The sequence below is a fragment of the Camponotus vicinus genome, unplaced genomic scaffold (genome assembly GCF_025532165.1).
Source record: "Camponotus vicinus isolate PSW18456_S1 unplaced genomic scaffold, iyCamVici1.0 SCAF_12, whole genome shotgun sequence".
Lineage (NCBI taxonomy): Eukaryota > Metazoa > Arthropoda > Insecta > Hymenoptera > Formicidae > Camponotus > Camponotus vicinus.
The window spans coordinates 13241230-14186943 of NW_028141948.1; the positions used below are offsets into that span (position 1 = coordinate 13241230).

Consider the following 945714-nt stretch of genomic DNA (forward strand, 5'->3'; position numbering starts at 1 on the left):
AGAGCAGTCAAGCAGGATTATTTTAACCTAATCTCTCCAAAAATATCTGTTACAATATACGAATCGATGCTAAAATGATTTTGAAGATAATAAACATCATTATTATTGATTTGTCTAAAATTAATATTTATGTATAAAATAGAATACACACGTGCATTTCTCTGTGCTTCTATTCGTAAAATGCATTTCTATTTGTTCAAATCACATTTTTCATTTTTATTAATGTTAGAAAAAAAAGCTTAAAGCTTCTCACATAAAGACTTAGAATAATATCAAGTAGAACGTCGAAATCCCGATGTGCAACAGGTTAACATATCGCACCCGGCATTGATGTCTCCGAAGTCAAGTCCTTTTATAAACACTATGATAATAATATAACACATTCTCCTCTCTCTCTCTCCTCCTTTGTATATTGCTCCATATTTCAGAATATATTTTCTTTAGTTTCCGGAATTGACAATTCATAAATCACACAATACGCCGCAAATTATTTCCGAGTAATAAGGTGTATCCAACGTCATTCGCGTACGTATTTTTCAGCGTCGATGAGTGTGCTCCGAAGCGTGAAAGCATGTCTTATACGCGGACGATTTCATCGCAGTTTTTCGCTTCGCTTCCACGCACTTCGCCTAATAAGCGCCTGTAATCGTGTCTCGGTCGTGCCCGATCCAAACTCAGATCGTGTACAGATAGGACCCAAACAAGCTTACCGGACCACCCGGGCTATTTAGAGTGACACGCCTGAACGAGAGGCACGACACGTCTCTCTCGCGGTGTCCGATGTCCCATCGGGAATGTTGACACTTGTGTGTAAGTGGTTGTTATAGTATATAGAAATCGACGATATCACGAGCGTTGTCATCATCATCATCATCATCGTCAAATAATGACTGATGTGACACGACATGTCGGTATCATTATATCTTTGACAGATCTCTACTATTGTTGATACAGCAATCATGTGGCAATATTCATCTTCTTCTGATGATATTGCATCTTCTTGATGATATTGAACATGATATTTTCATATCAATGGAATATACATATACGTACACATATAATTAATTTTTGAAATAAAACATGTTGAAACCTTTTAATTAATTAATAATTCGAGAAGTTCGTAAACTATAAATTAGTTAAGATGTTTACTTTTATATCATAAACAAAAAAATTAGTATTAAAAATCTAAAAAATTATAGATATATATGTGTATAGATTTAAATAAGTGCATTTTTTTATGAATAGTTTTAGTAATCTGAGAAACCACAGGAATGGAAGAGATTCTTCACATGATGCGCGAACCTAACGTACGTGTGTCTCGGTTTGACAATCGATTCAATCTAAACGCGCATCTCTCGAAGAAAATGATGCGTAATCTGTAAGGTATTATCTACTAATCGTATTTCACGGAAACCTTTCTTTTTGCAACCGGCCGGATCAAGGTTTGTTAATGACGAACAGCCAGGCGAAAGGCGACCCGCCGTCTTGGGTTTTCTAAACACATGCACTCATTAACTATGCATTTCGGAAAGATCGAACTTTGCTGGATATTTTTCGGGTGAAGAAAGTGCTATCCTTGTAAATTTCTCTTTCTGTCCTTCCGAGTTTCGGTGAGAATATCGTAATCTGATCGTACCCTTGATCGTACTAGCGAAAACCGGAGAGAAAGAGAGATAAGTAACACGGGTTCCAGATCGAAGCGAGAAGGAAAAGATCGTAGAGGACGGCAATCTTCGGTGTGGATCCTGGATCCCCTTCTATCTTCTCTCTTTCTCTTCGCACCTATTTCAACGTGAGGACTTATCGCGGATCGGATCAGCCAGTATTTGTCTCCTAAACGAGGAACTCTGCTGCGTTTCAAGAGCCTTGCCGTTCTCGTCTTTCGGTTCTCCTGTGATCTAGATCTTGAGCTATTCGTCGCCTCGGGAAACAAAACATGATCCGACAAGAGTTTTATCGCGTTGCTTTTCACCAGAAGTCTTCCCTGATCCTAGGAAAGCTGCGAACCTTCGATATATGTCATAAATTGGGATCATTTTTGCAGCTTCTTTTAATTATTTTTCTTATTGTTTAAATATTATAAATAATTTAAAAATATAATACCGAGAAATAACAAATTAGCAACTTGAATTTTTTTTTAATTTTTAAACTTTATTATTTTTCATAGACAAATTTTATTTATCTAATTATATTTTATATAAACAAATTTTCATTGATTTTTAAATTGTTTTTAACGCTTATTTTTTATATATGTGTAAAAATAAAAGGAATTAATTCCGAAATGCAGATGCACATTGATACTCTTAAATAAGACCGACGTTTCAAATTTTACGGAAATCTCTCGGACAGGTTCTCACGAGGACCGCGCGATAAAACGTCCGGTCGAGCTATCAAGAGAGAAACGGGCCATCGAAGACCGTCGTCGCCGCCCACATCCGGAGATATCGGGGGCGGTGGTGGCGGCGGCGCCTCCGGATCGCTCGTAAGGCGTTTGTTGGTTTTACCAGTAATCATTAATTCGCACGTTTATCCAGCGTGCAATCTCGATCCCCTAAATTGGGCCGCTCTCATAAATTTCACGACCTGTCCATCCGTCCAATTTCAGATAATGCAATAAGAGCGCAGAACGTGCGGAAGATGGAGTCGCTATAACAATTTCGCGTTTTCGCTTCTTCCATGCAAAACAAGACATCTTTCCACCTGCGCGAGAGAAAAGTCGGTCCTCGATGCAATTTCGAGAAAAATTATTAAAATTAATTCTCCCACGGATATATTAAATAAATATTTTTATGAATAGATACGAAAAACTGTAGTTTCTCAAACAATTAATTCAATGGAAATTGCACGCTTTGTAATATATTTTGCTGTAATATCTATGAGAATGTAGCAGTCAGCTGCGAAATTCTTCGTCTTCATCAGACAGCGATATAAGGGAGCTTACCCCCCTTCATCTCAGCTCCGACTGTCGTCGCAAGACCATTTCCGGCGTCATGATTCGGCACGATTCCTCTAAAGAACGGGTGCATAGGTATCGCGGGACCCGTCTCCGAGGGTAGTGAGAATTAAGGTAAAGCCAGCATATATACAATATATATGGGAGGGGGTGAGACGCGCGCCCGATCCTACGCGGGTTGGCTCCTCCGTCGAGGGAGGACGACAGGGCCATATGGAGAGCATACGGCGAGCAGAAGGCTTCTCCGCACCCGTTCCTTCTCTCTCTCTCTCTCTTTCTTTCTCTTCAAGGGTTTAATCTACCCGCCCGCCAAACTACCGTCCAAAAGAAATCAGGTAACCTTCCAAACTTTAGCGCGCGCGTCTCCGTTTCCGCTATTAAGCATTTTTACATATGTGCGGACGCAGCCGCGCGCACGTGACGTATAGGGATCCGCTCTCGAGGGAGATTATCTCGAGGCTTCTCTGTGTAAAATAGAAGATGTTACATCAGTCATTCTCACTGTCTCAGGCGTTTTCAGCCACTCAATTTTTATTGTATGAAATGGAATCGAGATTATGAAGCATATTATTTCAAGTATGTTATTTCGATACATATATTAACAGGAAACGTTATGTTCGTTTGTAGACGTGTCTATTCATTCTCTTAATTATATTTATTATAATTATAATTACAATTATTTAAAATAATATAATATAATTAGAATTTTTGAGAGCACATATTAGGCTAATAGATGACGACGCGATTTGTTATAGAGATATAAAAAAGGAAAAAAAAGACGAAAGTACCTAAAGAAAAAAAGAGGAATTGAAAGGAACTGATATCCGACCGCCGTCGATTTCGACCCTTCGTAACGAGCGACACGAGTATCGCGTCGGTATCGCGCGCGGTGCCGTCGATTCGTCGATTCCCCGAAGAGAAGAAGCTCGTTCTAGTAGACGATCCCGGGGCCCTCTTGTCTCCCGCTTGCCAACTGTCCCAGGTGTACGCGTCCGTGGGCTCGCAAGAAGGAGAGGGCTCCGGGAGGACTCGAGGCGTGTGGCTGGCGCGTGCTGCTAGTCCTCGATTCCGATTCCCCGCCCTTAAGTCGCTTCCGATCGTTGCCTGGAGATCGCCGTCGCCACCGCCAGCACTACCACCACCACCGCCATCACCATCATCACCGCCGCCGGCACCGTCACGCTTAACGAACACGCGAGGTGAGGCTGCTTCGTGCTTAAAGACACAAAACTCCCTCGTCTTGCCAGTCTCCCTCTCCCTCTTTCTCGCCTAATCGCCCTCGACTTCGGTTACGCTCGTCGCGGAACTTTCTTGTGCAACAAAGCATGCGTGCGCCCTAACTCCGGAGAATTACGCAGAATGTGTAAAGTCCCTGAGTTAATGATGCGGCGCGACCTGCGGATGGAATGAGAATGTGGTGGAATCAGGAAAACAGGGGTTGTACGTAGTGCGCAGTTGTTATATTTGATATATCTTTTATTTTACCGGAGGATTTATAATACAAAGAGGATAACTTGATCTTCTCTCGGAGATTGGCAGAGATTTTAAGATTTTTAAGAAAATATATTTGCAATTTCAATTATTCGTAATATCGGATTTTCACCTAGTACTAGATGATCCCTCTTTAGGAGAAGACTTGGCCGATGCAATGCTATTTTGCGGTTCATGCTCTTGGTACAGGCGCAAATTACTATATTAAATACAAATCTTTTCAATGCTTTTGGCGTAAAGGAGCGATATTAAGTCGCGTCCTTGCGTCTGGCTAAACGACCCGGTGATCACTATGCAATTATGGAAATACGGACAATGTGCATATCGTATACATACCTACCGGGTAGGTTTCGGTTCGTCGTCGCGATTCGTGCAGGAATTATTTCGGCGATTTTCGTGCAGACGTTTCGATCTTCGCGCTACCAGATTATCGATTATCGATTTTCGCGGCGTGCGTGCCATCCCCGGGCGATAATTTGATTCGAACAACCGGCCGTTGTTAAGAGTCATTCAGTCAGTCACGGTATGCGGCGCCGGGATGATTCCGAGATGGGATTATGCTTATCTCTCACACATCGCATCACGCTCGTAGACGGCTGAATCCGTGAAAGTGTTAAGTCCCGAAATTGCTCATTTGCATTCATAACGGCGACGAGCGTGTCCGGAATCATGTTTGCGTCATCGATTTACATTGTGCTCTTAGATCGCCATAGAATGAACATTTCATGTTTGATTTTTTTTTCGTGTTGCCGCTCGATCTTTTTATCTCGCTGCTCTATTCATCCGATATCCCCTGTTCCCCTCAACAACAGAGATCATATTTTTTTCTTATAGAAGCACAGATTTCATAATTTAATGTCTGAGAAGAAAATATCATCATCGATAAATCCACGTTCACAATAATAGTAGCTTAATAGTAGCTAATCTGTAATTAATCTCTAATTTAATCTATAATTTAATTTATAATTACATAATATTTATTAATTTGTTTTTCACGGAGAATTTTATAAAATAAAAGTAAAGGCAAGTTATGTGATACGAAAATGAATCGTTCTTTCTTTTCTTTTTATGTCTGGTCACCGATGTGTCTTCGCGAGACGACCTTCGGCGATCGGTAGATTCACACATAGAGAACCTGGAATGGCAGAATATACTTATCTTCCCTCTCCTTGTTTTCGTCGGGCGACAGCAGCGTGGCCGGGATTTCTTCGGGAATCAAGTTTCTCGTTACTAATTTTGTAACATTCACGAGTCCGCAAGAGCGAAAGCAAGAGTCGCGAAAGCATGGCACGCGAGGCATATACACAATAGCCGCATCGTCCGACATTGTCCGGATCATTGTGGCAAAGGAGCGGCGGCCTTTGATAGTTCTAAGCTGCGTTAGCATTTCTATGGCGACCGAATTGCATCGGCGCGGTTCGTCGAAAAAATCGTTGCCGCGCCTGCGGCCGTCATTGTGCGACGCGGCCGACCGACAGGTTAAAACGTTTAGCCATTTATCCCGTCATTGACGTTAATCAGGAATGTTATTGGCGAGCGAAACGTTTACGTCAAATTTCTTCCCTCGCGCGCGCGCGCGCGTGAATCGGCTGCGAGACGTGTAAATCATGTCACGAATTTGCTCCTTATTACAAAGGACGTCCCCACGCAAACGAGCTCGTCACGGTATCGGTAATTTGCTTCAGTAGGATGGACATACCGATGAATAACCAGTCAACCAGTGAATAACCACTGCATCACTTTGTTTATTTTTTGTGGTCGCGTAAAATAATATATCTTTTCAGGACTACGCGTGAAAGGACATTTATAGAAACTACGTCTCTTGTAACAACATCGTTCGCGGAAATTAATTATCTTCTTTAACATTTGTTCTTTTTGTGCTTGATATTGTAAAGTGTTTTTCTCATAATAGAAAATAAGAGAATCTCGATCGATACTCACACACACATACTATGGCATCTAATATTGGAAGGAAGATCGGACGCGTGGGAAAAATATCCCGCCCACGACTTTGTGATCGCGCCCCGATCGAATTAGTCGAAACTTTTTCCCGAAGCTTGGAAACCAGGGCGTTTCGTTCGATATGGCAACGTTAATTTCAAAATTAGGCATTTTTATGGGTTTCGACTAATACTGTAAACCTTTGCGGTAGGGATTCTAGGATCGCTCGAGGTGTTTTAATGTGGCCAAGGGTTGAAAACCCTTCCGACAATGGTTATCGCCCGTTTCGAGACGGATCGATCGAAATGAACGATCCGGGTCGAAATTTCATCTGGACCGCGCAATCGAATCTAATTTGCGCTGCAGGTAATCGAACAGGTAAGAGATTCGATTGAATCTCGGAAAGCCGATTTTTTTCTTTCGGGATATCGATAAACCAAAATAAAATTTTAAAAATCATGATTTTTTCAAATTTTATATTCATACTTATACCTTCGGAAAAATTAAGAACAAGTTGGCCCCTCTCTCGAATCTTTTATATCCTGTGTAATACCAATATCGCGACTGGCAAGTAATTGCATCCGAGGATAAAATGTACCGTCCGCGAAACTTCGATCCGGGAAGAACGAGCTATCTTTGTATGCGGGACCACACAGGTCGACTAGCGCGCATTAAACTTGGCATACAGGTTCCGCGGAACAATCAACGGTAACTATATATTCAATTTTTATATTTGAATATTAAGCAGTGGCGCATCCTGTCTCCCTCCGCCCGAACTTTGCGTTCTCACAATCGGAGCACCATGCATGCACAAAATAGGGATAACGCATTTTTTTCTCGCTTATTGCGATGCGCAGGAATCGCTGCAGGCATGGACCGTATGGTACTTTTGGCACGCCTTATTACCGTGCTATTGCATTTCTATTATGTCGTTCGCATTCGATCCTAAATTTTTACCCAGCCAAATAGTCGAACACACACACACATCCGTATAGCTAAATATATCTACTCGTTAAAGAGAAATTGAGATAAAAAATTTAAATATTCGTAAAATAAAATTTAAATAATCAATTTGAGATACTCGAAGATCTAATTAAAATTACATATAAATTTAATTTAAAAAAATATCTAATAAATTTAATATAAAATTTCAAATCTTATTTCATTAGATTTTAATGATATGTAATGAAGCTATATATTATATCATATTTTTAAGTAATTTTATTGCATTTAAAAATTTATTTATATATATAACTGATTTTTTTTCGATTTTTACATTTGACGCGATTGATTTAACTTTAGATATCAATTATGTGATATCCGGAAAATTTCTTGTGCGCTTTGGCTACGGCGGAAAATTCGTCGGAAAACTCAAATCATCCGCCATCATAATCACCAGCGACATATAGCAGTCGGGTAACCCCTTCATTTCTAAACCATGATAAACTAGCGCTCGCCTACGGGCCGGGAATTTGCCTCTATGATTTATGCTAATGCGTCGGACCTACCCCAAAGCAGCCTCCACTAAACGCTCTATTAGGCTTAAGTTAATTACGACTACCTTCCTGCGGCGGGCCGCCCCGACGCGCTGATCGTTACCATATTACAATACATATATATTACGCCCGATTAACAACGCCAGCGTGCGTTTCATGAATGTTAAAAAATGTAAGGGTGATCAGGGTGGCGATTGCAAGTGACCCGCTTTCTTTCCGGTTTCTATATCATTCGTAGCGGCCGAGAAGAATATCATTTTCCCTTATTGCATCTTTTATTTTCTCATCTTCTGCTCTCCTTCGTATCCATCCACTTTTCCATTGTCGGCGTGCGTGAGTTTTCCTTTAATCATGCGTATCTAGCATACACGTGATTATTACCTTAGCGAAGATGACTCTTATCATGAACTCGTCTTTTGCATATGAAATGGATCTCGCATTTAAAAACACTGACATTTCAAGATAATATGAAATAAGTGTGTTTTAATATATGTAATTAAATAAATAAATGAATACCTCTTAATATCATATTAAAAGATTTTTTTATCTTTGATATAAGAATTTTTATTCATTTATTCTTATGTATACATAGAAATTTTTTATACGCAAATAGGAAACTCATAATTTTTCTGGCATGTAGGTTTTTTTAATAATTTTTTAAAATATAAAAATAAATCTATGTTTTTATTGGATTTGTAAATCAAACCGACAAATTTTCAAGATTATATAATTAAATACGATTAGAAAATCTATATCGAGGAATTTAATGGAGGACATTGTATATATATTGCGACAAAAGCAGAATTATTAGAAATTGGATGGATATCGTTAAATGATCCCCGTATTGGATGATCAAGGATAACGACGACCATCGAGAATAGAATTTCGGACAGTGGTTTCTTCCGGACTCGATGGACAATTATGGGACAATAACTTCATTTTATCCCTCGGGGACCATTTTCCCAATGGTTTATGATGCGTCTGATCGCGCCGCGATCGAGCATGCCGCCTAGTGATTTGCGCATACCTCGATATGCCATTTCCGACGTAATCGCTAATTGACCCCTAGATTTCAGGGAAAAACACAAAGTCGCAAACGAGGGAGAAGCGAGACTACCCCCCCCGGGCTACACTTTTCCGTCGCGGTCAACTACCGAAAACATGAGCTTAGAGCTGATTGCTGTCGTCAACTCTGGGAAATCGATCTCTCGAGAAATCGACTTTACAATTTTGGATAAATGCCCATCTACGAAATCGTAAAGTCGTTCCATTTCTTTCCAAGCGCAGAGAAAGATGTGGAAGAATCTCGAAGTATTTTTTATATTTATTTAAATTAAATTTGTTTTATTTATTTAATATGAGAACATTGGGAAGTTTTTAATTAATTCTTAACGAGCAGCAATATTTTCCAAATTTTTATAAAATGGGAATTATCTAAAGTGGATAATATTATTATTATTGATGAATGGTCGATTCAATTGACGATGCGAAGACTATGTGTGTTATGATCTTTAAGACCTTGATTGGATAGATTGGTATTTCGAGACGAAGAAACTGTGGGCAGAATGTTCTGCGAGGAATCGTCTCGTTTCGTGTCTTCGTTACGGCTAAGGGGCTTTGTTTGAGGAACGTTTCACGCGCTTAACAGAATAGTGGAGCGCGCGTTTCATGCTTAGGATCATCGGGCGCAACAACACGACGAAACAAATATTGGCGGTATGGTAGCAGTTCTTTCATTGGGACAAAACGAGGAATCTGAAAAGCGGAACCGTATAATGCGGTAATTGTATTCCCGGAATCAGCGTGGCACGCACTCGCTTAACAAGCCTCTACGAGTTCGTTCTGTCTGTCTGGCTCTGCAGACACGAGAGCAGGGCCGAGGGGCAGGCAGCTCGTGGCGAACGACACCCTGCCACCCATCAGCAGATACCACGGTAGTTCATTAATTAAAAAAAAACATACGTATACTAGGAACGCAAGAAATTATTTATTAGGACAGCACGAGATGTATGTCGATTTATTGATCAATCTGGAATAATATTAATATTTTTCTACGATATAATTAATAGTTATAGGTTTTTCAAGATTTTGTAAATCTTGATTTTGTATATCTTTTGTATATTAAAAAGTTATTGCTATAATTTTTCCAACGATTTTCTTAAGTATCTAATAAATAAATATTAAAGGATAATATATCACATATATCACACATATCTTTCAAATTTCTGAAAAAAGTTTGCAGAATTCAATATATATTTAAGTTACTCTCTCTTCTACCCTTTTAACATTACATTCATAGAACTTTCAGTAAATATCTAAGATTGAAAATTTGATCCAGTGAATGAGTTAAAAGTTATGAAGGACGGCCATCCGTTCTCGGAAGGCAACAATATAATGATTTTGGGTTAATTGCTCGCTTTTCGATCTAATAGAGAACATATCTATCAGAGCACGTTGGATTCAATGAATTATTGATGAAACGACGTGAGATCGCAGCGAAGGGAAGGTCAGTCGGTCCCCGCGATGGCGGAGGAGAGGTCGTCGTGAAGAAGAGGGTGGAATAGAAATGTGGCGTTTATCCGAATATAACTATCCCAGCCTCGAAAAAATTCCAGTCCAGTCCGCGAAAGCTCACGTCTCTATCTGCGAATGCATATTCATCGGACTGCCCGTAAAGGTCGGAAGGATACGCAACGCGGGATGGGAAATCTTCGTGGAGGGCCGGCGGTGGGATCGCACCGTCATACGGCGCCCTCATAAATTACCGCTAGTTGCCGGGTAACATGTTATTTGCCACCGAGCTCCACAAATGAGTTCACTTTGTATTTAATTACTCGACTCACGCCCAGGGCGTATCCCACCCTGGCGGATCCACCCTGCATCAGACCGCGTGCAGTTTCTCTCTCTCTTTCTTTGCCTTCATTATTTTTCTCTCTCCTCTATATCGCTTCTCTCTTCTTTGCCACGTGTGGAATGATTCATGTAATTCTCATTTTAGATTCTTCTTAATCTGACGTTGCTTGTTTTAGAAGGTCTTCTTATTTTCTGTGATTCGTAAATAAATTACATCATATTTTACTTCGTGTTTAAATATTATATTTTTTTCTTTCATATTTCCGTATGCATAATTATAATTATAAGTTTTAAATGCATTTTATATTTAGAGATTATGCGAAACAATTTTTTATTGTAGTGACTCTGTATTTCAGTTTATCACATTTATATCAGGAAATTGTAAGCCATGTAATTTCAGTTCTTCAGAAAAGCTATTTCTTGATAAATGCGTTATCTTCCGTCCGTTCTGATTGCGTCGGCGAGTTTCTGGCAAGTCAAGAAGTCCAGACGCAACAGAATGAGTGGGTTGAGCGTGCAACACCGACGTTACGGGCAGGTAAAAAGGTAAAAGGTATAGGTGGATAGGGCAAGGGCAGAGGCAGGTAGGCCAGACTTACGCTTCGCCGTCCTAATTATTGGTTCCGCCACAATTCCATCCGTGGAACGAGATGATAATAGATGAAAGCGATCAATTTTTAAATTGCGCCTGATGAACGGAAAAAAAGTGAGAGAATATCGCGCGGGATATTGGAAACCGAAGAAAAATCCCTTGTAACACCTGGGACCTACATAATGCGAGGAAAAAAAAATTTCAAGTGATATTCATTCTTACTAAATACGTCAATTACATCGATATTTTGCTAATTTTCCGTTACACTTTCTGCTTCTTCTCTTGCATTCTCTGGCTTCTTATCATCATATTCTCTTTCTAATTTTTTTATCGCTTCTTTACTTGTTATTTACTTGTTATTAACTTGTTATTTTTATTCTAAATGCACGCACTTTTACCTCATTTCTCTCATCTTGATAGTTATTAGCTACTGCTATTTCTTTTGAAATAAATTTTTTCTGCAATTCATCTTTATTAATTATCATCATTTATACTTCGAACAAAATCTGTTTCTCGTATATTTGTAGAGAGTTTGCCTTAGAATGTTAATAAATGCATTTATCCTATCTATCTGTCTTTTCGAGATTCTAACAATAGTTCGAAACGCGCGAGACGAAATCGCACATCGATTTGCGCGCACTTTGTACGTAAGTTCTCGTCGTAGATACGGAAGATTTTTAAGTAGAGGGGATTATTCTACTTAGGAAGAATTTTTGGGCGACTGTGAGACGATCTCCGAAATCCAAGACGACAGGCGCGCTCGAAACGACAGGGGAATGACAGAGATCGGGTTGCCACGGACCACCGTGTGTCGCGGTCACCGCAAATTTTATCCTACCTGTTTTCGCTAATTGAGCGAGTAAAGATGTAACTGGATCTTACGCCCTTAAAGTATTTGCACCCTTTTATACAGATACGATCCGAGTACGACCAAAACCAGCCTGATCTGTCAATTCTTAATGAATCTCTAAATGCATCGAAAGATGTATTCTGAAGCTTTAACAAAGTTTTTCGAATACATATTACTCTTATACTGTGTTTAATTGGCTTTTCTTTGTTTAGGAAAATATTTAAGAATTAAATGTGTTGATTCGTACAGAAAAAAATCACATTTTCAAATGTAAATATACTAGTGTAATAAATCAGATTCATGAAATATTAGTCATAGAAAATTGTAATATTAAAATGTAATTTTTTTGTTTTGATGATTTAGTTAATGTGGATAACTTTATGATATTTAAAATTTTTATATTGTAAATCTTAGTAATATACGTCTATTTGCAATCATTTTCATGTCATTGAAAGTATAATTTCTATGACGTTTGCATTTTAATTAGTTCTTTAATTAGTTTTTTTTTTAAATATGTTACATATTATTGGATACATACGTAAATTCATAAAGTACACAAAGTGATCCAATTACTAATTATATAATACTTTCCACCTGTGCGCTCGTAGGCCAAAACTCGCACGCGCATCCGTTGTATGGTTACGAGGTGCAAACTCTCCCTCATGCGCGCGTGCACATGTTAACGGCGATTTTCCGGTGTTGTGTTTGGAGAAGCGTAAGAACATATACAGACTGAAGAACGAAGTAGCAGCTTCGACAGCAGGTAGCGAACATTATTGCAAGAAGGAGAAGCCTTCATCATCATTATCGTTTTCATTAAATTGCACTTGCGTGCTCATACATATAAAAATCCGCGTAAAAAAATACACAAAAATATATTATTTCATATGAGAAAAACCAGAACTTCAGCAGTAAACAGTAAGATAGATCTGACTTGCGATCTAATTAATATATCCATCAGTTTCGTGTTAATTCTCGATTGTAAGCGATCGACTCATTCGCTTAATATTCATTCTAATGCTTTTAATTTTTTAATGCGCTATGACTTTAATGGCTACGCGGTTCCATGTGAGATCGTACGTGTACAACGGAGGCGCCGGGCCACCTGTTGCGGCCCCCGCTCGCGTACCTCGACTTGGCCGGTTCCGGGGCCCCGGGTTCCTTCGCCTCGAAGTGGGGAACCGTGCTCGACGTTGATTGGCGATGCGGCACGTGCTACGCGAGGGTGCCTCGCTCCGCAAACGCATAAATATCCCGATGCCGTTTCACCCGACTTCAGAACCACCCTGTGGCTCGTCTTGGTTCGATATCGTGCGTCGATTCGTATTCACCCATCATTGCCGATCTCGTGTAGCCGATCGCGATATCTCGTCCGACTCAACTTGGTCCGAGTAAGGGAACGATCTCTGAGGAACTGCGGAAGAGGAGGAGAGACTTTCGATCGCGGTTATCAAGTGCGGTTTCAGTGAAAGGATCTTGAGCGGGACTAGAAAGAGAGTCGCCTTCACACGCGTGCAATCGTAGCGTGTGTACGCGTTGTTTCGCGGAGATCCTGCTATGGAACTGCAGGAGATGTTTCGTTACGGATACATGTTCCCGCCGCGTGAGGACGAGCCGCTCACAGCCTGCGCTTATCTGGACCTGCCGAATTATCCTAAGACGAACAAGATCGGTCTGCCACCTGTAAGCACCCTTGCCGTACCCCAAAGTCTCGTCTATGACAGCAGCAATTGCAGTGACGGTTGGCATACGCCAAGTCCCACCGCCAGCCTGCGATCTGTCAGTCCGGCTACGACGTTGTCGATCTCGTCGGAACCAGAGATCAACAGCGCGCCATCGACGTATCGGTTGCTGGGTTCGATTAGCAAAGATAAAAGAAGCGTGATGAAGAAGACCTCGTCGACGATCGGGTTGAGCAACATCGGGCACAAGCGGCTGCGCGTCAACGCGATGGACCATCTCGTGACCGAGGATATAATCAATCTGGACGGCGAACGAGATGACGCCGAGGAGACGATCATCCTGGATGCCGATAAGACGCAGTCCTGTCACGGCAGTGTCATCAGCAACTCCAGCGGCTGTTTATCCGACAGAATAATGGACGGTGACAGCGAGGAGGACGCGGAGATCAGCGAGGACGGCGTGGATCATCCGGAGAACGCGAATGTCACTTCCGGCGATGCGGTTCGCAGACGGGGCAAGTACGTCAATTCCACCATCGTCCGAAAACGCAGGCTGGCCGCCAACGCGCGCGAAAGGAGACGGATGCAGAATCTAAACAAGGCCTTCGACAGACTGCGCGCTTATCTGCCGTCTCTGGGCAATGATAGACAGTTATCTAAGTACGAGACGTTACAGATGGCTCAATCTTACATTACTGCGCTTTACGACCTGCTGCAGTGAAGAGAATTCGTTTCGCTTTCGATGTCGGAAGCCACTAAGTTCGCTTAATCTTAAGGTAAAAGAAAGTCGCTTGAATGAGAGTACGAGATTCGCGAGTTCTTCAACATTACTATATTAGTTGTATTGACATAACTGGACGTAAAACACCACGAACATTGACATTGCAAGCGTTACTTATGAAGACTACTTGATCAGAAAGATGAAAAACAATAGATCGAGTCTATAATTCGGATTTAAAGAATGATTATTCTAATGAAATGCTAATATCATTGCATGTGCCTTGCAAAATAGAATTATCTATATTTGTAATACTGAAAGATAATTGGTAAGAAATTAAAATCTTTTTCTCTTCTTTTCTCTAAAGTTAGTAATTATTTCATTAATAAATAATAACGTGAAATGACGTACATATATTGCTCCCGTTGTTTTCTTGAAATTATTTTTGCTAATATCGTTTGCCGATGCTCTCCACATGTTTCACACTATTTTTGATACTTATCTACAACTATTTATTATATTCATGAAACGAATATATTCATGCACGAATATACTGGAAAATATAATATTGCCGACACGTGATCTCGTATAGAGTATTAACGATATTATACGTATGTAAATAAATCTTGTAAATTTTGTATTATAGTCCGTTACGAGAGTTAGTTAATCTTAAGCGCTGTATCATATTGCTCGCTGAATTGTGCATACTATAATTTATTTTTGATACGACAATTAGCTACGTATTATTTGCGAGACTGAAATGCGATGTATTCTTTTTTACAGAATAAAATTATTTTACAGTAACCTGCCACATCTTATCATCCGTGATATATCATATCTCGAAATTTCTAAATATCTATAACTAATTCTATATATTATTTATTACTAATTATTAAAATACTCTATTTTTTTTTCAAAAATTATTGCGACGATAATTTTGACGAATTAATATCCTTTTTTTTAAATCTCCGATCTTTTATTATCATTTCGTCATCGTACATATTTATTAAATGTCGCGATTGCCGGCCCACTTTTCATGCGTGTACGCAACTCCTTAAAATAAGAATTTGCTAGTCGGAGTCGATGGATGGATGAATGAATATTCATTGAAGAAACGAGAGAGAGAGAGAAAGACGAGCAGCACCGCCATCGGTGGTCCATTCGTTATACGAAACCCGCGCGACGCAGCGGTGCCCGGTTTCATCGCAATTTGAGAAGAACCTCCAGACTTCTTTCCTTCGGCGATGACTCTTTCCTTTCTTCCTTCCTTTTGTATCTTATGCATTTTTGTCCAATCTTTGATGACTGCTAATTAAAGATTTTATTTAGCAATTATTTTAATAATATATTTCTGTAGAATTAATTTGAAAAATTTAAAGAATTTTTAATACAACTTAGAACGAATATCATGTAAAAATAACATTTCCTTTTGAAAATGTTTATTTTTTTCTTTTTTTATGAATGTTATATGAAAATAAAATGTAAGTGATAGCTTGGCAAGAAGTAAAGTATAGCGATATGATATAATGATTTGTAAAAAATGTCAGTGAGAGTACTTATTAAAATTGCACATTTATATTGGTCATCGATATTTTTCTTTTTCACACACACACACATCCACAGTTCGTTTCCGGCAAATTATGACATTTCATAAATCTTAACGTGCTCCGGAGTAAAATGTGCATAGTTATGATTTCTCGAAACACTTACAAATCTTTCGAAATTCTAAAGATGACTATTTAGCTGATAAATTATCGTAATAAATCTTTTTCATCTGCCAAATTATGTGCATGTAATAACTAAAATTAATATGAAGCTTTATGTAATTATAACAGATAAGAGGATCAGTGATTTATTTTATTTTCATGAAAAGTTGTTCTAATTTTATATGAATGTATTTCAGATGCCACAGAAGTTAGATAAATATGACATTCTTTGAGGCAATGACGAAGGAAGAAGTGAAGGCAGCATCTAAATAAATACTGTCGAAATATCATAAATATCATAAATCTTGTTCCGTCCTATGTTCCAGTGACAATACTACAGTAATACCTGCGTCCTTTTACATTTAACATTATTTAGGGATAAAACAAATTTTTATGTGCAAACTGCCAGGTTCACGAGCAATCCTTTCAATTAAAATAGCGAGAAAAATAGATTCTGAGTGCTAATTTATATAACAACATCCCAATCTTCCTTGAAGACTTGCATATTACATTAATTACTTAATTTATTACGTTGCCGGTAATAAAAATATTTTTTAAATATTTTTTATCTCGTATGTATATTTTGTTGCAAGTAAATTAATAGAATCTTAGGGGTAATTAGATTTTATATTTTTAATAATTTGGTATACAATACATATATATAATTTATTTTTTTCTAATTTTGAAAGTACCAAAAGATTTTAAATTAAATTATTAACATTTGACGTGAAATTTCAGAATGTAATTAATTACTTTACGGTCTAATGATACAGAAATATTATCAATTAATCTACAGAAGACTGGTTCTACTCCAACATGTGTCTTACGTGTGTGTCGCGTGGCACTTAACTTTTCTTTGCCCTCGACACCGGGATAAGATCAAACTACCGTAAGTGGTCGTCGCGAAGTGCCGATCTGAGATCCGCGCGGCTGGATCTAACCGCGAAAGTCTTCACATAGTGGAAGAGGAATACCAAGAGATCCAAGGATCGTTGTAGGGGAGGGACATGGGCCCTTTTGGACGAAAGAACGTAAATATTTTCCGAGACGATTAATTCTGCCGAGTCGACTAACCACCTTCGCTCTGTCAGCAGGCTCCGTTTCTGACAAAGAGGAGTCCGGCTGCGCTGCAGTGGCTACTTTCGCGGGAAGGGGAGAGATAAAAGAATAAATGCCGCCGTGTCGTTGTCTCTGATCTTGGAGATTGCTTTATTTGAGAAACGGTCTAACGCGCGCGGACGCATACGCAGCCGAATATTTCGGTCCCCGATGCTACCGCATCGCTCGGGATCGACGAGGATGAAGGGGGTCGAGTAACGTAACGCATTATAAGCATCGGGATAATGCAATCTCGCGACCGGATCGAGCGATAACTGCGATCGGCTGGTCGAAATTTGTCGGTGGTGGCCGCGCATTCAACAGCCCGCGTCCGCAGCACCTGTACTTTCTCGTCGTCGTAGTCGTAGTCGTCCTTATCCCCTTACTCCTCTTCTACACAGGCAAAGCTGGGAACGGACTGAATGGTAATTTATGAACGGGAGGATGCGCACACCGGAATCGGAGGATCGCGACGGCGGAAATACGCGTTTCGTCGTGTCAAGATTCGGACAGCGCGGGACGGCTTCTTAAGTTATTGGCACTTCATTTTAATTGAAAACTTTAGAGAGAAGGGTATCAAGTTTTTTTTATTTTTTGCAAGAAACTAGAAAAAACATTAGACTCTAACACAGTTGGAGAGATTGCATTAGAGAATACTTTTAAAAAATAATATTAATTTACATATTTCACTAATATTTTCAAGATCTAATTCTAAGAGTTTCAATTTAAAAATCGAAATAAATCTAAACATATCATTCACAAAATTTCCATACAATTCTAAATTATTTCTAAATTATTTCATCTAATGACCTTTAAAATTTTTTATTTTATAAAATTAGATAATTGTATGAATATTCTTAATCGATTTTTCATTGGAGAAGCATCTAAACACACATGGCAAAATAAAATTCAGCCACGTGGGGAAGACAAACAGCGTATGCGCCTACTTATGCACCCATCGCAACTTGGAATTACTCGGATCGCGATCATAAATCAGTCGCTTTTCGCTCGCGTGATCAATGTACCTTCGCTCGTTCGAGTCGTGCTGTACAATGCATTCGATGTAACTCGTTCGAGAGCTTGTTCTGAGGCAAAAAATATTTTTATTTTATAAAACGCGACGAAATGAGAGAAAACAAATATCTTAATCGCAGGCAAAAGTTATTTTATAAGTACGCGATTCGCTCGAAATTTTTACATATGTCAAAAAAAATTAATCACAACATATTAGGATTGAAATGTTAATTCTTCATTGTTCGATCTCGATATCGCACATACATAAAAAAAAATATTTCGAAATATTATTGCATACTCGTATAGTTCGATCCAGGTGGTCTGACGGAAGTCGATCGCGGGCATTGTCTAGGAAGAATGGAAAGAGATCCGGAACGATGTTTCGTATACGATGATCGCGGTCCCACGACATTAATATCTTCTCGACGCGCTTGCATGCGTGCTCTCGCGAACGCTTCCGGATTATAGGCGCAGGTAGACGGACAGCTCGATCCTGGAGAAGGCAACGAGCAACACGACCGCCCATTGTGCCGCGTCGATGATCCTGCGCGTCTCGCGCGTCTCAAATCGTAAATCGGCGAAGGATCCTGTACCTGCGAACGTTTTTCCCAACACGCTTGTATAGCCATGTACTCAGTATCGCCCTAAAAGATACGATATCTTGCGGTTTTCTTAATGTCCTCGATCCTCTCTAAATGTTGAAGGAAACTATGCGGACGAAATACTGTCCGATTATCTTTAAAAAAATATTTTGGCGGCGAATATACTCTTTTTCCTTCTTAAACATTGTATAACAAAAATACTCATTTTTCTGTAGCAGAATTATTTTACGAATTCTTATATTAAATTCACTTTAGAAAATGTATAACTCAATTTCGCGATCAAAATTAGGATGAGAAACTATTTATAATTTAACGTTTTTATATATGTATCTGCATTTTTTATATATATTTGATATGTGTTTTATTGTTTCAAATGAATTTTTATATTAGGCGATATATATGAAATTATAAATTGAATTCTGTTGCAAATTATAAATCGTCTAAAAAGAAATCTTAAAAATCTTTATTGGTTTAATATTGTCTTCTAAATAGAGATATATGTATATATTTTTATATTATCGTAAATATCGTTATGTTAAAATTTTATAGTTCTAAGTTATCGCAATTTGAAAGTTTAATTTGCTCTGAAAAAGGGATTTTGTTTTATTCTTGTAATTCCTTTAAATTATTTAAACACTATGTATAATTTTTACATTAATATCGTGCCTAAAATTGTGTAAGAAAATTTCATTAATGAAAAATCGGAAAATTTGCACATTCATAGTTTTGGCATAAGGATGACGATATAGCAATAAATATTTCGGTCACAATATATGCGGAAAAAAATGAACATATTACATTTATCGGATACACATAGAGGGAAATTGAAGCTCGACGGAACACAAACGCGAGTTTGCGTCCCTCGGTGTCCCGAGGGATATCGTTTCGTCGGAGATCAACATCCTTCCCATGGCACTTTCGTCGTCAATCGACGTTGCGCTATACACAATGCGCGGGCCGAAAGCAAGTCGCTGACGCCGCTCGAACGGTTTGTTTGCACGATCGTTTCGAGGCCGATTGAAATCCGCTTAAATGCGATCGAGCGACGGTTCGACGATCCTCGCTCCGTTCCACGTGGAAAGGTCTTTCGGTTGGAACCAGGGCGGAACGCACGTGGGATGGCGAAAGGGATGAGGGAGAGAATCGAGTCCTGGCGACTTCGGGGAGGCACGCGCTCGCGACACGCGCACGCTCTCCCTTCGCCACTCGAGATCGCCCCGGGGACATTAATCTCGTTTAATCAAACACCGGACCCGTCCGTCATTGTGTTTGCCATTCGTTGCGCGCGGGGACACGCTGTTTGCGCGAGTATTGTTAAAAATGAAAGAAAGCACGACTTAGTGTAATCCATCTTCAAGTCGCGTTTCTTCCAAAGGCACGAATCTACTCGCGAGTTTCTCAAATCCTGCGCGAGATTCGCATTTACATGGACTGACAGGATGTTGTAAAACTGCATCGATTTTTTCTAAACTTGCTTTTTATTTCAATTTCACGTAGCTTTGTCATAATAAATTGTGTTATGAATATAAAAATCGTATCTTTATCTATTAACAAGTCTGGAAATAGCTTGCGAGAAATCAATTTACTTTCAATTGCTTATATATTTATTATTAGCGCCTTTAGATTTTTGTTAATGAAATTAATTGAAACATCAATATCTAACCGGAAAAGAAAGAAAGTAAAGAAAGTAAAGCTGATCTATTACTCAAGACTACTTTTTGTAGCTGCAAGATCGAAATAAACTTAAGAAATGAATTTAAAAAATTATCAGATACACTTGAAATATTAAACAATATGTTGAGTAAATTTTTATTTATACGTATATTAAGAAGATTCACCTGAATGATCATCATCCTTATCTTTATCTTTCGCAGACGAATCTTTCTCAGATTCCTGTTCGTTGCTTTGACGATTCTCAGGATCACCACGCATGTCGATTAACAAACTCTGCCTGCACAAGGTTGAGATCGTATTCATGCCGCCACCGTCGACGTTTTTAGCGCGAATCAACCGTGACAGCCTCAGCTTGCTGACGATCTTCGCCAGCGGCCCCGAAGAGTCGCGACGCTTCGCGATCGTCCTTGGCAAGGACTCGCATCCCCGATCGGTCGTAACTAGCCGTCCGAATGTATTGGGATCTATGTTGATCATACCAGCACTCGCCGATTTTACCAGTGATTCCGATCGGACATCATCGATCGCGAGATCTTTCTGACATGCATCGACTTTATCCTCGCTTAAAGAGATGATTTCGTCTTGCGCGGTCAACGACACCATTTCCGCTCGACTTCCGGCGTTTTCTGTCTCTTTGGACTCCGCAGTAATCATTGTAATCTCATTCGCCTTCGACGTTTCGATCGACATCTGAGTGGCTATCATCGTTGAACGTTTCCAAGGATCCGCAGCTTCCGTCGACTCCATCATGGAGCGACAGAAAGGACCGCCTCGACGCGACAGGAAGCTTTCCTTGGCGCGTCGTATCCTAGAGGAACGCGATTCCGGATCGCTGATTATGAGAGATTCTGTCGCTCGACCTTCCCTTCTCGCCGCAGCATCCGAGAGTATTCTAAGCTTGTGTATCAAGTCGGATGATACCGCGTCACATTTTATATGATTCTCATCCTGTTGACTTACTTCATCCTCTCTTTGGCCAAATTCAATCTCTTCTTGCATCCTTTCGTCTTGTTTTCGACTGAATCTTTCTTCGTCCCGCTTTCCTTCAAAATTCACTTGATTAAACCTGATACCTGACCCGCGTTTTTCATCGTTCTGCGTTTGACTGCACTGGTTCTGTTCGATCGATATTATTCTTGATGGATCTGGTCCTTCAGAAAGTCGTGTAGAAATCTCGAATGAACATATATTTATCGGCGCGGTCATAAACTTTGCGTCCGAGTGATGAATCTTTTCCTGACTTACATCAATTGGTGATAGCAACTTTTCCTCAGTTAGTCGATCATTGAATGTTTTATTATTCATACTATTCTTTTCGCAGGGCGAATTTTTTTGCTCTATTGTTATTACATCTTCCGTTTTGCTTCCTAAGCTCTTTTTAGATTCAAAGGGGGTCTCGCTGTCTTTCAAGGTGGAGCGTAGAGGCCACGGTAAGGACAACGATACGCGCAATAAAGCGTCCTGTCGACATAGTTTGGGCGATGCCGATCTCGACTTGCTTTTAGATTTGGATGAACGTCGAAGTCGACCGTCGATGGAGCCATCGCTCTCCTTCCTCGAAGATGCCCGGTCCTCTGAGCGGCGAAACGGACCGAATATCATGCGTTTTGTTTTGATAAAAACGTTCTTGGAAGAAGAACCGTCCTTCTTAATACAATCAATCTGGCTGTCGCGAGTCATGATCTTCGTAGACAGATTGCAATCGCTCGGTCGATTCTCGACGACTTCATCCGGACGATCTACGCTTGCGAAACGATTTCGGGTTCTCTCTGTACTTTTCATTCCGTCCTCTGTGCTCGCCGTGGGAACGATTATTTTGTTTAATGTCTCCTCGTTGATCAGAATTTTTTCTAAACAGCGTGCTTCGTTGTCTCTAGAGACGGTTATCGGTACAGTTTGAATCGTATTGGTCAAGAGGTTTTTCGGAGTTTCCGAAAGATTTTCTCTTATGCAGTTATTTCCATTATCATAAGAGGAACCGCATACTTGTTCGTGACAATCAACCGGTTCGTACAAATGATTGTTCATCGTATCACCGCAGGTGTCTGTTTTAAATGTGAGAATTTCATAATGTCGATCAATATCGTTCTGTAGCTCGGGAGAACTGCAATTCTCATAATACACTGAAGTAATATCGTTTTTAATATTAAGATCGCAGGATTCCGACATATCTTTGTTATCATCTGTCAGAAAAAAATTATTATAATAAGATATTTATGCAAGAAAACAAAAATATAAAATGAGTAGTTAAATAATAAAAATATAAATTAAGATTAGAAAAGAATAAAAAATACACATGTCTTACCTAAGTTTGAATTTGACAATTTCGATAAAACTTCTATGGAATCGCGGCGGTCTGAAGATGGTATTGTTGTTGCCAATTGATAAGTGCAAAAATCTGTGCTGAGAATTATTTTTTCTCTTTTAGCCTCTTGATTGTGTTTGTCATCTCGAAAATCCTCTGTGTCGCTCGTCTGTCCATTATTCGATGACTCGTTTGCAAAGTCCTCAATCTTTTTCGTCTCGTTCATCTCCTTGGTCCACGTGCGCGGCGAGTCCTGGTTGTACCGACAGGATGCTAATTTCAATTGCGCTATGATAAAACTTACTTTTCCATAAAGCTTGAGCTTCAACATAATGATTCGGGCATCTCGCAAATTTTGACAAATTTTTGCTAAGAAGTATTTTTTTATAAACAATTTGTTTCTTTTTTCATGATACGTTTATGATTTGAAAAATATTAAAACTAAATAAATAGCAACGTGCAAAATCAATATGTTAAAGCAAAATTAAATTATCTAAATGTACCATTAATTCTTCCTCATTCCGTATCGATAACATAGTTTCGAAATTATTCGCAAAGTACGCAGATTCAAGGTTGTCATTTTCTGAAAGACAGCGAAAAATAAAATAACTTATGATTTACAAGATGAAAAATTGAAAAACTTAGAAAATATAAGAGATTATTTTGACAATGAAATATTTAATCTAATATCTAAAAAAAATCGATATAATATTTTGACGAATTTCTTACCAAAAGAAGGCTCTTGTTTCTTGGTGTCATTTTTGCTCTTGTAAATCGGAGTAAGAGGAAATTCGAATGTAATCGAGTCTCTGAAAATGTCGTAAAATCATCAATATTACGCTACCATAAAAAAGAGATAATTTTTTGAAGAAATAATTCGATTTACTTATTCGCCTCATCGCGCGACTCGTCCCAAGTATCTTCAGTCCATCCAATCGATCGATCGAATTTTACAGAATCTAAGACCGAACAGCGTGTTTTCTCAGTGCAGCCTGTGGATCCATGAATCTCCTTGTTGCCTTCTTCACACGATGACTCCCAGCTCGGTTTATCTTCGTCCAAAAGTGTCGTTCTCTTGCGAGAACAATCCTCGGATAGCGAACAGCGTTCCGGACTCGGACTATTCTCGCTCGAGCGAGCTTTTGGACTAATCCACTTTCTGTTGTTCCATGGTTTACAATTCTCATTATCCTCGGCTTCGACCAAAAATACCGGTGATGGCTCGTGGCTGGATGTAACTGTACCAAGAGGGACGGCGATACTGGTGGTTTCGCTGGCCGCAACAGAGTATACCGGCGTTTGATGAGGTTGTACTCCGGTCAAAGGACTGGCGGTCTCCTCGATAACGTCCTCGATATCGACGATCATCGCCTCCGGCTCGGAATCTTCCACTGCCATGTCTTCCGAGGGATCCTTGATTCCTTGCGAGTTATCTGTAATAAACAAATTATTTATATTAAATTATTTATTAAATAAATTATTAGTAGCGTTGATAGAGAATTATCTGACAATAAGTAGTAATCATAATTTTTATAAAACATGAATAAATAGATAAAATATATTATGAAATTAAGTAAAAAAAAAAATAGCCAGGAATATATAGATCATATTTAAAAATAAAACTGCGACATGCAAAATTGTTGAACGTGTTAAAATGTTGAAGGTATTTTAAAAAAATCATTAAAATAGTATGTTTACTAGAAACTGGCAAAGTGTTCATTCGAGTGTCATCTTCGAGCTTGTCCGTAGAGATCAGAGATTGGAGACTCGTGGATCGACGCACTGCGAACGATTCGTCGCGAACACTGCCTTCGAAGACACTGCCGTCAGACTTGGATCTTTTTAGGGTCCAGTGGAATGCACGATTCTTTCCTACAATTTGTGAAATTGTGTAATTATATAGTAACAATAATATTATTCTGTTTTAGAAAATATCAAGCTTTTCGACAAATGATTTAATCTTACCCGTCGCACTCGGTGACTCTGTCAATGTAACTTCGTTCAAATCTTGCGTGAATGGCGTATAACCTGGTCCCAACAGACGGAACGTGGAGGATCTGGGTGATATTCCGCGATGCTTCTCCCAATCGTATAATTTCCTTGTGAATTCTCGGGATATGCCCTCGAAACGATAAGATCCGACGGATGTACGAATCAGCACTTCGTTGCCACAGCTTACGCCTCGAGACATAGCCATGAATCTTTAATGAAAAATAATTTACAGTTTGTGCACACATTATTGGCTTTTATTATTTTTTATATTTAACAAAAAATTGCATTAGAAAAATATCCAGACTTGTTAACACGGTTTGAATTTCTGTACCTTGAATCGCCGTCAAAGCAATCATTCAGTTGTCTCGCGTCGCTCTCACGACGTTCCTTGCCGATCCTTTGTCCAAATAGTAACAGCAGCTTTTCTAAAGCGAGAAACTCCGTTTCGTCGATGGCATCGGATGTGATACGATTCATCGGCGATTTCGGTCTCTCGTTGATTCGACATGCGGCTTCGCTCATCCTTCTCCACGCCTCCATCCGCTTAATGAAGTCCTCGCAGAGATGCTGTTTTCCATCGCTGCCAAAGCTCCCTGCGCTTCCGATACTCGCGCAGCTTCCGCGCGAACCGATTGAATTCTGATTTTTCTATCATGTGAAAAATTTTGTATTAAAAACAATTATAATTGTGGCAAAAATATTAATATTTTTATATTTAAAAAATAAATCATTCTTTTTAATATTTTTTGTGAACAGGAGGTCCTTTTTTTACAGCAGCCCTCTCTTTCATTAGATCTCAAGGTACTCATTTCACGTGACATAATTGCTGGTGAGACCAACGTACATTGTAACACCTGAGCTCGGGTTTCGATGAGGAGGAGCGCCAGAGCTGCCAGTCAGTCAGCCGTCGACGACTGACACGTTGCTGCTCGATGACCGCACCGGATCGTCGGCCCTTCTTCGTCCGCTTCCAATCCTGTAGCTTCTTCCGGAACTCGGGCGCCAGCCGTTCCTCGTTCAACGGTAGACCATCACGAGCGTTTCGTGCGCTTTTCAGACGCTCCCATTCGACCAGCTTCCGGTGGAACTCGGCGCCGAACTTCTCCCGCAATGCTTGATAATCCTTGCGCGTCTCTCGTTCCCGACAGTGGTTATTGTTGTTGTTGTTGTTATAGTTGCTGCTGATACCTGTAATGGTTTTACCAAGATCCTCGACGCTTTCGCTACAGCTGCGAGCTCGGCGTGTATCTGTTTATAATAAAGATATTTAATCGGTAACAAGAAGCACAAAATAATGAGCATGTGAAAGAGTTAAAGGAACATTGGATGTGAATTTTCATGGATGTTAGTTGCGTTTCTTAAGTTTTGAAATTTAAAAATAAAGACAAGCTGAATTACGTATTTATGAATCTTGATATGAAACTCTGAGACAAAAATCGGGGCGATCACGATTTGTGTCTCCTTCGTTGATTTTGTGTGTGCTTAATTTTTGCTCGAAGTTACTTTATCGACTCGAAATGCGATATTTCGATATGTCTTTTGTTTGTTGATTTTTTATTTCAAGAATCTTATATCTTAATAAACAACATGTGACATATATAAGTTTCATTCGGCATGTTGCCGCAAAATTTTCAAGTAGGCCGTCAAATTGTAAACAATATCGCGAAAAATTCATTCTCCGCTTTTCGCTTCAGTAAAAAAATATCAAAAGATGGCAAGTTTACTAATTGGTCAGGAAGCAAAATTCATCTAACTCCCGTACAATATCAGAAGAAGCTGAAACAAAGTCCTAAGCCATCGTTTGCACAATTATATTGTAAAAAGTTATTCTCCAAGCCTAAATCTGAAAAAGTAAAACGCGAGTTGTTTAATTTACATTTTCTTTTGTTAGACGGTTTTAAATTTCTCGACAAAATTATATAAATACATATTGAACATTTAACTTATCTATATCATTTTCATTAATATGATATCGCACTATGCATAAAATTCTTAATGATTTTTATCTGATTATTTGTTGAATGAATTTAATCGATATTTTAGATTATCGAAACTTAATCAATACTTAAGAGTTGTGGATATTATTAAAGTTAATTAAAGTAATTAGTAAAAGTAGAATCTTTTTTTTAAAAATTAGCTCGAAATATTTATACAGTTCACTTTTTTTCATTTTAATATAATAAGCGCAATAATAAATTTTAGTGCGATGCAACAACAGCTGGCAATGATTATTTAAAGGCGCGACAATCCTTAAAACTTCGTATCGAGAATTTAGTGAAATTCGTGGAGGACGAATCGCGATCAATCACGAGCAATGTGGAAAGTAGTTTGAAGAGCAGCAATGCCGCTCATGCGATTCAAATGGAAAAGCTGTTCAGGGCGACTTCGGGAAAACTCGACGAACTGATCAGATTGGATGTCTCGTATGGCAGCTGGATGCGAAAGGAGATATTGCTACTCAACGACGAGATAAAGCGATCTTTCGACGCTCTGGAACGAGCGATCGCTGCAAATACAAAAAACATAACATACAAGCTGAAGAATCTACGAAATGATGTGATTAGATGTGTCGAATGTGCACAGAGAAATCTGGTCGCATGCCGTAAGCACAATGTTCCTTTTAATCTCACGGAATGCGCAAAGAAACAATTGGATCAAGCGACAAAGAGGCTCGATCAAATGAACGAGGAAGTACGTCTCAAGCTCAAAGAGATCACGAAACTTCGAGAGACAGTCATGAAGGCACACGAAATGACGGCGCAGGAAGCGATCGAAATAAACCATAAGAAAGTGACCAAATTGGTAAAATATCTGGAGAGATGCATTCTTCAGCTGAAAAAATCGAGCAAATAGCGAAAACGATATAAAACTGGGCAATAAAAAAACTCGTAAATGCGCTATTGAAGATATCCAGAAATATAATCGTGAGAATTGAAAGATGTAAGAGAAAAAAATAGCAAAGGATTTTAAGATTGAAATAGGTCAAAAATTTTTCCCTCAGTCTCATGTTTATCTCTACGTTAAAAATAGATATGTAAGAGAACTATTTTATTCATCTTCGTATGCCTTTAAATAGTATTTTATTTGAAGTATTCTACAGAGATTTATACGATCAAGATTTATGAGTTTAAGAGTGTCTAATGATGTAATAAATCTATTAAAATTAGGATCCCGAATTCCCATAAAGATGCGAAACTTTTACTGGTTCTCGATAAAATGTTTGATCAAAATAGAGCGAATACAGTGTAGTAATGCACATATTTTTCTGCGATTGATATAATAAGCTTTCTCGCGTTGTAGGAAATCTTTTTGCATTAGTATATTTTCTTTTATAAAGTTTACAAAATATATATTTGTTTACACGATGTTTTTTTAGAAAGATTTATATAAAACTCTCACCGTCGTTCGTGAATGATTGCGCCGCAACCACTCTAACTGGGCTCGGTGGAACGCTGAAGGTGGCATTTGTCAGAAAAGCACGTCTGACCTTGTTCCATTTCGAATCTTGTCGCTGTATCTTTGGCGCTTGCGTTACCGCTTCCTCGATCGTCGAATGCTGGAACCGAACGTTATTATATATGCGCGAAGCGAAGTCTGTGCGATGTAATCATTTGGCAAGAGAAAGCATCTTTGCGGAATTTAGAATTCCCTGTTTTATTTACAGTGCATTCTTCGTAGATAAAATATGGCGTGTCTCATTCAAGTTTCGCGATGAATCTTGAAAGATATTAAAGATAAAAAAAAGAAACTTGACTTTAATTTTAATGAACATTGACATAAAATTAACTTTTCCCAAGCGTCATCGGTTTTATATTAAAAAATGACAATAATTGGATTTTAAATATATTGTTGTTCGATAGATTCGAATATTAGAGACATGCCACATGCCACTTGTCCAACCTGTCGTTTAAATTCCCTCGGACTCGATGCATCCTGGCGCATCTTGGGATGTTGCGGTGAGCTTCCACCAGAATCCTGCGTGCTCGAAGGAAGAGGAGATATCGATTCCGGGGAGGATAAGCTCCTGATTTCCTCCTCGTTCGATGGTATCGTGATCGTCAGAGTCGGCGTCGGTCTCTTCGACGATACTTCCGGATCTCTTCCGTTCACAGCATGCATCGTTGTATCCGCATCCGATATAATACGAATCAGCGGTTTATTGCGATTTACCTATTATTAAGAATAAGCAAGAGAATTTATTTTATATAATAATAAGCGAAATTCACAATTATAATAATAAATAATTATTGTTTTAAATGCATGTAATAATATATGCTAAAAGAAAGAAATTTTTATGACATGAAAGAAGAGGGAATAGAATATATTATATTATAACGCACACATTTTCTTTTAATTATATTAGAATAATTTTTTGTTCTCGTTTAAAGAGACTGAAATAATTAATAATAACGAGACATCTCGGTATCACGAGCGCAATTTTAAATGATAAAAAAATGTCCTAAAAAGATTCGTGTTTCAGAATGGGACAACGTCCGTTAATGGATACGTTCGCGATGCGTTGATCAAAGAAATTCAACGGGCGCGGCCGTACGTGGCACGCACGCGTTGCCGTGGATATTTTTAAGTCGGCACTTGTGTATACGTATGTTGCGAGAAAGGAATTTCGCGGAGGGTTCTTATCGATGCTGCTCTTATAACGTGAACCGCCGCAGCAAAATTGATTGAAAACGTAGAATAAAGTCTATACATTTTTTTACGGAGAAAATATGTTTAAATCACCCAAGCTCGCTTTCCCGCCTCCCGCTATAAAACAGATGTTACCTCATTCGGAGATTCTACGGAACAGACACTCTCTGTTATGGGAGTGTCTCGGTCAAGTGATCGAGCGGGTCGATCTGGATCATCCTTCTTTTTATCATCTTTCACTAGTGGCAAATGTCGGTCCGGATAGTTTATAATATTTTTGCGCGAATCTAGAAAAATATGTAATAATCGAAGTGTACCTCTTTGTTATAGACATATGAGTAATCATGACATTTTATATGAAAAAGATACAGAGCATATGTATTGTTACACTATATCAAATTTTAATTCATCTAATAGTCAAACAGATTTATATTTATAAAATCAGAAAAATTAAGATTTATCCAAAATTATCATTTTCAATCCTGAAGTTCAATTTGCAATTATCTTAAATTCTGATTAAACTGCGCAATTTGTTTTGTCTTAAAATTTTGATCTTGAGGAAGATTCTCATCAAATTAATAAATGTAAAATATGCAATAGGAGGTATTATAATAATGAAGAAATATTTTCTTACCATCAAACACCTCCTCGTTGGACGATGATGCGGACGATACTCTGCCGATCGGCGTGGACGGGCCGGAAACTTCGCTGGTACAGGGTGAGAGCGACGGTCCGGTGCTCCAGTTTCCGGTGGTGACCGCGTCCGGGATCCTCAGATACTTCGTCGTCGGTGTGGACGATGCTGTCGCCGACGTGCTCAATTCTGCGATGTCCGCGAGATCGTTGGTGCACGCTCGCTCCCATTTGAAGGCCGCCTTCACCCTGGTCCATTTGCTTACTTTCGGGCCGCTGTTTCGACCCGCGTTTCGACCCGCATTTCTCGCAAATATATCTCGTTTATCCGCCGCCTCGGTCACCCGTTCGATCAGATTCGAGGCGAGATTCTGCTCGGCCAGCGATCGGCTTCGTTGCCTCGACGAGGGCGATCGTACGTTCAAACGCTCGCCTCGTTTCGGCGTCAACGCGGCATCCCGACAATTCGACAGCATAGCATCTAACAGCGACTCTGCGAAACCGGTGTCTTCGTCGGTGAAATCGCGGAGCAGCTCCTCCTCGTCGTTCGCCAATGTAACTTCCAGTCGCCGATCGGCGTTTCTCTGCACCTTGACGCGCTCCAGACCTCGCACGCGCCGGAAGAACTTGGAGCTGCGATCGCGCAGCTCCAGGATCTGTTCCGTCAGTGCGCACAGCCGGTCCAGGTGCTCGAACGCCTCCTCGGCGTAGGGGACCGCGTCGCCACCCATAGCCGAGGTCGTCGAATTCGGCGTGGTATCGTAGTCGAACGAGTGGCCCTCGAACGGAGACGCGCCGAGCTCGCTGAGATAAGTCGCGAGATCCTCTTCCTCCTCCTCGGGACCGCGAGACGTGCGATCCCGCGCGATCGGCAGACACTGCGGATCCGGGGGCGGGGTCGGAAGTCGAGCATCCTCGGGCTTGTCCTTGACCTTGGCAGCTCCTCTTTGATCTCGCGGACGGCTCGGCTTGTCAAGCTTCCTCTCGACTTCGAGAGCGCCGGATTCCTCGATCGATCGAGCATTGTCTTCCGCCATTGGATATTCTGGATGGAAAGATGTGAGATTTAGATACTTGCACCTGATGGAACGTAACAACTAATTTTCCTTCAACGGATGACAATTATGTATATTTAATGACGCTGTCATTTTCAACGTACATTTGAAAGAGTGTTGAAGAAACGTTATAATACAGTTGGGATATTTATAAAAAATTCGTATAATTTGACTTGCACCAGGTTTTCTGTGATTTTATATTTTCCTTAAGTTTCCCTATTTTTATATATTTATTGTTGAAACAAGATAAAAAGGAAATTGTAAAAGGAAGTTTTATATTGAAATTTGTTTATCTTGTTAAATATGATCAGACTTTTTTCATCGAATCATGTATTCAATCATGTATCATTGTTTTTGAATAAGAAAAAAATATTTTACACTGCATATTCTTCTTGCCACTAGTGCTGTTTTCGTTTACTTTAGTTTACTCGAAGAGTAATCTGGATATCTCTGTTTGATGATAATAATGGCTCCTTGTCAGATTTGTTTGTAGACGCTTCGGTAGATGCAAATGCAATCTAATTGATGATGCGTGCAAAGTGTTGCTTCGTTTCATCAACATTTGATCGTATAAATATTATGGAAAGGAATGCGCGTTTCAAATGCGTTTCTCTGATGCACTTCTTGCTGCAAGAGCCAGAATAGAGCGTACAAAGGAATTTTAATCCTCCGCTTCATTTATTTGAGAGACAATAAAAATTTTCACCATAATTGCTTTTATTAGTTTTTATTGTCGCTCCACTACTTTTTTCATTATTTATTCATTCATTCGTATTCGTTTTTAGATCACTATCGTAAGACATAAGATTTGCTGCATTAAATCAGCTGTTTAACTGCTCATTCATAAAAATCAGAACTTTCTTGGCTTTAGAGGAACACAATTTCTTTGTTACGATCCACTCAACTTTCTTTCATCTCGCTTTATTCAGATGAGAAAAAGAGAAAATGACGTATCTCAATTATTTCCCTTTTAACTTTCACTAAATAAGAATTTATTCAATCACAGATCTTTCTTTCAACGCAAGTTTAAAATCTACTACTTTTCACCACATTCATTCACGTGTATCAACGTTACTAGAAGAAATTCTTTCTTTCGACAGAACACTTCTCCAAGTCGATCACAATTATATATATTCACGAAAACGACTTTAATTTATTTTTACATTTGATTGCCGCTTGAGATCGCAGTATAAGAATTTTTCTCCTCGTTATGATCTCGATCGAGATCTGTCTTCACGAGATTTGGCTCTCGAATGAAGGCGACGTGGATCAGTTCGTGTGACCTCGCGAGGTCGCTTCTTCGCGACGAAAACGAGAAAAGCTCGTCGGGCGCCGCGCGTTTCGAGACTTCGGCGATAGTGCGCGATTATTTTCGGTGACGAGCATTCGCCGTTAGTGTCCACGTGTATGTGTGCATGAATATAGAGGGTATACGTACGAGATGCAGAGGCGCGTCGCGACGCCGTCGAGGCGAGAGTCGGGCATGCGCGACTGTTAGCTCGTCCGCGTCGAGCTTTCTTCCTGTTCCCGTCTCGAAAATAGACGGAAAGGCGGCGGGAAGACGCGTCCGTTCGGCCTTTATTTATAAGCGTCGCGGAATGACGCTACCGATCATAAAGCCTCGTCATGCTACTTTTTACGATATTTTTCGATGCAGAAACCTTGCAATCGTAGAAGAATAAATCTTAGAACTTATCACAGAAGTGATAGGATGGCAAATTTCTTTCCTATCTGCACACAATACGACTGACTATTAAATTAACTGATCCTTAGGAAAAGAAAATGCGCGTTTAAAATAAAATTTTATTCGTGGGAAATACAATCGTGTGGAAATAAATCGTCAGATACGTCTCCGGAAGTTTGACTTATTCCTTCATCGGTAATCTGGTTAAATCTGGCACTGGTAGCATTATTGCGGCCGCACCTATAAAATATTTAACATTTAGCGATGATTAACCAAACAGATATAATAATTGTTTTTTTTTCGTACTTATTAAGATAACAGACGCGACGATTATACTTAGCAGGCAAGTCGTCCTTAGAAAGTGTTGCGTCGCGAAGAGCACCAAATGTGGAAGTACTCTCGTCAAACCCATCATCGTGCCTCTGAAATACCAACGTCGGAAACTACAAGTTTACACGTTGCGTTCGCAAATACTTGATTTACGAAAATGCGTCTGATGATCTAAGATTAGCCGGATGTATGTTGGCTGCTCCGTTTTGTACGATCTACCTCAGAGCGGTGGGATAATTCTCCAGCAGCAAAACGCACGTCGTTGTGCGTCCGATAGCATAAGCGGCCAGGAAAATCGACGACAGAATTATAGGAATTATGTGGTACAACCGGAAAATGAGTATGAGCGATATCAGGCTAGCCACCAGTCCCGAAGATACTATAAAAGTAATCAGGAAAAAATCCTTTTACAAATACAGCATTAATTTTTAAAAAGTTTAAAATCATAAATTAAATTTAATATCCTAGAAAATGTGTGAAAAGTTTAAAAAATGTTTCAAATCAAGGATGTAGAGTTTCCTTTTTAAAACACTTAATGATCTCGTAATGAATAAGGAGATAGTACGGTTGTTCTTAGGAACTCACTTAAATACGGTTTTCTGCCAATGGCATCAATTCCAATAATGAGCAACATTTCTCCCAACATGTAGCCCAGTGATACCAGCAACAGAAGTCCGAAACGAGTCTCGTTTACTTCGTCGCAGCTTCGCAAAAAACCTAATGCCAGGTTCTGGACATGGATGTTACACGTATCATTTCCACTCACGACATGGTCCCTTTCCATTTCCTGGAGCACGTGCGTATTCCACAGAGCGAGCCAAGCGAATCTTAAACATCGTCCTCGTGATTCTCCTCGCAATCACGCGAGAACAATAGTTGGGATGATACGAAATGTATTAAAAGGCTTACGGAGGAAAACTCCCTTTATTACCCGGGAAAATGTAGAAGACACGCTAACATCCCGCACAGTGTCACCCACTTATATGGAGGCTTGTGTATTCTGTAAATGTGTTCCCAGGTTTTCGTAAAATACTGAAACTGTGAAATACTGTCATCTTCGGTTTCGTCGTCTGGACGCACACAGCCTTCCAGGTCCCTGATCTAAATTAAAAAAATACATTAAATATTCATTCTTTTTTTAAATTAGCTACAAATATTATTTTTCCAAGACTATGATTATTAATTTCGGATCGTCAAGTTTTACCTCATATTTGCAATCCATGCGTTCTTTAAATTTCTTTTCTTTTCACGCGAAGCGAAACATATATTTTTTTCAAACATACTTTCAAATCTAATATTTTTTATCAAGGCTCTTCCAGAATAGCATGGGTAGCAAACGAAGATTTGAACGGGCAAGGAAAGAACAAGATTTCCTCGACGGAATCGCGTTGGATCGTCGTACCGGGTAGGTATCGACGTGTTTCGAATTATTGATGGCGTACATCTGTCGGAGCACCCCGAGCGCTTGTATCGGGCGTCGACGGTATAGCAAGTATCGAGGACTTAGCGGCAGGAGACTCGAGGCGCAAGCGATCAGCAGGCTCGGCATACCGCAGAGAGTAGCGAGGACTCGCCAGGAACTTGTTCGGAATTGCTTGCTTAGCATGCGTATAACGGATGGCATCAAGGACCAGGAGATGCCTTCTCAAATTGTTCATCAAATAAATATAAATATCAGTTTTTGTAAAAGAAAATTACAAATTTATTAAGTATCTTTTTTTAATGTCGATTTTTATAAAGTTTTTTCACACACATTAGATTAAAATCTGTGAATAACTCTAATTGGAAATTAGAAACATAGATTAATCGATTGTTTTTATATTAATTGGCTTATACGTGAAATCTGTTTTGAATTACATAAATGTAAAACTATTTGCAAGATTTTATTTTTTAAGTACTTTTAAAATTGCAAAATAAAATAAAAGTCATTTTTATAAAGGCATTAAAGAAAAATATGAAAAGTATTTTATGAATCTGACATTTTTAAAATTTTGATTAAAAAATTAAAGAACTTTTTTATATTAAAAAATTAAAAATATTTAATAAAAAATGAAGGATTTTCTTTTACAAGCTCAGACACAAGATATATACAAATATTCCATTACCTAAAGCTGATAGATAGCCGACTATCCAGAACATATCGATTATGGCTAAGCAAGTTCCTCTCTTTCTCATTGGTAGGCATTCGATCAGGTAGACTCTGAGGACGATATTGTTACCGGCAACTCTATGAACATGTTGGATGAACATGACGCAATTACTACTACCCACATGTGAATCAAATAAATGCGCAGTTTCAATCATGTAACAATGAACACATAATCTATATCTTTACATATTGTCTTCGTAATATCTTCGCTTTTTTAAATAACATAATAATTGCAAAAAAGAAGCAATATATTTTCTTAATAAAATATTTAAGAATTATTTTTTCTAATAAAAGATGATAAATATGAAATATGAAATATTAGATGTAATAAAAGGTAGCTAAAAAATATTCTATAAATGCTTCACAATTTTATCGATCTCGTATTTTATGAGATTATATCGATCGATTTCGTTATGTACAAAAATAGAATATAGAAACTTACGCTAGTCCCAACACGAATACTGATAAGTATATGAAAAAATTAGTTTGCGCGAAGGACAGGGCAGTCGAGGCGCAAAACACGATGCCCATGGTAATTGAGATTGATTTTTTACGACCGACAGTATCCGATATAGATCCAAACAGGAAAGCACCTACTGCCATACCTACGCAATAAGTGAACGCTAGATTAAATTAATACAACAAACTAATATATGCTTCAATGTACATTTGTGAATATCTTTGAAATAAATTCTGCATAGATATCTGTTACATTTTGTAAATTGTAAATATATAAGAATCGAAAATTTAACACAATAATTTAATTTAATTGATAATTTGATGTTTAATGTTTTAATATTTTTTGCTAGAAATGTATACCGAAACTAGAGATAGCTATGGGCATGACGGCTTGACCTCTATTAAGCTTTAGATCACACTCTATTAACGGTGCTACGATCGGTACAGTCAGAGAAGTGTTTGCTTCTGCGAATGATACTAAGCCGCATAACGCAACGACGAAGTAATGCCAAACACCCCATCCTATATATTAAAATTATTAAATTTAAAGTGCATAATTCTATTTATATGTATTTATATGAATTTAAAAACTTTGCCTCTAAGATTATCTGAAATTAATATTATGACATTAATTATGTCATATTGATGTAACAAGATATATTTATTATGATAATAGTGAGATAATTCTTATCTTCTATGTATGTATATATATATATATATTCTATTCTATTCTATTCTATTTCATATATATATTCTATTCTATTTCATTCCTTACCCGTTTCAGCTATTGCAGTTTCGCAATCGTCACTCATATCATGTGGAAAAATAGTAATAATTTTATCGCAAATGAGCAGATAATTTACCGGAAAGTAGGTTATTAATATTAAAAACAAAAAATGTCTTGCAATTTGCTTGCACAAGAAACATTCACAAGAATCTTTAAACTAAAATATTAATTATAATATAAAGATAGAAAAAAAAGAAATAATGTTAATTATAACTGCTAACACATTAAAAATAAGGTAACATTTCTAATGTGAACTCTGGACAAATTCAAGATCAGTTTGATCATTCGACATACGAAATTTTTACTAAGCTCATTGTCAAATGTTTTCTAATTGCATCGATATTCATTATCACAGTTATATTGCTAAATGCATTCTTGCACATACATGCATTCTTGTACATCAGATAGATAACTCATGATGAGTAATACTATGCGAAATGGTGAAATATTTTTAAAACATGTAGAAAATAAACCCATTTATTAAACTAAGAATGAATATTTTAATGTGTGCTATTTCGATAATGTATGCTTAGCTATGCTAAGTAAAAATTGAAATGTAGACGCGTCAAATTACAAAATTACGCGATGAAAGAGTATAAAACGCACACACATAAGTACAGTGGGTGTAAAAAGTATTCGTAGGAATTTTCACAAAAAATGGATTATTTCTGTGTAACAATAAATAATAAACAAATAATTATTTGTTTATATTATAAATTCTTCTTTTCTTAATAACATTTAAAAACAAAACTCATAAATTATAATTCATGTAATTCATTCGCTTGAAATCAGAATGTCAACATTAACGTACTTAACATTATTCTTTTAGTAGCATGGAGGTAAATTTACATATTTAGCACCGTTCAACTACGCTAAGTTAATTAATAAAAAATTTTTTTATGGTTTAATTTCTTTCTCTTTATTGTAATTTAGTTACCAGCTCTCTCCGCCTATTTTATCGTATCTTTATTATTTATTATTTATTATTACACAGAAATAAAGCATTTTTTGTGACAATTCTTAATGTACGAATACTTTTTACACCCACTATATATTTAACAAGATGTGTGAAGAAATATTATGATATTTTATTGTCTATTGATATTTTATTGATATTCCTTGAAGTATTCCTTTAAGCCAACAATATCGGGCTTCATGGCTTTCTTGCCGGGCTTCCAACCAGCTGGGCATACCTCGCCATGCTTATCAGTGTATTGGATCGCTTGAACCAACCGTAGAGTTTCGTCCACGGATCTAAAATTAAAAAACGCGATAAGATTATTGCTAGTGCTAGATTCGGTACAAAGATTTATTCAATCATCAAAAATCGCGGTACTATTAAATAAATTAGTTTAATTCTTTTTAGCACATTAAATGAAAATACGAAACTTGCTTGAATTCTAAATTTTTCTTGAGAGCCTATATTATGTAGTATTATTGCGACACAAAGTAAACTTTTGTAGATTTATTAATGTTAATATATGAGCAAGAGTTTTACCTTCCGACAGGCAAATCGTTGAGGGTGATTTGACGCAAATTCTGCTTATCATCGATGATGAAAAGGCCACGGAAGGGAACTCCCGTATCTTCATTGATTACGCCGTACTCGTGGGAAATTTTCCTATTCTGGTCCGCCAACAGAGGGATGTTCATTTCACCGAGACCACCCTGTTTACGGGATGTATTCACCCACGCGAGATGGCTGAAGTGAGAATCGGTGGATGCGGCGATCACCTCACAGTTACTGTCATTGAACTCTTTCGCGCGGTCAGAGAAAGCAATGATCTCGGTCGGACATACGAAAGAGCTGCGATCAAATGATATCGTCAATTATAGCTCACGATAGTCGATTTGATTCTGTGTAACTGACTATCTCTTATCTATCGAAATCGTTAAGATAAGTTAGCAATGTGTGCTTTTAAGACCTTATTTCTTGTAAATTTTTTTAAAATTCACATACATTGAATGATGCTTTATTTATTAAAAACCTCTATATCAATTAATTGAAATAAATATATAGCATATCTATTTTTTTAATATTTATGATGCTATGATAGCTAAAATAGAAGCAGTTTTTAAATATATATTTTTGTGTCCATAAATGTAAATCTTTCACAATGCATAATGTATGGATCTCTTTACCTTAAAAATGTTTTAGTTAAGAATTAAATATATGTATGTTTTTAGTTTAAATATTAACACATTAAGCACGTAATACAATAGAACTTCTTGTGTAGCAATCAAGAATTATATAATCCTCTTATGTGTACAAAAGTAAAATCGTAATTTATAATACTTACAAGTCAAACGGGTAAAAAAAGAGCACAACATATTTGCCCTTGTAGTCGGAAAGCTTAATATCCTGGAATTGTCCATTTATAACGGCAGTACCGGAGAAAAAAGGCGCTGGTTTCTGTATCTTAAGCATGACTGCTGCTGTTTGTTTTGCTACAATTAAGAAAAATATAGATAAATTTTACATCTTACATATACGAATTTTATGATATGTATAATATTCAATTATAATAAATATATGTATTTTCAAAAATCATTAAATTATTAGAAGTAAATTATTAAATAAAATAATCTAAGTTTCATGAATCTGTATATCTACGTATGTTTTTACGCGATAATATAAATGCGATGAGATATGGAGCTACAAAATCTGAATATGAATAACATCTTTGTAGCTTTGTAGTTTCTGTGAAGCAATCTTGAACGTGGAATATTTAATTTCTGTAGCATAAGTTTTCCTGCGAAAACTATAGCGGAAATACGTTCTTCCTCTATCAGTAAAAAATATAAATTCAGACTACTCATAATCAGCAGTGTTAAATATATCAATACTTAGCACGAGTAGATTTATACACAATAATAAGCATTCGACCAAGAATCGCCTAAACATTTATTCAGCGATAACTTATGTGCATGTATTTTCGCGCGTATTTGATGTATATTGTATTTGATGTGTTCGCCACACATATATTATAGAGTCTACAGCATACAATATGTCCACCATTATCTTGATGACGAGTCAATAAATGTGAAATATCAATCATGACATTGGACGAATGGAACATAAATAATAATTCGAGCAGAAAAATTTAGTGGCGCACGGAAATATCAGAGAGAATTATGTAATTGTGAATATTTGAAATTAATAAAATGTTATCGAATTTGCGAAAACTAATTTTAATAAAGAGTCATATCTAAAGTGGACTTTAGGAATTGCAAACATGCTTTACTTTAATACTCGTACTTCACCTATCAATATACTCACAATCAGCGACATATTTTTAGGACATTTAAAATGCGCTAATTTTAATTAAAATTTACGTTCTATTTTGCGTAATTAATATTAAAAATAAATAGAGCTTGGTAATTTAAATTTCAAGAATATTTAAATAATTTAAATTTTATAATTTTGATAATTGAATTGAAAACTGAATTCGATTTCTCTCACAAAAGAATCAGAATGAATAAAGAGAAACAAGAGAATCCAGAATGACAGGTGAGGCTTCAGATTAGGAACGGTCAAAAGAACTATAAAGTCCGAAAGGTGTTTGGAATGAAAAAAGATGTTGATAGAAAAGGAGAGCGCTAGATACAAAGGATTATGGTTTTCGAAATATTCTATTGTTAAAAAAATATATAGCATAAAATATGTGGTTTAAGGATTGATAAAAATTAAACGTCATTATTTCTTTTTTAAAGTAAAAAAGGAGGAATGCGACAGCACTTATTTTACACTAAATGCGGCTATTACGAGCTTGGAATGGAGCCGTTTATAACAAAGAAAATGGTGTCGCGTTTAAACGCGAGATCGTTTGCAAAATTACTTCTATGCGACTTCTCGATACAGGCAAAAGTTTTCCTCTATGAGGAAAACTTTTCAAGGCTTTCTTTTCAAGGCTTTGAGACAGTTAAAACTGCGACAAGACATTATGACTTATATGTGACAGGAAAATGAGAACAAAAAATGCGAAACCAACAAAGATTAATATTTTGGTTATTATGTAAGTAATCGTATTTAATTTAACGAAACGGATGATTTTAAATTCTGTATATGTTTACGACAGATAATTTATATCCTTGTCAGATTATAAATCAATCAAACAACGAATATTTTCAAAGAATATCTGTGTGTGCATCCACGAGAGATACAATGTGGTTAATTTGCTCGTAATTTTTGCTCGTAACTCAAGCTCGGAGACTGATATTGCTTGCATAAATACATACGCGATGTGTGTAAATGACTAATAACTTCCAGTGTGTTAAACGAGCCATCACATTGCGTCGATTCGCGCAATGACAATTGAACGCGAAATTACATTTCGAAAAAGTTTGATGTATAATAATTTCTGGATCAATTCCGTATATTTTTTTTATCATTATTTCGTATGACATTTAATAGAAAAAAATAAATATTAATATAATAATAAATATATTAAATATATTAATACATATATATAATACATATATTAAAATAAATAAATATATTAATACACACACAAATTTTCGGAGAAAGAGATTTCCTCGAGAAAAGAAAGTTTTATTTACATATGTAACGATTGGATTAAATAAAATATATCTGTTCTAAATGTTAAACAAAAGTTAGGCTACATATAATGCTATTGTTAATTTCTTTCTAGCTTTCATTTCAAGTATTTTATAAAATATGTATCAAGTGCAAGTACAATACATATTACGTATATTTATTTACGTATTTTTTGCGACATTTATTTCGTCGCAGGGAGGATTGTTATTTCTGTTATTATTTCCGTATTATTATTTGTAAAGATGTGATCTTACGCAACGATTTCTTAAACTCGATTAATATAAAGGGCACGACTCGAGATTCGTTACATTCACCGAATATAATACGCGACGCACGTTCTCGAATTCTCTGTTTCTCTCTCTCTTTCTATCTTTCGCGTCAACCTCCATTCTTGCGAAATAGGGCAAAGGGAATCGCGAAATTGCGCTGTTCGCGAAAGTTCACGAAAACGAAACTTCCGACTTGTGAAATTCGTCCCTACGATCCTTTGTACGTTGCTACGTATCGTCGGGGCGTCGTCTGATAAAGGCCCAGTCGACACAATTTGTTACTGCTATATAACTTGGGAGTAATACTTTATATAACAAATGTTTTGTGATATTTATATCACAGTTACTTCTATTTATCGCTTCCTGTTATGTAATATAAATGTACGAATGCAACATATTATTTACATAACAAGCATGTGGTGCTTCAATATATAACCAATATTGCAGTATGATATTGCAGCAACGTAAAATCAATATCATTAATCAGTTATATGATAATATTATTTTTATATAGAATTTAAACGTTGAATCTACATAGATGTTATATTATGGCTGCGTTTCGAAATTCACTGCTAGTATTGTAAATCTATAGTTTACGTATATTGTAGATTTTCATTACTGACAGTGAATTTCGGAACGCAGCCTTTATTGCAATCATCCGTGGCGTTGGATCTTTTGTTCTTTCCGTTTTGGCTTGTCGTTGCTTCCTATACCATATAGAAAACTTTTTAATAGGTAAGTTATTTTATTATCAGTGCATTTATTTTTAAATGTAAAAAGAAAAGCCTTTTGTGTTTAATATTGCTGTTATTATTTGCAGCATCATATCTGCGATTCCTCAAATTATCGAGGATTAGTGTGGTCTAACCTCTCTCAAGGATAAGAAGAGCGTGCAATAATATCAAGAAAAATATTTGCTTAATTACATTAACTCAGAATGTACTGGTTTCCGGTATTAGAATTATATATTTTTTAAAGCTTCTCTGCAACTCTTGCGTTAAAGAAATAATAGGGGTTTATAGTATATGTATTAATGTAATGATTATTATTTGTCTGTTTTTTTTTATAATTTCTTGAGATTTCACTTTTCTAAAAAATTAACAATAGATAAGTTGAGTTACTATTCTTTAATTACATTGTATTGTGATGTATTGTGATACTTAAATGCCTTAAGTACAAGAAATTCTCATGATATAATAATTTTTTTGTTTGTGATAATTATATTATGTCTCAATGTTAATATTGATATTGTGCATTATAATTTTAAGTATTTTTAAAAAATACTATAAATTTTAAGAAATAAAATATTTTATCAATAACATCGTAACAATTATTTTTCCTTTAATAGGCTGATGGCAGAGAACAAGACGTAAGCGTTTACATCTGTCGTAGTTGTTAACGTAAAATAAGGCAGAGAAAAGCGTATATGTAACCGCATCCACACAAGAGCCTCTCACGACGTACGTATATGTTTTGTTCTGCTTTACTTTATGTCTACGACTACGACAGATGTAAGCGCTTACGTCTTGTTCTCTGCCATCAGCCTTATAAACGTTACATCGTCTTATTACAATTATATCTTATTTACGTATAAGTTATATATATGTTTTATTAATGGTATATATCTTATTTATATATATGTTATATGTATTATATATGTTTCATTAATGTTATTCCTTGGTTGCAGTATTTTCAAGTAAGTATGTAACATATATATAGCAACTATGTTTTTCGGTTATGTATTTGTAACATAAATGTATCATCACCGTTACTTTTGAAAAGGGGCGAAATTATAATATAACTACAACATTGCAGCAACTTTCACGTTATATAAAATGTGATATTGAAATGTATAGCTGTTATATAATGAACACGTAATTGTGTCGACTGGGGGTTGCGCCGTCAGTTTCGGATATTTCATCGTGGCAAAAAAAATGTTGTGTATCTAGAGCAGAGCGATCTTCCCGGCGCGCCATTTATTTGTGAGAGTGCAAATATAATCGCGAGACCGCAAATTATATATACCAGAAAGAGTAGCGGACGTTTGAGGGACGAGAATTAGAATTACCTCTGTTAACTTCTTCAGAAGATCGTGGTCCACGGTGGGCGAGAGACACGATGACTGCGAAAGCAACGGGAAGTAACCGGCGACCGGTTTTCGTGGCGAGATCAATGTTGTTATAGTGTAACTAACAAGGTGTGCTATTGCGCAGGTATATTATACTGATCAATAAGAGAGCGTGCCAAGATTCCGCCATCTTGTATAATTTAAACGCGTTGGCGCGAGGCGCTCCGTACCTCTCGATTGTATGAATAGTCCAAATAGGACTAGTCAAATAGGAAAAATTTATAGACGAACTGCGAAAAATTTTGTTCCGTAATAAAAGTAAGCGCAATTAATGCGAAATATGCCTTCTATATAGATACTAAGTTTACGGGAGAATCGAAGTGTCCAGGATAACAAAAAAAAAAAATGAAAATCATAGCGAAATTGCTGACGCGTCGCCTTTCTCTTCAACGTTGCTAAACCAATCACAGATACGGGGAAAAGGTATACAATCAAAATGATAATGCATAAAATTCTCTATAAAAATTTTACTTATCCAGGTGTGAAAAAGGGACTAAGCATTTCTTGTAATTTATTCTTCACCTCTTGTTCGTGTTGTTTATTCATCTCTTTTTCGCGCAGTTTATTAATCCGTTCCAGTTGAAGAACTTTGTCTTGCAGCATTTTATTTTGATGAAGTAAGTCTACATTTTGCTGCATCAGTTTTTGTACACCATCTTCAATGACCTTTGAATTTTCCAGATGAGATGTACTAAACGTATCTCTGCTTATATGTTAAGTCTGAGAACTCGATGCAATTTGCGTGGCAGAGCATGATGCTTCTTCAATGGTGACTTTTACTGTTTCACTTGCAGGCGTTGATATCGCAAAACTTTCAGAGCTGGATGCAATACACTCTGTGGCAACGTGATTCTCTTCTCTTACGTCTGAGCCTGAAAATATATTATTTAAATTTGAATATGTAACGTAAACCTCTTTTTATTTTATATTTTAAATACACTACGCACAAAAAAACTAGAACGCTTTTCGTAGCTTAAAAAATGAATTTCAACATTGAGAAGAAAATGAAGAATACAGTAACTTTCCAGGCACGGAAGAATTACTAGAGCGTGATTCCGTAAAGTATGATACATGAAAATATGTCAATAATTACCCAAATCATTCTCCGCTGGAGCTGTTATATCGTCCTCTGCAAATTCCATCGGAATCGCATCCGATTTCAACATCCGAGACTTCACAGGGGTATAAGTAGGAAGTAGCTCAAGTAAGAACGATCGATCTTTGTACTATGAAGGATGGAAATGTTGGGAACAAACGCGAGCTACATAAACAAATTTTAAATAATTCATCAATTTTATTAAAATGTTATTTTTAACACTTGTTAAATTACACTTTGAACGTATCAGAGAATCAGAATATTATACAATATACATACCATTCTTGGGGTTCACATTTTCTTTGCAAAATATTTTTCATTTCGCAATCAATTCTTCATTTTTCGGAAACGAAAAATAGTTTACATTTCGGTTATTCCGTGATGTATTTTTGCATTTTTTAAACGAACACGACGGCATTATAAACAAGGGGTTTTTTTATATTGTCGCGATGTTAAATAGCTGCGTGGCACGTGGCTGTTGTTATTGAGAAAGATTATGTTATAATAGCTATAAGGGCTATATAAGGCAATGCCTTTTGCAAGATGGCGGAAACTTGGTGCTGCGCAGAACGTGACGAAAATACGTCCACGGGAAGAGCACATCTTGTTAGGCTGAGTTCCCACTGAGCGCGTCAAAGCGTCGCGTCAACCAGCGCGAGACAATCCCATTGTAATAACATGTTATCCGTGTTATTAGCACCAGGACCAATTTATCTCGCCCACAAACCTCAAAACGAAAAATAAAGCTATCGGTTACCTTCGGTGGTCTCCAGCCGCAGCCCGGTAAAAGAAGTCCATCCTGTCCCAACGGACACGGCGCATCCAATCCTGGAACACCCTCATGCCCCTTGTTGCCTTTGTCGCCCTTCCTGCCGCGTTTACCCGGCGGCCCCTGCGCGCGCACGTGAAATGCATCATCTATCTGACAGCGCGAAACGCAAATTCGCGACGTGCAAATAAGGCCAGGCACATAATATTGTTGGATTATGCAATTATACTAATACTGGTGAGATCGGTGCACAATACCTCGACGAGTACGAAGTGCGGAGGAGAGCGTGTCGCGGGTCGCCGTATAAATTAGCTGGACTTTAAATTGATAATTAGGCTTTTTCATCCACCTCGGTGGACGCCTCGTGTCATAATTGATCGCTCGGGATAAACCGAATCTCTTCTGTCATTGACGTTCATCGATTTCCGACGCGACAGCGCTCTCGTTGGCGCTTCGTTTCTCGAGCACTAATGTCTCCTCTAATATTATTCGCGTCTCTCGTCATTAAGCGCTTTCAGGGAACGGTGGTGGCAGCATATACAAATTCGTATGTACGCGCAAAGTATGTTAGCCTCGCGAGGAACTTGATAGGAGTAGGCGTGTGTGTACGCGTGTGAGGATGTTCTCTCCGTGTTTCCTACAACGAGAGAGCTTCCTTCGCTACATCACCGTGACCTTGCAACACTGCGTGATTTCCCAGTCTCCTCGTCGTAAACGATGACGACGGCGTCGACGATACGGAGGTATCTCCGACGTGCTTGCAGCGATAGTCGTGAATAAAAGATACGCGCGAGGATGCGAAAGAACTGCTTTGATTTGATCGCTCCGAAAATTTATGCGCGGTTAAAATATGCTCTTATATCAATTCCCCGCGTTTAATCTAAGAGCATCGAAATAATCAAAATCGGAATCGCTAACGAAATCTAACGATAATTAATTTCGTTTCTAGATCGTTAATCCGACATCGTGATGATTTTACCGTAATAAAGGTAAACCAATCGACTATACCTCTCGATCCGGTGTAAGAGCTTCCTCCGCTAACTCGCCAGAACGTATGATTACATATCCGTTAGGAAGCGAACTGTATATCCGACTACTTGCTCTCTCTCTCTCTCTCATTAATTCATTATTAGTTGTATCGCTGTGCATTCTTGCACATACATCAGATAATGATGAGTAATACTATGCGAAATGGTGAAATATTTTTAAAACATGTAGAAAATAAACCCATTTATTAAACTAAGAATGAATATTTCAATGTGTGTTATTTCGATAATGTATACTTAGCTATGCTAAGCATAAACGGAAATGTAGACGCGTCAAATTACAAAATTACGCGATGAAAGAATATAAAACGCACACACATAAGTATATTTAACAAGATGTATGAAGAAATATTATGATATTTTATTGTCTATTGATATTTTATTGATTCTTGAAGTATTCCTTTGAGCCAACAACATCGGGCTTTATGGCTTTCTTGCCGGGCTTCCAACCAGCTGGGCATACCTCGCCATGCTTATCAGTGTATTGGATCGCTTGAACCAACCGTAGAGTTTCGTCCACGGATCTAAAATTAAAAAACGCGATAAGATTATTGCTAGTGCTAGATTCGGTACAAAGATTTATTCAATCATCAAAAATCGCGGTACTATTAAATAAATTAGTTTAATTCTTTTTAGCACATTAAATGAAAATACAAAACTTGCTTGAATTCTACATTTTTCTTGATAGCCTATATTATGTAGTATTATTGCGACACAAAGTAAACTTTTGTGGATTTATTAATGTTAATATATGAGCAAGAGTTTTACCTTCCGACAGGCAAATCGTTGAGGGTGATTTGACGCAAATTCTGCTTATCATCGATGATGAAAAGACCACGGAAGGGAATTCCCGTATCTTCATCGATTACGTCGTAATCGCGGGAAATTTTGCTATTCTTGTCCGCCAACAGAGGGATGTTCATTTCACCGAGACCACCCTGTTTACGGGGTGTATTCACCCACGCGAGATGGCTGAAGTGAGAATCGGTGGATGCGGCGATCACCTCACAGTTGATGTCATTGAACTCTTTCACGCGGTCAGAGAAAGCAATGATCTCGGTCGGACATACGAAAGTGCTGCGATCAAATGATATCGTCAATTATAACTCACGATAGTCGATTTGTAACGATTGTATTCTGTGTAACTGACTATCTCTTATCTATACGAAATCGTTAAAATAAGTTAATAATGTGTGCTTTTAAGACCTTATTTCTTGTAAATTTTTTTAAAATTCACATACATTGAATGATGCTTTATTTATTAAAAACCCCTATATCAATTAATTGAAATAAATATATAGCATATTCATTTTTTTAATATTTATGATGCTATGATAGCTAAAATAGAAGCAGTTTTTAATATATTTTTGTGTCCATAAATGTAAATCTTTCACAATGCATAATGTATCTCTTTATCTTAAAAATGTTTTAGCTAAGAATTAAATATATGTATGTTCTTAGTTTAAATATTAACACATTAAGCACGTAATACAATAGAACTTCTTGTGTAGCAGTCAAGAATTATATAATCCTCTTATACGTACGAAAGTAAAATCGTAATGTATAATACTTACAAGTCCAACGGGTAGAAAAAGAGCACAACATATTTGCCCTTGTAGTCGGAAAGCTTAATATCCTTGAATTGTCCATTTACAACGGCGGTACCGGAGAAAAAAGGTGCTGGTTTCTGTAACTGAGGCATGACTGCTGCTGTTTGTTTTGCTACAATTAAGAAAAATACAGATAAATTTTACATCTTACATATACGAGTTTTATGATATATATAATATTCAATTATAATAAATCTATGTATTTTCAAAAATCATTAAATTATTAGAAGTAAATTATTAAATAAAATAATCTAAGTTTCATGAATCTGTATATCTACGTATGTTTTCACGCGATAATATAAATGCGATGAGATATTATGGAGCTACGAAATCTGAATATGAATAACATCTTTGTAGTCTTTGTAGTTTCTGTGAAGCAATCTTGAACGTGGAATATTTAGTTTCTGTAGCGTAAGTTTTTCTGTGAAATATAATGGAAATACGTTCTCCCTCTGTCAATAAAAAATATAAATTCAGACAATTCATAATCAGCAGTGTTAAATATATCAGTACTTAGCACGAGTAGATTTGCACACAATAATAAGCATTCGACCAAGAATCGCCTAAACATTTATTCAGCGATAACTTATGTGCATGTATTTTCGCGCGTATTTGATGTATATTGTATTTGATGTGTTCGCCACACATATTATAGAGTCTACAGCATACAATATATCCACTGTTATCTTGATGACGAGTCAATAAATGGGAAATATCAATCATGACATTGGACGAATGGAACATAAATAATAATTCGAACAGAAAAATTTAGTGACGCACGGAAATATCAGAGAGAATTATGTAATTGTGAATATTTAAAGTTAATAAAATGTTATCGAATTTGCGAAAACTAATTTCAATAGAGTCATATCTAAAGTGGACTTTAGGAATTGCAAACATGCTTTACTTTGATATTCGTACTTCACCTATCAATATACTCACAATCAGCAACATATTTTTAGCACATTTAAAATGCGCTAATTTTAATTAAAATTTACGTTCTATTTTGCGTAATTAGTATTAAAAATAAATAGAGCTTGGTAATTTAAATTACAAGAATATTTAAATAATTTAAATTTTATTGATAATTGAATTGAAAACTGAATTCGATTTCTCTCACAAAAGAATCAAAATGAATAAAGAGAAGCAAGAGAATCCAGAATGCCAGGTGAGGCTTCAGATTACGCAACGGTCAAAAGAACTATAAAGACCGAAAGGTGTTTGGAATGAAAAAAGATGTTGATAGAAAAGGAGAGCGCTAGATACAAAGGAATCCTCTATGAGGAAAACTTTTGCCTGTATCGAGAAGTCGCATAGAAGTAATTTTGCAAACGACCTCGCGTTTAAACGCCACACCGTTTCCTTTGTTATAAACGGCTCCATTCCAAGCTCGTAATAGCCGCATTTAGTGTAAAATAAGTGCTGTTGCATTCCTCCTTTTTTACTTTAAAAAAGAAATAATGACGTTTAATTTTTATTCATCCTTAAAGGTCACATATTTTATGCTATATATTTTTTTAACAATAGAATATTCCGAAAGCCATAATCAATAAAAAATGTTAATTTATTTTTTAATTTTTGTTGCACATGACCACTTGTTAATGTCAAGAAATAGATGTAAATATTTGTAAAGATTTTTTCAAGACTTTGAAATAGTTAAAACTGCGACAAGACATTATGATTTGTATGTGACAAGAAAATGAGAACAAAAAATGCGAAACCTACAAAGATTAATATTTTGGTAAACATTATGTAAGTAATCGTATTTAATTTAACGAAACGGATGATTTTAAATTCCGTATATGTTTACGACAGATAATTTATGTCCTTGTCAGATTATAAATCAATCAAACAACGAATATTTTCAAAGAATATCTGTGTGTGCATCCACGAGAGATACAATGTGGTTAATTTGCTCGTAATTTTTGCTCGTAACTCAAGCTCGGAGACTGATATTGCTTGCATAAATACATACGCGATGTGTGTAAATGACTAATAACTTCCAGTGTGTTAAACGAGCCATCACATTGCGTCAATTCGCGCAATGACAATTGAACGCGAAATTACATTTCGAAAAAGTTTGATGTATAATAATTTCTGGATCAATTCTGTGTATCTCATTTTTTATAATTATTTCGTATAAATATGACATTTAATAGAAAAAAATAAATATTAATATAATAATAAATAAATATATTAATAAAAATGTTCAGAAAGAAGAGATTCTCTCGAGAAAAGAAAGATTTATTTACATATGTAACGATTGGATTAAATGAAATATATCTGTACTAAATGTTAAACAAAAAAGTTAGGCTATTTATAATGCTACTGTTAATTTCCTTCCAGCCTTCATTTCAATTATTTTATAATATAATATAATTTAAAATATGTATCAAGTGCAAGTACAATACATATTACGTATATTTATTTACGTATTTTTTCCAACATTTATTTCGTCGCAGGGAGGATTGTTATTTCTGTTATTATTTCCGTATTATTATTTGTAAAGATGTGATCTTACGCAACTATTTCTTAAACTCGATTAATATAAAGCGCACGACTCGAGATTCGTTACATTCACCGAGTATAATACGCGACGCACGTTCTCGAATTCTCTGTTTCTCTCTCTCTTTCTATCTTTCGCGTCGACCTTCATTCTTGCGAAATAAGGCAAAGGGAATCGCGAAATTGCGCCGTTCGCGAAAGTTCGCGAAAACACAACTTCCGACTTGTGAAATTCGTCTCTACGATTCTTTGTACTTGCTACGTATCGTCGGGGCGTCGTCTGATAAAGGTTGCGCCGCCAGTTTCGGATATTTCGTCGTGGCAAAAAAAATGTTGTGTATCTAGAGCAGAGCGATCTTCCCGGCGCGCCATTTATTTGTGAGAGTGCAAATATAATCGCGAGACCGCAAATTATATATACCGGAAAGAGTAGCGGACGTTTGAGAAACAGGCGAATTAGAATTACCTCTGTTAACTTCCTCGGAAGATTGTAGTCCGCGGTGGGCGAGAGACACGACAATGACTGCGAAAGCAACGGGAAGCAGCCGGCGACCGGTTTTCGTGGCGAGATCCCCTTTTGATATCAACCGCTACATATATACTAGTAGACGAAGTCGAGCGGCATCGAGACCGTCGCGACATCTATCAGCTGATTGTCAATTAGCGTTACGTCAATCTAGAGATTGGTCTCTAGGAAATTTTGACAACGACCATTTCTTGCGTTGGTAGAAACTTAAGAACGATAAATACCCTAGCTTCAAAGAAGCTAGGGAATAGATTTTTTAAAGGGTGGTCATTTTGATGTTTATCAGGCGGACGGGCGGATAAAGTGTTTTGATGTATCTGCGTGAATAATTCGAAACTTTTACTTTGCATTTAATCAAGCACACTGGATTGCATGCATCAGGTTTATTACAGGTTATTTAATTTATCCTCCGTCAAAATCTTATGAAATTTTAAAATTAAATATTATATTCATCTGTTTCAGAAACGAAAGTTAACCTGTCGACAAACGGATGCGATCATTCGGAGTCATAATTATTCGAAAAGTTGTTACTAGACGAGAACAGGTAAATTTGAATCACTGAGAATTTATTTTATTTCAGATAAAACGTATTTAAATTGTTATACTGTTCAAATACATGTATATATGAAATAAACATCTGTCAATATATATCATAAATATACATTGACAAGTGTTTTATGTTAAATTGTCAAAATATCTTGTCTTTTTCCCGCGTTTTTATTAATATATTTCGATAAGGCACATTATAATTATTACTTTGCACAAGGAAACAATAGCAAAAAATAAACCAGCAGTGAATAAATTAATAGATGCGAGTCTTGGGGATCAGGAATGAATAAAGACGTCGTTTGTCATAAACCATGTGTCGTACGTGCTAATTATTTCTGCGTTATTTATCTTTAATAACAACAATTTGTATAAATAATACATCTTGCGTATGCCGCAACATCGAAGGAACGCTTATAGCGAACGCGTTTCTATCCGCGATTTGCGGGCAATAATAATACAATTTTGATATACATAAATAATACGCGGAAGTATCCGTATGTAAGTGTATGTATGTATGCGCGTGTATGTGTACGTGTGTGTGTATGTATGCGGTATATCCTTATCTGTACGAATATTATACTTTTTGGCACTTACTAATTAATCGAAACCTGTATGGGCCACCTTAAGCATTAGACGAATGGGGCGATCTCGTCGAAACGGGACGGGAGGTCCCGGAATCCCCCTTTTCCCCTCCCTCATTTTCAATTTTTTTCTTTTTTTTTACGAACTCCGCTTATATATTTGAGATGACTCTAGGTAAACGATCTTTCTCAGGATGTCCGGGATAGTTCAGTACGTGGTGGTGCGGGGAGATCTTTCAAGGACGATGAAGTGGCCATTGGGCGCCGTCGTCGCCCAGGCGTGTCACGCGTGCACCGCCGTTATACATCTCTTTTACGATGACGCCCACACGCAGGCCTACCTCGCCGATTTAGACAATATGCACAAGGTCGTCCTCGAAGTAAGTATGATGATTCGGGAACATTCAGCGAACTCCGGCCGTTAATCGAGATCCGTTCAACACGACGCGTTATATAATGCATGCAAGGAAATTATTCTAAACCATCATCATTTAATCGCTCGATTAAAGTAGTTTCTTGATCGTTATGGGATGCTAACTCGCGCATTTAAATACGTCGAAATAAACCGCTCTTCAAAAACGATTAAACATTAATCATTGTAATAAATAGGCCGCTGATGAAGCCGATCTGGAGAGGCTGTGTTCGAAATTGAAGGAGAACGACATTCAACACAAGCTGTGGATAGAACAACCCGAGAACATCGCGACGTGTTTGGTAACGAAACCCTACCCCAAGGATGAGGTGCAATCGTATTTCAAGAGGTACAAACTGCTTAAATTGTGACAGCGAAATGGTACATGATAATAAACGCCGCTACGATAAAGAATGTCTCAGGTTACTTTCCACGTTACATCGAGTCGAAGGTAATCCTCTTAGAACTATTTTTGAAAAAATTATCTTATTTGTTATCTGTCATCTAAAGAAAAGATCCTGGAAAACTTTGAAGTTTGATCAAACACGCTAGATTAGATTAAATTGTGTAACTATAATTGAAGAAGATATTTCTAACGGAAAAATCTGCCAATTCTGAGAAATTTAATAACGCTTGTATAAACTAAATACACGTTTCTTCAAAAGGAAGCGCGAATAACGTTTGTATTTCACGCTGTTTGAACGGAAGATCAATGTGTCGAAGGTAAATCGGCACACGTCTGTCTGACCGTCGATATTGCAACAGGGTACACTTCGGCCCTCTTTTATCTTCTTCGTTTTTTTTTCTTTTTCTTTTTTACGAGCGATATCGTTTTGACATACGGAAAATATTTGCGTGTCGGGAATGGACTACAAACGCTCGAAAGAGAGAGATAAAAGGAAAGAACAGAGCTCGACACGGCGGTCTGATATTTCTGACATTGAGAAAGATATACCTACACTTTACCTACCGATTTATTTCACGATACCTCGCAAGTATCGCCAAAGTGTATACAATCGTACTTTTCTCTCTTTGCGCAACTAGCGTAGTACGAATCTATATAATCTAGCCGGGAATAACGCGAATTTGGCGCGCCGCTAATCAACTAATCGTATCAAAAAGTGTCTCTCTCTTCGCGAGTTTACGGTTCTGTTACGACGAAGATCGTTTCTTTTCACAGGTACGGATTAGCGTACGTCTTTTCGCTGAAGATTAGCCATAAGAGGCGACCTGATTACAAGCGCAAAAATGTTGAAGAACGCATAAATTTTATAAGAGATTTTCAAGGACATCTGTACATATACGATAGGATATATAAGGAGAATAAAAAAAACTTTTGAAACTGCTTCAGGCCGCGACTAGGAGCTAATTCTTCGGCGCATTGCAATTCCTTTATCCTTCCTCGTCAAATCGCTCGCTCAAATCCGCGGTGAATATCCTTCGGCCCGTTGAATTCATTTCGTTCGCATGGAGACATCGGGTCGGAGGTAAGCGAATGCGTTGCCTCCCGAACCATCGCACCATCACGCTCGACCACGAAATGTCCTTCGCGCACTTCACTTTAATTTTCCGGGATTACCTTTGTCCGCTTACTCCAATATCTCCCCGTACCGGGATCGAATTTATCCCGTCTTCTCGCGCGGGCGAGCGAGCTGCGCACTTGAAACCGGAAGTATCGATCGCGCGGATCGACCATCGTGTGTGTGTGTGACGTTTCTAGACAAATAAACCGTATGAATCCCGCCGACGTCAATCCGTACGAACGGGATACGTAGATTCGCAGCAAGCTCTAATTATGTACACGCACTGCGGACGCTAGACACTTGTAAGTACACATATTTACAACACTCGATGGCAAGATGATTATTTTGGTGTATATATATAATATATATATTTCTTTTTTTTTTTCGCGTAACGGTCGCCGTAACGAGACGGAGGCGGGAACAGGAGGATATACAGAAGTCCTTATGAAAAAAATGCGCTATTGTCCTTGCAACATCACTGCCGCTCGTTCACCTGCTCCTCCTCCTCCTCCTCTTCTTCCAGCCATTGGCGCAGAATGTTGCTCCTTGGCTGCAAAACAAAAGTAAAGGCTTGATTATTGACCATCTCATGAATAAAATTACATTCGCAAGCAAGTCTGGAATCATCTCGATGCGTCCAATTGATATAAGACAGAAGCTGCATTAGATTAGATATTTCATGAAATTTCTTTGTGAAAATTCTAGTTAGCTAGTTTAGAGACAAGTCGATACGCGAAAGAAAGAAACGTCTAAACGGGTGATGAATGCAGATGATAAGCGATAAACTTGAAAAATATATATTTTCATGCTTGTATGATATTTTTATCTAATTTTTTTTTTCATAGAAAAATCTATTGTAATTTTATATCAATATATATATTAATAAGATATATTTATATCGAAAATAAAAATTGGCATTCCGCGAATAAATGTACATAAATTTATATACTTTAAAATTAGAAATGAAAATCTGAAACATCATTTTTATTCTAAAGATGAGTGCAGGACTTCATACGTGTGCTAATACAGCAAATAGAAAATATGCGATATATATTGTATATACATATGTAAAAGGATAGATCTGTATAAAAAGTTCTGACAACTCTGTTTGATGAATTCTGCTTGTAAGCATTAAATATGTATAAGGCAATATTTTGTCTCGGAGATTGCAGCCAATAGATACGATGCATATCAGAAACGTGCGGCGAATGCAAGCAAGACTCTACATGAGATCGAGCTGTCAATGACACATATCGTGCGTTAGTATTACTACGGGATTCAAAATTACCGGGACCACGTTAGTTTGGGAGAACGGGGTGAGACGAGTGATGAGGGTGGCGGTCGTGGTGATGGTATTGGTGTTGGTGATGGTTGTCGGTAGTGATTAGGGCAGCGCACAAAAACGAGCATTATTGCTCGGCTAGATTCCCATTCGGGTCCGTGTACTCCTCGTATTCGTCCTCCGGCTCCTCGTAATCCGTCTCCGCGGGTTCAGGACCCTCGACCGCTGGCGTGGATGTGCTCGTAATATCCTGCTAAGCATACACAGGAGAGAATCCAAGCGTACCCCATACAGAATTATCCCTTTCATTTCTCTCGATATTGCGAGTTTAATTATTAGATTATTAGTTTGCATATACGATTGTGTCGTTAGTATCCCCTAATAGTAACTAATAAAAAAACGCTAACAATTTCACAAAATTCACATAGAAAGTCTATTAATTAATACGCATCCACAAAAGATTTCTAAAACATAATTCGTGATTATCTGTATTAATGAAAATTTATGTGAAAACAGTTGTCAATCTTATCAAACTATATTTTATAACTCATTGAGACAAGCTGTAGCGATAGTAGAGAAGCTTTTTTTACCCACTTTTGTTAATTTCTACTTCAATTAATTCGGGAGATGTAAAATTTGTCATTCTCTCAAATTTATCTCGCCCACAAACCTCAAAATAAAGCTATCGGTTACCTTCGGTGGTCTCCAGCCGCAGCCCGGTAAGGGAAGTCCATCCTGTCCCAACGGACACGGCGCGTCCAATCCTGGAACACCCTGATCCCCCTTGTTGCCTTTGTCGCCCTTCCTGCCGCGTTTACCCGGCGGCCCCTGCGCGCACACGCGAAATGCATCATCTATCTGACAGCGCGAAACGCCCGATGCAAATTCGCGACGTGCAAATAAGGCCAGGCACATAATATTGTTGGATTATGCAATTATACTAATACTGGTGAGATCGGTGCACAATACCTCGACGAGTACGAAGTGCGGAGGAGAGCGTGTCGCGGGTCGCCGTATAAATTAGCTGGACTTTAAATTGATAATTAGGCTTTTTCATCCACCTCGGTGGACGCCTCGTGTCATAATCGATCGCTCGGGATAAACCGGATCTCTTCTGTCATTGACGTTCATCGATTTCCGACGCGACAGCGCTCTCGTTGGCGCTTCGTTTCTCGAGCACTAATGTCTCCTCTAATATTATTCGCGTCTCTCGTCATTAAGCGCTTTCAGGGAACGGTGGTGGCAGCATATACAAATTCGTATGTACGCGCAAAGTGTGTTAGCCTCGCGAGGAACCGCGTGGAACTTGATAGGATTAGGCGTGTGTGTACGCGTGTGAGGATGTTCTCCCCGTGTTTCCTACAACGAGAGAGCTTCCTTCGCTACATCACCGTGACCTTGCAACACTGCGTGATCTCGCAGTCTCCTCGTCGTAAACGATGACGACGACGGTGTTGACGATACGGAGGTATCTCCGACGTGCTTGCAGCGATAGTTGTGAATAAAAGATACGCGCGAGGATGCGAAAGGACTGCTTTGATTTGATCGCTCCGAAAATTTATGCGCGGTTAAAATATGCTCTTATATCAATTCTCCGCGTTTAATCTAAGAGCATCGAAATAATTAAAATCGGAATCGCTAACGAAATCTAACGATGATAATTAATTTCGTTTCTAGATCGTTAATCCGACATCTTGATGATTTTACCGTAATAAAGGTAAACCAATCGACTATACCTCTCGATCCGGTGTAAGAGCTTCCTCCACTAACTCGCCAGAACGTATGATTACATATCCGTTAGGAAGCAAACTGTGTATCCGACTACTTGCTCTCTCTCTCTCTCTCTCTCTCTCTCTCTCTCTCTCTCTCTCTCTCTCTCTCTCTCTCTTACGGTCTGTCGGTTATCGTTGGACAAACAATCCCTCGTAAAGCATACGGGACGATCTAATCACGCCCGATCGCTTTCGCATCCCCCCGTGAGAAGGGCGGTAGTATATGTATATAACGTGGATCGGCTCTCTGATACTGATGGCTTTGGAGAAACGTGAATACGTCGAATTAAGTCAATACTCACAGATTCGCCTTTGGCACCTTTCTCTCCCTTCGGTCCCTGGAATTGGTGAACACGGTCACAAAAAAGGAATTTTAAGTTGCTTTGGCCGCGTTAATTTTCTTTTCTTTTCTTTTTTTTACGCGCGCGAGACGGTCGTTCCAGAAAATCTTTTCAATGGAAGGATGCTCGAGAGAGTGGGTGCCGCGTTGTGACCACGATGTCGCGTGTATGTCGTTTCAGGCGGCGGCTTCACCATTGACTCGATTGATCGAGTCGTGAGGGGAAGGAGATGGCTATCGATTCACGGGTCGAAACCACGAGCATGGCATTTCGAGTAGATCACTTGGTTATTGCTCTTGCCTCCGATGAGAGAGATACGAGAAACGTCAATAAACCGAGAATATCCGATGTCAATAAATAGCAGCGATATGAGAGATAAATAAATCGCTCCGTTTTGAATTATAATAGCAATCTTTTGAGCAATTAGTGCAATATTGTTAGTTGCAAAATTAGATTTAATTATATGACAAGATCTTGAAATTATGACTTGAAAGAAGGATGTTAATGAAATATTAATAGCTTTCTTTAGACACATTAACCTTTTGTCTGCCGTTTATATTAAAATATTCACTGTGATATTAATATCACAAGGGAGTATGCATGCTTTTAATTTAGTTATTTTAGACTTTTCTGCCTTTAAAGGGAGGCAAAAAAGAACGAGTATTATTTTAAAGTTTTAAATAAAAAATAACGTTGCGTTCGCGAAATGTAGTTGTGCATTTAAATGTGAAAGAGATTGTCCTCCTTCAAATACCTTTCCATGCATTCAAGAATATATACGAATGAGAGAGAGAGAGAGAAAGAAAGAGAGAGAATCATTTATATGCTCTCATATCAATACGCATCGAGCGGTCACATGAGCACTGCTCGAGCATCCTTCCGGACACTCCAGAGAGAAGCACGAGGGAGTTGCGCGTTTCCCCCTCCGTTATAATTCGGCCGTAAATTTTGATCGGACGATCAAGCCCTCTCTATATCGATTATATATATCGAAGGAATTACGACAATTTTTTACATCGATCTTAAATCCGTCAGCTACATCTAATATTATTTTTTTAACATTTTGCAAAGAACACTATCAATATTTTACGGCACCGCCGTAAAATGGTGCCGTAAAATAACTGATAGTGTTCTTTGCAAAATATCAAACATTAGTGCAACATACTATGAACATATTCAATGATACATAATTAATCATGTAAAAAATCTGACCGAAACAAAGATTAATAGAAGCACAATTCCCATAAGAAACGGTCAAAATGGTCGAGTACTAAAAATTCAAGCATGCCACAAGGGCTTCTCGCGCGAGTACAATTGATCGAGCGCGATACGCGCAAGAAAAAAAGCAAAAAAAAAAAAAAAGAGTTTGCGAGAATGGATTTCGAACGAAAGAGGGAGAAAGGCGCAAGACGCTGGCTCCATTCTCTTTGAAATCGGACGGAGGGAGTGAAAGGGAGGAGATTCTCTTTTTTGATTATTTTCTTTTTTTCCGAGACAGTCCCCGGGGTAGATCAGGCGGAATGTGTCGTCGTTACCCCGGGCTGGTCAGACCGTGTCAGATTGTGTCGCAGTCGCGCCGGAGGACGAGCGATAATCGAAAGCCAACTGTACCTCCGCGCCGGGAATCCCGTCGGTACCCTGGGGACAAACACAGATCGACTCGTTAGCGTGTCTCTCTCTCTCGAGATGTAATCGAGTCAGCGGATTGACTTGACGCGTTCCTCAGACATGACTCGATTCCGAGCGGGCGACCTCGGGAATCTCGAGCGATGGAAAATACAGATTGAAAGATCACGATCGACGGATTGCGGTATTGAAATTCAATTGAATCGCGGAAAGACGGAAACCAATTCGCGAATTTGCGTTATACGTGCGACGCAAGTGAGACTCTAGATCGAAATTTTTATTTGACGCTCATTTATTTAGCGAGGAACTCGTCGCTGGAGAAATCGACTTTAGATTTAAAACAACAAAAAAAATGTTCTGCTAAAAAAAAAAAAACAAGTATGTGGAGCGTCTTGTACGATTCAATCGTTAAATCAGAAAACTACTTTTTGATGAAGGACAAGATTGCCTCGGGATAATACTCGGGCAAACCCCGGCCGTGCTCGATAAACATGAGCGGTACGGACGATATTGCGCGTTAGACGGATCGGATTCGATGGCGGATAAATACTTGATGAAGCGTAGGACTTACAGGCAATCCCGGATCTCCCCTTTCGCCCTTCGTTCCTGGCTCGCCCTGCGCACCCTGAAAGTACGAAGAAACTTGACGTGCGCTTGACACTTGACTCGCTCTACGCGTACGTCAATAGAATAGTAGAAGAAGAACGCGCGCGCTTCTCTGCTCGATCTAATTTCGGTCCGATCGTATCGCGAACGAGATAGCGAGACTAGAAATAGAGCGCGTTCGAATAAAAGGAGAAGTAATCTATAGTGAAAACGGGGTCATCCCCGTGGATCGCTCACCTTCATGCCGTCTAATCCTGGTGGTCCCTGAAAGGTAGAGGAAACCTCGTCAGATACACGGCAAAGCCCATTGATAATATCGAGCGTGTAATATTGTCGACAGCGATTTAAAACTACATCTCGTAAAGGGGAAGGAGGGCATCTTTATTATTAGAAACGCTCTTTTTTTTAACACCGCCCTCGAGTTTCAGGATCCTCGTCGATTCTCGTCGCGTCGATCGATCGGGACGCGCGGAAACGCCAGTTGGACGTGGAAGAATATTTGCACAACGCCACGCTGTTTCGCTATATAAATACAGCCGCAGCTCTGTCGATCGGCGTTATACCTCGCCACTCTTCCCTGTGCGCGGCCAAGTTTCGAGAACTCTCGGATTTTCCAAATTAAGTTATAGTCGCGCTTGATGTGTCGGTACAGATATTGGCCGGGGGATATTCGATCGATTTTCATTGTAATGAAATTGCCCTCTATTGGATTCTCTATGCTCTCCTCCCGTTACGACGAATATCCGATCCTCTGTAAATATTTGAAGTGTAATTTGAGTAAATTTCTATCATTTCTAAATAGAGAGAACATTTTCAGCTGCTTAAAAACGATGTGCAAACATTCTTCTTCTTTCGCGAATAAAACTTAGCCGGCGTGATAATGAATTAGATTCGTTTAGCTTCGCGTTCCGCTCGTCGCTCGTTTCAACTCCAAAACTCATCTTGAACCCGTCGTCGCGAGATTATCTTCACCCTTCCCTTTTCGTATTATCAAAATTAATTCCCGAGACCGAGGCATACTGACAATCGAGGGCGGACGGCTTCGTGGAAGGTATAGAGCAGGAGCTTGAGCAAAGTTCAGAGAGAAAAAAAAAAACTAGCGTACTTCGTAACGAAGCGTCGACGCTTTTGGCGTCTTTTTATCCTTTTTCCTTTTTAGAATCTTAACTCTAAGGTAGCAAGATTAATCGTCGGCCTGAACGATCCGCCGATTATAAAGCCACCGTCGTGGTCGCAGCAAATTAACACGTGTTAATTTAAGTTTTCTTTATCTTTAAATCTTTCTATTTTCAACTTGCAACTTGCGACAGATGCAAATACAAAGAGATAGAAGAAGATGAGCGGAATTGATTTATCCATTTGGGTCGCAAACAGTCGTAGCACAATGCAAAGAAGCGAGATAATTATGTTATTGGATTATTATATATGTGTGTGTATAAAAAAAAAGAGAGAAAAAGAGAGAAAGCATTAATTTTTCCGGTAGGCAGTTTTAGAAGCAAAGGACACAGGCACATGCACATTCTGTTTATTAATCGGGACAATGTAAAACAAAACTGATGTTAGAGTCAGTATTCACATACGCATTCAATTAGATCGCCTTAGGTTGATCGGCTTAAGAGAGGAGAGCGCCGCCTTAACAATTAACGCACGCAGACACACGTGTCTGGATTTATTGTTTGTGTGTATTGTATGTGTATATATACTACATATATAATATATGCACACAGAGTGTCGTCTTATGATTACCGAACATCTCCCCTGTTATGGATCCTTCCGCGAACTTTCGTAGTCAACCTTTGCTCGGCGAAAATTTGATCAAATATTTGACAAGTAAAGTTTAAATTACATTTTCATTTAAGTAAAACTCATTTCAAATTATTGGAAAAATTAGCTGTTGCTATTTATACTTTTAAAGTCAATCAGACAGAGAAAAAAACTCTTTAATGTCAAGAAACTCATTTTCGCTAAATCTTTGTTAGGAAAAAAGGAGTCGACTTTAAATTTGTCAATGAATTTGCAAAGAGGCTTGCTTTCAATACATGATAGATGACTGCCTGTGTGTATATACCTGCATACGACACGCAGTTACGTGTACATATGGACTTCTTACTTGTACTTAACATTTACAGACATACACATACAAATAGGTATACGAGGCGTTCCCGAGTTTCGTCGACAAAACTTTCGAAATCTACTCGAATTGCGCTGGAAACGAATGGATACTTTTATCCGTAAATACCTCGTTTCACTTAAATTTCGGCGAAAACTATCGAATCGGGACATTAAGAGAAGACTGTAGATCTCTTCATTGTTTCGTAAGATTGATAATTACAGATGTTTCCGTATCGATTCGCCTTCGATTACTTTATCGATATCGAGAAAAAGAAAAATAAAAATTCGTCAAAAGAAAAAAGAATATTTTAAAAAGAATAAAAATGGAAAAAAAATATATAAGTGTGTTGTAGCGCCGTGAAGAAACTTTTGTCGACAGGCTCGAGACAAACACCCCGTATATTTATATACATATCATCGATTTGTTTACGCATCAAAACGCGACTGCATTTTCTCCACGCGTTTCTCACGCATACGTTCCTTCGTGTATGTATGTATGTTTCGAGAGTATACGTGTATGAGCGTTTGTATACATATATGATGTGCGTTTGTGTATGCATATGTGTATGATGGGACCGTTATACACTTTACACGCATAGGAGAGTCATCGTCATCAAATAGACTTGTCATCGACGCAGCTTCATTCGCACTCTCCCGTCTAGTTATACCTCCTCTTAGATTATATTTATTGTTTTCAAGTGTACATAAGAGTTAGAGGTGTGTTAGCATCGCTCGTAATCCGTAATAGACGATACATCGATTGTGACGGCTCGCCGAATACCGTTATACATCGTTATTCTACACTGTACATTCTCGTGATTCTTTCTGCTCCGTATTTTCAAACGTCGAGGATAGACGCGTGAAATGAAATTTTAAAACAGTATTTTTTTAGGTGAATTTTTTTGATGAAAAATTAGTTATTAACAATGAAATGCCTGGAAATTCCATTTAAATAAGATAATTTTCAATTTATCGGGGAATCTTTTTTATACAAGAGTTTTGAAAAACCGGAAGATTTTTTTTTCTCTGTGCAATCACTTATAACTTATACGACTCGCCTATCCTCCACAAGAAATAGTACCTTTTCTGCTGAGATCTGATACTGACATCATCTCTGAAGATGCTTCGCTATCAACATCTCGTTGTACTTCGGATAAAATCCTCCTTATATAGGCCAAGTAATTACCTCTATCAGTAATCACATCTTACATGTATTTCACGATATCGAGATTCTTCCAGATTTTCTAGCATGTGCAAAATACTTTTGAGAAGCTTGTTAGCATGAGATTTTCGTTTAACCTTATCGCCGAGGAACGCTCGCCAAAATTAACGACTATCGTAGACGCATCGTATGAACATTTAGTCGACGTGTAATTTATCACCGACAAGAATATCGCGTCGACTTTTCTATTGATTAGAAACGTCACATGTTCGTGTTTCTCACGGCTCTATCAAAGTTCCGCGGGAGAATATCGCAAACTATCGATACTGCATTTTAGCGCACCCGACGGGATAGTGGCGGAAAAGCCGAGAAAGCAGACGGCATGAGAAAGAAAGAGAGAGAGACAGAAACGGGTATTTTCTCCTACTTGTTATTCGCAGCGGCCAGCCATGGAAACGATTCTACTACTGTTCGGCGAACGCGAAATTTCCTCGCAACCGATGTTCGTGCGCAATATCACCAACGTTTCCCACGACTCTCATAAAAGGTCTTGCCGAATATAAGTGGGCGAATACGCTAAGCTTTCTTTCCATTTTTTCTCTCTCTCTCTCTCTCTCTTTCTTCCTCTCTCGTTTGGCCGCTGCCGCTGCTGCTTCTTTATGCAAGCTTTATGCAAGCGCTGAGCAATGATTTAAAACGCATCTAGCTGTTCTGCGCAAGAGAAAAGCCGCTTTCAGTGAATTTAATTATCAAAATAATGAGTTTGTTTTTTTTTTTTTACTGACAATTAGTCGCGCAGCAAAGGATCGGAAACGTTACCGAGATTGCTCCTGATGAAATCACGCTGATGTCAGCGAGTAACCACGAGTTTTCATTGCGATATATTCATGTAATTTTATTTCTATTTACGTGATTTATACCGCAAGAAAATATTACGTCTGATTTCTCGCTTTCGACGTCATAATTTAATACGATAGCAGTGCGGTATGTTTTTTCTTTTTTTGATCAGGAATCTTAATTTTATTCCTTCTTCTATTTTTTTTCCTATTAATATATCTTACGGAATTCTCCCGACGTAACGTTCCCGTACGGAATTCTTGATGGTTCGTGAAATGCGACTGGAATACTACGAAGAAATGTAGAACGAAGAGGAATCATGATAAATGGCTGGGTTATTATTAGGCGCCGGCGATGCTGCGAGAGCGAGCTTTCGTTAAGTACAAGCCGACTGAATTATTCTCAGGAGAGGCACAACGGAAAAGTGGATTTTGCCAGACAAAGGGACAGGCTGAAAATTGTTTCTCAAGGCTTTCCCAAGTTAATTTGAACGAAAATTAAACTTTTAACTTTCGATACACGTATCCTGATCAGCAATTACGCCTTCACACACTTAGCTTTTAATTTAATCTCTTTTTATTCAAAAAACATACTTTATTCTGAACAAATTTCAACTGCATTGCAAAAAGGACACTCCTGAAGTTTTATGCAAATCTATGCAAATTTCTAGAATAGGATTCAAGAATAAAATATCGCATAATTACCGAAAAATATTTCGTATGATATACGCATGATTCGTAATGAAATGACATCATATATCCTACTTTATTATTATAAATAGTGCGGTAATTAAAGCGTTGGCTTTACGTTTTATTCGATAAGATAAAGGAGTCCTTCTTACGCTAATGACTCATTCAGAAGAGAATGGAATCCGTATGTGTCTTGTCATATCACGCCGAGGATACAAAATTTAGCGGGATGGCAAAGTTTATCTCTTTCTTAGACCTACCAAATTCTCTGAGTATACTTGCGCTTATGATCGAGAATCAGTTCTCGGTCGGCGCAATCGGCTGACTATTCGCCGATATGTAGAGTAAATTAAGAGGACGGATGGTGGTGTGATACGCAATCATGCGATCGTGCGCAAGTGACGCGCAGACCGAGAGCGAGCAATTTATTTTGAAAGTATTTCGAATATGTCATTAAAATAGATACGCGGCATCTTTTCGCCCTTAAGAATTAATCGTTAAATTCCCATTATTTTATCAAATCTGATTTATTAGCAGCCTTTTGTAAAATAAGCGGCTCTGTGCTATGCGCGGCATCAGATATACAGGATGTGTCAGATTTACAGAATGATATTTTAGGAAAGAGTCGGAATCGAGACTATGTAACTGCAAGATGTCTGTGTATGCGTATATGATTTAAAATTCGGAAGAAATATTCTCTATTGTATTAAAGGTCCTCTCCAAATTCATCGCAGAAAACGTGCCTGTCCTAAAATATTTTTGAGAAATCATCGAACATCCTGTATAGCAATCCAATTGGCGCGATTCTCACTTACGATAAATCTCGACGAAATTTTAACATACTGGAAGACGTTCCTTCCGCATTCCTGTAGTCTTCATCATCGTAAGACGTAGGCGCGATTTAAATCGCGAATCGCTCGACGAATTTACACTTCGCGCCTGTAAACGCTGTGGAAATTTACGATCGCAAGCTAGAGGAGATTTATATTCAGCCTCTGCGCTTCGTTCTCAAGCGAAGCGACGACGAAGTCGCGCGTAGACATCAATGTTGAAGACCACGTTCCTCAACGTCGAAGCGGATATTCTTTCGGAGCGGACAGAGAACATGTACGCTTCCCTTTGAAGTACAACGATATATATCGTATATACATATTCGCTTTCCGATGCCGAAGAAGAAAACGCGCGACCTCGGCATTCGGAGGCTGCGACCGGATCTCGAGTCTCAATTCCGGAGAATATCGGGTCTAACGTTAGAGACACCTTAACATTGAATTTAACAGCAGTGATCAGTGGCCTGGCGGGAGATCGATCGACGGTATTCGAAATCTGTCTTATGGGGGAGGATGGCAGAATCCGATCCGCGGGGTCCAGCAGCTGACTCCGGGACATCGCGCATTCTAGACGATCTAAACATGTCGATAATAGTCGCGCGCGATGTTTACGCTCGTCCGCTCGTCTCCTCTCGAATCGCCACTCTCAACGTGATGATGACCGTCACACGTTCCCTCTTCTTCAGTCCTTGCTGTATATATGTATGTACACGCAACACGCACGCAAGTGCTCTCTCGAGAGGCGATCGAGAGGCGGCCGGCCAGGCTACGTTGTGACTGTCGCGCGCGATAATATAAACGCACTTATCGGCTTATTATCAGCGAATTCCGCGGCGGCAACGCCAAGAAACGATGGCGTTAGGAGCGGGAGGTCCGCGTTCTTACCATGGCGCCAGGTTTCCCGGAATCCCCGGGCTTTCCGGACTCTCCCCTCAGTCCCATGGGGCCCTGAAAGTAGATAGACAGAACGCCTGTCAGCGTGTTTCGATTTGGCACGATTTGGCGATACCGCACGCAAGTTGGCGGCTCGCAAGCGCGCGCGGCTTGGCTACCGCTCAAAGGACGATATGCACCTCTATGCTTGTATTTGTATTGTATCGGTTTATCATGCAGAGAAATTGTGTATACCTTCGTACATGTGCGCACGCACCTCTTCCCGTCTTTCTTTCTCGTGTACCTACTTTGTTCTGGCGATAAAGTCCAATTCAAGTTAATTATACCACGTGCCACAATACTCCATAGTCCCTTTCAGCCCAATTTTTCTTGCAAAGATATATATAAGATATGTATAAAAGAAATTTTATATATTTAAATTTATTTTATATATTATATATTTAAAATTTTATATATATTTTTATTATTCGAAATATATATATCATAAAAATATTGCAGTAAAGATACTTAAAACGGACTGAAAGGGATAAGAACGTTATGTACGTTAGAATTTTCGGATCGTGAATTTTACGGAAAAAGCGAAAAGACGCAGGATTGTAGGATACAGGACTCTCTTTCGGGGAATATCCGGCGGATATTCGCGTCCCGTCCGTCTTCCTGCATCCGCGTTTAGAGCGTGCTTAAGGCTACGCGTATGTGTGCGTGTGTGCGTGCGTGTGTAATCTGGAGAGAAAATACGTACGGGTAGTCCCATCGGACCAGGATCTCCTTTGGCACCCTTCTCTCCCTGCAACGTGAAAAAAGAAAAGGGCGACGCGTGAGAACGGGTTTACTCACATCGCGATGGTGTGTCGCGCACGCAAAAAAGTCATCTCACAAAGATCACCGACGCGAATAGCTTCACGCCTCGGGAGTCACATCGCTAACGCGATCTTGCTCGCGAAGGGTGCTCGAATAATTACTAGCGCCCTTCGCTAGTTCTTTCCTTGGCTTATCTCGCGATTACGTAAAATATACATCTCGTTTAATTAATTATTTACTCCTTTTAATCTCATATATTTGATAAAAAGCATATTAGAAAATAAAAATATCAAGAAGAATGCATTTTTTCCCGTTATTTCATGTGCTGCAATTTTTTATTGTTTATTACAGCTCATGGAATAAACTAATTGAAAAAAAAGTATTTATCATTGCGGTCATAACCGAGCTCACTGTAGTGGTTACATTTTTTAGATTCAATAATAGTATGACAAACATATGTACTTAAAAAGTTTTTGCAACGTTTTTGTGCATAAAATAGCGACGCGCAAACAGATCGATTTTGTTGTTCGATGTTTACAATCCGGAAAAAGAGAGAACGTGTTTATTTTCGGTCGGGTAATCAACACGAACGCGTAATCGCTTTTTACGTTCTATGTGTGACATTTGCGCGATCAACAGATAGATAATAGTTACTGACAGAATCGCCCTTGGCGCCGTCGTGTCCTCTGTCACCCTTGATGCCGGGTGGACCCTGCAGTCCGGGAGTACCAGCGGGTCCTGGAGGTCCAGGTGGACCCATTATCTATACATCGACAAAATGTCACAAATTAAAAAGTTCGTAATCGACTTTGCCTAATTTACAGCGAAGGATGCAAATATTTATTTAATCTTGAATTCTACAATCTTCGCGTATAAAATCTTTTATAATTATTATTATATAAAAATTGTTTCTTAAAAATGTTGATCCCGATAAACGAAACAATTCTGTTTTCATTGTTTTCTAAAAATGCCAATTCCGATAAACGTACCGTAAAAGCGGAAAATACAAACGGATTTTGCTCAACAATTTTTATAGCGCTTCAGGGAAATTGCTTTATAATCTCCATAAATCGCCGCAAAGGGTTACATAACTCCATAAAACGTGGCCATAGCGGGGCATAAAGTCGATGCCGCAATAGCGACGCGGCCGAAAATTTAAAAGCCGCTCGAACACGGCAGCGAAGCGATATTGTTCACGATATTTCTTTAAAAGGATGGGATACATTTCCATATCGTGCATATAACATCAACTGGCGAATATAATTCGTAAGATTATTCGCGAGATAACTTACCACTTCCCCGGCATTCATCTCGAACGTGCCATCTCCCTGCGAACAAACGTGCGTTTGACATATTTACACGTGCGTTAATATCACGTTACACGTTATTCGATGTATTAAACATTAGCTTTTTCGAGCATCCTTTCTCAATCGATCGACCACTTTCGTCGTACGATCAAAGACGAAAGGATACGAAAATATCTTGGACATAAACTGTCACGTACCTGTCTTCGCCTAAGCTTTTTGTACTTCTATGGGTGGAAGGCCGATGTCCCGCCATGAAAAGAAAATTTATTCTATCGTCAGATTCTGTTTAACACACGTCGGAATCGCAGTTTCGTGTTTATCGCGAATGTTATTGTGACGAAAATACGATAATATCGAGAAGATACAGCGTTTTCAATAGCTGCGTTTATCGTGAACGATCAACAATAAAAGATATACTGGCATGATTCTTTGATAATAGAGATTGCTAAAAAATTTATTGAATTTTGAACAAGATTAGTTTTGCTTCGATAAGATCATATTTTCTACGATACAATATGTATGATGATATTGAATATGAAAAGCACGAAAACGTAGTTGAAAATTATATAAAAATAATAAAATGTAAATTCTTTTATTTATTTTCACATAATTTTTTAAACTCTTATATTATTCTTTTCTTGTATAATTCTTTATTCAAGAAATTGATTATTTATATCATAGTTTTAATGTCAAAATGTGTAGCGGATGTGATGCGATTTGATAAAAGCAAGTAACATTGACAAATGTACTCACCGATTCGCCTTTCTCTCCCTTTTCGCCTTTCATCCCAGGATAGCCCTGTCAACAGGCAAAAATCGCATAAGACAGAATATATACGATAAAAGAAATCGTGTTGAAGCGTGACGTTACAGGCAATTTACGTACCGGTGGGCCGGGTAGACCCGGAGGTCCCATAAGACCTGGAGGACCGATGTCGCCATAGTCACCCTTTTCACCTTTGGGTCCGGATATTCCCTGAAGAGAGCGCGACGCATACGTAAAATATTACAGATTTACTATCTCTTAATTCTCCGGGAAGATTCTCAATGTGCTTGCATTTTAAATAAACACAATGTGTATCAAACACAATGTGTATACATAATTTAATATATAATTTTTACAAAAAATATAACGCATGAGAAATGTCTGTGCATCAAAAAATATAGCAAATAATATAATATGTAATAATATAATATGTAATGTATGCTATATAAATTTAATTTTCTTATCAAATTTCTTGCTCACTCTCCTTAATGTAATATACGTATATAATATGTATAACATAAAATAAGCTAATAACGTTATGCACAGTCGAATAAGGAAAGGGATATTAAATTTTCGCCACCTTTGTGAAACACGTGGCGTGTAATGTCTACTGAATATTACGTCGGGAAGACCGTGGGAGACGAGGAGATTTTGGGGAGAACATTTCTCATTTGCGTCCTACTTACCGGTAATCCTGGGGGTCCTTGAATACCGGGATCGCCGTCGGTTCCGTTGAGCCCCGGCAAGCCCTGCTGTCCCGCCTCTCCCTTGGGCCCTGAAAAGCGAATTTGCCGGCCATGAGATGCCAGTTGTTCGCTCGCCGAAGTTAGATTAATTTGCGCTCGCGCGCGCGCGATCGATGTGATTCTCGCAATTCCGTAAACGCGTGCGCGCGGCAAGAAAGCCTCCCCTTTTCTCTCTTTATTCAGCCACTTCGCTTTCCTCTTCCGTCGTTTCTTCACTTCTCGACTTCTCATTTCGCCCCGAGTGATTCTCCGTGCCGGGAATACCTCCGGCGTGTTTATTCCGCCTCGAAAGAATGACTTTCCCCGAGAGACACTCGATGTTTATTGTCGATCCAAGTATCGAGGATCTTTAAATATACACGAGTTTTCTCTTCTTAAATACTTTCAGCAATGAATGCAAAATAATTCTAAATATAAGTACTGAGTTCATCATTTATATCCCGAGATAAAAATGTGATTAACCAGCGATGTTTTTTTGTATGTATTGATAAAGTAATCCCATATTTAATTTGTATATCGCTTTTAAAGTCAATAAAGTGTCAATAAATTAATATCTTTTGTATATGTACACTTTGCCGATACTTTAATTGACATTGTGAAAATTTTCATTCATTAAAAATCTATCACATCGATTATCTTTTAATATTTGTCATTAAATAATAACACAATAATATTGATATAACAATGAAACAATAAATATCGCGTGCGATGACCTTTTTAGAAAACAAACGTTTAATTAAATTCCATTCAATCCAATATCAACGAATTAATACTACATAAATCGAAGTTATTAACTTTTGATTAAAATTTTTCCCAGAAGACGAAATTAAAGTGTTCGAATTCGAAAGAGATTGGGGGAGGACTGCTACAAATTCTTTTTTTTTTCGAGAGCCAACGCGCTAGCTCGTTTTCAAGTTTCGAGAGAACTTTTCGAATCGTTTTGCCATTAAATCTTCAAAAGTTGGACAGGAAACTTTGAATTGATCTTACACCCGCGTATCCATTGCATCTGCATCATTTTCTGCATGTTCGTATAATCAGATGGAAGAATGGAATTTTCTAATATGTGAATCACATATAAAATCCTTCTTTTACAAACAATTATACAGACATCAGTAGATGAAAATGCGATGTCATTAGTTTAACGGCAATTGATGAAAGTCGAGCAAAACGAATTATACAACAGAAATCCGCGGGGATTTATTTTTCTAGAACAAATTTTCGATATGCTCACATTATAAATTTTTGAAAAATACATACTTATAATTGAACAAAAAAGAAGAAAAACATTTTAGTGATTTAAAAACCGTTTAGCAGCATTAATCACCGAGAGCGAAATAAAAGAGGCTATTGTGCTGCTAACCATCGTTGTGTAGAGAAAGTTACAAATCTTTATAATCTTTTTCACGCACGGGTGCGCGGAGCGAAGAGGCGCGGCCGAAGGTACGAAGGACGAGGAACGGCGAATCTTCGTGGGAAGGACCCACGAAGAGTCCGCGTCCTGGCCAGTGAGAGGGCGGACGCGATCGTTTTTCTCGGCGCTTATTCTCCGTTTATCCCGTCGATTTTCCGCCGCGATAGGGCGGTATTATCTACCTGATAAACCCGCGTATCCCTTGGTGCCCTTTTCGCCGGGCTCACCCTTCGGACCCGGAAGGCCGAGAACACCCCTCGCCAATGTCACACCGCTCTCACCCTTGAAACCCTACAATGACACTGCAAGGTCAGATCCAACCAGGTCCTCCATGTGTTCTGTCAATTTTTTTTGCTTCTACAATGAAGCGTTAATCTGTCTTCTTTTAGAGAGGAAGGAGAGGAGGAAGGGATGGTGCCTCGAGATCTACGTCGATGATGTCGGTCGATTTTGGTTCTGCATATCGATTAAATTATTTAATCATTTTTCTATACGCATCAAAATAATCTCAAATTTGCATGATTTTTCGCTCGATTTTTTAAGAACCAAAATCGTCCAGCTATTTTTTTTACATTACACAATTAAACGCACTTGTGATTTAAACAAATATCAGTGTTTATTTTGTGACGTAGACAATGATTACTAATACTCATGCGACTAGGAAGGATTCGTTAGTGGGTTCAAATTTAGTAGAAAATTGGGAGTTACTAATATCTCTCTTTCTCCCTTGCGCTTGGTGATAACATCTGATTTATATCTTCCTATAATTACCTGTAGAATACATAACCTGTAGAATCGGTCATACTAGATTAATAGGATTCCTTTTTGTTCACAAAACGCAAAAAGATATCCTATACATTTTCGACAAATACTACGTACTGGCAATTTTAGACGGCAGTAAAGATCTTTAATTTTATTTGAAACATTACACAATATAATTTAGATAATTTGAAATATGATTAAAAACAAAAATCAATATTAAAATCTAATATAGAGCTCTTTATCTAAATTTAGATAATTATAGAATTTAATGCTGTATTAATAAAAAACGAAAAAGATTAGACGAGAGAGAAAGAGAGGAGGCGAACGAGGGATAAGACATACAAACAGAAAAAAAAGTATTATATAAAAATAGATAAAAATTAATTGCGCGTACAGACGAGCGTAGATAGAGACATCATGTTCGCGACAGAGTAAGCTACATACTTTGACAGATTTGGAATACTTACGCGATAGGCTGCAGGCGCTTGCGATCGCCGGTTGATAAGGTTGCGAGAGCCTCAACACAACAACAAGCCGAGGAGTAGTAGTGGTTATTAGTGATTAGTGAATCGAACCAACACACACGGGGGAGAAGTAGTGGGGATGTTGTTACTCGCTACATAAACACAAATTAGTTACACAAGCTACGTACACTACACGCCGAGGATCGCTACTAACTAACTGTACACACATATACATACATATATACTGTCAAAAGCGATCGATATCACTCCAAAAAGGGGTTGCAACAAATATAATCAACCAAAGATATATTTTAGAGATGCTTTGACAAATTTATAATATAATGTTTTTAGTAAGAATATTGGATAAAATCATCAATCAATTTTTTTCAAATTTTTAACGTTATATTTTATCAAGAAAATTTTAAATTAACTTTCTGTTCGTTGATAACTCCATTTAAAATTAATAAAAAATAAGTTAAAGATTTATAAAGATTTTATAAAAATTTTCATATTGAAAAAAAATCAACCAATTATCCGTCTTTAAATTATTTTTGATTTTAGAAACACCCTGTATATACGTTGACTGTTGTTAAGTGTACACTTGGCCGCGGCTTTGCAATCGGGACGCACGCAGCGCATCCAAATCCAAATCCGTGTCTCGTTAAAGAGGCAAATGGAGCGGAGGGATGAAGTTGCGAGCGAGTTTGCTTCGTGGTAGAATGGCGAATTTTACGGTTCGATGAATCGGAGGTAAGTATCACGGACCAACATGTATATCCGCGAGTTTAACGTCGCGGTTCGACCGGCAAAGTTGCTCCAAAGGGTAATTCTCAGCGCGCGAAACTTACTGCATTTGCAATTGGTGCTGTCGCGTTACAAGATTGTGTTGATTTCGCGTTTAATTCCGTTCATTATAAATACAAGTTTTCGTTGAAAGGTTTCGAAAATATCTCAAAATGTCTTAACAATGGAAAAGTACATTTATTTAAAAAAAATCCTCTTCAAGAAAAATAATTTTTTATTTTTATAAAATATATTTTTTTTTAATTTTTAATGCAGTAAAGTTTACTATAATTCATATGTCTTCGGACTGTATCTTAATTTAATTTCTACGCATTGGTATAATTTTTTTCAAAAGATGCGAAATTCGCAGAAATATTCGTTTTTTACTCATTAGGCAGTCACGTTTTTAATGTTACACATAAATTTCGCCGTCAAAAGTATCCTCCGACCATGTACCAAGCATCTCGTTGCAAAAAGAACGGCTCAATGTAAATCCGCAAAAATAAAATATACGATTTTATATACGTAGAATTTAATAACTTCATAGAACGAAATACTCTTTTTCGCTCGCAAATGCATGAAATTAGCAAGCGAACTTTGCGTTACATAAGAAACGCTATACTTTAATTGCATATTAAATATCCATCACATGAGCATATTTGAAAATTGATATCGTGGTTCCAGATAAAATTTCAGAAGGAAAAAGAATCGTTTGATAGAGAATCGTACTTCATGTACAAGTCTAACTTATTTGATGTGAAAAATTTCTTCTTTCAAATAATCCATAGCTTTTTCATTTAAATTAGAAATATAAGTAATTCTTTCTCTTTTTATGTTCTAAAATTTTAATATATAAAATACTGACAGATGTATGATAAAAATGATAGTCGTCATAAAAAGCAGAAGCAGTATAAAATTACATCTTTTTGTCATCTTTATGGCAAATTATTTCATTTTTTGTTTATATTTTAATAACATTTCCAAAAATATTACATTTTTGCCTCACTAAAACAAAATTAGAACAATCACACATTTTAGCATGAAGAAAATAAATCTTAAGAAATTAATGTTTGTAGTAATTATATATATATATATATAATTTCATCGATCAAATTATATTCGAAATCACGTTTCAGTCAACAATTTTGAACACGTTAAATGCCACGGTGGTCGCTGGTGACCAGCAAAATCAGGCTGACATGTCTCATTAATTTACGGACCAACCACGAGCGTGTAGAAAATTACGTGTATCGTCAATATGGAGTCAATTAACAAGCTAACTATAACAAAGTATTTCGCACATAGCCCATGTATATGTATAATTAAAATTATACAATCTTCAAATTTCCAATTAATTAATTATAAATTAATCGATATATCTTAATTCAACGTCAAATCAATTAATATCATGATTTAACGTTGATCTACGAATGTCTAAAGATACGCACGTGTGGTCGCCGTTTGCAATTAGCCGCCTAGAGAGTTACAATCGCTCGGCAGAACTACGAGTATACTTACGATGGACCCGAAAGAGTAGTATAGTCGCACGCCAAGCAGTAGTTTACGGATGTTAGGCGCGTAGGCGTGTGTAATTCGGCCGGAAGGAGAGAGCGCTTAAGCCCACCACCCTCTGCTTGCTCGCTTGCCAACCAGGGTTCACACAGCCTGCGGTTCGCGAGCCCCGGTTGCCGGTGATGCTGCGTGCGAGCGCGGAGACGATCTCAACGTCTCGACGTCTCGCGCGTGTTGGATTAAGGGTAAAAAAAAACAATACAACGAGAGAATGTTAGGGGGTAAGAGGGAAACCGAGGAGAAGCCTCGGATACCATAATATTCGTACGTGTTATTTGCTGCCACCAACGCTTTTTTTTTCTATCTACTTTTTCTTTTCGTTTTCCTGCCTGTTATTTCATTTTTTTATTGTTCTCTCTTTGCTGTTATTCTTCATTTTTTTTTCTTTATAATTTTACGAGACGAAAAACGAGAGAGTCCCGACAATCGCTCGAGGTACGTATGCAATTTCGTAAACGGACACGGGAACGCGAGGAAAGTTCCGACAAAAGCGTGAAAAAATATCGAATATGTATGAAAATATATGCGATTTCACGAATTAAATGGCAACAAAAGTAACAGCTGCGTAACAATGTTTTGAATATAAATAACACATCCATATATAAAATATATTTCGCAATCAATATTTTCGAAGCGATTCATCAATTATGAATTTGATATTTTATGTTTTTCTGAATTCGATTTTGTTTATCAATTTTATTTGATTCTACAAAGTTTAAATGTATAGGCGCATGTGACTGCATTTTAAAAACTATTGCTTTTTAGATAAAATTGTTTTTCTTCTTTGAATTCAGTAATCAAATAAGGAATAAATGATTAATCCATCAATTAGATGTATGGCACGGTATTCATGTTTCTTCCAAATTTTAATAAAAGATATGAATCTTAATATCAGTTCTTTTTTATTGCCACACTTATGTCATTGAAATTCCGACAGGAAATCAGTAAACATGCTCGAAAAGTGAAATTACAAATCGCTTCACGACGGAGGAACTTTCCTCGGCCCGTAACCATCCCGGTGATGATGCTGTTCAGCTGCAGCTTATTCGATGATGCAAGTGTGACGGCGTGATATATACGTGCTCATGCTCGCGTGACTGCGTGAGGAGTGTCGTGCACGCGCGGGGTTGAAGCGTTTTATAGCGACAGTCGCTCGTTTTCGCGACTAAGAGAGAGGGAGAAAAAGATCTTGGGATTACAAAATCTAATATTCCGTGGGAAAGCGCGAGACGTCAGCGATGCTCGAAAGTAGGACAAAAGGAACCAAGAAGGCGGCAAAAAAGGAAAGAGATAAAAAGAACATTTTCACGCAGAAGAGAGAATTACGGCATTATTCTTTGGAACTGCGGAGAGAGTTATTTAATCGATAAGAAGAAAATAAAAGATTGATGATTGAAATTTTCAGGAAAATCGAGTGTAATTTTAACTTGAAATTTATTTTTTTGCCAATATATAATTGATGTTAAAAAGTAAAATTTATCTCCTTCATATCACCACAGTATACAAAAATAGGAATTTAATTCTCGATTAACATTCTTTAAATTTAGATTGATTAATATTCTCAAAAATTGAAATATTATGAGCAAATAAACGAAATGTGATAAAATGGAAATGTAAACGTTGAACGACACGAGCAGCACTCCTCTAATTAAAACGCGGATAAGAGCGATATAATCAGCAATTTCAAATCAGGGACCGCGTCGGAAACTCGGGAACGTCGCTGGCTATAAACCCGTGTATATTATATATACTGAAAAAGCATGTGTGACACGGTGTAAAAACAGACTATATTCCACACGGAAGAAAGCTACGGTTACATCATGCTACGCTCATAAAAGATCCAGATAGTGACATCCAAGAGACATGCGGTTATCAACGTTCACGTGGACGCGAATGTCCGATATATGTATATATGTATATCCACACATTTTTCTCTCATGCAAAGCATGCACACAGCATGCGGGAGGCAGGAGGCAATGGGATAACGGGGGTCAAGGGGGTACAGGATATCGAGGAACAGATTGAACGAGAAATCATCTTTTCTTCTTTTTTTTTTTTTTTAATTTCTTTCCGCTTCTCCTGCGCGTTCGGATTCAATCAGGATAACGGGATTGGTCGGGTGAATGGATGGATGGTCGTACGGAGTTGCTTTGGTCGACGATCGGTGGCGGTCGGAGGACCTCGCTGAAGCTTACCCTCTTCCCTGGCTTTCCCCGAGCACCCTTCTCGCCGGGCAGACCGGGCGGTCCCGTCGGGCCCAATTCTCCTTTCTCGCCTTGGGGTCCTGCGTGCCGTGCATAAGATGAGACATGATGCATACGAACGTAACGTTGGTTCGTTCGCTCGCACGCACGCACGCGAACGAGCCGCGCGAAATTTCCGGGGTCGACTGTCATTCCGCGCGTTAAGTGCCGTTTGACGGATCGCGTGATCGATCTTTACGGAAGCGTATTTACGGACGCGTCGACACCGAGAGAACGCAATGCTGCAGCCATTTTTTTGACAGTATTACGCGAGGGAAACTTTACGAAGAATAATTACGCGTGGTTGGCTAAAGCGATAAAATGTAAATGCGACATCGAAAGTAAGTAAACGTAATTATTACAAACTTTTGGAATATGTTCAATGTAATAAGTCAATCAGGACTGAACAGCTAAAGATTAAAATTATAATTTATCGAGCATCATATGGATTTTCTCTTGTAGCGTGTCATCAATCATCGCGATATCGCTACTAATTAAATTATAATTTATCGCGTTTTTGACTCCGATCGACGGATAGAATTGACAGCTAAAATGATATCAGAACGAGATACTGTATTATCGGAATAAAGGCAGACAATCTTCTATACCTGCATAATATTTCCGTCCTTTAGTTAATGATAAATGACATTTGTCATAACTAATTTTTATAATTTAATATTGTATTATAATCTTTTATAATTTGTTATAATCTCATGACACAATAGAAGCTTCTATCTGATAACAAGTTTAAAAATTTTGATTTATACATCTTTCTTCACAATGATAGATATATTTCAATTTAGAAAGAGACAATATACCATGTTAGTGAAAAAAATATTACTATATTTCATCTATAATATTTCAAACCTTTATATACGCGTCTTTTTTATACACACGTTATTTATGTTATAAAATGACAAATTTTGCAAGTGTGGGAAATTTCACGCGCGCACATACACAAGTCGGGATTTGAGTGTCGCATAAATGAATAGAGTAAATATTCTAGACAAAACACGCTGATTCTAGAATACGACACTGTACAATATCGACAGTAGCGTTTCCGGGTGTCTACATTGCGTTGCAGTCCGTGCTGTGAAATTGCGAGACGGATTCGTGTATATGTGGGTAAATTAATTCTGTCAGGTGCGCATGTATAATGCTCGGAAACGGTGTTACCGTCCTTAGTTTCCTTGCTTGTCGTCGTACAATGGTATAAAGACGGATTAGCGTCCACGTAATTTCATTCTGTCGAACGCGTCGCGCGGACTCGCAACATTCTCGCTACGCTTGTCTCCATGCATGAGATATCGGAACTATTTTATCGATACTGGATTATATTTCTTGCATGGGGAAAATGAATCGACGTAAAGCCCCTCATCTAGAATTCAAACAGTCTGTATCTAAAATCGGAAAAAGAAGAATTTTAAACCCTCGCGATCTTTTTACTAAATTCCTCTTTCGGAATCTTCATTTTTAATTCATCCTTAATTAAATTAAAAATTTTTTAGTTTCTCTTAAAAATAGTATCTAATTATTTTCCGCATTCAACGTCTCACTTGACTACAACAAACCTATCTTCGAAAAAAAACTTTGGAAAAATGTATAAATTTTTTCAATCTATTATACTTTGACAATCTCTTTAAACTATTAAAAAATGTCGCAATGAGAGTATGTTCAAAAATTTCTCTATGTTCTATAATTTTGACGAGTCTCATTCGATTATAAGTTTCTCTCGGATCAATGATGTTACGAAGCACTAACTAATATTCGCGACGCTTTTGCCAATATCCGACGTCATGGTCAACACGGCGCGCGGTAAACGGCCGTTTACGAGCGAGGGAGATCGGATTTCTGAATACGTCCGCGATCGTAAATCATTTTCTCGCCGCCGCGAGCGCGGGACGGCGGGGGCGTGCGAACGTTGACGAACGACCGAGTCGTGAGATATTGGAGGGTCGGAATTTTTTAAGTCCTAGAGTCCTGCGCGCGTTTTTCGCGACGAGATATCCTTCAGCTTCCGTTCGCGAATGCCGTACCTCAGGGCTGCGCATTTATTACTTCTTGAGCTATTCACGAGAGATGGTGCACACGTGGTGTCTCTTGTCTTGTAACTTTAAGCAAGAGAGAGCGAGGGATTGAATCTTTTATATACACAGAATGTCTAAGAATTGTCATGAGAGAGAAACTCCCGCTGCAGGTTACAGATTCTCGACTACGCGACTTTTTCTTGGCGAATGTTTCATGGAAACACTGATTGTAGTCTTTTAAGATGTAAAAGACGTTATAAATTTATGAAATTTACAGTTAATTTGATCTAATTAAAAAATAATACTTTTAAATTCTTAAAAAATTCAATTTGTCAAGTTCTTCTTCATTTCCGAGATATATATAATTTTGATACTAAACTAAATTATAATTATCATCTTGCATATATAATAATTGAACAAGAGTCATGTTAACAATTCTTTCCGCAGAGAGAGAAGCATTTGAGAGAAATTTATCTTTCCGATATTCTCTTGTATCAATCCACTTTCGACGTGACTCTATCGTACTTTGTGAGATGTAGACGTTGCGTAGTTTTTTGGACAATGCTTCTCGAGGACGCTCAACTCCAGAAGGGTTAATGTCCGATCCGCGCGTTCGGGACGAGTAGCGTAGAGAGACGGAGAGAAAAAAAGCAAGATGTTCGCGAATGGTAAAGAAAGATTTGCTCACGGCCGCATATATTACTACGGCGAGGCGCGCTACACGTGTAGATACGCCCACCATAGGTACAACCGATCGCCTCTCGATCCTGTCGAGGAATTGCACGATCATTCAAGCCAAGATTTCCTCGTCAAACATTTCCGCATTTTCTTCGCCCGAGGCCACGCGCCCGCTCGAGAAGAGATAATCGATTCACAAATGAATGACATTGCGCTTCGACCCGAATGAGCCACGTATATAATTGTTTGATTCTCTCGCCCGATCACAATATTAATGATTTCTCGATGGGATTTTAAATCGCACCTTCAATCGCGAAAAACACCTATTCATGAGAAAATCGTAAACAATACTCACAATGAATTTGACTGTGTTGCGCGTGGAAATTATAATAACATCTCAGATAATGAGAAAATAAACCGTGTACAATTTTAATAAAATATGTATCACACGTTTTTTGAAATTACAAATACAGGGAAAATAAAACATTCAAATAATAATGCAAAAATAATATAGGGCCCTTACGATTTTCCAATTAAACACTAAAGGGCTATATGATACTTGGCTAGAATAAATGTTTGACGAAACAAATAATTTATAGGGAAGATTCGCGTAAAAATTTTGCGCTGCTTTCGCATTCCGGACGGAGATACAATCAACGTGAGGTATTTAATCATTTATCTTGTATGCAGATTATCTCATTTGTATGCTTACCAGGCGGTCCTGGTGGACCAGGTGGGCCTTCGAATACTCCACTTGGGAACTGTTCGCCCTTCAAGGTCGTCGTGAAGCCTCGATCGCCTTTATCACCCTTGTCACCCTATTGAAAATAAACTTTCGATGATTCGTATACACTTATTTATATAATACATAATATTGTATAATTTCTCTTGTATTTGCATGCGATAATTATTTTCTGAAAATAAAATGTGTCTTATACTTCTTTTCCTTCGTTATTTTCGCGACTAACGAGTTAATTTAAAAAACACTGTCCCGTTTGATAGTATCCTTTATCGTAGCAGTATCAAGCATCGCTAATTAATATGCAGGAACGTGCTTTTGAATGTAATTAATTATAGTTGAATTAAATTAACAATGCGCCGGACGTAATTAATACTCTATTGTTCTATAATCGCTCTGTTGTACTCCATTAATAATTATCGGTTACGTAACCTTTTGAAAGGCGCAATATTAAGTGCACAATATCCAGTACAGCTCTGTGCCCTTTTCAATTTCGATGGATACTCACGCACATACATATATATATATACATACACACATACACACACACACACACACACACACACACACACACACACACACACACGTGTACACATACATATAAGCTTATTTGAATGGAGTGAAAACATTTCTATCCGAAAAAAACGGATAAGGGATAAAACAATGCATTCTCTCTTTTTGCTTTTGTATCAACTGATTGAAGGATTCATCCCGCGCTATTAAACTAAATTGGAAACGCTATTGAAATTTGAGGAAAATCCAAAATTCCGCGAGATTAGTCGGATTTGTTTCAAACCGCGTACTTGAAAGCGCGTGGCACGTAATGATTACATAATTTCACGATAACATGATTATCTTGCGTTGATGTATCCGTAATATTAAATCACTCCCTGTGGAATTTTGAACACGAGTATTGCATGTTTGATACGTCGAAACACGCAAGCCCGCGATCATATGTGAAAATGTGTTTTATAATTCCAAGAGTAAATAAAGTTATGCTCAAATTCCGCATTAGTCTGCTTATTGATGGATAAGCTATCAAAGTGGTAATAGGTTTAATTAATTCTTCAACGATATGATGTAACGTATTTTCGAAAATAAAATTTATTTATGTTTATCTTGTAAACATAGCATGTTTACAACATATGTTTGCATGGAAAAATATCACTTTTAAAATATTACATTTTTTCCTTGCCTTTTATATTTCTTTTTTGAAATTTTAACGGCTACAAATATTTTTAATTAATATTAACAAGAAATAACATTGTTTTTTTTATTTACAAAGCAATTTTATCACTTTTCCACTATTTATATTCTCATGCTGCAATTTCAATTCTGCCTCTCATCATTTCTATTTTTTTGTATATATTCCGAAATTACACAAGAAGAATGCAAGAAAAAGATCTACAAATCTTTACAAATCTAATGTAATTGTTCAAAAATTAAGTATTAGAATTTTTAAAAATATTAGAATATATTAAAAAAATTGTATATATTATAAAAATAATAGAAGAATTTTCCAAGTAGATCTTTTATCAAGTCTCCATAAAAAATGCAACTTTCATCCTTTACGTGATGGTGCACCTGTCAGACTACGAAGAGGAAGACCGCTTGGCCGAGAAAAGTTCTCGACTCTGAGAAAAGAGCGATACCCGACACCTCGAGAGTCGAGGATGACCGGATGTGTAATCGGATACAACGGATGTGTAACCGGTCGCGCAAATTAATCTCTCGGACTCACCTTAGGACCTGCAAGTCCTGGCGTGCCCGGCGGACCGACAGGCCCGATTGGCCCGGGCGGGCCCTTCTCTCCCGGCGCGCCGACCTCGCCCGGAATCCCTTGTCTGCCCTCGTGTCCGGGAAGACCCTCGGCTCCTGACGGACCAGGTGGTCCCGGCGGTCCGGGTTCACCCGGCTCTCCCTGTTACGTCCCAAGAGCGTTACGTCGTTACGGCTTTTCTCTCCGGCGAGAGCCCTCGACACAAGAGTGTCTCTCGGTACTCGTCGGTTTGTGCCACGGACTGACGAGGGATCGACGAGGAGAGAGAGAAAGAGAAGAAAGGAGGCACAGAGAAGAACAAGAAGAAGAAGAGCCGTGGTGTACGGTCTCTTGGGTGAGCGTGTGAGGGCAGCGGAACAGCGAAAAGAAGTACATAAAAGAACGAGAGAAAACGAAAGATAGATAGACTCAGAGAGTTAGAGAAAGAGGCAAACAAAGTTAGAGTGCCAGAGAGAGAGATAGAGATAGAGAGAGAGGTATGTGGACTGGTGGACGCAGGAAAAAGGAAAACTCGCGAGAAAACAGTGCATGGAAACGAAAGAGATCTCGGTGTACGCGTAGAGTACGGGGTTGCTTCGCGCGGATTTATGTTTCCTCGATCTAGCGAGTAACAATAACGACCCTGGAGAGAATAAATTTTTTTTAACCGCGTCGTATTACCTCGACCCGGAGCTACTTCGACGCTGTAATAAGACGGATGAAGAGTTTTCGGTAGCGCAAGAGAATTTTTCATTAGCTCCCTCGTAAGGAGACGCCCTGAGATGGTCGAGGTAACGGGATCCCATAGAGGAATACTTTCGTGATAGCTTTTAGGATCGCTCCTATCGTTTATGGACACTTTTACGCGCTCGTTTTCGACGTAACGTAGATAACTCTTCGATGCGCGACCAGGAGCTATTAAAGAACGGTGTTCATTGTCAGATCCAAGGTAAAATTACGACATAAAACAGATTCAAATTTAATTTCGAAATATCTTATCTTTCTTCAGCAGTTCTTGGCATTTATTTTCCGACTGAAGTAATTTTTAACGACGCAACGAAAAAAATTGATTTTAAATTATTTTTCTAATTTCAATTATTTTATAAGTGTGTGTAAGCGTTTTTTTGAAAACACGTTTAATTAATCTTTGTTTCATTACTATTGAAAATGATTTAACACGGCAGATTCCTTGTCAATGAAGATTCGACGAAAATCAACATATGGTGTAAAAATTTTGCAATCTTCCGCGAATTAAATACCTCAACAATAAAGTCACAAATATTTTCATATTTCTATCAGATATTAAAATCCCGCCAAAAATTATTAATTCCGCGCAAGGCTCTTTTCAATAATCGTACTTGAATCGAGCGATATGACGGAACGAGAAATATTGCTGTCAGTTATATAGAATACTATGCACGCTTCGGTCAAATATTAATTAGACCCTTCATCAAATGCATTCGGGGAGATGAATGCGCGCTCATCGAAGGTCCGCCATTGAAATAACATTTTCCGGCGGCGATGAGATAGCCTGCATATATACATATGTGCGCGAGCAATTAATTTCTGTCACGACCGCGGGACATCGGCGCGGCGAGCAACCCCGTACGCATAAACGCGGAAGACACGTGTTTACGTGCGCTCGCGAAAGACGATAATATGATGCGTCGTACGCGATTCGTACATTTGAATACTCGTGCATTACACGCACGTGCTGCGTGAAATCGCGACGCATCCCGAGGCTGGGTGGCCGGGCTAAATAACGATGGATCGTCGTTCGGTGCGTACAGCGAGACTTATGCGTGCACACGCGCACGCATACATGTACACATACGCAGACAGATGGACAGAAATATACGAGCAATGCACGGAGGTCTACGACACGCGGCATGCATGTGCCAGACACGTATACACGTATACACGTACATTCCGAGGGCGCAGGTGCCTCTCGGATGAAAACTCAGCCGGAATAGCCCGCCGAGACGCGTTTCCGGAGATGGACGCGATCGTCGCGGGCACATTTTGCGTGGGAAGCAGCATATATTCCGTTATTAAAAAAAAGATAACTTCGGCCTATACCTTTTAATTTCTCTCTCACATACGCCGAAACCAAACGGGGCTTGATTGCACCAAAAGTAATTAAATAAATATGAATATTCATACAAGAGAAAGCACAAATATGAGGACTTTATCATATTTCAAAATGATTAAATTTTTCATTGTTATATTTTATTGGAAATTTGAAGGAATTTTTACGTGAATTTATAGACGAGACGTTAATATATTTTTTTAAAGAGAAAGATTTATTTAAATAATAAAATATTTTCCCTCGATTTTTTAATAAATAATTCCCGATCGATGTGGCTGATTAAATCGGTGTAAGATATGTCGTTTAATTTTATTTCTGCGAAATTTCCCGCAAAAGAAACGGACAGAAGAAAAGCATATAAAAATGACAAACTTCTCGCCTTTATCCTATGAATATTTGGATGTAATAGGATTTTCTAACAGGATAATTAAGTGCGGCCAGCGTCTCATTATCGACTCCTCTATCCGTAACTCTAGCTGCAATGTGAATAGAGAAAGGAAATTTAGCTCATTATGGCCAACCCTCCGGTGTTCCGGGGCTATGCTATCGTAATTCATGACCGCTCATTACTTTCGTCACCCTTATGCATTATCGCTGCCACTGTGGTAGGTACTCGCGTATTTTCATGTAAACATATTGCGTTAATATCCACAAAAGCCACACTATCGATGCATATACTCTCTCTCGCGTAAAATACATGATATTATATTAAAACAAAAGAGATTAATATTTTTTAGCTGTACATTTTTTTTAAATAAATCTTTCTTCTCTCAAAAATACCGATCTTTATTTCTACAATCAGCGCTCATATTCTCTTGTAATAAAACGCAATATTTTTTCGATTCCCGTCCCCGACATAATCTGACGCGAGAATAACTATCGCGCGAATTATCTCGCGATTATACATCAAATGCTCGGATGTTTTTGTTTGACCAGCGCCCATCGGAGAGTCTCAGCAGTTACTCATTCATTCCCGACAGCTACATCAATACACCGTTATCGTGCGATCATGCGATTGCGATACGATCACAGGCGAGTCTACAACATCTACAACGCACATAAATCGCCCCGCGCACACACATCCACGTGCAGGGGGCATTTATTTTACACACATCGCACTAAATGCCACAATGACAGGATAGACTGCAGATGCTTCAAAGTATGCGGTACCATGCAACGCACGCACGTACGCACACGCGCCGGTGCGTAGAGACGCGTGCGTTCTCGCATGCGGGACGGGGTCGTGCATTTTTTATTCGCGCCTTACGTGTGCATCCCAGCGGTCGATGGCGAGCGTTGCGAATCTCTTTCTTTTTTTTCATTATTTCTCCCGCCGGGATTTTTTCGCAGCTACGCGACCACGTAATCCGCGCTTCCCGCGCAAAATTCCCTCTTGTAGCGACGTTCGCGGATTTCGTATTCCTCGGTGACGTACGTTTTTTAAATATTGATGCTCCGCGTGTGCGTCGAATGCAAAATTCAAATGCCCCGAAGATTTATTCGAAAACGTATCTTAAAAGTTTTGAACATTCTACCGTAATACAAGCATTAAGATTCGAACCTAAATTTTGTCATTGTCGCTATATATTTTTCTTTTTATTCTATGATTTAAAAAATGGATAATTATATCATCGCGAAAATTTATTACAAATATCGGACAAAATTTTAAATACGCAGTAATAATTAAAATATGAGATGAATATAAAATTAAAAATTGTGAATTGAAAAATATCTTTTTATAATAAACTTAAATTTTACATCTTTCAAAGTTTAATTTTATTTGCCTCTTTTATATCGCAAGATCCAAGTTGCAAATTTCTCCAGATATCTGAATTTGAAATTTCTATGTCGCGAAATTGTAATTCTAAAAATTTTCAGCATTCAACATTTAATAAAATCAAGCGACGAGACGATACTCTGTGAATGAAATCCAAACGGGACTCGAAAGTCGTCGTACTTATGTTAGCCAAAGCGCGGAGCGGATGTATGAGACGCGAAAGGGAACCGGTTCCATCTTACTCCGAAAACAATATAGGATATCATGCTACTGGCACTCCAACCGTTGGGTCTCCGATCTTTCGAGAAATATGAATTTCGACACCGACAAGCAGCAGTAGCAACCTAGAGAGGCTGTTTGCTTTTCGCGAGAAGATTTGCATTCGCCCGAGAAGTGGATACTGCGAGACCAGCAACACGCGATTCTTCTCTCCCGCGGCTTTTCGGTCTCCTTTTACATTTTCTGCATCACGATCGATTGCCTGAGATGGTATACGGACTGCGCGATAACTTGTACACGACCCCAATAAAGAGAGGGAGACAGAAAGAAAAAAAAGAGAGAGAAAAAGTGAGAGGAAGATGGCAAAAGAACGGAGGTATCGAACCGTAAAGTAAAAGAGTGTGTTGCAAGAGTCTGGAGAATATCGCGGATGTCGATATCGCGCGAGCACGGGGGATTCGACACGATCGTTGTGTGTTTTTCGAGTTTTTCACGTTACAGCAGCTTGAAGCAGTTTCCTTCCGCCGTGCTCGCGCCTCGTTCATTCTTTCCAACGGACGAAGGGTGCTCGGTTCGGGGCTCGTGTCGACAGGCTTTCGTACGAAATACGTACAGCGATAAAATTCCGTGGTTACAACACGGACGGCGTGCTCTCGGCCCGATTACCCGACCGATAAATAAATGTTCCCGACCGCCTGCGCACTTGTCGCGGTGGCGGCCAAGAACTAAGTTCGCAATCTCGGAGAAAGGGGGAATTAAATCACCCCGGGGATTCTCCCGAGGTGTAGAAACTTTTGCGACTTCTTTGCGTGCGAACGCGAGAACTCGTTTCAATGCATTTTCTACTTTTACAGGATGATGTAAAGTGCGTAAGAGAGCCCCTCTTCGAAAATGTCGATAAATAAGAGATACAGTTACAAAAGTATTCAGATTCATTTTTGCATTGTGTTTTTTTGACAATTTAAACATCGATATAATTCAAGAAATTCAAGAATTTTGTGAAAAAATAATAAATATTTTCATTAAACTCAACCCGTATAATTACAAATTATTGAATAATAATATTATATATTGATATATACCTTTGAAAGATTAAATTTATGCTCTAAAAGTTTATCACTGAACTAAAAGCAAAATTCAAACCGAGCACCAATCCTCGAGGAACCGACGATAAAGGGCAAAGGAATAGGAAGCTCCAGAAGAGCAGGCGCACTTACTTTCAGTGGTATGATGTTCTGCGCTGAGATATTAACCCCTTTCTCCTGAAGATCCTAAAAGTAGGTCAACACTACGGGTAAAAAACCAAATCGCTACAAGACAAAAACAGGGGAGGGGAGTGTGAGGGGAGAGATGTGTGGTCTTGTTCGGGCAGGAAGCGTGTCAAGGGTCTGTGAGAACTTTTTCTTTTTTTTTAAGGGGTAGAATAGAAGGGAAGGGAGTTCTCGTATTTCTGCTCTTCCGAATCCAAGGCATGCCCAGAGATATACCTAAATACTGTAACTTAAAGTAAACACCATTACCAACCAAAAACCAAAGTGAGAAAGCGCGCCGCCGATGGCATCAATCATTCACAGCGACTCTTTTATTATTCCGTCATGTATCAAACGTTTATCGATTTACAGTCTCGATTATACATGCGCTTATTCTTACTTACCCTATATACGTCTCGATACGATTCGAGGCCGTATTAAATCAGAATCGAGAAATCAATCGATCGTTAGTAAAGAAAGCGAGCCCGATTCGACGATCGAGCATCGGCGGCGCGCTTTATTTTGTATAAACCAACGAGAGAACGCTACACCGAAAGCACCGTACGAGGCAACGACTAGCTAGAGAACGATTGGGACGAGATCCGACCTGTCGCGCATCCGGGATGTATGCGACGACGCACGGATTCCTGCACGCGGAGCACAAAACTGACAGATAGAGACGGTAACAAGGGGAGAGAGAGGGTGGACAGCGAGGGAGGGGTGAAAAGAAGAAGAGAAGAAGCAACGACGACAATACTGTGACGATGATGATAAGATGAGACGGGGAGAGAAATAGCGGGGGCGTTCGAGGGAGGAAGGAAAGTGGAAAACGTCCGTCCGGATCGCGACACCGAGAAGCGTGTCGCGTCTTCCGAGGAGGAGGAGGCCGGTTTACCTTGAGGGCGACGATTTCCGCGTAGCCGAGCGTCCCGCCGCGGAGCGTCGTCACCGACCTCTTTAACCCCAATCCCTGTGCATTGACCCGTAGGTGAAAAAGGCAAAGTTTATTTATTTACTCTCTCGTATACCACGATGTCATTGGCTGCGTTGTTGGCCGGCGGTCGATGCGTCGACGGACAAACGCGGAACAGATTGCGTGAAATTCGTTTTCCGACAGGCGGAATCTGTGCGCGCGTCGCAGATGGACGCGTCTTTTTTTTTTCGCATTCGCCGAGTCGGCCAAGGCAATCTCGCCATTTCGTGTTTGATGGATGCGTTTCAACGATCGCTCGTTCGTTTCACGCTGCCCGAACAGCGGACGAGTGTCGAAAAGTCGCGTGTGCAACAGCTGATTATATAATTTAAAAAAGTAAAAATAATTATCACTTTAATATCAGTAATTTCGAAAACTTATATTTATTATTTTTAATTGTATATTTAATTGCTTTAATTAATTCAAAATTAATTTTTTCTCAGAAAAATATGAGTAATAATTTGCTTATGGTATTAGAAAAAATTTACCGTATTCATCAAATATATCGTTGGATAGATAATTAGATGAATTTCGTTCGTCGATCGTTGTAAATTTCATCGCACACAGATTCCGCGCATAACGTGCTCGTCGGAGCGCGGCAAACGCACCGATCGATATACCGCGTGCGCTTGTTGCGCCGGATCGAGAACCTCACCGGTGGTTTCGCTCTGGACAGCGTATGCATATGCATGTGCACGGGCGGACGCGTCGTACACGCGTCGGCGCCTCTCAATGGAATCGCCGACGTCGCCCGACTTCCAGGACGAAGCTGACTTGGCCAGGTTCTCGAACCTACGACGAGGTGACAGGAGCAAGTGCTCCCTCGTCGTCCCGATTGTGGGAAAGAAATCGCGCGCGATCGCAAGTGCGCTCGAGCGGAACGAGGCTTCGTCCTCTCGACCTCGAAAAAAAAAGAAGCCACGTTAAATAAAATTAGACCTCCAGATGTGCGAAATGATGTACTTCGAATAGTTTGACAGTCTTATATAAGTTTTACTGTCGCGCACGCGAAACCGAGATTTAATTATCATGAATAAACGGAGGCGAATCAAAAGCCATCTGGAGCTTCGGTTATATGATTTCCCCGAAGACTTGTATAAAGAGTCCTCGTTTAGTTCTCCGATCGCTCTGAGGGGAACGATCCGTGCCGCGACATTAATTTCTTCGCTCCCGATATTTGAAATTCTTCGGGCTGAAATCACGAAATCCGTGTAATTTATTCGATTAATCGTCGATCCTTTGACGATGCGATCGAGAAGGCGTTAATAACGTTTTCGTTCGAGTGCACTTTTATCACGTAAAATAGGATTTGCAGCTTTACGCGCGATGAAAATATCGCTCCGCACTCCTTCTCCCGCCGTCCTTCAGAATTTATCCCATATTCTTCTCGCCTCTGCGCGTCGACCGCGCCGTACACACGCTCGTAGTACACACGGAGCTTTACGAGATTGCTCTCTGAGGGACGGCGATGGTGCAGGAGGTGCAGGGCGAGAAATAAGAGAGAGAAAGAGAAAGAGCGCGGCACGCATTTTCGCGTTACGAGTGCGCTGACGGATATATTGCTTTATTCCTCTCAGATAGCGTAGCTTAGATACCTTTACTGCGGACAAGACGTCGAATCCGGGGCTGCCCAGCTCGCCCTTCTGCCCTTTGTCACCGGGTCGACCCTGCGAACAAAAGAGACACTGTGTATTACATGGAGTAATAACGCGATAAACGGAGTGAACATGCTTTCAGCAGGAACATCCTTTCCGTTATACCCGGAACTATATCGCCATCAAACATTTCTCGACTTTAACGTCGAAATTAATTTGAAAAAAAAAAATATCGAGATTTTATTCTTGAAATTTTTAAAAAATTGGTCCTTCTTCTTGCAATTATTTTGAGAAAATTTTACCATCTCATTTCCCTCAATTAAATGTCGTAACGGTATGCTGAGATTTCCTTTTGATTATTTATCTTTGTGTATGGAATTACAGACACTTTCAGTTTTAATCAAGAATTTTGCTGCAATCGTTCCGTTCTCAGAGATAGCGTAGAATGTTCGTAACGGAAGATTCTGCAGATTTTGCTATTAAAGCAAATGAGATTTTCCGAATAATTTCGTTTATTAAAATGTTCTTTTATATTAATCTACGGAAATTTGACGCGCATGTGAATTTTCACACTTTCATCGATTATTCATTTTAATTATAATATACGCAATTAATCCTTAACTTTTGCTCTTTAATTTCGCGTGAGATATTATTATGACTACTTAAGAGTATCATTATCAATGTAAACTCGACAGATAAAAAAAATTGTAACATGATTTGTACGAATATATCAAAAAGCAATCTTTCGTTATTTTGTATACTCGTAACAAATAAAATTGTTAGATACATTAGAAGACAAGATAATTACAAAAACATTGAGTTTAAATTCGTGTCGCGCATTTCTCTTAGAATAATACGAAATATTGCACTGGAGGACTCACAATCATATTTAATTCAAACTTAATCAGATTTAATCCACAGGTATTGTATGAAGTATGCGAGAGAGAAGTCCCAGCCGTAAAAAGCCGATTCATTCCTATTCTACTATAAAGCCGGTTTATTTAGATTTACTTTTCCTCGCTGTATCAATGCACAACAACTATATTTTTTTACCATGCATATGGAGTCTCCTCACAATGCATCTTGATGAAGAGAGACTCGCGTTAAAACTCCATTTCGCAAAATTGTAGCGCTTTCGATTACGCGATTCAGCTTGGGTTAAATATTTCGTTAGGGCTCAGGGCAGGGGATAACGCGCGCGTATAGTAAATGTAAATTTCAAAGAAGGTAAACCGTGTGTTTGCGCGAAATCTCACCGCCGGAACACAGAGCAAACTCTGCGATTCCGAGGCAAATTGCGGCGCTACTTGCTGTAACCTGCGCCGCGACTATTTGCACGGAATCCGATATAAACGCCGAGATTCGTTATTCGAATCTCGGGAAATACCCGTCCTGTGTGCGATCCTGTATTGGTCGCCGGCGACTGTGTACACACTCGTTTGCCACACTCGTTTAAAGAAAACGCCGGCCGGGCAAAGAGAGGAGCACGAGAGAGAAAGAGGGAGAAGGAGAGAGGGAGGAAGGAGCCGATCGCGCGCGTTTGGGTCTCTCTTTTCTTTTCCCGGCCATCGACAGAATAAATATCCGGCGATATTTGCAATGCACTTATTGCTCCTTCCTCCTCTCTCTCTCTCTTTCTTCCTTTTTTTTCCTCTTTTTTCCACCGGCGCGTTCCCTTCCTCTCTTGGGTACGGTCTCTCGCTATCTGTTTACTTTGTCGTTTGTACCTTACCGCCACCGAGACCAGCCACGTCAACGTACCCCTACCACACAATACATCCTCATGTATATTCTCTCCCTGGTCTGTCGGTACCTGAATGTACACAGGGTGTCCCTGAACTACTATCGCACCTTCATTTGTGAATTCTCTCAATCGATTTCGAGGTCGATTGTTTTTTGAAGGAAATTTTATTGCATTTTTATCTCTTTCTCTCGCCCTCTCTCTCGCACAACTTTTTTCTTAGTACAAAGTACTTATAATTATATTATATTATAGTCCATTTGCGAGACTAAGTAAGAAATGATACTTTATTATCTAGTTGCTCGCATCTGAAAAGCCCTTATTATCGTGTCGTCGACTCTTTTAATTAATTACATAGTGCTTGTAGTTAAGAGAAATGGCAGAAATTCCGCGACATCCTGTGCATTAACCGTACGAACATGTGTGTATATGTGTGTTGTGTAGAGACTGCTACACGATAAGGCAAACTAGGCGGCCACAAAGGGCCACCAACGCAAGGGCTTGTCATGCGAAAAGATTTTGCGTGTCACGAGAATCTTACATAATCAAGAAGCACGCATACGCGACATTTTCATCGCGCAACAATCTTGTATATATGTCAGGATAGAGATCATAAGCTGTACAAAATTTGGATCCCAACAATTGAATCCAATGTGTATTTTCGCGAAAATAATTTTCCTATATATTTGCGAATACATAGATTTCCCATCGTCGAGAAAAATTCGAGAGAGCAATGATGTCTCGCATTCGGCTTGCATGTTCAATGACTAGACTAGTAATTTGAATGATAAGGAATGCGGAAGAGTCAATTCGCGCTCGCGTCGGTTCCAATATTCGCATCCTGCTCGTCCACGCATTCAAGGAAATGACATTCCGTCATTATCTATGTATGACACTATTACACATTTATGGATGATAAGCGAAACGAGATGACAATGACGATGATGGCGGTGAAGAGGAGGCGGTATACATGTGACTTTGTACGTCATCTCCTACACGATTTACGACTCACGGCAGTCCGTTTAGCGCGAGAGGAAGGTAGTACGTAATAGCAGGCCAGTTGATGAATAGTTTCGAACGATAAATCGGACTGGAGTTAAAAGATCGTATCCCGTAGAAAATATAGCGATCGAGCGCAGACGAGACTAACCGCTTTCCGGCGAACGGTAGAATTAATAGAGTAAGTGGGCGCAAGTGAGCGAGCAAATCTTCAATTTAAAATCCGATTCATCTTCCGATTCTATTCGACCGCCGTTACTATAAACCACGATCAAGAGTATGTACGCAGTCGTCTCTTAATAAATCGTAATATGTCTACAACTATCGACTGTTCACAAATTAAAAAGATACAGATAATTAAATTTGTACATTAAATTTTTTGATAAATTTTACCTTTGTGAAAATTAGCTTATCGCTTGTGAAAAAATTGAATAACTCTTGATTAGTCATAATTTATTAATTCCATATAACGATTGCAATTAACGATAATGTAATTTTTAGAAATATATTTGATAACGCAACTCTCTTTTTTCGCTACATAAATATATATATTCATAGATTTAAGATTAATTTTATATAGTTATTTTTTCCAATAAAAAAATCCAATACTTTCTTAAATTAAAAAACTTTTCTAAAGTTACAAAAGTGTCGACACTTGTCTACAAGACCGCACGTCAACATATTGCAAATTTAATGCGTTCTAGATTTTCGACCAATGCAATGTATACTGTGAATATCAAAACAATAAAAGAAAAACATTGTGTTTAATCAGTTTTCATTTATTACCGACAGAATAATAATAATAATAATAATTCTCAATTAGTTGTTTTTTCGGAGGCATCCGATATAAATGAGCAAAAACATCTGCATCGAATGTTTTATGTGATTTTAAATTTCCATACGTTTTCATTCGCACTTGAGCTGCGCACATCAAAAATCGTTTGATAGCAGCGAACCCTCAGGTATCGCCCAAGTGTATCGCTCGTATGATTGATCATCCTGCATTTTTATGGCTAATTCGTTGAACATATGTCAGAAACAGCGAGCGAACAAAGGGGACGAGAGAAAAAGTGGTAGAGCAGAACGAGTCAATTAACAAACACGTAAACATGTTTCGATTCTCATACTGAACGTATGTAATCATAAATCGAGCACTGATCGTATATCTTGATTTACCGACTAAATATCTTACTCTGATTTCGACTGAAATATAATGCGAAGTAGACCGGAAAGAGAGTTTTACTCTTTTCGGAACAGCTGTATCTGACGGAAACTCGATATCAAAATTCTCGCTCTCTTGTTTCATTATCTTTACATCTGTCATTTCGAACGTTTGATTTCGTTGCGTTCATCATTTGTTCGAGATTAGATTTACGTCATGCGCATGATTGTATTTTAGAAATATACCCGTTTAATTAATCTGGAGCTGCATAAAGGTACGTTTTAAATAAATTCCCGACGTCATATCTGAAAATATGATAGACGGATATTTCCGAAATGTCTTACGCGACCTCTTTTCATATTTACGTAATTAGGGCAAAATATTTAGATAACACGTTTAATTCTGTAGCCGTGCCGAATAAAACATGATCAGCCGCGGTATCGACACAGTTCCAGTGAAATGAAAAATTTAAAAGATATGTATATCTCGCATTTATCGCGAGCTGACTGTTTTACAATTTTTAACTTTTGTTTCTACCCGTGCAAATTTCATTTCATTAAATACGTATGAAAACGTATAAAATTTCATGAATCAACACGAGTCTCGACATTACTGTGGCTATAATAAGAGAAAAGGGCATTATTATTGTACAAGGAATAAATTTTGTGGGATAAAACAGATTTTTCACCGTACGAGGTATATTATGATTAAATCCTGGAGCGTGTTTATAATTCTTATTTTATTAAATTACATTACATTGAAAATATCGCGTATGGTGAAAAAAATATTCCGTTTCGCGCTTTGACGACACAATTAATTTCGCACGCTTGTAACATACATTTCGCGACGAAATGAAAATGTAATTTATACGAGAACTTACCGGGTCACCTTTGGGTCCGTCCAAGCCGATGGGTCCCTGAAAGAACACCGCCGGTCAGTGCCAGTCGTCGCTTTCACGCGTCCGTAAACGACGAACGAAGAAAAGTGAAAAATTGCGTGCGGGCTGAGCGCGCCCTTGAAAATCTCATTCCTTGTGTATGTAATATGTAATAAACATGGGCGAGCGCGACAAACCAGAATCATGATGAATCGTTATGCTTCCAGGCACGACTTAAAGTGCATGATTTTTGCCGATAAGTAGTAACATACATTTGCGGCGACGCGAACACACCATTAATAGAAACTTTATTCAGCACACGTAAATTTTTAACGTCGCGCAGCTTCGATCCTGATAGGGCAACTCTTTCATATTTGATGCCAGGTCATATCCCCAATATGACGAGATTCGTTGTCATCGTTATGCGAATTTCTTTCAACATTATATTATTGATCACGTTTGACAATTAAATGCCAGTTATTTTATGCGTTGCATATCCAATTTAAATTTGAATGTGTGAAATTTTTATTTTACATGAATATAAATTTGGAAGTAAAATTTTTAATTGCATGAATTTAAATAAAAAGAAAGATGGCATTTTTCATTAATTAATCAAATTATATGCGAATCGTAAGTGCAAAATTATGAGGGATAAATTTCTTGCAAATATAAGTTGCGAAAAAATTAATTTTTTTTTCTACGTAATATAATTAAAATTGTATCGACAAACAAATCTCTTTCTTTCGTATTTCTTTGTAAAGAAATATTCTAGATATTAATTTTTGTAAATAGGTCGTTCATATATACGAGATTCTACTCGACAATTACAGTTGCATCGATATGATAGCTTTGTAAATCAGAAATAGGCGACTCTCAAGATTGCCATCAATTAAAACTACGATGCTTGCAACGAAGCGGAGAATGCAATTAATCTATCTCTTCGATATACAGTTGCACCCTCAGCCATCGAAGCGATGCGCGATGAATCGTATATGGAAATGAAAATATCAGAATCCGAGTTCACGGATCTTCGATCGCGCGTATGGATCATGCTGATATACGATACAAAAGAAAAAAAAATCTAAGTGGATAGCTGTATCGAGAGCCCGAAGAGGATCCAGGTCAAGAGACAGCTCGCGGATAAAGAAGCAGGTCAAACGAGCAAGAATCGCACATCAGCGGCTGCATGATACGTATTAATAGCACTTAATGGCTGTTATATTCGATACGGTGTGATGAGAGTCGTGGTGTTCAAGAAGGTGACAGCGAGAAAGAGACAGAAAGAGAGGGAGAAGAAAAAAAGAAAGCACGAGGACAAGACAAACAGACAAACAGACAGATAGATATACACAGAGAAAGAAAGAGAGAGAGAGAGAGACAGAGAGAGAAAGAAGCGAAAAGGAGTGTGTGGAAAGAAAATAAAAAATAATATACCGGAAAACCGTTCTTGCCCGGCGTCCCGGCCACACCCTGTAAGAAGGGGTATAAAAAATTAAAAACTCGTTTACACGAGAGGTGGGGATGTGGGGGAGGAGGGGCATTACTCAGAGGGGGAGGGGGTATTCTCTCGCGCGCATGCAAAAGCGATTATTTCGCGGACCGGCCGATCGTGCCTGCGATATTATCGGTTCCGTCGCGTGTATAGTACGTATATATATATATGTATACCGGCGGTCCCAGGGAATACGGACCCGCGCACGCACATACACACACGTGTACATACAATATCGCCCCGTCGCCAATAATTATTCCGGCCAATTAGATATTCCACGGGCGTATAAGCACGCGCGCGCACGCATACGAGCGCGCCGATTCCATCCCTACCTACCTACCCGTTCTATTCCGCCGGTGTTCCGCCGATCTGATCTTTGATTACGCGACGATGCGCTCGCTCGATCGCCAATCGCGAGGGAAATCCGGCGCGCGATCCTGGAACACCCACGACGCCAGCACATCCAGCAAAGGATCCGCTCGTCACGGATAGGATATAAATTTTTGACGATTAAATTCGACAACTAATGCTTCTCGGCCCTCGTTCATATTTATGTATATTGTATACGTTTTATTTTGCGAAATTTAATTACACATTGTACGAAGAGTTTCGTAGAAGAAATAAAAATATAAAATTATATAGATCAAAAAGAATATTATTGACTTTTTAAAAATAAAATGTTTATATATATATATGAAAATGTAACCTTGTTACTAATTAAACTTTTATTCTGTGGAATTTATATATATAAAAGTTGACGTATTTAAAGTGAAATTAATATTCTTTTTTTTTACTTGTATAACGATACTTATTACTTCACATTTTAATTATCCGACATCGATATTTCTTTTTTACAGAGACGACTAATAAGAAAACACCAACTTATGACAAACAAGCTCGTTAATTTTCAAATTTATATACGAGTTTTATCTTTGATCTAACGCGGTTACACTATATTCTTCGAAACTTCCGATTGAAGATATAGCCGCAGAGAGAGGCAACATCTAAGAAACTTTTGCTTTTTATAGGACGTGAGGAAAATAGAGTTCTTTCGAAGTAGAATGAAATTTATGACCGCGTTAATGTCCCGCGTATAATATTCGCGAATCACTCTTTAAATGTCATACCTCGAACTTTCGCGCTTCTTACTCGACGTGCGTCTTCAAAATGCTCTTGGCCGCGTGCGTGCGCGAATCTCGCGAAAACGCATATGTTTACGTCAGTCACCACCACGTGTACTCGTTCATCGGTCTCGGAGTCCGGAGAGCAGGAGGGGAAGAGAGAATATAACGCGTACCGTTAACTATATATACCACTTCATGCGTGGAGCTGCTACGCTCCCTAATAAACACACTCGTCCCCACGCATACACACACTCGTACACACGCACACACAACTGCACGTGCCATGTATTACTCTCTACTGGGACAGTATATATAGAATAGTATATATGTATACGATGACATGCCGCGCTATGTACCCAAGTATCGGTACGGGAGATACTCACCGGTGCACCGGGTTCCCCAGGATCACCCTTCTTTCCTCTCTTGCCCCTCTTTCCGGGTGGACCTGGCTCACCGGGTGGACCTGAAAAACACAAACAACAAAACTATGAAGAGAGCATGTTATATATACCTAAAGTACCCTCAAACTCTCTCTCAGCGAGAAAACGAGCATAATTTTAGCAAGAAAAATATACGAATAGCTATTTCACCTCCTTGTTTTACAACTGCACGTTATAAAAAACTAAACTTGTTTAAAAAAACATTAGACAAGTTGTTTGATCCAAGCGAGATGTTATTATAATATCAGATGATATTAAAAAATATTTGACATATTTTAAATTTATAATTAAGTGTAATTTCTAATGTTTAATTTGATGTAAAAGTGTATGTACCGTTTCTTTACATAAAATCATTTAGTTGAAACAGTCTTTTTCGGCGAAATAGGAATGTCTATTTGAAGTTTCCGGCACAAGTTGAAACAAGAAGAAACTTTTTATCCTACGTCCCATAGAGAATAAAAGACTATCGCGAAATGGCCACCCTATAGAGTTCATGCGTTAACGCTAACGAAGCGTTACCACCATAGTGGAAATGAGTTTTCGGGACTGTGCCCACGAATAAACTTTGGCAATGGTTATACGGAGTATTCCGATTCTATTCGACATTTATCCACACGTTTAAAAACAGTTTTAAAGCTGGACTTTTAGGGAAACTGTTAATAGGGGAACGACACTTTTATGTAGTCATAAAAGGCTCGCAACTCTCTCTTTCTGTCCCTTTCATTTCTAACCTGCATCTTATCTATCCGATCTTATCTATTTATTTATTTCTTTTGACCTTTCCACATTCTTGTGATTTAACGCGCTGCGATTTAACGTTTTGATTTTCAACATTAAATGGTTTCGTAATCGACGTACAAATCTCGACGTTCGAGCGCAAATCTATCATTATCTTAACTTTATTCCCGCGGTTGCGTGATGATGAAAGGGCATCCGGTAACGATGGACCACCCCGTAGCGCGCGAACGCCGGCGGGTCGAAGTGAATGGGCGAAAGGACCGATAGATTTGACGCGAAATGAAATTACGTCGTCGTTCTCGTCCGTCAGTGGTATTTCTCGAAATCGAGGGGAACCAATGTGTAGCATGCGAGCGAAAACCCGGTCGGCCAGTCTCACGGCATGCACGTAACGGCGACTAATTTTTTTATTTGACATTTGATGTTTTTTCGTTCTATTTGACGTGGCTTCGGTGACAGCGGCCGTTACGTATCGCGAGCATACGTGTGTGCGTATCCTCTTTTCGGCTTCATTACTTGGAAAAACGAAAATCCGAGCTCGACCCCGGATTTCGACGAGAGTGCAACGCGAATGGAAATACATGCATTGTACAACGTTCTCCGTTCCAATGTTCGCGATCCATCATGGTTGAATAATATCATTTTATAAAAAATGGTACCCGTATGCTATTTTATATCTAAAAAATATGAAACATATTTTTGGTTAACGACAAATCACTCCAAATCAAACCAGCAGCTCCTGCACAAAACATTTTCACATTTGTAGAGTCTACAAATGTGAAAAAATGTACAACCAAAATTTTTACGCTAAATTACAAATTATTCTAAAATATGCAAAAAAATTATACGCATATATTTTAAATTAAAACAACAAACAAAATATTTAAAAAAAACTTATCGCATCTCTTGTATACTTTTGAAACGCTATTATTTTCTGCCTTATTGATATTCTGCGATTCATTAAAAGTATCTTATACTTCCGGTAAGAAAAGAATTGCGTATTTTTTTAGTGATCGAGTTGAAAAATGTTACGAGTGATAACAAATGAATGCAGTTGGATATGCATTTCCACGATAATACGAACAGTTCGCCCGAGGCAGAAGGCTGCTGCAACTCGTCTCTCGTCTCTCTCGCGTTATTCTAATTTCCGGCAGGGACCTACATGACATTCACGGTCGGGGATCCCTCTCTCATCCCCCTCGTCCTCTCTCTCGAAGAACAATTCGATCGTGATTTATTCCCGGGGCTGCTGGCCGCTCGGACAAGGGCGCGACGAGAACGACTCTCCTTTTATTTTCCATTTATCGCCGTCGGCGAGCAGCGCGTAGGGGATGACGTCATATCCTCCGGAGAGGGAAGCCGCGAACCGGAGCCGCCCGCGGGTGCGAAGCGCATCGCGTCGTAGTGGATGCTAACTTTTGCAATTGGAAAGCTTGGAGCAATAACGTGCCAAGCTACGCGAAAAAAAAAGTGGCGCGAAAAAAGCGAGTTTTTTCATCGGAAATATCGGCAAACTTGTAAATAAATATAATTCTAACAATTTTTATTTGTACAGTCATTTATATTTTATTTTTACAGGCTTTACGAACTCTACGAACTCTTTCAATATAATACTCTGATCTGTAACATAACAAATATTTAATTATCAATATAATTGATTGACAAAATTATGACAATCGACTGTGATGAATATTACATGTACTTCAGAAATGTGAATACGTAACAAATTTCAATTTAATTAACAGACAAGACTTGTGTTGATTATTCAATTTAAAAGAGATCGTAACTTTAAGATTTTAACGAGAGTTACGAAGATATTTAAAGCTGAATTTCAAAAGATTGTGAAAATGGGAAAGAGACTTTGTAATTTTAACTTTATCATAAAACAATTTTAAAATCTCGTCCACAAGTAACGCTCTTCTCGCGACGATATAAATATGAATGAACGACCGAATAAATGAATAACCAATTTACTATTAAACCGAGTAATATGATTAATAAGGTTTTATTTATTTCTATTCCTTGTTAATGAAGTATGATTAAGGTTTACGATTGTGTTTGGCCGCAAAAATTCGCCGGAATCCGGAGTCTCTCGAGAGGGGGAGACTCGAGCACACTCCATTTAATAGACACGAAACTGTCAGTACGATCGCCCGTAGCGAACCGCAGCAATTCCGGATAATCCACCCTGACGGTTACACCCCGACCATAATCCGCGACGTGTGTAGAAATAACGACGTACGTGCCGATCGCGCGTATTCCTTGGCGGCAGCTGGCGAACGTGTATGTCTCCGCGTCTCGAGAACACACCGGTTTTGTATCTCTATCTCCAAACAAAAAGTCAGAGAAGGCAGATGGAATAATCCGGCCACACGTCGAGAAGCACGGTCCTTTCGAGGATTACCCGGCGAGTGAAACGCGGACGGACTGGACGGCTACTGGATATCCGGCAGACAGTTCTATCAAAATTATATAAGCGAGAGAGGCGTGCGTGATGCGTAACGCTTTTTAATCCGACACGGATTTGCACGAGAGTAAACTCGTGAAAGATGCTGTACACGTATACGAATTCATCAACGATATATATTATGAATATAAGCAACGTTTTTATGTGACATTTCCGATAGATGAAGGTTTACAAATTATTCAATTTACTGAACGGATATGAAAGATAAATATGTCATTCATGTATAATAATGAAAATCCAACTTAAAACAAATTTCTAAAAATTAACGTGTCACCCTCTCTCACCCTTAAACTTGAGGATTTGCTTTTTGCATCGTAACGCGGTGCCCAGGTCTTGCGGCGCGATAAGAAACGACGAGCCGAGTTCGGTAATGCTTCGGTATCGAAGGGCGAAGAAAAAGCGGAGGCAGGCGCGAACAGGACGAAGAAGAAGTCGACAGCGGAGCGATCGATCGATGTTGATCGGCATCGAGATAAAAAGAGGAGAGGCTCGCCCCGCGCCCCCCCGCTATTCTCTGGGCACGGTGAGTTTTCGCCTCTTCGCGGTTCTCATCAAACCGCGCAGATGACGGATACCCTTGCCTCGCTTGCCCGAGTACTTGTACTTGTCGCGAATACCGGGGTATAACGAGGAAAGTTTGCGCCGACGGGCATTACCGATCGCTTGCGACTCGGCAAGAAGAGACCGAAACGAGCTTCGCGGGCCGCGACGTGGCTGTCATCCCGAGCAGATTACGGTGTTGGGTGAATTCATAACGGGAAGGAAAAAAAGAGAGCGAAATTAAAAAAAAATTAAAATGATTGGAAATAACAAGTAATCTAAAATGTTCGTCGCTCGAGAATTAAAGTTAAATTATTGATTTTTCGCAAAGTTAAACGTACAATGTTTAATGAAATTTTATTTTCAATTTAAACTTATTTATTATCGTAATTTATGTCACGTATTTAATTACGGAAATATTTAATGTTAGAAACTAATTTCGTAATAAATAGTTATTTGTTCCAAAACTCTTGTTAAACCAAATCAAATAAAATTGATGAATTTATCGTTATAAACGTCATTTTTAATTATAATAAAGGAAGGAATCTTGCATGAATCTTTTTCGCGATATTAGATACTCGGATCGAATCTAAACTGATTTGAATAGAGAAATGAAATATAATTGACAACTTGGAAATTATTTCTTCTCAGTATCTTTTTTTTTGTTAAAAATTCGATTTACCGTATTATATAATAAACGCAACATTTTTTATATATTTCTATATATTGTTAAAGTTTAGTTGCAGTACACATTCGAAACATTTTCTGCTCCAATCGAACTATAGAATGTGTATCGTTCGCGTTTATGCATTTCCTCTCGAAGTAGTTCGCATACGTGCAATTCCGACATAGAGGCTCAATTGCACAGTAATTCGGTGCGTCTTCATCTTTTTGCCGGATGATTCGCACGAATGTACACAAATGAGATCGCGATGCGAGGTAGAGAATGACAAAGAGAAGAGAAGCGAGAGGTGCGAGAAATAACCGCGTAGTCTAGACACGACTGAAATACTTTGGAGCGACGCACGAAACTGGGAAACTTTCATCTCTCGTTCCCGCGGGAATCTTCGTCCGTAATGTAGAAACACACACTCTCTCTCTCTCTCTTTCTCTCGCACTTTCTGACATTGTCAACCCTCGTTGAAATCCCTCGCGCGAATAAGAACGAGATTAACGCGACGCTTTGGCAGGATTCCAAAGAGGGAGGAACGGAGGGTCGTGTATACATACGCGATGCGTTAACGACACGCTCGTTTCGTAAAATAGAGTCACGCGGCTGGAAAATGATCGCGACCGTAAAGGTAAAGGTCGGTACGCGTTTCTTGACGAGCGGCGCATTTTCCGCAGGATTTTCCTTCAGATCCTCCCTTTTTTTCCTAGGCGTTCGTGAAAAACGCGCGCAGCGACCTTTTCACCGCGAGCGTTCGACGAGAAAAGAAATCGACTCAATCTCCTACGGTCCATGGAGCAACGCGAAGACCCACTAGGCATCAGCGGATCAGCTGACGCTGATTAGTTCCATTTTTTCTTCTTCGACTGCGTAATAACCGTGATCATAATTCAGAAAGTAACGACGGCTGGCTGGAATTGATTAATCACGTCATTCCTAGCGTTTCCAATCTTGGATTAGTTCATTCATCTTTTTCATTCATTTCTAACAGGCAAATGTGCACAGTAAAATCGCAATTTATGAAAATTTATTAAATTAATAAAATTTATGAAAATGTTTTAAATTAGTTAACGCTAAAGAACTTAATCGTGAAAGAAATTATGTAAATCATGTTGTAATATCTAAATATTAACATTGAAATTTCGACAGAATTTCATGGTTTTTTTATTAAAAAAAATTGCTGATATATTCAGAAAAATATGTTTCACATCAATGTCCAATATGATAAAAAAGGAATAAATTACATAAATAAATGTACGAATATATAATAAAAATACTGACTTATGACAGTTTGTTTTCAGGTCATTTAGATTCGATGCGTAGCGGTTCATCGATTGATACGAGCACCAGACACGCTTGGATAACGCGTACAAAAAAAGCCAAACGAATTTATCGGCTTCAATTTCGACCGAAAAAGCCGATACATTCTGTGTACATGACAGCTATCGTGACAATTGAAACTTTCGTGCGTGTAACTGAAAGAGCGCTGCGCCTTCGTATCATTCGACAAAAATGTAATGTTTAACGAAACAAAAACAGAAGATATTTCACAAAATCTCACAACATATCCCAAACGACTTTCTCACTCTTCTCTATCGCGCTGTAAAAAGAGTTCATTTCGTATATCCCCCCTAGTGAACCTTCAGTCGCATACTTGGTGAAATTTATTTTCGCGGAACTACGGTGCACGCGGTGACGTTTATCCTCCTCCTTTTTCCCAAACTTTTCGCCGACGCGGTGCATCTCTGTCAGACGGTGGTCGTTACACGCGCGTATTTCGACCGCGACTTTCACGAAGCCCGTCTTTTGAAACACTGACAGACCGTGCACGTATCCGCGAAGTTAATTGCCTTTGTCGGACGCGGGTTGTTAAAAAGCAATTACTCGCCGCGACCGTATTTGCCGAACCGCGCCCGGGGACTCCCGTGGGTGTATTTAACGGAAGCCGGCGAAGAGCCGTCGATAGCCAAAGAAAATAATTACCCTTCCCGTTCTGTTCGCCCATTGCCGTTTCTTGCCGAATGCGCTCGATCAAAATCAACATCGGCTGCGCTCGGGCCCATCTTTCGTTCGATCCACCAACGCATTATATACTCGTCAAAGTAACTAAGCGAGAATTATCGATTTATCCGACTAATTTGTTGTTCCACGTGTTTTTCTGTATAATATTTACAATGCAGATAAGATGATGCTTCCGATATTCTATAAGACGATCAAGAATAAGATGATAAAGATAAATCGGATTCAGCTTAAGCCGGAGTTTATGAAAATGTTTTTTCTCGCGCGAGATATTCGGTCGACTTTTATATCGAAAATATACTTTGATACGTTCAAAAGGATTGCTCCTTTCTTGCACATTTTTTTTAAAGTAAATATAAACATTTATAGAGTTTTGTACAAAAGATATTTTCTTCCTCAATAATTATCGACAAAACAATAGATAAAAAATTTAATATGTCTATAAAAAATTGCTTGTATGAGTCTCAATTCGGTTTAAATTATAATGCATATAAGAGCATCATAAGTGCTGGAAATAAAATAAAGACAATGTCAAATACATGCAATCGCTCGATTTTAGCTCGGAGCGATTTTAAATCAAACTGGATCGATCACTCTTTGCCCAAATATTTAACAGAGAAATCGGGAGGAGATAAAAGCTTTGTTGCACTGGTGCATTTCAGTCTCTCCTCCGATGCACTTCCGCGATTATATCAAGCTATAGTCGACAAGCTTTAATGCGACCGAGCGGGAGTTAGTTTCCACTATCTGCTTTCGAACAGGAAATATCGCCTTCGTAATCGAGTAGTCCCTCGGTTTCGCAACACAAGGAGGGGAGAAGGGGTTTATCTCCCGGCAATACAGAAAGCGAGAGAGAGAGAGAGAGAGAGAGAGCTCGACATTGATGGCGAGTTGCAAAATTCGACGTCCCATCGCATCGCATTGTAACATCCAAATATGCCAGATTTATACGCAATATTTTCGCTATATTTTCGCTCTTTTTTTCTTTGGCGCGATAGAAGCGCAATAGGAAAAAAATGGATCGTAAAATCCATTACGCGATTCTAGGCTGCCTCTCTCTCTCTCTCTCTCTCTCTTTTTCGCTCATCGAAAAACAACTCTCCAAACATGCATTTATCAAGCGAGGCGCGTGGGCTGCGTATAACTCACGTCTGCGTCTGCGAACAGTCGCTGGTTGAACGAGGAAAAGGTTGCTACAATGGGGTAGGAAGCACGCTAAAAGGGCGCAGTCGTTACCGCCGTTGTTATAGTCATCGACGTTCCGTCAATAAACGCGCTCTCTTACAAGTTTGCCGACGTAAATATAAAAGAGGGAAATTTACGTGGAATGACATCGTTTCCAGAGAAACGAGTTTGCTTTACGGCGTTCGAATTAATCTGCAAGGTAGAGTTAACGCGAGCAGCTTTTATCGCAGCTACGATATATATGCATTGCTTCCCGCTTAAAAAAGAAAGCAACTTTAAAGTTCCCTTCGCGGAATACTTTCCGATAATATAACGAATAATCAACATCTACGGAGATTTCGCTGTATCTATTAAAGCGAGAGAGCTTATCGCTTGAAATAATTTTATGATAATTGCTAGGTTCATATATGCATCTCGTTGAAAGATATAATCGACCATTATTTTATCTCTAGCCACGTGCGAAGATTATTCTTATCGTTTTTATATTTAGAGCCTCGAGACGCCAATCAAGGCACACGTAACCGGACTCTCTAAACTTCCGAGAGATAGTTGAGAGACTCTGCCAACGGCATGGGAGAGAGCAGGCACGACAAACGGAAAGGCAGGCAGGCAGGCAGGTCGACAGGCGAGTAGAGAGAGATAGAGATAGATAGATAGAGAGGGAGAAAGGAAGAGAGAGCATAGGGACCTCACATGTCGCGGCCGCAGGGCAGTACGGTTATACCAGGCCGCCGAGCTCCGATTCCCGCCCCGGTAGTTTCCCATGATTGAGATACATAATCGGTATACTCCCCGATACATCCTACCCTCGATCCTGTGCCTGCGCGCCGATCTACCGTCTCTCGCGAATAATTCCTGCGTCCCGCCAATTTCCCCAGTATGTCGTCTCCTCGTCGCGTTCTGCATTGGAAATTTGAGATTGATAGCTAGACGGAGACATTTGTTATTATGCATTACCATTTAGTACTTTAAGGGCTCGATAAACGAACTTATGGACAGTAAAATTAACTTTGACGTTCGGAAAAGGATGAATCGCATCGTTTCAGTACATTGAAGTACGATATAAGATATTTTATGTACCGTGCCTTTGAAATCTAAAATAGATGTAAGCAACCTCGGAAACTGCTTCGATAAAATAAAGTCTTGCATAAAGATTTACATCCGTATGTTATATTCAGATTTCATTTCTTCAGTAAAGAGCACGGGTTTACATATGATCAAGCAATTATCTTCATGATCTAGTAAAAAATTTAAAAGGAAGACTATAAAATATTATTACATGTATAGCAATAATTAAAAAAAAGATCTAATACAAATCTTCTAGTAGTTTTCTCCAGTTTTATTTTTTTGACAATTATTTTTAGAAACTATTGTTCCCCTCTCATATCTACCTGATAATCTGATTAGAGTTAAAAACTCACATGCCGGCAAAAATATAGTAATCAAGCAACCGCTTCTCTGTTTCTCTCCCACGATATAAAGTCGAGCTTTATAACGTTAACTGCGTCGTAATCAACGCGGCGTACTTCTTTACGTCCGTAAGATAGGATTTTACCGGAGGGAGAAATCTCCGAGGGAGGTTCTCGGGGCCCAGGCGGCCCCTGCAGGCGCAGCGGTAGTTCCGCGGCCTTCCCTCTAAATCATACTCGTCCGCTGACGATGAATACCACCGTGCCACGGCGAAGACCCTCGGGCATGAGAAAACCAGGGCATACCGTCCCTCCCCCTCCCCCCCTCCCCCCGCTGCTCCGCGGGACTCATCGCGATCGTGTCGGCAATTTCGCTACTGAACATTGCGAGCACTCGCTTTATCACACTTGCGGCTTACGCGGATCTTCATTAACTTTGCAGAAGACAAATTCAAAGGAGGTGCATCCAAGAGGAATATATAAATGTAGTTCGTAACAACAAATAAACGGCTAAATGTCGTAGCTGCGCAATGTCTAATATTTTAGTGGACGAAAAGAAAACAATAGGAAACTTAAGAAAAATTTATATTTAAATTTATGTATATTTTATAATTTATCTATATTTATTATTAATCTATATTTGAGAAAAATCTCTATTTTTAAATCTCTTGTACTTTGAAAGATTTTTAAAGATATTTTTCTATACAGAAGAATTTATTTGTATTTTATTACAAAGAGAAAAATGGAAAATTGTTATCTTTGCTGTTTTGAAAATTCTTATTATTCTGAATAATGCTTAATTCATTCTTAATTCAATACGGAATAATTCGTATCTTGATTTCATACGAGACTGAATATTGATATTAAACTATGAAAATCATAATACGTATGTTCGAGAAATTAATAAACGATAAAGCGGATATATCTCCTAGAAATCGTGAGATGGTTAAAGCCTATTGCAACAGATAGCGGAGGAGCAAAGGATCGGTTGTTCAACGCGCTACGACCGCGTATCCAAACTACGATAAAACTGTTAATGGGCCTATCGCGGCGACGATATTTGCAACATAAATGGCCGAAAGCTTTCTCGTCGTAATCGCTAGATAATAGTACCGCGGTGCAAAATAGGATTTCAGGAAATCCGCCGCGAGATAAAATCCGAGTGCCTACCGCCTTTACTTTCCTAGTCGTAAATACAACTGGTTTTACTCGAGTCTCTCTCTCTTGCCTGCATCTACTAGTACGAAGGTGAGCCAACACCGACTTTCAAGATCGGCAGAAACGGAATTTCAAGGAAGATAACATTTTCAAAGCAGGCATCAGACTTTAAGATATGATTAGTGAGATATCAAATGAAAAAATTCTGCATTTCTCCAATATTCTCTAATAAACTCTAGTATTAACAATACGCAGTGTCCATAAACTTGGTGGATAATCGACACGTATGCAAAAATGTATGCGTATCTCTATGAATGCGATTTAAAAGTTAATGACCATATTGTGTACAAAATGTTTGTGACACGTGATAAAAAGCTATATCAAGCGAGCTGTCAGTTTATGTTTGACATTCTCGTATTACTAGACACGATCGTAACAAACTCGTTAATTGATAACATATTCATCACCATATCTATCTCGCAAACGGATATGTGTTTTCTGATATTGGATTCACGAGTACAAAAATAGCGCTGATTCAAATGCACAATATGCAGTTTTATCTAGTATAAAAATTGAAGAGTTGTAAATTTAGATAAAGGATATATTAAAGGACATATTGCGTTTAATTTTTAATATTCTAATTTTTGTTTTTTTTTTTAGAATTGACAATAACCGTTATTGATCGAGTGAAAAAGAGCGTGATTATTTTGATTCACTTTATAATAGCAAAAACACACAATGACTTAGAGGATGATAAAATCATGGAGCCCGCACAATTATGATCGCGTCAATATCGTTCAGTCCGTAATAACGTTTCGAGATATACGATCGTGAAATGAGATATAAAATCGAAACACAGACATATACCGGTCTATAAACCGGTGGACCCGTTTTTGCATAGCGCCGTAAAATTGCTGATGTATTATTCGGCATCAGACGCGACAGGAACGCGAAAAGATACAAGCAGTAACTTAGCACTGCGATAAAGGCGCACTTACACGATTCAGTTCTGACAGATCGTTTAATTAAAAAAAATAAATCATTATGAACAAAAATAATTATCGGACAAATGACTATAAATGCCACTTATAATCATTAAACACACACGAAAGCTTATCGTAAATGACGTTGATACGATTATTATATTCTTCCTAAGATCCTAATTTATGGAAGTTAACGATGTTCGTCGTAGAAATTGCAAGGGTCTTAAGATCTGAGAGCGCGATAAGAGCCGCGTGAAGAACGAGTAGAGGAAACGCGAGCGGAAGCGCAATCTCCGTGCAGGACCGGATCCTCTTCTGCCACGTAGAGCTCATAAACCATAACTTATAATCCGAGATACGGATTTCGGGCCTTCTGCTCCGGCTGCTAGAGCCACAGAATGCGTTCTGCGGCGCGCGCAACGGGAGGTCCGCGTTTCGTAGAGCGGGAGGACCGCACGCGGCGATCTACACAATGAAGAATTGTCCATCTCGAGTCTTATTATCCGTTTCTCTTCTTTGAATTGTTTCGCTACGCTTCGCTTTCATTCTCGATGGGCCATCCGAAACCGGAGACTGTTCTATTTCTCTCTCTCTTGCACGACAATACTTGCGGTTCTCTTCGAAGAATCGAGCTATCATATCGATGTAATTCGCCCGAACTTGTGTCTGGCCAAGGGAAAAGATATCGACGTGAAACTCGAATCGTTTGATTACATTCCTTCGCGTGAGTTCTATTTTTAAAACTCTGCTTAGAATTTCTAGTTGATCGCATCTAAATATAATTATAATGAATCTAAATATTTTCATCTTATTAATTTTTTTTTTTCTAACGTTATAATTATTTTTTATAATTTGCATGGTTTTATACAGACTTGAGAATTATATTGGATCACAGAATATTTTAATTTAAAATCCTCTTGTTGACTTTTTTTACGTATATTTTTACTTAATTGTAAGAAAAGTCGCTTCTCTCTTCTATCTCTTTTCTCTACTTTTGATTATTTTTTTACTTCTAAACTTGTTCGAGATTGTGTACGATCTTAAGCCAGAGACAAGTTTTCGAATCTTGCATCTCCGTTCGAGATTGTTAAACTTACTCAAAGGCGCCATTATTATTAATAGCCAAACTGTCGAAAATTGCTCCGCCAATCAGTCTTGTTGGCGTAACAGTTGGACCCAATTACATTCCAACTACCTTCACAATTCTCTCTATAGAAATCTTCTCCTTTATACAGAGAATAACTTCCAGCGAGGGAAACGTATTTTCGAGCCCTTCTCTGCGTTCGCACGACTCTCTTCCGAACCCTAGACGCCCGTATCCAGATCCGCCCTTTATGCCTCCGATCTCTTTTTCTGAAACACTGGTTAATGGAATCACGTAGGCGCCTACCCATAGTAATATTCGAGCTGACATCTACTCGCAAAATTAAAATCAATTTATAAAATTTATTATTACTATTATTTATTAATATTGTTTTATTAATATTTTGATTCATTAATTATTTACATTAAAATAATTTGATGTATATATCTCTGAACGGTTTTTTTAATTTTCTTTTAATAATCCATAAAAATTCTATATTAAATAAGATTAATTCCAGGAATGAACAAGAAACATAAATATTTCTTCATCCTAAGAATATTAATTTAAAATTGAGAGAGAGAAGAGGGGGAGAAAGAAAGAGAGAAACTCTCTGTTTTACATTCAACCTGGGATTTTATTTAATATACGATATCGTACGACATTCCTTGATGACACGCGCGAGAGAACGTCAGTCCCATCACTGGAGCCATGTACGTATTCGACCATGTGGGCGGTGCTTTATCGTATGTTCTTTTCACGCGAGATTTACGTCGTCGACGACAATGAACTCGTTATCCCGTGGATTCCGTGCCGGTGGGATTTCCGATTACACGCGTGTCCGCCCCAAGGAGAGCGAACGCGTCGTGATCGCTCGCTCTTTTACGTTGATCGCCTCCTACGATATCGAACATCAGACCCATGTTGTCAAGATCGATACGATCGCGAGGGTTTCAGTTACTTGGCCGTACGCGAATTCTCTCCTTGAATGATCAAACGATAAAAATCTAGGTAGTGTCGTTCAACATAATTTTCCTTGCTCCATTTAATGACAAATGCATACCTTGTTCAATTATGCGAAATGTAACAAAAATGTAGATACACATGTTTTAATGTCAATAAAAAAAATTACAATACAACTTTTTTAATATTTTGCTTCTTTTACTAATAAATTTTGTTTGTGTTATATTGTGTAATAAGAGAGATTAGACAAAATACACAGCTTATATAATATTATAAGATACGATCTCTCAAGTTGTTACCGCGATCGTTGCAAGATTCATGAGACACTAATTGGAACACTTAATGGAATTGGAATACTAAATTTCAATATACAAAGCTAAACACGTTGATTGTCAAATTGCTTGCTCGTATTACCTCGTGGTTTTTGTTTTTGCGTCTTTGTCTTTCGCTTAATGTGTCGCGATAAATGATGAAGATAATTCGCGCCTTGATTATCAAAAGAGAATGTGACACTATCGGATTTGAAAATTATGCAAATCATTTTATTCACTTGTCATAAAGCGACATATTTATTTCATCTATATTTCAGAAATATATATAATCACGAAATAATTTCGTTCTGTATGTATGGTTGTGTTTATAATTATTTTCTCACAAAATAAGATGTGAATTTCGCGCGAAAATGTAAAGTTCTAACTATGAATAATTTAACTAATCTCGTTTTTGAAAAACAATTCTCTGATTATGTAACAATATTTTGAGAAATGATAAAAAATTAAGAGAAACATTAGACAACAACATTGGTTATATTATATTTATTATAAAACATAATTCTCTGACATTTTTCTTTAGGAAGAAGAATAGTACATCGCTATAAATCCCGGAGAAGAATCTTAATCTCACTAATGTTTTTACTGTCTCTTTTCAGTTAGCCTGTTAAATCCGCTTCATATGGCATAGTACATTCAATATAGTGAAATTCCATTCACATTCACTTCCTCTTCGTCAGAGACTCTTTCAATTTTGTAAAATGCATTGTACGCAGTAATACTGTGCCACATATAGAAGGCTTGCGGACAATCTCTCCGCTGGATTATCTCCATCTCACATTTCTCTCATCCATCTTTTTTGATATCTCAACATTATATATCGTGTGATTATACTCTCAGTTATTAATTCCACAAAATTTTATTTTACCTCAATATATTATCGATTTCAATATATTTTATAATTAATGCAAACTAATCAATAATTTCAATATACATAGTATATTTGTTAAAACATTTAATTAAAAATGTATTTTTAATATATTTAAAGTAGTAAGATTATATAAATAAACAGTCCATCATACATATGCATTAATATGAATTATCCCGACTAATGATAAGCAAATCATCATATTTCGTTACGATAACGAAGCCAGTTGACGTCAGTTCTCTGAAAATTTATACATATAATCATCGTTTCGTATAATTTCATTCTTACATTGTAATTTGCACGATTCAGTCGTACGTGCTTCTCTCAGTGTCAACGTTTGCCGTTTTCCAGAACAGTCACTCGTCGCAGAAACGGGCGCCTTCGTGGAAGCAGTTTGCACTGGCAATGTCAACGATGAGCGCGACAACGAGAAATGGCTTAGGCAGCGTAACAGGAGGGAGGCACGAGGTGCGAAGTTACGGATACACGGAACCATTTCGTGGATGAGACGCGAAAGGGGTGAAAGACGACGTGGTAAAAGGATGTCTCGGGCAGGAGAGAAAAGGCATGCATAGAGGGGCATATAGAGGAGAGACGGGGGGGAGAAGTCGCTATTTATGCGTCTGAGCCGTGCCTGGTCTCGAGTTCCAGCGAACGAGCGGCTAGGTGGATGCGTTTATTAAGCGGAGTGGTCGAAAGATGGGAGGGTTTGAGAGCAACGCGAGAAAGAGCATCCGCGTGGACCGCCCGTCTGCGATGTGACAGCAGATAAAGGCTAATTTACATGGTTCAGATTCGACGTTCTCTCCAGCACAACCGAAATTCAGATAAAGACACACGACTCTTTCATCATTCTTACCATCGCTAACTTGAACGTTACATAATCTGCTTCGCATCATGAATTACGAATAGAAAATGAGAATGTTTTTTCCGAGTAAATTGATTTTTTAGGAAACCTTTAACGATTTAATAAAGAAATTTTTATTACTTAAAAAAAAGTATGTTGATTAATATGTTGGATATTTTGTTTTATCTAATATATAATCCTAAAATATAGAAGTATTTGTATTTTATATATAAATATCTGTGCGCTAAAATTTTTTCTATCTTTTTAGAGAAATTCTTTGTAAAGAAAGAGCACACTGGGAAATATCCGTACAAATAACGCATATTTATTTAGCCCGGTTGGCTCCCGAGAGATTTAGTCGAGACTTAAAGTCCGTAATAAATATCGTCCCCTCCTCTTTCGCTTCCTTTCCACTTTATCTCCTCCTCACAATTATCGTAAACAACGAAAAGTGAATTAACATAGTACTAGTTAATAAGCATTTTAAACAGCTTGCGACGTGCTCTAAAGCGAATGTAGCTCTGCAAACTATGAGACATTATGAATAATATCGTGTCTAGTTTAAGTGACGAAGGTCTAACATTGAAGATACGAGCGATAGAAAAATATAATTCCTACTCGCAATTTAAATAATTACTTTGCAGTTCGCCCTGCAATATAAAATGTAAATATTTCTTCACACAATATATTTTCAATCCGCGTTTCACTTTTATACGTTTCAAGAAATCTTCAATAAGAATTCTTACTCAATACTTTCACTTTTCCGAAAAGATTTCATATCAATTGTCAAAAAATCGAGGAATCATCGAAAAGATAAATTGCCAGACGCAGCTGGCAGTAATAAAAGGATTAATGCTGTAGACCTCGATTCGGGATATATTTGAAGATTTTAATCGAGAGACAGAGAGAGAGAGAGAGAGAAAAGCGTGTGGTTCCCCGAGAGAAATAAAGAAGAGACCCCGAATTTACATATTTACCAACCGTCTCCACGGTAGAGATGTACTATCCACGGTAAACACGGTGAAACGCTCAAAGATACGCGAGCACAAACGTGCAACTTCTTAGAGAAGAGAACATCGTCTCTCTCAGACCTCTGCCTCCGGCAACGTATGTCGCTGCGGTGAACTCGTCACGGTCGCCCGAGTATAAGAGGAAGAAGAAGGAGAAGAAAGAGGAGGAAGAGAAAAACACATGCATGAGAGGAGACACCGCGCAGAGAGAGCGTTAAAAAATATATTCGCCACGTTAAAGGCATACATTCTGTCGGCGCGCTTTTGGCCGCCTGCCACATCGTCCCGCACTCGAGTATGTACTCGAACATATGCATATGATGTCGGTTTTAAAAGATACATAGAGAATATTAAGTATTAAGTCATGATGAACGTTCGCGGGCCAACTTTACCTCATTAGACCGTAAAAGCTCGCCGATTGCTGGCTCGAACGGCTAAATTGCATACAAATTAAGTGTTTTAAGTACTTAACGAGTTACCTCATTCAAGAAATATGCGGGTATTTGTAAAATATCGAGAGAGTTCCTGAGACGAGCTCTTTCGACTTTTATTAGAAACTATTACTTTGGCAACAACTTCTAATCGTAGAAACTGGGATAGAAGTTATTTTTGTCATAATTTGACGTATATAAATACATACGTATCGAAAACCGCATATCGCGAAAATACTGGACTCGTTCATAATTAACGAAAATCCGATTGGATTCGAGCTCCAGCAGATTCTGATCAAACGTCTGCTCCAATAAATCTGATAAACGAATTCATAAAAGAAAGATATAAATATTCAAATATAGGTATGTGAGCAAGTTGGATGTTTCCTCTATTGCAATATTAGATTAAAACAAACGTATACCGCGAAATCGATGATGGTTTATTTAAGCCTTAAGTCTCTTCGTGCAAATATCTCACTAATTATAGTCACGAGAACATGGCGAAACATGAAATCTCGACGGCTATCAATGAGTCGTGACGCGCTCGTGAAGTGGTAGCTATCGCGTGCCTAGCGAAAGAGCGACGAGAGAAGTGGGACCCTGTTGTGGTATGTGCGGTTCAACTCGACACACGTATGTAGGCGCGCAAAAGCGGCATTTCCGACGCGACGTAATCATCTCGTGGGCGGAATGGAGAACGCCGCACCGTTTTTGCTCAATTATTCGCGATGGTTCAATAACGAGTCGTTCGTCTGGAAAATTATTACGTACGCCGCTAAAGCGAAACGCGACTTTAGGAATACACGATTCGAGTACCATACATTACTGAAAATCGATTCTGAAATAATTGACAAATAATGTACTACAAAGACAAATCACATCTGACATTTCCCGTCGACACATGTACAACGTAAATATCGAATTTCGGAATGCGATTATTGTCGGAAACACCATCCTATCAATCTCTAATCCATGCATCTGCCTCGTCTTGTTCGATAGAGCGAAAAAAGGCGGAGAAGTTGTCAGGAGGACGTCGACAACTTTGTCGCAGGCGGTGTCACGCGTAAGAGGATTGATACGATCACGGTTATTACGCCGTGATTAGGAAATTAGAAAATAAGAGACGGACACACATTTTGCGTTTATTACACGAGTGGAGTCTAGTAGCACGTAAAGCAGTCCCATGAGACATGGAATTATAGATGCTTCTAAACGTACATGTTTTTTCATTTTTCAATAATCTCTAATTATATTTTACACACATACACGACAATCTTATAAAATACATACATTTATGTAACGTGTATTAATTATATAGATTGATTTCCGTCAATTTATATTTGCGGAAATACTTTTTTTTTTGCCAGAAGCGATGTAGACATCGATTGACATTTGACATTTGTGAAAGTATGATATTGATATGTTAGTAAATTAAGCACCTCTTAAATAAGAGTCATCGTACCGCGATAAATCGGATTGATCGTGTTTGCCTAGTAATTGCTCAATTTTCTTGCGCGTTTTGTCGGAACGGAAAACCCGCGAGGTTTCTTTTTTTCAATATTTTCTTTACTTTTCTCTTCCATCGAGATCGTTTGCGAGAGACGAGGTCTTTAATATTTTTGTTGGCTCTGCTGTTTCTTTGTCGCACAAACCTACTTTATCGTTCCGAAGTATATAATTACAGATACATGGAGTTTTTAATATTTTTGTTGCCTTCCCGTCGCGACGGCAAGGTTTTTAATAATCTTTTTCGACTGTTTACCGTTCTTTCCTCTTAGTCTTTTCCTCTGCTAAATACATTTATACGACTTTATATATTCATGTTTAGTCATTTTATTTTAATAGATAATAAAGGCGTGTGTGTGTAAAAGTTATGAGCTGAAACGCTTGGAAAGATTCGTCAGAGAAACTGTGTCGACAGCTTTCTTGAAGAAAATTGAAATATCTATATCTAAAAAAGGTCTCCGAGATATTTAAAGAATGTTAAACGCTAATAAATTCTCTCTTCGCGCGCTTATCTTTTAATATGTAATCTTTCCAACATTTCTAACGTTTTGTGTGATAAATTGACATTAATTTATGAAGCGAATATTATCCGAGAGTGTCCCCCTGTTTTAACTTATTTGATTGAACTTTGAGTAAATATCAATGGATAACAGGACGTCGTGTCCGCAAATCGCGTGCGCATTTGGAAAACCTAATTAGGCTGGACAAATATGCAGCATCGATCCCACAACGAAAAGCAATTACGTCTCTGTCGCTTCTCGATTTGTAGGTTTAATCGTCTCGACGAGTACGTGAATTGCCGAATCGCGCGTCGATTGCTGTATTTCGCTGGTAAATCCGTGTGGTTCTAGTATATATACATATACATATATATGCGTGTCCATACGATTCGATTAGGACCGGTGGGAAATCTATATTGGTACACTTCGATGCACTTATTTAATCGAAAAAAATATTGTTTGTTTTGCCCCATGAAATAAGCACATGCATTTAAATCGACAAAATTCTTTTTACGAATTAAAATACAAATATGATTACACGTATCGTATGTAATTTAATCATAAAAAGGAGAAGAGGCAGTAAAATGATGCGTAAAATTTAATATATTAAAATTAATAAATATATGTAATTTAATTTATTATTTTCTCGGTTAATTAAATACCAAGGCATTGGACGTACAAAAATATTAAAAATATGAAATATATGTGGTTCGAATCCTCGTTAAAAAAAATCCTACTCGAGAGATTGATCAAAAGAAATCCGCAATTGAAAAGAGTAGCGGTAAATCTGGGACACTTACTCTATTAGTATTGATCGGAATGGTCGGACATTTCTTTTGGAGACGAAGAGAGCAAAATTTAATCTCTTCAGCATTCTCTTAATACTTTACAAGATTTATTAATAAAATCGTTGTAAAAATATTTCTATCTCGGTCGCGTATTTCTATTTCGGACGGCAATTTCTTTTCCAAGATATGATACTGATATATGACAAAAGAAGATTGGCACCGAGATGATTATCGATGTATTTTTACACATGTAACATTTTCTTTATTTTACTCCCAAGTTGATTTAAATCATCGAATTGAAAAAGCCAAAAAATAAAAATTCAAATATATACGATGCTACCATAAAGTCACGTGCTCATGACATGGGATTAACATTAAATCGCGCGAGTACAACGTTCTTGTCCTATTTTGAAATTCAAACATGCGGCAACATGTTTCCGAAGCACCGGCTTACACCGTTCCATTGAAACATATTCTTTTTAGACACGGAATTTTTTATGGTAAAACCAGAAAATATTTATATTCTATCACAATGTACGCACGGAAATTTCAGAGATTTGACAGAACGGATTGGACATCGTGTTGAATAATTATTGTACATGTACAATTATAATATATAATTTTACGTACAGTTATTGTGTAATTTTATTATATAAAATCGCTAACTTTGTTCAATTTTGCCGATTTCACACATTTAGAGTATCTAGGTATAGAAACAAAATACACACTAGTCGAGTGCATTCCACTCAAAACTGCAAACACATGTAAAATGCAGTAGCGATTACTCGTGCAAGTTTGACGAACGCGCGAACATAATAGAGCAATTATAGTATCCCTGATAGAATGTGAGAAGGATATTCGTGACGGCTACGCGTATGCGATGCATTTATTTTACCTGCAAACTTGATTGCGCACCGGCGGATACCAGTTTTTTGTCGCGAGATTATACCACAAACAAGCCGGAGGCTGTTCATGACGGAGTGAAGTACGTCTCGATGTCATAGTCTGCCTTTATATTTCTCTTATTTTCGTACCTTCTGTTTCTACAGACTCTCGTATCCGTATATTAATTCTCATTGTGCAAATTTTAATGATATATTTTGTAACGAATTTCAATTAAATCATCTTAGTGATTTAGATTTCAAAAATATACATAAATAGACAAAATTTCGATTTTTTATTTTAAGTAGATTTTAATTCGCTATTTAATTTCAAATTTATTTTCTGAGATTTTAACCGTTTTATAAATCGACTTTCGAGCGACTATCAAAATATTCGTCGACTTGATATAATAAAAAACGAAACGTTGTGTATATTCGCAAAAAAGTTACTTTTATCGCTGTGATTACAATTTTTTTATTGAAATGTTAACTTTGCATGCGATTTTATATTTCTCGTTCTCTTTAATGCGATTTTCTCGCGAAATCTTATTACTCGTTCAGCGCTCAGTCAGATGCTTCTATTAATATTCCGAACTCAGAAAAAATGCAAATTTTGTCGCGTAGAACTTTTCGCGAAGAATTAATAACATCTTAAACACAATTCGTTACATTACTTTAACGCTTTTACAATTACTACTTTACCTTCAATTATGAAAAAAAAAATTTTCCCTCTAATATACTATACTACATAAAGGTAAGTTAAATTATAACCACAGTAAGTTGTATTCGATGCAATTTTGTATGTTGTTGTGTGCGCATATTTTTACGAAATTTTCGCTCCATAATAATTTATGTCGCTACAGGAAGTTGTCATTATTTCAAATTTGCTGCAGTCTCTCTCGGAGTTCGATTATTATTTTAATATCGGCTTCCCCTGACACAAATAACCGCTCTTCTCTCTCTCTCTCTCTCTCTTTCTGCTATCATAAAATATAATTGCAGCATATTCTTTTATATAGTTGAAGCATATATTGCGTTCTTACTTGCTTATTATCGCATTTAAATTATATATAGTGGAATAAATGATTTTATCAAACCTATCACGGATTAATTACATTACATGATTGCTGAATATTCAATCAATGGGACAAAATATTATAATTAATATTATTTTTCGTTCTGTCTCACGCATAATCCGCTTATCCTAAAACAGATTGGTAAACAGATTTATAGAGAAACAGATTTATAGAGAATATTGATAAAATTATCGTCATTCCGTCTTTCTCTTTACATGTATTACCTAAATTCGTCTCACGCTTTAAAATTTGATTTATATCACTTTCCAGATAATTCATTCGTAAGAAGATATTTTCCGCTTGGTTGTGTCTAAAAAAGAGGATAACTATTAATCTATATGGAGCATAAGCATTAAGCCCTTTTCTCATCTCCAGATCTTCACGCAACATTAAGTCGAACTAAACGTATAACACGTGACACCGTCTTTAACCACATGGAACATTCCACGCTCTAAATTTAAGTCGCGCGCGAGTAAAGCTCTCCGCGATGTGTATAAGAGGCGATACTCCGATCGTTTATTCATGCGTGCGGAAGAACAAGGATGTTGTTTTTAAGGCGTTCCGGAATGGCAAGACTCGCATTGCTCTTGTTTTATGGCTTCATCCCAGATTTCGTCGACTGATTAATTTCACGAGCATAAGAAGATATTTATGAGTCGACCATCTGTTTTTACTTGTTCTATCCCTTTCCGGGATCAAGCGCGATTTTCTTCTCCTTTAAAATTTAACTCTCTCGTACTTATCTTCTGCGAATATTTTACACTCGCATTTTTAGGCAAAATCATCGTCGTCTCTAAAACTACTCTTTAAGCAGGGGCTTAAGGTACAAATTTGGACTGCTGCAGATAGAAGCAGTTCGAGGACGGCTTAAATTCTTCATGACTACAGGTTACTTGGAGTTTAAGTTAATCTGGATATATGGTGAGAAGTTAATTAGAATTAGCCTAGATAAAGACGGTGCACGCCGAGACGATTTGAATTTCGATGAGACATTATGTTTCATCATTACTTTGGCCCACTTAGAAGATACGAGGAATATTGTGTACAAGGTAAAATGTGTGAGAAATCCTTCGACACGAAATGAAAAAAAGGCAAAGAGCTCTTCTCGATTATCTCGATCGTTCATCGTAGCAATTAGCAGTCATATGCCTAATCGCGTGGACTTCTTTCATTTATTAATAACAGCTGGGATTTCGAAAGAGGCAAAGAATCGATTAAACTTAAAGATTGATATTAAAGCGACGTCGACGAGAGCATCGTAAAACCGTTTAATTTCAGGTTCAATATCAAAAAGCGGCTTATTTACCGCGCCGAGCAGCTGAAATTACGAACATCTGTCCGGCAGCGCGTCGACAAATAACGAAACCAGAATAATCCGTAATAATGATAAATTGGGAATAATGGAGAATAAATAATAACGTTCGTATATACGTATGTGTGTGTGCGTTACACCGTCGCACCTCCCCTCGTTATCGTTTTGCGCCGCTGTAAATTTCCCACACGCCCATCTCGCAAACGCTATCGCGCATACAATGTGATCTCCGCGCTTCGTTGTATATATCATTTATATTCTTACTTTTGTACCGTGTGCTGCCAGCTTTTATCGTAAACCATGTTACTCGCATTCCGCATTCCCCTGGGTGAGCAGCTCGCTCGCTCGCTCGCTCACTCGTTCACCCTTGTTCTTTTTTCCGGTGTTTTTCTTCCCGCGCGCCCGCGCTAACCTCGGTCTCTCTCGACTATACTACGGTTTTCCTGCTTCGAAACGCGGAAAACGCTGTTTGCGAAAGACATCCCGGAGTCTGCGTTCGTTGTCTCCGACAAAATTGCTCGCGCACGCGTCTCTCTCTCTTTCTCTCCCTTTCTCCTTTACGCGCTACCTTCGGAAAGCATTGCGTTCTCCGCAAACGATCGTGGAGGTTCCTGTGCCGGGTATCCAAACTGTCTACATAAGCAATTAACGGAATTTCTGTCGTCTGAAGCGCGATGCTCTCCGGAGAGCTCTGTAAAGATATACCGCAATTAGTCGTAGAGGAGAATCATATTAGTTATATGATATTAAAGCGAATCATATTAGTTATATGATATAGCATCTATTTTAAACGGGAGGATAAACTAGAGAGATTAACGTTTCTATTAAATTCATGTTGAAATATTTAAGTCGGTGATTTTTTTGCCGGAAATTAAATAAAATGTCTAGAAAAACAAAGTAAATTTGAATAGATATTGTGTAATATCTGAAAATCTTTCCAAGCGTTGCACGCGTATGTATTCGGCGATCAATCTTTCCTTTTTCCAAATAATATTCAATTTTTTCATATCAATTTAAAAATATCTTGTCAGATATGATGACATACTATAGAGTGAAAAATAAGATATAAAAACATATATTAGTAGCGATTATTAATAAAATTTTGATGAAGAGTCAGCATTTTTCTCAGATTAATGTTTTTATTAAATTCATGTTGAAATATTTAAGTTAGTGATTTTTTTGCCGGAAACTAAATAAAATGTCTAGAAAAACATAAAGTAAATTTGAATAGTTATCGTGTAATATCTGAAAACAATCTCTCCTTTTTCCAAATAATATTCAATTTTTTTATATCAATTTAAAAAAAATCTTGTTCCTGTCAGATATGATGACATACTATGGAAAGAAAAATAAGGTATAAAAACATATATATTAGTAACGATTATTAATAAAGTTTCGATGGAGAGTCAGCATTTTTCTGAGATTAATGTTTCTATTAAATTCATGTTGAAATATTTAAGTCAGTAATTTTTTTGCCGGAAATTAAATAAAATGTTTAGAAAAACAAAGTAAATTTGAATAGATATCGTGTAATATCTGAAAATCTTTCCAAGCGTTGCACGCGTATGTATTCGGCGATCAATCTTTCCTTTTTCCAAATAATATTCAATTTTTTTATATCAATTGAAAAAAATCTTGTTCCTGTCAGATATGATGACATACTATGGAGAGAAAAATAAGATATAAAAACATATATATTAGTAACGATTATTAATAAAGTTTCGATGGAGAGTCAGCATTTTTCTCGGAACTCTAATATCATACCATAAAAGATCTCTCGAAGCTCTTCGCTTTGGGTGTCAGAATCCAAACACGCGTTTTCTTTCCGATCTACGGTCGGCGACCGTTTATCTTCTTGCGGGAAGCCATCTCGCACCCTTCGTGAAGAAAGTTCATCCCCTTCCGACACTCGAGATAGCCATTAACTCTGAAAAAGCCAGATGCGATTTTCTCGACCGACTGGCAGAAATTAGTTCGCGGTTATTTGGTGAAAGGTAGCACGCGTCGCACCATTTATTAGATTGTTCGGATTACGAATCGCGAATGGCAAAGTCGCGTAGGGCAACTTGGTACTTTAGCACTCGGTAAAATATCGCTTTTTCCTGAACGACGCTAATTAAACTTAATTGGCATTTTGCAGGATAAGTTGACGAACAATCAAAGTTCTGAGAATAATACAGATGTCTGCAAGAAAGAAACTTATTCGTATAAAAATTATTGTATTTGTTAGAAACGAAAAATTGTCTTCATTTTCTCGCTCTTAAATTATACAATTGTATTGATAATTACATCGCGTCGATTAATTAAGACGAGATAAACATTCGCATTTATTTATCAAACGTTATCTCGTGAAGGAGCGAAAGCGCAGCTCACGAATTTTATTGACCTTATTCCGCCTGACGCTTCTATTTCCGTCCGCTATTACGATGGTACAAGATCGACATCTTAATCAGCGCCGTTACACGATATAACACGAGCATGTTTCCAAGGACGAAAAGTAGGCGGAGGAGGCGGAGGAGGATGCGGCGCGACGCGAATGGAGATGACGGAAGACGAAGAGACGATACACGCTATAGATGGATGCAATTTATTATGTCCTTGAACGAGCAACGAGCGAGCTTCCCCCCTGTACCAACGATGGAACGAGTCGCCAAGTTTGAACGCGCTTTAAACAGTACGAAATACAAGGGACAAACTACGGGGAGTAATAAAGTTGCTGCGACGTGGCGGCTGATTTAATAGAAAATATGCAGATTACGGCGACGCGCGCGAACGGCGCGCAAAGGCGAAGTTAAATAAGGCAGGGACGGGGGCGGGGATGAGGGTGAAATGATGTGCCTTCCTGTGTCTTTATTGAAGCCGCTCTAAACACCGTCATTAAAGTAATGGAATGAGCGAGCGACGTTTCACACGTTAATTCCTCCCCGGTAATGTGCGAGTTTCGGATGGAATTTTATTTAAATCCCTTTGCTACATTAATTCTTTTGCTTTTTAAAACGCTAAAAATAATACCGCAAATTTTTTGCGACCGTGAGATATATGAATAGTTAACCGAGAGTTTCTGATGTATATGTTCGTTCGATTTTCGTCGGGAAAATATAATACACAATATGCAGTTTCGTATCAATTTTCGAAAATAAAATGCCGATGCGTGGTAGAAATAACATTCCTTTAAAAATATCTGAGAAATGATATGAGAATATTTACACAGTAGCCGCACGTGCCAAACGGAGGAAACTTCATCTTTCTCGAAAAGAGCAACTTTGAATCAGCGTCGCGTTCTTGCAATAAAATAAGGGAGAGATGTAACCGCGATTATATTTGGCACGTATACCTTGCATAAAATTAACAAAGTTTCAACCCTGTATCGCATTGTATTACATATTATGCTACGAAACATACGCATGCTCTTATCGACCATACTTTCGGCAAGATGAAAAGCGACGTTCTCGAAGGAAACGCGTTCCGTCCGACAACGCGTATAATTCACTTGAGAGTGCACACATAGAATGCGCATAGAGTTCCGCGGGAAAAAGAACGATTTACTCTCGCCCTCCTGTTTTTTTCCTTTCTTTCCTCCTTTAATAAGACGCCGTCTTTGATGTGCTTACGCTCGCTTACGCTCGCTCTCGACTTTGCGTACGTCCCGACTTCCGGCCTCGGCCCCCGAGAAACGGAGAGATTTTCGCCAGACAGACGTGCACGCGGACCTGGCAGCAAAAGCTCCGAGTTTCGCGACAAATAATAATCTTACAATTTTTTTTTTCATGTAAATTATAGGATATATATACGTTGCGATGTAATAATCTGTATCTTTTCCTCAGTCCTGATATTTAGCAGAGTTTCATTACTAGTGTGAGGAATTATTTTCGATTTACAGGACGCGAATTCGCCGGCGGCTCTGGCCGAGTGCGCGAGTCGAGCGAGTACGAACGTGGGTGTAGAAGCATCGACGATGGTAGAATTTCAACTCGTCTCGTCGAGGAAACGAGTAAGTGCTCTCGTTGTTGCACGGGCTTTACTACGTGGCCGACCTACGAAGCTACACGCCTAGTGTCTGGTCTGCAATACGACGTCCGTAGCGGCCGCACTTTCGCCAAGAGCGACGCGCATCGACCGCGTTTAATCTCATTTTAACCTCCCGAGGCGCATGGCGTGCACTTTTAAAACCGCGCCTCGAAAGATCCGGGATCCACCACCGAAATAAAAGCTGGCAGACGCGCGTGTCTGTATATATATGTTTTTATCGTTGCCGCATTCGTTTAGTTATACTACTTGCCAGTATTTCCCGCCGAGAAAATTTCGTTCCACCGAGAGAGTAATATAAAGCGGATAAAGAAGGAGAAAATATATCGCAACTCGCTCGGGGTTTTAGAAACGCGAGCGCGAGTTTAATGTTGTGTTCGCTAAATATAATTAACGCTACGCGTACATTATAAGAAACCATCGCGTTATTTTGCATCGCATGCTTCCCTGCTCTCGCGCAAGCTTATGTTAATAATTGCAAAGAAAATCAAATAAAAATGTAATATAAATCTAATAACGCGTGCAAGTAATTCGTTTTGTATTATAATATGTTTTCATAGGATTAGTTTTCTAGGCCATGTACGATGGAATCAACCGCTCGTTCCATCTCTCTTGTCTGAATAAACTTTAAATATGAGAAGAGTTTGAATTCTGTCGTCCCCAATTCATCGAACCATTAATCGCTTCATATTAACAGGATTTTATCATTTCACATAAACTGGCGCAAATCCTTTACGCTCTACATCGTCACGTAGGCGTCAATCGAGCGCGAACAGTTATCACAACACACTCGCAATTCTACATCGCTACAAATGCCTAAACGTACCTTCGATCTCTCCATTGTTTCAATCGTGATAATTCTAGGACGTTCCATCAACTCCGACAATTCGCGAGAGAACGATTAAAGCCGGATTAAGACTAAGCGAAGCGAGCATAAATAAATGTCCGAGAATGTTTCTTGCTATATTTACAAACGTTAAATAAATCTTGTATTTACACGCACATATTTCAATTTAATAAAGTGGATTTTCCGTTCTCGATTCGCAACACTTCATTATAATTAATAAAATATTATAATTTCACATTTTGTATAAATTTTCTACAATCTCTACATCGTCACGAATACATCGATGATGAATGATTATCGTATAATACATTCACGAGTCTTGTTCATCGTTATGAATAATCGAATTTGTATATCTTCGATATCCCTCCAATTTCAATCGCAATATCGATCGCAATCTTTGGACAGTTTAAACTCTGATAATTCGCGAATCTGTCGTCGATATATCAATGCGCATACATAACGCAATGCGCTCGTTCGTAATCATTCGTACTCAATTGATCTAAACGTGTTTATTACTTTTTAAATGAGAGAGAATCTGAATAATAATGAACATTATTTCAATTGCTACTCTTTCTTTTAGCGTGAAGCAGGTTTGATCGCTCTGAGAGCGATATAAATAAAAGACATCTTGATATCAAGTACATTCCATTCGATGCTACTTTGCCTTTCAGTATCAGATTCCTTGATTAATCAATCAAACGCTTGCTCCAAGTATTTCATTGTTAAATTTAATAATTCAAGTATCTCTAATAACTCTAGTAACTCAAGACAGAGTTTGCGACATCATTAATTGCTCTCGGAGCGATCAAACTTGCTTCTCGAAAACGCCATTTCCTCGTGTTACGCCCGTCTGCTGATATTCCTTTGTCCGTACGCGTTCGCTTCGATCCGGACTCGGTTTAACGCGACGCTATTCGAGCAGCGCGAAGGTGACATTTGCGGTGTCGCGCGGTCGTGAAGTGTCAAGTCGACTCGGTAACGCGTATTTCGGGATTTTACGAGCGTCGTCGGACTCCTGAGCGAAAGAAAGGAACGAGCGAATGTGGCCGGCGCTTCCCCGCGGCGCCAACCGAGTGTTCTCGGAGCAGACCGATAAAATAAAACGCCGCTTGTACACATATAGGCGTGTATAACGAATGACCGTTGAGCGCGAGCAGATTTGTTTGACACGCTGCCTGCGCCGCCGGCACCTAATAAAAGATGCTAATATATATCCCTCGAAGGAAGAGGCGAGCGCCCCGAGAGACAGACGGATAGACACGAGGCGTTCATAATTCAGGCGGCAGCGAAACAGAAATCCGAGATGTTTGGAACACCCGGAAAGCTCGAGGGCGGTATGAAGGAGAGAAATGTGGGAGTTTAGGAAACGCGTCGTATATTGCGTCTGTGTCGCGAGACGACGAGAATAATGACGCGAGAAACTGGAGAAGTTTGCGTTTCTGTCGCGAAGCCAACGCGGAGTGCTAATTAATCCTTGCGTAGAAAAGACGCGTAAAAGATTTCTACATTCGCGAATAAGAGGAAAAAAGGCAATCGATTTATCTTTGCTTGTTCGTTCGCCATCTTCGGTCCATCTAAACTGTTTCCGTCTCCATTTATCTACGATTTTTATTAAGTAATCGTTTCTCTCAAGCTGAGAAAAATGGCTTTTGCTTGGAAAAAGACGTTGCCAGGATAAGAGTAATTTCCGACAGCTCTCGTACCACGTTAATAGAAAGAATGAGAAAAAAATGCCTTTGTAGCGTAATGATGATAATAATATCCAGCGCTTGTCGCTATCATTCTCGCAGTATTTTTTATCATAAGCAAGAATTCAGAATAAAGTTTGAATGATAAATTGTTCATTATTGCAAAATCGACATTTTCTTTGCAAAAATTTAATAGCGACAATGTCATTATTTTTATCGCAATTTTGTCATTAATCTTTGAAATTCAATTCTTAATAATATTCGCGTTGAGATAAAATCGCAGAATTTACAAGAGACACGATAATTCATCATTTATATTAGCTACGATATATTTTATAGCTGGTGGAATGCGACCATTCAAGCTACTCGTTCTTATTTCTCGCGAGAATAGCATTGCAGGCATAATTTTGCGGATTACGATAAATACGGTCGACAAGAATGGAAGAAATCAATTGAATCCGAGATGTATCGCAAAGAATATGATATATTCATCAGGATCGGGACAAGTAGGATTAGCGAGAGCGTTGTCGCGCTCGTAATTCTAGGTCGGATTATCTCGATTCTGCGTTACGAGCTCGCCCCGTGTCGTACCTTTTGGAATCATCGCGATATCTGCCTCCATCGTAAGTTGTTCTTACACACGAGCTACATTGAAATCCCGTAAAGTCACTTAATGTCAAACAGTGCCGGTTTAAACCCCTGTAACATCGTCGGAAACCGTGCAATAAATTCCGCAGATAAGCGCCACCGGCACAGCATCCGCTCTTTCTCCCTTTCTCTCTTTTTCTCTATCGCTCTTTCTCCTATAAATATGCAAAGAAACCACCGTCGTGCATCTCCCGTGTAACTCATCCTCTCTCTTTTTCCCGCGGGACGATGATGCTGTTCCTCTACACTTGATAACGCGCCTGTTGGTCATTGCACGCGTGGGCTTTCAGGGTTTGCCAGTGGAGAATATTGCGCGATACAAATGAACCGGTTACTGCAAACGCACAAGTCGGATTTATAATAAAATTTAATCCGGTATCTCTCTCTGCGACAGATAAAACGAAAATTAAGGATCATTATCGTTAATCGTTTCGCTGATGTTTATACTGTATTAAATAGTAATTTTGCCACATAATTTGGAATATATATATATATTGAAAAGAGAAGATAATATTTAAATTTCATATGATGAATATCATCCTATTATTATGAAAATCAGTTATAAACTTACTTTTGTGTTTAAATGAATAATAACATTTCTTGCTTTTTCAATGATTTAAAACGATGTCATACATGGATAGCACAAATCTATTGATGTATGAAAGGGGGAAAGTTATATTGTTAAAAAATACTGAATTTATGGATTTGTAAACTAGTTTCATAACGATATGATGTGCATTTTTCTCCATAATTTATTTGGTTCTTTCATTAACACGCATCATCCTTGATTCTACTCTCTCTACGTTAAAGTTTTCGAGAAAATAACGATCGAACGACCACCGTAATTATGTACATTCGATAACAATTGATCGACCACTCGGTCCACGAGCTTTCGACAGTCCTCGTCACGAACCAAACTGATTGTAACGCGAGTCGTGATACGCGTACGTGTACGACATCGCGAACGCGACATCGGACGCGACGAGTCGAATCGTGCGGAAAATATCCGTATGTGAGTTTTCGCTTATATTTGATCGATCACACGAACTATTAAATCGCATCGCGGCATGTGCTCTGTTCGCGAACGTGAAAATCGCCGACCTTCTCTTTCTTCCCTTCCCAAATCATCGATATTGCGCTCAAATGCGGTGTCGATCGGCGATATTTCCCGACGCGCGCAAATTTTGAGGGGGTTTATATTTTCGAAAGTTGCATGTGTGATATCGGGAAACCCGATAATTGCGTTAACTTCCACTGGATTGCCGAGCGAGGTAAACCAGTCGCATTAAAATCGGAGTAACGATATATTGGTTTTCTTGTTTAATTAATTTTATTCGAATCTCGAGTACTGTCATGAATTTTTTTTTTTCGAAAACGATATATAGGCTAAGTATTAAAATTAGCTCTGAAATAGTAATATCAATTTTGTTATTTAAATTAATTTTTATTTTGTATCATATAAATACAGAGAAAACGAGAGAAAGATAGAGCTTTACTTACTGGGAAAGAATTAAATACACAAATACAGAGCAGAGTGCAAATTATGCTAACTAAATTGACGCTCTGAAACAATATTAGTTTTCCCGTCCAATTAATTCTCATTTCGATCAAATATAACCATGTGGGTTTACTATGAAAATAGCACAAATCAAATGATGGTGTCGGAGCGCCAGCCTCACATAACTGTTACAAGTACAAATTAACGCGTTGTTATTAATTTTAACAAGATTTTAACAAAATTGAAGTTTATTTCCGGAGATAAATGGCTCATACGCTCAAGATGCGTTACTCGCAAAAAAAAAAAATAATAAATGCATGTAAATACGCGCGCATAATAAACGCATAAACAACGGAAATTATCTCGAGCCGCGGTTTGCGCACGGTTTTGATACCGCGAATTGCAAAAGCGGTTCTGTGCGAGATGTATTGCGCGCTGTCCAACGTACCCGGATACTTCCGTATCCTGCCGCATTTTTGCACGTATGTACGGACGAGACTTATAGCCGCGACGGCGGAAATTACGCCGAACGAATAAAAGAAAAAAAGAGAGAAAAAAAAGATGGCGATGCGCTCGTACCCAAATAATGAAGCAGCCGACACGGCTTCCAGCGTTTACTGCGCGCGGAAACGGATACCGGGCGAGAATCGTGATTGCGATAATATAAAACCGTCGTCGCGATGTATTCCCATGCAAATGGCTGGCTGACGGTGATGGTTTTTCGACGCCATCGTTTGCGCGAATGCACGAGATTACAGGATATCCGATTTTTCTTGCAATCTTGTAAGATCGATCGTTACTGATCTATCATAGCATTAGCGATATGGTTGCCGGATGAGGAAACACGAACCGATCCTCTTCTTCTCGCCCCTCGTCACCTTGGTTTATCTCTTGGCTCTCGTTTCTTCCCCCTTTTTACTCCGAAATGCTTTGCGTTTAACGAAGTATCGCCTACGGGGCCTCGTTTTCCCCCGAATTAATCCACGGAAGCTGTAACCGACCGTCCGATATGCCCGACGGGGTTTCGTCGCGACGAGGTAGAGTCTGTAGAGAAGACTTCTTAATTAGGTAAATAAATTTTCGTCGCGTCTCGTCGGCCGCTTCCGAGATGATTCTCTTGTGTAACAAGCCAGGGCTGCGTCGCGCATCGGTCGTCGATATGCAAGACGCGCGCGTAATTAATTCACGCGCCCGTTACTTATCCCCTTCGAGAGAAGAGAGTTTGTTCCCGCGGGTGAGGGATTTAATAGGTCGCGAACAGACAGATAACGGCGGACACGAGGAGAAGGAAATAATAATCCCGACGAGAGCGCGAAGCGAAACTAAGGATGCTTATCGAGGGAAAGTCGGTCGGGATTTCGCGTCCTGTTGATTACTTTTAAACGTACAATTGCTCCTAATTATCATTCACAGGGTGTTATTCTAAACTTTGCGAAATTACAGGAATAAATGTAAAATTGCGCGCGCGCGTGACGAAGAAAAGGATAAATATATACGAATAATGACTAATTTTAATCAAGCGCGAAAGAGGAAGAACGAGAGGAAAAAAACGGGAGGAAACTCGATTTTCTTCCCTTTAACGACCGGTGTTAAATGTTTCGCTTTTTACAAGCTCTATCGCTTGAAAATGCTTGGAAAAGACAGATACGAGCGTACGAGAGACGCAAGTAACAAGAGCGCAGTTCCAGGTCTCGCTGCTAAATGGCCGGCCCGCGCGATAAGGAGGCTGCGGAACAACCGCTGCGCGTCGTTCGTACAATTACACTCGCGCGGAAAGTTTTAATTATCCGACGGAGGCGAGCAGCGGCGATGTTTCCGCGAGCGAGCGGTAGAGTTTCCGCGCCCGTCCGCCCACTCGCGGTATCGCGGCTTCGCGGCTGCTGCTGCAGCAGCACGTGCTACCTACCTCTAACGAAGTTTCTCGCGCGAGCTCTAGTTTGCAGTTAGTTTCGCGAGTAAATACAATATCGCCGTGTAAGCGGATGACTTTGCCGTAGCATCGATGTACGACGGACTCCGAATAAAGCTTTGCTACCGCTATCGCCAGGCAATACATTTTCCTCCTCCGAATGCGCGGGATGATGCGATTGCGTGAGCAGGAAGGCTTATTAAACCTCGTCGACTAACGATCTCCCGATATGACAATTATTCGAGATCCTTAACCCCTTCACTGTCAGTGACCCCTATAGGGGCCAAAAAAATTCGTGCCACTTTTGCTTCATGACCCCTATAGGGGCATCTTGAAAAAAACATGTTATTACTATTACGATTTGGTTGTCCTTGGGTATTTTAAGGTTTCTGAGGTCGCTGAATTCGAATCTGAAATCAGAATTTCGAACTTCAAAATGGCGGATCAAAATTCAAAATAATTTTGGGTTTGAATAAAAATGGGTTTCTTATCGTTTTTGGGGTCGCCGAATTCGAATCTAATATCAGATTTTCCAAATTAAAAATTGCAAATTTAATATGGCAGACCAGAACAAATAGTTGCCATACATAAAAGATGTACACTTTTTTCTTCAATTACTTATAAATCCCGCTATCTGCCGAATCCAGAGTCACGAATTATCAAATCAAGCTGTTTGCACAGAAGTGGAAACGTATACCAGTTTTCAAGAAATAAAAAAAAATAAAAAAACGGAGTCAATAACCGCCACGTTCTCGATTAGTGACTCTGGGTTCGGCAGAGAGCGGGATTTAAAAATAATTGAAGAGAGAAATATACAACCTTTATGTATGTCAACTATTTGTTCGAACTCTGATCCGCTATATTGGATTTGCCATTTTCAATTTGGAAAATCTGATATTAGGTTTGGATTTTGCAACCCCAAAAATGATACAAATTTTTATTGAAATCCAAAATTATTTTGAATTTTGATCCGCCATATTGGATCCACCATTTTGAATTTTGTAATTCTGGCTTCAGATTCGGATTCGGCGACCTCAATAATATTTATACTGACGTATTCATGCAATTTTAAAAACTTTTTTCTTCAACACACTTTTGGCACGGAAAGTTTCTTTTCGCTTGATAGTGAAGGGGTTAAATAAAATAGATTTCTTATTGGAAATATTCCGAGAGCGAGATAAATATAATTCTCTGCTTATACCCGGTATTTCGTTTAGAATATTTCAACAGATATTTGCCGAACGTCATAATGTATTGCAATTATTCTAACAAGCTTACAATTGAAGAGAGAATTGGTTTTCCTTGTCGGCGAAAACAATAAGTTACGGTGACAGGTCCAAAACTCGTCTCCGAGCGACAGGTACGTGCTTTCGTGTTTGCTAGTTGCGGGTGGTCGTGAATAATAGCTAGCAAGTAGTCGCCTGGATATAACGTCCGTCAACTCAACGGAGGACGACCCGTTGTCGACGGGATATTTTGGCATACGTCCAGTTATAGCATACCTCACGAAAACTCGCGAAACATGTGCACCGTAAAGCGGAGAAAATATAAACGAGCATTTGCCGCACGCTAGATTTTTAAACCTAAAGACATAATTATTAGGAATCAACGGAATGTAAGTAGAAATGTATATAATTTGTACTTACATATAAAAGGAAAAGTATCATGCAAGATCAATGAAGATAACGATGAAGAAACTTTAAACTTTGATTGGCTGATTACTAAGAAAAGATTCTAATGATACATGCGGTGTAATATTATGCTTGCTATTATAGAGGTACGTTAGACTGAATGGATATCTGATGAACGGATTTAAAGAATGCAAGATATATCCCCGGTTTATTAAGTTACCTATCTATTTTCATGTTTATCGTAATTGCTCATTTTAATACCGCTTCTTTTTTTTCTATTATTCTTGACTTCGCTATGAACGTTTGCCACCGATTTTCAATGTGATTTTATTTTTGCGTCAGCATTTAAGAAAATATTATATCAAATTGTGCTTTCATAGTTTCAATTTTTGATTATTTTTGAATTTCATTTCATTTCATTTTTTGATTATCTTTGAATTTCATTTGATTTTATTTTTTGATTATTTTTGAATTTTTCTTTTAAAATTTTTTGTATTTCTTTTATCTCTATAGAAAGATCTTCAAATGTATTTGTACATTAATATTTTACTAATATAAACTAGTCAAATTATAAAATTTTAGTTGATTGATTTGTTATATAGACTTTACGTTACGATGCTACGTTACGATAAATTATTCTTATGATTCAGAATATTGTCACATAATTTTCGTCGAAGAAAAATTTCAGAAAAGAGCACGTTTCAGCTTTGAAATACAGCCTTGTTTTATACGAAGGACGTCCAGTTATTCCTGCCGGTGTTCCTGCCACGAACGTATGCAGGATGAATTTCCGCGATCGCGGTAAATCCTCCGAGCGCATAAACGGAAACCTCTCGACGTGTAACGCCTTACAACTATCGACCATTGCGCATTCACGGCAATATATAACGAATTCGAACATTTGTATGCGCCCGGATACAATTCGCGAACGTAATATCCATCTCGCATACGACGATGTTTAATCTCATCCGTTAAAATGACAAGTCGCGCTCGTGCTCGGAAAAATAGCTGCGAACGAGTGACATTCGAGCGAATCTTTGATATATGCAGTTTGATCATGCTCGTTTTACATGGAACCATAAGTATCCACTCGAATATTATAGAGAATATAATATTAAAAAAAAAATAAATTTATTTTCAACGCGAATTATGTACTTATTATTTCTCTCTCTACTGTAAAATTATCTTTCCTCGACAAGTTATTATTCTCCCTGGTAATTTTTTAAAAGAATTAATTATAAATATTTTCTTTCGCATATCGGATGCGAGACTAATTAGTCCACTTAGGGTGTCTGTGAAGCTGGCACGACAATCTACGAATTATAAAAAAATACTAAGAGTTCTGATAGCACTTTTCATAGTTCTATAGTTCCTGATAAAAATTAAAAAGAGTTCCGCATTCCTTATATTAAAAAATCGAAATCGAAAAAATGTCGTGCTAACTTCGCGAATCTAGCACGACACTCTTTCCTCTAAAGTACCAAAACGCGTTGAATATTATTATTTTTAGCAAGAGTTCCCGATAGTTCTGTTCAAGTTCAGCCTATATATGCAATTTCAGATCGATATTTCAAAAATTAATAATTTTTAAACAATTTTTAAGATTCTCGCCCAGCATGACATTCTCCCTCTAAAGTACTAAACCGCGTTGAAAATTATTATTTCTAATAACAGTTCTCGATAGTTCTGCTATAGTTCAGCCTATATAGGCAAATTTCAGACCGATATTTCAATAATTAATAATTTTTTACGAATTTTTAATGTCCTCGACCAGCACGACACTTAGTAAAAATGTGTCGTGCTGATGATTTTTCGTAGTTTTAACGATAGTTCTCGACAGTTCTATAAAAGTTCTATTCTTTGAAAACGTTTTTACGCAGAGTTCCGACCGTTTAATATTTTTTAAACAATTTTTTATTATTATCCAGCACGACACTCTCCCTCTAAAGTACTAAGACGCGTTGAATATTATTATTTTTAGCAAGAGTTCCCGATAGTTCTGCTATAGTTCAGCCTATATATGCAATTTCTGATAGATATTTCAATAATTAATAATTTTTTACGAATTTTTAATGTCCTCGACCAGCACGACACTTAGTAAAAATGTGTCGTGCTGATGATTTTCCGTAGTTTTAACGGCAGTTCTGGACAGTTCTATATAAGTTCTATCTTTTAGAAACATTTTTACGCAGAGTTCCGACCGATTACTATTTTTTAAATAATTTTTTACAATAACCCAGCACGACACTCCCTCTAAAGTACTGAGACACGTTGAATATTATTATTTTTAGCAAGAGTTCCCGATAGTTCTGCTATAGTTCAGCCTATATATGCAGTTTTAGGTCGATATTCCAAAAATTAATAATTTTTTATGAATTTTTAATGTTCTTGACCAGCACGACACTTAGTAAAAATGTGTCGTGCTGATGATTTTCCGTAGTTTTAACGGCAGTTCTGGACAGTTCTATATAAGTTCTATCTTTTAGAAACATTTTTACGCAGAGTTCCGACCGATTACTATTTTTTAAATAATTTTTTACAATAACCTAGCACGACACTCTCCCTCTAAAGTACTGAAACGCGTTGAATATTATTATTTTTAGCAAGAGTTCCCGATAGTTCTGCTATAGTTCAGCCTATATATGCAGTTTTAGGTCGATATTTCAAAAATTAATAATTTTTATGAATTTTTAATGTTCTTGACCAGCACGACACTTAGTAAAAATGTGTCGTGCTGATGATTTTCCGTAGTTTTAACGGCAGTTATCGACAGTTCTATATAAGTTCTATCTTTTAGAAACATTTTTACGCAGAGTTCCGGCCGATTACTATTTTTTAAATAATTTTTTACAATAACCCAGCACGACACTCTCCCTCTAAAGTACTAAGACACGTTGAATATTATTATTTTTATCAAGAGTTCCCGACAGTTTTGTTGAAGTTCAGCCTATATATGCAGTTTTAGGTCAATATTCCAAAAATTAATAATTTTTTATGAACTTTTAATGTTCTTAACCAGCACGACACTTAGTGAAAATGTGTCGTGCTGATGATTTTCCGTAGTTTTAACGGCAGTTCTGGACAGTTCTACATAAGTTCTCTTTTAGAAACATTTTTACGCAGAGTTCCGACAGATTACTATTTTTTAAAATAATTTTTTACAATAACCCAGCACGACACTCTCCCTCTAAAGTACTGAAACGCGTTGAAAATAATTATTTTTGACAACAGTTCTCGATAGTTCTGCTATAGTTCAGCCTATATATGCAATTTTAGGTCGATATTTCAAAAAGTAATAATTTTTAAGCAATTTTTAAGATTCTCGCCCAGCACGGCATTCTCCCTCTAAAGTACTAAACCGCGTTGAAAATTATTATTCCTAATAACAGTTCTCGATAGTTCTACTATAGTTCAACCTATATATGCAGTTTTAGGTCGATATTCCAAAAATTAATAATTTTTTATGAATTTTTAATGTTCTTGACCAGCACGACACTTAGTAAAAATGTGTCGTGCTGATGATTTTCCGTAGTTTTAACGGCAGTTCTGGATAGTTCTATATAAGTTCTACCTTTTAGAAACATTTTTACACGGAGTCCGACCGATTACTATTTTTTAAATAATTTTTTACAATAACCCAGCACGACACTCTGCCTCTAAAGTATTAAAATGCGTTGAACATGATTATTTTTAGCAAGAGTTCTCGATAATTCTGCTATAATTCAGCCTATATATGCAATTTTAGGTCGATATTCCAACAATTAATAATATAATTGTAAAAAATTATTTATGAAATAATAAACGGTCGGATCTCTACGTATAAATGTTTCTAAAGGATAGAACTTTTATAGAACTGTCGAGAACTGCCGTTAAAATTACAGAAAATCATCTGCACGACACATTTTTACTAAGTGTCGTGCTGGTCGAGGACATTAAAAATTCGTTAAAAATTATTAATTATTGAAATATCGGCCTAAAACTGCATATATAGGTTGAACTATAGCAGAACTATCGGGAACTCTTGCTAAAAATAATAATATTCAACGTGTCTCAGTACTTTAGAGGGAGTGTCGTGCTGGGTTATTGTAAAAAATTATTTAAAAAATAGTAATCGGTCGGAACTCTGCGTAAAAATGTTTCTAAAAGATAGAACTTATATAGAACTGTCCAGAACTGCCGTTAAAACTACGGAAAATCATCAGCACGACACATTTTTACTAAGTGTCGTGCTGGTCGAGGACATTAAAAATTCGTAAAAAATTATTAATTATTGAAATATCGATCTGAAATTTGCCTATATAGGCTGAACTATAGCAGAACTATCGAGAACAGTTATTAGAAATAATAATTTTCAACGCGGTTTAGTACTTTAGAGGGAGAATGTCATGCTGGGCGAGAATCTTAAAAATTGTTTAAAAATTATTAATTTTTGGAATATCGACCTAAAACTGCATATATAGGCTGAACTATAGCAGAACTATCGGGAACTCTTGCTAAAAATAATAATATTCAACGTGTCTCAGTACTTTAGAGGGAGAGTGTCGTGCTGGGTTATTGTAAAAAATTATTTAAGAAATAGTAATCGGCCGGAACTCTGCGTAAAAATGTTTCTAAAAGATAGAACTTATATAGAACTGTCGATAACTGCCGTTAAAACTACGGAAAATCATCAGCACGACACATTTTCACTAAGTGTCGTGCTGGTTAAGAACATTAAAAATTCATAAAAAATTATTAAGTTTTGGAATATCGACCTAAAACTGCATATATAGGTTGAACTATAGCAGAACTATCGAGAACTGTTATTAGAAATAATAATTTTCAACGCGGTTTAATACTTTAGAGGGAGAATGTCGTGCTGGGCGAGAATCTTAAAAATTGTTGAAACATTATTAATTATTGAAATATCGGTCAGAAATTGCATATATAGGCTGAACTATAGCAGAACTATCGGGAACTCTTGCTAAAAATAATAATATTCAACGCGTCTCAGTACTTTAGAGGGAGAGTGTCGTGCTGGATAATAATAAAAAATTGTTTAAAAAATATTAAACGGTCGGAACTCTGCGTAAAAACGTTTCTAAAAGATAGAATTTATATAGAACTGTCCAGAACTGCCGTTAGAACTACGGAAAATCATCAGCACGACACATTTTTACTAAATGTCGTGCTGGTCGAGGACATTAAAAATTCGTAAAAAATTATTAATTATTGAAATATCGGTCAGAAATTGCATATATAGGCTGAACTATAGCAGAACTATCGAGAACTCTTGCTAAAAATAATAATATTCAACGCGTCTCAGTACTTTAGAGGGAGAGTGTCGTGCTGGATAATAATAAAAAATTGTTTAAAAAATATTAAACGGTCGGAACTCTGCGTAAAAACGTTTCTAAAAGATAGAACTTATATAGAACTGTCCAGAACTGCCGTTAAAACTACGAAAAATCATCAGCACGACACATTTTTACTAAGTGTCGTGCTGGTCGAGGACATTAAAAATTCGTTAAAAATTATTAATTATTGAAATATCGGCCTAAAACTGCATATATAGGTTGAACTATAGCAGAACTATCGGGAACTCTTGCTAAAAATAATAATATTCAACGTGTCTCAGTACTTTAGAGGGAGTGTCGTGCTGGGTTATTGTAAAAAATTATTTAAAAAATAGTAATCGGTCGGAACTCTGCGTAAAAATGTTTCTAAAAGATAGAACTTATATAGAACTGTCCAGAACTGCCGTTAAAACTACGGAAAATCATCAGCACGACACATTTTTACTAAGTGTCGTGCTGGTCGAGGACATTAAAAATTCGTAAAAAATTATTAATTATTGAAATATCGATCTGAAATTTGCCTATATAGGCTGAACTATAGCAGAACTATCGAGAACAGTTATTAGAAATAATAATTTTCAACGCGGTTTAGTACTTTAGAGGGAGAATGTCATGCTGGGCGAGAATCTTAAAAATTGTTTAAAAATTATTAATTTTTGAAATATCGATCTGAAATTGCATATATAGGCTGAACTTGAACAGAACTATCGGGAACTCTTGCTAAAAATAATAATATTCAACGCGTTTTGGTACTTTAGAGGAAAGAGTGTCGTGCTAGATTCGCGAAGTTAGCACGACATTTTTTCGATTTCGATTTTTTAATATAAGGAATGCGGAACTCTTTTTAATTTTTATCAGGAACTATAGAACTATGAAAAGTGCTATCAGAACTCTTAGTATTTTTTTATAATTCGTAGATTGTCGTGCCAGCTTCACAGACACCCACTTAGGTCGATCTCAAAGAGCGGCAAGTGTCGAGTGGCAAAGAGTTAACGCGCCAACAGCTGTTCGATCCTCGCGAGAGAGAGGACCCAGAAACAACTAATCCCCGACATAATTAACTCAACGTGCTCCGTTTATTTTCGTTACGTTAGCTATTCTGAGAGAGCTTTAAAGGTCGCCGCCGTCGCGGATTTAAAAGAAAACCGCGGAAGCGCTTCGACCAAACACAAAAAGGAAATAGCGACGTTATAGCTGTCGACGTGTAGCATCTCCCGGCTAAACATTCGCCTTCTGAAGAACAATGCGCAATGCGGAGGAATCGGCGACGTGTACACAATTTCCTTAAGCCGCTTAACGTTAGGTAGGGAACATACCGAGCCGATCGGCACGACGTGTAATTGTCGAGGCTTTGTCGAGGGATATTCATTGGCAGAAGCAAAAGAACCGGGTGTTTTCCAACATGCGATTAATCTCCCGCAACGCAATTAGCCCGCCATCGTGCAACCGGTTTATTTTCAGTTCGGTCGTTTTACCTTTATCAGCCCACGCTTTTCCCGGTCGTCCCTACATTTTTTCTCATAACATTTCTTTTAGTTTTAGATGTAAAATATCTTTGACAATATTTATCTTGTTATTTAGAAAGAATTCTGTTATTTAGGGAAATCTATTATTTTTGAAATTAGGAAAACAATCTGTTGTTTTATCCGATTAAATATATTAAACGTCAGAGATTAATATAAAATAAAATTCTACAACACGAAATTCGCATAAACGATTCGTATTCATGATATATCTATTTTTCTTCTTAAAATGTTAACTTAATTTTACAAGAAATAAAGTAAAAGAGGCATGATTTATTATCTCAAGCATTTCAAACGAAATTAAATAGTATCCTATTCCCGGGATAAAATTTGCAACTCGATGCGCTGTAATATATAGCGCGTCGCGGAAATCACGGAAGCACAATATCAGGTTTACGTTCATAAAAGTCGGAGAGTCGTCGCGTGTAAACGTCGTTCCGCAACTCCCTTCCGTAAAAAGTTTCCTTAATATCCGTGGAACGCGATCGCGCTCCTTTTCTCAGTAGTACGAGCAACATCTTGAGGCGAGGGGTTTGCGGTTGTCGCGACGACACGACAACGGGAATCCGAACATTTGCATGCGCCGCCTGCAAGTTTCTGCGGCATGTACCTGCAACGGCAGGATGCACCGGAGACAACGACGACGACGACGACGACGACGACAAGGACAGCGACGACAACGTTAAGGTCTCCGTACTAGGAGAAAGCGCTATAAGCGTAAAGAACGTCGGTATCGCATGAAGCGCGCATAAAGCGGACATCCCTTGTAAACGGGCTCCGCATTCATACTTTAATGTAACGTGGACTGGTCGGCCGTCCAGGGTTAATTTTCCGGAAGCGACCGCGCTTGAAAAGGCCCGGACGCGCGGTCTTAAATAATCCAGAATTTCGGTGGAACGCGAGATCGCGTCGCATTTCCATCGGGGGTGTAATCGCGCGGATAACGTAGATAAACGTGTCATTCTAATGCCTCGATATGCCAGCGGACGCGATTCCCGTTGTCGATTACGGTTGCTTAACACGTTGAATTATTTTTACTCAATGTACGCGATGCGGGACAGTTTATACTTGTCTCTATCACTCCCATCTTATTAAATGCTGATTTAAAAGCGTTCATTTAATTTCACGCTGTCTCTCGATTTATAATTTTATGAATATACTTTTATAAATTTTAAAGAAAAATAAAATAAGATATTTTTATGTAAAAGAAACCTCTCATGCTTATATAATATTCTTTTCAGACGAACTCCTTTTCTTTGTGTCATTTCCTGTCATTTCAAACACATAAGATAAGCGATCTCGGGACTTGTGGCGAGCTCTCTGTGTAATTGACAGGAAAATAAATGAGAGCGATATGAATAGATATTGTGGAATCATAATAAAAAATATAAACTTTTCGTGAGAACAGTTTCAATAATTGCATGTAACGCGATATGAGCAGATAATACGCGCTATTATTGCAACGGAATCCGGTACAAACTGTTGAGGCATCGTATTTATTATTTGTTATTTACCGAATAATAAATAACAAGAACAGCTATTTAAAAACAAATGAAACGTGCATGCACGGACCATTATCTGAATATTAATTGACGCACGTTTATCACGGTCCAATTGTTACCTGGAGTACCCACCAGAGTCGAACTTAATTCAAGCGTTTAAATCAGCGAAGCGTAATCTTCGTCGTAGACACGATCTGCAAACGTCATCGTAATCTGCCGACAATTCCCATTTGCGGGAGGGATAGAGCGAGAGCCACGACGAATTTTACGCGGGATGAAAAGTCGCGCAGCAATAACGTCGTCGTGCGTAATTAACGTAATGGCTCTCCGAGAGGCCGCGGCGACGTCGAAGCCGGCCATTACCGTAACGATTCGCCCCGCAATTCATTCTAAGTAAAATCATTCCCAGGCTCGTTTCCCACCGTTTCGATCCGGGGACTCGGAGGAGGAAACACGATAATCGGTCGTTTGAGCGCCTACGTGCGATCGCCGATAATACGTCGCGCGACCGAAGCGAGGAAGGAAGAGCCCGATTTCTCCCCGGGTCCTCGACTTCCGCCACGCGTTTGTTCCTTTCATTTTTTTTTTCGCCCGCCTCTCAGCGTCGAAAAGGCTTCGAAATCGTTTCTTCTCGATGGATATTCTCGATGGTCGGGGTTTATGTTCGGATAAATGTACGCGACAATCGAGGATGCTGGACACGCGTGGGTGACGACTCGACTCGATTCGATCGCGACTGAGTGAAATAAGGAAAGAGATACGAGTGCGTCGGCGTAAAGCGACTCGGAGTTTTTATTTTTAGAAGATAATTACAAAATTATTCTCGATATGGTAGACGTGAATAGTGAAACCACTTTGTAGTAATTTAGAGAGCTAAAGCAGGGTGATTATAATAATGTCGGAAGAAATTACATTTCCAAAATTTTTATATTTCCTTCGAATTACATCATCATCACGATATTGACAATAGAGGCTGTAAGATGTGACGTTTATTGAAATCTCAAAAAAAGAAAGTTTGATTGCGAAAATTGATCAGTTGACACGACTGACGGTAACAATTCAATCAATCGTGAAACGAATGATTGTCCGGCGACGTCCACTATCCATTCGATGAATCTCGATGACACGAGAATCAGCAGCGCATGACGATACGCGCTCGTGGTTCGGTAACGAAGCGAATTCGATCACCGAGCGTCGACGGATCGCTCCACGGAACCGGAAGTCGGTCATTGAGTCGGTGTACGGGGACCGATCCAGCTTCCCCGATTTATTATGCTAAACGTCCACGGTCCCGGGCGTCGGAGTGTGGCGGAAACGGGCAGCGTCAATTTCCCGGATCGATATTTTAACTAGATTAATGTCGTCAACGTGCTGTATCTAAGTCGACATTAATTACGCATTCTCGCGACACCTTTACCTCGAAGAGGTCTTTAATTATTCCGCGAGCTCGATATCGCCTATTCCGATTCATCGGGTAAGCCACTCCCGTTGCAAGGTTCATTATTAAAAGGAAACGCGCGAAGAGCCAAAATGCGCTTCCTACAACGCCCCGCTTCCGGTATCGCGAACATACGCGTATTGACATTTGCATTACAGGGACCTCGCTATTTCCTTCGCGTTTGCAGAACGTTGGCTTAGCTTAACGCGTGCGTTTAGAGGCTTATTATTCCAAAGCACATAATGGATCTACTATGGTGCCTTATGTTAGCGCACGTGATTCGCCGGCAACAAATTCTCCGCGCTTATCTCGTCGAGAGGCACAGCATTACGGGTGTATTACCGGCAAATAGTATCGTACAACTGCTGTAACGCGATCGCGGATGCGATACGAGAGCGAGTACGAACGCGAAGATTTGTTGGATTACGTCGCGTGTCACGTTTTACGGTTTTAGATCGCGCGCAGCATTTACAATCAGGTGTAACGTCACGTAAACGCAGTCACGTTGATAGAAAAGAATATTGATTCCCGGGAGTTTTTACGCGAACTCGTAAAGATTATCAAAATTATAATCGCGTCTGCTCGATTCCACAACCACCCCCTCCTTCCCTTTCGTGTCGCGATGTAGATTACAAAAGTTCAGCGCGCACGACAAACCTCGTCGGTGCCCAGGGCTGGGCTCTTTCTAAAAACCGAATTATTCAACATGTAATTCGCGAATGGCCCTTCGTCAACGAGTAATTTTCCCGCACGCGCAATCAGCGCGGCTCGGTCGTACCGTTTTCGCTAATTGACCGTCCACGAAAAATTCACCGGTCCTCGTTAAATCGCTAAACGCATTACGTCTAGACTCTCATTATCGATCGCGTAGACACGAACGCATGACAGGTTCGATATTAATTTTTAATCAATTTGCGTAACACACAGAGAAGAATATCATTCTTATTTTAGTAATTAAAAAAGTTTGAAACTAATTTCCTGTTACGGGAAATTGAATTTTATCATTATGTCTATTTTTGCCCGGTCGAGATTTAAATAACGAATTCGCTAAACGAACACTTTGTCACGATTTCGTTCCGACGTCATTTTTATCCACGGTTAAAGGGACGAGAATTTAAAGGATCTTGGAAAAGTTCTTAAAGGTAGTTTAATCGGTATATAACTATCGGTCAAATAGGCGGACGAGCTGTATAAAGTAAGGGTCAGGTACGCGCGAATAATACCTTCGTTGTAAACTCCTGGGCCATCCGCGATAAGTTCCGATCCGGACGGGACAGGGTAGAATAGGGTAGGGTAGAGGGCAGATCCGAGACTCGAGTACGAGAAAGATGACGAAGGACGGCGAACTCGAAGGGTACTTTCCGCTCGAGGAATTTCACAAACGAAACCAATTTCCTGCCGTGCCGGTCGCGAGCCTTCGACCTTCCTTCTCGTTCGTGCGGCGGGTTCACGCCGCCGTGGAATCCGACATTCTTCGATTCTCGTCTCCTAGTGCCTTTTATCCTGGCGTAGTACGACGCAAGATTGCGCGGGAGACGTATTATTGAACTGATCGCACACGTCAACTGATACGGGGTAATATCCCGTGTCTGAATGAACGGGTCCGAACAATGAAATTGAAATGCACTGGCTGCGTTCAGCGAGAAAACTGTTGTATCATATTCTTGTAACGTTCGACGCTGATTTGCTGGGTCTGAAATCAATCGCGATTGCCACTAAACGATTTTCTCTGCTGAACGCGTCCACTGTGTAAAAAATCATGATACGAGATTTTATATAATATTTTATCTATATCTCTCGTCAGAGTTTCAAGATATTATTTACATTAATTATATGTGATGTTATATTAATTTATTTATATATAGAATCTTTTTATACTTTGAGATATGTACATATTTTATAAAAATATACTATACTGAAATAATTTTGCGATATCAGTTTATAATTTTAAAATTTTAATCTTAAAATTATTTTAAATAATCTATAATTTTTCGTGACAGAATTCTATTTGTATATATTATGTAATAAAGAAAACATAAAAAATTGAAATATACAAAATTAAAATAAACATAATTAGAATATATGTCTATTCTAATTTTGTATATTTTATATATGATATTATTATATATTTTTTATATATGAATATCTGTCTTAAGTTTTGTCACAAATTATAAATCATTTAAAATGACCTTATTTTAGCCACGATTCTTCTTCAGAGTCTTTCTCATATCTATTTCATTTCTGAACCAGCAAAGAAAAAAAACGAAAAATATATAAGATAAATTAAGGTGGAAATTAATCGGCGTTAATGAAATCGGCCATAGATAAGTCTAATTATCGAATGTCTGCTAATCTGTCAGTAATAGTCCTTTAGCGGTAGCAGCATGGAATACTAATTTTCATTACACAGACCATCATTGTATATATAGTGCACACTACGGAACACGAAGCACCGGTAAAGCACGAGTATGCAGTAAGGAATGCTCTAATATCGACTTCCGAGAAGGAGATTCTGTGTAAAAGGGATTCGACATACCGGAAAAGCTTTCTTGAATTTTCTCGCGTTACATAGGTGTTGCGACAGAGAGAGAAAAAGCAAACTATGCAGTGTCTCTTGCGCGCTTGACGGGTTATAAGTTATACAGAACGGATTAAGAAAGAAATTTCTATTAAAACGTAAATTTCTATTTTCACGCGAAAATTATGAGTTCGCGTACATAGCTATTCTTTCCGAATATCCGCTAGAGACATATTAAAAGATACACTCGCTATAAAATTTTCATTTTAATTATCCGTCCCGCGGAAAGTGCGCGAGAAAGTAGCAGTAGTAGTTAACGCTAACAAAGTGTCCCCTTGTACCGAGATAACGCAGCGGCGAGACACATTTTTCGCCTCATCGCGAATAAAACAAAAAAAAAAAGGGGAAAAAAGCCCGACGCGACGGCAGTTACTGAGTTGAAACTTTTCTGTATCGCGTGGCATTTTTATTTTAATTATGCGAGACTTATCGTCTATCGTAAAGTTGAATGAGCCGTGCGTTAAATGTCTGTTTCCCCCATCTTCGTGATATGCGTCGCGCTGAAAAAAAAATTAGCCCGCAGAAATCGCATTGGTACGCAGTCGGTGAATAAAATACGTTCATTCAAGAGATGGAATATTACGAATTAAAAAGATTCTAAAGGTTTACAAAATTTTTTTTAATTTAATATTTTCCTTTCCATATTATTGCTTTAAACATTTTTGATCCATCTTTACTCGTCAGAATACATATCGTATATTTAATTTATAGTCAGATATATACTCGTATATTTAATTTTATTCAGTTGTTGCAAACTATAAAATCGAATGAAGAGAGGAGAACGGCTTTTATCCTATAAATCGTGTTCGAATCGCAAGGAAACATCTCAACGAACTCGAGAATCGAGAGTGACGCACATTCGAAGAGCATGCGGAGTGTCGTGCGACATAAGTAAATTTCCCTACATACCAGATAGCTTTCCCGTTATTGAAATTCAGCGGCAGCACACGCGGACGACGAAGCGACTAAAAGTGTTCGTCGGGTGAAGCGACGAGAGCTCAAGACGGAGGTTGGTATGAATCGATATATCGACACGGGCCATTTTTTCCTTTCTATAAATAGCCAAACCACGGTTCCCGGATTACGTATATAGAGGCACAGCTCTGTGTCTACCGTCTCGAATAGATTAGAATGCCATGAGACGCCATCGTCGTCTGATTTACAGTCGCGGATACTTCTTCCCACGCATGGATATCATAGTGTATGTGTATGTATCTGTAGAGGTACAATATTCTCCGGCATTTTTGCCAAGAATGATGCGATATTACATTAGTAAGAGAGAATTTCGCATTATTAAATTTTTATTAAATTGCGCGAAGCATTAATTTGAAAAGAGTACAAAGGAGAACAAATCTTTTCGTAAAAAACAGCGATTATTCAGAAATATCTTTTTGCAAATAAAAAAAAATCAACGAATTGTTCAGTATCATAGAGATGCGAGAGATTACGAAAGACAGATTAAAAACTTCTTTTATGTGTATTTTCACGAGCTGTAAGTAAGCGAAACGAAAAAATTTAATCAAGTTGCTAATTCTATTGTCTGGAACGTTATTGTGTACGGGAAAGTTACTCCAATCAAAATCCCTTTACAGCGTAAACGAAACAAATATATACAGATGAAGTATGACACAGATACGGTGAAAAAATATGAAACAGATACATTATTCGTATATAAAAACTGTCCCAGTTTACGTTTGTTGTCCATTGTACATTCCGATGCGCTTAGTCATAAATTTATGAATGATAAGCAAACTTTATAACGTCATAATTCAGTCAAAATTGCCTCGGGAGATGAGGGAAGTTTCGGCATTTTTCCTACTCGCTACGCGACATGTATACAAGTGGTCGTTTAAGGAAGACTGATTACGTTTTTCTAACGGACTTGCATATCGCGTTTCAAGAAAATCCCGCAAGGAAATTATTCAACGTAGTTATTAAATATTTTATCATAATTATAAACGTGTTAAAATAAAAACATTGCTGGCTGAAATAAATTATCTCATAATAAAACTCAATTTTTTAACTACGCTACATCGTAACGAATACGATATCAACGCGCGTAAGCTACGGAGATTAAATTTTAAAGAGGTACAAAAATAATAATTAACTGTTAAATAATAGTTAACTGATTTAAATAATAATTAACTGATTTAAATCGATTAAATGAATATTCACGACTTGATTTCCTACACAAAAGACGAAAGAGCTGCGATTGGACGAGTACTCTGGCACATTCCCCTAAAATAAACGTAAGTTTCGAGTCGCTCAAGGGGCCCATCATTGTAGCGCTCGCTGTATCCCGACAAGATGCAAATTTGCAAGCCCCGTTAGGACCCGGCTGCTGCTTTGAATCGCCATACGAGCTCGACGCTCGTAAATCGCACGGCTGGCGGTGCTTCTCTGTTTCTATCGTCGTTCAGGTGTATGTATGCGGCGCGCCCACGTCGCCGAAACCTATTTCAGGAATAATGCTCGCGCTATCTATCTCTGATAGGAGCGACAGACTATGGGCCGCTATTCGTAATAGGCATCCTGAGTAATCCCCGTGCTTCCCCCGAAAGGCATCCGGCGTGACCCACGAAAATTGAGGTTGCGCGGTGGACCGTATCAAGGCGGATCAAATCGGTTTGGTTCTACGCGTCTGCTACGCTGCATTATGTTTTCGGATTAACTGCAGGGATAAATGAACGAGAGACGCGGCGTTCAATCCGGCTCGATTTTGGAAATCTGCGATAAAAATATTTCTAAAATTATTCTATGGTAATTAAATTGCTCGTACAGTTTGACAGAAGTATCTTTTCGTCTTCCTTGCGTTTATTTATATTTCGTAACATGGCACTTCGTTTTATGAAGACGTTTTCTTAAATGTTTGTTATAGAGAAATTGGAACTCATCTACTCGTCTGTCAGAACACGGCTGAAGTGCGCGGATGATATATTCGAAATAAAAGCAAGTACGACATATCTCTTTTAAACGCTTGTTCCTAGATAGTGTTTACTCTGTCGGCGCACATTACGCGAGAAAGGAAGCGAGTGCCGCATCGACGCCCCTTGCGCCTCGGGCACGAGAGTAACTCGATCTTCGCTTCCTTAAGCACTGACCGACGCGATCGCCGCGAGATTAAGTGTAGAGTATCGTTCTTCGCGCATACACGATCGTATAAATGTACGCGAGGACGGTAACGTATACCGTCGGGGGCTGTTGAGACTGGCAATGAAGCACGACATCGACAGGGAACATTCGCCGTCGGAGATGGGAACGACGATGGGTCTTCGACCTGCAGCATCCCGCCTACTTACGGAGAGCCGCGGCACCGAATCTCTCGTCGGCGACGTCGTCGAGTGGCGGAGACGCAAGAAACGAGGAAAGGAGCGGCAAGAACGGAAGAAGCCGAGACGCGATCTCCGCGACAGCCGATGGTAGCGATGGCATCGAATATCTCCTGAAATTGCGACGTCATGAGTCACTTTGCATGAGAATAGTTCTTACATTGCCAAGAGCCAGATGGTACGATCGATTTTACAAAGCGGTTAGAACTGTCGAGGGGACGATTTCTTTTGTAATTCTATGTCAACTTCTGAATCAGCATCCGACTGCTCCGACAGAATACGATTATGTCTTATCGTGAATCTTGTAAATTGTCGAAAGAGCATTCGATCGCCGTTTTACGACCGTGTAAATTGTTTCAAACTAAAAAAAAAAAAACAGGCCGTAAAATGACAATTGTCCAAAATCTTTCAAGCAATAGATTTATACAATTTATGAGTATTTTGATTTCTTCTTTTGAAGCTGGTCTTGTCGTACATCTTTTTTAGATATATCTTTTAAGTATGTAAAAAATATCTTCTGACAGTTGTTTTTTTTTTTTTTTATTTCACGGGATCATATATCAAGTTTGCTTTAAACGATTTATAAATTCGTAACAAATTCAAAATAGAATTTTATATATATTTTATTTTACATAACACATTCGCTAATGTAACTTGATATATATGTATATTTATTTTATTTTCAAATATATGTATTTTTTATATTTACACGACACATAAAAATTATAAATAGAATTTTCTCTCAAATTATAGAACAATTATAGAGAATTTAAATAGATTTTAATTAGTCACGTTAAAATAAGTACAATATTATCTTTGAATTATTACATCTAGATATTTATAAATGTCCTATTATGTTTGAATAGTTGGCAGCGTGTACCTTCGCCAGTTTGAGTTATAAAATATTTCTGTCCGATACGCGAGAGCGTAAATCATTGCGATGATTTCTGGTGGCTATAATACTTTCGTTCGCTCTCGAGGCGACGTGAAACGGCAGTTTCTCAAGCTAGTGAAAATCGCCATACCTCGCCTCGAGTCGGTTCCCGGTAAATCGTCTCGGATTTCCCGACATATTTTCGTCCCCTTTTATTCGCACTCTATGGTTCCTGTAGCTTTATGTTCCTCGAGACGAACATCGTTCACTACTTGGTCCCGTATTTCTTACGGCGCTCTTATTTTTGCCCTTTATCCGCGTCTCGACGCTCCCTATGACTTGCATATTCGTCGCAGAATCGTTCTCGCGAGACTTTTTTTCAAGTAAATCATAACTGTGTCTTCGTTATTTCCATAGAAAACATCATTTACCGAATATCCTCTGGTTACACTTTATTTATTCATCGCGTTTATCATTCAATTTAATTCTCGATGATAAACGTACCGAGTTGTAACATTTTATGAAAAAGAGATATATGTAAGATCTAACACTATTTTATTAAATATTATATTTTTCTGAATATCGTGCACTTTATTTTACTTTTAGCATATTTTATCGCTCTCATAAAATGAAACATAATTATTTTCATCGATACATATAAAAATATATAAAACAACCGATTTACTATTAAAAAGTTTGAAGATAGCTTATAGGGATACGTGAAATCTAGTTGAATTAATTCACATAAAGGTTCATCAACCTCGTATTATATTTCTGAGGTATAAATGCATCGCAGAATGCACATTGGATATGTTTATGTGGTACGAGAGTGCATGCTTGAATTGTAATGTAATCAATAGATGCCATATCGATGATAAGCACTGACAGATCGTCGGTAATTAACACCCCCTATGCGAGTATCCCGAGGATATCAATAAAATTCGATACGTGAGAGAGAGAGAGAGAGAAATTATTATAATAAAGCATAAAAATAAATAAAATAAATAAAATTTTGATTACATCTTGAAAAATTCCTCGAATGCCAGTAATCGCAGAGAAATATAACTTGCGATTTGATCACAGCATAAAAAGAAATGAAAGCTATTATCGAGTATGGCGCGATCAATAGAGAATGATAAACGTCTTCGAGGGGGGAACATTCTTTAGGTATCGTCTTTTCCCAACTACAAGCTGCAGCGTGGGTGTCGTTAAATATTCCGCGGCGTCAAACAAATCGCCTCAGTGTTTTAGAGCATAAATTACTCTCAACACTTTGTATTCCCGTCGATATTTCACATTACATTCCTGACGTACCGCATCCCTTTTTTTTCTTTCGCATTCTATAAATTATTGTCTCACTAGGAAAAAAGAAATTGCTAAATTACATTCTCTCAATTCAAATTAATCTCTTTATCTTTACATTATAATTTAACTGAATTCGAATTTGATTCTCTTCTTATTATCTTAATTATTCTTTCTTACGCCAAGTATCGACTTGCATAAAAAGCACAATTTAATTTAGTCCGAATTAATAACGGATCGCTTCCCGTCCAGCGCTTTCCGATGAAAGGACGGAATTAACGTCCTTTGTTGTACGCCGGATGTAGAAAGCAATTATTTAAATCTGCGCGGACCACACCTTCGAATTCCGTATTTGATTCCGCATCAAGAAAAGCCGAGCTACCTCGATCGAGGCACGTGCGTCCGATCGCGATGCAATTGATTGCCGATGATCACTAAGCGGAATCGATCGGGCAAACGATGCTACGTGCAACGCGTGTCGTAAATGTTGGATTACATAGTTCTAATTAGATATAAGTAGTTTATCTTATTCATCGTCGAAAATACAAACATATACGTATATGCGATTAGTGAATTAACTCTGCAAACAATGCAAATACCGCTGATCGCGATCTCACTTGCGCTTAATCGTAGTACGTCCATCTAGTTTAAATTACTTATCGTCGAAACAGGCGGTATTGCATTCAGAAATATGCAGTTATAACGAGCTTCGCGCGCAACAACTTAAACTGCAGATAACTGAAATGCACAACTATTTATGCGAGGCGAGCTATTGCCTGCATAGATCGGCTTAACCTATCCGCCCCGTCCAAGCGGTGCCGGTATTAACCGTTGTGTGTGTACCGCCAATTACCAAACGCCCTGTATGTATCGCCGCGGCTTCGAATCGTCGCATTAAGCGGGAACACGGCCTAGAGCGCGTTACAAAGCGTTCGATCGGATTAAGCGGCTAATAGGCAGTCTATAATAATAATCTCGACGTAATAACGTGGTATTACGCGGAGGATCGGCCCGCGCACCGTATAATTTCGTCGCCCCGTGGTCGCACCGCCGAAAGGGCCCACCTTAAAATCTGCCTTTCGCACGTTCCCGGCACGACTCGGTAAAAAACAAAGAAAGAAAAAAAAAAGAAAAGAGCACCGCCGACTGGTGTGTGTAACGGGGTCTCGACGCTCTCTCTCTCTCTCTCACCGATCTCGCGTTTTGTCCTTCTCGAGAGGACAGACTTTTTTATTTTCCTTCGCGCCAGGTCGTGTAGTCGGAATTAAATGGTCCTGTCGCTCGTAACGAGATCGATTTAATTATTGACCGCGAATGTATGCATAAAGCGCGGTTGCGATCGATAAATTATGTAGTTATTAATCCCACCCGCATCATGTTTATTTAATGAAGCCATATAGCTCGAGTGTTAGCGCACGAAGAATACGAGTACGCATTTTTTAATTGCCGCCAATTTCATCTTCCAGCGAGTTTTCTCTTATTACATATTGTTTTAAAGAAGAAGAAAGAGAATACGATGCGATTAAATATAAAAATATTTTTTGGAATTTTCAAATCTGTCAAATATAATTACAAGATTTTTGTCTAATTATATTTCTCGATCACAATTTACAAAATGATAATAAAAAACGACTAGATAATTGTATAAAATGTCTATTACATTTTCACTTTATTTGTTAAAACTCTCCCATAACGGATAATAAAATGCGAAGCTGTATTATTCACGGAAAAAAAAGTACCTCGATAAGAAGCGTCATGAATCCGCCTAACTACGATATGAAAATCCGCTTTGCTATCTTTTTCTAGAATTAAGATTTCGCTTTTATCTTTTGTCCTCGCCGAGCTCGCGTTACACCGGGTTTGTCCGTAAAAGAGGAAGTTACTCCCGGTAACCCGCCATTATAATACCCCGAGATTTAATTCGCTGTTATCGGTTCCGCTGGTAATTCCATGCTTCGCACGATATCTCGATCGTCGTGCACACACGGACACACACGGGGCTCTCCTCGCTCGATAGTTACATGTGTGCGATAGTTACATGGGTGCCTAGATATCTCCCGACCGCGGGTCGATAGTACCTTCTCCACCACCACACGGGACGCTAATTTATTATAGCTTTCGGGGGGATTTGATCCCTAAACATTATCCGCTCTCTCGGCTCTCGTTTACCATGCGCTTCCATAATCTCTCTATCTTCGACAGGGCGGCGTGAAAGCCCGTTTCGAAATCCCAGGTAATCGTCGCGGTCCATCCGGACGAATGGTGCACGCGCGATGCTCCGAAAGTGTTTTCCCAACGCTATTAAGAGCAATGGACCCGCTTTCAGCAGAGATGATGGTTCAACACGGTGATGAAAGGAATTTAGTTTGGGAACGAAAATAATCTCGGTATATCCTGAGGATATTTTCCTAAGAATGTTGAACAGAAAAATATTATTAATTTATTCATTTATAACGTTAAAGGTTACAGCTACATAAAAGTTAAGTGCTCGGAAACTAATTAAGAAAAAAAATAAACAATATATATGTATTTAAGATATACTAGTGTAAAAGTGAATGTTAGAAGTTTCAATTGAAGAAATTAAACTTGTTAGTATTTTCCCAATTTGCGTATATCCTATTGAACGGGGAATTTGCGTTGCAATTCGGTTCTATGGAATGGTAGAAATATCTAAAATATGCGGTACGAATATCTCTCTCAAAACCCTTACAATATTCACCGAGAAAAATACTCTCGGAATATTCCCTGTTCCCAATGGAACTGATTTTCGGTGATCGCATCCGACAAAAGACTATTTCGCGAGGAGAACGAAATGGCATCGGTGACATATAGTCCTGGCAATTATCCAAACTGGATCGTTCGCTGATCCAACTAATAACACTATCCGTTCTCCGAAGAGAGACTACTAACGGGCGGGTTAAAAACGCGCGCATTAACATTATCGGCGAATTGGCCGATAAATGGCGAGATAAGAGGGGAAGATCGTTTTTCGCGTCGATCGTTCGACAGTCGGATCGATGCGAGTGTCTCGCATGCCGTGCGAGGCATTCCGCTCTTTTTTTCCTCTCCCCTCTTCTCCCTCAATGAAGTCTCGCAAGCCTGACGATCGGTATCTCGATCGGAACGAATTCTGACCGCGAACTCGACGGAAGGACTCGGTAGGATTTCTCCGTCGAAACGAAAAATCACTTAACCAGAGATCTTATCATCGCGCCGCCGCTCATCGACGAAATGCCTCGCCGCCAAAGTCTCCCCGTCCGTTGCGAATTCGCGCTGCACCCCGTGATAAAGATCTGATTTCCACGAGCCGCAGTCGGAAAGTACTTCTCGCCCCCGCGCGAATATCCTTATCGGGTATCTCCGATAAAACGCTATGAGGCCTCCTCGACTCATCCGCGCCGAATCAGCTGCGCGAGAAGCATTCAAGGTATTCTATTCCTGTCGTACATTTTTATATATTCCTTTATATATTCTTTGTTTCATTTATGCATCCGTTATCTTCATTTATATTTTATGTAGAATTTGTTATTTATTACATTTGTATTTATGAAATGTTAAAAAATAGAGATAATTAGATTTAAATAAATTAAAAATTAACAAAAATATTTTATTGTTTATAAAAAACATTAAAATCGATGTATTTAGTGAGGAAATTATGTTTTAATTTTCAATAAAAAGAAACATTGCATTATTTATCAAATATGACATATGTATGATTTCTGATTTAAAAACAAGCTCAATTAATCAATTTTCTCCTCTTTCCTATATATTTTTTTCTACATTTAAAATAAAATAAAATTTAATATGGCAGGAAATATGACTCTGCAAATTTACAAGAAAATCTTGACTTACATTAGACTGAATGCTTAGTTACTCTTTTGTTAGTATTACGATTTTTTCCGCAGTCTCTTACAGAGCTTTACAGAGATCTCTCTTTTCTATACTTAAATAAAGAATATTATTATTGTAATAATGTATATAAGTAATTGTGTTTGTTGTGCAAATATTTTCTTCATAATTTTCATGTCTCATTATATGGCATAAGAGACTTACAACTTGTTAACTCGAGAGTATCTAGAGAATATATTTTTCCCTCCTTTCTTTGTACTCGACTCGTTTCTACCTGCTATTACCCTTCGACCTCTCGAACCTGCCAGCGGCTACCTCGGTTCCTTCATACTACAGTTTTTTTTGTCCTCTTTCCCTTATCCCTCCTCTTTCTATGTCTCTACCTTTGCTTAGCTGTTCATTCTCAATCGCTCTTATACTTCCTTCATAGTTTGTCTTTTATACAAGTAAACTTTGTTGAAAGAGATGAAAGAGGGAGCGACTGCCATCTTGTCTCATTAGGCACGGACCCGTTTCAAGATGACACGCGGGTGGGGTCTGACCAAGCCTCGAAAATTAGGCGCCAACCTCATGCTAACGACGCGCCCTTTCTAAGGACATTCAAGTTACTATTAGGCCTAACAGAAATCCGACACTCTGTATATAACCTATGAATAACTCATTTTTTTCGAAGCAGATAAAAGGTATTTAAGGTTCTCTCTTAAACGTATTAAAGAGTAATGCTCTTTGATGATCCGTTATAAATTTCGATAAATATCAGCTATATAAAAAAAATAATTATAGTCTGAACAATTTCTATATTTTTTGATAATTGAATTTTTATATTTAAGAAAAATAAATTTTAATTTGCCCATCTTTTCGGCAACAAACTTTCGGAATTTACGAGGATAATTGTGATCGTCGATAGCATAAATAAATTCGAATACATCACGTCTTTTTCAATATCTCAACTTGAGGAAACCGCGCCCAATCTTAAGAGAAAGCCAGTCGCCCACGCACATTATCACATTGATAGATCTCTCGAATGCGCCATAAGCGATGAAGAGTTTTTTCTTCTTTCTTGCTATATTTAAATTAATTAGATTAATTAGTGCAAATTTTGTTTTTAATACGTTTGATTTGCCACATGTTCAATTTATCATTACAATATTATATAATTGTTAACGAAGTGATAAATAAAATAAAATGAAATAAGAAGCGTGCAAGATCCGCGATATTAATAAAAAAATTAATTGAAGCAAGTCATTTTATTGTAAATTCTTTACAGGTTAAGATTTATGAGATTATATTATTCCTTTTTAATCAAGAGAAAGTAGTTTGTACTTGATAATGTCGAATGCAAGACACATAAAGACTATTAAAGTAAATCACAAGAAATGTCATGCAAATATAAAATCTATAAAATATAGGATGTTAATAAAACCCAACTAAAGTACGTATATAAATATAAAGGTAAATAAAAGTTCCACGCATGTCACAGGTAATCAACACATATCATCCTGCCAGCTATTTTGTGGTTTTGTTTAATCATCTCGAAAAAGGTGGTTGCGGTAAACTGACCGCAAACCTAACTACGCTACAAGTTGAAATTTAATTTCGTGCACGCGTGTGCTTGTGCATGTAACATTTTTCCGAGTCAATATTTTTCTAGATTGATAATGCGCGCGCGTAAAATACATTTATAAACATAACTTTATTTACGCTTGACGTTGGATTCATTTTCACTCGGCCGAAATGCACAGCCGAGTGAATACACGATACGGGAGTATTATCGCCAATGTTTATTATACATTTGCCGTTTTAATTGAAAGCAGCGCGCGTGTTGCGTGACGCGAACGCTCGCGGGCTAACCGAGAATGGAACCGGTCCCGACGACCGAGAGAACGTTGTCGCGCTTGTTTGGCGCTCGTTGAGTCGCTCGTAACGCCGTGGAATGCGAAATGTAATTACAGAAGTATCGCGCCGGAGGGGTCAATCTCCAATTGAACTTCAATTCAGGGCAACCTCGGACGGCCGCCCGCGCCGAAACGTCGTGATGTTCTATTGGTTCATCAAATCGAATTTCATCAATTTCACCCTCCAGCATCACCAAACATACAGTATCTTCGTGATTGTAAAGAGAGTACATTTCGTTGAAAAAAATCTATCAAATCTCTATAAAGTCATTGGACTCTGCGACACTTTTTAGATTCGGCGAGACACATTTTTGCTTCTAAATATTGGTGGTAGAAAGATTTAATGCAGGCAATTTAAAGTTTGTCCTGCATTTTATTAAAAAAAAGGGATATCTTATATAGATGCTATTAACAAATGTTTCGCATAATTCGACACAAACATATCATTTCCATCTCTTCTTTTATCATATGTTAAAATATTTAATCGGTAAATGTCAATCGTAGAAAATTTAGGTTCAAATTTCACCTCCAGCACCATCAAACGTACAGTATCTTCGTGATTGTAAAGAGAGGATATTTAATTGAAAAAATCTATCAAATCTCTATAAAGTCATTTGACTCTGCGACACTTTTTAGATTCGGCGAGACACGTTTTCGCTTCTAAATATTGGTGGTAGAAAGATTTAATGCAGGCAATTTAAAGTTTGTCCCGCATTTTATAAAAAAAAAGATATTTTATATAGATGCTATTAACAAATGTTTCGCATAATTCACAACATCATTTCCATCTCTTCTTTTACCGTATGTTAAAATATTTATTCGGTAAATGTCAATCGTAGAAAATTTAGATTCAAACATTTTTGATGACGCGAATGTTAAACGCGCAGGATTTTATCCACAGAAATAAATAGCGGATATGCAAAACTGTAATTAAGTCAATAATTTTTATGTAAAAGGAGTCAACTGCGAATTTTGATAATTTCGAGTTAAAAGAGGGAATAGAAAGCTTCAAAATGTAATATTTATGTAAACAGAGCTAAATGCGCGCAATTTACGTTTTGCAATATTTTAAAAAGCCAAATGAAAATGTAGCAATGGCGAATATTACATGTCCCATTATATAAATAAATAAAAACTTTAGAAAATAATATTTCTCATTTTTTCAGTCGACTTGCTTTAAAAGCTATTTAAATAAAAAGTATATGCCAGGGATAAAAAAGAGAAGATTAAGCATCGCGCATATACGACGTGCACGGAAATCGACATATGCACCCGTTGCACGGATGTGCCGTCGATAACACGATATCGGGCTGAAAATGGAGACGAAGTTTCGTCGGTCCGCGTGTCAAGTCGCTCGATTCTGTAACGCACGCTTCGCCCAACCCGACGAAATCGAGTTCGGCCAAGTTTAGCAGATTGGGTTCCGCAGAGCGTCGTAGTTCTGTCCGCTTGTGTCGGGAAAGGACGCGCGTTGATCGCCGTACATCCGGACGGATGCTGCCAAGATATCCATGAGCGCCGAAGTAAATTAACCGCGTAGTGTTCCCCGGAGGACCAACCCACTTATATATACGTACACACACACATATATATATATATATATATATATATATATATATATATATATATATACCTTGAAATGTTCCAACTATTCTCTTGTCCTTTACCGATTATTCGAATCCGATGCAAAGGTCGAGCATCACATCTCTTCGGCGTCTCTTAATGCGAGAATCGAGTGAGATGATCGCGATTAAAGTCTTTAAGATCTCGCTGCAATTTATCCCCCAACTCGAGCTCTCGTCGGCAACAATTCTTAAGATTTTTTGTTCTATACGTGTAAAATAATATTTAGCGAAAGTGTCTTGTGTGACGAGACATTAATCGTATTAATAAAAAAATGTAAAAAAAAACAATTTTTTTTTGTATTTTATTTTTCTTTACCACCGTGAATTGTTCCAGATAGTAGCAATTTTCTTATTTAATTTTCTTGAGAGCTCTAAGGGATTTCCTAAGGGATTTAGGGTGATTTTGAGGGTAAAATTTAAAAACGTTTAATAGAGATTTTATCTAATAAGAGATATTACTAATTTCTGCAAGCTAAACCGTGGATTTTTAAAGCAGCTTTTGGTACATCTATTTAATTGAAAAAAAAATTATAATAATTAATTAATTTTCGTGAATAAATATGCTCGAAATTGGATATCTTTTTTAAAAGATATTATTCTAAAGATCGAATTGAAATGTGTCAAATATTTATAAACACAAAAACAAGCTCTTTCATAAATAATACATGAAAACATTTTAACGCGTCGATCTAAGTTGTCCAACAAGATTTTCGATAAATTCTTGTGTAATGAGATGAAAAATATTGATGTGGGCGTTCAAGTGTGATACTCAAATGCGCGCTGGTGTGATTCGAGGATCGTTGATTGTTCGCGATCAAGACGATTACGCGTCGAGGCGAGAAGTGGAAAGGAAGGTCGATTGAGATACTTGCGGTGGAGCCGCGACAATCGATTCTCGTCGCGCGAGAAGCGAGTAAGCTGATTTTGGTGGAGTTTAACATGGAATCGCGTCGTTAAGTCGCCCGTCGGACGACGGGGCACGTAAATTATGCACAACAGGTAGTTGCGTAGGTATCTTTACCCGATAGTACCCAGGTTCTCGAGGCAAAGTTCTCGCGAGATACGGCCGGAAGAATTTTCCCTCTCTCTCTCTTTCTCCTCGGCTTCTTTCGCCACTCTTGCCTTCTCTCTCTCTCTCTCTCTCTCTCTCTGGTACTTCGAGACGCGACGCAAGTTAAATTACGTTTACGATTCGCGGCGAACGATGGCAAAGCCTCGAGGAGCACGCTCGACGAGCCTTAACGAAGGAAGGGCCGGTTTGCGGAGCTAGTGTGTGCGCGCGTTGCTGGAGAAACGGAGAACTTCTTAAAGCGGATAAGTTTTGGTAAAAAGGCTGCCGCGAATGCTGATGATCCTCACCGGCGAAATGAGGCCAATTTGTTGACCCCCATTTCTACTCAAAGAACGATCTTACATGCATTATACATATGGCACTGCCAGAATCGATTTTACGCTCAACCAAAATTAAATTATAAAAAGATATCGATGTAAGTAAACATGAATTTTTTTGTTCCAGTAATTTGAAAAATCTCCTTTCAATATCTACAATTATTATAAATTATTTTAATATTAGTTATATATTTTTAATATTTTTTTATGATATTTTGACATAAAAAATTTTTATTGACTTTTATAATAATATATATAAGTATATATTCTATCATATTTTTATGAGTAATAAAAGTTAAATCAAATAAATATAAATATATAAGAAGTGTTATTACGAATGCAATTAGCAGAAACATAACGGCCTCACTTAATACGATGTAACGATGCGGTAATATATCTCTAATGCCTGTAGAATTATATCTCTCGGTGATTTATCGAGACGCTTTAATTGGTGCCGTAGTACGATCCGTTAAAAACCATGAAACACCGACATAAATTGCCACCGCTTAATCATCTATGATAGTCAAGCATATTAAGGAATACACTTCATGTATGTGCTCAAGTTGTAGAGATAGAAAACAGATAAACGTCGTGAAAAATCTAAATGGTCAATTAGCTAAGGCTAATTAAGTAAATAAGAGTATCTCTAATTATTTCATAAATAGAATCTTGCTGATATAACTTGATTACTAACTATCTATATTCATCTTATACGTATCTAAATATTTCTGGATAAATATATCAAGAATATAAATTAAGCAAAGGAAAGCAGCTTTCATGATTCTTTTTCCAGTACATATTCTCCGATAATATTAATTTTTTTATATGTATATTAAACAGCTCAATTATATTTACTTAATGCAGTAAATTTTTATATTCTTTTTTGTTGTAAAATGTAATATAGCTTTGGAATGCAAATTAGAATATTTCAAAACAAGATTATGCGACATTTTTTTCCATTTCCTCAAATTACGTTATACAAAGAATTAAACGCTAATTTCGAAAATTTGTTGTTTCCGACTAGCAACGTTACTAGTGCAAATTGAATTCCTCCTGATTTTCCCCGAGTTCCTTCGAGCAAAGACGAAGCGCGTACATTTTCATCGGACATAATCACCATATTAAATTCAATCCGCCAAACCCTGATTCGCTTAATCCGATCCCCCGAGTACATTCGCGTGTATGTGAGTGTATATATGTGTATATGTGCGCATGCGAGGATATATACACATCGCAGAAAGGATTGCGCGCGCGAGGAAAGACCTGGCGAAGGCAGGAAGAAGGCAGGACGAAGCAAGAAGTCTTGGCGGGTGCGATCGATAGTCAAGCTGGATCCTGGCGCGATAACGCCGCGAACGAAGGTCCTCCGAAATAAAGTACCGGCAATATAACCCGTCCTAGACGAAGGCGAACTTAAGCCTGGAAGCTTAAGCCAGAGCGAATGATCTCGCTCGCGAGCCTTATCTCTTGCGTCGATGTACCTGTATACACGTACGTGTGGCGACGAATACTTTAACGTTTTGCGCATGTACAACAAATCTACCTCGGGGTATTTGGAAAAATGCGAAGCAAATCGTCAAAACATGGGAGGACATTTTTCGAACAGGACGAGTGATGAGTTTTACAGATTGATACAAATACTAATCCTGAAATTTGAAAGGGAAAAAATTAATATTTGATATTTAGTATAAGAAATATAAGTCTCTTATTTTTTAAAGAAATTTAAATATTTCTACACAAATATTATTATATGTTAAAGTAATTTAGTCATATTGCATTAATAAAAAAAATTGTTAAAAGAAAATAAATGCGTCAAAATACTTCAAAATTAGATAAAATCTGACTCGAGATCTTTTTGCAAGCACTAAAAAGAAACGTTCCTTGTAATATATTATCTTAATATTGTTTACTACACAGGGTGACATTGATTGATCAAGTTTCAAGAGAGAGGAAGAGAGGTATTGCATTATCAATTTTATATTTCTTTTTAGGAAACGTTTTCTTACTTTATCAAGGTTATATTAACATGATAAAAATTTTTAAAAACTTGCAAACTCTCTAAAGAAAACGCGAAGGTATTATTATTATTATATATATAATATAAAATGAGTACGAGATAATTTTTCAAAATTATCGCCTGCAAATTGCTTCATAAGTATGTAGTTAGCAATTACTTTTAAAGATACATATATAAGATTTTGTAATTTAAATACGGTAAACTATCTATCTTACTAAAGAGTGAACAGATTCCTAAGCTTGCTTTGTATTTGCTTGTCACTTTATATAAAAATAATCACAAACGAAAGATGAATAATACTCGGATTTCCTTTTTAGTGACTCTAAAATCTACTCAGATATTAAAGTGGCTTGTTATATTAAAGTCATTTGTGACAGGATAGAGAAAAAAATAATATAATGTACGGCGGCTAGGGCTAACTTTTTACAATATATCGCGCATGTAAAACGTATATGATTCAGTAACAAATATCTCAGAAAGGTTAAAAACAAATAACATCTTGTGTTATATAAAACAATAAATGAATCCATCGATATAAACAAAATCTCTAATGTTTGATGGATTAAACTGTACACAACTGATTTTTACTAATTCTATAATTATCTCATATTTTGGCACTAAATAATTTTTATATTTAATCTTTATTTTTCAATTAACAAATAATTTAAAAATTATAAAACTATACTATACTATTTATGCAGAGAGAAAATATTGACACAAATTCGAACTATAACATTTCAGATATTCCATAATTTTCAAATTTCTAGGATTGATTTCGACATGAATTTTAGTACATACGTTGATAACATAAATATTATTCTCTGTAGCATTCTCTGTAAACGAGCATTGATGATGATGATTAATATCGATACGCGCAATTACGGTTAGTGATATGTATCTATAAATTTACATAAATTTGGGATTAACGTGATTTACAACTTTCAGTGAATTTCAACAGAGGATAAAGCAATTTAAAAAGTCGCAAAAAAATTTTATAAATGTATCTTTTTCGTATAATTTTGTGCATAATTACATCAAAATTTTTACAAGCGACCAGATTTAATTTCGAAAAATATTCGCCGTAAAAACGCGCGCAACATCAAGTCTATTATTACAACGTACGCAAAGCTCGCAGAGTTCATAGTCCACAAACATTACATTCTTTATCCCGTCCCGAAATATTTCACGCCGCTTAAAGGTTAAAAATGTCCATGGTCGGCCAGCCGAGCGGAAATTCTAGGCGCGCGGCTTATAGTCGACTGAATTATACTCTTTCGTGGATCGTTTTGTTCGCGTGACGGCGTCCGTTCGCATTCGAACGAGCAAAACGGTCCGCGCAGCGTCGTATATCACGCGTCTTTTTCGGCGGAAATCTCGGCGCGTTCTCGTATCTCGAGGGGAGGATAGTGGGTTGCAGGGTCGATGAGAATCCCGAGGGTAGGTCGAGAGAGGAGAAAGGGAATGACGTATCCTCGATTCTGTCGCGCTTTTCCTATTCCTCTATTCCTTTCTCTCTCTGTCGCTCTTCCTTCCTCCTTTCCTTCCTTCCTTCCTTCCTTCCTTCCTGTACTTTCATCATGTATTTCCCATTCCTCTTTTCATCCGTTCTTCTCAACAGCCCTCTTCCCTTTCCCTTTCCTTTTCGAAAAGCAGTAGCAGGTTTATTTTATTTCTACGGATACCGTGCGCTGACAGATGCTGCCACATCGTCGAAAAAAGTCTCGGCTTTAAGCACGTGCTCCACATCGCCGTCGTGTGTGCGCGCGTCCATGTCACGCTTACGCGATGGTGTGAGAAGAGAAAATACGACGCGAAAAGAGACGCCCGTGCGCTCTTACCTCTTGGCAAGCGTGTCAGTTAATTGATTGTGCGAGTTTGCCTTAACATTGTGGCGGTCAAATCCTACATCTCTTCGATTCTCGAGCTCGAAGGTAAAAATACCTTTTAAACTCCGCTCTCTTTTCACGAGAGACAAATGTAAATTGTAAGAAAGAGATGGATTTGCGTCGCTTCTCGAAAAACGATTTCAAGTTCCCATTCGTTAAATTCACTTCTTTATTTCTTTATGTATCTATGTAAATCTCGCCAATCATTTCAATAAAGTGTAGACAAATTCCATCTTTTTAAATATTATTAATTCCGCTACAATCATACTCCGAGATTTCACTGAAAATATAAAACACTCGCAGTCGAACGTTCTAATGTACGCTGAGCTTTTTCTAATTAAACCGGTAAATTGTGTCCGTGAAGATTCGATAAGAATTCTTGGTATTCCTCCTTCTTTTCACTTTGCAACCTTCCTGTCGCGTCCTCCATTTTTCTCTTTCTCCTCCTTTGGCGACCTTCATAGTGCGACGTTTATCTTTTAGGCAACACCGAGAAAGAAAGAAAAAGAGAGAGAGAGAGAGAAAGAGAACGCGGCAGATTGCCATCCGCAGCAAAATCGCAGATAAGCCGGGCGCGCTTGAGAGCACGTTTCGTACGTTTGATCGTGCTCCCCGACGTGCCGCTCAGGAATGGCAATATACCGCGTTGCAAACGTCGACCTTCGTGATTCGCCGGAATTCGTTTAAATTAAATCCCGCCGACAAAGACGGAAGGGCGTGCAAACCGGCGAATTACGCGGGCGGAGAAAGCGTGGGTTTCAAATTCACTCGACTGTCGCGGCAAGGGAAAAAAAATCCGCTGCTCGCCGGAGAAAGTGGAATGCAAATAAACGTCGCGTTAGTATATTTAGTTGGAATCGTGTAGTCAGGTGTAGACGAGTATCATCCGGTGGTCCAGTGGATGGCCGAGTCAAATTCAGTCAGTTTAACAGACCGCATTGAAATACGTCGAAAAAAAAAAGAAACTTGACGCATGTCTGTTACACGTGAAGATCGAGATACACATTACATATTTTACGTTATTATATTAACGATGTATTAATCCCCATGCGCATTATTCCGAGTATATTCGTCCAAACTGAGTTGTTCCCATATGCGCGATGACGAGTATATTCGTCCAAATATTTTCTTTGCTAATTCCTGAACGAAATCACTTAAAGAGGTCTGCGACCTCGCAAATTAAAGCTTGAGATTGGCATTTTAAGAGGGATCGAGTTGCGGTATCGAATTTTGCATATATTATTATAAAAATTTGTATTGAAAATTGAAAAAAAAAGAGAAAATTCATGTAATAATTTTCCAATTTTTCATCTTTACAAAAGTGCCCTAAAAGTACTCAAATCGGTCTGGATACTTTTGCTTAGAGGTTTTTAGGGTCGCTGATTACGATTCTGAAGTCAGAAACTCAAAATTCAAAATGGCGGTCAAGTACACGATTAAAAAAAACCGTAGAAAACCGTAATTACGGTCTTTTCTGACTTCAGATTCGTAATCTACGACCCCAGAAACCTTAGAAAATGATCGCGTTTACTTTGCAACCCTTTCTAAAAAACTCGTGCATATTGGTAACGTTCAAGTCAGGGAAAACTTGCGCAGGAGGGTTAATAAAGGGATCATTCTCTTATTTGTATCTCCATTTGATTATTTCCGTATTTTTCTATCGCAACGCATACAAAATGTAATACGACGTGACAAGACGTAAACTCACGTAATGTGACGATAGTCCCTTAAAACTTTTATTCTTCGTTTTACAACAAAAGAAAGATCGTAAGATAGAGCCGAGTTCCACATTCGAGAGTTTTTATCATTCGACGACGATTCGCGATAGTAAAACTTGGGTTGTAGCTATTAATGAGAGAGTTCAATCGAGAGTTTTATCCCCCGAAAACGATTCTCGCGCGCGCGCGATAATAAAATTCTCCGGTGGCCATCTAAAATTGAGAATGACTTGATGGGAACCTATATTGGAAAGTTTTATTCTCCGAGGAAACGCGCGTATCTCGATAATAAAACTCGGACGAATACAGATTCTTAAAGGGAGAGGAGCAACTTGAAAGTTTCGCTCTCCGAGAGCCACTCTCCGCGGTAGAACTTTCCGATGGAAGGAATCGAGTAACACTTAATCCTAAACACGATCGGACTTCCTACAAGATGAATTCTCTTCCTACAAGATCCGTTTCCTGAATCTAGTTTTACTCGCGCGCACACAAACACACTTTGGTTATAATTAGAGTAATAAATGTTAACTGTTATAAATTAAATTAACTAAAACGCGATAAAATCGAACCACTATATCATCTGTCAAAATCGCGATGTACATACATAATTCGAAACTTGTAACTTAGCCTAAGAAAACATCCGAGTATCAGAGCGACTATCTCGATGCATGTTAGATATATCTGTTTGGCGACCTGGTTCTGTCTAATTAAGGATGTTCTTGTTCGAGAAGGCGACAGGTATTGCTAATCGCGTGCGTACCTATCCATCATCCCTGGCGCGTATACCGGAGATATGAAACATGACGGAGACGTAAAGCGAACGAAAGCGCGATGGTGTCTCGACGTACTTCTCGTACTTCGACCAAGTACCATCTGTCATATACAGATCTCTGTTATATTTTTCAACTAGTTGGCACAGTCGAGGTAGATACGCGTTTTTGCAGTTTTAATTGGAACATCCTTGAAAACGCGACGGCCTGTCGCGATAAAGTCGGATTTATATCGATCTGCTGTACACGAACATCTTACATTAGTCAAGTCCATTGAAAATAGAATGACCGGATATATAAACTTTTCCTTCATAAAAAAGCGAGAGTAAAAATGTAGATAAATTAAGCTCATCAATAGATAAGAAAATTTTTCTTCTTCGTTGAATTCGAGACTCGACGTACTTTTATTCAAATTTTATTTTTATTCAAATATTATATTGAAATAGATATTTATAAAATCGAATATTAAAAAGAGTCGAAAAGAGAATATCAAATCGAGTTCCTATTTAGCAAATATAGTTCCCGGTCAATGAGAGAAAGAATGCTACTTTACATGCATATTTAATCAAGCGTAGAAGCAGAATACAACTTCTCTGAATAATTACTTTTGCGGAAACATCATTTACATGATTCCCCCTTATTCTGCACGTAGCAACAATTTATTCAGCACGCAGTTGCCAATAATAAACCGTGTAAATTTGCCTTAAGTTGTACAAACTTCTCGCCTTCTTCTCATCCTAATGATCCCTGGCAAGTATAACGATGGACCTGACGTTACATACATTAGTTGCAGCGCAAGGTGGAGGAGGACGAGGACGAGGGTGGAGGACGAGGTAGAAGCGAGTCAAGTTGCAGCTCGTTGCTCGTTATTCGCCCGTAGCTGGAAGCGAGCTCCACGAGAATTCCGTCGTTGCAGAATGCTCGACGCAGCGATCGGCCAACTCGGTTTAACATCCATCGAGATGTTGAATGTAGCACGTAGATGGAATAAAGAGCCGGTTTTATTTTCCCATTTGCTCGCCCGCCGCGCGAATTGAAGCGGCAATGAAGCTTCTCCCTTTGCTTCGCACGGGGAATACGCGAGATAACGCGAGGAGAGGAGAAACACGCGGATTATGCATATTAATACTTTCCAAACGGAATTTTTTACAATTTAAAAGGGAACGGAATATATCCCCCTGTATTCCCTTTTCATCGTGACTCCTTTTTCATAAATCTTTTTCCCCTAATATACTTGTTTGTAATTTTGCTCTTCGCATCGCAAGGAATTATAACTTCCTCGTTAATTTATTAAATCGCTTGAATTTACAATATCGTTTCTATTCTGTAAGATTCGAGATATAATTGACCCGGTTCGCTTTACTCGATAATAATTCGGGAAATCGTCTATTCGGAGAAACAAACCATATCATTGTAGAGAATCTATTTATGCGGCGTGTTTCATTGGATGTCGATAATTCGCTTTGCGAAACGCGTACGTTTAGCTTACAGCCTCGGTGTAGACAAGAATCCATAACGGGGAAAGACCGATGAAAATTCCGTTTCGATACGTGGATCATATCGCGGGTGGCGATGCCCCGAATGTTTGGGTGAATAAATCTCGATAAATAGCGAACGGGAGAGATTTATGAGAGATGTGCAAAGCCGTGAGCGTAAGCGCGCTCTCGAATGCAATATGTATCGCGTGCGCGCGGTGCATCTTTTACGAGAGATCCGCGCTATCGGAGTCGAATATCCCTATAAAGAACTCGACGGCGCGTCCGCGATATCGGGAGTTAAGCGAACTCTCGGAATTCATAACTCGTAAGCGCCGTTGGAGAGAGGAGTGATCCCCGCCTATCCCAGTTTCATAAATTATCCGTTAAATGGCTTCGCGAATCAAGAAGGGCTTTCGCGAGCTTCAAATTATCGCCTACGATGCTTTAACGAGATAAGAGTAACTTGAGAAACTTGCCGAGGAATGTGTGATTTTGTTATCCTACAGTTAACAATTTTTCTCTTTATTCAGTTGTATCATAAAAATAATTAATACTTATTATAAATATATTTTAAGACCTGCGGGATTTTTTGCAGATATTACGAGCGCGTTATTATTTGAATGATCATCATAACTTATCATTCCTGACGTAGATATTGCGATTAACATATATCGCTCCTCCTCTCTTCGCATTTCATGAATACATTTTCCAAGCTTAAAAATAATTGATCATCATAATTTGAGCAATTGCGCTTATCACTTTATAATCTCACGCTACTTAAATTTCATTATTCAACGCATTGCTTCGGTTCTATTCTCACAGCAATTTATGCAATACGATTTATTGATTGATGCATAATTTTATTGGACGAAATATAAACCTGCCACGGGTTCATATATATGTATTAAATCGCTCATTACCCGAAGATTGTACGATCGTTCCCAGAGAAGCTGACGAGCGTGCTCGTCTCACATTGAGTATTTCCCGCGACATGACGTCGTAACAAGCCGCGATCGATTACCGCGCGTTAAGTTCGTGTGCTCATCGAGTGTTAAATCGGCGCGATGTCGCGTAGAAGGACAACGTCGTGTTGGACGACGTCTGATACGATGACCAGAGACACGACCAGAGGCGCGTGCACGCACGAATGCGTGCGAACACGTTTCACGGTAGATCCTCGATCGTTTGTCACGACAGCTTTTGAACTTTGACGGAATAAAATTGTATGCCGACAGATTGAAGAGAGTCTTTAAAAAACGAAATTCTCGCGTCCTTCTGTTTCACGGTCCATTTGATATCGCGATATAATTTGATCGCACGCGAACGCGCTCGACGTGACAAGAATCGGTTAATGAAGCGCACATCTAGCGTTAAATGTGCGATTAAGTTAACCAAACGCCTGTATGTTCTCACTTTCGTCGCATTTGTTACTAAATGTAGCCGTTCAACCGCTAATTTTATCCGTTTAGCGTAAAGATCACGTTCAATGAAACGTGACGCGAGAATCAGATAGTATCGCGCATATAAATGTGCGATTGGATGAATCAAAAGTCGATGTTCGCAGTTGATATTTGCTTAGCTTAGTTGACGAGAAATTAATCGCGCGATTTATAAAGGACTGTTTCAAGTCGAAATTGTGCTCCAGTTTTCAATCTCAATTTTCGTGGAAAATTCCATCTTTTATGGATTCTAGAGGGATCGTCTATAGATTTCTCGATAAGTTTAATTTATATAGGAATTACTGTACTTTGTATCTCAAATAGGCAGTAAAACCAACAGTTTCTCCATTATTGATTAAATAGTTTCGAGAGAGAAAGAAAGTAATCTGTTTGTTCGAGATAGATGTTGTAGAGTGCAAATTGAGATCGAAAATAGGAGAAAAATTTCGAGATATCTCATCATTCGACATTAATAGCAGGCGCTAATCGCTATCGCGCGTTCTTTGATGCCTATTGTGAATTGTCCGGCACGAGACTCGCGTTCGCGAGCGAGATGAACGTGAGATGAGAGCCATACAAGAGCGTGTTTAGCGTTAAACGCGCGGTGAGAATCGAAAGACAAAGCCGAGGGCGCGAAACGAGCACAGCGCTCGTTGTCGATTGCCGATGAATAGCGAGGCCCCGTCATTAGTTGGTTGGCGCAGTCAATGGATTCATTGCTGCCTATTATGACGTCAAATCTCCTCTTGTACGATAATCTAGCGATAATGAGAGCTCGTTAAAGAAGGTCGTATACCGGCTCCGCGATGCCAGGATCGATGCGCTCCTACACGTGACGCCTTCTCTTTCGCTTCCACGAGGCCCCACCCTCGATTCCCGTCTCCCTTTCTCTCCGGTGTGTCTTTGTTTCTCTTGCTGTTGATTTCGACACCTTCGACCGCTTTACATATTCGCCGTCACGTCGTAGTTTTGTCACGAAGCGCGCGACTTCCTCTCACGTCGCGTTCAAATCGAAAAGTGTTATTATACTCGTGCATTTTTAGCTGCGAAATATTCAACCATCATCTTTTAATCGCGCCATAAAAAGTTTATGCGCTGTAAATTCAAACGAGCTTTTAAGTAATAAAGAAAACCTTTGTCGCAATAAAACATACATGTGACGAAAATAGCAATATTTTAGAGGAAAATCTCACTTTTTTCTCTCTCTTTTTTTTTAATAGAATAACAATATTCTCTTCTAAAAAGCTCTTTCGAGACTTTCCGTTATAATTATAAGTTGGAAACTAAAAATTTTATAATGAGGACATATTTCACATTTTCTCGTGGACATTTTTATCATCGATTTATCAGGGCGGTTTGACAACTTTCGAGCTTATCCTTCCTTCTCCCAATTTTTAGTATAGCACAATCTTACCGTTCTTTCGTCCGAATTTTACGATAAATTTGCATTTAACGAGTCACGCGCGTTTTAAATTCACGGTAAGACGAGGCGATAGCGATTTATACAATCTGCGGATTGGCCGACACGTTTCCGGAATGTGACGACCGAGTTTTCGCTGCCGGACACGAGAGAAATCGCATCGCCGGCTATTTTCCCGGATATAAGCACTCGCGGACCGCTAGGTTGCCGCAAAGTGAATTATCCCTTCGTAGCGCGTGGTCGGGAATAGTTTTAGTGCCCTCAGCACCACCGCGTGCTCGGCAACTACCGTTTCGCAGCCCTCGTCGATTAATCGCCTCGGAGTCCACGGAATCGAGGCGAAAGCGACGACGATAATCGCTCCTGCCCTCCCATTAAACAGCTCGCGGCAAATTCCGTCGCTTTCTACTCCTCTCCCTCTCTCTTTCCCTCTGTTTGACGGAAATCGTCGCGAAGTGTATATGCAAATCTGATAAATACGCGATCGCGAACTCAATGATATTCGCGTTGTATCTGCATTTTCCGATATCCCGGACCGGGCTGCGCCGACGGGCGGATAATATTATTGATATCGTCGAAAAACGAGCGCCAGAACGCGCCTCCCGGACTGGTATTTTGGTTGTTAATGTGAAAATATTCGCGGACCCCTGATATCGGAACCCGTTCGTCGCTTTCAGAGAGCCGCGCGTCCGGAATTTACTACATATTACACTATAACGCGACCGCCACGCGTACGTGACAAGCGCGCCCGAATTTTACCAACGATTTACGTCGCGCGAGCTCCGGCTGATCGACGGGAAATATGTTTCTATTATCGTTCGTGCAAGTCTCGTCGGCGCAAGTTAATTCCGCACGATTTGATGTTTGCTCGTTATTAAAAAAAATAACGCGACCGCGCGCGGCTTGGAATTACACGTCGACGTCGCGTCTCTCAATTTCTGCCTTAAATTGCAAGTTAACGCGTACGATACTTTCGATTAATTATCGTCGTAAGTCTATCACACGCGTGCGTCATTAAAATCATATTCTTGTTGTTAATCCTTTGAGTATTGAAAATTTTTAAAGACGCTGATCAAAAGAATTTGCCTCATACTTAAAAAGATACGCAAAGAAAATTGGTCGCTTATTTTATCCTCGTTATAAATATCTTTGAGAAATTTAATAAACGTATTTCCATAAAAATGTATTTAATTTTCTTACAAGAAATCTGTATAGCTTTACATTAATAAAACTACTTAATAATTCCAATGATTGAACGACGCTTTAATTTCATTTTGCGCGATCAAAGCGATATGCCTCGACTTGACGCATGCGATTAAATCTTTCTTCTTTATCTGTGCTCTGTACCTAACATTTCCAATTTCATTGACGGACGGATTATCGCGCAACGCATTTTCGCAAACATTCTCGCCACCGACTTCGATTCACCGGCCTCGTCAGCGATCGCGCAAACGGGCCTTGGCGTCGAATCTGGTCATGCAAATTTGCCGTTGGTGTTCGCGTAAATGTACGGTGTATCGTGATATGTCGGCGAACATGCGATGCGTAGGCGTCGACGCGACGCGACGCCGTGCTCAGGTAGCATTATTCGCGCGTCCGCACGCCCGACGATGAGTCATCATGTTTATAAATTTATTCGACGTGCGATACATATATGTATATATGTATATAGTATACCGGTCTGTGTCGCGACGTTACAGCCGCTCGGCGATGCTGTATACGACAGCACATGTGTGCGCACAGATGCGCTCGAATACCTGTCGGGCGAGTGTCGAGTCGACACTGTCGACCGGGGATACGCGCGGCTAAATCGGGAATAGGGGTTACATAGACGATGGGATATCGGCCAAGATAAGGCGCACGTTATGGAACATCTTGTTTTAAACGCCATAGCAAGTTTGCTTTGGTTCATGATCATAAGTCCGCGTATTCATATCGTATATGTAATATTAAGTGCGGTTGTCTAATTCCGAGATTATCTCGTGCAGGTTTATCTCGTATGAGCATAATTCTTGCTCCTAGCAGAATTTACACGGGGTTTTAAAGCGAAATATGCAATTATGATTTATATCTTTTATTGTATACACATAAATTATTAATTGCTCCATAATTATATCATATATTTTTCTTCTGTTTATAGATTACTTTGTAAGTTATATATGTGTATGTTGCTTGTGTATCTTTGCTTATAAATTTTATGATGTTTTTTGCAGACCGAATGTTTAATCTGTCCTGAGATCAATATTATATTAAAAGATGTACGTATAGATATATGTATAATAAACAATTTTGTAACTAAATATCTCATATTTACAGATAGAAATTAATCATCATAACTATATAAACTAGCGTAATTAATTCAATTATTCTGTTATTTAATATAACTACTGTTCAACAAATTAAATATCTCTTTACTTTATCTCTTTCTCAAAAATGTCAGTATTTTTATCAAGCAAAATAGAGAGAACCGAACGAATATAACTGAAAATAAGCTGCCATAAAACAGAGCATTATGCCCCAAAGGGTTAAGACCCCTCGAAGAAAGGGTGTGTTTAAAATAAGGGTGTGTCGCGTAGGATTACTTTGCCATTAACTCCAAGCCATGAGGGTAGAATATTGCTGTCGCTTTGTTCTTTTGCAGGTCGACGCTCGAGTTAATATAAAACTAACACAGTCTAGATAATACGTGTATAAATATGCGCATCCCGTTGTTAATATCACAGCTCTCTCGCCAAGTTAGATAATTTGTTAATTTACATACATTATATAAGATACATTTTTTAATTCTCGTTATGCATTTCTCTATCTTTTTGGTATATTATAAGAATTAAAAAAATATAATATGATATATTAATATGGTATATTATAAAAAATATAATATGGTATAATAATATGGTGATATTATAATTAAAAAAAAATAAATTGTATGATTTAAAGATTAAAATTTCCAGTATTTTCGAATAAATCGCAGAAAGATTTGAAATAACGCAACTCGTTTTTGACAGAATACGGATTGTCCGTTGATTCTGGATATTGAAATTATGCGCGCGATACGTTCGAAATTGTGCCGCTGAGAATCGCGACGTGTATTAATGCACAATAGCCGGGATATACAACATGCGCGTCATACCTAAGCGCGCGTCTGTGTGCGGGCTGCATGCCGATGTGGTAGCCGCTCATCCCTCTCCGTATCGAGGTATGCATTTCGCGAGCTGCAGCTGCGAGCAAGAGAAGGCGAGTCCCGAACAATGATCGCGAGTCCAACAATCACCGCGGGAGGAATCCCGATGAAATAATGCCAGTCGGGCTTTGGGTTCGCCTTGATTTTTATTCGCATCAACGTATCTCGCCACCGACGCGAAATGTATACGCGAGATGTATATATTCTAAATATATTCGCGAAGGTATTATTATTATTTAATCGCGCGCTGCGCCAGCGAGGAAAGTTTTCGTATATACTTCGAATTAACAACAAGTTCTCGGTACTTTTACAGATTAATTTGAATTATGTAGGGGATCCTCTCTCGTTACGCGCAATTCGGGATTAGGTAGATTTTATTTATCAGCGCGAACACACACATAAACAAATAGATTTGGAGTTTGCAACTCGTACTCTTCAAAATAATTAGTATGAATTAATTAGAATTCTTCTCTTGACCGTAAATTTTTGTAGCCTCCGGATTTCGTTGATATTACCTCAAACACGCACGCGATCCGATCGAAATGACTCGATTTGTAACTTGTCGTCGGTTGATTTTTGCAATATGCAAATTAATTGGGCTCGCCACTCGTAACGCTTATCGGTAAATTGCGAGTTTAAAGTTTCAAATTACACGATGTTAGCGTTCATACAGTAAGATACTTGGGCCGAACCGTGCGAGTCACGCGAGCAATGGCCGCGAACCAAATCACGGTTTTGCGTGAAGCTATGATGAAATGCGCCGCGACACGTTATTTGCTTTCAGTGATTCTTTGCGGGACGCAAATTAATTGATTACGGTTCGCCGAGATGTCTATCTAATAGTTATTTGAGGTCTCGAATTATCATAATGGCTCACGAAGCCGGCTATCGAGTAACGATCGGACTGCCTTTCCACGCGATCGAGCACAATGAGACTATTATTTCGTTCGCCATAAAGTCCTGCGGTATGCGCCTCGGTAAACACTCATAATTACGCTTCATTTCTAATTACGTATGCCATATATTACCGTGAGCCGCAAGAGTCAAATTGTTTCAAGTACAACTTACATAACGGAACGCTCTACTAGCTATATCATTATACTATGTGGTATTATCCCACATTTTATCAGTCACATAAGTTATACATGTAAGCGATATGCAAAGTATCTCAGATTTATTACATTCCTCTTGCACATGCATGCATTTTATAACCAAATTTAGGATAGATTCATCCCTCTCATGAAAGCCGTGTTACCCGCTCTTTTAAAATAAAATCTTATTCATTTAATATTTCACCCAAGTAGATTTCATTTTATTATAATTATTTCTCGCGAGAGAAGTAATTAATATATTTTTTATATCGAACATTAATATTGAACATTAATTAAACATTCGATGAAATTTTTAATTAATGGAGATCTCAGGATATTTAAATAAGCAAAAATATGAAAAATGTTGGACAAACTGTCCAGAAATATCGTAGTTGCGAGATGTATTTATATTTTTTTCATTTTTTGAAAATGCATTTCCATTTTTCCATACTTTACACGTTAACCTACATTCTCCGTGTATTAAATAATGTTCGGCATAGATTGAGCCTCATCGACGAATTCCAAGGAACAGTTGGCGCGCGGATTCGATGCGTGCATATAATAGCCGCACGTCGAACGGCCGATCGATCGATTGCGCCGTAGCCATAGAAACGATCCGCCGTCCCTGATGATCGATGAATAGTGCGCGATTGCACGGACAGTCTATTGCACGCTAGGTCCTGTCAGCGCGCGCAACATCGTCTGTACTCGGGACCCGCGCCTCCTCTTCGTCTCCTCTCGTCTCATCTCCTCTCGTCTCGTCGTTATCGCGCCGTGGAGGAAACTGTTATGCCTTCGGGGTTGCGTTACCCGAGACAGTGGAAAGATAGCCTGTCTAGATACCGCCCGCCCGACCGAGGAAACGCGGCCCGAAGGAAACATTTGTCTCCCCGACCTCGATAATAATTCGCGCCGCTGAAATTTGCTGAGCTCTCGGATTCGTCGTCGCGGAATCGAGACGCTCCGAGAGCATCTCGGGTTTCGCGATGCTGAATCGTACGATTCTTGGACGCGAAGAATAATGATTGTTTTGGGATAGGAGGGCCAAGGATCTCTCCTGCCGAACATTTCTCAAATTGTTTCGCTCAAGCACCGATAATATCTCGGATAACGGAATCTTGTCTTTCGATTAATTCAAATTGAACGTTATTTCCTTCCAAGGGATTCAAGTATTTTAATAACTTTTAACCCGAAGAGATTTTTTTCTACAATTATTTTCCCTCAAATTGGATTCAAAGAAAGTACGTGAGAGACCGGTAACTATGGGATACTGTGTGTATGTACATGTATATATTACACTATATCTTTCAGACTTAAAACTTGCATTGACTTGAGTAAGATCAGAGGAAGATCTCAATTGGCAGTGACGCATTCACCGGTGTCGAGGCAACACGCGAGTAACACGGACGATTACGCCTCGCTTTCACATGCGACTATCATAAATAAACTAATTGCAGCGAAATTAACGACAAACGGCGCGCATGAAAGCGGCCGCGCTGGTTAAACCATAATTTGACTTCCATGCGTAACAATCTACATACGTGCGTTCTAGCGATTTTATAAACCGCAAAACAACGCGTCGGTGTCATATCGCGTCTATCAAATGAGTATCCAGAGACTGTCATGAAAATTTTAATTAAAATCAATTATAATTTTCGATATTAATTTTTACTTAATGCAAGGGATCTTTTTTTTTCTTACTTTTTAATTAAACATCTTGCAGTTAAGTAATAACTCGAAATAAAATTTATTTTCAAGCAAATCTTTCTTGAAATAAAGAAGAAAATTTTGTCATCCCAAAATCTGCTTAAAATTTAATTCTTTGTCTTGACACTCGATCGATTATGCACAAATGTCATTTTTCTCTCGATGTTTTATTAAAATGAAAAATATATCCTCCGCACTCGAGAGAGTCAGAAAATTCGCAAAGTGGTAATCGTTCTAGAATACTATTGTATTTTAGGCGCGATCGATATCGCGTCGCAATTAACGGGAGTGCCTAGCAAATATCATCGAAGCGTCATTATCGCTTTCGTGAAAGGGCATCGGCTATCGCGTCGCCAAGTGCAGCATGCGCGATTCATTACCTTATTGATTGCTTCCGTGGCGATAGACTGATTTTCACCGCGGATTGGTTTGCTCCAAGTCGTTATCATTATGTACTTTGCATGATTGACTTCCGAATTTCAATGCGCCTCCTACATATTGTGCGCGCGCGTTCGCACATTTCGAAAAGCAATTGTAATGGTGATTCGAAACAGAAACGTCGCGTGAATTTCTCTTGAATACGTGCATTAAGTGTGCCGTCCTAAAATTCATATTAATTTTCGAATAAAATAGAAATATTCTAGTAATAAAAAAAAAGATCGTAATAAATCGCCTTTTTACTTTTATATATTTTTATAACGTAAGATACTTTCTCCACAAGATACTTTTAATTTGTAACTTCATCAAAGCTCCACACCTAGAGATATCTATATTTATTCAATTCATCTAATATCACTTAATATCACACGAGTAACAAGTTTCTGAATCAAAATTTCTCTCTGTACATTCCGCACATGTACGTTTCGCGTGGTGTCAGGTCGAATCAGGGAGAAACATCACCGCGTGATCGTTCGCGCTGCTCGCTGAAATTCGCGTGCGATTCATCTCTAATTATGTTATATTCGCGCGATGCATGCTAATGCGCCACGCAGACGTCGTGAAACGTCGCTGTTCTCTCCCATGTTTATCCTTTGACCGTCAAGCCGATACTCCGCCCCCGTACTTGAAAAATAATGCTTAGCCAGCGTTATCGCGTTGTCGTAATTACTTCGTAATTATGTCTCTTCATTTTCTATCTCTCTATTTAAAAATTCACCGCACAACCGGATATTCTTATTTTACGCCGCGATGCGTGCACTGATTTATTCTCGCTCGATTTCGCACAAGCGTGCTCGGCGGCGAGTTAAAGCGCATATAAAGAGAATAAATTCATGGAGTAAATGAGTTGCCGAATCACGGCGAAATGTCGTTTATATCGCGGCGAATTCTCGTTTTGCTTCGTTATCAGGCCGTTTATTTCGCGTCATTCGCGTTTCAAGCTCGCATAATGCGGCTTAATTATATTATTAATTATTAATACGTATTAAACAGCAAATAAATCTATTTCTCGTGAGCGAATTGATGTATGTAGTTTCTAGTTTATGTCAGAATTATTTTAGTTGGTATGCAATATTTCAATAATAAAGAGGTACGAAACATGAAATACATTATCTCATTTAATGGAAATGTCAAATACTATCATTTTTATATTTGTCGCTAGAGTATTAATCTTTTTTGTTTCGATTCCATTTGCATAAATAAATGGAAAGTCGTAAAAAATTAATCGCCGTAGATTATGTTTACATTATGCTTCATATTTACAATAATTTAATTGAAATATATTTTTATTTCTCATTCCTTAATATATTCAAATATCTTAAAAAGAAATAAAATAATAGAATCACGTAGTATATAACACGTATGAAAGGTTGCAAAATAATTATTGCCGGGTTCATTACGTTTCACTCTTCTTCTCTCATCTAGAATGCAGAAAACGAGTCGGATCTCGTTAGTACGCATCAATTCTGTCGATCGCGCGACCCAAGTTACATAATTGTCGTTAGAGATATTTCCTTCCCCGCGGCCATGTACAACTCGTATCGTTGATGGACCACTCGCGTTTTGCACGCGGATACCGCCGCCCCTCAGTCGTTTCGACTAATTAAACGATATTTAAACGAGCGGAAGGCAAGCGGGCATTGAAACGTAACAACCGGCCACGATTCATGCAAATTCAACGACTTCCGAGCCGAGTGTTTCCTCCCAGTCCCTCTCTCTCTCCCCCTTCTTACTATCCCTCCGTCTTTTCCCTTTCACGACAGGCGTTCTCATTTATACAGAATGGATCGCAAAAGTATCGGCAATTGGAATATAAATCGATTTCTTTTCGAAAAGTTTCAACCTCGAGATATATAAATATTATGAAACGATATAACATCGAAAATAGAATGATTTAAGGAATCACATTTCAATAAAAGTATATAAATGTAATCTAATTCTGGGTTTTACAGACGTGTAAAAATGTAAAAAATATATGAAAAAATCGCGTAATTATCAGATGGTTTTCATCCCAATTTCCAACGATTTTGAAAATTCGATCCAAGGTATATACTACTAATCCTTCGCTTCTGTAATTCATCCCCTGTAACTACATCGCAGCTCCTTCTTCCCTCGCGTCAATTCCAATCGTTGCGCATTTTGCCGTTCCCTTTGCAATCCGTTTCCCTTCGGAACGTGAGAAGTTCCATCTTTGTAACGCACGAATGGAATCACAGTAAATGTATCCCGACGAAGGACGGTCGACCTCAAACTAACCCAGCCAAGAAGCGCTTCGACCGAGTGCGGATTCGACTTAACCCCGGTTTAAGCCGAAAGAGCAGAAGCGCGAATAGAATAGTCTGAAAGTTAATCAACGGTGAACGGGTTAACCGAGGTCGTCGATACGATGAGGAGTTCCCATCCAAAGCGATAGGAAAGGAGTCCGTATTAACCTTTAATTATCATTATCACAACCTTTATTCTTACGTAGAATTGTGCACAGAAAGGACGCAAGCGCAGAGAGTCAAGTTATAATCGAGATGTGACATTATACATGATGTTAACATCGTATGGTTTTTAAATATAATTTGCTCTTCAGATAAATATATCGTACAATATATGCGACTAACGTTATAACTCGTACATTGTAATGCGCATGCCATTTACATTTAATTATGTAAAACATAATACATCTGGCATTTAGATAATCGCATGTTTTCGTAAGTTTAGAATTCGCTATTTATCTTCTAACGACAATGCAACGTATTCACGGCGTATGCAAAAGAAAATATTTTCATAAATAATTACTAGAAAAAATAAAAAGTAGAAATGTAGCTGATAATTATAAAATTCCATATTTGATATGTACGAAATAATTAATATACTGATATGAATACATATGCGAATATGATATGTTATTTAATATTATGCATATGAAACGAAATTGAAGGATCAATGATCTCATCTCTCATCATAAAGATTGTATTGCCAGAGTAAGATGGGTTAGTCTAGATTTAGCTCGCGTGAATAGTTAAAGACATTTTACTTTGTGCACCTCTGATTCCTCGAGTAATCGATCAAAGTTAAAGTTTAATTCCCTTCTCTACGAAGTTTTTAAATGCTTCGTAAACTTGTAATTGAAGAAAGTCGTGCTATTAAAAGAAATAAATAAATGCAAGCTAGTAAAAAAAATGCATGTTTTACTTCGCATGTAATTGTGAAAAATGTCGTCAGTATATATATCGTTTTAGGAGACTTCAAACCATATAAAACCGACTCTGCAATTAAAAAATTTAAGAATAATAATTACATAGAGTCACATTTGTAGCACAAACTTTTACGATATTAATTTGACGAAGCAGGATCAAATAAAATGTAATGTTTGTTCTTTCACGTAACATTTATCAGTTAAATATTACCTAGATTTAATACATAAATGTTTCATACATATACACGCAAATAGGTACAAATACGGCATAAGGTATGCTCATATATTTTAGACCCCGTTGCATACAAAACAAGTAAATTATACATGTCTTTTCTGATTTTGCAACGCATTTCCAACTGTTGGAAATAGAAAGGAGGAAAACGAGAGAAGCTACGGTAATATCAAATTTTTCGCTTCATTTCGACCCAGTTTCAGTCATGCATTTTATATCGATATTTTAATAGTGTTTTAAACGAGAACGATAGACGATTGCGCATTTGAAATAATTACAAAATGAAACGAGCAGAATTTTTGCGTGCCTGTGAAACGAGGGGCTATGCGCGCGAGATTCGGCGATATTAAAATTAATTGCAATCATAAAATTCATGACGCGCACGTGTATCATTTCTTTCGCCGACTCGTGCGCCCGCGAAAACCTGACGTAAAATCCCGGCGAGAAATAAAAGTGGTAGTAAGGACGATGGGGGGAGGGAAAGGAGAGGAACAGGAGCCCGTTTCCAATGGGTGTCATTAGTTAACCGAGGCTGGGTTAATCGGAGGCCATCTGTTAACCAGAGTTGTCGATACGGGAAGCGATAGTACCAATCGCTCGGAGACGAATTCCGCTACAGCCGGAATTCGCTCGTCGCGTCGTGCGATCCGAAGCGTTATTTATCTCTCGTGCACGCTAGGATTTATCGGTACTGTTAATTCGGTAAAAGCCCATCCATCTGTATATGCCAATGACAAAAGCATATTCTCAAACCGACGTGCAATTCGATATATCTACCGTCCAATTGCCATATTTTTTTCTGCCATATCAATTTTTTCAGCGTAACTTCTAATAAGATAAATAAAAATATCTTAGAAGAAGTAGGTAATGATAACACAATTTTCTTTTCTTTCTCTATAGATTTTTAAAAGAAATTTTTATAACCAAGCTATTGATTAATTACTCGCAAATTATTTATTATATTAATAATAAATTTTTCAGTGGATGCAACTTTTAAATCTCATATCTTGGTAAATCTCAAAATACTTTCTGTTAATAAAAAGTATATTTGAAATTAAATAAAGAATAAAACGTTATTATCTAAAGCTTCTCAAGAAATTAAAACTATAAAAGTGTGCAATGGATTCCTTCTTTCTTCTCTTATTTACCATCAATCGCTCTCTCACTTGAAGAATCCGAACAATTGATTGAATCCCTATACCATCACGTTTCTACCCGATCACAGTAAAGATCTTTAATTTTGGTATTTCACATGTTCCAGGCTTCTCGTCCTCAATTCGGTTTCAAGCTTCCTCCCAGGACCTCAAAGAAAAGCCTTTTCCCTCTCTCCCTCTCTCTCTTTCTCATTGTCCAAATATTTAACGGAGACTCGAATCTATCGATGTCGAGGCAAAGCTCGCCGGAGAGACACGCCCCGCTTGCGAATCGATCGCAACCTTCGAACGTGTTTCGGCCAGGAACGAAGGCGGGAAAAAAAGAGGAAGGACGCAAATATACCGGTAAAAGCATCGTACGACGGAAACAAGGACAGTTTCCGGGCGCGCGACGGGCGGTGGTAATAAGTTTTGTCGGATGGCGCGGTTCTTGCCGATATAAACTTCCAGCTGGCTCTGTCACACGTGCGGCGCCAATCGTAAATCGCACCAACCCGGCCTCCGCCGCGTCGTGTCGCGCCAACTTTCGCGAGCCAACATACATACCGCTCTCTCGCGTTGCCGAACGCGGAATTCAATTTGTTGCAGTTTCGTCGATAAGGGGGGGGGAGAGGGAGAGAGGAGGGAAGGACAGAGGGGTTTCCGCCGCGACGTGTCGCACCTTGCCTCAGCAGCGTTGCCCAAACTCATTGTGGATTAAAGGTGACGGTAATTCGCTTGCGATACGAGAATCTCCTCGTGTAAACCAGGGACAAGTTCGCAATTTGCAAAGTTCACTCGAGAATCGAGTCATGCATAAAATGGTAAGATTATTCCCTCTTAGAGCTTATCGTGCAACTTTGCTGAATAAATAAAGAAAATTAATAAATGAATGATTTCTTCAGTGGCACAAAGAGAAAGATGGAAAAAATTACCAAAAAATGCATGTAAAAAATAATATACAATATCAAGAAATCGCAGAGATAGTATTTAATTATAAATTGCTTCTTAATCTGATGGAAAAACTAATATGACATATTCGTTTCTTCTATAATTTTTTTTGTTTTGTGATTATATTAAATTTATATTTAATCCAAGTAGAAAAAGATTGACAAATGTATTTCACATTAAAAACGTAAAAAATATAACATTTTAAAGTTACAGAAACGAATGTAATTGTCAAAATTAATTACGAATATAATGATCATTATCTTGATTCTCTCTCTCATTGTCAGTATTAAAGTATTCTACAAAATTACGCGCGCATTAAACTTATATGAATTCAAATATATTTTCAGCAGTAGTTGGTAAAATTTCTTTGTTAGCGTTCTCTTTAATAATCGATCATGTTTCTGGAGAAACTTTGCGAAAGAGCAAGATATTTCCGACGGGCAGCATGTATTATAAACCCTACGGCGAAATATAACATGTTAAAAGTTTTCCGGAGAAGACGCACATTACGTAACCTTACTCCCTTATATCTTCCTCTAACCACGTAGGTAGGTGTATGTACATATATAGTGACATCGCCCCCATCCTTACCGCGAAGTACTTTCGGAGTAGTAGTCGGTAATTTGGGTCTAAGCGAACGCGCGCAACGTGTCGCTTGTCCGCATCCAGCCGGAAGGAAATGTCTGTCGCTTCGCGATGGAACTTGCTAAAGTTGATCAATTTTTCCAATGTCAACCCCGCCTCTCGATCACTGTAGCTTCTTTATCGTTGCGGCGATCTGTATGCGAGATATCGTATTTATTCTTTGTCGTATGCAGGATGAGAGACGCTTCTTCGACTATCCGGCTGCTATACGTTTCCTCGCAGACGCATTTATGTGAAATACGGGATATCGTGCGCGATTATCGACATTGTTCTCTTCCTGCGGAAGGACACTGAGTAATTTGCAGTGGAATTTTTCCCGACAGCTATCTGATTTAACGAGTTTACGACGTTAAAAGCCTTCCTAATTAAGCCGCAAATGAAGATTCTACGAGAATGAAGTTCCCTTCAATGTAACCGAAGGATAAAAGTTTGCGCTATCTATTCTTTTCCGAAAGAAGTTTAATTTGCCGATCGCTTCAAACAACTATAAATTGCGTTGGCATTCTTGTCGAGGAAAAATCGACTCCAACTTTATCGAGGGGTAATAATTTATATCGGTCGGAGGAAATTGGCGCGAATTCCATCGTTTATCACTGTAATACCGTGCCCTTTTTGTGTAATTATATGCCGGATATTTGCCTTATTTATACCGGACGAATGTACAACTTTACGTCGTTTTATCTTCGTAAGATACAATGGAGGAGTTTAACTCGCGCTTCGCCTCCTCCTTCCTGAGGGAAACATAATTTCACGTCGCGTTTTCTATGATAAACGGTCCGAAGATCTTCGGTCAGCGAGATACTGCAAGTTTAATTTCTATTAGGGTAAGAGAGAGAAAGAGAGAGAGCTGCAGGAAAACGTCCATATTCCTGGTGGCTGGCTGGTGTACGCTACCTGTATGCTGCTAGGACAATGCATCATCCTCCTCCTTCCCGTACATCTACCGAGGTAGATGGTAATTTCGTTGAAAGTGAAGAGAGGGAGAGGGAGAGAGATAGAAAGAGAGAGAGGGACAGAGAGACTAGAAGTGCATGTATGAGCTGGAGTAGGCGGTTCATCGACGTAGTTTGCGAGCGACCATCAATTTCTCGGGACATCCGAGAACGAGCGATCGGCTAATCGACCTTGATCTTTCTACGTGCAACCCCGTAGATCTCCTCGCTCCACTTCGACCGTGACACGTTACGCGACGTACGACATCGCGCATCGATTATGCAACGTATATGTTACGGGAAATTCCGATGTTCCAGATATGTCTGCTTTTGTCTATGTGTGCGAATATATTGATGATATTTTAAAGGTCGAGAACATTGTCTAAGGTTCAGTTTGTAAGATGAATTTCTTGTTTTCTTGTTAATAATAAAATATTGATAATTTCTTCATTATAAGACGCTAAAATTTTGAAGATTTTGATGAAATAACATTATTTTCATAAAATTTCTCTTCCGCTCTTTTTCTTGAATTAATTCATGTAGATTATTTTTATAAAATTTTGGTAAAATGGTCGATTACCGAAAAAAATATCAAGGATTAAATTTAATGTAAAAAATAAAAATAACTACAAAACGAGTAAAAATTCGTGTCCAATTTCGTCAACAATATATACGTTCAATTCAATATTTAATATTTTCATATAGAGTGGTATCTCTTGTGTTTTATTTTCAAAAAGATTATTGCACCCACGCAAATTCTACTTCTCACTCCAGTCTTTCGTGCATCATATATGCGTTTAACGAGCCGTATCGATTCTTAACGGAAAGGAAGTTTTGTGCATTGACCCTGATTTATAAATAATATTCCTCTCGTCCGTGACGAATTCAGAAATGAAAATTCTCTCCAAGATGCAACATGATTGCTCCATTACTGTGTCGAACTGGACAAAGCGCGGCATGTTCGCTCTAACGATTCTATTCTCTCCTATTCAACGTTCTTTCGAGCGTACGAACTGCATACGAAGGTAATCTATCTGCGGAATAGCTTTCGATTCGATTTCAAATGGCGCGAATTAACGGCAGATCTCCCCGGCTATGCGTATCATCGCGTTGAGAGAGAGAGACAGAGAGAAACGAGAAGTCCTCGGACGTTCATCGATTTCCCCGAGGCGTGGAAAAACGCTCGCATATAACGAGAGAAGTATGCGGCGTCTCGTTCGGGACCGTGTCGTTTCTTACCGACGTGTCCTTTTCAGAGAGATACGTTTCTTCCTCCCCTTTCGTCCCCCTTGACCCAATCGTTCTGACGATTCGATCGCGATGGTCCGACCACGCATCGTTTGTCACACGGCCAATCGCATTACGGCGTTCGCTCCGCGAGTGGTATAGTACATAAGTGGGCAACAACGGCCAAGTGGAATCGACGATAAGTGTGCTCCGAAACCCCGATGGCGAAACTTCGTATTTTACCAGCTATTACTTCTGTTATATAAAATTGAAACTCGCTAAGGATAGTTAACGATGTACTTGTCTCGCTCCACGATATACTTTCCAATTTTCCGATCACGATGTTTTAACAATATCGTTCGATCGTAAAGTACGATGAAATTTCAATAATATAGAATTTCGTACGGAATTCCACGCGCGGGATATTTTACGCGATCTATATTGCATTTCGCGCCAAGAAAATTTCCAATAATAAAAAGTTTGCGTTTTCAGGTAATGTTACGCGAATCACGACGCGTTGAAATTTCTTGCATTTCGCGCGAATAAGATATCAAAATCATAAATAAAAATCTTCGTTTCCGAGAAAATTTTATTTCCCCGAAGCTCGCCTCCTCCCCCTCCAAGTTCGATGATTCCGCCCGCTTCGCGCGGCGCGCACGGATATTCGCGATAGTGGAAGCGCAACTCTACCCGTACAACTTCCACGTAGACAGAGTCGACCGGGACCAGAAAGGGGGAGAGGGACTGACGAGTGCGAGGGACGCGATAGATACGGCCGCCCTCGCCCTCGCCCAGCTACGCTAGGGAGGGCAAAGATTTATGATGCCGGTGCGTCAGCTCGCACGTCTCAATTTCGGGACGCCGTCGCGAGAGTCAACGGCAACAGAGTTCGGCTTTCTCTCTCTCTCTCTCTCCCTCTCCCTCCCTTTCTTTGTTGCCTGTCGTGCCGAGGATGCGCGATAAGGAAAAGGTACGGCTACCGAGAGAACAAAAAAGAAAAAGAAAAAAAAAGAGGGAAGAGTCGACGAGATAGCGGACTACGGGTACAGGAGCGAGGCGCGGAATTAATCCGGCCGGTGCGGCGCTTCCCTCGTATACGCGCTTCCGTTTCCGTCCCGTACTTTGCCGGAAAATAGTTTCCACCTCGGACTCCGGTAGTGTCCGACAATGGAGTAATTATTGCAATTAGCGAGCTACCTACCGCTTTTTCGTGCACGGTTGTGTAAAAGGACCGAGATAGAGGTCGATATTTTCGCGTTTTTTGAAAATCGCCTAGGTTTCGCAAGGAAAGCGGATTGCATCATCGGCCATCATAAAAGCTATATCATTTATTCCATATAAGCGCACCATCAAAGACTGCGTTTATTGCTCATAAATCCGCTGCGAGTTCGATAGTTTGGCGATAGTTGCAGGTTCCGGCTTTATGGCGTAGGAATTTTCTCGCCCATTCGTTGTAAAACGAATATCGTTCGGATATCTGCGTTAAATTTCGGAATATATGTGTCTTTTCAAGTATATTCATTATTATTTTTTTTTTTCGAATGTTGTTAAGTATTTCGTAAAAAATGCATATATGGCGCTTGAAGGATGAAAAATATATTTTCATAATGATAAAAATATATTTTCATAATGATACGCAAAACTTTTTTATCTCGATATTTATTCGTGCATTAATTCGTTGCCATCAAATATCTGGAATACGCGTAAACATCGATCGTCGAAAAATGCAGGCGCTTATAATAAAATAAACAGGATACAAACATATGTGGAGCAAAATAAATACCGAGATATTTTCGCTACACTTTTTCATCGTCACAACGCTCTCTCGCATTTAACCGACACGTATGTGGTATTATCGTGACGCGAGTACACAGCGCAATTACTGTAACAACTATCGAGCCGCCAAGACTCGATGAAAGTTGCAATGAAGCAATCGCGCATCTGTCTTAATGACAGGAAGAGGTCTCGTGCACAAAGCCACCAAGTCGATTTCACCAAGTCGACACGCAAACGATCTCTCTCGGCTCGTATTAGTCGATCAACGATCATCACAAGATGCATCTCTATGTCGCGATCTTCGGCTCTCACGCGAATGGAATGTTGACGGGCGAGATAAGAGCTCCGAGAAGAGAAGGAGCGCCTCTCGTATTCCATTCAAAGTGCACGATGACATTTGCTCGGCACCCGCGCGATCGGAATGACGCGAGAGACGCTTCATCCGAAACCGTCACATCCAGAAACGAGATTCAGCCGCGAATTCTTTGAAGCGCATTTTTCGTACCGCGATTCTTCGCGATTCACAATTTTTTCCGACGCTTTTGCGTTTCGCTTTTTTGCTAACTTTGTTTTGTCATAAATAAAAGTTGGGAGAGAGAGAAAGAGAAATGCAGGCAAACCACGGAGTTTGCGGAAAATCACTTGGTAGAATAGAGTTTCCAACAAAAGATGTGCGACGGAAACTGGCGCAACGTGCTTTGTACGCAAGCGATATTAGACGCGACGTCGAATTGGCAAAATGAAATTACGAGTCTGCCATTGTAATAAAAATGTAAATGTACACATGATGATATTAGGTCGGATTATTTTTCACAATTCGCTAATTGCAAAAGATTTGCAGTAAATTGACAACTAGACAATTTCGACTTGATTCGGAATGTATTGTTTTTTTTTTTCATAACTTTAAAACTATTGTATTTCTCCCAAAAATCAACGAGACAACGCGAAAATTTCGTAGCAAATTAAATTTGTTTTTTGAACGAATATTAAAGTTTGACTACACTTATTATTATATTCAAAAGTCCTATCACGTTTAAATAGTACTGAATTAATAGGAGAAAAAGCATTTACGGCCTACGCTTTCTCTCTTCGGTTTATCTTTACAATCTCTTTGCAAGGTTATTATGAGAAAGCCGTTTTACTGGAAATGAACCGGGAACTCGGGTTTTACTATCTGAGATTTTCGCAAGAAAACCAAAACTTATGGTTACACGAAAAACTTTTATTGCCTATTTCCTTTCCGGGACGATTTCTAAAACACATGGATTATGTGCCATAAAAAAGAATTCGTTCCAGGTAGTTTAAATTTACTAAAACGACAAAGTCTAGATGTTGCTACAATTTTGGAATCGCTGTAAATTGCCTATGTAAAGCACGACCGTCCTTGGAGATTAGCACTTTACTGGCATATCGATTCGTATATTTAACTATCACCGAGCGTTTTCACATTCCGAATGAAATTATGATTCTCACAGTTTGGATTATAATATCAAAATTCAAATTATAAATATTCATTACTATTTTAGTGAAAAAAAATTTATAAAAAGGATACAAATTTTTAAAATGAATATGTCAAAATTTTAATTATTTCACAGTATATGTTCCAATAATTCATAATTAAGTGACGTATAATTCAGAAATTATATGCTACCTTTTGTAATAATATTTATGCTATCTATAGTATTATAGCAATTGGAATTCGATAACTATATTTGTAATTATTTTCGCCAAAAAATATAGATTAAGAATATTAAAATCAATAATTTCCATTGATTATTTACTATTATGTAACGTTTTATAACTTACAACACGACGACTGAAATTTTTTCTTCATCTACAAGCTTCCATAATTATTTTTATAAAGAAATAATCGGAGCATTTTACCAAATCCATGCACACAATTGTCAATGATACATCTCGGAGCCAGTAAAGTGTAAGCAAGGACGAGACGCGCGTTGTCGGCGAATGACTTTCAAAACGAGAATCACTTACCTGCGGGACAGTTGCATCGCGCATCGGAGACCTCGCGCTTGGGCCTGAAGACCTCAGCTGGGGCGATTCGTTGCGTCTGTCGCAGCTGCTCCTGCACCTCCGACTTGAGCCTCTGCACTAAGACGTCCACCGGCGACGATGACTCCTCGACGCGCAGGCAGCGTGCCTCCAGACTCGCGATCCTGGACTCGAGACCAAGCTCGCGGTACAAGAGCACGCCGGACACGGTGAGGCTGGCCAGGCAGAGGGCACACATCGCCCAATTGAGGCCCGCGGTCCCCGCGCGTCGGGCCTCATCGCGAAACTTTCGCGGCATCGACGCCTCCAGACAGGACGACGATCCTTTGCCTGGGACCGACGACCAGGATTCGGCCGATGGGTCGGTCTTCATCGTCGTCGTCGCGCACGCACGCACGCACGCACGCACACGCACACGCACTCGCGAATCTCCCTAGGTACGCGCTTGAGAAGCGTCCCTAAGCGGCGCGGCGCGTCATAACCCGCGCGGCGGCGAATTCGCGTAGATGAACGATGCGATAATACGGTGACAATAACAATAATAATAATAATAATAACAATAAGAGATACCTGACGGTGGCGAGACCGTTACAGACGTCGCGGCGTCATCGTCCATCTGGAATGCATGTTCGCGCGACCACTCGCCCCGTTATCGCGCCCCCTCCCCCACTTGCTTCCGGTTGCCGCTCGCGCGTTTCCGCGATCCTCGCGGCCAGTCCGTTAAAAGTCGACGGATATAAATCGTACGGGACCTCGATGCTTCCGATTTCGACTACTCGCGACGTGCAACGACACGATCTCGGATCGAGGAGCCTGAACCTGTCCCGAATTGAAACTGACACGCGCTTCAACGGCAACGTTCAGTACGGTACGATTGTTGCCGGTGTCGTCGCGTTCTCGCCTTTTCGTCGACTCGCGCACTTTGCACACTTCGACCGATGACGGGGCGTCGATCGTCGTCTCGTGTCCGCTTGCTTCGTGAAACACGAACGCAACATACGCTCCCCTAGCTTGCCGTCGCTCTTTCCTTTCTTCGCGGTACAAGTCGAACGGAGGGAAAACGCGCCGCCGTCCACCGACGGCGCCAAACTTCTCGGCGATCGCCGATCGCTTCCCGAAAGAAAGCTTCGACGAGGGACAAACTTCAGAGACGAAAAAAAAGAGAGAGAGGGAGAGAGACAGGAAGCGAGAGAACGAGACGCCGACGAGCGCCCCGCGATACAACGAACGTGTTTTCGTAAACCCGGCCCTCGTCTCACGCGTTGTCGTTACGAGGGAGAAACGCACACGGGACTACGCACATACGTAACGCACGGAGCGACACTCGCGGTACGACTGGATGTGGTGGGGCGACGCTACGCCGCGAGGACAGAGGGTTCGTCGCTTCGGCCGCGCTCGGCAATACTCGGCAATCTTCGCGCCGCCGCGTCGCCGCGCGCCGCGCCGCGCCGCGTCGCGCCGCGCGACTATTCCACCACCGGCACGTCGGATGGTGCGCGCGTGTAGGACGCGATCGGTCGACCTAACGGCCACTTCCATTCGCACTGATTCACCTCCCCGCGTTTCATTCTCTTGGCTGCGCCGCTCGCCACCTCTATCCACCACCATCGCCATCACCCTCCGCGGATGGGATTCGGCAGCGAGAGAGAAGGTATGGATCTCTTTTTTTTTTCTCTTCCTTCTCCCTCTCTCTCTCTCTCTTTCTCTTTTTCCCGCGCTCGATGTCCATTATCCACTCGGATTACAAGCTCGGAGTATTCCGCTTTCGTACGCGCGTAAACGGCTTTAACATCGGGGAGATTGTTTTTCGTCCTGGCCGCTGCCGAGGCTGCGAATGCTGATGCGCTCGCCTATATTTCATCGATGAATGTCGCGGCTGTCTTTTATTGCCCGCGTATTATCGGCCATGTGATATTCTCGTAAAATTTGGCTCGCTCTCTCTCTCGAATTTTCATGTAAATAGCGCGAGAAGGAATACGAGTTAACATTTTCATAAACAAGTTCTTATTATCGAATAAGCGCGCATTAGAAACTTTCCAAAAGTACATAACCTCTTTGTTATTGTTCGCTATTATTAATATTCTTATTTCTTAAAGATTGTAAGTCAATGACGATCTCGGAAATGTTTTTGTTAGAATAAAGAACGTAATAGCGAACAATAACAAAGAGGTTATGTACTTTTGAAAAGTTTCTAAAATACGCTCTTGTTCGCTAATAAGCGATTTACTATCGGATAAACAAAAACAACGGTGTGTATACAGAGTTTTTTTTGTATGTGTACACGTACGTAATTTCAGTTAAAAATATTTTTTCCGGAATAAATTTTTTTATTCTTTCGTATATACTCGTTAAAAGCATTACCCTTTCGCGTTTTAATGAACGTTTTAAAGAATTTCAATTCAAAGGTAAAATTAAAACGTTAATGTTTGCAAGTAAATTTTGCTTCCTACTGTTTGTCCAGAAAATCAACTAGAAATACTGCATATTCGCGAACGTGAAAGAGAAAGAGAGAGAGAGGGAGGAGAAGGAAAAGAGAGAGAGAAATAAATAAATATATATATAATTTCCTGGATTAAACATTTCTCTAGATTAAAAATAAAATCCTAATGTATTTATGTTTTAAAATGACTTACTGCGTCATAACTCGAATCGAAATTTTTTTCCAATTTTTGACCTCAATTTTCAATCTAACATCTACTCTGACACTAAGTAATCAGATCATGCTTTTTTAAAACTATTTAACCTATAATTCTGTCGAAAGCTTCTCTTGTTCTCTTGAAATCTCTAAACTACTTCCTGTCCATTCGAAGTACACAACACAAAGTAGGATTTAATTCTTATATAATTCAATTCCTATATAAATTAAACTTATCGAGAGATTTTCTCGAATCTATAAATGTAAGAAAATTAAGGTAAAAAATAGAAGCAAAATTTCGATTCGGAAAAATTTAATGTCTCGTAGCGTTGAAATCTTTTATAAAATTTCAAGCAAAAATATATATCGAGAAATTTTCTACTAATAGAATTATGATTATTCAATTCATGAACTAATATAAGAGTGTATTAAAATCAATATCCCATTACTGTTTAGAATTGTTAAATGAAAATAGGAAATAAAGGTCTTTTCTGCACATTCTGCTATTCGGAATACAAACTCGGCTCGTAACCGTATCCAATAACCGTGTTGAATAATTTGGTAGAAATATTGTCAGTTTATCTTTTTCTGTCATTCGTTTTATCTCGGCATGAAACGACGTGATGAATTAGAAATGTATACAACAGCTTATAGTCTCTGTATAGTTTCAACTTCGATCGTACAAGTGTTCTAAATAAGGAACAGGGTCTCGACCCGTTGGTTTACCTCGCTAGTTTTATCAAAAGAAAGAGAGAGAGAATCATAACATTTTTATTCTCTTTGTATATATATATAGAATCTTTTAAATCTAAAATAAAATAAACCAGACACACAAATGAACGCGATAAAATTCCTATTAAGATGGCATTCTCACTACAAGAAATTAAATTCGCCTGTATGTATCATATAATTAAATCTTAATTTAATTTTGTAAGCGATAGACACATTAAAATTTTTATTCAGTGATCTTATATCTTTAGTTTAATTTCTCATGCAACTCGAACGGTTGACAAAGGATGAAATTAAACTGACGTAAGAGTAATTGATATTTTGAAATTGATATTGACAATCTTTGAACGTTGGAGGGTGACAAACATTCGTAGAGCAGAGTTGACTATATCTTCCTCTCTCTTTTTTTTCAATTTATAATATTACAACATATTTATCTTATAATATATTCAGTTTATAATATTATATACATATTTATCTTGTTTTTAATATAAATTGGAAAAATTTTTAATTTGCTGGCATTACTAATAACGTTTGCTTTTCATCTCGTTCCGCTCACAATTTGGAAAATTAAAATTTTGTCAATTACATAATCAAATTTTAGAGATGAGCTAAAATATGCAATTCGGAATGTGTTGACTTCCATAGATCCAACAATGAAATATTTTTCATCTTCTCGTTCTATTTTATTGACGGCATTATTTTCCATTCGATTTTAAGCGTGTCTATTGTTGGACGATTGCTTCGTCATGCTTTGCGACAATATCCTTTCTAAATTCTCGTCCCTTAGTAACTATTAATTAACGGTGGTCCCATAGGAAGCGTGATGCCTTCAGCTAGGATAGTATGAAATCACGTCCACCCTCCACATTTCGGGTCTATCGTATAAGTTCCTCGGACATGCATAGATTTCATTCATTTAATTCGCGAACACGAGAGCCTCCTTGTACAAAGTCCTCGCGTATCCTTCTAACATAAGACCTCAGGCGGTCATTTAATTCAAGCGCATAAATCTATGATACAGCGAAATGTTATTCATGCGAGGCACGAGTGTGCACGATAGTCTCACACACGCAAAGCCCTTGGCAGACATATATTTTATACTTAAGGAGGTTTATACTTCGACTTGCGTATATTTTTATTTTACTCCGAAATAGCGTCCAGACGTACGTCCTATCATTCTAAATTTCGCGGTTTGCGATAACGTTGTTTCTCTGTATGGTTTATCTCAATCTGCCCGAATCTCTGAAGCGTGCCTTCATATCTCTCTACAACACCCGATAACAGCGGTATTAACGAATACCTTGAAATCTGGGCAGCTATCCAAGATTATCTGTCGGATGTTTGTTCCGTCTGAGGTTGCGCCAGCGCTATCCGGCAATTACCAAACACTGTATTAGGGAACATTGATCGGCGGAATCGATCGTGTCCCCGTCGTTGTGTGCACGCGCGGCGGATACGTACAACGAGAGCGACCCCTCGGCCTACCCAATCGGCTGGCTAGGCAGAGGAAGCGATTATAGACTACATCCTGGAGTGCGCTCGTTCCGTGCACGCTCGCTAAATCGAATCGAATGCCGGCCGGACGGCGTGTGCGAGGAAATGATCGCAAGAGACGAATCGATACGATAGGAACGAGCGATTCCGCCTGTTTGTACGAATATCTGCGGTAATCATTATTGATGGATGTTAGGCAACGTCGTATGGTCGCCACTCTATGTGGGTGTATGTAGGATGTCTCGTGCGATTATCCGCTTCCGCTTATTAATTCAATATATGTGCGCTTAAATTAAAAATAAAATTCCATAGCAGCGCAACATTCCAAAGAAAAAGAATATGTAAAAAATATTTGTGAAAGTCGGAGAGAGACATAATTTTTCAAGAGAAATATATATATTTTTTAGTTGAAATATTAAATAAATAACAGAGTAAAGAATATAGAAAAAGAAACAAACGAAATAACAGATATCGCGCGGAGAAACTATTATATTTTCAAAATATATGAAAATTCCAAAGAGAAGAAATATTTATAATTCAACAATGACTGTACAATTTATTAAATGTTAGGTATGCTAAATATTAAAAGAATTCTTTTTAATAAGAAATCAATCAAAAATAAAAAATAATATTAAAAAAATTCTTTTTAAATCAACAAAAGAGATTCCAATCTATATAATCAGTCCTGTTAATTGATACGATCATCGTGTCGGAATAAGTTTTCGTTAGAACGAGCATCCTTTACGATCGTAACGCGGGCCTCGTGAAGACGAAGAGAAAGCACCGCGGAAGTTGCTGCAGCGTTTCGATGCACCGCACGCGTCGCATTCCAATCTCCTATCGCCGTCGTCCCGAATTCACTCGGGGACCCTTCGAGCCGACGACTCGTTTCTCATTTTCCCAGACATCGGATGCGGCACGATCGGTACATCATTCCGCGGGAATAAAAACATTCCGCCCGACTCCGATATATTTCTTATGCCGCCGCTGTCGTTGCACTTGCTTACGCTTAATGCTACCATCTTCCTTCCTTTATCTCGCGGACCGACCAAAGACAGCGAGTCTTAAGTACGGACAAATTGCTTCAAGAGTTATCCTCTTACCGCTCGTAGCACTAATCTCTGGATTTCCGAAACGTCTCGTACACGGCTCTTCGACGAGAAACAGCCAGCGAACATGGAATTCCCCGACGCTCTCCCATTAATTCCCATCTCTTGCTTTTCTGCTCTTGCTTTCTGCTTTCTTATCTCTCGCTTTTTGCCGCTGCCACGCGGATATTTTTTGGTTCTTCCGTCTCTTCGATTCTAAAGTCCGCACTGAATTACACAACGGAGATTGGGATTGCATCGCGCTTGTACAATAAAAATGGAGAAAAAGATACGGCGAGAGATAAATATTTTCTCATTTATCGCGCCACGTGCGAGAATGCGCGCGATTTCATCGCTAAATAAATATATACACGTACATCATTACACACATCCATTTTATATATTCGTCCACTTATATTTTCCAAAGGTTGAATAAACGTAAACCTTTTAATAAATGTACAACTCGTCAAACGAATATAATAAAATATGGACCATCACGGTCCACTCTCAATGTACAAAAATTAATTCGACTTAATGAACTGAAGGGCCAGGAACACCAGAGAGCGAGCGACGCGATAAAAACAGCTGAGAGCCGCTCTCGCTTTTCGTGGGGTAACCAGCATGCGCCGCGCGATTAAAAAATCATCGCGGCCGATGCCCTCTTCACGGCACGTTGGTCATCGCGTTGGGGTGCGGGTATGCGTGGTATACGAGGCGGCGTATTATGTCGCGCGCGTTTATTCTCCCGCCAGGAAGCAGGCGCAGTCGGTGACGACCTGTCCGCGCGCTTCCGCGCGCTCGCTCGCTCTCGCTTCGCGAGGGAACGTGCCTCTCGCGGGGGGCTGGAGGGTGAGGGCGATGCGGGGGATGATCGAGAGGGACGTGGGACGAAGGGACTTGGGTGTACATATATCGGCGGACACGTTCGCGCTGAAGCGGACTCTCATTTCGGGGGGGGCGAATCCGAATCCAGCCCCCGCGAATGTGTCTGCACGTGCCGAGGGGGGAAGGGGATGGGGGGGTTGGGGACGGGAGAGTTAGGGGTGGCAAGGGGACGGCGGGATGGAGTCAATGCGCAGTTTGTATTCCGCTCGGGAGGAAAGACTCGTTCGTTACACCGTATAGCTCGACGCACTCGCCGAAACTCGTCCTTGTCGCCGACGTTCGTGTCGTCGTTGGATTCCTCTCGCTAGCTTTATATTCATAACGGCGCCGTGCGCACGAGAAATACGAACTGCGAGCGCGATGTATTAATTTCCCGTTAGAATCGCGACGATTTCCGACTCGCCGTTTTATACCATAACTTTTCCCAGCTTACATCTCTCTTGTTCGTTGACTATTACATCTCGCATTCTCATTATCGTCGAAAAATTTATCCTTCTACTCTATATAACTTTACGTTTACTTATGTTCAAAATATGATAATGTATATTAATATCTTGGGTAAATGTTTACTTTAGGTTACACAGCTCGAAAAATTTTTATTTTCACATATGTTGTAGAGGATACATTCCTAAGTAATACACCGTTTGAATTTTGCGGTCTCTCTTCGTTCCTAAGATATGCGATTTTGAAATTTTATACTTACTTGTATCATCTTTTCGTTACATTCTAAATATGTTTATATTTTTCTGTTTACATTTACCGAGGTCATCTTTCTTGAAGTTTTATACTTACTTGTATCATCTTTTCGTTACATTCTAAATATGTTTATATTTTTCTGTTTACATTTACCGAGGTCATCTTTCTGAATAACTTTCAAAAGGTTTTAGCCGTTTGTTATTTATTAAATAGTTATTAACAAAAAAGGTTTCATGAATAGAATATAATTTTACCACATTATGTATGTTTAAAAAGAGAGAATATAGGTAATTATGCATAAAAAGGGCCCAACAATTTAAATTTATATAGAATTTAATACAATTTAATACAATTAAAAAATATCACAAATGTATGTGTACACACACACACACACAAACGTAAACAAAAAAATATAAACATACAAGTAAATTATAATATGAAACCGTGATGAACAAATGTAAACAAAAAATGTAAATATATAAATAGGATATAACGAAAAGATGACATAAAAGTGTGAAACTTCAAAAGTGCATATCTCAGAAACGAAAAGAGACCGCCGCAAAATTCAAACGGTGTATTACTTAGGAATGTATCCTCTACAACATATGTGAAAATAAACATTTTTCGAGCTGTGTAACCTAAAGTAAACATTTACCATATCTTATATTAATATCTTATATCGTATAATATTTAATATCTTATCAAGGCATGAAAAATATTAAACAATTATACGTATTTCAAATCCGAATTTACAAAGTCACGATTGCCGAAACACAAATATTTTCCTCGAAAATCATTGACGAAGATAGCGGCGTTATTTCAAAATGTCTTCTCCGTTATTTAATACGGTCGTTTACAGCTGTCACTTTACAACATTGTGAGTGTTGAACGTTTCTATACCAAGCGCGCGTTTTACGACGAGGTCTGGTTTTTTTCATTAGTTTTTACTCGTTTCTCAACCGTTGGGGAAATAGTTGGCGACGAAACTTACGTACGGCACATTGCGGTTGAGACGAGGGGAGTACAAAGGAGAGGAAACGGTATTTCGATCGCTTCATTTAATTTTACGACAGCGTCGATCGTCACGTCGACATCGTGGACGATGCGCGATTGCTGGTCTGACGACGCGGTACCGTGAGTGCCCGAGAGTAAATGCAATTTCGTATTTGATAGCCGAGTTTCCGCGAGTCAGCAGCAAATAGTATAATCCTGTCGATGGCAGACGTCGTATTGAGAGGTGGCAAAACGAAAGGAAAGAGTCGACCGAAAACGAATAGAGAGAAAGATCATTTATTAAATAACCCTCCGGAAATCATGGCACACGAGGATTTACACAGTACCTCCCCGTAGTTTCAATATACTCTCGCTCTTTAATATATTACCCGAGTCTCGGTCGATATAAAATTAAAAGAATAATTTATTCTACAAGGTATTTATCTGTATATATATCAGTAAAACTACACGGATTAAAATTTATCATTTTGACGTCTTTCTTAATATATTTCATATTTAACACAGGAATAGTATTCTTTTATCTAACTTTAATTATATAGAGAAGGACACTGTGCATGAACATATCCAACAATTAAGTAAACAATAAAGCAATAAAGAAAGAAGGTATGAGAGAGAGAGAGAGAAAGAGAGAGGAGATGGAAGGAGGATTCTCTCGTATCTCACAGCTCCGGCGCGACTCGAACAGCGCGATTGTTTATTTTCGTGCGAACGATAGCGGCGGGCGACGCGGCTAATGCTGGGGTGACAGGACAAGTGGATACTTCCCTCTCCGTACGACCGGTCGCGGATGAAGAGGCGCAACGAGGGGTCTCGTCATCGTTATTGGCCGGACAAGGAGCGTGTGCGGCGGCGACTTGGTACTTCCGAACTCGGATTGACGATAGAGAGAGACAGAAAGAGAGAGAGACAGAGAGAGAAGAGAGAAAAAGAGAGAGAGAGAGAGAGAGAGATACCGGACGCTTCCCGGATAAAGGCCGGAGGGACGAGGATAACCGGATAGCCCCCCTTGGAATACCAATGGCGTACTCGGCGGAATCGAGTTTTCGAGAAAAACGGCTTTAAAGTTGAATGCGGCGGAACGAGACGAAGAGTATCCCTCTCGACGGAAACTCCACCCTCGAGACGCAGCGAGTCGCAGCGATTTCTTCGCAGATGGCGAAGGCCCACGTTGTCGGATACAAAAACGACGTATCGCAATTTCCTATGTATATATGGAAATTATTCCCTTTTCTACGTCATCGATCATGTAATTTAGTTTCGTGATTTTTTCACTCATTCAAGCGGATAGTTTCGCTTCTTTGATTGTGACAAATATATTGGCGGCACCGATCGTAATCGACAACGACAAAATAAATAGCGTACGCCATTGGCATTCTAAGATATTTCGACGAAATCGTCGATCCTCGCTATTTCTCTCCCGTTCTCTCTCTCTCTCTCTCTCGATTCAAGAGGCAATCTTAGAAACAGCTGACGGCGGTTACGAAATTAAGGAGATTACCATCGGCACGTCTCGAATGCTTCATTTCTTCATTCTACGCCATGGATTATCGAGCTCTTGTACATGCGCTACTCTTCCAGTCGTCAACGAATAGCCCGTCATCAAAATGATAGATGTTTTTTAACATCAGATATTCCGCGGAGATTTTATGAAAATTAATATTATAATTTTCTTTCCCGAGAGATAGAGAGGAAGAGAGAGCGCGTTTTATTATCAAAACTTACCGTTACGGGTCAGAAAACGGATACCACGAAGCAATTTACGATAATTAGGTACTTTTCTCCCTCCAATTCGCTAAAGTCGTAATTGTCCCGCTCCAGTTGTTTTCTCTACAAAGGTGTTCCAGACAGCGTAATTCACATTTAGATTCTTCGAGAAACTTGAGATTTAATTTTCCCTTAGCGCACGCGCGCGAGAAGAGTAAGAAATTATTATATTTCCGACTTTAATACGCGGAAACTATATTTTTTAAATTACTACTGTTTGCCATAGCGTATAATAAATCTCCCTTTTGCAATCTTCTCTAGTTTCTTCTATGCAAAATTTTTTATTCGCAGTTAAAATCTTTAAGATTAAGATTCCATTCATTCCGTAGAGTCTTCACCATTAAGGTTTTACTCGCCCAGTCGTAATTTTCAATCGCTGACAGCTCGAGAACTATTCATTCCTCGACTGTCGAACAACCGCCATTCTTTTTACCTCTCAGACTCCATTATCTACCGCTGGAAATTTGCGCGATTGGTCGAACGGGCATCCTGGTACAATGCGAGCTTTCTATTGCCCTCGCTCCGGGATTTATCGCATCGAGAACGTCTCGGACGTTCGCGAAAAAGGGGGCAAGTGAAATAAACAGCCGGCCATTCGAACGTGGAGTCTGTCGACGTACTCCAATAGTCGACTCGTGGGCAACTCAAAGCGCTCGTCGATTTGGGTCAAGCACCCAAGCCCGCTTGACGAAGCCACTCTCGTAAACATCTGCGAGATATCGCCTTTCGAACGATAATATTACACCCTGATCCGTCACGCGGCGAGAAAGACGCGAGTTTGCGTCTGGTGTCGAAACAATAATCAAGTGTCGCTCTCGTATTCGCTACGATAATAATCGAGGTATCGCCCATTTATCGTTGTTCTCTCGAGAATAGACAGCAATGAAAATCAATCGGATGATTTTATCACTCGATAAAGAGAAGAAATCCCTGATCCATTCTTAATTTCAATAATGGATAAACTCTCTCTTTTTCTCTTTGTAACAATATTTAATTATTAAATTTGTCTTGGAAAAGTTTTAGGATTTTTTTAGATTTTCTATTGAAAAAAGTCTGTTTAAATTTAAATGTAAATTATAATATATAAGCGCGTTTATGTATTTCGATTACACGGATCTCTTTTGGACCCCTCAAATCATATCGCTTCCGATGTGTCGTATGAAGTAGAGTGAAAAGTTATGACTTTCGCATTAGGCGGTGCGTATAATTTGTCGCGTCTCGTGCATGTCAGAAATAGAAGCTCGCGTGATTTAGTCAAGCTCTATTAGGCACCGCGCTGTAACGTCATCGTCCTTCGCCGCGCGTTATCACAATCGCGGGATCTGTGTTTTCCGCTGACGAGTGCGACCGGCCGTTATTCCGCCTGTTAGTCGCTACGCCTGTGCACCACCTACTCGACGACGGGGTTAAATCGTCTAAATAAACGGTCTATGCAGACGTCGACGTAGTCACGAGAGGACGAACGATAGAATTTTAAATGAGACCTTAGAGATAAGAATTTTAGATAGGATTAATTGCGAGCCAAGTTATCGGACTTGTTAAATGGATAATCAACAGAGGAGAGAATAAATTAGCGACGAGATAAATAACGAACAGTGAATATATAATAGTTTCAATTCCATGATGAATGAATATATTATTATTAAATGTAATGAGAGAGATTTTACGAGATATTCTGTTTAAATACACGGAAAAAGCTCGAGAAATTTAGAAAGGTATATTTATACATAGAGGGAAAGAGACATATCTCCTGATTCTGTACCAACGTGAAATAATTTACGAGCCGCGTCATTTTAAATATTGCGTCATTCGATATAAGGAATCTACGTTCTCTACGTTACTGTCACATGTCTGACATTTACGGGAAAGAATGACTTAAAAATATTCTGCAAAGGAGAAAATACGAAGAGCACGTATATGTTTGAACGTCATATTTCACGAGGGATTTAGAAAACGCATTTTCGTAGTCGCGTACGTCCATTCACGTCGCTTCGCAAGATTCTGGCCGTCGTAGAAACCGTATAGCTTACACTTACACAAAGATATCGTCGACGCGCGATTAATGCTCTCCCGCAAATTGTCGCGCGCAGCGACAAATAGGTCAATTTGACGTATATTTCAATCTGCGCGATTCATCCATTACCGCAATTTGTCATACCAATTATTGCTACAAGATTATTAACGCTGGAATTAACAATATAACACATATCGGTTCTCAATCCTTCTCTCTCAATCGTTATTATTCTCCCAGCGCGTATTAAATTGTCTCTGAATATTTGTATTCAAAATTAGGTATTTGTATAAAATAACGATGTCTTTGCGTTTAATAAGATTTGGAGATAAATGAAAAGTTGGAAATCTCTCTTTTCTATTAAATATACATTATTTCATATATAAATGTTTTATTTTGAAAATGTTTCTACTCGAGATCCATGATGAATGTTAGTACTGTTTTCACACTTCTTTGTTGACCATTTTTCCCGACGAATTATGTATTTCTTCGCGCAAGATTTCACAAAAGTTTACATCGACTTCGATCCAACTCTAGTAAAAAGCTTCTAAAGATGAAATTTACTACTATAATTTACCAACAATCGAACCAACTTTTTTACGGATAAAATTTACTAGCAATCAAACTGATCATCTCTTTTCCAATTCGAGATAAACTCAAAGTATTTTTGCCACTTCGAAATAAAAACGCGTTACATCGTGTGATCATGATGGTGAATATGAAAATATCAAAGACGAGAAGGAATATTAGAACCAAATTAGAACGAGAGACAGAGGAAAAGATAGATAAGTGGATAGAGAGAGAAAGCGAGAGAGAGAGGGAGACCAGTTATTGCTTGTACCGTATCCGCGCGTTATCGATTCCGGTGCGAATTGGGTGCCATATGGCAGTGCTTTGAAGACGACTTTATATCGGTACGTCCTTCCGGCATGTTACACGTACGTACATACGTATGTTGTGCACGATGCATCGCCTTTCCACGTCGCCGCAGTGCCATTAGCCGGGAATTGCCGCGGCGATCGTTCGCCGCTCGCCGCTGTGCATCGGACGGCCGCGCGACGCTTTAAGTGGGTGGCACAGACGGCTCCGGCCCGAGTACTTTGTGCGAGAGCAAGGCGGAATTGGTTTAAGCCCCATTACACACGTGGACATGTACGCGAGGGCCGCGAGAACAACGTGTACGACGAACGACTCTCGCATCGTAATCGAGAGAATCGATCCGCGTCGAAATTTCGCTTCTATTTTCAACTTCAATTTTCTCACGTTTATGGATTCTAGAGGACGTAATAGATTTAATTTGTATAGGGATTGAAAGAGAGGGAGCTTTTACTTTGCATCTCAAATAAGTAGCAAACGAACAGAGTTTTCTATTTCCAGATTCAAAAGAGGAACTTTTGACAGATTTGTAAATTATAAATAATTTCTCAAGAAGCTGACCTCTGCTTATTAAGTATCAAAATGGATGTTTGATTGAAAATTGAGATCAAAAATAGAAGACAAAATTCGAGAAGAACTTTATTTTACTATGAACAGAAATACTTTGTTTGCTCTATTAATTATATTTATCGGTTATTTTGAAAAATTATTGAAAAATATAACTTGCAATAATTACGTAGGTTGACGTGATTTCATTATAATTTAAACTTTTATGATTTTTACGGTTTGACGATTTTTTCAGTGATATTTTTTGATAAATAAAATAGATACCGACACGCAAATATCGTTCAACATTAAATATATCATGGAATGTTTCACTTCTATTTTTTTCTGTATACGAGAATATTTTAGCTAATGTAATTTGGAATTTCTATTTTTTAGAGTTTATTTCTTTTTTCATTGGGAATGCACATTATTTATACTACCTCTCGACTCTTATTGCACTCTCCTTCTCTCTCTTTTATCTCGTATATTTTAGTATATTTTATAACTTTGATATATATTTATACTCTTCTATTATATATTCTTTCCTGTTCGAGACGATTCTTTCGAGAGTAACGCAATAAATCTGTCTTTCTGATTCTCTTCCTCTCGAGTACTTGACCGTAGAATAACCGAGCAGAGAAACGGAGGCGGAAGCGTGAGTTTAAAAGATCTCGACATGGAGGTCTCGAATTCCCGACATGTAATGCTCGACAATAATGCGATTGTTCCGAGTGGCTTTAATGCGCGCTTCGCGTGATGCTGCGGACGGCTCTCGAATGTGAAAGTATAGGTCATTTCGCGATACATGTTATAGAAAAGATGATGTGTCGATATTTAGGCAGGAATCACATTTAATAATTCGACTTTTAGTTTATCGCTAAAAATACATAACACAATAACATCATATTTTACAACTCAACCAGTATTCCTGCCATCTATTGTTATGCAAATAGAACTTTGCGAGGATGTATGCAACATCGCTGAAGCACAGTAATATATGCAGATAAGGTTTAGCGAGGTCTCTGACTCTATGAGGCATCTTTTCCTTTACATTGTAGTACTATATGACTCAGAAATGATAATTTCCGACTCGGTAACTTTCGCTTTAACACGGCATATGCTAACACTCTCTTGCGTACAAATTTCTTTTTTTTTTCTCTTATTTTCTTCTTATTTTAACGAGTCGTACTCTCCAAAATAAGTTCCTTATAAACTAGTACTTTTGAAAATTAATAAATAATGTAATATGCGGTACAGAAAGCAGAATCGTGCGTAAGACGCGATGAATACTCGCATTTATCATACCTCACACAATGTAAGACGTTGGACGATTAAAGAAATTCCATGACATATAGTATAATAAGAATAAGAGTATTCAAATATTCTCGAGAGAGTCGATTTATTTCTTCAAAAATACCGTATGTTCTTTTCAATTGTCTCGAATTTCTTCCTACTTTGATCAGTTTTCATTCCAACATTTACTTTATTATTTTAAGTAACGAGATTACTCTCTTTTTATAACATAATTTAATTTATAATTTTATCGAAGCCTTCTCTTTTGAAGCGAGAAACTTTCGTTTACTGTCCATTTAAAGTACAAAGTAGGAGTTTAATTCTCATACGAGTTAAACTTGTCGAAAGTCTCTCTAGAATCTATAATAAATGCGAGAACATTGAGATTGAAAATAGAGGTAAAATGTCGACTCGGATTTGCACGCGAAACGGAGCGCATTCGTTGGCGAAGCCGCTTGTCGATTATACAACGTAATGTCGAACATCGGTTAGTGGCCGATCAATGAGACCTATGGTTACATGCGGGATCACGTACGTTGTCGCGAGTGTTGGCCGACGACGTTTACTGGTCGTGTCGAGTTACAAGTCCCCTAGGTAATAGCACGTATGTTATTCAATATCTTGCACGCCACCAGGAATTTTTTCTTCGTCGTTGCACAACAATCTCGCCTTTTGTCAACGTAAATTGGCAACTAATGCGGAACTTGATACGCGCGATTAACGCTGGGTAAGAAATCCGGAACGGTTGGCAATTTTTATACGGATCTCGTGAGAATTATGTTGCTCGCTGGATGGGTATGCTCCCGTAAATTTCATCTCTATCTAAATAATTATTTGTATAAGAAAAGATTCCTTTTTAAATTAAAAATTTAAAATTATCCGACGATTGCATGGGTCAAAAATCAGGATGACTGTCAGATATTTCACAGGCAGAATGACTAGGGCAGATTATGTTAGGAAGCAACAAAGGATTAACGGAGTAAAGTCGGAGAGTGTGAGTGCATCTAAATTGCACTGTATTCACCGAGCGGATTTTCCACGACACTTCGGTGTGGCATCTGTGCCATAAGCGCGGTAACAAGATCATCAACAGGATCCCGCGAATAACGTGCGAAATCGAGATTTCTTCGTCTCGAAATACGAGAAACACCTCGCTCCCGACAAGAACGCGTTACTTTAGTTTTAACAAAAGCTGTCGTAAATGCAAAACGTTAGGGAAGATGGTTCATACGAAATTGTGACAGGCTTACAGGCAGACTACGCATACATCGACCACATCTTTGGTATCTCGGAGCAACGTTAATAAGTTTCAGTTTGTTCTACTACATATACTGTATAAAGTTAGAGTTGAGTTAAATTACGGCCGTAAGATATAAGTTAAATTATTAAATTATAGTTAGTCTTATAACAAAACTATCGTAGAAATTTGAGTTAACTATTAATTATCGGCCGTAAAATAATATATAATGATGGTGGAAAATTTATTTTGTTTCGTGTACATGTGAATTTTATTGCCATTAGCCAGTTTTGCAATTTGCATAGGATAATAATAAATTCACCAACTCTATTAACATGTTTGCGGTGTGCCCGTGTTTCTACATTATATACCTGCAATTATAAGTACAAGGAGAGCTGGTGCAAAATTTTAATAATGTCGGCGTCGAATAAATGAGAACATTTTTTTTACAACTGCAAATATTCACGCATTCAGTGTTTACGAACTCGAGTCGCACTGTAAAAACGCGGAAATGTAAACGGAGATTACGACCCGCGGCTTTGTCTCCCTCGAAAATACAAATCGCGCGAACAGCAGTAGTATCGTTTGACCTAGTTTCGCGAAACGCGAGAAATACTATCTTTGCGTCTGCGAACGAGCGGAATCAAGAGTTTGCCGTCCGCGCGATCGATTACTGTCGGCGCGGTAATGATCTGAGCTACGATTCCAACGATTTACGACACTCGCGGTCGCGCGAGGAGGGGATTTATTGCAATTTATTGCGGACGCACATTCGCGAAATGACCTACGATACTTCGCGCGTAAATAGGAAGGATGGAATTTGCGTTATCCGCGTTACATGTAGAGACGACACAAATAGAGTCGAAATTTTTCCCTTGATTTCAATTTTTAATCCAACATTTATTTTGTTACCTTTGAGCAGTTAAATATTTTCGATTCAATCTATGATTTTGAAAATTCCGCTGTTAAATTCTCTAAATGGAAAATTCTTCGTTTATATTGCCTATTTGAGATATGTGTGTGCGCAAATTAAGAGTTATTTCTATATAAATACAGTCTATCGAAATTCTAAAACCTATAAACCGTGAAAATATTGAGGTTGAAAATAGGAATAAAATTTCGACAAAGCCACCGTTTTTCAGTAATTGAGTCTCCTGCCGCAAAAGTGAAAAGCAAATCCATTTCATTGATAGGCAAACACATATATCATTCAATATTGACAATGATAAAATATTGCGATGCTGTCTCGGGTATCTTAGATATCGCAACCGTCAAAGTTTACGCGTACCGTATATGTATGACGCGCATCTTCCGTCGCTTTTTAAATATTTGCATTTCTGCCGTTTATGCATCCTCTCCCGCGAATGCGACGTACCCGCGGCTTTAATTCCCCGCAAAACTCTCTTGCGACATTAATAGTGTATATTTTCATTCTCAACAAAGAGCAACCATTTCAAGTATAAACAGATCGGAAAAATATATGCGACCGAATCGCGAATGTGGCGCGGAGAAAATATCTCAAATGGATCGCATCGGACCACGTATCCTCGTATAAACGCGCATAATGTACAAACAGCGGACAGATTTAGATGGCTTCGTCGCACGATATCTATCGAGGCTATCGAGAATTCAATTTCCACTCGAGCCTCGAATCCGCGGCTAGCATTAATCCTCGTAATAGGATGCCATTTTTCATAACGGAGATTAGCAAGGGATGGAGAGGATGCTTCATGTCCACTTTACACTCATCACGTTCAAATGAATTATGATGTGTTTTATTTTTTTTTTATACGAGCGCGAGATTGAATATTTAAACGAATTAAAAAGTATTTATTTGTTTCAATAAAACGGGATATATTATATGTAAGGAAACATATAAAAACACAAAGAGAAATATAGATAATTAAATTAAAAAAAAAAGATTGAAGCTAAATTTATGAGTCGCAAACTTTACTGCAAGAAATAAGTTTTCATGTTTGAAATAATTTTATGCATGTCTGTAAGAAAGAATGTAAAATTATTAATATACAGTGAAAAATGCTTTAACCGAGTCGACATATAGTCTTTACATCCTACTTTATATTTTACGCAAATTACTCTTTTACGACTATGATGCTCTCCTCTCATATGTATCTTGTACAGCTGCCGCGAATTTTGTTCGTTTTATTGCGACTTGCAGAAACTATCAAGCGCCGTGGACTCTGGCAACGTTAATTACTATTTTCTTTATTAAAATGGAAATTAAAAGCGCTGAGTAAGAGCGTGGTGCGCGTCAAAAGGATTAATAAACAATTTCCTTGAATTTTTAATAGGCGCGCGTAATGAGAACGCATACGTACAAAAATTCAGAATTTAAAATATCTCTCATCGTGGAACTCCGTTTAATCTAGGCGCTAAAATCCCAAAGTGCGACCTCTCGAGCGAAAATTACGACGGGCGGAGCATCCTTTCTATTGTCGAGTGCGAACCGGGATAAAGGAAATTCGTTCTATCGACGGCGAACTATTTTCTAGCGAAAAAGCCAGCGGAAAGAGTTCAACGTCCATTGGTGTAAAGACCTAAAGAACGAAAGTCGACGTAATCGCTCCCAGGATGCGATTAAATTGTATTACGAAATCGTCACGTTGGTGGGTCCATCTCTCGCGAATAATCGATCGCGCTGTTAAAAAGTTCACGACGAAGATTACTCCGATCTTGCGAAATTGTGAACGGACGGCGGGTTAACCGCGTCGCGATAGCATAATCGCATTAGCATAATCGAATCGCGAGCGCCGTGATTGGTCATTGCCAGATGACTCGCTTTTTCTCGACATCTCTTTAACTTTGCATTTAATTTCGCGATATCGAAAGCAGACTGTTCTCTCGTGCGAGAGATGCGATTTGTTATATTATGTTTCTCGAGTTTCTCTGGGATAATTATATTATCAAAATCCGGACATAATTGATCGAGAACGACTAAGTTGTTCGCTGAGATGCGAACGTACGCTTGTTCCGCACTTAAAGCCTCGCCGGTAGTAAAATCCGTGATTATCCGTGTAAAATCCGATTGGTTGCAAAATCGTCGAGTTAAACGCGTGTTGGAGAGAAAAGTTTCCAAGTAGTAATCTGGCGGATGGTAATTCGCTCATTTGTACGCGCGTTTGAACGGCAACGTGATTAGAGCCTCGGAAATTTATTCGCCCGGCACGATTTCGTTTACTCGTTTAGCGCGAGAACGATATATATATATATATATATGTATATATATATCACACCTCGCGTTTACTCGCAAAAGTATGGACGCTTTAAATTCGTGCGCGCATCCCTTCGTTTCCTCCCAACAGATGTCGAGAAAAAGTTGTGATTCCCGGCACGTTTCGGCCGACCTGAGCCTGCCCCCTCTGAGAGTTCACGTCGAGGTTGTAAAGTCCTAATGACGAGAGCCAACCGTCTTAGAGAGGAGCGAGAGGAGCGAGAGGAAGCGAGGGAAAATGCCGACTCAACGGGTCGGGACGCGGGTCCAGAAACGAGTTTCCCCCACATAATTTCTTCGTAAACTCGGTCGTTCATAGAAATCACATTTTCGAGATTCGCGAGGACGGTCGAGTCCCCCGCTGTTTAGCTTCGCATCGGTGTGTAATATCCGTGTAATTTCTGCCAGCTCAATTTTCATTGCCATTTGTGCACGGAAATGAGTCTCGCGGCTAGTCACACGTGACGATTGACACGGGCCGTTGCAGCTGATGATGTCTCTCGCACCGCCTCGCTAATATCGATGATATCGCTGGAACCGGATGTCCGCGCGCACTGCTTCGCGCGCATATAATGCAGAAAAAGAGGATCTGGAAGAGCGATGTTATTTGCAGAAGCAATCATTCTCCCGAAAAATGTAATCTCGTTGCATTTAGTTACGCTAGGCTTTTATTTTCGTGTCAGCGTGTATAAAGATGAAATGATCACAAGTCTACAGACTGTGTGCATCTGCGTGACCCGTAAAACCTGTAATTCTCATTTTACTTTATTTTAATTTGAGTGACACGTTTTTATCAACGAATTTGAAATTGTCTTTTTCTTTTGTGTATTAAAATTTCCTCTTTAAAAAATCTATATATAACTTTTTAATTTTTTAATATCTGAAATTAAATTTCAACAAAATTTCTAAGACGCGATTTACAAAATTTGAAAATTGAAGAATTTTTCTAGCAAAGAAGAATCCAATTTGTTGCGATCAAAATGTTAAGACATTAACGTTTGAGTTTTTAAACCAGCTTCTTTGCGCTTAACTCTTCTACGAATCTGGCGGAGCGTCTACTGCAGACACATCACATCACGTCGTATCACGAGCGTGTTAGCCTCTTGTACTCTTATCTGCGTTAAATTACTGTCGCGGCGTTAATTTCACATCCGTAGCAAGAAGCACATGTACCAACGGACAGCGAACTATACTTAACTCTTGCAGCGAGGCATCACCACCTCATCAAAATGATACGAAGGATACGACAGGACGGGAGACTGATAATTAGACGCCTCTATCTAGTTGCAAAGTAATTAAGCAGCGATTAGACCGACTGTCAATTAATAGCGCAGAGCGACACCAAGGCCGCGGATTCGAGACGAAAGGGATTCGACGCGCGATAGAGGAAGCGGATGTTACGGTCGAGAGAAAATGGAGAAAGAGCGAGGACGAGGGAAACGGAGCGATATACGCGGTGACGGACGACAGGCGTCTCGTCTTCGCCGCGTGCAATCCGAGCGGAAGATCTCGTTACGTCCGTCGGTTTTGTCCGGTTTTCCGCGGCAACGCGGGTCGTGTCTCGCGCGCGAATGAAACGGAATGGGCGCGAATTTCCGCGCGAGAGCACGTTCCCTCTCGAGGTATATAACTGGTATAACTGGCCGACACGCGGCTTGTGCGCAATACAATACAATGCAACGCCACCGCCGCCGCCACCCGCGCGTGGAATGACAATACATGTCGCTCTTTCGGTTTAATTAAAGGCGTAGTTCGCCAAATGTTGCCGTAGCCGCCAACAAGTCCTGGTTTTCCCCGCGACCCTCCGTAAACCCCCGTCGACTTCGCTTCTGTCTATTCCGACGCGCCGTATACGTGAACGCGGAACCTATGTTGCTTAATGGAGCGGCGCGTCCGCCGCGCTCAGTAATGGTACGACACTTTGCACTCGCGCCGGTATATAGTACGTTAAATAGCATTATCGTCGTCGGGAGTCCAGGAGTCGAATACCGGGCGGGAACGATGACGGTCTCGGGGGTGAATCTCGGTGATGGAAGTTAAAATCTCCCTCGGTCCCATAGGAAGTATAGTAATTGGCCGTGAAAGTAACTGCGATACTTTGGCGGAAACTAGAGAGAGAGTCGAAGAACTATATTAACCCCTTCACTGTCAAGCGAAAAGAAACTTTCCGTGCCAAAAGTGTGTTGAAGAAAAAAGTTTTTAAAATTGCATGAATACGTCAGTATAAATATTATTGAGGTCGCCGAATCCGAATCTGAAGCCAGAATTACAAAATTCAAAATGGTGGATCCAATATGGCGGATCAAAATTCAAAATAATTTTGGATTTCAATAAAAATTTGTATCATTTTTGGGGTTGCAAAATCCAAACCTAATATCAGATTTTCCAAATTGAAAATAGCAAATCCAATATAGCGGATCAGAGTTCGAACAAATAGTTGATATACATAAAGGTTGTATATTTCTCTCTTCAATTATTTTTAAATCCCGCTGTCTGCCGAACTCAGAGTCACGAATCGAGAACGTGGCGGTTATTGACTCCGTTTTTTAATTTTTTTTATTTCTTGAAAACTGGTATACGTTTCCACTTCTGTGCAAACTGCTTGATTTGATAATTCGTGACTCTGGATTCGGCAGATAGCGGGATTTATAAGTAATTGAAGAAAAAAGTGTATATCTTTTATGTATGGCAACTATTTGTTCTGGTCCGCCATATTAAATTTGCAATTTTTAATTTGGAAAATCTGATATTAGATTCGAATTCGGCGACCCCAAAAACGATAAGAAACCCATTATTATTCAAATCCAAAATTATTTTGAATTTTGATCCGCCATTTTGAAGTTCAAAATTCTGATTTCAGATTCGAAATCAGCGACCTCAGAAACCTTAAAATATCCAAGGGCAACCAAATCGTAATAGTAATAACATGTTTTTTTCAAGATGCCCCTATAGGGGTCATGAAGCAAAAGTGGCACGAATTTTTTTTGGCCCCTATAGGGGTCACTGACAGTGAAGGGGTTAAAAGCGAAGTAAACGAGTAAACGGAAGCCAACTGTAATCCAACATCACGACATCGAAGAAAGATCCATCATTTTTTCTTCAAAAATTGAGAATTTTTAAAAACAAAATAGCTCAATATCTTCCATCGTCCTAAATTTTACATGTTTATATAATGAAACTTTTGTCTTTTAATCTAAAATTTTTCATGCGTATGAAAGAGAGAGGCTATATAAAAGGAGGCTTTTTGTACAATTTGCGTAACATTGTGTCAAAGTTAAGTTTTAGTTTCAAACCCATTTCATGCAACAATCGCACTCAACTATTGTTATTACAGCCACTATTATGCGAATACGCTACGACCGCCAACGTGTGCTCAGATAGCTTTACACCTAGCCGCGTCTTAGGCGAAAATTATACTAAGTCCCTATGGCGTAATGTTTGCGGGTCTGGTGAGGCTGTTATATGAGAAGCCATTACACAAGTGCGCAAGTTGGTTACCCCGGAAGTGAAATGAAGACCATGATTTAGCTGGGCTTTACCCTTAGATCCTTTTGCGGAATTCTCGCGCCCGGGCGGTCGTAAATGGTCGTCTAATTTGAGAATGAGCGGTCTACCAAGATCCTCATATGTGCGAGAGATCTTTATGCTCGCCAGACACCGGGAGATTATCTAATTATCAGTTTAGTGAACCGCTTGCATGCGCGGAGAACTTTATTTTAGGGAGACTCTTGGCTTGTTCGCGACTGTCCCTGCTGATCCTTTTGCACACATACACTTGGATATAACCACAGACGATCGTTTTACGATAGACAACTCTAGGTGAATACATACGGCAAGTAGCCGCACGTCGTGTCGTGGAATGATGATAGAGCGACTTTACTATTTTCCTTTTTACGAGTCCGCGCTATTCCCTCCTGGCAACGGAAATGCATTTACATCTGAAAGAAGAAGGCGGAATCGCATCGAGATCGGTGAAGCGAGAGATTATCGAAACTGCACGATGCGTCGTTTCACGCCCGCTACTGTATCCTATAAAGAAGTCGTCTTTAAGATTTAACCGTGAGAGCCTCTCTATGCTGTGGGAAGATATTGATCGACACATAATCTCTCGAGTTTCTGAATTTCAGGAAAGTTTAGATTAGACTTAGCGTTTTATGAAGGATCTCGAAAGAAAGGAGCGGAACATTTTAGTGCTAAAATGTAATAAATTATCATTATATTTTCGTCATCTCATTATGGGAAATTTACAGGATGTAAAATTTATTTATAATTATTCAATAATCTTTAACAGAATATATTGGATAATATTTGAAATGAACACGTATAATCCTTTTTGAATATAAAATATATACGTGCTATTCTTGTGCGAATATCAGAGAGATTATCATATGTATCTTGTATAATGTGTCACACATACTTGAACAACGTTCTTCTCTTACCGAATCGCAACACGGTGGAAGTTATCGCGCGTTTCGAGAAAGACATTTCAGTCCGGACAGAATAAAAAGTGGAAAAAGTTATGATATAGAAGCGGGGAGGGAAGCGAGAGAAAACTAAGGTGAGGAGGTGCACCGGTCGTTCTTATGCAAAGTGCGAATCGAGCGACGAATTCGTAGCTCGCCATCTGCGGTCCCGCCTTCTGTGTTCCTTCCTGTACATTTCCCTGACGGAAGTCAGTCTGGCATTTTTCGTTCGGCGCGACATCGGCTTTTACCCTTCGACCCCCGCTTTTCGAGCACGCCGTGCTCTTCTCCTCGGTGCTCCTCGAGTCAAAGGTATCGAGGCTTTCCGAGCAAATTCTCGAAGCCGCGCATAAAGCGGAGGATAGAGCTTTGCGGGTGGCATAGAGAGAAAGAGAGAGAGGGGGATGATGGCGAGATGAGGAAGCGGCGGAAGACGGAGAGAGGAAGAGAACCGATGCGCGGATCCATTCGACTCTATTCAAAGGGGGGAACTACCGCCGCCGCCGCCGCATCTGTGGGATACGATGATGAGGTTATTCCGTCCTCCTTCCCTCAGGATATGACGTCACATCTCGATGTAATAAACACGAATATAAGTGGTTCTTGCGGCCGGTTCCGACGTGGGCCGATGTGATCGAATCGCGACGGAACAGGAAACTCGAAGTGAGTGGCGACGTCGACGTCGGCGTCGTCGCCCTTTACGCGCGGCCTCGCCGAATAAATAAATGTCGACGTCCGACGTCTTCGAAGGTCCCCCGACACGACGCCGTTATAAATCTTGATGTAACTCACTGCGGCGTGCACGTCGAGACAGATAAATTTGCGTAGTGCGCGTCGCAAATTCCACCGAGTGCCGTTAATTCAGACGATCTGAGAGAGCTATGAAATGTTTACCTATTTCTGCAGTTCTTTTTGTGTTGAATTATTTAATCTTTATTTATTTATAATTTTTATTAATTTTGATATTTCCTTATAATGATGAGTACGATCTTATTAATCTCCAAATAACATTTATTAAATAAGTAAAACTTTATTGATATTACGATTAGACAGAATATCTTTTTTATATTATAATATATGTACTTTTTTTATATATGTAGATTATTGATAAAATTCTTTATTTTTTTTAAATTTATCAAGTCATTAAAAATCTTGCAAAGTATTTTGATAATTTTAGGTTTTAAATCATTCATATTGGTAGCATCGATAGTAAATATATAACAGTTGAAAGTATAAGAAATAGATACAATAAATAAATCGTAAACACTACCAGCGACATTAATTTTCATGATACGTTCAGCTCGTAGAGATGTAAGAAAGAGCGTGCATCGTCTTGAAAGGTACGAAATACTGCAAGAAATAAAGTGCAAGTACGCGCTTCTTTTTCGCAGAACTTTTTCGTTGGTGTTAAACCACCCCGTAGAGAAACGTAGGTATATGGACCATCGCTTTCTAAAGCCGCGGACTAATTTCTCGTCTCGCTCCATATCTCGCGCTGAACACGTCGCTAAAAGAGGTTCGGCGGAGTGGCGAAAGACGACGGAAAGAAGGAGCTAACCCTGAGAGTCGTATCTCAAAGGAGCGAAGGAGGAGAGAGCGCAACAATTATAAACACGGTGGCAATTACCGAGAGCGGGTGCGTGTCTTTACGTCTGTACTCTCCATCCCTCTCTTTCTCCCTCTCTCTCTCTCTCTCATCTTTTTTCATTTGAACCACGACTCGGTTGTCGTAACCGCAACTGCGGATGAAACCGACAGTCCTCTTCACCGCTGCCAGCATATCCTGAACACCTACCCTCGCGCAAACCCCCCGGCGAGTAGTTTTCACCACCCTCGCAATTGAGTCGGCGTGCATGAGTGTTCATTCGCGCTAAAACCGAGTGGCTACTCGGCTGCGTCATGTGTGGAATCTCGAGTTTATTTCTTGCCTCCTCCTCTTCTCTCTCTCTCTCTCTCTCTCTCTCTCTCTCTCTCTCTCATTGCTATTTTGCACATTGAAAGAAAGAAAGATTCGCATTTTGGAATAAAGCTCGCAACCGTGCGTATAAATATGATCGCAACGCAATTATTTCCATTGTCGCGAACATGAAGAGCAAGCAATTTGATCGATTACACTTACAATTAGATTCATTGATCATTGAATTCGATCGCAATTTGGATATAAGAAAATTCTATAAAAATATTTCTGTCTAATGCTATAATTTCTATATATTTACTATTTATTTTATGTGTATGTATATCGTTATATTTATGCAAATCATATGTATCATATATATTACATTAATAATAATTTCCAGAGGAAATTTATTTCTGGATACACATTTAATATAACTTTAATATAACTTTATTATGCATTACTATATAATGCATAATGTAATATAATATTTTAACTTCAAAAGTGATTGCAATATTAATGTGCACGTCATATTGAATAGTTTCATGATATAAACTTTTAAGCGAATTGAATTAAACGCCCATTTTAAATAGAAAATTGAAGAGGACATAATCTAGTATAATATTGTTATTTTTTCGATATAATAATTATTTGAGTTTATTACAAATCAAGAATTAGAAGTCAATTTGATTTAATAATAATGAAATCAATTTGATTTAATAATAATGAAATAATTTCATGTATCAATACCCTAATCAGACACTGTTTTACGCAGCTTTATTTTTGACATATTTTAAACTCTTCAGCTTGATTTTGAAAGACAGTTGCAATATCGGTAAATATAAACAGTCGCAAAATTCTGTGGAAAAAAGGACGAACCTTGCAGTCATTTTTTTTTCAACGAGAAATGGACACGGTCTCGCCGTTTACATAGATCTGTTATTTCCGCTGCACCGATTAGCTACACGTCGATGCGTCGAATAAGCCGACACAATCTGTCGAACAGATATCTATGCGAGGTTTGATCGATGTCCAAAAATCGCTGAACAAGTCACTCTTTGTTTCTCGTGCATTTATCAGCTACTGCAGTTCCTCGATGAGGCCTGATAGAGATGAATGCACATCAAGAGAGGTCTCTTGGAATTGCTTGCGAGACTTGATATAATCTATATAGAGATATCTCAAAACCATTAAACCTACAAACTATTGCCATTTTTATTGTTTATGTCAATTTAAAGATAGAAATTTTCTCTAATAAAAATATTTATAATTACAGACAATGATTATTTTCGAATATACAAGCAATAAATAGAAGGGATCTCTCTAAATTAAGTCGAATATAATATATATAATATATATATATTTTATAATATATGTATAATCTTATCTATTATAGAAGATATTTTAAAATTTCCATTATCTTTTATAAATATAAGTTTTTGATCAAAAAGAACTTTTTAACGATACTTTAAATTGACAATTTTTATTATAGAATGTTTATTTTAAAATGTTTAACATTATTTTTATAATCATATCTTTTAAATTAAAATACTAGATTTGCCATATGTTATATGTAGGAAATCTAATTTGTCTATTTTATATAAATTTTAATATCTCAATACAAAATATGACTATACTAATATAATATTGGAAATTATTTTGTATAGAAAAATTATACCTAATTAAAGTATTGCTAAAGAAAAAAATAATTATTGATTGAGAAACTTGAAAAGAATGATAATGGTTTTAAAATATCCTGTATATTATAAAATTTCTGCATACGTAGGCGAGAGAAGAGAAACAGAAGAATAGTTTTATGCAAAAGTTTAAGCAGTAATTAAATTTTTTTATAGGCCTTCTTTGTCCATGGCTCTTTGCGGTTGTGGTGACGGAGGAAATCCTAAACTGGCTATGATGGACGCATGTAATTACATTCGTGCACAGGAATCCGCGACGATACGGTCGGGAGAGCCTAGAACGAAATGTTGCACGACTCGGAGACAAATCGGAGGACGGTTGATCTTATCGGGCTTTGAAAAGCCACCGATTTATCAGAGCTGTTTGATCGAAATTTCAATGGTCACACACCATTTTCCCGATAGTGGCAGAGAGTGAGATAGAGGGAGAAGGGTAAGTCGATGCGGAGAGTTGATCGATATTGGCAGCAGAATGTGTACACGTATAGATTGGTGAGTGCGTATGGATGCGCGGAGCACACCGCGACCGATACGATGTATCTCGTCCGACGCTTTGTGCTCCGTCATTCCACGATTCTCCGGAGCTTCGTACGAGAATTTGATAAGGCGTCAACAACGGCGGTGATGCTCGGAACACAGAAGACTATCATTAAAGTATCGTTGCTCTCATCATGAGATAGGAAAAAGCTTGAGATTCGATCATAAAATGCGATATGATGAAATATTTTATGATTAATTTTTGATAAAAAAGTATATATTTTCTCTCTTCCGCGTCAAAGAATTTATTATGCAGTATCATTATTATTGCATTTTATGTATGTTACATGTTTTATTATAATATACGATTGGAAATATAATAATATTACATAAAAAACATACATATAATTACATGTTAATTTATATCATATTGCTGGGAATTAGATGGATACGAAAAGAAAGTTTCAGATATGAAAAAGAAAATTCAATGTGACGAGTTAATACCACGTGTCTTTGTTTTTTTTTTTTTACGATTTCCTTTCGTTTTTTTTTTCAACCGCGCTAAGGCAGAAAGGATCGGCAAAATGAATCGTATGCCTCGAGGAAACGTATTTCTCATATTTTATTCCTGCTGCCGTACCATCGCCTTTTTTCATCACGGTTTGATTTGAACCTTGAAGTTGGGGTTCGTATAGCTGCTCTAACGTGAAGAGTGTCTGAAGAAGAGCGCGGGAATTAGAGGGAAGAGAGAGGAAAAGAAACGCGAGGAAATTTGCACGTCTCCCGCTTGGAATGATGAATGAGCCGCTTTATCTATTCTACTCTCAGATATCGTTCTGACTATTAAAGGAAAGAGATGCGAGAAATTCAACCCGAGGCAAACGCGCGTGACGAGGCCTCTCGTTTACAATTCCACGCGTACTTCCGCGCATCTGCCGTTCTCTGTTGTTGCGACTTTCGGTATTAAATATTCATCGTCGTCGTGTGATTTAAATAATGTAGAGACATTCGCAACGAGACCACTTTACCACGAAACTGAATCTCGATCTTGTTCGTATAAAAATACGGATTTGTAACCAGAACTTGCTTTCAAAGAGCACGCAATGACTATTCTCGTAATGATACTTCTTTTCAAGGTTCAACGACCTCGCCTAGTCTCCTTCGCGAGGGCTTATTGAATCGATAACGGACGGATAATCCAATACGGATGCAGGCTACTCTCGAAGAGAATCGAAAGGTTTCGGCGGCTACGTACCGGTTAATCTCGAATGGTCGTGTATATAAGGTATCTGCCAAAGTTATTAAGGCCCGCCGATCTCGCTTCCGTAAATCTCGAAGAGACTTATGGCGAACCGTTACTGAAAACACAATTTTCCGACAATCTGCTTTCCCGGCGGACGAGAGGCAATCAAGCGTCACTTAAGAACCCGCCTTCCGTTTTATGATCTGGCGGCGAACGTCGCTTCCGTCGACGAGATAGAACGACGAATATACGTGGCCGCCAAGTTTGCGATATATCTTTCCCTTACCTCTTTCCGAAACAAATTCTTTTGTAACGCTTCGTGACTCCGTCGAACGTTTATTTTCATAGCGCTTGTCGTTATAATCGAGCGATTTCCGCGTTTCCACACATCCGAATTTATTGCCTTTATCAGCAATGCAAATAATAAAAACATATGTATATGGCATGGCGATGCATGTGTGTATATATTTATTTATATATGTATGTATATTTATTGACTAAAATTCACCGATGCAAATAGAGATTCGTATACATCCGTCACAACATATATTTGTGTGTCATATATTATATACATTCACGTTCTAATTCACAATTTATTCATGGAATAATCTTGTGAAAATGGATAGATATTTATATATCTGTGCGTATATTTGAATATTTATATATACGCTAGATTTAGAACATTAACCGCGACATGTGTTTCAGCTGAGTTTGCATAATCGTGCCCGCCAAGAATAAATGCAAAATTTGTCAACTGAAATCTATACGATATTACGAATGTATCTTGAATACATGTAAAAATATTACTTTCGCAATATTCGCTGTACAAGTTGGTTTTATGATTGTCCCTTCACACTACGTGGCAAATTAGAAATAATTGTCGATAATTGTTTTATAATTGCGTGTCTATTTCCGAGAAGTACGATCGCAATTCGCGGTTTGGATAAATGAAGCCGCGCAAGGAGTACCTACTGAGACTGACGAGGAGACAGAAAGGCGTAATGAGAGTAGTTTACTGCTTAATCGGAGTTTCTCGGGCGGAGATTCTCTCTCCAACTACTCCAATTAACTCGCTGTAAAATCCGATTGTGAGTAGGTTCAAGGATAAATTCGGTGAGATATCGATTAACCGTCTAACTGTCAGCCATCTCGACAGTAAGTTAAGGATACCATTAATAGCGCTTTTAAGATTCATTTTGTTAATTACAGCGTAACCGCAGCGTGAAGAAGACGAGTATAACAAGCTAATGTTTCGCAGTCCTATTTAACGTGGCATCGCTTAGAATCGCTCAAATTTGATCACATTTTCACTTTGATTCTCTCTCTATCGATTCTTTCGATTGCGAGCAAACAGATACGAGCATGTAACGTATAACGTACACATGTACCACTCGTGTAAGGCACGGTCAGCAACGGTTTAATACCAGATTGACCGATGGACGCAGTTTGCACTGCGGAGAGAGTGCTCTGCTATGGTTGTTCAGGGTCCCGCGCAGGAAGCGACTGGGGGTCTTGATAGGCGTCGTTATGTCTTGTCTGTGAATGACTACAAAACAAATTATACAACATGGACGGGGATATATATTTAGGTGCGGGAAATATTTATATACGCTCGAATACCACGGTCAGACAAACAAATGGTCGAGACAAACAAACGCTTGTGCGAACGCTGTCCTACGCTTAAGAGGCACGAGTATTCGAAATTGTTGTATTAAATTTTTCCTCTACACATTCATTTTCATTTTTCATTCAATACAACTGGATATGATTAATTCAATGCAATTACAATTATGTTTAAATATTTTTTTTTTGCAAAAAATAAAATAGTATTAATTTGTACAGATTGAAATAAAATCAAGAATCATTTTTAATTGAACGTAATTATATTGAAATAGAATCAGTAATTTTTAATTAAACATGATTGTAATTTTAATATTAAATAATTTTTTAATATCATAATTTAATACTCGATTACCTACATGAACATACATAAGCTATGAGAAATTCTCGTAAAGCAATTTCAAAATCTCTATGAGGATACGCACGCATGTAAAAAATATTTCACCCATCTATATATCTTCATATACGTACATACACATATATTATTATACATATTCATCACACACTCATATCGGCTCTAAGAATCGCGCAAGTTTCAATTAACAATTGCAATTTTATTTCATCATATATTTACGCTCGTTATTTTTATTCACGATTTTACAATATTAGATGCAATCGCTATCTCGCGTAAATCGGCTCCTCGTCATACTCGTATTTGTACCTGCCGAACGGCAAGTTGTTGTGAATATTGTTCACCGCCATGTACGCGTATACGCGAGGGTTTCGCGTTCCGGGCACGTAACGCCCGTACCGAGACAGGATGAGGGCTAAAACGGGATTGGGCGGTGGATGTAACTTGCTGTTGTAACCATCGTCGTTCAGAGTACGGCTTAGGAAGTGATCTAAGGTCTTGATGGCCGCCGTTATGTCTTGTGGCTCGCGACGATAATACATCGACAACTCGGCTTTCTCGCGATACGGTAGTTTATCGTCATCCGGCTCGTCCGTCAAGTATCTGTCGAGCGCTTCGATATCCTGATGTGCGAATCGTCGAGGTGCATGACGCTGATATTCCCGGATGTCTCCAGATTCCGATAACGTTGTCGTCGTCGTCGTCGTCGACGTCAGCAGAGGCGACGGCGATGCATTCGGCACTTTTGCCAAAAAGTCATCTTGGTGAATTTCCGTGGGGAACCTTGTTGAAAGAAGTGATATAATATATGCAATATCTTCCTAGCGAGAGAGGTACCGCAAGTTTTTCATTCCGGAATATATCCTGTATATTGAATAGTCGACGTATTTTAAAATCTTATCTTTCTACAAAATATCTTGAGATCTACCGAAAAATTTACCAATTTAATAAAAATTTCAATATTTTTAATTATATTTGCGATAATAATATATATTTTATTTTAAAATTCATCAATCGAGAAATTTATTATCAAGCATTAGAAAAATTTGACATGGGTAGTTTTTGCTAGGACTAATGAATGAATGACCAATTAATTAAAAAATATTGATGAAGCTGAATGAAAAATTTGCAAAAATTCCCATATTAACATATGAACACATTGGCACCGGGGCGTCTTTAGAGGCCAATGTTATCTGTTGTTTTTGCCTACATTATGATGCAAAGCTTAAACGTCGAACTCGTATTTTATCGCTCTAACATGTACAGTTCCAGTGTCGAAATAAAACAAGAAATTGCAAACATATTCTATTATTTTTACTCTTATTATGACATATCTGAAAGAAATTGAATCATTTATATCGTTTTATCCATTTACTTTAAGACAGGAGTGTGACAATTCTAAAGACGCACATATGATGCGTCATCCGGATTCTAATAAGATATCTGAAAGATGCGTCATCCGGCGCCAATGTGTTAATTACGAATGTCTATAAATATATTATTTTCAACGCGAAAACTTTCGCATAATTGAAAGAAAAATTACAAATTTGAATACCTTTGAGGTCCCACCTGCGACTTCTGTTTACGATTATTCAAGGTCGAAATCGCGGACTGGATTCTTGTTGGATGTTCTCCGGAGGATACAAACTTTTCTACATCAGCGCCGACCGAACGATCGTCATGTTGATGATTCGGATGTTTCGGGAACGTGGTCGTAGCCAGCAAATAACTATGCCACGGACGCGACACATTCGTCGGATCCTTGGCCGCCAGTATGGCACTCGTCAAGCAAACGCGTGTCACCTACATTTAGACAATGTCTGTTAGCGTGCTCATCTGTCTTTCGGAAACGCATTCCCGCCATGCCATTCCGTTATACGGATCGCCGCTTAGAGTAGCGGCACAATGCCAGATTCGTTTTAGGACTAGGGTCGTTGCACCCAAGCACCCTGAGCTAAAATGTACTAGTCGACGATCAAGCTCACGGCCGGTAGCTCGAGACCATCGGATCAACTTTGAAATTTTTATCTCTGGAGAACTAGAGAGAAAACTAAGTTGTTAACGCGTCGAATACAATAATGATAGTTGATGAAAACTTGACACATTTTAATCGAGATATCTTATGAAAATGTATTTTATTGTAAAACACATAACACAGTATTATTTTTTAAATTAATCTTTGCGCCGATTATTATTCATTTGCTACGCTTTAATGCGTGGAAGATCTCGTTACCAAATAGACAATGCTGATCTTGTTGACGGCAACCATCCTCCTTCTATTCCGTAAAAACGACTAAAACGGTGGCACGCACTTCGCGCGCCATTTATACGACGTGTTGTCGCGTCCGCTTAAGAGCTAAATCTTGTCTCGGCCAGGAAATGCGTAGAGCATCTCTGTCCTTTCTATGAAGATTTCCACACTTTCTTCCCCTTCCTTTTCTATGTCAAGACCGTTACGCGTTATTCACGAAATGCGAGGTGTTATCAAGAACTTTCCTTTTGTCTCGAAGAGACGTTTGTGAAACGAATTCTGCATAATGAGTAACTTCTGCTTCATTTAAATTTCTTTTGTTTGGTTTTATGCTGTCAGAATTTTTTTCCTGTCATGCGAATTGCAAATGCGCTCTCACCGAACGTGCGGTTTAGACTTTAGGAAATATTTTTTATCATTTTGAGAAGTAAATTTTATGCAGAAGGAAAAAATAATGGGAATACAGAGCTATATCGAAATTTTAAGATGTGAAAATTTTTTATGATATTTAAATGTTTAAAAGTTTTTCGAAGGTAAAAATAAAAAAATTTTAAGGTATGTATTTGCTATATCCGAAAAAAATCGCAGTCAAGCAATTGTCAAATAATTTGTTTCGCGGTGATGATAATCGCGCGTTGAAGTAAGTGAAAAAATAATTACAAATACGAATTATGTACACGTTATTTTCAAACTATTGTTTAATGAATGAGGATGATGAATCATCCGAATGGCGATTTGGCTCAATATCATTTTTAGTTTACATGCTTTCGCCAGAGTGCACAATGTTACAGTCGAATCTTTATTTCTTGCGGTCTCGAGAATGGAACGACAAGTTCAAGAACTACGATGGTTTCTTTCATCAACTGTCGGTATAGCAATAGTATTTTTGTTGATCGGTCATTTAAGATCTAGGGAATTTAAGTGTTGCATATTTCCAACATGTAATCAATTTCAACCAATAGCAACATAGCATTTTATACAAGCGTCACGAGTGACAAGATGCCTGCGATGGAAACGTCAGATTCTTAGAAACGTGTCCAAAGTTTCTCTTCCCGCCAAATTTTCATCGACATTGTTTAATATGTTACAAGCTTTTCTACGCTCATACATAGTGCCTTCTTGTAATTAATCGACAAAATGGATGTTGCACAAGCTGGTCAAGTACGTGTACAGGATGAGGTCGGGATTAAGTGTCAAAAATTGTTTCAAGATTTCCTGGAGGAGTAAGTAATATATCTTGATCTTCAGCATCTTATGTAGAGAAACTTCAACATAAGCTCAATTTGATTTAATTCCTTCAAATTTAACAGGGAAATTAATACCATTAAAATCTAATCGAATTTAAGATATATTGTAATAATAGTAATTATATTATTATTATAGATTCAAAGAAGATGAGGTTGTTAAATATCTGGAACCAGCTAAAGAACTTGTCAGTCCAGAGCGGTGTACATTGGAGGTGTCTCTTGAAGATATAGACTCATATAATCAAGTTCTAGCTATGACCATAATGGAGGAATATTTTAGGTATTATAATCTATCTTTATTTGTCAATTTTAATACGTCAATGTATAATATTAATGTTATATTTGTATATATTAATATACTAAATTAATAATATTATGCAAAATAATAGCATTTAAAACAAAATATTTTTATATATTTTATAAGTGTTAGTTTTGATTGATATGTGAAAATAATTATTCTTTTAATTATTAATGAAGTAATTTTGTATTTTAGAGTATATCCATTTTTATGTCAAGCAGTTTGTAACTTTGTCAAAGACGTAGGAGAGTTACAGAAAGATAAAGAATGTTATGTTAGTTTTGTGGATGTAACGACTAGACATAATTTAAGAGAATTAAACACATCAAAATTGGGTACCTTGGCACGTATATCTGGACAGGTGGTACGAACACATCCAGTTCATCCAGAGCTAGTTCTTGGTACATTTATTTGTATGGATTGTAATGCTTATATCAAGAATGTAGAGCAGCAATTTAAGGTATTAAAGGATTTAAATTTATATATTATTATACAAAGCATGATGGATTAAGTTTGGCTAAATGATTTATTGTTTTTAGTTCACAAATCCAACAATCTGTACTAATCCAGTATGTAATAATAGACGACGTTTTCTATTAGACATGGATAATTCAGTATTTATTGATTTTCAAAAAGTTAGGATACAAGAAACACAAGCTGAGCTTCCTAGAGGCTCTATACCTCGCTCTGTTGAAGTCATTTTGAGAGCAGAGACAGTTGAGCTGGTGCAAGCTGGTGACAGGTAGATTTGATGAAAATAATATTTAATGTTTCATATCAAAATATATCAAAGTTATAAATGCATTCTCTAAATTTTACAGATACGATTTTACAGGGACTCTTATAGTAGTGCCAGATGTGGGAGCATTATCTCTATCAAAGACAGAAATTGGGCCAAAAAACAGAAATAATGATCAAAGAGAGGGTGTAAGTGGTCTTAAGACACTTGGTGTAAGAGAATTGACGTATAAAACAGCATTTCTCGCTTGCAGTATTACCGCTACAAGTTCAAGGGTAAGTAGAATCCATAAATACACTTAAAAAATAGATTCTTAAAAAAGACAAATATTTATTTAATTAATTTTAAATTTCAACAGTTTGGAGGTACAGATATGGCAATGGAAGAAATCTCACCACAATTGATGAAGGAACAAATGTCAGAAGCGGAATGGAATCGCATTTATGAGATGAGTCGCGACAAAAATCTGTACGAGAATTTAGTTTCCAGTTTGTTTCCTGCAATACATGGCAATGATGAAATTAAGAAGGGAATTACATTGATGTTTTTCGCTGGTGTACCGAAAACTACAGAGGAGGGTACGTCGCTAAGAGGAGATATTAATGTTTGTATTGTCGGTGATCCCAGCACCGCAAAGTCGCAATTCCTTAAATGCGTATCCGACATTTCGCCTAGGGCGATTTACACATCTGGAAAGGCCTCGACCGCGGCTGGTTTAACAGCTGCAGTTGTGCGAGATGAAGAATCCTCAGACTTCGTTATAGAAGCCGGAGCATTGATGCTCGCAGATCATGGCATTTGCTGCATCGATGAATTTGATAAAATGGACCCAAAAGATCAGGTTGCGATTCATGAAGCTATGGAGCAACAAACAATTTCAATAGCTAAGGTATTTATAAAATATAATACAACACACACACATACTACCTATATATTGGATAATAATGTATGTTTTTATAGGCCGGTGTCAGAGCAACTTTAAATGCTCGAACATCTATATTAGCGGCGGCAAATCCCATCGGCGGACGATACGACAGGAGAAAGTCGTTGCAGCAAAATGTTCAGTTGACCGCACCTATCATGTCGAGATTTGATTTGTTTTTTGTTGTACTGGACGAATGCAACGAAATTGTTGATAATGCTATCGCCAAAAGAATCATAGATTTACATTGTGATAATTTAAATGATCTGCAAATGGTTTATAAGCAAGAAGAGATTATTAAATATATTAATTTTGCTAAGCATTTTAAACCCGTTTTAAGTCGGGTAAGATATGTTAAAATAAATTATTCTTTCAGATATTTTGATAATTTGATAATTTGACTAATTTAATTTTTATATTGTAGGAGGCTGCCGATCTTTTAGTAGAAAGTTATACTGCTCTTAGACAGAGAACAGGTAGTGGAAGTGGCAAGTGGAGAGTCACTGTAAGACAATTAGAAAGCATGATTAGATTATCTGAAGCATTGGCGAAACTAGAATGCGTGGATGAAGTGACAGTGAAGCATATCAGAGAAGCGAAACGATTGTTACAGAAGAGTATAATTACAGTGGAACAGCCTGATGTAGACCTTGAGGAAGGTGATGATGCAAACTTGGGAATGGATATTGATGAGCCACCACCGCTCATGGCAGCGCTTAATGCATTAGATAATAATGATGATGCACCGCCTCAGACACGTATGTGTGCATTTTCTTTTTTTTATCTGTATATTATGCATATAATGCATTTATTGACATTGTACATTATATGTTTATTTGATTTATCTAGCGTCTAACGAACCACCGAAGAAGAAATTAACAATGTCCTTTGAAGAGTATAAAAATCTGTCGAATATGTTAGTGCTCCATATGAGAAGTGAGGAGAATCGTGCGGAAAGCGAAGGTATATTTATTGTGATATTAATAATGGCAATAAATTTTTATTATCGTGTCTATGTATTAAATTAGAACAATATTTTCTAATAGATGATAATAAAGGTGGTATACGGAAATCCGAATTAGTTGCATGGTATCTTGATCAAATACAAGATCAATTAAATTCGGAAGGAGAGTTGTTAGAACGGAAAAACTTCATTGAGAAGATTATTGATAGATTGACATACCATGTATGTATTAATATCTTTATATATTGTATAATTGTGTGATATATTTTTGGAATTTATATATAATCATTTATTGCATGGCGCGAATTCACTTTCAGGACCAAATTATAATACCTCTAACAATGACCGATTTGAGAGATAAAGATAAAGAAGATGAAGAAGAAGATCCTTTACTTGTTGTACATCCCAATTATGTCATGGATATATAATTTTGCATATATATATTATATATATATATATATATATATATATATATATAATTTTGCATATATATATTATATTGATATATATATATATATTATATTGCACATATATTATATTGACATTATAATAAAACGCGTGCTCTTGAAAAGGAATAATTTACTCCTTTGATTTCCTTTCTGCAGGAAAAATTTCAAATTTTTTTTTTATTTCCATGTACCAATATCACATTTTTTAATTCTAAGTATTATAAGTTTTATAGAATAATTTTAATCTCAACTATTGCGATAACGTAATAAAAATATATCCCTATATAATCATAAGCATTTTATTTTAATCTGCTTAAATACATCAACATCTACAACTTATTTGCTATTGTTTGCTCACATTTATTGTTGTGTGCAAAATGAATGAGTAAATCATTTTGATCATGCAATATAGGATGTGAAAAGTATTTTAAATAATAAAAAGTAGATTTTTTTAAACCCATTATTTTTGTTAAAGTGCAAAGATTGAAAACGGAAATATGTATTGAAAATATATATATTGAATATATACAACGCAGTATATTTTATTCACAATTTGCATAGACAAACAAAAATGAAACTGTTTCTATTTCTGTGTTAATGGTGCGTTAATTATCGTGGTGTAAATTGTTCTAACTTTTTATGCATGCGTCATAAAATGAAACCATCTGTTCTAGATAAAACGTTAAGCTACATATATTAGTAGCTTAGTATAGTAGTAGCTTCAGTATTATCTCGGGCATCGTTTCAACTAGTAATAGATATTAAGAGAAATGTTATATAAATGTTTATAAGTGTTTAGTTTTCTCAAGCACAAAGATTATAAATATAATAAACGTGCGCACGCTCTTATATATTAAAAATTATTTTATGCAATTTTATTACAAAAAGATTTACATAAAATTATATTCATATTTTGCTGAAATTTTCCTTGTATTAATATAATTTTGAAAATCTTATGTCATACGATTAATAATTTGGGAAAATTAAATATTAAAAAGTTACAATAGAGATTATTATAAAGAGTTACAACAGATTATTATTGATAACATATAAGATTGATTATAATCATATATGCGATTAGCAGAACTTGCCATTTTTATTATGTATATTTTTATCAATGTTTAATGCGATGAGAATACAATATGCACTTTTATTGCTATTTAAATGTTATACAAAATATATTGCAAATGTGTTAACTGTATATGTTGAACGATATTTTGTGCAGCAATTGAGTAGATCACTTTGTCATATAATTTTAATATTATTTACGTTACATCATGTCCGCGAAGAATTCAACAGTAGAATTGCGACAAGTGAGTGTTATTTAAAATTTAATACATTATACTTGTGTGCGAAAAGTGTGAACTTATCAATTTCGTAATAATTTCTTTAATTTATCATCTTTCTTGATGATTTATATGATTCATAATTTATTTACAATTTTTTTGAAAGACAAAAGAGGAATTTTTCAACTGAAAACTTCTCGAAGTTTAAATTATATGTTTTCTAGTAAATTGCATTTTTGTCGTCATAGATTTTTGCAATAAATTTAAAATGGAAATTTTGCAGAAAAAAATATTGTCACGGCGTATAATCTTCTATCCTCTAATAAATATTTTCTCAAAATATTTTATATCTTGCAAAAATCTGTGATGTAGAAAAAATTGTTATGCTTAGAGTGCTAGTTTATCCTTAGTGATGTGGTTTTATCTTATCTTAAGAAGAGTATTTATAAAATATTATCGATATTATATATCAAAATATTATCTCTATCGCAAATATAATTTTAAATATATATTTAGAAATTATAAATAAATTATGAATCGTATAAATAAATTTTGAATATATTTATATTCATAATTTATTTACAATTTTTTTGAAAGACAAAAGAGGAATAATTTTTCAACTGAAAACTTCTCGAAGTTTAAATTATATGTTTTCTAGTAAATTGCATTTCTCTCGTCATAGATTTTTGCAATAAATTTAAAATGGAAATTTTGCAGAAAAAAATATTGTCACGGCGTATAATCTTCTATCCTTTAATAAATATTTTCTCAAAATATTTTATATCCTGCAAAAATCTGTGATGTAGAAAAAATTGTTATCTACACATATAAGAATGTAAAATATTATGTGAGAAAAATAAGATCAATTCGGCAGGAAAAAACATGGGTATCGTGCGTAGGCGACTTTGCGATTTTGAAGAAATTCTTTGCGCAAAAGCAGGGACCAATTTGGTATACGGTGCAATTATTTGAAGCCTTGCTGCGCGGATTCGGACAGGTGAGTAATAAATTTAATATAATATCCAGTATTATGTCATAATTTTTATAATTTCCTATAAATATTTTCAAGAGAGAAAGAGAGAAATGATAACGAAGAAGAATATGCAGATTTATATCATGATATCTAATGTATCCCTGGCGAAAATAAATATCGGAGCGTAAGTCGAATGTAAGGAAAAAGTAACAGAGGTGTAAACGAAGCTTCTAGGAGGCGTAAATTGAAACAACGAAACGTAAACGAAGTGTTAACGCTTCATTTACGTTTCGTTGTTTCAATTTACGCCTCGTAGAAGCTTCGTTTACACTTCTGTTACTTTTTCCTTACATTCGACTTACGCTCCGATATTTATTTTCGCCAGGGATTGCAATCACGATAATTTTATAGGATAAATGTATAAAAAAACAATCGGCTATTAGTAACAATATCAATATAATTGTTTGTTATATAATCAGTAAAAGATAAAAAAATATTTTTAATTAATTATTTTATTATTTTATTTTATTATTACAAGCAATATTTAATATCTTATAAAAATGTCTCGAAAGTGATCTGCATCCCTTTGATAAAGAGAATTTGCTAGAGTAATAAAATCTAATCATTTTTTGTGCGTTGTATATCATCGTCGAAATTGCCGCATGTATTTTTAATTAACGTCGATTGATTTGATTAACGTTGCAGGTCGTTTTTGTGAACAATCCCCTCGGCGGACTACTGATAATAGTTACCTGGGCTGCAGTAGACCCAGGTACATTGGCGTTGTCCGCAGCCGCCGCCGTCCTTGGCCTCCTACTGTCCGTGGTACGTTTTATTAATTATTAGTCGCAATAGTGTCAAGCGGTGTGCGTTTTTGTTAAAAAGACAAAATGTGTAACACATTTTCTGCCGCATTGCGCCGCCGAGACGGACGCTTGTCTCGACCGTAACTATTCATACGTGACGGTGCACATCACGTAACGCTCATCATTATTTCTTTTTCATCTCTTTCGGGTCTAATGGACCTTTTGCGTGTGCACACGGAGAAAAATCACTGCAATGCGGCATCGTCTGGCAGCAAAGAGGATTCCAATGTTGGAATATCCTTGCTGCGAAACGCCTCGCGATACATTTTATTCAGTATCTTTCATTCTCTTGCAGGTCATACGAGAACCTCGGAATATCGTAGAAAACGGATTAAGCGTATACAATCCCGTGCTGGTCGGCTCGGTATCATATGTTCTGATACCGCAGATTTACGGAGCCTTCGATGCCTTCAGCTTCCTGCTTGTGTTCCTGGGGACGATACTCAGGTATATTCCGGCATCTCATATTTCTCTATAGAGTATTTTGAAAATATTTTAATAGATAATAATGTTGTTTATTTATCGTTATTGTAGTAGACGTAAATTATATAATTAATTTAACTCGAAATATACATGGACGTGAATAATGGTAAATACGTTTCCGGGAATAATATTCAGATAAATGTAGTTATGATTTAATACAGATGTCGCATAAAATATTTCTCTATATGTGAAGTAATTAATTATTCATTTACAAATAATATCTTGACGCGAGATAATTGACACTTATAATTAAGCTACATATACGCGAATTAATTCAAACGCTTCATATAATATTTGTTGCATCATCAAAGAGAACAGTGGATTGTATATTGATATTACATTGTAGTTACATCGTGATAATAATGCCTCAAGCTAGAATGTTATGAACTTAACGTTACGGACATTACGAATTTAGACAACTCAAAGTTGGAGAAACGTGTAGAGTAACCAAATTTATCATGATTCTGCGTTTGAGATATTCAGAAGCAAGATATTTGGAATAGGAAGTTCGCGATGGTAGATTACACTGCAGAGTTAGCCGCAATTCATTCTCACGTCATTCAGTACAGTTGGATAATAACGTTAGTAAATTTCAACAAATTCTAGTTAATATTTTCCAGTGTTTATCTGACGCGGTCTTTGAGAAGCGATACATTCGCATGCATGACGTGGCCATTTAATCTAGTGGAGACCGTGTTGATTTTCGCCCTTTCGACGCAAAATGGTGCGGATGAATTGACTAAATCTATGGAACCAATGCTTGAAAAGGTAAATTAATTTTATATTACTCATATAAGATTTGGAGTATATCTCTACATATAATTATATAGAATTATAATATCATAAAATGACAAAATTGAAATAACATATAATTATAAGAAATTGGAATTTTATGATTTTACAATCTATTAGTAAAAATATTACGATAGTTTTACCTTATAAAGTTAATATATAATGAAATTATTTATCCTTTAATAATAACACAATTATTATAAAAATTTACAAAACATAATACACGAAAGGCGTTTTATTTGACAAGTGATATACTCATATGAAACGAGAGCAAATAAGTGATTGATCACAATTTTAAAGGTTTTAATTTACTCTCGATTTAAAGGGTAAGTTTGATGAGAATAGGGATGTTTTTCGGTGCTTGGAATAAAACTCGCTCGAAAAGAATCAGCCTCCAATATTCAGACCATACATATTTGACGTGCCTTCACAAGGGAAAATACTATCCACCGTGGGTTGGAGCATGGCTTTTCCCCGTATTGATCAAATTCTGGCCCGAACAACTCTGTCGGCGATAACTTACCTCCACGGCTCGGATTTATTTCACTCTAACTACTCGTCGGTTGTTTGTTTCCGTTAAATATTAGGAGAGTTCTCGTCATATTTCTTTTTTTCACAGACTGTTTCTTTCTAGAAACAGCGCTACAACAGTAGCATATTTGAAAATACGACTCGTTTGGGTGTGTAGCTATGGGTATATGTAAATTAAGTTTTATGACGAGAACGAAAAGTGCCATTATCTTCGCGCTACGTTGTGTATTCTTGCGATAACGGAGAAGAATTAACCGTACTCTCTTATACACCGTAGGTAAACTTCGCGATTCATGTGAATAATGCTTGATCGTAAGCAGTGAAATTTGTGAAAATCGCAGCTGCGCGGAACAACACCGTCTTTTTTTACGAGAAAAGTTTTTTCTCGCCGTGTTACAGAAAAATTTATGACCCAGGTCGATATGCGCGAGGCAGAATATAAATTACTTCTTTCTACGAGACATATATTTCATCATAAAATAGTTTGAACCCTCTCTAGACTTGTCGAGAGATCACCTCGTGCATTTCTGCATCATGTGCATCGAGTTATTGTGCAAGACTTTGCCATTGTTTTCAGCACAATGCAACAAGTGAGACAACGATGACGACGATGAACAGCACCGGTTTCTACACGGAGAGCAACGATTATGTCAACTGGGGAATGGTAGAATTTATTCGTGCTCCACTTTTTGTAACATTGTAACTTTGATTTTGCGCATATATTAGTATCTCGCGGATCTCTTAAAAAATACAATAAGATCTTATTAGCATTATTATTAATTTAGAATATTTTTCGTATACAAGTACGATATAGTATAGTGAAATTTTATTACAAAGCGTTTCAATAAATTTTCAAATTTAATTCGTTACATTTGCAATTGCATTTTGCAATTTCGCTATATTGAATTTTCTATATAATTGATATACATACAGCTACTGAGTACAAGAGCCTATTAAATTTCATTTTATTGAATATCGTATAGCAATATTGATATTTATTGTGCATAGGAATTTCTTCTACAGCTATTCGAAATTATTGTAATAAAAACAAAATGAAATGAATATTTTTGCTTCTATTTATCGAGAAAAATGCAATACAAAAAATATATAAATGAAGATATCAATCTATTTGCTTATGCTTCAAATATATTTTAGGTATTTCGAGGTTGCGTCGTTTCCTCGTCGCAGGTGTATGGCATCGATAACGTGATCCTTGGAGCTGTCATATACTTGGCAATGTTAATGTATTCACCAACATCAACCGTGTTTTCTTTTTTTGGCGCTTTCTGTGGAACTTTAGCAGGTATTTACATAATTTTTTTTTATACAAAAATATGTGCAAAAAAAGAGAAAGGAAGAGAAAAGAAGAGAGAAGATATGAGGGGATCATTAATTTTGTTTACTGTTTATTAATAAGGCATAATGAATATATGAAACTTTCCAACGTTAATGCAGGCAATCAGACATAAAAGTCTAGGAATATAAATTATTATTATCACAAATTTCAATTTCCTATTAGGTTTGCAACTCGGAGTAGATCATGATAAAGTTTACAGCGGAATCTGGGGATATAATAATGTATTGACCGGAAGTGCTTTAGGAGGAAATTTGTTCGTGCTGAATGGTCAAACGGCCGCTGCCGCCGTCATGGGGATCATTTTTACTTCGCTTGTGCAGTATTCCTTAGAATCAATACTTATAAAAGTAATTAAAGCCTTCCATTTCTTTGATGATTTATAATACTTTTCACATATTCAACGTGTTATATTTTAGACGCAACTACCAGTCTTGACGTTACCCTTCGTAATAGCGACTTCGTTTTTTTTTAAACTGAATAACGGCAAGGGAGATTCGACGTTTCCGTGGCCCGTATCGCCAATCTCCTTCCCTGAGAAACAGCGTCACGATTATCTCGTGCGACAAAGGTATGTTAAAGAGGTACGTTTTTTCTTGATTTCTTTCTCGACCCTACCTTTACCCTACATAAAATTTTATATTCGCGATGATAGAGATCGGAATAAACGACGTACTTTATCATTGTAACGTATATTGAATTTCGTTCTGTAAGATCCCCAAACGTGATTTGTCGTTGAAACTTTTCGCACGATAAGATGGCTCTCAGGACCCATCAAAACCACGCCCTACAAGAAGGACAGAAATTGATTTCTGCCCTACTCTCAGCTGGTGCGTAGGCCGAATTGTCTTCCCGTTAAGCTGAGAGCTAAAAGAAATAAAACTTTCGAGTCTCACCCCTGTAACATATTGTTATAATTAATGAATTTTTAAAAAACTGGAAAAATTAAAATAATTTATTGAAATTAAACATAGACAAAAAGTCTAATTATCATTACTTTTTATTCCAAATGATGTAAAATTAAATTAAATGTACACATAAATTTAAACTGTGTTCTTTGAATTTATATTTTATAGGAAGATATCTCGGAAGAATTTGAGGTCGTCATTCAGAATGAAGAGGGGCCGACCCAATCTGATAATTAATGGTCTGTCCCTGAATGATATGCGAAATTACAATTTAGCATTATATGGTAAACAATTTTCAACGTTTACCGTATTGCGTCTTAATCATTTAAAGTAAAAAGATTTCTATTTTTAATCATTTACATAAATGTAATATGCTTGAGCTTTTATTATATAACTTGAGTAAATTAGTCATATATTTCTGACAATAGCTTTTGACCGATATAACGTCAATTCAATAATCGAGTTCCCCATTTATATCTTCTTGAAGAAGAAAAGAAAAAGTTTTCCGTCGATTCATTCGTGCGGAACAGATAGAGTTATTCTTGCGATATCTACAAACATATATGCTTTTTAAGCATCAGTGAATACTAATACTAATTCGAGTTATATAAGCATATTAAATAGAAGTAGAAAAATATTAAACAGAAGTAGAAAGATATAAATAATTAGATATAATTATTTATTTTTATTTTTTATTAGATTTTATTTTTTCTTGATATCGTATTTCATGCACAAGCAAAAATAAATTTCTATATTTATAATAAGATACATTTATTGTTTAAATTTAAACAATAAGTTACAAACATACACACACTCAGATACATATATGAGAAATTTATAAAGTTTGATGATATAAAAAATTATGTATTGCATTTACTCTATGAAAAATTAAAAAAATGATATATAAGGAGAGTATTAACATTAATTTGTTAAAATAATTTTATTTCGAAAAGATTTTATTTTTTAATCTACGCACGTACGTTCTCGTTTTCGTATGCAACGTACATCGTACCCTGGAATATCTCTAATTCCACTAAGATTCTTCGCTATGTTTTCAGATAACACTATACGTGCTAATCGTCTTATCTTGCGGAGGTGATGCGAAAGTATGCCTGGGGGGAGAGCGAATATATAAAGGCTTTGCTAATGGAAGGGAATTTTTTCGGGGCATCCTTACCGAGCTACGAAAAGCTACAGGTCGGTCGATTAAATTTATTTGGACGATTTCGTTTCCGCTAGTCATAAATTCAATCGCTAGATTTTTATTCGCTTATTTCATGACGCAAAATAGCACCGAGGGAGCCATATTGCACCTCTATTGCTACTGGATTTCAGTTTTCCACTTTTGCGTAAAGTGCAGTGAAATGTAAGGCAAGGGAAATTTCACGCATGAAGAAGGGCTGAACTGGAAAAAGCGAATAATGCCGACGACAAGGAATCTGTGAAAGAGATTGTCCCAAAGACGATTTAATAAAGGCGAGGTCATCTCAAAGACCTCTTTCAAGATCGCCCAATCTAATCAAACTGACAACAAAGGTGTTTTACTGCTTAGAAATGAGAGTCACAATTTGTCCTTACTTTTCGAGAAAAAGGAATGAAGGAGTTTTAGTTTCTCGTCTGGATAATTAAAGTCATTTCTTTATTTTCTCCGAGACTCGATATCGAGATTCGTTCAATCTCGGTGTAAAATAATAGTAGAAATGCTTTGTAACACGTTACGCGATTAAAACGTGGAATTTTACGTTCATGTGTCTTGTAGCGAGTATCACTATCTATCTTTATAACGTAACCCGTAACTGCGCGGTTGCAGCACAAGCAATAAAATGATTTATACCTCGATATAAACCCAGGTTTAACACAGAATCCGTAACGTTGGCTTTTTCCTGGAAAGATTATGGAACGGACAGTTTTGCACAGATAATTGTAATAGTCTGTTAAAATTAACTCGCCTATAACTATAACTCGCCATTCGTCAAAACATCATTCATCATTTCAATAGTTATTAAAGACCAATCATTTTAGATGCATTCATAAAGAGAGCAAAACGTGTACACACGCACGCATATACTAAATTAATAATATATTAAGCTAATAACAACATCTTATAATTATAATTACTTTAAAATTAACATTAAATTGATATTTTTTATTATTTATTCGCACTGCGCAAATTTTTAATACTCAAGAGTTTATTTTGTTAAAGTCATCAATTCTTTGTAGATCTTACTTTTGTTAATCTAGCTTTGATCTAGTTTTAATCTGGAGAAACTTTGCCACTTTTGGAATATTGCGTGCGATATGTCTCTCATCAGGTTAATTTACGCGAAAATTTACATTTCAAAGACGCTGAAATTGGCACACTCGCGTGCCGAATAAAACGAAGAAATAAGAAATTTGAAAGATAAACATCACGGTTCGTTGGCATCCTTAGAGGGGTCCCAGCTTCGGCTGAGGAGGAGGGAGAAGAGTCGTCCGTCCCTCGGTATGACGACGGCGCCGACGTCGGTGGTGCTGGAAATGGTGGTGGCGGCGTCGGCAGGAAGGGGTAGGGCTGAAAGCAACCCTGCCAGAACGGCTACCTGCCCGCCGCCAACCCTGTCCGCGACGCTTCCCCAGTACTCGGGCGATCGCTAGCACGGCCGCGCACGCGATATCCCATCGTTGGGGTTGCGCGCTACCGCGTCGTATATGCGTGTGCGTGTGTGTATCTGTAGAGAGTGCATTACGCGGGACAGCGGCATGCCAAGAGCGTTGCCGAACACAGTGGCAGCCAGCAACGTGGAATTAGCATGACGTAATCCCGCGTGGCACGCTAATCGCTCAATCAACCCTCGTCTCGAGAGGTGCTTGAAAGCGTCACGATCTCTCATACTGGGCGTAGGAGACCTAGCCGGACCTTCCGACCAGCATCTCTGCGAGATGTGGAATTATGTAGGGTTGCCAAGCTAAATGAGTGCAGGAGGGTGCGCGAATAGTGAGTAGTACATGAACGGAATTAACGCGGAGCGTCAAGTAGTGTCCGCATATGTGCGTGCGTATGTGACAACAAGTAGTTTCAGTCGCGTGATACCCGAGAGAGATTTGTTATAATCTATCTTAATCTCTGTCTCTTTCTCTTTTTGTACATTTATCTTTGCTTTCCTCTCCTTTCTGTGATACAAAATTTACCTATTCTTTTGAAAAAAAAAAGATTTTTTTTTAAAGATCAAGTAGACTCGCGTTCGTGATGCTCTTGTTGTGTCACCCTTTGCTCACCATCTCTTCGTCTACTCTATTTTGATTTCTAATTTGCCTATCTCTTAAAGGTAAATATACTCTCAGAAATTATTTTGTAAAATAATAATTTCAAAGAAAAAAAAGTATAATTTATGCTTGCGATATCTCATTTTTTAAACGCATCTCCTTTCTTATTCTACATCATCTTTCTTACTCTCTCCTCTCTCTCTCTCTCTTTATCTATGTTTAGCCACCCCCTAGTGTACGCTTTGTTTCGACGCTTCTGCTTACTCATGAAATGCTTACCATGTGCACCTTCGAGATAACTTCATTTCCTTATCTCCTGGAGAAACACGAGGAAAATTTGTCCATTGTATTTGGGGTCCGCAAAAAAATCGTTCGAAGAATTGAGAGCAACGTAAGCAAATTGGACGCTCTGTGTCACGGTGAATAAATTAGGCCAATGTTCGAAGATAGCTGCGAGGTAGCTTGAAGCCCGTACTGGGTCGTGCTCGACATCTCGACAGCCTAACCCGCGATACGGATAAAGTCACAGAATCATTGGGTGACTCAAAGCGCGGTCTCCTATTCGTGGCCAGTATTCCTGCCATACACAGTATCGAGTGAATTTTATGGTCAATCGGCTGCCAAAGCGTATTGATGTATCGAATGCGCTAGCCGACCGAGTTATATATGTAGATGCTCTGACGTTAGAGCAATCGAGGCTAGAGCAGTGACGCTCGTAATCGAGCTACTCTTTATTTACTCTATCTCTATCGCGTTTCACGAACGAGAAAATGATTTGTTATCCTATTTAAATTCAGTAGATACGGTGATTTCTTTTAAGACATCAAAGGATTGTCTATAAAATCTTTTTCCAATTTTAATAAAATTGGAAATATATGATAGAATCTCACACGTTATTTTTAATGTTTATAACGTTATATTTACATTCTTTGTTCACTTAAAACATTTCAAATATCATATATTGTAATTTATATTATATTTTAATTAATTGCTGTGACAACAAAGATTTTTTATGTTCATTTTAACATGTGCACGTGTAGCATCTTCTAAACTTACGATATGTAGTGGATCATTTAATAATATAATTATCGCTGCTACTTGTCGAGATAAATTGGTAAAATGAGATTCAATTATTTATCATTTGTTGAAGATATTTCTTGAATTTTCTTCAACATTATTTAGAAAAAATTAAAACAATTGCAATATATTTAAGGCTATTTAAGATATTCAAGAAATTGTCAATGTGTATATTACGAGATGCAAAAATTTATGACGATATCAGTATAAACCTTGATAATTTTCGACATTTCGGAATCTGACAATTTCAATGTTTGACAACATTGGAATAAAAAATCCTCGATTTAACAATAGATGATTATGATTGGATATCGCGTCATTGACAGATTTCGAAAGTCAAGAATCTTTTGACAAATATTTTTAATCTCGATTAATTGAAACAATTATTTAATTTTCTCATGGCTCGTATCATTGTAGCCTGCCATGGCTGGATATTTCGACCGTCCTTCGCATTGCGTCGCACGGCAGAACGGGGTCATTAGCTACGCGGATAGTCGGAAAGGGTCGAGCGAAATCGCTCGGATAGAAGCGAGCAACGTAATTCTGATTTCGTTTCGAAAATACACGCTCCAAGACAGGTCGATTCATCATCGTCGCCGTTCTACCCGACATCTTGACGACATAGATCGATCCGATTGACCTGACCGCATCTCGGTAACCGCATTACGAACGCGATTTTGTGTTTACAAAAGATGCGATACACGGAATTTTTACGAGGGGTCACGCGCCATTGAATAGAGTGCTCTTGAACGTTTAAAGGACTTTGAGTTTTTTCGCAAGTCCCTCGAGATACTCGGGCGATTGATTCTGGAATTATTTAGAAACGATCTAGAGCTATTTTCCGCTACATGAACTGTATTCGTTGGAGGAAGTTACGATAGCATTGTGATAGAGATTCTGATGAGACACTAAGCGATACCGTAAAGTAACACCGGCAAGCAATATCGAGCTACAAGTGCTTTTGTGTGATACGGCGTACATCTGTATAAAGTACAGTGAATTCGATTAATCATCTCGTAAAGCGGATAGTTGTGAAATTCGCGTATGATGGAAACGCGAGCGCTGGCCAAACCGCTGGAAGATATTTACGGCAACCGCAGAAAATCATCCGTTTCGTCGAGCACGGCGAATCATCTGATATTTGCTATCAGATAATGCTGGGCCATCATCGATAATGGAGCGATAATCCGGCTAATAATAAGATTCGCATCGCGAAGCTGACCGTTGCAGTCAAGAACGGTCCACCGAACACCGATTGGTTCACGGAAGACAGAACGAATCCAGATTCCTTCCTGACAAAGTAATGCCCGAGCGGGCTATAATTGGGCGTACAATTACATTTGTGGGAATCTTTAACGCTGTAATTTCGGATCCACGGAGAAGCAGTTGCCCAAATTGAAATAAATAAAGAGTTATCGTATTTTACCTCTCTTGCCAATCGTTAATAAGCATTTAGCAGTAAGTAAACAAGATCGAGTCAGATACTGCCGGCAAGTACTTGTATATAATACTTATTTAAATATCAAGACGCTTATATATGAATTGCGTATTCTATTTGACACGAGAAAAATCCAGAGAGAAATTTCTTCTGCTCGCAAAAACATAAAATTGCACTTGGATCGGTGAAAAAATATACAGAATAGAGGTATTTCCGCAGTAGCCATTGGTGAAAAAGCATCGACTGCTAATGCGGACGAATTGGCAGAGGACATCGACGACCAGCTTTTATGTGGCTTGTAACTGTTGCTGTTACGAGGGAAGAAGATCGTTAGCAGGAAATCCTGCGGAAGATTAATGAACGGTACGGTTAACGACATAGCGACGTCGCGACGGTAATAGCCGCAATAGAATCTGCGGAAAATTTTCTCTCTCTCTTTCCGGTCCGGCGGTGGTGATTCAAGCAGCCGGCTTGATGTTGTCGCGCTTCCTGCAGGAGTTGTCAACAGCGGACAACAGGAACGCCATCGCGGAGAAACGGAAGGCCGACGGTTTGTGATCGTTTCGGCAGCGGGCCGATCGTTCCCGCGTCACAACCGATCGCGGCAGCGGCACGATAGCTGCCGATGAGAGTAATGTGACGAAGGCGGCGAGGGCAGGTGAAGAGATGACGGTGACGGTGACGCCGTCGACTTCCGACGTCGCCGACAAGGCGGTGTCGACGGACGATGGCGGCAGCGGTGGCATGGAAGTGGCTCGTCTCGAGGCCGTTCTCGCTGCCCTGGTAGAAACGAAGGTGGAAGCGATGAAGGCATCGTCGACACTCAGCCGACGTTCCGGTAGCGCACCCGCCAGTCCGCGTCGACCTAGATTGACCTCGACCTCGACGGCCTCCTCTTCATTGAACCACCCCCACCATCATCATTCTCATCATCATCATCAGCATCATTCGCAGCAACAGCAGCAGCAGCACAATAAGAAGAAAGGCCAGCATCATCAGCAGCATCACCGCCATCGTCGTAAACGTCACGACTCCGCCCCCTGCGAGAGCGATTATTTCAACAACATGATGGATCATTCTCAGCACAAGTTATCTAACGGTAAGTCAAAAATTATTATTCCAGCATATTAATCCGATAAATATTAAAATAATCCTTTTCGACTTACCGCAAACTTATGAGGGCGTATTTCCAATGAAAGGAAAAAATTTTTAATATTTCTAAATAATTTAAAATTATTTATTAAAAATTAATTGCGATTTATTTTATATAATCTTTTAAATAAAATTTGAGTTAATTTAAAAATTGTTTACACTTAAATTCCACAATAAAATTGCAGCAAAATTTATTTTTTTTTTCTCAATACATAAAAATAACAGAAATATTTCTGCATTGTTAAATATTGAATAAAGCTAAATGATACTTGCTAATTGATAATTACTTTGTTTATTTGCTAGGAAAGGGACGGAGAAGAGGTTCCGAAAGTCCTAGAAGTCCTCGAAAGAAGCGCAGGCATTCGAGGAGCCCAAATGTTCTTCAAGGCGTTGTCCAAGACGTTCACACCGGCCTCGATTCGCGCTTCGAGCTGCTCGGTATTGACGGCGACCAAGATGTGGCCCTAATAAACTTCGAAAGGGCCAAGGAAGTCCTCGGCGACTCCTGCGAATACCCACGGCTGCACCGAAGTGCCTGCTACTTTACCCAAAGCGCAGCTCAATTGTGAGTACTTTTTTTTTACGTTCAATATACTTTTAAAAGTCGCGCTAACAATGTCGAGAAGGTAAACTTTTATATGGATTTTGTAGAGAAAGAATAATATTCGATGAAACTATTATAAAACCAAGTTATTTTCTCAACGTTGGAAATTAGAACATTGTGACGAACGTCGTCGCTGAAAGCAAACCGACTTCAAGTCCCATTGAAATTGCATTATTTTCTCTCTTTCTTTTTCTCTTATAGAAATTTAGAGTGTTCCAGGAAATCTTTCTATATATTGCCTGATATAATTTTCTCATTTATGATCTTGGTTCTCGTGCGCGCCTCAGGAATAAACTCCCTATGTTGACAAACTTTCGTACGCTATCTTGTCCTTTATAGGGTCATCGAGTGTTATCACGTATCTAGTCTTTCCATATTCACTATATTCGATCGGTCAACTACTAAAGAGAGAAAGAGAGGGAGGGAGAGTGGGAAAGAGAAAGAGAGAGAGAGATGGTTTGGTGTAAGCACAGCACAACATAATGGAACTGGGTCAGCGCAATGCGTGGTTGTGCATCTTCGTCATATGCTGTTCTCAGCAAACACGGTTTGGCGACTGAATCACCTGGGCGACAAAGGACGAGCACCGTTGAAGCGTATAATGAAACTGCGGCCGATCGGGAATTAGTCGATGGCGAGTAGCGATCACAAGGAGGCGTCATCATGTTACCGCGTCATCCTCCTGGGTGCTCTTCTTTTTCCTTTTTTTGGATTTGAAACAGCTTTTAGAATTATATAACGAAGATATTCGGTTTTAACGTCACGGTGTGACGTGATAAAAAGAAGCTTTTTATAATTCCCTCATTGATTAATGCAACATTGAAATTAAAAAATTTTAAAAATTTATTTTGTTTTGCATGCAGATAAAAGATATTTAATTAATCGTATATCATAATAATATAGAGATTAAAATATAACAGAGTAATTTATTGAAAGTGCAATAATTAAAAAAACACCAAAAATAAGATACTTTTTCATTTTTGAACTTTGTAGCGTTGGTTCATAAATCCAGAATAATATTATCTTTTGATTAAAAATGATCAGAACATCCTAGATATACATAAAGAACCGTCGAAAAAAGTATCTTGACAGTTATCAAATAATTGTTTGATATGTTGTACAGACAATTTAATTAAAAGACTTTGTGTTGACGACGGAATAGTTGCTCTGAGCGACTGATTCAACGTCGACATTTACTACTTGATATGGTTTGTTTCGATACAGCTAAATCCACTAGTATATTGATTTAATTTCTCTTTATCGTACGTTTTCTTTTAATCGAATATGCTGTCGCGGTAAGTCGAAGCTTCTGTCTACAAGTTTTTTGCGTTTTCCGATAGCTGTTGCAAATGTGTTTTAAATCAATATATTTTTATAACATATACAGAAATTAACTTTAACAAATAATTGCGAAATCGTATATTCATAGTCCAAAAAATATAATTTTTCTTAACAAAGGCGACAGGATGTGCAAACGATAGTCAACGCAAACAGATGTATTGGCCATTGTCCGACTTCACACCGGTTGTTATCACTAGCTCGAATTCGAGTCCTGTACAATGCCCGGCGCGACACCTCGGTTATCGTTTTTCCACTTTTCCGTCCTATTCTAGCAGCGTTTTCTAAAATTATACTCAGAGAGCACGTGACACACGGCCTTCGTATGTGTGACGTAGATAGTGCAACGATTGTTCCTTCGTTCAGCTCGATATCGGGGTCTACTTCTCGTTGACTGTTGTGAACGTATATCAAATTACTGGCCCGCTTTTCACGTTATCGAGTTTAAATATGTAAGAGTTGACCAAAAGTTGCAAAATTTTACTGTAAACATGTCGCACTAATTTATAACGCGCCTTGTTTAATGCTCCAAATTTTTTTAAAATTTATATGTCAGTGAAATTCTACGTAATCTTATCATACACTATTTTTATTTTTATCTGTTTTTAATCTTTTGTCGAATAATTTCCATGTTCAATTTCAAAAATTTATTCACAAATTAAAATTTTAAAATATTATGTCCAATTAAAATTTTTTAATTTCAAATTCTAACTTTAGAGCTTCGAATAATGATCAAAGTAATCATACGCGAAAGTATAAATTACTATCTTTAATTATTTTTAATTATTTAGTCTCTTCGATTTGTGGAATTAGGATCATTTTTTGTGAGTTTATGCTTCTATCATGTTGTTCAGCTTTTGCTTCGATCGAAAATAAAATAACTTTGGATTTCTAATTTTAAAAGTCGATATAAAAATAGTATGCGGAAGTACATAACATTGGATCCGCCTTTCAGTCACCATCATTCGCGTACGGCAAACAGCAACTTCTCGCGTTTCTCGCGAACAATGCAGGTACTATTATGTTCGATACTCGTTCGTTGCTCGTCTTTCTTCGAGTCTTCACAATTAATGTCTAGAAAATCGATGTCTAGAAATGTGCTAGAGATATTATTTCATCGTTCGGCTCACAATGCTCACAAAGCGTATGTAGATTTTAATTAACGATCATGGACAACATCTCATGCAAAATATAATCTCGGTAATGGACAACTTAATAAATAGACAATTTAAGATGAGACAGAATTCGATTTTTATTTAAACAATCTCTTTCTTAAAAACATTGGAGTGTTTTAATATAACTTCTAACTCAGATATTTCACTAGATTTTCACTTGTTTTTTATTATTAAATACAAGTTGACCTTAAAAACATAAAAAATCTATTTTTGATTTCAAAGAAGATGTATGAGAAACGTATAAATAAAATGTTATTATTCAAGTTAAATTAAACGCCAGATGCACAATTGGATTATTGACGTATTTCATATCCGAAACGGTACTGATCAAGTAACGATTTGATAAGCTATAACAGTAGCCCGATGTGAAAACAATAGTTTGGTATTACCTGTGATGGATTTTGTTTTCAAGCCAATTTTTACTCACTCGGAACTTCGAAATGAATTTTCATTTGAGCGAATAACAAAAAAATATTTATCTCTTTATTTTTGCTTTTTCCAGAAAAATTCATTACGATGATGACGACTATGTAGCATTGAACGTAGCCGATGAGCTGGAGGAGGAAGAAACCTTGAGCGGCCCGGAGAAGGTAAACGAGCCTCAGGGAAGGTATCACCGACCACGAAGAAAGCGCAAACGTAAACGGCGCAAGATCGATTCCGTCGTTCCGGATTTCCGTCCGGATGAGGAGCTTGTCGATCCCGAGGAACTGCCTCCTCGTGCACGATGGACGATCGTCGCGACCGCTTGTCTTCTACTCGCCATGTCCCTGCTCTTGGTCGGTGTCACGCTGCGGATGGCTCCTATAATCGACGACATGGGTAAGTCGAGCGCAATAATCAACACTTTTGTTTTTAATCAATTGGTATATTCGTTGCTTCGTTCGGCGAGATTAAAAAAATATGTTACACGTTTTTTAATTTTATATCGTTAAATATATCTTTCACTAGTGACGTTGCCATTTTTCAGCTAAATTTGCGAAAAAGATTCTTGAAAGACAGAGCGTTCCGCGTGTTCGATAAACGCGTTTACTTTATGGCCGGTGATTTTATTAGAACGCGATAAAGTGCGGGATTTATTACCCGCGATACGGGTTTTTAACGGGTGGAGAGCTACCTAAAGATTGACTCGATGCGTACGAAAATAGTAGCTAAATAATAATACGGATTTATACATTTGAGAACGCGGGAGAAAATCATGGATTACCTTCGTTAAAATATGCAAGACGGTCTCGAGGGTGGTAACCTCCGGATGAAGTCGCAAGGCATTAATGATTTAATACGTCCTTATGCAATCCCAGGAAACGATATTGTCGCTTGAACAGATCCGATTAACTTCATTGCCAAGTTTTCATAAACTCAGAGATTTGATTAATTCTCTTATAATCTTCCATTAAAAATCTCCATTAAAACTATCTTCTTTCTCCTATTAAATCTATAGAAGATTTCTCATTATCAATTAGATATCTGTATTCATTCAATAAGACTTCGAAATTCTATATATATATATATTCTCAAATTAATTAGAGATTCCCTTGGACGATTTCTGTAGAAATTGAAGCAATTAAAAAGGTGATCTACCAATTATTTTAAAGTTATATTTTTTTATTTATGTGTTTGAGAAGTCAGATTTTCTATCAAAGCATCGAAATGTAATTTTAGTGCATAGAATATTGCTGATCTGATATTCTAATTAAATTGGTATCTCAATTATGTGAAATGATACAAAGATTTCGGACTATGGTAATTGCTAGACTGGTTCTAATACGATAATGGTGTGATCATCGTCGTTAACAATTTCGTGGTTAACGATTCCTTCCTAGTGGTCACGAAATCGTAGTGATCACGTTTCCTCTACACTGAGGAGCGAGCTGGTTCTCCAAACCGAGATGCGGAGAGAGAGTACACAGAGGTTTTCGCCAATTAGTCGGCAGAATTACCCGCGGTGACCGACGACACTTCCGAGTGCTATATCTGTTAGTGAACCATCACTGTCTCGGATACACGTCGTAAAGTGCCGCAAAATGTGCACGTATATGCACGAACACTTATACATTTCGCGTTCGTTTCACTGGCACAACTCAGTCGCATGCAGCGTGCGAGGTCGAGGGCGCTCGGCATCTCTAAATTAAAGACGCGCGTCTGCGAATCCTCCAGTCAGCCGTCGGATTTCCGCAGCTGAGCCACCTTAAAGCCCGCACTCGTCGACTTAGAGAAAAGCTCGCTTTCGAGAAGTGTGCATGCAAGTAGTGTAGTGACGCTGTTTTCCTCCCCCGTGTCGTCGTCGATCGCGTATCGAGGATCAGAATGTTATCCTGCGGCGATTTCAGTTCCGCGTTCGTCGGTGACCTTCCGATCGGAAGCTCTATGCGAGAAATGGAATTAAAGTTTTAGCGAGCTTCCATATTTCCGATGCCCGCACTTCGCCGACGCGATGTGAGATTGTTGGAGCAAGACTATTGGAGTTAACTCTCATTTCTCCTCGAGGGGAAACAATTTCCTGGACATCTGTGCTCGAAAGGAGTAAGGCAAAAATAAAACCGCGCTTTCGCAAAATCGCTGGCGAGGAAAGCGGTTTCAGGTCGTGATTTTAACTCGTTCGAGATTTTAAAATCGTTAATGATCGTTAATCCATCTATTATACGAGTAAAGGAATGTATCCTATTGAAATTAGTAAAAATTATCACTATCAAAATAGATTATCAAAATAGAATATTTGAAATTGAATTTTTCTCTGAAAAATATTTGTCTTTAATATTAGAAAAATTTATTACTACAGTAGCATGATTTTCAGGTATGATTACTCGTTGTATAATATTGAGGTTCAATATTGTTTACTTTGATCTTAATTTATTAAAATTTAGTTTGTTAGCCGTTAGCGATATCCATTTCCGATAGAATACGTTAAAGTGTGAATGACGTTGTATAAATACACCAACGCGAAATCAACAAGTCAGAGTCGATACTCGAACTTATACGGTTAGACGATATTCTGTCGAGAGATTCACAGAAGCATATGTCATCGCTTGCGGCAGATTGTGGGAACGTTGAATGGTATTATTGATCCAAGAAGATGAAATTGTTAATCTCTCGTCGATGATTATTCGCGATGCAAACGTTTGATAATATTTAACTTGGCCTGAAGCTAATAAATTTCCAAAAATAAAACGCGATAATCATGCGTGAGATTAATTTTTCGACGCTCCGAGCAAAGCTTTGTGAAAATTGAATAGTGTGAATTTGTACATTATATATTTTACCTTAAAATTTGATTTTAAAAAATTTTAAACAATTTCAGAATTTGCCTCTATAAACATATAATTATATTGGACAAATTATGAAGTTAATTGTGTATCATACTTACATTGGAATCATAATTTTCCGATGAATCTTAATTTTAAAACTGCGTATATGTCGTTTATATATAATTGTGATTGAGCATGTGTAACTCTGATTATTTGTTAACCATCTAGTTTTAATAGTTCAGATGTATGTACGAGATGCTATTTTGTGCCTGAGTATAGAATTTGTTTGCAAAATTGCTGCCATATCGATTTGCATCAGATGCGACCTTCCACAATATCGATCTTTCGTGTCAACATCGGTATATGTAATTACTTTCAATTACTTTCAATTACCAATATAGCTTTTTATCGTTGTATCGTGTTTCAAGTTAAGTAGAATTATAAAATTAGCATTTTTTATAAGAGCCAAATTTAGTATATTAGCTAATTATATCTAGCCAAATAAATTTAAAAATCTCTGAGACTCTACTTAATTCTTTTAAAGTGTCCTACACATTTATTTTGAATTTAATGTACATTTCATATAACTGTGCGATTTCTTTCTTAGACAATTTTATACATATACATAATTATTTTGTATTTGAAAGAAAAAGAAGATGAATTAAGACAAGAAGATGATTAATTCAATTGAAGCAAACTCGTTCTCCGATGTTCTCGGATCTCAGGAAAGTCTCAGCGAAAAATGGCTTTTTCCGATGCCTATAGTTGTGACCTCTTTACGGCAAAATTACCGAGTATACATCGTATCGATCTTAAATTTGCAAGACGCTTCCTGCGCCCGAATTGCACAGGAGGTGTCTCATTTTGGCACTTTATAACATCGCGTTTATATCGTATTCCGCTCATAGCGAAATTAGGTCAGGCCCAAATACGCGGTTGATTTTCACCACCGTTCGATTTTGACGTTTCACGTCATTAAAGAGTACGAATATAGATCGGATCGTCATTACTGACATTTGCTTACACCCACAATTGCCGCAGCCGATTCATTGCGATTATTTCCATGTCAACAACGATTATTTCGCACGTATTGGATCGAATGATCAATCAATTGGCGATCTTTAATTATTTCCAATGAGTAATTGTAACCTTTGAGTGAATGCTCGAGTTGAAGCTCATAATTCAACTTTATGCGATTCCTAAATTTGAAACGACAGAAATTCGCCGGCTTTTTAACCAAAAGTTCACTAAAAAGTTATTTTGTAGCATAAAATATTTTTTTTTATTTATTTATTTTTTTTTGTATAATTTCTTTCTCTCTCTCTCTCTTTTCCTCTCTCTCTCTCTTGTGTGCATATGTTAAGGCCGACCAGTGATGTTGTGACTCTAAAATGCTAACGCTGCATTTTACATCAAGCCCTCGTGTAAAATTGCACTGCAAAGTACGTGAATTTTTTATTCCACAGTCACGGAGGGGAAAAGATGAAATGGCAAGACCAGCCGCGGCGTGTAAAAATTTTAAGTAGAGCCTATTTCACAGACTCATAATGTGAGTAATATATTGCTAGCCATTATGCTCGTGTATCTCAGCAATATCGTAAAGTGTGTATCGATCTTGTACAGTTAGGAGATGACATCTGCTGTACGAATTATACGTGTCCGGTATTTGCATAATTCTGCGTCAATTCACGCCGCTACGTCGTCTCGCATAATCAGGTGACATTTGCGTGTCGCAGATTGTTGTAAACGCGAAATGTGTTTAGCGCATTATGAAATTAACATCATTATTGTTTCTGAAACGCTGACTATTTGTGTTTCGGCAATTAAGTATTTCATGAATATTTATTCGGGATAATCGCGGAATTATTTTAAATTGCAATTTTTATACTTATACGTATATATTTTATATTTTTGTGCTGGTTTTATAAATTTCTATGCAAGTTATTTATTTTGTCACATTTATTCTACGAAGTTTTCGAAAATTAAGAAAAAGTAAATTATTGCAATTTAGTTCTGATTTAAAAATATATCATTCTTATTTCGCGGATAATAGAATTTTATTTTGCGTCAAAATCTGAGTTCTAATTTAACGATTCTCTCGTTATATCGTAATATAGGATAATCTATTTTGCATTTTGAAGAGTGAAATTCAATGCGGGAGTATTATATATGTATGTGTGTGTATGCGGGCTTACATTATTATATTACTTCGCGAAATCAAGTTGGACTTTTATATATTGCACCTCTCAATTTTACTTATGGACCTCGCAGGTGCGAATGCATTACAATTCACGGAGTAAAATCTTTGAAGTAAATCTGTGTTATTTTTTCAAACGTGCATTTTTCTGAGCAACCTCACAAAGTAGATCTATGAAGACATTTTAGAATTTAATTTCGTTCCCGTTACCGTGAATTGAAAATGTTGCGTCGTAAATGCTATCATCGTAATTTAAAAGCTTTCGTGTTTTAACGCTCGCCAGCAAACGTTGGAATTTTTTAAAATGTTGCGCCAAGGGATATATCCGGTATATGAAAATTTCATTTACAAGAAACTAGCTGAGTCTTACATGCCGCAGCGGCACCATTAGAATAATGCGATTTACATATGTGTGTTACTTTGCGACACCGATGTCGACAAGTAATATAATTTTCCGTTTGTAAAATAGAATTTTCCACGTATATACACACACATATTATATATACACCTATTTTAAGAGATTTTATTTTATACATTCCGTATATTTTGATATCAGACCGACTTCGCGAAACAGAATAAAAAATTTCTCGAGAGCCAATTGGTTTTTTTTACTTTTCCATTCGTTTATTATTAAAAAGGGAAAAAGAGAATTAGTGATATCTCTTGGCAGTTTGCGCCAATATTAATGGCTGTTATATAGATAATCCATTAAGCGAACGAAGTTTCGGTGACAACGCTACTTTATACTTTGCCAGTTTATGATCGATCTATGCGGCAAATTGGAACGTGACAACTCGACAACTCATTGCCTTGTTATGTACATACACTGCTTTTGTTATGTTATGCACTGCTTGTTTTCGAAGCGTTCGTAAACTGTGAGGTAAAGATGTGTCATCATAAAATTGATATACTTTTGCTTTATAACATGTAACTAAAAGGAAGAGCAATTTGCCAAATTTATTGCAAGAAGTAACAAAATACGTAATTTTCTTTTTCTTTCATCACGATTCCGATGAAAAAATTGTGAATAGTAATTCTCATTTGTCTTTATCGCCTTCTCTCAAGATAGAAGGCTAATAATCATAAAACACTGCCGGAGAATTTTATTGGTAATGGAATTGCGCATTAGCGTCAATAGTAATCGTGATTTTCGATCGTTACTAAAGTGACGGTGAAACGATTACTCCTACGGAATTGCATTCTCGGCTAATTTCGAGAAGTCAAGACTCGTGCCGAAATTAAATTGGAGTGTTTTTCGTAACTGGTCAATAAAGTAAACAGTAATTGGTAGTGCATCGTAAATTTTTAATAGAGGAACAGAAAAATAATAAAAAATTTTCACTTGCTCAGACAAAACTCGCTAAAATAAATAATATTAAGTAAATGTAATGAATTTAAATTAAATTTTAATAAAAAATGAGACGTAGATTTTTAATGTTTATCTTTTAATAATATTTATTTAAGAAAACATATATTATACATTTCCATAAAATTACAATTTTTAAATTTTGAAGCTTCGCTTTACTTTACTTCTCTCGCTTTAATCTACGGATCTTGTTTTCTTGATTTTAACGATGTAAACGTATTTAAACCTGATAATTTTAGACTTATCCCTTCTGCTTCCCAGGAAAGGAAATGCTGACGTCCGTACACGTATGTACATACAGTCGTCACGCCGTTTTCCATCCTCGTTCCGTTCTCAATGCTTTTGCACAGCTAAACTTGATATCTTGTACTCTCATCTCCATTCGATCGCGCGTAAGCGTGAGTTGATGCTGCGAGTGAGAGGGCAGTTTCATTTCCAACGACGGGTATCTCGCTGTCGTAAATCCATCACTTTACTGCTATGGTTAGTTTATTCAGACACTCTTGATTCGAGATTCGCGAACCGCACATTTTCCTATATTTACGTTTATTTTAATAGTATATTCCTCGCACAGAATTATATTTGTGCTTTTACAGTGCTACCTCTTTTGATAGGACGTAAGAAAATCGTTAGTTAACATTGAAGCCTCCAGTTATTTTACTGATCGCTCTTTGGAGATTTATGAAGCAGAAAAACGTACACATTTTATATCGATATCTAATCTAATTAAAAATAAATGTTTCTTTTTAATATAAGATTCTTGTTTTGCACGTGAACAATAACACATAATATGAAAATAAGACTGCGCAAAATCATTTTACATCTCCTGTTATTTTTGTTCGCAAAAAGATTAAAAAGTACAATGCTTATTTTCGTACTAATTTTGGAATACAATTTCAGTCATTAAAGAAATATTCTAGATAATGAATTAATGCTGTAACAATTATGATTATTAATATATAGATCAGGAAACTTAACATCTTGTGCACTTCACTTAATGTCCAACGTTTTAAAAGCATTTTTCTCGCAGCAATTTTTTTGTGAATTGTAATATACGCGAGTCCATTTATTCGGACAGAAATCACTTCTTTCGGAGTACTCTCGCTCTAGTTCGCGAGCTCCAAATATTAGTTTCCAGTTATTGCACCATGGTAGAAAGCCAGCTGAGCTCGCACGCGCGCGCGGATTATTCATGTGTTTCTCATTTGAAAATTGTAGGAATCCAAAGAATTGGGGGAGGATTATGCCTGAAACGGATATCGTATCTGTATCTCTTTTCTCTCTTTCTCTTTTCTCGGGATTAACAAATAATCTTAAAAAATACAAACATATATCTACAAATATCTTATTGTATTGTGTATTATTACGGACATTAATAAATCATATTTATAGTTGATAGACATATGCAATTTTAAAAATTGAAAGAAATGTATCTTTAATATAGATTTTAACATTAATAAATTTGAAGAAATTTTTTTTATCATTGCATTAAGATTATAATTAAATTATATTATAGATTTCTCTAGGTTACTTGCCAATCTCATTCGTTAATTTCGTAAGTTAAATTGCACGTTAATTAATCAAAGATTAGAACTTATTGCGTATATACGATTCTTGGCTGCATTCCGAGTGACCATGAAACTAATCGACAATTCATCTTCTTTCTGTATTGATCCAACATTTTTTTATCATTAAAATCATCTAAGAAAGATTGGCACGGTTTCAGTAAAAGGTCAAGTTTAATTAATAATCGTCATCACAAACCGAATAACGTAAATTAAATTAATTAAATTGATCTTATAATTTTAAAAGGTATATTTGCTTTATATTAATATAGAAAGTGAGGAGATTTATCAAATTTATATCAATTTAATTTAAGAAAAAACCGACTGTAAATTTATCATTAAATCTGCTCTAATTTTCCAACCGCACATTTATATTTCTCGACAGCAGCTTCATATATTTTGAAAGCTTCATTATATTTTGGTCACTTGAAAAAAGAGAGAATATTATACAGATTTTGAATGCAATATTTATTATATTTTATTTTATTATATACAAATATATATTTCAAATATACAATGTTATATTTTAAGCTTTTTGATGAATCTGTAAAATATTCTGTCCAAAATAATCCGTGTAAATTGACATCGATAGATGTACAAAAATATAGTTGGAATATTAATGAAAGATAACTACGCGAATGCGCAGCATCCGCAGTTCCGGCGACAGCTTGCGAACGCTTGTGTCACCTGTTACACCCGTCACTCGTTTCTTCGTGCTTTCCCGACATCCTGGCTGTTATTACGTCCTTCATGCCGCCGAGATATGCTAACATCGGTAACCGGAACGAGAGCATCATCGATTATCGATGTCAGGCGTTGCGCGAGGAAAATATAGATCACAAATGGGAATTCAGTACTCGCGGAATGCCAGGGCGAATTTTGAACGATCTGTGAAATGTTCGTGGTTGCGTTACGACCGCACTGCCGACACGTGACATGAAAAAGGTCCGGTCAGATACGATGAATAAAGTGAAATGGCGCGTTTACGGGCTCGCGAACGAGCGTATAATTTATCGCATATCGCAGAAATTTTATGGTAGTCGGATGCGCCGATAAATCTTTATCAATCGACCTTACGGAACGCGGGACTTTTATCCGATTATGCAGTCAATCAACATGGGAAGCTTGTTGTCGCGCGCAACAAAAGGTATCTATCGATACCATTACACCTAATTTCCGTTTTTGGATGCCAATTTCCCAATCCATAATCGCGGGTTATCGAACGCGGTAAATTGAAGCCGCGATATCCGCGCTTAAGAACACTTCGCCGAACGCGGATAATTCGCTTGATCGGCGGTTTCTCCGAGATAAATTTCGTTTTTCTCACGAAGGAAAGAGAAAAATCAACTACCTTGCGTAGCCAGCCGTCGATGGTCCATCAAATTCACATCGGGTTGAGACTTTGTCGAGAAACGAGCGATTGATCACCATCTTCGGGCGTTTTACGGCCCGATGACGATATCGAAGTAATCTCAGCCGCCGCCGTGGGTGGCGAAGTTCTCTAAATATTTGGCCGAGTATATTTATCGGCATGAACGCGTGAGAATGTGTGCGCGTACGCGGGATTTGCGTACACGTCGACGGATTTCGGCCGCGGGGTAAGGAGACAGGAGAAACGGATCGGCGGCCCGCTAGATCCCCCGATCGCTAAAAATACACGTCGCAATAAACTCAAGGGTGACGTCCACCACGCGTATCGACGACGTTTTTAGCCGTCCTTCTTCCTCTCTTCGAATTTTTGTGTTTTCATCTTACCGATCACACACCGTTCCCCAAGACGTTCCGCAATGTTTACGCCATTACTCGCTACCGTAAACTTGGGATAATTTCTCATCAATTCTCATATTCTCGAAACGTAAAAATAAGCAGTGAGGGAAATAAAAATTTTCGGCGACATTATTATATCTAACCGTAGGGAATAAGGCCATTTTTAATGGCTCGTTTTCTGACTCGTGACTTGGTTTCATCATTTGAGAAGTTGGTATATTTTGATCCGAGTGATAACAGTTATAAAAGATTAACGCAGTACCCATTGCATTAATATTTGCCTTTCTGAAGAGTTTATTATAATAAAACACCTGCATAACGTAACATTATGTCAAGGATAATTAATAATAACAGCCTATCTCTTCAAGTTCAAAGTCCTTCAAGGCCAAGGCCAAGTATATTATTCTCATCATCTGCATTATAGCGCAATTTAATTAATATACTGAAAATTTTCATATTTATTTCGACGTTTTCGAATTATTATTATTAGATTTGTAATGCAACGGTTGTTAACGATTTCAATATTTACATCGAGAATTTCATCGATTTCAATATTTATAATGAATATTATCAGTTTTTATAAGAGAAGGTTTATTTTTTAGGCAAATTGTTTTGAAAAGATATTTAAAAGAATAAATTATTTTAAATCATAGATAAATTTATGTGCGTATAATATAAACGTACATATAGATCTTTTTTGAGATTTTTATATATTCTACGTAAAATCTTTTCAGTAAAATCCTAGGTAAGATTGACTAATTTTCTTTTTTTAGCGGCGAATATAACATGAGGCATTCTATAAATTTCTCATGCATGAGAAGCACTTATGGCGTTCTTGCAAGAATATTCGTACGTTGCTGACGTTCATGGAAGACGACGTGGTCTCTTTGAGCTCGTTGCGGTGTCGTGGTCGTGATTAAACGCGAAAGCGCACACAAGAGAGTGCTCCATCCTGTCGATGGTAAACCCGTGAAAACCGCGATAGATCTACTTTAATCACCCTTTACGACACGATATAAATAGCCTTACAGTTATTTATCACCTACTCTCCATAAAAATCTTTTCCCGCCAGCAGCGAAGATACGATAAAAATTTTAGTCGAGGCCGATTTACATTATTCGAGCCTAGAAATAATTATCTTGGAATCGATAACTGCGCATTGCAACAGCGAATCCTCGATTTTATAGCGACAAGGTGATGGATCACACGACCCTTGAAGATGCGATACGCATCATTGATAATACGATAAAGTGCAGATCGGTCGTAGATATTTTGTAAGTGTTAAAATTATAATTTCCATGGAAAAAACTCGTCCTTCACGGTAAACTGCAACGTCAGATAAATGTAAAAACAATTCATATTAAAACTATATAACGATGAAAAATAGTCTGGACTTTTCGACGCGTTCTCGAGACCATTAATTCAGTCGCCATGGACATTAATCATCGAGGCGATCGAAATCGACGACCGAGCGCCGTGTCGCGCGAAAGAATAATTCTCTACGTAGACGATTTCGCGACAGCTACCGGCCAAGATTTGTCGCCGGAATTTCGTGCTGAGGATGTTTACGTCTTGTCTATCGAACCGGATGCTCCGCGGATGGGTCATCGTTCCAGTCTGTATCCGCCCGACAGTTCGGGTTTCCATCTAGATGATCGTTCCACCCTTTATCCCTTGAATTCCGGCGAGAGATCGCCTTCTTCTAATCTGGTGTACTCTCAGTCGAGCACCCCGAGACGCTCCAGATGCAATTTAGATGTCGATCAGCGGTCTAGCAGACGCTCCAGCACGCAGTCGAATCGTTCGAGGACGAACAGCTGCAGCAGACCGACTCCTTTAGGTAGGAGATAATTGGAACGTATAAATAAATGAAAGAGAATCTTCTATTTTTCTCTACTAACCACAAAATAATTAGTCTCGAATGAATATCGTAACACGTTGACATTGTTCTGCATTTTACCGTACTAAAATATCTTTTTGCGACTTTAAAATATAATAGAATTAAACTGATCTGTTCGCTGTTGATTTTGTGACGTCATTGCTCGAATGCATTAAAGATACATGAGATATATCGCATTTAGCTTTGAGAAGCATTCAAAAGCGATTATCGTTTCTATCGATCAATTGCTGTGGGCGTGAGAAAAAGCGCTTTAACATTAATACGCGATGACGACGTGAAACTTCAGGGGATGATAGGAGAGCCAGTGTTAGCAAGAAAACCAGGCCACGGAGGGCAAGTACTGCTACTCCACGAAAGGATTCCATTCGTCCCACAAAGACGGACGTTAAGCAGACGCGGAAAATAATAGAGGACGCTCATCAACTTGAACAGACGAGGCGTCATCGGCGAATCGCCATAATCGTTTTGGGAATCTTTATCTTCCTTCTGACGGCCTCGATATTGGCGGTGGTGATCACCTTGACGCACAGCACCTTCCTGAGTCCTGTGACAGGCTCAAAGGAACTGGCCGAGCACAGAGCGCAACGTAAATCATGATTTTTGAAAGCTTTTGAACACTAACTCCAAATCACATGGAACATACGTCCGTTAAATTTCTGAAACTATTCATAATCATAAATTATAATTTTCTTTGTTCATCGTCATCAAGTTTAATGACGTTTCTTTTTAACTATTTTAAACGTCGTCGATTTAACTTTTATGACTTTTATGATGTTTCTTATCGAACGATTACGCTTGATAGGAATAATTTAAATCTGCGCTGTTCTTTATTTATGAGCGGTAAAGTCAGCCGCATCGCAAGTTAAGAAAATCTATCTCGACACGAGAAGAAAGTAATATAAATCTACATTTTGTTCGCTCCATTTCGAAAACGGGCGCGTGCGATAGTGATGTTGCATTATACACTTGTGTAAAGATACATATATTTCCAAGTTTCGCGCTTTACTTACCAACGCTATTATTGTTTCAGTACGGAAAGAGAACGAGGAACTGCTAAACTCCCTGAACAGGGACATTTCCGTGCCTGAGAACGTTACGGCGCCGCCCTAAAGCGATGAAAGGGGTGATGAAAGCGGAAGTTGCCGCATTGCTTGTATGTCGCTCTCGATTCCCTTCAGCCACGATGTCTTCATCTCGCGAGATCATAACTTCACGACGGCAGTCAACATCGTTGAGGCTCAACGTCGACGTCGTTTCGTTTTAGGAAGACATTCGAGCGATTCAGGAGAGAAATGTCAAGACAAATGGTGAGAAAGGTTGACAGTTTTGGCGTATTCATCTCTTCAGCAAATCTCATCGGATCGATGGCGCGCTGATTAGGTGTATCGCAGCTTTAACACGACGCTTCAAATACGCGTCTTTGTATACGATGTCGCGGTAAGGTTGTTGCAAAGAATTCGCGAAAAGTCCGATCGCGATATTCGACATACTATATTGTACTGTTGATTGTATTGTTGCCGCATTTAGAAATGGTATGTGTGTATATATTTACATATATATATATATATATACACCGTATATCGTATCAATGCAGACTATGTGCCCTCGATTCCAGAAGGTTTCGCCAATAAGAGCTCACTCCGATCAGAAGTACCAGACCAGCGTTCAATCTAAATTATTGGTAAAGTTCGGCGCCAAATTAACTTACTTGGCAGTTACATTTTTATCTGATGAATACATTTCAAAACACAATTGAAATTGGAAATTTCCAACAAAACCGCAGTAATAGCATATTATCCGATAATTGTTTGGTGTATATAATTATTATCAAGATTGTAATAATATCGTGCGCATTAAATGTCATGATAAATGTCATGTTCCGCGGAGTGCCTGATCTGCGTTGAAACGATCATAATTCTTTAAGACCTCAATATTTGACGAGAGCTAGTTCGCGTAGTTTGCAAAATTCAACACGACGACAAGTCGCGCACCGAATGCCAACAACGAAGGAACGATTAGAAAAGTGACTCGTAAGAAAATGTGGTGCCGTAAACGTAGCATCTGATCGTTCGTCCGTCGGCGAAAGAATCGACGTTTGCATGAAACCTCCCTTCTATACGCTTCGAATGGATGTACGTGGCCCGAATCGGGTACACGTGAGTATCGATCTGCGTCATCAACACGCGAATACGGGCTTCATACGTCACGGATTCGCGAGAAATCGTGTCGCAGGACAAAAACGCAACATAGATTATAGTTCCTTTTGTGCTTTTTTATACGTCTTCTAGGATACGAGAAGAGATACGAACTCGAGAATCTGGGAGGTTTCTCAGCTGCCGATTCCTTAACGCCGACGACGTTTACGATGTTCTCGCGCATGTAGAAAGCTGTATATAAAAGAACGTTTGTTATTAACGTTACCGTTTGTAGTTACACGTCGAGAGGATAGTCCAGATAAGGGCCGAATTGTTGTTGTCAATTTGTAAGATAAATTATAGAGGATGTTCGTCGAGATCGCGCGCGATACAAGAAGAGGAGAAGAAAGGAGAAACGGAGCGCACGATCAGTTATTAAAGTGTACGAATGTGTGCGTGTTTACGTGATCGTATGTATGTGCATTGTTGTACGTATAAAAATACAGTTTATGCTTCACACGAAACGGCCAAACTATTTTTATTCGTTTCACTTTGCTACTCTCGATGCAATTTCCAATTTTGCTTTGTGACTAATTGCTTAAAGTTTTATCGAAAGCTTTTCGCGTATTGGCGATATAGCGAGAACTTTTTCCGATACGTGTATTTTGAAATCTCTTTTCACGAGCATAGAAAATACCTGCTGAACTTTTGAATCCTGCACTTCGCGATTAAGCAATGTACATATCATTTCAATAGTGCGATACGCGCTGCGTCCCACTTTTATTTAATTCTGTATGTAAGAAAAAAGTATGTTATTAAATATATTAAATTTATTAATTTTTATAAGAGAGATTATCGCTATTCACAGCTAAAGAGATATGAATTTTTTATATTATAAAATTCATTCCGTTACATTTGCGATTGAAATTATTTTAATTTGATATTTTAATTTGATATATCAGATCAAATCTGATATTGAGATCGCTAAAACAGATGACATTTCATGACACTGAAAGAGTAGCATTGATATATGGATGAAATAAACTATAACGTAGTGTATAGACACCGTTTATGTTTAACCGATACAATCTGACTTACGCTGAGAAATATAACCGACACGTTCCACAACAATAGCTCCCTGTGGTACGACAATGTCAAACTTTGATATTGTTTGAGATCAGAAGAAATAAAAGTTCGCGAAAATCGCATTCGTTTAGAAAAGCTTTTCTCGCGTGACGCTCGATACGATAAAATTGTATCGTTCAGGCCGATATACGAATATTATTCTTCCTTGAAACTATGACATTTATTACATTTCCGAAACGCGCGAAGCGCGAATGCAGCGTTTGTTATTTTATATGTGTAGCTTTTTTCTCTATACTTTTCTCTACATCAAATTTGAATGAGTGTGATACAACTAATTTTACAATTAGAGTGTATTGTTTTTGAGTTGAAATCTCTGTGAGTTCACAAGCATTGCTCCAGAAATATCTTTTTTATCCAAGATAACGTACGATAGCGTTTTTAAATATTGTCGGAATTTACGCGCGTACAAACATATAGTGATTAGTCTCTAATGTCGTTTTCGTGACATAAAATTACGTAGAATAACGAACGCTTAAAAACGAGGCAAATTAGAATTTTTATGACTACTTGTTATCATCAGACTATCCTATACGTATACGAATTTAAGGTATACATCTATGAAACATTATGCGATCGGGCATTTCAGATCAGGATCGACAAGAAGAAATTTCTTCGTCTCTTTCCAAAGACCAATCTCTTCTCGATTCGTCAATTTCTCTCCTCGGTGCCGAATTAACGCGTCTGTGTCGCTCCGTTTCGCTGTTTATTCTAAAGGTAACCGTCCTAAGAATTATGTTTTACTAAAAACTATATTTCGCTGATTGCATTTGATATCCCTTTGCTTCACCTACTTATCTATGAACGACAAGATCGATGACATGGGATCGATCGATCGCACTGATTGACGATTGCTTATCGTCGAAGAAGGAAAATGATTGGTTTTTAATAAGTATGTCTGCGTCGCACAATCAATCGGCAAACGTAATCGCCGATCTCTCGCGATATGTATCGCGTAAGAACACATAAGTTAGAAGTTTAACAATAATCAGTCTTTCGGGCAAATATCGCGAGGGCCTTTTTTCTAGTTAAGATTATCGGCATTGGAGATCGTTACCTTATGGAAACGCAGCCGATTTCGCTGATAAGTTTGTTAACATAATCTTAAAGCAATTCTCACGGCCGTAGATCTCTCGCTAAAATATTTCGGCTATAGTTTTTAGTCGCCAATCGATCTGGCGACGAAAGAAACGCAATAATTCACTACAAGTAGAAAATCCTTTTCTATGAGAATATTTCCCTTTTCTACCTGTAGTTAGTAATTTTTAGGAACATTTGTAGAAAAATGTTGAAATATAACGTACGTTTTTTTTCCCGCTATGTCTTTCTCTCAAGACGAATCCTCGTCTTCTTTTTCGCTTAAAAATTGCTTGGACATCGCTTGGCCTAACGCGAGAATTCGAATTTAAAAAACGAGCTAATAAATAGCTTAAAATGACTGCGCGCTCTTCTGGCTGCCTGATAGTCCTGAAGAGATCTCACGAGGGCGAATCGACGAGTGTTGAGCACATAGTGACATTAAAAGCTTTGTAAGAGCATAAATACAGGGAGAGAATAAAATATACATCTACATATGTACATATATATGTACATATATGTGCACACATACACACACACACACACACACACGCGCGCGCGCTAATTGCGTTTTTTATTTCTCACGATATTATAAAACCATCAAGAAATGATACAATCACGCGGATTTGGCATTATATAACGAAACGCTCTTTTTTCTTAGATTACATTGTATTGAAAAAATTTAAGCTCCAGATATGAAAAGCATGTGCCAAACATGTGCGTGTATGTTACAATAAATATTTTAGATTTTCTTCGACAATTATAGTGCCGGTGTGAGTACGATCGCTTGTGTGTGCGTTTTTATGAGAGAGAAGAACGAGCATCTTCATCAAGAAAACATAGCTCGTTACGAGAACGACAAGCTCAACTCAGGAATAAGTAGATTGTTCTCCGATCTTCGATCGCACGGAACTGTCCAGCAAAATCGCTCTTGTTCTTGTCATATTGTCTTTGATACCATCTTTTTATTTTATAGCAATACACATTAACGATATAATATGATTAACACTAAAACGTTTTTACTATAAAATAAATAAGGCATAAAAGATAAAATATACAAAAAAAATTTAACTCCAAAGTTTATCTTCGAAATGCAATTAAGTAATTTAATATAATATAATCATTAAAATTGTGTCGGAAGAGATAAATCAATTTAAGAAATTATTTATTTAAAAAAAATTTTTGAAACGTAATTTATGTTTAAGTTTATGATAATATTTAAATATAACAAAATTCAATTTCCGTTTATTTCCTCATTGTTTTCTATGACATAAAACGAGCATTTTGATGTTAAATATTTAAGATACTCCATATTAAATGAGAAACTAACTCTGCACATTCTGTGTGATTACAATCATGAAATATATATGCAGATTAATCCGCGGGTTTTTTTTTCAGTAAAATTGGACGATGTGCATAATTTCGAATAAGCGAAATAAAAAGCTGCATGCAAGTTTTATCTTGTCGCTCTCGTATGCGAGGGATGCGTGTTTTATTTGAGGGAAAAGATTCACGCGAGTGGCCGCATTCTGGGCACGTTGACGAGATTTTACGCCAGGGATTATAGTAGTAATATAATAATCTCGACCATACAAGATGTGTATCATAGCAAGAAACGTTGTGAGATGTTAAAATGGATGAGACATTATAAAAAAAAATTTATGTTTCTATATTGTAATAAAGCGTTTATGTATAACGGGGTTATTATAATGCAAAAATATACATACTAGTTGTCCGGTTCGTGGCGACTTCTTTATTGACCTTTGATCGATCTCGTCGCCTCCTAAAAACGTTTGAAACTATAGAAATCGCAAAATGTTACGGAGATAGGGAGGGAGGGAAAGAAGTGGAAATGCGAGGAAGAAAATTCACATTTGATATAATTGTGAATTAAATAATGTAACTTCATTTATTGTCAATGTATGTTACAAACTTCTACATTGTAGAAATCTGAAGTTCAAATCGCATTCGATTAGTCTTTAAACCCTGCCTAAAAGGGACTTGTAGAGAGTCATGCAATAGCGTGAACATACTTGACACACTCGAGAGTTAAGATATTATAAGAAATTATAAGATATTAAGAACGTGCTTCGCATAGCCGTAATAAAGCGAATGTGATCGACGAATTTTTTGATAACTTTTACGAGCGATTGTAAATGCTCTGTTCATTCACTTTAACTGTTTAATCGTCAAACATAGCTATTCTTTGGCCTACGTAACAGGTGGATCGCGTCACCGGGAGCAAAAATAAATCCCTCCTTTTAGTGGAAAGAGGGAGCCATTAACCCGATTATGAAACTAATTTAGATTCTTCACGTCTCGGTCAGACATCCATTTATTATCGGCGACCACTTACGCACGAAAGCACGCACCGGATATTTCCGGTCAGTTTCTAACACGCATGGAAAAACGCGTGAGTATATTTTTCTTTAACTCTAATAACGGGCCAGTTATATTCTACGCCGAAGCGCTATTTTTATAACGCATATGTTTTATCTTATCTAAAACAGAAACATAAATCAATAATCAGAGCAATACATGAGCTCTGAAGTGGTCGATTGATAGTCGATAGACTCCGGATTCGTTCACCGATATGTCACTTTCATATATCTCATATGTCTTTGTATTGGAGATTGAAAATTGAGAAAAGAAATATTGAATTATACTATTAAATCTTTAAAGGACAATTCAAAGAAAAGAAAAATATTATTTATTGCGCAAGCATTTTAAGTTTTTCTTATGTTAGATCGTTTGCGCTTTCGATAATTTTTCAATGAAAATTAATTATTTTTCGTTATTAAAATTATCGTGCACGAATTTTTAAATGATTATGCTTTCGCATATATAATTCTACTTTTTTCTCATCGAATTAAACTTTTGTATTTATTTGAGTTTGTTGCTCGTTGTTATTTTAAATTTCAGCTTAACTTTGTCTTAAAAGAATAAAAAATATGTTTCTAAATATACAATGATATTGTAATTAGGAACTTTTTATTGTTTAGAAATTTTCTATTTGTTTGTTTTAGCGAATTTTTGGGGAGATATTATAAATCCCACTCTCAAAAAAATGTAACTTCAATCTACGAGAGTAAATCAAAACCGGATTTATCAATTATCAGACGACAGTTCTACTCACTGAATTTCTTATCATGAAAAATGATTTGCAGAATTAAAGCAAAACGCTTTTCTGCCTAAATTTGTGAGAATTTCTTGCCTGTTCGGAGCTCGCCCACATATTCATCAAAAGATGAATAAAAATAATATACTTTACGATATTAATTAAAAACTAGCAGTCTTAAGTTTCAGTTTAACCCTGCCTAAAAGGGAATAAAAGATGGTCATGCAAGATTGCTCTATCATGCTTGCGGGCCTAGCTAAAACGCACATTGGATCATACAATGGATCTCGAAGAAGCGATTCTTCTGAAACGGTTCTTCAGAGAAACCATCGGATAAACTATAAATTCACATTATTCGGCCGAGATTCTTTCGCCGATCGAGACATTTGCCGAATATCAACAACGTTTCAAATGAAAATCAATGCAATAATTGAACTGTTAGTTATACAATTGTTGTAAGTAAACGTAAGAAAATGTTCAGAGCGAACGCTACAGTTAAGTAAACAGAAAGCATATAGATCTGCTTTGATAGAATTAAAATTATACATCAATCGTAGGGGCAATTGTTATGCTTTCATACAACTGTTGCGTTTACCAAACATACTCAATTTGTGTACATAAAATGTCAATCGCATATGTTGTTAATTGAACAAGGAATGATATTATTCTTTTATCATTATTCCTTTGAGAAGTTTTACGTAGTTTAACACATGTTTTTGAATTAAAATATTTGAATTAAGATATTTTTTAATTAAAACGTACGTTTGTATAAATGAGAAGCGTTAATTTGCACATTTAAAATTTAAACTCTGAATTCACAAATTTAAAATTTAAAATTTAAATATAATCCACACAAACAGATTTATTATTATTACGCGTTAGAATTTATCTTTAATAATAATATCATATGATGATCGGAAAATGCTCTTTCGGCGATCTCATTACTTCAGTTGAAACGCCTCCTTTAATGGAATATAAGGGCCCTTTCTTAAATACTAAACTCTTACAAGCTAATTTTTATCTGAGGTATCCTTCCTCCGAATAGTTTAGACTTTAATTCTAATTTTATGTAGCTGACAATGGGTCTCTTAGTTTTATATCAGGCGATAAAATATGGAAAGAAAAATTACAAAATTGTAATTAAAATACAAGAAACTTTGAAAGTAAACGTAAAGATTTTCAAATGTTTCTTTTGAATTTTTTGTATAAAAGTCGACTTTGACAGCGGTCTTTCTGATTTTTGCAGACAATAATGTCCATTTTTTATAAATAATAACGCGCCGTTTTCATTCATGTCTTTTTAAAGAGAGTCCAATTACGTATTCAAATAATTGCAATTGATCTTACCAATGATTGTTGGAAATATTGCTCGTTCGCTTTTATAATTGACCCGGATGTAACCATCGTAACCGGAAGGACGATCGGCCGCCTTGAGACTTTTTGTCGAATGTCCCATAATCCGGAGAACGTACGTTGCTTATTTCTATTGTTCAAAAATTATCATACGTAAATTCTCATAAACATCCTTATTTCCATCTATCCGTCTAAGTTATCGTACTTATTTGAATTTGCTCGTTGTTCCTCTCCCTATTTTGTGATTTTCTTTCTATTTTCTTCTTGTTCTTGCAATGAAGCTCTTCTTGGATCTCCAACAGCGACTTGCCTTTGGTCTCGGGTACGATTAGCATGATGAAAATTAAGCCGGCGAAGCAGCTACAGGCGAAACAGCCAAAGGTCGTGTACACTCCATAATAATCGGAGATCACCTGGTATAATTTGGACACGGCAAAGGCCAGCAACGAGGACATCACATTAGTCGATGATACTGCAGCGCCTTTTATGTTAGTGGAGAATAACTCGCCCAGCATCATATATGGTAGCGGATTCAGGCCCAAAGCGATAATCAGTTCGTAAAATATCACGGACGAATGAAGTATCCAACCATATCCGGTCATGTTCACTTTATATACAAATTTGAGAAAATAAAAAAGGCCGGCAATGCTCAACGTGATTCCAGCTAGAAAAGTGGTACTCAAAAGCAACGGGCGTCTACCAAGTTTATCAACCAGAATCGTTGCTCCGACACCGGCGATCAATTGAAACAAGCTGAGCAAAATGACCATGATATTAGCAGGCAGAGCTCCGTCACCTTCCTCGAGGATCTCCTGAGTATATGACTCGATTGCGGCGATACCACTGCACTGGAGAATGAATTGCAGGCCAAAACTGATAATGATGGCGCGCCGGTTCCCAGGTGTATTGAATAGATCTCCAAGATGACCGTGATCTATGAGATCGCGAATGATTGTTTTCTGCATCTCTTGCAGATCTATCTCCAGTTGGTCTTCGGAAACGCGGCGCTTTAGGCGCTTCAGAATCGTCATCGCATCGTCCTGGCGATTTCTCATTAGCAGAAAATATGGCGATTCAGGCATCCAGGAAAAGGTAAGGAAGAATATTAGTGGCAGCAATAGGCAGATGTAAGCAAGATTTTGGTAGGACATGAAGGGACCTATTGCATGGGCATACAATTCCCCGAAAGTCACCATCAGCTTGATAAGAGAACCGAGAGCGCCTCTGATTTCCTTATCGGCTATCTCGCCGATATACATCGGGCAAACGACATATACTACGCCCTGGCCGATACCGCTAATAAAGCGAGAAGCATAGAGAATATAGGGATTCCATGCTATTATTATCATGATAAATCCGACAAAGAGAGGTACACCAGCTATCAGTAAACTCATCTTTCGACCCAGCCAGTCGACAATGAAAGCTGCTAAAATGCATCCGGGTACGGTGCCCAAAAGATAGAATGAGGCGATCCAAGAGGCATCGTCGGATGTTATCCGAATATGAGAGGAGTTAGATTTCAGCATTGGTAAGGACGGTGACGTCCAGCCTATATGAGATCCGGCAGTAGCCATCGACATGGTAGCTGTGATAAAATCGAACGAATGTGAATGCTATTCTTCTGTTACTTTATTTGATTTCTTTATATAATATATATCATATTTTATATATGAAAAAAGATTCTGAATCAATCGAAAAATCCATAGAAGGAGAGATTAATTAATCTTCTAGAAGAGATAAACAACTAATAAATTATTTTTACTTATAAAAATATAAATATAAGTTTTAAGAGTATGTATATAAATAGTATTATAAACTAAAAACTATTTTTGTCTACGAACATAAGTAGCGTTTAAAATATCAGTTCTAATTTAATAAATGCTTATTCAATACTCGAATTTTATCTTGATATCTCGGACTTTATATACTTCATTTTTTTTAAATCATGTCTATATTACAATGTATTGCTTCTTTAATATAATTATCACAATGATAACATTATCCGTAGATGGTATAGAAACGAAATTTTTTTGATAATTTCTAAATATATGTAGTAAATTTATTTATTTAAATTGTAAATCTCTTTATATATAAAGATTATTCAAAATCATATGATAATACGATTTGCGAAGAGATAATTTCTTATGAAAAAAGAAGTCGAAATTGTGGAATAAAATTTTTGCGGAACTTCTTTTTCGAGAAAAATAATTTTTAAAGTTGGAAAATTAATATAACATATACATATGTATTATATATTAGAAAAATAATCAACATATATATAACAAATAGGTTTTTTAATGTATATAACAGAATGATTTTTATATTATTATGGAATTTATTTTAATGTTGGCTAAAATATATATAAAAGAATACAACATTCTATTGAATAAATAATAATAGTCTTTTGATATTTTTAAATAATTTGTTTTTTAGTAACTCAAATTATTTTAGATTATGTTTGTTCTATTGTTATTTTTTTATTAATTTATCAATAATTTCGATTTAATACAGATTTAGCGATTTATAATACAAGATTGTTATAGATTATTCAAGGTTAAGAAAATCTATATTAATTTTTTAATTTTCGAAAACAATTTTCTCGAGAACATAACGTTGTGTGACAAAATTTTATTCTACGTTTTTAAATTATTTTTACATGTGGAACCATTCTGAGTTATATCACAACTTCAGGCACATCCCACAAAGAATTCGTTTGTAATAATATTTTAAAATCTTATGTAATTTTATCAATACATTTTTATATCATTTTACTGTATTATCATTATATTATTTTTCAACAAATTTAAAAACAGTTTAATTTTTATTTACCTGTAATTGCTGCTAAACACTGACACCAGCGATTACGGAATTGCTCCATCTTTTATTTCTTCTTATTACACTGACTGAAATAAGAACCAGTTTATCAGGAAAATTTAGATGTGATTATATTATAATTAAATATTATAAAACATTATGTATATACTACTAAAAATTGATGATATAGGCCAAAATCCAGAATCCGCCATTCGAATAAATATAATATCACACTTATTGTTAGGATAAAATTTACAAATTAAAAATTAAATTTATTTGTGTTTTAAGCGTTTGATATTAAAAAGTCTATTAAATTTTAAGTTGATATTGAACTTACAGAAATAGTGATGGAACATAAGAAATGCTACCAGGGAAGACGACGAATGCCTACTAATCTAACGGCGCCCGAATTTTAATAGATCCACATTTCAGCTACAGTGAAGCGTATGTATGACGCCGTAGATTTTATATGTTACTTTATCAGTGCTTTCGTTATCAGCAATTCATGTCGAATCTATCGGTGTCCTCACTTTTATGAGGGTATTTACTTATCATTACTAAGTTCTGCAGAAAAGATAAGAACCGAGAATATATATATAATGCTGAATTATTTTTTTATATATACTACTGGAAATATTATTATGCATTTGATTGTTTGAAAGAAAATAACGTTATTTTAATTAATAGAAAGACATAAAAAAGGCAATTCTAAATAAAGCAATATATGTATTTTGAAATAACACAAGTGAGTATAACAAATATTATACATAACAATTGAGTATAACAAATATTATTTATTTTATCATAATAAATATTGCGATATATTATTTATTTTATTATAATACACATTCACAATTATTAATGCAATTGTAATTTGAAATGTTTCAATGTATTTAATTTTCTCAAATATAATAATAAATATAACTTAAATTAATTGAGATAATTAAATATCAATAATAGAAATTATCAGAAATCATCACAACGTATTTTTCTATCTTCTAAATATATGTTTTATATTATTGTTCTTTTTATATAAAAAATTTATAAGATAACATAATTTATAAAAAAAAAATATTTATATGTGTATTACTTTAATAATACATTTATGAAGTATTTTTTCTTCACTCTTTTATTATTATGTTAATAAAATAATTCTCCTAATTTAGTATTATATTTGAAAAAATCAAATATATATTGAAATGCTTCATATTAATTGCGTTAATAATCGTGAATGAAAGTTTATAAAACTGGGGAATAGGATTATCTCCTTTGTTTCCTGCTACATAATATAATAGGATTAATATCTTATGTTAATTAAAGACAAAAATCTATATATAGAGTTATTCATAAACAGCTTTTCATATTACAAGTCTGATTAACAATAACAAACACGCACAACAATATTATACATTCTGATAGTAATAGTTAATCATTTTATCATCGCAACTGTGGTATAAGTAATCTCTTTGGGATTGTTATCAATAATTGTAATAGTGGACAACAATAGGAAGATATAAAAGCACAAGTATTATTTTTGATATTTGTAATATTTTCTATTAATCACTTAAATCAGATATTAATCATTATCTCGTGTCTCGAAACCTTGATAACCTTTTATCACAAATGCATTTTGCGCATCCAATATACATTTACTAAAACGTTGTAATTTATATAAACAAAAATTAAGTATCTCTCTCGGCAATTTATGTATAAATGATAATAAATTATTATAAAGTATAATAATAAGAACATTAACAACAAGTCTCGCATTGAATTTATAAAGCAGCAGTGCCAAAGCATGCAATTATCATTTTTTGATAAAAATATTTTAATCACTTTCCTACTTTTTTATAGGTTTTTACTTTCTTTTCCCCAAATAAATTGTTGTAAATCTTATAATTTGTATTATCATTAAAGTCATTATAAATGATAATTCTTTTTTGATAATTCAAGAACTCATGATGACTAACTTATTTGATATATTGAATACAGGACAATTAATGATGTACAAAAAATATTATGAAATTTATACGTAAATAAATCATTAGTAATGTACTTTCATACCAAACATTGATGCTTGTAAACTTTCTTTTACGAAATCTTTTCTCTAAATGCTATCTCTAAATGAAATGCGTACACGACGTACATCTCCATAGACGATATATCATCTCGAAACCTTGTTATGTACATATTATGTAAATCCTTTTGCAAACGTGGCGTATCACAAATTTTTCCGAAAGTATGTATTTATCATTGGTTATAATTAGCTTGTAGTGCATCGCACATTTTGTGTTGTCGCAATTTAGGTATTGTCAAACGTAAAAATTTTCTAATTGATAAATAATATTTTAGAGATTTTCACATAAAATAATTATATCATCCGAGAGTATATTTGTAAATTAAATAATATAAAAATAATAATATGAAAATGAAATAATATAATAAATTAAATATAATTTTATATATCCGAATTTTTTTTTACATCGTTTATATTTTAATTTCGTGATATGCTAAAAATATACGATTCTTATATTAACTGATATTCATAATTATTTAAAAAGAGCGTTAATTTTAATTATCACTAATAACTATTAAAATCAACTAATAAATAAAATTAAAAAATCATATATTTATCAAAAACTAATCAATAATTGTTATAATTTCCTAAATAATTTCCCTAATTTGTATAAATTTAAAGTATATAAATTTATTTTAAAAACTGACTATATATATATACATAAATGCTTTAATGCCACTTTTTATGTTAATAAAATGGATTAAGCTAACATTTTCGAACAAAATATAAAATATTTAAATAGCTGCATGACTTGGAACTACGTTTCAATACAGAAAATGTTTATGCGTTATCTCTGTTCCTTTGTTAACGTTAATTCACTCGAGTTTTGATGTGACACATTTACAATGTAAACATTTGTCTCTGATGAAATTTCGTGAGAAATAAATGCGAATATTTCATCAGAGAGATTGTATCTCTTCGATGAGACACAAAACAAGACAAAAGATATTTTTTCATTTTCTTCATTGCATTTGTTTTTGACAGAAAATTAAACGATAATATAAATATGTTGCTAAAATTGAACTATAGATAAGAGAAATTTAATCCAATTTTTTACTTCTTTGCAGTGACGTAGTAAGGGAAAATGGTGCCCGGGGCGGTCCTTTCCTCCTTTTTTACTAGGTTACTAATAATAATTATCTAACGATTTTTATTAGGTGCTTCATGCTTCTATTAGACAAGTTAGAGAATTGAAAAGGTGAGATTTTCATACTTGATTAAACAATGCTCGAGTTTCGAGCAATAAAAATATATTTACATAATACTCAATTGCGCCCCTGTTAAAACGGCGCCCGGGGCGGACCGCCCCCTCCGCCCCCTTATTACTACGCCACTGCTTCTTCGTAGAAATACAAATTCTCAAGATATATCAAAGTTTAAATTTACTTATTGCTATCGCACATTGTACATACATAAGTGTAAGCGTTTTCTCGGTTGGCACCAATATTAAAGCTTGAAATCAGCACGATTTTAGCAAATTACAAGTTTTACCGAGACGATTTTATTATCACGGATAGATACAAAAATCACTTCCATGTCTTCGAGATGGAAATCGAAATTAATCGATGTTATGTATCGATTTGGATTCGCTGGCTTTCCCAAACATGCCGGGCGTACTTACTGACGTTTGTGTTTCGCGCGTGATAGTCGCAAATCTATCGAGCGCATCGATCGTCGCCATCGCGCTGGTTTGGGCAGTCGCGAGTTGTCTGCCATCGTGGGGGTTTCGTTGCGGGATTAAGACTGTGAAGTGCGAAGTTTTGTGAATCGTAATCGAGCGTAGTACGGTCGTCTCTTCGTGTAAAGCGACGACGAGAGCTCTCGCTGGGAATCGCCCGCGGCTGCAGGGCTTCGACGAGGACATCGAGGAACGGGCGTAAGCGAAGATGTGCGGCGGTTTTACGTGCTCCAAAAATGCGCTGACAGCACTCAACATTCTCTACATCGTAAGTAGCACATCCTTCGCTTCGAGTACTCTCATGCTTCTCTTCCTGGTCTCGTTCATTCGATCGAGCCTCATTTTGACATTATATTATTTACAGGAAGGACATTTACGCGTTGCATAATTCATCGACTAATTTTAAGGGCACATTGACCGATTAAAGAGATTCTTCGTGTCTCTGTAGATTATTATATTAAACTAGACTATATTAACTCATATAGTCTGTGATCTCTATGATCTCTATTGATACAAAGAGAGAGAAAATTCGTTTAATTATTATATTAATGTTTACATCGTGCACTTCTTATCATTGACTATCTGATAATTAATAATTATTATTATTGTAATTAAGAATTATATTAGTACGAATGTCGCAGTATTCATGGAACTCTGGATTTCTTTACTGTTATATTGATACACATAAATAATTATTTTAAATGATAATCTGTGGCTGAAAATTAGTATTCAAATTATATATAAGTCTAATGTGTTAGTTTAAGATTGTATAGTATTTATCATCTAATAAATAAATGTTATATAATATTAATATTATAATATCAACTAATGGACCACTTTTGTATTATTATTTAGGATTAATAATGAAATTCTACTAATGACTCTTTTCTCTTACAGGTTGTTGCCTTTATACTAATAGGAGTTGCTGTATATGGAAGAGCATCTGCCTTAGTTACAAACCTTCCTATTATTGGTGGTATTTTGGCATGCGGAGTGATCCTGTTTCTTATTTCTATTCTGGGTCTGATTGGTGCTGTTAAACACCATCAGGTTTTATTGTTCTTTGTATCCTTATCAATTTGTAATTTGATATCAGTTAGACTCATAAAACGAACATTGATCTCTCACATGATTTATCTTCGTACTTGTGACATTATCATATTCTAATATCACTTGATTTATCTTTGTACCTGTGACATTATCATATTTTAATATCATTATCATATACCTAATATTTGTAAAAGAAGATATTTGTTTAACATATATATTATTTTCAATTATATCTAATATATTTTATATAATTTTTTATTGAGTAACAATATTGAATAGTATATTCTCTATTTCTTTTCTCTCTCTCTCTCTCAATAAAAGAAATGAATATATAATTCCTTAATTATAGTTTATAGTACATGCTTATATTATTCCTTTTATTCCTCATTCAATTCAGCATCGCCTGTGCTTGTCTTGCTGTCAACACTAAACAGCAAGAACAACTTGCGGAACAGGTAATTTTTGTATTCAAAAAGCATTGCAATCATATTATTCTAAAGAGATAAAGATCTAAAATTTAATAATTATTTTTAGGGCTGGACACATGTTGAATCTGATTTGAAGAGAAAAGTTCAAACCACTTTTAACTGTTGCGGATTTAATGGTACTAGTGAAGATCCAGCTGTACCTTGCGATGATGTAAGTAGTTTAAAATAAAAGTGATATTTATTTAATAATTTAATCATTCCAATCTTTTACAGAAGGTTTGCTGTCAATCAATTGATACCAGTTTAATGTCTTGTCCACCTTGTCCAACATGTATGCACAAACTGCAATCTACCATTGACTATGCGTTCAAATTGTGCGGTAGCATAGGATTATTCTTTAGCTTTACAGAGGTAAGATTTTACAAATAATGTCACATCATCTTTCATGTACATAAATCTTGCACATATATATATATATATATATATATATATATGTGCATGTATATATTATATTATATTATTGTGCAGAACATATTTTACATAAAATTATTCAACATTTGGAAGTTTAAATATAAGTGCTTTGATTACTTTGGTTATAGTCAAAAGGTGTCATTTTGTTAATGCTATGTAACATGTGTGCCCGATTACAGTTTGTTGGTGTATGGTTGACCGTGAGATACAGGAACCAGAAAGATCCACGAGCTAATCCTAGTGCTTTCCTCTAGTCTAACACCATCGCCATGTCCTCTGTCACTTCATATGATCCTCCTAACAGATGGTGGGTGGTTTCATAATGTTGGTTGTGGTTTTTTGATTTTTGTTTAATGTTGTAATTTTATTGATTCAAATATTCATGTGTGCTAATATTCATACATTCATAATATTCTAAAAAATCTTTAAATTACATGTATATAATGAAAAGTAAGAGGGATATTGATAAATTTTGTATATTTTTTTCTATTACATTTTTTGCAGATTTTGTTTAGACTTTATGAATTTAAACATTTTCAGGTGATTGCAGCTTTCTTGGCAAGACATTACCGTAATCAATTAGATCCACAGGAAAAAGCTGCAAGAGCTATTTTTCCGCGGCATAATTATTTATATTGATTCGACGATACATTTGAAAAAAATTATAATCTTTCTTTAATTTTTTTTTTTATTCATATTATTTTTATTATTTCATATTACTCTTATCGAGTATAAAAAAGACAAATATATAAAATTAATTTTATTTTGATTGCCCGTTTATATGTGCAGCATATTTTTCAAGAGCTAAAATTTAAATTTTATTTTTTAATACTGAGATGATTATATAGACATATATAATGCTCAACAGAAATAATAGCTGATTTTTCGACCGGGCAATCATAGATTTTAGAATGAGTTAGACAAATAATAACAGAAATGTGTGCTCTAGTCATACAATTAGAACTCATAAGCCTCAATGCGCCTTGTAGTTTACAGACAGAAAACATTATGTAAGTATATTTCTATTAAATTTCGTTGCATTGTTCTCAACAACTCTTTGATAAGATGGAAGTTGGTGATGAAAATCTAGCATACTATAATTATGCTAGTTCAAAACAAACAAAAAAAATTGGGAATACATAATATATAAAATTAAAAAAATATATGGATTGAGATAAAAATGCTGTAAGAAAATATGCAAATTAATTTTTTTTTATATTTTTTTATGGAAGAGTGTAAGTAATCATGGAAACAGTAGATGATATAACATCGTATAATCGTATCAATCGTATTTTTCTCTCTTATACACATACATATATATATAAGAATACATCATATTACATTATATACGTAACTATTCGATGACATTTAGGAATTTATATCTTCCGAACAAAAAAATTCTATCATATCTTCTTTGAGTACACACTTAGATAACTTTATAATATTTTTATGTCTGAAGAGATTATTTTTTATATTTCAAATTTTTGATAGCCTAATGTGTGCAATATCTTCTGTTATATTGAAAAGTTTTAATTCAAATAATTAGAACAAATTGTAATTATACTCTTACAAAATTCATATCTAATTTGGATGAAACTTGACTTATTTTTGGCAAGTGTTCCAAATCTTTGGAAATCGTTCTTATTTCTTATATGCTCTTTTTTATACATATATATATGTATATATATATATATATATATATATATATATATATATATATATAATGTCGAAAATATGTTATAAAATTACTTAAAATATATCAAATATATATATGTATTAATAAATTATTATTTAGTAAAATACTATCGTAGTATAAGACCTGTCATATATTTCAAGTTTCATCCACCAAAAATATTCAGTATAAGTGCTTTGCTTGAGATTAAACGCTACTCTGTGCATTTTAATAAAGCTTATGCATAATATAAGCTGAATGTCAGATGTCCTAAACGGCCTGGGAAGTTATTGACGAACTTTATAATTATCTCGCTTTCTTGCAGAATTCTTAATCCAAAACTTTCAAGCTTTTCGTGGTTATAAAAGAACATATTTAAATCATCATATCGAAAAGTAATATTTATTACGAAAAATGTCTTTTTTACAAATAATATCCTTCCAGGTTTTTTCGGGCAATTTGCATAATAAAATCGTAACATATATATATCTTTATGAGGAAGATGAATCTAATATGCATGAAAATAATGTACGTTTACATCGTGCCCATTCTAGACATTAGAAAATATAGCATATTTTCTATTCAACCCCATTACGTGAGATGGGATGAATCTGTAGTTTTGTTCTCGTGAATGTCTTTCCGAGAGGCTATTAAAATAACAATCATCGCTGTTCAATAGCGAATTAAAATCGTTGCTATGTGTTGTTACGTTTACTCAAAATTTTAAGAGTATAACTGAATCAAATATTTTAAGAATATAATTAAATATAAACAGATTTTATAGAATTCGTTATTGAACAATATAAAGATATTTTATTAGTTCAATAAAAATATTTTATTGAACGATAAAGTATTTAACATGACGCATGTTAGAAAATTCTTTTACTATTTAAGGAGTATTATTTCGACGTATTTTTTAATATATTATTTTTTAATGAATGTTTGAGTCTGCTCAAATTTGTCAGAGTGCCAGTTATGTCTCACGAATTGTAGAAAGTTATTTGTGGATGTATCTTCCGACGAGCGTAAAAATAAAATTTCGCAAACATTCCAATTTTTACGCGCCTCTGCCCAGCTTCGGTAGAAACGTGCATATATGCATATATTTTATATGTACGGAATAGGGCTCGTGTTGTATGTACACGCGAGATATATACACGGTAGCATAATTCCTATATACATATTTTTATCTAAATATCGTATCATAATCACATTACATATATAATATATCGTTACATGTATAATATTTCGTAATTAGACTTAAATTTAAGAAACATATAACTAAGAATAATCGAGAGAAATCCGATGAAAATCACATATGAGAATGATTTGCACTTCTGTGTAACAGAAATAACACATGTTAGAAACTTAATTATATTATCTATGTGTAATGCATTTTTTGAAATCAAAATCTGATACGTGTGGAGGGATTCAAACCGACAATCTTAAAGGTGTGATGGAAATCATGTATGTACATGTTGAAGATCAATGGAAATCATATTCGAATTATACTCGACTTATCTCCTTACATAAAAAATGTCTTGATCCTATATGTACATCCTTTTAGAAATACATACGTGGAAATTCAAGATATCTACTTAAAAATTTGAAATAAATCGAATCTTGAGTATTCGCGTAGCTTTCGATATTCATGCGGTATATTTCACTGGAAGACAGATAGTTTCAAATATATTAAGCACATACAAAATTAAAAAAGATTTTCATTGTAATAAACAAAAATATATATTGCATTTAGGCACTAACAAAATATACAAAATATCAAATAGGCTAAGTAATTGGGTCAATTAGGTGTTTCCACGTATAGTGATTGTGATAAATAAATAAAAGATCTCAATCTCTAGATGTATGTTTATTCGATGTTGCATGAAAATATTTTTCTCTCGATGCACAATCTGAAGTTTCGTCGAAAATTTATGAAAAAAAATATATATATACATTTAAATTTCTTTACGATTAATTTTTCGCAATTAATGAAAATTACTTATATTTATCTCAAGATGTATAAAAATACACATATTCGTGCCAGAGTTCATTCACCCGGTTGCGCTGTCGATTATTTAACGCGGGTTAACGACCATCGATCTCGAGTGCTCAACGTCCATCGATTCATGCTATCGATTCTTTTCTCTCCATCCCTCCTAAAAAATAAAAATGGCCACACCGCGTTAAGATCGTGCGTAGTACGTGCCTCGCCGTGTTGATAAACAAGCGCGATAAAGCAGTTTCGTCGACGAGAAGGGTCGAGGTCGATCGTCCTGGGGATTACGTGCATCCATCTGAGAGGACAGACGCGCATCAACGACGGCGTCGACGACGGAATTGGTAAGGGAAGGCGCCCTGGCCGGAGAGGAGCGGCGTCCACGAGCTCGCGACAAGGACGAGCGCGGCAACGGTGAGGTTATGGACAACTTTGTGAAGATCGAGAAGATAGGGGAGGGAACGTACGGAGTTGTCTACAAGGCCAAGGACAAGCTCACCGGGAAGCTGGTGGCGCTCAAGAAGATTCGACTAGAGACGTATGTCCCTTTGTACACATCTATCCCGCTTCCTCCATCTCATTAGGATGTCATTATATGTTTCTAAACATGTTAGAGTGAATCATGAATTCTAATCCTGATAAGAATAAAATTCCGTGACACGTGTTTCCTCAGGAGAACATGTGACGCATCTCCTTGGAATTTTTAATAATTTTTTTGTTACAATATCTTGTTACTAATTGTTAGAAATTTAACAGAATTTTTTTTGAAGGAACATGTATATATATAGTATCACAATGGGAAATTGTTTAGTTGATTTTCGAATTTTTCAAGAAATTTGTTACATTATACCCTTAATGATCCTCTTTTCATTGATTGTATAACAGATATATTAGAATAGAGGAATCACATGTACACAAGGTACTTTTTCCTCTTATTCTTTTAATGAAAAGTAACTAACTTTTTTTCATTTAACTGTTAATTTATTATACTTGCTTGTTAGAGGAAAGCACATGTTTTCTTCTTTTTATAATAATTTATTTATATCCAGATTCATATAGCATTTGATTATCAAGAGCTTTCATTAATCTAGTGCAGAATGTAATTTCCATAGCTACTATTAATATCTGCTGTCTTTGATGCTTGATAACATTTTAATAAATTATACTTTACATTCTTAACTTGTATATAAGTTGTATATAAAATCAATCTCGAGGATTGTAACCATAAAAATATTTTAACAGGAAGTTTCTTCATCAAATTTTGGAAAATTTATATCATTATATCTTTTTGGGTATACATGTATATATATAAGCTGGTTGTAATGTTAATTATTTCTAACTTAGGTAAACCCATAAGTATATTTTTGAATAGCATAATTTTAAATTTTTAATAATGTATCCCTATAAATTTTAATAATAATCAATTTTCCGATAAGCCATAAATACTGATAAACTAAATTGATATTACAAAATTAATTTCGGCCTTTGCGTATATATGTCGAAAATTATCAGTTTGCAGAACTGCAATATCAGCTGGGCTTTTTGCTTGTGCACACTGCTAACACACTGCTAACAATCTGCATATTGGGGTCAGCTGAATCTGCGGGGGCCACGTTACACTAATTTTCGTAGCACCACATTATTCAGCTTGTCCCATTATGCTATGCTCGCCTGGTTTTTGATTTGGTATTTTTTATTTAATACACCATGTAATTTTATAATAATTTAGTAAGACAAGTTTTTCTTATTATAATTATTTTCGGGATAAGAACATGTATATATTTCTTGCAATCTCATTAGAGATAACAATTTTTTTGGGAAGGATTAACAGAAATTAACAGTATTGCTTTTATATTATGTTATTATACGATATATGTTTTTTCCACACCAACCGCTACTTTGATGTTCTAAATATTGTGTTTAAATGTTTATAAGCAATTTGTGAGTAAATAATTCGAGTGAGAAATATCGATATCGTTAAAAAACAAAAACAAAAGAAAACTATATTTTTTTAGCATATTGATCAGGTATAGTCACGTACATTTTTACTTAATTAAAGTGTTGCTTTAAATCAGGGAAAGAGAAGGCGTCCCGTCTACCGCTATACGAGAGATATCGTTATTGAAAGACCTCGCACATCCAAACATCATACAATTGTTCGATGTCGTAGACGGTGATAATCACTTGTACCTCGTTTTTGAATTTCTGCAGCAAGATCTCAAAAAGTTGCTAGACTCCGTTAAAGGAGGCTTAGAACCAGCGCTCGTCAAGGTATAGGCTCGGATATACTTTTCGGATTCGAGGCTAATAGTACGTGTACATTTTAAGAGCTGGTTTTGCATTGTGTTACAGAGTTATCTCTACCAACTATTAAAAGCAATTTCCTTTTGTCACCTTCGTTGTATATTGCACAGAGATTTAAAACCGCAGAATCTATTGATAGATCGAGAAGGTCATATAAAACTGGCTGACTTTGGATTAGCAAGAATGATAGGCGTTCCCGTGCGTACTTATACGCACGAGGTTGTCACGCTTTGGTATCGAGCACCGGAAGTGCTTTTAGGAACCAAATTGTATACCTGCGCGTTGGATGTATGGAGTCTTGGTTGTATATTCGCCGAAATGGTACGTGAAAATTGCGCGAAAACTCGTTGCATCGCGTATATAATCGTGGATTTTACGAAACAATACGATACTTTATAGGCAACTAGGAGAGCTCTATTTCCCGGTGATTCCGAGATAGATCAGTTGTTTAGGATATTTCGCATGCTCGGTACACCAGACGAAACAATCTGGCCAGGTGTGACACAGCTTCCGGATTACACATCCAGATTTCCGAGATGGGAGGCCAGTAATTTAGGCGACGTTTTACCTACTTTCAACGACAACGCCAAAGATTTAATTTCAGTAAGGATAAAGGAAAAGCTAGCATTTACTTCGCGGAAGCGCGTTAGAATTTGTACGCATATATGCATGTTTTTTTTTTATGTTTGTAGAAAATGCTGACATACGATCCTAATCAGAGGATAACGGCAAGAAAAGGATTGAGTCATCCTTATTTTTATGGAGTTAAATTAGTTCCACCTCCACTGCCAAAGAAAAACTGACATAGGTTTATGGCCGATTGACATACTGTATTTACATAGGTTTTTATATTAAACTCGAGTAAACGCAAAATAATTTTGCAAGGAGATAATTTTGTACTGCAAGTGTGTTCAATTATATATGAAACAATATAGTCTATACATATATATATTTACTTCTCTATAAATCACATGTGTATTATAATTTGCAATTTTTTTCACGCTTTTTTCCATATTTTCCTTTAATTTCCCACTCGTTACTTAATATATATGCGCATATTTTTAAATTATATTTTTTAGACGTTATAATATATTTTTGTTACTTCTATATATGTATCTTTGAAAGTTGCGCGCGATGTTAATAAAAATCATTGATTCATAAACAAATTGTTAAAGATATTTTATAAAAAAATTTAGAAATTTATAATCAAAAACTATTAAAAAAATTATTTACTTATTGATTTATCAAGAATAAAATAAAAAAAGAATATTAGAAATATTTGTGATATAAAAATATCGCGTTAATAATTTACTAAAGCTTAGTAATATATTTATTTGGACGGTACTTTTATTTCCGACATCGATTAAAGTTAATCTTCCTGAGGAAGATACAGAGTTGGAAATATAACGATTTGGTTGGGAAAATATAAGACTTGTAAAGAAGAACAAGTCCCTATTCCGTTTCGGTTCGAATTATCAGTTTACTTTCAAATCTATTTATTGATTAGAGATTATTTCTACGAAAGATTTACTTTTAAATTTACGTTTAGATTTAATTTTACTTTTAGAAAAATTTACTTTTTTTACTTACATATTAGGATTATATTCATCAATAAAAAGAAGACATCTACTCTGGCAAGTATGATTTTTTTACTGATTTTCTACTGTTAGTTGTTCTAAATTATTACTTTTTGCACTTACTCTCATAAAATGTACAAGATGCTCCAAGTATCCTCGCATTCTTTCTTTTATATACGAGTTGATTTGAAATATTTTTCTTTAGAAAAATAGAAAAAAAATATCGAAATGTCAACACATAGGCTTCATTTACGATAGATTAAAAATTCCTGAACTGTAAACAAAAATATCTAATCTAATATGAAGAAATATTTAAACTTTAAAAAAATTTGTGATAGAAAAGTATTAGATTTTTGATAAAGAAGTCGCTTTCAAATTAATCGAAAAAAACGGCAGAAAGGAAATGCAAGTTGTCTGAGGTATCTTGTGCTAAGTGTTAGAAAGCCCGTCATATTTTTGACTTAACGATTCTAATACGCCATTCGAGCAGCTTTCGAAGATGGTTCAACCAGTTTGGGTAAAGTAATTTTCGACTGAGTTTCGGGGACTGCTGGATTTGTGTTTTCTTGTGGTATCGGCGAAGATGTGAGTTTCGGAAGACGCAACTCTCTAGGGGACGGAGTTTTTCTCGGTGTACCGGGAGACGTTTTGTTAGGTGTGCCGGGGGATGTTTTTCTAGGAGTGCCGGGGGACGATTTATCATCGGCGGATTTAACACGCAAGCTGCTGGGTGGACGCGGGGAACTCGGCGATCTCGGCGAGCGACCCTTCGGTGTATTTCTGTCATTCGTCGCATCCGGCGAGGGTATTGTGGATGCTCGTCCGTTCGCGAGGGTTAGACCCTCCGTCTCTTGCGCGTGTTGCCTTCTGGGCGTTGTGGATTCCGGAGATTTGGCCAAACTGCTCCTAACGGCTCGGGGTGTCACGATGGACGAGGGTGATGTGACGCCACGTGCTTTGGTCGGCGTGGAGGGTGGCGGTTGAGGCTGGAGTATCTCGTTGTCGCCGATCTTTGAGTCGTCTGGAAAGTGGCGGTCATTCACGGGAGTCTGAGCCTGGAATCGCGACGACAATTTATTTTTAAACATTCGGTGGGCGAAAAACACGATGCGTAATATACTTGGATGTATCTAGTAATGTATATTGATTATTCAGTGAATTGTAATACTAGATGCATCCCTCTCGTTACCAAAAATTACATAGTGTGTGCAGACTGACCTCTTGACTGGCAGGCGGTGAGTAATGGCGATGCTTTTGCAGACCTTGGAGGTGAATTGTGAGGGTAAGGCACACGCTGTGCGTATTATCCTTTTAAAGTGGTAAGTTTTCTAAAATACGTCTAAGTAGACATTGGTAAGGAAGGATCGAGGGACTATTCGTGTTTGCTGGTACCGTTCGTGCCAAACTGCAGCAAGGATTAGTTTTAGGATCGTGTCTATATCGATGTGAAATCTTCGTGATGTAAATCTCTCTTGCACGAAGTAATTAATTTTGAAAGAACTGACAGGTTCTGCAAAGTTGAATTTCTAATTTTTGAAACGGTAATTAAATTTGAGCTTATTGTGTCCTAAATATAATATGAGAAAAGAAATATTAACAGACCTCATTAGAAGATTATATTCCTTTATCTTTCCATATCATTTCAATTATCAAAAAGAATTAAATTTAATTCTAAAAATAAAGATTTTAATTTCATAAATGGTGTTGTAAATGTTCATGTTAGTCAGTTTTAATTAATTTATTTTTCTTAAGAATCTTTGTGGGACATTACAAATTAAAGAATTTATATAGACAACTTTGATGGAACTTTTTTAATAAAATATGGACAAAAATCTTATTCCTGGATGTTACCCATCGCGTGACGACGATTATACGTTTTTTTTTTTGTAGTGTACGTTTTATATTTGGCAATAGACATTTAGATAATGCAGCTAATTGCGTTCTACATACATCTTTATAAAGATAAGAGGGGACGCAACCGTTTCTCCAGCAAGAAAATCGGAGGAGAATGTTCGGCGGAAGTGTTGAAATAAAGAACGAAAATGTAAATTTAAAAACAAAAATATTATTATAATACCTCTCCAGCAATCATAGTCCAGGATACGCTGGATAATTGTTACACTATTGCGTTCGTACGAAGTGGTAACTTGTGACAATTACACGACAATTAATCTAACGTTAATTATCATTATGTCTTCGTGAAGTGTCGCACAATATGTTAATTGAATTAAAATATCTCTTAATAATGCATGTGGAAGCAATATAGTGTAAATAATGTGTTATACATATCTCTCTTTCTCTCTTTCCCTGTCTCTAGCAACATGTGAATTGTACGAGGTACCTAAGGTAGTAGTGACGTAAGTGAGAGATTTTTATTTTTGGCGTGGTCTAGCGCGACTCGGGCGTTTTCCATCATCGATCTCTCCTCTTCGTCGACGTACCCTCACCATTAGCCTTCCAGATGCTTACGCATCAGATATTACGTTATATACTCGTAGGATGTAACGGGATAGCATATGTATCGATTACGTATCTACAATAAGGTTTACACGAATATTTCGTATATCCTATCGTCTTTCTATAAGCGCAATCTGTAATCAGCCCCGTTTATTTAGACGGATGTCTCGCGAGGATTCGTCGCGATTCACCCTCGTGTTAAACGCGGCTCTCTCTCTTTCTCTCTTCTGGCACTTTTCCTTTCGCCCGAAACTCTAACTTATTCGCTTCCGGCCACGTTGCACCGAATTAATTTTGATTAACTTGATGACTCCGCGTGAGAAGCTCCGAGATGCAGCGATTTCGCGATCCCCCTCTATATCGTAATCGCGGTCGCATATAGATAGAGCGGAAAAGCTACAGAGTTATCTAACGATTAATCAATCGTTGGTGCAACGTTAGCTCTCTAATGATCCATTCTGCGCCGATCGATATTGCTGTCTGCGTTGTAATCTCTCGCCTCTTCAGAAATCATCAGACCACGTCAAGCGAAATTATATCTTGCGTGAATTGGTAACTACCGTCGTTCGCAATTTAATTATCCCGATGTCGCTCCATGACGGTGAAATGCGACGATATAATGCGCGATACCGAGGCGCGTTAGTTGTCAAGATCACGTGAAAATTAATATGCGCTCTTTACTCTTTTTTTTATCTAAAACGTCTACTTCCCTTGAGAGGACGTGCACGATGGTTTCCTACGTTACGATGACGCACGGATTTATGATTGTTGTACTTTTATCTTTTATCTACGTAAAGAAATAAATAAGAGACTATAGCGATATCGAGAATTAAATGAAATGAGAATAAAATCAATATTACACCTTCTATATATTAAATACAGTTTGATACTGTAAATTAAATAAAAATTCAAGATGATACGATTATACTCGCATTTTCCGCAAAATTAAATATGAAGAAAAATTTGAATTCGTTTATATAGTTTGGCTCGTCGATACGTTTGTTATTCTTATCGCGTATTATCGATTTAACTTCTTAAGCGATTATACCGTACTATGCGTGATTCATTGTAATAGATTATGAATCTATCATTGCAGCTTGATATACGCGATGATGGTAAACTCGTAATATCAGTTTTTTTTATGACACAAATGCGTATCAAAAATCGATAATTTGCAAATTACTCATATTTATATAGGAGTACATAAAAGAGATGTCATATCAATGATTAAATCGTAAAAAGGAGCCATGTGACAAGAATATAACACTCGATAAAAAAATTATTCCATTACTTAAAAAAATAAAGACTGCACAGCGCGAGAAAATTGTTTTTTTTTTTTACTGCTGTATATTAATAAAAATTCTCAGTCATTTTTCACTTCTCTTGCGCGCTTCATGGTTTACGTATTTACGTAATAAGACATTATTATGTATATGTAGATATATTACGTAGATTTGTATTATGCGTATTTTTTATAGAATGTTTTTTTATCATGATCTATCCACTTGTTCTTTTTTTTGAAGATAATTAAAAGTTGCTGCAAATGCAGGATAAGATGCACACTCGGAATTCGCGCTCGACTTAACAACAAATCAATGCGATAACGTATATTGCTTCGTTCGTTGATTAAGTTCGTCCGTCGCGAAAAATTTCCGTCATTCGCGCGCGGGGACGAGAGATATCGATCGCAAAGCTCCGTTTTTTCCGCGGAGTTCGTGCGCCGTCCGTCTCAACATTGCTCTCGATCAGGCGCGTGCGAGGACCGCGCTCGTTCGTCCTCTAAAGGGGGTTGGATTGAAGGTAAACGTGATTAATCGTATGCAAATGATATAGTTAAAGCGGGTCTATCGGCCGACTTTTCGTGACCTAGCATTCCTGGTTCAGGTTCTCGTCCGAGGCTGGCAGGCCATTCTTGCCGGAGTTGGTGATCGCGCCGGAGGGCACGGGGCTCTGCGGGCACAAGACATCAGGATTAAGCCTGCAGCATCCTTGCGAACTGAGTAAATTGACTAGATAAATATCCCTCTTTTAATCCCTCTTTTAATCCCTTCGTAGATAAATCCCGCCAATATTGTCATTAAACATTATTCCAATAATTCGATCAGATAATGTTTCAACAATTTATGCCATTTTATTTCATGCGGCTTATCCTGATTAGTGCGCACTTGTCGATTTAGGATTTTTCGATATTAATTAATTTTAATCGTTAATTATTAACTGGTTCTGTACAGTCTTTTCTTTTCTGTCTTGTTAAAAATAAAATTTAGAAATTTAACTAACAGATATTTTTATTACGGTTAATCTTACTCAATTTTGTAACGCGGATAATTTGCGTCATGATGTATGATTATGTAATCTTACGATAGGCGCACTTTTGCGACGGTAACAACCAGTAGAAATAGTTTAAATAATTTCAAAAACAGAGTAGTTTCTCAAAAATAAGAGAAAGAGAGGCATTGAAAAAGTGTCACACATTCGTATTCCTGTAAGAACGGATGCAAAAATCAGCTAATCAATGGACGACATTATCTTTTCGCATAAGATAAACTTTGTAACTATGGAGAATGAATTAATAATGAATTAATAAATTCTTAACATATCTAAATATCTTTTAATATTTTATAAACTCTATGTGTTTCGCGAATATTGTTTATATATATTTATTTTTTGACATATTATTTAGGTGTAGGTCAATGATATTGTGTGCTGTATTGCAAAGACGCATGCAACGCGTGTTTAAGCACGTGGTGCAAAAATGTTATATGCGAAAAATCTCGAGAAGTAATATCATCTTAAACTAGAAATTTTCATTATCGTGATGTATTCTGTCGAAAATTATGAAAAAAACAAGTCCACAACGCGTGTAAAAATCGGAAAGAATTTGGTGACAAAATTATTCTCAAGACTTTTTATATTTATGTTGCAAACATACCTGTGACCCGCTGCCGTCCAGGCTTTCCACGTTGGAACTCGTTTGCCGAAGATAGTCTCTGTCGTTGAAAATCTTCTTTTCGCCACCGCCCGGCTTATGCTTCACATTGTCCAGTGAACCGATTTTACTTTCGGCCTTGATTTCTATTTTTTGCGTCGGGATCTGAAAGAAGGTGGGACAACCAATATTATTCACCCGTTGATAAAATCCTATTTAAAAAGCGATTAGAGGAAGATGGAAATAAAAAAAAGCTGAAAAATAAAAAATTTCTTCCATTTTTCTTTTCACATAGTTGAACGAGCAGATAGAATATATTTCTTGTTCACTTATGGTACATTCGTTGGCGCAATGTAATTAAGAACGGATTAAAAGAGCGATATACGTATATAACAGGAAATATAATAATATTGAACTGGACAGAGAGTCTAAATATAAATTTGGAAACATGCAGAAACATGCTAAATTTCCCATCTAATGTGTACATTTTACTTACGTCTATATCCGGTGATATAGATAGAACTTTACCGATTGCAAAGTGATGATAAGCACATTTTCGTATCTCGTAAATCGTGGACGTAAACTGGCCGCGATCTATTCCGCTGATTATAAATAGCGATTTCCAGAATAGATTATATTGATGTATGCGATATATACAATTGCATATTTTTATTCAGTCGCATTTGTTTTTTTTTTTTTTTTTACGCGTATTGATTTTACCTCCACGATTTCGATGAAATACAAGAAATTAATTTTTGGCCTCTCAAGATGTTTCAATCAGACGAAGGCCAAACCAAACGAATAAAAACATGGTATGAAGAAAAAGGTAGAAAAAGAGATACACATATGATATGCATAATTCGTAATAATGTTATTTCGTTAGTTGTGTATAATGTACTTACGTCGTTCTTCGTTTCCTGCGGTGTCTTAGGTGGGGATGCGGACTGAACACCGAAAAATAACAATGACTTGTTAATAATGACAAGAGATGTCACATGCATACGAATTAGCACATTCGATTTTTGCAGCTTTCAATGGCAATATTTTTCAATTCGGACTTTAAAAGTTAAGAGTTGACAAATAGTGTACTATTCTTTGTTTAAAAGCTTGGATGCTTGTAAAGTAAAATTAAGTTAAATTTTAAGTTGTGTGTGGTTCACACACAAAAATCATCCAAGCTGGAAACTTATTAACTTTGCTTTAAAATCGTCAAAGTATGAATTGTTCCCTTGTTGAATCATAAGTTTTAATTTAAAATTACTAATTTTATAATTACTGTTTTATACTTCGTTGTATGCTAGCATTCCGCATGCAATACATTCAATGAAATTTAGAGATAATAACTAATATTGAATAATTATCTAAGATGCTTTTGTGACATAATGAACGAAGCGAGCATTACATTCGTAATGGATTCTATTTCAATGAAGCCTGCAATTAATGAAGAAGTAATATTTGTGTAAATATAATATGTTTAAATACAATGATCTATAATAATAAACAGTAGCTGTGTTACTCCCTCATCCAGATAATTATAAAATATGTATTAACGATAAAATATTAATAAAAATGTAAATGTAAACGCATATGTATAATTGCATGCGTAAAGTTACTAATGATTGTTTTCAGAGTTAATCATTTTCAGATATGATGCAAAAAGTGATTACATGCTAATATTATTAATTAAAGCATCAAAATTAAAAACAACAATGCTTTATATTTTAACTCGGAATCTCGATTAAATAAATCTCATTAAATGATTCCTTACATAAGAATGAATCAGAAAAAAATATGAAAACTAATAATCAATTTATATAACTGGTTATATAACTGGTTGCAGTAAGGTTTATTTTTAAACTACAGATTGCAAATACGTAATCGACTTCTCGAGTAGAAATCTCTCACCTTAACGGCACCACCACCAGGAACATGTTTCGTATTTTCTTTAGATCCAACTTTAGGTTTCGCCTTTTCTTTGAAATCGAGTTTTACCGTCTCAATCTTCTTGTCGCCACCGCCTGGCTTGTAAGTTGCGTTTTCTAAGGAGCCCACTTTGGACTTAGCAGTCCATTGAAGTTTCACTTGGGAGATCTATGATTGAAAAAATTTGATAGTTATAGTCAATATCTTCTCAATGTATTTTTAATATCAAACTGTCAAATGTATATCAAGAAAAAACTAAGATGTTCTAAGAAATGCGAAAGTATATTATTGTTAATATGAGTGAGACTCTTATTATTATTAATATATGGGTGAGACACTTTATATGGGATGATTAATTCATTTTAATAATGAAAGGAATCAACCTTTTTGTCGCCACCGCTAGGTGTGTATTTATCATTTTTCGCGGCGATCTTCGGTTGTGCTTTGCTAAAGTCCAGCTTTCTGTTCTCTATCTTCACTTTGCCGCCGCCCGGTTTATAACTCGCATTGTCCAGAGAGCCGATTTTCGATCGCACAGTCTTCAGATTCGGGGAGGGCGCAGCGCCAACTTGAACTTTGTTCATTGGTACTTCTGCACGATTAGAAGATGCACGATTATTGGAACAGATGTTACGTCAATGAAATAATGTGACTTTAAATATTGTCCTTACTCTAATTCTTTCTATGGCATTCAGTCCAATTTCTCAGCGATGTAAAAGAGATGCGATTATATTTATATAAAACCAGGACTATATATGTCGGAATTGTTAGAATATTAATCAAACGTCTTACTGTGTTGACGGTAGAATAAGATTTTGCTCACGTGAGATATAGGTCAGTTCGTTTCTTTTAAATTAACGAAACAAAAAGTACTTACTCTTTTTCTCCTGGGCAGTCGACGAAGGCGTGTCGGGAGTTCGCGGTAGTGATTTAGCAGATTTGCTAGGTGATTTCGTAGGTGATCCAGCGGTTGATCTCTTGTCGCTTTCTTTAGACCTTTTGGTTGGCGATTCTGCTACTCCATTTGTAGCCTATTTGCAATAATTTTTGAAATTTTCGCGAAAAAAATAATACTTTTGACATGCGGTATAATATATAAGAAGTGAAGAAGAAGACAGAAATTGACAGTAACGTAAAATATTTACCGCATTAGTTTGTGATTCGCTGCCATTTTGGATCGCTGTGGAAAGAAAAATAATATATTGCTACGTGGTAATAATTAATTAAAGGCATGCATACGTCAGAGCTGTATCGCACCGAAGCAAAATCTCGATAATCTCGAATATAGAATTATAGTAATTAAAATTTTTATAAATTAATTTCTTCAAACATGTATATAATAGAAATATAAAAATATAGTTTTTTATTGTAAAATTAATTTTATAGTGAGATCTCTCTCTAAATATCATATATTTTAATATCAAATTTAATTAAAAATCGGGAAAGTAATGAGTCTGAATTTCTTTTTGATACAAATAAACAAATACAAATAAATCGAACAAATTAATGTTCGCAAAACGAACGAATTAGTATTTGGTATTCATGTTTTGTCTTATTCATTTCGTAAACGCAAAAACCTTTTTTCTTTGTAGGCTTTTTTTCATCATCCGGTTTTGTCGGTGTTTGCGGACGTGGAGCAGTAGGCTTTGACGGAGATGTCGCTGTCAGAATCGGTGTCGTGTCTGCTATTTCTACCGATTTCTTGGTAGTTTCGACGAAGGATGTTTTCTTCTTTTTCTCACTCTCTGTCTGTTTTGCAGGTGATTTCGGAGATTTCAATCGAGGGCTACCACCCGAAGATAACGATCGTTGTTCCCCGTTATCGAAGCCCTTCACACCTCCAGGTGATTTTGGCGGGGTTGTCACTGATTCCGGCATCGACAATTTACCTTGGCTCTCCAGTATCGTAGGTGATTTCGGTGATTTCGGTGATTTCGGGGATTTCGGGGATTTTGGTGACTTGCCGTCCTTGTCGCTCGCCGAGTTAGGCGAACTCAACAAGGAGGCCAATTTGCTGGTCTCTTTCACTTGTAAAGTATTTTCGCCAGATTTGTCGCCATGTGAATTCTCGACGGAAACTTCGCCGCCACTCGATTCTATTCCGGCTGGCGTGCTCGAACGCGACTTGTCAGGCGTCTTTGTCGGGGTTAGATGCGGTTCTTTCTCCGGATTTGGAGACGGTGCCAGCTGGACGACTGGAGTACTGGCGCGCGATTTATCCGGCGTTTTGACTGGCGTTGTCAATTCTTGTTCTGTGTTTTCAGGCGGTTCTGATCCGGCTGGAGTATTCGCGCGCGACTTATCCGGTGTCTTGATCGGTGTTTTTGATTTCTGTTCCGCGTGTGTAGGCGGCTCCGATTCGGCTGGAGTACTCGCGCGCGATTTATCCGGCGTCTTGATCGACGTTTTTAATTCTTGTTCCGCATTTCCAAGTAGCTCTGATCTGGCTGGAGTACTCGCGCGCGACTTATCCGGCGTCTTGATCGGCGTTTTTAATTCTTGTTCTGCGTTTCCAAGCGGCTCCGATCTAGCTGGTGTACTCGCGCGCGACTTATCCGGCGTCTTGATCGGCGTTTTCGATTCCTGTTCTGCGTCTCCAAGCGACTCCGATCTGGCTGGTGTATTCGCGCGTGACTTATCCGGCGTCTTGATCGGCGTTTTTGATTCCTGATCCGCGTTTCCGTGCGGCTCCAATTCGGCCGGAGTGTTGGAACGCGACTTATCAGGAATTTTATTCTGTTCCGTGTTTTCGGGCGCGTCCAGGTGCGCCGGGGTGCTGGAACGTGATTTATCCGAGATCCTGGATGAAGTCCTCGATACTGCCTGTTCAGCGTTTTGAGGCGTGTCCAGATAAGACGGTGTAATAGAACGCGAATTATCTGAAGATTTCGAGGAAGTCTTCAGGCTCTCGATGTTCTCAAATATGGTATCGTTATACGGACTGCTTGGTTTTGGAATTTCTTCAATCAGTTCGAACGTCGACGTAGCGCTCGGGGGTCTAGATATTTTATTATTCATTGAATCGTCGGCGAGCAATAAATTTGCTTCATCTCTCGCAAAATCTTCCGTCAAGTTTTCGACGATATCAATCTCTTTAATTGATGGCGGTCTGCTGGAGAGTTTTTCGTCTTTCCTTTCTTCTTTATCATCATTTACTGCGGAGGAAGGTCTGCTTTGAAAAATAACCGACGGTATATCCTCAGAAAACTCTTTCGATGCTTTATCAAGATATTTACTCGGATTTTCGATAGTGGCTGTTCCCGGTCGATTCATGGGTTTTTTCGGGGTTAAGGGCGACTTGGAGCCGTTCACCAGTCCCTCAGGAATGCTATCACGAGGGTGTTGCGATAATTTCTCATTATCCATCACGACATCGTCATCGTCGTCATTCTCGCCGTTTTCACGGACGTCGGATTTCTTTCTTTGTAGATAGCCCTCTGGTTTATCAACGTCGCTGGTCTCATTTATATCCGCCATCTTTTCGATGACAATACGCGGTCGTGTCGGCTGCTTGATCTCCTCGTTTGACGAAAGATGCTGTCGTTGCTGCAAGCTTAGCGATGAGTCATTTCTCAGTAATTGTCTGGGGAAAACGGATTCTTGACTAGGTCGCCGCGGGCCGTTTTCGGGCGCGATATCAGGTCGTTGAAATCGCGGATCGTTGTTGCCTCGCTGCTGCTGCTGTTGTTGATACACCTGCTGGTTACCGACGAAGGGTGGTCGTTGACCTCCTTGCGGGGGAGGACCGCGAATCCCCGGGGAATAGACGAAACGCTGATTTGAGGGATGCAGCGGATTCTGCGGAGGCAGTTGACCGGGTTGCGGTGATCTTAGAGGGAAGGAGCTCCCTGGTGGTCTCGGCGGACCGTAAGGTCTAAGCTGCACAAATTGACCTGAGGCCGGCGACGGACCTAAGGAAGAACGACTATCCAATCGGCGCAATGGTTGTCCCGGTCGAGGAACGCCTACGGGACCATTATTTATCGAATTTCTGGGAGATGGTGGCAGACCTTGCGGTCTCGCCTGAAAGCCTTGTGGTGGTGAAAGAACGTTTGGCTTCACCTGCGGAAGAATAGCTTGTGTCGCGTATACTTGCACAAAATCATGTGCCTGGCGGTGATTTGCTATGATAAATCAATTTTATAAAAAACTGATGAATCTGTAGAGATAGAATGCGTTCGCACTATATCTTAAGTCAATAAAATTCATTTTTGATTCTAAAATTACAATCGTAGGAAATCCATATCTATTTTGTTCAAAAACAGATATTGAGTATTTAATATTCATGAATGCAATTTTAATATAATATATGATTTTCACACTTTTTTTTTCGGTCGTAACAATTTCTAATAACAGTCGCTTCATAATTTGATTTGAACGCGGATATTGAGATCGGTATAATCTCGATGAAATGCAAATTTTCGGTGCTAGACAGGGGAATTAATATGCTAATAATCACATTTTCATTGCTATAAACAAACAATAAGAACATATATTTTTAACATCTCAATTCGAACTCACAGATTTGTTATCCTGAGGTAGCTAGGACGAGTGAATTTATGAGTGCGATTATTCTTGGTTCCCTACCTGTGTTTCACGCATTGATAATCTTATCTTTTCTTCGTTAGACAGATTTATGAATAAGTCGTACTACTTTAACTTGGGATATTATGTATAATCGAATGCCGTATCGCGTTGTTTTTTGACATTGAAAACACGCTCGCAATTATAATTTAATATTATTTCTAATCTTGCGCGAGTATTATATATACCACATGAAGAAATGAAACCGAAGACTCTATTGGCGTAACGTAGTAAATTACAATCGACAGTATTAACCCTGACCTTAGACCTATCAATCTTTTCGTCGTGCTACGACTCAAATTGCAAGCCGCATTGTCTACAGACATTTGCTTAATTCCTTGTGTTATTCCAGCCGTTAATCTACGACGCGGATCTACCGTTGACTTTTTCGGCGTCATTTTGCATAACGCATCTGAATGTTAGACATTGTTTGCCGTCATCATTGTATTTTCAATTCAATTTAGTTAATTTATAACATGAGACATTTCGTGTTGCGAGCTAATCCTCACGACGATAACATCGTATTTTGTACAATGATAACAATGTAGAAATCGCGCAAAAGAGAGAGAGAGAAAGAGAGAGACTAGAGAGACACTGACGGCAGTCGAAATTCGTAATAGTGGCCCTGAGTTTATCGATCTTTTGATAAAATGCGGGTTGGTGACGTCTCGCCGTGCCGTTTCTACCGTGCCTGCCACCGTTTTACTTTCAGCTCTTCGTTATGGGATCAAACCACGAATGACTATCGCTTTGAGCGACGCTCTACATAGAGCACGTTACGTTTGCAGGCAAACTTCTCGTTATCCTCTCAGACAAGTTGCAATTTTATTCACCGTGATGTGATTGAGCGATTTATAATTAAACGTTGTGCATCGATAGATGAGAGATGTAGAGAATGTAATAAAAATATAATCTAGGCTACGCGTTTATTATCGTAGCGGCAAATTGTTTCATTGATAATGATTATTTTGAACACATTCGATTTATTTATGTATAATATCTCGTCGTTCGCTTACCATATTTACATGACCCGAAGCAGATTCGGCCATATTGTTCGCGGTTTCTTGCGAGTCCATTCTTTATCCCTTGTATTCTTATGGAATATACCTTGATTCGCCTTAATATGGTTCTCCGTAAACCTGTTGCGTAAACATGTGAGCAACAGCTCTTTATAAAGGTGCGCCTGATGCACGCACAAACTAAGTGATCGACATCAATGCATCGCTACGTAGTGAATGAATGTCACAGCGTGTCAGATAACGTGATAACGAGAACTACCCTTTTTGTGTGCCTTGTACATATTACTGGAGACACTGTACGCGCGATAAAAAAGGCGAGAAAAATCGAACATGTGCTACAAGAAAATATATTTCGCATCAAAAGGTAATGGACTAGAGGAAAATATTCTCAAGATAAAATTTCATGTCATAATGTAGTCATAGTAATAATTTTGCGTTTATAATAGAATTTTATTTTTGACTGACCAAGAGAAACATTTTTATTGAGCTATAAGTAAATTAAAATCTGGAAATAAATAGATTATATAATTTTATATAATAATATATTGTATCCAAATATTTTTGCAAGATGTTTGATATTTAATGAAAAAATTAATTATTTATTAGTATAAAATAATAATAATAATAAAATATCTCTGTTATTTTATAGCACATGCTATTTAGATTTTATCAATTCATTATTCCAGGAGAATTCCTTGAATGTATCAGGTATAATATTTCTCTTTCCATATACATTTATATATATATATATATATATATATATATATATATATATATAATATAATATAAGATAAGATATATAATATAAGAATACCGAGAAAACTCTGGACGTTCAAATGCTACGAATAATTCATAGTCGAAATGCGATATACTCGACAGTTCTCTATTTGTACTTACTTTAATACCCTACAATGCGTGCAATGACAGTAACCTTCAATTATAAATTACCACGCGCTCTACGTGCCGAACAAATATTACGTGTGTTGACGACGAGATTACAGTAATCAAACCGATAGCAATTACAAACGGTGTTTTACAAGCGAATACTCTACTAGTGAATAGATAGATAGGTGCATTTAATTAGAGTATGACTTTAATTAGGTCGATCAATTTTAATATTATGAAATATTAAGATAATAAAATATATATCGAACGATGAACGTATGAAAATGCTAGATTTATTTAAAATGGGAAAGAAAATATACGAAATATACGAAACTGGCCGAAATCAACTTAATTTATTTAAAAATTCAAAATTACAGTAATAATAAAAGTCACAGTTATGCCCAAAATTACAGTAATAATGTGACAGCAAAGAATATCGAAAAAAATATGTTTTACCTAAATTTTATCAGACATATTAGAAGGGAAAATAAAATCCGAATAAAAATCTCTCGGACGTTGACTTTTGCTAATAAGTCTTCGAATGTTTGGATTGTATGATGCATCGTGGTTATCTGCGTACGATCATAAAGCTTGTTATGCTAACTTTAAGGAGTGGATGGGGCAAAAGTGGCTTAGAATTGAATATAAACGGGGAAAGACACGCGAACGGTCATAATAGTGTTGAATAGCGAAACAGATCGTATTTCTGTAGATTGCTGACTTCAGATTCACCTTGAAAAATAACGTCGCAGAATTATCATGAAATGAAAAGTCCTTGTTCTACGATCACTGAGGAAGAAACGTTCCTTAAACGGGCCTAACAATTATTGCTTTCAATTATCGGATCGAAAACGCATCGATCCTATTCATCCTTTTAGAATATTGCAATTTAATCTGATTGCCTATTAATCATAATGCTATGACATCATTGTACAATATTAGTCTTGAATTTGCATTTGGACATGACATTGATTTGTTTCTTGAGTTTCACATAAACACAGCTTTGCATAAACACGTGGAATGTTGTTATTGTGACTTTATTTATCATAAAAAAATGCAGTTTGCATAAATAAGAATTTTTTTATATATATAAGCAAATATTTATTTATAGAAAATATATTTCTTATAAATTTATTTAAACAAAATAATATGATAAAAAAAAAACAAATTAAATAATATAATAATAAGCAAAATGTATAAACCGTTTATATATAATAATATATATTTTTGTAAATAAATTCTGAATAAAATACAAAATTCTTTTCTAAAATAACGGGATAATTTGTTAAATGAGATAAAAGCTCTCGCGAAATGTGACTCTGAATTTCACTTTCAGTTTATGGCATGCGACTTGTTAGAGAGTGATTCGAATTATTCGCGGTCAGTCACGTCACCGGCTGCGAGTAATTAAGTCGGAGATATAAAATAAGCCTTAAAATAACATTTTGCACGCATAAAGTATAATGATCTAAGTGGCCCGATGATATCATATAAATTTAAATAAAAAAGCAGATTTATAACGTATATACTTGATTGATTTTTAAGCACGATTCTCAACCTTGGCACAACCTCCAGACATTTTAATCATTTTCATCATATCACCCTTTATTAATATACATATTTATGGTTTTGTTTCATTCTTTTAAAGACTACGAAAGTTCTTAGAAAATATATATCGCGATTTAAAATACATATTTTCCTATCTTCGTTCTACATTATATCTTGTCTTCGGATAGGAATCTCTGCACGGTGGGAATTTCGCGCGAACTCTATCACGATGAACATGTGGCCAAAGTAATATTGGATCGTTAGAAATAATTGCACTAGCGAAAGCAATTCTGTTAGATTGTGTATCTTACTTTATGACTGACAGTCTCGAATTATCGCAAATAAATCTTAAAAATTTCAAATCTGGAAGCAAATTATCGGAAAACTTTCTTCGAAAAGTATCTTTTTTTTTTAAATGTGTTTTTCATATATTTCACTATTGCATAAAATATAATTCAAACCTTAACAAAATTGAGCACTCAAAATTAAAGGCGTATTGAATTCTTAAAGTTGTCGTTTAAAGTTTTGTACAGTGTTTGTTCTTTTATTTCAGATAAGAGTGAAATTCGAATTGTCTCTTGAGACAAACGCGAGTGTTCCTTTCCCTAGGTTTGCAGATTGTGCGAAAAGTATCACGAGAAAACGTCTGACAATGAGTGGAATTTCTAAGCATGACGACCGATTTCCGCTTTCGTTTCCGACATTAGACCAGAAACAAGCTGCTTCGCGCGCGTAACCGACAAGTGCTCATTCCTGGAGTTATTGATCCGACCCGGTGAGCGTGTTCGACTCCATCATTCACGTGTGTAGATGGAAAGATGCGTCATGTATAATATGGCTAAGCTGACGCGTTTAAATGAGCGCAGAGGACCCCCTGCGAAGAGAACTCGTCGATGCGACACTCGAATGACCAAGTCGGCCTCGATTTTAAAAGGAAGGGCGTAATTTCGACCGGATTTTAATTAAAGAAGCGATCGTGGATGCGATATCGAGGCAACACGAGATAGTTTTCCTATTAACACCAGAGTTGAGGAAAATAGAATTCTATCAAAGGCAGAAGATTGCATTTAATGCGCTGCTACAAGTTGCGCAATTAATCGTTAAATTAATCGATGACATATCACTCATCTCGGTGATATATACGGAGCTATAGGAGATAATTAAAAATTGAGATCAAAGTATATCATTTGAATATAGAAAATAACATTACTGTTAATTAAGGGCAGCCTTATGAAATATTATTTTATAAATTTATTTTATATTAATTTATATTAATGCATGAAATAAATTTCAATTTATTTATTTTTGATCAAATATATAATGAATTTTTGAAGATATTAAAATCAATTATTAATAACACTAATAATTGCAAATAATATTAATTTCTTCTCACTATTTAACACGCACATATCATCGCAAACAGCAACAAAGTTTCATGAAACTTGTCGAGAAGTTTACTCCGTTTGATTAAAATACGAAAGAAATGACTTCGGTTAACCGCAGGATGCACGAAACAATTCATTTGTTAACGACGTGTCGTCCTCTTTTTTTTTTTCTCGCGAAGGAGGACGTTTCGCGCGCGAGACATGCATGCGCTAATTTTGAGATTTTTTGTCGATTACACGCGATCGATACCAGACTCACGCAATGCATGTATTCTGAGGGACCTACATTCAGGTCATCGAATGGCAAGTAACGATGCAGTTTTCCACCGCGAGGCTTCCTCGCGCGGTGATCAAAAGGGAACTTGGTGCTCGCATCATTTCCTTTAAATTTACATACTTTCGCACGATGCGCCGTCGGAACTTATTGCTCTAATTGCTATTAATGAGAAAAAGTACTCATTCGTTATCGCATTATTATTATCTAATGTTTGTCGATGTTCTATAAATAGCGTTCGTTGCGAAATCAATTTATATGGACGCGAAAAAGATAATTTGTGGATCATGCTTAGATAAAATGACGATACAAAAATATGACACATTGTATAATAAATTACATGCTCTGTTCGCATTTTTCACATTGAATTATTTTACTGAGTCATCCCTCTTGGGGGATGCGGACGGCTCAGTTAATCATACTTTATGTCCGTTGCAACATATTATGCATTATGGAATTAGTATTATTGGATCTGGTTAACGCGTATGTCTTCGATGTAAAAAAATAATGTAAAAAAATAATGTAAAAATCGTATCAAGTTGTTATTCTATTCGTGTGGAAGCATCAAAGCTGAAATTCATTGCATGCGTTAACTAATTTTAACAAACGATACCGGAGAACAAAAAGACATATCGGGAATAACGACGATAATGGCAAGGACGGTAATGCACCACCAGGTATAGTTTGTCGCGAGCGAAATGAATTTATCGCAAAGCAGCATCTTCGAATCACCTGCGACAGGTAGCAATGTGCGATTGTCACGTGTGTCGGTTTATCGATAGCGTAGCAACACTTCCTGGATGTTAACCTATTTACTCGGCTTACAAACGTTTCGCCAATGAAATTCACGTAGCGGATATAGAAGCACGCGCATCGCGCATTAAAGTTTAAAGTTGATCAATTCTGGCAGAAATCAACACGCCCATATGTCGTATTTGATATATCGTTTTATTCAGGTATTGATAAACGATAAACTGGTGAACATAGTGACAGCGTTAAAGTGAAGATAGAATAAATGCATTATATTATTAATAAAACGCGGCATCAAGATGTCTGATATAACTAATCTAGTCAACTAGTCTTTGAAGAGAGAGATCTTGTTTCTGACTCGAAAAGGTGTAATTATAATTCATTCCACGATCAGAAAAACAAAGAACGAAGACGGCCGTGAGACTAACGATCTTGAGGTGGCAATAATGACGATACGCGTGCGTGTCGACTAAGTCACGAAAGAAACGATGGATTGAAGAGTTCGAGTGCCAACAGAGAGACTGGTACTAGTCGATAATCGATGATCGAAATTGATTTTCGAAGGAAATTCCGTTCGTAGGCACACCTGGTACAGCGTTTCGGTGGTGCCTCTCCATAATAATTTAGAACGCTTTTATTGAGCGAATTATTTTGTTTATTTGCGTTTATCAATATCTTATTAAACTTTCGTTTTGCGTTTTCATTTCTCGATACAAATATATTAATGAATTATTTTATAATTAAAATATTTATTACGTTATACTTATGTGTATTTTTCATTATTAAATATAATTATTAATTATTTTTTATTTCGTAATTATTATATTTATCATTATTTATTTATAAATATTGTATCGTATGTATTATAAAGCATTATTACGTTAGCTACTGTTGCAGGTGGATGTATGAAAGTAAATGAGTTTCATCAAAAATACTCGTTGAATTATTATCGTCTTTCATCACCACTCTACTCTTTTATATATATACATATACACACAACCTCTCCTTATTTTCTAGAAACTTCCGTCGTTAAAGTTATCGTGTTTCCACGGCAATCGCAATGTTTTTGAATACTTAATTAAGTGACAAGTATAAGAAAAAAACGCGAATATATTGATTGTGTACACCAACATCTCATGGAAATTTTCATGTTTTGATTTAAAAAATCTGATTTTGATATGTTTTTGTATAACGATATAATATAATTATAGTAATCATAAAAGTGAAACAGTGCTTTTTAATATATCAATCAATGTTTCTTGCGGTAACAGCATCTATCGTACGTGTAATTATTTGTAGTTACATAATGCGTAATGTTCTACGTGCGTAGCATGTCTACGAAGATTACCGCTACGATGGGTGATTGAACTATTAATTTGAATTCGCATATAAAGTGGTTGATTAGGAACAATTTACTGAACAGCAAAGACTACATTGCAAGAAGCCATGTTCTTTCGTTCGATGACAAATCGGCGGTATCAGTAATTACTATGATGATTGAATGATGGCTGTGCGACAGCGGCTAGTATTGCTGAAGGCGAGGAGACACTCGTACATTTAGGTCATTTAATATATTTACGTCATTTTTAGTACATTTTCTATTTAGGCTTTTTCAAACACCCACGAATCGGTATCAATCAAAATTTTCGCAGGCAAAAAGTTATATGTCTCGTCTACGGATGTAAATCGCAAAGTTATACGTGGTGTTTAACACATCAACCGATTCGCTTTCGAATTCTCGATAAATTTTCTAATTAAATCAAAGACCGATCAAAAACCGATTGTATTTTCGACAAATTGGATGCTAGTTTCGTATGCAAATTAAACATCTGAATCCAGAGAGTTCCATTTAAGAAAAGGGGAGACTCGTGAAAGAGACAAAACGGAGTTTTACCGAAACGTCGGTCGGTGACGATCCTCCAGACGCGCGAGTAGAATATACCGAATGTGAACGGACCCGGAGAAAAGAGAGGCGTGCGGAGGACAGTTCTACGGTAGATTCTACGATATTTCTAGATTCGTCGATGACGTCACGGCCTGGTCCCGACGGGGAGAATAGTCGGCTTACCTGGGTGCCGTCGAATTCGCCCTAGCCACCTCGATCTACGTCGGCTCGTGAGTCACTAAGCTCGCGCGATACTCGCGTAGGAGCGTCTTCAGCAAGGTACGTCCCTTGGTCGGCACGTTCTACGGGCCGTTGCCGTCCGTTTGTCCTGCCGTGTCTCTGCTCCTGCGCTCCAACGCCCAGTCGGGGACGCAACCTTACCCTGCGCACTACTATTCGACGATGCTCTCTCTTGTCTATCACACACACACACACATATATATATATATATATATATATATATATATATATATATATATATATATATATATATACATATATATATATATATATATATATTTATTGTATCAAGCCGGAGAGACAATCTATCGATAAATTATGTACATTCTTGCGCGCGCTATCGGGTTTTCTACGCAGTTTTCTAAAATAACACCCTCGAGAGACTCGTATGCGCAGGACTGGTGCATCTCCAGGAGGATGGCACGCAAGAGCTTCCACACGTACAACATCTTGGAAAGATTTCTCTCGCGCGTATCGACTTCCGTTGCGTAGACGCAGGGACTTAAGTCTTATTTAAAATTTTTACACATGTCTTTATTTGATATGGTTTCGTATGCGCATTAAACTATCGCACTGCAACGTATTGCGTAGAGTTTTTCGGAACATTGCCAATCTTAGAGAGTCTTGCCAGGCTTAATTATACGTGTTTTTGCAGAGGACATTCACCGCGGACTGCACGTCGCTTCTTGCGAAGATTTGTATTCCATAAGGCAAACGTGCCAAATTTTCTAACAATTAGGATGCGATCCAACATCGATGTTGCGCTGGTCATGTGATTACAAGAAAGGAAATTATAAATAAATAACAGTCACATTACGCTAAACTATTTGCCTCTCTCTTGACTTAATAACGTTTCTCGTAACATTAAGTATTAAAGAATTATGCATTGTGAAGAATTGTCATTGTGAGAAACATTTGTCATCCTCCAGAGCGTCTCTGGAGAATGCATATAAATACATCTCGAACTCTCAATTTTATCGCTGAGCTTTTTTACACCGAAGCAGGGCTTGGTGAATGTTACGTTTATCTCCTGTCAGTTAGTAATACTTGCCGGCGAGGTCAATTCGTGTGAGACACACCCTCATATACTAGGCACTTCAATTCCCAGTGTTATTACCTTAATGCGCCGGGTATGGTCGTTTTCGTATATTCGTCGAGATGGGAGGAGCTCATACATGGATAGGGAAAATTTGAGAACTCACGCATCTCTTCCCCTGATATTTTGATAAACAATCTCGGTATTTGCAATATTGTTGATAATAAAGTTTCGGTAGAAATAATTTATCGTTTAATTTAAATATTAAATTATTGCATCGGAAAATATCGTAAAATAAATAATCATGTATTCTTCAGATAGTAAATTACTTAAAGGAAATTTTGAAATATTTTTTTATAAATTGATTTAAAAAAAGATTCATAGTTTACATAATATTGTTCAATAATGACGTTTTTATTCTCAAATATTGCAAGCGTCTGTGGCATATTCATAAATTTGCATATATCGTTTCAAAATTTAACTTTGTGTTAATTTTATCGAAAAAGTTTCTCATCTGAATATAAGATTTTTGGCAAGGACACAAGAATATTTCAATGTAATATAAATTTATACAGTGTGAATAAAATTGGAGAGAGAGCTTCGAGTTTATTATTAAAGAGTTATTTCATCTTCGCAGTTTCTCGAAAGTGACATTAGAATGCATGTGCATTACAGTGTAGCTAGCTTGAAAGTCGATTGTGACGCGGCAGAACCTCTTTGATCATCAACGATTAAGGGTACTTGAAGTCTCTGGATATTCGTTGCTTCTTTGATTCGATCTTTCATCGTGTCGTATTACCTCTTATTACTGTCTTAGCGCTATCGCACGACAGGTCGGTATTCGCTCGCATGCCGAACTTTTCTCCGCTTTGAAAACAGTCCGGCCATTCATTCGGCCTCCCACCCTCGATGTGGATGCCTCGGCCACGATGCTATCGGCGAGCAGACTCCGCGTCTCGGAGTCGCCGCATCTCGTCGGCGGAAACGTGACGAGAGATCGATCGGAGGCGCTTCCTCTCTCCGCCGAGATGCGTTTATTTGTTTTTCTCGAGGGAGAAAAACGAGACGAGATTTTTTGCTTCGGTGCTGGCTCGTATTCTGACGTACGTCTCGAAGGACTGTATAGGTTTCACCTTGTTGCCCTTACCTGGAAGAAGAATTTTTCAGATTATTCTTTAGGATTCGTCGAACTGACGTTTGGCGGTAACGGAAACATAAAAAATAAATCGCACTATCACGAATTGACCTCGTCAGTAAAATAAAATCGCCGAAACGCGCGAGTGTAAAATTTGACGGTTGTTAAACGCCGTGCAAAATTAGCGTGATGTTTAATGCCGCGGTTAGCAAATCGATGCCGAGTGCACGACAGAGAAATGTTAGTAGGAAGAAAATCGTTTATCCACACAATGCATATAGTTGTAACATATATATGGTTATAGTGACCTAGTGACACAACACAGGGAATTTGCATATTCATATAATTTCTCCATCATATGTGTATATTCCACATGTTTATGAGCAATGCATGTGACTTTTACAAACAACATTAACAAATGAAGCTTCAAAAAATGCTTTATTAATATGAACTTTTAAAAATAAAATAATATTTATGGGTCAAAGGGACTTATACATTCTAATTTCATGATAGAATATTAATTTTTAATGCGAATATATTTTAGGTATGTATATACCTGAAATATATATTTTGTAAGATCGACGTTTATAATGAATCTGTGCCTGTCAGTGATATACGACCAAGGAACAAAAGTTTTGTTATACTGCGATTTAATCCTTCAGTTGCATGATAGTTAGCGTCGTCAAAATGAACGATCGCATGGAATTTCCACTGTTGGTTTACACCATCTTGTCATACAGGATCGATCGTTTGCAATTAATAATAGCACGGATGCAAACAAATATAAAATGAAACGAAGTTCTGTCAATTACAGAATAATAATGTATTATTGAAATAAACGGTACGACTATTTAATAGCTATAAATTCTAATATTTTCTATCTATTTTTATTTGTCATTTCAAGTAAATTATATATTTTTCTGTATACAAATATGTAAACATAAAAAATTTAAATCTTAATATGTGCTTGATTAAGGATATAACTTATGTAAGCTACGTAACACATATTATATGTCCCAAATTCAGGTAGAAATTTATTTTCTAAATGACAGCTTACCGTGTGGGAAAGTTTGATCATTAATATTCATATATGAAATTAATTTTGCAATTTCTCTTGCGGGAATTATTGATTTTTGGATGAATAACCACATGAAATCCACATATGGTATAACGACATTAGCATACCGTTGGTGGCACGAGACTATCAATAATGAAATTTCTAGCTATTCTTCGGTAGGAAAGCTCGGTTTACAAGCTCAAATGTTTAAAACGTATCTGTTGAGCAAAGCAGGTGGCATGATACCGACAGAGTGTAAAGCTTTTGGTTATCATGAACTTTCGCGCTTGATACCTGCATCATTAGTTACCTGGAACATTAATAGATCTATTGAATAATTTTTTTTGTAGATACATAAATTTAAAAAAATAGATATACAAACTATTTTATTTTTAATTAAAATATGTGCCATAAATATACATATAATATTTTTAAGCTCGTTAATATGTAATTTTGTATCACGAATATAAATTTTATATATATACATACATGTACATGTACTTTGATTTTAAAGAAATGTATATTATTTTATAGAAAATATTCGCTACAAGTTTCGTAAATAATAATTTTTATGATTATATGTTTTATGTAACAAGCAATTGTTTATTTTTATTTATCTTGTTCTAGTATTTTTCACAATATATAAGAATTTCATATTCTTTATATATAAGAAATGTTGCAAAAAATTATATATATATATATATATATATATATATATATATATATATATATATAGTTTTTCGCAATATCTTATATATAATTTCACTAAAATTTGTGTGTTGCAAAGCATAACTCGTTTCAAAAGATGAGACTGGAGGAAGAAAATAATTTTCTTCTTTCGTGTATAAGAGTTCCGAGCAGCTTTGTGTTCACTCAAAGTACGCTAATCTACCCCGACGGAAGCCCTACAAGGTCCCCTCTTGAAGCGTACAAACGGACAGCTTCTTATATCGATGAGAATCGATAGTCTCGCCTGTCTCTTACCCCTGTAAGTGCAACATGGCCACACAAAGCTCGTCATTGATATTTATTATATGGTAAGCCAGGGCGGACTGCAAAATTGATATTTCCGTGCTTGGGCTTCCCTCGACGGACCAACAAACATGAATATTGCGTAATCTTTAGACGTTCTCGCGATTTGTGTGATAGAAAAAACTAGTTCCTCTAATATTTTAACATTTTATACAGTTGTATCATGATTTAATAATTTCATGTCCTATTTTTTACGTGGATCTCTTTCTTTCGACGATGCTATAATTTTTTTTCTTCCGATTAAATAATAAGTTGAACGAGTTTTTTTCTATGACCAGAATCACTAAAAAGATCATTTCCATAAATATCTAGAACGATAGTTTCTGTGCCCGCAGTCTTTTTATATTCTGGTGACACATGGCAATTTTATATATAATCGTTCTTGAAAAATTTGGCTGTAGAAGTTGCTTTTCGTACGAAAACTTTTAAAATGCAAAGTTGATATTATCCGAATAAATAATATAAATGATAATATAATTACAAACTGAATTCATCAATTATGTCGACGTTTTCTTTAGCTGTATCTTTTAAAATTTTGAAGTCTTAATATACGCGTGTATTTGAATAGTTCCGTTTTATTAATATTACTAAATTAACTTATAATGATTCAATATTAAATGTTGTTTAATCTATCAAAAAAATGCGATTGAAAAAAAGATATATACCCAATATATATTTTAGAAATCCTTATGTATCTAAAAAATTTTGTGATTTATCTGCATCTGGTTAAATGTCATAACTTTTTTAAACATTTAGCAAAATTTTTTACAAAAGTATTTTTGGACAAATCGTAGTAGAAATAGTGATTAGATGGATCATGCGATTGGTAAACACGATACTATATTTATATTGTGCACATACACATACATACGCATATATATGTTGAAATTAGTTAGCGGATAACGAAAAGGTGACACGTTGCTATTCTTGGAACGTGGATCGGTAGACCGATAGGTACTTGTTTAAAGCCGTTTAATTCGACGGTATTACGTGAAGACGCAGTCATGCAATCACGCAGACATGACGCACTCACGCACGCACTTTTTCTCTTTCTTTTTCTCTCTCTTTTTCTTTTTTTATCCACATTTAAATTCTTCGCATGAGTTGCACAAGCGTTTCTTGTCTAATTACATTGCATGGATAAAGTGTATTAACATTTAACTTGCAAGAAATTTGAAATTATTGTTTTGATCCTTCAGATAATGGCATGGTAATTTTTAAAATATACTTGATATTTATTATTTGTTATTACATAACGTATAATTAATATGTATAATTTCTCAAATAATCTGCTTCAGTGTTTTTGTTTGATATGACATCATTCACAAGATATAAATAGAAATATTTCCTGAAGAAAGTTAAATAAAAATAGCTGCCTTGTAATTTTCTTCGTCATACGTTTAATAAATTGTGTGCAAAAACGTACATCGATCAAGGATAGCAATAATCATTAATTAAGTCGAGAGTTTTTTCACACACTAAATAGCCGATATCGCGATAGCCGATTACTCCAATAAGGCATGAACAATTACGCGATCGGGACGACGATCTGGTCCATTAGTCGCTTGTCGTAAAATTATCGGTAAGGCGATATCGTGCAATGACAATCCTACGCAGACAATCGGTCACGCCTCGATATCTCGAGACACAGAATAATAATGACGATTGCCACGGGCGGATGTGCCCCACCGATCGTTTCGAGCAAATTAAAGGCGATCACTGTCGATCTACTGTGACTCGTCTCATTAAGCGCATTATGAACGACGTCGAGTCGTTTAATAATGACAGAGAACAATTAGCTTAGTTTTGCGCATTACATGATATCTAATCGAAATGTAATTCTTTTTTGCTTTAACGCATGTTTACGACGATCACGGAGATTTTTCTTGTGCACTGTAAGTGAATATATCGCAAGAAATTGTAAAAACGTTATCAGCTTTAAATGTTGCATTTATATTTTATTATCTTATTTTTTGCAGCTCTTATGTAATAACATGAAAGTGGTTCGTGTTATAAGTGTAAATAATTTTTAACTGTTTTTCAATTTAAATAATTTTATCATCCTTTATACCGACAAATTTCACACAAATATTGATTAAAATTCTTCGTGTGTCTTTGTTCTCGAAAAGGGCACAATAGATTGCAAAGCCTTAAACGTTCGACACAAACTGGTTCCGTCGTAGCACGGATGCTGCGCGTCACCGCACCGTTTTATTATCGATTCACGCGTCTACTACTCCGGCACAAACCCCTCCTAGGGTTCTCTACCCTCGTCCTTTACCCAGCCTTTGTATGACTACGAGCTCCCTTTCCTGGTTTACCCTCAACGTGCGTTAGGGTATATTGACGCCAACATACTGCACTTTCAATGCAAGAAAAGTTTGCCTTCCTACGCTTGCTAGAAGTTTGCACAAAAGTTCATTCGTGAGGAAGATAAGCTTATTCTTTGTTAGTATCCTAAAATGCATATTATCCGCAAAAAAAACAAATGAATTATATTTTTAGCATCTAATCATAAGATATAATATTATTTAAGATATTTATACGTTAAAGATATTTATACATTGTTTTAAAAAATTAGATTAATATAAGCATTGCAATATATTTAAAATAAATAAATAAAAGTCATGTGTGTAATATGTGTAATATCCTTTTAACAATAGAATTCTATAAACTATATATTTTAGTTTTTGAATCTGTTTGACTGTTTATTTTTTACAGATGATAGCTGATTATGTTGCACCTACTTAAGAGTCAAGAATACTTGAGAGTATTTTCAACAAAACCTGTTTGATAATATATGCGCGCGTATATTTCATATGAAATAAACACATAAGTATTTCTTACAAACATACGAATTTCGCATAAATATGCAGTGCGATTGTCTCTTATACTTCTTTGTTTCTTATCGATATCAACATTATAAACATTAAATAAGAACCTGTTATATAATCATATATCCGTTAAAATCATGAAATTCAAATATATAATTAAATAATGTCGCGGCTTTAGTCATTTACATAGTATTTATATACAAGATATGACATCATCGATTACTATGAACTAAAATTAATCTAAATGATATCACGTCTACTTGCTGCGATATTGCTGTCACTACATTATATTCTACTTTGTGTCTATAGATAATCATAGATAATATCTATAATATAGAATTTCTGTATTATCAAGTAGATAAAAAATTCTTATTTTATTATTAATTTTATTTTCCTATTTTTTATAATTTTTTTCTAATTAATTGATTTATAACTATAGTGCACTTTTATGGATTGTTTAATATGGATTAATTAGCTATAAAATCAATACGTGATATTATTTGTTTTCTTAGACAAACATGTAGGTGGATTATATGGGGAATATTATTTTTATAGGTGCGTGCGTTATTCGATGTCCCTGATAAACATTAGTCTGGCGAAGATAGTTATAATTTTTCTCGAGATAAACAAACTACCTTGCGCTCATTGACAGATTGGTTGGCGTGCATTACGAGATATTCTATCTATTGCATGCTCGAACTGTTCCGGCGATTATGTCGCGAGATATAATTTTAAAGCTGACGTAATCGTTACCGTGAACACTTGAACTGTTATCGCCGCGTGCGTTTCGCGCATTTATGCAGGTAAACAGGTAATATGCTTGCACAACCTTGACGTAAAAATGTAACACATCGAATTAGTTTATACTATCGATTATTGTACATTTATTAATAAACGATAGCTATTAGCCATTGGAGTAAATTAATGAGTATATCAATCATTTTCTAATCTTTTCCAATACAAATAAATTATCTTTCGCAAATAGCTTCCTTTCAGATTGTAAATTTTGTATTTGATATATAAGATATATCTCAAGTAGATTATGTAAATATAAATATAAATATAAATATGTACATATAAATAAATATTAACGCTTTCAAAACATTTTCTGATTTTTAATCTACAATTTAAATGAGAAAAAGTTAAAGAGATATCCAACATTAGTTTTTCCAATAATTTCTCGTAAAACACGCATAAATAAAATTTTGTAACTCTACGCTAAGTGACATGTGTATGTACATTATTGTAGCCAGATATTGACATCATTAACTGGAGCATCGCTTGAGCGGCCGAGTTCTCATATGACGCTTAGTCGATGGGGCTCCGTTGTAAAGTAGGCCCTACGTCCCTACAATTACTGATGAATAAATCTAATTTAAAATAGAGTACGTACAATTCGTGAAAATATTAAACATATAAAAATAAAATATATACATCTTTTATTGTGTAAACTTGATCATTTAGGTTATTTTATTATTAGGAATATATGTCAATCTACAGTCGTACAAAATTAATTTAAAGAATTAGATCATTGCGAAGAAATAATTTTTATTGTTATATATCAATTTGCGAACGCTAATCTGACGATGATATCAACACTCTATGCTTGTTCGATTCTTCCGTTATTGATGATCGTTAGATGAAATCAATCAAGCATCTATCTAGCTGTATTCGAAAATGCTTTCTTCGCGACGGAAGGCAGAGTCTAATCGGTCGCTCAACTTTACATGCAGAGGATGGCCAATAAGACGAAAATGACTCCACTAATAAGACCGACGTTGGCATGTCGGTGTTTCGTAATTTGCGGCAGGTCGTTGCGATGTTTCGCGGTGAGTTTGGTCGATACTGCGCGGAGCGAGGCATAATCTATGCGAGTTTGCTCAACTTTTTCATCCTGTTCCTCATCGAGGCCGTATAATTGTATAGGATAATTGTAATAGCGTGCTCGAAACGCGTGCATCGAAGATCAGCCGGTTGCCCTCGCATGCATTGCGCTCCCAGCGGGCATTATAGAATGTTATCAGAGTTCGTGTGAAATTAACTGATGTTGAATCGTGGTCAGATTTCATCGTATTTTCGCAACAGGTACTCTATTTCCGCACTTTGACAGTTTGCTGGGCGAAGCAAATGATTCAACTGTTTCAGGAAAGCGTTCAAATAATAAAATCTTATATATGATTTGATTTGATTGGTGACTTGATTGCATAAAAATTATAGTTTTTATCTCAAAAAAGAGAATGTAAAGCGCCTTAGAGTCCACACAAATACATGACGTATTTCATGTTATAATGATTAATATTAGGACCCAAAACGTGACATGGATAACAAGTGGAGCCTTGGTCTCACCTAATGTTAAGTATTCACGTAACTGCGCTAAGTACTCGCGCGTTTAACTCCATGCATTCGTGTCGTCTGGTTACGAGCCATTAATTCCCAAGTGTAATGATTAGTGACAAAGAAACCGAATAAGCAATGCGAAGTACTGATATCATCATTAGATTGGCGCAAATTAAGATTGTAATAAAGATTATTTCCTTATAATATTATTACGATTTAATCCTCTAAATTAATTTTTTTAATCATATAACGGCTAAGATATTCTTAATAAAATAATTTGAATGCATATTAAGTTTATATACATAATAAAAAATGATGTGTATATTTTATTTTTTTATAGATAGCGTAATATTTCTCGGGAAAATAGATGTAGATGCTCTATTGTGGGAAAACCTGAAATGTGCCGGTTTAATGAAACGCCCTTGGGCGTCATCTGCGTTGTAATTGGGACAACTGCGAAATCCCCTCTGAATCTGACCATCCGGAAGTGGCGAACAAATAGCGGATGCCTGGCCTGTCTGAAGCATCGTTCCTTTTGAGAATGCCACGACGGTCATTAAATTAAGAGCCCCGATCGTAACCGTCATCGGAGACGAGTCTTGGCAATTCCGGCAGTTACACACCCACGAGACATCGTTAACTCATTGCCGCTCATTAATTTTTTAATTGACCGATAAAGTTTTTCTCATGCGTCGTTTTTTCTGCTTTTGTCGCGAAGGAGAGAAGATGCTCGTTTTCCGTGCTGGAATTCGGCGATACGTTACAAGTTTTTTACACGTATTATAATGTTTGCATCACGATAAGTTATGAGATACCGGCATCCTCGAATAAAGATTCGCGGGCGACGTACGGAAAGAATTCACGTGATCGTTACTCATCGTTAAGACCTTGAGGGCCTATTTAACGTAGGTTGGTTCTGATTTATTTAGTAAATTGCGGAAACGAGCATCATTAGACCGCTTGACCATTGCGAGGTCTAGTTACTTCCTTGATGTGTAAAGAGCATTTAAATTTTAAAATATCGCGATGATGCGTGTGATGATAAAATTTTTGGAGCAGTTCTTTTTCACCTTTAACGATCGCTATTACTGAAAACGGTACAAATGTCAGCCGCGACGTTTTAGATAATAGCGAAGAAAAGTTCGTCGGGTACACCGGTGCCAGGTACGGCAATAGATACAAACGAGGCTGCTGTCCAACTTTTCTACGTCGACGGTAATAAACGAAACCGAATATACACTTTCTCTTGCGGTTGTACATGCGATGATTTTCATATTGCGTATTTGATTGCGTCGACACATAGAAGGCATTAATTGTGTATAAACATATAATGGAGAACATGATTAACAGTAGCGGTTAATGGAAGAATTCCAATCTCATATAACTCTAGATTTTCTCATCGTTCCGAGTATAATGCCCTCGCCATTGAGGCCATCATACAGCCGTTCTCATGAATCTATGCAAACGTCGTAACAATACTTCGTGTTGGTTCTCATATAGATCCATTCGGATCTCTCTATAATTAATGCCGATAAGCGTGCAGATATTCCATAATATATCCCGTAATATTTTACATTTTACATGCGATTCGTAAACACAATAGCTTCCTCTTTTTCAATCATGTTATATTCCATTAATTGAATATAATTAATATAATTAATAGAATTTATATAATTTATATAAATATATAATTTATTTTTATATAATTTATATAATTAATATAATTTAATAATCTTTATTGCAATTAATTTAATATAATTCAATATAATTTAATTTTGACGTAAGCACAATTGAAAAAGTATTTAATGCTGTTTATGTATTTATATATTGTACATAATATATATATGCGATTCTCAAATAAAATGTTAAATACACAGCAATCTTATATCTTTATTATATATTTCATCTTATTACTTATCAATAAAAATTTATTTTCTCTTATTTTATTTTCCTTACAATAAAATCAGCTAATTTTCAAGATATATAATATTATTACGAATTTCTGTTTATAAATTAATAGATGTAAATTTCTTGCAACTGATTTTGTATGTTTCTTATATGCACGCGCGTGTATTGCTGTTTACAAAAATACCAGTCATTCACTGATACACATCATTTTCGCCAGACATTGCACGTCTGTTTGTCAACGATGAATGGAAGTGCTTGTTGCCATTTGGTAAGTCACAGAATTAAATTTCAGCATACATCGTTTTTAATGTAACAAAGTAAAAAGCAACGTGAAACATATATTTTTCTTCATTGAATGAATTTATCGTTGTATCGCAGTATTTTTTATATAAAAATAAAAATTGTATTATGCAATAACATATAAAAGAATAAAATAATGTAAGTGAAATAAATATTTTATATTCGCGAGATTTTGGTTTTAAAAATCAGAAAAATTAGAATGTGTACATCACTTTGAATTGTAAGTTCTGTCCGTGACATAAATTCGCAGATTATACTGATGTAATCTTATAAACGCAGTTCATTGTGATGTGTATGCATATTGCAGTGCAAAAAATTCAAGTAATTATAGCATATAGCCTCAACTGATATATAAGTTAATAAAAACAAACGCAAGAAGTTCTCAGTAAATAAACAGAAAATGTTTGATACATGTCAGCTATTTTCTAAAAGATTCAGTTTAATTTCTGTTGCAAAAAGTGTAAGGCAATTACTATTGTATTTGAGAAAAAACTGTTCTTCCTGTTGTTTATAAATATTTCTAGAAAATTAAAAAAGAATTCGGTAGTGAGATGGATTATATGAATTTCCTTTTCCAATAACTCTAGCTTTTACCAAGGAAATAAAATTTAATAAAACATTTAATAAAATAGCATTTAATTATGTTTCAGTTTCAATGTATGTAAACTCCGAAAGAGAAGGTGACATAAAATCATTTATTAATGACTGAATCTCCTTGAAATCGAAGTATCCGTGCGTTTTTCACGATCTCGCCCAGATGGATAACTTGATGAACCAAGACAGCGTCTTGTTCCGTCGACGCGCACCTCATTTTAATAATCGCGTGAGAACATCAACTGCGTGCGACACAATGCGCAATTTTTTCGCGAGATTAAATCTCATCTCTACGCGGGTCAAAATGGCGGAACGCGCGCGCGCTGCCCCGATCAGCGGCGTCCGTGGACCACTATGACCTCAAGGTTGTCAATCGTGAAAATAAATCGCGTCGCCGCGCGAAAGTGACACGGAGGAGAGTCTGGGGGATACCAACCTGTTTGCTGCGCGTCATCATGTTGCAGCCTGCCGCCCGGGTTCACCTGGACATCCGTCATCCTCGACGATCTAGGCGGTGGTCGTTAGAGTGTCTAACACTTGTCGCAGGGACTTGTCTCCTTTTATCTTTTTTTTTCCCCGCACTTTGCCGCGTCTAAGCCCGCGTCGCGCGTCCGCGCGTTACGTCGGCGAACGTAACCAGTCCGTCCGATGTACACACGTACGTGATAAAGAAATACGCGAGGAACGAGTTGTGCGACAACGATGTATCACGCTGCGAGAGGCTCGAAACGCACGCGGCGCTTTCGACGCGTTTGAACCGACTGATTCGACCGCCACCGCCACCGGCTCGCCGGGACCGTACGGAGGCCCCACGCCTGGCTCTGTCCCTGTAAGCGAAGTCTGCCGAGCGCGTACGAACCAACGCGTCGTATCCGTCCACCCACGACAAACGCGCTCTGTATCATCAGATAGGTGACGAAGATGACGAGAGAGATCGTGCGCGATTGAAATCCGCGCTTGGCGGCAGCGTGCGATTTATCGATCGAACGGCTCTGCCGTTCATTCGAGATGCTGAGAGTTGCGTGCGCCACGAGAGGCTGGATCAGCGGCTTTTTTTAATTTTAGATATTTAATCGGCATAGATTGTGTCTTGAACTCAACACTTTATATAATCTGTGAATTATCATATATGTATAAAATTATTTTTCCGATTTTTTATGTAAATTTGTTATCCAAATTATGTAAATTTGTTATCCAAGTTATGTAAAACTCATAGTTTTGCGTAGAAATCATTTTATCAATTTCAGTTTTATCTCGTAAAGCTTAAGAAGATATTTTCTAAATACTTAAATTATATCTCTAGCAATATAATTTATAATTATTTTAAAAATAATTTTGATAGAGCAAGATTCTATATATAATATCAATATAATATCAATTCTATAAATATCAATTTCATCATATTAATTATATTGAAGAATAATGTTGTATATGATTAAAAGATCTGTAAAAAAGGATTATTATACACCGTATGTACAAGATTATGTACGTGATTCAATATCCTAATATTGTAGTTTTTAAATATATTTCGATAATGACATACTTTATTGTCTATGTTTCTCACGCGATCGCTTATGTAGACTAAGAAAATGTCAGACAAAAATAGTTACATGTAACAGCAATACTATTAAAATCTTTCTATGTTAACCTGAAGACTTTGTAATCTTATAATAAATATTTTAGATCTTACAATATGTGCATAAATTTTTAATTAAAATGTATAAATATTATATTAAAAAAGAGATGGTATGTATAATATTTCAAAGAATAGATATTGTAAATAGGATATTTGTTTCGAAATAATAATGCACAATGGGCGATTTTTAATCCTCTTTGATAGTTGGAGAGGAAAAATTTATTACAGCAACAGTAAGAAGTAAATTAACATTGACCGTTTTATTCGACTTTGTACATAATGTTGCCATATTAAGATATTTTGCTGACTGTGAATTTAAATAAACGTTTGTATCGCAAAAAAATGTATGAAATCAAATCGAATAAAACGATGCTGCATGCGTTCGAGATAAAATGTTGTTTTCGTTGTACTTCATGTTTACGTGGATTTTTCCTTCTATGTTTTGTTTTCCTTTTAATAAAATGTCTATCTCGACGATGCTAATTTCAGGATCATATATTGCTTTACGTGTAAATTGTCAAATTGGGGTCTTCGCGTTATTGTGCGATGTATAATCATGGGATGGGAGATGAATGGTGTGGCAAATGCGACGAGCGAATATTATGCAAGTGAGTCCTTCATTGATGTGGATAAATGTTGATGGCGGTCATCCTATTACTCATTGTCTGCCGCCGCCCTCTCACATAGTTTACGAAGAAACGCTGCGAATAAAATAGAATTGAGTTAGAGCATATCTTTGCGCAGATAAAAATCGCATATATTTCGACACATAATTAAGCATATTTTTCATAGAGACGAACATACATTTAAAAGTAAAGATCGAAAATTAGTCTGCGAAACCGTAAATGCGCACAATATTTAGTCGGCAGTCAATGCTTACTTTGTACTGCCATTTTTTTCAATAGCAAAGCGATAGACGTAGAAGCGATAGACACGTAGATAATAATAAGCATTAATAATTTGCAGACAATATTTAGGATAAAAAAATTCAAGAAAAAGATTAAACGTTATTTTTGTAACATAAAAGTATATATATATATATATATATATATATATATAAAAGTATATGTATAAAAGTATATAAGAAACAATTATAATTTATAGATAATTATATTTTTTTAAAGATGATTGAGAATAACGAGATTCAAATGAATAAAAAGTTGAAAATCTTATTTAAATATTCAATATAAATTCAATATAAAATTTTATTGTCAATATATTATATATTACTTTCTACTTTTTTATAGGAATATCTCGACTCATTTTATTCTATGTAATTTTTGCTTCAATGATCGTCAGGTGATCGACCCCGTGCGCGAGCAAGCCTTCCGCGCGAAAAGCGGGTTATCGATTTCAGCATCCCTGTTGAGCTGCAACGTTGCGTCCTATAAATTCTGGAATGTGTTAAACGAGAAAAGGCGAACGGAATAATGTTAATAGACATGGACAGAGAGAGACAAAGAAACAGAGAGAAATGGACGAACAAGAAGCTAATTGATAAATATGGATTTCTACAGGATGTACTCACGATGGATAATTTTTGTCTCGATAACACCTTCACCATTTACAACGGCACCATCATCTTCTTCAAGAAGGCTGTGAAACACAAAAACGTGGAAGAGTCAAATGATAGGGAGGGAAGAAATCGAATCTCCGAGGGAATCTCTACATTGTTGTTGAAAGTTATTTCAGGGAGGGTCACATCACGAATCGAAAGGTTTTTCAACTGTACTTTTTATACACGGGGGTGGTTTCTAATTCTAATAACAAATCGGACTTAGGGATCTTACAAAATAGATAGGGGTTTCAATATTTTTTCGTCAAACTAGCGTGTTGTCTTAATATAACTCATGGATGCAGGTGGTTTAACAATCTCCTTTGTTTTGGGGGACGCATTTCCGACTTAGAACAATCTGTGATACTTACGGGCATAAGGGATGAAACCGTCGTCGTCCTCAGGATCCATGCAGTCCTTTAATACTTCATCGCATTCTGTATCACTGAGACGCTCACCTGCGATAATTTAGATTAAATTTGCCTTCTCATTTCTTATTTTTAATATACAATAAAACACAGACTATTTTATCTTAAAAGATGTGTGTATATGTATGTGTATACTGCTTGAAATGTGCTTGAATAGTTTATCTATTTCCAAAAATCTTTATTATAGGGTTTCGTATAAAATGTAGGTATAAGATTTAGATTTTATATGTATAAAAGTAAAAGATTTGTCATAATATAACCAATTATAATTGTAACTGTCTTTCTTTTCTTGAATTTTAAATAGTCTATGAAGAGTGAATTTCTCACATACCAAGCGACAAAAGTGTATGAGACAATTCCGCGCCGAGCATTGTTCCATCTTCCTGTTTGTCGTACAGTTTCAAACACTCAAGGAAGTCTTCGTAGCAACCCTGATCCTTGTCTTTTTTGCACTGGCTAAAGATGGGCAGGAATTCGTCTAGTTTCAATTTCTTCTCGCCCTTCTTCTTCGTGCCGCCCAGTTTCTCGATGGTTGCGTTCGTGGGGTTCAAGTTCAACGCGCGAAGGACGTTGCCAAGGTTAACCGCGTCGATGACGTTGCTGCCATCATCGTCATAAATGGAGAAGGCGAATTCTGCCCCTTTTAGACAGAGATTGATTTTTTACATATTTTCCAAATATAGCAAATCTTTGGTAATGGGTTCGTTGATAAGCAGACGTTAACGATAACAAGATCATGATCGTGAAGCATCTGTGTGATATTTCTCGCTACAATCAATATTTGATCTATTATTTAAATATGCAAAACGCGAAATCTGGGTTAATACCATCTGACATGGAGTGCACCGCGTGCGTACCTAGTTCAAAAATATTATTCTATTTCGAGAGACAGACGGCAATCCCCACCAATTCGACGATTGAAGAATTCGCTGGTGGAAGCAGTGGGTCAAATTACCCCCGCCGAACCATATAAGAGCAGCCTACCAACCTATTTTTGACGCGCTACGGAACGATTACGTCCTCTTACCCGATGAGCCGTTACGTAATTTCAAAAATGACATGTGAATTGGAAATAGAATATAGTGAAAAAATTCTCTATTATGATTAATTTGATTAATTGGAGTACATGTTCCAATGTAGAAAAAAATGGATATGAAAGATGCAATAATTTTGAATGTGAAAAAATTTTAAATCCTCTTTTCAACATCGTGAAATAGAAGCTAGATAGCATAATTCTCTTTATAAATTGTTAATAATAATTTCTTGTAAAATATTAAAATTCTCCAGTGTTAAAGAATGAAGAAAAATAATTTTGTAGTCAATACTATTTTTTTTTATTCCCTGAATATCTTATTAAATAATTTGAATAATAAAATAAAAGATTAATAATAATACTTATTAAAAATAATTTTATTCACGAACTGATCTTTTTAAAATGTGCACTATTTAACACATAATGTGTACTTAGTACATGTTATTAATTGTATTTTATGAAACTACTTAAATTGTGACTTTAACAAAACTTTATCATTTTATTAACGAGATTAAAGATGACATATTTTGACACAAATTTTAAGCAATAGAAGTTTTAGATTTTTTGTTTGAACTCTATCATTTTTTTAGGTAACATCACGCACAAAAGTTATAAAATTATGAAGTTTTTTTAATTAAGAAGTCACTTGTATCTTCATCGATTATGGTATAAATAGATAAATTTATCTTTGTTAATTAATCCCGATGAAATTAGAAAAAAGAAGATAATATTTGGAGGTCACTTTACTCACTTTCGACATCCCTGCCGCTGAGATCTGCCTGAAATAAAAGAGATTTATTTTTAATACGTTGAAATATTTTATAGTACAATAATTTAATTTTTATTATTAATTTGTAATATTAATCTAATTACAGTTTATTAAATTTAAATTAAAAGGTTTTATTAAATTCATTATTATTAAAAAATAATTAGAAGTAAATAACAGGGGATAATTTGAAAGAACTGTTAGAGTTATTGAAAAAATACAAAATATGGAATCACGAAGAAGCTGTCAAGATTCTTTTCAAATAGGAAAAAGCTGCGAACTTATTGATACTTACCATTGTCGATTGTCTGGTGCTAGTGGATGTTGACCGGACGAAGTTTGAACCAGGAGTGGAAGGTGGAAGTGGGTCTTACCAAATTTACTTATTTTATTTCTGCAGATGGCGCTATGATTAGAAGACACACTATAATCACGAGATCCAGGTCTCAGAGAAGAGTTTTGGACCGGATTGACGCGGGATCTGGCAACGCTGCGGTCCAAAAACAGTTTGAGAAGCGACGAGAAGCTAGTAGCTCTTCCTGGTGCGATAAATGGGGTTTCAACATCGACGACGACGTTCTTATGTCAGGGTTGCCAGATTTGCAGCGTCCGGTGAACACGTCAGGCGAAAATATACTCAGCCTTAGATGCCACATCAAGCTCTAGGCAGCGCTATCGTGTTGCCTCTCGTTCTCCGCTAAATCGTTTAAGTTACCGCAAGAACGTGATATACAATATAAAATTATTGGATGTTATATTTTGGTATTTAAGTTTTATTATTTTATATTTTATTTTTAGATTATATTTTACAGAATTTTATGCGTTCGTATAATGTTTGGGCGGTTAACATCTAGGAATGTGCAGAATCTTCAGATTCATGCGTCGCATTTAAGTTGTAATGGATATCAAAGTGAAGATCAATTAGTGACTACAAAGTTATTTTTATTCGTTAGATTCACGAACGAACGATATGATTCCCTGTCAGAAGCACGCATTTAAAAAGCCATTCTACGAAAGGAAATCGTCGTCGTGTATTTAACGTAGATCGCGAAGTAACATTCCGGACATCCGCATCAATTCTTCTGACGGCCGAAAGCGGCGCGAAAGAGTTTTCTCAATCTGCTGCCTAAACCTCTCCTCTTCTTCTTCTTAGTCGATTCACCGAAAGTCTTTCTCTTCTCCACGTCTTCGATAGGTAGAATCTGCTCCATGGCGGTGTCGTCGTGTGGCGGCTTCAATAACGACATCGAGTTGGATCCGCGTTTCTCAAGCTGAATTTCATCGAGACCAATATCTCTTGAGATAGATGCTACATGCTGACTCGAGTGCGATCTTAGTTCTTCATCTTCGTGTTTCAGCTCGATGACGCGAAAACGACCAACCGACTCGCTCCCTGGAAGAGTCTCCATCGTAATTTCTTGTTTATTGTCAACATTGTCCTCGATGGTTCTAATGAATTGCTCCTCCTTCTCTTCCCGATTGGCGATGCGTTCTTTATTAGTCGAAGTAGTGTCATTTTTGGAGCAAACCAAAACTGTTTTATTCTCCAACTCTTCGATCAGCTGATGTAACAAACCGATGGTTACGGTGGTCGCTTCATTAACCGTTTCCTCCTCCTTCCGGATCGCTTTTGTCAGCTCCGTCGGCTCAATCGGTGGCTCAAGAATCGCGTGTATGATCTGATGCGTGTCACCTTGACCCTGAGTTGTGTGCCGAGTTTCGGCGACGTCAGCTGTCGCGTTCGTGAGCGACACACCGTCGACGTTGCACGCGCCGTATTTCATCTGTACAAGCAAGAATAGATGCGTGTCTCGTGAGTAAACTTCCTTATCGTGACACGCGCAGGGAATAATTACACGCGCGTGGAATTAATGCAGTGTAGAAGCGGCACTAGAGTAAACCGCGATTGTACATGCAAGATCTTTCTCACATGAGTTCTACAAGTGCGAATATTCGGTTCACTTAGAATCATTTCAGATGAAATAAATGCAAAATGTAAGACTGATTGTATTTTTCCTTTTGCAAACTGCAGCGGTATAAATATATAATACCTCTTATAATATTCCAATATCTTTTTAATGAATTTTGATAATTGCTATAATTTAATTTGATTATAAATTTTGCAAAAATTAATACAAAATAAATAAAAAACTTTAATAAGCAATGTAAAAATATTTTTATCATTTTGAACCACTTGACTTATAGTTTTGTAATTGATAATTTTTTTACATATCTATGCAATATTAACGTGAGAAAATTAAATGGCTATAATCACTATGACTGTGATTATGACTGAATAACATTTCAAAGAGACGTGGCTTCCTTATGTGTAGCTACATCCAATTACCTGTTTCTCCAATGCCAACAGTGAAGGTGGTAGCACGTATCGCGAATCTCCGATTTGTATATCACGCAAATCGCGGACTATCTTGGCGATCAATTCTATTTCTTCAGCCTTACTATAATTTACGTGTGTATGTTCGAGTGCTTGCGATCTGTGTACAAATTCCGATTGGGCATCGTTTGTTTCCTCATCAACGTGCTGCTCCCAGGATTTTCCTAGTGACAGTTCGTCGAGTATATTATTTGTATCTCTATTACGAATAATTATACATATTCATTTGCAATTATTTTTGCGAGATGTATGAGTATTTGGAAAACTGTGTTACTCTAAAACAGCATCATAGAATGACGTTTATCGAACATCTATATACAGATGATAACAATGTCGCTATTCAACACGCCATTACATCAACAGACATACAAATGCTTTCACCTTACCGTCCTCTGCATCGCGATCTATAACGTCCAGAACGTCTACCATTATCTTATCTAGCAGCCCTCTCGCAAACGTTTCTGCCATGATTTGAGGCATTCTCACAAAGGAAACCTCTTCCACGCGAAATCTTTGACGGGATTCTAGATAGTCATTTTTTTTATATTTCCATGAGCGTAGATATCAATTATATACAATTGCAATACTTGCAATATGTAGATAGTTTTTATATTTTCTCCGAAATCATGCTTTATTTATTGTATAAATAATAACATTATTTTTGTAATTGTTATTTTTCTGAAAAAATAAATATAGTAAAATATTTGATTTTTTGTGTATTATATTATATTTAATATTAAATATATATAATATTATAATCTATTTTCTTTCTTTCTCTCTCTCTTTTTCTCTCTCTATTATTAATATTATATCTCTATTATTAATTATACATCATTCACCGTAGCCACCATCACCGCTACAAACACAACAGCCAATCAGCAATCAGCATCGGAAAGGAGGCAATAGTAAACTTCGAGATATTCGAGTAATCGACTTCACATGCTTTTTTAAGAGAAAATATTCAAATGATAAATTTCATGTTGATTTTATCAAACTTTATTTATAACCTACATGTGCATATTGTAATTGTATATAATTTTAATAAGGAGACATCTCTCTCATAGCATAATTGAATGTTAATGATATAAATTTGAGGGCGATAAGAACGATATAAATCGATGATAATGTATCATTGTTTAAAGTCTATTTTATAAACGTGTTGAATAAGTATGAAACGTAATCGGTAATTCAAATCATTTGTTAAAAAAACTCCACATAATAACATACTTAATAATATATAAGAAATGTAATCCTCCTGAAAATTCTATTAATAACAAATTCGATTTTTTCTCAGAAATCAATATAAAAAAGGATGCATTATCGAGAATTTTGTCGAACAAATGCATCTCCTCGAATATGGATCATGATAATTTATGGGAAGTAACAATAGTTCCACCCCAAGCTACATTTTCAAGTGACACAATAGTACTTTCCCCGAGAACATTAAGTACCATAAGCGAGCAAGAAAGTAAACAAGACCTTTCGTTCAATGGAAATAAAGAAGAAATCGAAAACGGATGTAGAAGCACTAAAAAATCGAAAATTACGTCATTATCCTCTAGCTATCAGAAACTGAATGATGATATTTCGCATCCTTCGCATCAATCAAATAAACGACTGAGTCGTGCATTATACGAAAATGAGAAAAAATTGCACGATCGAATAAATAAAAAAATAAGTAAAGAAAATACGTGTTCTCAAATATGTCCAGATATAAATAATGCATCAAGAGCGCCTTGCATCGAGCTAGGAGCAGTTCATAAGATTCTTGACTTCATTACAAACTCTGATGGTAAAGTCTCTTCGTTGACTAATAACTACTATAATGAAATTTTGCGAATATTGCAATGTTTATTAGCCCAGCGAAATGATGAAAGGTTAGAGGATCTTCTCTTAAAGGATTCTTCCTTCTATAAATGCGAATGTTGCGGAGTAATAAGTTATATCCCAGAATTGTGTCCTGCTACCAAAGAGCTTAAAGAAAATAGCACAAAAACCAGAACAAGAGATGCCGAGATTACAACTGTTGAGCGTGATTGTATTAATTATGATCAGAATAAGAAGGAATTAAAGATTTCAATAAATCTTCCAGATTTAAAGAACAATACACAATCAAGGATATCTGTTGGTGGTTCTAAAATAGACTGTCGAGCTATATATAAAGACCAATTAAACGGAATTGAATTATTGCCAATTAAAAAGCGCGCTTTAGCAATGAGAGATTGTATTGGAAATCCAAATGAAGTTAATAATATTACAGAAATCGACGTTAATATCAAGAATAAACATAAATCTCTTAATAATAACACCATTAAAAGATTATTTACTGATTTTGAAACAGCTAAAAGGGATAAGAAATACGATTATAATAGTATTATGCGAAACAATAATCTGAATAGATGTGAGTCTTCTACGATGAAAGCCTATGCCGATATTGACAAAGAACAAATCGTAAGGAAGATTTCCTATGAACGTAAATCGCAAATCGACGATATGCTGGTGAGAGATATGCGTTCTAAGACTGCGCATGATATTTATCCGGTTATTGATACTATGAAATATTTGGTACGTGATCAATTTACGATATTAGATAAGCAAAAGGATGAACTTTTTTCAAAATTGCAAGAAAAACATTGCACTCATCTAGAAAACGCAAGAAATAGACAAAGTACCATTTTGTACAGCAGTCGAGACGATTATCCTCAACGCGATTCAGGGTTCTGGTTATTCGACAAATCGGGACATTTGCCTGAAATAGTTTTGGATGAGTATCGTTATTTTCCGATGTCAAGATTGAACGGTAACAGGGAGAACGTTGACTTTTCCATGAATAAATTGCCTTGTCCTAATATAAGAGAGAAGATAAAAAACACGGATAACAATTATATTGAAAAAGATTCTCTCGAAGATTTATTAGAACAAGAAAGAGAAAGTGATACTACGGCTTTCAGCTCGTCATCCGCTGAGAATTTGATACACGAATGGATAGACTCTCTAGACAGAAAATACAACATAAATAACATAGATGGAGATATTTCCCGAGGTCGCAAATTAGTTTCGTCAAGAGCTTCTCTGGATATTGCTCGACATGTCAGAGCTCAAATTGCAAATGACAGACGTTCGAATAATGACAAAAAATCAATGCGAAAAATACAAGCACATGATTTAGATATTTTTGCTCAGTTATCGCCGAAAATACGAAGAAAGATTTATCATTTAATCCAAAAAATAGTATCATCCGGTTCCGCTAAAGATTCGGCCTCTTATCAGGAAAAATATTTAATGACCGACACGTTAAATAATGAAAAATTGCATTCTAAATCCGTGGATGCCAGTTTCGTTCATTCTAATGAGATAACAAATAATTGCGTGAATGATTGTATTTCAGCCAAATTATCTGAATTACTGGAAGATGAGAATTATTTATGTAAAAGACAAGAAAGCTTTATAAATACATATAATCAAGATTTAAATAATTCCAAAGATTCTGTTAAGAATCCTTATGAAAATACAGCTATCTCCACTTCTTCTGACAAGTTTGGGAAAACAACAAGACTTTCAGACAATTTTATGAGAAAAGTCACGCGGCACATTATTTATAAGGATGCATCATTAAAAGATATCGTTGGCAATAACAAGCACACAGTAACAAATATTTCAACAATTTACCGCAAAATTCTCGAGAATAGCGAAAATATGGACTGGGATAGTTTCCGAAAGTTGGTCGAAATTCTTCATCCTGGTCAAAAGGAATTATGGCGCAACATATGTAAAACAATCAACGAGGAAGCGAGAAGAATAATCGATACGGACGATAATACGGAAGTTTGTATAGAGATCAGCCCTTTAGTAAATCCTGAAAATATTTTAAAGGCAAGCAAAGTAACGACGTATACGCGAGAAATCGTGTTCGAGTTGGATATGACGTTGAAGGATGTTGAGACTTTTTTTAACAAGAAACCAGCTGAAAAGCATCTTGACACATAAAAATGCCGACGAAAGTACGACGAGCAAAAAACGATTTCTAAGCAGACTAACGTTAATTATGTCATCCCTAATACGTATCGCTTTTGCACGCGTATCGATTTTATTTAAATATCTATCTTTTTGTAACTTTTACTTTCTCTACTCTGTCATGTATATGTTATTCATATTTTAAATGATTATATTCACAACATTTATCCTATGGAATATGTTATCACATAAAAGTCTTATCATAAAAGAAATAAATATTTGTATCTCGATTATTTATCATAATCTAACGAGCTTGGCTCGAAACGAGGAAGGGTGCATCACATACTTCGCTAATCATACTCCAAAATGGCCTCGCCCATTGTTAATATCAGGTGCCACTCGAGTAAAATGGCTAGGTGAGTAAATAGGTTGGTAAGGACGGTGGCATGGCGCCTCGCGTCCGCGACAGGGTGGGTCGCCTCCCTCAGGGGTGGTCCAGCAGCAGATTCCTGGGCTGATCGATGAAACGACCGGCGCATTAGATTTTCCGAGAGTCGCACGCGCATCACCATCCTCGAGGACGAAGGCGCGTAGAACGCGTCTCTCTCTCCTCAGTCACACGCTATCCCGGTGCCGGGGTGCATCGTATACCTCCATCTGAAGGGAATGCCGGAAGTGTGTTACTAGGTCGAGTGGAACACGTGATATTCTCTCGCGCGGCTCTACTCTTTGACGACATCATGCCCGGCGGTCTTCTCGCGGAAGGAGTTTCCTTTTGAAATTTGGCAAAGTATGTGAATCTCTTTCGCGTGAAGATAGAATCATTTTTATCCTAGTCCCCGATTCTTGCGTTTTCGACATTCCCCGATTGGGAATTGATCCATTGGCTTAGGGAGTGCTATTGACTTCGCACGAGGGTGTGCGCACGACGTAGGAGTTTGACAGTGGAAGGCGGCAGGATCGTGTTTTGTGAGGTGAGGCACGTGGCAGCAATGGCAGCACTATTAATCAAAACATATCCTGTTTATTTGCATTCTTTAAATCAAACTACTCAACTTCTTTATACGTGATATTTTTAGTGCTAGCTGAAACAAGCATGGATAAACGACGATCCTTGGATGGAGGCATTCAGGAGCACCCTTTGCCTATCCCGGTTCAGATGTTCCTTTGGCGACATATAAGGTCAGCCGATTACAATCTTTTATTATTTTTAAAAATATATAATAACATATTCAATCGTAAATAAGCATCTATTCTTTATCTGCAAATAGATATCTTATTCACTTTATTATTTTTTTAGGCCATTTATTCGAGCTAAGCTAGGAAAACTCCATGAAGCATCTTGCACGGTAACAACCAATAATTATTCTAGATATCTCTTAGACTTAAATCGTAATTTTAAAATATAAGAATGCCTAGCATTCATTATTGAGAACAAGATTCATCAAAATAATCGAAATTAAATATTTTCGATCGTATCTTCATGATAATAACCGCGTATTTCTGATATAGATCCCGAGATGCCGATTTAAATTATGGAAATACATATTTTTATCTTACGGAAGAACTTTTCTTCTTACCGGTTTCCGCTTTCGTGATCGTCTCTGCCAAAGTTGTGCTTCTTGTTCAGAACCCGCTTCATATGTCCATTAATGTAAACCTGTTCTTAATTATTGGATTTGTCTTGGATAACGATGTTTTATTACAATCGTTACAAATGCGTATTATTGCTTCAAGAACAGAATTATGTGAAATAAATTTGTGACTTACAATTTTATTATTTATTTAATTATAACTATATTTTTATATGGTGTACGTACAAAGCTTTTTGCAGACAATAAACCCTGGAGGATCTCAGGATTAAAAGATTATAAATAATATTCTTTTAATTTATCCCCTTAAGTTGAGACTATTCTTTGTAGAATATACTTTCGATATTGAATATCCGTTTTCTTGCCATCCCGTATATACTTTTACTCCGGTATACCTTGCATTAAATCCTGAAAGTTTTTATATCGATTCCTAATTCTAAAGATTTCATATAAAAGCAATATCTCAGGTTTTAACACAATGTGTACAATTATTTCGTTCTATTAATCTTATGTTATGCAATACCTGCTTCTCTTGCACTAACATAAATGTCCTCTCCACGCGGCCGCCTCCACGTGTCACCTGCAGTTCTGTCAACATGCGCCAGGCCATCATGTAAGTTGGCTCGCCCGTTTAAGACCTGCCTGCGAGCTTGCACGCAAACCTGCTTTGATCATTTCGATAGATTCCGTAGTCTTGTCATCCTTGTGTATCCTACATATTTCTTCTCCTCTTGTGATCCAATGAAATCTATAAATGTACCAAATAAATTTTCCAGCACAATTTGGAATGAAATAATGTAATCAGAATTATTAATGTAATTATGTAATTATTAATGTTTTTAATAAAATATTTTTTAATATTAATTCTCGATATAATTAATATATATTCTTAGATTCTATAAAAATATTGTATATAATAATTTGTAATACACACAAATGCACTTTGTTATATGATTGAATATTTACACGTCAATCTATGTTATTAAATACAATAATTTATTATTCATTAAATATAATAATATTTTATGTAGCTTTGCTCGTAGCCTGTTGTAAAAATTTGCTATTTTAATTCATTTATCTTGTAAATCTTATTTTGTCTTCTTCTCGTTTCTTGTAATTCTAATACCATTTCTTGAAAATTAATATTGTTTATTAATTCCCAAAACGCACATAGGAAATGAAGGAAGCATGCACGGTCAGTATACATAAATTTTGTATAAAATATATGAAAATATAATAATTCATATTATTATGTCGACAATATGAAGAGATTAGTTATTACTTCCAAAATGTCGATTCAAATTTGTAATTATTTCGTGAAATGATTGTGTAAAGCTGAAATGATTGTAAAAAGAGCGATGAAATTTTTTCTGAAATACTTCTTTTTTTGTATAGTGTCTTGAGAGGGTTTTAGTACAAAATCTTCACAATGACCTTACACCTTCATTGAGCCAGATATTGGGCAACGTACCACGTTGGCGTTTGATTCAAGCCGCTCTTCCTTACGTTCTCCATGCTACGGCCAGTCTTTTGCATAATAAGTGAGCTACATTGAATAATATCTCAGCATTCTCAGGTTGAATTTTCACGCGATAGAAATTATCATTAATTTTTTAGGAAGGATTTTCAGAGCCTTGGCACGATGGAAACGACTCTTCTTTATATTCTCCACTGGATACTCTTAGATTCTGCTGAGGAATGTTCAGAGAACTACGTCGATCCGTCAAATCCCTTTTTTTACTTATTTCCAATACCCACTATGACGGTAAATTATTTGAATTTTTCGGTTTTATACAATCTGAATATAAATTGTGAAAATGATTATTTTCTTCCTTCTATTCAGCTCTTTGTCTACCTGTTTGCGCCTCTGTTTAATCATTTAAAAGACATTGACTTTAAGACGAATTTGCGATTAGAAAACGGTCTAAAAATATGGTCCGCCATGTACGAATGCCGACATCCAGAGGCATCTTGCTTCACGGCACATTGCCGTGCCAAGTCACGTATTTATTGGAACCAGTCTTTTAAATCCGCCAAACATCACATGTTGCCCGATGACGTTTTTGTCGGAGGAAGTAAGTTCACTTTGAAAGTAATACACAAAACCTGTTGTATATATTTTTGTAGTATTATGTATAGTTTAATAGTATATATGTATAACATTATATTAAACTATTTATTATACATTTAATGATATTATATATAATTATTTGTTATATGTAATAGCATTTTCTTTTTCTTTATTTTATCATCTTGTTTTTTTGCTTGCTCAGATGTCGAAAGTCCACCCAATCAATCGTTTTCGGATCAAAGCGCCCCGCCATCTTCGAAAGTAATTGATGATGATGTAAGTTAAATATCAAATAAATTAAGTATTTTAGCAAAATCGCTTGATTATATAAAACAGAAAGTAAGTTTGTATAAATAATAATAGCAACAAAGTACTTGGTTGTCATCGCCAAAAGACACAGTTTTCCCAGAGACGATTCCTGAAGAAAGCTCCGGTGCGGAGGACGAGCATGTGGTAAGGAAGAGATCTTAATTGACGAATCCTAATCGCTACTTAATTAATAAATGACGTATTTTTTATTGTACTAGGTAATATTCAGATTACCATCTTTGAGTGAATCGGAGAGAATGCTTGATGGGGTAAAAGAAGTTTCCACCATATTCGCAGTGAGTTACGCGAGGTAATATTTCGAAACTAAGCGCAGAACAAGTAATATTTTTGTGGCTACCGCAGGGTGAGGCCAGCATCTTTCACGTCGCGATGGGCAGGACGACCAGCTCCTCGAAACCTACGTTGACGATAGAGCAGGTCACGGCAATTTCTGGATTAGACACGTGCAAACAATACCATGGAAAAACTGTGAAAACCGGGTTGGCTAAATTTTACACATACAATCTTATATTTTTTCTATATAAATTTAATTATTTAATTAAAATTAAAATTATTAAAAGAACCTCATTCATAGCTTAACAAATGTTTGTCTTTTTAATCTCTTTTACCTTTATTTAGACAAAATATTATGATATTAAATATTTTGATATTTAGCTGATATTGTTTTATTAAAAAGCATTTTTATTATAGAGATATGGAGAAGGAAAAGGAAGAGAAAATTTTGAAAACGGAAAAAGAAGCGCAAGGAACCTCGAAAACACATGAAAGTTTCTCGATTCAACGTCAACTTGCAACGGAACACGCTACCGGTTCTGCAGCCGTCGATTCGGACGTTCGAGCTGCAACCTTCCTAGACGTAGCTACTTTGAGGTGTTTATTCGTATCTCAATGGCAGGAAGAGGGTATCTTCTGGGCTCTTCAGTTCTTATACTATCGGTTAGTTGTGTATATATTATATATTAAAATATATTAAAATATTAATATTTTTAAAGACATTCTGAGTAAAAACATGATATTATAGTCATCTAAATAAATATTGTCTTATATTGAAATATATTACAGATTACGAAGAATCAATGAGGAGACCTCAGTACAGCAAATGCCGCGTCGCCGCAGCAATTCTTTGCCCATACCGAAAATTGAAGTATCGATTTATCAGAGCCCCGAAAGTAAAAAGAAGGATGTATTAAAAGATTTTATAGAAGTGCCTGATACACGTGATACCTCTCTTCTAACGGGTATAAGTTCATGCCGACCTCCTATGTCTATCTTGAGATGCTTCTTCTTTCTGTATAGACTTGGACACATTTTCAGATTTTCCGTATCCTACACGCAAAGGTCATGAGAGCGAATCAAGCCATACAAGACGCGCCAGCGAGAAGACGAAAAAGCGCATGAAGATGGCCGATCTCAAAGCTTTCGTAGAAACAAAATTGCTATCAAAGTCAGAGAAGGCACTTGAGAAGATTGGCCAGGAAGAGCCCAAGATGTTGTTCGAGCAGGTAAAGCTTTAAATGCTTGATAAAAGTAATAATAGAAAGATAGAAAAATAAAAAATTATTATTAGATGTATAAATTATAATATATAAATTATAGTTAGATTAAAAGAACTGCTATGTATGTGTGATTTGTATTATCTCTAACTTGGCTCGTGAGAAATTTGTGCAGTTGAACTGAAAGATATTTAACTAATAATTACGTATATATATCTACTTGTAACGTTCTTAGGAATGTCACAGAAGCCTTGATACTGGAGACGATCATCTGACAAGACAAGCCTCGACTAGCTCAAAGATTTTCGAGGCGAAGGACGTCGACTACATGAAACATCCTACAAATCTAATCAAAGGGAAGAGTATGCCGAGTTTAAGGTAAGCGCTATTTGCTTTACTCAAAAGGAAGCAGCGAAGATATACTTATATGATTTTTCTTGCTTTAACTTTCAATCTCTTTCATTCGTACATAAATATGCGTCTTTTCATCATTTGTTTCACTTACAGAAATATTCGTATCAATTTTGTAATTTATTACAACTGATAAATTCTTATAATTTTGTTTGATTTTAATTCAGCAAACTTGAGAAACGAATATATGACGCATATTTACGTGCAAATATTTTTTTTGTAGCAAACATTTATTTCTAGTTTTTAAGAAGCTATAATTATATCTATATCGTAATTAAATATTTATATCGTAATAACATTTATAGCCAGAAGGGACGTAGTTGTGCTTAGGCTGTATGTAATAAAAGACAAACATTTCTTTAGAGCAAGAATTTTTTGCGGGTATTGACGATCAATATTGGATAATGTATAATTTATAATTATAATTATGGATAATGCATATTTTATTGGATATTTTATTAGATAATTTTATACAATATTCTTAGTTTTCCTTGATGTTTTAATTACAATAATTTGGATTCGATTTTCAGTTCTGAATTTCTAGTCGTATTTATATTTTTTATATTAAAAGAAAAATTAAGAACTTTAAATTAAATTCTGAATTTCATAAAATAATATTTTTTTATAACTTATATATAATTATTTTTTATAATTTATAATTATTTTCTATAACTTACAATATTATTGCATCCAACATTGATTACTTGAACTATGTTTTTGACCATAAATTGTATGAATAATATATGAATCTATCGATTTATAATTTTCTTTAATTTACAGCAAATTTACACAAATTTTTAAAAATTAATATATATTTGTTAAAATTTGTTAAAACAATATTGAATCTTAATTAAAGCAATTTAGTTATTGAATAGTGAAAATAGTTTGAAAGCTGGATAATTACCAATTGATTCAATATGTGGTCCGAAAATGTGGCTCAGATTTTTTCGACAATTAATCCAACGCTTAAATATCGATAATCCTATCGTAATACTTATGCGTAATGGTGTTTCTCTGTGTGTGTCTCTTTTCTCTCTCTCGTTCGCCCTTTCACCCCGAACTCGTGCTCAGCTGCTTGATTAACGAGCTGACCGCGGGAGGGTAAGTCATCAACGTCACTCGGAGGAAGTTCCGTACTGCAGCTCGGTTCACATGCTTCTTTTACGAATTTCCTGCTTTCGGTAGGGCGCACATTTACCCTTTAAATACACACCGAAATTCAGTCACATCGGCACGTCGGCAAGAATTCACGATGGCATATAAGGCACACTACTAATCCGCTCCATGTTTCAATAATAAACTTATTTAACAATAATTTTTTAACGATTGCTTTTGCTTTTGATAATATATCATTTGATTGTGATTTATATTCTGTTAATTCCATTGTACATAAAATTGTCCTGTGAACAGCATATTTTCTTAACAATTTATATATAATGCGAAAAATGTGTGACTTTCTAATATTTGCACTAATATACCCTGTACTTTAAACATCATTGAATAAAAGCAGAATTTAAATAATAAATAATGACAGAAAGAAATTATTTATCAAACTTACAAGATTGACAATTTGTTTATTGGTAATGCTCTTATTTTTATTTTATTATTTTATGACACTCATGTATATGATACACTATACTCAATTATATCATGCACTAATTAAAATTCACAATCGAATTTAAATACGCCCCTTTGTATTGCTTCAGTAATTTATTGCTTTTTATATTCCAGTATATATATATATAGTTCCATTAAATATATAAATAAAAAACCGTACATTGTAGAAATATCGTCGTGTTTCATATATTTATGCATGTTGTATAATGAGATAAATAAAAAATGAAATAACGTTGCCCTTTTTTGGCTTTTCAATTAAAATTTGTTATTTATAAAGATTGATGTATTTTTCATGTCCAGATTTTTAATTCCATATTTTTAACATTTAAAATATTTTGTATTTTTTACACACATTTCTTAAAAATAAAAAACAAATGTAGCTACTAATTAAAATCCATATTCATCCAGTCTCAATTTCAATATACTTATACATATATAATAAAAACTGTCTTTTAAACTGTTTATTTTATTTTTTTACAACAAACATGAGCTTTTATCTATAAAAATCTATATATTATTTTTCAATCTAAATCCGTTTAATCTTCGATGTACTGGGCAACGTTGATATGAAAAGCAATTAAAAATCATCGTGCATGTGTCGACGGAATGACAGGCGCACGATCGTAGATCAAGATCATAGAGATGAGAGCGTAGTGCTTGATATAGGGTTCACATTGGCAAGTGGCATGAGGATATTTAAAAGCACTCTCTTCGAATTGAACTTTTGACCTACGCTATTTTCTAGGTACATCGGTGATACTCGCATTGAAAGAAAACAGAGTCGTTTCTATAGTCAATCCTACACCGCTCCAAATCCTATCATTACCGTCACGGAGCACACGCCAACCCCATCTCCAGATTACATGAAGCGACAGGTAAAATACCTGTGATTTTCTGGAAAGCAAAATTATAAATGTATTATGGAATATTATAAAGATATATTTAATTTTTTCTATTCTTCTTTTAATCTAGTATTTTCTAATAGTTTCCAATAGTTTTTTTATTTAATTTAAGAGAAATAGCATTACTAAAATAAATTCTCTGAGAGATTAATAATTCTAATCTTTTGAGATCAATATAACGACTAACGATTAATATCTGATTTATTGAATTTTGATTATTCACTCTTTCAGGGATCCATTGATAGTCAGTTGGATCTTATCAGTGTTCAAGGAGGACGTTTATGCTCTGAAAGGAAACCTAGTCTTACGAGATCTCAGACAGATTCTAACATCACTTATATGAGCGACGAGGTGCCAGAAGCGCCAGGTTCCGCATGTTACATTACTAAAGAAGGCGATATTGATCTTCAAGTCGTCTTGAAAGTACATAATATTAAATTATAATAAATTTTTTTATTTTGTCTTCTCGGTCACACATTTTATTGTTTAGGCGATACACTCCGTTGCGCTGCGAGATAATGTCTCTTGTACGCCACGAGTCTGCGAGATTATGTTGAATTTAATGGAACTTTTAATGGACATGGGAGTGATGAAGCATTGTCTTCGGGAGGAAGCCGCTAGCAGTAACGCAGGCAATAAAAGACTATTCAAATAATTATATTATTTAAAACGCAGTATTTTTATATGGCAACAACTGCTTCCTACTTTGCATGTTTAAATAATTTGTCGTTCCGCATTCTTTTATTAGAATGTAGAAAACTAAATTGTTCAACTATTATTTTATAACAAGGATGAAATAAAAGATCCATGCTAAGCTTTCACTGCTGAACAATTTTATTTTTATAGGATCTGGTACAGGAATCGATAACAAATCGGAAACGGGAAAGAAACAGGATTCACCAATGGTATTAAATCAACAAGAATCTAAACATGATGGAAAAGGCAAGCCGACTGCACACAATCTTCTTATGAATTGCGTGATTAGAGTATTGAAGCACTTGGGCTGTCTACACGGTTGCTTGGACGGAGTGCGTGGTCCTCAGGCCGATATCTGTCGCTCTCAGGGTCAGACCATCCTAACTAAATTGCATCGCGCGAGTTCCCGTCAATTTTCGCGATTTTTAAGAACGATGATACGCGAACAACCGCTGACGGAAATCTTGGACTTCTTTCATGCGTATGTTGGGTATTGCGTTGATCCAAGTTCACTGTTATCGCCACTCAGTGAGTAAATATTAAATATATGTATTAATTTAAAAGGTGCATTAACTAAGGAATTTTCATTATTCTTTCAAAAAAAAATAATAGATTTCTGTTAATGCAAGCTTATTTTTTCCCATGTTAATTCCTCGTGTTAATCTTTGTTTCAGATCAAAAACGAATATCGAGCAAGTCGCCCGATGTAGTTTGTCAAAGTGGATACGCGACGAATTTCGGCGCCGGGATGATCGGTTCCGGTGGCAGTGGGGCCGGAGTTGGTACTTCAGGTACTTCGGGCGGAAGCGTCGCGACGGCCGGCGTCGCACCGTTTTACAACGTCGGTAGTTACGGAGCTCGTGGTATCGAAGGGCAAATCATGACCTACGTCTTCAAGGTTTTGGTCACGCGCCTCGTTGACTCTATGAAGCAGCTGAAGACGCAAGAGAACATCGGTCTTTACTGCGACGTGCGACAGTTGATGACGTATATCAAGGAGGCGCACGGTGGTATTTTTCGGCGTGTTGCCCTTAGCGGCATTCTGGACTCTGCGGATCGACCGAATAAACGATGTAATAGCAACGTGCAAACGACACGTGTCATAAGGTTTGGTTCTAGATGAGCATGCTTTAAATATTTTAATCTTAAGAACACTCGCAAGAATGAAAAATACCCTTGAAAATATTAAAATTTATCACTATTTTTTGTGTTTAATTTTATTCGTTATTTTTTTAAAACTTCTAGTATATATTTATAATAATCATATGTTTAAATAATCTTTTTAAAAATGGAATAGTGTATCTCCATGTAAATAATAATGATTGCCAAAATTTTGTTAGTATTTTAAAATCAATAATGTTTGAATAATTGAGACAATTTTGTTTATAACTTATTAAAAAATAGACAGCTGTCATTTAAAAAAACATCTCACGATTTTTTACACATTTCTATTAACTTTCACAGACACATTCATCAATCAGATGTAGAGGAACACCCTGATATTGGGGGAGACACGTGTTACACCGTTGATGACAGAGGCACGCGAAAGTTTCTCTTCAAGAAGAGAAGCACATCGTCCACCTGTGCTGTAAATACAATACTTGCATAAAATTATAGTATTATCCATTATTTTACATAATGTTAAAAAGAGATCTGGGGGTAGGCGGGATCAAATTTGCAGAGCCTCCTTGAAACGGAATTGAGCGAGGAAAGCGTGAAAGTCAGTCAAAGCCCGTTAGGTAATCTGCGTAAGAAACATCACGTGCTGACGCCTCGACAGAGCGAACGTAATTTATGTATCGGCGAATCTTTTCTCGGGCCTGGAAAAATGCGGAAATCGACTCGATTTCAGATAGGTGGTATCGGTGAGCAGTAGCGGCAGAAATTGCACGTATCATTTGTAACATACTGTAAGTCGTTATAGCGAATCGTTCTCCGATCGGTTTTTTCAGTCAATTGGTTCCGGAAGGAGTACAGTCGGACTGATTCTACCGATAGCCATGAAAGTAGCGAATCACCCACAGACGGCAGCTTTGTTAGGCAGCCCAGTTTCCATTACGGTCCTTATCGCAGCACATCACGCACCAGTCGCGGGTAAGACGGTTTATTTAAAGACGCTTACTTGCTGCGTCTATAAAAAATATTATGTTATTTCGAGGAAATAAAATATTATATTATATGCGCAATTCTTTTCAGGGTCGGCTTAACATTTTTAAAGGCGAAACGTCGAATGGAGGATCAACTGAATAAAATCGGTTTCGGAAAAAGCAAGAAAAAAGAAAGCATGGAAGAGGCGCCTGGAAGCTGTAAGATTTACACTTTTATTTAATATATTATTTATATATTATTACTGTATGTAAATTTTATAACGTCGCAAAATTTCAAATTAAATAATGTTAATTAACCATAGAGATTTTCTATACATGTCTATGTCTTTTTGATTAGACTTTAGTCGGAGAAATTCAATGGAGCTCGGCGAGGCTTGCAGGGAATCCGAGTTCGTTGTTTTGAAGGAAAGAAGATTGGTACCTTGTTCTGCGGTGTTCAATGGAATGTTACGATTTTCCTTTCTACTAGAGACGTGCCAGCCAGGCTCCGTTCCCGACCCTCATTTAATGGCATCGCTTTTGGATCTTGTAATGATTATTTTACTAATTTTATTTTATTTATGTAAAATGATAAAATGCGGAAATATTTACTGATATGTGATATTACAGCCATATGCTCCGGTAGTTTCTCGCGCTTGTTTGATACTGGAATGTGCACACTTAGTGCACCAATGCAACAAAGGCCACTGGCCAACGTGGATGAAGCACAACTTTCCCATGTTTCGACCATCTGGGCCGATAAATAATCGAAACGCTTCCACTACGCTTAGGCGCGTTCATGTATTACAACGCACTGCGGGAAAATTATTTTATCAATGGGCAGAGGTACTTTCTATTGCATTTTCTTCCATTAAAATAATTTTTGATAGAATGAATTGTAAAGTCGTGATTAAAATATATAGGCTATAGGAGCACGCTTGGAAGAATTCTTAGCTGAGGATAAACAAAGTATGGAACAGATAATCAATATAGTATCTGATGAAACCAAACAGAGAGATTTAATCTTGGAAGATGAAGAGGAAGATTTTCTCGATGAAGGTAATATTCTTTTACAAAGATATTACAAAATTATTTGGGCAGTCTAAAACGAAATACAATAAAAATTTAATAAATTTTTAGCGAGTATAAACAGTTATGGATCCCAATGCCCCTTCGCATTGCGTCATGTTGCTTGCATTTTGCTCCTGGAAGTGACAGCATTCTTAAGAGAGACTTATCAAACATTACCAAAGTCAAGTAAATTGCTAACAAAGGAACGTCCCCCACCTTGGGAAAGAATGTATAGTCGAGAGGCAAATCGACGTTGGAGCGTGGCTTTATCATCTATGGGCCATTCACAAGCATCTGCGCAAAGTCTTCAATCTATAGCCGGTGATGTTATTAATCGTGAAGGTATCGGTTAGTATAGAGAAAAAATTTATGTGTATGCATACATAAAATAAATTACGAGCACTACATCTAATACATTTCGTTTTAAAATCAATTATAAACTACGTAAATATAAATTAATTTTATAGCGGAGCGTAAAATTAGTTTTGTTTTGTACGAGCCTGATAATGAGTCCGAGGGTAGCAGCAAATCGACGGTTACGATTCAAGGGGAAGAAACCCAAAACATTGAAAAGGATAAAGCGAAAAGGATGCCAGCACCTCAAAATAGGCCATTCCTCCTTCGTCGTAGTACTGCAGGAACTGGTTCGTTTAAAAAAAGGAGTCTTAAACTTCGTCGCAATACTAAAGAAGGCAAAGATACAGAATGCGAGGCGTGTAAGTGAAATTTTAACAAAAATAAAGAGAATAATAAAATATTATTAAATCTCTGTAAAAAATTGAATTATAATTATATTTACAAACAAATGTTTAGAGCGTAAGCTACGTAATATTGTTAGAAAATTTTAATTACTAATTTATTTTTCAGTTATTGTTAATATCGATAATCATGTATATTTAGTAATTAATGATGTTAATTGATGACTTTTCATCTATAGACACAGTAAAACGTGCAGATTCGATTCAATCTAAGAGGAAAGTGAGCTCGCTTTCCGATAGAAGTGATACATCCGAACCCGGTGCTGCCGGCGAAGTTAGCGGCGAGGAATCACCGGGTATTCTCAGCGATGATCAGCCACCAGAGAGCCCGAGTGACAGCAACGAAACTGACGAGACCAATAAGAATTTCCCCTGGATGAAGGTGCTCGTGCAGCTCTCTAATTCCTTTAATTTCTACTGCTCTCATCAGAATTTCTGTCATCCCTTTTGCCATCGGCGACAGATGCGTGCTAGCAGCAGGTTAATAAAATCCGTGAAAAAGATTTATGGTGAGAAATTTGGCATTTTGAACGGAACTGGTTTATTGGATGTCGACACTGATAAGAAAGAAGATGGCAAGAAAGACAAACGTAGTCGCAAGATATCCGAACAAATCAGTACACAGGTGTCACCTGTCCGAAGAAAAGACAGCCTGGGACGCAAGTACAAGTAATTTACTTTTATTAAAATATATTTATTAATTAAATAAATATTCATGTTCTAAGATATTGCAAATTAATTAAATATTTTTATTAAAAACTGAGAATGAAAAAACTAGTGTAAATAACTATGGCTTTTAAAATTATATTTCATATTCTAATTTAATAACTTATTTAATATTTATTTAGGATAGAAAAAAATCTGGATGGATCTCAATCCGGTCGATCAACTCAACGGGATTCCTCAAAAGATCTGGCAGAGCAAGACTCTGAAAGAGGCAAGGAATCTTCAAAAAAGAATACGAATGATGATGTTGAAGAGAATAAAGAACCACCGCCGATTTTAAAATATGTAAAAACTCAAGTGAAAGATGCTTTTCATTCGCCTTTGGCTACTTTGGTAAAAGGAGCTGTCGTTATGACGGAAGATCTGTTTGTGGAAGTACTACCTGTCGCGTGGGAACTCTTATTGGAATCTAATCAAGAAGTAGCCGCGTCGGCCGCGGCACTTTTTATAATATCAGCCGTACGAGCACCGAATCAAGCCAGCGAGCTGATGCACAAAGGTCTTCAACACAGTAGCAGCAGTGTACGCATCAACGCTATTTTGCGGTTTCAGGTTTTGTGGAAATTACGATATCAAGTGTGGCCACGGATGGAAGAGGCGGCTCATCTAACTTTCAAAGTGCCTCCGCCAGGAATAGAATTCACTCTGCCGTCGCCAAAGATTGGAATAGAATCCTTACCGGTGGTCGATCCGCCATGGATGCCACAAGTGAAAACCAAGGTGGAGGAAGTCACTATCAATCAAGAACGTCACGTAAGTAATTATCGCAAACGATTTTATATGCTTTAAAATTAACGAATTGCTTCTTGTTGTAGAGATCTTTGGTGACGGCGACGAAAACGAGAAAGAAGCAGCAGACCGAACTGATCAAGAAAGCTCTTCAGGCGCAAGATGATAAAAAACGGGAAGAAAGAGAGAACTTTCTAATAACGACGATACCGATTACCGTCCAGGCTGCTTATGAACCCAGCCCAGTAGGAGATGATCATGACGAAGGTACGTATTTGTCTTGTCAGAATGTATCAATATTATTATATTCAATATTAAATATTCAATATTATTGATGTTTTTTTCGATATAGGAAACGTGGTAGATGAGGATGCAGGTGAGACAGTCCCGAGGAATACGTCGCATCACGGTCAATCGGCTCTCTCGTTGTTTCCCTCATCGTTATGTTCAGCGATCGTTCAAATTATCAATCTTCTAGATGATCCAGCAGTATCCGATGATGGAAATGCCGTATATGAAGTGGCATATCAAGTATAATGAATAAAATTTATAAACTACAATCACACACATATTGTTTAAAAACACACTTATTATTTAAAATATTATTAAAATTTATATTATATATCAGGTGATCTGGAGTTGCTTGGTAGAAGACAGCGCTTTGTTCCTTCGATATGTGCTGGAACGTCTGACGAGAGAAAAGCAAGAGTTGATGTTCAAGATTTTAAGACATCTTATTAGATTTGTACCCAAGCTACCGCAGCAAGCTGCATTCGCTTTGTACAATTATATCATTGGATACGTCATGTTTTATGTGCGTACTCCGCACGAGGAGGGTCAAAAGTTAATTGGAACTGCATTGTCTATTCTGTGGATGGTAAGCTAAATGTCTTTATCAAATTTTTTTTATCAATAAGAGATTGTTGACGATGATTTTCTGATATCAGGTGGTACACAGTGTACACGGCATTATGTTTAAAGATCTAAAGCAGATTCTGCGTAAGGAGCAGTGCGATGCGTCAATCTTGCTTACGGCGAATGTTCCATCGGCAAAAAAAATCATTGTTCACGGTTCACAGGATCCCGATTCCGGAGAAATACCCTCGCAATTTCCGGTCCAAGAGGACACGCAATTTTGTCAGATACTTCAAGAGTCCTTGGATTTTTTCGGTATCGAAGAATCGAAACATCATGAATACTTTCTCGTGGATTACAAGACGCGTTAGTTTCTTAATTTATTCTTGCTATGCAATAATAATTCTATTATGTTAATATCTTGTATTAAATTCCAGATCAAATACATAATCCATCGTCATATGTTAGAGACTATTATTTCTTCAAGAGGTCTCAATTCCCACAAATCGAACTTGTTCATATGAAGCCGGAAGACGCGTTTAACGCGTTACAAAAACAGGAATTAATGCACAAGTTCGTGGAGATAGGAAAAGTGCTATTAACTTGGGCAATCTTGAAGAATGTCGATATGGTGGTACAGAGAGTTGTGTTTCTTCACGAAGAACTCATGAAGCTACCATCGTTCCCACGAAAAGCACTGGAAGCGGATTTGGACCTGTACAAAGGTGGCGAGATTGGAAGAGTACGTACTTAAATATTTAATTTCAATTAAAATCGTCACGTGCATTGCATTTTATAAAATAATTTCATTGATGTAAAATTTTTTTCCGCAATTTCAGGAACTTCTCGGACTGGACGTAATGCATAAGTTTATGTGGGTCAGATTGATCGCGCGTATGTTTGAGGCCATGGCCGGCAATTTCGCGTATTCTGGCGATATCCATCTCTTTCTGAACGTCCTAAATGGTGCCCTGATTCTTCACAGCGAGGATTCATGCATTCTACGTTACGTTGTGGCAACTTATATAAACGCAGCGCACAATTTCAAGAATATCTTCTCGACCAATGGTTATTTGCTAATCATGCCGACTTTATTGCAATTATACTCGACGCATCAGACGAACAAACTCGTAACGACTACTGTCGAATACGCGGTCAAACAGTTTTATCTCATGAATCGTAAGCCCTTTATTCTTCAAATGTTTGGCAGCGTATCCAATATATTGGACACGAATGAGATGAGCGTTCACGGCGAGGCTCACAAGGTTTGCTTTTTTCATCGATCAACAAAAAATACACGTATGAATGTCTCTTAAAAACAATAATGTCTAATTTGTTAAGGTTCCTTCTACGTGCCTGTTTAATTTATTATTGAGTTTGGAAACTCCGTCGCCGGATCCGCTCAATATAGGAGAATTGGTGAAAGAAGAGAAACCTTTGAAAGCGATAGATTTCTGTTATCACGATGAAAACGAGATGGTCAATGTGCTTGATTGTATATCTCTTTGCGTGATGGTGATAGCTTACGCGCCTGACGCTCTCAGAGGCCAGCAAATGTTGGTAAGATATATTTCATATAATGTTGCTAATTTATTATATTATTAATTTATTCTATCAATATACAACACATACTTAATAAAATCGTTGCATTTTATACAGATAATATTAGAAGCAATATTACCATGCTACGTTCAGCAGATACAATTACCTACATATAACAAAGATGGCAAGACAGAAAAGGAGATAATAAATCAATTAGCTATTGCAGTGAAGACATTAGTTAATAATTCCGAAGCACTGACAAAGTGCGTACTGAATTTGTCATAGTTTGTTTGTTATAATTGTTTTTTCTCTTTCTGTCTTCATGTTACTGCAGTTAACATTTCATTAATTGTTGCAGGTATTATAATGGTCCGCAGAAATCGAGTCCCGAACATAAAGGTTCCAGTCAGAAAAATTACGGCAAAGGCCCGTATTCACCGGGTTTTGATTTCGAAGACGACACTCGCACGACCAAGTACATAGAACACTCGAAAGTTCGAGATTTTTACGATCGAGACAATGAGGATGCTGAAAATTTTCACAAAAACGAATTTAGGAGACCTCGCAATACTTTATTAAATATGGTTGGCGATTTCGTGGCTCGTTGTTCCATTCGTCTGGTAGAACTCAACAAGAAATCTCAGGACGGAAAGAATATCGAGTTATTGGATTCAAAATGCCACGTGGTAAATTTATCCTAGTTCTAGTAACATACAATGCGCAATATATTTAATTTATTGCTAAACAATAAATTTAATAAATAATTGAGATAATTAACTTTTTATAAATTAATAAGTTATCAATATAAAGAAACGAATTTTCTTGCAACTAATTCTTTATTCGTCGCAAGAAAAAAATGGATGTTTCAAAATATGAAATATTTTTCATATTTAATGAAAAGTTTTTATAATGACATTATAACAAGATAACTTGTTCACATGAGGATTTAATAATTGCGATTGCAAGTAACGCATCTTTTTTTATACAGCGGCTAGCTGATATCGCTCACAGTCTCTTGAAGATCTCTCCATATGATCCCGTCACTATGGCTTGTCGTGGTCTCCGTAGATATATGAATGATATTCTTCCTTCAACCGAATGGGCGGCCGACGACATGAGGCCGGCGTTAACACTCATTCTCAGGAGATTGGATAAGATTTTTAGTAAAATACATAAGAAAGCTTCAATCAGGAGGAATACTAATTGGGTTGCCGCTAGTAATCTTTTGAAAGGAGTTTACGAAACCCTGTCAAAATGCTCGTATATCGCACACTTCCAATATCTGAAGACCCTATTGAATACTTGTCAGGTAAACAGTTCCTTCTTAAAGAATTTCTTCCATCAATGGATTCGTTTATCTATTTCAATTTAATCGAATTTTTAATTTTAATTAATCGTCGTCAACTTTTTAGGCCTTGATTGTCGGAGATACTCCACCTGAGGACGTAACTTCGGCTTCCACGGCTGCTGTAATGAGCAAGATACCTCCTCAGCATTTTTGCTCGACGGTGTTACGTCTGATTGCATTGCACGTGATATCATACGGCGAGGGATATTCGTTGGAAAATGTTCTCGGTGGTCAGAGCATGTTCGCCACTCAGACACGAACCGAGAACACGTTGTTGAATTTGCTGATACCATTATTTTTGCGCATTGGGACTGGAAGAAAAGGTAAAAATGCATTATTCATAATATTTAAAAAAGTTACTTTATGAATTATCTGCATCATCTTGCGTTACTCATGTTTCTAGATGTACCGAAACTGCTGCAATCGGACATCAGTTTTGCTCTAACGGCTATATTGAACACTCTTTGGCCGCCGGGCGTAAAAGCAGTACCGTTGACAGTGCAAAAACCATCAACGGATATAAGGACCGGTAGTCTAACATTTGCCGCGAGAGATCCGAAAACTTTGACAAAAATATCGTTAACGTTATATCAAGTAGCGTTTCTAGGTAAAATTTATATCAAAGAAACAATTTAAATGAGAAAGAAAAAAATTTTTATATAGTTTTTGTTTAAAATTACTGTTATGTGAATTATATATTCCTTACTGCCATAAACAATACATATTTGATACCCCATCTGTTTACCTTTAGCGCTTAAAATAATGACGATATGTTTCGAAACTGAGCTGAGAACGGAATGGCCGAAAATTCTACGCACAATGCGTCTTTTGAACAAACGTAACGAAGCTTCCATATATCTTTGGAATTTCATAGAATTCGTGGTAACGCATCGTACGCCCTTGTACATCCAGATGCTACCGTTTATCATTTATAAAATCGGACAGGCGCCGATATCCGAGCATGAGCGAAATATGCATACCATCATTCGGGAGAAAATCAACGGCAGCATCACTGTACCAAAATCTCGGGGAGCGCTACTGATGGATCTTATTCACGAATTGAAGAATCTGAAAGAGGAAATTGAAGATCGAAGATTCGGTTAGTAATTTAGCAATATAAAATAATTTAATGATTATGATTTAATTATTACATATTTGAGCTTTTTTTAGTAAATTTACCGTGTTATTGTAAACAAAAAAAATTAATTTAATACATAAAAAAGTATTACTTTATTGTTTAAAGTGCACTTACTAGCTAAATGTACCATTATTTTATATCATAAACAAAAATACCTGTGTCATTTATATAAATTATGAATAATTTAAATTAATCTAAGATTTTTAATCAATTATTTTGTAATTTTAATATGCAGATGAAATGCAGCCGGAACCTAAGAGAAGTGTAGTGGACATGCATCCGATAACCGAAGGTCAACCGCGTACTCAGAGGCCGTCTCTCATGGATCTTCTGACCGGCGACCTAGGATCTAGAGCTCACATAAATCGTACACCCTCCGAGACTCCGGTGTCTCATTCCACAGCTCAATTGCAGCCTCATTCAACTCAATCCAACTTGGGTAGTACTGTCAAAACAATGCAGTCTAGTCAAGTAATAGGAGTGCCGAGCGGTACTCGCATTGGCGGTATTATACTATTTCTTTATTTTTCGTGTCCTAAAGATCAACTATTACAATATTCCAAATGTTGTATCAATATTGATTAGAATTTAATTAGGTCAGATTTAAACATTCGACTGCACTGATAAATATCACGCATTATTATACAAGCACGTATTCCAGCGCTATTTTACTCCGAAATTGCAATACCGTCGATAGTACATTTCTCAATTGCAGGATCTATATCGAGCGCAGGATCTTCCACTTTGCGAGAAACGAGCGACACGATTACCGGAGACACCTGCGTCGAACAGCAGCTGTCATCAACGACAACAGGTATTCCATTTCTTTCGATGAATCCTTTAAAAAGGATCCCGAACTGTCGATTACGATCGATGCGACTGCAAGCCTCTCGCATACGTTTCATTACGTGTCGTACATGCAGTACGAAATCAGCTGACTGTTACCACAGTTGGATCGAGCCATTGTCTATAGATCACTGCCAACAATCTCTCTCAGTGACGACGGTTGCTTTCTTCTTTTATTACTCGTAGTTTCTCGCGCAGTTTGCATCGTCTTCACTTTCATTCTCCTTTACAGCGAGGCTTGCAACTTGAAGAGTTTAGCGTTTTCATTTGCGAACAAGAATTCCTTCTCGTCGACGGACGATTACGTCGTCCTCCCTCCCATATGAAAAAAAAATTCCTCTATTAGTTACATATATCATTTAAGGCGTCATGTGTTTTAAAGGCATAAGAGTCGTTTGCGTCTCTCTCGCCGGTCGTATGATTGACACATTGATCATTACGTTGCTTCCATTGCTAGCTAGGGAACGGAGGTAAGCGGACCGATTCTACAACTCAATCAATTCTATAACACGATCTATGATATATAAATATATATATATATATATCCTGCTGGTGTGTGCCCTTCTCACGCTTAACACTTTTTCGTAATTTTAATCATATCTCGATCGCTCTTCCTATTTCTTCAGTCGCCCACCACGGTCTTCGTCCACTTCTTGTTATTTCCTAAATCTATTACCGTAAAATGAGATTGATAAAATAATCATTTATAAGAGCATATAATTTATTGATTTAAATAACAATAAATGGGATAAGTCAAAAAGAAAAGAAAATGTATCGTAAAAAATGAGAAATACAAATAATAAATATAATCTTAAAATAATAAAATAATAAAAATAATATGTGATCTTTTAAAAAGCATATACAATCTCATTTCGCGGTGTTTTCTCTTAGAACACTGATATTTATTATCGTCTCCTCTCTCACGTCTTATATGCAGAATCATAAGGAACTTATTACATAGCAGTATTTAGACAATGGTAATGTCCAACAGTTGGTACCCTATTGATCGTTACGTAGCCATTCTCTACTACGTAGTTGCTTCGATGTTCTATCGCTTTCTTCTTTACTCGAGAGCACGAAACTAACTGTCTGCTGATTGTTTTTACAGTTAGCATAACAACATCTATCAGTATCTACAATTTCGTATCAACACACTCAATTTCAGCAGTCTTCGTAACTCGAAGATACATTTAATACGTTGATCTTAATTGATTGATTGATGTGGATGTCATCAAAATTCTCCAACTAAAAATTCTTTGTCTTGCTATCGCTTTTTCTGGCAATCTTATAACATGATATACACAAATACTCAATATATGTTTTAGGTCGAAGCAACATCGTACAGATATTTAGAGAAAATTTTATATAATTATCGTGTGTGTCGTGCATACATTAATACCTGTACATAATATTTCGTCTCATTGGAGTTCTCATTATTGCAGCCATTTTTCTACCAAACTAAATTTCATCTATTATAAGATTAACGTATGGATACATAAACTCATTTCCAGATTTATGTACAATATATTTTAAAGTACATATATCGAAAAATATACAAAATTGCAGAATTTCATAAATGATTTCTCCATGAGTTTCTAATTATAACTTTAGGATATCATTTTTGAATATAAAATGACAAAACCAATAAGACTACAGGTACATGACACTTCATCGCATATTTACATCACAATTAATCGATGTTTCCGATATTCTGGCTCAAAAAATGTGCAACATCGACGCAATGTACGATCGTGAGCAACATATCAACGTGATTACTATATCGTGGTGTGGTCTGTCTTACTTGTTATCCTTCCCCTCATATTAGACGTTCGATGTGGCATGTTTCAGATAGATTCCAACCATCTTCTACTAGTGATGAACGTAACCATGTTAAGCTTCATCCTATCTTACCTCATCAAAAGGCGCCAAAGCTGCGCTTTGTCTCTTCCGTAGAGTTTAGAAACTCATCAGGTAAATCCCCCAATCCCTGCTTAGCTATACACAATATTCTTATTATCATGTCCTTCTGAAGACCCTATTTTCTCCTTCCGACATGGTACGGTATTTAATTGTATCATTGCAAAAAACAGGTGAATTAAACAAACTAATAAAAATTTTTTTCTGTAACTTGAAATCTCTAATCTTCAATTTTAAGAACTAAAAAATGTTTCGATTAAATGTTTGTCTTTGAAGATATAATTTCAAAATATATAGCTTTACAGAATATATTTCTATTTATTCTTTTAAATTCACCTATTTTTCGTAATAACACTGACAATTGCATAATCTACTTTTCGCTACTATCATTATTGTATTCTTGTACAGATGATTTTGGACAGAAATTTATGCGGAAAATGCAAGATTGTAGAAAAGATTTTCTTATCTTTTACACTTATCTTATTTGCATTAATCAATTATTTTGTATATTTGCATATTTTGTATATTTGCATATACAGCAATTATTTTTGATTGAGATATTAAACAAATTAGACTAATATTGATAATTAGAAATACATAGAAATTAAAATAAATAGAAACTGATTTGTAGTTTAGATGTTCAAATTTTGTTAAAAAAGCTACTGCATGAAATATAATATATAAATATATATTTTTATGAAATCTTATAAAGATCTTATGGTACACTTTATTAAAGAAAGATAATAAATCAGGTTACACGCTTTGAATTATATTTTATCCATTAAAATATAGTAGCGAAATATTGTTATTTATGTACATCACAATGCTTACACTTTTATAGCTTAAAAATGTTTAACATCTTTCTTAGAAAATAAAAACTTGTTATACTATATTGCTAGAATGATTTAAAAAGAAAAATATTTAAACATTATGTTATAAGCACTTTGTTCGTATTTTTTTTTTCAAATTGTATCAATTCTGAATGAATTTGCAAGATGCTTTTTAAACGATTCTTTCTGTATAAATATCTGTTTATCAAATTTAATGGGCGTAACACTTATTTATATGTTATTGTATAATTAATATCTTCTGTCTTGCATTGTTCTCTCACATTGTTGCTTTCTTTACATGAAGGGTTAAAAAAACTTGCTTCATGTGTTTTGTTCACAAATACAATCTTGCATGCATGTAATAAACATACATTCTTTCTGTAGGAATATTAATATGCCTCAATCTTTAATATGCCATTCACATGCGGCATCATTATATTATATATGCAGGAGATGTCTTACCATCACAATATCAGTCTTCATAAAACGTTTTGTACACAGTAATAATTTATGATCAGTATATATCTGATTTTTAGCCGTACATTTATGAACATGAAAATAATTCAACTTCATGAAAATATGAATTATATTCGCTAAAAATCAAAATGCAAATGTTTTATCTTAGAATAATAATTAAACAATTTTTAAATTGTTCAACAAAAATGCACTTTATAATTATGAATTTTAGAAATTTTATCGTCATGTGTTTGAGAATGTTCGAATTCAAAAGTAGCATATATGTCTGCATATAATTTTATGAGGAAGATTTTATTAGATGTAGTATCACACATGTTTCGTCGAGCACAGGTCGCGAGTATAATATGTAATATCCTGCGCGCTTCGAAAACAATTTAAAATTGTGAATATACACTTTAAAAGAGGAGCATGACTAGATGGAGCGTAGAGTAGAATCTGTGAATAAGACGGTAGACGCGACATGATCGTCGACTATCTCGCTAGGAGAGACAGTGACGAGCCAACTAAGTCCGAGCAGTCTGATCGAAGACGGTTCTGGCGAATTCCATACCGACAGGCCTCGCTTACAACGTTCTATGGGACAAAGCAAGAAGACCTTCCGCTTAAGAAAAAGTCGAAAGAGTCACATTGAGGTGACAAACTTTATGTATTTTTTATATTTAAGATTAGAATAAAATTACTCATTAAATAAAAATATACTTAGTGCATGTGTGTTATCTTCGTATCAATACATCGTTATGTTACGAATCTATTAACTTTCCATAAACTGCTTATTTTACAATTTAATAATTTAATTATTTATAATCTGTTCAACTTTAAGTCTACTTTCGCAAATTATTTTTATACGTAATATTATTTTTCAGATGACTCAGACGAAATCCGAACAGCAGGATCTAACTCTTGTCGAGCAAGTGACAAGTCAGCCGACATCGCTCGTGCAAACATCATCAGCATCAGCAGTGGATCAGCCGTTATCTAACATCCCATCCGATTCTTCATCTATTCGTTCCAGGCGAAGTCTATCTGCTCGCAAATCGGATGGAGACAAAAGTACCAACGTGTCGGCGGACCAGCAGCAATTTCACGGAACGACTCACCAGCATCATCATTGTCACTATTATCATCATCATCTGCATCCTCAGGTATCGGACGTTTCCTGGGACGAAGACACGTCCAGCACTTCCGGATACCGTGAGTCGTACAGCATGCAACTCATGTCATTGGACGGTACTAATGCTCGATCGGCGCCACCTTTAGCATCCCCGGATCTCAACGATATGCCATCCACAAGTAGTACGACCACTAATTACATAGCTTTCGACGGCAGCTCTCCGGATTGTTCGATGAATAGCAGTGGAGGCGAGAAAACCGCTCTGTTAACTTCGAGTCAAAGAACGACTTCTCAACATTCCTTATTGATGGTCTTTCCAAATCAGGACGAGGATACATTAATATAAATCATAGAATCTTTTGATTGAGACTGATAATTTAATAGAATCAACGAATATCAAGAATTTTAAAGAAATAGGAATAATTTAAAAAATGAGATGTGTCTAAATATCGGAATTAATATGTGAAATACTATACATTTAATTTATCATTTCTTACCCCTTATTTCTTTTATAACTAATGGGAGGTATGTGTCCTGTTGTTATTTGACATAAAAATGTTTCATATAAATATCATTTATTTTGCTCTATCGTAAATTCCACATGTGAAGTATATATGTATATCCCCAAGCTTAAACCAAAGTAAAATTTTGTAGAATATATATATATGCTCTATTAATTATAGAATTTTTGTATTATAGGAAGTAGAGAGATATATAATAAATTGATATGCAATAAATTTTGAATCGATAATCTTTTAATAAATTCTTTAAACGAAGAGATAAAATAGAGAAGATGATTCGGAAAAGCTTATTTGTAGCTTTTTCGCGCTTTTAAAGATTTTAAACTATTAACATTATAGAGTACGCCCTAATTATTTATATAATATTATATATATATATAGGTATATTTAAAATAAAACAGTCATAAACATGTACGATCGTAATCATATACATACACGTCAAGGTGATTTTATAAAGACATTTTAGAAGTGTTATTGTGAGGTAGATCAACGCTGATATCTGCTAAAACGAATGATACTGCTGCAAATATGGCTGTATTCATATCCAGGGCTTTTGGATTTTCCGCTAACATGGTGTCTGCATTCGTATGATGATAGTAGAAGTACTTTTCGTTTCGCGTCCATAGACTACCGCCTGGTATCCCAGCATTTATCCAGGATTCTATATCAGGTCCATCGCAGGGACTATCCAATTTCATGTTACCCAATGGAGCCAACAATCTAAGAAACATAAAAGATTTTATGTACTTGGTTCATTGTAAATAATGTTTTTTATATAAAAAAATAATCTTATTATTTTTAAAAATTGGTGAACTTTAAAAACTTCGAATAATACTTTGAAAATGAGCGAAGAATCATTAGATTTATCCAAACCAAAAACTTGGATTGCAAGAAATCGGGCGGAAATAAAAATATTATAAAAATTTATAGGAAAACTAACAGCATTATTCTTTGAAGTATACATTCAACTAGTTTGTTTCCACTGATTTTGAGGCCTTGAGGGATGAATGTGCCCATGTCGGATTCCAACACGAATTGCAAATTTTTATTTTCCAGTGTGTGATTTTGTATATAATGATTAGCTCCGATAATGCCAAGTTCTTCGGAAGTCCACATTATCATTCTGCATAATATATAAATAATTTATGTGACCAAATTTATGTAAAAAATAAAATACTTATGTAACAAAATACTTATCCTTGAAATAGACAGTATAATATGGATTTTACCACTGATTTTTATGGTATTATATAATAGAAAATGGGTAAAATATGGACATTTTTAAAGATATTGATGACATGTAGAAAATGTAATTAGACAAAATTATGATGTTTTAGGGAGAGCACATATTTTTCAAATATATATTCTTTTCTTATATAAAGTCAAACAGATTTTGAGGTCAGGGATACAATTACATTTTCTCTGTTTGTGACTTTGATTAGCATTGAATGAACTACATATAGTAACACGCATACGTTGTATTCATTTGAATATACTATATATGCTTACTAAAAATATATACTTTTACTTAAAAAAAAATTTAATGTAACAAGTTTTTCTTTGCTAGAAAATGTATAGAAAAGAATAAATATATTCGAAAGATATATTTCCTAAAATATTTCAGTTTTGTTTAATAAAATTTTTGATATATTATCTAATTGTAGAAATATTTATTTTTTCGTTTAATGCGTTTTACCTTGTATATTATCATATATTATCATATATTTTGTATTTCGAATCACCTTATCGTTCTTCGCGCCCGAATGCCCAGATGCTTTAATAATTTTAAAGCATTCCAAGATATAAAACTGCCGCCTCCATCGTCCATTGCACCTTGTCCAACATCCCAACTATCTATATGTCCAGAAACGACAACTGTTTTTTCAGGAATGCTAAAACCGGTGATATCAGCTATAACGTTTCGTGATTGGGTATCAGGATATCTTCTCGCTTGCATTTTCAGATTTATTACTATTGTTTCACCTAGATAAAAATTTAAAAATATTAATTTATATATAAGCTATTGTTATTATATAGATTGTCTCTGTTTGAAATTAAAAAAAAGTTTTTCCATTACCTCGATCCGACATTCTTCGTAAAAGAGTTGCGTCTTCGATAGTTATGCAAGCAGCTGGGATTTTAGTAACGTTCTCTCCGTAACTCATCATACCAGTATGCGGAGTATACAATGAAAATGGTGTCACCGATCGAATCAAGACAGCCACGGCTCCCAATTCTGCGGCTCTCGTAGCACCCGAGCTTCTATATTCCACAGTTTCCTCATACGAGATGAATTTTTCATTGTACACAACAATTTTCCCTGGAATCTGATATAATCGAAATTCATTGTATTATAATCGTACATATATATAAAAATACGTATATGTATTATCTCTTTTTATTTATTCAATTTACCTCTTTCGCCCTTTTTTTAAGTTCTGCAAAACTATTCACCACCACAGCATTAGCAGTTATACCTTCTTCTGGAGTACCAACACTGTAACCTAGTCCTAATAACGCTAAATCTTTGTGTCTTGGTTGCAATAAAGTCGCAGATTCTGAACCCCTGAAAATATATTATAATGACCATATTTTTCTTTTATATTATTATGAGATGGTAATTATTTATTTATACGGATCACCTCCCGATTTCAATAAATTCTCACATATGTTATCAAGATCATCACTCTGAGTAATGTTGTGAAGATTTATTCGGCGGTCATTGTTTATTAAAAAGATATAAACATTTACTCTTAATGGAGGTCAAAATTAAGCGAACTTTACTTCATCTTGGAAAGTACATGCGTGGACAGTGTGTTCCGCCCCCCTGTGGGGGCTTCACTTTCAGAAAATATAATCTAATCCAACCCGTGTTTGTGGGATACACTTCAGTTTGCATAGAAAATTACAAATGTAACATTTTTCGCGCACAAATAGTGTAATAACTCATCATATTTTGTTGTTAAAGCAAGAAATTCGTAGAACTTCATGTTAACTGTACAACAATTTGTCTTGTACTAACTCACCTTTTCTTAAATATTTTCAAAGTCATAAGAAATATCAAAAACATAGAAGCCTATTATTGTTCCACTATCTGATTTCAATATAAGAAAGGTAAACAATGTCAAACGACAACATAGTTCATATACGGTGTGATAAAATTATATATTATTCATTAGACATTTTTTGTTTATAATTTTTTAATAAACAATGACCGCCGACTAGAACCTTCACAACATTACTCAGACTGATGATCTTTATAACATATATGAGAATTATTGAAATCGGGAGGTGGGCCGTATAAGTAAATAATTACCAAAAAATTAATACATTGAATAATAATTTATAATTTATAATTTAAATTTAAACTATTTCATAATTTTGTACCTGACCCAACGTGGTACAGTAACCGGTTCACCATGTACATTTTCTAAACCGAAGCTAATAGATTTGTTGAGCACATAATCAATAGCATCCTCGAGCACTTGGGTACCAGTGAATCTTGGGCCAAATTTATCAACAAAAATTGCCAAATCTTGCCACGTATTTCCTTTGAAGGAACCTTGCATAGTCTCATTAATTATTCTTTGTACTATCGGCGCGTAGGAGTCTATTTCTTCAATTAAAGTATTTGACAAATGACAAGTTTGTTCACTCTCGGTATCACTTGACATTATCAATGAACGGAAGCATAGCAACCATACAAAGATAAATTTTTTTATGCACCACATCATTGAAACCTGATTTTCCTGTGCAATAAATGTCGTGCTTCAATATTAAAATTAAAAGTTACAATTAAAAGTTAAACGCTATACGTATTAAAAATCGCATATCTTATCTTCTTTATCTTACTTTATATAATTTATTTTTATATAACTTATTATATAACTTATTATATAACTTTTTTTTTATAATATTATATTATATAATATATTTTAATTAATACGATTAATATAGGAAATTAAATTATAAATATTTATACGTTTATATATTAAAATATAACTTCGATATTTGACAGTAATCAGTATTGTATTTTTATTTCGTACAATAATTTTGAAAGATAATTGCTGAAAATTTGGTGTTAAGTTATGAAATTTACACATTATATTAATACACACATCATATTAATTTTTAATAAAATATAAAATTCTTACCATAATACGTTGCTCAATATGTATGTGAAAATCATACACCCATAACAAAATATTTTATGAAAAGTATTCTCTCGCGCGACGCAGTAAAAAGATGTCAATTCACAGACGTCTATATAGGTTCTAATGATTGCTCGAGCACGTTGCTGGATATATAAAGATAAAGCAGATAAAGTAGAGTCCATGATTATCTTCATAACGAAGATTATAATCATACTTCATTGAATGATGTAAAAAATTTTGAAATATGTCATAAACCTAAATGTCATAAGCCGTGTTATAACTTTAATAAAAAAAAATATAATTAATATCTGCAAACATTAACTTAACAAAATTAATTTTGATTTATATAAATTAATATAAATGTAAAAATATTGATATTAACTAACTTTTGCATTAATATCTCACAGATTAAGCTTAACATGTAGCCAGTTTCGAATTAACTTTATTGAATAATATATCAAATTGAAAGTAAACATTAAATTTTCAGAATTTCAATAGAGTTTCAATACATATCAACAGTGTTTGTAGAGTAAGAATCTAAAAAAAGTTTTACTTTGAAAAGTTGCTTTATCAGACTATGGTTATAACGGGTGCCACACAAAAATGACAAAAAAATGTTTTTTTTTTCTAATAATTAAAAATATATTCTTTTTTCAGGCATTTTAATATTTATTTTAAATGAAACTTCTGTAAATTATAACATGTAAAGTTAAAATATAAAACTAATATGAATTTATGCTTACCTTAGTATTGACTAAAGTTCAATGTAGTTGCAGTAATTTCCGTTCTGAACTGGTTTGGTTGAACGAAGTCTTTCTAACATGCTCGTGATCTCTGCTCCAAACTGTGACTACTTCTCACAATCAGTATGACTTGAGGTTTTTGACAGATTGTTGCGCATAACGTGTGTTAATTGAACAATAATACTAACATATCCGTAAAGTGAAGATTGTAAACATCAAAGATAAAAGAAATTATTATTTATTACTAAAAGTGTGAACACGAATTTATAGTTTCACGTGCAAAGCAGCTTCTATTGTAATTTCGACGATATGTCTGATTATTTTGAGGAAATGGGTTGGACGCCTTTAGGTGACGGAGAGGCGCCGAATCATCTGATTCAAATGGCACGGTTCCTACGAGATTATGGCATGTGGGAATTACTTGGAGAGGACGCAAAACTTCCACCGCCAGCGTCAAAAAATGCAGTGGAAACTTTGCCGGAAATTAAAATTGAACCCAGTGAGACTAAACAGTGTCCAGTTTGCTTGAAAGAATTCGAGGCGAACGATAAAGCGAAATCGATGCCCTGTCATCATGTGTTTCATCAAGAGTGTATTTTGCCCTGGTTAGAAAAAGTATGATCAGTTTTGTAATATATGAATAGTTAATATGTAAAAAACTATTTTCAATTACATTAAAATTAAATAAATAAAAAAATTAAATAAAAGTTAAACAAATTTAATATATATATAAATGTTTGTTGCATATATTATGTTTAAAACTATGTATTTTTTCAGACTAATTCGTGTCCACTCTGCCGATATGAATTGCCGACAGACGATGAAGAATATGAAATGTACAGAAAAGAGAAGAAGCGAGCGGTAGAGAGAGAGAAAGACTTGGAATATCTGCATAATTCTATGTTTACGTAGGAAATATATAACTTTTTCGTACCAAAAATATACAAATATATAAGGGAAAATTATCTTTAATCTTGTATTCTGTAAGATTATATTAAGAATATCACTCGTCAGCAAGCGCCTTGAATTACTGGTAGTTGGAAAAGTAGATGAAAATATCAATAATGTATACAATCAATTCGTTACATTCGTGTATTAAAAAGATATGTACTTACCGTTTATTAATATGAAGAAATACAATTAAAGTTTTATGTTAAATTAGAGTTTTATAATTGCAAAATGTATATAAAGAAAAAACATATACATTTACATATATATGTATATATAGAAGAAATTTATATATTTTACATGCAATGTATAATAAAATTACATATTAATATTCATTTGTGATATATGTGACAGTTGATTGAATAAAGAGACATGAATTATTAATAGGAAATAATGTTTATTATACAGTGTACATATTTATTAACTTCATTTATTTTATTTCTGTTATAAATTTTATATTAATAATTGTATTATGCTTTTTTTGCCGAGCGACGAATGCCTTGATCAGTGTGCGCTTAGACTATAACAATCTCCGTAAAAAGTATAGAAACTTCTGATTTTTATTTTGTTCGTTTGTTTTATTCTTTTATTCCTCTTTCTCTCCCTCTCTCCGGTTTCTCCATCCTCTTTCGCTCTCTTTCTCGCTTTCTCTCTCTCTCTCGCTCTCTCTCTCTCTTTCTCTCTCTCGCTCTCGCTCTGTCTCTCTCTCACCGTAACGCGATCGCTACCATGTGAACCATACCACCAAAGAGAATTGCCAAAATATGTTGCGCTGAAAACGGCATAATCGTTCGGCATATACAAATAATAGTACTGTCGAAGTTAAAGTAATTGGCGGTTTATTCATTATCTTTTTTTTTTCACTCTCGTGTCGGTGACGTCATTCCGAAAAAAATGACGCACCGCCGCCGTCGCGCCCACGCGGGCACGACCCTTTCGTAGTTTTCCCCCCTCCCCCTTTCCCATCCCTTCCCCCCTTGTAATATTTCACCCTAGGGGGGATTAGTATCTGTTATCAATTATTTATATATAATATGCGTAATAATATAAATAATGTCGTTAATATATACCTATGATGATTACCGTTTCTTTAATGATAAACTATCTGAATGGTACACTTCTCTGCTAATGGCCATGTCCGTAATAGCTAGTTATGTAATCTGTATGCGAGCTTCAAGTGGGATAAGGTACGTCGTACAGAGAACTTTCGGCTCGGCGTTCACGTAAGACAAAAAACGAACGGAGGAACAAATCATCAAATTTACGTTCGAATACGGGAACACGTCCGTGGCGCGAAAATGCACGAACGTCGGGAAACGTCTCTTTTTCGTCCTTTCGTCGATACTGGTCAAGTTTGACACGACATGATATTATTTCGAGAAAATTTGCCTTGGTTCGATATCGTCACAAAAAATATATCCGCGAGGGAAAAACGAAACGCGAAATCTAACACAGTACGAAGTAATACAATAACTTACGTGTCTTTAAATATAGGGAAAGATTTACATAGGTAACTCGATAAAGTATTTAAGCGTTTCTCGTAAATACTTGACCATTTCGTATCGCGTAATTTTTGACGAGATGCGCGTATCCACGACGTTCGCTAAAAAATGCTAGTCCTTTATATACGTCCCCGTGATTTATCTTGATATAGAAATGTACGACGTTAATTCATGTCACTTAGACTTATCGTCGAACGCATGGGTTACTTCATTTTCTCGCTTGCATCAAATGTATGTATCTAGCTTCCTAACGTAAGTGTTAAGTGTAATTACTTTTATTTATTTATATATATATTTATATATATAAATATATATATACTGCATTAGCTTCTTCTCCTCCCCGTTATAATAATCATCGTCATTCCATAATAATCATAATCAATAACCATAATAATAGCAATAATAATAATATTAACCATCATCACTGTCGCGATCATAAGTCTCGATGATGCTGTTAATTCGTCTATATTGATATATTATATATTATATTTTATATTACACGTTCCTTATGAAAATAATAATTCAAAATGGCATATCTTCCGTTCGCGCGCTATTCCCGCCCCTGCGTCGCGCCCCTCGCACTATCATCCCTCACCCTTCCTTTCTCGCCCTCGATATTAGAGTGACTTTTATAAATAACTATTTATTTTTTTACACGCGTCGGCGGAATTTCTCGACGTTCGTCGAATTCGCGAATAATACGCGTTGCAACTTTGCAGTATACATGCTTCGTGACGTTCGTCACGACTCTTATCGTGTCGCTCGCGCGACGAAAAATTCTGCCGATAAAAGCCTCAGTGAAGTTTCGGAGACTTCGGTCCTTTCGCACAAAGCGTTCCTTTCGCTCCTCATTACGCAAGTACACTTTGTTTTCACATAATTGCGTGCGCGATACTATCCGCGTAGACGCCATGGGTCGTTCGATGCTACCGACACTGCAGTGATGCACATGAATCGTTGATGCAGCTATATGTTTTCTATATGCAAATTCCTCCGTTAATTCACTTTACATGCTGTCGCGTGTGATATTCGTGTATTCTTGCGTTTAATTATTCTCTAGGCTCGTTTCCGTGCTAATTTTATGCGCAAATTGCATTAGATGACATATTGTTGACCCGACATTAATAGGTTGCATTAGCATAAGTAGTCTCTAGTAACGATAGTATATCGTTCTTTTTTTTTATTACAGATCAAGCTGATGTAATCGCAATGCACGCATACTATTGTAACGATCATCAATGTATGTAATTCAACAGCGTCGATAGCATCGCAACCGACGAAGGAACGTTTGATACAACATTTCTCGCTTGTCTGAAACATCCGCGAGCCATCACACGTTCACTCAAAATGCTTTTCTCTCGTTTTTACTCTCTAAACGCATACACGTACTATTTGTAATATTATTATCACGCGTGGTCTTATTGTTCCGCGCGCCTCTCTAAGCTCAACACGCTGATATGCTAATAAATGCTCTGTCGCATCTCGCACTACCGATTATTTTTCATCTACGTGGCATCGATCATTTGTTCTCTTGACATACGCTCGCAATCAGATCGAATTCGTTATGTTTTACAAATAAATTGTCGCTTTTTCTTCCCACCACAATCTATGCACAGATTTATTATAAAGTTTCACTAAGTTTTATGTTTAAGACCCAGTATCCTTCAATTATCACGAATAAATAATTACAATAATCGTTATTTGGTACTGGTAATATCAGTAATAGTAGTAATAACGACAGTTGCACTAGTATAATAGTGATAATAATAATACGCAATTATAATGAAACAATAATAATAATCTTAATAATATAGTAATAAATCAACCATCTCATCGGAATTCAACCCATAAATTTTGCACTTTTGCTTATAACGCATTATCGTACTATAAATGTTAATACTGTTTTGTAATAAATATAATTATTGTAATGTTCCTTCATGATTAAAAATAAGCAAGAAGTTTCTTTTGTAAACCTATCATTTTATAGCAGAATATATTATCGAAATAGAAAATTAATCTATGATTGTACATATAAAACTTATAAATATAGCGTATCTTTATATTTGTCGGAAAAACATTAAAACAATGGAACAAAAAATAGAATAAAAATACTCCAACTAAGTAGTCAGTTAAACTATTAATGCACATGCCCTGCATTGTTATCAGCAAGAATCACTCTTAAACAATAAAAATTTAAAAAATCCAATTTGAATCTAGTTTAGGAATAAACCCAAAAATACAATCTCATCATTTTTTTTCCATTTTCTCTCTCTCTCTTTCTCTATCTCTATCTCTATCTTTCACGCCGCTTCACGCCTTTGTTCCGTTTCGTCATGAAAAGTGCGAGCGTAGCGATCGTAAATCGTCAATTAATATGGAGCGACGGTCTCTTTCGTTTCGAGGATAATACTTGCGAGGGCGAGATTCATTGTGAAGGGGAAAAGGGGCGAAGCTCTTCTATCAATCGCCGCGCCTGCTGCGAACGTCTTATTATTTTCATGCACTATCATAGTTAGTATTTCCGCTATATAGGACATTACGTGTGCACCGGCATGTACGTACACCCTGTGCTATGTTGCATTTCCTCTATGTACAGATATCTTCCTCCGACGCGTTGCGGCGAGTATCACGGGGCGTTCAGGATCACCGACAGAGGATTCCTTGGTTTGCTCTCTCCACCCTCCACCCCTCTCTTCGCAGATTCGATTTTACTGATCCGAAGAAAAAAGCGTTTGTCGCTCAAGCATTTCATCGTCACTAATCGCTCTCGGTGATCCTGATCGCCCCGAGAGTCGCCCGATCTGGTCGGGGAAAAACTCACATTATATATCGGTGTTTGATTATACTACGCAACGTTCTCTCGGGCTCCGGGGGCGAAAGCGCGAACCCGGAACCGCCGATTACAAAATTTTATTGTATGCCACGCCGAAATCAACAATAAAACTGATTTCATCTCTTACGACCTGTATATAATATCTTTCTCCCTCAAGGCTCGAGAATACTTGTCATGTCGCGCTCAAGTATGTGTGTATATGTGTAAATGAGCGTGTATGTATGAGTTACGCGCGTACTTTTATTAAGTTTTAATTATGCGTGTATATTCGTCTTTATGTTATATTCTCGCGCGCGCGTGTGTCTCTCCTCTCTTTCTTCTTTATATATTTCGATTCTCATCCGCGCCTTTCTCGATCGCGCGTCGGCCTTCACGCAAAATTCGCCACCCTATATTCAATATGTAAAAATATACAGGTTAGGGTTATAGTCGCAAGTACAGTTAAAAAATTCTACAGTTTTAGCCTCGAGTACGGGATGCAGTCGGATCGTCCTCAGAGTAATCTACGGCGGTCGAAAACAAATTCACACAAGTCCGAGAACGCAAATGAAACGTCATGCCCGACACGATCGATCGGACACGCCGTCTTCGAAGAGGGTGCATAGCAAGTAGTAACTAGCGATTTGCGAACGCTGTTACTCCGCTGTTTAAGCACAGCAACGGTGAAGAACGGAAAGGAACGTTATACAATAATGAATCGCACTCGTATGTGTATCGATTTTTTTTTCTTTCATGTAGTGATAAAGCACCGATATACGCATTTTTCACATCGACCGCCGCACGATATATTAATCTTTGCACTTTCGTAAGGACACCTAAACTATATGTATATATTAATACATATATACATATATATATATATATATATATATATATATATATATATATATGTATATATATGTATATGTGTAGCAATTATTTTCAAAGATTTGCTCGCGCGCGGGCGTGTTTATATCATGTCCAATACAATTGATCGTTTTTTCCAAACGAACTCAGAAACGACGTGTCCTGACTAGAGATCACTAAAAATTCCGCGCGCTTTTTCTTCCCCTCCCCCCTTTCCCCAATCTGACTAGATCCGTAGACTTTTATTAAGTCATAATTGCACTGTTTCCGAAATGTCTGCAAAAGCGAGCGTTAAAATCAGTCTCGCGATGCGCGTGATGCGCGCACCGTCGTGATTTCATATAATTAGACTTATATCGTCTCCTAATGAACGACAATTGCCGGGCCGATCGTTATCGAGCGCGGCGGCGTGACCCATCGACAACGATGAACGCGTGCAAGGAATCGTTTTACATTATGCTCGCGTTTTGTCTGTTCGTCCTAAAAACGGTTCATCCGTCAATGTGACCGAGAATATTGGAAATGATAAATAATCTGAAAAGTATAAAATAAAATATTAACTAACGTAAACGAGATTTAGCAGCACAATTTAATAGCAATCTGTATATATCTAAAAAAGATACTGATAATTTCACTTTTTGAACTATAGGAATCGACAATTATTTTAACATGTAATATTTAATCAATGTAACCAAGAATATATATCGGAAATAAAAAATAATGTGAAAGTCAAGAAATAAAATATTACAACTAACGGAATCGAAATTTAGCGATAGAATTTAAAAAGATTAGATTTGAAATATCTTAATTTAACATATCTACTTAATATATCTATCAGATTTATGAAAGTAGAAAAAGTATCAAAAAATTGGAATTTTCTCAAAAATCCCAATTTTAATTTAATTATAAAATTGGAATATTTTTGATACTCTTTCTACTTTCAAGAGAGAATGCGCACGTAGATGAATAAACCATTTTCTGGAGGTGATTAGCGATATTCGAGAAATACTACTCTCGTCAGTGGACGGTACAATCTGGGCCTGAAACGATTCCGTTCTTCAGCAACGGGCAACTGTCGTTGGTTCGCTTATTTACGGAGAGTTATTTAACAAGTATAATATTCGCAACAGTATATATAACATCTCTCAAGTAAACAGCAAAAGCGCATCATTACGAGAAATGCGAGAAACTATAAGCCGCTGTATAAATAAGTACGATCGGTGTAAATATAATCAGACAAATAAAATAATCGCGACAAATAATCACTGTACTAACAATAAGTACGGTTTTTCACTAAACGTTCGACTCGACTAGAGACATCTTTGGAACTCGATAGAGTACGTAAATCGCGCGACAGTAATACGGTATTTTTCGAGGACAGCTTTTGAGGATAGAGATGCGTAAAATCATGAGATCACAGCGTTATAGCATGCATTAGCATCGATCGTGGGAATTCTTTTAACGAGTGGAGAATGCGCGTATCATATGCGGGCATTGGGATCACCGAAATGCTCCTCCGACCAGCGCCGCCCGAGATCGCAATGAGACATTAAAAGCGAGATTCTAAAAAGAATAATGCGTCTCGCGAATTTACATTGATTTTTCGATTTTTTGGATATGCTAAATTTTTTTCCACGTGATTCATCGTTGTTTATGTCGAGGTTTTTGAAATTTAAAAGACTGCGTTTGTAAAGTATAATTTGTGATTATTTTACATCGACTTCATCATCCTCTTGTAAATTATATTATCATTTGTACTACAATTATCACCGACAAATTAAGATTTATTTAATTAATTTAATTAGCGCTGATCAACATCAATGCATGATTTTTCCGCGATCTATCACAACTACCGATTGCCATTTTCGGAGGAGGAACAATGTAATCCGCCAATTAGGAAATTTTGATCAGAGTGTCATCGCAAAAATGTGCTGCACTTTATTTCGTCAGCCGTTCACACGTTATCACATCGGCATCTCGTGCGAAAGAGCCACTTGTTAGCCAACTGTTGCACTCTGAGCAAGCGCCGAAGTGATGCATTATAATTTCCACGATCCCAGTCCGGCTTTATTTTCAATCTTGTTCCTCGAATCAGCAAAGAAAAATTCCGATTACGATTAAATTGAGGTCGTGATTTTATCCCGCACATGCGTGTGTGATATATCATTTCGGCGTAATTAAACAGAGAGGAATTAGAAAGGAAATCGATTGTAAGTTATGTAGTGACACGAACGAATGGTCATATCATGTCGAGAGGGAAAATATATGAGAACGCTCGAGTTCATTTCAATGCTTCGAAGAATATCGATCAACGGAACGATGTTATTTCGCTGTTCGACACGACGCTGTGTTTGGAGCGGCGAAAAATTTGGAAGAATTAACGTTGGCACAATTGTTTTCACCCTCACGCTAATCGAAACGAGACCTCGAACGAAGAGCGGAACTAATTGTAAGTCTCTCGCGCGCTGGCTAGCAAGCCGCCGTCAATCTCGCGAATCATCAATGATGAATAGAAATTCGAAGCGTTCTACTCTCGCGTGCTAAGTGTCATTGGCATAACTTCGGGAACACTGAGCGTTCCCAACAACTAAACGTTACCCCTATCGTTATTCGCAATCAAGTCAAGTGCGCAAAAAATGTGTCTTCTCCGAGAAATCTCGGGACTCTAAGTTTTTTTTCATGATACGCAACTTCTCCCACAGTGTGTTGCCAATTCTATTTTTATCTATTATATATCCTCCGATAATGCATATTATTCGCAACGGACGTCCGGTGGAGGTATAAGCGATATACATCAGCATCTCGATCGCATTCTTCTCGGCGAATTTGACCTTCTGATTTCAGTTTTGATTTGAATTCGTGAAAACTATGATAAATAAGTATACTGATAAATATATAAGTACATTTTTCGAGATAATCTCACAATCAAATTTTCTCAATCGAGATCCGTCCACGTTCACCGGACCTCCGGTAGCTGTTCTGCGTGCGTACGCAACGAAAATGCGGACGTGGCGCGCTACGAAATTGCACAAAGATTTTAGAATTAAGACGAGACGAATTAATCTCCGAATCTCGTGGGCTTTATATCGATCGACGGCAATTTTCCGGGACAAGCCGGCTTTCGAGCGCGACGACGACTCGAGGCTTCCTCGACTCCTTTCGCGTTCCCCGTGTTCGCTTTCCTCTTCTAAGATCCTAAGTCGTAACTCGAGTAACTTGTGTCGTACTTTACCATCCGCGTGACCGTCGACAAGAAACTTTCTATGCCCTCCCGCGTGCTCTCGATATAAATTTAATTTTAGAGTCGACTTTCAATCATATTATTTATATATATATATATATGTATATATATATATTATAGTATGTATAATATATATGTTAAATTATCTTGATCTTATGCGCTACGAGATTAGAGTTAAAAACTTGTCTTTTGGCGATTAATTATTTAAAATATGTTCTGTCTGCAAGAGTAACTTTTTAATGTTATGTTCCTAGCTCACTGTCATATTTTCCGCATCGTTCATTCTAAAACACGCATCCGTTCGCATACATACGCACTTACTTGCTTTCCTTCTCTATGTTTTCGCATTATATCGTTCTGTCGCCCTTTCATACTCGGCTTTTTTACCAAATTCTTTCGACTTAGCACATACTGTATTCGAAAATGCTATTTGTATGCAAATATATATATATATATATATATATATATATATATATATATATATACGCATACAATGTATATGTATTTCTAGAATGACGCTTTTAGCGTTGTGACTTGTGTGACATGTGTAAATTCTGTCCCCAGTACAGGTGATTATACATAGTGCGTTTACTCTTAATAAATACGCATTAGCGATAATCATAATATCATAACCATAATTATATGTATATCTTCATTCTCTTATATGTTTAAGATGGCTCGCTATATAAAACTATGCTATACGCGAATTTTTTCTCAAACCGCTATCCAGCGTCTCGTGAAATCTACGTACCACAAGCCCTACTTGCGTTCTTACAATTAGTTACGCGTACCTCGCTTAACATCCGTAGTTTCTTCTCTTCTCGATGCGTTTCTATATATCTTCTAACGTAAGATCTACAAACGGTTTGCTGCGATCGATTCGTGACGTGGTCCTGACTGTGGCATTTCAAAAGATCATTGTGCCATCAAGATCGTTCAGTCTATATAGACTATTAAACGAGATTTAAAATCAATATCAATCTTATCTTGTTGACTAGAATTGTGGAACATCATACTTTAGTCATCATACTTTAATTAGCGAAACTGATTTGACTTTTGCATATTGTTACGTATCCTCGTTCGTTTTATATTAAAAAGTTTTGTTAAAATTTAAAATTCATCGCAGGTGAAAGGTCTCGATTAATTTCATGGATATTTTGTCTCCTCGCGTCCTCATTATGAGAAAGGAATAGAATAAAGATCTTATTCATTTATGAGAAAGGAATAGAATAAAGATCTTATTCAATCTCGACGCCACGAATCGACGTTTTGTATTGTGTGTTACATTCTACTCTAACACTCGCGTACTTTAGGACGTCGTTAACTTATCGCGCATCTGCAAAGTATCGATAATATTTTAGTCGCGATGCTGCCAAACTCACGCGAATATTTAACTCATTGTCAGATTCAACTCAGACTCAAGAATAAATCAATTTCGAAAATAAGAGCTTGCATAATATGCTAAACATGTAGAAAGATTTTGTCTTAAATATTATCTTTAGAAAAATAAGATTTTTTGAGATCCTATTATCGATTTTGCAAATAAATATAATCAAAGAATCTAATCCTGCCTTCTCTCATGTATGATTTCAATTTTGTTAAATTTGTCGAAATAGAATTATCGAAATAATTTTCTATAAGAAATATAACAATGAACAGCATGTATGCATTTATATGCATCCGTATCATCACAGAAACGTTATAGAAGCAAGCTTTGAACCAAATAGTATGCATACGCTTTGAAAAGAGCAGATCGAAATTTATAGAAGAAAGATAAGAGAAGATAACTCCCAATCATTCTGCAAACGCGAGGAGTGAAAAGAGCTCAAAGTCATCAGTTTCGTTTTTCTCAATAAACGTACCATATATTACTATAAATTGTCTCCCATTTGCTGTTGCGAAAAAGGACACGCGATCGTTTAACGAACGCAGTCACGAGCGTATCCTATTCGCTTTGCCGTATGAAAGAAAAGATTCTTTGGAAATTGAAAACCTCGTGCTATACAGAATTTCAGCGCACTACGTTAAGCTCGTTATACGTGGAGTTTCTAGTATATATGTATATATGTATTCTAGGATATATAGATTTGCCTTCCCGTTATTAAAGTCCTTCACTCGCATCGTAACCGCGACGCAGAAAAACCCCGTTCTCTCCCGCGCGCTCATCATCTCGCGTGTCGTTGGTCCAAGACGGGCTCATGTTTTTTTTTATTTTTTCTTCCAAAATGGGAGGGAAAAGCGCGAGAGAATGAGGAAGAAAACCGTGCTTTCGAGAGGAAACACTTCGCTGTTAATTCGGATTGCGTAACTCATGCCTAAACTGATCTCTCGCGTGTCGCACGGTATAACTAGGAAACGCATTGTTCTTTGGGATGAGAAGGAACGATTGGTCCCGGGTGGTCGATCAAAGTATGGCCGGGTAGAGAGAAGCACGGAATGATATGACACGAATCTCTCGTGTGCGCGATTTCGCGACGACACGGCGAAGAAAACTCGACGGCCGGCTCTAAATTGCGCGTGCAAATTTCATTAAAAAAAAAAATTAAAATAAAGCCGATAGAAAATCAGAATGAGAAATATTAGTCGCTGTCGTCGTGCGTAAAGTGTAAGCTTAACCTGAAGAAATTGACATTGATAGTTCTGATAGTTCGTGTCGAACGACGCGTTATGCGTACCTAGCCGCGATGTGTCGTCGCGACTCGTCTGCACCCTGATTCGCGTTCTTCCTTTAAATTGGGGGTACGCGCGCACCGGGGAAGGAAGCGATCGCGACGTCGAAGCGAGATAGACGGGAGGGGCGGACGGCGAGAAGAGAGAGTGACGCGGGACAGGAAAGGAAGAACGAGCGTGGTTGTGCTCATTTATTACCGGTTTTGATATCGCGCCTCGCGGCTCGCAACGAATCCATTTCGGGCCTGCGAGGGTCAAACGGGTTTGCCTCTCGCGAGAAACCAAAAACTCCGTCAACAATACGCGAAGGGGAGGGCTCGCTAAAAACCGGCTCCGTTTCTAAACCGTGACGATGAAATTCCACTCCCGAATCCGAGACGGGTCTTTAACGGTCGCGCTTAAAGTCTACGACGACACACACATTTAATTTAATTTAGTTTACTCATATATGTAAGAAGTAATACGATTAATAGCGGCCTTAGTCAAGTGTATCAGCCTCGCTCGTCGCGTGTCTCTATTTTACGTGCACGACTTGTAGTGTGGTTCTTTTGTAGATTGGCGCGCGTGTACGATTACTTTTCGCGGTGTATGTCTGCGTAAATCTATGTATACGTGTGCGTGCTTGTTGTACATGTGTGTGTATGTGTCATGTATGTACGTGAAGATGTATTTATTTCTCGTTAAATTCACTTTTTTTTACAAGTTATGCAAATAATTGCAAAAAACATACCCTGTTTCCTAGTATCACCGACACCACGGCTATCACGGATCGCGTCGCGGCGCGCGTGACTTGATTCCAATTTACGTTCTAAGTCTAATTGGGACTTGGTAACAACGCGGCGTAGCGGTGTTGTGAGAGTTGATAGGTTTCTTTGGCTGTTACTTGTGTCTGAGTATGGTGGTGGGTGCTGCTGGCGGCTGTCGTTTCCTTCTCTCGAACTTAGAAAGAGCATGGAGTTTTCGTCTTCCCTTATCGTGTCTTCTCGCGCATACGTAACGGCCGGGGGCGAAACCGCGAACGTCGACTCCGCGCGGGCTTCCCGTTGCTTTGACAAGAAAATCGCTGCACAGTTTAATTAGGAAATAGCACATATGAATACGGATCCGATCGTGCGCTTATCGTCCGTTCGTGGAACACCACCCCGAGATCGACGGACGTTTGTGATTTGGTAACAACGCGCGTCAATCAATCGAATTCGCGACAATTTCAGAATTTTTAAGAATCGAGACATGATAAACTACGTAAATAAGCGAAAAAAATAAGAACGGAATTTCAGATCATTCACGTAGAACACAAATTTATTTATGCTATTGTCAGAGTTTGACAGGAAGGGTTGAACCTTTCATTCGCCTCTATACAAATTATTTCTATACTTGTTTTCTAGTTGATTAGTCTTGCAACTATTTTATTGAACATATTATAATGTGAAAAGTTATTATTTATTTTTTATATTTTATTCTTATACTTTATCATGTCTCCATTTTAAATCTGAGATTTGCTCGTGAAAACCGCGTGAATCATTTGCATTCACATAAATGTACGTACAAATTGTCTGAAATATCAATTTTCATTTGGCAATCATATGATCGATAATCTTCATTTAGTAAGTGCAAATGAATCCTCACGATATAGATATAAGATAGATCCAGCGTCTCGATACAAAGTCACGAATTCGATTCTCGTAACGCGATGTATTCTAACGCTTGGGATTTTGCGCGAGCACGTCGCTTCCTAGAATTCGGAACATTAATTGCGAACATCGAATTCATCTCAGCAGTACAATCACGTGTCATGTAAAAATAAATTCAAAGCTGATTCTCACAGATTACTGTATATTATCATATTATTATTTCTTCTTAGAGCTAAGAATATCTTTTTATTTAACCCCCTTAAGTCTCACTTACTTCATAGCAAGATGCACACTACTTCGGTTGTAGCAAAAACTTTGTTTGGATAAAATAGTTGTATTTTTTTGGTTTGTTTACAATCGTCGTTATCTTCGTATTTATATATTTATATATGTATATTATATATATACACATATGTATATATATATATATATATATATATATATATATATATATATATATATATGTATATGTATATATATGTATATATATGTATCTATCGCGTTATCTATTATGGTATTTATCATGGTAAGTTGTGTTCCTTGATATTCACTATTAATATATTGTTAGATTTTAAAAAGCTTAGATCGTAGTGATATTATCAATTGGTGCTTACATAGAAGCATCTTTCGGGTATAAGTGTCTTCTAGTGTGTACATGTGTATGCATGTGTATGTCCTTAAGAAATGTCGCTAGCAATGGTATGTGAAGATGTATATATACATACATATATATATATATATATGTATATATGTGTGTGTATGTTGTACGTCATGTGAGAGAGAGAATCGCGCGATGCGCGCATATATAATACATATGTGTATGCATGTGTGTATGGATGTGTGTATCTATACGTATTCATGTTAGCGATCTGGCACTACTTTTTATCTCAATTTCTATCTTCGGGCGTCCGCTCCGCGTCGTATCGCTCTGCGATTTCTTTCAAGTGGACTTTGTCGAGTTTTGTCGCTCGAGGGTAATCTCATTCCTCTCTTTCTCCATCTCTCATTCTCTAAAATTTGCACGTCCCACGAGAGCGAAGGACGCGTGCGAATAATTCCACGGGAGAATCGAACCATTCGCGATCTACAGCTCGTGCGAGACATTCGCGTAGTAAAGAGCATCCGATAGAATCGGATATCTTCGCCGTATCGAAAATCGATCGCGCAAAAGAGAATGTACTCTGTCGTCCCCGGATCCCGCTGCCATGAGACGTGGCAAAGATTTTCCTTACGATCCATCGCTCAATTTCCGCGCCGTCTCTTGATGATGTAACCGTAGAATAAACGCGATCCACAGTTGAAAGAAAACGTGGCAAGTTCGCTGTTTAAGGGCGAGCCTGCGCTGCTCTCGCCTGATTACGGAAATCACCCGGAGGGATGGAAACCGTCAGACTCAATCTACGCGGATCGACGTACCTATCCGCGGACAAGGAGAATCGTAGAGGAGCGTCTAATCCATTCCGATCCATTCATCTCGTAATTGTATTTGACGCACTTGCATTACACAGGACTCGTGCATGTATGCCAGAGAACTCCGACGATCATCGGTGAGAAGCGAAATGTCCGTTCGCGGAGAGGAGGATCCCATTCTCCGTGACACATACATCCTATAATGGATACATCCTGCGAGCGTGTCAAGATAGTTAGGCACGAATCGACACGATCGTGGTTTCTAATTATGTTTACACGGGGGACTCGCATTTCCGTACGTGCACGTATGTGGCTTTCACAGAGAACGGCGATTTTCCGTTGATCGAATTGGCAAGTCGAGGATGTTAGATTTCACGAAAAAAAATTATTTTCTAGTAAAATAAAAAATTTTGTAATTTTTTTTACGGAACAAAATAAAATAATTTTATTGTGCCACATTATATTTTTTGAAGAATTTTATCTTAGGAGTTTGACAGAGGGATTTATGAATGATTAATTAAGACCGTGGCTGTTCATTTTTACTTTGCATCCATGCACGAGTTGTAGTGTACAACGCGGCAGAGATTTATCTACAATCTTGCTGATAATATCACGATGAACTTTCGCACATCCTATAAATATCCGCGAGTCTCCTGTCGTTGAGACAACTACGTCCGACGTCGTTAATAGCTTCCCCCTTTTTTCCTTATATATGTATATTATATAAATTTAACCTTCTAAAAATGACAAGAATATATGCGTATGTTTACGTTATCGCGTAGTTATCGTATAAGTTATGTATATGTACCATAAATAATCGTTATCGTGTGTGTTATATTATTTCTTTATCTTTGTTATTTTAGAGTTATTTGGTTTATCGTTATATATATGTATATGATATATAATATTAATATATATATATATATATATATATATATATATATATATTAATATTATATATCGTCATATTCGTCGGTAACCAGCAAGTCCTTTTTTCAAGCGCTCCTCTCTTCGTCGTATAATTAGCTTCGTACGCACACACGTGTGCACGCGCGATTACACACGCGCACGTGCGCAAGCCACGTACACTGGGTGTCCGTTAATTGCGCACGTGTGCCGCGTGAACATGCGTACCGCGTGCGTCGCACGTCCGGACGAGCAACAAATTCGCGGAGCGGATTGTAAAACGAGAAAATTTCTGCTCCTCCAAAAACGTAGGTACAATATTTATATATATATGTGTGTATATATATATATATGTTTGTGTATAATGCAATATATAAACGTAAAATAATCGTGGCAGCGCGACGCGTCAAGCAATTTCGCGTCTCACTAAATCCGCCCTTTTCCCGTTCGTCTCCGTATATATGTCTCCGCGTAAGAATTTATCAGACGTTGATTTAGCTAAAACTAGAATAATTTACTAAGTTTCTAATTCCTTTCAATCGATACGTATATACGCGCGTACACGCGTTACGTACATGTGTGTGTATGTGCGTACGCATATATATATATTATATATATATTTCATATTTATAATATTTATATATATACTTCCTCTTTTCTCAATAATTCATATTTATATATTTATATATGTATATATATATATGTCAGTTGTGTTGGTACTTTGGTTGATTATTTCCGCTAGATCAGAGTTATCCTCTCCGCTCCATCGCTCGTCTACCCTATCGCCTATCCTACGCGTATTTTATATATTCGGTCTGTTTCATCCCCCATTCCTTCCACCCCCTTCCCCCTCCATCCCTCTTTCTTTCGCGTATAAATCGCCCGAGACGCTCTGCGTATCCGATCGGGCATCGCACGCGAAATGTTCAAAAAAAGTTTTGTCTATTTCAGTCACAGGAATTCCGTATGAACACGCACGATTGATCGATAGGCGTACCGAGTCTGCCACCCGGCAGCGGTCCTTTCCTTCCGAAAAATATGTTCGGCATTCTTGGCATCGCCATTAAAAGTCCCGGCCATAATATCGAGAGAGTGAAACGTAAATCCGATTATTAAAATCATTGCACGGTAAATCAGCTTGCAATTCGTTCTTAACTCAATTTTTTAAACTTATAAAACAGAGTCGAACGTAAAAAAAAAATTACTCCTCTAGTTTATTTCTTTTCTAATATCGCAGAGATGATAAGCGTTTTTAGGACAGATATTGCATTTTACGCAATATAACTATATATTATATTGTTTGCTCTCTTTGGTTTCGCTCTTTTATCTCTATTCCTTTTTCCCCCCATTTTCTCTCACTTCTACACGATAACAGAAGAGAATTAGCATCATTATACAATTATTATATTATGCTGTCAGAACAACGTCGAAACTTAAAGAGGACCGTCATTGGCAACATCGTCTGGACAATCACAGCCTGCCTGACATTTCTTGGGCGATGCTTACCGTTCGGGCGAAGCCAACCCGTCGATCATCGATCTTGTAGATCGGACCAAATCGCGAAATCGATCGTGGGACAAGTGGGCAGATCGCGATCGCGCCCGCACGCGACTTCTCTCTCGATGTTCGCGCGCACGAACCACATAACGGAATAGATTATACTTTCGGCCGGAAACTCGCGCGTCACTTACTTAGCAATAATTATAATGATAATCACCGTAACTATAGTAGTAATAAGTGCTATTAGTCAGGAAGATCGAGAACGCCGTGCAAATGCGCGCGATTTCGAAGACAAGACTCATCTGCCTCGATATGACACGACACGGCGTGCACGAACTTCTCTTCACTCTCTCTTTCTCTCTTTCTCTCTCTCTCTCTCTCTCTCTCTCTCTCTCTCTTTCTTTTCTCTACCTGCAGTATATAAAATCTATAGCGCGCCATACATGTTAATAAATCTTAAATGTTAAGGAGAACCGATATCTGGCGGGGATGTCGGACCGGCGCTGAGCCCATGTTCGCCGCTTGATTCTCTGCTTTTTTTCATTTTTTTTTGTCTTTTTCTTTTTTTTCAAAGTGTTCAAACGCGTATCGTCAGACGAGCACCCTGTATAGCATATGATTGACATTTGTCTTTTTGGGAGAGAGATATCGATCTCGTCCGCGCCTTCGGGACGAGCCTGCGTTTTATTTTACTTTCGTCAGTCTCACGCGGGGATTATTATCTGTCCCGCCGTCGTCGTCGGGGATGACGCCACGTGGGATCTTCATCGCGATGACTACATTGTTCGCTTCGTGCGGTACAAAAGATTTGTTAGGCTCTCGTGTTGGTGATCGCTGAGCTGTTCCCTTTAGCTGACGTACGCGGTTGGATCCGGTACGATCGGATCCTTATTAAGGATTTCGATCAGACCGGACGTATGGTTCGGTTCTGATTTTCCTTTTTCGCAAGCGCGCGGACAACGCGTACGTTCGCTTATCGTCGAACTGGCAACGAACACGACGAGAGTCCTACAGGCGTTTTTCGACGGGATATTTCGCGATAGCTATTGTCGGTTTTGATGTCGTCGATTTTGATCGTCGCTACACGACGTCGTGCGTTTAAGTGTAATACGGTGCGTCGCCATATCGGGACGACGAGCTCGGCCTGGACTTCCGGTGTTTCCGGCACGTCTCTCTGGGAGGATGATCGGATCCTCGAAATGTTCCGCTGCACGCTTTATTCGCAGTCGCGCCCTCGAGCTCGAACGTAATCTCTCACCTGGCAGTAGGAGACAGAGGCTAAACTCGCGGAGGACCCAAAAGAAACATGCAGATTTGGAATGGGAGCTGATGAAAGGGAGAAACGGGAAAGCCAATGTTCTAACGACGAAGCGTTCCGGTTATCCGAGCATCCGGGAAATGTTGTCTCAGCGTGCCTCGTCCTCCTCTTCTCGTCTTCTCCTTTCTCTTTCTCTCTTTCTCGGACTGGGTTCAGCGCAGAACATCCTTCATCGCTTTCGCTTCAGCCTCTTCTTCGCCGCCGTCGCGCCAACTTCAACGTCGTTGAAGCCGTTGTTGTCCTACTGACCTCTAAATCTTTTACCCTCTAATAAATTAACTAGCTAGTATACTAAGTTGTTACGGTGGAGAGCGCTTTGTAACGGTGATTCAAACTCGTCACTCCTGATCGTCGAGCATCCATCGAGTTCACGTTCTCGTACGACATCTGTAATTCAGAGTGACAATATATTATGTAATTTATGAAATTTGCATGTAATAAATTGTGATTTAGCATGTTTATGAATTAATAGTGTTATTGTTTAAAGTTTATTTTTTTACAAACAACAATATAACATCGATGTTATTATTTTAATTACAAATAAAAAAGAAATATATGATATATATGTATCTTTTCGCGATGAGGGGAAACTTACTCTGTAAGTTATAACGTAGGGCGCGACCCGTCCAGATTTTCTAGGCTAGGACGTGGGTTAGTATGGCCGGCTGGCGTCCTTGGGCCTCTTTAATTGGACTTTTAATCGTTTCATCCCTATTTGGAAGCCGTTCATCGCCTGGATTGCTGTCTGCGCGCTCGCTGGATTATCGAACGACACGAAACCTGAAAATACCGAACATTGAATCCTGCAACATGTAGAACAGGTTTTTCCATTCCTTAAAAAATCTTTATATAAAAGATACAATCTTCATTTGTTAATATTCATTCACAGTTGCAATAAAGAAATTGCCAAATATTTGTCTATAATAGCGATAATAAAATTAACATAAATATGTTGAATGGATGACAGCAACTTCCTCTTTAATAAACTGCGTGTAATAAACATAATAATATTTGTCTCAACATTATTTCGTTGCAATTATAGCCGGTCAATTATATCCAGTTATTTACAATATATTTCTGCATATGCTTATATATATATACACATTCATATAATTCTCTTAAATATAATTGTTGTTATAATTATTTAATTATTTGGGGAATCTAGATGAATCAGATTTTTTGTGAGGAGCAAGTTTTCGCTCACTGGATATTATTCTAGTTATATCGAAAAGGTACGCGATAACGAAGCCTCTCGGTGGAAACGTTCCCGAAAGATCGTCACGAGTTTCTTAGTTTAAGCCAATTTTGACCATTAGCGTCGATCTCATTTCAGTTTCGCCTTCATGGCGGTCTAAACCGCCTGACCAGGCCCTTCGTCTTCCGTCCATCCACGATTCACTCTACGCCGCAAATTACTTTTACTTCAGGATCGAGGGACACTGATTATTTTAACCTTTCGTTCCACGGAAGTTTGTCGCCAAGCTGTATCCGAGTTTTTACATCGCACGATATATTTTTATTACAACTCACGTGCGAGAAAATTTTTCCCCAATCGCGTTGATTATAATTATATAAATTATAATTATATAACAATTATATAACAAATTATTCAACGACAAAGAAACTGTCAAATAGCTCTGAATCAATCGAGGTAGGCAGCCTCAAAGTGACGCAAACTTCTGCATATTTTCCCATCGCGACCATAATTATACGCGCGACAGGATGAAAAAAGAATGAATAATATCAAATGCGGACATAATGACGCGTTGTTGCGAGCCTATCTTCTTTTTACACGAATGACGAGACTCTGAAACAGAAAAAAGACAAATACACGGCGGATATATGAATTCGCGCGCGTGGGCGTATGGGACGTAGACCAAGGAGTGGACACGAATGGAATCGTCCAATTATCCGTATCCTCATACTCTCGGATACGATTAATCAAAGGAACGCCAGCGGCTTTTATCCACATTCTCTGTTTCGGTCCTCTCTGTGTATGGTCCCCCAAAAAGAACTGCGCGGTTTGATTCTGATTCCATTGAAACGGCATTCATATTCAGTCTGCCCGGTCTGTCCGTTAATACGGACGAATTAAATTTCCATGATTAATCCACCACTGATTGGAAACGTGTAGAGTCATTTAGAGCACTGTAGCATATGTGACTGATTGAAAGTCATAATAATAATCACAGACATATCGCGTGCACAGCTGTGACGTGATCATATTTTTACATAATCATGTTTCATAAAGTAAAAATGCTTTACACTGTTTTTGTAAGAAAAAAATATATACATATATATACAAGGTATTTTAATATTATTGTTTGCTGTGATTTCCATCATAATTAAAATCACACAATAAAGACGGCAAGATATATTAAGATTTTGCGTATAAAATTGTATATATATCCATTATGCACATCATTGTTTCACCAAACAGTTGGCATCCTTCCGTCCTACCTTGCGTAGAGGCTGTTAAGTATCGATCACACATCAGGCGGAGCGGATGTATGTAATAGCTCTGAAATTTGTTCGCAGTGCCGCCGCACACTTACCGAAGCATTTACTCTGGTTGGTCGCCCGGTCGATGAAGACTTTGGAGGAGATGACGTTGCCAAACGGGAGGAACATCTGCATGAGCTCGCCGTCACCGAACTCCTGGGGCAGGTGGTAGATGAACAGGTTGCAGCCCTCGGGTCCTGAGATAGAGCATCCTACCATATAAATCAGAGCACATCTAAACATCTAAACTTGAAGTATAATACTCAAGTTAGAATGTTAGTTCTGGATGAGTTCTGTTCTTCGCAAATATAAATGATTCTGCGCGATACGAGAGCTTCAACCCGTCAGAGAGATCGCTAGCGGGTGCTGCTTTTTTCTCTCTGATTATTTTTTTTCATCTGGAGTCTCTTTTTCTGATGAATGAAGATGAATCTGCGACTCTTGACGATTTCTCTCCCGTTCGTCCGAGTGCGAAATGATGATGACACAATATGATTTTGTCTCACGCAAATGACGCGAAATGACATGAACATGAGTCGAAAAGTTTACTGCGAGTGAATGATAGAAAATGATGTGAAAATGACCAAGAATTGAGAACGAATGATTAAAAAAAAGTCACGAGAATTATTTCACTCGTGACTATTATTGATGGAAATCTCGCGATTCAAATAACGTTGAGTATTTATACTTTCAAATATACACACACAACACACACTAGGATTTACAATACAATGACGATGGATGAGGTGATGGATACTGAAATGAGTGAATGGATATGGACGTGGTGACGATGATAGTGATGCCACTGATTACGATGGTGCGATACTCCCGTATTTTCGCCAGACACGATAATCCATCGCTTTATCTCCTCTATATGAGCATTCTAAGTGATCCAACTGTGCCGTCACCCTGCGCGGAAACTCGTCTCTCTTCTTTACCAAATTATGTCATTTAATTATAAATGAAGTCCCGATGCAATATTAACATTAACCGATGTACGAATTAATCCTGAGAGCTTATATCAAAATTTGAGCTTTAAAATTACGTTACATTTTGTACTTTCATATATGTCATTCTTAATTAGATTTTTATATATGTCATTCCATTATCTCGTTATGATAAGTTATAATTACTCAAGTAAGTCTTTCTTTCGACTTCCAGTGTTAAAATACCAAAGACACATCGAGGTTTAATTTAAGAGAAGAGAAAATTCCGAGAATAGAAACGAAGATAGGGAAGACTACCCGAACAAGGCAGTCCAAATAAGGATTTAGCTAATTTCACTGAACTTTATAACTCCGACGTCAATTAGCGGCGATTATGACCGTGGAAACTTCTGCTCTCTTGCCCAAAGCTTCTCTTCGACTAACGGACGCATTTAAGTAATGAGATGGTTGCCACTCAACTTTTAGGATGCTACTCATCGCGACCTGTTCACCTTTCCCCAAAAGATCTTTCGCGGGAGGTTTCCTCCGGGAAGCCATTAAAATATCCTGGTCGAATCACGGTATTATATAATTGTTCATTTTGTGAGCTCGATTACGACTTCCGGTATGTCGGTGATCAACGATAATCTTACATGGCTCGTTGAACACGCGTTTACCAATCGATAAGATTATCATCGCGAATCCCGACAAGTTTAAGAACCAATGCGACACAAACGCCAAATTTTACAGTGGCTTTACGAGAATATTTTCATCCGATCCGGAGGTGATTTTCGTCGATCGTTCGAGAGTAAAAAGTTTAAAATCGCAGTTGTCGAAAACAGGAAATTACAATCGCTTGCAAAGTTCCAGTCACAAAATTTGATCCTAAGACCCGAAAGAATAAAACTTTTCCGAGATAAATATATCGTGCCATTCGTACTAACGATGAAATTTGCGAAGCGATACGATTCGCGATTTGAAAGTTCTTCGTAGCGCCCAGTTTGATATGAAAGAATAATATTTCCCAAGTAAATTACCAATTTAATACAAACTTTCTTGTCAATTATAAATTATGTTTGTTGTGTACTTGTTAGAGTCTCGAGAAATCGCAAACCTGTCCTGCAGTTTACGCAAAGAGTGACAAACTCCTCCCCCTCTCTTACGCGAAACGACTCCGTCCCGGTAATAACTCGATCGTGGCTGTCACGCGAAACCCAAATTAGCACGAGTGTCGACGGGTTTCCGGTTCCGACTAGGGAGAGCACGAAGGGGAATTGCGGTGGACGACGAAATCACGAAGAACGAGCCATAAATTAAAGCCCGTCGTCGTGTCGAGCGCGCGATCGTTGATCCTGAAATTGGTTTTCGCCTCTCTAATTGGCACACACGCGGTACGTGCACGCGAATTTAATGGGAATGACTATCTTGCGCGTCTACTTCTATTGAAAAGTAATAGCGGGATATTACGCGAAACATTGAGATACCTAAATTCATACAATCGCCTTTTTTACATAATGAAATCTTCGTCAAATGTGCTTTCGTGACAATTAATAATTTAAATGCATATATTTAAAATGTTACATCGCTATGAGTGTACAATTATCTCTGCAAATACATGCGGAATTTGTATGTGGAAAAATAATCTTTTGATCTAAAAAGATAATTATTACGGTATCTTGTATGAGTTTTTGTAAGCTCTTTTTTGACAAAATTAAATTTACTTTACTTGTGCGATAGAATGACGTTCTATAATGATATCTTCAGTTCCGCAAATGACGGTGTTGCCGATCGCAAAACGGATTTGTGTCGGATTTCTGGTACAGACGATCTCGCAAAGTCTCGCAATGAACGTATTACCGTCTCGTAGCGAAGCAACAACCAACATCGGTCGACAGCGCAACACCGAGAACAGCCACTGACATCGAGTGCAACGGCGAAACACCGAATTAAACGACGAACATCCGAGATACGCTGACGTAAAGAATAAAGAAAAAGGAAGGAAGGAGAGAGCTATCCGTACAACGTTAAAAAAAAATATATCGTGGCACAGTCATGGTTAGAGAGAAGAAATGTATATACGAACACCGAGAACATCGTGTAAGACGTAGAACACCCAGAACAACGATCAAGGAGCTTAAAGTAACACGGAGTAAGGGTAAACTCGCGAAGCGACAGTCAATAATAGATCGATACCACTGTCATGCAATGATGACAATAACGTCGATTCCCCTTCGGCTCCCCTGGGTTCCGTCTGATATTGCGGCACGCCTAACGACTTTGACATCTAACATAAGTTTCTCCAAAAGATAGAGTGTCTCTTTACACGTTTTCTTTATTTTTACAAAACTTGTGTCTAGCACAGAGAAGTTTCCAGGAAGTCAGCAATATGATATGCGTTGCTCTCTCGTTCAAACTTTGGGAACTATTTGTATTTCTGACAGAGTATTTTATACTTATATACGAAAAGGAAAAAAAATTGCACGAGATATAATTTGCCATTTCGATCAGATTATTTAAATTACGCGCGATTCATAAATATATCAGCTGTGACATAATTCTTTGGCAATTAATATAGAATGGCATTTAATATAGATTTTATTCTATGATAAGAAACTAATCACTTATATAATTAATGTTATAGAAAATTTCATCTTATCAAGCTTATATCCGTCCGGAAAATGAATTTATTATTAATTTTCGTCATTCGAGGACCAGAGAGACGCGAAATTAATCAATACACAAAGTTCCTCGCCGTGTATTGGAAAATTCGATTATAGATCTCTCGTATTTAAGAATCGTGTGTACCGCTTACGATTTAATCGCGGCGCATGGGAAAACGTCAGGACGCATCGATGAGACGAAAAGATCAGGTGGAACGAGAATGGTAAAGGATAAGAGAAGCGAGAGAGGACAGGGACGAGAAGGGAACGGACGGAATGGAGCGGACGGAGGGAAAGGAGCCAGAGGGTTTGAGGCCGGATAAAACGGAGGCGGGGTAGCCGTGTCGCGGTAAACTTTCCATTATCCTGCGATGTAACAACGGATCGCCGGCGGGCGTAGCGGCAAAGTAATTAAAACTTTCGTTTTATTTGCATTATCTCATTGCAAGGCGTCGTATATTCTAATAATGGCGAGTTGTTAATTGCAATTAGGCGTTGGCTCGCTCAGCCCTCTTCTAACCCAGGTCTTCTCCCAGTCGACTTTTTCCCAGTCTTTGGATCCTTTCTTCTCGGTACTTTTCCGCAAAATGTAGCGTAATAAATGACTAGCTCTCTTTGATATATGTACTAAGCGAGACTCGTGCTGTCTCTTTGACCGATCGCGTTTTTTTTTTATTCAAGCCGGTGACTTCTAATTAATCGCATTTTTGTGCAACTTTGCGCGACCAGAGACAAATTATCGAAACTATCGAATTGACTTGTTTGTTTCTAAAGCAATCAACTTCTTTCTATAAAAAAAAATAGACTGACGGTGTTCATCTATTTGAAAAATACGAGGCAACGCGGGATATTTTTTTTAATAAACGTCTGACACACTGCAATATTAAAATTAAATCAGAAAAGAAGAACGCGAGAGGTGAAACGAAGCGAAACACGCTCTGAATTGATTTTCGCGAATACCTCCCGCTCATCGCTTCTGCTTCCGCATAATCGAGCCTCGCGGCGCGATGTCGCTTTATTTGCGAAGTATGGAATTAACGGTACGGGCTGCTGTGCGATGGGCGGCGGCGGGAGAAGTCGAAACTCTGTCTTGCACCTCGTTGGGCGCCGACGAGGGATAATTCGTGTCTGGACATGTGTACGGGACGGTGGGTCTACAAATCTCGGGTCTACAGTCGTTCGTGTTTACAGTCAACAGTTAGACGTTGATGAGCGTGTTGTACTTACCTTCCCTCTGCGTGGGCGCCACCGCGGTCATCGGCTGAGGAATAGCCTGAGGAAACTGGCCGTAGACGGCGGGGTAAGCTGCGACAATAACAAATAACAAGTACATCATGATCTGTCCACATCTAGATTTGTGCGTGCTCACTGCCTATCTCTGTATTCCATTCTTAATAAATGTATACATATATATCTCTCTCTTTTTCTTTTTTTTTTCCTTTCCCTAGCATTGCGATCCGCAGTCGACCGTCGTCGACAGTAAGAGCCGGCGACAGGTCGAAACCGGCAACAACCCCCGAACGAATGTAGGCGTCGTAATTCAATGCAGCGATAGCGCATACATAATGGACGATGACAGTAATAAAAGCCGAACAGAGTCCAATAAACGTCAACAGAAATTGCATTGCTATTGCTAGACAGATTACAACGGCGTAATTTATGACCGTGCGTTTCAGAAGTGTCAGAAGTACGTAACCGGACGCGACCATTCATTCTTGCGATTTGCCGAAGACTCGTTGCGAGACGGGGGAAGGGTCAGAATATCGCAATGTTAGAAGAATATGAAATGTGAAGAACGCAAGAGAGAGAATATTTCTCTCTGCGAATCATAAGATGCAATATTCGAAGTATGCAGGTTTTATTACAATCTCAACATTAATGACAAAGATTCTGTGATCGCTTTGGAATGGCAAGCTTTTCGAGAGAACTAAGCTCTCTGGACGCACACATACATACACAAAATAACATTTACTTAATTCGGGTAAACTTTATTCGTTCAACAATTTTAAGTCTACGTTTATCAAAATGAGTATTTCTAATATGAAATAGTAATGAGAGAGTGTGAGGTCCAGCTCAAAATTTTCCCTGGAGAATTATTATTTCTAGGATACTCCGCGTAATCTCATTGTTAGCGCGAAATAATAATAATAATAATAATAATAATAATAATAATAATAATAATAATAATAATAATAATAATATAATATATAATATAATAATATAATATAATATAATAATATAATAATAATAATAATAATAATAATAATAATAACGCAGAATCACGCTTCTGTTCTAGAGTGGCCTCTGTTTATCGCGTCGGCTTAAAAACGAGCGAGGAGCGATTCGTTGATGCGAACGGTCGTCTTGTACAAGCGATTCCAGGTGACATTCATCACGGCGTTTTCACCGACAAGGATATTCGTCTCTCAACGTTCTCACCGTGTTCCGCGCGACTTTCAACACGATACTTTTGTGCTCCGAACCATCACGGCCTGCGAAAACGCAGCGTTGCATCCGGTGCGACATTAGCCGACACTCGATATCTCTTCAAAGCCGATTCGACTCGAAACGACGCGCCTCATTAAAACGGGATACGGAACGCCATCTTAGCGCAATGATGCAGTAAAAGTCTGCAAAGCTATACAGAGTATCCCGTTGCAATTTATGCGAAACTAAATATTCCAACAATTAAGAGAAAAGCATCCCAATCTACAAACGTTAAAACGGAAGATCTCGCGAAAAGGATATACGACTCTACGGAATAAAGCTCTGAAATTGGAGAGACATTATTGTAATAGCATTTGCTTAATATCAGATTGCAATTAATCGATACAAGATGGTATTAAAAACGAGATTTGATTACGCATATTTTCTTGATTAATAATTGATGCCGATATGTCAAGAATCGCTCGGTGAGATTAATGTAATAATTAGATTCTAAATAATAATAAAATAACGTGAAATTCTAACGTAACAAATTGAATACGAAAGCTCGATCGATTTTGTTACAATGCGATTTTACCGTGTCCGTTGTTGGAGGGAGGAAACGCTCGCGTAGAATGAATAAATATTAATATTACATCTGATCAACGAGTATCTGCAAAATATTTCGCATTAAACAGAAGTGCCCGATATATTTTAATTCGCGATGCGATCTCTGCACGTTTGATGACAATTGGTTAATCTGTAAATTCGGATCTCGCTATAAACGCGCGTGCGAACCAGCATTATATCGTTCGCTACACGTGACGAGGCAGAAAGCAAGTACGTCGTTATTAATTATAGCTTGATAAATATTTAAAACGCTCGTGATTGATACCTGTTTGTGACGGATAGGTGGAGCGTGTGCGCGCGAGCCACGCTCTCAGATCAGCAGAGGCAAATTTTCGCCCCGGAATTAATTATTTCCGTGCAAACATCGCTTTAATATATTCCGATTGACGTTACCCAACGGCCCCTCTCCCCCTCGGTGCGCGATGGATCAACGTTTGGCGTATGAAATAAATACGCCATCATACGTCGACCGCGTCACGCTCAGATAGAGGTACACCGTTATTCGGGATTGCTTTTTTTCCACTCGCTGATCTCGATGGCGCGTGTGTACACTGGCCGAAAATACATAGAAAAAAATATACCGCTTTTGAGTCCTCGGTAAATACGACCGCGCATACGCGGCTACGTTTGTTATGACTCGAATTTGTTGAATTTCCGCCGATACGGTAAAAAACGCGTTGAGAGACGCGAAGAGGGAATTATTAATCAGACGCGGGGCAAGAATAAGTAGTATCTTTTTCGCTTCCGTTTTTCATTCTTCATTCCCGATTGCATCTTTTTTTCAGATTCGATCGATCAGTAGCGCCCGATCGACTGGCGTTAGACCACGTGTTAACGCATTGACGCGAACGCGGAATTCGTTAAACGCGCTCTCATTACGGACGGTGATTGGAATGTAATACAAGTATAGGTCCATCGAGACGCTGATTATCCGTGAAACGAGATCATCCATTTTGCCGAACATTATTGGATCATAATTTGCGCCGATGCGCTGCACTTTGACGTTGCAGCGCAACGTCGACGGTCGATGGCGGATATTTCGCCGCTGATGTTGGTGAGGGGGATGCATGCACGAGAGGACGTGTAACGTGTAAAACTACAATATAATATGTACACGAAGTACATTTAGAAGGACATCAAAGTACATCGTAGCACCACAGCAGAAGCATTATAGAACGAAACGTTGACGCGTACACGATCATGTATGACGTGTATGTATGGTGTGTATATACGCATGCGGCCATAGTTGCATGCAAACAACCAGCAACGCGATCAGCGAAATCGAGTTTTTCGCAGGTAAGTGCTTCGACGGCGCCCGAATAAAAGCACGTAAACGTTCCGATGCATTTTCCCTTTACGTACAGATGATCCTCCTCCATTTTCGTCGAAAACACGCGCGTTTTTCGACTCACTCAAGATCGCGATAGGCAACATCCGGGTGAGATGAGTACGCAAAATGTTATCTAGTCGCGTATTAGCACCGATGAACCGTACTGTTCACTTGGCGATAATGCAAAACGCTTATGAAACTTTCAAAGCGACTTTAACAAGAGTATACGCGTTCCTGAATTAAGTAAGTTTACGAAGAAAAGAAATATCGTTACGAGCTGTCATTACAATTATAGATCCGTTCGTATTATAATAACGATACTAAACTATGATATAGATATAACTGACGTTTGCATCATCCACGTTTAAATTATTTATTCGATTCGCGGAATAAAAAAATTCTACGAATAAATATGTCCGTCTATCTATTTTTACGTCGATAATATCCGCGAGTCCGTTTGGATGGAGCTGGATGGGCGAAACGCGCTACAGTCATTGCACGGGGAACAGGGTAGACAGCACCTTGACAAGCCGTGGAGATAAAAATTGAAGCTGGAGAAACACTTACCGGCCACTCCAGCATAAGCCTGCATTCCAGGATACGCGGCGGCATGCTGAAGTGCCGCCTCCCCGTTGGGCAGCCCCTGCGCTGGAATGGACAGATGGAGGGCATCTACACTTCAGTAAGCTCAGCTCTTATCGGGGAGAGGGCCTAGCCTAGAGGCCCCTGTCGCAATACCCAGTAGGCCAATCGATATTTCCACCGACTATACTCGAGTATAGTAATGACTATTCGAATGGAGCGATAAAGGCCAAAGATTAATGGAAGCTTGACTATAAGAATAATCATATATCACCTATTATGTGTAAAATTTATTGTTCCCAAAGTACGATTTATACGACAGTTTAATGATTCGTTAGCGTTGTACGATTCAACTTGACCAACATTCGGATTGTACTTGTATTTTTTAAAATTGCCAAAATCAGAGATTCAATCGAGAAGTCTTTCGTAATACATCGAATTTGTATGTATATAAACGAGATCTTAGTAAAATTAACATTTACTCACTTATCTACTGCAAATTTGATTTTGTTCACATTACTGGAAGAAAAAGTTCTACGTTTCTCTTATAAAATCTCGCGTTTAGCAGAAATCTGTGAAACTGCATCTTTCACGTATGAATATCATATCATCATAATTTCAGCGCTTCCTGGCAAATAAACGCCAACGAATATAGCGGCGCTTCCTCGGCGAGGAAGCACGGGGAAGTACGAGTACCAGGCGTACTCGGCGTTGTACTTGGCCTGCGCAAAGTTATTTACATCCCCGCGGAATAATAAAGTCCGTCGTCGATTGGCCGGGCATTGCGCAGGGGCGGCACGCTGCGCCTGAGTTGATACTCACGTCCCGCATAAGTCTGCGGTATTCCGTTGGTGTAGACACCTGGATCCGAGCCTGCTGGCTGGCCGTTCGGCGTTTGAGCAGCCATGTTAAAATTGGGCATCGTCGGCGACGGTAACGATGGTATCGCCCCGTTAACCGGTTGCCCTGTGCCGGTACCTACGAGCAAACCTGATCAGTACACACCGGTTACCCTCTTGCTCTTTCAACACCGACCTCGATCGTCCTCTATGCGCGAGGCATCGGAACCGGGGGATGCAATTTTTATCCTTTTCCCTTTTTTCCTATTTTTTGTCCCGCACTGTTTTTCTCTCTTTCTGCGTCAGATGTAATTACGACAAATATTCGTCCCGGGAAATGATCCGTATGCCTCGCGTTTGAGGGGTCGGACGAACTACGGATCGTCGGGTTGTTGATTTGATCCGTAGACGAGAGCCTTGTATCGAGTTAATATCGGTTCGGTCAAAGGGCTGTGTGTTTAATGTCTCATTTTTCTCTATCTCCCTCTTTTTCTCTCTTTCTCTCTGTGATCCTGTGTTGCACTTCGCGCAACTTTCGCGTAACATACGATCGCATATTATACTACTGCAACTGTATGCTTGTTTTTGATATATTACAACGTTTATGTGAAAAGGTCATGTTTATAGGTAATAGTTTGTCCCCTGTCGATGATGTGACTCGGATCAGCGATCAAAGCCTTGCTCGTGTTAATGACGCATTGATCGCGCCGATGACCAACGTTTGGTATCACGTCAATATTACTCGCGGCATTGATAAAGAGATATAATTATGTTTGTGCAATATGTGTTATTTCTATCGAGTTAATGTGCAATTATGGAAAATACGCAGTCAAGGGCACACGATAACAATAATATATATATTTATGATATAATCAAAACGCAATTTTTTGAAATTAAAAGAATGATTCTCGAAGAAACTCTACAAGCTTTTCCAAACATCGCGATTGGCTGTCAGGTAAAGATAAGTGCCGGCAATTTAATGCATATCCGAATCGGGTCTATGTGGCTACGAGACGAGGAAGACGAGGAAGAAGAATCTCGATGCCTCGATAACACCCGGAGATTACGTTGTGCACATCCTTGCTACGTACATCGGGTATGACGATACGTCGTAAACTTAAACTCCCGTGACTGAGCGATATACGTTCCGGCATTGTCGATTCGCGATGGGTAATCGAGCGGTTTCTTTACACGGGCGAGATTTTTACAGCGGCAGTGAAAGCATGGTTACCTCAAAGTATATTGATATATTGCGCGCGAGATGATGAGTTCTCATTGAATGTGGCATGATACAAGGTAGACAAAAATCTAATATAATGTAAACTAATCATGTTCGAATCATATTGTTTATAACAAAATTATATTTTATAGAAAAATTTACTTTAAAATACTTATTTATAACTAAAAATAATTCTGCTTTAATTTCTATGTCATCAGTGAATCGTTGAATCTTTCTTTCACAGAATACTTTGAAATGTAATTATCGTTGGAGTCACAAAACGTTTCTCCAATAGATCCACCTGCAAGTGCCACCCTGTATACATGCCGTTTGTGGTTGCGGTATCGTTCCGTCGGAAATAAAAGCTCGCTGCTTCGGTAATCTTTGGTACGGAGTAAAGCGGATGGACGCGACGGGGTGGGTCGCGGGAGCGAGGGCGGGGGAGATTGGGGGGGCGGAGAAATAAAATATTATTTCCCTATCAAACGGTATTACCTTCCGCTTGACGAGACTCGACGTATAACGGAGCCGATTTCCCCGCTTATTTTATGTCTCTACAGTAACTTCGACCTCTCCGTTGTTTCTTGTATTGCCATGTGAAGGGCGCGAATGAGAAAGACGGATGAAAAAAGGGGAAAAGGAAGTGTGAAGGCAAGAAAGAGGTATTTCCTCTTTTCCTACAACGAGCTTTCCATAAAGTTTCGCGGTACCGCCAATATTTCTCGCTCGAGTCACGCTTGATGAAAATATTGTATTGATTTACGAGTCGATTATAAGGTTGTACCGAATGTACGCTTCGTCTGTGTGTTTATATTGCGAAGGTTCAGGGAAATTATAGGCAACAGATTGGGGAGAAATAACGACCGAAAGATGTTTTTGTCATTAAAATCGGACAGCATGATGATTGATGATTGATAATTCGTGTGCCCTCAAGTGCCTTTTTGATAAATTTTTTTAATGGATTGACACAATTAGTTGATTAATCAGATAACTCGACGTTGACTAATCGGGATTAAAAAATTGAATATTTTTCATGTGGTCTTCGTAAATGGTTATTGATACATATATTGTATAATAGACGTTCTTTATCTATAGCGCAAAGCATGTACAACATGTAATATTTTGAATTAATTAAACTGCAAATAGATTTAAAATATAACAACTTTTCAATTAAATGCAAATATTATATAATGCCTTTATATAAAATATATAAAAGAATAATAAATAATAAAAGTATTATATATATGCAGATATTCGCGAAAGAAGAATGCAATTTATCATCCTATTTGTTACATCAGTATTCTTGATTATGAATGTTTCTATCGAAAATTTCATAGACAATATTTGATCAAATATTTTAATTTCAAAAAATATTTCGGAAATTAGAAAATAAATGAGTTCTTCCCTTGCGACACCCATAACATATCATTCTAATTTTTTTTCAGTCAACTATAAGCTTACCAGAAGTTGGCGGAACTACAGGGTTTGGCATGCCATTCAATGCATGCGGCAATTGTCCAGCGGCCAATGCAGTCATTGGATTGATGTACGTTCCCTGTGCGGTCGCGGCTGCCATGAGCGCCGCTTGTTGCTACAATAAAGAAAGGATTTTTATAAAAAAAAACCTTCTCGTATTTTTCTATTATTATGTTAGCAAACAGGATTATTTCAAGAATTGAAAATCTATGATCTTGATGAATGAATTCTTATCTAAAAATTATCAATATTATTTTTTTTTTAATTTTTATTTCAAATTGATGAGAAAGAAATCGTATCTAAAAAACATGCTCTTCAATCATTTTAAAATATATCGTAAAATATTATAAATATAACAATTTTTATGAGACGACATTTTCTTTCATCTTGCAACCCGGTCAAGTCCGGGAAAAATTAAATCACGAAACGTGATTGCGGCGGACCTCTCTCTTTGCATGCTGGCGTTAATGCGACGGCATCGTGTTTCGGCCGATCATTTCCGAGAGTAACGAGGGACGAGCCATCGCAGATTGTGAGTCGCGGTAACGAGGACAACAAGGCGGTAATGCGGTAACGCGAGAGCCATTAACGGTAACACGACCCACCTGAGCGTAAGCGCTGTAAGCGCCGAACTGATTGAAGACGAAGGGGTTAAGGAGGCTCATGTTCCCGGCCATTTGCTGCATGCGTCTTAGTTGTCTCTCTTTATCAGTGTCTGCGAATTTTACCACTATGCTGGATGACGCACCCTGCAACAGATAATGCAATATTCATAATTTCATGCTCATAACGTCGGAATTTTTATGGTTCGTCGTAATTTTACGACGTGCCAGGTGCTACGCGTACATTTTAACGATCTCCGTAACGAGCTATTATTTATAGCACATATGAGTAACGTGTGGAAAAATTATTTTTAATCAGACTTTTATGGGTGAATGAATAATTGAGGATTTATACATTGCCGGTATTTCACAGTAGCGTCTAATTATGCGAAAAGCATGGAAAGAATTAAATTCATTAAAACAATTTCTCATGTAAATTTTTCACTCATCGAAATTGTCGAGTTCTAATTAAAACTGGGAACTGAATTCTTCTATATATTTTACTGTCGATTAATATTCTTTTATGTTATTAAAATTAAATATGATCATAATTGTAATATTTCCTCGAAAATAAGAAAATCCAATATATTTAATGCAAATAATATCAAATATAAAGCAAAATAATCACTCATATAATGCTCGCTGGATGAAAGAGCATAGGTATAAAATGTACGACAACGAAGTGATTCGCAATCTTTTCTCACGAAAAAGATTTTTCCTTTTTTAAGATGCTCGCGAGAATATGTAAGGCGATGACGTTCTCACGGCGTCTAAAATATAAATGGAAAGGCAACAGGTGGTCAGTGGCCATTGTGGCTGCGGAGAAAAGCTCGGCTTTCGCGCGCGAGCTCCCGGTGATACATTATATTCACGTCATCAATGCAAATGCTGGCTGAGCGAGCGTTCCTGAGAGTTTATATAACAGTTGTAATATTACAACTTGCGTAACTAGACTTTTAGCTTTGGTCACGCGACTTCGCATGGCGCACTTCATCGTGCTTCTCTCGCGTGCGCCTCTTTCCTCTCCTCTTTTTACGCTCGCTTGCTTTTTCTCATCCTTCCTTAGAAGGCCTAAAATGCTTGCAAGGGAAGGATATATATCAAGTAAAAAATATTCATGTAAATGTATTCCATAATTTTTTTCTGATTAATTTAAAATTTTTATGATATTAGTATTTTATGATACCGAGTTTCATAACTTCTATCGATGCGACGTTTACTAACTGATTCCGTCCTGATTCATATACTGACATTAAATCGATACTATCGTGATGGACGACACTTCCTTTTTCACGCAAAAGTCTCGCGTCGCAGACAGAAATTGTTACACAATGAGAAATGAATCTCATACAGTCATACATGTACATGTTAAAAATATGTCAGAGGGATCTATGTATAATAGGCGCATTTATTTCTTGAAAATCATTGGAATAATCGATGTTCATGTCATAAGAGAAAAATGATTAATCGTTATTAAACTTTAGTAACAATATGTTAATTGAATTAATTCTCTTTTATTTGATAAAATTATCACATTTTCAGTCAAATAAAATAATAAATATATAGTATATACAAAAGTATAATTTTTCAAAATTTACCGATATATGAATATCAAATACATATATATTAAAGTAGGATTTTTAAGAAATAATTTATTTTAATCGAATAAAATTTTAAGCGAAATTCTTTCCGCAGATGTTAAAGTTTATTAATTTATCGGTAAGAAACCGTAACGACAAGTTCGATCTGCAGCATGATTGTTATGCATTGACAACAACTGGAGCGTATATCGATAATCGATCGACCGTCTTCACCTCGCGGGAATTCTCCACAAAAGGCTCGAGGCCGTTATTCAACGAACCACATACGCTAGCTGGTGCAATTGCTTTTAATTTAAACGACGAGGACACCGTCAGATTCAGACCGGTAACGCGATATATCCACCCGACAGATTTTCACGGAACGTCACCTTGTGATACATCCCGTCTCGTTTCTATTAAATCGATCGAGAAGCTTCCTTGCTGCCTTCAAAGACAATCCCGATGAAACATTTTCAGCATATATGCGCACAACCCGTTCCGACACTCTCGCGATAATGCGTATGCCATGCGACATATACGCTTCAGGCGCGTTAAATGCTCGCCCCCGAATGAGGGGGCGATTTTACATCGACGGCAATCGACGCTGTCAGAAACACTCGCTCGTTTCGCCGCGCCAAATTTTGCTTTTATTATTTTTATTTTTTTTTTCCCTACGTCACCTTTATTTCGTCCGGAACATTCGAATGGATATTCGCGCGACAAACGAAATCACGTAGGTATGAGTAGCTACTCAAGTGCGTAATACGAGCGAACCATTGTTTCTGATATTTTTAGGAGAGCCAGGATAACTCGCGGTAATTTTTTGAAAATGTTATTCGCTTTTCGCGATTAGGAAATATACCTTGAAGCTCGAGTGCAATGTCGTAACGAGCTTTCGTGTATCGATAATTTACAGTGCAAGGTCGGGAACTTGAAAAATTATTTCGTAAAAATCATCTCTCTTTGACTTTTCATTCGTGATACCACCTTCGGCAACGCTGCAGCAGACACCGTTGTATTTGGCATGTTCGAACGCTCAAGGGCTCGCGCTACACGAGTACCGCGGTTATTAAAAGTTTCGTTTGAGGCCGGGCCTCGAACGGGGTCAAACGCGCGTATAACCGCGAGCGTCGCGAGAAAACCAGCGACCAGGTGCAGTTTACAAAAGCATAAAAGTTTCCGGGGGCGGATGTAACTTTCCGCGTTACTGTAACTAATATCGAGAGTTTTGCGCGCGATATACCTCCTTTTTTGCCTCTCAGCTATATACGTTTGTGCGTTACTCTTTAAAACTCTGCGAAGAAACAAAACTATAAAGTATCGTGTGTACGATACTTTTACATTCCTTAAAGGACTATTTTTATTTTCATTATTGTAATGTGTCTCTAATTTGTCTCTAAAATTTTTCAATAAACCAAGGTATATATACTACATTTTTACATTATTTAAATCTCAAATGTATTTTAGAATATTCGTTCCTTTATATTCAAATATATACATATATATTATATAAATCCTGAAATTGTTTTGTCGCTCAACAATAGTTAGTTACATATATACGACAGTAAAAAAATAAAAATCGAGAAGATATAACAAAGTAGCGAAATTTTTCTTTTTTTATGTATTTCAAATCTGTTTTTTTTTCAGTTAAAATTTTGCTGTATGTGAAAAAGTTCTAAATTCGAACTTTCGCAAAAATGAAGTCACTTAAACTCGTTTCAAATAACGACCATTGTGTCGAGAGTCTGCAAATTTTTTTCTTTTCCCAGATAATTTGTCGAAACACTCTTGTTGCAAGTTATACCGTTACAATTACGAACATCTTTGTAGCAAATGAGAAACTTCCGAGCTAGTCGCGATACTCCATGTTTACCGAATACATCGCACGCTCTAAATATTAACGAGTTCGAGGTCAACGTTGACGTAAAAAAAAAAAAAAAAAAATTGGAAAGTCGAATTTTCAAGCATTTGCAGCGGTGCGTGCCAATTGGCGTACGCGTTACGCTCTTTCGTGCGAGAAAAATCGTCGAGCCACGCTGATTACGCGCGATGAGCGGCATCGACGCGTGCTCCCCGGGAAGATAATTTGCGTCGACACTCTCGAGCTCCGAGGTCTTGCGCGCCACGCAGGTGTACATGTCCATAAGGTGTGTGTGACATTTACGCGAGCACATATGTACATTGTCGCGCACGTGTGCGGCATGGAGGAGAGTCTGGAGCGAGTCGTGGCGCGGTCGGGGCCGCGCGGGGGAAGGCGAGGTCGTATCGGAGCCAGTGAAGCCGAAGCCTCATTATTGGGGGATTACGGTTCATTAATTCCGATCCAACGTTCTGAACTGCACGCGAAAAGGAAAAGCCGTCCTCCCGAGAGCCGAAGGTATCATGCGGAGAACGTTTGAAGCCGCCGCCGTTCCCCCTTGCTCGTTATGTCTGTCCTACGTGTCGCCCCCGTTAAGGTTGCCCCTTTAAAAATGTCGATATTAAAGCGCGCGCGCCTTTTTCCATTATGATTTCATGAGCCAATGCGAACGTGGGTCGCCCGTCGCGTTTGATGTTTCATCCGCGCGCATACGTCGTTGTCTGGTTGAATTTAAGCTCGTCGTTTTCAGAGACGCGTAGTCGATGCTTTTTCATATCCGCACTTCGTTGGCGTCTCGTCGCTTCTCATTAACCGAAGATACTGGCGATCGAAGATCGATCGAGAGCTCCGAGATAAAAGTTGACGGTATCTCTACCCCAGGTACTTGAAGCGGCGCTTCGGCGTCGAAGCTTAGCTCAGAGGGCCACAATATTGGACAGGCCTTGCCAACGGAATGAAGCAATTACCTGCTGATTGGAGGCTCTCCCGTTAGCCGCACCATCACACTTGCCAATCCGCTAGATGGTAATTTCAATAGATACAACTGGAACCGCAAGACCGGCCGGAACGCCGATTGCTCCTCGTCCTCTCGTGTGATTCTCTGTCGAACCGGAATACAGAAGCGGGCGATCCAATTCGCGTCGATGTATTTCAAATTACAAACCGCTCACGCGATGCTTTTAAATGTCGATGGGAAAATAGGTAATTGGAAAATCGTAAAAGAGCATCAAATTGATAACGTTAAAAGATTTCGAGTACGTTCGCAAAAGGTCAAAACATTATCGTAAAACAAGAAGAGAAACGATAATAGGAAAAGATATAAGAGAAAAAAATTTTTTAATTATAAATGGGAATAATCCCATAATGTATTATGCGAATCATTAGTAATATATTCTATAAGTATTTTTTGTGCGCTATAATAATGTCACTAATGTTTTAAGCAATTATAACTTTCCATTGTTCCGATCAGCTGTTTAATCTTCGCAATTCTCGTCTTATCTCTTCTAAATTTTCTCCTCTTACCATTTATTCTCGTTATTCTATCTTTATATCTCTCTTTTTATTTAGTTCTTTTTCAAAATATATATATTTTATGTTAAAAGGTTTTTTTATTTTCCTAGGATATAGAATAAACATGTATCTATGTATTTATATATTGTATTTCTAAATCGTTTTATCAAATTAAATTCGTTCTATTAATATCGTAATGAAAACGCAGTACAAACGTCGTCGAAATTCGCTGAAATTTGCACTCTTGAATGTACACGGAAATCAATTATTAACGTTAACATCGCATCGCTTTGTTGACGGGGTGTCTCTATCACAAATGCGGCGCTCTCCGTGCTGGATACGTTCGTATCGATTCGACGATACCACCTTGTAACGGAGGGAGAGTCGGCGCACAATGAGGAATCACGACAAGAGCCTTATCGTACGAATAATCGCTTCGAATCCCGCAGTAAGGACGGGATCTTGCTGATGGGTTCTCGTGCTCTCATGGTCGATCGCGCTTCTTTTCCACGGTCGTCCATTCTTTCCTTTCCCCTCTCGCTCTATCTTTCTCTTTCTTTGTGAAGATTCGGACTCCACAGTCATTCTGACTCCCGATACACACGAAAGACCCGCCAAACAAGTAACAGTTGTACTGGAGATAAAAGCAATGCAATTACGAGGCCGCCGAGAGAATTACTCAGGGAATGTCTTTAATTAAATGTTGGGAGCAGTTTCCGAGCCTCCGTTAATGCAGAGACAATTTCCTTCCATCCACTTTCCGTGCGCGCGCGCGTGTATACTGCTCTCGACCAGAAAGGCAACATCCGGCCGGAGATGGAGACCTCGTTACGTCCGCGTTGCGTCCAGATCCGCGGATTTCTCGACTTAAGTTTTAAAGTTTGCGTGCCTAATCACTCGCGTCAATGTTCATTCAAAAACTCGTTCAACAAGTATCGAATTCCATCGCTCAAGTTTCCTCGTTCCGATCGAGAAGCGCGCACATCTTGCGAATCGCTTGTAGGCATCCGACTAACTGTTCTCGCTAAAGTTTGAATAACTTCAATTGGCCATTGTATCTTATCACTTGTGCGAGACTCTCTGTATGATGAATTTCCTGTCTACTCGAAATCCAATTTAGCACGTTAAATGCCGCATGAATTCTGATTAATTTTGCAAAATTCAACCGAAGATTGTGTATCTATTATCAAAATGTATAATGACGGTAAACGTGATAATTAATTAATCTTTGTCTAATAAATTTAATAAGTGTGTATAAAAATTGTTATTTTTATTACGTCTACTCTAATATATCACTAAAGTTAGCTACTTTGCATTTTTTTAAACTTTCGTAACGAGTAGACTGTCGTGCATAGACATCTCACCGCGAGAAGATGGCAACAATCGACGGTATGCCAAAGTTACGCAAATAGGACCAAGGGGACATCATTCCACGACTCGTTTTGACGCGGCGCGACGAAACACTTCACGTGGTTTTTGCTTTTATTACGAGACATTTCCAAGAGATATATGTATGCGAGGGGGAGATTTCGGTGCGCGAGGAGCGCGACGTTGGAGGGTTTGCGAGGCGTGACAAGAAATGTCACACGCTTCGGAAAGCATAACTACATGAGGCCTGGCTCGGTCGCATGCCACTGCGTTAACATATACGCGATAAAAGAAAGAAAAAGAGCGAAGCAGAAAGAGAAAGAGAAGCGGCGCACGAAAATATTGAGCCCTTGAAAAAATATTACCCGTTGCGTGATGCACGAACGCGCCTATGATTCGAGACGTGTAAACAGGCTGTGGATCGATGAGATCAAACAAAAAAGCGTGCAAAAAATTCGGAGCTCGAGATACTCTCGTGCAGTTGATGCAAGATTGACGCGCGTATCCGGACAAGCGTGGTAGATTATCGTCGCGAGTTCAAGTATTTAATTTTTTACAAAAGAGAGCAAAATCGTGTTATCTCAGCACATTTCGCATGACAGAGTCACAGTTTGTAATAACATTATTAGAGGTCGACGGAAATTTTTATAATATTTTATAAAGTATTCGACACTCCGACTAACTTGTAGTTGATACCGTGAATTGGTTTACATGTTTTCTGATAAGCGGAAAGAGAAGGAGGATAAAGTTATTCTTCTGTTAAAGCGTTTAAAAAAAATTGAGTTTGAAGCGACGAGAAGAGAATGGCGGAATCCGCGAATACATTGAGCTGCTGGAAAAATATTGTTCGCTAGGAAAAGCATGGGAACATCGCTGCGAAAAGTGTAAACCACATTATACGGGCCGTGAAATCGGTAAAAAATGTTTGTACTGGTCGGTGTATACAGACATCTCGGTATTGTTAGAAATTAAAATTTTTTCGTGTGTAATATCGCCGAATGACGGATTGTAAAATCGGCTAAAATATTGAGCGCTCGAAGAAATATTGCTTGTCGCGTGATGCGTAAATACGTCGACCCGAGAAACATAAATCGCATTAAAACCACTCGTGAAAACGAAATAAAATACGCTTATAGTACAGAAATTTTATGATAATGTTTTTGCAGTATCAGCAAAATGCTGTAATATTAATCTTGCGACTACATACGACGTGTCTATTAAAAATATCACGTTTTCAATGAGAAACGTATAATTTATCAATGCGTTTAAATTCTATATTTACATTGCAATAATATATTGATGATGAAATAATCTTATTTGTTCAACATATATTAGAAAATAAATTATGTTTATGGTGCTTGGTAATACAATTATGTTCTCGTGTGACAGATATACGAAATATATAATTTTCGAAATGACATAAGCGCGTAATGTTGTAAAATCTTGTTAAATATATATGCACAGTTTTCTAATTTACATCGCTATCAAATTTATATTTTTTATTGAGCTTTAAAATTTGATTTATCAGTGTGAATGAAGCGACTTGCGTAAAAAATAATTGAAAAAAAAAAGATTCGATGTTAACGCGTGCATTTGTCATTAAATAAAAAAAAAGAAATTGTCCATATTGTATATCTGCATCATGTGGATTTCATAAGGTGTTACGATTTCACGCTTCTACTACGAGCCAGTATGTCGTCTGCAGGCCGACAGCGCGTCGTCGCGTATTACGGTATCAGATTGCAAATCAATATCTCATTTCGTAGGTATGAGCCGAGATGTTGCGTTCGTATATATATATATATATATAATGCAGTTTCGTGACCGAGAGTGTCGACGTGTTCGAGTGGCTGAAAGCAGAGGGTACACACGCGAGATGACATACGTGTACGATCGTACATATATTCGATATTTTTATGCGCGCACACATACACGCTTATATAGATCGACGCTTCTCTAAGTGTGTGAGCGAATAGATAGGACAGGGGAAAATTGGAAGGGGTTGTGATCTTGCGCCAGGTCAGAGAAAACTGGAACGAACATAGTCAAGCCGAATTACTCTTAGGGGCTCCATAACATCGCGTCCTTCGCGATAACGATTGTTTTCTACGAAAGATTTATATCGATTGGCCAAACAGAAAGGATGAATTTTTTATCCGCTGCCTGTTATTGCCTTATTTTCAACTGATGGCGAAATAAAAATACATAATTGTCAAAAACACATTGTTAGATAAACTAAAAGATATTGAATCACGTTATTTTTTTATGATCAAAATGAACGAAGAAATGCGGTTATTTGTACTCTTCGCACGTAAAAGTCACGCTCATATGATTCGCTGGCATTAAATTGTTTGACACAAACGGTCCTCTTTCTTTCTCGTCGCTTCTTCTCCTTCCGCAGCGCGCAAAATTTCATAACGTCGAGATCTACATAATTCGCCGCAATAATTAAGCCGCCCGCGTAGAACGCTACCACGTGCCTTTCGTATCTCTTCTGGGTCGAATAATTCAGGGTCGAAGGTCGGCATTTCGGCGAAAGCGTTAACCCCGACACTCGCTGCCGCTTTCGCCTTCTCGCTTCCCATCCTCTCGACCACCACTGCGCGCCGTGAAATCTCGTAACATCGGCGTCGAGATTTGCATAATTCGTCGCGATAATTAAGCAATCTGCATATTACGGCCCGCGTGCGCTGTCAGTACCTCTTTCGTGGGCAAATAGTCGCGGTCCTGAAGTCACCCCCCCCCCTCCTGCTCCATCTTCCGCCGGTATTCGGCTATTAGATTAGGACGTTGTAACGAGTAATATTCACGTAACCAAGCCGCGCTTCCACCCCCTACGATTTCGCCCAGCGCACAATGGTCGTGCACGTACGCGCCTTTAACGTGTACGACGTGAACCGCGAATCCCTTGTCGAATATCAAAAGTGACGCCATCTTCCCTTCCTAATGATCTCGCACAACATACAAGAACATGAAGTATGATGGATCCTATTACTCTTCTCTAGTAGCTCTAATAACATAAAAAGTTATATAACAGTCTCGCGTTTCATGTTTGTATCACGCTCTTAAAGACAATGTGTTGGAAAAATTTATGGATATACGTATAGATTATCAGAAATTTGTATCATTAATATTATTCGTATATATCAATGCTTATTATTTTTATTTTTATCTTTGGCTCGTAAATATTTGCATATTAAACTTTCTAATATTTAACTACTTTTTTCTTTTTATAAGTAATCTATGAGCGGTAAAAACGATTAATTTAGAGAGAGTTATAAAATCATACGCACAAGAGCAATAGTTCCACATAAATCTCCGCGATCTCAATTGTACATTATAGGTCTAATAATTGTCTGAGATGCAAACTCCCTTAGGCGCGTCAATGCATGTCAGCGGCGGTCGATAGGCAATAACGCCGACAAGGACGATCGGGGGTCCGGCAAGCGGCTTTGCAAAGTTTCGCCAATCAGCAGGTGGAATCCTGGACGGAACTCACTGACAATTCAATTACAACTGGGAATTCCTGGTCCGACCCTAAGCCGAGAAAGTTCGGCGGTTTGACGGAGACCTAGGGACGCTCTCTCCGAGAGTTGCGGAGAAGGAGGCGAACCGCGCTTCTCCAAGTGTTATGCAGATTTCTGTTTGGCCAATCATTACCGGGGTGTTTGCAGGCACGACAGCCATTGCTACGGCTACCTGGCCCGATCTCCAACCGCCTTCCCCTCCTTCCGTTAACGGAAGACGGTCATCTACTGCCCGGCCATGGCGCATCTCTATCCTCGATATTCATATCAGCCCCCGCACCCCTTCCTCTCTTCCGTCAGGTATAACGCTTCTATGAATATTTACCCTCCTTTCCGTTAATATCACGTACGTGACATTTTCCGAGCGTAAATACGCACCGGCGTCCGTGAACACGATAACTGGCGGTCATCGGCTGAGGTGGATCGGAAGATAAAAAAAAATAACGAGCCTCGATCGAAGAAAGAAGATCGATCGACGCTCGTAATATTATACGGTGGATACTCACCGGCATAGTTTGGCTACCGTGTAGAGAGTTTATCGCCGCCAGTGCTTCTTGGTGCGACGAGAGTTTCACGAATGCACAGCCTGAAACAAAGAGAAGAGAGCATTATTAAAACTCGATGAAAAATAGATTGTAGATTTCACACACAATGTATTATCATATTTTACAAGCATTTAAAATATAGTCTTTCCTCCTTAAAGTGTAATACATACTTTCAAGTAGTTTACAATAATCTTTTTGATTTTGGCGAAATAAATCTTCGCGCACTGAAAAATATGTACACTCTACACGAGACAATGCTAAAATATGCGACACAAATGAAAACTATCGTGAAGTGAGGGATTAAACAGAAGTTGTAGTTCAGTATTCATTTACCATCGTGAGTAACGATGGCTAGCTTTCCTTTCTATGCCATGAAAATTTCTGTGGCATACTCTGGATCGGGAAGGAAACAAAAATACCTTTATCCGTTTTATCTTTGCAAGAGGGAAAAAGAGAGAGAGAAAAGATCCACGAGCGAAGGGAGTTCCGTTTCCGCTATTGTCGCAGAGCGAGGCCGTCCCCGTGACGATGATGGAACGATTAATCGCTCTCCCAGCGCCTGCCACGTGCGCTCATCGCCGGTAGTTAGATGGAGACGCGGCGAAGACAAAGAGCTCGGGGCTCTTTGAAAAATTGACGCGCCAGCGGAGCGCAACGTGCACTTTAATAAAAGATGTTTACCGCGTGCGGACAAGCGCTTCGTAATCCGAGACGACGGTGCGCGGTTTCGTGCAATAACTATTTGTATCGTCGCCAGGGAATGATACTCGACAATCGTTGCCATCTTTTGCACGCGCGTCGTATAAGCGGGATAATCCACTGGATCGTCATATCTGGTCTATTGAAAAGGACTTGTTCGAAAATAAACTTTGCAATGTTGCACCGCGAGAAGAAGCTTGGAGAAATTTCTCGCTTGCGAGAGATCGGGATCGTAGGGCAATATCCAAACGACATTTTATATCGTGTTGTTTTTTTCCCTTTTTTTTCAGGGAATGCATTGAATTTTATAGATAGAGTGCGAGTTTTTTCAATCGGCGTCTCGAGTTTTTCACCTCGTGAAATATCAATCAATGGAAACTGTAATCAAATTTAACGTAATCGTGTTACAGTCACAGCCAGTTGAAACACACTGCAGTTTAACTGGCCGGGAATTTCGTAACGCGCGGCAGCGCTTTTAAAAATGAAATTAACCTTTTCGAGGATCGAATATCGCTCAATATACTCGCCAATTTCTGTCGAGCGGGCGCCTCTTGAAAAATAAACGAAACTCGATTGCGATATGCTTCTGGGAGATGGGACGAATCAGGATTGAAGGGAATTAGGGCGAAAAGAGGGCGCGCCCACCCCTTTCCCCCCTACCTGCTGAAGTACGACGCGATAACGTACCCGCTCGTCCCTTGCCTAAACTCTGGACCTTCCTCTGATCTCAGCAGCCCTCGTCTCGACATCCAGTTTCGAACTCCGGTCCCTTGCTTGCTTGGATGACATGATACAAGAAAATTGGAACAGGCGGACAATTTTAGGCTTCCGATCAATATACTAGGTTTCAAAAACTTTTTATGACATATTATACGAGGATATTATTACGCGAATGTTAGTGCGAATGTGTCATGCTTAATAAAGCGACAATTATGTAGCTATATTATTTAATTATGCTAATTTTTGTGGAAGAATATATCAACTAGGCTGTATTAGATGAAGCGAAATAAAGAAAAGATAATTACATACAACTGTTCTAAACGCTAAGTAATTGGAGCACGGAAAAAATGACAAAGCGGTTCTCCCCGCTTTGTTCCCGGCAGCTCATTAAGTGGCGTTGCTTGACGGCATTATATTCCTTGCCTCTCTAGCCCTTCCTGTCTGAAACACCTGGCGTCCATTGTAGCGATCATAATGTCGCCATGTCAACCTCATGCCGCTACATTAATCAGGCCTTTGAATCTCGAAAACTCGAATATTTAACCAGGATCGAGATCTTCACTAATGCGTGCATACGAATATATATAATTCGCACAATCGTTTACAGCAGACGTAATTGATTAATTCGATTAGCAAACTCGATATTATTTCGCTTTTATCGTATTAATCTGCAAAATGTTCGCGATCATTGTGCGAGGAAATTCGTGATAGGAAAATGAGCGAAATTTCTGAAGGACCATATCGGACGAAATGTATGATCCTGCAGATCCTGAAGACGTATACAGCCAACGTAAGAATTCGCCCGAGCTTCCAAAGCGTTTCTTCCCCGTCTTTCTCTTCTTACGGAGCTCTCGAAAACGATGCGCACTTGAGATTTTTCTTCGGCGTTTCTCGCATCGACGGGACGCAAACTTGCACGAAAATAAAGGACTCGAATTTCACGAAACTTTGCTATACTCGGTTAATATCATGCACGTATGTATCCGTACGTATACGAGGGGATCAATATGTCCCGACAATAATCATGTTTTTCACTAGTATGTGAATCAAGAATACACATAATATTTCAACATTTAATAAAATATAAAAATATTTTTTTTCTAATATATAAAATATTCTAAAACTTGTGTTTCTTTTTTTGTTTATAAGAAATGTAAGCATAGATTAAATTATAAAAAAGTAACATATATACGGTCGTTGTTCTCGAAGATATTAAAAAAGCTTAAGAAAACTCGAAAATACCTTATAATCATAAAAAGGTATAGTTTGTAATTTTCAATATAAATAAAATTATAAAATAATTTATCTGAGCTTGTGAAAAATAAGAACGCGTAGCAGATATCTGAAAATGCTTAATATACGTAACAATAGTTACGACGATCCTGACGGCTCCTCTCTGTCGGCTCAAAGACTGCGTGTTTGCCGCTCTTCTTCCGTCTTCCTCATACGAATAGCGTTCAACAACAAACAGTGGACAGACCGTTCGTTGAATCGACAGCCCTCCGTCCACGGCGAACGAGTAAAGTTTCGTGGTCTTCCCCTGACTCTCCCCTGGCCATTTCGTCCCGAATCCTTCTTCCTTCAATTCCAGCCGTCGCTCGTGCTCTACCATCACGATGGCTTCCGACCGATCGATAGCGTCCGCGAGACTTTCCACTCATATATTTGATTGCTCGGCAAACATGCCTAAGTTTATCCCACGGCCATCGCCATCGTCGAGCGACTACTACTACTATTATACTTCAGCGCAGGTGATACCACGACTACTCGCACGAGCTCGTGTGCACGTATCAGTGCCCTGAACCGTTCAGACGTCGTCGTGAGTTTGTTCACTCAGGACGTTGCGCTCGAAGTAATTCGATCCTGTTAAGACTATCATGCAATTCCAACTATAAAGATGCCAAAGTACTCCATCTCGATGATGGAACAGCGCAAATATTAAAATCATCAGCGCGCGCGCGCGCGCGCAAAGTCCTTCTTATCGATGAAATATCCTACGACGCTTGTCATATAAACGATCGCTTAAAAAAAATTCAAGAGAACAGCGTGGTAAAAATAAAATATTTATCACGCACGTCGGCGATAATGTCGAGCGAACCGAGAGAGGCAACCTTCTATTCATTCTCCCCCCCCCTCCCCCTCTTTATAATGGCTTATTCAATTATTCTTTAGCGTTGCGACTGTGTCGTGCCATTAACTTCGCTTTTACTATAAACGATTCGTGGCTTTATGGTACAAGTGTGTTAACTCATTTGCCGAGCTACTGTTCGATAGCGAGTCAAGGTAAGGTGAGGTGTAGCGCATTTAGCGATCGATCTTCTTATACTCGTTTTCGCGAGTAAAACTTGGCGAAAGTTGCACGCTTCATTAATCAACAGTTGATAATTAAATCAAGCCGCGAATTTGGTACGAAAAAATATCGAACTCTTTAATTCGAGAGTTTGCTATGATGTTAGAATGCCTTATTAGAAAATAAATGTTTCGCTACGTTACGAAAGCGCTATGCCGCCGATCGATAGATCTTTTATCAAAGCGTGACGTTCCGAAAGAAGTGTCAGTTCAAAAATAGAATCGTCGTGATCGATGGGCGACGAACATCTGTTACCGCGGCTGGTGAAAGAGGGCGATTTGAATATAGACCCGTCGATATACGCGCGCATCGTCTGTCAACCTTTGTGACTTGGTTGTAAGTCGCTAGTGAACATCTGTTTTTGCAACAGCTGAAGATGAACAGCGCACATGGGGGCTTACTGTACTCGAAATTTAATTTCTTTCTTGCATAAGTAATAAAAGCAGGCGATTGTGAATTTTTGCCGCCCCCTCAGATGTAAAAAATAATAATTATATATCTCACATGTCTTGTTTCTTTGTTAGAAAATATATTGCGGATAATGTAATGTGTAACAAGATGATATTAAATATTTTGTAACTATTTCAATTTTACCGACATAAAAGCTAATATGAAATAATTGTCGATCAACAGCATTGTATACTTTATATGTCAACAATTATCGGATTAATACGAGAAGAAAGTTCAGATACAGAAATTGCTAATTTATTATTAACATAATAATTATTTATGACAGTTAAATATATATTAATAATGAAAATGAGAAAGAGAAGCATGAACGTAATGGTGTTTATTAATAACATAGATTTAATTTATAATGAGTCAATCTCCTCTAAAATTTTGGAAAAAGAAAAACAATGCTTTCAACAATGACATGTTTTTATGAATGAAAAAATAGCTTAAGAATATATACGAAATAGCTTAAGAATATATACGAGAGAGAGAAATAATCCGGTTGAAAACTGGATAGATTCGTATTGTGGGTGAGAAGGAATACAAAGGAATACTCTCGTTAATATGTAGCGAATGGGTGGAGTTCTGACTATTTCGCTAATGGCATGGAGCATTGGAAGAAAGGACGTGCTAAAAAAAAAGTTATTAACGACTTTGCGAAATGTCTGTTAGGGTGCGACTACGTGGAATAGGTCAGGTGGGATTTGATATCGAGCGCAAACTCGTTGGCGTTCTCATATATAAATTACTTTATGACGCGCATTTGGATCCATTCTATTCGCATAATACTCAAGGAAATACATTCTTTGCATTCTTTTTAGATAAACGGCAATTGATTATTCATTCTAACTTCAGATATCTAATAATTTTACAGCAAAAGTCTCAAGGCTAAATATTAATAAAGATTTTATTTCTTTATAAATAATTTAGAATTGGAAAGAATATATTACACATACATATATACTTTTCATTATATCCATCAACGATTTCGAGGATGAATTATTATTTACATATTACTGTGAGAGAAATTATCGAAACGATATTTCTATCGTAAGTTTCATAAAACAATCCGGCGATTCTATTGCCTGTATTGATTATGGATCATGTAAACTACCATCGAGAGCAGGAACAGACGGATTTATTTAATTAACGAAGCCACTAAATTCGGGAAATGGAGCACGAATTCGCGTAATTGCTACGGTTGCAGGTTTCACAAAGTGGACGATATCTATTGGGTTCTAGGTACAAGAGTAAGCTGAAACAAACTGTCTACCTTCGTCCAATTGGACGTGTGAGAATCGGAACAAAAAAGGACGAGTATTAAAAACGCTGACAAAGTTACTAAACACCCTTGTGCGTCGGTCCTTTTTATATTCGCGAGATGGGATTGAGATTGCGCGGACAAAACGAACCAGAGGGACAAGATGCCCGTCATAGATACGGAAAAAGTAATAAATATTTAGACACATCACAGAAGACAGATATAAAAAAATATATATAAAAATACTTGTATATTCTAGATAATAAAAAAATGAAATAATTTTCATTGATTGTCTTATACAGCATGTAAAATTAATAATATACGAATTGATCGATTGATTGATTGCAACATAAACTTTGCAAAAGTATAGCAGTGTACTTTTGATTACTCTATATTTTAATCGCTTAATATCAAAATGATTATTAATATCAAACACGAAAAACTGTAGTTGACATTTCTGAAAGGAAAAAAAATGTAAATATCAAATTTTGAATTCAGGAATATTATTTTAATATTTCACTGAAATATATAAAAAATGGGTTAATATATGATATTGTAATTTCATGGAATTTTGTCAGACAGCCGCTATCATGGTAGTTGACATTTTATTCGATTGCGTTATCTCTAACTCAATTTTTCGACGGTATATTCGCGATACCCTCGTCCGAGGGCCTGTAAATACTGCACAAACCCCCGAATCACGATGTAGGATACATCCGGGACGGACGTATTCGAGGAGAAAAAAATAAGACTCGGCATGGGGACGGAACGTGGGGAGAAATGTGTATTACGAGCCGGGACAGCAAGTGTAATGTGAGGACACGTAATGCCATTATAATGCGGACACGACCGCGTTCCCGGAGGGATGCACGAAGAGCGGGAGCGCGGAGAAAGAAGACGGAAGACAAAGAGACACGGGCACGTACACGAACGTTACCGGGCGTGACACACCCGGAAAGCGTAGTTGCCACGGTGTTATTACGGGGAGATAAATTTTCGACCGGAAAGTCCCTCGTCCTACATTCGAGAAATGTCGCGACTCAGTCAGCCGAGCCGCGCATAAAATTAGCCGTCTCTCTTTTAACAGGAATTCGGAGAAAAATATGATTTCTTCAACCTTCAAATTACTAAGAGAGATCGCGATATATGATTTAGATTATTTCCACCTCTCTTGTATATTTTTTAAAAATCCTTATCGTAACGAGATTTATTTGAAAAATATATATTATAAAATATAAAATTATATAAAATATTAAAATTATAAATATATCATAATAATATTAAATTTGTAAAAATAATAATAATATTAAAAGTATAAGAAATATAAAATTTATATATTATATATTAATTATTTCATACAGATATCATACTGGTTTAATATATTAATTATTTCATGGATTTTTCATACTAAAAGTAGCATGTAGATTAGCAAAAAACTACTTGTATTCATCATGTATGAGATAAAAATACGAGTTTATCATAAAACGTTTATAAAAACAATTTCGATTACTCTCTCTATATTGTTTTTAAAATCATCGCATCAAGATAGTTAATGGTTTAAAAAGTATATTAATTAATTCATAATACTAGTTAATAATATTAATTAATAATATATATTGAAATAACATTCTGATTAATGAAAACTCGTTTATACTAATCGCATACGAAATACAAGTTTATTTTAAGACGGCTTAAGCGACAGCCTCTCGAATATTTTACATTATACGTAATAAATATATCTTGAAAAACTTACCGAAAGCTTCTATGTGTGTACAAAGGAGAAAAACAAGTTTGCGACCACCATGGTAGACCACCGTGAAGCCATGGTAAAAATGATTACCTCAATTATAGCACGCGAGACGTAATCTAACGTACGATAATGATGCTTGGAAATGCGTTGTATTTCACATGTATATACATGTATGTATTTCCCGAATTTTTATTCACTTTAACTTTTATTCACTTTTATTCGCGTTACGTTCATAAATGATTCGTATTCGTCCGTCGCGTTTGGAGATCACGACACAACTAATAGAAAATACTGCTCGAAAAACTCACTTTTTCTATCTCCTCGACCTTGCGTTGTTGTTTATATTATCGCGGGGAGAAAACCTTGTCGAGACGTTCGAGGAATGTTGCCCCCCCCCCACCCTACCGTCTATTGTCGGTGCGCGTCTTTTGTGTATATATATGTGTATGTGTGTGTGTGTGTGTATTCCGAGTTCTTACTCATATTTTTCATTCATCTATAAATAAATCATATTATCTATTGAAGTGATCGGATATATTGCTTTATTTCTCCTTCTCTCTTGTCTCGTTTTTGTGTCATTGTTTATGTCTCGCGAAGAGAAGATTACATCGAAACATTCCGCCATCGTTTCTCTTCCGTAATCATTTCACGTTAGTCGTAGCAGTTGGACGGATTTTCGTGTTTTTCGCTCTTTTTTTGATTCCCGAAAGTATCGAATTTTCACACGCGAATAAGAGTAGCTAAAATGTGTACCATATATTAAAGGCAAACGTCTCGGTATATCTCTTAATATACGCGATCACGATTAACGCGTCGAAATAATCTAACCTATCGCGTGTAGTGGATTTCTAAAGCTTGAATTTCGCGGAACGCAAATAAATTAGTTTATCATAAGGCACAACAAACTTGTCGAATATTTCGATTTTATAACACAACAAATAATATCTTGATAAACTTTCTCTTACCGAGAATTTTCCATGTATACACAAAGGACTCGAGCAGCAACAGTTAGTAACCACCTTGAAGTCTGATTATAGTGAAATTTATGACGGTGAAATATTTCAAAAATATAATACGCGAGCAGTGACGTCAGAACAAAGACGCGGCTCACACGCCCACAGTCAGGAGACCACATGTATACGCTGCGCAGTGTGTTCTGCGCAGCACATGTACGTGGTTCTCTGATGTGTGGGGATGTGAATCGCGTCCCCGTTCTGGCATCAGTATTCGCGGGATATGATCCGTGACGTCTCAATGTCCAATGAAGTGCGTCGCACGCTCGCTGAGCGTTCCCCTCCTTCTCCGTCTTCGAAACCGTCTCATTATTACTACGTTAGTCGCGGAAGTGCGTGAATTTTCGTATTGCTCGCGTCTTTTTGTTCGCCGAAAGTGTCTGATCTTTACGCGCGAACGAAAGAAGCAAAAGTGCGTGCCGTGTTAAAGACGATATCGATATATCTCTTAATTCACGCGATCGCGATCACGTCGGAGTAACCTAACCTGTCCGTTTATCGCGCATGGTGGATTTCTAAAGCTTGAATTTCGCGGAACGCAAGTAAATTAGAAGCAACAGTGACCACTTGAAGTCTGATCATAGTGAAATTTGTGACACGGTGAAATATTTCAAAAATATAATACGCGGGACGTAACATGATTCGTGACGTCACAATGCCTGAAGTGCTCCGAGACATTCGAGTGTTCCCTTTCAAGATGGAGGAATCTTCGTAACCGTCTCATTTTTGTTACGTTAGTCGTGGAAGCTGAGTGAATTTTCGTATTTCTCGCGTCTTTTTACTCGCCAAAAGTGTCTGATCTTTACGCGCGAACGAGAGAAGCGAAAGTGCGTGCCGTGTTAAAGACGATATCGATATATCTCTTAATTCACGCGATCGCGATCACGTCAGAGTAACCTAACCTGTCCGTTTATCGCGTATGGTGAATTTCTAAAGCTTGAATTTTGCGGAACGCAAGTAAATTAGTTTACTACAAGACGGTTAAACACGACGGCTTGTTGACTATTTCGATTTTGAAATATTTCAAAAATACGATACGCGGGACGTAACATGATTCGTGACGTCACAATGCCTGAAGTGCTCCGAGACATTCGAGTGTTCCCCTTCAAGATGGAGGAATCTTCGTAACCGTCTCGTTTTTGTTACGTTAGTCGCAGTAGTTGGGTGAATTTTCGTGTTTCTCGCGTCTTTTTGCTCGTCGAAAGTGTCTGATCTTTACGCGCGAACGAAAGTAGCGAAAGTGCGTGTTGTGTTAAAGGCGATCGTCTCGATACATCTCTTAATTTACGCGACTGCGTCGAAGTACCTAACCTATCTGTCCTTTACGGTGAATATTGAAATGGTGGATTTTCAAAGTGAATTTTACGAGACGCAAGTAAATTAGTATCATGCAGTGCGCGAGTGTGTCTAAAACGAGGAATATTGTTGGAGAAGAATTTTATATTCTTGTGTGTGTGTGTGTGAGAAGAATTCGGAGCACCAACGAGGACATTTCTGACAGGAGGTAGAGCAGTGACCACGAATAATACACGCAACGACGACGGATTAATGGTGAGTGAACTTATTCATTTACATAACTTATTCACTGATTTCTTTGAAGGCAATTATAATAAAAAAATTCCAATTATCGAATAAATGATAATAATCACAAATTTCAGACTTTTAAAAATTATTTCAATCAGTGAATAAAGTATTGTTGGTTATAATTTTCTTTGATTATATATACTACTTACACAGAGAAAAATATCATTCTACTGCCAAGAAAAGCGATTACTCATTTTTTTTCCTTTTTTTAAGTAATAGTTTTCTTCAACAAAGAATATATTCTTGATAATAGTCTTAAAATATACTCATCACAAATGTTAGAAAATCTCATTATCATGTACTCGAAGGAAGAATTTATTTTCTCTTCAAGAATATTGTAAAGTTGCATCAAAGAAAAATCAAACTTACTTTACGCCAACTCTTTGTAGTAAGCAAACCAAATTTTTGTTTTGATTTAATATTCTTGACTAAAATACTGCACTTACTAAAATTCAGAATATATTCAATTAAATTTAATGCTTGTGGTGAACTTGTAATACATTTGCGGATATACAAACTTATGATATACTTAAAATAAATAATATTTACTTGAATACAGTATACATTTTTCTCTGTGTATAAGTCATAATTATTGATTATTCAATAACAGTTATCGATCGTTAGTTTGATTATTCAACAATCGCACTAAAGAATGTATATGTATCCTAAGCGCGTCGTGTTTACAAACAATATCGATTATCGAATATCGACAAAATTTACAACACTTGTAGAACACGATTGGAGGAAGATTGGAGATAAGCGAGCAGAAATTAATATAATATAAATTTAATGGACACACAAAGTAAAGTCAAGTATTTGCATAGATTTAACGTATTCCTCCATTCGCGCGTTCAAATTAGGAGACATCTGAGATATCTGATATCGTTGATTAGAAATAAGATCGCAAGGTCTTATCACGTCTTGTGTCTCTCGCGAAATTGTCATCGTTTTATCCTCATCATTCTCCACGTTCTTATTAAGTAGCGACGTAAAGTCCCGAGAGCGCGAGAGAAAAGCTTGTCTAGTGGTTGAGCGACGCTCTTTACGAGCGTTTGGTAATTGACGAGGCCTATGTAACCCGGCGGCACCGGAGCCGTCGTCGGCCTCTTCTCGCGCGCGCGCTGGATTCATCTAGATTATAGTGCAAAACTACTCTCTCTCGCTCTCGGCGCGTATTTACCCGGCATTAAATTACACAGACGGTCGCGCGCGTTGACGAGGGTCGAGCGCGCCCCGCACGGACGCTTTACCGGTTTACTTTCATCACATCCAATATTGATCACGTTGAGCGTGCGCGGCTTTATTTATGCAACGCGGCGCGCATTGTTGCACGGCCGGTTACGGAAATCGTGTCCCGCTTTGATCAGCAGTGTTGCATTTACGTCGGATTTTGTCGCAGCTCTTTCCTCTCTCGCCGTATCTGTATCCAGCCGCCGATCTCCCACACATTTCGATCGTTTCCTTCCGTTTTTCCGAATTCAATTATGCATTTAAATAATTGTGCTTCTTTTTTTATTTTAACTTTACAGTTTTACAATTAATTGAAAACAGATAACGTGATATTTTGCGATTGCGTAATAACGTGAAATGTTTGAGTTTTATCAAAATAAAAATATTAATTTTATCTCTCTCTCATGAGAGAAATATATTTATAAATATATTGTTGAAAGATTGTGCTCGATGGCGAAAAAATTTTATTTAGACGGGTAAATCGAGTACGGCTTACGTGTTCGAGTATATTTTCGTGATGCGAGCGAGCACGTTGCGCTATATCGAGCCTCGATATAAGAACCGCGTTGGTCAGCGATTACGTTGGATTTTGCCCGAGTTTTCTCCCGGCATCATCGCATCTGGTATCCGCCGCGCGAGTCGTTTCTTTCCCACCTGCGCCAGTCTTTCGGAATTTCTTAAGACAATGTAAAGGAAATACAAATAAACGTGCACGCGTCATGCAAAGGGATCTGCAGTATTCGCGAGAAAATTCCAGGCACGTACGGCACATCCGTTTCGCTCGACGGACGTCTCTCGAGAGCGAACATTTACCCATGCAAATTTTTAGTTATGGCAGAAACATGCGAAGGGATGCGCTTTCAGTGCTCGATAATCCCTACTTCGCCGTTAAATAAACAATTTCCCTCCGCGTCGCGCTTTGGCGAAAATGCGCCCGGGAAAAAAGGGGGAAGCGCATGTGGAGTTCCCGATAACGTGCTCTTCTATAAAAGGTAAATATGCATATAACGTCGTGGTTATATCCGCGCAAGACTCCTTTTATACATGATATAAATTTTAATCTCCTCGATACTCTCTCGCGAATGACGCAATTGCGGTAAAATGTCGATAATTGCAGCCGCGATTATTATAGGATTATTACCGGTTTATTATTGCACTTAATTAAGGAATGATGGAGAAATTAGAAATGCTTTATATAATTCGAGAGCAGATTTTTTTTTCTTATTTAAGAGGGAAAGAATAAGATACGCGATTGAAAGATGGCGAATTCGTGATAGCTCGATGATTGCGTGCAATTTTTTACCCTTGTTTATGATATATTTGAATCGAGAATCGAAAGATTATTTAAGGCACGCATTTATCTCTATCGAGATCATCTCAGTATTCAGTTTTCAATATTCCGCGGGAGGTTTCTGCTTTGTCGTTAGTATCGACACGACCGTATGTAGTATCGACACGACCGTTAGAATCCTCGATTCCGCAGCCTTAAGGGACTTAGGAGGGACTACCGGTGAAGGGGTTAACGCACGATTTTCGCGATATTGCGAGTTCGTTACGGCATGCGGCGCAATTCGCCCTGGGGTAATTCCGATAATACCAGCAATCATCCTGTCACCGAGTTAAGCCCTCGTAAGCTCCCGCTGCCTTTCCGGTAGCAACTTGGGTAGGAACGAGGGCGGAGAGGCGAGGCAGAGGTATAGGAAAAGGTTGGCGACTTCCCATGGGGAATCTATTCGTTTTCCTCATCGGAGGACGCCGCCCTTCCTCGCGTTCCCAGATCTCTCTTTCTCGTGGCGCTTGTACGCTTATTTAGGATCGAATGCGGGGAGGGTTAGTGGGGGGAGGACGTTTTCTACGGATGAGGGCAAACCGAACGTCGTTATCGAAATGGCCGTTTCTGCTTTTGTTCCCAATTGTCGTCAGAAAATCAACTTGATGATACTTTATTTTACGACGTATTACTTAACTGGATATCGACGATAACGACTACGTAAAAGCAGATTTCCGTGTGTGGAAAATCTGGATAACAATAGCATTACTCGGACGAAGTCGTGTCGTACACGGATCGGTAGTTAAAAGAGAACTCATTACGTGATAAAAGTCAGCGGAGTCTTTCGGAGACAGACTGTGGAAGAACATCAGGAAAGAAAAAGAGCCGAGGGAGGGGAGATTGACGACGGAGAGCGGGTGGGCGGTCGAGTATAAGAGAGAATCTCTGGACTAATTAAATAACTAGCAAAGTCACCTAGCAACTTGGCACCTCGGCCCAGTCCATTCCACTTTCCAAGTCCGCGGGTTTTCTTACCGCTCGCTTCTATGTTTCTAGCTGTCTCTGCCGGTCCCCTTTCTTCCTCCGTCCACCCCGCTTCCGTCCCTCGCCACCCTTCCCCCGCCAACGACGTCACCTCGTTATTTAATTAAACTTCCCGGAAGCAGTCCCGTAGAGTCGCTTGATACCGAAGCACGTACCTTGTCATCGTCCATTTTCGCAATATCTTACATTTTCAACCGCTAGTTTCGTCTGCCTTTTGCGGCTTGTACGTCGCCGCCGTCGTGGAAAATGCGCGGAATTTTGAGATACTGCCGATGCGGACGTCGCGTTACCAACGTAATACCTGCGGAAACCGAGTCGCCCGCGGTTCGTAACAATCTCGCGAGCGAAAGTCGCTATTAAACAAATTATATTCCGCGTTTAAATTTTCTAGAAAATTCAGTTTTTCGGCAAAAAAACGTAATACAACTCGCGCGCTAATTAAACACGAAATTCTACTTTAACTTTCTTCTTCAAGGAGTATTTTTGTAGCCTTGGAAAAATAAGCAATATGAAGATGGAATTTTACATTTGTAATATAATGTTGATAAGCGCACATCTCGCGCTTTCGTTCGTAGGTGCAATAATAGATTTTTAATTGAAATTGACGGAGAAAAACGCTGGCTTGCTATATACGTTTGCTCAAGTGTTTCATCTCTCTAATTTCGGTGTAGAGTCACCGGGTGCCGTTACTACTTGCGAAATGGTCCCGAGGGCGGTCTAGCCACGAGCCGTTAATTTACCGCCGCGAAAATAAACCGCGGGGGATCGTCGAAGAACTCGTCTCATACTTCCCCGTCCTGTTTCTTCTTCACTCGCCCTGTCCTTTTCACTTCCTATGATATACGCTATGGGAAGTTAAGTTTCTCAACCGCACCCCTCGAGCGCGCCGACAATAACTTCCTCCTTTGAGACTACTCCTTTCGTCGCGAGCGGAAACGAATTTCCAGACTGTTGGAAACTGGGCTATTAAACGACTTCCGTAATTGCGAAAACGCGGGGAATTGTCACCTCGCTACTTTGTTACAGAAGTAACACGACGGCGACGAAGCGAGATCGATGGCGAATTTCTCGCGCACAATAACATTGGCGTATTAAAATCGTTCTGTGTACGAGAGATATATTTTCATTAAATTTTATCTAAAACAGAAGGTTTATTTTTTTTCGGTTTATAAATTTCTATTTTTATTTATACTCAAACTGATATCGACAAATCTGTAAATATTTCGTGTATCGATAAAAGCGTTTTTGCAATCGTGCACATTGGCTAGACGATTTTCCTAAATTTTTACAGCGATTTACGGGATGTCTCCAAGTACCCTAATGTAACAGATTGAATTAAAGTTAAGTTAGAATGAGGTAGTAAATTCGTCTTTATTGAACGACGTGTGTGAGCTTAACATCGTTGTATCGAACCAGCGGAAAATCACGATCGGTATTGACCCGCGCTCTCTCGTTTCACGCAAATTTGTTTAGACTACCCTGAGGGCTGCCACGATGCGCTATCTCGACCACCCCAGCAGGAGTTTAATTTTGAGAAACGCAAACATCCCGTAATTAAGCGATCCTGGGAAACAAGGCCGAAGGGTACGCTCGCGGAGACTGGTGAAAAACCACTCATAATTGCCCGTCGAATCAATATTTAAGCACACCCTTTATAATGCTGAATGGTCGACAAGGGCAGAATCGTTCGTTTACTATTCAGGTGACCAAGGAAACACTATATAAGTGACAAGACACATTACTTATATGCGACAAAAATATCTAGCAGAGGAAAATTTATATTTATTTATTTTTACATACATTTCTATATTTATATTACACATACGTGTCTGTCTAGTTAAATATTCATTCAAGATCTAAATTATCGTTTAAAATAAATAAGAGAACGCGATCTAATTTATTTTCTTAACTTTAACACAATTAATGCTGCTCGATATTAAATACGTTTAAACTTTCTATCAAAACGGATTTTGCATCGCAAAAAATTTCTTTTGCATCTCACACAATTTTTGTCGTAAAACATTCAGTCCATAACTACTGATGAGATTTTAATTAATGTTCAGATGCGCTTCTCTCTCGATTTGTAAATTCAACATTGATAGATATTTGGATAAATACGTATCAGCGAGGGGATATTCCTCCTTGGCGAGATGAGTCGGTTAAAAGTTTAATGCGATCTTAATAAGCTTGAAGTTTTAATCGATTGTCGTGGCAGAGAGAAATAGTTCCTTCCACTGTCGGTAGACAGAGGACCTTTAATAACGCCTTCGATGGAGTTCTTTAATCCGGTTGATCATGTCTAGAAATATCGCGAGTTAAAAAGAAAGTGCCAGACTTCAGATATCGCGCGAACTTGGAAACCGTCGTCCGCTCGCGAAACTTCATAACGCCCTGAGCGAAATCCTCTTCGCGCAAAAACCAATTAAAAACCGAATTACGTCTTAGCCCCCTAGAGATACCATTTAGCTGCCATTTCCGACTCGAAGCTGCATGTAGCTAATGACGAAGGCTGCGAGGAATTATACTTAGCGTATCATGAATTTTTACACCGATGTCGATGGAGACTGACTTTCCATCTCCTTAAAAGTCGTTCAAAAAATAGCGCTTATAGCATTATATGTAATTATATAATGTTATCATCTTACTCGACATAAATTACAAATAAAAATTTATATTACATGTACAGGTTTGAAGATTTATAAATAATTATATAACATTTTTGTATCGAGAATTGTTAAATTAGTAACTAAAATATCAATAATTTACGACCATTCTTTCTTGATTTAATACAACGGAATATGGTTGTATATATTTTGTCAGTGTTTTAATTTCATTAGACCCCCGCGTTGGAAGACAATTTTATTGACCGTCAATCATTAATTTCCACAGTTGCGCGAGCACATTTATTCGGTTTAATTAAATGAGCGCACGAATTTTGCTGAGTCGAAATGAAACATCGTCGTGAGACTAAAACTGCTCGCAGAAAATTTACGATGTAGATTTAGGCTGTAAACTCATTGGAAAGCGATTAAAATGGAGATTGCGTGCCATCTTCTTTGCTTTCGGCGTGGTGTATCGGAATCACGACGCATACTTTTAGCGAGGCTTGTACGTAGGTGCGAAACCGCCGTCGTTGTTTACGCATGTTTACGAATGCAAAGTGTTTGCGCGCATTGTGTGCAGATTCGCATGTGCAGCGCGGCCGTGTTCAATGGGACCTGGCGTGCGTGTCGCGAAAGGGTAGCGAGAGCAGGGTTGTTCCTGCATGTGCACGAGAGGGTGTTAGCACACTTGGCGAACTGCCATTTAGAGCTGGAAACAACGGAATGAGGGTCGCCATTCTTCCCTCGCCGCGTAGCCCTCACAAACGGATGTGGAAAAGACGGTGGTTTTCTTTCCCTTCCACTCGTTGGCTCGCCTCTTTTGTAAATACATCAAAAGGGGAGCAGCGCGGGGGAAGAGACGAGTTCGTCTCCGCGCGTTTAAGGTCCACTTTTCAAAAATATTGACGTTCTTTTGTGCGATCCCTCCTTAGAGAGACGGAGCATCAATTTAACTGTTTCCTATTCGTTAAATGTTGCGAAACGTGGTGCATATTTGATTGAGTACGGATTTGTACATACGTATGCAAACTTTCAGCGTACGAATTGAGATTCGTTTGACGGATAAAAATAATGAGAAAAATTTTTATACGACTAATTACTATTTTAATTTTTTGTAACGATAAAACGCAAGTAGAAAATGTATAAAAAAGTTTTAATACCGTATATTAATCTCTCTGCTGCATACTGCGTAAAATGTGTTTTAAAGAATTTAAAATACACATTAATGCAATATTATCGGTCATGTATAGAAAAATTTCGGATGTATAACGGATGCTGACGCGAACCGCGGGATTTTGTAATCGCTATCAACGGTTTTTCGCTCGCTCTTGTATCCTTTTCCCTTAACGTGCGTATATCAGCGAAATCACGCTAGCGCGCTGGAACCGAGGAACGACACGGCCAAAATAGTTTTTCGTCGCGTATAATCCAGTGCGATTGTCATCGGCCGCGACACATAGGACGTTGACACATTTCGCTCTTGTGGAACGTAGCATGTGACGTTCCCACAGATGAACGCGTCGGTAACATGCGCATCCCGGCGTGCTTTATTCCGCCCGACAATAAGGTCCGGTCTTATTGATTCGTTAACGATGTAGCTGACGTTGTCGACAAAGGAACAATACCTGCAACACCGCAGTACTGTTAAAGTAAGGTTGAACACACATTACAGCAAGCTTTCACTGTCGATGTGTTCTCATTTTCGAAATTTTATGAAAACCTTGACGTAGCGTATAAGAATTTTACCTTTGATGATTATATTTAATTATAATCTTAGTAGGCTATATATATGCGCGTTTATTATCAAGTGTATAATAAAGTTAATGAAGCCTGCAACGTCAGTTTCATCTCTTTTCATTAATTTTTGAATGATAATATCGTGAGAAAATTCTTATTGTTAGTCTGTAAAGAACAAAATTTTTTTTATAAGGATAAATATGTGACATTTCACGTACTATTTTAAAAATGAAATATTAAAGTTTATTAAACTTTAGCGTAGACTTTGAAGGTTAAAGGTTACATATCCTCATTTTCCTCAGTTTATAGATAATTAATAAAGAGATTTGCGGCATCTATATATAAACTATAGATTGATATTTTGCTCATCTTATTAAAAACTGTATAATAGAGATAACTAAAAATAAATTCATATGAGATGCGAAAGCGTCAGAGTTGATGTAGGAATACAAATAATACCGTTTATGATATCTCATCGTAGCGTAGTTGAAAACTGTAGGAAAAACACGTGAAAATAAAAAGTTGGGTGGTTTCGCTAAAATCTCGCCGGCTAACCGCCGCAATCTCGCTAGCTCGTTTCTTTCTCAGCTACTCATTTTCTTCACGTCGCCGACAGCTGCTAATGCAATATGTTCGTGCTCGCGAAAACATATGCGTCCTTGGTATACCGCGAAACAATTTCTGTGGCCACCGATGCAACGAATTCCGCCCGTACTTTCGCGCATCTAAAAGCGTTAGGTGCGACAACCTTTCTTTTCGCGTTATTATTTACGCTCGAGAACATTGCTCGAGACAAGTTGAAACACAAAAGACCGTCAGGTTAATAGCGAACATGGCCGTGGCAAATCGTTATACGGTGGTATATTTACGGTGGGTATTGCGATCGATATAAATTACTTTTTAAACCTCTGCCACGTGGATTAATTTGCGGGTCAAAATTATTGAATTGTGCTATTATCTGTAAATATCTGTAGCGTCAATAAAATCAACGAGATATTAATCAAAACTCGTACTTGAACATCTATAAAAATCTTGAGAGCTGTACAAGGAATGTATATATAATCGAGAGATTTAAATTGGAAGCTTTATGCTTTATCTGAAGATTTTTCGGGATGTACGATTACTTTTATGTTATTATTTAGAAATTATTGCAACCTAAAAATATTGCAAATTATATTTTAATGGGCAAATATATAGAATCATTATTTTCGTTATAATTTTCGAGCCACCCGGTATATGCTTACGTGGCACAGAATTCACCCTAACGCTAGTCACCCCAACGCGAATAGTGCGGCAGGCAGCTATGTTTGAAGCTCATTCACTACATTGATTTTTCTTTCGGCGGCCCTTCGTCCTCGTGCCCAAAGTCCCATCAGCGGAAAACGTGTCATTGACCTCGAAAAATAGCGATTCTCTATTTCCGACATGTCTAGTAGATTAGGCTCGCTTTATTTTAAGTTTCACTGATCCATACATTTGCAGTATAAAATTTCATATACAACAGTCGAGTTACTTTTCTGAATCGAAATAAAATTGAATTGTAATAATATTTATCTAAATTTGTTACAGATTTTAGCCTCAAGGTTTAAAAATACATAAAATGTAAAGAAACTCTTTCAGAAAATATTCATTATTAGACTGTCAAAAATATTACATCATTAAAGAAATAATATTGACGCTGTCGATGACATTGAATATTGTGAACAAATAATGTGCAATTTATACCGTATCTTTTTTTAAAGTTATATTAAATGAAAAATTCTCTATGGCACAAAAATATTGTAATTGAGCAGAAACTTCATAATCAGTCCAAATTCCTAACTTTTCATTTTCGTTATCGCGGAATCGATATTGCCGAAAAAATTTGGACGATAAAAGGATTTTCCGCCGAAACCGAACGAACGAACGAGATCTCGCGTTCGTTCCCATCGCACGGCGAGATGCGTTCCATGTCGCGCGCCTTGAAATCACTGACCCGGCATCGGGCTTTAACGGGCAGTCGCCCGAAGGCCGGATTGTCCGCCCCTCTCAATATTCTCCGACGACGGCGGTATATGTAGCCGTTCTCGCGCGTATATATACCGTCCAAAAACGTGATCAATTCGAGGGTGGCGCGTATTGGAGGGATCTCGAATATAGAGACTGCACGAAGTCGTCATAAAATTCTCCGCCGCTGCAAGCGGCGGCTCCGCGGCGTAAATCGTGCGCGGAAACCCGAGCGTGAACCGTAAGAGCGTATGAGATCGGGAACAGGCAAGAGAGGAGGGAGGAGGGGGTGAAGAGCCGTAGAAGGGTGGCGAGAATTTTCACGGGGAGTCGCCGGGAGGGTCTCGTTAAAATTCGCGGGCGACGTCGCGGTCGGAATCGGGGGGAGTGAGGCGTAAAAGAAAATAAAGGAGCGTTTAGTATTAATGTCGCGATTCGTGAACGTGTCACGTAGTGGACCGTCGCCGATGGCACCTATTCCTCCTCCCGGGCGATGCCGCGGGATCCTGTCGTTCCATAATGCGAAATAACCGTGATAGCGCCACACTCCATCCCGGGACAATTTCAATAAACGATAAATCTCTCGGTGGCATACACACCGTCACCCGACACCGCTAGAAATGCCCTATACTGTTGTCGCGTGACACCGCTCGACACACATTTCGGTTTACGCAAATCATACGACAATCGCTTATATCGGATGTAAAAATGAAAATGGGATTTGTCACATTTTGATGGATTAGCAATCTATAAAAGCTCAATCAATTATTACTATAATTAGGAATAGGGTGATTTTATAAAATAATTAAAAATTTTCATACAGAAATATTCAAATTGAAACGCGGCGCTATAGCGCGTACAAAATTAAAATATATTATCGATTATAATGCGAGGAATTATAACTTTGTAAATTTTTCCATACGGCTACATCTTAAATAATTTATTCATCGATTTTCATTTATTTGCTCTCCTTCTTCCCCGATTTTATTGCATCGATTAATGTACGAGGCGTAAAATTGGAAAATTATTATGCCAATATAATTATCTCTATATTCATCTCAATTTTTAAATCAAGATTTTAGTACACTTAAAAAAATATAAAAATAAAAATTCTTAATAAATTTTAATTTTGCATAAAAAACGTTAATTGCGAATATCTTGATGTGATACATGAAACGAAACTTTCAATCTTAAATATGATTCATGAAATAGTTTTTTATTAGGATATCGATTTACGTTTATGAATCGTGCAAAAGCCACTCCTGTACAAATTATTTTAATGCATCTATTAAATATATCTATTAAATATATACTGTGTCCAATATTTGAACTTGGCCATGCGAGAGAAACTTGAAGACAAAATAGAATTTGCTACAATATAGAATGTAATCATCGTCGGTAAATATTGAAGTTTCATCAAAAGTCAGGAATCGTATCGCATTGTATTCGCGCGATCCTGTATCGTAATAATTGTTACAAAGAATATATCTGTTTTTGCGCGCATTTAAACTGCAATTTCGATCTGTGATTACTATGATAGTATGATTACCCAGATTTCGAATATTGATCTTTCATCGCAACCCTCGAGGCACTTCGCTCACGCTTTAGCCCGAAATAATATCGTCCCACCCTCCGTCAGACAAATCAAATTTGTCGACGCGCAACGTTTCGACTTGCCCCTCTTGCAGAGTAGGCGGTGAATACGATTTCTCCCTTTGGCATGCCTTTGTTACATTGTTCAGGTATGTAGTGACAAGAGGGTGACAAGAGATGGAATGGCAGAAAAGGCAGAGAAACCGGGAAAAACGTTTTTTCGAGCAGACGACACGAAAACGCACCAAAGGAACGTTTCAATTTAATGTCCATTAATCGTATTATAGGATTTTTTTCGATTTTGATCCGTTCTTTCTCCATCCGTCGATCATCGTTACCCCTTTCTGTTCTTTTTTTTTCGTATATTTGCGGTCTCTCTCTTTCTCTCCCCTTTTTTTTGCGCTGCGATACTAACCGCATCCACCACAAACCGCGGGCTGGTCGTCGCGGTCTCGCTGCCGGCCGCGCGAGAATGTTAATACTTGTTTAGCCACGGCTGATTTATCGGAGAGAATTAAAAACACAATTTCCGGACGCGCGTAAAGCGCGGGCAGCCTAATAGAATCACGGCGCGCGTTCCGTTCCGATGGTTGCCCGCCGTTAAACGCGAAAAAAAAGGAGCATTCTCGGCTTTACGACGCCGATGCCGAGCTTTAATGTTCCCTCCGATTGATAGATAAGGTTACGAAAAGAATACCCGAGTATCAGTTTCGCGTCGCGTCGCGCGCCTTGTCGCGTATCAATTTCATTTTCGGATCGACGACGTCAATATATACACGCGTCGATGATATTTGCGTAAGCGGGATATATTTTATCAGAGCCGCAGTCTCTCTATTTTCGAAGCATGCTGGCAAATTCGCCCCTCGATTTATTCTTTGCTTTTTCGAGCAAACATTCGGTACCCACCGACGTTGGCTCGTCGTATTCGCGATGCGCGATTAAAGATCATTGTTGACTCGAATCGAAGAACGCGAATCGAGTAATCGGAAGCACGTATTTTTGCGTGTAAATAGAGAGGAAACATCAAATACTACCAAACGGGAAATTAATCGCTCCACTCGGTTTGTGCAGTCGTTTTTTTTAATTATGAAAGTAAGTTCGTTTTTATCAGATATAATTTAAAAAGAATTTTATCCGATGAAATTAGTAATTCTGAAAACTACACAAATGTCGCAATTGAAGAGCGAGTATGCGATGCTATTTGAGAAATTGGATTTTAAACTGCTTCATGTAGAAAACGCATTATATAAAATAATTGAAGAAAGACAAAGATTTAAGAGGAATATATAGAAAAATAAGAAGAGCGCGCGAAAAATGAGCGGCTTTAAAAAAGGGGGATAAATCGCGAACGTCTGCGGCAGCGATTTCAGAGCTGACTCGATTCGAGGGTCCCTCGGCCTACTGTCGCCTGTAGTTTTATAATTATTGCGAGCTTCGGGGGATTACGGGATCGGGCTTTATCGTATGTGAAATGCATGCGAGCGCATGTGCACGCGGCCACGCGTCACACGTGCGATCGCACACGCAGCAGCGAGATACGTATCTCTCTCGACCCCCCTCATTCTCCGTGACACGAGGGACGAGTGCACGCGAATGCTAATTCGACCGATTTCGGCATGGACAACGAAACCGAAAGTAGCGCAGCTACTTTCGGGACGCTCTTCGTATGGTGTGTTTTCTTGACGTAGAACCTCGCGCACGTCCGCGATAATAAATTTACTTTACGCGCGACCCGCCCTTCGGTTCGTCGGCGAGGTCTCGTCGGCGGCCACCGTAAACACAACGTAAAGTTCTCTCTCTCAACGTAAAAGTTAAAATCGCTCCAAGGCTCCGCCGTCGCGACGAGTCGGTCGATACGCACATACAAGCGACGCACACGTGCGTGCGCCTGTGTGTGTATATGTGTGTGCATCACAGGCAAATATACAATGTATGCGCGCTTTCTCGTTGGAATGGCAAACATATACACGCGTATACACAGAGAATCCTGGCGGAGGAAACGAAAATTCGATGGTTCGATGGGGGCGGGGACCGCCGCCGCTGCCGCAAATGTACTCGGTAGGCGGATTAACGTGCATTTACGAAACGCACTACGCGACGTAGCGTAACACGTGCGCGCGCACGCACGTACATGCGTCATACGTACACGCGTGCACGATTTCAGCTACAACCGGCAATCGGCGTTACCTGTACGTTACCATTTCAACCCCTTACTCCCGTTCGACCGTGCCTCTCTCTCTCTCTCTCCTCTCTCTCTCTCTCTCTCGCCGCCACCACCCTCTTCCAAACGCGCAGTAATCCAATCATCCGCGTCCTACGATTTGTACGTAGTAATTCCGTCTGTTTGATCATCCGGACGACTCGGCTTTTCCCTACGCGCGATGGCGTTTGTTTCAATACGCCTGCTTATACGCGTGTGCGTGCGCGAGCGGTACGCGAGATTTGTGTCGGTAATAGCTGATTGGTGATCGGCGAAACCGCCAACGGTTGTGTGATTCGACTGTACACGCTGGAGGAGTGTAAAAAAAATTGTGTAACGTCGAAATGGTTGTAATGCCCTTTTTCACGCGAGCCAATAAAAGTGTTAGTGCCGTCGAGTCGTAACGATTTTGCAGATTGCGCGAGATTTCTTTTTATCTGCGGTATAACGTGGATCTCGTACGCTAATAGTATGTACTGGAATAAAAGGATTTTAGATAATTGCACTTTTAACTGTTAATTAACTACGTGACATGATGTAATTGCAAACATAAAAATGTGCGTTTATATTATGTACATAACCCCCTCCCCCCCCTCGTATCTTTTTTACTTATCTTTCATTGAAGATGATTTTTATAATTTAACATTTATTATATGCATTTAGGTATACTTTTTATGGAAGTTTACTTATGAAAAACAGAGAACACGATAAATAAATATGAACTCTTGATTAAATTTTTTTTATACGTACTGCGACCTAATTTCCCGATACAAAATTAATACTAACACGTGCAAAGCGTACGAATTCCGTTTGATTATCCGCCGTATCGAATCACACCACATTGGCAACGTGCTACTTCACGCGTCATCTGGTATGATCGTTAATCCTAGATGTCGAGCAAGACGATAATCCCGGGATAACGACGGTTATAAGCCATTACAAAGATCGTTTCCGTCGGGCCTACGAGAGGTCCTTCATCTATCGCCTCTTCACCTGTCGATAATAACGCGAACGCGTCGGTGGCGGCAAACGAAAAAAGAAAGGGAAAAAAGAAGAGCCTTCCCCTCCCCCCCCCCTTTCGCCCGTATATCCCCGCCGCCATGAGCGTAATGATGCACGTAATGTACCCAGCCGTAGTTGAATCGTTTAACGCGCGGATAAGCAGCGGTATTTCCATTACGTGAGAAACATAGGCTGACTCGTCGTTACGAGTTTCATACTGCATTACAGCGAGGGTTGGTAGATCGGGCGCGCATCGGCCGCAATGGGAGGGTGCTTTGGAGCGCGCGGGAAGCGAGCGGGAGGGGGATAGGAACGAGGGGGACGGCGATGTAAACCGGTCGGTAGAGGGTGCGAGAGAAAGAGAGAGGAGCGTTCTGTAAAATTCCTCGTTACGATTACGACGTGTGGTCGTTGTATATGCCATCCACCGACGGTCACGTTTTGCGACACGCGAAGGATACGAGATGGATTATTAAATTTCTAGTGCCATGTGCGTGCGTGTGTCGCATTATGAATTCCCAACCTTCTCTCTCCCCCCTCCCTCTTCTTTCGCAGAAAAGAGGCTCTTGTAAAAATCTTGAAAAAGAGCCCCTACGATGCGATTACGATCGCGTAAAAATGCGAGATGCGCCTGAGATCGTTAGGAAAAAGACTATCCTATAATCATGTATTGTGTGATTTCGGCAGAACGTTGTTAGGAATGTTTCTAATCAATCGCTTTGACAAATACGTTGATTGCAAATAGTCGATAGTCAAGTGCTAAATAAGGAAAGATTAAGGATATCGGTAACGCATATTTTTAGAATTTGCACCTGATATCGTATCTCGAACAATACGAAAGAAATCTTATATCTCGGAATTTATCGATATTATCAAATATTAATCAATCATAATTGTTCTCCATCTAAAAATAATTAAAACCTTTTATACACGTATACATACATATATTCGTACATGTCGCCAGTGGGAAAATTTATTTTATTTTTTACTTATCCGGCAAAAGGTGTTAACGTAAGAACGATCATAAATCGAAAGAATCGAATGACACATAAAATGTTCAGGCGACAGAATACAAGCTATGATATTGCTGTGTCGCGGATCGTCGAAAAGACTACAACGCAGTTATGTACAAACGAGAAGTCACAAATCGTGCGGTGGGTGAGATCGGATAAAAGAAGCGAAAAATAGAAAAAGGTAGAATCGCATGCGAGACTATCGTCTTCTTTCGGTATTTTTGCTTCGTACGACAAACCATCGCGTTTGACAGCATAGCAATAACTATAACAACAGCAGCAGCAGCAGCAGCAGCAGCAGTAGCATTACCGACAACGCCGATTGTAATTACGTGTCGTGCAAGCGGCGCATTATCGATATTGTGATAAAAGCAAACGGTGTCAATGAATATAAACGTAGAGACTCGTTTTACAAAACTCGCGATTACGATTACAAGCGGCCGTGTTTGACGCAATGTCGATAATCACGAGGGCGACGAGGTCAGTAATGGATTATTAAATTTCCAACGTTGTTTTACGACACGTGATCTTGTAATACGGTCTGTAAAGCCACGAAAATGTCGTTTTCTCCTTAACGGCTTCCCAGACTCTCGTGGAGTATGACAGTTATTATTATTAATAATACTGTTATACCAATTTTAAAAGAGATTTAACGTTAAGACCGTCTTTATCTCTGTCATTAGAATTATGTCACAATTTGCTCTCACCATCTCGTATTTTACGATACAACTATAATTGTTATTAAATCTTTGTATGTTAATATTATTTACCTCATATAAATTTATAACACGATGAATCATCATATTCTGCCCGTTAACACATTGATATATTTTACACAAATCAATAATGAAGAATGTCGTTGCCGAGCATTGTAGAAATCTTAAAAATATTCGAATCGAACTCAGTTTCGAACGCGTCGAACGACTTCTACGTCCGATATACAACATCGTAAATTTGATGGAAATCCCATAAACATGCAACGATAACTTGCGGCGGGATTATTTCGCGGCGCAATATCTGTTCAATATATTATCATTGCAAATCTATATAATAGACGTATGACATTTTGTAATCATCGACGAATGGGCACCGATGCCCGGATCATCGTAAATCGAGAGATTTATGACAGATAAATAGTCGAGCCGCGTACTCGCGAGCAGTTTTCAAAAATAATTTCGAAACGCGAAATCGCGCAGGGAATGAGAGAGAAGAAGGACATGCTGCTTTAGAGCGACCTGTTAAGCCGCCCACCACCGGTTATTCGATAATACAGCGATGAGCTGCTGTTGCTGCTGGAGGGACGAATCGGGATGGGTAATGCACGAATGCGAAGGTTTATGGGCAATATGGTGTATTTACGGTTGACGGGCAAAAGCCGTCGTATGGAGGCTAACAGAAGGGGACTAAGGTATGCTCTCTCACGCCTTTCCTCCCCCTGTCATTTCTGCGAGCCACGTCGAGTGAAAAGCTCGCGGATATTGACGAAGAAGGCTCCTACTACATGTAATACCGCTGGATATTGACGCGATGTCGGGTGAGTAAGGAGCTGCGCGCGAGGCGACCGCGAGGATGTTACGACGTCCAGCGTAAGCTTCCTGTGGCTTTCCGTGAGAAGCGGGACAGTAATCGCATTAATATAAAGACGATAAATCTCGATGCGCACAATGGCGCCTGATGCTACTTCAGGCGACATCAACAAAGATACATTCCTTCCTGGCATTGCTTATAATCTTATAATAGAATGTGTCGTATCAGGGCGATCGAGCGACAAGAAAATCGCGAACAATAGTTCGGAAATCGCATAATTCGTGTAACCAGGGGACTTTACTATCTTTTTAATCTTTAAGCAAACATAATTAGTCATATCGAAGAAGAATCGTTCTCTTGAATTTTTAATGACATATATTTATAGTTAAATATAAATATTGCAGCATTTATTCAGAAAAATTTAAATTTTCTATAAACCTTATAAATTGAATGTTTTTAAAAGTACTGATTGTTTAAAATTTATTATATATTATTTTATGGGATGATTTCTATGTCGCTCTAAAAGCTTTCTCGATATTAATGAGAGAGTAAAATTAGTTTATCGATGTAATAGCATATACTCGAAGAGATATCCTATAGCATTGCTTATATATTTTCCGAAGGATCCGTTTAATCTTGCTCTTGTTGGATTTGACAAAGTGGGGGGTGCAACCGAAGGGAGCGGTTCGGCTGACGTGGTTCGGATCTTTATCGCGCTCCGCACGCCTCGCGTGACCAGGGGGTGCGAGATCTAGTTTGACGATCCCTCAATGAAAAGTCCGTGATATAACGCGCGACTTAAATAAATCTATCAGTCACGCGAGTCGTTATTTATATCATCGCTCCCGCCATTCCCGATTCACTCCCAATGTTCGTACGCGAGATTTTGGCGCGCTGCCGAGGTCAGAGTCGAATGTCGAAACTCCCAATGTATTAAATATATCATACAGTCGGCGTGCGGATTTACTTCTTCTCAGACGACGATGATTGATTACGACGCTGTTTATTTCGAACATGCATATCCAGTAAATCAAAATAATTCTTCAAAATACTATCTATAATATCGATATTGCGGTTGTAAATGGCCGTTTTTTTTAAATCTACGTTTTATTTTTAAAATAAAATATTGAAAAATTTACTGAAAACAACTGCTTCCTTGTTATAGAGATATGTATAACGATCGGAAAATATTTTTTAAAAGATAAAATAATATTAAAGGAAGTAATACACATGTTAAAAATACACGTTTCGATGATGGATAAAGCAATAAGTGAATTTTAAAATTGTATGCCTCGAATCCGAAATACGATATCAATATTTATAATAATACAAAAATCACAAGCGTAAAATAATACGTATAATACAGATGTAAGATTTATTAAAGTAACGAAAAACAGCGAGATATTTTTTTAAAGTGCACAACCGTGTGCACGCAAGTTGTAATTTTCATAACATGACTTATTTATCCGTCAATCGCTTCGACATCTTACGTTGCCCAAGTTTACGAACGTTGAAAGAGGAAGACTGATCGTCACCGATGTTTCAAGCGGGGCATGGCACTAAATCATAACGATGCCGCGAAATCACCGAAAATCCAGACGAAGCGGTAGGGGCTTGGATGCAGACACGCGAGTCCGGACGGTAAATCACGGGCAGCCTCCTCGTCGAGTGGCTGTCGGGGAGTCCTGGTGCCAGCTCGTCGTACGGAGCATTTATTAATCGCTCAGCTTCTAAATCCCGTGGCGCAGCTGGGCTCGAAATGTTTGTACGTATTGCAAAGTAAAGCGCGAGAGGGGACGCCGGGTCCTCCGGGAGAGGATTAGGTCGGACATATTGAGAGCTTCTACCCGAGACCACTCTCCTTCACGAGTATAACGCTAGTAGTGTTGGCGCTAGGAAGTGGCGGCGATGTATATATAAAGAAGCAGGTGGTTTTCATTATAAATATGATAGGATATCGGTCATCGCGATATCGAATCTCAGAAACATATATAATTAGCCATTTTCGATTCTTTTATGCGCGAAATTTAATATTCGCTCCGTTGACAGTTTATCTCATTGAAATTATGATAGGGAAGCGCCATGTTTGTACTTTACAATTTGCATCGCGATAAGTGGAATCATTAATGGATTTACGCTTGATAACTCCACGGTCCTGGAGGATAATGAGAACGGACAAGTTTATAGCTTGGCGATAATGAGAGTGTATTCCAGTAATAATAGTATTTTTCCCGACATAATCCGCGACAGTGTATGCCGTGCCTGTAATAATGGAGGTGTGCGCTTTCCCCGTGTGCGCGTGTCGAAGATAAAGGTCGCAAATTGTCCGCGTGCGTATTAAGGTACGATACATACCGAGCGCGGACGCGCCGGTGCAAGTGACAGGCGAACGATTAATCGTCGATAACCATCGCTCGTTTAATGCCCCATCATAAAATGCTAGGCTGAGGAAATTATTGATTCGTCATATTTCCCGTCAGCAATATTGTTAACGCGGCCATTGCAATCTCTTTACGTCGCGCAGTCAAAAACGAGGCTCCATCGAAAATGATCGGAAATGATTTCGCGCGAGTACGTGAGTTGGTGATGTAGCCGCGCTGCTGGTGTTACATAACCGGCGAATCGAAATGACAATTTAAAGGGTGCTGACTGACGATTAAACGCACTGACGTAACGTGCTGAGAAAACAATCAAAGAGCTGCTTTTAAACTCGTTTATATTTAATAAAATGCACTTTCCTACTCACTTAATGAAAACACTAATGTATCATTTTTTCGAGAATATATGGACGCAAAGAATTTGACGATCTATTGATTTTAGAAATTTTACCCGTTCTTGCTAGTCGATCAAAACTCATTTACTCGTGCAAAACTTGTAATTGAATATGTTTGTTGCGGCGCATCGAAAGCTTCAAGTTTGCAATAACATGACAGATGTTATATTAATATGCACTTTGGTGTTAAAACCGAATAAATTAGCATCCGCGCGCATCCCTTAAGGTAAGATCCTGAAGCGCACGATATAATGTTTCTGGTAATTGCATTGTTCGCGCAGTAACTCGCAAACTCATGATCTATTGTACTCGTCTCTCTTTGCCTGAGGGGGTTAAATGTTACATAATGCTATCCGATAGTTAGCGCGGCCGGGGCTTCTAGTACCGCATACCGCGTTTCGCGAGTGCCAGCGACAAAAGAGGATCGGGAATACCGGCGCAATGTTATTACGACTTAATGCACGGAATTGTTTCTCCGGTTTGAATAATCGTATCGCGCTCACGGCACCCGGTTGCGCAATCGTAGCGTATACAGACGAGATACACGCGGCTCGGTCGCTACTCGGTAGAAGAAGGTACTTCCGCGGCGGTGCTAACTCTCGACGAGCGCACCACTCCCACGCCTGTGCGATACATAAAAGGGCCCGAATAATACTTCGTTCCATTATTCATAAACATTTTATAATCTTCTTAGCGCGCGGTGAATTATTGCCGTTCGCGCAATTGAAATAATGCGAACTCGTCGTCCGCGTCGAGGGGTTGCCCCAAGTTGGGATCGCGCACCCAGCGAGTTAGGAGGAGGCCGGGGAGGGTGCAATGCTGACAGGGGACGGGAGAGAGAACTCGGGGAAGAAGTGACGCGGTTCCGAGCGGAGGGTTGCGCGGCAACGAGAATAGAACGAGTTCGTTCGTTGAAGTGGCGTTGAAATGTTTCGAAGCGAGGGAAAAATAATTGGACGAAGAGCTCCGACGTTCTCCTCTCTCCCCTGGGAGACGGCACGGAGGCAGAACGGAGGTTTTAAGAGAAGACTACGAATGAGAGAGAGAGAAAGAGAGACGATGCGATACGTCGTTTTGACAATGATGACGACCGATATTGCGTCTCTTTGAGAACGATTCGCGTTTCTTTCTTAAGCTCGTCATTACCGAAAAATCTTTCGAGATAGGTGATAACATACGATAAGAAAAGTTAAGTTGAGAGTAGCAGGGGCAGAAACGAGGGGTTCGTCGATAACTTTTAAGCGTCGTAACTCATCGGGGAGTCGCATGGATGACGAAATCGACGCGAGTCGACAGGATATTCTTGCCGCGTACGTTAACACTCCCGACACATAACTGATCCCTGTGCTTTACTGACGGATGATGCCAGAATAAGAGTTAGCGAAATGATATCCTCCCCGCTGTAATTTCGGTGCCGCGTTGGTGGTAGATTCGCAACAACATGGCAATATTGTATATATATATAATACATATATATAGGTGTATATATATACGGCCGCGCTCTGCGGAGCTCTTCCTGATCTCTCTATTACGGGTCGGATTAGCTAGTTATGAAACTCGACCGAGGCTCGGCGAGCGGTGATGAAGCGTGTTGGGAAAGTTTCTGCTGGGATGAGACCGGGGCCGTGGGATGTGCCGCGGCGGAATAAGCGATCAGGCTCTTCCTGCGGCAGGCACATCCATCCCCGCCGGATAACTTCGTTCTGATACCAACGTCCAAGGACGAATGTCGCGGTCGGGGCTGCGGTGGGATTACCTCGTGGAAGATTCGCGCTCTAAGCGCCAGTGCGGGGATGGAATTGGAACGCTCTCTCGTTCGGAGAAGTGGAAACAACCGCATGTGCGGTAATCTCGCGATGGTCGTCCTCGATCGACTGTGCCCCACGTCGAAAGGTCAACTTCGCGAGGCGGAGATTAAGCTCGAGATTGCATTTCAGACCTCGCGTGCTTCATTTCGTCAAAGATATTGTAATCGTCGGAACGACATACCTGAAATTCTCGGCGAGTAATCGCGAATGCATTCCACGTGATAAACCGACTACCGGTTGGAAACTGTCGTACTGCGAGCGCTCGCGTAATTTTAATTAAAGAGCTCGGAAAGCTGGCGCAACATCGTCGTCCTGGGGCTTTCGACAAAGAACCTCGAGCTCCGACGCGACGGGAAGACAGGGAAGGCCGGGAAAGGCGGGGAAAGGTTTGGTCTTTGCTAGAAGCAAAGGAACACAGACTTCGCACATTGTAAAGCTCTTCTCTCGCGTACTACTTCCGTTCCTTCTCTCCGGCGCCTCCCTCCGCGACTGCCACCCTTGGCGCCGCTCTTCCCCCCCCGTACTACCTTCATCATCGCGAACGAGCAGCGCCTACCTGCCAAAGACGATGAACGTGCTGCGTTACGTCACCGACTGCGAATCAAAATCTTATTAACTGCTGAAAGTGAGTTTCACTTCAAAGTGGAATTTAATTACATTCGCGCCTGCCTACCCGCGCCCTCCCGTTTCCTTATTTCTCCCGGTCCTTCGGTTTGTCCTATCTTTTCCGCTCTCTCGTTCTTTCCTCTGCTTTTCTCTCGCCCTTCTTTTCTGCCTTTTCGCCGGTATGTCTTGCTTTTCCATTTTCTTCGATCGCTTCCTTCGTAGCTCGTTGCTACCTCCTCGTTGCTTGCCGACGCATCGCGAGGTCTTCACTCTTGAATAAAAATATTTAAATTTCGCCGTCTCGTCCAGCGGAAATTATTGCTCTCGCCGCCTCGTCCGACTACAGCTCCGTAGCCACTTTTCGTCCGCCATTTCACCAGTTATCCTCGCTCGAATTACATCCATCCCTCGCCACCCCTATCCACCTATCTTTCCGCGCTGTTTACAGCGAGAGCGGATATTCAAATGCCGTCGCGATTATATCCTTCCGCCTGGGCTTAATCGTGCATCATCGCCAAAGGTTGAGATGAGTGGCGAGCTTCTATCTCTTTTTTCCCGTCTCGTAATGCCTCAGGCCGGGGCAATTGCTTTCTTTTCTTTGAGATAACCGCTCTCCTTCTCTTTTGCTGCTTCATCTCGTGATTAATTTTGCGAAGTCCGTTCGTCTCCACTTCTTTGGAAACTAGGTGCCCCGGAAAAGTCCCTTTGCTCGCTTAATCGTTCGATGAAAAGATTATGCGGATTATGAATTTCGCGGCTTTCTCAAATACTGGCGTACAAAATATACGTGTCTCTCTCAGATTACGCTATTTCTTATTTCCTTGACTATCTTAAAATTGATTTTTCTACAGTAAAATATCAAGATAGCAGTAGTTTTTTTACGATAAAGATATAAAAGCTTTTAAAACTTAATCTCGATTTCTTATTTAATGCAAAGTAACTTTATTTTAACAAATTTTTGCTGCGATTTAAAGTTGAACATTAAGGAATCATTCAAAAATTCAGTAAGCACCCGTACATTTCTGTACCATAAAATTCGCTTTTACGCGTTCACGAGAAGTTGAAGTAGCGTTGAAGTTGCAAGGTTTTGCGTTAGATTGTTATATTCGCAGGTTGATTTTTCTTGGATTAAAACTGCACGAAAATCGAGTGGAAAAAGTAATGCGTGGTGAAGACGTAAAACGATTGCGCAATAAAGAGGGACGCGAATATCCCGCCCTGCGGCTAAAAATTGCACAGATGCCCGTATTTTTATGGACAATGCGCCTATGCTTTTATCCCACGACATAAAAATATACGTGCACCACGTTACGGTACACTTAGCTCTAGAGAGGATATGGTTTTCGTTCTTAATCCCTTAGAGACTCTGAAGCACGCTATTTTTAAATTCCTTTATCTCAGCGATCTTTTAACTTTTTATGACGTAACGAATTGTTAGTCGCAATATTTACGATCGTCACGCATTTTTTATTATCTATTACCTAATTTTCTTTCCAAATGTCAACCAAATATGAAATTAAAATAAAAAGATGGTATTAAAAAAAAAATCATATATTTCGATATTATTTATCTCAAAGAAGAGAGAGCTCAAAGTTTATCCACAAAGTTTATCTAATTTATTTATTATGTCTATATATATGTGATTACTATCGTGCAATAATATAATTAAATTATTAAAATATTAATATAAAAAGCTGCAAATTAATACTCACCTCTGCTGCTTCCGTCGGGTCCACGGAGAATGGTACACTCCTCTATTGTGCCGAAGGCAGTGAATAACTGTCGGACATCGTCTTCAGTTTGTTGCTTGCTTAGCATACCAACGAACAGCTTTCTGTCTGCAGTTCGATGATGGCGCGTTGTGAAATAGAGGGAACAGAGAAAAAAAAGAAAGAACAGCGTTAGTTAGTTCTGTGCGCAGGCCAAGCGTATATAGGCGTTAAAGAGAAGATCTTGCGGCTAACACCGAGAACGACAAAATTACACGGTTACACCAGCATCCACCATCCTAAAGGGAAGGAGGTTAGGGTATGTACATATATATATATATATATATATATATATATATATATATATATATATCGTTATATGTACATATATATGTATATATGAACATATGTATATGTATATAAAAACGTAACATATTGTATGTGCACGCGTATGGTATCTTCGAGACGCGCACAGTTACACCCGTCATTACGTCAATGTATACATCTAAACAGCACTGGGAACCGCGCAAGTGTATGTGTGTATGGGTGATGCATGTACGAGTTATATCTATGTTTTTTTTTCTGTGCGACAGAAGTAACCGAGAACAACAACGGAAACAATTATCATAACCGATAACAATGTAACATACATATGTAACAGCGGAAACAATATTTTAAAGGGAAAATGGAAACGGAAATTATAATATAACAGAGAGAAAAATAATCTAATCAATGTTTATCTACGACCTATACCAAAGCCGAAAAAAACGAATGAGAAACAGGATCGCGCGATAAAATCAGGTGGGATATTAAGCGATCCAATTCTGGCTGATATTCCCGACGGTGATCCGCGTCGAATGTTCTCCTGATTATCTTAGACACAAATCTGATTTCGCTAAATCTCTCTAGTTGTCTCACGAACAGGCAGTGTAATATATATTCTCGAAATGGATCACCGTCACATAAAGTTTAACAATGAATACTTATACTATATTTTGCAGCTATTTCTAAGTTTTTGCGGAAAATTGAATGAGAAATAATGGGTAAAAACCACGTGAGATCTTTTTTCAGCTTAAAATACAATTAAATCGTATGGCGTATGATATTTAATTTTGATTAAGAATTTTTCGTAATCCCTCAATTTTTTCGATGTATGCAGCGTATTTACAATTGTTTGATAAAAGATCTTTTTTCTTAATAATTTTTCTTCAAAAAAGTATTTTTAATGTAGAAGTTATATTTATCCTAGTAAAGTAATTACACAAATTAATTACGTTACAAATTAAATTTTGATAGACTATTAGCATAGATTTATTTAGAAATATCTGCATTGGATGTGTCTTAGCGTGTATATGTATGTGTATCCCCACGTAATATCGAAAACATGATTATGGCTGTGCGAGATTCACAATCAGTAGGATAATACGGAAAAATGGATTCGAATGAACTAGGAACGGTTAAATATAGCAGGTAAAAGGGTATTTATTTGTGTGTAATTGTCAAGAAAAATAGGGATATATATCATAAATTGTCATATATATAGAATCAAATCTAAGTAATACAATAAGATAAATGTAGCTCACATCATAATCAGAAAATATGTACAGAGATGATAAAAACACATCGATAACGAACGAGACAACACATCCAACGAACGAGCCACTATTATATAATTATACATATGTTATATATATATATATATATATATATATATATGTATATAAAACATATGTATAATCAAGATGGTCGTCGACACGAATATAAATATTAAGTCAGACGGGGCGGGGTTTCGGGAAATAAGACGATGGAACTTTGGATTTAGAAACGTACAATATATTCGGCACTTTAGAGCAAAGGGGTCGTTTGCTGTTGTACGATCGGTCGACGCTCTAAGATCGCGATTCTCTCATCTGTATTCTGCATCTTTCGAGAGAGATGCCAATCTGTAGAATTCCAAGAGCGTCCACCCCACGCACGCCTCGTCTTAACGAAGCTTCTATAGTGTGATGTAACGGCGGTGCGCAATAAACAGAGCAAAAAAACACGAACGACAGGTTTACGGCTACAGGTTTCAGTCACGCACGTGGGTACGCACAACATTGTCTATAATACCTTCTGTATGCGTAAAACGATGCGTATCGTGCCGGATGAGAAACGGATGAGCAGGGGTAGGGCAAGACTGATTCAGAGGAGCCCATTAGCAATCATTCTCACGGCACAGATAAACGCGTTCGGAGGAGCGAATCATCACGATTGAATTTTCAACTCGGAGTATCTCGAGAATTTTGCGAAGAGATTTTTGACAGTTTCGAGGTTGTACGAGCCAATCTTTGGAGCCAATTGTTCGAGCCAATTAAGAGATTCACGGGCATTCGATTCCTACATTCTGAGCGTATGATCAGTATACAGGAGTCCTAATGAATCGCGCGTGTGTGTCGAAAACTTCGAGCCAATTCGAAACGTTTTGCGAGAGAATTTGGACGAGCACACACATTTGGACGTGCACTTTGTGCAAATTTAGCCTCCTCTTAAAAAAATGGATATGTATATCGACCGCACTAAGTCGGGCTAAGGGATAGTGGTTCTGAGGGAATGCTGGAGTTTGGTAGTTCAAACACTAGCAAGCAGCAAAATGGACTTTGCGGCGAGCTGTGCTGGCTGAATCAGCGGTGATCAGGCGTGATCGGGAGGAGCGGGCTTGGTATAAATGGACCCGTTTCTTTTTCCTTATTTATTCTGTTTTCATCTCTTTTCATCGAAGGGGGGAGGAAGTTCTCTTTCTGCCGATTTGCGGAGAAGAAGAATAGAGGTACTGGAAGGAAGCTAGCTATCTCCTGGAAGTCGAAGTTACCTTCAGCGGCCGCCACCGGTGCCTCCTACTTCCAGAAGATGGCACTGGCGCTCCCGTCGTCCATCATGCACTCTGGAATACAGAACAGAAACAAAGAAATGGCATTGGACTCAAAATACACTATTCGTCGTCTATATGAATCCTCGCAAGATTCAATTCGATCTTAGACTCGCCCAACTGGGGATCATATCGATGTGTGTTTCTTTCGCGTACGGTACAGGACATTTCTTTGAATGGATCTTCTGAGTGATGATTACGATACAACCTATCAGATTATAAAAAAGAATTTATGATAATTCAATAAAATAAGAAAATTATTTGCAAGAGAATCGATGCTTGGAAACGTTTTTCCTGCAGAGATTGCCAATTCATTTTATAATGGATTGTTATTATCGAATGATATATATTTTATGTATTATATTTATATAATTTAATTAAATCTCATTAGGATGGATATTCTATTTCATTATTGTTAAATATCACGCTTGAACATTTTTGAGTTTAATTGCAATATAATTAGGTATTGTAATTATCTAATTTTCATATATAATACTAAATCGTGACATAATGCAATCAGTTTAATAATTGCAATAATAATCGCAGGAATTAAACTATCGCGAAATATCAATACATAACATCAGTAACAAGATGTGAAACTTGAATTATGCTATTCGAGATGATAAAATTCAGATTATTTCCATAAACAATTCAATATGTTAATTTTAATTAATTGAGAAATTTCTCGCAAACTCGATGATCGATGAAGCCGAATCTATTTCACATTTCTTTGGGTAGGTGTTCATTCGATCGTTTTTATCGTCGGCAAATTAAATTGTAAGAGACGACAACTTTATAACGCATCAGATAAACATGACATTCGAGCGAAAGATATTCAGATGGAGTTTATGTTTTTCCGCTTAGATCGCGACTACGTTCCCAGCGACGCTCCGTTTTCGATCCACCGCATTTCCCGCGTGAATGAGCTTAATGACGCGTTTCGCGAGGAGAGGAGAGGAGGTTCTGGAGACGCAAAATTGGCGAGTCGAGTTAAAGGTCGTTGTCGCGGATGCTAGACGCGAGCTCATTCCGAGAGATGCCTCGACTCGCGCCTTATAGTCGGGCTCTGAGGCACATTTAAGGATTTGTCTCGGGAAATTAGATTCTCGCCTGACTTGCAGCCTCGTTGCATCCCCGCTTTCCGCAGATTCTTCCTCCCTGTCCCTCCCTCTTGGCAATCCTCGCCCCCGCCTAACATTCGCCTTGGTTCCCTTCGGCGTATCAGCGCCTCACCGCTTTCCTCGTCGGGGAATATCTCGTCTATCCTTAGCCCCGGGTACTTTTCGCTGGGAGTTCGCTCCTATTGTCGCGCCAGGATACCGTGGGGACCAAGAATTGGACCTTTGTCGCCGGAGCTAAGTGTTAACGCGCCCTTCGTGTTCTCTTTCCTTCAACTTTCCGAGCGGAAGCGAAAGAGGAATTAACTCTCGGGAAATTATCTTCCCGCTGGACGATGAGAGAACAAAGCGAGCGTTTTGTTGAACACGACGCGACGTAGATGACATTCAAACCGCATTCGTTTTATTGGTGATAACAAATATATTCTTCTAGATAGCTGTGAATTTATCGAATGAAAATTTTGTTGAATTATTGTTGAATTATTGTATGTCGATATGTACGTCGCAAGTTTAAACAATAATGAATAAATTGATACGTATTTAAAAGAATGATTTTTTCGTAATATCTGTTGCTAATATATTTTTCAAAATATTAAAATTAGGATTAAACTTCTAAGAGAAATAATTAAAAAAAATTCTATTTAAATTTCTAATTCTGAAATCAAAAATTTTCGATATTTCTGTGAAGATATCGGATTATAATGTCTATAAAACTATAATAAGACATCGAAAATGAGAAAGAGAAATCTATAATATTGAAAATTGAAAAGAAACTTAATTACATAATTAGATTCAATCAATAACATGAAATTAAAGACGACATTAAAAAATAAATCCTCTTCTACAGAATTTCTCCAAGTAAATATTACATTAAACAAGTTGTTTTACAAGTGCATTTGTAATTTTCATGTTTCTCCGTCGTATTCCGCGCAACTAAAGTAACTTCGCGAATAATCCGGCGCTTCATAAAATGAAACTGCAGTTACAAATCCAGCGAGTAACTTCGCGCTTGCTTCTACGACGGCGGTACCATCATCCGTCGTTTTACTCGGTAAGAAGAAATACAGAGACGGATTCTTATAATCCAGGATTTCTCTGGGATGGATTTAAGACGGGACCAGTCCACGTCACGTTAGCGGAGCCGAACTTGGCAGCGACGCGAGAAGAAGACGGCTCCGTGGGCCTCCCAACCCGATATTCCGGGATACGTTTATCTACGACGAAGAAGAGGTAGTAGCAGGTCGAGTGATGGCGGTGGGAGAAAGGTGGCTCGCCAAGGGATCGAAACTTATCTACTTGCTCAACTAGCTCCGGTATGGCACCCACCCTTATCCAGTCGTAGAAACTTCGGCCACCCCTGAGTCGGCGGGCCAACTTCCGCGCGAGATACGCATTTCTCAAATCTGTTCTCGTCGTTGTAAACTTAATTCCGGCTGCTTCGACGCTACTATCGCGCGCGCGAGGTCTTGCCATCGACGTGCGTGAAAAATGTTTCGAGAAGGGGTTTCATTCGGATCTCTGTACAACTAGCTTCTGGTGAGTTCCGTTCGAAGTGAACGTATCTCGGATGATACATTACCGCGATAAGAATCGAAAAGGATAAACGCGTAGTTCTTGTTACGTTTGCAAATGTAAGATTGAGCCGAATATCGTGGGAAATGGTTTATAACAGATTTATAAATTTATAAACATTAGAAAATTCGAAATAGAGTGAAATTCGGTTTAAAGTATTCTTTAGATTGTTTTTATTGGTTTACCAGACTAATTTATTGTACAAATATTTTACGATATCTGTATAAGTCTTGAAGCGCGCGATACGAGGAAGCGATACTATGAAACAAGTTGCGGACGCCATTTCCGAGCGTTTTAGCGCCGCAACGTCTCGCAATTAAAGCCTGATTTATCTTTTGTACCACTAATAGGATGTTACTTTGCCGAGCCATCGCCTGTCTGCTAGTCGTTGTAGAAGGAATCTATAAAATGATGTAATTAAACCGCACAGGGACTGCGAAATGCAGGCGTAAAGGCTAGTCATTAACGCGGAAAAAGGCCTTGAAACGAGTGCCTTGAAATGAAACAATGAAACCGTTCTCGATGGCTGAAAGTGAGGAGTGGTTATAGGCACCGCTATCTTAAATTGCTATTTTATGCATACTAAGTGATGGAGCGCGTGTTCTTTTCTTTGTTCCCACTCTTTCATAGAGACATATTTCAAGGAAAATAATCGATTTTTCCTGGCTAAAACACGATAGTTTTCACATGATAATTAAAATCGACAAAACAATGATTAATGACATGTTCGATCTACTTGTAGCAACTTAATGTGTAGCTATTGCATATTTATTTTTAAATTAAATTTAAATTTTTTAAATTTATTTATGCGCAAACGAGAAAGAATTTATATATATATATATATATATATATATATATATATATATATGGATTTTAAAATAAAATTACTCCTAAAGAGATATTCAGCAATGACTTAGATGAATGTAATGATTCTACTGCACATATTAATTAATAATAAAATTATAATATTATTAATGAAATCGCGAGATGCGCGAGATTAGTAAAATATAATGATTTACTATCTACAAAATAATTTAACTCCGATAAATATCGACGTTTCCCGGATGATAGGTGTCGGTCTTGACATCTTAAAGTAGATTACGTACAATATCGGACTTGTAATTACACGACTTAACATTGGCCATAATCCGAGCGTTATCCCAACGAATTACATGATGTCATCAACATCTGTTTCACGCTGAATAACCCGATGAGGGTCATGTCAACAGTTGCGAAGGATCATAAAGATCGCGTCGGGATAGTTGTTAAGGTAGACTAAAGGGGGGACAGAGAGAGAGAGAGAAAAAGAGAGGGAGAGAGAGACGCGAGATAAAGTGGAAACTATCTTGTACGCAGCGACCGTACGTGGCGAAGGATAGATACGACGATGTCGATGAGGATGGAGGCTCGACGACGATGTTGCCGAAGTTCAGTAACCCCCTGATTGAACTCTGCGAGTACGTGGATACAGCGTCTACATAGATATATATTGCGCCGCAGAAGCGGCAGCGGCGCCTCGCTCAGGATCACTCCTGCATCCGCGTCAAGCCGAGGCTTTGTGGGGCCACACGGAGGCAGGCGACCGGAGATTACAATGGCATCTCCTCCAGATTAGCATATGAATTACGATCCCCCTCATCTGCTCTCCTCTGTCGCCCTCGTACCTCGTAGGTACCTTCTTCCGCGCATCCCGGTCTAACGCCGCTCTTCGCATCTCCCTCGATCTCTTCCTTCCCGTTTCTATGTATGTCTCTCGCTATCTCTCTCATTCTCTTTCTTTCCTTATCTCTCTTGTCCGCTTCTAGATGTGTGTACCCCCATTCTCTTCCTTTATCTCAGGACGCTCCTTACTCCAGAGTCCTGGTCACCTTCGTCGAAACGAAGGACTATCCAAAGGACTTCGGAGTAGTTGCCGGCTCACCGGGAACGCTGTCCCCGATGTGGCGAGGACTTTGCGAATGGTAACGAAGGGGGCCCCAACGGCTCTTAGCCTTCGGGAATTCCCGGACGAGCTCTACTGCTATTTACATGCATCGGAAGCGACGCCGGCAGCTTCGACGATGGCGGCTCGTAGAACGGATGGAACGGTATCGATCGGTTACGACCCGCCTCTAAAGATAAATACTATATTTTTAATTAAATCGTGGCTCCGATGGTACAAGCCGATATTTGCCGAGGTGCTTTATAGAAATTAACGCATCGGGTCGAATCGAGCGAATGAGCGAACGAGCGAGTGAAAGACGGAAAAAGCGTCAGATTTTTGCAAGAGATACAATTTTATAACGTTCGCGTCGCATCGTTTGGAAAGAGAGCGTGTTTTTTTTTTCAAATAATAACACCGACGAAATGGGATAGATCGACGGGATTACGACGCGCTCACTATCATACAAGCGGGGGGAAATACGAAGCGAGATGCGTAGGTGGTACACACGCACGCGCGCGCGCGCACGATAACACAAGCGACTCATTAAAAACGATAGTCGATCGACAATTTGTCTCTCGATTATCTAAAGTCTCGTCATACATATGCGGGCCCCGTTATTCTACCGTGACGCGAAATTTATGACCCGCGGCTACCGTGGCGATAAGCGAATGTCAACATGACGACCGCGTATCATCGCCAGCTGTAAAATTTCACGTAATTAATAAAATTGGTCTCCGGCAAAAGGGGATATAGTGTGTACGGGAAAGATACGTGAGCGCGAAGAGTCGCGCGCGACAATTCTCTCTGAAGGGAGCGAGAGAGAAAGAGAGAGAAGAAGGAAGAGGGAACGAGCCGATGAATATCAGCACGACTCGATGGATGGTACATTTTTTATTATCGTAGAGTCTATCGCGCCACCGGCACGAGCATGAATTTTATACGACGAACGTGTTATCGCGAGTCAGTATTACAGCGAATTATCTGTAGTTTATTACATAGTACACGATTGTACGCGATTGATATAAAACGTTGTTAAAGGCATCGAGTACATATTGCGCAGAATAAAATTATTTTCTTCATAGTTACCAGATAAAAGATATGTTTACAGTATAGAATAAAATTAATTTCTAGTTGATTCATTATAGGTCGAATCTCTGTTTGTTCGCATAATAATTTAATTTGTTATTATTCATGAATTTTTTAAATGTTAAAAGTGCAGTTTCGATTTTTTAGTGTCGCGAGTCTTTTTGCTTGTATGGTGTAGAAATGGAAATATTGTAGATAGTAAAAAAAAAATTGAAATATTGCTTTGAAGTGTTACGATTATTTTCAGTAATTGCTTAGTTAAATTTAATAAAATATAGAATTTTTAATATGAAAATTTTCTTCATTATAATACGATTAGCGACATAATTTTCCAATCTCGAGACATATTGGATCGATTGCTTGTTCTCACCTCCGCGGTTTTCACTGTCCGCTGGCTTCACTTGAATAGGACGGTTCATCTGAAACAGAAATGAAGACGCGACATATTAGTCGATGTTACGAAAGAATTCTTCAATATTTTTTATATTTACATTTAGTTATATACTTTCTATTTTTTCTGCTTTTATTTTATTCTGACAGAACGAAAGTAAAATATGAGGTGTGAAGAACGAAAGTGAGGACGAACGCGCTAAAACTAGTGCGGGGGACAAAAATATACAGTTTGCCGAGAAAGCGGAAGTATCGTATTATTTGTCCGACATGTATGCGTTCGTCCTTCGTGTCACTTCGGTCCCGTTCAAACACCATCAGTGGTTGCGAGAGTTTCCTCTGCCGTTGACAGTCCTGGTTGTCGCAGTACGCGTGGGCTCGCGAGTAGAACGCGCAGGAGGGAACAGAGATGGAACGAGTGACAGAAGCTCGCTCGAGGAAGGACCAAGTAAAGAGGAGAGAGGCTTGGACGGCTCTCATCCCAGGATTGTGGGTTACGAAAGCACGGGACTCTCCACCCGTCCTTCCGCCACAGTCCTAGTAGAGGTCCTTTGGACCGCTGTGGATGGGTCGGGATCCCAACGAACAAATAACATTGTTTATTTCTCGGACGGGTCGCACCGCCGCAGCGCGTTCCAGTTCACTCCTGGGGGATGAGGATGCATGATTCATGACGCGGGGGACACAGGACCGTACTTCGATCCTAGGACCTAGCTTCCATCCTCTTGCCCCTCGCACTCTGCTTTCTTCCATCGACCTCACTCGGTCTTGAAACTCTTCGTCACAATGCGCCCATTCTCTTTCCTTCACTTCCACCGTGTCACCGTTGGCGCGAATGACGTTTCCAACAGTAGCATTATCCTACTGCTGGCCTTGCATGTCCTTTCTCTCTGACCAATTTTCTTCCGAGAATCACTAGCCGCAAAGAGAGGATACAAGACGGTTTATCGGTGACACGATTTCACATTTGAATATTTATAATTCGTATATTTACGGTATCGTAATGATATTAAAAGAAATGAGATATACATACATTAGAATAGTTGGTTTAAAAAGAACAAAAGAGAACACTTATAATATATTGCATCTGTATCAACATATTTTTTATAATTTATATATATTTTATAGTAGAATGAATAGACACATATAATTTTGCGTATAACTGATCAGAATGCAAAAAAGAAAAAAAAATGATATGCGATAAGATATATAAACTGATCTGATTTTTAACGTGAATGTATATATACAATTGGATACAATTACGATTATCTGTCAACTGTCTCATTTTTTCTTTTTTTTTTTTTTTGTTACGTGCGCTTTCATAAGAATCACGAGGGAAAGATGCACATGCACGGTGGGTAAATACAATCCATCAACAATTCCGAAACTTTTTCTACGCGTATGCATGTCGGGTATAAAGAGGAATGACGTTACGGTCGGGGTCAGTGCCACGATCACGCAGACATTACACGAGATGTATATACGTCAATACGCAAGCGAGCATGGGTGTTCCGGGTTCATGGAGTTCTCTTCTTCGAGATCGATATAGCACAATCGTATCATCGCGGTCTATACACACATCGCGCTGTAGAAGGAAAATTTTCAACGCGTCATCGCGTTCGTGTCACGAAGGAACGGAAAAACGCGAGAGATTGCACGTCTCTCGAACATAGAAGCAATTAACAGCGTCTCGAGGGATCAAACTCCACACTATCGATTAATCCGACGATATGCGACTGCCAGGCGGTAATTACTCGCGATTCCATGTGGAGGGTCGCCATTAACTCTTTAATATTTCATAGCGGCGGCTGTACATCCGGTCGCGATTCCCGAGACCGGCATGCGCAAGGGACGGAAGGAGAGAAAACGGTTGCGACAAGCAAGATAGCGAGGGAGGAAAGAGAGAAAGAGGGAGACGAAGATCGAGTTAAAGAGAGAGAGAAAGAGAGAGAATGAGAGAGAGGGAAGGTCACTTTAAGCACTGTCCGCTGGTCAGGAAATTAAACTTTGAGTCGAGAACTGGCCATTAGGCGTTTGTTGTTGCTCTGTTGTCAGGGGTACCCGGCTTCCGTATAGATACCGGAACTGAGATACGACGCTCCGTTTCTCCGCCTTGTCTCTCCGGACGAGTTTAACGCTGAATGCATCGTGTAAATGTCACTTACGACCCGAGGGATCTGTACCAGTCAATAACGATCAGGTGAATGAGATTTCCGCTCAGACAGACCGTGCTTCGGTGGTCGGACGTAGCGATTAACATGGCCAACTATTAACTATCGCGCAACCAAGTTGTTACGTCCGGTAATCATAGTTAGTCAATTAAAGCGGTGAGACCATGTCAATTAGTAGTGAGCATAGTATCGCAGGCCATCGTATTTTCGATATATACGTTAATTTAATTATTTTGAAACGTGTATTACATTATTAAAAAATAAATTCTACATGTTCATCAAAATGTCAAATACGAGAGAGGACGGGATGGATGTTGCGAGAGTTATTAAAATTGAAAGTTGATGCTTTCTGCGTACTAATTGGCAGCGACGCTTGTTGAATACGTTGACGCGCGTTATCTCTCGCAAAGGAATTTTAGATTAAAGTTAACACGCGCAGAGAGGAACATTGCACGTGCCGCACGCATTATATGCAAAACGGATGGACGAAGGTAGATAGTTTCAGGCTAGCTCATGCATAAAAGTCGTTTTGGGTTCGCGATTAACTTTGATACTTTTTGGGACGCTGAAGGAAGCTGGATAATTAAGTACATTTTCAGTGAAACGTCATTATGCTTTCGTCGAAAGAAGAAAGAAAGAGAAAGAATGAGATGAGAGAGAGAGACGGAGAAAAAGCCGCGCCTCTATTTAACGATCGCATTACGATCGAGCGTCGACCCTTTGGCAATTTGTGTCATCAGCCGCGTGCACTTGGAAAATCGATCCCCTTGAGAGGTAGCGCTCAAGATGGATGGTAATAAGTAAATGTGTTTGCTGAGCCCGAGCGCGCATCACGAGCAATTAATTAAGCTCGATTATCTATGTACACTGCGAGAAAGTGCTCGCTAACGGTAGATGTTGAATGATAGCCACGCGCGTGGCAAATGCGCCGAATGTTAATGCCGCATTGTGTTCGCGGTAGAACTTTGCGTTATTAAACCAGCGAGACACGGAGAGATACACCTTTCTAGTTTACAGTATTTTCTTTCTAACATCTTTGCGGGATCGCTTTATGTACGATCGAATAATGTCCAAGATTCCGATTTAACGTTTACGCATGACGCATAATCGATCGAGGGACTCAAGAATTCGCACAAGGGGACTGAGAATCTTGACTGATATCTCAATTTATATCCGTTGATAAACCGAGCCGCTTCTTCTAGATGACTACACGCGCAAAGCTTTCTAGAAAGCTAGGCAAAATCCAGATAGAGGATGGGCACAGGCTGATAACCGCCGAATTGAATGGTGAATGCCGTTTCGGAAATTGAATAAGCTATCATGCCAGGCTGCCGAGCTGCCGAGTGGCGCTGCCGGTATTTGACCCGCCTGCGTGCAATCAATGTACTGATTGGAGATAAGGGCTCGCCCTGTATCCTCTCCGCCGGCATGATTTATATACGTATGGTCTTTACCGGCGATGTATTCATTACTTGATTACCCTTGGGCAAGTTAATACCAATTGTGATCGTATAACGGATCATAGATTTTCGCGAATCTCTCTTGCGCGAGAAATTTATTTATTTATAAGCTTTATCCTTTTTCTCGAAAAAAATGATGCTTTAGTATCACTAATCATCAAGCCCAATCTGAAGTATTTAGATATTTTAATTTTTTGAGAAAAGTACCTATCATTGTATAAATTTTGAAATTCGCAACTGGTCGTTCGCATATTATTGCGGATGATTGCATCAACCAAGCACGAAGACGTCAAAGCGTGCTGAAGATGTGGTTAAGCGGCTACAAGCTCTCTCTCTCTCTCTCTCTCTCGACATTTTCGTTACATAATTCAGTTATTCTAATTGCTACGGGTGCGCTCGCGAGTGTCTGGCTCGAGTTAACTTGAATAATCCTTCGCGTGGGTATCAAGCGGAGAACTGCATGCTAAACTGTGCGAAATCTGCGTTCGCGGTCGTATCCGTTAATACGGCTAATTTGTCGACTGCTTCGGAGCGAATGCCAGCTCTCTGTGTATTCGCATCGGATGCTGCGTGGGAGATGCCAAAGTGAAGGGAACGCGGAAAGAGGATGAGCTGCCAGCAAGCAGATTACATCTAAATGGATCCCAGTCGAGATCTAATTGGCAAATTAATTGCAACCCGTAATTAATTCCGCCGCTTCGACAATTGATATTTTGACGTTCCGTTTGTGCGTTGGTGGCCCTTTGAAAGAGCCCGTGCATTTCTTTGAATCGACCGATCGCGAGAGCCGCCATCCCATTGTTCGACTCGTGCTGTGTTTCGTCCAAATCCCGAGCGAATTTGTTGGCAGTATCGCGCGCGCTTAACGCGTTATCCGCGTCATTTTTTGACGCGGTTAAACAATGCGTCTCCGGCCGAGTGATAACTCGCAATTCAAGTCCACAGATTGCGATTCACTGCAGAATCGAATAAATGCGCACCTGCGTCCTCAGCACCTGCCGATTCGCCAGTTTCGTGATTATAAATAGAATCCGTGTTTTATTGTCAGGAGCAGAGTGCCGCGTGATTGAACGTCATGCCATATAAAGGTGATGAACGTACGCGGGTCATACGTTCCAACTAACGCGGATATGATCATCTATCAGCAACAGAATTGAAATAGATAAGCTTATTGAAAATAGCTCTCTAAAAAACACATATATACGTGTCTATTGTTATCATAGATCTTGAGATTTAAATTGAAATGATTTAAAGTCGAATAAGAGATCATATATTGTAAGAATAATAATTAAACTTTAATGAAAGATTATCAAGATATTTTCTGAACTCGGAATTCTTGACAGACACAACACACAACACACACCATGACAAGTAATATATAAAATTAATAATAATAATTATAAATTAAAAAATATAACTCGTTATATAAAGCAAAAGTCTATCTTTTTTTATTTACAAATCATTTATAAGTATATTTTGCAAGAATGATAAATTCAAGGAAAACAACAAACTCTAAATCTTTGCAATGAAAAATAATTTAAGAATGATACTTTTATTATATTATATATTTAAATTGCATTTAAATGATATTCTATTCATTTACATTTATATTCGATTTCTGAAGGGAAGCATAAAAATACTTTGATCACAATTTTGCATGTACAGTATTGTGCATGTGCCGATATCTTTACACGCAAATAGGTTTTAAAAGAACGCAGAATTTTTGAACTCTAACAGGAATACATGTAACATTTTCATTTTGGACTTTGAGCGCGGATGATCGCGTTTGCGCCGTGTTCGCTAAATAAAAACGCGAGTTTAGAAAACCAATTCCATGATAGTCGTGTCGGTGTGTGTTTTTCCGGGACATCGCGCTAAAATTCAGACGCGCAAGTAGAAAAATCGAACGATTGCCGTATCGCTATCCTATATCTCTTTACTGCGTGTTGCTGGGTTACGATACGATGCGGCAAAGCAACCTATTCTCTCGAAACGGGAATTTGCGCTTTTTGCCCGTTTCGTAACCATACTCTGATGTACGGGTTCGGTGGGCGCATTTTTGTACACGACCGTACCTGTACGAAGTATAAAGCATTCGCTTTCCCGCCTATTCAATTTCTCTTTTTTTCTTTTTTTTTATTCGGCTCCATCAGTTTTTTTCCCTAACGCTCTACAAATATTTGAGCGTCGACTACTATAACCCCCTTCTACCCCCTCAATCGAAAGAGCATTCGAGTCGAGTGAGCTTTCGCGCCCCTCCTCTTCGGGGCCAATCGCTGTTCGTCGATTGTAATCTAAGCCAATGCTTCGGCGCGCATTAAATGTCAAACGTTATATGCCTCTCTATTTCACGGCTCTGCGGTAGCGAGCCCGGGCGTTGGATGTGGCAGTCGGCTCGACAAACGTTTGGAAAATCGCGAGGCGGGATGTGATTGCCTCGACGGTTTACAGCGCTCTTTGACGCGGTTCCGTTGTCACGTACCGCCATTTCGAGCTTCGATCGCCACCCATTTGGCGGGTTACAGTCGTAACAACATCGAAATCTTCATTGCTTCTACATGATCTGTTTCGGTAAATGCCCCCGTCGTGCGTAAGAAATCGACGTATTGAGCGAGTAGCGACAAAAAACACTATTTAAAAAAAACATCAAGATCTACGAAAATTGCAGATCGGAGAAGAGAAGATCAAAAAGAGCCACGAATTTTGCGCAGAAACTAACAATGAACACGACGGAATCTCTCAACGTTGCCCGAGTCTCTGCTCTAGATTACGTTTCGATGTTGAATCTCAACGAAATTCCAATTTTCTCGAGATCGATGAACACATTTGCCCGAATCAAATCCAAGTGCTGTAACATTTACCGTGAGTAACGGATTAAATCGGCAAATCCGATGAGAATTCTTTCGCTCACCGTCCGATTGTCTCATTCGCGCGCTATCAGGAATTTTAATCGCGCGTAAAACGTATGCAGACACTGGACCGGGTGTCCGTATTCGTCATCCGGTGGCGCGTACGAGACGGTTTATTATCGGAGATGGGCCAGCATCCGGATTTAGGATTGATGCACCGTGCGGCCATGTGGCAGGCCGCATTACCAACGGCGTTATGCGTCGGCACATTCACGTGTGCTGTCGCATTAATTGATGCATGTCTCCGCGTAAACAGCCAGCCCGGGCGTCTCGTGAGAACTCGTCACGTGCCTCGACGCGCAATGGAGTTTCCGATACAATCGCGTAATGTTCTCGCGTCCGTGGACATATATGTACGCGATGTGCGCGAGAAATGATGAAATCTCCGATCGCGAATAAACGAAACGCCGGAACTTGAAATATTTCGCATTGACTGACGAATCACTTTCCTAACAGGTGATCCTAGCTTCTTTCGCGTACGATAGTCGAAACGAATCTCGTGTAAACCATTGCTTTTTTTTATAATACAGTAATTAATGCACGCGGAATATATTTCACGTATCAACGAATTTATTTAATTCATTTCTCTAAAGCTTAAAGAGGATCGATATTATTTGAAAGAACGTTTGTCGTAATATTTAAGATAACTTCCTGCTATAAAATATAAAGTTCCCGCGATTAATTAGACTTAAACGCGTGGCAATTTCTCCCTCAAACCGCTGAATGACCGAACGCAGCACGCCCGCGGCATCGAAACAGCTGCTCTTGTATCTTCGTGCGTGCGCGCGCGCGCGCGATTTGCGCGTATGTCGTGCTCGCGTGTTACCGCTAACGTATGCAAAGGGACGGCGAAGAGGAGAACCGCAGGGGAACTGGCGCGACGAGGGTGTTATTGTAAACGTTACGCATGCAGAAGCTGCTGCGCGACATATGGGTAGATACGCGTCCGTTACATCCACGTCTGCGCGCGCAGGCTGTCAGAAATAGTCACGCGTAAACATACCAGGGTGGATCTCTTTTACGATGCGAAAGGGCCGCGATAAGGCACCAACGAGAAAAAGAGAAGGCGGGGAGCGAGAGGGATGGAATCCATGGAAATCGACAGCCGGTCGTAAACTCGCGGGAATCATATGCATTTTCACGCGTGCCCGTCAAGACGACGTCTTCCACGACGTCGTTCCTCTTCTCGGGAGAGGAGGACGTCTCGCTTTTACGATCTCACCGTGCAGCATTTCCGCATACGTCGAGTCGTGTACGTCGAAAGCGGCTACGTGACTTGAATCCTGATGCGCGCATCACGAGCGACCGCATGAGGGCTCGAGAAGAAATCCGCGGGGCCTAATTCCATCTCGTGATCCGCGTCGATCGATCGATTCGGAGGACGGCGGGCGTTTTCTTCGTGATGTATGACGTGACAAATGTTTCATATGTATGTTTCGCGTCTTCGTTCGAATGACACGTGCGTCAGAGACGCCTTCCTCCTCCGTCGTTAGGAGAGAGGAGCAGTAGTGTGGTTGGAGAAATTTAAAACTATTCGCGCAAGCGCACTCACCATTTGCAGGTCGTTCCGACGCGACGATACCACTTCCAGGATATGAACCATTGGTGAACAATCGAAAGTGGATGATCGTGGTACTGGCGGGAACACGACCCGCGAACTTTTCCAACGAAACTTGTACTCCCTTCGCGAACGCACAATAAGGTCGACCGTAAGTCGACGCGCGTCACGAGTTGTCACAACGCGTAACGAATAATTTGCGCGAAATTGTTGATGTAGCACACGTTGTGTCTCGCGTCATGTGAGAGATCCGGATCAGTATCGCGATGGATCGCGTTATCATCAGTAATTCGACACACAGAATAAGTTCTAGCTTAGATGTCTAAGTTTTCTCTCGTCCTTTATCTCTTCTCCTCTTTCTTTCCATTGAGCGCAAGCGATTGCTTCGGATATCACGTCTCGCTGATACGTAGATACGCGAGTATCTATGGGATTCGATCACGCGTGTGCGTGCGGAGAGAGAGAGAAGCACGAGTGAGCGCGACAACAAGAGCGAAAGGGACAGAGAGGACAAGAGCTATAGATAAAACCCCGAACGCAGCTCGCCCGCGACTGATTCCCCAGGCCTACACGCACCCTCTAGTTTTCTCCCTTTCATCCCCCACTACCCACCCTCTCGACCACTATCCCCTTTCTCCTCCTCCTCCTCCACCTCCTCCTCCTCCACCTCTGTCCTCGTCTGTCCCCGCTCCCCTCTTTCGCCTCCCTGCTACCCTTCGTAAGTCTCCCTCTTATCCCCTACGTGCGTCCCCCTCTCCGAACGCTACGCACCCTTTGCGAGAAAGCCCACGCACCCTCGAAGCAGCCGATATACGCTTCTCTCTCTTTCACTCTGCCTATCTCTTTATCTCTCTTCTGCTTTACGTATTTCCTCGTCGATCTCTCTTGGCTCTCGTGGTATCGTAGTCTTTTTCTCGGCATCCTTTTCTATCCTTCTATATCGGTGAAACTCCATAACATTCGGCCAATCAAACGAGCGCGCGTGCGTTTTTAGGACCCCCGTGCTTGTAGTCCCTGAAGGAAAAAAAGAAAAGAAAACCAGGACACGCGGGAGGAGAGAAGCTGGGACTTTGGAACTAAGGACCGGGATTCTATTCTGGAAAGGATGTGTGTATGTGCGTATACGCTTACGTTTTTCGCATCCTTGGAAAGGCAGTAGGCGGAGATCTATTCTAGGTCGAAGCCGCAATCGGAAATGTCCTCCGAGACTTAGGTTTTTTTTTTTCACGAGATAAGATGAGGCAATATCTATTAATGTAATGAATACGATATCGTATCTTGTATTTTATTCGTGCCGTGAACACAACGAATTATATTAGAAAAAAAAAATAAAATACGAATAACAAAATTACAATTCGCAATCGTATTCGCGATATTGTGCGGTGCGTCCCTCACGCGATGAAATTAGGTCACCATCGAACATTATCTCTCGCGAAGGGAGAATCACCGCTTGATGGAGCCGGATGAAATGTCTGTAAGCGACGTATGAGAGATCCGGCTTAATTCCGCTATTCATGCGAAAATTTATCTTGCCGAGTGCTTAAGCGTAAGGAGATGCATTTCGGATCCGAACACATCGCTCGAAAGGAGGCAAAATAAAGCACGCGAATAGAGAGGAAGAACGCGAAAGGACCCGCAGTTAACCTCTCGACTTTGCTCCCTCCTTTCGTTCCGGGGATTTGTTGGTCCAGAAGGACCACTCGTACGTACATTCGCGAAACTCTCTGCCGAGCCCTCTCTCGTCATACCCCTCCCCTCCTCCCTACTTCCTACTGGCATCATCCGCAGTTCGCGTTTTTAAAGGGCGCACAAAAGCCACCGGAAATTGCTGCTGGCTCTTCCGACGTTACGGCCGTTTCTATATCTGTCTTTCTCTCCCATCTGCCGATCATCTCTCTCTCTCTCTCTCTGTCTCTCTCTGTCTCTCTTTTTCCGTCTCTATCCTTTCCCTACCTAGTTCACGTGTGTTTTCCTTTCTCCTCTTTTTATCTACCTTTTTCTTCTTTCACCATCAACGATTTCACGAGTAGGTACCTACCGAGGCGGCAAGAGTTCCGATAATGGCGGATTTGGATAGTGGCTCGACCGCTTCTGCTTCTGTGGGGACGAGATGCGACGACGAATGATCGTCGGCTACGGGCTTGGCTTTAACGAAGTACGGTCGTAGCGGGGTATATCGTGCGAAAGATCTGTCTCTCTCGAATTATTCGCCGTAGTAGGTAAGCGAGCGGTAATAGACGAGAGCGGTCATCGGTCGGCCGTTTAATGCGCGATCTACTTTACGGAGACTGTGTTTCATTCTTATCGTTAGTGACAGTATTATTGAAATATACGTTGCACCAATCAGAGAACGAGCTTTTACTACTGTTATATACTATTAGATTGTTTAGTCAAATATCTAATTATGAGAATACCATAATTTATCATATTTCATCAACTTTGATTAATTATCTTGCATGATATTTATATCATAGTCTTTATATACATATTAAGAAAGTCTAGTTAAAAAATAAATCCTGTCTTTATTTATAATAAAAATTAATTAAAATATCTATGTAACTTTCAATTGTTTCAATCTGCATTAAATTTATTCGATTAATAATTTGATATTATTACGTATAATATTATTACGTAATTTTTCTCGTCGGAATTGCATTATATCTAATTCGAAATTACATCATATTCATTGTTGAAAAAGTTAAATCGTGCCCGTTACTAAGAGGATAAAGCAAGAGCTGCAAGACGCAGCATGCTCCGCAGAGCTGCTGACTAGGCCGAAGTATTTACCTAGCGGCGAAGGGTGAAGATGGACGCGCGAGGAAAGGAAGCAAGTGAAAGTTCGTAAGGAAAACTCCAACGAACCAGGCCGCGTTGCTTTTTGATGACTTCGGCGAACTTTGCCTCAGGACGATGAGGTCTGGGAAAGACTTCGAAACTCGAACGTCGATATGGAAAGTGCGGGAGCCCGGATGTTATGGATTACGCGATCAATCTCGTGCGAAAATGGCGAAAAGTTCGTGGGCCGTGAAGCGCGAGAGAAAAAAAAGTTTCACCGTTTGATTCGCCTGTTCCGACATTCCTGCATCCGCGCAATGCTTTGCGATCACTTTTACGTCTGCTATTGTGGCAAGATTGATTCCATGAATTCGTGATGTGCTCCACGCAAGACGAATGATCTTTCGATAGACGTGTTACATATTCGCAGAGATATCGACTTCTTTATATCTGAATATGTTCGTGTGTCATCTTAATAGAAATTTTAGTTAGGGACAGCTACGAATAATTTAGATAGATAACTTAGATAGATATTTGCAAATTTCATGTGTCTGCAATCGAAAACTATCATTCCTTCTTCCTTAATTAAGAAATGTTTACCTGGCATAAAAAAATAAATTGAAAGGATAAACGATCGTTTATGTCGATGTAGATCTAGTTTTCGTAATCTAATATTCACTTTATTCGTTAGCATAATCAATATTCATAGATGCCGTGCATATTTTCGCATTAATTCAGTGAAATCTCGTGACATAATCGCACGCGATCCATTACGTCATCTGATGTCGGCAATTCGAAGTCGATCGATCTTCCATAATTTACGGATGATCCTTGACTATTTACGACGAGACGTCCACTCATCTTCCATCAAATTCATACGTGGCGCGATGACTTCGGCTCTCCATCCTATTTCCATATCTCTTTTGATAGTCCTCACGTCACATGCACATCTTGGACAGATAACGCGCCTGATGCAATATTTTCGAAATTCTCCGATGACCGATACGTGCTGTTCGTCTTTAACGTGGGCGTGATTTCGTCACGAAACAATTATATATATTACACAAAATAGTAATAAAAGATAATAATGCGGAGATACGAATGCGATGCAAGTAGATTTTAATGTCCTCAAGGGTGATATTGATATCGCGGAGGTTGAAACAAGGCTCTCTCGAGAATACGATGAAATCTGATCACGAGCGATATCATCGCGATACGTATGTTCGGATCGATGATATTATTCATACGCGATATACGTTTATAAAGAAGGTACGGGCCAGGATGGAGAGATGCGATCGGATGGACGCCAGGGCAATCCTCCCCATGGCAACCCGCGGAAAAGGCCGGTATCCAAGTTCGCGATTAGCGACCCTTTCTAACTCGCAACCCATATTCCCTTTACGAAAACCTTTTCTCGCTCCGTGACTCTTCAACATTCTCCATATTACCTTTCCTCTTTACTTGCCGATTTTTATTCTCCTTCTTTGCCAAATGATTTTTCCTTTCGTTCATTGTGGAGAAGCCTCGTTTGCGTTCTACTTTATATTATTTTTTGTCACGATATTTTCGTTCTCGCTTTTTGATCTATCTAATCGCAGAGTAAGCTTCGGATTTATCGGTTTAATAACGGTTTTTTATAGTTTCGTTGCTATTATGTAACAGAAAAAAAGCAGCTTCTAGCAAGTTAAATGCGCATGCAAATACTTTCGACCTTTGTATAATCAAGAAGGATTATACAAAAGTAGATTGTTTCATGATTGATCGGTCTTGCGTAAGAAATGAAAAAGCGACCGAGTTTTAGGAGGGTTACCGATGGCATCAGCGTTGCGCTTGAGCTCTTATGCTCGAGCAGGCACACGCAATCAGCTAGTTATTTTGATAGCTAAAGAAAGAGACAAAGAGAGAACAAAAAAGAAAAAGAAAAAGAATCGTGCCATCTGCGTTATTTCTCGGAGAGATAAAAAGTATAGATGAACACATGTATGATTTTGCTTGCATCTTGAAACTCATCTATTGATATTAAATTTCAAAACAATTTTTTGTCCTTAAATGAAGATCACTGGTATTATAACAAATATTAATTAATAATAACTTTATTAATATCGAGCTAATTTAAGCTAATAATAATTTTTAAGCAATATGGATGTTGATCTCTCTCCACAATAACGACAAAAATATGAGAAAATATAGTTATGTACATGCAAACATTTACATAATAATTCATAAAATTAGCGGCCTATGAGCAATATGAGCGTAAAGAAGCCAATATTTATTAAATAAAATTTTGATTAATACATTAGATGAAAAATTATATGAAATGATGAAAATATTTAATGGAAATAATCAGAAGAAATTTATCGATAATTCACAAGATAAAACGATGATTATTATAGCAATTGATTTCATTGTACGGAAAAAACGCGTGCAGTCATGATGCCGCGTTTCAATATAGGGGAAGGAGGAAAATTACTAGATAGCATACAATTGCGACGAGGGGTGGTTCGAAAGGATGAAGGGGAGAGCAGGCCAGGTGTATTAAAAGTCAGGCTGACTGTGCGAAGTACAATGACCTCGACTCATATCGATGTTCGATCTCTGATGTTCATCTTTCTTACATACATTTATTTTCATGAACAAGTAAAAAAGAGCGTAAGTGCATAAGTGCGCAGATCTCTCGTTCGGTATATTTCACATTAATTTTCGTTATAACCGGAAAGGGTTTATACGTGTTTTTACGAGTGCGAGGTCATGCTGCAGACGACGTACGAGATTTTCAGAAATTCTATTTCCTTCAGAGAAACGATCGGACGCGGATACTTCGTAAATTAATTAGGCTAAGCCGCAGCTTCGTTCTTCTCGTCCTATCCCCCTGTCTCTACTAGATATTGGCTATAAATAATGGAATTATGTAACTGCTTCTTGCTGCGAGGGGAGGACAAAGAACCGTTTCGTTTCGCCTCGACCCTCCGCGCCCTACTTCGTTCTCCCCCCCGACAACTTCGCGGCACACGCTTTTCTACTATCACTTCCACTTTTGTATTATCCCACTTTCATTCCTCGTTGCTCTTTCAATTTTTAAGCCCGAGAAAGACTTGGTAACGTAACCACACAAAGACTCTGAGAGAATTGCATTAAACGGAAATTTGCGACATTGAACGAGATATTGCTTCTTTACACTTTCGAAATTGTTCGTTGTGATATAATTTTCAATGTTGAAAATCTTTTCGTATATTGCATTACACTCTCATTTTTTAATCTCTGCGTTATATTAAATCAATTGAATTGAACAATTTAGTTACTTGTTTATTGTTAAGTTTGTAAAATTCCCGATTACATAGAAAGGAGAGACTTATTCGATATAAGATATATATGTATGTGCTATACATGTATATATAAATATAAATATAAGATTCTGTTTATCTATTTCGTGAAATAACGTCCGAACGCATAGTTAATATTTGTCTTTTCATTCTTCTTCATTTCACAGGCGGATATTGATCGGATGGATAAAACAACATTACGCGATATTGCTTTGTCCACACTCTACACAGTTAAGAAAATTATAGATAAAGTAATAGTGTGCGTTAAATTGGAAGGCGTAGGCTTTGTTTACCACGTTCCAGAGTTTACGAAGAGTAATAGCTACTATCGATTCTCTCTCTCTCTCTCTCTCTCTCTCTCTCTCTCTCTCTCTCTCTCTCTCTCTCTCTCTCTCTCTCTCTCTCTCTCTCTCTCTCTCTCTCTCTCTCTCTCTGTCTCTCTGTCTCTCTCTCTCTCTCTGTCTCTCTCTCTCTCTCTCTCTGTCTCTCTCTCTCTCTCTCTCTCTCTCTCTCTCTCAATGACGTCAGTGTCATCCTATGAAAGGCTCTATGCAGTAGACAATTTTATAATCTGATCTTTATAAGCTTTTACTTTCATTATTTATCATTTTAATAATAATATTCGATTGTAGGTATTGAAAGGGAATATATACTCAAATAAAACTAGTGATCATATATTCTATTGATTAATTATTAATAGTAATAATTGATAGTAATTATTGCTGATAATAATGATTAATAACAGCGAAAACTACGTATTTAAATCAAGATGTTTAAGCTAATAGTATGGATGTTAGTTAAAAGAATATTTATCCAAAAATTATAACATGCTATACGAAAATTTGCATCAACGATTTATTCTAGATTTAACTAGATTCTTCTGTTGTTTTCATCGAAGTGACAAACGAGGCCAATCGATCGGGTACATTCATGTATATAAATTGCGCAACATATTACCCCTGCTAATGGTGCGCACTGGCGTTTATGGTTTATTATGTCTTACAGTTCAACGAGTTAAATGAAAAATCGATAATTTCCAAATTTTTCTCCTAATCATAAATTGATCATTTTGATCATATTGTGTCTAATTGCTTTTGTTTGCTTTCGCAGTGACCTTCAGCCTTGGCCAAAAATAATGAGATCTAACACGGTATAAATAAAGATAATTAGCTCTTCATAAATTATAAAATATACAGCAGATTTTCCTATTTATTTTATTAGTGACTTTATCGCTCAATATGTCATTATAATGTAATATAACAATTTACAGTGACATTAAAATTTTGTGAATATACTTAATTGTGAATATAATTTATCAAAATTATATTACACTTTTAATCAAAACTGGAGATAGAATTCAATTTTTACAATAAAGAAAATATAGTTTTATGAAGCCATTATTTTATAAAAGGAAAAATCTTCTAATATCTGTTTTATAAGACAATGCAAAGTTCTGGGAATGATAGTTAATTGGATTATTTCCAACGTAATATACGCTGCTAACGACCGTTTCAACGATTTTCCTTATAAACTCTAATAAGCTTCGGATCATTGCGCAATAAAGTACAATAACAGCGAGAAATAATCACTACATTATAAAATAGCTCATCCACACAGTTGTATTATCTTGTCTGTACACTCGGGAATGCGACGCGAACAAAACGAAAACGGAGACCTTGCTACGACGGAGGTCCTGACCTCTGCGCGCCGCGTGTCTCGTTTTTTTTTCACTTTACAAGCAATAAGCGCGACATAATCGCACGAGAAATGCAAAAGGCACCACGACTCCCGACACGGTGGCTAACGCGGACGAGGGAGGGTATTTTCCTCTTTTTTTTTGTACGTTAGCGCACGAATACATCCGCGCAGGCCACAGGGCAGAAACGGCCGCGTGCATAATGTATGAGCGACGCGAAAGCCCGTCATTTCAAGCCGCACAGCCGTTTTCCTTTTGTGACATCGATCTGGTGTGTCTCAATAATTCAGCGCGGGAACGGCGCAAGGCGTATACCCGCCACCATCGGTACCACCACCATCTCCGCCACCACCACTATCGCACCATTTCTTGGCTACCACTACTCGCGATCGCAATCGTCGTCGTCGACTGCATCATCGTCGGCGATACCATCCGTAGCTCTTTCCTTTTTCCTTCTCGAGGTTCCAGTACGCTGACCACCAAGTTCAAAAACTCCCCTCGTAGCACGCACGATCCCATCCGCGTCACTATCGGACTCGCCAGCCCGCCGACATTCCCCTTTTTCAACCCCCGCCAACGAGAAAGACAGTACACGTTAGCCTTCGTTGTCCTCGGCCACCCTCGGTACGCGAACCCTTGGCCACGCGACCTCGACAATACCACCCTTGTGTCCGGCTGTCACTGACAAACGCCTGACTGTGAGGTAACGACAAATTAACGCTGGGGCCTAGCCGCGTGGCAGATCCGCGATGGAAATGTTTTATAGAGAGAAATCCGGAAATGAGGTAAATTCGTTAGAGATGGAAAAAAGCGAAGAGATAAAAGAAAGGAAGGAAATTATAGAAAAAAATAGGTATTTTATTAAATATGCTTCTTTTAGAATAGTATCCCTATTGAGCTATTATATATATCAGGAAATAATGTAACATAAAATAATAAAAAAGAAAAGAAAAATAGAAAAAAGAATATTTTTATAAATAATCGAAAATGTTTTAGCACACACAGCGATATATCTCTGAATGAAAACATCTTATATTAAATTGAATATGAAAGGAAAAGAAGTTCGATATATAGTTTGACACATCTTTAGTCTTTCTGGTGCCAAGTAAAGTATACTAGTTTTTTCTTCATCCATATGAGGGGATATGCACGAGTCTTTTGCGTTCTAACCGCTGTCGTAGTATTTTAATATTGTAAGCGGAGAGAGACTTGTGAGTATAAAATGTCTTCTTTGTTCGCTCAAAGGTCAGAGCGCTGAACTTTTATATGTAAAATATATGAAACTGTACTTACTACATACAATATGTATACAATTTAAAATTTATGTTTGTGAGAACAATTTTTAATATTCTTAATGTCATAATAGGGATAGGTTTATCATTAAATTCATTACGTAATTATATTTTTAACACCACAACATGTTGCGAAAAAGATGCACAATAATGTCATAGCATCGTATACAATATCAATTTGCTTATGAATAAAGAAACCATACGGTAGCATCATTGTTATCGTGTTTACGCAGATAATATATCATAATATTTATAAAAAAAACATATTCATTACGTAGCATATACGAACATGCGATATAAACGTTTGTAATGCGCGTAGACTTTGAAATTAATCCCTTTATGCGTGTACAGGTTCACAGACTAAGTACAAAGCCAACAACCTTGTATATTAACTTCATGCATGAGCTAGCATAAGTAGATTACAGTTACTCGCCGACTTTGCGAGTGTTCATATAAAGTCGACCGTATTGCATATTCACGTCATGGATGTGCCAATATAATTATAACACGTTATCAAGTTATATGTATCAGAAATGCCAAGTGATAAATTGAAAAAGTTAAGATTCGATGAAGAGAAGAAATACGCGCGATCCGCGCCTCGACGGTGGTAGAAAAGGACTGCGTTATACAAAGGGATATACGTCTTTCGCGATGTAATGTCCGCGAGCTTTTAGCTTCCTATTTCGCCGGGTAGATGCGTCTTCCGACGCGAGCAGATTCTTTTGTAAGCATATTTCGCGCTTTGTGTCTGCCCATGGTCGTAATGCGCTCGGCTTCTTCTCTCTCGCTCCGCATCCCCCGGGCTGCGAAATTAAGGTCTCGCGCGTTGCATCTAATTTCGCGAGCTCGAAAAGCCGAGTTTCAAGTGCGAGAGACAATATTTCGCAAGCTGTCGCTTTAATTCGCGGGGGACAAATTAGAGTGCCTCCGGTCGAGTCTCTTCTCCCGCTCGGTAGACGAAATATCTCGGCCGTTTCGCGATAGCGGTGAAAAGAGACCGGGGATGATAGCCGAGGGAGGATAGGCCTTGTATAGGAGGACTCCGGAGGACGCGTTAAAGGGGTGACGCGGGGGCTGGAGGTAGGTACGTATCGAGGGCAACTGATATCGACTGGAGGGACACATCCTCGGTCTCGACGGCACGAGAGAAAAGGGAGAGACGCACTATCTTATGTAATATTTACCTCTCTTGCCTCCTCATCTACTCTTCGCGCTACCTAGTCTCTCTTATGCCCTTGCCGCCCCCTCTTACGATCCCCACGCGTATATATCTATATATACCGTCCGATGTGCTTCTACGAGCTTCCTCTCTCATCCGCCTCTTGTTCTTCCTATCGGCAACATCACCTTTTCTTCGTTGCTCCTACAGTCTACGTGCCGTGTATCGGCGTGTAAGAACCCGACGCCAACGCGTCCTTTTGTTTACGTCGCGATAACTATCGTCGATCGTTACGACGTTGGGATTACACCCCAAGGCGATAATACCCGTGGGTGTAATAGATTCGCGGAATTTCCGAAGGAAAACTGCGATCCGCAACCGCGTCGACTTCGTCGTCGCGTCGCGTTAGTTCTGGTCGGTTTAGATACCGCCAAATTCCACGGCGGTTATCGTAGCTCGAACTTTATCGTCAAGTAACGGCGACGGTTACTTGCCCTGGTGGTTCGCGAGTTACGTCGAAGTTGGTCTTCCTGGCAGCCCTTTAACCATTCTGCATCAGCGTCGTGCGTTAATTACGTTTAATACGCGCGGATTTTAACTATTAATTCTACGCTCTCGATGCTCGATCGCGTAATCCAAGTGCAGCGCGCGCGATTCGCGTCAGATCGATGCAAATTTTATCGGCGGATTAACGCATCCTCTCTCGGACGATTAGTTATGTAACGCATTGACGATGTTAATCGTGCGAAATTCGGTCGAAACATAAAACTTAACGCGGAACGCGAGACTGAAAGGGAGCATAATTATTACGACTACGCGTTCGTTCTCTTACAAAATTGTGGGAGGGAGGGGAAAAGGAAGGTGCGCTCGTAATCCGGCTCTCTCCCTCTTACTCTGTTTTCATAGCCGCGTCCTCATACCCGCGTTCCTCTATAACGTCCCTTTTTTTCTCTTCCGAGTCACTTTGCCGTTCCATCCACCACGCGCCCGCGCCGCCGTAATCAGGTTGCCGCTTAATGCCCGTGAAACTGAATAAAAATGCAATAGAGCGTCACGAGGTTATCGAAATCCACTTTGCCGTAGCGCAGTGCGCGCTGCGTGCTGCGATATATCGATTCGTCCACTTTGTGAGCGGACGGGCGACGGCTCGCTCGAAAACACATTGGTCCGCGGACGGCAGGGGTGAGTGTGTCGAGGACCGTGACGGAGAGGGAGAGGGGCGGGGGGTGAGATATAGAGGGACCGCGGGGTGACGCGCCAAGCTGAAGAGGCCGAGAGCGGTACGGCGAAGGGTCGAGGCAGGTTGCTTTCTAACACACAAGTACGGAGGGAGAGGGACGGAAGGACGATGGTAGAAGGGCGCTTTCGCGAAGTTCTTCGGGAGAGCTTGACCGGGACGTTGACGCCGGAGAATCGAGGTCGGCGAGCGCGGTTGAACTTTCTGTCAAAGTGTACGTGTTGTACAGCGCGCGCGGGTAGCCCCTCGATCACCCGGGCGAAATCAAAGCGTAAAATCAGCGAAAGCTTTTAATGCCGAAGCGCGGCGGAGAGTCGAGTGATCGAGGTTGGCGGTACGCTATATTTTTCTTCTCTCCGCCGCCGTGCTTCATCCCCCTTTTTCCCCCTCTCTCTCGAGCTCTCTCTTTCTCTCTCTCCCGCTCGTCGCTGCACTCCTCTGGCCACTCTGCCTCAATTTTTTTCTGTGCAGTCAAACGGGAAGCATTTCGGGGACGAGCTTCGATCGCTTCTCCCCGAAAGTGCCTATATACATGGTATTAATGCAAATTCATGTCGCGCTTATTTCGCGCTTTTTTCGCTGAAGAGCGAAAGAGCGAATAACGTTTCGAGATATCGGTTTATATCGCGGAACGCGCGACGCGATGCGGCCAGGAAGTTCACATTTGTGGATGTTGCGCTGTTTGTTTTGCGCGATGCAAAACTCGATAAGGCATGAAATTGTCGGTAAACAAGTCGAGCCTGAGTCTTACTTTGATTTACTGAGAGAGCGAAGATCGCAACGAGACGCGCCATCCAGTAAGTTTCGGTCGCTGTGTATTCGTGCGCCAACTTTCTTTTCGAGTTTGCGTGAATAAATTTAACTTTCACATTAAATAATATCACTACCGCCGTGTACTGAATTTCTTTTAAGTTACATCAAGAGACGAAATAAATCAAGAGAGTATATCGGGATACTATTCGAAGATCTCCCTTAGATTCTTTCATGCGAAATCGATTCCCGTCGCGATAATAACCCAGTTAAATTGTAGTTACGTCATGATTCTACAAACCGAGACGGTATTGGTTGGCTAATACAGCCACCCCTTAATAACAACAGCACGCACGTACAGGAGGATCGCTGTTGCGTAACGTGACGCAAGCTGCGGCTATATTTAACCGTGACAACGAGTCCCGCACGATTGTCCGTGGCGGTTTATATAACCATACGCGCAAGCTGGTACGTGTGCAATTTGCAAAGGCACCGGACGATAATGGCGGCGTCCGGAGACATATTAAAGGTGAATTGCCAAAACAACGACCGGCTGCGAGCGGCGCCATAACTCGCTCGACGGATGACCGACGAGCTCGCTAGAGAACTCCTCCGGGTGCCGTTGACCCTTGAGTGACCCAACGTGACAGGCCGTAACGACGAGCAGACCCCTCGGAGACCCCGCTTGATGAGGGTCCAAGATGGATACCCGGCAATATTTTCGCGCGCGAGGTGTCGCGGCGACTTTCCCCCAAACTTCCCTTGTCTGTCGTCTTGTTGGCGGTGACGGTGGTTGTCTTTGCCGCCGCCATTGTTGTCTTCGTCGTCCTGACCGTTCCCGTGATCGTTGTCGGCGTCATGGGAGCACGAACGCGAAAGGAGCAGACACCGCAGCGCAGAAAACTTTCGACTCGAAATGTTCTTTGTTTCTCGCTACGTGCATGTGTTTCGGGAACGAAGCGATGTATTGGTTGGATGCATTTTCTGCGACAGCTCACCGGGAAGTGCATCTGTGCTCGTCGTCATTATTAATAATCCCTCTGTACGTGCTCACGCGCGTGACATTCAAGCCGTTTTATTTGCGTGCTTCCGGGCATTTATAGGAAAAGTAAATTAATCCTTCCCCACGGTGCCCATTTCCAGTATCTTTCCCTGCGTTATTAGATTTTTCTTCGTATATTCCGCGGGTCTCGTGAATGATTTATTTTTTCATATCTCCAGCTTTCTCTTTTTTTTCGTTTTTTTTTTTCTAAGATACACCTATCTCGTCTTAGTCGATCTTAAGCGTACGTTATGACGGTTGCGTACGCATTAAATCGTATCTTCAAATTACGCTGTGCTTGCCCCTTTTCAGTTCATTTACGAGAAATTACAACGCACAGATGAGCGGACGGAAATGAAAAAAAGGCGCAAAATACAGACCAAAGATAGACAGCAATTTTTAACGATCCATTTCATCGTCGTGCCTTCGTTTTGTTTTGTACTGTAAAATTGTCCGCGCCATTTCCTCCGGTGTGGCGACATTTATCTTAGATTAATCTAGGAAAGTGGGTTCGTCTCGTCGATATAGTTTTCGACTCGAGTCAGAAATGATAAACGCGGCCTTTCTTCCGCTTTTCAGCGGCTAAAACGAGCGGATTTTATATGGGATATAGATGGACTACGTTGTCGATTGGCGTTATTTCCGAATCGTCTTGAATTTATTTTGCGGAGATATAAATCGTTTAAGTGAAATAAAACGTTGCTTCGAAACTCATCAACATTTATCGCGAATAAAGTTCGAGAAAAACGTATACTTTTCAAAAATAAATATATGATGTCGCGAAATATCAGTTAACTAGACGCGTCTTTATTTTCAGAAGCATTTGTACTTTCAAATGGTTAATAAGACACTTAAGAAATAGGCGGAAATTATTCAGATTGTCTTCGCACGCAATTCTTGATCGCAAATCGGTCCTAGCGTGCCAATGCGTACACGTAACTGTATGCTGTAAGATAATTCCATCTCTGCTCAATATGCAATCAGGTAATAAGGCACTGCTTGATGACCCGGAGGTGTATCAGTGCCTGGAGCGGGCGCTAACGCAAACGAACTTTGCTTCGTTACCTGCTTGAATATTCAGGAGTTTCGCGCGTGCCTGCGGCCATTTGCCCAGGCTCAATATGTTTGGCAATATGTAGATAGCCCCATAAATATCGATGGCGCATAAGGGATGCCTCGTGAGGTGTATCGTCGAGGCGTGGAGCGCACCGAGGAAGGGAGGGAACGTTGTATCGTTTGACGTCGCGATCGTAAACTGGCAAACCCGCCAAACGCCCGTCGACACGATCTCTCGGCACCTCGCGAGACGCTTCAAAATATTTCCAAGATTTTTCGCGGATTGAACTGGCACCTTGGAAAACCAATGCGATGTGTCATGAACGTCAAATCTCCGCGAACCGATTTCAAAGAAAAATGTAAAAAAACGAATTTCTTTGAACTGAAAGAACAAATCGATACCGAGCAAATGTTTCATTTTTTTATCTAAAAACTGCATTAAATTCATTTCGTGTAATAATAAGTATCAAATAAATTATTGAAAAATACATTTCATGAAAATTATCGTTTAAAGGAGGTGTGCATTTTTTAAAAGAAAGAGCGAAAAAAGTTACTTTGATAAGTTCGACTAAAAATTTTCGATAACCATTTATCACGGAGCTTATGGATACAAATGAATGATAAAATAAATTTGCCTTGACGTTTTTCCGATGTTACATGGTACAGGTTGAAACTTGGTGAATATGATAACACGATACGTTTGACCCGGCGTGATAAGGTTCACCGGTGCATCGTAACTTCGATGGCGACTCGTTCCCGTTTCTCGAGTCCCGTTTGTTTAGCAATTTCACGGCTTAGTTACCATTTCTAATCCGGTCGAGTCAGCGACAGCAGTCTCTCTTTACGAGTGTAGTCCACGGCAACGACGTATCATTCGCGGGGTGGTGCGGTGGTGTATCTTCGGTATGCTTGCTCTTAACACTGCAACACACACACATACACACACACACACGCAGACACACACACACACACACACACACACACACACGACGAACGGCTCGCCGATATGCACAACTTGGGAAGTCCTTGCGAAAGTTGTTACCGCTATAACATTCAAGCGCGTTTGATGGAAGCATATAAATGTAAATGTAGGCACAGGTCGCCGCGCGACTTATGCATAAATAGAACTTTTGCGCGTATTAGACGAAAGGAAATGAAAATTCTGCTTGCACGCGAAATGCAATAAAGCGGCGTTATTTCGTAGCGAGATTTCCATAAGCAACGCTGTAAAACTCACAATATTTCGCGCAATCTCTACATGCACGCAGGAAGGACAGCGATGTCGCTGAAACACACTTGCGGAAGGATCAATTTCTCTTGTCGACAATCAGACCGTCTCTTCCGTCGTGCGAGGACAACGCGTATTTCAATGATCGACCAGACATCGCGCGACGTCATACAAGCGTCGTTGGCGACAGACCGATAATCCTAAATATCGACGTGCCGTCCTCCCACGAGGACACGTCGCCATCAGGAGGCAATTCATATTAAAGTCCCGTGCGATCGGGTCGGGATTGGTGGATCTAGGGCAGTTGCCACATTGAGAATCGTAAAGGATTCTGGGGCAGAGGGAGAGAGAAAGAGAGAAGCTATCCCGAAGGTTTTCGTCCTAGACGGGGGAAAGCTGAAGGCAGTTGAGAACGGCAGAAGGCAGTTCTATGGGCTGGCTTATCGCTCGCGAACAGGCGCGCTTTTTCCTCCGGCTCTCTTTTCTCGCTTTCCCTCCCTCGGCCATTTTCCTAAGCACCGAACGTTCTCCGCGATGCCACCATCCATTTTTTTTTCTCTCTCTTTTTCTTTCAGCCTGTCCTTTCCCTTGCACTGTGTTCGCTCTGCGTGTCGCGCCGTGGCGCTCTTACGTTTCCCCACGCACGTACAGATACTATCGTTAAATTATACTTATATCCGTCCCGCCGTGTATATTTGCCGCCTCTTCTTACAAGCGTTTAATGCGCCGATTATATAATACGCCGCACGAATATCATACACTCTCGACTGTTGGTTCCTTCTCGATCCGCCGCGATAGCGTCCGTACATTACATTAGTCAGATTACATTATGAAAAAGAGGTCCATACCTTAGAGCGAAATGATCAGCAGAATTACGATCGGCTTAAAGGGTTGTCGTCCGTGATCTAACGATATCGAAGCGTTCTCGTCGTTCGAGAAAATTGTACCAGTTCGCTATTATGATCTCCGAGAGAGAGGGAGAGAGGATAGGCGGCGTTTTCCAGAAAAATAACGACTCTAATAATCTCTGTAGGCAGGTCGGTTTTCCTCCGCCCTGTCTTTAAGCCGTCGTCCCGCTCCTTCAGCAGTCGCTTTTCGAAATCGCGCCGGCGAAGGAACTGTTTTCGGGAAGAACTTTTCCTCTCTTTTTCTCTCACCCTTTGCTCATCTCCCTTCTGTCTCTCTTCTGTCTTTTATATTTGCCGAATCTTGTCTCTTTCCACCTGACACGAGCGGGTAGATACGCGCCCAGATATTTCGAGGGTTTCCCATTTCCACCCCTGGAGGCGAGGAATATAGGAACGAGTAAAGGGGGATGGAAACGAGCACAATTCGCATGGGGGAGAACCTCGACCTTCCTCCAACCTTCATTCGGAACTGCCGGATAACATCGATCCGAAAACATTCGAGTGCGGGCTGGCTGTATCAGCGTGCAAGAACCGGAACAGAGCAAAAGAGGGTCAATTATCATGGTTTGATACCTCGTCGTTTCTTCTATTTTTCTCTCCGCCTTTCGTTTCACCGTGATTTCGCCGATCGCGATATTCAGAAGTCGTCGAGTTTGCAACTTACTGAAAGCCAGACATTTCGAGGATTTAAGGAAGTTATAAGGATTAAGAGATTTACCTTGGCATATATATATACATATAGCCATCATTTATAACGATTAGATATTTTCAGACGTTTTTCACCTTTCTCCTCTGCTTGCTTTATTAAATACGATACACACAAGTGTCGGTATATTAAATTATAGCAGATTAATTTACATTAGTTTAAGTAATCGATAATTTTCATTCTCTTTCAGCCACTTGCAGCATTTTCGTAAATTTTACGTTCATTCTACTTTGAATCGCCTACACTCGCGCAGTCCCTTTCATAGCTACGTTCCTTCGCGTCTCATCCTTTCCTCTCGCGTTGCTGCGCAATTTCTCTTCCTCTGCGCCTCTGTCAATCTCTCTTTCTCTTTCGCCCTGGAAACGTACTGGCCCGAGGGGGTCACCGAGTAATTGGTTTCATTCCCGAGGAGACAGGCTCTCGTCCTGGGTTCGAAACGGTACCGACAGTATCCCGGAATCCAGGCGTCTAGGTGCTCTGTAGCGAGAGCGCTGCCTGCCGTAGACGGCTAAGTAACGTACTTTCCTCGGATAATTATGCAGATGAAGCCGTTAGTTATGATAACGCCGCTGAGGACTTGGTTGCCTCCTCCCCGCCGCGTCCGCCGGCTATCTCCGGCCGGAATACGTGGCTTCAGCAAATCCACGACTAGTTTTCTCGCACACGCCACACGTTGTACGATATAGTGTGCGATATCTAAGATGATCCACTGGCAATCGGCAATACGAAAGCTATAAAATACGGCAATCTATATTTTTCTTCCGTCGATCAAGAGGTTTTAATGATTTTAACGATTTTAATCTTTCAAACTTTTTTATATCTTATTTGATTTTAAATTATTAATGCAATTTGAGCATTAAAGTTTTACGATAAATACATTCATTTTTCACATCAAAGATTTTAAATTCCAGTATTATTAAATTAAAGATACAATTTGAGAGAGCATCTTGTATACTTTATGAAACGTTCCTATTGAAATTATAATTTAATTCAATTACGACATCACAATGTGGCATTTAAAGTAATTATCGAAGATCGATGTGACGTGTAATTCGACTGTAACAAATGTCTAATCGACGATTAATTTTCTAAGTGCAGGATTTATTTAGTATCTTTTGCGGACAAACAAATGCAATATGTTCGCGCAATTTTCATCGATGATGCACGCGCACACACATATATATACATGGAAAAGAGAGAGAAAGAGAGAAGCTATATAGCTTCTCTCTTTCTCTCTCTTTTCCATGGATATATATCCATCGATATTCAAAACCATATTCGATATTCGTTTGGGAATCCGCCGTTGTCATTTGGAAACAATTATCGCGCTTTCGCGTTGCGCTTAACGCTACGGTACAATGCCGGGACACATCATTTTGTGTCGTAGTGGTTCGGAAAACCAGATAACTCGGCGCGTGATGTGCAAGATCGTAAATTCAGATTTTATTAGCGAACTAGCGCGCGCGCAACATGCGTACGCCGTTTGTTGTCCTCTCCGTATAGGAATTAATTGAACGGCCGGGCATACTAAACGATGCGGGATTTAATAAAATGAGTGTCTCAAGCCCGTAAAATAGCGCTCGGGCTAAATTCTCGCGAAATTACACGCACGTTGTTGACGTAGAGCGCGATAGTTTTCGCATTGTAAATTGGACAATGTTCGTTTTCAAAGGGAAAAAACACGATAGAATAATATAGTTTTTTTTTTATTTATAAAGGATGCCTGTACGATAAAATGATACTCGATACATCGAATACGTAAGAATATTGATGCTGCATTTAATCGAAGTATCTCCGCGCGCATCTTTATTCGCGGCGTTAGCGTTTATTATTAATGTACGATTCTCTCTAATTTTACGCCAACTCCCCCTTTAATAAATAATTTAACGATTTAATCGTATTATAATACAATTTCACGGAATATCGAACACTAATTAATCATTCATACTTCATCGTAAATGGCAATTTTACGAGCAAAATCGATAATATCATTAATTACAGAGCGTATCCTTTGGCGACGGAGATCGATTTATATTAGTGCGACCGTCAGTAATCCCATCCCTTTTCTCACAGACGAGTTCGGAGGAGATTTTCTCTTGGAAACCCAGCACGTGAGACGATTCCGACTTAGCCGAGAGCGCTCTTAATTGTGAGCGTGAGGCCCGTAGACTTAAGGGTGTAATATTAAGGGCGGACGTGACTACTGACCGCAGCACATTCGACATTCCTCTTCGGGATCCCGGCATACCGTTATCCCCATACAAGACGTGACGTCATCAACCGCAAACGCGTATTCGACAAACGCGCGCGCGAATAAGTCTTTACATAACTTCATTTACATCTATCGCGCTATTCATCGAACAAGTAGCTTAGCGTGAGTTTTTTCATACATAATCGAGCTTCCAAACAACGGAATTAATTTCGTTGAAATGTCTATTACGTAAATCGTTAATTTATGTCAACGATTTTGTGTGTCCCCGCATTTATATAAAATAATGCTACAGTTTCTAAAATAAACCATTATTTATTCATGAATTTCAACAAACAAGATTTATTATATACATTTATACATATTTTATTTGTGATTATATCTATAATCTAGATAAATTCCATATTGATTATTATTATAAACTGTTTGTTGAATTTTAAAATATTGATCAACAAATGCAATTTAATAATAATATAATGATTCGAAATTTGCAGATATCTATAAACAAATAACATAACAAGATATGGAAAATTTTCATTATTTTTCACGTTATCGTAATCGTCGTATATCCTTAGAAGCGAAGCTGTATCGAGAAACTAGAATTCTGATAATTAATTCTGGAAACGCGGTCTCGTTACAATGATTAACGGTCGACGCTCGGGTAGTATCGCATCGTATAATCCATCCGTGCTTATTAATCGCATTACTCTTACATAACTGGCAGTATCATTATAGCGGTAGCTCATGTACTCGCACGTAAACACCTTAGAATCTTGTCTGATACAAGATTTCAATGCGATTGTATTCCGACATACATTTGCCGCGCGCTAGATGTATATTTGCATCAACTCGTTCCTGTATACATCTAGATGGAATAATGTCAGGCGAGAAGCGAGTAGTCGGAGTTAAAGAACTTGCGGCGCGTATACACGAAGAAGGCGTAATATATTACTATTACATTGCTAGACAATGTTAAATTAGCTCGATCCAACGTAGTCTTCCATCATAGAATATCGTAAACATCTCGAAAGTAGCGCACGCAAAACTGCATGTGTTTTCTCATCGCTACCGTCGACGCGCGACATACGTTCCATCAAAAGCGAAATACGGATGAAGCATGGAGAGAGGGTGATGCTCAATATTCCGTGCTGCTCGAAGCGACAATGCGTATGAAGCCGATATATATGGCGCGTAAAAATAGAAACAAGCTTTCGTCCACCTGGCCTCGCCGGAAGTCGCGCAGCCGGATGGTCAATGCGGACGGAAAGGGCGAACGGCCGACCATAATTGCAGTGACATGTCACTGAATCGCGAATGCATAAAGAATATTCCGTGTTATTCTGCAATCCATGTAATTTTCTTAATATATTGTACATTTCTGTTATAGTACATATGTATAAATTGTCATTTATTGTAAATTTTTTTTTATTACTTTTATATCATATAGATGGAAGAGGATGCTGCGTCGAATATCGTATGGCATATTTTTCGATGGAATTGTGCGTTCTTCAATAATTCCTCGCTAGAGATGCATAGGCAATATGCGCGTCAGCGGAAGCGCAAGCCTGACCTTTCAACGTTCCCGAATAAATGTTTGATAACGCATATTCGCGATCGAGGCCGCAACACCATACCGCGCCCTTTCCTTCCGTCAGCTCCATCTTCCTCTTTACATCTCGCGATGTTTATTTTTTATAGCTGAACGCTCGGTTTGCCGCCCTTGTTTTCCCTCATTGCTCTGCGCGCGCCGAGTATTCCCAGCAGCTTAATGCGAGAACAAAGGGAGGCTACAAAGACGGCACGATACTCGCTCGCCCGTGCGAGAGCAGCAACGTTGTTTCCCCCGTCTGCTCGCTCGCTTCGCATCCCCCGGTTTTGATTTTCCATTGCTGTCTACGAGGGGAAAAGAGAGAGAGAGAGAGAGCACGTTCGACGTGGCGCGATGTAACGAATCTGGTTGACGTTTCGCGCGGACCGCACGGGACCTAAACTTTATTAAACCGCGCGTTCACGCCCCGGCTTTGATACCAATGGCTCCGCGATTGGCGTATCCGATACTCGTATCCGTCGTCGCGTGAATAATACGCAAGCCGCGCGGGCACGTGCCGTTAGGCGCACCGGCAAACGACGCCGATTGTTTGTATTAATTACCATAAGTCACGTATTCCGCGCGTGCTTCTCCGTGACGTTACGCTGCTCGCGCGCATATATGGCGCGGACTCGCGCGTTGCATCCGTTATGATTTGGTGGCTTAAACATTTTTATTCTTTTTTTTCGTCACGATGCTAATCTGTGATAAATTGCCTTTATTTTTTCCGTTCCATAGGTGCGTGTATTTTGATTAGGAAAAAATTCAAAGATTTAGCTCCTTTTTATAATTCCTCTTTTTTTACAATCCGCGTTGATTTTTCCCCTTTGCATATTTCATTCGGTATCCTGATAGTCTGCCACGATATAACGTACAATAAATCTGTTCTATTGGGATGAGATTTCTGTATACGGTTATCGTGTATGCTATTATTACTCGATCACTCTTGCATGATACTTTGAAAACGAGCGCCCTAAATTTCTAACTCGTATAAATTTTGCCGCACGGTTTCAATGAAATTTATGTCTCGTTTCAGTAATATTCTCAGTATTTCGTATTTACGTTGGGAATGACGTCAAATGAAGTTTCCTCCGTCTTCTTTTTCGTCTGCTCTCTTCTGAAAAGCACCGGCACGCCTCCGAGAAAAAATAGGGTAAAATTTATTTAAATCTTGGTCCGGCCAGCTGAAATGCTTCGGTCTCGTCGCAGTAACCCTCGCAATGTTTCTCGAAGATGGAGAAACGCTTCGTCTCCGTGCTTCCGACTCCGGCCGGATTTTATAGCGCATTCGATCCTTCTTACTCTAAGGAAATACGAGCTACTTTATCTTGATGTTCGCTCCATTTCACTCGCGCACGCAGTCGTGTCCCTGTTTTATCTTCGGATTAAGAAACAAAGCCCGGGGGTGCGCGGAGTATGGATTCTCTTCATTACTCTCCGGCACATGATATACGTCGTATATCGCGTTTATAAAGTTCTGCTTCGTCGCGTCTACGGTATTACTATCACTGCGCGCTAATAATGAACGTTTTGAAAATAACCTTATCGATCGCCTCCCCCGTCCGTCCACCCTTCCAACCTTCGACCTTTTCCTCGAAGACGCTCGCGGAGATAATCCTCCGTCGACGTCGCTTCTGTCCGGATACTCTCGTCATCTTTCATCTCTCCGTGAACTCTTTTCTTCTCCGTCTCACGATTGATGCAAAGCAGGTACGTGGACTCTCCCCGTTCGTCCTTCTCTCTGCGCTTCTCCGTCCTCCGCTCTCGATCAGCTTCTCGAGAGGTCACGGCGGGGGTGGAGAAACTTTCGCCGCGTTTCCATCCGAACGTGACCGATCTGACATCTCGAGGGGACGCCGCCAGATTTCCCCGGATAATAATACTTCTCTCTTACAACAGTTTCAACAGTCGCGAGAGTAAGACGAGGGGGAGTAATGCCGGGCTCCCTCGCATTCGCGCAGACTGTCCGGCGAGCGTTTGCGTTATGTTTTAAATGAAAGGCGCCGCGACGCGACGCGACGCGCCGTCGCCCATGGGAGCGCGTCGAGATTGGCACATTCTGTCGACGCGATTCAACTATGACTCTCCGTGAGAGAAATTCGCGGGAGACGTCACGTGCAACTCGGTCTTTCCAGTTCTCGAATTGATAGTTGTGTCTACTCGATACACGTACCCCGACCAAACGCAAATGGTTGCGAGTTTCTCTTTCCATACTTTTAACGAATAGATTTTATTCGCGGTACAAAGTAACGCGGCAGCAGGTGGGACGTTGAAAGATGCAAGAAGGAGTCGGAGCTCGTTTCGTGTTAATTCGTCGGCTTGCAATTTAGTTTCGAAGGATCATTACTAAGCCAGTACACAGCTCCACGTGGTACATTTGCGGCGAAGAAAAAGCACGCGAAGGCGGAGAAGAAAGACGGGCTTTCCACGCGCCGATCAGGCGTGAAGCCCGAAACACCGAGCGCCGATCGAACATAGCGCCGTTACGGCTACGCCGTAATGACGACGTGATGGATGACCGCAACGCGGAAGCCCCGCGGCAAGCTTCGGCCTTCGGAGCTTGCCGCTACCCGTCCAATATGTCGACGGTGTTCTTCGCCGTGGGGGTGCAGGGGAGGGTTAGTCTCGTTCAGCGAGGCGTGCCATGAGCGATAGCCGGAACGCGGCGGAGGCGATACCTCCAAAGTACGCGACCTCCATCCGCCGGCGAGGCTAGCGATTCGATTCCTTAATATCTCTATCTTCGTCTTCTGTTTCACTCTTCCCTACTATCTCGTCTCTCCTTCTCTTTCCTCGGAAGCGAAAGCTTTATTCCGCCCGGTGGTTACCGTCGACGCTGACGCACACGCGTACAGAACTGATTCCGCGGATATATTAGTTCCATCGATTCCGAGGTATCAGCCTCCTCTCGAACGTCCGTCCGAACCGTCGGGAACCGTCCCGGCTCGCTTTAATGGATGACGAGGGAAAAGAACGAGTAATAGCGGAGAGATTAAGCCTTTCAGACTCGAGGGTATTAAGTTTTGGACGGGAACGAAAGAAAGGAAAGAAGCGGGAGGGAGAAGCGCGGCGGAAAGTATCGCGAGACACGACGGGAACTGTTGGGGATTTCGAGAGCCCGATAAAGAAGGACATTTATATATCTCGCTCACCGTGATCGGTGCTCGACGATTATCGACCTGAGAGACGACGGGTGGGCAGAGCAGTGGGAGAGAAGGAAAGAGGCGATGGCAAAGTTTTAACAAGGAGTTCGAGTGCTCGGCCTGACGAGTGTTGAACACGTGAATCAACGTGCTCGATCGCGTGATAGAGCGTGTCTTTTTTGACATACAATATCTTGCACGCGAGCACCGTTCGACAAGAGACGAGTACGTTATGTCAGAGGTCATGGACGATATCATTTTTATTATACGCAATATTAAAAACGTACGAAAAAGTAGAGACAATTACTAAAATACATGCGACAAAACCGTAATTTCAAGCATAAATGGATGTTTTCCATTTAATGACGCAAGTCGATTTTTATGGTCATTTAGATTAAATTTCGATTATCTCTCTTTTTTATTGATTAACTTATGAAATGCGTGATTAACAAGAATATTTCTTTTGTATCATATACGATAGTATCGTGTTGGAAATTTTGTTATTGATTATTCTATAATCGGAGTTAAAGTGGCCGTCCAATTGTCGACTTGTGTCACTTGAGTGGAAAGCACAAGAAAGCACATTCATTTAAATTTATCTGTCTTTTATCGGTTTCTTTCTTTTCACATTAATCTATAATTTTATCCACATTGTGCTAATGTATTTATTCCAATAGCATATCTTCGATTGAATATTTATCTTTTCGGGTTTTGTCAATTTAATTTTGATATATCATGAAATCAGCAGTACTGATTACGTTTTGAAGATGATGCGTAATTTGTTAATAGTACGCGTTGTATTTACGCCATTGGAATTGGAAAGACGGTCCCTCGCTTCGAGACAAGAAAGCTTTATGCCTTTACGGTTCAAATAGCGAATTGCAGGATTAACCCATAAACGGCTTGAAGTGACGGTAACTTTGCCCCAAGGTATCGTTACGGAACGTCGAAGAAGACCGAAACGCAATGGGAAGCCGCTATGTCTACGTTATCGTCTTAATTGTTCAAACTTGAAAGTTTCTGTCTCTAGAACAATACTCGTCCGTTATGGTTTCATATATATACATACATATATATACACATGTACATATATATAATATTTGAAAAAATCCTTGTGATAAATTCTTTAATGCGAGATTAAACTTTTTTACAATTACATGAATATTCGATTGGATGTTGTCTTGTTTCGCAACTTTTTAATATCCAACTTTAAGTATCTTTGCGACTAGCGTGAATTAAAATTATATTAAAGTATTGGCCATTTGAAATTTAATGAGGAATAAAATTTTAGTATCTGTAATTTCCGAGCTAAATTCGGAGTAAAAATTTAAATTTTAATTATCAACTTGAGAAGCATCGAGATCTCGGCACGAAAAGAGACAATGTTCTTCTCAATTTGATTTTTGGTATCTAGGATGACTAAAAATTCACTAATTTTTGATTGCTCTGTGAAACAGACAAGGTATCGGTTATCGGAAATTGTAAAACACAGACTCTACTTTGCAATTGTAATTACATGCGTGACTCCATAAATTTTTTAGGCTAATCGACGCGTGCGTCAGATTTCCAATGGAATTAAATGCGTGCATACATTTCAAGATCGCTCCGCAAAATTTAATTATCACGCATCCGTTAAATGATTCATATGCATGCACATTAAATTCAATGCCCACGTTTTTCGTACACTGTAGCGTAGCGAACAGATACGGGAAACGCGATATGTATTGATTCTCTGTACCAAATATTAAATTTTAATCAGACTGTCGATCTTCCGATCAAAAAATTGTTCTCCCTGTCAGGACGTAAAATAATAAGCGTATGAAACATACGCGAAATATTTTGATTAAAATTTCGTCATCGAAAATTTTTATCGAAATAAACTCGGATTATACACACACACACACACACACATATATATAAAGAGAGAGAAAGAGAAAGAAGCTTAAATTACACGTATAGTAGTTTACAAAAAACGATCGAACATGAAGTATATTTCGCAGGCTATGTATGCTTGTCATGTATTTTGTTGTATTTTATGCATATATATATATATATGCATAAAAAAGATTAACGGAGTCGAACAGAGTTCAAACAGAATTTAAACAATGGATTGGCATTATTTATTTCGATTATATAACATATTTTCCCTCGATGTTCAATAGCAGATGCATTAAATTTTGAAGGTCTTTAAAATGCATATGCACAGTTAATAATACTGAAGCATAAAATTATAAGAATTGTAATTATAATCACATAATCGCATCCGCACATAATGAAACTAGTAAATATTAGATAATCGCCTCCAAATGAATTTTTGTCTTAACTAGGATTAGTTGGATCGTTCAATTACGATCTCGGATACAGCGGTACTGGTAGTCGGTATTCGGTACGGCAGGAAAGAAGCGCTACTATTATGTTTTAATTGTGCCAACTTGGGGAGACTTCGTTAATGCGGGACGGCTGCAATTACGTCGGCAGGTACCACCCTGCTGCGAACCGGGGACATTTTTCCATTACGCTGAACCTACGGCGCCTGAATTGTAATAACGAGCAGCGGGGAAATAAATTAATGAAAAATATATTAAAAGTTGAGATCGTGTACCGTGACGCAACGGAACGAGGCATTAGAGCTTGTTTCGCAGTTTACGAGAAGAGTAACCGGTAAAGACGAGGGCCTCCAAGAAATGTATTCGTTAAGTATTTTCTTTTACTTCAAACGCAGAGCTGCCGCGCGCGCTTAGCGAGGATGAAATTAACGAAGCACATTCCATTAGCGTAAATCCATCAAATGCTAATTGGGATATTGTACATATCGCGTTTCAATGTATATAAGAAAGATAATGTGCATTCCTACGTTGGTGAACGTTATCGTAAACGCAAAATTTTAAGATTGCGCTCTTAAATAATTTTATATTTATAGAACAAAGTGATGCAACGCCTTGTAGAAGGTAAATTCCAATAATCTAATTAATATAATTATACGTTAATTAAATTCTTTCTTTTTAAAATTACGTTTACTTCGATACTTGCGTATATAATGGAATTTAAGCTTGCATCGTCGTAGCTAGACAAGTAAAAATAAAACAAATTACATAAAAAATTTTAATATGATATACATACCAAAGAGACATGATTCTTGATTGAAAAATTTCATCATATTCCGTTTATTATTCATCTATAATTAATAGTCGAAATAGTGATAGCGTTTTTTGAATTCATTAGGATGTCACAAGTTTAAAGGCTAAAGTTTATTCCTGATTATATTATCTATTCCTGACTATATTATATTTCTGATATTTTACCTTATATTATATTTCTGATATTCCAATATACAGGATGAGTCAAAAGTATGTTTTAAAAATTTGTGAGCGTGTTCCTGGATAAAAAGGAAGAACAAATGTTCATATGAACATATGGTCGCAAATGCTTTGTTGTCGAGATAATGGACATAAATCAGCAGTATCAAATAATGCTTTATTTGAACGTTTACAATTTTGTATTGTAAACGTTCAAATAAAGCATTATTTGATACTGCTGATTTATGTCCATTATCTCGACAACAAAGCATTTGCGACCATATGTTCATATGAACATTTGTTCTTCCTTTTTATCCAGGAACACGCTCACAAATTTTTAAAACATACTTTTGACTCACCCTGTATATATACATAAAAATATATTTATTCGATGTATTCATTTTTCGTGATTTGTTCAAGACAATTATCAAGGATGAATCGTGTAAATTCGCCTGATCGGACATGTGTCAGTGTGTGTGCATGAACACGAACCATCTATATATTTATTACCGATTATTATTTCTATCGTGGTTTACGTCAATTATCTCTCGATGTGATAAAAGAATTGTTGCCTGACTAATTGCGGTCGAAATTATCTTTCGGATTGTTCGTATCATCGATATATTGAAAATTGCTGAATACATAAAAGACTATAATCGACGATATCTGTACTGAAATTAATTGTAATAGAGGTGTATAATAATATCGAAAATAATATTATCGTAATAATATTATCTTGATTTTACGAGATAATTGGTAACGATTGAACATTTATTTTATCGAATAAGATGTACATGTACCCAATCACGCTTTTCGGTCCACAAAGAAATGTAAATTATGTCTATGCTGTTTGGAAAAGAAGAAAGAAATATATATATATATATATATATATATATATATATATATATATATATATAGTTTCTTTTAGAATTTTATTTAATAAATTTATTTTTGCCACTCGCTGAATTCTCGTTAAAAACCAAGCTGATATATATAACAATTTTGATATATATTGCGCGATATTTTTCGACCATACAATAGCCACCTCTTTGAGAGAGGCCGCGTTTGTTACATATTGGCTGTATTGCTGCCGAATTCATTATAACTGTGATTAATTACGGGAGATTGGTTGGATGCTGTGAACAATATCATCAAAGTGAGATGCACACATAAAACTTTTCAAAAACGTGTTCACTCACAATCAAACAGTTGATATTTGGAATTTCTTTTCGTTTTCGGTTTAACAATATTCATTCGATTATTATTTTATCAGTGGAAATATATTAATGGCATTCGCAACATATTTGGATAAATAATAGATTCTAAATGTTTGTATGTGTGTTTCTTTATATTAAAATAAAATATCTATAAGAGAATTAAACAGATTCAATATTATATGTTGACGAAGCTTGTATGATGGTTGATGCTAACATTATTAAATTTTGTTTACTGATTATATAGAAATTTAATTTGCCGGTCGTTGCATCCTAACGCTTTTCTGTTCATTATAAATTATCGTTGGAGAATATATTACGATGTGTTTGATGTATATTCATCCTACTGTTATATGTACATATTAATATCAATATCATATTCCATGATTTACATTAGAACACGTATGCGCAATCTTTTCCAAGCATTTAAGCTCGAGCATCAATTTTGCGAGTTGCATTCACGAATCTCGAACGATTTTCGTCTCTCGCTTCGACAGCGCATACTCGCCTATAACTAGTTTCAGCGTGTCGTTTTTTTTTCCTTTGATGAACGATACCGGCACGCGGAACACAGTCCTTTGGCGCACGGCACCCCGGGGCGAAGCCGTCGACGGCCGACAATGTTGTAACGACGATGAATTAGCTTCGTTACGATATCACAGCGGTCGGGTACGATTGTACCACGGCGACTGGTTCGCGAAATTCCTGGATAACGGGAGAACGGGGGATGTGGGGAGGCGACGAACGGGCGGACGGAAGAAAACGGTCGCGTCGCGAATGCAAAGGGGGCGAAACCGAAGGGCTGTTTCGACCGTGAGCGAAGCATCCCCCGCGTCCGCCGCGCGGATTAAAGCGTAATTTCGTCGTCGGCTTATGCGACGCGTAATTGCATTGTTACATCCCTCTTACGTATAGACGGCAACGGCGGTTGCGGCAGCACGCGTCGTCGACGGGGTTTCCGAGAGAGCGGCGAGTTTTAGAGGGAATTTGTGTAGTTGGATTGGATATATGTAGCTGAAACCGGCGTTGACGCGCCGCTCCTTCTCTCATCGTAGCCACCGTCGCCGTCATCGTCGTTGGACCGGAATTAATTTTAAGTTTTAATGGAACATATCACGCGCGCGCGCGCGCGCGTACAACGCTCGCCTTTGTCGGCGGCCTCTTACTCTCGTCTCGAGCCGAAAACCAGCCGGTCGCGAGCAGACCCGATTCCATTATCGGCGTTGAACTTGGCGATACTCTTCGACCGCTAACCAGCTTCTCGGCTCGCAGCCATCTATACGACGAACCACCTCCGCCGTCAAATCCGAGGGTAGTTTGAGTTTCGGCCGAGTTAATCGCGCATGAATACCACAATCAAGGGTGTACCTTATACCGTACGCGCGCTGCCCACCATCGAGCCCTCCCACAAGGTTCGTGTAGCGAGGCAAACTGAGTTAGCTGGCTTTACGACATGGTTTGTCACGACCAGAATGTTACTCCCACGCAGAGATTCTAGTTTGTGTGACCTGTGACTTTCATTTCGCGTGGTCGTTGTTTTCTTTTGCGTTCTACTTGTAGCATGCGAAATATACGATTATGTTAAGATAATATCCTAGATGGTATCAAATAATATGTTTTCGTAAATGTGCGTTGGATATATATTTTTTATAATGTGACATTTATTAAATTCATATCACGGTCGTCGCGAGTGAACTCTCATCGATCCATCTGCGAATCGTTGAGTTTAGAGGATAAAGCCGTGTAATTAAACCTTTAACCCTACGACTACCTAGACTCGCTAACGGAGCACCGGGGAAAGGATTTAGGCTGTTAATCCCGTTAGCAAAGTTCGTTACACCGATCTCTCCTTTCCGGCGCCTTTTCACCCACGGCCATTTGATTTGCCGACTACGACGTCAAAACTTTTCTCTTTACTCTTTCTCTCTCCCTCTATCTCTCTCTTTCTCTTGGAACATATTGGATGAAGTCAAAGTCTCTGACACGATATCGAAATACTTGGTCGCTTTAATTCTGCCGCCTTTATATCTTGGGTGAGAAGATTTTTCGTTAAAAGATTTTTCGTTATATTTCTTAACTATATATAACATGTAATGTTTATAAATTGATTTTTTCTTTTCTGAAATCTGTTACGATTTTTAGAGATGAAAGATATAGGACACACGACAAGAACTTTGAATTTTTTATGCTTGGAAACTTGTTTTTTATTCTCTTGAAATTGGGAAAAATGTCAGGGATTGATTTCGCTTTATCTTACGACGATTTTATCTTTACGGCGACATCGCTACTTGAAATAAAACTCAAGGCCGTAAGTATTCGATGAGTCGTTGAAGCGAATTTGGGACAATTGCAAACGAAGATGGTCGAGTGCAATATAAATATCGTTGACACGGTTATCGCCAACTTAGCATTTTAAATCTCTCCAACGTTAAGGAAGGATGACGGCGGTGGCGAGAGCAATCGAACGACGATGATGGTGGACGATGTTGAGCGAATCCTCGTATTTATCCGATGCCTTCTCTCATCCAATTTTGGGTATCGTGTTTCGCGTCTCGGTAGACGCGCGAAGTAATAAGCTCGAGAATATCTGGAAGCGGAGTAGCAATATTTCTCGCCGGTAGGAGGAGACCGCGCGCGTTGAAAATATACCAACTTCTCGAGAAGCTGTCGCCTCCCCGGAGATTTTGCTTTCGCGATGATAACCTGTTTACTTCTATATTCGCATCGTTAAAAAGCGCGAGGTGCGTTTGCGAGAGGTCGGCATTTCACGCGCGACGATATGTTGGAATAATGGAACGCCAGTGGGGAAATTAAGCACTCGCGTTACGTTGTTTTATTAAGAACTCCTTCGCGGGCTTCGCCCTTCTCTCCCGTATTTATGCGAAAGAGAAATAAAATGAAAGTAATTACGTGGTGAATTATTGCGAACGTGCATCACATCGTAGCAACGAGATACAGAAAAATGCGCCGCAAGACTGACTTCATTAAATTTCTGTTTAAATATTCGAGAACCCCCAGGAACGTTGATTACGTCATTCCGTACAATATTGCCAGCTCGAGGCGCTGTATTTTCTACCACTCGCACTATCACGGAAGAGGCTTCTCGAACGCCTTGACTCACCCTCGGGTGTTTTCGATCAAAGCTTCGCTCTCGACGACAATGGAACGGATATTCACTGTGCGAAAGTGCAAAGAGAGTCCGCACGCTATATTGCGGATCGCCTTGGGCGTGACTTTGAGAAACCCGTCGATCCGATCGTACGCGGCGTATTTGGATATTCGCAGCTAGAACGTCTCTTGGTGTAATAAGGCGAAATTATTGGCGAGCGCGCGACCTTTTCAAGTCGCATGTATAACCGTCCGCGAATTAACGGAACATTGTTGCTGCCACATACGTATTTGACCGTCCATCTGTACATTTATTAACGATGCAGATTTAATTATACAGTACAGTGACTGCCTCGATATGCTCCGTTACATGCGGAATAATGTCGCGCGGAATAAATTTGTCCGCCGTGTTTTCGATGCCGTTTGTTAATCCCGCTCGCGCGATTGCCAATGATATTTTTCGCGTTAATTTTCAGAGTATATTTTAAATACATTTTGCGGCAAACGACCTCTCGCAAACTCGTCGAGAATTATTAAATTAAAGTATCAACGCCGGGGAACGCCTGGCGAAACGTCGTGCTCGTGTGCGTTCTCGAAAAAGAAAAAGGTGTACTTCGTCGGTCGCAACCGATTGCCTTCCGTCGCATCCGTCCTAGATGGCCAGGGGGCGTTCTTCGTGTCTGAGATATTCAGTGAATGTATCGATTCCCGACTAGGTATTCGCAATGGGGTCTTAAGGAATTTAATAATCCGGCATCGGCAACTTTCTAGGGTGCCCTTCTTTGCGGGCACCGGCTGCGTCGTAGTATTCCGATTATCGATCGGTAAATAATTCAATCGGACGTGAGTAATTGCTCTCCTAGACCCTTGTATCCTCCCTCGCTTTTTCTCGTTGTCATCGCGTTACGTAAATGATTTGCCATTTTTTCCAATAGAAAAACGATCTCCTAATGATCAATTTATCCCTGGTTATGTTGCGTTTTTTCTTTTTTTTTTTTAAATAAAATACCATTCGATCAAGATATAATACTAGCATTAATAACTTTTAGAGAATCGAACGAGATTCTCTTGCGAAACAGGCGGGAGACTATGGTAGATGAACGGAGAACGTGACATTGGTATAAATCATTATCTCATGTTTGACAAAAGTGGGTCAAGTTCGTGAAGACTTTTGATCCTAGCGGTTGAAAATTAAGCGAGTCATTTGCCACTCTCGATTGCATTTCCTATTGCATTTTCTCGTCGCGATTCAATTTCAACCAAGTTGAATCGCCACTGTTCTACGACAATATCGAAAGTCGCATTTTTCCATTTGTCTGGCGGACATACGATTTGTCGTCGACCGCTGTCCAGAGTAAAATTCCCATTGCTGTTTCATGTAGCGCCAACTGGGAGAACAGCGAGAAAGTTCGCCGCGTTTCACAGAAAGTATATCAGGTACGTTTCGTGACAGCAGTTACAAAATTCCGTCTTCTCTCTGGCGAAATATGTGCAATACTCTCTGGTAAAAATGCCCTCGTTGCCAAGTTTTATTCTTTTAGCAAACGGGTACGGGAAAAAATTTCTGATGAAATCCCGCTATCCCGCGATGCAACATCACCGTTAAAGGAATAAAAATATGAGCGTAATATTTAGTTGTAGGGAATAAATATGTTCGTGTGATTATACGTTTGCGGTTATTAAAGAAGCCACCGTTAATTACGTACTTTTCCCTATTAAATTTCTCGTCATTGTAAATTTTATCGAGTCACGCAAAAATATTGCGTTGAGATAATGCAAACGCGGGGCATAGCAACGAATAGTAAGAAAGTGAAAAGGTAAGCAAAGAGAGTATCTGCGACTAGCGGAAATAAGCGGCAAGGACAGAGCGATGCGCCGCTGTTTACGCTGTTGCTTAATCCGTTCGTTAAATAAAGATCCCTGCAGAAACGTGCCGAGGAAACTTGTTTACCGAGTCCTTTACGAAGCGCTTCGCGAAAGCGTTTTCCGTGGCTCTCGAATCTCGCGCAAGCGACTACGCGCGATATAATTATATATTCCACCACCACATATATGCCTTTCACGTATATGCATCTTCATCTAACGAGGCACATTGCGCAGCTTATTATTCTCATATTTCGCGGGTAACGAAAATCATTATATCGTATATATGTATATCATAAAGGAATAAAAGGAGTCTCTTGCTTGTTATAACTCTGCGTCAGCCCTTCAGATACATGATAAATGCTACGAAACTACAAGAGAAACGTATTTACGGGTCGGGAGAGGCGCAACTGAAGGACATTATTAAAATACATTGTACTGCGGGACCGAAATCGAGAGTCGGAGTAGGAGAGCAATAGGGTCCGCGGGACACTGATACACCATTTGGGATCCTCCGGGAATACTAATGGCAGATCGTGGATGTTTAGTGTGTTCTTACAGCCGGTGCATTATTGATGCGGCCCTGAGTCGGGCCGAGGGCCGAACAGAAGGCCACACGGTAGCGAAACCGGTGGCTGTAGACCGCGGGTGGCCTTTTCGAGAATCCACATCATTTATGCATGTGTATAGGAAACCTTTTCGAGGATAAGAGAGGTGGCACAGCACTCGTGGTCTCTTCCCCTATTTACTATATATGGCCGGAATTATCTTCATTCGCAACTCTGCGCCAAGGAGACGGAAAAATTATTACTATCGTATCTTTCAATGTCTTTCAATTATTCGTATTTGTTCATATACACATGTTGAAGATAAATGTGCGTTTATTCATCAGCGCGTTTATGTATTTCAATGTCGTTAATATTTTATTCCCGTTTACGACAATCTCTAAATTGTTCCTCGAATGTTGCATCTCATTTTTTAAATTATAATAATAGTTGCTTTTTTCAAATTTTTGGCTTGCTCGGCCGAATGAATCGGCCCAATCACCGTATGAATAACGATGTCTTATACCGCATGGGTGGTGATAGCCATAGAATTCGACAAGAGCGGCCTTGGATCGTAGCCAAGGCCGTGCGCTTATCCTCTTGGATTTTCTCTCTATTTGAGAACAAACGGAACGAAACGATGCAAGTGGTGTCGCTGGCACGACATGCCGGTGCAACCACCAGTTGCTACCATGCTACCAGAGCGAGGTCGACCAGCATAGAGTGAGAGAAAATGAGAGCAAGAGAAAGAGAGAGAAAGAGAAAGAGAGAAAGAAACAGAGAGCACGAAAGAGCTTTGAATCTGTAACGTGTACAGACGCGCAAGCTTACATTTTATATGTATGCGATGCTGTAGGCCTACGTACATAAATACATAGTTAGTTTCATATCGCCTGTTGCATTCGTAGAGTGTTTCTTCGCAAGGACCCTCTATTCCTTTCCTGACGCACCTTGAGCGATGCCAACAAAAGTCTTGATAAATTGCTTCCGCGCGACAGAATGAGTCGTCATTTTCAATTGCGGCATTTCGCATGTCATACAGTACGCCCTTATGTGAGTATCAGAGAGACTGATTTCCTCGAATCAGATATCCATATTCGCTATGTCAATATATTCATAATTTATCATTATTTAGAATTTTAATACATATACGCAAAATAAAATTTAGAAGAATAGAACGGTATACAAAATAATAATATTATTTTGTATAACATATAACCAGAAAAAATATTAATCTTTCATTTATTAAATAAAATTTAAAAAATGGATTAAATACACACATATACATACAATATACACAAAATAAACATCATAGATTTAAAGAGCAATGAAAGAAAAAGGGTAAAATATCTTAGAATTCGATGCACCGCGAACACAAGAAATTTATAGAATATTGAATCGAACATATTGAGAACTTGTATATAATAAAATGTTTCAGATACGAATATTTGTAGTAGAATAGATATTCTCTGTAGGATTCTCTAAGATTCGCCAGCGATATAAAACACAACATTGTCGCCTAGTCTCTTCGCGATATCTTATTTAATCGAGATTCCGTTCGCAGCTTTTTACGGTCGGTGTACTAGAAGATCCCGACAACGATTCTACATCGTGCAAGTTGCTCTCGTCGTTACCTGGTCTTGAATTCGAAGCACGATGGCGCGACGCCAACAAGTGGTCCATATACCAACCAGCAATTCACGCCTATCCAAGTTACGTCCTGATTCTACGTGCTGTAATTACTAATCAATACTGTAGCGCTCTCGCATGTATTATGCGAAATGTCCATAAATGCATTCTGTGATACGAACGGAGCTCGTCAGCGCGTTTGCGTATTACTTCGGCTTTGCAATCTCTTGGAAAGTTTCCAAATTATCGGATGTAATCGCTGTAAATCATTTATTGCTTGAAAAATCTTCATTTGCGATAACAATGCATATTCCGATATCGCATCGGTTTACGCGATATAAACACCAATAAGTTTTAATGCAAAGTCATTAACATAGGATTTAATTATGGAAGATTTAATCTCGGATTAAACGTATTCATGTGCGATTTAAAATACGAATTTTATCAGTTTGTGCCGCGAGTGTATGATTTTATCTCGCGATTTAATCTCAACTAATTCAATATGCGTGTTCATTTGCACGTGCAAAATAGCGGCTGCGGATGGCGCATGTCTTAGTTGCTTCGGACCGAAGTAACATCGAATACTGATGATGCTCGGGTCGTTTCCAAGTGGCTTGAGGTTAGAAGTGTGGGTTAGGTCTCTCTTCTCATTAAGTTGAGTGTTGCGTGTTGCGAGGAGACTCGAGGGGTACTCACTACCCCGAAGTGCAGTAGACACGCCAGCCGGCGCTCACCCTCGAGCTACAGGTTGCTACGGAAGATTGGCAACTTAAAAAGCGCTTTAGCGGAATAACGGGGTGAGTTCCTCGATTAAAGCTGTCGGAAGCGAGCGCGAGCGGCGGGCAAGCACGAAGACGTCTACAAAGAGACGAATCCGCTGTTTCATCAGAGGAATGTCCGATCGAACAATTTTAGAAGTCGCCGACGCCTCGCGCGCGGCTTTCATGCTGAACTTTGTAGAGTGCTTTCGCGGCGGAGTAGTTCGCGATCGTTATCGCAGTGTCCTTTCCGTCTTGGTGTGCAAAGGAAAAGGCAACAAAATTGCAAAATGTCGACATCGTAAGAGACGACGGTACCGAGAGACGGATTGCTAAATCGAATTTCTTCCAAGGAATGGGAGCATCGAGCGACCTCGGCTCTCAAGATCCGTCTCCGAAAGGAAGCGGAGGGTTTTAGCAGGCACATGGGTATTAAGCGTAGTCGGTGAACACCTTCTAAGTGCTGGTAAGTAGAGGCGGCCCGACAGGCACGAGAGAGAAAAGAGCTCGGTATGCGAACATTTGCGCACGTGTGCGCGCCAAGACTTTCCAGAAAGGGAAAAAGAAAGGAAGATGATGGCCTTATTTCATAACGACCCTCCTTGCTCAAAGAGGGAATAGGTAGGAAGTGCCACAAACAGTCAGGCGTACGCGCGTCTTTCCCTTGTGCAGGCCGTATACGTTTACGACGTGCATTTCCGGCACACACGCCAGACCGTTTCCGTCTCGCAAAGACCAAAGAAAAGGTCGCGCGCTTCGCAAATGTCTCCGTGGCAGGCGAGGAAATGCAAGGTAGATTTTCTTTACCAAATAAACTCCGCTTCGTAAACGTCACTACGTCCACTCTGCTGCTCTGTGAAAATTTATTTTTCTCTTTTCGTACATAAACAACACGTACATTTTCTCCTTTCTCTCTTTCACATCGAGAATTATTAAAACTTCTTTGACGCGAAACGATCATTATTGACATGGTTTTGGTGACTAAATATTGCGTGTGCGCGGATATTTGGTATATTTTCGCGTAATTTTACGAAGAAGCTCGGAAGATATGAAAGCTACACCTTCGCTTTTCTTTGGCAACGTTTACTCTTTTGTTATTTTTCTTTAAAATTTTATTTCGAGGCCACGTTCTTTTCTCTTCTTCCATCCTGCCGCGCGCACCTCGAAAGTACCATTACAGTTCAATCATGCTGCTTTTCTTTTATACGGATGCGCTATTCGAAAGTTTCGCTTCACCCATCTCGCTTTTATATGTCCGCAGGTGGGTATATGAATTCTACAAGGGCATGGTAAAATTGCTTCTGTGTCTCTGGCACGTCTACTTTATGGGATGCTAACCTGTTTCATATCGTAGTTCATCCTCGAGGTAATAAGGTGCTCTTTTTCTTTCTCTCTTTCTTCTATCGCTGGCTGTCGCGTATCATCTTTTCTTGCAACAATTTCAACAAGATGAATCTTGCAATTATTAATGTTTGTGAAATAACTAGATTTGTATTTACTTAAACTTATACAATAATTGTCCATTCGAATTATTATAGAAATTTCCGTGAAAATATAAATACGAGAATTTAATTAAATTTCAGAATTTAATTTTAATTTTTAAAATTGTATTGCAGAATTAGAGAGCGTCGAGGATATTGCGTGCCGCACTTTATGAAAGACAACCGCAATACGCCCGCAATATATATCGAACGTGAACAAACGCGATTGCGGTTTCAGGCAGCATCTATAGTATAGTATGAAGACCTCGCACTTTAACGTCATGTAATAGATCAAAATAATTGAAAAGAGTGCAACTACTCATATACATACTATTACTAATTCGTTACATAATTACGGTAAAAAAATTGGTACAAAAAATATCTTTAATTACTTCGAATTTCTACATATGACGTTATAATTAGAGCATTTTTATTACGAGTTTTTAATTCGAGAATTCATACCTAGCCATTGTTCCTCGGGCGGATTTCGAAAACACGTACGCTCTTTCTTTTTTCGCGACTCGTTTGTATCTCGCAGAGCATTCTCTGATAGCGTTGCAGATTTTTAGACGAACACGTTGATAGCTATAGCTCTAGTTAAACTTTCTGAATCGTCATCTATAGAGTTAGAATTTGCTTCTCTGCCAAAACCTGCCGATGAAACCAGCATCGTTCGCTCGTCTTGCTTGCATCGAGCTTGGACTCAATTCGGAAATTGCGCCCGATGAGCTCGTCGCTCGGAGCAGTATCTATGAAAATACGACAGACATTTTGTCTGACATTGTTGAGGTTTTGTAGCGTTACGCATAGAAATACGCTGTGGTATTTGTGCTATTAGCGCTTCGAGCGCTACTTTGCCGAACAAAAACTCTTTCGCGGCCGAGTAAACATTTATACAAACATCACGTGAATATATTACGCCGCAACGTTACGTTCCCGCGGTTTGCCATACGCGAGTCATGAGTTCACGAATCGATGAATAATAATGGCGATGAATAATAAGCTCTCAAATGCCCTCGTATTATTAGCGAAAACGATAAATCGATGCACTTTACATCGACATTTTAAAATTCACGGTGATTGTGACAGAAGTATACTTGAGCGTAGAATGGATATGAGTACGATCGTTCATCGGTAACAATAAAGTCGCCTGTGCGAGAGGAAAGAATCGACGTTTCGTTGTTGAAAAAGGAAAAAGAAAATCGGTTGCATTGATTGTGACGTCACGCGCACGGATAGAGTTGGACACGTCGAAACGCCCTTCAATTTATTATAAACCAATGAGAGCCGCTCTTCTCCGATCGGTTTTGTCGAGAGAATTTCGTTTAGTTAATCGGTCCACGCGGTTCGATGTCACGTCCCAATTTGGCCAAGTCTGGTCTGAAAAGCCAAATCCGACGCGGTCTCGATAATTGGGAAAGGATATATTTCTGAATATCCTCTGCACTAGAGAGTCATGTATCTTCTGTGCAGTTAAAATCCTTTTCACGCATTACGTAAGCCTCTTCTTTGTTTTATTCAACCGTTTCAAATCGTTTGCGTCTCCAGTGTTAACCAATAATACGAAATTTTTACATTTTCTTCCTTTATTAGTTTTCTAACATCATGAATTATCAACTATAAATTATACAATAATTTCAAAATTATTATAACACGGCTGATAATTCGTAGTTGATGGAAAATTAATAAAGGAAAATGTAAAAATTTCATATATCATTGATTAGCACAAACGATTTGAAACTGTACAGAAGGTACCGTGCATCACTTTTTTTAATGCAAAAAATATTCAAAATACTCTTTCCCAATTATCGAGACTACATCGGATTTGAGTTTTATATTGTTTAAATTTTTCCTTGTAATAAAAATGTGTTCATTTATACTAGCAAAAAGATCTTGATATTCAATATGTGTTTTAAATATATCACTTCAAGTTTAGCCATACATTATTGCACTCTTTAAAAGATTCTATCTCGGTTGCGCAAATAAACTGCCGATTTTATGGATATCTGTGAAATTTCATATACATGAGCGGAAATCGAACCTCTGAGACATGAATGTTAAATAACGATGTTCTGACAAAGTATCATTAAAATACCGCTCAACAGGTGCACCATAGGTAAAAGCCACACGTAGCGACGATAACTCGGGACAGGTTGTTCTTCCGGTGCTGCAGCTAAAAGCGGCAGCGGTGGCAGCGGCGGCTGCTGCTACTGCTGCTGCAAATCTCAGGGGATCGCTTTGTAAGTCGGAGGCCGCGCGATACATAAGTGATGCGCCGTTAAAGCGGCCTCCGTGGAGTGGAGTTAGTTCTGTATGCAATTGCTCCGTTCCTGCCTATTCTCCAGCGTTTCGATCTTACACTGGTTATATATCGTCACCATTAGCCACTTTGGGCTAAAACGCTTATCCGCATATAATATACCGTCTCTCGTCGCCTCTTTAAATAACGTGTAGATTTAAGTATCCTTTCATTAATATGTTTCTTCGTATGCAAAATGATTATTGATCTACTGTACATACTAATTTATTATTATAATCATTTGCCACTGTTTTAAAACAAAATTCATTTTACGTAAAGTCTTTTCTCGGTCATTGACGCATATTATATTAAAAAAAATACGTTATCTATTTTTGAATTTGAAGAACACGAATATTTATTGCACTTTCATCGCCATTATTTTATTTTTCTTTGACATTAATTGGATTTATAATAGATATTAATAACAGATTTTATAATAACTTGCAATTTTTCAAATTTAGTTCTAGCTATAGTAGGTCGAAATATAATCCAATATAGTGCTATTTAGTGTAATTAATCGAATTCACCCCCGAAAAGTCGGCCTTTATCGATTCTCGCGTGATGCCGCATATCTCTCCCTATTAAACCAATCGTTGTACACGGCGCCGTTGTATCGTCACCTACACCCTGAAAAGGTTGGCTGCTCGTTCGCGCTGACGCGGTAATCTCGTTACCGCCGAAGCCCGCAGCTGGTACAAGCTACCTGCCTGCGCCAGGGCCGAACATTTAAACATTTATAGAAGCCACTGCTTCCGTCGTCGTCGTCATCTGCGCGAGCTGGCGGTACGAAAGTTTCCATTTCGCGTGTGCGCGAATATATGTACATATGTATTAAGAGACGCGTGTGCGTCTCGTACGAATACCACGGTAAGACACAGGCCGCGGATCTTAATGAAGCCCATTCAAGCGGCCATTATCGGGGAGACCGCGTAATCGTCTCTCTCCGCGAGGCGGTTCTCACTTAATAATCATACCCCATATTCCGAAGCCCGCGATAATGACTTTCCGTTGCGCGTCGTCGCGTTCGCGACCGCGTTGCGTAAGCTGTTTTCCGCGTTCAATCTCGCGATGCTTTCCCAAAGCGAGTCTGCGTACGGTTGTATAAACGTAGCAATTTTGGAGGAAAATTACGGTCGTGATTTTCCAGGAAGTTTCCGAGGATCAGCGTGCGAATACAAAGTTACTGTTTAATCTTTCGTGAACCAAGAGTGATAATGAAAAATAAATCTTTACAAAAAAACTGCTGAAACAACTATTAATTAATTAGATTAGATATTTAATTACATTAATTAGATTATTTTGATAAATTGCCAGAATATTAACTGCACGAGGAATAATTGTCATCGCGATTATCTAGAAATTTTCAATGGGCTATTCATTAATCAACGAGTCATTCTGCGTGTTGTTGCCAGTGGAAACTTTCCATCCGCATATTTTACTTTCTCGTCGGCAGTATCTGTATTTGTATCGGGGAAAACAAATTTGTCCTTAGGATAATGGATTAAGCGGTCGCCGAGTCACGGAACGTATTCCGGAAACGTGCGCGAAATTCCTGCACGGCTTCGTAATTAATGAACTTGGCTAAATGCAATGTGTCCCCCCGGTTACTAACCAAAACCTACGGGAGGGGAATGCTTTAATTAGATGTAGCTACATGAAAAAATGTTGATCTCTAGATAAAAAAAATTTTGTTGCGGTAAAGTCCATAGATCTATGCAAATCTTTTGCACTTTGATTATTATTTAAAGTGTGATTTTTTCTATTTTTTCTATTTGCTAAATCATTATATTTTTCAATATTTTTCCAAGACCCAAAAGGATATTAAACAATTGAAGTATAAATCAATAGCAATTGGATGCATTGTAATATATAAAAAAATAAAAATGCATTCTAATGTAAAAAAATAGTTTCAAACCTTGACAGGATGAATTTCTATTATACGGTATCTTACTTGGATTCCTCTTGACATGAATTTTAGTTATCTTGCCAACTTACCTGAAACAAACAAAGAAAACATTTAATAATATTTTTAGAAAATAACTCATTTTCTTATAAAAAATGAAATGACATATAATTTTCCTCTTTTGTCATTATATTAATATCGATCGCTATTCTTAAGAACTGAAATAACACCATAAACTTCCGTGCTGAAGAAAGTAGCAGAAAAGAACGCTGTACAAACTTTTGCCATTAGAATACAGCTTTCGAAACGTTCTGTCTACGTCGATCCTAACACAATTGCGAAGGACAACGTTCTACGTCTTCCAATCCCTTCGAAACATTCGGAACTTCGATGCGAGAACGTCGACGGATAATGAAGAGACTGCACGTTCCAGATAAACATGGCTGTAGCTAGTCGAGTATACGAGGGAAATAGTTTATTGTTTAGCGTCGCGCGGTCGGATGTTTGCACCATGGTGTTGCAGTTGATGGCGGGACCGGTCGATGTATTATAGGGTGTAGCGCGCATTTCGAGATGGAGAGCCGGCGAGATGGAGTTCCCGCGTATTGCGAGCCACTCGAGAACGAGTGCTAAGCACACGGAGTACCGACTTCCATTCGTGCCTGCTCCTGGCTCTTCGTTACACGGTTGTTGCTACGTGGTAAATGCAATCGGGCGCAAAACATCCCTTGCTCTCGATTCGTTCTTACATTACCGCTTCGTGCACTTGCGCCGCAGTGGCCTCTAAAAATTAATGAGTCCACCAACTCCTCCCCGGGAGTTTGTGCGTTAATAATTCAATCGCGTAAAAGGCATACAATCTTAGGAGCATACAATCTATAAGGCTCATTAACTCTTCATAGATAAAAGAGGGATGTTAGCGGCTGTAACTCCCTGTACATATATATTATAAATTCAGAGCTCGATATTATCTTACAATGTAAAAGTTAGAAAAAGAGTATTTTATATATGTGTAGCTGGAATTTTAATCAGTCTGTAACTGTAGTTTCTTCGTTTGAAGTTTGAAACATCAAAGCTTAAATATTATGCGAAAAATCGGAGATACATGTCGCGCAATATATTCAGTCGTTTGATTTTTAGCAATACATATTTTTAAACTTATTCCATAAAACACGAAGAAAGGACATGATTGCGAATCCAGACGAGACATCTAGATTGCCTATGGATGAATGGCACGAATAAAAGCGTAATAACTCAGTCGCAGATTCTCTCCGTAAGGGTCGATCTCTTCGTGGGTCGTCGATCCGAATTTCTAGCGAGACTTATACAGTGCGCGCGTGGCGAGGGAGTACCACCCCGGTGATTTCGGTGCTCGAATCAGTGTGCGGCACCACTCTCGTAATATCGGAGCCCCATTAGAAGCGACTGGGTTTCTGAATTGGGTTTCGAAAGACGTCACTTTACGATGGAAGCGCGACGCTATTACAGGCACTGCTAGTTACTGCGATAGTTCGAGAGGGTACGGAGTAGGCAGGGAATGGGATAAGGTGAAGCGTAGAGTTTCGTGGCATCTTGGTTGGTACTCGCTGTCGCCTTGCCTTGCTTGGAGAGAACCAACGGCGAAAGTACGTCGCAGTAAGGGAAAGATGACAGAGGGTGCGCGGTCTGCCCTTACGTCCCTCCGCATGCCCACCACCTTCGGCAAAATCTCTCTCTCTCTCTCTCTCTCATTCTCAGTTTCTCTCGTGTTCGCTTTCTCGTGAACGCGGTAACATCTCGATCCTACAACTTCTCCAACGGCGGAGTATCTCTGCCAGCGCCGTGCACGGAGCAAGTTTCGTGGCGAGAGTGCACACTCCACGTAAATTAACTCGCTTACTTTGGGCTTGATTGCATATCCTTATGGCTCAGCACCCCCGCCGTCTCTTCCTCGATCGTTGATCGGTTTCCGCCACCGCGCTGGTTCATGCTCGGAGCGCTCGCAAGAACATAATTATTGGCGAAGAATGAATTTTCATTAATTTCACAATGCGCCGTTTTATGGAGGAAATAAGTTCCACGACGTTAGACCGGAATTCTTGAAGAGTGAGATTAATGAGTCATAGTTTCACTTTGATGTTGAATACTTATAGTTGCATCTCGAATATGCATTTAGAACAAGAAGGTAAAGAAATTTTAAAGCGTGTAAAAATTTACTTTCAATTTTAAATAACGAAATATAAAAGCAATTAATTTAGAAAAATTTTTTATACTACATATATTATATTGAAAGAATAATTATTATAATAAGAAATAAAAAAATATTATACAGGGTGACCCATTTTAACTTAGGCAGCCAAATAACTCGAAAAATAAGCAAGATAGAGAAAAATGTTTTAGACAAAAGTTGTATGGTTTCGAGGGGGCCATAAGATGGTATCATTGGTTTGACCTTGAAGAGTCATTTGAAGGTCACGTGAAGGTCACTTCAATTTTTTTAAATGGAACATCCTATATATTTTTGTACATTCTTGTAGCTCATCTCGAGAGCTTTCCAAAACACTATAATTAAGTACATTTTCGTTAAGTACTTTTTGAGTTATGAGGCTTGAAATAATTTCTTAATTTTACATAAACCGTAAAATATCTTGTAAAATATTCATTTTTCGATTACCGTACCTTAATAGTTTTATGTACAAAATAATGAGAGGAATCAATTGGTGTAAAGAAAACACATAGTTGTTTCGAAGAAAAAATATGTAATTTGCAATTAACAATTCCATATTTTTTCTTAAAAACAACTATGTGTTTTCTTTACACCAATTGATTCCTCTCATTATTTTGTACATAAAAGTATTAAGGTAAGATAATCGAAAAATGAATATTTTACAAGATATTTTACGGTTTATGTAAAATTAAGAAATTATTTCAAGCATCATAACTCAAAAAGTACTTAACGGAAAGGTACTTAATTATAGTGTTTTGGAAAGCTCTCGAAATAAGCTACAAGAATGTACAAAAATATATAGGGTATTCCATTTAAAAAAATTGAAGTGACCTTCACGTGACCTTCAAATGACTCTTCAAGGTCAAACCAATGATACCATCTTATGGCCCCCTCGAAACCATACAACTTTTGTCTAAAACATTTTTCTCTATCTTGCTTATTTTTCGAGTTATTTGGCTGCCTAAGTTAAAATGGGTCACCCTGTATATAACAATTATGACAAGAAATAACAAGAACAAGTTGACATTTAGAATAATAAAAATATTAATAGAAGTGTGTGTCGATATCAAATTGCGATTACGCTCGTTACATTCTCGCGTTCAGACAGGCAGGTAGTTGGTAGCGGATTCTAATCTTGGATTATGGTTCTTGGCTGGCACAACCCCCGCGTCCTCCACCATCTCGTCTCTCAATCCTCCAGTTGGATCGTATAATACGTTGTCGTCGTCGTCGTCTGCCAGTGTCGAGTGTCGGTATTCGACTGTCGGCAGCTAGGCGCGTTCGACAATGGTCCGCAGACGTTACCAGTTTGACTCTCACCGACACCGACGGCTCTTGTCGCCGCCACCGTGAATTTCCTATAACTTTCCATTGAAATCTCTCTGGGAGAGGAATAAGGGCTGGTAGCTCGAGCGACTTCTAGGAGCGGCGGGGACGGGGGAGAAACGGTGGATTGAAATCAACTGCGGCAGTCCCGCGACTAGGTCGGCGAGCTGCTCGGAACACAAACGTCGAACTTATGTGCGAGACGCGGCGGCTATGCTGTGCCGGCAAAGAAAGAAATATGCGGAGGACCTTTGTATATGTTCAATAATATCGAGAGAGTCGAAAGGAATCGGGAGAAGGAACTCGCGATTGCGAGGCAAGGAAAGCGGAAGGAGAGCGTTGAAACGTATTGTATTTTACAATTTCATAGTTTGAGAGTGCGAATAAGTAGCATTCCTGTCACACGTCGACGAAAAGTAGGAAGCAATTTGCGAATTGCTAATCATCCAGAACGTGGTTGGTCTTTGTAATAAGTAGGCGCGACATCATCGGATACAAATTAGTACGATAATGCGCAATCGCGACTCGCGTCCTGGATATTTTTAAAGATACGAACATTTTCCGTTTCGATGGGTGTGGAATGTAATTAAACCGCCATATATACAACCGTCGCGTCATCGTACGTAGTGAGCTTTCGCAGAAGTTGGTGCTGAAAGGCTCTCGGAGAATCAAAGGATCGAGTCTCACGGGGGAAACGAGACGAAAGGAAACATGATACTTCAGAAATTCGCGAGAAGATCGTATCTCTTGCGAGAAGAGAAAGGTGGCAGGAAGGAGGGAGGCCGGGCCGAGCGAACTAATCAAGGATTTCTCGCCTTGAGCCGCGGAGCTCGAGCTCGTTTCCTTTTAGGTGACGACGACGAAAGCGCGGATGAAAGAAGAGGATAAAAAGGGACGAATGGGTACCTATCTCTCCTTACGGAGATCCGGCTCGAGTTAGCGTAATGAAGAGCTTTATAATACGGTCCACCGACATAAACCGCTGCCAACTGAACGAACGAGGTCGCGACGATGGAACCAAGTCCCTGCGGTGTGAAAAATAAAATTAGTAAAAGTTAATGAATATATATATATATAACATTTCGGCTTGATTTTATATAATGAGAGAGGGAGAAAAGGAGGGAATAAGCAGGAACAGCGAATTGCCGAATGAGCGACGAAACTTCGGGACAAAGTGTCCTTAGTCATCTATCCTCCGCTATCCCGCTGTTCGTCCTTTCATGTTTCCGCATCGCGGGCTCGAAGATTCATAGAAGAGGCAACGAACGGGCGACAAAGTCCTCGCTAATTAACTCGATGCATTCTACAAACTTGTAATGACGAATAACGTCGTGTATTTTACGACAACACATATTCGCCGGTGGCTGCGATGCGCCGTAACGTAGTTGCTTATTACGCGCTTCGTGCTGTTGTGAAATTACTTATTGCCGGCACTAATTAAAGGCGCCGAGAATTTTCGTTCGACCCACAGCGCCACGTGCTATATTAACGAGCGTAGCGAACATAACGAACTTAATGAACTCCGTTGGGAGAGGTCCGTTACGATAAAAGTAACGGATGGTCGCCGATTCCCTACGCAGGGAGAATCAACGAGAGTGTCAAGGATCGACGATACTTTTCGAAAGATTGCTGATTCACCCCGGGGCGAATCGGGAAAAAGCTCGTTACATCGAGATGGGACGTCACCGACCCATCTTCATGGCCGATCGTCGCCTTAAGGAGCGACGATTTTTTGTTCGTTAATGTCAGTCGTGGACATATACATTATTGAGTGTCGATCGATGATTCAATTCCCTTCCATTATTCTTCCAGAATCGTCAGGAATACGGCCACACACTCTCGCAGTGTCTACATAATAAATGTATTTCTCTATTATTTACCGCGCTAGTCCCTCGCGTGCGCGAGGATTGCCATAATTACCGTCGTACAGCACGGAGTTCCGAGCGACGGAAGTAACTTCGGTCCCATTGGACGAGGATAATTGTTGCACAGACCGGATAACGGGACGACGAGGCGAGGCGTCGCGTCGCGTCGCGTCGAGTCGCGTCGAGTCGCAAAATTGCCAGTTCGATATACGATAGTGTCTTGTTTTTCGCGTTTTTACGGATGGTCGCTCGCGCACAAAAGTGTTTCGCGGACATTCAGCGCTTCGTATTCGGCGGCTGTCCCCATCAGATCGAAAGGGCGGAAGAGCGAGACGAGAGGGACGAAGGACGGGAGAGGGACGGGGGAGGAAAAGCGCGGAGACCGAGAGGGACGAATGGATGAAGCCTGCGGTACCAGAAGCCCGACGCGCCCGTCGGGTAATTCTACTCGCTCGAGTACCTACCACCCTCTCCTCTCGCACGGTATACACGCGAGAGCGAGCGCCGCCGGTTGCGAGGGAGAGGAGAATCCTGCTTTGATAGCCGCGGGGGAGTAGATTGGTAGGAGTGATGCGCCGGATAGAGTTCATTGGTTACGCTCTAGATCAGGCGGGTTTACGCTCGGGCATAAAAAAAAGGGATCGGAATGCTTTGGGATTGGTCGGACGCCCGCTGGATTGTTTGCGGGAAGCGAGCCGCGATGCGGCTCCCGGGAACGAGCGCTCCATCCGCTCCTGTTGTGTCGGAACGGAGGCCCTCGGCTACGATTTTCCGCTCATCATCAACGTTATCGATTCGAGGACGGTAGGTTGAACGCTACGAAGGTCGAATTCTCGACGGCGGTCTCCCATCCTAAGGCATCCTCGCTTGTACGCGACAATAAATATAGACTATGCGGCAATAAATATAGACTATGTTTTCTCATTTCGTAGCAATTATCGCTCTGTATGAATGTCCATTTGATCGCGTTTCGGACGCTCGTTCGTTTGCTTTTTTATATTTGCGAGTACAAACGAACGTTGGCCGCGGGTTCGCGAGCCTAATAAAAATTGATGAAGTCGCGAAATGAAACCATGCCGATTGCGAACACTGTCACACGGGAGAATTCACGCTTCGGTCGACTGCATTGGCGACTTACGGTCGCTAATGCGTCCAACGAGCTCGTATAATGTCCGGCAATTAAATAAATATCATTCTCGTGTTTTGTCATATTGCCGTGTCTCGCTTTAGATCCGCGGCGGCGCGGCCATTATTCTTACTTTTCGTGCGTGACTTTTTATTCCCTCCGCTCGTATGTATGTACGAGCGACAGTGCCGTATTTATGCAAATGAGGACCAGCGGCGATTTTTGTATAAAACCGCTCGGCTATGTTGCGTGAGGGTAAAAAAGAGATATAATTATAGGGGCTGACTTTTTTCACACCTTCTCCCCTCCTCGTATGCGCACGCGAGGGTGGCAGAGTAGGCAGTGACACCGATTGCGAGTGTGTCGCGCGCCACGGCGCCCACAGCGATATCATCGCTGAATAAACATGACATTATTAAGCGGACCGCTGCCCGACAAACACTCGCGAATTAACATACAAATTGAGCGACGAGAGTGTTCAGCTCTCGAGACGCCGAAAGGAGAAACGGCCTGTACACGTGTGTCCGTGTCGTGTCCGCGACGATGTCTCGATTTAGACGTCGCGTCGCGCCAGGGGAAATTTCTTCGTCGAGCCACATTGAGCGCGAAGTCGCTTCTCATCACGATAGCGATGGCCCCCTCGGTGGATAACGTATTCGCTATTCGCGGACGAGCGTAACGTCGATTGAAATGAACGCGCCTCTCAAGATCTGTATTTGCGTATCGTGCGACAGCGATGGCACAAGCTACGACGAACAATGCGCGTTGCCGATATAAAATACACAATTTCTCTCACAGGATTCGTTTGTTTGCCGTAGTCGTACGCGAGCAGCTCGAGTTGTTAAAATATTAACATGTAAATATACGTTATCCGTTAGCGCGTGAAATGTTACGTAATACATGGGTAGAGTCAATAACCAACATTCGAGGAGTCCGGAGACGCGCGAATGCATTTCTCTCGAATAACGTCCGGCGCTCGGATATCATCCCTCCTGTGCGCGTTAATTTAATTCGCCCCTCGGTACCGCGTAGATGTTCCCCGTGTTCGCCGCATTGTCTCGATGTGAATGGCTAATTAAATTAAGCTTTTTTTGTCGAGCAAAGACAAAATCGTGGCGTATCCCTTGCGACCTATGATGAAACGGAAATTTTTGTTCGTTGCGTCCTCTTTTTTTTTCTTTCTCTCCCTCTCTCTCTCTCTCTCTCTCTCTGTCTTTCTCTTCCCCGTAGACTATTCGGAGGACATCGAAGGATTATTTCTCCTTGAAGCAGACGCATCAGCGGTGGTCTCCGCGTCGGCTGCCCTCTATCGCGCTGCATACAAATGATGAATTACAAATATCGATCCGTGCCGAGAGGGCGCGAAGGGGAAAGAGACGGACGGTGCAAAGGGTCGCTGGAAAATTATTCGCGTCACGCCGCGCGCAAAAAGCGAATTTACGAATGAGATGTGCCATCGCACTGATGCCAGTGCGGCCGGCTAGTCCCAGCCTTGATTTCGAGCAAGTTTAATTGAGTGTAGCACTCTTCCGTTGGGAAAACGACGACGCGATCGGTCTGGCTCGATCAGAACTTTATTACCATTACGAGATCATTATAAAATTTCGCCAACTAGTGAATAATAATGATTAAAACTGATATAATTTCGATAAATTCAAATTTTGACATATAAAAACGATCCCCGCTCCCGAGAATGTAAATGCGAAGATTGACGCAAAGTATATTTTTGCATTGAAAATTAAACTTTCTTTCTCATCGAAATTTTAATTTCAAATACTTGCTGGACGATATTATTAATGGCGAATTATTTATTAGCTTACGTAGTAAAAATAATGCTCTTGATAAAATTATATATTAATTTAGTAATTTATTTTTAAAAAAGCAGATAAGAATAAAACAAATTTTGAATTTCCACGCAGAAATGTTTAGTAGGTGCTTAAGTTAAGATTATTCGGATATTCCATCGTTGTTGCACTGCTTCCGATATTATCCGCGAAATAAAACACCGTCCGATGTTTTTGCCATTTTTTCTTCCCGCAACATCGGATTTGGAAATATGAGGACAAAGACACCCGGTGCTAGGAGACGGAGGGGAACGCGATGTACAGAGATGGAGTGGAAGTAGCCGCCATCAGCGTGATAATGCGCGTTGATGAATCCGGGGAATCAGCGGACCATGGAAAATGTATGAAGTTTCCGGCGTCGGGCTACGGCTGGCTGGGTACGTTGGCTGGGATGCAGGAATTTTAACACTTTGGTCGCGACAGCTGGGATATTACATAAGGGATTACGTCGATTTCGCGCGAATCATTATTACAAAGTGTCGGTGATCCTCTTACCTCAGACACCGACGTCCCCGACGAATATTTATTTTCGTTAGCGACGATGGCGGTTATACCCGTTGCGTTCAGATTTATCCTTCACGGTTAGAGGATTTTCAATTTTGTTACGTCTCTCGGTCGTCTCTCACGATAAAATCGTGCCGCTCTTCGTAGGCGAGCGGGTTTACGCGAGCGAACCGATTAATTTTACATCGTTCAATGAGGCATGAAACAACATCCCGTTGAAAATCGTTGTCTTTCGACAAAATGTTGTTTGTTCATCGCGTAAACGGCGACGCAGCGTGTTTAATTTCTGGGCGTCGATTCGTAACGAAATGTTTTCTTCTCGACACCCTTTGAAGAGAGCGCGACGCGATCTCGCAGGCCATCGAGGCGTTAATGAAAGCATGTCTGTTAAGACTCGAGGGTCGCGAGCTCGTCGACTTTCTTCGTCCGATTCTCGTAAAGCTTTCCCGCGAGCTGTCGAGGGCCGAAACGTTGTGAAGGGATCGAAAAAATGGAGGAGGGAAAGGAAGGGGAGAAAGAAAGAGAGAAAGAAAACGAGGGCGAGAAAAGAGTGGCGGATTTTTACGCGCGGAAGCGAAAATGGAACTGGTTCGCTCGGGATGCTTACGGTCGACTTCTTTCCGGGATGAGCAATAAGCGAGTTCGCCATTTCCTTAAACGCATCTGATTATTTTCATCAACTTGTTCTTCGAATACACTCACTTTGCAAAATTTCTTGATCATAGACTCGAAAAAATGTTATTTGGCAAATTCGATATATATGGGTTCTGTTATAAATATTAGTTGTAGAATATTATAAGCAAAAACACTATTATAAAAATATTATAATAATGTATATGCAGAATCAAAAATATTTTATCTTTAAAAATGAATATATGTGAGTTTTAATTTGAGATATTCTATTATTCGAATATAAATACATGTATATAATCTTATTTTAAAACATATGTGTTCGCGAATATATATAAAGTATCTAGAATTTTGAAAATTACATCGCTCAACAAGTTACTGATTATCAATCTTCATGTACAAGATTATACAGTCAATTATAATCTTTGTCAAATTATCTCCCCAGTAAGCCAGATAATATCGCACAATTTTACGAATGGACAGAGGAACACGCCCTCGCTCGCTACGGGATCCGCGTGAAAGGAGTCGGAATCTAAAATCGATCCTCCAAATTCTCTGACGTCATTCGACTGCTCGACGATGCTCGGGCCTCTCATCGAAAGAGGTGGGCGAAGGGGATAGTGGAGGGAAGGAAAGGTGCTCCTTGGAATGCAAAGTGTGCCTACCGGCCTGAGAATCGGCGGAGCGCGAGAGGTGACGCGGTGGAGGTACTTGTCGACTCGTTAAAGGCGACGTTAGGAAGTGACGTACGGCATATAGAGCAGTCCGCGGCGGCGCCGCGCTTCCTGCTCCATCCGTTATAGCCGGACCAATCTGAAGCCGGAAAACTTCGTCGCTCTCCTTTCGCGCTCGAGTTAAATATTAAATGCTCGAAAGGCGGTGGCGCGAAATTGAAGGGTCCGAGTATTAGAGCGGCTAAATGGAGAATTAACGGGGTCGGAGGAAGAAAAAAAAGAAAATCATCGATGCGTGCACGGAAAGAAGCGGGATCGAGAAACGGATTCGCAAAGAGGATGGGAAAGTACGACGATGAGAAAAGTCGACAGCGAAGTCTACACCGTTAGAAGAGACTTAATTAATCCGCCGGAGCTGGAAGACGGTCCCCCTCTCTTATACGGAAGGATGCGCTATGTTCGTCGACGACTTTGTGCTCTCGAGGGCGGAGCAAGTTTCAAGTAATGGCCTGTTCCGACCGACGGAAGCTCCTTTCTTTCCTTTATCATCGCCAGTCGATATCTCTCGCGTTTTATTCGTATCGTTCGTCCAGTTAAAATCGTGTCGCGTTAAAAATACGGATATTGTGCGAATTGTCGTCTCGAAACTCATTGTTGCAAAACTTGCTGATATATGTTCGGTGATTTTTTGCCGTAGTCGCTACAAAAATATGTCAAGAATAATAGTAGATGCCAATTGATGGAAATCTTTTTCATCCATCTGAATCCCTGATTTGAGCTTTTCATCTTTCTTTTACTAGGACAGAAAGACTCAGAATGCAAGTTTGACAACTGTAGCTCTCCGTCTTTCTCTTTTTCTCGATATAGTACTCTCGATGTTATCGCCAAGTAGAAACGTTCTGGAGTTGCGGCGGCTGTCAGAACGGCGGCAGTTCGATTTACCGTGCTTTAAAACGCGATATCGTTAACGCGAAGGATTTAACCATGCCTTTCCTTCCTCGAGTTTCTTGCTTTACTACATTTTTAAAGTTTAAAACCTTACGATCGGTTTTATAACACTATTTCCGCAATTGTACGGCGCAGTTCGATCTTCAAGGAGAGATTTGAGGTTTTCGAAATATCGATTAAATCACGCTTTGATCGTATATTATTGCAAGCTGCAATATTTGCAATTCCGTTCATTATTTTCATTATTTAAAAATTCAAAGATATATTTAGAGAAATATATACCAACATGCGTACCGCGCTCATGTAAAAGAGTAGGAGAAAATCTTGTACGCCATGTTAGCGAGAAGATGCACTATTTACATACCAAATTATTGCGACAAATGCAACAGCATTATTGGAAAAGCCGGCCCGGGGATCACTTAGGCAGATTGCGCGCTCGCATTTCTCTTCTTCTGTCTCGATCGCGGGTTTGATCATCCAGATCGGGATGAAGAAGCCACCGTTTCCAGAGCCACGGTGACGCTGCTACACGAGACCGTCGAGTGATTAATGACCGCGGTGTCGGAGGGTAAGTCTCGCGATGTGCCGTCTCGTAGGTTCACGGGGGAGGAAAGAGGGAGGTCTAAAACGTCTCTCCCCGTTGATCCCGCGATTCCACGTCGCTTCGTACCCGACTTTCGTACGAGACAGAGCGAGTGACGGATCCGCAGCGCGGCGAGGACGAGAGCGGCGGCGCACAGCCCCAGATGAAAAAAAAAAGAGCCCGGGCTTTACTTCCCGCTCACGAGCGAATGAAAGAGACGATCGTGGAGTACGAGGTCGAGTACAAATTGTCTTCGGGGGACAGGGCTAGGAATCAATCTACTTCTTGCCCTGCGTCTGCCCTGCCTTTTCGCTCTTTTCCCGCCTATCGTCTTCTTTATTCCAAACTTTACCAGACGCGTCACGCGACGCTCGGATGAGGTCATTGTGCAGTGACATGAAAAAAACTTGGTCGAATTTATATTCGCAGTGACGAATGCTTCTTGCTAGTTCGAAACTTCGGGAAATTGAATTTGTCTATGCGATCGGAGAATAACAAAAGACGAAGACAACCGACATTGTCTTGGTGGCTGATATTCGACATTGTTCCTGGGGAAACAGTGCAGACGGTAAATTTCAGTCACAAAATTTCTATATAATAATATAAATAAGAAAATGCTGTTTCTTTAAAGTCGTCACATTTTTCACTTTATTCGGATATATGTAGTCTGTATTGTATTATTGAGTAAAATACGATATAACAGCAATTCGTTTTAAACCATGTATCCGCTTTTGCAGACCGCACGATTTAGTCATAACATGATAGGTACATTTAACTTACTCTTAATCTGTACATATACCTATATTTGTAACGCACCGGAGATGCTTTGCCGAGAACATAGATGTTATTATCGGAGAAAGATAAGAAAAATGAAAACAAGAATAGACGTTAGCGAAAACATAACGTATAGTCGGGCATCATGGTTCGTACACTTATCGATCACTTAGCAACCATATTTCTATACGGACGAACCAACTAGAAGGACGCGGTAGTGCTGCACTTATATCAAGGCACCATCTATCTTGTCAGGGATCGACAGCGGAATAATGGTGAAGCTGATACACGTATACATAGCAAGAAGGAGGTATCGACATTGCTGGCTGCAAAGTAAAAAATGTCGTTCTTGCGACGGAGACTTTTTTTCCAGTCTTGTTTTGACTTGTTGGAAATTGCGTAAAATAAAACGTATCTCTTTCGACATTTCCGCAATTAAAATATTTCGCGATAATAAAGTTTAATTGTAAATTAATTTCGTACAAATTAATACTTAAAATACCATTTTTTCATTTTTCATCTTCCAATTTATTCTCGTACCTTATATTCTTACATTAAGTTTCATTCTAAATGCATCGAAATTTAGCTGAAATTTTCCTCAATCGCGATTGTGCGTTCATGGATGCAAAAATAAATGATCGTATCTCTCGCCTTAAAGCCGCTTTAAAACTCTTGTAACGTTAGAAGCAATGCAACTGAGAGGACCTCATGCATGTGTTTAGCTATGTATATACGCGTAGGATTTATACGTGGGGCATCTTATCGCCTTATTCGCGATTGTACAGGCTCGTATGCGGGTACATTGTGAATAAAATGCAGCCGGGAAGGTGGTGCGAAGAGCATGGTTAGGGAGAAGAGGGAGAGGGGGAGATGGTAATGGGGGGAGCGCGATTATAATGCAGCGTCCGTAGCTACGAACGGAGAAAGGGTCTGTTCCCCTCCATTCTCCATCCCGTTTCCTAGCAGAACCTAGATTCCGGATACACTTTAGCGAGTCCATTATAGAGATTGTGGTCGCGACCTCGCAACCAAGGCACCACCATAGGTAGCTAGATACGTAGGTAGGTAGGGGTAGGTAGGTTTCCCATCCCCGTAGCCGGCAAAAGAGCCTTCCTATCCCCTGTCCGTGCGGACGACGGCGGCCCACACGTCTGCATTCTCTCTCTTTCTCTCGCTTTCTCCTGGCACCGTTTATCACGCGTCGTACAAAGCATATTTTACGGTTGGACGCGGCCCGATGGTAATAGCGTAATAAAAACACGGGTGGGGATGACAGGTAGCATTGCGAGGAAAGGAATTCTTCGGCGTTACCGATGGTTCTGGCTTAACTCGCGACGGCGCGCGAGGAACGCCGCGTAAATTAGGATATAAGAGCTCGCTCCCTCCCTCCCCCGCCCCCTCGCCAACGGACCGAATTATTCCGCACAATTTATTCCAGAGTACAAATCTAATGATGGTCAGAAATAACGGAAGACAAATTAGCCACTTGCTATTGTTATAAAAGATATAGCAACGGAAATGTGCAGAGAGAAAGGCATCCCTGACGGGGCGTAATATAGCTGGATAAAAGAACCGATCGTTACCTCACGCTACAATATAATTACTCTTTTCTAGGGAATTTTATTTCCGCTATTTGCGCCTCTGTCTTTAGGCCACGTTGGTGGAATGCCTCGGAAGCGATTTTCTTTCTTCAAACAGCTCGCTGGTTGGCTGCCTGGTTGGCTGCAGTTGCTTTCGATTACATTCTTTTCGCTTGCGCAGATACAATGCCGTCCAGATCTCAGACGCCGTGTATCCGGATAACGGTCCCCTTTCTTCCTCCTCAGAATGGAGCTAGTGCCGCGATACCGTCCCGGGAAAACGAAATAATAAGCCGTCTAATGGCGTCCGGAATTGCGGACATTTAGCCAGCGATTGGATGCAGTCCTGTTGCGGCAGTTTCGTCAGGCAGTTTCGCCTCTTCGTGTTGGCCAAGGAATACAGTTTCCGCCGTCTCTGACTGGACCCGATCATTACGATGCAGCTCCCGAATGACTTCTTAATCGATATTCCACGTTCTTTTTCACACGTGAACGAATATCTCGCGACCCCGTTCGAAAAGCGAAGAGAAAATCCGCTGGAATCGGATTCAATCGGAAACAACACGATGCGACATTTTCGGAATGACTGTTTCAATCGTCTCAATCGGTTTCATGTTCTCCTTTGGAAGAAAAAAGAATCTCGGCATATCATTCGGGGTATATATTTACTTGATTTTAAACTTGAATGCGCGGATTATTAGAAACTAGTATTCCCATCTCGAATATCGGGCGCGTCTGACTAAAATCGATCATTACTACTTATTAATTATACGAAGGATACATAAGGAAAATATACTGTCAAAGATTATCCTATCACAGTTAATATTTCGCAAAGTGCTCGTCGAATCAAGCAATATCCACGATATTATTGCGATTGAGTAAGACACGTGTATATTTCTTTTTTTATCGATAAAACTTGCGATTGATGCACACGCGCTGCTCGGCAACGTAAGACGCATTCTTTGATGAGGTACACGAGGCAGATATACTTCAAAGGCCGCGCGAGTAATATATATTCTGCAAAATATTCCTCGTCGAAGAGATTCCTTCGATAGAAGCTTCCTTCCGACAGAAGTTTGCCGAGTCTTCGGACAAGCGAGAGAAATTATTCGCGCTCGGTCGGAGCTCCTTTGACTGACGATGTAGGGCGTTTGCAATCGCGCGGAGTCAATCCTTGGAGGATGAGTTTCCGAGGCGACTTTTTTTTCATCGAAGGAATAATATCCACCGCGCGAATGTCGTTTTGGCGATACGCGAAATACATAATCGCTATAAGAATGTAAAAATAGAAGGGTGAGTTGGAAAGTTCACGCTGATGAGAGAATGCGAACTTACGGTCGAGCGAGTTGAAAGAGAGAGAAGAAAAAAAGAGAAAGAGACGAATGATGCTGACGTGTCACAGACTGCACCTGTTCTCACGCTGACCGAACAATGGATGTTGTCCGGTGTGCCCATGGGATTAAATATCATAATTAATGTCGCCTCGGTACGTCGGGTCTCTCTCTGTAGATATGTTTGTGTGCGTGTATATGCATGTATATGTACATGGAAGAATCGTCACCTTGGAGACGCCGTTACCGTCGTCGCTCGGCTTCTCTTCGCTCTTCTCCGTACATTTTCTCACGGCTTGCCGCACGGCTCGTTACGGGGATCAAATGCGAGCAGACAGAGTGTCTTCTATTGTGTACACGCTCAAGAAGCCTCTATTATTAACCTCGATCACGATCTACTTCCCTTCGTCTTCGGCCTCCGCGCTCTTTCTCTTTCGGTTCTCTAACTCTCTCTCCCTCTCTCTCTCTTTGTCTCTCTCTCTACGAGTCTCTTTGTATCTTTCATCAGAAAGGAACTGCCTGCCGTGAAACGGCTTTTATCCCGTTGCGAAAGACACTCATCAGTGCGAATCGACCGCATACTATTGTTTTTGTTTCGACGATTTAAATTGCATCCAGCTAAATATTAATATCAGTGAAATATTATCTTCGCTCTTTTGTTGTGGATGTTTTATTTATATTTATTCATTATCATATAAACAAGGAAAATCAAGAAAGTTTTCATGCTACAGAAGAGAGTCTAATATACTTTTATAATATTCTTACGCGAACTAATTTTAATCTTTTTTTTTGTAATTCTTGTATTTATTATAATATTATAATGAGATTGCAAAGAGCAGAAAACTTACGACTGTAATAATACTCTCTTTGCGAGAAATTCAAGTAATAATTACGTTCGATGGGACATCGAATTCGTCGAGGAATGCATTGAACTGTAATATAATCGCCAATTCCCTTCAAATGATATTTACTTCCTTTGATTTCTGTCAAACTGGCAACTCCAATGCAAGTATTATCGAGCGTAAACTGCTGGCTCTGGACGGTCTCTCTGGCGGTATATGTCGGTACACATTAATTAGGCTTAGGCTCACGAGGTAGGCTTAATTACTTTCGCCAGATCAGAGCCAAACTAGATTCCTGCTGGAAGAGGAGGCAAGTAAAATAGCGGGTAACTATATGTATGGGGAGAAATATATATATATATATATATATATATATATATATATATACATATACACATTTATATATAATGCGTAGGCGAGGAAGCTGCGTGTGTGCGTGCACACATGTTTGACGATAGGAATCAGAGGAGGCGGAATAAGAGAAGGAGGAACAGAGACACGACTAGGGATATGAATCGCATGAGCGGCTGAGCCATTGTAAACACGCGTATAACAGGGGACTCATCCCAGCTGACCCATCCCGGGGACGCTAGGCGACGCAGGTGCCGATTCAGGATCAAGTCACAGAGTACTGATCTTGCGGCCGATATACGGCGCTTGTTACCACTTGCGACGCACCACTGACACTTCCCGTTCTCGAACGCCACCCAGAGTTTCGCCATCCAGTTTCGCCATCATCAACGGACCGCTCGGCCACCCTCTCGCTCGGTGCTTAGCGTGCGAACGAGATCGCACGTTGTAATCGCGTTCGCGTTGGTTACTCACGGTTCGGCAACCGCTGTAATTTGCGTACATTGATTAAATTGACGAGTGGAATGAGAAACGGTCGGGCGGACGAGAGCTGGGAGAGGGTGAACGACGCAGACAACGCAGGCCGGCAACGAGCGCGAGGGAGGAAGGGGGGCGAGAGGCGGGTTTTAGAGATCGGTACCGCGTTACCGTTACGGGAGTTCGATGGCAAATTAAAACTTGCCAATCAAACGCGATATCTGTGCAACTTGATAGTAACTTTAATTAAAATCTAGTGATGAAGATCCGCCGAGGCGCGGATGGTATGCGGTACGCGCTGGTTATGTGAGATTTTTATTTCATATACTAGCCCGACATAGATCTCTCTCTATCTAATCATCACGCAAAGAACGCAAAGAACAAATATAAAAAGAGTTGAATACGGGATCTGGAAATGAAAAGTTTCAAAGTTATAAATCATAATGATTGAATTGGCATACGTACATATATACGTGCGCGCGCGCATATATACGTGGAATTAGTCTGATAAAAACGATCGGAAGAAAGAGTGACATTGATAAGCTGATATCGAAGCGATTGCGTCGACTGACTACGATCCATGACGATCGCTCGTTTGCTTACATTTCGGCTCGCATAAAAATTTCATGTAAATGACGAATTATTGGTTGCAGGCGCGGCGCGTTTTACCGCGATATTTTGGTACTAGTTAAGGGTCCCATGACGAGAGAATAGCGCATACATCGTGTCTCGCTAACGTGGTATTACTTTTATGGATGCACGTAAACCATGCGCTCGCATATCTATTTGCCGTGTTCGTGTTAAGAAAACAGTAGGGGAATACTGGGCGGGTCTTGGCGTGTATGCACTGTGCCGATCGTAAAATGCTTGTAGGACATGTTTAGCGTGCTGAGAAAGACAGCGGGAATAATGAAAGTGCACAACGAGAAAAATGGTAATGGAATGGAAGAAGAGAAAGAAAGAGAAACACATCGTCGAACGTCGTAATTCGTGCAATTACGAGCGATCGTGGAAATGCACGACGAAATAATAACGTACCTTAAATAGCATACGATACTTGATTCATTGTCGCTCTCTTCTTCTCTTGCGGGAAAATTGCTAATATAAGTTTGACAAATTCGTAACAATGCGTTAAGTGCCACGTTACATTACAATTTTGGAAACGCAATTATCTCTTCGAGCGGCGAATTCGATTTCCTACCTATCCAAAGTTTTCGAGCATACCGAGACAGCGTATCGCTTTACGTTTCCCGGCGTTGCGTTCCAGCAAATCAGATTAATAGAGATCTTACATTTGACGGCGTTATCGTGTCGGATGGGTCCTATCCCATTCCCATCGATCAATATGGCGGAACAGCCCGGTGTCTGCGCGGCTGTAATTATTTCCACCTAAGACGTCGAAGTTTAGTGCAATCATTTCTCAGGAAGGATGTTCCCCCTTTGAAATTGTTAGAGGCGAACAGCTTTCCTTGGGGAAACTTTTGCGAGGCATCTCGCGTCGCGCCTCTCTCGAATCTCTCTCTCCCCCTTCCTTCATGATTCCTTCCCTTCTTTCTTCCTCCCCCGGTTACTCTTACCTCGACACGCCTTCGCAGAGAGAGCGTAACTAAATAGAAACTGATGCTGGAGCCGGCAAAGACCCTTATTGTCGCTCGGGAACGCGTGAGAAGAAGTTTCCTCGTCGTCGTGTTCTCTCGCTCGAATAAGACGATTCTTCGTGTCATTCCTGTTCGCGGGGAGGAGGTGAAGCGCGGCGCTCGAGAACGAAAAGTGAACGTCGCGCACCCGTCGAATACCAAAATCCCGCCGTCGACGACGGCGACAATCCTCGCCTCCGCTGATCTATTGAAGTCTAGGTACAGTCCCGGATGCGAATACCCGCTTTCAGGACCTTTCGTAAATTTCCACTTAACACCGTAATAATGATGAGTCTACAAAATGATTTTTATTATCTATTCAAAAAATTTATTTTAAAATAAAATATAATATATCGGTGTGTCAAATTGATTATCAAGTTTAATGTCGAAGTTTATTAGTAGTTTATCTATAAAAATTCTTATATGCATCAAAATGCCGATTGTCACGAAGATAATAGATGCACTAATTTTTCGAGAATTATTCGCCCTCTAGTTTTTCAATTTCTATTTGCGAGAATTGATCGAAATTTTTCAATAGACGGATTCACGAATATAACCGTAGTAAAAGAAATAAAAAGTTGAAATTTAGAAGAATAAAACGACCAAACTCTTCTCAGGTATTTTCTATGCCGGATACATATTCACACCCATCCTTCATCGTCGATCCGCGCGCAGCTACGTTCCCCTTTGTACTTTCGCTCAAGGCCCATCTCCTTTTTCCCGGAACGTACAATAAATTCCCGTGGACATTGGTATGCGATCGACGCCTCCGGGGTTCTTGGTCCCTACGCCTCTTGCGCATCGTGAGAGCACGGGGTTAAGAGGGGTGCGACTTTGGTAGAAAAAATTCTTTCGAGGGCGAGGAGACACGATTCGTCGAGGGGTTCACGTGTCGTTCTTTAAGAAAATGTGCGCCGACCCAAGATACATTCGTTAGGCCTTTTCATTTCTCATTTCGCGCTTCGCGCGCTCCCTTGATATCTATCGGAGACGGCAAAAAACGAAAGTATAAGGAAAATTACTTTTACGTAATATTTCACAATAAAGATTGCTCAGGGCGTTTTTATGATTGTAAAGATATTTTTTTTTGTTAAAGAAAAATACGTTAAATCTTTGTTAAGAAAAAATCGATGGTAAAAGAATTAAAAATTGATTGAAAGAAAATAATGATAATATTATTTTAGAAATATTTTGTATAAAACATTTCGTTGCAAAATAATCTAATCTAGTGGATTAAGAATAAATGTAATAGTAGAAAATAAAAAGAAATTAGATTTGTGTGAGTGCTAAGTGCGATAGCAATACATGATTCTTTCGATTATCGATTTTTCGTTATGCGCCAGGTAAATGCAACAGAATTTTGGGCTCCTGGCCGCTCGACAGTTTCTAATTACGCGTTGCGCCGGTCAAGATAGTATCTGCAGGGATAATTATATAATACTGCATATTCCATCATGCGTGCAGCGGGTGGCCAGAGTGTGTTTGAGGTGGTGAGGCGTGCTGATGACAGACAGGGTGTGCGGGTCCGATAGCGATAGCATCCCTTGTATCGTGCCGGACGATAGGCCGGTGCCTCTCTTCCTCATCCTCCCTTCAGGAACCATCGTCGCGCCCGTCCTCCTCCTCATCCATCATGTCGACAGCTTCGTTATGACCACACACTGACTGTGCGCCCGTCACCTCTTGGATCCTTTCGCACGGCTGGATCTATGATGCCCTGCTGTTCCGCATAAAGGTTCCTATCATCGACTATACCCGCTGAGAGATCCGGGCTATTCCGAAACTCTCGTCCTCAAGTGCGACGTTAAATTACACGTTCCTCTCCATGCGTCCGAGTTCGTATCTCGTATTTCGCGAGAATGTAGAAATTTCGGAAACGATAATTGTGCCGGCTCACATTTGCGTCACGATAGAAAAATGAGCCCTGAATCGGATAAAAATTATAATATAAGGAGGAGATGCGTGTAGCACGAAAAAAAATTTACTTTTCCGTTAGCAACTAGTATAAATGGTTAGCAAAAATAAGCAGAGTAACACGTGATGCTAAGCTCGTTTTTCATCTCATTTAATTCAATAATCTTAGCGGTGCTACGTAATATCGCGCTCGATTACGAAGACGGCCTATCGTATCGCTCAAATTGCGGCTGTATTAGTCGCGGAGCAACGTCAGCGAGGTGTCAGTATTCCAAAGTCGATGCGGTGTGCACGATGTGCGGCAAACAGTCACATCGCAGTGGTCGGAGCGGGAATGCTACGTGCGACACGACGATACGTTTCGATGCGACCGGTCGAGGGGTCGCGTGACACGGCGCTGCCTGGCGCTGATATAGTCGAGAATCTGAAGTATTTTTCTCCCATTCCATTCGTCCCCCTCCGCCCTTGTCCGCGTTCTCTCCTCCCTCCTCCCTCCGTGTTCGTCGCCCCCGCCGACTATCAAATTAACAAAGGGGAATATCAAATTAAATTACGCTTGTAGCGTGCCGCGCGTGCTGCGCTCCGGTGGACGATGCGACAGGTGCAACGGGGCGTCAAATATTCGTCGGACAGCTATTTCCCTTAATACACAAGCGCCGCGTGCCTCGCGCTAATTGTAACAAAGGGGACCGCCATTAATCCGGAGCGGCTGCGAGTCAAAACTTGAGCGAAATTCCGCTCGCGGATGTCGAAATGCAAAGTTTCAGCGTCACCGTCGCTCTCGCGGATTCCGCGCGAGCGAATATCGCGAATCGCGTATCGCGTTTGCCATTGTTCGTCGCTAGGAATAAACGCGGAGAACGAATACGCACACGCTCGTATTAAATATAATGAAAAATTGCGCGGCATTCATCGCGCGAGAAATCCCGACATACTTGGTTGATTAGTCGCGCTTTGATACGGGAAAGCGATTCTCGCGCGCGGACGCGGGCATTCCAGCGAAATCGCGTCCGAGAATATGGAAGCGACAAAAAAGCCTTCCGCGGGTATTAATTCAGTTGGCCGACTACATTGGTTCGGCGGCACATTTTTTTCCATTTTCTTTTTTGCCGGTCCTTTACACGCGCTCGTGGCTGTAAATTCTTGCGTGCCGCGCGCGCTTTCCACGCGTGTATTCCCACCGTCTCTCGTTTCGCTTCCATTTTTTCTCTCTGTTTCCCTCCTCCTCTTCCTCCTTCCCACCCCCTCTTCCCTTCTTTTTCAGCGCAAACATAATGAATATTGACAAACCATCTCTCCTCCTGTACTTCTCTCCTTCTTTCTCTCTCTCTCTCCCCGTTTCCTTCTCTTCCTCGTTCTCTTTCTCTCCAATTCTCTCTCTCTTCTTTCAGCGCTGGAGGGTGCATCGTATACGGGAAGCAGAAACAAATAGGATGAGACGTAGGGATGCGAGGCGGGATAGCTGGATGGTCCCACCATCCCTTCGCGGTACCAGCTCCATTCGGTACCATTGCCCTAGGCACAATGCGTCCCCGCCATACCTCTCCTCACCTCATCCTCTCTCGTACTCTAATTCTCTCTATCTGTCTATCTTTCTCCGGCTCGATGCAATCGAGTTGCTTCGGAAATATATTAGTTCGGATTCGCGGAACGGCGGAAAGCGAGGCGATACGGCGGCGCCCTCCCCTGTCTGCTTGATGCGATTTTCACGTGCGGCGGTGGCGAGGAAATTACAGTGAAAGCGCGAGAATTCGCTTTCGTCGAAATTTCGAGAATACCCGCCGATACGACTCCACTTTTTCCGTCCGCCCCGCTATTCCTATCTACCATTCCCATCTCTGCCTTCTCTCTTCCGGTTTCAGACACAATTTGTATATTTTCGGGGCCGAATCTCTCCCTTGGATCTAGAATGCCTGTCGAAAACTCGAAAGTGTCTTACGTTTCTCTCTCGTTCTGTATTTTTCTTTGTTTTTATTTTAATTTGTTTTAACATGACATTAACGCAATGTTCGTTTCCGCACTCGAAAGATTTTTAAAGAAACATTTAAAGAGACGTTCAAAAGATTTTTAAATTATAAAGGATAGGAAAGGAATAGCAAATAGGAGAGAATTTTGAATAGAGTTCACTTTTGGAAAATAACTAATGTTACCTAACGTTAAACAAATTCGCCGTTGTATTCAAAGAGAGAGAGAGAGAGATAAAAGGTCGGACCTGCCGCAAAAAAGCCATACTTTCTTTCGTGTTCTTTCTTTCGGCACGATGGCGTATTTACTCGCTGCGAAATCACAGACCGCACTTACCGCTTTCTACTACGGTGCACACTGCTGTGCGTGTGTAATTCTCTGTCGGTATCCCGGTTTACACGTACCCAGACGTACGCATACGGAGATATACCTTCCAGCACAGAGACGCGCGTTTCTTGCGGGGGCGAGCAAAAAGTAACGCGCGCGTCAGTTCCTTCCTTTTTACGTCCCTCGGAGGTTAGACTCATTACGAAACGTTACGTGCGCAAACCCGCGCGACCGGGGGATGTATAAGCGGCGACGTACCCATCCACCTACCTACCCACCTGTATGTGCGCTACGTGGAATTTAACGTCTGTGTACACAACGTCGTTTGGAAAGTCGGAACTCGACGTCGGTCAGGGTATGTTCCTGTTTGCCTCTCGCCCGCTGACGTACGCGCACGGTTGACCTCCCGCTCTCCGTTTTACGTCGGCAAAAGTGTTCCGGACCCGCGGTCTTTTCCTTTATACCGTGCGTGCGTGCGAGCCCCCGTAATCGTTCGACCGGCGATGATGAACGGTCGCGAGGGCACGCCTGATTCGCAGGACAAAGATTGATTGTACCGGCAGCGTGCGAAGCTTTCCTGCTGTCCCCCGTTTCACGGCAGATGACGAGATACACTCGCGGTCGTGTGATTGAAGAGGGTAAAATCGATCCGTACCGTAGGAGAAGCGTTTCTTTGCTCTGTCTCTTTTTCTCCTTCTCGCCACAAAGGATTTATCGCGCGCGCGTGTCTCGCTCGCACATTTGTTTCTAATTGCTCAACCGCGTGAATAATATTGATGAGCACGATTTATAGAAACCTATGAGGAAGATAGTTACGAGAAAAGATGACTGTAGTCGAGTAATTGATGGAAACGTGCAATTTAACGATAGAGAATGTTAATTCAAAAACATGTAATTTTTAAATGTAAGTGTAATCTTGATGTAATTTTGAGATTATTTAACAATATAACGGTTATATAATAATTTCATCGAATTGTTTTATCAATTTAATTTCTTCATTTGTATGTATTCTTTGATTTCTTTCTTTTTTTGTTCATCTCTTTTGACAGACCCCATTTAAACGAAGAGTCGAACAGTAACGTCGAACAGTAACGTCGAACAATGAAAGATTCCTCATTATCAGATGCATGGTTTCGAGCTTCCCATTCTCGTTTTTCCTTTAAGACGGCAATTTTGATTGAACGAAGGTAAAAGGCAGTCGAGCTAGGGAGGCCTTGTTTCATCGTTGCCTCAATTATTTTATCCCCTCGTTCTTCTTGCCGTGCTCCATTTTCCCCAAGATCCGCCCATCTCCTCGATATCAGGTGGCACTTACGTTGTCTGGAAAGTAAGGATTACGTGCGATTGTTTCTGTTGTATTTTGCAACCTAAATCTATCTCTCTCTTTTATGTCTTCAATGCAGAAATTATCTTCTAATATTATCAATAGTTAGAGAGTGCGAAACAAATAATTTTTCTACGAGCATTCTTGTTTTGCAACGAACGTTTTCTATCGATAAGTTAATGTAACGAAATTATAATGATTTGCGGAAATCTGTAGACTATACTGACGAAATCATAACACAACATTAAATTATGTGCTAAATGTAATGTTATGACACATTCGATTAGTACGACCAAATGCATAGCAAATAATATGTAACTGAAATTACATATTGATGATATATGTAAATGTGAATGGACAAATTATTGCGTAAGCGACGCACTAGTAATCGAGTTCTTGACCCCGAGAGGAGAGGGTTCTTTCTAAGGATTCTCAGAGAGAACCTCAATTAAAATTAAACGTTATCCTACCATCATCCCCCCTCCTCCCCCTCCTTTTCCTTTCGTTACCGCTCTCGCTCTCTTCAATTCGGTTCGTCAGTCCGTGACGGTAGCAAGGTTTCCTTGTATCCCAGTCGGGGTTACTACGTGGGTTCGGAGCAAAACGAGCTCTCAAAGGAGCATTAATTCACAAGCTAATCGTGGGATGTGAGATCAAACATTTTCCGCGATTAGCTCCCCTTTGTTGCGCGTGCCGTCAGCAGGCTGTAAGTATCATCGTTAAAAGCGCATATAAAATATTCTTTATACTTTTACTGTTTTCACAGAAGAGATAACGTTACAGCGAGATAAGGAGGTAATTTCGCGTCGACCATCTTATCATCGTTCTCTTTAATTACAGTCTTTCAACGAGTTTAACTCGATAAAAATTATAACGCCATAGATTATCGCATTTCCACTAGAAACTTCGACATCTTTCGCGATTTTTTTTTTCTGCGAAGATTGTAAAATCGAATGAATACTGGCGCGCAACTAAAAGTCAAGCTTCTCAGACATCTGGAAAATTAAAAAAAGAGATAAGAAAAAAATTGAAAAAACAGGAAAAAAAAGAGAAAATGCCGAGCTGGACCACCGTCGTCATCCCTTGCCTACTGCGGAGAAACGGAAATCTCGACGTTTAATTCACGTTTAATGTGTGCTGCCCGGTCGGGTCCTCTTTTTTTTACGCTCTTCCCGCTTCTCACGCGGGGTGGTATAATTAACCCGACGCTGAAAACGGCCTGCAGGGACCGTGCGCGTTTTCGAAGAGACTTTCGCTCGCTGAAAATTCCTACTCGTTTGCACTTCTCCCTCCATATACATTTTTCTCTCTATTTTTTGTCTGGCTTTACCGTGCCCCCTCTCCCTTCCTTTCTCCATTCACATCCTGTCTCCTCTTTTTCTTCTTTCCCTCTTCCTTCTCTATGCAATCTCTGTACGAACGTAAAATTAACTGTATATAGCGCGCGCTGGCAACCGTCTTCGCATTCGTTCCCTAAAATACGGGATAGTTTTTTTTATTTTATATCGTTTGGCATGCATACATTTTGAAGGAAATTAATTAGACAGCATTTTATTATCGCGATAATTGAAGAGAATATTAACTGCGAAGGTATTGTTATGATAAATGTTTCTTATTATGCCGTATTTCGACGTTTGATACGGTGCGGAATTATTCGGTTTGATCGAATTGTTTAAACGGACTGGAACTGATTGAAGAACTCGATTAATTATAAATTGAACCGCTAACATTGTTATCAACTAGTTTGTTTCACGCAACTTTTTTTATTCTAAACTTTTCGTTCGGATCAATGCAACAAGATAGATATTCAAGAACATGTAAAAGTAAGATTGCAAAAATTAAATGATGTTACTAAAAAAAGGATATGAAATTTATCTATATTATTATACATAAGAACAGAACTTGCGGTTTTAAGCATCGTTTACATTTGTAATTTATTAATTAATAATAATTATTATTAATTAAAAAATTAAATTATTAATTATTAAAATTATTAATTAATTAATAATAAAAATAATTCTTGTAACCCTTGCATTTATACGCGAGAATGTAACTTATTTTTTTTATCTAAACTTTGTTAATACGTTTTATCATACCGTGAATAATTCGTAATTGATATCATTGATATACGTATTAATTTTCACATAATATATTTTTATAAAATTTATGTAATTATTCATATTTTACCGGAAAGAATTATTCATGTTCTACATGTAACTCGGCACGGAACATTTTGTTTGAACGTTGCTCTATGAATACATTACGTTACACTCATTTTTAAAAGAAAAAACGCAGGATACCGGAACCGCTTGAAATTATTCAAATAGCTACATATCTAACACCAGAGTGGATGTGCTTTTTACTGGCAGTGATATAAGCGAACCGCTTCTCCCGGAATGGTCCGGAACGACAATCTCGGAAGACCGGCCAAGTTTTACCGAATGAAAATAGTTCATGAAAAGCGGTCTCTCTTTATCTAAAGTTTCCTTCCCTCAAAGATACAAATAGTGGCGTATGCGAGAACACGAGAACACGACAGTATAGTGCGACGTTGCGCGACCAATAAATGATAACATTTTTTAAAGCAAATCTTTATCAGAGACTCGGGGTTGCGCGAACGACTATTTTCATGACAGTTGTTGGATAACGGCGCTCGATGATGTCGTTGTTGTTGTCAAAATAGAAGGAGGGCAACGTTAAACGGGCAACGATGCAACGTCGAGGACGAGTTATCCTGGCAGTCGGGGACTGGAAATGGGAAATGACGAAGCCATCCGGGATACGGGGATGCCGGGGATGGCAACAGCAAAGTTGAAAGGGGCGGAGAACGACGGTGAGATGCCGCGTTCTTCCCGTGCAACTCTTCTGCTTCTGTTTCGTGGAAGGAGCAGCAGCTATCAAATATTTGCAGCGCCTCTAGCCAACAATGCCTCGCTCGATAAACCTGAAAGTTTGTTTACGATTGCCGGCTATTCCTTTGTCGCCTTCTTCCTCGGCGGCTCTAACGTGGATTCCTCCTGTCGCCGTTTTAACTTTTAACTCTCGGAAGCAACCTTTGTTGCCCTTCGTTTTCCTTTCTCCTTCTCGGACGGGTTCGTGCGAGCTGCTGTTTTCGATCGCGGGAAAATGTTACGATTATGTACAGACAAATTTCTTGACTACGATCGCGTGCTACTGGAACATTAAATTACGGTGAAGAACGATCGGTTTATGTCTCTAGTCAGCGGTACGTCTCGACCAACATCTTATTGTTAGACACGCCAAACATTGCGCGCGAAACAACACAGTCTAGTTTCGAAACTTTATTTTCTTCAAGAAACAAATCAACCTTTTCTCATCAGTGACTTTCGTCCATCCAATGCCGGAGATTTGCGTTCTCACCGCGACAGTACGTAATTCACGGAGGGCAGTAAATTCGGGGCATCGGCAAAGAGGAAGGAGGTAGGTCCGTTGGTCGCTACGACGATCCTGACGAAAGAAATCATCGCACAAGTTCGGCCGGACTGGCGAAACGACGGAAACGAACGGGCGCGACCATCTCTCCGGTGATTTGCAACTTCTTTATCGCAGTTTCGCGACGTTTCCCGGGGGAGAGGACGCGTATGCGCGAAGAGGGGGAACGAGCTGGAAAGGGTGGAATGATTCAGTGCGGCCTAGATGCTCCCTGGCGACTCTCCAAATCACTTCCTGCCTCGCTAGTCGTATACCTAACTTCGGACCGCGGGACTCTCCGAGGATTGTTTGTACTTAAGCGGCCAGACGACGCGCGAGACGACCGGGAAAACATTTCGTTCGGGGACGCTCTCTCGCTTGAAACAATAAACGCTCCGTCCAATCGAGCGTGGAAGATAACGAGCGAGAGAAACGGGCGCGAGGGCAAAGAGATGCGGGAATGGGAAGAGAAAGAGCGGAACGGGTAGCTAGGACGAGAGAAGCGTAAGGAAAGCGGGAGGAAAGAGTTGTTTGTTAGATCGAGGACGATTCTGTGGAATTGCGAAACCGACCAAGTTTCGCGTCGCGTCTTTGCTCCCTCTTTCCCGTTGTTGGGCGAGAAATTTCCTTATAGCTCTTAATAATACACTTCGGAATGGCATTCCTCGCGCCTCTCGGTCCAAGAGAATCTTTCGAGGCCGCGGTAAAGAGCAGACTGCGCGCTTGCTCGTTGAACTTTGAGTATTACTCAAAGAAAGAGCGCGCTGCAAATTTTCCGTATCCGGTCGAGCGTGCGCGATCCGTTTAAGAGGCGGACGGATATTATCGCGGAGAATGGAGAATCGTGTCTCCATCAGTCGATAGCATCAGCGGTGTGTCGGGGCGACGTTTCGAATGCGCTCTAGTCGCGTTCCAGAAAGATAGAGAAACGTAGAGGGACACAAATCGACGCGGGCAAGCTCGGTTGCATCGAGATAAGCCGTATCTAACTACGTAACGTTAAAAGCGAGGTCGCCCTTTACCGTTTTATCGTCTTCACCGAGAAATCGTACGCACAGTTGGCGCAATCTCATTGAGCGTACTCGCAACAGCTAATAGTGATTTGTCAGCGGTTTTTCCGAACGGCGGAAAGTATTCGACGGGAAAAAGCCTCCGGCGTGGCGGAAAGGGTGGGCAGGAAGGAAATTACGAGGCCCCTAAGTGCCAGGCCGGATGACAAACGGTTTAGGCGGAGACGCGAAATACGCTTTCTGGTTTCGGGATCACAGCCAGCTCGCATTTGCCACGCTCCGACTAACTTGCCTTCCACCTCATCAATCTTAGGCCACTTGGGTAGCACCGGCAATTACAATATCGGCTTGCTCGACGAGGAGTTTGAGGTTGCTGCCCGAAAGGGGGCGGGTTCTTGGCACGCTAACCCGAGCCAAAGCTTCTGGCTCAGCCTGACGGCGGTGCTCCACCTGCCTAGAGAGAACATGTCCCACCTGTTGCGAGCGATCAGTCACTTGAGCCGTGGATTTGTTTAAATCTTGATAACGCGGACTTCGTATCGGCTTAATTTCAATTTTGCCGACCTCATCTAGGAGCCATAACAGCGCACCTCGGCAGCGGATTATCGGCGAATTTAAACCCGATTGATCGGGCCAAGTGTGCGGAGAACGTATAATTGAAATGTTAGCGTCGCTGCTGGGTTATATCGTTCAAGCGGGTTATATCTACTCCGAGCGATTAATTCGGAAAACACACGTGCAACGTTTAATGGAATTTGCTACGAACTGCGCCAGGAGATATTATACAACTGTGATAACGCTGTACGATGGGAGTTTATCGCACGATGATCGGGATCGTTGTACGTGGAGGATTTAGGAGAGATCTTGAGTGAAAGATCTGGGGATTCGTATTGTGGCGCGAAGCGAAAAAGCAAATGTCTTAAAAGGTTAATTTGTACAGAATGTGCGAAGCTTACCTCATTCGTGTTTTACAGGAACGCTTATCCGGAGCTGCGAGGTGGAAGATGACCGCGGGGATTTATGGCACCGTTAAAACATCCCCTTTGGTCCGCTAAGTTTACGTTTTACCGCGTTGTTTTTTTATGACTTCTACGTTAACACGTTCGCCACTGCATGCGTTCTATCGTTGTTTACTACAACACGTTGCATGAACAAAATTTCGCGATTCTCCGTGTAATTAATAAAATAAATTCATTTAAATGCGCGACTCAATGCAAACGCTGTTATTGTGTACACATTTGTATATTTAATCTATGAAAAGATTTAACGATGGAATTTTAGTTGGACGTATAAAGATATTTATTATAATAGATGTATATTACGTATAAACGTAATATGCTTATAAATATAGATATATCACGTGTAAGCACTATTCGTTTTTGCTGAAAAATTTGCGCAAAACTCGGCTAACATTTAATTAGCGACGATAGCTTGCAAAGTTTCAAGAAGCTCAAAACCGTGCATGATCAAGCGTGTTCACTCCCCGATACACGGAGGTTTGTTCGCTTCAGTAACAATCTGCTAGAGTTTAGCCCGAGCGACTGCTTCACGTCCGGCTTATGCCCTAGGTGCCAATTAGTTACTGGCATTACCAACGGTTTGCTCCTAATTAACAAAGTTTCATTCATCGACGATAAAACTAAGAGCGGCAGATGACGGGTACGTGGACGAGCGCGCTTTTCGAAACGATAACGCTTAGTTCGACGCAATTTCTCGAATCGATATCCAATTAAGTTTTAATCTGTCAATCGTTGATAACGCCGACGAGTGTCGGATTGCATTAAACTACGTATGACAGGAACGATTTTTGGAAATCGCACGTGACAACGACGATTCGCACGCCAGCCATCGTCATTAATTAATTTTTAGTAACGCGGTTACAATGCAGAAATTGCGATGTGAAATATAAAATATATTATACAGCAAAGAGCTCCTCCATGTATTTTATACGAATGTCGCTTTAATATCTCATAATTGCAGCTAATATATGAAATTTCCACAAGCGCCATAGGAAATTTGTTATGATGTGTCATATTAAATATCGTATAGCTCTGTGATAAAGTTTTTGACGTAATTTTATCTAATATATATTGTCCGTTACATATGTATATAATGTGATCAAAGCGACGCATATAACGTGACAATGAAACTAATAACTTTGGAACGTATGCGCATCATATATTGTTATATTACATTTATTAAATATTATAGAATGTAGTCTCCTTTGTAAATTTCCATACGCCTCTGCATTGGTTGTTTTATTTGATTAACAATGTAATATACGCGTGACTGAGAGAGCGAAACATTAATAATCATCGTTTCGTGCGGCATGGACCGCCGCCAGCGTCATCGGCGTATGTATGTAACGCGAAGGTTAATTTAATTTTGTTTAATTCCTATTAGCCTCGTTCTCTCTCCGAGCGAAGCGGTGCTGATCAGTCTGCCGACGAGTCAACGATAATTAAGTTTGATGAAAAGTCTGCTTACACAGAAAGCGCCCTGATGTGGGAAACGCCTCTAATGGAGGCGGTTACTCGCAGCGCCGGTAATCAACTACGACGCTAGTTCGACAAGTTCGATAAAATCCAAACTTCTAAACAATAACGCAATTATAAAGTTCGCGGCGCCCTTGCCGATGGGGGTAGGGGTCGTTTTGGCGCCAGCCAGGTAGGGACTAAGCCGATATACCGACATCGAGCGTATCGAAAGAGACAACGCGTGCGAGCCCAGAGGTAGAAAAGAGGATTCAATTTCATTTCGAAAGTCACATTCTCCGTATATACAGTTTGCGATATCTTCAAAAACGATTGAAAATTTGAACGGATAGACTCGCATTCTACTTAGTTAATCGATTTGTTGTTTTTTTTTTATGACGTTGAATTTTCCTTTTTTTCGTGACTTTGATACTTGCACTCTCACGCGCTCGAGAATACATCTCTTGTCGATAACACAAGACACATAACTCGGACAAGTAACATGAACCGGACGAACCATAAGATTGTCCGTTCGTTTTATCCAGCAATAAAACAATATCACGTTTAAAACAGCAAATAAATTTATAGCCAATCTCGTCAACGTCCGGACGTTTCTGGAGGAGGAGGAGGAGGGAAAAGGTCCTCCGAGAACGAGGGACAACGAATTGGAACTCGACTCGAGACGAACACGTAGCATAAAGTTGTAAAACTCAGCTTACGACAAGTCGTAACACCGAGAACAACGTTCCTTCATCTATTTTTTTCTGTCTTATAATTGGTGCCATCCAAGCGGCGGCGGGAATGAAAATTGAGGCTTGTAATAAGAGAAAAGGAGGGTTCACTCGCAACGTTTCTTTTCTCGACGTTAATGACATGAATTTTATTGAAAATATTCGCGAGGACCCGCTTGATTAACCAATAAAAAAGGGTGCAGCGCGAACCCTCGAAACGACCGGCGATAAATAACATCAAGTTCCATGAGAGAAAATTGTAGGCCGACCTTAATGATGCAATAAAAGCGTCGCGGCTTAATTTCGTGCTTAGCACGACACGACCAGATGACGGCTTGGCGTTTCGGTTTATTCGTCAGAGGCGGATGTCAACGTCTGATGTTAGATCTTGGCGCGATATAAATCGGCGATAAAATATAAACTTTTCAAGTCTCGTTTACCGTAAAGTTGATATTACGAAATATAATGCGTTATTAATATAACATTAATAACTTGAAAGTACCGTCATATTTATTCGATAGAGATACGTTTGACGTTGTTGGAAGATTGCACGAAAGCACATTTGCCGTTACACAGCTTTATGCAAAAATGATGAATTATATGACGGTAGTGAAAAATGTATATCCCTTTTGTTCTTCCCCGAAGCAATATTAAGTATCGCCTCGAGAATTATTGGCACCGCGTATTGGCCGAAATTGGAATCACGGTTGAGGTCTCGGCGGCATTATAACATCTGTCAACCGGCTTGGAAGCGCTCCAGGACAATAAGTCAGGGTATCGATCGGTAGTGGGATGTACCGTGTGACAATAAATATTACGAGATGATTATTATTGGGGCCGGGCGCGGTATCACTTGCATATCGGGCGGCACTCTGATATTCTCGCCGCCACCGCAAGCGCGCTCGTGGTATATCGACGCGATCGATTGTCGGCATCGTAGACTTCAATTGATGGACGCGCGGTTGTAACAATCGCGGAAATTGTGTCGCAAATTCCCTTTGTCGCATTCGTTAGATCGCCAAACCAATGTAACCAAATGCGTTTTCATGAGACTCCTATGACGTTCCTAGTTTACAGAATTATAACTTGTCCGGGGGCGCGATTTTGGTAATTCATTCGTTCGATGGTTGACAGCGGTCCCGGGAGAGAGATCTGGATTAATGAAGCGCGGTTGTTTTTGGCGAGGCGACAACGCGCGACGATTTGTAGATTGTGGACGAGCGGCGACAAATCGCTCCAATTTAAACGTATTCGCGGATTTTAATTCAGAGAATGATAGGCGAGAGGGAATGTTGCGATGATGTTATAAGTAACCGAGTCGTTATAATCAGCGTTTCTCTCTCGCGCCGCTAAAATAAATCCGCAGCTTCTTTCACTCACGTACTCGCGTCCTCTCGGTTTCTCTTTCGGCGCATCCAACCCTCCCTCCATACATACACACACACTCGCCTTTTTTCCTCGGCAGATCTCGGTTATTGGTAGCGTGCCGGTATCTCGGCGCAAGCTGCACCGCCGTTTGTCGTGCGGGAGGTTGTGATATACAGCATAAAACCGCGAGAAAAATACTATCTTCATTGTCTAAATGGCTGCCGATAAAGCAGCCCGAGTTTACTGCGCACGAGATTGTATTTATCATCCGGCAATGCCAGCGAGCAACGCGCGCGTTATATGCTTTGCCACCCAGTTATCTAAGATGCGTTTGTCTATTCGCGGAGAAAAATGGATCGCGTCGTTGCGAGCTGCTGAAACCGGGGGGAGGAAAAAAAAGGCTAGTATCGCGCGTCGGTATACATTCGGGTGCCTCATGAATCCCGTCCATCGTATAAAGTAGCGGATACGACCGTAGGAACGTAGCGCAATGTCGGACTCGTAAAATCGTCGAGAAAGTATATAACCGTTATTTCAAATCGCGCCCGCTTTTATTGGACGTTTATTGACCCGAACTTTCGTGGAGTTACGTAAAAGAGGAAACCGGTAGAGGAGGAGGGGATTGGTTTGAAATTCGAAAATCGTTGAATACGTTTTCCGCCGCCCTGAGCGAAATTGGTCTTCGAAATCGTCCTTCTTCGCGGGTGGTCCCTCCTTAGTGACAGCACGGAAGTGCCAAAGAGAACGGCGAGCTTAATGCAATATTAAACAGTTACAGTCGTAACAGGAAAAAGGAGAGAGGAGGAGGACGGATCCATTTTCCACGTTTCGCGTTGGGAAGAGTGCGGTCACGTGCCGTGGGAAATGCCGGGCACGACCTTCCACGTAGGAGGACCTAAGAAGAAGGGTCGTACCGATCGTGCGGCGGCGTTGAACCTTCCATTCCACGTACAAGGAATAGATCTGCAAGCTCTGTTAAATCATGATTTGTCGGGGTAATTCGATTCGTGACCGAGGTTTGGCGGTATGAGATTCACTTTCGCGCAATTCGGTCCCGCGCGCGATTCGATTTATGTCACCGCGTCTATATTCAGCGCACGGGCGCGGCGGCTAATGACGAGGTGACGACATTTAGGTAATCAGACCGCTCTGTTATAACACTGCGCCAACGTTGCGCAACGAAAGCGCGGCCGTTCGCTCGCCCCTACTAATATTGACTTTCAATTAATGCTCGCGCGCGATGAAACTTAAAATCGGTGCCGTGCCGTTTATTCATGAAAGGTCAATTGCATGTTTTTTTTTCATGTATCTCGTAAAATAATATCCACGGAACGGATAAAATATTACACGCTATTTTGTATCTGATCAGATGCGCTTGACGCGTATATTTCGCCACGAGGGACGGCAAGATGTTGCAAGCGGATTATAATAATGTAGGCTGATCCCGAAATATAATCTCGACTTTATCGAACGATATTAATATCTTATCTCGCATATTTTTGTTCCGCCGCAACGACACACCGCGAATGCGGGATCGCGCGGACGCGTCGATTCACTGCACGAGCATAATATGATCTCTTCATCATTCTTTTAACGTATTCCACGTTCGTCGCGACGTACAGGTCGCAAGGGGGTGACGCGGTTGTGTCGTCGAGCCTTTGGGGAAACTACGAGGTCACGAACCGAGAGCAATGCTATCGTGACGCCCGCGCAATGTTCCTACCAGGAACCTGCTCCTCTCTTCTCTCACCTACACTTATACGCGTGTTCGGCACGTATATCCGCATCTCTCGGTCGTCTCTCCTCGTTCCTTACACTTATCCTACTCTCTACTCATCCTCCAACTTGGTGTGGTCCTCTCTATCCATCATATCACCCTCCCGCTTTCTTCTCTCTCTCTCTCTCTCTCCCTCTCTCTCTTTCACGAGGAGCTTGGCCCAGACCAAAGAGACGGAGTCACGTCTCCAGACTGGAGTTGCTCTAATTAAATTACTTAAGCGTACGTGTATCTAGGGATGGTTTTAGGTCGGATGCTTCTACGTACAACTGCATGCCACGAGAAAGCGACGTCTCGGTGCTCGAAGCGTTTTGCACGGCCTTCAGAAGTCGACCCCGTCGTCTGTCGTCGGTGTCTGTGTCGCTTTGTTCGTATCTTTCTTGCTCTCACCAAGATCGAACGTCATACCGTCAGGGATTGGCCGCATCTCTCCGTGTACGCGCCGCGAATGATATTTGTACGTGCTTTGGGTTTCGGTATGGAAACAAGATAATATCTCTGTTGTTTTCGTAATCTTATTAAATGTTGAATAGCTAACTAAAAAGCAAACAAACATACTACGTGCATTGTGATATGCATATATGCATTATTAATATATGTTTTATTAACATTGTAATAAATGGAAATGAGATTCGGGGTATTTAAAACATTTTTTATACAAAATTAATTTAATTATATGGCATATTTATATTTAGATGACGGATATTTAAATAAATACTTAACCCGTTGCATTCCCACTCATATTTTGCAAAGTCAAGTGTTTAAAGACAAAACGTTTTGTCACGTGCAGTGATTCTAAGATAGTTTTCCAAGGAAAAGTGTCATGAAGGGGAAGGTTCTCTATTATAACTGGCTTTTTCTCTCTTTGTCGAGAGCATTGTCGCTGTCGTCGTCGACAGCTGGAAAGTTACCAAAGTACTATTCTCGCACGCGTCTCTTGCACCTTTCTTTTCATAGACATCATCAAAGGATCTGTCACTCTCCATTATCAGCCCAGCGAGCGAACAGTAAAAGCACGAGACACTAAAGCCATATTATGTGGAGAATATTGTGCACTCGATAGGAAGAGGTCAAAGCGAAAAGAATAGGAAAGAAGAGTTTCTTTTTTCGATAAAATAGTACAACATACAGAAAGAAAAACGAACAAAAAGTAGACTACATTTCCAAAATAAAAATAGAATCCAAAATAAATATTACGTAGAGGAAAATAAAAATTGACGCTGGGTACTCGCGTTTCTGACTCGAGACAATATTTTGGTAGCCGAAAAGAAAAGAAAAATGCAGTTGAATATTAATGTTTAATGATTATTATATTTTATTTTTACCAAATTTTATCAAAGTTTCTAAAATGTGTAAATATGTTCCTATAACTTAGTTTCTTTTTACTTATATACGAGTCTCATCTCGAACTAAAATTTCTAAGAAATATAAAAAGACTTGGATCGTACGATATGCGCTTTTATTTCCTCTTCGTATAAACACATGCATATACTATCAGTTGAGTCGCATATTGAGAACGTGTAATGTTACTTTGCTTCAATTTTCTCAGAGTATTTTGGATAGCGTAGGAAACACTTAGCATTTGTTATCCGAGGTAATGGCCTCTCGGACGAAACAATCGCTAAGGGGTGGCTCGGGACATCGACGGCTCCGCGAAAAGAGGCCAACTTCGTCCCGTGTCGACGTACTGCCATTCTGAAAGCGCACGTCGCCCATAAATTTTGCCGCTGTTCTCACGGCGCGCATATATCAAGCGATATAACACCGCAAATAAAGCGGCGCGTTGAAAGGTATTTCGCCACAATTCAAGTGTACAAAAACAAATGTCATCGCTTAACACTTGCTCTTGCACATTTGCACACACACACACACACAATCTTTTCTACATTATTAAATATCTTTTAATTACCGAAATAAATAGAGGAGATGCTGAAATATACAACATTAATAGAAGAGAAACGGAATTTTATCTCATGCATTTTTTATAACAAAATTGATTCGTTATCTATATATGATTAATATGTTGTGTGTATGTATTGTAAACTGTATATTATTTTTATGATAATTATATTTCTTTATGTGTTACTATTAATATGATGTGTATATAATTATTGGACAAGTGTTTACTATAAAGAGAGGGACGCGACAAACCGGTTTTGTAGTTGTAGTAGTTCAGCTCAAAGTTACTTAAATGGAAGCTATGAACGTGAAAATTTGAGGAAGGTTGGAAAGGGCTAATCCGAGATGAAACGCATTTGCCGCTAAATTTACGCAAGCCCTATTCGGCTAACTCCATAATCAACGCGTTTAAGCAGAAACTTTATTAACACTGTAAATGATTTTCACGTATTCAAAAGTTAAGTAAACGCGATGGGGAGGCTAGAACGATAAAGTTGGGAAACGTTGTTGCACGAAAGACCGAGAGCTTTTTCGTGAAATTTTTATCAATCACAACATCAAACTCTAAAGCAAAGAACCGAACATCGGCGAAATCGCACCGCGACCGATCGACGACGTGGTGCATTATCGAGTTTTTCAGCGGCTGTAGCGAGGTCGGAAGAGCATGGAAAAAACGGATAATTCTCGTCAGAAGTAGCCATTAACTTCGTGACTGAGAAATTGGCCCGGGCAACATCGTAATGTCCCGCGACCGAAGAGCGGACGAAGAGCCGGTGTGCCGCCTCCGCCGCGAACGTGCAGCCAATTACCGGTGCCCGGGCATGAAATAACTGCATTATCTCTGTGGAAGCGGCTGCTGCCACCCTTCACAACCACCCTCCTCTCCTGCCAACCTACATCGACCTATGCGCCCTGCCTGCTCTGCCACCTTGCCTGTCTACCGCCTGCAGCTCGCTCGTCTGCCCGCGCCGGCTCCTCTTCGACCACCCCTTCATCCCCCGCCCCGTTCCCTTCTCCTCGCGAACCGCCGAAAATTATGTTGTCTGAAATTTCGATAAAACGGGATTCGGTTCGAGCCGGCATTAGATTGAATTTGTCGAGTTATAGTACTCGAGGACGGAAAGAAACTTTCCGGGCTGGAGAACGGCTTGCCCGGGATTCGAAATGACCTGCGTTTACGGTGACTCTCTCTTTCCCCCTTTTTAGTCTGTTTTCTCCGCTTCTGCTCTATCTCCGTCTCTCTTTGATACGCGACAGTTTCTCCGCTTTTCCCTCGTCTCGTCTTTACTCACACATTTTCCTATCTGATTCGTGTACCTTCGTTCTACCACCGAACTGGATCGGCTCGCCCAAACCCCGACGGGATTTCGGGTTATACCGTATGCGGCGGTCTTTCTCTTTGCTCTTGTCGCGATCTTCTTCGGCAACGAAGTTCGCGTGAAGCAAAGGGAAAAGGACAAGGGAAAGCAATAGCTAGGCGCTGGCGAATACGTGAGCGAATACGTCAAAGTTTCTGGCAACGCCAAAGGCAACGTCGATATTCGATCGCGTCAATTCCGCCCGAATCGGGAAGATATTTCCCAAGGCGGGACGAGGAGGAGGAAGGGGTTGACTGCCCTTTACGATTGATTTATTTCGACACCTCACTGACTATACGAAATCAATCATACATGACGCGCGCGATTGAGCGACACGAACAGTCGTGAGAGAATCAGCCGGAATCCGCAAATCTTCACAAAGTGGAACGGAGCATGTACATGATGTTACAGAATGCAGTGATAGTTACCGCGAAGTTACAGGGTAAAGGCATACAAATGACTATGTTCTACGTTTAGCTACGTGCCGTAGTTATTTCGGGACAAGAACACATTTACGCGCGCGTACAGCCGCGTGTCGAGATTTCGAAGCAACTATAGAACAAGCGCGTTTGCGAGATTGCGTCGTGATTGCTGTCATGTAAGTTTCTCGTAACATTACCTCTCAAATCTCTCTCTCTCTCTCTCTCTCTCTCTCTCTCTCTCTCTATCTATCTATCTATCTATCTCGGACGTCCAGTAACGTGGCACGATATCGGTGGCGTTTAACGTCATCATCGCGTAGCAGCAACATCGACATCGACGATGGCGGAAGACAGACGTGCGACGCGGCGATCGCGGGGAGGAGAAAGGGGGAGGATAAGGGGAGGAAAGAGCGAAACGCATTCCACGCTCGTAAGCGATGTCAAATAACTTTCGAGGGAGCGAAGGAACGGACGGACGGTTAGGAACGGAGGAAAGTAAATAAAAGGCCATTCCGATTGGGCGATCAATTACATCGAGCCTGCATTATTCATGGGGGGTTGGGTGCAGGCCGCAGAAAGCTCTATCTCTTCTCTCTTCCTCCCCAAACGGAATCAGACCGTGGCTCGACCGAAAGAGAGCGAGAAGGAGGAGAATCAAGGAGGGGACGGATGCGAAGAGAGAGAAAAAGAGAGAGAGAGAGAGAGAGCGCGTGTATTTGCATCGACAATCACTGCGGAGCTACGGCTATCACTCTGGGGTTTCTACTTCGAGCACAGTTACAGGTTTATTCCGAATAATTTGAAAAATTAACCGACGAACCGGAGTTCGACGGACGATCAACCGTGGATTCATGGCGTATCGTCATCTGCGAAATCGCGTCGTGAATACTCGATAACATCTCAAGTAGAATCCAATGTTTCCGGACTTTTCGGCAAACTTTGCAATGTTTCACGATTAGTAGTCGCATTTAATAATGTCTCAAAACTTCTATACAATCATACTATAAACGTCTCGTTATTTATACCAGATGTAAATAATATTCATAAATAGATATCAATTAATAGAAATGAAAGAAATATTTTTTATAATAATTATTCGTGACCTAAAATTTTATCGCAAAATAATAACGTTTCAACAAATCTTGATGTTGTTCGTAAAATGAAATTTCTAGCCTAAATTCCTTTGCGTTTAATCTAGATTCTAGATTTAGATTCTAGATTTCTACTCCATGAAAATTGACATCTGACCTATTAAATACACCGGGTGAACCGAGCTGTTGATTTATAAAATGTATAAGCAGCTGCGAAATTTCATTTGACGTTATTAAGCGGTAAACTCATCCGAGATTACATTTAATGACGATTTGATAGTAGGTAATATCCTGTACAAAAATACAGACGTTTTAATTTCCACCCACGCGTCCAGTATATATAATATATATAGTTACGATGTCTTCGATATTATTCATCCCAGTTATTGAGCTCTCTTCACTGTATTCTCGCTTCTCTCTATCCCTCTCGTTTCCTTCTCCGGCACCGGAGCTCGCGCGGATATTGTTCGTTGTCGATATTGGAATTCCGCGCTCTATCTTGGCTGGTTCGCTTTATATAACGTTCAAATAAGGAAATTATAGTTTGCCTCGTCATTTCAAAGGCAGGAAGGAAGTGTTTCCTTAAGAATTTTAAACGTTAGACACGAAATCTCGGTATCAACAAAAAGTCCGTTAAAGAAAAGATTTTCCATTAACGAAAAGACACTGCAATTTACAGTGAGCTATGCAATAGAGATAATATTCGAATGTTATTGTCGATCAAGCATTAAAAATATTAAAAAATACTCGGCGAATTATTAATTTCCAGTAAATATAACATTAATTAAAATATAAGTTGCATCTCTACATTCTTTTTCAAATGAAACGTGCATACATTGATGCACAAGGCTCTTCATGGAAGACTTCACGGTCGAGCGAATCGCCATTTCGCGGACCTTCAGTATATCATCTGGTAATCAAAGTGGTCCGGACCTCTCCTTCCTCTGGAGCAAGGACTTATATAAAGTATATCAAAGCAGCGGTTTGGTCACGATTTCAACCATTTCTCCGTATCTGCCGCTGTCTCGCTCTGATCCTAATTTCCCTCTTTCTCTCGGTGGCCCTTTCTTCAGCACGCTTCTCTCTCTCTCTCTCTTTCTCTCTTTTCCCTTACCCCACGTTATTACGTTTCTCCACGTCTTTGAAGGTGCCGTCGAGCAGAAATTATGAGTCCCTGTACACTACGGCTCGCTCGACTACTTTCTGCTCGAATTAAGCACGGCCAAAGGACCGACCGGACGGACGGTCGAATGCAAATGTAAAAGCAAGCTCGAAGGCTGCTGAGCGACGCTCGGTTAACCCCGTCGTCGGTTGGGAGATCGCCGAAGTTACCGCTCGTTGTCTTCAGTAGAAGACTCCCGACCGCAACGACTTCTGAGATTTCTCCTTCAGCTATACATGCCGTACTTTGAAACACACAATTCATCGAGCCAGTGCCTTTACATTTATATATCACTGAAGAAATTGCATCGGCTATATCGTTCGCAGATTATTCGTCTTTGACGTTTCTTCTCTCGGCGAGTGACGGACACGAATTTTCTGATTTTCCCCAATAAACAGCGGAATCGACCGCATCGTCGTAGACGATCTCCCCAGGTCTCGAGGAACAACTCGATTCGGGGTGGCGCGTTTTGCCGCAGCACAGCATCGTCGTCGATGCGACGAGGCGTGGCGAGGTTAGTTTAGTTGGAAACATGCCTGGGCGAGCATAGCAAACACGCGCAACTGACACCGGAGGGACGGTCTCTCACGGCACGGAGGCGTATACCTATCTACGCGCATATAGATAGAGATGTACATATGTACACACAATATACATATATGCATACATGTACGTATATTGGTCTCGCTTACGCGTGTGTGCAACGTATTCGTACACACGATCGTGCGGGGCGGCTTCGGATAGTCGAGGGAAAGGGGGTCTGGGATCGGCTATCTCGGAGGCCGTGGAGACCGAAGTGGACAAACAGACGTGCCGACGTCCGCGGGGATACCGAAAACACGTCGGCGTCGCCGATGGCGTAGGCGGCGCTGTGAAACGAGAAATCCGCGTACACCCCCGGGCCAGGTTTTCGATTGTCCGACCTGCGGGTCTTCGTCGAAAGGCAGGCGCGGAAATATCGCGATGGAAATTGATCTGTCGGGACGAAAAGTACCGGAGGCGGCACACGGTCTCGTCATGGAAATACGTCGCGCTACCCGGCATTAGAGTCGCGGACTTGTATACACGCGGCGACTCGCGTTGGTGTGCGCATTTCGATTTGTATAAGAGCGCACGCTCGTACAAAGGGAGTGATTTTAATCGTATCGCGAGAGAATATCGCGCAAAAACATTCGGCGGAAAAAAAATCACCGTGTATACCAGAGAACTCCCGTTGTCGCGCGGGAGCTAGATACGTTCGAATTTAAATACACAAAGTTTGTACAGGATGCTCCAGAATTTATCATTCCCATCTGACTTTTCTCCCTTCCGTATCATCCCTTCTGACTTTTGAATATATGTAAATAAATAATTTTCCTACTGGTCCTTTTGGGAAAATGTTACTAAAACGTCATAATATACGATATACTATAATCGAAATTGCAATTTTATTATGGAGGGATAAAACGATATCTGTAATTCATATTTGCGAAGCAACAGCATGAAATCTCGTTATTTGCGATGTATCAATTTTAAAAGCGTTTATAAAAATTATTTTAATATTTTTTTTCGAATAAATTTTTTTTGGCGTAAATATTGTTTAGTTACGTTGGAGCAATTGTAATAAAATTTAAAGAGAATGTAAATAATGGCTATTTAAATTGAGATTAAAATTATATTATTACGCGATAACAAGGAAAATAATCGAAGAAATGAATCATACATGAAATTCGCACATGTTATCATAAAAAAGAAATTATAAAATTATTATTTCAAATTTTAATCGGATAAAACTTTGCTTTTTAAATTTTTGCCCACAGCTACTACGTCTCAATAAAGCTTTTAAATTTTCAAAGTATCTTCGCGCTTTTTAGCATTCTCGCGGTTCAGCTTAGCATCTGCGCTTACATCATGCATCGACCATCACGATGGATTTCATTTACATTCGAACGCTAAAACCTCTTTAATCTCCGTCTCACTTGAATCGACCTATAAATTATTTACCAGATTGGACGAAGATCCGATTCGGGAGGTCGTAAACCGTTAACCGTCTGCTTAATCCGTCGCAAACATACGTAAAACGTGCATAAAAGCGACAAACGATCTCCATGGGCCAACCGATGCATCGCCATCGGAGCCGAATTGTCGGGTCAGACCTATAATCGCGATCGCATATATCTCCACTATTGCCACTTGTGTGTATCGCATGATTGTTCCTGCGATTGTTACTCATCGTTTGTACAACGCTCGTGCGAAAACCGCGTTTCTCGGTGCGCGTCATCCGCGCCTTGCAGAACGAAGCGATAAACGGCGCGTTTATATCGCTCCTTTCCGGCGATTTCATGCGTTACGTGCCGGCACGAGTGACGTCGGTGCAGGCTAGATCTCACTTTTATGTTCGCGTTTCACAGCGGTTGGACGTATCAGCGCGTTCCAAACGTGCTCGCTTCGCGCGATGTACTCCGTCCAACTCCGGTGAACCTCCACCGGGGCGATAGCAGCCCCTGGGCGAAGGTTTTACGTTGTAAACGACTGTTTACGCGCAACTCGAATTGTGCCGCTGCCGCTTCTTGATTGCGTGTGCATCCATTTCAACGTAACGGCCGTAAAACGTTTACGCGTCGAGTCGAAGGTCGTCGGGATGTATATCTGCTAATTCGCTCTCGCAAAGAGAGGGAAAGAGAGAGAGATATGCCAAGGTTTGTCCGTTAAAATGGCCGGCTCGAATTGCGCCATCGAAACGCAAGCAATCTCTCGTCTATTTAATTGTCGTCCACTTAATGGCGAGGAATATCGGCGCTTTGTGTGAAATTTTGTCGGGGGGCAGTCCATCCAATCGCGCGCGATAGCGTTGAATCGGAACGGCACGATGGACGAGGAAGAATGCACGTCGGTTTCGCGCAACCGGATCAATAGAGGTGTATAGGTTTTGTAAATTGAATAAGCGTGTACATTTGCGATTACGCGGGAATTAATTAATACACGTAGGCGCTTGTACTCGCGTGTATTTATCGTACATTAATAACTACACGCGATATACAAGCGTAATGGTTCTTCTCAATCAATAGCATTATTATCTGAATTGCGAGCGTTCAGGCTGATTCTAATTATCACTATGTATAGTCGCGATATTATATATTTTATAACAATTATGCGCCCATAACGGCGAATTGTATGATGAATTGAGCATCGAATTACAGAAGCGTCTATCGCGCGTATCGAGCGCATGATTTTTCGATAACAATGCGCGATACGTGCGACTCTAAATAATGGACATAATAATTCGCGTCGCGTCGCGACGCCAAGTGTGTCAAAAATTCGCTCGTCCGCCGCATCGCGCCGCGCCGCGCCGCAGTGATTCCATTCATCGTATTTCGTTGTTTTGAATTCGGACGCACTTTGTACATTTTCTCATCTCCTGGCGGAAAAAGGCCGGCGGCGTTAGGTGCACGGAATGCCGGAACCGAAACGCCCACCAAGTTCTCTCTGCCTGTGTAACGAGTACGAGGGGGGCGTATCCTCTCTCGGAAAATATGTTCGCCGTGGGCTACTAGTTTTAATTAAATCCGCGCTTTCTACCGTCCGGGTATGCCGGCCGTATAACCAAGACGATTAACCGGCGTTTGCAGCGTCTCGACGTTCCCGTGACGCGTCGTCCGCCGCCGTCGCGCTTTAAACCATCGCCGACGCCGACGCCGACGCCGTCTCACACCGGCACCTAGATGTCTACCTAAATCTTCGTCGCGGCTTTCCTAATTATTCCGCCGGGCGAAACCTTTTAGGCTGATGTAAACGGAATATCTCGTGACCCGATGCCGACTTTCAAGCGCGCCAAATCGTGCCCGGGATAGAACGCGGTTCCGCAAGAGAGAACCGGACACACCAATTTCCAGGTTTCTCTAGATTTAAAATTGTAGTTTAAAGAATCTTTTATTACGTTTCTTGTAACACTTATAACCGAGTAGTAACATTTTGAATTTGTAAACAGAAAGAGAAAGAGTATCGCGCGCGTACTATTATAATATTTTTTTAGTTTCGCGTTCTCTTCGCGTTTCAAGATTATGTAAACGTACTGTTACATGACGGTAATATGCGTGTTACACGTATATCGCGATACTTCCGTATCTTTTATCTTCAGCATCCTGCCAAACATACCACATATTTGTCGGTGCAGCAACAGCAGCAGCAGGTTCCTTATTTAGCGTGAAACCGATGCGAAAGCCCATAGTCATCCGAGCTCACGGTTGAGCGGTTACCGTTCGGTACCTCACAGTATCTCACAGCGGCTTTGCGCGCTGCGTCGTCTTTCGTTGGAAATACATCCGCTTTGCCGTGGTTTAAGACAGGTCGGAGGTCTCTCAGGGCGGAGCTCCCGAATAGAGTTATCCAAGGATGCACGGGGGTGCAACATGCAGTTACCTGTTGTGTACCACATATATCCGCCGTGTATTCACCGAGCAAATTTCTAGATACGGTCCAGTCAAGACTGAGAGTTTCGTGAGTTTGTGTAATGTTTGCCGCGTGAGCGGCTTACATCGGTTCGCTTATACTGGACATTCAGCTCTATCCTTGGCGACAAATCCTTCCCTCTTTGTTCCTGATGCTGCTCCGTTGCTTTCGCTTCTTCAGCATGTCTTGACGACTTCCTCTTATGGTTATCTTCTCGTAAACGTTTTATGATAAACCGACACAAACGGCCTGTCGTGCATCGTACAGCTATCGATCATCGGCCCCTCTTACATATTATAAATTCGCACTTGAATATACATATTTAAATCTCTGCTTTGACAGCATCTGCAGCGTATACGGTGACAAAAAGATAAGTAGGTGAAAGCGCTCCGATTTCAATTTCTTGGTTAAGGTGGTTTTAACTACTTGCTTAAGACTTTGACGCACAAGAGTAATCCTGGTAGAAATTTGCCGGACTTTAATACGTTATTCAAGCGAATTACAAATTCAAATGTGTCTTTAAATATTGTAATACAGAGAGTCCCGACAGTTATGACCACTATTTACGCGCGGTGATATAAATGCGCTTCCAACTATGCAAAAACGCAGTATTCCATGGTCATTTCTCGGTGGCGTTACGAAATTGGTGACGGATGTATGTTTCTTTGAAATTTCTCTCCGTTCAGGATCTGACTTTTTACCGACAACGACATGGATATGCTCCAAATAGAAATAACGGAATAACAACCGGCGACAGGAATGGGGAATAGGGTACAAGTCGGCGGCACGTTTGCTTTAAAAATTACGAGCGATATTTCAAACGCAGTAATACGCTGAGTTTATTAACTACACCCACCAAATAACAAGAGCAAGACGAATGAAGTACTTTGCCTTACATAATTCATTCTGAAGTTTCCACCCGCCCTCCCGATAGAGGAGCGTATTCGCTATGCGCCACCAGACTGCCTAATCATACGCGTTGAATGTTAAATGTCCATGTCTTTCCCCCGCGCCTCTTCGCAGCCACTGATGTCGAACATCCCCCAACGGGGCCTATGCTACGTCGGTTTGCGATCGATCCTCATTCGTTGCCATTAGACAGTAAAATGACAGTAATGGATGAGCGTTTGATTGCTTTTATTACGGCGAGACATTATTTTGTAAAAAAATTGCTAATTTCATTGTCTCTCGAGCGTACTCTTACTCTAAACAAAGACGCCGGGTGCGATCAAAGCGTCGAATCCGTGAAAATAATTCGAGTAGGTGCTCTTCTTCCGGAGCGCCACAGGCTACGAGGGAGTAGTAAGTAATGGCTTCTGTCGTGGCTGTTTAAGCGGCGGCGCTTCGTGGCCAAGATTGGAGGTGGCTCACCCTTCGCCGGATACAAACTATTGCATCGCATCGTCCGCCTCGGGATGTCCGATCGAGTTATCGTCTTGCGCCTCCCTACCTCCCATCGTGGCCTTCCACGCTCTACCTCCTCCGTTTTGCGAGCGTACCCTGGGGCTACGAACCATCCCTCGCAGTCAGTTGTTCGTTCTCGAGTCGACCTACGCTTCCACTCGCTACGTTCCCATCTATGTTACCATCTCCGCTTTACCCCTCGGCGTAGCGAAAGGTCCCATCCGGTATCAGAATAATTCGCATTTATTTGTCGTACGCCCCACGACGCCGTGTCCCGAGTCGCCATGATGAAATATCGTCGAATGCAATAAGATACGAGCAGGGATTCTTATTCCGCTGGAATAAGACTTTTATTATGTTGCCTCTCGTGGACTATGTTAAAATCACGATTGTATCCTTTCTTTGAGATGAGAGCGCCGTATTCTCCTCGCATCCGCTCTCTTGAAGACGGAGAGAGAAAGAGAGAAAGAGAGAGGAGCATAGCAGCGGGATAAGTTTTTCGTTGATGCACAGAAAATTGCGTTCCGGATTATGCATAAATCGCCATTTCCTCCTACCGTATTATGTGTCACTTTTGTAAATCACGGGATTTATGTTTCGCGAAAGAGCGAAGAGACCTCCGTTCGACTTTGACAAACGATTACGCCATTATGCCTGACAACTCCACTGCCGTAAACAGAATGAAAAATATCGTAAGTTACGCGGCGTTTACTAACTTTCAAACTTTTGCCGTGTCTCGGAAAGAGTTTGTCCTCATAATGCGATATATATGTAGTTCGCGAGACAGTTTATTAGCTTATTAAGTTCGAAACTTAAACATCATAATTCCTACTTTTATTGGATCTTTAAAGATCGCTACCATCATGAATTACAAAGCGAGCGTGACATGTAAATTCTTTCTCTCTCGTATTCACCGGCAAGAAAGATTCTCTGGCAACTACATCAGTGCTATTTTGGAGTTGCTCTTACTCACCGCTTTCAGGTACCATAAATATGAAGTAGCTTCGTGACATATGACTCACCTGAAATGAAAAAGAAGAAGGTCATTATTGAGTGAAACAGAAGGAGGTCATTATTGAATGAAACAGAATATTATATACGTTGATGCCACGTGTACACTTTAATGACACGGTGCCAGTAAAAGTCACTATGAATTAACGTCCGGTGGACATATTGCTACGCAAAGCGCTACAGACGGGATCGATCTGCAGATTAAATTTTCATTTTCCGTAACGCCGGTGCCTTTGCCGCGGTACCGCACGGTAAATTCGTTCGTTGGGTTGACACGCTCGGGTTCATTAAAGCAATCCAGCTCATGCTTAATCCCCGCGAACCCGCCGAAATCATGTTCGATAAACATTACCGCAACGTAGCGGTTTTCTTCGGTGGCGGGAGTTAAGATAGCCGGGAAAGTGTAGGTGAAGGTAGGTGAAACGCATACGAGCGTCCTGTGACGAGAATTTCGCTTGACAAACAACCCGCGATCCACGAAGATTGCTCGCCGCGATCGGCCAATGATTAAAGCGCGCGTCATTCATGAGGAAAGCGAAAATTTAAAGCCGAAAATATGTCACGCCAGCACGAACGCGCTTTAGGAGATTGACGCTAATCCCGCGCATTTTGCCAAAAGCCCGTCTTATACACGCGTTGGGCTTAGCAAAATGGATATGTTACAAAATATGGTATATGTCACAAAACGTTATAAAATTCGACGCTTTCGATTAAACTTTCGAGTTTATTATAATTTATATTTTCTTTTTTTAGCCATATTTATTATATCGAGTATTGATTAAGAATACTAAAATTAATATTAATAACTTTTGTAAAAAGTTTTTCAAATCAATCTCCCTTATTTTATATTTATTTATTTATTTATTATACTGGTACGTGTACCCCGTAACCTTTCATCTCTGCCATTAATTTTTACCGGATCATACCGGGTCGTATCGAGTGGGATCCCTGGGCACGGGGAGTGAATCGAACGAGCGCAACTCGCAGAAGCAGTGAGTTTAATGTCCGTCCCGACCCACCGCGAATTACCTCGTGGAGATTTATTAAAACCGTAAAGCAGAAGAAACGATTTCGCTAGAGCGTGTCTGTATATGTGGATGATCGCAGTGAAAGCAATGGAAGAAAGGAAAACGAGTGGGAAAAGAGGGGACAGGAGGACGGAAGCGGGGTGTAGAGAGGGTGCGCGTCTGTGCCTGACGTTAGTGACCATGGGGCATTTTCTTGCTTTTCAAGCTCGCCTCGGTCCACGTTGGATTAGTTCCCGTTTTCTAACTCGGGGCGATGCGCCTGGCCAATTAAAGCGCCGTTAACCTTTTCTCCTGCCGTTGTAGGTACCGGCTTGATTCTCTTATCCGCAGAAACGGAGTGCGCGTTCCGTAAAAGAACCATATAATACGGAAGAAAAGTCCGTGGCTAGCTTCCGAGACTGTCGAACTAAAGGATTACACCATCCGCTTTCTTGTTTCCTCCGCCTCCTCCCTTAGTTCAGTACGATACACACTCCTCTCATTAAATTCGGGTCGATATTTATTTTTAAGTAGATCAAGGAGAGCAAAAGATAATTTTAAGTAGCCTTTCTTCTCAATTTCTTCTTAATAAACAAAACTTTTCATATCGATCGCCAATATAATATATAAGCAGCCACTTAATTGTGAACAAGCTATTTAATTGAGAATAATCTGCCTTATATGAAGCACCTCAGACTTATTAAGAATAATAAGAACTTTTATCTTAAATCTATTTATACTTTTATCCTGTTCGCAGCAATGGAACTTGTTAAAAAAAACAAATGTATTAAATCTTGTTAATATTTATATATTCTTTAATTAATTTTATTAATTTTTTAAAATAACGAATCTATATATAATTTTTATTTCCAAAAAAAAAGCATGAGCGATGTTCTTTTACAGGATATGGGATTGATATCCGCGGCATAAGATGACAGAGTGTCCCGGCAGAAACAACTTAGCTATAAGCATAGTCGCAGTTATGTGGGATATTCGGTGACGCGACAACTTTTTCGAGGACGTCAATATATCTGTCCCAGTGTATACTTTGCTCGGTCCCCGCGCTTCTCGTGCAAAGTCGAGTAAAGTAAAGCGGCGTTTGGCTGCCGGCCAAGGCTCCGAATCGCCAGCCTCTCGCTGCGCGCGGCGTTACGAGCCATTGCACACGCCGAATCGTCTCTAGCATACCCGGAGCCAAGTCCAGCCCATCCACCTACCTATCTATCCACCCCTATCTGCCCCTAATGTCGCGACATTAGTCCCAGCATGCGCGCGCGCGGAAGAAAAAGCGGCCGTTCGGACGATAATTATGGGGTTGGGAAGAGGAGGATCCCTTGTACTCTCCGAAAACGACAGGCCAGCTGTCGCAACGCGCGGTTTCTTTTCTCGGGAAACGTATACAAGAGAACGAACGCGCGAGAAATGGGTGAAGACAGTTGTTCGCTATAACGAAGACAATTTCGGCGAGAAGATGAAAAATATTGCACTCGCGAGTGCGTGCAATTTTTATCCCTTGCACGCGGAGGATCCTAAAGAGAGTCTTATTATACGAGCGGCGTTTCGCGTACGTTTACGCGAGCAGCGGCTTACGGTTCCCTCGGGTGTCTCGTCTCGCCGACGACGAGTACAATAAATATGGGCTATTTTAAATCTACATCCAGCGAGGGGTAGTAAATTGCGAAATAATTACGCCGGCCCGCACACGCTCGCTTCGGAGGGGTCGATTACGCGAGGTACGGCAGAGGGATGTACGGAGAATATACTTCATGGTTTCAAGGGTACTGCAACGATTCGCTTTCCCTCGAGAGAAACGGTACCTCATTCTGCAAAAAAAAAAGAAGAGAAAAAAGAGTACCGTGTAATGGGCCCCATGTAACGTGTTGCGCTTGCCGGATACGAAGGAATTGTGTGTTTGCGTATTCGAGGAGTGCATTCGCATCGTTTTCGTTCGTAATTGCTCGTATCAAAACACTTTGCGTGCAGCAAAAAGTGAAAAGTAGAGGGATGATTTGATGCAATGAAGTTGCCTCTGTGTATCGATTTTTACTAGAATAGTCGAGCGTTTTTCTTTCTCTTAAACCCAACGCAGATATTTTAAGAAATAAGAAGAGAGTCGGCGACGTGTTTTAACTTGTAATATAATTGTATTAAAATTTATTTATTATATAAAAAAGAGTAAAATGGAAAATTATCAACACTTTTCAATTTAATTTTTCTCAATTTTTTCTGTTAAACAGATTAAATTGATGACGATCGTGATTCTTATTCAAATCAAATAATATATAATAGTAATAATTGACGATTGAAATGGATATTTGTGCTGTAAATTCGTATTTTATTTAGTTAATTTATCTTTAAGAATCGATCTTTTTTCTCTTTCACTTTCGAAATAATGGAATTAAATATGTGAGCGCATAGACTTATTACGTTGTTCTCTAATCTTGTACGATCGAGAAAACAGTCGCGCTCATTGATCCTCGTGAAACTTTGCGGGGACTTTGTTCGCGAACGTAGTACTATTCAGCGAAATCTTCGAACAGAACTTCCTCTCGCGACGCGCTTTCGTGAGCGAATCTGTTCTCCTCCTAGGAGAATACGCGTATCGGGCGAGGGGAGGGAAAGGGGAGATAACGGCTCACAGGAAAGAGGATGAGGAGGGACGGAAAAGCAGAAGCTGGAGCACGCCTCCGCCGTACCTTTCAATTTGCGGGGCAATATTTTCGGCGTACGCCGGCTGAGCTCGGTGTTTTATAAGGTCGTTACCAAGGTTGCGCTAATCTTCACCCTAGCCGCAAGCTTCTGGCAAAGTGCCCACTAGGAAAATATCGTTCCGTCGGTCTTATCCGACTTGTATCTTGGTCGAGGTCTCCAAATACGAGAAGAAGAGCCAAGAGTCCGTCTGCGCGGCATGGGTGTGCGTGGGCGCGTATATAGACGCGAGAAATTTCATATTCCCAAAGTGAAGAATTTACTGTATGCGCCGGAAATCCGAGTGCGGAAATACCACAGAGAGAAACGGGATTCGGGCCAGGGAGCACGAGTACCATTGCTCAACCCCTTTTACGAATGCATGTACGCATCGCGCATCCAACGTTGACCTCGCACGATATGTCGTCGTCGACTCAGAAAGCGCAAATTAAACTCCCGTTTCCAGCTCGTAGCGAATGAGACCTCGGGCAAAAGAGCGACAAATTTTACATATCGAAAAACGATATTCCGACATGACCATTTTTCGTGTGCTTTTAACATACTGTATTACAGTGTCTCGTGTGCGTATGTGTGTAATGCTGCTAAAATTGCACTTTTCAATTTTATCGCGGCTTTAGATGAATTTTCATGGAGCACGTTCTGCCTTCTCGATTACTCTTTGTTGTTTCTTTTTATCAACGAAGCGTGTAACAGGTATACAATTATTTAAAGCTTAAAAAGAGCAAAATGAGGAAGAGTTATGGTAGTATTATCTGTTCGCTGTAGGTTCAAGCGAGACAATAAGAATTCTGAAGTTCGGTGGATGCCTTCTCTCGTGGCCTCTCGAATCAGTTATACGATCCATGAAAGAAGACTTTATTCCCACTGGCAATTAGTTGCATCCATAATGAGATCCCGTAAAAGTCGTAAATCCTAATGGGATTAAAGGGAGCTTCGATAATGTCAGAGTCTACCCATTCTCCGATACGATCTCGGAGATAAATGACTACCTTCTTTTTTCGGTCGAAATCGCTTTCTGTTATCCCGCGGGAAGACCTCAAGCGCGATATTCGATGCCCGATAAATTTGGTATTTCCGCGCGTGTAATGAAATTTCCGGCGATTCCTCGACGCTCGCTGATCGCGCGCAACTGGAAGCTTAATGATCGTGGACATCTCACAAACATCACGTACTTCGAAATACGCGAACGTGACCGCAACACCAAACGTGATCGCGATTCCCCCTATGCGTTAGTCAGCTCGAGGCGAGCGAGTTTGAGGGCAAGAGGGCGGGAAATGCGGAGAGGAGATTATTCCCCCTAAAAACATAGTCGAATAAGTATAAAGCTTGGTGGTCATCTCGATATCGTGTTCCTACGAACAAAGAGAAATTCTTACATGGACGAGATCGTTATATTTTAGATCTTGGGACGAATCTACGTTGTAACTTTAGCGAATCGTGGTTTCTTCAAGAAGACAATAATTGCATCAGCAGTCGGGAAAAAAACTTTTTGAATCTTTCTTCGAATTTCTCTTCTCGGTATCTCAGTGAAATCATCACGAACGTTTTTCTCGAGCCTCGAGAAAAAGAAGCGACTCGGCGCTCGTAAATGTAACCACTGCTGTTAGCGCGGGGATAGGGAGGAAAACGCAGGTCTGTGAAAGTAGGGACTATGATATCTCCGCGGAAACTCGTTCCGAGTAAAGAGTAGGATTTACCGGTGGAATAAGGAATATTTCGGCTACTTATAAGAGAGAGTCTGAAACGGATGACTAGACGCAAGGCCAATAAAAAAAATACGGCGTTTGCCGAAATCGCGTTCGCGTTAGACGTATTTTTGATTGTCCTTCCTTTGGAGGGATCCGCCGTGACATTTCTACAAAAGAGACAGCATTAAATATTTCAACATATTTCGAGTGAATCTATTTGCAAAAATGCATAACGACACATACATATAAATATATATATGCATCTGCATTGCATTAACATCATCCATGGCAAAATTTTTCACAATCTGACGTAGTCGCGAATTTTCATTCATATGGAAAGTAGTTTTCCTAACGCGAAATGCGAATGATTATATATTAAAGTAACGCGACGGAGAGATGCATGCATTTCGCACGTGAAGTATCGTAGCACGGTACGTACTTTTTCCAGCGCACCGCCGCGTGTACATCGCAGACTGCGTGTAAATTATGCAAGACGTATGCTCAGATGGATGGCGAAGGGTATTGTAGGTTGTCGACGAAGTTTAAGCATCTGCTGTTTGGGCAGAGAGCGCCTGGGCGGAGCTGAGACTCGGAAGCCAGCGGCACGCTCGCAGTCGACTTTTTGCACTCCATTGCAACAGTTGGCCCCTTTAAGGCTATCCGAGAGCACACTCGACCACGACGCTTCCTTTTAACGTGCCTTATAAGCGGTTCTTTGACCCGGCCAATCGTGTTAGTTATTTAACTAGTCCACGTGTACAACTCTATTTGACGATACGTCAAATCGAATAAATTTTCGATGTCGAACGTAATGGTACAACCATGATATCTAATCATTATAAATTCATGCACGTTTTACATTTATATTTATATTTTATATTTATATTTATATTGCATTTTTCATGTCCAAACAGCAAAGAATATTGAAGAATATTGGAATATTACATTAGATAACTTTTTGTTGAGCGTATAGCCGATATTTATTTATTGTTTACGTGCGATCACTATGATATAGAAGTCGTAAATATGTTGTAAGAATTCTTATTTCCGTTTAATTGCAATTACTAATTATCTGTGCAAAATTATTTCTAATAAATCTGTGTAAATTTATGCAATGTTCTAATAAAATATAGAATAATAATAAATTCAGATTTTTTTCACAAGTAAAATAAATATTGTCGCCTTAAAATTTTATTATTAAACAGCGAGAATAAACGACTGCGACAATGTATCGTATCTTTAAAGAGATATAAGTTAGGTAAAAGCAAAATATATAGATTGAAATTCATGAATTATTTCAAGAATATAATTATGAATTATCCGGTTAAGGAATATCTCTCTTCAATTTTCCGAGAGTACAAGATTCGAGCGTATTATAGTCATTGCAGGATATTTCAAATGGCACGCTTAGAGCTTTCTCTCATCTTTCTCCCATTTCCTCCGTTCGTTGCTCTCTCGCTCGACGGTGAGAGCTTGGCTCGAGACTAACCGACTCATTCATTGCCTAGTTTAGCAGCAGTTTGCCCTGAATATTCATAGCTGGCTTCATCCCGGTGGCCCGTGTAAATATCACTCGAAAAGTTCAACGTGTTCTTAGTTTTAGTGGTAAGAGTCGCGTCTCCCTTGCGCGTTTACTTTATTAATATGCGCCGGCAAAATAGAGCGGAGCGAAACACATGGGAGGAAATAATATTTCATTCGAAAGAATGAATTTTTATTCGACGCAAGTTCATCCCTCAACAACTAGTACTGTAGCCCGATACGGGAAAATCATTGGAAATTGTGCGACTTCGGTAACGACGAAATGTGTTATCAGAGAGCCGATAAACAAACCAGCCACGCGCTAAATTGCTAGCGGCAAATTGTGCTCCAAACTGTGCCTATACCTAGTAATCACGCGTGCAATCGTATCGGAAGTAATTACAATGTGCAACGGGATCGTAGGCAATTTTTGTCGTGTAAAAAAAAAGGCGGGCGGGGCCGATGCGACAATTTCCGTTCGCATCGTTGCCGCTGTCATTTCACCTCGTCACATTTAGCGTCACGTTTTCTCCCCGACTCATTTCAGATGCACTGCCGCAAAGCGCGTCGCACGCGCGGCCAATGCGAATCCAATATCGGAAAACAATTTTTCTCGGAGAAGAATTTTAGCGCGGCTTTTCAAGACTTTGGATCTTACCGGCTCGCGCTGTTGCACCCCTTCCGTGCAGCGTCCACCCTTCTCACCCTTCGTCGCACTTTATTCTCCATCCTCTCCAGCATCCCCCGCTCTTACTCTGCTTCTGTCGTGCCGGCCCATTTTCTCCGTATCACCTTTAAACCGCGCTCGTTTCTCGCAATAAAAGAGTGCCCGCGGTCTTTCGCCGTGACTTACGGCCGTGCCGGTAATAACGATAAACGTTAATGTCGCTTTGTCGTTGCACTCTCGAGCGCGAGCTATCGGGGATTAATCGGTTCGTTAAATTCTTTCCTGTTTTTTTCTCTCTTTCTCCTCCTTTTTTCAACCGCGTACCGTCTGTGCGGGTATCGCGTGGGCGTCGAAAGGTTACGTATCCCTTTTATTCGTTATACGAATCTGAAAATAACGAAGCAGGCAGGTATGCCGTAATGTGAGATACGTTACCGCGAACGGCAGCGCAATATTGCAATGTGAAAATTGCATAGGGCTTTATTGAAATATAATTAATTAGCGTGTGAATCAAAGGGAACCGACGAAAGAGGGCGAGCGCCGGGCACGAACGCGAAGCATCTAGTTAGAACGGTTCGCGATGAAAGTTAGCCCGAGTTTCGTTTCGACGTAGGAAGCTGGCCATGAAGCACACTCGTTTATAACGGACCTGGGAAACAAAATTAAATTGTAATTGCACCACGTATACAATGGCGCGGACCATCTAGGTAAGCACCCTGCCGACGACAACTAATTACATTTAGGTACCTCACTTTTACCATGACGCGGAGTAATTGCCTCGGGTAGTCATAATGAAAAAGTATCGATTGTGTCCGCGTTGTGCCGCTCGCGGAGAAGACTCTACCTACCCAGTCACCATTCGCGTTTAATGTACAACTTTTGCAGTCCTTTAGCGACGCTCGCGTTTTTACCTCCCTCGACGCGTGTATTACAAATTAACGACGTCTGTACACTTGTAATGAACGTGCTGAATATATGCGAAATTGGAAGCTAGATAGTTAGAAATATTTATTTCTATGTTTAACAACATTAATGAAAACGTGTTGGTTTTATTCAGGTTGATTCCACGTGTAGGAACTCGCGTTAATTAATTTTAAGATTCACTAGTCTTTTTCCGGTAATATTTTGCGGAAAGTATTATCGTTTGTTAAAAACTGTACACATGAGACTAATTATAGTAAGAATATCAGATTGAATTTTACCATGGCCGAATTATCTGATTAAATTTTTCGATCTTTGAGAAATAAATGTCCTATATTTGATCATTAATTAGAAAAGTTTATAATCATAATATTCAATCGTTTATTATTCGATAGTTTATCCCATCTTTTCTATAACTATATAATAAAATTAATGGTTTATTAAAAATCATATTATGTAAGTATATTCTCGTGTACGATAACATCGTCTTGAGAGCAAAAGAAAATATTTCTACATTCGCAAAGTAGAGCAAATATTAAAAATTGGCAAAAATGTAAGGAAAAGGCACGCGTGGAAACTCTTTCTGAGAATTGACGTGGGCGATGAGGGAAAAACCGGTACTTAGTGAAGTTAACTAGAGTGCAATGCCGTTTACGTATGCACGGAATGGTGGAGTTGTCGGGCTGACTCGGAAGGAAAGTCCGAATGGCAAGGAGAAGAGGCCAAGAGAACGCGAAAGTCCGAGTAGCAAAGAGGAAAAGGTCGAGCAGAGAGGACGAGAGAAAAGAGCGCGTTTTAAGTGCTCACTCGAATGAGAAGGCGTCGGTACAGAGACAAGGCGCTAATGAAATAGTCGGTTATGTTTTAAGTACTGCTGCTTAATGTACATTCCACGTCGTTTCGCGGCAGCGGGCCGAAAGTTTCGGTTCAACTTGCCTCGAATGTTCCTGCTCGAGTAATTGTGAAAATTTGAGCTCACAAGCAAGCGAGAACGAGAATATCGTGAAAATTTTCGGATTTCCGTTTCTTTTCTTTTCTTTCTTTTGACATATCTGAATCCTTAATTATGATAAAATTATTCAAAGATGATTTCACAAGTTTTTACCCTTATGAGATAAAGATAAATGTCGATGAACGTTAACTGAAATGAATTCGAGTCAAGCGCGCTCAACCTTAAATCGATTTTCATTTAATCGCGTTATACCCATCTTTCCATCATTTAACTTATATACACAGAGGAGTGGATCGAATTAGTCCCATAAGGGCGTTAAAGCACCGCGAAAAGTTATGAAGCGTAACACAAGGTTTAACTCGTGGCAGCTTAAGGGGTTAATAAGATATTTAGTTTACTAACATTTGGACGGAGCCGGAGGTTTATGCGGGGCTAGCGAGAGCTACCCGTGGTCTAAGAGACTTAGAAGCTAGCGGTCACCCCTTGAGTGCATTCTCCTGTTCTGGAGTGTCTACCGACGCTTTAGGCTTTCAAGATCATTAATTTAAGGTGCCGTCGCCACAGGCACTGCGAGGCACTGAATCCTCGATGCTTTCTAGAGGAAGACTCGAGGCAGTAGGACGGAAAAGAAGTAGACGAGAAGAAAAGAATCCCCAAACTCGCTAGTGTTTATTGATCGTTCTCAATTGGCTAAAAGCATCACTCGCGATGCGAAAATTAATAAGCGTATTTCATGATTGATTTATCGCGCTATCATCCTCGCGATTCAATCATTTAGGAAAGATTGATTGAATTTTATATACTGCAGAAACAAGCGAGATAGTCAGCGTATAAGAAAAAATTTCAAGTTACATATATGTCGATTCGCGGGGATAAAAAGATGGCCCAGATACGAAAGGAATGCGAGAAAAAGGGATAACGAAGACGAGTATCGATCGCAATGCGTCTGGCTGAAGAGCGAGGACAACTGGACTTTCGGGATGGTCGAATAAGCGAGCTATTTGTGGGATAATGCGAGATTGAAGAAATAAAGACAGGAAGAAGAAGGGCACGCGGAAGGAGACCTGCAGGCGGAAAAGGTTATGGCTTAACCGGTGGCTGGGGATGAGAAAGCGGGATGGCAAACGGCAATCGAGAAGCAGTGGACAGAGAAAAGGGGGGGCGGAAGAGGGGGGAGAGGTAAAATCGTGGGGGACATTTAAGGTCGTTGGTGTTGCGAATGCACGCGATGCTTGCTTAGATTCAACCTTGTTGAATATTACATGGACGAACGCCACGCAATCTTGCTCACGGCTTAATCTCGCGTTGTTAAACTTGAACAAGCTAATCACAGCAAAATGAAAGAAGCTTGGCGGATATGTGATAATTTTTTAAAGATAACAAATTAATCGAGCAAGTTGTCGCTCGCGTGGAATTTTATTTTCGTAACATTTCGTTATTTTTTCGTAATAATTTCCAGAGAAAAACTTGACTCTGTCGCGCGCTGTTAAATACGGAGCGTCAAAAGATTATGATCATGTCGAGTGGGCACAGCTTTGCCGACACGTTTGAACCTTTGTATAAAAGGTTAATGGAAAAAGGCGTGTTTGTTACACGTTGAATTTGATTGCATAGTCCACATCAAATTTAGTCGGCAGACTTTCGATCGGTATAACGAAGCCGTTCAATAACGTGCTGTGCACAACGACGCAATATGTCACACGATCTGTAAATAACACGATTCGCCTATATTTTTGGGAAAAATTCAATTTTTTAGTCAACGTAAACACAATCATTTTGCGAAACGTGCTGAGCGTGCTGTAGCAAGATAAAATATTTAGAAGCCGAGACACGCGAGTTCCTTTGATGCTTTCTCGAGAGACAATTATCCTCTCTATATCTTTGTATTTTTTCCCCCATTCGTAAGGAATCGATCGCTCACTTATTTCGAAAGTGAGTCGCTAAGATTCGAGACGATACAACGTAACATTTTCGTTTCGCGCCATGACGACGATAGGGTGGCGAGGAAGTAAATCAATCAATCTGCTGAATGGCCCATTCTCTCCCCCCTTCTGCCACCCTCCCCCTTGCCCCCTCCTCTTCCCACCGGCAATATCATCCTTCCGACTGCAGCCATTCATCGAGATACACTCCGGCATTCATGATATTCCGCACGATTGCGGGAGATTGAGGTGACTCGGAGATAGAAGAACCACACCGCCGCCCCCGCCTCTCCCCTCGCCTCGCCATTCTCGCGCCATCAACCTTCTTGCCGCTTTCAAGGAAGCCGCCGGCGCGGAGACGGAATTAGCATCTCCATTAGTCGCGAGGGCATAATGCGATATTACCGGAGGTACACGGCTACCGGGGAGGAAGTGAGACAATCGGCTGCCATGCCATCCGCTGTACCGCGGTAAGACCCGGCGGTATCTATCGGTCGACTTTGGTTTTCGAATCTTCTAATACCCGGCCGGAGGAAGTCCGGGAATACCGTACTTACTGTCAGTTGTAATTTTGGACGAATGGTGCGCGCGCCGTGGAATCTGATCTAATTACGTCGGGAGAAATGCATTCGTTTGCTCGGAAAGATATTGCGCGACGGAATTTGATGACCGTAAGGGAATCGAAAAGCAGCTTTACAATACTAATACGCGGTCGTACGTAGGTATGTATATTACAAGCGCTTCGCGCTAACAATAAGTCCGTGCGTTATATGGTCTTTATGACTGAAACAATTAACGTAGCGGGGAGTCGTATCGGTGATCTTTTCGCGATTTAATTTCCGCCGTTGTCTCAGCTTCGTAATTGAGTAAAAGTATGCGAGAGTTTTATAGAGGGGCGGAGAATCTGAGGGAGACGAATCGGGAGGAGGATTTTTAAGGGGCTGTTTGTAAACGCCCCGAGGATCGAAGATGCCATATATTTTTCCCGACGCGGGAGTCTCTCAAACGCTCGTAGGGCACGTCCCGGATTTTGCGAGCGTCGTGGAACGATTCGACGGCGCGGCGATGATATTTCCGATTCAGCCTCCATTAATGGAACGTGACGATAAAGCTGCGACTGTTATTATCGCTGTCGTTTACGGTGCCCCGACGGTGCCGAGTGTGTGCGGGCTCTCGTTCGTGTATCGAGCTCGGCTTTTTTTTCCTCCTCTTTCCCGTCCCTCTCTCTTCCTTCCCGCTTTTATTTCTCCCCTGTCTCGACTTTTGCCCGAGCCAACGAAAACATTTTTGTCGTTTCTCAAATCCGCTCGGGAGACGACATCCCCATGACGCGAAATGACTTACTAACGACCGCGACATAATCGCGAACGGTATCGTTGACGCTCGACGGTCGACAAGTTTTATGCCCGAGGATTAGAGCGCGGTTCGCGACGTTAAAGCACGGTTACGGCGCAGTTGCATCGGCGTGGAAATCGCGGATCGTTTATGATCGAGATTAATGGCAACTGTACGATAATGTCAAGGAGGAACGGTGCCTTTTCGAAAGTACGAACCGCGATTTCGCGCTAGAGACCTTTCGAGAGAGGGACTGCCTCCTCTTGTTTTTCTCGTATTATCTCGCGTTATCGTATCCCCCACTTCTCTCATTTCGTCGTAATAAAAATACGACGGGACGTTTATGACATCGTATTCTGTTTTGTAAGCATTCGTCGTCGCTCTCCTCGTTTCTCGCGTACGTTTCATCGAGATCCAGCGCGTCGTAATCCAAGACAAAAAATCAACTTATTATCAATGAAACCACGGTAAACGCGAGACTGCATATTGCGGTACAACGACTTGGAACAAATGGCGTTCGTCTCGTGACGTTATTAGCGCGACGATATTCGGTGCGATTCTCAAACAATAACTCGGTTATGTGTTGTATCGCGAATTTTATTATCCGCATAATTTACGACACGCGCGTCGTCGTGCGTTCTTTATGCGAGGCACGCGCTTTACGCAGTATCCAGACGAGCAGCAAAGTAGTAGTAGTCGATCATCCACCGTCTGCGGTTGAGACGCTGCTAAAGGGTAACTGCCGCCGATTCTGCGGGTCTCCTTAGAATCTCGTCGAACTGGCATCGGCACGCCACTGACTTTGGAATCGCTTGAAAATTCGGAAATAGTTTCTCGACGGCACGTAGAACGGCGAGCTCTCTCTTCGCCAAAGAGGCCAAAGAAAAAGATCGTGCCGCCTCGCTTCCTTAGATTTCGACGTGTCTTTCTACCTCCGCCTCGCTTGCGCGAGCTGTGCCCGAGAAGGCGAGCTTGAAATTCCGAGCTGACTGCAAAGTTTTTAACTAAGTTTAGCGGTTGCCCGCGCGCACCGTTCTCGGCTCTCGATGCCGGTTGTCGGCGTTGCCTTTCATGCCGATTCTTCTGGGATTTGCCCGTCGACATACCTTCTTCGCGAAACTTAGCCGAGGAATGGTCGGCAATGAGGGAACATTTGGAAACGATTGGCCCGCTCGTTCATCGAACGAGCATACCGGTTTATTCCTCGTTCATAGAACGCAGAAACAGTCGCCTAGTGCGGACAGACAAGAAATTGCCAGTGGTTTTGCATAATGATAGCTTATCACAGTTACTTATAAGCACGTACATTGTTCTAAAGGAGGCTAATTTGCAAGTGGATGGCGAACTTCTTGAATAAAATATTTTAGCTTATAGCATAGAACCTACGAACCTTCTGATTTGACCTAGTTAATCATACTCTGAACGTATGACGGAATTTTGACACTTATACACAGCTGTAACATTATTCAGAGAATAGCTGACGTTTCGACTGCATCTTTTATATAATTCCCTTACGTTTTCATCAGTCATTTTCATATCAGTCATAGAAACTTATAAATCGTTTCGTTTCAAGGCAACGTCGGCCAACGTCGATTCAATCCAATACGGGAACCGACAGTTGGCATTCGCCAATGTGGAATTTACGGAGGCACGAGAGACGCTCGCGATGAAATGAGATAGGAATTTCATAATTAAGTTATCAGCTGCAGCTATTCCGACAGCCAATTATCGTCAACGCCGGGCGCGGACTACCCTCTCTTTTTACTTTTTAAATGGTCGGCCGGCTCTGGACTCGACTCGAAGTCGAAGGATCGAGCCGTCGATGGACCGGCGGATCGGTGAGAGGAAGAGAACCGCGGGGCCAGAGCACGGGGAGGATGGTCGATCGAGTACTCTTTGAAGTCGAGCCGAAGAAAAAAAAGATGGAAATAATTAAAAGCATTGAAAGCTTTCCTGAACGCCATTAGGGGCATTGACACTTGGCAACGCCTGCGCCGGGGATGAAAACGGCGAAACGTAGAATTGTACCTTCTGTCAGAGATGCAAGTGCTTTAAAAAAGAGTCCCTTTTCCCCGCGCGCGTTTCCTTTCTCTCCCAGTTCCATTTTTTCCCTCCCCTTTTCTCTCTCTCTTTTTTCTTCTCTCACACGTTTGTCAGAACGAATCGTGGGCACGTGCGGTAACACACCTTTTTTGCTGGCCTGCAGTTTTTAGTGCCAGTTCTATAATTAAACTTGCGTCTCACTGTTTCTCCGTCTGTCCGTCATTCTTTTCTCACGTAACCGGAGAGAAATAAAGGACACGGCGGTGACGTTGACGAGCATCTCTTTATTCGCATTACGTAACCGTTTCAACTGAATTTCTTAATTTGCAATCGAATAGCAACTTTTATGCCTAATTCTCTTTTCAAAATATTGTTTCGATTTCTGAAAATAAATAACAGTTGGTTTTCGGTATAATTGAATTACGATACGTACATGAGCTGATATTATGCAGAGAGGCAGCAAGAATCTATATCGTGTTTCGATGAATTAATAAATATTCCTTCAACCATATAATGCCGTATTCATTATTACTGAACTCATTTCTGCTAGCTTTTTCTACGATTCAATCTAATAATAATCTAACGTGGCTTTGAATAAAATTATTATTACTTTAAATGTATGTTATAATGATCGTAATTTTTTGTTACAGTTTGACTACTAGTTCATTAAATCATGAATTTTATTTTAATTGTACTTGTATCGCAAAAGAAAATAAATAATATTTTGAAACAAATTATGCGAGTAATATAATATAAAAAATTATTACTTAATGTATAAAAATATTCATGAAAATAAATTATTTAAATTATATAAAATAATGTACTCTGCGATATATCCATTTTTTTATTGTCTATTTGAAATTAAATTTCTAGAATTGTACAAAGAAAATCATTTGGGGATATTGAGACTTGTAGATATTCGTCTTTAATATTGAAAAGTATTTAATATTGGCAACTGTTATGTACAGTAATATATACGATGTATACGCGTTTCGTTGCGTCGTAAACAAAATAATCAGCAAAACGTCATGTTTTAGCAAGTCCCATTACTAACCTGCTATAACCATGTAGCGATGTGAATGAATATATATGCCTGGTATTAGTGCTTGCACCAACAAACGAAGCCCGAGAAAGCTGCTCGTTATTATATAACGAGAGCTCGTTATAACGTTGAAAACCATCGCGAAATTGAGTATAACTTCTGCTCCAACTTGCGAGATAGGCGCCGAAGTTGGTGGAAGCATTGCATTCCCCAGGACTTCTGATATTAACACAACTGAATCAATTACTTTATAATGCAATATAAATTAAGATGATTTCAAATCTTGAGATGTTTTATAGTAAAATATAATTTTTTATAAATTACAGAGGGAGAAAGAATTTTCATTCTGTATGTATATGTGTATTGTTTGATGTTTTACATGATAAATTAAAAAGATCGCACACAACATAGAATACATTGTATATCTTTGAATAATTTATACAAAAATACATTTTATTGTTCTCTCTCTTCTTCTTTTATCCGATGATATTTTGTGGAAAATAAATAAAATAGATTTCAAATTTATTAGAGATGCGACACTTTGAGATAAACATATTTAAAACTTCAAAAATAAAGATAAACATAGCTAAAACTCCAACGGAAAAAAATATAAGATTAAAGAGATTGCATAACTAAATTATATAGCGCGATATATTTTTTATCTCTGAAAAAGAACTAGTATCGAACATCATTTAACGCGGTCATAATTCTCATATTTTCCCATCCTACCGTTTAGCTCGGGAGATTTATTGAGCGTACCGTCGCGTGCCTCCCGCATCGGAAATAATACAGCGAGCGTTATTATTAACTACCATTTAGATCTGAGATATTACAGGTTTGTACGAAAGAAGCGTTTCCGTTTATGTGGCATTATAACGCTGTGTTTTCCCACGGCGTATTTTCAGACGACATGGCATACAAGATACTCGATAAATGCTTGAAAATTGCGGCGTATACACCCGTTAGTAATCGAGATAGCGCACCGGATCAAAGGGGTTACATAACTAAATACGCATTTGGTTCCCGGGTCAGGGTGTAACGGACAATATTTCGCGATGGCGCCAACGCGAGTGGTGACGGTATTGGACTCTCGCCGCGCGATACCTTCAGCTAGTTGGCCTTGCTTGGGTTACGAGGTTCGGAGTCCGGCACATTAACGGAGATAGTGACTCCGCTCAAACGTATAATTGCGGGACGAGGCAATTGAGGGACTCCCTTGGGGAACTCGGCTCCCGCAAATCCGCTCGCCCACCAACTTCGAACCCCTTCAGTCCACACGTTTCTCCCGGCAAGCCTCTCTCGATAAGATGCCCCTTTCCTCCATTGAGTCGTCTCCGCACGACCGCCTCTATCTTCTCTCTCGCGGCAGATAACCGAAAACGATGATATTACGTGTCCAATCCCGCGCGTCAGCCCGGTCTCCAACGTCTAGTCGCGATTATCCCTTGTCCTCGTACAGATTTTCGCTCCTTCTTGAGACCCGCGTCTCGAAATCCTCCTATATATCTTCTTTCCTTTTTTTCTTTCGCTGTCGCGATAGCACACCTATACTCTGCGGAGCGAGAGCAAAATAACAAACTGCAGTCGCATTTTATTCGCAACAACAATGACGATAAATAAAAATCATGACTGTACTTGGATTGGTTTAGACCGCGAGTTTCGATATGTAAAAAAACGGACGAAAAAAATAAATAACTCTGCGAAATATACACATTATTGGACGATACCATTCGTTTCACCACTTCAACCATTCAGTGTTATTTATTCCTTTGATGTACGGTATTTCATCATCATGTGCGCCATCGACAAATTCAGCGCAACTACATTCCGACAAATCGAATATGATGAAATGTAGCTTCAAACGTTTAATGTATATTGAACCATCGCTGCATTACATCGCGTCGATGGAATACAATTTAATGGGACGCCGAAACTTTAATAGATGCCGCTCTCTGTCCTCGGAAATTCCAGACATATCGTCCCAATTTTCTGCGTACGCGACTAATGAGGTATGGCTGTATTCACTTGCAGACTATGCGCCACTCTGTCACTTTGATCGTGCATAATACACCAGCTAAGTTACAGAGGGACTATATAACTAATTATACACTATTATGCGCCTGATTTCCCCGCGGACGAAAAATAGAGGAAATATATCAGAAAGCCTCCGACGAGAGTAATAAGCGCCATTAAGATCCGCTACCCAGCGCCCGTTCTCCCTCTCTCCTTCTTTCCGCCGTTCACTTAGCGCGAAAACCGAGGATGAAGGAGCGAGAAAGAAAAGTGCGCGAAAAAAAAGAAGGAGAAAAAACTACGTGCTGGAAAGAATACGAAGAAAATAGCTTGTTTTCTCGCCAACCAGAGCAGCCTTCGGGGATAGCATCGTGGATTGCTTATTAATGGCTGTACTTCATCCAATTAGAATAAATTACCGCTACTCCTTTCGGATGCTGCACGTCCCGGCAGCATCTCGAATGGAAAGAAATTCGATTCATGAAAATGCTATCGCGATGTTCCGTTCAATATATTCCGTTCTCCGTTATTGATCTTTTTCCCTTTAAACCACTTCAAGCCAATGTAAATTAAACGCGTTAATTCAGACAAATAAATGCGAATCTAGGATTTCGCGTCGCTTAAATTGAATAATTGAGAGTTTCTTTAATAATTTCCAACGGAATCGTAGCGATTCATCGGAGTGCCACGTAGCTATCGGATTAATCAACTTTACCAACTGACTTTAAGCATTATTCATTCATTGTTTATATTTTCATGGTTGATTGCTTCTCGCATCAATCCTCACGGCCTCATTTAAAGTCATTGCTTGATTGCAATTTTGACTGTAGCGCACGGTTGTCTTATCGGATTTAGCAGAGTCTAGACTCTGGGCGAGAGGAAAATGCGAATACCCCCGGTTAGGTGGAAAGTTAAGGTTGGGTTTTTATTTAACCGTAATCGGAAGATATTGCCGGCAGCACTGTACCAAGGGCACTTTACCAGCCGCCTTAAGAAAGTACCAGCTTCGCGAGGCCCAGTAACGCCGGTTCGTACCGTTATTAAAAGAACCCCCCTTTATCTCAGCCTTTCTTTTTCCCTCTCGCTCAGTCAGTCATTCATTCTCTCTCTCTCTTTCTCCATTTTTTTCTCCGAGATGCCGCTTCCAGTCACTCTCGTTCCCTTTGAAGCTACCACGGCTAAGAGTATTTCTATGTCAACCTTTGTACTTTTTAGCCAAGAATCTACGGCACCGATGGGGTATCCTACGCACGCCTCCGTAACGTCGCAAGGTAACGTCCGTTTCAGCGAGCACCTTAATGGAGCTTCTTAATTTCTTGGTGAGACAGGATCTCGAAATGGTTACGGACGAGATGCAGCAACAGGAGATTGCAGCATCTTTCTCCGCAGGGACAAATACCGTAATAATGTCGGCAGCGCGTTTCACATTCGCCGTTCACCTTCCCTTAATAACTGCCTTTCTTTTTAATTACAGTCTATTCCACGAATGCTTGACGTTTATTCGTGGAGCACCGTCGTAAAAGAAGAAGCGTCGTGAATTTTTGTCGCGCATATAGATGACTAATGGAGTTTTTATAATCCATTGTTAAACGTCATCGGTCACGTCAAGTCACGTTTTTCACGGTGGACGCTACCGGAAATTTCGCGTTTGATCATACACCACGCTGACTACCTCCGCGGTGTGACGCTAGAAAGTTGACACTTCCGGGTCGCACACCCGATGCCCATAAATTCCCGCGGCGACGACACTTTTCATCAGGCTCTGATTACTTATTCACGCGCCGACGAACGGCGATAGAAGAGCGCGGACGACGTGTGAGTGGGTGTATATATATGTATGTGCGACGTGTGCCCCAGCCCTCGGTGCTGCCACTGTGATTGATAATAATGCAAGTCCGACGTCGACGCTAGAGCGCCGATATTACTGAAACATTATTTACGGGAGTAAAATGAAATTTTTCGATCCCAGAATGAGAATTATAATGGAAAGCGTACAGCCGATAAAACGGGGCTGCGTGCTCGTATAACAGACAAACACATTATTTTCGTTGATAAAAGTTCAAAGTTCAAATCACCATCGAGAGCTATCGAAAATATATCTCTCGATTTGTTAATAAATAATCTTGATATTCTATATTATTTGTCTGTACAAATAAACTTAGATTTTTATATTTTTTTTCTTTCCTTTTAGAGAGATGCTATGATTTTCGATTCTTTTGGAAAACATTTGTATACAATATTTGTATATAAATTTTTATCTCGAAATTTATATTTGTAAATCCGTTGCAATTATTAATTACATTATGCGATTTTAACACGTCGAGCGGATTAAATCTTTGTCCTTCGTTAATACCTTCGATTTAGTCATCACGAGAGTACTGCTTTATTTTTTTTTCTCGCTCTCTTTCTCTCTTTCTAATCTAAGAATCGTTAGATAGTGATTAAATTAAATAAATCCGCAGAACGGCGATAGCTATCGCGCAAACAGTCTCGTAATTCCATGTACCTCGTTTGTGAAATTTGCGCGTACGTGTACACATCCTTAGACATTCGACGTAGTTGCAGAGCACGTATTACGAATACATGCGCGCAAGGACCTGATCCTGCAGAATAGCAGCGGATATATCACACATAGAAACGAGAGAGCCCCTTGTTGTCGCCCGCTTCATCCCCCTCTCCCTTACATCCCTCCCCCACCCCATCCCGATTGTCTATGTCCCTTTTACTCCTCGTCTTGTCTGTCTTTGTTTCGTCGGAGAACAACGGCGCGACATCGTTCTGGCTGCGACTGTCCCATCATCCCCGAGCACGCCTGTTTCTTCGTCGTTGTTGTCGTCGTCGTCGTTGTCGTCAGCTCCCGCTGCGCCCCCAACTCGTCCCTGAAATAGCAGGCTACACAACTATCATATTCCCCCTTATTTTTTGCGGCGCTGTCATGCGGCGCCATATATTTTGACATCCATATTCCCTATTCTCTCATGCGCGATGAGATACACTGTGCGTCAACCTTTCGCAGGTGTAAGCAACCGAGTGTCCGAGTGTCGTCGCCACGAGTTATCGTCGGCATCTCTTAAACACGTGCAACATGTTACATTTTCTTCGAGAAATTTCGTTACGAACGCGCTGCGGGTACATTTTCGGAATTAGAAACCGCAAGTTGCATTAACGAGAACAAGGCCGAAAGTAATATCGAAAGTTTCAAGAAAATCCGGAACGCGATATACAATTTTTATCGTTCCCCTTTTCCTACCGGTTTCTACGAACGACATGAAATATTTATCACACGAATTCCATTCTCCTTTGAGGAATTCTCTTTTTACGAAGAAGTTTTCCGCCAAGCTTTGTGCCACATTTCATGTGACAAAAGATAATGATTGTGCTCTGTTTTTTTTCCAAGACTCAACTTAACGCTGAAAAGCAACCGTAAGCTCGGGACAGTAGAGAAGAACGGATTGAAGGTGCGTTCCGCGGGCGGAATAAGCGAAGAAAAAGGAAGAAGGGACAAAGATAGTTAGGGGATTGTTTGTCTCTGCTTCCGTCTACACGCCGTTTCGGCTACGCCATTGAATCAAGTCGAACGGAGCCGCGGGCTGTTGTGTAAACTCCGAGCCTTGATTGAAAAGCTCCCCACTCAAATATTGGATGATAAATCAGAGAGTCCAGAGTTCTGATATCCGGGATTGTATGCCTTTTGCGAATGCTCATATAGACGTGTCCGTCCGTGATTAGCGTACAAATATCTCGAATAGTCGAAAAGCAATGATCAGGATGTTCCGAAGCTAATTGCGCGGTAAATAGTACACCGCTATTTGCGGCGATAGTTGTATGCGGGCTTCCGCACCGAGCTGAATTATTCATAAGCATCTCGTCTCATGCTTCGCATCGTTGCGCCTCTCGGCCTCGACTTATATCATTACGCATTGGACGGAGCGAATTGGATTAGCTTGGCGAATCTAGCCTCGCGCATCGTCCTGGAACTCATTTCAGAGCGTGGTATCCTAGAAGTAACGAACACGTCTTGTACGCGAGGCACAAATCAGAACATATCATATGTAAATCGGCAGGAAACGGCATTGACGTGACATGCGTGTCATCCTCGCGTTTCGTACATCCCCGTCTCCTTCTCGCATCTTTACTACCGAGTCATGTATCCTCTATCTCAATTTCCTTTTCGCTTTCTTCCCATCCTTTTCTCTTTCCATACCTCGTTCTCATTTTTCCCCGTATGTTGTTCGCGCATTCAAACAGCATCTACGAGCGAACGCTTTTCCGAATACTTTCCTTCCGCCGCACCTCCGGCATCGCGACCGAGGCAAATGCAGAGAACGAGGGGACGGAGATTGTGTGCCATAGTAGTCTCTCGTCTCCTATTTCTTGGCAATTTCACGTCGTTCACAAATTATCCCCTTCGCGCGCACGCCATACGAAAGTAGCGGTGCTCACCCGACATTGCTGCCCTTACGGAAAAGAGGGTGACGGTGCCCGAGAATGGCGACGGTGTCGGCTCATATTTAGCCATCGTATAAATCCGGCTCCGGCTTCAAGGAGAGGTTTAATTTTACACGTTGCAGAAGACCTTGTGTGTCAGGGTAACATGCGAGAGTTCCCTGGAGCGCGCTGCGAGGTCGCCGGCATACCGACCCAACGACCCACCTTCATATTGCTGATCTACTGACCCGAGAATTTCGATTTTAATCAAACAATACGTCCCTCGTTTTTCGAATCGTTGACAAATTAGTAGCACACACTTTTGACTTATTATCGGACTAACAGTTCTGACATTTCACCGTTTTGTTAATTTACGTTTTTGTTGATAATAATTCAATCCGTATTAATATCTATAATAATTTCATGTAAATCCGTTATGTTCGCATCTCGTTACGTTGATGCAAAAACATATAAAATTAATTCTAAATAGTTGTGTATAATGAATAATATAAAAGGCCCGTAATATTATAATTATTTGGAATCTGTGTATAATATATAACGGAACAACAATGTATAATATATATATATTTATTTTATCATTTTTAGACGTTAATATCTTGGTTGTCGCTTGAATGTCCTTCGAGGAATGTGAGTTTCGCGAATGAGATAATTAAATGAAATACGCTAGAAATATTTAATAAATTTCCGTAAAACATCCTCGCGCCAGAGGATGCTCCTTTCCGTGGCATCCTCCTGGTCCGTAGCGAATTCTCCTTCAGGTATTCCACGCGCAGATTAGAATCTCCCGTCTCTCTCTATAGATTTTATAGACTCTTCACCTTCTGATTTTGAATCTTCCGCTCTGTCTCTTTAAGCATGCATGTACTTCTGCAGCATCGATCCTTCTTGATTTGATAGATTGATATTATTGAACGCATTGTACGCTTGAATTTTAATACTTTAATATTTAATAACTGCGATTAATTTCGATTAATGTTATATTTAAATTCGAGGCACTGTTTTTTCACTTATATAATTTGTTTTTCCCGATGAAACATTTTTTCAAATCGTCATTTCAATCTATATTATGCGAATTACATAATGCTACGATTCAATTATACATGTACACATAATTATACTGTATTTAGAAGAGACTAGTTAGTTGTACATAGTATTTTTGCATTTACGTCGTATTTCATTTGGAAGGAACATCACTGTGAATAGTTGGCGAAGTTGCACAACAACTTTACATCTGGAAAACGCGGCTATACGCATATAGATGCAAAACGAGCCGTGATATATGCACGCGCTTTTGTAACGACGAGAAGATTCGGGTACGCGTATAATTCCACGCTCGAATCGCGCCGCGCGCATGGTATCGCGTCAATCCATCCGCGGTTCCCGGCTGTAATCCCTGATCGTTTGACCATCCGTTATTTTCCCCGATAAAACGTACACGCGGCAGCTTTCATGAAACGCGGTTTTTAATCATAGGCATGTAACACAGCGGCGTGCGGAGAACAGTTTCGCTTAGAACTTTTGTCCCGGTCAAAACGAAGATCTTCGTGGCGTGAATAGACGCGTTCATGCACTATCCATCTTGGCATCGATATTTCGAGAGCACCCGTTAAAGATGGTTTATAGACGATGCTGCAAAGCATTACGAGAATCGATTATGAACGCGCCAGCGATATGGTTAACTAACGAAAATCTGACGGAACTCGGGAGATTCTTCGACCCGATATTTCCCTCGTTTCCTTCTTCTTCTGCATCAGCACGCTACACTCAACCCGGGCGGAACGTCGCGTAAGCGCTTTTACGATCGTGTTCGAGTTACGATAGCGATCGTCACGCCGCGAGCCCTCGAATCGAGAGCAGATGACGACGACGACGATCGCCTCGTTCGATTCCATCGTCGAATTTATCGACGGAAAACAACGCCCCGCATACCGGTTTGCCCTTACCTTCCTCCTTCCCGTTCCGGAAATAGGTATTTCATCGGTGTTGAAATTGACTGCGAGATCGTCAAAGTTACGATCGATTCTCCGGTCCTTTCAGTTTCGCCGCAGCGATGTCTGTCTTCGTGATTTGTCTTTGTGCAGTTTTCGCGTTCTTTAATCTTCGACATTTCGGCCGATTAACGCAGCGTTATTGTGAAAGAATCGATATCGTCACAACAAGCGCCCCGACTAATAGGCACCATCTACTGTATCTGTATCGGTTTTACTTCGCTTGGCCGCGTTTTTCGCGTTTCACGTTTTAACGAGCTTTGCTTTTCATCATCGAACGTCTGAATAAGAACAATCGGTATATGGGGCACACGTACAGAGAGAATGTTATCTATTCGCTTTTATAGAACCCTCGTGTTCTCTTTTAACTTTTAAGCTTCTTTTTCCAGATGGCAATAATTAAAGAGCAATGAAGTTCACGATGGCATTTCAGTCCGGAGAATCTTTTGTGCCTACCCACGATCAGAAATTAATTAGAGCCTGCAAAAGCGTAGGCCGCTATCCACCTACCAAGCCACTTAAAAATACATTCGCCACGAGGAAGAAAGAGAGAAAATTTAGGACAGCGTATCTCCTCCTCGTGAAAAAAATAAGAGCGAGAGAAAGATCAGTCTTCCTCTCTTGTGTCCTCTCTTCTGCATCTTCACCAAGCTTTCGGGATAAGAGATATACTAGTCTTCATCATTGACGATTCTCTCGCCGGTAGAGTTCTCTCTTACTGGTAATGTCGCAGAATACCACCCGGTGCGAGGTACTTCACGTGCAAAGCTCGTGTGTGCGCGCATACGTAGATAGGAATCTGTGCACTATCGCACGCGGATGCAATTGCGCGCGCGCGCACCCCATCGACGTTGCAAACGGTCTCGCTACGTTAGGTTACATTTGCATATGAAAACCAGGAAGTCTCGAGGCTTGCTTGCCTCTTACTCGCGAAGGCGAAGAACGGGGTTAGGTCGTATGCCGGATACCGGGACGAGTACCGGGGGTAACCTCCCCTCGTCGGGGAGCGGTGAAGGACGCATCACACTGTCGCGACGACAGAAGCTGCTGCGCAGCGTGCTCTCTCGCTTCGGCCGTCTTAAATATTCAATGGCGTGACGTTCTCGACTCGGCATGCAGATTAGCGGCGGCGAATCACATGTTTCTGCGCGAGGCTTGATTTTGTATCCAGAGACCGGCGTTTCCTACTCTCCTTCGACATCCCCTTCCCTCTTCTCTCTCTCTCCCTTTTACTCTCACCCTTCCTATCGCGCACGCTTTCTATCTACCTCTCGTCTCGTGTCTCTCGATGGTTTTAGTTTCCACTTAAATGTTCATCAGTGTTTCCAGCGTAACTTTCTGATCTCTTCGGCTACAAGCTGCGGCAAGAATTCTCTACTGCAAAACTCGACAAAGTTGCTACCGTGACTACGACATTCTTTCGTTCGAATACAATGACGAGGAATAATGCGTTTGAAGCTGTTTTATGATAATTAGACATATAATCTTTCATATTTGGAGCGTCTTAAAATTCTCATACAACTTTCTTTTTAATGACAAATATCGATAAATTTTATCGAAAAAATTAAATATAATATATCCTTAGGATCAAATATTCTTTTACTTTCTTTATTATATTTTCGCATTATAAATCTTTGAATTAAAATATTAAAAATAATTTAATTAAGAAAAAATCAATTTCAAATTTATTAAAGGATTAATCATTAAAAAGAATTAGGCGTGAAAGTAATGTTTGCGTAATACACGATGGCAGAAACGGAGTAATTGCACATCTTTAAAGTTGGTATGTCGTACAGTACTAAGCAACCTCTCGTGCCATAATGCAATCCGGAAAGCTTTGTGCAAATGGTTGCCGCGTAGGTAGGTAAGCACGAGAAGCCGCTGACAGACGAAAGAAACACGCGGAAGAAAGGAAAGAGCGGAAAGGCGAAGTTACTTTATGTTTCTTAAGTTTCCTTTTAGCTACGGCAGACCCAAGTTGACTGTTCGGCCCCATAAGGTTACTCCATATAAATGCAAAGGGATCCACGGCTCTCTTGTGTTGTTAACGTAGCCTCCACCCCCCGTGCCGTTTCTCCCCCTTTTCTCCTTCACCCGGTTCCCTCTTGCTCCCTCCCGTCCTCCCCCTTCCCCTCCCTCCGTTCCCGTCATTGCTGCGTTAGGAAAACGGATACCAAGCCAGAAGCCCATTAAAATCCGCAAAAGCGACCGGTTTGAAGCGAAGCTAAAAAAAGAAATTTAACGTTTCTTTGTACCAAATCGCTGTGAAAGGGAACGAGCGAAGTTCTGAACTCTCCAAGTTTTATACTCACTTTCATTTCGTACGCCTTTATTAAAACAAAGATCGCGAGAGAGACTAACTTTCCACCGACGACATATTTGCGGGATTGCGAAACAAGAGACGAGAAAAACGTTACAGACGCGTTACGATAGCTAACTTATATGAAGCTTATAGATAGCTTATAGATATGAATTATATATATCGGATAATATATCCTCGTATTGTTAAATATTTCTCTCTCTTCTTTTTTTTATGTACAATCTCCAGTTTTCCAATAGATTTCTACGTGTTTCTCGATATTAAGCCATAAATTTGTTAACGCAAAACCGTTAAAGCTCCACAAATAGATTTCTTTCAATTACGTAACCTTCCGTTCTTAATCCAATCTTAAAGAACTAAATTCCGATTTCGCTTGCAATCGTCTCCCAGCAGCTTACCGTCTATCGTTTCGTTATTCTTTCTTACGTTGTCCCGCCGACACTCTCGGCAGCTGTTGTTTTTCGTTTTCGCTACGGATCTTTAGTTTTAATTACCGCGGAGGCCTGACGTTTATTGCTGCTTCTTGTGGCGTTCGCCGAGTACGAGGGATGAGTTCGGGGTGAGTTTCGCCGTTAGGGGCTGCATAAACCTTAGGGGTGCTCGAAATTGTTCAGAGATGAATTCCCAAAAGTAGACAGGTTTCAAAACAAACTTCCTTCGAGGAAGAGTGAATAAGGATTCGCGAGAGATGAAATTATCTCGTAAAGTTATAACGCTTAAAAATATTTGAGATTCCCTCTATTAACGAGATTTAATAATTGAATGCTAAATAAATTTAATCACCGCGTATAAAGTATATGAATCGTGTCAACATCTATTTCAGCTTTCATAGCTGCCATAGGAGCTAATCAATGTTCTCCGTTCTTGTCTTTCTTCGCTGCTGAATAAATGATGTACGCGATGTCATATATTGACTCTATCGCCGAGACCTCGAAATATATGTATTTGCTTGAAAATACTCGATACGCGCTGGCTATAATTGGCTCACCCTGCAATAAACTTCCGTACCAGGGCAGCTTAGGTATCTCACGGGCGACCCAAGCGTGATATAGCGACGATAACCTCCGATGCCTCCTCCTTGCTCCGAGTCCTTTGTTAGGATCCTTCTCACCCACTTACCGTGATTTACTTCCTGGACGCGCAAAACGTGAGACTGCTAACAGACGGTATTTCAAGGCAAACGTATCGAAGGAAGCGGCTTTTCCCATTTCGTTATCCCGTAAGTCGGAAGGCGACGAGGTCGAAACGTTAGAAATTCAGCAGAATATCGCGGCGCGAAGCGCGTTGATGAGCCTCTCTCTCTCTCTCTATCTCCCCCTCTCTCTCTTTCTTTGCCTTTTGCTAGAACGTTATTATCAGAGTAACGCGCTCTTTACGAGCTGCATAGTTTCGGAACCGTAATACGCGCCGGGCGCGTATCTATCTTCCCCGCAGGAAACATCCGTTAGCGGCAACTTTGGGCACGGTTGTTGGTTATCACGTAGAAAGTAACGCGCAGTATTTACCAAAAGCGTGGCCGAGCTCGGCGCAAAGTAATAAAAATCCCAGAACAGCAGATTACCCTTTCGTTCCCGCAACAACTAATCACGGCTTAGTGTTTGTGCGGAAGGAAGCTCCTAGTTTCAGCTCCTAGCTGCGGCCTCGCGCCTTTCGCGCGTACAACCTTGTCTGACCCGTCTCGTCCCTTTTCCCCTTCATCCGAGACGCGCGTGCCTTACGCCTTACGCCTTGGATGATGAATGAGGGATTATTTCCAACGCGGCCGCGCCCGCGGCGAGGAGTTTGCGATAAATTTAAAGTTTCTTTAAAACAATAAGTTTGCGAGCGTGCGCGCACCGTCGAGTCGATACGAGGAACCGTCATCTTTCATAATCGATTATTAACGAACGCGGTACCCGCGCGCTGAAAGAAGGAAAGTTTTCTCCTCACGAGAGGCCGGCTACATTGTGTGTATACATAAATGAACATTGCGCCGCCGCCAGTGATGGACGAGCACCAGGTGCGGCCAGACCCGTACTTAAGTCTCGTTCGATTAATCGATTACAGCCAGAAATAGATACTCGACGTAGATGTGGCAAAGTATAATCATAGTAATGCCATCGGCTCGACTATGTAAGTTTCGTATTTTGACGCTCGTGAGTCTTCCACTCGGCGCTTTCGTGTCAAACATGGGTATAACGCGATACGATTTCCTTCGATATTATGTGAAACATCCTGTCATCTCTCATCCATCTCAAACAGACATACGTCTATGTTACACGTTACCAAAGATTGCGCCCTCATCTTTACCGAATTTTCTCGGTGACGCGTTCGCGTTTTCATGTTTCGAAAGGATCACGAAGAAACATGGGCGCTATGGAAACCACTACCGTTTATCCGGCACAGCCGGATTTCAGGTATTACAGTTTTCCGAGTTTCCTCGGAATCGAAATCGCCGCTTACCAAATTGCATTGCGTTGGTCACATCTATTATTCCTCGTCTCTCCTGTCGTCCAATCGGATTCCGGCGCGACAACGACAGTCCGATTCGATTCTCATTGGATGCGACGGCGGTGGCGGCGGCGACCGCCGGGAATCCCAATTCCCTGAAAGATCGCGTTGTAATCTTCGGCTAAAGCAACGGGGTGGAACAACAATTACGGATTGTATACGATCGACGGAGAGGGTGATTCCCGGGACCGGAGATGCTGGGATACATCGCCACGTTGCTGTGTATACTACCGTACACACACACGGCTGTGTGTGTGTCGGAGGTGCGCGTGTATCGGTGTAAAGCGCGCGCGTGTCTGCGTGTAAATCAATTGTCGTGGCAACCGCAAATCCTCGTGCCACGGAGTGACGCGTGAAGGCGCTGCCGAAGCCTCCGGGCATGACGGAGGGTGGAGACAAAAAAAAATAGAATTGGCGATGGGTACGAAGAATAAGAGAGAGAGAGAGAGAGAGAGAGAGAGAGAGAGAGAGAGAGAGAGAGAGAAATCTAATAGAATATTCGGAAAATGAAACAAAGAGATTAAAGAGTTTTTTTCTTAATCGGCGACAGCCAACAAATTACAAATTTATTCGATAAAGATTATATTTTAACGCGGTGAACAGAACTGAGTTTTCTTCATATAGATGCCATAACGAATCGGTAATAACACGTAACTGTTTATTCGCGATCGCGTTTCAATAGTCACCTGATAACTATAATTAATTTACGCCGCTATAGTTAAGTGAATCGACGAATGGCTGCGCGTTTTGAAAAGTTAATCTTTCTCTTATTGTACAAGGTTTATTTTTTCCTATTTCGTTAATGACATAATGACACCGTTTGTTAATTATATAGCTACTTGAGGAAAAAATAGAAAAAAAAATTCAAGAGAATTGGAAAGTTTCGAGCGCGGCTTGGATGTGTGCTGACAGGTGCTCGCACCGTTGAATGACACGCGGCATAACTTGCAATTTGGTAACGCCAGGTGCTCCGGTCACGCTAAACCGCAGTTTAATTACTGTACCCGTGCGAATTGGCTCGCTGGCAGCGCTGTCACGCGCAATGCCGTGCAAATTGATCTCGGCGGTTCTCAGTTTGCTACCCTGGGTCTTGCGCTATATATGGGATAAGACTCCCCTATTGGAAGAGAGAGATCACGTTAACAGAACGGACCGTGGATATTCCCGAAAGTTTTGCGAAAGAAGTCACGCGTCAATTCCAATATACGACAGTTTGACAGAACCTGTTGCTATACAGACTTTAATATTTAACACATATTAATTAAAAAGTCCTATGATAACAAAAGAGGAAAAATTTGTATTAAAAAGTATATTAATGTACGATTATCGAACTTATATCGATAAGGCACAATATCGCACAACTATATGAAAAAATATTCCCGTCAGGTTATTATTACCCGTGTACATCTCCGCTAGGAATAAAGTGGAAAGTATAAATTCCACAGAGGCAGGGTGCGGGAAAGGGGTTGATAAAAATTAACGGTCTCCCGTGAAAGAATTAACGACGGAAAGAGAGAAAAACCGTAAGGCAAGGAAAAAAGGCGCCGCGCTTTAAGCGTTAATTAGGACGGCCAACAGATTATACTAATTCCCCCGCCGTAACGAAGGTTGTTAAAATCGTGACAAAAATGAGAACGGGAAAAATAATGCGCGAATTTCTCGCCGTTTGAGCTGAACTCGTCCGATACCAGGGATTCGCGTTCCCTGCATATGGATACCGCTCTCCTGCTGGATTGAGATAACATAATAACAGCATTTACGGGACGCGTTAACTACCTCTAGGATACATCGGGATTGGAAAGGATAAAATATCATTCTAATTATTGCTGTCCCGAAAGAGTGCTGTATAACTTTTATATATATATAACTGTCTGGTGTCTGGTAATAAAATTGAAAAATTGCGATAAATAAATTCTCCTTCTTCTACAGTTTATGAATAATGTTTATGACTGCTTAATTCTTATCGTCAAATTTATAACCAATATAATTATTTTTATTTATATGCGCCGTAGCATCGTAAAATATTTGTGCATATAGTAATAAAAGATGTCGTATAAATTTTGAACGGTTGTAGCGGTTTGATGACGGTTATTATTTTAAGACGACGTAAACGACTAAGCTAAGTGTTTCAGAAATCTGATCCGAGTTTCATGTTTTAAGATTGGCTCGCGAGAGACTCCATAAGAGATCGAGTTTTCCTTCTGTTGGACCGATTTTTCTTCCTTTCTTTTTTTTCGCGATATTTTCCGTCGTCCCTGAATGTACAAAGATAAAGTGTCCCGGTACTGGTCCTCGTCCTGATGGTCGTGTGCAGTATATCGAACGATAGATGGACGCATTCCGAGTTGACACTTCGACCAACCCCAAAAGCTTTCACCGGGAACATACACAACCCTAGCTCTGGTAAATGCAAACATTTCTGCGGTTCGGGGGCGCGGAAGGACGACGATTTCGAGTAGACTGCCAACCGTAGGCTAAATGGATCCATTGTGCTATCGAGCAAAGTTGAAGCATCGAACAATCGACTGCGGTCATCGATTGCCGGTCACATGCGTCTAAAGATAAAGACGCGAAAAGCGAGTGACGGTGAAGAGCGGAAGTCGCGCGGAGTTCTAGGTATACATAAACCAAGCTAAAAAGCTGGACGCTTGATCGTCTACGATACGAAAATACTAGGTATCGATAAGTATTTGTTTAGGCTCTCGTGTAAATTATTCGTCGGAGAACGAACATGACGCTTTGCTGCCAATAAAAATACCCCTTTGCTGTTTTTCCGTTTGTTTTGATAGGCCTCGAGCATTTAATTCCAGAATAGAAAAATAGAAAATTTATTTCTGCGAAAATGTTGGAGTCATTAAGTAAAATTTAAGTAATTTATACAGTATAATTTTTATAAACTAATTTAAAAATATATATACAGCAAAGAAATTGTCAATGTAAAATATAGTAAAAGCAAGCAGTGCATTAATAGATTTTACAAATTGTGAAATTTCTTAATGTACGTATATGTACATATACTCTAGCATATCTTTATATGTGGAACATAAAAGAAAATAGCTGCCTACATTCGCATGCGTGGTAGGCTCTTATAGACCACAGGATATACTTTTATCCATTTTAGATCTTTAACAGCCATATAAAGTTGTTTCACCGCCTCTTTAACGTATCTGGAAGGTATTCTCGTGCCATTCGTATAAAGAAGGAACATGAAAATTTTACGACATTATTTTTCGATGTTATTTCGGTTACTTGAATGGGACACAAAACTCACTATAATTAGTCTTCTCAAGGATTTACATACAATGATATAATATGTAAATACAACGTTCCTCGTAAGAAAGTTTCTGCTGAGACTGAGAATTCTAGAAATTCATCTTTACGATCTCTATATTGAATTTTGACCTAGTTACTGAAATTGTGGAATAACATCCTAGTTTCACGATTTTATGCAAAGTGATACAAGACGAAACTCAAATTTCAATACTATCTATATTCCAAAAGTTTCTTCGAAATTAAGTTTTGAGCGAGTAGTCTTATCTACCGCTTTCGCGTGTTTACTTTGAAGAGAAATTTCCATGGATGTGAGTATAAAGGAGTTGACGATACATCGTATAAAAACTCACCCCATGACGCTAAGCAGACTAAAGGATTCCAAAAGTACTCCCCGTAGTACGATTACCGAACTTACCTAGAACAAAGAACATAAGGCTGAATTAGCGTGAAGGTAATGGCACATTCGTTTCAATGCACATTTAGCGACAAACAGCTGCCGTAAATGCTGATAACGCTATAACGGGGTGCTTTTACGTGAGATGATATCGCGACGCCCATCCCTTTTTACGTTGCCGACGTGCGACGCGCCACCTTACGTACCTCCGCTCCCTGGTGCGTGCGAAAGTCCGCGAGTTTAATGTCATTTCGTCCCTCATTTGTGATTCATGAAATCGTCCAAACTTTCGTGTTCCCCTACCGTGCCCTGAAAGTGAGCCACCGCGATCCCATTTCAGCCGTCCCATAGGCTCGACCCGAATTCCGAAGCTGTCGGATAAATAGCGAGATCGATCTATCCATGTGCATTTCTGTACTTCTGAACTGCATATTTCGAGCTTTCCATGTATAGCGAAAAAAATACCAATTATTTTCATTTAATGTTGTTCGAAGGAAGCAAAGCGCGATATGTATATACCTGACGTAAAATATATTATATGTCATTTATATGGAAATTTCATGCGTACACATTCAACGAGTAAGTTCGACAAATGCTGCATACATTGTATGCGCTCTTCTCGTACTTTGAGTAAAGTTTGCACATGCTTTAAAACCACAAAGATGGCAGAGAGCACTCTACTGTAATTAGCGGAAGACAAGTAATTTTCAAGTCACATTCTCTGTGAGTCGACTTTAACTTTTACTAATGTTATCTCTAGAAATTCTGACTACTATTACTTTACTTCTGTTGTCACAATATCTCATGAATCGTAACTACTTGCATCAAAAACGTAGCACTCTATATAAATTAATTATATAATTAATTTTGTTGTAATTAATATTTAAAGATATCGGTTACTCGAAGAAAGATAATCGTATAGTGCATTTCTTTGCGAATATATTTCTGCAATTAATAAAAAAAATGATAACGGAAAAAAATAATAAATATGTGCAATTTGGAAAGAAATTATCGCAGAAAAAGAGAATTAAATTGTACGAAATGATATTCAAATATGTACAGAGTTCGGAAGCTGGAAACAATACACCGCGGTTAAAAATATAAAATTGTTTGCGAGCGTAAATAATGATACGTGGAAAATGGTCGACGCGATAAACATAAACATATTATTATAAATTTTTGAAAATATTTCACAAGAACAGCCACACTATAGAGAGAGCACTCTTTCCTTCATAAAATCGTTGTTATTCATTTTGTTTCAATTTCGTTTCGAGTTTTTATCAGGGTCCGCGCAACGTAAGACTGAGTTTTTTATTGGTGAAAAGTCCGAGTAATTGGAATCGCAGACGGAAATTGATATCACAATGACAAATGTTGATGACATGTATTCGATAGCCGACGTCTCCTTGAAGAACAGAACGGAATAAAGAAGAGGAAGGAATGGGATGGGGCGAGATAGGGCGTCCAGAAGCACCGAGTACCTCAAAGCAACATCGTCGTAGGAAGGAAGTCAATTCGCCCAGAAGCGTCTTATTTAAAAGTTTGTATCGGACAGAAAAGGAAAAGAGAGAGCAAACGAGAGAGAAAGAGAGAGACGGCATGTTTCCGCGACAGCGGGAGCGAAGGGCGTCTCGCAGCTAAATTGTCCGTGAAGAACTCGAGGGCGAGAAAGAAGTGCCAAAGATTCAGTAATTTATCTGTGACCATCTAGAGTAGGAGAAAAGAAAAAAAAATGAGGAATGAATCGAGCCTTAATGAAAAGTCATTCATCGATCTGCCTCGCATCTTTTTCTCCAGAGACGTCTCCTTCGCGAAATTTGCCGAACTGAAGAGTTTGCACAAGTACCATTCGCAATCATTGAACGGTCCATTCTCCGACGACTCGTTTTTATTATCTCGAGTAGTCATCAGAAAAAAAAAAAGAAAAACATGTATCATCGCCGATAGATAGTTTCCGATAAAATATTCGGCTTGTTTGTTTTATACCACTTAAACTAATAAAGAAATAAAAATTTAGGTGTTATCGTGCTGAAAGCTTTCGCAAACACGTAGCCTGTACACAAGCGTTTCACGTTGCAGCTAATCCAATTGAAATCGCGCCAAGTGTGACGCAAACAATGGTAGCGATGGAGCCAATATTTCTCTCCGTTTCGTGTAAAAAAGTCAGCAGGTTACCATCGACGACGAACTGTTTCCAACGGCTCTTAATTACGATATTCCGTGCGCGGAAACTATATTGACCCTTTGAAAATCAACGAAATGGACACATATAGAATGAAGCTCACTCTCACGTACAAGTGTGTAATTCGTAGTCGTGTTCGGTTCTTATTACTACACGTCCAGCCCGCACTAGTGAAAAGGCGCAATCAAGATTTGTCGCTGCATGCAACTAAATGCGTCGTGACATATGCATCGCCACACCGTGTCGTTTCATCTTATTTCGCACTCTCGTTTGCGTGGCTGTTGTTGCCGCTTCATTGCTGTAAATTGCTTGACTAAAATAATTGGTACATCTGCGCTGCAAACGTAGTTTTTATTAAACGCTTGAAAAGATGATACAAAAAGGATTTTAAGTCACATGTATTTGAAAATTACAAGAAAATATTTTTATTATGTAACTTTTTATTTTTGACAGTTAAGTTATGGATACAGATTTTTAATTGTGCAAATTTTTCAAACGCCAATCTTTGTCTCGATTATCGAAAAAAAGCTCATAAAACGATTTACAAAATTGCAAGGAGATGTACATTTCCAAAGTTCGAGTGATTTCGTTGTGATTTTATCCCCGACACTCGTATACCGGCATTGAGATTCCGACGAGCGCGTAGCGAAGCAAAATTATTACGCGGGGGACCATCGATAGATTCGCGCAATCTCGATATATTTTCAGAAACGGACAAAGTCGGGGGGCGTCCACAAAGTCCTTGGTAATGATGCCGAAGATGGAAGATGCCGGCAAGCTTGTAGGCCGGGCGGGCGTAACGAGAGAAACTGCGGCGTTCATTTAGCCATGTTTGTTCTTGCCCGTCCTTTCCCAAGGGCCATAGGGGACCGCGTCGATGTTGTGACTTAATTATACGCCATTCAGAGGCGTGTCTCTTGCACAAACTGCGCCGGCAGTCCATATCCCGGTCACAGTGACCATACATCAAGAATTACGTTTGCAAGAAGTATATATTTGTGCATTGAATACGTGACATTCAGTATTTTTGATCTACATTTTAACATTATAATTTAAAAAAATAGAATCGATCTACATTCTCGACTAAATTTTAGTCGAGTTTTCACATTAATTTTTTAGTTATTCGGAATTGAAAATAAGAATAAAAATTTCGCGTTAGTTTTTCAATTGCAAATGATTTCCTATGAATGAATGTCTATATTTGATTTATTTGAAATAATATAATAATAAATTTTAAAAAGTCTATACATTATGGCGATATTATTAGAGAATGTATTATTTAAAATGTTTTTTTTATGTAATTCTACATATAGATGTAAGTCATTTATATGTCGCAACCAAGCGCGATAACGGCAGGATAATGAGTGGCAATTTGAGGGCATCCCTAACGATAAGTATCTCGTTATGTGGGAGTTATGACGGATTTGATCCAACGACGTAACAGTGAATCGACAACGACGCCCACGTCGCATCGCTGGCATACGGAATAACGATAATAATAATTGACAAGGAAATCCTGCTTGATGGCTGTAGATGTGTTTCGATAATGATAAGTTGTCAATAGCGCTCAAGTGATTTTATATTGTATTATTTTAACAAAATACAATTATACAATGCACATAAATTGTTTGCAATATTCTATTATAACAAGATAGAAATTTTAAAAAATTTCCAGCAAGAAAGATTGTTCTTGAAAATTAAGAGCATTTTAGTAGAAGAGAACACAATATTTTATATCTAAATAATAAAATATTTTTTTTATAAATATATATAGAGAGTATATATTTTATTATTCTCTTTTTAATTGTTCTTTTGGCACTTTTGCACACGCAATTGTCGTAATTCTATCTGTTTGTACGTAATCATGAAATTAAAAATAACATCTACAATCTCTGCTCGCGTTTAAAGGATTTAAAAGATTTGAAAAGTTTTCGGCAATAATTTAGACGCGAACTGAGAATCTCAAGACATAAGAGTCTGGCAATATTATTCAGACAGACGCATTAGCTTTCACAATTTCACTTCGCGAATCTTATACGTAGCATCGAAAATCTGACGCAAGCATTTACTATGTAGATAGGCAGCGCCTTACTTCGCACATTAGTCACGTCGAGAACACTTAATTGCTTGCGATTATGAAGGCTAGAGAATGTGGAATATAGCGACTGTAATCGTTTGTAAAAGTCAAGGGTGAAGTGCGCAAAATTGCTCAAAGCGCGAACAATGGACGAACTCGAAATACGTGTTGCCAAATAGATAATTTGATTGCTACAATAGTAGTATGTAAGGTATTTATTAAACGAGAGCGGCAAGAAAGTTATAAATATCTTAAATATCTACGATGTACGTGGAATTCGAGTAAGTAATTGTAAAGCTCTGCCTTAGGTTTCACAAAGTCAACCTATAGTAGAACGGATCAAATTGTTCGAAGCGGACAATAGAACTGAAAGTTTGGTTTTCTACTTCTTTGTCTTCCTTGAAAAAGCTTTTCCTCTCGCGGCTCCTTTCTTTCTGAGAGGTTTCGTCAATTAGCTAATTCTTTCGGCGCACTGGCTTTTTTTTACGACCAACCTTCTATTCCTTTTAACCTATCCAAGTACAAAAGCCTTCGGACTTTAGAAAATATACACGTGCACGCATACGAACATACAAAACCTTGTACAATAAGCAAATAATTGATACATTTTACGCTTTGTCGTTTAAATAAATGAATACCTGCACATATAGTCTCTTTAAAGTAATGTAAACTTGTTTAAAGCACTGATACTTTCAATTACGTAAAAATTGAGTTAATCTCTTTTACGATGAAGTTAAAAACACCTAAGTTAATTAATCTTCTTTCTCTATATATAACCAAACAAAATTGTTTACTATAAAAAATTGTTTACTATATTTATTATACATTTAACGAGCGTTTATATTATATTTATTACAACGGTGCACAAAAATAGCTCTACATATTTAACATTATCGACAATGATGAAACAACTGTGTGTGCTTGCGTTCTTTTTAAATATTTTATTCTGTATCCGTGAGATATATGTATATTGTAATGCGCATTCTTCCTAAAGCAATTTCACAGGTTTACGTATGCAATATGTGCGAGCTCGCTTCGTATGAGCCGTCGACAGAGTCCTATTCCTCTTAATAAATAAATAAATCACCTTGGGTCCAGCTGATTTATGTGACGGAGTTTCAGCCGTTTCACTCGGTAATATTCCATCATACCGGATGTAGACAGAAACTCGTATGACCCGCGACAGGAAAACCGAAAACGTAATCGCGCAAATTGCAGTGCTTTGCACGAGCATATATACGGCAGGATTCTGCGGCAAGCTGGCCAAACGTTTTTGCCCGCATACGTATTTTGGTGCGAGCGAGTGCGTTTCCGACTTTACTCACGTGTTGATTTTCGCGTTCATGGGTAAATAAAGGGATTTCGTTCGTACCGCGCGCTATTTTGAAGATATTTTTCGCAGTCCGCTTGGCGAGTATTATTTTAACAGAAGAGAACTCGCTGAAACGCCAGGTTAGCTAGCTATGCTCTAGTATCTAGTGGAAATCAATAGGAACGTACCGTATCTTCGAGGGAGGAGAGAGGGCGTATCCCAAATATATTCAAAAATATTATACATCTGGAGAGAGAAATCCAGAGAGAGAAAGAGATAACGAACTTACCCCACGAACGAATATATATTTACCAGACCTCTCCCTTCGAGGTAATATTTTTCCAAAATTCCAAGTCACAGCGCGATTGATTTTTCCGTGTGCCATCAAAATTCTAGCTACGTCGGAATAGCCCCGACTTTGCAGAGGTTACACAGAAGATATCGGCTTTCACGAGCAACGTGACGGATCTTTCCTTCGTCTACCAGAGGAGGGCGAAAGAAAATCTTGCGATCCGGCGATACGATGGAATATTCGACGTAACACGTCCAGAACGGTGTCGGAGTGTATGTAAGTAGAGAGGAAGACGGCGAAGGGTGACGCGGTAAAGCGGTCTGCCAATAACGCGAGAGAGAGAGACCTTTGTGTGGGCCGAAGGTACGAGGCGTCGAGGCATCGCATAGCTTCGCTCTGAACGCCCCCTTACGTCGCCGATCGCCTCGGTAACCCCTGCCAAGGGATGGCTGCAGGCTCTCACTCGACTGCCTTCTCTTCAGCATGGCGAAGGCTCGAAAGGGCATCAAAGAAAAAGCCGAACGCCCGCGCCAGAGCCGCCATTTGATTTGCGCGAAATCGCGAAGGGACTCTAAACGATAATGTCTACCAATAGTTGCGTGCGCAAATCGTTTTGTGGAGATTGCCCGCCGAGAAACGGTTCATTCGTACGAGGGTGTGCTTCGACCGATTCCTTCATACATTTCCACAAATGATATTTTTATTAAGAAACGGATAATTAAGATGACGCGAAATAACAATATAAAGTAGCATATGAAAGTCTGGTAGAGCCTAGAAGATATGCGAATAGATTTTGATGCTACATTTTGATGCAGATATCAGCATTTTCATCGCTGGCCGGAGAGAAAGAGAAAGAAGAGAGAAGAGAGTACAAAGTCTCGAAAGCAATTTAAGGTCCAGGAATTTTCTTTGACCCCCGGACATCGTTCGCTTCGCAGAGGCTCGAGCAGGGACACGCAACCCCATCTAGCCTTCCTCTTTTTCATTTTCCCAGTAGCCACGTCGTGGCTACCAGATTAAAAACTAAAAGTTTGCTGGGTGCGTTAGTGCGGCAAATAATTGAAAGAGTTTTTTAACGGGATGTCCCTTTCCCCGAGCGTCGCGATGTTAGCGTCGCTTTCGCTTCTGTCTTTGGCCACCCGCTCTCGCTATTCGACGAAACGACTGCAGAAGGAAGAGCCCTTAAGTCGGCAAGCAGCTTTTTAAAACAATGTAATTGTTAATTTGAAGACGGAGTACAATTTCACGTTCTTCGTTCGTTCAAAGCGGAAGAACGCGAGAATCAGGATGGACAAGCGAGAGGGACAAAAATAAGCACCAACGGGCTGGAAGGGCGAGGACAAGGGAGTGGAAGCTCGGCGCAAAGGCGACAAAGACACCGTCATTATTTCAAGAACGATAGTCAATTTAAATTAACAGTGCCAGAGAGCTCGAAAGACGATCCTCTGCTTCCTCCTTTCCTCTCTCTCTTTCTCTCACTGAGTATCTGAGTAATCTCAATTGTATTAATGCGCGAGACGAATGTTAGCAACGCGACAACGAGATCTGACTGCGCGTCTTTTTTAAAGATCCAAAATTGCAATTCGCTTTCTGACAATAGCGCGGGATAGTATATATCGGATAATCTTAATTTTTCATTCTTCATCTATGGAAATGAAGAGATTTCGTGATCCCTGATGAGGATCACGGAATCGATTTTGCTCCAATCGCGATTCTGCTCGGATGACAGGAAACGATACGAATCGTCGCGACTGAATCAAAAGATATGCCGCTTCCTTGTACTCGGACGGAGGCAATTCCTACACGATGTATCCGCATCTACTGGATACTTTTATCGTACCTCGTTTCAAGATAAAAACGTCGCGTCTTATTCATAATTCTCCATCTCCTTTCCATAGTTTCCGGGCACATCCCAGGATTTAAGGCATGCCCACGTCGCGTTTCCACTTGGCGTCCGTGCGCGCTGCAAATGCGATCCTGAAAGGAATCGCTTTTAAAGAGGATATTTCTATCGGAGTATAAGCGCCCGGCCGTTTACGTATTCATAGAGGTGGAACGAATGCATGTAACTTTATTAAAGGCGAGTGGCTCTCCCCGGTCTGCCGCTCTCTTCGTCCCCTAGCGAGGAATAAAATTCGGAAAGTTCAACGGGCGTGCAAAAGAGCCGTCGATGGGTGTCCCAAGCGATGGAAAGGCGAGAGAAAAAGAGAGAAAGACAGAGAGAGAGAGGGGGGGGGGAGAGAAAGAGATTGTATATAGGAGCGCAGTGTAGAAAGCATTACGACGACGGAGAAGAATCTCTGGAGGAGCGCGATGGTTCTTAAAACTGACCATATTTCGGTGATATTGTCCATATATGAAAGAGACTCGATCTAACCTCTCTGCCATCCAGACGGGGACATTCCATCTCGCGAAGACCTCTCCTTTTATACCGGCGTAAGCTAGAAATATCCTCAGTTTTATCATTTCAGACCTGGTCTTCATTTTATACGTTCCTGACTCGCGCTCGTCCCCGCGTAGCCCCGGTGCTCCCTTAGCCTCTTTACGGACCACGGGAATGAGTCGTAGCCAGGAGCTTTTCCCCAAGAGGAGAAACGCACGAGAGTGTTTGTAGCCGCTCGAGTTCTCGTTTTCCGAGTATACGATAGCCACCGTTCGTCCACTGCCTTCCCCTTTTCTTTCTTTTCTTCGCAAGCGACGACCTTTCCGTCTTGCGCTAACATCGCATCTAGCTTTCTGCCTCCTCTTTCCCTTATTCTGTCTTTCTCTCACCGATTCGCAAGCCTGTTCAATAAATCGAGAACATAATGTGCTCCGGAGCAGTTGCCAATAGGTCGAAATGGGCAGCCGGAAGGCCCGACTGCATATTCGAATCAATATTGTCAGATTGATGCTGCCGATAAGAATAGGGATTATGGTTCGTGATTGCGAATGCTTGAATATGTATTTTCGGTATTATTATAAAAACGCGTTATTTTCGCACCATAAAGCATTGAAAAAGAACATCGAATAAATGAATTCGTACAATCAAAGCTATAGTCGATATGTTTATAATTTCTAAAATAATCGCTTTTTTACTAATCTTGAAATAAATATTTGTCTTAGGAAAAAATTTCACAGTATTTATTGTAAAAACACATTGTTTATTTTGTTTCTTTTTTTAAATATAAATTTAATTTTATGGAATATTGTAAATTTTTATAAGGTAATTATATATGATATAAATGCTCAATTTCAAAAACAAACGCTTTATATACATCTAGTAAGAAGCAAGTTTCCTCAATAAACTGTAAAAGTATACGTGTAGTACACTTGCTATCCCTTCAGGATACTTGTCAATACTGTCCAATTTCGCGGGATACTACGTGCTTCCTCTTTCAATATCTGCCACGTCGCACACTGGAAAGTACCTAAAACCGACAGTGAATTGGTATTACCAGACGTCCGACACTTTAACACTAGCAACACGCTTTGTCTCCTTCGACTCGGCGATTCTGATCGATCGGTCGTGATCGTCCGCACACGCAGACATTCTCTCGCCAATCTATTCCGAAGCTCTACGATTGATCCAGCATGAGACGCAATTACCATATATATATCTATAACTACTATCCCTCTTCTCTTTTACTCTTTCGCCCTTCTCTTTCTCTTACTCTCTTTTCTGCCTATTCCGCGGGTGATGGGTCGGATAACTTCCGGTTCGTCCACCGATAGCCTACCGTTAAACGTTGCCTTCCATTACCATTATTGCCTAACGTCATTTACTAATCCATCTACCGAGCCGAGTTGAGCCGAGCCATCGATCGCTCGCCGACCGTAAAAATCGTGGTCGCCGTGAACAGGTATTGTAACTATGCTCGATTTTATTACTTCGAGCCAAGTCGATACTTTTACGGCTCTAGCTATTTACAAGCCTCGGCTTTACATGATATGACATCGCGGCGGATAAAAAATATTGCAAGATGGCTTTTGATAGAACGTTGATGGATAATAATTAGTCATCAACATTAGTGACACAGAGAGATTTAGAATATCTCTTTCATATAAATCGCTGTCATTTTTTTCTACGACGTCATCTGTTGAATATCGCCGCACTAATTGCGCAGTAGATATTTCGAGCATTTTCTAATAAAAACATTAATTAATTAAATTTTATTATACGCGAACAGATTTTGAATTTATATTATTATTATTAGCGGTTCGAGATTCGAAATTATGAGGTGCTAAAATAACTGATGCAGTTATTTTTCAGTACATTCAGATAAGACATAGCAAAACGTGAATGTTTTTTATTGATTTCAATTTATCGCTCCATCTTCAAAATTTAATTTCTTCACTCTTAATCTATTCCGCGTTGTCCTGCAATAGCGCAAAGCTGCTCGAGGTCGACACTACAGGTGATGTCGGCCAAGTTCGCGAGAGTACACGCGGGGGGGGGGAAGGAGAGGGGGAAAACGGAAAATAAATGCAAAACGCAACGGCGGTCGAAAAAAAGCAGCGACGGATGTAACGGAAGGGTTTACCCGGCGTAGGCGAATCCGGGGCGACTAACAGTGGCAGTGGTTTCTCTTTACGCTTCGGCGGCTCAGCATCCGCAACAGTAGCACGCCGGTCGGATCTTCTTTACGAGCGTTGCGGTTGCGCCACGGGCGCGTCACTGGAAAGAGAGATCGCGCCCCGTCCTCGGGGGAAGAAAGGGGAGAGACGGGGAGACTCGCTCTACTTTTTTAATCCCGGAATTGTATTTATGCGCGTACAATGGCACTTCCCTGTCCCATTACTTTCCTACCGTCCAGCGCCACGCCGTCGTTCTCAACGGTCCATTCCGTCCACTTCGGAAGGAGATTTTCGTGACCGTGCTCGAGATTTTCGGCGCGCATTGTTCCGGAATTCTCGCATCGCTCGACGAAATAAAGGGATTTTATCGATAGCATCGCGCTGCATTGTTTTATGTCACTAGAGTGCTATCGATCGCAAATAAATGTCTCTTTCTACGTATTTATCCACGTAAAGTGCAACAGAAATGTCGTTTACAAAACTGTAACTTTGAACAGCAGTTATGCATGAAGGAGCTTTGTCATATTGAATATATTTGTCTCTAAGAATAAAACGATATATATAATATATATATTGATATAAAACGATTGAATAAAACGATATATATAATATATATTCAATCTGATTATGGAAATTTATTGTTCTGTGACTAAGTATGGCCAGAATATATATTAATAATATATTATTTAATATATATTATTATAATATACTAATTATAAATTAATATAATGCTCATGTATTCTTCTAACAGTCCTAATCATCGCACATTAAATCGAAATAACGGGACTATCCCCCTAAAATTCGAAACATATTACGTAACCTCGTAATTCGATATTGTATTTGATATTATGCAAATTCGTAGTAGTCAATATTGTTACAGTGCCTTCACTGTCCTCGCTCCGGTATGTCATTGTATCGGTCAGTTTTCATGGTCTTATGGTTGGGTAATATGCAAAAAGTCTCAAATATGACGAGAGACGGTTCGCTGTCAAAGGCTAATGTCAAGTCGACTTTAGAAAGCTATAAGGAAAAGATAAGATAAGCGAATAGGAGCAAAAAAAAAGAGAGAAAAAAAGACAGAAGGGAAGAGCGAGCAAGAAAGAGAGCACGCGCGCATTCATTTTCCGCAGTCCAATTTCAAGGCAGCTCTAGGCGCCCGTTTATATCCCCCGGCGGCGTCCGTAGATGGGTGGCGAGAGCGACGCTAGAAATGTGCAAGTCAAACAGCTTGACTCAGCGGTTTATCCGACCTAGTGTGCGCTCGCGAGTACGCGCGTTCGCGCGTGCATACGTGAAGCAGACAAGGGAAGCTCTTTGCGCGCGTTTACGATCGCGTGTTTTACCGATGTATAGCGCCATGTTAGCGCTATATCGTCGTAAGCTTCGGGAAAGGTCTCTCTCGTTCCGCCTTTCTTTCACTCTGTAACGTCGCGGTCGCGTCATCGATACCGCGCTATAACAGGCACCATCACTCCCGGCTCTCGTTCGGTATACAGCCAGTATTGCGTTATACGGCAGGTGTTAAATAAATTTTCGATGTTACTGCCGTTTGCGAAGAAGCGTAGTCTCGACAGCAATCGCCACTGAAATTACGGCAGCTGAAGCGCAACCATCGATATAAGCGCATCCCGCGCGTAGGAAGAACAACCCTCGCGCGTCACGTCTCCTCCCCTCTTCCCATCGCACCCCGGCCGTGGTCGTTCGTATCTTTGTGGCGGTGTACGTGGAAATCTATTATTAAGGACCGCGAGCAGTGCAAAGAGAGAAGTTTACGAGGCGATGTAAAATACGCGAGAGATTCCCTACAATCATAAAGGGCAAAAATACTTTCCTCTTTCCCTCTCCTCTCTCTCTCTCTCTTTCTCTCTCTTCCCAGCTCCTACATCCCGCAAACTTCATGGCCCTTTCGTTTTTATACTTCTCCTTCCTTTGCCGTCACCTTTTTCCATGGCGTGCTCACCGTTGAACCAGATAAAACTATAACTTTTGCCGTCGCGTTTGGTAGCACTCCTTTGCGTCGAACACACCGACAAGGCTTTACTGCTCGCTGCGAACGGGAAAGGCGAGCAGTACGAGGTACGGCAGAGAGAAACACGGGGAGGGGACGTTTTAAAAGCGCCTTCTTTAAAAACTCCCACGTCGAATCGCACCTGGAAAATCCGCCGTTGCGCGCAGCGCCTGCCTAATCTGGCCCGGGGCGCAAGATCGTAAATCCTCCTACGTCAAACGCGAGTCTGAAAGAGGAGCTCCAAGGTACGCAGGTGCGCGGATTGTCTCGATGAATCTTTCGCGATAGGGCCTCGTGCATAAAGCGCCGCAACCTTGGCTGCAAATAAAATCGTCTCGCCAGCTTATGTTTTTTTCCTTCTTTTTTTACAGTCCTCCGATGTAGAGACGTTGTTCGACGGTAGATGAAAAAGGAGATTTACATAATGAGAGATTTACATAAAAAGCATTATCCTTGGAAGCTAATATTCCATATATAATTATCTGCCGATAATATTCATTATTAAATACTATATTTCTCTCTCTCTCTTTCCTTCATATACATGTACATATCTCTCGATTACCGCACCCTGCTTTACGGTTGATCCAACTCGTAATTATATGTTTACTATTTACGTTGCATTCGTCAATATTTGATAAAAGTAATTGTATATACGGCGTGTGTAGTTGGTAGTGGTATGGTAAATAGAAAATAATTTCGTGATGGACGTATGTGTACATCCAGAGGAGGCACAAACATCACCGATCATACACTTCTTGCGGATTTAATAACTTCAAGTTTAATTAACTATCGAAACTCGACCGATCGATTTCCCCCGAGTTCTTCCGTCGAGGATACACTCCGCTTTTGATCCCGGTCTTCTCTCCCGTCATCCAACTCGGTCCAGGACTATCGACGAAGGTCCATAATCCCCGGAGACTAAAGATCCATCCTCTTTTCCTCGCTGGCCTTCTACGTTACCGCCAGCGAGGAGTGACGAAGGTCGACAAAATTCTTTCGCGCGCACGCGAAAATATACTGTCAGCTCGCAACTTATCTTTCGCAGTTTTAAGGACGGAGGGAAGCCCCGCCGCCGTACGTTGAACCATTCGACCGAAATTACTCCGCCCAATCTCGCGTGTCATCGGCACTATGTGTTAGCAAACTGAAAGAAAAAAATAAAAAGGTAAAAAAAGGAAAGGGAGATAATACGCGATCCGTGTGACTTTTAGAGAAACTTCTCTTCGCCGAAAGTTTTTGGCACTTTTAGGTAGCGTTGCGCGCACCGATGTCGTTCGGAATCGCATGGCCCGCGGCTTTCTCCATCTGAAGAAACTACTAACGAGAAAGAAAGCAGTGGAACGAGGGCGAAAAAGTGCCAGAGAGGAGTAAGCGAGCATTACCGCCCATCGGAACACGACGAGGCTGAAAGTGTCAAAGATTTGCCGAAGATTTCGCGCTGGAAGATGCACAGATTGTATATTCCTGTTGTGCAAAAAATCTGTTTCTTAGATATGTGCGGCAAATTGATCGAGCGCAAATAACAAAAAACATTATTATTTATTAATATTCGATATTATTTATTTTTTTTTAAATAGAAATATATCGAATTTAAAAACCAAAAATTTAATAAAAAATATATATAAAGTTTGAAATATTAAAGTGTGTATATTGCACTCGATAGGATAAAAGAATTTTAATTTTTTACATTTAACGGCGCTTTTTATTGTCAAAAAATGACAGTAACGTTCGTTAAATTGTAAATTCCGCGATATTTACAATGCGATCCACTCTTATTAATAATGCAAAATTATAACGTCCCAGTAATTAAACTGCCTCTTACACATCAATGACCGATTATGCTTCGCAAAGACCGGTATGTCACACTGGTAAATAGATAAATATACCAGAACAAAATGTCAGCTATAGCCACTACAGCATGTAGCTTCCTAAGGGAGACATTTTAATTACCGACGGCCCATTCACCGACAGTATATACTCGGTGCTACACCTGGTCCTAGCACTTGCGCCTTTACCGCCATAGTACGACCTCGCGCCATTTGTCTCTCAAGTTTATATATAAAGCCGATCGTCCACCCTCGCTTCCTCTATCGGTGTACCGGTTCAAAGGCCGGACGGTGCGCTTCAGATCGGAAACTACGGGCGACAGAGATTGACTGGACTTCAATAAAGCTCTTGCCGAAGTGCCAGGCAAGATGGTCGCGGAGAGTGATGAGGATGGTACTATGTCGGCGTCGCTAAACTGCCGAGTAGCCCTGAAGCTTTACGGTATATTCGGATTCAAGCACCTCGATAAAACGCGCCCACTTTGATCGCAATATATATACATATATACATATATACATACACGTATGTACATGTACATATATATATCAGCTTAGTCGTCTGAGCTTTGCGTGCACCTACTTTGGTCGATGATAATAAACGAAATTAAAAGAGTACGCTAATCCTTCTATTATTCCTTCTTTTTGTAAATAATATTTATTACCTTATCCAATGTACATATGTATAATTTGCACGCTAATGTTTAAAGACATTAAGTGTAAACGATAATTTTTTTTTAAATAAAAAAGTGAAAAATTAATCATTCCATATAAAAGAAGAATATAACGTTATATTCTTCTTTTATGAATGAACATATGTGCATATATGAATAAGAAGAAAACAATTATATATTTAAAAAAAATTAAATGTCTACATGCTGTTAGATTGCTTTAAAATGCCGACCACGCATATAGTAATGGTGTGTTACATGTCATTCCCCGGAGCTAATGAGCTTGTGTCTAATAAAGGATGGCATTTGTACAAATTAATAGCCCCCCAATGAGTACGGAGGACACCGTGACTACACGTTGGGAAGGACACCATGCGTCTTCTCTCCCCGGATTCGCGTCGACATCGCGAGGGTTCCGAGACGACTGTCCACGATAATCAAGACTAACAGCTTCGGCTGATCCTTCAACCTTCTTCGTCACCGCCTCCCGAACCACCTCTGGCACTCTATATCTCAATTTGTATCACAATAACGTCACTTTAGCGCGGCGCCAACGTCCGCCATCTGCTCGCTTTCTTTTATTATCGTCTAGTCTCCTCCTTCGTGCCCTCTCCCTCTCGAAGCGAACCAAATGTTTTTTCGCTGTCTGGACGAATTCGTGCTCGTGGCGCGTATCGAAAAGCCCAGATGGGAATGCAGTGTCCGCAAAACGACGTATTTTGTCGACCACGATGCCCGTGGGAGTAATGCGAATCGTTCAGGCAATTGCGGGTATGAAGGTTTCTTCGGAGAGGTATAAAAGCGAATCGAGGGTCGCCGTGGGATGAGTAAACAGAATGCAGATTCCGAATCGTTTACCTTGCGGAAGAAGCATCCGCGCCATTATCAAGTAGATCGCGGATAATCTCCGGTGGACGAGCGCAAGATACGCGAGTAACATGTTCGGACCATCAGATGGTATGTAACTTGGTGTTAAAACCATATCTAAGTCTCGGCGCGCTGTGCAAGGTGTTATAAATGAAAAGCTTTATGCGCAAAGTCTCCAAGTGCCATTAGATTAAACGGCACCTGGAAAGTTCTTACATAAAAGCTTCTAACTGCCCCGCCTCGATTAATAGACACACATTAGTAACGTCCGTTTTCGCCGGTTTCTCGTATATGAGAAATGCAGATTGCCCGCGGGTTCGCTGCTAATCTTACGACGCAAACTGCCGTACGCGAGTATCATTCAGATCGATTCTATTCATTAACTCGCAAGGGCGACGCGGTGAAAATCGCGTAACGCTTGATGATAATGAGTCTCGTTGATTAAAAGCCTCGCATTTTCGCGCCCATTCACGAATCACCATGTCGCTAATGGGATTGGAAACAGTGACTGACGCTGAGTTGGGGTGTGGAATTGGTTTGGCCGTCCGTTTGCACGTTGGCCTCCCAACCCTCTCTTCGTCCTCTTTCCCCCATCCCCGGTCGCCTCCGCGAAGCGTACGTTTTCAATTTCGTGCATGAGCCTTAATACCTTGAACAGTCCTTTCAAAAGCCATCCTTCGCGGCTAACGAAAGTGCTGATTCTATGCGCGCCAAACTCCGTATGCGCGAAATTTATTTCACACAAATAATCCATCTGGTAAACCTCTTTAGCATAGCCGCGAATTTTATGTCGCTGCAAATGGAAACTTAAGCCAGATTACTTTCCGCGTTTTTGCGAAACTTGATGTCCGAGTGTTACACTCGCATTAATGATAGAGGAAAATGTATAAAGGGAAGTGTGCATTTTAGCATGCTAGTACTAATATTTCCATGAAAATGCATCGTATTACATAAAATAATTTGTTTTATACATCCTGTAATTATTACGAGGAACGCATTCCGTTTTAGTATTTTTTGGCACTTCAGTTAACGAACGGATTGGCTCCACGTTGGCTAAAAAAAACATTAAAACATTAAAATTAAAATTTTTGAAGCGTGCTTGGAACCGTGGATCAATAATATGTAATGTATTCCGCATTCAGCTCTGTATGCAGTAAATATTACCGGGCCATTGTACATATATTGCATTTCTGTTATCAAACAATGAATTTACTACTGTTGCTATGGTGTCATAATACAAATGCGTGCTAGATTTAGCAGGTTGTTAGTTTTCACAAAAGCGAAGAATTAGCTATGCGTTACTTTCGAATGATTGCAGAGAGATATGCGGAATCTATAATTTTCATATATATGATATTAATATGCAGCCGATATGGACCTGCATATTCTGCCGTCATGCCCTCATTACGTTAGTGACGATGTGCTATTCGCCGACTCATATTACGAAATAAACGAGCATGAAACGCTGTGATATGGAATATGGACCGCCACCGATATTTACATAATTGTAGTAATTTTGAATCGCAGTATTAATCGGAAATTGCAGATTATTAGGAAATTTTAGATAAGATTCGCGAGAAAAATTGTGCAATTTCGAGTACATGTATCATCCGCGATGAAATTTGCTTCAATTTATATCAGAACCTGTGGACGTCTACGTGTCGTGGCATATCGAATTTTTATATTATTTATAAAAATCTTACGCATGCGAAACATATGCATTTATTCATGGAACGTTACATCGATATTTATATCAGAAATAAAATTTTGTTTTTCGGTAGAAAGAAGATTGTAGAGGAAATACAATAAGCGCTCCTTACTCGCATCGCTCTGGCTGAATTTAATCGAACATTGCGCTTCGAATACGCTTTCAATACGATAAAATAATAATAAATACCGAGAAAGTTGAAGTTGCGTAAGAAAATCGAAAATGGAATGCTCGCCAAACTACAATGCGGCCTAGCATTGAAGTTTCAAGAAGCGTAGCAGCAGCTTCGAGTACTTCACATTCGGCAAAAGAATAGAGAGGGGGAGAGAGAGAGGACTCGAGGAACAATACGTGGCTCACTGTCAACAAAACGTCGTCCAGCATTCCCAGGACAATCCCTTCGTTCGCTGGTACCTTCGTCGTTCGTCCCGGCGTAAAATCGATCTCGTTAAAACTTTCCGAAGCAGACGCACCAGTTTCGGAAACTTCCGCGAGATGATGCGGGATAAGGAAGACGAAAGATGTGTCAGGATACGGAAGAGGACAGTACCGGTAAAGGGATATAAAATCGCGATCTCGCAATCGACGATGATTTGTCCTATTCGCGAGCGAGTTCACGAGCGATTTTAATTTAAAGCAGAAAACACGGCACAGCAATTTCCCGCTCCTGTCTTCGAACGCGAACAATCTCGTTTCTCCTGCCGCGGTAATCATTCGCAGAGTTTGTCGTGGAAGCTCCATTAACGTAATTGTCACGAGATTTCGCCATGGAGCCGGATATATCGCGATACAAGGAACTATCCCGGTGAAAGCTGGAATGCGCGCGAGACGCGAAAGTTTGGGCATGCGAGCCGTATTGAAACGTTGTAACTTGCACGTACCACGGAGCTTGTAAGATGTAATTTCCTCGGGGAGCGAAACTTCGCGGCGCGGTTGGCGTGGGCGTTTTAAATCGGTGCGCTGATTCGCGGATCATAATTCGGTGTTGGCCTGTGAATGAAGTTTTATCAGGACCCGTCAGCTCGCGTGTCGATCGCGCGATTGTCACGGAGTGCTGGGCTGCACTGGCATTCTGAAAAATTATATGAACGACCCGTTTCGAATAGCGCGCAAGCACGCTCGCTATAAAATCGGCCGGAACAAAGGGCTCGAGTGGTATTAATATCTGACGGCGCCCACTGGGCTGTAAAATCGAAACTCCGATTACCGGCGATCGTAACGCGAATTTCAGCCCGTTTATTGGAATCACGCGGAGCGACGCGCTATTCCGCGCGCGGCGCAACGAAAAATTTACCGAACTTCACGAGAACTCGTGTAATTATCTTGACTGAATTATTCGCCGAATAATTCTATCTATATCAAATATACGGATGAAATATTTACTTCAATGATAAAAAGAAATACATCGCTCTTTTTGAAAGTTGAAACTAATGATCCACATAATTTAAGTCGCGACGTAATGCATAATGTAATCGTGCGTGAAGCAAAGATGATTCGGATAATACGATAATTGACGCGAAAGAGCGCCCGCACGCACGCCCTACCAGGTGGCGAATCTGATTTGCAAATTTGGGTAAATTCCCCACGCTTCGTCGCGAACTTCCTTAGCCATTCCACTTTCTTTTCCGCTGGTACTCGCGCGACGACGTACGGCGATGTCCTTCATCGCGCGCGTTTCGCCCCGCAGGACGCCTCGTACATCCCGCGAGACCCGCGGCCGAGAAAAGGCGCGTCGCCGCATGAATTTTAATTTCGCCCCCGCCTTGTCGCCAGCCGCGCGATGCACTCGGGACGACGTAACGAGCAGCTAAAGTTTTTCGAGGAAAAATTAAAAGTTTCGCCGGCGCGCTCGCCATCGCGTAGCCCCTGACCGCGCGTCACCGCCCCGAGACGCGACGTTGCCCTTCGTCGGTTGACAAGCTCCGCTTCTGGCGCTTCAGGTACGCGAGTGTCTCACTGTACCTTAATATCCCGTAAAGTAATTATGCTGACGAAGTCACACCGGGCGTGATTTTTATGAGGAAAGCCAAAATTATCTCTCGAATGTGGCACGGCGATCGTATTGATGTTTTCATTGTGTAGTGAAACTCACTTTACATATCTATGAATATACAAAGCAAATGTACGTGGAACATGATTAATTTTTCTTCTTGAGATGCATTACATTTTTCAAGAATAATTGTCATATGTATTTTTGTGCTCAACGTATGATTCATCAACTATATATATTACACAATAATTCTCCACATGTCAATTTTAAAAACTGAAGTTGATTTTCAATCAAAGTACTTCATTAATAATGCTAAAAATAAATTTTGATAAGTCGAGCGACTATAATATAGGTATGTATAACGTACATTACTCCATTTTTGTCTTTTTTTGTATTTTAACATAAAATTGTTTTTTTTTTTTTTTAGATCTTTAACAGTTTTGCGATAAAAATCACTATTAATCCTCATTTTTCGTGCAATAAAAGCGATAGAGGATGTTTGCCAGCGGTGCACGCGTGTTTCCATTCAACGATGAAATTTTCAATTCGACGACTTTACGCAAGAGCGCCAAGAGTAGCAGATGAGCGTGGTCGGGGGGAGAAAAGGGGCGAGAGAAAGATGGGGAGCAAGAGAGAAAGGAGGGAAAAAAGAGCACGCGCGACGTAAAAGACTTTTGATGTCGGACTCGCGCAATCTGGCTGCGTCTAGGAGAAGGCGGAAGCGCGGTCGTTCGCTCGCGCGGGCGGAAGGAGGCGGACAGATTTGCAAGCCAGATTGAAATTTTGAAATTTAAATCTTGCCGGGACTCTTAAGCTTAAAAAGTCCGCGGCCTCCCGCGAGGGGCCGGAGGCGGGGTGGGCGGATGTAGGTATTCGAATACGAGCAAGGTCTTGCTAATTGTCGGATAATTTCGCCGGAGCCAGAGAAATTCAGAGAGATCAAACGGTACTTGGCACAGCGGGGCGCGCATTGGACGCGATCTCGAATGCTGGGAACGTTCTGTTCCAGATTTATATGCATCACGATGTATATACGAATCGTAATTTTCTGGTCCTGGCTTGAGCGCGAGAGACAGATTTATAAGATGTAGAAACATCACAGTTAATTTTCACCGAAAATGTCTCGCCACGTTTATTTAAGAACGTCTAGCTTTTGAATAAATAAGCTCATTTTGTGCAATTTGTTAAATTCGTTTATCGAAGAAAATTTCGTGAACAGACTATATTACGAATATCTTACGTACATTCACAGTGATTCGTTGGTAAGCGATATAAGAGAAATTGCTTCGTCTTAAAATTACACAGGATACAAATATAAATAATATTATAAGAACGTGAATCGCGTTAAATTATTATTTCAACGAGCGAAAGATGGTTACAGCAATAAGCGCAGGAAAATTTTTTGATTTTCTATTTGTTCGCAATATTCGTTGCATAAGAATTTCACCCTTTCCAATATTGTGATAAGGATGCATTTATACGCGGCAAATAAAGCCGCTTTCATTCGTTCACGATCTTTTGCCGTTCTCATTGCTAATGTTAACAAACCGTGCTATTTTCTCCCCATCCGCCCCGCCCAAAAGTTTCGCAGCCCAGTCGGTGTATTCGTGCGGTGGTAAAGTAACTCGTTACTTCACTTTGTTCTTTGAATTGGATAGTTTTCCATTAGCAATCATAACAACGTCCTTTGGCCCGTGCCTTGAGACTGATGGAGACGGCAAAGAGGGTGGCAACCAGCGTAATGGGGGTGAGTTTGTTTATTCAAGCTTTCGCGTTACCCTCTGAGCTACTGGCGGAGGAGGTTAGCCTTGTTTTCCGTCCACGTAGTTCGTGTTAATTTCCATTTTTATTACAAAGTGAATTGCATTTGCCCTCCCTCTTTGCCCGTTGCGTCGCCTGATTATTACCTCTTGTTACAGAATGAAAGATGGTGACTACAAACAACTTTGATAACTTACATATCGGAGGTTGAACAGTTGGAGATGCATGTAACACTTACCTGCAACATAAAAAGAAACATGTTAGTTTATTCAATGGCATTAATTTATGTTATAATATAAAGAGCTAAAAAAGAATACATAAAGCAATGCTATTGTCAGCATTTGTTATACTTGGTCACTATACAAATGGAAAACAATCTGATCAAACATATTAGATACATTTATTATTAAACATATAATTTATATAATTGTGTTCAACTCTTTTTATATTTATTTCGCGCATTTTATTTCTTATAAAACTGTCTAGAATCTGAAGGAATATGTGCAACAAAATAATGAGATTGGTTTAGTCTTTTGCATCTTCATGACGGAAAACTTTATAAGTTTTGATGAGCACTAAAATGATGAAGATTCATATATTCGAGTCACCTTTGAGTGGAAAGAGCATAGGCCGTAAAGAGGAACTGGGAGATATTAATGCGATATATATGATAGAGAAGGCTTCTTTTTTTCTCTCTCTCTCTCTCTTTCGATAACACTTTCGCAAACTGATAAGATCACGGGAAACAATCGAGCGTGAGCAACGATATTAGCAATAAAGGCGTAAACACGTTCGCCCAGTATCTTCCTCTGTGATGTTTATGAGCGACGCGGTATCGAAGCGAGTTTGATAATAAAAAGAATCTCGTATAACGCGAGTAGGAGGAGTAACGGATATGATTCGCGGACGATGAGGCAGACTTGCGATTCTAAGCGCATAAACTGAATCAATCCTATTTTAAGTGTAAATCGTTTCTCGTCGGAAACTTGGTGCATTTACAACCTCCTGCAAATATACCGCGTTCTAAAAAAATATATCGCATCGGTATATATCAGGAGCGTATGTACTACAAAGTGTAGATCTCCTTTCGATTAAAGCTCTATCCGATTAGAGGGTGCATGTTATATGCGTGTCGGATATATTGAGTATCGGGGAGCGCAGTGTTGCGAGCTCTCTGGTAAGCAGAACCTATAAAGGCACAACCATAACGGAGTATAATTCAGCCTGGTTCTAGTATCTATAGCGTCTATTCCATTCTCTCCGGCGCCCCATCGTACACGCTTCCTGTATTCTCTGTCATAACGCATTCGCGTAATGCATTATATTTGACTAGGGTACTCTTTGTATAAGCTAGCATCACGAAATTATCGCTGCTTCTTCAAATTTTTCAATATCTTCATCTCCATCAGTCATACTTTATACATTATTATGCATAATTTTAATTATATTTATTTATATGCAATTATAAGAATAATAATGTTGAATATTAATTCCAAACTACTTTAGATATTGCCAATCTATAGATGAAGGTATTATAATGGACGGATTTGATTAAAGAGCGCGGCCAGTGAAACGTTAAATTAAATAATACCGATTATCGAAATAATGTTTATTTTAACAATTTATGCAAAGGTTCTTCACGTGTATGCGCGTACGTGTCAGCGTAACATATTTCAGCGCAAACGTGCATTTTATGCTCCTCATCCTCTTTCTCTGCCATACTAAAGAAACAACGACAGCGAGTTTCATTTATCTTGCTCGGAATCGCGTTGCATCTCGACAAATGCAACACCGCTGGGAGAATGCACCGCTGGATAAACTTTCGAAGGTATAACGCCGCGGTGGGACAAACGCGTCGGGAGAGCTGAAACGCCGGACGGGGGAGTTTTATATGCGCGATCAAAAAAGAGTTGACGGCGACCGGAGCCAAGGAAACCGAGGAAATTGAAAATTCACCGATAGTTTGAAGGATGCTGTATCGGTGCGCGCGCGCACACTGCGTAGATGCGACGCATAATTTCGGGAAGAATATAAATTGGAACGAGCCTCTTGTATGTCAGTACGAGACTCGCGTCAAGTCTGCGCGCCTCGTCGAGGATACCTTGGAGAAGTGTAAAATAACAGTCCAAGAAAAAATGCCGATTATGCAATTTTTGCACATACATTTTAAAAAACGTTTTGCGCGACAAAACCTCCCTTAACGTGCGTAAAAGCGTACGTGTATACGTCCCGCCGCCAAGGTCCTTTCAACGTAAATCTTTCCTTCCCCCGTGTCAATCGAAGGAGGACGCAAGACGGAAATTACGGGACGCCGTTGCACGCGACGCGCCAAGTCGATAGGTATTTCCACGTCGGCGAAAAATACGTTACAAATCCAACTTTAACCTCCTCGGGATTCCGGTCACGTAGCCTCGTCCAAAGATATATATCGTATATCGCGCGCGGCGCGTCGTTCCTTCTTCACGTACCCCACTTTCCAACCTCATTCCACATTCTTCGGTCCGCCCTCGAAGCTAATGTCACACGCTCGCTGAAAACTTATACGAAGGCCCTTTCTCCTTGGGTTAAACCGCATTTAATAAATTTATCGGAGCGTTATCGACAAATGTCTTCACTAGGAACTGGATCTGATCGCAACGCGCGGTATTTCTAGAAAGAAAATTCATTACATCGTGATATATAATTACATTGGAAAAGGAACTTCTCTCACGCGAGAGGAAGAAATAATTTTTTTACGAGTTCTGTTATAACAGGATTAATGTTAAAGGTTGTATAATATTGCAAAAAGGTTCAGCCAGCTTTTATATAGCGCGACAAACGCGTATGTATATTCCATACATGTGGATTACAGTATCTCTGTGAGTAAAGTTTCACGGACCGATGGTATCGTCTTTCTTTGTTACTTTGTGCGTGATATCTGCGTGAAAAAAATTTATTTGTTGGAAATGGCGTAGCGCGGCATTTACTTTGGTAATAAATATACCTTTCGATCAAAAAATGTATGCATATAGCGAATACGGAAAGGGCTCTCTTTGAAATCTAATTCCTCTGTACGTGAAGCTCACTGACTATATGCTTACTGTGAGCATACGTTATATTGATTGTTGAGGACGAAAAGGATAAGCGCGATTATCCAGAATCAGATATTTTTTAAAATAGCATAATTTTATTTAAAAATAAATTTTGCATATGCGTTGACATTATTATAAAGCAAGCGCAAACTTGCTATTGAGAATACCCAATTTTACATCGAATTTTGTATGTAAAAATTCTTCTCGTATACGTGATGAAAATGGTCAAAATTTCTGCTTTCATTTACTACAGAATTTAAATAGATGTAAAAATGTTTAATTTTAAAATCAATTTATTAACCAGTAAATATGTAATAGGTATTTTAACCTATATTTTTATATTTATAGATAATTATATAATCATTAATGTAATCATGATGATGTAATTATGATTATGCAATCGTCAAAGTTTTGAAATTGTATTGAAAATAAGTTAATGTTTCTTTCCATAAGAATTTATTTTTTATTTAATATCTTATGAGAATCTCTTTAATGTGAAGAAAGAATAATTAATTAAGCCCTAATTAAATGCTTTTTTATTGTTGATTGAAATATTAAATTTATAAATATGTCACTATGATACTTTCTCAAACATTATGTTCAACGTACATTAATTTGTCAAGGAGAGAACATAATTTTACACTAGAAACTATGGTACTCATATTCAAAGAATTTAATGGATACGTGAATATGCACGAGAGAGATTCTCGTCTCCCCATGAAATTCGTTATTAATATATTCAAAACAGATATTGAACAAACGAATTCTACACTATGCAAATGTATTCCAGAAGACGATGATAAATTTTCCATTTGCACAAGAATTGCGATAAATGACCTAGATATTCGCGTAATCTATCTATCATTTTGTTCTTCATGACCTCGTTTAATGATCGGCTTTCTTAAGTAGATTTAATAAAATTGATTTTATCTTAAGCAATGACACAATGATTAGTTGGATTTATTATGGATAAATCAGCTTGTTCCTGATGCGATTTATATCACCCTGAATATTATTGTGCGCATATGTAAATGTGTGTGTGTGTATATGAGCGTATGTATAATGTACACTGGACATTAATGTCTAACTACTTATAGATATTGCAAGATCGTGTTATATAGATTTATACAAGCATTATATGCAGAGTGTATATTAAAAATTTATAATTGGAGAAATGTCATTCTTTGCAAATAACTGGAGCAAGTGCTTACTTTCATCGATGCTCTAATGAATAAACAAAAAGTTTAAAATATAGAAGTTTTTCGATAAACATCTTGTTCGTAGGAAACTTTATAAAGCGAGGTGGAAAGAAATTCGAGAAGGCAAACGTCAACCCCATCCCGTTTCTCTCTCTATTACCACGAGTATCGTGTTCTCGAATTGATCTATGCTTGGTGCAGATCCCCACGTGTCCCCATTGACGGGCAGAGTCAATTAGCCTAACGACGCATTCCCGTCTCGCTATTTACTCCGAAATTCCGGGCGCACCTCGAAACGTCGAAACGCTGCGTCCTCGCGAGTGCACCCCTTTACAACGCATCCCGCTTGTTCGTTAACGTTACCGACGATGTAATTTCGTTAGACAGCTGGGCTATAATATATCCTTAAGCTCGCGCGATTACCGGCTTCGAGAGTCTCGTTCACGGCGGCGGCAACAGGTTACCAGCACGCGCCGCTCGCCGACTTGTCGACTCGAATCGACCACGGCCGTATCGCGCCCTGTGTGCGTGTGCTGCGCATTCGATCGTCGCGTGTCCCTCTTTCACTCACTCTCTCTCTTTCTCTCTCTCTCTCACTCACGCTTACTCTTTCTCTCCATCATCCTAACCACCCGCAACCCCTCTTGTGAAATCCCTGACGGCGTGCGCGATCTCATAATTCGATAATATGATACTTTGATCTGACCTATGATCCATAGACCGTTCTCCGAATAGAGCGTTGCGATGCTGCGAACCAGCTGCCTAGAGCGTGATGCTGCTGCGTCGCCGGAACGTCCCGCGTCGCACCCCCGCTGTGCGGACAGACACGTGTGCCGGTGTCTGGCGAACGTTAGGCTGCTTCCCTAAGTGTCACCGATGAGCCGCCCGCGCACCTGCGCGCGTGCCGTACGCACACGCGTATAGCGCGTATCTTATTCCACCCTCCGCTACCCGGACTTGGGTCTTGTTTGGGATCTCTCTCGGGATGTGGATAACGCGCGCTGCAAAGGGTCGAGCGCGATTTACCGGCCCTTCTTTCCGGACTTTCGTCGAACCCCCCCTTTCCGCACGTCGACAATCTTTCTCTGTCTCTGTCTACGCAGCTCTCGCACGGTATTGTCCGTCACCGCGACGGAGAGAGGTGTACAATTAAACAGGCAGCACCCTGAGGGGGTCGCGCGCGCTCGAAGCCGCGCGAGATTGCGCCTCGCCGATGATTTACGGTACGAGGGGCGCGCGATAAGGCTTCTCTCGCTCGCAGGCTCTTAAAACGCGGTGCAGAGAAACACACGCAGCGCGCGGCGTGGCGTAACGTGGCGGCGAGTCGGATGGCTGACTGGCGGAGAGCCGACGACTCTCGGTCGGTCTCGGCTCTCGGCCGTGGGGATCGCTGCTGGCTGGTAACGCGCGCGGGAGGGTGCGCTCGACAGAGAGCGAGGGGTTCTAGGGGGGTTGCTAGAACCCGGTGGTAGGGTAGCGGCGGCGATGGTGAACGGGGGTTTCGTACGACCGCCGCCACCGCCGCCGAGAGAACGGAAGGGCGAGAGGACGCTGGCGCGAGAGAGACGAGGCTGGCGAACGAGGGATGGGAAGGGGATCGCGGGGCTGGATACCGCGTGGGGTTGCAAGAGAGAGAGTGCGACTATATCCGCGAGATGCGTTTGAAACGGAGACGGCGTGATCCAAGTGGCTCGAGGAAGGAAGGGGGAGAGGGTGCTCACCCGACGTGTAGCGAAGTAGCAACAGGCGGCAGCCGTCCTCTCTCTCCTTCGCTAGTACCGGCGAGAATCGCGCGCTACGTTCCTCGTCGGCGGCTGGCGCCGCTGCCGTCGACGCTCTGACGTCACGGCGTCGTGACGTAGGCGTGGTCACGGATGCGCACTAACACCTCGCCTGTCACCGTTGTCATAGTGACTGCTTCGCCGATGCTCCGCGTTTCGCTGCCGCCGTTGCGTTTCACCCCGCGCTCTCTCTACTCACCCCTACTACCCGTGCGCCGAGCAACCACCCACCCCCGTTCTCTCCACCGTTGCCCCTCGCTCCCACCCCCGTCTCTCTCTCCCCGTGCGAGTGGCGCTCTTCGCCTACGTCCGATATACGCCGACGGCGTATACAGGCTGCGGGGGTGAGAACGAGGAGGACGGGGGAAACGGGACAGAGAGGATCGCAAAGGGAGGAAAAGCGAGAGAGACGGCACGAGGGGTAAAACGCGAGGAGGGAAAGTGAGCGGTATACGCGTGTTAGTGTATATACGTGCGTTGTCACGGTAACCATGCCTCAAAACAAGCCTGCGCGTTTTTCAATTCGAATGCACTCCCTGGGAAAAGATGAGGTTATAATGAAGTCCCTGCCTCTCTCTCTCTCTCTCTGTCTCTCACCTGTTCACTCGCCCGCTTGCTCGCTACTTGCCTCGTCGTTGCGTAACGCACGCCTCCGTGTGTCGTGTTTCACTGTGCTTTCCGTCAATGCTAGTACTTATCATTGAAAGAAAGGGGGAAGGTAGGGCGTGACGAATCAAGATTTTATTATATGCATCCTTTATTGATAATGCGACACTCTGTCGGTGGTTATAAAGGAAATTCCGCGAACACTTTGATCTCGCGATGAGAGGGCATATTCAAATCCGTCTCTAATTTTAGCTCTCCGAAAGGAATCAACGGCTGATTAAAACTGAATAATTTCGTTCGGGATCAATTTTGCGCTGGATCTGGAGATATCAAATCGAAACAAGCTACATGATCAGTCGTGGTAGTTATCGCTGGATCGCGTATTGATTGCGGCAATTTTGTACGGCACGACGGTTATTATGCGTTGGCAACGCGCGCATCACGGCTCACGCATTATGAACATCGACACGATCAAGTTCCGAGTAAAGCGTCTGTCCTATGGCTTGATCCAAACTCAACCATTAGGCATACCGTGGCGTTATATGTATCTGGGACTAATGAGATTTCCATGTACGGTGGATGAATTGCTTTGGATGCATTCGCATACACGACGGACCATTTCTGTATGTCGATAACGTACGCTTCTCTCCATCCACGAGAGTGCGGAGACATACCTTATTAATGGACTTATCATCCTTCATAACCGCGACGCCAAAATTACATGTTAATTATCATGAAAATAAGTAGCTTTAAAATCAAAGCAAATTACGTTTCTAACGACTTTTCATTAAAAAAAAAGAAAATGCTTTATACTATATATAAATTATTTTATTATTCAGCAAATGTCATCATCGAAATGAAAAAAATGCTTAAGTATATTACGATATCGAGGATATCTAGTTAATTGCGATATTCTCTTCGTCGAAATAAATTCTTTCCGCAAATGGAAAAACGGAGCAATTTATGTCGGTAAAGAAACAGAAAGGTTACAGAATAGGTTTCTTCTTCTTCTTCGAGATTGAAATTTTACCCTTGAGATAAATAGGTTCTTAATTATCTTTAATTCGTACCAAATCGAGCTTGCAGGCGTGACGAGCAGCGCGACGCACGGTGTCATTAACGAAATAATGGGAATTAATTTTGATTAGTGCTTCGTTTCGGCGAATCAATCGCGCTCTCGGGAAAGCGATTCAATTCCGCCATTATGGATTCCAATGAACAAGCCGCGTACATGCAATAATTTAATTCCGAAACCCAGTCTTTGTGACAGAATCCGTTCGAAATCAACGCTTCCAGAGATACAAGCGAATGAGGGATTTTCCATAACTTTACAACAATCGTGCTCGTATTAAACTAGGAATCATCTCTTAATATGTCAGATATGAAAACGAGTAGGAAACACGATTAAAAAGAAAACACTCGACTTATATCATCAACATTCTATTCTTGTAATTTTTAATGAGATTATTGTTAGGAAAAAGCAGTTACATATGTAAATGAAATGCGATTAAATATAATGATCCTGCATATCAATCATTGTATTACTGCAAATATATTGAACAGGATTAATTGAGAAATAGAAATAATTTGAATCGTAAGCAAGAGAAGAAAAAGAGAAATAAATATATAAATATAATATAAAATATAAATATTACTGTTTACCCCAGTTGCGTTGCATATATAAATTAAACATTTAATTGCTTCTTTTGAAATCGCTTTTGATCCTCTCGCATTTTATGCTGGCGAAATTATATCTCGAAAGTATTAGAATACTTCCCACTCGCGCTGCTCGGTCGAGTGAGTATTTCCTGCGTTAATAGGATCCCATGGCAACAGAGATGAGTATTCCTCGGTATGCTTCCAGTCCGCCCTCCACCACCCCTCGAGCCCCCTGTCTCTCTTACCCTCGACCTAATTATGTTTATGCCACGTGACCTCCTTCTCTCTAAGGGACGATAGGCGGGGGACATACCTTGTCGGGCTCGCGCGTCCACAAATTACGTTACAAAGGAACCCTAATTGGTTGCATAATTGTAACATTATTCGAGCAAGCTCGCAGTAAAAATGTCTATTAAATTAAGAGCTCTAAGATGCGGCTGCGCGTTAGTTACACATAAAGCGAGACTGACTACACACGACTTCTCTTTATTATAATCTTTATTATATCAATGGATTTTTTCAACGATTCGATCGACGCGCTCGAAGAAGAAAGAGGGTAAGGAATGAAGTCAAATTGTCTTCGGAATATTGCGATAAAATTTTTTTCATATAAAACGACTTTATAAAAATGCCTGTTTATAAAAATTAAATTGAAACGATTAAGTTCGAAATATCAATTTAATTTTAAAGTCTGTTTGCAAAAATATCTGTTCTAATATCTCTTATAGAGAAAGAGAGAGAAAAAGAGAAGGAAAGAGAGAGAAAGCAATTACGATGTAACGATTGCCGACGTGCTCACTCGTGTACATCTGCGCGTAATACGAAAACAGACCCGTCTCGCGGGCTCCTCGCGGAATAGAGCCCTCGTACTTCTCAAAGCGGTTTCATAACGCAGAAAAAGCGGGAAAATACACGATTGCGCGCGTACATGAAATTGAGTTTAAAAATGTTTGATGTTGATTGTAGGTAATTCAATCAGAGTGTAGCGAGTAATGAGACGGAAGCGGGGCTAAAATCCAGCTCGCGCTCGGGCAAATGTTCGCTCGCCCTTCGTCCCTCCCTCCGCGCCACAATCCAGCCATCTCGACCCTTCCGCACTCTCTCTTCCCGTGTTTCCATCTCTCCCTCGATTCCCGACTTTCCACTCTCAAGTTCGTTCTGTGAATATGAATTAAGTTGATACGATTTGGAGCATCCAGCACGCGGATGCGAGCAGGTAAGCAAGAACCATTATATCGAGGCAAATTGTCCGGCGCTGGTTTGTCTGAAACGGATCAGAGTGCACTGTACCGGAAAGAAGGAAGCTATATTTCAGGACTACTAAATAATCTATCTCATCGCAATCCGCATAAAAGCGGCGTGTTATGTGGCCAATACAATATAATGAGAATTGTTTTAATACCTCTCTAAAGCAACCGGGAGTAATTTCTATCGGCAATATTTTTTTCGAATGCGCGATATTTGGCGCGATCGACACGAAGATTGAATTGTCACGCGGCGTTTGTGTCGTTTCGTTGGTATTTATTATTTCACGCGGAGAGTTAAACGAGAGCAATTTTAAATCTAAGTTCCGTACACCCGGCGTGTCTAGCTAAAAACATTTCACGCGCTTCAACGCTCGTATTTTCCATAGGTGCGGAATTATTTTCGTTCTCGCGAGCGTGCACTTTGGCAAACCCCGAGCGTGGGAGTAAAAAAAGAAAGAATGATGGAAAGCCGACCTTTCTCACAGTTTTCCTCGTGTCACCGTGCATTGTTTTTTGTAACTGAAACTAACGTAATGCCATGTGGGTGTAGACAGCCTCCTCGACAGGTGAGAGAACCGGGTGCGGGTGTCGCGGTTGTTTAAGGATGGAAACGCGCTGCTGGGAAATACCCGAGCGATTCTCGCGCAGTTTCGTGGTAACGCCGTAACATTGTTTCATATGGACGCATTGTTTACGACTCCATACGCGAAGCAATAAAGGGGTAGTCCCCTCCGATACGCAGATATATCCGCCTCGCCATTTAGAACCTACCGGACTCGTTCGTGCGCGACACGGTTACAACTGTGCGGCGCGACGACCGCCACAATCGCTTCTCTCCGATGTACTCTGTCTCTTCTGTCTTTCTCTCTCTCTCTTCCTCTTTATCTCTCTCGTTCTCGGATACAGGCCGATCGCGGATACCGAAATACCAGACGAAAATCGACGCGAATATTCGCCTAGCTGAATCGCTTTCGGTTTTCATACGGTGCAAAGTTTTACAGACTCGAAGACAGCATCGAATATGCATTTTATGATTCGCATAAAACGCGTTCGCGCGATACATCTTCGCTTTGTCAGAGTTTACGTGTTTGTGGAAGTAATACCTATTTCTACCGGTGACATAACACAAGATGACATTAGTTGAGCCCGCGGGAAAGAATGTGACCATGTGTCATCTGTTTTAAAACCTATTAGCACCTATTAGCATGACGATCATAATGACATTTTTTTATGAAAATGATTCTTTTCGCGAACGCGAAATTCGGCGTGGCAAGTATGACTCCCAAATACATAGCGTGTCGAATACTCCGATATCGAGTGTCAGCCCCGCCGACGCGGAAAGAACTGTAGCGTCATCGTCGAAAATTAATGAACCCTTCCGTCGTGTCCGTGAGATGTCGAACGGGCGTTGCGAAAATGGCGCATTCCGTTCCTGATGACTGACGGACGTGCAATCACGGGAATGACAGCTGACTCGCACGCCCGGTCGGATATTCCCGCATTTTTCTCTCCCCAGGAATTTCAATTTTTCCGGATCGCGCCGAGCCGGTTTTCGAAATCGAACACCGGCAGGCCGATTTCCGTTCCGCCTTGTGCAGAGATAACCGAACACTCCGAGATTTTCAACCTCCTGTCTGCGCCACGTTGACGCTGTTCCTTCTAACGGGCGTGTTTACGATTCGTTCGACCTTCTTTACGAGCGTTTGGCTTCTACACTTTTCAACTCGTCTCTTTAACAACAACCGTTTGCCTGCTAGTTTCTTCCGTTTTTTCATCTCTATCTTTTTCCTTCCGTTTTTACCTTTCTTCATCGGTTATCCGGCTCGTTACCGAATATAGCACGATTGGAAATACGTATGTGCATCGAGAAGCCATCGGTTATACGATCGTCTCGAATTTCAATTTTTAGGTAGACAGGATGTTTGCGTTATTGGTACTTGAGACATTCGCGGCTGATCGTCTCGCGAGATGGTACGAGATGCTTTTGCGCAGCTGTTGGCGTTGTAAACTCGCGAGGTTGCGAGCGATCGCTCGCTTGCAGCCATAAATCAGCGATCGATTGTCACGCGCGTCGTGATAATCGCGGTATAAAAATTGAAGAATTTTATAAGTTTAAGGGACAGTTATGAGCACAAGCGGGCGATCGGATAAGACATTCGCCGAGAATCGTTCCCTCGTATCGATGATGGCGCAATGAATCCGACGAATGATTAAAATTTATTCCTATCAGGGAAACTTTATCAGGAAGCGCGGGAACGATCCGGATATAACGATCCGCCGTTTTATCGCTATACCGTGCTTGAACTTGGAGTACCGATCGTTTCGTAATCTATCGGGACATTAGCCCTTGGATCGAAGCCCCAGTTTCTCGGTGACTTTTCACTCGTTGCCAAGCGTGGTCGTAGAATCGAATCTTATCGCGCGTTTTGCGGCTCACGCAAACGAGTCTGGAACAAGAGTATTTTTCTTTAAATCGCTATCGTGGTTTCGAATCGTTTTCCTGTCTGCCACGAAACTGGGCGGAAAGTGGAAGAGCAGGCCAAGCGACGGAGAGAAGAGGGAACGAGAGGCCTGGTCGTTATTCCGGTACGGCTGAACTTAATTCTGTAACTCGATCGGCCGCACTGGATGAAACGTACCGCCGGTTCTTCCCGGTAAACCCCATTACCTCTTCGAACGACCGCGGATGCTCGTCAGAGCTGAGTTACGAGAGACAAGCTCGAGGTAGGGTGAAGAAAGGATGGGGAAAGAGAGAGAAAGAGAGAGAGAGAGAGACAGAGAGAAACGGACTACAAGCAGGATGGACGAAAGAAGGGGAGGATGTAAAGAAATACAGGAACGAGAGAGAGTGCGAGTACCGAGGCAGAGAGAGAAGGAAAGTAGTTACCTTGAAACAGACCTGCTTGCCGAGGAAGGAATGGCACGGACCGCGGAAAATGAAATCCCCTTCGGTATCCTACTCGGTATAAGGGAGAGGTTCGCCTCGTCTATGGCACGACATTGGCATCGGATTAGCGTAAAATCGAAGGGCGCTGACTTGGTCGCTCGTAAATTGGCTACAAAGTTTGGAGAGGAGGCACACAGAGAGGCGGTCGGTGGCGCGCGGTGACGCGGTGGTGCCGGGGCGGTAAGGGGCACAAAGGGAATCGATTTTGTGTGAATCGCGATCCCACGCGCCCACCAGTCGCTTTCTTCTTCTTTTTCTCTCGTCCCCTCGGCCCCCCCCTCTCACTCTTTTCCTGTTTCGCCTTCTTTTTCGCTCTACCCTTTGCTACCGCGCGCCATTTTGTCTTCCCGAATCTGTGACCATCAGCATGCAAAGTGGATAAAGTTTCTAGACTATACTTTCCGTCGCCCCCTTTCTTTACCCGTTTCCGATTCCTATACCCGGTCTCTCGCCCCTCGCCGTTCCTCACTCGTCGCCACGTTCCGTATCGCGCCGACTATATCCCAGATTGTTTCTCCGCACACCTACGAATATCTGTACCGCCTGCAGTATCCTCCACCCGTGTCTCCGCCCGTTCTCCCCTCACACTATTTTCGTTTCTTTTTCGAAACTAAGGCCCTGCTTTCTTTTATCCTTCGCTCCCCGCCCGTGCGTGATCTTTCTGAATCTGGCAGAGGTTTTACAGCGTACTCCGATCCACCGCTCCAACTATTCTGGATATATAGATCTTCTCGCGAGTTCAGTTAGAAGTTTACTCTTAGGGATGTAGGATTCCCTACGTACAAAAGCAAGATTTCGGGATACACGAATAAGTATCTGAAATCCAATTTATGTGTGTGTGTGTGTGTGTGTAAACGTATTTATATGAGAGTCGTTGAAAATATTCGTGTATGATTCGTTCTATTTTCTACTAGAACGCATTTTGATTGCCATGAGAGCTCATGTCGATCTATATTATATATTTGTCTCATAAATATAAAACAGCACGATTCTACCGTTGTAAAATTATAGTACATATTTTCTATCGATCTGATAATTTATTATTCAAATTGACCCAGTTTTAATTGCATGGTACTACCATCGAAAGTTTTTTCAAATTGATTGCAATCGATATACAGTATTACGTGATGTTTTCTTTCTTTTTTCGAACGCCTTAGATGTACGAGCATGTGTTTTCAGTTTCCACGATTTCTAACCAGATAGTTAAACGATGAATTTACTTCAAGCCATCGCCTCGATGACACTTGAAATTTACTATACAGCTCGAGTGCCAAAGGCGTGACGACGCTACGATGCTCTGAAAGACCTTTTACGTCATATTGGAAACGGTGCAAAGTTTCCAGGCTTACGCGTTACCCAAAATGCTTTTACGGATCACTTGTTCTTAACTACGGAAAGTATACTTGAGAAAATGTCATACCATCCGATCATCCGACGACAGAATATCACGCTTGGTAATTTTACATTTTATCACACATCGTGCATATCGATTTTATGCATTCTGATTTAAAATAGTTGCTCGCTAAATATATATTGGTATTGTTAATAATATTAATAATATTATTAATAATATTATTATTAATAAATATATATTAATATTATATATTAATATTATTAGGAAATGTTATCAGGATTTAATTACACATATATTGGAAGCTTCGTCAATATAAATTAGTTCTTGCAAAATTGAGAATGAGATGTGTGCAAGATGTGTATGACATTAAAGAACGATAACATCGCTTCCAATTTTTGCTGGTAATAATATCGGTAATGGTGTCAATATATTAAGTCTACTTTCCTTTCCGCTCGTAAAGCATCCACGTGTATCGCGCATGGATGCTTATGAGATGCATAGACACGCCGACATTACTTTACTTTGTGGGGAGGAGAACGCTCTCTGAAATAAAACTTGCGACGCACCGATCTGCCCTTGTTTTTCGGGTACCTCGGCAGGAGGTATTAATCTAACTCGCTTTATCACATCGCATTATTTACCGCGACAAGTAAGAATGTCCTGACTAACATCGTGAATATTTTAAACGTTCGACTCGCGTATATCATCCTGGTTTCTCGCGCGCGTGGATGTCATCTTTCCAAAGCGCAGCGCGAATGCGTACATGAGCGAACGGTTGGATGGATTTACTTAAGGAAGGAAGTAAACGAAAGAAATAGAAGAGAAAGGAACGAAAAATTATCAATTAAATTTTCTAACCAAAGACGTACAGACTGATTCGCCGAGTAATATTTCATCTCCGAACGAGAGCGGAAGCGTCTCACTGTTAGGAAAAAAAAATCGAAGAAAAGATTGAAGTCGCTGAGATGTGGACCAAGGTCGTATCCCGCTATATTGCGATATCCAGATCCCGGCCGTACCTCGAGACACGTTATTCAATTACGGGCTAAGAGGCGCAGCGCCGATGGAAGGTAACTCCGTTCATCCCCTTCCGCGATGTTCACGACGATGCTCCAACCTTCCTCCCGTTAAAATGAAATCGTGGAAAGACAAAACCAGGTCCGGGTACTCGTTTTCTTCTTTTTCCCTCGAGATTCTAGTGGAACACTCTGGATGTCATGTGGAGTGGCCAAAGGGGGGAGGGGGAGTTAAGATACGAGACGAAGGCGAGAGAGCACGCAGGTGGATGGAGTTTAGGCCGTCCAGATAAGGGTTCGATATATTGAATTATAGGCTGCGTAGCGCTGATTGAGAGCGACTTGGGAACGTAGATTACGCGATAACTACAGTTAAGAGGATCACGCGCCTTGACGCACTATGCCGTGCTTGCTGTACCTATGGAATTTCCAGCGGAAGACCAAAGAATTTAGATTCTCAACGTTCGGAAAGGTCTGCCAGGCGATTATTCGAGAAAAGACGAGCCGTGTAATATACCTATGTGCTATAGCTTGCCGGTTAACGGTTAGTTAGATGAAAATCTCGAATTTTGATATTAATGCAGAGTTAATATTGAATACATCGATGTATATAAAGTTTGATAAATATTTGCGCGAGGATTTGGAATTATCAATTTTAATAAACGCGAGGAGTAAGGAGAAAATTAAATATACAATGCAACTCAGCGCAAATACGTGTAAATATTTTACAGGGACATTTACATTGCTTTGACTGTGTATATGTATATTGTGCCATATGAATTTGGCATAATACACTCTGTATCGACAAAGTAAAAGCTGCACGCATAACAGAGATATTTCGAACGTAGCCTCAATTAAACATAGTATTCGCGCAAAACTGAGAATTTTTAACTTTAACGTATACTCGTAATCGCCGAAATTTTATCCGTGTTCCATTATTTGTCCGTTAATTGGCTTATAGGACTATGGGGTTCAAAATGAATATTTTCAATAAAGTACTGCCGATTCTCTCTCTCGCTTTCTCTCTCTTTCTCTCTTTCTCTCGCATCATTCGTTTATAAAATGTATCTCTGAAAGAAGCGAAACGGAATGTAATTCAAATCCGTTAGGCCAGCGCGAGCTGGTTTCAATGTAATCATTTTTTTAAAACTATTCTTTTCAGCGATGTACTAGATATAATTAACGTCGATCGGGTTATTCATATTCGTTTTACAAATGCGCCGATGATTAAAGCAATATTGATAGGTACGGTCGAAATACCGACGTTAACGCAAAATATTGCCAATTATCTTTACGCTGTAACGATTAAAAGTCAATAAAATCTTGTTTGTCGGAACGGGTTAAAAGGCATTTTCAACGAAAATTTAATTGTTCTTAATAGCCAATTCCGCAGTTGTGCGAGGATACGCTTCCTTTTTTTCCTTTATATCGCAATATATTTCCTAGTTTATAAAGCAACGGAATGAAGTAAAAGAATTAGCGTATCGTCGTTTGTCGATCGAGAGATAAATGAAGGCTTTATCATCTCTTCCGAAGTACTTGCCACAAACTCAGGTAACCGACTTTTCGAAATAGAAAGCGTGGCAAGTTTTAAAATTAGCTTATCATCGGATAAACGCGGAATTCTTCCGATTTGCGCGTGATTTCTGCGTCGACACAATCTTGCTCTTTCCCGACTCACCAAAGTGGTTAAGATGGCAAAATTACCGATCTGGAAGCTTCTCTTCTATTTTTTCCCCCACGCCATTTTTCCTGGCAAATGGCATTTAATCGGCAGCAAATCGCGGATCCGCGTTATGTAACCGGCCACTTCGTACAATGAAATATCGTTATAATTTTCGTGCGCCCCGGGCTACGTAAAATTCGTTAACGTTTCGTCCGGAGATAGCGTTAATTATAAATGTGTGCGATATTTATTAAAGTTCGCTGAAACGAATATGCGGGAATTAAAATATGATGAAACGTAAATTCCCGTCGGCGCAATCGATGGAAAATATAATTTACAGACATACGCAGACACGTTCGTATAACCGTATCAGTCCGTTGAACAATCGGAAGGGCAGCGTTTCATGGCACGCGCTATCGCACCTTGATACCGTTAGGGGAACGCCTTTGCTGGTGTAAACTCCAGCGAGCGGCCAGAGAGAAACCGCAGGAACCGCCACACATAACTTAAGCAGTTGAGTATGGTACACGGAGGAGTGATAGCCGGGAATCTCGGTGTGGAGCAACTTGGTCGCGTCTCAGTAAGCACGTCCATAATCGTTTACGTTTATAGCCGCCGTATATCTGCCTGAGATAATTGGCTTTCGAAAACAGTTTCCTGCAGTATATTTTGTACTTTTGTAAAAACACAGTCTTTTATATCGAGCTTAAATTTATTTTTTCAATACAAAGATCATAAGAAATATAATTCGCACAATATTATTTTCCCCATAAATTAATCCCTTTTTTTTACGTCTTCGTTGATACGTAAAGTAAAATTTGAGAATAAACGATAAATGTAAGCGTTGTTCACCGGAGATTGAGGAGAACGCGGGAAATTGAGCGTGATGTCGCATGGGCGTAGGCGCGAAATTATTACGTCATTGCATAAATGCATGGGCTACGAGGAAAGGAAGTGGGGCGTGGATCGAGCACTTTGTCGGGTCCCCTAAAATATGGAGGTACCGCCGCGTTTTCTTGGTCCTTCGCGGATAAGGAGAGAAGGACTCCTTACATATTGCGTCGGCACTGCATAAATGCATGTTATTCATGCAGCGCATTCGTCTGGCTTCACCCTCCGCTTTCAGTCTCTCTGCCTCTCTCTTTTCTTATTCGTATTTGCTCCTCTTGCCCTCTCGTTTTCTCATTCTCTTTATTTTCTCTCTCTCTCTCTCTTTCTCTCTTTGCTTTGGTTGCACGCCTGCGAGTTACATAAGCACTGATGTACAATTCATTAGTTATGTAACGTCCAGTACCTACGTATACATATACGCTGTAGTAAGAAAACTTGAATACCGCCCTTTCACTTGCAGGCAAGCGGACAAACCACGACCTGCACTTAAGCGATTGAACGCACCTATTGTGGCTTTTTCGAGCGAAACGGGGACCCGGTGTACCGCGAAACGTATCTCGCAAGTCCATTTTGTAGAAAAAGCACTGGTGCGTAATCGTCGTTAAATTTAAACGAATTCGGTAGATATGCTGATAAGAAAGAAATTATGAAATATACATATCGCTCGAACCAACAATTTTCTGTTTGCATTTTTCTTTACTAGATCAAATCTATGTACAATGTGCACGCGTATACACACACGCATGAACTCACATCTTATCGAATGTTATTGTCTTATAGAAATAATATATTTTGTAGACATTACATAAGCAACACACACATCTTTGTACATGATATTTTTTTGAATTTTTTAAATATTTTTTTTATTTGTATTCGTTATAAGCATTACAATAATAATTCTACAACAAGTTATTGTGACTCCAAAATTTTTTTTTATAATATTTCAAAACTAGAAATTCTGTCCGAGTCTGTTGCAACCTTAATGATCGATCTTTTTTTTAAATTTAGTTTAGTTGAATATTACAGCTGTTTTTAACTCTCACCAATTTGAATTATTTTTTTTTTTCATTTAATTAATTTATTTTTTCCATTTTTTAAAAATTATATACCATCAATCAAAAAAATTTAACTGCTCACGGCTCAATATCGAATATTAAAAATTTTTTAAATATAATTACAAAATAACGCACTTTTTCATTTGCTTTAACTTTACAAATTTTTTAAAATACATTTTTAATCTTTTCTTGAACTGCAAGTATTTAATTATAAAATTTAAACTCCTTTTTAAAAATGTATATTGTTCAACAACAAAAAAATGCGTGATCTTGCTTTATGTCCATCTAAAGATTGCTTAAGATCACTTTAAGTATTGCCGTGTGTATTGCCCGTGTGCACTTCGCAAAACTCTAGGGAGAGGCACACTCGAAGGGTTAAAAAATAGATAATATATACGACATGAAAATACATCATATTCGCTTTCAATTTTCCAACACGACATATTTAAAGCTGCATATTACAAGCGGTCTCCGTACTATTACACACTTTGATTAATCCCCCGTGACGTTTATACAAATCAAATGGAATTTGAAACATCACTATTACGCTAAATGCATTTCCTTCGTAATGGATGTTTCATTTACGGCGTACTTACATGATATATTATACAAATTAAATACAATATTTTGTTACATTACCAACGCGATAAATTACAGTACTTATGCATGATTAATGGGCGCATATTTCATAAAGTTATCTTCCGCAACTTTCTTGCCAAATAAAAAAGCGGAACCTTAAAGCAAATATATCAGCATCGATAACGTCGCGTGATTAGCGTGAATATCAATGAGCAGTCAAGCGGAAATCAATGGAGCGAACCTTCATCATCCGCTGATATAGTTTGATGAATCTCGTTCATTCTTCAATATCATCAACGTCACATTTTAGATTCTTTCCCGGTTTACAGGTTAGGTGGAAATCCAAACATTTTTTACGAATAATAGAACGCAATAAAATATTGTTCATATAAATCAATCGACGCTTTGCAGTAAAAAAGAAATGATTTACATAAGAAAGTTAATTTAAATCAAATTAGTACGTATATTACAATATTTCATTAAGACGTGAGCATTCATATGCATATTACTAATTTTATAATATATTAAGTATATATATATATATATATATATATATATATATATATATATATATATATGTATGTATGTATGTATATATGCATGCATATATGTTAACACATATTGAAAGTCAAATTAAATTCCATTCTGTATTATTTAATTCGTGATTTGCGACGAATTATCTGTCAAATGACCATTACAATGCAATACCAAATCATCGGAAATAAATAAATTATTCGTCGTGAAATGAATATAATAAATGAATGCTTTCATCGTTGTCGCTAGATCATACTTTGATCATATTCATAGCTCCATCAGTGCAAAGTTTTCTTCTTGAAATTGTACATCATTTTAATAATATCAAGGAAACTAACTCAATTATGAATTTTGTAATTAATTATAGGCGCTAAATAATATGAGAAACTTGTAAAAATTAGATAAATCTTTTGGCAATGACTTTTGGCAATGATTTTGCCTAAAGTGAAACATTGAAATTTTACCGTGCATTGCATAACGAATTACGTATCGACAGCCTCGACAATCTGCTCCCTATCTCTTTCCCTTCCCTCCTCGTTCACTCATTCGCATGCGCATGGATGGCGTCCCGCGAGTGAGATCAAATTAGATATTGGTACGGCTGTATAGGCGCGTCATTGCGAATTCGAACTCGGCAAACGAGATATCGAGGATTGCGCGGAGAATCGGCAGATGGAAGTTTAGGATAGCCGCATGATCCTTAAAGCAGGCACGAAGAGGGATGAAGGCAGGCAGGTATGAAGAGGGGCGCCAAAGTCGCACGCGACGAGAGGGTGCTCTGCTCTGGAAAATGACCTGTCAGATGCGACACGTTCTTTTTCTCCTTTTCCGCTGTAGCCCCGTCCCCCTTCAGCCTTCTTATTTCTCTTGCTATCTCTTGCTGCCATTACAGCATTAAACTAGCATCCCTATCCCTTCGCGTTTATTCAAATCTTCAAATAAGTTGACAATCAATTGCTTTAGTCAAGTTTAGTCATTTTTTTTTATTTTGTGATGGGAAACATTTTAAAAATAATTTATTTATTAATCTTTTTATTGTATAGATCTCTATCAACATTTTTCATATAATAAATGTACTATGAACAATAATGCACTGAATCATGAATCATATACAAACTTTGTATATTTATAAACTTGGTATTTATAATAATTCAAATCAAATTCTCTAAGAAACTAACATTATAACGAGTATTAAATAAACAATCTCTTTTAAAAGAGTCTTTAAGCATTGAGGAGAGAAAGAGAGACATAAGTTATTAAAAATTTTTTATAAAAATTTTCTCACGGATCATGACGCGTAGTTTGACATTCTTTCCTTAAAGTATATTTCGCGCGAATATGTAGCGACGTAGTTTAAGGGGAAGCCCCCATATATGTGTCGCAGCAGGTACTGACACGTTGTTTACGTTATACGAGCCCGCACAGATATTGCGTCAAGTTGAACACGCCACCAAAGTTTTCTCGCAGTATTCACCCTCTCCCGCTCCCTCAATCGCAGGAATAGAGAGGAATAGAGTAGGATGGGAGATGGGAGAACGCGAAAGTGTCGGTGGAGGTCGATTCGCAATACGGTAGTATGCTAGCCGAGAAAGAAGAAAGTGGAAGAGAAAGGTGGGTGCAGACGGCGGCAAACAAGTACGGCCAAAGGAATATGAGCTTTACGTACGTCGTGCTCGTTACAAACTTTGGCTAGCAACGTGCATGCGTGTTATTACATACCGAGACTTAACCGTAAGCCTCCCCTCCCTAGTCAAACATCGTCTGGTAAGGCGCGAACGATAACACTATCAAGTTTTAAATTACTTGCCAGACGCGTGACGTACGTGACTGCACTGCGTGGCTATTTGTAATACACCTCCAAGATATCGTAGAAGCCACCGTTGAAATTTCACACACGTGCGCGTTGATTATGATTTTTAATCCGCGACAGAGCTATAAAGATAATTGAGATATGCAAGAATTATGATTGTAAGTGATTGTATTCGCATCCGCGGAAATAAATTTCAAAAATTTTCGATAACGAATGCTTGAAAACAAATGATATACCTATATGTACGTTTGCAATCTGTTGCTTACTTTGTTTACATTTATTTACATCTTCAAATTGGATCCATGTATGTATCGCATTAGCGTCGGATGAACAGAAAACATAATCATCTGACACATCTGACGAGGCGCCATCCGTGCTGTTATTCGATTTCGCGGTGATGCGTGATTCTCCATAAATGTCATCCGACGTCAAAGTATGGCTCTCTACGCGCGGGGGGACTTCTAATGAAATTCAAAAACTTTAATGTATTTCACTTAGAGCCATCAATATTAGCCTACATCATGGAGAGAGGGATGAATATACGGTGCGACGAAGTACTTCGTAAGTACGACGTCGCATCTCGACCCCCTTGGGTTCGATATTGGAATATGATGTAGCTGTCAACTTCACCTCGAATAATAATCTTTTTTCCCGACGAGATATTTAAATTGCTCACCATTGCAAGGCCATTGCTTCTTGTCCGTCGCTGATATCACCGATGGACGTCGTGATACCGTGGGATTGGGGACAAATCGAGACGGAGATGGAAAGCTCGGACGGAAGCTCGGTCTAAAGGACCTTTAGTGAATATTGAATGAATGAATGAAACAGAAGACACGCGCTAAGATATTTAAAACAAATTGTACTTTGTACGCGACTCATTACTAAATTCCAAATATCCTTCCGCGCCATTACAAGAGCGTATAATTTGTGAAATTGCTAGGTAAACTGAAATATGAATATCCCGGATTATTTACTAGTGAAACATACTTATCTACGGGAGGAAAATTAATATTTTAGTGGTAGTTGGTATATATGAATAAGGGAAGAAGTACAAAGAAAATTGTATAATTGAATAATATATCTGTAATTTTCCTGAGGAAGGGAGGTCGGTTATATATGTAATTTTATGTCATTAAAAAATCGACTATGTTGACACAATAATAACATGATCAATATCATATTAGCTTAATAACATTACAAGGCTAGCAGTTATATATTTTGGATAATATATAGATTTTTAAATTATTATTTATATTATAAAAAAGCATTTTTTATTTATTTATATCCACAAATAACAGTCGGAGGCGAACATAAGACATTAATAATGACTTTGCAGAATATATGTAAATTGTGGTAGCTTAAATTAAAATTAATTATTGTTTAACTAATTATTTGTGTGCGAATTTGAAAATTGTGATTTCTTCTAATTTTTCAACAATTAATATATAATAAAATTATATAATATGTGTATTATATAATGTGTATTGTTTGATGTGTTGTTTTTATATTCCGCGTGTCAATAAACAATTTTTAATGCAACTCATATTATATTAATGCCATTGGTAAGTACTTAAATATAATACTTATTTAAATGTATTACTTGTACATTGTAAGAGCAAAACGCATAATAAGAGAAACGAAATATTGTTATGCATAAAATAAATTTTATTCGACACGAGCTGTGATTATTCAATTAATGTTAATGAAGATTATGAATAACTTATTTTTAATAAAACGGCATTAAAATTTTATTGTATTTACTCACTTTCACATTAAAAGTCTATTAAATATTCATCTGCTTACACAAACAGTTGAACACTTTCGACAATTACCAAACTGTGCGACGGGAAGTAATCGTTCCTAGCCGTCGTAAGATCTGCAATGACAATTTAGATTGTCTACGAAAAGGCCCTGCCAGAAAGAGAGAAAGAGAGAGGGAAAGAAAGAGAGAGAGGGAGAGAGAGAGAGAGAGAGAGAGGGAGGGAGAGAGAAAGAAAGAGAGAGAGGGAGAGAGAACACTTGAGGGTTCGCGTGGCTTTTCATTTCCCTCCGATGTAATGCCTGGTGATAAAGAGACGTTAATAGGAGTAAGTCTACGTTCAGTTCTCGTCCTTTGTCTAATAAAATGGCAATCACGCACCGTAATGTTCCTTTCACTTGCATTCGCAAATACTCGCGCCGGAGAATTTTCCCCCTCTTGACACCACGGCTTTGCCGGAGCTCAACAAAAGCTATTCATTTCTCATTCCAGATTCTTATTCTGCGTAAACATTGCTTACAAAAAAAGTTGTAGAATTAAAAAAAAATTTTGAGAATTATAATGATTTCTAAATTTATGCAGCATTTTATTGAGATGTCATAAAATTGTAAAACATAATTGATATTAAAAAAATGTATAGAAAATTGTATGAAATTTTTTACTTCTTACAATAGATTTGTTTTCTATTTTCTAAAAATATTCTATATTTGTTCTTCGTAATCTTTTTTTTTCAACAACTCTTTATGGTGACACACTATGCATGTGGTCAAACATGAAATTAGTTGATGCAAAATTGCCTTGAGAGAATTTCAAGACGTTCTAGAAGGTGCGAAATGCCAGGACGGTGTCGTCCTTAGAGGTCTCGCGGCCGACTACTGGTATGTCAAGTCAGATCGATATATTCTTGCGTACCTCGCCGAAATCGCACGTTTGCCGCACGTTTTGGAGCCACATGGTTTACGACAGCTTCGCATTACGCGTGTGTGTGTAATCCCCTCAATAAATTCTTAACCGTGATACAAATAGACTTTCGATTTCACGCCAAGTGTCACTCCGAAGCAGAAATGATTTTCAAATGGAGAGTTTATCAGAAATTCATGTGTAAGGAGCCGCACGCTTATTCTACCTGAAAACTTACGGTTGAGCAATATTTAATCGAGAAAAATTTTGAAGATAATTATCAATGATGACACTAGTATCAGTGAGTGCCTTGGCGGCAGTAGAATTAGCGATAATAATGAAAGATGGACTCCGGATGAACATCTTGAGGCTCCGATCATTGTTGACACGTGTGGGTATCGAGTTCATTGTCGCGCTGGAACATCGAGATCTTCGAAAGGAGTAAATATCACAGCGGCATCGTCGACGACGACTATAAAGTGTGCATATCTCGACAGCAAACTTTTACTTTGATCGCCTATAAATATGCTGCATCTAGTGAGACGGCAAATCACAATTTATCGCCGGTTGTTTCCTTGGTTCGTGTCTCTCCATTGCTACATATCTCTTTCAATATTTCCACTCCTGTCCCTTTACATCGCAATGCTTACACAGAACATGTCATCATATTTCTTTGATAATGTAACTTGGCATGCATCACATTCCATTCTTAAAAAAAAGTATTGAATTTATTATTTATTATTTTATTATTTTTGTATATTTGCCAATTGTTCAATTTTGTATTTTAATTGCATCTTGTTTCACATTTTCTTCTCACTTTCGTAAAAATCTCTCTTAAACATTGTAAGAAAATTAAAAATGCACAAGTCGTTTTTCCTCGAAACATTGTTGTCGCGAATTTATTTTACGTTTGCAAAGAAACAAAAACAAAATGCATTTAGTCCCGGTTATCCGGAGATTGGAAAGCGCATCCATTAACAGCTTTGCTAATGGACTTGTTACCAGTAATATAACGTTAGAAAAAAAAGAAAATCAACGTAATATCCGCAGCTTACAGAACGCAAATAAAATTCTTGTGCGTTGCTAGTTTCCGTCATGCATAATTTTTGAAATTCCTGCGTATTGCATGCTAACATCGGTATTATTAATCGAATGTACGTCGGGAAATTTTATCGATTAACGATTAATGAAACCTTTTAAAGAGGGATGCGGCAAGCTAAGTGAAAGGAAGAGCAAATTCTAGGAGGGATCTACCAGTTATCTGACATCTGTGGTTCGTTTTCATTCGATTGTTGTTCGCTCCGTTCGCTCTTCCTATTCTATTCAGCCTTTTCATCGGTCGGCCGAATTGTATGTCATGAAACGAAATTTCCGGCGAAGAGAAATCGGATGAGGAGTGAGAGGTAGAGATAGAAAGGGACCGGGTGGAAAGGGAATGGAAACAGAGGAACTTCATACATGATTTCCCCCGAGTCCCTGAAGTGAAGTATTTCGGGCAATGCTCGTACGAACGGCGCGACCACCGGCTCGCCGCGTGGAATCTCGCTGACAAAGTTGCCCAATCATGCGTGCATTATGAGATTCGCGGAGCAGAAGGATACGGCGAATGGAAAAAGTGGAACGCAGACAAGGCGGTCCATTGTTACACCCACCTACCTACCGTGAACGCATCGTCGAGTATTTTCTTGCTCGGTGATTAAATTTTTACCCACGCGCGATGATCGCATGATGACAGAATTTCAATCGTTAAACGCGATAAGCATATCTAGCAATTACATTTGTCGGAATTGATTAAACAATAATAAACGGAAATTTTAAGTTAGATGTAATTTGTTATCAGAAATCGATCGCGTTGATTGAAATTAATAATCAATCTTTAAATACATTTTTAATACAATCTCGAATATTTGTCGAGTTTGCCAATTATTGAATATAAATGCACGTCATTGGTATCCGCTTTCATAGTGAAATAATAATAGCAAAATGCAAATAAATATTGTGTAAATAAGCAAATATCGCAGAAATAACTATGTGTACTTTTAACAATAATTTTATATTTTAATATCTCAGAAATTTTTAGGTGATTTCTGATTTTCAGCAACATGTTCTTGGTTGCACCCTTTTTCAGGAATCAAAAATATGTATATATAAGAGTTAAAATCGAATTATTCATATAGTGAGGTCCGGTTTAGTATATTTCAAATTGGTAAAATAATTACAAACTCTTTCTCTTTCTCTTTCTTCCTTCTCCCTCCTCTCTCTAATAGTTTGCACAATCGGACTTTAATTTCCTGTCGGATGAATTTGCCAACTGTATTCGTTCATCGGCGACCGCGCGCTATAACAAAAGACGGAGCGAATCCTGTCCATGGCGTTCTCTCCGTCTATCCTTAGATTCAACGCAATCGCGTCCTTAGGGATCGCGCGAGTGACAATGCGTGACGAACGCATTGTCGCAACGCGCATCTCTCGTTCCCGTTCCTCGGTTCCATCAATCATGACCTCGCTTCACGAGTAGCTCACGCAGAATCACTCGCGCGCATCACATGTATATGTGTGTGTGCGTGTGTATGCGCGCTCGCGTCCTGCGTATATGGATGCTATGTCGGTAAACGGGCGGGACGGAGCGATTAGATGTTCGATCTGTATCAATATTTACCTCGCTTCGCTGCGGCGCGCCTTGCGCGAAATGGAAGCCAGACTTCCTTCATCCTCGACGTGTTTGCCCGTGCCGCGGAGCAGATACGCCGGATTCCCCCGGGAGGACGTGCCGTTAGTCCTACGGACAGGCTTACCCTTCGAGCTACAAACCGCCTTCCCCTCCCAACCCCTCCGTTCCCACGCCTTCTTTGCCCTCTCTCGCGCGTTCGCCTTACCCGTTACCCTCGTATAGCCAAGTCGTCTTACCCTCCTCGGAGCCCGGGTACTCGCGCCGGCACGATCGATCGGCCGGCATAATAAGAAGAGTAAACGGCAGGAGATATTGTATGCAAGATCAACCGGCGAGCTCTCCTCTGCACTCGAGCGGATGCGGCGCGGTTCTGCATTCCCTCGCTTTCTCGCGATCTCCCGAAATATCTTGGGGAACTGCGGCGGGCGAGATTCGGTTCGATAAATGTTTAAGACGTTGATGCCTTTTTGCCGGAGATATTTTACAGTCCGTCGATCGGCCGGAATCGGTTTCTCGATTCTCGTCGAATCGGAAATAAATGCTCTTGACTAGGATTTCGTTGAATATGAAACCATCTTTCGTGAGTGCGTGGAGAAAGGGTAGGTAGTAGCGGCGAAATCTAATAACGACGATCGATAGAGAGAAGCGGCAGTAAAATAATGATACTCCGGACCACGTTTCTAATGGGAATTTGTTGGCCTCGGTCTCGCAAGAAAGATTCCGGAAAGTATTTCACTTAAGTTTCCGCGCTGAGCGTGAACGCGAAACAAAATCATCCGCGATAACTTCCACTTTAACTTTGCGGAATTCAAGGTTCTGACAGTTACTTCCATTTTAACTTCGTCCACTTCATCAATCATTCTAACGCAGTTTTTCCTCTAGTCTCTAGCAATAACTCCCAGTTTTGTTCCATTAGTTCACTCGATCGGATTCTTATCTCAGGAATACTCTACATGCTATAACATCGATGACGAATGATACGCGCGCGCATTCCTTTCGAAGCGAACCATTAATCAATTTGAGCCGAGCGGCCAACTGCAACGCGTCTCGATCGCCGTTTACACTCGCTTTCATCCTGCATTTCCCTCGAAAATCCAAAGGCGCGCCTTCTCGTGACGATTTTAAAATCCCACGAGGGTTTTACCGCGGCAAAATTTGTCTCTATGTTAAAGATAAATGAATATTATCGCTCTTGCTTCAGAGATCTCCATGTCGTGTTTACAATTTCGACAATGGAGCAAGATCGCAATGCCAGTGTCAAGACAGGAGAAAAAGTGCACGAAGATGCGAGAAAAGGCTAGGTGTTTTACGGTGGAGTTTGCACGACGCGCCGCGGAATGTGCCTCGGTCGCGAAGCGGATAAGAGCGCGGGGACGCAGATCGAGAGATGGAGGACGTGGGTGGATATGTGGGTAGAGGGTCGGCGGAAAAAAATACTCCCGCCAACAAGTCTCAAACCCTACCTCACACCCACGCGCGGCACCGGGCAATTTTTCAATGGCTCCGGCCGAGCTTGAATTCTCGTTAATTTTTACTTTCTCTCGCCGTCCGCCACGGGGATCCGCCATTGTCCGGATGGCTTCGCTCGGAGCTCCGACAACGATAACAGAGAAAATGCAGCGGAGCGAGGACCGGGGGAAAGAGTATACCTACCTACCAACCTACCTACCAACCTAACGGCGCAAAGCTGTCGATAGCAACACTCTCCAATAAAGCGGATCCCTCTCTGCCGCGTGGAACGAGTCGTTGCTTGAGAGTCCGCTCACACCGTCGCGCCGCACCAGTCGGTCGTTTCACTGTTTTGCGGTTCTACATATATAGATATGCGAGTCCGGCTGTTCTCAGCAGTAACGTAATTTCGGTGTTTGACGTATGAATGGACGACGGCAAAAAGTTTTAGGTGCGGATTTTGACTCGTTACATCTCGACTTACGCCTACAAAAATTACGTCAGAATATATTCGAAACGTTGTCGCAGAACCGCTCTGTAGCGATTGATATACATGTATCAGCGAATGATTGTCTATAGAATGTCAATGTAACTGTATTGTTTAAATTAACATTTTTTTATTTGTTAAATTTGATTTGTTAAATTAGTATTTTTTTCTCCTGAAATCAGGGGATGTCTTTGCGGGTGAGAAGTCGATTGAAAGGGCGCGATGTTATCGGATTTGGTGCGTGTGTTCCATATATGCAGAGCCATTGATCGCTGCTGCTGACCGCACAATCACGCTATCTTCTCCAACTCTTCTTCGTCCTTGTTGTCGACGCGTTCTCGTAACGTGACAACGATCGACAGATCTCACGTCGGATCCAGATCTCGCTGCATGTTTCATTGCGTCTGACTGTTTTCATCGAACCTTTTTTACAATGATAATGGATCTCTTTAAGCTTAATCGTGTAATAAACTACAGTTGAGCTATTAAATTAGAGAAAGCTCATAAAAAATTCTTGATTCTCTTATCTGAAAAGCGGATATATAAATCGTTTCTCTAAATAAATCTTTAAAGTTGTTCTAATAGTTTTAAGTCTGTAAAAATACTTTCGTTAAAAGGATTTATTTTTTTTATTTACTTTTATAACTCTCCTACACAATTTTCCGTAATTGAAGATAATAATAATAGCAATAATAATAAATCTTTTTTCGTATAATAATAAATTAATTTCGCGATATATATGTAGATTGATTAATGAATGTTGTTTTATGCAATAAACATAAGTGTGCCAGATATAAATATTGAAGGAACTAAGGGAGCTTTAATGAAATGCGCAATAGAAAATTTGCATATTTTCGGATGTCCTTGCGATTTTTTTAATTATATGTTTATTCTACGTGACGAATAAAAGGTAAATACGGTTGTCACGTGGCGGATCAGATCACGTTCACTAGACCGCCGAGTTGCAGCTTGTGCACGCGCGCACGAAGAAAGCAAGAAAAAATTAAACATGCAGAATGTTACGCAGTTAAGCGCACCTGTGGCCATGTACAGAGAGAGTTACGTCATTCAGTTCGCGTGAAACTTCTGCCAAAGCCAACTAGTTTATACCAAATTATGTTTACTTATGCGCATCGCTAAAACTACTCACGGAACTTGCCACGCGGGAAATCCCAATCGATCGATTAAAGGAGGCGCGCAAGAAATTCTTCGCTTCATAATTAACATAATTTTCTCAAATCGAGAAAATAGTAATCTTTGGCATTAAAGTTGTTTTTTGCCCTGCTACCGCTTGTTAATGAAAAATTCGTTTACTTGTGAGTTAACGACAAGACTCGTCCTTGCAAGCGACCTTAAACGTCATCGATCTCGACGAGCATGACGAAAGTCGGATTCGGCGCCGATACGTTAACCAATATTCCTGTGAGCTCGTGCTTTCGGCACGAGCAGGATTTAAACCCTGGCGGCTCGCGTATGGAAATTTATGAGACTATTTCGCATGTAAGCACTAACCAGGTGTGGCTACACATAAATTCCGCATCCTCTCGCGTATATTTCAGACCCATCGCGCCCTCTTCTCCTTCGTTGCTCGGCGGGTGCGGGCCAACTTGCCAGAAGTTACCTGTGCCTAGACTCCCTTCCATCCCTCCGTTTCTCCCTCTTATCCGCTGTTACTCTCTCTTTTCCTGCTCCACGACATTCACCTTTTCTCCTTCCTTACACCTGGTATGCACGCTATATATAGTTAATTCTCTCTCTTATTCTTCGCTCGAGATCGTATCCCTAAATCACCCCCGACTACCCGCCAGCACGGAGAGGCGCCCTTCTAATTGCTCTACGCTACGTTTAAATTACTTAACCCCTTCCCCTCAAATTAGTTTCGGATAGTCGAAAAGAATGACGCATTCGTCGGCGAGATCGTAGAACGCGGAAGAATCCTGCTGGGAATGTTAATTTAAGCCAGATCCCCGTTTGTACGTCGAGAAATCGCTTCACCTTTTCTTACAACTATCTTTCTCACTCGCAAAGTATCTTTGATTTGTTAATATTTTTCTTCGACTTTAGAAGTCCTAATATACCGCTAACTTAGTTTGTCATCTACGACAATAAATAATACTTAATTGAAAGAAAAATGTGTGTATATTTTTTTCTCGCATTTATATGCATTGCATATTAATTTTACACTTTGTATATTGATTTGATTTTACCAATAAAAAAGCGATCGACTCGCGCAATTATAATTTTTTAATTGCGTTAGATTTTTAGTTGGATTTTTAATTTGATTTAGGATATTGTATACATTCAATTATCATTCGATTATCATTCGATTATAACATCTGTACTTTAATGAAGAAGGAAATAAAATTTATGATAGCTAAAAAAAACTTTAATCATCAAAATGGCTGATCTTCCGATATAAAAGTGCTTTCGGATGTTCTCATTTTGAACAAAGCTAACTGGTACCTCACCGGCTGCAACGAATCACGTTCGCAATTAAAGGCGAAGCCGCAACCACGGCGGAAACTCATGAAACCCGGGACAGAAGCGTATCTCGTGTACGTCTCGCCCTCGATTCAACGACACGGTACACTCACGCGAAGCGTCCTTTTAAATACGTGACCTGTAAATAATTATATGAAGGAACAAAGCGTGCGCGACCGCGCAACTGGTCGAGTCGACCGCGAGTCAATTGCATCTCGTACATATATGCCAAGTATGATACACGCACGCATACGCAAGAATTATATATATCTCGTTTCTTTCTTGTTCGCTATTTATTTTCTCCACCCATCTTTTTCTTTGCCGTGTACTCTCCGTGATTAAAACTTCTCGAGAAAGTATTCGAAAGGTGTCTCTGAAGTTGTGTGAAAAAAATACAAAAATTCCGTCTTGCCTGTATATGTGAACGTAAAATAAAAATACGTATATATCAAAAATAATACACCGGTGAAAGTATACAATAAACTGATTTGGACAACATAATAATCGTATAATTGCGAAACGTCGATTCGATAAATTTTCACCAATAATACCAGAATCAAAGAATGGAGATTTGTTCGCGGAAATAATAAAAGGGTCGCTGTAACAATCAACATCTTCGTAATGGAGTGCTGTTACGCAACAGCTGCCGTTATTTTTAACTACTTCGCTACAATCGCATTCAACGCAGTTTCCTTTTCAAGGTTTACACTTTCGCGAGCTCCGATTTAATCCCGACCGCGGTTTTAATTTTCATAAAATTCGATATCCGCTCGTTTCACGCACGTATCATTTTTATGGATGCCATACGAGGCAATGTGTGCTTCGATACGAAACGAAGGGCTTTCGTGGACGCGCACGTGAGGCTAGAGAACCGCAACCTGATTGTAAAGCTATTGTACCATTTCGGAAATCAAATCCGTTTCTCGCGGTCACCATCGATGACGACCACTCATTCTGATTGAATCGATCAGAATGCTTTGGTGGTAGTGTTTTGATTTGGGATCTACACCTGCGTATCCGCAAGCAATTATCTTTGAATGTTGCCAGCAATTATCTTATTTCAGAGAGCGTAAAAATATTATTTTTCAATTTTTTAGTTTTTATACATAAACATGTTACCATCATTTATTCATACTATTTCATACGAATAAAGTTTTCCTATTGCGATCGGAAATAAGCTTTACTTTGCTGCGTGTCAAATATTACGAGAAGCATAAGAGTAGTTTCTCTTTAGAGAGAAAACACGTTCTTCGAAAATGTCAAAAATAACGCGATCATACATTTTCGCAATATCGTTTTCAAACAGATACCAATTGCATCGTTCGCGGAATATAGGCGGAACGTACGAGAGATAGAGAGAAAGAGAGAAAGAGAGAAAGAGAGATGAAAATCCGAGGAGTATCCGAGACGCGTATTTAGTTTTGACAGAGGATTCGCACCCTCGTGAAACGCTTTTCGTAGATCTGAATTGAAACTTTCGTATATAAGCTCTTTTTTCTCTTTATGATCGCGCCTCTTCGAACGTGCGCTTTGCTCTTTCGACTCTCGTTTCCTGTCCTAGTCTCTGCGCCATCGGCGGTAAAACCAATTCGAGACTAAGATATCCCTCCGGAAAGACGTTTTCCACAGACGTTGCATTCGTGCAGCCTGCGTCGAGAGATGCGAGGTCGTCGCCGTCTGTCGCGACGACAGCATAGCGTAAAGTAACGAGGCGCTACACGACACGCTCTTTCCGCGACATTTCGCGGCAAGTCGTATATTCGGTAGAAATTTATTTTATTTACCGGAACGCGCGCGGGATATCTCCGCCGGCTTTCCTCCGACATGCTGTCTATTTCGGCGAGACGCACAAGCTGGAAATAAAGATGGGGGGAGGGCTAACGCGCGATGAGGAGACGGAATCACCCCCTCTCATGGGACCGGAGGCGTCTCATTAGGCGCGATTCAGTGTACCACACTCCGGCAGATCCCTGCCTTCCAGATTGTTCCATTTTCCTTCATACATATTTAAATTATTGAAATTGCGGCATTACCATATTCCATTGATTTATCGATGCCTCTCCGCGGCTTTCTCGTTCCCCTCTCCTTCCCCGTCTCTGCCTCCTGTCCCGTTTCCGTTTTCTCTGCATCCCTTTCGCCCCTTCCCCTTTATTCGCGCTGGCTTCTAGCGCTAGGCAGCTTTATTTTCACCATCCAAGGTATAGTAAAAAAAAAAATAAGAAAAGAGCCTTGGGATCCACCCACGGTTGGCTTCTACTACCCTCCATCGCTGTTGTTTATATATAGAACATGTATTACACGGATGTCCCACTCACGCCGCTGGATATAGTGATGGACATAACGTTTCCAATATGTATAAATTTTTTTACTTGTTTCATCAAACAAATGAAAAAGATTCAATCAAACAAGTAAATTAATCAAAAATTTGTTTAACTAAAGTTTTGTTTCATTCTGCAGTTTGGTTGCGTCATACGATTCAGAATGTTGAATTAAGAATTTATTACTTCTTTCTAGGCTATATTTATTGCGTTACTATTTGTTACTTCTTTATAGATTTTACGTTATTGTTGTGTATCGCGTAGGAAAAATATAAAAGCGATATTATCAATTATATTTTAAAGTGAATTTATGCGTCAATGCTTCTAAAATTAAACTAAGCGATCATATTTTTAATATAAATTTTCCTTAATATAAACCTTTCTTTCTTTCTTATACAAACGATCTCTTTATGTAATTGATGTAATTTTGTAAGTGTATTTTCACTCGATATCGATTTCTGTGTCACAAAAGATTTCGAGGTTCTTTGTTATCTGTACCAATACAGTTTCCCTTTATCTTGCAGTTCATTTCGAGTAATTCGTCAATTATACGATTGGGCGCTTGGAGTTCTAGTAACATTCGACTGTTTTGTTCTAATGACGATAGTATCCGATAGAACCTTTTACGTAGCGCTTGAGCGAGGATTTACAACTTTACAACCTATAAAGCTCGTACGTTGCAAAGCTGTACGGGTCAATCTCACCCCTGTCAGCGGTTCGAGGATCCGGTTGTGGACTCACTCCTCGTTTCTCCCCGTGCGACCACCTTATCCTCATGGTCTGGGCCCGTGTAGCCACATCTTTCAAACAACGGCTGGTCGAACGACCAAACAACTTTACACCTATTTTATGGAGTCCAATATTGTATTTAGAATCGCGATAGTGCACGCCACCGACTTCAAAACAACGATCGACACTGCAAACATTATGACTGCGCTGGGGAAATATTGTTCGCTAACGGAATGGGAATACAAACGATCAATAAATCCTCGTAAGTGTTTAAAAATTTACAAACGGTACAGATTTATATAGGACAGATTTATATTTTACAACCCGCAACTTACAATAAAGAAATTACGTAATTTATCCGAATAGATTCGGAAAAGAATCTCGTTATTCGTTACAATTTTATGGTTTATTCAATACACATACATTTAGAAGCAAAACCGCGTCATCGTTATTATTCGTTACTATTGTTGTTGTATTTATCGAAACTATCTTTGGTATATTGCTCGCAATAAGAAATAGTAATAGCGCTTGCCATGATCGAATTGTCTTGAAAATACATTGGTTAATATTTCCGGAGATATTATATACCGGAATTTTATAATGGAAAACGAAGCTGTGCTCATCTTCGATCAAGTTTCGGAATTAATTACCGAGTCGCAATCTTTCTTCGAAGCATTCGTTATGCAAGCGCTTTAACGAGCTCCTACCCCTCCGGTTACTTTCAATCAGAGACAGAGTTGTCTCTGTTTTTATAACTGGTGACGGTTTACTTCTGTCTGTCAGATTCCTCAATCGTCACATCAGATACATTAATTTACTTTTCTAATATATTTAATTTTTATATAATAATTTCTTCAATTATATATATACAATAATAGAAGGAAATATATCTTAAAAAATACAATCTAAAACATACATGAAATGTAACAAATTAATTTTTGTTTCTCAATCTATAATAATAAGTGATGGTTGTTAAAATCAAAACAGTTTTGAAAATTATAAAAGAATATAGATATACACACCAATTGCAATGAAAAAATAATTTAAATCAAAAATTTGCGGTTACAAGAGGTTTTTACTTTTTTCTTCAGGTGAAAAAACGGTGAAAGTAGTACGTAGTGCGTAATATCGGACGTGTCTGCGTTTGACGTGGGGTTTAACTACGTTTCCAGATGTGCTCCAGGTGGCCGGTACTTTCCACGGTCGTTCCTCGGTATAGACTTTACTACCAATAAAGCCAATGAACGGGTCTACCCGGATGCACGGTGTCCTGCATTTTCCCTGTCCTATCGGCATCCTGCACTTTGGCCGTCCCTCTGTTGGTCACGTAATGGTGTAGTCGATCGGTCTGACATTCGTCAGGATTTCACCGTGTGAAATTAACAGTTTGAAGATACCCAGAGTAGAGGCAATTGTGCCGAAATTGCACGCGCGTAGGTAGATTTACGATATATAACAATGTGATTGTAGAAATTGAAATTAATGAAGAACGCAAGATAAAATAATGAAAAGGAACACATAAATTTTAATGTATAAAGATAAATACCAAGCTTTTTTCATACCGGCCAAATATACCAAATATATCCTTTGCAATCCGATATATATTTCAGAAATAGTAACGTAGAAAGCAACAGAGTCGAGTGTGGTGCATTCGTTTATTCGAGCTCTTGTGTTTGTGATTTTCCGTGCGCGTGTGTTACCGCAACTTGAAAGTTTTGAGAGAAACAGGGTACGGTTGAAAATTTTTCAACCGCCATTATGACGTCGACGAAACCGGCGATGAAATTCAAGCGAGAATTTAGGTTGAAATTTACATTAGCAATCTACTAAGGATATTTCCGCCGCGCCTTTTAATATAATTTAACCCACGCTGCAACAATGTCGAGAATTTCCCACGTTGCTTGTGTTCGCAGGAGTCGCCGCAGCGCGATTAAGGGCGAGATAAAGAATTTTGTGAGGAAATGCTTTATAACGTAAATAGCATACTATAATCTTTTTATTTCGTTGTTAAAGTTTAAAGACTAGTACGTATAATCCGTACGTAGCTGTTTTATGAAAGGTACGGACCAGCACATTTGTATAATAAAGAAATAAACATGGCAATGTGTGTGCAATGCAGTTTATATCATTGCGTACGCAAAGAAGTGAGTATCTGCTGCACGCATGTAACATTTCCACGCATTTACAGTAATATCGGCGAGAAAGGTAAAATTCGAGACACTTCGACTATTCCGCAACTTACACGGTTCAGGTCTCTCACGAAGGCGTCGTAGCCCTTGTCATTTACATACGTATTACCTTCTTTTACACACGCGTTACCTACTTGCACCGAACGCAGGTGTGTCTTACGAGACACACAGACGTCCACAGGCATCCAAGTTTTCACTTACACAGCATCGTCGTTCCGAAAGATAGTATGCGGATTTCTTTCTCTTCGAGTACACGTATCTCGGGATACGTGACTAATCTCAAAGTGGTGGACTCGCCGAATTTCCCTACGAATGTAAATGCGCCACCGTCCAGCAAATTTGTATCTTTATTCCGCGGGGGCGAAAGCGCATTTTCGACTTAACGACATTAACGATAAAGCATGGAACTGTAACAAAACTGAATTCCAGGGCAAGTTATTCACCGTTCGCCGCAAGTTGGGAAAAAACGGCGACGGTCAACCAGTTCTATAACGGACTGTCGAGCTTTCCCGAAATTGATTTTTCTCCACTGTTACAGCTGCTGGCGCTCGCGTATACCACCCCTCGCGTGCCCCCATACGCCCGCCGTTACTTTTATGTCATGGCCGCGCGCTGAATTTCCAGCAAGGGTTGTAAATCGAATAATCAAAATGTCAGAACCTTCCTACGTTGGAACACCGCAACCGTTTTGCGCGCCGGTTTTAGCTCGATGAAATTGCGATTCTGCTGGCGAAAATAACGAGGGGTGGCATTCCTCGAAAAAGAACGAGAAAAGGGGAGAAGGAAGGGGAGAACGAGAGAGACGTAAAGTAAGAATGTCTCACCATTTTGTTTGACGAAATCGCGTGATATCCGACGACGAGCGCATCCGAATAACATAAATCATCCGGAGTAATGCGAACCGTCTTCTGACCTATGGGCACGATAGAACGCACGTGTCGGGGTAAGAAAATACACGATCCCATATCCTCCGTTAGGTGGATTCCTCACTTCTTTCGTGGAACGAGTTACCGTACTTTCAAACACCCTCACGTTCCGCCGCCGAAAGGTATTGCGATGTTTCGTATTCAACAGAAAGTGCGAAATATCGTAAATCTTTCTTTCGGTCGTGGATCATCGGGATAACTTAACATCCGTAGCGATTGTGCTGCAAATTGTCCAACTACTTTCCTTCGCTTAGTTATCTGTACTTTCCGCAAAAATATGTGTCTGCGGATATCTGCAATTTTGCGATACGTCAAGAGAACTATGATAAGGGTACTATCATATTGCGCGTATAGTTTTGGTGTGTTTTGTTGATATATCTCGCCTGTTTATATTTAAAGCGTTATTTTATCATTTGGTCGTTATACCATCTGTTTAAAAAAATGTAAATTTATCCATGTATATTTTACATAAATTTATGAAAGATTACATATTTTTTTATTTGAGAAGCATGTTGCAAATATGGTTTAAATTATTCTAATTATTCATTGAAATCTGCATATGAGCAAGTAAAAGGGCTATCCATTATATCGAGTGACACATTATAATATATTACGTTTTGTGCATCAGACTGGAGTAGATGAATAGTTTTCACTGGAAACGTATCTTTGCAAATTTAGTCTTTTTGTAAAAAGTTTCGAAAGCTTTTTAGAAGAAATTGACTCATAAAGATTTGGCCTTTTACGAAAAAAATTAATTTTTTTTTGTGACAAAATCAACTTTATGAAAAGTTTGCTCCATCGTATGTGTGTGTATGATAATACAAATTTTTTTTTACATGTAGAGAAATTTAATGACACATACACACATAACAAATAATAAATCTAACAATTAATAAGTATAAAACATAAACTTCTGTTTAAAAAATAGTTATGGAATATCATGAAAAGTACGCGATAGCTTTAACCAATTCTATTAACTTTTACTCGCTAATATTTGGTTTCCATAATATTCTACGTCTTGATGCTTATCAGTATTCATTCGTATCAATATTCATAAGATCCTTGACAAACCCAATCGATATTTTTACCGAATAGCGATTTGGGACTGAATGGATTGATGAAGAAATGGAGCGGAAAGAGAGAGCGTGCGGACGACGCCCGGACCGCGTCCGGCATGATATCTATGGTGCGTCGATAAATTCACGCTGCCTGCACACGTGACTTTTGCACGTCGTTCGTGGCGCAGATGCGCCAGAATGTATGGAGGTGTGGAAATGCATCGGTATATAGGCGAACGTGTGTATACGAGGCGGGCAAGAGCACGTGGTTTCTTCGAAACGAAATAAAATTGTTCATCCATAAATTTATGCTATTCAGTTCCCTAAAAACGTTTCCTCTCCTTCTTTCTCAGATCGTTGTTTCTTTATTCTCGTCATATCTACTTTTTTCTCATTGTTTCCTCCATTTCTGGCAACAAAAAGCGGAACTTTGATGACATAAATACGATATTGAATCATCGGCAATTTTGCTAATTAAATTACTTATCGATAATACGATCGACTGTTCAGAAAGGCGTACGGTAATCGAGATCATAATTCTGATTTCTGTCCGTCTATCTCTATCTTTTTCCGTACGCTCGTGACATTATATTCAACGTCAAAGCCTGCTCGTCAGCATTGGTCGCTGAGCATTTCGGATACGGTATTTCAAACTTCAAATGGCCGAGAAATCCAACGCGAAAAGGGGATTTCGCCGGTAATCCGAAGGTGCGGCGGAAACGGGGACGAAAACCGATTTGACGAATCGGTCGGACAAAGGAAACGGCCATGTTGAAACTTCTTTATCTATCCAAGCCAATTTGTAGGAATTTATTTCCGACCATGTCATACGACGCGAGATGCACGAGGGGTGACGCAGCAACAGCTGTCTAACCGCGCGCGGTCTGAACGAATCTGAAGCGGGCGATCCCGAATTGGAAGAGGCGCGATGCCGGAAATCCCGTCCGCGGCGAAGAGGAGCATCGGGGGATAGTCTACGGTCCTCCGCGATGAAACCGGCCGAATCGCGCGCCGGATATCGGAATAGCAATAATAATCAATTGTCCATGTAAAAGCCTCGACAAGTTACATGATCGGGAAATAACTGAAATCAATTCGCCGGACGCGCCGGGCGCCCGGCGCGCGTCCAACTGCACGTAGCCAGGCGTGAGTCCACGAAGGGAGTAGGGGAGGAGGGGGAGGGAGATCGAGGGTGACCAGGGAGAGATCCGACGGTGGATTGCACGGTCGGTGCACTACGGGTCGTAAAATGCATCTGCCCTGCCGTCCGCCACCAACAACGGCTTTTATTGTGTTGCGTCACTCGCCGCGAACCGTTTTCCTTCTCTCTCTTTCGCTCTCTCTCCCTCTCTCTCTCTCTCTCTGTCCTCTCGCCCGCCCTTGCGATTTACCGGATGGCCTCTTGCTCTTCTGATACCACCCTTGTGTCCTCCCTGTCCTCCTTTGTCACCCTCGTGCCACCTCGCCCGCCAACCGGCTCGACGAAAAAACAACAACGCCAACTGATTTATAACCCTCGTACACTCGTTAAACTGATTCGATAGATTTTACTGCGCTTATGCCGATTTCTTCCCTCTGCCTCATTCTTCTCGTTCTCTTCTCGCAGCCCTTCTTTCCTGCCGTTTTCACCAATCCTTCTGCTGTCTCAGTTCTCATCTCCCCGTCTTCCTCTTCGTTTTCAATTACTCGACGCTTTTATTCTCGCATCTTTCCGTTTCTCTTCGGTCCACTTGAGGTTTACTACCGAGTTTATATCGTTTAGTCGAGCTTTTACGTGTGCCGTCAACATTCCGGGTAAAGCATTATTGCACGTAGCGATCCGTGATGCGGCTCGCGACTATTTCGGCTTAAGCCTCCCTGGTATTTCTCTTGGTATTCCACAGTCGCGTGTCAACCCGCATTTTTGAGAGTCCGCGCAGTCAGAGATGGTGCCATTTTGGCAAATGGAGCGGTCACCGATATTTATGTACGTGCTCGGAGAGACACGCCATGAACCCCTCATCTGGCCATTAGGACTAGGCCATTAAAAGATAGCTTTCCGACGTTTGATTGAAGAATCATCAATGATGAATAATAAAAACGACAGGGAAACAGAGAATTTAATTTTTCGTTGCGTTACGAAATAAAAGTTTCCCGAACTTGAGCTTATCTTCCGTTTATCGAAATGATTTCCTATCTTCGATGCAAGATAAATTAATTTTTATGAAAATTCATGAGAGCACATGCTGAGCTAAATTGTGCGAGTTATGGGTCTCAATCGTGGGCGGATCGCAGAAAGCAGGCCGAAATGAAGCGTTTGCGAAGGGGCGTAACGGCGTTCAAAAGTGCACAAACGAGATCAAAGGTTTCGCGCGAGCGAAACCGAAGAGTTTAAACCACGCTACTTATTCAGCAGTTCGTCATTGTCCTTTCCAGCCCTCGCGTGTTCTTCTGTTTACCTTGTTCGTTGCATCCCGAAGGGTTATCAGCGGTAACATGTAGGCTTTTGTGTAGTGAAAAATGAAGGGTATCGGAACCCTTACAAAGGTACCTGTTAAGCGAGGGGTGAGAATGTTTCCGAGCAAAAGAAAAGAATCCGTGCGTATATTTAGAGGTAAATACCATGTGCTCTGATTGTCTGATGTAAAAAACAAGATGTAATATCATCAAAATGAAACGATTATCAATATTATCCTCATCAGGATCGCAATACTAAAGGAAATCTTTTATGCTTAGACGGGAGATTTTACTCATGTAGCGGTCATATAATTCGGGGAAATCGTTGTCTTGACGATGATTAAAATGGCAAGCGTAAAGTGCAGCTATTAATAAAATGTTAGGTAGATGAGATAAATGAGTTAAGATTTTACGGTCAATAAATTATAAGCTTTCATTATACGACTCGCTGTCTGCAGTGAAAGGTCCTTATTCCTTTTCTCATTCGATCGTAGCTTAATAGGTACTTGTAAATTCAAATCGCAATTAACGTGATAGAAAAATTAAATGCATATTAATTACGGTAGTACCTATGTGGCGGCAAAAAATCGACAAAAGTCTGAATTCACCGCAGCGTTGCGCCGCAAAAATCGTGATAAGAAGTCGGCATCGGGTAAAGGCACTGGCGAAACTTATACGATTTAATAACGTGAGACTTGTTCTCAATGTACTTGCTCAGGCTTGGATAACTCCGCCCCAGTTTGAAAGCCCTGCGGTACTTAAACCTAAAGCACACATCGAGAGGTATTTGAAAAGTTTCCCAACAATTAGGATTATCCGGAGTATATTCCCGCCGATCTATAGATTCTGGGTATAACATTGCCATAAAGCGCGGAAAGGAGCCGGAGAGCGGAAGAGGAGAAGAGATAGAGGTAAACGAAAGAAGAGAATGAGAGCAGGAAAGAGAAAGAGAGAGAGAGAGAGAGAGAAATTCTCCGCGGTTATGGGAGCTTGCGGCGAGAGCTTCACCAGTGGCGATACACATTAGATACCAAGTTCTTACAACTATATCTGCGGGCAAGAAGTGTGCCAATATGAACTATGGAAGCGGGATAACGTTACGTGAATATATGCGATTCTTTTTTTATTTTTTTAATTTGGATTTTCGTCTCTGAAAATTGCAACACTACGATTTTTATAATTATCTTTTGTTTAGTTTTGAAAATGTTTCCACACTTAAGTCTATTTTTTTAGTAAGTAGATAGTCTTCTTTGTTTTAATTCTTTTTGTTTTTTTTGTTCCTTATTTATGAGCTGTAGCATATGCAAAGATTGAATTTTTGATTTCAAATCTCTACCAAGAAATTATATTTGATTGATCCTCGTGTATGCAAGAAAACGAAAGGCGATTCTAGATCTCTACTTAGGATTTTCTCGTGGATATCTTTTCGTCTTCATCTGAGAGACGAGATTCGATCCAAAGTGAGTGGAATGAAAAAATTTTAAATAGATACATTCTTGATTAACATACGATTGTCATGGATGTTTCGATCCTTTTGCCTTCTGTTTGCGGTCACGTTCCCCTCTCTTCTCCCCTCTCCATGTTTTAAATAACGCATATCGATTTTGTTCATTTCCGTCGTCATTCGTCGGCAAATGATTACATCTCACTCAGGACGCAATTTTATTTGCTGTAACCTCCGAGTCACATTCCCGTGAAGTAATTTTCAGGCTGTCGTGAAGTTTTCAGCCTGTAATATTACTTCCAGAAGACGTTACGCCTTAATACCTGGGTAAGCAGGAAAACACAGTCACGGTGTTGAACGAGATTTCATGATTATTAAACTTCTCCGCTCCGACGTCCGATATTAAGCATGGATTACAGGATACAGAGCATAATTAAAGCATTGCAAACTCGATGGCTTAACGTGCACGAAATACTTAATACCTAACACAATTAATGAACGGTTTTTAAATTTAAATAATATTTTTTAAGAAATACGTGTCATTAATAAATATTATTCGTATATTACCACAAATCTTGTGTGCCACTAATTTAATATTGATAAATACACAACTTTATCGCGTAAAAAAGGATGATCAATATATATATAAATCTCAAATTTGTTTTTACATGGGGGAATAAAGTCTCGAGGAGAAAAAGAGAGGCGCGATGGAAACAAGTTTTTAGGACAAGACATAGGAGATAGAAAGAAAGAGAAGAAGAGAGAGAAAAGCGAAGGCGGAGGATGGGATCGATGTACGGAGTGGATACGCGACTTTCCATGAGTTCGAATCGGGAGGTGTGGGCCCTGCCGGCAACTCTTATCTGGCCCACATTTTAAAACTTGAAACTTTGACGATCTACGGCATGGTTCGCACGGGTAATGGTAGCGTGTGACGCGAATCTTTCAGTTCGGTTCTCTCTTCTTCGCACACTATTTTGCACGGGCGAAAGAAATTTTCACGTCGTTCCTCCGCGCCCTCGTTTCAACGGAGGGGATGCCAAATGACTATTTTCCCCATAGCCTGGACATGTTATGACTCTAGCAAACACGTACGCAAGAAATACATTGCGTATCGAATAACAGTGAAGATAATAAATAGTCGCTGCGTACATGTCCGAGATAAATGATCGAAATTCTTCTTTTTAGTGCGCCATTTCGGTGAAACATGTGAGTATGTATGTATGTGAAGCGATATAACATTCTTCCTGAAGTTAGTCAGGAATCTATGATTTTAGTTCTCTGAGTAATGTCGATTGCAAACTTAGAGCTATAGAGTTTCATCGATATTCGCAAAGTTTCGACGTTAATAAAATTAAAAGGGAGATGCAAAAAAAATATTTCGCTTTCTGACAGTGAATAATATGATTTTTATGAGTCCGCGTCTGCCAGAAATGTTTCTCGATTTAATGTGTTTTGAAATTATATTTTTTTCTCTTCTTACGAAATAGAATTGGAAAAGCAATTTCTATCTACACTATTGTATAAATAAATATTTTAGAGCTATTATGATTATCTTGTTAATGATATCGTTCATTTATATAATTTTTATCGCAAATTAATTTAAGAAAAAACATTGTGTTATTTTTATTCGCATTATTTGAATATGTAATATATGTATATATTTATCATATTTTGCATAGTCTAATGAAATGAAGAAATCATCTTGCAATGTATATGTTTAAAGTAAGATTGTCTGACTGGAAACAGAGAGATACGAGATTAATCGCGCACACGTGTGCTAGCCAAAGGGCTATAATACGTCAGTTGGTACCGTATTTTGTGCGCAAATATATCAAAGGCACGTCAACAAGCCAATGTTATTCAAACGCTTCAAGCAGCTTAACCCCGTTTCTCTCTAAACTTTCCTTTACCCACCTACGCAAGTAAGCACAAAGATTGCATGATTATTTTTCCATTTCTGGCTTCTGTTATATTCCGACAGTGTTGGACCGCCACCACTGCTACCTGGAAATACTCATTGAAGGTATTATGCCAATTAACGTAATTAGTCTGGTTGCATTGACGTTTCATTTTAAGCCTTCTGAAGCGCGAAGAGATCACTTCCACAACGATAGTCGTCTTTCATGTCGGCTTGTTACTCGCGCTATGGCTAGCGATTTTGTAGAATCTGTCTGCGAGCGGATATAGCGTCGCACTTAAATCCGATTTATCCGATAAATCTCGTATCAGTCGTACTCTTGCGTAGGTTTCCGTCCTCCAACCCGAGACCCCGTTGATCCTCGCCTTACTTTCGAATTAGCTGGGCGATCCAGTGGGACCACAGGCGGATCAGTTTAGATGGCTGTGTAAACTTCGAACGATGCAAAAGCAGAAAGGATAGCGAGCTGTTCGAGAGACGCAGAAATATCGTGTTTCTCACTGACGTGCCAGATACAATGTGAAAAATCTTTTGTGAAGCTGCATGAAGCTCCGGTACCGTTGCTACGGTAACAATAGCGAGACTTGTACAGTTTGCAATATTGTAGTAATGTTCTCATGATATTTCTAAGTAAATATTTTATTTTATTACACACGCGAAAATGTTTCTTCACTTTGACTTTAGAAACTATTAGAAAAATATTTATTTATATCGAAAATATGCGATACGATGTATATATAACATGAAAAAAGAAGTTGCTGATGAATGGATAATGAACAGAAATGATTGAAGTGAAGATAGCGCGAAGTACAACGAGGAATGCTCGAATCTCTTGACGTAGGATCGGCTGGGCAATATTGAGCATCTTGAGATGAATCTTCGACATCCCTTGAGAACGTCCATGTGGATTAACTATACCGTGCTTGTATATAATGCCGTGCACGGTTTCGAGGCTAAGGGTTGGTACTGTCCCGAGTATGGATGGGGTACTCAAGATGCTAGGCCACGTCGAGCTCCTTCATATAGCCTCCATAATCAACTGCATACCGCAGTGTTACCAAGCGCCAGTAGAGCTACGCTTGCTCTTGGCATATGAATGCCATCCGTAGATACCGCAGCATTATCGGCTGTTATAGCCACACCATCGAGTGAGGTGAATGCCATTTAACATGTATTTTGTCATCTTAATACAATGATTAACTCCTTTTGAACATTGTGTATAAATTAATAAATCAATAGCTTGTTAATTTAATATACATGCATCTCTTGTAAATATATTATTATATAATTTTATGATATAATTGTTCTCTTAAGCGAATTTTTTGAAGTTTTTTTAAAGATTGTTTTAATTGTTTGTTTCATCAAAAGATATTTACATATAATATATACGTATGCGCTTATTATTTCTACATGCATTTCGGAAGTGTATGCTTTGTCACTAAGTCGCATGGGATTCTGATGGTAGATAAGAGAAAGGCGGAGAAAGCTGCGGGCGGACACAGGAGACGAGTGAGCACGGTGCTGAAGCCTGAAAATCAATTACCAATCACGCCTTTAGGCAAAGCCCCAACGCCTCGTGTTCGCCCAACGGTATATAATAGGAGCTACGGTGTCGTGCTCTGACACACCAAGTGAGTACCGGGTTTCTCACGACATCGATCTACTAAAATTTTAGAGACGGCTTACTGAGTTTAAAGTGACATATCTTTAAGTCACGTATCAATGGATGGAAGCTATTTTAATTGAATTAGTGGCTATCAGAACGCTAAAGCAAAATTAATATATCATGCGAAGATAATTATATTAACTAATATCATATTGATTATAAGCAGATTCATCATATAATATCAAACTATTTATACAGATGATTTATCAATTATTTTTAATCCATCTCTCTGGCTGAATCTAATTATGCTTCATTAATACTCGTACAGTTAATTTGTACATATAACATCAATAAGATAATATATATAAAATTTTCTATATCTTTTATTATATAATAAAATTATAATATTTTATATTTATTATACGATATAAGTGCGTATTATAAATAAGTTATTTTCATCTCCAGACAACAGAAAATGGGGAATAGATATATTTTGTAAAAAAACTATCGTTTTTTAATTTTTATAGACAAAAGTATTAATGTCTCGTGGTTTACGAGGAATTTCATAGGTTCATTTATATATTCCTCTATAAAAAATCACCCTCGTCTATAAAAAAATTCCAAGACTCGATCCGAGAAAATAGTTCGCTTTTTGTCGCGCATAAGAAGAAGACGAAGAACGAGGAAAAGAAGGACGATTGGACTGACGAGACAGATCTAAAGTGAAAAGGGTACGAAGGAAGCGGAGATCTGTCATGATGGAAGGTGACCTACTTTCTTATGAATTTGATTCGCGATATTACGTTTCGCTTGTCACGGGGCAGTGATTAACCCGCTCGCCTCGGGCAACGATTTCAATGAACAGTTCCACATTCAATTGGCAGGACGAGATTCTTCCTCTTCCACTTTTCTTTTTTTCATAGTTTCTCATTGGATTAATGTCATGTCTTGTTGAAATTGTGAGCGAATTGCGATCTGCGATTTATTGTACGAATGCATCAACTGAAATTGCACGAAAGCGATAATAACCATTGAAAAAATACTATTTAAGAAATTACTTCATGCGATCTTAAAGAATCGATAACCGTGTGATTGATGCTTCTTTACTAACATTGCTGAAAGACGGTATTCTTAACATTTTTAGAGCGTGTTAATCGAATACAATATTTTCGATATTTTTGATACTTCATGAAGCATATTCTTTTTTGTCGCGATTCTCGTGAAAGAATTAAAATTAGATTGTGATTTATATATCTTTTATATATCTCCTAGTTATATACTGACTTTCACTTTACGGTCACCGCGGATATGTTAGATTAAAACGGTTTTCCAATATTGTACATAATTTAATCAACGTCAATATATCCGAAAAATATAGTAGATAAAATATCTATAGACCGACGACGAAATAAGCTAAAATAATGCTCAGAGATTGTGGCTGAAAATGTCAGTTTTCATATTTGGTATCATCGAGGGCATCGATGGTACTTGATAAAGTAGGGCGTATCGCATATTTCACATATTCCGATATAGCAATTAAGTGGTTGTTTTCGTTATCATAAACGTCAGCGAAGGATATCGTTGGTGTCTAATGAACGCCGAAGAAGACGGCTGGTGATAAGATCCTTGGGTGGACACCCAAGAAACCTCCAACGATCAGGATGGGCGGAGAACGGGGAGAGAGCGGCACAGAGGAAGCGGGCGCGCAAGAAGAGGGAGAGATACAGCCCCAGGAAATGATTATAAATGAAGCCATCCACCTGCGCTCTCGCTCCGGCTCGAGACCGCGAGCGAGGCAGCGCGGCGGCAGAAATTCGCTCGGCGGGGCGACAAAGTAAGAAGAATTGAAGACGATGTCAAAAATAAGAGAAGCGTATTTACAACGGTGTGAAATTGGACTGCTAGCCCGCGAGAGAAATGAGGGTCGCCGACTCTGTGCCGGGAAAATGATATTGTGTGTTACGGGGGCTGTATCGTGCGCGAAGACGACGCGACAGCGCGGCGGCGGTGGCAGCGGGGGTGGCGGTCTCCCCCCTTGCTTGAATTTACTGCGCACGGGACGCGGCTGCCACTTGGTATTTATTGTCCACAGGTCGCTTACCGACCAACGCGGGCGTAATTAAGCCGCGAGAGTGTTCGCACCGTGCGCGTTGCGCTCGCATACAACGTCATTTACTTTGTACGCGATATTATACGAGACGTCTTACAACTTATCTACTTTTCCTCGTAATTTTTTCTCCACGAGAAAGATGAACGTATATTTATTATGGATATATGCGATGTTTTAATTCACGGAAGCCTGCAGACTGTCAGTTGCGAGGAAGGACAGATATTGATTATCGAATAAATTGTATAGCCCGCTATATCTTACTTTTCAATCAACGCACAACTATCCGAGGTCTGCTCTTTTCTTAAGAAGGATTTCCAAGATTTACGGAAATTAGATGTCAATTCTTCACAAACGTTCCTTTCCTAAATTTTCCCTTCAGACTGCGAAATATAGCTGCCGCGCGCAAGCCCGTCCTCTCTCGCAAATTTAAGCAAAATAATCCCTAACCGGTCCGTAAACCGCATTCTCCGATCAAACTATCGCAACCATTAGTAACTGCACTCCATTCGATAAACGTACAAATGGCTCGCGCACAATTTACAAACGCCATGTTCCATACAAATCGTATATCGGTGCTTTAGTCGACAGATTATATCGGTTTATATATTATAAACAGTTGGAAACGTGTGCGATTGAATTTGCAAAATACGCCCACAGACACAGATTATGCCCGTCAGTCGGCTGTAGCCGGAAAATAGAGCCGCGTGGAGCCGGTCGGCGCCCTGATTATGAAATGATGTGGCCGAAGGGCGGGGTCCCGGCCGCTCGTCGGATATCTGCGTACGATGGCAACTGCCTACATCCATTGCGGCGTCAGCGCCGGCCACAACAACGCAAATGCAAATTTATTGTTATTCGATTATTCAATTCGTAGCCGCGTACTTCGCTCGGACGTTAATACCATATAATGCCGCCGTGGTCTCTATAACTGCGCTATTGCCGGAAATATTGAAATTATACCCAACTCCGGTCTTAAGTCGCGATCACGTTTGCGAAGAGAATAATTTATTACTCTGAAATGTATATTTATGGTATATTCTCTCTCTCTATCTATCTATTTCTCGCCTGTGTGGCCTTTCTCTCTACGTATGACTAAATTTATCGTAGTGCGCAAAACACGCTTGATTACAATTACCTTGTCACATGGTATTATGGTTTGTCTCATCCTATACGTCGGAAATTAATCTCGATTAATTATCAAAATATTATTGTGAAAATGTAAGATATCCTTGCAGCATCGGCTTACGGCCGGCGATTTGAAGAAAACTGGTGGTGGTGGTCGATTCTACTGTACTGCTCCTTCAAACATTTCATCCCCGGAATCTCCACTCGTAAAGTACGGAGCTGATAAGAAAAGCGGCTTACGCTACTTCTAATTTTCCCGCCGGCTCGGCAAATATTATGCATACACCGTGAATCTATGTCTCCTCGAGGGGATGATGTATTGCCGACCTCGACCTCCGTTGAAACTTATACCCGATGGGCGGGAGAAGAGAGGATAGGAAGAAATACGAAGAGGCGCGCTCTACAGGGCCGTGCGTCTTCGAGGAACGCGCCGATGCAGAGAGGACGGACGCCGACGTGGAGGGAACGTATTTCGTGTCTGGTTAAATTTCACGGAACGATGGATGGGACGCGTGTAGCTGTATGCAAGGCTGCAGCCATCTTTTAACCAATACTCCCGATACACGTACAGATCCGAAAGATTCCCGACTTGAGGAAACTTGATGCAGAATTTTACAAGCGAGTTACGTCGATCGTTCAGAATCTGCTGTCGAGGCGGTTTATTTTTCAGAAAGAGAGATCGTTTTTTTTTTTAAATATATGTCACATCTGAAATAATATTGCATGATATATCTTGAGCGCGTTTTATCATTTCAATTTACTCGATCAGCTGCTAATTTTACGGAAATAAAAGTGAAAAGTGATTTCGCGTAAAATTCGTATTAAACTCGCGGACACGAAGGGGAAACAGTGTCGGAAATGAGAAAGCGGGACGCCATTGAAAATTAAGTCCGTGCTGGATCGAAAAATTGGGCGTTCCTAGAAGAAGTCTCCCAAGAATCGCGCTCGTGTATGGATCTCGCCACCCGAATCTCAAGAAAGTCTTTACTAAGTTAGTCGGGGCGTTGCGCCTGGGGTATGAGGCGGAAGTTATGAAGTGCGAGCATCCGTGGCGTGGCGTAGCACTGCTTTATAAACGACTTTTCGTGCGAAGTTTACCGGCATTCATCACCGACGACTTGCCCATACCCTCGGCCGACCCGCCTCTACCATCCACCCACGACATCAGCTTCACGACGGCCGGCCGAAACAGCGTGCGAATAGAAAGACGAGGGCGAAACGGCGATGGCTAAGTTTCGAGATAGTCTCTCCTGGTAAGAGTAAAATTACATTCCCAAAATCAGGAGCTACAAACTTTACGACAACAATTCGACCTTCGTAAGGAGAAATATTAATACAACTCGATGAGATTTACAACACGATTCTTAGCCTTTAGGCTGAGAATATGCTAGCTTGTTTCACGCGCTTTTTTCTACTTGTAAAATTAAATTAAGTAAATTTCACAAGTTTATTTTAAAAAAACGCGATATATTTTTGTGGTATTATCTTGTAATTCGAATATAACACGCTGATATAAAGAAATAATTAATTTTTCCGCTCATTAAATTTGTCGAATTGTTCTTGCTTGTAGCAAGCACGATACATTTTCCCTTATTAAGTGCACGATATAAATGCGTTTCTAGAATCTGAGATAAGGAACTTTGTGACAAAGACAAATTCCTCCCCGAGACTGTTAAATCAGTTCGAGCAGATGACATCGCTTTGGAGCATTTCGCGAGCGTAATACGAGCGAGCAGGTCTGGCTCGAGTCAAAGTCGCGCACGTATGATTAAATTAACATCGTTTAGGCTGTTTGTCGAATATGCGTAATACGCCCGCGCGTAGAGAGGCCGCGATACGCTTTGGAAACGATACCGCAGGTAGAAATTTGAAGGCAGGTGGCGCGAGGGCGGATTAGCGCTGATGTTAGCGGGGTGATATGAGGGATGCGAGGGCGGCAGAACGGTTTGAAAGCACGTACCAAATCTCGGATAATTCGGTCTAATTTGTTCGTAGTTAGATTGGAGCGCCAGGAATTATTCAGAGCCTCAAATTGTTGGCGGTTAAGCGAGGCTCGCAAAACTGGTAACCGGTCCTGTAGATGCAGCATTACGACTGTGGGGCGCATAGCGGGGGAGGGGAAAGGTCGAGTGGAGGTCGAAGCGTTGTCGATGAGGTCGCGGATAGAGATGGGGGAGCGGAGAATATGAGGAATCGTCCGGTTAAACTCGATCCAAAATTGACCGTATTATTATATGTCCTAACCAGGCGCGGAGGGTTAGACCGCATCGCGCGCCGCCTCTCTCCCTTCCTCTCGTCTCTCTCTGTCTCTCCCTGTTTCTCTCTCTCTCTCTCTCTCCCGTCGTCGCTCTCGTTACGAGGTGGAGATGGAACACCCGGAGAGGTTTCGGCAAACGCGGCACCGGCCTCGACATCCGCGGAAACTATATGCGAATTGCAGCAGAAAGCTGCCGCGCCGAATTATTTCCGACCACAGGCCACGACCGTTGATAATTTAATTACCGAGGCAATTCCCACGGCGACGTGGCCCCTTCAACGTGTACGTACGAATACGTTGTCGTACGACGCACGACGACATGCAAAAGGTCGAAAGTGAGGCCGGCCCTTTCATTGCCGGTGTCTGAGCAATGCGCGACGATGGTTGCTGCAACTTTGAATTTTCCTCTGACATGAGAGAGAGAAATTCGAGTTCAATTTGCGAGTGGTAACTTTTTACACAAAAATGTGGCCTCGATTTTGTTGATTGCTCTGATAATCGAATCCAAGTTGTTTGATAATCATCAGTGGTAAATAAATTCGTGATTTACGTCTGATAATAGATTATTTTTGTCAACTATTAAATTCGACAGTTCTTCAATTTTTTTGTAAATTACTGTTAATTTTTCATCGATCGTCGATTCTCATGGAACAGGTGGAGACACAGATTTCCGGTCAGCGAATCTCGTTATAAATCGTAATGATCTTGCAACGGCGAATACGATCGTATACATGTTCAAAGTCGCTCGCGGCATTAGAAATAAAAAAAGAAGCAAAGAAGTCGGACGACGATAGGTATCCTCCGTAAAAGTTTGAATATAAACCGAGAATCCGAGATCGTCTCGCGTCGATTTATTCGCGTGTTTGTTCACGGTGAGGAAAGTTTCGCGGTTTGTCAGCGCTTTTAGATTAAGGGCAAAAGAGGAGGCGAGGGGAGAGAGAGAGGAGAATAGCGAGTGAGGGAGCATCGAAGCCTCATAAAGTGCTTACAAATTCCTTCGCTCGGTATGCTCGCATCTTTCAACGATAAAAGCTACTCCTAAGTTATGTTCGAGGAGTCGATAGGTGCAACTTCCGACATGGATGAAACTTGGCAAAAAACGCTCTGTGATTGTAGATAATTAAGAAATTAATACTTATGAAAAATTCTCAATTACTACAAATTACTTTTATATTTAATTTATTATGCAACAAGAATTGAATTCCACCGTGAGAACGCTTGCGCGTCTAATTTTCAAGAAAAGTGCTACAGATATAAAGAGAAAAAGCGCGAAAGAATAAATCAACCCACGCTTTAGTGAAGATAATCTTTTTGTACGCGTTTTAGTTCCACGGAACAGTAGCCATAAAAAAAATGATGCAGAAAGTAACACCTTTGCGAATCACATAACACAGCGATTCCGATTTCCAATCTATCGACTTCACTATCGACTTCAGCAACGAAGGAATTCGTGCAACGACGATTTTCATTGGCAATGTGATAGCCGAGTACGGCTCGGCGAATCGACGATGTTTCGAAACTCGGCAGGAGCTTGTCCTCCGCTTTCTTCGACTTTGCAGTCGATCACTCGACAAAAGAGCCGCGAAAGGAGAGATGACCCTATCGCTCGATTCAGGGGAGCGCGAACATTCCGGGATACTGATTAAACTCAACTTTCCCGCACACAAGTTTCTGCCACGAACAATTTAAACGTGTCGTCTTTCGATATATCGAATTCGCATCGATTTCGTTTGCCTAAATATATGTGATCAGCCGATTCTAAATCAGACTGCAATGCACCGCCTTGATTGGATAAATTATGCGAATCATACGAGCAGTGCACATAAGTAAATAACACAACTTTGCTTACTTTCCGAGGAAGAAATAAAAAAATCGGGCACATAAAAAACCGGCATATGATTCCCGCCTCGTGTTTTTTTCATAAACCGCACGCTGCTTTTTGATTCGTCCGCGTTTCCTATTTTATCGAATGATCTCTCCTTTCTTTACTCTCATCATATAACGCCGTGACGCGGACGATGAATTCGCGAATGGAGTAGCTCTACGGATATTTTTCGATTCCAATTCATGACGTCCCTTGGATGTCTCCGCTTTATACCGCGGGTTCTTGACAGTCACATAAAACGTAAAGTCATAACTTGCGTGCAACGCACCGCATGCGAAAATGGGCGGCGAGGGCCTCGCCTCAGAAACGCCCGGCACTCGAACTATTCTTAATCTCGTTGAAAGCCGGGGCGGTCATTTTGCAAGCGGCCGGCGTAGTAACGTTAGTTTGATTACGGCGGGCTACAAACGCGCTTTGTCTTGCAATCCCGTGCCTCTCTTGCACGTAGTTGTAACAATTCGCCGTGAGACGACGAAAAAAGCTTCGGGCGAGAATATTCCCAAAATTCGATTCGGTTCGAGAGATAACTTTGGTCGTATTACTTTCACGTTTTTACTCCTACATTGATTTGTTTCATTAGAATCGATGTAATTTTCCAATTACATTATACATCTATGTTTTGTGAGAATTCCGCGATGTGCATCGGCACGTGATATTAATCATAGGAAAATATATTGAACAGAGCCCAATGATTCTGCGATTATTATTAGATATATTTCATAGCTCCCCTCAATATATGTGAATAGCACTTATGTGAACAATACGCTGTACAGATATAGCAGATTTGATGCGCATCGTTCTTGCATTATCGAATAAAGTGGTGGGCAGTAAACCACGATTTGTGTTATATCGCAACGGTATACCGGCATCCCCGGAAATCCAATGTTTCCGTTTGATGCGCGCGTGAGGAGTAAATTTCACTAAATTTTCCGGTTTTTCGCCGTGTGCCGAGGGAAGAGATTTTACGGCCCTCTTCGCCTCCCATTGTTTTCCGCCGCTATCCTCCCGGTCGCCACCCTTACGATTCATCCACGCTTCTCACCATCCTTCTCTCCAACACTCCCTCTAGCTTTTAAAACAAATACTTAATCCAGACAGTAGGCATTTGCCTAAGTAAATGCCCGCTATTCGAAGCAGCCCCGTTTTTACGTCCGTTGCTACATTAGATCTTTCGAATCGACCAGATCTTTTGCGGCATCTATTCTACATACGTTTGGTATATATTCTTCTGCGTTTAATCAACAAATTGTTCGCTTTGGACGAACAATTTTTTAATATTATCAATTGTTATCAAAGCTAATGTGAAAAGATGAGATTATCTGACATATAAGAAGATATTGTTTTCATTAAAATAACTGATTAGCATTAATAAAGCAAGACATAAATATGCCACTTTGAAAATCGTACACTCACAGAGAGAATAAAATTAATTACATACGGTCGGTTGTATCCATTTTTAATTAATATTCATCCATCACAAACAATCAGTTATTCGTTTCTAACAACGTATCATTTTATTCCTGATAAAACGTAAATAATATTACGAGCTGGCAGCAGTGGGTTTTAATATTAGGTGATATTTGAGATCTATCCCATGGGGTCAAGGAGGCACGCCAGTAAACGAGAGCCGTTGCCATAGCGCCATACGCGAACGCGAGCCTGAAAGCCGCTTACGCGGCCCTTCATCATTGGCGTACAATACCGTGGATCGTCATTAACTATAATCCTCCGTTTATTCGTTGCGCGAGACCGTGCATTTGTCGAATCCGGTACGAGAAATACCGCGGATCCCCTTGGGACGGAATAATTGCCAACTTGGTACGAGACCATAACGAGTCCTCGTAGGTGTTTAGCCGGCCCGCCTGGATCAGACGGTACTGGATTGCGTAGTATAGAGATTGCGAACTGGACTTTCGTGCTGGGCGCACGAACCATTAGCACAAGAGCACGACGCGTTATCCGCTCGGCGAAAACGGCGCATTTCAAATACGGAGATAATATTCAACACTCGTGAAAAGTCGCCTATATATAAAAGCAGATAATTTTTCCAAGTACCTCTTATACTAAAGGAGGAGACAAATCGTTAATAAATAGCTCCGATACATGCTCCGCTTGAAGGCAAGAGGGCTGCATTTTCGTAGAAGAGAAAAAGGAGCGGCGTGAGAATTTGAACCTGATGATAAAAGTCTATTCGTTCCGAAGCACCGCGTGTTACACCCCGCCGTGAACGAAAAATAGAGCGCTTCGATTTTCGGAAAGTTGAGGAGGATCGGGAAATGGAGCATCTCATTTAGCAAGCTGTCCAAACTATCATTTTGTCGTCGAGCTGGCGGCTTCAAGTGCGACCATTGTCTGGGAATGACGCTCGGGAATGAGCGGCGCAGCGAAGATAGACTCAGACAGGGGAGCCGCGTCATTACTAAGGTTGTTGATGCCGGCAGTTCATTTCCACCTTCGAATCTCCAGCGAACACTCTCCTCCCTCCTCGCCTCGCCTTTCCTTTCCTGTCTTCCCTCCTTCCATATTCCTGCCAAGAGCTCAAGAACGGAAGTTGGATCCGAGAGTCGGAGACAAAGCGAGAGGAGCAAGCATCCGGGGTAATCCTGCAGGAGAATGTGACGTAGCCTGGGACTTTCCTGTCACTCCTACAATAAAGATAATTGGAATTTTCTGAAGAGATGGGAATGAAGAGGAACAAGGCTGCGATGATATGACGGATTGAAAGCAATCTTTCATCGACATTATCGATCGTGCTGCGACATGAAGCGATTCTTCAATATGTACATGACGACATAATCCTTCTATATATCCACGCGATAGGCGATGTTAAGTCGCTTATATAAGGATCTTATATAAGTAATCCAGTTATAGTAATGCTCCGGTAGGTGTACATGCTTCATCCTTGAGAAGTTATACTTATTATTGTGAGTCTCTGTACGCAATCTGGCCACGTCATAATACTGGCACATGTATACATTCAAGTACACAAAGTCACCTGGAAAATCCTCTTCTCGAGAATAGTCCGTATTTGCGACGATGGCGACGTAGGTCGTCTTTGAAAACTCCAAACTTGATTCCGCCTTAAGAATGCATTTTTCTCTCTCTCTTTTTCCTTTTCTATTTATACATCTCTCTACACTTTATTCCTATGCATGTAAATAAAGTTTAAAAACACTTGTTTATTATCCCTTGTCGGAGTACGTTATCAATCTGCTATATCAAATTATAATATTAAATCAAAATATTAAAACCAATAAGTAATTTCGTTCGTACGTTGATGATTTGTGCAATGTTGCATTTTTCTCATTATTGGAAAATTATTAAATATTTTTCCAAAAGAGATATGTGTGCTGGTAAGATGAAAATTTGCACGATAATGTTGTTAAATTTGAAGCTCAAAGCTTTCCATTAGAAATTTATTTAGAAAAGTTGATTTCGACGCGCGATCGAGTAAAGTGCGCTGAAATTAACGCGCAGACGTATATTTCTGAACAATCCACTCTCCGTGTTATTGCTCGCGCTATTAATCAGACTCCGTGCTTACAATTAGTGCCATAACTTCCTTCGCTTTATGCCTTACGAGCTATCGGCGAACGTAATTGAGTGCGCTTCCGCGTTAGCCACCACCGACCGAGGCTGGCATTCTGTCGCGGCACGAAAGCTTCGATTACAAATAACCGACGGTCTTCGAACGGCAACTAGACCTGATTCCCGAGGGCTTTTTGCTTTGTGTCCCAGTAGTAGGAAGATCTTGTTTAACGACGCCCGACGTGCAGGTCTGCGCTCGAACAAAACCGTAATTAACCGCAGTGAATAAGCTTCCGAATTTAATTAAGGATATTGAATGGTAGCTCGGTAATAACGGGCGCCCGACTATATTGGCTGCGGTGTCACAAAGCTAGGCAGGGCACGGGCGTATCGTGCTCAAAGCTCGTCCAACGGTCGCTTTGATGTGGTCGCGGCCAGTGCGAAAACGCGAAGCACGAACAGACAGTGTACGAAGGGTAAGGGTAGGGGACGGAGCCTGCTCCGAAAGCAGGTAGGGCTTGTTGGAGACTTCCTCTGGAACTTGCCGAAGAATTGCCAACTTTGTCCGCCCCGTACATAGTCCACTCACTCGCGGCCGTTACAGAACGTTCGGACACACACACACACACACACACACACACATGTGGTATGTGTCCTCGCGCTACCTGGTAACCTCCAGTTATCAGCGAAACTCTATACGACCGATTCCATCATGTTAAATGAACTGGATACTTTAGACACTGTGTAAAGAATAGTACAAAATAATACAATTCATTCTCGTCAATGTTACATTACTTCAACTATGTTATGATTAACATCGTAGTATATAAATAACGTCTTGATGCGGAAATAATTTATTACTACGACGTAACCATGATGAGGTACACGGTGCATAAATCAAAACATTGGCGACAGGTGATATAACTTTTTTATACCTTCGCGATGTTAAATTATTGCCGTATTTTTGTCCAATGACGTGTAAAGTTATATTTCACTCGCTAAGGTGACGTGCACGCGAGAGATTAATATCACGTCCGACCGAATGCAATTTACTCCGCGGATATTGTAAAGTCGTGGTCTTTTTTGTCGTACAACAATGCATGCACGAGTATCATTGAATCCATTAAACTCCGTGGAAAAATTCACATTCGTTGTTGTATTCCGTTACTTTGTGAAATATTCACAATGTCTCGGGTAATACGATTTGCATAATACCATTAACCTTTGCCTTCCCCCGCACGCCGATTATACTCTATTCATTCCACGTCGCGTAATTCCTCTTCGCATGTAACGTATTATGCGACCGCACGACGTCATTATAATACTTCAATGGCATAATCCTCCATTGTGAATGTCCGCGCTCGAGCCCGGTTGCATTTCCACCAAGCGTACGAGACCAGCTGACATTATTCACGTTTGATGCGTTCTCAACCAGGTGATCGTCGCGGACGTACTTCTCTTCGCATTCCGTGCCAAGAGAATTGGGAAACTCCTGCTCGCAAAACACCCTTCCTCGACTGAATAAAGACATTTTTTTGCATTTTGGATTCGATTTATACTACGTTGTTTACGACGCAGTACGTACATACATGTGTCGCAAAATGTAAGCTTTTGAACTATCCTGGAAACCTGGACCTTTAGCTCTGAAAAATGCAGCCACGACGAACACAGCTGGCTACCATCGTCCGGAAAATTCCAGTTTTTCACCTTCATCCGCCCGTGCAATGATTCCTTCGGAAAGAAATACTTCGACCGCGAAACGACGAGCGATCTATTCAAGTACGAAAAATATCTTGTCCCGTGAGATGGAGCGTGGTGGGGAATTTTGGTGAATAATTTGATTGATCCAGAACGCACAGTCGTTGTCGTTTGTGGCTCGACGACGGAATTGCTGCTTGTGTGGATTTCGTAGGAGTAGGAGAAACTTGCCCGCGGAGAGACGTATGGGAACAATTTCCGGGTAAAGCGGATTCATCAATGCTGGAGGACTGGATTTAAAATTCCCCTCGCATCACGGAAGAACGGGTGAGGTAAGTAGGGATAGAAGTTGAGGTAAAGGGTGGACGGAGGAGGGGAATGCATCTTACAACCCCCTCGCAGACTGAAGCTGTCCGTAAAGAGTATAAATGGCACGTATAAGACGTCGTCTCCTTTTTCGTCGTCGACGACGACGACCCAATACCGGTGGCAAGGTACGCGGCGCGCGGTTGAAAATTAATTTATCGGAATCGTAATGGAACATGCTGGCTTCGTGCGAAAACCAGCAAAACATAGATGGGACGAAACGACGGAAACGGAAAAAAAATCCGTTTTTTTCTCGAATATGCTCGTTTAACGTTAGCCATATTTACATATCTACACGTTTATATAAAGACACTTTTAGAGCATCAAGTTTCGATTCGTTCAAGATCGATACCATTAGTTGAATAAATATATTATAATTAATATCGTTAACATAAAATATAAAACGTATGATTAAATTTTTAACATCACTAACAAACCTGAACATGAAATAATCAAATTATCATGAATTAATTTCTGCGAATATTTAGAAAGCAATTAAATTAATTTTATCACGAACATGTATTACAAATATCTGAATGTGTCGTAGTTGTATAATTGCTGCGGAAATGTTTCCGCAGCGTCAAACGCAATAAAAGTGGCTAGCTATATTCGCAGTTCGTAGTTATCGACAAAAGACAACGAAGTACTCGTAATTGAGAATGAAGAAGACACGCGAGGATAAAATTATGAGGCACATGGCAGATCCGTACAAAGCGGCATAAGAGGACGAGCGAAGGACAAAGGGACGTGCGGAAGAGTAGAGACTGCTGGAGCTGACACAATCCCGCCTCTTTAGCAAAGGATGTGAGACAATGCACGACGACTATGAGGGGGGAATACAATTCCAAAGAACCCCGTTTATTGTATAAGGGGCAACCCTTTCCTTTGTCCTTCAAGCTACAAAGACGTAGCATCTACGTTCAAGATATGTTAGAAGCTCGTGAGATACAAACTAAATTATTCAATACATTTTATAATGATAAGATAAATTAAAATATGCGCGACACCGGAGAGAGATATTGAATTTTATCGGAATAACGTCATATTTTTTTGTGTCGCTGTAATCATTTATATTCGCTCGCGTTATTTTTGACGACTACTATTGGACCGGTAATAGCGTGCACAGATCGACCCCCAATTAATTGCTGGGAGCGATAAATTCGAGAGAGAAAAGGGGTTAAGATAATAGCGAAAAGATAGCGCGCACGCACACACAGTCTTACACACACATACAATACGCACGCACACCTACAAACTCATCGCTAATTTGCGCCATAGCCGCCGCTCTCCCTTCGGTGAGGGTGGATAGTGAGGAATCCACTGATTAAAAGGTTATTTATTGCGTCGAATTCTTAATTTTCCGGAGGGTCGGGTATAATTAAAGGCCGTTTCTGCATCTACTATAAACGCGAATGATAAAATTAAGTAGCATCCGGAACGCTTCCTGAAATACCACGGAATATCGAGTAGGGCAAACATCATGACCGTACAATATTAAGCGAAAACGATGACGATCATAACGCATATTTCTTAAGCGGGAGAAGGGAAGGATTGTTGCGGAATATATTAAATTTCCAAACGAAATAGAGAGATGCTGCGTTTTTCCGCGAAAACCACCGAGTACGCAAATTCGGAACTTAGAATTTTAACGCAGCGACAACGTTTAACCGGTATTTTACAGCACCCCGAGGCGAAGCTTTGCCAGCCTCTAACGCCACGAAAGGTTACCGACGAGGGGAGCTCCGCGTAAACAACTCCCTCGCAAACTTCTCTCCTTGCGAATGTCCCCAGCTAGAATTTCGAATTTCCAGGCTCTATCTCACGCCCCGCTTGCTACGACACACCAGCCCCTGCATCAACTTCTATCTTCTCGTCTACATCTTGTATGTTGACGGATCTTGTTCACTAGATTAAGATTTCGAATAAGTTTTACATATACAGTGTTCACACTTTTTCTTTGGATTTGTTTTGATAAAAAGCCAATTGACATTTGTTTAGCACACATTGAAATGAAAAGTTTAAAACAATGAAGAAAAATTGAAAGGAACATTTAACATAATTTATTGATAGTAGCACTATCTTACACTTTACGCAGGTTTGCCTGTTATTATTTCTACATATTTTGCGCAAATTTTTTATATAGAAAAACGTTTCTAGTTACGAGTCATTTCCATCATCTTTGGCACAATAAAATATTAATTTCGCTCGGCTGATTATATTATAATGCACCATTTTTTGCAAATTACACCTTATTTCGAGTCGAAACTGCGTGAGATTTTGATACGAATAATTCGACGTTAATGTAGGATAAATCCTAATTGCGGACGAAAAAGACTGGGGTAGAAGCGTCTGCCGAAGAAAATCGCGACATACAATTAAAGAGGGTAATGGAGCGCGGCGCGTTCATTGATTCGCAGAATTACACTAATACCTTTGTCAATTACACGGCGTGGCGGGAGTCGACAAAAAAAAAGATTGGAAGAAGCAGAAATATGACGCGGCACAGATCATGCCGATCAATCGGACGAAGAGGATGGGAGGACGTTCGCGCATCAGTCGCGGCCACGACTGGTTTTGCGGTTGGACGTCGGTCGTTTTTTTCGGAGATACGCGGAAAATACCTCAATCGGCGGATCGCGGACACGCACATACATCACCCGTCACGTCGATATATACATGTATATATATGAACGCTGATCCGTTTATGCGCGCGTATACAGATGAATGTGAGAGAGACAGATGCGTGTATGCGCGACGCATAGTACGCATGTGCCGTGTAAACCGGCTTTGATATTCCATGTTTGTGCAATTACGCGCGACCCGCGCGTTTCGGGACCGGGCGCTCATCGAATTAAGGTGCATTATGATAATCACATTCGATACTGCGATGCCGGACACATTCAGTATTAATTAATCGTCACTGCCGTTTTTCCCGGACCCTTTTAACGGACGATTTTCGGAAAGCGCAAACGTATTGATCGGCCGCTCGAACCGGTCGGTCGGCTGTAACGCAACATTCGGCAGGTACAGCGCGTATCTACTTTTCGTCAAATGCGGCGTAATTAAATTTCTCCCGTGATTGACTCCCGTGTGTATCAACGGCGAGATTTTTGCGCGCATATACAGACATACATGTGTGTATACTACAGAGATACGTGCGAGATTAACGGTTATCACACACGGTCGTTCTCGATTTTTCCGGACAAGCAACTTTGCAAAGAAGTCTCTCTCTCTCTTTTTCCCTCTCTCTCTCTTTTTCTCTCTACTTTGATTTTAAATCGAACTATCCTTCAAACCACGGGGAGATCCATTTCCAAAGAAGAAGGGAGAGGGAGATGCCACAGTTCCGTACATAGGAGGACACGTTCGCTTATCTCGTGCGGTTCTATTCGATTCGTGTGGCGCGCGCTATCGCTACACATGGAAGCGATTCTAATACAGCGTCGCGACGTCCTGGCGCGGTCCTGGTTACGCCCGCCAACACGACACACGCCAGTGAATTTCTATCGAAACACTTTTCGCCGTGAAATGGGCGAATTTCCATTTCGCGGTGAAACGACACGGCGCATCTACATGATATTATGCGCGCTGGCGAAACAAAGTGCTAGGCGAACCAAGTTTTCTTTTCCGCGGCTCCATGGATGAGCGGGTCCGGCGGAAGTTTGGTCGGATCTCATCGTCGTCGGCTTTTATAACCCTTCCTTGGCCCGCTAATCTAAATTAAATGAGGAGATGCTAATGATCCGTTACTCCGAAAGAGTATGCCGTTCCTCCGACAGCCACTATCCTTTAATCGATTCAATGGGTCGAAGTGAAGTAAAAGGAGAGTCACTCGCGCGTTCCGCTAAGATTCAGTAGCAGTTTTACATAAAAGCGTGTGGAGCATTTAAAGAATTCTTTTAATTTGACTATCATTCTCGCATTCAACCATTATGATTTCGTCGATTTAAATCGTTATAGCACGAGAGAAAAAAAAGGAAAGAGAGAGAGAGTGAATAGATAGCTACTTGCACATGCCAATATCCAGTCAATACGCGTTTAGCGGAGGCTTAGGGTCGTTCTTTTATTCCTGCTTTTGTCAAACTATGCTTCCCCCGCGAGCCAGAACGACTTGGAATATATTCGCGGCGGTATATAATGCGTTCTTGTACGAACCACATCGACACAACTTGCGTATCATGCAATGTCCAAACAGGCACCCTACATCGTACTACACTCGATATACTCACGACGATATTGGGAATATCTCGATATGGATATTGCACTTTATATGTATCTTCCCTCTTGCTGGCGAAGGAAAGACACGGCAGGGAAAGAGGCGAGGAGGCAAGAGAGAGAAGTTTGGTATGCGCCTCGTTATGTTTGTCTGGAGGTAGTGAGCCATGAGTAACACGCGGGGGAGGGAGGGAAACGGAACAAACTGCACCGAGGAAGAGGCAACGGGAAGCGCGGGAACGTAGACGTGGAAAGATAGCGCGGAACGGGTAGTTTTAAATGACTAGTATTAAAACTGATCGCGAGCCGTTCGTTCCAGAAAGTCGACACGCTTTCATCGCGCTTTCTCGCGCCGGGGAGAAATTAATTGACGTTAATGCGCGTCCGCGATCCGTTCGTCATCATTCTGTTCGCACAGAAGCGTTCGCCGCCGGTTAATCGAGGGGAAAAGGGCGGACGAGATGAAACGGATGGCGCACGTGGTCAGTCATGCGTGACTTCACATAAGCGAAAGAAAGCTACGCGTCGGGGTGATCACGTTGATATGCAGCATCACGCATGATTATTTGCTTTTTCTTTATATTCCGTTTCTACTGACGCGGCCGTGTTTACGGTAGATCATCCGTGGGTTTTAGCTGCGGCGAAACGCCTTTTTTTTGCGCAATCTACTCAAACTCCGATATATCGAAGAGTGGCTTGCCACGCACTTTCGATGCCGATTTAAGCCCGGTCGCTGTAGCACGCCGATAACACGCGCACTATGTGGGAAAAAAGAAGAAAGTTCCGGCTGCCAGCGCTGTCAATTTTAATTGGCTCCGGTGAGCCATGATAGGGCCTCTATTCACCGGATCAGTGATATGCAAATGCGATTTAATGACGCGATATCCTATGCGTGCCGACGCCCGTTGATGAGGCCGATGCGACGCTCAAACTATACCGTCGATTGTACATCGATTTTATTATACCATCGTATAGCGTTATGTCCTAAAAGTTCTAAACTAAATCAAAAGTTTTGCAAACTACTTTATAAAGTTATGTGTGCCTGATTACATTATTACTTTATGTTAACTTTTACAAGATAATAGATACAGATAATGTTATTAGTGCTCGTCTGTTGTAAGATGTATTTTGACTAAGTATTTAAAACATGCTGCGTCAGATTTTCAATGAAGTTTAGATATTAAGTAACTTGCAATGTGAATTCAAAAAATAGGACGAGTTACTTCCGATTTCAAATTAGTATGTTCGAAGACGCGATATTCGCATTAATTTTGCCCGAGACACATGGAATTTTGGATATATGTTACGTGAATACGACGATAGATTGACTGTGATTGCGCAAAGTGTTCACCAACTTTCGCGGTGAGCAGGACGAAGGAAACTCTCATTGTAGAATCTGTAGTAATAAATGTCCAACGTCATCCTTGTACTACTTCGATTTGGCCATTGCCTATCTCCCCCTTCTTTCTCTCTCCCTCTCTCTCTTTCTCCCTCCCCCTGTTCACCCTTCTTCTCATTTTCTCTTCATCCAACTCCCACGCCATCTGTCTCTTTTCCCCTAATTATCCCTTATCTATATCTCAGTCCATTTGGTTCGCAATGACGTTATCTCGCCTGCTCGGACTGAGAGACGCCTCCTAATCTTATTACTCAAAGTGTCGGCCGGGGAACGAAGGAGGTTGCAATGGCAGTTTCCCTTCATACTGCGCGTATACCTTTTGGTCTACCTCCCTTGGTAACCTCCTTCACATCTCACCCTCCTGTCATCTCTCTCCCTTCTAGTCTCACTTCCGTTCGCTATCTTCCTTCCTTTCTCTCTCTCTCTGTCTATCTATCTATCTATCTCTCTCTCTTCCTGCCCTCTTTCTCCTACCAAAGCGGGTACTGACATTGAGGGATTAAACCATTGGCAATCCGACTCTAATTACGAGTAACGGATTAGTACGTGTGCACCGGCAAAGTGCCGGGCAAACGAGGAAACTTTTGCGGACGGCTACATATGTATAGGAGGCTGCAAACATTCGTTCCCCGTGCCATGTACCGCTTTGAGAGTTCATAAGGTTCGCCGGCACTTGATCCTGCATCCATTATTCGTAGTTCTCTCGTAATCGTACATTATCGAGCGTTGTCGTCGCGTAAAAATACACGTGTTTCCATACAAGGATAAAAAAACACTAAATTTGTATCCATTCAGGTATTAAATATGTATGCTTATAAAAAATAAATAAAATAAAACTTTGCTTGCCAACTTATATATTAATTTAAATAATATGCGAGATATATATTTATCGGGGGACTCTCACGAAGAACAATAATATTAAAAAATAAACTTAGTCATCGATTTTGCGCGTTTCAATAATATAGTTGTATAAATGAATCTACACATGCAATCGTAGACAAATAAAAAAGTGCAAACACGGATCATTGCGCGCGTATCCGGAGAATGTTGTTTCAAAGAACAGAGGCAAATTCCTAGTGATTGCAGCCGCTCGGAATGGAACGGTTACTACGCCATTATTCGGATACACCGGCGGCCCCGCGCTACTTTTCACTACTTGCGACAACGAAGCCGAACATTTTTGACTAATGGTCCGTGAGCGAAAGTATTTGCCGCCATTATCGTAACGCCGGGACACATTGGCGTACAATTTCACCGACTCCCCGTGTCTACACGAATTCTTACGATACCTCTCCCCTCCCGCCCTTTTCTCGTCTCCCCCTTCAAGATCCTTGATCGCCTGTCCAGTCGCCCGGAATCGTTTCATCGTATCGAAGATAAGGATCCTCGAACGAGCGATCCCGAGTCGTTTCGACCTTTAAAATCTCGACCTTCGAGTGAATCGACGACGAAGAGCCTCGTACGCTATCGTTCCAAGTGCTCACGACACTTTCTTACCTCTCTCCGGCAGAGAGTCCGGGCAGGCCGCCATGAAACTTTACGGCTCAAAAGTATACGACTAAACGGAAAGCCTCGTGTACGAAATTTCGCATTAAATTCATCTCTGCGCTCCATGTTGTAATGCTTCCAAGGATATTTCCAGACGATCAATGTTTATTGTCAATATACCGATACTGAATATTTATCGAATTATTGAATATTTTATGACAAACATCGAGGAAATATTTGTGTATTTTCGTACATCTGAAATCGCGCTAAAACACGTCATCTTTAATTCACATCTGTTGACGCGCGAACATCATATATGCATCACGGTATATTCAATTTTCTTTTTTATTTTAAGCTTCCAAATTTATTCGTAAATGTAAAATGTTAAGCCCGACTCCGTTTGCAGGGAAAAAAGAGACTGACTCCGCTGTATGGAGTCTGAATTTTTCGAGAACGTGCGTTTTAGCCGAAAATAAATCGTGCCATAAAATCATTTCAGCGTAGACATTACGGCATGAAGTAAACTCGTTCCGCATGATGTATGGCCGAGGTAACGACTTTGAGCGAGAATTGCGAGCAAGGGTTTATCGCGCAGGTTTGCGGCCGGATAGCCGCCATTAACCCTTGCGCCATCCTGCCGTGCAACTACCGAAAAAAGATGTGGCACTTTAACAAACGCTATTTCGATATATGAAACATTTTCCGAGTAACACTTTTTCACTTTGCCCCGTGTACGCGAGCGCTAATGTTTAAAATTAATCACACAAACTAAAACTATTATTAAATAATCCCCCCATAATTAATAATCTTTGACCGATGACAAAATATTGTTTTGTCATCCGCGACGAGAAAACTCATACGCTCGACATGTTATTCATTATTCGCACGAAGATGCATATCCATTACAGAAGACATGATGGATGGACGTGCATGTAACCAGCAACCGGTGAGAGAGAACGAGATTTCGGAAAGAATGATCCATCATTTACGAACGCCTCCGATTCACATTCGCATGTTATCGCGTCAACTATCTCGATATGTCGCGCTTGAAAATCGTAATCACGTGAAATTTCAGTTCGCATTCATGAGCGTAGATCATATGTCACTGATCGCATTTCCGACATTACGGACTTATATGGATAGATATAAATACCAGGAGAGGAGTGTCGATCGTTACCAGATTTGAGCACCCGCTTGTTTGATTCGATCGCACCTCAAAGAGAGATTGAGTTTTTCGTAAGCTGTGAATGACGGGTCATTTTCACTCCGGGATACTCTCTCTCTCTTTTTTCTTCCTTTTTTGGCGATATCATCCGCTGTTCTCCCTAAGGCTAATGCGAAATGCCAGAATTCAACCTTACCTAAGCTCTCAAACAGCCCTCGCGATCTTGCGAAGGGTGCGATCCACGACCGAGGGTGATTTCACGGATTGACGCGCCGGTCTAATCGTTTAGAGTTTAAGAAAGGCAATTCCGGTGCACTGCTGGCGATGAGCCTCGGAATTGGTGTACGAATCGAAGGTATATGTGAAACAGATGAAGCGAAAAAGACTGTTCGCAAAACGAGATGCGGCGATGGGAAATACAGTCGTATAAGTTGTCGAAGCAATCGGGGTATACGATTGATCTGCGGAAAATGGAAACCGCGCTCTTTTGAGGAGAAATATTTTCTCATTAAAAGAAAGTCGCATGTAAAATAAGAATCTGCAAGACTACATCGTATACATTTGCGTCAATTTTATCGATGCGCATTGAGTTTCTTAATTTTTTACTTCAATAGTAAAATATCCGAGACAAAATTCCATTGCAAAATATTCGTTGCGTCGCTGCGTCGCGTTACGGTTCACATTTGTCCATTCTGTTGCGAGGAAATGGAAAGAATAATAAACTCGTGAAAAATTCGTAAATAGGTCCGCTGTAAAGCTGGTAGTTGGCAGTGAATGCGAGACGTCGTATAATATTTAGACAGTATTTTTACGCAAAGCATAAACGCTATATATTTAAAAACATGCATCGCATATTTGCATCGACCGTTACATACTTCGCAAGACGGGGGCTTGCGTTTGTCGAATCTCCATCGGGAGCGACCGGGGCGGTATCTTTCAATTAATGTTTGTTCAGCATCCGATATTTAATATGGAAATTCTTCGATACTTTGTCGAGTAACGAAAGTACGCTCTAGGTCGACTAAAATTTCTGGACTCTCATAGAACGCCTGCTGAAAGCTACCGTTATCGATTTTATCTATTGGGTATTTCTCGACAGGTACTCAACCCGCCCGGTACACCCCCTCCGGCCTCTTACGCCACCGTCTGCTCTCCTTTTCAACCTAGGTCCCATCCTCTAAGCCGCATTGTTGTTTCGGAACAGCGGCACGGTATTTGCTCTCCATTTTCCGTCGTATTTACATTTAATTTATACTCAACTGCGTTCTTTCTTTGTTATTTCAACATAGTGGAAAATACTTAGATTATCGATATGAAAGAAGAATTATTCACGAAAATGCATTCCTCCCAATTCGAGAAACGATTAAATTAAATCGCAAAATAAATTTATGTCACTTCTATCATTTACGACGTCTTGTCACGTCATTACAGAATGTTTCCGCTCCCAAGTGTTCGACTAGCTGTCGTTGACTAACCGTGCCGGATACTCCATCCCGGAGGATGATAGAATGGCAGGGATTAGATTTTTCACTTTTTATCAAGCCGCTGTTCGCGGATCGATATGCACTTTAATGAACTCAAAGTGTAACCTCTCCGCGCGGAGCTGCGGAACAGCTCTCGGTTGGTTTTAGAGCCGGCAGCACCGGTAGTGGTAGTTCCCGTCAAACTGCTTCTACGGCTAATATTTACATTTATTAACTCTCTCGTCGTAAATGAAATTTTCAGATAACTTTTAGGATATAGCCTGAGGGTTATAATGCTATCCAACCGACCGCCCATGGTCGTTCCGACGTGCTCAACGGCAGGGTTTGCGCGTTCACTGTCTCCCACCTCCTGTCTCTTTTTCTGTTGCTCTCGTTGCATTGTCAGAAGCAGATTAGCCAATAACTACTCCCAGGGTAAAACTTCGCTACAGATTTAAAAGATGGTACTGCCTCTGATTGAGAGTTGCGCAATCCTCTCTATCCGTTTCCGCTCCTTCATTCGTCCTTTTTCGCGTCTCTGAGCGCATCTGAAATCTTTAAGGATAGAATCTATCAATTTAAATCGATGCACCGTTGACAGAACGCACCGGGCAAGATAATTCCGATAACGTCTTTGTAAACGAGCGAGTGTTTTCGAAAAGGACGGATGTTGCGTGCAAAAAGCATTTTATCAAATATATATTTCGATGATTAACAAAAAATATATCAGAAAATATAAGGCTACAAAGGCTATGGTTCATTCACAGGCATAATCGCTATGGAATGTAGAACGCAATCCACGAATGGGAAAATGACTGTTAATTGTTTCGTTACATAACTGTTGCATATTACATAACGTTACATATCCGCCCGTGGCTATGCGCCACGTCAAAGCCACGATACGTATTGTTCTCATATGCATCGTTTTAGACAAGCTGCCCTGAAATGTTGCCAAAATTTCACGTCCTGTCATACTTTTCATACGACTCTAACGAGTGTGGAAATTTGCGTTTCGACGTGCAAATCACGCGACGTGCGCAAGTTTCGAGTTCGGGATTGGATATTTTGCTACGTGCCTCCTTTGATTTCGTCAAAAATTGTGTATACGCCTGAAAAGTTGGAATCGAATAAACGTAAGCACGTTGATTGGTCTAACAAACTCATTAACGAGGAAAACATTCCTGTCGGTTCTCGCGTTCTGATACTCTTGATTACTCGGGAAAGCGGATTCTTTTTACTTTTCTGACTGGATGGTTTTGCGCCTGCGGGTCATCGAGCTGGATAATGAAACATGCAAATGGAAATGAGGCAGTGCTATGTCAGATAATATTATGACTGTCCACAAGAGGAAGAGCGAACGCTCGGTCATTTCAGCGTACAGACTTTCAACGATGCTTTTACCATCAGCGTTGAAATTCTCACACTGTACTTTATTATTGCAGCTTTCGAGGCGGATCTTAACATCCAAGCCCATCATTCGTGAAAAATAATACTTGATCGTTATAATCGGCAATTTGTAGGAAAAACGGACGCAATTTTGTTTTCAGTAAAACGGAATTTAGTAGTCGAGTTTAACGCATTCTTTGAACATTCGATTAAACTGCTCCATTGTGTATCGAAATTTATTCATCTCGAAATTTATTTTTTATTGCTGCTATTTTCATCGACAAAAAGGGCCTTACTTCTGTCTAGATTAATATATCGAGATATATTATAATTCAAGATATTATAAAGTATTCCTACCGTTAAAAAAATTAAATAAAAGAATTGAAATAAAAAAAATTATATATACATTAAATGAATAACCAATATCAATTGAAAAAAAATAATTTAAGCTTCTGAAAGGTTGAAAATCTGAATCGCGTATACATGTGGTGAAATCTGAGCCATTATGCCATTTCCATATATTGCCCTGCAGGATTTGTACAACTTACCGGTGCATTCGGAGCAAGAGCAAATTCGCAAGATCTTCCCGGAAAAACGGGGCGCGGATATTCTACGACATGTGATGTGTATGTGAAGCAACAAGCCGCGACAGGGCACATCTAGAAGCATTCGCCGCAAACTATTTTGCAAGGAGGTAATAGAGAAGGATTCAATATTTCCTTGCAGGCATCGCGGGATGGTATCGCCATGGTTACGGCTTCAGTCATGCGGATTGCTTTCCTCCTTCTTTATGTTTTCGTTGTTTGACGTCGTTTCCCTTGGCGGGCTTCTCATTCAATCCTCGAGCTCGCTCGCGCAATACTGTTCGCAATGCGTATTATTTTACAAATTTTCTCTTTATTCTGGACGCCGTTGTTGAACGCGCGCCGTCGCGCGCAACATTCCGTTCACGTAAAACATAAAACTCAACACGCTCGACTTGCGGGAGCGTAAGAACAGATTGATACGAAAGTAATACACGTCCGAAAATTCATACAGAAAGGCGTCGTGCGGTAGTTTGTAAACTGAGTTTGGTGCAGATCGCTCGACACGGACATACGCCGAATATTTGCATGCATATATATGTATATCATTTCCGGGGAACTCAAATGTTGTAAACAGTTTACGTGAATTGTCATGCTATACAACGTCAATATACGATAAATACAATTTTATATATATATATATATATATATATATATATATATATAAAACTTGCAATTGGTTATCGTTGTTCTCTCAATGCATTATATATCAATCGTCACGTAAATGTGCAATGTAATTTTGAATTCAGCTCTTCAAGTGGCTAATATTATTGCTAATTATGAGAACTACTATGAAAATATTGTTGAATTTTAAAACGTCCTCGAAGCGGAAATTTAAAATTCGCTAATGCCCAGTAGATCTGCAGAATTTTTAATTTTCCCTGTATACACATGCACGAGCGAGACAGACTAAATGGAGACATTCCGTGTTCTGACAGTAGTAAGTTATTTTTTCTCATATTAAGACTCATTATTAAGACTCTTAAAGAATGCTCTATTACTTGCATTTCTAACACAAAACGAAAGATTGCTAGAAATTTATACTTACATATGTATGTACAAGCAAAAATTGTTGATATTTTTTATACTCTTGAGGTATAAATTTTATCTTTCTTTAGAAAAGGCCTAATTGTTTCATTGAAAATATTAACATTTAATCATTTTTAAATGTACTTTTCTCTCAACTACGCTGATTAAATCTCAGAGAAAATACATTAAGGAAACGATTAAATGTTAACATTTTCATTAAATTAAATTAAAAAGTTTTACACTATAAACTTAAGTTATAAAATTATTTTTAACATAATTAAAAACTTTAATATATATATATGTACGTGTGTGTGTGTGTGTGTGTGTGTGTGTGTGTGTGTGTGTGTGTGTGTGTGTGTGTGTGTGTATATGTACATGCAATATCTAAAATAATGGAGATATAAATATTATTAAGAAATTTAGATAAAAGCCCTATATATTAAAATGTTAATATTTTAATTTTATATATATATAATTTTATTTTATTTCTTTCTTTTTTATTTTACTCTTTAATATTTTTCTAAATAATAAATTTGGAAGTTTAATTAATTACGATATATTAATTACGATATATTAAATAAAATTATTGAAACAGTATCATCATATTTTTATTATCAGTTCAATATTATATTTTCATGTTTTCTCTCCAGAAAATCCTGCATGTATTTAAGCATATATCCCTTATATGTAACGAACTATATAAGTCAATGAACATTAACATGTATTTCAGAGTTAAATATTTATAATTATCTGTCCTATTCCATTCATTTCAGAACAATGTATTTATGCAATATTACATTCATACGTAATATTTTTATTATTCTTAATTTAAATTTTTGCGAACCTATTATCACAAAATTATATAAAATCAAACATTTCACTTACCGATATGATGGGCAGCGGCAGTTGTAGCATTTAACGTTGACCTGTAAAATACAAATATATCCAAATTATAAAGCAGTGCCCAAAATAATTATTATTTCAAAATAATTATTATGCCTAATTAAATTAAATATTTCTCTAAACCGATATTTGATAAAAAAGATATATAAATGTCGAAAGAAATTTGTTTAAATATATTTTTCTATAAAGTACAATAAATGAAGCTTTAATTTTCATATATAATAATCATAAATAATTTAAATAATTACAAACTTTAAACAGTATTGAAACATTTTATATGCATTTATATTGCGAAATATTAATTATTATTAAACATTTTAAATATTTCAAAATAAGATTCACAATATTTTAAGTGCAATTCTATTATACGATAGTGTAAAATCGATCACTACCGCGGAGATACGCGCAATTAATCTCAAAAGCAACAAAAATAAATTAAATTATAAATTGTGCTCACCTCAAGGTTGCTTTGCCATTGCTCGATGTCTTCCCAAACTTCTTCCTCTATTCTTTGTTGATATTTTTCTTCGACTTATACTGGCACTTACACTGATATTCACGCGCGAAAACGCGATTAATTATGATCGCTCACATTAATCACACAGAAAGGCTAATATTACATTTGTCGTACGACAAATCTTTTACATTGATTGGCTGCGGGATAGTAATTTTTTGTTCTTCAGGAACTTTCTATTCTGCAGCCAATTAATATGTTTAAAAAATTTGTCGTACGACAAATGTAATATTAGCCAAAGATAACATTCGATACTTTTGAATATTTATTGTGAATATTTCACGAAATACGAAGTACGATATAACACGATACATACCACTATCCATTCACTCGAATACCGTCGTGCGAATGGCAATATGACGACCGAATGTAAATAATAGCGCGTCATACGTCGAGGAATTCGGGTTTGTTTACGTTATTGCCGTTACGCTTCGTCTCCTTGTTGTCATTCGCGCGCTGAGACTCGAGTGAGTAAGTGGTGGGGTGAGTCGCTCCGTTTTGTATCTCATTATTATAAAATCGCGACGAGAACTGGGAGCTACTAAACGGATATTTCTTTGCAATTACAACTATTGTACTTAATTGCGCGTCGTCTGTGTGATTAATGTCAAAAATGTAAAGTATCGCGAACACCGTTTTATTGATCAGTGCGCACGACCGTAATTAACTGCGTCTTCGCGCGCGAAAAACGTCAAAATGAATATAGTCAGCAGAGGAGAGGAGAAGACGCGGGAGCGCGGGAGACACAATCCGTTAAATTAACAACGATCGCGGCATTTCACACTTTTGACATTAACCGCAGACGATGCGCAATTAAACATAATTGTTGTAATCGCAAAGTAAGATTCATTTAATATCTCCTAAGGACGCATTCACACTTTGACAGAAAAGCAAAAATCAGAAAAGCAGGAAGCCAATCGAAACTCGCGCTAGTAATAAGCAGTGTGTAAGCAATATATAGATAGGCAAAAAGTAGAAATTCTGACTACCAGCGCGAGTTCTGATTGGCTTCTGCTTTTCTGCTTTTCTGTCAAGTGAGAATGTACCCTAATTCTTGTTGCGATTTAGAAAAATAATGAGATATAAAACGGAGTAACTTTACTGTGCTCACTCGATGACGTATGACGCGCCATTATTTATATTCGAGTCTCATCGCGGGAACGACGAACGTAAACAAGCTCCGAATTCCTCGGCGTGTGACGTATTATTATTTATATTCGATGGTCGTGTCAGTCATTCAGCGGGATTCGAACGAGCGGGTAGTGATATATGCCATTCTGTGTTACATCGTAATATATATTTCGCGAAATATGATTGTGATAAATACTTAGAAATATCGAGTGCTAATTTTGCGATTAATGTGCGCGATCGTAATTAATCACGTCTCTACGCGTTAGTGCGAGTGTCAGTGTAACGTGCCTGAAGAGAGAGAGAATCAACAAAGAGAGGAGGAGGAAGCGGAAGAGACATCGGGCGATGGCGAAACAACGGTGAGATGTGAATACAATTTATGATTAAATTTACTTTTGTTTTAATTTAATTTAATTTACTTTTGTTACTTTTGAGGTTAATCACTCGTCTATCCCCACAGTAATAATTAATTTTGCACTATTGCGTAGTAGGATATGTACATTAATTTTTCTAAACTTTATTTTGAAATATTTAAAATATTTAATATTATGTATATACATACGTATATATATGCGGACGTATATATATTTTTAAATACTAGATACATATAAAATATATTACAATATTGTTTTAGAGTTAAGATTATTTAAAATATCTTATAAAAAAATATATAAAATATATAAATTTTATAAAAACTTATATCTAAAAGAATTTTCTTCTCGGAATTTACACGTAATTTTTTTTATAAAAAATATCTATTTAGAGAAATACAAAATTTAATTCGCGCAATAATTATTTTTCGAAAAAGTAATTGTTTTGACATTGCTTTATAATTTGGATATGTTTGTATTTTTATAGATCAATGTTATATAATACAGCTCCGCTGCTTACACATCAGATCGGTGAGTGAAAGTATTTCTTTTTAATTTTATATAATCTCGTAATAATGGATTTATGAAAGTTTCAAATTATGAATAAGAATATTATAAATAAATATATTATTTCATAAATCCATTGTTCTGAGATAAATAGAATATATCGATATAAATAATTATATAAATAATTAATCCTAAATGTAAATTAAATCTGTAAATTAAATCTGAGTTTCGGGATTAATTATTTATATATTATATAATCTTCGATTTATTATAAAAGTACACACATAAGAAGCCCACATAAGCAGATATACAATCTAAAAAAATAAAATATATGATTTATAACAAAAATAAAATATATATGTTTATCATATTAAAAATAACTTGGATAGAGTATTAGTAATACAATAAGTACAATAAAATGTGTTTATTAACATTGTATCATATAGTCAAAACTTAAAATTTAATGTATGTACAATTATTTTTTGGAAATGTAATATTTCAAAGTATTAATCAAAGTATCAATCAGAAGTTTTATTCTAGTTTGCTCTATTGAGTGAAAAAATATTTGTATAATAGAGGAGAAGAGGTAGTAAAACAGTTTTATTAAAATAAATATTTACTAAAAATAATCAATGTGCATTATTAAGCAGAAATAACATAAATAGATTTCATATGTATATTTGTATTAAAAACCTGAATTAAATTTGTATTAAAAATTTTAATTAATATAATTCAAAGAAAAGAATATTAAGAGTAAATGGGTTAAATATTACATTGTTATTATAATTAAATAATTAAATAATTTTTTAACCAAAAGATAAAAAATTTATTTACGTCAAGCATATAAAAGTATTAAAAATGCTTGCTTATGTGGACACGTGTACGATTATAAATTCCTAACGTTCGCTTGCACGTTTTCTGTCAGAATAAAAGTATTAGGGGGTACTTTTTAATATTACTTTTTTCTCATAATAAAAAACAATAATTTGCCAACAAGTCCAAGTAAAACTCCATCTAGTCTAACATTTTCGCTACTGTATGCGTATACAATAATTAAAAATTCTTGTCGCTCGTTCCTGCGTGTTTACCAAAATGTAAATTCTATGACACTTAAGATTTTTCACAATAGAAAAGAAAATTTTATCATGTCAGAATTAAAAGGGACTTCCTTTAACTCGAAATATTTATACGCGTTTAAAAAAGTACTTTTAAAATTTGATAATCATTTTCTTTGCCTTTTATGAAAAAATACTTGTACTTGTGCTGCAAATATAAAGTTATATAAAGGCAGCGATGAATTATATATATGTATATGTTCTATCTAGATTTAGAAAATATTAAACGAAATAAGGTAAATGGCTATAACTTCGTCAGCGGATATAATTTCGTCAGGCCTTCTTAAAATTAAATAAATTAAACAATCTCGCGTATATCGACTATATTTCCCGATTTGAAACGATTTGCTTAATTTATTTAATTTTAAGAAGGCCTGACGAAATTATATCCGCTGACGAAGTTATAGCCATTTACCTTAATAGAAAAGATACATATATTACACACACATATTCAATTTTTTAAAATACATATTAGCTTTAAAATACATATTACATTTTTATTATTATTTTAATGTGTTACATATATATACACATATATATATTTCTATATACTTGCTTAATATTAAACAAATTTGAAATTTTTATTTCGAAAACGCTGCAAACTTGAGTGGTAAGAAATTTGTACGTCGTTACTATTAGTACGTGTGAATATTGATAATTATAGCGTCACTAACAAGTTTCCGTTTGCTTCTCGCGAAATATTCCTCTTAATTACAGTCTCTGTTGTTTCTAGTTATTTATGTCAGGAAGACTGTTTCTCTCTCTCTCTCTCTCTCTCAGTTTCTTCCTCACGTTTTGTTTGCAGCGTTCCGCACTAGCTTGCTTTTATTTAATGGTCTTCCCATCATATTCCTCGCTACTGAATCCGTGTTATTATCTCTCAACGAGCTAGCGTACCAGCTAAGGCTCGCTGTTCACTTAAACTTACTGTATTATTAATGCCGGTGCGATATTTCTACCGTGACGCCCTGATAACGCAACATCTTAATGCATTTTACATTACGTATGGCGTATTATACTTTGATTTTCACACCTGGCTCCTATCAAAATCGTAGCTAAAGATCGATATTCGGTACAAAGGAGAAGTTTGAAAGCGATGGAATTTCGTGGATAATATTGCAGCTACATTGAAGGGGCCAATAACATTGTGCACATCTAGAGGAATACATTGTAGTGATATGGTGATATGACCATAGAGATCATGTAAGGGGTTCACTGTATCATATGACGCTCGTATTTCATGACCGACGTAATATTGATTTTATCTTCGGCACCGGACTATTCGTGTTAGACTGTTCCGGGGGCGATACGACCGTTTAATAGCGCTCGACATCGCAATAAATGGTCAAGGTTACAGTGCGAACGAAAACAGATAACTTTCGATTGATTAAGGTTATCGTATTAATATTGATTTGCTTGTAAATCTATCCCTAAGTATTAATTTCGTTTCAATCGTGATTTTACGAAATTTAGTTTTCATCGAATAAAATTGCGCGCAAAATGACAAGAGAAGAACGTATCTTTAATCGTGAAAAATTAAATTCATCATTGAATTGCCTTGAGGTAAAATGCGCTCGTTTCACTAATATTAAGTTGCTTTTTGACGCTATCCAATCGTTAATAAATAGCCGAAGAAAGTTGAATACGCGTACCGACGTGCACGTAACAGAAAGCCCTTTGAACGCGGAAAAGGTTCAAGATAGACGAAAGGGAAAAATAAGGCAGTTTGCTCGATTATACTCTTCTTCGCTTCGGGAACTAGCGCGAGAGGTTTATTACGAACTCCCGTTTCGCTCTTCTTTCTTTTGTCTCCCTTTCTCCTTTTCTCTCTCTTCCTCCTTTCCGTCTTCGATCCTTTACTTCCTCGTTTGCACCCTCTTTCCCAGCTTTCACGTTGTGTACTTCAACGATGTCTAACGCACTCTATGAACAAAGCTCCGCTTTCGGGAACTCGTCATAACGCTGCAAATCGATTCATGAGAGATTCTGAGGATGTGGAAGCGCATATATATCTCTGTCCTGTAATGTGTCTTTTTATCGAGATGGCATGCTTGTCTCTATAAACCGTACGATTGCGTATATCGATCTGGATCTTTTCGCTCTAGTAGAAATAGAAAATTTAGCGGAAAATTTTCTCATTAAGGTCTCTACGTCAGAACGGAACGTTCTGCACTTTATCACTTCGCTCGAGATCTCTTGGAGTAACGATTCCATCGGTTTACGCGCAGATTCGCAAAGTCCAAAAAAGCTGGCGGGCATACTTCCAAGAAAAGAAACTGACGCTCTCGCATGGCGAGCTCGAACTCTTTCGCGAAAGTAGTTTCGACTTTCGACAGTCACATAACTCGAGTCTTCTCTAATGTAGAAAATAGATAAAGGACGAGTGATTCGAAAGAGGTAACCAAACTTTAATAAACTATACGTATGTATATATCTTATGTATGTATCTTATACATACATACATATTTATGTACGTGTGATTACTGATGTATAGAGCTTGCGTCCCCCATTTTCCCTCTCTTTTCTTTTGCAATACTTTTTGTCGCTCTGTCCTTCCTATCTCGATCCTTCGCCAATATAGCGACGTCTACATGAGCGGTAAATCAGTTTATCCTATTTGCTCCGGTAGCTCCTACCGGCATTGTTTGGCAAAGAGTAATTCATTACATTCTATGACTCTACGAGACGTGAATGCATCCCCTTCGATAACTTCGGGACCATCCCTCCAGTAGCGTCTTCGCGTAAAGTCCTCTTATACCACGACGCTACTCGAAAGGCTTGACGCTGCTGTATACGGCGAGTCTCGTGAGAACTTTGTCGTGGAGCACGAAATGTTCCGCCGACGATATGGCATCGCAATCATGACCCGCTTTTACGCAAATTATTCCGCCGCGCCGGAAGAGACGATGCATGTTTCGAGGACAAATGGAGAAGAACCTTCGCATCGATAGCCTGGAAATTCTCAAAAATCGTTCGCTATCGTTTCGTTTCCTCTATTCACATTTATTACTTGTTAATTAATTGCAACTGTGTACGCGTGTGGGCAAATATATTTTCACAACGTGCATTGTATATAACGTCTAGCTTCTCGAGTACAAACCGCGATCCGCAATATCTTTCTGTTCTTAATACTCCACTCAGCTAAAACGCTAAAGAAGAGGAGATAAAGAAAGGCCTATGGAAAGAGACGCTTGATGCACGCTGAGTGCAGGCACACGGAATGCCATTTCTCCACTTGTATACAGCGCGTAATGTAAATGACACATATTGCCCGAGGGAAAATTGTGGAAACAGCCGCCTGGGTACGAACAGAGAAACGAAGAAAGAGGGAGGAAATGCTGATAGCGGTCGGATGGCGAAAGCAAAGAGAATAATAACGATGAGAAGATGAAAGTAGGGAAGTAAAGGAAACGATGGAGAGAGACTATCCTGAAATAGGTATTCATCGCCCTGCGGTAATTGGATCGCGCGCGGTTCTTCCTCTACCTCTGATAAGGATTTATTATTCAAATCAAATGTTTTGAGAAAGCTTCTTATATTTGTCGAGATCGTCGCATGATGAACGCTTCAGTGGCTGCCAATCCTTTCTTTCGAAAGCCTCGCACTCCGTGCCTCTCGAGTGGTCGTGAATTTAATCAAGGGTAACCGGGACGATCGCAAAAATGGAATAGTAATGCGTAAGGTCAACGGTGAACTCGGTCGCTAAAGGTTCCGCTAATGGCCTAGTAAGTCTGTGTTTCCAACAACGCCTTTAAAATACGACGAATGCAATAAAATCTCGAAAATGCATCGCAACTCCATCATTCCTCGCGTAACAACTATTTCTCGCCAATCGCGATTTTTAATTCCCGAAAACGAAAAAAAAATTTTTCTACACATCGGACAGAACGATCACGCGCAACAAACAGCCTGACAAATTTCATTTCGTCTTGGCGCGCACGGTTGTGGCGTGCGCGCGCGCGTGTGTATCAGCACTTTCCCAAAATAAAATGAAATTTGCAGTTGATGGTAATTCAATAACGAAACCATTACTCCGCTGCATAGTGCGCACATGGCCATACGCAGAAAGAGAAGAGTAAATGCGATAGAGAAAGAGAAAGAGAGCGACATCGGGGAGAGAAAGGGTGGCCGTGCAAATGAAGAGGTAGGAGGGGGAGGAGAAGGTGGTGCGCGGCGCGACGCGGGAGAAAGAGACGAACGGAGACCGTGCGGGTGGTATAAAGCCAGCTAGGGAAAGGGTGAGAGATAGGACGAACCAGGGAAATGCGTTATCGTCTGCAGCCAGCTGACAAATCGAAGGTAATAGGGCCGAGCGGAATTCTGCCTGGCAGTACGACCGAGAGCAGTGCATCTGGTAAATACGCGGCTACATACGTACATATGTACTAGAACCGCGTACGTGACACGCTCACTCCGATATATGTACTCGCACCCACTGTCATTATGTGCATCGCGCATGGATGTGACGCGGGGGTGTGTATGTGCGCCGGGGAGGCCCAGCCGCGTCGCGGCGTAACCCTGGGTAACGTGACGAGAACCGAGTTACAGTTCGTGACGTGGAGCCAAAAAACGCGCTAGGACTTTTCGCGCTCGACGCCTTTAATTAACACACTTTCAGCTTCTTTCACCGTATCCGTCATTGTAATCCCGAGTTGGTTCGAGATCCGACGCGTTTTTGTTTCAACGTGTCATCCACAGAGCTATAGCAGGGCTGCTGTTCGTGATTGCTTTTCTCCGCGCGATACATGAAAAATTATCGAAATAATAGCAAAGAGAGCGATTTTGCAACGTAAAATAAAAATAAAATAATAACTTAGATTTTTCTTTTCTATCTTGCATCGCGAAAGTATAAATAAATATATGCATAAATCTACATGATTCTTATTATTAATACATCATCTCTATTACAATCTGCAACATATTGCACGCTAAAGCGTAAATTATGATACAATGTGTTATGTGGAATATTAATGTCGCGTTAAAACACAGTGAGATAGATTTCCACCCTGTTGATAATGTTGCAGAAAGACCATTTTCCCTTGGGAACAAATAAAGATTTAAGTATCTGTAAGTCCGCGGGAGAAAACTTTACGAATATTCAAGAGGAAGCGAATGCCGTAAAATTTACAGACAGACGAGAAGGTTTCAGGGACGAGACCCCCACCATAGAATAGGTTCCTTTTATACCTTCTTCTGCGAGCAAACAAAGATTTACATGAGAACGAAGACGGGGCATTTTCTTCTTCCAATATGGCACTGTTTCGAACGCGATAAACGTGCGCTGGAAACAGCGAAAGAAGATATTACTATCCATAACGAAAGCATGAAAATTCCTCACGCGTTTCTGCATTATAAGCAAGATATTATTTTTTTTGTTTTTAAATTGCTTAAGAAGATAAATGGACAATAAATCGCTTTTATGAAAGCTTAATGAATGCAAACTTTTACGCGTAATTTAAATTTATTTTAAAAATATTAATATAATACAAATATATTAAAAATATTAATGATACAAATATATTGTGCAATCACATACATATCTAAAAGCGCGTTAATAATGACATATTAATGTTAAATATTATCTAATGTCTTTATGACACAGAACAGAATTATAGATAGATTTTCTCCCTTTCGTTTCATATCAATCAATTTGCACGTCAATTGCAAATATACACAATGATCTATTGTGATTTCATTAATTTCGCATGCTCGGGGTATTTAAAAAAAAATTATTATGAATAGTTGATAAACTAACTTATAAAACTAAGAATAAATTTCTCAAACATAGACAAGGACGAATCGAGTAGTAAAATAAATTTCAATTATCAACTGCGATATTCATGCACCCTTTTGGCCCGTCGTTCGAGTCGCAACGTCGAGTTCAATTGTATCATGGGTATTGCGGCAAGTTCAATGATCGAGCGATCGAAGCGTTCGCTTCCTTTCATCCTTGTAACAAGTCTAACATAGAGATAAGGAGAGAATCGCGAATCTCTAGTTCCACCCCTAGCCGCAGCCGGTGTAGCCCTAGTAGCAGGGTAACGCAGCACATAGCGGCGAATAACTGTTGCCTGTACGAGCGCGGCGACGCGGCATCGTGCCAGAAATCCGCACTCCGGCACGACCCACGACCCCCGCATTTTCCAACCCTGGTTCTGGTATAGGCCGCGGTACTAGGCCGACGCAGGCCATCGCCAATGAGTGCATGTCTGGGGCGGAGCGTGGCCGTGTTGGAGCAGACGCGATTTCGACTTGCTACGTGCCACGGGGTAAAAGAGACGACGGGGCACTACTCGCGAAAAACTTCGGTCCGGTTGACGAAACCGTTTCCTTGGTCCGTGCTCTCTTTTGTTCCTCCATCGCTATTTTCCCTTCGGAGCGCGAGCTTTGTTCCCCTCGTGCCAATTAGTCGCGTTTCGTCACGGGTCGTTGCAAAGCGAAGCGTGTATACAATTGGCGAAATCCGTTTGTTATCATGAATTCACATTTACGAGAAGAAATGATTGGTTCATTACAGCGCCATGTATTTTATTCGAATAATCGATATTATGAACAAATAATGTATAACATGTAATTAGATGTTGTAGCCACGTGTCGATTGAAGAGAGATCGGCCTCTCAATTCGATCGAGGCACGTGTTTGGAGCGCGCATTCATACTCTCCCCTTTGTTTGCCCCTAAAAGATAAGTAGCACCGAGCGCGAAAGTGCATTCGTTGTCGTCGTCGACGTTATCGTCGTCGTCGTCGTCATCATCGTCGTCGTCGTCGTCGTTGGTGGCGGCAGTGGCGTCGGCAGCTACAGACGTGACCTACTTGCGCTATTGACCTGTTGGCGACGCCTGATAGGCGAAGGGTTGAAAGAGGGAGGACCAGGGGATGGAAGCAGGGGTGGGTAGAGTCCAGGTGAAGGAAGTGGTGGAAGGCACCGCGGGGAAAGGATGGATTGGACGGACGGTGCGGAGGGTCGAGGGAGGGCGAGATGCACTTGACGCATCAGAACGCGAAGAGAGTGAGGGACTGCCGCATGCGGTCCCAGCGCGCGCAGCCTACCACCCGCCCTAACCATCCTTTCCTGTATATGTATATGTATCCTGTGCTCAGGGGGCTATCAGGATTTCGCATGTTGCGCTTTCAAAGGTTTCCCGCGCTTCCTCTCTCTCCCTCCCCCCTCTCTACAGCTTAAGGACGAAGAGTTGGCTTCTTCTTCTTGCGGGAGGAACAGAACGAAAGTGCATTGAATGTCGTCATTTTTATGTCGATCGTTGCAACCACGACATCCAATCAAATGCAGGTTATGTTAATAGAATTTGCATTTAAAAATTCTCATCTAATTTAAGCGAAAGAATTCCTAAACATTCTAGAAATTCTTGTTATTGATGCAATAATGCAAATAGCATTAAATTTACATTAATGATTTTATTTTATTCTCAAGAAAATAATGCGAAAAGCTTTCAAAATGTCTAAGGTCGTAAATACATTTTAATCATCATTCTATCTCGTTCACTCTGTAAAATGAAGTTTCTATTGTTCAACTGTATAGTACAAGAGTCAACGTTAGTTATCTCAAGCTATCATTCGCAAGTAATGCTAACATGCAATTACGATAAATTAATTTTACTCAACGTCTCTAAATATACTGTACAAAGTAATTAAATTTCCTTGCGGTTATAATACGTTGTAGAAAATCTGTACAACGCGTTGTAGAAGCATGTTTCGGAAATATGTAAAGGAATAAGAGAAAGAGAGAGAGAAAGAGAGGCTCAGGCAGAATCTCAAGGTCGCACTTTATATGACATATATTCTGCCGTAAATACCAAGTCTAATGAATGCAGTACAAGTCACGGATTTCGTTATATAGCGTGTTTTTAACACTTGATACAGGTGTAAAAATGACATGCGTGTTGAAAACTATATATAATATATATATTCTCTTTATGATAGTTCAAATAAATTATAGATTTTCAGAATATTAAGTATAATTATAAAATAAAGAAAAATATAAAAAATGTGTATTATCACTTTCAATAATTTTATTGTCACGAGGGAAATGGCAAAAATAAGGTCGCGACATTTAAAATCCTCATAAAGCAGCTAATAATTTAATGTCTGTCGGGGGATCAGAGGAAAAGGCATCGCCTTGTCGAAGAAAATACTTCAGAAAAATCTCACATCACATCAGTTTCCAGAACGTGCCAAGACACATCAGCTCCGTGGGATTTCGACGGTGAGTCACTTCCTTAACGTTGGACAAATGTGCCGAGACGTGCGAAGAAGAAAGTGGTAGAGAGAGCTGATCCGGAGTCCTGGTACGGAAGGGTAGTCACATCGGTCGGACGATGGGGGGCAGAAGAGGAGGGGAAGGGAGAAAGAGGACGCCGGAAGATGAAGGTGGTCGATCGGTGAGGGGATCTTCGGGAACGGGAGAGTTAGCGGGAAGGGACGAGGAGTGAGGGAGGTGCAGGACTTCTCAATGGAGTGAGGGATAAAAAGCAAATACGTTTCACTCACTCGCGTTTTCCGTTAGCAAATTCAATCTCGTCGGGAGTCCCTTTAACATTGTGCCCGTAATAGGGAGGATGAAGAGGGACTAAAGGAGAGGTTGAGGAGTGAGGAGTGAGCTGGCGATGGTAGCTGCGGAGGAGAGAGGGGGAGGTGGATGGGCAAAGGGGGAGGGAAGAGTGCAGGGGGGCAGGTGTCGCCTGTATAACGACTTTATCACACCCTCTGAGATCCTCCTTCCGTCCTCAACCTTTTCCACCTTCCTAACCCGGCACACCGCTCACACCTCAGCGGCGACTATTATCGACTTTGACTGAACCCGGAGTCGGTTCACCTTTAAGCTAGCCGACTGAAGCCGTCCGGGGTTTGTTTGAGCGGATAATGCAATATCCATCCTTTAGCTCGAAGGGCCAATAAAAGTGGTGGAGCATGACACAACTGTTCGGAAATCTAAGAATTTTTAACGGCAAAAGGGTTGGCTTGTGCTGCTTTCGTAGTAGCGGATGATTTGTTCTATCCGATCCGCTGATTTCAGTTTTGGGAAATTTAATAGTCATGAACAACTATTGAATAATACTAATCATTACACGTACTTCGATGATAATTGTAGCATTAATGTTAATAATGTAATGAATTTAATTAAATTCTGATGTATGTGTGCATGTAAATTTATTCCATCGTTGTTCAATTGTTGTGTCTAATTATTATTTAGTATTACAAACGTTGCGAAAGATGGATAAATTACGAATATACCTCAACGACAGAGATATTTTTAATTATAAATTAGATACAAATTTATAAAATATTTTTATGACAAAAAAATTGCTTACATCACATTGTACCTAACCAAAATCTGAAAAAAATGAATGGGAAAAGCAAAAGCGCAAAATTCCGGCTGGCCAGGCAGAGACGCTCCGGGCCTCGTTAAAACTTGCCTTATTAACATTTTCATGCGCGAATGCCTCACGGAGTGTTGAGAAGTTTATTTAAGTAGGCAGGCGAAGATTGTGCCAACCTGAATCTTAGAACTCATTTTAGACGGCGAACTTTCCACGCATGGCGAATTTTACACATAATAAAACTACATTTTTTGTTCTAGAGATATCATTACAAAATTGCGTCTTATTAACGAACCACATTAAGTAATCAATTTTCAGCACCGTTCTCTTAAAGCAGAGAGAGTTTCCACATTTCATTTATTATGATAATAAAGAGAAAATCAAATAAGATTAAAATCTAATAGTTCGGTTTGAATTTTTAAGTAAATCTTCGAAAAAATAATCACGGAAAAGGTTACTAAAACAAAAGTCTAAATGATTAAAAAATCTGATAATGTTAAATGCTAGTTTTCATGAGTTTGATTAAAATAATCCTTTAAAATATTTTGAACTTCGACGGGCAACGTATCCCAATGGCAGTCGTTAACGTTTGAACGTGGACATTAACACGGACATTTGGTGGACAAACGCGACCCGACTCTAGCATGTTAAACAAGTACATCCATTAATCAGAAGCGAGTCACAAGTAACTTGACCCATGCGACGGTAGTGCCATAGGGCGAGCTTCCGACAGTGAAGACTGAAACCGTCGTGTTCCCCATCTTTCCCTACACATCTTTCCGTCTCCTCCTCGTTGGGTCCATTTGTTATGTCTAGGTGACACTCAATTATGCCGTGTAAAAGGGTTGCGAGAAGCCCGAGAAAGGCAGCGGCTAACTAGCAAGGAAAGTTTCTCTAACAACGTAGTTTCGTGTTCAACTTGCCTCGCAACTCCAAAGGGAAGATGCGTCGAAGAGAGACCGCAGTTCGATACCCGCTTCGATCCGGTACCGAATTCGAAACTAAGTTCGAAGGCATACCTAACGTATCGGTATGTCGTCTGTCTTACGTTTGAATGGAATGCGTTTATTCCTCTAACAAACTAGCAATCTGCTCCAAATACATAAATTATATGCTTTGCGATTAAGTTAATAGCTTACGAACTTATCAATAAATTATTAGTTCATATCAGAAAAAAATTATATTAATTTTAATGGCTATATTGTAAATTTAATTAGCTAGTATTTTATTAAATTATAATCATTTTATGTTGCCAAAATATTATCCATATTATGCACTCAATTAAAATAATATAATTCATATTATTGAATAAATAACAGTTTTACTATACATATACACACATAGATCAAGCAATATTTAAATAAATTAAAAATTTATTAAGTTTCGAAGATATATTGAAATTTAGAAAAACTACAAGCAAAAATTCGAATCGGAATCGAGCATAAATGTATTTACGCGCCTATTCGATGTGGATCTATATCCTGTAGAGCGAGAGGATAATCAGTATTTTTACACTTTACAGAGAAAGACCACGGTCGATATTAAATTCCAGTCGGAATATTTACGCGCATAAAGCATCGCGTCCGGTATCATTTTGGAGTTGTTTCCAATTAATACGCGAAATGAAAGCGGTGCGCGAATGAAAGAGCCGAGTAGCATGAAACAGCCGAGTCCGGCCGGGATGGAGCAATATGAGCAAAAAGAAAGAAGGGAGACCGATAGAGAGATGGGAATGTCGAGTGGGCTGCGGAACGAGTATTTGCTCGCTCGCATTTAATATCGAAATCGGCCAATCATGCACGGATGTAACGAAATGCTTGAATTATTCGTGAGCGTGACGAAAGGGATATAATACGGGAGATGGCAAAGAGTATGGTGAAGAGGATGTATGCCATGAGCAATAGAGATGATAAACTATTTTTATTCAATACACACAAAAATTATGGTTTATCCTTGATCAATACGTAAACTTCTACATTGTAGATGTATTTTATAATATAAAAAGACTATATATCGTTAATTGAAATTATTTTATACAGAAATGGAGAGTAAATGTTCCAAAATTTAAATGAGTTTGAGCGATAATCTTCGTTGAAAAATGAAATAATACAGAACTTAATTTTTATTTAAAAAATATAATATTTGATTTTTCTGAAAGAAACGTATCAGTTTTCAAAAAAAATATTCTCTCATATATATATATATATATATATATATATATATATGCTTATGCGTAGATAGTATATTTTTATAGATTATGGAATAGCAGCCTATATATTCTGCGATGAGATTGAACTCGTTGATTGAGAAAATAGCAAAAAATTTTAAAAGTAAAATATAACTGTATAACACACATTATTTCTCTAAAATCTCATATTACTTTCCATAACGTAATATATATGTCAGTGATATACGAAAATACGGATTTCTCGAATATCTCATAACTTTTCGTTGAAAAGCCGCTTTTTTATTACTCCGTTCACAAACCTTCAATTAAAAACTTGCTCGCAAAGGTGAATGTAAGCTACGGGATAATATTGAGAAGCATTTCTTTTTTTTTTTTTTTAATAAATGTTGACCCTTCAGGAAATATATGAGAGTAGAGTGTATAAGCGTACGTAAATACCGGAACGTGAACGTTTCAGAGAGGTTGCGTTACATGGAAAATAGCTCGGTAACGGTTTGACGAGAGCCACAGGGTACGAGGGAACGAAGGGGGGAGGGAGAGCGCTGCGCAGGATGGATGTAATTAAAGTGGTGACACGCTAGCCGTGGGGTATGTCTACCCCAATCCAAATCCCGCGCAACCCCCGTATCCTTGTCCCTCAAGATAATTCGGACACCGTGTAATCGATACGTCCTCTAGGCTGACGTACAGACAATTTCAAAATGGATAATTCAAGGGTTCCTATCTCGTCTGAGTCGCCCTTCGAGATTGTAAAACCAGTTTTCCGGTTCGCTGTCACGTCAAAAAGAAAATGTCGTCAACGACAAGCGGATATAACGATACGCGCGCGCGTACATATCATACAATATCTCACATAAATAGCTTCTGATAGTAACTCTGATTGCGTAAGCTTAGATTATGACACTACTTGAATTACGGACTGCAATTTCACACGATTCGTATAAAAATCTATTTAATTGTGGCGTATTTTACATATTGCTTGACACAGAATGTTTGTCATTTTAAATGGAGCTACAACTCATGTCACATGTACAATTTTATCGTTCATATGCGATGCGCATATATCGCAGATTCTTTTTAGAACGTGCCATTTAAAATAGAATAACGCGCCAACACAAATCGATCGAAGTATTTTAATAAAAACATTTGAATAATATTTGAAAATACAGAATTAGAGATTTTATTATATGTACACAGCACATTCGCTCTCTTAATTTTTAAATTGACTCATTATAGAATTCACATCAAAAATACTTACGAATGTATATGATTTCCTAAACATAAAGTTAATTTATAATTGCGAAACATGCTCACACGTACACAATACACGACATACATATATAACTTAAAATTTGTAGAAAAATTCTACACATTGTAAAGTACATAGTTGCGGTGCTCATTCATCTAACTTAATGTATGCGACATGAAGAAATTTATAAGAAATGATAATGACTACTAAAAGGATTAATGATAAAAGTTAAAACACAGATATACTTATGCATATATCTACATTACTTATGAAGATTATGCAGTAAATTAACATCCTAATTACAGAAGCAACGTACATACGGGAGATAAACATGTCGATCTTATGTAACAATTCGTCGTGCAACAGCATCTCGCTTGAGCGATTAACATAGAGTAGTATTTAAGCCGATCACAGGGAAATCAATCGATTACTAGTGAGCAGTGTATATAGAACCATGAGGATTACGTCGTGATTATTGCTGAGCCATCTGTAGAAACGCTTTAATGCGCTTTATGCAAATTCACGCATAGTTACCCTCATGTGCAAGATTATAATAAAAGAATTACGCATCAAGGAATTGCTACATATCGATTGGATCTCATTGTTAAAGCATTAGCTCTTATTAATTACGCATTTAATAAAGGCACAATTTTGTTAAAAAAATTAATAATTATAAAAAAAATCTTTTATATGTAATATTATACAGTACTACATACATATACAATTAATATAAAATTGTATAGATAATTCTATCTTTTATTATTGATAATATGTAAATTGATAACATGTGTGTTTTTGAAAATATATGAAAGGAGAACTCTCTTCATTTTCGAATATAATATTTCTTTATAATAAAAAAATTTAATTTTGTTTATATAAAAATAAAATTTATAGAAGTAAAATTTAACAATAAAACTTGAAATTTTTTATTATGTATTATTTTAATTTTTTAGGTTATAATTATTATTTTATCATCGTTATTTGAAGAGTTCAGTATTTTTAATTTGTTAAGATAAAAACTCATTAAATAAAGAGTGTTTCTAACATGTAATGTCTAAAAGGTCTATCAGTTATACGATGTAAATGATGCTCATATAGAGATGATTTTGCGTTAAAATTCATGAACCGTAGTAGATAACTTCTGGAGTATTACATATATTAGTTTTATAACTTATATACACATGCTTGCGCATATTCTGTTAATGCCTCATTCATATTTCCTTCATGCTATGTACACAGAATTAATAATTTGTTTATTACTTTGACATTAAGTTTCCCCAAATTATCAACTTTTAATTAATAATTGATTTTAATTAATACTTACAAAAGACTGTAACATTAACTTGATTAGCATGCGTGTTTATCGAATCGCAATTATAATTTTGCGCAAACTTGTAGTAAAAATGCTCACCTGAAACAAAAAAATTAAAAATTAAAAATAGCACACAGAGAATACACGAGAAAAAATACGACAATTTTACATAATAATACTAATTAGTTACACAATATAAGATCACTTATTTATATAAGATCACTTATTGCTTATTACGTAAATATATCCATAAATGTATCATATCTCTTTCTTTACCCTCTATCTAGAAATATAATATAACAATTTTGTTGCAAAAAAATTTCTTTGAGAGTAATTATCACGAGCGCGATGAAAGTTAGTAGCAAGGAAGAATAAAAGTCGTTTAAAGAAAGAAAGAGCGCGGACTTTTATTAAGTATTGGAAGAAGATGGTAGACGTAAAGGTGAGATATTAATCATGGCTCGACATCTCATTATCGTTTTGATTAGCCCGTGTAATCGTCTCGGTCCTCGGCTGCTGTGGTTACGAGCGCTCTCTCTCTCTCTCTCTCTCTCTCTCTCTCTCTCTCTCTCTCTCTCTCTCTCTCCTTCTCTCTCTCTCTCTCTTTCTTTCCTTCTCTACTTCAAGACGATCAAAGTTCCGCGCTTTGCTCAGGCACTTCACGGCCCAGAAGTTGTCTTAATGAGCAGGTCAAACGTTCAATTTTAACTGCACAATCATATTGTGTCGAACCAAAATGTAACTGACTTAAATTAACTCATTCCCATTAATTAACACAACGATTAGATTTTACCGCTTGGATGTCATCAAAAATTATTACTCTATCGTGATATTACAATATTTGTACGATATAAATGTTAGGAATATCCTAAAAAGAATATTTCATGATTGTTATGCAACGTACAATTAAAAATATATATTTGTATCGATCAAAAATAATAAAAGAATATGTGGAAAGAATAAGCAATACATTTTTCGTAAATTTAAATTAAACGCGTAATAAGAAAATGCGTAAGAAAGATAGCTTAGGCAGCGGATTTCTCTATCCTCGCACATGCCGCTCGTATGACAAATATTTTCTGCTCGAATAGATAATCCATTTCCACGCATGCCTGACCCAATTCAAGATACGATCACGAAATCGGAACTGTGCGAAGGAATCGGTATTGCATTTACCTATACGATATCGATGCGTTCCACGCGCACGTGGTACAGTGAAATTGTTGTATTTCGTTTCACACAATACGCAGTACGCACTATTGTGTGTGCAGTAGTTGCGTCAATCTCTCATATAGATTTTCTAAAAAAAGCGAAGAAACTATTAATTGTAATTCTACGATAATAAACCTAAGCTGCTTATATAAAGTACGCAATGAATTCAATAGGATTAGACATACACGTAGTAAAGTTTTAATCGTCTATGAGCATTCAAGAACGTGTGTGTGTATAGCATATAATAATAATAATACAAAATATTTCACAAATATTTATCTTTTTACTTTAAATATATGTGTGTTATTTATTCTTCGCAAGTAACAATATGCTTACCAGTATATTTGACCAATTAAATCATTAGATATGTAACTTTTCAAGTCGTGCGACAACTATTATTAGATATTAATTACATATAATATGTTAATTATCTCGTGAAATCCAGTTCTGCGGACTTCTTGTTAACACCAAGAAAACGATCTCAACGGCCTCATTGGTGCATGAATGATAGAAGGAGCTTCGTCCATTAAAGAAGTTTAACCTATTCAAGCGAATGACGATGAAATTGCGCGCGTATCCACTTCGTCGTTCAGGCAGCGTTTAATGGTTAATGGAGTTCCAAATCAAATTATTGCTAATGAGTAAAGTTGCTGAGGGTACCACAGAGCGCGCACGCCACTGAAGCGAATACTGCCTGCAAATTATACAGAGTGCCGTGTACTTGCAACGTATCTTTCGCGAAAATTACGCGTAAGTGTGTCGTCGATGGAATTTTCTTCCATTCTGATATGACGGAACCGTATTTACATCAGCCATGCCAATTGATTTCGATCACGTAAGAAAATCGAATAAGACGTTATGAAATCATATCTCGACAGCGATACATAATGTTTAGAATAAATAACATGTACGTATATACGGTTTAAAGTAAAAAGTAAAAATAAAAGTAAAAATAAAAATGTAAAAATGGTTCAAATAATATAAATCAAATAAAAAGCAGAAAAAAGGGTAGAAACCAAAGACGCAGGTAATGGTGCGTGATAGTAATAATATATTATGATAGAAACTTTGTAAAGTTATTTATTTTACATACAATAAGAAGCGCAAAAATATATGTTTAAAATGTAAACTCCTTTCTTTTATTATCCAGTTAAGTATTTAAATGTATTTAAATAATGTATTTAAATTGTATTTAAATAATATTATGTTTTTCCTACTTGACTTTGAAAAAGACTTAGAGCAGGGTCGAAACGTCGTCGACAGTACATTTTAAACATATATTTTACGCTTCTAATAAGATAAATAACTTTACAAAGTTTCTATCATAATATATTATTACCATCACGCACCATTACCTGCGTCTTTGGTTTCTAGCCTTCTTTTGCTTCTTATTTGGTTTAAAGTAAGTTTTCTTAACGATTTAGTATAATGATTCGCTTCTCGTACATCTTGTTTTCGTGAAGCGGTAAATGATCATCGCGTTGTTTCGCTGGAAGATTCCAGTTAGGTTGCTTTCCTAACGCAATATACAACAGCGACAGATTCGCGACCTGGAATTGGCAATTAACGCTGTCACCGGCGTATAATCGTATCTCGAGAAACGCGTAATTTATCGACTCAAACTCCTAATTGGCTGCGGTATACGTCATGTCGTTAGGGAGCCGCGCACAACTAATTCCCGCAGTCTAACTTCGACATGATGTACCAGCAACGTACCCAACTAGGCACTATACGAATACGTCGCCGGTATGAGTGTAGGAACCTGATTTTCACCTTCTTGTATAAACATCTGGCACAGGAACAGATTCTCCCTCATTGTTACTTCCGGGCCAGCAAGCTTTCTCATTAAGAACAGGCGTAATTACGGTCTAAGAAAAAAATTGCCAACGTTATCGTGTCTTAGGGTACATCTCTGCTCATTAGTTCTGTTGCTAATGGCAAAATCCGCGTAGCGCCTTAGAAGCAAATGCGTTCAAGTAACATTGAATTTTTTCTACATGAAGATATAAGTTAATAATTTTGCTTTTCTTAAATCGATAAGTCATCTTTGACAACAAACGAGTATAATTTTAGATTAGATTATTCACAGCAGACTTTAATAATTTAAAGCAGAATACATTTAAAATTTATAAATTAAACTCCATTATATAATATAATTTTAAAACGGTTAAATATCATTTAAATAAATTATTTTATATCAGCTTTTGCATGGACACATTGTTATTTTACAAAATATACGGTTGTATGCATATACATATACTTTTAAATTATATAACAAATTTTTCCACGATTTTTCCGTTTCGAATATATCCCATAAATCGTTATACATCGCGAGTCTACGGCGCGCTCGAATGTACTCGTGTCAACACACGTGACACGACGCTCCATTCGGGCTGCCACGGACGATCGGTTCATGTCTCTTTCATGAGGCAGCACCGTAATAGGTTCGACGTGCGGTAGCAACGAAAAGAAGCGCGACGCGTTTACATCGCGTTGTTTATATCCCCCTTTCTTACAATGGGAGAAACAACGCCCGTCGCGGCAGCAGAATAAAGTTCCACCGTTATTTCTTCCGGATGAGTATGTTGCATCGTTAGAAAGGCGTCCAACTGTCTGGAAGAAGAAACGGAAGACGAAGACGGCAGTATGTCGTTGCTCATGCCCGGTGCTGAGAGACGATGCCTACTAGCCTTCAGCCGCGTTTTGATCAGGTCGAAGGAGCAAGCGGGATGAGAGGCTAAAGTACGACGACAAGGTGAGGTGAGGTAAGGTGAGCCGAGGTGAGGCTGTGGAGCGAATCCCCATGGCAACGGCTTCACTACGGATTCCATTTACCTATCGCTATGGAAACGTTGGGGTGGCGCTCAAAGCTGTGTAGAGAAACGGAAAGAGATGGATGGAGGTAGAGAGCGTGAGGGATGAAGAGAGCGCGAGAGCGCGGGAACGATGGGGTGGAAGAGAAAGAGACAGAGAGAAGATGAGAGAGATTGACGGAACGATGAGGGATGACGGAAGATGGAAGAAGGTGAAAAAGGGATGGTTAAGGGAGGACGTGGAATGGTCAGGAAACCCTACGAGATCACAGTAGAGACCGAAATGATCGTTAGAAATGATAACACATTAATACGTATATCGATCATCCATATATTCTATAATATATGCACCACACTCAATACTTAAAAACTATCTTGCAACGCATCTCTTTAAAAATCGATTGACCCTAAACGCAGTTCTCGAGATATTTTTACACGCGTTGTTTACGAAATAAGAAAGAACTTCTTCTACAAGTTAGTCGCACAGTGGATTATATATAACATGTATGAGATAAAAGATTAAAGATACCGCAACAAGTTTCTTATCTTCTATTAATGTTTCAAATAAAATTGTGAGATAGAAATATTATATTTAAAAAAATTTATTTAATTTATATTTAAAAGAATGAATAACGAAATTATTTTGTACTGTTCTTTATCTTTGTCTTTTTTAATTGAACATTAATTAAACAAAAAATTTTGAGCTAATTCAAATACTGTTCGTGGGAAATAAAGGATCTTATATAGTAACAAATATTATCATTTTTGCATGTGCTTGTGCATAACATCACACAGGCCGTGTTTATTTAAGGATCACAACGTTCTTGTTACTCTATACAACGCAAAGCCCGGCGATGTGATTTAGCATTAATTACTCTTATTATTGTATATAAATTTTAAGTTTATTTACAGACAACAATTGCAATATTTTAATCAATTAACCATCGCATACACACATTCTTTCGTAAATTCTCATTCATTTTCAATGTAATTTGCAATATTCTGTTCAATTAATTTACATAATATACTTATAAATATAATCATAAATAGAGACATTAATATTTTTGCATATTGAATTTCCGGACTTGTTTATATGTATAATCCAAAAAAATTGGTATTTTTATTATTAATAATAATATATTATAATAATATATTATTATTAATAATAATTTATAACTTGTATTTGCGTCAACTTTGCTGGAATTGATCTTGCGTAGGTGGCTTAATAAATTTCGGTACACACGGCCGTTGATAAGGGTATACGTGACTTGCTACAGGCACACGGGATTACTTGGAAAGCGTTTTCTGTTATATGGGTCGTGTGCACCTAAATTTTACTTGAATTTCAAAGTAATTCCTCGTCACGAAAATGAGTTTACGTGTTGTTGAAAAATAATATACTCTTGATGAAAGCTCGCTCCAACGAATTTAACCCAAGAAACTTTTAACTAATGCAGCACAGTAACCGGTCTGTCGAGGTAACACGACAGGTATTAAAACGTATATAGGGAGTTACTTGAATACTATGCGAGTGAAACGGAATCCATGCTTATGGACAGAATAATATCGCGTCCAACGGTCGATAAAGGGAGGGAAAAGGATCTTCATCGAGCACGATCGAACTGCCAGCGGGCCTACCAATTGTACGATCCTCCAGGGCTTTTCCATGCAGCAGTACTTCATCCCCTTTTACTTCTGTAGTACGAATGAAACCAGCTCTACGTGGGGCCGTAAGCGGATTGCGATGGAATTGAAGTTGGCCTCGCTCTATGCTTTGAAGGCCCTGCGAGAGAACCGCGCCTACAAGCTATATTGCGCAGTGCAGGCGTCCTTGCGGACCTTTTAACCCTTTAATTGCTACCCGCCGTATTCATCGTCGACAACTGCGGAAAGGTTCTTCAAAGTAAACCACCCAATCACTGTCGGCAAAACGACTTCACACGCGCTGATTAATCATGAGCAAACGGAGATGGTTACTATCGGCTTTCAAACACATGAATGTATCTCTCGTATGAATTTCTTATAGAAGAAATTGATGAATAAAAATGTCTCGTCAAGATAAATATTATCTAAATTATATAGCTAAAATAAGTATCATCTTAAAGAAAATTTTTAATTTAATTTGTTTTATACTTATATAAATATTATTTCTCTAACTGAAATCGTTCAAATATATTTTATATTTATTGGTTATTTTAATTTTGTTATCAAATATTAGCACAAAATCTTCAAAGATTGTAAAGTACTCCGAACGTGACTTTTTACAACTTTCTAAAATAATAAATAAAAACATAAGGGAAAGAGCTTCGTGCAAGTTTTGCAAAAGATTCGATGAGCTTATAAGAACATTTAAGCTATTGGACTTTCCAGCTTGCCACTTCTCTGCTGTTCCGCACATTTCTGACCAACCTTTTGGCGGATACTGGCGACAACGAGAAGGGTTGAACGTAATTAATTGCGATTTCACTCTTTCCTGCACTTAATGCGGTCCTCGGTTCTGCGGTCATCCTTTCCCTACCTGCATCCAGTTAAATCGCAATTACTCAGAGACGCGGCAGTTAGGTGCTCAGAGGAGGGTTTGTTGAAGGGCGGACAAAGACAAAGCGATAAAAGAAGATTATTTGTTTCGGTCGCACGAAACGTGACGTGTTTTTCTAAATGTGATTGAATGCTATAATTATTTTTTTATCATTAAATTTTTCATGTTTACTGAACAGGTAAAAATTTTTAAGGAAATCATTAAAGTTATATAAAATATTTCTGAAATAATATTTGTACACGCACATAATTTAAGAAATAAACAGACCACTGCCAAAACGCCCCAACGTCCCCAATATTTCATGTCGCCACCTTTTATTGTAAGAGCAAGGGAGAAGCGAAAAGACAAATTACTCCCTGCTCCTCTTTTGGAACAGTTGCATCCTCGGTATGCCGAATTAATCGCACAGATACCATCTTGCATCCTCGCGATTCGAAAGTAAGGAATTTCGCTCATTAGTTAGCCGCGTAATTAAAAAGCCTGCGCGTCCGGCCCAAACAGATAACGAAGAAGGAAAGGGGCTAGAAGTTCAGCAACCCTTTCTCCCTTTAATTCCCTACCGTCCCTTCCGTCGCTTCCGCCGCCGTACACCGAACGGTTTTCCATCCTCGAGCAATTGCTCGCTCTATGCTTGTCGTCGCGAAGGAAAGACAGAGAACGAGAGACAAAAAGGGAAGGAAGGGAGGAAAAAAACGAAAGTACTAAGTGGGGAAAGGGTGGGACAGAAGGGGCAAGGGGACGAAAGAAGGGCGGACCTTTTTATAATTGCAAAGCGCTCGCCGCTCGAGCAAAGCGGGGTCTTTTGAAGCGTAAGATCAAGGCGATCGGATGGGAGAATAAATGCGAATAAATCTCACCACCCACGTTGTAAAGGCTATGTTTCGTCCATCGATGAACGGTTAAAAAGCGACACATTGTTGAAAAGCGACAGGATTAGAGAGATGTTGCGTTTAAATACCAGCTCAAAATCAATACATCGGATAATTTGTATAAATTGTAACGTTTATATATACAGCGCTATAATAGGTATCAAAACGTATATTTCGCAATCATAAACGTAATTTACAGTTATAATAATATTTTTCTTTATTGATGATATTAATCAAAATATCACACATATAACAGATGTTGCATTATCTCAATAAAAATTGATGAATTAATCATTTATTCGTATCGATGAACTTTATTATTTCGCACCCCAAGTGTAGAAATATGATTCACTCGACTGAAGGTAACGCTCGTGACGTGGCCGGAAATATTGGTCATTGTTAACCGGCGCTTATTCAGAGAGAGCCGCACTCCGACATCCGGTAGACGGCAGCATCTCTGATGCTGAAACCGTGCTTGCAGCGAGAGCTTTGAAGCTTGCATCGCGTGGCGCCACCCCTGAGAAAAGCTCGGAACCTTTTATTGCTCAGTGCTCATCAACTCAGAGCTTACTAAACGTATAATTGTAGCTTGCTTTTTCAGAATTCAATATAATTTCCATGCAGGATAAATGCAATTAACAAAAATATATATCACATTGGTAACTTTGAATGAGTAATTATTTTCTGAATAATAATTTTTTTTTTGGATGAGTAATAATTTTCTTAATTATAAGCATATCATTTCTTTTCAATGAAAAATGTCAATATAATCAGGTCAGTGTTTTATAAATATTAAAAATTAATCGAATCATATGTATTCACAAGATTATTACAATGCTCTTCTATAGTAATATATATTTAAAACTGCTTTATTTTGTAAATTTAAAATAATAGTAACTATATATTATTTAGCTTATTATTAAAAACAAAGAATTTTATAATGATGATGCAACTTTCTCCCTTTCAACAAATGAACTTTATATGTGTATGTGTTTGCTCTTTTTTTTAATTATATTTCCTTTTAATGGATTTTTTTTGACACATGATATTTGATATTTAATATACATTGGGGAATATATATATAAATAATCTTGAAGAAAAAATTAAATAGATAATGGGAAAATGTATTAACTAAAATTTAAGCGAGATAAATGATTATTGCGAATACCGAGTATGCAATGCGCCTCTCTTGGCATACTGTTCTGGAAAAGATATATCTCGAGGTCAACGTCTTTGTCGACGGACGATGACGCTGCGCAGGATATCCGGTCGCGGTTCAAGGCCATGCATCACGTCTTCCCCACAGCTGAGCACCCCTTCTTGCCCCCATTTACCCATCGTCGCTTACAGAGGGCGACACGTGCCTCTGATTTTCCCCCGATCGATCGCGGAGATTACTTTCCGCCGGATTCTGGTCACACCGCCGCGTTCCTATGACCGTTACGAATCATTTCAAACGTTTTACAACCCGTCGCACGGCCGAGCATTCGAAGCCTGTTGCAATAACCATGGGTCTTTATGATCGACGATGTATGAAAATGGCGAATAATGCGCGGAAAGTTGGGGAAAGGGGTAGTAACGTTGTTCCTAATACTACGTAGATGATACACCTATACAGACGGGGGTACTAGAATACGTAAGCGTACGTGCACCAAGAATATTACGAAAGCTGTCTATACTCGTCTGCGATGCCGCATTGAAATCATTAGCTAGATCTAGAGCAGAACGCATACATTAAGCTATTTATACTATACTATGTGAATCATTCTCATTAAATACGAATATACGGATATCACCTTGTCACATTAGTTTTAAAACTGTCAATGTCTCTCACGTCAATATTTAATAAAAAGATCAAATATCTGGCACACACAATACATGTATACGAGAATGCAATATAATTTGCAACTTCCAGTCGACGCATTGCTAACGCGATTTTTCCGGTGCACTAACGCGGTTTATCTTTACGTCGAGCTGTAAAATATTTATCCGCCTGCAGAATCGAGATACACATACGGATTCGTCGTTACTTTATGACAATGTTACACGTACATTTGCGGTTACATACGTGTGTACGGAACGTTGCCATCGAGTGGAATCTTTACGGTTGATCGTATAATCGTTTTGCGAGCCAACACGCTGATTCGCATAACAACGTGATGCAAGGTTTTTCAACGAGCAAGTAGAATTACAGCTCCGGAAGAACAATACATCGTCGGCCAATACGTGGCAAAAAAGCGGGAGAAAAAAGGTACTCCAGAAAGCACATTATGAGGGTGCGATAGAATTGGCGTACGCTGTGCGACTTGGTGCGATTAAATCGGGAAGCCGTGCCGCCATTATATCCCATTTACACGAGCGAGGCTTTTTAATGAATAATTCAATCGACCTGCTTTTTCGGTAGAGGATCTCATTAGGAATGTACCTCACTTTTTTGCGACGACGCGAGAGTAAAAGCCGATGCGACGTTGCTAGTCGCGAGGGACCACGATTCCTTTCCCACGACCCATTTTACATTTCGAGGCTATCCGGTATAACGATGTTTTGTAAGAGTTATTTTTATAACTTCTCTATACGTGTATCAGGAGTTACAGGTGTGTACGTTGCACAATGTTGTACGGCTGCTCGAATCGATCGGAGTGCACTATCACAAGTGCGCTTTCATTGTAATTGCGCAGTTACAATCTGTGAGCGTGAGTATAAATAAGAAATAAAGAGCTGGAAAGCTGAAGCAAGTGCGAACAATGCTATTGGATAGTATATCTACTCTCAGCGTGTCGCTTCCCCTTCTCTAAAGGATAAAAACAAAGAGAAAAAGAGAGAAAAAGAAAGAAAAAGAAAGAAAAAAATAATTTTACTGTCCCTTTTTTAGAGAGAAAATTTCACGTATTAGTAAGCGATAAATGTGTCAATACATTAAAAAAACCGAATAAAAATTTTGATTGTGAAAATTGAGAAATAAAATTGAAAGAGGCCTCAGGTTTATATATAAACTAACTTTTAATACTTGCAAAAGAACAAAATTATAAAAATATTATTCGTACAATAAAATAGAATCTATTAAAGCGTCTGCGAAACTGCATTAATCGCAAAGATAATGAGTTTTTTGCAAGAAAAAATTCTTGATCATGAATGAGATTTTTTTAAATAGATTGAATTATAATAGGTTATTGAATTAATTTTTGCACAAATTTTTATATTAATATATCCAAATGCTTCTTAACAAAAATTTATTAAAGTGTCATAACATCGTATTAAAACAAAGATATATTAAATATAGATGTATATTAAAAATCTAATTAGCATAATGTGCCATTTACATGACACTTTTCAAAAAAGACTCAATAAATCTTGAAACACGAGACAAATAATACTCGCAATGTTTTAGCACTCATCGAGCCATATTATTCGTCATATTGGACATGCGTTAGGATTCAGTCATAAAATGTCGATCGCCGGATCGCGATAACGTTCGTTCTACTTTTTTCTTTTCTCTCCTCGTCTCGTTACCGCCCGTCCCCCGTTATGCTCGCGGTAACGACAGACACACCGACGCCTAAGGGCCGTTCACGTTTACGAGCACGAACGGAGACGGGAGATATCGGCGGAGAAAATGAATCGGAAAAGTGCGACGGGAGCACCCCTGGCGATCGTCATTGCTTGACCCTTCTCGCAGTCTTTCACCCTCGCGACAGAGGCACACATACACAGACACGCATACATACACATACGCAATATATAGATGCTCGTATATAGACAGATGGGCGGAAATGTGTAGGAACGCCAATGGCGGTTAGCGTTGGTTCAGCCGAGCCGTTATCCTGCTCTATCTTGCCAGGAGCAGTCAAAGCGAACCCCGATAAGTGCAGATTTCATTCTCATTCTCTGGGGGATAGTTACATGGATTACATTCACTATGGTCCGATAATTTTCGTTGAAGAACGAATGACGGTAACCGTCCATGCTTCTGTGATTCCACGCAACATGAGATTCCACAGTGCGTTTCGCTCCGGTAAATGTAACTGTAAAAATATACCACGCGATAAGCTAGGATCTTGTAAGGCTAGGTAGTTTACATAGGTTGAGGCGCCTTTGATTTATCGGATGTCATTAGAGATGCTTTCAGGCAAACAACTCGACTTTTCTTGCGAGTTTTATAGAGTTCCCTTACATTGAAATTCGGCGCGAGACGCTCGACAGTCTCCGATGTAAGACGAAATCGATCACTATCTTTCTCAAGCTCCTCGGTGACTCGCCTAATGCGACTTGAAGTTTTCCACTTTGCGATTGCTATATACGATGCCAAAGTTTCGAGGCCCGGATGTATGAACATCTCTATATCGGATCTACCAACCGGCTCACGACAAAGATACAAGTTCATCTATCTCTCTCTTCAATTTTGATTTAAAAAAGAAAAGAGAAAACTTAGCGTTATTATTATTATAAAATATGAGTCAGATGGAAATTAGAAATTAATAATTTATTTTATTGTTACTGAGGAGAAAGTATTTTAATGAAAAGAAATTCTTAAAAGAATTATAATATTTGGTGAAAATTTATTATTTATTGCAGTTCTCTAGTTTCCAACATTAAACATCTTGATAATTAAATGTCAAATTAAATTTAGTTTAAACAAAACCTATTCAAAAATAACTGTGAATGTCAATAACTGTCTACAATTTCATTCGTATGTAATTCACTCTTTGAAATATTTTTGCTATTAAATAATATTTTTATTAAAAAAATATTAAAAAATGAAATAGATTGAAAGCTTTTAAAAGCATTATTCAAAGACTGTATACATTAAAAATAGATTCTATAAATATACAATAGGCAGAGAGGAAATCAAATATATCCGATGCAATTCCGGATGTCAAAATAGATGGACTACACGTACAGATCTCTTCATAATTCTACGAAGAGAAAACATTGTTCCACATTGCGCCTGAGCTCGATGCGTCACGGAATACATTAACACATGTTGCTGTGCGACAACCGATACACCCCTCGCTCTTTCTCCACGTTCGCTATTCATCCATTTTTTATCCGGATTCGCGACACCCCGAGGGTCGCAGCTGCACTCCATTTCGAAGAACAATCTCTGCATATTTGAAATCTATCTGTTACTCCGTACATTGTATGAATGTAGCACGCTCCTACACATACGTGTGCGCGACACGCGCGTGTGAGCGTGTATGTACACGTGGCATGGGGTAGACACATATGCAGAAATTGGCCGGAACTCTACAGGAGGCTGCCGCGCGTCAATATATTATAGAAATTTATAAATTTTCGAGCACGCCCGCTCTTCTCGAAGGTTGGGATGCGGTGGTGGCGGCGGCGGCAGTATTGCTCCTTTAAACCGGCGCGCGAGGGCAGAGCGACGACTATTTCTGCCGTTTTGACTGGTGAAATTTTCAAGAGGCCATCATTGATTTTACCCCCCTCGCGCGTCGAGCGCCGCCCTTATTCCACCCGCCGCGCGTCGCGCACCCTTCTCGACCCGTACCTCACATCGATCACCCGTACTGTCCACGCAAAATAACGATTAGCTCGAGAGCGCGATGTGTTCCAGAGACGTTCGTCCAATCCCTCGAGCCTCTCGCACAGCGAGCAGAGATCCGGACACGCGACATTGAGGAGTTGATGAAATTCAACGCGAGCTTTTACGGCAAGTGAAAATTACTTTGAAGAAAATGAGCAAATGTATATATTTTATCATTTTTTTATTGATAGCTTTTTTTGAAAAAAGTAAAATGCTCAAGATATTAAGAAGTAAGAATAGTTTTTAATTTTATATTTATTAGAGAAAATCAATTTTATTATAATGCCTGTTCTAGAAATGGTCATAGTTAACTATTAATGTTAAGTGATATTAGACTATTAATTTAAATCCACTTTACATTATAAAACAGTATTATTTTTAATTTATAAGCGTTTGCATATTTAAATTATAATTAGAAAAGAGACAAATGTAATTAATTATATTTTACTTATTAATTATATTACATGTACCAAATCATAATTCACCTTTCCAGTAACCTTAATTAAGTTGTATGTGTTTTCCCGCGTACAAAACTCGACGAAATTTAGAACTGCGTTTACTACCCACCCGCCGGAAGATCAGTCTGTCCATAATTCAATGCACCCCGCTGTTGACTTGGGAAAGGAATACATACGTGCAAGCGAACGCACTCGCGTAGTCGGAAAGGGAAAAGAGTCCGAAGGGCGAGCCGGCAGCCGCGTTAAATATTTAGAATTGTGAGTTATGGTACCGCGTGTATAGGCGTCGCATTATCGGTAAAGACATCGGGTCCCAGGTGCGTCCTATGTGTTTACGAGTCTCCGAACGGCCCAACTTCAGGAGCACGGCAAAGCCCAGCGGGAACTTTGAAGGTTATGTTTTGCCGGATATATCGCGGGTCCGCACCAGGTGCACGCTGACTTCTAAGGCGAAGTATCCTTCGGTCTTGGCCAATGCTATTTTTTTCCCCGAGTAGGTTAAATTCTTCTTGAACATTGAACTGCGATCGACCAAGATACATATTTTACGTACAAATCGTACTAAAAAAATTGTTTCATCGGCGTATGATTATATAATAATATTTTTTTATGTGATGTCTACTGATAACTAGAAATCGTCAATAAGTAGTATAATCGCTTATAGAGTCAGCCTATATCGCTTACGATAAAATCTCGGAATATTAAAGATGACCAAATTGAATTTATACGGACTGGGTTGCTTCGTTAAACCTCTACAAATGAAACATTAATATTAAGTTAGGTCGAGAAAGAGATTCTGCCAGTGATGATGAGATAAAAAAGGAAATAAATAAAATTTCAATACTTTAGAAAATAATGTACGGACCGAGTAGATACATAATAAAGAATTGTTGACGCGCCGTAAATATAATTTTTATGAGCTTGATTTTTTTATCGAGTCGCCGTTTTCATATAAAATAAAGGACGAGGTTGGCTCGATCGTTAAAATATAGTTATTCTTTTTTTATGCGTCCTATTTATTGATAACCAGGCTCTAAAGCAATATTATATTTAACATGACAGATATAGATTTTTTTATGAGTTTTGCCTCCGTAAAAAAGATATACCTCAGTAGTGTCAGAGCTTCTGTTGGTGACAAATATTCTAGAATAGTTTTCGAAAAAAAAGCGATACCATAATCTGGAATCAGCGATAATTTTTCTACGTCCAGTGTAGGAGCTAAAAGAAGATAGAATCGAAAAAGTACAGATATATTCTAACATAACGGATTAACACGCACGAATGGAAAATGGATGACACTTAATTGCACGACTGCATATCACGGACGTAAGCCCTATCCATTAATGGCGACAGGCTACGAGTACGTTAGACCACCGATGAGGTTGTTCGCTCTGCTTCTCGCTTTATACCTGTCAGATCGGCTCTGAGTAACGATCAGGCAGAATTTCAGTGCCGCGGTTTACGAAATGGCGTGACCGCGAATGGATCGCGTCAAGAGGGAGAATATAGAAATGTAAATTGCCTCTTATCACTATAATGACGTACCCAGTCACGAAATTATCCAGAACGCTGTGTCAATCGTTCGCGAATATCGCCGTAACGATGGTGGAACGTTAAAAGCCAACCCTCCGCAAAGTACAACTTAATTAAGGAAACGATAACATAATATTTATGCGGCAAAACGATAGGAGAAGTTGGATAAAACTTAAACGCGTTGGAGGAGTAATCTGTTATACTATCAAAGTGTCCACGTACAATGAAGATAAGTTTATCTCGGCAGCGTGTTGCGAGCGGAAGGACATTGCACTGTTCTCGGTCGGTTTATTCCACCTCCTACGAACCGAGAAGGAGGTTCTGGAAGGACTAGCAGCAGTCAAGGGACGAGTGATTTATTCGAAGTCGCGTTTCGCAACAACCAACCTTAGATTAACCGAATTACTGGATTCCTGGGCTGGCGTGGGTCGCCGTGCCACGGACCAGTGCTATAGCGGCATTCGCCGGCGACGGAACCGAGCTACAAGGTAGGTTTGTCATTGTGCCCCCAGTGTTTAATTAGAGGGAGTATCGACCGGGCGGAAAGGGTCGGGACCCCAGTTCACGGGGTGAAGGTGGCCAGAGGACCGAACGGGCGAAGGCGGCGGTCGGAGGACACGTCTCTAGATAGGCCCCTCACCTGCAATTACCCAATCGCGTCACGGTAATGGATTACCGATTGGAGAGGAGCGGAGGATCCAGTTCGATTCGGTCGCCGGCATCGGACAGCAACGAAGGAGAAGGAGGAGGGTAAGCGGCGATGTCGGGGTACAGAACGAGGGGGAGTGACCGCCGTCTCGCCGCCGCGCCGCACTCCACAGGCAATTTACCTCGCCAATCTATGCCACGTAATTGGGAATTTTATAATATTTTTGGAAGCGAGCCAGTCTCGGCAGCCGGGCGCGCGGCAAAGCGCGGGGAGGACGATGGAAAGAAAGGTAGAGAAAGACGGTTGCAGAGCTGGGTTATACGGTTGGGATACGGCGGAGGGCCGGCAGCCTCTAGGGAAGATGGATATCCTCTTTTTGAGAGCCGCAACGCGCCGGATGAAAAATGCACACGGCTAAAATTCACCGCCCGCAAGAAGGGCGCGAGCGATTTGGAAGCATACCAAATTGTAATCGTCGGAAATCGACGATTAATTTATCACGGAAATGCCTCCTACCCCTATCTCTTAAGCACCGTCTCACCCCTCGGCGTTTTCAACTATTACCATTCCCATTTTTGCGCGAGTAGAACCATGGCTACCTCTACCTCCTTGTTCCTTGAAACGAGAGGATTTGCGGTATAACCGCAGAGAGACGTACGCTATCAATCGGCGAATCGAAAACCTTTCACGAGTACTCTTCCCTTTGTAACCGCATATTGTGCAGTCATATTTCTCACAAGCTCTGCTTCCACTCGTATCGCGTGGAATTAATTTCAAACGCTAAAATTTCAACGAAATCTATCACGTAGCGTATAAAATACAAAACAAGATTATTAAATTTTATTTCGTCAATTAATGTCATATTTTGGAACAAATGAAAAAAAAAATCCATCGTAGTCTACATATTCGCATAACTTTTCACGCGGCTTATTACGAGAAAGCACGATCGTTTTGCGATGGAAAATCGATGTACAAAAATAGGCGGAACGTTCTACATTTTGGTGCGACTGTCGCAAAAGTGCGCCTTCTGATCGCAGCACTCTCGAGAAGTATCTACTGACTCCGAGCGCGATAATAACGGGCGGTTACCGTACAGACTGGCGCAGCTGCTAGTAGTACTGTACCTATTTGGTAGGGCCGGCGGCGACAGTGCGCGTTGCTATACGTGAAACAGGCGCCGCCGCCACTTTATATTCAAAGCGCAGGCGGACGTCTCTGAAAATGCAATCGCAAAATACAATACCGTGCATTACCTATACCCCGGTGCGCCCCGGAAAGAGATATCGTAAAAGATGATGTTATACATTATGCGGCGCGAGGCGCTCCCAACTCGCACCCCCGTACGTACCCCTCCGACGCGCGGAGGCCCCTAAATCCGCCACTCTTCCTCCCCCGCCCGCTTCCCCGTCCGTTTCACCACTGCGCTACGTCCGTAGCTGCCGCCGATACGTTAATAAAATTCGAGGGTTGAAAGGGGCGCGCGCGCGCGCCAGTGTACGGATATACGTACTCCTCTCCCAGGATATTGGAGTATCCCCAAGGAAAATCCCCTATTCGACTTTCTCCCACTCGCCGAATACGGGCGAAGATACGTGAAAAATCGTTTTCCCGAAGTCTCCGAGCTTTTATTATTTATCGGCCCATGCACGATTGTTCGCGTGTATGTATGTGTGTGCCAACGGGCATCAGAGGATTCAACGCTATTTCCGAGTGAGAATCATGCGAAGTAATATTTCTTGCGAGGCATAGTAAATTCGTCAAAGTCTCGTATCGGAGCCTCGATATCGAAAATTTTACGGTCCTTTATCCAGTTTAATTATTAACAAAATGTTATAGTGTATACATTGCCATAAGTACGATTGTAATGCGCACATTGGATGTTTATTTATTTAGTCAATGTACTCTCTAAAAGTGAATCAGTGTATTATCACTGTAATCAGTGCTGTACTTATAACTGCTTGTAATCAGTGAGTATTTACTGTTTTTCAGTGATAATACACTGATTCATTCTAGTGAAAGTAGTATATATACTACTTTCACTAGACTGAATCAGTGTATTATCACTGAAAAACAGTAAATACTCACTGATTATAAGCAGTTATAAGTACAGCACTGATTACAGTGATAATACACTGATTCACTTTTAGAGAGTATGAAATTTTATACGTATAATTAGAACATTATGGATTATATAATTGTAATGTATAATGCTCTCGCAAACATAGGAGTAAAACACATGTGTTTATTGCAGGCACAGGTTATCGTAATAATTTATTCTCTATCATTAATAAGTGACGATGCGATTTGATTTCATAGCCACTGCAAGAGAAACAAACCGATTAACTCCGTTTTACTTGTGACATCTGTTTCTGTATAGCATTATCTGTTGCGCTGATAACGCAGTGATGTTGTAAAGACGGTCAGAACGTTTATTCATTGTTCTCCACTCTCGGCCGTGGATAAATACATATATCTTTCAGTGAGAAGATGCATTCGCGGGGCTACAGTTTACCGATATGGAGATCTAAGTTTCACTACCTCGCGCGGAGTTCGTCGAAACATGGCTGATAAAGGCGGAACTTAAGTGATTAAGCTGCAGGAAAGGAGCGTTCTAGCAGTTTGGTGGTTTGCATTAACGGCCTTGACTTCGCGAAAGTGGAACGTATTTCTCTGGGAATTGCTGTCTACGTCGCCCATTGAGTAAGAAATAAAGCTGCAGCTATGGCCGGGTATTCCCATGTCTCGCGTTCAATTACACGCCGCTCACCCCATTAACATTTCCGCGCATTTAGTTTAATCATTTCCCGCGTTCCAAGTATTCTTTCTTGTCATCTTTTTCTTGCGTCGTTTCTCACAAGTGAGGATCAATTTCGCATATTTAATCGATCAGTGTGAAATAAAATCAATTTAATAAATGCGAAAAGTTTAATATACGTGCATTGCAGACTTCCTGTAAGGTTTTTAAAAAAAAGCTTAAACTTTTTATAAAAAGATTGAATGTATAAGTATAGTCTGCGAGTATCCGTTATTAAATCTTCTTTATATGTAATTATTTTTTATTTTTCTTGTAAAATATTATACAAATTATTAGATAAATTATTACTATATTATTATTATTATTATTATTATTATTATTACTATATTATTATTATTATTATTATTACTATATTATTATTATATATACAAATAACACATTTATTTCTACTTCAAATAAAAATTATAGCGCTAATCGAATCTGTGCCTTTTTTAACAATGACACGCAACGAGATGTCTAAACCGAGCGCTTTTCATCAGGGCGAACAGTGAGTTAAAAGAAGGGGTAAGATGCGGAGCGCGTCCGGGATGCGGCGGAGAGAATGTTTCACGGCCTTTCGTTATCAGGATGTGAGAATCGCGCGGGTGGTCCTGGATAAGCTCGGAGCACAATGAGGTAGAATGTAGATCGTGGCGCGTAGAGCGTTAGAGGGAGGACGATGCTAGGGTTAACGGGAGAAAGGGTACGATATAGAGCAGGTGGAAGAAGGAAGAAGGGTCTCGAGCGTAGAGAGGACAGTAGGAAGGGCCAACGGCGAAGTGCAGTTAGGGGGCGATCAGGATACAGAAAGGTTTGCGGCACCCGCGGCTACTCTTCTCTGTCTGGGCTTCATCCGGGGAAGCTTTGCATGGAAATGCCGCCGCTGAATAACCCACCGCCGCTAACTTCAGCACAATAGTCGTCACATTATGTTGCGTCAGAAAGCACCGACGGCGCAGAGAGCCTGCCGGCTTTAGGAGTCGCTGATATAACGGTCCCGTTCTCCGACCCCCTTCTCCCTCTGCCTTCCTCTCTGTTTCACTTCTTCTTCTTTGGTCTTTCAGTACCTTTCCCTTTTCACATATCTGCTTGCTATTTATCCACGAGTATTGCAATTTTGTACATATATGCTAGGCACGTGGACGAGAATGACAGCGGTCTGACAAGGGTAATCGGGAACGACTATTCTCGTTCAAGTCAAATATAGTTTCTTTCGCGCACATAATTACATTTATGTATTCCACAGCTTATGTAATTAATAGGGAAATGCAATACAAATATTAAATTTAAATATATCGCGCGATATATTACGCTTTATCGTGAATGTTATGTGTACTAATATTTACAAAATTATCTGCAAATAATGCTCGAGCGAGAGTCTGCTCCATAATATCTTTCGAAAACGGAAGTTTAGCGGCAATATTATGCGACCAAACGTGCGCGCAGCTGACGACGGTTCCTCGGCGCGAAGCACTTTTCGCAGTAAGACAAACGAATTAGCGGCAATTTCGCGGAGAACCCTTCGAGCGAACGTGTCACGTACAGTCGAGAAGGGAGAAAGGGACGAGGGGAGGGGGCAAATTGTCTAGGAATAACAGCGATTACTCACGGAGAATGTGCGATTTGATACAAGAGCCGTTTCCCCGCTGCCCTTCATCCGATAGTTCGTCTTAACCGCCGCGGGCGCATGGGGCTCGGAGAGTTAATTGCGAAGCTTTGTCTGAGTCGCGGTGATACATGCAAGGATGTCTTGCTTGCCATGAGGGATGTTCTCGAGGATCGATAGCATCGTCTCAAGACAAAATTGTCGTATCTACTGACGTCTCTTAAATAGGTCAATCGTATAAGATTACTTATATTTTATGTACTTCTAAAATTTTCCTGAGGCAATTTTGATTCTATCCCACACGAAAAGATTTATCAACGCTTTGTAAAAATACATCTAATGCATAGCAACGTTGTTAAAGTTATATTTGGAATATTATTCACGATGAGAAATTATATAAGAAAAATATTATATTGAAAGTTATGCAATCTTTATATAATCTTTCTCATATTTTTAGCGCAGGCTATTTGCAAATAATGTATTCTTTTACGTAACTGCATTTGAATCGAAAATTGTTATATAGCGCGCAAAAAAGGAACAAGAGTTTAGCGTGATAAAAATAACTATAATAGGAAACACACATACAGCAACTTTATACGTCACGTGCGTCGAGCGACGCAATACTTTTTTTTTGCGGCATGAAGCATACTAGATACGACAGGAAACTTAGCATCCTTGAACATGCAAAGTGATGCAAAAACGTCCGGCTAAAGAATATGATGCGAGCTCGTGACGGTGTGTGTAAGGAACCTGTAAAGAACAGCGAGCGAAACGCGCCCATCCAGGGCCTTTTCGTGGCAGGGGGCGGGGTCCATTCGTGACTTTCGTAAGTTAATCAGTACTCTTTTGCAAGAGTTACAGCCTCGCTGCCGCGTACTCCAACGTAGGAGTCTGGATCTTAGCGAGCTTGCACAATGGGGCATAACTTTGCATGGGACACGTACAGCGAGCAACAACTAACAACTAAGATGTTTCGCGGAGTCGGCGGAGCCAACCCTCCGTCCCTCTTAGGGAGAGAGAGCGAGAGTGCGAGCGGTAAGGTCGAGAAGACCTCTCTGAGCGTGCATATGTATCCATTATGCAAATTTCGTAGCCATTATAATAAGCGAAGCCCTCGGCATACCTTAGAGGCTGGCGTCGACAACTGCCAACATTACCGCAACATGGCGACGTGGTCCAAGAGGACAAATTCAATTAGGACTCGGACGATAAGTTTGGAGTTTAGTTAATCGGTTGAATCGTTTCGACTATTACAACTCCTCTAAATCGAAGTCATTTACTAGACAGATTTAGAAAGCGAGTCTCGCGCAATTTGAAAATAAATTATATGCGACAAATCTTTTATATCATTGTGTAACGTCACTTTTCTCGTTATATATTTTAGTATAAACAACTATTTGCATACGCAATTATTTGTTGGTTATCGAGAGACGAGTTGCCGCAAACTATGTGAAAAGTTTCCGAGATTTTGCGCGAGGAAATGTCGAGGTGAATCGCCGGTGACCACGACCTCCACTCTGTACTACAGTATCCCAAACTCCAACACCTAAGCTCTCCGTGTCCAAGATTAATCACCCTTGGTCGGGTCTTCCGTCGGATCTCTACCCATTCGTTCCTCCTTCCGCGACCGCTCGTCCACTTTTGGAAGGGCGGCCCACCTTACGGAGGTTCTCATTACTTAAGGCGCGGCATTAGCATATCGATTTCCTGCGGGAACAGTTTCAGAAATTCTCCTGGTCCCCGTGCTCTTTCGTATTACGGTATAATGAGAGACGTCATCCGCATAACTTTAAACCGTACAATTCAAATTCAAAATAGCCGCTTTAATCATTGTTCTGTACCAATTGAAATATCAAGTATTCATTCATGTAATACGATTGCGATACGATCTGTCATATATCGTAAAAAATATTTTACGATATATAAAACAAAGTTACATATATCGTAAAAAATATTTTATGATATATAAAACAAAAATTTTTATTTTTTCTCTGTTTTGTGTCTGCACACATTTCTAAAAATTTCAAAGTAATAATTGTAAAGTAAGATAATTAGATCAGCACACAAAGTGATATTCCAAAATCATATGTACATTTACATAATAAATTATTTTAAATTATTTTATATATATATATATATATATATATATATGCATGTATAAATAATTATGAAGAAAATATTTGTGCTAACGAGTTTAAGAATGTAAGAATTAATTAACAAATAGTGTGAATTTTAAATGCAACTCAATGATTGGCCCATTGATATTTTTGAAGCCTTAGAACTTATACAAATCCTGGCAGGACAGTTTCACATCGGCGTGTTACGAGTTTGCGCTGCTAGCACCCAACTCGTGTAAAGCTCCGTGAAAGCCATTATCGCCTGCCTCTCTCTTCTCTTCCCCGGCGTTCATCGTTCTCTTTCTCTACGGGTGTACCACTATTTCGGTCCAGCGGGTTAAAGAACTTGATGGTCGGAGAACAAGGGGACGAATCGAATCGTGAGGGCAGTTGGGTGAGGGGGGACGAGCTATATAGCGACAAATACTGTGTTCTGACCGGCTTCCTATCCGCCTACTCCCAATAAAAAGAAACAAAAACCCATTGTTGGCCATTCTGTGGGTGGCGGGCTGGCTGGGTGATCCATCAGGGCTCGGACGGGAAAGGCTTGGGGGTAACAGTGGGTGGAACACACTGAAGCCTGCCTGCCCTGCCTGACTGGATGGGGGTGAGTAATTAACCAGACCTTCCCACACCACATGCAGTCTGACTGTTTGCACTGGAAACCTTATGTATCGTTGAATAACGGCCGAATCGTTACTATCAACTCGACACTGTATGCATTAGATGAATGTTACAAAACGTTGCTCGATTTCTTTAAGTGCATGAAAATTTTCAATGCATTTCTCGGTTAAACAGATTTTCTTCTCTGTTAAAAGTTTATGGAAATGCGTATCGCAAAGAAGAAGCATATATTTTATATCGCACGTTTCTAACCAAAGAGAAATAATATTCTTTAATTAAAATATATTGAAAATTTTCACAATTAAAGAGTACTTTTAATCGAAGATCAGCAATAATAATCTCATACTCTTCACTGTATTGTAACGCGAATTATATATGCCATCCATGCAGCACGTACTATTTGATTTTTGAAATGCTAATTGATGTAAATCATGGCGCGCCGTCATACGCAAATAGATGGATACAGCAGTTGATACGCGGAATCGACTGCAACAATGGTAAACGCGAATTCGATCCTTCATCACGGACACTAATGTCAAATTACTACCATGCAGCGTCGTTAATCATGGGTAGGAGGCGGTGCACGGCCGCTCAGTGCTCTACCGTCGAGTTATCTGTATTGTGCACCGGCCATTAAATTCAATTTACATATAAATTCGAATTATTCTATCGAAACGCTGGTCGCACAATCGTAATTGCAAGACATAATCGTAACGATCGCGCCATCCTCGTGTTCGACACCGGCTAACAGAGCGTCCGGCAACTTTGCGGTTCGCCATTCAAGCGGCCGTAAAAATTAATATTGTTACTCATAAACGATGATATTTGTGCGTTATCCCTGCAGCGCTCTTCGCCATTTTCGCGATCATCAATTTCCGATGGAATTTTAAGTACCACCATCGGCATCCGCGCAATGATGAAAAATGATTCTGCCGATCGCATTTTATATGACGAGGTATTCGCGGTATAATATTGTGTATCGATTAAACGAGGATTTATCGATAAAGTATTACAACGTAATACTTTTGGTCTAATTATTATAATCCCAGTATATTTGACGAATAGATATGGAAATAATTTATAATGATATTAAGATTAGATTTCTTTATGTGTAATAAACAGTATTTCTATTTGTATTTTCAGAGGGCACACAGTACAATTTGGCGCAATTAGCAGCAGCTTTCAATTAGCCGATTGAGGTTGCACCGAGAGTCTCTTTGGCATCCGAGATCTTGTTTCGCGAAGATGAGCGAAAGCAAGGACATTCATTATCTCGTAGTGACGCCATTCACCGTTATCAGTGCGGAAGATGGGGCACTGTTGAGGCCAGGGAGCCGTTGTGTCGTGGAAACGGAAGAAAGGAGGGCAGCAGGGGGAGGAAGCATCGGGATGAACGAGGAGGCCAAGAAATGAAGAGCACTTCTCTTTACTCTACGAGGTGTGAAGGTTACGGAGGCGTGAAGTAGGAAGGTTGGACTATGTTCCCACAGTCGCGGAACCGAGACGCAAGGAGGTGGCGGCGGCGTCGGCTGGCGATGGCAAACGCGTCGAGGGTGAAGGTAGGTGGTGGTGATGGATTGTCCTCCGCGTGTAAATATTTCACACTACACTCATCACAATTTTCGTTCCGGCTCGGCGTTTCGCAGAGTCATAACTTCGCGTCTACTCCCGGGGTCGGACACTCACTCCTACTTTCCGCTCGTCGTCTCGTACCTCTTTCAGCGAACACTTAGCCTGGTCGTAGAGTGCACTTGCTTTAACCATCTCGTTCGTTTCGTATTCGGTACCCATTCATAGAAGAATTCTTCTTCGCGCGGGGAAGTGTTTCAACGTGTGTCTGCGCTATGCATCGTTGCTGTGTCAAATCTTAACAATCGGTGCGAATCTCTACAGCGTCATTTAATTCTTATAATTTTCTACAGTTTTTAGCGTTATTTATAATAATTCTAGCATTAGCGTTCTCAGGGCGTGTTAAGCGCTTCTATTTAACGAGATTAGTTTACTAAGATCCATTTTCCGAGATCACTTTAATCAACTATAGTACCTATGAGGTTTACGACGTTAAAGTAAGTTTTTCGAGCCAACGGGTTTAGTCTAACTGGTAGGGTAGCGCCGGTACGACGGAACGACACCATCCTCGAAGTATTAAGTCCGCGTCTTGTCGCAACGTGGCTACGTTCCAAGCCGTCTTCTTTCACCGCTTCTCCTCCTTCTCGCTCCTTCATCTTCCTCTTCTTCTTTAATCCATCAATGGCACGATGAAAGGCATACGAAGAAATCTAATACCAAAATGGATTTAGCCAGCGTTATAGGATACCGGGCTCTGGAGAAATAAGTACGTCGAATCGCGTTGCAATCCGGCTAAATCCATCATCTCCGTAGCTGTCGCTCCCCTGACGGTGCATCGAAATGCAGTTTAAAATGTAACACGGGCGAATGCTCTAACGCGTGCGATAACGAACGAAATGCCGGAGAGCCGGAACGCGGAAGTGCCGACGACTGCGCGTAATTATACACGGCAGACTCGAAATTGCGTTTCCATCGAGTTTTCCCAACTTCCGGTACGGGAGTTGACCGATATTTCGTGCCGTGATGCGCATCGAGCTGTCGCGTACTCCAACGATGCGTTGCACGTTGATAACGGCCGGCAACGGCTTCTTTAAATATCGCGATTAACTGCGCGCTTCGTTAAATCGTATAAATAAAGCTGGGAAATCGGATATTTTTCGAATATCACTCATAGTGACGTATGAGATTTATCGCACACAATCAGTATTTTTTTCGATACGTACGTTATCACATTTAGCTCGTCGCGAGATAACATTTCAAATTGCGAGGGCGCATATGCAGCGCGAAAAAAACGATAGAAAAATAGAGGAAAATTGATAAATATAAAAGCAGGCAGATCCGTTTCTACGAAATTGCGTTAGTCACTGAAAAATCATTATCACGTGTAACATTTCGATTCGTCAGATTTGAGAATTAATCCTTTGCTTTTTCTTTCACGTACATTCCAATATTTGGAGGAAGGGAGGAAAATAAGTAGAATTGGTGCATTAGGAAAGGGAAATTCTTCAACAGCGAAGATTGCGTATAAACCAAAGCGAAGAGCAGAGTGCCTTTGATACGCCATCGCAAAGCCGCCTTTCGCGAACTACGTACAGACATTCTATTTACATTTATACCCACCTTCCGGGTTGGATGGGGGTTTCGAGAATGTCACGGTATTCCGGAATGAAGAGGGACGAGGGTGTATCCGTAGGGCCGAACACGGAGATATATCCAGACACTGAAATTTTCGCTTCGATGCTTTCAACAATAACGCGTCGTACATCTTCTGGGGAACGACGAGCAATATTTCAAGCGACTGCAGGTTACGTATACATATGTGTATACACACGCGTATACTTGCATACGACTTGAGACATACGCATGCGAGGACGGGAGAAACCCGGCTTCGTGTTGGCACTTGAAACACCTTCCTAACGCGATCCGTTCGCGTGCGTGCACACGCGATAGCGACGATACGTAGATTTTCGTGAAATTTGCCGCGCATCCATATTATATCAGCGAGCGACGTGAATAACAATAATGGTGCTTGTGTAAAATGGGTGTCAGGCGAAATTTGTGCCATCAAATTATTTGCACGTGTCAAGAGGATGCGGAATTTTCGCAGACAATTTATCTCATCCGGCCCTCGCGAAGACACGTGCAACGTTGCGGAATGCCACTTTCGAGAACTCTGTCGTCTCGTTAAGCCACCGCACTACGCTAGTGTCTTTAACTGCCTAACCGCACGCATCCACGTACGGTTAAAGGAGGGAAAAGCGCGAGAAGCATACGAGTCTGTAGGTACATGCAACCGCGAAGACGGGAACGTTTAAGATAAGCGATCTGTTAATTCCCTGTCGATACTGGGAGGAAAGCGCAATGACGGGCGCCCGCACGTTTCACGAAAACACAAACCCGTCGATCGTAAACCCGATAGACGATTTTAGCGCTCCGACCGATTTCTCCGGTGAAGAGGCGACCGCGGCAAAAAGGACGCTGAAAGGGATTATTGGAGATTACTTCTGAACTTTGTCCGATTGTCAATACGCGTTCCCGTTTTACGGTGACGTCGCGATAACCCTTAATAAATGTCTTTTGGCCAAAAAACCTGCGGGAGCAAAGAAACACGAACGAACAGCGGGATCAGTGCCGAGATATATTGCCCCACGTAAATCCTCAATAAACCGTTACCGAGCCTGGCAATAAAACGAAACAGCGCCGTCACGTCGCGACAATTATCGTTGCACCAATGTCGCGACGTTCCCTGATCTGCAGCAGGACGTGCCGCACTAATATAAATGAGCCCGTTATGCTCGCGATAATGATCCTACCTGGAGGTGCCCGTGGTTATGCGCCGGAAAACGCTCGCTCTCTTTAAATGTGGCATTAGGCCGAACTTTCACGTAAGGGAGCTTGCGTAAAAGTTGCAAGTACGCGTTGTAAGACTCGCACGTATTAATAGCTAACCGTTATTACGACCGGGCTGAGTCCGCGCGGTATTAAGGAAAGATTCCGTGTCCCTTTAATACAATTAACACGATCGAATAATTGATACGCATGGCCGTTTAAAATAATCACATTTCCTGAAACACTCGTTTTATCTCGCGCAACAGACGCGATATCGTAAGAATAACAGCGTGCGATTCAATGCACGTTGAAGAATGTAAGCTTCGAGCTTGCCGGGGAACAAGAAAAAAATATTGCCGCCAGATTATTAAAATCTCTTTCTCTCTTTCTGTCTCGGCGACGCGTCGTGCGATACCGATACAAACTGTGCGTGCTTGGAGGTAACAATAAGGGTGAGCATTATCGCGAGCGCGGAGAACAGCGGAACCGGTAAATTTATATCGCCGGCGAATGCAAAAAGGTTTTATTAGCTTTTTACGCGCGGATAGATTATGTCTTGCGCCACCTCTCGTCGTTAATCTTTGGAGTTTCGTGAGGATAGCGGGCAGACAAGCAGGGGTGAGCCTGCAGTGTACGTCGGCACGCGACGTGCCCGCCTATCTGGCCCATGTTTCAGTCGGCGTGTTTCTTTCTTTTTTAGTCTCGTCTCGAGTGGGGGAGAAAAAAAGAGAGAAGAGCGTTACGATAAAGCTCCTAAATAATTGTGGCCGGCCTCTCGACTCTGCACGGCTAATACGCCTGGCCGCCGATGCCAAATTGCAAACTTTGGATGACCGTTATCGAGTCCGAGGATTGTAATCCGCGAAAGGAACGCGTGCGATGCCGCATCTTGTTTTTCTTTTCGAAATCCTCGAAGATCGTCGTTTTTATGCCATTTTCTTTATAATCCAAATAGTACACTCTATGATTGAACGTAGGACGAACGTAGAGCGACTTACATAAGCCAACGGTTAAACCGTCATCTTCCAAGAACTTGTGGGTCCGCCGAGCTTTGTTTGCGGCCGAGCTTTGCAAGATACGCTAGTTAAGTAAGGAGTTTAATGCCGTGATGGGAGTCAAGCTGTTTCGACCGACGGAACGAAAAAGCGCCCGGAAGAGACGCAATTGCGACCGAAGGGCAGGCTAAGTGCTTTTAACGACAAAAAAGCAAGACAGCCATCCAGCGTAAAAGCCGCGATGTTATCGGCGGAGGTTGCGCAGCGCGAAGGTAGAAAGGTTGAGCATGAATATGCAACTAGCCTCAGTCGTTAAACGCCTCCGTTACTCACGTTGCTCCTTGATAAGTCCACCGACGTTCGCCATTGTGCTCTCTACCTAAGCACCACTGGATGTTGGATAAAAAAAAAGAATATTTAACCCATATATATATATCGATCTCGTGAAATTATATCGCCTAACAAAGAGTTTATGAAATCAGTGCGCAACTTCCCGATAATATCGTAATTAACCGTAAATGTTGTGCCAGCAATCGATCGAAATTGAAAGCTGTTCGATTGAAAAGATTTAATCGGTCGTAAGAAATATGTATGTAAAAAACCAGAGTTGCCTTTTTAAAATATTTATCGTCATAATTATCGTCCACGGTACGAAACGGATACGTATCGAATCTATCTCGGAGAATTTCGATTGACATTTTTGTCGATACGGGAGAACGTTAATTAAACCGCTCGGCGTCGCATCGAAATTCCATGAAATTTGAGCGATGCCCCGTTGAAGCAACCGAGTGTGCTAATCGCACAGCACATCGGCGCGTACTGGAGCTACACGCTGCAGCATCTGCGCATACATCAGGCTCGGCTTGACACGACTTTCGCGAATCGCGGCTGTTCGATTTTCGGCAGGAATTTGTAAATATTGCGTATATGCGCGAACATTGCGCGCCGTCAACACGGTTTCGCATAAACACGGCTACGTCATTCGCATGGCTCGGCGAGCCCGTTTGTTCCCATTAACGATTGAAGTTGGCCCGATCGCGACAGATGGGTGCGACGTGACCGTACACCAGCAGCCGCATTCCGCGAAATCCATGAAATATTTAACCGCATTATTGATTCCCTCCGTGTGGTCCACGAGAGTGCTCCTCGTCGTAAATTCATTAGCCGCGAACTTCGCTGTTGGCCCGAACACGCGAGCCCGACCCATGTGTTCCCCGACAATTATCGAATTTCTGCGATATATCTTTGCGCCCCCGGTACGTGTGCGTCGTTGTTCGGAGAAAAGTATTCTCGTTGGAATTGTCGAGCTATTTGTAGCAATCTCGAGTAACATGAAAAGCGATAACTAATTTCAAGCGGAATCTCAACGTTACGATCGTCCTTGTTCTTCTCGGGAAGCATTAATTTCTTTCTAGCGTTTCAACGTAAGCTGGACGCTAACGATTGCTTCGAGTTAAGCGTGTTGCCCTTCTTATCGAAATTTTTTTCATATCTGTCAAATTGTACGGCGAGAAAGGACTTTTTGTTTGCGACAGTTTATTTATATATGGCACTTTGGAAGGAGGGAACACGCGAAAAACTGCCGTTTGCTTCTTCTCCCTTGATTTCGCGGTAATCAATGGACCCACGCCAGAAGAACTCGTGGAGGCAAATAAAGGGAGATAGGGGGATGCGTAGAGGAACGAAAGCGGAGAGGGTAGGATAGAGGAGGATAAGTGGAGGTGGAGGTAGGGAACTTCGCTCTCTCGCAGGACACACATAAAATATCAGCCGGAAGATTACCATCGTCCTACTCTTCCCCACGCCGGTTTCCCCGCATCCGCTTTCTGCCGCGGCAGTTTTTACCGAGAATATATGCACCAACCGGCGCTTTGTTATTTTCTCCCTTTTTTTTCGCCAGTCCTCTCCTTTCTCTCGCGCGCCCCAAACGCGGCCAACCCGACGACCCTTTTCCCACCTACCCTTAACCCCTCGCTCCTCCCATCCGATTTCACCTATCCCTGTACGGTTTCACTTCCGGTCACGAGCGACGGTGCCTGTAACTTACGTATAACGGCGTGGAATTATCAATGAGCTCGCGGCCGCGAGCTTATCGCCGCGGTCGCGCGCAATCAACGCTACATCACCTGACTTTGTTACCGCACTGTACTGCCGCCCGTTAATTTTTTTACCATTCCAAGAAAGAATGTCGCTACACGTCACACGTACGCTCGAGCAGAGCGTAATTTATTGCGTAGCGTGTTTCCTATCGTCGTATCTGTTAGCTTCGGAACAAATGCAATGCGCGCCGCGGCACATTTGTTCGTCTACGAAACTACACGGTTGGCAGTTGAAGCACGGCGAAAAATCATATTCGGAGAATCGTCGAAAAGCACCCTGTGCTCCGAATCTGTCAAAAAATTTACGCGCGTTTATAACGCGTTCTATATTTCGCGAAAATCATATGCACTCGAGAAATATTTTCAGTACGTTTCACGAAAGTTTCGAATGAAAAGGTATCTACTTTTTTTTTTTTTTTAATAAATCACCTGTCTGAAGCACGTATGATTTTCAACGCATAGATTATATACTTTTTTTCCGGTAAATTTATACACAAGTAAAATGCAATATTTGATAAAATTTCGAAATATCTCGGATATCGAGCTTAGATCGTTAGATCTATAAGATTTGAATAAAGCGGGCGCACACCCTGGTTCTTGTATCTACTTCTTTTTCAATTTTTCCAAAAGTAGGAAGGAGTTGTAACGAGATGGAAACGTCGATACACATCGTAACTTTTGGCCGCGATAATACTTGGCTGTCTATTCCCCACCCGTCTGGGCTAGGTATCGATTGACTCGCTCCTTCCCTCTTCAATCCCTTCGCTTCTCTTTCCAGCCATTCGGTTTCAGCCAGCTCGTGATTGACGTTTCATAATTCAGTTGTACTGCTTGATACGACATGCGAAGAGTCGCTCATCGGATCCCGCGGACCAGGATTAGAGGCGGCGCGAACGCTTTTTCGTAATTCCTCACACATATTTCTTCGGCTCGGGCTACGATGATATCGTCGCCGAACGAGAGAACGCGAAATGAAATTTATCACGATCAAAGGGATAAACGTAGGAGCGGCGAAAGAGGGATGGACTTTCGCTACTCTGCAAATCAAACGGTAAGCGGATTTATTTCTGCATTCGACAAACGTATCGTCGCCGCGTATTCTTCGCCCGTGAAATACTTTATTCTATTCGGCCGTCGTATTTCCACGACCTGGAAAGAAACGCAAACTCTCTACGTCGTTTGTAACGCGCGGTCCAATTGTCATTCCGGATAATTCCTTCGGCCGTCGGAAAGTGGTTATTACGTTGTCCACAGAAATGGAACGACCGGTAAGATAGAACCGACTACGGCGTCTTTGTGTTGATAGAACGTGGTAGAAACGGAAAGATAGAGGGGAAGAGAGAGAGGGAGAGAGAAGGAAAAAGAAAGAGGATGCTGGATCTTTTTGGTCAAGCCCCAGGCTTGCTGTCTCTCAAAAGAGCTCTCAGCCCGGGTCCCATCCTTTCCGTTTCTCCTGGCGACTGGCATTCAGCGCCGTGCCACCTACACGAAGTCAACCCTCCTTCGGCTGCTCTAGCTTTTACTACTTTCATTACTTTTTATCGTCACTCTCTCGCTTCAAGAGCTCGTGCGCCCATTTTTTAATTCGCTATGGATCGAGCAGCGGCATCGTGCTCTCTCGCCGGAGAGAGAGAGACTATATTAAGCTCGTAATTCTTACAAAGTGAAATCTAAGAGAGCCGCCAGAGCACCTTGGTAGCCGGCTTTTCCTAGACGTGTGTACTTTACGATGATTAGCACGAAGCGGCGGCGGGGCCATGTGCATTAATCTCGCGCCACGCCGCCAGTGAGGATCGCTCCGGAGTCGGTGCTGCCGCTGATGCTTTAATCCAGTTAGTCGTAATTTTTTTACAGCGGTTATTACACATTTACGACTATGAAAATTACCGTCGCGCGTTAAATTATCATTACATGCACGCATATGGGCGCGTTAAGAAATTTTAAATTTTCCTCAATTTTCACACTCCTAAGAGAATAAAAACCTAGTCAAGTAGTCGATTAACACGATTTTATTTTCCCGCTAGCAAAATATAAAATAATTTGTACACGTGCGAGAAACGTTCAGAAAGAAGATCGATGGATCGATGGATTTTCTATTTTCTTCGCACGCTATCGCGGGATAGGAAACACTTGCGCTTAGAATCACGCGCTATTATCGCGGTATTGGCCCTTTGTTGACACGAAATTACGTTACGTGTCAGGTAACGTGATTGAAGATAGGATCTGCTTGTACGTTTAGATTAGTTTAGCACGAGCGCAATCAGTTGATTACGCCTCGGCCGACTTTATTTCACGGCCGCGCGCGGAATGCGACAGAATAAACCGTTATTGGGTGCAGGCAGGCTTACGGTGTTAACGCGCCAAGGCGCTTTAATGCACGGTCGCCGAGCGAGGCATTTCATCGTAGTCGTAACGGCGCTCGACAACAATACAAATCGAACCGGAGCAGGCTCGAATGCCGTGTGTACGGTGCGAGAACGAGACGCGAGGCATTCCAATAAGTGGATTGACTTCTGCAAGCTCCGTATCCGCCCTTACCTTTCGATATCGCTCTAGACGCAGTGGAGCATAAGGCGAGGGATCGACGAAACCCGGACGAAAAATCCGCCACAGTTTACGATCTGGTTTATTTGGAGCTGAGTCATCGAAATATTTTAACTCGGTCAATGCATACGCAACTTTAACGATTTATTAAATATTATTGATTTTATTATATTTTATGCTTTGACCGTGTTTATCCGGCACTTTTGCAATGGTATAAATTTTTATATGACAAATATAACGTACGCTAAAACAATTGAACAATTGAAACAAATTTCCCCTTCGAACCGACGAATGCAGATTTGTAATTTAATATTTAATATTTGAAAATGCAGTAACTGTTTATTTTATGATATACATTTAATTTTATACATTATATTAGATAAAAAAGGAGTAATATTTTACGAGTTACAAAAACAAATATTCGCATTACGACATTATTCACATCATGATATCAATGTAAACTTAGGTACGATCTACGCCAATGTTACGAGCTTTACACCATCCTTTTTACACGATAAAAAGTAGAGTGATAGGCCGAATCCTTATATTCTACAGTGTTCCGTCTTGCCGGAGGAGCTCCATCGCTCAAGCTTTACGCGCCACGACGACCTTATTAGACAACCCTGATTTGTGTCCTCTGGCGAATGCTCGGCATTTCCGAGTAGGTCGAGAATTTGCCTCTCAAAATACGACGGTCTTGCCGCGCGATATCGAGCAGATCTGTACATAAGGAATAGTATAGATTCGAATAATCTTACAAGCAAACAGCTTTCACGTTCTACTATGGATCACCCGATGAAACTGCGAACCTCGAGCGTAACATTCGTAATCGGGACATTACTGGAAATGGACGGGATAAGAAAGCACGAGAATCAACAGGAACGTTACACGATACGTATCATCTCGCGGCTCGCGTGTTCAATTCTGATGAATTACTTTCCGTTTCTTTTCGCGCGCGAAACCGCGCGCGTGCGAGACTTCATTAAACGGCCGCGCGAAACGTCATCAATAATTTTAGCCGCGCGCGCGGAAGTTCCGGCGTTCCGTGACCGAAATTCAATCGCGCGGGCTTGGCGGGAGTTTATTACGGTAAATTCGTTCTTTCTCGTTTCAACGAAGCCGGATACAATTTCCGACGTGGCGTTGCAGATCGCCGGCGCCGCATCGCGCCGCATCGCAACGCCGCGAGTTTCGCTCAATGAAATATTCACATTATCGGCTATGGTGATACAAGCTGGACTTCATTATTTTCGACGCTCAACGCACGCACGGGAGCGCGAATTTGCCCCGGTTAACTCCATTCGTTATATTTGCGCGTATATCTTCGCTTCGTCGATTTTTCTGCTTCCGTGAATCGAGTCGCCGGAGCGATTCGATGAGCGAACCAATGGGAAAGAGATACAGAGATATCGCGGAGAGAGTTTGAATCAAATCAATATAGGATGCATTAGGGAACAGTTTATATTCGTGTAAATTCGTGCCTGTCCTCGCGCGCTTTCGGATGCTGCTGGATCGTCCGATCATTTCGCCGCCTTTCATCCCTCATCGATTTGGTAGAAACGTACTACCTTTCATGGCTGAATTTAATATAAAATCAAATATAAAAGAGATAGTTGTAGCAATTTTTTTATAGATATTGCAAAGAATCGGCTATTTGATGTTTCTACCACGGGCATGAACGGACATTTATTAACTTAAACCAAATATCTAACAGTTACATATAATTTTTATCAAATCTTTTATTCCTTTTACGTTCATTAATTATATTATGAAACAACAGGATTATTAATAAAATATTTAGTTAAGTTTGTAACTTGGAAAAAAATGTATTCGATCAAGGAGAGCAATTTATTTCGCGTATGAAATAACAAAGATTTATCATTGCGGAATTTAATAAATTTATCATTGTGATTTATCATGGTTGTGATTCTCGATTCGTAGCGTGTTTATCATTTTACGGGAAAAAAAAATTAAAAGCAAGCATTTATGAGAGCTAATTGGATTGCATGGGCTGTGTCTTTTCATTAGCGTTTACAGGGCCTTGTTTCTCATCAATCTCGCCGACACGTACAACAGCCCTCTTTCACCCGAACGAAATGCACACGCTGCAACATGTAATGCGGTTTCGAACTATTCCCGTGGTTTTGGCCGTTGAACAACAAAACCGATGGGACTCCCGGAGAGTGTTTCGATACTATTCTTGGTCTGCCTACTCGTCCGTCACAAACTCTTATAATTAATTACGCACGCCAAACCTCTGTGCCCTTGTTTACTACAATTTTACTTTGTCCTATATCGAAACTTCCAACAAAAAGCAAAGTAACAATTTTTATGCGTAATGCCGAAGTTTTATTTCAACTGCTATAGAATAGCGAACAAAGATAATGAGAGAATTTATATCTTTAGCGAGCGTTGCGTTGTAAAAATAATTTTAATCGTCGAGATACTCTTCGCGTCTATATGCTGCCAAAGACAAAGCCGGTATCGTATAAAAAAAGAGATTCCCATTAACAACGTATTTCTTCTCCCATTGTTTCGCTTTGCGATTGCCTCGTATTCAACCAAGGTTTTAATTAAAAGTTTCTCATTACTGCCGTTGTTTGGTGGCGAGCCTGTCGCCGAGCTTTAAGTCTCGTACATTAACGAAGCCTGTTTACGATACCGCTCGCCTACCAAAGTAATTCTTTTACGTACGCGAAAAGCGAAGTTCACATGCGGTTGAAGGCCCTCAGTGCCAGTAACGTTCTAATAATTGCATCGACTCTTTATAGCGTTGTTTCGCAACGAACTCGCAGAAGCAACGGCGCGAGAGGATTAAACACCGAATAAAAACTTGGTTTCGACCGTGCACAAAGACTGGCGGTGAAATTTAAAAAAAAAAAAAGAAAAAAGGGCAGCCAGATATATCGCGGCTGAATTCTGTTACAAGCTTTTTCCAAACCGTTCATACTCGCTGACATATTCGATTTGCATACAGACCGAGCGAATTATTGCCCGTTCGCTGGAATAGAAACGGTATCGCGTACACGGGATCGCCGGTAGATTGGGTTCATTAGCCGGTGGACATCAATTTTTCCAGTAATCAGTAATAAAGCCTGGCTTTAAACGAGCTGCCAGTGCAAACGGTTCGCAAGGCCTGAGGGGAAAACGGTCGACGGTCGGTCTGTTAAATGAAACAAAGCCGTTACAACGAATGGCTATCCAGCCTCTGTACCCGCGAGCAAGCGGGGATGAACAGGCGGAGGGTAGGACGGAAGGAGAAGAGAGGCAAGGGGAGCAAGGGAACGGGAAGCATCCGCACCAAACGAAAGAGGATGAGCGCGGAAAAAGTTAACGAGAGAAGGAGAAAGAGAGAGAAAGAGAGAAAAGGAGGGTGGAAGAGAACGGTGCGGCGAGTGGTTGGTAAATTAAAATTGTTTCCCGATTCGGAATGGAAACATTTCGTGGCTGCCCCGGCTGTTCTGTCGGAGTTTCTTCGTTTACCGTTACCGCGGCACATCGCGCTCGTCGCGGGATACGCTTTTTAGAAACAGATGTACGTGCGAATTTAAAGCTCGAGCGATGAACTAAATGAGCAAACTGATAGTTTGCCTTTATCCACGTAAACACCTCTATCAGTTTCTACCAAATGCAATAGCTTCCAAATAGCTTCCAAATTCTAACACCAGATATATTGACATTGTGGAAGTTGCAGTCTCTTCACCTAACAGTTAATTTTAAATAGATATTTTTTCAAATAGATATTTAAAATTATTTGATCTTAAATTTAATGCAGATTTTCTCATTCAAAAATTTCAGCCATTTTCTCTTAACTGAAATATAAATATGCCAATGATTTTTTAGTTATAAACTGAAGATAAAAAGTTTTTCTTCCTCTCTCTCTCTCTCTCTCTCTCTCTCTCTCTCTCTCTCTTTTTCAAAATAAATTTCTCAGATATAACCAAAAAGAGTATAAACTTTATTATTCTCTCTTATTAAAATTTAAATAAATTCACTTGCTCAGAGTTTTGATTTAAAGTTTATCTGTCAAGATACATTATGTTGAATGTTAGAAAGTTAAAGAAAATAATGGCATTTCTCAACAATTCTTATCATGAAACATGATACCAAGTTTGTAAAAGAAATTTGTCATCAAAATCATAGTTCTGAGACACCTCGTATAAGCTTTATGCAAGTACGAGACGCAGTTGAAGTCTTTCTTCTATCACGAAAGTTTAGTAGCTCGAGGGGACAGGGCAGAAAGAGATAGAAGAGAAAGGTGCTTCAAGATATGCGAAATGAAATCAAACATGAATATCGCGTACATTGAACGTGCATACTTAAATGGATATGTGAATTTTACCAACTACTTGGAGCGTGACACTGTGCACTTGCTCCATTATTATTCCACGTCTTTCTAATTTAAATAAATTATAATATTAATAATTTTAAATATTAGGAAAAATGTATTATGTTTTATTTTACATTTAATTAGCACATAAAGTGCTAATTACAGAGAGATTGAGATGTTATTAAAAGTCTTATGACCAAAATATCTCTTTTTTACGAGAGATTAGATGCACATGAATATCCTTTCCACGTCCATGTCAAGACAAGAAGTTACTTTTGTGGCGATGGTAACCCAACGAATCGAATGGAGAGGCGAGTTCAGTGTAAAATAAGTTAGCAGAGCCATCGGGAGGCCCCTCTTCCTTCTCCCTTACATTCTCTCGCCTTTTCTCTCCCTCTCTCTCTCTCTTTCCCTCTCGCATTTTCGTTCTAGCTTCTCCACGTTGGCCCAATCACTCCCTTTCCCTTCCTGCCCTTCCGCCAGAAAGTTCCACGGGCGCTCGACCGAAGCCGGATCGCCCGCGGTTTTTGCAGAAACGACCTCGGTATTTCTCCTCGAGCGAAATTAACGATCGCAGAACACCGGAGCGCACCTTCGCCGAGATAAAACGCGGGGTTTACGTTTTGCATATACACACTCGCATAGAGTAATATGTGTATTTCGTTCCTTTTTCCCTCCCCGTCGTCGATACTGCCGTCTTCTCTTTCCGGTTCGTATACCGTATAGTCTATATAGACGCACTTGAACGCGCTTGCTCTTTCTTCTCCAATTCATACAGGTGAATAAATGTGTCACAATCATACTTGCTATTATATTATTATCACCAACTTTATAAACGCAAAATAGAATATCCGTTGAGGAAATTGAGTTTAAATTTTAGATATTAGTTTAGAAGAGGAAGCATAAGCGTTCTAAAAATGTCGTTTGTCCACGTAATGATTAAAAGAAGAAAAAACTAGTATTGAGGCAATGTTGTTGCTTTGTTGGCGGGTAGTTTCTGAGTTTGTTTTGAACGTAAAAGTCTCTAAAACATAGAGAAATATGGTTCTTCTAGTAATATATATTTCAAGAGAATACCGCGCGCGTATCCTCGAGCTTCGTGTCCCCGAATGCAGTTGTTTCAAAGGACCATGGCTAGAACATACGGGTTGTGTAAGCAAAACGCAAAGTCTTTGGTAAGAATAAAATTGAGGCATCTATCACTGTGATATAGAGGAAAGAGAAAATAAATATAATACGTTTGAATATCATATAAGAAGAGTCAATCGCTCAAGGACACTCTTTTAAGAATACCAGCTCCACGAATTGGCTAGAAGCCATCTATATCTGCAACGCGATCAGTATCTTCTTTATACGTAAGAATATTGCCAGTCGCTATTTTTACCTTTTCCATGCACAATGCAATTTCTGACAGGACGACTTACCTGAAACAGAAAAAAATATGCTTGGTTAGATGACAATTGATAATTAACTGAATTTACATTGATTTAATGAGTACGTTATTACAACTAATCGCGTTCCTCTAAATTATAGCAAGAAATATTTATATTTATCATATCATAAAGGTATATATATTTTATGAAAGTATATAACGTGACAGAAATCGACGCAGCGTTACCCTCTAATAATATACATTTTATCGCGTCAAGGATAATATATGACTTATGCAATTTGCGTAAATAGATATATTACAGGTGTCGGCAATAGCCGTTAACCATAAATCCGAAGCATTAATCATCGTGCCACGCAAACAAAGCGCAGTGAAAAACACGGATCGTTTTAGGCGAGCAAGAATTTTCAAACGATACTTATAAGCCGCTTATCTCGAGGTCAAACCTTGCTATGAAACGACATTAGGCACCGTGTACGAAGCGTCTCCCCGTCGTCGCAAAGCGGGTTTACATATTCATGGCCGTAGTGGCGACAGCAAGGTATATTAATACCCCTGCAGTTGCCTCCTTTCGCGTGTCGTTCTTTTTCTATTTTTCGTTTTGTTCTTCTCAAATATATATATGTGTCAAGTTTCGTTAAATATAGACTAAATAAAGCATTCCACATAAATATTAATTAGTCATTTGAGCGAATTTCTCTTGCGCGACAACCTAATTAGGCCACGTAGGAATTCACGAGTAACAAATTAGCACCAGTAAATTCCATATTTTTTCTCTCGTTCACCATCGCCGAGTCTCTCTCTTGAAAGGCGCCGACCGGAATGAAAAACCTCATAAAACGTGATGAAGAATTTTTTTATATCACTAATTAGGATGAATGCGTATCCGTATCTATTCATGGAAATAATTATTTCACGTGCCGCGAGAGAACGTCGGTCGTACATAGCCCGCCGCGGCTTTAAGAAGGACCCTGAGGTACTTCAGGTATACATAATTTTACGTTATCAACCAACGAAAATATCGCGCCATTCGTTGAATGCAGCCGCGATGTTCTTCCCCTCGTTATCGGTGCGAGGTACTCGCGTAGAAAAATTGCATGTAACGAATCGTGACGGCCGGCCGATCTCGTTTCCGATCACGTTTCCGCGGTATTGAATCATCCAATTAGTGTCGTCGCGTGGCGGGAGAAACGGAGAGATGACACCCCGGATAGCCGGGTATACGGACGCGTCCAGGTGCCGATGCGTCCTGAAAGATATGCCATATGAGAACCCGTATTAAAAGGCACATACGGTAGATTTGCTCAAACTTTCCAATTAGAGATGCCCGTTCGGATATCTGCGTGGGCGTGTGCGTCTATATGAATATAAATGATTTTAACGAGATATATTCGCCTGCCAAATATTAATGGCTCCTGAGACGCGTCTCTGCGCGGGAGCGATTCCATGTACATTTAATGCGTTTTAGTAATCTCCGGAAATCCATCCATTGTAAGATGCGCTGTAGCAAAAACTGATCGATGTGAGAATTTTGGCTCGACGAGCGCTCGAATGTTCGGTAATTTTTCAACTCTGCATGATTCCCAGAAGATTCGCATATACGCGCATAAGTGGGTTAAATAGCGGGACTTTTGCGAATTAAGAAGAACGCAACCAATCCTCTCACCTGCAGACGGGTCAGATGAAACGCCGAAATCGTGGATCCTGCGTTCAATCACGTTGATGTAGACCCGGCTGGAATTATGACGAGTTTTATGTCGCACGCGTACAGAGAACGAAAGAAGAAGAGATTTCTTCGTGCCGGGATGTGTCTCGAAAATATTGTTACGTGAGCACCACCGCGAATACGAGACACTTGCCGAATCGACATGGAATATGGCAAAAGGTCATTCGTAAATCCCTATCTGGAGCCATCTGCGGAATAATATTGCGCAGGATACAAAGGAGCAATCATAAATAATTCATCTTAACAAATTTCTTCATCCTCGCAAATATCCATAATGCGCGAATGTGAGTCGCTACTCGTTTAATAAATAAACCGCGCAATAAATTCGACGTGTAAAGAGACCATAGGGGGCGGTGGGACTAGGGGGCAGTTTCCTGTCGCATAAAATATTCGGCAATTCATTTTAGCACACATAATTAAAGCGCCATGTGTGCAGGAGGTCTGCCATAAATCTCCGGGATCAGCAATAACGTCGGAGACTTGGCCGTTGCCGTCGGTAGTGCGGATGATGGTGATGGTGCAGTAAAAGTGGTGGTGGTAGCGTAGGGTGCCTACAATTCGTCGGCGAGCTTGGTGAAGAACGGTCTGGCATCAAGTCGCGAGAAATTATGTGAATGTTCTCGCCCTACACCAAGACGAGCGATAGCTGAGAAAATGGGGAGCCGCGTACGGGGGAGAAAGCCGGGGAATCAGAAAGCCATGGCCGCGGCTGAGGTGTCTAGACTTGGCTTGGCTCTGCACTTTGCACACCGTACGTATTCAAACCGATTTGCGAGGATTCGCACGACAAAAAGTTGGAGAAAGAGAGGAGGGAGAGAGGGAGAGAAAGAGAGGGAGAGAAGAGAACCCAGGATTTACATTGGTAATGCGTGCGCCGGAAGGGAAGAAGAGAGGAATAACTTCGTCGGGAAAATCGAAATCATGGTGGCTCTTGGATGTAACTGCTCTTGCCACATTGCCGTCTAGTAAGCTGTCAAAGCTATCGAGACAATTTTATTTTCTACATCATATATCATACACTGCCGACTGTTTGTGTTAAATTCAAAGCTTTATCAGACGCGTTTGTTTACAAGATAAATATTTAGCCGATTCAACAAAATTTTACGTGTAACATATATCATACATGCGGTTTAGAATACATGTAAAAGTTTCTGGTCAACAAGATACAGACAGGGAGCTAAACTTAAGACAATCAGGAACTCGTCGTCATTTGTGGCTCACCACCCTTCCTCTCTTCATGTCACGAGGTCGGACGTGGAGAATGTCCCCGACTGGTATCCCGGAGCCATGATTATACAGCAACATCGCGCTCGTTTATCATTCCGGCTATGCGCGGCGGCAGGCAACGCGATCTGTCTCTTCGTGGTAAGATAGCCAAACCCTTATTCGAGGGGGTTGGTCGGGGAGCGTAGCCGCATCTGGACTGCCTCCAAAAGACCAAGACACCCCAGAATCTCCTGGCTCGGTCCAGATCCTCCGCCCCGCCGCTGACTTCATAAATTCAAGCGCGCTCCCCACCTTAAGCCAGAACCGCGTAACTGTTTCTAACCAATTATTATAAATAAAATGTGGCCAGCCGTAATGACAAACGGCAGGAGAGCGGGAACGTCACGTGGTATGCCGAGCTCTTCGCCAATGGGCTCGGAGCCATCCGCCCTACCAGACTATACTAGTCGAAGGATTACGGTGACCTTCTCTTTTCTTCTCATTTTCCCTTCTCCTATAACAGTCGATGCAGTCTACCCGCGAGATCTATGAGGTAGAAAGTTCGAGGTTTTTAGTTCCAAGAATATTAGACATAATGCGAAATTGCTAAACCGAAATCGACGATATATTTGCAGAGCCAAGTTGTAGGCTCGATGTATAATTAATAGCCCGTTTAAATTGCTCAAAAAATTCTCTGTTCGATTTTTTTCAGATCATTTAACTCTCGGGCACGTGGCAATGAATATTAAGCGGAATTGGTAGAAAACTTTCTTCGAGGCAATCGGAAAATAATAAAAGAAATATAGTTGCATGAGATTTTAAAAATTAGATCAAATTTAACAATGTTACGATTGTGTCTTTTTAATCGTAGTCTCGAAATAACTAAATGAAAATTATTAACAATTATTTTGCTTTACGCAATATTAAAAATGATTGCGTAAGTTCTATACGTAAGGCCTGTGTGAGAGATTGTGAAGTGGCGGAAAACTAGCTGGCAAAGAACGTGCAATAAATAAGCCCGCGGGGTTCTATATCGCGATTAAAGCCATATTATGTTTGTCAAGGCGCTCATGATTGTTGTTTATAGTCGAAAAGCAGCTGTCTCCTTCTGGCAAACTTTGCTGGCATTCGATACTGATATCATTTTCTTTGTCGGCCGAAGAATATAACTGAAAGACTATTATTTTTTATAAAATTCTGTCAATGAATAAGTTATAAGTAATAATTATTTTAATGCAGCAAATACTCTTTATTAGATATAAAATAAGAATTTTTAACAGCCTAGTTTTTTAAAGATTTTTTAATAGGTATTATCTAAAAATTTGGAGTATTAAAATTTGGGGTATCAAAATAAAATAACATATATGCGAAATATGTAATGTATTTTATCACAGAAAGGAAGATAAAAAATATTATTTTCTTGTGGGGGGGGGAGTAATAATAATAATTCATTTTAATCTTCATTGATTTTTTGACAAGAGAAATAATGTATACACAAATCACGCTACAAGTCGGTATTATTTGTCCTCAAACAACTATCTCTCTTACCAAGAACAGCGTACTGGTCGAATCTAATTTGGTTTTTGCTACGATGCGCTTTGCATCCATTTGCGTTGCTCTCGTGCTGACTCGAGGTAAAAAGTTGAAATTAAATGGATTCATGGAGCATTCTCGGATTCAATTTGACATTTTTCATGCAATACGTGTATTGCAAAATTGCGCTGCACAAAAATGAACCGATAACAATCCATCTTCTTTTCTTGCAACTCTTAAAAGAATGAAAGAGAATTTCGAGATTGTATGTAATAAATTCGAATAAGAGTATTTTGATCGTAATCAAAATTCACGGTTACATTATAGGCGTCAATCGAAGTGAATCGGGTAAAGTACAACCACATGCGAAAGTAATTAGTGTCACTCGTCAGGCGGTGTACGCGCGGGATCCAAGGGACAATTGCTACGACTTATCGTTACCCACCCACCCTGATGAAAGCAGTAGCAGCAGTTGTAGCCCGCACCCCGGTCGCGTACACGCAGCGGTAAGCCTAGACTCACGTAGAACGTAACTTTATGACGTCACACCGCAAACACGCCAGAGGGCGAGAGAGCCTAGTTACAAGCATTATATCTAACCGCTCCGCCTCGTTACGACAAGATGTGCTTCTGGTTTTCGCTGCACGCGTGCAAGCCGGTCTGCGGGTTAATTCGTGCGAGGAAGTTTCCAGAGCAAGAGTAGAGGGAACAAAGCGTGCGGGGCTGCGGAAAGGTAAAGGCGGGCGAGGCGAAGAGATTGCGTTAGCGTGGCACCAAGGTAAATCCAATCGATCTTCCTCACGCGAGAGGCATTAACGAATTCTCCTATTCGACGAGCTTAATTCGCCCCGCGTTACCCTCAGCCGAAACTCGTGTGTATGTAATTAATATACGCACACTGCCGAGAGGAGATACTAGCACGTGATGCGTGGGTGTAAGACGACGTAAGACACTCTGTCTGAATATCGGAATAAAACGGTAAGAAGAGCAAGGATAAACTACAAAAAACCAAACTCTCGTGCAAACATTTCCCGCTTTATTATTTTGATCGTCGTCGATAGCAAATAGCCCATATATCGAGCGCGTTATTTTCAGCGTGATATTTTTCTCTCGTATTATGCAAATGCCATTGAGTCGAAAGTGTATGGGTCAGGTACAGGCGAATTGATTCGAGGAATCGCACTGCATTGCGGAGGGGCGGACGGGAGTCCTTCTGAATTATTAGGGTGCTGTGAAACGCCTAGAGGTTGCAATAAGATCGCCGTTATCGTGTGTTCTCGAATAAATTTCAGGAATAGCAGGTAACGGACTGAGATATTTTGAATAACGATCTCATCAACTCGCGCCGGCGTGAATAAATTACTGGGTGTAATGTAAACTGATGCGTTCTTGGTTGTAATGGTCTGGAATGTATGAGCGAGGATATTCTCACGGAACACTGCTTACATCAGAAATAGGACGCTAATTACACGCTTTGCTAATCGTGGCCTTTCCGAAGTAACTTATACGAGTCGGTTTCCAACCTTGCGGGGCAAAAGTTCATGCATAAATTGCTATGTTGCTTACTTCATCGGAGAAGAAAAAATTTACCGTAAACTCTTGTGAAATTCCGTCTCCGCAAATGACTCGCTTCCGACTTCCTAAAGTTTGTTCGAGAGCCGAAATCAGTATTTACCTAGCTTTTCCCGTCGCAGAACTGTTATAAAGTACGCAAATATTCCGAGCTTCTCGTATTGTTCCGAACGTTGAATTCCCGCACATGCCACGCGTCCATTATTCGCCGGCGTTTCACGGTAAGCAGAGCCGAGGAATAAACAGCGCAAATATTCGCGGAAAATCCACATCTTCCCACTTTTCGAGGACCCAGAAGCCAGCCGCAAGTCGGATTTGCCATTACCAACCCTTTCTCCTAAGAATCCGGTATCTACTTTCGGATGAAAATAATTAAAATGGAAAGCGGATAAAGAGAGAGAAAGAGAGAGAGGGAACGCGCTTCCGCGACGCAGTGCAAAATATCGACGAGATTACATTGCACCGGCTGTAATACGGATGCAAATGCGATGGTAAAATATTCCAAGTGTGCAAATTAAAATGACACTGACGCATATATATATATATATATATATATATATATATATATATATATATGTGTATATATATATGTACATGCGTACAGCTTTGCGCAACGCTGCACTGCGCTGGTATAAATTGTTTACGTTGCACCCCCCAGTTTTCGATATTATAAGCGCACGCGTATACCGATACATGGCACGCACGCACCCACGCACGCACACCGTTCCGAGCACTTTGTGCCGGTCGCGTATCCTGTGGGTGCCGGTTTTCTACCCGGTATACCTTCAATTGCACCGCGCCGGTAATACGGTGGAGCGGCGGAAAAGCGTAGGTACATCGCCAGAGGGAGGAGAAAACTCGCTGAAAATTCCCAATGTTTATTCATATAATTTGCATGTAATTATTTCTGATATGCCGGCCGGCCCGCGCAATATATCGTGCGTGCGGATACATGTATACCCGCGTATATACATGATCGTATGTACAATTACAATAGCGCAAGGGGTGCAAGCAAAACGCGGAGAGAAACGGCGGGGGAGAGAATGGCAGTTCCACGGGCGAATCACCGGGCGCGCGGTATGTGCCTCGAATGTCCGTCGCGATTTATCTCGTCCGCATTTTAAAACGGCCCGCTGTCACACGGCGTGTCGTCGTGCTCGTCGGAGAACGCGGTGTACGAGAATGTCATGCGGACAAAAAACTTTGCAGGTGCACCCGATGAAACGTTTATGCGCGCGAGATACTCTTGGTATATCGTCGAAATCTCCGGGATTAAATCCGGCCCCTCAAATTTTGATACACGCGTGTGAACGCGAGATAATATTTATCTCTTAAAGTTGATCGTAAATTATCACGTACGTTGAAAATAAATATATTAAAAAGAGATAAATCGTGTGTATAAACGACAATTTAGGCAAACGAAGGAAGTTTATATTCATGTCGCTAAATATGCGAAATTCATAGTTTGACATAATGGCAGGATATTGCGATGCGCGCGTCTCGTCTGAAAATAAATGCCGTTTTATGCTATAACTTATGCACTATAACATTACTCGAGTGCATGCGACAAAAATTACGTTGTTGAGGATTAATTTTATCGGTTAATTTTTATCCAGTTTTACAGAGCCTAAAGAGAAAGAGAGAGAGAGAAAAAAGAGGATTCAACGAATGACAATATTCCGCCTGCGCCTGTAGCAATTTTTTTTTTTATTTTTTCACTCTCGGCCTTCTGCCTTTTCTCCGCCGCTCGTTCCGGCAAATACCGGGAAAAGAACGGGGAATATAGATATAGCCGGGGTGCAATAATTTCACGGGCTGATCGTCGCGGAATCGTCGTCCGCGGGAAAGGGGCGATTGGAAGTATAATTGAAGCACCGTCTCGCGATTAATATCCATAGGGGTGTGAGGCACGCCGAGCGCTCCCGGAACATTTTTCATTAGAGCTCATCCGCATTGAATTCGTTTAATTCTCGGCCATTCTTTCGTTGTTGTGTGTAGGAGATGTCTAGATTTCTATATTATATTCTGTGTTGTTTTTGGTAATTTTATAGCTATTATATAAGCTCATATATAATGTTCGACTATTATTTATCAATTTTTATTCAAATTTGCATATCCTATATAAAATTAATAAACAGGATTGCAATAAATTTATTTTCTTACATAAATCTTTTAGCAATTATTTCTATAAATCGCGAATACCTATATTTCTTCATGTTATAATAGATTTGAGAACAAATATTTCATACGATTTGATATGAATATTACGGACTTGGCGATACCGCTATACGTTTCATCGTCGGCTCGTGAATTACCGTGGCCGTGTAGCCAGCTGTGGCGATCTTGTCTCGCCAGACACGTGTACACGATGCGCAACATCCATTTATACGGTTGGCACTCAACTTGGCACCAGTCATGGTTGATGAGCCCTCGCTGGTAGAGGGAAACGGCTATTAGTCATCGTTATATGTCACCTTAGCCCTGCAATACCGACTATGAGTGCGTGGGAAATGGCTAATCCGCGTTTCGTCAAAGATGCGGCTCGTTATGAATAAGAAGAGGGAAGGAAGAAAACTTTTCCTTTACTTTCACGCTGACCGAAGCGAAGAAAAAGTGATCAACTCGGTAGTGTTCGCTCTAGGAGGCCGACCCTCGGGCGGATCAGCGGGCGAAGAGCGGCTACAGGTTCGGCGAATTCGCGGCTCTGTGTGCGAACGTGGGCTTGATATGTGGGTGTACATACTCGCGGGGGCCATTACCACCCCAGAAGCGCTGTAAGGGCAACACGTCTGAATGGGGTATACGCGATATATAGGTGAGCGCAACACGGGTCTCACATTACTTTTGCGGTAGATTTATTATCGCCCCGACAGCGTCGGATAGAAACGATGGAAGTAGTTGGTGCGCCGCGAAGGAGAAAAAAGTGTATCATCACGTAGAATCTTGGTACGAAGAATCAGGATGGAGAGAACTCCGAAACTATATACATATACACACACATACATACGTGTATATATGTGCGCGCGTGCGTGCAAGCGTACATTTTATACACACTTCTTCGCTTACAAAGGTATCGTAATGGATGGGTGACGTTAATGCGATCTTAAACGGTAAAATATTCATTCTTCGCGAGAGGGATGAATAGTATCGAAAACTTTGAGAGCGTAATGTACGGGAGCTCGATGTATAAGCGCTGAAGAGGAATATATAAAACTTTCTGTGTGTTAAGTTCGATTATTATTGCCATTCAATTACGGCCGGTCATATTATGCATGCCTCCTTCTTCATGCAGAAAGACGTCAAATCTCGGTATTGCAAGTTTTATAAGTAAATTTTTGATTTTCGAGATTTCACCGTGCTTTCGGAGAAGTACCTAAGATGAACTAGAATATTTCGTAGGCGGAGGTCTTTGGTATACATACTCTCATTTATCGCAGCGCACCGTTTACATCGTTGAAATTTTTTATTTGCAGTATATATTCATGGCGAGCGGCAAAATTTAACGAAGGTAAAAAAGAGGGAAAAGAGAGCCGACTGACACGATTAAAAAGTGAATCCCAGAGGGATGCAAGCGGGTCCAATTACTCAGAGACGTACTATTCGTGTGCTGGATTCATTCCCCGCGATTTTTCCCTCGGAATATGCGATGGCGGTGCGCAAAACGAGATGTCACCTCTCGAAAATCTCGCTCGGGAGCTGATATCATCAGCTTTACTTTGTCTTGTCCTTGACAGCTCCTTAAAGATTGAAGTAGACAGTCTAATCAGGTCACTGATTTAATATATATTTAAATGTATTTGGTAATATCAGTATGTATAAAGTAGATCATGATGTTTTAATGCAGCGAAATGAAATGAAATGAAATCGTTTCTGTGCATGTTAGGTACAAGAAAGCATTAAAGATCCGAGAAAATGCTTTAATTAAATGTGAATAATTTTTAATTAGCGTTTGCTTTAGCGTCGAGGGCACTAATTTCAACACTTTGTCCCAGTTACCTATTAAATCCTGTCCAAGCTCAACATCGCATCGATTCTGGAGTACCAACGGATCTAAAAGTTTGCCGCGCGACTCCTCTCCTCTTCTCTCTCAAAATAGGCCACGGAACGTTCTAACTATTTTTACCGCCCATACATCGAAACCGCATAAATTACATATTTTAACTTTGAAAGAAGAATATGGTTTTATATTACTTCGCGTCAAGTATGTCGCCTGCGGCTTGGCATACTTCGGAAATAATTCACGTCCCGTGAAATAGACTTCGAATTGGGACTATGAGCGTTTTGCAAACGGAACACGTATTCTTGTAGCCGCATCATACATCTCATTTATTTCTTCAGCTCTTCAAGACATTACAATAATCTACATGCACAATAATCTACTTTACAATAATCGTCTCGATTGCAATAATCTTTTCCATGATTTATTCACACGTAATAGACATAAAAATTCAAATCTTCGATAAATAAAACTAAAAATATAAATGAGGCGGGAATAGATTTGTTATCGATAAATATTAAACGATAAACACACAGCTTAGTAACCGGCTCTAAGTTTGGAGGTATCGAACATGTAGTGGACAAACGCCGAGAAGCTCAGCAACGTGTGATCGCTAATTCCTCGGGGTGCTATTACGGAAAGCAATGGATGGCGCATTACGGTAAGCGACAAGCCTCCGTTGCGGGCACATGACGTAGCCATTCAGCCGTCTGACCCTTCGTCCTTACCCGGTTCAAAGGGACGACGACGACGACGACGACAACGGCATCGACCGGATCTCGTTGACGACGACGATAACGGCGGCAACGTGACTTGGAGTGGCTCGAGAGGCGGAGAAAATCAGTCTTTCAACGTGGTAATCGCGTGAATAGTTGTGAGAAGCACGCTCGCTTTATATAAACGGAAAATAAATTTGCCCACGAGGTTGAATCTTATCGACACATCGCGTTGTTTAATATTTGGGTAACCCAGTTTTGCGCGGCTGGTTTAAAGCCGCTACACAGAGCGTCGGGAGAAGCGCGGTATAAACTCACGACGTGACACAAGTCCTTGCTCGCGAATGCCGCGTTCCTTAATTAATTAAATTTTCGTCGCTGCCGACGCGACGAGACAGTCTGTTCGACATCCACGATACGCGAACTTCGCCATGTACTAAACTTTGTCTCTCCGCGCTAGTAGTTTGTCCGACGATTACGGGTCCTTTAATTAAAACCTCACTCTTTTCCTCTCAAAGCGCTCAGTTTCGCATTCGTGTCTCGCGTTCTCGAGACCGGGCCGCACGGCTCGTTACGTCGTTGCCGGCGCACATAATTCCTTAATGAATGCCACTGCAATTAAATTAATGAAACAAAAATGGTCGCGTTTACATATTTACCGACATATGTACCGATTAGAAGAGAGAGAGAAAAAGAGGAAGAGAATTGACGAGGCTGCCGCGGAATCGAGAAAAAGTCGCGGCAAAGGGAGAGCCGTAAGCGAAGAACGTGGATCTCGTTCCCGTGAAATTGGGGTGAAAACCGGCGAAGATGAGCGCGCGGCAGAGGAAGAAAAATATTCAAGAGACCGTCGAGGGACAAGTACAGAGACAGGGTGGCAGGATATCAAGGTATCGATCCGAGGGTAGAACTACGCCACACGACGACGACGAAGAGCGACTCTCGAAGCGGCCGTGTCTCTTTACGCTCGGTCGCGCTTTTCGTTAACGCCGAGCTAAGAGCCAGGGCTCGTGTAACGGGATCCTCGCGGAAAGCGTCTTGGGGTTTTATGGTGCCCCCTCTTCGGCTCGGATCAGAAGAGACGAGGAAAGGAAGAGGGAGGGAGGGAGGGGGAGGAAATAGAGGTGGCGGAGGTGGATGGGGCAGGAGGGTAGGACAGTGAACCTGGGTATCGACCGACTCGCGGCAAGTTCAGGGTCGCACTGTCGCACCGCGACTACACTCTCCGTCCCTGCGCTGTGCCCCGCGCGTCCTGCAATCTCCACCCCCTTTGCCACGAACTGCCGTCAAACCCTTGGAACGATCTCTCTCGCGTCGCTCGGTTTTACGAGGGATGGATGGATGGATGGATGGATGAATGGTGTGAGAAGCCCGCCACGCACAGCTGTTTGCATACACCCCCTCCTCCCCCTCCCCCCTCACTTTCTCTCTCTCTCATCCCGTCTCTTTCGGGTTTCTCTCCGACTACTCGCCTTCCGAAAGACGAGCAAATAATAACCCCGCGATGACTTGCAGTCTTGGCCGACCACCTCCGATTCTCCTCTCTTTCCTTTCTCTTCGTCGTTCCCCTTTTCGAAGAGACGAAAGAGAACGCGCGACGCGTCAGTCGAACGAACGTTCGACTTAAAACCGCCCGACTCTCTGCCTTGTACTCGTTTCTCCGTGAGTTTTAATGACGGCAGGCGCTTCATTAATTTCTCAGCGCGGCACGCGAGCCTGTCACATTTACCACGGCGTTTTCAAGTTTGTTTTTATGATTGTTCTTTTAATTTAATATAGCAGTCATTTGCGTTGATTAGCATCGCGTAATATTTAAGCTTAAAAACAGAAAATGTATTTATATTTAAAAATATATCAGGTCTCTTAATTAGATAATCGGATATCTAATAATACACCTAATATATATGCTGTTCAACCATTAATCATTACAGAGAAATCTTTATTTTATTAGCCGCGTTATCTTTTTTATACCTCGCGCGATATTCATTTTCCTCGGTGAAATGAAATCGTTGTCACAGGCATTCGATAAAAATTATCGATCGATTCGACATCGCACATAAAAATTGGTAGTTTTTAAACAGTTAACGATACAGGCATATGCGATAAATTCTAATAGCACGAAATATGGGACTGTTTTAACTTTGGTGACACATCTCTATCGATTACTGTTACGATAATTGTTTCGCGAACGATGAAAAATGCGGTCGGGCATACGAAATAAGTCAAACAGGATATTGGAAACTCTTGCATATCTGGGTTAAAGGATACTCTCTCGTTCGCTCACCTGCACGGCAGAATTGAATCGAGAGTCACGCTCGCGGGGAATCGTTTAAAGGGAATTACAATCCGGACTATTGGGCGGAAGGAGCAAGGGTGGGAAGAAGGAGCGAGGGAGGGAGAGGAGAAGGCGATATTTCGTTGATTCCTATTCGGTGGTCGTGGATAAACTTGGCCGAAGCCCGCGGCTGTATGCGTGCGACTCATCGATGAACACACTCTTTTCCCTCGCAAGTTCGGCGTAGTGAATTGAAATTAACATAAAATCGAAATGCCGGGAAACTTTGCGCATAAAGAGTCAACTGCCCAAGTTCGTTGAATGGCTGCGAACGGGCAACTCCGTTTCGGTATGAAAGAGGCCCCCTTACCCCCCGGTACCCGGTTCCCCCGCGCGCTCCGCCGACACCTCCACCGAATGGAACCACCCCCACTTACCTTTTCCAAGTCTCCCGCGTCCCGCGAACTAACGTCGGCAGGGAAGGGGGGGGGCATAGAAAAGATCTCGGAATAATTAGACGAGCGATCCGCTTCCGCCATTACGATAACGTCCGGCCGTGAGACCAATAATTTCTCTCTCGCGCGACTTTCTGATACCGCGTTACGGGACATTCGGTCTTTGTATCTCGAAAATATAAAGCGCGATAACGTGCTGGCGCGATAATGGACGACTCGAATACGAGATAGCTTTATCACCGTCTTCCTCTACGAGGCTATCTGAAAATGGAAAATTTATCACGGGCAAACGTATAATAAAATGCACAAACGATTTCCTCCATCTTACAGAGATACAATGATAATAATAATTAATAATGCGAAGAACGAATCGGTCGTCTGATAAGAGATAACACGGGCGAATTGGTCGCTCATCTCGATCGCACACAATATTCACAAATCTTAACGAGCTCTCTCCGGAAGAGAAAGCTGCTCTTTTTCCTCTCCGTGAATATACCGTTAATAACCTTAGACGGAGCCAATTTCTCATGACTTTACCGGGCCGGGATTTACCGGACCACGTCCACGGCATATTTCGGAAATATAAGAACCCGGTGTGCGCGACGGTTAAGGAGCACGCTCCGCTCGTACGCCAAAGATCACGTAGCACGATAATGGCTTCCTTTCCGTTCCTTATCGTGCTGGCGACATTCAAAATCCTAGGCCATTACTGCCGAGCGAATGGTACCCTTTTCAGGTGAAGTACGTAGCTAGGTATATGTATTTCACGGAAAATTTTTCTGTCGCATTAACGTGACAGATTATACAGCTGCTCTCTTTCCCTCTCTGATCAAACTGTACGTTTATGTACAATCTTTCCTTATCTTCGCACTGTATATTTTTATTTCTTTCCTTATCGCGCGCTACACATCTATTTTTAAGCTCCCTTTTACTAAAAATTTAATCGACGATCGGGAATCGATATACGCTTCTTTCTACTGATTTTATTTTTATTCAGTTTCAATACTTTTTTATTCTTTCTTTTCGGTGCGCAAATCTTCTTTTTCCATACAATCGGATTTGCAGTTATTAACACTAAAGTATTGTACTTGCATTAAAGAGATGTTGGATGAAAATAAATGACTTTAAATATGCACTACATTTACAAATAAACTTCTGAACTATTTGAAATATAGGAAAATTCTCGTACAAAAAACACGTTTAACAGTACAAACTAGGCAATTTTGAATGCAATCATTGAGATGGAATAAATATTACGAAATTAATTTGAAACATATGATTTTTGCAACTCATGTTTACATAGCATTTTTAGCACACACGATTTATAAAATAAATTAATGTAGTTGAGAACAAAATCAAATCACACCGTCTCCGATAAATTTCTTTATTCCAACAACGAGATCAAATCTGAGTATAACGCGCAAACTTGCAAAGGACAAAGACCTGCTTCGTGCAATGGACTTGCAGGCAATCAGGCGCCTTCGTGACCATCCCTATAAGGGTGACACCGGTTCATTAATCCGCCATGTTGCGGATCGCTCGTCACGACGGCCAAACAAAGAATGAAGGTTTATCGCGAACGACGTCTAATAAACTGATGACGGTTTCTTGTCGCGGGATAAGGCTCATTCGGCGTCATGCTGACATCCTGTCATCTGTCTTCATTACCGAACAATGGCCCGGCACTGCGGTTAACAGCTCATCTGTGCTACGAACGCGACGCACCTCGTGAGCGATTACGATGTGTCTACTGTAATGGAACTCGTTCGCGGTTAAGGGAACAATAGAGTTAGACGATTAAGTGATATCTAGTAAGAGCTGGAAGGCGGCAGGCGCATCAGAGATTCCAGACGACGGCTCATAATGAAACGACGTCAACTTCGTCCTTTAAGGAATCTTCCTTTAAAAGGCTTCTCTTAGCACGAAAACAAGAAGACTTGTGCGCGCTGAATCTTACAAAGATTACAACGTCAAGCAAGTGAAGTAGAAATAAGTAATTGCCGTAAGTAATAATAAACTTATCGTAATACTTTTTATTTTTAAGTTTATAATGCAATTTGCAAGGTACTTTAGGGCATGTATCGTAGTTGAAAATTACATATTAATCAAACTTGACCGTACCAATTAATAATTATATCGTGCAATTCTAGTGCATAAATAATAAATAATTAATTGCTATACAATTCGACATCATGTTTCAACTATATTCACTGCAACACAAATGATATACAATACGAGCGCAGACCTCGATGCCAATCTCCATAAGACTCAATCAAATTAATTTGATTCATTAATGCAAACCGCATTGTAACGTTACAATTATTTTGCCATCATCGCCGCTAATAGCTTTCAATGTGTACGCAACGAGAGTATATACGACACATTTTATGGAGTATGCGCATACGTTATGCCGCAATGTAGGAGGCCAACCCTTTTCAAAGTGCCGCAGGTACATAGTGCGGTATGTAACCAATAGTATGAACTCAATGGCGCAGGCTCCATTAGGTGGTTAGGACGCCCGGGGCCTTCTCTCTCGCACCCCCTTCTCTCTCCTCTCCTCTCTCTCTCTCTCTTTCTCTCTTTGTCTCTCTCTTTCTCATTCAGCCTTGTTCTCGCTTCTCGTTTGACTGATTCCTTCTTTATTCCGTTATATACGTTCTCTCCTTCTCTATCGTACGTTTGTGGTATTAATTAAGAGAAGATAGAACGGGGTGGGGCCACGTGAGAACGGAGGTAGTGTAAACAGGTCCAAGTATTATGTTATCCAACAGACTGACAGCCCGGCCCCATTATCTCTAGCAGCAAGAACAACTCTAGGCCTCTCACCCCTTTCTCCCTTTCCGCCTTCCTCCCTCCCTCTCTTTCTCCCGCTTCTCTCTTCGGCAACTAATCTTCTAAAACACACGAATCGGCGTACCGCACTGCGTTCTCCCAGGCTACATCGGGCTCATCCTACTTGTGATTCGTAGCACGCAAGATATTGGACTGTGAATCCATCTTTGTACTCGCTTGTTACCGTGGAAATTAGCTTCTCGATTATAATTGGGAGGTTGCGTTTCGGAATTATGTATTTCGCTCGACGTTATTGGATGTAAGGCATTTCGTGATGAGGATTGCAACGCGGTAGACATTCCAAAGTGCCGATCTATCTAAATTATCTTGACTAAAACGTAGCTGTTCAAGTAGCTGTGTTTCCATCCGCTCTATATCTTTCTTCCTCCCTTTATTGCGAAATTTTTTATTCGATGCGCATCAATCTGTACGTAATCAGATTTCAGTAAATTGATCGTTGGCGCATAGTTTATGGCGCACGGTGAAATATTGCTACTAGAATTTTCTATTATAATGAAATATGAAGTACATGCAAAACTGCGCCTAACAAAGTAGTTTTGAAGCTGTTAAATACAAAAACAGTGATTTCGAGGAAATCTAATTATTGGCCTACATCCCCCATATTATTTTATCAGAATAGAGTCGTAAGCCTGTAATTTTGTCAGTACGCGGTGGCGTTCTAAAAGCGAGCTAACCGGTCCATGAATAATGCAACCCCGTACGTCTTGCTGATAATTATGTTTTACACCGTTATGCCGTGTTTCGTTAACTCAATGGTGGCCGCGCCCTTTCCATCCGCTTTGGCATTATACCTGCATATTCATTACTTAACGTTAAGTATGACTTCAACCGGGAGGGCTTAAGTTCAAGCAGGAGCAAAACTGATTATTATACGTGCGCGCGCGAACGTACTTCAAATCACGTTAACTTACTAATTTAACATCTAATCGCTGTCTACATTCATTCGACTAAATGTTGCATCGCAATCTCTTCGCGTTAAAATTTATGCTCGCTGAAATTTGAATTAAATACCGAGAGAGATTTTGATGCCTCATGTATTTCATATCAAGTGGAAATTGGAAACTTTTTCTTTAATTTCACTCATATCATTTATATCATTGTATCGAGTAGTGCGAATCGGTTAGCGAGTATGCGTACCATCAGCGAAATCGATGTGTACGTTAAAGACCCGGCCGCTTCCACGTACGTACACACACGATGCCAAAGTAAGAGGAGCAGTGCGGGAGTAATTACAGTCTGCGCGCTGTAACTTCCTATCTGCGAGATCGAAATTACCATTGGACGGCGTATCTTGCGTTGCTTCTTTACGGGGCCAGTTACCGGGCGTACGCTGTTTGCATGTAAACGACGTCTTTACACATACCGAAGGTTAGCCGTGCACTCATGTCCGTTTCACGACAAATTACAAGCTGCACCGTTATACAGGAAAGATACGTAACTTATCTCACGAGTTACGTGATTACCACGATGTACATAGGAGGCTCGTATTAGCACCTTTGCCAGAATCACCACGTTATTTTCGAAGGTGTTGACTAAAAATGCATGTATGTAACGCATACCATATTTTTCATATAAATTGTATACATTTTCATTTAATTTTATTGAGAAAAATGCGATCGTTTAGGAATTTGAAAATTGCATGAAAATCGAAATGTTTCGAGCAAAAAAATAATTACTATTTTTTCCCTCTCTCGTATTATATTATATAAGGCGCCAAAGGATTTTCTTTCCTCGAAGGACGGAGAGAAGTTTCACTGGCTTTGAATATAATGGTGCGCATATAAGTCTAAAGAAGATAGACTCGGCTGCACACAGCATGAGTATAACGATATACGTGCTTCGTAGGACGGGATTGGTTAGGGATTGGCGCCGTACCGCTGATCCGGGCTCGTCTAGGCATAATGCCACCCCTCGTAAGCCAGTCACGTCTCCCGTTGCCGTCATTTCCTGCACTTTCGCCCCACAACACGCTGCGGATCGTACTAAAGTCATGATCACTGACTGGCGGCTCAATCATTGACACACTCTACTTAACGCGATACTACAATACTTTTCAGACGCGATTAATTAAACATGATCCTGAATCTCGAAATACAGAAGAATACAGAGTTTAAGAAAAACAAAAAAAAACAGGAATAAAAAATATATTTTAAGTGTATTTGTTATATAAAATTTCCTATTTTGATAAAATATACATTCGCTCAAAGCGATAAAGAAATAACTTTATCAGATAGCGTAAATGTAAAGACCGCTGAAAAATTAGATATTACAATTAGGAATAAAAAGTTTGCGAAAATTGATGCAATATAACATTTGCTAATGATACAAGCAAGTCGGTGACAATATTTCGTTGCACTTGTGGTTTAACATCTAACTTCTAGCTTTTAAACTTATTGAGGCATATCTTTCCTACTTCTCTCTTTCTCTCTCGTTCGGTACAATTTACCATCGTAAATGTCACGAGGCTTCTCGAGGAAATTGAAAAAAAGCTGGGTGGCTCGCTTCTTTTACGAGGCGTCAAACGTTTCACCTCGTTAAAAGCTGGCAGCCCGTGCCGGCATCGGCATTAAGTAATGCAATACGCTTCGTCGGCGAAAAAAAGACGAAGGAGATAGTGGAGAAAAAGAAGAGAAAATGCGGTCTGTGAGGCAGGAAAAGCTGGTGGAACTTTCCGTAATTAATACGTTAAACTTTTTTCGCGCGCCGGATCTCACGCGCTCGTCCGTCCATTGAATGTCAATGATCGAAATCGCTTTTTGATATAATTCTCTTCTCACCGACAGCCGTTAAAGACGTGAACGAGAACTCGTTATATCAAACGCGAAGTTACCGCGATCTGTCAAACGCGTTGACATATTTCGAATATTCTGTTTAGCCAAGATTGCAACGCCTTAATTGCAAAACGCGTTTCTTTCGTTGATTAGCGACGGTTCATTATGTCGGTAATTACCAGCTTGTGTAATGCATTTAAGTGTTTCCTCGGCGGAATTAGCATGCTAACTAACTCCATCCCTCGCCCTTTACTCGTCACAGTTCGAGTTCGGCGCTTCCGTTGCTCTCTCTTCTCCCTTTTCCCTCTCTTCCTCCGACGAAACTGAATCGCAGGTGGCAAACGTCGCAAATTGCGACACATTTACCTCACGAGGGAATGTTCAAATATCATAAATACACGAAGAAAATATTATAGTAAGAATTACAATGCAATTTTTGTAATCGTGAAGCATATATATAGAGAAATCATATAATATATTTTCGATAATATTATAATATTATATAATAGTATTATATTATAATTCGATAATATTATAATATTATATAATAGTATTGTATAAAGCAACTTTGTGTAATTATTCGAATATTATTATTTAATATATAAAGAAATGCATAATTTTTATAATTTTTATAGTAATCTTAATGTCGTTATATATTCCACCTTTACAATAAATATTGTCAAAGAAAATCTATTTTACATGTAATTTGTAAAATTTTCTCCGTGTGGAGTAGAATAATTTCTAGTACATCATTTATAATACATTAAGTATAATTGAATAACTTTGTATATATGAATGTTGAATTTATTATGCAATTAGTATCGTATCATATATTTGATTTATTCATTCCTCATCAAATTCATTTGCGAAACTTGACATTTAGAAAAAAATAAGATTTCCTCTTCTTTCTTCTACCAGAAAAATATATATATTTAACATTATTGTTAATTTGAACAGATTCTGGATAATGTCTCGGTTATATCCCGATACATCGATGTTCGTTGGAGTGGAAGAGGATGCGTAGTCGGGCGCGATAGGTGCAAACAAGAAACGAGTACCTATTCCTCCTCCTTTTCCGTGCCGGCCAGACCAGGTTGGATCAGACCGAATGCTATGGAGAGTGTGCAGAGAAAGGTATCGCGCACACTGCGCTATAGATGGAACATACACAGTAGCTAGTCGATGTGATTGGCTTTGTGCCAGGGGCCTCTAACGACGCTTTCGAAAGGAGGAGAATCCTACTTGGTCCTCTCCAACGACGACGAGCCTCCAAAGATACTCGGGACCAGAGCTTGGTGACGCAATGTTGCCGCAATCACATTTTGGCACGCCTCCGTCTAACCTATACCCCCAGGCAGGGTGTCTTCGATACCTTGCACCGTGTTGAATTCGACCGGTATCGACCGTGCGGAACTTGAACGGTCATCTAACGGACAACCCGAGCGAACCGACCGAGAGAGGCGTCCGCTACTGTGCAAATTCGCGACTGACTACGGTCGACTGCGCCTACTTGCTCGTCTCTCGCTTCTCAGTTTTCTGATATTCCTACTAAATCGACTGTACACGTAATATCACGTCAGTTGAATTTTAACATAGATGTGCAGCGAAATGATTTAATTTTATCATCGAGAAAATCGCGAGACTGAGAAAATCAAGTCGTTACAATGCGCTGGAGTATCCTTTTGAACAACGAAATTACATACGTGTCCCATCATCTAGCGCACTAACTGTTGAGCTCGCAATAATATACGAATAATAAATCTGTCGTGTACAAACAGTGCAACTACTTTATTATGTCCGCTTTAAATCTTTGCTCGCTGTGTATTATACGCAAGTGTCCAGTAGTTCGCATATATTCTATGCCATTGACAGGGATATCGATCCAGCCGTTGTTGTCACTTCTATGCTAATAGGATATATACCAGCAATGCGGATATTCATGCCAGTAACAGAAAGTGGATACATTACGTAGAAGAGATATACACGTATAATAAGTATTACATTCAGAACATTTTTGCGCGACAAACAAAGCATTAGTTATTGTTTTTCTCGCAATGACACACGTGGAGAAAATTTTCAGTATTTATAGAAGAGAAATCTCGTTGAATCACCAATACTATTTTTGTATCGCTCGCGGCAGAAATTTCCAGATTCTTTCTTTAAATACGAAGACGAGATACGTGGCGCCGTCGAATAAAGTGCCGTAAAATAAAGGAATACCTCCATGGGGTGATTCGGTAGGCGCGGCGCGAGTTTCAGTGGCTGCGGATGGAGAGTGGTTGTATCTAATTTAAATTCCCGACATAAAAAGCTTGCAGAACGCGAACGATGGTCGGGATAGCGTGGATCGCGGCCAAGCCACGTGCGGCTGCGAGATTCATTCCGCTTTACATGGCCGGTCTGTAGCCATCCACTTCTCCGCATCTCTCCGAAATTTCCTCTCGCTGCCTTCTGTCTCTTCCTCTCTTTCCCTCTCTCTCTCTCTCTCTCTCTTTATCTCTTCTATCTTCATCCTTGTGTTTCTCTGTCTCTCTCTCTCTCTCTCTCTCTCTCTCTCTCTTTCTTTCTCTCTCTCCTTCTCTCTGCTACCGAGATCTCATCTCCACGCAACCCATTCCGCGCCTCGAGCCAAGGTATGACCGGCAGCCTAATGCTGTAGAGGGTTTCCCTCGGGAAACAGAATTATCTAGCAACGGAGATATTCAGCGTCTTCGAAACGAGATATTTAGCAGAAGACAAAGAATTTCATATTGATCTCAGAGTAAGAAAGATGAAAATTAGAAAAACTCGCTCTTTTATAATCGTATACTTTTCAATAATTATTATTAATATATATTAAAAACGGGGCATTATTAATATTTTATATCACACATTTTATATATATTTCTCAAACACAAAGGCAACAATTTTAAACTGCACGAGATAGCTGAAAATCGTACGTATAATACTTGTTTAGGTTTAATTATTTAGAAAGCAAAGGTTACGATCTTTACAAAGCTTTTGATCTTCACTCGTTGAGGATATACGAACGATTCAAATAGAATCGATAGAAAGATAAAATTGAAAATCTACTTTCATTTAGAAATAGCATAGGTCTATTCCCGCAACTTTTCAGGATCTTACAGAGAAAAGACATCCAAAGGTTCTAGAGTGGAATCTTTCGGTCTGTGTGTCTTTTCGTTTCTAAAGCAGCCCCGACGTCGTTCTAACTCGAAGTTCTCCGCCCATTACGATAGCAAAAGAAACCTTTTCCCTTTCTTTTCGTACGATTTCCACCTACTTCAAAGGACATCCATTAAAGGAAGTTGGCTATAATCTCTCTGGCACTGTTCTCAAAATCAAATCAGCAAACCCGTAGAGCTAGTTCGTCGTAAAAAAGTACTCAAATGTGCTCAACAGACTTTTCTTGAAATAGCATGATAAATGATAGATAATGCATAATCTATAAATGTTCCTTTTTCGTGAAATTTACGAAGAACGAGTGCACATAAAAGAGAAATTAATGAAAAACAGCATATTAAAAAATATGTATTATTATTAAAGAGACGACCAATATATTCTCGTATATTCAGAAACCGCATATTTTGTAATCACTGCAAAAATTGTAAAAATATGCCATGCCGTATTTTCTAATGCAGATATATTCATCTTCCACCATTAACGCGAGGTGTTTCGTGTTAAGGTGTCCTCTGAAGCTCCAGTTTCGGAAAATAAAAAAAAATGCCGAATATATGAATAGTACGTTACGTTGTACTCTCCCTGATATTCAAATTACCTCGACGTAAATCTGGTAGGGTTGATAATTATCGCGTGACGTTTTTTTTTTCGGAGGACGCTGCGCGCAAAGTATCATGCATAATTCTTTTCATTTGCCAAAAACGTAGGCCGGATAATTCACTGTCGCTGTTACACGTAACCGATAGTGGGGAATCAGAATTTTGGATCAGCATTATGCGCAATTGAGATATATCAGTTCGCATCGCGCACCCCCATATTTTGCGACGATCAACGCGATCGAAACGGCGCTAACAATGACCGAAATGATGCTGCGCGCAAATCCTCTCTTCCCCCTTCCCCCCTCCTCCCTTGCCCCTTCTCTCGCGAATCGCCAATGCCATCGATTCTACTAGCGTTACTAGTATTTCCGATAATTCTCGATGCATGCACGTGCGACGCATTTACACCGCTCGTAAAGCCGAATTATGCCCGTCAAATATTAACACGATTCTAGCATCAGAGATCGCGCGATCCTCTCATTTGAAGATCGCGATATATTCGAGAGCAAATATCGAATATTAATAGAGACTATCAATTATCATATGGTCTACTTTCTGGGAAATTTCTGGGCTCTTTTGCTCTCACTTATTGATACATTAATGACCGTTTCATATCATCTACTATTCGATGTAGTATTCTTATATATGAATATGTGACGTAATAAGTCATATTTTTGTACTTGAATTCATTAGAGACTATCTAAATATTCATTTTGTAAATTCGATACGAATTCCGACACGATACGAGAAGTCCGACACCGTCCCTCTAACATTTTTGGTCGCTACACGAATGTTTCTTGTATTTAATCTCATATATGTAAATAGCAAGCGAGAATGGAGCATGTATATTAATGAATGCAAAGACGAGTGTGCTTTACTTGTCCGTCGGGACGCCTCGGCAAGGGTAATATACGTCAGGAGCGGAAGCGCCTGAATTAGTTACAAATTCGGGCGTAGTAAACGATCCAGCGCTTATAGGACGAGAGCCTCGTGAGCTTTGGAAATTCTCGCCGCGGATAGAGCGAACGGCACGATGGCGTTGGTAGGTAGGTTTACCGCGATAAATCACACGGCGCGGCGCACCGTACAAAAGGGCTCCGACGAAAGGGTTGCCGCCATAAACGTATAAAGTAATTACGCGCCGTATCCGCGTGGCACAGTGTTGACCGGCCATTCGCGACGATCCGCCTAAATTTCGCGACCCGATGTGGCGTCGATCGCCGATACGAAGCGCACGACGAACAAGCCAAATGTGATTTTCATCCCCGCGAAACCGAAGCACCACCGCGACAGGAATTACATTTCATCGCGTGCATTATCGGAACGTATATTCTACATGAAACGCTCGCTCGAAAGCGCGGTCATCGTTTTTGTCATCGTGGTTTTCATTCAAATTAAGCCATCTTTCTCTAGTTTTTTGAGAGGAAGAGAAATGTATTCTTTTTAAGTCTTTAAAATAATAGAAATATATACAAGCTGCAAATAATTAATTTCATTACATAATTGGTATCTATTTTATTCAGTCTATTTTATCCAATTACGTTGTGAATACATTATTTTATTATTATTTTAAAAGTCTGTTCATGTGTTAAAAGATTGAACATTTATTTTGATTATAATATTTAACTATTACTTTAATTTATTATGGATTATAGTACGTTAGGGGGACTGTGTTTCGAGAATTCAATAAATTTTTTGTTTTTTTTTTCTTTCTCTTTTATTTCCATTATTTTCTTTTTCGTACTCTTTTTCGTACAAACATGTATTACGTCTGTCAAAACACTCGCTGTTGCCGGAAAAAAATGTCGGCATTTCCGCTCCAGTCTTTCCGGTCAAGAGGTGCCTGCTAACTTCCCCATGAAAAGAGTCTGAATTTATATACCTATAAATTTCTTGGTATACGGCTCGCTCATAGTAAGTTGGAAGTTAAGACAACAAGAAAGATCGTAGCTGCTCTCAATGAAATTAATAGTTCGTGATAAACAAAACTTATACGAATGAATCATGGTTTATATAGATAAATTTGTTATCGAAGACAATTAATCGTTGCAATTTTGAAATTACATATATTTTAACAAATTATATATATTTTAACATGATGAAATTTTTCAATAGCTTAATGTCTACTTAATTTAAGAAATATATCGCGCACGTACGAGGCAGCGTTTTCCTATTAAGAAAGTTCTTCATTAAGAAAGCGTCGGACGGCTTCTTACCAGAATTGTTCTTCCATCCTTCGTTACGGGCGGAGATTGATGATCGCGAAAAAGCGTTTAAGCAGAAAAAGTCCGCGGCCGCCGAAAAGAGGGGAGAGCTTTCCCATTCGCGGTCCGTTAAATCGAGCGAAAAAATAAGAATACCTACCCGATAGCCATCTCGGTCTAAGGGGGAAACGAGATGGGCCACCATATGGGCTTGTTCGCGAAACGATATATTATGTATGCGGAATAAATGGAATAGAGAAGAGCCTCGAGTGGTGAGTCCTTCGAAACCAATAGAGCAAGCTAACGATCCCTGCCATCATACCGATATTACATCCGGTTCGCGCACGACTTTTGTCGCCACTCGCGCGATAGATAAGCTCTCGGACGGAAGACGTAGCGGGCCGGATAAATCCTCGAGACTTCCGGCGAAACTTGCTCGCGGGGCGAAGAAGAGGTTCGTAGACGCATCGACGAGCGCCCCGGAAGTCTGCACACGGCGCTTAACGTGAGGTAACGGCCCGCGAGAGCGGAGTATTCCTAAATTTTTCTCGGGCATCCTTTATTGCGTATTCCCTCTGTAGATCCTCGTATCTCGTGAGTTCCGTGCTCTCTCGCGTACCGATCCTGAAAACGAAATTTGCGACGGGTCGACGAGCGTCATCGAGCGGCATCGAACTGCGAGGGCAGACCCATCAAGAATTTCAACTTGAATGAAAAATGAACAATAATAACGTACAATAGGCGTGATACGTTCGATGCCGCGGGTTAACGCGGTATGAAAATAACAGCGCCCCGCGGGTGAAAAATATTTTTATACGAATTTTATATGAAAAACGAGCAATAGCTTTCGGATAAAGCGAAATAATACGACGTAAAATTGAATTTTGCCATGGGAAAATAACGGGACCGGTTGAAACGAAATATTTTACAATTATCTTGCCAGCGCGCGCGTGTAAACGTCGAATGCGCCAAAACACAGTCATTTTCCACGATTCTCCGGCGAACGTGTAAAACAATCGAATCGACGAACAACATTTTTTATAACGATGATACACGGCCCAAGCGAAACATTTTTGTGCGCCGTTGCCATAAACGTACCGCTTCGCGATTAAAACAGCGCGCCCTCGACAAATCTGTGTGCGTGCTTCGTGCAGTGTTTTTCCCCGCGATACTCTCGAGCATTCTTTTTTTTTACCCGATTATTTTGCGCTCCGCGAAACGGCTTTTCATAGAATTGCAGTCCTTGTTGGACTTGGTGCATCGACTGTACCGACGAAGTAGTAACGGCTTGCGCTAAGTATCTCGGCATACACAGCATCCCTTCCTACCGCGTCGTTGCCCGAGCATCACCGAGAAGCCGTCCCCCTCGTTGTTCCATCGTGAAACTCCGCAGAGCGAAATCGCACGCCAGGCGGCCGAATGTATTTCTCGGAGGGCTTAATGCTGGTGAAAGTGGAGATACGGCACAATGGAGACACGAGGACACCGAGAAGATAGAGAAGAGCTCGAGCGCGAACGTCTGCGTGCGGGAATACAGACGAAAGATACAGGCAAGGGCCAGAGGAAAGGAGATTGAGAGGGATAACAGAGGAGGAACGCACACTTGTGCGTGCCAATACACTAACGCTCGACAGACACGTCGATTCGTTTGCACGTAGACGATCGTTCGCGGGAAGAGGGAGAGACTCTTCGCGACGACGACATCGTGAAACTCGTTATCAGAAGCGCCCTAGACTCATGGTCCACTATCTTCGACTCGCGCGCCTCCTCCGAATATCGCCCGGTGAAACTTCCGTTCCTTCCACTTTTCGATTTATTAGATTTCACAACAGACTAGAGAGCGTGATAGAACGAAAACAGAGAAGGATGGCGGCAAGAAGAAAGGAAAAGGTAAGAGGAGGCGGCAGGAAGCCAAGAGAAGCGCTGGCTGCAGAATCTCTTTGGCTCTCTTCTCTTCCTCGGCACTAGCAGTTTTTTTTTTCGTTCGATCCTGCAAAGTTTTCCTGGCAGGTATCCTGCCCAGGGATTCTGCCGGGGCTCTTGCCGCCGTGACTCGTCCGCAACAGTCCGGTATCATATCTATCTACCGCTTCGTTGCTTTGTCTTCCGCAGGCCCTCTCTTACGTACACTTGGATTGTAGCCTCTCTCTTCGAACTTGTTTCCGACATCGTCCTGTCCTCCTCTAGCCGCTGCATACCGCTGTTTACGCGATGACGGTGGCGGTGGTGGCGGCAACGAAGACGACGGCAGCAGCAGCTGGTGGCGGCGCGTTCCCGAGTTCCAAACTTCGAAGCTCTAACGAAATCTCGGGCAAGGTGAATATTTTATGCGTAAATCAAATCCCGAGTATACGAGAGGATCCGTGGCACGGTGCGGCTAAATTCAATAGTAGCGTAGGGCGTTCTTCATGGTTGTACATGCCGTTCTCTTCTGCATCTCTTATCTCTCTTCGACGTAGGATATCTTCCCTCTCTCTTTCCCCATCTCTCTCTTATTTTAGCGTTCGTCTCTCTTCTTTCTCGTATACACTCAATATCCCACACCTAGAAGTCTAGCCCTTACCGGAGATATTTTCCATCGTGGGTATCTATCGACTATTGAATTTCTGTCGCGCGCGCTGCAACGACACGCGCGTTATCGAGCCTATTTGCATCGCTGGATTCAATACCGCGCAACCACTCAACGTCCCGTTCGTTTTGAGGCACTCTCGTGCGAATGTGCGGCATTATTTCGAGAAATCAAGCGAGACGACGCGCAATTATTCGCGATGCGACGTGGGAGTCAGGATTCTTGAAATTTAAGAGATCGCAGCGCGCGAAATGTAATAACGAGGTGTGCATATATGTGTGTACATGTCTATGTGTATGTATGTGTGGGAGCGTCTTATTCCAATATGAAATATTCGCTCGTACGAGGGGAAGAAGAGCCGGATTCCGTTCACATCTTGAGAAACGGAATTCTCCTTCGTAAGACGCCTACAGCCACAATACAGCAATAAAACTTTCTGTCTCTTTCTCCACCGTCAGACTTTTCTGGTACTAGGTTAAGGGAAAAACGCGGTTCCCTCTGCGACTGAGCGACCCCATGACCAGGCACTCGGTCAACATAACGCTCTGCAGAACAATCAAATATTCAGCAGCGCTCCTGTGTCAGACGTTTAACCGTGGATGCCGTCTTTATTTATTTGTTTGCGACGAGTCGTTTTCACCGCTGAACGGGACACCGAGCGTCTACACTACGTGTAGATATGCGTGAAGGGATGACAAAACGGCAAAAGGAAAAAGAAAGGGATATTTTTTTCTTATCGCCCGGGAACACCGCCAACGCAGCCTTTCATCCAGATACGATTCTGACCCAAAAAGTCAAGTATTAAATTAATAAATTACAAGACCTCTCTTCCTATCTCCATCTCTCTCGTTCTCTTGGCTTCCGTCCGAATAGCACGGTTTACGTGATCCTGGCATTTGACTCACGCATGCTTCATCCGAGCGTCTCAGACAATTTACGTCAAAGAGAACCGTTTCTCAGAATCGTTCAAATGTTTCATCTCATTGGTACCGCTCTACGTATTTCATCACTTTTGGAAATTGCTCCGACGCGCCACGAAAATACATATGTACATCCCACGTCGAAAACAAAATCGAATCTTTCTACTCCAATATTCCACATAAACATTTTAAATTGCATTCGAATGCATGTGTAAAATTTCGCGAAACAACCAAGCTTAACGTTTAAACGATCCACGTCTGTCAAATTCTAGAAATATTCAAAACGAAAATAGCTAACTTTATTGGCATTTTGATTCTTAACTCTTTAATGAGATCGAGCGAAATTTCCCGACATTTTTTAACGAGCCAAATGAAAAGGAAACAGTAATTAACGTTTAAATACGGAGCGGCGGCGGAGAATAGCATTTCGTTTGCCGCGTTGAATATTCGCTACGCGCAGCCCGCTCGCTCTGGTTGCGGTATTCATATATACGGCGCCGGGGATGAAAACGCCGAATGAAAATTAGATATCCCGAAATATAGCGATGACGGCGGCAGCGGAGACCGATTGTGAGCGAAACCCGTGCGAACGTGGTAAAGTATCACAATGACGCGGCAGGGATGCATTTACCGGTGCTCTCGCCGGTGCTTTGACGACAGTCGCCAGATAGCTCTTTCATCCGGTAATTAGCCAGAGAGCTCGAGGAGTTATCACGTGACGCGATCGTGGCTGTGCCCCACGTGCGGGGCGGCTCGTCTACCTGCCTCCGTTCCAAACGCGCAGGATGGAGCGACGCCGACGAGCGAGGGAGGAGGGGATGGTGGCAGGCTCCCTCCCTGCCGACCTCAGTCCTTAATTAATTAACGCTGCGTCGAATAATAATTATCGAAATGAAAGATGATATCGGGCGGGCTTATTTATTGGTATATCGAGCTAACGTATAATCCTACCTCTCTTACGAGCCACAGCATGGCAGCCACGGTCTCTCTGTGTTGTGCGAGCGTACTACATGCCTCTCGGCTCTCTATGTCATCGACCGATATCTAAACGCGACTCCCCTAATTGATTTGTAAATTAATTTGCCCGAGCGATCTCGTGTATTTACGGCCTTTAATTACGGCTCGTTCAGTGCTCTCCCATAGTTCTACCAACGCGTACAAAGTAAAATCGCGATGATGATTCCTCGAAGCGATTGTTCACGTTATTGAGAATAACTTGTGACTTTTATCTAGCTTGACTCGTTCTTTCGTTCATTTCGCGTGTGCAGCATATCCTTCCATCACCGCTATTTCACTCACATATACGTTTTATTGTTTTATTCAAGTGCCTCTCGTCAGTGACGAGCTTGCAGTGGCAGCTCGAAAGGCGTCCAAGACAAATTGCATTCTGCGAGGATTCAATCTAGTCGTGGGAATGTTCAAAGTCGAAGAGGATCGCGCGGACGCGTTGGTACGTTTTGAGAGAAATAAAAGCAGCGGCAAGCGTTTTGATGCGACCAGAGAGATAAAAGGGAAGGAAACGGCCGTTGGAGAGCGCGATCCTGGATGAAGGGCAGGTCGATTCCCAGACTCGTTAGGCCGGCACAAACCGCAAACGCCGGGCCTGTTCTACCACACCGAAATGGGATGTGTGTGTGTGTGTGTCCTCTCCCCCTCTTTGCGAATTTCCTCGATATTAAAGCCCGAGCAGTGGAATTGCGACGATTGGTGGCGTGCGGCGATCTGCTTGGTGCCTGGATTCCCGATAATTATGTGCCAATTAAATTTAACGACTGTCCATTATTCCGATCTACGAATGCTCGTGTATCCCTGCTCCCTCCTTTCCGCGTTTCCCTCCCCCTCCTTCCTCTCCCTTTTCCCTCTGATACCGATTTCACTGTCCCTTCGGTCATACAGCTGCGCGACCAAATCGGCAACAACTATCATTCGGCTCGCAATCCAATTACTTTTTAATATTATCGGGGCGCGTCTGGAATCGAGCTGCCTTTGCGGAAACGTCGCGCGACCACATTGTAAAACTACGAAGAACTCCCGCCGGCAAATAAATGCTTCCGGGCTAGCTGCGTCTCTTTCTCACATACGTCGTTGTCAGGAGCCATTTGCTCACCACGGCTCTCGCCATCGCTATCAAATAGAATAAAGTGCCAGCGGCCAGTTCCGAGGGAAATTGGAAGTTTGGAACGTAATTTGCTACGATCGATCGCATAATTCGAAGAAAATGGGGAGGAAGCACAATAAATATTTTTGTCGCATATCGCATTTTATCGTATCTCATTTTTTTATTTTTAACTTGTTCAAAACATTTTTAGAAACTTTAGGTTTTATATCTCGCGTTATCTTTTTAATTATAATTGTAATCATTAGTATATTATCTTTTGTATTACTATAAAGATTGCGTCACGTGTCACGTAGAGATGTCGACTAGCATTCACGTTAAAGCATCCAATTTCATGCTGTCTACTCGTGTAATTGTTTTAAAAAGTATGTCTCTCTTTGCTATGTCCCGCTTTTCGGTACATCTTTGTTAAGAATTCAAACGTTTCAACCACAGATCCGCCATCGGACCAGTGTTTGTTACCGTTTTCCAAGCTCATTAAAAAAATGAGCCAAACGTGCAGCGAGCTCTCAGCTTAATTATCTCACTGTAGATGTAAAACATATTTAGAGTGCAATATTTATACACGAATACAATTATCGACTCATTTACATGTATTTTCTCGTTACATCAGCATGCTTGCTGATGATTTGTTTATTTATTTCGTGATATATTCCTGGCACTAAAATTACTATTTAACAGATGACTAGGCTAAAGAAGATAGGCTAACTTGTTATTGAAATGCATTGGCGTGTAAAGAATAAAATAAAACGTCGCAGCGGTGCTCAAGGCCTTCAATATTTAGAAAATGTTTGATGAGATGAAGAAATGTGCATGCGCGAGAAGAAATATATAATATTATGTACTATTTTTTTATCAAATGCCAATCATTCCTAAGCTTTGCATTGTTAGGCAAGAAATGATTTTTCAAAAGGATTTTCTCCTCCATATCTGAAGATCTTGTTTGATATGATATATATCTCTGTTTCCTAAATCAGTTTAAATTTCATGATAAAGAAACATTTATTCACTTTTGTCTCGATTTTGGAGAAGATATTTTATTTAAAACTTTTTCTTTTAACGCATCATCTCGTAAACGACATTAACACAAATTGAAAATTTAACTGCATTATATCGTATCATGCAAATTTATGATATTTTTCCATCTTATAATTACTAACAGCATGCTTTTATTGAGAAAATAGATATTTATTGAAAATCTTACCATCCCCTATCTATCAATAAATTCGAAGACCACTCGCGTCTGTAGAGAAGATGGCAGCAGGCAAGCTTGATATTGTAACTTCTAACATCAAGTTTAGGAATTCATGTTGCGGAAATGTAGGGTGCGGGTAGGGTGCTCGTCATCAGCACAGAGAGTAAGGAATAGTCGGTAGGGGGTAGCACCAACACAGAATGACCACTAAACACCTAACAACCAACAATAGCAGTCAACATCGAACATCGATAAACCAACGAAACTTAACCAACCACAAGTCACATTGTAACGGAATTCAGCGAATAGTGAAGATCCACCAATATACACATATACATATATATATGTATATATGTATATATACGTAAATAAATATATATATGTATATGTAGAATATATATATATATACAAAACGTATACAATGTTGAATGACGTGTGAATACGTACGTGCGCACGATGAATGCTTCTGCCACGGCGCGTCGTCAAGACGACGCTATAAGGGATAATTTTGAATCGCGTAATTTGTTGAATAACGCAAACGTACATTTCGAACACGTTCCACCAAATTCAACGCGATTGCCAATAGACAGAGCACTCTCGGGTCCACGTTCGTTTAATGGCGAAGGCAGGTCTTGGCCTCTCGCAGGAGTCTCCCATCAAAACATCAAGAAGATAAATACTAACTGTGAGACACGAGAACGTAAAAGAGTGAGATACGTTAAAACTTAATGACACATCTTGAGAGACACCGAGTAGGGATATGATGACGTACCACATCGAGTACATTGAGAACGTGGTTCGCGCAGATGACACTAGTAGTGGTAGTAGTAGTAGTAGTAGTAGTGGTAGTAGTAGTAGTAGTTGTTGTTACATTGTGTGTTGTGGTCGTGGCAAGAAGAAGAAGAGATGGAGGAGGTGTGCGGCGCCCCCGGCCAGCCGGTCGCCCGTCACACCCTGAAACAGAATAATATTGTCACTCCCCTGCGAAGAAATGACCTCCCTATCTCCTCTTTGTCAGCGCTGTCTAAATATAACTCATTCATTAGCGATGTGTCTCACGATGATATATCTGTAGATAATTAATACGATACAGTCGCGACATTTCATATCCCAGCAAATATTTGCGATAATTTCCGAAATTATCGGAGAGAAAATATTATTTCATCTTATAATAAATATATTTATAGTCTTTTATACATAATATTATCAGATTTAAATGAAATATAAAGATATCGATTGTGTTTAAGAAAATCTATTTTAAATTATAAACTCGTGAAGAGATAAGTCACTTAAGCTCCATTAAAATCAGACTTAAAATTCGACTATCGAAATCGACAAAAAACAAAATTCAATCTTGAGACATGTAAAATTATGGAGAAGTCAAACGTTAAAGTTAGAACTAGTTTGAAATTAAATTCTACACTTGATGCGCGCTTTTACATGTGAGAGTCTGACCTGACAGTGTCGATTCCGTTTGTTACAACTTGGTTTTATCAGTGGCTCCAATACTTTGCTCACACAGAGTAGCAGCGGCGCGAAGTCTCGCCGTGTGGAGGGTCGAAACCGAAAAAAGGGAACGAAGCTTTATATCGAGGAAAAGGGGATTTCGGATTTGCTGGACCGTGTCTACCCCCATTGCATCGTTTACACTAACACGAGGGAGCGGACGAGCACGAGCGCGCGCGCGCGCGCGTCTGTACATACGAAGGAAAGGCAGAAAGTTGACGGAATAAGAGAAAGAGAGAAAGAGTGATGTGACGGTGAGTAGAGGGGAGGCTTAGAAACGGGAGCAGCGACCGGGATTTTAACGTCGAGCACACTCGTTTCGAGTCGATAGGTCCACTTCGACTGGCTTGGGAAGCAGTCGACATGGTCCAACAACTTCCTCTCCGGCTTCCACCTCGCTCCGCGCCCTCCATCGCGCTCCCTTTCGTCCATCTAGCCATCATCTTCGTAGCAGGAAACAGGGCGTGAGCGGATGGAAGTTTTCATACGTAGCGCTTACACGCAACTGATAAAAACACCGATCCTTGATCTGGCTCTTGTTAGGAAACAACTATAGAGTTTCTTTTTCAGTTTACTCGCTGGAAAAAGTGGTCGCTTGACGTAAGTAAAGTTAACAATTTTTGCGCAATACAATTTGAATACGAACATGTCAAGGAACTATTGCGTTTTCTGATGTAAATTAAGGAATAATTATTCGCGATATTCAATCGAGCGAAAAACAGCGAGGAATGATGTTGAGTAAACTGTGAAACGTAAGAGCTTCTCATTCGTGAGAACCGTAGCACGTGTTTCATCACGGTAAGAAGGATACGTAAGGTTTATTTAATTCCAAGAGAGATTCCGCCATCCAATGGCGAGGTAGATTCAAGTATGCTGATGGCGAAATATCATGATTATCTCCAACTATTTAAGCAAAAGATAAAAATCTTTGTTTGTCGTGATATGAAAATTAAATATTGTTGCAACGTGCTTCAGCATGAGCTGACTGATAATAATCCACCGAACGGTAAAACGTATTCATTGAGAAGAAAACAAAATAAAAATAAAAATCGGGAGAAAAATAATAAAAATAAGAATATATTTAATACACATACATTTAATGTGAATGACATTTATTATACATATATACATCTAGCCTTTTAATATATTAAATCAATTCTTTTGGTGAAATTGAATTTCATATAATCGAGAAGAATTCTTTTTACAGTAGCATGTATTCGTCGGTATTATTAAAATCATTGTTCCCGTTTTCTAAAATTCGTATGGAAATAAATAGGATGCTTCCTGGCAATAGAGGGACGCAAACATGGATTCGCGTACATAGTGAGGCGTATGTGTGGATGCAAATGGACGGAAATATTGCGCGGCGCGGGGGAGAGGGAAACAGAGACGCCGAGAGAAAAGCGGGTTAGTGAGTGAGGGACAGCGTTAGCAAGTTTACTTTGTATGCCACGCAGTGAAGAAAGTTCCATCCAGCTGTTAGTCGCGTCTTCCTTAGTTTTCCTCTCGATGAAAACTCACTCGCGAGTTCTAGAAGCTTCTATCTTCCATGCACGCGAGCGAGTAAAGAGCAAATAACCAAACGTAGCTTACTTGCGCGTAAGAGCAAAATGTAAGAATGTAATCACGGTGTAATCGCAAGAGAGAGAACTGACGCAGATTTGACTTGGAAATTACTTGCAAATTAATATACCTTCTCCTAGAAAAGAACGCTGCATCGAGAATGATTCGGTTGAAAAATAAATGCGAATAAACATCGACGCGAGAGGGACGTGTGCTTGATTGAAAGCGCAAACATTCCAGAGTTTCCCGAACTGATTTTTATGTTGTCATCCCGGCCAATCGTTAGGCTCTCGGTATCGCTAGAAATAAATAACACGGAATACATCATCCCCTGGATTGCCGTCATACTAGCCGCTTGTTCTCGTCACAAATAGAACCCCCGGGAATTACGCCGCGGAGATCGACGGCATGGGATGGGTTGACGCGATAATACTGGTTATCATCGCGCTGATTGCACCCATACCTCCTCCCCTGCTCTGCGCTGCGCTCGCTGCAGCTATCGGGCTGTCTTCCATTGGTACCTGCATCTGACCCGGTATATTTCCAGCCGAGCTATTCATTATCCGCCGCGATCTACAACCATCGTTCCTCTCACGATACATCGACGTACGAAAATTGGCGAGCAGCACGGTAGGGATTAGTTTATGCATTCATACTCGCGGGCATGAATCCTTAGGGTCGAGAAAGGGGGCCCTAAAACCGTATCGTGCCGAGATTACGGCGCTTTGGCGGTGAATGTACAAGTGATACGCGCTTGATGATCCGGCAATTTTCAAGAGGGAGGAAGTTTTACAACAAAGATCCGAGGTAATTTAACTGAATGGGCCGTTTTACAAATTAACTCTTCCGAACTTTGACTAGTCCGTTGCACTTTCGCTTGTAAATGGCGAAAATTATTTTAATTGCACGCGAACTCTATTTTCTTCTCTCCGACCGAAGCAGAAGCGCGTCCAGTCATGAAAGTAACTTCCACATAAGATCCACGTAAGCGTCTAGGAACTGAAAGACTGGATCATATGGAACGATAACGACGACTAGTTCTCGTAGTAATATTTAATGAGGCGTGACATCGTATCGCGATGTGCGAATGCTCGAAGAAAAAAGCGGAATGGAACGTGCCAGTTCCGTTATTTGCACTCGTAAACGTCGTCGCACATCCACAGCTACGCGCGTGCATTTGCGGCAAAGGTAACGAATGGCAGAAGGTAAAGCCGCACCTTCGCATGAAACTCTCGGCGCTCTCTAGCCTCTTTCTCCCCACGACGTCGCGCCTACATACGTGTGTTTACGTTGCGAACGCGCTATGCCAGGCGGAACTAACGATAACGAACGGTTACGAACGTAAGAGACTGGTTCCCGGAGCAAATGTCATTTCGACCGAGCGTGTTACACGAACGGTGCGTGAGGCAAGAGGAAATGAGCTACTTGCGAGATTCCGAAAGAGAAAGTGAATGAGTACAGCTCATACGTGTACTCATACGTGTAGTAGTACGCCAAGACAAATAGCTAAATGGATGCTTTGATTTATCTCAGAACAGGTTCTTCATAGCATAGCTAGGAAAACTGCACGAAATGTATCGAAAAAAAAAGAAATGAAATGTATATGTTTATTAAATTGTTCGAATGTTTGTATGACATAAGAGATAATTAAGGTAAAAATAGCACTTCAAATCTCGTTAAAACCTGAGGAATTCCTAAAGTATTACACGTGATAGATGCGAGACATAAAAAAATTACTGACGACTGCGTATGATCAGCGATACGTAAAATAAGGAGAATTTATACGAAATACAAATAAATTAGAAAGGCGCGCGAGAGAGCGATGGAGAAGATTCACAAGGCGGAAAGTTTCCCGATATTCCGCGAGAAACGCCTACGCACGAGAGCGGTAGATAATCCCGACGATCATCTCGACGCGACAGCTCGAAAGTTCCGGCCGTTTCGGTAGACGTAGTGTGTACTTCGCTGGTTTATAGCCGCCCTGCGGTCGTCGGGCTCCAAGTGGTCAGCGGCCGGTTCTCGCCGGTGCGCCAGCGTTATCCACTTGCATCGTAACTAGTCGCAGTAGCAGCAATAGCAGCGGGAACGGTAACGACGGTCACTGTTGCCGACCTTGTTGTTGTTGTTGTTGCCGTTGCTGCTGCTGCTGTTGGCTGCTGCCGCGACACCGCGTCCAGCCGCTGCACCGAAACCGGCGACTGCATCTGCGTCGTGGCACAAGGGAGGAGGGCAGGGATGCGCTAGTAAATTACACGTTGACTAGGGCTGACAACCGCAATGCGTGGCACACACGGTGCGGTGCGTTCCCCTCTGCGCGAGACGCCGGTGTGTTTATGCGGCCAGTGAGTCCGGCACTGTCAGCCGCTCCTGTGAATTATAGATGAGCCGGCCTTAATAAAGACGCGGTAGATGCCCGAAATTCTCGCCCAGCGTTCCATTGGCCGACCGAGTATGCGATGATTCCGCCGAATTGCAGACCAACATCGCGTTGCGTCACGCACTCGTTTATGTTTCGTACATTCGTTACGCACCGCTTCGCGAATGTCGTGTAGAGCTCGTTCACCGAACCATCGGCACTCGGCGAAATGCCGAGTATCGTGAAATAACGCAATTACTTAAAACGGTCTTTTTCGTCACACACTTATATAAATACTTATACTTATATAAATTAATTATTCGAAAGAATGTCTAATTTTGAAAATAATTAAGAGTCGACGATGAACGTTACATATATTGAACGTTACATATCAGAAACACATTATTAATAATAATGTAATAATGCGATATTTAAATACAGATTGCATCATTTTTCCTTGCAAATCGATCAGGTATATATTGCGTAATTATTTCGCAAGTATTCATATTAATAAAAAGATAACGCACGCCCAAAGCAGAGCACACGTGCCTTTCTTTAAAAAGACAGGCGCATTCCGAAATGTTACATCATTGGCGGCGAGCGTAAAGCACTGTCTGGGTCACTCAGGCTCGTATACACGCGAATATCAGTGCCAAATGCTAGTAGTTATGTATATTGAAAGCAGTAAAACAGTGATGCAAATTTATTTCGAAATTTCGAGCCGTTATTTCGTTCTCGTAAAGTCGTTTTAAAACTACCCTCGTAAAAACGATTCGAGACATTTCCTTCTTATGCCGCGAACACGCTCGCGATGAAATGTGTAACTACTTTAAATAATTCTGCATCCTATCTTTAAGTAATAACGACTTTGATCGTGAGAAAATGCTCCACGTTGCGTCGCGAAAAATATGCTTTACTGTAAGAACGCACCTCCTAGAGTCCCATACGCGCTACGTTATTTTAGCATAATCGATTGATATTCATACATGGTACAGAGAAACAAACACAGATCGATACGTTTGAGAACACGTGTGCTTTCGCATGGATGGAGCTTAAAGACGCAATATCTCACGTTTATTTTATATGTCTCACGATATCCTCATTATAAATGTGCCAACGTGATCGCTATAAAAATCGACTCGACCTCGCAATAATAATCGCAGGGGTTAGCCAAGTTATTCCGGAAAGAAGAACGTGTGCTCTCTTGCTCCACGTGGTGAGATAGGCCAAGCAAGCACGCCGGAGGGGAACGAAAATTTAAGGGCAGCCGTATATTATCGCGACGAAGGGGTTGTCTGAGGTTAACTGCCAGAGCTTCGTAAGAGGGAGGATCGCGGGTGGTGTCGCGGGGGCGCCGGAAAAGGGACGAGGCTGCGCCATGAATATGCCGCCATTAGTCACACGCCGAATCGCACCGTGGAAAGAGAAGTAGGTGACACGAATTTCCCGGAATTGCGCGCGCCCTATTGGGTATCTCGGGGGGTAACGCGAACAATTCCCCGTGAATGCGCATTTATTCCGGACGAAATCGGCGGCGCACCGGTAAAAGCTCGGTAAAACTTGGCCCTGGCAAGAAACTCGTCGCGTCGCTCCCCCCTGCCTCCCCCCCCGCTACGAAACACGACACTCACCCTTCCACCCTTACTCACGGCGTCAAGCCACCCTGTCGAAACATTCGGAATTCGCGGCGGCGCTCGTGTCACCGACAGACCTCATCGTTACATCTCAAAAGGCAGCAATGAAACGGTTAACTAAATTGCTACACGCTCCGGCTGTCAGTCGCAGGACCGACTGCCACTCCGTCCTTCTATTCGACCGTGCGCGGATACGCAAACGATCCGTCGTTTTTAGCTGCAAATCGTCTCTGGACGCGAAACGTGATGGAAGGAAGAGCGGCAGAAAAATTCTGTGTAGACGTGACTTTTTTCTTCTAAATTTTCAAGTCTCACCAACGTTCGACGGTTTTGCTTCTCGTCGTAATAACATGTTAGAAATATACGAAGATAAAATCTATAGGAATGTTTCAAAGGATAAATAATGAAAGATATATAGTCTTATTGTTACTGCAAATTATATTTGATGCCAAAAGACGGTCTGGTCTGGTGTTTGCGTTCTAACGCCGTAATCTTCTAACGGCTCGCAATTTGTACCCCGAATAATATCATCGACCGTGCCTCTAATTATTCGAAAGTTTGTCTCCGTCGGCTTGAGACTCATGTTTATCGTCTTCTGAAGCCTGTTGGTATTGAACCACAATTCTTCCTCGCCGGCCCTATTCGTGATCACCTTAATGCCGCTCACGTACTGCAGAGTCTCCTCGTCTTGTGCTATTATCACGACGTTCTTCGGAGTAAATGGTTTCCCGATGTCCCAACAGGCAATGGCAGTTAATTGGACCAATTGGAAAAATATTACGCCTCTTCGAGAAGTTGCCTGCACGCCCGCTTGGCTCGCGCGCTTGTAATTTGATTGAAATACCACCGGCTCCCTGAACTCGCTCCGCGTCAATGAAAACGTGTCCGTGTATTTCTGATAGTAACTAGCGAGCGAGTTAAAATATAAATATCTGAAAGTAACAACATTCGTGACAAACAACATTTTCTTGACATTCTATAAATTAGCATACCTGTATTAAAAAAGTATTGATTGATATTTTAAGAGACATTCTTAAATTCTTTTCGCTGACAAACAAGAAATGAATAAAAATTATTATATTAATCTAAAAAATAGTCAAATTGATTTCCACATCTTATTATGCTAAGCAAAACGCCGATTTTCGGATTTTACAAGATACAATTTATAGATTTACAATTTAAACTTGTACATCTCCGAAACGACGACGACAGATTGATTGAAATTTCGATCGGAGATAAAGCCTCGAATCAAACATTGACGAATTGTCTTATCCGGAATGATGGTAATGAGCATTAATACCTGTGATTAAAATATCCCAACGGTGACAGTGACATACCGAGCGTACCGTCGGTCAAATCAAACCATTCGCCTGCGATCGTAATATTCATAGCATCCTCATCCGGGCCGAAAGCGTTACCACGCGTGTTGTTTACTCGCCAGGAATAGTCGCGATATAAGTCATAAATCACTAGTCCATTTTGATCCACGTCCGCCACATAGAGATAAGTATCGAGACACGTTTTTCCGACATCGACGATTGGCGTAACTAATGCCGCTTCCCCGTACAGTACTTGATCATCCGGCACCACGTATTTATGGATTAGCTGATCCGTGGCAAGATCGAAGATCAATATTTTCGTAGGGCAAATTGCTTTTCTCATTACTCTGCCGGTGTCGACCACCCATAAGCGATTGCACTCGTCGATCTAAAGATTATGTACAATGTCCCATCAATTTTATTGTTACAAAACTTAACACCTAATTTACAGAGCGAAAAAATCTCGAATGAACGAAATTTTGAATATTTAAGCATTTCGTATTTAGACATTTTTTACTACGATTAAATCCAGCCAAATATCGGCTGCAAGATTACCGCCATTCTGTAGACAGATATAATGCTTTCACAATTAAACGGTGTGTGCCAGGTCCAATTGGGATACGGTACGAGCAAACGACCGCCGGGCCCGTGCGCCTTAGTCACCAAAGATAAACTAATTGGTACACCATCCAACCATTGCGGACTCGTCACGAACACGCGACCTTGCCTGTCGATATCCACATCTTGCGTGAAGGCATTGCCCAGCGTGTAGTTTTTCCCTGACAGAAGTATATTTGGCCAAACCCAATCCAGATATTTCCATTGGTAAACCACTTCGAGGTGCGACGGCTGGGACGGATGCACGAGAAACAGAACGAGCGCCCAAATCAATTCCATGATTCCGAAAGCTTGTCGACCTGGGCCGCGACACTGATCGACTGACCGTTAATTCGCGCGACGTGTTTTTAGCCGTTCACATACCTTTCGAGGCCTCATGATCTCGATCGTATTCGCGCGATCGGGGGACCACTACATTACACAGTGGAACACACATGCTTATTCTCTATAGTAACGTAGATTGTCTTGTTCGAGAATGATAGACAATAATAGACCCCCACCCCTTGTTCGCACGGTTCTCCTCCCTTCCCTTGCCACGTCACGATTTCGCTACTTATGGTGACGGGCGGTGCAGTTCACCTTGAACTGAATATATACCAGTCGGTACACCATGTAACATGTTTCGTTAAATAACTAGGAAGTAAGAAGAAGAATCTTGAGACTTTGATTCTTTGCGTAATCACATAAATAATGTAGCATTCTTTAAAAAAATGAAATAATCTTTCCTTACATATATGCATGAGATACGAAACAACTTCATAAAATTAATAGAAATATATAATATCTGAAAGATTTTGAGAATGTTCCAATTTTATGTTTTTAAGAGTATAAAGAGTTGCATTCTAAATTTTTTTTATATGTCTGATGCAATATTACATAGATATATGATGAAAATGAAAATGTATTGCAAAATTTATCCTTAAAAATATGTGATTTAAAAGGTATATTTCGATAACTCATAACAGCAATATTAGATTCATTTGAAAAGAAATGTGGAAGTTTATCGCAAGGATAAGATGAAAAAGATGTAAACACATCTATTAGTCTTGATACTTCCGACGTAAGATATTAATAGCATGAGATTATTCATATTATTTACAACTACAATGGAATTTACTATACATATGTTACGCGTCTACTTAAACGACCCGCTATATACTGATTTGTTACGCAAATCAGTATCAAGTTCTGCACATCAATATGAAATACGGAATGTGGTTGAGCGCACACATTAACTGCCACGTGATCGGAAACTAGAGCAAGTATTCGCAAACAGTGCACGTTTACCTGATATAGAACCAGGAACCTTTGTTGCATTTCCTCGAACGCGTTGCGAAAGCTATTACGGGCGTATCTATGTAATGAGATTTTCCGTAAATTTCATATCCGAAGTTTATATGTGCTTCGAGAGACAATACAGTGAAACTTTCGCATCTCGTATACATAAATGTTATTTACTTCGCAGATTCGTAATTGACGCATCAGCGCTCTTAATCACATTGTGCATTGTGCATTCGTTGCATTTGTGCAACGTTACATTTTACCATAACATAATCATTCACTGAATTCAATGTGTATCCCGTCTACTTGAATATTTATATACGATACACGCGATGTATTAGTCATTGTTGGAGGTTATTATCGATCGATCAATGTTATGCTACCTCGGAACTCCTCCTTGCATATTCATGACGATCGTAGAAAAGCATGGGTGCTAACTGCAATTCCGCATCATCAATACCGAGCGCCGTTAAGTTTACGGCAGTTAATGCCAATTAAAACGTAGTAGACTGTTTACGGAGGGCGTGGAAATATAAAACGGTTGCCGATGTATCATGGTACGAGGCGATACACCGCGCGATGACATTATATCACAAGACGGTCGCGCGCGTTTAGAACGTAATAAGGAGTTCCGCGCGAGTTGAACAAAACTATTTTCCAACAGCTGTTATGACGCGATCACGCAATATGGCTATAAGCGGCATGCTTTTCATCGCGCTCGCCGCCAAAACTTTTTTTCCGGGTTTGAATTGCATTACGCGTTGCACCGTATCCGGCAAGGGAAACTACACTTTGCCCGGCAGAAGTGAAAACCATAAATCACCTGGCTAGTCACGATTAAGCCAAACGGGAAGACAAATGGGTGGCTAATTTCAATTTTAATGCGAAGCCCAGAAGGTATCCGTTCCGTCGAGAGTTATAGCCCCACTCTCTTTGGGCGCGAACCGCTTTAGGGCTTATTAATAAGGAATAGTTTATCGTTTTGATTAATCACAGCTGTGCGCGCTCCCGCGACGATGATACCGACGAATTGCGGTGCCGTCACCGCAAAATACATCTGCCGGATTTCCAATTGGACGAGCGTCGCTCGAGGCGCGACTATTCGTGAAATTCGTGCGCTTAAAATCGAATGAGGTTGCTTCGAGAAGAGAAGAAGACGGGAGGAGAAATGAGAGAGACACGCGCGTTATTTGCGCTGCAGTCGAGCAAATCTATCCGGTTAATTAGATCGACTACGGCAGATAGACGGTGGATTGAACAGCGTGGGCTCATAAACAACGTAACGAGTGTTTTTCATCGCTGGTAGCGCTCTAACTCTCTACCCGAGGAATGGGGGCATGGACGTCATTAAGGTTGTACATTGAACGTAGAATTTGAGGAAAAATGTATCGCGCGTGAGAGAGAGAGAAACTCGTTAATGAATTTCGTGCGGAACGAATATTTAGGACGCGGGTAAGAAGGACGATTTATAGGCAAAGAGGAATTAATGACGGGAGCGAAGGAGCCTAAAGATTTAGGTTCGTGGGTTAAGCCTGAATTGATGAGAGAAGTATAACATACGATGAGGTACGATTACGATAGCGTTCGTTATTCCTGACGGCCCGAACTTTCAAACTGCCATTCTGCCGGAAGCTCGCGTCGCGCGATTTTATATCGACGAAGGGGGAGAGAAAGTCCCTCGCAAGATACGTCTCTCTCCCTCTATAGCTGAAACAGTTCTTCTTCTTCTTAAACTGAGTTTGGTAAACCCTCGTACAAGTCGAAGTTCTGACCGTGCGGGTGGCGTCGAAGGGGCGTAAGGGCGGAGGCGCCGTAAAAGTTGGACGAAGTCAATTTTGCAGTTCAAGTTGGTAATGCGATTTGTGCCGGAATAAATAGTTTGAGAAGAGAGCACACGGAACGCGCGAGGTCCCCCTGTCTCTCCCTCCCTTGCCCCCCTTTTTCTCTCGCTTCCACCCTTGTCGTTGTCTCTCTAGCTGTCGGCCAATCCACTCGAGTTTGGTGTCGCGAACACGTCTATTTGGATCTGCCAGACGTGACATTCTTACTGGAAGCAGTTCTACTTAAATCAAAACAACGCGACGACTTAGCGGAATGAGAAGCACTGCACTCCGATGCCGGAGTCGCGGAAACTGCCGATTGAACAGCTCCCATAAACGTTCGTTGGAGAAAAGTGCAACAAAGTTCGAACGAAAGAGTACACGTATAAACAACCCGGCTCATTACTCCGACGTGGGAACGAGATTAACGCCAATTACAGTTCCCGAGTAGAAACGAGAGGCAACGTTCCGGCGCGCAAATATTCCATCCGGGAAAAACTTTGGCCGGGATTAAATTACGACATTTTCTGTTTGTCCATCTTCAACGCTATATTTCACGCTATTGCAGCCTGCGGCCCAAAGTTTCTTTCAGAATTCTTGAACAGCGCGCTGCTTAATTAATGACACACTTCTCGACTCGTTACGTTATACGCGACCGGCAAATTGCCGCGAGTCCGGTGTGTAATCCTGCGAAAACGCAATAATAAGCCGGCTACTCTGTTGAAAAATGAGTACGCGCTTTCCTTCCCTCCCACCCCTCCTCCATTCTCGCCACTGACCATTTGCTCTTCCTTCCCTCCTCCACCTCCCCTAGTCGTATCATCCGCGCACCACCACCTCCTTCGTAATCCTAGAGATGAAAACTTACGCTAATTAAATCGTTAATAGCGGCGAGCGCATGCATGTAACGGCCGTGGCGGTTACTTAATCCCGAGAAAATGAAACGTTCGCGGTGTCCACATACGTATTCGCGGTTCGCTTTCTCCGGCACATGTGCGTTACCGGTACGCACGCATTACTTTCGCACAAATGACACGTTCCTCTCTTTCTTTCTCTCTCTTCCAGTTTCGAAGACCTTATTAAATCTCTCTCGTTCTCGCACATCTGCGCTTCAACGTGCGAGATCTCAATATATTCCACGCGCATCAGTTTCGTCCTACGATCTACCGACGTTAATTCCTCCTACGGCGCCCTCGGAATCTTCCGTTGCCTTAATGCGATCGTCGATAACGATAAAAATGCGAGCAGTCGTCGAGTCTGCTCGCTCTCGCCAACCATCGAGACCGGTTGTAATTTAGCGGATCTCTTGTACGCGCGACGATCCCGCCTCTCCTTTTCTCCGACGCGCGTTTTCGCGAGGCATTCGGGGGAACAGCGTCGAGGACTGCGAATTTGAATAACACAATTCAGTGAATCGAGTTCCGAAAGACGGCGCATTAGAATGCTACAGATGGGCGAGCCGTCGACGCTGTTGTTGCTCGTCGTCGAAACGCAAGTCGACGCTTTCGTTATCCTGGGCACGACACGATATACGCGAGAAGCGAGACATTCCTGCCAAATAATAATTTCCTCCATTTAGCTTCCGTAGAAAAAGTTTCTAGTCCGCTCTCCAAATTCGCTAGTTGCTTGACCGTCCAGGCCTTCGTTTCGCCTAAGACCATTCTATTTAGCATCGTCGATGGAGAACGCGATGAGGGAGAACGGCCGAGGCCGTTGAGCGTTCGACAATACCGCGTTTTCTGCACATTCATCGAGTTCTGCTGTCCACAACGGCGACACATATAAGGGTATTTGCAGCCCTCTCTATTGAAAATCGTTACTCGTCCGAGACCCGCGCGAGACTCGCAGTTTCGTAGCGCGCCGAGTTAAATGTAGAACTTTGAATAACCGGGCCGGAATAAAATATAGATGTCGATATACGAGGAGGGACGATAAGGCAAGTTTTCCTCGGCACGTAGGTCAGGCGATATGAATTCCAGCGCGATGTAAAAGCCGAGTAATTATGAATCGCGGCACGGAGCCGGGCGTTTATGTGCCGAAGATTACAATTAACTGTCTCCGATAGTCGGGAGAGGAAGGGAGGGGGAGAATTACGCGCGTGCAAATTACAATATATTTCGCGTATCGGCGATCGCGCGGCGTGCTTCGTCGTTCTTGTCGCGCGACTTCGAGTATCCGCCGAATAATTTATTTCATTGGCTACTTATCGGACCGTGAACTCGCAGATAGATAGAGAGCCAATTTTTTCCCTTTTTTCTCGCAGGACCGATTACCCTCTGATCGGTATTATACGGTCGCTGAATCTCTAAACCCGATTCCTCCCTCTGCTTTCCAAACCGCCGCATTTTCGTTCGATCGTGGCTTAAGTAAACTCATGAGAATAAATAGAGCCGAAGTTGTTAGGACAATCGGGGAAAGGGATTAGAGCCGTTTAGCTTGGCCCATTCTTCGTTTGCTTTTCCCCCCCTTCCCATCCCTAGATGGACGCTCCTAATACGGCACTTTAATTATCGTGAGTGCTAGGCTGCATGGGCCGCAATTTACTTTTTCCAGAGAAACGGAAATCCTACGGCGAGGACTCCTAGCCGCAATTTTTCTTCCGACCGCCAGACGGTTAGCTCATGTTAGTCAAGTAGGATTACCCATAACGTCACCTGAATCTTGTAGTGTTTTGTTGCGTGTGAAGAACTGCATCTTATCGTCAGCCCGATGGAACCTATGCCAGACCTTAACCCCAGGCAGTTTTCCCCGTCCGTCCGCTTGCCGGGAATACCCCGAAGACCGACGTTTCGCTAACAAGAACCTGAAAAGATCTCCCGAGTAAGATCGAGGGTGATTTATCACCGTAACCCATGGTCCCGCGTATTTTTCCAAGCTTTCCTCCGCCGTCTCGCGTCTGTTCTTTCTTCGCGTCGTATCCTCGTACGTCTAGCGTGCGCATTGTACAGGAGCATCGACCGTCCTGATATTCGCTCGAATTGAATCCATGCTCCGGAAGATATATCGCCGTTGGATCACGATCGGGGCGCTCGCGATCGACAGCCGGGCGATACCGTAAATTCGCGTGCGCGACACGAATCGCACGCGCTGCCTTGTTTCTACTTACGGTGACTCGCGGACCGAGACCGAATGTATCGAGCTGGATCACGTTACAGCTGGATATACGTCACGCGTCACATGCAGATGCGCTTTGATCTGCATGGGCAATCAAGTCGCTCCAATTTCGTATACTCCATCAATCACGGCATGTTTCGCTCTCGGGAACGTGTCACCTCCGCTAGTCCCACGATATTCAATCGCCACAACGTTCGTACGATTTCCTTCGTCATAGGATTTAATTTCACCATCGTTCCACTTTCCCGACGTAAAATGAACCAGGTCTCGGTAGAATTTTTTTTTATTATATAATACAATTTATACATATACATATATTCGGTAGAACCGAGGTACGTTTCTCTTCATAAACCTCCGTAAACGATATGTCGATTTGCAACGTCTGCGCGAAACATAAAGCCGAGTTACAATAAAATAGTGCTGCCATAGGTAAAAGGGATTCGTTTCAATCGTCCTTAATCGAGTAAGTTGGCATACAGCTGTTTGTTCTCGTCCCACCGGCACCAGTGTTTCATATGTGACCCACTGGAACACAATGGCCGCTGCTCTTTCCCTCGGCCGTCTGGCTGTCAGCACAGTCGCTGCTGGCTGTGTAAATACGATACGCCGCTCGCTTTTCGTGCTTTCAAGCACAGTTCAAAAAAAGGAAAACGGTAAGAGTCGTATAGATGAGGAGGAAAGCGAGCGCTTGGTCGTGGAGGCGCTTTGCTCGAAATTACTTACTCGGCTTTTAATTTGCAGTTTATACGATCTCGATCGCCAGAATAAAGAGCATGAAATAATACTTCGTATCGACACGTTTTGTCGCGAATTAAATGGCAAAATAACGATATTTATGTCGTAAAGAGAAATTGTTGCGTTTGTCACGATAAATAAAATCTCGAGAAGTCACGCGATATTTTGTATATCTTCACGTGTGTGTAACAATTCAATTATTCTTATTATGCTTGTTTCGTTACGTTATGCAGTGTAATCTGTACAAATTGCAACGCGAGAAGGGAAAAATATTCATAGAATTTCTTCAAAGATATTTCAAAGTTTAAACAATTATGCACGGAAAAGAAAATACTTCTATCCGATAAATCTTTCCAGTTGTGAAACTTGATGTAATGTAATTGTAAGTTTCGCGAATTAGGGAGGCGCGAGTTCTCACCTGGACATCTCGTTAGTGCAATCATCGATTTAAAGTTCGTTATACGGGGCGACGATCGATAATGAGTTCCGAAGGTAACTTATAGTCAGAGGCTAGAATCGCGGGCAGGATGGAGAAAAACGGGGTGGCTTGATTGCTAGGCGGATCGCAGTCGGTGATTTGAGGCAATCTACCGGGTTCTTGTTACTCCGGACGACGAGTAATAACCGTAATGGGAATCGGTCTTCGGAGGTAACTATTCTTCTTTCGAACCTCTCCTTCGATCTTATTGTCAAATCCACCCAGGAGAGCCTGGATACTTAAATCAGTCATTCGCGCGCGTGACTTGTAAGAAGATGTGCGTCGAGTAACTTAGATTAGCGATTCGCCGATTAAATTCGGCTTACATCGATTCGAACTTCTTCCTTGCACATGAATTTGTGAAGATATATCTATTTCATTCAAAGTAATAATTTACTGCTTTTAAATATTAATTAAATATCTTGTTCTTTATGCATGTGTATGTATATTGAAGGAGGATTAAATTATAAAAGAAAAAAAAGACATAAAAATTTAACAACAAAGATGCATTAAATATTTCAAATCTTTCATATATTTTATATTTAAAATTCTTTGTAAATTCAATTTGTTTACAAGTCCAAGCTTTTTGAAACGCTATCCTATAGAAAAAATACAGCATTGTTTGAAAAAATTTAAATCTTTTAGAAAAATCTTTAACAAAAAGATTGAGATTTTACAAGAAGCCTACAATGTATATATATGTTATGTTGTGTAAATATTGTATATATATATAAGTATCACAGAGTAAAGTTTACTATTGCTATGAAAGTTGCAATAAAGTGCTTAGTCGTTATTTAAAACCTGATTCAGCTTGAAACTATTTCCAATATAATTCGCGTCTCCGAAACGACAACAGCGAGCCCCTTCACTTCGCCGGGACCGGTATTTTCATAATGCCAAGCGACGTCGTTTGCGCGGATCCTGTTGAGAATACGACAAGCATTTGTATTGTTAAGGGCGTCCCCGAGACGTCCCAAACCTCCTTACCGTAAAGCAGAAATGGACGAGAGGGTCTAACTTGACTGCGATGGCCCTTGCTTCATCTTCAAAATTCTTTTCCATTAAGTTTTTACGACATTACATATCACCCCTCCGAATAAATAACGAGGCGACACGGCAATGTTCGAGACCATCTCTTGTCGAAAAATGATAATCATTATTTCTTGAGAGAATTCCACATCGAGTATCTATTCGTAAGACCTATTGAAATGTATTATGAATAGGCATCGGATGTGTGACAAAACGCGGCTCAAGTAAAGGATCTTGACAAATATTTGTTCACTTCGGTAAAATTAATTCGAACTCGGAAAAAAGTTTATATATAATTATATATAATAAGATTTATTTATATTATCATTTACATATTATTATATCAAGATATTTATCACTTCATATCGAATACAAATTTATATTAGATTTTTTCCGAATATTATACTTGATATTTTTGCATAATTCGATATGGAGTTATAAATATTTTTGATATAATTGTATGTAAGTAATGGTAATAAATATATCTTATTATACACAATTATATATAATTAGATATAACCTTTTTTTCCCGGAAAATTTATGTCGTATAACTATTAACTATTATCGCAAAGAAACACAAACGATAAGAATCAGCAAGAAGTAACGAGAGAAATACTTGACAGCTGATAAACAATGATCTTCTATTCATTGGATTCGTGTGCGTTATACAACTGTCAGAGAAAAAGAAAGAAGAGAGAGAGAGAAGAGGAGGAGGGGGAGGAAAAGGAGCGAGGAGAATTTGAGCCGCGGCGCAGGCTGACTCTAAACAGAGCAATCAATCTTGGCTTAATGAACTCTTAATTATTTCGAGGATACGCCAGAGCGGGGAGGGAAACTGCCCGTATAATGGAGGTGCAAAGTGCGCGCGGCCGACTGTATGCAAGTGCGGCAAAAGGGTGGATGGTAGGGAAATGGAAGAGCGACTCGTAGTCCGTGGTGCTATTAGATAAATATAGGGAGAAACAGCGCCACGGGGGAAGCAACGAAAATGAAAATAAAGGGGCACTTCGCAACTACGACTCCGGTCCCGTGTGCAGCAGGGCGACGCGAGAAAACCGAGATACGTTTCCGACGCATGCTGCGCGAGCTGAACTCTCCCGGTGGGAAAAAAACAGACAGAGGCAAGTGAATGACGTGAAAGAAAGGATCGGCGTGAAAGATCTCATCCGCGCTTGGATTTCTTGAATCGCACCTCTGATTCGCGCAATATTTCAATCCTTGGAAATAAATCAGCGCGCGACGAAAATGCATATGATATTTTTATATCTCTGTGAAATATTTTGATGACGCGAGCGTACAGCGTATTTTTATATATGATTTTCATTTTCTCATTGTCACCCGATGCGCAAATAGATGTTACAATTCTGCTTTCATCCGGTGAATATATTACTTCATTAACTTTGTTTACGGCTTAGAGGAGAATGACGTAATTTCGAGCAAGCGCTAGTCTCGTCTTCCTCAAGTATGAGGAAGAAAAATTAAAAAACATTGCGGGTCGGGTCACGAACGGCTTATAATATACACTGTGGAAATTACGCGGGCAGCCCGACGACGTAACTTCGAAAATTACGCGAGTAGGGTACGAAAAGTTTGCGCGATCTAACTACTACAAAGTCAGTCCACGGTGCGGCCCTTATTCACCGCCCTCGTGGGACTTGGCCACAGCACCCCCCCGGTTATTACACAGAGGGTTGGCCTCGGCTTGCCAAACGTGCCGGCAAAAAAGTCCCATTTAATACGACGAAATTCACTGTGACGCACCCTGTACACATCGTGAGCCGCTTAATAATGTATTTCGGTTGTCGCGCATCGCTCTTTATTAAAGCTCGACCGGCACGTGCACCCGAGAATCTTGCACCTTTTCATGTAAAAAATTATTTAAAATATATGAGGATACACATGTGTGTGTGCGAGTAGAATACAATTTAAACTAACAGTTTTATAATAAAAAAACATGACATTATATATGAAACCGTTACATTATATCTGTAAAAGTATTTATTTTTTATTTAAATACAAAAATATCTACGAAAAATGCGACGCGATTATAAAATTCCGATTAATAGATTGTTTTAAAGCTATTTTTGTATCACAAATCTTACATAATACGAACGAAACGTTTATTCAGTGAACGGGAAATATCCGAACGACTGATATGTGACGCTGTAAAAACCCGCAGCATAAAGAATTTCGATATTCACGGGAATATACCGCAATGATAAGCGAGAGCCCGCGGAATATTCGCATGCCAATAATTCCGCTTCAATACACTGGCCGCCGATATTGACGTTTTTACGAAAGGCTAAACCGCGTGATCGATATATTACGATTAGGTGTCACGATATGCGCGCCTTCCGAGCGTGAAAGCCGAAACGGCAGGTTTGATTATAAAGCTGACGGGCTAGTTTAAAGGCAACGAATATTTATCATCGTTCGCTGGGAAAAACAGGAAAGGCGGTTTACGTAATACGTGAGCCATACGTGTGTATAGCGCGGGCAAGTAGTCGTGGTACTTCTTTCGACACTAACCGAGAAGGAAACGAAAGTGTCACGAAGCAAAATATGTACACCTAGAGGCGAGTGAATATGATGGAAGGAGATGAAGGAGAGCGCGTAAAGCGGATATCGCGCTTTCAGGCCGAGTAGTCGGCTCAATAGTCCGCGCAGCAAATGCATTCTTCCTGAAGTCATTTTGTAGAATGTCATTTTTCGTTTTGCTCGCTCTTCTTATTACGTACAAAACTGAAGCGAGATGAGTTAGAAAAAAAAGGAGATAGGAAGAGACGGGAAGATGAGAACTTTCGCCGTAGTCGATTCCGACCTTTTCGAGGAGGGTTTATGTCGCTCGCTGTGGCAAACGACTTTGCCTTCCCTAACGAGGACATACGGCGGGGCTCGATAAGGAAGACGACGTTCAACTTGGCGAAAACAGGGGATCAGAGGAGTGATCCGAGCGGAGCGATGCGCTGTGCGCGGAGAAAAAATATTGACGATCGTTTTCCTTGATGCTGACCCAAATTTCACTTCGGGCTTTCCGCATCGTTGACGCAGCACTGGCAAACGTTCGACGACTTCGACCGATTCTTTCTTTCTTCCCCTTTCCCTTCGAACCTGTCTTTAACCGTCGTCGTGGCCTCTCTTATTCGCGTGCTGATTTGGCTACCGATAAAACCGAATATTCGCCAGACCGTGATTTCTGAATTTAGCGACGACGCGATTATGCTAACGTTCTTTATTGCCAGGTGCCATAAAACTTTGGACGTCCTCGAGATCGGGAATTCATAATGCCGGAGCACTTCGACCGGGAACAATGAGAGCCTCGTGCGGCATAAGAGCGGAATTTAAGTTCCTTTAATGTATGAGAAACGCGTGGAAAGCTATTCGTACCTTTACCGTTCTATAGAAATTTCAAACAAATTACATCGGTCCGTTAATGAATACGCGCATTTCGAAAAAAAAATAAAAATTGATTGCTAAAGAAAAATTAATTGTCGATTGTTTTTAAGTATTTAAATAAATTGGACGCAATAATTTTCCGTATATTCGCCGCTGCAATTTTATCTCCGTCGAATAAAATTTTTACTTCAGCCGGCGAAGCCGGATTCATCGGAAACCCGGTCTCGTTGTCTGACGGACACCTAGGCTGGTCTGCTGGCCGATAACGAAATTATCTTAATCCAACTCGATCGATTGACAGTTAGTCGATTGCGCGGCAATGGTAGAGAGACGGCTGTGAGCAGCGCGGACTAACGGGAACACGATGTCCATTGTGTGACACGTACGGAATCAATGTATATTTTGATGCTCGGCAGTCGACAATAATGTAACCATTGAAATGCCAGCAGCCGAGCTCATATCGAGAATATAACGAGCGGAATGATGTGCACCGACGCGATAAGCACTCTCGATGTGCATCCAATCTCTTTCTGCGCTCAACGCCGTGTATGCGTGATTTGTGACGTTATAAAAAGATTATTATTCGAACGATTATTTTGTAACATGTCACATTTCAATGTTGCATAAATAATTTTTAATCGTCGAATGCAAACAACAAGGTGGAATAGTAAAGAGGTGCCCGTTTTCGATTTAGCTGGTAAAAAGAAATTCTCTAGAAAATAGGTAATTAAAAATTCGACTTTCTCGTAAATAATTACGTAGATAATTATGTAATAGCAAGTAGTGTGTGAAAAGAGTTGTACGCGTTAATAACTAAACCTCAGATGCCTGTTTCATAAGAGAGAATGCATGTAATAACTCTCAAGGCTTTAGGAAAAGCAACGGAGAAACTCCGTTCACGAGTGCCTCTGTAAATTTATGCAACGACCTTGCTCCCGCTTTGGGCAGTTGGTTAATCCTGCATGATGTTTTTGCACTAAGCAGATTTTCATACGAGAATACTATGTAATAATTATGTAATACCTAACTAACCTATTATGAGAAGCAGAAACCATATTATGCAGTATTATCCATTCCGAAAAAATAATTTATCAAAAAGTTAAACCACACACGTATAATTAATATTAAGAGATATAATTGTTAATATTATTTAATAATATAAAAGATAATTTAAAAGAATATTTCGTATATTTATAATATAAAGAATGAAAGAATGAACGTATAATATTAAAAATAACATCTCGGTAATAATTTGCATGATACTTTTATTAATTTTTTGTGAGGATAAATAAAATAACATTATCGAATAAATATTAAAAAGAAGATAATGTTTATTATTTCGCCATAAATTTTTCAAAATAAAATCATAAACCTGCTTACGCTATCGTGCAAATCCGTGACAAATGAATTTATAAAAAATCACGTACATAATATATATATGATCTCGCCAGAAAGATAGGAGAAACCAGAAATTTGCGCATTGTGGCGAGCATAAAGCGTTTTCGTGTCAAGCGAGACAGGAAGAAAGTCGAAGGCACGTACGACCTCGGGGAAGACACGGCGCCCGTAATGGTCGCTCCGGATGCGTCAGTTTTGGATCCAGCAGAAAATGGACGTGCGCTGCTATAGGGATTTATTAACGTAATCTACTTAGCCCTCCAGCGACCTCGGACCGGTATGGGCCCTATTTCTTTGTGAAGCCCTCGCGTCAAAGGGAGGAGGAAAGCCGACTTTACTTTGCGCTTACATCTCTGCCGCTCTACGCTCGCGTACTTGTCTTCTTTCATACTGTGCGACTCTGCTATTATACTTTGCCAGCGCTCTGCCGGGCTGCAGTGCGGCTGCGAAAAGTAGATACGGCTAGTCGTCGCAGCCCGGTGAAAAGGGACGAAACAACGAAATTAAAAAGAAGCACTTGGCTCGCAAGCCGGCTGTTTGTCTGGCGCAAAATATTCCCAGAGTAAGACGCAAAATTGCACAACGGTCGCTTAATTAACAAGTAAATAAACTACGAAATTATTTGCAAATTAAAGGGAACGTTTTCATGGGGATATAATACACATAGCTTGATAAGCTGCATTACTCTTATCGCGCGCGTTTCACGTAGAAAAATTTCTCGCATAAATTATATCTCAAACGCGATAATGAAGTGAATTAATCTTCATGGAGACAGAAACATGATGAACGACGTAGTCATTCCGAATTTCGGAATTCGATCGGTAGCTGCTACGTGCCGTAATGAACGAAAAAGATCGTGCCAGCGCGATAACAAATAGCCCGAGTATCAGGGAAGATCGAGGACTTTCCTTCTTTCAACCGGGAGCAACTGTCGAAGTCCTCAAGAGATTAATGCCTCTACCGGCCCGTCAGCCTTTGCTTTCTTTTCCGTACCAACTAATTTTATAGTCACCGATGGAATTTCAAAAAATGTGAGATATCTATCTCGCGGGGAGAGAGGGAGAGAGAGAGAGAGAAAGAGGAGAGAGGAAGGGAGAAAGGTACTCGCAAGTCTTCCGTTTAATCATGCTGCGTTCGGTCGATGGGCGGCTATTCGATGGCGAGACAGCGTTGTGGAGAGACTTTAAACGAGCGGGCGGGAGGAAGACGGGTGGGAACTTGAAGCGGAGAAAAAGGAAGAGCGAGAGAGAGAGAGAGAGGAAGAGGGAAGAGGGACTGGGGCCGAAATCGATATTTAAGGCTGCTCTCGTTCCTGTGAAAATTTAATAACCCGCTCCCAAGTATGTGCCCTCGAGAAGAGCAGCTATCGTTACCGTGCACACGTGTAAACGTTCGTCCGTGCGGCGACATTATCGCGCGATATTAAATCTCGGCCTGGAATAATTGAAAGTTTCAGAAGGGAAAGAGGAGGAAAGGGGGAGGAAGAGGAGGATGGAGATACGTCAGAGCGACCGATAAGGGAGGCTGCGTCGAACTTCATTTTACAGTGGCGCGCATGTTCGCCGATCGCGTATCAACGTCAATTGGAATTCCGGTATCACGGAATGTATGTACGTACGGATGAACAATGTCCAACACAATACGGGCAGCAATATGTACATCGTCAATGAAACATTGTATACGTACGTCGTTAAAGAGAGACACATTCCAACCTTGGCACGTTTATCCGCATATCTAGCGACACAATTTCGAACAACTTATGGCTCTAATCTACGTTCATTAACATATCGATCCATTGCGAAATCTCATTTACTCCTTTTTTGCATCGCAATTACATATAAAAATAGCCATTAAATAAATCTCTCAGTCTATCGTAGAAAAGCGGCGTGATTAACAGGTATGAATCATAAGATGCGCTATAAATTATCAAGGGACGTTAATAAATATTAACTGATTTTTATCTTGTCTTCGTCAAGACCTTGCGAAACGTGGAAGAAATCGTCGCTTAGATGCAACTTTGATATTGAATTATTCCGTTTTATAAGTACATGTGGGAATAATAAGACCCTCATTCTTGGCTTAATTATGCAAAATGGATTTTAGGTGTACCCTGCGAGATTGCGCTGAATTCGTGTATAAAATATAATCACGTCGTACTCGTATTACTGTACGGAGTCACTTAAACCGATTAACCAGAATTATTTAATATTGACGATTAAAAAATTTTTTTACGAATTTAAATAATAAATAATAATATAACTTTGATTCTCTAATTAATATCAATTATCCTTTAACAATTATTCAATTTATTCAAGGATATTATATAATAATCCGATTTTTTCAAGAAAAATCGTATCTAAAAGTAATTTCTGAAAAATTTAAAATTTGATTTTTAGGCTATATCTGTAAAAAGACAGCAAGAACGAAACACGACGGCGTCTGATCGGTGGACCGAGGGACTCAACACGATTTCCTTTTGTCTGCGTTTCATGGACAATGCCGTTTAATCCCCTCAGTGCGGCAACGAGAAGCTCTATCCCGTCTCCCTTGGCCTATGCACGAACCAACTGTGTCGATGAACGAGCGTTCGACGAGGAGGGAGATTACGCTTCAGTTAGAAGCGCGATAGAATCTATCTGATGCTGATGTTTCGCTATCTGATGCTGAGTGATTGTCTAGATCACGATCGATCGATGTTTGCTGCTATCGTCTTTTCGAGATACAATGGAGCAATTATCGTTTCCGAATAATTCTCTGCGCCGAGCAGGAAGCGATTGCAGAAGCAACGAACGCTTTTAAAACCTATTTCGCTATTTCTTTTTTTTTTCTCTCAACGAACAGCTTTCAATCGTTTTATTTATAAAAAGAAAATATATCTTTCTATATTTTCGTCGTGATTATATACCTACAAAATATCCGCATAAAACCTACGTTTACTTAATCAACGTCGTCGTTAAAGTGGATCGAATTCTTGCGGCCAAAGATCACATTGATCGTAGGAGGGACGTCCCGAAAAGTAACCATTAGCGAAGATCTATAGTGCCCGATAGAAGATCCGAGAAATGGCAAAGAACACGAGAGAACCCGAGGACACTCAGCTGTCGTGCTGGAAGAGCGCTGTCCTGGACATTCGACCCCCTTCCCGCTTTTCTATTCCTTTATTTTCATATCTCTATTCTCATATTTCTCTTGATCGTGGGCGAAGCATAGCGAGTAAGGCGAAAGCATAAAATGTCGTATAAATACAAAAAAATAAGGTCGAGGAACAAAAAACGCTAAGGAAGAAAGAACCGGAAGAAAAATGGACGACCTAATGAACTTGAAGAAAAAGTTAAACATTGACGGACGAAGCTTTAATGAGGGCTTTATAGGAAAGCTGATTGTATCGTTTAAATATCGCGTCTAAATATTGTTCCTTTCGCGCACGAACGCTCACGTGACGTACGACTTATCGCTTATCGAAACCACTTGAATCCGTCGATCTGAAACTTTTAACCATTATAATTACTCCATCTCTCTTGTTGCAGCCTGCTTTTCTTGACATCTCTGCGCGCGATTCAATTTCTTATAACAATGGAAATATTAAAGACACTCTTGCGACTTGTCTTTTCATCGCTTCCGGTAAAAATTCAGAGAGTGAATGCGAAATAAGCCAAGGAATGCGAGACGAGTTTCTTTGGAGAAACTGCGCGTCCAGGGCGCCTTCGCGTGTTAACTCGCGACATTTACCGGCAATCCCGATGAACGAACATTAACGCGCGTGAAGGAAATCCCGGATAATTTGGACGGCCCGAATGAAACGGCCCGTGGTTCCGCGGTAGCTTTATTGCGAATTTATGCAATGTTTAGCCGCATGACTAATTAGAGTCGCGGCGACCGCCACGGCGCTCGTAAGCCGTGCGCAACGGCCGCCGGAAAAATTATGCTTATGCATAACCGCGGTGGCGGCTTTATGGTAATATTGTGGTCCGTGCTGAAATCTTCTATGCGAACACACACGGGGAACGGTACCCGCCTGTTTCAGCGCCTGTCCTATCCTCGTCGAAATCCCGGCTTCCAACAGTCTCTCTCTCTCTCTCTCCTTTCCCTCCTCTCTTTCCCTCGTGCTATTCGAATACATTAACGGGACATCTCTTCATTTCGCTGGGGATGCCATCGCGTGCGCTCTCGCGCTCGAATGAGAAACATATCGGTGTCTGTTCGGCCGTGAAACGTGGCACGGCGTTTGTACGGATATACAGACAGCTGTGTGGCTTTGCCCAGCCGTGAACGATACATTTTCACCTGAATATTAAATTCAAAGACGAATTGCAGCGTAAAGAGAAATCGCGCGCTCCGACATTTTATCGTTGCTGTGAAAATCAGAATCTTAATGAAGGCTAAGGATCGCGAAATGTCAAAGATCGAAACCGATCGATTATAAGCGCTTTTATCATGATGGAATCACCTGGTGAAAAATGTTCAGTAGATGTGAAACTGTCGGCGCTGATAATTCGAGGTGTGCGTTTTCGAAGGAAATAAAGAGCTCGTGTCAAGACACTAGCTATATCTGAACGATCTCGCAAAAAGCATGAAGGAATATGGCCCTAATTACGGTAAAACAGCGCAGTCTCTGAGTGCACCCCCGCACTGCGTCAACTGTCCCGTTTCCCGAGCCGAGACATTAATCATTCTGTAAAATAAATGTTTCGAGTTTCCGCACGTATCCCTCCGCGTTACCGCATCTAAAAATATTCGTTGAACGATGGGCGACATCCTTGGCAATAATTCAGTCACGAACAAATGCCTTCCGCGTATTCCATCATTCCGCATATGACCGTAATATTATTGTAATTTAGAGATTGATATTGGATGATGTTTGCTAATCGATAAAATTGCAAATTATCTATTAAAGCAGGGGAATCTGTCTGAGCGTAGTCAGATAGAAAAACTCACAATATTTATTTGCGGTTAGCAAATATAGCTTTGATATGTATGATCTACCAAGGTTTTATGCGAGAGTTTATTCCGAGGAATAAAGTGGGACATTCTAAATAATTCTGAGTATAAATGTAGAGATTAATAAAATATGTGAGATTTTAAATTGTGATACTCTCCATTTTGAGAAAATCAGTTTAATGAAATAAATAAAAAAGGATATTTATAAAAATGGAAACTAAAGTTTCTATACATTTCAATATTCGCTTTGTAGGAAATATTTAATAAGATACATTTAGCTTTGTAGAAAATTGTCCGCAATCGACTAATTCCAACAATTTTGTTCTCAAGGTTATTTAGATAAATTGAGCGACATAAGCGCATTCAATTTTCTCCTTCTAATGCACGTTTCAATAACACGTCAAGCGTTATATCGTCGTCGACGCATACGATTTATGCCGGCTGGAGAACGCATCATTACGGAGCACAATGCAGTGTCCATCAAGCGCATCCCATCCCACCGTCGGTTTATTCTCAACGTCTCCTTGCGCGATCATGACGAGAAGGTAGGACGCACGAGGAATGAGAAACGAGGAAAAATGCGGAGGGTGACGAGGGAAAGAGGGGACGAAGAACGTAGAGAGAAAGGAAAATAAAGACGGAGAAATGGAGGAAGCGAGAAAGAGCACGGCATTACCATCGCCCACGCCGCACAACCCAAGCCATAGTCGATCTTGCGGAACATTTTAATGACAGCAGCTTACCGCGCGCATTTACCGCACTCGCGGTCTCTCGTCTTGGTTACCAGAGCGTATGCGTGTGTACTTCGAAACAGCTCTCGAACAGCAAGCGAACATCGCGATGCCTTTCTATCAACGTCCGTTCTCATTTTCTCTTTTGCTCCGCCCCCTTTTCATTGTGGTTCTTGCGGCATCATTTTCGTTCGCTTCCTTTTGATCTATCACATCTTCTCCTCAACACGTATGTCATGTATTTTACACATCATCTATACTGGTGCTTCTTCATCCTCGATCTCTTACTCTCTAATTCGTGGGACCCAATTATTTGTTTGCTCGATCTTATCTTTCTTGCTTGACTGTTTCTACAATATGTATGACATGTATATTTTACACATCATCTATACTGATGCTTCTTCATTCTCGATCTCTTACTCTCTAATTCGTGGGACCCAATTATTTGTTTGCTCGATCTTATCTTTCTTGCTTGACCATGGAACTTTATCAACGGGGGAGAAACTTTCTAACGGCCAGACCTACTTTTAATCTCACCTCCGGCGTTTCTTGCATCGTTGTCGTTGTCGACGTGTCCTCTTAATTTCTAGCCTCGGATGTCCAAAGGTAGCGCTTCGCGCTCGCTTACCGTAACTTTTTTGCCGCAACGTCGTAAAGATACTGTTCCGAACGAAGGTTTTAGGCAAGAAATGATACAAACTCTGAATTTAACAACTGTTTTTCCAGATCAAGATTTATATCTTAGTTAGCGACACACGTTCTCGTGTGCATAATATTCGCATCATACGTTCTGTTACCATCGTTGCTGATGGTTCTCCTCTTCATGTCCACGGTCGGAGCGGAAATATTTGCAGAGGGGTGTGGGTCGCTCTATACTACAGTCGAACAAAGTGGCCCTAATGGCGCAAAAACAAACTCCGTCTCGCAAAAGTTGCAGCATGGTCGACGCGAAGTACCGCCCAACGACCAAGAAGAGGGATAAGTAGAAGAACGAGTAAGAAGAGGAAGACGAAGACAACGACGACGACGGCGACGACGACAACGACGTCGACGACGACGACGACGACGACGGCGGCGGCGGCGGCGGCGGCAACAAGCATTTGTCACCATGCCCCCCATGCGAGCAACGCCTTCCGTTTATGCAAACGTACAGCCCCACTGATGTTTACCTCTTTGCAAACCTAATTTCAGTTTCCCCCCGAGGGAAGAGGCCGCGGAACTTCTTCGGGGTTCTGTACGTCGTAAAGGGGAGTCTTGTCCCCCCCGCGGGCCCCCTCCCTCCCACGCTTTTCCGTTCTTGCTCGCTCTCTTTCGTTAACTTTTGCGCGCCAGTGGCAATCCTTTACAACGCCACTGGGAAGCGAAAGGAATTGCAGCCTTACAGTCCTCCTGATAAAGGAGTTTTCTAAAACGGCATGAAAGGGAACGTAAGAGGAACGAGATTTACGGATTTCCCGTGAATACATCGATGAGACGATGTATGCCGTTTTGTATCGACGTTTCGGTGGTCGCGTCATCCTTTTTACATTTTACTGGAATTGACGCGGTTTTACGAGCCTGTAAAAATACACACGTAGGAATTTTCACAATCTTTCAAAAAAAATACACATAAAAGATCAATCTCGATCTAATTTATCTGAATAATATTCATTTATCTGACTTACTTTAAAGAAATTACTTAAAAAAGAATTAATTCTCTGCGTCGAATATATAAAAAATGCTACATAATTTTGACATTATGTGTGTAATTTATATTTTTATACTACACGCGCGCATATATAGTTTTGGCACTTGTAATCTGCAAATAGGTGATACATCATCTAGGTCATATGAAGAAGATTAATCCCACGATACGCAGCCTATACATATTTAAAATGTAATACTGCCGTCAGTTTTGCGCAACACACATGTTATAATATGTAACCCGTACTATATAATATGAGAGAGAAGATGTAGCAAAGGCGCTGCGGTGGCGTAATTTGCATCCAGGAATCGATTATTTAACGTAGCGAATATGATTCTCAGGTTCCCCTCATATCATAATTAATTAGCGTACTCGCGCGCGCGTCCAACATTCAGCAAACACACGGGATCTTTTTGTCACTCTTTTTCCAGCGAGCCTGTCCCTCCGAGAAGTACCGCATTATTTATTGTGAGGCGAAGGATCGGCGGCGGGAAGAAGGAGGGCAGGACGAGGCTGGTGTATAAATTATGCATTTCCACGACAGCTTTATCGCTCACTTCTTTCCCGTCCTCTCATTGTCGTGTTGTCACAAGCAGACCTCCGCCGTCCTGCTTCTCTTTATAATCCATAAATCCAACAAAGTCGCGTCTCAGGATGGCGCGCGGCGGCATTTCCGCGGCGTCCTCTACCACAGTTTTCTCCTATTACGTCCTTTGTCCATATCCATTTCGTCCTTTGTCTCGAGGATCCATCTTACTAGTCTCCGTCTCAGTTTTCTCCTACCTGCTTCAAGCATACGGATGCGAGAAAATGGAAACGACAACGTCGCGGCCTTTGTTGGTTAGTCGCTTTCATCGAAATTCTCCCGATGCGCGGATTTCTCAACCGAGAAAATGCAAATCAAATATCAAATGTTTCTATTATCGATGAAAAGTGCGCGAAGAGGCCCTCGATAACGCGCGACGTCGTTTAACACATAGTCGCGTGCGTTTAAAATATGTTGCATTGTAATCGTCGGTGACGTTTTTTAACGGACGTAGCGGGGGCATAATTCCTTTTTTACGGTGCACGCTGGAAAGCCAATTTCCTTCGCGCGTGCCACACGAGCGTGTAACGCGACGTTATAATTAATGCACGCGACATAAAGCGAAGTTCGCGTCGCGCGATGACGGCAAGAAACGGACGTGGAGTAATGGAAAACGTACGCGTGATTATGCTGCCTCGGCGCTGGACAGGCACCCACTACCACTGGTATCACTCTGTATACCATCGGTTTTTCCTCGCCAACCTAGCACAAGGGTACGGCGAAGAGCGAATATCAGGGACAAAGACATCGCGACCCCAGGAAACCATCGTCAGCCCTCGGCGACGGAATCATAACGCGTTATGAGAGGAGCTCGGCCAGAACTGGACGCGACGAGGTTACAGTTTTAATGGTGTCGTGAAAATGGCAACGATACGCGCGACTCCCGGGACGTGCGTAGAGAGGACTCGCGTTCTCGGTCTCCCTGCAATTTTCCTTTTTATTTCCCGTGCGTAAAATCACGGCACTTCGCTCCCCCGATGACCACCGGGAGAAGAAGATATTTTCCACAAACGCACGTTTTATGCGCGTTGCGCGGGAGAAAGGAACGCAAAACGCGATAATTGTGATAATTAACACGTTAACATTTATTCAATATTTGATTCGCATTACAAATACGCGCGGGGATATTAACAAGAAGTTAATTTTGCGGACGCATTGTCGACATTGCGGCACATAAATTTGTAACAATGTATTAAAACGAGCTATATTATTTATTCGGACCACGATTAATTCAGTTCGGGCCACGCTTAGCCCGTGAGTAATGTGATTTCGATAACTGGATATAAAATTTAACATATTCGAATAACATGATTGAAATATTTGCGACTCTTCCCGTTTCAACGAAATTTCTCGTAATGTTCATCAAACTCGTTGCAGGATCAATCGATTCTGCGACGATAATCAATCAAGCTCACTGCAGGCGCTCCGCCTCGTCTGCGAATCCTTTCGACGAAGGAAGAAGGGGAGGCAGAAGACCGTCACACCGTGGCAACGAAGAAGGCTTGATTAATGAGACGGTTGTCGAGGGACAAGGGACGAGGCGACAACTGGTGGGATAAATAGACGACGATAAAAATGGAGTGGCAATTAATTTCGGACAGCAGCCGTGAAGGGAAAATGTCGTCCGGGCCAGAGGCGCCTACGCGCTCGAGGACGTCCAGGACATTATGAAGAGGAACTCGTCGTCGAGCTTCTACGACGGGAAGAACGATGTGACGTGCGGGAAAACGGATGCGGGGAGAGAGGAAAGCAGCAATCGAGGCCGCGCTCTCTCGGGAAATGCGGCAAAACCGTGCAAGAATGAGAGAGGGAGAAAAAAGATGGAAGCACTACGCCTTTATGAGGGTTTCGCATTTCCGCTAAAAAATAACGCGTCTCGTAATCGCTATAGTGCGATATTCAACCGCGCACGAGAGCACCTCTTTTATTTCACCGTCGCGCGATACTATGCCTATGAAAATCATTATGCAAAGCGAGACATATCGCGTTGCGCGAATGTGAAACCAGCTTCTGGAACACGTCGATTATGCAATCACGATTCGTCGAGCAGAGAGAGAGACACAACCGATGGGGACAACGTCGGCGAAGGTTAGGAGGTAGGCGGAAAGAAGTGATAGAGATATCTCGTGCTATCGATAGATAACTCCACCCTATCCATTCTCTATCCAACTTTCGCATTTCTCTTAAAACTTCCGCGGCTGTAGCCGTGAGGGAGGAAAAGAGAGCGAGCCGAAACTTTCTTCCGACATACCTCACCGATAGACGGGCAACACATCACATAGGCGCGGCGGCGAGGCCGCGATTCCGCGTCTTCGTGATCCTTGCCAAGATCCAGAAGGAAAACTTTGGTCCGCGTCCTATTAATAGGACACGCTTGACGCTATTGTACGCGCATTTTTCATGTTTTGCGGTACGATGCAGCAGCATTCGCGTCTACATGTCCATTCGGTCGCACTCGACGCCCTATCCTCGTCTACTCCTTGACCTTGAATCTCCTCCTTGCCAAGACCAACATTATCTCTCGACCTTCTTATAATCGTTTGGAGAGGTCTTTTATTCGTCTATGGACAACTCATTAAAACTGTAAAAACGATTCGACAGGCATGATGAGCGATTCGCCGGCTCTTCTGGGCCATCGAATTCTGGATTTATTAAATCGAAATTCTACTCAAGATTCTACGGATTTCTATTCAAGAAATTTGTTTGCTCTGAATCGTGTCTTTATAACTAAAAATGAGGAAGAGACTAAAAATACTAAAGGACTAAAATGGAGATTGCGTTAATGGATTATTATATAATTGTATGTTTTCACTTCTCAAAAATGAGGCACTCGAAATACGCTGATGAAAGATGAAATAAAATTACATTAATAAAGAGCTTTATTATGACATATTTTCATCTTATTCATCAGTAGATGAATTTATTATTATAACAAGATAAATCAATTTTAGAATAGAAATACATAGCCACAGATAAGAAATGTGCAAAAATAATCCGTTGTAATCTGTTTCGGTTCTCCGTCGAAACTTTGCAGTTTCAAATGGAAGATGGAATAAGATTGCGTTAATAAAAAATTATATAATCGCGTTTATAATCTTTACTGCTTAAAAATGAGGCATTCAAAAGACGCTAATGAAAGGCGAGATAAGATTACATTAACAGAGCTTTATTATCTCATATTTTCCTCTTATCCATCAATAAATTTATTATTAGAGCAGGAAATGAATCAATTTTAGAATAGAAACACATAGCCGCTGACAAGAAATGCGCAAAAATAATTCGCTGTAGTCTGCCTCGCTTCTCTATCGGAACTTTGCAGTCTCCACCGCGGAACCGAGCGGACCCTGCGCCCCTCTATACACCGCCGCAATGCACCCCCGCAGGGCTCGTTAATATTCACGGCGTGACACGGTCGCTTTTTCGCGGCGTTGTGTTACGGGGAAAAAGATACGGCCGCTCCCTCCCCTTTCCTCCCCATGGGAATTATTGTATTCCCGCGGCACGTCGTAGTTCGCCGTAAGTGTGCGGCCCGTGAGGGGGGACGGCGGTGGTTCGGAAAGAAGGCTGCTTCGGGGTGCGAGACCCCGAGAGGAGAAAAGGACGAGGAAAGAAGAGTCGGTGAGAGGGAAACGGCGGCCGGCGGGTTGTCCGAAGGGCTCCGAGGGTCGAGAACGGAGACGAAGGTGGAGAAGCTGGATAGCGCGAGAGGCACGCACCCCGCAGACACCGCGGCAGATACTTCAGGGAACCGTAGGTCGGTGGCATCGGTGGGTGAGCGGACTGAGTTGTTAGCTAGGTAGGTAGGTAGGTAGGTAGGTAGATAGGTGGCACGAAGGGTGGATGTAGGGAGAGAGAGAGAGGGGGGGGATGTACCCAGGCTCCCCGGTTCGCGTATTAAGCCAGCCCGAGCGAACTCTGCATGCCGATGAGCTTAATATACTTTACTTTGTCATAGTCGTGTGCACCCACCTTTACGAACGGCGGCGCAGCCGGCGGATTGGCTGGGTCGTCGCGTGAAACCCAACGGATAAGGGCTGCGTTCTCCCTTCATACTGAAATCGTCGTTAGGTGCTGCTGTTTCGTTCCTTTTCGTGTGGTATTAATTTTAGTGCACTATTATTTCAAGACAATGTGTATATATATTATACTTTAAAAAATTTATTCTATCGAGTTTAAAAAATAGGACATATTGTATGTCGTCACGTGTGCATTGTAAGTGTGCCTGTTACAATTCGCGATAGTGATCATAGATTGTAAGTCATGATTGATTCGCATGAATTTATAGCGGTAAGGATCGAAACGTCGGTACTAACAAGATGATCCGTGCAAGATATTTACGTGCTTACCTGAAACAAAAAAGATAAAGAATCGCATGAGTATATTTCATAAAATATATAGATATATACACATATATTTGCAAATGATATCTTTACGGTAATATTATTTTAAATTGAAATTGAATTCTAGTCAATTATATATACAAAATAAAATATATTAATATAAAATTTCTTTAAAAATTTCACAAGTGTATTCCGTCCCCCAAAAAAATAAAATTTGAAAAACGTAATTGCATTATTCGAAATAGACAAAACTTAAACGAAATGAAATGTAAGTCGGGCTAGTTCTACATCTAAACGATGTGCCATGACGGTGTCAACTGCGCCGTCTATTCGTCTTTTACGACACGTAGGTAAATTTAGTTTCGAGTTACGTCATGGTGTAATATTGGCAAACTTTTAATCAAAAGCCCGAGACCGAAAGAGCAAGGAAGCTTTATTTTCTGCAGTAATGTCAGGATAATGTCGAAGATTAAGCAAAACAAAATGGAAATCAGGTCGGGGTGTGGCGGAAATGAAGAGCGAAAGAGACCGAGAATGTTACAAAACGGAATATTGCGCTGGGGACCTAGTAATACGACTGCAATAGAGAAAACGAGTCTCGCTGACTCTCGAGAGAAATCTTCGAACTTTTCATTTAATGTAAAAAGTCATCGCAGATGAGAAATATCACTAAATAATATTTATTGCAATGATTGCTATTGTCAATAACAAAATCACAAATAAAGCCTTTCTAAAATATATTTAGAATCATGGAACAAAAGTACTTGTGACAATTACTAAAAAAAGCAATTTTTATTAAATTTAATTTAATATTTATTAACTAATGTTTACTAAAAAAAGGGCAATAAAATTAAAATTATATTTTTAAATGTATATAGAATTATTCATAATTGTATAAAATTTTATAATTATTATAACTATATAATTTTATTAAAAAAATATATTCGATATTTATTTATTTTTTTCTCTGCTTAGATATATTTTACAAAATTATCCTCTCACATGTAAATTTAACTGGAAACTAATAATATTGATTATCAAATCATTTTCAAATTTTATTAGCAACGCACTGAATTTTTTTACATTGCAACTGGTTAGTCTTAATGAGAATTCTGCATTCCATATAGAAAGAAAAGAAAATGTGTAAGAGAGAGAGAGAGAGAAGCATTGCATTCTATGTGAAAACTTTATTCTTTATGATATCTAACAAATTCTTTTTTAAAATATTATAAGAATAGTAATAAAAGTAGTTCTATATATCGCCCTTTTGATTTGTTTCCCTGTTTAAGGGTTGACGTTACTAAGATTGATGACTCGTTCAAGGAACACTTTTATTTTACAAGGATTTATTACAATGTAACGACGTTTTCTTTGGCCTGACTAGCCATGATGGATACCAACGCTTCTGTGGGAGATAGTAGATTTATAACTCGCCTAATAAATCTAAAAGTATGACATCAGTCGCAATCGTTTATAAATGTACAACTTTCCTAAGTGCATTCCGCACTTAGGAAATTATTTCATTTCCATACTGATATACCGATATTCATAGACCATAAAATAATTTGCAATTAAAATATCTTGCATATCTCTCTCAATTTTTTTTACTTCCAATGATCCATTTCCTCTTAAAAATTATTTCATTTATTGCATCACGAGGACAATATCTTGTATTGCAGTTAATAAGTATCCTGTTCGCAACACATTTATGCACAAATCTGTACTGACCATCTCCAACGCAATACCGTAATATCGACAATGGATGGTAATCTCAGATATACATAGCTTCCTGCCACGCCCTTTGATTACTATAACGCGACGCGCGTGATACGCGTAGTATCCTCGTGCGTGCGGCTCGTTCCCGGTGCGACCTCGTACGAGGTGCATTTTGCGGTCGCCCTGTATTCTGTAGTGGCTGGTGGCTTTATTATAATTATACTTATTGTGTCCTTTCTCGCGCGTTGTGCGTCGATAGTAATACGTGCATGAAATGCACGCGAGCACGCAATACAACGCGACGTGGTCGTCTGGTTCACGAGACTGTTACTATGAACTGACGGCAGCACACAGGTGTAACTGCGTGCCACACACGTCAATTCGGACGGTAAACAATACCGGAACAGCACGTACCGCCTACGTAACAATCATCACGGCCGGTAAATTACGGACGTGTAACGCGGAACTGCAAATTATACATCAATAACATCAACTCGCGCGACAAGATACGACTTGAAAACTATACTGTGTGTGTGAGAAATATTGCTTGTGGCTGAGTCGCATACTAAAAGTTCTGTTTTGCATAGCTTACTTTTCGCTCGAGACTTTCGAAAAGATGAAGATACGAGAAGAAAATTTGTCATGTGTCAAATATATTATACTAACAGAATTATTTATACTCCAAGCGATTTAAAAATATTTTTCTATAGATAAATTTAAGAAATGTTATATCTCTCAGGAATTGCACAAATAATTTTTAAATTTAAAAAAAGTTTATAGATCTCTTGAGTTTCTATAAAATGCACTAAAATCCTCAAAATATCGGCTACGATATAACAATTGCACAGAATAAACAGAATGATACAATAAATATAATTAATCGAAAAGAGGGAAAGAGCAATGAAGAAGCGTTTATTATTAATCATCATGAAGTCTAAATTAGATTTTGCAATTATTTTGAATAAGTCTGCTGGATTTACGTATGATTCATTAATTATTCCTCGTTTTCTATGTTTAAATGTATCTTTAACTTTCAAATCTGTATTTGACTGCAGAGAAACGAGCGAAGAATTTTATTCCGCCGGTCTATTTTACGAGTCCGAAATTAATATTTCAAAGATATTTTAAATTATATTAGAAATGATTAAATTCTATACACGCGTCATAAAAAGATTTATCCACGTTCAATCTTGAATTCTTCATTTCCGGGGCGATATTTAAATTAGTTCTAGTTCTCTAATAATTGTATAATAATTGTGTTTAAAATAATTTAATATTTCATAAAAGGAAGCGGTTTTACATTCTTACGGGAAAGACGGTATTCTTGGGTTTAAATTTTCGCGGCGCTGCGTGCTTTCATTGCTCCGGGAATATTGGAAATGTCATTTTAGCTCTGGCATATTTCATATGGCATAAAACCAGCGCGCATACCTGGTACTTAAGAGCACTCAGGTAAGTGCATTCAAAAATGTATGACGCCCTTTGGTTTTCGCGGAGAGCCAGTCCGCGTACGTGCAGGACGAAGGAAAGCAGCGAGCTAGGAGTCCTCGGGATGATCATTTACGTACGAGAAACCATAAACCCTGAATTTAAGCTATATCCTGCTCCCGAACAATCCGGATGAATTGGTACGCGATACCGGTACGTGTTCCCGCGATTTACACGGGCATTACCATTGCAAAGGCAACGTCGTAAATTAGAAATACCGTAACCTCTGCTTTCATATTCAAACGGCGATATGAATCGGTGATATCTTTAATCGCCGACGTCGCTGCGGATTCCCCCGGTAGCTTGAATTCCGTCCGTTCGTGAATTTTTATCAGCGAAAATGCCACATTGCATCCATAAAAAATTGGCTCCTTCATCGATATGATTAGAAAAAATATTGAGGTTTCTTGATACGATTCATTTCCAATTTGTGAAAATTTTTGACCGCATTAAGTAGGAAACCTCGTTGCGGTTAAACCTCAATAATCGATTCGATATGCCCCTCGGGTGTTAAATTGTATATCGTGACGCTAAACCCTCAAACCGGTTATCCATTTGTCAATTAGCTCTCGATAAGTAAATCACATAGCTCGCGACGATATTGCGATACCGAAAATACTATGTCTACACGATAATCGCGTACGCGGATAATTCCAAACCGCTGAATTTTCGGATTAGAAGGCAGAATATTAACGTAAACTTGATAATCCTACGGCGCGGGCAGAAAGCGAAATGCTTTCCCGATACGGGCTCGTGCATATTTATGAATATTTATTCGCGCATTTGTGCTGGCAACAGAGTATAGCCGACGCCTATAATGTATAATTAAACCGGGGGGGTGGTCCGATGCATCTAGAGGGGGTTGTGTTAGCGCGCTGCACACATCGGGTGGATGGCGACGGGGACGCGGCGGGGGGTGTGCGCGCGGCCCGTTAACAAAAAGTTATGTAACAGGTCCTCGCGAAAATTGAGTAAAACCGGCCGCTAATTTGAATTTATGGCTCTTTTAATGCCTTTGTCGCTTTCGGCGCGCGATGCGGTTTGAAGCTCTTTGTGAGGTGTATTTACGCGGCTATATCGCCCATATATCGACGCGTTCATCCAAAAAAGGAGAGAAACGTGTACTCCATACAGTCTCGTGTGGCATAATGGATCAAACTAATGGAAAGAACATTAATTCACGTTTCGAGTCGCGGACAAAAGCGGAACAGTTTATATTTTACTGCACCACCGTGTATTCGCGTTAAAAGCGATAATATTGCTACGGACGATATTAAATCGCGAGATCCCTCTGTTCTCGTTCAAAAAACTAATTGGCCGAACCGAAAGAAAAATGCGCATAAATATAAGAAACTATTCTTGAGAATCTTATCCGTTTCGTCGGAACGATTATCGTTGCGCTACCCTGTATAAGCGATACTTTTGTATAAGCCTACGGGACGCAGACAACATATAGCTAGAGTCATAATCTGCGCAATACTGCGTAATCTGGAACGATAATAGTCTAATAGCCAAGTCGATGGAGGTCTTCTTATCGCGTAGAGTAATAATAATTGGGAAAAAGTTGCTCGTTGCTTTAGAAACGGAACGACTATGCCGCATGCACGCGCACAGAGGCCCTCATGCATATGATTACCAAGTATACGTGCCTATAATGTATACAGATACAAACGCGCAGGTTTATAGCGTGTCTAATGCGTTCTAAATTCATTCCGCGATCACTTACGTGCGGGCCGATCCGCGTTGCTTTCATTACGGTCACGTTTTTCCCTCGCACTAATGAGTTTACGGTTATTAAATCAGTTTTCGCTAAACGATACGCTGATCCGTCAATTAATTGAATTTATCATCTTTGTTTACTAAATATCGATTTCATTTAATTGCAATACAAAGTACACGCAACATGTGATGTCATCGTGATAACGTCGTCTCTTATTTGGATATTAAAAATCTCTTGATCGCGTTTCAAGAAACTTTCGAGCACAATTCGTGCTGGATAAATTAAAACACACTCCACTGTTGTTTAGAGTGAGAAACTATTTACGGTCAATCCCGATAACGCGAAATCTGGAATAATGTAACGATAAGACACATCGGGGCACTCTTAGTTATAGACAAGTCGCTCTATGCGAAATGCAGGCGTCGGTCTGCTTATCGTCGAGGAAGGGGCTGTAACGCCGGTGCGGATTAGTATGGCCGGGCACGCAATGCGTCGAGAATGCAAGCCTCGTGAACGAACGAACCGAGAAACACGCAGGCTATTCTACACGCACTCTGATCGATCAGCGCGTCATAATGCGCTAGACCGGCGTCCAGATAGAACATGTGCGTGCTATCTTCGTCATTGTTGAAAATCCCTGAAGAAGACACGAGAGATTACCACGCATATTCAAAACGAGGCGATGCGTTCTGTTATAAACTCCTCATCACTCATCATTTACAATCCTAGATTATCATTTTTAATATACATAATAATTATTATATAATATAATAATTCTTGTGTATGTGAAAAGAATATATTCAAGTTTTATAGAAGCTTTGCAATTTAGTTGTATAAATTTTAGACGAAAACACATCGATAGACAAAGAGGAAATATTTTCACCTTTATGCGGGAGGAATATATATCCTCGATGTTTTATTTGCAAATAAATTGAATTGCTCAATGACCATGGTTGCCTTCTATAAAGAGGGAGCCGGAATCCGTATTTTGCCAGAGAGACGTTATAATACTTGGATACGTATCGAACACAAAGCACTTTTCGCGATACCGTACGGTACAAACGCGGCGCGCGCTACGAGTAGTAACTACCACGGGTGTTCCCGGTTCCAACTTTGTTATCCGCGACAGTGAGGAATCCTCGATCGTGAAAAAAGGTAGAAGTATATGGGACGCGAGCGCTGCGGAAAAACTCTCTCGATGCCGAACACAAAGGGTTCTGCCGGGCATTCTGGCAGGCTTTGAACTCGCGACAGAGAGAATAACTCAACGTACCAACGCCGTGCAACGTATTTTTCTTCGCTAACTGCTATTTCGTGTTTTATTCAGTCCTTTTTTGCTCTATTTCATTCGTGCGAGCTCCCCCTTCCCCGCCCCCGCACGCGCGCGGCCTTGTCGGCTCGGGTGCATTACCGTAGGCGGTTTCCGGTTTCGCCGGAAACGCGAGCCGCGCGGAAATCTGCCGAATAAATAATCCGCCGAGGAAAACTGCGCGCGCGTGTCGGTCTAGGGGAAAAGAAGCCGTTATGCGTATGTATATAATAAAATACGTAGCCATCATTGGGGGAGACCATGCTATCTCGAGCAAATATTTTCGTCCATTTGGACGAGCTGCAGGCAGTGTGAAAGCGCTCTCTCGCGAATCCCATCGTAATATAAATATTCTACGAATAAAAGTGGTTCATGCGTTGCATGGACCGTATTTATTTGTAAATTTTGAATAATTTGGCTATCCTGAAGCTTTTGTATTTTCAATGGAACTCTGGCGGTGACTGCTTTCATTTAAAAAAATAACTCTCATGAAAATGGGTGCAGCGAACTTTCGACTCTACCAGTGTCTAAAAAGATAGATGATATTAAAAATATTCTGTACATATACATCAAATATACTTTTTGTGAGAAAAAAAATATGAAAAAAAATATATTTTGCATATTTTGGAGGAAGCTTCACTTTAATCTGTAATTGGAAAAAGTTTTAAGAGAGAGAGAGAGAGAGAGAGAGAGAGAGAGGAGAGAGGAGGTCTCCGGGTCATGCTGCACAGGATGACGTGGAAGTTCGCTTAAAGAGAAAGCACCCTTTGCCCGGCTCCATAACTTTCGATCTTCCGTTTCGTTTTAATTATTTCATCTCCACCCCTCTGGCGCTAAGAATACTAAGCAGTTTCATTATTCGCTGGCTGATTCCCGTTAAACCGCCGTCGGTTTTTCTCCCGGTTTCATTATCCGCCATGGACGGAATGTAAATGAGCGGGCGCTAACGCGCGAGATTTTTGAGCAAGACGCAGTCCAATCCCCTTTCGAAATAATAGCCGAGCTTTTAAAATGCATAATGTTATTGTTCCCGAGTGGGTCGTGACGGGTACGCTAATTGAAATTTGTTAACATCGCGTCCGCGTGCGGTGCAATAATTGCATGTAGTCATGCACGACATTACGATGATTACACGGAAATAATTATGCGAGAATGTCGCGAGTATATACAAAATCAAGCGATGCGTCTATTCGAGGACGCGATGTAATGTGCTTTTTAATCCGACGCTCTGCTCTGCTCTGCTGTCGTTGGCAGTGATAATAATCGTGGCTGTTGTCCATTGGGGAAAGAAAGAGAAGGAGAGAGAGAGAATTTCGAAAATACAATTTGTACAACCGTTTATATTACCTCGGCATAATACATGTCGCGTTACGCAGATGAATCGAATTTATTTAACGCGCTTGTATCATCGAATAATTAATGAGGGTTAATGATAGTCGCGCTTCGCGCGACGGCGGGCGTCGCGACGCGACATTATTTTGAAACGAATGCACATTCAATGCGACTCGCAAACGTTGTATGTCTAACGAGTTTAATGTAAAATGAAAAATTGAGGAGAAATTTCCAACTGACAAATATCTGAAATTAAATTTCTTCGACATGAGAATCGATTAAGTAAGAGGTCCATAAATTTCTTCAATTTTTAGATCATGATTTCATATTTATACATGATGCTTTGGCGCAAATTTCATCCCTTATAGAAAATTCGAAGCGACGATCGTGCACCGGAAAGTTTCTTGCCGGTTTTTTTACAGAAAAAAATCCAACTTTTTCCCCCGATGATGTGTTTTTCGATCAATTTACAGCGACGATGTTTAACGCTGCATCTCCGGCGATTTTTCAGCCGTTTGGGACGCCGTCGGGGACGAAAACCCGACCGCCTCGTAGCTTCGGGCGGTAGCAATTTTATTAGGTTCTCTCCAATTGACTCTATATTAAATTTAGAGGATTCCCGCGGGAGCACCCTCCGCCTTTAGTCGCGCTACGACCGCCACCGTCTCGTCCTCGCCTTCGGCTTCTTTCGTTTCTCGATGGTTGTCGCATCCTTTCGAGTCTCCTCGGGGACTTTCGTGAGGACGACGCACGTGTTGAGTCGCTTCCATCGAGCACTACGATGCGCAATGTTTTTAGACACCTTATAACCTGACACTGACACGTACAGATAACATATCGAAGGCATCTACGATGAAATATCCTTAAATCAAGTTGAGTATTCAAGTCGGATTATTCTTCTAACAGAAAGGATCTAAAATCTTACCCGATCTTGATGTATCAGTGTACTCAATCACATACAGCCGAAGATAATCTAATTGAAGTAGTTTTATTTTTTAGATATTTCTGGATATCCGCTTTTTTCGCTCGAGAGGAAAATTATTTCTTCTGATATTATTTTTCGCGCCAGATTTCGGCGGGCAGTTTGTCGAGGCTACGGCGAGGAAATATCGATCATCGTTCGTGCGAGAAAGAAGCGTGTCCAAGATATAGACATTCGGCCATCGTTCTCTCTACCGAGGTGGAGAAGTTTGTAGTGTCAATAAAGTGGGTATCAGCCATGTACCTTACGTGCAGATCAATGACCGAAGCCTTCAGGTAACTGAAAGGCTCTCGAGAAGCTCCTCTCTCTCTTTCTTTCTCTCTCCCCTGTTTTCTTTCTTTCTCGCTCTCTTCCTCCGTCTCTCGAGGTCGAATCAGCAAAGCTCTCACGTCGTAATCTCCGATATCCAATTGATTTTCCAGCTGGTATGCTTCAACATTGCGGAAGACGCGCGCGTGAGCGCGCGTGGCATCCTACTGTTCAATTAAAAAGTTTCCCTCCCCCTAAGCCTGTGCAATACCACGTCATTGACGTTTTCTCACACTAACGTTTTCCTTCGCTCTTGTCAGGAGGCAACAATCGCAAAAAAAGAGAAAGAGAGAGAGGGCAAGAGAGAATTTCGCTCTCTCTCTTCTGTTCTCTTTCTCTCTTTCCCTAGTAGGTGTCGAGTGCCACAAAAGGGCTGTTCCAGGAAGGTTTCCTCGAGCTGTATTTTTTTTACAATAAAAAGCACCAAGCCTCCAGAAGACCAAGTAACCTCTTTCATCCAACCTCCTCATCAGTGCACCGACCGAATTTCAAGGGTCGGCTATGCCGGCGCTCTGCGCAGATTTTAATTTCAAATAATAAGAGCAGGGCTTAAAGCTGACTACTCGAAGAAAGAAACTTTAGTATGATTTTCCTTGTTATGCCGCTTCTCTCGACCCTACGAATGATTCGTTCTCTTGCGCGCACCGTCTTTTTGCAATTAAAAGTTTAAGGAAGGGATTTTCTCGCTGTCGCTACTAGTGGATCGATCCTTCCAAGAAGTTGGTCGTAAACTAACCTAAGACTTCTACGACAGCGAGGATGCCTCGAAGACTTAAAATCAGATATGAAATTTGACTTTGTTGAAGAAGGTCTTCTTTTATTTACTATGCAAAATTATGATGTAAATTGTTTCACTAATGGTACGTTAAGCATTATTTTTAAGATTTAAGTTAACGATTACGAAAATTCTCTCGAGCAAAAGTTAGGGAAGAGTAGTTTGCGGCAAATCGTAAGCGTGACATTTTTCTTCTTCGCGTTACGCCGGTGTCAACCACGGCTATGCGAAAAGCGCGTCTGAGGAGGAAATCCTCAATGATGTGCACAGAGCCCTATCTCGTGTAAAGGATCTTGGGCTGAAGTACGACAGAGCTCGAGACGCGACAGCGACAAACCGTCCACTATTTACGGCTTGTTCAGTTTATCGCGAGAAAAATGATAAAAATAAAAAGAAAATAAATGATTAAGAAACCAGGAGGCCGCGGTATACGAAAAAAATATTTGCGAAAATATTACTTATATATTTTTATCGGTATAAGAAAATGTGTTGAGTAAAAGTAATCAGTAGAGAGCACAAAGAGCGGGATTTCCTCTGCATTGAAAGGAATAATACAGCGACATGAGGATCGAACGATCTCTCGGCAGACGTCAGCATAATATAGATTAAGGCGGGCATCAACGTGGAACTAGTTCGAAGAAACCCAAGGTATATCGTCAGCAGTGTTTTGCGAACGTCGAAGACATAGTCGGCGACCAAGGACATTTCGATGATGACGTTTGGCAAGAGCGGTTTCGACGGCGGACAAGTCGTTCGCGCAGGAAGAGAACAAGGGAGCGAAATGATCGCGTTGCTTCTTTTCTTGGTCGCGGTGGCTGATTCGACGCCGGACGGGAGGGATACCGGGGCTATTAGAATGTATTATGCATGCGAAATGGCGCGGTTTCCTCGAAATCACTGGTGCCGCGCCGCTCCCGGATGAAGGAGTTTTGCGGTGACGACATGGAAGTCTGCCAACCTTCGCGGGTGGGGGTGGTCTTTTAGCGGCCGGCGCCCCGCTCCAATGGGAACTGAAATATTGAAGAAATTATATCGCCCGAAAGGCCCGTAACCGTTTAAATAATCACAAGCGCGTTCCACGTCTCCTATATACAGAGAGATACGAGGATACGAACGACTCCTCTCTCTTTGCGTAACGCTCGACCGGGACCCATCCTCATATTGCCACGGGGTAAAGTATAGTGCACGGAAGGGAGGCACGTATGCTCGTATATGAGCTACTTATCGATAAAAGACACCAGCGGTCGTAAAAGTGACGGATTTTCGGAACACATCGGGTTCATCGCAGCTTGCGCGCAACTGGTGACGACTTAATAAGCGCATAGATAGATTTCAACCCGAGACCCGCATATATAATTTTATCCGCTTCTTTCACAGGGATGAATTGTACTACCGTTTTGGCGCGATTATGAGCTGAATAGATTGCGCGAGCAACCTAGGTCTACCTCATGTGTCTTGGCTGTCTCATAGCGCACCGTGTCGCTGAAAAAGTATGTGGCACGCTTTATACGACATATATAACTCGAGAGTGATCATAAACAGGATTCCCCGGGGAAATGACTTCTGTATATACTTCTCTTCGCCGGGATATTTTACGAGTAGATTCTACAAGCACGTACGTGGTGCAGCACACGTCTTCGCTAGAAATAAAGTGACGTATCAAATGCCACGGGGATAAAATTACTATTTGCATCGATAATCATATTTATGTAAAAAAAAAATATTGAGAGAAAGTCTCTCTCTCTTCTTTTTTTTACGCGTTGCCTATTTTTCGTCACTGCCTCGTGGTCCGACGATTTAAAATTCCGCACGAATCGCGGCTCCATTCGTGTTCTTTAAGGCAAAGCTGGCTTCAATTCGAAACGAGTTCCCCTGCAACTACCGTGTCGTCGGTTCCTGACAAATACGAACAATTCCGTACGTCGGCGGCGCAACTACACGACAGTACGACAATCTGTTCCGCGACTAACGTATTCCAGACTGTACGAAAACGGGGCTTTCGACGAAATACATGCAATGTGCACGTGCACGTACACACATAAACCGTACCATGTCTGCTGCTAAGGGACGCGAGAAGGCTGTCAAATTTATTCGCACCGAATGAAAAGATATTTCTCTCTTTCATATTTGGTCCCGCGCATTTTCGTCTATTTCCTCGATGATGTACATGCATGTTATATCATGTAATCGATAAACATTGCACCATATTTTCGAATCAATTATTCGATTGATACCCGCAAGACTGAAATTATCAGAATTGTCATCGAAATATGTGTGGCTGAAGAAAAAGAGCACGCAATCGAAAGCAGTTTAAAATCGAATAAAGCTGTTACACTAAAAGACGCGGATTTGAATAAAACGTTTCCCGAGAAATGCGCCTCCAAAGCTACGAGCGCGAGTTTTCTGACTGCTGCTTTAATTCGCGAAAGATTTATCCCTTCGTATATCCCGCTGAATTTAGTCTGTAAAGGAAATAATCCATTTTATGGGAATAAACGAAGATGTAATATATATCCAGACGAGCGCGAATGGAACGGCTAAAAGAATTAGTGGCGAAACAGCGCGGCGCGATAAATGCGCGCGAAGAGAGAGAGAGAGAGAGGGAAGCTATTTGCGGCTAATACACGTACGTATTACCCTCTGATTATTCCGCGGCGCGAGATAACGACGCTATCGCGCGAAAACGTACGCGGAACAAAGGGAAATAATCCGTCTCTGCGGCAATTTCGAAACTCCACCGGCCGCGATCGTATCCCCGATGTATCGCGGGCAAAAAGGATTCCGCTTCTCGTGCACGTATGGGGGTGTATCGACGGCGATTCGTTTCGCTTTAAGCCCCGCTCTCGCCTGATCCCCTCGGGGGCTGAAAATGATCCTCGATAACTGGAACCAGCACGATACGTCCTGGGTAAGCCTGCGGGGTCGTTTGAGCGAGACTTTAAGGTCGTGCTGTAAGGTTTAAGGCGCGATGGAAAATGCACGATGAATCGCCTCGCTACGCGTTCAATCGCACGTTATAGTCACCATCGAAGTGATTGAAGCATTTTACCTCGTGAGTATAAGTTGCAGACTTATTTTTCTCTACAGTTACAGGAAAGAAGTGCGATAATATTAAGAATTGATTATATATTTTATATGTGTATATTATATATATTATATATATTAAATGTATTAAATATTATATTCGCCAAGATAGCTGTACGATAATAATATTTTAATAATTATTGTTTTTATCTTTAATTTATACATATAGCAATAAATTTAAAAAAATTAAGAAATTAAATATCGATTATAAATTAGTATCTTACTACTTTTGTATCATATTTTAGTTGTGTATATGTATAAAATATTAAATGAAATCTCTGTATTTCTGAAATCATAGAGTGTGGTAACAAAACTAAAAAATTTTGAATCAGGTCAACAGTAGATGGTCGGCTTAGTAAAGGTTCTACCGCCGTCGGCGGATTTTCGTTATAATTTAGATCAGATCCTTCTAGCTACATGATGAGTTTGTGAAGCTCTATCAATTTTCAAGGGGATAACCCAATTCCGCACAAATTTAGATGCAAAATACGATGCAAAGAAGGAGACTCAACACACGCTAGCGCATGCTTTATTTCTTTATATTCATCGTCAAATTTTCTTATGCATATATCAAACGTAGAGTACAACGTGTTCAATTTTCCTTCGTGCCCACACATATTTTAATCTTTTCTTATTATAAACAAATACGAGCTAGAATCTGTTAATTAAATTATCATCCAGATGTATAATAAATTTCTACAAACATTTGTGTTGTCGGATGTTACAGAATCTCAAGCATATTTATTTAAGTCGTAGCTCACTCGGCCGCGCTCTGACTTGAAACTTTTCCGAAGTCGTCGTTCTATAATTGAAGCTTAGACTCGAAGGGAAGGCCGCGACATCAAAGCCTCTCGAGACTGCCGTCGTCGTCGGTAGGACGGTAATATCTGGCGCCCGACTTTACAGTCGACGAGCACCGGTCGGAAGAACAGCGTGCTAGGACCACCTTTTAATTATTATCGCCGTAACTCCGGAGCCTTCGTAAAATATTTGTTTCAATCTCCAAGCGACGACGTCGTCGCGACCGCAGTCACCACCACCATCACCGCCATCACTGCGGCCATCACCGGATGGCAGAGTCCGGCGGAGCGGAGGTTGACCGAGGTCAACGCGTTAGCATTACGAGATGGAGCTGGATACGGGCACAGCTATCGACCGACGACGACTTTATGAATTGTTAAGCACGACCGCTCGCACGTCGAATAACCGGGTCGTCGATAAAACCGAAAACGAGGCATCGAAATTCCGCCGCCCCGTTCGTGCGGATAAATCGATGATGCGTAGGTAATGCGTTCACCGGCGATGCAGACCCGATTTCTTGCGCGGCTCTCTTCCGACCGTAAAAGTTCGTATTGATAGATACGTCGACGAAGGAATTGCGCGGTCTTCCTCGAGCCAGATTTTCACGAGAGCGAGAACGAGATGCTCGGACACTTCTTCACGCGAAGTAACTGATATTTCTCGTCATACTTTTCGAGATTAAAAGTTTTAATACTCCCTGCCGGTTATCTCTTGGCGATAATTTACATCGAGTGGTTCGCGTTTTCGGTCGCGCGCACTTTTTCATCCGAGTCTATCTCTCGTCAACTCTCCTACATTTCGCTCTCCTTGAAAAATTGGCTGCCGCATATCGATTTTCACGAGCAAACAGCGGTGGAAATCGACGGATTGTTCCATCATTGTTCTCATCAATCCACGCGCTCGCTCCACGGCGAATGAACACTTTATGCAGATCCACCTAGCATCACGCGAACCTTGTGAATCTGGCATAGAGGCATCGTCGAGCGAGCCGGGCACGGATTCGAGGAAGGATGGGTAACCGGTAATTGTAGGTTGGCAGAGATTCAATGTAGGTAAATACGCCGATCCCAGTTCGCCGCAAAGGCCAAGCGATACCGGTGTGCACGTAGGCACTGGGCCATGTGCTACCGGTTTCCTCACACGCCTGAGACGACTCCTCCTTTTCCTCCTCTTTTCTTCCTTCCTCTTCCTTCACCTCGTACGCTTCCTTCCTATCCACGCCATCTTCTACGCCAGCACATCCCGCACCATCACTGACATCGGCGGCGGCAACTGCTACGCTCCCGCTGCCACTCTCCGTTTTTCTTCCTTGGTAAGGGGCCAAGAAACTCCAATCTGTCCGGCAGGTTACTCTTAAGCCCGTTCCAGATGGACCCGGCGCGGGCGAGCTCTCCAGCCCGATCCACGGCGAGGCTGCTTCTCTCCTCGCCATCTTGCTGCCACTTGATATTTCCTTTGGAACCAACACACAGATCCGTCGACACCTAGCTGATCCGAGGTGGGGGATTCGTAGCGCGTGCCAAATTTCATCTCGCGGCAAGATACAATGGCTCCGGAACCGTTACCATGTTGCAAATAAAACGCGACGTGGTAGAAGCGAGTGAAAATTTTTGTTTTTCCGCAGACTACGCGGGCGGTCGAGTATCATTTAAAGATATGCGGGCGATGTAGTATAGCTCCGATCTCATTATCTTTTGCGATATCATTAAAGTATCGTATATCGTGAGAAGATCGAGGTAATATACGAGCCGTAATATAAGAAATAAGCATCAATCTCTTTTAATATCAATGTCCTTATCCGATGTGTACCCTACGCGTATTATTTTATCGAGTATACACGCAACCGCGTATCCTCCCCATTGATTTGCGAGGGTCGAGAAAATCTTCCCCGATCTATCCGGACGCTTCTCTTATTTTCTCCTCTTTCCTCAACGGGGCGAACCGCGATATTAAATAAATCAATTGGAGGGGTCGAAGCGCAATCTTGGCTGGACACGTGGGCGCGGTGGATAGTGGAGGTTAACGCTATCGTATGCAATTTATAAGCCCTTCTCGTATCTCGCGCTACCACTACCACCATCATCACAATCGCTACCCCGAGAGATGGAAGTAGCAACGGCCGCACCCGCCACCCCATTTCGCGGTCCAGTGACGCTCAGGAATTTGCCAATTGGATTTTCTCCGCCTGCCCGCCGTTCCTCGAGTCCGGGATGTACCGTTAGATGGTGCAGAAGGTAACCAACACGGTTATCATAGCGTCGGCAGAAAGTCCGTGAAATCCCATCGGCTTCGGCGAATTTGGTTTTACCGCCTTCGCAATCTCTTCGCGTCACGCCTGAGATGACTGAGTTTCGCACAAATCTCAGATGTCTTGCTCGAGGCTCTCGTTTCATGATCAATATGGAATATAGAATATTTACGTTTCATATGTCGCACTCTATGCGCGCTATGACGCGTGAATATTCATTACGTCTGATTAAGATGGAAGAGCGACACGGGACGGAATGACAGAATACACGAATGTGAAAATACTTTCGGAGAGAGCAATATTATCTAATGCAAAATTTATTTGCCATATTAATGCATATATCACTCATACGCTGTCCGTTCGGACGAAATACGGAGATCGAAGTGGCTCTAACAATTCTACTTTAGTGCTACATCAAGTAAGATGAATATGGTTAGGCTCCGCGGGGAGCTGCTCGCTGCTTTCGTGGATACGATACGATATCTGTGACTCGTAAAATAAGGCGATTCGATGTTTCACGAGGGTTGACCATAAAAGTCACGTGGTACCTAACGGTCAAACTTTTTATGAGACGCCACGAACATGAAATTTTCCTTTTTTATTACTTCGGGCGCGATGGAAAAAAGCTGAAATAAACAAAACAAATATTTAACCTCGATAATGTTGGTAAAAATGGTTATGTTCATGCTCGACCGCTCTTTCTCATCCACTTATACACGAGCGTACGTTTTTATGTGCGTGCAAAATACGCGTGTTTGAGAAAATATGCAGGTGTTACGTAGGATAAGAATCTGTGGCAAACGGAAGAGAATGGAATATACGTGGAAATAGAATCGCGATTGTTCTCTACCGCCGCCACAATTTTATTGCCAAAAGTTATCGTTCGCACGTATCAATCGCATCAAATGCCGCCGTATTCACGTTTGCTATGTGATAGTTGGCGCACGCAATATAATCGCCAATAATACAATGTGACGATGGCACAAAAGCGTCGCGCAATCAAGCGCGATCTAAATGTACGAGAGGAATTTATTAAAGCACGCGGATAGTTATTCATTAATCCAAACGAAATAAAAGCTTACCGATCCGTATGCTCGTCGCGAAATAAACATCAGACGAAATAATACATATACGTTAACCGACCATAAAATTATGATGCAACAGCACGATGCTCTTTATGCCTTGCGCTAAAAAATATATATTTGTTCGCGTAGCGCAGGGCGAGTTTTGCGCGTATATTTTTACAGTTAGAAAATATTATTGTAGCGCATTTCTCTCTGCCCCCTCCTCCGTGCGTATAAATGTTTCCATTATTTTTCGGGGCGGCCGCGCGCGGCTTCAAGAGCACGAATTTTTGGTGCTCGCTGGAATTCATTCGTGTGTTACGTCAACGAACGTCGGGGTCTTTTTTTCCCGTCCGGAAGCGCGCGTCCGAAAATTCAAAACTCGCATGCGGCAACGCAGTCTGTCTCAATAAAAGCGAACGGGTTTCGAAGGTATTCCGCTTTTTATCAGGAACATGGCATACGTGCATCGTACAATCAGCGAGGTCGCGCGCACTATCTCCGTCGAAAAAAATTGATGGGCGATAAATTAGCGTCGCAGCTGAAGATAATCTGTCGAGATAAGCGTTAATAATAAATAAATAACGAGACGGACAAACGGACGGAAGTGTCCGGAAAATATTCGTCACGGTTCGTTACGTCGCTACGTCACGTCCGCGGTCCAGGGGGGCTGCTTCGATTTCGAGTCACACTCAATGATATGTGTACACACGCGCTATCCACAGTTTACAAAGCCAGGCACAAGGTAAACCAGACGAGGTTTCATATCTACGGCGAACTTTTCGCTCGATGGGAACGGAATTGTAGACACGCGACGGACGCAATTGCTCAAGCAGATATATTGTATAAGAAACGTTTGCGCAGAAACAATATATATTTTTATACGCGACATTGTAAACCGCGATGTTTGTCAGTAATCGATATAAATTATTAGCGATCTTCTTCGATTTTTCTCTCGCCCCGATACAATCTTACAAGAAAATCACATATGCCAAAGCCACTCCAATTCAATACAACACGTCGAATGCAGCTTGCATTTGTGCATGCCGCAGATTCCGAGCTTGTAACTAGGTTTATCTAGTTGCATAGAGAGATGCCTGTTAGTGCGCGCATACAGATTCGATGCATCGCACGTTCCAGAATTATCGAGAGTACTCAGCAGCTTGGGCGAATTACAGCCCGCTTGCAGATACTGGCAGGGATGCCTCGCTCCAGTGTTGGTGACCCGGACTGAGTCTATTTGATACACAGGGATGATCGGCAAAATCGAACGCGCAATACCTACCTATCTACGTACCCATCGTGGCGACCGTAGCTGCATCGCAAATATCCATAGACGTTTGCAAGAACGAGATATCTCGGTGCAACACGCGCGGCCAATGTCGCAATTTATCGCAATTCCTGCCGGCTTCTATGTACGTTGCAAGAGGTTTCAAAGTCTTGGTCGGGGAAAGAGAAAGAGGAGAGGGACGCGAGGAGAAGCAAGGTTTTTGGCACGGACAAGAACACCTAGCACCGTGTGACCGATTCGATCCTGAGCACGGCGCGCTGATGGCCATTGTTTGCCGGCGCCATACATTATTAGCGATAAGCTCGGAGAGCAGCGCCGGGGAATAGGAAATGCCGTGGACAAAGAATGGAGGTAAGAGCTTTAAATAATACGATGTGCCTTTGTAGAGACCGCGAACAAGCGACTGGGGCTTGTGAGTATATTACAAGCGGGGTACAGGCGGCACCTACATTATCCAGTTCAGAGCCAAAGGCTACTTTCTCAGCGCATTGCGCCTCTACGCCGGGGTGTTGCTGGCTTCTCGAGGGTGGAAAAAGGGCGACGAGGGGATGAACAGACAAGGGCGAGGAAGAGAGGGCGAGAAAGTGCGCCGGAGTGGTGGCTTCTTCCGCCTTTCAAAATATGAGACCATACTTTACGGATATTTACTGCCACTGGAATGTTTTTTTTTTTTTCGGCCGAGGCAACCTACGCGTCAGGAGGAACGGTTGTATACGTTTATGGCAGCAGCACGCGCGCTGACCCATAAACATTACTTAGTATCCGTATGACATAAAATTGCTACTCGCGTGTCTCAGGTGGGAGAGTAGAAAATGTCAGCGTAAAAGTAGACCAAATTACCGTATCCTCGTATGCATATATTATAACACATAGAGAGCTCCTCGCAATAAAGAAAGAAGAGTAAAATTTTTCCTTAAATATGAAACAAGTTAAAAATAAGATGTAATGAATTAAAGTTTACACATTGTTTTTTTTTTTCTATAAACGTTTCGTGAATTTAAATAGTTCCTTTTTAACAATCAAACGTATCGGAAAATATTTCACAGATGCACATTTATGTAAGCTGAAATAATATTAATGAAAAAAATGGCAAGCGCAATTGAAATATACGTTAGTGGAAAAACTCATACTACCGTAAAGCAGTGAAAACAAACACTTGTATGTGACTCGGCTTCAGCGACGAAACGGTATCGGATAATGGACGGAACGAAAAGCGAATTCGACGGCTGATATCGAGTTACGTGAAGATGTACCACCGTCTTCGTCAGTATCGACATTGGTCGCGATACGCGAGGTTTATGGAAAGAGAGAGAAGGGACGAGATCCGCGCACCAAAAACGATCTTCTAAATTCCCTTGATTTCTCGATTATACTCGCGGCACTTTGTTCCATTTACTCGTTCTACTTAACGTTCTCAATTTCGTTCCCTTAAAGCAACAATTAATTCCAAAAGCTTTCGCGTTATATTTTTCCTCCCACGTGTCTACACACATGTAGCGTATTAAAAAACATAGATAAGACCCCCGTTCGCGCAGAGCAAACAACGTGGAGCAACATTCGCGCTCTATTTATTTAAGACTCTTATCCAGGGGGATGAGTTGCAGCATGGCGTGGAACTGGTCTGGTATTTATAGTATTTGGATTATAGAATAATCCTTCGCATAGACGGCGAAAGGGGAAGGAAAGACGAAGGAGAGTGTACGGTGTTTACCAATATCCTTCACCTCTTTTACTCTTCGTATCCCTCGCGTTGCCATTTCTTTCTTTCTCTGACAAACGCCCTCGCTGGTATCGCGCGGAAGAGCCTCAATCTTCTCTCCTATCTGGATTACTCGTATCGAGAGTTCTTCACTACAAATTCCATCTTTTAAACGCGAAATTCGTTCGGTTTATATACGGCCTCGATTCTTCCGTGAGATAGATCGAAAAATTTTATATAACGATGTATCGATTTAATCGCGAGCTCTAATAATTTAATTACCCGCTCTTACATAAGCGGATTGAGCATATTAATCGGATTTAGTGCAATCTGTAAAAAAATAGATTGGCATGATTTGTAAAATTTTAATCTTTTATACATTTATCTTTTTATTCTCTCTCTCTCTTTTTTTATAGAAAAAATATTTATCGCTGTACATATATGTGCTACAGACCATTCATTATTAATCTTTTTAATTATGTCAAATACATTAAATTAAAGAAACGAAATTAATTTATTTACTATATCTATATATAATAGATATACATCATAGACACACAATGAAAAGGCATTAAAAAAATCAAAAAGATATTTTTCCGAGAGATGGAAGAATAAATGTTTTATTACATCATATTGCGTAAAAGAAATTTAATGGAATATAAAGATTTTATTGTTATACGGAAGAATAAAAACTTTAAAACACAGATGCGCTTTTCTCTCTGCAGATAGTGTACACGAAGTATAATAGATTTAATAAAATCTCATTTGTAGCGTTTTTGTATTTTGAGTTTATCCGCAATACAACCCACGGATGTGCATTGCGGAGGAAAGCAAAAAATCACAGCACATCTCGTGCAAGAGCTGCGAACGGTCTGCCGTCTACAAGCATCGTCAGGAAAATTCTTCCGCTCCGGCCACGAGGGAGACATCGCTCGCGCAGGTATCTCTCACTGTTACTGTATATTCATACGTATCTGCAAGCTAGTCAAACAACGATTCGGCTCAACACAAAGCAGCAGGCGCCGACGTAGCGTGAAAATTTAACCCGAGACACAACGAGATTTGGTTTTTTGGCGTCGGTCAAAAGGCAGGTCAAAGTGTCTTGATATATCCGCGGCGTTATTTGATGCACGGCTACCGGTACAATTGGACTGGGGTAAATAAGAAAGCAGCAACGACAAAAGACTTCCTTTCTGTGTGGATGTTAGTCGTACCCTTGGGCGTTGTCTGCCGCCGTATCTCCTAAGTTCGTCGGAGAACGGAGTATAAGGTTGGACGAATCCTAGCAGATAGCACAGCTGTATTAAATAAATAGAGAATCGCCAAGGCTTTCGACGATCTAAAGAAGGAAAGAATCGTATTCCTTGAAAGTGGAAGCGGTCGAAGTCAAGCCCGAGAGAAACGTCGTGGATGGAGAATAAAAGTCTGTGCGCGCCGCGAAGAAATATCAGAAAAGTCGAACTAATATTTGAGATTAGTCCTATCAACGCTTTTATCTTTCGTATTGTGTATCCGCAAAAAGAAACCCTTTAAAAATACATCAATTCGTCAATGCACTGTCCCGATACGCGAATCTAGAGAATCCTTCTCCATGTATTAACGTTTAACGTGGCTATGAGCGTAATCTTGAAAGAATGACCTGCCATATACTAAACCACTGACAGCACGTACAGTTGAGCGAAAAGTTTAAGAGCACTTTCAGCGCGTTAAACTTTTACGCTCTAATTAGAAATTAATAAAGACTAATAGCTTTATCGTCGGTCTATTAAATCCTGTGAAGCTGGTGCGCTGGAAGTTAGACAGTCGCGAAGGTACAGTCGGCATTAAAAGTTTTTTTTTCTTCGTGGGATAACAGAGGGACTTTAATTGCGAAAAAAAAGAATTTTGTAGAAAGCGAAAGTCCAACTACATTGTTTATTTGATAGCAGACATTTTTCGAAGATTGTTATGTGGTGTTGACGCAGCGCGGACGCTTTCTAGATGTTTTTCTTTACGTTTTTTATTTCTTTTATCGAAAAGGGAGAGAATGTCTGCGATGAAGCGAAAGAAATAGGGAGAACTAGAGAGAGTATACGGAAAGAAGAAAGAAAAAAGAAATCAATGAACGGAAACGTGATACGATGGGCGAAGGGCCAGGATGGGGGACAGGGTCGGCCGTTCTGTAATTTCTCTATTTCCTTCATTAACTCTGATTCAACAGCAGCGTAACTTTTAATTGGAAGTAGTGGGGGCGGGTCGAGGCTCATTTCCCGGCGGACTTCTCCATACTGGAATTCAAGCGAGTCCCAAGCGTCTTGGGAGAGGTCACTTCATTCGATGTTGCGATATTCTCAGATTTTACTACTTTCATAGTTAATGTCCTTTAGTAACTGAAATACTTCAAATTGAAGTCAGCAGCATTTCTGTAGTATTTCTAAAGGCTTATATTAAAACATAATTCTCTGCGAAATAAATAGATAAATATCTTCTCATTATTGCATAAAAGAATTAATCATGATTATTAATTGCAATATTTAATAATGTAAGTATTGATGATAATAATAATTTGCGATCGCAAGGAGTGATCTAAAACACGTCATTACGAGATAATTATTTATACCTACAGTGATATATATGTTAATCTCCTATCCTATTATTATAAATCAATTATGTTAATCGCGGGCGATCTGATTTCAATAAAATCACTAGCGCATCATTTTCCAAAATGGAAAATAACAGGTGTAACAGATGTTTCGAAAGTGCCGTGCCTATATCTTTCGCTCATACTTACATAAAGACACATGTGATGCTCGTAAGATACGCTAGTCGGAAATAAAAGCGATAAAAAGAAAGGCGAATAGTTATATCGGCGGGCGACGAGATGCTTCGAAAATGACGAGCTTGCGATAAAGGACTGCCATAGCGAACAGGAGAGGCAACGGTAACCCCGTGAGAAACTTAGTACGATCCCTTGGCATGGCACGACATACATCGCGATATTATCGGTTTCTCATTATTCGGATCGCTGTATTGTTATTTCAGCGGTTCTCGGAGAAGAGAGATATTCGATAATGCACGGTTCGACCGAGGCTCTTGAAAAATTCAACGATAATCGGCCTCGTAATGACGGTCAGTTTTGCGCGGCGCATCGGATACCATCGCTGAAGTCACCTTATTTCCATACATTCTCATTTTCATGCACACGCTATTGCGTCGTAGTCGCCGCTATATCATTATATCGCGTCCAACTTATTCGACGCGCGATAATTCTTGCGAGAGATGATTATGATTGCGAGCATAAAACTAAAGATATGTTCTTTACGAGCGTGGGGTTCGCCCTACATGTTTGCGTAATTGCGTCCAGCGTTATATAAGTACGCTATCCGGACGACGATCACTCGCGACAACTCCACGAGCGGTGACTGATAATATTCTGAGCGAAGATAAGCGGCGAGTTCTACTTACGACAGCGTGGAGACTCTCTTTATGCGATTCTTACGCGAAATCTCGTAAATCCCGAGTTTTACTCACAGTCGGGGTGTCGGAGTAAAACACGGGAAACGACGCGCGTCACGTTCTCCTCCTAAGAATCGTGAAACTGTAAAACGCGAAATATAGAGTCGTCCTTACTTTTTCGTTCTCGTTTATGCCAAGAGACATTCCGTCCTCGTAATTGCGTGTTCTCTCGACGAAAAATCTCTCGATCTCCCTTTTAGCGCTCGCGCATTCCGCCCGCGTACGACCGGCTTGAAAATTGTCGGCGGCGCTGGCAGAAAAACGGGGAACTTTCACGGCGAGTCTCGCGGAGCCTCGCCTGGCAAAACACCGCGACGACCGCCTGCCATTTTCGGTTGGCACGGGTAGCAGGGGGCCAGGGGTAATGGGTTGGTAGTGGAAACCCCGGGCAAAAAACAGCGCCTGCAGAGATCCGCGACGCGGCTGTTTAATTCGGGACTTGTGAGAGGAAGAGGGGGGATGGGAGGGGGAGAGCGGGTGAAAAAAAAGTGCCGAGGCCGGGCGACCCTCTTCCTCGCGCGTCGCTCATGTATTATAAATAATGGAATTTAAATATACGCGAAACAGATCCCCGTTGGACGAATTCGGCTTAGGGAGATGAAGAGGAGGAGAAAGAGGAGGAGGAGGAACGCCGCACCGGTGCCACGGTGTCGTGTTCGCATTGTTAATTGGCCGGCCGTTTCGTTTTGCGACGCGGCGTGAAGCAGCGCAACGGAAAACGAAACGACATCGCGCGTCGAGCGCACAGAGAAGTTGAATTATCGAGGGAGTAGATGGGCGCGAGAGGGATGGAATAGTCAAACGCGAAGAGGGAGAGAGAGAGGGAGAGAGAGGCAACATCGTGGATCCGTAAATTAATTAGAGAAAGCATAACAGTCGGGGAACAGCCTGTGAAGTGAGGTTCGTCTTCGTGGCCCGCGTTGCGGTTCCCGTTGTGCCCTCGCAGTTCGCACGGTCATGCCCCGGGAACTACACGGTACACCTTGTGTCGTCCTTACACGAGACAAGCCGGATACCTGTTTGCGATCCCCCGAGGTATTAGCGACCGTACCAACAGACTCAAAGTACAAACATATAGCTACGTTTCGCATGCATGTTACTCGCCGTCGCGCGAGCTATCGTCGACAAAGTACGTAAGAGTTCTCCCTGAGCGACGCGCATCAATCTGTATATATTTACCGAGAAAGCTGTTTACCCCCCTATGTTTATTTTCATTAACGTTAATTAGCAATGCAAAAATTGCTATTCTTTTATTTTACTTTCTTAAGCTCCTTGCTTTTTCATACAGAAACAGAGAGAAAACTCAGACTCTATAGCATTTTTTTATTGTTTTTTAGAAAGTATTCCTTTCTTTACATCTTTTTAAATAGAATTTGCATTCAAAGAAAATGAGATTTGTTTCAAAGTTATCTTCCCAGCGAATTGTTTTCTCGATTGTAACATAAAAACGGTGAGCTTGGTGTGATTGGATTCATCTTTCCGCTCGTATCGTCCGTCATTCTGTCCGAGATCGAATAGACATTGTATCCAAGTTTCGATGGAATGGAGAAAAGAAATCGCGCGCGATACAATTCCCTCCCGAATGTTTATCCTTCCGCTAGGCAAAAGTACACAAGGGTCCGACTTTATGACACTACGAGGCACAATAAAGCTTGATGACTCCTAAAGGCAAAAGGACACGTATACGGTCCGGCGTAAACTTATTTTTCAATTCTGCGGTTCCGCCGCCATCGTTTTGCCTTGATGCGGAGAAAGAACTTCTTTCCTGAGCTCGGGTCGCGCTCCGCTCCTTCCATCAAGTGTACCGCGATGCAATGGTGCCATTTTCGGCGTAGATCAATCTCCCTCGTTGGAAGACGAAAGCGTGGAAGAGGTGGATCGTGCAATGCACAATGCAAGGCCGTCATGCGACGTACGAGGAGTCCGTTATGCGCCGTAAAACGGAATATGCAATACCACTTTCGCGACGACGAAGTAATATCGCGAAACGCAAAACCGTCCTTTTCATACGACGGATACGGCAGAAGTTGTGCGACGAATACAACAACGCGCGCTCGAAACTGGGCGATGAAACACTTCTACGGTCGACCGACGATCGCTGCGATGAGTAAGTCTCCGAAAAGACATCGCGATAATTCCGTTACAGGAAATCTGATAAGATCCAACTAATGTAATCACGCTCCATATGGTTGATTAATCTCCAGCTGGTTGACAAGCCTACGAAAAAGGATTATCTTCTACCGTCGGTAGAGAATGAGGCGAATCGGCGGAGCAAGGAGGCTAAACAGAGAACAAACACGAGATTTGGTCTTCCCGATCAAGCGAAAAAGAGGATAGGAAGATGCGGCGGAAGGAAGCAAAAAAAAGAAGGCGAATACGCGAGAAAAAGAGACGAACAAAGGAATAACGGCTCAGGATTCATATCCCAAGGAAAACCAAGGCAATACCAAGAATCCTGGATTATTCGAGGCACGACGACGATCTTCGAGCCAGCCGACTGTCTGGCCGTGAAAGTGGCACGTATCGATCGCACAGCTGGATTAGCTTCTACCACTTTGATTATTTCCGCCATATATCTAGGTGCGCTGTGCACTGACGATGATATTTAAAAATTCGCATAATTATTCAGTGTTTTACTATCAGCAATGACATGAAAAAAAAAAGAAAAAATAGTAGAAAAAGGATATCGAAACCAGATGTTGATTGATTTTCTGCAAGTATAATTAAGGGTAGTTTAGTGAATAATTAATCAATAATTATAATAAACCAAATAAAATAATGGAAACTCTTAAATAAAAATATTAATTATATAATATTTATTATAATATGATATTATTATAACAAGAATTTTTCAGATTTAATAAAACGTAGCAAATTAGTCAAAGATCTTGAAAAAGAACTAAGCCAATAAAATGTTTTTTTATTGTATCTTCAAGTATGTAAAAAATAACGATTAGCAGTACTTTTCGACACGATATTAGCACGAATATGTTAGTCTGTTCTGATTAACGATTATTAAAGGTCCCAGCGGCGGTGCATCCACGACACGATAAATTAGAGCGCGAATCGACTTCCACAGCCGTCGTAGAAAGTACTTTGGCAAACGTTATTTCTTCCTGTCTCGAAGGAAGCGCCACTCGAAAACTTGGAAAAGTTCGGCCAGCTGCGTGCATCGTGGTCTCTGGTCCGCCGGTTCTGGCTCGCGTTGGCGTGCGTAACATCGCTATAAGACGAGAGGAAACGAGAGAGAGAGAGAGAGAGAGAGAGAGAGAGAAGGAGAGGAACAGGTGGAGAGGAAGGGAGAAAAGGGAACATCGACGTGCGTGGTTGTATCGTGGCGTTAATGGCGGCAAGCATAAAGCATCCCCACGCCTGCACGCTCGACCACGGTCGTTTACAGTGCCACTATTTATGTTGATAACTTCGAAATGGAGTCAGATACACACGGCACCGAGTGCCCGGCGGTTGGGCGGCGGTCCGACAGCGGTCTGGTAGCACTTGTAAAGTATGGGTGGATAGGAGTGGGAAAGGGGAACGGATTCGCGGATCTTTTTGGTCGTGCAAGGAAGGCGGTTCGGTTAGGGTGGGTAGAAAGGAGACGAGCCGAGTCGAGAACAAGATTCAAGCGGAAAGTTTTGCGAGTTAATGGTGCGGAGGTAATGCCGCGGCCGCAACAGCAACAGCCACCCCTTGCTCGTGTGTTCGCCCGCTCGCTCGTTCGCATCTTCCGTTCTCTCCTTTTCGCTCTCCTCTTCCCTCTCTGTCTTTCATCCGGCGCATTTCGTCTCTTTCTCCGACCAAGTCGGAGGAAAAAGAGAAAGCGTTAAATTCTCCCTCTCCCCCTCCCACACGGATTCTCTCCTCTCCTTAAGTACATTCTCTTTTCCTACGTTCTCTCTCTCTCTCTCTCTCTCTCTCTCTCTCTCTCTCTCTCTCTCTCTCTCTCTCTCTCTCTCTCTCTTTCTCTTTCTCTTTCGTTTTCTTTCTCGCTCCTCGTTCATTTCTTTTGGAAAAACGTGCCACGTTCTCGCTTCCCCGCTCATTGCTCTTTTTCTTCCCCGGCGTTGTCTTCTCTCACACCCTCGAGACGCGGCCCGATCTTTTCCTCGTGCAGCTCCTATCACGAACAGTCGCTAACAAGTGCATCGAATGCAAGTTGTCGACAAACTTCTTCCAGCGATTCGTGCTTGCTCATCGTGTGCATGCGCGGGCATGTATATCTCTATTAGGCGACATCTGCTCTCAGCTTTTTCATAACGAGCTCGCGCTCCAAGAGATTTCACGGAGCACTTCCGGTTTCCCTAATGCAATGCTACAAAAGAATGCATATTGTAGTTTCTTATCTCTCCCTTTCTTATCTTTCCCATCTTTTGTATCTAACGGAAATGCTCCCATGACGAACATAGAACTAACGATAACGAGGAATGCTGTGACCTCGACGGCTTCTTCGTATCTAAATTTTCTCAGCCATCTGATTCCCTAAAGACTATTTCGACGTCATGGACGATTTTTGTTTCCGCACGGCAGAACATGCAGAAGGAGAATATTATGCCACGTTATCAAAAGGTAACACGCTTTGATCTTTCAATCATGATTCTCTGAGAAACCTTGCTTTAACGTAATGAAATTAGACAAGCGCTATAGACGAATTTAAGAATTTTTCCTCTTTTCACAAAAATAAAATTAAATAGTTTATGTATATAATATAAAATTATATATATAAATTTTAATAGAAATTATTATTAAGAAATAATTCAAGGCTTCTTATAATTAAATCTATAAAACTTCTTTGAAAGAATTTAGAATAATTGTATTGCAAATTATTTGCTAAGAGGAATATAGGTGCCGTTCTTCGCGAAGCAACAATTCGATTTTCATTTGTGATTAACAGCTTCTTGTGGCTGGTAACGCGGTTCTTATTTAATTACCCGGTACTTTGGGGACTTGAACTACCCAGAGAAGATGAAACGATCGCGCCATTATTCTATCCAGATTCCTTTGCCTTCTCAAGCAGGCATATGATCAAGACTTCCTCGCATAAAAGATAATCGTTGGCAATCGATGACGCGCGGGATAACCCTCGTCGAATCATGATTCGCTCTCCTTTCTAGTTATCGCCTCTCAGTCTGCTCTACTTGCAGATGCCGCGCGTAATCTATTCGACATTAGTTGCTTGATTGCACCGTAAAATGCGACGGCGACGAGGATGACGACGACGACCACGACGACGAGAGGGTCTGTGCTCGATGGCGCCTCCGATTCCAACCGCAGCACGATGCAAGCCCATTACTATCGCCCGAAGCTAAACGGCACCGGAGCTCGTACCATTAACGGAATCTAGGGTCTGATCCACCTCATTGAATTCCGTTCAATCGCGATTATGATGATGCGTGAACGATTTGAACCTAAGCTACAGACGATGAGGATGTCACGGTTCAGAAAAGTCCTCGAATAAAATCGTCAGTAACGACGTGATTACAACATTATGATATTTAAAGATTTTGAGAAATTGACTGAGAAAATATACATTTCTTTACTTAATAATAATATCGCGAATTGAAAGTATAATAAGGCTAGATTATTATTAAATATAATAAGATATACATATGATCACGAGACATTTGTGGCTCGATAATGAAGAAATTACAGCTGCAGCACAAACACACCGATTCGCGGAGGATGCCGTTGATTACTTGGACTCGGTGGGCTCGGGGGGGTCTGGTTTACTTCTTCCCTTATGTCCGGAGATAATGGACACTATTACCTTAACGAGGCCCCAGTCTCTTAGTCGGTAATTGCTTCGAGATATCCAGGAGAGCCCCGGCGTACGTTGCTGCCTGGTGTTGCACGGAGAACCCAGACGGTGTTATTGCCGCCGAGGCTACTCGCCCGTTTCATGGTGGTTATTGTTATGGGCCTGCGGCATTAAGATGTACACCGCACTCTCATACGCGACTGGCTACGTATATGATACGCATATATAGCTACACGGGGAGGATTTCATTACGTCGCTTCATAACCGGCGGTCTTCACGGCCGCGATAAATCGGGATTGTCCTCCTTGTTAAATCTATTCCCTCCTCTCGTTTTCTCCCCTCATATCATCGACGAAGCCGACGAGACGAGTTAATCCGCGCGATTGAATGGCCTCCATGACGTAAGTCGTCGCATCGTTTATCGCCCTCTTTATCCTCGTGCGAAACGATTCGCCATAAATATTTTATTTTAACGTCGCGACCGTAACGTCAAGTCAGTCGAGAATCGGCAATTGCATCACGTTTCTAAACACGCGAACGCGGAATCGCGTTGTAACGTTCATCGATCTCATCGAGCCAAGACATTTTACAAGATAGCCTAGAGAGAAAAAAATAACTATAAAGACAAATCTATATAGAAATAATGGAGCAAGAAGGGGGACGAGAAAGAGTTAACGGAGAGACGGCGAAGCGAGATGGAAAGAGATCAAATCTGGATATCTGGATTAGGATGGTACGCGTAATCCGCAGGACGGAATGGCGGATCCGCCGGCAGATCCCATCGCGGAGGAGGAATTCTGGTGGGTACTTTGCCCAGCCAAATACGACAAGAGCAGCAAGAGCCTAACCCGGGTAGAGCCGCCGAGATGGTTTACGGCTCGTCGCAAGTTGGTGAAATTTAAGAGCGCATTTAAAACTGGTTTGGCGCGATGCCCTGCGCATCCCTGCAGCAGGTACTGCCGGCAAGAGATACCGCCGGGTTCCGACAGGAGTTTATCGCTCTAACATTCTTGGGAAGCCTCGGATGGATCTTTCTCTTCAAGCCATTTCTTCCGGTAGCCACCTCGACGAACCGTCGCTTCTTTCGAGCCCTCCCGTGTCGTCCGTTTGTCCGTTCTTCTCCCCTTTCTACGAAAATTCCCTCGAACAGACTCGGTACCAAATCGTCACGATGATCATCGGTCAAGATACCCGGAGAAATGTCGTGGTCGACGTTACCATTGGAACGGGCGCTTTTAGGACCGCATTGAAGCTTTTTTCTCAGGCGTCTCGGAGGAGATTTAGCGAGCGGACAACAAATGAAGGTCATCTTTTTCGCGCGAAAAAGCGTCCGCCTTGATTTCGTCTCGTTTCTTCGAAAATTGGATGTCACAACTGGACGATTTATTATAAATATATCGCACATGCGATCACGTATATAATATACGTTAATCATCAAGTAGTTAAAGAAAATTATTACAATAATTTCTACGATAAACGACGCGAAGAAGAAATAGAATTTAATAAGGACATTCTTCTCTTGAGCGGCGCCAACCGCGCCGAAACTTTTCAGTTTTGTATAGCAGTATTATACGTTATCTCTCTCGCCCTGACGTAAAATGCATCTATAGCACAATTTCATCGCAACATCGTCGTATAGCGATTATGGCTACTCCATTAAAAATGGATTTTATAAAGGCAATCTTGCCAGACGATCGTTGTAGGAAAAAAGGCGAGAGCCGAGCCAAAGGGGATGAGGCCACTACCTTTGGCTGATCCACTTCGAATGATAATCACCTCTAGGAGACTCAATTTCGCCCTGCTCCGTCCCTATCCCCATTCCTATCCTCGTTGCCCCGGAAGGTTCGACGCCACAGCGGACTGCATCCTTCATTCCCTTCGCTACCTCCGCTACCCCGCTGCTTACCTATACTGCCGCCCCTATCGTCTCCCCCTCCCCTTCGCTCCTAGACTATTCTGAACGACCTTTACCCCATCCGCCGACGCTCACCCCTAACTGATTGGAGTACCAATCAATGCGGCATTCAGGGTGGCCGTGCTGAAACTTTAGGAAATTAACTATTCACTCTCTGGAAATGGTTATTTGGCAGGCCGGAAAGGCAGTCGCGACTACGTTACAGAGAATATGAACGAAAGGATACAGGCAGTGGACGATGGACGATAAGACAGTTTAATTTTCAATTACGCGGATATAGAGTCGATTGTTATTCGGGGCGTCTCTCGTACATCAGGAGAAATTCGAGTTATTGGTCGTACATCCTCTCGCCGATCTTACCGTTGGGAAATTTTGCTCGCGCGATCAGATTATCGCATCGCCGCAGCAAAATTCAGATAAATTATTCCGATAGCTATGAGATGTCGCGCCATCCGGTGTTTCGCGAGGCTGATAACGAATATATACTTGTGGTTAGCTGCGAAGAAATTATACGGTCCACATGAGAGAATATATCACTTCACGGAAAGATGTACGCGTCTCTACGCGTGCAATAAAGCAACGCGCGGAAGTATTATCCTGGTACTCTCTTTCGTTAATAGCATCGCGGTAATCTACCAAGCCGTACAAGGGTATTTACAGTTACTCCCCCGGCGCAACGCGGGACACAGTACGGCGGTTGGTAGGCGCACGGCGGATTTATGCAATGTTTACACTCGCGCAAGGCTGCTAATACGGCTTTCCGACAACAGCTCCGCGCTGCATCGCGCGACTGCTCGAGTACGCCCCGCTGTTTGAAAGTGAAACTTCTGTTTGTACGTTACTTCCGGCTAATCCCGAATATTACGTCAGCGGATCTACCGCCGGGAGAACGAAGGCACAGCCAGCTCTCCGGAAACATCCCGCAAGACAGCCGGCGCCTTGAGCGAAAGGCACAAGTTTTCACAAAGGAGAGAAACGCGCTGCGAAACAGCTGAAACGAGATACACGCACCCTTATAGAGTCTTTGTATCAAGCGAAAGCCTCCGCGTCCTTTCGAAGAATTTCGACGGCATCGATTTGTACGTTGATTCGTCGAGTCATACGATAAAAACCGCTCCTCGGCGACATCCTTTTTCATTCTCGTTGAGCAACGAGCGACGTGTCTGGAAAACTCTACAATGAGTGGTATCCGAGAAACGAGATCGTCGAGAAACGAACGTCTCAGAAAAGATCTCAACGTTACCCGTCGTGGCTCGCATTCCATCCCCGGATTCGCCGAGAATCCGATCTGCAGTCTCAAACAGCTATTTACTGTAACGTCGGTGAATCGTCGGTACTTTTGTAGCCAGCAGGGAAAATGGATCGGCGCGGAATCGCCGAGAATGCTGCTGCAGTATACAAGCCCCGCCACTGTAACTCATTCATCGATAAATTTCGGCGGGCGAAGCATCGATCACAATGTTCTATTTTGCTCATTGGTGTTTTTGCCGGCGGCATTCGATTCAATTCGAGGATGCGGTGAGTCGATATATCTCTCGAGGTGTCATGAGCCGCCCGTAATGGATGGCGGCTGTTCCCTTACCCTTACCCCGAAAAGGGAGGCCGTGCCAAGAACCTACCCCGATACCCTCTACTCTCTGCTTCAGATTCTGATTTTCATCCGCTGTCTTCTTCTTACTTCGTACGTTATCCTTTGCCCTTTCCGCATTCAGGCATTCGCAAAATACCCAACAGAGTAACCTACGCTTCCTCCTACGTAATATTTCGCAGCACATTTTCAAGTTTAATCGCGAGATAATCAAAGGAATGTCTGCGATGTTTGATGGTTCATGAAAATGTCACTTGCATTATTAAAGATAATATTTTCTTATTTATTTATTATTAATTTTGTATTTTTAATAAATTATTTGCATCCTACAAATTCGACAAACGAAGATTTGCTGCGACCGACGAAGATTTGCTGCGACCTGTAAAAAATGGGCTAGATTTCGAAACGGAAGCGGGCAAACATGAAAGCACGCGGAAGGAAACGCACGCGCGATTGGTCCGATGAGGATATTCATAACGTGTGAACGATCACGAGCATTCGAGCGTTTCTCGGATGCTAAGACGTGCGAAAACGGAGGTTAAGGAAATTCTAAAGTTATGTAAGAGATATACCACAACAACAAAATATATATAGCTTTAAAATTAATCAAATTTAACTCGTGAAATTATACTGCTCTTGAAACTAATTAAATATAAGAATTATTATGTTTCTCGATGTATTAAAACGGGAGTTAATTCTCTATAATTTGATAGTTTGATTAACTTAAGCCATTAAAACATTCACACAATTTTAAATAGAGTATGAAATTATTTAATTATTATGAAAAATATTATAATAAGCATATATATAAATTACATAGAAATTTCAAAGAAATTTAAGAAAATATATTTTTGATATAATTGTAGGAATTAATTAAAATAAATCTTACAAGAAATGTAAGTCATAAATTTTAGTGTATATGCATATATATTAATTAACAGAATAATTATAATTTATATTGTTAAATATAATAAATAATCAACGAATTTATTATGACACTTTAAAAAATTATTTTATTAACCGATAATATGATAAGCGTTATAATCATTATAAAGAATAGTAAAAATTCACTTTATGAATTTTTCAAAAATCGTTCTAAATAGTTGTTCGTTTGCACCAATAGATTTGGAGAACATCGTACGAGTGACACGTCCTCTTGATGCTCGACAGCTCTAATACGAGTTCAAGCCTCTACCCTCCTCCAAAAGTAAGGATCGATAGTCTGGCATCATTGGACTCCAACGGCTGATGTGGAGGAGTCAAAGGTAGAGGTGGGTGAAGGTACAGTAGGGGGATAGGAAGATAGGTAGATGGCGGACGGGGACTTTCGCATGCGAAGTACTCTGCCGGCTTCGCTTCGCTCGAGGATTAGCATGAATGGCCATCGTCTGCGCCAGTCGAGATAGCAACACGAGCTCTCGCCTATTATTGTTCGGCAAAATTAATCGCATCCATCGCGAATTACTCCGCGATTGCTTTTCCGACTACAACACGTCCCACGTGGGTTGATGGAGCAAAGACATTGAAAAGTTTCTGTGATAGGCATCTCGTAATTATCAAACATAACAAAAGAGTGAATTTTATATTGATTACTTCGTTTCTTTTTTTCTCTTTCTTCTTAATATATTAATTATCATTTAATACGACAATTTTAATAGTATGCATATAGTATATAACTTGATTAAAAATAAAATGCATTAAATTTATGAAAGAGAGATAATATTAAAAATGATGCTTATCTAACGCATATGCTTCGAAGCTTCCTGTTCTTTCTTAAGAAAGCATCACCGTTACTCGCTTTGTATAAAGCTGAATTCGGTATAATTACGTAATAGCAGACGCCACCTCCTTCCCATCAACATCCCTCCCTTTCCGCCGCCCGAACTTCTCGGTCTGGGGGAAACAGGAGCGACGGTAATTCCACTCCGAATGCAGTCATTATGGAGATTTTATCAAGGCCTGTTGCCAGCTAGCTGAGCTTCACCTTAACTCGCCCATTATAGCGTTTCCTTTGTCTGCGACTTACACATCGTCATGTCTCGCAGTACCATTTCAAATCAGGGAACACTGATAAAAGAGATCCGACGATTCGAATGCAACGTTTCGATGCACCGGATGCACAATGTCTCATCGTACGATTACACGAAGGAACCCGTGAGAATTGCTAAGGTCGCGGCAGAAAAATCATCACATGACATTTGAACACGACGTTTCACGTTACTACGCGCAATAGAAAACCATAGTCGATAAATCAGCGAGAGACGTCGTTATATGGGACGATACTTTAGACGTCGTGTAAGGCGCGCTGGAATATAAAATTCCACGGGTCATGCAAGTAAGTACCGATCACGCGCATACGTGTAGGTAATGCGACTTTAATGCAGCATGTATTATTCAACGATATACCCCCTTGCCGTGCGTGTCTGGCCGCTGGATACCGAGCGCGTGTATGCGTAATTACGAACAGTTGTTTATTACGAGTCGGACGAGTTCTACGGAACGTCTTATCCGACAGTTATAGGTGCGCATTTCGCGATCCTCCTCACCGAACGCTTCCAATATCCATCCACCATCCTCCTCCTCATCTCTCCTCCTCACCTCTCACCTCTCGTCTCTCGCGTCGACAACCGGTGAAGAATGATCGTGGAGTTTCCCTGCTTGGACAGTGACAAATAGAGTATATTCTTGCCAGCTCGGAGAAGCGTGTTTTACGCTTTGTTTACCGTTTGTCATGTTATGCAAAGGATAGGAATTTTTGCCGACTGCGTATTCGGCGAATCGCGACTTTTATCCTACGTGCACGCCAACTTTTGCGACGGCATTACATTATCGCTCGACGGTACACAATCATTACCGTTAACAATTCGAAGGAAATAGAGGGAGAACGAGAGAAGGCCGGAATCGCATTCGTAGCAAAGATTGCGTCCACTTATTTCGAGTCGCAAGAGCAATTTCTGAGATTACGTCGCTAATATCCAGCGAATGCAAAAATAAGCCCCCTAATCGTTCCGCGACGACATCCGGCATACGTGATGCGACTCATAAACGCATCTATCGTTCAACAGGATTGTACGCGAAATGATTCATAAACGTTCGTCCCAAGTCGTCCGCGATGAACGTGGTGAACATTCGAATCGCGGGACGAATATCTACACTGAAACAATTATACCGGACCATCATCCCGGCTCGGTGTTCCGCGCGATACACGTCGCGGTGCTCGGAAAATTGAGGCGAACCGCATAATACGCATATAGTCGCGTAATATGCATACAGGTGCATGCGTGACGATGGGCCAACGTGACGCCCGAGCACGGGTCGTTAGCCGTACGGTTGTTTCGCTGACGAGTCACGCCTAATCACCGATGAATACAACAATCGCGGCATGATGGACGATCGGCAAGCAGGTCGTCCTTTATTAGCGTCACGAACAAGAGAGAGGGAGAGGCGGGGGTGGATCATATAATTAGATTAGCGCGCGCCCATCGCGCCCCGTCATCATTTTCCGCGGTGATTTTGGATGGTCCGAGCGAGAGATCGGCCTCTCGTCGGCCTTTGATGTCGCAATGTTCTTCCGGCGGACGATAATCATTTTGGGACATCGTAGCGCGCGCGGCACGAGATTTAATTTGCGCCGGCAACGGTCGCGCTTTAAATCCTCGTATCTGGCCGCGATACAAAGCTGACACTAATATGCAGAAAAAATTGCCGCGTTTACGGCAATGGAAAAAAGAGTGGTCGGAGAAAGAGAGAAGCGGAGAGCAAGAGAAAGAGAGAGAGAGAAAAAAAACATACGGACAAACCTTTATTCCGCGCGGCAACGGTCAATTTTGTTACGAGACTAGCAATTTTGTGCCGATAGAACTTAACAGTTACGTTCACGTAAATCTGTTTACCAATCTATTGTTACGTCGGCGGATTCCGCGCCGCGCACGACCGAGCGGAGAGAGCCGAGTTCCTCTAATCTACGAAAACCATTTTGGCGCGCTACCGCGAGATGAAATTTAATTCTTGTGCATGTGCCTGTGCCTCTGTTGCATGCGGGCGTGCACGAGATGCACGACGCTGATGTGACGGAGAGACGCTGCTCACGGATCGATAACCCACCGCGTAGCTATTATGCAGATGTAATTTGGCCGGCAAACACACTACCGGGTCCTATTCCCATCTCGACTGGCAGCGACTGCCATTCTTCTTCCGTCCGCGTTTCCACGTTTCTCTTCTTCTCTCCACTTAATCTGGTCTTCGCTGTCGTCCCTGTCGATCAATACCGAATTAATTTCTAAATTGTCAGTCGCTTTACGCAACTGTTCCGTCCCCGCAGACGTGATCTTTGTCCGACCATCATCAGACTGTCTGCTTCTCGTGCGAGATAAAAGCGCTCGTCGCTCGCAACTTTCCGAATCAATCTTAATATTAGTTCCTTCTGAGGACAACACGCGTTAATTGCAAATGACGTGTACCTCGAGATAGACGGGAATGAATCTCAGTCATGACGCGCGAGACAATTCTATTCCCTTGTCAATAGAGAAGCCTAACCTCTGGCGACGGCATCACTTAGCAGATAATCGTCGGAGAGGGATGAAGGGTCTAGGATGATCACCGTAATTGCAGGCGTCCTGACCATAATTAGAACGCGCTACTGCGCATGACATCGATCAAGCTCCCACCAGAGTCGGGTTAGCGTGCTATCAATAACTATCAATTCGCGCTAGCTATAGCCAAGTGGGGGAGGGTCTCTCTTACAGACGAGCGGTTGCGAGCTGCAAAACGAGAGAAGGAGAAAGGGAGACATCCATCATTTTCAAGAACCTGTCTAACCTTACGTCGCTGGAGGCACTTGCTCTGGGTCAAAACGAATAAAGAGGCGATAAAGAAGCGTAACCCGTGTCAGCAACGTCAGTCCTTCGTCTTTCATTGCTTTTCGGAAGATCATGGAAACTCCATTAACCCAGCAGCGATCTGATAAAACGTAAAAGCGATCCAGCCATACTACAACGATTCTACGAACTTACATCACGCATAAGTAATTTACGTATGCAGATATATGCGAAAATGCACTTGTAACGGCTAACCGGGGTGGAAGTCAGAAGAAATCAATTTGTAAGAAGGAAGACGCGTTACACAGTCCTACATAATCGTATTTTTAGCAATTCAATCTCATCGATCCTTCGCGAATGCCGCATTTTCTCTATCAAGCATGAATGTAGACGCGTCATTCGCGAAAATAATTAATCATTCAATTATTAGACGATTAGATCAAATGAAAAGGACGCTCTCTAACGGAAAGAATTAATGCGAAACAGAAACATCTTCTCTCGATGCGGCAAATTAACAGCAATTACGATCTTCGAGCGCATCGTACTTCTCTCTTTGAATTATGTGGTAACTTTCTCGCCACGTTTCATGGTCATTCAGACCATTCTGCGAAACTGCTCGCTCGCAAGTTTTATTACTTCGTTCCAGGACTGAAGCGGAGTTTACGATCGCGCAATGACAATCAGCTTTCCTCGCCACTTTCTCGCTCACGGCCCTTAGTTTTTCGATACCGAGGAGTTGAAAGCTTTCTCAAGTATGACAGGTCGGAGAAGAATATCTGACGCGTATATCGAAAACGAGCGGAATAAAGTAAACCCGATGACATTGTTACGTTCGCGTATCTATATCTGCAGATATGATATAAAAAATTTTACGCACAATTATCGTGAGTACGCGGGCATGTACTATGTATATGGGCATATAACGCGCTTTGAAACATCTGCGTGCGGAGTTGTACATGGCTACATTACATTTCCGGCTAATGGAAGTGGTAGATTGGAATGAGATAGAAGCGCGGGCGGAGCGGGCTGAAGCATTCCTGATATTTCTGGAGCTCGAAACGCGATGGTTCGGCCGGTTATTCCTGATAATCGACCGAATTTCAGCCGCCGCGGCAAATGTATTAATCCGCGATCGTTCTGCACGGCGAATCGCCTTTTACGCAACACTCGGGAATTCGACGAATGTCGTACATAACTTTCAGAATCTCCACCAATTTCGATAATGATGTTTGGTATTCGCTGCTCATGAATTCATTGAGGCTTACGTTTCGCGAGACGAGTAATGATGAATCAACACTTTGATCGCAAGAATTTCCTGTTGTATTGTTTATTACATTACGGTGCAAAATAAGAATTGTTTTACGTTCTCGTATAACAAGAATTATAGTGCTTTAAAAAGGTAAAATAAAAATAAAATTTCTTATACTAGTATTCGCAATGGCATGGTTTCTGTCTGATTTATTATTTTTGTTGTAAAGATGTAAAATAGCAAGCAATTACGTATCAAACACGACGATCGAAATGTAATTTAACTCGTAAGTACCGATAAAACGACGAAACTTGAACAAAAACTAATTAGTGACATATACCGAGGTGAATCAAATCGCGATAGCCCGCCCATCACGGTGCCGTTTTCAAGATGCTAGATATCAGAGCCTCCACAAAAAGAGTATTTCGAAAGATAATGCGCGATAGCGGTTTATTTCGTCCGTCTATATAATTATCAGCTAATCTTTATGGCCAGATCGTAAAGTTTAAACGACTTAAAAGCTTGTCACAAATTAATATGGAATATCTACCGCGATCGTAAATTACATCAATGAGTATAGAGCTAAAACAGAGAGAGGGAAAGAAAAATTGCTAATCAATTCCTCGACCAATTATTCTAAACTTTCACTCGCTCGCACTTTTTTCATATAATAACATATTGATAATTATCGTTGCGAACCCTTAACGTGCGATACTTACAGATATTTAACGACTAAAGCGTTATAATTACATTGTTGGTATGTAATGAAGGGTTTTTCCATGTCTCGTGACGCACGCTAGGGTCGCTGTTAAAAACAAGAAAGTTGAAAACGCATCGCTGGTTCTCATCGACAATTATTAATTCTACGTTGCCACACAGATATCAGATTTTCGTTTCCACGATGATTTTCCATATTTTTACGAAACTTTCTTCTCATCTAACGACGCGAGAGGTCAAAGTTGAAAATTAAGATCGCGAAAAGTTACCGCGGTAGCAAAAATATCGTGGCGGAATCCACGAAGCGGCTGCAAAGTCGGAGTCTTGGTACTCAAGAGTACGAAAAGATAGCGTGAAAGCCGACCTCATATCGCGGCATTATATCCGCTCTGCAAACCAGAAGCCACATGGCGCCGACGCGCGCGTTTGACCACGAGACCCTATCGAGTTATCCGGAGGCGAAGATATTTTCGGCCCCCTCGAGTGCCATAAACTTCGGTCCGGGTCACCTTCGAGTCGAAAGTCAAACGTATCTCGATATAAGCATCTGCGCGACGCCTCGGAAGCTACGCTCGTTTCACAGCCGCGCGTTAGAACGCGGCAATTTAATCTACGTAGATAGGCGAGACGAGAACGATATAAATTCGCTCCCGGTTCATTTAAAAGAAACGCGGCGCAGCTGAGCGACTGCGAGCAGCATTAGGTGAAATTACCATTCGGCAACTGCGAAACTGTAGCTGCGTCGGACTTGGTCGCAACGACTTGAATCCGAACGAGTTAAAGCGGAGCTTTGCCGGCGTCCTTATTAGGTTACAGTTACGGAGTAAGGACGCGGATGTAGAAAGCTAGCGAGGGAGGATGCGCGCAAAATATTCCTCGAGATTAAACACCCCACCCGGATGCCACCGTAATCCGCTATATGCCAGCGAAGTAAGTCGCGAAGCGTCGACAAAAATGAAGAAGAAGTGTTTGCGTTGATGCCAAAACTTGCATTAGCACGCTATCCGCGGATTATCTGGCTTCGCATAACGCCGAGGAGGCAAATCGTGTGTACAATGGTTAAATCTTGAAGAGAGATGCGCAGCTTTATTTTATACGGCGTGTTCTCTCGGCGGCTTGTCTCGAAATCGAACATCCAATAAACAATACTCCGTCTGAAGATTTCTTGTAGAATTTACGAAATATCTCGCGGATCTTTATATGTATATGTGTGAAATGTTCTGTTAAAACATATCCCTTTGTCACATCCTTTTGTGCGAAAACATAAAAAGTTTGAAAAAGTACGCTAATTACGTCTTTTAATATAAATTAATATAAATTATTTCAGTTAATGAAAAAATATATCCGCAATGATGTACAATCAAGAGGTACCATAGACTATTCTGAAAATGATAGACACACTCCTTATTTACTAGTAAATCTGATTCATATTTATCACTTTGTTTATTACACCATGCGATATTGTCTTTTTAATAATGCATTTAATTAGCGTATAATTTACATTATATATTTTATCTCGTTTAAAATTAGAATTTATATCGCAGTATATATATCATTGAGGAATAATTCGTGTTTTGTAGAAAAAAATAAATATTTTATATATAATACTGAAACATAATGCATAATGGCCGATCAGGCATGATGTTTTATGCATTATGTAAGCATTCTACCGCGAATAATGGCAACAATGTATTAATACCTCGACTAGCTCATACGTATTATAATGAAAAGCCGAAATGATTCATATATGTGTGTATATTTAATGCACCGCCTACGCTTAATTTTGTGTTACATATAGATGCAGCAGTTACTATGCCTTGGAGCTACTGCGCAGCAAAATTTATAAATTGCTCGTTCGATACATTTTCTGCGCACGATGCGATATTTCTCATCGCAGGGGCCAAGCATTTAAAGCGAACCGCGAAAAAAGTTTTGATCTGAGAGAGGGACGAAAGAGGGAGACGATAGAAAGGGTCACGCGCGGGAAACATCCACCGATGGTCGGAGGTTTTGGCTTTTGACGTCGGGGAGAGGCGTCGCGACGCTGTTTGCGCAGCACTTTCATTAGCCTGCCTCAAATTACTATAGTTCAAACACCGAGCGTCGCTGCCACTCGCGTTGGTATGCAAAAGCGACTCCGTTTTGTCAAGGCAAATATCGATGCTAAACACAAGGCGAGAGGGGTAAAGGAGGAGATAAATAGAGAACGACGGAGCTCTTGCCCTTCTTCCTCCTTCGCCTCCTGGCTCCTCGTCTCCGTCACCGACCCCGGCCACGGCGACCGAGCCGGCAAAGAACAGGGGGGAGGCGAAGGGGGGAGATGGACCGATGTATGGTCGATGAACGGTGAGGAATAACGGAGCGAGGGGGACGATCCGAATGGACAGTCGGACGAACGGTGCGCTATTATTGCTTCTGTGAAGATTGGTAGCCGGGGCAGGACTCGGCCAGTGGAAATATTACGTTTCGTGGTGACGCGCAAAAACCCTGAGGACTGGCTGAAAGAAGGGGGGTAGGATAGGTGGCGTGGGATGAGAGCGATGTGGTGACGTCTGGATTCGCGACGCGACAACGTACGTGTAGGCCCGCAGCCCCAACACACCCGCGGAAGAGACGAGATCGATATTTCCGATATAACGGTGAGTTTAGTACAAAAAAAAAGAAGTAGAAGAGAGAGAGAGAGAGAGAGAGGAAAAGGGAGAGGAAGAGAGAAGGAGGGGGAGAACGAACCGGGTCGGTGGCCGAATCGCGGAACGCGTAATCTGTCCACGGCTATCAGGCGAATATCGATCATATATAAATGGCGAAATTTTGTATCAGGTGTGGGCGGTCTGTGCATCACACGCGGTGCAACGTGACAAGCGCGAAACTTCACGGACGGCCTCAGGTGCAACCAGAAATCATCCGACATTCGCAACCAAACATGCGACATTGATCTTCCGACCATCATGGATACATAGGGATGGAGAGAAGCGGAGGGGGGGGGAGGAGCGGGGAGAAAGCGAACGAGGGATATCGAACATTTCGAGGACAGTTTGCGCGGAAACATGTGTACGACAAATCCTTCGGGATTATAGGCCGCACGGTTGAAGACCGACACTGAAATATGTCCGCGTGCGAGAGATATGGCGGGTCTTTGAATTACGTATCCGAGCGTCTGAATATACCGATCGGAGAGATATCGATCGAGGAGCGGGCGATGGGGGTTGCAATGTCCGCCGGAATTATTTGCGTGAGAAAAACATTACAGCGCTCGCGCTAATGAGATATTACTTAATTAACCTTTTGGCGTGTAAATTACGTGCTGCAAAAAATTACCATAATTTCAGAACGCGCCTGCATTGTTTTAACGCCGTCATTGTTATTTATGGCGGAAATAACGGATAAAGAGAATCATTAATCCTGTTCTGAAAATTGAGGTTGGCTGAATAAGCTAAAGTGCGATAAAGCTGCCCAAAAAAAAGTACGGCTGGCAGTGATCCAGACGTGTTTACTGCTGAAATTTGTCTTCGTGAACTAGCTGGAGACGCGTACACGTGGTGGATGCGTTGTAATATGCATAATATCGACGGATGCATCAATTCGCAATCCAACGAAACAATAAATAAAAAAATTCGTATAATGTAAAAAAAATTGCAAGATAAAATTTAACAAATTGATGCACAGTAATTTGATATATTTTTATCCCTATTTCATATTCTCTGAATTCTCCTGAAAAAATCATGATTCCAATTAATAATGGTATGACGGATTAAATCTCAAGCTTCCCCGCTTGACAGTCTTTATCGCAATAAAGGAGAAATGCTCGCCAGGATCCTGTTTCGCAAAGCATTCTGGAGCAAGAACTATGTATGCTGAATAATGTGACGACGAGTCCGACGACGGGCGAGAGGTGCGAGGTCCTGCAATATTCACATGACCCCTTGCCTCGTCAACCTCTCCGCTCGCCACAGCCACGACTCTGACGAAGAGAAGATCTACCCTATCCTGACGAAACACTTCATTTATCAAGCTCCGACATCTCGTCGGGTTGCCTGGATTTAATTACGCGAAACAAGTCGCCGAAGGGGATACCCTCTGGCTCGTCTGGCATTCCGGCGTTGAAGAGGACGGTGCAATAAAATGCAAGTAAGAAATTTGTCGTTGGTATATCGCGTTAAAATCAAAGATTCGACATAGAAAATTCAAGCGATACATGATTATCTCGCGAAATCGTTAGTTTCCATATTTTTCTTTAAAATATATCGCGAGAAGCATTCTATTCATAAACACTAAAATGTATTTTAAAAATTCGTCATTTACAAAAAAATTCACGAATATAGTGTTTTTCAATTAAAGAGGAAAAATATGTGTTTACATATTTATTTGAATCTATCATTCACGTGGTCGCAACTGTACGACCACGATTAAACCGATTGAACAATCATTGTAGCGCTGCTTGTACATCTGACGGCTGGTGTGTAACTCCTCCGCAAGGACAAGTAATTACCCAAGAGCGAGAACTTCGTCAGGAGTTGAAGCGGAATATGCTGAGGCCGCGCGTTCAGTACGCGAGAACTACTTCGCATTATGTCGTTGTGATTCGACGCCACTACAACGGCAAAACCGGGCGCGATTTGTCACATTATATCGCGCGAGATAACGCTTATTCACGATATTAACGACTTGCTGCAGCACTTCGTAGCGGCGAGTCATCTTATTACGCGTTAGGCATCTTATTGCAAATATAACACTCGCAATAATTTTTAGCGTCCCCGGCAAAAAGGATGGCTAACGATCGAAACTCATTACACATGGCAAATTTATTTCATTAATTTTCTAATTATCAATGCAAATGATCGAATTAAAATGCTGAAACTCAGCATTCGTTATGAGAACGAAAGTAATAATGAAGGTGGCATAATGAATCCTCTTTCATTTCTGATACGATAAAAGTTTGTTTCCATATTTCGTATGCAACATAAAACACTGAAAATAATGAAGATTTAAAATACGAAAATATGAATAAGAGAAAAAAGAGAAGAAAAAAAAGTTTACTAAATTCTGTAATGTCGTAAGTTGGATCTGTAAGTTGGATTGGATTATTTACTCGTTACCGTTGGACTATCGTTATACTATTTGGACGATGAGATTATAGAAGTAGTAGTAGAAACCATTGGTAGAACTATAGCACTAAGCCCCCGGTTACACGAGCAGTCTAGATTAAGCGAGCCTGGCTTAAGGATATTTCCTCTTCCTTCCTAAATTATAGTTTTACCTATGATATAGTTAGAGAAAGGAAATTTACTTAACCAAAGTTAGGGTGCAAAGCGCGACGGTTGCTGATGCAACCGTTCCTAACTCGTCTCTTTGTTATAAGCGTGGGCTTATAACGACCATATCCCGCTCCCGGCGTTGCGCATATATTCGACGGTTTAATCGAATTGGGCAAAATGAAATTTTGGCGGCGACGCTTCCGAAAGCGATTGTCCGAGCGCGTCTTTGATTTCCGGCATAGCCGACAGGACTGCGCCCGCGCAACGACGTTTCATTGTCGTCCGCGCAAGTACGCAATTAATTTCTGTCTGTGCTCGCCGCGGGGGAATGCAAATACGCGGGGAGATTTTGCAGGAGTAATTCGGAAGTGCCGTGGTATACCGCGCGCATTATGTTGCCTCTTTCCCTTTCTCTTCCCCTCTCCCCTTTTTCGTCGTCTCTCTCTTTCTCTCTCGTTCACCCTTCCGCTCCTCTCAATTTCATTCCCTCTCAAGCTCTGTCTCTTTCCAAATGTTTCGCTCTATCTTTCTCTCTCCACCTCTGCCGCACTCGACTCGCGCGCTGGCTTTTCGCGGGGATGTTTACGCGCACGTTCACACGCGATGCGCGCGATGCACGCGTTTAGCACGCGTGAGCGGCGTCCGTATAAGCGGGCGCATCCACACGAACACGCATGCGAACTCGCATGTGGATGAGGGAACTCGAATGGTCGAATGCGGGGCGCAAAGTTGTCGCCATCGATTCGCGTCGCGCATCCGGATGAACCCATGGTCCTCTTGTGTATCGCTTTTTTGCATCTTGACAGTCGTTCCATCGTGCCTCGGTGTTTTGATTTTTTAATATGTACGCCACTTTATCGCGACACATGGCTCGATGCGATAAAAAGTCTCGCGCTTGTCAAAATTTCGTTTCGAAAGTCGCGCGTTGCGATCTCTCCGATTCATTTATACACATAATTTCAACGATTAATAGAATTTCTCTTTTTTCGAATGCTTCTTTTTTTATACTTTTCTGTAAAATAGAATAAATGCAGATTTATGATTAGGAGAAAGCAAAAGAAGAGAGACGTCAAATGTCAGATTAAAAGAAATAAATTTATTTCTTCGCAGGGAATATTAATTTAAATAAATCAGGAATTTTTTTTTAGAGATAACTGAATAATAATCATTTTACTATTGACAGAATCCAAAGTCTGAATACGGTTTTATTTAAATCTAATATATAGAATATATAGAAATATATAGAATATGAGTGAAATAAAACCGACTCATGTTTAGCGTGTACAATATTGACTGTGGCATACATAAAGGAAAAACCGTATGTTGATGTACAAAGCTTTCCTTTTAGCGGGATCTCGTGCGATAGCGCGTTTTGAGTTTCAATATTAATACCAGCACTTACTTGCTCGTAAGCGTCGCATTACCGTGGCGCTCTCGCGCGTCGCCCCTTTAAAAATCAATGGCTCTTTAAAAAACAATGCGGCTATTCTCTTTCTTCTCGACGTTTCTCATTTCCTTGCTGATCTGCTTCACAAAGGAGCCGTTGCCGTCGATCGTCGCGAGGACGACGACGGGGGAATTTAAAGTCAACTCCGCGACGATGTACGTATGTAACAGTAGCGTCAATGGGCGTCGATGCGACGCGATTGACTCGATTGAAATTCATAGGGAAACGAATTCGTGGTTACGCGTCATGAGAAAGAGAGGGAGGGAGAGAGAGAGAAAGAGAGAGAAAGAGAGAGATAAGGGACAATTCTCGAAATATACGCGACCTAGTTTCCAGTAGCGCGCAGCAGACTCTGCCTGCCATGCTCCGAAAGCCCTTTTACATTTCATCTACCGCGTATTCTCAATACGCCATAATAACGCGGTCGTCATACATACGCGCGTCTATGAATTGTGCCACGCGCGCTGGTACGTATCGCGCGGTATCTTCGCACGTCATTCTCGCCTTTCGAACGTGCCATCGATTTTATGCCATTTCGATCGGACTCGCGCGATTACGTCACCTTTCGACTTCAAAATGGAATTACACGCAACACCCGATCTCGCCTCGCGAAATAAGAGAATTTACGAAATTGCAATTGTAAGATTTTATCTAGACTATGTCTTCTTTTGACGTAGGTATTTATCTTCTTTAAGAGCGCGAAAAGCTAGAATTGTAGGTATGCTTAGCAATTATTTCTATAATAAGCAATCTTGCTTGCAACTTTAATTTTTATGAAAAGTATCATTCTTTTTTGTTATTTTAAATATAGCGATTGATATTTATAGTACGAATAAATATTGCAATATTGTTATTCATTTTTATTTTGCAATAACATATTAATATAGTAATATTTTAAAGATAATTATATAGTATTCTGTTCAACATAAATAATCCGTTAAATGCGTAATAAATAATTTATCGATTATCTCTATAATATCACGTGAATATTTCATGATATCAAACTTTATTAATCAATCATTTATTATCACTTTCATTTCGATATATCAATTTTATATATCTTTAATAAATCATCTAGCGTGTAACATTTCCTATGATATATATTTCCTATGATATATATTTATTAATATTATGTAATAAAAATTAATTTTTAAAGTTTAACACAAAACTTGAAGTAAACTAAATGAACATTGGAAGCAGGATAATTTGTCGTCGATGAACGTAATGACTGATGGCCTAATATCAATGAAAGAGCTCGACGATTAAAAGCGCTTGGCTCTTGAAGAGCATTAATCGTACAAGAAACGGAGAAAATAATTTAATTTGAAAGTAAAAATACGATCCGTTTTGCAAGTCTGATGGTCGCCCATTGTTTCCCTGCGCGCCTCTAAGATTCTCCGTCTCGCTCCGCCATCATGAAATGTGTCCGCATTCTCTTTGTCTTCCCACCCTCCCGCCAACATCTCCGCGTAGCTTCCTTTGTATAATCAAAACTCTCGAACAAATTTTCATATTGTTTGCGATTCAATTGGACAGGCAATTTCCGGCCGTCTCCGAAAATATCTCCTCTCCTGCGGCGCCAGAGCCGTGGCTTTAAACTCTACCACCTCTTGGCCACTTTCCTCATTATCGCGTAACCACCTCGCGAGGAGGAACACGCCATGGGGTATATCTTAGTCACTATTTATCTTAGCTATCGATGCTGCTTCATTATCCTCAATTTCAATCTCTGCTTTATGCAGTAACTGACTCCCCGAGGCTTATCCGCGAGAACTATCTAAGTTCGCGCAAAGCAAACTTAACATTACACGATGCTGGGGAATCGCGGAAACATATATTAACAAAAAATATTAAGATTGTTGATTCTAAGTACAACCGAAATAGAAACAGATACTGTAAAATTACATAAACAATAGAATTGCGTTCTATATATAGTTAGTATTTATAATTAATTCTCTCTCTCATGTATTAAAGTGAAATAAGAACGTTACTAGTCAGACAAAGATAAAAATTTAATATTTATCAACGGCAGTATTTCTACTTAAAAACGGGATTTATTTACAAACAAATAAAGATAATCATCAACAATAATATATTTTAAATAAAAATCAATTACTATTTTAAGCTTTAGATGACAATATACGAATTTTCCAAGTAAAATATTGATCGTGATTGCAACTTGTATTTTTAACACAGCAAAAATATATTTCCCAGCGACATGTGAGATGCATGTTTTAAATTTTTCAATAAGTATTCATTACTCTTGATACTTATACAATGTAGTCATAAATGTCCATCACGATAGAATCGCAAAAATTATAAAATCGCATGGATCGCGCGACGTTGCTTTCAGCATTATCGTGAAAAACCTTGTTTATGCTCCGTCTCCTAATTGCGAGCGATGCGGTAAACCAGTTTTATGACTTGTCATAATTCATTAGCGCTATAACGTTCTTTGAGGTAGTTACCAGGATTTTTAGTTAGTTGCCTAATTTTTTCATGTACAATGACCCACTGCAAGCTTCCTTTGTGCGAGAGATGTGGCCTCGCAGAGACCTTTCCTTGATCCATTAGTAGAGTGGACGGTGGCGTAGCATGTTGTAGATTAACCCGGTGCTAACCCGAAGAAGAGGACGTATTACAAATAAGGAAACGGACCAGAAAAGCGGGCCACATTGCTCGTATTTCCTGGACCCTTCTGCGCCACCAGCAGCTGCAGGCTGGACACGTCCCACCCCGACAGGGGAGGAAGAAGGGGGACAGGAGCAGAACCAGATTAGAACCCGACAATCAAGCCAATTATACACTCCGGTGACGCTGACCCAGCTTCTCTTCCAGTCCTCTGTGCCGCCTACTTCGCCCTCGCTACTCCTCCCTTTCTTCTCTGGGATCTGCAAGGTTCTCCTGGCTCTTCTACGGCGAGTCGCGTCGAAACCCTACTCGGGAAACTCATCAGATCTCCCGTAATCCCCGTGGTACGAGACCCGAACGAATTGCCCACAGAATTAAGCAGCTCGCACGAGACATTCAATACGTGTAAGACCATATACGAGTTGCACAAGAGGATCTTTGGAAAGTGCAGATAGCTTGTAGCGTACATTGCCACAAAATGCTTCGCACAATATAATTTCGTTGAATAAGAAAAAAATTCAACTATTTGCAGGAAGTTGATGTTCTGCCAATTTTAATAGCAACAAAATTTTGATATAATTATTTCTCGATTGTTTGTAGCTAATAATTATTAGCAATTTATTTGTGATTTAAATATATCATATTTTTTCTAGCAATATTTAATTTCTGAATTATTTAATTTAATTTCTATCTTATATATTTAATTATTTTCTTAAGTTTTACAGATCATGTTACTTCTCACAAATCTTCTCAAGAAGAAATATAAATTTACCGAATTTTTCGTGATATTATGGCATGCATAGCCCAAGACAATGTTGCCCTTTTAACTGCAAGCAATAAAGAACAGGAGCTAGGGTACACAAGCGAGAAAGGTGAAGAGGCTTGATACTTAGGTCCTCGGAAACGATTCCCTCCGGCCAAAGCTACGTAGCGAGATCGGTCGAGGCCCATGTCTAGAGAAGCACGAGCCGAGCGGCAGATTGCAGTCCAGGTCTTTGGAGGATCATCAAATTAGCGGAAGAGTCTTTGAGGGCGTCTCATGAAGGTGGCCAACTTGGTTGGCTCGTCATAGCCTCTCTACCAGAATTATGCCCCCCGCGACCCTTTCATCCGAATGAAGTTACAAACTTTAGCCTTCCTACCAGAGATAGAAAGGGCTTTCCTTCTTCTTTCCCTTTCACATCTTTCCTCTCTTTCTCACATTTGACTTCCGTCTCCTTTGCTGAGCATGACGCTAATGTTGGCTGAATGCAACTGAAGAGAACTCTCTCTTTTCCTCTCTCCCTCTCTCTCACTGTCCCTGGAGTTTCGGTGTCCAAAACGACTGGACCGACAGCGCTTTCTGCATCGGTTAGATATAAATGAACGAATTTCTAGAAATTATACCGGGAAAAGACGTTAAAAGTGAGTAGTTTTAGTCATGAATTACCCGTATATAACAATGTGTCACCAAAGTAATTTTATCTTATTTAAATCCTAACTATATTATAGATTATATACAATTTTATTTTTAGATAATTAAATATATTTTCAACTACTTTTAATTTCTATAAAATGTTTAAAAGTCCGGCGATATTTTCCTTAATTTCTCTTGGATATTTTTTTGTGTATTTAAAACTTCATTCACTTTATTCATTAGACAAAAATTTTTCTTTCCTGATAACAGTTGATGATTAAACTTTCATCATTAAACATTTACAAATTCCGACTTTTAAATTGAATCTTATCAATTTTCCAAAGCAGAAAAAACCCTTCTCATTTCGCACACATACATAGACATCTCAACAGTGGTGTTGAATGATTCTTCCGTCTCGCAGCGTATCATGGCCGAACACACGCTGTGAGAAGAATATTTTGCGCAACGTTTAACATAGGCGCAGGGCGATCGATCGAGGCGGAAGCGGAGGCGGAGGCGCTCGCCGCGCGCGCGAGGCGGATGCCGAAAATCTCGTAAAAGCGCAAAACCGCCGCGCGAGCGTTTGCGGCGGCCCCGCGTCGACGGGAAATCAGTCGTATACCACCGCGTGTTAACGCGGCGCTGCACGATATGTGTACACGAGTATTTTTAACTCAAGGTGCGGACATGCCCTCTCACACGTGCCTAACACGACACGCGTACGAGAGCACGTACGCACGCTGAAAACGCGTAAATGTTTTACGGGTCGGCCCTGCGCCTCCCCCTCGCTATAATGTACCTACCGAACCTGTGTGTGCTGTCGGTCTGCGCGGAAACTGGGGCAGAAACACAAAGCCTACCCGCTGTCCAGTCGAGATACCGCTGACAATACCTGCGAACGCACCGCGCGCGGAGAAAAGACACTCTTTTCATGCCCTCGCACGTAGAAGCGGACCGACCTATCGCTGATAAAACCCGCTGGAAAAGCCCCAGAATATTTTTCCAGCACTTGTGCCCAAACTCTGCCTCCCCTGCGCCCGCTCGAAGCTTTTTATATGCGCGCGAGCGAGCGCGAGAAAAATCCGATGCAAAATCCGATAAGCCCGCGTGTAAATTACGTAACGGAAAAAGTTGGTTCGATATCGACTCGTCTGCTCGTTACGATTACAAGGCTATATTGACCTCGTTCTGACTGACAGTTGCTATGCGCTGCGCGGCAGATAGGTGAAGTACTTTAAATGAGATCAAGAGCTGCACCAACGTCACCCTTATCTACGGAAGGCAGGAGACGGAGAATTTCCAACGTGAAGATTTCAGACAATACATTCGTAAGTCGTGATTGTACCTTTATCTATACGATGACGTTTATTCTCTTAGGGTAATTTTAGCCAAGTAAGCCGACAGAAATTGAGAACAGATGAGTCGATCTTTGTCGGAAAACCTAAAATGAACGTGATGTCAGCATGCCTGGCTGGGCCAGCGTAAATATTTATATTAGACACGTGCCGACGGAGCAATCGCGAAATGATTTAAGTAAATGGACGGTATATGGATGGAGAGACGGGGAAATCGGTCGGAAATATGGTAACGCCGGTGAGCAAAGAAAGTTAGACCGGCTGATAAATCCCGCCGATATTTCTTCCAATACTTCTGCTGTTTAAAGAGCAGCTGTCTGGAAATAGTAACGGTAGCTAATGGTGCCTCGAGTGTTTGCACGATCTTCGACTATTTTTAGGCATTCGCAGCGCGAATTTCGTAGCTGTCTATACATCCATATTCAACACACTGTACATACACTGCCTACTATACAAGTTTTTTCCTTCGCGCAGTTCCGCGAAAAAAAAGAACAGCCGCAATATTGCAATATTTCGCGATCATTTTCGATAAAAATAAATTATAATGCGGTTAAAATAATGAAAAAATAATTGCATACAATTTCTTTTCTCGTTGCAAGAAGCTGCAAGATAGCTATTTTCCCTATTCAATTTAATTTTATTTAATCCAACACCCCATATTCCAGTTAATCCTTATAAAGATGTAACTCGCGGTTTTGCGTTCTTTTTATTTCCCCTTGCTTTCTTCGTCGGACTTTTCCTTACTTTTCGCGGAACGGTTTACTATCCTTCGGGCGGCACTTGATATCGCGACGTGGAAATAAGTTCGGCACCGGGACTGGCCACGAGGGGCGCGTCCTTGTTCGCCCCGGCAAACGGTAAGGGGTTTGCTCGCGCAATTCCTATCTCCCGACGTTTCTCGATGTTTTCCACGACCGCGACGGGGCAAATAAAGTTTTCTCAATTTCCACGGGAGATCGAGCCGACGCTCGCGCGCAAGCAAGTACATGTGCGCTGCATCGCGCACGGCCACGTCGTTCGCCAAGGGGATGGTCGATCCGCGGTAAATGAACTACCGTCGACGACGCGGCCGAGCATCGCTCGCGATCCCGCGATGAAACGAGCTCTCCGTCTGATCAAACTTCTAAAAGTGGGACATTATTTTTCCGCCGGAGGGACGCATTCAATTTCCGTTTCGCGCTCCTCCGCGTCTGTCTCTCGAAACTCCATCGAGGATATCGCCGGCAATATTAGAAATCGCGACGATAGAAACGGAAGAAAGAATGGCTAAAAAGATAAGTACACGTCTCTGTATAATCATGTAACAAAATAAAGAGTGTTAGTCTCGTGATATACCTAATTTCGCGAGAATTTTTATGTTTGGATTCTTTTATCTTTAATATGTGGAGAAGAGAAAAAGAGAAAAGCAAAGAACATTTCGCGCTCATGAGACTAAACGTAGCACGCTTATTTGCACTAATGTGCATCCATTTAAAATAAACGAACTAATTAATTTGATATGCGCGAAACATTCTCCCATGTGCTCGCATAATTGCTTCAGCATAAAAAATAGAAATCACATTAGCGTGAGAATTCTTGGCTAAAAACACTGTACTTTGCTTTGAACGGCTTTGTTTCTTCATAGAATTAAAAAGAGTCGCGAAAGAGAGAGAGGTATCCACCAACGAGAAAGATTATTTTATTACGTAAATAAAATCAAAGCTTCGTAAAATCACACGGACGATTCGATCGAAATCTGTCTTGGTTCTTTGCCGTCGCGTCGATCTGTTTCAATTTTCCTCCGCGTTCGTAGCATAGTAGTCTTTCTCTCCTTCTAATTACTAGCTCAGCCCAGTGTAATTACCCGCTACGCTCGCTCGTTGCTCCGGCGGAAAAGCGGCGAAGGTTTTCCCTTTTCCCCTACCCCTTTCCCCTATCCTTCTCCTCCTCCTCCTCCTACCCGTTCTCCGGATGCGAGCGCAAATCGCGAGCGACGAGGCCGGTCGCCGCGAGTCAATAACGGGCCGCTCCGTTCCGTGATTTGCATGACAATCGGTTCGACTCGAATCGTCGAGCGTCGTCATCAGCGTGACGGATCTGCTCCGCCGTCGTTCTCAAAGCAAAAAGCCTTCTCTTCCCGAGCGTACGCGCGTACGCACCGTTCCATCCGAGCTTTTACCGATTCTCCACCCCGCACCCCCCCGACAGCTCCCCCGCTCTCGCCGCGACACAGTCGATCGTCTCTGTCACACGCACGGGAACCTGCACGGGATTCCGTCATGCTCTCGAGCAGGCAAGTTAAGAGCCCTAATTAAATTCAGTCTGGGTACTCTTACCGAGCTCGGTCCATCGTTCATTAAGCGTCGGATCAAAGTGATATTCCCGTAAAGTAGTTCCACTTCGTGGTGAGGGTTCACCCTTCTACCCGCACCTATCTACCTACCTACCTACCTCGACACGTTCCACGCTCGCTATCGCGGCACGGGATAGGAGAACGTCGTAACTTTCCTCTGGAGATGTAGGTGAATCTTTTATGCCGCTGTCGTACGAGCGATTAATTACCTGGCAAAGTCATTGCGAAATGCTGTCCCACTGGGAATAAAGAACAACAAAAGACTCGTCTGCACGCTCCACAGGCAGACGTTGATTTTACGCGAACTTTGCAAACCGCATCGATATTCCTATCGCATGACTAGTTCTCTCGAGAAACATCTTTTCGATCAGATCGATTTTACGTTGAATCTTTTTAAATGGAATAGCTTGAAAAAAGATGAAAAATCAAGGCGAAAAAAAGTATATTATTAACTTATATTTATCGATGACTATTGGATGTCAATTAAAAAATAAAATAAAAAGAAAAAATTAATGTGTATTTAATGTAAATGTGTCAAATATTAATTTCAAAAAACTAACTACAGTTAATATAACTAGAGTTTATTAATAATAAACTCTAATTTTAATTAATAATTAATAATAAATTCTATATAATAATTTATGAAATATCTTTTAGTTGTTCTTTATTTAATTTGTACTATGTATGAATTTTCGTGTTGCTAATTTAGTAGATTAAAAGTTAAAGAAATTTAATCCACACACAATATATATCGATACAATATAAGTCGATATAAATATTCAAAATATGTGATTTTTAAATAAAAACAACTTCTCTACCTTGATTAAAATTAGAAGAACTATCTATGTTTCTAAATACTTCATGCGGCTCTATTTAGTATAGTTAGTAATATATTAGTTTGATAGTTTCATATATATTTGAGCTAAAATAGCTTGGCGCGCTCTTGTACGATTAATAGTTGCCGAATGAGCCATAGAAGGCAACGACTTGCAGCTGTTACACAAGGGGGATGTGAATAATTAGCGGCTGATGTAATTCCTCGATCATTAATAATAATAATAATAATAATAACATTTCTGATATATATATAATTAAATGCAGTACGTGTTATTTTACGACATAATTATATACCCCGGTTTCTCTTTATATCTATAAACTCGAGAAAAAAAAAGAGTTTTATCGTACCATCATAAATTCATCGTACAAGTAGGAGATCTCCGGATAGGCGATGAAGTCGACCATGTTGTTGCGATGTATAAACTGAATAGCAAATGATGCGGCACTAATTCCAGATTACACACATAGAGATAAAACTCGACGGATAGAAAACGGTCACTACAAACTGTGTATATAATTCTCACAAATTTTCTCTTCTAATGTAATCACAATCTTAACGCTATCGCACAAGATCACTGCACCATCGTATAGTTTCGCTCGAATAAAATCTGTAAAATTACACTTGTAAAAAATATCAGACGTATAAAATATAAGATATAAAACTAGATGTATAGAAAATATGCGCGCAATTACTCATTTAAAACTGTTTAAAATATTCTCGTTTCAGATCAACAAAAATGCACACGTGGTACGTTTAAAATTTATCAAAATTATCGCGCTGATTCAATAAATCGATATCGAATCACAAAGTCTGTCAAATGTGCACAGAATCACTCAAACGCTTTCCCTCGTGGCAAATAGAGAGATAGCCGTCCGTCACGTAGTAGAGTTTCCTGACACGTTGGATATGTAACAATCTAACGCGAGAGCGAGGGAACGAAAGAATGAGGAGAAAGAATTGAAGGGCGCGTGTAACTGCTTCCAGGGCTGTATCGTGGAGGTCGAAAGGGAAGGTCCACGAGGCGGCCACGAGGGTGGAAAACGGACGGCTCTGTGTGCGCGATACATGGACAGAGAAAGTAGACGGAGGGAAACGCGGGCATATATATGTATGTGTGTGTGTTTGTTCATGTACGTTGCAAATGTGAATGTTTGCGTGTATAATACGAGGGAAAACGAGAATCTCTCTCCGGCAGGCTACGCTTGCGAACGAAAGCACAAGGGAGAGTAAGCTCGGTCACTGAGGCGTCGCCACTCGGCTTGCTTCTCTCCTCGCGAGAGTGACTCCCCCCTCGGCTTCCAATCCCCTACCATTTCTATTCTATCCCTCCTCGGCGTCCTCCGTCTTCGTCTATTTTCTTTACTCGTCTTCTCTCCTCTTGATATCTTTTCCTCGCGAAAACGACCCTCGTCGCCTTGATGCGCAGCCAGATCCTCGTAATTGTTTGATGGTAGGCGACGGAGACCTTGCTTCAGACGTCATCTTGGTACACGATCGTCGTATGATAATTATATAACGCTCTTACGACACTTTACATTGTATATAGAAAGTACCACATAACGGTTACTTTTAATATTTTATCAGCGAGATGTAAAGCTCCTTTTACCGGAAAGACGAAATTATTATCAAAAACAAGAAAGATACGTGGCTTATAAAAAGTACGCGTACGAGACGTGAAAATTATCGCAACAGTGTATAATCTTCAGCCGGACAAAAAGCAAGATAACGATGAGACCGCGAAAAACGGCCATTTTTATTGCCGTACCACTCGCAGGCAGTGAATTATGCATAGTGGACGCTCGGAGTGACTGAAATCGTCGAAACGTCATTCAATACAAAAGCGGCGCAGGTGCGCGTTGTAGTTGCAAAAACTTCGTTATACGAGGAAATGCAAACAATGCTCGGCTTCGGACAGCTCCGTTCTTCTTTTCTTTGGGCCCTCGCGTTCACGAGCGCACCCACCGCCCATTTTCCTACTTTTTTCCCGTGCTCCGCGTCGGGCTTTGTGCACGCGCGAGTATCGCCCGCCTTATGCAAATTCGCGCCGACTCCGCTCTTTCACCTCCCGTCCCCCCTCGCACCCACGTTTCTTTCCTTCGGTTTGCAAACCCCATGGCGCGACACCGCCAATTACACCGTCGTAAATCGGCCCGCCAATTTGTCACGTCCGTAATTCGTCCGTCTGAATTTCAGCGTTCCTTATCGCGCGTCACCTCGACGTCCTCTCTACTTAAACTCTCTCTCTCTCTCTCTGTCTTTTTCATGAATTCGACACGGGAAACGAACGCCTCGAGCGGTCGGAGAGGTACATGAGCGTGCCTGAGCTTTAATGCATTTTTTCAATTCTCATAGGGGATCGTTGCCAAACGTTTACGTGCAAGACGAAATATTATTATTCGTATATGCAACACGATTCGAAGCGATTCTCGAAATTACATTTTCATTTGACACGAATCTTGTGATATATGTATCAATTTATTCGCATTTCGATTTTCTTTCGAAAACAGTTTGTCGTTTCTATTCTCGCGAATATCGTCACATTTTTGAGATTAACATTCATGAGCGGATTGAATTCCTTTCTACGAGCATCAACTTGTATACGAATTTTCTTGTCGTTCGCCAGCGAACATCTGGCGATCTGTTAATGTTGAGAATGCCTAGACCAACACGACGGCTGAAGATTCAAGCGTGGCTTACGAGCTAAAGCAAATAAACAAGAATTAAATCTGGAAGGCTTTAATCGCAGCGAAAAGATTCGAAGATTACTGCGGATTTAGCGCGGTACACAAATGAGACCGAGGGAAAAAAATATACGAGATAAGAAATGGATATATAAATTCAGAGATAGATTATTGCAAAATCCATTTAAAATTATCCAACGTTTTGCGGTACATTGATCATCTCCCTCTCTCTGCGAGAGACAACTTTGGCCACCCTTCAATATTTTATTTCAATCATACTGCGAGTAATTTAATACTTATTTTATACCCAACAACGATATATTTTATTAAAAAATATCGACGCCGAGCTGTCGTAAAGTTGAAATAAAATGTGTGTGCGTTGTGTATGCACCTATTAAATATAGCGTTCAAGGAAGGAATGGGATCTGAATCATCGGACGTATGTATAGCAACAAGTTTGACACGCCACGTCAAGCCGCGCGTAAAGTATTACGGAAACGACCGGAAGCGGGGCTGCCCGAATACTTTCTGTCGTCGTTTCTCGCGTGCACGTGAACAGGCACGCCTGCGCACGTGCAATGATCGCTTCCGCAGTGAGCGCGAGCTAAGTATAGACGGTGCTGGCCAACGGCATTGTTATTGCTTGCGCAGCAGCACCGCTCTCGGCTTTGGGATCCGTGTTTATGAAGGGTCCGTTGCTCGACCGAGTTATGGCCTCAGGTGTATTCGGATATTACGATTCAGGGTAGGACCGATCGGTAAACCTAGGGTCTCCCTAAATGCGCGTATACACAAGCACACACGTATGTACATAACACACACGCATAATTAAAGCCGACGTTTAAGCGCGTTTACAGGAAGTCCGACCGAGAGACATCCCAATGAATGAAATCGCCGTCTCGAAGAAAGCTCCGGACGCTCGTGGAACGGCTTGTAAAACCGCCTCCTCGGTGAATGTAAGCGCCAGATTAAGATTTGCATAATCGTCGCATTCTCGGCCGAAATGTTTTAATGATAATTAATCGGACGCATACCTATGCATACATAGCTCGGCGCGTTGCATAACTTTATGCAACTTTACGTTAAGACCTGCACCGACTAAGCTTGCGATGAATTTGAAATAGCGAAAACTGAGGGATTCTATCTTGTCTCTCAAGGTGAAAACTGTAGAGTCTTGAATGAGAGAGACCATCTGTTTAAATATTATTCTATCTTATCAGGTGTATATACGATAGAGGGATGAATACTTGCCGATAGCCCGACAAACAGAATTAAAAGCAGCTGTTTATATACGCGCTATGCAGCTAAATATCGTAAAATCTGCATTAATATTTTTTAAACAACTCCCAAGTTTTTAATTTTATTTTGTCAAGTAAATATACATGTATGCAATTTCGCACAATTTCTTTTTTATATCGAAAAGAAATGTAAATCAATCGAAATCTTCAAAATTTGTAAAAAGTCTCTTTTTCGATGATGTTACACATCATCATTTCAATCGACAGACAATAGACAAGCGTATACTGTGATACGAAATTCTAAAATTCGATCAGAATTTTAAGTTAGCGTACAACTAGAACGATATATATTTCTGTCGTCGGATTGTGAACTAAACCGCGCAATTTCGGACGAAGCGGTTTTGCCGCGACGCATTTATCACGGGAATCGGACGTGCAGATTTTTTTCAGATATATCTCGCAAGCGGCCAACACGCGGAAACCGCGTGCACGCGAAAAAAATAAAAAAAAAAAGAATGTCGGCGTTTGCGCGCGTATGTGCGTCTGCCTCTTCATAAAGTCATAACTCAGCCTGCACCCCCGGCAACGCATCCCTCGGCATAACATTTAAAACGATTTCCGCTGGCAGCCGTGCCAAGATCGTAGCAGCGTTGTTTCGGGGATAGATTAACGAAACATAACGCCAGTACTCGCTACGGACTTCTAAGGGGTAACACAGATAATGGGAAGGGGCATGTTGGCACCGCTCTGGCAGTTAAGCAGCATTCACAGTGCCGGCGATGCCGCAGCTCGGGGCCACAATCGATGAAAAATTTCGAGAGTTTCGGCACAACCCGCCGTTATTCTCTCAAAAGATTTTCAACACGCGAGGAGATCTGGAAAGTACGTGTATCGTATATCGCGAAGGATATTTTTAAGACAAACTACGAAATTCCTGCGTTCTTGGGAAAGAATAGCGTGTGTTAATATATCGGGGCCGAGAGAGAGTATCACGTATTACGAACGCGATAAATGTCCGGCGAAAATCTCTTGGATGTCCGAAGAAGATATCATAACTCTCTAACATTGTGCGAGACGGTAAGCTGTGCCGAGTTAGCGACTCGGACGGCGGGGAATAATGGGGGAGTACGTCCAGCGTTATTTACGACATTACTCGTCATAAATATGGAGGAATCCGCCATCCGTGCAGTTCGATTACGACGAGCGGAATTATTCCTCTCGCTCTTCTTCTTCGTGATCTTGAAGCGACTTTCGCGACTACGCTGCAAGGCGAGTGTAAATACGCGAAGAAAAGAAATGCAAAATTTCACCGAAGAGGAAAGAGGCGTAGGAATGCGCGTACATCCGGCCCTGGCATTTCGCAGAGGATTCCGCACGGAAAGTCTGATGATACATCGCGGACTCGCCGCGTCAGTGCCACCTCCATGAAACGATCGCGCTCCTTCCCTTTATATCGCGTCTCTTTCCCTCCTAAAGGGGCTTTCGGCGTTAAGAGATTAACTCGTCACGTCGGGCCATTTTAATATCCCGGATCGCGGACGGCGAATCGCCGAAATTAGTCGGAGATACGACGGCATACGGCACCCAACGGCGATAAGTATCCGTTACTGTCGCTCGTGTCCGGCGCTTTTTACTTCTCGATTAAAAATTATAGCGTCTGTCGCCCGAGTCGATGGTCGCTCCATGAGGTATACAGAAAAATCGAGACCGAATAAATCGATGTTTTGCAATCTCGCCCGCAAGCTTGGAGCCTCTCCAACGGCATCGCAAAACGAACGCGCACACAGCATCGATCCCAACAGCTAATTAAGGTATTCGATGATGCCAAACGCGCGTATCTTCGATTACGATATATTCGAAATGTCACGTATACGCTATAGCCTGATAAAACTTGGCGATTAAGAAAAATATATCGTCTCTTTGCAGAGTTCAGTATTACGTCCAAGCCACACGTATATGCAGCATGGCGGACTAATGTGAGAACGCTTATTAAGCGAGACTAAGATAAGATTTCTTGGGAGTGAAGTGAGCACGACACGGAATGAGGTGGCATTAGTAGAGTACAATTGGCTGAAAAGTAGGTAAGTAAACTTGTGCAATAGATAAACGTTGTAAACACTCACCCCTGGCAAGGTCCGCTTCTCATGCAGAGCGTTCTGGGCGCTGATTGCGCTGTCACGGCTGTAGTAGGTGAGGAACGCGCAGCCTGTAACGAAGAAAAACAGAAGCCTTATCTCGCGAAGATTAATTACGAAGGTTCGCTACTACGATATACAGCTCATATGTGTATATATATATGTATGTGTGTGTGTATAGCACATCTCCGTGCTCTCTTACGTACTCCTTTATCATAAAGGCATCGAGAGTCGGACGCGAGGCGAGGCGAGGCGAGGCGAGGCACGCGAATTCGGGCGAGGTAATCGCTTAAGAGGAATATTAGCCGACGTACTTGCGGGCGGTCGGCTTATCGGCGGTCGCGCGAATAAAACGAAAAGCTTTTTCCACAGTACAGGAAGTTGAGATCCGTCGAAATAAAAGTTTTACGCCGCTCTTCCGCATCAACTGGCGCAGAGCGCGCCGAGGCTAAGGTCGATCATGGATACGCGATCTCTCGCCGTACTTGCGGCGCACCGCGATTACGTTACGTGACGCAAGTCGATATGTTAGCGTAATTAGGTAGAACGCGATGCAAAGTTCTCGCTGCGTAATTGCCGGCATATATACACACGTTCGCGAAACTTTTACGCCGCGATCTTTATGACGCGCGACGAGGACCGGGGCGGTTGTTTCACTCGCGAGGTGCGCTCACACGCCGGAAATACTCGCATACACGAATCTTACGCAGTTACGAATCGACCGGGTTCCTTGAAACCGCGTGCCCGCGTGTCGTTTGCGCGAAAATAAACGTGACGTTTCGGCCGCGCGCGGTTCCGCGACACGCTCTTCTCCCGCTCTCGTCGTCGTGCTAACCGTCAACCGTCGACCGAAATTCCGGCCGCTTGAGAGAGATTTCGTCAACAACGGAAGAATAATTTCTCTCCGCAGGAGAGAGATTCATCCATCATCCGCGACGCATTACGATTTTTCCACACGATACACCGTGGTCCGTAAAACACACGTCGTTTAATCGCGCCTCGCAAAACACGTTATGCGAGTCCACTACGCTATCATCTCCGTCAGATAGTAATATCGATGTAGCAACGGAAACAACCCACCCACACCCTCGAACGTCGCGCTCACGCAAGCCTCGCGCAACGTTAGAATCAGCCCGTTATCTCGCGGCCTGATATAAATAGCCCTGTATTAGTCGCGTACTTCAAAAGTTCATATGCTGCTTTTCCGCAACCGTAAAATTGTGCACAAGCTTATAATTTATACAAAGAACTTCTTATCGCGTCAATTGTAACTTTGGTGAAGGTCGTTGCTGCAGAATCGTATCTGCGACTTTATTAAATATGTATTTTGCGTTTTAAAATGTAGGAAGAAAGAGAGAGCGAGTACATGTTAAGGATAATAATTGATATCCGATACGAGTCATTAATTAAAACTTCGCATTCCACTCGAAGCGTAAAGTAAAAATATCGAGGGGTAAATAAAGTATCTGTCCTCGTAGAATCAATTATGTACGAGACTACATTCGGTTTAAGAAATGGCGTCGATATCGCGCTAGGTTAAAACGATGGTAATTAACCCGAGAATTGGACGGTGCCTGAACCAGACCATTATCGGCTATCGCACTGTCGAGCAAACCCCTTGGGACCGCCTTCCTATCGGTCTGAGGATTTATTCAAAGGGCCTCTCGGTCCTATCTGATCATCATTTGACTATCTCAACACGCCGAGATGGATGTAAGCAAGCACGCGCGGCGCAAGAGCCGTGGACAGACCGGGAGGGCCAGGATTGTGCGGGTATTTATGACACGACTCTATCAGCGTAACTCTGTCACTTACAGAATTCATTAAACTTGCGGAATCAGCCGCGGAAAATATATTCGCATACTCGTAATCGCAGATTTAATTTACACGCAAATTTTTCACTTTTTTATAATTATTTCCTTCTTACATTATAGGATACCATATTTGTAATATGGCAACCGCAATTAATTTAATATCTAATGCATACTTGATTCTTACCGATAGTTTAATTACTTTAACGATACTAACAGATAAGTGATTAGTGTATCCTCAAAGTTGCACAATAATCGCTGCTTGTACGAATATCTCGTGTCTACAAACTTGTAAAGTTTCAGCTACTATTTTACGACGCAATGTCCGGAACGTTTTAATCTCGCACGAGGCTTTCGATAATGTGGTTTCATGACGAGAAGCGGCATGCGGCGGCGGTTTCACTCTGCGAAGAGTCACGTCGTGCAGATGAGAAAACGAGGAGGTAACAGACGCGCACTTGTAATTTTTCATGCGGCACGTCGCACGCGCGTCCAGAGATCGCACGATTATCTCTGGCACCGCAGTACGTCTCATTCGCACGTAGAGCGTTTCCCAACCTAACCCGCAGATAAATTCACGTAAAAAGCTCGACCCGGAGAGAAAGAGAGAGACCGAGATGAAGGCCGAGAATGGAACGCGCCACCTTCGTTCTACGTGAAAGTTCGCGAGGGATTGTAGCCCCTGCGGCTGGTCACGCTGCGGATACCCGACGTTCAGATACGGGAACCACGGCGCTCGTAACCCGCCGGCTATATTTCGAAAATGCCCGAAAATATTTATAAACATCGTGCGGGCGAGCTTATCTTAATTGCATTGGGACACGGCTCTCCTGTTGGCCGCAGCCGGCGGGAATAGAAAACTTCGCCGCGGCGGCAAATCGCACGCCCCGCGGGTCACCACGGGGATGAATTAGCTCCCAGCGATGCGCGACAAGAACGGGGACAATCGTTTTCTCGCGTGAATCTCTTCTGTCTTTTTTTTTCGGTTAAATTCAATCAACGAGCGGCGCGAAAAATAAGATGCTTCAATTAGAGAAAAGTAGTTATTCAGAAAGTAGTAAATAGTAGAATAAGTTTGACGGATTTTACGTTTAGTTATGCGAATCGCGCGTTTGAGATGCGTAAATTCGAATTGGAACAGCCCGGATTCCGTCTTACTGTGAATACAAAGAACTTTCGGATAATCGAGCTTTTATATCTAACTACAGCTTTTCGCAGTTTTTGAAATATTTACTTTTATATCTGTCACAGGCTCTCTCTTTGTAAGTTCAAGCCTAGGCTTTTTGTAAAAGAGCCGATTTACAAAGATTTGGCGCTTTATAACAGAGCCTTTTCGTAGAAAGGCTGATTTTACAAAAAGCCTGCAACATATCTACATTTTTATTGGAATATTGATTTTTATAGGTACACACAAAAAAGAATTCAAGGTTCTTCACATTTTGTCGTGCTCTACTTCAGTTTTGATCAAAATGAATATAGATGTTATGTAATTATTTTCATAAAAAATATTTAGCTTCCCTCTTTGTAACTTTATGTAACATAGCATACTTAACATAGTTGGTGACGTAGCATAGTTAAAACTTGCACAGGTCTTATATATGACCCATAAAAACTTTTAGAAATATACGTGGACGAATATAAGAGAGTTGTATCGTGTACAATATGTGTACCGTCTTTTTCTACTGTATTAAATTCGCACGATGTGTCGAAATGATGCGACTATATCGAATAAATAATTTGATTCGAATATATTTATAGCTCTGAAACTTCAAATATTATGTTCGCGTTTCAGTATCACTGCAAGAGATAAAGCGTGTTAAAATCTATGGAAATGGTATTAATTAATAATTCGTTGTGCAAATTTCTAGTAGCGACATCATCCAGAACATTTCTACGAGAGCCAAGAAATAAAGGCAGAAGAATCTCATGTATCTTTCACGGTTGGTAGATGATGTCGTGACGAATATATAATCAATCTTGATGAGCTACAAGAGATCCTTTAGTTGCGCTTATAAGCACAACTTTGATATTCTATTATTCTAACCAAATCAAAAAATATAATAGATATCGCCCGTGAAAATCGCCTTATAAATCATCATAGCTCATGGTTGCAACGAACAAGATAGCAAATCTAAAAGTATATGCGCTCATATATCGTTGCTCTCCTTATCGTATCGCTCCGCTGCTTTGAAATTTATAATGTCATGGCGCAAACTTATTCGAGACAGGAGCAATCAGTAAACTCTCTCGCCCGAACTTTACATCGCTAGAATACAAAATATAAAAAGCGTAAAACAAGGAAATATATGAAGAGATAAAGGAAATATATGTCGAAAATATTGCAAAAACGTGAAAGTTGGGAGAATGCATCGGTGTCGTGACAAATTTTCTTTTCTCAAAATAAATTCCATTCTCGCTATATAGAGTAATTAACGCGATTATGCCGCAACTTCTACACATCTCGCCCTCGATGCAGTTATGCATCGCGTTTGGCGGGTCCCGCATCTGCAATTATGATAAGGCTTACGATTAGCTTGACAGCGAAGCGTCGAGTGGCATTGCCTCGTGCAAATTGCAGATGAAGCAGCTATACGTTCGCCGCATCGGTGATGTAGGAACAATTCGCTGATTCAAGATAATGAAACAGCTTGTCATCGGGTATGCGCATAGTCACTTGCATGCAACGACGAAGTTTCGTCGTATACAACTTTATGCATACAAATGTACGAGCCGTGCAAATGTACGACGATACAGATAAGCTAATCCGCAAATCAGTAAAGAAAGATTTGTTTCTTTTGTATTGTTACATTTTTACAAAACATAAAATGTAACAAAAGTACGACAATCGCATCGCGATGCAATTAGTATATTCCGTAGATGCTTAATTCTACGGGTACATGTGTAATTAAGTCAATCAAGATTAATTATCTTCGATCGCGAGCTTTGGTCCCTGCTGATGTGCAAGACCAATTTGACAAAATGATCATTGTCACATCATTTCTCGTGTTATTACATTAATGCAAGTTGCAACACAATGTACCATGTATAAAACAGCATAGTCTCCCAAACATTAAGTATTGGTAAGCGTGTATGATATGCAAATTAAGTTAAATTAATTATTAAAGCCAAATCGATATAAATATAAAGCGCGGTAAAATATATTTTTTGATATAAAATTTGATAACGTGGAAAACTAAATGTGATATAAATGTATTGTATAATATTGCATTACCCTTTTACATTTAATTTACGCTACATGAATATTACGAAGTTAAATTTTCATGTAACGATACGAAATTTCTGTCAGTGATACTAATTATTGCAACACAGTTATTATTAATATTTGCGTAACATGTATGTGAATCGGATGCACATGTAGTAGCGAAATAATTTTTTAAATATATGCGAGGAGAAAAGTTTCATGTATCATACATGGAAAGATCACTGTTGAGGATTCGCGGATCTAACAAAGTTTATTCGTCTTGAGAAATATATGACATTCATGCAAATCCGATGAACTGGGTTATAGACTGTTTTACACTGATTCGAATGGGAACAAACGCCGTCGTCAGACAAATGTATAGAGGACGCAGGTATAATCAAATGATTCTTTTCTCATGACTGGACCGTGAAAAGGCTGGCGAAACTACGATAGATATGAGACCATGAAGGAGACTGTCTAACTCGTGAGATTTTGCCTATAAACCTGTCGACGTGTATCGCGAAAGAAGAAGATAAAGAGACATGCAGATAAAGAGAAAGAAAGAGAGAGGGAGATACAAACGAGAGTTGATGGCATCGTCCGACGTCGACGAGGGCCAGGCGAGATGGTTAAAGGGGGTTCAAGAGTAGAAGAGCGTTTTATTTGCGAGGCAATGCGACGGCTAATACACCAGTCACTGGACAACGTCCAAGTCATAAAATGGATTTTATGACGCCGATCGATACAACGAGATCTCTCTCTTTCACTCTCCGACAGTCGCCGTTTTCATCTCTCATTCTTTCACTCTGTCGGACGCTCCACAATGCCTATATATCGGTCCATACCTTTCGAGGATAGTTGGATTCTGCGAACCCACTTCGTTCATTCGAGTAAACTTGAAGAATATAATCGATCTGTGTCACGTGCTTTTTTTAAGCTAACAACGTCAAACTTATTGTTGATTTCGATCACTGAAATTTTTTTTTATCGATTACTGAATTTTATATCTTCTTATTTATTATTATATGATAAGAAATATATGATATAGAATTTAATAACAATTAACAATACTTGTTAATAATATGCAGCAAAAAATTTCAGGTTAAAATTTGAAGAATATAAGATTGTTTTAAAGTAAATTGTACTTTTGCAAGCTTAAAATCGCGACAAACACAGTGAAAAGTTAAATTGGATGGTGTCTAAAGAACGAACTCTTTTAACCCTTGAGTCATCTCGACTGCTTGTCGAAAATTGGAAAGTAAAAGATCCCAAGTGACATAGAGAACGAGAACAAAAGTTTTCCGACCGTAGAGTCGAAGAAGGAGCGCGCATCGCGCCAAACAAATTGCTCTTAACCAGTCCGGGAACGACGATTTTACGGTTCTCCTAATGAATTGAAACGAAACATCCGCTGGCGATTCACCCACCGACCGCACCCACATATCACCCTTTCGTTATATACGGAAGTCGTCATCGCGGCTTGTCGGAGGCTACGAAGGTGGAATTTGCATCTTGGGCGAAAATTGAAATGCGCCAGTACAATGGATAGGGAAGAGTGTCCTGCGAAATGACTTTTATAATAGGAACGCAGGTAATATAGCCGCGATAGAACGAGAAGCGTTTCCAACTGATGGTACATATTCTCTTCCCACGCACATACACACCATCTCCAAGGTGTGTGCGCGCCCGTGTTGTAGCTCTGTATAAAGTAAAAGTGCAATACATTCTTAAAAGAGTTCCGCTTCCAAGTGTATGTACTTATATTCGCGATATCCCGAAGTGGTAATGGTTGTCCATGACAACGGAATTTTCTCCATTGGATCCTCGCGACACATACACCGCTGCCGCGCACACAGACAATGAAACACGCACACGTGCTCGACGCGAGGTAGAAAGGTAGTGTGCGGGTACCCACGTCCATGTATTTCAGCCGCACGTCGACGGCACCCCCTCGGTGTTGCGCAGAGGAAATTGAAATATGCAAATAACCGCAGCTAGGTGGCGCCGGCTCAACGAAGGCTGATGCCTCGTCCACGGAGTATCGGCCTTTATCGCCGACACACCGGACACCCTGCGTCGAAAACGGGCTTTTTGAATATCGATAACAGCAAGTTACCCCCCGCTGCATGTATATCCTACGTTTGCATTCGTTGAGCCGACGATTGCGAGCGGTGTTGCTGATCCAAGAAGGCGATCGTCCGTCCAATTTCGCCGGAGGACCTACCGGCATTCTACATCATATCGTTGCTCGAAGCGAGGAACGTACGTCGCGAATGCATATATTACGAGACCACACGCTCAGACTTCCGCGTCGCTGAATACGAATGAATATTCATCCGTTCCTATTTCGTCTTTGCCGGTTCGCCTTCCCGGCGATTAGCAACCGCGCTATTATCAGACGTCGAGTTAATTCTATTCTCTCCTCGTGCACTCTGCAAAAGTTAGCCTCGTAATGTTGGAACGGTTTGAAGTTCTCTCACAAAGACGAGGGAGAAGGAAGAGAGAAAGAAGACCCTCGCTTTACCACAACCACGAAGTCTCAGTCCATAAAGCCAACGAGCATAAGTGAAGTAGTCGCGTGAAACGAAACTAGAACCCACTCACATGGTATTCTGCGTCATCGACCCCTTCACGACAATTGCTTGCAGTGCTGAAGGAATATGCTGCAAAGAAACTGCATTTTGCAGTGAATAAACTTTTTTGCTAAAGAAAGCCAACTGTAATTTTTGTGCTAAAGTCAAATAGGTACACATATTGCTCTCACGTAATTATAAATATAATTGTATGAATAGAAATATTTTTTTATTATATAAATTTTTTTTATCTTGATTTACTTTAATTTAATTTTATTTTTCAGTCAAATCATGGCTTTACCTAACTTTACCGTAACTATTGGTACGGTTTTCCCTATCAGGCCTATACAGCGCAGTGTCATGTGACCTGTGAAATCGTTCTCGTCGGCAAACCTCTGTTCCGATCAAAGGCGGAACTCGATCAAAGATTGTCGGCCTTTGAGAAACGCTTTTGACCTATACTGGATAGAAATAGACCTGGTCAGTTCGGTCAATCAATAACCAAATCGACGATTCCACTGAATCATGTTAAAGGAATTATTAAGAGTGCTACGAGTGATAACGCCATTTTGTAGATCGTTTCCTTTCTCTAATTGTATTTATCAATAGAAACAGATTATAATAGAAACGAATCGAATAAAATTAAAGAGTAACGTAAAATACGGCCGTCCAATTAATAGTTGGTTATTAGTATTCTCCATGAATTGAAATCTCGATTCAGTACTTGGCGGTACTTTCAACAGCAGTTCCATCTAATTGATCCTATTGCAATTATTAATAGACCACGCTAGCCTTCGCCTTCCGCAGCATTTCTACTCGCTTCCTTCGTTCCGTTTTCTTCATTATAAATACGTTTCACAGAGCGGAGTATTAACGTGAAATGCTCCATTGAAGGCAATTTTTATTCAAAACGCGATTCTCAGACGGCACTGCGACGCTTACTTTAAATCTGGGTTTTGAAAGTCACGAGTAGAAGAAACGTAAAAAAAATATAGTCTACCTACAAAGTTATTAAGTCTCCGTAAGGGCTATCTTGCCGAAGCATTTTCATCGCAAGTAAGATTTTTCTCTCCTATTTTTACTTTTATCTTACTCTCCATTTCTGCCACTTTCCGCTCTCGTATCTCCTCCATTTTCCTTCCTCTTCACCTTTCCGCCCTTTTTTCTGCCCTTCACCCCCGCCCTCTCTCTCTCTCTCTCTCTCTCTCTCTCTTTCTCTCCGCTGCTTCTTCTTACAACGACCAAATTAAATACTGCGCCGGAAAATCTCCGAGAAAGCTTCTCAGAGATATTCAGAAGCGTCTTGGATGCACGTCCAATTTCAACTGCTTTACTGGGTATATCGCTATAGATGATGAAGAAAGAGACCATAGAATAACCAAGAAGAGGAGTGAGATGAAAAAGATGGGGAAAAAATCTTCGATGATTCCTGAATAAGAAAGCATTTTTTCGACAAAAGAAAATTTTCGAACTGTTACAGCTCTACGCTGAGTCGAGACTCTTCAATTAAGCTCTTTCAAATTGCGTTTATTAATTTTAATGACACCGGGCCGTGTGACGCGACGTTCCGCTATATAGAACGGTGAGCACATAGTCTTAAGCCAGGTATTTCGCCTATATATCTACCTCTGCTACCTACCCTACTCTACGCGTTACCTATGTGCAGACATAAATATGTACTTAGCTGGGATTAAATTATTTGCAGGAAGATGAAACGGGTCCGACCCGCATAGCTTCATTTCCCCAGACATCTTGGGTTGCGCCTACCGCGTGTCGATGGAAATGTGCCTTACAGGCAACTCGTTGGTCTTTCCAACGTTGACGTCAGATGCAAATGTCAGACTAATTTCGAGACTAAAATAAAATATTTTGTTTTCCGCAACTCGCGACAGGATAATAATTTTACAAACAATATCGAAAGTAGATAATGAGAAAAATAATCTTGAATTTTTTATGATAATTGCGTTTGAGAAATTTGTAGCGTCAAATAATTCAATATGTACAATCAAAAAATCTCACACTATGTGTATATATAACAAATATCACATGACACATATAACATTATAATGTATTTATAACACATAATATAAAACAACAAATAAAGTATAACAGAACAATAACTCTACTTTACACCGGAGAACTAAATGAATTGTTTCGATCATTGAGTCTCATTGGGCTTTTACAATTGCATGAGTACAGTACACGTTTGCACAGTGTAAAATAGCATGTGGAAGGTCGAATAAACGGTCGCGGATATAATAGAGTCGCCCGTGATATATTCGTCGCTGTAGAACTCCGGCTTAATATTTCATCGGCGGCCGCTAGAACGCAAGTGTGACTTATGCCAGTTTAATGACTAGCGCGGGTATTTAATTCGGGCATTTAATAATTCACGATGGTCAGAACGAGCCCGTGCGTCGCATATCCTAATGCCCGCGTGGTATGCTATACGTTCGAAAGCCCGAATGTTAGCTTCCGGTGGGACCATGACAATGCGTTTGTATTACACCGGTTCCTACTCAGGTCGCGCCGGCCCTCTTTCTCCGCCCTCCCCGGCAAGGATTAATTCATTCTCGGCATATAGCTTGCACGGTGAACTACGGTAGGCTATCCTTCCCCCCACGAGATATCTCATTTCCAGAAGGATGCGTACGAATTTGGCACACGTTTCTCCGATTTGCATCTATATGAATAGGCGCGGATTACGGGATTGGAATAAATTTGGCCGGCTAAGTGAGCTCGGCAATTTATACGAACACACAAGCAGCGGACGCGCGTATCTTTTATATAGACGCGTATACGTGTATATAAACGTGGAAGGAATCCGCTATATGCACGCAGCCGAGGTGTGCCATAAAACTTTATTACGCTGCAATTTGTCTGACTGCAAAGACAGATAGAAAATAAATCATGTTGTAGCGTGTCAAAAGTATCTAAACCGTGAAAATTATAAGAATTTAATCGCACGAGTTTAGTTGAAATTTATAGACAAAGATGATATATTTAAGTTGTATCTAAACATATGTCATACATTATTAATTATTGTACATCAATATTACTTGATAAATTAATATCTAGGATATATGTTATATATGCGTATGTGATTTATTTAGATCACAATAATCTAGAGTCAAGATGGGGGACTCGCAAATTCGTTTGTCATATTCGGTTATCCCGATCGTTTATGACCGTCGTCGTCTCGGACCTTGGCGATATCGGTCTACAATGTCGCCGTCGGCTGAACGAGAACGTTATTACGATCCGTCATTTTGTCCGTTCGCTGCTCGTAACAAGCATCTTTTACGGCACCACGTAAAATGCGAAGAACGATGGCGCGGCGCCATAGACGTTGATTGTCGGGGGACTTTCCTCCCTCGCGGCTCTCTCGTCGCGTCCCTTTCTTCTCTCGTCCTTCAGCCGCTTCTCTCTTCCCGCAGTCTACCATCTTGAGGAAAGGAATGGCGGTACCTTCCCTAACGGAGGAAAACCGCCGTCACGCTGAACGGACGTCTGGGCGCAGTGGCAGGAAGACGTTGTTAGGGCTATTGCTCTCTGTCCGAATGAAGGACCGCTCATATTTACAAGCGACGATAGCAAATGGTCGAAACGGCGAAAGGATGGGGAAAGAGAAAGAGAGGAAAAGGGTGGCGGCGCGGACGAGCGAGAAGCATCAAGGGAACGAACCCGTCAAATCGGCCTGTGGGACCCGGCAACGATTCGCTTCTTTCTATTCGCTTCCCAATCTACGCCATTTTTATTCTCACCCGTCGCTACGAGAGAGGTTGCATCTTCGGAATTCGCTCGGGTGTTCTCGTCGAACGCTTTTCGCTCGTCACGCGATTTGTAGCTATGGTGATTTTCGACGTAGATAAGATGGAGATAGGTTCGGCGCACTTGGTGGAACAAATGGTCAAATACTTCTAACAAGATTTATCGAGGCACATCTCGCTCACTCGATACACACAAGTATATGTAATATATGTAATATCAAAGGCGTTAAATTCTTTGTGAAGAATTTAGAATTGAAATTTCTCTTCGACATAAATTCGATCAAACATTATCTCTCTCTTTCTCGTAACATTTCAATTTCAGAACATACCTCTTAATTTATTAACTTAATTAAAGCTAGAATTGAGATGACCGCGTCAATTAGGGGAGATCTTGCGATTTAAATATGTCAATCTATCTCCGTGTGTTTAAATAATCTTCTTATAAATTAAATTGTGATATAAATTGATTAGTTGGAATGAAAATTTTTATCAATTTATTTCATCCGCAAATGGAATCTCTAGTAGATTGGAAGAAAAATTTAGAAAAATACCGACGATGTTAAAATTCACAGAAAAACGAATGATTAAACCGTATCATTAATACAAGAATCGAATAGTTTTAAAAAAACTTGAATAAAATATCACTCGGCAACATGAAAAAATTTGAAGAGTCTGAAAAAATATTAAACTATAAGCAATGTAATAGAAAATAAGTTTATATTATACTTTTCAAGAGTTGAAAAGGTCAGATGTAAAAGAGAGTCCATTAATGTTGCTTAATTACTCATTCTTTTGAAATGAACATTATTTGAATGTTCGTTTATAGATACGAAATTGCAAAATTCTTTTTAGTTCTGACATGTAAAGTTATATAGATCGATACAAAAGTATCTCTATCATTTGTTCTATTCGGTGTACATACATATAGAAGAAAAGCATCTCTCGTAAATTCATTAGCGGTCAATCCGTAAAAAATGTAACGGACGGACAGTTTCACAACGACTAAATAATACTTCCACTCACACCGCACGGCATTTTCTCTTTCCTCTTTGGTCCGATCTCCGCTCTCTCGTCCCTCTATCCCGCGCCCATGTTTGCATGGATATTTTTATGAATCCATCGATGTATGAACACATGCAATCGTTCGCGTTTATTGTTTTTGTCGGGCCGGCCCCGACGTCGGCCGAATTTGCATATTTTGTACCGGGCCGATTGTCCAGGTCTATTGTGTCCAACCGACTGCCGAATTGCTCCACATCGAGCATAAGCTCGGACTTTTGCATGACAATAAAAGCTACAATAGTATCGAGCATGTTCGACTCGTATCGCTGACGAAAAGCCGCATAGAGAGACCGTGACGACAGAATGGCGAAAACTTGGACTCAAAAGCGGTAAATACAATTTCGAGACACATTTTAATTCAACTAATATCTACCGTGTCTCGTAAAGTTATTTAATTATCCGGCCGATATCTGTGTAGCTTTCAAGCAGTGCAGTTTATTTATAAACAGATATTTTAACCGCTCTCTCCAAATGTAGACACGATTATTAATACAAAAATTGATATAATTTCTACGCTTTCTAATCTAGAAATCAGTATCAAACCTACTACTCAAGACAAGAAGATCTTTGCATCAATATTATCACGGCACGTAACGTTTCGAATATTGGTCCATATGTCGATCTCGTACGCAAATCAATCACGAAATGATTACGAATGTTTCAATTAAAATAAGTCATCCTGCCACTTTTATCAGCTTTACGAGCGCTGTCCGGGTTCACGTGAATTATCTGTCGCGCTTCGCTTTCACCGTTACGATGATGTATAGGCGACCGCATAAAAAATGTGAACGAGAACCACGTCGGGGAGGCGATATCGTGAAAAACGAGACTTTCGGGATTGCAGCGTGTACGGACGGACAAATAGTTCGATGGATCAAGTTTTAATGACCGGAACAGCCGAGCGCCGACGCCGCTATCGAGCCATTGACAAACCACTGCGGGGTTCTGCTGCTAAAATGAATCGCGCCGTTATTTGCGAACGCATAACATTAAACCGCCAGCGCAGCCGAGAGCCACGCTGCAGCAACACCGTTATCGCGATAACAATAAGTTTGCCGATACGATTGTGTTCTTTGAAACTGATATTAGCGGTGATATTGATTGCGATTCGAAAAAAAAAAACATACGTGATTGACGGAGACTTGGCAATTGCGCGTTGCTAATAACTTGGGCCATTTAAACGAGTATCTGTCATTACAAATCTGGCGCAAAACATTCGCTTCGTAAAGTGAAAGATTCTCTCGCGATTTTCAATAAATCTAAATTTTTTTTTAAATCTGAAAAAGCATTTTTTAACATTTCATCTCTATACATCGAGAAATTTTGCATAAAAAACAGTTTTATTATCAAAATATCTGCTGCTCCTGTGGATTTTGTACCAGAGTTGAGCCAGAGAACACATAGATGTTATACTTTAAGTTTCAGAGAGAATCGCTTAATGATTTAAGAATAATTTCAACCTGTTTGCAACTCGAGAGTTCAAGAAAAAGTCAATTTTTTAGGAAAACATAGAACATATTGTAAGTGTGCCTTATCGTTACTCCAAACATCTTAGTGTTCCAGGTATGCAAGTTTGGCGATAATTAACTTTCGTCGTATATATGTCTATCGACGAGAAACTAATACGCGAGCGGATCGATAACGTGTGATAAAAATACACTCGAGCCTGCGGCGATGTCGGGCGATAAATCTCGCAATTCTAACGCAAGGACCAGATAGAGACACGTGTCCGTTAATGGTTGGCACAGTCACCGGGTGGCGATCATTGCCAAGCCAACCTATGGCCGCCTCTATCCCCCGTGGCTACGTGCACGGCTTTCCCAAAGCTCGACTTCCATTCCGGCATCTGTCCGCAAGGTACCTTCACGTAGACGTGTGTACGTATATGTTCGCGCGGCAGCAACGAATATAACTGTGTAACTGTTGTGTGTTCTCCCTGAGCCTCTTTTTCGCGAACGTATGTGTGTGTGCGAGGGTATAAACCGCTCGGATTCTCTTTTTGCGGCGGCGCGAGAGCTCAACAAGGTAAGCGGACACGTTTCCCGGAATCGCCTGGGCTTCAGCTTACCATGGAATCAGATTCGACTTAAAGTGCAATTTCGATAATTCACGGCTGAAATATCGCCGCGGAATCTCAAGTCATGCGGTGGCCGACTTCGCACATCGATAACGCGACCCTCTGAATAAGATACTTCCCCCCGTAAAGAGAGATCAGTTGTATGATTAAAGTTACGATGAGAAAGAGATTCATATAGTATTGTGATGAATATAAAAATAGAGTCACTTTAGGGAAACGTGTATGTTAAGGAAATTCGATAAGGTCAAATGCATCACATTGTAGTTTATCCAAGTAGGTCGCTAGTAAAATGGTCTTAGTAATCTCGAAAGATAATAAAGTTTCCAGGATTACTAAATAAGACTAGTCTTTCTCGGTCTTTCTCTTTCGATTACTCCGCGTCAAACAAAAAATATATGATTAAGCGGGTAAAACTATATGATGCGAGCAAGATCGCGAATTACGAGTGCTGACCGAAAAAAGTCATCAATGGCATTCTTGAAAGATAGAGGTACTTAAATCCGCCTCATCGCGCAAACGAGGTATATATCCCTTTTATCGCTTTCAGCAAACTTTTCCCCCGGAGGGACAAAAAAGGTATAAACGCCTCGGACGAGGCGATATATATCCCCCGAGTTTGATTTCTCCCGGATCGCAATCCCGCTCGCGGCAGATTCATTGGCTCCGTTTCAATTCCGGCCAACGGATCAAACGCCGACGTGCGGTCGTCGGTCGATTTGGCTCGGCAAGCAGGCAGAAGCAAGGCGAGGCGAGGCAAGGCAACGGTAGATGCTTTGTGCCATCCAAGGCGACGACGACGCCCCGACGTCGACACCGCCCAGCGTCGCCCCGCGTCGCATCGCGTCGTCACTCGCAGGAGCAATCGTCACCGTCGTGCAACGTCTAGCTGGCGACGGCGACAAAGGAGCGAGGGTCCAGGCTACGCCGTCGTCAACGACGCGACTTGGCAAGTCGTCAAGAAGCTTGTAACCCTAACTGTGCCATTGTGCGACGAGGCACTCGCTGGAAACTCCTTTCTGGCCTGGTCTGCTGTTTCGAGCCTTCTTTGTTTCCCCGGAGAGTAAACGCCGAGAAGCGTGCTACGGTGGCACGGTAGCGGTTGTCGTCAACCGCCGTTCTCACCCACGCAAATGGACTTCCTCATACCATAACGCGCGCTTGAAACCACCACAACGACAATGACAGCGATGACCGAGATCCAGCTATCCTCGCGCGGAGGAACCAGAGATATCGAAGGAAAGCATCGGAGTAGTGAGATATTGTCGCTCATCAATTTAATGCGCTTAATTTAAGGCTTCTGCGATATCAATTATGTCACGTCCGATCCGTCAGTGCCGTCGTAAATATGCTTACATCGCGTAATCTGGATTCTTGGATTATAATGAACATTTTTCATCAAATGATCATGCACGCAACACACGAATCTTCATCGCGCAATAGGCGTGCGTGATAACAAAATTTATAGTCCCGGAATATCCGCGACGACAAGTTAATCGTCGTTGCGAGACAAGGTTTCCCCTCGACTAGCGTTTATCGAAAAATGAAAGAGCGGTGACCTGCGCTCTACCTGGACTAAAACGTAGAAGCATAGAATGAGCTACGGTAGGCGATTTCGTCGTGCCAACTGGTCTATGCACACCGGGGGCACACGCGAAATGTACACATTTAGAACAACAAGTCTTTTTGAGCAGATGGTGCGCATCGGCACTCCCATAAACAAGCCGACGCTGTGGTCTATAGTCACCACGCTCCTTCGTATTTTCTCATCTCGCTCCTTCGTATTTTCTTGCTTTGCTCCTCTCTCTCTCTCTTCCCTCTCTCTTCTCTTCCTTCCTTCCTCTCTCTCCCTCTCTCACTGCTTGATTTGTCCTTCCTCTTTTTCTCATTTCTCTTTCTCCTTCGTCGTTCTTCCGCTCGCGATGCCGTTTCTCTTTCCTCTTCTTCCGCCCGTTGTTCTACCACGTCCAAGGAAAGCCAATAAACCATCGAATTCCTCCGGTATATTGCGGGACTCCGGGCTGCCGCTTGGAACCAGCAACAAGTCCCGCGCTCTTATATTCCGCGAGTCGTCCCTCCGCCTGAGCAAACGTCCGTACTTTCGCAAATTACCGGCTTGTGGTTACGTGCACGCTCACCCGCTGCGAAAGTGGAACGCAAGGAAAATCGAACAGAAAAAGGAAAGTGAAACGATATATATTGTATATATCGCTCAAGCAATACGTTTTGCGAAAAGTTTGTGGAGCGAGAGGTTGACGATATTATTTCGCTTATAGTTACACAATCAGCAAAACGTTCCCGCTAATATCAAAGTTTCTCGATATATTAAAGTACAACGTTTATGTGCGATCATATGTAATGGTATTTTGTCTACTTTATTTCGTCCTGATTTCATGCAATCTCTTTTATATCTCTCCTGATATTTAAAATTGAAAATTTAATACGATTAATTTAATAATGATAAAAAATATTGCTGAAAAAATTCAAATGTTAAAATATAGTTTTTTATGACATATTTCTACAAGCAAGATGTATTTTTATTTGGACAGAATAATCTGTGATTACAAAAATATTATTTGATATATGTAATATATAATGTAATGACATTTTCTAAATCTCTTTCCACTGTTTGAAATAAATCGGAAGCAGTTATCAATGAAAATGGATGCCTCGCGGTAAATCGAAAACAACAACACCCTCCGACAATACCAAGATAGAAGGGTGTTCATAGAAGGGATGTTCGCGCGAGCCCGGTTATAAAACTTATATAATATCTGGCTGTCCAATCTCCTTCTTTCTCTCCTTCGTCTTTCGCCCGTTATAAGTGGCGAGGCATTACGTGAGTGGAGGACCGTTTAACAGTGCCAGCGAACCGTGTTCTATCGCGTGGAGGTCTATTGAATTTTTGCCCATCAGGACCCTCCCGAAGCCCCGCTACGCTCGTAAAATAAATACGTCTAATGACTGTATCTCGTTAGTGCATCGCGCGTGCTCTATCTTTTAGTCGGCGACGGTGTTAGACTTCCCGCCTTGTTGATAGAAGTTAGGGTGACGGGCTTTCTTCCTTCTTTCACGGCGGCAATTCATTTCCATAATAATAGATGCCCTCTGACGTGACTGCACGAATAATGATAATTTTTTTGATGCCGCGGGAATGCGATCCTCACGATTGGTCCACATAACGAAAGAACATGTATGCAGCTCAGTTTTATGCATCATATCATGAAAAAATAGGAAATAAAAAAATGGTTTCAAAAAAACGAGGAGTTCATTCGCATTAAACGTAAACAATAAGTGAATATCGGCTGTAATCTAACAATTTGAATATATTTAGTATTATTTTTTCTATATTGTGTATTATTAGTAATCAAAACACGGAAATACCAAACATATGTATATTATTGTATGCCATATAAACTATTCGTACAGCGGAATTGATACATATTATCGAAATATGGATACAATGCACGACAAATCCTATTACAGAAATACATATGTGATTAATTCAGAGAGTTGAATTGTTCATCGGTTCCAAACATCTCAATAATCAACATAGTTAGCCACAATATTATTTTCTAACAATAACACACACGAGAAAATCTAATAAAATTATTTTATCTAATGTAATTATTGCTTATATCAATTTCAACTTTAGAAAAACAATTTTTTTATAGAATAAATTAATTAGAACAGCATATATTCAATAAGTATACATATAACAAAAAATATATTATAGATATATTATAGATTATATAGTAAATACATGATAAAAACTATTTAATTAAAAATCATGAGATTTTAAATAGTAACCTAATAAATATTTCACAAGTCGTATCTTCAAGAACAGAAAAGTGCAGTACAAATCCGCAGAGACGTTCGGCTAAAATCCTTCGGCGCGAATCAACATCTCGTGCTTCGTTCGTTCGCGATGGTCCTTAATTTGCCCGGTAGATTCCCATCGGAGTCTTCCAACTATCGCGACACGAAGAGAGGAGAGAGAAGGGGTAAAAGGATAACAGAAGATAGTCGAAGATCCGTGAGCAAACTCACGATCTAGTAAAACGACGGAAAACTGGCGGCGAGTCGTTACGATAACACAGGTGCGCGACACTATTCTTGCCCTCGTTTTAATTAGGTGTGCATGTGCATAAATTAAGAGGGAAAACGGTAGAGAGACTGCGAAGGTTCGCGACACGTTCCCTACCACGTAGATTCCACGTTTTCTCTACGATCCTCTTTGCTCTACGCCGATTCCGCGATTCAAAGAGGAGAATGCTAAGTATTTAGCGAAAGAGCGTGGATATTTTGCGCCTCCAACCAGTGGAATCTGAACGCTTTCCAGGCGTCGCCGTGGCACCATTAAAGGGTACCATTTAACTCCGTATACGAGTGTTGTCGCGTCGCGGGTATACCTTGTTAAATGTGCTTCGACGAATGGTTCACGTGCATGCTAACCTTTAAGGTGTCTGACGCGACCATCTGCATAAATGTTTCCTGCAGTTCCACGGCTCGTAAAATACTGCGTCTGATGTGTGTAGCAAATGTAAAAAATATTTATAAAAGATTCTTCCTGTCCGTTTTTTTTTAGATTCTCATATCCATTTAATTATAAAATTTAGAAGCCCGAGATTAATGCTCTAAAAAATAACAAAAGAAAGGCATTTAGATCAGAGCTAAATGTGACAACATTTCACGAGATAAATTAAAATTATATTAAGATGAATTATAAAATGAATTATGAATTTATTGAAATATATTTTTATCTCGCATTTCTTGTGAACAAACTAATCATAAATTAATTACTAACTGTTCAATTAGCAAATTTTGGAAAAAATCACAAACAGATTGGAAGAATTTAAAGAAAAAATATAAAGTTCTAGCTTTAAACGATCTATACGATAATTCATGTGTATAGAAGTCTATTTATATAATTTTACGTGTAATATAGGATACAGTTAAAAAGATTTAAAATATATACATATAATGCATGTAAATATACATGTCAGAATATACATCTAATATTAGGATATGCAATAGAAACAATATTATAAATAGAATTCTTCAGCCAATTGTAGATCACCTAAGATAGACTTAATAAATAATTGCGTATTATTGCACACATACACACAGGTGCGCAAACACATATTATTAGATCATTCTTTAATTTGATATTTTTAGAAGAGAGAGCAACAGAATCAGACAGTTAATGTAAGTATTTAACTTCTTGCGCTTCTTGAATGGAAATTAATCATGACTTATAGCGCTATACGTGACAATCTGCTATCTGACTTCCGGTCGAGTAGACATTTAACCACGGCCTGTCTATTACGAGACTAATGTAACGTCACCAAATGCGGTATAACGATATAACGCAGTACCTTCCCATTGGTCGAAATGTGGAAAATCGATAGCTAAATGAAACTGAGAATCTACAATTAGAAATTAGTTATCTGTCTCGCGAAATAGCAACTGCATCGGACTCTAGACTTTAAAAGTTCTTAACTATATCGTCGATACACCACAGGAAATGGCGGTAACGATTATGACTCTCATTGGCTCCACGCTGACATAATAGTAGAATCGCATGCTATCTCTTGTATTCCGGTGAAAATAGCTTGGTATATCAAGAGAGACAACAATAGCCGACGCGAATTTGACTTTAGTTAAGAATTATTACCATCGCGTTACCGGTAATTTAAAGAAAAAGAGAAAAAGAGGTATTAGCTACTACGTGCCGCTTCCTGAGGTTTCTGCCTCCGAGGGATTAGATGCGTTTTGCCTATATGCTAGATATGCGAACATGAGGAAAGCGAACGCGGGAGCAAAAAAGAGAAATAAATCCTCGATTCGGTAATTCCAAGGGTTTCGCGGCATAAATCTAAGTTCTGCGGCTGAGGGTCGACCGACATAGTCCGCAAGATTCAGGGACTTTTGCCAGAGCAAGTTTAATCCCCCGGTAGTTCTCCTCTGGTTGAGTTACGCAGAGCACCTTCACGGAAGCCTGCAACTCCGCTATGGAATCTGATAACGGCCGAAATCGATCCGATACTTTAAACGTCACATTAAAATATGTAAGCTGCAATAACTTAATCAATTTCGCATCTATGCTAAATATCACAAGGAATATAGTTTTCCTATTGATATTACGCTCTAAAAACAACATAATATACCGATGGGACAAAATTTGCGATTAATACTTCATTCCATGACGTTGCAGAAACTTTTACAATTTGTTCCGGTTTTCCGCTGCCGCTCCGGATGCGTAGAAAATTAGAGTAGACAAGCGTTTCTTTGTGGCCTGAAGAACTTGGTTCTTGTTGGTCCTACAGGCGGTATAATGCTCTTAGCGGTACAGGAAGATACGTTATTAATATCCATAAGAGGCGAAATAGCACGGTGGCTGGTGACGAAGAAGCGAGAGGCAGAAGCAAGCGGCAGCCAAGCGGGAGCCAAGAGTTACGTGTAGGTAAGTGTTAATCTTGGTGGGTTAACGCAAGTGGCGCCCGCTGCCAAGTCTGCGGATTATCGCACATCTTGTAATTGCCAACCAATCCCACGGGTGGAACCGGTTGGGAGTGGCTAGAACTGTTTGGCATCAAGCCTGATTGTGCTACCACGCTCTCTCCTATGTAGCGTTTGCCATTCGACGCGGGCTGCCGACGTTATTTCCTCGGTGGGAAACCCACCCTCTATACCATTCCATCCTCAGATCGTCTAAATCCTATTCGACGTCTCGACCTAGCCTTCCTTCGTTTGTCAACAACGATAGACTACCGGTCTACCGGTCTCCGCGGAAATCACAAATGTCCAATACCGTGCCGTTACATCCGATCGATATATTATCACTCGTTCATTTTCCACAATTCTGACTTCCTTCCATTTGGCAGCAGTTTAATATCGGTTGCTTTAGTTTCGGAGAAAAATCACATGCTTTATATGATATCTCGCTTATAATTTTTCAATCGATCAGCACATCGAGTAATTCAAGATTTAACAAAAAAATAATTAATATATTATCGTTAATCCAAAATAATTAAAAAAAAAATTATTTTGAATTAACAATAATATATATAAAATTTCTCCGTACACTATAAGTATAGCGTACGGGGATAAATTAATTTGAGTAACATGCATTCAACGAGTTTGCACGAGAGAAATACTATGGGTCATATGGAGAATATACTGGCGCGCGAAGCAGAAAACATCTAAATTAAACAACAAATATACGGAGACACGAGGATTTACATGGGTCGTAAAGCATGCACTCCTCATTTTATAGGTCTCCGAACGTGTCTCTGTAGTGCGTCGACTCTTCCACTGCCATGACCGTACAGAATTAAGACCACGCGAGCATCGCGACGCGAAATCACAAATACGTGTCAAACGCGCACGCGAAAAACATCTCGAGATGTTAAAGTAACTACAAAGTGACCAATGAACGCTTGACCAATTTCCTTTTTCGAATCCTCTCTCTTCGCTTCTCGTCTAAGTTATAATTACTCTCCGAAATTGGCGACGTCGGCCGGCGAAACTTCCTTGAGCTGGAGGTCGTCGCGACCTCCGTCCTACTTGCTGAAATAACGCGTCCGTGGAAATTGCTTGAACGCAGAGCCGGGGAAATGGGGCCGAGATCGTTTCAATTAACGTGCGAATGCGAAGCGACGGCAATTCCGACTGCGCCGGGCAGAAGATAATCATCTGGAACTCATCGTAAATCCGTTATCCGGCAATAAGCCGGATAGCGTTATCGCGCGGAGGTGAATGTATGGATCATCGTTCAATTATAGAATATGGCGGATTTGAAGGGAACGCCGAATCGAATGCAAAGTCCGACGAAGAACATTGACGGTAGTAGTCGTCGGCTCGAATATAACGCGCTCGCTGTACCAAAAAGTGCTAGCAGTGTGGGTGATGTCACGTGTATTTTATAGTTTCGCCCGGCCGAGGGCGGCGAGGTGTTGACGGACGGGACGTGGTACAACGACCCAACGTAGCCTGCCTCTCATCTCGCTCCGTCCGTCTCCCCCCTCCCCGACTCACCCTTCATCTCTCTTTCACTCGTTCCCTCTTTCCTCATCCCCTTATTCATTCGCTCCATCCGTCCTGCTCTCTCGGCTCGTCTTTCTCTCTCGTCCTCCCTCTCGTATTCCCACATCCCTGGCTCTATCTGTCTTGTGTACACCCCCTACGTTCGCCTACCAACTGCCAGAACCACCCCTCGAACGAAACCCAAACAGTGTTGCCAAACGTCTGTGCGACGCATAGCCTAGCCATTTGCATTTCGTTTGTGTCGCGACACAGAATATTTCGCGAACGCGTTTTATTGGGGGATTTTCGGTCCTCTTGTCGTGTAGCAGAGGCAAAACGCCGGCCCTGTTTGCGTAGCAACCTGCGACATCGATCTTCGTTGCATCCGTGTCGAGAGCCTTCGATATGGCGTTAATATTCGATGACGATATACACTTATTCCTAACAAGAGTGTTTGAAGTATATATTGTAACGTGTGAAGTGTATGTTGCGAACGTTTTCTGCGTTAAAGGATTCAAATATTACACGGCAGAATATTCGACTGGATATTCTGTACGGCGTACATAATAACCATATATTCTGTCGTGTAATACTTTAATTGTGTTAAAGTGTATATTTATAAAAATTAAATTTTACAAAACATTAAAAAATTGCAATAAATAATTAATAATTTTTTCAAAATTTGATTATATCATTTGCTTTATAACTATATATGCCAATATATCAGTTGTATGTGTATATGTAGAGAGAAAGGGATGTAATATTTTATTATATTAAGATCTCTCTCTATATACACACGACTGAATCTCAGAGCATATATCATTCAGAATTACAACTTTGGAATTTCAACAGACTACATTTTATGTCCAGTCAATCTGAAGTTTGTATAGCCTATTTCGTATATCGTGTATTAATTCCTTCTGCTAGCTCCCTGTGTACATTTCAGGTCGCCCACTGCATGTATGGATTTCAGCAATATTACAACCGCAAAATCAATGTTATGTTTCCTAGGATGTATTCCAGTGAAACCTCAGGGGTTAAACATCGCAATAAAATTTCTATGATACGAAGAGTAAATATCGAAACTACTATAACATACGAAAATATAACAAACTAGATATATCGAGCTGCGCTTCCATTATCTGCGAAAAACGCGATTCGAGGTGGAATGAAGACAAGGACGTCTACACGAATCACGTGGACAAGCAGTGTGTCTTGTCGGGCGCGCATTAAAATTTCAAAATGCGAGTTGAGTCCATGCGAGTCGAATTTCGGAAAGAACGCCACGGCTTCTAGAATTTCAAAATACCGATAAAATATAGAACGGAAACTATCCGCGCGGTAGCGGTCGGAAAGAAAGGCGATGCATCTTGTCGGATAGTCGTTTCGGCGAGGGATCGCCGAAAAGTGCAGATGCGGCATATATATACACACGTATATAACGCGCGGAATCGCGTCTACAAAGTTGCGGACGAAGAGTTTCGCAGCGGCAGAATCGCACGACCGTGGCAGACACCTCTGATGTATAATGCGCCGGAACTTTGCGGAACAAACAAATCCGCGAGCCGGGCGTGCACGGGACGGCACGGCCAAGCATTCGATACACACGGAAACGAGCGAGTAACGGAATCGAAGCGAGTGACAGAGCGGTGCCACGGTCTAAAGCAAATTTGGTAAACAATTAAGACAAACGGTAGTTCGGACGTATCGAAACAAACAGGTTGTACTTCATGCCCCGGCGCGCTCGGCGTGCCACAAATACGTCCTACTGGCTCGCTTTTTTCCCGCTTCTCTATTTTTTATCAGGGAAAAAATGCACGACCCAACGCCGAGAATTGTGGCCGGTTGCAAAAATATCCTTGATATATGTATTGACGTGAAAGCAAACTCTTGAGCGTTGACACTCGGGAGTTTCGCGAATCCGGTCGAGCAGCGGTCAGCACTTGCGTCCAATATCGAGAGCGATACTTTGCGCCGTTTCGCGACAGCTACAAACAACACGAGGTATAGCTGTTATCATCAGTCCGACGTAACGTTGTAACAAAAAAGGAGGAGAAGGCGCGCGCCGTATTCGCGTCGACGTTCAGTTAGTTTTCCTCGAGATAAATGGAACTCGCTCTTTAATAAGGAGACTTTCGGAGAAAGTTCCCCGGTAATTAGTGATTATTGCTGTGCTGTATTTCTCGGAGTTGCAAATTAAAATGGAGGGGAGAGAGATTTTTCGAAGCTATTACGCAAGTAGATTACTGGCGTCTCTCCCTCTTCATAAGGAGGATTGGACCGGAGGACGGAAACGGACCTCGAAGCCTGCAACGAGGCCGGAGTTGTGGCGCAGTCTCATATTTTAAGTCTGGTAGAACAATATTAAAAGTACGGCAGCTGCGCTCGCGGCAGCGAGAGAGGACTAGGACCGAGACGATATTCCACACCCCCTCCGTTGGGACAGCTCCATCCTCGCGCCAGTCTGCTATAGGAACTACTCTCCCGGTTCTTTCCTCTTCTTACTTTCCTTTCCCACAGTCTGCATTTTACTCCGTAGCCGTAGCTAGTTTCCCTCGTGCGAGGGTGTAGCTATGAAATAATGTGCACGTCGCGAAAAATCCGTAAATCAACAAACCTTCCCTTTCGTTCCTTAATGTGGCCTTAATGTATGAAGCATTGCAGCATATGTATAATTCATGCTTAAAGCGGATATAAAAGTTGAAACCGATTCATAGGAATTAAAGTTATAATTAAGATGGATTGTATAAGCAAGAATACACACACACACAATTTAATTGCCTATTATTATTAATCAACATTAATATTAGAACATCTTTTTCTATAATAAACACTCATATTTTTAATTTAGAATTGCTTACAAATCAAAAATAGTGAAGCATCAATATTTTATGTCATAAATAATCGAAGGACATGCTATATGCATCGACGATATTTCATCCTCAGTGTACGCGTCAAAATAGTATTAAAACAGCAGTAGTAAAACAAGATGTATATAATCAAATATTCCACCGCGTTGAAAAAAAAGGTCGATTTTAACTGACGAGAGCATCTCTCTGTCGCTAGAGATAGAGAAAAAGAGAGAAAGACAGAGAGAGAAGACACAAGTGGAGTGCCTCTCGATCGGTGAAACTACTCGAGTTTTCTTCAGAGTGAAAACTTTCGATTCTGTGAGCGAAGATGCGAAGAATCTCTATCTCTCTGTCTTTCTCTTTTTCCTCTCACTCTCCATTCTCGCGAACTGCCGTCATCTTCGCCCCCATCTTCCCTCCCGTTCTGTTTTGCGACGTGGTGGAAAGTATTTATCGTGGCTTCCCCCGACTCCCGCCTCGTCTTCTCGTCCTTTTTTCGTCAAGTACGATCCGCGCGCAAGTGAGGAGCTACTGCCGGGGGGGGGGAGGAGGGTGGGACCTTATCGGCCGCTTCTCCTAGACTGCGGAAAACCCCGACCCGGCTACGGGAGAGAAGATTTGATAAAGACCAAACGGAACGAACCGAGGAAAACAACTGGAGTGCATTTGTCTGAATCGCGGGGGAGCGGACTACTCTTCCTAAGGAGTTCCTTCTATCTCGCTATCTCTGGCCTCTGCTTTGGTCCAACAGACCTCTGGCGACCGCTTTCATCTTACCTCACTACGTCGAGTATGTTCTTTCTATATGCTGCATGAACAATATTGTGAACTTTTCGATTTGTAGCTAGCTTAACACGATTGAACCAATTATGTCTTGATTTAAAAGATATAAATTTGTGAAAATTCTTTCAATAATAAAATTTATTTAATCCAAGTTTCAGTTTAAGTTTCAGAAATTTACGCTATATATATATATATATGTAATGTTTCGATCTTTTCTTCAGCACATTTATAATGTGCATGATAAATATAAATAGTATTTGCATTATGTGATACATATTTCTTTTAATTCAAATTTAAAAACTTATGACATATGCATGTGAGAGATTTAAAAAGCTATAACAATTGAAGCTATTTTTCTCTTTGCGCTAGTTGAGTCACTTTAGCGTATTGATTCTGTTAAGGAGAAAGCATTCAAAGAAGGCGAGAATAAAACAGGGGATACGAAAGTGCACGCCGTGGGAGCCGGTAAACGATGCGGTTTCTTTCAACCCTCCTCCCTCCCCTCGACTGGCGAAAAGCGTTGAATGAATAACGCCACGGCTTAAGGCGTGCGTAAGTCGATAAAAACTACATCAATTAGACGTAGCCGTCGGTTCGCGAGTTTAAGGGTCTGAAAGGCAAGAGGGAATTAAACTGGGTGCGTGTTCCGGCCGAAACTTTCGACGTTTAAACACCGTCATTCTCTAAGCTGGTTTGTTACATTGCGCCGTGTTCGCTATTCAAAGTGAGCCACTAGAATCTCGCGACACGGCGCCACACTTTTGAACTATATTCGGAATTGTGTGGTTAAAGAGACAGCTAAATCCTAGAAACAAAGGGCGATGAAATATCTTCTAGCCCTTAAATGCATTGTTTTACTGTCGCGCGGTAGATTAATTGCGTATTGTGTCTAGCATGTAAAACGTTTCGCTTCCGCGCATACGAAAATACAAAATTTATGCTTCACATAGTGCATACGCTACGTTTCAATTTGCCTATCTAATTACCGTTTAAAATCACGATTGTTACTCATTAATTTCCGTGATATAGGCAACTAACATTGCATTCTGCTAAATTGCCATTATTATCTCTATTACAGATTACATTTCCCGCAAAACACAGGACAGCTGATAGAGTAACCCATCAACGTTGCGGTCATGTAGGTACAATGTTCTCCAGTTGCCACGTTATTCAGTGAAACTAAAAAAGAGCCGTACTTTGTCCGTGCTATCGTGTAATATGTAATATTTCACAGCAATTTTTATTCAGTCGGTCATAATTATCTCCTGTAATCATCACGATTTTGCTCGTAATGAAAAGGTGCCCATAATACATCACGATAAATGCACATTTATTCGAACGAAAATCGTCGGTGCAAAATAATGCATGCGAATATATGTGTATGCGTGTGTGAACGTATGTATAGAGATATGTGAACGTGCAACGGAATTATGAAATATAAATATAAAGGAATTAACAGTTGTCAATATGGCTGGAGCGCATGCTGTCGGCCATGTATGTCAATGAATTTTTGGAAGAATTCCGTAAAAAATCAAACAATGCGCCTCAAGGCGAGAGGAAACGAGAGAGAAAGAATCGCAAGCGGTCGCAAGATCATAAGGCGGCATAATTTGTGTTCGTGAGTAAATAAATCGCGATGAAAAATACACCGCGAACGCACCGGCGTCGCGCGGCATGATTAATTAGTAACGGAACCAGACGATTAAAATGCAGATAGCGTAACGCGGGCGCATGCGTGTGTGCGTGCGTGCGTCGACGTCGCGCGACAGGGTGAACGGGGGAGGGGGTGGAAGGGTGCATTACTCAGGAATCGCGCGGAGCCATCCGCTCTCGCGCGTTTTATTCCGCCGTTGTCGGTGCCGGTAAATCAAGTCACGTGTCATTTACCCGAATACGTAATGTATCGCATAAATATACGGAACCGCGCGCGCACCCACGGGCGGACACGCGGTGGGCGCGAAATTTTTTCCGCCTCCCTCGAACGCGAATCCCCGTCCCCGCGATGCAAATCCTCCTGTTCTCCCTCGTTTCTCCCCCTTTCCTCCTCTCCCTCTTGCCTCCCTCCCCTAGTTCGGTCCAACCCGAAAACCGCAATCCCTCATCTTTCCCTACATTTACTCGATCTGCAACGGCTGAAACGTAAACTTGTTCGTTCGCACCCGGACGGTACACGGACGGGATGTCCGTGCATTTTTTTTTCCTTTTGCTCCTCTCACCGTTTATACCTGCCACGACATCGAGCGAGATAAAATTTTCTGGTATTTCCAACGGAAGAGTCCGGTTAAAACAATATACATACCCGTCCGCAGAGCCGGTTAAACTGTAACTAGAATTAGCTACACGCGAGAAATGCGTGTATTTTAATCATAGTTCGTATAAGCGACTACGAACAATCTTCGCGTTACACAGAATATATGTATTACTTTGAGAAAATGTTTATGAATTATAATTGTGAGGCAAAACATGTAGAATATTACGAGAAGCAGCATCTCTGTTAGATTTATTAAATGAAAGCGATAGAAATAAAACGCAGTCGAATCCTACGCGGTTGTGAAATCTCGAAAAAAATGAAATATAACGATACAGAATATTGAGCGTAAAATAATCCTCGGCCACGAATTCGTTCACTTTATATGCGTTTCTTCATACGCAATTGTTTCTTATTATTTAGATGTATATACATGTTGACATAATTGACCGTTATTGGAGAAATTGCAAAATACGACATACTCCAAATATCATTCGTAAAATCAATTTTGTTCTCTTTTCTTTCATGCGACAAATTGAAAAACTCCAGCCCGGTGAAGATGCATCGAACCGAAGCTTCTTTATCTGAACAGGTCATCTATAAATAATAGGCTTCTGAAACGGCGCAATGATGCGGAAACATCAAACTTGACTCAAGGACCTAAGCAATCAAACGAAAGGTGCGACTCGGGGAGAGAAATCGGTACAAAATTATCCGCGTAAATTATTCACGGCATGAATACATGAAACCGAGAAAAATCGATGGCGAGAAAAACAGAGAGCCAAGCGCTGCACCATCTTCCGCACAGGCACAGTGAATGGTCTGAATGGGCATCCGAGAACGTATAGATTTTAAAAGACCGTTGACGTTGATCGTGAGACAACTACTACAACTACTATCAGTGTTGGTAATGGCGGCGTTTCGCCCTCAGCACTGAAAGCACGGAGGTTGCGGTCAGTACCAAAGAAAAGAAGGGCAGAGTAGAACAGGGGATCGAAGGAACGAAACCCTCCCTCTCTTCCTCTTAGGCGCGAGGAGAGGCAAGAAACAGGGCCAACAACGGAAATAGAGGCGTAGGGAGGCTCCGCCGTCCCGCCTCGTCTTGATCAATACAGCCACGGCCTACTGCTATAGGTAACGTTTCGCAAGCCTGCCTTCCTTGCCTGCCTGCCTGCCTTGCTTCCTTGCCCATGCTTGCTTGCTTGCTTGCTTTCCTCCCTCATCCCTGGCGAGGCTCTCTCGCTATAGATCTGTCTCTTATTCGAACCAACACGCCTCGTTCCGCGTCTCCGTCTCTCTCGACGTGGCTGTTCCGTCTCGTTCTATCTCCCCCGGCGCTCCCGAAAGGAGATAGTAGGTATACGCAGCATCAACCTACCCCACGGGACATGGGCGACCGAGAGAACATCTTCCTCCCCCTCTTCTGCGCGCAGCCTGTCGCTCGTTTCATTAAAGAGGAAGGCATCGGATCGCTGCCCTTAAAAGCGCCGTAACGTCCTCTAAGAAAGGTGCAACGACATTTTCGATCACGCCGCTGTGTGTTATCATGCAGCATCATCTACATTAGATATAATTGAATTATATGGGCTAAGATTTTTATGTCTAAGATATTCTTTGATAAATTTAAAATTAATCTTTCCTCGAAGTGAAAATGTAATCGGTCGTCATTTTTTTGCTACTTATTAATCTTTCATTATCAAATATCTTGATACGTCATTTATAAAAAAAATATTAAAAGATAAAATTTGTTGAAAGCTAAATATAAAATATTTAGATGCGAATTTGCATGAAAGATATATACTTGTATTCTTAAAGCTGAATTTTTGCAAACAAAAAAGTACTAAAATCTTGATATTTTCTTCAAAAAGAGATTTTCTTCATTTTTCAACTAATACAAATTCAAAAACACGTTTAAAAATTTTAGATCACTATCAATTAAATCTCATGCATTGATGTAAAATATATATTTAACATTAAAAAAATGCGATATTTAAAATAAATTTATTATAGCATTTTGCATTATAAAATAATTTTTATACTACGAAAAAAAATCAACATTTTTTAAAACATGAAAATTATAATACAAGGAAGAATACTGATCATTTTTTTATAAAGATGACTGTTATAATAATGATTTCCTAAGTAAATAAAGTTACAATTTATAAATTTAATATCTTTCTTATGTGCATCTCGAACATTGTCTGTTACAATCAAATTATCTTAAACATTTTTTCTAAATTCTAAAGATTACAAATACATGAATATTTTGAAGGATAGCCTTCATCTGTTTTCGCGCTGACGTACAACAAGATGTAGCACTTTTCCATATTCTCCAATAACTGAATTAGAAATCATGAAACTTTTCCTTCGCTAACATGTTTCCTGCGTGAAGGATATACGCCGCTATGTTCGTAAGCTTGTGAAGGGCTCGTGTTACGTTGCGAAAGATACAATTATCTTGAAACTATATGTATGGCAGCGAATAGCATTACGAGGAAAGGGGGATATTTAGAAAGGAAGGAAACATTTCGAGTTGCTGGCATGTCTCGCGTGCCGCTATTGCTCGACACTCGTGACGGTCGCACGCCGCAAAAATTAACAATAGAATCCCGTTATACAGTTGTTACTCGCAAACCGATGTAAAAATAATTGGAGAGACCAGTTAACGTGTGCACAGCATGATTCTCCTCCCGCCTCTGTTCTCCCCGTTCCCATGTTCTTTCCATGCCCCTCGCTACATCATACTCGCGAGTCGGGAATCAACGCCACCCGCTTTACCTTTAAACAACCCTTCATCCGAGCCCGGTTATACTAACGGTCAGACATGAAAGGAACGTTCGTGCATTTTTAGATCCTCCACTTCGCTCGAACCCCGTTCTCTGCCCCTCCCCCTTCCCTCGCTCAACCACCCCATGTCTGTCGTACGTGAGCTTCCGCCACTATTACGTGGCGGCTGACTCTTTATAGTCTTTTAATTAGAGCCACTTTGTAGAACGAGGACGAGAAGGGTTAGGAATGCCGACTGGAAAGTTCTTTAATTTGCCCAATAAATCAGCGAACAGTTCTCTGGCACGGTGCAAAAACGTTTATCTCACGTGCGGTTTTGCGCGCTGTGATTCTGTGATTGTTTCCGATCGCGTTTTCACGATTTGACGATTTCGCGACATTTCACTTTTTCACAATTGACAAGATCGATATATTTTTTAATAAATTTACAACGTTATTTTTCGATAAATCGCCTGCGCGCGATTCAATTTTAAAATTTCACACATTTCATTCGTTATCGTGCTGGAACAATGAATAGATTTCTCTACTTGGTATTCTGTTCCTTCTGCATTGATTAATATTTTACAAATCGCGACGATGAGACTAGATTTTTGGCACGATCAATTTCGCGGAGAGAGAGACACGTTTCGCTCGATAAAGTTCCTGATTAAAGTGCTCGCGTGTGTAACAAAGTTCCATATAGAGTATCCATATGTTTCCAACTTAATCTAACTCGACCCCGGGAAAACTTGAAGTTTTGCGAGATATTTGATCGCGCCCGCTGTTCTCTTCCAGCGGATTCTTCCTACCCCGGGGCAATAAATTTTTCGCGTCTACTCGTAAGCCGCGATCGGCCGCAAAATAATATGCGGCCGGTTTGGCCCTCATGTTTGGCTGATCGGCGGCTGATTACACGTGTTCCGCGCCAATGGCGGGAGCGCATGATAAAGCTGGCGGATGGCCGGGGCAGAAGGCCAGACACAGCCTCAATCACCGCAACCTGCTGGTCAGCCTAATCCGCCATAGTGGCCACCCATTCAAAATCAATAGATAATTTCGGCCCCTCTGTACTACGTTGTATGTGCAAGATGACGTACACGCAAAGAGAGGTATTTAACAGCAGTCGTTCTTTCGGATCGAGTAATAAAATTTGAGCAGCTAATCATCCTTGTCTGTATAATGTCAAATGTCATAAAAGGATAAAATACCATATTTTAGATAGATAAGTAACATAGCAGATTTTAAATAAATAAATAATATAGCACATTTTAGTAAATAAATATTATTTATAAAAATTAACAACATATCTAATATCGAAATTCTCGCAAAAATAACGATATTCGTTCCGCTCTCTTCTCGGCTAAGACAGACGGGGAAATGCCAAAGATTATCGTATCGCTATATCAGTCATCCTGTATACGACGTTGTAGAACGCGAATCCTTTGCATCGTATGGGTAGCAACCGCGCGACATGTTTTGCTCACATCACCGAAGCATTAAGGCGCGTTTTAGCCCTCTATTCGGCGGAGACTAAGTCCGCCTGTAACCCCTCCGTCGTCTCCACCTTGCAGCCTAACGCCGACGACGTTTCACCCTACCCAGTGGCATGAATATTCAGAACCTGCGCCCCGTTCAATATGAATGCCGTTGATCTCGACGAGCCACGTCTCTGTGCCGTTTGCGTTTACGCACACCCGCCAAGAGACGGATGCGGCCAAGCCGGTCGCGTGGTCCCGGATAAATAGTATTAACGACAAAGATTACCATAGCCTCGCTCTTGGTAAACCGAGGCGAGCTCCTTCGGGATGAGATCTCTGTGTAACGCCTGTGTGAACGAGACGAGAGAGAGACGATGCTCGCTCAATATGCCGTATCCACGCGTAGGGATTACTTCGTATGCGTGAAGTGTGGAAGTAATATCCAACCTTTCGAAGAATCTATCTCTCTGATGCTTTCAGTGAACTTCATCCCGAACTTATCGCACGTTATGCGCTTCACGTATGAAGGATCGAGAAGTCTGGCCGTGGTGTAGATGCTACGTGCTCACGGAGGAGTTTTTTGCAATTCCAGACTTTATTTTAGGAAGATGCAATTTCAGATTCCATTGAAAAAAATACAAAAATAAGAAATGACATTCGTTGATTTAGCAGCAAAAATCGCAACAAAATAGCAAATTCAAATATACGACATGATTAAATGTTAATTTATTATGTATATATATATATTAATTTTCTGCTTCATTTATCCCTCTAAATTGAAAAGAATATCCTAAAGTTCGTAAAATAAAAGAATATAAAAAGAAAGTTCTCAAAATATTAAATAATAAAGGTATTTGGGATGTTTATTTATATTAAGTAGTAAAAATATTTAGAATTTTTACTTAATATTAATCTTTGAAATAAGAGCTTAAAACTTTTTAAATTAAACAAAGAACTATAATTGCGGCATTAAGTGCTTCTTAAGGAGCAAATAAACAGTTGAGAAACATTTTAATACTAAAATTGAAAGAAAAAACAATTAATTGCATTGCATTAAATTAACGATACGGACATTGCAACGTTTTGGATTATTTTTTCAATTCATTTCAACATAAATTTCTACGCTAAAAAATTTCTATAGTAATTAATTCGAGAATATTATATATCAAGTCATTGTTACATTATACATAACGTTATAGTATTTCATATTGTGATGAAAATCTATAAAAATTCAATATTTTTTAATTTATTTGCAGAAATTTCTGAAAATGAATAATTAATTCTAGTATATTTATTTTTTGTTTAAATTCGCTATATATTCGCTATATTTATTTTTCGAAATGGGAGCATAATGTTAAATTAATACTCTCATCATATTACAATTTCCTACTAATTAGTGCAGCAATTCAAGATTTGTGCAACAAATTAACAATAAATGAATATTTAATTAAGCCAAATATACAAATTTAATTTCTCGTCATAGAAATACTAATTTAACAAAGATTAAAAAGTGCATTTTATAACAAAATTTTATTAAATCCAAAAATGCGCAAATAAAATACAACATTAATTATATTTTCATGTTTAAAAAATGTCATCGTCAAGAAAACCCAAACAGAAAGAAGACAATATTTTTTTAATCTGTTTAATAAATATAATCAAAATGTGTGTACTTTGTGTAACTAAAAAAAGATACAATTCTATCAAGATGTAGGCCATCTTTTTACATATATGCTTGTATATATATATATATGTATCAGACAACAAGAAGTATATTTTATTTTAGAAAACAATTAAAGAGAAGACAAAATATTTAGACAAAATATTAATATAAGAAAAATAATTTTTGATAAAATATAACTTTAGAAAACAAGTTGCAATAATATTACTATTCTCCAATACGTTCAAAAAGAAAAATTTACGGCATAAAAAAGGTTGGGAAACACTGATGTAATCAATGCTGCAAGGACGCTTTAAGAGAATTGCGCAGTTGGTGCTATAGGAGTTTCGATAATGCGCGTGGGACAAAAAGACTAAGGAAAACGGATGCATAGTGAATGATGGAAGAGAAGTCAGAGGTTTATGCAGGTAGATAGGTGGCAGTACAGACAGCATTGCGCCGCGTTGCTTTGAGAGTCCGACCCCCCGACACCGCGAAAGTTCAATCAAGCTAAACAACGTTTCTGTCCGGCCGTGCTGGCCAAAAAGCGAACTGCCGTTCACGGACGGCCAACTGCGGCAGGCCGGGCTGGCTGGCCAGCCAACCTTTCCCCAATGTCGGTCTGGCCTCACACCAACTTCAAACGCGTATGAAATCGCGCTATCGTGCTAGCGAGCAGCGCGTGGCGGAACTCACGGGACCGGACGAATTTTTATCGAGTATCTGAAGCCCTCCCCAAGAGAGAACGAATGATCGCACTTCGAAGACATTACGGACGATTTCGAAGAATTGCGGACGATAGAGAATCCTAGTGGAAAATGTACGATATTCGCTTTTGATTATAGATTCATTCTTCTGATAAATAGTTTATGTCTGTGTGTGAATGAGAAGTACTGTTAAAAAAATTATGAGGATTTTCGTCGTAAAATAATCATTAAATTCGAAGATTAATAAAAAAAGAAAAAGTGCAGACTTTTAAATTCCGAACACGTCATGTTTTATTGTAACATGTATATTATTAAACTAAAAAATTATATTAATTACTCGTGCACACACACACATACAGATTTGATTTGTTATCTACAATGATAAAGTGCCAAAAGTGATTAAACCGATGTCACCAGTCTCGCAACAATCTATCTGTATATCTCGATAATTTACGAACGTCCTTGGCAATATCTTTGACCGACCCTAACTATTCGTCATCGATTTCGTAGACAGACGACGCTTGCAGATCACCGATTTTGACAGTTGATCATCGTAGTAGATTCGAGACACATTGATATACGATGGGTACTTGCTTCGATTCTACACAGAATAGCACATAGCGAGAACCAAAGGCGACGATGGCAGAGCGGACGCCAGATTGATCGGAGCCAAGGGTGGTTATGTCAGTGACGTGAGTTAGGAGGGGAAAGAGGAGAAGAGCTTATGGGTTGACTGGGGTCGTCGTCCGGCTTTACACTCCCATACGTGTCCTTTATCCCGTTTTCTCGTGCTTACCCGTTTTTTTATATCTGCTCATCATCATTCTTTTCACTTAATCATATTGAAATTACATTTTTATTTCGCACAAAATTCAATACAAAGAATTAAATTTATAAATAATCTTTTGTCATAATTATTTACTTTTCAAGAATAACGAAGAATGTAATGTACAAATTAAAATTATATTTGCAACGCGAAAACATTTCTCGCGAGCTTCATTATTTACAACTCGATAATAGTGTGCGATATATTTATATATCGTAAATACGCGTTGACAATGATAATGAAATCGAACGCGTGCGTGCCCGAGAATATCTTGCCGCATTAAAACGTGCCGCACGAATGTCGTGTGCCGCCGAGAAACAAATAGGCAGTTCGGTACCATTTGTTTGAGAGCGGCGTGTGGTGGGCGGAAAAGTTTGAAAGTGGAATTGAAAGCAAAGCGCCACGGCACGTAAACCGTGTTCGCCACTTGCAGCCACACACCTTGATTCGTAAGTAATGTTTGAGAGTAACGATTCAATTCGTGCGATCGACACGTGTTGTACGATAGACGATAGGATCATGCTCCTCGTTGTATCCGCGATTCGGTAAATTACGAGAAGTCAACGCGCCATTATTCGCCTTTTTCCCCTTAAGGTAATGCCTAGTTTCGCGATAAGAGAAAAACCTCAAAGGAGGGAGCCAAGTTTCGCTTTTCCTTCCCTGGCTCTAGCCTTTGCCTCTTTCCGTTTAATTTCTAATCTCTTTTCTGCTTCTCGTTTTATCTTGATTAAAAGTATTGCGTTTCAACCTTCGTGCTCTGTCTTTCTTCCCTTTTCTGATTGCCCCCTATCCCGATTCTAAGCTTTATTTTATTTCCTCGATTATTTCCACTCTTCGTAGGTACTACCCTCACGTATTCCTCCTCATTTTCCACTCTCACACGAAATCACGCGTTTTACTAACACGCGCGTCATCATCTACATTTACGCGCTCGTACACAATAGCACCAAGATCCCTTTTCTCAGTTAGTTCCTGGTCCTCTGAACGCTGGCATTATTTTGCTTGGTGGACCCCTTTGTTTCGGTCCATTCTATTGAACTGCGGGTGAGATAATACGTCCTGTGCACCCTTGCGCCCGACACGTCGCTTCGAAACAAATCCGCATTCTCGCTTTCCAATAATTCGCAGTTTTATCCTAACACCTCTACTAATCTACTTATCTATCTACGGGACAACCATTACATCTTCCGCGACGAAACGGCAATTCCGCATTCGAGCTTGCGAGGATCGATATTACATTCTACGCAGTAAATCCCATATGACACGTAACGTCGTGACCGGTCACGAAAGTCTCACCGAGCTGTTTTCGCTCTGCTAACGTCGAGATCGATTATGCGAGGGATGGCCGAGCATCTAGGAAGGATGGGGAAAGGGGGGATAAATACGGGCGTGCAACTTCTAGGATGTAAAGGTCGAGGCACCGCCGGTATTAGCTAACCACGGGCTTATGTATCTCGGAGTAAATTCCGAACTGCGAGGCATCTAGGATAATATTATGCTGTGCTGACATCTTTGGTGTTAGCCAGACCGTCCGTTACACAACATCAAACTACCAGCCAAACCCCTAGCCTTCCTTTACCCTTCTCCCATACAGGCGGAGCCCAAGCCAAGTCGATAGCCCGCCGAGATCCTGCGGTCACCCCTTACGGGAAAGACCAAAGGAGTTGCTTGCTCTGTCCATCTCCCTTCTCCGACGAAAGCGAGACGGGAAGGGAAGGAAGCGAATGCGGAAGGAAGAGAAGCCGAAGAGAGACGGAGCATGACCTTGCGAGAGAAGGCTAGGAATGCCGACTGACCGAACACTACACCTTAGCAAGGCTCTGTTACGAAGCTTTCAAATTACGGCACAGTTCCGTCCAAGAAGCCAGAATTCGAATTAACGAGACGAGCAACAGAAACGAGCACACCTGAGCTTGGTATATTTTGCTAAACAACAGTTAAGTGCAACTACAACATGAAAACACAAAGCGGATCTTGTTTTCGTCTGCTTGCAATACTATTAGATCTAACAAGTTCACATACAAATAAACCTTATTTAGCCTTTACCAAGTTTCATATCTCAATAATATATGTCAGAAAATTAAATACCTGAGTTTTAAATATTAAAGCTCGTTTAAAATATCGTTATTACGATCAGATTGTAATATTTCAAAATTATTTGCTCTTATCACATACCATTTCAAAACAGTAAATGATCGATAGAAATAATCAAGCGATTGCCATGCGAAAGAAAAAAAACGGTATGCATAAATGAAAACGGTCTCGTGTATTTCTAATCTCATTTTGATGTCGTTTAAATTTATGGTAGCAACGTAAATACTTCTCGTACTCCACATACCTCGGCCAGGGCCTTCCTATACATAATAATATCGAGGTATGCCTATTCAAAGATGAAAGACCTATATTTACTGACATATTTTACGTATATAAAATATCCTAGAATCCTACATATATAAAATTCCTCTAACATTTGTGTGTGGGAAGTTTTCCATACATATATATATATATATATATATATATATATATATATATATATATATATATCAAAATTTATGATATAAACATTCTAAATGAAGTCTAGTTATTTAGTATACGATGCAATGAATAATGATGTACAATATTCTCATATTTATTAATAATAATTATTATAAAATTAACGCTCTTTTCGTATGTGTCCATTTAGATTGACTATTCTCGATGCAAGCAGAGAACAAAAATGCTACCAACGAACCTCGAGCCGAGGCGCTACGAAAGTTGGCAGCGGAACACTCCCAGAGGATAGTCGGCATACAATATTTGAAACAGAAAACCATCGGGGATGTTGCGCGCCACGCTATGCAGCTACGTTGAATGCATCAGCGTGTCCCACGGCAGCCAGACTACCATCAAGTATGTATGGAATGATATGATTTTCGTTTAATTAAAACTGTAATAACTGTTCTCCTGTCCGCATTCCACAACGTGAGTATTAAAATATATGGCGTATTATAGTTAGCGACCTCGTGACTGGAAACGAATGAAAAATACAAGAAAAAGAGAGACACGTTCGCGTATAGTCGAACAAAGAGATGCATCAGATTGGAATGTATTATATACGATCGCGTTATATACGATCTTCTTCTCCCTTGTACATAAGATATCTACATCGCAACCACACATGAACAGATTTCGAGTTCACGCATCTTATTTCGCGCAACCGCACGATTTTACGTAAAACCGATATGCGTGAAATCTATAATATATCTCGCGGATGAAATATAATAAAGGACGGTATTTCCCCGGGGAATAAAATATGATATTAAACGACCATCAGAGAGAAGTGATATCCGAATGGAGAATGTTGCTCGACAAAGGGGGTGGCTCAATAGACCAGGACGAAAACGAGGCTTTGTGTTGGCGGAGGCCGGCGAGTATGTGCTGCGCTGAAGGAAGAGAGGAAGGAAGGTGACGAGAATGGAAAATAAACGTAGCGATGATGCCCCGAGTTTGAAACAATTAACATAACAAAGCGAGGCGTGCCGAGCGGAGGGGGCAAAGAGAGACGGCCAGAAAGGGTGGATACGTGGAACCAAAGGCAAGGAGAAAGGGGGAAGAGGAAAACACGGGCGCGTTTCTCTTGAGATTTTGGCACCGTTTCCACCGTCGACGGCAGCCTATTCTAACTTGTGGTATTCGAAAACATTTTCCCCGACCGGCGTAAACGGATCCGACGTGAACAGCTGAAGGGCCACACGGCGTGAAGAAAACTTTCCTCCGTCACCTGCCGTTGTCACAGTTTTACGGTCGGTTCCGCTATAACACGCGATGTGTTATCACAAAAATGCAAGACATTGACTTGTCTTCACGCAGTCTTTAATCTAATCGATGTGATCAATTATTATCACGTTGAAATAAGCATCGTAAACATTTCCATTCAATATAAAATTGCAATAAAAATTGCAAGCTTATAAAAATTTTTGGATAAGGAAAATATCAGAAAGAATACTATAAATCAAAATATTTGCAATATTTTCGCGACAAATATTTCTTTACATGCCCTTGAATATTTATAGAGAAACTAAATGTACTGGCATGTAAAAATTTCACTTCTTAGAAAATGACGATAGAATGCAAATACTTTGGAAGATGCAATTTTTCGTACTTTCTGTAACGTTAAAGAACAATGTAATCTGTTTGTCGCGTTATACATGCATCACGTCGGATCGAGTGAGAGAAAATTTTTCAGCCGGTACGTTTGAAAGCGGGTCGATTTACCAGCATCTTCAGTGTTCCTCGTCATTTTCCCTCGCAGGTGAGAATAGTACGGCTTATTTGATTAAGGCACATTCAAAGCGTCATGCATGTAATCGTATAAACTGCTTTTGATGTGTAAGAGCTCTTGCGCTCGTGTCTACGTCTGGATAAGAGACTCGCACCCTTCGTTCGTTCGCCTTTCCATCTCTGCTTGTTTTTCATAATGCTGCCGCAAACGAGCGCGATATCTCAGTTTTGCATAAAAATAAATATCCCTTTCATTAAAAAAACACGCTACATAATATAGCGAAAAAATAAAACTAGATAACACGTGGGTAACACGATTAATATGATCAAATAATCATTCGTTAATCTTGTTACTTCTAAATTAAGCTTACCAAAGAAATAACACCATGCCCATAAGTCTAGCGTGAATAATGCGGCGCGCGTGACTACGAAATATTTAACCCTTCTCTTACCTCTCCTTCCGTGTTCAAAGAGTTTATAATGGCGCAATCTTGCGCTAACATTTGCGACATATTGGCATTCAAGTAACATTTGCGTGATAATCTCGAGTTACGTAAGAAGATATTCATACAATGAATATGCATTTCTGTATGCAAACTTAATCCATAAGAAAGATGACAATGATATTTCAATTATTTTAAGAACGTCAAATCTCTGAGAAAATGAGGGAGAGAGAAAGAGATGTCGTTAAAAAAAATATTTCAAAACACGCACGCGTGTATATATTTGTGTGTGTGTGTGTGTGTGTGTGTGTGTGTGTGTGTGTGTGTGTGTGTGTGTGTGTGTGTGTATGTGATGATAAAAGTTCTACGAAAGCAACATAGCATAAATAAAAAAATAGTTTACAAGAAAAATCGTAAAAATGAGATGATGCATTGAAACGCGTGTCATGTCTGACTGTACACTGTCCTTATCTACTTTAATATCGCGCTTCCTAAGTAGAACGCGGCGTTATACGCTCAGACGTAGCTGTTCCCGTAACATACTTCTATGAGAAGTTCTCTCCGAGAACTTTCACCATATTAACCCAATATCAGCCATATGGTTTAGAATCAGGTTAACAACCGTTCAGCGAGGTATCTTCCCTGGCGCCGAGAGGCACGGAGATTATCGGCCATCAATCTGATTTAACGTCATTACGCAAAATAATAGCCTGGCATATCCAATTGATTACACAAGTTTTCACGCCTATATGCAAGTAAATCGAGCACGCGCGTTTTATCATATATTATATATATTATTAAATATATAAATTATTATTTATATCACAAAGATATAACACATGAAAAGTGTGTTCCACAAGATTTGTACATTTTCATATCTCTAGATATTTCCTGACAAATTTAACGTTAAATATCATTGTAAAGATCGAATGGAGAGAAACCGAGGAGGAGTAATGCGTTGAGTTATCTTACTTCGAAGTTGCAGTTTCAATTCATCTCCTATCCCGACTTCCGCGATCACGGATCCGTAAATTAACGGCATTTCGGACGCGTCTTCGATCGCCAGCCATTCATAAATCTATCCGCCGTATCGCTCTCGTCCATTAGCATCTCGTCGTGCGTAGAATCGCAGCGAGGACAGCATATCCTGCAGTTTGTCCCGGTATCGCAGTTTGAGTAACACACCGCGCAGAGGCAACCAGTCAGCGTTGGTGGGAAGTATAAAATGTCAATACGTTTACCGGCGGGCCATTGTTGAGCTTGATCTATGTTTATGGGCGTAACGGCGTAGGTCGTCGCCGCCGTCGCGTTGCATACAGAGCAACGGAGCGCGTAGAAAGCGCGCGAGAGTATCTCTTTCTGTAATGTTCCGGCCGTAATAATACAAAGGCGGTCCCCGATTCCTGCTCGTGCTCGCGAATATATATGCCGGCACTTTGTGAGAGCGTACGTGAAACACTTTGACACATGTCGACGTTGTTAGGCGAGTTTCGGTAATTGCTATCTCTGTCTTTCGGCGAGATATTCACGTACAAAAGAAAATTTAATTAATTCGTCATTTGATTGTAGCTGGATAATATGCAGAAAGTGCAATTCCGTGAAATTAATGGTTATTAAAAAATTTATATATATTATTTACACGCAAAGAGGATTATCTCTATCTCCTGCAAAGTCATCGATATAACCGAAAAAGTTATTTGCACAAGAAATTATCTCCCTTCGTGCTGTGTATCCGAGATCCGTGTGCTCGCTATCTTATGCACACGTGTCTACGAATTGTCTATATGTGTGACTGTGTCGGTGTGCATAACCCGCGCCTGGACCATTGCGATATCGCTTGCGATAATGCATATGCCTCGTGCAAATCTGCCGGTCGAACGATCATCCCCCGTTACAGCGATGATTAGTCTCCCTCGACTTTACACATTCACACGCGAAATAACATCACGACAGAAGATGTGTAGTTCGTGAGAATAATATTCCTCTCAATCCACTTAAAAAAATTGCGTAGAGGCAATAAAACCATCTAGTGGATCTCGTGGTGGCGTTTGAGTATTTTCTCAGTTCAGATTATTTTCCGTCTTTCACCCTCGACGCTATACGATACGTAGAAGAAAATTGCCGAGCGTAAAAAAAAGAGTTGTAGAGCGAGTCGCTCGTTTGCTTTGTTCGGTATATCGCAGGCAGGTTCGATGAAATTGAGAGAGAAAGAGAGAGAGAGAAAGGGAGGAGAAGGGTTTGAGGTGCCAGAGACTCGCCGGGGGAATGAAACCTGATTTAGGACTGCGGTCCAGAAATCTCCCAAGAGACCCTCCGGGCTGACCACCGCGCACTCGCTTCGCTTTCCAGTGTCCCTCCGAGTGCGATCCTCGGCCTCCACTACCACTACCTTCTCTCCACCGGCTCTTCGATGTTCCACGTCCAATGTCCCTGTGTCCCTAGACGCCAACAAGTGCGACTCTTTACCAACATCGCGTCCGAAATGCGTCCGGAATATCAAAAACCATACCAAGTATTGCAGCGAGATATGTTATACTAAAAAAACCGTTTAACCACTTTGATCGAGGGAATAGCGTAAACAGAGAGATAACGTAAATTAAATTATATTTTTTTATCTGTATAAAGTATCTGATATTTCGTAAATAAATATTGTAACATTGTACTTGTTTTTCTTCTATTTCGCAGAATTAACGAAGAAAAAGTTAGTATAAACTCGATCCAATGTTTCGTTTCATTTAAATCAAGTGTTTTTTTTTTCTCCTTCGAGGAAATACTTTATGGGAGTAGCGGAAAAGAGAGCAAATTTTAATAGAGAGACAATTTTTCAGCGAACGAAGAATTTTTATGCTTGATATATTTATTTCATACTTGTTTGAAACTTTCCTCATACAATACCTAGATTCGACTACTTTTATATCGAGTGGATCCTTGCGAAAGCATAGAACGAAGCGCAAACCGGCCGAAGGCAAAGTTTCAGACGAGGGCCACGGGAAAGAAGGGAAATATAGCGAACGCGGGGAGGAAAAAGGAGGAAGGAAGGAAGACGCTCCTGGCACAGCCTGGCGTGTAGGTTACTACGTGCCTGTTCGCCGAGGCATCCCGTGACCGTGGTCTGGCTTAAGATTCGGGTCAGGCTGTAACCTGTCTCGATTGCAAATATAGGGAAACACTCTTCAAACGCTGCCAAAACCAAAACTCAAGTGGCACTGGGCGCGGAGTGCCACGACGCGACAAAAAACGTGGAAGTTTAATCGACTTTTATCACGGTTTCCTTCCTCGGATCCTGCAATTTTCAGCGCGCGTATAACTCATTGAAAAATCCTTCAACCAGCCAATAACATTTCAAAGCCGAAGATGATAGTTTACCACGCCGTTCAGTCTGATAGAACCGTAACCTTTAAACTTTTCCCAGTTCGCTCGCCAGCTACTCTTCTTTCAAAGCACGAATTTGATGGCTAAAGAGTTATGCAGCGTGAATACTTCACCATTGATATGTCATTAGTAAGTGAGCCATCAGAATTCCAATATCCAAAATCTTATATTTCTATTAACGGAGCATTTCTGCACGAGTATCGTATATACTTGTTTGTGATATTAGACCATTAGCGATAAATTTCTTTATCGCTGTAAACAATATCCCGACTGGTAAAAAATAGGCGTTTCGCTTAAAAACGCTCAAAGCATGCAATGTTACGGAAAAATAGCACACCCTTTGTCACCGGATATGAATCTTATTGAGCATACTTGGAATATGCTCTCACGGCGGTGCAAGAATGCACCCGCGAAGCGGCGAAAGCTCGCAGCTGCAGTCACTGAAGAATGGGCCGACATACCGCGAGAAGTTCTTCGCCATCTTTTTTCGAGGCTCGCGCCGTCATGTAAAATTGTGGAGGTAGAAAATGTAAAATTCGTGCAAGTCGGCGGATATTAAAACGAGGATAGCCCGCGGAGCATAAATCGTGTCAAGTATCTACGCAATAACTTATACCTTTTCATTTCCATCTCTCGCGCGCCCTTCATAAATAGATATACAACGAGCGATGCAAAGTAGCTGTCCTCGAGAAAAAAATAATATTCAATTGTCTCGTTTTAAATCCAATAATTCGCGATTTAAAATTAATTCTTTTGATACAAAATGATAGCATATAATAAATATATTATATAGAAACAAAATAATTTAGAAAAAGTTTGTCACAACACTTGAAAATATATCATTCATGTAATAAACTCATTATTAAATAGTGACACGCAATGTAATTTCGTCCCAATTTTGTAGGAATAATGCTTTCAAAAAGAAACGCTTCAAATATTTTATAAACTTTGGAAATGAAAAAACGGTATGTGTGTGAAGTAACGATATGTTTCGTGCGCAGATACAATAAATTATCAATCGAACTGCAAAAAATACTTTTTCTCAATAATTCAATACCTGGTTGATAGAGATAAAGATCCGCGGCGCGCGGCCACACAATCGCCGAGCGCTCCACGCTGCCTGCTTGATTCCGCGTGCTTGCGGATCCCTGGAGTTCTACGAAGTTTCGCAAGCCACGAGTGAGCCGCCGTGTCTCGGTCTCGTAGTCACAATCGTGCTCGCGAATCGTCGTCGTCTTCACGAGTCCTCGTCGTCCCCTTCAACGGAGTCGCGATGGAGATTCGTCATCCCTCACCTTCTATTCGAGACATGAACGACTCATTCACAGAAATTCGTGGTCGTCCTACACAAACGATGCCAGTCCTCACAAACAAACACTCACCGAGTACAGTTGACGTTCGCACGGATTATGTCGAGCGTGCCCGGAGGCAGCATAAATACCGCGTACTACTTATGAGCGCGAGGAGAATCCTCCTATTGCCGCGTAATCACCCACGACGAGTCTAAATGCGCGAGGGTGGCGCAACCACGAGCGCCGCCGGTACGCATCCGACGACCACGTGAGCTAAGAGCGATCCGATTCGACTCCACGTGTCTTCGGATGAAGTCGCACTTCGGAGGATCGCTTGGACCGACTGGCGAAAAGCGTCGAATTGATTCGCGTGACACTACAATGGAAAGGCAACCTCGATGTCCTAAGAAACCGCTCGAAGAAACGACACTGGCTCTCGCTTCACGGTCTGAATCCGAAATTGAACAACGTCGCGCCTGATCAGTACTCGTTACGTTTCGACACCAACGCGAGCGATAACGTTAGCAACATCACCATCGATACGCGGGGGAGGATCGTCGTTCCGAGAATCTCGTCACCCGCGGCGTCCCCGCAGTGAACGCTCCTCGTGCTAGGTGTTACTCGATTCCGAAACGCTGATACCGCCGGCGAGAGCGTCGACCGCGTGACTACCGACCGTCCTCCGCCTCGTCGTCGTCGTCGTACACATCAAGGAGAGGAAACAGCGTCACTTCGGAAGCGTAGCGGAGCGACGAGCGGACGCGGGAAGGAGAACTCGCGAAAGCTGACTGACGGCGACAACAACGCGTCCTTTCCCACTGACAAAAATCCGTTTGTAATCCGTCCGAGATGCGTGCCCCGTCCGGATCACGGACCGACGAACGGGGTGAGCGACGACAGGGCGAGGGAGTAAAGGGGAAAGAGAAGAAGGGGCACGACGCGCTGCGTGATCCAGCTGATCGTTCGTCGTGCGTCGTGCGAACGGCGATTTAACTCGTGCACTCGATGCCGTCTCCTTTGCCAAAACGTGGAGATGGTGTACACTGCGGTCGCTCTCCGCACACTGAGAATAGCTGACGTCACGAGCCCACCACGCGGAGGTGGTCTTGCGAGCGACCGTTTCGCGCCGGCGCCCGCGGCGCTGCAATCCCTATAGGCACCCACAGTGCCAGTACAACCCTGCGCGCCGGTGTGTTCTCTCTCTCCTCTCCTCTCTCTCCTTCTCCCTCTACCAATTTTGCCTATATATATTCCACCCACCAATACCACACCGGCTCGACTCGTTCCACCTACGAACGGCAGTCGAGTAACGGTTTAACCGTCGACGGAGGAGCTAACACCTAATGGGGTTTTACGTTACGTCACGTTGGGCACAGTCAAAGAGAGCAAACCCGTGCTGCTTCCGCATACTGGATCGATTTCGAGACGGAAAAACGGGAACCCGTGACGAGTAATTGATTGTAACGCATGTACACGTTACAGCTCTCAAACTTACCTGATCTAAGCATGAGAGTCAGATACGTTTAGCGATCTGCAGAGCTAATCTATAACAAATATGATAGAAAAAATTATATATTAATAAATTTGTATGCATTATTTACTATAAGCTAGAATTATTTAATAAAAAAATTCTTTCTTGTGAAGAATTACATAGCAATAATATAAACATTATATTATTTATAAAGTTACAAGTTTTACTAAATAATATAAAAAAAAAAAACTAATACACATTTGAGAAATGCAAGAAAATATGCAATATATAATAATATCACAAATGTGCTTCAATCTGTATGAATTTATAATTATATCTGATGCGCATAAGTAGTAAAAACGACATGTGCTCAGACATCGAGCCATTATATAAGAACTTACTATCAAACCTTTACTATATCATTATTAATATATTAATATATTATTAAAATATTTTTAATTAAACAAAAAATGAGAGAAAGAAAAAAAGATATGTTGAATGATGAATAAATATAATTCATAGATAGATAAAAAAACGTTTGAAATTCAATGAAATATAATAAAAATTATATGTCCAATCACAATTTGATAAAATTATTAATAAAATAGTTTATATATTAATATTGAATTAATTTGCATACAATTGTGTAATACATTTGTATAATATATTGCACAATAATTTTTGATATGCACGCTTTAACAATTACTAATTAACAATTAGTCATTGTAAATGTATTCCATGTTGTGTTGTTATGTCGTGATGTTAATATGACCGCATATATATTACGAATGAAATACGTAATGAAAAGATTTAATAACATATATCACATTGGAACGATAAAGCACGAACTTGGTTAGTCAGACGATGCAATATTTTATCCATACTGATTTGAAAACAAAGGGATAAAACCGATTGGCCGTTGGTCTTGCGGCATTATCCATGATCCTCAAGCTGATCCTCCACAAACAGGAAACCCAAGGCACGAAATTCCGAAGAGAAAGCTTGGAAGCCCTATCGGACCGCCGTTATGGGTGGAAAGTTTCGAAGTTTCTTCCTAACTCCGTCAACTCCATAGGAACCGACGGAGAAATCCGAATCCGAGATGAAGGACCGGCAAGGATAACGCTACTCCGAGAATTTGCAAAAGTAGACAGTTTCGAAAGGGAAAGAGAAAAAGAGGGAAAGACAAATCTATTTTCGAACGTCGGGATACGTATCTCTTTTGACATCTATATTTATGGTATAAAGTTGAATTCTCGCTATGTGTTTTTAAACATTTTCGATAAGCGATTTATGACTATACTATAAGGTAATATATATATGTCAATATAAACGGATTAAATTCGAACGTCGTAAATAACGATCGGTATTATAAGACGCGGCCTAGTCATGGTCGAGCAGCTCGGTTTAAACAGATGTCAGTCAGTATGTAGATTGATGCAGCATGCTGGAAGCAGAAATGTTGAGGGTCTAAAGAAAAGAAAGAAGGAGAGATAGGAAGCTCGCAAGAGAGAACAGCCACCCGTCAATCTCGTTCTCGTTCTATCTCCATCGCTCAATCCCTCTTTCTCCCTCACTCACGGTCGCCGGTGGCGTTGGGTGGGCTGATGGTAGGAGTTGGATGGAAATCAATAGCCCTGAATAATGAACCCTAAGGCAGCACCCTCTCTCTCCTCTCTCCACGGTCTGGAGCAGTCTCTCATGCATCCTCTCGTTCAAGAGCGGGAGGAAGAGACAGAAAAGAGAGAGAGAGAGAGAATATAAGAGACGAGGGAATGTTGTCTCTCTTTCCCTATCTTCTTCCTCCTTCAATCTCCTTCGCCTCTTCTCACAACCGAGGCCTTACTGTACCCTTCCCTTCTTCGTTGCTCGAACGGAGGTGTTTGTGTCCTCTCCTAGTCCCCAACTTTCCGACGAGACCCCCTCGAACCCAATTCGGATAACCGACGGAAGAGGAGGAGGAGCAGGAGGACACGGAAAATGATTACCCTCCACCTCTTCCTCCCTTCATCTCGTCCTCCCCCCCTACGACGGATCGATGGTCGTCGAGCACCTTAGTTCGTGATTCTCCTGGATTCGGATCAATACCTACTTTAGCATTGCAATAAAATGGTTGGACAGGACGTTATGATAGCCCACACTGTCTCTCTCTCTCGTTCTCTCTTTCTCTTTCTCTCTCTTCTCTCCTCTTCTCTTATCGAGTACCTATCGAAAAAGCTATTTTGTCGGCACTAAATTTATATTTGCGATTCGGTTCAACGTGAGATATCGAGATCAACGATGAAACGGGGAATATAGCGACGAGATAATGTACGAAGACAAAACATGTACGAAAATCGAGAGATCCGATTTCCTTCAATTGCAGAGAAACAAACGCTTATTGTGAAATAATTGTACTTTAATTTAATATATCGACGTAATTGATCGTAGTGTCTTGAAGCGACGGTTCGTACTACCGGCCTCTGATTTCTTCATTTAGCGCGCTTTCGATACCGACGGTTAGAATAAATAGACCCGTCAATTTACATAGTCGTTAACGGGCATGCCTGGCAAACCCTTATCGGCTCCGTAGTAGCTCCTAAACCTCCCGACCTAGGCAACGCGTTCTACGTTATTCCTACATCCTCCTTTACCATGCGCTAACGCGAAACTCCCCGCGCCTCTCCTCGCATAGATATATCTTGAATCCGTTATCCGCGAAACGAAACGCTTATTAAAGATCGATCGAAGACACCCCTGACGTCCTTTATCCGCGTTATCGGATATATAACTTGGAAAGCCAGAAACGTTTGGCGCGCTCGCCACATGCATAATTTATTTACTTGGAAAACCGTAGAGTACGACGCCCATTGTTGTAAAGCGACACGTATTTTCGTCGCAACTTAAATTCGATCAATTCGATTGAATGGCAAATATTTATTACAGTTTTGAAATATAAAGAAGAAGGAAGAAAAAATTAAAGAGTAGAAGCTCTTTAAGAGCACGATTTGTCGAAGATTGAAATATATCTATAATAAAAATATATTATAATTATATTTATTATGTATAATTATATATATTCTTATGTATATATCTATATACATATATCCTTTTATGACATACACGAAAATGTGCTTTTTAAATTCCCCTCATTGAAGATTCGGATCAGCGACGAGACGAATGTTATCCTAAGCAATCAAACGGATCATGGTACCAGCCTTCTTTTCCGAGAGAGCCAAAAGAGCTTGGGGCGGATCTAAGGAACTATCCTTCGGTAAAGGCGGGCTGGTAACGACTATGCAAATTTCATTTGGCCCGGCCCAATTCTTCACACACGAAAGATTAAGACATTAGACTACGAGGGGAGGGGGAGAAGGGGGGAAAAGCACGCTCTAAACTGGATAGTGAATATAGACGACGATGAGGAGGTAAAAGAGGAGCCTCGCCACGAGCGAAGGCACACTGACGTTCCTCCTACAGTCTCAATTATCTCATGTCCTGAGCTATAAATCACTCGTGTGTGCGAACCTAAAACGACGACGCTAATATTTAACTTGCGCATGAAAATTCGGCCGCTCGCGTGCATCGTACAAAATAATTTCGGTAGATAATGGTTATCGCGTTTAAAGGGTCTAGTCTCGTGCAGGTATAGCTGTTGCTCATGCAGCGGGAGAAGAATATTTGTTAGTTTTGCAAAAAAAAAAAAAAATACGATAACGTAATTTTTTAAATACAGTAAACATTATTCGGTGTTTAAAAGAAACGTGTGGTACACACACAGAAAAGTTCAGTACTTTAATTTAGCATTTTAATTTGCATACAACGCTGGATCACATTACGTTATAACATATAAAAAAATTGCGAAAAAGTTTCATTTTTTAACATTTTAAATTACGGAACATTTTATGTAACTTGTAATTGTATATTTCATTGTATTTGTAGCAGTATATAACAGTATACAACAACGCTCACAAGTTCTTGAACTTTTGATAGAAAAAGGTGAATTTTAACTTTTGAAAAATCACTATATACCGTTTATATTATTTTTGAATATATACACATTGTCATAGTTTACGTATGCAAATTTCATGCAATGCTAATGCAGCTACCATCTACATCTTTCAATGATTTTTATCTCTTTTTCTCCTCAATGTTTAAAGAGACTTTGAAACAAAAGATAAATATCAATTAGTATTATTACTATCACACACACATAGAGAAATATTCTCCATATTTACTGACTTTTAATAGAGCGCGATAGTGTTAGTTTCCACACGCATACACACGAAACAATGATAAAACCCAAAAAATTCCTGCTCCCCGGCGAATGAATCCTGACGATACCGTCCGCAATCACGTTGCGAGGATTTCGCGTTGTTCCGCGGAACAACGAACGGCGAGAAATGCAGCGGCAGGTTATGCCTCCCATCTCGAGATCCTACCTCCCGTTGCTGCCTCGATGGGAATTCCCATTCTTCGCGTTCGACGGTCCGGAATTTTCCGGCGGGCGGCTTCGACGAGCGCTCTGAACTTCTTCCCTTTCCTCCCCCTCCACCCCCGTGCCGTGCGAGAGTGTAATTTTAGTTTGATACCAGCGCAATAGCCGTCTGCTCTCCTTTCGATGTAATAACGGAAGACCAGAGAAGGAGAGAGAGAGAGAGAGAGAGGGAAAGAGGGGTTGGAAAAAGAGGGAGAAAGAGCGAGAGAGAGAAGGCAGCACTACTTATCCCTTTTCGTATTTTCCTTTACAGCGACTCTCCTTGCTCCCGATCGAGACAAAGCCGCAGGTATTACCTTATTTCCCCAGCGTCTTTCCCCTTCTATCGTGCAAATCCTTCTTACGCGAGTGTTCGCCCGTAACCCATTCTACTATCGCGCACTCGGCTTTCTCGCTCTTTCTCCTCGTCTCTCCCGTCTCTCGCCTGATGTTTACGCCGGAACAACCTATTCGCGTATTATATTCTCAATGGATTTCGCATTCTTCATCCCGCGCGCCCACGCGGGGTGAAATCCTCGATATGTACAGATAAGAGAGCGAGATGATGATAAAACGGTAGGCACTAGATTTTTCGTTCTTCTCGATAATATTTAATGTGGAAAAAAATACAGAATAAAGATTATATAATAATATATACGCGCGAAAATTATCATGCGAAAATTTTAGTGATTTTCAAGATTTTAATCATTCCACGTTAAATTCTTATTTGAAAACATATGACGTAGATCATAATAAAATTCTATTTTGTTCTATAGTACTTATACTACACGCAATGTCGCGCATTAGTTCCTATAGCGATAAAGATCGTTTGATCACGCAAAGAATATCACGTTGACAGATTTACACGCGACAAACGAGTGTAACATTTCACCATGGACGCTAACATCGTTGTATGATCCCGTCAATTCCCAATGAGCGAGAGTGCGATGCATGCACTCTCGATCGATCCGTCGGTCGGGACGGAAAGAGAGACGGATGTAGAGAGCCTGCGGCAAAAAAGTAGGATAACATACGTCCGTGCACGCGACGGGGGAGGCGGACTGACGAACGGACGGACGGACGGACGGACGGATGGACGGACAACCCTTGTGCACCTCGCGCCAAGAGAATGAGGAAGAGAGAAAGAGAGAGAAAAAGAGAAAAGAGAAAGAGAGAGAAAAAGAGAAAAGAGAAAGAGAGAAGGGAGATTGCGGAAAGGTCGCTGGTGGGGTTGGTTGCCATTGTAATGGCGTGTGCCATGGTCCCCATGTGCCAACCACCCCGGCAGCTGAGCCCTTCCTGGTACTTCTCTACTGTTAAATATGCTGAAACGAGCAAACCATTCGCGAGAGTTAAACTCGTAGTTATCACTCGAATCAATATATACTATACACACACTTTTGTGTGTATGTGTGTATGTCGGCAAATCGAACGTGCCTTCTTTAAATCCTCTTTCGTGGACGGGCAAATGCTCGCAATTGAAAGAAAATGCGACCGTTTTGTTCAGCCGTCGTCGAAATTGCCAGTAACGCCGAGATCTTCATTATTGAAGCCAAGATCAAAGTTACAGCTTTTCTCTTTAAAAGCTTCAATAGATCATGAGGAAATCACCAGTCTTGTAGGCAAAATCTAGCATCATGATTTCTCCAACGAAATACACGCAATTCGATTAAGAAATCGGAGATAAATCGAATTTACTAGAATATCCGTGATTGTGGCGAAACAACTGAATTATTTCCTTACTCGCCTTCAAAGTTATAATTCAGCCCGTTCATTAGTACTTACAGCAACGCTGGCAGTGAGACAAGAGAGAACAGAGATGGGGCAGAAACGCCTCTCTTATACCGACGAGAGAAGTCACCGAAGTATCGTAACTACCCAGTAATTAAGTACGGATGCCAATGGAGCGAGCACCGGAATAAAGAAGATGCAAAACTAAACTCCCGCCTCCACGAGGAGGTGGAGCGCGAGCGGTTTTTTATTTAATCCGAGTCGTAATTCAATCCGGAGACGAACGTGCCGCACACGAAAGAAAAACGAGGCACACGAGGGTAGGTCACTATGTCTTCGACAATGGCTTGACACTGTTAAGTGAAAATAACACTTTCTTATTGATGCTCACGTACATTCGAGATGGCACCGATGTTACGAGAGAAACAACAGGAAAGAGGGGAGAGAACGCATATAAATTGATAACTAGGAGGCAGGAGCTGGAATCCGCAACCGGATGAGGCGCGGACGGTAAGAGAGGAAGAGAATGAAGCGAACCGAGGGAAGAGACAGGATGCGCGCGCGCGCACACACACAGCTAGGGGAATCAAAATATAATTACACAAAGGTAAGCCGTAACACGGAGACAGAATCGCGGGGAAATAGACGGGTCTCATTAAAATTGGAGAGCTGTTTCGAAACTACGAGACTGCCGTGTCGGTTGCAGCCTCGTCACCGTCGAGCATTACCTTTCCCTAACTCGGGCCCATCTCTCTCCGCGTCTTCCCTTCGCGTCCTCCCATCTTCGTAATGTAGCACAGTCCCGTGAAAAGTTGAAATAAAAAGAAACTTTCCGCTTTTAGATGGTTGTTGAGGAAAAACTACGTATCATATAATGACGCTCTATCATTTCTGCCACTCGCCGAGATAATCGCATTTATTGAAAATATCGTAAAATACGCTGTTTGATTCGTACATCAGAAATCAAACTTTAATTTAGAGAACTTGAATAAAGAGATAAAAATATTTCATATATTTATATTTAAAGTATTTCAATATATGTCAAATATATTTATGAGTAAAAAAGTAGTATTCTTGCAAATATAGAAGTTTTATATATAGAAGTTTTCTACCTATGTGTGCGCTAATAGATTATCTGTTCGGTTCATAATTTAATTCGGGGTGAATGTATGATTGATTAGCTTAACAGCTGATCTCTCATGATACAAATAACTTCGTGGGTTTTAATGATACATATCTCGATAAGCGTGCTGTAACGTTTCAACAGTATATTTCCAAAATTACTGAGACTGCACCGCAGTTGATTCCTATCGGTACAGATTTAAGTCCGACGTGCATGATGTATGTAGACACGGAATTATTTGATTTAGTGGACATGCGTCAATGCGAGCGAATGCATTCGACGTTGATAAAATCATTCCCCTCGTCCGCCGTTTGTTGCATCGAGTCAGATCGATATAATAGTTCAACGATATGTTTTGAAAAACTTTCTCAAAAGGGGAACGAGAGCATAATTGAGAGAAAAGTATTCAAAATTTCTAAAATACATATGCTTATATATATATAGTATGTATAAACCTGACAATTAATTAGTGTTATTGAAATATTAAAGTAAACGTTTTGATGACGAAGCTATTATGTTTTCAAATCAATACATAATTATAAATTGTTTTAATATTTATAAGTTATAATTACAAAATTAAAATAATAAACGTCAGACTTAATTATCCAACTTCTGTCTGTTTTAAAGTCTGTTTTAAAGTCTCTCTGCTTTCAGATATATATAAGCACCATACAAATGACTAGATTCACATAGCAAAAGTATACATAATAGCTTGATGAGTTTATGAAAAAAAAAATATATATATATATATATATATATTTTTGTGTATATATATATATATATATATATATATATATATATACATATTGTTTAGAATATAGAATTTTCCTGCGTATTTTCGCGGTTGTAACAATGGAAAATCGTTGAGTTGTGGACGCTGTGAGCCGCGCAACTCGGCAAAGTTGGAAGGGAGGATAATTCGAAAGATTAACGAGCTATTTCCAGGCAAAAACTCGAACGACCATTCGTCAACCATAAATTCCGCGTGCTTACAAAAATAAAAATGCGTTTCACCCTTCCCCCTATGGTGCACCGGGATTGTGTGCAGCTTATCGGCCGGATATTTATTGTAAAATACCTACGTTTCCCCCTTCCCCCCTCTCCGACGTCATACCCGGCTACGGTCAGGCGAGCGGATTGCGGCCATTTTTCCTGCAAATTAAATAAACGGAGACCGCCGAAGGGTAACGTCGGCGCTTCGTAGAGCCCGGTAAAGTCCGTTATTTTCAGAGCCGGCGAATTTCTAACCGCGCGGATTTTCTGCGACAGCCGCGCGCTTTCTATCTTTCTCTCTCTCTTCCTCTCTATCTCTTTCGTAGCCAAGTTAAGCTTTATACGGCTACGTGGACAACTAGCGCGTTTGAAATTTTCGCCACCATATCGCGCGCGTCCTCCATTATTGATAAGTATCGAATAACATGACTTCTCCATTACAAAATCGGCTCCGGAATAACGAAGCGACCGCCGAGACCGAATTTCCGCGCGGTATCGCATGGCGCTCGACTCTTTCCGACTGATGCACAATTCATGAAGACGATCCAACCGGTCTCGGAGCGTTGTCTCATTTTTCCAAATACCCCTCGAAAATCCCAACCATACCTTTAGCACCGCGCGACGACGGCAAAGCTTTCCTCTCTGGCTTGTGCTCTTTTCCGCGTATCATTCTCCCTCGTCTCGCCTATCACCTCCCCTCGTCATACCTCTAGCATCAAGGTATCGCGTAACGCGTTCCTGTCGTAATTCGAGCACCGAGGATCGAATGATGGCGTTGGATAGCCCGTCGTCGAAGAGAGGCTGTGACTGGTAATCGGGCACGTCGGTGTTAAAGTCCCCGTTTCCGGGGCAAGTTTCCGCCGCGGAAACAGCCCGAAACGCGTCCACGAGCGCTGTCTCATTGTATCAGGTTCGTCGACGTCTGGCTGGTGCATCACGCGGGAGGATGGGGACGACAGAAGAGGATACGGGGAGAGGAAACGGCGCGCAGTAGGGTGTTGCACCGTAGGGTAGGTGGAAGGAGAGGAGTTGGCTTACGGTCGGCCAACAAAGGCCGTCGATCGTCGACGTCGGCTCATCCTCTCGGCGATCGACGTGAATGCCCGCGAAATTTATTGTTTCGCCGTGGCTTAGCACGCTCTCGCACCCACACGATCCCTTCCCTGACTTCTCTTCCCTCATTTCACTGCACATCCCTTCATCCCCCCCCCTCTCTCTCTCTCTTTCTCTTTCTCTCTTCTCCGCGCGACCCTGACCGCGGCCCCCCGGACGCCATATACTACGTCGCGGGGGATAAAAGAATAAATCCTGATTAATCTCCCGGTCGCGCTTCGAAAGCCGCCGAGGGTGTGCTCGTACGCGTGCGCGCGCGTGCTCTCGCTTCATCGTTACCGCCGGAATTACGCTTCACTCGACGCAACGAGTTCTACGTGTCCTTGCGCGGCTGAAAAATTAATGAGCGCCCGGCCGCTTGGATTTAGTGGCCGGCGACTGCGGTATTTCGTAAAAATAATTTCGTAACGTTGGCGCGCGACGTCGTGCCACCGCTAAATGACATTTCGCAGAAACGCGGACGTTATGTAATAGTTTTCCTCTCTAACGTTTGTACGAGAAGCAGATTAAAAATTTTAATACGCTGCCAACGTGGAATTTTATATTTCTGATATTCCTCTGAAAAAGTCATTTTTAATTTTTATCCCGAAGCTTCAGTATTCCAAAACGAACTCTTTATAAACTCTCAAAAGAAGCGTAATCTCTTTTCCAACTGGTTTTTTTAACGAATTTAGAATTCTATCTTTCATATTTTGTGTCTTACCCTTGTGCAGTCCCGTGTATTTATCCTTGAGAACGGTGAATTCGTAAATCTTGCCAAATTCCTCAAACATCGGACGAAGGGCGTCCTCTTCGAGATGACGCGGTATCTGTCCGACAAAGAGCTTGATAGTGCCTTCACCGTTGCTGGATGATGGCGACGTCGAGACGGGTATCAGCATTTCTTAGCTCAAATAAGCTGAGGTTTCACGGAGCTAAGTTTCACTGTCACTTTCTTCACCGAAATTTGCCTTTCAATGCACGCACACCACCCTTGTCGCTTTTTTCCTTTCACCTTTAAAGATGGCCACCGGTCACCACGTGGCCTCGAGCGAACGATGGAACTCGCTGATTACTTATCGCCATGCACATAAAGCACGACCGCGATGGAGTCAGTGAGTACTTGACATATGAAGGAAGTAAAGAAAGGGAAGATCGTCCGTCACGGAGGTACTTGTTAACTTTTCGAGGAAGTAGAGGGTTGTCATGAAACGGAAGTGTAATTCGCTGAAAACGGCGACCACGCTGAACAGTTAACGGGTGGTTGGTAAGAATGGTCTGGTTTTAATCAGAAGCTCGATAAAAAATACACGATAGCGTAATCTTCGTAGGAACAGAAAATGGAGCGAGGCGCGCTGGCGGAAAACGGCGAGACAACGAAGAAGCGAGATAGGATGACCGTACAAAGAGGATAAAAAGCGAATAATGCGACGAGCGAACAAGAAAGTATTTAACAAGAAAGAGAGAAGAATAGGGAATGGCAGAAAAAGTAGATGGAAGAAAGTACAATGTAATAACGCGCACACAACGATTAATGAATTTTGCAACGCGGAACACAATTAAAAGTCAATAGAAGATAAACTCGTCAAAATTGTGACAGTATATATGATTATTTCGTAATTTTATGAATCCACGTAGAATGAAAAGCTGATGCAATCGAATAAGCGATACCACTGTTATAAATTTATCGCTCAAGTAAGTTTATGATGATTTATTTTACTATAATTGTTTTATTAATATTATTCCATGAAGCGATATAAAGTATACCCTTCATGCACGTTGACATCTACGCGTCTGCTCACAGCTGATCGGAGTTTATGGATAGATAATTTCACGTATGCGCATGTGCACGAGCACCAGTTGCACAAAGCTGCGCAAGAAATCATCCGATGAAAACGGTATCAAGATTACTAGATATCATTATATATATCGCTTACGATGATAACAAAATGTTTTTCCTATTCAAGATATTTGATTGTTTAAATGTCAGAAGTGTTTAAAAATATATCTAATAACAAAGATACTATCACAATCACAAACACGCCGATTACAATACTACACTTTCACGACATAAACATCTCTATTTAAATCTAACGGTAAAGTATTTTTGCTATCCTCGAACCACAAATTTTAGCGTTATCAGTCGAAAACACAGTGATTTTATCTCAAGTAAACTTTAGTATCCAAGAGCGATGACTTGTAGAGACTCCCACGCACGTAGCAGCCCGAAATCGACTCGAGTACTTCCCCTTTAATTCTTAATTTCGGATACGTAGCTGCTCTAGTTTCCAAGACCCAGTTTATCACGCTGAATATCTCTGTCCGGATGACAGATGCGCAGACTACTTCCGCCGCGTGACCGTTCACCGATCGGTCGTTTTACCTAAGACGATATTCTAAACTAAAACGATCACAAGTACAGCACGTTCACGATCACGAGAGAACAACAGAACTACGACACGCTGCACGAGACACGAGACAACACTGATGGTTGAACGACCCTCGGCCCGATCGGCACCGCACACTGACGCCACCGTCCACGGGGAAATTACATACATTCACAAACACATACAAATATATACTTTACCCCTCTTGTCCTGCGAGCCGCCCCTGCGACGACGTCACCCCATCTCGATGCACGAGGGGGCGCATTTCCCCCTGCGAGACCTCGCCGGGCGAAGCGAGGGCGTCTTTGCTCCCTCTTATTAGCCTACCCACCATCCCTTGTAGCATGTGCACCATCCATTTTCACGGACCGCCCTTAATCTCTGATACCCCATTCACCCGGATTCACATCGAAATTGGATTCTGGCAGTACGGATCTTTGAATCATGCCAAGGCGGCGATTATCGAGCATGAGTATTTGAAACGAAAGATGGAAGATATCTGTAAAAAGATAACAATTGTATGGTATAATTTAAAAATCAGCAAGAGAGATTAAGATTATGCAATCTAAAGTATAGAATGTCTTTTTTGAAAAAAAAGTATGAAATTTTTAAATCAGACATTTTTACAAAAATGTCAACTGCATAATAATATAATCTCATGAAACGGTCATATGCCAGCTTTTTAATACGATTATATCGTAAATCAGATTAATGAAAGGGAAGAAAAATACGGTGATATATTAACTCGTAGCAGCGCGTACGCTGATCAATTAAATACGAAAGTTAATCGCGTTTGCATGACCTAATCTTTTATTTCTCCTCGCGTTCGATAAAAATATATCACAGCAATCGGCGTTACGCCGCTTTTATGGGCGCTGCTTTAGCAGCGCTGAAAAGGGTACCTGGTATAATGGTCCCCTGTCTTGCAGGGGTTGGCGAGCTGAGTCATCGCCTCGTGCGATACTCAATCGCATCGTACTATGCCGACCCTCTCTGGTAAGCACGTCGCATACTTGAACGAGTGCGTGCAAATGTGCACGCCTCTTTAATGGTGAATCGCGCGTGTGTGGGTGACTCTCCATTTCTGCACGCAAGTGCCTTACACGCGGAAACGAGATCCGCGACTCTATATTCGTCGTATACAATAAAATCGGCGCTTTGGAAAACATTCGGCTGACGTTACGCGACGGTCTATTTATCTGGATATCTTCCTCTCTCTTTTTCCCTTCCTCTTCCTCTCTGTTTTTCTCTCTCTCTCTTTCTTTCTCTCTGAATGTTGCACATGCGACAAGCTTTTTCGTTCCATTTCCTATGTTACAATATTCAGCCTCGTTGAAACGACAACTACCAGCCCGACCAAGCTGATATCTATAAATGCGAATATCCGCGATGCAAAATACCTGCATTTAAACATCACGGTTTGCGCGACGACCGGGCGCTGCCATTGTTGCCAGGAACTCGGTACCTGTATGTATACGCATGAGAAGCAACATCGGGCGCACGTATCTCCAAATTTAGTTAGAACATATGTGCCAGGCTTCACGCTTATCGATCCCCGTTCTTCTCTAAGGAGAAAACGAGGGTGGGCGAAGTTAATGCAGCTCCTCGGGGGCGGAAAGAAAACATCGTTCCCCATCTCACGGAGGAAAAAACGCGATCGGCACAATGGTTTGGCCAAGTATTACGCTCGCAAGCTCGCTTCAACCGACTGGTGAAGTAGCTCTTTGTTTCTGTTTAAAAGCTACCTCGCTCGCACATTCAGGTTGAAATGCCGTTGCGAGGATGAATCGAAACGAAACAAATATCGCGAATATTCATCCTCTTAGGGTAGAATTCAAGTATTGAAAATGACATAGATTCGTGCTGCACACAACGCGATAAGTATATCAAAGATTTTATAATTCATATAAAAACTTATGCAATTTTGTTGTAAAGATTCTACAATAAATTTTTTGTAAATTTTATTTGGAATTATTCAGCGTAGCTTTTATTATAAATGTGCTTTCAAAAAGATTGAGTTTTTATATACAAAAATGATAGAGAAATATTCAAAGAGTCTTTATAGATAGAATTACGCGCTAATTCAATTTTCCTATGAGCGTGCTTTTTTATATCGCTTTTTTATATTCGCGACATTTTAATTTTTGAATATTTAATCGACGCAATACATTAATAATATGCGACGTAATTCTACTGCGCAACTTTCACTATATTTTCATTAAAAATTTGACGTAGTTTGGAAAGCTTTTCGGGATTCCGCTGACATCGGGACAAGCTTGCTGTAATGTCAATCTCGAAATATTGGGGGATCAATGACGTGTCGCTCAATACAACATGCAACGACTCCGCCTGTAAATCTTATTGATTTATATTTTTCGCTATAATGAAACCATGGCGAGAAAGGTGCGAAGAATGTTCGACATCGACAACGCTCAACGTACACGCGATAAACTCGACGACGTTGATTTATAGTAGCGAGGAAATTGCCCGAAAGTGTACGAATTTCTCACCGAACGGCGGAGATGCGAAATGTGATCTGCAAAAAGTGCGCTATGGTCCGTAGATAATGTTACGATTAGGGCAAAAAGTGCGAGCGGTATTATCGGCATTTCTACATAGGGTGTCTCACCACAAATTTTTATATTTAGAATTTCTTCAGTAAATTCAATAAAAATTTTTAACAGAAATTGAATTACACTATTCTATCTCATAATTTTAAACTCTCTATATCTATTCTTTAAAATTAAAATTTTGTTAAAATAAAGTCGAAATTATAAATGAATAATATTGTTCTTTTTTCTTCAGTTTAATTTTAAAATTTTCAAGGATTTCTAAATCGACAGTGTCACATTTTTGTAAAGAAACAATTATTAATTGCTCGATATAAGAATCAATGAGTATAAAAAGAACTGCTTGAAATTGCTAGACACCGTATGGATAAAAGAACGTTTTATTGGTTCTACGCAAACCGATACACACAACCGATATACACAACCGAATCGGGCAACGCGAAAGAGAACTAACAGTTCCAGAACTGGGAGATGGAATGCAACCGTTTTTCAGAGAAAAGTACTCTCACCGGGGAATTAATCACGGCTTTCTCTTCCTATTGGGAGTATGTATATCTGACGTTCTCGGGTCGTCAGGGTCTGCAACATTTTCGGTAGCAGTGGAATTACGGACTTAGCCGTGGTCCGTTTTTTTTACCGCCCGATATACGCCGAAAGCGAGTTAAGTCACGCATGATTTATACCGGGCACACTCCGCCGGGCCTACTCTCATCGTCACGGTATTATATGGTATATCCAGTTTATATACCAGCCAACCAACCCGACGTGCCCCGAAGGTGGTGGAGAAGCCACCATCGCCGGGAAAGACACCCAAAAAATATAACCCTGCGATATCAGGCGCGCATGCCCTAGAAAGCCTATGTGCAATAACTCACGCACGTAGGATGCTGTTACCTTGGCAGTTCTCTCCAACTTGTACGCATACATACATACACACATATATACACATGAGAATACGGTGTCACTGGCCGGTATCGGCCAGCCGAGTACGCCAATTCGTAGGTGTGTGTGTGTGTGTGTGTGTGTGTGTGTGTGTGTGTGTGTGTGTGTGTGTGTGTGTGTGTATGTTAGGGTGTGTTAGGTGTGTATATATGTGTGTGTCGAGATACGGTCTAGTGTCCACGCGTGCGAGAATGCATAGGCAAGTATGACATAACTCACGGGAAAGAGAGAGAGAGGAAGAGAGGAAGAGAGAGAGAGAGAGAGTTCCAGGCCACTTGTGCCACGTAAATTATTAAGCATGCGTTACCCCTTTGCCTTTCTGGTGGAACGGGACGATGTTAGTCGCATCGGGAGAACGTAAAGGTCAGAGGATATGATGACCGACAATATAGTAGAAGGGCAATAAGGGACGCACTAGGTAACCAGAGGTTCTATTTCAATCTTTCTCATTTTCTTCTCCTTTTTCTTCTCCTTTTCCACCTTTTTGTTCCGTTAGGAGATGGAGTACCATTGTAATATCGCGTAATGCAATGCAATGCGATCTAAGTGAACTTTGGTCGGATCGAGCGAATGCATATTAGCCTCATCGCCAAGTAGTATTACTGCACAACCACCTCAAGCACCGTATCGTCTCTCCGTCTAACGCCCTTTTCGCCCTTTAGTCGCGTAAACCCATCCACCACCTCTTTTCTCTCTTTCTACGTCTCTTTTGCTCTCTATCTCTTTCCCATCAGACTATCATGCTCTCGCATAAACACGCGTTCGTTTTCTCCTCCTCCGCCATCTCGGAGCTCATCTAAGGCCGACTTTAATGCGCGAGGGTGCCACGGGATTTGCCGGATTAGCGCCGCGCATTAGCAAACAGACGCAGCAAGATGCTACCCGCCAGCGATGTTCCGAAAATTATTTGTCGCTTCGTCGCTTTCTTCTTGGCTTCCGTATTTATCCAAAGTGTAGAGATTAATTCTCTTGAATGCGGGATAATCGCAAAAATATATGCAAAATTCTTCTTCGTTAATTTCATAATTATAATATTTTATTTTAAAGGTATATCTCTTCTGTAATCTTTTTCCAAAAAGGAAAAGATTTATTATTTGCATTTTCCGATATTGGAAAAAGAATATATACTTAATGTACCGAAGTCACAAATAATCCAGTGAAAAATTTAAAGCATCTTTGATTCTGCATGTAACAAATCGTTCCAATCAAAGCTTGGTTTATCGAGACAGAAATAACCAATTAGCACGGAATTAGTCAAGATTATTTGCTACATCGCGTTCCCAAGGGAGAGAAATTCTCTAAGTAGGAAATCTTCAACGTACCGTGCAACTTAATGTTTTGCGCGGCTCCTCTAGGTTCTAGGAAGATCTGACCTGAAACTGCTTCCGCCGGGTCTTCCGCGTACATCATGGTACCCCTCTCTCGTTATCATTATAATATAACTTGACCCCGAGCAGTGCGCGCACACTTACAAAGTGAAACGTAATATTCGGCCGTTTATATCTCTCCTTAAATGTAACTTTGCCGCCGTCAAGACATGCGCAAATAGTCTGACCGCACTTTGCGAAGGTCGTGTCATCTTCATCTCGTTAACGTTGTTGCCACTTGCAATATTTGCAAGTCGATGCCATCTTCTATTAAAGCCGGTAGTTTACGACGCCGCGCGAGTCGTTTCAATGCGTCGACGGAATGAACACGACGGACGTGTTCAAGTTTGAATAAGTAACCCCGGATCCTCGAATGAGCGGTTTCTTCAAGTTTAATAATTAATTAAAATACGGCGTGATACGTGCTTCATCGCCGTCGCGTTTACTTCCCTTCGCGATCAGCCACGTTCCGCTTCTAAGAACACCTGGAAGCCGGTTCAACGACGGCGTATCGCGAAAGTCGTAAAGTCGCATTACATCGGAACTGCTGATGCGCACGAGAGTTTGGGATTAGAGAGTCAATCAATTACAGGGCGCTCTCCTTTCGCCATCCCCCACATTCAGACGTACACGTACATTGTACGTACACATAGGACGTGGAAAGACGGAAACGATCGCGCGCCACAGAACGATGAGTGTATCTTCAGCGGCTACGCTCGCGAACAACAGCGATGTATATCGTCGAAACACGCACCGCGCGAGAGATCGAATATACCGCGGCGGGGATGGAAAAGTGAATTAGAACATTCGACGAGTCGTAAATCGGCGACTCGTGGTCTCTTAACGGAATTACCGGTGGTAAATCAATATTGAGAAAAAAATATGGAGGTAAAAGAAGCTCTCGACCTGGACGAACGACTACAGGTCTTGGCACTCGATTCGAAAAACAATCTGACAGAGCCAACCCCAGCGCGACAATTCAAATGCGGCGTTTCGTTCTCTCGCACGGAGATACGTACGCGTGTATCGCGCGTAATAATTCTTTCAATTTTGTTGCAAGAATGCCTATAAAATCCGAGACCCCATTTTGTACCGAACCAAAACCGATTCGATGTTACGGCCGCGTGATTTTGCGTGATTTTTTCCGCCGCGAGTTTTGTCGAAAAAAAAAATATATATATATATGGAAAAATCATGATTCGCGCGCGCGCACGAATAAAATACATTTGTGATATTACGCGTATTTTTCTGCATAAAATTGAATTAAATAAAAACTTCGCGTTCGCAATTTATTCGTACATCACGCAGATTGCGCTCGCGTATGGCAGGAATTAAAATAACGTAACACGGTCGGCAATTTTTACAAATGCCCGACGACATTTTAACGCGTCCCGCTCTTACGCATCCGGATTGAAATTTCCGCTGCAACTGGTCGAGTCCGCCAATGCATATATATATAGCGGGCCACTTGAAAATTATTCGAATAAAGCTGCCACGAACTCGCGCGGCATTCGCGCTTTAATAACCATACAGCCACAATATGACGGCGGCATTTAACGGCGCTCCTGCCCACCCTATTCCAACAACAAATATTTATGCATTCTCGATGACGTAGCGACCCATGCGCGAGCGATTACCAATCAATTAACGTTATTTCGCCGAAAAAAGGGCAACCATTCAGCGAGCGGAGCGAGCAGAGCAGTTTTGATTTTCGGAGAGAGAAAGAGGGAGATTCGCGGTTCTCTCACATCAGGTCAAACCGCACCCGACCGCACCGTCAGCGAATTATGAAATATACCAATTATGGTATACGAATCATTAATATAAATTTTCTATAATTAAAATGCGTACCCGCGCATTTCCATTGTTTTTGGCCGTACGTAATGAAAACCATTCTTATATATATATATATACATATATATATAATAAACGAGACGGTTGGGAAGCCGCCTAGTTTATAATACAATGATTGATTAAATTTGCAATAACCTATTAATTAGAGGGTATATAGTAAAATTAACGTAACGTGATAATTGTGCAAAACACCGTATCATACTTTGTAACTACTATTGACGGGGTTATAAATTTATTTTCCGTATCATTAATAAAAAATTAGAAATAAAAGTGCTTTCACGAATACTGTCAGAATTTTGTTACTTATATTGCGATTATATATAGAGTACAACGTTTGACTAAAATTGACTAAATATCGGACACTGTTTACCAAAAACGAAATTGGATTAGACCGGATATTTCCATAATGGAAACGTGACGTTGTTGACCGCCTCCTACATAGGCTAACTACTAGGGTCGACGATGTTTTTCGGATGTATACTGAATTATGCATTGTATTATGAATAATAAATCATAGGGACGTTTATTCTACAGACATTATCACATCTTTTTCGAGCCATATTTAATAATCTATCGTTGTAAATGTAAATACTTTTGTATTATTTTATATATATATATATATATATATATATATATATATACATATGCCACTCTTTATAAATTCAATCATTTCAAATAGCTAAGCTTTTAATAAAATATCAGCTTACAAATGAAATTACAATTTCTTTTTAAAAGAGCCCAATTGTTTTGTAAAAAAATTGTAAAAAAATTAATCTTACAGAAGGCCTGCAATTAATATATAATATCTACATATATTAAAAGAGGAAAGAAACGATACATGTCTCGTATAGAAATATAAAAAAAATCGAATAAATAAAAAATACTTATATATGATATCTATGCATAGATATCATATTTCCTTTTTTTTAAATAATTCGAGATTTCATATTTCTACTCGCGATGTATAAAATATATAATATATAAAATACATAAAAGCGCCAGTTCTCGGCTCATATCGAGTACAGATTTTCCACTATGCGCTACCCTACGTTACATACATATGCACTCATACGTGTGTATACACGCACGCGCGCGCGCGCACGCCTACACATGCACGCGTAGCATGACATGTACGTATAAAGCTCGGGCGAGTTTCAAATTCTTTCCAAGGTCCGACGAGTTGTCGGACATTTTGGAATTCCGACACTCAGAACTCTTACCACATGTTCCCTAATTTCCGATCGCTTCCACGCCCACTTTTACACTTACAATTCGGTAAATGCTCACTCTATATAGGTGCAAGCCCATATATAAGTTTATACGTTTATATGGGCTGGATGTGGAGAGCATGATATGAGTAAGTTTGGTAAGCTTCGGATAAGACTGAGCCGAAGGCGCTCAACGCCGGAATATCATACTCCGGCAGTAAACTGGGTCGGTCATAACCAGGCCAGCCAGGCAGCGTTGATATAAATTGAAAGAAAATTTATTCTCCCGAGAGAAAAACGAAATTAACGTAATAAGGAAAATGGCTCGTCGTGATTTTTTCTATTAATTATTCTTGCTTTTTTAGAGAGTGACAGACTGAAATAAATATTTTACGGAACCAAATTAAATTTAAATATATATAATATTATTATTAGTTTTAAATATATCTATAATTTATATGTCTGCTTATAATATATGATAATTTATCAGTAATGATTTTCCAGTGATATTTTACGTCAATAATATTTAAGTCTCGGATGCATGCAGTGCTGTGTTTTCAATCACAGATTGAACATATCGACGCGTCTCGATTATGCCGGCTGTTTATAGCACGATAACAACTTCGGTGATCGAGAGCACGATCAATAAGCGACTCGCACTCGACGTTTCAACCGCATAATCGAAGTCTAGACTGTCTGATTTATGAAGAGTACCCGGCAATTTCCTGCCCATTAGTCAAAATCGTTGGTCCGTCGCGAAATTTCGTTATATTCGGCGACGATGGCGAGATACATCGCGGGCCATACAATTCCAGTTCCGTACTCAGTACCCGAATGTCGATCCGGTATTACAAATTCGGGAGAATAAATCCGACCGGCCGTGAATCGCGCGATATCTATAGGATCGCGTAAAGCGTGGTATATTTCACGTGTGCGGCAATCGATCGATTTCGAGCTGGACGAGAAAAAAGAGGCCGCGCGAGTATCGCGGATCCTTGACAAATCACGGGAATGACCACCACTGTTGGGCGAGGTGTACACAACGTATTCGAGAATCGTATCCTGGAAGAGAACACTCTTGGCAATCGCACGCCTACTCCCCGATAAGCAGGCGCCTACCTCCAACCACTGTATTCCACCCTCTGCCTCCGCGTTCCTGCCTATCTACCTAAGAGAAGCCACTCCACTTTCCATATTTCCAAAACTCTGAATCATTTATCCGTGCTCAGCCGTGCATGTTTAGCCGTTATAGACCGCAGCAACCCTCACGTCTGGCACTGGCGCGGCGCGGCCAGCCTTCGGGGAGGACGCGGAGGGATGCAACAACCACCGGGTTCGTGCGCGCATCGCACATTCGTCTTGGTACGGGGGGCATAGCTACCCGAGACTTTGAGGAACTGCCGTGCGGGAAGGTCGGCCCGTGCTTAGAATTACCATTAGGAGGCCGTCAGCCGAGCCATCCGTGGCTGTTTCGCCACGAACGGTTTACATCGGCACCGCCTGGTTAATTCCGCACGTTGAGATAACGCTCGCAGAACCGGTGACCGCGATAAGTACTGAGAACCGAAACACGGCGCGCCGATAAGCCAACAAGCGCGATGCCTGAATCCGTAAGCGCGTCTCGAAGAAGCAAAGATGCGAGTCGCGTGCACGAGTTATGTGTTTAGTGCATGGCAACGCGATAACCTAATGCGACATGTAAAGATTTGACACGAATGTGAAACATGCAAGTCCTTTACATCGGAGCATGTATTTATAAGTACAAATCTTTGCGATCTCTATAAATTTTACATAGCTATATAAATGTAAATAACATTAGAATTTTTTTTTAATTTTTGCGTAATTTTTTTTCAAATCTGAAACTCATCATAAACAATATTATAGAGTAATCATTGCAAGAAAAATAATTTATCGAATTCTTGAGCGATCAAGAATTTTTTTCATCCATCAATCTCAGCATGTGCAGTCTTCTTAGAAAAAAAGTCCGCATTTCCCGTCGAAAAAAGAAATTCTCGAAGATAAAGTCGTATCGCGATCGCGAGAGAAGTGGCGGGACGAAGAAGATAGAGAAGAAGACGATGAAAAATTACAATCCCGTAGTTTTATCGAGATCCTAATGCGTACGAGACTTTACAGTCGCGCAGCACGTGCAGGAGAGAAGAACTCTATCGTGACCCAGAAGTCACCACTACGCAAGGAGACATCGCCTATCTCAGGACCGGCATCCGTCAGGACGCATTACGACCAGCGCGTTACTTGGCGGCCTCGGTACAGACGCCCACCATCCGAAACCACCCCCATCCGTCCCGGTCTCCGCAAGACAGCCATTGTGTTCCCTATTAATTACATTGTGCCGCCGTCCTCCCCCGTCCCTCTCGTCGTCCCTCCGGTCTCTCCGTGCCAGGACCTGTAGCGGGTTAGGCCACGGTCTAAATACTATGGACCGCCGTAAGGTACAGTCTCATCAGACACAGCGTCGCGACCTGCGGGCGGATAATCGCTTTGAGAAATTATCCCGTACGCCCGACTGACGCATCGCTGTTTTCGTCGTTAATCAAAATGCCTGATTCACATGCATTGTAAATCTCGCGCTATGTACTTCACGCACGTCGTGTTTATACATGTACAACCAACTCCCTCCGGGGCTGCGCATTGTGTTTGTAGCCTAAATGCACCGTGTATACGCGTCGAGTGAACCGTGTAAACCGGGTAATACCGTTACTTTCTCAAAAATGGCGCGGAATGACGCGGGACGAGTTCCGCGAGATAGAAACGTCCGGATGAACGCGGATGAACAATTCCGCGCGCATTTACGACGCGCTTCTGAATTCGAGGATGGAGTGGAAGCGCAGACGAGAAACGCGCGTTAGCCTCTTTCATCCGGCAACAATGACGAAAACGGCATGCCGCTGCAGATGACTAAACGAGAAGGCTACTGCGGAGAGGCCAGGAGACGGGGTGGTGGTGTGCACCATTCTCCAACGGGCGGGACGTTGATGCTGATCCTCGCGTGTTTATCCAGCTCTCTAATTTATTCAATGTGTGCATTCACTGCGCATTGCCGCCCCGCACGCTCTCGTGAACGCAGTTAGGATTTAATAGTGCGCCGTTTCACCGACAAACTTGTTCGTGTACAGTGTCGGTGCGAGGCTGCGTTTGCTACGACGAGTGGAAACTGGATTAACGCCAGAAGATGCGGACGCGAGTCGGGTAGATAGAAGGAAGTGGGAGAAGGAGAAAATATGACAAAACTCGACGAGGGATCTTTACTTGAGTAGACACTTCGACATTTGGAAATATATGCACTTACAGCGAAAACTATATTTTTCTCGCATCTCGCTATATTTTTCCTTGCTTCCGACTCTAACCGCGTGCATAAAGAGTCTTGCGAGCTACGCAAGGCTTTTGTGAAAGTCGCAATCGCCAATAGCATCACATATCTATATATAATTTTATTAAATAAATTTTGTAATAAATATTGAAACAGAAAAAACATTATAAAATCGTGTAATCTAATGAGAGAGAAAATTATCGAAAATAATATTAGATTCAAAACGGCCACATGTTGCGCGTTCTCTCTTACTTTTTTTTTAAGCGATATTCTTAATATCACAGTAAATTCATCAGCTATCTAACAGCATGCATGTTTGTATGTCTCGATACCTTGTGTTATGCAGTAGCAAAAGCGAAACATTGTTATAGCGTTTGCTTTGAATTCAGATAACGTATCTTGTGTCTTCGATCTCTCTCTCTCTCTCTCTCTCTTTCTCTTCCTCTCCTCTTCTTTGCCATCCTTGTCCCTCTTTCTCATCTTCGGTCTCATCTTCATCTCCTTTCACGTATATATCCTTTTGCAGCTTTCTCCCTCTTCTCTCTCCCCTTCCCTTTTTCCTCATTTCTCACCCTGCCGTTAGCGTCGCCGTATAATGAACCAAGGCAACGTGTCAGATACGAAAACGTTGCCAGCGATGACGACACCCGAATCGTCTTAGTATCGAAATTCGATATCACATGCTCTCATCCCCCGTTTACCACCGCGCGTCTCGTATGCGCGCAATTCCTTCTTGTCAATTTCATGTGGGTTTCCATCACTTGCATGTAATTGCAGTGAACTGTCATGCAAAAATACGACACGCTTGTATTAGAAATACAGGGGGAAGAGAGAGAGAGAGAGAGAGAGAGAGGGTTTCAAATTTGAAATGATTAAAGTATTTAAAAGGTTTAGAATGCATATTACCCTTATATTTGATGCATATATTAATATGTATCTAATATAATCTAAACATGTCTCCTTAACTACAGATTCTACAAATTTAGTGCTAATATCTTTTTGATGAAATTTTCATTTTACAGCTTTTTTCAATTATTACATATTTAACATTAAATAACTTTATATCACAAGGTATTTTATATATATAAATTAATTTAATAAAGTATTAAATTTGAAAGTTTAAATAATAAATAAAATTTTATCATTTATTTGCCAATTTTAGAGATTAAATTATTCAAAACTTTCTAATTAGCAAGTATTCATAATAAAATATTTATAGCAAAATAAACGGTATTCTTTTTAATCTAGCCTCCAATATTTGACAATCGGGAATCGAGAAAGGGAGGTACTTGAGTCACTCCGTATAATGAACATTAGCGAGAGATCGGTAACGAATAACCAATGGCCTGCATCGAATTCTATCGGTTTTAACGCGAACCCAGCATTAGCATTAATTTGAATTAGCGTTTATTTATAATAGGTTAATGTTAATTTACGAAGTAGTCAGTATCGCGTACGCGTGCATGGGCCCGCTCTCCGACCGACATCCCCACTCCACGACTAAAAGCATTGTTTCGAACCGTGGTTTTGCGCTCAATTTGCATTTTCCTGCTAATACATTACAGTTTATAGCCGCGCGCCAGTCGCTTTCGCGGTGAACTGCATAAAATATGAGGACTCGCCGCGTGTCCCGTGGCGTCAGGGCGGTGCCGCAACCGCGAACGTTTTGCTTGCGGGAAAAAAATTACACATCTTTCCGTCAGTAGGGAAAAATTGACGATGAAAAAAATCGACGAGGCGTTAATCCGGCGTATATTTCGGGAAACAAATTTATGTTAATTTCAGAGTTTGAATTAAACATTGTACATTGTCACGAGATTCCATGTAGATTATCAAAGATTCCACTCTGTCAAATTATTACGAGCTGCTTCATGACATATTGCATGAAATAATTACAAATTTATTCGCGTTATAATGTGAAAAAAACATTGTGTTAATGAGAATAAATTTATCTTTTGTTTGGCGATCTATTTTAAACAAATTGTGATATAATTTTAGATAAAATTCGGATTCTTCTCGCCAAATAGTTTCTTGTGCGTTTAAAAAATAAGTGTGGCAATATGAAAACTAAAAGTCTAAAAATACATGAGATATCAACTTTGTTTGTATCATATGAAAAGTGACAAAATCTTTTTAACCAGGATTAATTTGAGTCATATCTATTGATAAAACTGTTAAGACGCTATTTAAAACAGGAGAATCATTTGCAAATCATTTGCAAAAAAAAATGTCTAACGAAAATGTGGAAAATCTTTAAAAAATCGTTAGCGAGCAGGAATATATAATTGATAGCAAGAGCGAAACTTGAAGCTATATCTAACTATTGCCGTGCTACTGCGGAATATTGCTGCATAGCAGCGCACGTCGATCAAGGATTAATGCATTGGAAATTGCAACGCGATGCATTACCGGTTATCACCAGCGGAGAAAATAGCAGCTACTATGAAGACGACAAACGAGACACCGGTGCTTACGCGAGTATAATCGGTTCGTTCTGAGTTAGCTATGTACTACTAATACCCTGTCAGAAGGCGAGGCGCTAAAATGGATTCCAGGAAATGAAACCGTTTCGTCTTGCAAATGCGGCGCTCTCACGAAAAGCGTGCACCCCGGACATATCTCGCGCCGCCGCTGGCAGCCACGTGCACAAAGTGCACCCGTTGTTACTGGCTGCTGCATGGTGCATAACGGCATTATTTTTGCGCGGGGCCTACTCGACGAGGCATGCGCCACACTCTCCCAGGGTATAGTTATGTATTAAAGATGAAACATGTATGAAACTCCAACTATGTAACACCGTATATTTGTGTAAGCTGCACAAGCCGCGAGACAACGCTGTGGAATAACAATAAGACCGCGTACCTTGATAAATGTAACTTCTTGATCGCGATAACTCATGCGATGAATAATACGGAGCGATTAGTACGATGGTATATACGATAGATTTATCAGCTTTACCACCTCTCTTCCGAGACAACGCAACACTAAGAAGAGGATGCGATCGTAGAAGTTTTGAGATCTCACCGTCTGACATTTCCATTAAGATGTAACTGGCGGAAACCCGTTGATGAAATCGGTCTTAAAACCGGCACCGACCTCGGTCACATTTATCACCACTCAAAAAACGAGAGGACACTTGTCCTGCCGGCGGCAAGCAAGTTGCTCCATGCCTGCTCCGGACCTCTTGAACTCATCGCACATCAATATTGTTCTCGTTCGAGTGGGACACGACGACAATCTATCTATTTGTTCGACAAGAACTTAGTGGAGAAGGAGTCAAGCTATTCTGGTTTTATCACACGACAGCACTGTAAATCCTGCAAGCTACTTTCGTCATCTTGGAAATTGTTTGAAAAATTTTTCTGATATGCGAATATATTTGTTAAAAAGCTATTTGTCGATATAGAGTATAAGCGACCCAGTTTTCTGAATAATTCTCGCTATATTGAAAATAAGCGAAACAACTTGAAAATCGTGATTTCGCGCAGCGATTGTACCAGAAGACGTACCAATCCATCACTGTAGATGTAACGCCATCTTGGAGCCAATATCCTAGCGTATAAATCACACAGCAACCATTGCGGAGACAAAGACGGATATCACCTCAACCGGCAGATGTGTCCTGGATTATTCGATATTTCCAGAAAAGATCATGTTCCTTGAAGTGCAGCACGTTCCTCTCGAATATGAGTGTCGTATATCGAACAAGCTCCGTCTGTCTCGCGCGTTAAGCTTCCAATTATATTATCTTCGACTTCGACTTTATTGTCGATCTTACTTTACAACGTTATGTGTAATATAAATAGCTTATATTCGCGCGTGAAAATCAATTAAAAGTAAATCTGAAGGTAAATCTTGTCATCTTCTTCAAATTTAAAGTTAGTTTAAATTGAGAATTTCAACACGTAGTTTTTAGCACGTTTATTTTTCGTAAAAATGTTTAAAAAAAAATCTACAAAGTACAATAATTTGAGATTTTTAATTTTCATAAAATGAATTTTTATATTTTACGTGCAATTTTTAATTTATTAATCCCAAAATTATACGAATATAAGCTATCATATAAAAATGTTCGCAAATTCGTATTTGAGTTCTACATGGCTATTCGTTGAGATTAGGCAATCGATTTTTTGTTCGCAGCAACATACACAATTGGATCTTCGAATCTTGTGGGAATGTGTCGCCAGTTAATCGAAGTTGCGATACCGAGAGCCGATCGATGAGAACGATTTCTGGAGCGGAAAAGTATCTCGAAGGAGCTACCGACGGGTAGCCGAGGCCTCTCTCACCAATTTCAACCCCATTTTCTCAAGTCGTCGCTCGGCTTTTCGGCCAAGTTGCGCCCGTCAGCTAGCCCAACAACCATTATCGGCCAGTGTCAATATCTTGTTACCGATATATACCATGATGACAGCCGTTTCCTGTTTACTCTTCAATGGCCAGACGTTCTTCAGATTAGTGTGTGTTTTTTTGGTACTAACCATTTCTCTCGAGATGAAAATATAATTAAATCTGTCTATCTAATTTGTAGCTCACATTGTTGACATGACAAGTTCAATAGTAATGCCAATAAGAGTAGAAAGAAACAAAAGAATGCAATAAAAAAAAAACTTTTTTTAAAAACAATCATCATTCCTAGATAAGAATCTATCTGCAAAATAATTCTTTCTCTATAATTATATACTTTGAAGCATGTCTCTTGGATCGATTTTGAATAATGTTCTTTACATAACATCTTTTCTTCGTTTCTAGTCGAATTCGGAGGAGACACGAAGGAATCGTTGCGTGCAAGAGCGATGCGTATAGACCCGATCGATGGCCGTAGAAATGCCCGCGGGATCTGTCACGCACAAAAATATTACGTCATATATCTGGAAGGCCAGACGAGCTCTGGGGTTGTTTACGACTTGCGGGATCGTTTCCAGAAGACTTTCGCGATATACGCTACCCCCGAGCGGGCTCAACGGGTGACTGAGAAGTACGAAAGAACGATCGTCTCCGAAGCCCTCTCGTCCGCCGCCGATTTATTTTCCTTCGCGAATCTCGGACGGTCGTTTTCACTTTATTACGCGAGTATCGTACACCCGTCGCCGATGTCCGATGGGCAACGCATATAAATTTTTACGACAGTAATCACGAACGGTGTCAGACGCCTGCCTGATATCATACACGCCCACGTGGTTATGTCACGATAAAACGTCAAGCATATCCACGAAAATCTGTATCTTTCGACCTGTCATATCGTTTTGACTACTCAAACTGTGACTATACCGATAATCCTTAAACTTTGCAAGCTACATTAAATTTCGTATAATCCAGAAATTTAAAAAATGCCGCTATAAAGATTTGTGTAAAATTGGCACTTTATTTCTAGATTTTCAACAAAATCTTGTATTCTCAAAAAGTTAAAGTTTTTAATATATTTAAAAAAAATTAAATGTCGATTAAACATTGAAAAGAATGGACAAGCTGTAGAATGAAAATATGCTAATTTCATATTTTTGTTTTATAAAAATATTTTATATTAATCTTAAAATTGAAATTTAAATCTTATTTTTGGATAAAATCTTTCACAAATAATAGATATTTGAAATAATCTAAATGCAAAAATACATTTATAAAACGACGAAATAAATTTCTATATGTATCAAATCTCTCCGCATGAATTTAACGATTCCCCAATGAATTTAACGATTCTGCTACAAAAATTGAAAGGAAGAGAGGCAGAATCGTACGAATTCATGTATTAATCAGGCTCACATGTAACGTATACTTGAAGCGTCGAAGCGTTTATCGAAGCATCGTAACACATCAAGAACGTTGACCCGCCTGTTCCGTGCCATAAACCATGGGTTCGTAATTAAGCTGGAGACCCATCGTCAATACCGTAGAAATCGAGCTGATACACCCACTCTAGTGAAGGGACGAGAAATCATGCTGGAGATATTTACGGCAGGAATTTATGACTCTCCCGATCAGCGTGAGATAATAACTGTTGATAATCGAATCGATAACGATCGCGGCTTATGAATAATTTTGCACGCGATATCGATAATTTATATATTTATTTGTTTTATTTATATCTCTCTGACTGAAAAATAGATATAAAAGCCAAAAAGCGAGAAAACGGACCATTTTTTTCAGATCTATACAAGCTAAAATAACCGTTCAAAACAATTTTATATTGTCAATACCACACATATATTTTGTCGCAGTTCGCTAAAATGGTGGTTAATAAAAGAGTGTTGTGCTTTTTTAAAATATATCTAGACCAGATTACATGTTGTTGAAACTAAGCACGTTCGGAATTTAATTGGTTCTTGCAATCAAAATTGGTACATTAGTAAATCCATTTGGGTTTTTTGTGTTGCACGTATTGCACAATCGTGCAATATTTACTAAACGTTAAATGGTAAAGAATTTATCGATTTAAAAAAAACGGATTTCCCGCACACATGCACAGATTTTCAATTAATTTCTTAATATACGATAAAAGCGAGCAAGAATTTAAAAAAGATTCCTTATTTAAATGTAATTAAAATACAATAATACACAGAAATTAGATATGCGTTGTACTTTGAAAGAAAAATAACTTTACTTAAGAATAGATTGTGTATTCATATATTACTAGTATAAATATTAATATTTAATATGTATGTAAAATATATTATGAAATAAAATCTATTATTAATTATTTAAAACACAAAATTACAGAATCTGTGATAAAAATGTAATCAATTCGAACGATATTTGGCGAACGGGGGATTAATCGCTGTAACGTCACATTGTATGACGTTTCACTCTCGCAGCGTTATTTTCGTATAAGATTGCGAGAACAAGCAAGCTTAGGGGAAACGGAAACTCGTTTGGACGAATCCTCTTTATAATACGGCAACCGCAGCTTTTTTACGCTTCTTCCCCGCTATTTTTCAATTGCCGCGCTAATGAAATAATCCCGACGATGATGACTACGGCGGCGGCGGCGACGGCGCTAGTTTCAATAGCGGCTCGTGCGACCACCCGCACCCTTCCGCATCGCGCACCGCACCGGCTGCGCTTGTGTTTGATTAAACCTACCGGCGGCTGCAGGCACCCGGTACACCCCGGTGTATATCCGCTGAATGACGTATAAAGCCCTCAGCCCGCCCTCCTCGTCACCGAGCTGCCGCCATCGTCGACCCTGATTGAAGCATTCGACGGGGATATCTTGGATCCGTTAAATGTCGGACGTGTCTCGTTACGTAGCGTCCCGTGTGTCCCAGCGATATCCGTCTACATGGCGTGCCTCCGCTGCAGGATAACGCCTGGATTATAGGTAGACGGCAGCCGAGCCCAAAATAGTTATCGCGCATCCAGATCTTTTATATGAGCCCATAAAAGATTCGATTGCTGCGCGCCATGTTTTTTGCGAAAAGAGGAGACATATCACTTCGAATGTTAATGGCTTTTAATAATTACAATTATTTTATAAAGTACGCGATGACGTGCGAAACAATGTATTTTAATTAAATTTATATTTTATTCAGATTTTTTGTACTATATCACATTTTTTCTCAATTTAATAAAAAAATTGTTCTTTTTTGAAAAAATTCTAAAAATATAGCCATCCCGCCGTGACTATTTAATTGCTTTAAAAAAAGAATTCGTTCAAGAATGAGTTAAATTCCACTAATTTACCCGACACATTGAGAATGTTTCCGCGATGGATGTCCTCTAATCAATCGCTCCGGTCCCGTCGAAAAACATTCAACCGCTATTCGCTCGCTCGTTCGCGCGAATCAGCGTCCCGGACGGCGGCGATTAATTAAAATAGCGCGAACGCGATTTGGCGGCATAGCTGCGGCAGCAGTGGGTAGATTTTCCACAATACGACCATCCCTCTCTCTTTCTCGTACACACATACACATGCACACATCTTCTCATTCTCTCTCCGTCTCTCTCTTCTTGTTCGTTCCTCCGTATCCCGCGCCTAACCGCCCTACTCGTCGCCCTGCACCCCCGCGGTCCCTGCCCTTTCCGCACGACCCAGACTCGCGGGGCCATTCGGCGTGGTTTACGCGCCCGGCATTCAGATGACCGCATTCGCACGGCCCGAGGAATGTCCAACAATATCCGCGCGGCTACGGTCACCGACGACGAGGCTGCAGCGCGGAATTCAGCCGCTCGTTTCGCGTTTTTTTTTCCTCTTCTTCTCTCTCTCTCTCTCTCTCTCTCTCCCTCTCTCTCTCCCTCTCTCCCCCTGCCGTCGTGTCCTCGCACGACATGCTATAGTAGTGCGTCGCATCCCCCGTGCACCCCTAAGCGCGCGACTCACTCTTCACGATTTCCGTTTCCACCGATTCACATTTCCATCGTACACCAAACGCGTTTCGACCAGACTATAGGTACCAGCCGCTTTCATTAATCGCTCGCCCGCGCGCGTCGATCGTATCAATGAACTCGGCGTTAAACGTCGACGCGTGGGATGATACCGTGAATCGTTGCTGATTCGAATCCTCGAAATCTGACATCCGCTACGATTCTTGTCAATCGATAGCACAATCGCAGTCGGTCGTACTAATTTTTTATCGCATCGTGCGTTCATTTTTGTACATAATTTCGTATTTTTTATCAGTAAAAAGTAAATAGTAAAAGCATATCATTTCTCGGAATAACGTCAGATTTAATGAGAGAGCAAGGCAAAATGCATAAATAATATGCAAATATATGTGTGACCATATAAAAGAATTATGTTTAAATCTGAGGCAATAAAGTATACCAATTGTGCGATTAACAGCGAGTTAAAATAAAATTTCAACTTTTGACTTTAATAATTAAAATCTATCTATTATATATATTTATCAACAGATAAAACTTATCGCGACTAATAAATATATTCTATTTAATTGATATATTTTTAATAAAATTGCAACACTATTGTTAAAAAAAATAAAAAAATAAAAAGAGAGTTTTATCGTCCACGGTCGAAATTCACGATACTATTGAGGGTTATCAGGGCCGACGCTTCGCCAAGTCCGCTTGTCGCATCCGCGCCGGGCTGAGAGCACCAAGGGATACGTCCTGCAGGACAAGCGCGGAATTCGGAAGATAAGCAGAGAGCATAACTTCCCGGCGGGCGACGTAACTCAGCCGACCGCCGAGCACGGATCGTTATGCGTCCCCCGTCGCTCGTAACGCAACTATCTCGAAACTTGTTTTTCTCCTTTATTTTAATAGGTCCCGCCGCCTCCTCTTCTTCCTTTTATCTCGCATTCGACGCGTTCCCCGGCGGCTAATTCGCCGTAGAAGAAACTTCGAGGGTCAGTAATTGATGCAAATGAGCCCTGGCGTCCGCGTCGGACTATCGGTTTAATTTCCTTGCGAAGTTTAGCGACGATCGTTGCGTCTCTTAAGCCCCGCGCACGCTTTACGAGGTGTTAATATAAAGCGCATCGATAATCGACGTGCCGTGAAATCGATAATAACCGATATAGCGGTAAGAATATGAGCGCACACTCGAGCGTTTCTCGACATATCGCGATATTCCATTTTATTTTAAAATCATGTCATCCTATATTCTTTATTGAAACAAATTTATATTTTATATATTTTATTTGTATTTTATATTTTATTCATACAATGTAGAATGTAAAAAATGTTGAAAAATATTACGAGACAATAACAACCTTATCAATAAATTATTTTGCTTGCAATATTCGTATAAATGATATTATATACGATATTATATTATATAATATAACACAATTCGATAAAGACTATCGCGAACCGTATATACGAGAAATTCTCTTGTGATACCATTTGAAAATGTTTCCATGTAAATAGATTTTAACGATACGGGCTCTATATTCGTTTACGCTATCGTTATTATCGCGCAACGTGCGATGTGCATGCGCACTATTCTAACGAAGAAACACGCGCTGTGTATATTTAATTAAATTCAATGTAATTATATCGAGCGTAGGGCGTAACGCGATATCGCGCATTGTATAGATCACGAAATTGTTGAACCGCATATTATTTCGATAATTGCAGGCACACGCGCGCTCGCCGCGCCTTGAAAAGTCGCAGCGGTCACATAATATTCCATGTAATATGCAAATTGTAAATTGCGCCCCGTAGCGTACATTAATTCCAAATAGCATGGATAATAGAGGAAAGAAATGCCAATTTTCTCCCGCGAGTGCGCAAGGAGTGTGGGCGCGCGATTCTAATTACGCCGAGTTTTTCATTCCCGCGCCCCGATTTCGCATTATCAAAGTCCGCGTCCCATTTTAAGCATATCGATACGATTATCGCCTGAATACCAAATTAACGAGAACGCGAGAAGGGATTCCACCCGCTTCAAAATCATGTTTTCCGGATATAAGTTTCTCGCGGAGCTCGCATCCTCCTACCAAAATTACCGCTCGATCCTTCGAGTCGGCCTAAATTTCCCGAGCCCGCGCTCGAGAGAAAGGTACGCGCCGTTAGGTTTATTAATATCGCGCGAGGGGAATTTAGCGCCGGTAGAACCCGCCGTAGAATCGCGCCATACGGATGCAACTATTGCGGCGCGCGGCAGTCCGTATCGCGTGGTGAGTGACGTAATCTGCTCCGAATCCCGACTTGTAACACCCCCGCGAGTGTTGCACCCCGCTGCAACACACATGCACCCCGTCCGTCCCCCCCTCTCCCTCCGCCAACCCGCATGCCGCTGCAACTTCAATGGCGGGTGTATCGCTTCGCAACTGCGGGAAGATAAACCTCCAACCCTTGACCCCGCGACCTCGCCCAAGCCCGCAGTTTGCATTCGAGCCCGCGCACATTCATTCCAGTTTATAAAACTCGCGCTCCTCGTGCATCAACCCGCTCTCTCTCTCTCTCTCTCTCTCTCTCTCTCTCTCTCCTTCTCTTTCTCTCTTTCTCTCTCTCTCTTTTCTCTCTGACGTCCGCTCTCGCTCCCGATGCAGCAGCGAACGGTACCGGCGGCGCGGGGGTGGCCGGCGTTAACACGTATGATACTAAATCGCTGACGCGATTCTCCGGGCGTGTAGCCGTTGAATTATAAACGGGAAAACGGCGCTTCCGGAAGATTAAACGTAATTATTTATTCCGGCCATCGTCGTCAAACACGGCGCTTCGTTCCCGTCAAATCCGGTCGTTCGCTTTCGAACACGGTCGTGATTGACAATGAAAACTTTCGTATTCCAATATCTGCCATCGAAAAGTCACGTTTAATTGAATTTGTCTTCGTTTTCTAAAAACGTGCTAATTTAAAAGAAGATAATTTGATATTATGCATGCAAGAATAGATGCAAAAATAAGTGGCTAAATTTCATTATAGATAATTAAATGAGAGAGAAAATTACATTTATCTTTCGGAGAGATTGCTAACTGTGAGAGAGAATAAGCTTTTAAAAATAGCTAAAAAGAATTTTGGAAGTTCATCTAAAATTGGTACATCGCCAATATCTTCCTCACACGCATCGTTTCCAAAATTTGACTTATGCCACTTTCAAAATAAACGATTCGAGTAAGTATCCCAAGTAGAATTCCGAAATAATTTTATAGAGAGTGTGCAATATATCGATCTCCCTTGCGGTTAATACAGCATTCGTAGAATGTACGTGATACTTATCAGCTGTGACAGGCTGACCGATATATTTGATAGCCGAACTGAATTGCACAGATGAAATATATTTCAGCGATCTCTAAGGGGATAATCTAGCTTAGGGATACGGCGGATAGGCTAACCGCGTATGGGTGATGAGAGACCTGTAAGCGGCGACGAAAATGGTAGGAAAGATATTTACTGGCCGCGAGCTTCCACCTTCCCCGCACCGCTCCTCGAGCCTCCAGCGAACCGTTGAACTCTGCCTAATGATTATTTGTCGCTGTGGTAAGTGCCGTGCTTAAAACAACATTACCAGACCGCAAGTGCCCAGCGGGTCACTTCTCTCTTCTGGATTAGACCGCCTCGTTCCGTCGTATAGCCGGTGCTTTAAACGTTACCGACGATCTTCACGTAATGTTATTACGATATATCTCCTTATGTAATAAAAACGCACTTTGTTTGTAATAATTTCGCAACACGTATTCATCGCGATTGGCGAAATTATAAAGCGAAAGAAAATATGCTAAGTTTTATAGCTCTTGATTTGGCGAATTTATTTAGTATCATTCCTTTTTTGCAAAATAAAATAATAATTTTTAATTTAAATTAATGATTATATAACTACATTATTAAAATATTTCTAGTATTTCGCTCTCAAATATATATCAGATAAAAGAGAATTAATGTTCTAACAAGCTATTGTCATCTTTACACGACTTTAATGCTCCTAAAAGCACGTTTCATTCGCACGTCTTGAAAATAAGCTATCGTTATCGTCAATTCCAGTTGCTATACTATAATTAGTAATCAAGATCGTCCACTTCCGTCGGCACTTTCCCATTATCGTTTTTCTCCGAGAGTATTTCAAGTCGGCGATGCAAAAACGCGGAAAGTAGGGCGAAACGCGAGCCGAAAAGTCCCTCGGCCTCGCTGACTTGTCGGGGCGACCGTGCGCGCCGCCATAATCCCTTAATATTCCTGGGCTTCGATACATTATGGGCCGGCTATTAACTCTGCGTTAACTCGGCGCAAACGGGATTCCCGGTTTGCCGGTTGGCTGGATTATACAAGAGAAAAATGACCTTATTGGTTCGGTGCTGGAACCAGGCTCGGAGGGGTCTGTTACACCCTGGTACAGCAGCGGCAGCTGGGGTAGCGGCGGGGCTCGGTCGGGCAAGTTGCAATAATGCGATTCTCTTCTCTCTCTCTATCCCTTCCTCCTTCTCTCTATCGCCCATACGCTCTCGCTCTTTCTCCGTTAATGCTTTCGGCCGTAAACACCGAATAGAAACGAATAGAGTGCAGTAAAGGGAACTAACGTGTGCGTATGTACACGATTACGCTCGTTTTTGGTGTGTATACGCTATACATACGTATGTATACGTATCGACACGTGTGCGTGCACGCGATATACCGACACGTGCGCTCCGTATACTTAGAAACTGCGGTATCGGCACGTGAATCGAAATTTATCGATTTACCCGACTCTTCGATACACCCTTCGCTTCTTTGCTCCGATATATCTGTCCTCTCCCGCGGGGAACCGAATTAGAATCACCGTTAAACATCCAATGCCGTTCGACGCAATATCTTCCCATTTTGTTCGGCGTTCGTATGAAATATCGTAGACTAAATTCGGACAAAATTCCCCGTATTGAACTTTGACAATTTATACGTACAATATTTTCAGCAGCATTCGGATAATCTTCTTGAAAGAGCGAACCGCATTCGCGCGCGCGTTTCACTTTAAAATCATGACATTTATTATGTCACCGCGAACAGTAACCCGTTAATTATTTACAATTAATTACAGAGACGCGGGCGCGTTTTATATTATACCGTGACAGCGACTGTGCACATACAGGATCCAATAATCCAAGCCTACATTACGAGTCTACCGTCCGATGCGTCGTTTCGAACTCTGCCTCGCCCATTGTTGTTTGTTACAAAACACAATTCGACTGCCTGCAGCGCCTGCCATTTCGGCTATTAAATAAAATACGAGCGACGTCAGTTGGTGTTCATTAACGGCCGGGCTAACGATTCGATTGTAGCACGATTGCGCGTTTAACCCGATCACGCGCTTTCGCCGAAAAAAAAACTATCGGACATTAAAAAATCATCGAGAAATAGTCATTCAATAATTCAATAATTTTATAGCATATGCCCGGAAAAACAGGCGAAAAGCATTATGACTACGCGAGAATTATGAAATATTTCATTCAAAAAAAAGAAAGAAATATTTTATTCCGCACAATGTTTTATATCGTTTTTTTTTTTTTCAGGCAAGAGCCATATTTTTCCACATAAATTCTACTTTATATTTGAACACGTATTTAATACGAATGTTATCGTGTTTCTATAACAGTTGTCGAAATATACTCTGCGGCGTATATAGCAATTTATTGCAACAAAAATATTTCATACTATGCACTGCGTTATGCGTAGACGGGGGCTGAAAATATACAGAGAGTTTCCACCAATAAAAATTTATACGCGCCGTTTTATCCTATTGATTGGATCGCATCGTAAAACTCTAGGTATTTCGATCTCGCGCGACGAATGTCGGCAAGGTTAGTCGGGAATTTTTTATCGCGGCACGAAATTTTATTTTCGGACTTTTGTCCGTCCCGATTACCGATCTCGCCCGCAGTTCGCCGCCGGGTTGCGCGCCCCGGTTTGCCGGACTCCTCGACGATTCGCAAATAAAGTCGTGCCCGGCAGACAAATGAAACCGTATAGATTTTCGTTATTGAGAGACCTGCATCAAGGCCGAAAAGAGAGCGGGCCTGTCCGTGATACGGTTCCGAGCGGTGCTACAACTCGGTCCTCCCCCGCACTCACAATCTGCAATAACAACCCTCGCTCTCGTACAATCCCGCTCGCCCCGCTTTCCCCTTACCCTATCCCTGCACGCCTATGGTTTCCTATGCCGTTTCTGTATCCACTCACTCTTTTCCTGCCATCTACTTCGATTCTTCGCTCGTTGTAGAGCTCGCTCGTTTATGCACTCGTGTGTACATGAGCTAAACGCTACACCGATTCCTCGATACGCTCGACTTCTGTATTTCTTCATCTATGTGAAAGCTGCGGTCTACTCGAGTGGACGCTTTTCCGTTCGCGCAACACGCTGCATAAACCGAGATTGATCAAGATTTGTAGAATAGATATATCCATGTCAAAAGTATTAAAAATTGTGTAAAAAATAGAACAATCCTCGAGTATTTCAGAAGAAATATTTTTTTATCTTAGAAAAATATTAATACCTAAAAAATGATTGAAAATGAAGATAAGTTCGCATCCATTATATCAATATAATTTATTAATATTTGCATTTCTAATCTTCAATTTGATCCAACAAATTTCTCGATTATAAACGGTTCGCACACACATCACAAACAAAATGCGAGCGACGCGATGCCAGATTTGTTTCCCGTCGATCGTCGCGAGATGTTTTCGTCCGAGCTCTCGTCACGCTTAACGTGCGACACGGATGTCCATTTGTGCGCGACGACGATAACAATTTCCGCCGCGATTTTGCGAACGCAATTCCGTGCAAGAATACTCGATTTTAGTTTCATCCCGTAATCGGAGCGGCACGAAAAAATACGCGGCCCGTTGCCGCTCGCGACCCGATCCGGGAGCGACGCGACGGTTTGCCTTTCCGGTTCGAGAGATTTCATTTGGAGTGCTTGGGTCATTTCCAAAGCAAACCGAAACCGAACTGCTGAATGGGCACCGAATCGCGACCGCAACGCCGAGCCACCGCAAACGCGAACGTAACGCAAACTCGACAGGAACGAGTACGCCCTGCGCCTCGTTCATACCGGGGGTCCTTTTAGCAGCTTCGCGGTCGGGGCCATTTGACAGACTCTACATAATGAATGATCCCGCGTGCGTACAGCAACGACAAGCACATTACCGGATCATAGACGCATCACATCCGCGGGAAACTAAACTAACGATCCCGACAACAACTCCCCGATAACTCTCAAAAAGCAACGATTTATTGTAAAGACGACTTGAAAATTTGTCAATCTTAGGGCAAAATGTGATAAATTGGCTATTAATGCGATGTAAACTGGATAAATAGACCAAAAAAACTATATCTCATACATGAAAAATCTAAAATAGCTTTTTTCTTACCTTATATCTCTATGCATCCAGCGAATAAATCTCCAAGCTTTGAAATCTGAAAAATAATAATAAAATAAACATGAAAAATAAAAATAAAAATATTATAGCGAATTAAAACAAAATACTGCTTTTATATTGCATAAAAATTCATGCACAAATTTATACAGTAACATATTTATTATTAACAAAAGAATAATCCAAACAAATAAAAAAATATTTTTAAAAAATATATATTTTCAATATATTATAAAAACATATATATTATCAATATAACATAAAAAAATATATATTATCAATGTTTTAATATCTGTTAAAGTATAAAAATTAATATAATAGACAATTTCAAATAACGAACAATCGGCGATAAATATAATATACATATACTACACTGATTTATATCGACAATTTCGTGCAAATTTCGGAGAGACTGAATAATTACGATGTTTTCCTCAACGAACATGCTACTTGCTACGATAGCAACAAATATAGTATTAATGACGCAAAATCGCGCAATCGTGCATGTTATGCCTCGCTACCCATCCACTTTATTGTCGTTATCGCGGATTAACCATTTTAATTTAATCATCTGCGCACTGATCGGCCGATAGCAAACACGGAAAAACAATTTCCTATTGATCGGGGACACTTGCATCGCGCCGCAATCGACAATTGCATTTTGATGGTAGCTTTCAATCAGTCTCGAAGTTTGCTTTTTTCGCTTCTAAAAAAGGGTACTAAAAAATAACTATTTTCGAAAAAGGTTAGTAAGACAATAACCCGACGGACTTCGGTTCACGTATGAATAATACCTAGTTTGTCTGCCTGTCAATTTACCCTGTGGCACAAAAATTACGTTATCTTTCTTAGTGACTCGTGCACTATGATTTCGCCCTCATGTTCCCTCGAATGCAACGATGAATTGCCTATTTCGAACGGTCGTGCAAAAGCGGCGCATTTAACGTGGAATAATGCACGACCTTGCCGATCGGGCGCGTTGTATAATTTAACGAGCGGGATCGGACCGTCGTAGTCGAAAACTCGCCGCGGCGACCCGACGTTAATGTAATAACGCGACGACAGAATTACACGGCGTATTACGCGCGGCAATCGGCCGTACACGATGCACAATAGAAGGATATACGGGTACCAATCGTAGGGCACCGAGGCCGCGGGCGGGTGAGACGGGAAAGGGAAAGGGGAGGTCACGGTGCATTGTTATGCAAGCAATGCGACGTGTTATGTATTGTTATGTTATTGGCGCATAATTGATGTCACATTAGCGTCGCGCGCACCGTTCCTGTAATGAACCGACGTATATCGCTCGGAATCCTGCGTGCGTGTATGCGTTCATCTAACGGACGTCTCGTACATTACGCGGCCATGAAGCATCTCATAGTCCGTCTATAGCAGCAGTATCTACTATATTTTTCTTGTGACCTCGATTCTTATTAAGATCGAGCCAATATCTAAAACTGACATCTGGCCATCCAGATCGCATGCGACGATGTATGTATGGCAGCGATATTGGTGGATGATGTGTGATTAATATATAATATTAATAATAGAGAGAGAAAGAAAGAGAAAATAGATTATATTGTACATATATAATATTATATTATATTTAATATTAAATATGTGACGAATTATATATATTTTATATATTACATTATTTATATATGCCGTAACGTAATTATTGTATAATTAATTATTAAGAATTATATATAATTATGATGTATGGATAAAAAATAAACAGTAAAATTTTTTATTTAAAAGCAAGATTATTTTACATGTACTTGCATGACTTTATCGGGACATATTTAACGTTTGTGCTTCTTTTCTATATATGTACAGATAATCTTAAAATCATTGGTTATTCTTTTAATAGCAGATTTATAAAATTATATTGCGAATAATGATTTCTTTTAAACAAAAATGTCAATGTTCATGTCAAAATGTTTTGTTAAAAAATATATTAAAATGGAATTTTTTATTTATCTTTTTATTTTTTAACAGTTATGATACGCAAATATTTAGAGATAAAAATTATAGGAATAAAAATATCTTTTGCATTAATTTTTTTAAATTAAGAGTTTATGCATATTATATTAATATAAAATAGATCGCAGAGAAAAAAAATCAATCAATTTTACACATAATAAATAAAAAATTAAATATATATAAGTTAAAAGTTGCTTACCCTACAGTTGTTTCGCCGTTGTCCAATGTCTATCCAAGCCTCCTCCTTCTCTCGTGTTCACTGCTGCTTCTTCACAACACTCACTGAACACGATCAATTACGTTATGCAATAATTAGCAGAATACGCGCGACACTTTATACGACACTCCCGCACTTTATTATATCGTTATGGAAAAAGAATATGAGACTGTGTCATTCGCGCGGCGCTCGAAAATTGCGCGGATAATTTCGCGTTCTTGCCGCGGTAAAGGATTATTACTAACCAAAAATATGTTCGCAATTTAGAAGAATTTTTTAAATCTATATCATAAATAACAACGTACAATATATTTCAAATCTATAAATCCAGCGAGACTAATGTATTGTTCTTACTTCACGTTTTGAAAAGTAATGACGACGATACACTAAGCGATACTACGTTGCCTACTCATTCGACTTTCACCGCACGAATGATAACAAACGATGAGACGCGAGCAATAGCGCGCAGTAAATTGCAAAGATCGAACGTCGAATTTTAATAATTGCAGAGAATAATTATGATTTTATTATCTCGTACCTATCGCGATCACTCTCCGCGAGATAATACGACGCAACATAGAGCGTCTTACATCACTACTTAACCGCTCGAGCCTCGCCGCGCGAATGACAACAATGCCGCGGTATGTAAACAGTAACACGTAGTACGATACAAAAAACATCAAATACTGCTTGCCTATAGATCATATCATCACATATAAAATTATGTATATAGAGGAGAGAGAGAGAGAGAGAGAGAGAGAGAATATTAATAATCAATTTAATAACATCAAAGGAACCGATAGAGTCGCATTATTATATAACGTGTATCTAAATTCCATATATAATTATATATATATATATATATATATATATATATATATATATATATTTAATTATATATATGTATATATATTTTTTTTCTAAGATTATGTTACATGTAAAAGGAACTATAATATATAAATGGCGCGCTTTCTTCTAGTAAAAAATGAATAACATTTTATTATATACTTGTTTTAAAACTCTTAAAATCGATAATTTGTAATATAAATAAAACTCAAATAAATTCAATTAATATATAGATGATAAAATTACACTATATGTAATTTTAGATTAAAAGAGATTATGATAAAGTACATACCTCGTAGATCAATTTTTCTTGTATTAATTAATTAGATACTACTTTACCATAATAACTCCGTTTAATGTTCAGCATTTCATGTTTATATTATAATATAGCATATAGAGGAAAACAGTAACTATCAAACAGTAGTTATTAATTAAGGTGAGTTTACCGCAGCAATTCGCTGTCCAATGGGGCATTAAGGACGCCTAAATTAGGATTCGATCAATATGAAATACATGTTTTATACATGTGTGTGTTATTTTATCGAAATAATAAATCCAAGAAAAATATGATGAGAGAAGTAGATCTATTCGATAATTTTACTCAATAATGAGTTTTTTCGAATTCTTTACCTTTGCGTGCATTTGACAATTTCTCATATGCGTGTACACTTTCGCGAAAGATACGCAGCATTGATCGGTTAACATTCCGGCGATGGCTGGCAATCTGCAGCAGTTATTTACAATCGAGCACTCGTTAGCCGCATACTCCACCGCCTACTCTCTCTTTTTCTCTCTCTCTTTCTCTTTCCCTTTCTCTCTATCGACGCACAGCATCACGTCACGCGTGACGCAAATCGGATTTTTCTCGTAAATTGATAAAATACCGGCTCGTAATTCGCTGCAACGTCCAGCGACCATCGACCCTACGTTCAGAAGCGCGCTTTCAGCGCCGATGCGCGCGTTTTTTGTCATGGGCATTCGTAGGTTTCGTTATTAAAAAAAGGAAAGGGATGGCGCGAGAATATAACGACCGCGCGCGCGGAAACGATCTCGGAAACACCGCGGAAGAGGGTCCGCGGATCTCACCGTTGGTTCAATTAAGTCGCGAAACGAACACGCGGGACCTATTCAATGTAATGACCATTCAACATTTCACGAAGGACCGCTAATGAACCGAATACGCTCACGCTGAATGTGTCGTGAATAATTCTAATGTCTACACTTTACGCGCAATTTAAATCCGCCGATTCATAATCATTTTAACATGAAAGAGTCGATAGAGAGAGTTGGGTTTGAATATTTATTCCATTATCGATTCGCGCGACATATTCGATTTTATATTTCATGAATGAGCGTTGAAATTCTTATCCCCATGATTGATAAATTGATGAAATAAAAATGTTTATTTATTAAACAGTTCAAGAGATAAATTATCTTAGTTTGAATTATATATTGAAGAGGATCGCTCGTTTATCACATTACATGTATATGTACGTAGATTCACCTTCCCGAGTCTCGATGGACCGAGAGGATAATAGGGGCCAACTCCGGAAGTCTGTACTCGAGTCGACAAATCAGGCAGTTTAATGCTGGCGAAAATGCAGGTTGGGCCATCGGGTGGGAGTTAGGGGTTTACAGGTCTCGGGGGTGAGTTTATCGCCGAGCTAAGTAATACGAATGTGTCTGTACTCGCGACTACTGCTGGGTGCCTAGTCTCGGAGTTATCTACGGAGGACAGCTCCCCGTAGTTACGATCCTAGCTCGCGTCCATCCATTCGGATAAATATTCGTTTTCCCGGAAAGCCTCTGTTCTTTTGCCGGCCAAACGCGCCAGCACTTCCGGGCGACATCGCGAAGCGAGAAGGCGGACGAAGTTTTCTAACTCTAAACGGATTTCAACGCCATAGTTCGCGCCAAGTATTGGAAACGATAGTTGTCCTCGATTCCACGAGCGTTTTTACACCAAGAGTTCGCAAGCTTTTTGTTATATATATTTTATAACTTTACTTTTCATATATTATATTTTTTATTTCATATCTTATTTTCCATTAGTCAGTTAAAGTCAATAATTTTATGAATCTGTAATTATTATCTCTATGTATAATATATTTAATATGTGAGAAAATGCTATGCTAAAAAAATATTCTTCTCTCTTTATTTCATTGCGAAATTTAAATACACTGTTTCTCCTCTTCCTTCCATATATCCTAAAAACTCTTTCCACAGCAAATGAATAATGGAGACCGTTACTCGAGTACAACATTCAACAAAAAAAAATAAAACAAAATATCGCAACTATCTCCATCTGCAATAATGTTTCATTGTTAATTAGAAGATTGAAAGATTAAAGCGTCGGCGTTGAGGACATAAGTGGCAAGTTATGGGTGATGAGTTTGATGAAGCGCCGATCTTAATGAAGGTTGATTCCAATTCCGCCAACCATTCCTCCATCGCCGCGTCTTTACAACTGCTCTAAAATACGCGCGGTTAACGATTCCGTAAGGGTCTTAAGGGAAAGTTTCTCTTCTCGACGCGGCGTTTAAACTCTTTACGACGCCCATTCGTCGGTACAATGGCGCCGCTAGCGGCATATATAGGCCGTTCGAAACGAACGAACGAACGAACGGAGATCTCGGGAAGGGCCATTTATCTACAGCTGTCGATCGTTACCTGGGAGATTCTCGCCAACTTTACAAAGATGCGTGATTATGCTAATGACGCGCACGCGACGGACGGCGCGATCGTCCCTGGAATATAAGGGCGAAAATCATTCGTCTTCGACTGCTGTCGCCGGATGGGACCGGAACGAAGTGTCTGAATAACGAAGATATTCAAAACTCTCTAGAAGCAATACGAAACGTGAGGCAGATGCGGAATGGGGACGATCGAGAATACGCCGCTCGTTGCTATGTTTCTTAATTAGCATCGTGTTATCTTATCACGACTTATGATTCAATGAAATTACCTTTCTCCTGCCGTCATCCAAGCAATATAAAATGAAACGAATTATTAAACGACACCAACATCGCATGAAGACGATATAGACGAAGAAAAAAAAATTTGACAGTCTTTCTTTTATAAATTATCTTCTTTAAGGCAGTGAATAATACGTGTTAAAAAGCATATATTAAGGGAATCTACAATAATATTATTTTAATCGTTTTAAAAAATAAATCTGATTTATGAGGTATTTTTTGTTTTCTTAAATAATTTTTCTCTAAATGTCTATAAATATTACATTTTATAATAATGTTATAAAATACAAAAATAAATGTTAAAATTGCAATATATTGTTGCCGAAATCTATCTTAAAACAGTTAGAGCGATAGATAAGCTCATATCTCATGTAATAAATGTAGAGGTAAATTCTATTTTTTTTTCGGTCCTGCGAAGAGATATCTGGGAAATATCAGAGTTGAAACAATCCCGGGAAACGGTGGCTCGTGTGGCCGCTGGAATGTAGTTAAGGATAATAGCCCGAATGAATCGAGCGGACCTTAATGCTGGCGCAGGATGGGGTTTCAAACAAATTCGGGGCTGCGAATGTACGAGAGGAAGTTCAGTCGTGGGCGTTAGGTACCTACGCGGCCGAGGGAAGAGAAAAGGATAGGAAAGAGGCGGAGAGATTACCGGGGATCATTAATAACGCGGAGCACCATTATATCCGGTAACTTTTATCTGCTTGGACGAGCTCTAATGAATATAATGACGTGCTCCTCCCCGTCCCGATCGTGTTATTTATTCCCGCCTATCTTTCTCTCTCTCTTTCTCTCTCTCTCTCTCTCTCTCTCTCTCTCTCTCTCTCTCTTTCTACTACTCGCGACATTCACGTCGTTGTTAGATGATTCGCGTGAAAGGATCGTCGTCGGTCGGGAAATTTCTCGTCGAGCGATTAATTAACTCCCGCGTAGCTCGTGTCAGTCTTGAAATAGGTGGGAGGAGCGGCGTTGTTTTATCGCGCGTATATTCGCGTCGCTCGACGCGCAAACGATCATAATTCGACGATCACGCGCAATCGTCATTTATATCGCGGAGGACGACGTGGAGCTATCGGCGAGGGATCGCGCTCCTCTAAATCCGGGTCGAAGATGAATGCGACGAGCGCGTCGAATGGGCGCGCGCATTATGTGCCCGTTATACGCGGATCGTCGAACATTCGCGGTCGTTTGCGTACCTACCAGGGCCATTCGCAACAAGGCGTCGCGCCTGTCCGGCGCTTGTCATTACCGCCGCATGATAAAATCAATAATCGATGCCAAACATGCTCGACGTCGTTCTAGCAACCAGGAGGTCGGACCAGTGTCGGGTATTAATAGGCATCGATCGTAGAACCGGTCGTTGGATATACATACATACGTGTCGCGAATTGAAAAATCCGATCTGGATGTGCGCTCGCGCTCGCCCGCGAGCGAGCGAGCGAATTCAATCGCACGCAAATTTCAATTTGCGGTGCCCGAGCTCTCTGTCGCTTTTTCTCTCTCGACGGCGATGTTAATTATTTCGAGTCTTTATGTACCTATATTTCGTTTTTCCAGCAGCGCGACGCTCAGCTTTTCGCGATATATCGCGCTCATTAATGTTAAAAAAGTTTACGACGATTTGTTGCGAAAAAGCAGAATGTATAATCTAGCCGTCGTGCTAAATTTACCACAGCTGCATAAAAGTATGTTTCTACTTTTAAAGAAGTATAACTGTCTAAATCTTCTTACATTCCTTCGAATAACAGCTTATTAGGGGTATAAATTAAATAGAGAATAATTAAACTATAAATATAAAGATTATACATGTTATTACGCCGTGAATCAAATTAAGTAAAATTTACTTAAAATTAACCGGAAAAAGACTGTAAGTTCACTCATTCTCTTAAAGTTTAGAAATTAAGAAATATATAATAATAAAGAAATTCATAATATTTCAAATTGTGTGTATTTTTCTAATAAGTGTAATGCTTCGAAAAAAATATACTATTGAGATCTCCTGTAGAACGTACTAACTCGCGTAAGTAGAAACATCCGTTTTACACGATATCCATTATCGACGAGGAACATAATCGTCCGATCCGATCGTCGAACGGCGCTTATGTCATCGGCTGATAATCCCTCTTGAAGTATTCCCGGCCGAATCATCTATTAGCCTCGATTTGCCAATAATATCGTACTCGGTATGCGTTACGAAAATGTACATTCGCGGTATCGTAACGCAGCGCCTGTGCAGCCCGTTAAAACCTGGGCCGAATAACGCACAACCACTCGCCGAGCGACCATTAAAAAGTTACGGCCGCGTAAATGAAGACGTATTTTTGCGGAAAAGAGAGCGAAAGAAAGAGGGAAAACCCATGATGCGAGGGGGGAGTGCATCGAGAATAACGCCGTTGATACCGTCGAACGACCGATATAAAAAAAAAACCTTCCCCTCCCCTATATACATATAATCCATTTACTTGTGCATTATTTGACCTGGTATAAGAGAGAGGGAAGGGAGGGTCAGAGGATGACGGCGGCGCGTTTACAAGCTTTCCCGATGGGAACCCCACGGTGGCTCTTCGCAGGGTAAATCTTCTTTTAAACGGTTTACGGAAAAACAGCGTTTATTACACGTCGGTCGATCGAGGCGTATACGATGATTACGTTGCGTTTGAGCGAATTTTGCGCGTCGAATTTTCTAAATTAGATGCCGACCGGTCGGCGGCGACTCAAGGGCTCAAATTAAGATCGCGCGAGGGATTCGAATAACCGAGTTGTAACTCGGGACTGGGTGGAGCGAACGGGGCGAATGAATGGGAGGTTAAGGATGGATCAATGAGGCCAAAGGAATAGCACGATTGCTTTCCGCGGGGAAGAAGGGACAAGGGATTAATTGAAATCCCGCGACGACGCCGTCGGGTCAGCGATTCGCAGCCTCCTGTGGTGTACGAAACTTTAGAAGCTACATGAGAGGAGGTAGCATCTCTACAAACCGCGTCGCTCTTCGTATATACTGCAGGATCGAAACTTCCAGGCGAATATCGTGAAATAAGACTGATTTAGAGTTCATGACATCGATAGCTTAACCGTAAATTAGCCTAGATTATCGATTATCGTTCTCTCTGCTCTCGAGACCACCCGAGTCAATTAGTCAACGATAGACCAATCTCGTTAAAACTACTAGACGATCGCATAAATTTTTAATAATACGATATGCACACACGTCGATGAAGCACGAGATTCTGTTAAGTGCATGAAAACATGCAATTGTCAAAGTACTCGTAGAAATAATATTAGCGGATAAAATAGGAGATCTAATTTATGCATAATTTATGAAGATATCATATCTTCGAAATATCACATTTCAGTTGAAAAATATACATTACTTTCATCGGATCGTGTTTTACGCTCGTAAAGATGTTAATGTACTATGTGATCACATTTAGCTCGTTTCTTATCGAGAGCAAAAAAATGACGAGCCTACTAAACAACGGAAGAATGATGAACATAAACGATGAGATATTTGCTTCAGCAACTTGTCAGAAAAGTTGTCTAACGGATAAAATTGATGATGTACCGTCCACCCCCGCCTCGTAGGAACTTAAGATAATAATGTGAGACGCGCAAAAGTTTTGTCGATATGTGTAACAATGTATTTTTCGCGCGACTTGACGTTCGTTCATGATGCGACGTTTAAAAACTCGGCGTGCTCCGCAAAGATCCCGCGGGATTCCATCGATCACGCGACTATCAGACTCTTTGCCGCAAACAAAAATAATCCTATTTGCGCAAACGCAGCGGAATTTGAGAGAGTCCGTCGATCGCCTCCGTTCATCAATTCGCTCTCTCGACGAGGAAGGGTTCTTCTTCCACGAGAGTTCTAAGTTCTCTC

At 40.0% G+C, this 945714-nt stretch overlaps 28 protein-coding genes and 3 long non-coding RNA genes across 114 annotated transcripts; 14 read left to right on the top strand and 17 right to left on the bottom strand.

Moving 5' to 3' along the window:
- Positions 1-13129: 13129 nt before the first annotated feature.
- Positions 13130-14799, top strand: Ato (atonal). The gene has a single exon (XM_083085580.1). The coding sequence runs from the start codon at positions 13734-13736 to the stop codon at positions 14577-14579; it is 846 nt and encodes a 281-aa protein (XP_082941706.1). The 5' UTR covers positions 13130-13733; the 3' UTR covers positions 14580-14799.
- A 3232-nt stretch (positions 14800-18031) lies between these two features.
- Positions 18032-19287, bottom strand: LOC145962765 (uncharacterized). The gene is made up of 2 exons (XM_083084081.1): positions 18693-19287; positions 18032-18465 (listed from the first exon to the last, which is right to left on the bottom strand). The coding sequence occupies exons 1-2, from the start codon at positions 19021-19023 to the stop codon at positions 18374-18376; spliced, it is 423 nt and encodes a 140-aa protein (XP_082940207.1). The 5' UTR covers positions 19024-19287; the 3' UTR covers positions 18032-18373.
- A 1168-nt stretch (positions 19288-20455) lies between these two features.
- Positions 20456-32869, bottom strand: LOC145962766 (uncharacterized). 5 transcript variants are annotated; one of them, XM_083084086.1, is made up of 14 exons: positions 32741-32869; positions 30249-31292; positions 29750-29901; positions 28868-29137; positions 28367-28523; positions 25812-26215; positions 25299-25615; positions 24941-25176; positions 24674-24847; positions 23862-24408; positions 23705-23784; positions 23479-23558; positions 22976-23228; positions 20456-22853 (listed from the first exon to the last, which is right to left on the bottom strand). In XM_083084086.1, exons 2-14 carry the CDS (start codon positions 31282-31284, stop codon positions 20821-20823), a joined length of 5739 nt encoding a protein of 1912 aa, XP_082940212.1. In that variant the 5' UTR covers positions 31285-31292; positions 32741-32869; the 3' UTR covers positions 20456-20820. The 5 variants fall into 5 exon arrangements, with proteins under 5 accessions (XP_082940212.1, XP_082940209.1, XP_082940208.1 ...); XM_083084083.1 differs by lacking the exon at positions 32741-32869 and adding an exon at positions 32466-32703; XM_083084082.1 differs by lacking the exon at positions 32741-32869 and adding an exon at positions 31681-32703.
- On the top strand, positions 26522-28271 carry LOC145962770 (uncharacterized). Of its 2 annotated transcripts, XR_014435946.1 has the most exons (3): positions 26522-26818; positions 27170-28001; positions 28135-28267. XR_014435946.1 is itself a non-coding variant. In XM_083084113.1 (2 exons), the coding sequence occupies exons 1-2, from the start codon at positions 26582-26584 to the stop codon at positions 27818-27820; spliced, it is 888 nt and encodes a 295-aa protein (XP_082940239.1). In that variant the 5' UTR covers positions 26522-26581; the 3' UTR covers positions 27821-28271. The 2 variants fall into 2 exon arrangements, 1 of the variants encoding a protein (XP_082940239.1); XM_083084113.1 differs by having other exon boundaries at positions 27170-28271.
- A 218-nt stretch (positions 32870-33087) lies between the features above and the next one.
- LOC145962769 (synaptic vesicle 2-related protein) lies at positions 33088-37040 on the bottom strand. Of its 4 annotated transcripts, none has more exons than XM_083084112.1 (10): positions 36700-37040; positions 36321-36446; positions 35908-36070; positions 35422-35543; positions 34719-34960; positions 34248-34417; positions 33902-34143; positions 33536-33695; positions 33293-33408; positions 33088-33226 (listed from the first exon to the last, which is right to left on the bottom strand). In XM_083084112.1, exons 1-10 carry the CDS (start codon positions 36734-36736, stop codon positions 33168-33170), a joined length of 1437 nt encoding a protein of 478 aa, XP_082940238.1. In that variant the 5' UTR covers positions 36737-37040; the 3' UTR covers positions 33088-33167. The 4 variants fall into 4 exon arrangements, with proteins under 4 accessions (XP_082940238.1, XP_082940236.1, XP_082940237.1 ...); XM_083084110.1 differs by having other exon boundaries at positions 34719-34957; positions 36285-36446; XM_083084111.1 differs by having other exon boundaries at positions 33323-33408; positions 36285-36446.
- Positions 37041-37172: 132 nt separating this feature from the next.
- On the bottom strand, positions 37173-43779 carry Prx2 (Peroxiredoxin 2). Its single transcript, XM_083084115.1, has 4 exons — positions 43607-43779; positions 39012-39159; positions 38210-38518; positions 37173-37965 (listed from the first exon to the last, which is right to left on the bottom strand). Exons 2-4 carry the CDS (start codon positions 39137-39139, stop codon positions 37818-37820), a joined length of 585 nt encoding a protein of 194 aa, XP_082940241.1. The 5' UTR covers positions 39140-39159; positions 43607-43779; the 3' UTR covers positions 37173-37817.
- LOC145962776 (uncharacterized) lies at positions 43390-46115 on the top strand. 4 transcript variants are annotated; one of them, XR_014435957.1, is made up of 5 exons: positions 43390-43735; positions 43962-44283; positions 44348-45368; positions 45460-45768; positions 46041-46115. It is a non-coding gene; the product is annotated as an uncharacterized LOC145962776 (long non-coding RNA). The 4 variants fall into 4 exon arrangements; XR_014435955.1 differs by having other exon boundaries at positions 44348-44567; positions 44639-45768; XR_014435956.1 differs by having other exon boundaries at positions 44348-44567; positions 44695-45768.
- On the bottom strand, positions 44119-46100 carry LOC145962775 (uncharacterized). Of its 2 annotated transcripts, none has more exons than XR_014435951.1 (3): positions 45520-46100; positions 44760-44927; positions 44119-44538 (listed from the first exon to the last, which is right to left on the bottom strand). It is a non-coding gene; the product is annotated as an uncharacterized LOC145962775 (long non-coding RNA). The 2 variants fall into 2 exon arrangements; XR_014435952.1 differs by lacking the exon at positions 45520-46100 and adding an exon at positions 45042-45512.
- Positions 46116-46746: 631 nt separating the features above from the next.
- LOC145962773 (peroxiredoxin 2-like) lies at positions 46747-51314 on the bottom strand. Its single transcript, XM_083084116.1, has 4 exons — positions 51159-51314; positions 48152-48299; positions 47346-47654; positions 46747-47101 (listed from the first exon to the last, which is right to left on the bottom strand). The coding sequence occupies exons 2-4, from the start codon at positions 48277-48279 to the stop codon at positions 46957-46959; spliced, it is 582 nt and encodes a 193-aa protein (XP_082940242.1). The 5' UTR covers positions 48280-48299; positions 51159-51314; the 3' UTR covers positions 46747-46956.
- Positions 51315-51469: 155 nt separating this feature from the next.
- LOC145962774 (putative peptidyl-tRNA hydrolase PTRHD1) lies at positions 51470-73623 on the top strand. Of its 8 annotated transcripts, none has more exons than XR_014435950.1 (5): positions 51470-51610; positions 51681-51762; positions 52542-52728; positions 52958-53211; positions 73255-73623. XR_014435950.1 is itself a non-coding variant. In XM_083084122.1 (5 exons), exons 3-5 carry the CDS (start codon positions 52543-52545, stop codon positions 73274-73276), a joined length of 360 nt encoding a protein of 119 aa, XP_082940248.1. In that variant the 5' UTR covers positions 51470-51610; positions 51681-51762; position 52542; the 3' UTR covers positions 73277-73291. The 8 variants fall into 8 exon arrangements, 6 of the variants coding, with proteins under 6 accessions (XP_082940248.1, XP_082940244.1, XP_082940243.1 ...); XR_014435948.1 differs by lacking the exon at positions 73255-73623 and adding an exon at positions 53941-54106; XM_083084122.1 differs by having other exon boundaries at positions 52958-53109; positions 73255-73291.
- Positions 52066-190607, bottom strand: LOC145962768 (uncharacterized). 19 transcript variants are annotated; one of them, XM_083084102.1, is made up of 25 exons: positions 189101-190599; positions 98176-98255; positions 96611-96646; positions 95180-95215; positions 90396-90469; positions 88725-88809; positions 82477-82656; positions 80709-80814; positions 77244-77332; positions 71749-71758; positions 69994-70082; positions 69428-69517; positions 69296-69340; positions 68740-68766; positions 68528-68563; positions 67894-67998; positions 67177-67221; positions 66426-66488; positions 60148-60174; positions 59876-59929; positions 59290-59316; positions 57640-57675; positions 56259-56393; positions 55572-55818; positions 52066-54833 (listed from the first exon to the last, which is right to left on the bottom strand). In XM_083084102.1, the coding sequence occupies exons 1-24, from the start codon at positions 189489-189491 to the stop codon at positions 55693-55695; spliced, it is 1992 nt and encodes a 663-aa protein (XP_082940228.1). In that variant the 5' UTR covers positions 189492-190599; the 3' UTR covers positions 52066-54833; positions 55572-55692. The 19 variants fall into 19 exon arrangements, with proteins under 19 accessions (XP_082940228.1, XP_082940216.1, XP_082940217.1 ...); XM_083084090.1 differs by having other exon boundaries at positions 71650-71758; XM_083084091.1 differs by having other exon boundaries at positions 55572-55815; positions 71650-71758; positions 189101-190598.
- Positions 190608-220473: 29866 nt separating this feature from the next.
- On the bottom strand, positions 220474-223144 carry LOC145962771 (uncharacterized). The gene is made up of 3 exons (XM_083084114.1): positions 222601-223144; positions 221923-222170; positions 220474-221150 (listed from the first exon to the last, which is right to left on the bottom strand). The coding sequence occupies exons 1-3, from the start codon at positions 222634-222636 to the stop codon at positions 220634-220636; spliced, it is 801 nt and encodes a 266-aa protein (XP_082940240.1). The 5' UTR covers positions 222637-223144; the 3' UTR covers positions 220474-220633.
- Positions 223145-223496: 352 nt separating this feature from the next.
- Mcm6 (minichromosome maintenance 6) lies at positions 223497-227384 on the top strand. The gene is made up of 12 exons (XM_083084089.1): positions 223497-223841; positions 224002-224145; positions 224359-224623; positions 224703-224905; positions 224985-225177; positions 225261-225791; positions 225863-226168; positions 226249-226582; positions 226674-226787; positions 226871-227010; positions 227106-227218; positions 227311-227384. Exons 1-11 carry the CDS (start codon positions 223756-223758, stop codon positions 227214-227216), a joined length of 2427 nt encoding a protein of 808 aa, XP_082940215.1. The 5' UTR covers positions 223497-223755; the 3' UTR covers positions 227217-227218; positions 227311-227384.
- A 575-nt stretch (positions 227385-227959) lies between these two features.
- LOC145963429 (urea transporter 1) lies at positions 227960-235627 on the top strand. 7 transcript variants are annotated; one of them, XM_083085357.1, is made up of 11 exons: positions 227960-227988; positions 228463-228550; positions 229398-229520; positions 230202-230321; positions 230658-230809; positions 231466-231613; positions 232746-232832; positions 233324-233471; positions 233688-233872; positions 233942-234093; positions 234599-235342. In XM_083085357.1, exons 2-11 carry the CDS (start codon positions 228515-228517, stop codon positions 234762-234764), a joined length of 1317 nt encoding a protein of 438 aa, XP_082941483.1. In that variant the 5' UTR covers positions 227960-227988; positions 228463-228514; the 3' UTR covers positions 234765-235342. The 7 variants fall into 7 exon arrangements, with proteins under 7 accessions (XP_082941483.1, XP_082941482.1, XP_082941484.1 ...); XM_083085356.1 differs by having other exon boundaries at positions 227969-228071; XM_083085358.1 differs by lacking the exon at positions 227960-227988 and adding an exon at positions 227991-228009.
- Positions 235628-236640: 1013 nt separating this feature from the next.
- Positions 236641-262592, top strand: LOC145963428 (uncharacterized). Of its 2 annotated transcripts, XM_083085353.1 has the most exons (6): positions 237276-237404; positions 239168-241287; positions 241644-241905; positions 244960-245279; positions 256784-257083; positions 257528-262592. In XM_083085353.1, exons 2-6 carry the CDS (start codon positions 240855-240857, stop codon positions 257605-257607), a joined length of 1395 nt encoding a protein of 464 aa, XP_082941479.1. In that variant the 5' UTR covers positions 237276-237404; positions 239168-240854; the 3' UTR covers positions 257608-262592. The 2 variants fall into 2 exon arrangements, with proteins under 2 accessions (XP_082941480.1, XP_082941479.1); XM_083085354.1 differs by lacking the exon at positions 256784-257083 and having other exon boundaries at positions 236641-237404.
- LOC145963427 (trehalose transporter 1-like protein) lies at positions 244613-268569 on the bottom strand. Of its 3 annotated transcripts, XR_014436164.1 has the most exons (6): positions 268475-268569; positions 268153-268226; positions 265529-266908; positions 265318-265453; positions 262580-262635; positions 244613-245261 (listed from the first exon to the last, which is right to left on the bottom strand). XR_014436164.1 is itself a non-coding variant. In XM_083085352.1 (5 exons), exons 2-4 carry the CDS (start codon positions 268199-268201, stop codon positions 265350-265352), a joined length of 1533 nt encoding a protein of 510 aa, XP_082941478.1. In that variant the 5' UTR covers positions 268202-268226; positions 268475-268569; the 3' UTR covers positions 261970-262635; positions 265318-265349. The 3 variants fall into 3 exon arrangements, 2 of the variants coding, with proteins under 2 accessions (XP_082941478.1, XP_082941477.1); XM_083085352.1 differs by lacking the exon at positions 244613-245261 and having other exon boundaries at positions 261970-262635; XM_083085351.1 differs by lacking the exons at positions 244613-245261; positions 262580-262635 and having other exon boundaries at positions 262736-265453.
- A 3230-nt stretch (positions 268570-271799) lies between these two features.
- Tsp97e (Tetraspanin 97E) lies at positions 271800-277374 on the top strand. Of its 2 annotated transcripts, XM_083085404.1 has the most exons (7): positions 271800-272160; positions 272790-272957; positions 273299-273397; positions 273477-273581; positions 273644-273781; positions 274021-274148; positions 274382-277374. In XM_083085404.1, the coding sequence occupies exons 1-6, from the start codon at positions 272101-272103 to the stop codon at positions 274093-274095; spliced, it is 645 nt and encodes a 214-aa protein (XP_082941530.1). In that variant the 5' UTR covers positions 271800-272100; the 3' UTR covers positions 274096-274148; positions 274382-277374. The 2 variants fall into 2 exon arrangements, with proteins under 2 accessions (XP_082941530.1, XP_082941529.1); XM_083085403.1 differs by lacking the exon at positions 274021-274148.
- Positions 277375-277546: 172 nt separating this feature from the next.
- On the top strand, positions 277547-280817 carry LOC145963443 (cyclin-dependent kinase 2). Its single transcript, XM_083085402.1, has 5 exons — positions 277547-278050; positions 279588-279783; positions 279865-280137; positions 280216-280419; positions 280509-280817. The coding sequence occupies exons 1-5, from the start codon at positions 277935-277937 to the stop codon at positions 280617-280619; spliced, it is 900 nt and encodes a 299-aa protein (XP_082941528.1). The 5' UTR covers positions 277547-277934; the 3' UTR covers positions 280620-280817.
- Tau (microtubule-associated protein tau) lies at positions 280749-314386 on the bottom strand. Of its 4 annotated transcripts, none has more exons than XM_083085383.1 (9): positions 313942-314386; positions 290280-292764; positions 289848-289882; positions 289580-289733; positions 289086-289294; positions 288685-288870; positions 287682-287723; positions 286783-286944; positions 280749-282448 (listed from the first exon to the last, which is right to left on the bottom strand). In XM_083085383.1, the coding sequence occupies exons 1-9, from the start codon at positions 313960-313962 to the stop codon at positions 281864-281866; spliced, it is 3879 nt and encodes a 1292-aa protein (XP_082941509.1). In that variant the 5' UTR covers positions 313963-314386; the 3' UTR covers positions 280749-281863. The 4 variants fall into 4 exon arrangements, with proteins under 4 accessions (XP_082941509.1, XP_082941508.1, XP_082941510.1 ...); XM_083085382.1 differs by lacking the exon at positions 313942-314386 and adding an exon at positions 294303-294377; XM_083085385.1 differs by lacking the exons at positions 280749-282448; positions 313942-314386 and adding exons at positions 283439-285800; positions 294303-294377.
- On the bottom strand, positions 301530-308039 carry LOC145963451 (uncharacterized). Its single transcript, XR_014436173.1, has 4 exons — positions 306404-308039; positions 304501-304810; positions 304000-304244; positions 301530-303455 (listed from the first exon to the last, which is right to left on the bottom strand). It is a non-coding gene; the product is annotated as an uncharacterized LOC145963451 (long non-coding RNA).
- A 934-nt stretch (positions 314387-315320) lies between the features above and the next one.
- Mlc1 (Myosin light chain alkali) lies at positions 315321-319357 on the bottom strand. 2 transcript variants are annotated; one of them, XM_083085407.1, is made up of 6 exons: positions 319219-319357; positions 318909-318936; positions 317456-317764; positions 317068-317154; positions 316670-316737; positions 315321-315842 (listed from the first exon to the last, which is right to left on the bottom strand). In XM_083085407.1, exons 1-5 carry the CDS (start codon positions 319219-319221, stop codon positions 316706-316708), a joined length of 459 nt encoding a protein of 152 aa, XP_082941533.1. In that variant the 5' UTR covers positions 319222-319357; the 3' UTR covers positions 315321-315842; positions 316670-316705. The 2 variants fall into 2 exon arrangements, with proteins under 2 accessions (XP_082941533.1, XP_082941531.1); XM_083085405.1 differs by lacking the exon at positions 316670-316737 and having other exon boundaries at positions 319219-319355.
- On the top strand, positions 319161-322273 carry LOC145963450 (uncharacterized). The gene is made up of 2 exons (XM_083085414.1): positions 319161-319685; positions 322163-322273. Exon 1 carries the CDS (start codon positions 319245-319247, stop codon positions 319587-319589), a length of 345 nt encoding a protein of 114 aa, XP_082941540.1. The 5' UTR covers positions 319161-319244; the 3' UTR covers positions 319590-319685; positions 322163-322273.
- On the bottom strand, positions 319676-321843 carry LOC145963442 (uncharacterized). 2 transcript variants are annotated; one of them, XM_083085400.1, is made up of 3 exons: positions 321705-321843; positions 321271-321482; positions 319676-320707 (listed from the first exon to the last, which is right to left on the bottom strand). In XM_083085400.1, exons 1-3 carry the CDS (start codon positions 321796-321798, stop codon positions 319997-319999), a joined length of 1017 nt encoding a protein of 338 aa, XP_082941526.1. In that variant the 5' UTR covers positions 321799-321843; the 3' UTR covers positions 319676-319996. The 2 variants fall into 2 exon arrangements, with proteins under 2 accessions (XP_082941526.1, XP_082941527.1); XM_083085401.1 differs by having other exon boundaries at positions 321271-321517; positions 321700-321814.
- Positions 322274-322366: 93 nt separating the features above from the next.
- Positions 322367-325594, top strand: LOC145963438 (uncharacterized). The gene is made up of 2 exons (XM_083085386.1): positions 322367-322501; positions 322613-325594. Exon 2 carries the CDS (start codon positions 322675-322677, stop codon positions 325303-325305), a length of 2631 nt encoding a protein of 876 aa, XP_082941512.1. The 5' UTR covers positions 322367-322501; positions 322613-322674; the 3' UTR covers positions 325306-325594.
- Positions 325595-325747: 153 nt separating this feature from the next.
- On the top strand, positions 325748-351568 carry Unc80 (unc80, NALCN channel complex subunit). 12 transcript variants are annotated; one of them, XM_083085369.1, is made up of 51 exons: positions 325748-326246; positions 326352-326454; positions 326573-326621; positions 327451-327477; positions 328039-328059; positions 328260-328405; positions 328482-328629; positions 328708-328939; positions 329138-329211; positions 329299-329388; positions 329463-329540; positions 329608-329744; positions 329956-330201; positions 330328-330503; positions 330580-330767; positions 330994-331136; positions 332241-332270; positions 333532-333661; positions 333920-334111; positions 334179-334320; positions 334535-334912; positions 335059-335491; positions 335849-335972; positions 336048-336249; positions 336337-336478; positions 336581-336690; positions 336830-337020; positions 337102-337317; positions 337395-337530; positions 337612-337890; positions 338010-338258; positions 338480-338969; positions 339149-339779; positions 339842-340022; positions 340108-340286; positions 340384-340632; positions 340703-340976; positions 341048-341352; positions 341450-341875; positions 341952-342170; positions 342270-342415; positions 342511-342838; positions 343141-343461; positions 343565-343823; positions 343904-344107; positions 344252-344599; positions 344874-345143; positions 345354-345452; positions 347333-347455; positions 349192-349340; positions 349572-351568. In XM_083085369.1, exons 2-51 carry the CDS (start codon positions 326369-326371, stop codon positions 350163-350165), a joined length of 10590 nt encoding a protein of 3529 aa, XP_082941495.1. In that variant the 5' UTR covers positions 325748-326246; positions 326352-326368; the 3' UTR covers positions 350166-351568. The 12 variants fall into 12 exon arrangements, with proteins under 12 accessions (XP_082941495.1, XP_082941498.1, XP_082941500.1 ...); XM_083085372.1 differs by having other exon boundaries at positions 344874-345077; XM_083085374.1 differs by having other exon boundaries at positions 344375-344599.
- On the bottom strand, positions 350745-354634 carry LOC145963439 (carboxypeptidase Q-like). The gene is made up of 7 exons (XM_083085388.1): positions 354495-354634; positions 353728-354089; positions 352756-352906; positions 352418-352667; positions 352083-352323; positions 351281-351463; positions 350745-351060 (listed from the first exon to the last, which is right to left on the bottom strand). The coding sequence occupies exons 1-7, from the start codon at positions 354495-354497 to the stop codon at positions 350790-350792; spliced, it is 1461 nt and encodes a 486-aa protein (XP_082941514.1). The 5' UTR covers positions 354498-354634; the 3' UTR covers positions 350745-350789.
- A 713-nt stretch (positions 354635-355347) lies between these two features.
- Positions 355348-356748, top strand: LOC145963446 (E3 ubiquitin-protein ligase RNF181-like). The gene is made up of 2 exons (XM_083085408.1): positions 355348-355852; positions 356015-356748. The coding sequence occupies exons 1-2, from the start codon at positions 355547-355549 to the stop codon at positions 356147-356149; spliced, it is 441 nt and encodes a 146-aa protein (XP_082941534.1). The 5' UTR covers positions 355348-355546; the 3' UTR covers positions 356150-356748.
- Positions 356563-600243, bottom strand: LOC145963440 (CUGBP Elav-like family member 4). Of its 11 annotated transcripts, none has more exons than XM_083085393.1 (12): positions 599608-600243; positions 442532-442580; positions 433557-433682; positions 399584-399663; positions 389236-389379; positions 388616-388745; positions 385919-386086; positions 385082-385186; positions 381358-381435; positions 376598-376756; positions 374638-374822; positions 356563-374429 (listed from the first exon to the last, which is right to left on the bottom strand). In XM_083085393.1, exons 2-11 carry the CDS (start codon positions 442578-442580, stop codon positions 374695-374697), a joined length of 1167 nt encoding a protein of 388 aa, XP_082941519.1. In that variant the 5' UTR covers positions 599608-600243; the 3' UTR covers positions 356563-374429; positions 374638-374694. The 11 variants fall into 11 exon arrangements, with proteins under 11 accessions (XP_082941519.1, XP_082941518.1, XP_082941517.1 ...); XM_083085392.1 differs by lacking the exon at positions 599608-600243 and adding an exon at positions 450644-451212 and having other exon boundaries at positions 385082-385162; XM_083085391.1 differs by lacking the exon at positions 599608-600243 and adding an exon at positions 450644-451212 and having other exon boundaries at positions 376598-376741.
- Positions 408537-852093, top strand: LOC145963447 (uncharacterized). Of its 9 annotated transcripts, none has more exons than XM_083085411.1 (5): positions 408537-409419; positions 438668-438892; positions 708652-709067; positions 743326-743502; positions 743572-744605. In XM_083085411.1, exons 3-5 carry the CDS (start codon positions 708987-708989, stop codon positions 743665-743667), a joined length of 354 nt encoding a protein of 117 aa, XP_082941537.1. In that variant the 5' UTR covers positions 408537-409419; positions 438668-438892; positions 708652-708986; the 3' UTR covers positions 743668-744605. The 9 variants fall into 9 exon arrangements, 4 of the variants coding, with proteins under 4 accessions (XP_082941537.1, XP_082941538.1, XP_082941536.1 ...); XM_083085412.1 differs by lacking the exon at positions 438668-438892 and adding an exon at positions 669528-669571 and having other exon boundaries at positions 408540-409419; XM_083085409.1 differs by lacking the exons at positions 408537-409419; positions 438668-438892 and adding exons at positions 668836-669028; positions 669528-669571.
- On the bottom strand, positions 755578-907325 carry LOC145963449 (CUGBP Elav-like family member 3). 2 transcript variants are annotated; one of them, XM_083085413.1, is made up of 3 exons: positions 907134-907325; positions 850325-850407; positions 755578-756102 (listed from the first exon to the last, which is right to left on the bottom strand). In XM_083085413.1, exons 1-3 carry the CDS (start codon positions 907309-907311, stop codon positions 756016-756018), a joined length of 348 nt encoding a protein of 115 aa, XP_082941539.1. In that variant the 5' UTR covers positions 907312-907325; the 3' UTR covers positions 755578-756015. The 2 variants fall into 2 exon arrangements, 1 of the variants encoding a protein (XP_082941539.1); XR_014436172.1 differs by lacking the exon at positions 907134-907325 and adding an exon at positions 895309-896595 and having other exon boundaries at positions 756070-756102.
- LOC145963037 (royal jelly protein-like protein) lies at positions 762638-764604 on the bottom strand. Of its 2 annotated transcripts, XM_083084629.1 has the most exons (4): positions 764508-764600; positions 764082-764375; positions 763508-763914; positions 762638-763139 (listed from the first exon to the last, which is right to left on the bottom strand). In XM_083084629.1, exons 1-4 carry the CDS (start codon positions 764520-764522, stop codon positions 762644-762646), a joined length of 1212 nt encoding a protein of 403 aa, XP_082940755.1. In that variant the 5' UTR covers positions 764523-764600; the 3' UTR covers positions 762638-762643. The 2 variants fall into 2 exon arrangements, with proteins under 2 accessions (XP_082940755.1, XP_082940754.1); XM_083084628.1 differs by having other exon boundaries at positions 764082-764604.
- Positions 907326-945714: the final 38389 nt, after the last annotated feature.

Coding starts and splice junctions, on each gene's coding strand:
- Ato (XM_083085580.1), top strand. CDS start 13,734: ATGGAACTGCAGGAGATGTTTCGTTACGGATACATGTTCCCGCCGCGT.
- LOC145962765 (XM_083084081.1), bottom strand. CDS start 19,023: ATGGCTATACAAGCGTGTTGGGAAAAACGTTCGCAGGTACAGGATCCT. Junction 18,466..18,692: donor ACCTGGATCGAACTATACGA/GTATGCAATAAT, acceptor TTTTTGCCTCAG/AACAAGCTCTCGAACGAGTT.
- LOC145962770 (XM_083084113.1), top strand. CDS start 26,582: ATGTTGCCGCAAAATTTTCAAGTAGGCCGTCAAATTGTAAACAATATC. Junction 26,819..27,169: donor CCAAGCCTAAATCTGAAAAA/GTAAAACGCGAG, acceptor AATAAATTTTAG/TGCGATGCAACAACAGCTGG.
- LOC145962766 (XM_083084086.1), bottom strand. CDS start 31,284: ATGGCGGAAGACAATGCTCGATCGATCGAGGAATCCGGCGCTCTCGAA. Junction 23,559..23,704: donor GAAACAAGAGCCTTCTTTTG/GTAAGAAATTCG, acceptor GCTGTCTTTCAG/AAAATGACAACCTTGAATCT. Junction 23,229..23,478: donor GGAATGAGGAAGAATTAATG/GTACATTTAGAT, acceptor CGGTACAACCAG/GACTCGCCGCGCACGTGGAC.
- LOC145962769 (XM_083084109.1), bottom strand. CDS start 36,736: ATGAGTGACGATTGCGAAACTGCAATAGCTGAAACGG. Junction 33,696..33,901: donor TGGCAGAAAACCGTATTTAA/GTGAGTTCCTAA, acceptor TTACTTTTATAG/TATCTTCGGGACTGGTGGCT. Junction 33,227..33,292: donor CGCGTCTGTTATCTTAATAA/GTACGAAAAAAA, acceptor AATATTTTATAG/GTGCGGCCGCAATAATGCTA.
- Prx2 (XM_083084115.1), bottom strand. CDS start 39,139: ATGCTTAAGATACAGAAACCAGCGCCTTTTTTCTCCGGTACTGCCGTT. Junction 38,519..39,011: donor TTTTTTTACCCGTTTGACTT/GTAAGTATTATA, acceptor ATTTGATCGCAG/CTCTTTCGTATGTCCGACCG. Junction 37,966..38,209: donor AACGATTTGCCTGTCGGAAG/GTAAAACTCTTG, acceptor TTTTAATTTTAG/ATCCGTGGACGAAACTCTAC.
- LOC145962773 (XM_083084116.1), bottom strand. CDS start 48,279: ATGCCTCAGTTACAGAAACCAGCACCTTTTTTCTCCGGTACCGCCGTT. Junction 47,655..48,151: donor TTTTTCTACCCGTTGGACTT/GTAAGTATTATA, acceptor ATTTGATCGCAG/CACTTTCGTATGTCCGACCG. Junction 47,102..47,345: donor AACGATTTGCCTGTCGGAAG/GTAAAACTCTTG, acceptor TTTTAATTTTAG/ATCCGTGGACGAAACTCTAC.
- LOC145962774 (XM_083084118.1), top strand. CDS start 52,543: ATGTCCGGGATAGTTCAGTACGTGGTGGTGCGGGGAGATCTTTCAAGG. Junction 52,729..52,957: donor TGCACAAGGTCGTCCTCGAA/GTAAGTATGATG, acceptor TGTAATAAATAG/GCCGCTGATGAAGCCGATCT. Junction 53,110..53,940: donor GTGCAATCGTATTTCAAGAG/GTACAAACTGCT, acceptor TTCTTTTCACAG/GTACGGATTAGCGTACGTCT.
- LOC145962768 (XM_083084090.1), bottom strand. CDS start 189,491: ATGAAGACCGACCCATCGGCCGAATCCTGGTCGTCGGTCCCAGGCAAA. Junction 90,470..95,179: donor ACGGACCCAAAGGTGACCCG/GTAAGTTCTCGT, acceptor TTTTGTTCGCAG/GGTCGACCCGGTGACAAAGG. Junction 80,815..82,476: donor CAGGACTTGCAGGTCCTAAG/GTGAGTCCGAGA, acceptor TATTTTCAATAG/GGTGACAAGGGTGATAAAGG.
- LOC145962771 (XM_083084114.1), bottom strand. CDS start 222,636: ATGGTTGCCGTCAACAAGATCAGCATTGTCTATTTG. Junction 222,171..222,600: donor AGATCAGCATTGTCTATTTG/GTAACGAGATCT, acceptor GTCTAAATGTAG/GTGACACGCGTTTGCTTGAC. Junction 221,151..221,922: donor TCGCAGGTGGGACCTCAAAG/GTATTCAAATTT, acceptor TCTTTCAACAAG/GTTCCCCACGGAAATTCACC.
- Mcm6 (XM_083084089.1), top strand. CDS start 223,756: ATGGATGTTGCACAAGCTGGTCAAGTACGTGTACAGGATGAGGTCGGG. Junction 224,624..224,702: donor ATGTAGAGCAGCAATTTAAG/GTATTAAAGGAT, acceptor TATTGTTTTTAG/TTCACAAATCCAACAATCTG. Junction 225,792..225,862: donor AAACAATTTCAATAGCTAAG/GTATTTATAAAA, acceptor ATGTTTTTATAG/GCCGGTGTCAGAGCAACTTT.
- LOC145963429 (XM_083085357.1), top strand. CDS start 228,515: ATGTCCGCGAAGAATTCAACAGTAGAATTGCGACAA. Junction 230,322..230,657: donor TTGGCCTCCTACTGTCCGTG/GTACGTTTTATT, acceptor ATTCTCTTGCAG/GTCATACGAGAACCTCGGAA. Junction 230,810..231,465: donor TTCCTGGGGACGATACTCAG/GTATATTCCGGC, acceptor AATATTTTCCAG/TGTTTATCTGACGCGGTCTT.
- LOC145963428 (XM_083085353.1), top strand. CDS start 240,855: ATGACGGTGACGGTGACGCCGTCGACTTCCGACGTCGCCGACAAGGCG. Junction 241,288..241,643: donor TCAGCACAAGTTATCTAACG/GTAAGTCAAAAA, acceptor TTTATTTGCTAG/GAAAGGGACGGAGAAGAGGT. Junction 245,280..256,783: donor TCCTATAATCGACGACATGG/GTAAGTCGAGCG, acceptor GTGAAACTTCAG/GGGATGATAGGAGAGCCAGT.
- LOC145963427 (XM_083085352.1), bottom strand. CDS start 268,201: ATGGAGCAATTCCGTAATCGCTGGTGTCAGTGTTTAGCAGCAATTACA. Junction 266,909..268,152: donor GTGTTTAGCAGCAATTACAG/GTAAATAAAAAT, acceptor ATTTTATCACAG/CTACCATGTCGATGGCTACT. Junction 265,454..265,528: donor CAACGAGCAAATTCAAATAA/GTACGATAACTT, acceptor TTTGAACAATAG/AAATAAGCAACGTACGTTCT.
- Tsp97e (XM_083085403.1), top strand. CDS start 272,101: ATGTGCGGCGGTTTTACGTGCTCCAAAAATGCGCTGACAGCACTCAAC. Junction 273,398..273,476: donor AAGAACAACTTGCGGAACAG/GTAATTTTTGTA, acceptor AATTATTTTTAG/GGCTGGACACATGTTGAATC. Junction 273,582..273,643: donor CAGCTGTACCTTGCGATGAT/GTAAGTAGTTTA, acceptor AATCTTTTACAG/AAGGTTTGCTGTCAATCAAT.
- LOC145963443 (XM_083085402.1), top strand. CDS start 277,935: ATGGACAACTTTGTGAAGATCGAGAAGATAGGGGAGGGAACGTACGGA. Junction 279,784..279,864: donor TAGAACCAGCGCTCGTCAAG/GTATAGGCTCGG, acceptor ATTGTGTTACAG/AGTTATCTCTACCAACTATT. Junction 280,420..280,508: donor ACGCCAAAGATTTAATTTCA/GTAAGGATAAAG, acceptor TTATGTTTGTAG/AAAATGCTGACATACGATCC.
- Tau (XM_083085382.1), bottom strand. CDS start 294,362: ATGGACTCGCAAGAAACCGCGAACAATATGGCCGAATCTGCTTCGGGT. Junction 287,724..288,684: donor CTGGTGGTGGTGCCGTTAAG/GTGAGAGATTTC, acceptor TTCGGTGTTCAG/TCCGCATCCCCACCTAAGAC. Junction 286,945..287,681: donor CGCAGGAAACGAAGAACGAC/GTAAGTACATTA, acceptor ACCTTCTTTCAG/ATCCCGACGCAAAAAATAGA.
- Mlc1 (XM_083085405.1), bottom strand. Junction 317,765..318,908: donor CAGCGGCAGGGATGTCGAAA/GTGAGTAAAGTG, acceptor TCTGTCTAAAAG/GGGCAGAATTCGCCTTCTCC. Junction 315,843..317,067: donor CGGTTTCATCCCTTATGCCC/GTAAGTATCACA, acceptor TTTTATTCGCAG/CGTTTCTTCGTAAACTATGT.
- LOC145963450 (XM_083085414.1), top strand. CDS start 319,245: ATGTTGACCGGACGAAGTTTGAACCAGGAGTGGAAGGTGGAAGTGGGT.
- LOC145963442 (XM_083085400.1), bottom strand. CDS start 321,798: ATGCCTCAAATCATGGCAGAAACGTTTGCGAGAGGGCTGCTAGATAAG. Junction 321,483..321,704: donor AGATCGCGATGCAGAGGACG/GTAAGGTGAAAG, acceptor AACTGTCACTAG/GAAAATCCTGGGAGCAGCAC. Junction 320,708..321,270: donor TGTTGGCATTGGAGAAACAG/GTAATTGGATGT, acceptor TTGCTTGTACAG/ATGAAATACGGCGCGTGCAA.
- LOC145963438 (XM_083085386.1), top strand. CDS start 322,675: ATGGATCATGATAATTTATGGGAAGTAACAATAGTTCCACCCCAAGCT.
- Unc80 (XM_083085369.1), top strand. CDS start 326,369: ATGGATAAACGACGATCCTTGGATGGAGGCATTCAGGAGCACCCTTTG. Junction 334,112..334,178: donor ATCTTCAAGTCGTCTTGAAA/GTACATAATATT, acceptor TTTATTGTTTAG/GCGATACACTCCGTTGCGCT. Junction 349,341..349,571: donor GTCGAAAGAGTCACATTGAG/GTGACAAACTTT, acceptor ATTATTTTTCAG/ATGACTCAGACGAAATCCGA.
- LOC145963439 (XM_083085388.1), bottom strand. Junction 352,324..352,417: donor ACGAAGAATGTCGGATCGAG/GTAATGGAAAAA, acceptor ATTTTTATCTAG/GTGAAACAATAGTAATAAAT. Junction 351,464..352,082: donor CGGGCGCGAAGAACGATAAG/GTGATTCGAAAT, acceptor TATATTATGCAG/AATGATAATGTGGACTTCCG.
- LOC145963446 (XM_083085408.1), top strand. CDS start 355,547: ATGTCTGATTATTTTGAGGAAATGGGTTGGACGCCTTTAGGTGACGGA. Junction 355,853..356,014: donor TTTTGCCCTGGTTAGAAAAA/GTATGATCAGTT, acceptor GTATTTTTTCAG/ACTAATTCGTGTCCACTCTG.
- LOC145963440 (XM_083085389.1), bottom strand. CDS start 450,694: ATGGTTCATATCCTGGAAGTGGTATCGTCGCGTCGGAACGACCTGCAA. Junction 388,746..389,235: donor CTTACAGCGCTTACGCTCAG/GTGGGTCGTGTT, acceptor TCTTTATTGTAG/CAACAAGCGGCGCTCATGGC. Junction 386,087..388,615: donor TGTAGTTCCGCCAACTTCTG/GTAAGCTTATAG, acceptor TGTACTGATCAG/GTTTGCTCGTAGGTACCGGC.
- LOC145963447 (XM_083085411.1), top strand. CDS start 708,987: ATGTTCCCACAGTCGCGGAACCGAGACGCAAGGAGGTGGCGGCGGCGT. Junction 709,068..743,325: donor CAAACGCGTCGAGGGTGAAG/GTAGGTGGTGGT, acceptor TAATTTGAACAG/ATTCTGGATAATGTCTCGGT. Junction 743,503..743,571: donor TGGAGAGTGTGCAGAGAAAG/GTATCGCGCACA, acceptor GCTTTGTGCCAG/GGGCCTCTAACGACGCTTTC.
- LOC145963037 (XM_083084628.1), bottom strand. CDS start 764,423: ATGGAATTGATTTGGGCGCTCGTTCTGTTTCTCGTGCATCCGTCCCAG. Junction 763,915..764,081: donor TATCTGTCTACAGAATGGCG/GTAATCTTGCAG, acceptor CATAATCTTTAG/ATCGACGAGTGCAATCGCTT. Junction 763,140..763,507: donor TTGGGATATTTTAATCACAG/GTATTAATGCTC, acceptor TGTTACTTTCAG/ATATTTATATTTTAACTCGC.
- LOC145963449 (XM_083085413.1), bottom strand. CDS start 907,311: ATGCTGATACCCGTCTCGACGTCGCCATCATCCAGCAACGGTGAAGGC. Junction 850,408..907,133: donor ATACACGGGACTGCACAAGG/GTAAGACACAAA, acceptor TCTTCGTTACAG/GCTGCGCGTTCCTCACCTAC. Junction 756,103..850,324: donor AGAAGCGGACCTTGCCAGGG/GTGAGTGTTTAC, acceptor ATTCTGTTTCAG/GGTGTGACGGGCGACCGGCT.